This window comes from Apostichopus japonicus, chromosome 4, assembly GCF_037975245.1.
Source record: "Apostichopus japonicus isolate 1M-3 chromosome 4, ASM3797524v1, whole genome shotgun sequence".
Taxonomy (NCBI): domain Eukaryota; kingdom Metazoa; phylum Echinodermata; class Holothuroidea; order Aspidochirotida; family Stichopodidae; genus Apostichopus; species Apostichopus japonicus.
In genome coordinates, this window is record NC_092564.1 from 13,609,331 (window position 1) to 14,620,983 (window position 1,011,653).

A 1,011,653-nucleotide genomic window follows, 5' to 3' on the forward strand; every position below is an offset into this window, starting at 1 on the left:
CTAAACATAGTTATCAATGCTTATCATGATTTACATTTACAGTCCTGAATGTCTAGGAAAGAGTAGAAGAATCAAAACCTCTAGGAATGTTCTTTGAAAAAAATACTTTTAAGAAAGTCACCCAGGAAAGAACCTGGGCACTAAACCAAACTACCGAACGACTGATCCGCTCTCAACCCCATTCCCCTTGCATCGAGATTGTGACTGTGTGACCATCGTCGGGTGTGTATCACCATTCCCCTCGAAAGGGAACAGATACTACACATGAACTTAGCCAAAAGGCCGAGAATTTAGGCCCAAAACTGATGATCTTTACAGGGCAGGAAATTTAAGGATTGGGGGATTTGGAAATAGATTCCAGTCGAAGATAATAAAGTATGTATGTGCGCTATAGATTTTGCCGCCTGTAAACATTTTGTTTCAATGGATTCAAAAGTGATTGAAACATTTCTTTTGCTGATAGTGATGTTTTTTGAAAGAAAATTTTAAGTTAAATTAAAATTGACTATTTATTAGTATTTCACCTCTTTTTTTTCCAGTCCAACCTTTTGGAAACTGCTCGCGAAAGAATCTTAGATTTATGCAAATATGTATATATTGATGAATCAACGTTAGACACCACACTCGCCCAATCTTATTTACTCTATGGGCGGAGCTAGATCGAAGTAGGGCTTTTTAGCATAATTAAATCGCTTCATTCACATTGTCGCTCTTGTTGTATTCATCCGCCGGATCCAAAGTAACATTTTGTTAATATGGAATCGTTAATAACACATTACAGAATAAGAGTTCATTACTTCAAATTTGATTGAAAATCAACCAAAGGTTGCTTTATTTTTGTAAAATTTTCATAAATATAAGACAGGGCTCTCTTTTGGTTCACGAAATACCCTTGGCAAGGTCATGAACTTTCCATGTACGACAACAAGATGGCGGTAGAGACTTAGGCGTATGTGATCAACCCCAAAATTTTCATGCCAAAATATCCTTGATGGTTGAAAGAAACGATAAAAGAAAGCTGACGTATTTTTCTTTAAGGTGTAAGTATATTGCCCAGATTATTATCGTTAATTTAATTGGAATATTTACGAAAATTCAGGCGATTTTCTTTATCGGCATTTTAAAAGCTTAGGCCTGCGCAGAGTGTGGCTGTAATATGTGTGTGTAATATTGTACCTTTTTAGCGTGAGGTTCAATTATCGAATTAAGGCTTTCGTTCCGTTGAAACAAAGCGGTTATGTTTTCAGAAATTCAGTCAAATATGTATGCGTTTCGCCAAGAATTGCTTTGTTAAACGAGTAGGTGGTTCGTTTTGCATTTATATTACTGTAGCTGGCTCGTTTTTATGAATAAATGAAGTATACGATGTGTATCGAACGTGTTTTGTAGCCAAAACTAGGCACTAGTATCTTAGTCGTACTGTATAATCACAACATGTAACAGCCGTGAGTATAGGAAGGATGATCTAGCCTTCATCAGGACGATATTGCCTTTGATCACTGCAACAGAAATATCGTAAACAGTGAGTACTAGCATCGAGCCAAAAGAAAACCATTGAATTTTTAAAGGGCCCATACCTTAGTGATACTATAGGCCTGGTGTAAGTTTATGTAACATGTCCAGTCAAGTCTGTTTTTTGGGGGGAAGCTAGCCTACAGGGTTAACTTAGAGCTACCATTAGTGTATTGTTCCTGTACTGTATGCTAGCCTAATGATACTACAACCTGCCCTAATTTTATTTTGCTTATCATCATTACTGTGGTATATTTTCTTCTTAAGATTAGAAGTGATAAGTATCAGTTTTGCTGTTATTTATACAATAAAACCATGATTATCCTTACGCCTTTTGTCCTGGTCTTGGATTATCTGGAGCTGAAATCCAAGTATTGTATAATTTGTATATATAAGTACATATATGTATCATCACCGCAATTCAGTACTTCAACATTTATAACTTAATCACTGAGCCAGCAAAAGACTTAAACCTTTTCTAGTATCATACTTGCACAGCTGTTCATGTTGGAAATCTATCTTGACTTAAACGCTAGTGATCAACAGCCACTATTTTCAACTTGTCGCAAACTGTAGTACAGTAAAATTACTACTAGGTCATAAACATATCTTATATTGTTGTTAAAAGTTGTTGTATAATATGCTAATATTGGCTTGATTTCAGAGCTTGACTCTTTTGCTCATAACAACATGAACTGTAAGGCATACAAATGGAAGGTCATCATATTATATACCATTGCCAAATATCAGTGTTAAAAGATTTCACAGCCATGCATACAAGACCACTGAATCATTCATGACATTACCTCCCAATATTTATTTAAGTCAGACTTCACACATTTTTTAGCTGACTTCCATTTATCTAGTTTTATGTCACAGTACATATCTTCTTTAGCCAGTTGAATGCAAATGAATTATTTTTCAAAGGTCGCTGCATATTAAAGGTTCTGAGCAAGGTCAATGATTGTTGGAATTTGGTAGCATTTATGAAAGCAATGGATGTTCAAACTAAAGCGTACAGCAAATGACTAACATTTTGACAAAGTTTGTCTACACAGGCCATGAAGGTCATTGTATTTCCGTATCTAACATAAGCTGGCTCGGACTATGACTGCTTATTATCAACAAACAATATTGGCTGCTCTCATACAGTATGCTTAAAAATTCTGCATGTTTAGTTCTTTGCTTGTAGGGAATTTTTGGAAACCTAATGTTGTCCTTTGTATTAATTTGGGGAAATACAAGTGGGAATTTGATTTTAGCAAGATTTGATTTAAGTAGATTATTTTTGCACTGGCAAATTTTAGCCAAATTGAAATGCTAGACCTGTATGAGGGTTTGAATGAAGTAACTCTTTTTCGTTGTAATTTATCCCTTTCATATCCTTCTACATACATGCATATTTATATTTTACACTATTTACAAAATTTGACTTTCAGTGGGTTTGATTGAACTACTTTTTAGAGAATCAATATGTTTAAGAACAAAGAACAGTTGAATGGATACTTTTATAGGGGTTACAAAAAACCTAAATGCGAATGGTCTTCCTAAGTTCTTAGATTTGGTTTTAAACATTTATTATCAAGCAATCTAGCAATACAGTAAAGTCTTGGTAGGCACTTCATGATAAACTGAAAGCAAGGTCTAAATGTAAAGCCGATTTTGGTCAATGCCATGAGAGTTATATGTGTAAACTGTTAAGTAGCTCTTCCTTTGTATGCTCTGTGTATTGGTGTCTTAGATGTTTGTGAAGCTTATGAGCACTTTTCTCCCATTTCTAATACTCCAAAGGAATTTCTGCCATTTAACCATTACAAATGTACTGCTAAGCATTACAAAAATCACCTTTCCATTAATTGCCCAATCAGTTTTGTCACTCATCATATCATGCAATTTCTGGAGAACAGCATCATCTGTAATATATTTTTACACATAAATTTGCCATTTCGCCGATTCGCACTAGCACCGAAGGTCCACGTTGGTTGTAAATAACAAAAAAGAATTGTCTCACAGGCATTCCTATTTTCTCAATTAGTACAGTACACTGGACTGGACCATTTACATATGCAATATTTAGGCAACAGCCTTAAGTTAAGCTTAAAGGAAATGATGGAAATGGCATATTTTTCTGATTGAAACTGGTTTCATGTAGAAAATGCCTTAGTGTGTCCATAATGAAGACTTTTGACCATCCCTTGTGTTTACTCCCCCCCCCCCCTAAAAAGTTTCAAACTTACGTAAAACTTCTGTCCTTCCATTGTACCATATGCAATAACAGACAAGCCTAACCAAAATTCTAAACTGCTTCATGTTTGAATATTTTTTATGAAACAGGCAAAAAATTGCAATATGTAAACTTGATCATAAAAATATACAGAGTATTTCATACATTACAGAGTGGAAAGTCCCAGTCTGGCAAAGATCTGATCGCTGACTTTTGTAATGAATTTGTGTAATGAAGGAAGGGATATCCAAGTGTAATGATTTTCCTCTGGTACCATGGTTACACACGTAAAAACAAACATTTGGAATTTGGTCCCGTTATATATAGAACACGAGATATAGGTAGGACTTAGTGAGTAAAAGTTGTCTTGTTCCCTTGCCAAGATTTTGGCAAAGAAACAGGTATCTGTGAGGCAAGGCTATGGTTCCAGGTCAGTAGCAGAAGATAGAGTTGTTGTTTAACAGGGCAATGGGAGAAGCTGGTAGCTCAAATCGTTTTATACAAGAATAGTAAACGGAAACAAACATGTTTAGTGAATTTTTAGCTCCAACCATTTGTTAACAAACTTATACCATACTGTGAATATGTGTAGGCCTTACATATGGTTACTTACACTTCGTTTACAGCGTAGTTAGGCCTACAAATTGGAGAGCATGTACAGTACACGCTAATGGATGGTTTGGAAACAACCGTTTAAACTATCTGTCAAACTGTTCTTTACCGTATGATGGTTAGCTTACATCAGACAAAGTGTGACTCAATATCCAGCTGTTGTTGCTATGCTGGTTACAAATTGTAGCAACTATCAAATGGTAATGAACTACTGTAAGAGTGTGTACGTGAGGCTTCTGTCATATTTAGTTCAAATTCCCCGATAACGAACAAATCGAAGATGCAAAATGTGTTAAGTGTCATAAATGAACACTGCAGCGTTAACTTTATACCGCAGGAAATAGGAGTAACAAACATATTACTTGTTATTGGGCCATGGTTCACATGTGAGCATTACCATATTCCTTTTTAAAAAATCATTCAGTTTGAATGTCCTAGAATCCACAAGATTTGTGCTCCACCAAGAAATTGGAACAGTAATTTTTACTTGTGTAAATTACTGCTTAAAAGCTTCAGTTTAAATTTTAGGCAACAAAAGCTGTAGCCGAATATAAGTAAAACGTATTACCTCTGATCATAATAGTATGAGTCGAGGAAGGAGCTAAATAGGTAGTCAAGGAGACTGAGAGAGGGATGAGGAGGGGATGACGAATACTAAGACATTGGGCGGTTGAGGCATTTGGCATATATATACAATATACTACAAGGGTAATCTGTATAGTTCTTCATATTCCTGATTATAATGTGTTCTGATCATAGAATTGTAAATCTTACAGCAAAAAAGTTGAATGTTGTAAAGTAACCTTCAGTTTTTTTACCATGGTGGTGATATTGGGGGTGGGTGGGGGAGGGGGGTGCAACAGAGTTGGTAACTGTTTGGTCTCATTTAAATTTGTCATGAATTGAATTTATTGCCTGCGGAGATGGACTCTTTCCATGAAATTGTAGACATTGTTTTTGTGTTTGTAAGCGTTGCATGTTATCATTGTTGAATAGCATCCTTGATATGGTCTCTGGAAATGTGTGAACAAAGCTAGATAGATTTTTCATGGATCCCAGTTTTTTTTTCTTTACTTCTTGGTTTGGTTCACCCCCCCCCCCCCCCACCTCCTATTCCTTATCCACTGGGCAGGCCAGCCTTACTTGATATTTTAATTCCTTCTCCATTGCGTAGTGCGTACCGTTTTATTTTTTACGCATTGTAGATTGAATTTCTCAAGCTTGCCTTGTGCAGCCTTGTGCTATATATATAGTCAAAGTTCAACGATAACATTTGTATTCAGTGAGTAATGAGTACAGAAGATGCAAGAATGCTTGCAGATGAAAGGACCAGATTTAAGCCAATCAGATTACTGGGAAAAAGCACTGTTCATTATATTTTAGCATGAAAGGCTCCTTAATAGAGATATTGCTTAATGCTGTTTAAATTCATGGGGGATTTAAGTTTAACTGATTATTATTCTGGATTTGTTGTCAAACATTTGTTGGTACAGTACCTCTAAAAAGTGTCTTCTTGTAGGGGGCTTTCATGTCTGCTACCTCTCAGCTCTCACAAGATTTGCAATATTATGTGAGCTCTGTCTGCCAAGTATTGCCATTTAGTGACTTTAATACAGCCTACAGTAGAAAGCATGATGGAAACAAATAGGCAATATGAAGAAGGGGTACATTAAGCATTCTTTTTTTGTAGAACTCCTATACATGTACACAAACCTTATGACAATCTTATAGCGTAACATACCGTACAAGGAGATCTATTCTCCTTGGCTAAACTCAAAACTCGGTACTGGTCTTTTATGTTCCTTTATAACGTCACATGATTATGGTACTAAATGTGATTATAAATTCCATTTAGTAATAAACAACGACATGGTTGGTGGGGATATTATACTTCATTGACAATGGGGATGGCGGGCAAACTAGGTATTTGAAAATATAAAGTGTGTACAATGTTGGTGACGGTTGCTTTGGAGCAGACAGTACACTGCTATTTATTGTTTGTTTATATGATATTTGAAGTTCTGCACAGCATTGAATTAAATGACCTTGAAAGTACAATATCCACGCTCCAAAGCGTGGAATAGCAAAACAGGCAAATGTTTTTTTTTTAATCAAAAACAAAGTTTGAGGATTTCTCATAATTTACAAATTAGGCAAAATAACCTCCTGAAATCTTTTGTACGAACAAGGTGGTACTATATATCTCTTCTAGAAAAAATTATCAGATTTATGCAACGTGACAGATTTTTGAATTTTTTTGTTGTCAAAGAGGACCTCTTTTGTACATTGAAACAACTATACAAGCTCATAAATTAATATTGAGAAAATTAAGGAAGAAATTAATCTGTTTTCAAACACCGTTTTTGTTGTGATTACTGTAGGAACTGTATGGAACGTGGGTTATGTCGCAATCTGCATTTGCGAAGGTCACGTCACGTTCACTACTATTCAAAGTATATTTGAAATATCCATCCTAAACGTTCAAAAATCGTTTCTCTGTCAAACGCAACATCAGCGTTGTCATATTTTGAAAACATGTTTGGAAAATTATTTATCGTTTTTTAAGGTAACTTCTAAAGGCTACTAGACAATTCTTTTAAGCCCCAAAAGGTCTGTGTTTGTCAACCAAATATAGTACAGTAATACATGATTTTCTGAACATTTTACATCAGATGACAATGTAGAACATGTCACGCACCATGTATCACAAGTTATCTGTGCATATGTAGAAGTTTGAAGGGAAAGGCAGGTAATTTTCTTCTAAAAGAAAGATCTTTCTTATATAGGTTATATTTTTACTTTAGCTGGATGCAGAGTGAGGAGGATGTGAAACACTTAATATGCAAGCATGTTGTCTTTATTATGGATCCTTGCAAATAAACTCCATTGATGCAGGATTTGCCTAGTATGATTCATGTTCAGTAAGATCTGCTAAAAGTCATGTGTGTTGAATTTATGGGAACTTTTTGTGCAGTTGAATTGGTTCATCTGAGCAATTGAAAGTGGGCAAGGGTTTTCATCAGACTTAGCCTACTGTACGAAGCAAAAATTTGTCACACGTGTGCAATACACCAGACAGCAGCGAAAAGGGAAAACAAAAGTGAAGTCTTCTGGTAGTTTTTGTTTAGTAACTTGTCCATAATTGCATTAAGTGTACATGTACATTAACTCAGAGTATGAGATTTTTCAAACTGTTCTTATTCAGTATGCGGAGATATTAGTTTTATTTAGACTTGATGGTTGGGCTTCTATCTTGTTTAGATATCATTTTGCTGATTAGAAACAGATAAAAGTTGATGAAATTTTATGCATGAAAAGAAATTTTGTTTATAAATTACAGTAGAACCATTTCAAAAAAGCAAAATTTTCTTTGCTTTTTTCCTTCTTTTTTCTTTTACATTATCCCAGTCAGTATTCCATAGTTGATTTACTTGTAATCATGAATTATCTGAAAGTAATTATAAAAATGAGTAGATCAGTAATATATCTACTTTTGGCTGTTTGTCCAAGAAACATTCTTCATCATGCTATCATCTTGTAAAGTTAACAAGAATAACAATTTTAGTTACGAAATTACTGAAAACAGAACATCGTTCATTGGCTGCTACTGAATGTTCTTTTCCTTTCTTATTTTTGATAATAAATTGCAATTTCTTAAATCCTTATGAAGTGTTTTTTTCTCTGTGAAACTTTGACCACACAGTGATTTGGCTCAAAAGTTACAATTCCCTCAGTTCTCATATTCACTAAAAGATTTTTAAACCATACAGTATTTAGTAATGGTGGGAATACAGTATGTCATAATGTTCTACAGAACATCTCATTGCCTTCTGCCCTTCTTTTATTCATTTATCAGTACAGTACCAATCTGTATTATTCCTGTATGAGTATCACTGTAAAGTTCTATTAATGCACTGTATTATTAGTCACCACAATCTCAGATACAATGCCCCCCCCCCTGCCCATAAATGTGTACAGTATATCCTTTGTTCTAACAGCTTTTGAGGCTTCACATGACTGTTTGTAGTGCACATAGTCTGCAGATACAAACATGGATGCAAAAATATCTATGAAAAATGCGTCATTTATAGAATTCAATGCTTCATTCCCCAATTTAATGATCTATGAAGTTTGTGGCGTCTGGTACTGTACGTTACAAAGTACTGTATCCTATTATTCAGCAGTGTTCTGGGATAAATGAAATTAATGCAAATTGCTCATTGGCTACACCCTAGTATGCCTAGCAATTCCAAAGGAAAGTTTAGCAGTAAGAGGGAATTGTACATAAAGTGTACATATGAGTAACAAAGCTGAAGTCATTAGTGTGAGGCCTAATAATGTCAATTCAATGCATTTCATAGACACAGCATGTACTGTAATTAGTGGCTAACATACTGCAGTGCTGACAATCCCAATAACTACTGTACATGTTATGGTTGCTCAACATTTTTGTTGTCACTTTTTTGCAAAGATAAGAGCGTTGGTTAGATCAACCCTGAAATGGATATGAATTGCCTACTCTATATGTGGTTTATTCAGGACTGTGTAAGTGAGCTAGATTTTTCTTGCAAGATAGAGAAATTGTTCATGGTTTTGTAGTGATTTGAACTTCAAAAGATTAGCGTTGGGAATTCTACTCTCTAAAAGCAATAAATTTTAGATAAGATGGTAGTTATTTTGACACAAACAAGTGTCGGATTGTACAGTAGGGTACCAAAAGTCTAACAACTAGATTAGAATATGATTAAAAAATTTATGTGGCAGAAAGGCTGATTTTCTCTTTGTAGGCCCATGCCCACGTACTGTTGTGGTATGGACATTCATCACACCACTGGCTGATTCAAATAAAAAAAATATAAAAAAATGGATGAAAAAGAGTATATTGTTAAGCCAGTTAAAAATTATGGTTACGGTTAGGTTAACGTCTGGCCGGTGGGGTTTGTCTATCTCTGTCACTGCCATCATAATGTATTTTCCTTATTTCAATGGAATGCGTAAAATATGTCATTCATGTTGTGTTTTCATCATCTTCAGAGGCTAGCAATGGATGCTGAAGGAACCATGTCACTCCGCCGTGGCCCAGGAAGGCCACGGCGACAGGGAAGTGGCTCACCTGCTGAAAGAAGAAGAAGGTATGATGCAGCCAAAATTGCTTCTGTTTATTCTAATTCTGAACTGGATAGTGCTAGTCCCTAAGTAACTGTAGCTATTTCGAGTAAACCCTCTGCAAGGTAAAGCAAAATCTACTGTCCTTTTCATCGTTAAGGTAGAACTGTACTTAATCCAACTTTTTCATTGATTTTTGTGAAATGCTTTGAAACACTTGATATTCAATTCAATTTAAATGTATCTCTCTAGCTTGACTAGTCAAATTTCTTTTTAAATAAAGAATATGAAATAAAAAACATTTTCCTGTTATCTTTGTATTTCATGTGATAATCACTATATATGAAAAGTTTCTGTGAGACAGAATTTCTAATCAAATTTCATCTTTAACTTGCTTATTACATTTCGTTTGGTAAAGACTATATAGTTGGGTATCTTAGATTGATGAACTGTGATCTCTGAATGTAAATAATAATCTGTAGATTTGTTAAATTTGCCAGAAAGTGGAATCCACACGCTTGATGCTGCTTTAGTAACCATGCAAGAGAACTTTATCGAAAGTTACAACAAAAGTAAGCTGTCAATTATGAAAAAACTAGTTCTGTGCTTTCATATTATAGTGATATTCAAATTAGAGATTACTGGCATTTGGTAAAGCACAGTCCACAACACAAACTAATTGTACATCTTTACTCCTCTCTTACCCAGAACATACGTTACATCAGAGGATTCACCCGCATCTAGCCCAGCTACCAACTCGCCCGCTGCGGATGTAGACATGAGCCCAGTTGACTCACCGGGACCCAGTACTCGATCATCTCAGAGAAAGATCTCCTCAGAATCCAAGATCTCGATAGAGTCGAGGAGAGATTCATCAGAGTCCCGAGTCTCCAACGTGTCAGAGGTTGACCTGAAATACAGCCACGAAGGAGATGAGATGGAGCCCGCATTAAGAGCGTCCTCTTCGAGGAGGAAAGAGAAACCTGAGCTACCAGAGGAAGAACTGGAAGAAGATGAGGAGGCACTCACAGAGTACGAAAAGAAAACGTGAGTTTTTCAAAAAATTGCAGTCATAGGCGAGAAAAGTGAAGACAAATTCGAGAAAGGAGGAAGCTTCATTCTTAAAATAGCATCCAGGATGTTAGTTAGCCTCTTGAATCAGACTTAATAAAGCAAAACAAATCTCTAATTCCAGGGTAAAGAAATTTCACAACATATTTACATTTCAAACAAAGCCCCACAGGCAATATGTTATGTTTTCATGTATCGTTAGAGCTGTTTAGGAGTGTGTTGAGAAAACTGCTGAAATATCGATCGTAATTCCTTTAAGTTTGATCACACATGGACCTTTGGCGTTCAAGGAAAACCCCCCCTCCCCCCCTCCCCCCTCCAAAAAATTTCCAATGTTGCTCATCAGGGTGAGGTCTTACAAAATGACGCATCACCGGGCATCAAACTCAGGCTCCTGTTTCATCTTTATTGAGAATTTCTTTGTAACTCTTTTGATTTGATCAATTGAGATGGGTCAGTTGGCAAATTGTTGCTATGTTTCATCATCATCATCATCATCATCATCATCATCATCATCATCATCATCATCATCATCATCATCATCATCATCATCATCATCATCATCATATTCATATTCATCATATTCATCATATTCATCATATTCATCATCATATTCATCATCATACAGTATTCATCATATTCATCATATTCCCAATGTTCATCTTGAGTGTACCTTCAACCTATGACCTAGGGGCATGGTTTTATAGTATTGATTACAAGTATTTACGATTGTTATTTGAGTTTTGAGTAATTTGAACATGTTTGCCACCAATGGGAATTTCGGTGGTCCTAAAGGAAATCAACTTGGCCTTCTTTTCATTGTAATAAAATCCTTATTTCCCCCTTGATAGGACACCATATGATCCAAGCTGTGCCCTTTGCTGCTGCGGAGAGAAGAGCCTTCTCGGTCAGGGAGATTTACTGAAATTTGATCCTACTCCCGGTTTTAACCCGTTCAAGAGACAACATCCTAAAGCTAAAAAGACTTTTACGGAGGATACCTTGTACAACCCTCACAAACGTACATCACTAACATTCACAATAAGAAGAAGCAGAAACCAAGGGAAACAAAGGTATGTACTGCTTGAACATGACATGAAACATCGTTTCATCGGAAGATTTCCTTCACATGCCCAAAAACTTTTTACAGATGAGTTCAATGGGCAGTTTAATCCATTGAAATGTCATATCAGGTCATCACCAATGCCAAAACTCTAAGCGAATATCAGCTATACACACCCCAATAACGTTCTTTAGTTCTACAAGAAATTTCCCAGAGATCTCTACGATCTAAGTTAATTTTTCCTTCTTTTCATTAATCGGTCGTTCTCTCCTTAATGACATGAAAACCATCCAATAGAATTGAATGCCTAATGTCCTGAATAAAAGAACATTTTTAAGCCGGCAGTTTGCATTTTGTTCCCTTGATTAGATAGTACAGCAGATTATAGACGTGAACGTTTAGTTGGTTTTTTGTTCCTGTTTAGCCTTAACCATTATTTCTATATATATATATATATATCTATACATACACAAAATAACCTCAATGGCCTTGACTTTTTAATTTTCCAAACAAGATACATTTTACTTTTCTCCTCACTTCTATAATTGCTCAGAACAACTATATCTCCCTTTAATTACAATCATTTTATTACCTGATAGTCTGTTAATACATTTCTGCTTATACATTTACTGTTTACAATATTATATGCTGTTTAAAATAGTATATTACCATACAATATTATACAAAGTTATACTGTATGCAATATTATACAATACTAATACATTTCTTTCAATCCAGTTCCAATTAAGATGCAATTATAGCTAAGTATAAGCATTGTGGTTGGGTATTGTGATACTTGTATCTACATTTTCTATTGTTGTTTCACAGGGAAAGAAGCAGGTCCCCAAGGAGAGTCACCAATGCTGAATATACTGCCAGCCCCATGGAAGTGGCTCCAATCAACCAGTCTGCTGAGGTATACCATGTTGGCCACAAAGAGGAACCTGAAATAATGATGGTCATTGATCCCACAGGTATTGAGCGTACCTTCTTTTAAATAAACTTAAACCATCTTTACTGATTGAGCCAGCTTTGCGAAAGTAGCAGAATTTTGATTATTCGTCATGTGATCACTCAGACAAGTCAGGGAAGCTTGAAAAAAAGGGAAACAAAGAACTTTACCTTAGGGTGCTCTTGAAAGGGATGGATTATTTCAAATTGATGTTAAGTTTCCTTTCTCGCTCATATATGAATGAAAATTTTCAAGTTGGTCTGATGTTTATGATTTGCTTACATTTAATACTTATATAATCCTGTATAACTATTTCAGATTCAACCCCTTCTGGGGGGGGGGGGAGAAAAAGAAAGATATTCATGAATCAATTCCTAGTGTTTTTGTCAATAATCACTGTTGACATTTCGTGTTTGCAGGTCATAGCACAGCCCATCACTGTTGCGCAGCATGGTCAGACAATGTTTGCCAGAATGAAAACTTCCAGTTACTGCATGTAGATAAAGCCATTTTCTCAGGAATTTCACAGGTAAAAATCCACTGTGTACACATTTTTTGGGATTTTTTTATATTTTATTTTATTGTATTATTATGATTATTTATTACGAAGCTAGCCAATCAATGATATTCCAGTACCATTAGGTCATAGGTCATTTGAGAAGATATGTATAAACAGATAACACTAGCATTAAAAGTATCCCTGTCTTTCTAAAACTGAATTCCACCCTTCTTACTGAGGCTGGAAATGAAGCATTATAGTTGTTTTAGAAGATGTTGTAGTCAAGGATATCACATGACTTCCATGTTAACGCATCACTGATTTCATGATCTTGAAGAGGTAGGTGTGTATCGTCCTGAACGTTTACACAATCAACATTGATGGGGACGGCATTGCTAGCTTTTCACTAGAGCCCAGGAAATGTCATTTTTGTTAAGAACATGGTAGATGCATTGTATCTTTTTCATTAGCACGAGACATGTTGGTTGCATATATTTTGCATCAGCATGTGCCAGGAAAATAAATTGGACAGGTTTGCAGCCTTAATATCCTGGAACCATATCAACAAAACCGGCATGTGACAATGTTCCCATCAATATGATGATCTTTTATGCCTTGAATCATTTTGCATTACCTTGTTTATCCCAATACCTTGGAACAGGTGTCCCGAACGTGAAAAAAACATCTTTTTTTTTCTCTTCTACTATGTAGTTTGCAATTGTAGTGGATTTTTACAATGTGTTTCATATTACATATGTTACTGACTGCAGTGTCTTGAGATAAAAACTATCACTTTCATAGGAAAATTTGTTTTGTATTGAACCATTTATTTTATTTCCTCGCAGTCAGCCATATCTAACCGTAATGCAACTTTGCTCCTCCCCTCTCAGAGTGTCGTATCATATCAATTCTCTCCAACAGCGTTGCAGTTACTGCTTCAGATTTGGTGCCACCATAAGTTGTGCCGAGCCAGGCTGTTCGAGGATCTATCACTACCCTTGTGCTGCCAGCAGTGGTTCTTTTCAGGTATACTTGGAAGAAATATTGAACATTAAAAAAGTATTACTGGGATATGATTTGTACCAATGCATGCTTCACAGATTTTAAGTAACGTTACTGAGGTGAAAGACATTTTTTTCTTTCATCTGTTACCCTAGTTTGTAAAATACGAAAAAAGATAGCAAAATGGCTCAGCCTAACTTATCCAAGAGCATATTAATCATAACATGGTTTAATTATGGCAATCAAAATTTCAACTTTGAATGTGTCTTTTGAAAGTAGACTTGACTTGCCTTTCCTATAAGCCCTATGGATGACAGAGAAACAGCACAGTGATGTTATTGGCAAGTGGGACTATGCTAATTACCCACCCCCCCTCCCCGAGTGACTCTCTCAATGAATCCCCAATGACCCAAGAGAGATTAATTTGGATCGGACATTTCAGAAATTATCCTATAGTTGAGTTTCCCTCATCTTTTTCAATGTATTCTCAAGTGGTTCACTTTTGTGCTTCACATTTAACAGGGAATCAAATCTCTGGTTCTGCTCTGTCCTGAACACCTGGAATCTACTGAAGACAGAGGTTTGTTCTGTGTGGTTTAATTCAACCCTTTTACGTGTAATACTGTTTGATAGCTTTGCTTTTTAGTTGTGACAAATAATGAATTTTACCAAAGGAAAAACTTGGAACTTTATGAGCCATGAATCAATGGCACTTTCTCTTTCTTTTTCTCTTTTCCTTTTTTGTTATAGAATGAAAGTAAGATAAAAATGTCCCTTGAAGAATTATGAACCTTAAAACGTGGGTTTTTATAAAACTGCTCTGAACTATTTAACATGTAGTTCTACGCTAGCAACGGATGCAGCTTTTAAATACCACATCTTCCTCTTGATGGTGGAACCTGGCACGACCAGAGTTGTGACATACTCAACTCACACCGCAGTTTGAACGAGCTTGATAAACCTGTATATAAAGCAGGATCCATCATATTTCTTAAAGTCAAAGTAATACTACAAACAGTCTCAACCCATGTCGACACGGGATTGTGTAATAAAAAATGAAGATAGCTCACTACAAAGTAGCACTTGAAGCATATGACGATAGCAATAAAATCAAAGATTTGGTCTGGTCGGCATGAAACTAAAGACATTTCATCCTTTGTTTCAATCATGTTTTGACAGTTGAAGAAGAGGAACTTGAATGTGTCATCTGCGATGAGCCCGGTAACCTGGCTGAGTCGTTGTTCTGCACCAGCTGTGGTCAGCATTATCATGCCACTTGCCTGGACCCACCGGTTGCTACTACTCCGATAGTTAGAGCTGGATGGCAATGTCCTAACTGTAAAATTTGTCAGACTTGCAGGTTAGTTGCTTTATTTCATACTTTCTTTCCTAAACAGATAACCTAAATCAAAACAGTGATTTATCTCCTTTGTTTTTTCTTTTCTTTAGGGGTTGGAGTGGGCAAGGGAGGGGGTGGTGGTGAGGAGGAGGAGGATTGTTCTGCCAAATAATGTAGTGATTGTAACGATTTTTGATGAGAGGAGTTGAGACATTCTACATTACTACAAAATTGGTACCATTTTAGATCTTGATTCTCTTACTTAAAATAAATAACTGTTTCTAGTGTATAATGGAACTCGATCCAGTAAAGATTATTTTAACAACATGGGGAGTATAAATTCCATCTCTTGCTATAGGAACCATTCAACAATCCCTATAGTTCTGAATTCACACAGAACAAGCCTTTCTGGTTGAATATTGTGCAATCCATATTTTAAAGCTGTACTTTACAGCCATGAATTTCTTTTTCCTTACGGACCAATATATATATATATATATATATATATATATATATATATATATATATATATATATATATATATATATATATATATATATATAAATATATGTATTGAACTTTATTACTTCTTTCCCTGGAAAAAGCTTTCTATTGGAAGATAGATGTGGTAATGATGAAGTGTAATAAAACATAAAAAGCAACAGTCAGCAGTGTTTACTCAGGTGGATATTCAAATCTTGCACTTCATTGGAAAGTGCTAATAACAAAGCACTGTCTCAGTCATTAAAACTAGCTTGCTGCATTTACGATGAGATACAATATGCCATATTTTTCTGGTTTATAGTTTGCTGCTTTTCATATTGTTCACTCAAAAATAATAAGACAATTATATTTTTGTCAGAATCATGTAATGAAAGGTAACCAAGTACTATTTAAGTGTTTGTGGTCCAGGGGTGGATGTTTTGGATGACTGATAATCAACAGACAGACAGTATTAACAATAACCATTGGTGTAAAAAGAGCTTTGTGTTTGCTCGTTTCATACTCGAGATATCTATTCATTATTTACATGTCTTGTATGCGATTTTTGTTGTTGATATTTTAATGGACTATTTTTGGTGCCTTGCTGAAGGCAAAGGAACCTTTGTAGTCAGGTTGGCATGTGTGTTTGTATGTGTGTGACACTTAAAGATGAACGATAGTGATTTTTCAGCATCGACGAAAAAATACGATTTTATTCAAGAGTATTCTAGTTGGTTTCCATATTACACATGTGAAAATTCAAGTCAATCCGATGTTCGGAAAGGCTCAAAAAAAATTCCTAAACTCGTTGATTTTTTAAACAAAAATTGGGCTTTTCGCGAACAGCGATATGATGATCACGTGATCTACAGTGACATGTGACGTCATTATGATGATAACAAAGGAGCTCGGCGTAGTGTACTTCAGCAGTGTGCACTTAGTGTGTAAGTTTAGTTGCAACCTACTCTATATTGGACTCGACAAACAACCTAAACCAGAGAGGAGATTTGATACACTGCGTGAGACATTTAACGGCCTAATTTTAATAAGGTGTTATTGTTCCTGCTTTTTCTTGTCGTTTAAGTGAAGCTGACTGCCCCAATGTAAATTACGGAATAATCGGTCATAGAGCCATCTCGGGCCCAATTGAAATTTGCGTGTGGCAAGGTCACTAAAGTAAAAAAAGTTTGAAAGATTGATGCTTTTATGCCGCATTATTTATACATATCCCGATAAATGCAACAGTAAGTGTTGGAACTGGAAGACATGTCAGACGTGAACAACCTAATGACTATGTGAGGAGAGAATCCACGTGCAAATTTCAATTAGGGCATGGACGTCGCTTAGGCAGAGTTTTTTGGGCAGAGATGTGTTCATACCCTCCCAACCACTTTAAATGTAGTACGAATAGGAAATGTGTGTATGCTCGAGCGAAACAAAACATCGTGTAAGTATTACTTACGGTAGCGCACACTGTCACTTATGTTTGCACAGTGTGAAAGTACCGTTTGCGGACCTACGTGAAGTTGGGCTAGAATACGATTCCTCCTGAAGCCCAAACCACGAGGCATGCATGTGAATAAACGCAATAGGCATTGCATGTAGTGAGAAAATTGTTCGAGCTAGACTTACTACTCGATTGAGTTCAAATGCGGTTGTATTTCAAGCTCAATGAAACCTTTCTGTTGGATTTAATGACGCACGGAACAAGGAACGTTCATGTCTTACAGTAGGCCTAGTGCATACAAGCGAATATACTTTGTTTAGAACTTTGGGTTTTCTTTCGGATGTTATACTAAACTACGTTTGAGACTATCATTACTATTGTTATTGTGCCACATTCATACATCACTCTGTATAAAACCCGCCAAAAACGTGATCTTGAGATTTACGTAACTTTGGGTCAGCTTGCGAGTTACCTCTTCAGATATTGCGAAATCGTTGCGAAATCGCCGCAAATTTCGTAAAAAAAAACTTGTAAACACGTGGTGAAGAAATCACGAAACACCATGATATTCATTATCTATTTATGTCTTGAACATTACGCCGGAAAATAACAGTTATGCTGAAACGAAATGCACGCACAGCTCGCTACTGAACAGTTCACAACAGAAAAGATCATCAAAGTGACGTCATTCACTGACCTGAGGGCTGTTCAAGGTCGTTGCAGTGTTTGCAAATTCCTAAATTACGGAGACGAAAAAACGATGTTTTAATTCCCTTTTTTATAACTTTCCGGTGTGCTATTTGGAAAATTAAAAAAATATGTTGCTTGGTAACATATAAACTACATTATACATGAAAATGAGAGATTTTTTTTCTGTCACTATCGTTCCACTTTAAGGTTGTATGCGCTATAACTCAACAAGGGAATGATTGATCACTGCCATACTTGGTAGGTGGGTGTTCCCTAATGAGTTGATGAACCCCATAGATTTTGGTGCTCATATCATGAATATTAATGAGGTCTCAGGGTCAAACGTCAAAATCTTCAAATTACAGTAACTTGGCAACCACACGTTGGAGTTTCTTCAAACTTGGTATGGTGGTATTGGTAGACCACCTGTACAGGCTGATGTGACTTGAAATTGATACTATGTGCATTTATGAGGAGGTGTGGCTTTGCATTATTTAGGTTACAAGTTAGTATGATTAATGACTTCACAATGCAATTATTGATCTTGCTTCATCACTACATACTTGGAAGTATACCCTGTTAATCAAATAAATAGGCAGCAGCAAGGAACTATGAAATGTTTTCATTCTGGTTTATTATATGATTCTGTCAGCTGTTTTGTCTATGTACGTTTGCTGTGCAAGTGCTGTAAGGGCTGGTCAAAGTGCAAAAAAAAAATTAATTGGGGGAGGGGGAAAGAGTTGCTTTCTTGAGTTCTTATTATCTGTTTGTGATGCATTAATTTAGCAGTCCATACCTGTATGTTTCATGCTTAATTTCAATGGAGTGCATCACCTTGTAAACACAACCAGCTTTCCTTGATAATCAACAATCATTATCAGCCATTGTGATTGGGAGGGTAGGAGGCCAATGTACTAATCATTCTGTCTCCAAGCTGTCTTTGTTGTTGTTTTCTGCGAAATTTGGTAAATTTTTTAAGGTACTATTTGCTTCAGTGGAGAGCTTCATTTATGAGAGATAACGTTTGATATGAGACTATTCCGTCTGTGTGTTATTACTTCTCTTTGTCTCTATATGTGGGTGTCCATATGGTGGTACATTAATGCCCACATGTTTGAATTGCAAGGTGTGTACCAGTGTCTTTTAGTCAGGAAATGTGAAAGCACCTCCCATTTGATGTATACAAGATCTACAACAGCAGAATGCTTGTATTTGACACATGCAGTTTTACAGCAGATTTGGCAAAAACAAAACTCATAATGAGAGAGCGGTATATGTCAGGTTTCTGTTTCAGTATCATGATTGTTGGCAGACTATTTATGGTTTTGTTTATATTCCTTCTATTATATTTAAACATGCAGTCACCTTTAAGAACCTTCACCAGATTTCTATATTCTCTTGTAGCTAAAAGTCATTCCAATTATTTATTTTTTTAATTTTAATTTTTGTAATTTTTTATAGGCAACCTGGTGATGACAACAAGATGTTGGTCTGTGATATTTGTGACAAGGGCTACCATACATTTTGTTTGAGTCCTGCTATGACAACTATACCCAAAAATGGCTGGAAATGTACAGTAAGTATAATGCATTCAATGTTCATTTCTTTGTGAAGTTTTAAGAATAAGTTGCATTTTGTGAATCGTCATCCCCAAATCCCACAAAGCCAAAATGCGAATGTTGGTGGAGAAGCAAGTTTCATCATTAATTTGGTCTTAACATTTATCTTCATTTAAAGTTTTTTTCTTAATTAACAATTTTCAAGGTCTTATGAATCAATGCTTTAAAGTACAATCTTTAAAGTGATTATTAAATTTAGTAAGTCAGATATAAAACTGCCTGAGTACCTCCCACTTTAATCTGTTTAGAGGACTTTAACTTCAAGATGTCAGAGACCTGTGTATCAGAGTCGATACTTGATCCATCGTTGACAAGCTTACATTGTCTCCTTTGTTTATCATTTTGATATAATTTGTTTACAGTATATTTTACTTCTAAAGTTTTGTTTCGTTTTTCCCCAGAATTGTAGACGGTGTGCAGATTGTGGAGGGGACAGTGCTGGCAATAACCCTAGTGCCAGATGGCACCATAACTACACAGTGTGTGATGCCTGTTACCTACAGAGGAATAAAACATCTATGTGTCCTATATGCAGGAAGACTCTCAGACATTTATCAGCTAAGTCAACGGTTGTGTGCAGTTCGTGCCAAAGGTGAGTGTGATGAGAGACATTTCATAGAAATATTATTTACAGGATGTGGTGAAAGAATTTATTTTTTGGACAGTGCTGCTGAGCTTCTGGGGGGAGGAGGTGGGAGGAGGGTTTATATTTGTTCCAGGGTTGTTTATTCTGTGGAGGTTCCTATGGTTTTCATAAATAAATTGATTTATACTTACTCCCTAATCATCTCCTCCCCTATCAACAATCACCCCCTTCTTAGCATAACATGTGGCCTCCGGAAAGTAAATGATTCTGCTAGCATGATAACGCCTTCAAAATCAGTGATTGGAAAATCATTCTGATGATTTCTACCAGAGAGAAATGTACAAGAAGAACACAGTATAAAATATCACAGGTTTTTGTTATGTGTTAATTGAATTTGCCAGTTTTACATATTGAACCAAATTATCATATTTTTCATTGTCATCATCATCATCATCAGACACATCCATGCTGATTGCGAGGATGAAGACCTTGTCAGCAATTATCATCAGCTGAAAACGGCCGGTCACAGTGCAACATACCAGTGCCCCGAGTGTCGAAGCAGGCAATATTCAGGTCCAGAGATGGAAACACAGACAGTAGACACAGATGGTGAGTCCTGCGTCCCTATTTGCTTCCCTTTCTCTTTAAAGTTCCCGGCAAAAATCTGTGATAGGTCTGGTCAATTGTCACCGACGGTCCATTCACTTTTGGTTGTCCATCTAGCTTGTGATGATGAATATTTTCCGTCGTACCGTTGACTATAAATTGCAGGGATGATGTGACGATGACCGTGCCTCCTATCTAGAATTGGTTGTCGTTTCCAGTTTGCCTTCGTATATTTGTTCACTGTATGTAAAGATATACGAGAGAGCTTATTCAAAGAAATAAAAAAAATCGTAAAAGAATTCACAACTTGTAACGGGTAAATTCCCCATATGGAACTTGTTCAAGTACTGGTATACCCCTTTCTCGGTATTTGCTAACTTTGTATAACTTTGACTTTTAGCGTCGTTCAATGTTGCAGCTCTGCAATGTCCGTCTTTTACAGGGAGTGCAGATACCAAGAGTCCTGCTTACTCGAGGTCGCCGAGATCTCTCACACCGGTCCAGGATGACTCGTTGCAATCAAGCCAAGACTTTCCTTTCAGTGCTTCCAGTCTGTGTGAAGACAGTGTCAGCAGTGCAGATACAGATACTTACAGCCTAGAAGAAAAAGTAGAGAAAAAAGAGGTCAGTAAAATACATATACCACAGTAAATGAACAGTTTAATCTTATTGTTTTTCTTATCCGTGTGTGTATGGCATCTGTGGACACTTTGACGACAGCGCTTAGATACGTGATGTAGCTTAAAAGTTTTTGATGGTCATCTGTGAAATTGAACTGATGTTTGGAATATTTTTGTCGAAAAAATACAATATTTTGCAGTATGTGACAAAGACTTATGATGTAGCAAACCCTGGTCACAGTCTTTATATTTTTTATTTCATATGTAAATTCCAGAAAGGAAAATGATTTCATAAAACTTGTACCAGTAATTTTTAGTTATTCATTTTGAAATATGACTGTAAATGTCTTCTCCTCAGGACCCCTTGCCAAGTCCTTCCTTTCAAACATTTTCCACTCGCCGTCATGCCGGTGGAGGTAAACCCCTGGACAAGATGAGTCTGTTAGTTAAGTTCTCCAGCAAGAAGCACAGCAAAAGGGTGAGGTCATTTTTTATTGAATAACACCACTTGGTATAATATGTGAATATTTGCAAGAATATTCCTCATTTATGTATTTGTTTATTTCTTTGTTTCTTGTTAAAGTAGATAAGAGTTTCATGAGAGAGATTAAAATGGTACGCGAAGGAGGTCTGCTGAAACCTCAGTAGGCCTAACGTTAGCATATCATCTGTAGAGACACTGGAGAAAACAGAATAAGCATCAGGGGTGAAAGTAAAATGCTCCATGTGTGGGGATACAGCAACCCTTCTTTTCCTAATCTACCCCCTCAACCCCCTTCCCCTGTTCATCTTAAATTGGTTAACCATCATGCACCAATGCATTTATAATAAACACCTACCATTTCTTTTTGAAGAGATTAAACTCCTCATTCAGAGTTACTACCTGGGCAGAACCAGAATAGAACCAATAAGTTTCTTTGAAGGCAGAACTATAACTTGTGTTCATAATTAGCCTGTCGTGTTATCTCTTTCACCTTCCATTCTATTTCACCAAACAATTGTTCCTTTTCTTGATTTCACCATATGATCATTTCTAGTCGTATTGCGGTTTTTATTGGCTTTTTTTTTTTTTTTTCTTATATTTGTTGTTCTCCTTTTCCCCATGTAATCCCTTTTTTACCAGATTATATATTTTCTTCTTCTCATACAGAGAGAAAGAGAGAGAAACCGAGAGAGAGACAGGTCATATTTGGGTCTAGCCAAGAGGAAGTCACGCAACTCAAGTGGTAGGAGAGGACCACGCCCTAAAATTAAGAATCTACTACCGCCAGATGGTTCATCTCAGGTAAGATTCCGGTCAATGCCACCTTTGTCTGTACAAGCACTTCCTAAAACATGAGTGAAACTGTATTAAGGAAGTTTGTGTACCTGATGTTTAAGTGATTGTTCCCCTTTGTTTCAACAGGAAGCTCATGATGGTGTCATTGAAAAGATGCCCGAGAAATTAAAGGATGACGAGGATGACTCTCCGATGCACACTACCATTGTACTCTTTCCAACATCTGATACCTTTACATTTAATCAGGTGAGAAGGCTCCTTTAAATCAAACATGTAGGGTTTTTTGTTATATTTTCCTTTAAATTTTAGCTAATAGAGAGACTTTGTGAACCATTTTAAACAAGACCTTACTTATTCTTCACTGCAATCTGAGAGAAGTCTTTCCAACACAAAGATATGACAGCTTTGAGAATTCTTGTGTGTGAAACTGGGTTTTGTTGAGGTTTCATTGAACCAGCCAATATAATTTTAAGCAAGTAAGTTTAATGAATTCTGGTATGATGAGATGAATTTTCATTTGTGTATCTCTGTACAATGAAAACTTTGGCTTTGATGGTAGGACCCTTGAAGACTTTTCTATCACAGTAATTTCTTAACGTGTTCCTTTATTTTTCCATTTCTTTCTTGCATAATATCTATCAAGCCAACTTCAAGATACAATATATTTTATTACATTCAAGTCAGAAAAACTATAAAAATAAAAATTTGTAAGAAGGTATGATTGTAAAATAGGTAAACATTATGTATCACTTTATACCCTCAATATGTCATCAATTTGTCTTTTAGGACATGTGTGTCGCCTGTGGCAGTTTTGGGCAGGGAGCCGAAGGCAGACTTATCACTTGTTCTCAGTGTGGACAATGTTATCATCCCTATTGTGTTAGCATAAAGGTAAGTTCTTCTTCTCATTATCATGTCATATTTCTCTTTTTGAAAGCCTTAATACAGAGATATCTATGAACATTCTTGTCCACAGTATAATGAAGTAGTTGGTAGTGAATGGAGTAACCCTTTTCTGGATAGGAACACAGGTGATGATGATGTTGGTAGTTATATTTGATTTAGATCGGCATAGGTGTAAGGAATCGTTTCAGTGGAGTTATTATAATAAGAGTCAAAGGTTGCATGTAATTTGTTATTCTCATAATTTAGAGGTGTTTCCTATTGTTTCTGACCAGTCTTTCCAAGTGTCTGATGTTTCAAGATATTGCAAATCATTCTTGGAAAACCTTGTCATCCTGTCTTGATGTCCTCCCTCATACAAATGTGTACAAATTATATCTCCTCTCCATGAAAAGATCTCAGTTACAGGTGTTATATATGCCTACCGAATTATCTGTAATACATTGTATGAATGATTATGTGAGTTAAACAGAGCTTTGTCTTTACCATTTTTTACAGATCACAAAAGTGGTGCTGTCAAAAGGCTGGCGGTGTCTAGACTGTACAGTGTGTGAAGGCTGTGGTAAGAATACTGACGAGGCCAGGCTCTTGTTATGTGACGACTGTGATATCAGTTACCATACTTACTGTCTGGATCCACCTCTCCATGTAGTGCCAAAAGGAGGATGGAAGTGTAAATGGTGAGTTCATCCTCTGAATTACACAAAGAAAATGTTGGTTTCTATTATTAGACAACTGTATACTTTGTTACATCTGTATGAACATAGTAGACATGTATGGTCATGAGACTAATGTAGTGTTAAAATTTGTTTCATTGATAATGTGGTATACCTCATCTCTTCACTGATGATGAGGTGTGCCTCATATCTTAACTGGTGATGTGGTATTCCTCATATCTTAACTGATGATGTGGTAAACCTCATCTTCAATAATAGTGTGGTATACCTCATCTCCTCACAGATTATTGGTGTACCTCATATCTTCACTGATGATGTGATGTACCTCATCTCCTCACAGAGATGATGTGGTGTACCTCATATCTGCACTGATGATGTGGTGTACCTCATATCTGCACAGATGATGTGGTGTACCTCATATCTTCACTGATGATGTGGTGTACCTCATCTCCTCACAGATGATGTGGTGTACCTCATATCTTAACTGATGATGTGGTGTACCTCATCTCCTCACAGATGATGTGGTGTACCTCATATCTTCACTGATGATGTGGTGTACCTCATATCTGCACAGATGATGTGGTGTACTTCATATCTTCACTGATGATGTTGTGTGCCTCATATCTTAACTGATGATGTGGTGTACCTCATATCTCAACCGATGATGATGTGTACTCATCATCAATGACAAGCAATCCTTGCAGGAAATGTATTCTTAGTAATATTCTGTCATTAATAATTATCTGTGATACAAGTTGACTGTGGTAGGTTGTATTTTATTTACAGGTGTATACTCTATGTCAGTTGTCTAAAATGTGGTGCAACAACTCCAGGAATCAACTCAGAATGGACAAGCAATTACACAAAATGTGGCCCCTGCGGGAGCCTCCACACATGCCCCATCTGCAGAAGAGATTATCATGGAGACGACCTTATATGCCAGTGCACCCATTGTGAAAGGTTAGTCACATGACTTCACAGTGCTTCATTTTTAACTTATTGCATGATCATTGCATGTGTGTTACATGTGTTGGTATCTCTTGAAAATTTTGAGCACTAACTGTAAAATCAAAGAGTGCCTCAGATGATGTTGGTCTGATGGAATAGTTTAGTGTTCTCTGACCTCCTGACAACGTAAAAAATCAGCCATGATAACGCAACTTCTACTTGTATGTCGTTGTGGTAAAATCATACCATGTGACCACCGTGTGAATTTTTCTGTCAACCTGTCTGTGACATCCTAATCTGTTATGTTTCGGTTTGGTATGAACATACGGTGGTGCGTTGTAAGAAAATACAACAGTGTTTAACATCCAGGGTAAAAGGTATTCACTTTATGACAGCAGGTGGGTGTTTGTTTGCTTTTTGATCCATTGTATTTGCTTTACCTTATTTATTTGGAATCTATATGTGTATCAATGGGACATATGAGGGTGGATATCCCATTGTATACCAGATGCATATAATGAATGAAGGTGTGATTTTTGGTCCATTGATAACAAAATCAAATACTATTAAACATGACAGAAATGAAAATAGAAATTCCAAATTTAAGCCTTTTGGTGTTCCAACTTGTATCTGCATTCCATTAGCATAAAGCATAAGAGTAGCATAAACTGTTTCTGATCTCCGCATGTGGGCAACAACTTTGCCAATTTCGTGAGGATTGACACAGCAAGAGATCATAAGTTCAATTGATCATACTACTGGAGTTCCCATTTTCTGTTCTAAGTGAAACGATTAATTTTGCGTGATAAAGACTTTATTGTATACATTAATAATTTAACTCTGAAGGGCAAAGTGATAAATGGCACCAATTACAAAACAGAGAAACTTTTCAGTTTACTGTGCAGTCCGTACCACAAATGAGAACCCGAGGGGGGGCCCTAGGGGAAAGATTCTATACCTCTACCATTATGTGATTGGACAAACTTTCACAATGTTTTGATGGAGAAGTTAAAGAAGGGCTCAAGAGATACTGTAATTTGTCACAACATGTTTGTCTTTTCTGTATTTTTATCGAGAACTAGGATTGATTGTGTTGCTGAATCTATCAAGTACAATTAATTTTGTGGTAGTTGGCCTTTTTTTCTAATTTTTTTGTGAACTTTTTGTGTCCTCTTCACAGGTGGCTGCACGGCGCATGTGACGGCATGTACACAGAGGAGGAAGTTGAAAAGGCTTCATCGGAAAAGTCATACATGTGCGGACAATGTAGACCGTTCTTCAGGGAACCAACACCTCCACCCCCACCCCCTCCCCCAGAACCAGAGAAACCTCCATCTCCTGTCATCGTCAAGATTCCAGTCAAGGAACCAGGTGGGTACTAAGTCTCAGTATCAATGTCAATTCTTTAAAGCAAAGGCTCAGAGGCAAAATCGTTTTGTAGCTTATTAAAATGTAATAAATTCAATACCTGAATTGCTTTTTGACTCACAATACACTTTTTTTCAGCATTTTCCTTGAATTAGTATTCAAGTTTGAGAGAACATAGTGTACCAGATATTGTCATATGACCCAAAGTGCGGTGCCATCAGACCGACTCTTTTTGCCCTCTTAATGTCTGTTTTATTTGGCCGGCCCTGTTGTGTAACATAGTTTCATTTTCCAATACATTCACTCCAGTGTTTATATTGCAATTTTCTGCATGTACCACATGTAGCTTTTCTCCTTGTTCAAAATGGTGCTTTTAATAGACAACGTTGGCCGTTGATGTCAGTAACAGCTTCAACCCTGATGCTTATATATATATACAAATTAGGCTAGGCTAGTTGTTACTGCTACGAAAGTGTGGTAGTGTGGTTAATATTTTATGAATTTTGTTTCTAACAAAATACTAATGAAATACTATGTTTCAGTGTGTGAAAAAACTGCTATACATCTTTGCGTTTGTGTTTAACAATTTGGCCGTTTTGGTGTGGAATACCAGATAGATTATTCCCAGACATTCTTTGCAAAGATTTGAAGAAACGTTGCAACATAATGCAACAGGTAACAACAATATAGTTTGAAGCTTATCCAATGGATGTGATATGGTATGCTGCAAATGCATTCACCTGCTTTAATCTATCCTTGATCTTGTTCTTCCTTCAGTCCCATCTCAGCACCACTCTGCGCCATTCCCACCGTCAGAGCCAGTCAAGCCTAAGATACACGAGCTTGAGGGTGTCGGTCTGACAGAGTCAGGTTTCAAGCAAATCACAAGTTTAGCACTACCTCCCATGCCCAAGAAGAAGAAAATGCCGAAGAGTATGAAATCAGGGAGCCTGGAGATCCTGAAAACTTTAGCTGATCCCAACTCAGATTTATCAAACTCCACCAAAGATATACCAATGGATTTAGGTAAGTAGAAGTCTACCTAGGTTTGAAAATAATATCCCCTATCCCTTTCTTTCATTTTCCAGTTCCACCCCACCCCCCACCCAACCAACAGATGTCACAAATCTTTCACAATTCTTTCGCCAGTCATAGAGGTCTTGACATAATACAATTTTAAGAGGTTACAGGTAAAGTAACCCCAAATTAAAAGACTTTGGCTTCCTTCTTTTACCAGGATCAAATTTACCAATGGCTCCAGACAAGTTACCAGACCTTAGCTTTATTCCGGAAGTAACAAAGGAAAAGAAGAAGAGGCGGTGCGGTCCAAAGCCCGGTAAGAATGAGATGGGTCAAGTCGTGAAACGGGTCAAAACTTTTGCACGATCTGTTATGTGCATGTTCTCTACCCTGTTAGAAATTGATAACATCTCTGTGGAGTATCCATCAGAAGGTTTCAGCTTGTCAATAATTGTTACAATTTGTCTTGTCAGGTATCGGTGGTTTTATTGCTCGTCAGAGGAAGCCCTCTAGCAAACCGAGGAGTACTTCAACGGACAGTGAGGACTTGCGAATGACAGAAGCTGCAATGTCAGGAGAGGCTGCAGGTGAGTGCTGATGATGACGACGATGATGGACAAAAAGATACCAAACATTCCATTCCACACCCCTACCCTCCATCCTGCCCCCTCGCCCCCCCCCCTCAATCCACCTGAATGACATCACACAGTGAAAGTTTGGAGAATGTCAGAAGGCATGTGTAATCTACTATGAAGAGTTTTGGGCCTCATTAATGCTTATTTTGAAAGCTAACATGTACATGTTTATTTTGTTCGATCTACGGATTAAACTTTACCATATTTCTCAACAACGAGAATGGAAAAACTTTACCACATTTATCTACTAAAGAGTACGGATTAAACTTTACCATATTTATCTACAAAGAGAAGGAAATGTTCAAGTCAAGTGTAAGAGGAATTTTTTTAATTAATTTACGAAGACTAACAAAAACAGTTGATGAAACATATTGTCCAATCTTTTGATTTTTTGAATTGGTTTATCTTACTTAGATGGTGCAGAGGCCTCAAAACACTCAGGGAAACATGACAAGCAGAAGAGGAAAAGAAGAACTAAAAATGTCAGCGAGCTAGAACAAAAATTCCCATCATATATTCAGGTACGTATTATATATTTAAGTAGTGGTTGCATTGGAAGGTACTGTGAGTAGGATATTACTGTGCAAACAAACCTTTTCCATCATATGGGGAAGGGGTGAGGGGGAGGGAGGGGTAAGATGGGTGGAGGGATTAATAGATCTGACAGCTCTACAGGCAAATTTGTCCGTCTGTTACGTTTGAAATATCCTTTCAGAAAAAAGTCCCATGTACAATTGTTTCAGATGATTAATTTTCAGATGAAAACATTCCTTCGATATTATAGGATTCTGCAGACTGCATTAATAGGGTTAAGTACCTCCTTGTGGGCCGCAGCATGCCTAAAATATATGGCAGCAATCTGCTCACGTGTGATATAAACCAGCCCGATGATTCTAAATTAGACACATGTACATTATGTAGAAAGCATCAAAGGAGTCAATGTAGCATGTTGATCAGTTGAAGATCACCAGAGAGGTGATAACATCAGTGTTGAATGAGCTTACAAAGATTTATTGTTCTGTTCCCCTCGGTGTTAATTGCCTTATTTTATTCGAAAATATTGCGCATAAAAGCTTGCATTGTGTTTACGAACTTGGAGTTTTCTGGAGAGTTATAAACGGGGAGTTTGCATGTCATTTTTGCTCAACAGGAGGCTTTCTTTGGTAAATCTTTACTGGATCAAAGTAAAGAGAAGACAGATGGTACAAGTCTTTCTGGGGAGGATATTAATCCTTCTCTCCAAACATCAATAAACATATCAGATAAGATGAAGAACAGTGACAGTAAAACAGGAGGCCTTGGCGATCCTAAACAACAGGTAAAAATATATGATCATGGCAAGAAATTAACATCTGTTGATGCATTCATCATCCTAAATGCTATTCCTTATTTATTGCTCCAAATATGTGCCCCAGTTTTCCACATTTACTGTGCAGATAACCTCCAAATATACAGTACATCATATCATCTACTTATTTGATTTACAAGTTGAAAGAAAATATCTTTTGAATGTGACACTAACCGTCCCATATTGTTTTTGTTGAAAGAACAAGCATGGGAACTTTGGGTTTACTCTGTTAAGAATGTTGTTTACTTGCCAGTGTATACCAAGTTAGTTTCTTCAAATTCTTTAAAAGAGAAAGTAGATATTGTCACCTGTCTTTACCTTACTCATGTTTAACGTCATGTAAAGCAAAGCGAGTCCTTTGGATTTGTCATTTCGTCCCATCCATCATATCTCTCATTGACATAAGGATCTCTGACAATCAGTCAAATGACATCATATCCTCTCATGTTTCTTTACTTCTAGACACCAGGGCAAGATAGTGATTTAGGTGGAGGTGATGACCCACTCAACTTTATACCCCATGCTGAAATAATCAACATGTTAATAGGAGACAACCTGGAAAAGACAGACCCAACAAGTAAGCATTTGTGACTTAACTTTTTTAATATAATCCAAATAAAGGATTTCAACGATGTCTTGATTGTACCAATGTATAATATTATCTGTTAATGCAGGTGTTCTTTGTAGAATTGATATATTAATTGAACAAAACATGAGAAATATAAGAAAGAGTTCAAAACTGTTTAAAGAATATTTTAATGGCCGTAAAAAATTTAACATCTTAAGAATTTTGAGAGAATTTACCTTTCTCAAAGCAGAAAAAGCGAGCTTGGAGAAAGAAATCTGAAATCAGGGCATTTTGCTACTGACCCATAGAAATTTAAAATAGTTTTGACTGAGGTTGTTTCATCAGCTAAATTTCTGTCTGATATCGCTACATATTGAATGTTGATATTTGCAATGTACGATCTGTTCTCCTTGAAAGTTACCTTTTTTTGTATTTGAATTTTATTTTGTAACAACACAGGTCTAACGATGCCTTCTGTCGAGGGTGACGAACAGACCAGTCAGCCCCAGCCTCAAGGGAACACTGACGCAAGTGCTCAGAGCAACAACCCAGACCAGATCGAAGAATTGGAATCCATCTTGAACTCCAACCTAGTGCAGATGGTTCCCGAAGATGGTAAGCATTTCAACATTGCTATATTTCTTTTTTATTCTTATTGACCCTATGAGTGATCATCGGAAATTCTAACATCTGGGTGAAATTTAAAATCTCTGTCAGCTTTGAAGCAACTGAACATGGGATTTAAACTATTTTGTTAGGTAGACACACAAAAAAGTACCAGGTAGAGGGGAGAGGGTGGCTGTGGATGAGTGGACTATAGATTGTATGTACTGTATGTATATATTTTAGATCCTATTGCTAGCAGGAACTCGCGAAGAAGCCTCATTGGTTTATCAAAGCCGCAAGCTGACCAAAGTCAGTCTCTTAGATTCATGTTTAGCGTCCATGACTGTGGATTGTCAATTGTCAACAACTCTGTAACTACAACATACATTAATCTTGGAGTGACTTGAAGTGGGGACCTTACGATTGGAAGGCACTAGTGTTAACCACTGAGTTACACTCCACATATTAATTATAGGTTAATGACAATTATGAAACCCATAGAAGACAAAATGAATGACAATTTTTTTTTTTCATCAATTGTTTTCATTAAAGGTATGTTATACACTGTAAGTTCTTTCAAATTAAGTGTAACATTACAACTTTGAAGAATGACATATTTGCAAGTGTACATTTAATAGTAACCAGTCTTAGCCTTAGAAAAATTATGCTTATTCGCATATAGTATCTTGACACCCAGGACAATATGAGCAGAAACAAATTCAGTGTTGAAAAAAAGAGTTGCCAGAAAAGCAGAATAAATATGTTTTAGACGCCTATGCAGTAGTTTTGAAGACAATGATTGATTCATTGTTCTATTGTACTCATTTGTCTCATGGTTTTTTTCTTCTTGTTTCGATGAAAAGCTTGTTTATACGGTGGTACTGCGACAAAAATGTCTTGCTTTGTGAAGACAGCCTTTTCATTTGTACTACTTCAAATGTGAATTTATTTTCCCCCTTCCTTTAATGTCTGCAGACTTGGTTCACATGGACGGCAAAGAGGTTGAAGATCTTTTATCGGGGGTACTGAGTCCCAATGAACAAAATCAACAGCACTCAAGTGGAGCAAGCAATAACTTACCACCCAGCTCTGGTAAGGGGAGTTGATTAATGCATTTCCAATGTGTCTTGTGTGAGAAGGTGCTTGTAGAAAGTGTGTTGGCTGTAAGTTTCATTTTGAGGGCAGTATTTTTAAAGTAGCCAGCCCATTTACTTCACCTCAGATTCCTAAAATCATTTACTTTTTTATCATTCTGCATGAAATTACTGCAACAGGGGGTTTCCTTCTGAATATTTTCACTTTCATTTTTGATCTAATAGCAGCTGCTGCTGCTCCACCTCCTCACCATCCAGTGTTGCCAGGACGACCTCATCCTCCCAAACTCCCGTCTCTTCCAAATATCATTCCAAGCACTAAATCTACCAGCCAAGGATCTGATGTTACAAGGTAGGAAAGATCACAAAATTCTTAATAAAACGTTTCCGTCTTTCTCTTGTTTGTTTGTTTCTTTTGTTATTGTTGTTTTTTTTTTAAATTAATTTTGGCAGTCAGCCAATGTGATATTTATTTTGCAAAGTATGAGTCTTCAAATCTATTTCTTGGAAAGGTTTAACTTTTGTGACTGCAAATTTCCATCAGTGAACGACAAACTGAACAGATTTTGTAGGATGTAATTTGCTTGTTACTCATATCCTAATATACCTATATGGTTTTTTTGTAAAATTTCGGGAATAGTCCACAGCAACTAAAAGCATCAGTTTCCAGGGTCTGGAAAGTTGTGAAAGGTTCAAGAAAAGTGGCCAAATTTCCTTTTCATGGTGGTTTCAATCTGTCTTTACAGCCCTGCATTCAGTCCAGATTATTCAGAACCGCCCAGCCCATGGCCCGGTCTAGCTGAGGGTGGGTCATCTCAGGACAGCTCTACATCTCAATCAACAAAAAGTGATATCAGCTCCCAGAAGTGGGAGAAAGATGAGCAGCTGGGCCAACTAGCGACCATATCAGCAGTGTATTACTGTAACATTAACCATCCTCGCCTAACAGAGGAATTTCCAGGTATGTTTTAACGCTTTCTGATACCAGATTTTCCTAGGATCGTAAAAATATTTATACGTATATTTCTCAGAGTTTAAGTGTTGTTTAGGTACGAGTGAAGACAAAAGCGCAGGATTAAATAGACCAATACCCCAAGGTCAGAAGCTAGACAGGTTAATTAAACATAATTTTGTACATAATTATATGTTCTCTTTCTCATCAGTGGATACGGTTAGATTACCTAAACATAGAGTTAGCTATACTTTGCAGGTGCAATTGTGTCTCTGAAACTTGGGTAAAGTAAACTTGGGACTCTGCTGGTCTACGAGTTATAGAACTTTCATTTTTCAGCTCTCTGCTTGACTGTGGCATTCTGTACTTAAATGAACTTTCTATCGACCTTTGGTAACCACCGCGACAGTCTCTAATTGGCTGGAGTGTGTGTCATGAAAATTTCTTGTTTCCAATACTTGATTTATTTTTTGTTTTTTTTGTTGCTAGATTGGTCCTCGAGGTTGAAGCAGATTCGAAAGATGTGGCGGAATGTGACCCCGGCTGATCGACAGTTTTATCTGGTGGGTGGTACAACATTGCATGACTAATTAGTTATGTACTGTAGTCAATATGTGTCTTTGATTTGTTCAGTGGGCTCCAGTGTTGTATCAACAAGTGATACTATCTCTGGAGTTCTCAACACAGCTTGGAAACCTAATATTAAGTTAAATGGTTAACCTTTTCTTCCACTGGTATTAGGTTGATCTGATGTGTTTATTGCCAAAGGAATTTGATTGCAGTAAAAAGTAAATTACTGCCTGACAGGATATAAGTGGACATATCAATTTGTCCAGATGGATTTTTTCTTAAAATAGAGGGAAAAGTGTTGAGTCTAGAGGTATGGATGGGGGTAAGTTGAAGTCATTTTCTGCAAAAGTATACTTCTTTCTCATCAACTTTTTTTTAATTGAAATTCAGTCATCAGCCACATTTTCTTTTTATAAATCCTGCAGCAAAAAGCAAGAGAAAACAGAGCTGCACTAAGGATTAAGGAAGCTCAAAAGGTAAGCAAAAAAACTTCAAAATAACCATCAAGATAAAAGCATTTACAGGGCAAATAGTATCTTTGACTTTCTTCGTAAACAATTTCTTTTAGATATCGTAAACTTCAAAGAATTTGTAATCATGTTCTGAAAATGTTAATCATGTTTGTGTTTTTTTAATATTAATTTTTGTCTATATAAATTGAACTGTTTGTTGTCATTCTGCAATTTAACAGATCTCTGAAGACATTCAGAGGAAACGACTGGCAGAACAGGATGGAGGCATGTCTAGTGGTCAGAGGGGTAATCCTCAACATTCCGTAGTAGCTAATCCAACAGCAATGGAAGGCCAACCACATACTCCCCATACACCAGGTATAACTAAAAACTTCAACAAAATTATCATTAATCACTGTAGAAATGTAGACCCATTATTTTCTCAAAAGGTCTTTAAGCAGGGTATGGGTTTATATCGTTATTTTATGTTAATTGCAATATGTAGTGGTGATAATGAAAAATCAGTTTGTTCCACAAATATCTTTTCTTGTGGAACCAATTGATTGGGGTAGTCTTTGCTTAATTGTCATTATTTTGACAAGAGTATCACCACCGTGCCAGTGTCATGTTTTGTCATGACTTTTAATTCAAATACTAAAACTTAAATGAGCCTTTAAAAAGCTTTCTTTTCAACTAACATGTGTTTTTCTTCTTTTTACTTAAATTGCAGGTATGCAAAATCCCTTGAGTATGCCAGGAGACATGGTCAACCCAGGCCAAAGGATCCCTCAGGCACCAGACCGCATTCCTCCCTCACCGATGGTGCAGACTCCTACAGGAGCCCTTCCCGGTTCAGGCTTCCCAATGACACCTGGTGCACCATCCCCAGCACAACAATCCATCCACAGTGGTAGTTCCACCCCGGTTCATCTACCCGAAAGATCGCCGCACCATGTCGTTGACACAGTGCTCCCTGGGCCTCATAGTGGTATACCTCATGGAATGAATGGAATTCCACTAGGACCAACCACCCCAACTATGCCTGCAGTTGTGGAAAATCCAATGCAATCACCGACCATGGCACCAAATCCAATGGTTCCCCAGATGGGTAATATTCAACCTCCTCATATGGCTGGAGGGAATTCTGGTACTGTCACACCATCTCCAGTTCAGTCACCGTTCGGTCAGGCCCCTCCTCCCCCTCCGGCATTCAGTAGCGGTCAAGAGAATATTCAAGGTATGGATTCATTTCAAGGCACTGATTCAAACAGGAACCTTCACCTTCAACAACTTAGAGAATGGCTAGCATTACGCAATGGACGCAGGAGGGAGCAACAGGGTTGGAGTAATGAACAGCCTCGACCTCCTCCACCACCTTACCCCGGCAATAATCCTGGACAACAGCAGATGGGTCAGTTTCCTCCCGGAATGCATCCTTCAGTTGTGGGAAACTTTGTTGACCCTACTATGGCCGGTCAGAATTCATTTCCTGTCCAGCGTCCTCAGTACGTTGTGAGTGGTATGAATCATCCTAGGATGATGAGTGATATTTCCGGTCAGATGCAAGTAGGTGGACAAGGAATACCGCCCAATCACATGCCAAAACCTATGTTTAATGCTGTAGATGCTAGGACAGGAGCCACAATAGTGAGACCCCCTGGTGGTGCTCAAGGCCAATTCATTGAACTTCGCCATAACATGGCTAACCCTGTCGTCCATCAGAGACCTCGACATCTCGGGCTGTCAATGTTAAATAAGAAGGTTAACCACAGACCGGGAGTTCAAGGAAATCCAACCTCTGGGGATCTTTATGACCAGTTCCTCCAGCATGAGACTGGGTCAATTCCAGGCAATCAACCAGGTATGTACAGACAGGTCAGCGTACCTAGTCACGTTGCAAACGCTGCAAACATGGTGACACAGAGACGGCTCTCACTACCCGACAATCAAGTCTCACAGATGTTAGGCATAGGAAGGCCACCTGTAGACAATGCAGCAGCTTCGGGAGGGGTCCTTCCACCACCACCTCCACCACCTGTGAATCAGCCTTCCAGCCGTCCACCAGGTCCACCAAGCTCTTCGGCAGCAAACCACCCAGTAGGACCCAACCCGGATCATGAAGCTCAATTGGACGATCTCCTGAAGGAAGGAGACTTCAACTTACTAGACTACGCTGTCTCAGATGTTGACACGAACAAAAATTCCGAAGAGAATCAGTCGCTCTTCAAGGCATTTGGACTTGGCGACGATCACGAGGATGCACAGGAGGCATCATCGTCTTCTGCATCTGATCAAAAGAGGAAGGAGGAAGCAGCCCATCGGCAACTTCTCAAGGACTTGGAGATGGAAGCTGCTAAATCTCAAATGACTGTAACATCACAGCAAGGAGGGCATAACAAAGCTTCAAAGCAAGGGCAGGCGACGAGTGCAGGAACTTCAAAAGGAGCTTCTAGGGAAGATGCTAAAGAAGCATCTAAGTCGAAAGAGGATAAAACCTCAGAACCGTCAACTCGGGATGGGCAAAGAAAACCAATAGAGGATGAAGGAAAGGATAACAATGACCAAAATACAGATAAGAGTTCCACTAAGAAGAAAAGAGATTTGTCTGGAAAGGAGACAAATGATAAACCTGTTCCGCAAGGCTCTGTGACAACAGAGGCAGTCTCAAAGACAGACGGAGGGACCGGAGAGGGTAAATTAAATATCAAAAAGGACGACGTCAAAGGGACTTCAGAAAGGCCTCTCACGAAAGAGGCCAAACAGGAAACGGCAGCACCCAAAGAGATGAAGATTAAACTTGAACCAGAAGAGCAAAGTTCTTCGTCCAGTTGTAAGCACCAGGGTGCTAGTCCAGAGGTTCTTGCGAGTGAACCAGCAGCATCAGGTGCTGCACGTGAGGAAAATGCAGCAAGTCCTGGTGGGAGTAAGACAGCTGAAGAAGATGGCAACATCCCTCCAAAGACTGCAAAGTCTGCATCCTCAGAAGGTAGTGAAGTCACAGAGGCAGTAGTTAAATCAGAGGAGGAGTCTGGGAAAGAGAAATTGACGACCAGTGATGGTAATACGTCATCTATGGATAATCAAGGCAATGAAAAGAATAGCAAGGTAGAAGAAACAGTTTCAGGGTCTTCAACTGCAGCCAAAACAGATGTAAAAGACAAGGAAGGTGATACCAATGTGAAAGAGACAGGGGAAGGTAATGGAGACAACCAAATTCAGGCAGTTGGTGAAAGTTTGCCCAATATCTCAGCGCCAGTGAGTGTCTCAAAACAGATCCAGGATTCTGACAAGCAGGAATCTGAGAGTAAAGAGGGATCAGTTCCTAGGACTGCTACTGTAGGTGATGATGGCTCTTCAGGAGGAGATGGAAAGGCCACCCAACAACCTCAAGGGACTCCCTCTCAAGAGGAACAGGGTGGTGTGCGAGCAACCTCATCAGAAATTTCCACTGGTGTTACTCCTGTATCTTCATCAACGCTAACCTCATTGGCACCTCTATCCGGTGTTGCTAGTGCCTCATCAGCAGTGTCCAGGCAGAACAGGCCTCTCCTTCTAGAAGAACAGCCGTTACTCCTACAAGATCTTCTGGCGAAAGAGAAGAAGGAACAGGCGGGTCAGTCTGGCAAAGTACCTCCCATGGCAGAAGGGGTCATCGCGCCGCCGTCCAGTAGTGGTGACGCGTTACCATTTCCTGAGTTAAATGACATGGACCTTAAACAACTACAAGAGGAAGCCAAGTTAATTGCCAAAGGTGAGTTATCTTTGCTTTCATATTTTCCCTAGAGATCCATAGGTGACCTTAGAGGAGGAGGGGGGGGGGGCCTGGGGGAGCTAAAGACAAATATACTTTAGCTTCGAACAGACCTTTAGATGCACTTTGCAAGTGTGACAGAAGAACATTTAGTGTTTAATGTATAGACATAATAAAGGCTATGGGAGGTGGGGGGAGGGCGGTGGAGGATACTGTTAATCCGTTATAGGAAATCATATTTGCCATGGGTATAGATTTTGTTTTTTTAATATCCTGTAGCTGTTAGTATTTTTAAACATCTTATTATGTCATCAAAGGCACATTATCATTAAATGATGATAATCAAATTTATCCTGTGCATGTTATTTCCCTGAATGTCTCTCTTCTGCACTTTTACCTCTTCTCTCTGTTTTGTGATTCCCAATGCAAAACCCCTCCCCCACCCCTTCTCCCCATATTACTACCTCCTTTAAGTGCCTAGTAACAGCCACTCTAATCTTGTCTCTTTGATCTATTTCGTTAGCCTTCAAATATATACCGTGAGGTTTGGAAATTCAACGGTACTGAAAAATATCTATTATTAGTAAATAAGCACAGCACCCCTTATTTGGTTTGTTCAGATCCAATGGCTTAGGAATTTGCCCAAAAGGCCTTTGGCATAAACCCTTAAAATTCATGTATGATGGCCATAAGATTTTCCCTTCCCATACCTCTTCCAGAAATATCTACATTGTGCAAACAATCCAAAGGCAAACTTAACATATTTATTTACTTAGAGGGGGAGGCCAAGTCCCCCCTTCCTGCCCCCTTCATCTCCAAGCTGGTAATTGTGGCACATACTCATGGCCCATTCTGGTGCAAAAATAGTGGCTATTAGCATGTTACATGCTTCACTCAATGCCATGATGTCACATGAAACCCCAGTATTGTTGCTACCCATGACCATTTATTATAAAAAGCATCAACAATATGGACTAGCCATAGCAATCACCACATGGTGTATCTTTGGTATATAGCAATGTGAACTTAGTTTGCCAGAATTTGTATGAGATCACCACAAGAAGCTCTAGCTGTGTTCAAGTACATGTACACTAAACCATCACCAAGCAATATTAGATGGTTCCTTTTTTCCTTCTTTTTTTTTTGAATTATCCCACCAGCATCTTCTTGCTTTTGTCTCAATTTGATTGCTATTTTTACAGAAACATCAAGCAAAAGCAGCTTTTAGTTTCCTTTGCAAGCACAATCCTCCCTATTGTTTTGTCTGTGATGAACGTTACACTAGACAGAGTACTTCATTCTCTGCAGCAGAGGTAGACCACCTCCAGCCACAAAACAAATGCATGGAACAAAGTAATGTACCACTATAATGCTGCCTCATTTGTCACAACAGATGTATCATTTATGCAGTATCACATAGCAAATTATGATACAATATGGACAAATGCCTACAGAAATGCATACATATATATACATTACAGTTTTGTACACACTGAACCATATATAGTATTGTCAATATTTGTATATGGAAAATCAAATTTGATAACCTCCAAAAGTGCTACACAAAATATGAATAATTATACATGGAATCCCTGTACTTCAATGCAAGATGCAAAATTCAGACTTAGCCTAGCCCTATAACTTATATATTCATGATTGCATTGCACACCTGGCACACATTGTATCTTATTGCTGAACAATTATAACAAGCAAAAATGAACAATAGTGTGTAATCAATATAACATAATTGTGCTATTGTTTACATCACATATTTTCAATACAATATTTGCATTTGGAAGTGATTTCAAATTCCTTTGTAACACATTGTGCCTCTCCAAGTTCCTGTAAGTGATGCCTCCACGATTGTGTTTGTGATATCCTGGCATGACCATTCTGTATCCAGAGTAGTATTCCAGCTAAATCGTTGCTCTGCTTGTGAAAGTGTTGTCTTGTTTCTTGTACCCTGTGACATCATCGTATCATTTAAGCTGAAAGTGTACTTGTTTACCTAGTTTACTGTATTGCTTAGTTTTACACAACCAACACAAAAATTGATAGGGCCACTGGTGCCTTCTTGACACATATTCAAGTCCTTCAAATGAAGCATCACAGCCTCTTATCAAATCCAACACAGCCAGTGCCTCATGGTGACCAGTGACAAAGGTTAACATCACCTAGAAAATCCCAACCCTATTCTTTCATAACACAAAATCACTGGAAAATGTATTGTAACAAACTGGAATGTAGCATATCTAAAAGTGCTCCATTTTCAGGAATAATTAACAAGATTATGAAAGAAAGAAACAAAAATCTACTTCCTGGGATAATAAAGATGGAATAAATTTGGAAAAATTAAATTACCTTCAATCAAACTTGTTTATAGTAAGGAACAAGATACTTATGTTTATTTATATGTCTTTCCTATATTGAGTGTTACATTGTCTGACACAGGAATATTCCTTTGATATCACAGTCCTATTTTTGTTTTCATAACTTGTCTCACCCATTTTTTATGTCTTGCCCATTTCCATTTTTGCATGCTTCTTCCATTTACGAAATGAAGCCTGTTTTTTTTACAATGTTGAATGTTACCATATTTGTAAAGCTGAGCACCTCACCTTTTTCGCAAGTTACATCAAACCAAAAAAAAAAAAGAAATAAAGAAGACGCTAACTTGAATTCCAATTTGTCTTGTCAGATAACCCAACTATGCAGAGCCCTCCTGGAAATTTAACAACTGCCTACTATCCCAATCAGGGTATGTTGACATTTCCCTCGCTCTAGTTCTTCATCTCTCTCTCTCTTTTCTTTCTCTCATTCTATCTTTCTTTCTTTCTTTTCTTTCTTGTTCATCATATTCTTTGTTCTGCATCCTCTGCTTTCAAAGCCCTCTCTGTCAGTTTTTGTCTTTTGTTGAAATGTTTTAGGTAATACTTTCAAGTTCTGATTGTGTGTTCCATTTATTTTGTGGCGGCAGACATTATGCTCCACCCGTCTGATTAAGTCAAGTTTTCCCAGTGCTGAGTAGCATACTATCACTTATAAGCTTAAAAAAAACACAAAACAGTGATAGTTTAGACTTTGACAGTACTTCTGTGAGTTGGTGTGGTTGGAAAAGAATTGTTCAAAATAAAATGGTGCTTCTTCATAGTGTAATAACATTGGAAAGCTCTAAGAACTGGAAGAGATGATTATGGTTGAAAGAAAGGACATTGGTTTTTGTCTGTGATTGGAATGGAAGGCACAATCCAAACCCCAGAAGGAAGTAGATCGTTGCTTCCATCATCGAGTGCCATGATGATGGCTTTTTGGGATGGTTTATTGGTGTTTGCCTGGAAAATGGCCAATTCTGGTTCCTTACTGAAAAGTGGTTTTATTCAGTTCGTCTACATTGCTGCACACTAACACTTATTATTAGTTCAAAGGCACTGTATTAAAAGTAAAAAATCAAAGTTTATGAAAATCAAAGTGTTTGCAGTGTCATAGTATGTTGTCATGTGATGATACCATGGAATGAACAGTCATGCATAGGATAGAACTGAAGTTTTCAAGGATGGTGGTTTCTTCTGGTGTAGCACTGTATAGTTTAATTCTATTAGCCCTTCAAAGAATAAGTGTTGGTGCATTATTGCTCGCTTGTCGAAGAAAAAAGTTTATTTTCCTAAAGTTCACCTATCTTTACCTAGTTTGCATGTAAGAATCAGGGCAGAGTTGTTTATTGTCATTACCTCCAGTGTAAGGTTGTTAAACATCTAATAACATCTGTTTAGCGGAGAAGAAATAGTATACAGAGGACATTGCATTCAATATTAGCATGAGGAGTGAGTCTGGTTAAGGAAGTGGGATATATTTAATGTCATTTTAATAGTTACATTAGTGAAACATTACCAGATACTTAAATCTTACAGTCTGTGAATTAGAATGTATTATGCAAAAAAATTGGCTATGATGATTTGCTAAAAAAGAACAAAAAATTAAAAATTCTCTTGCGTATGTTAGATTTGAAACATGCAAAATACAGTAGTTTATAATGTGATGGATTTGTGCCTCATGCAGCAGTCATATCAGTGCTAGATTCTTTGTTGTCGCAGATGGCACAGCAATGGACATCTAATGACAAAATAAAGTGGCTATCAGTATTGATTACTTATGAGTTGTCTATGTAGGTACTTTATCTTTTAATGTTACAGAAGCAGAGAAGGTTAAGAAGCCCCCTGGGCCACATGCTAGATTACTGCAAGCCATGAACCAACAACACCAACTCAAGCAGCAACAGAATAATCCACAAAACTTTGGTCTTCACCTCGGAGGAGAGGTTGTGCCTGGATCCTTCCCAAACCAAGAGGGTATGGAACCCAGTCCTATTCCTGGTCCAAGAGGTTTCCCTCAAGGTCCAAGATTGCCAGGCCCACAGCATTTTCCCATCCCTCCACAATCACCTCTGCCACAAGGGCCAATGGTCCCTGGGATGCAGCAGATGCACAATCCACAGCAGAATTCAATGGTTCAAGTGGGAGTCATGCCGGGTGGAGGTAACCAGGTTGGCAATGTCATGCAGATGCAGCAGAATGCTATGCAACAGAGAGGTATGAGACCCGTCATGGGCAACAGGATGCCTGGACCCCCTCGAATGCCCAATGGTGTACCGAGGGTGAGACCTCCTATGATAAGTCCCAACAACCACATGCAGAATCCCAACTTTTCCATACCAGAAGGCTTCCAGAGAATGCCTGGGATGTCTGGGATACCACCACATATGGCAGGCTATCCATACAGTCATATGGGGGACCCCTCTCAGTTTCAGAGATTTGACCCGTACGACGGCAGCGAAGAACCAGCCCCAGACAAGGAAAACGTTGAGGAATACCAGAACTGGTTGAAGAGGAGGGAGCAAGTCGTCCATAGGAGGGTGAAGTTTTTTGAGGCAGAGGTCGGGAAAGAAAGGAAGAAAAAGAAGGCTCTGGCAGCCAAGAAGAGATCTTGTGAGAAGAATAAGAAGACGATGGATGCCAAAGATGTAAAGGAATTGGAAGCCGTTACTCAACGCCACAGCCAGTTCCAGAAACACTTGGATAATGCAAGGAAACAATTTAGACAACACTCTATTTTAGCTCAGGAGTTCAAGATGAAGCAGCAACAAGCTAACCCTGCTTCCACATTTCCTCATGGCATGAGTATGCGAGCACCCTCCATGTTAGTTCAGGGACTCCCTGGAAGGAGAGGCGTGGCCCAGCAAATGATCGGCCACCACCCAATGATGCAACTCGGCCCCGGTAACTTCCCCGTCAATCAACAAGATATGGACTTCAACCCTCAGGGTATGATCCCGATGGACCCACGGGGCAGGATACACATGAATGGACAGCAGATCATGATGAACAACCAAATGGCCATGAGGCATCCTGGACCACATCAAATGCCTCGCATGGGTACTCCACCTCAACCAAACATGGTGCAGCCTGGACATGTTTCACCCATGATGGCCCCCAATCAGCCAATGTTACCACCCCAACACTCACCATTAGTCCATGCCTCCCAAGGGAATGTAGTTCTACAGAGTCAGCAATCTCCTATGATACCTCTACAATCACACATGGTTCAATCACCATCACCTATGATGTCACCGCAATCTCCGATGGTACCTCCTCAGTCTCCGCTTGGACCACCAGGTATCCCAGGCAGTATGCAGTCACCTCTTCTTACACAGAGTAACTCCCAGAGAGTTCAGTCACCCATGTTACCTCATGCTCCATCCCCACTCTCTCACCTCGGTGGTATCGTATCTCATGGACACCGATCACCAATGACACTACCACAGGGCCAACAATCACCTTTACCCCAGAGAAGTCCTGTGATGATGCAGCCAGGATATCAATCTCCTCACCACCAAATGTTAATGAACCACAAGCAGGCATCAGAGGGCCAGAAGGTAACACCCTTTAGGGTGCCTGCTGGTCAACAATCACCCATGAAGTCTAGAACTGTGGTCTTACCTGGGCATCGTTCTCCAATGTTCCAGTCGGTTTCATCCCCTGTAGGTCAACTGTCCCCAATGGTCGCGTTGAGTCCATCATCATCAGTTGTTTCCCAGTCAACTGCTGCTCCTAAAAGCTCAAATAATGTGGCAATGGCTGACCAACAGTCTCCGTTGTTTTCTCACAGTCCTTCACCAATGGGTGTAAGTCATCAGTCACCTCAGAATCCTGGTCAGAAATCCCCGATGCACCCGCCTAGTATGTCACCGTTGGTTCAAAATGGCCACCAGTCTCCTATGCAGCATTCACCTGCAATGGTACCTAATCAAGGCCAGCAATCACCTATGAGACACCCAGCATCTCCGGCAATCAAAGACAATCAGATGTCTCCCATGATGCAGCACCCCCACATGGTGGGCACACCACAGTCTGGAAATTTCCAACTCGGTCCGATGGACAATGTCAAACTGGGTCAGGCGGCAGCTATGATTGACCCTGGAAAACAGACACCTACTGGTGGTGTTCACGTCGGTATTGTGAACCAACCCTCCCATGTCGCTGTTGGCGTTGAGAATCCTTTCAGCGACGAGTTTGCACAACGTGAACGAATGGAAAAGTTCAGAATGCTACAAGAACATCAGAAACCATCAAAGGAGGCCATCATCCACAAGCTTCAGCAGCAAAGTATGGCCATGAGAGGGCATCCCCTGCCCCCTGAAATCGTCAGTCAGTTGGAATCACAAATGCAACAGCATCAAGCTCACCAAATGAATATGCAACAGTTGATCCAACCAGAACAACAGCAGCAACATCAGCAGCAGCAACAACACCAGCAGCAACACCAGCATCAACAGCAGCAGCGGAGAAGTGACATGCAGGCGCCACCAGCCGGTATGCAGTTCCTCAATCAGGTAGAACCCACTCGGGCTCCCATGCCTGTCGGTGGCACTGCCCACGCAGAGAAAGCACCGGCGGTTCCTCCAAGTTACCCTCAAAACAAACCGGCCAAGAAACCGAAGAAGAAGAAATCAAAGAAAGACAAAGAGAAACAACAACAACAACAACAACTTAGTAAATCTCAAGATTTTACCATACCCCCCAACTCCATACTACCAGATATGTCTGCATTTGATCAGCATCTCAATGCACCATCAGCTGCCGTGGATCTGAACAGTCTACAAGGACAGGCCATTGCAGAAGCCCTGGAGAAAGGAGATCTTCGAGCAAAAACCACTCAAAACCTTCTCTTGAAGCAGCTTCTGAGAGGACCACAGCTGTGTGCAGCTAACAGTGTACCGGCGGGAGTCGTACAGATGAGTGGAGAGAATGTGATGTCTAATATACCAACCAGTCAGCCTGGAATGCCACATGCATTGCCTCATCACCCAAACGCAGAGTCGCACCTACCTCCTCAGCGGCCTTTGGCCGGCCTCCCGATGTTGCCAGCACCACCAGGGACTCTAGCCAGGACTGCCGACAGTTCAGTGACACTAGACGACGATGCAAACATAAAGCTCACACCAGAGCAGCAGAAGCAGCTGGAGATGGTGGAAAAGTTACCCTACGTCAAAAAGAATGGCAAACCTGCCGAGAACGACCACCAGATATTGATCGAGATCCACAGGAAGGGCAAATACTCTTCCAACAGTAAGAAGAACAAGGAGAAAGATACAGATAGCCACAAGAAGAAACACAAAGATAAGAAGAAGAAAAAGAGAAAGAAAGGTGAGGAGAAAAAGCCAGCTTCCTTGGATGATTTGATGGCGGCGCTGAAATCCCTGCCGATCCTACAGCTGAGTGAACCAGCCATCGAATCAAATATCTCCATCTGCCCGTTATTTGGCACACCAGCAAATGGCGGACATCGTCTGAGGGGTAGCTATGGCAATGCCATACTGGAAGGTGTGGCAGATTTCTATGGTGCTCTGGTGAATGGACCTCTAGGCAAGAAGGAGTTGGCGAATGGCCCTTCAGCACTCACTGAAGATGAGAAGAAAAAGATTTCCAAGAAAGGTGAGCTCATTTATTATTATTTTTTTATCATTAGTTTGAAGAAAATTTCTTAAAATTGAGTTAGCAGTACAGTGTGGTTAACTAGATCCATGGTAATAGAGTTATTTCGTCTGTTGCTGCTCTTGATTGTAATAAACAAAATCAAGCCGCCTTGTAAGGCTGGCCTGGTTAAAGGTTGGGAGGTTACATCATTTATCCATGTGTCACAGTTAAGAAAGTTAGTGTAGTAGCCATGATTTCATAGAATACACTTGAATCAAGTGACAACTTTCTGTCTTATAAGATAATGTGACTGCATTACATCGTGTTTCATTATCTCAATGGAACCCTCTACTTAGCATGATGTGGTACTCTCTGCCAAGATCGGGTATTGTCATGGTGGTGATGTGTCATTATCTTGTTTACTAAACCCGACCACCCACCCCACCCCCTCTCATCCCTTGCATGTCACCTGCAACTTCCCTAAAAATTCTTGAAAATGATCAATTGTTTTGATCGGAGATGGCTCTTTCTGTTTCTATTTCTATTGTTTAGGTGTACAAGCTCTGACAGTAAAAAGTTCAGAGGTGACTGTGATGACGGGGGATGAAATCATGCAAGAAATGCAATCCCATCAGAGGACCATCACCCGCACCATTAACCATGCTTATACCGGTCGGGGAAACCACTCAAGTCCCCTGTTTGCTCTGTCTGCAGCATCATCAGAGGCAGGCAACATCCTGTCACAGAGGAGCGGCACCAGGACCCTGGGTTCCACCACCCCCGGAGAGATCGCACCTTCCTCATCCCCAGAGTTGGAAGAGGAGGAGCCGTTGGAGACTGCAAGGATGAGAGGGCTGAGGCTGATAACCCGGAATGCGACTGAAATGGCGATGATGGCGAGGGCTGATTCACCAAACATTCCAATCATCAAACCTACTCCCAGAAAAGGTACCCGTCAGATTCTTTCTCTTAAATCTAATGAAAAAGTAAAATTTAAAAGTGAAACTTGAAGAATATGTTGTTAAGTTGTAATAAATGATGGGTCAATGCAGAATTAGAATCAATAATCTCAGCAACCTATGCTTCATACCATATGAGACACTGGTTTCTAATTTGGTGGTTCCTAGCCAATAGTATTACTTTTCCTTTGATTATTGTCTTAAAGTCAGTATCCTGCTGTTTCCTTTATCACATAATTCATAATTGATGGGAACACAGTATGTCTTTCTACTGAGCAGAAGGACTCAAATTCAAAGCACGGTTCCATTACAGTTGCCAATATACATAAGTGGTTACTTAATGGGATAGGGCACAGGTACGATGTTTCTCATTAATCGCTCTTTTACAGTTTAGTGACAGTCAAAATCATTTACAGGTCCCCAATATGCATTTTTTCGGAGGCTTTGAGGAAGTGGTTCAACTTGCTTGTTTTTTTTGGGGGGAGGGAAGGGGGGGCAGTAGGGTCTCACTTTGGTGAAATAGATATTTCTGTTGGAAATGGAAACTTCATTGGTTCAGTAATGTAGTGTGCATTAGCTTACCACAGTCAGTCCACAATAAGAAGAAACACTAAATCCACTCAGTGTCCTACTTGATAACTGACTTTTGAAAGTGTATATTGTGTTTTCCTCTTGAAGGGAAATCGCCTGTTGGATTAGGGAACACAGTCAATGTCTGCTTAACCGTGGGAAGTGCAATGAATAGCAACATCAAGGAACTGCTTGGATCTATCTCCAAACTCTTGAGGGTCATAGAACCAAAGACATACGAGGTCATCCAAGGAAACGGAGATAAGGAGTGCTTTGGAGTCAAAGAGACAGCTGAAGTGCCCAAACCAGGTGAATTTTCAATTATCTCTCTCTCTCTCAGGGACACTATTTTTCATGATGTTCAACTTTCTCGATTTTGATGGCTAGGGTTTTCTCTTCTGGGGTAGGGTAAGGGAGGAGGGAGGGAGGGAGGGAGGGAGGTTTATTTTCTGAGTACTTGATTGAGAGTTTGATTAGATGAGTTTGTGAAATATCTAGCAGTGAAACGAGAGAACTTTAAGACAACAAGTTTTAAATTGCAGATGTTACCATGAAACTGTAGTTTTGGGGATGTGGTATGGTTTGCCTGATGTTCTTGCATTGGAGTAATATCTTAACTTGATTTTTTCCATTCTTTTCAGTTCCTTCTATAGTCGATGTACCACCTGTAGAGGTCACACCGCCCACTGCCATGGAAGTAGACCACAAACCTGGCACGCCACCAAAACCTCAGGACGTGGCCGGGGCTAGATTCTGCAAGCACTGCGATGTCATGATCGTTGGTGAAGGTATTCACAAAGTCACCGGGCCATCGGCCGATTCCAGCCACACTTTCTGTAGTACTACATGTTACATGCAATACACCATCTCACAGAGAACGCAGTTACAACAGTCAAAGGACACTGTCACTAAAATATTGGACACTCAGAATAGTGATGGAGACAACATGACCCCACCCCCAAATGTCAATGTTCCTCTATCTGGTTCCTTACCCACGTCACCTTTACCTTCCGCTCTTTCACCACGGACGTCCAGAGCCTCGCCGGCGATCCCGACCGTGGCATCGCCCTCAGTGAGCACTTCGCCGCCGGTAACCACGTCACCTGAGGTGACTGTGTCCGTACCCCAACCTTCGGTCAAAGTGATTCTGCCAAGAGTTGACTTGAAGGAACAGCAGCAGCAGCAGCAAAAAGAACCAGCAAAGGAGGACACAAAGACGAAAGTTAGCCTAAGGAGGAAGACGGCTCCCGGTGATGAGAATGCTGTGAGTATGAATACCCCAACCTACAATGGAAGCCTATGTGGATTAAAGTTAATACCTCACCCCTCAATGGAAGCCTATGTGTGTATTAAAGTTAAGACTTCACCCCACAATGGAAGTCATGTGTATTAAAGTTCAACTACACCCCACAATGGAAGACCTTGAAATTGTTTCCTACTTCCATTAAATATGGATCTACTTTCAACCTAATCAGAAATTCAGTATTTCCAAGTTTTCTCTTTGTTTTGATAAAGTAAATGAGTAATGTTGAAAGTTATGTGTTTATCTGTACATAGCATGATTCTTGTCAACCACCAATGGATGTATGCGTATACTGGTTGAGACAAATGCTACTTTGTGCATTTATTACTTTGTGATATAAGACACAGCTCTATATTATGATGATTTATCAAGTATGTTATTTCTTGTTGACAGCCACAATCTAAAAAGATAAAGATGAAAAGGTGGAGGAAATGGAGCATCATTATCTCTCCAACAAAGAGACGTCAACCTCCGAAAGAGGAAGATATTGACGAGGTAAGATCCGTCTTAAAAGATTTCGACCACTCGTAGATCCTTGCTCCCTCGATACTAAATTTCCTTTCAAAAGGTATTTATATTTACCCTCACTAGTCATGTTTTATTTCCAAAAGTGGCCAAAAAAATTTAGCAACTTTGAACATTCGGAAGTTATCCGTTTGCATGGTATTTTATCTACTGTAAGAAAGTGTCTTCTGGGTGGCAAAAATGTACATAGAATCAAATTGAATGGATACTTACTCACGGTCTAGTTTCATTTGTTGAATCCAGACTATAGATTGTCTTAGTTTGATCAATTTGCATTGTTGTGTTGTGTAATATCCGGTAGGTGTCATGAAATCGGCAATTCAAACAGAACAGAAAGGCTGTTGTATAGTCTATCGTTTGCTTCAATCTTCTTACAAACACCAACAGTGCTTGATATTGATCGACATACCTAATTTTGTTTGGACAGTTGATGAGGAAGCTAGGGACGTCTCTACAACCGGGAAGCACCTTGGAGGACAAGAGAGCTTGTATTCTTTGTAGCGGAGTCGGAGACGGGGATACAGATGGTACCGCCCGTCTCTTGAACGTAGACGTCGGCGTCTGGATTCATCTCAACTGTGCCTTGTGGTCCGATAATGTCTATGAGACACTCAACGGTGCCCTCATGAACGTCATGAACTGTATTAAACAGGGCAAGTCCTGCAAATGCTGCTACTGTTGCAAGGCTGGTGCCACTGTATCCTGTCACAAACAACGATGTTATAACGTCTACCACTTTGGTTGCGCTATACAGGATCACTGCATGTTCTTCAAAGATAAGGTATTAGTTTTTTTCATTGTTTTATGCAAATTTGTCAGTAATATTGTGTGTGTACATAACAATTTTAAGACAGTGCTGCTCCCTTGTAAATATTCCTTACAAGCAAGGAACCATAGTGTCCTTGGGTTCTTTTCGTTTTTTAATGCAAATTTGTCTCCTTTTGTGGAAAATTTGTTGTTGTTTTTTTGTCCAATCTTTAAAGTATGTTATTTCAGGATCCGTTTGTTGTCTGATAAATTTGAAAGAGAGAGAAATTTCCTTTGTTAATAACACATTTTTTGATCTACATAGCTTTCTCTCTTAAATGTATATCTCAAATGACCAAATAAGCACATTATTTCAAAGTAAAGTCGTAGTTTCCAACTGGGTAAAATTTACCAATTTAAACTGAAACAGATTATTGCTAAGAAGGGAAGATAAGCCTGAAACAATCACTCTCAGTGATATCTTCATTAGACAAGTTTTTACATAATAGTCAGACGGTGAAAATGTGATGGTTAGTAGTTGACTTTATTTATCGAGTGTTTAATGTTCTCTTCTCCCTCAGACAATGCTGTGTCCGCTTCATGCTCCGTCCAAGGCTACCGAGAATACCCTTGATACCCACGTAGTGTTCAGAAGAGTCTATGTTAGTCGGGACGAACACAGACAAGTGGCCAGGTGAGTGTTACAAAGGAGGAGAAGTCTGGGATGATCCATTTTAAGCTAGTTGGATTAGAAGAGGTTACAAATATTGCTATATATGCTACATAGGCTACTTATATTTGACAAGGTCACAAATATTGCTATATATGCTACTTAGGCTACTTATATTAAACAAGGTCACGATATTTTTATATATGCTACTTAGGCTACTTATATTAAACAAGGTCACAATATTTTTATATATGCTACTTAGGCTACTTGGATAAGACAAGGTCACAATATTGCTATATACGCTATCCATGCATTGTCTGTGTAGACACAGAAGTGCAACCAGTGAAGTAGTAAAATGTTAGCAATTGAGCATATAGAGGAGAGATAAAGCACATGAAGGAGTAACACATGTTCATATTATTGTGTTTTAATCTCTTGTATTTTATTTGCACTGATTTTTTACATCTCCACAACATATTCCACCAATTCACGTCTATATTTAATATAATCTATATAATTAAATAGCGAGTACCTGCTTGCTTGCATCATTAATATTAAACTCAATTGTCTAGACTATGATCTTAACGGATGTTTTTGTTCTTTCTCACCAGTATTATGCAACAAGCTGAGAGAACACACACCCTTCGAGTTGGAAGCCTCATCTTTCATTCCCTGGGCCAACTTTTACCTCATCAAATGCAAACATTCCACTCCTCAACTGCCATCTTTCCTGTAAGTGATTCTCAATTATGTCGTACCTCATTTGTTTTTTTATAACTAGTCACTTTGGAATGGTAAATGTTCTTGATTTGCTTGTCAAATGTCAGTTTGTGGTGTTTTTCTAAAAGAGAAGAAAAAAGCCCTGCCAGTTTGTTTTCACTTATTGTTAATAGTTTGTGACTGGAAGGCATTTAACATCAGAAAGCAGAGGGTAAAGTAAGCTGGTCTTTCACATGAAAAGGAACATCCTTGAAATGTATGACATGTGAGCTACTTTGTAAAATGTGAAGGGAAATGTTGTACCTTTTGCTAAAAGAATTGAATCCTGGGACTAAAAGTCTACTGTGCACCACCCTCTTTACTCTGTAATTCAGCTATGCTCTCAACAACCATGTGCGATTCATTAGAGAATATTTGCAGGTTGAGGGACTTTTTGTCTCAGCTTCGTTCTTGATTTTACAGATATTATGATACAATACTCGTTAAGCATGTTAAGTAACCAGGTTTCGTTGTGTTGAGAAGAAGATGAAGCAAAAACTGACTTTCATCCCCCTCCCCCCCCTCTTCTTCTCTTGATAAATAGGTTTTTATGATTTTCGCAACCGTTTCCCTACAGGTCGGATATGAGACTGTCCGTCTTTACTGGAGCATGCGGTTCACCAACAAACGCTGCCAGTACTACTGCAGCATCCAACAAGATGATACCGGCATTCCTTGTTTCATCATCAAGGTGGTAGAACAGGGCCATGAGGACCTGCTACTGCAGGATAAAACACCAAAAGGTAACAAACTTTTACAAATTGAGAAGAAACTGGCAAATTCTGACCAAACTTACCACAATACAATGATGTGTGACTGCATGGTTTGCTTTGTTGTAAACCAATTGTCTTGACTTCTAAAATGTGACTTGTTTCTATAATTGTTCAAGTTGAACTCAATATGAAGTGCTGCATTTTATCTCAGCTATAAAAGTAGCAAACAATTGTTGCTACTTAATTGTGAGGTTTGAACCTCAAAGACATGTCACTTTTTGTTCGGTGGTTGAGGGAGGGGGGGGTGAGGAGGGGGTGGCATCTGCCATTAAAATACCACAGTATAAATTTCAACTTTTATCATTCCGTCTCCCATTCATTATGTTCGAGATCTCACTGAGCATGTTTGTTTCTCTGCAGCTGTGTGGGACCAGGTCTTGGAGCATATTGCCAAGTTACGACAGGAGGCTGACATGATCAACCTTTTCCCTTACTATCTGACCGGTGAAGATCTCTTTGGGTTTTCCGAGCCTGCCATCCAAAGAGTGCTTGAGTCTGTAAGTCCTTTATGGATATATATATTGGTAACACTGCTGATACGTCTCTGTAGTACCTGTGACCTATTAATGTATTAATCTTTGTCTTTGTTCCTTTGTCTAACATGCTTATATATGTTAATTATGATGTCATGTCATCTTTCTTTCTCCAGCTGCCTGGTATCGAGATGATCCAGAACTACTCCTTTCGATACGGAAGATCGCCGCACATCAATCTTCCTCTGGCTGTGAACCCGACAGGATGTGCCCGGACGGAACCTAAGAGACAGGCCAGGTTTAGGTTGGTATTTCTGTCAGAGTTAACATCTAAAGAATATTGAAGGAACAAGAGAATATTTAAACAAGGTTACATAGCTAATCAGTTAGAGAGAGAGGGGGGGAGAGGGAGATTGAATACAAATGAAGATTAGATGTCATCATTTCTTGAGTGATAACTTCTAAATATACATGCAGCAGTTGTCATTTTAACTTTTCCATCCATTCATGGAGATATGAATGGACTGGGCATGACCAGAAGCAGCAAAATCTGGATTCCAGGGGCATATATTGTGTATAATATGCCAGAATTCAGAGAAATTCCAGTTGAGATGATACAGCATATTACTATTCTGTCAATATGTGATGGATAACATCATTATCACATGTTTATTTGGTTCTTAATGTGTCTCACACTAATCAGAATGAAAGAGTCCAATGTAGTTTGAATTAACTCTTGCAGTTGATGAAGAAAATGCTGCCATAAACTTAAAAATTAGGAATCAAAATCTGAATCCTACTTAATTTTAGTATCAGTTAACACAGAGGATTAGATTGTTACAATTGGTTTCGATGTTAATATATTGATGATTGACACCTATGTGGATGCCATCAGCAATGTAACCTGGTAAGGAAAAATGTTAATACCGATCACAGTTTTTTTGCTCTCTCTGATCAATAAAATAAGTGTATGTTTGATCCACCTATAAGGTATGGGACCAACTCCTTGTCTTCTGGACAACTAACGGAGATAATAAGGCTTCAAGTGAGCTGAGCAGATGCGAAACAAGCATCAAAACCTTCGATGTAGACTTGCAACTGAACAGAGCAAGTCACAGGAAAAGAATGACCAGACCAAGGCACCGGATCTTGCCAGACAGAGCCGGCTTGACCGGCTTCCCTTGGCAGGCTACGGTATAGTTAGTGGTAGTTTTTTTTGTGTGAGTTGAATGCCGATGGCGCGGGAAAATGCATAAGTTATTTGTCCAGAAGGTAAATTGTTCCCTCGTAAGTAGCCCCACTTATCAAGTGGGGATAAATTCAGGTGTCTGTTGCTGCTTGGGGTATGAACTAACACCGGATGGCTTACAATGTCACAAGACCCTAATGACCTCTAACCCCTCTGTCTTGTATTGTATTGTTTGCTGTTACAGGCCTCACCTTCTGCTGACCAGTACTATTCCTTCCCGGTCCAAGTCTTGTTTATCCGAGGGAGACTACGGGCCTCTATACAACAAACTCTTTGTCCACACTAAGTCATCTCAATACAAGAAACTCAAGACGGATTGGAAGCAGTGTGTTTACTTAGCCAAATCAAATATACAGGTAAAAATAATTCTGGAAACAATGGAAGATAGTTCATTAAATACTTGGAATAGGTAAAAGAAACTCCAGACATACATACATATCCTTAAGTTTTTGAAGAGTCCGTTATTCAGAATGTCAACCATTGACCAAACTTATCCCAGTATCAGTGCCTATCTTCTATCGTGATACCTGTATGCATGCATGCTGATCATCAGTTTTACAGTAAAAAAAAACAACTAACTTTTCATGGTATTTAATTCCAGTTTCGTCGATATTGATAGGCATTAAAGCTGCTGTATTCTGATAATGCATTCAACCGATTAATTGATGAGTGGTACCATACAGACCGGTAAAAGGATAAATAAATTGTATTTGTTATAACAGAGTATTCTACTTCATCAGGTAGTGTCATTCGTATGTATATTTGTTTCGCCTTAAAGGCAGGAGACTAGAAGTTCTCTTTTTTTCCAGCAATCATCCAGTAATGATATTTGTTAATTTTTTGATATCCAGGGTCTGGGAATGTACGCTGCCACGGATATAGAGAAGCACACCATGGTGATCGAGTACGTGGGCACCTTGATCCGAAACGAGACGTCTAACCTCAGGGAGAAGAATTACAACGCCGCCAACCGAGGGATCTACATGTTCCGCATCGATAACGACACCGTCTGCGACGCCACCATCAGCGGTAACGCTGCTCGCTACATCAACCATTCCTGCGACCCTAACTGTGTAGCCGAGGTGGTGACCTTCGGCCCCGACACCAAGAAGATCATCATCTTCTCGAACAGGAAGTTGATGAAGGGAGAAGAGGTGAGAGAATACTCTTACATAATCAAGTTGACCTCTGGTGAGGTCACTCCATTGTTAAGTTGAGTGACCTCTGGTGAGGTCACTCCATTGTTAAGTTGAGTGAACCCTCAGTCAGTCAGTCACTTAACTGACTCAAGAACAGGTCGGTCACGGTTCTGCTGTCTGAGGGAAGAAATAAAGTAAACATAGTTTAGCCTTTCATTATGGAAAATGGCTGACAGTGTTTTAACATGGTTCTAAGTGGTTGACATTTATTCATTAGAACTGGACCCAAATGCATGAAACTAATGAATTGGGTAGAATAAATTTCATTGGTTAAATATCAAACAAAAAGTGATCTTGGAAGCTGTGATCAGTTGTGAGTTTTTGATGACAGTTGGTTTATATCTTTGTTTGTAGAAAATATGTTTTTATTTGTTTATTTATTTTTTCTCAGCTCACCTATGACTACAAGTTTGACATTGAAGATGATAGACAGAAGAAGATTCCATGTACTTGCAAGGCACATAACTGTAGAAAGTGGATGAACTGAAAGGTAGCAACTGGTAGCTGAAGGAGAGGGCAGCAAACCAAGGAGGAGTAGGTGTGGAGTAAGTTGGAACCACATTGTCAGACACGACATGATATCCCACGACCAGGACACTTGCACTGACCTGTCGTGGCCTTTAGAGTTAACAAGATTGAATTTGAAGTACCATATACAGTTACAACAAAGAGAGAATATAGGCTTCTCAGATGGTAGCTGTGAGGAGAAAGAGTGGGAGAGAAGATGGGTTTGAAATACCAAATAAGTCTGTTTGTTTGGTCCCAGTCGCTGCACAGGACCTCACAGCTCCTCAGTCTTTGTGATAAGACAAACAGCTTCTTCATGTGGTAATAGTTCAACATTGTGTTAACAGTAGTTCGAGTGATGAGGTGTGATGGAGATATCATACATGAAACAAATCTATTGAAGGAAGAGGAAACAGTGATGGAATGAAGAAACCAGATCACTTTACTGACTATAGACAAATAAAAATCATCATAATATTAAGTCGAGTCGATGAACTCATTCATAGTGCGAAGATAACCGGTAATATTGGAAGACTTGTTATATTTGCTACCGGCGACAAATTAGGAAGAAATGCATAGCCATGGTGACATACAATCAGTATAAAGTTAAAGGGAATCAAAACAAAGAGGACTTTGTTATTTACCCTGACGGGTATAGTTGTTGGAACCTATACAATGTGGTAAACGGAAGCTTAGTCCTTACTACTACAAGTAATGAAAAACTGATAAAGAGAGATAGAAAACTGTCTTAGAGTCGAGTCCTCTTACTTGCAATGCTCATTGTTATACATGATCAAAAATGCAGATCGAGACATAGGTTGAGAGATCGCTGAATTACACTAAATTTTACGCCAGTGTCATCAATCGGCGAAAGATTGAGAAAAAACAAAAGATAAATTCATGAGATCATTTGGCTACAGGTATTAAATTGTTTTTGTTACAGACACATTATAAATTATTGATAGAACCTTTAAGAGAATGGGAGTGATTTACAGAGATTATCAGCACTCGTAACTGCGAGAGGAACCCTCGTTCCGGAGGATGGAGAGACCGACCCGAGGGAGGGATGGAGGGGCTGACTAGGTGAAGGTTAGCGTACGCCAAACAAGAAAAACAGAAAAGAAAGAAAAATGTAGTAATTCCGTCCCTCCCCCTCCTCCTCCTCTCAACCCTCTTGTCATCTCTATACCTTTTACTAACAAAGGTAAACATAATTTATTAAACCCTCATCAAAGACAATAATAATCATGTACATTTGTAATTTTCTTTTCCTCCTTTATTATTTTTTTTTTAAACTATATTTAAACAAAATTTAAATGTTCAAAAAATGTAGTAGTGCTAATTTTAAACTTTATATAAATATATAGCAGGATGTTTATTAAAATTACATCTGAAGGAGCAATACTTTTTGATACAAAATCCCTTACGGTTCTTTCATGGGTGTCATCTCCGAGTATCTTTGTCAAGTCGTCTTATATTAATTAATACTATATTGTTATTATTATTATTATTATCATTGTTATTATTAAAATTATTAATATTATTATTTTATTAATTTTATTGTTTTTGTGCCCCTTTTTGCTGCATTTTTGAGTAGTTGGCTTCAAGTTTGGCAAATGCTTTCCTACACCGGATTTAAACTAAATTAATATTTCATTTGACAGACTCTTATTAAAGAGCACTCACTGTTTATTGGTGAATGTGCTCACAATAGATATTTCTATTTTGTTTATTGTTTGCCTTGCTCTGTGGATAGTTATGTAGGATGATGATAGTAATGTAGGATTCTGGGAAAGTTCTACCTTTGCTTGTCTGGTTATGTCTGCAGTCAAGGAGGGGGCCGGGGGGGGGGGGGAAGGGGCAGGGTGGTGTTACACTATGAGATCAAAAGTTACTACCTTGTACAACTGAAAGCTGCAGTTTCATTGGATGGTTCTAACTAATATGTTGCGCCGACCAAGCCATGTATAATTCACACTTGACCGGATACCAATCAAGCTAACAGTGGCTACTACTTTGGTTGCATAAATGGGGTCCCTTTTGTTTCATTTGCCAACCGTAATGCCTTATTCCATTATTCCTGCTTGGAATTCAGTAACCTTTACATAGCAGATCTTTCCATTACACCATTGAGTTCATTAACGATAGATTGTTTCAAATCAAGCAGAATATACTGTTTAAATCATGAAGGAAGAACATAATCTGATCTTGATCTTATATTTATAATATTTATCAGCAATATTGCTGGTAAACAACCACAATAAGCTGTGATACACCAGAGTGGCATTCCCTATCATGTAACTGACATATCCACCCTCTCCCCCTATTCCCTGCTCCTTACACTGTTGATATCACTCCTAGTTTCTGTTTGGTTTTTTGCCCTCCTTTATCTGCTTATATTCTTCTCGTTTCAAGTCATGTTTATCTCTGGTATTTTTGAATTTGGCTGTTTCATCTGATTTTCTGTGGGTTTTTTCTATTTCCTTTTCTTTCCCATTTTTTTTTCTTGTTGCATAGAAAGGACCAAGAGTAGAAGTCAGCATTTAAAATAATGTGAATTCTATCAGTAATAATAATTTTAATAATAATAATAAAAATAATAATTAAGTTCTGTATAGATATTATTTGAGTGCAAAGTAAGATTTTCTGGAACTGACTTCATCCAATTTAGCTGAAATTCTATTCAAGAGAAGGTATATTTTGTCCGGATTTTGGGTCACCAGAACATTAGTATTTGTTTATCATTCATTCTCTTTGCTCATATATATATTTTAAGTATAGTAAAACACCACTTGGAGAGAGTTGTACAAAGTCCTTCTGTTTGGTTAAAGCAATTTCTGGACATATTTTATTTTCTCCCTTTTTTTTCTTTTTTTTGGGGACATGTTTTCCTTTGCCATGTTTCTTATTTTGCTGTGTTGCAAATAACATTGCCAGATATGTCAATCTTGTGAATCATGTAGAGTATTGCACAGTCCTGCCATTTTCAATTCCCCCCACCTCCCCCCTCCCCCCCCCCCTTCAAGACCAGACAACCTTCTTTGCTGCTCTGACATTATTAGTCCAAAAACATAACAACAAATTGATATCAGGATATTATAATTTGTACTCACTTTTTCAAAACAGTAAATAAGAGTGTATAAACTTCTGATATATATTTCTCTTTTAACTTAGAAGAAAAGCAGAAGAAGAATAATCAAAATTTATCACCTCTTTAATTTGTAGATTTCAATGTGCAAATAATTCCCTACTGCAGAAGTCCTTTGTAGATTTTTCAAACGTATTTTGTCTGATATTAATCTCCTTTTGACCGTTTACTTTGCCTCCCTAGTTTTGCTTATTATTTTATTTTATTTTTTGGTTTTTCAAGCACTGACTGCCAACAAGCTCAAATTAGTTTCCAAAAAAAGAGAGAAAAGGTGTACAAAGTTTATCATAATGCTAACCAACTTTGTTTGTACTCAACTGTAGTTTTGTCCTTTTTTTGCAGAAATCTCTCTGCATAACACATTCAAGATGAGCAGTTAGTTTATTTCTAATTTATTTCCCTAATGTCTGGATATTGGATGATTTTCCTCTACAACTTATTTTTTTTTTCCTTTCTTAGCCTTACATCTAGATCATGTATATATGTGGATATTCCTAGAGTCAGCATGTGTTGTGTTCTTTGTACCTATTCTGTACATAGTCTTGATAATGATGTGGATAAAAACAAAAACAATCATTTAATTAGACATTTTAAGACAAAAAAAAAAAAAACATTACAATATGGTGCTCTGGTAACTCGAGACGAATAGCAATGAATTTTTAACATGTTCTGAAAAAGAGTGAAGAGAGAGCAACAGAAATGTTTTGAGTTTTTTTTTTTCGGGGAAGCAGAGAGGGCTAGAATCATGTATGATGAAAATATCAAGAATTATTACTATTAAAAATCATTTTGTCTCTTGTCATTTTTATGTCTTTCGTCTATTTTGTCGTAGTTACCCTACAAAGTTTGGGGTCAGGACGCTATTGTGCAAAAGTAGCATAAACCACATGCAAAATGCACATGCAAAATTATGAATATTTAAACGATTGGCTGATTAGTTCTGTCTAGGAGCAAATTTTGGAAATGCTAGTTAACGGAACTTAATTGCTATGGGATTTCAGTCATGAATAGAAACATTCGACCTGAACAATGCTCATAGCTGCCATGGTTTAAAGAGTGGTACAGTGGGGACACCAAAGATATTCCATTCCTAATGGTGGCCAAAATAACCAACTTCACATCAGTCTGTACGAAATAGCCTCCAGTTAAAACAGCAAGCCATATTTAATCCTAAGTATTCAGTCTGAAATGCTCACAGATAAGAAACCTGTCCATAAAGATGACATCAACATTTTAAACCAAAACAGTAAGTGCACGATTAAACACAAACTACAAATTTTGAAGGTAAATTGTTGCATCCTAAGTTTTCCAGACATATTCCTGGTCACATCAGATTCGGTGAAGTAAACTTGATTATTGTTCGGTATGAATGTAATGAACTTGTCTTCAGCTGGAATAGGTAAAAAGTGGTTAAAACTTAACCTTGCCAGTTTATATGACAACAACTTCAGCCTTGATTCTGAGGGTAGGTCATTATTAAAGATGCACTGTGTATTTGAACAAAGAAATACCTGGGCTTGTTGTCAGTCTTTATGTGTTTCTTATTTTGCAATTAAAAGCTGGCATTGTTCCTGGTTTCAATGTACCAATTAATGACCCTGTTTACTATTAATACAAGTGAAGATTACCAAAATGAACGATGAAAAAAACATACAATGTGGAAAGCTCTTTTGAAAATAACGGCCCTTATTATACATGTTAGGCCACGCCTAAAAACACAGTAGCTATGAATGTTCAACGCTTACAGGAACCTTGATCACTATACTATAAAAACCTGCTACCGTACTGCCCTATACATTCATTGAATTTGCTGGACGATAAAGTGGTAAGTTTGTTGAGCATCAGAGAGCGTTTGAGATTGAAAAGTGGTTCTTGATCTGTGTGATCGAGACAGAAAAGAACAATGCAAAGTATTTTCCAATTGATTTAACCTCTGATTTATTGAATGTCACCATTCAGTTCATTTTAAACCAATGTAGTACTGATGGTGTCTTTACACTGTTCTTAACCTTTTATTATACTGTATTATAATTAAAAACAGAGAATTGAGAAGTTGAGAGAAAGATGACAAAAAGCATCTATGAGATCAAAAGCATAGTAGGTAAAGTACTCATGACAGCTATTCAAATGTCAGTGCTTTCCAACCAAAGACCTTTCTTACCCACCTACCCCTCTTCCCTCCTCCGTTCGATGGCCCTGATCCAATCCCAAATAATAGGCAAATCTAGGGCCATGTCGCAGAATGAGGTAATGGTTACATTCTGTACGATACTTGAGGTAAAAAGTGATACAGAAAAAAAAGTTAAAAATTGTAACATAAATTTGACAATTAGATGATGCTAGTATGTACGTAAACATATATGCAAATACACATTCTAAAAAGTGGAAAGTCATGGTAAGTGAATAAAGGCATGCATATAAAATTGAGCATAATATTTCAGCTGAAAATAAAATAAGCAAAAAACAGAAATGTGTCCTGAGATGATGATAAAAGCAGGTACACCTTATTTCAGTGGATACCGTCTAAGTCTTTTATGTCATGTAAGACTTACTACAACAACGCACTCTTAGCCACAAGCCAAAAGTGCCAATATCATATTTAAATTTGTGATGGTAAGCACATTTGTCCAGGAACTTGTCAAAGAAAACACAAATTAGCTGTGAGAAAGGAAACCTTAATAGTAATACCTTCATGTTATAATGGAGAAACTGACTACTTGAGTTGTCTTCATTATAAGTGTCAGCTGCAGAATAAAGATTGATAATTGGTTCAAAAAATAAAGGATAATATTGATAGTTTATAAGACGGAACTTTTAATCAGTACCAAATTAGTCAGTGGACAATGTCTTTAGCAATCAGCTCAACTATAAGAATGTTTTTAAACCAAATAAACCCTTTTTAGTTAATTGTATTAAACTGTTGTCCATTATTCACACATGTAGTTATCTTAGTTATCTTATTATCATTTATGTGTGTTTGTCCTGAAATATGTCACAGCATAAATGGCTCAAGAATAACAGATAACTAGGAATGTATAAAGCTCCTTGCAGAGGAACAATCATGAATACCTCTAGGGGAGGGGGCTTTATACCCACAGAATAACTTCAACATGTGCTGCCTGCCCACCCCACCTTCCCCACTGGCAGACAGAGTATTACAAAATATCTTTAATAGTGTGCAGTACATAAATATTTAACATGTGTCTGGTGTACACCCTAAACAGTCAAAAACTCTTTATGATTGTTTCAAAGGTTGCAAAATATAGCACCACTTTTCATATAACCACCCTCCATTTTACCAAAATGTTTCAAAGGAAAAAGCCATAACCCCTCCCATTCCAGCCCTTTAAAGACCAACTATGGAGACAAATTTTTTGGGGGGGGGGGGGGGATTTGCCATTAATTTGGGAGTTAACATACCCATAATCAACATGTGTAAAAAATAATCTTCGAAAACCTACTATAACCCATCAAAAAAGACCACGAAAATGGACATTTTGGGAAGTCACGTGACATGAACCTCTGGAATGTCTGAAAACAGAGATTGACCCAAAGGAGCCTCTGGTCACCGTGTGACGTCATTGTTTGTATACCGCGAAAATCAAACGCTGATATAGGCACTGTTTATACACAGATAGCGAACAATTGTACTGTATTTGACTTCCAATTTCGAGCGTTTGAAAAGCTGTTAGCTTAAAACAAGAACACATGAAGGTAAACAAATAGTTTTAAGACAATTTTAAGAAGAAAATTTAGTTAAATTGGTTATTTAATTAGCACCACTCAAATGGAAGCATCTTTTACATAGCGGAGCGTCAATAAGTCTGTACGGTACAATATACTGTAGAACATGCAAGCAGCTTGGCGATTCCGTAATACAATTTGATCGCAAGACACCGTAAACTGAACAGAAGAATAGACCTAAAAGATGCCTCATGCGTGATACGTGACGGGAAAATGGTTTACGTTACTGTCAACGAATTACCAAAAAGACACTAAACATAATCGAACAACTATACAAGAAGATGCTGGGCTGAATCGACCAGGGTAGCATATACATGACTAAGCTTCAGCTGAACATAGTACTTACTCATTTTAATATCCAAAAGTACAAACACAGAAAAAGTATCCTTTCAATAAACCAAATTTAGCAGTGAATATCCAAATCCACGTTTCTCTTTCAATCCTGGGCGAAATACTATCGTGACTCTGTGTAATTCCATAGAGTTAGGTCTAGTTGAAGCAGGCCTTGACCAGTAACATCCCACAATCACAAGACAATCACTAACGAAATAAAACGTCCGATCACTACATAGAACCCTTTTTATTCAACTCCTTGAACCATGCAGATGCCGGAATAAACATAACGGACAATATAACACAATGTATCACAAACTCACGATACTGGAATACAACAAATGAAATAGATAAATGCGATGAAATCCTAACATGACTATTTACACATGCTGTGAGTTGTAACTCACTACATGTACTAATAATGCTACCCTAGGCACGGTATATACACGGTCATCTCTTACAGTAAATATTATACTGTCAATTGCGTGATATAATGTTACATGTAAGGACGTCCAGAGCTTGTTTACGAGGAGACTTGAAAGGGTCAATTTCACATTAGCTATGTCTGACACAGCTATCGACAGTATATAATTTTCGCAGAATGAGACATTTGCAGCATACACAGAGGCAGGGTTATGCATGTGGAATCATGGGCATGAGATACTCCGGGTGCTGAACAGTCTTTCCGTGTGGATCTCACAAATTGATCCAAAGTCTGCGGCGTTTTACGTCGGTTCTTTTACTCGGAAATATAAAAAAGCTGATGCTTTTGTTGGGTGAGGTATAACTGCAACCTCCAACAACACAGAATTGTGGCATTTCGGGGGAAAATGAGTAATATGGTTGATGTTTTTGGCAGCTCAAGTATACAACTTTACACACTAAAAGTATTTTTGTGAGTGAGGTATACAAACAGTGACGTCACATGGTCACCTGATGTCTTCGGAATGTTTCAGGAATGTCTGAAATAGGTTTCATAAAAAGCTGACTTTTCTTCCCATTTTTCACGTATTTAACGTCCGAAATTGGTAAAGTTAATTACAGCAATGTAATTGGAGTGAGTTAAGGATTACATACATGCAAAATGGTGGGATTTTATGTTCATCGAAAAGTCTCCATAGTTGGTCTTTAAACAACCCCTTGGACAACTCAACATCTTAACATGAAGGAATTTGTTTAATAATGCACCGATTAATACTGAGGTCTGACCATATTGCACTACATATTGCACCAAGTATTGTATCAGTCATCTTCTCGTAGGACTGTTATCTGGGTTTTACACCAGCCTCTTCACTGCAGGGAGACCTTGGTGGTGTTTGGTAGTGTGAATGTTGTCAATCCAGCAATGGTGAGAAGCAGGGCTACGGTTAGGAGAGGAACAGAGCAATGAACGTGGATGAGCACCCCAAACAGGAGATTACCAGCGATTGCACCGATTCTGTTCAACACAGACTGGACTCCTAGAGCTGTGGATCTGAAGATGGGAAACAGCTATTGGAATGAATTAGATGCCAAGTTTACCTACACATGAATGAGAGTTGCTATAATATCTTTACATACTGAATGCAAGAAGAGTTACACCTGACTTTCATAGCCAGCTTTATTTCATTGTCACATATTTTCGTAAAATTATCTATGGGTTGTGTTTTCCTTTGGGGGTGGGGGAGGGGATGGATGGATGGACAGGGTGAGAATTCTGTTGCTATGATGGTTTCAAACTTTCTTGGAATTAAATGAAAAGCTGTCAAATATTCAAAACATGCAAGAATTAAAGCAAAGTATTTATGAGAGACCTACCATCACCTTCAAGTGTCAGCTGATGGTGAAGTGATTGTGACAGTAGAGGGAAGATGAGATGGAGATGACAGGGAGACGAGGGGGATATGAGAGGAAATTGAGAGGGATATGAGGAGGAGATGAGGGGGATATGAGAGGGAGTTGAGGGGGAGATGAAAGGGAGATGAGGGAGCTATGAGAGGAAATTGAGAGTGATATGAGGGGAGATGAGAGAGAGATGAGAGGGAGATGACAGGGAGATGAGAGAGATATGAGAGAAAATTGAGAGGGATATGAGGAGGAGATGAAGGGGACATGAGAGGTAGATGAGGGGGATATGAGAGGAAATTGAGAGGGATATGAGGGGGAGATGAGGGGGATATGAGGGGAGACAAGGGGGATATGAGAGGAAATTGAGAGGGATATGAGGAGGAGATGAGGAGATGAGGGGGACATGAGAGGGAGATGAGGGGGAAGATGAGATGGAGATGAGACGGAGATGACAGGGAGACGAGGGGAAGACGAGGGGAAGATGAGAGGAAATTGAGAGGAATATGGGTGGAGATGAGGGGGAGATGAGAAGAAAATTGAGAGGGATATGAGGGGGAGATGAGAGGGATATGAGGGGGAGATGAGGGGGAGATGAGGGGGAGATGAGATGGATACGAGTAGAGAGATTGCAGAGCTTACCTCAGATGAGTAGGATACAACTCCACTCCCAGGACATTCAAGGTGTTCCATGCTATCACAGATGCTCCTCCGAAACTGAGAGAAGTCATGAGGACTTGGATGCGAGTACTCACGAACCAAATGAAAAATACGCTGACACCAGACAAAATGAGACTAAATGCTGAAAATCAGAAGAGTGAATCAGGCATGTTGCCATTCTTATTAATAAAGCCACCATCTTTTGCCTAAGACGCAGTAACCTTAGAAGTTATAGTAAATAATTAATATGGGATACAATATGAATACATTATTAAAAATGTTTTAAACTTCTAGGCAAATGACAAGATTTTTCGTGCATTCCTTGCATTGCACTTATTTCAACTGGATTCTCACCAGAGATGTAACATCACCAGATCTGAATCAACTTATCACAAATGTGAATGCAACCAAATTTCTGGTAAAAACGAGCTTGTGACTTTATTAGTAATTCAATATTATGTTTGCTTTCATTTCTATCACCTAAATGCCAGACCCCCTTTCACCCCCTTCCCTGCCCTATCCGCACTCAACTCTGTTGTTAGCTATTAATCAGGTTAACTTTTCAGAAAACTTGACTGCTATAACTTTTGATATATACTGAGATACAACTGTTGAAGGAAAACAGAAAAATGTCATCAATTCAAAATGTTCCATATCTTTAAAAAAAATTGTTTTCCTTAGAAAATAAAGTAGAGATTATTTGGAAGTGTATCATACAAGTATACATTACTGGGGGCATTTCTTGACTAGATCATTTTATTTTGATAGAAAAGAGAGAGAATAGGTATATATATATCCATCAGAATAGGAATATATATATCCATCAGAATAGGTTTATATGTCCATCAGAATAGGTATATATATCCATCAGAATAGGTATATATCCATCAGAATAGGTTTATATATATATATATATATCCATCATACCCATCAGAAATCTTCTTCCGAGTCTATCAATGAACAGTATTGTGATGACGTTGCCAGGTAAATTTGAAAGGGCTGTCAAAAAGGCATCCTTGTACACTGCTACACTGTCGGTTGCCTGGGCTGGTACTTTCCCCGTACTGCAAGCAGTTCCGTTATTATATTCAACTTCAGCAAAGATTTGAGGAAACCACATCCACAATCCATAATAGCTGAAACATTGAAGAAATTGAAATTATAACGATATTTGTGATATTTTAGGATAAAGAAGAAAGACAATTTTTCACATCAACTCTCCTCAGCTGTTATGTTACAAGGTCACTATACTTACAAGATCACTATACCTATTAAATCACCTGGTTGTATCTGCTACTTAGAATCTCTAGCCGCACAGGTAGACCAGCACAAGAGATCATGTCAGCATGTTGTATTATAGACACCTGGTTGTGTCTGCTACTTAGAATCTCTAGCCATACAGGTAGACCAGCACAAGAGATCATGTCAATATGTTGTATTATAGACACCTGGTTGTGCCTGCTACTTAGAATCTCTAGCCGTACAGGTAGAAGAGCACATGAGATCATGTCAATATGTTGTATTATAGACACCGGGTTGTGTCTACTACTTAGAATCTCTAGCCGTACAGGTAGAAGAGCACATGAGATCATGTCAATATGTTGTATTATAGACACCTGGTTGTGTCTGCTACTTTGAATCTCTAGCCACACAGGTAGACAAACACATTAGATCATGTCAGCATGTTGTATTATAGACACCTGGTTGTGTCTGCTACTTAGAATCTCTAGCCACACAGGTAGAGGAGCACAAGAGCTCATGTCAGCATGTTGTTATTATAGACACCTGGTTGTGTCTGCTACTTAGAATCTCTAGCCGTACAGGTAGAAGAGCACATGAGATCATGACAATATGTTGTATTATAGACACCTGGTTGTGTCTGCTACTTAGAATCTCTAGCCGTACAGGTAGACCAGCACAAGAGATAATGTCAAAATGTTGTGTTATAGACACCTGGTTGTGTCTGCTACTTTGAATCTCTAGCCACACAGGTAGACAAACACAATAGATCATGTCAGCATGTTGTATTATAGACACCTGGTTGTGTCTGCTACTTAGAATCTCTAGCCACACAGGTAAAGGAGCACAAGAGCTCATGTCAGCATGTTGTATTATAGACACCTGGTTGTGTCTGCTACTTAGAATCTCTAGCCGTACAGGTAGAAGAGCACATGAGATCATGTCAATATGTTGTATTATAGACACCTGGTTGTGTCTGCTACTTAGAATCTCTAGCCGTACAGGTAGACCAGCACAAGAGATAATGTCAAAATGTTGTGTTATAGACACCTGGTTGTGTCTGCTACTTTGAATCTCTAGCCACACAGGTAGACAAACACAATAGATCATGTCAGCATGTTGTATTATAGACACCTGGTTGTGTCTGCTACTTAGAATCTCTAGCCACACAGGTAAAGGAGCACAAGAGCTCATGTCAGCATGTTGTATTATAGACACCTGGTTGTGTCTGCTACTTAGAATCTCTAGCCACACAGGTAGACCAGCACAAGAGATCATGTCAGCATGTTGTATTATAGACACCTGGTTGTGTCTGCTACTTAGAATCTCTAGCCACACAGGTAGAAGAGCACATGAGATCATGTCAATATGTTGTATTATAGACACCTGGTTGTGTCTCCTACTTAGAATCTCTAGCCACACAGGTAGACAAACACAATAGATCATGTCAGCATGTTGTATTATAGACACCTGGTTGTGTCTGCTACTTAGAACTCTAGCCACACAGGTAGACAAACACAATAGATCATGTCAGCATGTTGTATTGTAGACACCTGGTTGTGTCTGCTACTTAGAATCTCTAGCCGTACAGGTAGAAGAGCACATGAGATCATGTCAATATGTTGTATTATAGACACCTGGTTGTGTCTGCTACTTAGAATCTCTAGCCACACAAGTAGACAAACACAATAGATCATGTCAGCATGTTGTATTGTAGACACCTGGTTGTGTCTGCTACTTAGAATCTCTAGCCGTACAGGTAGAAGAGCACAAGAGATCATGTCAGCATGTTGTATTGTAGACACCTGGTTGTGTCTGCTACTTAGAATCTCTAGCCACACAGCCTACACAGGTAGATGAGCACAAGAGATCATGTCAGCATGTTGTATTATCTATACTAAATATGTTCCTTTTATGAAATGTTGACACTCTCTCTAGCTTGGGAACTTAGTCCTACATCGCAGGCATTACCATATGTCACGCATCCAAATATAGCACTATTGAAGATCAAAGAATAGAACTCACAAAAAATGGAAACTAACAACTAAGTGAATTGTATATTAAAAAACATTTCTAAAAACATCAAAAGATAAATACAGTCATTATATTCCTTTTTGTTTTGTTTCTTTTAATCACTTACCCAAATGATAAGCAGAAGACAATAACCATCAAAGCGATACTAATCCTCAACAGTGGTGTGTGAAAGAGCTGTAGAGTTGTGTTAATCACTTGTACGACCGAGGATGTTCTGCTTTCACTTCTTCTCTTGACTTGATTATGAGTTTTGCTACTAGAAATAAGGTGTTTAATCTGTGTGTGTAAGAATACAACAAACAATAAAAACCTGTTTGCAATTATATAGCACTTTATACTCACATAATCTTACTTCACACCGCAACAGTTAAATACTCAAGTATAAATTCAATGAGTTTGTTATTCTGTGACGATGGTATGATTTATTTCTTCTTGCCCAAATGGTTAATTATTAGCATGATCGTGTGATGATGACAATATCTTTGCCTCAATTCTAAAGTTTACTAAACACTTTGTTCTTATTATTAATGCTACAGGGGATTTGTGATGCTAGAAAATTAATACAGCTGTTCCAAATTGTTCGTGGATCTAAGAAAGATGTCCCATATTTAAGGGAACCTCACTGCATTGGACTTCATTTTAAAACATTGAGTAAGAGCATAATACCATGTAGAACAAATTACTCCTTAGAGATATCAATATAACCTTTTTTTTTGCAAATTTCAAAAGAACATTTAAACAAATTTTATATCAGCTCCAATACAGAAACTCTTGATAACATGCTAGACTTAACTTATTCAGAAGAACAATATTTAATTTTCTCCAATACGTTACCATAGCAACAAATCTTGAGACATTAATGTTATATAACCTCTTACTCTGTATTCCTTAAGGTTGCTTGCTTTATTATTGCTTTGGTACAACTTCTTCAGGACAGACAGAGCTTGTTCTTCCTTCCCAACCTGCAACAGGTGGAAGAAATAGATACAATTATTTTCATTCACTGATTTCTTTCATAATAACCAGTACTGACCCCCCAAAGCATTACCAGTACTCCTTACGTGCAAATAATTGGAACAAACTTCTACTGAACAATTAACCCCACATATTTTTTGCGCAATCGTTTCTTCTTCTTCTTTTCGACCCTTTTTTCCCGAAACATTATTAAGGACTGAGACATAATTGTCTTACCTCCAGAAGAAACTTTGGACTTTCTGGCAAAAACATGAAACTTATGGCTGAACTTGCAGCTGGTAGGACACAGACCGCAATAAAGACACGCCAACTCTGGTAGCTGAATTTTTCCTGTTTGTAGCCGATCTGGCTGGGTATAATCCACCAGGCTAGTCCAGCCGTTAGTATATTACCCAGCATCCAACAGGTCGAGAGGGCGCTTATCATAGCACCACGATGCCGAGTTTGTTGGAATTCGCCAAAGTATGAAAACACGACAGGTATGGTGCCACCCACCCTGCAACCGAAATACAAAATTGAAACTGTCAAATTAAATGATATCTAGTTTCAGCATTTTTACTAAGATTACTGCTTTTGTTAGCAGAATGAGAGGTCTACAGCTGTAAAGGTTGTCAGTGAAACTGTAAAAAGCAAGCAGAAATTTCCCTAGTAACTAACAATTACAGTGTACCATATAACCTCTATTATGTTAGACAGTTCCAAAGAAAACCTTTAAGAATACAAATTTAATGTGTCTTAGTTAGACTGTAGCCTGTTTAGCCATGAATGCTGCAGTTTAAATGGCATTTATATAAATGGTTACAAATCCGGATTCATCTGAAAAACTGCAAATCAGTCGATAATCAATTAGAAATTCTTGGACAATCTTCAGGAACTTTTTTCAACCTGATCACATTTGATAAACGCTAAGGCCTTTCCACTGGCTGCTTACAGGTTTTTGTGTTAAATCTTAGTGTGTATGTTGTGCTTGTTATAGCTCTATTTGTTCACATACTTTGAATCATTTAATGTTAGCAACTACTACTTTCTCTTCTACTATCCTTTATCATCGCTAAAACTGCTTTTCACAAGCTTCAGCTTCCATAAATCTGCAGCACTTATATATTGTATCAGTCTACAGTATCATATAATAGTGACAACCAGTCCTGGCACAAAGTGAACCGATAATTTAGCATTTAAATTTTTAACCCATGATGTCTATTTTTGCATGTTTGGCACTAAATGCCTCTGAATGATATCATTCACAAGACATCCCGAAGTCAAAATAGTTTCAGAACCAATTAGAATTATGTATGTATGTAATCTCAACGATAGTCCTGAGATCCGTGCTCGTGTAGCCATGACAAAGGCAACCCTCAACAACTGTGCATATTTGAAGTCGAATCGTATCTCTATGGATGTTAAACTCCACCTGACCAGAGCTCTGGTTGCATCTCGTCTTACATACGGTTGTAGCACCTGGACCATAAAAGCGGCTGACATGAATCGCCTTGACGCTTTAGGTAGAGAAATTTGGCGACGTTTGCTTGGTCTCACATGGAAGGACCATGTGTCGAATGAGGAACTAAACACTAAGATTGCGGGCCGATGGCTATTCTCGTCCGAAACTGTTCTTCAACATAACGCAAAATGGTTCGGACATGCTGTACGTTGTGGAGGCCTTACTTGTGCTGTACTCTGTGGGCTACCCTGCGGTTACAAACGTAAGCTAGGCCGACCGCATTTACGATGGATTGACAATCTAACCAAATGGTCCGGCCGTTCTGCAGCCCAGCTACTCGAAGATGGCAGGCACCGGATTAACATTATAAAAGGTTACAAACCTAAGAATGTTTATAATCTTCGGGGAGGTCAACGGGCCAATTTGGCTTATGACTATTGATTGATTGATTGATTGATTGTATGTATGTATGTATTTTAGATCCTCTGCAAGCAGGAACTCGCGAAGAAGCCATCATTGGCTTATCAAAGCAGCATGATTATGAATTGTCAACAACTCTGTAACTGGACGACATACATTAATCTTGGAGTGAATCGAACTCGGGACCTTATGATTGAAAGGCACCGGCGTTAACCGAAGGATATAGTACAAACATCTAGAAGGAATCCCTCACCCAACACCACTGAAGAAACGACACACTAGGAACAACCAAAACGACTGAGCAAAGCTGGAACAGAGTCCAAAGATGGCATTCATTGCTAAGGAGTAAACCAGGATGCCTTTACGTCCTTTGATGTCTGCTAGAGCACCCCACATATAACCACCGACCATCATCCCTGCAGAAATAAGGGAGCACATAGTAGTTACAAGCTGATGGAGAACATGATTATTTAAGAGAATTAAAGAGTACACCAGGTGACAAGGAGAGAAAAGAAAAGAGGGGAAAAATGGGGTTTGTGATACTGTTGCAGGTGGTTTTCAGAGGTCATCTGAGCCTTAACCCCCCAAGAGTGATAAAAATTGCATTAAAATAGTACTTTCAAAAGTAAGACCCTTTCTGACCTTATTTTATTGATATTATGTTATTACTGATATTATTTTCAGACATCAATGAAAGAAAGACAGAAAAGGGTGTTAATAAACTGCAGAAGCAGTTAAGCAGCCTCGGCTTGGAAAAACATCTTGCTAAGATGAAAAGGTCAGGCCATGTAATGTGTTAGATTGATGAGTGTTAAATTAGGTAATAGGATATCTCAGAAAGGGAAACTGCTTGAAGGGTGGAACCTAACTGCTTGCGAAAGTGAAATAATTGTTAGATTCAAATATCAGAAGAACTTTGAAACTGTGAAACACACAGTTTCCTTAAATATTGTGGGAGTTGTCAATTTTTTTCAGGAACTTGTAATTTAAATGAAATTAGATAAAAGTAAAAGACAGGGTCTCACCTATAAATATGATCGAATTCAGAATGCCTTTGTCCACATCAGAAAGACCCAAATCCTTACTGGCCACAGGGAGTAAAAAGGAGACACTCAAAATCTCTACAGAGTCGCTTATCTGTGCCCAACCGCAGAGAGCCAGGAGTAGATAATTAAACCTTCCAAACCCTTTGAAAACAACATGGAATATTATAGCGATTGGTATTAAGCACTGTATGTGACATCACAATGCATTAACAGTAAAAGACAAAGCCAACCCATATATGCAAAGCATGTGTAGAGCATTCATACAACATCTGATGCCCCCCCCCCCCCGTCTATAGACATATCTACAAGACAACTATACAATAGTAATAGGTGTAAGGGGACCCAACATAACTCTTGGGGCAAGGAGTGGTCTGTTCACCAGACAAGGTTAATTTTCAAAGGACATGTATAGATAAAAAAGTCAGGATGTAGAGCGGGATGAGCATGAATGTGGAGATGGAGATCCAGGGAAGCTGACTAGGAGGGTGGGGTATGATTCTCCTACCCTTGTAATTACACAACTGACAACAGTCACAATATTCCATATGGAAGAAGTTTGATATAATATATTACTGAAAGCATATTATTCAGAAAAATCATTTGCTAATGAACAGAAGGTACAAAACCTGTCTTAATAAATAATGTTTTGAATGTGCCCGATGCAAACTCAAAAAAGAGTAATAAAAAAGGCATTGTCACAGGGTTGTTAAGGGGTCCTTCCTTTAAATATACCAAAACATACTGGCTGGATATACCCTCCCAAATGACCTTTGTGATATCTCTCAAGAAAAGGTAATGTAACAGCTCAAAAATTAGTAATTTGTCCACTTACAGTAATTACCAAATTCTTTGTCTCTACACAATTCCTCATTCCCTGCACCCCAACCTCTCCCAGAAAAGATGGAAGCTTGATGTGTATTTTGTTAATACCAATCAAGGAGATTGCTTCCATATGTTTACTGCATTATAAACTCAGTCCTGAGCCAAAGTAGACATTCTATAATATTTGGTCTAACCTGTTTCCTTGAGAGCAACTTCATAGTTGGCCGATGAAGGATTCTGAAGCTGTCCTGAAAATTGAAAACCAATCATTATATATAAATTCATCAATCATTTTCCATAATTTGAGCAATTTTGTTAGGGGATATTTATAGATTTGCAGTTGTTGTGATTTCAAGAGCATTGCAGTATTAGAGTTAGTTTTCCTCGATATAACACAATTGATCAAATTAAGTTTAGACTACATGTTTCAAAACATGAAATATTTATTCCATTTTATTCCAAAAATGATATCTACCTGAGGGAGTTTTTAGGTTACTAGTATTCACATACAATGATCAAATCCGAATCTTTTTAAACTTACAGATCTGTCTTTATAATTTGCAAGATAATTTGACTAGACAAGCTTCTGTACATACTGAACTGCATTGCTTATCAGACACAGCTGGTATTCACCTGATAGCAACCATGCATTTATGAAAACCATCCTAAATATCTGATTTCAAGAGTTTCCATATTTTCATTATTAAATTTATATCAGGGTTATATTTCATAGAAAAGTGCACCAGTGTTCAATTCTTTTTATTTTTGCTTTGTTTTAACTCTATTTGTTTGTGTGAAATGTAAATAATGGAAGAAATACCCACATATTATTCTTTCTAGAACTTTATTGTACTCTAACCCAGTTACGATCATCTAAGTGAACTTCACTGGATGCATTAATTCTGCTCTCTTCAATAGGCATTTTAATAGGTCCCAGTGTGCATACATGGCTCCATTTTTCTTAAACGTACCGTCATAGAAATTGCCTAATATTTTGTCAAAATTGTCAAAATACAAAACAATGTACATGTGCATGTTAGTAACGTATTGAAAAGACTACAGATAAGTAAAAATAAGAGAAAGGTATTCCACAATGAATAACCTTTTCCAGTTCAGCAAAGTCTGAAGTTGTCATAATTGGACACACCATGCTACAGTACTAGATTGCATATTGTACGATCCGGTATAGATCATCATGTTACCTTAGTATATAGTATCTCACCGGCAATGATGAAATTGAGCATACGCTTTGCAATCGTATATTGTGGGACTCATAATTTTTTGGTAATATTGACGAGTCACTGTAAGTAGGAGCCAACCAAATGATAATAACCACATAATATTAATTAGAATGAGTGGTATCTGAGTATATGTGTGCATATAGCAGCCTCAAAGTGGCACCATGTTCAACCAAATGCAAAATGGAGTGAGCTTGTCACTAACATAGATCATAATGCTCTATGGTCACTAAATACATACTAACTTTGGGAAGAACTGGGTGAAAATAAACTAACTACCTGTAAATTCTTTGTTTTCGTAATTTTCATCACTACTGCAACCCAGCAGATCTGTTGTCTCTTCGGTAGTAATATGTACGTTGCTCATAATGCCATATATATTCCCAGCAACCTCCGGTAACTGTGGTACAGGCCTTCGATCGCTTCACCACTGCAGAAGACCAAACCTGTTCAACTTATGCGGAACACCAGCTTAATGCAGTTTCAGCTGTTGCTCACAAGCTTTACCTACATTGAAATATTCATACTAATGCAAATATTTTATCCGAGCAGATGATTTACTTGATAGATTGGCAGTACTTGAAAATGTTTTGACACATCAAGTGATCGCGTAGACTTACATGCAGTGTATGCAACTTGGCTATTATCATTGGTTCGTTCATGCTCGGCGGCGCAGAGGTTTGTTTACAGTCAGCTGATGTACACAATTAACCAGGACCACGTGAACTGTGACCTATTTCAGGGATCGCCTCAAACTGTTTGTCAATTAGAAATCCTTTGGGGTGTGACGTGTATTTGCACTTTCATACTGCCTGTCCTCTGATTTCGTGCAATGACGCGCAGATAGACTGACAGCATTTCATGTGGCGGTCATTTCAAATGAATGAAATCATGACAGTAGATGGTTTGCGTTTTGCAATGGGTCAATAAACATCATGATCGAATATTGATAGCTCCGTGATATTAATCAACAACTTTGGTATGGAATTCGTTACAAATTGTGACGGACGTCGGCTGAAAGTGCGGAGAAATTTCCCATTCTTGTTCCATGATCACGTCACAAAAGTTGTCTGTGACTGATTGCTCTTGTACCAAGACTCGTAACTCATGATCGAAAGCAGCCCCCATCCAAAAATGTTTGTGAAAATTTGGGCAAAATGCTGAGAATTTTTCGGGCACCTACTGAAAAAAAAAATGTGCAATGTGTTTTTCAATGGTTAAGCTTCTTATTATTATTGTAACGACTTTCCCAATAATTATAACCAATATGGAAGGGTAATAACACGGGAAATGATTGTATGTTATTGGCATGCGATGCAATAACGATGCATGCCTATATGATATGCACATTAAGATGTTGAACGCGCGCGAAAATTTTTGGTTATATTTTTCGGGCAAGTCGTTACAGCCCCCCCCCCCCTCCCCGTTACAGCCCCCCCATCAAATTGGGCGGTCTATACGCCTATGATCATATCTGCCTTTCTATGCGTGATGAAACACCTTGCAAATTGCCCGGAGTCAACGGGCTTGCTTTGAATTGGGATATTCCCGTCCGGGTGGTAATTGTAAACTATATATAATGATAAAAAATATCCTACATTGTTCGTTGAAAACATAATATCTGTCCCTATAACTGGAGGGTACAGACACTTAGATAAGCACTGGAGGTATATGAATGTATAAATTGTTTTGACTGACTATCTTAGCTCAGGAAGTGGATCACAGCACGTGGAGTGTGATATCATCACCGTAGTTTTCTCTCATGTAAAGCTTTAGTCAAGGCTTTCCTAAGTACCTTTCTTGTTAAATCCAGGGACGTAGCTAGACTTCTGTTTTTATGGGGCCAACGCTTTTCGGCAGGTGGGCGGGGGGGGGGGGATCTGAACATTTTTGTGAGAGCAAACAATTATTTTGGGCGGGCCTAGCCCCCCCCCCCACATATCCAACTTGTGGCAGCGCCACTGGTTGTATTCTTGAAATGTGATACCGTGTTTGGAGTGTTGCTTAGGTTACCCTGTTTTCAGGCTGTCTCGAGGATTTCCTGAATACAAATTTTATAGTAATGTTGCTACATAGTGATATACCATAACTAAGTATATACCATCTTCCTCGGATTTTAGTCACCAGTAGCCAATCGGAAAAACGCTATTATGTGGTTTTAATTTGATTGGTTCTGTCAGCCATTTAAAGGGGGAGCAGTGGTTTGTGTGTGGGTGGGTGGGTGTGGGGGGGGGGGTGCTGCTCAAAAGACAATGTTGACGTCTTAGCATTAAATATGAACACTATACTATACGCAAGTTGAAAACTTGTGTAGGAGACAACAGGTAAACTATTGACGGGTCTGCGTGACAAACAAATAAATAATTGCGCCCTCTAATTGATTGCAGTACCTTACAAGTCACACAGCTGTACGGGCGCTTTTTCACCGGAGAGCGAATTACCTTACTATGCATACCTCAAATTAACCGTCTTTTTTGGTCAGTATGGGAAGAGAATATAAACCTGTTTGACAAATCCATCAATATTACTCTATACGTAAGAGCGATGACTAGGACAATGTTGGACACAAACGCCGTCTATACCGTACGTCATTTTCCTATCTGAGCCTATAATTCCAAATATGTCGTTTAATTGCTTGACATGAATCCATTTGTAAAAGTGCCTAAAAATTACTCAGTGGAAAGAAAAGGCTCGTTGTGGTCTAAATTCAGTAGCAATTTACAATACGTTTTAAGGTAGAGCAGTTGCCTGTACGGTTAGAGGTTTAGCCTATATACACAGTATATGTTGGCTGTCATCGTGTGTTTTAGTTAAAACTCACGCGAGAACCTATAGGTATTTTTGACAAATTTCTTAAAAATTAAATCTGATCTAATGCATAGACAGCGTCATATTATCTTAAATGATGTAACATTCAGTACGAGATTTGATCTATTTCAGGGGCATGGTTCTGAAAACTACTGAACCAATAAGGACACTACTGATACAACACCTTACACATGATCTGAGTCATTTTATCCTATATCATAACAATATCATAACAATATAACATAACGGACCCTTTTTTTAAAGAAAATGTTGTTTTCGTTTTTTCTTTATGAATTTTTGCTAGTTACTCATGCATATGCAAGTAGTATCATGTTATACTGCACACATGGAGGTAATTGCCCAGTGAACAAAATAACGCGTGTATTGTCCATCGTTTGCCTTTAAATGGTCACTTTGAACGAGGAGATTTGGTTTAAACGTTCAGCTCCCTAGCGCGAAACGAAACTAATGGGGTCAACAATATGACTAATATAAGCGGTGTACACAAGTACGGGATGGAGCGGCGTATAGTTCGCGATAGAGAGGCGTTTACTACGGGATGGAAGCTGGAAGTTGCACATAATTTTTTTTTTCTACGGTGGAACAGAAGATTACTTACTGGGACCGCGTGGTGACAAATTGTGTACACACCCCCCCCCCCCATCCTCGCCCCTCCTGCGCTCATTACCAGCTAATCCACATATCTCCAACGAATTGACAGTTCGGTCACTTTCAGTTTGATAATTATCTCAATTTACTTCCATCGTCAATCCTGTCGTTGCCATCATTCACCCTCATGAACACAATGTGTATGTAAATTGTAGATAACATCAAAATCACTATACAAAAACGATACCATGTTGAGTCATATATAGTCATTGTTTGAAAATGTTTGAGGAGTAAAACCGTGATGAATGATATTGAATCATATGGCGTTTTTAACTTAAAATATTACATTCTTAACCTACGACGTTAATGTGGACATCATACAGAGGTTATTAGTCGAGTCCCACATCTTCAGTGTTTTTTTTTTTTTTTCAAAAGTTCCTTCTTGTTTTGTTATAGTCACACCATGAAAATATGTGATATCATTCTTTGAATATCCGTTTAGAACATGAAACATTAACTGGAATGGATCATTTATACTATATTTGTAATGATTTTCGTATTGTAAAGATTTCACGATGTATTCCAGCAATACAGTTGAAAATGTTCTTTATTATTCTCTATATAAGAGGACTAAATTTTTCATTCTTAAATATATACGGCTCGACTGCAGAGGGGTTTTCCCGCACAAGGCGTGAAGCCCATCGTCATTGGTCAATAACTTATTACGTCAAACATAGCTTAGAATAAAGGTGCGTTTTGGTAATTCCGAAACCAGTCAAACATAACAGTTCTAATTGTTTTTGTTCAGTCGATCCCTCAAATGAGGTCGACATAACACCAGTTCATTAGGGCTTTATATATACGGTTTGTAACGCGGTAGAGATATCAAATTTACAGCATATAGTCTAAACATGCAATCTTCCGTAACACAATAAATCAATTTGTCATAGCCTCAGACCAAACGTACGTAAACGTTAATTGTTAGTAATTTTCTTACCGCAATATGTAACCGCACTCACCATCAAGTATAAGTGACTAATTGATGACACCGAGGTTGGGACGTATATAGTCTCAGGCCCTTTCCAGTACCCCCCCCCCCCCCGCCCACCCACCCCCGCCCCCCAAACACGCACACAAGAAATGAAAAGTAGTTATAATGCAAGCATTTTAGATTGGCGTAAATCAATAATTCAGCATTCTATAGCGTATGAAACTTCATCAGAGAAACTTTAACCCACTAAACCTGCCTTTATCGGCTCCGGCCGGTGGTAGACGATATGAAATATTTCATTAAACCACGGGTCCACCTCTCGGTATCCACCTCCGTCCCGCCGTTTACCCACCGGTAGACCAACCTCGGCCCACCGGCTGTGCGCTATAGCAACCGAGCCGAGGGACAAATCTTTGTACACTGTAGTCACATGCCGGTTTGCATTCCGCATATTTGTATGCACCGTATATTATTCAATAATAATCGTAAAACACGGTGACTATAATATCTACCTCCCCTCACCGTCCACATGGCACCTGTGACCCCAGCTCCGATCTACCCTCTCCTTAAAAAATAAAAAATGTAAGGAAACACAATCCGAATTGAAATTATTTTCGTTCGAATGGAAAGAATCCTGCAGTACATATATTCCACCACAGCCCTAACAGAATTCATATCCCACCTCATAATTAATTACCCCAATTTTTCTTAATTATCATGAGCTTATATAATACAATACCGCGCATTTGCAGGAGAACTGCCGCGCGCGATACTTAATGCAGCATTGCGCAAATACACACACACCTGGATTAGTGCACAAACAAACGCCTGTCTCTGTTACTGCGTTGAACATATACCCACCCGGCGTCTTTGTCAGTTTGACAACTCAAGTCGTCTGTTGTACTGTCAAAGTTCATTGACCATGAACTTCCGTTAGGCACAAGAATGAAAAGTTTCACGGTAAATGCCGGTACCGTGTTCTGAGTCAACCCGCATTCAGTTACAATATTAACATTTATTGTAAAGACCCACTGTCACACCAAACAGCTCAGTTGAAAACCTAAACAAGTGTGGAAGTTTCTTCTGTCAAAATTCTAGTATTGAAAAAGTTATTTTCTCGTTTGAGAAAGATGTTAGGGACTACCGAAAACTAATGCGATGTGAGCCGTCAATGATATAAATACTTGCAGATTTAGTGTCAATGACACACACATAGTGTTATTGTGTCAATTTGTACAATGTACCAAGTTCCATAATACAACATCTACAACCTACACTCTGCGATTTTCGTAACGGAAACATGAAACAAACATGACAGTTTTTTAAAATACACAAGTCCCATCTATCTATACAATGTAAACGCGATCATGGAAAATTTGGAGTACTTGCACACACCACACAGAAATAATTATTACAAGCCCGCGGCCTGTACGACTATATATTGATAATCAAATAGCAACTTTTATGCTTTCTTTTCACGTGTCATTTCATGAAACCCTAAACAAGCATTTGACTTTTCTATTTAGTCCACCCTCCCGACAGAATTGATGTTATTTTCCTTGGCCAATACGTCTAGCAAAACTTCTTTGTATATACTCCGTTGATTGTAGGGCTACTTCAGTTTCCTTTGTTCCCACCAACAGCTTTTAAAGCTTTTTCACGTTTTGTTTTGTTACATACACTCCATACAGTGTCCACTGTGTTCATGTATGTACGCAGTGCATGTAATGACGTCACCCTCTGTACAATAATCCACATGCACACTTCGTTTATTTCTCAACTAAGCATTAATATCCGAAACCCTCGGAATTCTATCTCTTCTCATTTTGATCTTTATTGTGGAGGATTTTATGAGGATTATTGTACTATAGCCACATAGGTGGTTGCTTTGATTCATCCTTCGGGGTCTGAGGTAAGTTTCATCTCATTTTTTTCATCTTTTAGAGTAAAATTTAGTCATAGAAAGTGTCAGTTTTTGTTCTCTTCAGTTATCTTCAAGTGCACTTTGTGTAAAATATCAAAAAGACATTTCCCGTCGCGGGTCTTGGAATTCCCACTAATTAATCAACCGCGTTGGTCAATAGTGATGGCACCTACGAGACATCTAATTTGTTTATGTGGTAATTCCATCTTTTCACCCCATCATCAACGTTAATAAAGACACATGCTGTCCGTTTTTGTACAGATTTTGGGAATTTTTAAAATCACATTTTGTCTGCCTTGAGCGATGGAGTATCATTATCTTATTGTCGTCAAATGTGTTAAACCTCAGTGAGCGTAATGGCTTTGTTTGTAATACTTGCTTTGTACGATTCACACGGCCATTTTATCAATCTCGTGTAGGGCAGGACGTAAGGTTTATATGCTTAGTTCGCAATGTCTGTTCAGTTCCAAACTTTCTCCGAAAGTTTTGCTAGATACGATGTCATTGGTTTGTTGAAATTTGGCGGGGACATTTGACATAGTAAACTTGCCTGGTCAACGGTCCCTTCTGATTTCACGGGACCTAAAAATAACACACTTGGATAACACCTTAACTACTACCATTTCATATTATTAGCAAAAAAATCATTCATCATTTTCAAGCCAACTTAAGTGATATTTGATTTTAAGTGAATAACAAAGTATTGACCAAACTTGACACAGTGCAAAAAATCATGAGTTCGACATGAAAATTCCAACTGTTAAAAAATCTAGATACTTTTCATCCAGTCATAGACTACAGGCAGTGAAATTCAGGGCATTGATCTTTCATTCGGTGCAGCATTCTTATGATTTCTGACCTGATTCACGAATTTTTGAACTATTGGTATCAGAAAAGTTAACAAGAATGTCACCGCACACACTTGATACGATCGTTGTTTTGATTAAGCGATGAAAACATCTAACCCTAACAAATGTCATTCTCTTTCTAAACTAGTACTTATAGTCCTCAACACGCAACAACTAATATTGTCATCCATATACTTACTATTTGTAATGAAGCTGTCTTAACCTTTGGTATGTAAACCATTACACAACGCAAACCCCATTGTAGAACAAAGAGACTGATTCACAGTACTATAACAGACTATAGCTTTTTACTAGCTATCGTCATATCATGTCTAAAACTACCTCACGCATAAATTGACTCTCGTTAGATCGCAACCATTTAATATGAAACAACAAGGCAAACAAAAAATGTAGTTACGGCGTTTATTACAATCAACCCGCTCAACGGCATACTGGATGGGTGTTTTTGAAATTCTCTCATCTTCGTCAAATTTCTACTCCGTACTGTCTGGAATCTTCAAGAAAGTCGTGTAGGATGACTTGCGGACACTCTCTGGTTGTTACCTGTACAAGTTTAAGAAATTAGAGGTACTATAACGCTCCTTTTTAGCGTGTTATATTTCCCGAAATCCCAAATCCAATATGTCGCCGTCTGACATCGTTTTTCTTATACTCCCTTTTATTTTATTGATAATGTGACCCTTGTTGATGTGTTTTCTTTTTCTTTTCGCTTTCAAAACGTTGGTGTTTCTATTCGAGAAATTCATGACTTTTCCGGTTTCTATGTGCATTGAAACGTAGCTGTTATTGTCAGCCATTAATTTCAGATTTAATCGGTACCCGAAAGGGTTTCATTAATTGCGAAACTGGTGAGCGTCGAGAGGGCAAAGTTAGGGTGAATAATTTTTTTTTTTCAATCTATATCATCCGCAGCGTAGCAAGCCTTAATTTATTACCATTTGCACTTGTTAAATATGAAAGGTCGCTCTTGGTTCTAGTGTAATGTAATCTTGGCACACACATATCCAAGATCTTATTTTTTTGTTAGCTGCATATTTTCGTTGTAGTTTAGTATTGGTTGTGTGGGGTTTTTTGTTACAAGGAGGGCTTGTACAGATGGCTCTCTGTGAGTAAAGCTGTTTTAATTGTCTGTAGGCTAGGAATGTTTGTGGCCTTGTGCTATTCCTTTTGTGGTCAGTAAATTTCCATATAAGGAAAGTTCTTACTTATTGCCCTTGTCACAGCACATTTTCTTCACTGGTTTGCATATACTTTGCACACACTATTGTGGAGAGGGTCAGTTCTTGTAGTGTTGGTTTAAAATCACATCTTTGATGTAGTGAAGTTTTGCTATATGCTTATGTGATTATGGAAAATATTTTGCAGAGCTTTTTCGTCACATATGTATAACCTTTCAAGTTTCATGTATTTACCATGTAGCTGGATAAAATGTACCATCAAACACACGTATCCAGTAAGAAGTTTGTGGTCCTTTCTATCATTGATACTTAATGTTTTTTGATCTTGTTCCTCATTCTAACCGTCACAGTTGTCTAGCCTTTTAGACAATTCACAACGCCATTCACACATGTTGCATGAAACGGTACATATGGTGTTGTTTCTTCTTAAATATATGCCCTTCAACAAAGAATTTCTGTCCACTATAATTTTGGTAATCTGTGCCTGCTTTGCATAGACATGGAATGTTACTGAAGAATGCAAAGTTTACACAGTTGTCTAACTCAGAAGCAAAAATATTTATTTCACTTCTGCAGTTTGTCATCATCAAGTCTATTTTTTGTTTGATTTGTAAGTTGTCTGCAAAGAACATTGTTATATTATGGACAACCCCATAAACTTACTGTAAATAACAGGCATTGCTAGCATCAGCATACTGTAGTTGCATGGGCATTTATATCATTCTGCAATCTCTACATGTTGGCTAGGTGGAATCAAATTTTACAAAGCTCTAGATGCAACTCTGGACCACCCTTGTAAAAGTTGAAATTCAGTAAACAGTTGCTGTCAAGCTGTGAATGTCTCCTCATAATTTTCTATGCCTCGATCTGTGTCTCCTCTGAACTATTGCACTTTCGGATCCACCTGGTATACAAACTTGTAATGTAGTTTAACACTGTGCCCCCCCCCCATCCAACCCATATCCAGATCAATGCCCACTTTTTCCTCTGTGCAACTCTACCCAATTTGTGATATCTAAAACTTGCATACTCATTCCTTTGTACCTGTCCAAAACCAGTTAAAGGCATTGAAGACTCGCCCCAAACCGTTTGCCGCGCTCTGAAAAAGTTAACTTTCCATTGCTTGCAAGTGAAGTTTTCTGCTTGTCGCTACAAAATGCAGACAGTAATGAAACGTGATACCTTGTTATCTTTAGCCCGACCTGAGATGTCCATCGCTGTATCGTTTGTATCTGTGCTGTGGGTATTGACCGAAGCTGTATGTACTGATTGTACACTAGTGTCTAATTACCGAAGGTAGGAAGCTGTGTGCATATTTTCTGGGATCGATGGTGGTGTCTAACACTTCGGTTACACCTCATTCGAAACTAGGTCAGATTACAGGCATTAGACATTTCTTTTTGCGCAAGTCTTCACACCCTTTAAGTTCTGGGATGGCTACCATATTGAGCTCTGGCAAGTTTGTTTCAGAAACCTCAAACATGTCTTCACAAGTTGGTTTCAAGAACACATGTCAATATGAAGTATACAATACTGAGTTTAGTCTCCTAACTAGGTCTTTACAAAGCCCAATGTGAAGCATAAATCTTTCTCTTCATCCTGTACAAACCTGTTATTTCTGTTTATGGCTGTATGTAGTACTATAAATCTCAGTGTGAAATAATGTGTCATTGACACCTTTTCTTATACATGTGTTACCCATGACAGAAGTACAGCATTTTTCATATTGTGCAAATATATTAATGCTCAACAGATTGGCCGCTAAGTTTTATTTTACATCCCACACAACTGATAGCCACATAAAAGGTTTACTATCCCTTAACAAGGCTTAACGTAAACAAGACTGCTGTTTATGTTTTGTGAACTTTTGTCCTCAGTTTCCGGGCATGTTTGCAAAACGTTCATTTGGAGCAGTACTACTCCTTTAAGATCAAACTGTGACCCCCCTCGTAGAGCACCACACCAAATGAACCGTTATTAGTACGAGTAAACTAATGAATCTGTAAACTTGACTTTGTAACAGTTGATGTGTCTAGACTCTCTTGCCACATGAAAGGGTCAAGTTTAGCATGGTCAATAGGAAATTGGCAATCAACCATCGATAATCAAGGAAAAACATTACTTAAGTTCCATGAACTGCATTTCTTGTGGGAGTTTAATGATGAAGATGATTGGAATTTTACCAAAATTGAGCATGCAAAGATCGACTTTGAAGAAAGATTATCTTTGGAACCAATTCCTACCAATGCTGCGAGAGAACTTTCCAACATAGTAACAGTTTCTCGTAACGGTGAACATAGTTCTAAATGAATAATGAGGTGTGTATTCCAAATGGCAATGATACAAAATTGGCATTTTAACATAATAAAAAAAGTAAAAAAAGTCAAATTTTATATTTAAGATCCCCAGGTACAGTAGGAAATGTGTTCCACTCTGTGCTTTTTGAATCATACTGAAAAGTAACAAAAAACATACATTTAATTCTAGTTTGAGTTACAAACCTATAAATCAAAATATGGGAACAGCTGCCGGCATTGGAAGGTATATAGATAGCACCTCTCACGTGAGGTGTACTGTAAATATTCTGTGAGCTATATCCACCAGACTACCGCTAATTAGTATTTTCAAATTCAAAATATTAAGCGTGTTATAACAATGTTCTTTATTAACATTGTGCTGCTAATGTAGAGCTGGCCGTACAGTATTGTAAACATGTTACTAGTACTGACATACGTATGTTCAGTATGATTCAACAACAAAGGTAAGTGTTGGGATAACAGATGTCAAAGAGAACAACTTTATTGTGGTGTGTGTAGTTATGAGTTGTTTGTGATACGTTGATGTGTTGTTAATGTTTGCTCTTGAAGTATCTGAACATCATCTTCAGAAAATATACTGTAGAACATGGACATTAAATATTAAACAATCCTTTGTGGTAATAATGTGTCATGTTTTTAGCATTCTGTACGCTCAGAGACAGAAATGTATTTTTACACAGAATCTTAAAACAGCAGTTTGAATTCATGTTGAGATATGTGTTGATCGCAATCTTTATTAAAATGGCTTTAGGCAAAATCTTGTGACAAATTCTGTTTGAATACAAACATAGGACTTCAGTTTAGTTTCATCCTTGAAATAATGAATAAAAAGTTGCAAAAGTATGGACATTTTCCACATTTGCTGTTTGCTTTTATAAGTTTGAGTACTATATTATGTGACAAGATGTGATAAAATGTTGAGAATCAAATCAAATTCATTATTAATTACTCTTTCTTTTAACTTTACTGGGTAGAATCTTCCAGAAGGCCAGTTCACAAGAGAGTCTTAAGTACTTTAAATATTTTTTGCAATCTTTAAAGTTTTAAGTGTAACTACATATGTAAAACTGTTGGCAGTTCACAACTAGCTGCTCAATTTTGAGCAGACAATGTTTAATGCATGATTAACACTTAAACCAGGAATTGCCTCAAAATTACATCAAATTTAGCTAATTTCCCCTTAATATGTACTCCTTACACACCTATTTGTCCTATTTGCTGGTACAATGATATGATTAGTGTGATTGCTGGACCTTTGGGATGAGATTTTTTATTTTTATCAGGCTGGGTCATTCAGATAGATAGAGTAGTACTGAAGGTGAAAGGTCATGAACTGTCTGTCTTTTTATCTGGGTTACTAACCTTTACACAGAGGACAATGGCAATATAGGTCATACCCTACAGTACAGTACACACAGAAGCACTACAGTAGTAGCGCTGTAGTATAGGTGTACTGTTATTTCAAGTGTCATGAATTTGGTCAGTCATGCTTGAGAGATTATTACAGGTGTGACAAATTTGCATATTTTGTGTACATCCAATACTAACATATTAATTTCCCAATGCAGTGTCTACCATGCATAGACCTATTGAACATATCTATGTAATACTGTGATTAGCCCAGACTGTTTATTCAGCCTGCAACTTATTTTTGCTTGAAAGAAAATGAGATATATGCTGGCATGGTAGAACTTTGATAGCTAAATAGCAACAGACAACAATTGGGGCATAGCTGTATTACACTCTGTGTAGTGTAACTGCATAAAAAGGTAAAGTTAATTGTAAAGTGAATGCAAAATCAAATGTAATATGGATCATTATTATGAGTTAATTTATTCAATTATGTTTGTAATTGACACAAAAATAGAATACAATATTTTCTGAAACCAGGAAATTGGTTGGGCAATGCATGGTTATTGTGGACAAGTGTTCATTTACCAGGGGACAGGATAAACTTAAACCCATAACTCTTTCAACAGGCTCTAAATTACTCTTCTGAGTAATAAGAAACAAATTTGGAGATTCATGTGGTAATTTTGTGTTAAAGCAGTTCATAGCTCTTTCTGCCCCTAACTCTAGTTACATCAGTTCTACTTCTATTATTTCTATTAATTTTATAGTCAGAAAATTCAGTTCTTCATCAAAGTTTAAAAAATGGCAGAAATAATCAGCACAAGTGTATTTTTATTCAAATTTAAGATGTAGTTCTATTTACAATTTACACTCCACCGCCCCCCCCCCCCCTGCACCCACACATTCAAAGTGTCTGACACTGGGTTATTTGAACAGGACCACTCTATTGCAATACTGTATCTTACAAGTACTTACAGGTCGACCAGCAGCAAATAGTGGCTTATGAGGCCAGGTCCTACAAACCACACTGTATTATATGAAGAGGATTATTATTCTGTACACCTTTTACAGTACAGTGTACAGTACCTGTTTGATTCATCAATATTTAACACCAATAAAAGCCCTCCTTACTGTAGCTAGAGCCTAGATGTATATACTATAGTAAAGAAAGATTTGATGTTTGTTATCTTTATACTGCAATGCACTGGTCTCCTGATCCTTGACAAGTCTACATACAAAGGAATCCTTTGTTGGTCAAAGATCTTCTCCCTTCACACTGAGTCTTTTCATTTTGAGGTTAGAAAAGCCATCATTATGATTGCTATAAAGTGATTCGTTGCAAAGTGTTAGCTGTTCTATAGGACTTAAACTTTCAGAATCAATGAGCACTATGCAATTATCATTTTGCCCTATATTACATGTGGTAGACTCTTCTAACTGCTGATTTCTTAACAATTGTCTGAACTCCAATAAATCTTGCCTTCTCCTCCCCTAGCTATACAATACCAACAACTCACACATCGTTTAGCTTCCAAGTACCAGCTTGTCCTGTAGTTTACAAAACTGTTCACCATTACACTTGTAATAAAAAAGCAGTACATATATATATCTCTACTGTATATCCACCACAGGAAGTGTACTAATTTAAAATACTGTCTGGTAACACACACACGCACACAGAGAGGGTTAGGTATATATATATTGAGAGAGAGATGCATTCTTTGTTAGTATCATTATACACTGTGGACACTTTCATCATTGATTAATTTTACATGTGTGACATATTCCCTCCAAGTTTGGCTTCCTTCTTTGTGCTGGAGATAAACACTGCAGACCAGGGCATGAGTCACCAATGAAATCATAAATTGGCTAGATGCTTTACAGTGGCAACTTTAGAAGCATTGTGAAGCCTTCAAAGACATTTTTATCTGACATTGGCAAGTAGCTTGGTGAATTTTTACAGTGTCAGATAGCGGGATGATATCCTTGTTTGAATAACATCTATGTCATGTTTCTTGCTATTCTCTCTCTCTCTCTCTGATGCAGTTGGGTGCTCTACTTCCATAGTAAGTAGCATCTGATTATTGTATGGGAAGGTTTATTCTCAATTTTCCAAAAAAATGCAATTTGCAAATGAGTGATACAATGTATGCTAAACTGCAGTCCACTGTTTAATTAATTTTTTGGTGTGTCGATGCTTTTCGTATACATGTTCGTCGCACTACAAAGTCCACCGATACACAAACGCTACTTAACCAAACAAATTGTCATCCATTTTACCTAATTCTCTGTGCCATCTCGACAGTGAAGACCTTGGGAGTTAAACATAATTAAATTCTTATTTTTTTTCAGCCAAAAAATTTGCAAATTGATGTTTGAGCAGGGCGCAGCCAATAAGATGATTCTAAATCATTATTGAATGAATTCCACTGCTTTCTCTCAAGGCTGAAAAGAAACTTTCAGAATCTGAAAAAAAAGAAGAAACAAAACAAAAGAAGGTTTATATGCAATTTGAGTTAAAGTAGAAAGAACAGACTTAAATTGAATTTCTATTTTTCTCTTTGGGATTGTTACGAAGAATATAACCCAGTGATTCCAGTCATCCTTCGCTACCTCTCCTGAGACAGAACTTTCCTTGCTACAATTCATCGAAATATGATAAACCAGAATCTATGATTTGAATGAAGACATCATAAGATTATATTAGTATTCAATTAATGTTTTTTGACTGCCAGCTTCTGTCCTTGGAGGTAGATTGATGTTACCTTTGACACATTTTCATGATCTCTCTAGTACCAACAGAATGTTTCCATATATTGCTCAACATATTCAATTGTACAGATCACACAGGTATTTCGTGGGATTCAGCAGACGACGACGTAGGGAATCCTGACCGACCCAAATTGTTCGGTGCTTCCAACAGTCCCTTTAAGTTGAGATGAGCATTCTAAAAGCATGTTGTAATTTAAGTGATTTTTCTGAAATTAAGTGACAACAATCCTGATGACTGTCATTTTATGGAAACCAAGAAAGTTTGTCATAGATTTTGAATCCCGCAGTAATGTGTTAGGTTGTTCGTAAGATTGTGTAAAATTGGCAAAATTTGACGTGTATAGTTCAGATATATTTCAGATTTCAGGGTCTCGCATCAGTGAGTCTGGATGTAAAATCAGTTGGGAGATGTCGGCGATTTTGAAGTTCCTCTTACTTCAGTTACTTGTGTTACATGTAAAACTTGGAATGATACAAGCTAGACAGCGAAACTGTTGTAACACTTTTTCTGTTTAATAGATCTTGGGATATTTTTCGGTTAATTTAGCGATTCGGTTCAGTTCGTCACACACTCCTCAAGCCTGAGCATGACATTGCCGTTAATACCAAAGTCTGTATTTACCTACCGTACCCTTTGGTAGAAACATTTTTCAATTCTTGTTCGAGTTGAAAGAGTCACATTAGAATGGGTTGTCAGAGCTGATTAGGTGGTGGATTACATGAATTAGGAAGTCCCAGGAGAAAGGGATGGAGAGGGTTGGTAGGGGTGGACTGTGGAGGAGGGGATGGTTATTAGATTGTACTAATGACCATCACAATCAGGAGGAGGAGAATGAAGGCGTAGTGTACACAGGTCTGTAGGAAAAAGTGATGTAAGAGAGTTAAAATAACGTTGGTGGAAATGTACATACTTATTTTCAATCGTGAAATAACTATTTATAACTGTAAAGACTTATTTTAGAAAACGGATATAACATGTTTTGTTTAATCACTGAGAAAATGGATACAAATCCCCCCCCCCCAAAAAAAAAAAAAAAAAAAAAATTGGCTGGAAGGGGATTGGAACTTACTGACCAATTGAAATTGATTATTAAACAAAGGAAAAGCAGTTATGGTTGTTACGCTTTTGTGTTTGTTTGCGCTACATTAGCTATGGACGATGTTACATAGACCAAGTTATACAACATTATCAATGGTCTTCCTGTATGCTATAGTAACTTACTGTATTTTGCTATGCATTATCTGCCACATTTAAAGTAGGCATTATATAATTACAATTATCTCATGAAAACTTTATTGTAGCTGTGACATAATAAAAGGAACAGTGCTCAAACCTCAAACCATTCGATGTATTCATGCATTTAAGTTTCAATTGGGCAAACAAACAAAAAGGGGAGAAAAAAAAGGTACTGTGAGTAGACCCTTTTGTATTGTCTGTGTGATTATATATACCGTATACAGATATGTGTGCACCAGGACTAACCATTTCTATACTAACGACGCAGGAAATGAGTGATTCATCAACTAATCCTACACATTTCTCCATTGCTGAATAATACCATTATTATTATAATACTTATATAAAACATGCCCTGAAGTTTGCCACATGTATCTGTGCTGCATGAATCATGACATTGCAGCGATAATCTGTAACCAAGGATTTAAGCAGAGTACGAGCGTTAACATGGAATATATGCCATGATGTGAGAAAGTAATCCCTCAAGTCTGAGTTATGTAAACTATGTCTCTCGCATCACAAAAGGGAACATTAAAAGTACAGTTACATTCCATTTTCAGAATGTGGTTTTTGGAGGATTCTTTCCTCAGTATATTAATTCTCATTGAGTTGGGTAATTAGTCAAACTTGTACAATGGGTTAATTGTACTGTAATATTAGGAACTTTAAAAATTTCATTGTCTTGAAGATAACATACTCCTTTTCAAATGTAGATTGTAAGCTGAAGGTTTAGACACTTGGTCGGCCTACATGATGCTTCAATGAGTTCAGAGGTTATTGGTTTCTCCAATTTCACAAGGGTGAATTTAGTTTGGATATTAGACAATATTGTAATCTTCTCTTGGAGCTTTGTGAGTTCTGTGGTAATTGTTTCACAATGCCCAACATAAACTCTGAGTCGTCTGAAAAGGTTAGGATTGGAATTTTTTCTTGGTAATTCTATCTTTCAGTTTCCTGGTAAAATTACTGGTTGAAAGATTGTGTTTGGATATATTATCTGAACACTAGTCATAAATACAACCAAATAAATAATTGATAACTTTGTAGCGGCTTGTAGCCCCATAGATTAAAACAGACCTCAGGTGGTGTACATAACAGTGACTGTATTGTAATGCATGGTGAGTACAGTATTATGTATGCTCCTAAAGGAAATACTGAAGATTGGGTATTTTATCAAATGGTTAGGTCTAAAGATTAAAAAGAACAAAAATGATTCCCCACTGTATTTTTGTGAGAAGTGAGTGTACATACGCTCCACTGTCTCTAATGTAATGTTCTACCTACCTGTGTAAATTTAAGTACAATACTACATTATTTACCTAGATGTACTTTGCAACGGTTGTAGCATATGCAGTGATGCTGTACAAAACTGTCACAGAGGTACTTCATTCCTATTCTCAAGTGATTGATTAACAGCTTGCAGTTAACGAAGCAATGGATTACGGACAGCTCTTTGGGGTATTATTCAGGCAGTTTCTTCCTTCCTAGACTTCTCTACAATTAGCTGGATGTGTAGGTCATACAACAGAGAATAAATACTGCTGGTTGCAGTTTAGCAATGTTCAATGAGAGGAGAAATTCATTAAGAATTGGAGGTATAATCATTGAAGTCTGGCTGAATATTTTAGGGATTAAAGATCCACTTGGTTTTGAATTTGTCATGATTTGATGGTTACTGGTTTAACCACCGGTTAGTATAAAGCTAAGGTACTACTGGACCTGAACCTTAACCAGGGTTACTTCCTCCAACATGGGAGGAGAGGGAAGGGGGAGGATAGGGTTGACAATCTTCCATTTGGGTTTAAGTGAGTATAGAGTATAAGTTTATATTGATGATCTTTTTGTTGGTGCTATTAAGAAGTTACCATGGTCAAGATACATGGTTACTGTGTGCTTTAGCCATATATACTACCTGAGGATACCATGGCCTTAATCCATCTTTTAACTGTATTAATCTGTCAGTGTATGTTTCCACTGTTAATGAATCAATATGTTTGGTTTTATTGTTGCGCTCCAGTTCATGTTATGTCACTACAGTATATTTTAAAGCAATAATTAACATGGATAACAGCTGAACATTGGTATTAAGCACACGGCCATTGTTCCAATCACCACAAAGATTCTTCCGCCAACCATAGGGTTTAAATTGAAACTCGAGCCATCTCAGGCTAATCGTAATCTTAAGATAAGGAAACACATGAGTGAGCACATCAGAACAATATCAGTCACTCTGTAGCTTGAACAGGATCCAAAAATGACACATGATTTGTTTGGGTCTTATACAATTGAGTTCTGACTGATCAACTACGACTGGATGAAGCAAAGTAGTTGGATTTATTTCCCCTCCCCCTCCCTCCCATGTCCCTTCCCTATATCACTTCTGGGGACTTGTGACAGTTACAAAAAATATTGAGAAGTTACAGTACAGAAAGAATATGAGAGAGGTTCCAAAAGCTGTATGCATCAGCTGGGTTGTAATGTGTACATGAATCAGCAGATCTTTGAAGTTTCATGCAACAGTACAACTAACTCACTGGAACAGAAAATATATTCCCATTTGTAAAATAATGTATAGCAATCAAGTAAAATTCCCGTCTCGCCAGATTACAGAAGCAGGTGTGTTCTTCACAGTGAATATGGTAACTTGTGAAAATAATGGTGTCCATTACTATTGTGTACAATGCCACAGTTTACAAGAGTACAACCTGTCATGTTTGTTTTCATGTGAACCTGTCTTTGAGGTCAGGTCATTTCTAAGGTTCAATGTTTGTGATTCCAAAATCATCAAGTTGTTAGTTTTCTGTGCAGCCACCACTTGGTATCTGATTGTAGGTGTATATTTGTCTGATATCTACTTTGTTGCTTTCTTTTTATCTGTTTGTGCAAGGCAAAAGGGATCTACTGTATGCTGTGGTGTGTGTGTGTGCATGTATATGTCCCTGTGTTTGTGTGTGTGTGTGACATGTTGGCTCGTCTTGTAAACACTTTAAATTTAAAAAAGTGCATGATGGTTCATAGTTTCATATTTGGTATGTGGACGAAGTCTGAATAGCTCTGTTAAATGTAAACACAATTTCTCCAAATTCAAGAATTCTATTAACATCATAATTTTAATGTGTCAATCCACCTCGGTGTGTACAAGAACTTCATAGTCTTGTGAAGAGGTCATGGGGCATTTGAGGTCACCAGATGCTGAAGTTTTAAGAGTATGTAAATACAAACAACTTCAAAAGTTAATCCTACATTAAATGGACACATTGCATATAGATCAACTGTGGTGAGCACATATAATCTATATCCTTTTGTGGAGATGAAGGGTCATTTGAGGTCACCAGAGGTCAAAGACCAAAAACCTAGTAAGGTCAATTTTATTCACAAAATATGAACTTCACACTTAGTTTGTGGACTGACCATAGAGTATGTGAGTAACAGATTTCTATGGTGATCTGTGGCAGATCATGCTATCTCAAAATTTGAAAGGCTCCTTCTGTAACTTTTCATATTAAATGTTCTCTATTCTAAAATGAGGCAAGGAAACACTAAGCCTGTTGTTAGCTGTCTGGTTTTTTGAAAGGAGCATTTAAGGTTTGAATTTGATTCAAGGGAAATTGGTCAGTGATGGTAAAGTCAGCAAAGTAAACAATTTTGGTTCATTAACCTATCGTCAAAGAAGTTTATTTCCTTCAGCTTTCTGGGTTGTATCATGTGGCATTGTTAGTTAGTCGGGGAGGGGCGGTAGGGGGGGGGGAGGAGGAGGAGAGGAATGATCCCTTGTTACACAGTATGCAGACAATGTGGCATTTACTGACATCCTAGCAAAAAAATTGCTGAATAAAGATCATCAGAAAAGCTGCTATGTACCTTTGTTGGTAGAGCACATTACTTAATTGTAATCCTAAGTGGTCACTAGCATAAATCTCTTTCAAGCCAAAACTTAAAAGTTTATATAAATAATTGTACTCTTTTTGATATTTGTTTATCACTTCCTAGTCATTGTTCTGTTGTTAACTAAAACAATATTGGCAAGCAATGCATTGTTCACAAGGTCCTACCAACTTTTGCTTGAATGCTGTACACAGAAGAAATATACAAGGTTTGATTTAAATATATATTACCCTATTTGTCAATGCTATATATCTGTACACCATTATATGAACTTCATACACTTTTGCCATGTCCTGACTCTATGTGTTTCACATGAAACATGTTATCTTTATTTAAGTTTTAAGAAAATTCCAAGTCACAAGTTTTGGTTTGATACACTCATAGATGTTTCTTCTTTAGAGATGTAATATTTTAATATGTCTACATAATATCAGGTCACAAGTTTGTTTCATATGAAGCCAATTTGTACATGCACTGTGGTGGGTGGTGGGTGATAAATCTTGCATGATGTGGCATCGGCCAATCTGTTTTCTATATTATTAAAAATTAATCTTGAAGAGATTATTACTGCAGTACTTGTGGTTTACGGGACTAACCATATATAGTAATTAAAGTATATGCAGGCGTGTTCAAGTGGCTGAAGATTGCAGAACTTGTATTGTAATTGTAGAACCCAGAATCACTTCAGTGATTCACTTTTGCATTTATAAATTTAACAATGAACCAGGCAAGTAGTCATGGGCAAAAGTATTCTAGTGAATTCCACATTGAAGGTAATTAATTGATGGAAAGTATGAGAAGGATTTGATAGTTTTCCACAATTCCTCAAAGGGTAGATTCTTAGTTAAAATGGAAAGCCTATCGGTTAGAAGTGCAATAAACAAAAGAATGAGGGAACTGGTTTTTCACCTTTTTATTGTAGCAAAACTGGCAAATAATTGCAGGGAAATTAACACTTAATTACAAAACACTTACAACCGAGATTGACACATATTCATCTCTAGATTTATTCTTTTCTCAGAGTAAAACTAAAACATAATTTACATTTACATTTCCTGTCTCTTCACAATCTCAGCACTCTCCCTCGACCATGCCTATCTAGAGTGAACTGGTAACCTATTTAGCACTGTACTCCCTCAGGAACCGGGTCACTACCGGTCAATGATTCTCCTTCCCATTCTACCACCCGATTTCCCTAGAAGTATCTCTTCCTTCAGGGCTCTAATATCAGTTGAATCTACGGAATTGGTAGCCAACCAGACATTTCTAGGTGTGAGAGGACAGGTAAGCTCGTCGCTCGCAAATATCCCAGGTTTTGTGATAATTATCATAGTCTAGCTGTCACTGAATGTTTGGATCCTTACATTCACAGTATTGTATAAGTTTCTGTACAAGTGACAACATCTCTTGGCCCATGTTGTGTTTCTATCCTTCTCTCTTTACTGATTTTAATATGCCATTCTACTTCATTTCCTCTCTTACTTAAATATAATACACATTTAGAACTTTACAATGAGCACTGGGAGTGTAAATATTGCAATATTGAAGGCAGAAGTGTCCCTTAATCATCAACTGTAGTGTACTGTTTGTTGTGTTGTTTTATAATTCAATTTTGTGTGTGTGTGTGTGTGTGTGGTTGTTTATGAATATTAAGTACAGACCATATTGTTGGGTGGTGGTTTTAATGTAGTTTTTACTGTAGATTGTTGCAGTTAAACACTTCACTGTCTTCAGGGAAACTGTAGCTGTGATTGAAAATTACTCTCGAATTAAATAAATTTATGTAATTATTAATTTGACGATTTTATTGACTTGTGAGCAAAGAATGACTGTATGATCCTGTTGTGCAACTTGTCATATATTTTCTATATAAATGTTATCTGATTTGGTTTTCAGATGAAATTCATGCTAATTATTTTAAAATCAGTTCTTTTAAAATCAAGAAAAAGATACAAGTTTTTATAATTCAAGTACCACAAGTAAATTGTGTCAAAACTCTCCAGGTGGATCAGAAGACAAGGCCCAAAGGCAAGGAAAGAAGATAAATCTGGCACAAAAATCTAGTATATGTGTCTGTGTGTTTGTGTGAAGTTGTTGAATATGATTTTGAGAACTTACAGCCAATATTAATAAGGGTACCCCCTTGTACTTTTTAGCCAAAGTATCACTTGAGGGGTACCAAAGCACAGTACTGAACAGTATCATTTACTCAGTGGCACTTGACAAGTGCAATGTTGATGTTTAGTACCTGCAGTAAAATCAGATATTAAGAGGGAACTCTTCTTTACTGGGAAAATGTTTATTGGATTTACTGTAACTTTAGTAGAATGAAGTCCTTTGCTTTTGTCAACTTGGTCCAGAATATATATATATATATGTATATAATTGAAATCGTAGTGAGTTGGAAAATCCAGAACAGGGAAAAAACTTCCAGCCTCCACCGGGATTCAAACCCGGGCCTCCCACTTTATATCCGGACACCCTAACCACTACGCTATGGACGCTGATTCGTCCAGAGGTTCGAAACCGGTAAGGAAGGTTGTAATTCCACTGTAGGCATTTGCCACCTGTACCTAACAATACTAGTTAAATATATATATACATATATGTACACTGCATTAACTTCCACCTTGTGCAGACAAGTATGTGGAAGTTTAATCTTGCCTTGACAAATATAAACTGGAAATTGTCCAGAAAAGGAAAACAAATCTGTTTTCAATGAGAGAAATTGTGCAGGTCATGCAGATTTGAAATCAGAAGGAAGTTTAGAATTAAACTGCTGGGTATATAATAGTCAGCTGCCTATTTGGATTGATTTAATGTGTAAGAGGTCAGGCTTTGTTCTGCATCGATGTGAAAGTCAGAGCATCAAAACAGCTTTCTTCCCAACAACAAAGAAACTTGCAAAAGGTCTAACATGCTGTGAGAATTAATGCACTGAACAAATGTGTACATATAAGTTAAGACTTACCAGTGGTTGTGTATAAATACACTGTATATATGGATTACTGCTGTTGAATAGCACAGTAATATCATAGTACATATACAGCACAGTTTAAAGTACACATTCTCAGTGTAAAAGCTCTGTTGATCAGCAGTGGAAAACAGGCAAAACAGCCATTCCTTTTATTGGGTCAAATTAGTACTACAAAAGTAACAAAAGGATAAAAGACCTTCACAAAGAAAGAAAACAGGCATAGTACACATACATAGACAGACAGAACTGCTGTTTGGTATAGCTAAGAGGTATTACTGGTACCCTGAGGTATAGGCATAATTGTGAACATACAAGAACATGATTCTGCTTGATATAAGTAAATTTTAGTTGGGGAAAAGGTAAGGGGGGGGGGTTGAGAATGACAGATCCAACCAGAATATGCTGTGGTTCATTGTCAGTGTCTACAAACTGAAGAGTGATTCACTGGTGTACACCTGAGGAAAATTTTTGTGTACAAGAAAAACCATGGAAAATTGAAGCTTGTACTCAGTTTTTGGAACACAGTGAAGAAAATCAAATGTTTATCACCAATGGAAGTGGAAATTTTTTGGAAGAAAAGAAAATGTCTGAAGAACTGCATGAAGTATTGTCCAGGGGGGGTGGGGGAGGGGGTGGGTGTTCTGGAAGTTGTACATAGGGTATGCACTGATAAAACCTTTGCAGTCACAAACTGTAATGTAGTTAGAGGAGAAAGTGTATGTAGATTGGAGACAGGTAAGTAATAAGTATTGTTGCCTGTTAATAAAGTCACCAATAAGTTGTAGGGACTTTATATATGATGCCTATTCATATATATATATGATAGAGTCCATATGACCTTAACAAAATCTCAATATTGAAACAAACGACTTTGCTGGGTGATTATTAAACTGAATACGATCTGAAACTAATGTCCCAGTGAACAGATGTTACCCTTTGAATTTTGCTATCATAACATGTGATACATGCGTGGCCATCAAATGTTGAATCTTGAAGACAAGGCATTAAAACAAAATGTTTGCTCAAAAGGGAACATATTTTCTTTATGTACTTTTTAAAAAATAAAAATTTATGTGGATGATTTTATTAATTTTCACATCAGAATGATGGTTAGTTTCATTTTGACTTACAAGATCTTGGCAGCAGATCCATTGCACAAGATGCTGCAATACGTTTTTTTCAAGATAAGAACGGAATCTAGGCCTACTGTCTTTTTTATTTTCCTTCTTCTTCTTTCCATTTTGTTTGGGTTCGATAAATGTTCATTGCAAATAAATGTCTTCTATAAAGTATTCTGAGTTTTGGAAAACCTCTACAGTTGGTTACTGTCTGCTTATACAAAGTACCTGTATAGTAATAAGTGTCAGACTTATATGCTACTGTACTGTACATTGAATATAGATGACTTTGAGTTCTCACTTAAAAATGCTCAAATGTATACATGTATAACAATTGGGTTAGCAATCCTTGTTTGCGTACCATTTTTGTTGTAATCAGTGACATGTAGATGTAAACTTTATTTAGCAGCAGTTTATAAAATCTGTCTTCCTCTGAATGCCTAACTGCAGTTCTTGCCACACTTGCATCCAAAGTTTAACATACGGAGTGAATGTTCAAAATGTATGGTTTGTTCATTATGGCATGTGAACACAACATACTTGAGTTAATAGTCATACATCATCCAGTATAAAGTAACAATGCCTCTGAATTAGTGTCATATCATCATAATGATATATAGAATTCATTTTAAATTTCAAATTCACCTGGCTCTTAAATTTTTTAATTCCACCAAAACCAATGAAGTATATATTAAACAATAGAGATGATTTAGTTATTTTTACAACAAAGCAGGGTATTTAATTATTAGCTGCTCAAATATGGTGATATTTCCTACGGAATGCATATATCTAGCCAAGACTAAACCAAAGCTGTACCGAGCATGAGTTAGTACCAGCAACGAATGCTGCCTTATATTGCGATATCATTGGATCGTCAGACCATGCCAACCAATTATTTATCTTGCATTAACTGTTTCAAAATGACCCAGTAGAGCTAACACATACTGTACACATATGTTATACATAAGTACATTGCAATAGTTTTGTGCACAATTATAGTATATCTACATGTACCTGTACTGATACACTGTACATGCAGCACACACACACAATAAAAAAAAACTAATCTAAACAGATTATGCTGATAAAGTCACTTTGTTCAGACAGTGTAATTGAAATTAGTTTCCTATGTGTAACAACACTGCTTTCAGCGTTTCAGGAAATCCGATGTAAAATGGATTTCAACCCAAAGACGTATGGGTTGTGTGCTTACAGCCTAGCCAGGTCATGAATACTGCTTTTAACAGGTTAACAGTTTTTTTTTCACTCTGTAGGAAGTATAAATTATGTCTGCTTTTGTTAGTATGGTTTTGCTATCATCCTTTCTTGTACAACTGTTGAACTTGTCTAGTGTAATATAGATTGAAATGAAACAGTTATTCATGTACATTGAAATGCCAATAGAGTCATGTACAGTCAAGTCTGAAATAAGTTTCATATATGACCTGCGGCCAAATTGCAATTTCCTTACAGTGGAGTGTGCCTAGTTGTAGATGGGTGGTGTACATTCAGAGGCTTCCAGTTTTCATTTTTGTGTGTAAATTCTTTTTTTAAAAGTTACCATAAATGCCCCATGAATTTAGACTGCTCTTTGATTATGGCAGAAATTGAAAAAAAGTAAGTTTCTTGATGCTCCTCTAAAAGATTTGCACAAAGTTGGTTTTTATTTCTTATTTTTGAGCTTCATGTTTTCCAGATGGCCTGTTAGCTGGAAAGATGACATAAAGTAATGGTGCAGTGTTTCAGTAGTATAGAGCTCATTGCATAAATCTCATTTGTCAACAATGAATACAGTTCACTCAAAATGTCTTTTATACTAAAGTAAGCCAATCCCATCCAATTGAATTTGTTAAGTAACCGCCTTTATGTCAGTAAAACTATAGTTTATTCAAAATTGGCTGAAGTCAGTGAACAAGGAATTATTTCTTTTGTGTTCTAGGCTCCATTGGGGAGTTTGACAACGTCGGTGTATTTACGTAGATCAATATACCTTGGTTAAATATTCCATTCCTTGAGAAAAGGATTTGTACCAAACTGGACACACTAAAAGTTCTGTTAATCTTGCATTAAAGATATAGCTATGTTTTCTTTCTATTGCATCTCACTACCTTAGGCTTTAGATATTGCCATTACAAACTTTATAGAAAATATGCATACATATATTTTGTTGCATACATATATATGTGATATTGCACAACGAATGCAAGATTATTTCAGTTACAAGAAAAGCAAATCTACAATACTACTGATAGGAACTATTGTAAGCTTAGTTAATAGTGGGTTTAAATACCATAGAACACATTAAAAGGACTTGATGAGAGAACTCCATGGGAAAGAGAACAAAGAAGAATTCTTGGACGTATTAGAATCTTGGAACAAGTGCTGGTGCTGTCTGAGCAATTGATATCAGTACTGAATCATTACATTGCAATCGAAATAAAATTTTGAGAAAGAAAAAGACTTGTTTCTCTGCCACAGTGGTGTCGTAAAATAGGTAACATTTAAAACTCTGCCACAGTCGCAGTCTCCATGGGAATGTGAACCAAGTAGAAATCTTGGACGTAGTAGAATCTTTGATCAGTACTGGTGCTGTCTGAGCATGTCCAAGCAATTGATATCTGCAGTACTGAATCGTTACACAATTGAATCAAATTTTGAGAACTCCCAAAAAATAGAAGAAGTTTCTCTGTCAAAGTGATGTCGTAAAATAGGTAACATTTTAAACCCTGTCACAGGTACAGACCTATTATTCAAACCTATAAGATTGGCATGCATACTAAATATTGTATACTGCCCTGTGTGTGTAAACCTCATACACTTTATGGAGTAGGAGTCGGCATCCTGTGACAAAGAATGCGGGCATGATTCTGGAAGGGGGGGGGGGGGGACTGAGTATAACGGAGGGAATTACAGATGGTGATATCATTTCCGAGTGGGGGGCTGATAGGACATTTGAGAAGAGTTGTGGGGTCCTGGATATTTAACTCTTCTTTATAAGACGCATTCGTTAGAACAGTACTTATTCCTTCGCCACCCTCTTCTGCCATCATTGTTCATCATGGTAAGATAATGCTTGTGTTGGTTTGCATACCATTTCCCTTTCATCTGATCTCTTCCACTCACTCATCTCCATCCTGAGCTATGATTTGCTCTTCAGAAATTGTGTGCTACACCTGCTAATGTACAGTAGCTGGTTCCCTATTGAAGTTTCTGCACTGTGAGTGAGAATTAGCAGACCCTCTAATGTTGCAGTAGTAGAATTCACATGATGATCGGGAGATGTCTTTCCGGGTAGGTCTGGTCATGTTAACAGATCACACCTGAGCCATATCTGACAGATGTATGTGGGTCTTAATCTGGATTAAATTGATAGTTAACATTCACAACGTTGAAGGATGGAAAATTTATAGCAGAATCAAAATTTGTTATAATTTGAGCTGGAAGCTGCCCAAGAGTTTCTATATAGAGCTCTATCAAAAGTTTTATTGTGCATCATTTGCAAAGAGCGAAGGTCAAATGTGATCCTTTCATGGGTGAATATGTAATTAACCATTGCGAAAGTTTGACTATATCTCAACTGACTACTTCTGAATGGAAATGTGGATTATAAATGATAAAGTTTTGACCACGATGTGTACAGTGGAAATACATCTTGTTATCAAAGGTTATATCATTTTGTAGATATGAACAAATCCAAAGACATGGCAGTTTTATATAGCAGGATAAATAAGCAGAGCTACAATTTTGTGCTGTAGTTGGTCATGCATTGATAAGTTGGCCAGGTTGAAGCCAGCACACAGACAAAACCTTACATGTACTCTGACATGGTAACTTCATGGAGTTGCTGCAATCATTATTTGACTTTTCATTTGTAAGCATAATATATTTCCTATTAATCATTAATATTTGGATCTTCTTCCTTTCTTTCACGCCAGAATGGACTCCGGTGAAAGTTCATCCAGCAAGAGCCCCCTGACGTCTGTTGCCGGTAAAATAGATTCCTCAGCCACTTCCTTGCTCAGTAAGTATCTGCGTTGAGATCGATGAGATACAAATTTGTAGATGGTATTGGTAGGGAGGGCCCTTCAAGTATTTTCTTACATCCTTATAGGTGGAAGAGGGCAATGCGCGACAAACATCCATACATGTTTATATATGTAATATGCAGTACCATTGTTACTGACGACAACCAAAGAAAAGATATTGGCACTGCTCTGTTGATGTGTAAGAAGTATTTGTGTGGAGGTCAAAGTTCAAATTGTTATCACAAGAGGTCTACACTTTAAACTGTGCTACCTCAAGGAGAATAAAGTTGATATTTCTTGTACTTGACATATATCACATCCGCATTAACTAGCTGTGCAAGACATTATTGGAGGTCAAAGGTCGTTTAGAGTTCATCGGTAAAATTGTGAAAGATGGATTTTGAAAATGGCAGAAGTTCGTAAAACGGTAGCTACAATATGAATATTCTAGTGTACCGGCTAAAACTTTTCATGAAGGTCAAAGGTCAATATGGTCAGGCCCTAAAACTGCTCTGCACATTATTTCTGTAGAGAAGAGCTTCCTATGAGGAGAGTATGAACTTCATCAGTTGTTAGTAGTACCTATCTGCCTCGTTTCCTGGATGCATGAAATCTAATAAAATCAGTACCTTAAAAACAATTCACTTCCAATTCATACTGGCACTTCATTTCCCATTACACAGCAGTTTGCCGCTGAGAGGTTCTATCAAGTCTCTCTTTTTCTCCAATTGTGTGCAGAGTCTCGTAGTTAGAGTGCTTTTGTGTGAAGATTGAGCACCTTGTAACATTTAAATAGTTCTCAACTGTTTAAAGGATCTGTTAACATTCATTATGAAAGAAGAAACTGAGACTAAGTACTTCTTTGATCCTCTCTTACATGTCTCCCCTCAACAGAGGCACTTCCTATCTATCCTTTATTGAATGGTCATTCTTTTCTTCACATTTGAAGTAGAGGTTTGCATTTTTTTCTCAATTTTACCAGCCTTGCAGAGTATTGCTCAGAGATTGCAATTGATCATTGAACTAAGATAGCCCTAACTTACATGTAGATTTTCTCACCCAATGAAAGATTAATGAGCAAGTAATTGATGATTTCATTCTCTAGATTTCATGACCCTGAACTCTAGCATTTCTGACATATTCACCCTCATTCCTCTCTTACCAGTCTCCTATACTTCAGCACTCCAATCTACCTAGTTTACAACAATAGGTAACATTTCTAGACAGCTGGGTCCGGCTGACCACCTTCAGGTCATTGCCTTCCTCCCTCCGAATCTACCATGTAGTAAAGTTGTCAATGCGAGTCACATGTATACAGCATATTGACCAAATTATTGAAAATACAAACGGAAAATTGACCTTTTCATTATATTGCAATGAAAGACTTTGCCATAATCATAGCACCAAGAAATTGAACAAAATTAAATCCAAACCTTCTTGATAGTGGTTAAGTATGTAGCTTGAATGGCTTCACAGCTGAGAAGCCAAGTGTAAATTGAATCCAAAGACAGTACTCAAATATCGATAAAAAGTTAGATCTCGTGGTCAAATTACCAGGAAACCAGAATGAACAGTTCAGGAGATATGGTAGCATACTGTATGGCAAATATATATATGCAGTGATATGTGTTTGCAGAAGAAACTCTTTAAAATTACACGTTGCAAAGAATCCTCTTTCTGTCATAGATAAATTCCCCCCCATTCCCTCCTGTATTAATCTGACTTTTCATTTTGTTGATGATCGATATGTACCTGTGGTTCGGTTGATGAATATGTCATCTTCAAATTTTGCTCCTCCTCTAAGATTCAGATGATGTGTACGAGCAAAGGTAACGATAAACTCTCCCTTCAGTAGTCTCCAAAGAGCTCATGTTAATAATATCCGTGTTTGGAGAGCCATATAGCTAGCCTATGAAACTATTCCCGGACTCAAGTGGCATCTGCTTTTATATTTGATTGACATTCAGTAAATCTTTGCCTGATTTCTGCAGTCTCTTTGATTGGTTTTCCATAGTACAGTTGAGGTAGTGATATGTGATTGCCTCAGGAAGAATATGAAGAAGGTAATAATACTGAAAGAGGCTGGTATTTTCACCTTTGACCTCAAACCACCTCTTCTGAAAACAAAGGAGAAAAAGTAAATCTGGTGATAGTTTTATGTTGGATGTTCAGTTTGTTATAAAGAGAAAGGGACTGGTACAGGTAGTTAGCAAACTCAAGATTATTCTTTGCCCTCTGTGAAGTCTGTTGTAGGCATGGCCAGCATTTTGCACCCTTTGTACTTTAGAAACATTGTGTAAATCTGTCGGCGGGCAGATTCAAGACCACAGGTACAGTAGTAGGATTTACTCAGAATGAAAAATCACATGCATATCAAGTACGTTTTGGTATGCTGTTATCTATTTTGCGTGAATTTAATTAATGTGGACATTAAACAAATCAAATAATAATTTGTTTTCACTGGTCAAAATAAATTTCACGTGGCATTTATATTATTGTTGTTAAATTGTACCCTTGCTCTATATATTATCATGGTACTGGTGCCACCGACAGGAGAGTTTGGGAGACACAAACAGGGAGGGTAGATATATGGGGTACTGAGGCACTCCTGTTCTCCAGTCGGTAGGGGCTTGATAATGTTGGTAGCCTTGCTGTAAAAATGTGAGAAATAAATAGTATCTTTTTATCTTGTATATAGTCTGTGTGCTTATTGATCTTCTGATTTGCCATAATAAGGCTACATCTTGTGGAAGGGTACGATAACATCTAAACACATTCTTACATTATATGAGTTAGCCTGTGGGGTCTGATGATAAACGTCACACTTTGCTCTGTAACTTCCTGTCGTACCCGTTTCCATGCACTTTCCCAATTTACTTCACTAAACCCAATGAGTTGGTAATGTTTTAGCACTGTGTGGGTGGAACCATTTTGATAAACTCAGATTATAACTTGCACAATAAAGTTAAGTTTAAATACATTCTACCAAGTCATTGGATGGGTTATTTGATATACTACCGTACATAGATATTTACACAACTTATACAAATCATCGTGCTTGCCTAATACAGGATGGCCCAGTCATACCAGCCTGTTGCGTTTGAAATCATGATTATGACAATATAGCGTTTATTGCTACAGCCACTTAATAACACTGTTGCCTGATCAGTTTTAGAACACTTTACAACAATATCGTACACATTTTTGTACAGACTGTTGTCAAAACTTTCAAATGTTAAAAATGAAACTTTTATGGATGTTGTTGGATGTTAAAGAGTGTTGTACTGCATTGGAACACACAGGGTTGATTTCATCACCGTGAGAGGAGCTGCAGCAACGAGGATTTCATAAAAGCGTGGACTCAATAAAAAAAGCCATATGCAGCATATGTACAGAATAGCACACCACTGGTGATACTTGTTATTTAAAAAAAATGGAGTTATCATTTTATTATCATTATCCTCTAATGTATCCTTGGAACAGTTTCCTTCCTCTTCATGTTGTTATTTTATTGTACATTTGACAGCTTTGTCTAAAGATTCAACCTTGTGCCTCACCGAGAGGTCACTAGGTTTGGCCTTAAAAAACTTAGTAACAAAGACACCCTTCTAATTCCTTCAGGTTTTATATGTATGTGAATACCAGTGCTGAAGTTTCTTTGTGATCAAAGCCTCATGGCTCATGGAGTTGCAGTTGTTTTGTTCATGTGTGTTTTTTTCTTCTTGTTTTTTTGGTACTATAGTGGGTGGGATAGGCAGAGAGTATCTATATTATAGTCATCTCTCCTCTATTCTTGTCTGGCTATGATCACATCTAGCAGCTCAGCTTATTGGTGGTTTATTAAGTCAGTATGTATAGACTTTATCATGTAGGAAAGATACACATATCTTCAGTTAGGATTTATGAGGTCAACCTCGGCAGAACAAATCTGTACACTTTATTTTGTCTTTTCTCTTGTTTTTTGAGTGCAGGAAGTCTCTTCTGTAAGAGTAGGAGGCCATGTAAACATTTATTACCACAACTACATGTGGTTTTCACATTTATATTATTACTTGTTTCCTTCTTCTGTTTTTTTTTTTTTTTTGCACTGGAGAAATTCCTTTGTAGTGTGAAGAGTTCTGAAACTCATAAGACAGCCCTAGTTACATCAATTTATATAACAAACAGTATTGCTTGTGTCCTATACATATAGTGGTGTTCCAACATAGTTTTGACTCAATAACTTCAGGACAAGAGTGTAGTGTTGTATTGTTTCACTAGTATACATGTGTGTCTAATAATAAGAACACTAACAACTGGGAAGTTATGTCAATTATATTCATGATTCAGCTGATTGATGCATATATATACATACCACATGTGACATATACAAGGGCGTAGGAACCGGGGGGGGCTGGGGGGGGCGCCAGCCCCCAGTGAAAAATGTGGAGGGGCGGAAGTATCATTCCGCCTCCCCGCTTCGTAAGTCAGAAAACCCCTTTTTCATTTCCAAATGAGAAAAAAAATCTCATTTGGAGCACCAAATTGCATCTAAGGCCTGGTGAAAATACAAAATTAAGTTTACAAAATGGAGTGGGTGTTGAAGTGTGCTATATTGCACCAAATTGCATCTGAGGCTACCTGGAAATGCAAAAAATTCCAAAGGGGAGGGGGACACCGCCTCCCCTTAAACCCCTCCCCCAGGCCAGCCATCAGTCTTCAACCCCCCCACTCAAAAGTACCTTCCTACTCCACTGGACATATATGATAATAACTACATGGTAAAGTAGCTTACTGAGACTGAATGCATGTTACAAACAAAGGTCTAGTCTCCCTACACAGCAACCCACTCTTCTTAGTGTGGTTTTTTTAATGGTCTTAAATTCCATAAAAGTGCTGTTTGTTCACTGTGTTGTCTGATTTCCTCCTTTTTATGAAATAATTATATAAAAAAAAAAGCGCTTTCCAGTGTGACATGTGGGATGAAGTTTTTAGTGTGGAAAGGAATAATTAATTAAGTACTTGCCAATTAATACTCAATTTGTGACAAATGCCAATTGAGGGTTATAACATGATCAATTAAAACATTGTTGTAATAATATTTATAGAATTAGTAACTTTGGGGCCAAATGTGCAAATTAAGTTGTAGAATTTGATGATTGTGTTATTTTCAGGGTGACCTTCCCTTTTTCTTTTGCGGTGTATAAACTGCAGCCCCTGACTTTTGCCTTATCATCTGAAGTGAAATTTGGAAGGTGTCTCAATAGATAGAAGACGTTTTGTTCATTATTATCATTGATGAGTGTGGTTCTTCTTGGGACTTTTGTGAAATACCAGACCTTGGTATATATACAAAAGTCAGCCAGTGTAGTTTTTAATTGTTAGTCTTGTTTCATTCCATAGGTCCTTCTTCACTTTTGACCAACCCATCAACCAGCAGTCATGAACAGTTTGCACTTCCATATATGCCCAGTGCTTTCTCTCTCTTTGGAGCTCATCCAGCGTTTGGCGCAGCTAGGCTGCCCGGGTCCGAGTTTGGAGGCCTAGGCTCCCTGGCCGGTACTCTACAGGCTGCTAGCTCTACAGGTAACTAATTATAGCTCAGTCAATATGCGCAGTTTGACAAGTTTCTGAAGTTACTAATTTACTGTTTTATTTCCGGGGAAGGACAAGGATTTGTATCATGGTCTATGGGAGGTACATTGGAGGATGTATCTGTGTGCCCGTGGGACATGGGGAAGGGGAGGGTGGGGGAGGGGGAAGGAGGAATGGAAGCTACTAGAGGCATTTAGATATTGCAAAAAGTAGCAGTAACATGTATGTATAGTCTTACAAACTTTACAGCATATATCTCTAAAGACATGGTGGAGGTATTCCTTTTGGAGTAGCAGGTGTGGAAAAAATGGAGAGGGGGAGGACACGGCCCCCTCTGTCTTCCATTGGGCCATTTTTTGTCTCGGGACATGTGATAGAATTGCTGTGGGTATATGACTGGGTAATTGTATACACAGTGGTATATATATTAGAGCTACATATTGAACTGCAATGGACATCCAAGTGGCCTCCATATAGGTGTACACTTGTTAATGATGGCACTTGAAAGATGTTCTGGTTTATTTTGTACATTTAACTATACATATTTGTACAGACCAAAATGGCCTCAGCTATCAGTGCGTTTGGCATTTCTTTGAAATATGTTATATTTTCAAACTTTTTCACAGTTCTACATGACTTGCCCACCTCCATGTCACCTTAACCGTAACCATTTTCAAATTTTCCGCATTATTTGTCGCTTTGGGACATTTCAAATTTTGTTGTCATAATCCTCTTTCTCTATATTGTAAGTGTACACCAGCAGTGTAGCAGTGACCAAAAAGGAATTGAAAAGCATTGCCACATTATTATTTATATTTTGATGCAAGGTACCTTTGGTCTTGACAACAGTTCCACATGGATGGCCTGGTAGTGGTAGGAATGATTTTTTTAGGGAACAAAACAAAGGAACATTGACTGAGACCTGTATAGGTTCTAAAAGATCGAAAATATTCTGAAGTGAAACTCAAACTGGCCATTAGTTCTAGTTAGGTACAGTAAAGAAATCTCAAATGTCTTCATTACATGTCTTTGTTGAAAAAAGCTTCCATGTGGCATCCATATAGCTTTGAAAAGCCCTCCTGCATATATGGTTGACACCTTGTTTGCTTTAAGCTTTCTTCATGCATTTCTGGGAGGTGTGGAGAGCTTGGACTACAGTCATATTGTGAAGGACAAATGCAATTGAAGGGACTTTCTATATTTCTGCCCGACCTAATTTAGGTATAAATTTACCTCTGTTAGACACTCTGATCATTAAACTGGTAAAACCTTCCCTATCCTAACACGTATGTATATGTGCAAGTTATATTGGCTAGGGTTTCATCTGTCCGCTATCAAAGTGTTGTAAACCTAAAACCGCAGATCATTGACAAATACTGAAAAGTATGGAACAGAATATTTTTTAGCTTTTCAGCCTCGGTTTGTAACATGAATTATGGACAGGTTTATTTCTATGAAGGAAGACAGAACTGTTCCATGGTGACCAGGTGCTTTACAGGACTTACTGTAGTATATAAAGCCTGAGGCGTGTAAAGTTTCTATGTGATAATCTAGCTATGGTAATTAATACACCTCACTATTTACACAACTAGCCAAGTTTAATTAACATTTCAAAAGAGGAAGTAAAACTAAATTGCCCTCTTGAAAATTCATCTTTAGAAAACATGGATGTTACAAAAGTTTTTTGTAAAATCCAGATAAAGTCATTTGTTATAACTTTTTGTAATCTTAGTAAATTGCTATCACGTCATGAAATTGCAAGACTCTGGCAGTCATAAAAAAGTCGGGCAAACAAAAAACAAAACAGAAAAAAAATAGTAAAGAAAGAGAGAAGAAAACAGTTTAATGATAGACAAAAATGGAAAGGATGGAGAAGTCAAGTGGAAAGAATTTTCTGAACCCATTTTGATGAAAAACGGTTGTTTCTGTTTTGTTCAAAATGTTTTACATTTTCACATAATCACTAGATGCATCTCAAGTCTAGACTAGTTGCACTGCTTGTGTTAAACATTTCTTCGTTAACATCCTTTATAGTTTGTTTACCATGTGTACCCATTTGCATTATTACAGGAACTACTAGTGGTGGTACTCATATAATGGCGTGACCGTTTACTGTCGAGTATTTCCTTAACTCGTCTCTTACATCGACTCAATGATGCACTGCAATCCACCCAACTCAAGACAAAATTTTATATGTTTTAGCAGAGCTGTGACGCCCTCTACCCCAGTTCAGGGCCAGTAAAGTTTGTTTCTCTTCCTCCCGTACCTGGGTTTCTGTGTCCTATCCAAGTTGAGTCAGTTTACTCTCAATTGCACGAAACGTTTCTAAATCCTTCAAAGTTTAGACTGAACTCTGTATCAAAATGAAAATCAGCTGCAACGAAAAAGGGAAAAACAATTGATTGACATTTTCTTTCCAAAAGCACAGAGGGTCTCCTTAAAACATGACGACAAATGACTTAGCTAATACTCCTCCCCCCTCCTCTTTCCTCGGTCTCGTCACCAAATGAAGGTTTAAGGGGCAAATAATTAAGGATTCTGTTGCGTTTCTTAATCACCGCCCTCTTACACTATCAGTTTACGGTATAATTCACACATATAGAAAACAGCTTGAAAATTTCCAACTCCAGTTTTCAGATTTCTGTTTTGAATAGTGTAAGGAATAATATATTGTACATGTGATTTTAAACTCAAATTGTTCCTTCAAAGTTTTCTATATTGTTAACGTGAGATATCTGATGTAAGGCAATTAGTCATTTGTTGCTTAATATTCCTCCAGTCATTGCATCTGACAAGTTTAAAAATAATAAAGAAATTTCCATTCCTGTTCCTAGCTGTTAGTTTAATTTTATTTCCAAAAATATACTGTACTATAGCTGTGCAGTAATTTTGATGACAGCACTTGCCAAGGAATCTCAAACAGCTTTGCTGTCCATATCTAATATCCAACTAATTATGTCCCTTTGGACTTATATTTACATTCTGATGTGTCCTGCAGGAAATACACCCTCCCCCCCCCCCAAATAGATGAGATTATCATGCAAAGGCTTTCAAATGTTGTTTTTTCGTGTGTTCTGGGTTGTGTCGTGTTTGTTCATATCTAGTCGCTGCTGTGAATCTTACTACACACCTCACAAAGAAAGTGTTCATAAAATTTAATCAGGAAAAGCCTTTACTGATTGTATAAAGCTCCATGGTTCTAAAGGTTAATTCATGTGAATTAAATTTTTCTTCTGTGGTGAGAATTCTTTTCAGAGACTTTCGGTCGTTGGTCAGTTTGATTGAGAGTTATTCGTATGTTTGCTTTCGCAGACTCGTTATACTTGATATAAATCTTTTGCGTAGTTCAGGAGGTTTATTTTAGCAGCAGGGAAAGTGGCGTCGTTGCTTAAATTTCCAAAAGGTTGATGTTAACATTATCCTTGCTATAAACTGACTTTAGAAAATGTCCTGTGTCACTCTCTCTATCTCCATTTTTTTTTTCACCTCGCTTTGAATTGTTTTGTGTGTGTGTGTGTCTGTTATGTTGGATTCGATAAATATCTCAGACAGTGTGAGACGAAACAGAAACACATATTGCAGTGGTGCTAGCATCTTTGCATTCATTGATATTGGGATATGTTCTAGATAGTAGGTTAAGGCATATATAATTGAGAATGAAACACAGGTCTGAGAAATCAATATCAGGCTGATATCAAAGTTTGTGGATTCTCTAGATAAAGAAAAGCAAACAGACTTCCTCTAATAAGACTATATAGTGCATGATTGTATCATGTTTACTATTGATATAAACTGTGCAGGTTTTGTATGAGGGTGAAACGTATAAAAACACCAAGCCCAAAGTACAGTGTGAGTTAAGTAACATGTTTCAATGTAATACAGAACGTTTGACACTAATGAGGCTTAATAATGCACTGATAGATATCACCTGCATCGATAGCTTCTAGACTACGTTATATAAGTTTACTTGTAACGGCAGCTATAATGATTTGCACTGTAATCTTTATTTGAAATGATGGACGGGGCAGGCATATCGTAGATACAGCAATAGTGCTAAAGTACAATCTGTGTGTGTGAAAAACAAGGCTATTCTTTAAAAATTATTTCCTTGTTCAGGTACATATGTGTAAGGTATAGTGATACTTTTATGGTTTAGAAATGTTATTAAAAATAGACAGAGGATATTAAAGTTTCCATATGTATTACTCTGAGAGATTGTTTTTCCCCTTTCAAGGTTTCCTGTATAATTGATGTTTTCAGTCTGGGTGGTTTTTATCATTCTTGGAATTCTTTAGCTCTTTGTTGCTTGTGGAGTAAGGTTTACAATGGAAATTTTTTCTTTTTCAAGTATGGGATGTAAAATTTGCTGAAAAGGAGGTTGTTCCAAATAAGAACTGTAGGTAATTGTGGATTATTGTTTTGTTTCTTTTAAGAGATTAATACAATCAATTCCTTTTAGAAAACAAATGCCTATTGTCACCACAGTTCTTAGAATGGAATTGACAAAATATGTCTGACTGTGGTCTCTAGCAGGTAAAAAATTAACCAGTTTCGAAAGAAATATGTATCCATTCCCTTCTCCTATGTCTAGAGCTCAATTACCGATAGCTTTTATAGTTCTCTACCAGTCTATGAACTGTGCACAGCTACAGCTATATCAGTGCTTGAAAGAATGGTCTACGAACTATGCATAGCTATATCAGTGCTTGAAAGAATGTTCTATGAACTATGCATAGCTATATCAGTGCTTGAAAGAATGTTCTATGAACTGCACAGCTATATCAGTGCTTGAAAGAATGTTCTATGAACTGCACAGCTATATCAATGCTTGAAAGAATGTTCTATGAACTGTGCATAGTTATATCAGTGCTTGAAAGAATGTTCTACGAACTATTCATAGCTATATATCAGTGCTTGAAAGAATGTTCTATGAACTGTGCATAGCTATATCAGTGCTTGGAGAACATCCTTTGTACTAGGCACAGCTATATTAGCTCTTAAAAATGATCATATTATCATTTGTTTGGATTGCAAGTTACACAGCTGAATGCAAAATCAAAATCAAGTTAAAAAATAGAGACAAAATGAGGCAGATTATGTATTCATATTGTTCCGCAGTCTTGCAAAAGACTACAAGCTTATTTGTAATCCTCCATTTTATTTCAAATAAGCCCCCACTTTTGCAGCCCCCCTGCCCCTCCCTCACCCACAGTTTTGTAGGTCCCCTGCACATCCGTCTGTTGGACATGGAGGAGCATGAATAGATGTTCCAAGACCCAAACAGCTGACATTGCTGGTGCTTACTGTGCAGTAGAAATCCATACATAGTGAGCTTGTGCTGTATACTGTAGATGCCTAGCTGTTGCTGTATGTGAGTCCGATGACGCTTTGACTCTGTACAGTATCTGGGAATCCCCTTACAGATGGGGATTTCCCTGACAAAAATTCAAGTCAGTGACCTCCTATAATACTGCTAGTATGTCAGCAACTGTCTGTGGAAGAGGAAGTTCCAACATTTCTTTTTTATAACTCTTCTCAGGTTTTCTGGTGCTTATGTGATATTTTCCATCTACCAGTTATTGAAGACAGGCAATTCTTCTATTTCAAAGACTGCTCTGCTCAGCTGAGACTAAACTTAGTACTAAATGAGTAAAAAAATATTATAGCCGTTATCTCCAGAGATGAAAATGAAGAGAAAAACTAAGGATACTTTCGTTAATGAATTATGCTGTTCAAAGTAAAAGAATATCAATATATTTGTGCTTTATTTTATAGATTTGCTAGATTACCAAAACTTGGAAGAAATCTGTTTAAAGTTTTTTACCAAAGTAGACAATAGAAAAACAAAGAAAAAATAAATAAAATAAAAACATATAATATTTCAACAATCATCTTTGGGACAAAAATCTCAATGTATAATAATATATTCCTAAAAACATATGAGTATTCTCTAGGTATTTGAAGGATGTTTCTTATTTTACTATTACTATCTTTCATGAATTCTTTATTTCTCATTTGGATGAATTATCACTGGGTGCATTATAGAGTCATCGTATGCTGAATGTGATATGTATCGCAATGGTTGCAGTAGTAGTAGTAGTAATCAAGAACACAGGTTCTGCAATCCCCCAGAGTGCACACAGACTTTTTTTCATCTGAGACGTGTTTCATTTCTTAATTCCATCCTGATTCCCTGACGTTATCATAATGCTGTTAACTATTTAGCAGATAATATTCCAACGTACCACATTGCTGGCAAATTGATGCATCACTTTTCTCTCCCTCTAGTATCACCTGAAATTGCAAAATATTACAATTCCAAGGTTGGGAGAAAATTAGATTCCAGTCATACTACAACAACCTTTTAGGGTCGCAAGTCAGTCGGAATTATGATGATTATGATAATTTTCTGTCACAAATCAATCTTGCATGCATGCTGTTCTTTTTTTTTTCCATTCTGTAGGAGAATGTTTTAAAACGACAAACGGTGGTGGTATGTCGAGAATCCTCACAAAATGTTTCCCCAGCTTGTAACAGGAAGATCAGGTGTACATAATTACCTGCTATATAGCGTTTGTGGCACAATTAGCAGACCTACAGACAGAAAAAATGATGCAAGCTATATAGTGCATCATCGTCGTGTTGACTTGGACAATTTCAATGTAGTGCTGTGGCGGTGTTCGTCAGTATTAGATTCCTGATGTAATTAAAATATGTAGAGTTGTAAGGCGTTCTGCACAGATAAATATCAACGTATCACATTGTGCAATGCGCCGAGTAGGAGCATTATCTTAATAGCAGGTTCGTAATCAATAACAGAATCTGCGGTCGTCAAGTTTACGTGGAAGGGAAAGGCTGCGAGGGCAAACAGTGCTGAATCTGTGTTCGTTACGGATTGAGTAGGAAAGGAAAGGGAAAAAAAAAAAAGAAAATGAAAGAAGAGGAATAAGAGATGAAGATAGGAGAGGCTTTGAGTGTCATAGTGCAAATGCTTTAGTGGTAAAGTGCATTTAGAGTGAAGGGAGATGAATGGGGATGTATGTACCTTAATACAGGGCTGCTTACTGTATGAAGAATAATGATGAAGAGTTTTTGTAGTCCCTCCCCTCCCCCAAAAAAATGAAGTGAGTCAGAGATTAACCATTTTCAATTTTCAATAACTATAAAGACTGCATGAGGAATCATATCTTTTTAACTTAATATCTGTCAGGACTGGCATGAAATGAAGAGGTTGGTAGATGTTGGTGGTAGATGATCGTACAAGAGAGGCTGACATCCTTGTAAAGGGTTGGATGCTCTCTAATTGCAATTCAGTTGTTGGTAGATGAAAGTTGAGATGTTAGGGTTGGGGTGAGATCTGGAAGAAGACCCAACAAAATTAGAAAGAATCCTTTAATCATTTGCATAAATTTCTAATTATTCTTCTAACTATCTGAATGTTTCTCTCTTTGTCATAGAATTTGGGTTCTATCCTCCAAGTGAGTTTTTGTTTTGTTTCCTATTTCTCTTGCCTTTAGTTACTCCCCCCCCACCCCCTACCCCATCCTCTTTGCAGTGAGTGTACTTCTACAGTAGCTTCCCCCACGCAGACCCATTGATGACAATTTAGAAATAAGACAAATGGGAGGAAAAAAATATACAAATTTATGCAAAACTGGATGTTATGGCTTTACCCCACAAATGTTCCGTAGAAAACCCTCGCATGAAGTTTTTGCACGAGATTGACAAGTACAGAATGAAGTAAATGAACTGCATTGGTTGCCATGGTATTTAAATCCATTATTAAATGGTGTTTGGTGTCTTTCTATGAAATAAACGGTCTTACCTATTGCCCTGTCCCTCAGCCATGGAGAATTTCTGTTAAGATGTATAGATTGTTTCTCTAGATTAATTCACTAAGCTTTGTGTTTTTTGGATGTCGTGGTATATGTATTGCACGTTTCTGCAATAATTGAACTCCTAAAATGGCATAGGTTTAGGTGATAGATGGTGAAATTCTCAATGCAACACTTGATGCACTGCCAGTACAGTTAGTTGTGATAAAAATCTCAGAGATTAGTTTCTTAGTAGTTTACCTCACTTTGTGCCTCGATCTGTGGTCATCATACTACAAACATGTATTAATTAGCTATGTCTCCATCCATGCATGTTTAAGAGGATGTATATTACAGTAGGTTCAAAACAAACCTTAAAAACATTAATTTGCAAATGTAGTTTGTCCTATCTAAACCCATCGGGCTTTGGCGAATTGTAATGTTGAAGCCCAGCTGGAAACAACATGAAACAAGCATTCAAAACTGTTTAAATGGATTTATTTAGCTTAGATTACAGTGATAGAAAAAGAGCATATTTTTCTGTACAGGACAAACATTTGGACAGCCAGAATCTTGGGAGATTTGTAACAAGAGTGTGAGGTTTGTGAAAGTTTTAAAAATGACATTTACCCACCCTCAATGCTGCAAATATATGCAGAAAAGAATGATTGGCTTAAATTTATGTGAGGTTTGGAAAGTTTAAGAAATTGTACCATCTCACGATACAGTCAGTACTCACTACCATCAAAACTTCCTCTTCTATGAAATTGTCGTAATTCGAGGGTTAAATTCCATAAAAGGCTTGTAAAACTATTTGGGCGCAGTCATACATTGGCATTTGGATAAAACTTTTTTTTTTGAACAAAACACAGTATTATAAGATTCAGGTCTGAGATAATTTTTTGGTTTTTTGGAGCCAGTTTAACAAGTTGAATAGGCCTAAACTCACCTCTATGCATTGTGCGATGTTTGGCTCACTAAGAGAGAGGCCAATGATGTTGTTTTCTACATTACTTGCAGGAAATGGTGATAAATGTTGTTGCAAATTGGGACTGATAGACCTGAAATCAGTTTTTTAAGTTCCACTGGAGTTAATTAAAATAAAAAAATTAGATTCCTTAAAGTGATTTAATTGTAAAAATACAGTAACATATGTTTGGATGGATGCTTCATATTGCCATAAACTTCTACCAAACACAAGCAGATGTACAGTAGCATTGTTTGTAATTTGCAAAGACATTGACTGATTTTCCTACAGCCTACCAAAAACACAACTGCAAATTAAGTCATTTATAACTCCCCTCCTCCACCCACCCTACCCCTCCTCCTCTCATCCTCCCCACCCTCCTCCCCCGAGGATGTGGAAGGAGACATTTCTTAGTATGGATTGTTGTAATACAACCTGGGTCATACATGAGACAGACCTACAATTAGTTTACTAATGAAATGATGCTAGTCCATCATGGAAATACATTAATTCCTAGTAACTCTTAGACTGGGGCTTCAAGCCAGTTTATAAATTACTGTAGCGTTAGCCTATATCAGAATGACAATTCTGAAACACACCCAACTTTTGTTGTGCCACTCTCATTAAAATTATAATATATTTCACTTTGGAAAAATGGTGAAGAATTAAGCTCAGCTTTGAAGACCAGATGTGAGCATGTCTGTGAGGAAATCATTAACTGTACAACCTACATGCAGTGTATATACTGTTTATATGTACAGTATTAAGTTAAAGGCTAGTTGTGTATAAATCTATTGGAATTAGAGCTGTGTGTAATATTATCGTTCTAACACACACACACCACATACACCCAGATAATTATTTTGCCATGTCACTGCAGTGTTATATATACTGCCAACAATAGCAACATATATATAGATATATATATATATATATATATATATATATATATCATGTCATGCAGTGTGGCCGTCTGTTATCTAGCTAGCAGAAAACAAAAAAGGGTATATAAAAAAAAAATAGGGTAGGTTTGTCATTATTCTAAAGGTGTTGAGTAAATAATTCCCAGGCTGCATGATGCATTAGAAGCAGTGTTTGCTTTATACACACATATATATGCACACACAGGGAGGAAGAATAAAAAAAAACACAGTGAGGGAACTAATTGACCAGTACATGTGATATAGAAAGAACTAGAACACTGCACTGTAACTATGCCTGCATATCTGTACTTCTGTGAATTCTAGTTGTTGTAAAACTACCATTGGAAGGAATTGATTGTGAAACCAGGGCTTAATTTGGGCAGGGAGATGGAGGAAGAGAGGATTGGGGAGGGGGATTGAAGGAGAGGGACACGCTTCTTTGCCTATTCAGTGACGTCTGTGATACTTTCCAAGTACTGCTACAGAGCTTCAATTCAGGGAACATATTCATATTTTGCCTACTACTTGATCTTTGGACACACTTCATGAAATATTAGATTTTGTAGACAGCACCGGCAGTGGGTGAAGGAAAGAGGGGGTTAAGGGGGACCACCTTTTACCTACAGTTGTGTGTTCTATGGTTAGAGATGGGGATGTGGAGATTTATAATTGGTTTTCAATACTTCAATACCTTCATACTTGGGTTTTCTAAGCAGAGATTGCTTTAAATGTATTGCTATTCATATATTCTATATATATATATGGAAACTCTACCTGCTCTAAACCCTTCCCACCCCCCCTTCTTGGGGACCATGTCAAAGGCTGATAAATACCTGGTTTCAATCATATACTCGGTGAGTGCCATGGTGTAATACGTTTTTTCATAATTCTGTAAGAGTAGGACTCTTGCATTTTTGGATGTTCGTTTCAGAATAGATTTATACTTACCTATGATAACTCTTAATGATGCCCTTCGCTGATCTATTAATTCGCATATAATTTAAATAAGTGTCTCACTTCTTGCATCAACACAGCCCCACAATTTCTGTCTAGAATATTACCACTCGGTTTTGTAAAAACTCTTTGTTGTGTCATAGTATTAGAAGTAGGGAAGAACAAGAGAGGTGCACCATTGAAACAATTAACAGTTGTCAAAATTTCAGTCAATTGAGTTTTATTTTACACAAATTCATTAATACTTAAGCATCTTCGAGACTCAGTGTATACATCCTTGTCTATCAGTTGACATAATTACAAATTCTCTACATGCAGAGATAGATTTAAAACGCTTTCGACAGCTGTATTTAATTTTTTATGCAGGCGCTTTTATATTCAAGAGAAGCCAAAGATATATGATAAGAGACTAGCTCATTCCCCCCCCCCCCCCCCTTTTCTTTTTCTTTGCTTTTCCCACTCGTTGTAAAACAAAGTTAAGTTGCATTGAGACATCCGCGATGTTTGTCGTGGCAGCTGTGTGTATTTGAAGTGGGGTGAAGCACAGAGTGCAATTATGCTCTCTTTGTAAATTTTTCCAGCTTCCCTGCGAGAACTAGACATGAGTCATCCTTCACTTTAATTAACAAGTAATAATTAAGTTTGCATATTATTTTTCAAGCCTCAAGAAAGAAAAGTCAGACAAATTAAAGGCATGCAATTTTTACATCATCTTTTCTCTTTATCATGTTAATATTGTAAGTGGGAGTCTGTTGATATGTATCAATGTTTGGAGTGCAGGGATGCAGGTATTGATAACTCAGGATGGTGTATCATACTGCATCATTTGTCCTGGGAGGGGTAATGGGGTGGGGGTAGGATGGGTAATGGGTTGGGGGTAGGATGGGTATGGGACAAGAAGAGAATTGAAGTTGATCACATCAAATAGTGTACCCCAAGGTTTGTAGGTTATTTCTCTTGTATGGTACGGCAGAGCCGTTGATAGGAAAGTGGTCGACAGTTTCATTCACATTAGTCTAGCTGTCTGATGAATGGTATGGTAAATTAGAAGAAGCAGCCAGATGACCAGTATAATGAAATGAGGAAAGAAGACAAGTACGTAAAAAGAGCCACGTGGTAAATTTGTATTTCTTCATGTCGGCAATGAAGTAGTTTATGACACACCGTTTTGCCAGTGATTAACTACTAATCCATCGTTCATCGTTACATAACTTGCAAATTATGGATAGCGAGCTGCAGTTACATGGTGATGGAGAAAGAGGAAATGAAGTTTCAGAAAACTAGCTCAGACAGAAGTGAAATACATGAATTTATCATAACACACTTGTCTGCATCCTCAGTCGTCAGCAGGTCCACATAGGAGCCCTGTTCTCGATGCAGTTTGTTCAGTGTGACAAAAGACAATCGCCTTCTTTTGTTTAACCAGCATCGAGATGTATTCACTTTCCATAAATGCTACCTTGAATAACTAACCATCATGCAATTTTTTTTCATCATAACCTCAAAATTTGCAATGTCCATTATATAAACTCTCCCTCCCCCTACCCCCCCCCCAAATAAAAAAGCCCTCAAAATTCCAAAAGCATCATCAGTATTGCTATACCTTCTGTGCCATTCATGTGCCATTAACGAAGATGTACGATCGTGATCTTACTGGCATAAAGAAAAACGACCGTTTCACTAACAATATCCATCTTTTCCAATCTCCTTTCTCTTTTCTCTCTAGGTTGGTCTTCCTACGAAGCCAGTACTCAGTTGTATAATCTTGCACATTTAGGTGACTAATACAGTTTAATGCATCTTTTCAATTAGTGTGCATGCATTGTACCCATTTCATTCACCTTTATTATTTTTTTTTTTTTGTCACCTTTTTCAGTGGATAAAAAAAAGTTGGAAAAGGGAACAATGTGAGGTTTTTTGAGTGTTTTATTGATTTTCCTCCTATATATATATTTTTTATTCAGTTTGATGGTAGTCAGTCATTGGGATTAGTAACCGCTGTGGATCGCATGTTTGAGTGTCTTATTAATTTCATTTTACCAACCAACTGTTCTGTGTCTATCTCACTACTTTTTTTTTCTTGATGAAGGTTTTTTTTTAATTTTGTGCCTTATTTTTAAAGAGCTGGCAGTAGTGGTTTTAGGTTTTATATCCAAGTTGATCAAGCGCAACTATAATGCTGAATATTTTCAGAAAAATTAGGGCAATAAAAAAAAAGGAAGAAAATTAAGGAGATGACCGTTTGCTGCGTATGGCTTCTGAGTTCTCGTTAGATTGTTTGAAATTGAGTTTGGAATGTTCAGTTAAGATTGACAAGCTGACATAAAACAAAGCCCTTAAAATAATCTTACCTGGACCCCAGTCCACCCCTTCTTCTGTGAGTTTTCTCTGATTCCTGAAATAGGTACCCAATAAGATGAATGGAATATGCTTTGTCATGTACTTTGGGACTACTATACACATCTCAATTAGGGTTCATGACCTCATTTCCTCTCTAGGAACAGGCTTGATGACCGGAGAGCAATTTCATAGTTTTGTTGTTGCTGTTAAGGAATAAAAACAATGGCTGACTGTAAAATATGATTACAGTCTTACAGTATTTGATATTGTTGATAGGATCCGTAAAGGGTCTATTTTGCTGTAATGGCCAAAACAAAAAGCAATTTTTATTCACATTTCAACAATTATAAGTCTCTGAAATGTATTAAGGATTTAGTGGCAAATTTGATCTTAACAAGATTACAAGGTGACTGCAGATTGTGTAGGGCAGTCTACACTGTATTGTGTACCATGAAGCCATACTTCTCTTTGTAACTATTTGGGACTCCACTATATAATTCTCAGACCCATTTAAGATTTAGCAAATGTTGTGGATAGTTTCTTTGAGAGCGAAATCCATTGGATGTAGACAAATACCACAGTGTCAATGCAAACCTTAAACAGAAAATGGAACAAAGACAGAGAATGTAAAAAGTAAACATATGGACAGTTTTGTTTTGCTGTTTAGTTACTCATTTAAGTCTGAAGTGCAGTTTTATCTCAGTAGATGTTGTACTGTTGAATCTGACTTGAGTCTCTTCCATGACATTGTCAATGTTTAAAACAAAATTTATAGACCTCCGTGTAAAGCAAAAACAATGTTTTTGCCTGGCACACTATATGACACATTAAGAGAAGGTAATTTATTTTGCAACTGTTCATGTCATCTCAAGTATTGAGGAAGTAAAGTAACAGAGTATTTTACATGTAATTTAGTAGTAAGATACTCTGGTTGCTAGATTCATAGTGCAGAAGGTAAACAGAATCTTAGTGGTGTGTGTGTGGACTGTATGTGACACCTGCTATTAAACATGATAACACAAAATTGCATCATAGTTGAAGTTCATACACGTTATGTAAATCCACCTTGGTGAGTAGAAGAACCCTATTGCAATTGGTCAAGGTGATAGGTCACCTCTTGTGAGGTGAATGTGTGAAAAACCTTGTAAACACAATTGCAAAAGTAAAACTGTGGTTGAAATGATATGTGGCATATAGATCCACCTCTGTTTGATGCAATAACCCTATTGGAATTGGTGGAACTGAAGAAAAAGGTCATTTTAGGTCAACATAGGTCAAAGTCTGAAAACCTTTTAAATGAGATAAAGGAAGAAGCTACTGCTGTACTTGGTATGTTAATCAAACATAGTGTGTTTCAAGCACCCTGGTAACTACCATTGACAATCACAAGTTTGTGTGCTGTCTAGTATGAAATGTTTTCATATCGATTGTAGCAAAGAAGTCACTAGCCTGTTGGCTTTGGACCCGGATGGATCCAAATTTGGTCACCCTTCTTTCTTTAACGATGGGGTACAGACTGATTTCTGTCTCTGTCGCAGTTGTAAGAGTTCAAATGTACAAAGTAGGAATCAAAGTTATGAGGATGTACAATCTCTTTTAAATTTCTAGCCCTCCAACAATCATGCTATTAAAAATGAATATATACCATGATCACTGTCAGCCCTTATCCTCAAAAGAAATTGTGTTCATTAGATGAGAAACCCTAACTAATACCTATCTCAACACAAGTACTGGACTACTCTTGCTATAATACAGCGTTCTTTCTTTTTTTTTCTCAATCTAAATTGAGTAACTATAAACTCGTAATAGATTCCATGAAAGTGAAAGCAGGTCTTTTGTCTAATTTATATTGCGGTACTGAAACGTGAACCATACAGGGTATCTGCTCAAAGCAAGATTGCAAATGATCAAAGTAAGAAATGCCATCAGGATGCATTTTCCACGAAGCAAATTATTATATTAAATCGTAGTGAATAATTAAGGATTTCACGAAACTCTAAAAAATTCATCATCACCAATTCATGCTGTAATGTTGAATCCTGATCCATAAAAAGACATATCAGAAATGTTCAAAATTTTACTCTGTTCTCTTTTGTTGTTATGTAACTCACTCATTTGAACCAACGAATGCTGTTATATATTTTGAGCATTGCAAATTTGTTATTTTTTATTAACACTTATTTTGAGGAAATTCAATACAAAAATATTACTACACTGATATGATTGGATTTTTACTGTAAATTGATCAAAATAGATGAGTCAGGACTGAAACGAGCTTAAATTGTTAAAAATGAAAATATGAGTAAAAGCCACAAAAATCATTCTGGTTTACATCACACATATATATCCAAATATATGTGGCTGCTTAGCAACTGACTTCCAAATCCAATTACCTTTTAATCATCATCTTACATCCTTTATAGAAAAAAAAATTGTGATCCAAACCCTGGTGACAAATAATCTTTTTTCTTCTATCAGACATTCTTTGTACCATGCACACTGTGAAAACATCCTTTTCCTGCTGTAATACTGTGCTTAATTTACTGTTACGTGTGCTTCGTATCTCTTCAGTATACTTTCAGAGAGAATTAATAATTAAAGTATAAATATTAAAGCCTGCATCCCACACAAGCCATGTTTTTAATTTAGTCAAATAATGCAAGCATCACAGACTATGGATTATGAAAGCATGAAAAGAAAGTGTTCAGTGAAGTGTGACCCAGCGAATGGAAATATATATAGCTATTGGCTTGCCTTGAATGTATAGCTTTTGTCATAACTGAACATTCCATTAATTGTGGGTGAACGCTCTGCATCCAAATTTAGTTATAATGATGTAGGAGTAAAGCTGGAGAAAAAGACTCTTGTATTTCAAACTACTTAAAAGTCAAGATGATCAAATGAAATCATTTCAATGTGTTAATGTGGTGCTCTTGTTCATATATATGTTATTCTAAACTATGTTTAGTGACCGTAATGTCCCATCTGAGTTTTATGGATACACAGAGTAAATCTAAACCCCTTGTGATAGTAGCGGAGACACCAGAATTTCCAGAGTGGGGGTCGCTGGTGGGAGGGGGAAGAGGGGGGGGAGAGGGGGAATAGTGGATGGCAAGCAAGCACAAACAGTTTGGTGGGAGCAAATAGTTTGTTACAGCAGTAACCCACTCATATAAAGTACACAATTTTGTTTTACCAGAGCTAACCTGGGGGTAGGGAGAGAGACAACTTAGGAAATTGTTATGAGTGAAAGGTAACTGCCACATGCTCCCCTACTCAGGTGCCACCACGGTGTGGTGATACATACCAGAATAGTTACATGTTGGAATGCTTCATCCGGCCGAGTTGAACAATTTGACCTTCCGCAGTGTTGCTTCAGCAGTGTGACTTGGTCGAAATTCATATTGAGCCTAACGGAGAGAGCAGATTGGGCATTGCGATAGCACTGTCTTTGTGTCCACCCAGTTTTATTTTTCTAGACTATTTTAACATTTTTACTTCATCCTGCATCTCATACATGCTATCATTTTTTGTTGTTACCTGACCTGTACTGTACTGTAGGTGCGTCAGCTGTCAGTGGCCCTTCCTCCGGCCCTTCCTCTCCCCCACATTACCTCATTTATATCCTATTAAGCTCCTCTAAGGATCAGAGGGTGTGACACAGAGAGATTGGGGCAGGGAAAAAATTGCAAAGTCAATTGGCTGGCAGCGTTTGTCTTAATTGCTATCATTCTTTTTCTTCATTTTATCATTATTACATCAATTTGTTGCTGATGTTGCCTCATGTCTTTGCTTTCAAGTTCATGCTTGCCCATAGTCAACAGAGTTGATACTGTACATGTGTAACTAAATGCATATTCATGCCATTGGTTATCGTGAGTCCATTACTACCAACAGTTCTCAAGTCTGAAGCATTAACTTTACCATCCTCTTTCTTTCCATTCCATATGTCACATGTGCATTGTCAGTTCTGAGAAATTTGTATTAAACATATCAAGCTTAATGTTTTTTTATTCAGATCTGGACATTTGTGTTTATTTAATTCGAAAAGAGGGCCAATTTAAAATAGTTTTGTATGGCAGAGTATGTGATGACCGATAGCCACCATGTTGAAGTAACGTTATATAAAGTCACTTCCTTTTAGAGGGTTACCGTGGACCTGTCAGGGAGTAGTAGGAAAGGTATCACATGTTGATCTTTGAATATATATATATTTATATAAAAGTAGAGTCACATCTCTTTAACAGTGGGATCTTACTAGAGCATGGGTTCATAATAAACAGCAGGCCCACAGGCCAAACCGGGACTGCAAAAGATTTCAATCTGGCCTGTGAAGAAACCTCAGACCACAATCTAGCTTGGGTGTGGAGCCCTTAATTGGTTAGGCTTGAGCACCCTACCAGCCTATCCTACAACTTCAATACATCTGGGTATAAGTATAAGTTTGGTCCTTGTTTGGCCCTCTGCTCCAGCCAATGTTTTTCTCTGGTCCTCAAAGTTAATAACTCAAGAACCCCATACTGTGTACATTTCATACCCTATGATTTGGGTACAATACTAAGAAAGAACTAGAATATTAGTTATGTCTTATTATGTGTGTTTTTTTTCCTTGTTAGCGAACAAAATTCTCACAGGATTTAGGTAAAAGGGTCATATCCACTTAACAGGGAAAGGGTTATCCACATTACAATACAAGGAAATCCACACAGTATAGTCTCATTTAGAAACAGACCTTTGAAAAATTCCTTTTCCAGTGTAGTTGCATTTTGTGTTTAATCTGCTACAGTTTGGTAGTACAATCTTGATCATTAAAGGAACGATAATTTACTTGAAAATGTAAAACTGTTTGTTACTTGAATCCTCCAAACTTTTGGATTTTGGGAGTTTTGGGATGTTTAATGTTAAAAATACATTAACTGTACAAAATGTGTACAGTTTGTTCTCTTTATTCAATGTTTCTGCGAGTAACTTGAGGCTAGTCCCATAATATCCCAATTCACATGCTATGAAAGTTTTAAGTTATAGGCTTGTTTGCTACATGGATGTGTGAACCCAATATCAAAATTTTATTGCTTGTATGGGTGGCCTAACCTGCAAATTGGGCCAAGGCTGATAATATTGAGGCAAAGTAAACACTTTGTTAAGGATGTCAAGGTTTCTGCTTAAAGAACTTGAGTCAAATTGTTATGATGGTTTTCCAACGAGTTGTTCCTGACTTCATAATTTCAGTGAATATTTATTCTGTCATATAGATTCCTGAAAATGTCAAATCTCGTTAGCCTATGTCCCGAGTTCTTGGAAAGAAAAATCTTGGTTTTGGAAAGAGAAAAATGATATCAACCTTTTGTACACGTAATTGGTCCATAGGAATAATTTAGCCGTGTTCGCGGAGTATAATGCTCTACCAAATGGACAGAATGCTATATATGCAAATTATGCAAAGGCTCATGTCACCTTTTGTACATGGAGAACCATAGTGAAATCAGATTCATCAACCTCAAGTTGCTACACAAAATGACATTAATGTGAAATTGTGAATACTAAATTTTTCCCTGACACCTGACACAAAGTTTGCAAGCAATGACTTCAAGGTATACATACATATATATGTGTGTGAAAATGGATTGAGGACTATAGGAACATTGTAACAGACAGTTTAAGTATTACTATCCAGTAACAAGTAGACAACTGTTCACATATAAAGGAACTTGGACTATGATCACACAAGTGGCATACTCAATGATTGTTCACTGATTCTTCAGGCTGAGAGACAAATGGAAAGTCGCATATCACCTTCGAATCAAGTGCAAAATAACACGCTTGTAGCTTGATCTTACGTCACCAGCCTCCATGTGGATACGGAAGTCTGAATCAAGTCTCAAGAGCCTCATGTACGGATCAGAATGTTCCTGTGTTATGTACTAACGATACAAGACACTCAATTGCTGTTTCTTACGCTGCTTGTGATACCTATGAATGTCACAAGATGCAGCCTAATTTCTCTGGCGAATTAATCTGTGAACTAGATGTGCGGCCTACAGCCTGCCGTGTTTATCGAACGCTTCGTAACATTGAATTAAACCCCACTCAGTAGATACTTTTAGCAACTGATCAATGCTATAATCTGACTGGTTATCTTGAGTAAATCTGGTGGAAAAATGGATGTGTTTAAGCTTTGTGAGTCACATGCTAGCCATGCTAGTTGAATGAGAGTCAGTTAAAGCTTGCCCAACTCACGAATTTCAGGTCACTCTACCTGGCAAACAATAGAGATCTAATCAGTCCCTTGTAGGTTGGTTCACGTATTGAGAAATCAGCTTCAAAAAACAGCTTGGAAGTGTTTGAATAAATTATATTGACCGACCAAACAAATATGTTTTATTGGGTGAACTGATGGAAAATTTGACAAAATTAGGCCACATATCCGGTATTAAATATTCTAATTAATGATGGTTCTGAAGATAATGGATTGGGGATGAAATACATTGGGCAATATATTTAAACATAGTGAACATGTTAGAGCTTGCAGATACTCCCAGATTACATACCATAGATATCATGTCTTGTTAGAACCTTGGAGGGTTGGGCAATTTGTCCCAATATATAGCTGTTTTTTCTATTTTCTGTTTTGCCTAAATCTGTATGCTCTTGTCTAATGTTTGAAGTGAGTATTTAAAACACCATGGTATATATATCCAAAATGGAACTGACTCTTCTAACATGCTTGGGAAAGTTGTTCTTCATAAGCATCTTAATTGCAAACGATAAATAATCATAATGTAAAAACAAGTTAAGAATCTTCTAGTCTCTCTTTTTATTCTTTTCATTTTTTTGTGGGGAAAGTAAAGAAGCAAATATTTAATGAAAACTGAGGGCCAAAAAAATGGAAACCAAACAGAAATTTGTTTTTTTTAATTGCCCAAGGAATGATGTAATGAGGCAAAAGCTGCACACTTGCCAGCGGAAGTACAAATGAATAATTTGTGGGACAAGAATTTTCTTTATTAGCTTAATACAGAGATAATAAGTGTGATAGATAGGAGTCGCAGAGGACTTACAACAAGCACATGTATGTAAAACTTAGTAAACTTAGTGTGTAACTATGAAACAGGATACTAACTCACAACCTACTCCCAAAATGGCAGCTTTATTTGACAAATTCTAGTAAAATATTGCCCTATCAACCAAAATCTCTTTCCATTTCACTTCACTTTGCTTTGATCTACTTTGCTTCTCACCTCAACCATCCAAGAAAAGAAATATTAAAAGGAAGTTAAAAATAAAAAAAATTAAAAAAAAATCTTCAAACATGTGACCCTATCACTATATCGTGGATGATAAGCAAAGGAACATATACGCATCAAAGTACAGACAACTGGCAGACCTGTTTGTCGACAAATATTCATTGTGGTACATATATACAGACCTGCCATTGTAAAGTATAATTTATATCTAGCTGCCATTTGTACAGCCTTGATACAGAGATGTTATTTCTTGTCAATAGCCAATTAGATCCCTCCGTTATATAAACGCTTATCATATGAACACATATATATAGCCTCTCTCACACTGCATGACTAACTGATGATGCATTCAGGCTGTTAAACGTTTCCCTGGTTGAATACCGATCAGGACATATCTTGCTACGAAACATTACATTTTTAGATTAATTGCGTTCCAATTCATATTTTTTTGTTTGTTTAGTCTTTCTTTCTCTCTCACTTTCCCCCTTTTTAATTTTTTTTAACTCTTGCTGGTAACATTTGCTGTGTATGTTGTGTGCCAATAGCTAACGCTGGTATATAAAGAAAGGAATAGAAAACTAACAGAGGCAATAATAAAAATGAAAAGGAGAAATATAGTATGGAGCTGTATGTAAGCAATGATCTGCAAATTATGCAGGTATCTTTGTCATAATGATTTATTCAAAGTTAAAGCACTGTAACGGGAGAAATATATATATTTTTTTTATTACGATAAATGTTAAAGTCATCTTTGGGATAGTAAAGAGTTTTTGTTATGTGTAAGTGATATGCACATGACTCAAAATTGATTCAAGGATAGCCAGCTTGAGGGAGTGGTAATTTAGAAAATGTAACAGAAGAAAAAAATTGTTTGCAATAATTGGAAAGCAATGGAATACCTTGGGAATTTGGAAGCAATGGAATACCTAGGGAATTTGGAAACATTGGTATACGTAGGGAATTTGGAAACATTGGTATACCTAGGGAATTTGGAAGAAATTGGAATACCTAGGAAATTTGGAAGCATTGGTATACCTAGAGAATTTGGATGCATTGGTATACCTAGGGAATTTGGAAGCATTGGTATACCTAGAGAATTTGGAAGCATTGATATATCTAGGGAATTTGAAGGCTTTGGTATACCTAGAGAATTTGGAAGCATTGGTATACCTAGGGAATTTATAGGATTTGATATACCTAGAGAATTTGGAAGCATTGGTATACCTAGGGAATTTGAAGGCTTTGGTATACCTAGGGAATTTGAAGGCTTTGGTATACCTAGGGAATTTGAAGGCTTTGGTATACCTAGGGAATTTGAAGGCTTTGGTATACCTAGAGAATTTGGAGGCTTTGGTATACCTAGGGAATTTTTGATACAAGTCTTTTCTGCTATGAAATATATTTGACAAGTTGATATTGGCTCTGGTTTTAGTGTATTCAATTGTGCATTAACACAAGTTCACTGTTTGTATAACAACCTCATATGAAATAACATGCTGTAGGAAATGTGACTTTTATGAAAGTCTTCCTTCCAAACTGTTTGTCTGCTTGTTTAGATCTCTAAATTCCAAATCGTAAACGGTATTAATCATTATGTACAAAGGACAACATTGTGTTCATCCACACCTCACACCATGGAAGTGGTATCTGATTAATAGTTACATCGTGTACACAGTATGTATGACACAGCTGTTTGACCTACAGTATGCAATATAGAATCATGGAAGGTGTCCCAAGTTCACTAGATTTAAGAAAACACATTGGTTTAGAACATTAATGTGTATGAATTGGAAAAAACATGTTCTTGTATGATCATGTCATCATGTTGTGTGTGAAATCATCGTTTGAAAGCAAATATTTGTTTACGTATAGGTATGTATGAAAAGCTTAAAGGAGACACAAACCACAAGCATCATCATTATTGGTCTATGTGAAAGAGATAAACGTCATGAACAACTTCCACCCTCCCCCTGCCCTCCCACTCCCCTCCCCTTCCCCAAACCATTACCCACAATGTGCAGGGGTGCCCCAGGAGTCCCTCAGGGGTGCCCCCAGTAGTCCCCGATGGGTTGGTTTTGAAATTTTGAACCAACGGATAACAAGTTCCAGACATACGTGTTTTTGCATGAAATATCTGAATGATTACCAACATGGCTATATTTTTTAATCTGGTTTATTTCACTCAAAGAACTGTCATAGTGCCTTCTCTTTAACCTTTAATACAGTTATGGCTTTGCCTCAAATAAGTGTAGTTTAGATGAAGTAAGGGTGAAGGACCCCAGCTAACACTCTTGGACAGAGATTCTAGCTGAAACCCTAGTGTTCACCACTGGCAAGTATTGGCTATATAAGGGGTTGCCACCGAGTAAGGACTGGATAACACAGTCAGTAGAATACAAAGACTTGTAATCATGAGGTCAATGCATTAGAATTCTGTGTAGCCAAATGCTTTCTGCTTCTTTCAATGTTTTGTTTGATTGTTAACACTGCATGGAACTGGAAGTGATGTCATGTCTAAGAATTGACCATTTGGATGATAAATCTATAAGATAGAGGATGCAACCTCTGTTTTGGGAGGTACAAACAGGCCTGGCAAGAGGGACGATCCATGAGGGCTTCAGTCCCTGGGACTGGGGAGAATTAGGAGAATAATAAGGCAACATAAGGATTTCAAAAAGGAGGCCCTGTGACCCTATTTGTCCACAAGGTCTGACTTGGCCCTCCAAGAAGGCACTTGATATGAATTACGAATTTCATTAACCTTTTTTTCAGACCTGTAGACAATTCAAGTGTTATAATATTTGTCTTGAGGAATGGTTTGAATAAACACTGCTGCAGACACTGGACAGCATCCCACCATGTGTAAACCCATGCTTAAGTTACAGAATAATAATAATAATGTCTCTAAACTACAGGGTTGTGTTTTCATCAATATTACATGAATTATGAAGGATTTATGCCTAATATTGTCAATATCCTAATATACCTGTTTGTCATATAGAAACTGAAACATTTAGATTTTTGTGGTCTGCCATTTCCATCATTTTCCTTTTTATTTGCTGTTGTTTGCATGGTTTGGTGACCCATATGAGCTCTCTCCCTGGTATGCAGTAATACCCATGGCATGCTGATATCTGTTGACTGTTGGCTTGATTAGGACTTTGAAAGTCTATCTAAGGATTACAGATTTTGCATCTAGATTTTTGTATAACTTTGATCTGAGTTAGTTTTGAAAAAAAAAAAAAAATGTTTTGAATTTTTATTACAAAGGGAAGTCTTTATGCTGAGATGTTGCCATGACAGTATTTGGTCGTGGGAACTATAGGTAAGCAGGTACCATATGATGTATGTATCTTACTACATTCTTTTACCTACGGCTGACTGATCGACTGTTCGGTGGCTACATATCACTTGGATGGTTGGAATACATATCCTTCTTCTACATTCTCTTTATTGTTTTGTTTGAATAAACTGGAATCATGGGATGACATCGTCTGCGAATCTAGACTCATCCTCTGCGTTTCTTCATTCTCTTCTTACAGGGAGTAATAACGCAGCCTGGTGGCAGCATGCATCTGGACTTGCCGGACTAACGCCAAACCTCTTCGGCTCGACACTAGGGACCCTGGGACAGACCCAAGACGTTGCATCCTTTCAAAGCCTCCTGAAAGCAACTGGTAGGTCATGGTGTATGAATAATACATATCTTCACCTCAAGCTGAGAGACAGTCAAGCTGAATCCATTGATGTGGGCTCAGTTCGGAGTACTTTGAGATGGAGGCAGGGGAGGCAGGGAAGAATGAAACATTGTATGATTTTAAAGTAATCCTTCAAGTCTATGTTATGTTTACCATTGCTGTGTAAACAGGATATGGTGTCGCTATAGGTGGTAATGTTACCCATAGTGAACATTGGTCTGATTCCTGTAACAACTCACCTCCCCCCACCCCCCCCCCCACAATCTGAAATCTTTGTTGAGGTGCCTAGCAACCATGGTAGTTGGCAGGGTGTTAGCATTGACTACAATTCCACTTACACTGAAAATTGGTCTGGTTCCCCCTCTCCACTCCCCACCCACTGCTCCCATAAATATCAATTTTATGATGAGGTCCCTAACAGCCATGGCTGGTTCAACAAACTGCACATGAGTACACCATTTTTCTTCTTTCCTTGCATCTGTGTGTATTGGCAGAGGTTCAATATCTCAAGAGAGCAAGTTAGACTTTTAAAACAAAAATATAAACACTTAACCTAACCTTATAACACTTTCATAGCAGATGTACCAAGGCCCATCCTACTTTACAGTTATGATAAGAATTGCGTAAATTTGCTTCCCTCCGGCCTCCTCACCGCCCTTTCTCCTCGCAACAACTACACTCTTGGCTGACTGGTCCATTCCAGTGACCGTTCCATTCCACTGGACGGTCCATTCCAGTCTATCGCTCTCCTTTTCATGATACCACTCAAAATGCCAAGCACCTAGTAGAGAGTTTTGGAAGTTGAATGAATTTGTTTACAAATGTAAATATTCAGCAAGACTTATATATATATATAAAGCAGTGTACTACAGTAGTTAAATACTTGCTGTTATAGAACATGAAATATGGCTTACTTAAATTTATTGTTGGAAACATAACCAGCCGCATTTGTTGTTAGACATTTAAGAATTTTATCCGTCATCTTTTTAGACATCTAAAATCTTTGTGTCTTTTTCCCTTTTGTTTTTGTTTGTTTGGTATATTGAGATGCATTGTCAAAACCACTCCTGAAGGTGTGAAACTAAAAACAATGTTTTTATTGGTTCTGTCCATTCCTAACTGTTGATGATGAGTCACACAAGTCTCATGTAATAATAGGTTTTCTGTACCCTTTATAAGCCTCCTGTCACTGTATGCAACTATTTAACACATATGTATTATTTTATCAGACTAAGGGGTTAGATTACCATTAACTTCAGCCTCTATGAGGTTCACATGAAGGACTCTCGTCTTCTAGAAATGATTTCGGTTCTGACTTAATACCGCTAATAATAGTTCTTACCTGTTAAGTTGCAATGATTCATCAAGTAAGATATGAGAAATTTTTCATCATATGTCATCCAAAATGTCTTACAAAAACACTGTGGACACACACACAGCTAATGACCATGCAGTGCTTTATTACATGTCAAACTTGAGAATGTGATTTATTTACTGGTTTATAGAAAGTTCTTCTGATTAAACCACCAGTCCTTTATTATTCATTTTTAGTTAACAGGAGCGAGAGGTATTGGGATTGTCACTGTTGGATTTCTACTGTACATAAAGATAATGAGCAAGTTTTGCTTTCCTCCTTGTAGGTCACACCCCTTCCCCTGTTCCTCCCCTTCCCCGATTCAAGTTGAATTATTGTCAACTGTTGAGCTGGCTTGTACATTTGTTTAATAGGAGTGATATTTGAATCTATGAACACCACTTGCCGGGTCTCTATTCATCAGTGACCTTTATCCTTTGAGGAAGTTGCTTAACGATGTCATATAGGTGTATAATTAATAAAGAACAAAAGGTATTCTACTGCTGCTTGTCAAGGTTTGAATTGTTGAGTTACTGGTGCTATGGAGTAGCTGTTATCTGACATTGTTAATTTTTTTAAGTGTTTCCCATGTAATGTTTTCATCTGTAGTTTCGTCTGCTCCTTTTCCAGGGCTAACTTTTAATCGCAGTCTGCACATTCCCTGTAATTTTCTATGGTGACCTTACTCAAACCACTTTTTTTGCAGGTGAAATGTGTACCCAATTTTGTACCCTTTTTCATTATCAACAGGAAGGGGGCGTGGTAGGGGCAGAGGCCGTGGTCGCGGTCGTGGTAGAACTTCCGGTGGACCTAGAGGCTCTGGAAGAAGGGGTCGCCCAAGACGGTCAGACTCTGTGATTATGTCAGGCTTACCTCGAGATCTTACCTCTATGGGTATCCACCACAATGGCTCCATCAGTGAAATGGTTAAGGCGGCATCCGCCATGCCTCTTGGATCTGCTAAGACTGCTGTGTCAGTCATAAAGGAGACTCCTGTGAGTAAATGCACCACCCTATATGGCTCCCCCACCTATACTTTGCACCAATACCCGAACCCCTTCCCCCACCCTTTGCATGAGTTGTGCCTCATCTGTGTCATCCCGCAAATGTAGCAAGTAGTGATCATGTTAATTTGCCTGCCAAGAAAATTGTTGTACTTTTAACTTTGAAGCAGTATACATTGAACAATCTTTTACCCATGTATCAAATCAATTGAATTTATATTTTAAACAATGATTTCCAATAATTTTTGGAAACTCATGGGGGAGGGGGGTGGGGCCTACGGTCATATGATCATGAGATTTTGAACGTGGGGAATGAAACTCTTCACAAACCTTTAACATGGGTCCAAATGAGATCATATTATCTCATTTTCAGTTCACTGTGTTCAAAATTTGTGAATGTTGTCAAAAATTGATCACTTGCAATCATGTTATAAACATGCTTGTGCTGTCAACAAAACCAGTAGATATCTTGAAAAAATACCACAAAGTGTTTGCCAAAACTCAATATGCTGCTTTAAAGAGGTAGTGTGCATCAGTTTGGCCCTTGAAAACATTGCTGATTATCTATATTTTTCTTGATTAATTTAAGAGAGGTTTGTTGGGAAGCTCAAGTTTAAGATGAGGTATTCAGCAATCATAGCATGTCGTTATCATCTGTAGATACCCAGCTAGTAATCTGCTGAGAGAACTTGCTAAATCTGGTCACCATGTTTGGCTAATATCAGATAGGCAAAACATTTCATGATGTACAATTGTGGAAAGTGTCACCCTTGCTGTTGCTGGATGGTAAATTTTCTCTACAATTCATGATAATTTAGAATGGGATTAATACATGATAAGACATTTTCACTGTTTTCATAACACGCAATCCCTTCCATTTCCCTTTCATTTTGTCACCCATTAGTAAATTGCAAAGAATCTACAAACAAAAGTTTACCCTAAAACTTCAAATATGTCTGGAGAATCTTTCAAAGCTTTGTATGACATTTTTCTGTTTCGTTTAATAGTTGAGTATTTCAAACAAAATTGAAATATGTGCTCTTGTTTATTGGGAGAGAGGGACACAAATCTAATTTGTATTATTATATTTGAAGTTGCATGTGGTTTGTTTAATACATGGTGAAATGTACATTGAACTGAATCCCTGCATCCATATAGCTGTACTATTCGCTGTTAATATGTGATGTGATTTTAGTCTGTATATGCTTAGAAAATTCAATTTCATTTCCTTTTTTAATGCCAAAAAATGCTTGTTTTTAACCCCCCCCCCCCTACCCCTGCTTCCTTAAATATAGCAAATAAGAAGAATTCTTGTCTTTTTTTCGCAGTTCGTTTTTATTTTTCAGTTTTCTTGGAATTACCATTTTTTGGCCAATTCCAATTAATCAAGACATTGAAGCAACCAATTAAAAGGGTCATAGCTAGTTTCCTTGGCACTTTGTTTAAAAATTTGAAAATTGGGAAAGTGAATTTGACATCAAACTTTGTAAACTAGTGGTTTTTGTTGTTACCTATACTTTTTTATTTCAAAGTACAGATATTTTAAATTTTGGAGCAAAATAAACATCTTTTCCATGATACTGTTCCTATGATGCACCCTTCAGTGGTTCAAAGTTTTCAAAGAAGTTCTCAATCTTATCACAGAGTAAATATTCTGAACTCCAAGTTTTTGCAAGTTAAATTTTGTTTTCAAGAATGATATTTCTAAGGATGATTTTTCTCACAATTGTTCTGCTATGTGGTATATTGAGAATTGTTAGAACAGATACTAAAGGTTCTTTGTGAACAGTCGCACATAAAGGATGCGGTTCCTGGATGTACAAAAAGTTCATCCGATGTGCCATTTTGGCCTATATTTCATATTGAAGATAAGGACAAGAAACAGGCTAAACTAAAAGCAGGTAATTCGTTACTCTTCTTTCCTGCCTTGTTTCTTTAGTTGAACATTGTGACAAATCTGCCTTTTATGATATCTTACATCAAAGATACTGCCAGTGCAATAGAATTAAACTTACCATCTTTCAGGGTAAGGAGAAATATTAGGACTGACCACCCAGTTACAGGAACTCTTTTTGTTTCGATAAAGTTACCCCGGTGGTTTATGATCCTTGTTTTGCAATTTGAACTTCTCAAACTTTGAACATAAAACGAAGATAACCTTAAAAAGTCTTAGACAATGCTAGGGGCTTCTTCAATTTTGCAGTTAGAGTTTTGAGACTGACAGAGAGAAAAGAGTGAGCATTTGTCCTTTTCTCTGTGCGTTCTTCTAGAAATCACATTCAACTCCTACCGATCTGTCGGCAGCCAGTGCCGACAGAGATTCACCATTGAACATGTCGGTGGGGTGCATAAAGCCGGGGACCCCTACCACTTCCTCAAAATCAAAAGACCCCAGCAGCGACAGCGAGGTCAGTGCGCTGGAAGGGGAGGAACTTGACCTTTCCGAGGGTGACGTGAGCAGCAAATCGGCCACAAATTCCGAACCCGATTCTGACGATGAGGAATTGGCTAAAATAGCAGAGGTATGCTACAGTGACCTGAAAGGGGAATTTCCCTTGTTTATATTAGAAACTTCATCTTGGGATACAAAAAAATAGGGACAGAGTGGTGTTGGGAGTGTACACCCTTCCTGCCTGTTCCCCCCCCCCCCCCCCTGAAAATGACTGGATCTTTATGTTGTCTTCTGTTGTTTTTAGTCCCTTTCTGATTAGAAGATTTTATTTGAGATGAAAAGATCTCAAAGTTCACATCATGGTGAATATCAATTGTGGTTTCTTGATTATGTCTCTCTGTGAAACTGAAAGGTCAAAAACAGTCTAAGTTATCATCAAATATTGCATTCTATCCAAGAAAAGGAAAAGTGAGGAATTGGAAAAAAAGTTTGTCTTATTTTGATCGTAGATTTTACTGATAGTAGAAATTGATCATCAATGCTGCTCCCACTATTAATAATTTAGATTTTAGATAAAATAAACAAAGAGATTGCTGTATAGAACATTTCCCTATCAAAAGTACTCACAAACTAACAAGATAATAATTTTTCCCTCTCTTTTTAAGAATTCATTTGATTTAAATTTGATTGCATCCAATCCCCTCATCCTTTCATTCTTCTTTGTAGACTTGTTCCTTCACCTCTCAAAGGGATGAATTCGAAAGCATAAATTGTTATTCTCATCTTACATTCTGCTGTATAAAAAAGGGACAAAATTTTTTTACTAAGTTACCAATTTGTTATGAACAGACTTGTTTTGACCAGTGATCATGTTAGAGGGAATTGTTCGTCTTGTTTACACAGTTTGACTTTTTTTGATCTGTTATATAAGTTTTTTCGCCTGTGAAATATTAAAGGCCCATTCCAGTTTACTTTCAACACACTAGCCGCAGCCTGCCATGCCAGTTCTGTCCCACCACATTATTTACCCTTCCTGTGTATGTTAGTGTTATATATGTCTGTTTGTCTGTTGCTGGTATTTGCCTGCCCTGCCCAAAACAAAGCAATCTTTTGTTCTTTGAAAGTTTTGTTGTGCTGTATTGATCATATGTTCCTCATGCCCTTTGCTAAGTTTATTTTATTTATTTATTTTAATTATCTTTTTGTTTATAAGTTAAAAGTTTCGTCTACATACCAGCGTGCTCATCCCATCAAAGAAGTGTTTGTCCTTGCTTGAATTTTTTGTCAATTGTGGGATTTGTGGCTAATAACTTTATACTTCCTAGATAATGTGCCTTTAATATCCTGTCTCAGAGAGAAAATGGCAGAAAGTAACAGAAATTGAAGAATCTTTAAAGATTTTTGTTTTTTTGGTGATACCCATACAAAGGTATTAATTAAACTGTACATGGAAATGTTATCTGATATGTTAATTCAACAAATTAAGACCAGAAATGCTGAAATCAGACAAATATTTCAAAGGTTTGGCAATCAAAAGATCTGTGAGACATTAACTTTCTGGTATGTTGGGTTTTACTGGCTAATTTGCATAATTAGAGCGGCCATTTATGGTTTTAACCCAACAGCTGCATTAATTAAAAGACCAAAATAGGAAGAAACCTCAGACGTGATGATAATATTGCAGCGTTAGTGCGTTACTCTGAAATTTAAATTTCACCCAATAAAGGCAGCTCTCTGAGATGTAGTTCGTCCGGTATCACTTGTCTAGCCAATACTCATTCATGTAATGCACACACTGGTGAAAAGTTTTGGACTCTTTCGTATTTGAGACCTATTACAAGAAATATCTAAAATTTAATTGACCATGTTTTTGAAGATTTGATTTTTGATTAATCAAGTGATATAACATTTGACCAGCTCAAATCTTAAATTGTTTTTCCAATTTTAGATGTTTCATTGTAGACCCCTTCTATCATTCTATGTGGATAACTTCAGAGAAACAATGTCACATGGTTATCGTATCGTTTGTCGGTTATCAATAGAATTTTATCCTGATTAGAATTTAGAATGGGAACTCGGCAACCTCTCTCTCTCTCTCTATTGCCTTCCTCTCCCTGGAGGTAATTATCAAACTAAGTTGAAGCTAGCAGGACACTGCAGCTCAGGATTATGCAATCAGTAAGGTTGACAAAGAATGTTCTCTGTGGTATCTATCAAATTGTTATTCCAAAATCAAAAGGGTTATCTTTAACTCAGTTTCATGATCTGCCTCTTCTTCATCTTTGGTGCTCCCCTTAGACAAAGAAGAACTTGGAAGCAAAACAGCTTGAGCTTCTCCGGCAGACTGATAAGCTACGAGAGGAACAGAGGGAGGCCCTAGAGAGAAAACAGAAGGTGAGATGGGAGTGTGATATAGTTGATCAGGGGTGGGTGGTATCCTATTGTTAATTCCAGATGTAACTTTCATCTACAAGAATCGGACAGGGGAGGGAGAGAGGCAAGGTGGAATTAATGGGAGATTTACCATATGCCCCATAAGTATTCAAAGGGATATTAGGTTCAACTGGAAGTGACAACAATGTTTGATAATAATCAAAAACTAGTAGTAACAGTTGACATTCAAAGTACTATTTTTTTTTCTCCCCATGTTTTTGTCATTGATGTTTAGAATGTAAAACTATAAACTAAGATTACTACAAATAGAGAAAATATAAATATGTACGACATATTTATGCAATGTAATGCTGGAACGCACTCAGTTTATCAGGACTGTACACAATTGTACACAGACAGGATTTGTTGCTACTTAGCAACGTAAGGCTCCTTGCCGACGTAAGGAATATACATAAGACTCTGACAGTAGATGTTGGAATAGTAGCCGGGGTTCATACAGATCAAGCATTTTTATGAGACGGAATGTAAACCTAAAACAACGTTATCATCCAAACCTAAGTAATTATTCTCAAATTTACCTTAAATGCCAGTTACAAGTGGCATTCTGTAGTCAACGGAACATCGACCTCTTCGAACTGACAAAGTTCTAATTATTGGGTAAATAACACCTTGGAGGACGTCACATGACCCTCCATAGCTTTTGTGCGTTTTCAAACTGTATAGTGTTCCCTCCAGGTCATCTTAAAATTTTCGACGGTCTCACGTCCGTTTACGCATTTGAAACTTATTGAAAGGCAACCTGGAAAATAAACAAAAGAAGAAGATAGAAGAAACAGAATAAATAAGTTTATAAAATTATTAACAATTGCCTCATTAAGAAGGACATGAGAACAAATTAAAAATACTTGAAGAAACAATTATTTCCAGAGTTTTATTCAGCAAGCAGCTTGGGCTGTCACATAAAATAAAGAGAAAAAAGGATTAAGGATAAAGAAATGATTGGGTTTCACTTTCTACGTGATTTATATGTTCCAACTGAGTCTCTGGTACACTGTATATAGTTGTAAGAAGATTCCTTTAACCAGCTACCCTTGGGGAAAAGCTGTCTGACATAGAAAGATGAGCACGTTTTTGCTGGTAGAGCTTTTAGCGTTGCAGATAAAAAAAATACCAACAGAATGGTTATAATATACAATACATACATAGTTTTAGAAAACTCCAAACCATAAGACCATTGGAGATACCTGTAGTGAGTGAGTTTTATTGTAAAGCTATATTTTCAATTCTTCATCATTTTTTTGATGACCCAAAATGTTGGCTGTCAAAAGCCTCTTATCATCTTCTTTGCAGACTTCGTTGGGTTACATGTGATAGCAAAAGAGTGTGTTTTATCTTTCTTTTGAGAAGCATTTACCAAATATGAAAAGCTAATGTAATTTGGAGGAAATAACCATTATTATTCCTCAGTTCTAGCAATGTTTATGTCGGGCTACACATCAGGTTGACCCATGCCACTTGTAAATAGTGGTTGTTTCAGTCAATCAGTCTGTCTGATTGTGTTAAATTGTCTCTCATTTATATATATTGCTTTATATTTTATTTCTCAAGATGCACAAATTCCATGTACATGTTGCTTAAGTCCTCCCTTCATTCAGGTTTGACTGGGAGATTTACAAAATTTTGATGTCAAATTGAAGTTTTTAACCTCTGTAATTTTGGAGTGAAACAAAGAGAAAAGAAAGTAAAATGTACTAGGTACCTTGGATAAAATGCCACCTCCCCCTTTAAAGACAAATAAAAGTGACAGGACTTGGGCACGTCATTAACAAAACAAGGTTCTTTCAAGTAACTTTGCACAACTTTATTCCATTCTGGTAATTAATAGTAAACAGTAGCAAAGGCCAAAAAACAGAGTAGTTTGGTGTAAAAATTAAGATTTCAGAGATTCCCAATTGCAAACTTAGAAACAAAAAGGACAGAGGGGGGGGGGGGGGGGAAGAAAGACTTTTGAATTATGACATTGAATGACAAGAGAATCAGTTGTTGCTGTTTAACTCTATTCTGAGTAAATAATGTAAACAATTTTCTGCTATAAATGGTCTCTTTTTAAGGTCATCTCATGGTGGTCATTTTATTTGTTTTGAGTCAAGCTTTTCTAACCTCATATATTCATTCCATCTCTCTTCTTGTTCTCTAGCCATGCGATTCCGGTGACGAGGTTAGCATTAACATCCATGTCTTTTTTGTTTCAGTGCTATTTGTCTGCATGTCTGTATGTAGACCAGTCTGTGTTAACGTTTTAAAATAGTAACAGTCTGCCATGTTTTCTGTCGGTCGAACCAGTCGAGTGATAAGGTTTCGTTTCCAGATGGATGAGATGAATGGGACATTCATCTTGAACTGCCATGTCCCCCCACAGTCCTCTCATCCCTTCTCCCATCCCGTCTCTCCCAGATCGGAAAATGTCATGCACTACACTTGACTGTTTAGTTTACATTTTGAAACATTTAAAGCATCTTATTCTGTTTTACAGTTTTAATAAACATAAAGCATGAGGAACATTAGGTCTATAAAAGACAGAAATTCCACAATAAGACATGAACATGGAAGTCAGGATTTTGGATATTTAGAATAGAACCAGGGTCCTGCATCATATCTTCTTGACTGGGTGTTCTCAATTTGATCAAAAAGTGGGGAAGAATATCAGCAAAGGATACAAAATATGCTAACACGACACTTCCAGGAATGGGTTACGAATAGAACCAGGGTCCTGCATCATATCTTCTTGACTGGGTGTTCTCAATTTGATCAAAAAGTGGGGAAGAATATCAGCAAAGGATACAAAATATGCTAACACGACACTTCCAGGAATGGGTTACGTGGTTAAGGTGAAAACCGTTTAAAATAATGATGGTTCAGTTAGTATGTTAAACATGATGGTAGATAGATGCCTTCTGAATCCGTCCAAAAATTTGCAACGTTAATACAAGATGATTTTCACACAACATTCCGTCTACCTGCACAAATTATGTCTGGCAAATTTGACAAACTTCCTCTGTTTTCATTTATTTACTTATGTGTTTTTGAAAACTTACCTTGGAACAATTTTTTTGATGGTGAAATAGAAGGTGTGTGAAATAATTTCACATCCTTCATACTACCTATGTTGTGTATGTGCTGCTATCACAATATGGGTTACTCTGAAGATTTTTGTAAAGAGGTGGATTATTCTGTATCAAATTTAATTAATGCTCTTTAAAATTAAAATTGTTAAGTCAATATCAAATTAAACAGCAATACATTCAGTAAGTGGCCAACAACTGCAAGGGAGTGGGGAAGATAAATGTTACAGGTGGTAAATTAATACAAATAACAGTGCATCGTTTGAAATGAGTGGTGTTGTTTGAAAGCATGGCAAATTAGTTTTCGTAGGTTAATGTTTATCTACTCAATCGGGTATTGTCTCAAGGGGGTAAGTAGAGGGTGGAGGGGAGGGTGAATAATGTAACTATTGTTAGGATGCAACATGTAGATATGGGATACATTTTGAAGAAATTCTGTTCATTTTGAGAGGAAGTCTTATATAAAGCAGGTTCAGTGGGTGTGTGTGAATGAATTTGTCCCTGGTCAGTCAATATTGTTCCATCATGATGTAGAAACTGGTTGAAGTGTAAATGGATGGTTTGTGGGTCAAGTCAGTCAACATATGGAGTTTGACCTATATAGTGTGCTAATACCATCAGAGCTAGTCCTAATGTTTGACTTGTTCATTGCCCCATAGGGGTATCACATAGATTTAATAAGGCACAGTTTTGAATATGTGAATAAAAGATTAGGTCCAAAGACTCGCACCTGGTTTGCAGTTGTGGAGTCAGAGGACTTGGTTGAGGGCTGCTTTATACTCCTATACAACTGTTGGGACATTAATTAAATCCTTACCTATACCACTGGTTGAACTCATGATGTGGTTTTCAGTGCTGTTAAACAGAATAGAGACCAAGCAGGTTATTGAATGAGCTACATGGTTGGTCTCCACTTGCTTTATAGTTTTGCATACTTAATTTTAGCAAAGATTTGGGTTGTATATATTTACTTTATCATGATTATCATAAACTGGTAGAACTTTGTTTGAAAGTTGCATTGTGCATTGAGAATATTATAATATACATATAATAATATACTCGTCTGTTGAAAAAAGGAAAGATCACATGGAAGGATGATATCATGCATTAACTACAAATGTTTGCAAATGAAAGAATGAAGCTTAAACAATAAATTTGTGGGACACAAATTTTGCTGTATTGGACTAAAAACCATTAATATTTCTCTAACTGAGGTCATCCAAAAAAATTGAATATTAACCCACATAGACACCCAGATTGTTAGGTTGAGGGTAGAGTATTCATTTGTTTCTTATAACATGGCTTGGTCACATTGGTACATGTTATGGTTCATACCAACCCCCACCCCCCATTTAATAGCTAGAACAACATTCTCAGATACTCATGCATGATATAGAATCATTGACTTGGTGGGAAAACATTGGTGATTTGTATGGAGATGTATGTAGGGTTGATATCAAGGGGGACTAACATATAGTGAGGACCCATATCCCCTCCCCCATCTTCCATCCCCACCTCCAACTTTGTTGTTGCATGTCACTAAACCATGGTAAGCATACTAACTTCAATGTCTATTAATTTTTGCTTATGGGAGCTTTCTCTGCCATTTCTGCAGATATTGAGATGTACAGAGTTAGAATGGGGATGGCTTGGGGTATTTGTCCTTGGAAGATATTCTACTTTTATCAGATACTTTTAACAACATGTCAAAGTGATAATGAATCAGTTGGCCTCCATCTTTGCTGGTGCATTTTAGTTTAATGAGATTTTCAAATTTTGGAAATCTTCCTTTTGCCCTGAAACGAACAATGAAAATTTCACTGCCAAAGAAAAATAGTAAAATGTGAAAGGTTTCTTCATTTTCATGGACCTTGATGAGTTTAAAATCTCTTAATAAGACTGAAAAGTGTCGGGACAGTGGGACAGTGAGGGGAGAGGAGGGGAGAGGAAGAAGAGGGAAAATTTAATAGGTTTTCCTGTTATCCAACTCTACGTTTCAAATTACTTTTCAGGATGACTTATTTCTTTTGTCAACTGGAAGCCTTCATTTTTCAATGTTGAGCAGAATATTATAATTTGTTCATGTTGTGCTTGTTTGTTATGAGTCAGTTGATCAGCCAAAATCAGTTGCTTATTAGAGTAGATGATGCTAAATTATTTTAATTTATTCCATTGCTCCGGGGGGGTGGGGGATTGTGGCTTAGGAAGGGGGAAGGGAAATTGTGGAAATAAAACCAATCTTTGTGTGTTTTTTGTGTTAGTAGATGGTAGTTCCTTGTTGTGTTATTGTTACTTTTTGTATGTCATGTTGGCTTACAGCTGTAGCGTGCAGTAGATTTTAGCAATGCCTAACAATCCATGGTAGTAACACATCACCCAAATTTACACAATGGTTCCTATGTGTAAAGCACATATGTTACACAGGTGAGTTTAATATTAATATCTCAATTTGTTGTGTCTTTCTGGAAAGATGAAACTACAAAGGGAAGAAGAACAGAGGCAGCACGAGGAGGAGCAGCGGAGGCGGGTTGCGGAGCTGACGGCTCACTTCGAGAAGGAGATAAAGCATCAACAGTTCCAGCTGAGGATGCAGAAGACCCAAGACGGGGGAGAGGAATACCCGGTGAGGACCTCGACCCGGCACCACAAGGAGGAACGGAGGGAGAAGAAGAAGAAGAGAAAGAAGAAGAAGTCAAAGAGTGGACTACCAGAGACGGCCAGGGAAGGAAAGCTGCGCAAGAGGAAACACCATCACAGCCACAGGGAGCACCGAAAAGCAGCGTCGGAGGGCAAAGGAGATGGGGTATGTCTAAAGGAATAATTTGGTACTGTAAGGGGAAAAATATTCAAATGATCAGTGATATTTCAGGAATCCAAATTTACTACAATTTGATGGTTTCTTACCGAATTGAGTTTTATCGTATTAATGAATATTTCTTTCCATAATTGGAATGTCACTTTTATTGTCGATAACATCTGGATGAAACATGGAGCTTCAATTGTTCTCCATCTTAACCCAGACTCTGCCAGACGATAATACCGTCGACGAGGATGATCCGTACGGGTCTGATCTCCCCACGATGGTCCCGAGGCCGTCCGTTGTCATGCAAATCTCGGAGCCACAACTTGCGGCAGTAAATGGTGTCAACCAGGAGTCACCCGAGGAAGGAGGCTACTCCGAGAGACAGGAGAACTCGGACAGTGACGGCTCTCAATCAGGTATGACCTTTGACTTGGTGGAGGATGCTCACACAAGATTTATAAATATTCATTACTTTCACACGGTTCATAAAGGGTCTCTCTAATCTCTTTTGCATTTTTCATATCATGCCAAAAGAAAAGAAAAAGTTTTCTGCAGAGGTCATCATTAACATAGATTAAATACACCAATGAGATTGGTCAGAGCAAAACTGAATATTCATCACCTCAACAAGGTTCTTACTTAAACTTATGACATACAGTATGCTCAACCTTGGCAAGCAATGGCAGTGGTTGAAGATTGTCTCGGGTTGTGTGATGTGTGCATATTCATATTTTAAACTTGGAACAGATATTGTTTTGAAGAATGGTGGGTCGTCCCTTAAGGCATTTAGTAGCAAAGAGACAAGCTATTAGAGCAAGCTTCAGGGCAAGCACATGAAGATGTGTTGTGGTGAAGGCATATAGATAACAACAGTTGTCTGTGCTTTGTTTCAGGAGGTGGAGATTCTTTGGGTTTTGCTTTGGGAATGTTATTTTCAAGATGGAAGAGGGAGGGGAGAGAGTCACAACTAGGCACCATTTCACTACGATAATTGTCTGGTATTCAGGCTTCACTGTTCTGTTCAGGTGAAACCTGACGATACCCATAAGTTTTACCATTTTTCAGCTGTATATATATATATATATATATATTGCAATTTCATTAACTCTTTATATCCATGCTACCTGTCTTTTCATCATGTGATGCCCCTTTGCTTCTGTGATGCCCCTTTGCTTCATAACCACTCGTCCTTTCTGCTATTTTTTTTTTATTGGCTTCTCGTCAAACACCATATGACCATCTCACATCTTAACAGGTGAGAACTACAGCCTGAAACTAGAAGATGGTACCTATGCCAATGGTGACATCAACGTAGGTGCCATGTATCCCGCCATGGTGGCAGCTCCAAGCAGTGCTGCCGCTAGTGCCGCAGCGGTCACACCCATCCGCTTTACCCTTAAGAGAAAAGCAGATGGCGACCCACGTATACCAATGGTGCTAATGCGTAAGTCGTGCCGCACATCTCTCACACCATATCATTGAGGGCAGGTTTCTTTATATGCCTTCAAATCATTTGAGGCCAGTTACCCCAACGATAACAACAAACCAAATGAAAAAAATGGTACCTGCCTTAAAGACAGATATGAACCCATTAAATCAAAAGTCCTTTCTTCAAGTACGGGGAAAAAAAACAAATCTTTCTTTAAAGTATTAAAGCAAGATATTGTTAGGACATATCTGTACCTGATGGGAAAGGAATATTAGCCTAGTCTAGTCTGTGCAGTGATTTCAAGTGTTTGAAATAATGGAAGTTAAGGGAACAAAGAAAATTTTGGGAACAATCGGGCGTTTGAAGGAAATCATTAAATTTTACAGAACAATGGAATTTTATGGACCAGTGGGAATAATTGGTGTATTGTTCAAAATGATAGTCTTTCTGGAAACAATGTAGGAATAGATTTTCAGATTGTGTTGAACTTTCTGACCTAGCGAGTAGCCAATGAGAAAGGAGAAACCTTTTCTTTGTGATCATTTATCTAAGCACACTACAGTATTTTAAATGCATATTGGTGAAAAGATGCTTACAAAGACTCTGTAGCAATTTGCTCTGCTTTTGTTAAAGTTCTATACAAAGCTATTTTTCTGCGTATTATCATATCAAGAGTAGTTTGAGGTGATACTAACACAAAATAGCCTATTTATGCTTTATGGCATAGTGTGTTGTCATCCGTGGCAATAGTTGCTGAATTAATTGTAACCATTAATTCAAAGAGGTTTTTTTTTTTTGTGTGTGAAATGTGAAGATGTTCACAAAATTTCCCCAGAGAAACATGACCAAGATATGATATGGTTGAGTATATGTGACTAATAGCATGGTTTATTGTGAGAACCATGAGAGGGTTAGAAAATATTTCTCTCTCTTTGCTTTATATCAGTTGCTATTAAACTCAGGTGATTTCCCCTCGAAGTTGGTCTCACAAAATCTTTGTAGTGCCTTGTAACGAGTTTAACAGTTTGACAGCAGCAAACCATTAACTCAGGCCTACCTGATCAATTCTGATATTACTCAAAATTTACAACTCTTTCTAGTCCCCCTCTTCTGGTTATAGATTAACATTTCTTCTACCTATTCTTCACAGATATAGAGGAACACTTAATTGCAAGGATGGGGAGGTGCTTGCAATAAAGAAAAATTTAGGAAACAAATAATTAAGTCTGTTTTCATTTCCCTTGTCTGAACAGCTGTCAAAAAGAAACGTCTGCACGTAACGGACGAGATGGCAGTCCGACAGCCTCTTCTCCACGGCTGGAGGCGGCAGATAATTGTCCGGCAGATGGGACCGGGTGACCGTATCAAAGGGGACGTCATCTACTATGCACCCTGCGGTAAAAAGCTCCGTACTTATCCCGAAGTGATGAGGTACATCGAGAGGAGGGCCATCGCCGACGTCGGCCGGGAACACTTCAGCTTCAGCGTGAAGATGAGGGTGGGGGAATTCTTAGTACCAAAGCAAGACGGTGAACATGTAAGTTTATGTGTCGTCAGGTAGCATCATCCGTGAATAGTTTGAGAATGAACGTATGTATAGAAAGATGACCTACTTTATGGACTATATGATGTTTGAGTTTTTCACCTCATTCTCTTAATTGACAGTGCTTTTTTCTTGCATTTCCTCAGGGTGTGGTGTTTGAAAAGATCTCTGAAGATGAAATGGAGGAAAGGCTAACTGGGAGGAGAAGCAAGGGCCGATGGAGTAAGATGGCGGAGAAGAAGAGGATAGCTCAAGAACTTGCAAGGAGAGCCACGGAATCTAAATATCGCAAGAGGCTGGAACAGCAAGGTACAGGTATTTCACGATAGGTCTGTTCTTGGTTTATTAATTGGAGCTGCATGTGGTTGGCTGATGGGTATGGTGGTGGGTTTAAGGTGGGGCTGAGTGGGGCTGAGTCAATGATTGCAGACCACGGTCTGATAGATCTGTGCAGGTTTGGATGGTGTGGCTGAGTATAAGATATAAACAACTTTCAATTGGAGGTGATAGATAATATTATGACTTGATGTTACGATCGATAAAGATCACATATACTAGTTTTTTCTCTCTCTGTCTCTCTCAGAACTCGCCAGACGCCTTGCTGAGGCTAAGCTTCGAAGGAAGATGGAGCGACAGCAAGAGATGGAGATTGCCAGGGAGCAGAGGAGGCGGCAAGGTAATGGTGGGTTACCTCTCTTTATTTCCTTTCAAATCAAGCAAATAATGTATGATATTTAAAACCAAACACTACAGACAGCAGTAAGTCAAGACTTGCAATTTTGTCTTCTGTCACTAACACCATTCATTTATCTTTTCTTCCCTCCGTCTGTTGCTGAGGGACAGTTGCCATAGTAACTGTCTTCCCATCGTATCAAACTTTAGAGCCATTCATAAAAAACAAGTGCCATGCAACTTAGCAGTATCAGAGCTCTGATCAAAAAACCTTTGCTCCAAGGACTTTGCTATTGTTAAGATTTATCCTAGGGTATCATTTCTTATGAAAAGGTTAAATGTACTTTGATAGATACATCTTAGGAAAATACTTATCAATGAAAATTTACAGTGAAAAGTGTGGATATTTGCTGCTTCACAATAAACTACATTTTCTTACACAATGTTATCTACGTGTTGTCAGCATGCGTTACCAAAGCAGAAATTGTCCGAGATTGCACATCTGCATAAAGATACTAAAAACATCTGTAGAAATGTTCTCATGAAACGTTAAGTCAAGCAACCTTTGGACATAATTTTGATGAATCTTTTAATGCTTCTCGATTGTGAGATTACACATAACAATATTCTTCATTAATCTAGACTAGGAGATTTGTTCCTATCAGTCATGATGGTTGTTGATTAATATTCATTTGACAGAACAAAATAGGAGTGTATTAGGTTAAAAAAATTAAATCTGAACATTTTGAAATTTGCCATAGGTTTTATGATCAATATTGAAAGGAAGATGTGTCTAAGTGACGCATTGTTGAGAACCCAATGGAATCAGTAAAAAACCTTGTTGATTAAAATCCATTTGGTGGAAAACATAGGATTTATCTGGTCTGTTCACTTTGCAATCTTATTTTCAGAAATATTATGGTCCATTTGATGAAATTTGTGTCCAGCTACTTTTACAAAGTCATGAATGATGGTTGTTGACTTTTAACGTTCTCAATAGTTAGTCCTCCTCCATCCCCCCACCACCCCCACCCCACCCCCACTCACACACACATACAGATAGTTGGATGGGGAATTGCCAGTTTCAGTTTCAATCATTTGAGACATTTGTCTGTACAGTTATAGTTACAGTACAGTTATATCAGACAGCAAAAATAAAAAACCAAATCTAAGACTCTTGTCTATAGCATGAGTGTTTAAGAGTTGTGGTGTAGCTGCTAATTAATTATGTTCCTATAATACAACCAGAACCTGTTACTAATTACTGAATGATTGAAAGTTGATTAACTGCATGGCACATTCCCAATCTAACCCACTTTTTGCTGTGTTTATGCATGTTATTTTCCTACATTCCATTGCAGTGTTTGGTATAGTCACATAATTAAATTAGGTTGGACATGAAAGTTCACCATTTTTGTGTAGATGCCAAGGTTACCATGGTGATGGATACATACCCTGTACAATATGGTGTCCAGACATCCCTGATTTCTGGGGACCCATCTGGGATTTCATGCATTGTACTCTGATCATTACAAGTGTCCCAGGAACTATGCCCAGGTTGTAATAAATGCCAGAAATTTTTTAAATTTGAAAAAATGCTTGTTTTTGGAGACAGTGTTTCAAAATTTGGGTAGTTGATCTTCATCCTTTAAACTGCAGCACCAAACATTTGGATGCCCTCAAAAGTTGCATTCCTCCGATGTCAACATCAATGGGTCACCAGTAATATATCGTGTCTCTTAGATTTCCCTGAAAAAAGTTGGTCACCTTTCCGGCCACACTTTATCACTGTTGGAAAGTAAGTGTGTACACTCCATTCATGTCTTGGACACGGTTATTCAATTGCATCTCGTCATATTCCGTTTAAACAGCCTTGATGATGGCCGAGGCCAAACAGCGAGAAAAAGATCGCAGGAAGCTGTTGCGTGAGCAAGAGAGGTCAGCGCGGCTGGAACAACTACGTGTGGAGCGAGAAGTCCGAGCCCAGCAGTACCTTGAGGTAGGCTTTACATTTAAATGAGCATTTTAGTTTCTCTGAATATAATACAAGAGCCAATGACAGTATTTGTTAGTCTTTTGAAGAACTTTATGACTTTTTGATAGGCTGTACTTACTTCTGACATAGATGGCTTAGCCAGGTGGTACTCATGTAGAAGAAGTAGGAAAACATATGTTACAGCCATCGGAAGTAGTGTGCTAGGACTTGCTGCGTCAGTTTACGTTTTGAGTCTTTCAGCCTGCTTGTTTGCTAATTATGTTCTCTGTATTTGTTGTTTTGTTATGTTATCTTTTCTTTCTTAAAGTGCACCTTTTGAAAATCTTCTGGAACATTTGTGCTATTTAGTTAGAAAGAATTCATGATCATATGATGATGTCTGAAGGAGCTATTGATTACAATTGTACGTTCTTTTACGTGAAATATCGCCAATTTATGTTGGAAGCATGAGCCATGCTTAGTCCTGCCAGAAGCCATCAATCTGAAGTGCCATTAATAAAGATCGATATTAAGATTCGTCACACTCGATAAAAATGTAAAAACGAAAATGTTTCATCGTAAGATTTTGTCAGATCAAGTTGATAGTGTCTTCTTTGGCTATAAAGTGTTCATAAACTATTGAGGTGAATGGTCTCCATGGCAACCTTTGTTGTAATTGGTCATTGCAGACTTTGCAACTGTTTGTCTTGTGTTATAGATGAAGGTAACCAAGCAATTTGTTGCTAAGCAGTTTTTGTAAAAAAAATTATTTGATCTGAATACCTATTTAAGAAACAAGAAAGGAGAATTAATTTTTCAAAACGTGAACATAATCCAGCTAGCATTTCCGTAAGAGGAAAGAAAAAAAAGGGACAAGCAGATGTTTGTATTTTGTAGTTCATGATTTTTTTTCGAAATAAGAAGCAGAAAATACCCGAGAACTCAATTTTCTTGCACATCTAGGAACGAAAGAAGCGCAAGGAGATGATGGCGGCTCGGAAAATAATAGAAAGTGTACACAAGGCTAAGGTGTGTTGGATAATAATTGATAATAGCTTGCAGTGGGTTTGGTTTTAGACGGTTGCCACTACTTTCATCTTCCTCTCTGTTATAAATACCTCTCGGTTATCTCTTGCCGCCTCACATAATAAAATTGCACAATTCAAAATTTACTATTATATGCACATTCTAGATCTCTCAATATAAGTCACTCGCCACTGTCTTGATTGAGTAACATGTCGCTATTAAAAGTTCATCACGATGCACCCTTACCATTAAAAAGAATAGAAAAGGGAATAGAGGAAAGGAAGTAACATTTCATGTTTATTACATATTTTTTAAATAAATATATATACATCCTTGGGTTCTAGGTGCAAATAAATGCTTCAGCTGCTTGAGACATATTTGGCTTCGCATTCAGATTCAAAACGGAATCACAAGACATTTTTGCCAAAACATTTTTCGTTTGTCGTTGTACAAATTTCACTTTTGCAACGTTAGTCTTAAACTGACAATGGAGAGGTAGGAAAAGGATTGAACTTGTCGCTTGCATTTCTTCCTTCGCCTTCCAACATATCAAACATAAAACTCATTCAGATTCCCTCGCTCTCCCGCTTTTCAAGATGAAAAATTAAATCTTTGTCATTAGAATATGTTACTTGCAGGACAAGATGACAAGTGGGTTTCCGTTATAAATTAGACACGGTAGGAGTGTTATGGGAAAGATTTTTTGCTATTAGCTTTTTCTGCGGAAATTCTTCATAGCATGCATATCCATCTTTTAATGTAAAGATGATAGCTGGGTTTGCTCTACTTTTCATATTTTGAGGTAAATGAGAGGAACAAATCTGTGTTGACAAGCTGCTTAGCTATTGCTAAAAATGCCATTGCAGGTATTAAGAGAGGGCCTCATCTCTTGTTCCAAGCAGGACCCTCTTTGGAGGCAGACTCTCCTAGAAGCTCTTAGATGTGACTTTCAAAATAAACAGCTAGATGGTTTTTTGATGCTAAAATTGCAACAAAGCACTGTTTGTTTTGGCCGGGCAATTTTTCATATCAGTTTGACAGGCTGAAAGTCAAAAACAACTTTTAAGTTCTTTTCAATGTACCCATTTGCATGTTATTAATACACGAAGCAATGTCTGGGATAAAAACTTGAGAAAATGAATCAGATTTTTATTAGTCACTCACTAAATATTAACATTCACCGGATGGATTAATCTAGGATGAGTCTGTGTTACTTTGAGCAATCATCTTTGTATGAGTAATACCTGGAAGGTTTTGTGTGAAACCTGTTTAACAACAAAATGCAAAAGGCTGCTCCTGTAAGGAGCAGGCAGTGGTCATTATAGAAAGCAAAATTTGTTGCACTCTTTATGTACGATGTTGATCTAAAGTATCAGGCAAGAAAAAAGGACTTCTCTGTCCATTCCTGTATTAAATACAGATTTCACTTGTGGCATTCTGGAAAATAGTTTGGGATTATTGAAAGTTGGGAATGAAGCGTCCTTCTATGTCACATGAGAGTGGCTTCATTGGAATGGATTATAGCAAAAACAATTGTAAGCTGATACAACAGAATTTTGAGTTCATTTAAAATTCAGTTAAATGAGAAGTGTTTTTTTTTTTTTTGGCGGGGGGGGGGGGGGGGATAAGCGTTGCTGGGTAAATGCTACTGAGAACCTGCCTTGAACTTGAATGCTTGAATACATACATTCCTTTTAGGGACTGTTGTCGGCTGAATTTCGGGCTGAATATGAAAGAAGCAATATGTCCAAGAAGGTATTATTTGTGGCAAGGAAAGAGATTTTGAAGAGAAGGTGAACCATATTAGATCACAGTTTTTTCCTTCATACAATAGTTTGGATTTTTGGTATCCAGAGATGTTCTGCTAAGAGCAATCTGCGTACAAAACTGCAGATTACATTTGGAGTGTCCTATAATAACAATCCATTAGGTGCTCTGTGTTAGATTTTTGTTCTGCCTCAAAGTAAAAAAATTTTTAAAAAGTTGTTTTAAGCTCCATTGATGCTTCAGTTTTTAGCTTTTAGATCTGTAGATTTGGTTTATTCTATATGCTAAATTTGAGCCAAAACTAGGGATATATTCTCCCATAGTGAGTCTATTATGATACTAACATCACCCTTCCCCCCCCACCCCTCTCGTCACACTTTCCCCGACCCCACACCTTCCCCAACCTACAGGTCTAAATTTTCATGTATTAGATGATGCTATGCATATTAAATGATGCCACTTTGGCATATCTAGGTCTTGAGTATGGGTACTTTCCTCTACCCCTCATAGGGTGCAGTCATGTCCTCCCGTCGTCACCTTTATTTACCACACCCTTCCAATCTCTTGTGTTTTCTCTCTCTTCTTCTCTTTTTAAACGATGTTAATTTTATCAGATGGTGAGTATTCTTACTTCATTTCAGCATGCATGTCTTGCAAAGTTGGTTCATGTTACCTACCTATTTTTAACAAGTTTTTTAATTTGCATGTCTCTAACCACCACATTTGATTTGTTTTTAGAATGATGGAGAAGCAGGGGTAAGGGAAGGGGTGGGAAGGGAGGGATGAGGAGGGATGAGGAGGGGAGGGATGAGGAGGATGGAAGTGAGAGAAACTAAGTAATGTTGTTGGATGAACAAGTCGATTGGTTTACTTTCCTGTTGGTATCGAACATTTCCTGACAGTGGCTTGAGGAGATTTCACAGATAAGAATTGTTCTAAGATGAACTCCAAAAACTTCCTGCTGTGAAAAACGATGAATTTTGAGAAAAAATACCGTTATTGCAATATTCAATTCCAGTTGTTGTGCAGTTTGATTGCTGTAAAAATTTGGATTGTCTGTGAATGTTATGAATTTTTCATCCCAAAAAAGGGTGTTTGTGAAGTGAACAATTGTAAGTGTCGATAAGAGAAATTAAAGAATCAGTACTACAACGAGCTAATTCAATCATATCAGAGGAGCAGTTGAAGAATAGTTCTGTATTTGCTTTTGTGTTTTGTTACGTATTGAATTTATCCTTTAAAACCCAGTGATAAGTCATAACACATTAATCCTGCATTGACCACAGGGTTTAGTTCATCCTTTTAACCCCAGTGATAGTTATTCATAACACATTAATCCTATGTCGACCACAGGGTTTAGTTTATGATGCATGCCATGACAAGTTCCTAATTCATTTCTTTGCTCCCTGAAGCTATTATTAATTCTGGCGTTGGAGTTATTCAACTCATAAAACATGTCGCCATGTGATGTGAATGCAGTGCATGGTATCTGATAGGCTACATACATATTTCTATATTGTCCATATAGCCTAAGCTGTGAGTCTTCATTGCTAAATAGAAAGTTTTCTGCTTCACTTCTGGAATTTTGTCATTGTTTCTGAAATGTTAAAACATTATTTTGGGTTGAGTTGTTAACAAGTTCTGGAGTTGTCCTTCTGAGGTCATTATTATCATGTTTCCATGTCTCTGAAACCAGCCCCCCACCCGCCCCCCCCCCACACACACACATAATAATGGGTGTGTGTGAGAGGTTCGCATGTTTCCTCAAAAGTTTGTCTTTAGACAGATCCACTTTATTCATATTATTAATTAAAGTCAGTAATAATATTACAAAATCAATACACTGTTTTACAGTCTCCAGTATCCTAACAGAATATTTGAAACTTCAACCAATGGCATGCTTGAATTTAATTGAAATATTCAAGATTCGATGACTTCAAATCCTGCAAAGCTCATTGATTTATGTGGAGTAATGTTTCTCAATATTACATCTGAGTGAAACTTGTTCATATTGTTTCACAATAGTTTATTTTCTCATCAGTACATTTTCCATGTCAATCCTTTCACTAGCAGCATAAACGATCATTTAAATAAATGGAAATTCACAGCTTTCATTCTCTGGACAAGTAGACTTTATTATGACTGGTGAATTAGGTTACTTCTGAACTGGTTTATGTCTCTGTCATGGCTTATCAAGTAGACACTTTCTCTGTTTCATTGGGTATGAAAGGAAGAACATTGTTATTTATGTTGGCACCTTAAAAACTGTTCTAGAGAAGAAGTTGAAGGTTTTCAGTTTTGTTTGAGGCCAAGGCCCCCTCACACAGCTTTACAACTTAACCCCTGGTCGTTGGTAGCTTGTCACAAACCAAAGTGTGCACAATTCAATCAAGTTCCCTATTATAATATACACCTGGGTGAAGAGGTAATGGAGATAAAGTGCCTTGCCCAAGGACACAACATAATGTGGCCAGGACTCACACCTGCGAACCTTAGAGGCACAAGTCCATTGCCTTAAATAACCACTTGACCACAATGCTCTCTACAGAGAGAATTTTTAACTTCTTCACCACTGAGAATACACTAAATTGAACAAAACTATGATAAAATCCAACAAAACGGAATTCAAATTGATTGTTTATTTTATGTAAGGTAAATTACAATAGAAACAAAGAAACATCCTTTTGATAGCAATTTAAAGTTTCATGCTGTCACTAAATGAAAAAGATAGAGAGTATATCATCAAAAAAAAGTGAAATAAAATGTTACTGTAAAAGTCAGTATGAATAGTGAGTGTATTATGACAGTGCGTAACTTGCTCAATCGAGATAACAGCTAATGAATATTCATGAAGCTTTGTTTAATTAGCTACTTAGTCACTTTGCAGTCATCATGTATGATTTAATTACTTGCTGGCTAATCATTTCATTGTATTTCCATATCATACATGTAAAAATACTTCAAAGCTAACACAATTTAAAAAACTTCCAGCCATTGCATTGTCATTTCCATATATCTAGCTCATATTATTATCTGTTATCTTGTCTTCTGTAATTACTCATCCACCCTCCATGTTCCTCCTCAAGTATTTTCATATTCACAATTTTAAGGGACAAATAGTTTTAAAGTAAAACACAAATGGTTTGATACACTTTTATGTATTTTCAAATCCTGTCACATGGAACAAATACAGAGGTTACTAATACCTCAAATGATATATGTAGAAATCTCTGCAAAACTTGGAAGTTTTTGAAGGATCCTGGAGTATGTTTGGAATGTCTCATCATTAAAAAATATATCTTGAGGACCACAAGAACATAATTTATTACCTTGAAAAAGAGGTATCATACTTTTAAAAGCTAAAAGCAGAATGCCACCAAGGTCCAAAACACTCTAATAGCAGTTATGCCTAGACCTAGCATAATTTGCATATAACATGTTGGGCTGATTGTAATATTCAAGGTGTTATCAGTCGGAACCATCAACTTATCATACATCATTTTAATTGGAGAATAAACAAAAAATTTACATTCCATTCCTATTGATGGATTGCTTGTTTTTTACAAGCCAGTCTTAAGAAAGCTTCACCAATTACTTAAAACAGGGCGCAGCATTAAAGACTGTGTGTAAAATGTATGTAATGAGATATCCACTTCATACTTATTGCAGTACCTTTCAAATTAACCCCCAAAAGTTGAAAAAATTGTTTGATTAAGCAGTTAATCAAACAGACATAATTTGGATATTCTGGAGGTAGGTTGTTACAGTTCTGCATCCTGTGTGAGCATAGAATCAGAATTGTATGTTTAATTTGGGGTGGGGACTGGGGAGGGGTGTGGGATATGGAGTGGTGTGATGTTAGATCACCTAAACCCAATCAAAATTGTTGTTCCTACATTGTGGAGCAGGTGGTAGATATATAGCGGTGACTGGACATAAGTAGTACATGATCTTACATATTAGGTTTGTGTTTTATATGGTGCATATTTGTCATCTGGCAACCTGTCTGTGTGCCTGTACAGTTTGAGTATTGTCATTGTCTGGTTTCATGATTTAGTTCTGTGATATGGTGACTAAACTGGCTTTCTTGTGCAGAAATTCTGCAAATACTACACACCATTATGTCAGTCATTTACTATTTTGATTATTTTAACCAAATTAAAGTGAACACGAAATAATCTTTCAGTAATATGCATATGCATATATATGTTTTAAATGTTAATATTTGAAATGAACAAAGCCAACAAGAAATAAACAAACAAACTGCTGAAATAACTAGGAAGATCAACAAAAGTTCTTACATGCAGAAGAATTAACAGAGGAGAAACCGCTTTAACAAGTCATTTTTTTCTTTCTCACCCCTCTCCAATCCCTCACCCACCCACCCCTCACTCACCATCCCTTTCAGCCCCTTCCCATCTTCATTTTGAAAGCTAGAATATTAACATCTAATTGCTACTGCCTGTGAATGTTAGATGTATACATATCTATTACATAACATTAGTTCTTGATATTTAAAGCAGTTGGTTGCCCTACGGTACAAATACACTTGGACCCAAACCACACTTTTGTCTTTTGTTCATGTAACAACAGATGCGTGGACATTCAATAAAAAATATTTCTTTAAAACTTGACACTGACACAAAGCCTCTGCATATTTCCCCGATACAGCAGAGGCACACTAGTAGCTTAACCTACTTTGCATACAAGAATCAGCACAGAAGTTATTGCTGTCAAGAATATTCATCAGTTTATTGCACCTGCAATAGTTACAATGGAAACCTTCATATCCTTGGCACCTTTCCCTGTTCTCAGGTTATTTCCTAATTTTTTATTTGTGAATTTTTTTAAATTTCAGTACTGGAAGACAACCAACTGCTTTAAATCATTTTCAATTAATACAACCTGCCTTGCTACTAAACAAACATATCAAGATAATCCATTTGATGTGCATAGCTATCAACTAAACATGTGTTTTGTTTGCTCAGGCCTAGATGAAAAACAAATTGCTAGAATCTTCCTTTCCGATGTCTTTACAGGAAAGAGAAATTCGAAGACAACAAGCTGTTTTCCTGAAGCATCAAGTAAGTCTGTGAATTGGTTGTGAATGTTGCTAATTGTTTTGAAACTCCCCTCCCCCCCCCCCCCCCATTGAGTGAATATTGTACCGTGGATGTCATACTACTCACTGCTCCTCTAAGCTCTCAAATATCGAAGATGGAAAATTTATTTTGTGGAGGGAGAATGTTGTGGCTCCTATTAGCTTGTTTGCATGTCTCACAGTGATGTGTCAATGCCAATTCTCGTTTAATCGATTAAAAGGGTTCATTGTTTTCTGAGTCTCATTTTGGTATGTAAAATTATCTGAATTTATATATACTTGTAGTTTTGAGAAGCCTCTTCTGGACCGGTATGTTCAGGCACTAAAAGAAATATTATTATATCATGTTGGGATGGTCAAACTTCACGTTTTGTTTGAAAAGAAAACAAACAAACAAAGAAAACAAAGTCTGCATATTTTGATAACTTGTAATATTCACCATAGTTTTTACTCGCACTCCTGAATTTGTGACCACCAAGTTGAAGGATCTTCTAAGTATCTTTGAGATGCAAAGAGCAGTGACACAGCCATGAGGTTATTAGACCGAAGATTGGTCCTAGGAACCCAGAGTTTGATTTAGGCCATCAAAAACTTGTGACGCTAAATGATGCTAATACATTGTCACACGTAATATATATACAGTACCACAAGGCTACTTTAAAGGTGATAACATTCCCCTTGCTCACATCTGCCCGCTAATATATCTACAAACAGAGTGAGCACCCTTGGTTGTTAGTTTACTACAGCCCTGATGTCCGTGTAGTATAAATCAGATAGGAACTAACTGCCAAGTAGTATAAATCAGATGGGAACTAACTGCCAAACAAGTGATAGAACTCCTCTGCTATGTACTAAAATTTCTAAAACCTGCAGAGGATTTGATATTTAAAGTTGTCTTGTACTACTATAATACAATACATTAGCGATTACGTTAAATACCGTGAACCATTCTCGAATATACTTGTCTATTCTTGGATTTATGATTTAACTAAAAACCGTAACTGGAGAGCCTAAATTCACCTGCAGCTAAATAACGTTAAATTAATAATTTACCATAAAAGACAAATCCATTTCATCAGACACAAGTACTTGTGGGAAGAAATTATGTTTATCGTTTAGCGTTATATATTTTTTTTCTCTTCATCAATGTTTGGTTTATCCTATGTGATTTTGATGAAAGCTTTTTACATTCCCCACCAAAGTATCCATTTATCGTTTTGTAAAATTACAAGCTTTTTGTCCCTGTTTTGCAGCTTTATACACTTAGCCTTTCATTGATAAGATGTTACATACACATTAAATACAGATAGGGGCAGGTTGATGATTGGTCCAATATAAGTGAAACATGACTGTAAGAATAGGGTTGTAGAATATTTTTTTGCATTGAGCATAGACAAGTATAATGATCTATATTTTCTTTCACCATTCCAGAAGTAGTTTATTCTCACTTTATCACAAGTTTATTTTACTTTATCACACAGTGTTTGTTTTTAAACTTGTTTCAAAAATTTAATCTGCACAGTTTTCATCACACAGAACAAAACAAGCAAGTAATTTTTGCAAAAGATTGAAAAGTTGCTAAACACAAAGAATATCTTTCATTGCTATTTAATTGCAAATTCCATGATGGATTCTTGCTAGTAAGGGCATGCTAGCTGCTACACAAGTTGTCTTTATGTTCGTCAGGCTGTTGCTATGCAAAAGAAGGAAAAAAGTGCCCCACCTTTGCACAAAATACCCTTTCTTGTTTTGTTTTTTTAAATCAATTTTAATTTTGAGAGTTCCAATTGTGACAATGGTGCTGTGTGTTTTGTGCTCGTAGGAACGTGAGCGAAGAAAACAGCACTTGGTCCTTGTGAGGGCGCTTGAAGCACGCAAGAAGGCAGAGGTATTTTGTTTTTTAAGCTTCTTTGTTTTCTCAAAAACCACATTGTTTAAAAGTTCCTTTTTCTTATTTTTTTTTTTTTTTTGGATGTGTTATGCATGTGTTTGGTTTTCCTCAATCCTATGCATGAGGGTGTCTTCAATATTTTGTTGGTGCAATTTGATGGCCAGGTAAAACGTAGGTTCTCGGAATTTTGTTAATTATCTTTTCCCCCCCTATTGTTCACATTAATTGGTGCGTTGTTACACGGACTTTGCAGATGAAGTTAACAGAACATTAATATGCTTGTGTTACCAGTGTACTCTTCCATTGCCTACAGAATGCATACAGACTAACATGACAGACTGTGAGATCATATGATAACTTTAAAAAAAAATAACCAGTAGTGTAATGAAAATATTGGTGAGAAATATGTCTTGAAAAGCTTTTATTGTAAATAACTCTTGATAGTAACAAGTGGGTCCAGACAACATCAGTACACCTTGATACTAGGCAAGTGGGTTCAGATAAGATTAGTGCCTCCCTGATAGTAATAAGTGGGTTCAGATAACATTTGTAACTTCCTGATACTAGCAAGTGGGTGCAGATAACATTGGTACTCTCTGATACTAAGCTACTGTTCATACTTTCTGATACTAGTAAGTGGGTCTTAGCTTTGGTTTGTAATAGTACTCTCATTTTCTGACAAGTGGGTCTAGCTGATCTTTTAACCCTCTGGTAGAAATTTCCATTTTATGAACTGAGTCTGTAAACAAAGATGAAAGAGCAATAGGTGATACTGGTCAGAGGCTATGGTTATATCCCTACCTGTAATGGCAATGAGAGTACATATATTTCAACAGTCATTATTTCAACAGATTTCATATGTGATTCTTCCTGATTCAATTCACTATGGACGGATTTCCTTTGATTCCACTAAAAATGTTATCTTTGTACTTCCATGATCTTTACTTTAGTGCTGTTACCAGATTGACATTAACTTTGTCTCAGAAAGTTGAGATATAGAACTAGTCACGTTCATCGATGAACTTTGTTATTTCATCGAGTCGTTCGTGTAATTAAAAACTAACTTTTAATTGCAGTTACTAAGCAGTTGTTTGGCAATGCCGTTTAATGAATAAATCTGATAATGCTGAAGATGTGTTAATATGGGGTAAAAAAAGTTGCTAACAGATAACGGTGTGCCAACACAATCCCTACGTAGTTAGTTTACCCTTTTGTTGAAATTCATCGGCATCGTCTTTCCTCAGGAGCGCTCCCGAGCCAGGCAAGAGAGGCAGGCTGAACGAGACTTGAACAGAGAGAAAAGGATGCAACATCGCCACATGGAGATACAGTTGACTAGGGAGTTGAAGAAACCCGTCGAAGATATGAAAATATGTCACGAAGCAAGGGTAAGATACCACCCTCATTCTACAACACTTCCTGTTGTTTTTCTTGTGCTCAAAAAAGGAACAATTCTAATAATGGGGATGGTGTTGTACATTGTGATATCAGCTATCATAAACTCAATTTCATGTATCTCTTTTTTCTTCTTTTCTTTTCTTTTCTTCTTTTCAATTTGTAGCCTTTACCTGACTTGCCTAGAATCAAAGGACTTCGTCTCTCAGGGAAGGCTTTTGCTGACACTCTGATGGTCATGGAATTCTTGCATAATTTTGGTGAAGCTTTAGGTTTTGGTAAGTTAAGTGATCATTTATGTTCAGGGTAGTTTGTGTTGTCATAACATTGCTTTCCTCACTCATCTCCCTTCACCATGATTAGTGAAGTGATGATAATGTCGGTATGGTATTAAGGGGTACGTGGGGTTAGTGGGTGGGTGGGATGCCTACCAACATGACTCGATCCATGCACCTTAACAAATCATAGCATGACATCTGCAACATAATGTTAAATGAATGTAACAAACTTATCATTTTATGGTGAGATGTTGGAGTGATAGATGTTTTTGGTTGAGCCAGTACTTGGAGTATTTCTGTTAGAAGCTGTTGCACAACCCACCACACTTTACCACTTTCCTCCCCCCCCCCCCACCCTCCACTCTCTCATCCCCTCACATGTCTTTTCTGCAATAATCTGTTGTAATATTTGCTGTAAAGTGTGTTTCTAACAATGATGTTAACACTCCTTTCCTCTCAGATGTTGATGAAGATCTACCAACATTAGCAGAACTTCAGGGAGGGCTTCTAGGAGAGAGGCAGCATGAAAAGGCATTTATGCGTCTGACACTGCGACTCTTTAACCTAGCACTTGCTGATCCAGGTTTTCCAGATGATGGACCTAAGGTACAAATAAACAATCTAAATAATAATAATAATATTAAGAATAATGTAATAATTAAGTAAACATGAAAATAATCTGGTGAATAATTTCTGTAAACATTTGTAACGGTTTGATGTATAATCCAGTATATATTGTTTGTGAAAAAAACGTTTGCCTTTTTTCATCCTATTATCCAGATAAAGTCGATATTGAATCAGAAGATGCATGAAATACCAGTCACTGCTGATAATATGTCAGAGATGATGCGATACTACCTCCTGGGTGTCAACAATCATGAAGAAGAGGTAAGCAAAACTTTTTTCTTTAATACACATAACCTCGAGCACTAATAACTCGTACACATTGTTTCCCTAATAGCAGTATGTATTGAGGTCAATGATAATGTTTCACTTAAACACATTACTACTCAATTTGATTAAACTGTCTCTGTTGCATTAGTTCAGAGCTGACTTGTGATATTTTTACTTGCTTTCATACCCCCCGATTTCATCATCTTGGATGACGGAAGCATGGAAATTGTCTAAATTTGATGGGTTTGAACCATGCAGCAAAATTATAAATTTTGCGACCTTGTGAACTGTTTTATCGCTGTTGATTTTCTTCTGCTATGAAGTGTTACATTGAATACTGAAGTGTAAATAATTCAAGATTGCTTAAATACACTTAATTATTCGCACTGATATGACATGACCAGTTATTATACATTGTGGATACATTTAGGATATTTTTGATGCCACTTGTTTCAATTTATAACACAAGTTCTGTACTTTAATGTTGTTTTCATTTGATTGAATTTCCAACATGTTTTAGATGATGCAGTTTTGCTTGTTTTCTTTCATTTGAGGCATTTCTCAGTCACTTAATAATCGTTGTCGTTTCCTTACCTCTCAGCTGTCTCAGGTATTGAGAAGGGTTCCTTTCAAAGCCCTGAATGCCACAGACAAGGCTGGAATACTGGGCTTCCTCATAAACCAACTGGTCTGCAGCGATGGTGTCACTCAACAAATTGATGAAACTTCCGATAAAGTCTCCAGCCTCAGGAGGGACAAGTGGATTGTAGAAGGCAAACTAAGAAAGTGAGTTTTAGAGTAGCATTCCTTTAATAATTAAAGCTGATTTATTAGTGGCTACAACTTTGTATACTAGTATGATAGGTGGAGGGAGGGGGGGGTGGGATGAACACTAATACCTGATGTGTAACACTTTCACAGGTCTAGATATTTGCATCAAGTCCTACTTCATAACTTTATGAGATTCTTTACTGTGTGAACCCCCCATGTCATACAAACTGGACAAGTTTGCTGATCTCGAGTTGTTTCTTGGTTTTCGTTCTCAAGGTTGAAATCAGCTCATAATTTATCTCTGGATGATGGCAGCAATCAGGGAACACCAAGCAGTAGTCCAGTCAAAAGGAAACGAGGACGTCCTAAGAAGAGCTTTACCGAAGATAGCAATGGTGAGAGAGATTGTCATTTTAATGTTCAGGCTGAGGTATCAACAAAAATCAATTTATGAAAAGAAAGTTTTTTATTCCTTGCTGGAGGTAAAAAGGAATCCATGCAGTAGTAATGGTGTCTCTGTGTGTGTGTGTGTGTATCTGTGCATGTGATGTGTTGTATTATAAACACACAAGTAGTACATATTTGGTCTGTGGATCCACCGTAAAGAGTAGGGGAAAAAACCCTTGAAGGTCAAAGGTCACTTAAGGTCATATTGAAGTCTGAGATCCTTCAGCATGCTTGGTTTGTCTAGTAAAGGTGCTTCCTGGCAGTAGGTTTACAAAGCAGGGTGTCTCAGTGGCATCCCACTCCCCCTCCCCAAGAACACTTTCAGTGTATGTTCCCACATTCCCAATTTATCTCATATATCTGTTAGGTATTGTGAGACCTATCAATTTATTTGGAAAAAAAAGACTTCGTAGTAATATTTGAATTGGAATTGCCCTCCTGTTTTCTTGTAGACAATACCCCGGTGGGTACACCAAGAGGGGAGGATAAGAATGAGGACGACTTTGGAGATGGAGAAGACAAAGAGGAGGAAGACGATGGCGAAGAGGCAGGCAGCGATGATGGAGCGGAGCAAGAAGATGGAGGAGGAGCAGAGGATGGGGAAGACGATGATGAGACATCAAAATCAACCTCTTCTGATGCTAGCAAGGAAGATATTCAGAAGAAGATTGAAAAGTTATCCAAGGTAACTTTACTGTTTAATGGCATTCTAATGTCATGGAAAGAGGAATGTTCGAATGATTTGAGAATCTGTCATATTTACAGCCATGCACATTCTTTGGTGTGTTGATACTGTCTTGGAGAGTCTTGGAGAGTGTGTATTTGTCTGAAAGTTGTCGACTATGTTAAGCTATGTTATACTAAGTATATATGTTTAATATGTTTAAGTATATTACATTACTTGCATGTACTCATTTGTTTCTTTGAATTTGTTCCACAGCAACACAGTCAATTTCGCAACAAAATATTTGAAGCCATGCGCCCACTCCGTTCCATTTCTTTCGGGAAGGATCGTTTCCACCGACGTTATTGGGTGTTTCCCAATTTGGGAGGTCTCTTCGTGGAGGGTTCCGAGAGCTCTGTGCTTCCAGACAAGGGCAAGGAAGAGCTGGAACAGATCCACAAGAGACTGGTGAACGTCAAGAAAGACAGCGATGCCGATAAGGAGAACGACGCCAAGGTGGAGGAGAAGAAGATTAAAGAGGAACAAGAGGAAGCAAAGTTAGAAGGAGAGGTTAAGATGGAGGATGACAAAGATGGCATCAAGGATGAAGATAAGATACCATCGGAATCAAATGTGAAACAGGAAGAAGATGGAATGGGAGTTAAAGTCGAGGGAGATGTGAAAATGGAAGACGTGGAAGAAGGAGAGAAAGTTAAATCAGAGGAGAATAATAAATCGGAAAAGAAGGAGGAAGAGGAGGGAGGTATGACGACAAAGGATGAGAAAGTTGTAAAGATGGAAGAAGGCACCGACAGCCGTAAAGTGAAGGAAGAAGAAGAAGATATGAGAATGGACGGAGTCAAAGAAGGGGAAGTCAATCACGAATGTGAGACAAATGAAACAAAGGATGAACAACAGGTTGATAAACTGTGTAATGATGGAGAGATGGTGGAGGGGAGGGGAGAGGCGAGAACTGGTGATAGTGAGAGTCAAGTTATTATTAGTAGTAAGGATAGCGTGCCAGTCGTTGAAAGTAATGTTTTGTACGGAGATGTTATAAAGGAAGACAATGTTTTGGAATCGAACAGGAACTCAGATGATACCTCAAGTCAAACCATTAGTAGAATGGAAGTAGATGAGAAGGATCAAATAGAGGGTGCTAAGGCCGAACTTAGATCCGATGAAGGGGATGGTAAAGATCAGGTCAGTGAAGGAGAGAAAACAATGCAGCCAAGCTTGCCAAAGGATGAAACAATTCCTGAACCTGTATCAAAGCATTCAGTGTCTGAGGCAGAAATCCAGGAGACGACAAACTCTGACATGCCAAAGGATGACGACGATGTAACCAAAAGGTTGGATGCAATAAGTCATGATATTGACACCAACTCAAAAACCAAAGAGAACCTTTCGCCAGAATCGCTTAACAAACTAAGTAGCACTTTACCAGCTGCGATGGATCCCCCCGCAGAGGTAGTGGGGACCGACCCAACAGAGCCGTCGGGCGCTGATGGTGTCAAAATGGATCTACCGCAGGAAGAGCCGCAAGACTTGTCCATGAAAAGTCAGGCTCCCAAAGAGGAAAGTGAAGAGAAGGAAAAGGACGCCAGTGGAAAGTCTATACCACTGGAGGAGAACGGACCAGTAGATCTATCCACACCTAAGGTTGGACCAGTCAAGAAGTTCAGCTTCGGGCTGGACGACATTTTAGCGAGACCAAATAGTCAGTCGGTAATCGTCTCACCCCACAGTCATGGTCCTGTCACCGGGAATGAGGGGCAAAAATCTGAGGACCCAAAGCCCAATGGGGTCATACCTCCAAGTAATTGGTTTAACATCTTGCCAAGGACACCATGTGACGAGACATCTCTAACGCAGACATCAAATCTTCCTCCATCTCTTAAAACACCTCCTTCCAGCTTCCCTGCTATTCCTTTCAGCCCCTACATGTACCAGATGGCGTTTCCCTTCATGCCTGTCAACCAGCTTAGTCCGTACTTTGGTCCGTATCCGTTTGCCGGTATGCCGAACTTACCTATGCAGCCGATGTCACTACTGAACGGTCCCATTGAACAGCCTTTAATGCCATCCACTCCTAACCACTCTGCCAGCCAGACGCCAACCTCACAGTCCCACATGCAACTCATGAACAGCATAGAGGTCAAGAAGGAGCCCAAGGAGGATGAAGAAGAGGAGAGTAGGAGAGGTCTGGCCCACCTGAAGGCAGTCCTTAACCAGATTGAAAATGCCAAGGTCCAACCAATACCACCGGGTGAGTCATCATTCATCACTACAATCTCTTGTGAACTCTCTTGTGTATTTACCAGCAATAGGTTATTGGCCGTGGAGAATACAAAATGAATCTACACAGCAACAGATGTCAATGAAAGGAATATCCTTAAAGCATAAAGGTCAAATTCAGCAAACTATTAAATGAGCCCAAATACCATCCTGCCCCTTCCCCCCCCCCCACCCCCTTTGATGGCAACCCAATTCTTTACTAAATCTTTACTATTTGTTTGGAATATCTCTGATTATTAACTGGTTGTGTTTCTCCCCTACAGAGGTTAAATACGGATGGTGGCATATCAAGGATCAGGAGACCGTGGAGAATCTTTGCCGATGCCTCCACACGAAGGGTACCAGAGAAAGAGTCCTACAGAGGACGCTCTACAAACACACCGACTTTATCAAGAAGATTCTTAGTAAAGGTCTTCATAAAGGTAGGTGGTACTTCCGTGTTATCTCTTTCTACTAAAACATAGATCTGTCCTCATGGTGGAACACATTTTCTTCTTCCATGTACTAGATAGAGAGACTGTCTGTTAACAGCAATGAGAAATGAAGCAGCCAATGCATATGGAATGAATTATATAGTTTCAATGTCCTACAGTAAAGTTATGCCCTCACTTCATTGACTTTCTTCCACTTTGCCTAATTTTGTGTGTCTATAGCACAGTAGTTTTGAGTGTTCACTTATTTAAAGTGGCCTGGGTTCCAGTGGGGTGGGGGGGGCGGTGCTTGGGAGAAGTAAAATCAGTTTAATCGTATTGAATGCTTTAGATGACGCTGAAGTTGAATGTTACAAGCATTTCTCTCAGGACTTAAGATACAGGGTTTGAGATCACAACAGCAAACATTGGAATAGTGAAAGATATAAAATATTTTGGTTACTATTAACTTTTGCAACTACAAGGCTTGAATTTGATCCATTTTTCCCTGTTTTATTAGATATTATTAGCCTAAGATAAAGTACACTAAATGCTTTTAAAGTTTGTTAAAGGTGCATGCGCAGTTTTTTTCTGCACCCTATTTGGTTGCACGACTGAACGAACAATGCAATTTTTTCAATCTGTACATCCTGACAGCATTATTTTGTTGGTTTGCCATTTTTGATTCAGACATGCAAGTGGAAGAGAAGGAATCCGAAGAGAAAGTAGAGTTTGGTGCTCCCTCTCTTGATAAAGCTGGGGAATTCTCGAAGAAGACTGACTTTATCATCAACATGAAACTCATTGAGAACATTGAAAGTATGGAGGAAAAGGTCTTCTCTGCTAGTATGCAAACTAAGGTAAGCCCTTTAAGTAACTACATGATTTACCTTTCATTCAATAGAGACAGAGACAGTAGCTGTCTGTCTGCATGCACCTATGTGAGAATTTCAGTCTCGTGTTCTTATATCCAGAGAGGTGTTTTATGAATTGTTCACATCGCAACCAATGTATTCTCAAGATCGGTAAATTTCAAATGATCTAGTACGGATGGAGAGATGTAGGGTGCACTTAGCAATGATTTGTGTCGAAACTAACTATGTTATGATGTGTGAGCAAATATTAGAAAAACAACTGGTGGTTTGGGAGCAATACTGATAGGAGGTGTTTGGTTTTGATTCTTCAGAAGAAGAAAGAACAAGGACTTTTTGCTCTATTTCTTGGAAGAAACAAAAGCACAAGTTTTATTTTTTTTTCTTTCTTTCTTCCAGGGATGGGTTCTTCCAAATAAACTGTCCACTGCCGGCTGTGCTGCATCTCCTTCAAAGGTGGAATCAACAAACACAGACCTTATACGATTGGCTTCCGAGCGGCTACTCAATCTGGAGGGCGCTATCGAAAGGCGTTTTCTGAAGCATCCACTCACTAAGAGGTAACTTATGAAATAGCAATAGTTTACACATTATCATCAGATTGAAGAATTGAGAAAGTTCAGGGCCAGATTAGCCTACCAGTAGGCTATACAGCTCAGATCCGGTACATTGCTGGCTGACTCCACCAGGTACCACCAGGTTGAAAGGGCTCGAGGGTCCAATTTCCTCGTCACTCACTAAAGGTGTCAGTTTCTGAAGTGCTAATTGGGTCCCTTGTTTTAAGGCCCTTGTGCCAACAGTAGGATCACCGAGCCAAATCTATGTGTCAGTACATCCCTGGGAAGGATATCGGGAAAACACGGGATATAAATGTGATATTGTTCTTGTTGTATCGAGTATATTAATGTTGTAGCAAATTTTAAGTTATGTTGCATGGCTGTGAACTATACTGGCAGTGTCTGGATGGTTTTTACGTGATCAAAAGTATCATAAAACAGCTGTATGTTACATAACAATATTCAACTTGAACTCATCATTGCCGTCACATGACACCCTTTGAATATTCATTGCTATTTTGTTTTATTTGTTCTTTCAGAGAAACTACAAATTTCCTTCAAGAGAAATTGAACGAAGCAGAAAACGAAGAAGAAGAGTAAGTGTTTTTGATGGTTAAGAATGCATTTTATTTATTGAATGTTGATGAAGTCACCTGTATGTAAAATAGATGTCACCTGTACATTTACATGTTTCTGTTCTTGGGCATCTTAAATGGTGTGATTTCAAATGTAAGCCTAAAATTAGAAATATTCGAAGTAGCCTAATATTACTGGGATTCATTGTCAGAATTATCCTGTCAAGAGTGCGATCAGATTAAATTATTTTAAAGAGATGTTGCATGGATAAAAGTTTCCAACTGTCGTGTTTTTGACCACCGATTTTCGAACTATTGAGATACAAGCCAATTATTGGAGGGGTGAGAATCCCCACACAACCCCCCCCCCAATAGCTAGGTCCCCAGGGAGTTGTGGACAAACACTTGCTGAGCATTGAATTTACAACAAAAAAATAACCCACAATTCAAGTGGTAGAATGGGGATTAAAATTTTCTTGGGCTCACAACTACTATTACAAAGGGAAAGCCTTTGAAACCATTTTATTTGAAAGCTTTGTGTACTTGGAGCATTTTCAGATAAGTATACCTGCTGGTAAACATGCCCAAGCTGTGCAACAGTTGATAGGTTATAGTGATAATTTGCTGTTTTGTCTGTGCCATACATGTTGAGATGTAAAGGTCATTTCCCTCTTGTTGCAGTTACCAAGAGCCAGTACAAGAAGAAGACATCCCCAAGGGTCTTCAAGTCTGGCGGACGGCCACAGAAAACTCTACCTCAGCATCTCAACTCTACCTCTGTCTCCAGATGTTAGAGAAATGCATCACCTGGGAGAAAGCCATCATCAAAGTGGTGAGTAGTACAGCAGCTGGTTTGGATATCCAGAGTAGCTGATTATAACATATGCAGTCAATATGCTCACCGTGGTGTATGTTTCTCAGTTTTGCAGGGTTATCTCGATGGGTGGGGGGGGGGGGCGTGCTGGCAGATAATGGTTAAAATGCTAAATGTGAATGAGCTTGAGTTATGTAGGCATTTGACTATTGATATGTAGGTATTTATAGACAGTTATGCAGGGGTTTGACAGTAATGCAGGTGTTCTGCAGTCACATGTGCATCTTTTCATGATTGTTCATCAGTGAGAAGTTAAATAGTTGTCTTTGATCAATATTTCTGCTTGCCAAAAATTAATTAAAGTAGCAAGATCTTGCCTAATATACAGACAAAGAGTAAAGAAATTTCTTTTCTATTTGTAGGTCTGGGGTCAGGCTGGATGGTAATTATCAGTATTCGCATATAAGTAAATTGTTGTTGTTTATCTAACCCTTTGAATGCTAATGTCGACCATCTCTCTTCCTTTGCTGCTTTCAGCTTTGTCAGTTATGCCGTAAAGGTGACAACGAGGCATTACTTCTGCTGTGCGACGGTTGTGATAAGGGCTTCCATACTTACTGTGTGCAACCAGGCAATGATACTATTCCAGATGGGGACTGGTTCTGTAAGGCCTGTGTCCAAAAGGTGAATTGAGTTGAATTTATGGCTTCTGTTGTATCTGGGAGAGGTCCACTTCTTCAGATCATTAGATTGATTCTTTGATTCGATTATGAACCATCTGTCATGTATAGGATAGAGCACGCCGAACCGGCGTCATTACTAGCAAAGATGCATCTACAGAAATTACCGAAGGCTTTATCAAGTTTGTTGTCAAATATGTAAAATATAGATGTGAACATTGCTATAAAACTGCTTTTCACAAGATATTTGATAGTTTTAATAATGCTGTTTTCCCTCCTTAGTCTACTGGAGAGCCAGGCAATGTTATTAATACTATTTGATTGCTTTTTACAAGATATTTGATAGTTTTAATAATGCTCTGTTTTCCCTCCTTAGTCTACTGGAGAGCCAGGCAATGTTATTAATACTATTTGATTGCTTTTCACAAGATATTTGATAGTTTTAATAATGCTCTGTTTCCCTCCTTAGTCTACTGGAGAGCCAGGCAAGTGTCTGGATTGCCAAGAGTCCACAGGAGATCTCTTGAAGTGTCACGCCTGTCCAAGAAGTTATCATCCGCAATGCTTAGAACCACCCATGAAAAAGTAAGCCTTGTGATTTGTACTATAAATTGTTCGTTCTGTTGAATACGCATGTACACACACATGAACACACAAATGTACACAAATATTTCATGATGTACTGGTCCATTAATATCATCTTTTGTCAAACAGTTAAGCCAATTACACAACACAACATCTTAAATGATTCATAGTTTGGGAAGAATTCTCATGACAGGTTAAAGGGAGGTGTGTTTTGAAGCTATGAACATGAAAGATGATCATGATATGTGTTCACATCGTCAGCCATCTTTAAATGTGGTTACCAAAGGTCTCTCCTCAGATTCTCTGCCACCCAAAGTCTGCTGCCCTCTACATCTTCTTCTCCTCACTGATGTGTTTTATTTTTTATTTTATTGGAAAAAAGTTAAACTGTTTGGCAGTCTTTAAGAATAATTAAATCAAGTTTAATATTCCTATTTGGTTTGCTTCCCTTCTTCAGGCTTCCTAAGGGGAAATGGTTTTGCCCTCCTTGCCATCGGGCTAAGAAGAAACAAGATAACCTGAGGAAGAAGAAGAACAAGGCTGCCAGGGAGGAAGCTGCTGCCCTCGCTGCTGCTGCTGCTGCTGCTGCAGGAAGCAACAACAGCGCCCCCAGTGGGAGCAACTCCGACGTGAACACCTCAACAGAGGCCATGGATACCAGCGTGGAAGGAACACCGGAGCCGAAAGGGGGAAAGAAGAAAGACAAGGAAGACGAGGAGAAGAAACCAAAACGAGAGAAGAAAGAGAAGACAAAGAAACGCCAGGTCTCTAAGGAAATGCAGCCATGCAAGTGAGTATAGGAGGACAAATAGCAGACCTAATTCTTTGGTGCTTGTTGTAGACTTGTAGAAAATAGTCATGTAGGGGAATGAAACGGCAAATGGAATCTTCATCTACTTGTGAATGGTAGAACTTCAGTAATCAGGATGAAATAGCGATGGTTAACAAAATGGGTGGAGAGTTGCCACATCCCCCACGACACCCTCAACCCCACCCATGGGGTTACACCACTATCTGCAATGAAATGTTTACATGAATGCTATTAAAGAGCTGATGAGCCAGCCCTCATCGGAAGTGCATGATGACGTTTAGCTGACAAAACTAAGGAAATAATAGACACCTTTATACAGTGGGCTTGCTATGCTGTTGAAATGTTCTTCATGGATGATACTCTTGTCTCTCCTCTTCTCCTACAGATCTTTACTCAATGAACTGGACAAGCATGACTGTGCCTGGCCGTTCCTTAATGCTGTCAATACTAAGATGTTTCCCCAGTACAAGAAAGTCATTCGTACTCCAATGGATTTTGGAACGATGCGTAATAAACTTAAGAGTGGACAGTAAGTTGATGATGTTATTTTTCTGAGTTTCCTTCTGCTCAAGTTGTCTGAAGATTTACCTATGTCCAAATATATTGACTTCATTCATCAATTTGCTTTCTGAGACTGAGTCATGGCATTAGCATTGAAGTACCTGATATATATTTTCTAGTTGTTTTAGTGCCAGCATACCCACTCTGTTTGTCACTTTGCCATCATAAATTGTTATGAAAGTCTTGTTTGGTCTGTTATTATATTAAAAGGATGATTTTTTTTTTAACAGACAAACACCTGAAACTGATTTTGAAATTGGTTTTTATAAAGGCACTGGTTTGCTGGTGCTCCAATGTAATTGATGAAAATTTTGAAAAGAAATGAAACGGCAGCCCATCAGCCTTACATTTAATATAGCTTCATGATGTTTCTTTGTCTCCTCTTTCTAAGGTACAAATTAAAGGAGGAGTTTGCAGCTGATACTCGCCTCATCTTTGACAACTGTGAAACCTTCAATGAGGATGAATCAGAGGTGGGCCAAGCGGGCCATATATTGAGGGCATTCTTTGAGAAACGTTGGACAGAAACCATAGCTGATCCATCTGACCGCCAAACCACATCTTGAAGTCTTGTAATATTTATTAAATATGTGCAACAACAAAAAACAACAGAAGAGTTCTATCTTCCAAACCAGCGAGTGACGTTGTCATGGTGATGTTAGATGGTTTTTATCCTTTCACCTGAGGATACGTCAGTATCTTAAACAACCAATCAGAGAATGTTAGGATTGGTTTACATCTGCTCAAAGGCATTAGTGTTTGGAACATCTGGAATTGGGAGGTACACAAAACATCATTTTAAGAGGACTCCCAACCTCCTTATATCATTCTCTTTGTATTATCAATGAGCAGTCTAGCTGATCTCACTGCCAGAGTTAGAATTCTACAAGAAAACATTTACAAGCAAACGAGAGAGAAATATCTTGCACAAACAGAACGTTTTATCAACAACATGATACTAGGCAGTTATTGATAGTCTTTGGCAGGGATGGTGGCAAGGGGTGGACACATCATATTGTGTGGAAAAGACGTATCTCAAAGTTGTGAGTACCTTCAATTCATGACAAAAGAATACTATGACATAATGGTTACTTTTTTTATGGATGTGAGACCTACCACCAATTTGTGACGTGATGTATTTTTATCTAATAAATTTCATGTTTTGTTGCATGGGCAATGAAGTGGATAGATGAATAGATACTTGCAAAATGAAAACGTCGGGGGAAAAAAATGGACATGGGGAAGTATCTGTTTCTAATGTTAACTTTTTCTCTTTAGCGACTTCCTTCGAGTCTCTCGTATTTGACGAGACTTCAGCTCATCTTCCAAATTCTTTCCCAGTCCGTTTTCTTCTCTTTCATATTGGCATTGTACAGAACTAAATTAAAACAACAAAAAAACTTGTTTCCTTCTTTCCTTTCCTTTTTTTTTTTTGATTAGCGTGTAAAAAGTATTTAGTATATTTGTGCTTAATGTGATTACTTACAAAGCAACTTGAAACCAAAATTGTAGATAAATAATGGCTCACTATAATTTCTGCATGCAAATCACTCTGCTTCGTAGCCGAGGATTGTCATCATCGTTTTGTTTTTCTCTGTCAACTCAAGGTTTTGTCTTTTTTAGTTCATTTGGGAGAATGTGTTTCTCATAAATGCTGAGAAAAGAAAGTTCTTCTACCAAAACCAAATTCAAAAGTATGCTGTGTAATTAACGAGTTGCCAGACTGTTTGAGTCATTGGTCATCATAATAATGGTATAAAATAATTAATCAGGTGGTACAATTGTCATTCTCAGTCACTCTTGGAATCGATTTCAGGACAGCAAGGCTTTTAAAGATGTCCAAGTGATTGACGATTAATAGACAATTCATCTCCGTAATCATCAGAAAATTGATCTCCGATTCAGAGATTTTAGTGTTTTGTGACTTTGAATGAGTGAACGAGTATTTACAGTTCTTCTCAGAGGATGAAAGGCATCCTCCGTACGAATCATGGTCCCTGCTGGACTAATTAAAAGCTGGTTCATTAAAGTAATTTATTATATTTCCTAATGTGCACGAGGAATAGTTTTTAGAATTTCTTGAGATGGATAAATGTAGAAAGATTGAGATTTTTTTTTTAGTAGTGCCATTAAATCATCCATGTAGGCAATCCACCTCACTCAGTATTATAACCCACAATCATTTAGCTTTTAATCTGTAATTTAAGTAGGAAATGTTTTGACATTATGATTTTTTTAAGTGCAATGCATAGCTAAGAAATAGCCTTGTCCCAAACTAAATGATACTGTTATTTTGTTTTCTATGATTAATATTGTTATTAATGTAGACTGACTAGGATTTCAAGCGGTCATGGTGTCAATACAACACTCTTCTGCTTTTCTTTCTTCGTTGTTGGATTGGATAAAAAAATAACTGGCATATTTTACGTTTTAGTGAGATGCGAGTCAGAGGTTGTTACCAAAGAATATTGTTAAAGTGTCATTTTCAGCCTTCCTTGTGTAAATGTTAAAAGAGGTTAATATTTACTTCCAGGTGACATGTATTTTGATCAACTCAATACACATTGCAATGGTCACAAATCATTCACATGGCTACTTAAGGTTGACCCTAGGATATGCTAGACTAACCACATATGTTCAGTGAAACATTGAGACCTATATTACTTCCATCGACAGGATGTATTTCCAGACAAATATATATTCTGGGCAAAACATATTTATTGGTCTTCTTTTGACTTTTGACCCTACTCATGTGGGATATGTTATTTCCGACCTAGGTTTCATCTGCTATTTTTATCCAGTTAATTTAGCATGTGGCAGGGTGGACAGAGTTTAGGAGATGGTTTGTAATTATGGGTCTGTATAGAATTACTGTTACGTCAAACGCATATTCAAATTTATTTCAATGTGTGTTGTTTGTTGTAATATTAAATGATACCGTAAAGAACCTATGTTATAAATGTTAAGATGTTCAAACATCAACTTCATGGTATGAAACATCGATGAAGTTACACTCGGACCATATTGTGGTTTATACAAGCTGTCCTCTTGAGCGATGGTGATATCACCAGGTATGTTGGTGGGGGGGGGGGGGTAAGAGCACAATGTCAGTAATGGTGAGGATGTTTTATGTTGACATAACATTAGCTTTTCTTTGTTCATTGTTTCAGATTGCATTCAAAGTCCTTTCTCAAGCACATGTCCCAGGATTCAGTTAAAGCCCACTGCACCTCTTAGTTGTTGGCTGAGCTGTCTCATATTGTTTCCAAATTTTTCATTCTTTTTTTTCTTTTTTATTCTCCTATTTTGTGTGTTTTGTTGTAGATGTTTGTATAGAAATCCAAAAGTAGCAGTGTGTTGTAGTTTTGATATTACAATAATAAAACTATGAATGTGCATATGATGACTTGCTATTTTTTCTCTCTTGCATTGTGTCAAATTTTTTTCTTTTCTTTTCTTTCTATTTGCTGATCATAGTTACAAGTTAAAACCTGGCTTTGTTTTTATCTGGATCAAGAAATTCAACCATTCATTATTTCATAAAAATGTGTGCGTGCATTGTCAACAAATTAAAATCCAACTTGCATACATTGTATCATAAGCCAATCATAATAGGACACAGAAGGAAAGACAGAGGTAGATGCCTCAAGGGGGTATTATTGGGAAGCTACACCTCAACACATTTATTGAGATAATCATATATATATATATATATATACATATATATAAGTTGACATTGTCCCACATATTTGCCCCTGTCTGCCTACCCCTTCCTTCCACTCCAAGTAAAAGTGTTTAAACTTCAAAATATATTTCAGTGCAAATTTTTGCCCCATATTCCGTGGGCTGCTCATATATCTACTTGATATAATACTGTATATCAGATCAAATTTTCTCAGAAGTTAAACAGTAGCCACTTATTTTGTTTGTATTATTTTTGTTTAATTATTACTATTTTTTACACTGCTGCTTCAAATGAAACAAAAGAATAACTTTACAATCATGCCATTTGTGTCTTCGAAAAACAACTATCGTTTCAACTATTGTTTTAGAAGATCAAACTTTCTTTTAGCTTACAAGAAAGAGTGTATACCCTTTACTAACCAACTTCCTAATTTATTCTTTGTAACCAATCCTCTCTGCTAGAGTTTTACCCTGACTTTCTGCCTGCTGTCATAATTAATTTAATTTTAACAAGTATTAACAACTATCCAACTACTTTCCTTAGGATAAATCTTTTAAAGAACTAAACATAACCTTAGTACCAAAGCAATCTGTAAATCTTTCAATGAAAAAACATTTCTGCAGTTCAAAATAGCAACTTATTAATGTATATTTTTTTTTAGTAAATTTCATGTACAATGGAAGTAAAATATGAACAACAAATAAGAGTCAATTTTGTTAAAAGCAGATTTTACGACCAAATACGGACTGTGTTGTCACTGCTTCCGGAAACTAAGAAATCACCAGCCTTATCAAACAGAACTGCCTGAACTGAATCTTCGTGACCATCCAGAATGGTAATCTGAAAGAACAAAAACAACAAAATTACAACAACAGAATCTGCATCAAAGATATCATGTGATAAATACTACATGTAAAATTTTTGTAAATCTATTAAAACTTCAGTAGTATGAAACCAGCTGTTTGCATTTGGTTGCTAATTTTAGGTACTTGTAACAAAACCCATGAAGTATTTAACACCCAAAAGAGCACTGTAGTTGTTCTACTAAATTTCAACAAATGAAGAGTACTTTCACATTTGAAAACCCCAAATTTGTAAACTTTCCTATGGTCTGTTTTTCTTGTATTCTCATAATTCAGTTAGTTTAAATTTTTTTCTCTCTTTGAAAATTGACTATTCAGATTAAAAAGACCTCTGTATTTAAATCTATCAAAATTTACCAATAATAACACGCAATGCTATTTTATCCTCGTAAATTAAAACTGCCAAAATAGAAAGTAACAATTTGAAGCTTTTATTATAACAAAAAGGTGTGTTTCCATGTGTGACAATATTTACAATGAAGTGACTAATCTAAATCCTTTCTCTCAACTTGACTGTTTATTATCAAAATAAATTAGGGGAGGGAAGAGCTTTGGCAGTCAACAAACTAGAGAACAGATATGACCATTATACATGTTGTTTTTCTTGTCCCTATCCTATACCCCTTCCCCCAGGCTGAAGGATCTGGTCAGCTTCTCTCTATGGACCTTTTAGAAGTTGTTACAACAACTCACCTGGCCACTGCCAAGATCCAGTATCTTAACTGTCCCATCATTGCTGGCAATGGACAGAACTGTTCCTGAACTATCAAATGCCACACGGTTGGTAGGATGGGGGCCAATTTCAACAGAGCTTATTGCTGCACATGTGCGGTTATCCCACAGCTTGACCACTCCGTAAGAATCACAAGACGCAACGACGTCTCCTTTAAGATTAAATGCTGCATGGTTGACGGAGTGAATGTGACCATAGAATGTCTGTCCACAAAGACCCTATATATAAATTAAAGAGAATGTAAAAAAAAATAGATCACTTTCAGTCTTTTATTCATCTCCTAGTAAAATTACCACTTAATAATTTATTACTAATATACACCTTCAAATTGAGCAAATCACGTATCCAGATGACGTAGAAATGCAGTTCACCCGATTAAAAATGCTTAAAATCGGAACACCATTAGTTATTCAAGCAACAAAATAACAACACACATACATATTTATTTCCTGCCATGCAAACCTTAATGAGCATTTATATACACATTTGGAGATGTTCCAATCCACCCATAACTAAATATGACAGAAAATAATCAATTAATGTTCACTCATCATGATCAAAGTTCAACAGCTATTTTGTTGCCACTCTCATTGAAGTTTCCTTGTCTGTCTAATGTATCCTTCTCACAGATTCACACACCTCCATCTCTGAGAATGATTTAAGGGGAGAGGACCTACTGGGAAGTACTTTTGAAAAATGTCAGCAATTATTAAACAAGCTGAGTTAGGGTACTTTCACTGATGACCCTTTATGTATAAGAACAAAAGTAACAGACACAAGAAATATGTGAAAAGGGAAAAAATAAAATAAATTTTAATTTAACACATCTATAAGGATAAACATTTAGTACTGTCTATAAGCTTTAGTTTCAATGTTACCTGATCCTTTAAGTACAAAAGAGGTATTACAAAGTATGAAGATTATAAAGGTTTTCAGACATCAGCTTTCCTGAGACCTCGATATCTACATTTTTATTGCTTTTTGGCTTTTTTAAATATTTAAATTTATTTGGAAGTTATTTACTTTTATTATGAGTTTATTGTAAGGAACCTTGTAGTTGCTGAGTGACCTACCGTTCTAGCATCCCACAAAGATACAGTTTTATCCGCTGAACTGGTCAGTATCGTGTTAGAGTAAGGTAAGAAGTGGATGGAATTAACAGAATCTGCATGACCCCTCAGAGTGACACGACACCTCAGGCTGGATTATTGAAACAAAACAAATCAACATTAAAAACAATTTGTCATAGGTGTTGCTTTAATTAAGGCAAAGAGAATGTACACACCTATAGGTGTACATTCTCATTAAGCACATATGTGTTCATATACACATATAGGTCTTAATTAGGGGTGGACAGTTTTAGTGCCTGTCACAATGTGAATAGGTAAGGCTTGTTCCAAGTACTTATTGTAACTTCTATTTAATGAAGTGACAAGGCAATCAAGATGTTTTGAGCAGAGCATACACTTCATTATGGAGTGGATAACCCTTCTACAGACTACTTTACTCTTTTCAAGCACAATGATAAAACACTTCAGCATCAGAAGGACACCAATAATTTATATCCCTTGACCCCCATGCATATACAACTACACACATGAAAACAGGATATAATATGTAAACATGGAACACTACATGATCCATCATCAATCCTCCCATTCAGAGACAAGCTTTCCTCAGTATATGGTGTTTAACTCAAGACCACTTTAGAAATAAGAACAAATAAACACAGAGGAGTTTAAAATGAAAATACCTGTTTAAGTCCCATATCTTGGATGTATTGTCCATGGAACAACTAGCAACAAAGTCACCACATGTGTGCCAACTACATCCCCAAACTGTCAGGAGAAAAAGGAGAGAGTAATAAATATATATTGGGCATAACTGTGCATTATATATGAATGATATGATATATAATAAAATCTATATATACCTGCATGTTGATGATCAGTAAAGGTATGTACACATTCAGCCTTGGAGAAGTCCCAGATTTTGACTGTAGAATCACCACTTCCTGTCACCAGCTGTGCACCACTGTAAAACAAAAAATATATCAAAGGTCCAAAACACTACATGCTATTAGGGTGAGGTTCCAAAGTACTACACATTATCATGGGAAGAATGGGGGTTGGCTAAGAGAGGGGGGGTGAAATGAGAAAGCTGATTATTACAAAGAATTACAGCATGTATAAGAAGTAGTTTGACAGCTTTTCTGGAGCAATATTAATAGTAAAATATTCTCTAGATTCAGAAAAGGAATTTAAATGTCTCACACCTGACTAGTGATCTGTAAGTGGGATTCAATAATCCTGAGAGAAGTAAATAGCCCCTATATAGTTACGCTTTGCACTGAATTTGACTTTATATGGGAGACCACCTTTCCCCTTTACAGGAAATATAAGGTACTTGAAAACATAATCTGCTTAGTCTGTAGTCCACCAAAATGACACAAGCAGTGGTGAAAATGGGCAGTATCTTTGCCATGGAGGTTTGTAAAGGAAGCAAAAGTCACAACATTTATTCATTAGACAAAAAGTGGTTACTTGATTAAACAATAACTGGTTCATTAGGAATATCCCAGTGACTTAAATATCTATGGATCACTTGATTAGACTAGGGATTATTCCACTGTGTGCAAATAGTACATGCTTTGGTCAGATTGACACAAACCTTTAAGTTTACCCAGAGCTCTGCCTAGTAGATCACTGCCATGTCACTTTCACCACAGTACACTTTAAAGGGGTGTCAATGATCAGGGGGGCCATTGAAAGTAAGGTTTGGCTGTGAAATTATGCTGTTATTTTATGGAAATGAGAACACCTTATTCTTCATCCCATATTCTCCCTGTGCCATCTAATGGACTTAGAGGTTGTTGCTCTCCTCATCCACCCCCACCCCACCTTTAATTTGTCAGGACAGTCAATGGCAGTCATGTGGAGACTTTCTGGTCTTACTCCAGTGTATAAGGGAGCTATTAGCTTTATTATCAAGTAGTGGATGTTCATAAATTTAGCCATGGTTCAAACTCACTCAGGTCTGAAATCACAGTCTGCCACCCAGTCAGTGTGTCCCTCTCCAGTCATGATGATGTCACCATTTGGTATCGACCACATTTTCCAGGTCTGATCATCACTTGTGGTTGCAAGAATTTGCTTCTTTGGGTGCAAGGCCACACTGTGACGACAAAATAGAGAAAAACATGATACAAAGTTATCAGAAAAATGTTTACAATAAAACATTAAATGTTTGTAAAGAAAATTAAAATTAGGCAACTTTAAATTTAGTTTTTATTTTATATCAGTGATAATGATTTAAGTATTCAACCATGATGTTGTACCATGGTGACTGGTCTTAGTTAACTAATTTAACATCATACTTCATAATTCAAGGAGCATCACTTAGAAAACATGTTAAAGCTATGATAACACTCTTACCAGCTTCTATCAATCAATCGAATAAGATCTTTTTCAGGTAAGAAAACAATAAAAATATCCTGAAAGTAAAACCAGGTGAGAACATATCGCAAATCATTCCAATACTGTGTTTTTCAATGAACTCCTTTGAGCCAATTCTACCATTTAGACAGACAGAGTACTTCAGAGGGGATCGATGGGTATAAATAATACTTAGTGTAGTCTTGTCTTTCAAATGATATTCTGGTTATTCATTATTTAACTAAATTGTGTGGAAATTCTTCGCATAAGTAGGTCAAAGTCAAAACCACATCCTTTAATATGTTAAAGAATTTTGTATCTTTGGAGTATTTTCGGTGTTAAAATTTTATGAATTTTGAGTTATGAGTTATGAGTTAATGATTTCATAAATAGGAAAATGAAGCTTTGAGAAACATATACAGTGATGTGATGATTTCACAGAGTTTTTGATCTAGTGCCCGGAGTAAGGAATGCTTCATCTGGTAAAAACATTTAGCATTCAAACACTCATATCTGGTGTAAGAGACAATGTGGAATATTTTTGTATTCCATATCAGTGTTATATTGTGGGCTGACAGACTATCCCTTTTATTAAAGGTCATCAGTGTATTGGCCTCAAATTTCTGTGTGCTAAAATTACTAAAAGTACATTTGCACAAGGCTAACACATTTGTTGATGTTTGTGCATGAGTGACCCATTGTTTAACTTGCTAGCTTATGTATTAATTTGTGTTTAGCTGTGTTTTACTTGTGTTTTAGCACTTAAGAGAAGATCAATCAAGACGACAGTCATATGATAATGTGTTGTTACAAAAATGTGAATCTTTACAATTACCACTTGAGAGAGTAGTGTTAAATGGAGACAAAACTTTTAACAAATCCCAACTCTAACTGATGCCATTTTGATTCAGTGTTCTGTGATATCGCCCTCAGTTTTTCAAAGTTTTCAACCCTGAATGGCTGTGGTGTTTTAAAGGAGATTATCAAAATGGATCTTATTTCAATATGAATACAGAAGTAGGTTGATCCAGTACTTAATAAAGAGTAGGTAAAGAGAAGGAATGCTACAATTAAAACTTTAAAAAAAACATCACACTGCTGAAATTTATTTCTTGTGAGGTTAAAGAAAATGCATCCATCATGTGACTGCACTAAGGAGTAGAAATTTGTTAATTGTGGTGTCATAAGTTTCTTCATAATTTGCTAATTTGGGGATTACCATCTCAAAACACACACACATCAAACTAAATTTATTGTTCTAGTCTCCTAAAAAAAGCCCAAGAAGAATTTTCAATTCCATGTAACTTAAGTAAGATATTACCTACCTACTAACAGCTAATGTATGCGCCTGTATGGTGTGGGTGAATTTTTAATTCCATGTAACTTAAGTAAGATATAACCTACCTACTAACAGCTAATGTATGCGCCTGTATGGTGTGGGTGAGCCGGAAACCGCCAGTCCTGGTAAGGTGCGAGGAAGGTCCTTTGACATCTGCCAGGTCAGGGTTGACCCGGGTATCGATTGGGAAATCAGAATCCTATGAAGCAAGACATATATATGACTCTCAATACTTGTTAATATGTTCACGACACATTGTTGTACTTCTATTTTCTTGAAATGATCATGTTTTGTCAACACTATTATTCTGTTGTATAATATTTTAACAGCAAACACACTAGAAGCTCACCTGGTTTGAAAAATTATGAATGGAAATGACAAATGCCTGTGTTCTAAAAAAAAAAAGAAAAAAAAAAAAAGGAATCTCTCAGCAAACGATACTAACCTCCAAAAAAGGAGTGTGATAAATGTTATTAAGTAATAAATATGCCAGGTCACCCAGGTGACCATTTAATGTCTCCCTTGTTAAATAGCTGTCTCTTTAACACACACTCAACTACATTCAATGTCAGTTTATGTTACAGTCTATATGATCTGTGAGAAGCAGCTTCATATGTCATCACTACTTTCAGTGAATTAAAAACATTGCATGGCAATCCTCTTTTCAGACATTCATGTTTTTGTTGTATCTGTCTGCAAGTAGATTTAGTAGGGGAAAGTATTATTTGTTAATATGAGGGCTATGGAATGGACAGAATAGTTATGCAGGTTGATTAAATTGCACCAGATATTAAGAGCAGAATTTACTTTTGTTCCATAACTTACACTCACCATAACTGACCAACTTTTCTCTTCCACACTACACAGTAAAAGTTCAATTCAGTTAGCATGTGGAACTGAAGTGTCTGGTAATAGACTTTGTCAAAGCAGGGTTCATTTTATACTAACCACTCACTAATACCAGATGTTAGGGTAAAAGACCTGTGGGTTGGCTAAGCTTAATTCATTGCGCCACACCTTGGAAGCTAAATTGGTTCAAATATGACACAAAACCATCCAAACTCTCAATTTTGATAAATTCCATGTCCCCATTTATTCCCCTAGTTAAATTACTCTCTTGACTTTTCAGACACTATGTAATCATTTCTTGGTGTATCTGTTTACAATTTGGTGCCAATAATATTATAATCTGCCCATGCTACAAAAAATATGTTAAAAACCCCTCTAGTTTTAAACAGAAAAAAGATAAATATACGAAAGGAATTAGCATACATATATGTAGGTTGGCAACTCACTTTGGGATGTCTGGGTAGTTCTTGGTTAGTGACATCAAGGTTGCTAGGGTCAACTTCATAACGACGAGAACTGCCTTCTTTTGCCGTTTTCACAGCCGACTGTGTGGGCCCTTCTCCTGACGCATACATTAAACGACGCTCCTCCCTGGTCATGTTCTGCGAGTTAAACATGGTCGCAGTTTCCAAGTTTCTGAGGGTAGCCTGCAGACCTGCTACCTAAATCAAAAGCAGAAAAAAAGACACCCATTTAGCTACTATTACTAATCTGGTCACCACAGCAAGCACAAAACAGTTCATTTATCTATGAACTATGTCAAGAGGCAGTTTCAATGCTTGGTTTGGTTCTGACATTGCTCTTGAGGGAAAAGTTATTGACATGATTTGAAGTGCAGTTGTGGAAGTGAACAGTCAAAAATGAATGGAATTTCAATAAAATTTGACTGTTTGGGATAGTACTATTACCAGCCCTCAGTGACAGGTATAATGAATCACACTTTCCACGGTTCAAGATTATTATATAGGATTCATTGTTAGTCAGGTTTTTTGTATTAGGGCAGTCAGTTTAACTTGGTTCTACGTATCCAGACTGGACAATGATAGAAGTGAAACCAATGAAAACTGAACAATCTATCAGCTTACAGTATCACATTAAATAAAGATAAAAGGAGGTTTGGTGTGAGATTGATTTTACACTTGAAGGTGTGGTGAGGAGAGAAAAATAAATGGAGGAGGAAATGTCCAAGTTCTGTAAAGGTCCTGTTCATTATTAAAGATGTATTTCACACTTGAAATTGCCACAGTACCATAATATTACTAAACTAGAGCAATAAAAGAAATATAAGGCCCATGGATACATAGAAACACCACAAAAATCATATTTGGAAGGATAATAGAAGGCGTAAACATTACCAATGCTATACTATTACATTATTCTGTAGGACACAAGATTTGTCAACACAGCAGTAAACAGTTAATGGATGGAAATGCTAAATGAGGAAAAGCGAAATGATTGTGATTAAAGTAAAATTTCTTCCTTAGATTCAGGGCTATCCAATTATGCGTGAATAATTGCTTGCTCAACATAACCAATGAAAGTACAGTTTTAAGATAAGACAACATATGACAATCTCCTCAGATAACTGAAGCAGGGGAGGGGGTTTAAGGGGATTCTTTTTGTAGTGTGAAGTGATTTAACGTAATTTTATACTTTTATTTAATTATTTGAAACCATTTGAATTTTATGGCTTCTTTCATCTTTCTTTCTTCTTTCTATCTTTTGTGTTTATTTATCTTCTAATCCCCTTTAATTCCCGTTTAACTGTGTAATTTGATACCACATGGCAGTATTCAATGCAAGTTGTTCATCTTTGGTGAAATGACAAGTAGGCTTGTAGTACAACAGCATGAGAATGAGTACACACTTCACATTGGATGGAGTATAAATTTGAGTACAAAGTATGAGTACAAGGCTATAGGTGCATGTGCTAGTACTTGCACTAGTATCCGTAATAGATTCAAAAATAACATGACAAACAGTACAAATCCATGAGGATGAGTAGAAGCACAGTCAGCTATGCTGGATTACTACAATGAGTACAGACTCACCCATGAGTCTGATGACAAGTGAGAGAGATGACTTACTTGGTTTACAGCTCTATCTCTCTCTAGCTTAGACAACATCTTCTCCTTCATGGCAGATTCATACTTTTGCTTCAGCTGGGTCAGGGTTGGTTCGTAGGAGGCATAGTGTCTCTTCAGCCTTCATAGGATAAATATTTTTAGAAAACTTAAAAATCATCTGTATTAATTCCAAAACTATTTGCACATGGCTTTGAACTTTGAACTTGAACCTCTGCAGGAAAATGAGAGACAGCCGTAGATTTTTGAGTTAAATATCTCAAATAATGCTGTGTCATGTAAAATTTGAGCTCTATGGTCACATATTGGAAGAATATTAACATACTGTGATGACTTGCCTGATGATTCTTTGCATAGCTTCTGCTATTATTGAAACACATAATACATAGTTTGATACTACTATTTTTGCACACCCTTTTTAGTAACATTGAATCCTACTCTCTTGGTTATTAAAGGCATTGAAAACTCGCCCCAAAAAGTTTTCTTTTTTTTTTCCTTTTTTTTCCATAAAAAAAGTTAACTTTCTGTTGCTTGCAAGTTTTTTTCTTGTTGAGCTACAAAATGCAGACAGTAATGAAATGTGATACCTTGTTATTTTTTATCTGGACCTGAGATGTCCATCGCTGTTTGGAACACTGTGTTGTGGGTATTGACCGGAACTGTATGTATTGACTGTACACTAGTGTCTAATTACAGACAGTAGCAAGCTGTGTGTGTGTGTGTATTTTCTGGGATCGGTGGTGGTGTCTAACACTTCTGTTACACCTCATTCGAAACTAGGTCAGATTACTGGCATCGGACCTTTCTTTGTGTGTGAGTCTTCACTCCCTCCAAGATTAAGGGTATAGGATCATCTTCCACCTTCCCAGGCATTGCACTGATTCATAAATCTCAGTTTTAAATGCTACTAAAACTGCACACATATGTTCCAGCCTCTTACAAATGTGTCCTTCTCAGTTGGAAGTTAAAATTTGAAGCTATTACCTTTTGATATCTTCAATCAGCTTGTTTTTCTCCTGCACAACCCGTTTGTGGTGCATACGATGAAAGTCCCGTTCTTTGCGAAGCTTCACATAAGTGTCCTTGGCTTTACTGAAAACAGAGAAATGGATTTAGTGTCATATTTTAACATTGTGAAATTTTATGTAACGATTATATAATGCTACATTAGAAATGATCATAATCAGAAAATCCTCCTCTCATCCCATTGAACCTATCCGATTCCTACATATCTTTACCCAACCCATCTCTTCCTCCCCCCACACTGCCCCACTCAACCCATCTCTCCCCCCACACTGCTCCCCCCCCCCGCCTTCGAACATATAGAAAGCCAAGGAGATGATTTAAATATAGTGTATATTTGATGAATGTGAGAACAATTATTTGCCATCCCAACATACTTTGCTGCATTTTTGAATTTTTGCAAATCACTCCTCATGGTTTTGACTACGCTGTCTAGTTGTTGGTTCCTGGTATATACATCAGGTACTGTGGTGACGTCTTCCCTGTTTAGCTCTCCTCTCTCCTGAAGTTCATACCTACAAAAGATAAATATATGGCTTGCATTCTTGACACTAAGTTCCTTTCTATTTCAAAATACAATCAAAATTGCATGATACTTTCTTCATAACTTACACAAGAGTAATATGAAACTGGCATGATATTGGTACAATTTAAGGAAAAGTTTTTAAGGATGATGATAAGACCTATCTGAGGACTGTAAAAACATGAGTATCATCATTCTTAAATACCCAAACCAGTAAGGTTTGGGGGCTTTACTTCACTCCTCTCTTAAATAAAAATGGAATGTAGTAAATACAATGAAACACTGAAACTGTAATTGATATGAAATTAATATTCCAGTGACAGAAAAGTAGATGTCTATTTTTGGATAATTTTTATTTCTTGCCACTTCAAGAAATTCAGTGCATAATCCAAAATAGTGTCAATGAAAGGTATATCATGATTTGGTAAAACATCACTTACAAGTAGGTCTTATTGTGCACTAACCAGTATTCTTGTAGGTACAATGGCACATGAACAAAGATAGCCATTTATCAAACTAGGGCACCTAATTAGCACCAAATAAATGTTTAATAAACAGAATTTATTATTCATGATATGATCGTAAACAGTTTCATTTCCCAACTAATTTTTCACATTACTCACAGGAGAAATGTACACCTGAACTTTTCACAAGAATAGTAGACATTTTTTGTCACTGTTTTAGAAGAAACAAGAACTTCACCAGCAAAGTTCATTAACAGACTACATTGTTACCAGATTCTGGAATCAAATAGTAGTAAAAAGATACTGAGCAAACTCTACTGTTTGAAAGACAAACTAAGTATTAATAAAACAAGGTTAGAGGGGGAAGGCCGTGAAAGATTTGGGGTGAAGAGGTAAGGGCGCAACCACCATTTTTGGTATATGGGTAGGGGTATAGATTTTCTTGGGAGGTGTTTAAGTGATGGTGGTGTCCATTCCTAATTGAGAAAATTTGTAAAAATGGAAGGTGCTTATATCCAACAAAGTGGTATACTTTGTAACTTCTGAATCAATGAATTCACAACTGCTTAGGTTTTAATTGTTATATAATTCACATGTACTTCAAAGGCTTAGAAAGGCTTTGTAATATTCTGTCAGGTGAGGGCAGGGTGCCTTGAGCAACCTTGATTTTATTGGGGACTGACCCCACCCCCACCTACCCTCCAGAAGCATGTTTCCATCCTTTCCATTTTTCCCCTTTCATTTTATTTTCTCATTACTTAAACCAAACTTGGGTGGTCTGATTCCTCTGCCTTCTATCACTGTAGAATCATGCAGTAGAGGAATGGGCAACAGAAACTGCTAATGTTTAGTAAGACCCATCCATTTTTTTTCTGGAATACATGTGAACAGCTTACATGGTGAGAGTGGGCTTTTCTTTTCTTTTCTTTTTCCTTCTTTTTTTAAACTTTCCAGGGGACTAGAGAGACAAGGATATATGTCATTAATTAACAGCTTCATCAATCCATCAATTGTGAATAAGATGTTACTAACCTAGTTTGTTTTCAAAACTCTTATTGTTATTCTGGAATTCCTAGAGTGCTAGAATCCCTGGGATTTAGAACAACCTCTTAATTTCAAAGCAGGGGTATCTTAAAGTGATATACCATGATTACTAATGGGCAAAACAGTATATGTAATACATTTAAAATGCTCCTGACAGCTAAAAGGAATATTTGCCTTTGACTTATTATGAATTCATCTCATATTTTATTTGACAATACAGTTCTATGCTAATACAGTTCATCACTTTCACTTACAGAGTTTGGTTCAAATAATGAAGAATAAGTAAACCAAATTTGAAGTTGGAAACTTTTAGAGAATGGAAAAGAGCAAAGAAATTTCATTGCTCTTTTCCATTAGTCAATAAATAAGTACTTCAAATGAAATTGTTAATGAAATGTACACAGCTTTACTAAACTGAGCTGTCAAAGTTCTTGGAAATATATCAATAGAAATTAAACAGATTCATTTTAATTTCAACATCTATTGGGGTTTATTTCAACTATTTGGTGCTATTTGCCATCCCTTACCAACTTCTCCATACACAATTATCCTCTCAATGATTTTACTTATCTCTCATCACTTATGAAAATGATCACATTGCTACATAATGGCCAAATTGCTGAACAAGAAATGTAAGTGATGTCAGAGTTTAAAAAAAAAAAGAGCATAGAATATGTACACACTAACCTCCCCCTAACCCCCCCCCTAACACCTCACCCCCAGTCAAGCATACAAAAAAACTGTCTGGGGAGGAGGAGATTAAAAGTTAAATGACTGTTTTCTTTTATATCCCAAGCCCAAGTAAACATCTAACATCATGCTACAAATTTGGACTTTAGAGTGTAAGATGATAACTACTATGTATATATCCCTTTAAAGATGATAACACCTGTAGCAGCCATTTGATACTGCTACCTATCATCATTTAAACCACCTTCCAGAATTTCCCATGGGTTCTTTTCACCTTGAGAAAAAAGAAGAGCTAATCAAAGCTATTGAAGTGTAAGTATTCTAAATTCTTTCACAGAGAAAATGCTATGGGGTCTATTGTTTTCACATTTCTTCTCAACCACTGTGTACAATATGCACAAACTACATAATGCCTTTTAATCTCACCACACAGGAAGTTCTTATAAACACTTGATACCCACCAACAACTGTCAACTGATATAGGTAAAGTTAACTAGGAAGTACAAGTGTGTGGGAATAGCTAAATGACATAACAAATGTTTGTTTTTGCTTAAAAAATTGTATCACCCATTGTGGAGAAAATAGAGTATAGTTACTAGGGGCGCTCAATGGTTGGACTGGAGAGAGTCATGGATGGCTTGGTTGGTTATTAATATCACAAGAAACGAGTGTTAGTCATGTTGGTTTGGTAGAAGGACATGAGTAACTATGAAAAGGTCTAAGAAAGATACAGACAAATATGTATACAAGAGATAGTCCTAGATCTCAACATCATCATCTTACAATTAAAACTTATATCTAACCTGTTTCACAAGAAAATAATGGTCTCCAAATATCGAAAATACTAGGAAAAATTAAGATTGATAAATATCCTATAAAATATATATGTTATGTTTCAGTAAGGAAATATCCATTAACCCCTTCATCCCTTCTCATTCCTTAACCTCATCTATCTTTTTCTCTCCTTTTCCCTCTCTTTGAACCCTCCCATCCTCCCCCCTCCCCTGCCCCCAGATCCCTGAAACAATTGCTACAGATTATTACAGAGAATTATTTAACAAAAAATTATTTGTCACTTACCACTCGGTTTGGAAAGAATCAAGAGTTCGCATCATACCCATCTTGACCAAGAAGTTACGGACGAAGTCATCGACCACCTCTGGTCGTTGTGTAACAGCAGGAAGGGACTTGGTTTCACTCAAATGCTACAACAACAAGATATAACAGTAGTAAGGATTACCTACATCATTACCTACAGGGTGCATTAATTATTGAGAGAGTTGGTTACCATTAGAAATGAACAAATACATGGTAAAGACTACAGTAGACTAAAGCGACAATATTTGAGTTGATCATTGGTATATTCACTATTTTGCATTAATTTCACCATAAATTACAAAAGAATTTCTACCACAAATTATGTTTGTTTTACATCATAAGTCAATTTTAAGGATTTGCCCATTTGTTCATGGTCTTTACAAGGTAAGATCAAATTAAGCTGTGTAATAAATGAATTAAATTTAGCATACTAAATCAACCATGATTGCAACAGAAAATATAAAGAATAATTAATAAAGAGAGAGCTGTATTAGTACCATCTATCTCCATATTTCAATCACAATTAACAATATTTCTAAACGTTGTATCCGCACATTTGATTTAGAGACTCTCCCTTTAAAGTATGTCTAATTGACAGGATAATGAAACCATTGCCTCTGCTATCTTCTTTCATTACACCAAACAGATCAATACATATATTTGATAAATTCACAGACTTTTTTATGTGCCCCTTTTCATGTGTCCCTACCCTCCTGATGGAATAGCATAACTTTTATATTACACTTCTTTTGTTTTAACATCTTAGTAACCATTATATAGTAAAGACTACCTTGCTCCTACTTTTAAATGTAATACCTGTCGCATAGAAATGATCATTTGCTGTAGAGATTCTCCCTTTAAAGGATGTGTAATTGGCAGTATAATTAAAACATTGCCTCCCATATCTGATTTCATTACAAAAACAAACCCAATACATGGAAATGTTTGAAAACAACCTTGCTGGGGTTTTCTCTTTGAAGTCAGGTTTGGTTTCTGCAGTTTGAACTCTCAATGCAAAGGTTAACCTACTATGAAGCCTACTAAACAGGAAGCCCAATAAACCTCTGTGGATAGGATACACAAGTAGGTCACTCCCTAAATAATGGGTCAAATTTTTGATTGGGTGTTTCTGTAATATTTACTGTGAAATTAAGAAATTTTCTTATAAATGCATATATACCCTTCCTTTTGATATATAAAGCAACAAGATGAAAGAGAGGTTAATATGCAAAGCAGATACTTCATCATAGAACCATTATAGTTTGTACACTCCTTCTGTACAATATGACTACATTTTTGAACGGTAAAACATAGTAGTCTCATAACGTACTAACATGAGGGTCACCATATATCTTTGGATGATAATTGGGATATAAGCATCCTGGGGGACGGATGCATCAAGGGGAGGGGGAGGGTGGTGGGGGGGTGAGGTAAGGTGCAAAAGAATGTTTGGATTTTTAGAGGGCCACAGACCAAATAGCCGCATATTTAAAGCTGCATGCACCAGTTTAGTACAACGTGAAATGTCCTACACTATTTATTTTTACTAGAATTTTCCCAGATAAAAAGTGGTTAATTAGTATCATTTTGCCAGAAATGATGAACTTTAAAATTTTACTCCACCAAACTTCTGTAGTCTAGTGTATCATGAAAACAGTGATTCACAAACACCTTTAGAAAATTGGGGTAACTTGGTTTGCCGCTCAAACACAAAGTTTCGTTGGCAAAGCGATTAATGTATCTAGTGTGTGCAAATGACTTTAATTTTCTGCATTATTAACCTTTAAGTAACATGTGAAGTCCAAAACAGTGTAAAAATGGATATAAGCATTTACATTTCCAGCACATGACTTATTGATGTTACCACAGTTTTGACTGATATTTACCACAAATGATATCAGCAAGTGTTAAAAACTTTTATATTATATAAACGCCATTAATCAGCAGACTATACAGTAGATATTTCTAAACATTGTCTTTCTTAAAATTTTGTGTAAACAATGAACAGTAATCTTGTTTGAAATTCACTCAAAGCATACTTTTTTAAATTCTTTACAGGCCCCTTTTTTTAACCAGGTATGCACTCCATAGCTGGATCCTTTGTATTAGCAAAAAAGTGCCGGTAATCAAAAGATTGACATTTTTCGTTTCATCCATCCATCGTTTCATCCATCCAATAGTCAAACTTATGTGATATATGTCAATGCTACACATTAATTTTTTGATAAAAAGTCACAATTTCAAATATGTAGAAAAAAAGTGGAAATTTCAGAAAAATTGACAATATTCAATAAACTAGTTGAAGTTTGGGATAATTTTAATACAAAAGGGGATATTTTTATATAAAACTATTATCATTTTGAGCATGTAGTGGAAAATTTTAAAATAGTGGAAAGGGAAACCGAAGAGGAAACGAAGTTAAGATTCTTATAAAAAGTTGAAATTTTGAGGAACACAACAAAATTTTGATAAGAAATTAAGATCGTAAAGAAGTAATGGAAAATTAAAGGAATTCCAAATTTCAGACAATTTGCCCCAATGTCAACAATCGGTCACCCTCAAAATGAATCTAACTACACCTCATCTGTTTCTGAAAGGCAACCTGCCAACTCTTTCAACAATAGATCAGATATTTTTGGATATATGTTTTGAAAGAGGGCTTTGTGGTCAGTGTAGTTTAAACTGTAAGGAGCCACAACAGTTTCTCTCACTGAAACTTTTAGCTCTCCCCAGACAAAATATTACAGTAGATGATAAGGTGAATGGTAGGAATATGGTAGGAAAAATCCTAACATTGTGACTACTACTGAATGACTGAAATAATCAATTATGTTGTTATCTCTCAATGTGACAAATTTATATCGAATTTGAAAGAGGAGTCTTTTTGCAGATAAACGAAAATGTTCTGACAATTTTTTGTAAGGTTTCCAAACTTTCGGTGACATCCCTATGTTCTGACGTCTCTATGTTCCGACGTCTCTATGTTCCGACAAATTGTTTGGACCCAAATTTTTTCGGACCCAATTTTTTTTTGGGAGACTCAATCTTTTTGGTCCCCCATTTTTAGAACCAAATTTTTTTGGGGGACTTAATTTTTTGGGCCCCAAATATTTTGGGACCCAATTTTTTTTGGGGGGACTCAATTTTTTTGGACCAACATTTTTTCTGACCTACCTTTTTGGGGGAAACAATTTTTTGGACGCACCAAATTTTTTTCAGGAAGAAAGGGCCCAAAGTTTGTTATGACCCAAATAGTGCTTGTGACCGAAAATTGCTTGTGACCCGAAATTTAATTGTTTGTACTCAAATATTTTGGGACCAAAATCATTTTGGTCAAAAAAAATTTTGGTCCGAAAACATGTTGGTGTCAAAAATTTTGGTCCAAAAAAATATTGGTCATAAAAATATATTGGTCTAAAATAATTTTGGTCCGAACAAAGTTGGTCCGAAAACATGTTGGTCAACAATTTTGGTCCAAAAAAAATTGAGTCGGAAAAAATTTGGGTAAAAAAAATTAAGAGTCCAAATAATTGTCGGAACATAGAGACGTCGGAACATAGAGACGTCGGAACATAGAGACGTCGGAACATAGAGACGTCGGAACATAGAGACTTCGGAACATAGAGACGTCGGAACATAGAGACGTCGGAACATAGAGACGTCGGAACATAGAGACGTCGGAACATAGAGACGTCGGAACATAGAGACGTCGGAACATAGAGACGTCGGAACATAGAGACGTCGGAACATAGAGACGTCGGAACATAGAGATCTATGTAACCAAACTTTCTACTGCCCAAACCCCCCACACAAATGTTATCACTACTTTTAACTGCTTGGACACACATACTACTTGTTTAAACCAAACTGTAAAGTGAAACCACCAACACCAATACTCTGGATTGAGGTAAAGTTGTCTCAAAACTAAGTTAGATTTTTAATATTACTCTTATTGATGGGGTTTGGGCAACTTTGGGGTATTGAAAGATACAGGGACCTGGAGGGATAAGGAGAGGGAAACCCCAAGACACGTACATTATATATCACAATTTTGAATTTGGCAATATGCCTGTCAGCCATAAAGACCCAGACCGAGAGCGTGAGATATATTAAGTTATGCCATAGGAAATTGGTAGGAGTTTAGACTAAGATACGATTGAGTTAGACTGGTGTAGGAGAAATGGACAATACATCGATTTCAATGTCCTAAGTTGTTAACACAAACTATGCCTAGTCTATCCCTAGCACTCATAGAAAAGACCTATCCTAACATGCTGCATTGATCATACCAATGTACCTTTGTATATTTTTCAAATATTCTGCAAATTGCTCACTGCCTTTAGAGTTGTCATTCACATTGCTTTGCTAACACACTTGCTTCTATTACAAGCCTTAATGCATTCATGTTTCATTACCAAGGTTGACATAAGCTCTAATTATGACACCTCAGTGGTTGAGTTTAAATTCAATTCAGGCTATTCTTTGTAGTGATTAATGGGGGTCCAGTATGACAGAATACATGAATTTATTCTGTAAATCCACTGGTCCTAGAAAGCTATAAACCTATGTTGCTCTGTGCTTAAAGTTACTTAACTTTTCTTTGTGTTAATGTTGTTTGTTTGAAACAAAGACTTCCCAATTTCTTGATAAAAAAAAAAAATGACATGGGGAAACAAGGAAAGCAGTAAAACGGTGCGATGCTTTTGACTACTTTTGCTTATAATTAGCGCCTTATAAGTGTTTGACAGTATTATTATTATTACTAAGCATTAAATTTTACTCATGTCAATTGCTTATATTATATGTCTGAATATTAATTGTCAAAATCTGCTAAATTACACAAAAGAAATCTATTTACATCCATACTTCTTGATATGAGTTTATAGTAGGTAACTTTTGGGTACTTGAGCAAGGTGCACTTTCATTAAGGTGTTTTAAGAGGGCTTTTGCCAGATTTATCAGACCTAATGCATGACCAACAATAACTCCCTTTCCCCTCCCTCCTCTTCTATTACATGGTTCATGCATAGAGAAAATTATACATAGTCTACATACCGCAGCTTCGTCATCTTCTTGAGCCTCCTGGATGGTGCGAACTGCGGCATGCAAGTCTTCATCTGCCTCTGAAAGTAGATGAAAGAGAACATGCAGAAATAACTAAGAAACTTCTGACAATCTGGGGATTTTATGACTAAGAAAAGATGATTAGATCAAGACTGGAGCTGTTATACAACTTATCCCATAGAACAAGTAAATATGGATGTGAATATTTGTTATTACTCTGGATAAAATGTTCTTCTTTCATATTCAGATAAATTATTATGCAGTCATAATGCAACAAGCAAGCATAAGTGGAGCTTTTCCCACCCCTTCCCCCTCCTCCCTTTCTCTTTTGCTCCTCATCATTCCAAACAACCGTTGTTTTATATAAAGACAGTGCATATTGTGCACAATTGCATAATTAACTGAAGCAGCTGCCAAATTATTTGCCCTCTGTTTTCAATGTCCTAAATAAAAAGTTACCATTTCTACCTGCTTATTCTTCAACACCTTACAATTTTCTCCCTTGTATTATCTATCATTTACAAAAGAAACTTTATAATTTTCAGCAAGTTTACAAAAGCTACCAAGTATCTCTCAAAGTGAAATTTTGGTTGATCAAACTAAGACACCATCCTACACTTCGTCACCAAAGGAAGATTAATGAGTATTAAAGAACATTATGAATCGATTATTCAGTTCTCAACATTTCCATACAGAACCATCTTCATATTAAAACAACTAACCACTTGTAAAAGCAAATTGGAACATTCCAAGTTTTCTTTCATTTTACCTCATGATTTGAATGAAACTTGCCTGCTTGGGCTTAAGAACTATAATATTAAGGGCATTCACTATGGTATTGAAAACTTGATCAAAATCTACATAGAAAGCTGTTTGTTCTGGTTGTGTCAGTCACACTGTTCTCACCTGACTCTAAGTCTTCATCTAAAGGTATCTCTTCATATTGAAAGTCATCGTCTGAATCCTCCAAGATGGTTGCACCTGTTTATTTTAATTTCTTTGTCAGGGAAAATAATATCTTCATCCAGTAATTATATCAAATTCAAACCCAATCAAGATGCATTGTGTTAAATATAGGTAAGAATTGAGACATACTATATAATAATTTCATAAAGTGTACAGAAGTTGACAGTTGATGTTCTCATTCAAATTCTACAGTATAGCAGGGGTGAGCACAGAAATGACCTTGTGGGACCATAAAAGTTTGAACTTGTTCTGTAGACTGCAACAGTTATAAGAAGGCATTTGGTATGATATACGGGTAACAAGAGATCAGACTGTTTTAAAGTACATGCTTTGAAAACCTTCACACCGATTTCAGAAAATTTCACCCCGGTCCCATGTGGCCTGTGGGTCACATGTTGCCCACCTCTAGAATAATATGAAGTATGTAAACCAGTGATGCAATGGTTTAGTGATTTTCTGATGATATAAGAAAAGCAAGTTAACAAGGGACGACAAGGTATTAAAGTTCACTAGTTCAGTCATATCTGACTTTGTGATAACATCTGGAATTAAATTTGTCACAATTTGGTATTACAATGTATACAAGACCCCAAAACACACCATGAATGATGAAATAATACATAGGCATTGCCACATTAACTTCCAAAGTTTGATGCAAAACATGTTCATAAAATTCAAGAAGATTAATAATTTTCTTACATTGATGAATGGGACATTCAATTATGTACTTGTAGTGTTACCTCATTTGGTCAAAATATTGAAAGATAATTCACTTAGCCTAGCAATCATGATGAAGTTACCAGTACCATCCTATCAATCATACTTCATAGGCCTACCCATTACAGGAATAATGTCTATTTTATTAATCATCATTGTCAAAGAGTAATTTGAATGGTTAGAGCATCGCTGTGAGTACTTTCGAAAACTACTAGCCAATTAAAGCAATTTAAATTGTGACCAATAGTCAATACAGATAGACTCTAAACAAAAACCTGAACGACGTCCAAAGTTTCGTGGAACTAGGCCCATGCTACATTATACATAGGAAGGGATTTAACCGTGAAATCAGAAACGAACTTGTGACTGTAAAGGATACGTTCTAAATAATAAGCACCAGATTCGCTTACGATGTCTGCATTTCCGGACATTTTGGATCAAAATTTGTAACTAACTTTATTCATACAAATAATTTGATCAGTAAGCTGTTCTTGTTATTTTCTACCGGTTCCGTAGTCTGTAAGCCAGATAACCAACTGGGACTGTCGGAAAATCTTGTTGCTAAGATACATGGGTGGCATAGAACTACTTCTCACAGTCAATTAACCAAATCCACGAATCTATTACTATGCTGAAATAACATGATCCAGGGCATGCCTGTAAACATTAATACATGTAGCCTACAATCAGTACACAATTTGTTCGGTTTATGTGCAGGTATTCAAATAGAGTTTTGGCTCACAATTTTGATGCATATTTAAGTATAACAGGGATATTCATAACCATAACACACAGTTTTCTATACATCGTCGTACAAATTTTACTGCCACAGAAATTCGTCACCGCCTTTTTATAAACACCGGTGTCAGTATATGGACGTTTAGATCAGGGAGCTGCTACTCTAACAGGGAGCTGCTACTCTAGCTCCCTGTTTAGATAGTACCCAAAAATGTGAGATCAGTTCAACACACTAAGTTTGGAATTCCGCCAAAAAAAAAAATAAAGACGCAATAGGCCTACTATAAACATGGAAAATGACATAAAAGTAATATTTGATTATTTTTTACAGATGTAAGCAGGAAAAGTCAAACCAGGTAGTAACCAGGGGACACTGGGAAGGGTGAAAGACATTCAGCCGAGGGGGGGGGGGGAGGGGGAACGTGGATCAGCGGTGAGTGTCCGCCTCACAATCCTTAGGTTCCGGATCAAAATTCCGCCAGGAGTCAGATTCTCTTGACCTATTAAAAAATCTCTGCAGTGCAGTGGTGATGTGCGGAGTCTTCCATGGAATTGGAATTTCTGGTTTGTTGAACTTGGGGAAAAGGGGTTTGTTTCTGTTCTTCACTTGGTTTCGAAACAACTTTGTTCGTCGTGTCTGCACTGCAGTGATGTCACATGGGGTGCCTTTGCCTACCTCAGTATTTGAGAAAGTTGTCAGATGCTGGGGGATGACTCTCGTCCGTCGGATGGGGACGTTAAATGGTGGTCCCGGGAACAGGACTGGGAACGAATTCACACCCCAACCTCGTTATCCTCTCAACACTTATCGAAAAGGGAAGGCTTAAAATAAGCCGGTGTTCACCCACGATCTAACACGGATAGGGTATCAAATAAGCTACTGTTAGGCTTCCTGATCCTTGAGTCTCTAAACTAAACTAATGGGGAAATGCCCTAGGCCTGTCACCAGTGGCGTCGCCAGGGGTGGCCTGAGGTACACGTGCTCTCCCAAAAAAATCGTGCCCCCCCCCCCAAGTGCGATGTGTAGTGTTAAAAAAAATACTCAAACAAAAACTTTATCTGCCTCATTTTAAAAGATTAATATCGGACAGACTAAGCCCGAAAATTCTTTAACATAAAGTTACTTCAAGTTGCAAAATATACCACCAGATTGCATCTAAGGACCCTTAATTAATCAACAAATTTCTCAAAAGGGAGGGGAACACCCCTCCCTTTGGTGCCCCTCCCCTTAGCCCCCACCCCAGGACGACTTAAAAAATAAAAACATAAACATAAATTAAGTACTGTGTCCCCCCCCCACATGTGCCCCTTCCCGCAAGATTGAAATGTCCGTCGACGCCACTGCCTGTTACCACCCATTACTGGTAGATCAGATGATTCAAACCCCACCGGTGTTACAGAGATTCGATGGTTCCTGCTCGAGCTGCACGGGTTTATCACACTAACATTTTACAGTTTATATTTCACGCTACAAACGAATGCTATTGTAGTATGTGTTATCCCGCCGCTTTGCATTAGACCTGCTGATATAACCACAAAAAAGATCTTATTCAATACCTCAACATGCAGAAGTTGTCACTTTAATCTTTACTGGTAATCCCACTTTTGAGATGAATCAAATTTTTTATCTCCTTTAAAGAGACCGACTCACAATTGCTTTGTCAAACAAGGAGCAGGGACTTAATAAAAATTCTATAAAAAGGGACGTATTGTCTGCGGTTGCTGTTTTGTCTGCCTCAGATTTTTGGATATCATCGATTTCCGTTCGGCAAGCTCCTATGTTTGACGTTTTAATTAATGAAAGAAAGAAGCCGTCATTGCAGAAATGTGTGTATCACTGTGTATTTACATATACCTATCATTGAATTACCGTGTGTTGTACGCACACTATTTGGCAACAAAGATAACGTTTTTTTTTCTGGCATACCTAATTATACATTTTCGATAGCCACTCTGTTAGTTTAGAGGACGGTTAATAATACGGTATATGAAACTACTGTTGAGAAGTTGCAGCAATTTGCATAGCGTGCTAAAATTGGAAATGCTTATCGCATGGTAACCCGATAAAAATCCTCATTTTATCTCTCCACCAGTTAACGCCTTTCGTTTGACGCTAATATGTCATGCAGCCTATATAGTGTGTATCCTAAACCCCGTCTCACTGCCCCACTCTTAGGGTGGGAGGGGCCAACGGGTGCTCTTCCCCCATCACCCTTGTACATATTGCGTTGATGTTTACAATAATAGGGTGGGTGAGGGGCGACGGTTCTCTCCTTGCCTCAGCCCTGCAAACATTGCGCGAATGTACACTCTTGTGGTGGGGGCGAAGGGTGCTTTTTCGTGCACCGCTGCTTATATTACCGTCCACCCTATCAGGTAAAAGATACTCGTACTGTTTTTCTTCTTTCAAGAAAAGTGATTTTGCCACACCTTGAGCTCACCATCCGGTGACATTTCATCCATATACCATACTGTCAGTGTGTCATCGCACTGAATTAAATGGGTTCATTTGATTTTGCATTAACACAAACCTTTAACCACTGATTTACATGGCCGTATACACGGGAGTGGGGTTATGCATGGGTGCAGGAGTACTAATAATTCTCCCAACGTGGTAACGCCCTGCCTGCACTGTCGGTAATTTCACCACTAATTAACTTTGGTCTCACCCCACCCCCACCCCTTCTTGATCCGGTGGCACGTGCATGTGTCACTCGCATATAACCTATTCCTGCTGATAATAAGGAAATAGAGAAATGTGTTAATTGAATACGAACTGGATTCAATTGCATTCAATATCTGGGACTTTCAAAAGGAAAAATTATATTTTATTTTTTTTCATTAAATGAATGATTCTTTTTCGAGTTTCCACATTTTGTATCGCTTTAAAGCAGCTTTTGTGCTTGGTTGGCCAGTTTTGCCAAACCATACCGAGGATGACTTAAAATAGGAGTGACATTGATCACACCTACATGCATGCCCTCCAATATTATTCCCGAATGAACATTGATGAACAATAAATAACAGGAAAAAAAAATCATAAAAAGATTTCAACCCATCATCGCTCACACACCTTGTTATTTTAAAGAGCAAACTGGAAAATAAACTCAAGACCTGGTATGAATCGCCACAACGGCCACAAGCTACTATATTCCTCCATACGACAACGCAGATGAGATGCATCCGTCAGTAAGCCAATTAACCCTTGCACTAAGGGAAGCACCTACCCCAGTTTGTCATTTCTTATTTATTAACGGATTAAGTGGTGGGAACCGTCATTTTCTTTACCAGATTTGGGGAAAGGTAGGTCACACAAGGGATTTTCGTCAGATCGGCGCCGTTTAGCAAACCAATCCTTTTATTTTCGAGGAAACAGCATAACTAATAGCGACCGTATTTCAAAATTTATGAGAGACGGTTGCGTCGAGACAAGTACTCAAAGAATGGTTGTCTGATAACTTGTTAAAGTTTACGAAAGCAATGTCATATATATTTCATCCAATATGTCTAACTAAGGGGAACAGTTGTCGTTTGGCCAGTGATAAATGTCAACAAATTGCGCTAGAAAATTATGTCAAAGTCCGATCATTGAAATATCTCCCTCGCTCTCGGACTTTGCTATTGGACAACTTGGAGTTGTTCCCCAAACGGCCCCGAAAAGAGGGGATATATATATGTACATATATATATATAGGCCTATATCAGTAACTGTAAAAGCCGGTTCGAATTGACAGATGCTGTTGTAAGAATACCTTATCGTGTATTTTGTGCGTCATAACAGAATTCGCTGATCCTCTTCACCTTTCGTTCAATTCGAAGCCAGTTTATTATGAACTGTTTGTATACAGTAGCACTGGCATCACAGGGTGTGTCTATAGGTAATGCGCATGTCTATGATCTATTGTATCTGCGTTTGTAATCCGTTCATAATACGCCATTGTATAATCGCTCATTCTGTACTGATAAATACAGGTTGGTAATGTATTGCTAAGTACATACCAGACTGATTATGTGCTTGTGATAGGGCTCTTTGATTTTTTGCGAAAGCAATTGATACTAATCCATGCTTCATAAAAGCCGAAATACAAGTTCGATATTTAAAGATTAAAAGTCAAAGTTTTCAGATAGAGCGCCATCTCGAAATTTCTACATAATACATACCCTCGATATCTCTTAGTCTCCTTAAGTTAAAGTAGCATTAAACTATAGAGATTTAGATCTCTTCTGTATATATCTTACATGGCAAAGGCATGCAATGTAGAAACAAACCTAATTATAGGTAAGCTTACTAAATTTCGGATTTGATTGAGAAGCTTGTGCTCACCCTATACCCCTCCCTATTGCTCTGGGCACTCGAATACATACGATCCTAACCCCGACGGGCCATTCCGGCCCTGCTTCTTACAGTGTGTTACTCGAAGCCAGGTCAAACACGCAACGTGTTTATTTCTTCTTCGAACAAGGCCTATTTTTATTGCTATACCTATCTGAAAATATTGGAAAATGCTCACAATATTAATTCAAAAATTCAAAGGTGTCATATGTTATAGTATGTCTCGCTGTTCCGACTCCATGGAAGCATTTCCAGTGGCGTGCACGTGATTTCAAAGGTGTGGGGGAAGCGTGGAGGGAGGGGAGAAGGGAGGGGGGGGGATAAAACTTGCAATTCCCTACACTAAGCTAGGTAGCATGGAACTTTTATGGATGGGGAAGTTGCGGATTTAAAAAGTATGGGGTTTGGCCATGGGGTCGTTGAAGCTGACTCCCATGTAAGGTAAATAAATCATATATATCAAAGTTAAGGCGTCAAATGGTGCATAATAATAACAATAATGATGATGATGATGATGATGATGATGATGATGATGATGATGATGATGATGATGATGATGATGATGATGATGATGATGATGATGATGATGATGATGATGATGATGATGATGATGATGATGATGATGATGATGGTGATGGTGATGGTGGTGGTGGTGGTGGTGGTGGTGGTGGTGGTGGTGATTTGTAAAGCGCGCATATCCACCCGGAAGGTTGCTCATGGCGCATGAGGTATACTTAGATTATATCTACAATTAGGTTGTGCTTATAAATACTGATAAATTGTGAACAAAATCCCCGACCGGGAGGGGTGGCCGTCCTCCGCCGCTATGAGCACACCACTGCTTATCTTTCAACAGTTGTTGAGGATGTATGTGTTCAAGGAGCTGGATATGCTGTTTCATTGCTGTCAACGAGGACGCACTTCCATACTTCTAATACATCAATCATTCCATGAAACCAGCATAGTTTGCTATATAATCTTCAATCACAAGGGAGTATGATACCTTAGACTAGAAATTTGTGGGTCGCGGCTAGCCGTGTATGCATGGGAAACACAACATGGCTTGTATGGCGCGAGAAAGCGGAATATATTACGTACAAATATATATATGCTGTACTTGCGAAATACATGGTTAACTTCAAAAATAAATTTTAGACATATTTATATATATGTATACACATATATATTCCCTGAAAATTATATTTATATATTCTCCAGGCGTACAGAAAGTATTTTCTCCAAAACAAATATATATTCTGTGCAAAATATATATATTCTATTACAGTAAATATTCTGTCAAAAATATATATTCTCTAACACAAAAAATATATTTTCTCTGCCAAGAATATATTTATTCTCTAAGAGCAAAAATGTATTCTCTAAAGAAATATATATATCCTTTTCAAAGAGTATGTAAATTCTGTGACAGAAAATATATATATTCTATACAAAAAAATATTGTCTGTGCAAATATAAATTGTTATTCTTTGTAAGAAAAAAACATATTCTCTAACAAAAAGTTCTATTCTGTGCCCAAAATATATTCTGTAAGAATAATATATATGCTAAGTACGGTGCTCTGTAAGTGCCAACTGAGATGTTTTGTTGTTCAGTAACTTCATTATGTTATCGATACATAATGACAAATTTGTTTTATCTTTTTTTTTTTAAATTTTGCATAAAACTTTCTTCTTCAGAGTTGGAATGCATTAACATATGAACACTTTGCAGTCAAAAACTTTACATCCACTGAGGCAAAGTTCGAACCCTACCGACTTCCAAGGTCAAAAAAATAAAATGAAAAAATAATGAACGTATACAAAGGTCTGGTAACAATTCGATCTAACCCCCCCCCCCCACCCCTCCAAAGAAAAGAAAGAAAGAAAAAGAACGCAATTATACTCTTCTTAGCCAATCTTACGTTTTATTATAACTGCATAACCAAGTACGATTTTTGCCATTGACGGGAGGTATTCTGAATAATTTGTGTATTCTGTGCTGGGATGGCATTATAATATACGTCAAGTTAACATCATGTACGGTAAGTGCTATCAATTATTAAAAACGCTTCTATATAAATATCCATACCTTGGCTATCATAACGGTCTACCATAACTACTCTGCATTTGTTTTATTCCTTGCTGACCTGCAGAAGTGCTTCCCACAGCTTCATCAGGCTTCCCCCCCTCCCTCCCCACCCACGCCCATGTCACACACATAACCGCAATCTGCCATTACCAGATCTCTCTCCTTGACGGTCACCCCTCCCACGGCACCCCTCCCACATCCCCTTCACCGCACGATCTTCCTCTACGAATATGATAAAAGTGACCCTGTTCTAGCCATAAGAGGAAATCTTTTAGAGAAACTTTGTCCGGTATTAAAAATGTAGCGGGGAAAGAAAAGGTTGAAGTTTATGGAAGATGGGGCTGAGATCATTTATGTAACTGAAAAGAAGGAGGGGTTGAGGGAAATCTGCAGCATCATGCACATGGAGGTTAACGTTTGCCATTTGACAGAGATATGGGGAATTGTTGGGTTCCAATCTTTCAATATAGCAATATCGTCTGCATATCCAGTAAGACGATACGTTTACAGTGCCAGTTACTTATGTAATAGGGTCATGTTATACGTGCTACCGCCCTCCAAATAAAACATGCCCACAGACGGCAAATGTCCATTAGCCATGCGCAAAACTGCTTTCTTCTAACTAGCTTATCATTTCTGATAGATGTAATGCGCATGGAAAATAGAAGGTGTTCGTTTTAGTTTATTCGTGATGTAACAATAGTGTCAAATTCACGAATAGAATTGTAAAGCCACAACATCTAAGCTTTACACTAGTTTACCGGCAGGAGCTGTGTCTGTCACTAAGCAGCCAATCAGGGATGAGCTAAGGCTCATGTTTACATCTTACACTCTTTCGATTGGAGGTTGTAGTAGACAATTACTTTTCAACGTCCAATTGGCTTTATATCACCATCAATTAACATCGCAGTCGGTCATTGAGATTTTGCCGTCCTGATACAGCAGTTGTCAACAACAGAAGAGTTATATTTCTCGGAACATTTTTCTTGGAACACTTTTCGAAACTTCGTTATGGAATTCAATCCGTTAAAAGACTATCTTGGCCTGAATGCCTTGGTTTCAAGGTTTGTTGTTAGAGATTCTCAGCCGTTCACTGCTACCATCGATTTACAGCGACGTTGCAGTCCATGTGAGACGGAGGGTCCTGTCGGATCCGATACGGATGGCCCTCAGAATTCGAGCCATCAACTGCAGCCTTTTGAAATAATGAAGTTGAGTAGAGTGTACGGCGACAAAAACAACAGGCGGAAGCCAAGGAAGCCACTGTCGGTAAGTTGCCTCTTCTAAGTTCTAGTACAAGGCGTAGAAACCTTATAGGTCTTATTTTATAATATGGATTTTGCATTTTTTACAAGACAAGAATTTTGGGATATGATCGAGAACTTGCCTTGCCTTGCTTCTTGTATTCCAACTGATTAGCGAACAAGTAACATTGGTACCGGTGAAACTGCGCATTCGTGAGCTAACAATTATTCTATAAGAATGATTAGTGCAATATCCAAACGTTTGACATGTGACTATCGTTGTAGCAGTTTCTCTTGAACTTAAAAATGTATTTGCGACACAAATTGCGGTGGTATTCTAGTGTAATTATGCATAGGTCCAACTCCGTATTTTCGCTTATGTGGTGCCGTAGGAAGCAGTGAGAATTGTAATATACTACTAGTAATTAGCAAATCCTTTCTTATAAGAAATCTTAAGCCCCGTTTATTAAACATGAATATAGGCGTCTATGGACGACCGTCTTTCAGGATCTTTGCGTTTGTTACTATATTAGGATAACATGAGTTATCAGTCATTACTGCGATAATCTTTATTTTGTTAACATTTCTTTAAATGTCAATTATTAGTCAGTTTTTCAGTTGGTTACCCCCCCCCCCCCCCCAATTAATAGCTAGCCTAAAACAGTTCATTGGTCGATAGATCCTTTTAATAACTAGTACTAGTTTACGAAACTAAATTTGTAAACACGAAATTTAAAGTAGCCTTAAGTTAATAAAACGGCTTTTTCCGCGATAGCTGGCACACTAAGAATTACCTTTGTAAACGTTGACCATATCATTAAATTGTGAAAATATTAAATGATTCTTTCATAAGCCTTGTCTTATCAATATAAATTGTAAAAGAACTGATAATTTCTTATTTTTCTAACTTGGCCTGTATGTACTCCCAGGACTGCTGGAAGTGAACCAACATGTTTCCAAATTGTTACGAACTGTATTGAATAGTTATAATAAATGATACAGGCCTATAGTCAAGACATATGTAAATGATTTTTTTTTGTATTTACTAAATAACATTTTTCTCGGGAGGGGAGGGGGGCGGCGGGTTTAACGATTATAACCTCCGTTCATTAATTTTTTTAATACACATTTTGATGTCACATGTACATGCTCCATTGATGTTTTTGAGTACAATTATACTTTGTCTTTGCCCTACTGGAAATAACTTACATAAAAAATAGCTTTGATTATATAAAGGAGGTACATTATGCGAGAGCTGCCAGTGGCGAATTATTTCGGGAAATGATTGATGTAATTCCTATATTTAATTTCACCATTCTTTTTGTAATTAATGGAATGACTTTCTCTTAAGGTTTTTAACGATCATTCTCCATTTATTAATGTTTTTGAGAACAAGGTGTGTAATATACTCTTGTCATGCCACATTGAAATGCCCCATTGATACATGTTTTTGAGTACAAGTTATACTTTCTGTCTTGCCACAGCACTGTGTCTTCTGTAAGAACAACGCAGAGAGTGAAAGGGTTTTCTCATCACATACACTGAAAGACGAGAATCACAACATCACATGCCCAATACTCCGGGCTTACACCTGCCCAATTTGTGGAGCCAACGGAGATTCAGCGCATACCATCAAGTATTGCCCTTTGAATAGGGGCTCAAGTTTTTAAGGTAAATATTTCAATTTTTTCTTTGCATTTTTAGGAACATTAAAGGGATTTTCCAGAGGGTTACCATCAAATTCACTATACAAAACTGAAACTTCTGATCACTAGAAAATTGTTATTTATTTTCCAAAGTGTTTTATTTAATATCAGTGTTTCTATCAAAGTAAATTTTCAGATACGTTTTCATCAGAAGAACAAATTCCAATGAATTCATAGGCGACATGTACTTTAAATTTTCATGCACCAAAAGAACTGCTCTGTTTTATGAAGTTTTAAATTGTTAGTGTTATTGCGTAGCTATTTCAAAATCCTCTTTATTTTGAGCAAGGGGTTCTTAATTTGTCAATGCATGTAAAATAATATGCATTGGCCATGGGATCATGATTTTGGAGCTGGAGAGTGTTGTAAGCTAGTTGTCAGAAGGTCAAAATTATCTTGATCGTGAAATTTGCAAATGTTCTAGAGACGACGTGTGTATTGCGGGTATCTGAAACCACAAATGTTTACTTACGAATATGTACATTATAAAGCAATATATTTTGGTTAACAAGAATCTTATCCAAATTTGACAAGTTTAAATATTAACAACCCTTCCACTGTCAAGAATTGGTTTAATGCAATTGAAGTTTATTGTTAAGAAGATGTTTAATTAAGGTGTACAATATTATTGTAAACTAGGCATGTTAGAGTCTGTGTCACTTAAAGGTCCGTGTAAATTTAAAGTCTCAGTACTTGTTTGCCAAATTTGAACTTCAGCATTTCCAGCTTGTTGCACTCAAAAGCTCAGTGTTTATTATTTTTATTGACATATCTGTCATTTAAATTTTTGAGCTGAATAAAATTCAGCAGCTTTTTAAACGAGATAGATTCTACTAACTTCAAATTTGCAAGCCCTGCCCAAAAATTGTGCGCCCATCAATTTCTAATTTGTTTACCTTTAAGCCTATGCCTACTTTGCACTTTTGTGGCTCGCCTAAGGTCCCTTCTCTTCAAAGGTTTTCATTCTGTCTTACCAATGTAGCTTGCAAAATTGTATGATTTCCTTCCATTGCAATGGATAAGCAGTGATTTTCAGATGTTTAACACATCCATGGCATTATAAAAAGTGGGTGATATGAATTAGGACTGCAATAAAATCTTGATTAAGCTGCATGTGTATTGTAGACTGCCCACAGCTGATCGATGGATATACAAGACGTTGACATGGGCCGTCAAGGTGGTTTATGGTTAATCGTTTCACGCCACAAGGGCTGGGCAACAGGAAATAATAAGTAATTTCTTTCTTTCGATTTCGACAGCTTTACTCCATTAAAATCACCTGGTCAGTACATATGGAAGAAGAAACATTGGGATCTACTTAAAAAGTTTTTTTTTCAGAACTCTATCAGCTTTTTAAACACTTTCTATTTTTTTTTTTTTTTACAGCTTTCAAGATCCAACTGATGGAAGATTCATTTGCCGGGAGGGGGGGTTGGGTATAGAGGCTGCCAGGCAGAAAGGTTGGCGAACGGACTTACCTGTGAGGTCACGATGCTGGGGGGGGGGGTTGGGTTGGGCATAGAGGCTGCCAGGCGGAAAGGTTGGCGAACAGGCTTACCAGTGAGGTCACAATGCTGCTATGGCGAGAGCTATGCTTTGTTTCCAAAGAAAACATTGAACAGTCTTGTATGGGAAGTAGATATTGTGAAGGGGACGGCCCAGATGTTGGTTTAGTGCAGATTACGTTCCATGATGAGCGAAACACAATTTGAGAGGAGATATTCCATTTTACCATGGTGCACATGTTTGATAAAGTTAACAATCGCCACAGGAGAACGGAGAGCAATTTGTCTTGAACAATTCCATCTTTGTATGGCTGGTGGGGCAACTTTATCAGCCTCTGTCTGAAAATGTTTTATTTAGTAAATCACTTCACATGTTTCTGTTGCCTGATTTGGATTTTAATTCAGCATTTGGTACTGTGCATGGGGAGGGATATACAAATTAAGTAGCAAATAACCTTATGTAATCGCACAGTCTAAGTTAAAAAGTTTTCCTTTTTTGCCTCCAGTTCATCATATCTATTTTCAATTTTGTTTTGAGGGGAGAGGGAGGGGGCATTAAAGGAATGTTTTCAGAGAGTTATGTTAATAATTAACACGGCAAAGTTGCCACTTATCGTGAGAAACATGCCCATTTTCTTTTGTCTTATCCACCTGCTTAAGGAATGTATAATGTCTAATCTAAATTGTGGAATTGAAGCTTTAATTAATAATTAAGCACTTTACAAAACATCATAAATTTCTAGCGAAATTGTTTTCAACTTAAATTACTTTTTAACAAAATCGCCACTATGTTTTTGCCATTTTAGGAATGCTTAATACGGTTTCAAGTTTTTACTACTTCTTAATTATTCTTCTTATGTAATTTATTTTTAATTGGTCTGCAAGACAATGATGTGTAAATACAAATTGATTAGTTACAGTAATCTTCTTTTTATTACATAGCTTCTTTTGAATTCTGCGTCTCTTTGCAGGGAACTTTTTTTACTGAAGAAAGATGACACTCGAGTTAAAATTTATTTAACGTAAATTAATGCAACAACAAAAAGAAACGAAAGAAAAGAAAATTTAAACCGAACTTGAATGTTTTTATTACAAAGTAAAAAGTTATTCCCTGTCTTCCACCGCTCCTTACACTTCGGTCAACTGCTGTCTCACGACCCACTTCTTCCTTGGTAAATCGCACATTGCCTACCAACAAGCTTTTACCCGCCGTCAGTTTTCTTGCTTAATATTTGCATCATATGAAAGTACAAAGGCGGAGTTAGATACCGTTGTTCCTAGTTTAAATGCGGCAACTGGACCGTGGGAAAAAGCTCTCATCGTGTCTTTTAAATGATAGTTACTAACCATGGTTTAACAGGTTAACTTAAACGCATTTAACGTAAATTAATGCAACAACAAAAAGAAACGAAAGAAAAGAAAATTTAAACCGAACTTGAATGTTTTTATTACAAAGTAAAAAGTTATTCCCTGTCTTCCACCGCTCCTTACACTTCGGTCAACTGCTGTCTCACGACCCACTTCTTCCTTGGTAAATCGCACATTGCCTACCAACAAGCTTTTACCCGCCGTCAGTTTTCTTGCTTAATATTTGCATCATATGAAAGTACAAAGGCGGAGTTAGATACCGTTGTTCCTAGTTTAAATGCGGCAACTGGACCGTGGGAAAAAGCTCTCATCGTGTCTTTTAAATGATAGTTACTAACCATGGTTTAACAGGTTAACTTAAACGCATTTAACGTAAATTAATGCAACAACAAAAAGAAACGAAAGAAAAGAAAATTTAAACCGAACTTGAATGTTTTTATTACAAAGTAAAAAGTTATTCCCTGTCTTCCACCGCTCCTTACACTTCGGTCAACTGCTGTCTCACGACCCACTTCTTCCTTGGTAAATCGCACATTGCCTACCAACAAGCTTTTACCCGCCGTCAGTTTTCTTGCTTAATATTTGCATCATATGAAAGTACAAAGGCGGAGTTAGATACCGTTGTTCCTAGTTTAAATGCGGCAACTGGACCGTGGGAAAAAGCTCTCATCGTGTCTTTTAAATGATAGTTACTAACCATGGTTTAACAGGTTAACTTAAACGCATTTATTACTTTGGCGCCATTTTTTCACGTAATGGGGACAACATGCACGGGCGGCTGACAAATTAGCGCTTTACTTGAAAGAGTTACTCTAGTGGCTGAAACTAGTCGTTCAGCTAAATTGAAATTGCGAATCTGGAAGTTATGAAATAAATGTCGTCATTGTAAATGGGGAAGCAGTTGTCCAAAAACATTTGTTTGTTGTTCATTGAACTTTTGAGGTCCCGAATTATTGTTACTAAATATCACCAAATTGCGGGGAAAGAACAACGTACAAGAAACCGGACCAGCTATGTAGTATTAGTACAGGATGCGTTGTCACAATGACAGATACTTAAAAATTCCAAAACATCAGATTTGAAGCAATTGCGAACGGGCGATTCACATAAAAAAAATTCCTAATCCCATGATGATATAATAGCACGTAAACGCAGGCCAAAGCGCGAGCAATTGCTCTCGCAGCAGATCGATTTCCTACAACGTTAAACGTTTTCATATCAACACGGCAAACAATGACATGAATTATGAGACACGAATCATCATACTGTGTTATAATTGCCCTCTTGTGTACCGGTACCTTCCATGCGAGAGATAGTTAACCGTTTTTTTTACACCAAGTGAAAGAAGAAAAACACCCGCCCCCCCAAAAAAAACAAGAAAAAAAAACATACAATAGTAGTATCCAGATCTAATCGGAAGGTTGTGCTAATTAATAATTATTTCAGGTTCGGTGGGCTTAATATATTTTTTTGGGGGGGGGGGCAGGAGTGAAACAAGAATATTAATACATTTTCTGAAGCATACTTTAACTATACACTAGGTAAGTAGCCTTACATCGCAAGTATTTGTTTTAAGTACTCTGTGTGAGGTTGATAAAATGTGTGAGAGGGGGGTACGTACACCTATAGTAGTGGTCCAATTCTTTCCAGCTAAATGCAAAAGAGCTGCACCGAGTGGCCAGTATGGGACAATATCACCAGGGCCAATTTTCCCCCCTTTGCCCTACATATTTTGCATCATCCCTGTATCATGTTACATTTTCACGGAGCCCCTCCCCCTCATTGACCCCGGGGCTGTAGTCCTCATCCGCTTCGTCAGGCCTTGGGGAGACTTGTTTTATTACCTGTGAATTTTTGCTCTGAGAATACCCCATTGGGTTTGCAAAACTAGTATGGGTTCCATGATTTTCATTGCTCACCGCATTCTTTACAATTGAATAGCTCAACACCTACTTTGGTTATCTTTGCCAGTCCAAATGTTTGGTCTCTTGGGTTTTCGCACGAGACACACGTTTCAGTGAAGTTATGTGAATAATCCCAGTTCTGTCCAAAAATATGATTGATCAAGCAGATTCACGAGATTTATCATGTCACTCATATGGTGACCACCCTACATTTGTGGTCATTAGTTACGTAATCGTGAACTCCCATATGAACGTGCACACCATAAAACTGCCAAGTTATCGTTGAGCTCACGGTTGTGAAAATACCAGCGAAATTTCAAGCGATATTGCTGCTCGTCGAACCAGGGAGCACTGCCAGAACGTACCCTTGATATATTTGCAGAGTTGTCCATCAACGGAGCACGCCCTCGGCTTGGACTTTAAATTCGTCTCTGAAGTGTAGTTGGATTGCCTTTGCAAGTTTGATTTGCTTTTGCTGTTCCTGTTTTTTCCCTCTTCTTGAGGTGTTTGGCACCGTGATTAGAATAAAATAATATCAAATCAGGGGTAATTTTTTGGGAAAAGTTGCTATGAAACACGTTTGATCTATTATTATCTATAGTATAAGAACCGTCCAGCATATTTGTATTTGTTTCGGACTTTGTGGTGTTTTCTAATTTTCCGAAAATGTTCATATTTTATTTTTTTAATAAAACCGGTGGAATTCCAAGCATGACTGATAAACAACTTTTACCCTTCGAGAGGGTTAGATAGAGCCTTTCAGCAGCACAATGAAATGAAACGACTGTTTGTTGTAGATTAACACATACGGCCTTGCATATGCTGTGACCAGCGACAATGCTAATTTTTTCGTTTCTTAGGTGATGTACGACGCAAGGAATTTCCGCAACAGTCCTCCCGCTGTATGAAGGTACATTGTTTGTGGTATGGTTTGGCGGAATTTGAGAAATCCACAATTTTAAGATGAATCACGTGTAAGGTAATGTGAACGTTACAGAAATTTCGAAAGAGATGCATCCCTGAGTACAAAAACCCGTTGAAATTTGTCATTTTCTGATGAAACTTACTAAAATTGGCTTAATTTAGGTTAGGCCTAGCCAACACAAAACTGAGTTCTACTTGTAGCCTAACTAAGGCTTCTAAGTCTAAACTAGCCTATGCCTTCTGTCGTTGCGTGCGTTAGCGTACGTCAACCATCGTCATTGTAATCAACATTGAAGAATAATGATACGGTAATAGGCTAGTACTAGTACTGGCTGAAGTATTACTTACTACTGCCGTACTGGCTAAACCTACTCAACCTACTGACTGTGTGAGGCTTAAAATAAGACGAGGCCTAAGTATTATTAGTCTAACTAAGGTTAAGTTCTGGTTGAAGTTGGGTAGTCTAGGATAGGTTATTCCTTTGCTAGCCAAAAATGGAAAATGTCTCATAATTGCAAGGCTTTTGTAGTGATGTAAAAGTGCTTAATAGTACCAAAAATTTGAGAATAGCCCCTCATTGCCTAAGATAAATTGTCTACCAAAAAATGGCTATAGCTAGGCTTGCCAGTTTTGCTTAACCCCCTGAAAGTTAACAGGGAATGTATTGATGTGATAAGCTTCAGGGATAGCGGTCATGATCTCTCTTATTTACATGGGAAAATGGTTGGGATTCCCATATCATTCTTCCTGAGAAGATGAGACGGACCAAAAATTGCGATTAAAAATTAACTACAACTACTCCTTGGTGAAGCCCATCCTACATCTGTAGACCATCTACTTGTATGTTAGTTGGTATGTTATGGTAGCCTGTCCCAAGTTTATGTGTTATATTCTTTCTTTACAGATTGACTGAACGTGCCTCCTGATGTTGCTTCAAGGCACAACTAGCAGTGACTCACTTATTCTGAGTAGGAGATATCTTCAAAGATGTCTGCTAAGGGTGACAGCAAAAACAGCACAAAGCGACATAACAATGTGAAGAAGGAACCCTTTGACCCAGGAGGCAAGACAGGATCAGTAAACGATACAACACATGCCCCATCCGTGGAGCGTTCTCACTCTCAGTTTAGTGAGCAACATGAAAAAGTGAGAGACACAGTTACCAGATCGCAATCAGTCAACTCATTAGGCAAAGAAACACAAAGTTATGAAATAGCATGGACCGGCACTCCAGATATTTCTATCACTGAATCACCGAACAATATTCCGCTTGATAAGCCTAGGAGACTCGTACTGTACTCTAGCAAGATTAAGAACAATACTTTGCTAATGAGTGCAGCCTTACCAGGGGTAAGAACAGTGCAATACAAATATGAAGGAGGACCAACTGGTCTGGAGGTGATCCTCAAATTAACCAAACATGCCTTAGCCGGAACCAAAGTAGAAAGCATTGCTATCATTCCTCATACGAAACCTGGCAATATTCTGTTATGTAATAACGGAGAGAAAAAAGAGGTGAGTGCCATACAGCTGAATTTTTTAATTATTCCAGTTAAGTATTTATCCTGGTTTGTTCTATTACTTTTGTCTTCTGGAAAGGCTTAAGTAGCAATATTTTGGGGTTGTATTCTTAAACTGAGCTTGACAAATTAACAGTCTTTTTAGTGTCCAAATCACAAAAAATCATTGTACTATTTGCAAATGGAGTATGCTAAATATGAATTGTTACTAATGATGACACAGTTGATGATATTGTAGAGATTATGGTGTACTGTAAGAGGATATGCAATTAAACTTGCAAATCCCAAATAATGTTCATGATGGCTTTAATGCAATGTAATTACAAGAAGTACAGTTTTTAAATCAATTTTGGAAAATAAAATACAGGGACTAAATTTGTGTACAGATTTTGTGTAGCAGTTTTGAAAGCTGTTAACACCCATGGAAAGCTATTGTTCTTGTGTGCAAAAAATGCTACACATCTTTTCACTTGAATCGCAATTTGCTTGGCATTTTGCTTTGCAATATCGGATAAAATATTCAGTGTAACATAGAGTATTGTTGTGTGTAATTTTCTTTTTTCAACATTTAAAAGTGAGATACTGTAATTGGTAGAAAATGGGTGCTACTGTACATAGTCCTTAATGCAATGTGCTTTAATACCGCTCTATTTGCCTTGGCTTGCTTTTATAAGATTTTTTCTTTACAGGTTCTGACCGCTCACAATGTTAAAGATCAACAGGCCATACAAAAGTTCTTTCAAAGTTTGGTGGAGATGTGTATGGACAGTCAGCTACCGACAGCAAGACTTGATTTCTTGGCTTGCAGCGCTTTGAGATCATCAGACATTGAATCTTTGGCCGCTGCTCTTAAAACCATAACTAAGGTAATTTGTTAAGCTTGATCAATCGTAAGGTTATGCAAGGCTTTACTTTCCATTTTTAGCATTTTATGATTCATATCACTCAAAATTGGTGTGCAACAACATGTCAATGTTAAATTTGTCCATCTTTTATGTAAGTGACTTCTCTATGACACTTTTTGTTGTACATGTACTGTCAGGTGGCCACAAACATCCTTTAATATTTTACAGGTAGAAGTCGGCATGTCCAAAGACATTCTGGGTTCAGATATTGCTCTCCGGGAAGTTGAAAAGGAATCAAATGCCAGGTAAAATACTGACCTATCCTACCTTGTTGCCTGGAATGTCATTCAAATGTGATTTAAATTTATGCAGTTTTAAAGTATCATGATATACATGAGCAAAAACAGATCTAGAGTTAATCCTTTTAATGGCAATTGTTGAAATGTTTCAAACTTAAGGTGAAGCTGGACTTCCATTTAAGCAATGTCACATGTGATTTAAAATAGTCTAGTACACACAACTTGCATATTTGGTAAAAAGGTAAAATTTTAAAATGTTATGGAAATTTTTGTGTCAACTAGAGATCCAAACATGCAAATGGCTATGAGTGTTCCGAACAAATGTGTAAATATTTGCCAAAAATGCCAGCAATTAAATACTGGTCATTCATGGTCAGGCTGTAAAGACCATTTTACTGACATTCAGAAAGCACTTTTCCTTACTGACACATCTTAATGTCGAGATCTTGGAATTGTTTTAAAAAGTTTAAGAAATTTTGGAGCATGTTAACATTTGGATTGCCATTTGGGTAAGTTAGGCTGCACATTATATTGTGTTACTGAATAATTGTTGTATTTCCTATAGTATCACAGATAGGATGCATCATATCACCTTGAACATTTTTCTCTTATTGGTTTCAGTTCAATCGGAGGTTTATATTTTTCTGTGGAGAAGCTGAAGAGTTGGAGCCCTAGACCTCAAAGTCTTGCTGGATTTGAGAGGATTCGAACAGTTGGAAAAGGTTTGTCATTTCTTTAAAAAGTGGTAGAACAGACTTTTCATTATGGATAAATCTATATAATTTGTGTCAATTTGTTGAATTGTATTGACAATAGGTAGAGAAGGAAAGTACCCCCAATGGTTATATTTTGTTAGTGTCGGGGTAATTTTGTTAGAGAACTTATTTTCCTGGCAGTGAAATTCATTCCTTAGAATTCAAATTTGTCTTCAATATGCTTGAGAATCCCACTGAATAATCTTAAAGTGCACCTCATTGTACATTGTTCTCTGGCCATATTCTTTGCCAAGCAACAATTTAATTTAATTTTATAGAAATGTTGGAGGTGTGCAGTGTAAACAATAGAAAACAACCTTTCTATTACAACAAGGGGGTAAGAGGAGGCCCAGGAGGATGGATTCAAATGGTGCTGTTAAAGGACTATCAACACACTTTCAATAACTGTCAGTTTAGCATGAGGTACTTATTGTTATTGTCTTTTTTTCACCTCTCAGGTGCATATGGAGCAGCAGTTTTATACAGAAAGAAAGATGATGACTCCCTTGTTATTTTGAAAGAAATTAATATGCATGACCTGAATGCAAATGAGAGACAGATGGCATTAAATGAGGTAAGTGGTGAATGTTGAAAATAAGTACCTGAACATTGCTTCATAATGTAATGTTTAAATTACTACCTACTGTCTTGTTTGAAAATCAGCCAATAAAAGCCCTTCTTCATATTCATTTTAGGATACTAAAAGCTGTTAAGTAATTGTCCATGAGTGATAATCAATTTGCATTTTCAGAAATAAAACACATAGAAACAAGCATATCGTTTGAAGAAGTAGGTATCTATATAACTGTATGGTTTTGCTAAGGATGCAAGACAATCAAAATCTCATCAAAGACCATTCAAATATCATCAACCCATAAATATAGACAACCATACATTTTGTATAAAGAAATTGAAGTTAATAAATGTATGGCTCTAATTTTTATACTGCCCTTTTCTCACCTTTCATACCAGATCCGTGTTCTAAGCATGCTAGACCATCCAAATATCATCAGCTATTATGACAGTTTTGAAGAAGATGGTACACTCATGATTGAAATGGAGTACGCTGATGGTGGTACATTGGCTGAGTACCTCAGCAGCAGCCAGGGTAAAAGAGAAATTGAGGAGCAAGAAATCTTGGCCTTGTTTCAGCAGATGGTAGCTGGTATCAGGCACATTCACGAACACAAAATTCTACACAGGTAAGTTATTAATAAACTGACTTTATATGCTGCTTCTGGGGTGATGCGGGAAGAAGGACATACATTAGGGAGATACATGCCCAACTGTCCTTCACATTTTTAAAGTGAGGCTAAGAATGAGGGGGGGGGGTGGTGTTTTCTTCTAGTTTTTAGCCCTGATAATTTGTCATTTGTTGGTGACTTTTCATGTTATGGGAATACTCTTTAAATAAGCACAAAGATTTGGGTTACAACGAAGTTTCTGCATGTTATGTAAAGTACTGTGGCATGTGACTGGAACCCTTGCAATATATATGATTAATCAACAAAGGTCTCGCTAACACCATTGGTAGAGTTACAGACCTTGTATTCTTTGGGTCACTGGCTTAGTTTTCCTTACAACCTTATATATGCTTTGCTCTGTCAAACTTGTGTATAATGGTGATGTTTTACTTATACCTGCTGTATTTGCATGATGCGAAATTTTATTTTCATGTCTGTTGTCAGTCATGGGTCACTCAAGTTACATGATCAACATTTGACATCGTTATTTTCTTTGAAGTACCACATTGAGTTATAGAAGCCTAGTGATTTTGGTGTAGGCCAAAGGTAATTTGGGGTCATCAGAGGTCAAATCGTGAAACCTTTGTAAACACACATTATAGCTATAAGAAATTACTCTTATTTAGCTGCTTAATTGCCAGCAATTACCCATGATCAGGGCTAGGGAATTGGGAGGGGATGGGGGAACAGGGAATGTGGTAACAGTTAGGACAACGTAATGGCATATTTCATGAACAGGAATTTGGCAAATTTACCAGACAGTATAATCTCTGCTGATTCCTGTCTCTCTCATAGTAGAAAAGTGGCTTTAATCCTGACCCCTACCCCATTCATTACCCATTCCCTTAACCCAGTTCCCCCTGATCCCCCTCCCCATTCTCGCTGATCCTCCTCCCCTTTCTCCCTGATCCCCCATTCTCCACTGATCACCCTCTCCATTCTCCCTGATCCCCCTCCCCATTTCCCCAACCCCCTTCTGGTGCCCCAATCCCCCAACCCATTCCCCTAATCCCTAAAAGATATTTAAAAGTTAGAGAATTTATTAGACCGTGAGTGAAATATTCAAGATCAAAGTCTTAAAGTGCATCATAGTTAAACCCAGAATCTACTGCCCCTCATCAAGCTCACACAATGCTTATGGCCAGGGTCAATCCAGGGAATAATTTTTAAGTGTTCAAATTTTGTATAGCAATTTTGAAGGTTCTGAATTTTGTCTTATAAAGTACTATTGTTCCTGTGTAAAGCCAGTTATACATCCATGAACTTGTAAGCACAATTTTATTGTGTGATAAATTGATGTATAAATGATATTCCGCAATGTCCCCCCCCCCCGCAGCTACACTGTAAGGTCTCCCACTGAACTATATGTTATGGCTCTCACTTAACCCTGTAGTGTCCCTTTGTCAGCTACATGCAACCCCTTCACTGTTGTGCAGTCAAGTTGAAATTGGTTGTGGCACTGTGCCAAATGTGAAAATCATTGCTGTGAAACCATCGGGGGGGGGGGGGCCTTGCTCCCTCCCTTCAGTGTCAAGGGCTCTACAGCTCCACAGTAAGTGCTTCTACCCAGCTACCCTATACTGACCTTTCACTTGGTTACACTGTAATGTTTCTTACTCAGCTACATGACAGTCTACCCAAAGCTTTACCGTAATGCAACCCAGCTTAGCAGATACAGTGTAAGTGTGCCCCATTTCCCTCTCCAAAGCATGAACGAAATAAAAAACCTGAGACTAATTAAGCTCAATTAGCTTAATATTAAACACAAGAAACAACTGTCGTACTTCAACCCAGGAAAGAACCTGGGCACGTAAAACCAAACTACAGAACGACTGATCTGCTCTCAACCCCATTCCCCTTACATCGAGCCTGTGACTGTGTGATCACCGTCAGGTGTGTATCACGATTCCCCCCTATTATTGGAACAGTGCTGACACATGATATGAACACAAGAAACAACTGTTTAAAAATAAAGACGTTGAAATTTTCACAGAATCCTATTTCTGAGAAACTTTCACTGACTTGGCACCGTTCCAACGCATGTTACTTCACTTGGCCTAGTAACTGTCTGCTATCGTTTAGAAACAGGTGTTTGTAACATCTGTATGCAAATGAGCACTCTGGGAGGCCATCGCAACATAATTTCTATTGTATGGAATTGTTTGAACATCGCAAGAACAAAAGAAAATCTTAGAAACATGAAACTTTAAAAGAAGAAGTGCAGGTGTTCTTTCTGACTTGACCTACTTTAAAGCAGCATTTGTAATGTTATTAAATTCTTAGTATTAGTACTGGGCAAACTTAAGGCTTAAGTGTGGAAACCTATAGAAACCCTGGGATTAGTAGAGTGAAAATGTATGCATTTATTTGTGGAACTTTAATCCTTTCTAAAGAAAAATACCGGGAGGGCGCTGGTGATTAAGCTTCTTTAGTCAGTTACTTCGTGAAAGCAAATTTTTGATAGTGGAAAGAATGTGGAACAAATGAAGAGCTTTGGATGCAGAGAGAGAGGAAAAGGAAGAAAAAGAACACGAAAAAGAAAAGGAAAAAATGATGAAGAACAAAAAAGGGCATGGGAAGGAAGGGAAGGGAAAGGGAAGGAATAATGTTTGTGTGGGTAGTGGTGGTGCAGGGGATTGTTTCCTTGGGAGAGGTAGTGGTATTGGAGGGGTAGTGTTGCTGGAACACAAAAGACAAAAGAGGAGGAAAGGACTGAAAAAATAGGGTATAGTGGTTGGGGGTAGGGGGTGACCACAAACAAAACAACGACGAAAGGAAGAATTTGTATAAGCGGCAGTGGTAGGAGAGGGAACACACAATTTGATAGTTGTTGAAAATTTGTTTGCATGGCAGAGATATTTAGTCATGAGAACAACAGTTATTCAGTGAATGTGAGTTAAATGTAACTTTATGAGTCTTTTGGCCGGGGGGGGGGGGGGGTTGGTGGACATTTTTGTGGTTTCAGCAAGGAGGCTTCAAATGCAAAATAGTACATCATTTCCATCATTTGAAGTACACTTGTGTAGTACATATTTGCTTCCATGATATTCAGTTGTACTGTAAAGAAATGCACTGCCACTATGACAATCATTCAATAGTGCAGTTGGGTCTGCCTACTAAGTGCTGTTGTTTGTTACACTTGACCTACAGTTTATTTTATTTTGTATTAATAGCAAAATTGCCTGCCCCATCCACATCCCCCCCCCCCACTGTGCCAGACTTTCTAGCATTGTTCCTTGCAAGTGACGACACCCAGAATGCTGCTTTTAAGCTTTGTCATGTTGACTAGAATTGCTAAATAAATTGTAGTTGGCTGCTTTAGTTTTAATTTCACCTTATCTAATTGTTTTATTTTCCCTCTTTCTTTGCTACAAAGGGATTTAAAGACCGCCAACATATTTTTAACCAAAGATGGCATTGTGAAGATAGGTGATTTTGGTATTTCAAAAGTATTATCATCCAAAAACCCTGGAGCTAACACAGTCTTGGGTACACCGTACTACATATCACCAGAGATAGTAAGTATACTTGGTCAATATTCTGGTCTACTAAGCAGAAAGCTGTACTTGCACATAATAGGACATTAAGTAACACATTCTTTGTTCATTTCTTGACTTGTATTCCTGTTGGTTTAATAGGTTTTTGACTTTCTTCATTAATTATCATAAATAGTGATATCATTCACCTAAATATGTTACAATTCAAAGGAATCATGATTTTCTAAATTTGAATTTAAGTAATAATGACTGGCTTTTGAAGTTCAATTTGATATAATGTAATGGAGGGGTTTCTTTATTCTTTGGGCCATAAGGGTGTGGCCCAGGCCTTGTGAGCAAGAAATAGAATACTGCTAAATTCTTTGGGCATTTTGTATTTAGTTATTAGTATTAATAACTAAAGTTTACTACTTTTAAGTATGTGCTAATGTCTGCATTTAACATTCAATTTTAGTTTGTACAAAAATGTCATTGTTTGTTGCAACAAAATTATTGTTCACTAAATATTGTTGAATGTGACATAGGCAACGTTCTGTTCAGATGGGAACACATCTGTGTATTAATATTGCATAAAGAATTTGCTATCATTTCGTCTCCTTTTCAGTGTGAGGGTAAACCGTACAATGAAAAATCAGACATATGGTCTTTGGGTTGCATCCTTTACGAAATGGCTTGTTTGCAGAAAACATTTGAAGGAACCAATTTGCCGGCACTCGTCAATAAAATCATGAAGGTACAGTATACTTACTCCTTACTGTCTAAGTATGTGGTTCTTCGAGAATAAGGATACTGTGCTGTGGGTGACATTGTCGTGATCACATGTATGTACATAGCCATATGCTAGGGGTGGTGTTGTGAAAAATCACAACTTAATTCAAATCATTCTCTAAAAATGAAAAGACTTCAAATGAATTGTGACATATTTCCCGATAGAGATTGTACATTGACTCAGTTTGACTGGACTTAAGTCACTAAAATTACCTGTGAATGACTTGACCTCAAATAAAGTGACTTGTTACAACTCTGGTTAAGGCAATAAGATCCAGTGTAGTGGTCCTTCACTTACTCATCCTTGAGTGGCATTTTTTCCCTAGAATCTACATCTTTTCTAATCTATGATTCATTCAACCACTGAATATGTAGACTATTCGTTCGTACAGAATTAGGAGCAGTTGTAAACTATCAAGACAGAGAACCACGTCAAAGATCCATTTGAGTTGATAATACTGATATGTAACCTATTATTTATGTTTTCTTCTAAACGTCCTTTAAGTTTTAGTCTTTTTCATAGCCTATGCATTTACTTGTCAATCATATATTCAACAACATACCTTGCCTTGCATGAAGACATGCTAAGTAGAAAAGACAAATGAACAAATCATTTAACTGAAGTATCCTTTAAAAATGAAACCTACAACCAACTATGTTATATGATTCACTGATCATGGTGATTTTTGTAAAAACAACTTCAGTACTGAAATTTTGAACCGGGTTTAGAAATAATTGTTTTATTTAATTCACAGGGCCATTTTACTCCAGTGAAAGGAAATTACACGCAAGAATTCAAGTTATTAGTCCAAGATATGCTACAGAGAGAACCAGAGTATCGACCGTCAGCTAATGAACTCCTCTTTGCCAGACTTCCAGTCATGGTGGAGCGGTACATGGATCCTACAACTGACATGGAAGAAGACTTGAACAACTCAAAAGACAGCACCAGTAGAAAAGAGAAAATGAGGTCAGATGATTTTTTTATTTTTTATTTTTATTTATTTTTTTAAACTATTTTACTGTTTACATACTTCTGAATTTGTTTCGGACTATATGCAGTCAGGTTTTTCTTATATATATATTTTTTATATATATATATATTTTATTATCGTTTAGTACGGGTGTTTTTATATTGTTGCTTTAGGCTTTTACATTTTATGCCTTATTGGTTCTATATATTTAATATTAAGGATTTTGTTACTATTTGTATTTAGGCTTTACATTTGTAAAGCCCTTTGAACAGCTTTGCTGATTATGTGCTATATAAATATTACTTATTATTAATTTATAATGATGATAGAAAGTTTTAGAAACAACTGTGCTGACTTGTGAAAGTAACCATTTAAATATATAATAAGTTAGTAGTCTACATAATGGGTTATCTTTTGTTATTTTCGTGTCATTTGTGTCCGCTACAATTGTTAGATTTTACAAGATGAAGAATCTTTTGATATGATCTGTGGTGATGACATATGAGATGATCATATTGCAGTAGGCCTCAGCCCAAATGAAACTACATTCATTTTGCAATATCTTTGCCCAGATTTTCTTGGATTATTTGTTCATTTTTGTGACTGGAGACACTAGGGTGTGTCCATCTGTGGTATGTGCAATGTTGTTTAGACCTCCCTGTCATGATTCTTGAAGGAAATTGAATCCTGAATGCTAAAGCACATACATATATTGAAAGAAATGCATGAACGCAAGTCTGTCTTTCTTTAATGCAATGAATGCAGAATACCAAGATTAGAGAATGCAGAAAATAGAAAATGCAAACACATCATATGATGTTTCCTCATCTAATGAAGTTCTCAAAGTCTCCAAAATGTGCAATAACAGATGTAATGTAATTGTGGGAACCAGCAGAAACGTAGTGCATAACAAATGGGATTTTTCCAAAATGTCTGATCACAAGTCTGGGGTCAGAAGTCAGGATCAGAAGGTTAGAGAAGGTGAGCAGATATAGTGCTAAGTGTGTTAAATTAAGGATGGCAAAAGTCAGAATGTTTTTCTCTTCCTTCAGCCATTTTGAATATAGATTTAAAGCTATATGTTTCTTATATATCTATCAGTATGCACTGTGAATCCACTCAAGCCTATTTTCATTTGTTTTCACAGGTCTGTGTTATACCATATTGACACGTCCGAGCCTTGTATGCCACCAGTACCAGTGAAAGTAGACCTGCCCTCTATCATCAAAATAAGAGACGTGAGTAGCTAGCTATTGGGGTATAGTCTTAGATGTAGGCTTTTCAAACTGAGTTTGTAAGGTAATTCTTTGGAGATATCCTTGGGTACTTGTTCATATGAATCGGTTGGTAGATCTCAAGGACACTGGAAAGTTAACTTCAGAAATGTAGAGTGAACAATAGCTGGTGGGACCCACATCCCATAGTTGACCTACAAAATCTCTTAATCCCAAGCCAGAGGAAAGCTGCAATGTGCCTTGTCTTCTTTTGAGATTAAACATGCATGCTTGTGTTCATTTCACCAGCAAAAAATGAGTCTGTCATATTAAAGAAAGAGGATCTCATGTTGATATCAACCCAGTAACTTCAGATTGAGCTGTTAGCTCAGCCACTTTTAAATAAAGTCTCTTATCTCAGAGTACATTTTCTATTGTTTCAAAGGGATTTCCCCTTCTCTTTCTTACATAATTTTGAAATTTGTAGGTATGTTTGAATAAAATGTTAGAAAATTAAAGTGAATAAAATGGGAGGATAGGCTTATCATGTGAAACCTTTCTCTGAGAACTACGAACTTGGTCTTTCAGGTTGCAGTGAGCTCTACTCACACACTGGTTGTCAGTTGTGACGGAGATGTCTTCTCTTGGGGTGAAGGCAGGAAGGGTGAGCTAGGACATGGAGACCTCCAATCAAGGACTGTCCCAGAAAGAGTGGAGGCACTCAAAGGAAAATCTATTAAAAGGTACAATATCCACCACAAAGTCACTGGTTCATAGCCAGCTCATTCCAAACTCATTCCAAACTTCCAGTGTCACTTTTCTGTATCCTGATTACAGCATGCTGTATTTCATAGCCATATTGTAATTTAATGTTCTACTCGAAATCTATGAATATTTGTTTTTTATCCAATTGGGAGGATAAGGAGGTAGTTAGCCTCTTACATCATTAGCAATAATGTCTTCAGCAAGGTAGCCAGGCTATGTAGCTCTGCGGTGATAGTATGGTAGGTGAAGGCTAAGTGTTTATGCTTGCTCTCCAGACATTTTTTAGAACATCTTTTGAGATCAGCACAATAAAAAGATATAACAATGAATGTAGAGACATATCGGATAGTGAGGGTTACTATGTTGTAAGTTAAGGCAGCCGCTTGAATAGTTGTTGTTTGTTTATGGCAGTGGATTGTTATCTTCTAAACATGATGCTAGTTAATTACCAGCATATTACACCTCATTGGGTGAGATAAAATATGTCATTGTTTTTATATAGGACACTCCATTAAAGAGAAAGATGTGAATTTTGTTGGAAATGCATTAGGGATGTATAGTATTGGTTTTAAAAATTCAACCAGCTGCTGTAAAGCTGTGCAGTAGGACAGAACAGATGACAATAGATGACAGGGCAGTAGCAGAAAAAAGAGATACTATCAGTATTTTGATGCAATATCCAACAAAATAACAATATCCAACAAAATAACAATACAGATTTAAATTTTAGTATCAAACTAAGTTTTATGTTGTAGAGTTTATAAAAAACATCCATTTTTCCTTCCTTAACAGAGTTGCATGTGGTGATGCGTTCAGCGTATTTGGCAGTGATAACGGAATCGTAATGACTTGTGGTGATGGCAGCAGTGGTTGCTTGGGACATGGGGACTGGTCAAGCGCTTCAAGACCAAGGCTCATAGAGTCCTTGCTCAGTGCTGATGTTACCGCTTTAGCCTGTGGTGCTTCCCATGTGGTAGCAGTAGGCTCAGATGGAGAAATATTTGCATGGGGCAAGAATGATCATGGACAGCTGGGATTGGGTGATGATGAAAGTGAAGAGAATATGTAAGAAACTCTTGGTTTGCATTGAGTTATGTTTATATTTATGTTGATATATATACTACTTCCTATTTTCCATACCAACCAAGTTAAGCTTGAATAGTTTCTGCGCTCATGTGCTTTTATTCTGCAAATCACATCTTGTTTCAGTTGCATTGGTAAAGTGTAGTACAGTTTTAGCAGTGTGGTGAGGAAAAAGAATCTACAAGGTTACTTTTAAAATGCAAGAAAGTTAGTCATTACCAGGCTAGACCACTTGCTAAATGAGTATAGATTCTGTATAAAATGTTGCAGTGTGATTTCCTTTCAATTGTTAAATTTTTCTGATAAGTACAGATTTATGTATATGCGGGTTGCTAAGAACGTCTCTGCTCTTTCTTGTTGTATGGTGAAAGTGTCTTGATAATTAAAATCTTCAGAATCAAGCCAGATCATTAGCTATTTAATTATCATTTGTTAAACAAATCTATGAGGGTGCTTTAATTTGATTAGTGGCAATTCTTATTTTAGAAATAATGCTCGGTAGGTGTGAAGAAAGTTAGTGATACTGTGACCCATGTGAGAGGGTATGTTATACTGTCAATAGGCAATCGTCTATGATTTGCTTTCTCTGTAGATGTGAACCTCAGGAAGTGACTATACCAGAACCAGTTTTCATTCAAGATGTAAAGTGTGGGATTGATGGGACCATGTTCCTGACAGATGTAGGGATGCTCTTGGCCTGTGGTAACAATGAGGACAACAAACTGGGCTTAAATAACCGACAGGGATTCCTGATGGCCATGAAAAACATGTTTAGCAAGGTAAAGTGCCATTATTGTTAAAAATTGTCAACATTTCTCACCGTGATGCCTCCCAGTGTGAACCTCTTGCTTCTTTTTGGGAGGGGGGGGGGGTGAAGAAAAAGAGAAGTCAAGGAACTTATCTGATGTTTCCTATATAAAGTTGAGAGGAATGATGTTGGTAAAATTAGAACAAGGTATTTTGCACTTTGTCTACATCTGTACCCAAGTGAAGCTGTTTTTAGGAAAGTTTAATGCAGCCCATAAAGGGCCAATCTTTATTAGAGAGTTTGTCATAAGTAATCCATTTCTGATGCTCTAAAATGGCTGTACCATTTGTGTAATTTTTTAATTCATTTTACTCCTTACTACAGACGGAAGTTGAGGGTCGCAATGTTCCAACTATTATCAAGCCCATGGCTACCTTCAGAGTTCTAGATATGGTCCTTGGGCCTCACCATAGTGCTGTAGTGGTTGAATCCGGCCTCGTCTACACATTTGGTCGGAACAGTGAGGGCCAGCTAGGGATGAATAATACAAAGCCCAAAGAAAATCCGTCTCAAGTTAGAGCTATGTCAGACAAAATTGTCCATGTAAGTTATATTCCCTCAGTGTGATGTCATGTGAAGGCTCTCCGAGCTTGAAATGGGTAAGGTGAATGTTGGTGGTCAGTTTGTTATAATATATTAAGTTGATCACTGGATATTTAAAGCAAGATGGAGGGGTTTTATCTACCAATTCCAATGACTTGAAAGTATTTTCTGTATTATTTGCAAGATATTATATAATTATCAAGAGTGGTGTCTTTCTTTATTCACTTCTTTTTCTGTTTCTTTCAAAAAGAAAAATGAGAATAATCCCATGTGTTAAATGTTTAGTGGGGCAATAGTAAATTGTATAATTTCAATAGAAAAGGGTCAATAATAATAGAAGAAGTGCTCTGTTTTAATTGTTTAGTAACAGGTTCATTTCAGAGAATAGAGAGCAGATTTGGTTGGTGTTTGTGTAGGCGGGGGGGGGGGGGGGATGGTTGGTGGGGGGAGAAGAGAAAAAATGAAAGAAAATGTGTCAAGACAATGGTGGGACTTGAATTCTTTGGTTCCCTTTGTTTTTACATCAGACTGTTGCATGTGGAGAGAGTTTCACTGTATGTGGTGGGGAGGAACATAACCTTTACTTCTGGGGTAAGGGCCTTGCAGCCAGCGAACAAGCCAGTGAAGAAAGCACAAAAAGCAGCACAGAGTGTGCAAGTCTGGGAATCCCCATCAGCAATGGCCACCAGCGGACAGCTAGTACCGGCTCAACTGGATCAGCCTCATCTTTCAATGCAGAGAGGAAAAGTTCAGCAGGTTAGTACAATATATAGATATACTATGGTGTGGATGCTGAGGGATGGATTGTGCAGGGTGTCTCCACAATTGAGGAATGTGCGCACTCCTAAGCAATATGGAAGCATATCAATATAACAGAAAACATCTCAATTTCTTTCAAAGGCATTGAAAAAAAAGTTAACTTTCCGTTGCTTGCAAGTGAAGTTTTCTGCTTGTCGCTACAAAATGCAGACAGTAATGACACTTGATACCTTGTTATCTTTAGCTGGACCTGAGATGTCCATCGATGTACCGTTTGTACACTGTGCTGTGAGTATTGATCGCAGCTGTATGTACTGACTGTACACTAGTGTCTAATTACCGAAGGTAGGAAGCTGTGTGCATATTTTCTGGGATCGATGGTGGTGTCTAACACTTCTGTTACACCTCATTTGAAACTAGGTCAGATTACCGGCATTAGACATTTTTTCTTGCATGAGTCTTCACACCCTTTAAGGGACTTAATGTGTCTCTTGCATCTTCCCCCTCTCCGGCTGCTTCTCTTTTTCCAATTCTAACAAAGGTATAGGATTAAATGGTATTGCAACCTCTGTGTATTCTAAGATTTGGATAGGAAACTGTAATTCTAAGATATTAACAACTTTTTCGATGACATAGGTAAAGACTTTCTTCCTTAGATTAGTGATGTATCATTGGATTTTGCACATAGAAACAAAATAGGAAGCATAGGGATTTTTGCAGACTGGAACTAGTGTTGTAAGGTTAGGTGTTGGTTGACAAAGTAAGTTGAATGAAGAATATATTAAATTTCAGAGATGAGATTATAAACTCAGAGGAAAGAGGAGAATTATTCCACCTTGCTCTTCTTGCATCTCCATATCTTCATAGCAAGTTTCACTAACTGAAAATATTTCCTTCTTCTGTCTCATCATCTGATATTTTTAATTTACATATATGATTTAAAAATCCTACTGATAACTTTAACCATGTTGTATATTCAATTCGCGATTTATGTCGAAATTGGCATTTTACACGACAGCAGATTAAATACTTATGACCAAAATACGGTTCCGTCGTAAAAGCTTAATGTAGTGTTACCTATTATTACGACTAAAAACTTAATTAACTCTTTTAACAAAGATTTTCTTGCACTAAACATTCCGCCGTTTTTAAACATTATTGTTAAGTATAGTACATCTGTAATTTGTATTGTTGTCCTTTTACTCCAATTCTAGACTAAGATGGTAACATAATAGTGCAAATATATTGTAATAATTGTTCTTTATCCTTTTTTTACAAGACATCGTTAAAAATTGAAATTCTAATAATTGTTCATAAGAGGTATAATAAGCTATCCCTTCGTTAGGAATTAATGTCAAAAGAGTGAGGTAGACATTGGTAGTCTTACAGCATGACATTTCAGTGTAAAATAAATGATCAACCATGCAGCAGACAAGTTTATCATAGTCTTGATTGTTACGACAGGAATATTTGAAATATACGACCAAATTTTTCAGTCTGTGATAGACAAACTAATATTCCACCCAAAACGTTACGACTGCTTTTTTTGACAAAACTTGAACCCTGTTCAATACATGTGATACTGAAAATAATTATGTTCTATTTTTCAGATCCAACTCATACTGTACAGCTTTCTAAGAGTGCATCCAGAGGTATGTGAGATATTTGACTATATTTGACTTATTCCCTTCCTGCAGAGAGGGAAAGCAAAATGAAAATGTCGCTGTGGTATATTTCATGTAACACCTATGCATATTATTCCATATTCATTCATAGTCTGGGGTATGTGTGGCATTATTTAGTATATAATAGAAGGAAAGATCATGTATAATATGCTGTCTGCTTTGTTATTTAGAAGGAGAAAAGAAAAAATGGAGGAGAAAAAACAAATGTATAAACTGTTGAAACCTATCAAGTACTCTCTGGACGACTGTTTATTTCTTTGTAATGTTAAGCACAGCCTCAGTTTATGTTGTTGGACACAGTTCAAAGCCTTTGTCCATGACTCTATATACAAATAGTGCTTAATGAATGAGATCCAAGTGATGAATCTATTTGATCATCTTTTATGGATATATTACTTATGAGACCCATCCGTAAAAAGAGTGCATCAAAGCTCTGTAAAGTTTACCATAACACATCACTGACATAACCAATTGTAGATGTTTGACTTGAACTCCTTATTAAAACATCTTTTAGATTTGAATTGACCTGGTTTATCCCTTAAAAAAAAGAAAAACAGAATGTTAAACCACCACTATGTATGGCACATCTTACTTTTTTTTGCGTACAAACTGAAAACAATGCAATATGAGATTATTGTCACAACTTTTGGTACTTTCTGGATATTATCCGTCCCTTCATCACATTTGCTTTCACCAGCAGTTGTAAAAGCTTTTAAATTTCCTGGGAGTGATTCTTATTACTATTGGACATTTGATGAACACATCTGTTTGCTCAGCCTTACTGTTTTTAAATTTTGCAGGCATCAAAAGTGCCCCTCCATGTTCAAGACAGGCAAGAGATGATATGTTTCTCTCTACAACACCAGATAAATCATCACCAAGTAACCCTGGTGAGTTCTATTTAATATATATCTTGATTACTTTTAAAGAAGTCAATTAATCTAATAATAAAATTATATTTTTGTAAATTCAGATGAGGTAATGGTCTTTTAAACAGATATGCATATATAATATTATAATAAATGTTGTGGGAGTTCTTCTCTTACATATACCAGTTTTTTTTTGTTCCTTCAAATTTTAAGATAGCCACTTGTTGCATTGTTGGTATGTGTATCATTTTGCTCTATTGTGCATTAATCATTTTAAATTCTTGCATCATTTGAATGCTTACAAACTATATCCCATCCTGAGTTGTTTCAGTGCTAAAAGCATTGATCATTGACTTAAACATTGTATGGCATTTCAAAATGTAAACTTTTTTGCATGCAAAGAGTCAAGAAAAAAACACACATACTTGATAGGACAGTGCTCTCCAAAAGCAGAAAACAAAAGTCCTCAGAAGCTTGAAGACCTTTGGTTATTGTAACAACCTCAACAGTCATATTTTAATTATTGTAGAGATTCCTGACTTGTCAAGTCTCCTGTGTCCTAAGATATAATAGATAATGTAAGACTTGAAGCTTATATCCATCTTCCCTGTTTTTACTCCATTTAACTCCACTCTCCTCTGTATCCATTACATACTACCCCCTCTCCCTTTTCCTCTCTCCCTTCCTCTCTGCCCTGCCCTGTCCCCTCCTCTCTTACCTTCCTGGGGCTCCCCTTCTCAAAAAGTAAATAAAAATATCATTCCCACACCATGTTTGCCAAAATTTAGATACATCAGTGAGATGAACAATTGTTATTTCCTCAATTAATACAATTTAGGAATATATGTCTGTTCTCTCCTCGTCTGCTGCATACTTGGCCAGTCTCTGTCTGGTCTAACAATAAGAAGGAAAAAGAAAATGAGAATGAACCAGCTAAATCTAAGAAAAGTCCTGGTGAGAAGGATTCATCCTAACATTGGCACATTGGTCAAACTACTGTATGCTGTGACGGCACATATTCTATTCATTTAACAGAACCAGAATTTGTTTTCTTCTTAGTTGAACCATAATGGTTTTCTTCTTAAGCTATGATATTACTTCAAGTCACAACTAACATTGCATTATTGATTAAGTCACATTCATTTCTGGAAAATACACAATCAACTGAATTAACAATAATTTCTTGAGCATAAAACAGGATGAAATTATTTGGACTGAGGTTCTGTCATAAAATCCTACGAATTAATGCATTTTGTGATTTAGCATCTTCCTGCATTCAAATGCATTAGACCACAAAAATATACTGTAAAATCGTATGACAAGAGGAAAGTATACATGAATAGCCTTTCAGACTGATAGCAGGGTGTATATATCCCTGTCAAATGTTTGGGTATTATATGTTAACTGATTGCATATGCAAAATAAATAATATTTAGCATTTGTAGAGAAAATTGCAAGTATACTTAGTTTAGTGAATCTGATAGAATGTGGAAAGTTACTTTAGGAATTAAAGCAGTGTGTCAGGGGTGGGGTTGGGGGCAGGGGGTGGGGACAAGTCTGATTGAGCAGTGTGCAGCATGGCTCCTGCAGGTTAGCAAAAAAGGTTTTGTTATTTTAGGTATACAAATGAAAAGCATTTTCTATGATATGGGTGATGAGACAAGGGCTACTTTATTCTTGTGGATTGCTTATATGGATTGGAACTTCTCCATTGTAAAAGGCTGATCAAGGTTGATGAGCTCAAATGATCACACTGATGGATTTTAGAGCTAATAACAGTAAAAACGATCTGAAACCAAAATAGTAACAGAGTGCTGCAGTGAAAACAACTCAAATCTCACTGTAGCAGATGAAATGGGAACAGTTATGTGACAAGCATTTGCAATTTATCCTCTGAACCCTTGTAACTTAATCATTTTCTCTTCAAAGTTTGAGTAGTCAGTCACTGCATAATAATAAAGATGTTGTATGTGTGATCTGTGTGTGACTTTTAAAGACTAACAAATTAACCTAACTTCAATAACAAAAGTTCACATCTGGTGACTGGTCATGACATTTACACACATAATTTCTTCTTAAAGTAAAAGTATTTCTGCAACCTGAGATGGCAGTCTACAGTGATCACATGACATGTCATGCAAGGCGTAAAAGAGGTCAGGTCATCTGTGGTAGTAACCTTTGCAATCAAACTTCAAGCAAACAAGCAATTATCTAACATCGTTCTTTCTTTCCTTCTCACTCTGTCTTCTGTATGAGACTCTCTATAGGTTGTTTGCATTTGAATGTTCCTATAGGGCATTTCTTCCATAGACATTTCCACATCAAATTATCGTCAAATATACTCTATTCACTTGAACCATCATTGTATCTTTATGAACAAACGAACCCTTGCTTCTTTGTAAATCACATTTTTACAACATACATAGGAATGAGCAGTTGTGGAAGCATTCCCTGTAATATTTCCAGATCATAATGGAACTCTATTTTTCATTCCGTTCACCTAGGTTCAGCGTCAAGGAGAAAGCCAGTTCCGAGTGCCTTGAGTCAGGTCAGCTTTGAGAGTCAGCTTAGTCTGGACGGCAAGTCCGACATCTTCCTTCAACCAACAGTTATCCTTCAGTGAGTCATATTCGCTTGCTAAATAGTGTGGGAAACTTGGTGGGACCTTCTGGGAAAGTTTATGCAGACCATGTGTATGATTGAAACAGCTATTTAGGAGTGTACCTCTTGTGCATAGAGAGAGATTAGCAAGGTCACTTTTTTGGTTACAAATGTTATCATCCATGTTGTGAATCTATTGTTTATTCCTAGAACCAATAAATATGCTAATTTTTGAGGGAATTATGCTAAACTATCATGAAAATGCACACATGAAATTGAACATGAAATTTAATAGTAATGATGTTGTGCAAGTTCTAGTGTTTTTCTCAATTTTTATATATTATTTTTGTATTATAGTTTTATTAATGACTACTTTTTAAAAAGTTGGTCTTCAGGAGATTTTGTCTTGGTTCTTCGTTTTGGCATTTTGAGGTAGACAATTTAGAAATGAACAATACAAGAACAACTTAGTCTCTCTTACAGTCAAAATCTGATAGTGTTTGAATGAATATGATCAAATGTACTTTTCACATAGTTCACTCATAAGCGTATTAGATAGTAGTTAAAATATTATTTAAAGTTATTAAAGTTTATTACAGATGGGCATATTTCAATGGCAAAACAGATACTTTATGCCCACATGGTATGCATTTAATTAACCCTATGCTTCCGAGGAGTTTATAAGTGATACCCGCCTTTGGAAGATACAAGTGCCAGTGTGATAAAAGATATCATTGTATCATTATTTCATTGTATGTTTCTATCAATATCCTATGATAAGCAGTAAACCTTTTTCAGAGGTAAGTTTGCTGACTCCACTGCTTCATTAATTCATCACCTTTCTTTCCAGATTAAGTTCCAACTGTTTTGATCCTCCCAGCGGGACTGAAGAGAACTATGAGCTTAATTTGATAGAAGTGATGTGTCAGGGTAATAACCTGTACCTCTTGGTGGAGACAAGCTGCCCTCTACCGAAGAGACGCTCTAAACGCAGGAAGAGAATGCTGATGAGGAAGATGTAAGAAATGCTGGTTAATTCTGCTGAATTTGGTTTCAAAACTTAAAACAAGTTTTTGCCTATGATCCTCTATATTAAAAGAATATTTTATGACATGGTTAATGAGTTTTATTCTACCCCTGCAGTGCTTTCCATATTCACCAATAGTCGACTTCGTATGTTAATACTAGATATACTCTAGTCGTACTGCAGGATCTCAAAGATGTTGGTCACTCGGTCTTGTTCTCGTCACTATTTGTCACTTTGGAAATTTGGGTGTTTTTACAATAATTTGGTTCCCACCTGAAGTTGACTGTAATGTGGTAAAGTCACATGTGAGCTTCAGCTACCCTCACAACTTTCTTCAGTCAGTTATTGTTTTATAATGCAGAAGATATATTACTGGAGAGCATTAAGTAAGTCCATTGATGTAATTGATTCGTAACATAATATAACACTATTGAGTAAAACTAGGAAGTTAAAAGATCTTTCTGGTAATGTGGGTTGAAAGTTTACTTGTAAATACAAAATGTCATTTGATAGACTGGGAACACAGCAACCATTTGGTTTGTTTACTTGTTTCACTCAAGTGGTAGTTTGGCTGCGGAAGACGATATGGAAGTAATTTTGAATGAATGAATTATATCTCTTCTCTTTACATTTCAATATTTGCTAGAAAGGTGCTTTGTTATATACACTAGCTAAATTTTATTTTGCATGATCAGTTTAACATGGTTTTATTTTTCATGTCCATTTTGTTGATAACAGGAGCAACCAAAACTTGCCCCTGCCAAAGGATACCAAAAGACAATCAGCTCATAGCAATGACGGTGGTGATGAATACACAAGTTCTGAGGCTTCGGAGTTAGATACAATGGGCACAGTAAGTCACATCAAAGATTCATCGATAGCTCGGGACTATATACTGTAAAAACAAATTGAACATTCCAAAGTAGAAGTCAGCAATAGCTACCAAAATTTGAATGATCATGAATATTAGAAACCTAGTTTGGTCTAATATGATATATTTTCTGTTAGATAAAATATTCGGTTGGAGGAGAAATTGGCATATGGCAACATTGAACGTGGTCTCTAGTATTACATGACCATGTTAGTTATGTCTTCACCCGATGATTTATAAATTCACAGCATCCACGAATCAGACCAGACTCGGACAATGCCAGTCAAATAAAGACTAAATCCTCGTAACAGAATGATCCGCTGGGATTGATTTAATATATGGATTATCGATATAATTATTGATTTTATTTCTGTAGGTCCCCACGTGGATCAAGAATGAACTAATAGAAGCTGTTCCAATTAATGATGATAATGATGCTGACTGCAGCGATGAGGCTGGAAATGGACCAATTACAGAGAGGCAGCTGAGTGAAGGTAAGCTTCATGTCATAGTTTATGCAGAGTTATCATAGAAAGTAGAAAGAAGAAAGTGACTTAAAGGGTGTGAAGACTCGTGCACAAAGAAACGTCTCATGCCGGTAATCTGACCTAGTTTTGAATGAGGTGTAACAGAAGTGTTAGACACCACCATCGATCCCAGAAAATACACACACAGCTTGCTACCGTCAGTAATTAGACACTAGTGCACAGTCAGTACATGCAGATACGTCAATACTCACAACACAGTGTAAATAGCAGCAATGGACATCTCAGGTCTAGATCAAAGATAACAAGGTATCACGTTTCATTACTGTCTGCATTTTGTTGCGACCCGAACAAAACGTCACTTGCAAGCAACGGAAAGTTTACTTTTTCAGATGGCCGCACGCGGTTTGGGGCAAGTCTTCAATGCCTTTCATTGTGATCTCGCCGTTGTGTCCCTCTTATTCTTCCACTTCTGCTTTCAAAGTAATCGATCAATCTATGAAATTTGCATAATTTGCTGTTAACAGTCTTTGTAATCATTCAGTTCTTTTTATTTTCATAAAGGAATTTTTTTTTTTTTGTGCTCCTTTAAAAGTTGAGGTTATATTTTCTGATATTATGATAATGCTGACAGTTTGGAGAGTATTGCAATATGTCTATTTCAGGCAACATTTGAATAAATGTGGGATAAAGTTTGAATACTATCTGACACTAAACATGTTGTTTGTTAGCTTGACTTGCCAAGGAAGGTTTGAATTCAATAAAGAGAATATCAAAATGGTTCCAAGTTCTGTGTGCACCTGACCATGAAGTAATTATGAAGTCTGTGCAATAAAACTTCTTAGAACCAAGTGAATTCACTAATTTCTTGGTAATTAACAGTTGCATTGGTGAATTCATACACAGAACTATTGGGAGCATTGTCCATTGCTATTTAATTTGGAAATTTAGTGGTGAAATCATAAATGTTGTGTGGATCTTCTCATCTGCTATCTTGTTGTGAGTTCCAGTATGTAAATTTGGCAAAATGGATAGAAACCCGAAACCAAAAAAGGTTGCTTTGTGTGAGCATCGTAACGTCTATATATATACGGCTGACAGAATACCAGGAGTGTCTGTGGAGTACTGTGTGGTTGGTTAGTTTGTTGTCATGTTACATTAACTTAACTGATATTGAACAATATAAAATTATTGATTTTTGAATCCAGAATTCAGAGATACCCCCTTAAAGGAGGGTGTTTGGTGATGCATGTTTTATTCAATAATCGGACAGTATAGCCTTCGATGCATCCTGTTCTTTGTATAATGTAATTTAACAGATTTTAATATTCTACGAATCGGTGCATGTGTCAGATTTTACATCGGTTTTGTAACTTTCTATATGGTTGTCTCCATAGTAACAGTACCAGAGATATCATCAGAACAATCTAATGGTAAAAAAAATTAAGTTAAAACTTTCTCTATGTCCTAACACCTCGAATGCATTCGCTCTGACATCGCCTTCTCTTCCATACCTTGGGTATCTTACTCCTATGTAGTTACTTGTAGTGTAAACTTTTATAAAACTGCTCTGTACTATTTACATAGTTTCTCCAGGTTTTGACTTCGTTGCTACTGTCATATCTAGTGAGAATTTTACAACTGATGACTGTTTTTGCCACTTCAAGCCATTCTGTTTCTTCTTCTGAGTTCATCAAATTCCTGTCTGTTGCTGCACTGAGTGTTGGAGTTGCACCTGACTTAAACTTTCAAACTTAGCTTTTGTTGTTGATAAATTCCACTCTTGATTTTGTCTCTTGCAGATTCAGGAAAGCACAAGCTATCAAGTCAGGTGAGTTTTTCAAATCATCTGTTGAAACCGCTGATAGTCAATTTGAAAATACACATAGTGATTGGCGATAGACAAGTTCAACCTGTTGAAATGTTGTTTGTATACTTGTACTAGTTACTAAAGTAAATCCGGTGGCAAGTTCAACATGTTAACAAAATAAATCAAAATCAAATATTTGCTTCAAGCACACCATTGCTTCTAACTCTGAATTTTTTTTTTTTTTTAACATTTTACAGACTTCAGACATCAATGGTAATGATGTCAATGAGGATGGTCAGAGCAAAGAGGATAAGAAGGAGAAGGAAGATGATATCAAGGATAAGCCATATATCATCTCAAGTGACTCTGGGTTGGAATCTTACCGAGGCCTCGGCAAAGGAAAAGGGTAGGAAGTTGGTCTACAATGCAAGTTAGATTTGTTGTATGTGCATTTGGGGGTGGGAGGGGGGGGGAATGGGTGTTGTTGGAGGTTATCCATAGACGTAGATGGCTTGTCTGTCAGTGAACACCTCAGTGATTCATAGGTAAACATAAAACACTTAAGTAGCATCCTTGGAGTGCATTACAGATTTGTCAAGGAGATCGTGGGTCAGATTTTGTCCTTTTCTTGAGTGCTCTGTTATTAACAATTAAACTAAATAAATGTCTGTTTTGTAGACAAGTCAGTAGTTATAATACAAAAGGTTAGATTTGACATGCTTGAATGTAGGATTTAAAGTCAACATTAAGTCTGTTTAACAAGACAATTTTGCACATTTTAAAAGCAAACATCAGGAAACCCCAAAAGAGCATTAAAAATATGACGGACATTATAAACAAGTACACTTAGATGGGACTTTGCCTATGTAAATGGTTGGTGGTGATGAAGTGATGATTCGTATCATATAAATATTGTGTGCAGTAGATCGTGGGTCAGATTTTGTCCTTTTCTTGAGTGCTCTGTTATTAACAATTAAACTAAATAAATGTCTGTTTTGTAGACAAGTCAGTAGTTATAATACAAAAGGTTAGATTTGACATGCTTGAATGTAGGATTTAAAGTCAACATTAAGTCTGTTTAACAAGACAATTTTGCACATTTTAAAAGCAAACATCAGGAAACCCCAAAAGAGCATTAAAAATATGACGGACATTATAAACAAGTACACTTAGATGGGACTTTGCCTATGTAAATGGTTGGTGGTGATGAAGTGATGATTCGTATCATATAAATATTGTGTGCAGTAGTTTCAGTGCCTGTTTTTATGGAATGGGATACCTTATGAAACTATGTCTATGTTTTGCTGCCGTTTTAGACGTGGTGGTCAGGGTGCTGGTTACAAACCGTCCAAGCCCAGTACAGTTGGAGCCCCAAGACAGTTGAATCGATTTCGAGTTGGAAGAGGCAGATCTCGTCAAAGGTAAGTTATGTATGTGTATTATAAGGTTGATGATGATGAGCTATGGGAGATAAGTTAAGAATTGCAAGGATCAACTCATCTTTAACAAGATACGTTAAATAATTTGTATTTGGTGATGCATCTTTCTCTTACATTTTGTTCTGTTTTTATTTATTTATTTATTTATTTCACACTAAGTAAGGCTTACCGTAAAAAATTAGAGAAGAAAAGAAAAAAAAGGCTCTATTTATTTGAATATTCCTTTCTCTTACATTTTGTTCTGTTCTATATATTTATTTATTTCACACTAAGTTAGGCACCGTAAAAGAAAAAGAGAAAAAAAAAAGGCTCTATTCATCTGATAAAGTGAGCTTTACCTTTAACACAGAATGGAAGTCACTAATCATATTTTGGTGTCTTTATAAGGTGAGATGACCACCAGTTGATCTGAATGGAAATTATAATAGCATAAGGCAGCTTGTATGGTTTACAGTGTAACTCCTTCAAGGCAAATACAAGATTAGTGTATGCTGACTTTTGGTATAGATTCAGTTATGAAGCAAAGGAAGACAGTTACCTGCTTTAAAATAATAGAAATAAGTGTAAAGCTTCTCTGATTTGGATCTTTTGTATTCAAGAGAAATAAGCTTATTTCTGGTGTTTCATTATTTGTAACTAGATTCAGACTAGTCTATATAGTGTTGGGTTAGTGATTAGATGTGACAATATATCAGACCAGCACACAGAGAAAGGGAAATTTACTATTTGAAAGAAGTCCTGAAATCACAACACGAACAGCAACAACAATAGCAGCAATGCATTCATTATTTGTTTTATCACCTGTGGTGTACGACGAGTAAGTATGAAGAGTACTAATTTGATATGAAAGTGAAAGGATTTAAACCATAAACATTTGAGTAGAAGTAGAATACTCCCTGATTGCAAGACACAAAAGAATAAGCAGCAAAACAAACTCTACTCAAATAGTAAACACATAAAAATCCTCCCAGCCACCCCCCTTCCACCCACATACAGATACAAATAACTGTTATAATTAAATGGACGTAAGTTTAAGATGCCAACTGGATACCTGAGATGTTGGCCTCTTAGCTGTCAAAAATCTGATATGTCTTATTTTGGCGAGGTGATTTAACAAAATGGCAATTTTTTTTTTACTGTTTTGTGTTCTGTTTTTAAGCAGCACATGGACCATAGAAGGTGCCATTCGTGAACCCAACAAGAAAAACGGGGGTAAGGACAAAGAAGATGCCCTATCCGTGGAACTCAAGAGGTTGGAGCAGGAGAAAAGAGAAGCCGAGCAGCAAATGAAGGTGTTAGAAGAAGAGCACAGGAAAAAGCTTGATGACATTGAGGCTGCCGCAAAATTAGCTGCTGAGGTATCCATCTCATTTATAGCTAATAGAATTTGCATACTTAAATGAGGTTTACCCTTCTGATATGATCAGAGGATTTGTAGATTTTGAAAGTTTTTACTGGGTCAAAAAATAAGAAACAACCTGAAGTTGTAGCCATGACAAAAGTTAGGTTATCGCAGACAAAACCTTTAGTTTAATTGCCACAAAGGAGCAGATAATGTGAACAAAGAACAGATCTTCATAATTTCTTGTATATTGTAATAAAAATGGTGATATTTTGGATTTGACTCAGCACTTCATCATAAGCACTTCATCACTCTTGTGTTTTGGATATTAAATGGAAACTTAAATAATAAGACCACATGTGTGTTCTATGAACTAGGACTGCATTGTTTTCAAGAACGTTCATTGTTATGTGCTGAGTGAGATGAAGGGGGGGGGGGGGAGGGACAACTTTTCTGATGTATTTGTCATCTATCTGAAAGCATAACTGGCCTAAACAATAACCAGCAACCTAAAACTTTATTTTCATTGGTATCCTTGATAGAAACTTCATTATGTAATATCAATTGGCCAAGGGCAGGGTTGTGAAAATTCATCCTGTCACAGTAGGGCATACGGGTGTAAGATGAATGGGGTCTTTGTCATTTCTTCTGGATTGTGATCTAGTTTTGAATCAGCACGCCAAGCTAAGCAATTCATTGGTTTTGTTTATTGAAGGACTAGGGAGAAATGTTTATGTTTAGAATGTTTATTTCCACACCACCATCTCCATGTTATTGAACTGCTTATCTGATAATGGGTGACATAATTTTAAATCAACCTAGCAAAATTCTTATACAATTCCATTGGTGTATACATATTTAAATGGTTAAAATGAAACTATAGTAAAGCAGGATAAGTATTTTTATTTATTCCGAAACTTTTGTGACCAGTCTCTTATACCTCAGAATATCCTTGCACAGTTGTAACGAAACAGTACCAGTAATATTCATGACAGTAGTTTAGTCAATAACTTGAATAACTGCACTATAATGTATGCAGGAAAACTACACAAACTTGTTCAAGCCACTTGAGATTGGTGACTTGAGTCTTGACGTACCACCACACTGTATCTATGCTATCTTACTGAAGTAAATTGGCTGCTCAAACTGTCACGTCAGTGGGCTGTGTCTTTCCAAACACCTGCAGTCTTCGGTCTGTCCGGTTGTATTTTATTACTGATACAGAAATGTGAAAATATACATACTACTGGGTCAGATTTTATATTGGACAGGATGAACCTAATGTTTGAAAAATGACTCAGAACACATTTCAAGAACAACTTTAAATGTTCTGCAAAAACATGGAAGTTCAAAAACAAGAAGAAGAAATTTCCAAGTAAACATATTTGTTATATGAGGGGTTAATTTACATAATTTGTAACTATGATCCAGTTTATTTCCTTAAAATGACTTTACATTTAAAGCTTAAACCGTCATTGTCTTTGTTATCTTTAGGAAAGGGAGACGGCAATGAAAGAGGAAATTCTGAATTTACGAATGGAGTTGAAGAACCAGGGCAAGCAGATGACGGATAATAACCAGGTAATGCTGCAATTACAAGACCAGCTGGTGAAGTTGCAATCAGATCAATTGAGACAGAGTGCCAGAGAAAAGAGAGCTTCTACAGTAGGGAAAGATACCAAGAAAAATGGACAACAGAATAGCAGACTATGCACTCTGAGTTAATAGGTTAAATAAATGTCTTGTACTGTCTGAGGGCCAGAGAAAAGAGAGCTTCTACAGTAGGGAAAGATAACAAGAAAAATGGACAACAGAATAGCAGACTATGCACTCTGAGTTAATAGGTCAAATAAATGTCTTGTACTGTCTGAGTGCCAGAGAAAAGAGAGCTTCTACAGTAGGGAAAGATACCAAGAAAAATGGACAACAGAATAGCAGACTATGCACTCTGAGTTAATAGGTTAAATAAATGTCTTGTACTGTCTGAGGGCCAGAGAAAAGAGAGCCTTCTACAGTAGGGAAAGATAACAAGAAAAATGGGCAACAGAATAGCAGACTATGCACTCTGAGTTAATAGGTCAAATAAATGTCTAGTACTGTCTGAGGGCCAGAGAAATGAGAGCCTTCTACAGTAGGGAAAGATACCAAGAAATATGGACAACAGAATAGCAGACTATGCGCTCTGAGTTAATAGGTCAAATAAATTTCATTTGTTAAGCTTGAAAACTAGAAATTGAACTTTTACATAAGGCAAAGTCAGTGTCTTTCAAGATGGTGTCTTTATGATTACAAAACCCATTAAAGTGACTCTGTTTTAATATATTGCTTTTGTGTATAGACATGAGAGGGGCATTACACACTGGGTATATGATGTTGCTATGTAAATAATGAACTGAACTTTATTACAATGTAGACTTCCTACTGGCAATGTTCTGTGTATTATAGGATTCAAAATTAAACAGAAAAATATAAATGACAGGGTTAACATGAGCCTGTTTTACATCTAGAAATGAGACTGAATAAATATTGGGACATTAATGTTCTAATACTTACATAAATTAAAATAGTGGATCTGTTGAAGATGTAGATTAAATAAGCAATTACTCATTTATACCTTAATGTTATCACGATGCTGTAGTGGATTAGTGACTGATCGTTAAATTATCAAAACAACTCAAACTTCAGCTTCAACGATATCTGTCCCTTCATGGGAGTGGGCCAAAAGGAGGGGGGGTGGGTGGTGATGGTTCAAGTGTAGAGAAGCTTTGCAGATGGATGGTCAATATATGAAGGCCATCTTATAGATTAGAAAATGGATTATCATTCCAGCAGAAAGCATTCCATTATATGTAAGTAGAAATCAAATAGATTCTTATATGAAGAAAAATGTTTTAGATGTTGATGTGTTAGAAATTAAGATTTTTTTAACTTGGTATTTTTATGAGTCGTCTTTCTGTGTGTGTGTGACTTGTTGAATATGTTGAATATGTTGAATACGTTGAATATGTTGCTCTCATTAGTCTTCAAGCCTATCCTGCTGCCTATATTACACCAGTGAAGGATAATATTTCTAACATATTTTGTCTATACAATACTATAACTGCCAACTTTTTATATTACTGTTAAAATATTTGATGATGGTTGAGAGATATAATTCCTATTGCACCCAAATTCTTATGTGCTGAAATTATGAGACGTTGCCAAAAGTAATTTTCTACTGTCTTCTTATTTTGAAAGACTATCTGCAAACATTGAGGTTAAAAAATACAAGGCGACGTTACAATGATTTCATATTTTACTGAGGGAGGTGGGGGGGGGGGGCGGGTGGGGTGTGTACAGGCAGCTGATAATCAGTGACAGGGAATAGCTTAGGCTTAATCATGACAGAATAAATACAACATTACATTTCAAATTGTAGGATCAACTTCAAAAGGTTTCAATCATGTTTAAATCATATGATGCCTTGTATCATTATAGTATTCTTGTTGCAACTAATCAAGAGTTTAACTACATCAAAAGTAGTAGAGGAATGTATGCATGCATGATGCTGATCACATAGGTGTCTAACTCAAATTGGTGGTACAGACAAATGGACAAAGCTTTTTAGTATTTTCAAGAAATTAAAGAAAAGAACAGAATTGATGTTTCTAGCTTGAACAGGATGCCTTTAAGTTAGTAGTAATTGTATTATCTTTTTTACAAGAGATGAATGGAGATAATTGAAATGTTTGATGATATGTACGTTTTTTTAGAATCAACAAAGTCAAAAAGATAAACCATCCGTGACTTTGTGAAAAAACAACTTTTTCAATTTACTTTTGAATTATAATGAGGCTGTGTATGTGGTTGATGTAGGTATTTTATGGAGCTGACTAAATGATGCAATCATCTTTTGTAGAATGATGGGAAGGTGTTTAAAGTGATTATCAAACACCTGGATATCTTCATGTATTGTTTGTCTTAAAAGAATCAGTCTTTTCCATTTACATATGTTGTTGTTGGATAGGAGGGTTTAGACATTTGACAGCTATTCATGTAGAGTATTTACTACTGGTGAGGTGAGGGGTGAAGGGGAAGGAAGGGGAATAACTAGTGGGGTTGGGGGATTGTGGGGTGGGAGGTAGGAAGGAATGGAGAATAAAGCTGTACAGCATTTCTACAAATTTTGCTATCATGATTTGACTTACAGATCTAAGCCCTGGCATTATTTCAAATGTAGATACCTCACTTTCTCTTTTGTGAATTGTAAGAAATGTTAAGAATTACCAGTAAGTTCTCATTCATAGGGTATAATGTCTTTCAAAAAATAATCCATCCTCTGTAGTACTTTAATAGACTTTAATAATATATTAATTTTCAAATATCAGAAATAGTTTAATTCTTTCATATACTCATGTAGTCTTTCCAATGGTTATATTGTGCCATTCATTCTTTGTATCAGTTTGGCACGCTCATTGTGTTGTTTAGTAATTGTCATTATGTTAGCAAATTACTAACGATCTAGTTGTTTTACTTGTTACTCTTATGACATGCAAATACCATATTAATGTACCTTTCCTATGGGTGGTGCAGTTTTGACACACCATTGTTATTTATATCATCAAATTGCTAAGGCTCCTGTAGTTTTACCTATTGATTATGCAAGAAAACCTATCATGTACCTTCCTATTGATTCTGAAGAATCCAATGGTGATTTCTCTCATATATTTTCAATAAAATAAGTTTAGGCACTTTATAAATAAGAAATGGCGAGGCAGTAGCTGCAGAACCTCCTATCTAATCAAACAATAAAGAAAATCTCTGCAGACTAGCAAGGCCTAATATGTGAAACTTCAGAACATGTAAATTATATACTTCAAAGCCTGGCTGCAGCGATGCTGCAGCCCCTCCCCATCCCCCACTCTCTCTGCATCCTTCTTTTGACAAGGTGCCTCAGGTGTTCGTTCTAGATTTATTAAGACTTTCAACAAGTGTAAAAGTTTCCAAACTATGCTGCCAGGCATGTCATTTTGTATTCTGATATCAATAAGCACAAATAGTCTGTGTATGGGAGTTGATTCATCTTGGGTCTTTCTCTTAGTTCTTTCACAAATATACATGTATAAATATATACATACATATATTTATATATATATAACCACATATCTCTCTATATAAATATATATATATATATATATATATATATACAAAGTAGTTTATTTGCTCTGCTGTTCATATCTTTCTTATATGACTATCATAATAAATGTCTTTCTTTTCTTTGTTATCTTTCTGAAAAATTATGACATCTTAACTAATATCTAGAAAATAATGGAACAATGTAACTCGGAATGTTTGTTTATGAACCAATTATTTTCTTGATTAGTAAACATATTCACTTAATTATTCAATTAATTATCACAAAATTAATTGACGTTATGTAACGTATCACCGCATATGGCATTACTATTCAATTTTACTTTTTTCCCTTCTAATTGTTGCTTAATATGCTTGTGAATTGATATCTGAACAATGACTGAAAAAATCAGACAGATTTTAATCAGTTATAACCAATTGTGACCTCAATGTGAAGAAATTCACCAGTTGAAATTCTGTTCTAGCCGAAATGCCTTTGCTTTTTACAAATTGTTTACAATTTCCCAGTCACTTTCCAATGCTAGCTTACTTTCTGGGTTGTATCAAATGAAACTGGAGTGTGTAATAAAATCCACCGACCTACCGTGATATTTTGAAGTAACTTCAGATATTTAATTATGCTTTTTCAGGTAGTAATGAAATGTACTTTCACAATATTTATAGTATAAAGAAACGAATCTCAACTTTCCTGTTACTTTGTTTTGCCAGCAATTTTTTTATGTCTTCAGAAATGTTTGCCTTATATACTGAATTATTCTGTAATTCTGCAGTTTGTGTGATATTTATGTATTGTTGATAAGATCCACCTTGACTGTATCAATCACCTTGATTAATACCTCAGCCAACATTAATTTGTTTATTGTAAATATTTGCAAGAAAATGGAGTGTAATAATGACATAGTATTTGTTTAAGAGTTGTGAAGTGTGAAAATATCAGATTTCTTTTAACCAGTAATTAATATCTTTATAAAAAACAAATAATTTGTTTTGACATAGTCTTTAATAGATGAAAATGTGTTTATTTACTTCTGTTTTAAAATCCATGTTAAAGTCAGTGATCATAGCTTTATGAAATTGTTAAGTTGGGTTTGACCTTAAAATATCAAATCTTATTGAGAAAAAATACTATTGGAAAAAAAAAAAAAAATTCTGTTTTTGTTTTCTCACTGTGTCTACTTTTACCAGCGGCTTACGTCACTGTTAATTATTGATGATAAATCCCAAAGTCCATCCAATGCACCGTCAACCCCCATCGATTCTCTTCAAGGACCCTCTCCTGCAAACATGGACAGAAAATGCAGACCCTCACATTCGCATCGGTGCTCGATGAAAACCTTACTTCCCTACTCACTATGCTATGCCATGTTTAGTATTGCCTGATGGTGTCAACATGGAACGGTAATTTCAATGACAGGAATATAATGAGGGACCATGTACTGGGACCATAGAAATTGATTAGGACTCAATTTGCTGTTCCAGAAGGGCGCCAGCTAATTATTTACGCGCCGGTAACACCCCCGTATTAATTCTTCACAGCTGATTGAAATAGTTCAATACACCGTCTGCCTCATACATTGAATTTGCTAAGTACGTACTTGTCGTTTACGTCAGTGCAAATTTCAACGTTATAACCGTGGAGAACCAAACTGTTCGTCGGTGGAAACGTACAGCCGACCTGTGTATTTTCGTTCTAGTTTTCATTTTCAATACTAACGTTGAGTACGATGACCAAACTGCGACTTTGAATAGTGAAATGGATTTGATAGACTATTTGCGTACGGCAAAAGACGACGTTGTAAGTAGCTAGGCCTAGATCGACCCAGAACTTCAGTTAAGCTCACTCACTGGTATGCTCTAACGTTTGCCTACGAACTTGTAGTAGAGATTGGCAGTTAACTTATAGTAAGGCCTACTGTTAATGTTACTACTGTTACTAGTGTTAGTGTTACTACTGAATACGTTACTGTATTGTATATACGAGTAGGTAGGCTAACATGTAACAGGAAGAATATTGACATCCAGAGTCCCCAACCTTGAATGCACATCCTTGGTAGTGAACTAAGATTGGTTAGGGTGTCACTGTCATAAGCAAATAATGTTAACAATAACATAATCTTTAATTTAAACCCAAGATCTGGTAGCCTAAACAGTAAGTGACAATCTGATGCCAAGGATTAGTCTGCTAGTGAGTATTGCCACTAGCATTAGACCACAAATGAGTGTTTGTCTGGCCCAAATTTGTTTGTCTGTGAGAGTGCACCAGATGTTGCATTTTGTAAGTACACATGTATTTCTGTTTTAAAATTTAAGGTGCGCTAACTTGAGCCTTACTTTAGAACTACTCATATCACACAGAAAATACTAATAGTGAAGGCCAGCACACACTGCAGGCCCAGGCTGGACTCAATGCTACTCTTACACAGAATCACAAGTAGTCTGGGCATATTTATTTCCTGTGATATCTAACTAGTTATGTACTGTAAGACATGACATATTTTATTTATTATAGATCTGGTTAATGTCTCTTTACTTCCAGTTTTGTTTTTCATTAATTTTCTATTCATATCTGCATTTACATGTTTTGAAACCAAAACATAACATCAACGGGTATCCTTTTCAAATCCTTAAAGAAATTGAAGCTTATGAGTTTCCAAGTGTGTATATATATAATTCAAAGCACAGACAGTTTTTTTTTTTTAGCTTTCCTCTCTTTTCCCCAAAAAACGGCAAATTATGTGTAAATCACATACATTTTGCAGCCTCAAAACAGTGCAACTATAATAGAATTCAGAAAATGTCTTTATTGTGCTTATCCTCTGGATCAGGTTGCTTAAAATTGGTTCCCTCATTTGTTTATGAACTGAACTCATACTTTCTACCAAATATCATGATTACCTTTCATACATCTTACTCAAAATGTTCATTGTTGAAAGAACATGGTTTGTTGTGAGGAGGTAAACCTTGTAGTGCAACTGAGACAGTGGACTCTGGTGTCATCCACAAATATTGTTCTTCCAATTCAGAATACTGATATTGTAATCTAATTCTTAAAGTGTGGTGCTTTTGGAACATGTTTCTCTTTTTAAAGACAGGTGCTGCAGTCTAGTCTGAATTCAAGTCATCAGAATGAAAATTGTTTGCAAGAAATAGTGTCTTCCTCTTTGAACAAAACAGTTGAAACATGACTATCTCATAAAGAGAAGCAGTTTAACATGGTAATGGTAAACTAATTGTGCTGATGCCAGGTTTAGAACACAAGTTAAAACTGAAAAAATTAAAAGAGAAAGGATATTATGTCATTGCAAGAAGCTGTACTATTGGCGATACTTTATCAAAGGAATATGTAGTTTTATTTGGCAAGTGTTGCAAAAACTTTGGCACAAAATTCGGCAACTTAACTTTTATCAATATCTCTGTGATACTATTTTGATTGGACGGTACAATTCATAATTTTAACATGATTAATTATCCTAAAAATGATTTAAAAATAGACAGGAAATGAGAATCATTTTACTTGTGTGAAGCTTACTTTGAGTTCCTTTTGTGACATTCAGGAACTAAACAATTTCTGCAACGTCAGAGACTGTACATAACACCTGAGCTGTAAACATGTTAACAATAGTATAGCGAGAAACTAAAATGACTCATAATGGAAGCATTGAGTCATTTTGATTAATAAAAGAGTTAATCTAAAAAATATATATTAATACATTTGAATATAAGTCAAGTCTTTAAAGGTCTGTGCATTTATGTGAACTCTCTTTTAATTTAATAAGGTCATTGATGTTGTATGAGGTTATCTCTTTGTGATTGGCTACTGAACAATTGTTCAGTTTTAACTTGTGTTCTAAACCTGGCATCAGCACAATTAGTGTAACATGGTAAACTGCTTCTCTTTATGAGATAATCATGTCTAAACTGTTTTTTTCAAAGAGGAAGACACTATTTCTTGCAAACAATTTTCATTCTGATGACTTGAATTCAGAATAGACTGCCTGCCTTTAAAAAAAAACACATGTTTGGTTCCAAAAGCACCACACTTCAAGAATTAGATTACAAAATCAGTATATATTCTGAATTGGAAGAACAATTTTTGATAAGAGGGCTTAAATAACAGTGCTGACACAATTGTAGGAATACTCAGGTAATATATGATCTGGCATTGCAAAATTAGTACCCTAATATTAACAATTATCTTGAGTTTACAGTAATATGCAGTGATAATATATTCAAACCTTTCTTATGTTTTTATGTTTGTAGCATAATTTCTGAGATAGAAAGGTGAAGATTTTCATATGAGATGACTGTCTGAAATATGGGAAAGTGTGAAGAGAATATTCTTATAAATTGCTATGGATAAACTCAGTCAAAATTACATCAATTTTTACTTCCCAGTAGAGGTTAAGCTTGAGTAACTGTTGTAATGTTCCATCTAGAATACATGTAAGAGTTTTTTTATTTAAAAGGGTGCTGAACAGGTAGTAATTAATTAGCTGATTTCTTGTTGATAATACCAATGTAGAACTGTCCTGGTTGTATATATGCAATATCGGCTAAGTGTTCATGCATGTTAGGAAAGTTTCAAACCAGTGGTGCTCACTAGATACTAGATAGCCTCTGGTTCAAATCTAGCCAGCAAAACATTTCAATTTAGCCTTTGACCAAAAACAAATAACTCCCAAACAACCCACAATCTTGCCCTTTTTAGATTTGCAGGCCCTTAAGGCCATAGGCTTGTGGCAAGGCACAGTGGTACTGTCCCTAAGCAGCACATTTCCATAGACTTGGGCACGGTAATACTGGTCCTAACCAGCATATTTCCATAGACTTGGGCACAGTGCCACTGGCCCTAACCAGCACATAGGCTTAGGCACAGTCCCACTGGCCCTCACCAGCACATTGTCATCTAGGCACAGTACTGCTGGTACTAACCAACAAATTGCCATGTAGGCTTGGGCACTGTACTACTGGCCCTAACCAGCTCATTGTTTGCTCTAGATATGGTGAGATTTGGTTCCCATGGCCCTTTGCACCAAGTATATAATGTTTCTTTCTGGCCCTTCATAAAAAATGTAAAATCCTTAGTTTGAACAAATCATAAATTTCACAGAAAAAATTATTGTATATAGGCCTAATTTATTCCCGTTAATAATGACTTAAATTTTTTCCTTTAACAAAATTAGACTTAGAGGTTTTTAAAGTGGACAACCTTAGTGCAAAAAACTATGAAACAGATAGTTATATCAATTACTTTGTGCTCACTGTGTTATTGTATGGGGTGGGGAGGGGGTGGGTGAGGGGTGCATACAAGGTATGTCACCTTTGTGTGATTTGCCAGAACCTGAATTTGATCTCAAAATCCTAAGGTCAGTCTTGAAATAAAAGATTACAAAGCGGTGAATTGCTTTTTAGGTTTTCAAGTTTATCATTATGGCCCCTGAAGTTTCCTGTGCCTGTGCCCTGTGACATAAATTGTTGCCAAATGTGTCACCCTTTTTAGTCTAACCTACAGGGAAGAATTTTGTTATTTGTTTGGCAAAGCACCGTTAAAAAATGTTTCCAGAAACCATATTTACATATTTCTGTTGATCACACCTACATAGGATGTCATTTCATTACTGTCATGATTTATGATATTATGAACTTGTGCTGTGCAAAATGTACCCAGTAAATTATTCACTGGCCTAGTCTGCTTTTTAATCTGTTCAAGAATAGTCTGTCAATCAGCCACTTTGCTACAGTATGTGTATCCTATTCAGGCATCATCGTATTGAGTGTAGTGTTTACTTTGGGGTTACTTTTTAAGTTAATTGTTTGCTAAATTTCCAATGTAGGCCTACTCTTCAATGTGTAATTAATTTATTTGTGTGACTGCTTCATCCAAGTGTTTAATTATTAAACATGAAGACAAGTATGATTCACTCATGATCCATAGACTTGGGCACTCAATCAAGAAAGAGTACTAGAAAAATATCAATGTTCAATATATTTCAGTTAAATGAAAGCCTAGATATTGTTGAGGGAATTGAGATGGGTGGCGAGGGGGATCTTTATAATGAGTAAAAGCTAAAGGAAAGGCACCCAAGATGGATCCTGTACAAGTCAAACTTTATTTCACAAAACTGTGATACACTGTGGCCAAGTGATCATACATGTGTTTCTTACAATGGATTACAGATAGCAAAACACATCATGTCCAACTTTTTATTTCAATCAGTATTCTCATCAACATAAGAACACATGTGTGATGTACAGTATAATACATATATGTGCACAATAAAATTACAAATTTCAGATGTATCAATATTTTTTACTTCTGCTGATGTTTTGTGTTAATGAAAATGTTAGCAACATTTGACTAAATGCTAAAGGAAAAGTCACCCAAGATATAAATCGGCACTGTATTAAAACGTATTTCCCAAACTGATACATTGTGGCCAGATCATGTGTTTCTTACAATGGACTACAGATTGCAAACACACGTCAGTAGTTCACCCAAATAGTGTGATATATTCCGTATAGCTATTAGCATACAACATAGATACAGTAAATAGTAACTGACAATACTGTATTACTTTCATTTGGCCTCAACATTCCTTATCAGACTATCCCAAAAGAGAACAATAGAACATGACATAGCACAAGGACAATAGATTTTAAAGCTCTGCTTTTATTATTACAATCTCCGTATGTAGACTGTATCGCCTTAAAATGGTTGACTTTGAAATTATTGAACCAAAGTATTCAGGGTTTAAATAAGAGTTAGTAATAATTTGATTAGTCTATTCATCAGTTAAGTGGTGTATGCTTTAACCATTAATTTCTAACAATTGGTTATTCCAGGTAACCGCCTTGTTTCATTTTTGACTTCTCTGTTGATCTAAAACTTGAATGAATTTATCCTGACTGATACAGTACTAGATACTCAGGGTCACCCTGTTGAAGGACAGCCAACTCCCATAGTGCTTTTGAAGATACTACATACTGTATGTGTGTATGTGCATGTTTGTGTGGGTGCGTGTATGTATGTGTGTATGTATGATATACGAATGCAATATGAATTAGAAGTGAAAAACATCACAGGAAGTTTTAAGTTTGTGGTAGATTTTTCAAAATCCTTCTTTCAACACTGAGTGACTATCACACTGTATCGTACAGCTGATCATTTAATCTCTAGATATAAATAGCTGTATATATATGATAAGGTTATTGCTCCCACAATTGCTGACCTGAGAAAGGATCCCTTGTCTCTCTTCCTTGAATGACATCGAAATCTAAACCTTTGTTAAATGTCATCGTTTTTAAAGCTACCGGTCGTTTCTTGGTTATTACTTTACAACTTAAGTATATATATAAAGTCTTTCTTCCTATGCAGGTAATGTTAACAACAAATTTATCATGATTGAGGATAAGGACTTTTTATATAGTATATACTTCTGTTAAGTTTAGCTTTTGATCACTGATCACTGATTTGATCACTGATTTGCATCTTACAGTATTTACAGTATTTGTATACATAGCGATAAGTCACCTTGATAATAAACATGTTAAAGTAAAAAATTATATACTAGACTACTAGAGTACATAATACAGTAAGCAGCCAGACTTTGGCATTGAAAACAACATCAACTTACTGTCTTATGTCACATATATCATACATTGGTTTTCAAAGCTAACGACTAGATCACATGATAAATAATAACTGTGCTACTGGTATATGAATCATCATATATTACTGACTGATTCATTCCACACCCTTAATGGTATAATCATTGATTGTAATATATAGATTATTTGTAATGTCCCTTTGTTTACTTGAGTTAATTAAGTCTAACCTGAGTAGTCTACTTCATGACCATTTGTATGAGTTTGTGAGCTTTATGGATGATATAGATACTGTATAGTGTTTGAGGATATACTGTAGAGATTAAAGTGTGAAAAATTAAATGTGGTAATCAAGTTAACAATAACAATGAGTCATACTCATTTGTTGATTGCTGAGCATGTATATTTAAAGCTGATTTGATTTTTGTCTTTTCAAAGAAGAAAAAGAATTGGTGAAATTGTCAATTATGATAGTAGATTTATTTTGAAGAAGGGCATTTCGATTGTTCAAACTTTGTATCAAAGATTTTCAAATCTAGTCAACTGTATGATTGCAACATAATACACAGACAGAAAGATACACGGTTATGCCCTTGAAAATTTGGCAGTTCTTTTTGTAAAATTTGCTAATTCATTGAATTTTCTGTGTATGATTAACTACTGTACGTTGTATAATAACAGTATCTAACCCCGACTGAATGGCGCTCAGGTTGGATTGTAACAGAATATTTAGTGACGTTAAATGCCTAGTTGAACAGAGCTGTAACTGTCACCGTGGGCTTGGCTTTGTTTGCATTGTGTGGGCTAGTCTGCATTATCCTAGCTGTATTAAAGCAAGACAGTATTTATAGACAGACTCTATTGTAGTACGTAGGTTATTAAAGGGACAGACATTGTTTGCTATAAAGCTACAGTAACTTGTGTATGTAGATTACTGCAATACTTAAGCGCTGCACATGATTTGATATTGCTCTCAGATGTTTACAAATTTGTCTGTTATTTAATATTTTACTTCCTTTGGAAAGTGGCAGGACCTATACATTTTAACATTAATTATACCTCACCCCTGAGCCAACAGCATATTGTACAACTTATCAAACTGTAACAGATATTATACCTCAGGAAATTATCAAAACAGATCCAGACTGAAATGTGTTTGCATTGCTTGTCATTAATCAGCCACTGTGAAGAACCATTGTGATGTTTTATAATATATTTAGATATAAAGTAGTGTAGGGCACTGGTCAGTTCATGAAACATATATTAATATGTATATATATCCATATATGGTATACTTTGTAGTCTTGGACAGAGGATTTCATCCTTGAAAATTCGATTACGATCCCATTTGTAATGTAATAGATGTAGGAAAGTCTAAGATTTGATTTGCCTTAGAATAAGTTATGCATTCCTCTCATATATATATTTTCTTTTACTGCACATTGCTATCTACAAGTTCTACAGAGAAGTAACATTTTAGTTTTGGGCAAACATTCTTTGGAGAAGCTTAATTACGTAGACTGGTCATGTAAGTTGGTCAAGGCAGTATGTGAAAAGCAATGCATGGAAGTGCCACGTAGTGGAACATATCCTATTGCAGTGCAAGAAAATAGTATTAGATCAAACTGTTCAAACACAAAAATAAAATATGGTTAGCATTATGTAAAGTGTGATGTTATTTAAGTTGAGAACATGTCCACTCCAAAACTGGCATACCTGATAGCTGATGTATGTTGGATGAATGGTTTATGTAAATGTTTGGAATGGGTTTGACAGGATGAAAACATCAGGTTTTAAATTTCAGAATGTGCTTCCAAAGGTTGAAAACCATTCTCTGAAAGTACTAATGCCTTCAGTTTCCCTTTAATGTTTTGTTTGGGTTGATTTTCTCAAAGAATTGTTTAACAAACTAAACAGAAGTTGCCAGCTGTAACAGTAGTTCAGATTCTAGTAAGGTTGAAATTGTTGTATGGTGACTGAGTTGTAACTAAGGTGTCATCAGTTTTATATCATGCTTATAACAGGGTTTATGTGCGTTATGGCAGGAATATGTTGGTGGTTGTGGTTGTACTGTAACCAGTGTTGTAGCCACGCCGGTCGGCGCCGGTCGGGCGTAACCGCCACTAGTGCTTGCCGATCGGCACTCAGAGTAAATCAGCATCCTACCGACCGCCACTCAAGCTTCCTACCGACCGTCACAAAAATCAGTGAATCTTGTATTAAATGAAATCAAAATACACTGAAAATTACTCAAAAAGTAAGTTGCCAAGAACAAGATTTTTTTTATTGCAAACACCTACACAGGTGTTGTGGATCAAGCGATACAATCCAGCACTGAATCATACAAAACGGTATACAAACATTCAGAATTTGTGAAATGCAAAATCATATTTATTAAGCCTTTCCTCGTACAATACAAATTACAATGATAATTAATATGTAATTGTGACTTGTGAGGGCTTTACTAGGCGTGGTTTTTTTTTCGTTCAGTGATGCCGGTGGGCGTAGGGTGTTACGTTCAGTGATGTCGGTGGGGCGTAGGGTGTATTGAATAACATACCTAATTTTAGCTATTCACAAAGACTGTCAGGTGAAAAAATAGGGGTAGAATAGAGCCGCCTAAAGCCATTGAAATCAACTAAAACCCTGTAGCTTCGGGGGCTTCGCCCCTCGAACCCCACCAAGGGCCCCTGGACCTCACGCAGAGGAGGGCTCGCCATGCTCGCGGGCTGGCTTCGCTCGCCATCGTCAGACAAATTAGCCGCCACTCTCTTCAAATTAGCCAGCACTCACTTTCTCCTGGCTACAACACTGACTGTAACTAAACTCATTTTAGAATAATACCTTTGACCACCATAAAATACTTGTGAAAAGACATGTCATCCAAGATATAGCCTCTAGAGGCATTAACACCAAACATTTGGTTCACAATCAACCTGAGTTCCACTAAAATTGAGATTGTAGCCATATGATTACAACATCACAAGTCCCTTTGAATTGGAACAGATATATACTACACATCGTGATCAGCTTAAAGGTTGGTGTGCCATCTACTGTGTAGTGTTAATGTAGTGTGAATGTTAATGCACCCACACCTAATGGAATAGCTGCTGTCTGACTGTTAAGTATGACAAATGACATTTGTTACCAACTTTATAGTTGGGACAACCTACTGTAGACAGCAATACTACAGCAATACTACAGCAATACAGCACCTGAGGAATGCCCCACTGTCTTGTTACACCATTTTACCTCCATGGTTACACAATGAAAGTTGCATACAACTGTTGTCTGTCATATAGACACAGTATTAGGCTATTAGCTACCAGTATCAAGTATATACAAGCTCTTGAGGTTTTTAAGTGGTTAATTGTATTAATGTATTGGTATCAATCTGGTACAAAAGGTTTGACATTGTGAGGATTAAAGTACCTTCTTAAGCCTCAATGTAAATCAAGCTTGATTAGTCCACTTTCATTTCAAAGAATGAGACCAAGTCAAGTTAAAAACTTTTCTGCTGTGCATTTTGCACATGTAGACATGGATCCAGGTGATGGGGGGGGGGGGGGGGAGATAATTCCTCCCCTTATTCAAACCCACACAAAAGATAACCAGCAGTTATTAGTGCAAACTTGTGTGTAGACCTAATTTATAGGACCCTAAATATTTTTCAAGCACCATTTCACATCTAAGATTTCAATTTGTTTGTGGGTCTGGACCCCAAGATCCTGCTAGATGGGAGTTGGCCTCACCAACCCAGTGGCCACAACCCCTCCATTTTATAATCCTGTATCTGCCCCTGATGTGGGAAGTTGGTCAACAAAGTATTGATAATCAAATCAACATTAATTTTAACATTAATTTAACATTAATTAATGTTAAACATTGATAAAGTTAATATTCATTAATGTTAACTTATTAATGTAAAATATTTAACATTAATTAATTTAACATTAATTAGTGTTCAATAATTTACCATTAATGCTTATTAAATATTAATTTTGTTGAAGGTTTCAGAACGTGTCTTTAGGTTTGATCAGTCTCAATCTTATTAATAGTTACACTCTGCTTTGATGATAAAATAGTTGATTTATTGAAGAGCAGTGACCTTTCTATAGACCTGACCAATTACACCACAAATTATCTATATCCTTGTAAAGACCACACTAGTATCCGTATTGTACTGTACTGTACAGTAATTCCTACGGTCAGTGCCTAATGTAAAGGAAGTGGTATTTTCCCTTACTCAAACTTTTGTTTCATCGATGTATTGCAGTAAGTGCTTTTACAAGTACTTCCTTCGTTCATTCAGACAAAGCCCATACACTTATGTTCTTTAGGGTTAGTAGAAAATCAACCATAAATCCTGTGCATGAAAAACCAGAGATTCCAAGAGAAGCATTCTCTCGTTACCACAATGTCGTTAAGATTGGATATAATCCCTGAGAAATCAATAAAACCCTCCAGTACTTGATTCTAAGTTTCGTCTCTTTCCATAACAGACAGTTTTAATTTCTCCTCTTTTGTTTTTAATTGTTCACAATAATTGGAAAGTGGTAGAATATTTGTAAACAGACTTAAGACGATTTCTTCTGGCCTTGTTTGATATTGTATCGATACTTGCATCCATGGCAATGAAGTCTTATTAGCACAAGCCACTTATATGGTTGTATTTCAAATACCTAGAGAACTGTGGTCAAGTTAGTATTATTTTTATTATGAGGAATAACTTAGTGTTCAAATTTTATGTATGTAGTTTTGTAGTCTCTGAGTTTTGCCTCTTGTAAAGTACTACGTATATGATTCCTGTGTACATACTGTAACTGTGTTATACATGTTCACATTTGTATCAATTTGCAGCTACTGTATACATGAGCATTTTGCGATGCAATCCTGGATAAATCGTTCCCTGTTACATCATTACAAATATACTTCAAGGCCTTGGTATGAAACTATGTTGTTGCCAGATGATTGCATAAGAAGGTGGAATCTTATTGAAGTGTGTAAACTCAGGTTATATAATTTAAGTAACAAACTGCAACCAGTTACCTTACGTCTTAACATGAGATACCCAGTTTAAGCAAGCCTATAACATAATGTTAAGTTACAGTAGACTTATTGCTGGGCCTGCATTCATTTGTACAATAACCATTGTCATGAATCACATAACATTACAACACTCCTCTCTCACCTGTCTCCATACTGCCAACCCACTTTTCTCATCTGCCATGTCTATACAAACACACATTGGTAAAAATCATCGCCTCTAATTGTGGTCTTTTTTTATTTTCTTCTTTTGCAGACATACTTGGATGCATTTAAAGAAGTTCATGTTGTACTAGGCAACCCTGCTTGTGACTTGGACTCTGTAGTTTCATCTTTAATTTATTCATGCTACTTGTCAAAGGTGAGTTATTTGTCCTGATTTAATATGTACTAGACATGTATTTGAAATCATGCAAAGAAGTTCATATACACACTAATAACAGTATGCACTGTTCAGTACTTAGTAAAACAAAATTTGTATTGAAATGACAGAAATATTACAAATAAGAGAAAGATGAAAGTAAGTTCAGGCCAGACATAACGGTACAGTATGGGACAAAAATGAATCGTTTTCGTTTACCCCCACCGAAAGTACACAGCACGGGTTTATTTCCTGATTTTTACTCACAAAGACAGTTTCGAAACAAACTGAAACTCAAAGCATATTTGCTACAAATCATGCAGAATAACTGCCATGCCATTGGTAATTAATAAATCGAAAGTCCAATGTGAAAAATTGGAACCGTATTTTTATTTCATTGTACTAGAAATGAACTTGAATAGGAAATCTTTAAATGGGAGAACTTGCATTATCCATGCACAAAGCTCTTTGCAAACATTTCTAGTGGTAACTTTTGTTCACTGATCAAAGTATCAACCACAATTGTCTTAACCCCCCCCCCCTCCCAAAAACTAATTTTCGTACTCTTCTATCTTCAAGAATTACAAAACTATTACTCTGGTTCCTTTCCTTCTACTTCTATTATGGAAAGACTACTATTATTTCTACTTATAACTGCTAGTCCTGGTTTTCTCTTCTTGTTTGTATGAAATAATATTTCTGTCTCATTTTGTGGGAGCCCTTGAAGTGTTGTTATAATTACAGCTGTAACCTCTCCCATGCTGGAAGTTCATGTATTATTGATCTGTTGTCAAAGTGTCCTCGAAAGTGATACTTCGCTTCAGTCAGGCCTCCTATGATAGCACTGTCTGAGCATGTTTTACATAGGTGGTTGATTAAAATGCCACAATTAATATTTTCTCTTTCCTGCATTACGGATAACATTTCATGTGTTGCATTTAACACTTTTTTCTTTTTTTCCATCTCTGTCACATAGATATCTAATGAGGAATTCAGAACAATAATCCCTGTTTTGAATATCCCCAAGGAGGATTTTCTCCTCAGGACAGAGGTTGTTTCTTTTCTCTCATCTCAAGATCTCGATGAAACATTGTTAATATTCAGGGATGATATTGACCTCAGCACTCTAGCTGCTGGCAGCAGACTGAAATTAACTCTGGTCGATCATAACGTCTTATCCCGAGAGGATGCGGACCAGCTGGACCCATGTATCGTGCAGATTATAGATCACCATGACAATGGAAGGGTGGAGGAAGAGGGCAGAGAGATAGATATTCAGCTGGAACCAGTAGGGTCATGTACCACCCTTGTCTTGGCGGACATTCTTAAAAAATCGGAAGAACTGTTAGACGAGAGGATAGCGTCACTTGCGATAGGTTTGTACTTATGTTTGAAAATTAAATCATCTTGAATATTACACAAAGAAGGAAACAGTGGTAGTGTTGTAACTGTTTTTTTTTTTAATATTGAGGGGGGTGGTTGTTGGGGTAAGGGGTGGGTATATCTCTCACTATTTTAATAAACCAACAGAAAGTAACAAGCAGTCAAGTTGAAAGTCACAGCTGAGAGTCTCCAGAAAAGAGTGTGAATGAGAACATGTTTGAAAAAATCTTAAATCTATCCTTTGGCACAAATACAGTTGTCACAGTAATTGTTCTTAAGAATAGATGCATGAAGTGATTTTAAAGATGGATTAAACATCCTTTGCACTATAAACCAGTGTCTACATTAAGATTTCACTAATAGACAGAAGCAAAAGTCTTCCGTCCTCTTTCTTTTGATAAAGTCAATAGTGAGACACTTGACTATTCAAACCTAAATTTAAGTTTGTTATTTGGATAATTATTCTACAGCTTTGGAAAAGCAGAAAGTAGATATTGTCCCCACAGCAGAGCAAGAATTTGCATATATGTGAATATTTAATCCATTCTGTAGAGTGTACACTACTAACTTACTATAGCTAAAAGGTGACGTCAGGTTTGTATTGGATGTTGTCCTGATTGAGAGATGTCACCATTTCAAAGTGTCTCATATCACAGTGGCTGATATTAGTAATGACTACTATGTCTGCAGTGGATATGACAGGAAGTTGTTGCAGAAAGCCTCCATATTTTTTCCTCATTTTTTTCTATTTCCAGAACAGAGTTTTCAGAATTGAGAATGATTATTTATAATTGCCACAATTTCAATAGGTACTTTAATTTTCTGTCAATTTTGAAACAAATATATATACGATGAGAAAAACATGCTTTGAAGGTCACTGAAATTGTTGAATCCGCCCAGTCAATCTATTGAACGATGGCCTGTTAAAGTAAACAAGTTCTCACTTGATTGAAAGAATAGTGAGGGGTGTGTTTGGGTTGCATTGAAAGTACTAACAGGGAAAATGAAAAGATATTAAGTCTCATGGATACTTCTAGTTGATTTCACATCAATGGGTTTCCATGTGATGAATTAGCTGGTGATACTTAGTGCAGTGTATATAATTTCTGTGATCTCTTTATTTGAAGTTTATGATAAACATTTTGAGACATTTTCTGATTGGATATTGGCTATATTTTATTTGATAAACCATGTTTACATGGAAAGAATATAAAGCAACATTGCAAAGGGAATGGGTAAAAGGAATGCATCTATGTTAACAATGTTTCTGTGATGGCGTGACATCCAGTAAGTAAACTTGCCAACTAAACAGCTTGTATGTGGGAAATTACTCAAATTGTCTGAGCCTTTGTTAGCATATAAGCATTACTTTTCAAAACATGACTGTGAGCTATCAATTTGCTCCATGGGCAAACAAATTGTTTGTTGAAATGTTTAGTCAGAACTCCTCAGTATGATTGTATAGATTTGCTTGGTCACCAAGTTTTCTCAATTTTATGAAACGTACATTATTAAATGTTTCTCAAAAAAGGATTGTAACTGGTCAAGCTCAGATCTATAGCCTTGTAGATTAGTTTGTAATTAGTGCATAATTAACATATGAGATTAAAAAAATATTATCTCTCATAAACTTTACCATATTAGTATCAGTCACTAAAAAGTATTTTTCAGAAATTTTAAACATTTTTTGCCACTTTTGTTAACTTAATGTGGTCTCACACTTGACCCAGTGAAGGTGATGAACTATTTTGTACAGTAAACATGAATTCAGTTTGTACAATTTGCATCCAGATTTTTTTTTACCAAGGTCAATGCAAGATGCTGTTTTAAGTTATATTCATTTTAGGAAAACCCTTATTTTGGCAAAATGGGAATTTTAATCCATGTTTAAAGAAAAAGTTTTGCTAGGCATTAATTTTTCTTCAAATATGGGCCTTTAATTTGGTGACCAAACATGTCTTAAAATTTAAGTCCTCTTTCAGACTTTCACAATTATTCCCTTCTCGAAGATAACAGCAACTGTCAACAATTTTAGCATTAGAATTGTTTTTAATACTAGACAGCTAACAGGTCTAGTACTGTAGGTTACTCCCTCTCCTGTCTTTGTTAGTGACAAACATGTTCTGTCCATTGGGGGATTACTGTAGGCTCAATTGTTGACAAGAATCTCCATATCTCTTTAGTTCAAACAGAAGTAAACAGTCCATTGTAAAGCAGGCATGCAGTCTCAATTGGGCAACAGATTGTGAGATTTTGGTTGAATGTCCTAGCTGCTCTTATGTTCTCTATAACTTATTTGTAGAACTTTCCACTCGATGGCTTCTGCTTGTTATTATCTGGATCACTTGTTTACATTCAAAGAGAACTTGTGGAGATTCTAAGCTTCTTTTTAACAGTTGCTCTCTGAGATAAGAGTTGACTTTCTTTCAAACATCTTGATAATGTAGAAAATTGCCTGTGTGACCCACATGAGTTTACATTATTACTTTATTCCTTTGGGTAATGTGTGTCCATGCAATGGATACTACTGTATATATAGGACAGTCTAATACAAATCTGTAAATAGTACAGAAAAGTACTGTCAACCATTGCTTATTGTATTTCAGTCACTTTGTCTATGGATTGTACCAATAACATATGGTGTGTACAGTATAAATGTTTGGTTATGGGGAAACAAGTCTCTGCTGTACATAGTTTTGAAGTACTTAAAATTGGATTGGTACTAACTAGTAACTACAATATAGAATGTTAATGCTACTGCTGAATCTGTATTCATGGTCTTTCAGATTTCAAATTTCCAGTTAAACCTATTCTAAGCAACTTATTTAAATCTTGCATAAAATTCATTCATGCACTTTAATAGATGAGGTAGTAAGAAATTTGCTTACGTATACTGTATATTTATTGTAGTGGTAGCTTTTACCTACACTACATAACACTGAACACTGTGTGTGTGTGTGTGGGAAGTAATGCGTCACAATAGTACAACTACACGCTGTAATGGAGATGAACTGAAGAAAAACTGTGCAGTGTGTTTAATACACTGGAGCTTTATCTACCAGCAAGAAATTAAAGCTCTATGGGGCATGATTGCTATTTATCAGGTGCTTGACTTTATGAAAACAATACTTGTAAAGCTGTGACACCTAACAAATTGCATTCCTGTTATGTATAACTCTACAATTGGAACAACATACTGTATAAATGAATGGAAGGTAGTTATTATCTAACTGTGGATATTCAAGTATCATTGTTGAAATTGTGAACAAAAATGTCAAGGAAGCCTCTGCAGAGTTAAGAGATGCAAATTGTAAAGTTTACTAGGACTTTGTTCGTTTGGAAAGTGACTAGTTTTCTTGGTCGTGTTTCATTTTCTTACAAGACAGACACTTCAAGTTTTTTTATTTGCATAAATTGACACTCATTGCTTTGGCTACTGCTTCCAGTCAATCTGGACCACAGTTATATTGTAACTTCTTTCTTTAAGATAATTCTGTTGTTAATGAAATTGTTGAGGAAGTACCATTATGCCTTACAAATAATGAAAAAACAATGCCTACATTTAATAGCTCTCACTTGCCACCCTGAATTTTTAGTTGTATTCATTGAATCCACAGAGACGTATAGTTATTTGTACTTTTCCAGAAAGTTTCCATGATTTGTGATTATTTATTTATATTTTGTCTTCAGAAATGTTCCTTTTATCTTTTTCTTCAGGTACTATTCTTCTTGACACAGTTAATCTGTCTACTACAGCAGGAAGAACCACAGACAAGGATACAAGGGTGGTGTATACTCTGAGTAGACATTGCCCAAATCTACTACACCAAGAAGTCTTTGATGCTTTACAAAAGTCCAAATTTGATGTCACAGGTAAGAAAAGAAACTACTCTAACTAACCATTTGTTTTAGTGAAATAATTGTCATTCATGAACAGATCTTAAGCATGCATATCACAGCCACCATCACAATAGTATACTACACTGTGATGTCACCCAGTTGGGACAAGTTTCCTATACCATACTTTCATGTCCTGTCTTTGAACACTGGTACTGAGAGTACGAGCAGTTTAGGTTTCTATCAGAGAAAGATTAAGGAACTTTGTACTGTCAGAATGAGTGCTTTGAAGCATGATAGTAAAGTACAGTATAGAGTGGTATTAGCATCGGCAATTGTTTCAACTGTCTGGTGATGTTTAAGTTTTATTTCATTTGTGTTACATTTTGAGAATAAATTTGGCATAGCAGAAATTGCTAGGCAAGTGCTTTGATATGTTTTGAGGCCAACCTTGTGTTGTAACTTTAGCATTGTTTAGTACAGATCGTCTGTTCTTCAATGTTGGGAATATTCAATGTAGCAGCGATAGTTACAGATAAGACATGGAACAGTTTCAGGTTCAAGTGAAAAAGGAACACCAGTTTCAGGATTTTCATACGTCGGCAATGGGAGGGATTAGAGGTGGTTGTTGTGCAGCTCTTAGTCTAGGAATTTGAATGTTTACTCTTTAGTCCCCTGATGGAAGGAGTGGAAAGGGACAGTAAGAAATGTATAAGTGGACACTTTGATGATGTCCGATTAAGAGATCCATCCTAATTAAGATCCATCCTAAGAGATCCATCTGTTCGTTGCATATAAATTGTAATTTGTACAGTGTAAAAAGTAACTGTTCTCAAGTAAACAATTTATGTTGAATTATTGTTTTGGTTACTATACTGTTCAGTTTGGAAATCTTAAATGCAAGAATTTGCAATTATTTCAAGATGTCGACTTACATGTTCCTACTGTATTTCTTTTAGGTCTTTCAGCGATGGATGTTCTCAGAAAAGATTTTAAGTCCGTTTCTGATCAGGATACTACCATCGGTCTTAGCTCCATTCCTTGCTCTGTAGAGGTAAAGTTTTAATGATAAACATAACTAGTGGATTCTAGTGTTAACATTTATGCCATGTAAGATTTCTTACTTCATTGGTGCCAAATCATGCAATATGACAAATTTTCTACTTCACAAATTTTATTACTGATTCACATGTTAGTAGTCAGTTTGTTGCCATTTACCAAGCTAAAATTCTGTAGCCCCCACGAGTTATGGTTGTGTTATTAATGGAATACTACCTATCGTGGAGTGCTGACCCTTTTGATGGGTGGAAATTCTTGCCAGTGGTGCAGAAACTTGTGCAAAAATTTCTGAGATGTTTGGTCCATCGTAACTCTGTCTTAAATTTTATCTTATGACTTGCCGTTATCAAGTTGGTCTTGATTAGGAAAATAGGTGAGAGCTGTTTTTCAGCTAATTATAACATGTTTGGCATTCTTGTTTTAGCTTGGGGATATCACTGTGGGGATTTGGTGATCAATATTGATTAGTTTGGCTGTTTTTTGTTCTGAGATTGCAATACAATATCTAAAAGAATTAAGCAGTCCTGTAAAAACATCGCTTCATATTTTTACCCTGAAATATAGCTGTCAACTAGAATTTTTTTTTATATAATGGTGAATTACTTTTGTGAGACTTCTTTCAGCATTGCTGCTTTACATAGAAAGAGAGTGGGAGGGGGTGGGAGGTATGTGGTGGGGGGGTGGGAAAGATGGAAGGTAGGAGATACTGAAAGGTGGACCTTGGAATTTCATAATTACATACCATAAATTGTTCATGCAACTCATTACAAGCAACTTGTTTAGCACACAAAGGTTGGAATGGGAGTCTGCCAATTGCAAAATTAACAAACTCCTGTTGGAACGAAGAAGCAAAACTCTTCAGTTATTGTAAATGCTGAACTTTTGAAGCTGCAGAGACTATGTGAAAGTCCTGCAGTCTGTGGCAACCTTTAGCAATGTATAAATTCAATGCAACAGTACACAATATATTGTAGCACAGGAGAAAACAATGAAGGTAGTAAAAAATATGTCAGTTCCAAAAACTGTAAAGGTGGTGTAGATAAATGTGCATGAAAGGTACAGGATTGCTTTAACTAAACACAATTGTGTACCAATGGTTGGGGAATAGTGCAGGTGTAAGCACCTCTCACATTTTGACCAGACCCCTAAATTGTGAGCGAGAAGGTAAAACTTTAACTTTTTTGTTATGCTTTAAACTTAGACCAAAAAAAAATTGAAGCCACTCCTAAAATTGACAAGTTTTACTGCTCTTCTCATACATCTTCTAGTAGTTATAGCTCTTAAACACCATCTAAATTTAAAAATATTTTATAAAAAGTGTAGGTATAAAGATACTTAGGTAATATATAAATTAAGCAATTCTGGCTTTTAAAGGCAGTTTGCATTTGACTTTTGATCTTTAGTTCTTGTTTATTCTTCTTGCCATGAGGAGTGGTCTATGGAGATACTGTATATCAACTGTAAATAGAGGAAAACCAATCTCTTTTTATGATCTTACCCTCTTATCTCCTCTGAAAGGTGACCCAGAAAGGATGTAAGGCAATCAGAAATATCCTGCGTTGCTCAGTAGGGTTTAATAAGATGCAATTAGCTTCTATCAACAGTGATCGGTTTGAAGGGCATTGAATATTTTAATATTGAATAGTTTGCAACATGAATGTAAAGGCAATACAAAATGAAGTACATGCATACACATACAAATACATATATATATACCGACACGGCCACACATACATATGCAAATATAAGTGAATGACACCAAAAGGAACCTGCCTTTTGCTTCCACCATTTAACCTTTCTTGCTGAGTTTTGATTCCTGTAAATTTCAGAATGAAAAAGTTCACAGCCCAATTACATCATTACAACACCTTTAATAGTCACTCATACGAGTCAACAGTCTAGGATTGATTTCTGTTGTACACATCCAATGTGCACCCATTGTCAACATCTTAGAAATGAGACTAAAACCCTACCTTAAGTCATTTGCATTTGTTTATTAAAGTTGTTGAACCGCCCAGTCTCCGTAGCTATAGATGGTGGAATTGTAAAGGTTGGATTTTATTACCATTGGTACTTAAAATAGACAATGTTCATGGCAGGTCACAGTCTTTTCTCTGTTCAATGCACAATTAAACTTGCAGTACATGTTGAGGAATTGCCTTATGTAGGAGAGCAGGCTATGTGTGTAATAATGTCACACTGCTTGATTTAGCTTTCAAATCCAGTGGTGTTGCTGTTATTTTTGTGCCCCTGCATCACAGATGTAGAACCTAGGCTTGAAACTGGACAATGATACTAGAATAGAAATTACAATTTAATATCAGTAAGTAAATTATAGGAGATTTGGCAACCTCTATGCATATCAATAGACAAGCAACACTAGTAACATGAAAACAAAACCACAAACAAAGCCACAATTAATTGAAGATTGAATGAATATCAAACTCTACAATTCTTAGATTCTCCAAAGGAAAAATACATACATATGTACCTTAAGCAGACATCTATGAATCTTACTGTGGAAGTTTGCTTTAACACTTGAATCAAATTTGATCACCACTTTAAGCATCTGTTGCTGCAGGAAGAGGCCAAAGCTGGTTGATTATTAATGGTTTGCTTCTAGCCGAGGTTTAACAGATTGTTATAAGAAGAGCTTCATTTCCATCTCAGACTTGTTTGCATCATTCTCAGTTTTCTTAAGAGCAGAGCTCTACACGTGCTGGTACTGTATGGCTTACTACAGTACAAAGACACAAGCATAGCATAGCATAGATAACAATGTTATTGTGTCGTATGTAGTGTGACAACAGATGGTAAAGTTGAGAAAGTCTTGTTCTGTTAAAGATTGAATGATGAGACTTACCATTGGCCTACAACACCTTCATTGCAGATTTACTGTGTAGATACTGCCTACTTTACACACATGAGTAGGGAAAATGTTGGTGTCATTACCTGGTAAGGGTAATTTCCAGTCCTAGTTTCCCCTCTTTGGACAAGACCTGTAGCAAATGTCACTACAACAAACTCTCACATCGTACCTTGTTTTTGTCGTAGGTCCTTCTCGACAAGTCTGAAGGGAATCAAGTTCTTCAAGAATTTTGTGAGTCCCAGCGTCTTTCAGTTCTTCTACTAATGGCAGCCTTCCAAGGAGAAGATGGCAATTTGAAGAGAGAACTTGGGGTGTTCTCTCTTTCTCAGGAGGATGAAATGAGGGCAAAGTTAACATCTCACTTGACCTCTGATGCAGCTGGTCTGCAGTTGGAGGAACAGAGTGTGGATTGTAAAGATTTGTCCTCCTTTCACCATGGTAATGTTGGAGCTTCCAGGAAAGTTGTCCTTCCTCTTGTCCAGCAGTTTTTGGAAGAAGTGGGAGTAACCAACCAAAGTACCACAGGGGACAAACAGAAACCAGAGGACAGAAGAGCAGATGGAGAGAGTTCTGTTGAAACCGAGGATGGAGGGTCAGAGATGAAGGTAGTAGACACTGCCGATCTTTTAGGCAGTTTTGAGCCCAGTTCTCAAACTAATTATTCTGGGGTTGCACCTATATTGCATGGTAATACTAACAATTCTAATAGTTTTAACGGCGATGCTAGCTCAATAACACCGCAGCATGATATGCACATTCATAATATAACCACTGCTCAAAATATGCAACATGTATATAACCTGTTGGATTTAGATCCTATGTCACCAACAACCTCAGACCAGCAGCCAATCTCGCAAACAAGTTCTAGTTTGAACGATTTGCTTGGTTTTGATCCTTTTTCAAGCTTAAATACTGACTTACAAGGTGAAGAGCAGAAAGAGGTATTTCAATCAGAAGGAAGTGTCTCATCTCCGATGGATCAGTCCGATGCTATTAGTGATTCTCTGCTGTTAGTGGACTTTGGTGCATCAGAAGACCCAATCAGCCAAAGTACTGAGACTGAAGATGTATTCTCGGTCTTAAGTAGTCAAGGTCAGACTGGGTTTGAAATTGAATCAGGTAGCACAGATGGGAATGTTAGATTATCAGAGACAAGGGAAGGGTTTGATTCTTTCTTACTAGAGCCAACTGAGATTGGGGATCAATTAATCAAGAGATTAGACCCCAGCATACATGGTAACAAGGATGATCACAGACAGGAATCCTTTAATGTGACAGATTCTGATGGGAGCAGTCTGGCTGACTTAAAGAAAGATGATTTTCAAGATGAGAAAGAGGACAAAACAGTTGAAGAAATAAGTGGTATACAGAGAGATGAGGAGGACAAGATAGAAATGCCTGAAACCCTGGAAATATTAGTCTCTGAAAAAGACAGTTCAGATTTGTTGAGCAAAGGTTCAGAGGAGGATATTGCCTTTTTCGTTGAAAAGGCGGATAGCGAAAGGGAAGCAGGAACGTTGGATGAACTAGAATTGAATGGAGAATTAGCTGAAGAGAAAAGGGGCAAGTTTTCATCAACTATCGCACCAAACAACTCATTTGGGGATTTAGATGAGTATGCAAGGACCAGTACACCACAACTAGATGATGATGAATTATCCGAAAAAGTGGAAGAACTACATCGATCCAGGAGTGAAAGTTTAATTACAAATGAATCTCAAAATGAAGGAGATAAAATTACCATCAAGAATTTGGAGATGATTGCTACATTAGGAGCATCAGGTAATGAAGTACAGGGAGAGGATGCAGGAGAGCAGACCACTATTTCAGAGTTGAAATCTTTTCTTGGAGTTTTAAACGGAGAAGAACACATTCATGGAGATGATAATAGTCAAAGTGATGATAAGGGAAACGATGTGGGTGATGAAGGTCTTACATGGGGTACGGTAGAGGAGGATGGAGCACATACAGAGGAAAATGAAGATGATGATGTCAGTGGACAATCCTCAGATGCTCCTTTGCTGAGTGAAGGAGCTCTGTCCAATGACAGGGAAAGTGCAGAACATATAATAGTTCATGAACGTCCGACCCAAAGTGAGATTGGAATAGAAATAGAGGCAGGAAAGAGTGACTCTGACCTGAAATATTCATCAGATAATGCTGATTCATCTGATCACTGTCCGTCTGAAGGCGATAAGGACACAAGACAGGGTTCATTTGATGAAACTTCTCAACAAAATTCATCTTTTGCAATGTTTACATCAAAAGTAGGAACCAGTGAAAAATTTGATGTGCAAGAGTCCGACAATGGTAGTGGGGCCAGTGATTGTGGTGGAACCATAAATGATGACAAATCCTTAAGCAGTGACCAGAATGAAATGGACATGATGGATGAAAAGAAGATAGATGATGAAACAAATGAAGATGATTCAATGACAATTTCGGTGGATTTGCAGGTCAATAGCTTGCAAGAATTACACAGTGAGTATCAACATCATATTGCTGAGAAGATGCAATTTGGTCAAACTGAGAAAGTGGTTGACCACTTTTTTACTCCTGAGAGTGATGAGCTTTCTTATGACAATCAAAATCTCAGAGGTTCTGAAGATCACACTGAAAACTATATCATTGAGGATGAATCTATGAACAAGTTTGCACCAGATGATACAGAAGATGATGAAAGAAGCTCTCAAGAGCAGGTTGATGAAGAAGGTATTGATGGTGGTTTAGTAGGGAATGCTCTAAGCAATCCATCAATAATTGAAGTTGGTTTAACCTCTGGCAGTGATGTATCATCCAGAGGTGAACAGGACAACATTGGTGACTTTTCAAGTATGATGAGTAATGAACATGATGATAATGAGATAAGTAGTATCTTTGGAGATACTTCTTTTAAAAGTTCTTTGCTTGAAGTTGACACTCAAAACTTTGATGAAAATGAAAGTAGAGGTCAGACAAAAGAAAACATACAAACAAATCCTTTTGCAAATGAGGTTGATGAACTCTTCAATGTTAATGAAAACTTAACAACAGAACAAGATGGTACACAAGTAGTCCCTTTTGAACATGAATTGAGCAGTGAAATGATCACTGGTACTACAAATGATCAGAAGTTTGATATTTCAGTAGAAAGTACCTCTGAGATAACTGTTTTTGAAGAACCCAAACAAGACACCCACAAAAACATGTATGAAAGAGGAAGCCAGGTTCAATTGGAGAGTAGCCTTCAAACCAATCCATTTGGTGTTGGAGAACTGTCCAATGGGAAGCGATCTTTTAGAGCTGAAGACAAAGATATTCTTGGAGATGAAATAATTGATATTTCTACAGGAGGTACTTCTGATGTCATACCTGTATTACAACACAAGCTGAAAGTTCATGAAACAAATTATGAGAGTCAATCAATGGGGAACCCTCAAACGAATCCTTTTGTAGGGGAGATGAAAATTCATTCTGATAGAAATCCCTTCATGGAAACAGATAAAGAAGATATATCTGATCAAGACCTCTCCTGTCAAATGATGCAAACGAGTGACGATTATGCTATGGTTGAGAGCTCTGTGGATACTTCGTCTTTTGCAAGTCCTTCTTTACTTCTCATCAAGGGAGATGAACACCAGGATCAGGAAAAGTTTATAGAAGGTCCAGCAGACCAACATAGGCAGACCAATCCTTTTGATGTTGAAATGGGAGGCTTATTTGATGAAAAACTGATATCCAATAGTGACCAAGGTATCTGGGATCCTGAAAAATCTGTGATGCAAGGTATAGGAGGCTCGTCATTTGTAAGTTATTCACAAGAAGATGATACTGGTGATCACAGCCATACCGAAGAGGAACAGATTACAGCTCTGTATGAAGGGAATCTGGAGTCCAACCCTTTTACAAGTGGGAGTGGTTTATTTTACGACCCTTCTTCTAAAGCGGATGAAAATACAAATGGAATTGAAATTGGTGCAGATGAATTAGTTGCCTCAAAGGAAATAACTAATCATGAAAAGTCACCTGACTGGAAGCCACCAGTACCTTCTGATGGAAACCAACTTGATGGGGAAATGAGCAAAACAGTAAGTATTGAAGTATTTGAGACTGGTTATTCATCCGAGGAAGAAGGTGCTGACTTTGTTGATACAACCAAGGAAAAAGAATCTTTAGAAATGGTAGGTTATGACAAAGATGATGAAGATGATACTGAAGTTTCTCCTGAAACCATGGAAACTGGAGAATTGGTACTGAATGGTAACCCTAACACACCCTTTGTGTTTGATATGTCAAATCAGCAGGTGGAAGAGAAGGGCCTGATTGATATCATGGCTGTAGAGGAAACAGAGAATCAGTTTGGGTCTGATGACATGGATAAAACACAGGAACACAAGCCAGACTCAGAAGAAGAAAAGAACAGAGGAAGTATAACAGTGTCTGAAGAGGGTTTGACAACTGAAGTACCTTCATCAGAAAGGGATTCAAATGCAGACAAGACATTTGACTTCTTACCTGATGTAGACGTTTTACCTTCAAAGTCTGTGGACGACACTGTCATTGAAGACCAACATATTGTAGAAGAAAATGAGAATTCAGTTTGCTCCACAAGACAAGAAGGAGAGAGCCAAAAAGAAATAGATCAAGATGACATGGATTATGATGGTAATGATGCTTTATTAGAACTATCTGTAACTTCCAAGAAAGTGGACAAGGAAATGGCAGAACATCAAGTAGAAATGGAAGATAAGGGTGATGAAGATGTTGTCAAGGAACTAACAGTTGAATCTTTGGAAGTTCATCCCACTGTATATTCTCTAAAGGATGTGGGAAACCATAAGGATCAAGAATCTCAAGAAATGGACAGATTTGAAGAGGATTCAGTTGAGGAAGAAGAGAAGCCAAGAGAAGTAGGTTACAATGATATGGGTTTTAATGATTCATCTCAGTTTACCATAAGTGATGGTAATGAAGCTTTATTAGAATTATCTGTAGCCTCCAAGAAAGAGGAACAGGAATTGGCAGGACATCAAGAAATGGAACAAGAGGATGAAGATGTTATCAAGGAACAAGCAGTTGAATCTTTGCAAGTTCGTCCCACTGTGCATTCTTCAAAGGATTTGGAAATCCATAAGGATCAAGAATCTCAGGAAATGGACAGGTCTGAAGATGAAGAAGAAGAGAAGCCAAGAGAAGTAGATTCCAATGATTTGGGTTTTAAAGATTCATCTCAGTTTACCATAAAGGATGATAAGGAAGCTTTATTAGAACTATCTGTAACTTCCAAGAAAGAAGACCAGGAAATGACAGGATATCAAGAAATGGAAAATGAGGTTGATGAAGATGTTGTCAAGGAAGAAGCAGTTGAACCTTTGGAAGTTCATCCCACTGTACTTTCTCCAAAGGATGTGGGAAACCATAAGGATGAAGAATCTCAGGAAATGGACAGGTCTGAAGATGAAGAAGAAGAGAAGCCAAGAGAAGTAGATTACAATGATATGGATTTTAATGATTCATCTCAGTTTACCATAAAGGATGATAAGGAAGCTTTATTAGAACTATCTGTAACGTCCAAGAAAGAGGACCAAGAAATGTCAGAACATCAAGAAATGGAAGATGAGGATGAAGTTGTTGTCAAGGAGCAAGCAGTTGATCTTTTGGAAGCTCATCTCACTGTACATTCTCCAAAGAAGGTGGGAAACCATAAGGATCAAGAATCTCAAGAAATGGACAGATCTGAAGCGGATTCAGCAGAGGAAGAAGAGGAGCCAAGAGAAGTAGATTACAATGATATGGGTTTTAATGATTCATTTCAGTTAACCATAAATGATGGTAATGATGCTTTATCAGAACTATCTGTAACTTCCAAGAAAGAGGAACAGGAATTGGCAGGACATCAAGAAATGGAAGATGAGGGTGATGAAGATGTTGTCAAGGAAGAAGTAGTTGAACCTTTGGAAGCTCATCCCACTGTACATTCTTCAAAGGATTTGGAATACCATAAGGATCAAGTATCTCATGAAATGGACAGGTCTGAAGATGAAGAAGAAGAGAAGCCAAGAGAAGTAGATTACAATGATATGGATTTTAATGATTCATCTCAGTTTACCATAAATAATGGTAATGATGCTTTATTAGAACTATCTGTAACGTCCAAGAAAGAGGACCAAGAAATGTCAGAACATCAAGAAATGGAAGATGAGGATGAAGTTGTTGTCAAGGAGCAAGCAGTTGATCTTTTGGAAGCTCATCTCACTGTACATTCTCCAAAGAAGGTGGGAAACCATAAGGATCAAGAATCTCAAGAAATGGACAGATCTGAAGAGGATTCAGCAGAGGAAGACGAGGAGCCAAGAGAAGTAGATTACAATGATATGGGTTTTAATGATTCATTTCAGTTAACCATAAATGATGGTAATGATGCTTTATCAGAACTATCTGTAACTTCCAAGAAAGAGGAACAGGAATTGGCAGAACATAAAGAAATGGAAGATGACGGTGATGAAGATGTTGGCAAGGAAGAAGTAGTGGAACCTTTGGAAGCTCATCCCACTGTACATTCTTCAAAGGATTTGGAATACCATAAGGATCAAGTATCTCATGAAATGGACAGGTCTGAAGAAGAAGAAGAAGAAGAGAAGCCAAGAGAAGTAGATTATAATGATATGGGTTTTAATGATTCATGTCAGTTAACCATAAATGATGGTAATGATGCTTTATCAGAACTATCTGTAACTTCCAAGAAAGAGGAACAGGAATTGTCAGGACATCAAGAAATGGAAGATGAGGGTGATGAAGATGTTGTCAAGGAAGAAGTAGTTGAACCTTTGGAAGCTCATCCCACTGTACATTCTTCAAAGGATTTGGAATACCATAAGGATCAAGTATCTCATGAAATGGACAGGTCTGAAGATGAAGAAGAAGAGAAGCCAAGAGAAGTAGATTACAATGATATGGATTTTAATGATTCATCTCAGTTTACCATAAATAATGGTAATGATGCTTTATTAGAACTATCTGTAACGTCCAAGAAAGAGGACCAAGAAATGTCAGAACATCAAGAAATGGAAGATGAGGATGAAGTTGTTGTCAAGGAGCAAGCAGTTGATCTTTTGGAAGCTCATCTCACTGTACATTCTCCAAAGAAGGTGGGAAACCATAAGGATCAAGAATCTCAAGAAATGGACAGATCTGAAGAGGATTCAGCAGAGGAAGACGAGGAGCCAAGAGAAGTAGATTACAATGATATGGGTTTTAATGATTCATTTCAGTTAACCATAAATGATGGTAATGATGCTTTATCAGAACTTTCTGTAACTTCCAAGAAAGAGGAACAGGAATTGGCAGAACATAAAGAAATGGAAGATGACGGTGATGAAGATGTTGGCAAGGAAGAAGTAGTGGAACCTTTGGAAGCTCATCCCACTGTACATTCTTCAAAGGATTTGGAATACCATAAGGATCAAGTATCTCATGAAATGGACAGGTCTGAAGAAGAAGAAGAAGAGAAGCCAAGAGAAGTAGATTATAATGATATGGGTTTTAATGATTCATCTCAGTTTACCATAAATGATGGTCATGATGCTTTATTAGTACTATCTGTAACGTCCATGAAAGAGGCCCAGGGCATGGCAGAACATCAAGTAGAAATGGAACAAGAGGATATAGAAGATGTTGTGAAGGAACAAGCAGTTGAATCTTTGGAAGCTCATCTCACTGTACTTTCTTCAAAGGATTTGGAATACCGTAAGGATCAAGTATCTCATGAAATGGACAGGTCTGACGAGGTTTCAGCAGAGGAAGAAGAGAAGCCAAGAGAAGTAGATTACAATGATATGGGTTTTATTGATTCATCTCAGTTTACCGTAAACAATGGTAATGATGCTTTCTTAGAACTATCTTTAACTTCCAAGAAAGAGGACCAGGAAATGACTGGACATCAAGAAATGGAAAATGAGGATGAAGAAGATGTTATCAAGGAGGAAGCAGTTAAATCTTTGGAAGCGCATCTCACTGTACATTCTTCAAAGGATCTGGAATACCATAAGGATGAAGTATCTCAGCAAATGGACAGGTCTGAAGATGAAGAAGAAGAGAAGCCAAGAGAAGTAGATTACAATGATATGGAATTTAATGATTCATCTCAGTTTACCATAAATGATGATGGTAATGATGCTTTATTAGAACTATCTGTAACTTCCAAGAAAGAGGACCAAGAAACTTCAGAATATCAAGAAATGGAAGATGAGGGTGATGAAGATGTTGTCAAGGAAGAAGCAGTTGATCTTTTGGAAGCTCATCCCACTGTGCATTCTTCAAAGGATTTGGAATACTATAAGGATGAAGAATCTCAGCAAATGGACAGTTCTGAAGATGAAGAAGAAGAGAAGCCAAGAGAAGTAGATTACAATGATATGGAATTTAACGATTCATCACAGTTTACCATAAATGATGATGGTAATGATGCTTTATTAGAACTATCTGTAAAGTCCAAGAAAGAGGACCAAGAAACTTCAGAATATCAAGAAATGGAAGATGAGGGTGATGAAAATGTTGTCAAGGAAGAAGCAGTTGAACTATTGGAAGCTCATCCCATTGTGCATTCTTCAAAGGATCTGGAATACTATAAGGATCAAGTATCTCATGAAATGGACAGGTCTGAAGATGAAGAAGAAAAGAAGCCAAGAGAAGTAAATTACAATGATATGGAATTTAATGATTCATCTCAGTTTACCATAAATGATGGTAATGAAGCTTTATTAAAATTATCTGTAACCTCCAAGAAAGAGGAACAGGAATTGGCAGGACATCACGAAATGGAAGATGACGGTAATGAAGATGTTGTCAAGGAAGAAGCAGTTGATCCTTTTGAAGCTCATCCCACTGTGCATTCTTCAAAGGATTTGGAATACCATACGGATCAAGAATCTCAAGAAATGGACAGATCTGAAGAGGATTCAGAAGAGGAAGAAGAGAAGCCAAGAGAAGTAGATTACAATGATATGGGTTTTAATGATTCATCTCAGTTAACCATAAATGATGGTAATGATGCTTTATTAGAACTGTCTGTAACGTCCAAGAAAGAGGACCAAGAAATATCAGAACATAAAGTAGAAAAGGAATCTTTGAATGTTCAACTGACTCTTGATCCTTCTATGGATATGAATAATCATGAGGAGCAAGAATTAAATGAAAATAACAGGGATGAAGAGGTTTCTTCAAAGCCAGAGGAAGAGAATCCAAGAGAGGTAGATCACAATGAGATGGATTATGCTTACTCATCTCAGTTTACCATAAATGATGATGGTAATTATGCTTTATTAGAACTATCTGTAACTTCCAAAAAAGAAGACCAGGAAATAACAGGTCATCAAATAGAAAAGGAAGATGAGCATGAGGAAGAAGTGATCAAGAAACAAACAGTTGAACCTTTGGAAGTTCATCCCACTGCAGATTTATCAAAGGATGTGGAAAACCACCAGGAGCAAGAATCTTTTGAAATTGATGGAGATGAAGAGGGTTCAATAGAGGAAGAAGAGAATCCCAGAGAAGTAGATCACAATGAGATGGATTTCAAGCATGAATACCAGTTTGTTGTAAATGATGAAGAAAGGGATGTACTCAAACTCACAGATGACTTGAATCTGCTAACTGTTGAACATAAGGAGAGTCAACTTGATGAAGTTGCTGTCTTTGTAGAAGATAGTGTAGCTAGTGATGAAAGAGTAATGGATACCATGGAGGAGAGCAAAGAGGTCGATGCTGGTGGGGAACATGGAGTTATCAAACTAGATGATGGCGATTTCAAAGTATCTACTGGAGGAAGAACAACAGAGTATGAAGATGAAGTCAACAAAATGTCAATAAAAACAGAAGATTATTGTATTATCAGTGAAATAATTGATGGTATTATTTCTCAGATTGTTGGTGACAAAATGGAGAATGACTTGGTAACTAGAGAAAGAACAACTGAGAATGCATTATTTAAAAGGGAAGCTGAAGAGGAACAAGAGAATGCGATTACATCTACTCATAATAAGTATCCACAGGAAGAAATCACAAGGAAAGTTGAGGAGATGAACCCTGAAAGTTGTCCATCTGGCATGAAACAAGATGATGTATCACTTAGTTATAAAAAGCCTGTACAAATATCATCCAACTTCAGTGATTTAGAAGCCAAACAATTTGAACTCTCTCTCAAACCACCCGGGAGCATCGTTGATGAGGAGGTGACATCTCCTGTTCTCTCAGATCTCTCAGAGTCGGGAGTAGATATGTCTCCCAATCATCAGTCTTCCAGTCCTAAAGTCAGACCAAGTTCTTTGAGTCTCTCTGACCTGTCTATTAACAGTAACAAAGGGGCATCTGTAGCTCTAGCCCACATGGACACACCTACCATACTGTCCCCAAGTCTAGACTCTCTCTCAAGTTACAGCCATGAGGGATACTTCGCATCGCCAGACTTTGAGGATGATACTCCAACACCTGGTATGTCAGATGTCAAGTCTCTGAGAGGGATGGAAACTGATGAACCAGCTTATAAAAGAGCTCTGTCGGTTGACTCTGAGCTTAACAGGAATGTTAACAGAGGCTGGTCAGATAACCAGTCCTTGCTTGATGCCATTCTACTCACTCAGGTGAATATGGGAGCAATTAACACTTTCTCTCTGACTTTTAAGCAGATTCTCATTGTATCCACCATTCTAGTTTTTTTCCAACCATCACAAAGTTTTTAGCCTGTTGGTATTTAAACTATGCCAGCAAAATTAAATTAAAAATTTGGGTGAAAAGATGAGGAGCAAAAACACATCCTGTTGAATTGAATGTCTTATTTAGTGTTATATGATCTTGACAGAAAAAGGGGGCAAGTGGGTAACACAAAGTGTAAAATTAGAACAAAACGGGCAACAAAATTGGTAAAATCGATATAGATCACTGCAATGCCAAATTTGTTTCGTATCGTAAAGAAATATGGAACTAGGAGTGCAAAGTGGAGAACAAATTTCTGTGATGCCTGACTCAGTATCATGTGTAGCATTTTAAAAATGCTTCATTTTATTGTGTATGAGACTGTCCCAGTGGGTAGATGTTCATACCTGATTGTATTTTCTCAATTACAAAAAAAATCAAGAAGATTCAAAGACTTCTTTCACTTTAGACCTTTCAAACTTACTTCCTCATCATAATTTTATCTGCTTAAAAGTCAAAGAGTTTATGGGAGTAGCCCAGGCATTAACAGCTATTTATTTCACTCATATATTCAGCATTATTTAATCCGCCATGCATCCCCTATTAATCAGTTCACTAATCATCAAATTTATCAACCAAACATTCACACTTTTCATCTATTGAAGGACTTACCAGTCACTTGCAAGATTCATCTTTTATTCAGGGGTTTGTCTCAGTATCAAATTGTTGACCATGCCATCTTCTTATAACATCTTTAGCATCTCAGAAAATAAAATATCTCATCCTTTGATAATGGTGTGAGGTGTCATAGCTGAAGATATCTTAGTATATTAATAAAAGTAACACTTCTATCTACCAGTAGTAACAAAATGTAAAATGATGCATGGTGGTGGAATTTACTAACCTAATTAAACTAGTTTTTGTTTCTAAGTCAAGTAAGATTTCTGTTTATTGTTCAGTATTTGAAATTCATATTCATCTAAGGTGTTTTGTTGATGTCTTTTATCTAGTAAATAATAGTGAACATATACAAATGAATTTTGTAACTCGCAACCCTCTTTCAGGATATATATTTGACCAGGACTAATTTTTGATATTTTGTTGTCATTTCAGGGCGTGCTAATTCATTACTACTCTGTTTTATAGGTTGTGCTATATGTTTGCTTTTGCAGATTGTAAGACCTGGTGTACTGTAAGTTAATTTTCTTGACTTTTTTCCCCCCTTTGTTGCATACTATCTGTATTTCTGATTTTATTTAAATGTTTAATAAAAACTTTTAGAAATCAAGGGAAGAATTGACAGAAGAGACTCCTCAAGCAGAAGCTGATATGAGTGCAGATGCAGACCAGCATGGTGCAGAAGATAAAACTACAGATGAAGCCAGAGAAGCTGAACGGGGTGAAGCAGAGGGTGCAGAGGAAGATGATATGGACAACATATCCATTAAGATTACCAGGAAGGACCCTCCCAGCATAACCCCAGAGGTGCAGGCGCTGGTAGACGAGGCTGACGGGGGCAGGGGGAGGCTAGATACTCTACTCTCGGATACAAGCATCGGGGATTTTGATTATGGCGATGACGACGACGATGACGATGAAGATGAGTCTGACCGAGAAGCCAAGGGTGAGGAGTGATGGAAATGTTGAATTATATATGTATCACTATTGGAAGTGTAAAATCACCTTACATGACAATGTCTGCAGTCTAGTGTAGCATCTGTTGAGATGGAATAGGTGTAGGATGACCACAGAATAAAAGTAAGTAAGTTGGGTATCCCTACATTGAGAGGTACAGCTAATTTATCATTGCTGGTTTACAGGAAATATTATGACTGATGGATGCTATGCAACCACACACTTGATAGATGATGACTCATAGTGAAAATATTAATATGATTCAACCAATCAGGATTGGGGAGCATTTTCCTCCTCTCCTTCCCATAGAACCCATAAATAGGGGGTATTTTTCTAGAAATTTACTTATCAGGAAGGAAATCATATTGTCACTCAGTTTGTCTTTTGTGTAATATGTAGATTTTGTAGCATTTGCCTATAAAAAGATTAATTCTGGAAGTTTACATGTTGAAATGACTGTCTGACAGGTTGCAGTTTCAATTTATATGTCTTTCTGTTGTATTAAGCTAAACAAATGACATATTTCTGGTAAGCGTATGACATGCTTAGTACTGTTCAAGATTTTATGATAACATACTTTGTGATTAGAGATGTTAAAAGTAGTTTAGCCCAATTGTAGCATTTTTGAGGATATGTTTTGTTATGTGTTAGTGCTTGCAGTTTTGTCATTATGTAAGGGCTACTTTAGAATACTGGAGTTCTGAAGATGATTAGTTCTTCTTTGTTGTCAGGTGCTTACAGCGGGGCTGCGGATTCTCCCAATCGAAAACGACTTTCTGCCGAACTTGCCCTTAATCTTGAGGACGGGACTTCCATCACTACAGAGATCATAGATGCAGCTTACCCAGCTGTTCTTACACCATCAAGTACTGAAATGTCTTGGGATGGTCAGTAATTCTTTCAATTTGATTACATTTATAATTTCTTTGCGTCATAGGAAAAGGTCATATGTTATGAGTTTGGAATGTTTTTAGTCAAACTTTCAATGCTCACTGTTAAAACAGTCATATGTGAGACTATTTTCAGTGAAATCTGTGATATCAGATCGAGTTGGAATCATAAAACAGCTCATTATACACAGCAACACTAATGTGCCTTTGGTTTCTCTTTGGTGGAGGTTGTTTGATCATTTTTCATGAAACATCCCAATGTTTCACTCTGGGGGTAATTCTTGCACAGGATCTCATTCACAGCATTTTTCTAGAGAACTTAAGTGTAGACCTGCTAAAATGTGTGATAAAAGTAAAGTTTTTAGATAAATTGATGCAATTCTAGTTAATGGGTTTGGATGTAAGCATTCAATAGTTTTGCTTTGTTCATGGGTTCCTCTTTAACCTGAACTCTTCCTCCCTCCCACTCCTACCACCCCCACCTCCAGTCTCCCTCCCTCCCACTCCTACTGTCGCCACCTCGTCTCCTCTCCTCCCACTCCTACCATCCCCACCTCCAGTCTCCCTCCCTCCCTCCCACTCCTTCCATCCCAACCTCCAGTCACCCTCCCTCCCACTCCTACCATCCCCACCTCCAGTCTCCCTCCCTCCCCCTTCTACCATCCCCCCACCAGTCTCCCTCCCTCCCACTCCTACCATCCCCACCTCCAGTCACCCTCCCTCCCCCTTCTACCATCCCCCACCTCCAGTCTCCCTCCCTTCCCCTTCTACCATCCCCCACCTCCAGTCTCCATCCCTCCCACTCCTACCATCCCCACCTCCAGTCTCCATCCTTTCCCCTTCTACCATCCCCCACCTCCAGTCTCCCTCCCTCCCACTCCTACCATCCCCACCTCCAGTCTCCCTTCCTCCCACTCCTACCATCCCCACCTCCAGTCTCCTTTGTTAGTTGACATAATACCTTCATTTTTTACTTCTTTGTAGATGATACATCCATGGACAAGAAATCATCAAAGCCTGAGAAAATCGCAGAGTACACCGCTAGAGAAGAACACGAAGACAGATGGCGTTGGCGAACGGTTAAAATTGGAGACACAGAGCACATGGTGGATAATAAAGTCATCGAGCCATTTAAGAAGGTTCTTTCCCATGGAGGTATAGAAGCAAAACTTGTTTCATAGTTTTATTGGCTAATTAACTTAGATGTTACAAGCAGACTGGGGGCATTTTGTTAAGCAACCATTGCTCATTGATATCTAGTGCTATGTAATATGTGATGGATGTCTTAAAGTATATGCTGACTCAGAATGACAATGTGTGTTGTACCTGTTGCTAAATCCTAAAATTTATATATATGTTTATATTTTTTTTCTGTTAATTTTTTGGGGCAAAAATGATGCAGATGATTTAGATTCACTGCTTCTTTTTCTGATCTCCACACAACCAACCATCTTCAATTAACTGTGCAGAGGTCTGTGTTTTATCCAGTAACTGGAATCAAGCCAGTTTTTTATCTATGGCCTCCTTCACACCCTAGCTTTTTCCAAGTCCTCAATATTCAAGGCATACACATGTACAAAGATCTAGCTATCTGACATTGTTTGGGGAGTTTCAAACTTCCAGTGACCACTCACACACATTTGCATCCACTGATAACCATCTACACAGTCAATACCAATCCTGTTACCTATGCAGAAGACAATTTGTTGATCTACTGCACTTAAATAAGGCTTGAAAACCTTGAAAGAAATGTCCAAATTTGACAAGCAGCAGCTAATAAATATGAACAAAAGATTGTAAGGCATTGCTGTCTACTCATTAAAAATGTTGAAACAACTGGTGGCAATTTGTGAAGGACACTTAATTAGTTTGTTGCCTGCTTTGTCCGTAAATCAAGTCCTGTCACGATATGATAGGTTTCATGGTCATCGAGAATGATTGGATTGAGTGATTGACTACATGAAATAATTTATTACAAAAACCAATCAAATTTTCATTTGCAGGTTACTATGGCAACACCATGAATGCTGTGATTGTAATTGCCTCCTGTTACCTGCCAGAGAAATCAAGAAAGGACTACGAATACGTCATGCATAATCTCTTCCTGTGAGTATGAAATTTGTATATTTTATATATACATATTTATATATATTACAAATATATATATTTGTATATTTTTTTCCTCTTCCAGAATTAGATCAATCACTATTTACTTATTGGAAAAAAATTGGGTATCATAATTAGGGAAAACTGCTTTGTATTCCGTAATAATGTCAAATTTGTTCTGAGTAAAATCAACATTGGAAAACTATGGGAAGTTTTATAGCCAAAACTTTTCTTTCCAATAGTTTGATCTAAGTAAGATCCAAAAGTTAATGAGTTAAAGATTAGACTCTGTGTGTGTTCAAGTTTGGCCTTCCTCATAGCATTATAATGGGATGTGTTTGCTGTGTTTCTTATCACATGTAAAAGAGCTCTGTTAGCTTCAAGCTTAGATCTGTGTTATCGAGGTAATATTCAAGTTTGCATTGACCTGACCTCAGAACGGCTAAGAGTTGACAAAGTCACCACAAGTACATTATTTACAAAAATTCTTTTAACAGTTCTTTTGAAATTAATTTACATTGTAGTCTTGGCTTGTTTAAACATGCATATTCAAAAGAGTTTTCATAGTGAGGCAGAGTTATCAAGGCAGGTTTTGTAAGTGGAGTTTGTTACCATCACATACTGCTCTGTAATTTTATTGCATTAGATTGTATGTTTAGTTTGCTATGGTTAACAAAAATCATCTTGTCTGTGTTTTTACAGGTATGTAGTGAGTAGTTTAGAGCTTCTGGTCGCTCAGGACTACATAATTGTATACTTCCATGGTGCTGCTCCTCGTACGAAGATTCCAAGCCTAGCTTGGATGAAACGCTGCTATCAGATGATTGACAGGAGGTAAGGTCCTCCTCTCATATCTTATACCGTGACATGTCTCACTCCTCTTGTCTGTCACATAACTTATTTTATGTGTGAAAAATTGTTGCAATTAATATAAATGTTCACTGTTCCTTTTCCTTTTTAACTTTGAATTAACAACCCTCTTCCTCACATGACTGTAGATAATCTCAAACTCAGACCAAGATGAATCTGTAACATAATATACTTTTAAGTAAATAGACTGGTGTTAGAAAAACATTACAATTTTAAATAGATTTGTTTATGGCATTTATGATTCATTGAAGCATGATTGTTGTTTTTGTGACTTTCTGCCTTTAAGACCTGTCTTACTATATCAGGCTTATTTAAGAGAAGCTTTGACATTGTGTGTATTCATATAGTTCAACACAGGTTTCTCTTATCTATCTTATTTATATTTATTGTTTATAATTAGGCAATGGTTTAATAATATTTGATTCATTATTTACAGAAATATACCAAGGTTTGAAGGAATCTTGCAATTTTCCCCCAAAACGTATTACCTGACTTTTTAAAGTTGAATGTATAGTAAAGAATTCAATAGTACAAGATGTACATTTATCTTTAGGATAACCGGTTGTTGTACCTCAACCTCAAGGAGATAGTACTCTCAAGGAGATGGTAAACCTTAAAGAGTTAATAAAACTGAAGGAGATGGGAACCTCTCAATGGTCTTTTGGTGAAGAGATAAGATGGTTGTTCAAATCAGTTCAAGACCTATAGAGCAGTTGTTATCTTTATGCACAACTTTCCTTTTTAATTTTTTTTCTCTTTTGAATTTTAGGTTAAAGAAGAACCTGAAAGGACTGTACATAATCCATCCTACAGGGTGGTTAAAGACAGTAATCACCTTTACTAGGCCCTTTATTAGGTAAGATAATCCATCCTACAGGGTGGTTAAAGACAGTAATCACCTTTACTAGGCCCTTTATTAGGTAAGATTTCACCATATTATCAAAGTTAGGCTTATTTGTAAGAATGTATCCTATAGAAAGTTTATTTCCATGAACAAAAGAACATATATATCCTTCACAAACAAGAATATTTCCTACGGATATTTACTAGAGAGGGGTGTAGATTATTGGGTGATCTGTTCCAAACAGTGTTGCATATTCATGAGTACCTTCTTTGGTGTTCCTACACCCTATGCATTACATTATATACTTTTTGTAGATATAAATCGATCTGTCACAGCCTAATACATCAAGAGTATTTACCAGTTTATACTTCACATACTGTAATGATCCCCCAAAATAGGAAAGCTATGGAAGGAAGAATTACCAATAGACGATATTTCGACCGTGGAATGCTGGCTAGTGAAAGTATTTTTAATAACAAATTGTTTCAAAAGTGCCTAATGCATAATGACCCAATGTAGGAATTTACAGGTTGCACGACTCAACAGGTATTGCATAACTTTACATGCAAATCGATAATGGATAGCATAAATTTGTTGGTTGTTGGTGGGGAGTATGTTACCTGTGGCAAGAGGGGTTCATATGAAAACGTATCGAAATGAATGTAAAATACCTCTAAGACTACTACAAAGTCAAGTTTATGTAATACCTTTTCTCTGTTTTTGTTTTCAGTGCCAAATTTTATAGAAAGCTGAAATTTATTTACAAATTAAGTGATTTGAAAAAAGTTATTTCTATGGAGTACATTTACATCCCTGAAGAAGTGAAGAGGTAAGATCATCTTCAGCTGCAAGAGTGAAAATGTCAGCAAAGTGTTTGTTAACATTATGTTTTAATAATCTGTTCAGAAAAAAAAAATCTAGTAAGTAAATTTTGAAACAATTGCATTGGTCACATGATCAGGCATATTCATGTCATTGTGATGTTCTTAGAAATTGGTGGCAGTATTCACCTGACATGAACCTTATTTTCGCCTAGCGCTTTTCCATAAGTGTCATAAAGTATTCAATCACAATCCATCCATCAGAGAGTTTTGATGAAACATAAGATTTTGGGGTCTTCAGGACATTTTAGAGGAATGCTCAGCTTATCATAAATCGTTTGCATTCAGATTCAGCTTCTGATATATTCAGTATTTGGCTTTGACAGTATGCAAAGTTGTAGAACTGCAAAATAAACAGTTGTCAAAGTCTCAGAGAAAATTATTATTGATTATAGAGGATATAGTGTAGGCTGGGTCTCAAAAAGGCGAGCATCCATTATTCGGATTCTGTCTCATACAATTTTGGTAATTATTTTTATAATAATGAAAATTTTGGTGACTCATAAGTCCTGACTTGAAAGGGTACTCATTGCTGTGTGATTTGTGGAAAGTCTGTCTGTAAAGTTGAATGTGATGATGGATTTGCAATCTGCCCGCTTTTATTTATGGTGTTATAAAATTATCCCCTCTAGACCATTCATTCTGCATCAGTATCATACAATGTAAGTTACTAATGTAAGATATGAACATTGGATGTCCTAGATTGCCCCTTGCATTGATCAGGATTCATTCCAAAAGTTAATTCTGCGTTTTTTCAGATTCCTTCCTCTATAAAATGACTGATAACCACATCTCTGCCCTGCCCCCTCTTCTTGAAAAATTTCCTACAGCAGGTTTAGAAAATCAAGTTTGCTGCACCCTGAATCTTAGTTATTAAATCCCTGTTAGTGAATTAGAACCCTGCATCCCTTTAACTGATAACTTCTTGCTCCAAGCTGCCTCTTCGTCAATAATCCTCTCCAATTAATGTTGCACTTTAACACAAGACTGTAGAATATTTGTAGAACTATTCGTGAGGAAACTTGCATTCTTCTTTAGGTGAGGTCAACGACAGAAGAATTTCATTTAAATTGATTGCGTTACAGCTTAATTTCTGTTTTATCAGATTTGTTGAAACAGAAACCTTTGCCTAGGTTGGTAGTGGATATTCTAAAGTTTGAGTTCAAATTTCCTGATGCCATTTCAAAGCAAACATCCAGAAGTAGTCTAGATAAATCTCACTTTCATAGATGTCTAGCCAAACTTACTTTCAAATTTAAATGGAGGTTTCAGATGTTGTTGTCATGGACTGCAGATGAGACTTTAACTTCTTGACAACTGTGTACATTTTTGGGGTGAAAAGAGAAAAACACTGCTCCAATAACTTGAGAAGAATCTGTTAAGAAATGGAGTCAGTTAGGCAAGACAACCGGTTAGTTGATTATATGGTAGCTTGACAAGCTCTTTGTGGGTCAGAAAATGAATCGGAAAAGGATTCATTTTAGGTTTTTTCTAAATGACTCAATTATGGGTTGTTTTTCTTTCAGTCGCTAAGTTTTCAATTTTATCACCATTTTTATTGTTTCTGAACTCTGAGGAAATACTTGACATCCTTTTCTTGAATAAGCCTCTTATTTTTGTAGGAATTACCACTGGTTTTGATGTAGGCCTTGTAGTGTACTATATTTCTAGAAGTGCAACGATTGAAGCTTTCCATGTCGGTAGTGTGTTCTATTTTTCACCTTAAACATCCTCATTGAAAGCATTTGCGCTCATTAGTGTCTAATATGCTTCACCACGCTTGAGTTGCCCATGGTTGGAGTCACGTCCCCTAGGTTGAAGTTGGGTCCCTGCGGTTGGACTCAAGTCCCTGCTGTGGGAGTCAAGTGTCCCTTTAGCTAGAGTCATCTTTGGTACCCCTCTATTGATGTCCATTTTGGTAGAATTCACTTTTGTTAGGATTCCTCTATGGAGGTCTCTTCATCTGGAGTCACTTCCATTTAGCCATACAAATGAAGTCCCTTGCGTGGAAGACACTACCATTGGGGATGCCTGTGCTAAGGACCTATTGTTTAAACTAATCATTTTAGTTGGACTAAGTGTAGATGTAGTCTCTTCAAGGTCCAGCCTACTTTTTAACAGTGCCATTAAGATTGGTTCACCCTCCAATAAGTAGATACCTTTCTGCTGAAGCTTGTTCAGATCCTCAGTTGAGAGAGATTTATACTAACTTGGTGTAAATGGATAGTGGAGCTGATTGCATTGTGTTCTAAACTCTCTCAGTTAGTAGTATGTTACTTTAACTCTCATTGTGTGGTAGACTGAGGAGACACCTACTCTCGTGAAGTTTTGTATTTGATATGAAGGTTTCCTTCTAGCTGGGGGTCAGAATTATCATACTCGAGGAAACCTAGAAGGTGCCAGATATATGAAGACAGTCATATGAAGAGTCGGTTCTATACGCTGAATTAATAGTGGACTCCGTAAAGTGAACAACAAAAATTATCCCTGTTTTTAAGCTGTATGAAGAGTGGGAACTTAGTGACATGTCAGTGATTTGTCTGTGATTGTTAAGTTTGTTTTTATTACGATGTAACTCAGGCTTTAGTGAGCACTCTGATTGTAACACTCCATTAATGAGACAGAGTTAACCATTGGAGTTTGCTTGTTTACTCTAAGATAAAGTTACGTTAAGATCCTAACCTATTGCTGTTTCTGTGAAACCGGCAGCTCCATTGCTAATCACTATAAACATAAAAAGTTGCCCTCATGACATTGTCTTGTGCTAGCAATCAATACATCTCATTCTTATCCCCTCCGTTTTTCTACCTTCCATAGATTTGACGACACCAAACAGGAAAAGGTAATTTTGTCACCCCATTGATCTCATATATATATCTCCATTGCATTGTATGCACAGCATGTTTCTTAGGCATGGTGGGCGTTCATCGTGTGGCAATCTCCGTGGCCATGCACCGCCATCACACCGTGCAATATATATTAAACAATCTGACCGTCCGGCACCAGGTTGTGCTACTTACAACCTTTCTACCAAGACATGGACATGGACCAAGTGTTGACAAGGTTACTCGGTTGATAGTCGGTGCCGTCAGTCACAGTGTTCTGTGTTTTTAAATGTGATTAAATATCAAAACATGATATGTGTTTAGTTTCTTGAAAGAATGGAATTAGGAAGCAGTTTTTGTTAGAAAGAGTGAACACTCAAATTTAGGATTCATTAATGTAGAGCTTCATGCCGTATTCCTTCCTTGTGATTAAGTGGTTTGAAAACTTACCCTAACAGGTTTGTTTTGAAGAGCTATTTCTTTCTTGAAAGTGCAATGTTTCTGAATATAACTTCAAAAATCCAAAGCACCATTTACCTGTTACTCAAAGGCTTTTGTTGTATATGCTCAATATCAAAGCAAATTTGAAGTGTTCTATTAAATCTCTGTTTGTGAGAAACCCAATTCTGCTAATTAATTCAAACTTTAACATGTAAAATTCTCACAGTTACTCCCAGGAAATAATCCTGTTCTTCCTTATCTCTTTTTTTCACTCTTCCAATTTTTGTTTTTTGCAACCCACCACATTGTGCTTTTTCGATTAGCCCGGTGTAAACCTCTGTTAATGTGTTTGTCGTCACTTTTCTCCTTGCGTTTTTACAGGCTGTCAGACCTCCAAGTGGTCAGTACTTTCACTTCTTTACTGCAATGATATCACTCTCCAAGTCTTGCCTTCCTTCTATTAGCCACAACTTGCCTCTTTGGTTCCTCAGGGCCATGACATCTCTCCTCTTTGTGCACTTACCCTTACCGTGGCCTATATCAGTCTTTGGTCACTACGCAAGTAAGGAGAACTAGCATCTCTGCCCCCTCCCACCTCCATTTAAGGCTGTCTCATATATCCTTGGTTTATACACAGCAGTTTATTAAATACTTCTGCCTAAAACATCCAATAATACTCCCTAACATAACAACAAGAATAACCACACTTTTTTGGGAATAACCACATTTTTTTTGCACTTAACCAGTATAAACTACTTGAAATTGGGCCCTGATGATAAGTTTGAAAGATTTATTGATTTGAAACAACATTTGCCAAAGTAAAGACGGAACAGAAGAGAAAGGAAACCAACAGAGAAAGGAAAAAAATTATTTAAGAAAATATAGTTTTGTTCAAGTAGCAACTCATCCCATGTAACATGGAACGTCTCATAATGCATTTTCAGTTTCAGGTAAAAGGAGGGAAGTGTTGACACAACGAAACCTATGCTTTAGTTTCTGTCGTCCGTAGTCACAATCGAGATAAGAAATAAACTGACAGAAGTTGTATTAAAAGTTGGACTTGTTAAATGAAAAAAAAAAGTCTGAATTTTATCATACATGTTGATTAATATGTTGACTTGAATGAAGAAACACAATCTTTAGAGAACATGTAACCATTTTGAATAAATTGTTCACTATGTACATATAGGGCTCAGAAATGGATTTGGTCACAGTTTTGTAGTGTTAAGTAAACTTTACAAAGAGGGCTTGTTTGGTTATGGAATTCATTGCAAATTGAGAAAAGTGCATGTTTTTACTAATATACTTCACTTATTAACTGCACCCTTCTTTGTATTACTCACAACTGATGTAATCTCTTTGATGCTGAAACAAACATGTATCTGTCACAGTAGAATGATTATACCCATAATTAGTGGCCACAGTAGGTATACCCTCAATTAGTGGCCACAGTAGGTATACCTTCAATTAGTGGCCACAGTAGGTATACCCTCAATTAGTGGCCACAGTAGGTATACCCTCAATTAGTGGCCACAGTAGGTAGACCCTCAATTAGTGGCCACAGTACTAAGGTGTACCCTCAATTAACTGCATATGGTGGGAACATTTAAATCGGGACAGGTCACAATACAAATGTAGTAAAATAGTGATCATGTGATCTAGCCAACCAATCAGAGCAACAATATATTCTATAAACATAACATTAATCAACAAAAATCACAGTTAGAGACTCTAATCAAGCCACATCCTGATTACAACTGCACATAGGTGGAGTTTTATTTCTAGTTCAGGTCAAATAATACAAATGTAGTAACATAAGGGAGAGAATTTGCTCTTTGATTTCACATTCCTGGTGAGTGATTTAGTTGGCCTTACATGTGGTCATATCGACATGGTTTCATTTCTGAGCCTTTAGTGAATTAATCCCATCTTCCATTAGAATGAGTAGGTTTTGATAGTCATCCTCTTATCAGTGATATACAGGCTAGTAACTAGGTAGTGATGCTGACATTTCACCTCGCACAGGTGCTGTTGGAATTGGGAATTAAAGAAAAACAAAAACTATCATTTTAAAATGAGAGAATATCTCACTTGTAGGTCTGACAATGGTTGTGGACTACACTTCACCAACTTTGCTACGCTTTTGTCTCTTAGAATCCGGGGAAAACAGGCCAAAAATTTAACAATTTTTATAAAGGGGTTGCTTTAAATGCTTTTTTGTCTTTCTACATTAATAATTGTGATCAGAATCAGAAACCAATGCTTTGAAATCAAATGTGGAATTACTAACATTGAAATAATTGCTTTTAAAATCTGTTCTCTGCTTCTTGGGTTCAAGCAGCCATTACTTTATTTAATGCTTAATAAAGTATTTGACAAACCTGCAATTAAAGTTTCTATTTATAATTCACATTATTTTGGTGGCTATTTCTTTGTTAGTTCAGTAGTTGTTAATAGTATTCATAAATAATAGCAACAAACACATAACAAAATCGATCAATCAATTTTTGTGAGAATTTGGAAGGCTAACAATAACTTTCTTTCAATAATTTTTCTGTTGGTTCTAGTTTTGTTACACTAATCTGTTCATACATGATTTATTTCCTGTATAAACTGTTTTCCAGTTGGGACAATTCCATTTAAAGATAAGATTGTTTAATGCTTTATTTACCATGGGAAGACTTATTTATTGGGTTATTGGTAGTCTCACATTCCTATATGGTAGTGGTAGTTACTTGGCCTCATGCAATGCTGAAGAGGTCAGTGAATTGATTTTTTTGCCCTTTGTGTGGTACTAATTCAGGGACCATTTCACCCCTGTTGTTAATAAGTGAAAAATGAATTTGGAATCATTTAAAGCCTTGGCTAAGACTAAAGCAGACTTGTGATCACCTTAACTCTTGTGTCAATATAAGGGAAAGAAACACAGGGGTCCTATTGATCTTGTTGTGGTTAGAGGACCAGGTTCCATCCATGATGCCCCTCTTGTCAAGAAGGTGCAAACAATCAATAATGTCTTGGCATGGATCTGGGGAGGGGGGAGGGGTCTGGGGTAGCTAAACCCTTCCCCCTCCTTTCAACCTCACAGAAAAATTAAAGAGTAGAAATAGTAGCACACATTGCATTTAGACCTTATTATAGATTTAATTTTGTTTTGTCTAAATATGCCTCAGAATGCACCACAGACACCCCCCCCCCCTTCCACGAGACCCCAGGGCACCACTGCCTCCCTTATAACATCCTAAATCTGTCTGACTGTTCCTATTGTCTTAGGTACTGGTTGATAAGGGATCATTTTACCATACCGTGGTGAGAACTATCAAAAGAATGTGGTGACGGTTCTTGATAAATGCACAATGCTACATAGTTGGAAGAATTCTTGCATACCATGTGTTTATCCAATCACTTTATCCACATATATCTAGACATTTAATTTTTCCTAGTTATCTTGAATTATTCCACATCATGGTTTTTCATGAAACTGTAGATGATTAATTAATATTATTCAGATAATAACTGAGAACCTTTCATCAATAGATGACAACTTGTAACCTATTTTCATGCAGTATATACATTTGTACAGCTGTGGTATAGGCTCATTTAGACTTAACTTTCCAGACCAGTGGTTCTTTACCTTTTTCATCCCGGTTCCCCCTTTTCCATTCAGAATAGGTGTTTCTCCCTTCTAAAATATATCACAAGAAGGGTCACCAACAGTGGTTTTCTCCATAGTTCACATTCACAGCAAAGAGCATGCTTTGGGACAATGTGATAAATGGCATATTGTTAAGGAGAGACAAACGTTTTCACATGAAATTCCAAAAGATCCCTCCCTATGGGAACCCTGCCCCCCCCCCCAGGTTAAGAACCACTGTTCTAAGACTGATAATTCAAGATATTTATCCTTAGATTCCAAGATGTAACAGTATATCCTGCATACCACCTTGGTTAGATCAATTTCAAGCATAAGTCTTGTTTTGTAGAAGTGGACAACATCTTAAGTACTAAAAATGATTTTTCTATTGAATGATTATTGTTCACTTGTAATCGATTAACAGGTTTTTTTCTTTGAAAAGCTACAACCACAACCGTATATGTCTGGGTTTGTTTAAACTCTGTGTATTTATGTGTGTGTGTTTCTATGATACTGGTGTATTGCTCATATGGGTTTAACTAAACCATTTTAAAACAAACTTTGGAGTTCTTTTATCTTTTTGTGAATTATGGGATATTTATGGTGTTCACAATATTAATCAACTTATCATATACTAACATCTCATATCTATTCCACATGAGAGTTTTCTTCTTATTTATATGCATTTTGGATATAACTGCATGAACTATTGATTACTACTGTATTGGTTGATATGTGAGTTCTTGCCCTCACATGCTACCTGCTACTTTCAAAGAGGGCTAGATACCCAATAGGAGGTTGTTTTCAACCATGAAATAATAGTGTGAGGGTAAAGATGGCAATATGAGATATTCTGGGCATTTTCTTGTCTTTTTGTACTATTGTAATAACAGATGGTGTGTCATGTGAGTGGTTTGCATGGTATGGTATTTTGCTTGCTGTACTTGGGATTTTTACATCTTACTTTGTTAACAGCGAAAAACACTACTGCAAGCAATATGCCAATATGTAGCGATGCTAAAGTCAGTTAAGTGGAGGCACGAAAGCTTGGCATGAATGAGTGGAAGAAAGCTATTGGAAAGGGGGGTTGAGGAGGGGGATTGAGGAGGGGGAGTTTGAAGGAGGGGAACTTAGTCAGATTTCATAAGTGAAACGGATAACCAAAGAGCTGATTGTTCTTTTGTCTGTGTACGAGGTTGTTTGTGCTATATAAATTACATGTATGTCTATCGTCATAATGGACTATGATGTAATTCCAGAGCTAAATGATTGATGTACCTTTGCATTTAGGGAATTATTCTTAATCAGGTTACTCCAGATATCAATGACCAACCAATGGGTCAAAGCTGACTAATTTACATTAATTTTAATCTATTATGAAATTAATTTCCAGTCTTTAGAAACATCCATCCTTAAGTTCACTTTATTAGAGTAGTATCTTTGATAGTTAATGAACAATACAGTTTCTGTCCAAAAAAATTTCCATTTCTGTATTAAAGATGTTGTGGTAGAATTTCAGGATCATACAAATTTCTGGATGTTGGATGCTGGATGTAGCCTGTTTGTCCATTGTAGCAGAAATACTAGGCAATTACTTAAAAGAACATCTTATGAAACTGCATGCTCTAACCCGTGGCTACAAACTTGAGAAGAAGGCATGTGAGGCATGTTGCAGAATAGCTATATTAAAAAAAGACACTACAAAATATGAGAGACAGTAGATTATATCCAACCTCTATTTTCACAAACTGGAAACATCTATATGAAAGTAAGGACCACTGTACAGGTACCAATGTCAATGGGTCCAGAAAATAAAGATATGTTTGGTTATATCTGACTGTTGGACTATCTGATTCCTTCCTCTGTGATAGTCGCTAACAGTAAATCAACAACATGAAGTGCTTATTTTGGAAAGTGACAGAGAAATGTGGGTTGATTGACTTGATTCATAGAACTAGTTACATGATTACGTTACAAAATGGGTGAATGAAAGGTTCCAAGACATCAATTCTTATAAATAGACTCTCCTGAGCGAACCAGCTTTTAGATTCAACACGGACATTTCTCACTCCGATTTCAATTATTAATAATGATTTATGTCCATGTTTTTCCTTTCATGTTGATCGAACAAACATAAAAACCAGCAGAAATATCATTCATATCCAGAAGTTTTAAGTCATGATTAATAATATGATTAATAATTAATAATGATTTCGATCCGTGTTTTCCTTTCACGTAGATTGGATAGACATTAAACCAGCAGAAATATCGTCCATATCGAGTAGTTTTTCATCCCCGCCATTCAGCGCCAAACCTCGCCGAAGGAGGCGCAACCCTTATCCAGAGGCAGATCAGTCCTTTATGCCACAAGATGCAGATGATCTCAGCGACGTTGGAACCGAGGGTCCGGACTCTGGTCGCAGTTCTAGGAGGATGAGTTTCTCTGGTAGCCTGGGTTTCTTCGAAGATGATTTCCTGGCCTACGCAGAGAGTCATCAGCCGTGTTCCATCGAGGAGTACCTCATGCAACAGAGGGAGCTCTTTGATCATCTACGCCAGGAGGCAGAGGAGGAATATGACTTGGAGAGTGTTTTTCCTTGAGTATATCTTTACAACAAAAGTCCTCCTTATTTATAGAATTTTCCCTGATTCCAAGAAATGCAAATGTTCATGTGATGCCTTAAGAGTCTTACATTCGTCCAGAATCGGTCCTTCACTCCTTTCAAGGATTTGATATCATGTTTGCTCGTTACCATGTCTACCCATCCTACCCCTCTGTTTTATTACGTTTCTTGAGCCCTGCAACTAATTTGGTTGTTGAATCAGATTATTTAGTCATCTGCAGAAAGTTAAGTTAGGTGATGGGGGGAGGGGGGGGGGGTGGAAGAGGTGATAGTTCTTTTGAAGAGTATGGAAAAATCATATTTTACTTTTCTTTCAAGGCTTACACTTTTCAGTTTCATTATGAACTTCTCACGCACCCTGTCCTTCCACACAGAAGAAAACCAAGAAAAAACAAGTCAGGCAAATGTTCCAAATTTGTAAGTGTGTCTAGGAAGTTGTGTGTCGAATCCATGATGGCTAGTAACTGCACTCTGACTGAACTATCATCAAGATGATTAGAAATAAATGTAAAAGCTGCCTGAATAGTTCCAACAACAATAGTTCAATAATTCAACAATATTTAATTCAATAAATTAACTATAGTTCCATCCAACAACCAGAAAAAGGCCTTAAAAGTCTTTCTGCCAAGGAAGGAGGTTATTGTCAACAGCTTGTGAATCAAAACTTTATTTAACCTTTACTTGACTTTATTTGACCTCATCAGAGGTCAAGAATTTTTAGTTTATTTCCTTTGGGTCCCTTTCAGTTTTGATCAACTTGGAAACAATTTCTCTCTCCACTCTGGTCAATGTGGTCTACGATGGATTTCTATATTCATGTACAGTTTATTTTTCTCTGTTACAAAAAAAGTCAGTAAAGATGATAGAATTATCTGTGGTGTATTACAAGGAACCCCAGAGTGCACTTTGTGGAAGCTGACACAGAAAACAGACATTAACTAGATGTATAATATTATGCATATGGTTAGCATATAATTAGCATGTCATTAATAAGTGGCATTACTGTATAGATGCACTTATTCATCTAACAGCTGAATTTAACTCAAGAAACATCAATAACATTTGTGCAAATTTGTTATCAGTAACAATTGATACTTTAAAGATTTATATTAGTGTAGATATTAGCAGTACATATTAAAATTGCAATAGAACATATGACATATTTTGAACAAGTACACATGTACTATTTGTACATCTAGTTGGTGCTTAGTTTAACATTTAACATGATTAACTTTAAGATATATATTGACCCATTCATTTCTTTATATTTCTTTCTCATCATATTTAGGTTTGCCTGTATGATAGTTCTACAATAAATGTCCCATTTACTCTCAAGTGCATTCTTTTTATGGAGGCCAATAAAAAAAGTGCTAACAGGGGAGAAGTAGTTTGGGATATTTAATAAAACACAAATCAGTAACATAAGAACAGTCTTGGATTTCATATAGTACATTTCAAACCACATAATACAGTTTGTTTTTGTTGCTCCTAGCTAATTTTTGGCCAATGACATAGTAATGTCTTATCAACATAACAGAATAAAATGTACTTTTTATGCAGTACACAGGTTCTATGTCATGTTGGTTTAAATGCAACAGCAACAGTGGTCTTTGCAAATCACAGATATCTGCATATCCATCCAATGGGATGATACAGGTCCTTTTAAATTGTTTCTGTAATTTGATGTGAAAGTCAGGTATTGATAACAAATCAGTTATTGATAACCAATCGATAACAAATTGATAACAAATCAACAAACCAGTTCGAGTCACTCCAAGATTAATGTATGTCGTCCAGTTACAGAGTTGTTGACAATTGACAATTCATAATCATGGACGTTAAATATGAATCTAAGAGACTGACTTTGGTCAACTTGCTGCCTTGATAAGCCAATGAGGCTTCTTTGCCAGTTCCTGCTAGCAGGAGGATCTAAAAAAAATGGATGAAATAGAATCAGACCAAGGGAAAGAAAGAGTAAAGAAATATTTAAATAAATGTGAAGTTTCATGTACAGTTATGCTACAGAGAGTCTTTCTGTGTCTTCAAAAGATTGAGTCATCGGTTTCATATTTGTTCCAATGATTTTCTATTTATTTCAGCTAATTTTGGATGGTAGATATTCATCAATAAATTTTCTACGTGTTAAAATTGTAGATGCTGATGACATAATTTTCTTCATGTTTAATTCATTAAGCATCGAGGCACCCAAGCCTTCATTAATTGCCTTAATAACATTCACTTTCCTTGTAAGTGTTTACGTGTAACGATTAGACTTTCGGTTTTATCTGTAAGATTTAGAAATGCAAGGTTGCGTGGATGTCAGATTTTATTCCTTTTCTTGTATAAATTGTTATTAGCTACATCTTATGTATAATTTTGTAAACAGCTATTAAAAGAAGTTTGTATTTTTTTTTTTTTTAACATTTGGCAGATACATTGCTTTATATTATCAGAATCATTTTTACAAGTTTTTAATTTAGTTAAAGCTACCTTAGCAGGAATATTTTTAGTGCAAGATTTTCAACTGACTGTAAAGAGAAAAAGGATGTTGAAATGTATAACTTATGATTCTAAGGCAGTTTATGGAAAGAAAAATAGTATTTCTACATTTGTGGAGATTAGCGTTGTGAATACTAACAAAATTAAAACAGGCTTTAACCATCTTTTTCATATTGAATTAATCAAAAATTTTAAGCCATATTTGATAATTAAGTTACAAGCAAAGATAGATATTGAAAGCTGGAATTTGGAATTCGATTGGGATAGATAATATTTTACTTCCAATTAATAGCTGGACTATTTTTTTACCGTTGTGGCCGAAACTATACCATACACATACATAATGAGCAAACCCTATCTCAAAGGTATATTTGGCAATGTTTTCATTTTCTCCTTTGTTTTTGCTTTTTTGCTTTATATTAAGAAGATTTTACAGCTGTAAGAGTGACAACTCTCTAGATATTTAAATGATGCATTGCTCTGCTGCCACCAGTCAAGCTAGTGTCATGTGACAGGTCAGGTGGTTGTAAACAGAGGGCTTAAGTAAGTGCAATAGTGACAATGAAGATAATAGTTTTGTTACCACCCGTTTTTTTTTCTCATTTCTGCTTCTTCTTATTATCTTTCGGCTATTTGATTTACCTTTTTTTTTGTTTAAAATTTTATTTGCACATATGTTAACTTGGTGTATACTTCATAGTTTTAATTAAATCCATCTTCTGGCTTTTCGTTTAAACGATCAATTATAAATTTTAAATAGGCAGTATTTTAATTCAGAATTATATTTTCTTATAGCAGACCATGTTGATCTGCATAAATATTTTTTTGGATTCTATTGTTATTGTGTGTGGCTTATGCATTTAAGGCTGGTGTAAAGTTATCACAGTGTGTTCTATAACATAATTATTACCATAACATAACATTTAAAAAGAAGACTGCTCTGGTGCATTGGTAGAGCCCTGATTACAGTAGGTATAGGTTGAATCCAATTAGCCTTTTGCAATACGACATTCATTGGCATTTACAGGGATATTGTGGTTTAATTCGATCACTTATCGAGATTGTTGGAAATTGTCTGCTTCTCGAGCTAAGAGGCACATCCTCATAGCATTTTGTGTAGTGAAGATATGAATTTTTTAAATTTGAGATATTTTGTTGATTAATCTGACAACAGTAGATTGAATGGTGTCATCGTGGCAGTTAAGCTGGAAATGTTTATGTTTTAGTTTATTATATTTGAAGTCGTTTAATATCCACCAAAAGAAACGAGTTGTATTTGAATGATTCTATGTACAGAAAACATTGACAGTTAAAGCAAACATTCCAAATGTATTATGTTTCAAAGATAGATCAATAAGAAGATTATAATTAAAAGTAACACTTATGAAGAACATCTGCCATGATGACATCACCCGTCCACCTCCTATGTTCCACTTCCTTGGGTAAGGTGGCCAGGGGAGGGGGGGGGGAGGGTTTAACCGATCAAAATAGGTAACACTCAATCAACCATAATCTTTGTATGTAATTCTAGAGCTCACTTTAGATCCATGATGATCCTTGATTCAATTAACCTGTTAAACTACAGATTGATCCAGAGATCTCATAAGCCCAGTGTCCACCTGGATAAATCCCTGAAGGTCAGTCTACCTTCTGAAAAACATTGGTTGACAGAGCAAGTTTGTCTGTTGTGCTTGAACCATGTCTAATGTAAACAGGTATATTATATGTGAACATGAATTATTCATGAAGCACCACAAAACGGATTACATACTGCCTTAATTAAATACTTTAACATATTTTTTGTTATTTTGCTATTAAAAAAAGGGGTAGAAAACAGAATCAGAAGACAAAAAAAAGATATTTTTATTGGTAGAAGGGCATAAACTGACCAGTGTAAAGTGTATTCTTCAAGAAGACTTGTTGCTAGAAGTAGGGTTTAACTATTTCAAGTATTTGATTGTTTACAGTGCTTCTGGCAAACAGTTGCATCAGATGAATCTTTGTAATCCAAATTTAATATCAATATAGTGCTTCTTACAGAAAATTCATCTATTTGCTCTTTTTTTGTTAAAACTGTTGTTTCCTCAAGTGTTATTCATGAAATGTTCCTGATGCCATTTGATAGCATGATTGATTCCTTGGTCAAGGAAAAATGAATCATTGTAGTCATGATGTAATTGTGCCTATGTGTGCAAGTGCCTATGTGTAACTGTGCCTATGTGTGTGCCCATATGTGGTGTGCATGTGTGTGTGTAAATGATGCACCTATCAAGCAGTATATTTGCAGCTTGGTTGGACTCATATTTGGTATGTAGATCTTCTGTGACGAGTACAAGAAGCCTATGAGATCTACTGTAGGTAAAAGGTCAAGACAGGTAAAAATTCTGAAACATTGTATTCAAGGTGGTTACCCCAAAATAACATCTTGAGCGAATTTCATAACTGTTATGTACAGTCATAGTGAGTTCTAGGTCCCTTTTTTATATATTAAACAAGTGGGGACAAAAAAACTGTGTGTTTCAAAGGTCAAACTCAAAAAGTAAAGCTTGAAAGAGCTCAATACCTTTTTTTGTAGATCCACATTAGTATGTAAATGAAAAAACAAAGAAAACATTCTCAAAGGGGAGGGGAACCCCTCCCCAGAACGGAGGTTAGCCAAATTTCTCTCCCCCCACTAAATTTGTAAAACTTTGGCAAATTCATCCGAAGTCTGACATTCATTCATTCACAATATCAGTCGTCACGATGCCCTTTACGTATCTGTCTTTCATCGTATCTTTCCTTGACAATCGCTCTGTACATCCCATCATTCATCTTCCATTCCTTGTCATTCGTGTTAAAATGTATTGCCATTCACACTAAAAATTATTGCCAGGCCATTCGCCATGTACCTTGTTATTCGTCATATTATTCCTTTTGCCCCCCCCCCCCTCCAACTTTTAGATGTCAATGTTCGTCATGTCATTCTTTGTCATTCGCAACATATGCTTTGGATTTGGTGTCTGAAAGTAGTGGGAACCTGGGAGGGAGGGGGGGGGGTCTAAGGGGAAGGTGAGAAATGTTTGGATTTTCTTACGCCCCTGGATGAAAAATGGTGCAATATCTTCATGATATTCCATGCTACTAGTTGTGTATTTGAAAAGTAATTATGCTATCTACATAAGAAATGAATCGAATAAAGAAAGCCACCTCAAAACTGTCTGTGGAAAAGTGGGTGTAGGGTGGGGGGGGTTGGGACTGCCCCAGCTATGTCTGTTGCATGGGCGGCGATCCGTACTTCCGAGTGGGGGGATATGACCTTGTTGACTATCTAAGCGTAGCGCCACCATTAGTTGGCGCGAAGCGTACAAGAAAATTTTGGGATTTACAAACCCTCTAGATGGCCGGAAACGGCACTTCCGGAGGTTTCCAAGCGGCATATACCCAACTTAAAGTAGGGATATCATGTCCGAAATATCTCATAATCAGGATCCAAAATACTTTTTTTTTTTAATTTCGGGTGTTATTTTGGGAAAATTGCCACTGTCAACCTTGTTTCAGGCGCTACGTTAGAATGTTCGAGAGCTCTTTTATATTATTCGATGAAGAAAATGGCCTCATGCAGGCTATTATAGGCCTATACACATGCAATACACAATTACACATAGTTTCATTCCTAGGTACCGATTGCTAGGGCATCCAGGTGAAACGTGTATTAAGCATTACCAACATGAGATTCTCAGCTGTTCGAGGGAATATGTACGTGTGAAGGGCTTCTATAGGGCCTATATGAATACTATGAGGGTGCATATATGTACTATATCAATACCGTGGGCGCAATAATACATTTTGTTGTTATAGGGCCAATGAAGCCTACAGTCAACTATTCTTGCTTTATAAAGACGGTTTATTTGAAAAGATCGCACTGCGTTTATGGTAGGCGAGAAATGAAGCTAAAAAAGAGCCGTACATTCACGATGATGCATAAATGTAGGCATGAAAATATTCTTATCCCTGGCATTTGGTGGGGGGATATGGTGTATTACATCCCCTCCACCCATTTTCATGGGGGGATATATCCCCCCTCCCCCCCAGGATCGCCGCCCATGGGTCTGTTGCGTTATTTCTTGCCTCACAAGAGTGGTCTCCCGCTTTGTGGTTGTTCGCATCGACGTAAATCATTCTGTCGAGATTTGTCAATTTTAATGTGGTAGATCCATTAAGGAATTCCGTACTTAATTTCAACGTACACGTACACGTAATGGGCATTCATTCATTTACGTGCATTTAGTATTGCCATTCGGTTATCATTCGCTTCACCTACACAGTGATCATTCGTTGTCGTTCGTTTTAGTCTGACCCCTGAACATCTGCTTATTGGTAGTCTATTTATAGCCGCACGGCGTGCCAAATATTGGCGTAATGGAATTAGCATATTACACAATAGGGGAATTCCGCATTTTGCCACACAGCCTCTATCGCTCTTTCAACATACAAAGAGCGATCATATTATCCACATACAAGTGCCAACATACAACCGAACTGCTATTTGCCATGTCCAGTGTTGTGTAGTTCTACAGCATTGACGCGTGTCGACTCAAGACGGATATTCCTCTCCACCTCAGTGTTTCTTTTAACTGAATTTATACACTCAAGTAGGTTTGTCGAGGACAAAAGGAGCCGTTTGACAACGGTAAGTCGTATATTACTTTTCCCTTTGTACGGAAGAAGTTGCTACCAACAATATGTCATAATTCAGTATTTCTTCAAATAGGGAAACAATAGGGAAATTCAAATAGGGAAACAATTAACTTAATCAAATTCAGGCCATAGACTACTGCAGAGGTACTAGCATAAATGTTATTTACTGAATAAGGGTTATAGTACCACATCATTCCTGTCATACAAGCCCGGTGGTCACGTGAAAGGAAAGTAACTTTAGAATACCCCCAGTCCCGCCACTCCCCTGAGATAAAATACTCAAATTGGACTAAGTGTTTGAACCACCGCAGGGGAGAATCTATACTACATATATAGACCGGGGCGTGTACAAGTGGCTGATGGCATTGAGCCATGGTTTAGTCGCTTATTTAGCGATGTTTCCAGGATGCTACCCCCCCCCACCCCTCATATAATACAAATCCTCTCGTTTTTGAACGAACTTCAATAACACTGAATAGCAGAGAAACGGAATCGCTCAATATTTTGTTCATTACTGGAACTAGTTAATAACTTTACTCTCCACGAAAAGGTTCCCCTGATATACAACAGTGCACCCTTGCGTGCGGCCTTTCGTTGAACCATAGATGTGTTATACCCTAGTTGGACTATGCACTGTCTACCAGTTTACTGGTGTACTCATATCACATATGATAGTTTCAATCGTACAATGAAACGAGACTTACGTCTATGTTGAAGATTGATTGCGGTTCTACTGACACACTACACGAACATGGAATGACATTATATTGCTCAATCGGTCGCATCAGTGTTTAAAGATACTTCTTCTGCACAGGGGCGTAGCGAAGGGGTTTTTGTTGGGGGGTGTGGAGAATTTGATTTGCCGACGGATCTGGAAGTGGTGACTGAAATGGGGGAAGGGTCTAAGGGGAGGGGGTGTCCCCCTCCCCTTTGGAAAATTTTTAGTTTTGAAACGTCCTTAGATGCAATCTGGTGCATATTTTAAGTCAAAATTTGATTTGCCGACGGATCTGGAAGTGGTGACTGAAATGGGGGAGGGGTCTAAGGGTAGGAGGTCTACCCCTCCCCTTTGGAAAATTTTTAGTTTTGAAACGTCCTTAGATGCAATCTGGTGTATACTTTAAGTCAAATTTGGCACGGAAGAAGCTCCCGTTCTCCTTTTCTCTATTCAGCTTTCCTTCTTTCTTCCCCTTCCGCTCTCTTCACGCTCTTTTCTCCTTTTGCCGACAGACCCAAAATTTGCCGACAGCGACCAAATTATTGGGGGGGTGTGACACCCCCCACACCCCCCCCCCCCCCGCTCGCTACGCCCCTGATTCTGCAGACGTTAGTTAGAAAAGGATGGGAGATACCTGAGGGAAGGTTTGAGAGCCAACAAACAACTTAAGCAGACAATACACATCTAGTAATATTTAGACCACTGTATCCCACACCCTCATGAGAAAGGTCAGTGAGAAACTTGAACACATCGTATCTATTCTTGGAACAAAAGGCACACCATTTGTGAATGTTTGAGTTAAACAGTTTTAGTGTGCGTGTTCTTCGAATATGTAGCAACTGATTTACTAGGCTACTTGTTTTTGGAGGCAGTATACAACAACTAATGCGACTATCTTTACGTTTTGTACGAATTAGTATCAAAATCTACACATAATGCACATTTGAAACATATTGCCGTGTCGTATTGAAGAAGTTTATCAAGGCTAAATTCCCATCTGTCCGTTCAGCGTACTTGAACAGATTTGATCACATGCCCTGTACAGAGTAGAGGGGATATTATAAAAGGATGTTACTTATAATGCCTGGTAGGATGTTTATTTCCCGGATAAAATACTCAGGGGAGATTACACACTGTCACAACGGCTGCATAAGTCCTTGTCCTAGATGTCATCAAGCTATATATTTGCGTTGTACAAAACTTCATAGATGGTAAACTGATTACATAGAAAGACTGCACAACTTGACACCTCCGATAACATTTACTACACAAAGGTGAGTCGACATGTACGCATGCGGCAAAAGTTCTTACTGAAATATCCTGGAGCAGCTGACGAAAAGCAGGTACTAAAAAACGTAAACCGGTAATAACTTCGACAAAGCATTTATGCGCGGAGAACGCCTTGCGAACAGAACAAATATGCGTGGATTAATAGAATCACTGAAATTGCGCGGCCAGAAAGCTGACACGTTTTGATCGGCCGCCAAGGGAAGCCACGGTAGGCTACTATGTCATGGAGAGGCCTACTTGTTTTTAATCAAGTATTTGGGGATAGTTATTTCAGTACTTTTGGATATGAAACCTCACTAACATATGTTTCGTTTGTATCACAGCTTCAGGCATTTCGAGTCGTTACTATAGACTGACTAGTCAAATTCCATTAGTCGTGATTATAAGAATGGCGGAAGCTGATATATCTCCCCGGGACTCCTCATCAGAGGATCTGGAGGTAGACCCTACTCCAGAGCTGGTCATAATCAATTCGAGCAGTAATTACAAAGTCGGACAAAAAGTTACTCTGGAACTTCGCCATCTTATGCCACAACAACAGGTCGAGTTAAACGTCACACCAGATGGTGTAGACATTGAATATACTACGAATCTAATGGGTCCTACAGAAGGGAAACGATATATACTGGTTCCGCGAAAGTACGGTGGATATAAGGTTACCGTAGATATCAAAGAACCAGCTGAAGATGATGACGCAAATCGCAGTATTAATGCTGTCTTCATTCATGTAATCCCCATGGGAGAGCTAAAATTACGGGTTACGGGTCTCCCCCAGCAGGTGCAGTTGCCACGTGACGTCCTCGTGGATAAATCTGATCTTATCGTCGCAGATGGCATACGTAGGCGTGTAATTAGAGTCTCAATGGTCCAAGAATCAGAACAAGAAGAATATATGGTGCCAAGCGAGAACTTTTCTCCAATAGGTCTTGCCATGAAGAGAGACACGACGTCAGAAGAAAATAATGAGTTATACGTCACTGATCTCACCAACGCATGCGTCCATGTCTTCCACGGTCCGCATAAGCTTCTGGAGAGCTTTGGTAAAAATGTTCTAAAGCGACCAACAGGAATAGCTATTGACGATGATGGTTTTATATTTGTGGCTGATCACGAAGCCAAGAGAATCTTCCAGTTCAGCCCAGACTACGAGCTTGTGAATGATGACACACCTCATCTATTGTCTGGACCGCAACTCATGACGATTCACAAAACCGTCTCTTCCTTTGGTGCGGAATCATCTACCTTACTCGTTGCCAATCGCACAGAAAGTAAGGTATCATTATTCAACATACAACAACCAACAGAGGGCGAACCTCATAAGAAATTAGTTCATATAACGGATCTGAAAATTGATATCGACGCCCTCAGTTGTAAATTCGTCATGCCATTCAGCGTGGCGTGTGATCCTGACGGTCATATCTTTATCGCCGGTCAGGTCATGACGCAAAACGGCGAGAGAAAGGGTTTCATCTGGTTCAAGGACATGAATAGTTCATTATTTGGAGGTTCTAAGATGATCGACTGGTCGTTCGGTGGCGGATTACGTAATCCGGGTGGTATGCGCATCGTGGAAGAAGTTGACGGTAGATACCTCTATATAACAGACATGAGGGGAAAGAATGCCAACAACTGTATCAACAAATACTTACTTTAATAATTGGATAAAAGGTTCTTAAAATTTAAAATCGCATCAACTTTACCATTCAGTTAACTCTTATCAAAGCGAACAATTAAGACAATGGTGGTTTACTGTATTATTGTGGGTTTTTTTACTGCTCATTTTTGTTCTTTTCTTGTCTTCGTTTTACTGTAAAGCGGTGCGTGACGCAGTGAGCGTCGCTATATAAAATTATATTAATATTATTATTACTCTTATCATTATTATAAACAATGTCCTTAGTATCAGTTACGAAAACATATCATTGATTCATTCAGATTGAGGCCTCTGTTAAGCACATTTGTTTTCCATCGATCATTGCTAAATATTTCTAAATTATTCAGATCCAATAGTACCGTACTATAAGATAGCGTCATTTTTTCTAGCAGCGCCCGGTTCATTCCAATAAAAAGACGAAGAGGAAACAATTGTAACAATTATAAGCCGTTTTTATATTATTAATATTCATATGACAAAATATCTGGGCAACGATAGTTTTAAATCCAAGTGGAACCATCACTTACCGTGTTGTCTATTGGCAGAGGCGACGGAGGGTGGTTAAATGTGTTAATGTAGGCAGGGAGGGGGATACACTTCGAAGGGCAGTACGTGAAACAAGTGACTTTGATTTGAAAGGGAAAACCAAAATGCAGTGACTAAATGGACCCTCTGTGCTTTCTGTGCCACAAATTCTACTATAAGAATTTTCTACCAAAAATATCTCACTTAAGACTTTATTAAAGACAGTAGATTTAATGAAGTTATTAGTGTCAAGCTTCGTGTGAACGCTTTGTGGTAATTGAATATTTCGTCTCCTCCAGGGGCTGCAATGAGTTGCCGGTGGTAACAATAGTCTGTTACGATAATGTTAACGTCAGCACAGACTCTTCAATACATTTATTACGTCACTAAATATATATTATAATATGAGAAAGAAGAAACGTATCTATAGGCTACTTCAAACATTTTTCTTTGTTTTTAAAGTCTTTAATTGAAATGGCTTGACCTGAAGTAAAATCAATTGAGTCGAACAGTATTGAATTCAGTAACAAAGTCAATTTTTAAGTGATGTAAAGTAAACTAAGACCTGACGATTGGCGATTTCTTAGTGCAGTGATTCTGTCATCAATATCAAAGTCCTTTCCATATATTTGGCATTGGAAGCCTTCTTCGTTGATATTAACACAGAATGCAGAGCATTTGATTGGTTGGGAGGCACAGTACAATGCGCACGACATAACTGACGTTGACTGATATACCAGCAGAGGGCGCTCCATCATACACCAATTGTCATCATTACCAAAGCTACCATTCGTCTCACTCTCTGGAAGAAAGAAAGAAAAGAAAAAAGAAAAGCTATTGGGTTTGTTTGATTCCGAAACCAATAGAGAGAATATATAATGTATAACTTAGTAAATATGTAGGACATCAAAATAGCCGGATAAGTTATCGTAATGTTGTCCTCTTTGTTGGAGATAAGATATAAAAACCCCATTTTTGTCGGATTTTAGGCTTATTTTCCTAACAAGAAAATGATGTTTCTTCTAGAGTAAAACTTACACAAAAACCTTCACTGACAATCGGGAAGGAAGCATATAGTCACAGTGTACACTGGAACTAAGTACACGCAGGTAGTGCGTATGTAACATAGCCTACAGCCAGAACGTTTCGGTTACTATGGTTTACTGTAGCACATTTTGACTTTTTAGTATGGTCACATACTGTCACATATGTGGCCTCACCACGGCAATGGAGTTTTAATCAAAATGTTCCTAGAAGCACTAAATATCGTAAATGTTAATTAAATTTCAAAGTTGTTCTGAAACTAAAATTCTACAATACCAGAAATTTAGCACCGTCCATGGAGGTGAACATTACTTTGGTGACATAACGTACATTCGTTCCAATTTTGTTAAAACATGAACTAAAGGATATTAACAATATGGAAAAAATATATATAATGAATAGGTGTTTTGAATTACCGTTCGTACTTTCTCTCAGTGTTATGAGTCTATACGTCACTGTGGTAGTATTTCGAACTCGGCGTGGTATTGGTTGGTAAGAACAGTTACTGTTTAAGGCTACTGCATCATGGTTATGAGTAAGATTTCTATCTTCCCCTGCACTGGTGTCACGTGGCAGAGAAGTTGACGACTGGACCGTTCTCGATACGTCGGTCTTGCGTCGTGACCGTAACGTGGAAAATAATGGAATGTTTGGCGTAGAGTATGAAAGACTAGGCTTTTGGGACGAGGTCGTACTTTCCTCTGACGAAGTAACTCGGGGAAAATGTGCTCCCTGATTGGTTGACGGTGTATTGAGAGTGACTGATGCCATCACTTCATATTCGGTGGGAGGCGTAGAACCGTAGGCTGATGTCGAAGGTTGAATTGGAACTGTGCTCGTTTCAACTAGGAGGGTGAAGGGTGCCACTGGATTGGTGGAGGGAGCATTGACGGATGTCATCGTTTCTGATCCAATAGTGGGCGTATAGTCGTATGGTGACGTCATAGGTCGATGCGACAGTGTGCTCGTATCAGTTTCCCCCAAGTGTTTCGTTGAAATTCCAGAATATGTTGTAAAGTCACTTTCAAGAGATGATGACTTCATAACAGGTTCCTGGCTACCATCTTGATGTGTATATTCAGTGGTTTCCATGTTAGTGAGTATTTCTGTTTGCAAAGAATATTGGGTATCTTCAACACTATTGGTCGCCAGAGCTGATCCTGAGGAAGTAATAAAATAAGTAAATTATAGAAGATATAAAAATGTTATACCCAGAACTATGTGACATCCTTCTGCTAATGTGTTGTAAACAGTATTACTATATTGGGATGGTAAAAGAATACTATTTAGTTAGAAACGAGATTAAACTTGAATCGTTGGCCTCTAGATAACATGTCTGCTATATGACGCTCTAGTTAAGAGCTGGTCCTCGTATCCCATTATTTGCTGTAAATGCGATAGTCTTAAAAGATAGCGTAGTGTCGTTTATCTTTTTATGTTATTTCACTTCAGTTTTCATTTCCATATGTACTGAAGGTAAGTTACTCTGTTGTGAACATTTAATCAGTGATCATTCAATATAAGATGGCCATTATGCGTCGTTATAGTGAATAGATAATACTCAAAACGTCACATAACTGAATCCTGAACTTTGGCAGGGTGTGGGGTGACATGCATTTGAGGGGGTGATGGTGTGGTTGATAAGGGCAGAGGAAGAGGGAGTACATCGTTATCACTGGTGCTACCACAAGCTACCAGCCGAGTCCCATTGCTGCAAGCTTAAGGCAGTCAATTTAAGTAAGTCAAATGTATAACAGCCGAGGACGAAATGGTGTAAGACTTGTCAATTTTTACTAGTTTTATACATATAATTTTTGGCTTACATCATAACATCGAGCTTATTATCTGGAAACGACATATGTGTTAATAGAAATTATCAATTATTATCAAATTATCAGTTGTTAGCGGCGGAGAGTGCGTTTCACCTCTCAGTCACGAATACAAGGTAGCAGCGACAAAGGGCATATTGCTCGAGGACCCCGCTATTCCATGGTATTCTTTGCTTGTATAAGATGTGTCAGGGTTTATTTAAGCACAGAAAAAAATGACAGCTCCTCATCCCCTCTTCCTCATCTGGCTTATCCTAGAACGTACTAGATATAAAACACCTTATACGTTATTGTGGGAATTACTGAATAGCCTAGTTATGTTAATACTCTTAATTCGAACACCTATATACCACTCAATGTTGGGAAAGGCAGTTTTTTTTTATTACGACGGTGTTTCAAGGAGAGTCGAGAGATACAGAGCAGCAACACCCTGTCTTCCTTTCAACCCGTCATACCCCCTATATCCATAACTTTATGTATACATAGATATGCTAGGCGGGAGAAAGAAAGACTATGATGTCTCTTCGGCTGTGCTATCTATGTATTGCAGAGTACAGACAGGTCATGAATGAAATAATGAAGTTGATAAAGCAAACCATCTAGATTTATATTGGAATAAGATTCAAAATCAAACTCCCAAACAACAAGGCCAATTAATATATAAATCTGCTAAAAGCATTCTTGTTGTCCCGAAGATCGATGTAAAAAAGATAAGGGCATCCTTGTGTCCCTATAATAAGATAGAGAGCATACTTTCTGTGAGTATATTTTGAGTATGAGTACAATGTCCCGAGAGCGAGTACAATCCCATGGGTACGAGCACGATAGCAGAAAAAGGTATACGAGTAAGCGCAGGAGAACGGACTCTTGTACTCCAAGTTGGGTACTTGGCATGCTGGTTGTATCATTGAAAGCTTAGGTAAAACGTTGACTTAATGTAATTCATTATGCGATAGTCGTTTCTATAGTAACTGATATCTACTCACGGGACTCATTGTGACTCACTAAGAAATACAGTTGCCTAGTCTTACCTGATAGTTGTGTAGCTGATGGACTAGGAGAAGTCGCCTGAACCGGCGACTTGCATACTGCGTTTAAGTACACTCCTTCACACACGATCGGTATCCACCATTCAAAATCACTCGACATAGTCAGGCAAAGTTCCAAAGTCGTGGAAACAAATGAAATATCTTGGTAAAATGCTGGTAAGAGAGGAAGCAAATTATCCTGTATGATAGTGTACCATAATTACGAATGATTAGCCTAGGTCTACAATAAATGAAAAATTGAGGCAGTACATATATGAACTGTGCCAAAGACGTCATGGATATTTAATTACTGGAGTGGTCTGAATTCCTGAGATATACTTGGGACTTGGTCAAATAGAAATACTTTCGTGATTAAAGAGTATGGCCACGAAATGCCTGTAAAATGCCTTTAAAATGCCTAAATAACAGTGTCTTGCAGAGGATTTCAAAGATGGTGTGAAATCCTACATCATCCCCATACTCTTCCTCAAGACTGATTGAAGTAAGAACATGAACCTTTGGAGGTTCCTGGGCCCAGAGGAGTGGTCTAATTCTGCTCCGACTGCAGGTAGAACATATCCCGACTGAAAGTTTTACAGCCAAAGACTATAGAGGTAAGTGGGAGGGGTGGGGTGGTTACGTAACACTGCATCGTTCGACGTGAGAAAGAGGGAAGAAAATGGCAAGAAGAAAAATTACAAATTAATTTTCTTCGCATATTTTACCCCATAATCCAGACTGGTTTGAATTTGAGTAAAAGTAAACATCTTCTTTGGGTTCTCCGATACAGTAGTAAGCCAAAGATGTTTCTTCCTTCCAGCATCCCAACCAAACAAATTCACTGGTTGCATGAGAGCCCAAAGCTGAAGTTACTTCGTTGAGTTCCTCTTCAGTGTGAAGAACAAGGAGGTCTGCATTAGGGTCACGAGTTTGACACATTTCAATAGCATCCCGCCATGTTGTAGTCGATCCCGTGACGTAATAGCAGTAATTTGCATACTCCCAATCTGCATTTGGGCAGTTGGTTAACGCATTCGGAAGCACAGAACCATCTAAGACACAATAATACACAATGATACACAATGCTGTTGTCATATTGTCAAAAAAGAAAAGAAATTGAGAACAATTTGTGTTCAATGCCGTAAATTGTATTTGCTTGATGTTGTTTTTATAGATAATTTACTACATTTATATGATTGTGCAGTAATAAATATGTGACTGTGCGTCAATGTATTCCATTAATTTGCAGCACGCAAGTAATAAAAGTAGCTGATGCATATACAGAATCAAATTACTGGAAATAATAAACGAATAGAATGATTCAACATTCTTGTTTGTCGGATACTTTTTTCATGAGTTTTGCGCTAAAAGGGAGTGAGCTCAATTTTTGGATATGACTTTACAATTAATGATACTTTCTTTGCCAGTTTTAGCTTGCGACCTATTTCCTTCAGTTAACAATACGCTGATAATTAGAACATTAGAACAAACTTTGAGCTCAATAGTAATAAATACTGTCCCGGCTTTGACTAAATAGGTTATGAAGGCTAGTACACGCACTACTGTAGTACCCGATAACCGAACCGACTAGTCTGCACCTGTTAAACAGATACTTCTACAGCAAATATTTTATTGGCAACTGAAAGTAAAATTTTAACAACGTTCTTGAATTCCTAAGGTACCTTACTGTATTTGAGCACAATTTCGATCCCGGGTAAATTACAAATATACAGCAAAAGAGGCAATTTTTAAACTTTTAGCAAAGTACTAAAAGACCAAATGAAAAAGAATTTCTAACAATAATTAACTAAAAACAAAAGAGAAAGAAGAAAAAAGAAAGAATAAAGACCGATAATGTAGTGCCAACATGATTTTGAGTAACAAAAAAATACAAATTCTCCATCGGAATCCACTTTTTGAACTCCAGATTGAATTAAGTGTAACATCATCACCTCTGAATTAAATATTATTAATAAAAAACGTAATAAAATAAGAAAAAGGTGCATTTACTAACCGGCAAGTATCATCGTAGAAAGCAAAACAGCAATCCTGATAAAATTCATGCTGGTGACCTTCTCTCGACTGAGAAATGTAATGCTACGCACTATTGCACTAAAACTATATAGCCGGCAAACAGTACTTACTTCTCCATAATTACACCTCTACATTTTAAGTGATTTAAGATTAAAGAGAGACAGAGGGAGGGAAAGAGAAAATGAGTGAGACAAAAAAAGAGTTATTGGCCTCCTTCTAAATCAATAGCTAATTGAAGAGTTTAGTTGATTGAGTTCATTATTGGACTTTATTGTTTACTGTATTAATGAAGTCGACAAGCCTCTACACCGTAACGGATAATGGCAAATTACTTTGAGGCACAAGGTTGCCTCAATGGATTAATAAGTATATCGCTAATTACGTTTCTAAAGATAACCTTGTTTGATTGAATTTTGTAAATTGGACTGACTGACTCTCGGTTGGACTTACAAGCTTGAATAAATATATATATATATACATATATATATATATATATATATATATATATATATATATATATATATATATATATATATATATATATAGTAATTCAATAAAGAATAACACACCAGAAAAATGCGAAGGTAGGAATCGAACCCCGGATCTTCGTGTCACGAACCGAAGTCCGTACCACTCAACCACCGTGATTCTTCTGGTGTGTTAAAGCGTATAAATTGGCTTTGAATAACTGTCATTATAGGGGCGTATTATCCAAGTGTTATGATTGATAATCACCTCGGGGTGCGATTCCTACCTTCGCCTGATGAGTCCCAAAAGGACGAAACCGGTCGTGAAGTGGAATTTTTCTGGGGTGTTATTCTTTATTGAATTACTATATATCTGTCATACCACTTGCTACACATTCAATTCTTATTTACGCTTGCTTGGCTTGCATAAAGAGTGGTTATTCTGTGTAAAATTGTCAGATTTAAAGCGCCAGGAGGGTGTACACAACAAACACACACATAAAGATATATTTATATCTATGTAAGTGTGATTTTGTCGATTTTCGGCCAAGATCATGACTTTTTAAATTTCTCCGAAAATCATGCGTAGGCCATGTGGGTCAACTCGACTACATTCCGGGTAATAAGATGCTATTATGTCGCCCTCAGTATATAAACCATTGGAGTCTGCTATATCATCCTTTCCATATTTTTGGCCCAAATTTGAAAACTCTCATTTTTGGCCCAATTTCGACAATTTTGTAAGGCTATGATTTTGTTCGATTTTGATTTTGTTTGATTTTGATTTTGTTCGATTTTGGCCAAAATCACGACTTTTTGAATTCTTCCCAAAATTGTACCTGCGGTGTGTGGCGCCCTTTTGATTCCATTCCATGTGAAAAAGTGAAGTATAAACACTCATATTTTGGTGGAAAAATGATATTTAATAACCATATCTTGACGCCATTTCATATCAAATTTAAATGACTAAAGCTTTGTCGAATGCCACTTTTGTCTCGGAAAAGGCGTGTACAGGGTGCTGGGAGTCTGTTATATCATCCTGACAGGAATTTGAAAACTCTCATTTTTGGCCCAAATCCGACAATTTTGTAAGGCTATACCCTTATGATTTTGTTCGATTTTGGCCAAAATCACGACTTTTTTAATTCTTCCCAAAATTGTACCTGCGGTGTGTGGCGTCCTTTTGATTCCATTCCGTGTGAAAGAGTAGTATAAACACTCATATTTTGGTGGAAAAATGATATTTAATAACCATATCTTGACGCCATTTCATATCAAATTTAAATGACTAAAGTTTGTTCGAATGCCACTTTTGTCTCGGAAAAGGCGTGTACAGGGTGCTGGGAGTCTGTAATATCATCCTGACAGGAATTTGAAAACTCTCATTTTAGGCCCAAATTCGACAATTTTGTAAGGCTATACCCTTATGATTTTGTTCGATTTTGGCCAAAATCACGACTTTTTTCATTCTTCCCAAAATTGTACCTGAGGTGTGTGCGGTGTGTGGCGTCCTTTTGATTCCATTCCATGTGAAAAGAGTAGTATAAACCCTCATATTTTAGTGGCAAAATGATATTTAATAACCATATTTTGACGTCATTTCATATCAAATTTAAATGACTAAAGCTTGTTCGAATGTCACTTTTGTCTCGGAAAAGGCGTGTACAGGGTGCTGGGAGTCTGTTATATCATCCTGACAGGAATTTGAAAACTTTGATTTTTGGCACAAATTCGACAATTTTGTAAGGCTATACCCTTATGATTTTGTTCGATTTTGGCCAAAATCACGACTTTTTTAATTCTTCCCAAAATTGTACCTGAGGTGTGTGGCGCCCTTTTGATTCCATTCCATGTGAAAAGAGTAGTATAAACACTCATATTTTGGTGGAAAAATGATATTTAATAACCATATCTTGACGTCATTTCATATCAAATTTAAATGACTAAAGTTTGTTCGAATGCCACTTTTGTCTCGGAAAAGGCGTGTACAGGGTGCTGGGAGTCTGTTATATCATCCTGACAGGAATTTGAAAACTTTGATTTTTGGCACAAATTCGACAATTTTGTAAGGCTATACCCTTATGATTTTGTTCGATTTTGGCCAAAATCACGACTTTTTTAATTCTTCCCAAAATTGTACCTGCGGTGTGTGGCGCCCTTTTGATTCCATTCCATGTGAAAAGAGTAGTATAAACACTCATATTTTGGTGGAAAAATGATATTTAATAACCATATCTTGAAGTCATTTCATATGAAATTAAAATGACTAAAGCTTCGTCGAATGCCACTTTTGTCTCGGAAAAGGCGTGTACAGGGTGCTGGGAGTCTGTTATATCATCCTGACAGGAATTTGTAAACTTTGATTTTTGGCCAAAATTCGACAATTTTGTAAGGCTATACCCTTATGATTTTGTTCGATTTTGGCCAAAATCACGACTTTTTTAATTCTTCCCAAAATTGTACCTGCGGTGTGTGGCGCCCTTTTGATTCCATTCCATGTGAAAAGAGTAGTATAAACACTCATATTTTGGTGGAAAAATGATATTAAATAACCATATTTTGACGTCATTTCATATCAAATTTAAATGACTAAAGCTTGCTCGAATGCTACTTTTGTCTCGGAAAAGGCCTGTACAGGGTGCTGGGAGTCTGTAATATCATCCTGACAGGAATTTGAAAACTTTAATTTTTGGCCCAAATTCGACAATTTTGTAAGGCTATACCCTTATGATTTTGCTCGATTTTGGCCAAAATCACGACTTTTTTAATTCTTCCCAAAATTGTACCTGCGGTGTGTGGCGCCCTTTTGATTCCATTCCATGTGAAAAGTGTAGTATAAACACTCATATTTTGGTGGAAAAATGATATTTAATAACCATATTTTGACGTCATTTCATATCAAATTTAAATGACTAAAGTTTGTTCGAATGCCACTTTTGTCTCGGAAAAGGCGTGTACAGGGTGCTGGGAGTCTGTTATATCATCCTGACAGGAATTTGTAAACTTTGATTTTTGGCCCAAATTCGACAATTTTGTAAGGCTATACCCTTATGATTTTGTTCGATTTTGGCCAAAATCACGACTTTTTTAATTCTTCCCAAAATTGTACCTGCGGTGTGTGGCGCCCTTTTGATTCCATTCCATGTGAAAAGTGTAGTATAAACACTCATATTTTGGTGGAAAAATGATATTTAATAACCATATTTTGACGCCATTTCATATCAAATTTAAATGACTAAAGTTTGTTCGAATGCCACTTTTGTCTCGGAAAAGGCGTGTACAGGGTGCTGGGAGTCTGTTATATCATCCTGACAGGAATTTGTAAACTTTAATTTTTGGCCCAAATTCGACAATTTTGTAAGGCTATACCCTTATGATTTTGTTCGATTTTGGCCAAAATCACGACTTTTTTAATTCTTCCCAAAATTGTACCTGCGGTGTGTGGCGCCCTTTTGATTCCATTCCATGTGAAAAGAGTAGTATAAACACTCATATTTTGGTGGAAAAATGATATTTAATAACCATATTTTGACGTCATTTCATATCAAATTTAAATGACTAAAGCTTGCTCGAATGCTACTTTTGTCTCGGAAAAGGCGTGTACAGGGTGCTGGGAGTCTGTAATATCATCCTGACAGGAATTTGAAAACTTTAATTTTTGGCCCAAATTCGACAATTTTGTAAGGCTATACCCTTATGATTTTGTTCGATTTTGGCCAAAATCGCGACTTTTTTAATTCTTCCCAAAATTGTACCTGCGGTGTGTGGCGCCCTTTTGATACCAATCCATGTGAAAAAAGAAGTATAAACACTCATATTTTGGTGGAAAAATGATATTTAATAACCATATTTTGACGCCATTTCATATCAAATTTAAATGACTAAAGTTTGTTCGAATGCCACTTTTGTCTCGGAAAAGGCCTGTACAGGGTGCTGGGAGTCTGTTATATCATCCTGACAGGAATTTGTAAACTTTGATTTTTGGCCCAAATTCGACAATTTTGTCAGGCTATACCCTTATGATTTTGTTCGATTTTGGCCAAAATCACGACTTTTTTAATTCTTCCCAAAATTGTACCTGCGGTGTGTGGCGCCCTTTTGATTCCACTCCATGTGAAAAGAGTAGTATAAACACTCATATTTTGGTGGAAAAATGATATTAAATAACCATATTTTGACGTCATTTCATATCAAATTTAAATGACTAAAGTTTGTTCGAAAGCCTCTTTTGTCTCGGAAAAGGCCTGTACAGGGTGCTGGGAGTCTGTAATATCATCCTGACAGGAATTTGAAAACTTTGATTTTTGACCCAAATTCGACAATTTTGTAAGGCTATACCCTTATGATTTTGTTCGATTTTGGCCAAAATCACGACTTTTTTAATTCTTCCCAAAATTGTACCTGCGGTGTGTGGAGCCCTTTTGATTCCATTCCATGTGAAAAGAGTAGTATAAACACTCATATTTTGGTGGAAAAATGATATTTAATAACCATATTTTGACGCCATTTCATATCAAATTTAAATGACTAAATTTTGTTCGAAAGCCACTTTTGTCTCGGAAAAGGCGTGTACAGGGTGCTGGGAGTCTGTAATATCATCCTGACAGGAATTTGAAAACTTTGATTTTTGGCCCAAATTCGACAATTTTGTAAGGCTATACCCTTATGATTTTGTTCGATTTTGGCCAAAATCGCGACTTTTTTAATTCTTCCCAAATTTGTACCTGCGGTGTGTGGCGCCCTTTTGATTCCATTCCATGTGAAAAAAGAAGTATAAACACTCATATTTTGGTGGAAAAATGATATTTAATAACCATATTTTGACGTCATTTCATATCAAATTTAAATGACTAAAGTTTGTTCGAAAGCCACTTTTGTCTCGGAAAAGGCGTGTACAGGGTGCTGGGAGTCTGTAATATCATCCTGACAGGAATTTGAAAACTTTGATTTTTGGCCCAAATTCGACAATTTTGTAAGGCTATACCCTTATGATTTTGTTCGATTTTGGCCAAAATCACGACTTTTTTAATTCTTCCCAAAATTGTACCTGAGGTGTGTGGCGCCCTTTTGATTCCATTCCATGTGAAAAGAGTAGTATAAACACTCATATTTTAGTGGAAAAATGATATTAAATAACCATATTTTGACGCCATTTCATATCAAATTTAAATGACTAAAGCTTGTTCGAATGCCACTTTTGTCTCGGAAAAGGCCTGTACAGGGTGCTGGGAGTCTGTAATATCATCCTGACAGGAATTTGAAAACTTTGATTTTTGGCCCAAATTCGACAATTTTGTAAGGCTATACCCTTATGATTTTGTTCGATTTTGGCCAAAATCACGACTTTTTTAATTCTTCCCAAAATTGTACCTGCGGTGTGTGGCGCCCTTTTGATTCCATTCCATGTGAAAAGAGTAGTATAAACACTCATATTTTGGTGGAAAAATGATATTTAATAACCATATCTTGACGTCATTTCATATCAAATTTAAATGACTAAAGTTTGTTCGAATGCCACTTTTGTCTCGGAAAAGGCGTGTACAGGGTGCTGGGAGTCTGTTATATCATCCTGACAGGAATTTGTAAACTTTGATTTTTGGCCCAAATTCGACAATTTTGTAAGGCTATACCCTTATGATTTTGTTCGATTTTGGCCAAAATCACGACTTTTTTAATTCTTCCCAAAATTGTACCTGCGGTGTGTGGCGCCCTTTTGATTCCATTCCATGTGAAAAGTGTAGTATAAACACTCATATTTTGGTGGAAAAATGATATTTAATAACCATATTTTGACGTCATTTCATATCAAATTTAAATGACTAAAGTTTGTTCGAATGCCACTTTTGTCTCGGAAAAGGCGTGTACAGGGTGCTGGGAGTCTGTTATATCATCCTGACAGGAATTTTTAAACTTTGATTTTTGGCCCAAATTCGACAATTTTGTAAGGCTATACCCTTATGTTCGATTTTGGCCAAAATCACGACTTTTTTAATTCTTCCCAAAATTGTACCTGCGGTGTGTGGCGCCCTTTTGATTCCACTCCATGTGAAAAGAGTAGTATAAACACTCATATTTTGGTGGAAAAATGATATTAAATAACCATATTTTGACGCCATTTCATATCAAATTTAAATGACTAAAGCTTGTTCGAATGCCACTTTTGTCTCGGAAAAGGCCTGTACAGGGTGCTGGGAGTCTGTAATATCATCCTGACAGGAATTTGAAAACTTTGATTTTTGGCCCAAATTCGACAATTTTGTAAGGCTATACCCTTATGATTTTGTTCGATTTTGGCCAAAATCACGACTTTTTTAATTCTTCCCAAAATTGTACCTGCGGTGTGTGGCGCCCTTTTGATTCCATTCCATGTGAAAAAAGAAGTATAAACACTCATATTTTGGTGGAAAAATGATATTTAATAACCATATTTTGACGCCATTTCATATCAAATTTAAATGACTAAAGTTTGTTCGAAAGCCACTTTTGTCTCGGAAAAGGCGTGTACAGGGTGCTGGGAGTCTGTTATATCATCCTGACAGGAATTTGAAAACTTTGATTTTTGGCCCAAATTCGACAATTTTGTAAGGCTATACCCTTATGATTTTGTTCGATTTTGGCCAAAATCGCGACTTTTTTAATTCTTCCCAAATTTGTACCTGCGGTGTGTGGCGCCCTTTTGATTCCATTCCATGTGAAAAAAGAAGTATAAACACTCATATTTTGGTGGAAACATGATATTTAATAACCATATCTTGACGCCATTTCATATCAAATTTAAATGACTAAAGCTTGTTCGAATGCCACTTTTGTCTCGGAAAAGGCCTGTACAGGGTGCTGGGAGTCTGTAATATCATCCTGACAGGAATTTGAAAACTTTGATTTTTGGCCCAAATTCGACAATTTTGTAAGGCTATACCCTTATGATTTTGTTCGATTTTGGCCAAAATCACGACTTTTTTAATTCTTCCCAAAATTGTACCTGCGGTGTGTGGCGCCCTTTTGATTCCATTCCATGTGAAAAGTGTAGTATAAACACTCATATTTTGGTGGAAAAATGATATTTAATAACCATATTTTGACGTCATTTCATATCAAATTTAAATGACTAAAGTTTGTTCGAATGCCACTTTTGTCTCGGAAAAGGCGTGTACAGGGTGCTGGGAGTCTGTTATATCATCCTGACAGGAATTTGAAAACTTTGATTTTTGGCCCAAATTCGACAATTTTGTAAGGCTATACCCTTATGATTTTGTTCGATTTTGGCCAAAATCACGACTTTTTTAATTCTTCCCAAAATTGTACCTGCGGTGTGTGGCGCCCTTTTGATTCCATTCCATGTGAAAAAAGAAGTATAAACACTCATATTTTGGTGGAAAAATGATATTTAATAACCATATTTTGACGCCATTTCATATCAAATTTAAATGACTAAAGTTTGTTCGAAAGCCACTTTTGTCTCGGAAAAGGCGTGTACAGGGTGCTGGGAGTCTGTTATATCATCCTGACAGGAATTTGAAAACTTTGATTTTTGGCCCAAATTCGACAATTTTGTAAGGCTATACCCTTATGATTTTGTTCGATTTTGGCCAAAATCGCGACTTTTTTAATTCTTCCCAAATTTGTACCTGCGGTGTGTGGCGCCCTTTTGATTCCATTCCATGTGAAAAAAGAAGTATAAACACTCATATTTTGGTGGAAACATGATATTTAATAACCATATCTTGACGCCATTTCATATCAAATTTAAATGACTAAAGCTTGTTCGAATGCCACTTTTGTCTCGGAAAAGGCCTGTACAGGGTGCTGGGAGTCTGTAATATCATCCTGACAGGAATTTGAAAACTTTGATTTTTGGCCCAAATTCGACAATTTTGTAAGGATATACCCTTATGATTTTGTTCGATTTTGGCCAAAATCACGACTTTTTTAATTCTTCCCAAAATTGTACCTGCGGTGTGTGGCGCCCTTTTGATTCCATTCCATGTGAAAAGAGTAGTATAAACACTCATATTTTGGTGGAAAAATGATATTTAATAACCATATTTTGACGCCATTTCATATCAAATTTAAATGACTAAAGTTTGTTCGAATGCCACTTTTGTCTCGGAAAAGGCCTGTACAGGGTGCTGGGAGTCTGTAATATCATCCTGACAGGAATTTGAAAACTTTGATTTTTGGCCCAAATTCGACAATTTTGTAAGGCTATACCCTTATGATTTTGTTCGATTTTGGCCAAAATCACGACTTTTTTAATTCTTCCCAAAATTGTACCTGCGGTGTGTGGCGCCCTTTTGATTCCATTCCATGTGAAAAAAGAAGTATAAACACTCATATTTTGGTGGAAACATGATATTTAATAACCATATTTTGACGCCTTTCATATCAAATTTAAATGACTAAAGCTTGTTCGAATGCCACTTTTGTCTCGGAAAAGGCGTGTACAGGGTGCTGGGAGTCTGTAATATCATCCTGACAGGAATTTGAAAACTTTGATTTTTGGCCCAAATTCGACAATTTTGTAAGGCTATACCCTTATGATTTTGTTCGATTTTGGCCAAAATCGCGACTTTTTTAATTCTTCCCAAAATTGTACCTGCGGTGTGTGGCGCCCTTTTGATTCCATTCCATGTGAAAAAAGAAGTATAAACACTCATATTTTGGTGGAAAAATGATATTTAATAACCATATTTTGACGCCATTTCATATCAAATTTAAATGACTAAAGTTTGTTCGAAAGCCACTTTTGTCTCGGAAAAGGCGTGTACAGGGTGCTGGGAGTCTGTTATATCATCCTGACAGGAATTTGAAAACTTTGATTTTTGGCCCAAATTCGACAATTTTGTAAGGCTATACCCTTATGATTTTGTTCGATTTTGGCCAAAATCGCGACTTTTTTAATTCTTCCCAAATTTGTACCTGCGGTGTGTGGCGCCCTTTTGATTCCATTCCATGTGAAAAAAGAAGTATAAACACTCATATTTTGGTGGAAACATGATATTTAATAACCATATCTTGACGCCATTTCATATCAAATTTAAATGACTAAAGCTTGTTCGAATGCCACTTTTGTCTCGGAAAAGGCCTGTACAGGGTGCTGGGAGTCTGTAATATCATCCTGACAGGAATTTGAAAACTTTGATTTTTGGCCCAAATTCGACAATTTTGTAAGGCTATACCCTTATGATTTTGTTCGATTTTGGCCAAAATCACGACTTTTTTAATTCTTCCCAAAATTGTACCTGCGGTGTGTGGCGCCCTTTTGATTCCATTCCATGTGAAAAGTGTAGTATAAACACTCATATTTTGGTGGAAAAATGATATTTAATAACCATATTTTGACGTCATTTCATATCAAATTTAAATGACTAAAGTTTGTTCGAATGCCACTTTTGTCTCGGAAAAGGCGTGTACAGGGTGCTGGGAGTCTGTAATATCATCCTGACAGGAATTTGAAAACTTTGATTTTTGGCCCAAATTCGACAATTTTGTAAGGCTATACCCTTATGATTTTGTTCGATTTTGGCCAAAATCGCGACTTTTTTAATTCTTCCCAAAATTGTACCTGCGGTGTGTGGCGCCCTTTTGATTCCATTCCATGTGAAAAGAGTAGTATAAACACTCATATTTTGGTGGAAACATGATATTTAATAACCATATCTTGACGCCATTTCATATCAAATTTAAATGACTAAAGCTTGTTCGAATGCCACTTTTGTCTCGGAAAAGGCGTGTACAGGGTGCTGGGAGTCTGTAATATCATCCTGACAGGAATTTGAAAACTTTGATTTTTGGCCCAAATTCGACAATTTTGTAAGGCTATACCCTTATGATTTTGTTCGATTTTGGCCAAAATCGCGACTTTTTTAATTCTTCCCAAATTTGTACCTGCGGTGTGTGGCGCCCTTTTGATACCAATCCATGTGAAAAAAGAAGTATAAACACTCATATTTTGGTGGAAAAATGATATTTAATAACCATATTTTGACGTCATTTCATATCAAATTTAAATGACTAAAGCTTGTTCGAATGTCACTTTTGTCTCGGAAAAGGCGTGTACAGGGTGCTGGGAGTCTGTTATATCATCCTGACAGGAATTTGAAAACTTTGATTTTTGGCACAAATTCGACAATTTTGTAAGGCTATACCCTTATGATTTTGTTCGATTTTGGCCAAAATCACGACTTTTTTAATTCTTCCCAAAATTGTACCTGAGGTGTGTGGCGCCCTTTTGATTCCATTCCATGTGAAAAGAGTAGTATAAACACTCATATTTTGGTGGAAAAATGATATTTAATAACCATATCTTGACGTCATTTCATATCAAATTTAAATGACTAAAGTTTGTTCGAATGCCACTTTTGTCTCGGAAAAGGCGTGTACAGGGTGCTGGGAGTCTGTTATATCATCCTGACAGGAATTTGAAAACTTTGATTTTTGGCACAAATTCGACAATTTTGTAAGGCTATACCCTTATGATTTTGTTCGATTTTGGCCAAAATCACGACTTTTTTAATTCTTCCCAAAATTGTACCTGCGGTGTGTGGCGCCCTTTTGATTCCATTCCATGTGAAAAAAGAAGTATAAACACTCATATTTTGGTGGAAAAATGATATTTAATAACCATATTTTGACGCCATTTCATATCAAATTTAAATGACTAAAGTTTGTTCGAAAGCCACTTTTGTCTCGGAAAAGGCGTGTACAGGGTGCTGGGAGTCTGTTATATCATCCTGACAGGAATTTGAAAACTTTGATTTTTGGCCCAAATTCGACAATTTTGTAAGGCTATACCCTTATGATTTTGTTCGATTTTGGCCAAAATCGCGACTTTTTTAATTCTTCCCAAATTTGTACCTGCGGTGTGTGGCGCCCTTTTGATTCCATTCCATGTGAAAAAAGAAGTATAAACACTCATATTTTGGTGGAAACATGATATTTAATAACCATATCTTGACGCCATTTCATATCAAATTTAAATGACTAAAGCTTGTTCGAATGCCACTTTTGTCTCGGAAAAGGCCTGTACAGGGTGCTGGGAGTCTGTAATATCATCCTGACAGGAATTTGAAAACTTTGATTTTTGGCCCAAATTCGACAATTTTGTAAGGCTATACCCTTATGATTTTGTTCGATTTTGGCCAAAATCACGACTTTTTTAATTCTTCCCAAAATTGTACCTGCGGTGTGTGGCGCCCTTTTGATTCCATTCCATGTGAAAAGAGTAGTATAAACACTCATATTTTGGTGGAAAAATGATATTTAATAACCATATTTTGACGCCATTTCATATCAAATTTAAATGACTAAAGTTTGTTCGAATGCCACTTTTGTCTCGGAAAAGGCCTGTACAGGGTGCTGGGAGTCTGTAATATCATCCTGACAGGAATTTGAAAACTTTGATTTTTGGCCCAAATTCGACAATTTTGTAAGGCTATACCCTTATGATTTTGTTCGATTTTGGCCAAAATCACGACTTTTTTAATTCTTCCCAAAATTGTACCTGCGGTGTGTGGCGCCCTTTTGATTCCATTCCATGTGAAAAAAGAAGTATAAACACTCATATTTTGGTGGAAAAATGATATTTAATAACCATATTTTGACGCCATTTCATATCAAATTTAAATGACTAAAGTTTGTTCGAAAGCCACTTTTGTCTCGGAAAAGGCGTGTACAGGGTGCTGGGAGTCTGTTATATCATCCTGACAGGAATTTGAAAACTTTGATTTTTGGCCCAAATTCGACAATTTTGTAAGGCTATACCCTTATGATTTTGTTCGATTTTGGCCAAAATCGCGACTTTTTTAATTCTTCCCAAATTTGTACCTGCGGTGTGTGGCGCCCTTTTGATTCCATTCCATGTGAAAAAAGAAGTATAAACACTCATATTTTGGTGGAAACATGATATTTAATAACCATATCTTGACGCCATTTCATATCAAATTTAAATGACTAAAGCTTGTTCGAATGCCACTTTTGTCTCGGAAAAGGCCTGTACAGGGTGCTGGGAGTCTGTAATATCATCCTGACAGGAATTTGAAAACTTTGATTTTTGGCCCAAATTCGACAATTTTGTAAGGCTATACCCTTATGATTTTGTTCGATTTTGGCCAAAATCACGACTTTTTTAATTCTTCCCAAAATTGTACCTGCGGTGTGTGGCGCCCTTTTGATTCCATTCCATGTGAAAAGAGTAGTATAAACACTCATATTTTGGTGGAAAAATGATATTTAATAACCATATTTTGACGTCATTTCATATCAAATTTAAATGACTAAAGTTTGTTCGAATGCCACTTTTGTCTCGGAAAAGGCGTGTACAGGGTGCTGGGAGTCTGTTATATCATCCTGACAGGAATTTGAAAACTTTGATTTTTGGCCCAAATTCGACAATTTTGTAAGGCTATACCCTTATGATTTTGTTCGATTTTGGCCAAAATCACGACTTTTTTAATTCTTCCCAAAATTGTACCTGCGGTGTGTGGCGCCCTTTTGATTCCATTCCATGTGAAAAAAGAAGTATAAACACTCATATTTTGGTGGAAAAATGATATTTAATAACCATATTTTGACGCCATTTCATATCAAATTTAAATGACTAAAGTTTGTTCGAAAGCCACTTTTGTCTCGGAAAAGGCGTGTACAGGGTGCTGGGAGTCTGTTATATCATCCTGACAGGAATTTGAAAACTTTGATTTTTGGCCCAAATTCGACAATTTTGTAAGGCTATACCCTTATGATTTTGTTCGATTTTGGCCAAAATCGCGACTTTTTTAATTCTTCCCAAATTTGTACCTGCGGTGTGTGGCGCCCTTTTGATTCCATTCCATGTGAAAAAAGAAGTATAAACACTCATATTTTGGTGGAAACATGATATTTAATAACCATATCTTGACGCCATTTCATATCAAATTTAAATGACTAAAGCTTGTTCGAATGCCACTTTTGTCTCGGAAAAGGCCTGTACAGGGTGCTGGGAGTCTGTAATATCATCCTGACAGGAATTTGAAAACTTTGATTTTTGGCCCAAATTCGACAATTTTGTAAGGCTATACCCTTATGATTTTGTTCGATTTTGGCCAAAATCACGACTTTTTTAATTCTTCCCAAAATTGTACCTGCGGTGTGTGGCGCCCTTTTGATTCCATTCCATGTGAAAAGTGTAGTATAAACACTCATATTTTGGTGGAAAAATGATATTTAATAACCATATTTTGACGTCATTTCATATCAAATTTAAATGACTAAAGTTTGTTCGAATGCCACTTTTGTCTCGGAAAAGGCGTGTACAGGGTGCTGGGAGTCTGTTATATCATCCTGACAGGAATTTGAAAACTTTGATTTTTGGCCCAAATTCGACAATTTTGTAAGGCTATACCCTTATGATTTTGTTCGATTTTGGCCAAAATCACGACTTTTTTAATTCTTCCCAAAATTGTACCTGCGGTGTGTGGCGCCCTTTTGATACCAATCCATGTGAAAAAAAGAAGTATAAACACTCATATTTTGGTGGAAACATGATATTTAATAACCATATTTTGACGCCTTTCATATCAAATTTAAATGACTAAAGCTTGTTCGAATGCCACTTTTGTCTCGGAAAAGGCCTGTACAGGGTGCTGGGAGTCTGTAATATCATCCTGACAGGAATTTGAAAACTTTGATTTTTGGCCCAAATTCGACAATTTTGTAAGGCTATACCCTTATGATTTTGTTCGATTTTGGCCAAAATCGCGACTTTTTTAATTCTTCCCAAAATTGTACCTGCGGTGTGTCGCGCCCTTTTTATTCCATTCCATGTGAAAAGAGTAGTATAAACACTCATATTTTGGTGGAAACATGATATTTAATAACCATATCTTGACGCCATTTCATATCAAATTTAAATGACTAAAGCTTGTTCGAATGCCACTTTTGTCTCGGAAAAGGCGTGTACAGGGTGCTGGGAGTCTGTAATATCATCCTGACAGGAATTTGAAAACTTTGATTTTTGGCCCAAATTCGACAATTTTGTAAGGCTATACCCTTATGATTTTGTTCGATTTTGGCCAAAATCGCGACTTTTTTAATTCTTCCCAAAATTGTACCTGCGGTGTGTGGCGCCCTTTTGATTCCATTCCATGTGAAAAAAGAAGTATAAACACTCATATTTTGGTGGAAAAATGATATTTAATAACCATATTTTGACGCCATTTCATATCAAATTTAAATGACTAAAGTTTGTTCGAAAGCCACTTTTGTCTCGGAAAAGGCGTGTACAGGGTGCTGGGAGTCTGTTATATCATCCTGACAGGAATTTGAAAACTTTGATTTTTGGCCCAAATTCGACAATTTTGTAAGGCTATACCCTTATGATTTTGTTCGATTTTGGCCAAAATCGCGACTTTTTTAATTCTTCCCAAATTTGTACCTGCGGTGTGTGGCGCCCTTTTGATTCCATTCCATGTGAAAAAAGAAGTATAAACACTCATATTTTGGTGGAAACATGATATTTAATAACCATATCTTGACGCCATTTCATATCAAATTTAAATGACTAAAGCTTGTTCGAATGCCACTTTTGTCTCGGAAAAGGCCTGTACAGGGTGCTGGGAGTCTGTAATATCATCCTGACAGGAATTTGAAAACTTTGATTTTTGGCCCAAATTCGACAATTTTGTAAGGCTATACCCTTATGATTTTGTTCGATTTTGGCCAAAATCACGACTTTTTTAATTCTTCCCAAAATTGTACCTGCGGTGTGTGGCGCCCTTTTGATTCCATTCCATGTGAAAAGTGTAGTATAAACACTCATATTTTGGTGGAAAAATGATATTTAATAACCATATTTTGACGTCATTTCATATCAAATTTAAATGACTAAAGTTTGTTCGAATGCCACTTTTGTCTCGGAAAAGGCGTGTACAGGGTGCTGGGAGTCTGTAATATCATCCTGACAGGAATTTGAAAACTTTGATTTTTGGCCCAAATTCGACAATTTTGTAAGGCTATACCCTTATGATTTTGTTCGATTTTGGCCAAAATCGCGACTTTTTTAATTCTTCCCAAAATTGTACCTGCGGTGTGTGGCGCCCTTTTGATTCCATTCCATGTGAAAAGAGTAGTATAAACACTCATATTTTGGTGGAAACATGATATTTAATAACCATATCTTGACGCCATTTCATATCAAATTTAAATGACTAAAGCTTGTTCGAATGCCACTTTTGTCTCGGAAAAGGCGTGTACAGGGTGCTGGGAGTCTGTAATATCATCCTGACAGGAATTTGAAAACTTTGATTTTTGGCCCAAATTCGACAATTTTGTAAGGCTATACCCTTATGATTTTGTTCGATTTTGGCCAAAATCGCGACTTTTTTAATTCTTCCCAAATTTGTACCTGCGGTGTGTGGCGCCCTTTTGATACCAATCCATGTGAAAAAAGAAGTATAAACACTCATATTTTGGTGGAAAAATGATATTTAATAACCATATTTTGACGTCATTTCATATCAAATTTAAATGACTAAAGTTTGTTCGAATGCCACTTTTGTCTCGGAAAAGGCGTGTACAGGGTGCTGGGAGTCTGTTATATCATCCTGACAGGAATTTGAAAACTTTGATTTTTGGCCCAAATTCGACAATTTTGTAAGGCTATACCCTTATGATTTTGTTCGATTTTGGCCAAAATCACGACTTTTTTAATTCTTCCCAAAATTGTACCTGCGGTGTGTGGCGCCCTTTTGATACCAATCCATGTGAAAAAAAGAAGTATAAACACTCATATTTTGGTGGAAACATGATATTTAATAACCATATTTTGACGCCTTTCATATCAAATTTAAATGACTAAAGCTTGTTCGAATGCCACTTTTGTCTCGGAAAAGGCCTGTACAGGGTGCTGGGAGTCTGTAATATCATCCTGACAGGAATTTGAAAACTTTGATTTTTGGCCCAAATTCGACAATTTTGTAAGGCTATACCCTTATGATTTTGTTCGATTTTGGCCAAAATCGCGACTTTTTTAATTCTTCCCAAAATTGTACCTGCGGTGTGTGGCGCCCTTTTGATTCCATTCCATGTGAAAAGAGTAGTATAAACACTCATATTTTGGTGGAAACATGATATTTAATAACCATATCTTGACGCCATTTCATATCAAATTTAAATGACTAAAGCTTGTTCGAATGCCACTTTTGTCTCGGAAAAGGCGTGTACAGGGTGCTGGGAGTCTGTTATATCATCCTGACAGGAATTTGAAAACTTTGATTTTTGGCCCAAATTCGACAATTTTGTAAGGCTATACCCTTATGATTTTGTTCGATTTTGGCCAAAATCGCGACTTTTTTAATTCTTCCCAAAATTGTACCTGCGGTGTGTGGCGCCCTTTTGATTCCATTCCATGTGAAAAGAGTAGTATAAACACTCATATTTTGGTGGAAAAATGATATTTAATAACCATATTTTGACGCCATTTCATATCAAATTTAAATGACTAAAGTTTGTTCGAATGCCACTTTTGTCTCGGAAAAGGCCTGTACAGGGTGCTGGGAGTCTGTAATATCATCCTGACAGGAATTTGAAAACTTTGATTTTTGGCCCAAATTCGACAATTTTGTAAGGCTATACCCTTATGATTTTGTTCGATTTTGGCCAAAATCACTACTTTTTTAATTCTTCCCAAAATTGTACCTGCGGTGTGTGGCGCCCTTTTGATTCCATTCCATGTGAAAAGTGTAGTATAAACACTCATATTTTGGTGGAAAAATGATATTTAATAACCATATTTTGACGTCATTTCATATCAAATTTAAATGACTAAAGTTTGTTCGAATGCCACTTTTGTCTCGGAAAAGGCGTGTACAGGGTGCTGGGAGTCTGTTATATCATCCTGACAGGAATTTGAAAACTTTGATTTTTGGCCCAAATTCGACAATTTTGTAAGGCTATACCCTTATGATTTTGTTCGATTTTGGCCAAAATCACGACTTTTTTAATTCTTCCCAAAATTGTACCTGCGGTGTGTAACGCCCTTTTGATTCCATTCCATGTGAAAAAAGAAGTATAAACACTCATATTTTGGTGGAAAAATGATATTTAATAACCATATCTTGACGCCATTTCATATCAAATTTAAATGACTAAAGCTTGTTCGAATGCCACTTTTGTCTCGGAAAAGGCGTGTACAGATAGCTGGGAGTCTGTAATATCATCCTGACAGGAATTTGAAAACTTTGATTTTTGGCCCAAATTCGACAATTTTGTAAGGCTATACCCTTATGATTTTGTTCGATTTTGGCCAAAATCACGACTTTTTTAATTCTTCCCAAAATTGTACCTGCGGTGTGTGGCGCCCTTTTGATTCCATTCCATGTGAAAAGTGTAGTATAAACACTCATATTTTGGTGGAAAAATGATATTTAATAACCATATTTTGACGTCATTTCATATCAAATTTAAATGACTAAAGTTTGTTCGAATGCCACTTTTGTCTCGGAAAAGGCGTGTACAGGGTGCTGGGAGTCTGTTATATCATCCTGACAGGAATTTGAAAACTTTGATTTTTGGCCCAAATTCGACAATTTTGTAAGGCTATACCCTTATGATTTTGTTCGATTTTGGCCAAAATCACGACTTTTTTAATTCTTCCCAAAATTGTACCTGCGGTGTGTGGCGCCCTTTTGATTCCATTCCATGTGAAAAGAGTAGTATAAACACTCATATTTTGGTGGAAACATGATATTTAATAACCATATCTTGACGCCATTTCATATCAAATTTAAATGACTAAAGCTTGTTCGAATGCCACTTTTGTCTCGGAAAAGGCGTGTACAGGGTGCTGGGAGTCTGTTATATCATCCTGACAGGAATTTGAAAACTTTGATTTTTGGCCCAAATTCGACAATTTTGTAAGGCTATACCCTTATGATTTTGTTCGATTTTGGTCAAAATCGCGACTTTTTTAATTCTTCCCAAAATTGTACCTGCGGTGTGTGGCGCCCTTTTGATTCCATTCCATGTGAAAAGAGTAGTATAAACACTCATATTTTGGTGGAAAAATGATATTTAATAACCATATTTTGACGCCATTTCATATCAAATTTAAATGACTAAAGTTTGTTCGAATGCCACTTTTGTCTCGGAAAAGGCCTGTACAGGGTGCTGGGAGTCTGTAATATCATCCTGACAGGAATTTGAAAACTTTGATTTTTGGCCCAAATTCGACAATTTTGTAAGGCTATACCCTTATGATTTTGTTCGATTTTGGCCAAAATCACTACTTTTTTAATTCTTCCCAAAATTGTACCTGCGGTGTGTGGCGCCCTTTTGATTCCATTCCATGTGAAAAGTGTAGTATAAACACTCATATTTTGGTGGAAAAATGATATTTAATAACCATATTTTGACGTCATTTCATATCAAATTTAAATGACTAAAGTTTGTTCGAATGCCACTTTTGTCTCGGAAAAGGCGTGTACAGGGTGCTGGGAGTCTGTTATATCATCCTGACAGGAATTTGAAAACTTTGATTTTTGGCCCAAATTCGACAATTTTGTAAGGCTATACCCTTATGATTTTGTTCGATTTTGGCCAAAATCACTACTTTTTTAATTCTTCCCAAAATTGTACCTGCGGTGTGTGGCGCCCTTTTGATTCCATTCCATGTGAAAAAAGAAGTATAAACACTCATATTTTGGTGGAAAAATGATATTTAATAACCATATCTTGACGCCATTTCATATCAAATTTAAATGACTAAAGCTTGTTCGAATGCCACTTTTGTCTCGGAAAAGGCCTGTACAGGGTGCTGGGAGTCTGTTATATCATCCTGACAGGAATTTGAAAACTTTGATTTTTGGCCCAAATTCGACAATTTTGTAAGGCTATACCCTTATGATTTTGTTCGATTTTGGCCAAAATCGCGACTTTTTTAATTCTTCCCAAATTTGTACCTGCGGTGTGTGGCGCCCTTTTGATTCCATTCCATGTGAAAAAAGAAGTATAAACACTCATATTTTGGTGGAAACATGATATTTAATAACCATATCTTGACGCCATTTCATATCAAATTTAAATGACTAAAGCTTGTTCGAATGCCACTTTTGTCTCGGAAAAGGCCTGTACAGGGTGCTGGGAGTCTGTAATATCATCCTGACAGGAATTTGAAAACTTTGATTTTTGGCCCAAATTCGACAATTTTGTAAGGCTATACCCTTATGATTTTGTTCGATTTTGGCCAAAATCGCGACTTTTTTAATTCTTCCCAAATTTGTACCTGCGGTGTGTGGCGCCCTTTTGATACCAATCCATGTGAAAAAAGAAGTATAAACACTCATATTTTGGTGGAAAAATGATATTTAATAACCATATTTTGACGTCATTTCATATCAAATTTAAATGACTAAAGTTTGTTCGAATGCCACTTTTGTCTCGGAAAAGGCGTGTACAGGGTGCTGGGAGTCTGTTATATCATCCTGACAGGAATTTGAAAACTTTGATTTTTGGCCCAAATTCGACAATTTTGTAAGGCTATACCCTTATGATTTTGTTCGATTTTGGCCAAAATCACGACTTTTTTAATTCTTCCCAAAATTGTACCTGCGGTGTGTGGCGCCCTTTTGATACCAATCCATGTGAAAAAAAGAAGTATAAACACTCATATTTTGGTGGAAACATGATATTTAATAACCATATTTTGACGCCTTTCATATCAAATTTAAATGACTAAAGCTTGTTCGAATGCCACTTTTGTCTCGGAAAAGGCCTGTACAGGGTGCTGGGAGTCTGTAATATCATCCTGACAGGAATTTGAAAACTTTGATTTTTGGCCCAAATTCGACAATTTTGTAAGGCTATACCCTTATGATTTTGTTCGATTTTGGCCAAAATCGCGACTTTTTTAATTCTTCCCAAAATTGTACCTGCGGTGTGTGGCGCCCTTTTGATTCCATTCCATGTGAAAAGAGTAGTATAAACACTCATATTTTGGTGGAAACATGATATTTAATAACCATATCTTGACGCCATTTCATATCAAATTTAAATGACTAAAGCTTGTTCGAATGCCACTTTTGTCTCGGAAAAGGCGTGTACAGGGTGCTGGGAGTCTGTTATATCATCCTGACAGGAATTTGAAAACTTTGATTTTTGGCCCAAATTCGACAATTTTGTAAGGCTATACCCTTATGATTTTGTTCGATTTTGGCCAAAATCGCGACTTTTTTAATTCTTCCCAAAATTGTACCTGCGGTGTGTGGCGCCCTTTTGATTCCATTCCATGTGAAAAGAGTAGTATAAACACTCATATTTTGGTGGAAAAATGATATTTAATAACCATATTTTGACGCCATTTCATATCAAATTTAAATGACTAAAGTTTGTTCGAATGCCACTTTTGTCTCGGAAAAGGCCTGTACAGGGTGCTGGGAGTCTGTAATATCATCCTGACAGGAATTTGAAAACTTTGATTTTTGGCCCAAATTCGACAATTTTGTAAGGCTATACCCTTATGATTTTGTTCGATTTTGGCCAAAATCACTACTTTTTTAATTCTTCCCAAAATTGTACCTGCGGTGTGTGGCGCCCTTTTGATTCCATTCCATGTGAAAAGTGTAGTATAAACACTCATATTTTGGTGGAAAAATGATATTTAATAACCATATTTTGACGTCATTTCATATCAAATTTAAATGACTAAAGTTTGTTCGAATGCCACTTTTGTCTCGGAAAAGGCGTGTACAGGGTGCTGGGAGTCTGTTATATCATCCTGACAGGAATTTGAAAACTTTGATTTTTGGCCCAAATTCGACAATTTTGTAAGGCTATACCCTTATGATTTTGTTCGATTTTGGCCAAAATCACGACTTTTTTAATTCTTCCCAAAATTGTACCTGCGGTGTGTAACGCCCTTTTGATTCCATTCCATGTGAAAAAAGAAGTATAAACACTCATATTTTGGTGGAAAAATGATATTTAATAACCATATCTTGACGCCATTTCATATCAAATTTAAATGACTAAAGCTTGTTCGAATGCCACTTTTGTCTCGGAAAAGGCGTGTACAGATAGCTGGGAGTCTGTAATATCATCCTGACAGGAATTTGAAAACTTTGATTTTTGGCCCAAATTCGACAATTTTGTAAGGCTATACCCTTATGATTTTGTTCGATTTTGGCCAAAATCACGACTTTTTTAATTCTTCCCAAAATTGTACCTGCGGTGTGTGGCGCCCTTTTGATTCCATTCCATGTGAAAAGTGTAGTATAAACACTCATATTTTGGTGGAAAAATGATATTTAATAACCATATTTTGACGTCATTTCATATCAAATTTAAATGACTAAAGTTTGTTCGAATGCCACTTTTGTCTCGGAAAAGGCGTGTACAGGGTGCTGGGAGTCTGTTATATCATCCTGACAGGAATTTGAAAACTTTGATTTTTGGCCCAAATTCGACAATTTTGTAAGGCTATACCCTTATGATTTTGTTCGATTTTGGCCAAAATCACGACTTTTTTAATTCTTCCCAAAATTGTACCTGCGGTGTGTGGCGCCCTTTTGATTCCATTCCATGTGAAAAGAGTAGTATAAACACTCATATTTTGGTGGAAACATGATATTTAATAACCATATCTTGACGCCATTTCATATCAAATTTAAATGACTAAAGCTTGTTCGAATGCCACTTTTGTCTCGGAAAAGGCGTGTACAGGGTGCTGGGAGTCTGTTATATCATCCTGACAGGAATTTGAAAACTTTGATTTTTGGCCCAAATTCGACAATTTTGTAAGGCTATACCCTTATGATTTTGTTCGATTTTGGTCAAAATCGCGACTTTTTTAATTCTTCCCAAAATTGTACCTGCGGTGTGTGGCGCCCTTTTGATTCCATTCCATGTGAAAAGAGTAGTATAAACACTCATATTTTGGTGGAAAAATGATATTTAATAACCATATTTTGACGCCATTTCATATCAAATTTAAATGACTAAAGTTTGTTCGAATGCCACTTTTGTCTCGGAAAAGGCCTGTACAGGGTGCTGGGAGTCTGTAATATCATCCTGACAGGAATTTGAAAACTTTGATTTTTGGCCCAAATTCGACAATTTTGTAAGGCTATACCCTTATGATTTTGTTCGATTTTGGCCAAAATCACTACTTTTTTAATTCTTCCCAAAATTGTACCTGCGGTGTGTGGCGCCCTTTTGATTCCATTCCATGTGAAAAGTGTAGTATAAACACTCATATTTTGGTGGAAAAATGATATTTAATAACCATATTTTGACGTCATTTCATATCAAATTTAAATGACTAAAGTTTGTTCGAATGCCACTTTTGTCTCGGAAAAGGCGTGTACAGGGTGCTGGGAGTCTGTTATATCATCCTGACAGGAATTTGAAAACTTTGATTTTTGGCCCAAATTCGACAATTTTGTAAGGCTATACCCTTATGATTTTGTTCGATTTTGGCCAAAATCACTACTTTTTTAATTCTTCCCAAAATTGTACCTGCGGTGTGTGGCGCCCTTTTGATTCCATTCCATGTGAAAAAAGAAGTATAAACACTCATATTTTGGTGGAAAAATGATATTTAATAACCATATCTTGACGCCATTTCATATCAAATTTAAATGACTAAAGCTTGTTCGAATGCCACTTTTGTCTCGGAAAAGGCCTGTACAGGGTGCTGGGAGTCTGTTATATCATCCTGACAGGAATTTGAAAACTTTGATTTTTGGCCCAAATTCGACAATTTTGTAAGGCTATACCCTTATGATTTTGTTCGATTTTGGCCAAAATCGCGACTTTTTTAATTCTTCCCAAATTTGTACCTGCGGTGTGTGGCGCCCTTTTGATTCCATTCCATGTGAAAAAAGAAGTATAAACACTCATATTTTGGTGGAAACATGATATTTAATAACCATATCTTGACGCCATTTCATATCAAATTTAAATGACTAAAGCTTGTTCGAATGCCACTTTTGTCTCGGAAAAGGCCTGTACAGGGTGCTGGGAGTCTGTAATATCATCCTGACAGGAATTTGAAAACTTTGATTTTTGGCCCAAATTCGACAATTTTGTAAGGCTATACCCTTATGATTTTGTTCGATTTTGGCCAAAATCACGACTTTTTTAATTCTTCCCAAAATTGTACCTGCGGTGTGTGGCGCCCTTTTGATTCCATTCCATGTGAAAAGTGTAGTATAAACACTCATATTTTGGTGGAAAAATGATATTTAATAACCATATTTTGACGTCATTTCATATCAAATTTAAATGACTAAAGTTTGTTCGAATGCCACTTTTGTCTCGGAAAAGGCGTGTACAGGGTGCTGGGAGTCTGTAATATCATCCTGACAGGAATTTGAAAACTTTGATTTTTGGCCCAAATTCGACAATTTTGTAAGGCTATACCCTTATGATTTTGTTCGATTTTGGCCAAAATCGCGACTTTTTTAATTCTTCCCAAAATTGTACCTGCGGTGTGTGGCGCCCTTTTGATTCCATTCCATGTGAAAAGAGTAGTATAAACACTCATATTTTGGTGGAAACATGATATTTAATAACCATATCTTGACGCCATTTCATATCAAATTTAAATGACTAAAGCTTGTTCGAATGCCACTTTTGTCTCGGAAAAGGCGTGTACAGGGTGCTGGGAGTCTGTAATATCATCCTGACAGGAATTTGAAAACTTTGATTTTTGGCCCAAATTCGACAATTTTGTAAGGCTATACCCTTATGATTTTGTTCGATTTTGGCCAAAATCGCGACTTTTTTAATTCTTCCCAAATTTGTACCTGCGGTGTGTGGCGCCCTTTTGATACCAATCCATGTGAAAAAAGAAGTATAAACACTCATATTTTGGTGGAAAAATGATATTTAATAACCATATTTTGACGTCATTTCATATCAAATTTAAATGACTAAAGTTTGTTCGAATGCCACTTTTGTCTCGGAAAAGGCGTGTACAGGGTGCTGGGAGTCTGTTATATCATCCTGACAGGAATTTGAAAACTTTGATTTTTGGCCCAAATTCGACAATTTTGTAAGGCTATACCCTTATGATTTTGTTCGATTTTGGCCAAAATCACGACTTTTTTAATTCTTCCCAAAATTGTACCTGCGGTGTGTGGCGCCCTTTTGATACCAATCCATGTGAAAAAAAGAAGTATAAACACTCATATTTTGGTGGAAACATGATATTTAATAACCATATTTTGACGCCTTTCATATCAAATTTAAATGACTAAAGCTTGTTCGAATGCCACTTTTGTCTCGGAAAAGGCCTGTACAGGGTGCTGGGAGTCTGTAATATCATCCTGACAGGAATTTGAAAACTTTGATTTTTGGCCCAAATTCGACAATTTTGTAAGGCTATACCCTTATGATTTTGTTCGATTTTGGCCAAAATCGCGACTTTTTTAATTCTTCCCAAAATTGTACCTGCGGTGTGTGGCGCCCTTTTGATTCCATTCCATGTGAAAAGAGTAGTATAAACACTCATATTTTGGTGGAAACATGATATTTAATAACCATATCTTGACGCCATTTCATATCAAATTTAAATGACTAAAGCTTGTTCGAATGCCACTTTTGTCTCGGAAAAGGCGTGTACAGGGTGCTGGGAGTCTGTTATATCATCCTGACAGGAATTTGAAAACTTTGATTTTTGGCCCAAATTCGACAATTTTGTAAGGCTATACCCTTATGATTTTGTTCGATTTTGGCCAAAATCGCGACTTTTTTAATTCTTCCCAAAATTGTACCTGCGGTGTGTGGCGCCCTTTTGATTCCATTCCATGTGAAAAGAGTAGTATAAACACTCATATTTTGGTGGAAAAATGATATTTAATAACCATATTTTGACGCCATTTCATATCAAATTTAAATGACTAAAGTTTGTTCGAATGCCACTTTTGTCTCGGAAAAGGCCTGTACAGGGTGCTGGGAGTCTGTAATATCATCCTGACAGGAATTTGAAAACTTTGATTTTTGGCCCAAATTCGACAATTTTGTAAGGCTATACCCTTATGATTTTGTTCGATTTTGGCCAAAATCACTACTTTTTTAATTCTTCCCAAAATTGTACCTGCGGTGTGTGGCGCCCTTTTGATTCCATTCCATGTGAAAAGAGTAGTATAAACACTCATATTTTGGTGGAAACATGATATTTAATAACCATATCTTGACGCCATTTCATATCAAATTTAAATGACTAAAGCTTGTTCGAATGCCACTTTTGTCTCGGAAAAGGCGTGTACAGGGTGCTGGGAGTCTGTTATATCATCCTGACAGGAATTTGAAAACTTTGATTTTTGGCCCAAATTCGACAATTTTGTAAGGCTATACCCTTATGATTTTGTTCGATTTTGGTCAAAATCGCGACTTTTTTAATTCTTCCCAAAATTGTACCTGCGGTGTGTGGCGCCCTTTTGATTCCATTCCATGTGAAAAGAGTAGTATAAACACTCATATTTTGGTGGAAAAATGATATTTAATAACCATATTTTGACGCCATTTCATATCAAATTTAAATGACTAAAGTTTGTTCGAATGCCACTTTTGTCTCGGAAAAGGCCTGTACAGGGTGCTGGGAGTCTGTAATATCATCCTGACAGGAATTTGAAAACTTTGATTTTTGGCCCAAATTCGACAATTTTGTAAGGCTATACCCTTATGATTTTGTTCGATTTTGGCCAAAATCACTACTTTTTTAATTCTTCCCAAAATTGTACCTGCGGTGTGTGGCGCCCTTTTGATTCCATTCCATGTGAAAAGTGTAGTATAAACACTCATATTTTGGTGGAAAAATGATATTTAATAACCATATTTTGACGTCATTTCATATCAAATTTAAATGACTAAAGTTTGTTCGAATGCCACTTTTGTCTCGGAAAAGGCGTGTACAGGGTGCTGGGAGTCTGTTATATCATCCTGACAGGAATTTGAAAACTTTGATTTTTGGCCCAAATTCGACAATTTTGTAAGGCTATACCCTTATGATTTTGTTCGATTTTGGCCAAAATCACTACTTTTTTAATTCTTCCCAAAATTGTACCTGCGGTGTGTGGCGCCCTTTTGATTCCATTCCATGTGAAAAAAGAAGTATAAACACTCATATTTTGGTGGAAAAATGATATTTAATAACCATATCTTGACGCCATTTCATATCAAATTTAAATGACTAAAGCTTGTTCGAATGCCACTTTTGTCTCGGAAAAGGCCTGTACAGGGTGCTGGGAGTCTGTAATATCATCCTGACAGGAATTTGAAAACTTTGATTTTTGGCCCAAATTCGACAATTTTGTAAGGCTATACCCTTATGATTTTGTTCGATTTTGGCCAAAATCGCGACTTTTTTAATTCTTCCCAAAATTGTACCTGCGGTGTGTGGCGCCCTTTTGATTCCATTCCATGTGAAAAGAGTAGTATAAACACTCATATTTTGGTGGAAAAATGATATTTAATAACCATATTTTGACGCCATTTCATATCAAATTTAAATGACTAAAGTTTGTTCGAATGCCACTTTTGTCTCGGAAAAGGCCTGTACAGGGTGCTGGGAGTCTGTAATATCATCCTGACAGGAATTTGAAAACTTTGATTTTTGGCCCAAATTCGACAATTTTGTAAGGCTATACCCTTATGATTTTGTTCGATTTTGGCCAAAATCACGACTTTTTTAATTCTTCCCAAAATTGTACCTGCGGTGTGTGGCGCCCTTTTGATTCCATTCCATGTGAAAAGTGTAGTATAAACACTCATATTTTGGTGGAAAAATGATATTTAATAACCATATTTTGACGTCATTTCATATCAAATTTAAATGACTAAAGTTTGTTCGAATGCCACTTTTGTCTCGGAAAAGGCGTGTACAGGGTGCTGGGAGTCTGTTATATCATCCTGACAGGAATTTGAAAACTTTGATTTTTGGCCCAAATTCGACAATTTTGTAAGGCTATACCCTTATGATTTTGTTCGATTTTGGCCAAAATCACGACTTTTTTAATTCTTCCCAAAATTGTACCTGCGGTGTGTGGCGCCCTTTTGATACCAATCCATGTGAAAAAAGAAGTATAAACACTCATATTTTGGTGGAAACATGATATTTAATAACCATATTTTGACGTCATTTCATATCAAACTTAAATGACTAAAGCTTGTTCGAATGCCACTTTTGTCTCGGAAAAGGCCTGTACAGGGTGCTGGGAGTCTGTAATATCATCCTGACAGGAATTTGAAAACTTTGATTTTTGGCCCAAATTCGACAATTTTGTAAGGCTATACCCTTATGATTTTGTTCGATTTTGGCCAAAATCACGACTTTTTTAATTCTTCCCAAAATTGTACCTGCGGTGTGTGGCGCCCTTTTGATACCAATCCATGTGAAAAAAGAAGTATAAACACTCATATTTTGGTGGAAACATGATATTTAATAACCATATTTTGACGTCATTTCATATCAAATTTAAATGACTAAAGCTTGTTCGAATGCCACTTTTGTCTCGGAAAAGGCCTGTACAGGGTGCTGGGAGTCTGTAATATCATCCTGACAGGAATTTGAAAACTTTGATTTTTGGCCCAAATTCGACAATTTTGTAAGGCTATACCCTTATGATTTTGTTCGATTTTGGCCAAAATCGCGACTTTTTTAATTCTTCCCAAAATTGTACCTGCGGTGTGTGGCGCCCTTTTGATTCCATTCCATGTGAAAAGAGTAGTATAAACACTCATATTTTGGTGGAAAAATGATATTTAATAACCATATTTTGACGCCATTTCATATCAAATTTAAATGACTAAAGTTTGTTCGAATGCCACTTTTGTCTCGGAAAAGGCGTGTACAGGGTGCTGGGAGTCTGTTATATCATCCTGACAGGAATTTGAAAACTTTGATTTTTGGCCCAAATTCGACAATTTTGTAAGGCTATACCCTTATGATTTTGTTCGATTTTGGCCAAAATCACGACTTTTTTAATTCTTCCCAAAATTGTACCTGCGGTGTGTGGCGCCCTTTTGATACCAATCCATGTGAAAAAAGAAGTATAAACACTCATATTTTGGTGGAAACATGATATTTAATAACCATATTTTGACGTCATTTCATATCAAATTTAAATGACTAAAGCTTGTTCGAATGCCACTTTTGTCTCGGAAAAGGCCTGTACAGGGTGCTGGGAGTCTGTAATATCATCCTGACAGGAATTTGAAAACTTTGATTTTTGGCCCAAATTCGACAATTTTGTAAGGCTATACCCTTATGATTTTGTTCGATTTTGGCCAAAATCACGACTTTTATAATTCTTCCCAAAATTGTACCTGCGGTGTGTGGCGCCCTTTTGATTCCATTCCATGTGAAAAGAGTAGTATAAACACTCATATTTTGGTGGAAAAATGATATTTAATAACCATATTTTGACGCCATTTCATATCAAATTTAAATGACTAAAGTTTGTTCGAATGCCACTTTTGTCTCGGAAAAGGCCTGTACAGGGTGCTGGGAGTCTGTAATATCATCCTGACAGGAATTTGAAAACTTTGATTTTTGGCCCAAATTCGACAATTTTGTAAGGCTATACCCTTATGATTTTGTTCGATTTTGGCCAAAATCACGACTTTTTTAATTCTTCCCAAAATTGTACCTGCGGTGTGTGGCGCCCTTTTGATTCCATTCCATGTGAAAAAAGAAGTATAAACACTCATATTTTGGTGGAAAAATGATATTTAATAACCATATTTTGACGCCATTTCATATCAAATTTAAATGACTAAAGTTTGTTCGAATGCCACTTTTGTCTCGGAAAAGGCCTGTACAGGGTGCTGGGAGTCTGTAATATCATCCTGACAGGAATTTGAAAACTTTGATTTTTGGCCCAAATTCGACAATTTTGTAAGGCTATACCCTTATGATTTTGTTCGATTTTGGCCAAAATCGCGACTTTTTTAATTCTTCCCAAAATTGTACCTGCGGTGTGTGGCGCCCTTTTGATTCCATTCCATGTGAAAAGAGTAGTATAAACACTCATATTTTGGTGGAAAAATGATATTTAATAACCATATTTTGACGCCATTTCATATCAAATTTAAATGACTAAAGTTTGTTCGAATGCCACTTTTGTCTCGGAAAAGGCCTGTACAGGGTGCTGGGAGTCTGTAATATCATCCTGACAGGAATTTGAAAACTTTGATTTTTGGCCCAAATTCGACAATTTTGTAAGGCTATACCCTTATGATTTTGTTCGATTTTGGCCAAAATCACGACTTTTATAATTCTTCCCAAAATTGTACCTGCGGTGTGTGGCGCCCTTTTGATTCCATTCCATGTGAAAAGAGTAGTATAAACACTCATATTTTGGTGGAAAAATGATATTTAATAACCATATTTTGACGCCATTTCATATCAAATTTAAATGACTAAAGTTTGTTCGAATGCCACTTTTGTCTCGGAAAAGGCCTGTACAGGGTGCTGGGAGTCTGTAATATCATCCTGACAGGAATTTGAAAACTTTGATTTTTGGCCCAAATTCGACAATTTTGTAAGGCTATACCCTTATGATTTTGTTCGATTTTGGCCAAAATCACGACTTTTTTAATTCTTCCCAAAATTGTACCTGCGGTGTGTGGCGCCCTTTTGATTCCATTCCATGTGAAAAAAGAAGTATAAACACTCATATTTTGGTGGAAAAATGATATTTAATAACCATATTTTGACGTCATTTCATATCAAATTTAAATGACTAAAGTTTGTTCGAAAGCCACTTTTGTCTCGGAAAAGGCGTGTACAGGGTGCTGGGAGTCTGTTATATCATCCTGACAGGAATTTGAAAACTTTGATTTTTGGCCCAAATTCGACAATTTTGTAAGGCTATACTCTTATGATTTTGTTCGATTTTGGCCAAAATCACGACTTTTTTAATTCTTCCCAAAATTGTACCTGCGGTGTGTGGCGCCCTTTTGATTCCATTCCATGTGAAAAGAGTAGTATAAACACTCATATTTTGGTGGAAAAATGATATTTAATAACCATATTTTGACGCCATTTCATATCAAATTTAAATGACTAAAGTTTGTTCGAAAGCCACTTTTGTCTCGGAAAAGGCGTGTACAGGGTGCTGGGAGTCTGTAATATCATCCTGACAGGAATTTGAAAACTTTGATTTTTGGCCCAAATTCGACAATTTTGTAAGGCTATACCCTTATGATTTTGTTCGATTTTGGCCAAAATCACGACTTTTTTAATTCTTCCCAAATTTGTACCTGCGGTGTGTGGCGCCCTTTTGATTCCATTCCATGTGAAAAGAGTAGTATAAACACTCATATTTTGGTGGAAAAATGATATTTAATAACCATATTTTCACGTCATTTCATATCAAATTTAAATGACTAAAGCTTGTTCGAATGCCACTTTTGTCTCGGAAAAGGCCTGTACAGGGTGCTGGGAGTCTGTAATATCATCCTGACAGGAATTTGAAAACTTTGATTTTTGGCCCAAATTCGACAATTTTGTAAGGCTATACCCTTATGATTTTGTTCGATTTTGGCCAAAATCACGACTTTTTTAATTCTTCCCAAAATTGTACCTGCGGTGTGTGGCGCCCTTTTGATACCAATCCATGTGAAAAAAGAAGTATAAACACTCATATTTTGGTGGAAACATGATATTTAATAACCATATTTTGACGTCATTTCATATCAAATTTAAATGACTAAAGCTTGTTCGAATGCCACTTTTGTCTCGGAAAAGGCCTGTACAGGGTGCTGGGAGTCTGTAATATCATCCTGACAGGAATTTGAAAACTTTGATTTTTGGCCCAAATTCGACAATTTTGTAAGGCTATACTCTTATGATTTTGTTCGATTTTGGCCAAAATCACGACTTTTTTAATTCTTCCCAAAATTGTACCTGCGGTGTGTGGCGCCCTTTTGATTCCATTCCATGTGAAAAGAGTAGTATAAACACTCATATTTTGGTGGAAAAATGATATTTAATAACCATATTTTGACGCCATTTCATATCAAATTTAAATGACTAAAGTTTGTTCGAATGCCACTTTTGTCTCGGAAAAGGCCTGTACAGGGTGCTGGGAGTCTGTAATATCATCCTGACAGGAATTTGAAAACTTTGATTTTTGGCCCAAATTCGACAATTTTGTAAGGCTATACCCTTATGATTTTGTTCGATTTTGGCCAAAATCACGACTTTTTTAATTCTTCCCAAAATTGTACCTGCGGTGTGTGGCGCCCTTTTGATTCCATTCCATGTGAAAAGAGTAGTATAAACACTCATATTTTGGTGGAAAAATGATATTTAATAACCATATTTTGACGCCATTTCATATCAAATTTAAATGACTAAAGTTTGTTCGAATGCCACTTTTGTCTCGGAAAAGGCCTGTACAGGGTGCTGGGAGTCTGTAATATCATCCTGACAGGAATTTGAAAACTTTGATTTTTGGCCCAAATTCGACAATTTTGTAAGGCTATACCCTTATGATTTTTTTCGATTTTGGCCAAAATCACGACTTTTTTAATTCTTCCCAAAATTGTACCTGCGGTGTGTGGCGCCCTTTTGATTCCATTCCATGTGAAAAAAGAAGTATAAACACTCATATTTTGGTGGAAAAATGATATTTAATAACCATATTTTGACGTCATTTCATATCAAATTTAAATGACTAAAGTTTGTTCGAAAGCCACTTTTGTCTCGGAAAAGGCCTGTACAGGGTGCTGGGAGTCTGTAATATCATCCTGACAGGAATTTGAAAACTTTGATTTTTGGCCCAAATTCGACAATTTTGTAAGGCTATACCCTTATGATTTTGTTCGATTTTGGCCAAAATCACTACTTTTTTAATTCTTCCCAAAATTGTACCTGCGGTGTGTGGCGCCCTTTTGATTCCATTCCATGTGAAAAGTGTAGTATAAACACTCATATTTTGGTGGAAAAATGATATTTAATAACCATATTTTGACGTCATTTCATATCAAATTTAAATGACTAAAGTTTGTTCGAATGCCACTTTTGTCTCGGAAAAGGCGTGTACAGGGTGCTGGGAGTCTGTTATATCATCCTGACAGGAATTTGAAAACTTTGATTTTTGGCCCAAATTCGACAATTTTGTAAGGCTATACCCTTATGATTTTGTTCGATTTTGGCCAAAATCACGACTTTTTTAATTCTTCCCAAAATTGTACCTGCGGTGTGTGGCGCCCTTTTGATTCCATTCCATGTGAAAAAAGAAGTATAAACACTCATATTTTGGTGGAAAAATGATATTTAATAACCATATCTTGACGCCATTTCATATCAAATTTAAATGACTAAAGCTTGTTCGAATGCCACTTTTGTCTCGGAAAAGGCGTGTACAGGGTGCTGGGAGTCTGTAATATCATCCTGACAGGAATTTGAAAACTTTGATTTTTGGCCCAAATTCGACAATTTTGTAAGGCTATACCCTTATGATTTTGTTCGATTTTGGCCAAAATCACGACTTTTTTAATTCTTCCCAAAATTGTACCTGCGGTGTGTGGCGCCCTTTTGATTCCATTCCATGTGAAAAGTGTAGTATAAACACTCATATTTTGGTGGAAAAATGATATTTAATAACCATATTTTGACGTCATTTCATATCAAATTTAAACGACTAAAGTTTGTTCGAATGCCACTTTTGTCTCGGAAAAGGCGTGTACAGGGTGCTGGGAGTCTGTTATATCATCCTGACAGGAATTTGAAAACTTTGATTTTTGGCCCAAATTCGACAATTTTGTAAGGCTATACCCTTATGATTTTGTTCGATTTTGGCCAAAATCACGACTTTTTTAATTCTTCCCAAAATTGTACCTGCGGTGTGTGGCGCCCTTTTGATACCAATCCATGTGAAAAGAGTAGTATAAACACTCATATTTTAGTGGAAAAATGATATTAAATAACCATATTTTGACGCCATTTCATATCAAATTTAAATGACTAAAGCTTGTTCGAATGCCACTTTTGTCTCGGAAAAGGCCTGTACAGGGTGCTGGGAGTCTGTAATATCATCCTGACAGGAATTTGAAAACTTTGATTTTTGGCCCAAATTCGACAATTTTGTAAGGCTATACCCTTATGATTTTGTTCGATTTTGGCCAAAATCACGACTTTTTTAATTCTTCCCAAAATTGTACCTGCGGTGTGTGGCGCCCTTTTGATACCAATCCATGTGAAAAAAGAAGTATAAACACTCATATTTTGGTGGAAACATGATATTTAATAACCATATTTTGACGTCATTTCATATCAAATTTAAATGACTAAAGCTTGTTCGAATGCCACTTTTGTCTCGGAAAAGGCCTGTACAGGGTGCTGGGAGTCTGTAATATCATCCTGACAGGAATTTGAAAACTTTGATTTTTGGCCCAAATTCGACAATTTTGTAAGGCTATATACCCTTATGATTTTGTTCGATTTTGGCCAAAATCGCGACTTTTTTAATTCTTCCCAAAATTGTACCTGCGGTGTGTGGCGCCCTTTTGATTCCATTCCATGTGAAAAGAGTAGTATAAACACTCATATTTTGGTGGAAAAATGATATTTAATAACCATATTTTGACGCCATTTCATATCAAATTTAAATGACTAAAGTTTGTTCGAATGCCACTTTTGTCTCGGAAAAGGCGTGTACAGGGTGCTGGGAGTCTGTTATATCATCCTGACAGGAATTTGAAAACTTTGATTTTTGGCCCAAATTCGACAATTTTGTAAGGCTATACCCTTATGATTTTGTTCGATTTTGGCCAAAATCACGACTTTTTTAATTCTTCCCAAAATTGTACCTGCGGTGTGTGGCGCCCTTTTGATACCAATCCATGTGAAAAAAGAAGTATAAACACTCATATTTTGGTGGAAACATGATATTTAATAACCATATTTTGACGTCATTTCATATCAAATTTAAATGACTAAAGCTTGTTCGAATGCCACTTTTGTCTCGGAAAAGGCCTGTACAGGGTGCTGGGAGTCTGTAATATCATCCTGACAGGAATTTGAAAACTTTGATTTTTGGCCCAAATTCGACAATTTTGTAAGGCTATACCCTTATGATTTTGTTCGATTTTGGCCAAAATCACGACTTTTTAATTCTTCCCAAAATTGTACCTGCGGTGTGTGGCGCCCTTTTGATACCAATCCATGTGAAAAAAGAAGTATAAACACTCATATTTTGGTGGAAAAATGATATTTAATAACCATATTTTGACGTCATTTCATATCAAATTTAAATGACTAAAGCTTGTTCGAATGCCACTTTTGTCTCGGAAAAGGCCTGTACAGGGTGCTGGGAGTCTGTAATATCATCCTGACAGGAATTTGAAAACTTTGATTTTTGGCCCAAATTCGACAATTTTGTAAGGCTATACCCTTATGATTTTGTTCGATTTTGGCCAAAATCGCGACTTTTTTAATTCTTCCCAAAATTGTACCTGCGGTGTGTGGCGCCCTTTTGATTCCATTCCATGTGAAAAGAGTAGTATAAACACTCATATTTTGGTGGAAAAATGATATTTAATAACCATATTTTGACGTCATTTCATATCAAATTTAAACGACTAAAGTTTGTTCGAATGCCACTTTTGTCTCGGAAAAGGCGTGTACAGGGTGCTGGGAGTCTGTTATATCATCCTGACAGGAATTTGAAAACTTTGATTTTTGGCCCAAATTCGACAATTTTGTAAGGCTATACCCTTATGATTTTGTTCGATTTTGGCCAAAATCACGACTTTTTTAATTCTTCCCAAAATTGTACCTGCGGTGTGTGGCGCCCTTTTGATACCAATCCATGTGAAAAAAGAAGTATAAACACTCATATTTTGGTGGAAACATGATATTTAATAACCATATTTTGACGTCATTTCATATCAAATTTAAATGACTAAAGCTTGTTCGAATGCCACTTTTGTCTCGGAAAAGGCCTGTACAGGGTGCTGGGAGTCTGTAATATCATCCTGACAGGAATTTGAAAACTTTGATTTTTGGCCCAAATTCGACAATTTTGTAAGGCTATACCCTTATGATTTTGTTCGATTTTGGCCAAAATCACGACTTTTTTAATTCTTCCCAAAATTGTACCTGCGGTGTGTGGCGCCCTTTTGATACCAATCCATGTGAAAAAAGAAGTATAAACACTCATATTTTGGTGGAAACATGATATTTAATAACCATATTTTGACGTCATTTCATATCAAATTTAAATGACTAAAGCTTGTTCGAATGCCACTTTTGTCTCGGAAAAGGCCTGTACAGGGTGCTGGGAGTCTGTAATATCATCCTGACAGGAATTTGAAAACTTTGATTTTTGGCCCAAATTCGACAATTTTGTAAGGCTATATACCCTTATGATTTTGTTCGATTTTGGCCAAAATCGCGACTTTTTTAATTCTTCCCAAAATTGTACCTGCGGTGTGTGGCGCCCTTTTGATTCCATTCCATGTGAAAAGAGTAGTATAAACACTCATATTTTGGTGGAAAAATGATATTTAATAACCATATTTTGACGCCATTTCATATCAAATTTAAATGACTAAAGTTTGTTCGAATGCCACTTTTGTCTCGGAAAAGGCGTGTACAGGGTGCTGGGAGTCTGTTATATCATCCTGACAGGAATTTGAAAACTTTGATTTTTGGCCCAAATTCGACAATTTTGTAAGGCTATACCCTTATGATTTTGTTCGATTTTGGCCAAAATCACGACTTTTTTAATTCTTCCCAAAATTGTACCTGCGGTGTGTGGCGCCCTTTTGATACCAATCCATGTGAAAAAAGAAGTATAAACACTCATATTTTGGTGGAAACATGATATTTAATAACCATATTTTGACGTCATTTCATATCAAATTTAAATGACTAAAGCTTGTTCGAATGCCACTTTTGTCTCGGAAAAGGCCTGTACAGGGTGCTGGGAGTCTGTAATATCATCCTGACAGGAATTTGAAAACTTTGATTTTTGGCCCAAATTCGACAATTTTGTAAGGCTATACCCTTATGATTTTGTTCGATTTTGGCCAAAATCACGACTTTTTTAATTCTTCCCAAAATTGTACCTGCGGTGTGTGGCGCCCTTTTGATACCAATCCATGTGAAAAAAGAAGTATAAACACTCATATTTTGGTGGAAACATGATATTTAATAACCATATTTTGACGTCATTTCATATCAAATTTAAATGACTAAAGCTTGTTCGAATGCCACTTTTGTCTCGGAAAAGGCCTGTACAGGGTGCTGGGAGTCTGTAATATCATCCTGACAGGAATTTGAAAACTTTGATTTTTGGCCCAAATTCGACAATTTTGTAAGGCTATATACCCTTATGATTTTGTTCGATTTTGGCCAAAATCGCGACTTTTTTAATTCTTCCCAAAATTGTACCTGCGGTGTGTGGCGCCCTTTTGATTCCATTCCATGTGAAAAGAGTAGTATAAACACTCATATTTTGGTGGAAAAATGATATTTAATAACCATATTTTGACGCCATTTCATATCAAATTTAAATGACTAAAGTTTGTTCGAATGCCACTTTTGTCTCGGAAAAGGCGTGTACAGGGTGCTGGGAGTCTGTTATATCATCCTGACAGGAATTTGAAAACTTTGATTTTTGGCCCAAATTCGACAATTTTGTAAGGCTATACCCTTATGATTTTGTTCGATTTTGGCCAAAATCACGACTTTTTTAATTCTTCCCAAAATTGTACCTGCGGTGTGTGGCGCCCTTTTGATACCAATCCATGTGAAAAAAGAAGTATAAACACTCATATTTTGGTGGAAACATGATATTTAATAACCATATTTTGACGTCATTTCATATCAAATTTAAATGACTAAAGCTTGTTCGAATGCCACTTTTGTCTCGGAAAAGGCCTGTACAGGGTGCTGGGAGTCTGTAATATCATCCTGACAGGAATTTGAAAACTTTGATTTTTGGCCCAAATTCGACAATTTTGTAAGGCTATACCCTTATGATTTTGTTCGATTTTGGCCAAAATCGCGACTTTTTTAATTCTTCCCAAAATTGTACCTGCGGTGTGTGGCGCCCTTTTGATTCCATTCCATGTGAAAAGAGTAGTATAAACACTCATATTTTGGTGGAAAAATGATATTTAATAACCATATTTTGACGCCATTTCATATCAAATTTAAATGACTAAAGTTTGTTCGAATGCCACTTTTGTCTCGGAAAAGGCCTGTACAGGGTGCTGGGAGTCTGTAATATCATCCTGACAGGAATTTGAAAACTTTGATTTTTGGCCCAAATTCGACAATTTTGTAAGGCTATACCCTTATGATTTTGTTCGATTTTGGCCAAAATCACGACTTTTATAATTCTTCCCAAAATTGTACCTGCGGTGTGTGGCGCCCTTTTGATTCCATTCCATGTGAAAAGAGTAGTATAAACACTCATATTTTGGTGGAAAAATGATATTTAATAACCATATTTTGACGCCATTTCATATCAAATTTAAATGACTAAAGTTTGTTCGAATGCCACTTTTGTCTCGGAAAAGGCCTGTACAGGGTGCTGGGAGTCTGTAATATCATCCTGACAGGAATTTGAAAACTTTGATTTTTGGCCCAAATTCGACAATTTTGTAAGGCTATACCCTTATGATTTTGTTCGATTTTGGCCAAAATCACGACTTTTTTAATTCTTCCCAAAATTGTACCTGCGGTGTGTGGCGCCCTTTTGATACCAATCCATGTGAAAAAAGAAGTATAAACACTCATATTTTGGTGGAAACATGATATTTAATAACCATATTTTGACGTCATTTCATATCAAATTTAAATGACTAAAGCTTGTTCGAATGCCACTTTTGTCTCGGAAAAGGCCTGTACAGGGTGCTGGGAGTCTGTAATATCATCCTGACAGGAATTTGAAAACTTTGATTTTTGGCCCAAATTCGACAATTTTGTAAGGCTATACCCTTATGATTTTGTTCGATTTTGGCCAAAATCACGACTTTTTTAATTCTTCCCAAAATTGTACCTGCGGTGTGTGGCGCCCTTTTGATACCAATCCATGTGAAAAAAGAAGTATAAACACTCATATTTTGGTGGAAACATGATATTTAATAACCATATTTTGACGTCATTTCATATCAAATTTAAATGACTAAAGCTTGTTCGAATGCCACTTTTGTCTCGGAAAAGGCCTGTACAGGGTGCTGGGAGTCTGTAATATCATCCTGACAGGAATTTGAAAACTTTGATTTTTGGCCCAAATTCGACAATTTTGTAAGGCTATATACCCTTATGATTTTGTTCGATTTTGGCCAAAATCGCGACTTTTTTAATTCTTCCCAAAATTGTACCTGCGGTGTGTGGCGCCCTTTTGATTCCATTCCATGTGAAAAGAGTAGTATAAACACTCATATTTTGGTGGAAAAATGATATTTAATAACCATATTTTGACGCCATTTCATATCAAATTTAAATGACTAAAGTTTGTTCGAATGCCACTTTTGTCTCGGAAAAGGCGTGTACAGGGTGCTGGGAGTCTGTTATATCATCCTGACAGGAATTTGAAAACTTTGATTTTTGGCCCAAATTCGACAATTTTGTAAGGCTATACCCTTATGATTTTGTTCGATTTTGGCCAAAATCACGACTTTTTTAATTCTTCCCAAAATTGTACCTGCGGTGTGTGGCGCCCTTTTGATACCAATCCATGTGAAAAAAGAAGTATAAACACTCATATTTTGGTGGAAACATGATATTTAATAACCATATTTTGACGTCATTTCATATCAAATTTAAATGACTAAAGCTTGTTCGAATGCCACTTTTGTCTCGGAAAAGGCCTGTACAGGGTGCTGGGAGTCTGTAATATCATCCTGACAGGAATTTGAAAACTTTGATTTTTGGCCCAAATTCGACAATTTTGTAAGGCTATACCCTTATGATTTTGTTCGATTTTGGCCAAAATCACGACTTTTTTAATTCTTCCCAAAATTGTACCTGCGGTGTGTGGCGCCCTTTTGATACCAATCCATGTGAAAAAAGAAGTATAAACACTCATATTTTGGTGGAAACATGATATTTAATAACCATATTTTGACGTCATTTCATATCAAATTTAAATGACTAAAGCTTGTTCGAATGCCACTTTTGTCTCGGAAAAGGCCTGTACAGGGTGCTGGGAGTCTGTAATATCATCCTGACAGGAATTTGAAAACTTTGATTTTTGGCCCAAATTCGACAATTTTGTAAGGCTATATACCCTTATGATTTTGTTCGATTTTGGCCAAAATCGCGACTTTTTTAATTCTTCCCAAAATTGTACCTGCGGTGTGTGGCGCCCTTTTGATTCCATTCCATGTGAAAAGAGTAGTATAAACACTCATATTTTGGTGGAAAAATGATATTTAATAACCATATTTTGACGCCATTTCATATCAAATTTAAATGACTAAAGTTTGTTCGAATGCCACTTTTGTCTCGGAAAAGGCGTGTACAGGGTGCTGGGAGTCTGTTATATCATCCTGACAGGAATTTGAAAACTTTGATTTTTGGCCCAAATTCGACAATTTTGTAAGGCTATACCCTTATGATTTTGTTCGATTTTGGCCAAAATCACGACTTTTTTAATTCTTCCCAAAATTGTACCTGCGGTGTGTGGCGCCCTTTTGATACCAATCCATGTGAAAAAAGAAGTATAAACACTCATATTTTGGTGGAAACATGATATTTAATAACCATATTTTGACGTCATTTCATATCAAATTTAAATGACTAAAGCTTGTTCGAATGCCACTTTTGTCTCGGAAAAGGCCTGTACAGGGTGCTGGGAGTCTGTAATATCATCCTGACAGGAATTTGAAAACTTTGATTTTTGGCCCAAATTCGACAATTTTGTAAGGCTATACCCTTATGATTTTGTTCGATTTTGGCCAAAATCGCGACTTTTTTAATTCTTCCCAAAATTGTACCTGCGGTGTGTGGCGCCCTTTTGATTCCATTCCATGTGAAAAGAGTAGTATAAACACTCATATTTTGGTGGAAAAATGATATTTAATAACCATATTTTGACGCCATTTCATATCAAATTTAAATGACTAAAGTTTGTTCGAATGCCACTTTTGTCTCGGAAAAGGCCTGTACAGGGTGCTGGGAGTCTGTAATATCATCCTGACAGGAATTTGAAAACTTTGATTTTTGGCCCAAATTCGACAATTTTGTAAGGCTATACCCTTATGATTTTGTTCGATTTTGGCCAAAATCACGACTTTTATAATTCTTCCCAAAATTGTACCTGCGGTGTGTGGCGCCCTTTTGATTCCATTCCATGTGAAAAGAGTAGTATAAACACTCATATTTTGGTGGAAAAATGATATTTAATAACCATATTTTGACGCCATTTCATATCAAATTTAAATGACTAAAGTTTGTTCGAATGCCACTTTTGTCTCGGAAAAGGCCTGTACAGGGTGCTGGGAGTCTGTAATATCATCCTGACAGGAATTTGAAAACTTTGATTTTTGGCCCAAATTCGACAATTTTGTAAGGCTATACCCTTATGATTTTGTTCGATTTTGGCCAAAATCACGACTTCTTTAATTCTTCCCAAAATTGTACCTGCGGTGTGTGGCGCCCTTTTGATTCCATTCCATGTGAAAAAAGAAGTATAAACACTCATATTTTGGTGGAAAAATGATATTTAATAACCATATTTTGACGTCATTTCATATCAAATTTAAATGACTAAAGTTTGTTCGAAAGCCACTTTTGTCTCGGAAAAGGCGTGTACAGGGTGCTGGGAGTCTGTTATATCATCCTGACAGGAATTTGAAAACTTTGATTTTTGGCCCAAATTCGACAATTTTGTAAGGCTATACTCTTATGATTTTGTTCGATTTTGGCCAAAATCACGACTTTTTTAATTCTTCCCAAAATTGTACCTGCGGTGTGTGGCGCCCTTTTGATTCCATTCCATGTGAAAAGAGTAGTATAAACACTCATATTTTGGTGGAAAAATGATATTTAATAACCATATTTTGACGCCATTTCATATCAATTTTAAATGACTAAAGCTTGTTCGAATGCCACTTTTGTCTCGGAAAAGGCCTGTACAGGGGGCTGGGAGTCTGTTATATCATCCTGACAGGAATTTGAAAACTCTCATTTTTGGCCCAAATCCGACAATTTTGTAAGGCTATACCCTTATGATTTTGTTCGATTTTGGCCAAAATCACGACTTTTTTAATTCTTCCCAAATTTGTACCTGCGGTGTGTGGCGCCCTTTTGATTCCATTCCATGTGAAAAGAGTAGTATAAACACTCATATTTTGGTGGAAAAATGATATTTAATAACCATATTTTGACGCCATTTCATATCAAATTTAAATGACTAAAGCTTGTTCGAATGCCACTTTTGTCTCGGAAAAGGCCTGTACAGGGTGCTGGGAGTCTGTAATATCATCCTGACAGGAATTTGAAAACTTTGATTTTTGGCCCAAATTCGACAATTTTGTAAGGCTATACCCTTATGATTTTGTTCGATTTTGGCCAAAATCACGACTTTTTTAATTCTTCCCAAAATTGTACCTGCGGTGTGTGGCGCCCTTTTGATTCCATTCCATGTGAAAAGAGTAGTATAAACACTCATATTTTGGTGGAAAAATGATATTTAATAACCATATTTTGACGCCATTTCATATCAAATTTAAATGACTAAAGTTTGTTCGAATGCCACTTTTGTCTCGGAAAAGGCCTGTACAGGGTGCTGGGAGTCTGTAATATCATCCTGACAGGAATTTGAAAACTTTGATTTTTGGCCCAAATTCGACAATTTTGTAAGGCTATACCCTTATGATTTTGTTCGATTTTGGCCAAAATCACGACTTTTATAATTCTTCCCAAAATTGTACCTGCGGTGTGTGGCGCCCTTTTGATTCCATTCCATGTGAAAAGAGTAGTATAAACACTCATATTTTGGTGGAAAAATGATATTTAATAACCATATTTTGACGCCATTTCATATCAAATTTAAATGACTAAAGTTTGTTCGAATGCCACTTTTGTCTCGGAAAAGGCCTGTACAGGGTGCTGGGAGTCTGTAATATCATCCTGACAGGAATTTGAAAACTTTGATTTTTGGCCCAAATTCGACAATTTTGTAAGGCTATACCCTTATGATTTTGTTCGATTTTGGCCAAAATCACGACTTCTTTAATTCTTCCCAAAATTGTACCTGCGGTGTGTGGCGCCCTTTTGATTCCATTCCATGTGAAAAAAGAAGTATAAACACTCATATTTTGGTGGAAAAATGATATTTAATAACCATATTTTGACGTCATTTCATATCAAATTTAAATGACTAAAGTTTGTTCGAAAGCCACTTTTGTCTCGGAAAAGGCGTGTACAGGGTGCTGGGAGTCTGTTATATCATCCTGACAGGAATTTGAAAACTTTGATTTTTGGCCCAAATTCGACAATTTTGTAAGGCTATACTCTTATGATTTTGTTCGATTTTGGCCAAAATCACGACTTTTTTAATTCTTCCCAAAATTGTACCTGCGGTGTGTGGCGCCCTTTTGATTCCATTCCATGTGAAAAGAGTAGTATAAACACTCATATTTTGGTGGAAAAATGATATTTAATAACCATATTTTGACGCCATTTCATATCAATTTTAAATGACTAAAGCTTGTTCGAATGCCACTTTTGTCTCGGAAAAGGCCTGTACAGGGGGCTGGGAGTCTGTTATATCATCCTGACAGGAATTTGAAAACTCTCATTTTTGGCCCAAATCCGACAATTTTGTAAGGCTATACCCTTATGATTTTGTTCGATTTTGGCCAAAATCACGACTTTTTTAATTCTTCCCAAATTTGTACCTGCGGTGTGTGGCGCCCTTTTGATTCCATTCCATGTGAAAAGAGTAGTATAAACACTCATATTTTGGTGGAAAAATGATATTTAATAACCATATTTTGACGCCATTTCATATCAAATTTAAATGACTAAAGCTTGTTCGAATGCCACTTTTGTCTCGGAAAAGGCCTGTACAGGGTGCTGGGAGTCTGTAATATCATCCTGACAGGAATTTGAAAACTTTGATTTTTGGCCCAAATTCGACAATTTTGTAAGGCTATACCCTTATGATTTTGTTCGATTTTGGCCAAAATCACGACTTTTTTAATTCTTCCCAAAATTGTACCTGCGGTGTGTGGCGCCCTTTTGATTCCATTCCATGTGAAAAGAGTAGTATAAACACTCATATTTTGGTGGAAAAATGATATTTAATAACCATATTTTGACGCCATTTCATATCAAATTTAAATGACTAAAGTTTGTTCGAAAGCCACTTTTGTCTCGGAAAAGGCCTGTACAGGGTGCTGGGAGTCTGTAATATCATCCTGACAGGAATTTGAAAACTTTGATTTTTGGCCCAAATTCGACAATTTTGTAAGGCTATACCCTTATGATTTTGTTCGATTTTGGCCAAAATCACGACTTTTTTAATTCTTCCCAAAATTGTACCTGCGGTGTGTGGCGCCCTTTTGATTCCATTCCATGTGAAAAGAGTAGTATAAACACTCATATTTTGGTGGAAAAATGATATTTAATAACCATATTTTGACGCCATTTCATATCAAATTTAAATGACTAAAGCTTGTTCGAATGCCACTTTTGTCTCGGAAAAGGCGTGTACAGGGTGCTGGGAGTCTGTTATATCATCCTGACAGGAATTTGAAAACTCTCATTTTTGGCCCAAATCCGACAATTTTGTAAGGCTATACCCTTATGATTTTGTTCGATTTTGGCCAAAATCACGACTTTTTTAATTCTTCCCAAATTTGTACCTGCGGTGTGTGGCGCCCTTTTGATTCCATTCCATGTGAAAAGAGTAGTATAAACACTCATATTTTGGTGGAAAAATGATATTTAATAACCATATTTTGACGCCATTTCATATCAAATTTAAATGACTAAAGTTTGTTCGAATGCCACTTTTGTCTCGGAAAAGGCGTGTACAGGGTGCTGGGAGTCTGTTATATCATCCTGACAGGAATTTGTAAACTTTGATTTTTGGCCCAAATTCGACAATTTTGTAAGGCTATACCCTTATGATTTTGGCCAAAATCACGACTTTTTTAATTCTTCCCAAAATTGTACCTGCGGTGTGTGGCGCCCTTTTGATTCCATTCCATGTGAAAAGAGTAGTATAAACACTCATATTTTGGTGGAAAAATGATATTTAAAACCATATTTTGACGCGATTTCATATCAAATTTAAATGACTAAAGTTTGTTCGAATGCCACTTTTGTCTCGGAAAAGGCGTGAACAGGGTGCTGGGAGTCTGTAATATCATCCTGACAGGAATTTGAAAACTTTGATTTTTGGCCCAAATTCGACAATTTTGTAAGGCTATACCCTTATGATTTTGTTCGATTTTGGCCAAAATCACGACTTTTTTAATTCTTCCCAAAATTGTACCTGCCGTGTGTGGCGCCCTTTTGATTCCATTCCATGTGAAAAGAGTAGTATGAACACTCATATTTTGGTGGAAAAATGATATTTAATAACCATATTTTGACGCCATTTCATATCAAATTTAAATGACTAAAGCTTGTTCGAATGCCACTTTTGTCTCGGAAAAGGCGTGTACAGGGTGCTGGGAGTCTGTAATATCATCCTGACAGGAATCTGGCTCAAATTCGACAATTTTGTAAGGCTATACCCTTATGATTTTGCTCGATTTTGGCCAAAATCATGACCTTTTTAATTTTTCCCAAAATTGTACCTGCGGTGTGTGGCGCCCTTTTGATTCCATTCCATGTGAAAAGAGTATTATAAACACTCATATTTTGGTGGAAAAATGAAATTTAATAACCATATCTTGACGTCATTTCATATCAAATTTAAATGACTAAAGCTTTGTCGAATGCCACTTTTGTCTCGGAAAAGGGCGTGTACAGGGTGCTGGGAGTCTGTTATATCATCCTCTCATTTTTGGCCCAAATCCAAATCGGAAAGGGTGTGTACAGGGTGTCTGATATACCATCCTGACAGGAATTTGAAAACTCTCATTTTTGGCCCAAATCCGACAATTTTGTAAGGCTATACCCTTATGATTTTGTTCGATTTTGGCCAAAATCACGACTTTTTTAATTCTTCCCAAATTTGTACCTGCGGTGTGTGGCGCCCTTTTGATTCCATTCCATGTGAAAAGAGTAGTATAAACACTCATATTTTGGTGGAAAAATGATATTTAATAACCATATTTTGACGCCATTTCATATCAAATTTAAATGACTAAAGTTTGTTCGAATGCCACTTTTGTCTCGGAAAAGGCGTGAACAGGGTGCTGGGAGTCTGTAATATCATCCTGACAGGAATTTGAAAACTTTGATTTTTGGCCCAAATTCGACAATTTTGTAAGGCTATACCCTTATGATTTTGTTCGATTTTGGCCAAAATCATGACCTTTTTAATTTTTCCCAAAATTGTACCTGCGGTGTGTGGCGCCCTTTTGATTCCATTCCATGTGAAAAGAGTATTATAAACACTCATATTTTGGTGGAAAAATGAAATTTAATAACCATATCTTGACGTCATTTCATATCAAATTTAAATGACTAAAGCTTTGTCGAATGCCACTTTTGTCTCGGAAAAGGGCGTGTACAGGGTGCTGGGAGTCTGTTATATCATCCTCTCATTTTTGGCCCAAATCCAAATCGGAAAGGGTGTGTACAGGGTGTCTGATATACCATCCTGACAGGAATTTGAAAACTCTCATTTTTGGCCCAAATCCGACAATTTTGTAAGGCTATACCCTTATGATTTTGTTCGATTTTGGCCAAAATCACGACTTTTTTAATTCTTCCCAAATTTGTACCTGCGGTGTGTGGCGCCCTTTTGATTCCATTCCATGTGAAAAGAGTAGTATAAACACTCATATTTTGGTGGAAAAATGATATTTAATAACCATATTTTGACGCCATTTCATATCAAATTTAAATGACTAAAGTTTGTTCGAATGCCACTTTTGTCTCGGAAAAGGCGTGAACAGGGTGCTGGGAGTCTGTAATATCATCCTGACAGGAATTTGAAAACTTTGATTTTTGGCCCAAATTCGACAATTTTGTAAGGCTATACCCTTATGATTTTGTTCGATTTTGGCCAAAATCACGACTTTTTTAATTCTTCCCAAAATTGTACCTGCGGTGTGTGGTGCCCTTTTGATTCCATTCCATGTGAAAAGAGTAGTATGAACACTCATATTTTGGTGGAAAAATGATATTTAATAACCATATTTTGACGCCATTTCATATCAAATTTAAATGACTAAAGCTTGTTCGAATGCCACTTTTGTCTCGGAAAAGGCGTGTACAGGGTGCTGGGAGTCTGTAATATCATCCTGACAGGAATCTGGCTCAAATTCGACAATTTTGTAAGGCTATACCCTTATGATTTTGCTCGATTTTGGCCAAAATCATGACCTTTTTAATTTTTCCCAAAATTGTACCTGCGGTGTGTGGTGCCCTTTTGATTCCATTCCATGTGAAAAGAGTATTATAAACACTCATATTTTGGTGGAAAAATGAAATTTAATAACCATATCTTGACGTCATTTCATATCAAATTTAAATGACTAAAGCTTTGTCGAATGCCACTTTTGTCTCGGAAAAGGGCGTGTACAGGGTGCTGGGAGTCTGTTATATCATCCTCTCATTTTTGGCCCAAATCCAAATCGGAAAGGGTGTGTACAGGGTGTCTGATATACCATCCTGACAGGAATTTGAAAACTCTGATTTTTGGCGAAAATTCGACAATTTTGAAAGGCTATACCCGTGTGATTTTGACTTTTTTAATTTCTCCGAAAATCATGCGTAGGCCATGTGGGGTCAACTCGACTACCTTCCGGGTAAAGAAAATGCTACTATGTCGCCCTAACCCGACGAAAAAAATTGAAATTTGAATACCATATCATCATGTCACCATATCATCAGCATACCTTCCGGTAAAAAAAAATGTTATATTATCGCCATCACCAGAGAATCTATGGGGAGCATCCTGACCGAAATTTGAAAATTGCCATTTTCTGCTCAAATTTGACGATTTTCGGACAAAATCAGGACTTTTCAAATCACTCCAAAAAATGCGTTATAGGATAAGTGGCAACCCCTCGAATACCTACCGGGTAAAGAAAATACCATTATTCGCTCGAATTTCATTAGTGGTTTGAAACGTTGAACCTCTGGACACACAATCAATGGTTAGAGTGTTCCATGTAAAGCGTGATGCCCGGGTTGAATTGCCTTGGTAAAAGGTATACCTAGTTAAAATACCGGAAGACATCAGTGGCGTGTTGTCAGCATCATCTTGCTTGTCTTTTGGCAAAATAAACTCTTAAATGAAAGGTCGCTTTTTAATTAAAACAAGAAAGTATTGCAGATATAATTAGTAACCCGGGATACTTTAGTTTAAATTCATTGACCAGTTTTAGGTCATTTGAAACACCAGACTAATCTCATTGAACCCTATTTATCAACCTGAACCACGTAAAAATTCTTGGCGATTGAACCTTTAGCTGTCATTAAAGACAAAATCACAACATTTTAGTATCATGTAAAAAAATCTAAATACTTCGAGAATCTTCACAACTTTGAAATATATAGAAACAAATTCACTTATCAGTGATTCGTGGTTGTTGGAGGAGGAAGACTGTTCTCTTCAGTTTCACCCTGCGGGTCAAAACGCTTGTATTCTGATTTATGACTAACCTAGCCCGAACTGGTAACAACTTCTAGGTAGTTAAGGAAAAAAAAAGAAAAATAAAGAAATAAAGAAAATTACAAAATGTTTCAAGGTGGTTGGACTTAAAGACACCCTTATTTTTTATTTAAGTAACATTTAACTTATATAAAAAAAATCATGGGGGATTTTGCTTTACATATAATACTGGTAAGAGCTAGTTTGTCTTCTCCCATCACCTTGGTGTAGGTTGAGGATATGCATATTTCTGTTATGTTTATAACATTGTGTTGTAAGGAGCGGGATCATAAAGGGTCTCTGATCGGATAAATGATCTACAATATACATGTTGAACAGTAAATCTAGTAGTCATAACATCTATTCCAGATTTGACCATGACACCCAAGCACAGGGCTGATTGGCTTATCGGGAAACAGTGCACCACTGGCTAAAAGGCTTGAAGTCACAGTATCACTTGTGCTAAAAACTTAAATGAGACTTGTTATCCATTTCTTGATTTTCTGTAAATATATCTTGATTTTCTGTAAACATTGTTTGACAAATATTGTTTTCATCACTGACTAATATTGGTTTTGTTTTGAGTAGTGATATTACTTGCTCTTACCATGAGGACATGACACAAAAATATAACCAAAGGAAATCTAGGATATTTAAATTTCTTCTGGTAGTGTGTCTTCACAAATTGACAAAATGGCTGCTTGATGCCATGATGCATGAATTATTATCTCCCAAATAGAAGACTTTTCTTCAAGGTTACTATTATTTTTTTTGGGGGGGGGGAGGGGGAAATGTTCCTCACAAGCATGTTTATCACATACAATAGTGATGATGGTAGTTTGGGTTGTGTCTGTTTTCAAATACATTCTACACTTTACGAAAGTAAGTTTTTATCATATATGATTATTCAAGATTTGTGATAGGGTATCACACACTCTGTTAAACAGATTACTACAAAGGTGTGAATATGAAAGATTATTTCACACATCTTTGTACAACAAAGTAATTACAACTTGAAAAGGAAATGTTTGGCGTTATAACTGGCCTTCAAAGATAAATATCTGGGGTTGTTTACCTAAAATGATTCTTTGATATGAGACTCACTTTAAAACTTTTTAAAGATCACAGAAGTTACTGACGAAAAGGATTAAAAACTCTGGCCTCTGGAAAATAAAGTCCTCACTCTTAAAAATGTTTTGAATTGATCTGAAACAAATAAATAGCGGTATATCAACAGTCGAAAGGAGACACCCAATCGTTACCTTTAACCCCATCCATGATAGAGATCTTTCGTGAAGAAAAACTCTCCCAAACAGCCAACTATGAAAACTATTTCTCAGATTAGGAGATATCCATGTTTAAATGCTTTTGTCTGGAAGCTGTCATTACACCTGTGATAGTGTCATTGTTCCACTTGGTTTCTGATACCTTTCATGTTTCTGTTTGTTGTTTGCCTCATATTAAGTCAGAAGGAACATTCAACATGGAAATAGATTCTGCGTAGCTGCTTGAGGAAGTTATCTCTATAATGCAGGCTAATGATTATAGTTGGGTTTGTGTCTCCTTTCCATATTTTTTTGGCGATGATTATGGACTAAAACAACAGATGACGAGTCCAGCTACATTATTAACCTCTTTAACCTCTCTCTCCAGCAAGCTTGTGTCAACCACCAGAATACAGCTGTATGCACTGAATCGAATTTTGTCATGTCCAACCAAACACAACTTCGGACCTTGTAAACATGATCACACCGGCGACTGTCCTGACATCAGACTGAGAACCAGAAGGGTGACACATTCCTTCACTGTATCATCACTAGTTCAACTGCCTCACTTTCTGCAAGTAACAACTCCCTCGTCGTTAACACTCAACGGTATTCATGCTGTTTGGAAACTGGTTGCATCACAATTCTATCCAGCATTTTGTCAGTCCCTTCCAGCCCTCTACCACCGTTCTGCAGTAAGCAATATCTCCATCACATGTCAGTATTCTCTAAGATTGCCTGGCTGTGGCAGAGAGCCCAGTAATGTTCTACATTATGCTTCTTGAAGAACTCTCTGGCAATGGTTTCTGTCGGACATTGCTTGAACCGTATTTCACCAAAGTGTCTTTCTTTCGTCATTCCCTCCCAAACCAACTGGCACTTTTTGCTCCTACTCTCTCCTTCATCATCAGAATTGTCATCGTCGTCTGAAAAGAAATGAAATAGAGACCAGTCACATGATTGTAAAAGATTAAGTTTTTGCTTCATAGAGTGGTAATGACACACCATTTGATCAAAGTTTAAACAGAAATAAGCAAGAAAGGGACATGTGATTCAGTTCCCAAAGCTGGAATAAAAAATGATTTCTTTCAATTTACTGTAAATTCCTCCCTCCCCTTATTTGTTGCTTCCCTTTTCTCCACAAAGGTGTCCTTTGTATTTACAGATGTAGACACGACCAAGTTACCTGTTCCACTCATTTATGTGTGTCATTTTATGCTTTCATTAAACAAACTGAACCTGCAGTAGAAGAATACAAACATATCTCACAGTCCCACTCATATCTCACTGTCCCACTCATTTATGTGTGTAATTTTATGTTTTTCTTTTTTTCTTGAACAAACTGAACCTGCAGTAGAAGACTGCTAACATATCTCACCGTCCCATTCATATCTCACTGTCCCACTCATTTATGTGTGTAATTTTATGTTTTTCTTTTTTTCTTGAACAAACTGAACCTGCAGTAGAAGACTGCTAACATATCTCACCGTCCCATTCATATCTCACTGTCCCACTCATTTATGTGTGTAATTTTATGTTTTTATTGAACAAACTGAATCTGTAGTAGAAGACTGCAAATATATCTCACCGTCCCACTCATATGTCACCGTCCCACTCATTTATGTGTGTAATTTTATGCTTTTCATTTAACAAACTGAACCTGCAGTAGAAGACTGCAAACATATCTCACTGTCCCACTCAATTCTCACTGTCCCACTCATTTATGTGTGAAATTTTATGCTTTTCATTGAACAAACTGAACCTGTAGTAGAAGACTGCAAACATATCTCACCGTCCCATTCATATCTCACTGTCCCACTCATTTATGTGTGTAATTTTATGCTTTTCATTGAACAAACTGAACCTGTAGTAGAAGACTTCAAACATATATCACTGTCCCACCCATATCTCACTGTCCCACTCATTTATGTGTGTAATTTTATGCTTTTCATTGAACAAACTGAACCTGTAGTAGAAGACTTCAAACATATCTCACCGTCCCACTCATATCTCACTGTCCCACTCATTTATGTGTGAAATTTTATGCTTTTCATTGAACAAACTGAACCTGTAGTAGAAGACTTCAAACATATATCACTGTCCCACCCATATCTCACTGTCCCTCTCATTTATGTGTGAAATTTTATGCTTTTCATTGAACAAACTGAACCTGTAGTAGAAGACTTCAAACATATCTCACCATCATTTTTCTTCTTATCGTCATTCCATTTAATCCTGTGCAGCATCAAACGCTGAAACTTCTTTTGTTGCTTGGGACCTGCGGATAAAAGAAAGAAAAAAAAAGCAACTCTATTAAATCAAATCTGCATTGGGGTCTCAATGATTGACTTTGGGGGATCTTAAATTTGGCATTGTGTGTGTAAATTGTCATCTACAGTACTGGAGATATATTCAAGGACGCCTGCCACTTTCATAAAATGGATCATGTAGAGCAAACTGTCGGAATGATATTATTGATGTAACCTACTTTACACTATGCCTCTTGTCAGTATGTGGCATAGACAATCAATGACTGAAACAATAACTGCATACATGATACCGCACACATAGATGCAAATAACCTTTGACTGCCAACATAAGCAATGGGCCTTCTGAACTCCTTGTAAATGGTAAGCATTTACATTAAGGTGACCATATTTTCCTGACTGGAATCGGGGACATTTATTGCGTGACTGATATGGGGGAGGGGTCTAAGGGGAGGGGGTGTCCCCCTCCCCTTTGGAAAATTTTCAAGTGCCTAAGGTGCTTAGATGTAAAATGGTGTTACTTAGAAGCACTATTTAAATCAATTTTATTTTCAAAAGTGTAGCTTTTTTTAGATGAAATTGAGTCACTTAATTTACGTGGTTCTTTGAGAGCTTGTGAGTTGCTCATGCTCACACTAGAAGTGTCGTTGTGTCGCCGTAGTTGCCAAGTCGAAAGAGTGCTAGGCTAGATCGATCTAGCATATTTTAAACAGTGTTTCCACTTTACACTGGTCCTGAACCTGTTCCGTTCTGCGACTGCACACTTGACTAAATTTTGTTTTTACAATTATTTTACTAATATGTGGGATATTTTTGAAATTCCTGAACATTTTGACGAATCGGGGACATTTTCGGGGACACTTGTTCATCGGGGACAGCGCACTGTAATCGGAGACTGTCCCCGAAAATCGGGGACGTCTGGTCACCTTAATTTACATGCCATGTGTGAAAACTGTCAACGTATTCTCTTGTGAAGACATCATGTTTACAAGGATTCAGCCTCTGCTGACCTATGACCTCTTACAACAGGAATGTAATGAATTGTCTACCTACCTCCTTCAACTACCACAACGTTGACATCCTTATGTAGTACCACTGCTCCAGTCATATGCAGCTGTTTACAGTTGGCTTCAACTTTAAATTTCTTTGCCGGGTTGCGGAAGTCCTTTACTCTATAGAGGGCGACGTTGACTCCTAAGCTGGTGTCTTCTTTGATTTTTCTCATTTTCTTCTCTTTCCTCTGAGCATCTGTCAACTTGCGAGCTGCATTTGCCTCTTCGTGAGTTCTGAAAGATAAAATGTGAGGACATGTGTGAGGTTTGCTTGCATTGATACAGAGGTTACTTCTAGGTTATTTTTCTTCCTGGTGTCTGCTCACTGGTTGCAGTTGTAGTTTTTCACCAGATTCTTATATGGGTACTAAACTCCTAAAAAACTAGTGACAACAATTAAAGAATCAGACATGACTGAGGAAGACACTAAAATATCATTGAAGGTTAATTGCAAAGGTCAAAAGGAAGATATGAAAAATTACAACACAATTCATAGACAAACTTGAGATCTCTCTAAGGCAGTGGACCCTTGATGCTAAGATGGAAATACCCCTCCCTTCCCCCTTCCTCATACCTCTCTTGCATAAGTGACCCAAGAAAATGTCATTGATCTTGAAACAAACATGGTGCCTCTATCCTGCAAAACTGCATTACTGGCTACTGTATGTTTTTATTTGGTCATTTTTTTGGTCACTTAAACCAGGACATCCCTCCCCCATCCCCAATTAGCATACTTCATACTTAATTCCCATTTACAACTATTATCCTCTCCACCCATCTTCCAGGCACACGATGCCGTTATGAAACACTTACTTCTGCCTCTTCTCCATCTGTGCCCTGACGTGGGCTTCCACTTTGGTTGGATCCTGGACGGCCTCTGTTCCTAAGACTCTCATGAGGTTGGCCATACGGACTAGTGAAGGAAGAACATGATAAGACTACTTTAAAGGCAGCAGGGTGTATTTGTAGTGTTTTTGCAGTCACAATCAGATGTGCTTGAAAAGAACCCACTTTTCAACTGATTTAGATCTTGAGAAAGTCTTTTAATGTTTAAGCAACGTCAATACATCACACTATCGCCTTTAACTTTGCCAAATAAGAATGAAGGTCACATGGGAGATATCATAAACTGTTCAGCTTAACTACAGAGAAATAATTCTGTTTAATTTCAAATGACAGGAAACTCTTACAATAGGTACAGAGGATTCTCAAGTAAACTGATTAAATCTGGTAAGCAGTGGAATTGGGTTATGAAAGAAATATAAAACAAAACAATTGAAACATAAGACACATTCACAGACAAATCTGTAAACTAATTTAGATAGATTAATAATTTAATCTGTAATTTTAGTGTTGAACAAAATAGTGTTTATATAGCTTGAAAGGAATCAGGGTTTCAGTGGAATATGGCATGAAAGTCGACCAGTTTAAGAAGGGTACTGAATAAAAAACTTGAAAAGTCCTCAGTAGACAAGAAAATCTGAACTGATTGGGCAGATTGGTACTTTAATTTCATGTTTTGCTTGTGGTAACTTCCAATAGAGTCTACTTGGATGAACCTGGTCAGTATAAGGTAGTTAATTCCAATTATTTGACAAGTTCAAACATCAGAAATGTAATCAATTTTGGAACATAAAAGAAGTTTGATTGAAACAAAGCTTCTGATGTCCAGCATGCCTCCAAATCTCCATTTGGGAAAGACCATTGAGTACACAACGAATTACAAATTTGGTTAAAATCTGTACATTTCTGTTTAACTGCAAACATGCCCTTTTATTTATAAAAATTGAAATGACTTTGGAGTTCTATAACTTCAAACTGACTGTAAACATTATTAATACTTACTAAAATATTGGGCAATATTTCCCCTCAAAGAGGAAACAAATCTCTTACCATTAGGTTCAGGATCGACGTTTCACATTAGAGGTAAACTGCTCTTACCTTTAGGTTCACAGTCAATGCTTCCCTTTAGAAGTAATAAATCTGTAGCCTTAAGGTTCAGGGTTAATATTTTCACATTAGAGGTCACAAAGCTTTTACCTTAAGGTTCAGGGTTTATATTTTTATTGTAGAGGTCTCAAAACTCTACCTTTAACTTCAGGGTTAATATTTTCACGTTAGAGGTCACAAAGCTATTACCTTAAGGTTCAGGGTTTATATTTTTATTGTAGAGGTCTCAAAACTCTACCTTTAACTTCAGGGTCAATATTTTCACGTTAAGAGGTCACAAAGCTATTACCTTAAGGTTCAGGGTCAACATTTTCACATTAGAGGTCACAAACCTCTTACCTTTAGGTTCAGGGTCAATATTTTCATAGTAGAGGTCACAAATCTATTACCTTAAGGTTCAGGGTTAATATGTTCACATTAGAGGTCACAAAGCACTCACCTTTAGGTTCAGGTGGAGGTTCAAGACCCAATCTGATTTTCTCAGACTGCTCACGTTGAGTTTCCCTCCTTCTCTGCCTGCGTAGTTTCTTCTGTTCTTTCTTTGTCAAGTAGATAGGAATTTCGACCGGTTTGGTTGGTTCAGCTACAAGCGGGAATAAAGAGGAGTTGCCGTGACAGATTGGAATAAACTGTTGTCACATTAGGGCTACTTATTTTGCAAGATTAGTTCAAAGCTGAATAGTTATGGAAGTATGACATGTCAGATGTCAGATCTTGAGATTGCATTCGAACTGTTGCTTTAAAGCAGCATTTTGCGTCCTTTTCTACGATTTTTCTCAACCTCACTGATTCCACTTTGCCATAACGACATACATAACTAGCTAATCTATTTATATTTTACTTCAAATGGTGGCATAAAAGTCGAAAAATTTGCAACTTTCAACTTTGTTGTTCTCCAAGATACTTTCCGTTGGGAACCTAATAAACCTCGCCCATAATATGAATATTTAAACTCTACGAACGTCATTGACAGATACGTAATATAACACCACGCTTGATTTGTGTACAGTCTATATGGCAGTTGTACCAGGGAGTTGCATAACAACTCCCTGGTACAACCAACGCGAAGTCTTGAATCTATTTTTAGCAACGGCTCATAACTAAACCTGCATCTCTGATTGGTTGAATTCAAACTAGTGGGTTTGGCGGAATTGTATGCGATTAATTTTCACTGTGAAATTTGTCGAGGACACTCTTCTCATTTATCGACATAAATCGTTAATTACTCGCTAATTAACGCTCTTGGCAGGGTGAAACTTGGATGGTATCTTAGATTGCTGTTTTATGATTGATACATGTAAAAAAATTGATGCACATGTTAAAAAAATGGAAAAAAGCCACCCAACGCAAAATGCTGCTTTAAGATGGAAATGCAGTTAATGGTATCCCTCATCCAAACCCCAACCACTTTACAGTTCTCACATCACACTATACTGTTGGACAACATTCATTGTATGACAATGGCGAGACCAAATCTATATCACAGTAACTGCACAACAGGTGGGCATGGCCATAGCAAGCTAGACATTAACCAGTGAGTTACAAGATTCTTTCCCTAATATTTGAGATAGTGAGATATATTTTGACCCATGTATTTACCTGGAGGTTGCATTTGTATAGGATGTTCAACCAGGTATGTTATCCCGGTAAACTTGTCTTCAGATTTTCTGTCCGAGCCATGTGCTCCCTCTTGGATATCATCGTAGGAATCTGACTGCAGTATGACTGAATCCCACCACTCCACAGTCGGTGTTTCTGTACCACTCTGACGAAGAAAGAAAACTAGAGCAATGAAGACAATACTAGCCAGGAATGGAAAGAGAAACAAAAGAAACCTATCATGTTAGAATAAAATTTGGTAAGGAAACCAGATGACTCCATTGAAAACTTCTTAAAACTATAATTGTGGGAAACTCAAGCTTATTCAAGCCTTGTCATTTCTGGCAAGCAGGCAGAAGGCTTGCTTTCCTCTATATCACATGGATAATAGTATACTCCACCAACTGACCACTTGCTGAAATAGTGATGGGGTCAGGAGATTTCATTTCCAATGAGTGGACTTGAATTGAATAAAGCTGTTTTGAAAATGTTGAAAGAAATGAACTACTTCAAGCCACATGGGTAGCTACACAGTCCCATCCAGAGAGAAGGGTGTGTTAGACAGGGGGCAAGGTAAGGGGAATGGGAATAGGGGTGGTATGGAGGGTGGACACATTACAGAGTTCCCCCTGGGTACTTCACATTATTTTGCACACTGGGCCCGGAACCTCAGGCTTCTGGTCACAAATCTATGCATGTTCTTTACAACCCTGTATAAAGAAGACATTTTTAAAATTTTCCAGGGAATGAGAATAACTTGTTTACCAGTGTAATTTATGGTCATACATATTAAAGTTGGTTTTTGAGCGTCATGAGTTACTTTATACAAAACTATGACTATCTTTAAAACATTACATCTCTTTAGTTAGAGATATTACCAACTTTTCCTCTTCAACTTTGAATGATGACTTTACTCTTCCAAACTTTAATCAATCTCAACATCGTTTTTGTGTCCCTCGCTACAAATTCAATTCCAAAAGGCTCCAAAGTCTCGCAAACTTACCAACTCTTTCTTTGGTGTGATCAGGGCCAGTTTCGTTGCTGAGGTAATTCCGGTTTTCTTGGCTACCTGAGCTATCTCGTTTTGCAGTTTCTCTAACTGAGACTGAGAACGAGGAGGAGAAAATGATACAACATGAGCTAGAACCATCACACCACTCGTAGAAACAAAATGTGGAGATTTACCACAGAATGACTGCAACCTTTTCGAGAACGATTTGGTCAATTGAAAAAAAAAAATTGGCAGTTTTCCCTTTTTTGTTTTTTGATTGATGATCTCTTCAATTAGTTTTGACTCATGATAACAAAAGACTATTGTAACTGACACTTTGTGTGACCTGCACTGATAGGAACTGTGCAAAGATGGTCTGTAACAAAAGTTGACATGTTTCAGATTTAATAAAATATTTCTGCTATGTCAGGATTATACAACAACAATGCACCGATACAATCTTAGGCACATCCCACATTTTCTTCCACAAATCCTTAATGATTTATCTAATTTTTTAACCAGACATTTTGCCATGTCAGCGTCACATGTACATAACATTTTTTCCCCAATTTCTCCATTATAGATAATGGAATAAAACTTTACAGCTCAAGCTTGACTTTACTATCGAATAGTACCAATCACTTGTGAAAATCAAAAAAACAAGCGGTTTTAAAACTTGGCAATGAGGGAACAGTTGCTCATCTTTTTGAAAATAGATGTTTCCATTTTATCTTCCTTTGCTGCCCAAACAGGACTGTATTACTCTCACAGCTATAACTACAAACATAACAATGCATCCACCTTTCCTGACTTAGAACCATCATTTTAAGCGCTCTTTGATGGAATCCAGCTACTAATCTTAATTTACTTACTTTTGCTCGGATTCTCTGGGCTATTCTTTCAAATCTGCCTTGCTCAAAGAACTTGAATGTTTTTCTTGCTCTCTGTTCTTGATTACCAGTGAGCCGTGCGTCAAAAAATTTGGAAGAATTGGGATTTATATCCTGTGGTTTCTCTTGCTGTGTGGCTTTGAATTCCTCCCTTCTCTTTGCTCTGATGTTTGCCTAAAGGAGAATTGATAAAAGGGTGACATACTATCACTTCGAGAATGGATTACGTGTGAATAAAGTCAATTCCACCAAAACTTCTATGGGTCATATGCAGAGGAACAAAGGAAAAGAATGTGAATAATGCAGATATATTAATATTGTCAAAGTGAAAAAACACTGTTTACTCCGCAATTTCCTTGAAAAAGCTAAAATATGATTAGAGCATAAAGGATCCCTTGCACATAGAGAAGAGGACACTACCAATCCTGATGGATGCAACTTTATGTAAATGCTTGATGCCACAATGTAACAACAAAGCTTGAGGTGAAGCAAAAAAATTTTTGAAGCTCCATATGCTTTCTAATTACTAATATACAAACAGATATTATAATATGTAACAAAATCATTCCTTTTTGGCTTATCGTAGTCATGCGAATCTGACAGTCACATTATTAAAAAGACGTGATAGTTTTTGTTGTTGTAAATGTTGAGAAAACCATGATCAGATTCCACACTGTTGTCACAGACTTTGCTCACAAACTGTTAGCTATTATTAGTGAATCATACTTCCAAGCAATGACGACTTGATTGTTTTTTCCTGCAACTTTTGGACCTTGGCGATATTAAATATACTTAGAGAGGAAGGTAGTACCATTGCAGAACAAATTTTAGTCCATCTTAGCATATAACGTCATCTGAAACATTTCTTAGTGAACAAGCAGGCATAGACAATTGGGGTATGTACCTTGGGAAAACTGGAAACATTCAGCATGTACACTTAGAGTACATAAAGTGACCTACCTTAATTGTTGGAACAAACTTTGGAAGTTGAATAACTCTGCCTCGTGCATCCACTGTGCGGCCATATTCATCAAGGATCAAGTCAGTGGGACCAGTTGGTCTGGAAGTATGAAAAAAATAGCTAACAATTTGTTTATTTGTTTTATTAAACATTTTAAAACTCTACATGTATCTAACAATGGTAACAAACTGCATTAATACCAAACTTGAGTCAGAGCTGTATAATGCTGCTGTCATACATCAGAACAGATGTTAATAGGTGTTTGAAGTGAAATATCTTCAAAAAAAGTTTGAAAGAAATTCTACTAATGGCTAGTTTTCAACATTTAATGCCAAAACATGATTTCATTAAAGCAATCAATTCAACAATGTACAGTAACAACACAGCAACCACTGACACATAAGTGGTAAACACTAAACAGTGTTAAAATTGGAGGGCTACCTGAAGCAGAATAATATGATCGACTATACTGACATGTACTCTAGAGAAACAGCATACCATGCAGAGGGGTATGTACAGGCATACAGCTTTTTACATACACCAAGGTACCCATAGCTTGATGATGTATCATCTACTATCAAAGTGACTTAAAGGATGAACTCTCACATTGGAAGTTAAGTAACATCTGTCATCTTCTTTCAACACAAAACAATCCCAATGTTGGCCAGACACACTTAGAAATTTTCAGTTTCTGTTACAATTAATGAGTACTCACACAGCCAAAACCACAGGCTTCCCATCTTCTTCCTTGGGCTGGGGAGGCTCTTCAGACTGTACAGGCTGGGGAGCTGCTTGCTTGTTAAGTCCAGTGCTCTCCATAGAGGCCTTGATACGGGCCTGTATCTCTGCGGCTCTTTGTACCTTCTGCATGGCATCGTTCACAAGGGCTTGGGTTTCAGAGACAGTAGGGATGTGTTGGGCTGGTGCAGCAGGAGTTGTGGGGACCTTCCTACCTGAAGGCTGTGACAGTCAAAAGCAATTTTTATTTTTTTTTGTCCACGAAGAATTTAAAATAAGAGAAGCCTCTACCGTTACCAGGCACATACATGTCTATGTCAGTAAATCTTGTATGTTTGGATCTTGGGTAAGATGTGAATGTTGGTCAATCAGAAAGTATCATTAGTTTGATCTTTATCCAATATATTTCATTTTTATTGACAGATAATTTTGCAAAAAATATAGGATAACGAAAATAAAATGCCTTACAACCCATGCCAACCAGTACTGCAGTATACATTAATGTCAAACTAGATACTGGTTCACCAAATTAGATATTTGTTCAATATCATGAAATAAAGTATGTCATGGATATGCATACGAGGATGTATTATTTCAATCTGTAAAACTCTGTTCATAAGTACTATTATTATTTCAATAACGAATAACAACATCAAGACTGACCGACTGGCTACTAACTAGCATCATCTTACCAATCCACTGCGCTGTGTTCTTCCAGCTATGATCTGTTGACGGGCTGCCTCCATCATGTTCTTGATCTGGGAGGATGACAGCTGGCCCGCATCATCCATTGCAGGAACATACTTTTCATCTTCTTCATCATCTGTGAAGTGAGACAATCTCTTCCTCTTTGGTCTTCCTGGGTCTTCATCCTTCACAAGAAAATATATTTAACATGTATGTATATTTATACACATTAAACACATCAACATTTACAGAGTCTACAAGTTATCATAGCAAAACTAGATGTAACGCCAAACCTTCAGATCTTTCAGTCTCACATACAACACATTGACTGTTCATCTTCTTTTTATCATTTCACTTCAATCATATGAGTCTGGGTTGAGTATGGCAACATCACAAACAGTGGGCTAATATGAAGGATGCTCACACCAAACTTGAGCAGTAAGCAAGAGAATTAGTCTTATGCTACTGATTAAAGTATGTAGATTAAGGTACTGGTAAAGGATATTGCATCATGATTTTAAATCAAACAGTTAAATTAATAACTTTGTAACTATTCTCAATGATACCCAAAAGGAATAAATGAAACTGGGATACAAATAATGTTAAATATTAACCGACGCAGACTGATACAACTCACCTTCACAGCTGATCGCTTCTTAGTTTTCAGTGCGGCTTGTTTTTGGCTGATCGTAGCAAACAGGGACTCCACAAATCTTGGTGCTGATTCTTCCAACAATGGAGTCAGCATATCTGCAATTATTTGTTAAAGTAGGAATGGCATAAACAATACAAATTATGCAAACTACTAGCATGGATATTCACTCAACTAAACAACACCAAATGTAATACCAAGCATAATATTGGTATTTGAACATAAAGCCTACATTGAGGGACACTCAGAATTCAGGATAAATTTAAGCAAATTGATGTACGTTTTCTCTTATCGACCACTAGAGGTACACTATTTATTATTGGCTCACTGAAGTCTGTGTCTTGGGTTATAAAACTGATACATATAAAAAGTTGAAAGCAGAATTGTTACTTGCAATACTGTACAATACAATGTACTATTTGTGAACAAAGTAGGTAACTTAATGCTATATATCAGTACATTGGCAGCTCACATCTGTATCAGTATAATGTCAATAGCTGAGTCATAGTAAATACAACATACAACACTGGAATATACCTACTTTCTCAGCCATATCAACATAACGAAAGTTACATATGCTTTCAAGACAAACAACCACACTGCATAGTAATCTCATTTGATTCTATTTCTGATTCTGTGTTGATCATTATAAATTTGAATGCAAAGTTTGAATGTTTTATGCTTACCAATTGCTTTACTTTTACTCATTCCTTTGGCCACACAATTGAGAGCAGCGGTAACCACAGCAGAGTCTGAGAATCCCAACACATGTCGTAAGGTTTCATCAACTGCTGGCTTCAAGTCCTCTAAATCTCTCTTTGAAAGAGACATTGTTGATATAAGAAGAGTCACTGAATAGAAAGACTACTTCCAATTCTCACAAGAACATTGAAAACCTACAAAAGCAAAGAAAAAAACGTCTTGAGAACCATCTTGCATGAATGTTAAAACAATTTTCTGAGCTCAATGAGATTCAATATTTCAATATTTAGGAAAGCAGCATATTGTTACCATGGTCCTGATTGGAATTCCCTGAAGTCTTTTTATTTTAGCTACATTTAAGCTTGTCTTGCTGGGATACACTTATTCAGTTCTGGGGTCAAACAATTCCATACTTACCAACCAAAACTTGATAATAGTGGTAAAACTAATGCATGGTTTAAAATTGTGTTCTGTATAAGGCTGTATGCTAAGTATACTCAGCATTTGAACAAGTACAGTAGGCCTAGGATTTTACCACAATGTTGGAAGTGCCTTGCTGGCAGTGCTGGGGAAGTGGGTTTTCATAGGTAATCTTTCAATTTTTTATATTACACACTGCGTGTAAGAACCTCTCATTAGATTTGGCGCAGGCCCACAGATAAATGCAGATCTAATATTAGTAAGACGCCAAACTGTAAACAAGTTGTTGCTGTCTGGGAAAAGGTCAAAAGGAAGGGCTCCCCTTCCCTTTTGTGACACAATTGTTCTGAAGGCTCCTTACACTGGTACAAAATTTGAAGTTAAAAGCAGTGTCTTATGTACAGTTAGAATAATTACAACTATTGTAACTATCCCCAAATCTGGACATTTTTAAACTTTGTAAATACACCTGACAAAAAAGGAAAACAAATGTTAAGTCCCAGAGAGTAATGGTATCGTGTTGAGGTAAATTTAGTTATTTTTAGGAAGTAAGATTTTTATATGCCAAAAATATGTGCAAAACTGGGGGGAGGGTGTTAAAAGATTAAAAAACCACAATTTGATCAGCACATACAAAGGATTAAAACTCATGAAATATGTAACACTGCTTCGCTGTAAAAAGGTTAGGTTGCGTGCTGTATCGTTGCTAGTTATAATTTAAGGTGCATCAATTATGAAGGTGCGTCAATTATGAAGCCTTTACTATACTAACTATTGAAATCTTAAATAACTTTATACTCTTATCAATACATTATTTTCATTTGGCCTTCAAGTAATACCGCTGGGTCTTGCTGCACTGACTTCATGATTGTGTCATGCATAAGCCAAAAGTAGTCAATTGCAAGTTTACGCGCAACAAATTTAGCTGAGACTTAGGCCTAGTATTTTCTGCACATATCCAGTTTCCTTTTGAGTTCCCAATGCAAAGGAAAACCCATTTTCAGTCTGGGTCATATGCAACAGAGGCCATAGCCTACCCTTACCATGACTACCATTTCCTTAATACTGTGATTGAATTTACAATGGATCAAAATCCCTTTTCTACCGTTATTGAGTGTGAGCGTTGTGGGTATGGTTTTCGGGGCCCCTAAGTTATGCCAACACTTGATCCTAACCACAAACACACCACTTGTACCAAAGAACGCAATGCTTTAAGATGTAGTGTTACTGTTACTAGTGTTAGCCTAACGTTAGGCTTACCCAGCATTAAGTCTACAACGATTTGCAAACGTTTCGCATTACTTAATGGCTTTTAACGTGCATCACCTATGATTACTAATACTGGTATGTTAAGTCTTAAAATAATCACAGGAATTCGCTTACCACCAAAATTGTTGCTGGAATTTCGCATTCGTTGCTATGAAAGTTAATTCCTTGCAACATTTGTTAATTAATGGGACACCAGTTTTTCAACTGGTTGTTCGTGGTCCTCGCGTGTGTTTTGCAGGCTTCCTTTGGAAACGTGTGTGACCATATTTGAAGAAATTATCAGCTAGCTCAATAGTGTGGTGCAACCAAACTTAAACGTCACAAGTAACTATTTTTCAAAATCTTTTAGAGTTACTATCTGTGCTTTTTTTCTTCTCGATTTTACAGAGAAAGAGTAAATCGCGTTTCTAATCATATCTTATATTTTCAATGAAAACTGCGAAAATTGTTTGTGTCAACAACATGAATAAAAAAATCGGAATTCTGATATCAAAATTTCCAGAAAAGTATCATTCTCAAAATGTCAACATGATAGAAAGTGGCAAAGTTTCTAGAAAGAATAATACTTCGAGATCTCAGAAAAGTTGTGTTCCACCATTCAAACTAACCTGGATTTTATCCGATAGAAACACAATTTATTCAATAGAACAAACATTACCTTATCAATTTATTATTTTTTTTGCGTACGGCACTAATGGGATTATATAAACTCGATAAAAAATTTGGAATAATGCAATCAAGTGACTTATAATTTCCCTAAATACAAATATAAATGACCAGCGGACGGCCAACGAGAGGATATCTTGCACTAACAGGAGAAACATTAACCCCTTGCTACTGCAAGGCAAAAGATCTGTGTGTGTGCGTGTGCGTGGGTATGGGTGTGTTTTGTTTTGTTTGTTGATATCGCTATTTACTTGCTTTCGACTATTTTATTTTTGTTCTCGTGTGTTTTGTTTTGTGTGTGTTCAAAACTTGTGTTATAATTTGATTGTTTCTATATGTGTCATTATGAATAAGTATAATGTGTGATTGTAATAGTACTAGTATTGCGTATATGCATGGTTAGTCCTAAATGACGCATATAGCATATAGTTACACACCAACCTATACATGCTTTGAACACACACGCGCACAAACACACACACACGAATTAGCGAGATTTTAACCGTTTAATCAAGTCAAGAAACTTTTCTAAACTATTGTTTATTTTTATTACATGTTAAGTTTTTTTACTTCAAGTTTGAAGTCCTAACAACTTTCGCCTAATCTCATTGTTCCTACTACAATTTGTTTTTGCTTTAGTAGTAAACGATAAGATGCACAAGCATTGTTTCTATAGCTCAGCGTTCCACTATAATTCTATGAAACATATGATATTTACTGCTAAAGTCAGTTATGGTGACGATTGTTATTTAGAAAAGAGAGTAGGCATTATACCCTAGTAGACAATGAGAAGTGCACCCCAAACATGACCTATAGTAGCCATCACAATGTCTTCTGAAATACCTTTCCCTGAAAAGGAGAAAACAAAAAAGATATGTACGGGAATTAATCTATTCTAGTTTAACCGCATCCGTAAGTTTCAAGTTAATTGTTATAAAGTATCAACCGATCTAAATAGATTCAATAAATATATGTTACTGGTTCCCAATAAATTCGAAGTCAAAATATCTCACATGAAAAATGTGTGGCGTCACCATACAGGCATTGCCGGTCTTACAGCCATATCTTTCCATAACTCGCCGTTATCTGTCGTGACTTCAGAGGCAAATTCGACTAATTCTGATCAAAGGTATGTAATATAAGACTAATCTATTCAAATATGTGAAAGAATTTCAGAAGATATTACTTGATCGTTATGATCGTAGATGAATAAAGTGTGCCGGGATATTCATATTGGTATGGGAATGTTAGTTTGTTTACCGCTCACAATTAGTTAGTGTAATTACAATATAGCCAATATTGGGGTCCTCTTTTCCTTGGCAGCGGAACTTGGGTATTCGTTCAGTCTGTTGCATGATGCTTTCATCCAAACTGTTAAAAAAGGCTTTTTGTTTTTCAGTGTTCGAATTAAGCGCACCAGTGCTAGATCAGGCAAGGTAAGTATACCTTATTGATTCAGATGATCACGAATGTCGTTACCAGCTTGTGTGTTCATCAGCTATTCATCAAAGTATGCAGGAATTTAACTGATACATTGTTAATTAAATTAACAGCTATATAATGAACAAAGACTGGTTTATCTGATCTATCGATGCGCTATATAGACCTACACGTTCAGGCCTGTCTATGTACACTGTACGTGTACGTGGGCTTTCAGTATATAGCCTTTATAAGAAGACGTTAACTTAACCAATATACCTTCAATGGGACTTTGGTTGAGAGTGGAACAAGTTGTTTGTTACACAGGCTCTATTTCTTAAATAGTAACTTCATTTGCACACTTCGGAATAGATTATCTTCTCCACAGTTTTGGTACTGAATTAACTTTATGTTAGTACCAATACTATTTACGGACAAATGTTCCTTATCGCGGTTTCCAGCAGAACAATATTATATTTCTTATCATTGGCAGAATATATAAACGGAATAACTCGTGTTTATTCCACATGAACAAGCTGCTGGGGAATTTAGTCTGGTATAAGTCAACGCGAACAATTCCAACTCTTGTAAGTAACAATATGGAGCGCATTATACTAAACATTCGACATACCGGAGATTTCGGCAATATTATGGTTTCATATATACCAAATATGTTGACAACATAGTACTCGTAATGTTATTTGTCATTGTAACATAACTAAAAACAGGATTTTCGGAACTAAATTCAGGATTTTCGGAACTAAATTCAGGATATTTGGAACTAAATACAGGATTTTCGGAACTAGTTTCAGGAATTTCGGAACTAAATACAGGAATTTCGGAACTAAATACAGGATTTTGGAACTAAATTTAGGATTTTTGGAACTAAAATCAGGATTCAAAAAAGAACCTGCGTAGATCAATGAACTGCTTATGGCAACCCTCCGCTCCGGATAAGGAGGCTCTCCGAGTACCGAACACAAACAATGAAACGGCGCCATTTTGATTTCCCTTGCCCTGGATAACCCAAGGGATATCTTTATTTCCAATCTAAGTTGTGTCGGATTCTATTTGTCAATGGTGGTGACCGACTGATCGTTTACTTCGCCGGTCCGTGGTAAGTATCTAGGGACAGTAAGGGGACCGAGGGGAAGGAAGGGAACAGATGAGGAAGAAAAACCGTGAGTACACTTTTTCTATACTAAATGTTCCAGATCGTCTTACTAACAGTGGACATACATTGAGACCCCATTTGAGATTTATTTAAACCATCTATTCAACAGATACGAAACAAAGCGTAATGAATTACAAATCTCAACGTAATTATAAATAATTATTTGTAACTCCTATGTAACTACACATAGTCAAGATAAGTAATTTATTCCATTGATGAAAAACAAAGTGTACTTAAAACTCTGGCTTATTTAAACAATTTTAAGTATCTAATTAAATCAAATGGGAAATTAAACGATACAAAAGGTGCTTAATTACTTAATTCAATTCTCATTACGAATCCCCATATTATCTCGCGGATAAGTGGATCAACCACGATAAAAATACATCTAACATATCATTTTCCTTTAAGAGAGAACGATATTTCTCTACGTTCTCTCCAAGTTCTTCAAATTTGAAGACCACGAAAGTATCCATTATATCCTTTGCCTCGTAGCTCACTTATATCTTCATCGCTGATGGCGAAAAGAACAAAGTTGAGATTTTGCTGTACACCACTTTTCAATTTTCTTTTTACAGCAAGCGCACGATTGTAAAGATTTTTTTGTGGCAATATTTTTATGTGTAGCTGTAGGCGCTACTATGACATAGCACTTGCATTTAAAGTTCAGTAATATTTTTTTTAAAATATCTATAAGACCGTAGCTTTCAGGGAAACAGTACATAATTTTGCATTCATGAAAGTATGTCGCTTGAGTACAAGCGTTTTACCCAATTATCCACACCATGCCTCGTTAGAAAGACATCAGCTCGTTTGGTTTTACTTTTCCAACCACATACAATACCTTGGGATTCCACCACACCTTATCTTCCATTTCCCAAAAGGTATGACTTAGATATAACTTATGCACTTGTGCAAAAAAATGCGAACGGAAGACCACAAAATGGATAATACAGCCAGTGTATTTATATGTACGAACGCACTTTACCGAACGGCAGTTCCATACCTGCCGATGTCGATTCCATTCTCGATGAGGTATTGACGGTATCGTAAAAGAGAGACCATACCGAGGCATTCCGGAACCGGTTACACCAGTTACAACCGAAATAAAACCGTGTCAAGTTCAATTTGCTATGTGCACTTTTCGGTGATGTCAGTATACAGTAAGTGATCTAATCATCACAACGTTGTTTTACGCTTGTCACAAGTTGTTTGTATTTATGTAAAAAAATTATGCTTATTAATGTAAGTATTCTAAGCCACAGATATTCATAGGTTAATCATCGTAAGTATTCTAAGCCACAAATGCTCAGATTTTAATATTATTCGTCAATATTCTAAGCCACAGATATTCATAGATTATTCCTATTCATTAGTATTCTAAGCCACGGATATTCATTGTTTAATCCTATTCGTAAGTATTCTAAGCCACATATATTCATCCTATTCGTAAGTAGTCTAAGCCACAAGTGTACTAAGCGACATATATTCATAGTTTAATCCTACTCTTAATCACATTCGTAGTTTTATCTTATTCATAAGTATTTTAAGCCACAGATATTCATAGATAAATCCTATTCGTAAGTAATCTAAGCCGCAGATATTAATAGTTTAATCCTATTCGTATGTATTCTAAGCCACACGTGTTCATAGTTTAATCATCGTAAGTATTCAAAGCCACAGATATTCATAGTTTAATCCTATTCGTAAGTTAAATCATACCTGCTACGGGTGGGAGGGTGAATTATGCAATATATTTGAAATGTTTTAACAGTATTTCGTTACCTTTTTCTTTCAGAACCAGAAGGTGGGCGGAGATGAATTAAGACGAAGAACAACCATGACTCCGGAGGACGCCCAGAGAAGATGGACGGGGTCCACGGGTGGGAGGGTGAATTATACAATAGATTTGATATGTTTTAACTGTTTTTCGTTGCCTAATTCTATCAGATTAGATAGTCAAGAGATAGAGGAAGATGCAGGACGGCACCTGGAGATGGACGAAGAAGCGCAATGATAACTAAAGATGACGGACAGGACCCTAGATGGGTTGGGGGTTATACAGTGTGTTTGTTATGTTTTAACTGTTTTTCTTGGCCTTGTTCTTTCAGATCCGGAAGGTGGACAACCATGATTCTGGAGGCCGCACAGAGAAGACGGACGCGGGCCACGGGCGGGAGGTAGAATTATGCGATATAGTTGATATGTTAAAACTGTTTTTTAGCCTTGTTCTTTCAGATCCAGAAGGTGGACTGAGATGAAGACGGAGGACAACCATGACTCCGGAGGTCGCACAGAGAAGACGAATGGGGCGTGGGGGAGGGTGTATTATGCAATATATTTGATATGCTTCAACTGTTTTTCTTATCCTTGTTATTTCAGATTTGATAGCTGGGAGATGGATAGAGAAGCGGAACGACAACAAAAGATGACGGACAGGACCCCTGGACGGGTGTGTAGGTTATACACTGTGCTTGATATGTTTTAACTGTTTTTCTTGGCCTTGTTCTTTCAGATCCGGAAGGTGGACGGAATGAATCAAGACGCACAAACATGACTCTGGAGGATGCTCAGTGAAGACGGGCGGAGGCCAGGGTTGGGAGGATAAATAATGCAATATATATTTGATATGTGTTTAACTGTTTTTCTTAGACTTTTTCTTTCAGATCTGGAAGGTGGGCGGAGATGAATTAAGACAAAGGACAACCATGACGCTGGAGGACTCCCCGAAAAGACAGACATATGCCACGGGTGAATTATGCAATATGTTTTAACTGTTTTTCTTAGCCTTGTTCTTTCATATCTGGTAGGTGGACGGAGATGAATTAGGACAAAGGACAGCCATGACTCTGGAGGATGCCCACAGAAGACGGACGAGGGCCTGGCTGGGAGGGTGAATTTTGCAATATATTTTAACTGTTTTTCTTTGACTTGTTCTTTCAGATCCAGAAGGTGGACGGAGATGAATTAAGACGAAGGATAACCGTGACTCTGGAGGATGCCCACAGAAGACGGACGAGGGCCTGACTAGGATGGTGAATTTTGCAATATATTTGATATGTTTTTTACTGTTTTTCTTAGCCTTGTTCTTTCAGATCCAGAAGGTGGACGGTGATGATTTAAGAGAAGGACAACCATGACTCTGGAGGATGCCCACAGAAGACTGACGAGGGCCTGACTAGGATGGTGAATTTTGCAATATATTTGATATGTTTTTTACTGTTTTTCTTAGCCTTGTTCTTTCAGATCCAGAAGGTGGACGGTGATGATTTAAGAGAAGGACAACCATGACTCTGGAGGATGCCCACAGAAGACTGACGAGGGCCTGACTAGGATGGTGAATTTTGCAATATATTTGATGTTTTGACTGTTTTTCTTAGCCTTGTTCTTTCAGATCCGAAAGATGACGGACACTACCCCTGGATGGGTTACGTGTTTGACATGCATTAACTGTTTTCTTAGCCTTGTTCTTTCAGATTTGATAGCCGGGAGATGGATAAAGATGCAGAACGACACCTGGAGATGGTAGAAGGTGGATGAGGAAAGGACATGGATGAAGAAGAGGAACGACAACAAAAGATGACAGATAGGTCCCCTGGATGGGTGGGTTATACAGTGTGTTCAGGGGCGTCGGAGCCGGTACCTTCACAGCGCCAAAAAAAAAGAAAAGTAGGCCTAAGAAAACAAAATGGCAAAATATAAAGAACCAAAATGAAACATAGCCTACTTCAAAAATGTTTTCAGAAGATTAATCGGGTACAAAAACAGACAAGGGAGAACGCATCTGTGAGGTATATTTTTCAATAATTTTCAATAATGATGACGACAAGTAGGCTAAATGTGACTACTCTGGCATGGCAGGGGTCTTGTTTTCAAGCTCGGGAAGTGCCATTTCCTGCAATCTGGGAGGCATTTTTTCAAACTTTTCTCCATTACGCTACGCGCCAACCATGGTGGCGCGTAGCGTAGTTTGACCTACCAAACGTCCCCCCGAAAATTATGCTAGATAGCCACACTCTGATCTGCCGTACCTATCCCAAATAGCTTCCGACGCCCCTGGTGTTTGATATGTTTTAACTGTTTTTCTTATCCTTTCTCTTTCAGACCGAGAAGGTGGACAACCATGACTCTGTAGGATGCCAAGAGAAGACGGACGGGGCCTGGGTGGGAGGGTGAATTATGCAATATATTTGATATGTTAACTGTTTTTCTTAGCCTTGTTCTTTCAGATTTGATAGCAGGGAGATGGATAAAGATGCAGGACAGCACCTGGAGATGGTGAAAGCAGATGAGGACAGGAGGTGGATGAAGAAGTGGAGCGACAACAAAAGATACGGACTGAATGACAGGACCGCTGGATGGGTTGGTGGGTTATACAGTGTGCTTGATAAGTTGATATGTTTTAACCATAGGCGTACGGGACCATTTCAGTTTGGGGGGGCAGAACTTTTTGTGCCCGAAAGTTCCCGTGACACTATCTAAGCGGAGCGCCACCATCGGTTGGCGCGTAGCGTACAAGAAAATTTTTGGCACACAATGCCTCTCAGATTGCCGGAAACGGCACTTCTGAGGCCTTGCAAGTTGCATCTAAACATTCTTTATTTTATAATCTCACGTTTTAGAAATTTACACTTCCCCAAAAATTTGGTTAATTAGAAGAAGAAAAAATTGTAAAATCACTTTGAAGGGGAAAAATGGGACAGTATATTTTTTAAGCTCCTATTTAGTTACCTTATTTATTATTTTAACACAGTACTCAGCTACCTCCAGAAAAACATACATTGTACAACGACACATAGGCGGGATAATGTCGCTGTGTCGGGTGAGACTGCAATTTGTCTCACAAAAAAGTATAAAATATAACAAAGAATACGATAAACCTGTACTTCTAGGCTTGTAGGCACTCCCCCCCCCCCCCTCCCCACCATCTATGAAAAAGAAAATGTTTCTTATAAACACTCATGTTGGGGATGTCCAGGTCAAGGGCGACGGAAGCACTTTTAATCTGGGGGGGGGGGCACCGACATCAAAGGGCACTTTGCAGGATTTGCAAAGTTGTATGCACGACTATCTGAGCGGAGCGCCACCATCGGTTGGCGCGGAGCGTACTAGAAAATTTTTGGTTTTACAAACCCCTCAGATGGCCGGAAACGGCCCTTCCCGAGTGTTAATTCTGGTTCCCTGGCCTCTTGCTAACTTGAGGCACCTCAATTTTTATGTAGAAAAAAGGCACAGTTTTAACCTGCCCCTGTGCCCCCCCCGGTTCCGCCGCCCTTGGTCCAGGTATACAATTGACTAGTTAGAAAAAAAATTGATCGTGCAAAATGCGTGGTAGCCCAGATGACCTGCGCTTACGGTGGTGTTAAACGGAAATATTCGGCATCATGATGCTAAATAAAGAAAATCATGGAATTGTCGGGCAAAAATTTGAAAAAGATTCAGGCAAGCTACTGCATATTTATATATGTAGATAGATATATATATATATATTTCCAGAGGACAAGAAATTCGGGCAAAAGTCCTGAAAAATTCGGGCAGCCTAAGAGGAGAAAAAATATATATATGTATATATATATATATATATATATATATATATATATATATTTTTTTTCTCCTCTTAGGCTGCCCGAATTTTTCAAGCCTTTTGCCCGAATTTCTAGTCCTCTGGAAATTTGGGGGGGCAGTCTGCCCCCCCTGCCCCCCCGTCTCGTACGCCTATGGTTTTAACTGTTTTCTAACCTTGTTCTGCTTTCAGATCCGGAAGGACAACTCCCTGCTGAGAGCAAGGATGACACGAATAGCGACGCAGCATTTTCGGTTTACGAGTGTAAACTTCCGTCAACTGAAAATTTGTTTCAGGTGCTAAGGTGAAAGTTGCTGGTGGACTGCAAACAAAAAACGCTTGAGGAGTGGATTTACTCCTCTTGCAAAGGTACGAGTATAAACAAGACATTAATTAAGTGCTTGTAACTGCAATTGATAAGATCCAGCATGAATAATTCCCCTTTAATTGGCATAGGTTTCCTTACTTCATTCATCGTTCTAGGCCTGTTCGGCGTGGGCTAATGTTACTCCACTTGTGCCTAAATTTAGCGAAATGCGAATCTAGGCTATGCATTGTTATGGACTTGCCTACTTTTCTTCATGTGCGTGCGTGGGACTTTTATTCACTGAGGCCTAGACCCAATGTCAGTTACCCTAGAATTGGAAATATGGTCTTTGGACAGGACTACTGCTGGGGCCATCTATAAATATGTGGAAAAAACCAGGAAAATACAGGTTAAAAGTTATAATTGTGTAGCATGGTGGGCTTGTTAAAGTAACTCTGATTTGCTGCAAATAGTTTAGGTTGCCTGCTCTATCCTTCCTACATTAAACTTTAGTACTACTTGAAGATACAACAATAACGAAGATGCGTCAATTATAAAACCTTTACTTTAAAAGATATGCCCCTTATTGAAGTTGTTAATATGAGTTATGACAGTGCAATCCAATCCATGTTCCACACAGTTTCAGGACCACCTAGAGCTAAGGCAGTAAGGGTGGTGGTCTCACTGTGTTGTTATCTTTACCTTCGCATTACAAGATGTGATGGAACGATCCCAAAATAACACAATACTTATATCACCTCCAAGTCATAAACCCTTTTTTTTTAATTGGTTGTTAAAAAATATCTATGAATCTGCTCCACATCAGGGTTAATGACAGTTAAGCCTAAGGTGCGTAATTTTCGGTATGCTACATTCAGTTGGAAATGGACTCTTTAAAAACCTATGTTCTTGTAGAAACCTCTTCTCAAACATCAGAGAGGACTGGAATGCAGAGTGGACCCTCACCAGAAGCCAAATCTGGCACTACCACCAACTTAAGTAAGTTTTAATTTATTTGTTGAACTTTCCAAACTTTAATTGTTGGTGGAGTTCAGGAGCAAGAAGTTAACTTTAAGAATGATTTGAAGGAATGTTTACATTCTTTGGTGCATGTGTGTGTGGAGAGGTAACAAGGTAGCTTTTCGTCACTCACCTTCTAATCTAAAAATCTGGGGGTGGAATAAAACTTTCTTTGAAGAATATTTGTTTTACGTCATTTTGATTATGATATGTTAAGATATTATTCGAAGCAATATCCATACTGTAGGTCACAATGTCTGACACAGAATACATTGCGATGTAATTTATTTGATTCTACTATAAAATTAGTAGCTCCATTTAAGTGAACCACTGTTTGCGACAGCTGTTGCTATCTCACAAAGTGCACTAGGTTGTGGAATCATAGGGAGGGTATCTCATAGCACCTCCTATATTATTTATCAAGTTTATATTTATTAAATGTATTGTTGTTCTCAACAACTTTGCAATCAGGAAGCATATGAGTAAAGAAATATCAACAAACTTCTGCAAAGTCACAAATTGCACTAAGCATTTGAATGAAAGGGGGGGGGGGTTGTTTCTTATATCACCCCACCCATAATTAAAGTTCTGCTTGGAACCAAAGGCTAACAAATGCATACTATTGAATTTAATAGTTGAATATGAATTTTCTTTCATAGTTGAAAAAATGCTTCAGATGTTTTATTTTTTTATATATTTTTTTAAAGGGATGGATTTATACCTGGTGTCTGTACTATTTGTAAAAAAATAGCCTTTTTCTTAAAAACTGTCATATCTCTTCCATTTATAGGAATGCAGTATCCCAAAAAGAGGTTTAGGAAGGCTGATGCTTCAGCCTGTGCTTGCCATAGAGTTTTTGGAAGATGCCATCAACAACATATTTGAAGATAACATCTTCAAACTGAAGACCACACTCACATCAATTGTCATTCAGTAATCAAGAATAGTGAAACTTAATATTAAAGATGGAAAATGTTTGCAAGTTTGCTGCAGACGCTGTAGAACAATTGTGGTGGATCATAAAAAAAAAAAATAACTGGGACCACATTTTCAGATAAAGTGAATGGTGAAATGTGGCATTAATTCCACAAGTATAGGTCAATGGACAAAATATTAAGAAGATTGGCAGAAACTCCTAAATGAGGTGAGGTCGATATTTGAAGGGGAAGCAAAAGAAGACAAATTTCCTTTACAGCTTGCCCTGGAAAGATGTTTTCCTACTGTACCTATTAGCAACCCTGCTGGAAAGTGACATGCCAGCAACAACCTTAGAGGTGTCCCGTGAGGCAATGACTCAGACAGAGGAACAGGCATTGTGGTACTGTACCATATAAATTTAATAAAAAGTAAATTCAAATCAATGAAGTTCCTGCTCAATGTGTAAAAATGTTATCTTCGTGGTCTCAGGATGAAAGCCCAGCTGCAGACTCATTTCTGGATAATTCAAATAAGTGAATTAAAATACAGACTATGAGGTGGCTTATTTCGAGTCAATGACAGTGTATTTATTGTTCAAACTCATGGAAGATATTGTAAGGACAACCTTTCAAACTAAAAATATTGTGTGCTTACACGATGTAAACCTGCAAAGTTTATTAATGAAAAAATGGAAGGTAATCGGCAACTGGTGTCTATGTGGAATACTGATTGTGAAGTTCTTCCTCAGGAAGCTAGTTCTAAACTTTGTTCTGAGGTCATGAAATGTTATGCAAACAGACAAAATATCAAAAATATCTGACAGAGGACTTAGAAAAGATAAGGGAAGTAGAAAACCATTGTTTTAATTGAAATGAATAGTCCTAAAGCATGAATGGGGGCGGGGGGGGGGGGGGAAGGCTTAACATTTTACAGTACATCAAGTTGTATGCCATTTGTAATAGATAATTTGTCATGCTGAAACTTACACTACCAACTTAAGTTTTGTGAAACCACTATTGATAATTTAGCACTCAATTTTGAAAGGTATACCCCTTTTAGATTTTTAGTAGGTGGATTCAAATGTCAAGGTCTGATACAAAGGGAAGAGGGGGGGGAGGCAGGATCCTCGGTTAACAAATCTAGGGACCGTGATAACTTACCGATATGTTTATCTCATTACATATCTTGTTTATTCATTCCTTCATTCATTCAATTTGTTAATTCATTCCTTCATTCATTCATTCATTCATTCATCTTGTTTATTCATTCCTTCATTCATTCATTCATTCATTAATTCCTTCATTCATTCCTTCATTCCATCAGATCTGTCAATCTGTTTGACCCCAAAATAGGGAGAATAACATTTTTCAGGGCCAAAAATCCTAGAGTATAAGGGGAAAATAGGGAGGTTGGTAACTTTCAACTGAAATTATATAAAATTATATAAATACTCCTAAATAAATAGTCTACAGTACCGCTCATGTATAACTGGACATGTGTACGCGCACAGGATTGTATAAAGACGTATAAACAAGTACAATTGCGTATAAAATCATTGACAAACAAATTGCCGCGTAGACACCTTGTATAATCCCTGTACGAGTTTATACGCAGGTTATGCTATTGTGCTCAAAGTCTCCGAAAGAATCAGTGAGATGTTTGAAACAGCTGTTTCTTAAATCGTAGTTTAAGACGTGATATTCACCTAGCATCGAAGAGGACGCTGGTTAAGTGTGTGCCAGCATAGAACTTAACTGTTTTTTGTTGTATACAAGTAGCCTACATGCGAACTGCACACATTCGGATCGCCGCATATACAAACAAGTGACAACTTGTGTTTATTAAACTTGTGCACCATGGCATATGCACAGTGTACAACGTACTACTGTACTGTATACTCAGGACTCGACCAAGGCCAACTTACAATAACAACATTGGGTGAAGTCTGAGAACTGAAAAAGCAGCCTGATATTGGAGTCCCAAAAGCACTGTGTCAGTCGCAACGTGTTTGTAAACAATCAATTTTTAGATTAAACTTTTTACGCGATAGGCATACTGTAGGACTAACTGTTGACTATTTTCAGAAATTTCGCAAGTGATGAAACATTAAAAAGCCGGGGGAATAGAATATGAAACCGGGAGATTCCGGTAAAAACCAGGAGTCTCCCGGTAAAACCGAGAGAGTTGACAGGTCTGCTTTAATTTCTTTTGTCCATTTTGATAATTTTGTGTCCAAGTTTTATGTTAACAATGAAAAGTTGACAACAGTCATTGCAAAATCACATTTTTGTTTTGTGTAATTTCTTTTCATTTAAGTACAATGCCAGTATGAAGCATGCACTGGTATTACTGTATGATGTGTTCACTACAAATTTAACACAGAATGCAAAAAAACAATGAGGATAGTGTCCTGAATACTCCTTTTTGTATATACTACTTTATACAGCTGATCATACCCAGGGTGTACTCATACCCACAGATCACTATTGGGTAACTTTCCAAAATTTGTCATTTCTACATTTATTTGGATTGATGAAGAATGAAATGCTGCTAGATACATACAAAGAAAGGTGCCATTTGCATCAGTACAATTTGAAACTATGATGACTAAAATATCATTTGGAGTGGACATGGTGAAAATAAATCAGCAAAATTGTGACAAGTCATTATCATGAGAAATATGTCATTCAGAAGCATTAGGCAAATAATCATGAGATATGATCAAATTCGTGGCTCACTTAATATTATAGCAACTGTCTGAAGGCCTAAGCTAAAGTATTAATATAAAGTATTCATACAGTAGGCAATTTATTTGGCTGATTTTATCAATATGTGTACACTTCAGTTTTGACTAGGGGGCCAAGCAGTAAACCATTCTCTCGGTTGAGCCTTTCGGTGAAATAATTTCCGGTAAATCGTACTAAATTTCCTAAACATGCGAATGAAATGTTGTAACAACTTAAAACATTTAGAACTAACGTTAGTCCTAGCCCTACCACAGTACCACTACTACATACTGTAGTAGCATGGACACTGCGAAGTTCGGAAACCTAAGCCTTAAAACACCCCAAAACTATAACTTCATTCTACTGACATTTATGTAAGTACATACTTGCACACGGGTCATTTTGGAGAGAAAATAGCTGTAGCTTCGTAGTTTTCGTGAAACTGGCTCCTTGCTTGTAAGTTGTCATGGTGAAATCATGTATTTCTTAGGGGTGTCCGAACTTCGCAGTATTCCAAACTTCGCAATACTGATTATACCACAGTGTATCATTGGTTCGTGAAACAGATTCATACACAAAATAGGCTATAGTTTCGCCGTTATTGCCAACAAATGGCGCCAAAATTTAACCAATCATGAAATTACCATGATAACAGCCCACGAAATAATATATTTTGACATCAGACTTTCCAGTTTTCTCCAAATTGGCAGTAAGTGCCATGACTTTACGATCCATTTTTGGACAGCTATAAGTATAAAGAGATTGATTTACGAGACAACACAATAACAAATCGCCGAAACGATGCGCAAATTTAAATAAGTCACTAATTTCCAGCCTTAAATTACCAATATTCCGTACAATATACGACGCAAACAATGGAGATTAATTTGGCATAATTACTCCGGGAAAAACCCGCCGAATTTCGGGTATTCACGAGAAAAAATTATGATTCTTCTTCTACTGCACATAAGTTTCGGCCATGACACTACAAAGAATAACCACTGCGCATGCGGGTAGTATCAGGGAAAGCCCCATGAAGTAATCGGCTAGATATAGTCCAACGATAGAGGATGTTTTGAACAAGTCGCCTGAGTCGGAAACTTCATATGGTTGGAGAGGCCTGACCTTCGTGTTTAGTCGTCGGGTTTGTACATAGGCTGCGTGGTATATCCTGCGGTGGTTTTGGGGGTATGATTATAAAACCACTGTAGACAGAACTCCATAACAACTCCCAGGTTATAAAGTGTGTTTGATATGTTTTAACTGTTTTCAGACCTGTTTGACCCCAAAATAGGGAGAATAACATTTTTCAGGGCCAAAAAATAGGGAGAACAAGGGGAAAATAGGGAGGTTGGTAATTTTCAACTGAAATGAAATAAATACTCCTAAATAAGTATAGTCGATCTACTTATGCAATACAGTGAGAGAATCATTCCAATCAGCGTTTCTTGTATTTTACAGCAGCTTGCTTCGCTTTCTACAGGGTTTCTTTGGTAGGCTTCCATTTGAAACAGAACTCTGGATATTGTGACTTCATGGCTATCCCATCAAGCTTGAGACTTGACCGACTGTCTGTCTTGTTCTTGCGAACTACACTGAATAGCCTTTCCTGTTCAGCGTAACTGTTGGGAATTACTAAGCATAGGACTAATTGTTGGCTATTTTCAGAAATGTCGCAAGTGTAGAACATAGAAAAACTGGAAGAATAGAATATGAAACCGGGAGATTCGGGTAAAAACCAGGACTCTCCTGGTAAAGCCGGGAGAGTTGACAGGTATGTGTTTTTGTAGCCATGTTCTTTCAGATCCGGGAGGTGGACGGAGATGAGTTAAGACAAGGACAACCACAACTCTGGATGACGCCCTAAGCAGATGGACGAGGGCCCCAGGTGGGTGGGTGAATTATGCAATACAATGTGTGCATGTGTGGGAGGGGGAGAAGGGGATGGGCGCCTGAACCTTGATGGAATGGCCAGATGGGAATCAAGGATTTTATAAAGGACTGAACTGATTGTGGCCCTGAGGGTCGTTGGCCGTCCGTATCTTTAGAATAAAACCCTTAGGTGGAAAACACATCTCGTTTTTGCTAGAGAATAAGCCAATTTGAAAAAAAGGAATTAACTAGTTAAACGTCAACATTGAACTGGTTTAGTTTTTGGTGTCTGTGCCTGCCAGAAGTGGCGTAGCACGAGCAAGTGACGATACTGTAAGGCAAGTCGAAGCCCCGGAATTTGCATATATTGATCTCCTCTCCCTCCCTGCAGAGGTATCAATGACAAAGGCAAAAACCAACAGTGAACTAGGGAGACAAGCAATTGTAAAGCAACTACAATATATTTTGGTACATAGCTTTCAAATCTGGAGCAAATATAATAAGATGCAACCCCTGCAGTAAAAAGTGGGATCTGTAATTTACAGGGTTAATCTATGCTGCTACATATACCTTAATGCAGTGGAAGAGTTTCTTCTATGGAAGTCCTGAGGGGGGGGAAACAACCCAAAAGAAGGCACACAGAATAAAAAGTTTTGACAATATGTTCGACATCACTCCAGCTTTTTAATAGTCCTTCTCTCTACCCCAAAGTTGCAAAGGGAAACGTCAACAAATAAGGTAAAATTCATTGCGTTAGACATGAAATCCTTCTGATTATCAACATCAAAACTTCACATCAACATTTTACTAGCACTCGCTTCACAAATGAAATGGAGAAATTTTTCAAATATTTGGTTTTCTTTTTCAAGTTGATTTTGAATACACTATTCACCAGGGATTAATGCTAACAATGATTACACATACTGCTGTTCTTTATAACAAGAAAGGATTATTCTACAGGGTTTCATCCTAGTAAACACAATACTGAAAAGTGATAACTGCCAAATGGCTTGTGGCCTTGCAATATTGAAACATGAGGTAAATGGTTCACACTCTCTAGTTTCTACTCCACTATGTGCAAAAATATATCTTTACCGGCAGGTTCATTCCTTTGGTCAAAGGTATGGACTTCTTTTCTTCAGAACACCATATCATCAGTTTTTCTTTACGTTTATTGCATTTTTCAAAGTCAGATCGTTACGAATGGAATATGAGTCAGCTGTTTGTGGTAGATTGGCAAGTATCTGACTCTAGCACAAATAACTGGAATAATTTAAGGAGACTAAAAACTGATAAAGGCATACTGAATAGAATGAGACCATTCCTATAATAATTTTTGCTCTGTTTCAAACTTTCTTTACCCATGGAGGACCTGACAAATAAGGTGGGTAACACACTCTGTGGTGACACAAATTTGGACTCCTACCACACCACAACAACAAAACCACATCAAAAATTTAAAATTTGCAATCAAAATAAGAACATGATTAAAGTGCAGTGGAAACTTTGTCCTCATGATTTCAGGCTTCTGAGAAGAGACTGCTCTTTCGAATAACAAAATGTCTTCCTACTTGGACAGTGCTTTGTTGAGATTTTCAGAGATCGCACTCAAGAAATCCATCGTGTGTAAATAGTGTTCTGGCTTGACGCTGTGAAAAAGAAGGTAGAGAGAAATTGCAATTGATTACTTGAGCCACAGACCTTACTTGACCTTCATCGCATCATTAGGTAATAAACATAGTTTGTAAATTTACACTTTTACTGGGTCATTTTATTCTTCACTGATAAATGCAGATTTCAGTAGTACAATTTCTGGAACACAATTACGATAGCCATCTGGGAACAGTTGCTAGATGCTGCAATTTATATCCTTGACTTGGCCACAATAAACTTGCTAAACTAGTATGAGGAAGGAACCTAGGTAAAAACATATTCTCTAACTTCAAGGGATACGTTCACATTCACTATGTGGAGATTTATGAAATGTTGATAATAATAAGCTAACTGAAAATCTGGTCCCTTGCGTACAAAACTACTATACATGTACTGTTTTGTTCAGTAATTTGGCGCATTTCACATAGCATTAAGAGATGCAATTCTGGAATAATGATTCCATCAACTTTAGTCCTCCCAACTGCATCAGCAACAATAAATTGATAGTATAACACTCTTGAAAGTTTTTGGGGCTTGTATGCTATTTACGTTAACGTAACAACAGCATCTGGCAATGGATTTTGTAAGAATTTGATGAAGTTGTTGATTCATAACAAGCTGTTTTTGGGATACCACTGCAAGGAGAAGGTCTTAGTTTCTCTTAATAAATTAATTAGTTTCTCTTAGTTAATATCTTAATTTATAATTAGTATGTTCAGCGTTACTGCAGTACACCACTGCCCAAGGTTGGTAATATGACTCTAAACATGCACATGAACAATGTACACAAAGAATATGATAACAACTAGCACCTTCTCAGGACATTGTTCTCTTCTAAATGTCTGCTCCAATTATCCTAAAAAACATCACAAGATCTGTGACATGAGGCTAATCCTCTTGGCAATAGAATATATTTGATATTACTCCAAACACTTTTCAAGTAACTTCTGCTTACTTTTTCAGACCATAAATGCACCCTGCAAGGTCTTTGGTCATTTTGCCGCTGTCAACAGTTTCAACACAGACAGACTCCAAAGTGCTGCAAAACTTTTTCAGGTCCTCGTTGTTGTCAAGTTTGGCTCTGTGCTCCAGACCTCGAGTCCACGCAAATATACTAGCCACGGGGTTGGTACTTGTTGGGTTGCCCTAGACAAACAAAGGATTACAGAGTAAAGATCCAAACAAAAATTCATGCAAAACTCTATCATTCGCCAAAGGAAAAAGAAAAAAAAAGGTGAAATATTCCAATGTAAACATGACTAAGATGTGGACAACAAAAATAATTCCATATGTAACAGAAGCAAGCATAAATGCTCATTACAAATGTGGAAAAATGATAAGCCTCTATGGCTAATTTTTGGTTTGTCTCAGTTATTCTTAAGAGGAATGGCAGAAATGTAAGTAGAAATCACATGTCATTCAAGACGTATTGTCGATACAAGTCAAGCATTTAGCTATTTACCGTAACCTGAAATAACCAATTTACCAATTTTGGCAGAGATATAAATGTAATTGCTTTACGTATCGTGTTTGAGCCCAGGCACACTGAGGGTCCCAAGGCAACTTGATGAAACACGGATGTGTGTATGATAGGAAGGCATGAAGCCAGAAGTTTGTACTGTAGTGTAGGGGCCTAGGCCTACTGTAGCCTAAACGTTAGGACCTAACTTGCAGAAGTAGTGGAATCATCTTAGGCAGCTTTACTAGTTTTGCTCAGTTTATTTTCAAAATCCCAAACCCATGTAGACCTACATTTCAGATTGAATTTCTGATCCAGTAAATGAAGTGACCAGCTAGTCCAGCACACTCTACTGTATATGGTGTGCTTGACAACAAGTGCAGTAATACGCATGCCCTGGTATATGAGGATGTATGAGGATGTAAACATGTGCCGTTCCTATAGGTAAGTGCCTTCCTGTTTGCATACATGTCCGTTAGGCGAGTGCCGCCTTGCAAACGAACGTATCTAGTGAAAAGAGTAAGATTGATAAAAAGACTCACCTTCTGGTGCTCTCTGTAATGTCTGGTGACGGTTCCGTGAGCAGCTTCTGCCTCGACGGTCTTACCATCAGGACACACAAGCACACTGGTCATCAAACCCAGAGATCCGTAACCTAGAGAAAATAGAGAAAACAATAAACAGAGTCAAAGGTCACCTTTTAGTCTTACAATGAGCATATCAGTTCTGCATTTTGCACCCATTTGAATTTTTTTTTTTTGCATTACACTTTTTATAGATCTGAAAAATCTATTGCATCTGCTGTGAGGTTTTGACACGAATGCAAACTTGTGTTTCCATCCACTACATATAACAGCTTAGTGCTGTATGTATTTTGTAATAATACACAATGCATGATGTAAACAGTATGTGATGTCCTGAAAACAGCTACAGTACCGTTCACATTAAATCCGCCGTGGCATCGTGTATCGTGATGCCCTTATCTTTTTCTATCGTTTTCTATCGTGAAACCTGACTACTGTAAATTTTTTGTACACGCTACCACGATATAACGATATACCACGATCACACGCTATATCGTGATACCAAGCCTTCACGATAGCAAACATGACTGCTACATTCACGCTAACACGTTATATCGTGAGATCGTGATTTCAAGCTGAGCGCAACACAATTCGTAACTTCGTTTGGGCTTTGGGTTTTTATTATTCACGCTATTTCGTTAAGTCGTAATATCGTGTATCATGAAGTTCCTACTCTACTGTGCGAAAATCGATCTTTACAGGAGTTCCGCCTTGAAAACTTTTTGATGTCAGCTCACAACTTTACACGTTTAACTTTTTATTTAACAACAGTAACGTTACGTACGGATAGCGACTTTTCTGTTACTAGTAGTGTTAGTTGTAGATTTTATGTTCCACGTTACTTTGAATAGTTGGCAACATTTTGAAGAATAATAAAGTACTACTAAGCCTTTCTTGTGTTAATTTTTTATATAATTTATCGTTGGTTCGAACAGAATGAAAAGGGAAAAAAATTCCACCCCAACAACTTTGAAGCAGGGCCGGTTAAAAACAAAACATCTTCATCGTCCGCGCAAGGGGCCTCCCTTTTCCTGATTCCCGAGTCTCTATTCGGATTCAAGAAATCTAACTAACCTTAAAAATTATTTTGTTAAGGTTGCCACATATTCCAAACTAGTATTAGCGCATGAAAAGAAGAAAAACGTCAGCCTGTTTTTTTTTCAGATCTCAGTACGAGAAACATGTATTTTATTTGGATAATAGAAAAACTTTCTTTAATGTGGTTAATTAATATTTTCCTACCCTAGCTATTATTTGATAAAACCTTCATGAAAACCGACTTTTTAGAAAATGGATTTTGAAGCTCAGTTAACAATTTAAAAAATGCTTACCGTTAAATACTGGCGTCAAAAATACATTTCGAATTTATTCCAATAAAGATCCACAAAGGATAAAAATGCGAAGAACAGCTTACTAAATAGAATTGAAACTGCATGTACAGTACATGGTCATTTTAAGTATCCAAATACTATACAAAGAGATCGAGTTCACCGAAATACCCCTTTTCCCTACCACCTGCGGAAAAGCGTCTTTTATAAATTATAGTACCATACAGTACTTAACATTTGATACAAAAGTAACATCTACATCAACTTCCCAAAATTTGTATGTGTCACAATAGGTTAAGTTTTAACCGCACAGTACCATTAATAATTTGCATATTACATCAAAAGTTACACTCGGGCGTCCAGATGGCGGGAAAATGTACAATCATGTACAATTTGTTGTGTCGTTCCCACGGTGCAATGAACTTGGGCAAGTTGCCAAGTTCGAATGTCGTTGACCTACTTATGTTCCGTAAACAATGTCAATGGGAATAATGTGTGTAAAAACTTGTGTTTTTTCCATGTGTTATATATATATATATAGAAATTTTACGTAAGCGGAGTGAATTTCGGGGCGGCTCGTTGATTGTGAGGAAGCACTTATCTAAGCATCAATATTTGTGAAATATATCGTACGGTTTTTCTTCAGAAAATATTTTTGACTAGTATTTTCTCAATGTATTAAGAAGGGTGACATACCCTATGTTCCGACGTCTCTATGTTCCGACGTCTCTTTAAGTTCCGACAATTTTTTTGGACTCTAATTTTTTGAACCCAATTTTCTTCTGGGGGGGGGGCTCAATTTTGTTAGACCCAAATTCTGTCTGACTAATTTTTTTGGGGACTCATTTTTTTTTACCCAAATTTTGTCTGGCTTAAGTTATTTTTTTGGGGGGGACTCAATTTTTTTGGACCCAAATTTTCTTTGTGGAATCAATTTTGTTAGACCCAAATTTTGTCTCACTAACTATTTATTAGGGGGGACTCAATTTTTTCGGACCCGATTTTTTTGGGGGGACTCATTTTTTTTGGACCCAAATTTTTTCCGGCCTAATTTTTTTTTTTGGGGGGGGGACTCAATTTTATATGGACCCAATTTTTTTTTGTGGAATCAACTTTTTTGGACCCACAATTTTTCTGACCTGATTTGTTTGGGGGGACTAATTTTTTTCGGACGCGCCAATTTTTATTTACGAAACAAAAAATAAAAGGGCCCAGAGTTTTTTATGACCCAAATAGTGCTTGTCCGAAAAAAATTGGTCATAAAAAATTTTAGAGTAAAAACAATTTGTGTCATCAAAATATTTTGGTCCAAAAAATTATGGGTCTTAAAAAAATTTGGTCCGAACTCCGAAAACATATTGGTCAAAAATATTGGTCAAAAGAACTTCAGAGTAAACCAGAATGCAAAATGCATTGAGGTTTCGATGACTTCAATGCACTAGACTTCTGCTTGTTAGTATAACCAGAACTAGCTGTTACAATAACACTATGGCATGCTAACACAGGTCAGTCTGTACGTGGTTATACACACCTCCATCAAAAACAGTAGGGTTCTTGTACTCAATGTTATGAATCCGCACACCAAGTATTACAAACCAAACCAAATCTCTAATAACTTCGCACATTAAGGTTGCAGAGGAGTCCACTTATGGACAATTTAGATTGGAATATGCCCACAAAACTTCAAAGAATCAACTTGAAAGAAGCTAATACAGGTCACTGGAGGTCAACCTGAGGTCAAAGGTCACCCAAATGCAGGTCTACTATTGTATTACAATAGCTTAACTCCCAACCTTAATGGACATTTGGTTCTCAAGTTATTGCAAAAATACTAGTTTTTGACCCCTGATTGACCTTTGTTGACATTGGATCACATGACTGTTATGTTTTGAAACAACCCCTTACCCCATTCACAACTAGTCCCAAAATATCAACCTTGTCACACCCTGTCAATGGTAGTTTCACAAGTTGAGAAAAACTAGGCCAACATTACAGCCAACTCCATGAAGTGAAAACAAATCTCAAGTTCACAGGTGCTTGACCTAGTTTCTCCTTGGCAGCTGGCCAAGAAATGTTTTGAAATTCGTGGTACCTGTGCAACTTACATCCAACCAGAACTACCAATGATCTACAAATATTTTCTAGAGAAGGCATGCTTCGCCATTCAAGTGCACTATTCCATCGAAATCACATCAACTCTTTAGCAAAATATCCATACGGATGAGTCACAAGTGTTGAAGTAGCTCTAGCACTTTTATATATCTATGGTCTGCAAGCAAGCCTTGGAAGACACTGTACATGTATGTAGATATGTACATAGCAATTCAGGACTTCTAGCGACACACTTAAGTCAATGGGGATATTGTCGCGAGTTCAGATTCAAATCTACGGATGCCCGTAAGATCATTTTCAATTGTCAGTAGGCTCTCCTATTCTTATGAGGCGAATCGCCCATGTCATATACTTATAGGCTGGACGATGGGAGATACCGTATATTATGAAAAGGTTTTTACAAGTTGACCCCTGGTGACCCTAAATGACCTTCGATATCCACCAAAAACGATAGGCTTTTTGTACTTAATGTGGTCAACCTACATACCAGAAATGAAATCAATCCAAGCTTTGCTTCTTGAGATATCATGTTTACAAGTTTTTCACTATTTGACCCCTGGTGACCCCAAGTGACCTTTGACCTACACCAAAAACAATAGGCTTCTTGTACTCAATAAGATACTCCTATGTACCAAATATGAGAACTGTCCAAGCTTCCCTTCTTGAGATATCGTGTTTACAAGCTGGGCGTCACAAACGCACACACACACACACACACACACACATACACACACGCATGATTGCAAAGGTTACGATTATCATCGAAACCAAAAACAATTGTCGGAACGTAGACACGCCGGAACCCATAAAATATACTGGGTCTACCCCTAATCATTGCATTTTGAGCGAATGTGTATTTAACTACGTTACATGATGCTTAAACACATCTTTGAACAAAATGAAAAATTCAAGTATTACCACATAAATATTCAAAAAATATACTTTTGTTGCATGGTATGAAGGATTTGGTGAAACTAAACATGTCTGGACTGGTTTGAAAATTCTACGAGGTTCGTAATCAACTTGACCGTCTAGTATTTTCAGAAAGTAAGGTTGCTACCATACAAAACTGTCCGGCCAAAAGCAATTAAATGACTTTATGACATTTAAATAAAAAATGCTTCTAACAGAAGTTATGACCAATTTTGTATAATTTTTAATGTGCGCGTCAATACGGGTTGCCATCAGGATCATATCGATTACTGATGCTATGCAAAAGAAACTGCTTATTTGAGCATATCATATGGTGCGGAAAAACATTCTTCAAGCAAACAATTTTCTCGAAAATCTTGCAAAATTCGATAGTGAAAACAATGTTCAAACATACTAAAGTATGCCACCCTATGCATCCCGGACGGTGAAAAAGCTACTGTAGGCCTATATTCAGCGTTACAAATGCATATTAACCCTATCGTAACATTTGGGACGATTTGCTAGTTACAATTAAAGCCTAGGCTGATATTCTTGCATACAAGAAGTTCAGAACGAATGTTTTGTTCGAACTGAAAATATTTTGCGACCGCTATTTTTTTTAAAGAAGGGGTTTGTATGAAGGAGTTTGGATGAGTAGGCCTACAGTGTGTTCATTAGGCGTATCGTACTAGTTTTGCGATTATGAAACTTGTATGTCGATTGACACTTAATTTTGGTGACACACCAAACTTTTTGATCAGAATTTGCAATAAATCTATTGCACATTGCGTTTAATTGATGATTTCATCTACTGCGGGAAGAAGCCTACCCCAATTCTTTCAAATCACGATGAAACGATCGATCGTTCTGCAACGTGATTCACGCTATAACGATAACATCACGATAGTATACAGTGCCAGTGAAATGATGCACACATTATCACGATATTACGACCACGATGCGACGCACGATATCACGTTAGGTACTTGCTATAGGCGTAATGGAAACGATATCACGATAGACTCCTCGAGTCTCCTCATATTTTGTCACGATACACGATGCCACGGCCGATTTAATGTGAACGGTACTGTACACTCTTTAATTCTTTTATTTATAAAGATATCCAACATCAAATGTGGGATATTACCTATCAAACATTCATGCCTACTGAATGGTACCCTAGAATGGCAAATTTGAATGTAAAATGTACGTTCCATGTGGCCTTTAAATCTTTCAATGATGCCAGTTTTACATGAGCATACATAAAAGAACCTTCGCAGGTGACAATTGTTACTAATGTCAATTCCAAAAAGTTCTTACCTTGGGCGACTACATCTGACTGCACATCTCCATCATAGTTCTTGCAGGCCCAGACAAATTCCCCTGATGACTTCAAAGCCTGCGCTACCATGTCATCAATCAGTCTGTGCTCGTACCATATACCTTTAGCCTCGAACTCAGACTTGTACTTGCTACAATGGAAAAGAAATTGAAAAGATTTTGTTGTCTGTTTTGCATCAGAGGACGTACATGCTAATCTTCATACTCTGCTTGCCAGTTATGTAAATTTTGAAATTGAACAGATTATGTTTGGTCACAATAACTGACGTAAAGATACAGGTCAACAAATGCACCTATGAGTCAGCAGTTTTGCTGCAACCAGGGTTGGCTCTGTTATTCTGATGCTGACATTCACAGATAACAGCAATATTGATCTATATGATATTAAAAGACCTTAACAATAATTCGCTGAAATCGATCGGTACAGATATTGGAAACCTCAATCAGTGATTCACTGATATTGATCGGTACCGTCAATGGAAACCATAACCAGTAATTTTCTGGTATTGATCAGTAACGATATTGGAAACCTCAACCAGTAATATCCACTCACTGATATTGATCGGTACCAATATTGGAAACCATAACCGGTACTTCGCTGATATCCATCAGTACGGATATTGGAAACCTCAAAAAGCAATTTACCTCCTTGGATACTGTCAGCTATAATCGAAAAGGAACTATTTTTGCTGGCAAAGTATAATATTGCAGTTGGGAACCCACGTAATGTGAATTCTACTGAAATGAAGTTCTATAGACTGTCTAAGAATGAACCATCCATCTCATTTTCAATTCTCAAGTTTAGGATGAGGCTAACTGGATGGATACTTTATGAGGAAGCAACATGTCATCAATACATATGATACATACATTCTGTAAGGATAGCATACATTGCACGCACGACAATGTAAAACTGGTACAGAGGTCATAGAAGCTCTCTAATAATCGGTGATGTATTCAAGTTTCTACAAAGTAAATAACACCCTACCCTCACATGTTACTGCAAAAACTGTTAATTTTAACAGCAAGAATCTGCATACCTCTCACTCTCTCTCTAACTATACCAACTATATGAAACTTACCTTAATGAAAATTCCAAACTGCTTGTTATGCCATATCTATCATTTACCAGCACAATACCATTAGGAACCATTACATGCATAATAAAACCACAACCAGGCTCCTCTTTCCTCTAGCTTCAAAAATCCCAATTAAAACTCACCTTCTATAGACACACTTTGCAATAAGTAGGAGCTGCAAATATCCAAATCATGTTTAAAACTGTGCTGCATTTCAGAACCAACACTCAAGGGTGTTTTAATACAATTCAATGTGCAAAAGTAGGAATATGAAGCCACATTTCTTTTCTCTTTTGGTTACCAATAATTTCTCCATAGCATTGTCCCTGGAGTGGTACTCGAGCTAGGAATACCGGTATGTAATGTGTGTGGTAGTTACCATAGTCTAGGGCACAATCAATGCAAGCTAAAGGGAACTTTTGTTTGCTTTTAGTAACATTTGCATTACTAAATTTACTACTGGATTTGAACCTGAATTATCAACTCGACCATATTAATAAACTAAGTAGACTGGAGAAATATATGCAACACAGGTAAAAGGAGAAGACAGGAATTGTCTTCAAATTGTAACATGTTCATACGCTACTCATGCCGTTCACGTGCAGGACTTTATGCGAGATTAGACTACACCTTAGCTTATGTGAAAGAGCGGTTCTGCTCTTTTTTTTAGGAAAGTGATTCAATAACGTGCACTGCTTTCCTCATAGGTAGCATGAAACTAGACCGTCTACAAATATCAATATTTGTGAGAATCCATGAATGCCAAAGACACTATTGTGAACAAGATGACAGTTAATACATCATTTGCTTGGGCTACACTTGATTCAAATCATTCACAACCTCTCTTTTACTTGGCATACATTTGCACTTAATTTTGAAGGTGCATAATACCTTCAATCGTATGTTTTTCAACAGTAAGATGAGCCTTCATTATTCCATACTGAAGTAAGTTACACCATGGTAGGATTTAGGCCCATATCTATTTTCTGTGCCATGGCAACCACCCATCCAATTGAATTTCCAATTGAATTTGTAGTCTGTTAATTCCTGAATCAATCTGTGTTGTTTACCTCTCATATATCTCTTGGAAGATGTCCTTGAATCTGCCATCATATCGCTTCAGGATGGTGTTCTTGGTGCTCATATACAGCGGCCAATTCTTCATCAGAGCGTATTGCATGCAGCTGTGAGCGAACCCTTCGATCGACTAGAAATCAAACACAACAAATTGCAAAGAACAAAACTTAAGTGGTTGCATGGCATCGATGGAACTACCAAAGTACGACAAGGGATAACATATTAATAATGAAAAAATGGATCGAAAATGAAGAAAGATTTAAATTTAATATTGGTCATTGTAAACTGGTAGATGGAGGGAACTGAGGGTGGACTGGCCATTATTGTAACAGGTTACCAGTGTGTCTGTTGACACAACAATGCTGCACTACAGTGTATATGAAGATAGTCTTGCCACGAACAGAATTATCTTTTTTTCTAAATCTAAGCATCAACAAAATTCAATTTGCACAAAAGGCTCAACGGACAAGGTTTAATCAAAATAATTCATGGGCAAAATCAAGAACAATTTCTGTTCATTATGCTACAACAATTAATCGTAGTGCTTTAAATCTTTCTCCTGTCCCCTCCATACTAATCTGGAATTTAAAAACATAAAGTGTCCTGATGTGAGACCAACCTCGTCTGTGTTGTACATTCCCAGACCGCAACCGCCACCAGGGAAGTCAAAGACTTCGTACGTGGTCTTCTTGCTGCCATCAGCAGGAGTGAATACAATTTCAAACTTTCCAGGTTTGTCGATAACAAAGTCTGTAGCTCGGTACTGCAAAGGAACAAGAAGAAGATTGATACCAAAGAAGTGATATTCAAGAACAGAACACTAAACAAGTATCGGCGGCCTTCTTAGGATATAAAGCGGCTTATTGCATTGCAATTATTTTGGTTAATGTTTATAAACAAAATTTTGATGAGAAATTCTAGGAAGTTGTCTTCTCCTTTTGAGTTATGATTGATAGATTTGGTAAACTAGCTTGAGTCAGTATTTGACATCAAACAGTGACAGCAAACTTGTTAAACTTATCACAATGTTTCAAACGTTTTCTGAGTTCATTTCAAACAGTTATTTGTCGGGTTGGTATACCTCTTCTCAGATGCAACATTCTTTTAGAACCATAGAAAGTCAACTTGGGAGTTGATGTTTAGCTGATTCCCTTTCACAAACATCTTTGCCTCTAATTAATCTTTGCCTCTGATTAACTCTAGTCACTTGAGCAATTTTTCTGTATGAGGAATATTAAGTTTGTCAACCACAGTTACTGAGAGCAACTACCACAGCCCTGATTCTTATATGCAAAAGAGCAAAGACCTTTCTCATGGTTTCAACTTTAAAACATTCTGTTTTGAAACTGATGCACCATAAAAACAATTTTCTGTTCAAGGTAATTTGAGATGTATAAGAATACTACTACAAGAGAAATTATCCTGCAAATGTAACATAAAATGTAAGACATTGGAATGAGATAGGTAGGAACTTCACCGATTTCAAGAAATTTCAACGTATGGAAGTTATAAACAAGCAAAAGAAGACATAACATTACGATGAAACATTTGAAACACGAACCTGGTCTCCAAAAGCATGACGTCCAATGACGATGGGATTGGTCCAGCCAGGAACAAGCCTGGGTATATTCTTGCAAAGGATAGGTTCCCTGAAGACAGTTCCACCTAGTATGTTCCTGATGGTACCGTTTGGACTTCTCCACATTTGCTTCAGCTTGAACTCTGCAGAAAGTTTGAAATAAATTGAAATGGTAAAAAGAAGAAATTGATCTACAGTTGTGGTGCAGGATGGGAATACAATCATTCATCTGAAATACTCTTTTGAATGTATGTGACATGTTTCGCAGAAAATAATTTCACTGAAGCACAGGTAACTAGCATATCGTCTCCTATTTTATATTCCTTATCTCATCTATTAATGAAGGACCAAGTCTCCAAAATGTTTGTTACATTTACTGTACATAAATATTGAGATGGGACATAAACCCTAAATGGAGACGGGGATTGTTGCTTTTAAATCTTCTCATCTGGAGTAAGTGATGAAAGTATAAAGATTTACTGAGATGCAAGATACAATTACTATTCTCTCGCTCATATCTGGTTCAAACTGTATCAACTATCACTATCTTAAACAACCCCTCATGTGTAGAGCATGGCAATACCAAGAAATTCATCATAGCCCCCCTCCCCCCCCCCTGAGAGAGAAAGGAAACATGTACCGAAGGAAAATCTCTTCATGTTGTTCACGTTTCATGTTTTTTTTATGAATGACTTAGAAAATAAATATCTGTGATTTTTGTCAAATTAAATTGTGTCATGAAACTACAACATTCAAGCATTTTGTTTGGTCACCTTCAACTCTCTCTTCATCTGGGGTGATGGTAGCACACTTGATGCCTACACTGTGTTCCTTGATTGCGTGGGCGGCGTCAATGGTGACCTGGTCATTGGTGGAATCCCGGTACGGCAATCCCAAATCATAGTAAAGACAATCTACTTTTAAATACGGGAATATCAACTGCAGAAGGAAAAAACAAGTAAAGAAATACAGGAAGAGTAAAAATTAGTAGCCTCCTTTAGGTATGTTTTATTCCTTATCCCAAATGAAAAAAATTGCTGAATGTATTCAACAGATGCTTACTCTGGTTTCTCATGATCTATTATATAACTTGGAGACATTGGTGCCACAATAATGTACTGTAACAAACTAGGGAGTGGAAACTAATCTGTTTACTTAGTTTGGAGAATAAGTGGCCTTTATTTTAATTTCTAGTATACTTATACTGTATGGATGATTGATCATTAAACCCAACAAAATAATGTTCATTTAACATGTAAAGATATACAGAACATTATAAATTGGTGTAACATTCCTGTACTACAGGTACAGTATCGTCTCATATAGTATAGAAGGCCAGATAAAGAAAATTGGTTTTCTGTTTGCCATAAGGAGTAAGGACAAATTTTCGTGCTCAGTGGTGGCACAAAATATTCACCAGGTTTGCAGCTGTCTTTGGTGTAACTTCAAAAGTTGAAATAGTCAGTTGAAGTAGCCTATCTAAACCTACATGACTTTGTTATCCTACAAACAGTATATGAGTCTATCCTTGACATATTACACTGAAAGATGGACATACAGTAGGATGCCAGCTCTCAATCAAATATGAATAGCACCACCATCACGTCACCCTGTTTTATCACTGGGTAACAAACCAGCCAGTGTTGTATGACCTTAATCATAACCACACACTAAAATATATCCTACAATGAAACAAACCTTCCTGTCACATGATCGTCCATAAAGGATATTATCATATGCTACTTCCTCTCCTCAATTACTTGAAACCAGTCATTTCCTTTCCTTAACAGACCAATGTCAAAAGCATTGGATAACATCTCCACCAACAGCATGCTGAGACGCTGGCATGAGGTGTTTTGAGACGATGTACGTTTGACCTGTTGCCTTTTGTTTTATGATCTTTTATTGTTTCGAACGAACGAAAGTTTCACGTGTGGCTTGTACTTTGTTTCTCTCTAAGACTGTACATACTCTCTCAATTAATAATATTTGGTTCACTTGTACTGTTGGTTTCTTTTTATTTATAACTACTCGGGAAGAACAATTGAGATGTAGCTACAGTATTTATGACTGAATATCTCTAATCTCTACATATCTTATTTATGATTGGATATCTCTTATCTCTACATATCTTACATACAAACTCTGAATATTTACAGTGACCATAAAGCAATATAAAAATTGCTAGTTATGCTAAATATGGCCACAATGTTTGCACACTTTCAGCCACTTTTTGGAAGTTTTGAAAGGTCCATTTTCTGTACACTGTGACCATGTACATAATTTTGTGACAATCTGCTGTGTCCACAAGTTTTCATGTTAACATAAACTAAGAAAGCCAGTCATTTCTGAATAATGACTACCTCAGTTGATGTTCCTCTCTAAAATCACTTTATAGTCCCTTTAAAACTTATGATATCAAATGTTTAATGTGTGTCAGATATGACGAAAGGATACAAGTGTCTCCACGATCCATTAAAATTAGTCAAAAGTCAAGACTTCTTACTGTTTCTTTGATTTTCTCCCAGATGACCCTAGTCATTTCATCTCCATCCAACTCTACAACCGGCTTGGCAACCTCTATTCTCTTCTGGTCAGAATCTAATGGAGGAAAAGGAACAGGTATACAGTATGCACATGTAAACAACAAGCTGGTCATCACTATACCAATTTGTGTGTACAGTACATCCAGTTATCATGTAAGTAAATACTGCCCCATCCCTGTTATTTCAGACAATACAGTACTGGGAGTCTGAAACATGTTAAAAGAAAAAAGGTGATAATTGTTTTTTTAGGTGTGTGTTTGGGGGGGGGGGGGAGGGGTGCGAGGGAGGTGGATATTGGTCCTTGGGTATTCAGCGGGGAGGGGGGGGGACATGCAGAACCAGAGAGCTGAATTGCTTTTTTAGAGAAAAATATTTCTATTCCTTCAAATGTTTGCAGTGTGGTGGATTTGGCGTGGATACAGTTGTGGGTTGGGGGGGGGGGGGTGGAGGATGGTGACAGCATATAACCTTTTACACTTGTGTTTTAAATTTGTAATCAGTAAACTTGAACAAATAAGTGATCAGTGTACAGTAGTTGATAGCACATGTGTATGCCACATACTGTACTGAAGACTTAGTGTATCGTCATTAAGCTGTTTCGTTTTGTTTATTTCTGCCATTAAATCACAATGATATACAATTGATAATACTGTAAATAAATATAGCAGTGAGGAAGCAGGACCAGAAATGAGATAACTTCCAGTCTGGTCCCTTAAAGAAAACACATCCAAACCAGAATGCAAAAATGCATTGTGGTTTTGATGATGTAACATAAGCAGTTTTCTTCATGAATCTGACGAAATGTATAGTGAGGGTGTACATGTTTACATGGGTTTCAAGTTTTGACCTCTGATGACCCCTAATGACCTTTTCCCTCCACCAAAAACAGTAGGCTTCTTTTACACAATGTGGTACTCCTACAGGTACACACCAAATATGAGGTCTGCCCATGATTCCCTTCTTGAGATATGATGTTTACAAGGTTTTCACAATTTCACCCCTGGTGACCCAAAATGACCTTTGACCTCCACCAAAAAACAATGGGCTTCTTGTACTTAATGTGGTTCTTCCACACACTAACTTTGAAGTTTGTCTGACTTTCCCTTCTTGAGATATCGTGTTTACAAGGTTTTCACAATTTGAATAAAAATTCCATTGAGTAGATGATGTTTGAGATATTTTTTTTAATAAGATGAAATTGATTTATTCCTAATGTTTTCAACTATAGAATTCCTGTTAACATTAACTTGATAAAAACATCATTAACTGAGTGCATGGCAATCACATGCTTGACAATGTTACAGCAACCTCAACAAGAAACAATCACATTCACACATCACCAATTACTGATAGGCAGAAAACAACTGCAACTGCAACATTCACACATCACCAATGCCAATAGGCAGATAACAAATGCAGTTGAACATTCATTGATTTCTTTCACACCCTTTGCACCCATCAAATGGCTGAGCAGCATCTGTGTGCTGACTAGATGAACATCTATATCATGCAGTGAAAGCAATTAGATACACTCTACTGTAGCTTGGCAACACTTACAGTATCAGTTCAAAATCCTAAGTGTTTTTAGATGAGCCACTTCCACCACAATAGGCTTGGATGACCCTCTGAGAGTGATTAAAATCATATGACTCTATCAAGGTTAATTAAATACTATTTTCACACAAGTGACATCCACATACTTTCAGTGCAAAAGCAAATCCATACAAGAAATCCAAATGTTTGCATTCATCAGTTGCTATTATGGAATCTGTGGGTTAAGCTAATCTGTAGTCACATGTTATATAGAGCTACATTTAAAATACAGCTACAATACTGTGAAAACAAGTGTTTTCTCCAAGTATCCAAATTTGCATAAAAGAATTGCCAGACCTTATTCCCAAAGTAATGTTAAAATTAACATTGCTTTGTTCAAGTCGGTGATGCTTGATTAAAAGCATAATTGATCAACCATTCCAAAGAAACACATGTAAATCTAAATATACTCTACTGAACTTGGCAAAACTATGACTAGTAGCTGTACCAGAGAATTTTCAACTCTGGTAATAGGATTCCTTGCTGATCAGCTAGCCCTACACCTCCCCCCCCCTACCTTTATTTTCTTAATAGTAAGGATGAAATCCATACTATTTAGAATGGAACATGGTAATCTACTTTCTTCCATTAGGTATAATGTTTTACTTAGAAGTCTAACTAAGTCTTTTCTTAAAATCCTAAAACAGGTCTTAGGATAGACACTACATGGCTTAGCTCAACAACTTGTTGTGTCCAAAAGCATTGACAATTTTGTCTCCGACCACAAATGAATCAACTATCACCGAAAACAAGTAGGGTACACTATTTGTACTTCACCAGGGTTGTCAAACACAAACTGCACTACGGTAGTACAAAGTTGCACTACTGCACTAGTGCACTAGTACAAAGTTGATGCAATTAATGAGAGTCAGGATTCTTGAAAGGTTGTCAACAGTATTACCAGTGGACCTTTAAACCTCATTACGCATTCGATCTTAACAGTCAAAAGAATATCTTTTCTACAGTAGCACTTTCTGTACTATTCTGTAGTAAATAATCACACTATCTTAGCAAGGTACTTTTTTGCCACTATTTTGACAGAGATAGAGCGAATGAAGAAAGTTCATAAGAAAACATTCATGCGCGAGTAATTGTCTTGACCTCAATGTAGAACCCTACAAAGTACACACTTTTCTCTACATGCAAGTGCAAGAGAGGAAGTGTCAACTTGAAGGTATTTGTGAAATGTGTCCTTGATACCTTCAAACACCTCTCTCTTCTCTCTGCTGTGGGAACCCTGACAAACAGACATCACATGGTGGTGCTAAGGTAGGCATGTAGAGATGTCATAATATATAGCAGCATTGTTATGAACGCAGCATTCTGCGTCTGGGGCACAATTTTTTAGCCAAGGACGCAAAACTTTCAAATTGCTTGCGTCCGCAGGAAACAAACTTTGTTTTGAGGGCACCAACCTGAAGTACACATACCACTCACAACAAGGCCTATGTAAAGCATAACAAATGCTTTTTGAATGAAAAGCTTTATTTCTTTCTTTTCAAAACACCACAACTTCTGTGAATGGTTCTCACCAAATATGCGTTATTCAAAATCGTTCCAAATTAAGCAAGGATACAAAATATGTATACTCTACATCGAACTATGTCCGAAATGCAAACGATGTCATGCATCATTACTTAACACGACATTTCGTGTTGGAGACGGATCGCGGTAAGTGTAGAGGATTTCTGGAACTACAGTGTGTATGACACTTGCATAATGAGAACATATAAATAATCTAGTAAATTGTATATTCCTAGGTAGGGAACGAATTATTATACATGATTTGAAAGTGTCATTCTTGTTCATGAAGTAGAAAATATTGAAATCCAACTTTGATTTTACATCCGATTTTTGCATCATTCAAGTGTAACTCCAGTGAGATGCTTAGGTTCTATGCTACTACTACTTCTACTACAGTAGTTGAGCACACGCATGTGTATGCAAAACCACGATTAGGCCTACCCCTAGCTCCCTACACATTGATAACGTTAGATTTGGAGTAACCAGCCTCCTACACTGAAATGTGTTGGTGTGAACAATAAGCTGTGTTTTTAATCTTAAGTATATCATACTTCAAGTCAATAGCTGACAGTTAAAACTCCACATCTCATGTAAATATGACTTGGCCTAAGTAGTATAGTAAAGGCTTCATAATTGACGCACCTTCCTATTTGACGCACCTTCAAATATTACTAGCAACGATACAGCAGGAAACCTAAACTTTTTGCAGCCAAGCAGAGTTACATATTTGATGAGTTTTAATCCATTTCAGGTATATGCTGATCAAACTGTTTTTTTTTAAAGCTTTTAACACCCTCCCCCCAGTTTTGCACATATTTTTGGCATTTGGAAATCTTACTCCCTAAAACTAACCAAAGAATGATACCACTGCTCCTTGGGAGTGACCTGTCTGAGCTTAGACTGAGGCTCAGAAGTCAGAGCATAGCAAACAGCATCCATAGTCAATGGATACATACTTAGGCCTACGCTACAGTTAGCTTATCGACGAATGTGTCAATTTAGGGGTATGAAAGAACTTGACACGGCAGACATTTTGTGGTCAAATTCTGCTCAATTGTACGTTGCGTAGGCACAGAACAATAAATATTTTGAGATTATTACATTTCTGAGGAACTACACATATGAAAAATGCAAACAGTTGAGTGACTTGGATTTTTCATTGATAGACATCTTTAATTCAAATCCTTAAGTGCGTCAATTATGAGCCCACCATGCTACTACTTGTACTAGTATAACTAACAAGCTAAACTTTGGCCTAACTAGCCTAGTGTAGACTACAACAGCCTAATAATATCACGATATCAGTAACAACACTTATTTCTGTATGGCCTTGGCCAATTGACTGTGGTAAACCTTGGCAAACGTTCGCCTAACGCCCCTTATGTTTAACGTTAGGCTACAGTAGCTAGCATAGTGATACTGTGCTCGTGGAGTAGAATATTCGGTTGGATGAAATAACTAAAGAAATAAAAAATAAGTTTAATCATACACTGCCTGCTATTGGATACAGCCGCTGCCGTCAAACGACCGTTAAGAGCTACATCATTTCTGGTTATTTGCCCCAAAACCCGGGTGAATTTGGTCAGAGTAGTCGCCATTCTTCTCTATTGATTTGACACACGAGTATGCATGTGGGAAACGCCGGTGTACTAGCTTCACTCACGTTGAGGCTTATTAATATTTAATTCTGAACTATCTAAGAATGAATTTGTAGATGGGGCGGAGCTTTGTACTCATTAAATCCCACATCATATAAATGAATAAACAGTTACCCTTGAGCTTAACAATGACATGGCGGCTTTTTTTATTAGACGCGGGAACTTAGCATTGTGCTACTTTGGTGATGTTAATGGGTCCTCCGCCGCATTCATTGGCGGTATTACGATTTAACGGCCACAAGAAAATGTGATACTAAGTGCATGAGTGGTTTGTAGTAGTGTACGTCTAGAGCCAGGGCGGCCGGGCAAGGGTGATCGAAATATGTCACTGGGTCCCTTTTTGATTTAATATTTTTCTTAATATATAGTATGAAAATGAGAAGAGATAGTATTTATCCCTCCCCTCTCCCCATATTTCACTGGGCCAACTAACTGCATGACCTCAAGAGATGTACAGCTCTACGTAGTCGCCATCTGACCAGGCAACTTTCACTAGGATGTTGTAGTAATTGGCCCTATTCTCAAAAAAATTCCTCTGACAGTTCCATGGTGAAAATCATAGGAGCCTATATAGGTTATACTTATAAGTTCATGGTATATTTCCAATTTTGTGTCATAAATTGAAATGAAGGGAGGTTTGACCAACTTAATTCGACCCCTTTCCTGACCCTATTGAAAACTTGTGAGAAGAGATGTTACTGAAATATTTGGTTTTACAATCTTTGGGATGTCTGAGCGAACAGGCAATACACCGCGTTCTCAATGTCACAATAAAAGTGTCATTTACTGTTTTACCCATACCATTTTAGTCAATCCGTGCGTACGGAACAATGCAGTGACGTAAGTTCATAAATATTAATATTGTCCTTTAAGGTGTACGATTTATTCTTCCGTCACCAAGCATGTACATACGTGTGTTAAAGACAATGGCATGTCAGCGTAGTTGTGTCAAAGTTAATGCTGAGAAAAGTAGTTGCTAACCCGTACCCTACCGCGTGATTGAACGTATATGCAGCCTATGTATGCACTGCTGATACAGGGCTGCTGAAGTCACCGATACCCGGCTGTTGTTAGATCTCGAAGAAACAATCTTTTCTGTACGTAAAAGCTTCGTGTTGGTTGATATTTCAAGGTGTAATCAATATGATTTAGCATTCTTGAAAATATGTTACTGTTGTCACTCCTGTAATTTCAAATTTCCATTATGCCTGTGACATATAACTACTGTTAGACTGTTGTTACTGTAGTGTTAGTGTTAGTGCTAGAGTTACTGTTACTGTTAGACCTATATAATCGATAGCATAAGCATTAACATAGACCTATATTTCGGCTACAATAATCTTAACATAGCATAAGTAATTGATAAAGGGGCCGAAGGTCCAACATACTATGTGTTGTTCCCTATTCTCGAAATCAGCAGTCATTTCGATATAATGGGCACTAAATTAGGCCATTTTAAAATTCTAGCTTTGAAGTTTGAGCCATGGCATACTGTACATCTGCCAGTCCTAGCCCAAGTAACAAATACGGCTAGCCTAGCTGTTACCCTCTTGAGTCCAACTTCTGATTTTCAAGTTGCATTTTGCCTCGACAGTTCATTTGACACCATGCAGGTACTGTATGACCTATATAATCATGATGATATGCCTTTTTTGCCAAAAAAATTTCCCATTTGTGGAGATGAAACAACTATAAAAACCAAATTGTTTCCTATATCATCTGGTCTTGCCTTTGTTTCCTAGCATTTTAGCAAACATAGTAATGGTTCTTGTTCGAAACATTGATTGAATTCATGCATGAGCAAATGGCAAGACCTCAATATGTAGTATAGCCTAAGGCAAACTTAACTTAGCTTATTGTGACCTAACTTAATGGCATAGAAGACTCGCCCCAAACCGCGTGCCGCGCTCTGAAAAAAGTTAACTTTCCGTTGCTTGCAAGTGAAGTTTCCATTTTGTCACTACAAAATGCAGACAGTAATGAAACATGATACCTTGTTATCTTTTATCTAGACCTGAGATGTCCATCGCTGCTATGTTCACTGTGTTGTGGGTATTGAACGTAGCTGTATGTATTGACTGTACACTAGTGTCTAATTATAGACGGTAGCAAGCTGTGTGTGTATTTTCTGGGATCGATGGTGGTGTCTAACACTTCTGTTACACCTCATTCGAAACTAGGTCAGATTATCAGCATGAGATGTTTCTTGGTGCGCATGTCTTCACACCCTTTAAGGTATTGGCATTACTATGACTAGTATGAGATTACAAGAAAACTTATGATTAATAATGTGAAATTATCACATCTTTTTACCTAGGCAACTGGAAATTTGGATAAACCTAAATCATTAAGAGCAATGCACATTAAAATCATGTGGGATCACCAATGAAGTCAGAGCATTGGTTCACACTCGCAAATTGTGTGTATGTCTTGATTGTATGCCCTGAACCAGAGCAAATGAGGAAATACCTAATAATGACTAAAGAACAATGTAACTGCATGATTATCTACAATTTAACTCAATCATGTGTGGTTTGTACAAGAATGACAGAAAACATATCATATCATATTGTAATGGTGTAAGCATGAGTAATGAATCAAATCAATAGTGATGGTGAATGTCTGACAACTCAATATACACCTTGTGAATGTGCTTTGAAAACATTAAGGTAGAATGCACAAAAAAACGACAAGAAACCTGTCATCATACAATAATATGGTGTGGCCTAAAATTTAGCTGAGTTAATGTAGGCTGCTGAGCCTGCATGCAACTCTTTCTTGTGTGACTTGCTGCATAACCTCAGCAGGGCACTCAGGACAGAGGGCATCGGAGCAAAATTTTCGTCTCGGGTTCAAACTTGTTCGGATTGACCAAGTTGAAATGTGTTACATTCATTTTACTAAAATCTATCTTGTCCATTGGCTTCAGGCAAAACACACTTACAACAAAAACCTAGGACTTCATAATTAATGACTTGATAATGGTATTCTTTTTAGAGAAAAAGACTAAAGGGTTTCTATGATGTTGCAATCAAACACAAGAATATTAGCAGATTGTCTGGTAGAATACAATACTTTATATTCAACTTGCCAAATATTCAATCCCAACTCTATATCTCACAATATCAGATTGGTAAATGGTGTTAAGTAGGTCACTATCTCACTCAATTGATAGCTGATGTCTATTCAATATAGATAATGATAATTGCAAACAGTTAAGTAGAGGGAAAGACTGGTATTTACTTAAGTTATGCTCTGACAGAGTATCTTATCGATTGCCTGGTTGTGCTGAGACCAAAGTTTTAAAGTTAAAGTGACTAGTAAATACATATCTGACTGATATTATCTAGACTAATATGACATATATGCTTGCTATTCTACAGTGTGTCATGTGCTGTGAGTATTGAATAATATCGTAATCTGTTCCCCTGACGTTACTTCCATTTAAAAAATGTCAAGTGGTTGAAACATTTCAAGCAATGAAGCCATATTTACCAATTTCTGTTTATGCATTTGTGAAGGAAAAGAAAACAAACGCAAAACAAAAAAACACTTGTGATGCAGTTGTTAAGGGTCTCAACCTCATTTACATAAACCCTATTATCTAGATTATCTGTTATTTGTCAGTTGGATTAAACAATTAACAAACCTTGGTTTTTATTGATCATTACTATTGACTACAAGATACAGAGTGTTAAGGAGGTAAGAAAGTACACTCAAGGTGTCTGTGGGTTCTGTTCAGCTGTCTGAGTTTTTAACAACTTCATTGGGTAAAGTTTTCTGAAACAATCCATATTTATAACACCTTAGCTTTTGTTTTACTCTTTCATCTACTTGATTGAGCATTGGTATCAGTAATGCAAGATTTCTACTCAGTCCTGTATCCTACCTATCCTGTCCTGAAATTCACAAATTTCATATCTTTGTATTTTTATCATACAGAGAGCTAACATGTTTCGGTTACTACCACTTGTCCACCGGGTGGACAAATTCTCTGCCTGCAAGGTTCAGCGATTCCCCGAGGCACTGAAGAGGCGAGGATTTCGCACAGCAACTCTCAAATATGCAGAGAAGGAGCCTGCCCCAGCCCCTAAAGGGATCCCGTGTAGTAATCTAACCATTGGTGTTCCAAAGGAATCCTTTACCAAAGAGTGCAGAGTAGCTGTGACACCGGCAGCTGTAAAGACTCTCATCAAAGAGGGATTCTCTGTTAATGTCGAAGATGGGGCAGGAGCCGCAGCTAACTTTACCAATAAAGACTATGAAGAGGCGGGGGCAAAAATCAAGAGTAAAGTGGAAGCCTTCGGTGCGGACATTGTTCTTAAAGTAAGGTCTCCTGCAGTAGAAGAGATTGACTTACTCAAAGAAGGCTCAAACTTGATCAGCTTTGTGTATCCGGCTCAAAATAAAGACCTCCTGGACAAACTGGCCACCAGAAAGGCGACATTGTTTGGGATGGACTGCGTACCCCGTATCAGCAGAGCGCAGGTCTTTGATGCTCTCAGCTCTATGGCAAATATAGCAGGATATAAAGGAGTCATAGAGGCTGCCAACAATTTTGGACGATTCTTCACGGGCCAGATCACTGCGGCTGGTAAGGTGCCACCTGCTAAGATGCTTGTAATTGGTGGTGGTGTTGCAGGACTGTCGGCAATAGGTACCGCCAAAAATATGGGCGCAGTAGTCAGGGGTTTTGATACCAGAGCTGCTGTTAAAGAGCAGGTGGAATCACTCGGAGCTGAATTTCTTGAACTGGAATATGAAGAATCCGGTGAAGGAACAGGTGGATATGCCAAAGAAATGTCCCCAGAGTTTATCAAAGCTGAGATGGACCTTTTCCACAAGCAATGTAAAGATGTTGATATTGTGGTCACGACAGCTTTGATACCAGGTAAGCCAGCTCCTAAGCTGATCACCAGAGAAATGATCGAAGACATGAAAGAAGGTTCTGTCGTGGTAGACCTCGCAGCCGAGGCCGGGGGAAACATCGAGACGACCAAACCGAACGAGCTGTACAAGTACAAAGGAGTGACGCACATTGGCTACACTGACCTACCCAGTCGGCTTCCCACACAGTCGAGTACACTGTACGGTAATAATATTACAAAGTTTCTCTTGTCTATTGGGCCTAAAGGTCACTTTGATATTAATTTAGAAGATGAAGTAGTTAGAGGATCAATTATTCTTCACAACGGTCAAATGATGTGGCCCCCTCCACCTCCAAAAGTGGTCCCCCAGGCCCCGGTCGCCACAACACCCACTGCAGCAGCAGCTGAGCCAGAGCCTGTGAACCCATTTAATGAGAAATTGACTAAAGCTGTTGTGTACACTACTGGTTTAAGTGCATTACATGGCCTAGGGCTTATCTCCCCTGGGTTGCAATTCAACACAATGATGACAACATTCTGTTTAGCTGGTATTGTGGGCTATCATACCGTCTGGGGGGTCACTCCCGCCCTTCACAGTCCACTTATGTCCGTCACAAATGCCATCTCGGGTATCACGGCGGTAGGAGGTTTGCTGTGCATGAGTGGAGGTCTGTATCCCGATAGTTCTGCTGCAACCCTGGCAGCTTTAGCCACCTTCATGTCCTCCATCAACATCTTTGGTGGTTTCTTGGTCACTCAGAGGATGTTGGACATGTTCAGACGTCCTACTGACCCCCCAGAGTACAATTACCTCTACCTTCTACCAGGACTTGCTGCTCTGGGTACATACGGAGCAGGACAGCTGTCTGGCTACGACCTGCAGACCCTCGCATACCTGGCTGGCTCGTTATGTTGTGTCGGGGCTCTGAGTGGCTTGTCCTCACAGGTGACATCCAGACAGGGCAATGCACTGGGCATAATAGGTGTAAGTATTGGCATGATGGCAACCCTCATGGGTGTGAAAGCTTCACCAGAGCTGTTGACCCAAATGGGGATGTGTATCGGCGGCGGTGGGCTGATTGGATCTGTCATAGCCAAACGGGTTGCCATTACTGACCTTCCCCAGTTGGTCGCTGCTTTCCACAGTTTTGTTGGTTTAGCTGCTGTCTTGACTTGTGTGGCTACTTACATGAATGAGGCAGCACACTATGCCACTGACCCATCCATGATGATGGCTAAGGCATTTGTATTCCTTGGTACCTACATTGGTGGAGTCACTTTCACAGGTTCCCTGGTGGCATATGGCAAACTGCAGGGCTTTCTGAACTCTGCACCTTTGCTGATGCCTGGTCGCAATGTCCTCAATGCTGGGCTGTTTGCCACCAATGTTGGCGCCATGTCTTATTTCATGACAAACCCTGGTTACATGGCAGACATGGGTTGTCTCACCACCACATCAATTCTGTCCTCCTTGATGGGTGTGACCTTGACCATGGCTATCGGTGGAGCTGATATGCCAGTGGTCATCACAGTGTTGAATAGCTACAGTGGGTGGGCCCTCTGTGCAGAAGGCTTCATGTTAGATAACAACTTGATGACGATAGTAGGAGCAATGATTGGCTCTTCGGGTGCCATTTTGTCCTATATCATGTGCAAGGCAATGAACAGGTCTCTAGCAAATGTAATCTTTGGAGGTTACGGAACAAAGTCTACCGCTGGAGGTAAGCCTATGGCGATCGAGGGCACCCACACCGAAATAAATGTGGATAATGCAATAGATTTAATTTCAGATGCCAAAAATATCATCATAACTCCCGGGTACGGTCTCTGCGTAGCTCAGGCCCAGTATCCAATCGCAGAGATGGTTACCCTCCTAAAAAAGAAGGGTAAGAATGTGAGGTTTGGTATTCACCCAGTGGCCGGACGTATGCCCGGTCAGTTGAATGTGTTGTTAGCAGAGGCTGGGGTTCCCTATGATGTTGTGTTAGAAATGGATGAAATCAATGAAGATTTCCCGAAAACTGACCTCACATTAGTGATCGGCGCTAACGACACCGTCAACTCGGCTGCCGAGGAAGATCCTAATTCGATCATCGCAGGCATGCCGGTCCTCAGAGTGTGGGACTCTAAAGATGTCATCGTGATGAAAAGGACGCTCGGCGTCGGCTACGCCGCAGTCGACAACCCAATCTTTTTCAAAGAAAATACGTCCATGTTGTTGGGCGATGCCAAGAAAACTTGCGATGCACTCTTAACCCAGATTCGTTCACGCTATGAGAGTTGATAGAAGTAACCAATGGTTTAACTTTGTCACCTTTTATCGCTTGGGTTGGTATTGCTTATCTTCAATTGCAAAGTTAGTCCCAAAATGGTCTTTGCAGAGAGTGGATACATTAAAGTATTAAAGGAGAAAAAAAAAACTTGTTTTCCATGAAGTAGAGTTTAACATGTTAAAAAAAATAATGTTTAATGCACTGGCTGAAGTAGTATACAGGTTGTTTGTTGTGTTTAATTTTTTCACGGTACCTTTAACAGACTTGTGGGAAAATTTCTCTGTTATTCTAAGAGATGTGTAGGGTTTTCAGCAGAGAGTGACTGAAAAATGAGGTAATGGCAGTCAATCATAAGTTTGTTTTCCTGTAAAATTTTCTTTTCAAGAGAGATGACCACAAATTATGCTCTTGTGCTCTTTACCCCTGTAACAGGTTGTATTACATCTGCATGTATTGTTTTAGTCCACCACAACTAAACCATCCTTAGTGTGCCATGTGTGAGTAGTTCAGAATATAACCCATTCCCAGTCAAGAAAGACTGGCTCTCTAACATGAACTTTGGAGCTTTTATGCAACAGCAACATACTAATGTCAATACAGTGTTTATGTCATTATGTTATCACTGTAGTAGTCTTGGAAAGGTTATAAATCGTACTCTAACGATTGGCTGTAGATGAAGCTGGTGAACTTTGCACAAAGTTGCCTTCATTGCCTGTTGCCTGTGACCTCTCACTCACTGTGCAGTACAGTAAAAGAAAGGTTGATAAACTATCTGTGCAGTGATCAAAATGCTAATATTTGTTGTAAATGGAAACTATTCAGCTGGCTCAGCTTTTATTCATTATGACCAAATAACCCTATAGTCCTTGTGTAAACTATAAGATGAAATCGAGTTGTGAATGGAATACCTCGTGACCTGTCATAGTACAGCTTTGTGGAATTACTCATGGTATAGTGAAGCATATGGTAAAGCAGTCGCAGATCCCCATTAGATGAGGAATTGGGCAGGTAAAGTGGGGGAGGGGGGTTAACATGGGGTGAAGAAGGATGGATAAGGGGTAATAGTTTTCAAAATATTGGTTTAAATTTGTGGTTTTTGTGAATTAACCAGCTAACATGGATGCAATGGTGAGGTTTGAATAGTTGGAAATTTGGAATAAGGAGGGGTTGGGTGGGGGTGGGGAAAAGAGTTATAGCTTTGTGATGTAATGTGTTGTACAAGTTGTCAGTATAAATCAGGGAGGAATTTGGGGGTTATTTTGAAGGACATATATCAGTTCTGAAGTACACATGTAGGTTTGGTTATGGTTTGGTCTTGTAAACTATAACATTGTATGTCTAAATAACTTGTGTGCTAGGTGTTGTTGTTACATGACCCACTTAAGTAAGCACAATTTCAGATGATATGTGATTGTGTCACATCAGTTCATCAAATTTATTTGAGAGGGAAAGATTGGATAAGAATCATGTTTTAATATATACCACACTCACCTGTGTAAGGGTTGCTGTAAATGTCGTAGCGACCTGGTTTTCGTTTGCATCTTCCATTTTATCTGAAGCACAAGGCAAAGACAAAAATACCTCTGATGCAAAAGATTAAAAAAAAACAATGCAAGTTAAAAAGGATCAATTGTAAGGAGTAAAGAAAATGTCTAGGATGTATGTGCCATTGAAACACTCATCGTATCATTGAAAGGTTCACAAATAGTATTAATTATGATAATGGCATCACTGCTTTGATGTGTGCACATAATATGTCAGTGACAGTGTTTGGACATGCACTGGTCAACATGGGCCCAAAACATTCAATTCATAGTGTGAAGTGAAAAGAGTGAGAAAAAATATATTTCAAAATTTCAAACTATTTGTTCTCATTTATTGACTCTGTTGTTATCTTTTGTTTACTATGTTGTTTATGTGGTCTTTCGCTATCTGCTTTCTATGTTTTTCATCAGCAGGTATCAGGATCTTGAGGTATTATCTATCCCACACTAGCCACGGATACTGTTTTACCCCTGGCTGGCTGGCATTGTTACATGCAGTGTTTTTGATAGTGTCCTTTAAATCTACCATGAAGATTCAGAATTATTTATTTTGCAATTGTTCCACTGTGTAGCAGTTGCGTCGCCAAGGGGAGGGGGGCATGTGCTCTCCCCCCAAAAAATCATGCCCCCCAGATGAAAATTGTGTTAAAAAAATTTACTCTAACAAAAACTTTTTGCAAAGGATGAAATGTAATATGTTCTTCAGTAAAACTATTTTCCACCGACCATTACAATAACCAGTTGTTTTCTCACTAACAAGGTCACAGAGGCCTTGGCGTGAATTGCTAGTGCTTAAACTTCACTACTACCCTGCATGAATTTCAATTTTCAACACCCTTATTTAAAACAGTATCAAAGCAAACAGGTTAATTTCTATTTTTTTGTATATGCCTCAATTAGAAACATAAATATCAAACAGACTAAGTCCGAAAATTCTTGAACATCAAGTTACTTCAAGTTGCAAAAATAGCACCAGCTTGCATCTAAGGACCCTTAATTAAACAACAATTTCTCAATACCCCCTCCCCTTAGGCTTAGACCCCTCCCCAAGGACTGCATTCACAAATACACATTGTGCACCCCTAATTAAGTGCTGTGACCCCCTAGATTGAAAAGTCTGTGTATCCTTAATGTTTGCACCTTTTTACTGGAAGGGGGGAGGGGGAAAGGGTTGAGGAGGAGCAGGAGAGAAGGCTCTAATGGGAGGGGAAAGATAAGGGGACAGTTGCTTGTTTTAGTAGTCAAGCAATTAACAGTTATTCCTTCGGAATGTTCACCAGTTATCGAGAGCCTGAAGTTTGCATGCCGGGCTCTGGATTTCTCATTGCAGACGTCCATCGTTCATGGGGTGCTTTTGTCACCTTTAGACACTGAACAATACTTGCCCTGATTGTAGAAATGAGGGAACTTGGAGGTAGCTAACATACTTATATTAATCTTGCCTTTACCCACATGATACAGAGAATCTCTGCGTCCGACTGCTCCTGTAAAACCATATTGCTCAAGATTGCATCTCTAGACACATAAGACGAAAATATGACGTGGCCGTCTTTGCTCTTGATGCCTCTGTGTATAGGTGTCGAGGAGACCATGGGGATGTTAGTTGGGGTGGTTTTGTTTCTTGGGATCTGCAGGAGTTTGTTCTCTTTTTAAAATATTTTTTTTTTATAGAAGGTCACTTGTTTCTATTCTCATGGTCAAGGCTTTAATTTTAAGTAACTAAGAATAGTGTTAACGCGCTGAAATTCGTAAAATAGAGGGCGTAGTTTGAGAATATGTTGGAGAGGGACGACTTCGGAAGGCCACATCATAACATAAGTATGAGTAACAATAATGTAAATAAAACGTCGCTATACGTTCGGTTACATTAGTTCATAATATCGAACAGATTCGTCAATCAGCAACATCTTTCTTGAACCGTTACGTAACGAGGGGACCTGATACAATAACAATGTGTTTCTTTGGTAAACACCCAATATCCCATCGTGGATGATTAAATAGAGCAGATGGTTTGCAAATGGAATAAAACAATGTTTTAATAAAGTGGGAGACATTTTTTTTGTTTTCTTGTTGCATGAGAGGTTTTTCTCTTCTCAGAACAACCCAAACGGTTGTAACCACACCTTCTAATATCGAGTGTGGATTTCCAACTATGTGTACATAATACTACATGGCTTGGTCAAAGTGACAAACAGACACAACTCAATTCCAAAATATATCTGAGTAACACTCTACCTTATTTGTTTGTCCCCAATTTCCAGCAATTTTGCCAATATTACAGACTATAACTTAAAATGTAAGATTGCAAACTAAACGACACCTGCATATTCTAGATGCTTGTTTGCATAAGCAGACTTTCCAACATTGAGGAAAATTTATGAGTGTGATCAGCGGCAGTGGGGGAGGGGTCTAAGGATTTTTTCCTATTTTTGACTGCCTAGATGCAAAATGGTGCATTCTTTTTCAGTTTCTCTGAGTAATTTTATATTGAGAATTTCATCATCATATTATTGAACTCAACAAGCATGACAATTCTCAACAAAGACTTTTCTTGAATCGATGAAAGTAATCACTTGCTATAACATAATTGAACATTTATATCGGAAATTGAAGCGCACTTCTCAATCTCTAGTACCCACACCTCTCCCACCCGGCGTTTTCCTCCACCACCATGGCAAATGCACTACTCTTGTAAGTGTAGCCTTAGTACTCAAAGTTGCTTTGTGCTGTAGAGGTAGCCTATGTAGCCTATAGCATCTATCAGGACGGTTTTTCGGAGATTGTTTGTGGATTGCGTGTGATAAAGTGCACATAGCGTGTGAGCGTGTGAAGGGCTGGAAATGCGTGTGTCACACGCCAAATGCGTGTGAGCTGGAATGTCTGCATAAGTAACTGTAGTGAGTTGAATACAGATGGATATATATTAAAAATGGCACCAACCGTGCAATTTTTCATATAGTTTTAATCATATTCAAATCAATTCTGAAAATCTTTAAATTTCTGTCTTTGGTCATTATTTTAATAATACTTTGACTGGTCATGATAATACATTGCATTGTGGGATTTTGGCAGTGGCGGAGAAACAGGGGTTGGGGGGGGGGGGGGGGGTTGGGGGGGTTTTAACCCCCCCACTTTTTGAAGAGGGGGGGTTGGCCCACACAATCAACCCCCCCTAGTTTTTGCCAGTAATGTTCTGTTATAGCCTATGTTATGTGCTCCAAATGGCATAATAAATCAAATTATTAATTTGAAATTGTTAAAGTCATTTCAACCTTTTACCTGGTAGCCTACATCAACAATTAACGACCGAAAACCGAGTTAGAATTGACCCACACATTATTTCTAGCCCCTTTCCCCCACCTTGCGCATTGGAACTTGTAGCTCATAGCGCTAACTTCACCCCACAACAGACATACACAAAATAACGTTTTGTTGCTGTTGAATAGCTTTGGAACTGTATACACTTGCCAACTTCAACGAGGTGAAGGAAGGAAAAGAAAAAGAAGAAAGAGAGAAAAGGATGGAGTAGAAAATACGGCAAGAAAACGGGAAGAGAAAGAGGAACAGTGACAAAATTATTCGAATTTGTAAAGCAAACTGCAGATATCACATCATATCAGTGAGCATGAAAATGGCGTTCCACGATAAACAGCCTCCAAACCATGGGCGCAGATCCTGGTGAGGACAGCGGGACGCGTCCCCACCAACTTTTTCAGTAGTGGGGACATGATATACCGTGGCCCCACCAATTTGTCTTGACCAATAGCTGCATTTCAAGTTCCCCTGTATTGAACTTTGGCGAAGTTTGATCCAGCATTGTGCAAATGACATGCAGCAGTTCTCATTTTATTGTATTTTATCCACAGTTGTTAAATATAGGACGGAAATCGCATTTGCGGCAGTCTATATTTGTTTTCTGGGAGAGGACCCCAGACCCATCGTATATACATAAGTCTACTTGGATTATTTGTCCCTGATTTTCTTTCTGCAGACGCCCATGTATTTCTCCAAACTAAATTTCTAAGCCATGAGATCTAAAACTTAAGGAGGTTTAGGAGCATTATTAGGTCTGGGAAGTGTTATTTCCGGCGATCTGGGAGGTATATTTGCCCCAAAAAATCCCACGCTACGCGCGAACCCATGGTCGCGCTCCGCTTAGATAGTGTCATAGAACAGACACGCGTCCCCACCATTATCCAAGACTGATCTGCGCCCATGCTCAAAACTGTCGATGTGTGTGTAGTGTTCGGTTTCGGAAATATCTGGTATATTTTTATTTCCTTCAACGAAATTTTTTAGTAGCCGTCTGAATTTTCGAAAATTCCCTAACCAACATTCTTCATCATACTTTATCATACTCGTGCAATTTTGACCCGTCTGTTAGGGTTTGAAGGAGGTTTTTCTATATCGGTTGTCCATAGATGATACTTTGTGCAACATTATGGGTATGTTTTGAAGTGAATTTATTCACGAGAATTGTGAATTTTCAAATTCTGAACAGTGGGGCTGACGGATATTGTGGGCCGCGATGAAGAATCACCTACAAAAGCAATGATCCACAGGATATGTGATGAAGTCGAACGTGATGTGTGACTGGTGACAATCTTCAAAAAGGTTAGATGAGAAAAAAGTATTTGGAAAAAACTTGGTTCTCAGGCAAAAGTGTACATATGGTTGGTCAGTTTCAAGCCCGAGAAGTGCCATTTCCGGTGATCTGGGGCTACCAAAACCAGAAATTTGCTTGTACGCTGCGCGCCAACCAATGGTGGCGCTCCGCTTAGATAGTAATACGCGCCCCCCGGGTTAGAAAATCCTGCATACACCCCTGGTTAAATTCAGCTTTTCAAGGCCTGGGCAGTGCCATTTACTGCAATCTGGGAGGCAATATTTGCCAAAAAATTCTTGTGCACTTCGCGCCAACTTATGGTGGCGCTCCACTTAGACAGTGAGCCAGCAGTTATGACTTTTTATTTCATCAATGGCCTGCAACCCCCCCCCCCCCCCACTTCTGACAAGAAATCTCCGCCACTGGATTTTGGTGTCAAATGTTGTCGAAGATGTACCAAAACAATGTACTTATATTAAGACAAAAACATCCTTAACGACCGACGAAACAGTGAGCTCATATTTCTTTTGCCGGAGCGAATATGTTTAACTGTTGACTAGATATTGTTACGATTTCATTGCAACAGTCATTTCTAGCGTAATACGGTAGCAGTAGATAATGTGCACGAAATATCTCTAATTGATGTTGACGGCTTAGGTTATGTTTGAAATGATATTGCAAACATTACAGAGATCTCATGATTTCCCATGGTGCACTTCGATTTGGTCACGACATTTGGAATTCGGTTAGGCCCTAGCTTGAATTACAAACTTAAGGGATTCGTGTATCGTCAATGTTCCATTAGTCCATCCCCTGGGTGATGCTTTAGGTGTACAATCGGAGATATTTGCTGACAAACAGCCACGCCGACGGATTTATCGACCTGTTTTTATGGTTTTACCAGAGCTGCCTCTGGTGCTGGTTATTGTCAGAACCGTATGTCTAAATATACGGCTCTGGTTATCGTTTTAGCGTAACGCCCTCAGTTTATAGCAGTAACGTTTGAATCACCATGGGAATGACGCGTTTCTAGCTAATGAAGAATCGAAATGCCTGTACCAGGGGCGTATCCAGGATTTTGTGACCCGGGGGGCGCGAATTACTATCTAAGCGGAGCGCCACCATCGGTTGGCGCGCAGCGTACAAGAAAATTTCTGGTTTTGATACCCCCCAGATCACCGGAAATGATACTTCTCGGGCTTGAAAAAGACCAACCAGATGTACACTTTTGCCTGAGAACCAAGTATTTCCCAATAGTTTTTTTTTCCCATCCATAACCTTTTTGAAGATTGTCACCAGTCACACATCATGTTCGACCTCATCGCATCTCCTGTGGATCATTGCTTCTTGTAGGTGATTCTACGTCGAGGCCCACAATACCCGACAGCCCCATATTTGAAGGTTTTAAGCCCATTTTTCTGTTCAGAATTTCAAAATTCCCATTTCTCGTGATTAAACTCACTTCAAAACATACCCATAATGTTGCCAAAAATTTCATCTATGGACAACCAATATAGAAAAACCTCTTTGAACCCTTAACAGACTAGTCAAAATTGCACGAGTAGAGGGAAGTATGATGAAGAATGTTGGTTAGGAAATTTTCGAAAATTCAGACACAGTTAATTTATTGGTGTACAAATATTGAAACCTCCTATAACGGCTATTATAAAACTTCGTTGAAGGAAATGAAAAAAATACCAGATATTTCCGAAACCGAAGACTACACACATAGGTCAAGGAGGCGGGGGGGGGGGGGCTAACGAAATATTTCTTTCTGAAAATTTGGGCAATATGCTGAGGATTTTTCGGGCACCTATACTGAAAGAAAAATACATTGCAATGATGTAGCTAAAGAAATGAATAGTTTAAAAATTATCTCCTTGGTAATTAAAATAAGTTCTAAGCTTGGCCGACTAATTCGCCATTACTAATATAAAAGAGAGTTTTGACATAATTGGACCTCCATGCTTTTTCTCCATCTACATAGGACAATTCGTTGTTTATATGAGCATCCCGCGGTATACTGCGCAACTTTCAGTGACCGCACGGTACATGATGGCATGCGATGTGATAACCGATGCTTGCTTATATGATATTGACATGTTGAACGCGCGCGAAGCGCGCGAAAATGTTGGTTATACTTTTCGGGCAAGTCGTTACAGCTCCCCAAATCAAATTGGGCTCCTTCGCCTTTGACCACACACATAGACAGTTTTGAGGCTGTTCATCTTGGAACGCCATTTTCATGCTCACTGATATGATGTGATATCTGCTGTTTGCTTTACAAATTCGTCCAAAAAAAAAAAAGAAACGTCAAAAATGGAGTTGTCGGTGTAAGGGGTAGGGTGAGGCGCACGCCCCTTCCGAAAACCTCGATCCGCCACTGGCTACCCGGCCATATGTATATAATAGGGTTCAGCGCTGTAATGATGTCACTGTTCCTTTTTCTCTTCCAGGTGTCTTGGCGTTTATCTTCTACTCCCTCCTTTTCTCCTTTTTCTTTTCTTTTCACTTCCTTCCTCTCCCCCTTTTTTCTTCTCTTTTTTTCTCTCCTCTTTTTCTTACCCGGGGGGCGCGCCCCCAACGCCCCCCCTGGATACACGCCTGTATACCCAGATCCATATATACGGCTCTGCCTATACCCAAAAGCATTAATAAACACCTATAAAATGCTTGACAAACTGCATTAATTAAAAAAACACCTATAAAATGCCTGACAAACTGCATAATCAAACACCTATAAAATGCCTATACCCAATGGCATTAATAAACAACACCTATAAAATGCGTGACAAACTGCATTAAAAATCACCAATATAATAGCTAAACCCAAATGCATTAATAAACACCTATAAAATGCCTATGCTAAACTGCATTAATAAACACCTATAAAATGCATTTACCCAACTGCATGAATAAACACTTGTGTAATGCCTATACCCAACTGCAATAATCAAAACCAATAAAATGCTTGACAAACTGCATTAAAACACACCTATAAAATGCTTGACAAACTGCATTATCAAACACCTATAAAATGCCTATACCCAATAGCATTAATAAACACCTATAAAATGCGTGACAAACTGCATTAAAAAACACCTATAAAATGCTTGACAAACTGCATTAATAAACACCGATATAATACCTATACCCAACTGCATTAAACAGAACCTATAAAATGCATTTACACAACTGCATTAATAAACACCTATGTAATGCCTATGCCCAACTGCATTAGCAAATGCCGACCTTGAAATTTCTAAAATGGTGTTGATATGTTGTAGGCCTACTCCCAACAAATTATATGTCTACTGATCTAACTCATTTAGAAGTTGTAAGTTACTTACTGTTCATGTCTTCAAACACGGGTCAATTCTTCGCTCCCCAAAGATTGTCTGCCATTTTGTTATTTAAAGAGATAAATAATGGTTGCAAACCATTAGAGCTTCAGCACAGTCAATCTTTAACACATAACCTCTATCGATGAAAGTAAAACTTCCTCTGTTTTCATGAATTTCTTATCTTTAATAAGGTACCTACATTCGTCCCTCAAATGTAACCCATTCATTTAATTCATGGTTTTATGTAAACAAAATATGGGGACATCATCCATTTTATATGTTGTTTAGGTTCTTTGTAAAGGATAAAGGAAGAAAAATAAACCGTCTGTCTGAGTATGTGTACATTCTGTCTTTGCATTAAACCATGGTATTATGTAAACGAGATACAATGTCATGGTGACTCCCTAAAGAGGTTGGAAAATTTCAACTTTTTATCCCAAATTTCTAAATATCGAATTTCTCAAAAGTTAGAGAAGTGATTTGTTATATCGAAGTTTCATTCATATAACATCTCGAATTTTGTCTAGAATTGCTGGCTGTTTATATCAAAACTTTTCATCATGTGTTGATTTCTATTATTTCTCGAAATTTCGCATTTATCCCACAATGACAACATTTAATACAACACCTGTGTGCGATTCTACACCTACACAATATAACCAACACAAGTAATAAACACCCCTCTCGAAATAGTGGACTATGCCCACCAGGGATCAGAAAGATATGACCCAAAGATCCTGCAAGGATCGGAATGTCTGTCCCTCTCTCTAACTAATTCGATTATTTTCAACAACGAAGTCACGGACTTAACTCCTCTCTCGCTTCTTTTATTGGTGTTTTACTCTAAAGTTCTTGGTCTCACACCCCTTAAAATACATGTTATACAGATTAGGGCCCCTGTTAGAGAATTCCCAGTGCCATTGAATCTTAGCTGGTTCTTGCACAGATCGCTTAATACTTCTGGCGTGTACGTCACATCACATAGAAAGCAAGACTTCTGCTACAGGTAGAATATTCATCTTCATGTGTATAGTCATTCAAAGTATAAATATTGGTTCAATGATATTCTGGTTTCAAAATATTCAACTTAAATGTGAGGTGAATCTATGTCCAGCTTCATACCATTGGTATTCTCTTTAGATATGTGTTACCAAATGAGTTGGACTTTTTGTGTCACTTGCAGACCTGTCAACCAGTTTGACCCCAAAATAGGGAGAATAACATTTTTCAGGTCCGAAATATAGGGAGAACAAGAGGAAAATAGGGAGGTTGGTAATTTTCAACTGAAATGATATAAATACTCCTAAATAAGTATAGTCTACTTATGCAATACGGTGAGAGAATCATCCAATCAGTGTTTCTTGTTGTAGTTTACAGCAGCTCGCTTCGCTTTCTACACTGGGTTTCTTTAGTAGGCTTCCATTTGAAACAGGGAACAGTGGACTCTGGGTACTGTGACTTCATGGCTAGTATGCTAGATAGAGTCCCATCAAGCTTGAGACTTGACCAACTGTCTGTGACTGTCTTGTTCTTGCGAACTACTCTGAATAGCTTTTCCTGTTCAGCGTTACGGTGGGGAATTACTAAGCTACTATAGGACTAATTGTTGGCTATTTTCAGAAATGTCGCAAGTGATGAAACATTAAAAAACCGGGAGAATAGAATATGAAACCGGAAGGCCGGGAGATTTGGGTAAAAACCGGGAGTCTCCCGGTAAAACCGGGAGAGTTGACAGGTCAGCACTTGGGTGTTATGTTAATACAAGACTATTTGCTGCAAAACTGGGGCCAATTGATGTGACTTTAGACCACTTTAAGGTTTCTGGAGATAAGACTGTAAGAACATCATTTTCTTGTTGAATATTAATGTGCCGAGACAAGTTATGCAAATTTCAGGCATTTATAAAATGTCATGAAATTATGTTACAATGATGTGGCTTTGACCTAAAAGATGCCGAAAATGTCCAGAAATTATGTCGAAGTAATCAGATTCAGCCACTTGAATATCCCTACCATTTGGAAAAGACAAAGGTTAATCTGTTAATAAGACAAAGAAAAACACAAATGAAGGCAACAACAAGATGAATTTGTTACTCATATCAACATACCTTTATGTCAGCAATTTACATCACAAACTTCAAAATGAACACAGCCTTAATACTTTACAATTATTTTTATTTTTAAGGTAAACATTAAAATGATAGAAATCCCTTTCCCTGTGGGTCTTTTTTTGTCTTTTTCTTTCTTCATGAATGAGACCACATATTGTATCTCACCTATGACTATTAATCTGAGCACCTGCTCATATTCGTCTGCCCAATTTGTTATATAGTCTACCTAGAATAAATGTTTTGTGCCCTATTTTCCTTTTTTTTTTTGATCTTGTAGTTAATTAATCTATGATACATGGAGGACGTGAGATACAATGTAACAGTAAAATCTTTTTCACTGAAGGAATATAATATTTTCTTCAAAAACTAACTTTGAAAGGAAAAAAAAATCATAACAAAAATAACAAAAAGATACAGTGACACAAAAAAAGAAAAAAAAAAAAGATGAAGAATAACATAAAAATATGTAATATGAGATTATAGAGTTGGTGATCATGGAATATGTAAGAATAACAAAAAGAAAACGAAATACACAATATTATTTAACAAAAACAAAAACAGATAAATATCACTTTCTGTGAATACTAAGATAGTTTGTCAATTAAACACCAAATAAAACTAATTATTACTGGATATATATGCTCAAAGTATAATATTACAAACCGACGTCGTAGCCTGTTGATTTCTCGTAGATCAACAAACTTTGGCCCGCTAGGAGCTATCAAGGTTGTAGGCAATATGCGTTTTTATAAATGCAACGACAAGATGAAACAAAAAAAAATTGAACATCATAAAAGAGCACAACATTAAATGGTAGTACCAGTTTTAAAACAAAAATATATAGAAAGCAAAATTTATAAAACAAAATACATGATGTATTGAGAGGAAAAATCCTATTGCCAATGACACCCGATTGCAAATTAGTTGTTATTTCTCTTTATTACAAAAAACCAACATAAATTATTGTTATTAACATAAAACACAATATTTTGGGATTTGACATGATGCTATTTCTCTATCGAACTGAATCAGAGGAAAAAAAGAAAAGAAAATTGTCACATATTGCTGAGATAACTCTATACAGGCAAACAAGCTGATTGCAGCAAAACCAGTTCTACTTAATGGCAATTATTAAAATACAGGACAGAACTTCATCTCATCAATAGCGAAGATTTTCGTTTGTTTGTTTTGCTGCCTATGGCTAAATTAAAAAAAGTTCACTGTACAGAGTAGTAGAAATTCCTTATTTTGGCATTGCTATATATATATATGTGAGGCCTGACAACTGCGCTGTTTAAACAATATTCTAATATTAAACATATCAAGCTATGCATAGTTTAACCTCATTGTACAACAAAGTTTTCTAATATAAGCATGCACTACTTGGGTAAGGTAACAACTCTTATGGTACCACAGGAATCAGAACCAACTACAGGTAACCAAACAACCTCATGGCATCAGACCAATCTGTATATTGGGCATTGTTTAGCAATGGGTGAGGTAACAAACCTTATGCTACCACAGGAATCAGAACCAACTACAGGTAACCAAACAACCTCATGGCATCAGACCAATCTGTATATTGGGCATTGTTTAGCAATGGGTAAGGTAAAAAACCTTATGCTACCACAGGAATCAGAACAAACTACAGGTAACCAAACAACCTCATGGCATCAGATTAGTTCTTTCTACTGGCATTACAAGCTATGGGTAAGGTAGCAGACCATATGGTACCACAGGAATTAGTGGAAGTAGTAACATACAGGTTTGGTTATAAACATAAGAAGCCTCTCCGCATCACAAGAATTGGTTGTTATTGGCATTGTCAGCGATTAGGAACCTCAAGCCTCACTTTACACGAAGAGTCCTTTAGATTGGCATTGTTTAGCTGTGAGAATGACATCAGACGCTGGCAAACATTCATTGCATCAGTATACCAATCAATAGGTCAAGTGAGATAAACCTCTTTGCATTGGGGGTGGGGGGGGGACTTCCTAACATGGACATTGTTACCTGTAGTTATCCTATCAAACCTCATTAAACAACAGTATTATACTGTAGTAACAAACTTTGGTATTCCTAAATTTACTAGATATGTATAACAACCAATCCTTATTCATAACCGAGAGGAGTTCCTGATTTAAGCAAAGCTTTCATATATTTTTCATTATTAATTATTAATAACTAGGTTGTAAAGACACATGTCATTTTTTTAAGCATAAATCTGATACATGCACTAGCAAAAGTTGAGCCCCACCTTCCATCATACTGTACCCAAGAACTGTGGCTGTTAGATGAAATTCTCTTAAAAAGGATGCATTAACTTAATGATCCAATCAATGAGCATTAAACAGTGATGAAAGTGATTCTTGAAAAAAAAAAAAAAAAGAGGGAAGAAGTAAAAAGGAATAAGAAAAAAACAAGGAAACTGCAGCTTGCTGTTCTCTGCAGATTCCTGGAATATTTTTTTCCATTATTTGTCATTTTTACACCTAATTCTTGGTCAATGTTTGAGATTTCTTTGTACAGCATTATGAGGTCCTGTCTGTGATATATCCGATATGACATGTACTACAATCATTCTATTGTCTGCCTCTGCTTTTGTACAACAAAGTAAAACACAAAGTGAAGCTTAACATCCTGAAGTGCAAAATGTTAGTAGATGAAAGAGAGACAATGATGATGGTGATAATGAATATGATGTTAGTGCATTACATTTATGCAAGTTCTATTAAGCGGTACAGTGAAAACCGGGAGCTAAAAAGCATGGACAAAATGATGGTACGATTGGTTCTCCGCTCGAGTTGAAAGAACGGCTATGCAGATGGGCATTTATATCTACGCACAGAGGGGAATGGAACAGCAGCGAAAGAAGGTTTGGTCTTCTGATGAATTGCAACAAAGTGTATGAACATCGATGTGGGTTCGAGAAATGAAAGCAAGAATGAACCTCGTCGATAGCGAGGTTTCGGTGGCAGCAGCTGAGATGAGATGTAGACAGAGCTTATTCATGAGCAATGTGGTTAGTTTCAGCAGAAGAGGCCGAGGGGATTTCCACCACGGTGTTGTTTTGGTTATCCTGAAGGAAGGATTATAGTGTGTTAAAATGTTAAACACGAACATCAAAACGAAAAAGAAACACGAGACATGAAAAAAAAAGCAAGTTAGTGGTTAGTCCTTTGCAATGACAATGAAAAATACATATATATATATATATATATATATATGTATATATATATATATATATAGATATATATGTATATATATATATATATATATATAGATATATATATATATATATATGTATGTATGTATATATGCAACAATATGAAGAGATTTGACAGATGTTTGCAGTTTGCACTGATGGAAGACGATTGACCATCATGGCTGGTAGACTATGGGTGTGAGCAACGCCACAAATTGACACAGAGTGTACAGTAAAACCAGGATTACACCGATGCTTGTCACCTGAAACTTCTATCATCCAGATGAGATAACAAACTAACTATGTTTGTGTCTTACTGCATGTAATATCATGTTGTAAGTTGTTTTTATGCTTGTTCATGGCTACTATTGAAGTTATAACACAAACAAAAATATGACAACGTGTCACAGCGACGTGAAGGTTTTCTATCAATTACTTTGTAGAGAACCTTTGACAATAGCAAAACTAGGCTAGAGGAAACATGACGATCCAGATCTGTTCATATCTGGACGAGCTTTCAGTGCTGACTTGTACGTCTCAATAGTCCAGGTTTTACTGTGATTGATTTTATGGAATGATTCTTCAGCAGTCTATGGTTGAACTATAAAATGTTAAAGCTAAAGTTTTAACAAACAATTTGTATGAAGCTTTTGTCTGGTTTAGCTTAAAGATCATAAGAGGTCTACACGTTACAATTATCTTGGATGAAATGACAACAGAAGATGAAGAAGAGGAACAGGGGTTGGAGGATGGAAGCAAGTGAACTGATTGACTGGCAAATAAGCAGAAATACTACCAAATTCCACAACTTCTTACTATGAACAGATGATGAAAACATTACACCATGAAAGTCAAAAACAGGTTGGGTTTTCTTTTGGGGGGTGGGGAGGGGGGGAAGAAAATTTATCACGAATAAGATCAAAACTATCATAAAATCCTGAGATTATTCCAGCCTTTGTTACAAAGTCTCAACTTTGCTAACAAAACATTTAAAGCAAACCATCTCTGAAGAGTGCTTTAATGAGGAGGTAGGTACAAAGAAAAAGCAGGATAAAGCGGGGCAAAAGCACACAAAAGAATGTAAAAAATATGGGATAGATTTGTTGACAGTAGAGTAACAAAAACAGGAAAAAAAAGAAGAAGTAGAAGAAAGGTCTACTAGGTTAGCATGCATATTCATCAGTCCTACAACCATTTCCCAGTTGGATATTGGACCTAGGCTGCATCAGTCACGCTTTACTTTGTATGTTAGGATAGAAGCAACCATAATTGATTATGATATCTTCCTGTCAAAAATAATCTAGCAGATAATCATAATTACCGGGCGAGAAAGAGTGTACCGGAGAATTTATATAATCTAAAACAATCTTCATATCGTGGATTACTGTTGGGCTTAAGTACCACACATCTCTACGGTAACTAGTACAGCAAACGTCTGATCTCAGATTGATTCTAATTGATTATGCATACAGGGCAGCAAGAAGGGATCAATGAATATAGGGAAAGTTAAGCTTTACCTACTGATGCGGAAAGAAAAAACGAGGTACGGCCAAAGATTGCATAAGTATGAAATCGCTGAAAATTATTATTACCATGAGAATGTTAAAACTCAAAATCAAAACTTCATAATCAGCTAAGTTTCTGTTTGGAATTTCACTGCTAATTAAACAAACTTATACTAAGCTCAAAAAGATGGTTTTTGATGCATATGTTAATATTTTCTTCGGCTCTGCTTCTACCATAAAAACAAATTCTTTTTGCATAAATGGACTTTTGGTAACTCGGGTATAAACACCTCTTCATTAAAGTTTCTTTCTTAATATTAAAGGAAGGATGCATACAAATCAAAAGTTTTTATTTTCTTGCTCCAAATAAATGGATAAAATGAAAGAAGGAATAACTGGAATAATATTAGACATGTTACAACAACAACAACAATAATCATAAGAATAATAAGAATAATCGAGTCGCTTATGAGGAAAACATCATACCGTTATTTCTTGATATTTAAAATCACAAATTCCATTTTGGTCCTTCAGCTCTCCCTGCAGCCAATATGTAGTCTGTACACCTTTGCCCTGTAGATGAGAAAGACCAAAAGAAAATCAAGTTTGCATTCATCAACTGATTGTGAATCAACCTTTCTGATCATGATTCCTCCCTCACAAAAAAAGGGGAAATTATTCCTGTTTATGTTTGTTATATTTCTTTAATTTTCCTTCACTTTCTATTAAACTTGTCTTTGCAAGAATTGCAAATTTTGTGTCAGGCCTGAAACAAGTTTGACTCAATTCTGTATTTAGTATCTTATTGTGCTTTATTTATACCAAACAGAAATATCAAGGGGCAAATCCTCCATTCTGTATTCATTCTTTATTACATTACTATTAGCAAATCTAAAATACAGCCAGGGTTCTAGAGTATTGCAGCATTGAGAGCTCCATAATTTTGTCAGAAAAGTAGGTCCCATAATTTCACAAGTACTTCTTCTTTAAAATCACCACAACCCATTTTTCTAGCATTTGTTAATATCAACTCTCGACATAAAGCAATCATTCTCCACGACTGCTGACAAATTTCTCTTTAATATATATTAAAAAAAAAAACCTAATGCTTAATTTTCCCTTCACATTTATACTTGGGAAACAGAGCATATTAAATTTGCTGTGGAATTTATAAAGTGACACACAATATGAACATTTCTGGAACAAATTTTTACACAACACTGCTTTTGTAACTTTTAAAAGCCAAATATAGATTACGCATAATGAACGAGAAAACATGAAACAAGCTTTTATTGATTTGTCTGTTGATGTTCCATATTTACAAAAGGGGGAAAAACAACGTGGTGAATGCGAGTCTGTTATTTGTCTCAATGTGCTAATAAATCAAAACCAGAGCTGTATGATACAGCCACTGGCTGGCTGGTTGTGTTTGCCCTGTCTAGTGTTCCTTCCATCACACACACACAAAAAAAGAGAACCTTTCACCTTCAACAACATGTTCCTAGCACGTTATCTACGCCTAGCCTGACGACACAACTCTTCCTGTGAGAAGAAAATACCTCATAGAATATGTACCAAACATTACACTTGAATGAAGAGGTGATAGTGGAATAGACTATATCAGTTAAATAAAACTGACTGCTTCATGAAGTTCCACATGCACTCCATGAAATGTTGGTACTCAAGTTGTTTTCTTTGATTTACCCAGTACATTAATCATTTCATTAATATATATATAATCCATCTACTCTCATAGATTCTGGTTTCATTATCATAATCCAAACACTGAAGATAAAAGATACATAGTAATAAATTACTTGCAAGCCATTCGCAAGACTACCAAATATGACTCCTATTATAATTTGTTCTAATTTTCAAATAACTCAATTTTTTGTGTGTGTTTATAGTTTGTTGCATATTAACACTTTAGTTGATAGTCTAATATGAAGTAGAGAAAGAGTTAGTTGACAAGAACATAAGGGGGAAAAAATCTTAATAAGTTAAGAAAACAAATGTGATGCACTTTTTTAATTTTGAAATGTTTTGAGAATACAAGCTGTACTAACAGAGACAAATCCGCAGATGAAAGACAGCAGAGAAATGAAAGCAAATCACGGAACCAGCTAGACTAATGATAACATTACGTACATACTGTGTCAGGTGTGACCTAAATCCATCAATAGGGATTTAATTGTTTCTCCTGGCAGGGGTAATTTCAACTCACATGTACATTAAAACCCTTACACTCTGTCTGTGGGATCGGGAGGGAAGAGGAGAGAGGGGGGGGGGAGGGGTTTCTTCTTGAAAGATGGCAAATTTCCTACCTTCATCTCAATTTCTCCTCTCTTCTCAAGGACGAATGTACCAAAGAGATCAAGAATTTTCTTTGTTGAAGAACTGACATGGATTTTGAGCGCTGTGGAAGAAAACAACGATACAAACAAGAAATGAACCTAAAAGCAAAAGTTTGTGCTTATTTGACAATTCACTGGATAATTTCATTACATTTTATATCATTATATTATATGACTATTAATTCCAAAGAATGAGTAAAACCAAAACCCACTCTATGAAATTTTGGGTTAACAACATAACAATATGACTGAACTAAATTATAAAGGAATTTTCTCATTAATTTTCTTCCAATCTTAATTTTGACGACAAATACATCCGTTGATTCTGTCCCGTGACTTTGTGTAAGTACAAACAAAAAATTAGTAAAAATACGACATAGATGGTCTCGATATGAATTCCATTAATGCAACATACACGCTGAGGACACACACGTATACATAAATAATGACTTTACAACGTCAGGAAGGAAGCGCGATACTAGTTCCATCTTCCTGTCATTTTCTCTTGTATTAGGGAAAGGTTGATGCAATTGATTCTGATCAACAGCTGATCACATAGCTATCCTATAGTACAAAAAGCTACTTGTCAAGCTAGATGTATTCTTGACACATGTTATCGCAACAGCTGTATTGACACAACGGCAAGGAAGACAAACAAACATCAGCATCTGTTGCCGGCAGAAAACAACTCTGACTTCAAATTTCGAGGCAGAGTTTTGAAGAAATCTGTAAATGTCCGACTTGATTTTGCTGTGTGAAGCTGTGCCGGATTTCAGAAAACATTCAGTTAAAACCAAACACTGAATAAAGGAGTGCTTTCCCATTTTTAATTTACACCAAAATTGTATGTGAATTTTTTGTTTGTACGCAAAGCAGAAAATTGACACTTATAATGGAGGATCGGAAGTAGGAACTATTTGCCAGATAATAATTGACAAAGAAGAAGGAAGATGAAGAGTGAAAAGAAGATAAGAAAAATATCTGACTGAAATCAAAAACCCATCTTTTTAGTTTTAGTGTATAATGATTTAATAGATACACTTGTAATAAATGCAGTAAGATTTCACTTTAATCCAAAGTGTTACAAGTACAAAGAATAATGGTGTCATATGAAAAGCAGCATGGTCACTCTAAACTAAAATATGCAGCAAAAAACAGAGGTGAAAGAAACAAACTGCTTCAATGATAACAGTATGGTCTTTCATGACATTTGCGTTTGGAAACCTTAAAAACATTTATTTGCAATCAAGTTGATCGAGTATTAGCTTATTTTCCAAATGAAATCACTGTCTGGTCTTCAAAACCTTATTCTTTCATCTTATTTTGTCTTTCAAATACTTTTAAATCCCATTCTTCTCTGGTTATATTTCTTAGATAAAATGGCTAGACCATACTTCATGTGATAAGACTGATCCTTGAGCCCCCCCAAAAAAAACACCCAACTCCCCCCAAAAAAATAAACACTTTGCAATGTGGTTGATTGGATTCTTAGATTACTTAATATCTAAATTTGTTAACTTTTCAGAACTGTTGTTAGGATAAGTAAGATACATATATATATCAATGTCACAAAGTTGACAAGACTTAAAGATGTCAAACAACTAGGTTGTCTGTTACCTTCTCCGTTAGACTCCATCCTGGAGGCTGTGTTGACTGTATCCCCGAATAAGCAGTACCTAGGCATCTTCAATCCAACTACACCAGCCACAGCTGGGCCTGTGACAAAGATGGAGTAAAAAAACATGAAATAACTTAATATATATTACATATAACTTTAACGATGTATTTCAAAATGTTAAACCAAAATTAGGAATGACTTCTGATGTAAAAAGTAACACTACGTAGGTTTGTAGAGGTATTATATTTTAAATCTGTAAAGTGATATTTGCAAAGAACTCATACCTATAGACCGGAGATTTCTTACTTATTGTGACATCTTTTGTGACATCTTTGAGACATCTTTTGAGTCAAATGTAGCATTTTCTGTAGCTACTACATTTTTGCAACAATCAAATATTGATAATTCCCACATTATGATAATACCTACGTAGTAGTAAGATTGCAAGAACTTTGCCTTTGTTCGCTAGGTTATTTACAATATTACAGTCTTCACCAATATACAGATATCTTCATATATCTACATCCATATATATATATATATATATTCGTCGGCATGTACGTGTACAATATTATCCGATTCATAAACCAATATCTTTCGACAGCAATTATCTGATTGACACCTTCGAGCACTATTAGCAAAGTCTTTAAATCCGAGTTTCTCACATGAATGCATCTTAAAAATCCCAATCAATCAAAACGAATCAAGTAAAAGTTGAGTGTAAGTTAATGTGCCACTGTTTGTTCAGTACCATGTCAATACTCATAAGGCGATGGCAAAAGCCTAAAAAATAGGCGCTCGCTCCTCGGGGACTCTTATTCTCGCATCAATCATTACCTACTGTGGGAAGGGAGAATCAACTTTCATCATTCTCACCCTAGGAGGAAGTTATCATGGACAATCAGTACGTCAAAATCTCTTAAGCTGTGTGAGCCGTATACTGTATCTACACTGCTAACACACACACATACATAAGTGACGAAAAAATGCCCCCCAAAAAGTGAAGGACATAACAGTAACAGCAGCATAGTTGAAACACCATATGAAACCAAAATAGGGGGGGGGGGAAGGTTTGCAATGGCCCGTCAAGTTCCTTAATATCAAGTTCATGATTTCTTTCCTTATCAGCCAGGATATTGATAATTTGATAGGTAGAAGCAAAAAATATCATTGAACGAACAACTGACAACATTGCTTATATGCGTGGGTGAAGAGTACTGGAGAATGGATTTTAGGCAAACTTGCCTTTTTGAGATCATGTGATGATTGTATATATGAAATATAAGCTATTTGAGTATATTTTAGGCTTCCAGAATTACATTAAGGTCTTTCTGCCACCAATAATCCTCCAGAAACATGTCAAAGGTTGAATATTCATCTTTGATGATTAAAGCAGTTTAAATCGGAGATCACAAACTGTTCTCCTACAGATCAGTGCCACCGTTTTTCGAATCAACAACGTTAAATTTTAAGTCGTTATATTTTTGGCAGTTTAATGGACTAAATTTTTATCTCTTGAAATATTAGTTATACGGTCACATTCGAAAAAGGTTTGGTAAAACATTTGAAAATAAGTAAGTCTCCCCACCGTTTTCAGTAAGTGTTCAAACAGTAAACAGCTGCATTCATGTAATCGTTATCTAAGCCAATTAAGGAACATATCCATCTGTAACCCTAGCTTAAAATAAAAACTAACCATCAATCATTGTGAATAAAGTCAAAGTCAACCGCAATCTCACTTCGGTTGAGTGTTGACAGTCATGTAATATTAAGGGGATGGTTGTACATTGCAGAAATGTATGTTAATCAAAACGGCTTTAATTAGCTTCCCAAGTAAACTATTCCCCACAGAAGAACAGACGCCATGAAAACGATCTCTGGTGAAACTCATGTCTTGAAGAAATACTCTTTGTATTTTAATTAAGAACCATGCATTTTAATTAACAGCCCAGAAAAGATGCATGATTTGATTTTAACATTAAAGCAAGAATTTCTTTGAATTATTCCAAAGTCACAGTTTTGAAAGATATATGTTTCACCTAAAATTTATTCTATAAAATGCAAGCTGTGTCTGATAGTGAATAAAAAAGACCAAAAAAAAAGGCAAAAGACGAGAGAGAATAGATGTTTGCCAACATAACCATATCATCTTTGAATAACAGACTGCATGTTTTCCAAGAAAATAGGTCATTCTTTTGAAATTTCATTAAGTAATATATTTACGTCAACCAGTCCTGTGAGATTGCCAGAAAAGCTGCTATAGGTGAAGTTTGGTAGTATTTTTTTGCACTTTTGAAGTAAATTAGTGCATTTCTCCACACCAAACTGAAACCATCTTAAATTAATCACCTTGCACACCCCCACCCCCCCCATCAGATTTGCTCAAATCTTTACTAGTTTAGTATCCTTTCTAATCACTGTAAAGTATTGTTTCTTCTCCAACAATTAGCAAAAGGCTTCACAAGTCGACGTCGACAAAATATTCATCCCCCGATTATATTTCGTTTACCACCGGATTTAATGAAAGTTACTTCAGCAATGCCCTCTGGAAATTCTACATCAATATTCTTTTTCATAAATTAACATACAGTTAATATTCCAGCTGTTATCAATAACAATAAAAGTAGTTACTTCAGCCCTGATTCTTATATGCAAAGTACACTAAGTCTGGAATCTCTTTAATAAAAAGATTTTACATCTAGACGCTTTGTGATGATGTCAGCCAACTTTGTACGGATGTTTAATATTAGTTGTGTGGTTAATACAAGGACACATCTCAACAAAGTTTGTCACCTGGTCAAATGTACTTAACAGTTTCAGACAGAATTGTGCAAATGCAACAAAGCTGTTATAAATACTTTCTGCATCAGAGATGCCAACAGGACATGGAGGTACTGTCTGGTATTCCATTGGCCTCTCTCTCTTCACTGAATGCTGAAAGTTGCATAGGGTGTACATCCATACACCCATACACCCATAAGTACATACACCCATTCTCACGCAAATACACATCTTTTATAGATATCGCAAATTTAAGCCATTGCAAATTCCAAAACAAGGAAAGTAAAAAGCAAAACTCTCCCACTTAGGAAAAACTATTTACTAGTAGCAATCACTAACATGGTTCAGAGATGTTACATGTCGAATGATTTCCCCGCTCACAATCTTGGAGAAATAGATGATGCTTAAATGCCTTCAGGATGAGGCCCAAATGAAGCATAGTCTACTTACCAGTAGAAAATTGAATAACAACACATATATGGAAGGTATAGCTCTTATAGAGATCTAGTCATCTGATATACAATATCAGAATGTATAACAAGTTATCTGACTATTAATCTTCCTACTATTTGTGAATATACTATACTCATCAGAATCTAGAGGGAAAAACAAAGACATAGTCATGATACATGCATGAACTAGATATTGCTGGTCACAAGGGATGTAGTACAAATATTGAACTAGCACATACATCATTGATGGTAATAATTACAGAGTTGGTGACATTTGGGGAAAAGTAATTGATAACACATACAAATCAATTGAATCCACACTGTTATCCCAGAGGATATTGCTGCATTGCTTTGTAGTCTACAAGATAGTGCAGCGTTACTACACATAATCAAATATTACACCAGCAGCAGAGAGATGCAGAATTAGATAATATTACTTTTGGTATCAACAATTAGAACCAGGGGGGGGGTAGGAATACAGAAAGAAAGAAAATAAATATAAAATAAATAAATAAGAAAGAAACTAACACACCCAAAAAAAAAGCATCAAAAAAAAAATTGTTACAGAAGAAACGGAAAAGAAGAGACATGCTTTTGAAAATTTATCTTATTGATTCAATTTCAGGTAAGAGTTTTTATCCATGGTAAGACTGCTTTTCAACATGGTAAGCAGGTCTGTTATCTACCTGCTAATGAGGCTTGCATGAATTGAGACTTGCAAAATGACTGTAATCCAGTATACAAGTCAATATTATTGTTTACTTGACTTATACTGGATATCACACAAAAGTCAGGATAATCAATCAGACATCAACAACAAGTACATAATTCTTTGCACAGCTGTGTATTCTTTTTGGGTTACTTAAAAAAATAATCCTTGGGAAGACCTTTCAAGGCTACTAACTGCAAACAAAAAACAACCACAACAAAACAATTGTAGATCAATAGCTGAGATTGAGCGGAGGGATAATACAACAACACATAGCTGATATAAACAGCATGTTACCTGAGTGGATTCCGATACGTAGTTTGAGTCGTTCCTCGGATCTGTGTCTTATCCTGAATGTTTTGATCCTCTGCAATAGGGCTAGAGACATACGAGCAATCTCTCTAGCGTGATAGTCCCCGTTCCGAATGGGCAGGCCCGAGACCACCATGTAAGCATCTCCAATTGTCTCCACCTGTTATTAAAAGTTAGGAAAACAATTTTGGATACCCAACTTTTTAAAAATTTCAGATCAAATTAGAACTGCTTACATTTCATAGTATCTTTGTTGGTGTGTTGTGTGTTTGTGTGGGAGGGAGGGGGGGGGGGGGTAGGGGGCGGTGGATATTATACTATCTAACTTATGCCCACATTATAAACTAAAACAAATATTTCAGATAAATGGAAAGTCTAATTTAAGTCTCAATGTGCAAACTGCCTAAACTTCAAAATATGTGCAAAAAGCACAAGAAACCCCCCCCCCCCAAAGAAAAAAGAATCCAAGCTGGATCTAGCTGGATCTTTGAACACTAGCGGACGACATTTATCGTGCTAAATTTCTACAAGACGCCATGTTTTGTATAAACTGTCGGGAGGCAAATGGGAATCACAGGGAACGGAGCTAGGCAAACATTTGGCAATCGATTCAGGAATCCAATGTGTCTCCATCTTGTGTGTTTTCCAGTACATGTAACCTGTTTAATCGCTGAATTTGCTCGCCACATGACTGTTTTTCCTTGCCTTGTCAAAGCAGAAACAATCTAGGACGGAGGCCAGAGGGAGGCCAGGACAACAGTGCATCAGTTCACACCTAAAATCAGGAGGCTGTCATGACTTCATCCTACAAAAAATCTTCCTGCTAAAATTCTCCATCAACATAAAGCTCGACAAGCCCCCTGAGATGTGAATAGTCCCCCTCCTGAAAGCCCCATAACCAAATTAAAGGAATATTTGGCATACTTCTGGCACTTGATAGTTACACTTACGTGCTTGTCATCCTCCTTAACCGGACATACCGGTTTCCTCTCTCTCTAAATGCTCGTTAACAATGAAAAATTAGTCTTTATTAATGGTACAACAAAACAAGGAAGTTTATTTTAACCCTCTCGTTCATCAAATTTCACTGTACTGACACAAGACAAAATTGTAAAAACTGAGGTCACAAGTTACAACAGTTTACAATTCAGAAATAATTTTGGGACTATACAGATTGTATAGGTAATATACTTTCATATTATCAAACATAAAGTCAGCGGTTATTTGGCCGGCCCTGCCTGTCTGTCTACAATCCCCCCTACCCCCCCAGGTGCCAAAGAATACAATCTCCTCCAAACCCCTGGAACACGGAGAGACTTCCAAACGTGAATGACAGGAAACTGCAATGAACCTCACACGTTAAGTGTGATGATTGCTCATCGGACAGGTCGAGAGGACAGATTGTGTGGTACCAGTAAGTATAATGAAGACTGCTCATAATAAAGTACAAGAATTCTCTACGAAACAAGGCATACAGTTTACTTTATAATTTAAAGCCCAGTATGAATGGATAGGATCATATTCTTCAACAAACAGATATCTAAAATATCATGACATGTTTGTACATTGTAACATGGTTACAATGCTCAACGGACTTCTAGTACTTTGATTGCAGTTAGTTTGATTGGCAGGTTCATAATAGCAAGCCATCAGCAACAGAAAAGATTCAATGCTAGAATTTAGACAATTCCTAACAAATATGTTTTTCTTCCAGTACTTTTGACATGCAGTTATCTGGATCCGCTGTTCATAGTTAGTTAGCAAGGCACCAGCAACAAAAGTGATTTTTAATGCCCAAACCAATCCAATAATATGATTAAGTTATCATCCATTAACCTCAAGTTACTGAGGAAGACTATCAACTCATCAGTATGCACGACAACTGCTAATTAAAATCTTTTCTGTTATCGGGAAACCTGACCAAGCGAAGCATGACTATTATGCAACAGCTTCCCTAATCAATCCTAAATTACCAGGGACCTGTCCACTTCAGTTGATGCTGTGTACACATATTTACATTTGGTTCTCATTAAGATCCACAACCTTGGTATCTTTGATCCATAAATATCAGTTATTTTCTCTTTTTCACTGTAATTATGTTCAGGTGTGTACATAGACTAATCGCAACTAAACAGCAAATGTCCGCTAAAGGTAATCGTATTACCATGGCAACGCTGCATATATAGATATGATACTATATGCATTGTATTTGGTACGACATGTTGGCATTCTGTTGTAGAGTATGTAAGAGAGAGAGAGTGTTCGAGATATTAATTCACAGGTTGAGCCCACGTTTGAGGACCCTAGCCAATCAGTAGGTGTACAAACGTTTTCAATCATCTCTGCATCACTGCACAGAAAATATACTGCTAATATTTTGCGGCGTATCTACTGAAGCCATAGTGTACCATTGCTAAGTACACATACAAATCATAAACATTCTTAAAAACTGCTTATTAAAAACAACATCAACAACTTCAAACAGGAAACAAAAATCACCTTGTAGACATTGAAATTATCGATGACCGCATCGAATGCTGTGTATAAATCATTGAGGAGGTCGACCACCTGCAGGGAAAAAACAGAGAGGACATTGGTAACCACATTAATGTAGTTAATTACATGAAAGATTGGACACAGACCCAATGAGAATGTTTTATATGAAGTTACCATGAAGAAAAAATACCCAAAGACCCGACCAGACATACCACCCCCCCCCCCTAAAAAAATTTGAAACAGCCAAATGATTAAAAGTTTCCCAATATCCTCTCTCTGCTGGTACAAATTATAACCAGACCATTGCCTTCTCTGGTGATGACGACGATGACGATCCCTAAAGACAATATCTTATGCACTTGAGGGATTACTCGATAAAAAGGAAAGATTAAAAAAAAAAGTAATTTCAAAACAGGGTAAGTTTCAAGAACACTACCAAAAACCTCTCGATTTTTAAAGAAGAGGTTTCTGACATTTGACGAGTTGGCTCGCGATCAATTCCAAGGACGTTGAAGTATCAGGATTGAAGTTGTTGCTGGTAGATTTATGGTATCCTCTGACGAAGCAGCAGCCTGTATCGCTCACAAAGATAATAGTTATGCTGTACTTCATACTATGACGACCAACCCTGGAGGGCTGTGCCGTATTCTAATAATGCCAAAGAAAGACGCGTGGCGGATCGCTGGTATTTTACACCATTTACAGAGAGTCATATGTTTGTTTTATAACTAATAGAAGTGACAAACTAAACTGACAAATGGATTATTGGATAAGTGCACCCTTCTACATCAGTTTTATTCCATCTCACTCAGGATGCTTGGCCAGAGATAACAATCAGACAGTCTCTGCCTGAAAGAACCTCGAGGTATAACTTTGGCCAAAACTCCTGTCGTTTGACGCAATCAATTTTTTTTATTTACTTCGTAAAGATTCGGTAATTTACAGATGTGAAGGGACATTGACTTGCTAATGATGCGAGCAAACTACTAATGGGAATGATATAATAAGTAATTAGCTCATTGGATGGTGGAAAAGGGGCATATGAATAAAGAGCACACACAAAGAGGCATTATTTAAACAATAAAAGAAATACATTAATGCTTTGTTATGTTGTTACGCTGCTTGTTATTTCAAGCACGCATTTGCTGGCTTTAATCAAACATGTGATGAGGTTCTTTAAGATCTATCTGGGTCCCACATAGTTTGGCTTCCTCCCTACCTCTCCAATCTGCCTTACCCCTCCCACCCTTCCCCCAGGGGTATAAATCTAAAAAGAAGGTAATTTCAAAGCTGGTACATCAACACTAATCAATGGAATTTCTACTCTTTGACGGCATCACAAAATAAAACGATCCGAAAACAATAGCTTATATGACCTTGACCTTAACCCATGACCTTAACCCATGACCTTAACCCAGGACTGGAAGCAACTTTAGACTTTTATCATTAAAATGTAATCTTACCCTCGTAACAGGGTTCATCAGAGGCAGAATTGGTCGATGAGACAATTGGGTTGTATATGCAATCTCTTTTATGAAACAAGCATAGACGATTCACCTTCCGGCACTATGAGTCTTAATATAGATCATATAACTTTGATATACCGGCAAATTTTTTTACGCTGAGGTCACGCCAGTTGATTGACACAGACCAATGAGGAGGAGAATCCATTGCATGGTTTTGAGCAAGGAATAAAATTTACCTTTTACATAGGATGGAGTATCTAGTATATTGTTGAACTAGCTAGCTGTCTATAACAAAACTCTTGGGTTACACAGCTAGCTAATGAAAAAAAAAACCTTTTTCTGGTCCTCTTTCGTAGGATTTAAGCAAACCTGGACGGTATGATACTGTGTTTAAGGAAAGCAGGACGAATTGATTTAACGTATCAGTCTTCTTAGAATTAAAAGGGTCAAAGTAGGAAACTTGATGCATTAGGACGTGCTTAAGAGCCTTTTTCTAGGATTCGTAACTGACGGACTGGTTTTACTCTGTATCTTAACATTAAACATAAAAAAGAAACAACAAAAGTTTATCATCGACAAATACTTCAATGTGACCTGTGGGAATCGAATAGCGATGGCCAAATCTTCGCAGTTTTGGGCACATCTACGAATATAGGTTAACAATCATCTTTTGAGTGGTTAAGAGTTTTGGGTGTAGATTTAACTTAGATTTTAGCTTGATACCGGCTTACCTGCAGGGGCGTGGACTGGGAGGAGAGTTTGGTGAATCCAACGATATCGCTAAAGTAAATGGTTACAATTTCAAACGTTTCTGCCGTTACTGGTTTGCCTTTCTTGAGTTCTTCTGCCACAGGTCTGCAAGATGTAAAAAGTGAATTGTGAACAAATGAAAATCTTAAGTACTGGCTGTTGCAAAAAAATAACGAAAAATTACGAAAAAATATTATTAAAAAAAAAATTATAAAAAAAACTTAGAATTTTGTTCAGCATTTTACAACACAAAAAGAAGAAAAGAAACGATAATTAAAATATAAATCCACATAAACTAATGCAAAGAGAGAGGCCATTCTGCAGTCAGTGTAAGAGGATGTGTGGTAAAGTGAAATTTTGCCATGGCTCTCCATCGATGAACTCTGTCATCCTCTACTTGCTCTGATGTCCACCCTCTTTTGTTCTCTCTGGGAGTTCTTATTTTTCAGTTTCCTATTGTCTAGAAGTTGTATTAGGTTAAATTGCGATAACTTGTCATCTCTGTGGTTTTCAGTGTATCGTAAAGGAACTTTGATTTGTTTTAACCAGTTACAATTCTGTGGTCGGTTGCTATATGTTAATAATTATCTTTTGTATTCTAACCCTCCAGTTTCCAGTTTGAAATAGTTTTCCATACGGTGTATTTCGGATCAATATGTATTATGTAATTTATGTCATTGATTTGCTTATATGTATTTGTTTGCAGAGGCTGTTCTTAACAGTTTCTGAACTTGTGCTATAATACACTGATGAAACTGGATACTATTGCGTTGTGCCATATTTCGTACTGCTAGGACCCCTTCCACATCCCCGCTTGGGCGCGTCCATTTTCAGATGCAACAAACTTGAGTGATGTATATTGTTTCTATAGTCTATTAAGTCTAATCTCAATTGTCCCTCAATTCTGTAGCAGTCAAAATGCTTATGTCAATAGTCTATTAAGAACAGGGTTGTGTTTTGAACACCTATTTATTCCATTTCTTAGTAGATTCTTTGACCTTTCACGTACAAGAAATATTGGCTGTGATATCTTAATTATGAAGTTCTTTGTTGTCAAAATGGTGCAACAAAAAAGTCTTCACTTTGCAAGTTGATGGCAATAACAGCTTTCAGCCTGATCCTTGTATGTAAATTACACAACGTAGGGTACTTTTGTTAGCAATGTTGGCTGCGAAAATCCGAGGTACAATTTAGTGTTAAAATTTGAAATTTGACAACATTTCCCCATGGATAAAAGTGGGGGGGGGAGGGGGCTGTGTGTGAGGGGGAGGGCTCTGTTGCCTTTATAATGTTTCCTGTCAACGTTGATATTTTCATTTCTATGTTTAATTTCACCTCTTTTGTTTCATTTCATTGACATGATTAAATTGAATTATCATGGGAATAAATGAAAATGATTCTTGAGGATGTCAACAACTACTGTGAATGACCACAGACAGGGCCAAACTTCTAGTGCTCCTTACTTCCCCAAGACTGCAAATATGGGGAGAGTTTGTTTTTTACCTCTCATCCCTGGAATAATTAGCTGATAAAGAGCATACCCCACTGGTCGCAATTAGCGACTTCCTACCCTCCGTCAACTGGAATCAAACAACCACCAAGATGTTGGCTCCAGACTCGAGAAGACTCGCTGGAGAATTCCTGCATCGCCAAGCAACCGACAATGCCTTAATAGAATCAGAGACTTGACGGTTTGAAAAGGTAAAACTAATTGAACAAGTAATTTCTATTACTTTAACAGGAACTTGCAAAAGCCTGGTCCATCACCGCATGACTTTCCACGAACAATGAACCACTGAGACCTGAATAGTTTAAAACATTTTCTAAACGATGAGCTTTAAGAGACCTCTGTGAAAGAGCTGCCTCTCCTTAAGTGCTAAAATGAAATGATGTTCATTATCATCTTGATGACAACAAAGAGCCATCACAAACTGTACACACAACCTAAAGCACACAGATGAGAGTCACGCTTTATACGGCTTTATTTATTGAGATTTGCTGGTAACAAAATATTGACACGAATCAAAAGTCATAAATATGCAGGGAGGAAGAGTGAGATGTAAGCTGGCAAAGATGGGAGTTGGAAGGAGATTAAAAAGGTGGCCAACAAACTGTGTCCTTTCCAAGCCCAGAAAACAATTAAATAACCTTAATTTGGATTGATTTTATAACTGCAACAGTGAAAGACAAAAAGTAAAAGACTTTATAGTAATGCCTGCCGAAATTTACAAGACAGCTGTTGCGACTTTTGTTATTTCTCATTTGTAACTGTTTTTATGCAGATTTGATCCCTTCTTCAAATTGCAATGGTATTGTCTTTTTCCTTGCTAAAGTTGGCATAAGAATTCAGGTAATTCCTACCTCACAAGTAAAAATTTAACCAGTTTTAATACAAGACTGGTGAAAAATGGTGATGGTAATATCCACCAAAATCGCCCTAGTCAGGAATTTTGAAATGATGTAAATGAAAAATAGAGCATTATGCATTGAAATGAAAGATGTTTACCCCCTCCCCACATTCAGTAGCAGTCAAAATGCTTATTAACATACAGTCATATAGCTTAGAGAGGATGAGGACTATCCAATTCTGTGAGAATAAAACACAACTTATTCAAAGTGATACAAAAATTGAAGCTGACCAAAATGAGGCTTTGATATCAGATTCACAGTCGAGTCTGGTAAGATGCCAGTATGTATTGTTCCTTATGAGAACACACACACATTTGGAACCCTGCTGCATGCATCAAACAGTCACGTGAGATGAACAGTCAAAGGTTTCTCCTGCCATCCAAAAAAAGTAAAGAGGAACTCACTTTGGAAGAATCTGGTAGAGTAATTCTTCAGCCTTTTTCTTTTCTTCGTAAAATGCTTCTGTCCGTTCTTCTACCAAGTCCTCTAGATTGGAAGCGTACTGCTCCATACGAGAGAGGAGGTTATCTACCAAGTTACCTGTCTCCCTGCCTCTGTATAAACCAGATAAAAACAAAACAAAAGATAGGACGTATACCACAGCCAGATAAACATTCAGCGATATTGATGGTAAAGAGAGCACAGAAAAAAAGACACAAACAAACTTAAAATAAGATGGGTGATATCTATGGGGATATGTCTTGGTCAGTTGTGGTGAGCGGTGGGGAAGGAAGATATATCTATGAACTCAATGTGTATGTGTCGGCATGAAAGTATTACTTGCTGAGATAATGAAACATTGGACGGAATGACAACAGAGATTTCCCACATGACTGTGGCAACCTTTGAAATAATGCCTCAGTTTTTGGCCTCCGGTAATGATTTACAGACGAAAGTAGCTCTTACGGTACAAAATGACTAGGCCTGGACAAGATATTAAGCTTATATGTGACAGCGAATGTTCTGCTATCGTTCATCGTAATTCACATATATTTGTGCGAAAAATTGTAGAATTTTTCAATTTATTCTGTGGTGGCAGAGAGTGAGCTGGCCAAACTCTAGAGGAACTTGAATTAGATGTTATCCTCCTCAAGTTGAGGTTGCTTTGTGTCGTTAAGGTTAATGACTCTGCACTGTACATGATGCTGAGTGGTCTCAAGAGCGATTTTCCCTTCCTCTTACCAAACTGGCAATTTGTACTGTTTAGCACACATGCATGAGTGAATCAGCTTGTTTTAAAACAATAATCCTGATCTACACCTTGTGACAGCACCCTGTTTCTTGACCCCACATTTGCAAATTTGACTTCACTTTTGGGAATAAGCCATATAGGTCTGTGACTGTAGATCTGTAGCTCTAGACAAAAAAAATTTTCTCAACAAGGTAACAAGTTCGTCACCTTTCAGACAAGATGGGGGGAGGAGAATGGCAATGTAAATTGGAATGGTCTATGAATCATATGTCTGTGGGAGAAGGAGGGTGGTTGGGCAATGAGAAATGGGATTGATATGTCTGTCAACCTACATTCCATGTCGACCCCACTCCCTCCCCCCTTTTTTGTTATAGAATCAATGAAATAGTGACTGTCCTGTACTAGAGTGAACTAAAGCTCAGATACAGTTCACTGAACATGGAAAAGGTGATAGGCTCAAATACTTAGATTGAAGACAACCAAAACATGAAGCTAAAGTCGTGAAAGTGGGCGAGCAACTCGATGTGGTTTGTCAGTCTAAACTTTTCCATTACGCTGTAAATAGTGGCAGAATAAATTTTGGCAAGCAGTTCAATGCTAATAAAATCCCACGTAAATTATCTGGTGACCTCAGAGCAACTTGTCATGTGATGTTTTTTAAGTAGCTTCACATATGAAACTATGTATAGTTTAAATTCCTTTTGGGCACACAGAAATGTTTTCAAGATTTCATAACAGACTCACATTAAAACTCACTAAAACCTTGACAAAGCCCATGCAAACTGCTAATCACTAACCTATTCCCTGCGACTTCCCCTCTTAATAACTGCTGATGAGGATTTTAATCATTTCAGAAGAGATCGTTTAGATCCGTGGGGCAACATTAACTGAAACATTACCACAAAACAAGAAGAAAATCAGAGCTGGAAAATTATGTTCAAAATACCTGGGCATCTTTCTTACTTTCTTTCAATTTTAGGATACTTAAATACATATTATGGAGAGAGAAACTAATGATAGAAAGTGTCTCAAATAGAGATTTTTCATTACTTGGGTTGCAGGTTTATTACTCGGAATGTAAGCATTTAAATAAAAACAATGACATGAAAATCCACGACAGATCCAGTTTCAAATTCTGTCAAACCATCTCCAGTTCTAGTCATGCAGCCAGTATTAAGGAAGTTCCTTCATTTTGCTGATATTAGATTTGGACTGAGCTACTGGTTTGCTCTCTTAAGAGTCATTGCAGACTCAGTTTCGCTGACAATTAGGAGATAACTTTGGAACATTTTTAAATTTTTTTTAATACCACGCCTGCCACGTTTCAGGTTTATTTGTAACATACATCTGAAATTAATGAGTAAAATCATGTGTAAATTTCAAGTGAATCAAGTGGTCAATAGATTGGTCACTCGGTCAGCAAGTAGTCGGATAGTCGGCTCATCTGCCAATGGCAGCCCATCGGCCAGACCAGCCCATCTCAGCAAAACACAAATATTTTATGGACCCTGGTTTTTTTTGTCATCACTTAAATTAAACAATGCAGTTTGCAATTCACCCATTTGTTTCACATGAATGGATCTTACCCATCAGTGGTCCATTAGTTGCTGAGTTAAGAAGTCTACGATGTACTTTATTGGGATATTAGCACAGGATTAGCTATGCATGGTTAGTAACAAAGGCATATTCTTACTGTTTTTTATTGGTTTTGGTAAAGATTTAGCACTTTGTCTTGGATTATTACAAATCTACCAATATACTGTATTTTAAGCCCATACTTTCGACTTCTACAGATTTCTTGCAGTGTTAACAACTGACAAAGTTGCCTCTCAACTTTTATGAGTATAAATTTATTCACTGTCGAAACACACACATATAGAGACAAAATAAAGCATGTTAACCTCACACCATGATATAAAGCAAGTGAGCACTTTTTTCATATAAACTATTTGCAAGCTACCTTTCCTTACTTGTTACTAATTCAAAGAACATTTTATATAAAGACAAATAATCTTAATAGTTGACACAAATCATCACATTTTCCTTCAGCTGGTTAAATTTGCAGCACAATTCATTCTCGACTCAATTAAGTTGGTTGCTTTTCCCACAACAACCATTAACAAAGAAAGTAAAGTCAGCCTAACACACATTTATAGTACAGATACCTAAAGCCTACACTACTTTTGCATTATAAAGGCTGAAGCTGTCCCTATTATTATGTGTTGAGAATAATTTCCAGCACAATTTAAATCACCTTTTAAGGACAACCAGTAATCTTTACAGAGATCATTGCACTTATAATTTTAGTATATCTGGCAGAAAGTGATTCCGTTTTAAAAAAGCAACCAGCTGTTTTAAGTTGGTCAAGCTATAGTTTTAACTGTATCAAGATCCTTGACACAGAAAGGGCATGCAGCTTAATACTTGTTAAGTTTTCTAATGGAAGTTGAGGATGACAAGCAATCTTCCATCACAGACAGAGGACCTTGCACTTGTAAATTTTTATTGAATCTGACAGAAAGTGACAATGGTTTTGACACTGCAACCAGCTGTGTTTAAGTTGGTCACCATTGTAGGGTAAACTGTATCAAGGTCCTTGTTAAAAATATTTGCAGCAAGGGCAGCTTACTTGTTAAGTTTTCTAACGGAAGTTCGGATATGACTGAAGTCTGGTCTCATTGGAGGATCCTCAGCCCAACATTTGTTCATCATGTCCATAACTTCCTCTGGCATTTGGTCCCTTGTCACAACTGGCCGAAAGGGTGGGGTCGTTCCTTGCCTCACCTTTTGTATTATTTCTTTTCAAATTAAGGAAAAAACAAAAATTACACATAAATAACAAAGTTTGTAAAGTGTTAAAACTTGATAATATCCCTATGATTTGTTTAAGATAAAGATAAAGATACAATGACTCAATAACCTGAGAAACAAGTAAGACCATGCAACAAACATACAAACTGCACCTATAATACAACCTCAAGTATATAATATCACCTGAAGAAGTTGACCCAAATTTCAGAAGCAAATTTAGCGGCAAATTTGCATGGGGGAGGACCTTGCTTTATTGTCACATTTTGTAGGTAAACCTGAACATACAACCATTTCAGACATTTTTAGAATTTTTCTTTGAAGTAATTAATAGCCTACGAGGCTACAATAAAATGATCTTTTAATGAAATTTGAAATAAATAATAACATTTTTTGGTTTTTTACAAAAGAATGAACAATACAGCACATAAAAACTTGAGCATGCAGTGACCGTACAACACGGTCAAAATTCTGCCACGCCATTTACCCGATGTACAAATTAAACAGGCAAAGCTATTAGATTAATGATTGCTCTATGGAACACAGTAAAAAAAAAAATGGAAATACCTTCTGGGGAGAGGTCCATCTCCCCAAAGTAAAAGACTCCTTCTCGCAACATTATTTCTTGTATTATGATCCCTAAACTGTAGACATCCCCCTTTGGGGTGCCCCCAGATGGGATTTCGGGAAGACGAAGCAACTCTGGAGCTGTCCAAAGGCGTTCTGTTTGAAAGAGAAAGAAATAAATAATAGGCAAAAATATAAAAATATAAGTAATGATATCGAGTCTTTTTATTTTCCATTTTTACAAATCAGTACCTTTTTGGTCGGTTTAAGTTCATTTTGCTTTTGTGTGTCGCCATTTTTTTCTGTACATATCCCACCATAACTTTTGTAACCTGTCTCCTGAGGCACCGGCATGAAATATCGAGTAATTACGACAGCTATAAAAAAGAAATTAATTTTGGTATCAAAAAGGTTTTCCAAGAGTTTTTCAGAGTTTTGAAAATCACCTGCCGTACGTTAGTTGCCATTTTTTCTTTTCACCTTGAGGAAGTTAGACGGAGTAAATGACATTTCGATATAAACTTTCATCGAGCATACACCTTGAACGTTTTCATGATTCCTCGGGGGAGTTGTTTTCCGACCATTATCTTGCCAAAATTAAGCACACATGATTTCAAGGCTTAATGAGATCTTGACTTGGCTAACAGAATACTATCCTTTCACTCGGAAATTTGCGGGATCTTAAGTTGATCCTAGGTGAAAGCGTGCATGTAAGGGCATAAACACTGTAAAAATAGCGAGCAAACTGAAAGTTGCTAAATTACAACAGCTGGATAAATATAACAGTGTCCAAACTCGACTCGCATACACCCTCCGGCCAAAATGCTGGTGAAATCAATTACACAATCTGGCTACAAGTTTTCATGCAGAATGGGCAGGAATTTTAAACCGATGTGCTTTCATAATGTTCACTGAGGTGCATGGCATTTTACACTTGAAAGCAGGATGAGAAAGATGCGACTTGAAGCCGAGATCGACGTGCCATATAGGCGTCAGCTGTACATACTTCAATGTCCAAGTATAACATTGTTCGGGTACTAGTTGCTTAGGTCTTTCAGGTTGGGTACGTAAAAGCTTTACCTGGACATGGTCAAAGTTATATTTAGTCGGGTACAATTTGGCATAGAACTGGCCAATGTTTTTACATCTATAGGTTTACACTTTTATAGCTTGACCAGGAGGGAGGGAGGGAAGGAGGGACGGAGGGAGGGATGGGTTAACATGTTTTAAAGTCTTCTCAGCTAGTATCCCCCTATTGTCTATGAGGTTTTCATAGAAATCATAGAAATAATTTGTGTAAGTTTTTAGTTTTGGTGTTTAACAATTACAACTACTGCTTGTGAAGAAGAAGAAGTTCTGTTCCAAGATTTATGAGTCATGATAATTTTTGACAGATTGCTCGTCAGCCTAAAACCTGATAAAGACATTCACCCCCATGTACCACTAGCTATTACTAACATTACAAATGAAATATAGTAACAATTACAGACAAGTTGGTCACGGCCTTTCCATTAGCTAACAACCAAAGTCAAGAAATGGAAAGCCTCATTATGTGATTAATGGATTTAGGGAAAACCATGACAGCAAATTTTCACAAGGCATTAATTTATTATCTCATACAGTACAAGTACAAGATATATATCAACAACACATAGAGGTCTAACTGCCATTAACACTACTAGTATAGAATATATATCACACTACTGTGAGTAATGGATGGACCCGCTGCTTAAAACATGTTATCAATCAAGCTATAATGCATATATATATATGTACATGTATGTAAATATACATATACTGTATATATAGCGCTGGAAATATATTGAATAAAAGTTATCTATTCGTGAGAAATGTCCAATGTTGTGGATTAGTGTGAAAGGTTTATGAGCAATGGTTGTAATTAAGATCAGACAAAATGGATTGCTACCATATACCGAATGGTTTTATATTACTCTGTTATTAAGCCATGAGAGATATATAACAAATATTGACATAATTCAGAAAGTTGGAAGTTTGTCAGCATTTAAATTAATTGTCTTCATATGACAGGTCAAGGCAAAGGGTTAACTGACTCATACAGAGAACAAGGAGAGAGGGAGGGGGAAAAGAACGACGTTTAAAGTAATTATGTATCTGATACATCTCAGAATGAAAGATGCCTGTAGGCGTGTAAACTTTTTCAAATGGCTCATACATTTTGCCCAACTTTACGGTATTATTGATTACGTGCATTTTCTACCAACACTGTTCTGTGATTGCTGTTGACAACAGATCATTTTGGATTGGTTAAATACATCCTCAAACACCTGTAGAGCCAGCATAATGGCCAGCAGGTATTCCAGCTGATGGATATATATATATAAATGAAAATCGTAATGAGTTGGAAAATCAAGAACAGTGAAAAAACTTCCAGCCTCCACCGGGATTCGAACCACGGGCCTTCCGCTCTGTACGCGGTCACCCTAACCACTAGGCTATGGACGATGATTGTATGTCCAGAGGTTCGAAACCGGTGAGGAAGGTCGTAATTCCACTGTAGGCGTTTGTCACCTGTATCGAACAATACTAGTTCTGTTTTTGGTGACATATTTTGCCTTACTATATAGATCAAACATGATGCTAGCCAACTCGAAATCATTTGTGATTCCTAAAGCCGGATCTCGAAAGAGATACTTTGAACAGACTTTATGTTAATGCAATATAATAGATTTTTTTCAGCTATAAAAGGCAGTCTATAGTAATTTCTTCCTGAATGCTACATCCACTTTCTATTATCTGTTACTCTTCCAGCATTCAAATAGCCTATTTTGTTACAGCATGTATCAAGTTCAATGGTTAACTTCTGTTACCCTCCAAAAAAACCCAAACGCTCCATATATCCCATATATGAGTATAGAGCTGTGCTTAAATTGTTGTTCAGATGAACCATGAGTTTTGAGAAACAGTTTGAAATACAACTTTGTGTTAACAACCTCCAGCAGAAACACTTTCAAGGTTTGTAAAGTTGGATAACATCATGATGTAATATATAAAACCTTTTGTGTGGCAACTTTGTGTGTTTGTATGACATTTTTCCTACCTATTTTTGCAAATCAATTATTCCATGAACTGGAAAGGGGAGGGGGAGGGGATCCGACTGATATGTCCAGTAAATATTTAATGACTGTAGTGATGGACATACATTAACAACTCTGTGTCGTATGCGTCAATAGACCTCTCTCTGTGATGTTAATTGCCCAATGCTACAGTACAGTATATCTAGGCAGAGTATTTTTCTGTAGCAGAAGACAGTCTTTGTGATCACTATACCCATATTATCTGGTATCTTTAGACCTAGCCATCCATCACTATGAGGATCTGTTTATAGATAAAGGACAAATGAACTGTGGAATGTGTCAATATAGATAAAAAATGTGATTAATTGTATCATACAAACATTGGATAGCTTTATGACAATAGCTGATAATATATTTATCTTGGCCTGGAAGAAAATGGTTTTCAGAATGGATGCAGGTGCATGCTATTTGAAAACAAAATAGATTAAAAATCAATTGAAAAACAAACATTTACACTAACAATCTTGGCATCTTCTATTTAATATAGATCACAAGTGTATGTAAAACCAAAACTAATTATGGCAATATATGTTACAGTCCCTGCTGATGCATACGTATGTGTCACTACGTAGTAGGTGTGGGCCTAACTTGGACGCTAAACAGGCAATGTATCATAATGCCATAGTGACCTATTGGTTGGTTTAATTTGAATCATTTTGTATACGATTTCACTATTATGAATGCACAATATCATTGGCAATCTGGTAAAGACTGGTGGGTCATCAGGTAGGGCATATATACATACGGCAATAACAGTGGCAATACACAGTGTATATATAGTGAACATCAGGCCTCCTTTGTTATGATATCTGACAAGTTATGCAAACTGGCTTATAATATCTGTGGGCTCACACAAACTTCATCCCGGCAAGCATCCGCCCTTGAATCAGGAAGTTGTTATGGTTCCATAACAACTCCCTGCTTGAATGCTGCTCACGAACCATGCAGAGTAGCAGTTTCATAAACAGAGCCTCTAGGGCAATCACTGATTCAAATTGTTGCCCTATCAAAACACGCTGATTCGATCTTTACAAAATTAGAAACCAAATTGAGAACATGGGTACCTCTGTGCGCTATTAGCTTACCCCTAACAGTACTCGAAGAGACAATTTTAGACTTTTAGATTTAGCGGTTTTAGATGTTGCCGACCCAAAATTTGGGTCAAAAGATTCTGCATGGCTGCATGTGTACTCGAGGAATTATACAATCGAGTGGGCATGATTTAACATCCCAACTGAAGCTTCAGAACTGGGCTGAGATCTTGGTCTTTCACCGATTTGCTTGCACAATATTTGAGGCGCTCTCTTCCAATTGGTAGGCATCACAGGCAAAGTCTTAAATTCTTCAACACAGCAGCGGTCTTTAAATATTCATACAGTTTTTATCTGATGACCTACTTTCTCTATCAAGATAAATAAACTTTTTCACAAAATCAAAACAAGTTCGTACAGTCAATCACTCACACCTCAATGGGTCCTGCAATAACCGTGTAATTTATGTAAATATCGCAAATGGTTTGTTTACCCTAACATTTCAAACATAACCATCAGCCAGCCAGATACAGTAATTGGTATTAAAGTGACATGTATAACCTTAAATTGTTATGGCTGGGATTAAACATAGTCAATGGAATGTTTTCCATTAGAAACATGAGCCGTCGACTAGCTATGTACCCTTTACTATTACTAATACTATTCCATACTCATGGGCGTCAGCAGGTTTCAGAAAGTGAGGGGGACACTATACTATCTAAGCGGAGCGCCACCATTGGTTGGCACGTAGCGTACCAGAAAATTTTGGGTACATAAGACCCCCTAGATCGCAGGAGACGGCCTTCCTGAGTCGTTTTTAGTTACATCAGAACCAGATCTGTGAGGAGAAATTTTGTCTCACAAAACTAAATTCCGACAGAAAGTACTGGTAGAAAGATGCCGTTCTGACACCAAGGGAGACGAATTACACAGCGTCCATCTCAAACGAAATATTTTCGGTAGTTTGGTATCATATAATACCCTGCATACAGGCAGAATACTGTCTGTAGGGCCTAAAATATATGATATTACCTTCCTGGTGGGGTCTTCGACTTGTTTTCAAGTTGAAATGCGTCGTTTTCTCTGATTCACAGTGTAGGGCAAGGGGAATTCCATTTCTGGCGAGAAGGGGTGCTTCCACAAAACACTCTAAAACATCGTTCAAACATCGCACAAACTTTTATCAGTGGTCTCGGACGAAGCGGGGAGGGTGAATATCAGAGGAAGGGGGATAAAGGGCCAAGCACTGTTCTAATTTCCAGTGCAATTTATTGATAATGATTCTTAAGTTAGATTCTACTTGAATCAGCTCAGCAATTGTGATAGAAAATCGCGCATATGCATGTGATTTTTTTAATAACTGCTCTGAAAAGTGGGGGGGGACAAATGATATGATATCCCCTCCACTTTTGAAAGTGGGGGGGACATGTCCCCCCCGTCCCCCACCTGTTGACGCCCATGTCCATACTTAACTTAGTTACAATGCATCTATCAATCTATCATCACATTGGCTTGTTATTTCATGTCATAGTGAAGTTAATTATAAACAGTCATTTGTCAAAGTAATTTTTTTTTGGATATTTTGAAATTTGCTTCTTGGGATGTGTTTCACCTATTCTAATATATGAAATGTGCCTGTGTGCCAACATGATTAACTGATATTCATCAGGGGGGTGGGGTGGTGGATGCATGATGTTGTCTGGAGGTCTTTGTAGCATGAAGGTTGAAACAAGGTCAGGGGGATGTTTCCCATGGGATAGATGTTAATTGGTGCAGGATGCATGCTGAAGCATGTTATACTATAGAATAGGTCTATGGTTACCTGTCTAAACCCTGTCCAGGGGTACCCACATGACCTCTGACCTACAGATCAAGCACATCCTCATGCAGTGACCCATCATAAATTATAGATTTTAAACACATCACCAAAAATGCTCATAAGAGAAGCAGGTGTTTTTATGAGATTTCCACATTTTCACTTCCCTGATCACAAGCAATTAAGTACTTGTTACTTTAATGACCCATCATCTGCAGATCACTAGTATGGAACGCCAAAAGGGCAAACTTATTTCATTGTCTAAACTAAGTTTGTTGTTGTGTAAACTAAAGTTGTTGCTGCTGTTTTACCATGCTGTTGCTCAAACTCATGTTGATGTCTAAACTTATGTTGTTGTCTAAACTTACCTTGTAAAAAATAGCTTTTCAACTCGCGAAATTCAACTTGCGCCCCATATGTTAACTATTTAGGATTAATTAGGATTCGTGGGTAGTCTAGACTAGTCTAGAATTCTTTCCATTGTTGAGTCTAATCGTAGCAGTAGTAAGAGTACCAATATGGTTCTAGGTGTATCAGTAGTAGGCCTAGTAGTAGTAGTGGTAGCAGACTATGTATCATGCATTCTCCTGCGCTGGTGATGTTTGTTGAATTTCGTGCCAAACGCCTATCATTTACATCATGTGGTTGAAGAATTGTTCAACAGCACCTGACGGCAACAACATAAGTTTAGACAACGACATGACTTAAAGCAATAGCAGCAACAACTTGAGTTTAGACAGCAACAAACTTAGTTTAGACAACACCATAAGTTTGCCCTTAATGCACTCCATAAACTAGAACCACCAGTTTGACCAAAGTGAAACAGAAACCCTAGGAAGAGTAGACTTTCCTAAGTTGTTGCTATTTATTTTGACACTCTTTTGAACCCAAACAACCTCTTACTTTAAAAATATAACTTTTGTGACTCCCTAGATCTACTCAGATAACCACCAAGTCTGATTAAAATCACACAAAAACCTTTGCAGAGGTAGGCATTTGAGTGATTTCACTGCTTGACCTCTCATGACCTCAGTTAAATGTTTGACCTACTAGTTTTCTATGAAATGGCACCCCCTATAGTGGTTTAACTTTCAGTAAAGGAAGCAGAGCAGTGGCCCTTCAACCATTATAGACAGACAGACAGACTATTACCATGACAATAGCTTCTCTGGTTGAGCTAAAAACTGCTATGAACAACAACAGTAAAAATCGCAGGTTTTGAAGGCGTTACATCTCTCACCCTTGACTACAATTTCAACATTTCTGATATTCAGGTGACCCTGACTGGCACACACATTCCACTCCTGAACATTTATATACATCCTGCTGATCTCAAACATATTAATCAAACATTTTGATTCTTTGTCAATTTCCACTAGTACCAGTAATGGAATCCTTGATTCACTGTAAATTCTTGGGCGATATATTCTGTTAGGATATCAAAGCTCTTTTGATCTTTGTCATTTTCTTTCGGCTGCAGCTTTTGCTTGCACTATAGAAAATGTCATACTACTGTAGGTGCCAATGCATCACATTTTAAAGATATTCACCTTAGAAATAGTCTTTAAATGTCTGGATTGTGAGGTCATAACCATTCTTAATGTCAGGGTGACCCATTCTTTTGAAAATTAAGTCTATTAAATGGAAATAAATCATTTTCTGATAAATTTATTAAAAAGTAAACCACAGGGCACAAAAAAACAGAAATGAAACAGGACTCTAGGAACATTTTGCACCGTCGTCGTTGCAAACATCAGACATGTACCAATTGATGTTCTTTAATTCCAGCTAGTTCAATAATGTCGTCCTATAACGATCATACGCATTATTCATGCGCAGATTGGCAAACTTTTAATTTTGGTGACGGATGGCAATGTATGCGTCATGTTACCCTTGAGTGGGATTTTATAATAACATGTTAGCATGGTTAATTGCTCATTTTCTCAATACTTCACTCTTTTCAGCCTTTATAGATTTAAATTCAAAATAAAAAAATGTTTGCAGAAATTTCCTGCCCAAACTTGCCAAGTAGATGCTTAATATCTTCTCCTCTTATAGGAGTCTCCCTGTAATTTCCAGTCAAGTAAATGTAGCACTTTGTTCTATTCTAAAATAATTCAATTTCATGCATACTCTGTATTATGTATGGTTTCATGGAAGTCTTCAGAAATATGACTTTACAGGGCACCGAGGGATGGAGGGAGAGGTGGATAGGGATTTAGGGAAGGAGAGATATTTAGGGAGGGAGGGATTTACGGAGGGAGGGATTTACGGAGGGAGAGAGGGATTTAGGGAGAGAGGGGCGGAGAGAGAGGGATTTAGGGGAGTGAGAGGGATTTAGGGGAAGAGAGAGAGGTGGAGGTAGGGAGGGATTTAGGGAGGGAGAGAGATGGAGAGAGGGATTTAGGGAGGGAGGGAGATTTAGGGAGGGAGGGGAATTTGTGGAGGGAGGGAGAGAGGGAGGGAGGAGAGGAGAGAGGGATTTAGGGAGGGAGGGAGGAAACGAGAGAGGGATTTAGGGAGGGAAGAGAGAAGGATTAATGAAGGGAGGAAACATGGATGACAGAAACAAGGGAAAGAAATGTATTGACAGCTCAGCTTTACATTTTGGTACATAAAAAACAACTATTTAAACTTTATTGCATCTGTGTCTGTCCCTAAAGGTAACAGGTGAGTTATGACATACTTGTATCATGCATAATGCATAATGCATACTTATACTGTATTAGCTATTTACAAGAAACCCATTCCTGTGATAACAATGACGGCTAAATTTTGTGGAACTACTTCATCACCTAGTACAAAACTACATTAATAGTAATGAGTGTACTATTGAGTTCATGTACAAAGCACCTTCAAAGACATTCAGTATTTTGTTCCTGGAATTGGCTGTAAAGAGATGTCTCTGTCATGATTCCTAACCTATTACAATGACAGGTGTTCCACTCAAGACTGACAACTGTCTAGACTTATTACTTGAAAAATTCACTATTTTTCTCGGCAGTTGTTGAGATGACATTAATTATTATTAGTCCCATAAATTAGGACAAATTGTTTGCATGGGTGTTTGATCCATTTGTATCTATGTACACAGTACAGTTATGACAAGTGACCTTGGCATGATGTCATCCATTCAAACCTTAAGTCCAAAAAGCATTTGTTTCACAAATTCTAATGAAATGTTTGTTGAGCATCATCTTAACAAAATGGCACCCATGGATGAAATCTAATAACAACTGCTCTTTATTTAATTAACAAACCAAGTTGTAATACAGAGTAAATGTGTTATTTGAGACCAAAATGTAGGCTCATCATTTCTAAATAACTTTTTCGACAACAATTGTTTCAGGAGTTGGGCTGTACGCTCAGCTATCACCACTTTTAATACTTCAGCCTCATTGGTAGGTTGAGCCTTTAATATTTATTTTATGCTAATATTACTGCAACCTCCATCGTAAAGCTAACATACGATTGTTGTTTTCTCTAGAGTCCAATTTGAACTCCCCCTCCCGATCCCTTTCTAAGAAAACTAAAGCAAACAAGCAAATTAGCAATGAGAAACAATAAACAAAATTCTACACTCTACACTAAAAAGAATGAGACAAACAGTAATCAGAAGAATAAGTAATTACTAGTCCAGGGTACAAAAGGTAACAGCAACCAAAACAATCAAAACAAGAAAAAAAATACTGTTGTCACTCAAAATGAACAGTCATCTCATTTTCACTGTGGCTGGATAAGCATAAATACAAGCATTCTCAAAATATTACGCTGTTAGAGTAGACCTAAAGAAATTTTTACAACTACACATTATGTATGCAGACAATACTGATCCTGCATATAAAGCAACAACCTACGCACTATAATTTCCAATCTATTACATATAAATTTTCTTTGTTATTTTCCATTGTGTAAAATTTCCCAGTCAGTTTTCAATGATGAATTCATTTACTTATAACAACATATATTGATGAGTCAGAATTCTGCAACTGAGATATTAAATTAGCAAAAAGGATAAATTTGTCGATCATGCTATTAATGTCCTAAAGTTTTTTTTTTCATACCATATAGTAATCTGTGTGTGCATAGGTCTTCCCTAAGCTATACAGAGATAACATGAGGCAGTGTAATTAATACAAATTCCTTCTAGAGGTTAAACTAGACAAGACTATGCGTGATGATGCCCACCCATTTATGTGTGCTTCTGGACAGAGCAGTTATCTCTCGAACTTGCCATTCGTCAGTACAACTACAAATGGACACTCCTCCTTATTTCTTCCACCATGTATGAAAACTTCATAACCTGTTTTTCAATCGCTTGCCTTATTGGTACCGTACCTTTGATAGAATTGTTCCAATCTCTTGCAATGTTCATTGTATTGTTTAGGATGGGTTGTACATGTTTTTTGTACTTTAATATTTTTTTATTGTATACTTTTTAATTGTTTTATGTGAGCATTCAATTACTCTTTGTTGGATTTATAAAGATGATCTTATCTTATCTTGTCTTGTGTGCATTCTGAGGAACTGACCTGTAACATTGTTAGAGTGCTACAAGTCTGCAAATACAGAATGGACTCTTAATGCTAATAGACTGAGAATACGCACCACTTAGATCGAGTAAATAAATTAACTCTTATGAAAAGTGGCTAATCACAAAAACATAAGCTAGAAACCAGAGGACATTATCTCTCAATTTGGAGTTAAATTTGTAGTAATTTTCACTCTCAGGATCAGCAGCAGGTAATAGGAAAGCAATCATCTTGGATGCTGTCAGTGAGTGGATTCTCATTTGTTGGAATTAAGAGCACCACTCCATCTTCCAAACAAGATCTGATGTCTCCATAAAACACAAACACACACGCACACACACACAATAAATGAAATTTTTAATTTCATCTCCATAGTTTCAGGCAGAGATTTGACAATGTAGACGAACCGAACATATTGATCCAAATGTGATTGTGATATAGATCAAACTGAGACATATTAAGTATTGCCCTAGTTTTGTTTGTCACTCAAAATTAAGACATAGCTAATAATTTGTTGGGGTGTAATCGACAGTTTTGTTTCCCAGACAGTGTTTTGTAATGTGCATACGATCTATTATGTTTAGCCTTTAGAAACAAAAAAGATGTCTGATTTAAATTCCAAAAGGTGGATGTTCTGACAATTTGATATGAAACACGAACAATCTATGATGATCAAGTTTCACCGAAGCCATGTAACGGAACAAATCTTCAAGTGTGACTTCAGGCGCAAAATTAATATTGATATGTTTGTACAGTATCCGTTTATGAACAATGACTGCTATCAAGCCAGGTTGAGTTCTGATAACACTATTAATTTTTGAGAAATGACCCTTTGAACAGCTGAGCTTGGTCAAGTAAATTGACTGGACTATATTGCCTATCACGTATATAATTAGTTCAGTGTCTCATGCAACAAAAAGCTCCATGGGAAAACAGAATCAGACTTTTTAAGGTCTCAAATGACATGTTTACAAGATCGTAAACATTTGTAAAGGAGATAATATGTTGAATGTCACCCGAGGGTGTATTGTTGTCACATAGAAATTGACAAGATCATGTTCTTTGTAGAGTTATACGAAATGAAATCCAAGGTTAACACTAACATTTAGAACTGCACTGAGAAGCCAATGATGTCTTCATCAATTTAGCCTTAAAGGCGCATTCCAGAGATTTTAAATCAGACACGATCGTCCTTATAACTTTTTTTTTCTGAAATTTCCTTTGGCATTTTGTAAGTTATTTTCTCATCCAGCCTAATAATATTTGTATATATCTGAAATTTCCTCCTCTCACTTTAAAGACACATACAGTACATAGTCATAATGAATCCTATTTGTAACAGCGAGTTCATATTAAACATGTTTAAATCAAATATAGAAATTTTGTTTCCAACAATCGTGTAGTCTGCATGCTTCATATTTTATTAACAAACATGTCAAGGTTTGCCTAGATTTATTTCCCCATTAATGGTGAGATCTTGGTGGATGTATAAGTAATTGACAACAATGCTTCAAGGTACATTTTACCTGTGTAAATCATTCTGTATAACCAACAATCATGTAGTTTGCATGCTTCATATTTTATTAACAAACATGTCAAGGTTTTGCCTAGATTTATTTCCCCAATGGTGAGATCTTGGTGGATATATAAGTAATTGACAACAATGCATGCTTCAAAAAGGTACATTTTAATACCTGTGTAAACTATTCTGCATGGCCTGCAACCAGATTGTTTGGAACCCTTACCCAACACGAATAACTATTAAGTATTCGCTAAGTATTCGCTAAGTATTCGAATAGCTATATAGTTGGTATTTCAAAAATTTAAGCATTCAGACTTTAGAATAACTAATTGAATACTTAAAATAACTATTCCAATAGGTATTCGAATACTTCTTTCCTTCGAATGCTTAGAGAATGCTAAATATAGCTATTCCAATAAGTATTCGAACACCTATTTCATTGAATGCCTATTCGAATACTTATTTCCTTTTGTAAGATGGTCAGCTCTTACATAAAGTTTTGTTTTGTACCATAGTTTTACTTGTTTATTAGGTGCATTGTGCACTGAACAGAGGGGCTATACATTTGTACAGTATATTTGTATGTTGTCTTGTGGATTAAAACCTCTACACGTCTACCTCTTCTAGGTTGCTAGGCAACTATCTTGTTCTTCCTGGAAATTAGCTCTCACAGGAAATGGGGTCTGTGTGTGTATATTTTAGTAACAAAGGGAGTTATGTGAGGGGTATAAGGAGTTAGGCAGTTGGCTATAAGTATCTGAGCAAGGCAGTTGCAAAAGAAGAGAAAGATAGTTTTAATGGCTGGATAGTTTGTTTTAAACCTTAATTTACATAGTTCAAGTTACTGCAGTCCTTATCATTTTATGGAAGTTGTGATATTCAACTGACAGTCTGGGACACTATTTTATTATAAAGGATATTATTTTACAATAAAGTATATTCCAGGACACCATTTCTTATAAAGGACATTATTTTACTACAGAGGATATTGACATTATTTTACTGAAGGATACCCTGCTACACCATTGCTTATAAATTGAAGGATAATACTTTGTTGGGATGTGACATTCTTAATACCATTTATTGTGTTTAACTATTTCTGATGTTGTGGAATATCTGATGTCATGGAAGATATGATGCCGTAGCATACTTGATGTCACCAGCAGGCCAACTCACCAGAACAGACTTTTAAATTAAGTGTATTTACTTGAACATTTTTGTGTGACCTCACGACTGTAAGTTATTTTATTTAATTCTTTGACTGGGCCCAGATCAGCTGAATATTGTTTGTTATTCATAATTATAATTTCTTTTGGTCCAATCCGGTTGAGTTTTCCAGTTTTGATGTATCTGCTCTGTGTTTGGTCTTCCAACCAAACCCAGAGTCCTCTGATCAAGAACAAACATTTTTTTTCAGTGGCTAACACCCTTACACTTTGAACAGCGCAAAAATATTTGAAATATACAGCGAAGGATTTAATAGCTGAAGCGTTTCCAAAATTTCATCGATCATATTCATAAGACCTTCTGTTTTAGTATTCTGTGCTTAATACTCCATTTCAAATAGATATTTATTCCTTGTGAATGTTATTCAACTTTTAATAGCAGATTTAATCAAGAAGCTAGGACAACAAGCTGGCCAAATTCCTAACTCTCCTTACTTGGAACTAATTAGCATACAAGTATTCAATAAGTATTCAAGTAAGTATTCAGAAACCTGTTAAGCCTTCATAGCATAACTAATTAGCATACAAGTATTCGAATACTAGCGAATAAGTATTCGAATAACTATAAGTATTCGTCAGAGCCGAATTATTTAAATGAGCGAATACTTATATGTAAATGAGCTAAGTATTCAAATAGCTATTCCAAAAGCTACTCGAATACCTATTCGAATAGCTATTCGAATACCTATTCGAATACCTAACAGGTATTCGAATACTTAACTCATTTACATAATTCGGCTCTGACGAAGGCTTATAGTTATTCGTATTAGTATTCGAATACTTATTTTGTACTGTGTGTTATATGGTAGATTTTCTGAATACTAAGGAAATCTTTGAATACTTATCGAATACTTATCGAATATATTCGTGTTAGGTAAGGGAAGTCAACGTAACATTTATTAAATCAAATTTAAAATTGCTGCATGGGGAAGTCTAGTCAAGTTTATTCATCCTCTCAAAGAATGTTTAACTAACAATTACTTGTCCTCATTCCACGTCCTATTTTTTTGTTAATAAATTGAGATGTAATTATATAACTCAAAATGCTGCACAACATAGCGGCATACATTATTGGATTTTCTGACTTCTTTGTTAAGAAATGACAGTTTCCGACCATGTTTCCGTAGCTGCACAATCACAACTGTTTGATTTTCTTGTTAATGCATCGGTGAGATTTGAGCGACAGAGCCTGCACAGTACACATTGTCTGCACGATCCTATAGAAGCGACTAATATCTAAGAAGGCATGGCGAGTCAACCCTAGCTAATTTGAACAAATGACATTGCATCATCTGGCAAGAAGCTGCGAACAGGCTCGTGAAAAATCTGCCAGATGGCCGGGCGACCTAAAATCCTGCCCATCTTGAGTGAAAGCTGTATACACAAGTCGACTCTTATATGTACTTCATTTTCAGTTTAGAAGCAATTTTGTGATTTTTTTGTGCAATTTTGTGATTTAGTTCAATATATTGATGAGGTTAGGGTTCTGATGAAGATGAAATCTGGATACTTGATGTCATATTCAACAGTGTTTGGAAACTTTCTATGCCAAACTTCTAATTTTGAAATATGTTAAGTCCGCTTGGTTTATATAAATCACTCTGCACACCGTTCCAATTCAAAGAGAAGAAACTGAAAAGTTGACATTCCCCTTTCTGTCATCTACTGAACTTGAAGGGACAGTACTGTATACCTTTAAGCTGCTGTACCTCAACCAATTGGTTACATTGCAAATCTAATTACTCCCGCAGGGACTGGAGTACCCTATATGACATTTCAAGAATGTACTTGCTCTTCTTCTCAAGTGTCTGTAATGTCCACTTGAGGTTTTCAAGAACACAACTCATCTAATTTTGAACAGATGGACACATTGCTTACACCTACATGCAAACCCAAAAGAAATTTTGTCCGTAACCTTGAACGAAAGCTGAATGGCATTTTGCTGGTACTTAGACTAGTCAATGCTTAACTTGCTCTTGTTGCAAAGGGAGCCATAAAATGCTAAATGACAGGGCTATATAAACGCAAATAAAGATATATAAGCTCGGTTTTGAATAAGCTGATCGAGAACAGAGGACAATCAGAAAAAAAGACAATGATCAAAACAATCAAATGAGGTAATAAAAGTAAGTCTAATTTAAAACAAGACGGGAGCACTTTACCGACTTTAATGGGCATTATTAATGTTTTCCATGAAAATGTCAAGTCCCTGCACAGGGTGCAGAACTTGCATTAATAACCTATTATGACATTTATCTGCATTTGTGTGAAAGCTTACCCATGGCCTCTTAATTAATACCAACTCTTACAAAGACAGGATGCTACGGGTAACATTCGAGTGGCTTAATTTTGTTTTGTTTGTCTTTTGAGATGTTATAGCTTGTTCATGATGCAAGTATGATCCTAAAGTCATGTATCTTCAGCAGAATTGTTACTGATCCTTACAGAAAGAACATTTGTCTGCATGTGTGTTTAATTAAATTGTTCTTATAGAAAGCCACCGAATGTGACATATCGCAAGATGAGGGGGGTGAGGTGGGGGGTGTTCATTGTGTCCACCTAGGAACTATAACTTTGTAGAAAAGCTAAAGATATAGAATCTATGGATTCAGACACAAATTTTTCAATTGATATAAAGTGTTAAGGGCTACACTGTGTTTACTCCAAACACTGAACCTCATGTATGCATAAACTTGTATGAACTGCTAAACATAGAAGCCCCGACACTATAATGTCTGAGTTACGGGGAACATAGCACACTCATGTCTCTTGGCAGATACTTGATCAGTATATCGTCAATGATTGATCAGTTTTTTCTAACACTCGTGCACGGTAGCTTAATTCACCGCTACGGAGGCTATATCGATATACACAGTGAAAATGAAGTTATCAGGTTTCATTTGTCCAAATAGTCAAGGGATTTTCCCTGTGAATGAAGTCATGTTTAGGTGAAAGAAAATGGGTACATATTTTCCCTGCAAGCTGGGTAAAATAACAAGTAAAAAAAAAAGTTACAAGAAAAAAAAGGAAAAAACTACCTTACTAGTATATATATATTCTAAAGCATGTACATTCACCTCCCAATGACATTTACAGGCATGATGATCCAAAGCTAAAAGGCACAATCAGGTTCATACCTAACTACATATGCTATTCTTTTATTGTATGTTGCAACTGATGTAGAAACTGGACCATCATAGTCAGGGATTCATAAATACTGAATGAGACACGGTCTATTAATCATTTGATTCTTCACACTTTTAGAGTGAGTGTCTTTAGATGTTGACATGTTCTTACATCTCGATTCGTCAGGAATGATCCATCTTATTGTTCGTTCAATACCATGTACAGTATAATGCACATAGGTTGCACACAAGCGGATGTGGCACTATACTGTAGGACACTGTTCGGTAGGAAGCAGTATCTGTGCTTTTGATCATTGAGCGGTCCGCAGTTTCTCCAGAAATAAGCAAGAGTCAGCACAATGTCGCTGATATACCCATGGGCATGTGTTAACAAAGCTTGTGTCCAGAATATCACCATTTCAGTTAGGTCATATAGCCATTAAATCAAGAAAGGAAAGCCTATTCACTGGCTAATTGCGAATAAGATATTTTTACTTAAAAAAAATAAATACTGAATATTCAGGTATGGGCTTCCCTGGCTAACAATAGGCATCACTCATACAGGTTTTGAGTTTTTTTAGGTGATCCAAAATCATGAACTGAGACTTCAGCAGTATTAAGTAAGAGGATTAGAATCAACAAAAAATTTGTTAGTTTCATCTACGTACTTTTAATTGAGACAACTAGAGACTATATAATTGAAATCGTAATGAGTTGGAAAATCAAGAACAGTGCAAACTTCCAGCCTCCACCGGGATTTGAACCCGGTCCTCCCGCTTTATATGTACCTAACCACTAGACTATGGACGCTGATGTCCAGAGGTTCGAAACTGGTAAGGAAGGTTGTAATTCCACTGTAGGCGTTTGTCACCTGTATCGAACAATACTAGTTCTGTTTTTGGTGACATATTTTGCCTTACTGTAGAGATCAAACATGATGCTAACCAACAGATCTATATATAAATATCTATATATATATATATATATATATATATATATATATATATATATATATATATATATCTATATCTATATATATATATATATATATATATATATATATATATATATCTTTAATACACTGCTTGTAACTTTCATCTGATCACAACAAACAATTCCCTCACAAGTGCCAAATAACTCGGAGGCAATCAAAGTTGCAATGTGTTCAATCATTCATGACTTCCTATACACAGGGGAACCATTTAATTTTTTTCAGGGTTGTTATGTGTTACTCATGATGAATGAATCTCAAAACAGACATAAAATGTACAGCACCAAAACCAATGATAGGAAATATCCACATCGTCAAAAGTTGTGATGAGTTTTACTGACAACGAGACAAAAAGAAACATACAAAACAAAACAATTAAAAAACAAGACACAAAAAATCTTTTATCAGAGTAAAGAAAACAGAGCCCTCTGGAATTAGTTCACAATGTTATATAGAGCATGACCCTGAATGATGATGCAAAATTCATCAGGCCATATTCAATTTATTACCATCTAACGATAAAAGACACCGTCATTTCCAAACAATTTTCTTACTTCGTCAAAATCCCAAAACCTGGTCAAATGGAAATAACAAATTACAAAGGATTTGTTAGATAAAGTCTTGTCAATTTCATGAGACAAGCGCATCTGTGCAGGTTCCAAATTACTGTGCACAAATGGCAAGGGAACAATAGTCTTAATAAATTACTTAACATTGGCAGAAACAACGGGCACAAAGGTATTCACACATTCCCATCCAATTAAAGGACAAGGTGCCTGGTTCAACCTAGGGGACACCATCTAGCTTTTTCCTTTATCTTATTGCTGCATCGAACCATGATTCTCTTCACCAGATGAGTTAATCTATCTTTTTTTTAAATATTACGTATGGCCAATAAACAGAATTTCCCACTTTTTCTGATTCCCACTTTTGGGTAACTTGTATGTGTACCTGTGTAAAAGCATCTAATTTGCCTTTTCATTCATGTTCCTACATCTCTGTACATGCACTGATGAAAGTCAAAACATCTATTCGTACAAAGAGCATGAAAAACACTTTGCCAGAGGATAATAATTAATGACCTCATTGATCTCCTTCCCCCCCCCCTCCCTCCCTTCCTCCCCTTGGTGCTTGAGGGTCGACTGAAGTTTTTATGAATATATCAGGAAACAGCAGAAATAAGAGATAAATCTTAGCAACTCAGTAGGGAATGTTTCTGTGCTCAGTAAATGTTCAAACTGTTTGTCCAAACGTAACATTTTGCTATAACATTTTCATGTTTTAAGCCATATGAGTATGTAATGAAGAAAAAGGGTTTTAAGTAGTAATAAGGATATATTTTCTTCTTTCCTATATAAGTGTCAAATAGTCTGCAACCAGAATGTGTCTTTACGATGACATCACATTTCTTAAAAAGCACTTTCCTTGAGTTTGTATTCCACCTAATTTGTTTTCCAAACATCAAACTCACTAACCCTTAAGGATCAGGGAAATGGTGATACAGGTATGGCAGATAAAGGAATTCTCTAGTGGCAGTCCATTGGGTATATGAAAAATACTCCACAATTTTTTCATCGCCACTGTCCTAGTTGGGGGATTTTTCATCCAGAATTTAGGAGAAGTGAATTTTTGAACCTCGCGCCAGCTTAATCTAATATATTTTGAACAGCACTTGGAGAACGATGAGGCTTGTGACGTCATCGGGCTGCAGGGAAGCTATCATTAGCAAGCTACACTGTAGCGAGGAAAGTTAACATTTCTGAAAGTAAAATAGTGATTTAGATGAAAATTTCCCGGTGAAGTTGCAGGTAAGCAATCCTTTGGATAGTACAAACATTCCAGAATTCCCTAACTAGGTTTCCTTCATAATATGTAGTTCCTATATTTGTTATTTGAGAGATTTTTTAATGTCAGCTGTATGCAAAGTCTGTACACATTTCTATGCATTGTTTCAAGGCCAAGCTTAGGGTGAGATCTTTTGTACTCACATCCGTAGCAAAGTCTGTTCACATTCCTGTGTATTGTCTCAAGGTCACGCTTAGCCTGAGATCTGATCGATTCTGACCAATGTGCCGCACTGACGTCACGTCTCGACGTAAGTCAGTGTTAGGTGCAAATTTTCTGGCACGACGGGCCAACATTTCAAGCACTCTATCACAGAAATTTAAATTCATCACAGGGCAAGGCTTAGGGACGATACAAAGACCAAAAATGATATGACCGGAAGGACTGGATACCATTTTTCACTGAAAAATTCCTTTAAGTGATCGACTGGGGGTCCTTTTAGCATATGTTTGGGGAAATGCATGCTCTCCAAGACTGTGACATTGCAATGTTCAATGATAGAGATGATAACTACTATTACGGTTAGACCATCCAACACAGCAGCATACAGAAACGCTGTACTCAAAGACGAAGCCATGGATAAATTAATCAGTTCACACATCCAGAGTCTATGCATGCTGAGTTCTTCAATACCGCCCTCATTCCCTTTTGGGAAAACATTTTCATCCTGCAAGTTTTGATTAACTAGAGGAGCAATTGAGAGTGGTCTTAACCTTGCAATTGCATACAGGATGACCACCAAGCAATGACAATTCCCAGTTTCAAACCAATTTCAACCGAGAAAACAACCACCGAAAGCTGACTTTTTGAGAGAAATTTGGATCTAAGTGTAGCTAACCATTTCATGTACAGTATATTCACTCTACTTAAGTTATTTCAAATGTACAACTCTACAAATTATCCTCCCTATTTAGGAAATGTTCGAAGAAATGTGTACATACAAGATGCATCCACTTTCAAATTTAAAATAACCAAAAACTCATTCCATCGTAGTGATACTCAATGGCACAATCTTTTCAAATCTGTTTACCAAGTCTTTGCATAAATTCATAGAGGTCCCAATTTGTCCATTATATAATAACCCTGCCTGAAAGGTCTTTAATTGTTCATATGATCGTAGAAATATAGTTAACAAACCGTATGCTAAACGTAAACATGCCGCCTTTTGCCTCTGTTGAAATGTCACAATTAAGGCATAGTCCTTTTTCAACTTATATATATAATTTTGAGCTCACAATCCACCAAATGCTGCTCTATGAACTGACAAGACAGTTAAGCAATTACCATACTTCCGGCAGTTAGAGCCATCAAAATCCTTAGACTCTGCTAACATTTCATCTACTAATCACTAGAACACCGTCCACATTACAAACCGGAATTCAGGATCCCATTCATTTTTTTTTTAATTATTCCAACATGCACGGATTGATTTAATCGGAATAAACGTCTATGATTTCTTTTGTTGAGCAGAGAGCCGTAAGTTAAAGGCATCATATTACCAACTACTTTGCACTTGTTAATCCAGTAAGAATGCATCAGGCAAGCAAATATAAGAACTCTTTAAATACGAAGAGAAAGCTTGAATATGTCAGAGGGAAGCAACTCAAACAGCCTGGGTAATATCGAGCACGATTTGCCTAATAGTACCACTTACATATTTACTACGATATATATACTACGATATATATACTACAATATATATATGTATGTATATATATAGATATATATATATTTATAGATACTACGATAATATATACTATGATAATATATACCAGGATATGTTTATAAATATACATATATATATATATATATATAGAAAGAGGGAAATCTTTGTACAGGTAGCATTGCTACAGGGAATTTCATGTATGTTTCTTCATACTATGCAGTGAGAGTTATGTGGATCTTTTGGTGTAAGTCCGAATTCTCTTTTCTGCATTGCTATCATTGATACGCACAATTAGGGATGGTTCTCTTGTAAGACTTCAACACAAATTATGCCTTTGGGGAACTTGAAATCACAGAAAATAAATAAATTATAGTTTGATCAAATTAAGGAATAGAAAGAAAGAAAGAAAGAAATAAAAAACCAAGGTCAAAATTAGTGGAGATGCCACCTATCACAAATCGCTTGGGAAAGCTGTCTAATCTGGGGAAGTGCACTACGCTAGTTAACAATTCGTTACAAACCCGGTTTCAGCAAGTACGCCAGATGAACCTGAATAGAAAATTACGCGATGCAACCAGGACATTAAGCTGTGTCGTATATATTGTCTGAACGTTGCGCGATGTGTGACTTCAGGAGAGAATTTGCAGCTTCAGTTGTAACTCTATATATGACAGCATTTAAATTAACAATTAGCTCAGACATGACAGTTTTGATTAATACAGATTTAAAGCAAGCAAGATGATTTCGGTCCTACGTCAGCATATTTTCCACGAAGATAGGATTGCGAGCTTAAACGGTTTCTATGACGTTGTTCCAACCCAAGACCTAGATTAATAAACCTACGTTTTTAAGTGGATTTTCGACACAATCTGATGATTAAGGTACTAGATCCAGGTAGGCGGCATGTACCGCTACAAATCCAATAAAGTGGTGCTGATCGAATTGTTAAGACAATCAATGGCTTGTAGATGAAAACATGACAAAGTTCATGGTACATGTCTTGTGACACACATTCTTTCTGTGTTGGATGGTAAATTTAACAACTGGCTTTTCAATATCAATTTGAATACATTTCAAGTGATCGTAACCATGGATTTAGAGTGAAAGATTACGTGTGGATATTACTGTACATGGCTGTTGCAATGAAATGATGCACACGTAATTGTGCCCAAGCTTGGAAGAATTAGCTTCCAGAGAATACTGCCATATATTCTGGATTTGGCATATCTGTCAATTTAGTGCATACACTTAGACTTATCTTTTGCTTTAAATTGTGATAGCTAGTGCTGAATATATGGCAGTAATTAAGCACAATACAATTCTACTAAATGCTATAGGAATCTACTAAATTTTCTGCGTGCATATTGTTTGGATGGTTAAAAATGTTCCCAGATGTTAAAGGAGGGTTAAAATTGAAAAGTATATATCAGGGTCTCAGTAGGTGACAAATGCTGAGCTGAAAGAAGTGCCAGTACTAATTATTGTGAAACACTTTATAATTTAAATTTGATCATCGATCAACAGACAACTTTCTGTTTGGCTATAATAATTGGGGGATAAATGACATTATATTATAACAGTCTATACCATCCCCATCACCACAGGCCACCCACATCTGTGCAACCATTATGTATACAAACACTTCACAAATTACAGCCAGAACACAAGTTTATTGTACCCCTCGATCCTTCCATTGTTGGTGCCCCCCTGGCTCCCTCCATTCGGAATTTCTGCCCCATGTACCAAGATATATGTCTCATGTTCTAGTTGACTTATTACATGTATAAACAACTACACAGCTATGTAACGAGTATGTTTACATTTATTTTATAGTCAACACTCTTTGAGGTTTAGCTTTTAGTATGAGCACAATATAGACTATATATGCAGATAGCAGCATTGTTCCTTTACCATCTTAAAACGGTTAATACAAGAAACAAAACAAAATAAAAAAAACTGAAATAAAAGATGTTACTACCAAAATGAACAAAAACAAAGCCTGAAAACAGAGTTACTTGAGACTAGCTGTAAATATAGTTGCCAGTTGTAATTTACTTCAAATGTAAACTGGCATATAAGTACTTGCAAATGCTGTGGGCCATGTTTTTTATCCATCACTATTTCCCAACACAACTGATCACTTAAAATTACTTCTCCAAATCGAAACTTAGGCAGTTGTATGAGCTAGTTTGGGCAGCACTATCTATACCTGCAATGATAACGTGGTCTTGACAATTTTTCTGTGAGTGTCATATATATACTGTACGCTATGCTTTAACATTATGAATTCTGTACTTACCAACAGTAAATTCACAATTCATTTTCAAGTCAATTGGGAGTTTTGAAAGAAAAGTAGCAAGCTGACAGCTTAACAAGTTTTTATTGGGGGGGGGGGGGGGACGAGGGGGGAGACAAGGGGGGAGGGAGTCAAGGGGTGAAGATGGATGGCATGGGTGTGGAAAATGGGCAAGGGGTATAGGGATTCACATGAGAATATTAACCCTATTTGTATTAAGGTTTCAAAACCACTCTCCAAGTTCAGCAGAATTTCGGCTGGTCAATTTACTTGATCAGTCAAGTTTCATTTAAAAATAATGAAAATTTTCAATTCTGCATTTTGTCCTGTGGTTTCACAATAACATCACGGAAACTGTCAGATTGAGAAACATTTAGTCACGAAACCAATTCATTAAGTTACTCTCCAGATAGACTTTGGTTTGGTGATAAAATTCTGGGAAGCTGTGGCTATTAGTTGATGGATTGCAATAATTGAAATTTGAGTGATACTTAGGTTTGGAATTATTAATTAATTATTCTGCAATATTATACTTCACATAATATTTCACATATTATATTTCATATTAATATTTCACATATTATACCTCTCCCATTGAAAACATCACATCTCACCGTCTGCAACCTGGGAATTATTTATGCAGACGATACACAAGTTTACGTGTCAAAGAATATTGATGAAAAGGATGAGACTATTGAAACACTTGATTCATGCATTTAAACAAAATAAAGACTTGGTGTGTCAACAACAAACTCATTCTCAACAACAAATATGAATTGATGCATGTTTTGTCACGGTTCAGTAATGTCAGCCCCCCCCCCCCCACCCTGTAAGTTCCGTTGAGATTAGCAATTCTTGTATATCTCCCCGTTTCCTCTGTTAAAGATCTGGGTATTATTTTTGATGATAAACTCACATTGGTGCCTCGTGTAAATAATATATCTGCCGCTCTGCTTCACACGCTATCAAAAAAATTAGCCAAATTCACAAGTATCTTGATCAAAAATCGACTGAGACACTTATCGATGCTTTTGTATCATCCAGACTTGACTGTTGTAACAGCCTTAATTTATTTGGTGTTTGCTGCTCACCAAATCTCTAAGCTTCAGCGCATTCAAAATATCGCCACGTCAGATTAGTAACCCTCACAGATAACAGATCCCAGATTAAACCTATTCTCCACCAACTTCACTGGCTGTCTGTTTCTAAAAGAAATAAAGTACTTCTCACCCTCACTTACAAAGCCATCCATGGTTTTGCCCCCAAACTATATTTACAACTTATTCACCTTACAAATTCCAACTAGCTCACTCAGATCTAACAGTGCTATTCTTCTAAAGCCACCAAATTAAAACTAAGACAAACGGTGAGTGTTCTTTTCAATTTCGGGCCCCCAAACTCTGGAACACTCTCCCCACCCACATTAGGAATGCCCCTATCATAGAAAATTTCAAAAGCGTCTTAAAGACTCAATTATTCACATGCTACTCTCATTGGACCTTGTTTTTCAATACTTTTGTGTATCTTTAAGTTTTTGTTCTTCCATGCTGTGTTGTTGTACTCAGTTTGTTTTCTTGTAAAGCGCATTGAGACCGTCGGTATAATGGGCTATATAAAATATCATTATTATTATTATTATTTTTATTATTACAAGATCTTGAAGGAATGTGGTTGAACTTTCTGTGCAAGGTAGACTGGTAGAGTGTACTAATCCTAAGGTAATTAACTATTGGTAATGATCACCATGTCCAATTTTTTCCAACACTGTGGGCCCATTTGTTTTCATGCAGGTTGGATTGAAACTTTACGTTGGCCACCTGGGTACTGAGAAATTAACCCTAATCGCAAGACGAAAACATTTGCATTGAAAGTTAGTTTTTTGGATTAAGTTGAGGCCGACACTGCGCTGCATGTACCGATTAACTGCAGTGAAATCTGCAGGTCTGGGTACATGCAGGTTGACTATATAGGCAGGATTGAATCTTGATATGTTAATACTGTAGTACAATTAACACCGATTTGGTGTTCCAGCTGGTTTCCTGAATAGCTGTTGACAGTTTCAATATGATGATAATATCAGCCTCTTCAGTGCAGGCCTTAATGTATATATTGATCATCCATTCTTTTTATTTATTAATTCTAATAACTCAACCCTAAACATGTTCTTTTAACTTTAAAAATAAAAAGAACGGTTATGTATACCTACTACGCAGGCTTTAATTATTGCAGTTTATAAAGATTAGTTTGTTAACAGTTTGTTATAGCTGTATATATCAAACAGATATTAACAATTCTAATACCGATAATACGTTCAAAAAGCGGGTATGATATATCACTTTGTTCACATAGAAGAACTAATGCCATGTAGATTGCTGAACACAAATTTGTTATTAGGTATGATCACAGAGCTGATGTTTGCCAGACAGATTCAAAGATCAAAAAAGTACCTCTACTTTGTTAGTTAATTATCCAGTGGTTGCATGTTTGTCCTGTGAACCTCTCTCTCTTAATGGCAACATGTCATCAAATAGAGACTACACTATATTGATTAATCAATCATAGGATCTTAGGGCCCACGTTAATATTGCTCATGAAATTCACCTTTTCTTGACTGTAGGAGTTGCAGTCTAAAACCAACCTGTGAATGTACAGCTGCCCACAGCTGCAGAGATATAAACTGACCGATTACAAGACTGAAGGCAATATGACTTGAATATATTACTAACTGCATGGCAACTAGCCAGATCGAGTAAGCACAACGATAGGGCAACTCACTTAACACACATAAAATTAAAAATCCAATATACAAACAAAAGTATTGACACTCTTTATAGTGTGAAACAAAATTAAAACTTTAATAAGGTTCCTTCTTGTTTTTATTTGGAATCAGGGAGCTAGGTGACTCAGTGTCTGATTACCCTCCGCTAATCTTAGCCATGGCTTCGATACGTGTAAATTTTTCAGGATTGCACATGTGCACACACACACAAGCATATCGGCTAAAACTACGTTACAGCATGCAAAGTCATAAACGGACTTTGCTTGTTTATACTGTAGGTACAGTAGGCTGTAGATTGCTTGGTCATGGATTGCCAGTTAAATTTATGCTGGGATGGCAACCTTAATGACTTCATTATACATGAATGTTGGCCTTGTGACAATCGTAATATTCATGCAAAGATGGTTATTCCTAAATCTTACATTATTTGGCTACTTACCCACAAAGTAAAAGTATGTTGAAGTTATGAAAATGACCGTGATGGTGTCCGCTGGTTAGCCAGTTGTTAAAGGTGGGAATTTGATTGTAATCAATACAAATGTATGAAAAATGAAACAATCCTTGACAAAGCTTTGCCAGAAATTCCACGTTTGCTCTTTGTAGCTCAGCGTAGGGTTAAACTTGTTAAGATTCCAGCCATTCTCATATTCCATTGATTATCACCTTTTGCCATCCTCACCGTGGATCTGTGCAAGTTTTATTATTTTTTTTATTATTTCTTTGAATAATTTAAAAACTATAAACATATGGATTTCGTATTGCAAAATTTACTTATGTTGCCAGTTGATGTCAGAAAAATGTGGCGGTATGTTTGCTCTCTATCAACGACAATAAGCCGCAGCAAGTACTAAATTGTTAAACTCATGTATGAAACATAATCAGAAGCTCTATAATAGATAATCATATAAATCTACAAAACATGCACAGTTTACAACTTAACAAAAAGATTTCTTTATATTTCATACTCTAAACTCTTCAAAATCAAGTTGGCAGTAAAAACGTACAGCTGAATACAAAGAATAATCTTAGTTTTGCCCCCCCCTCCTTCCCCTCCCACAGATACCTGCTAAAAGCTAAAAATGTTAGAAAACTCCTTCAATAACTCAGGCATACTTAAATAAATGGTGAACATTGCTAAAGACATGCATTATAACTTAAACAGAAGGGAAAAACAAGGAAGAAATAATAATCTGCAGACAACAATCGACACCTACAGGGGAGGCAAGAACATTCCAGATTGCTCTGCCAAGTCCCACTTGTTCGTAACTCTAGATATATTTGGTTCTTTGAACTGATCCATTTCCTCAAGGTAAAACAGTTCATTACCCAAGAGAAGGATCACACAAGGTACTAGTAGCCTGTGAAAGTCATTACTGCACATGTATAAAGGATTTTGCAAAGCTTGACTGCCAGTAAGAATGTCATTTAGTCAAGAGTGGCAGCTAGAACTATGCTAACTATAACAGCTACATCAAAGAATCAAAACCCCTCCCCCTCCCTCCACCCAATAAAGTTGTAGATCTGTCTCAAATCTCTTCAATGTTTATATGCTAGGGCTTAGTGCATGTACACATACAGTAAAACATCTTAAAAAGAAAACATAATCAAAATGAGACTTTTCGTGACTTTGATACTAGTCAGTGAATATCATTAGACCAAGTGTCTGGGGTTGGGGGGGAGGGGGGTGGCATGTCACATACTGTTTATTTTGCATGATTAAATCCGAACTTATTAAGGGAAACTATAATCGCAGGCCTATCCAGACAACAAGGCTGCATGTTCCCTTTCATCACACTTTGATATGAGTACAAACCAGTTGTATAGTAGCATAAACTTCCCTTAATTTAACTCTCTAGATAAGGATTCCATCCCTTTAAGCATTATTACCCTGTGCTAAATGCAGTAGGCTGACCTCATTACGAGGTAACAACCTCCCCCTCCCCCCACATGCACGAATCCTAGGATGATATATTAGCACCACATTAGATTATCAATCAGTTAATATCCAGCTCTGAGCAGTGTAGATCTAATGCCTTCAGGGTATGCTACAGCCTTGTCAACAAGACTTAATATCTTCATCAGAACAGCATACTTTCTGCTAAATTAGCTACCAATATACCAATCTGTGCTGCAAACCACCCAGGGAAATGAACTGAAAGAAATACCAACAAGTCAGATTGGCAGATTATTAATCTTGTAACTCTAGTCTGTCGCTTAATTTTCTTTTTTTGTCTGTTTGGCTTCTTGTGTTTCAGAGGGCATTACTTTATCTCCTCTCATCTGTCTCTCTATCTCATTCCTTTCTCTGTCTGTATCTTTCTCTCCCTCTCTTGGCAATAGCAAATTTAAATGAATAAATCAAGCACCTTTCCAATATTTTTTTACTACAGCATTCTGGAACTTTGTAGCCTCACTTTAGCAATGAAAATCAATTCCATCATGCAAAAATATTGATATTCTATCTCTGAGCCAAATGGAGCTGATAATTTTTTGTGTTTTTTTTTCTTTTTTCTTCCCCTAGCAGCAGCTAGTCAACATGTCCAGTGGCAAACTTTTTTTTTGCTTTCTCTGTGATGGATGCCGATGAGCTATGCTGAAAGGAAACGGAGTAATGACCAGTCTTCTCGGGAGCGATATTGCATACGGGGAAAAGAGATGTAACGATTCCCCGGCAGTGATTAGGAACATAAGTGATGGGATGGATGATAACAGAAACACCAAAACAAATGTAACAACCTGGTCAGATTCAAGCAATATGTGATTACTAAATTACCCCACAATAACAGTATATTGTTATCAATGCCTAGGTGTGTGTGTGTGTTTGTGTTTATTGGTGAGGAGAACAGCATGCACACTGGGTGTATACCAGGCAGGATGAAGTCGTACGGGTACTCAAAAATTGATTTAGATCAACATGTTATTCGTCAGGTGGGTGGTGAGTTTACAGATGCAGAAGCGGGTACAGACTGACTACATGACAACTGTGTACGGAGACCATCCCGAAATTCCATAAAGTCAAGACTACTTCTAAATTTAATTCTTATAGATTGTACAAACTACCTATGCTATAAAGGGAGGGGAATGATCACTACTGTTCAACCTTGCACTCTCCTTAAGCTAACGATATTCCATATAAAGTGAGTGAACTAGATGTCTAATTTCACCATAATTCTCATGTCTAAGATTAACTTGATTGGCTTAAACAGACACAACAAGGAAGTACTATTCAAAAGTATTAGTAAGTTTTTAGCTCCCCAAAATTTGGAGACAATAATTTTTTTAACCTATTATGTAAGTTAGGATGCAAGGAAATAATGTCCAGCAATGACTGCAGATCAGTGTCGGTCTTTAGTGAAGGATCGACATTTACAAAGAAACAATTGCAACCTATTAAAACAACAAACATCCTATATAGCTTTTTTTCACTTTATCAGACTTCCAGTGTAAATAAAACCACTTCCCAACGGTGTTATCGGATGACCAACTGTACTGGTGATAGAATTTTGTTGCCATCATGCCTTCCTCAGTAGCAGTCACACCCCCTCCCTCCCTCCCCCTCCAGAAGGAAGAAGAAAAAAGAAAATACAAAGAAAAGAAAGACCCTTATATCTACCCTAAATGTACCCCATCTCCTTTGGTGTGCACTTAATTAAGGTACCGGCCAGCACCTGTCACTTTATAATTATTCTTAGTCGTTGTCATCCTCTTTATCATTTTTCTCTCTTTTTTCTCTTCCAGTCCTATACATAGCGCCTCATTATAGAGGTCGCCCCGGCCTTCCGAGGTGTCTCCATATCCGACGACGACGGACGGCTAGCCACGGTCTCTGATTTGCTAAGATTTATTCAAGTAGGCGAGAGGATAGTGACAAGAGAGATATAGCTTCTGCTACCACAGACGGTTTTCAGAGTTCGGTATCAAGCCCAGAACAGCGGTCCCCAAAGTAAACATCCTCCACTGAAAAGTGCTCTTCAGCTATGTACAGACCTCAAGAGAAGTTTGCTTAGTTTTCAATCTGAATTAATTATCATGTTAAACTGAGCTTCCCCAATTCCATGTGGGACGTATTACTGTGTTCATCGACCAGCTTAAGGGCGAGACTGTCTTACCAGAGGCAATCGTTAGGAACCTTACCTGACCAAGTGGTAGTTGGGGGAGTACAGAAAAATTGGTGGAAGAAGAAAACGTCAAATTTGATCACTTGTTGGAGGCACATGGGTATTACGAGTATATGTGTCGAATTGTGAAAAGCAAATTATAATTTTGCTATGTATGGAGGATTCTTGTTTTCCAGCTCCCTCGTTTCTTGTTATTTTTGGCATTCCATGGCTTGTGTAACTTTATAAATGATCAACCTGACCCTACCATTTAATAATAATTAGCACATACTTAACTAAGATCTTTGTGGTTTACAATTATCTGCTTGCTTCTACTTTATAGCAAGTTATCAACCATTCAAGGCAACACAAGATTAAAATTGTGTCCCACAAATTTATTGTAGTGCTTTACAGCTTCATGTGTTAATCATTAAAGATACTACAATATGCAAATATTGTGGTTTGAAACACTTACGGCGGAGTTGCTAAAATCTGAGAGAAAACTGAAGCATTTTTAATGCTAAAAGTTGCAGCTGGTACATGCATGCACAAATGTGAATGCTTTAATATCTAATTTGATGAAGGGTTGAAATATCAACATATCAAAAATGGAGAAGGTTTGTTTCCCCAACATATTGACACCCTTTATGTCTCTTTAATGTTTATACATATATTAATTATCCCCTGACTGCTACTATCATTATGGAGAACCATGTCACCTTAGAATAGTTCAGAATTGTCAATCTAACGGGGCCGGCTAGCTGATATACCTCCAGAGACAACTATTGGTAAGGATCACGCAAAATAGATGAACTAAATGTTGCTGTTTCTTGGGCCTACTGTAAGCTCTACTGATATCACAAACTAGATTGGTTGATGACCTTTTCTAAACAGACTTAAGTACAGGTACTGATTAATGTTATGGTTAATGTGAGGAAAGATTCATGAATCAGAGTTTTAAAATTCCAACTCAAATGTTACCAAACGACAAATGTCAAACCTTTTTGCTAATCTTGGAATGCAATCTGCGCGGATGTGATCATCTTCAAATCTTGTCAAGACGTTCTACTCCAGCATCCTAATTATTGCCGAAAATTACCATTAAATGGAGACATCATGTAACGCTGACAGACTCGCAGACTTAACTTTACATATTTGCATAATTACAAGCTTTGATTACTTATTTCAAATAATTGAGACAGAACCAACCATGAAAACAAGTACTTAACAAGTCCTCCAGATTACTCAGTTTATGTCAAACAGATATAATAAACTGAAGTACAGTCACTAGGTTGGGTAATCTGATGTGTTCAAGTTCTGACAGTACTATTTTTTTCCCCCTAAAACTTCTTCCTGAGCCCTGTAAACTAGTCTGCTGCCATCAACGATGCTTTTAATACACTTGGAAATAATGCGAACCACGAGTCCGAAGCTTACAGACTAATAAGCACGAGTCTGGTCGGCAATGTCATGGAATTTGACAGAAATCCAACGTAAAACTGGAGGGGACACCCAACACTTAAGTTAAAACTGATTGAGCAAGTCCAGTCAAGAGGTTTGAGTGACACTTGTGACGTACCCGTAATCCCCTCCACAGAGAATTAAATTGGGTATGTCACATTCATGTCAAGGACAAGCAAGCCTGAAGGTATCATCCTCTTAACACCGAGGAAGATTTATCTCTTCACCTGAGGAACAATTCTGTCAGAGGATGATCATGTTGCCGCCCCTCATCAAACTAAGTTTAACACTATCAATACCCCACTGTTCTATTAACGGAAGCATCATTCCCATTACATATGCTGCCAAGTTGTAAGCTAGCTTCTATCTGGTTTACAACTTTGTCTGTGATACTTGCTGTCGGGGATGCTCTCTCATTATCCGCGTTACCCAATTGTCTTTAGGGCATGGAGGAAAGAAAATACTAATTTTGCTGCACGATTTAGCCCTGCACGTACTCTTAAACCTACGCATATTATCTGCGTTACCCAATTGTCGGGTGGAGGAAAGAAAATACCAAGTTTGCCGCACGATTTAGCCCTGCACGTACTCTTAAACCTACGCAGCCCCTATTTTATGACCTTCCCAAACAAGTTAAGAAACTTGTCCCTGGTTTGTAAGGGATTCCTCCATGTTCATCTTCAACAAGGAATCTGGATGCATAGCCTAATATTCATTCATAATTCAAAGAGTCTAAGATCCCTATATTTGTTTGCAACCCACACCACGCTGGTAGAAAAAAGTACAGGACCTTGCATATATTCAAACCTGCTTGTTGTGCGGTAAATGGTATCCTGAATATAAAACCATGCAAAGTTCCATTGACACTGAAAGTATTTGATCTTTGTTATAAACACACAAGGATTGCAACCTTAAGAATATAACAACACACTTTTCATCAAAACAATATAGCTTATTTATCCACCCACCTGACTCTTGTTCAGAATGCCACAATAGTAGTGCATATATAGCATTGATGGTGTATAATCAGTCAGTATTGACTTCTGTTAGTAATGCTTGTTTATTTGTTCACTCTACTGTACGGTCATTGTGTGAAATACCTGGTAGAGATTGTCATTCAGGGACACTTGTTCCCTAGGAATTATCCCCTCCTCCCCCACTCCATGGTCCACTGGTTCTCAATTGGTTTCCCAATCAAGGCTGCACGGGCGGGCGGGCGGATGGAATAAATATCTCACTATTTATGACTATTTATAAATGAGCAATGTACAGGACATAGTCCAGTTAAGTGGTGATCAAGCCTATTAGACTGAAGGGTCAAATATCCTATTGTAGGCAGAGTCTTATTAGTCCTGGACGGACTGAAATCTTTTGAGGGCTGGAGTTTGTATCTGTTGACTGCAGTTAATGGCTTGATAACATCTGCCCTAGTACTCAGTGTACATTAATTTCACGGTGGTCATGGAATACTGTTGTGAATGACTTCTTGACAATAATTGTGATGAACAAACATTCAGCAACACATAACATTAATGAGCAGTACATTCACGAGTGAATGCGCTTGAGGAAAGATTTGCCCAAATTCAAGGACTGCATGCAGTACTGATATAACTGTTTTCAGAAACTGCGCCGACCAAACTGCTCAATATATGTAACCTGCATGTATTTTAACTTTGCTCATGAATTCCATGTGAATTAAAAGGAACAAAAGTCTTGGGGTAAAGTACCTCACAGTATCAAGATAGTGTAACTGCAGACTTTGTGGGTGGCCTATCAACACAAAATTATAGAGATGAAGCTACCATTTCCTTCCAGCAGACTGTCAGAATAGGTTAACGTGCAGTATAACGCATTGTTTAACAATTGGATACTTAATCGGATTTTAAAAGCGAGAATATGTTGGGAGGATGCAACTGTCATCACACAGCTTGGCATATATTGCAGAGATATGCACATACATTGCTTTAGGAACTGACATTTAAGAGCCACTGCAAGATCATGGCTAGCAAAAACTTTACAATGCACATTAAAACTGAATTTGAAGTTAGCACGCTACAATTATCTGTACCGTGAGATGTAATAGAGGCCGACACACAAACATCTGTGGGAACATCTGTACATAGCGTATAGGGACTTGAACAGAAACAGCTGCCAAAATAGACCAATTAGGGTCTGATATATGTGCTAACTTCCAACCAAACACATCTCTGAAATCACATACATGTAAACAATAAACAGCACTTTAACATGCTCCCATCTTTTGCTCTCCTTTGAAATGTTGTTTTATATTTACTTAAAATACTTTTGACTAGAGTAATCTTTGAAAAGGTCAATATAAAGCTATTAAATCTAGTAACAATAAAGAAGCAAAAGATAATTATTTAGACACCCTTGACCTAATTATTCAGGTGACCTACTTGAGAACACTATATTCATTGCCATGAAAGAAAAGAAAAAAACACAGGAAAGAGATGAGAGAGGGTTAAACTCAGTCAGAGGTCTCAGGTTTTAAGCGGGAAATTTAATTGTAGAAAAACGACGGATAATTTGGATTATATTAATTATGAAGAGGATACTTACTATGGTAATATCTATATGAGTCTTCAGTCTCTTTATCTAGGGGATGATCAGGCTGTCTAACAGTGTTGAGTCCAAAATCTGTTACTTTTAGCACAAATCTGTTATCCACGACACAATTTGAAGACTTGAGGTTACCGTGTGAACGGATCATACTAGAATGTATGTAGTGCATACCCTGCAATGACAAAAAAAAAAATAACAATAATAATAGTTTAAAAATAAAGAAATAACAAAATAAAGATATATAAACTAAAAACAAAGAAATTGAAAACACACAGACTGACAGAAAGACATACAACTATGCCATTTTGTTGGCACATGGAAATCTTTAAAAATGAATCTGACATGTGCTTGCATTATACTGTACTATAGAGCCCAAATGGTGCAGTAGCTACTCATACACTACAAGCTTGATCTTTGCAAATGATGTGAACATGAAAAAATCATGTCTCTGGCATTTGGTTTCATAGTGGATTATGTTGGCTGGGAGATGTGGTGGCAAATATAGGGGTTATGTAAACTATTACCTTTCGACCATAGATTACTGAATTCAAATGACCAAATACGCAATGATCATGATGGAAAAATATCAGGTCATGCCTGAATTTAATCCAGGTAATTTCTCTACATAAACTGAATCCCTCCAAAGCCGAGGAACAAACTGTGGTTCTCACATTCATTTCCCGAGTTTGTTTTTCCAGGGGACAGAAAGCCACTCAATCACCCTTGACTGTCACAAAGGACACAAACAATATCACTTTGTGCAAGCTGTACCCATGTTAGGAATGGACTATACAGTGCACAGTGAAATGTTACAGATTATTAAAAAAGAACTTCTAGCAAGATATTTATATATAGATAGATATTTTTAGCCTATTGATTCACATATGAGGATGTCAGGGAGATCAAAATCTGTTTTCTTCCTTAAGGAATGTATTAAAGTTGACCCAGGATGTGTTCACAAATATGTATAATGGGTGGTGGCTAAAGAAGGGTGTTGGCTAAAAAGTCTAATGAAAGAGCATTTTGCAGGCACAAACAGGTCTCAGTGATTGCTTACAAATCAATAAGCTATTTACAGCTTTAAAGTTGTGCTGCATTTAGTCACCTGCAGGTCTGAATTTCACTGGTTGCTCAATTCCCCCGAGCATTCATGCCCCAAATACGGGATCAGGATGATCCCTGAAATTCAGATCACAACTGCGAGGTCTGATCCTGAGTTCCCAAGTGTTCATGTAAACAGCTCCACAACAGTTGATATATGTAGATCAGACCACCCTAGTGCTATCAAATGTGAACAGGGCTACAATCTACGAATTATTGATTGAGATCTTCACTATCCCTTGAATTGAACAACCATGAAAGTTACTTTGGCTACAGGCAGTAATGCAGTACAATGTCCTGTATGGACCATTTATTTAGCACTTCAGATTTATACAGAAGAAAACAAAAATCAATATAGAGATGCTTTTTGTTGTCTCAAATAACAAGTTTTTTTTTATATTAAATTTGACCAGAACAAATGGAGTTTACTTACAACATGTTGGTGCTTGTTTCTTCAAAGCAAATTTAAGCCAACAGACTTTGTTTTGACAATCTGATGACATATTATAATTAAGGCAGTGAATTAAAAATTAACGAACAGGTCTTAGAGATTTTAGCATCGATTTTGGTAAACTTAATAATTAATCAATAAATATCACCACACTAAAAGCTCCTAAATTTTTTGCCAAGGTTCCATTTTCAATTTTCTGCTGCTTGTAAATAATATGGCACTTATGTAAAAGGGTGTCTTAAAGACAGTGTCTCTAATTACTCGTTAGTGAAGGTTGGTCGTTTGCTGACATATGAATTTAAGAGGAAGAATTCTTTTGATTGCCAATTAATTGTAAACTGACTTTAAATTTATTTACAGAGTGTAAAGTTTCAAGAAATCAATGCCTGACCAAACAAATGCATGCAGCATGCTTTTATATCCGATGTATGTGCCATAAATATTCCAAGAAGACACAAAACCTGAAATGTGGACTGCCTTCCCACATGTACACAAAAATGGATTTTGGTTAACATTACACATTCACATTTCATTTTATATTACAATTCTGAAGATGTTTTTTAAGCTAGAAATCTGTTCTAGTGCTGTTTACACTTTTCTGTTGCAGTATATGCTCTGCTTATCATTCCTTTTTTCTCCCCAATGACATGAAATGTTCATCAAAATTAAATATTTGCATAAAAAGGCATTTGCTTTCAAGAAATTATAAAAACCCAACCATACCAATTCACTCATAACTATATAGAGAGTTACACAGAATGACAAATGTTTAATGTTTGATCATTGTCATAAAAACATCTGTTTACATATGGCAGACTAATAACCATGTTAAGTCTTGACTAAATATTGACAATTGACTTTTCACAGATGCTAATTAGATCAATGTGAGCCTATAATGGTGGAACGCATACATGTGTACAATATCACACAAAGATAATAAATCACTTAATTACATTATACAGGTATGAAAGGTAATCCATGCATCCATAGTACAGACCAACAGACAGACAGATATGGACAGAAAGAGAGAAAGATAGACATATTTGTATTGCCCACCTGGCATCTATATCAGATGATATAGACATGGGTTGCTGAGAAACAAACTGTAAATATACCAACAAGACAGAAACTTACATATTAACCTTATTGTAAAATTCAACACTATTAGAAAACAGCATGTACTTTAAATGACCTTTGAATCTATCAATGTTTTCGATCATGCGGAAATAGGGATATAGGATAGGAGTTCCAGAGCTTTGGCCCAGAGAAGGCGAATTAAGTTTCTATTTACAAAACCTGTGGTACAAAAGGAAACAACTAGGATAGCTGGGCGAGAAAAAAATGTTAATCAGGGTCTTAAGGTGATTGATTGATCATATTAAATATGGTCAAATGATAGTGACAATTCAATATTTTAGTTTCTCTTCAAATACTCTATGGAACAAAACAAAACAAAAATCCACAGAAAACAAAGAGAAATAAAATTATGTGATAGGCTTCTCCCTATTGATTGGTTTATATGAACCAGCTGAAATTCACCGAGTAAGGTAATTGACATAGGTGATTCTGAAAAAAATGTGTTATGCAAAGAGTAAAAAGTGGAATGTAAGTTCCATGCCTTCCCTTCCCAAAATTAAAACCCCTGGCGCTATTGCCTCATCCTGAACTAGTTAGAGCCAGTTTTCTACTACATAGGAGTATTTCTGGTTCAATGAACGGATTAAAAACATTTGGAAACAAAGGAAGATATCTCTACATCTAGACGGATGTAACACATCCTGGATTATATATTACTTACATAAAAAACAAAGAGGCCTGAATAATTTTCAATTCCCAATAGTTTAGAGGTACATAATAGCTGACAAGATTGCTTCCAATTTGTTCTGTAAATTACATTGCAGATCCAACGTTCCAGATTTGGTGGGTGTTTCCAGGTGGTATACTATGTTCCCACAAGACTACCTTTCCCCATAGCAACCACCTTTCACTACTTCCCAAATTTCCATCAGAGATATATTGCCTCCTTTCAACATTTGTACCGGCTTATGCCCATTAAGCAAACATGTAAAGAGATATTGACATAGGTTAAAAAGTCTGCTGGCAGGAATGCACCTTTCTTTTCTCTATATAGCTGTAGTAAATGTCTTAAAACATTTGGTAATCCCCGGAGAAGCAGGCAGCTGTCACATAATGTACTCTTAAATTTGAAGATAATCTAAAGTTTATTACATTGAATTGGTTATTGGACAGAATTAATGGAGATGGAGGGCACAAAACTGAGAGGAATAGTAAAACATCTCATCGCCAGAGATTTATAGAAATCTGCAAGGAGCTAGGACAAAGTGCACAGAGATCTGCTAACCTGACATCTACAAAAGCTAGGAAACCTTTCCCAAACCTCACCAACTAACAGCTAGGAAACCTTTTTCCAAACCAAAATGCATTGCATTATGGGAAAAAAGAAGAAGATATACAGTATGTGTTTAATTCTCAAATTGCAGACCCACAATTGAAAGTTATATGAATTAAGGGAATATTAATTGTCTAAAATTCAGATTTTGGTCAACTAATTAAGCTCTTTCGAACAGAACTGTTTAATTAACCTACAGATTAAGGATTGATATCCATCATTGTGCAGGGATGCAGTATAGATGCAGTGTTAGACCTGCTGGCAGGCTCACCATCAACCCATCTACATATAAACTATGCCTACACATCTTGACTAATTAGTGATATCAAGATAGAATGCTTTTACTGATAGGTTCTAACTCTGAAGCCTGAAAAGTGCAATTTCACATTTCCCAACCCTCGGCAACAGACAGTTCGGAAACCTTTTCCAAACCAAAAATGCATTGCACGATGGGGGAAAAATTTTAAAAAATAAATTATTTATGTGTTTTATTCTTTAAATTGCAGACACACAATCAAAAGTTACGATAGAAGGACTTTTTATTTGATAGGTTCATAATCCAAAGCCTAAAAAGTACAATTCAACTTGAATTTGAACAATGCAGCTGTCTGGAACTCTAGAGAATAAAGCTTCTAATGACATGTATATAAACAGATAAACTCACTCTACAAATTTCTACCTGTTAACCATAACATTCTACCCAATCCAACTTTGATTGTTTGATGAAAAATCTTAGAAATGCCCTAGCTTAACCAGACAAGCATTCCAAAACATATCAGTTTCAATGATAAAGCAAGAAAAGGGATTTGTCCAGTGGACAAACCGTTTTCTAAAACCCTCTTACTTTTAATTACTGAATAATGGCAGGACGTGTGTACTTTGCAGCTAAACCACAACTTGAAATCCAATACCACTTAGGCCATCACTTGTCTCTTATTAGTGTTACTGGTACCTCTTATCAAAAAGTTAATAATTCAAATTAGAATGGGCAGTATACTTGACCACAGTTTAAGTACATCAAAGCTCTACTCTTTGGTGCATGCAGGCATGCAGGCAGGCAAATGACCATATAGATCGTTTATCAATTATGTAAGGGGACTGATTCTTTGAAGGGTTGCTTGGGGACAAAGAAACAATTTTTTGTATGGATCATGATCCCACTGAATCCCGTTTAAGGACCTGTATACTATCAGCTTGGAATAACTGTAGCAGAATAATCCATGGTCGACATTTAAAGGAGACATCAGCATGTTTAGCTCATAGTTCGTTGTAAAGAACAACTGTCCTAATCAGCTAGGAAAATTCTTGCTAGATATCTTGGGATGGCTTGGGAGATATCCTACTGTAGTTTAAAAGTGGTCTCTTGGAGGCTGCCATTTTGTTAATCTGTGGTTGTTGAAAGAGCCACCACAAGAACATGAACTTTTTTAAATACTTTCTCTTTGTTGTTCTCTTTTCATATTTCCAAGATAAACTGATAACAATGTTGACCCCGAACACTGTTAAGAGCGTCAATAATTATAGATTCAGGATTTGCAAAACTCATATCTCCATGAGAGAAAATAAATGTTGTAATAAATAAACACAATCCCGACAAAATGAAGCACATGTTGCCTCAATGATGTCATATAATTATATATATATATATAAATATATATGTATATATATATATATATATATTTAGACTTGATCAAGTCTTCATTCAGCCTTGTGTATCATGAGGAACACAAAATGCGTGATATATGCCAAATGGAATAAACAAAATACCTACCTGTTGTTTTGGGAAGTTGTTCATGACAGTTTTATCTCTATCACAATAGACCATTAATGATGGTAGGGTTTTAGTGTCTCCATTAAAAGTCTAGTTGATGGTGTGATCTGTTTAACTTTTACAATGTTTCATGATAGATTAACATATCTGTGGAATGTGTGTCATTTCACAGCTCAAACTACCTGACACTGTCATATATGTCATCAAGATATCTTCTTACATTGCAGGCCTGCCATTTCAACCGGGGTTTTCTGCTAAGCTTATACATTATTTGCCTAATTTTAGACCAAGATTACTTGATGGAAGCTGCAATTACCGTAGCTTTTCATCAGTCTATTTATCTAGCGCACTCGGGTAAGCTTGAGTTTCACTTCATTGTATGCATACCGTCGTTAAAACTTTCAAATGATGATTGCAGCACTATTTCCAAAGTGGTTCGTGACAACCTTTTGAGTTGCTGCATACAATCCAATACGCTTTTAATATTTAGCTCATTGTTGGACTATTATTGGATGGCAATTTCAGATTGGAAGACTGTTAACTCTCTCTTTCTGGATCGTATTAAGACACTTGATATTGGATGAGCAGGGTTAGAAATGATGACCTCCTCAAAGAGGCTACATTTCACCCCCATTTATAGTCCCCCATTCCACCAAGTGCTGTCAAATCGTCCATATTAAATTAAAACAATTATTAGTTTACCTAAGACTTACAAAGTCCACTATGACATATTAGGGCAATGTTATTTATTGATGTTATGAAGTTTTAGATAACTATAACTATAACATAACTATAACGCAAGTGTTATAACTCTGGAATGGATCTAAAAGTCTTCCCTTTCATTTAGACATGACTAGCTGTATTTCATCCATCCAAGGACCACTACAATTTTACCTGTTTTAATGGTTTCCATCATGCATGCCATAAAATTTGAGTCTACATTCTTCCTACTCCAAGGATAAATTAGCGTTCATCAATTTTGACAATGGACTATCATGGAATTAGTGATATGTACTTGAGTTACCGTAATTCGTCCCCCTCCCCAGCCCCTCTCCATCTTCTTCCCAAACCCCTTCTTTAATTTTGTTTTCTAAACAGCTATAAAAACTCACTGTGTCTGTTATTTTGTGCATTCCACAATATCTCTCACACATATTTTACTAGCTGGTAGTATACATGCCAACTATAGAATAAATTAAGACAAATTAAGACTGTGTACAAGTAGCTATATACCACTCATGAAAATGACATGTGTGAAAAATTGCTGACAGTAACAGATGTACATACTTATAATTCAAAGGGGGGAAAATTTTTGGGTTGCCATAAGATGCTATCCTAATTGTTGTATTTAGTGTTATCAACCCCTCACGTAATCTTATAATCACGACCAGTTAAAAGTAGACTTATTATAATCTTCAGGTTTCCATATCTCGCCGCGGCACGTTTAAACGCCTACTCAGCAATTACCTGCTGCAATTTACTGTAAGGAATTCCCAGAGACTGAGTGTCAAAAATGCTTAGTATCTTTTGTATTTGATCAGATTCAACTTAAAGCCCACTTTGTTAACAGCAATTCATTCTAATTAACTCATCACTCAGACCATATTTCTCTTGTTTACAAGTTTTTTCTTCAATTTTGTGTGTGCATCACAAAGCGTTTATGTGTATATACAGTACATGTATACCTTTCTCTTTAATACGTGGTCACTATATATAGCTTAAATTGTTAAACATTAATGTTTTTCTAGTGTCCTTTATTTGTACTGTTTACTGTGCTCTATTTCAATGCTGTATCGCCATGGCGCCCTCTATTTGAAAATGAGAAACATAGATGTCTAAACTTTAAGCTGAATATTTAATGCAATATGAGTCTGTCACTCAGTCTGCAAACAAGACAACCAAACAGATTACCCTGAAAAAATCCAGAATTTTTCAATGGATATTTTCAACTTGATTCAGGTTGCATGGAGAAAATTAGATAGATCTATACTGTACTGTTTATATAACATGAGTTTTAAATTGAACTTCCCATTGTCCAAGAAAACAACCACTGGGACTTCTAGCCTACTAGCTACAAGCTGACCTCTACAATGTGGCCAAAGTACAAAGGTCAAAGTTCCAAACTCCCTGCCAATTGGGCTGCAGCATTTCAAATGCAATCTCATGATAAAGCAGGTAAGTACTGTATACTACTGATCCAAGGAAACTTCAATCTTACCTTAACCAGATCATATAAAAGAGAAAACTTGAACATCTCATCCAGTTCAATAGAGTCATTTTCCAGGATATCCTGAGAGGAAAGAACAATAAAAGAAGATTGATTAGCCATTAGTTGATACGGATATAATTGATTAAGGCTAATGAACAATGTTAATTAAAATCAAATCTCATCTGAGCATGCACTCTGCATACTCATAACTTAAGCAGTTAATGGTCAGCACACTGTGATATGAGACAAGAGTTGTCTAAATTCCAGGTTATAATCTAGGGTAATCTAGCCAATGTTGTAGCACACTTTAAAGCAGCGTCTTTTCTTTTTCTTCGCAATTCCACACCATATCTGCCGGTGAAACATGCAACTTTTCCATCACAAAAAGTTTTCATGAACGTATTCATGTGGAGGGGTAGGGGTAGGAGAAGGAGAAGGGAGGGGGGAGGGGGAGAGGAGAGGGTAGGACTTTATGGCAGCCAAAGTATTGGTATTTAAGAACAAACTTGACAGAGTCCTACATGTGCTTTAAGTTGGTTCATGGAATTATTACTGTTAAGGAACCCCACAATTAATGAATCCCATGGCAGTAGCTATTTATACTCGGACCCCTTTATGAAGTTAACAAAGCAAAGGAGCCGGTCTAATGACTTGTATGACTGGACAAAGGAAGATGGCCCTTAACAGTCCAAATTTCTCCTTCCTATTTACTTCACTGGTCAGATAACAAATTCAACTGGATTCAGTTCATATTAACCAACACTTTAGTAAACAGCTTAGAATTGTGTCACCTATGATTAAAGGCAAACACCTACATGTAGTCAATTCTCACTGCTTTGCAGTATTGCATGTACTGTAGATCAGCCATTGCAAAGAGCCACATCAGGACGTTCTGTTGCAAACAAAAAATCGACAGGGCCCTCCTGAAGCTACTATAAAAATTATCTCTATAAGTTAGCATGGAGGTTGCTATGGAGATGGGATAGAGTAAGTGTGCAGAATATTACTACAGTATATTCATAAACTGTACCAATTCTGTGATTCCATTCTTTCATCATCGTCTGAATAGTACATTAACAAACTGTTGCTGTAATCATGTACAACAGTCATGCAAATCATGCATGCTGTAATCATTATACAACAGACATGCAAATCATGCATGCTGTTATCATGAACAACAGACATGCCAATCATGCATGCTATAATCATGAACAACAGATGAACATACATGCAAATCCTGCCAACTTTACCCTCTTCTGGCAGTTTCATTTTGTTACAACCTAACACAGAAAGCTTTTAACAGCTCAGACTGCACGCAATTAAAATGGCACACTTTGTTGCTCTAGCTGTTCTCTGATAAGACAGACTTTGAACAGATTGATGTGTTATCTCATTGAAATAACCAAATAAATCTATTTACTGCAGGGTAAATGTCATTGTTTACCTAAATATAGAATGCAATTTCTGTTGATTTATACCAATCCAGAACATTAATGTCACATTATGAATTAAAAGTGTATTGATATCTACTAGATCCAAAACTTCCTCTTATGCCCTGCCCTGGTTAATATTCACAGAATCAACCGTGATTATACTACAATTGTTAATTAGAGGAGCTGGATAGAAATTAAGGATGATATCATTTAATTAATGTCTGGCTGCATAATTAAGGGCACACAGATAATATTAGTGGTACATAGCCACTGATAAACTGTTACTGGTATATCACATCAACTAGTCATCCTGTAAAAATGGACCCGACTTGAGAAACGTCCCATCAGAGATTTCCACAAACTATAATATCATGGCACAATTTAGTTCAATGTACTTTAACATAATACCCAGAGGTTTCATAAAGTGATAATTTCAGCCAAGTTTGGGATTATATATAACATGGATATATATGTGTATACTACATGTGTGATGATGTACCAGTTAAACTATATGTACTGAGTAACATATTATTTCACATTCTGTAATAGACAACCTGAAAAACAGTTTAAAATGGGTGACGACTCTCATATTTCGTCCGCAGATTAGAGAGAAAACTTTCACAGTTCTTTCTCACTCTTCTTTGACCTAAGTGACGTCACAGCTGCCAATACTGAACTCCCTTTTCGAGTCCACTTTTGCGCTAGAGCACATCGTTGGAAACTTCCATTTTTCGTCCTTTAGTCACGTATCGTAGCAGTGATTTCTTTTTTACAGTGAGGTACTAAACTAGTCCCTTCAAAGTTTGCCGCAAAGATTGAGGAGGCGATATAGACAGAAACAAGGAACATTAAAACAAATTAGATTTTGACAAGTCAAGGCTGTTGAATAGCAGTAATTAAAGAGGCAACTCTGGGGTTCAAACAAAATAAAATGGATTAAAATTAGACATTCATGAAAAACCACAGGGGAAAGGAAAGAACAGTGCTCTTCGGTGGTTTGAGATAGTAATGAAAAGCGACCACAAGCTAAGAACAAATTTCTAAAAAAAGACAAAGTGTAATATAGGCAAGACTGTCACTTGAAGGGATATATTGATCATGGGTTTACCGTATTGACGGTTGAGTCAAACATCTTGAAAGTATCAAATGTTTGAGCCCCAACAGGAGACTGTTGCGAAGAATTGAACCAGTCCTCGTTCGTAGAAAAGTACATGCAGTTGCACCAGTATTGAAACCCTCATATTCGACGAGTTAAAGTTTTGCATTCAACTACAGAGGTTATGAAGCATAGAATGTAATGAAGAACATGATCTCAACCACTTAGGCAACTCAAAATCTTAATCTTACAACAGTAGGAAGTCTACTAATTCGATGGTTCTTGAGAGCATTATCCACACAGCAAGACTCTAATGGCCTACATCATGATTTCAACAAATTATGAAACATCACACATGATTACAAAATTCCAAAATTGATGGAGGCCAACAGACTCATGACAAGGTTCGTCTAAAACTGGTAAAATCATAATAATGTTCTTGAGTTGATGTGTCGCATGCATGTTGCACATTGCCACAAAGTCTTATCATGTACCAATCAATCATTTGTACTAAGTGTCAATTAAGTTGTCAGCCTGCAACATTATTAACTGATAATCTTTCAGCTCCAGATGTTAAAGTGTATAGGTTTTAAGTTTCAATATGATGTGTATATATTATGTGAACACTTAAACTATCTCTGAGAGAGTGTTCGCTCCATCGCTTTGTTCCACTTTCCATATTGACCGAGCTACAGTATTAGTTGGTCTACTGCCACAGATTTGTGAAGGTGTATGATACAACAGTCAGCTTGGCTGAATTGGAATTAAACGTACCGCAATTTACGTATCTTGTCACAATATAGCAGAAGTCTTTGGAATTTATACATCAGTTTCTCTTGCTATGCATACAAATTTATCATGCATGCATCAACATTAAAATTGGGACTTGACAGGCCAAAATTTGAAAAAAACTGAAATTGAGTGAATGAGTTCAAAGCCCAATTTTTTTATTTTTTCAGCTTGATATTTGTTTGGGCCCTTGGCTTCTCATTTGATCCTTGTAGATCTCATGGCTATGGGACTCAACTACCCCCTTTAGAAGCAATGAAGGTAAATTTCTTGACCGTGCTTGGAATACCATGTAACGACTTAAAAGACATACATCTTATTACAAACTATATTTGCTACTTAAGACAACTTTGGAAGGGTTAATTTCTGAGAAATTGTCTACTTGCACGCATATGCAATGCAGAGATGTTCTATATTGTAATGTTCGATATTAAGCTAGGTCACTACAGCTAAGTTGACCCAGTGAAATTTGCAATCATTCAGAAGTAAATTTCTTGATGTGTTTAATAAGGGTGTGTCAACTTCCTATAACATTTACATTCAGAGGGGAGACGCCAATTCATTAAAAGCGGCTCCTCATCTCTCTAGACCAATTGTTTTTATTTAAGGTGATGGGAGAAACTTGTGACAGCTTTAGTCATAGTCAACATAATCACCAGCTGTTTACATATACTGTATGGCACACACTGTTGGCACGTATGGCACCTGTCAAAAAGATGATGTCTCTCTATGTATAGTCAACAAATTAAAATGAAATAAGATCAATTTTTTTATACAGAATATATTTTTTTTCTGAAAGATAAAAGAGAGCAAAAACAAAAATCTAGCATTTTCTAAACTCAATAAAGCCATGGTACAGTATCTCTGTAAATGTAACAACACAAACTTCTTTCACATCATGATTGTTTCACTAATATCTTTCATTTCAAGTGTATTGATATAAATATTAATAATAGCGATAATAGTAGTATATAATAATAATAATACTGGTAGTAATAGTCATAGTAGTACGTCATAACAACAACAGCAACAACAATAATAACAACAATTGAAAAAAATATCAGGTTTATGATGAACGTGTATACAGCGTCGTTAATGTGTTCAGTGTTGCGAACTGTTGTACACATACTTAATTCACAGAGAGGCATCAGTACAAGAATTTGCACACAATTATAATTTGATCCTTGATGGCAATTTTTTTTTTTAATTTTGACAATTACGGCATTATGTCTGTCATTTACTTCAGAGAGGCTCAAGTGCATGCTTTTTCTGGCTCCCCAACCTAGAAATTATGTCTTTTAATAATCCTAAAAAACCCATTACCATATCAAATGTGATAAAATGCTCATCAATTTAAAATTTAGGGTCTATCCTGTATGGAATTATACCGATTTTACAACTGTGTGCAGGGAAGCATTTTTGCGTCTGCACAGAATTATATTCACAACGTACATAATAGAGAAGCACACTTAACACCGTTGGTTACGGAGTTTAGTACTAATTGTTGTATATAAACAGCACCCAAGGCATGCATGCTCGTCTTGCCTTGACGTACTGCATGTTTACTAGCAGCTAGCACAAAGGAGTAAAATGTACAGAAAAACTATATCAGGGATGGTGACTTACATATTTATGCCAACATGCATTTGTTGATTTCAGATAATATATATACATATATATATACATATATATATATATATATATACATACATATACAAATACAAATACATATACATATATACATATATATATATATATATATATATATATATAGATATATATATATATATATAGGCTGGAAGTTTTTTCACTGTTCTTGATTTTCCAACTCATTAGCTTTTCAATTAGATATATAAGAGAAAACCAGATAAATAAGATATCTGACTCATAATTGACAAATACAGTAAGGAGTAAAGTTTTAGAAAATATATTGGAATTTTCGGTCCCCCTGGGACCTTCGTCAGAAATACTTGGCAGTCGAATGAAAAGTACAAAATGTAACACAATGAAAGTATGACGCTAGATAAGTGAAAGTTGCATTGATGGAATTAGAACCAAATAAACCATGACTATACATGGAAGCGGATTAAGGAGCATAGAACAGATTACATATGTTTGTAGAACTGATAGTTGTTAAGGGGTCCCAAGTCTTTGTTGAGGCCAGTGATGTGAGACTTAATACGAAAGATCCAATCGATTTCTTTATGTTTACGTTCAGTATTTTAATTGCCTCGAACTTCAAATCAGCTTTTTTTCTCCTCCCGTCATCCATCCACTTACAGAAAGTTTGATAAGAGGGAGAGTTGACCAGACTTTCACGATTGAAACATTTCAAGGTTTAGCTCTGAGTCAATACCATTTTTTTTTCTCCGGCTTGTCTAATTTGAATTTGCTGTTTGTTACCCTACACCCCACATTTCTTGATAAGCATCTTCATTAAAATGCATAGCGGGATGCCATTGACAGCCTAAAACAATGGAGTCGTAAAGAGCTACGAGTACCTAAACTTGAACGTGCAATGCATACAGTAAGACTCCTTTAAGTGTAGGATTTGAATGTGAGGGGTATACATGATGCAGCCGAGGTACAGGATTTGACCATATCTAGCTAAAATACAGAAAGTGAAGTTATAAAACATGAACATGTACATGCAGCATAATACTGTAAATTAGCTTTAAGCATACTGTACACTGATCTCACTTTTGCAATTCGGTCATGTCAACTCCTAAGGGCTAATTATTGTCCTAATTTATCATGGTAATTTAGTATAGTTGGCATTGGAACAATTACCAAAGCAAAATTTACATGTATTGATTTATTAACTCAAAACACTGCAATTTAACTTCATAAGTTTGGGAAAATGTATTGTTAAAAGTGTCAGATACTTTGATATGTAAATACAATGTTTTAGTAACAATGACTTCACAATGAGATTACTGTAATTGCTAAGAAATAATGAATGACTTTCCAATCGTTACATTAAAATTACTTAATGTGTCAACATATTCTTTTTCTAACCACTGAAATCGTCAGCATGAGTCAAATTACAAAACTGTTGCAAAACTGGTCATTTTCTGGATGATCCATCTCACAAAAATTTGTCTGAGATATTAAAATTATGTTGGCATATTAATCAGACTTAATTCTCCTGTTGATCTGCAATCAATCAACCCGATCACCTTTAAACAAATTATTTAACGCTAAAGTACACAAAGTTTGGTTACTATGGCAACAATATGTTACGTAGGCAATTTTCTTAGCGTGTATCTCTTTTGTCATCAGTTTGGACATAAGATGCTGGCCATAGAATTGACTAAATGATAAAAATCTATTCCCCCCCTTTCCAAGAAAAAAATAATGATAAAAAAAAGGCCATGTACACTGTACTAGATTTTTAAAACTAGTGTCATAGTGCTTAAATAACTAGGTCAACACAATGCTGTACTTTGTGAGCAGCTCTCGATTTCAAAAACCTTTTGCCATGATTTCTCGTCTGTATATATATTGCACATATGTACCTGCTTATAGAATTGCCAACACGATCAAGAGGGTGCCTATAACCACAGAAGTGGCTCTCTATACCATTACTAATATATTCATTAAAAGAATATGGAAAGTTGGTGGCATATATATATATATAGCCATGCTGCGACCAACGCGAGTACGAGATTTACTTACAAGGCAAATTGAGTGTGACACAGAGTGCCAGATGATGGTAATTGATCCGGACACCATCTTGATATCATGTTCTGCTCCCGTACTTCATTCTCCTCCGAAATAGCTCTATCCCTTTGTTGATCATTAAAATGTGGGACAATTTTATGGCACCTATTCAAGTAGGCATTTTATACATGATAACAACCTTTTATGTTAAAGGCTTTTGCTTACAGAATACATGTCCTTTTCAATTTTGACTTTAATGAAAAATTGTTCATGATAAAACAACTGGTGATATGGTGACCGAAAAATTTAGGACTCAATTAAAATATCAAGTTCGATTATTTCTACCTCCAATGTTGCCAAACAACATAAACAAATGATAGTGTGGGATTCATAATCTAGCAGCACCCTGCAGTTGTAACTGATACTCTGGCTGTACTTTTGAACATGAGGTGCCGTACTTGTTTAACTCGGCCATCATAGAATCTGCCAGTTTTGTTCCCTCATTAATGCATTCTTGATGGACTTACCCTTAACAATATCTACATATGTAAGGCGATAGCCTGATAGGACTATAAATATATATACCTACAAATTTCTTCAGCTTTAACAGGCATCTGGTTTTCCAAAAATTTCAAAGTCAACTAAATATTATTTTAAAGCAAAAATGTGTTGCCTATCTGTTGAATCATGTTAGCTATAGGACTGGAGCCTCTGGTCTGACAGAAATAGCAAAACCAAAAAAGGAATCTTTGTCTGATTCCAAATCCAATGCAAAATCTAGCTTGCAATAAAAACTTCTTCAATTCAGACGGTTAATCGTTGTCAATTAATTATGAAGGGGTCATATCAAATGATGTCACCTTGGATTCCTTGCAAGGGCAAAGAGCCATAAACAAATGTATTCACAATTATTCAAAAGAAAAAGAAAATACAAAGATATATCTAAATAATCCAGAGAGTTAGCACTTTTTGAAAGGAATGAACCATTTAGCTACAGTAGATTGATACCGCAACATACTTCCTTCAGGAGGTAACAATAAATATCAAAGCTGGGGTTCAGCTTGAAAGTACATATATATAGAGGTGAACCCCAAAATTGACTGGTTTGGGTATTAAATGCCTACAATGATGCTTTACCTCAATGTAAAAACCATTCAACACACTGCACAGTACAGTACAGTGTGTGTACACACCTACCAAATCTGACAATTATTGTTATTTACAGCTTAACCGCATGTAGTTAGTTTACTAATTAATATATGTTAATTCATGTCAGGTTTGATTTTAGAAGAAAAACATTGGATGTAGCAAAACAAAACACACATTATTGTCAGTGCGATTCTAGGACATCACAGGTACCTAGCTGTTTGGATTCAATTTCACTTTTTGGACCAAATAATTGCCAACTTCGAACGTTGTTATCTAAGAAAAGCTATACCTGGGAATTAAACGCAACTTTCAGGGGGATGCTTAGAATATGTTCTTCTTTCCTCATCTAAAACTAAAAAAAATTCTGGAAACAGCCTAGATACCCTTTTAATGCACACTTTGGTAATCTTAAAAAAGCATACTGTAAGCTTATAGCTATACATTTTGGATATAACTTTATTTTACTTTAACTGTCAAAGTGTAAGTGATCTACTGGGACTTAAAAAGTTGGCAAAGTATATATATTATTATGTCTTTGGCTTGTAAATAGAAACTGTTAGTCAAATGTCTGGGAAGTGTGATGTAGGAGGACATCCTGTCTGTGCTACTAGCTAAGAGATTATAAAGGTGAACCTAGCTAGGGTAAGGGGAAGGTGAAGATACTGGTACAAGGCTCTCTGTCATATAAACTATAATGATAACAAACTATAGTTAGGAGTCGATGTCAGAGCAGAATGTAGCACTGAGAAGCTTAGGCTTTGCAGAACTGTCCGATTGTAAATGTTAGAGTAGCCTACTGTACATGCAAACATTCTTCGCGTTGGAGCTGGATATAGCGCGATGTATAAACAACGAAGAGTCTGTTGTTAAAATTTATCTTGTGTTACACAAAGACCATGAAACCACCGATCTACTACGTATACGGTATGGCGGCTTAAGGAGTTTTGAAAACATATCTAAATTCTAAGAAATTTCACCGAAAATTAAGGAAGAAATTTATCTGTATACAAACGCGGGTTTTGTTGTGATTACAGTATAGACCTGTACTGGGTTAATGGGTTATGTCGCAATCTGCATTAAGCATAGCTGACGTCACGTTCTGTACTGTTCAAATCATATTTGAAATGGCTATCCTTAACGATTAAAAAATCGTTTCTCTGTCAAACGCAACATTAGCGTTTTCATACTTTGACAACATGTTTGGAAAATTATTTATCATTTTTTAAGGTAACTTCTTTGGGCCACTAGACAATCCTTTTAATGAGGTTCTTACCACCAAAAACGTACCCACTCTCTCTAAAACTTCATTCGTTGCTTCTGAAGGCTTTGAAACTTTGAAGCATGTGTCTTTGCTCTCGTGGGATGTCTTGCTAAAGCTATTTCCATATAGATAAACGATACCACCCCCCAATGTGCCATTTTCAAGATACTAAAACTGGATGAGTTTTAAACTAAACTGCATTTCTTCTAGAAAAAGAACATTTTGAATTTCCGATTCCCAATCCATGTGGCCCCAAATTTAAGCCTGATAATATTTCAATATTTCCCAAATGTACTTCACTTCAGGTACCTTGGTGGCATTACCTTGCAGTAACAAAAAACAAAAAAACAAAAAGACCAGAGATAGTCAAATTTCACAAAAACATTTTCAATTGGACGAGATGAAATGAATTGCCACCATTCTGTCAATGCATGGAGACAAAAGATGGATCAAAACAACATATTTTGGTCACTTTGGGAAAACCAGTTTTTATGTACCTACAAAGTAACTACATCTACATGATTAGCTTTCTAGCTGTTTTAGGGGACAACTTAGATGTTATTCCCTTTCGGATGAAAACATGCATAATGCATGTGGGGCAAATTTGAGATGCTAGCACTTGTGAAATTGACAACTTTAAGACCACATGCATGTACCCTGTACTGCAGTATGTCCTTGTAATATATACCAAAACTATTTGGATCAACCTTTCCATTCACTGTATATTTCATTCAAAATATGAAAAAGATCATTTAAAGAATGTTGCACAACTATATACAGTCATCTAGAATTGGGGCCAATTCAGCACTTACATGTTACAACGTTGCCAAAGTGTGTAAGCTACAGGTAGATCATTGGAGTGCATATAGTCAGAGAAGACAGATATAGGAGGAATGAATTCAGTAAATCAGGTCCTACAACAACTGTTATTGTTCATCCTCTATTAATATGGACTATATTTGACAATTGTAAGTGTAATCCTAAATACTTCACATCTCTTCCAATCTTATACGTGTCGTCTGGCTTCTTTAACTAAGCTAATTAGTATACTGCAGCTTTATAAGTTGTGTCTCACAGCACTGTCCACATACTGAATAACAGCTTCTGCTGGACTTAATTCTGCATCTTCTATGAACTTCAGGCTTTCATAACCTACTCAAGAAAGGTTATATGAGATGGTATAAACTAGAATATTAGCCTCTAACAGTTAACTATACAACTTTGGCCCAAATTAGCATATTCAAAGTAGGCTAGGCTAAGTTTGTTTTATGTGACAGCAAGGTCTATAGGCTTTGTACTGTGACACTTGCATTGAAAAGAAAACCATATATACCATAAAACATTGAGATTCTGACATCAAAGTGTTTAACTTATGAAGGTAGTTCAAGTAATTTCTGCTGCAAGTTACTGTAGAAACGTAACCCACATGGTTGCATTAAAACATGGCAACAGGTACTATAACAGGAGGTGCAAATTCAATTTTTTTATAATATGCTTCCATTTTAGTATTAAATCATGTTTTCACATGGTGAAACAAGAAAGGAGTGAGCGTTGCTACTGAAAATGTTGATTGACGTATATAATGCATTTAACTTAAAACTTCAATATGCTGACACAATACAGTAACAATTGTTGTCAACAATACTGGTAAGTTTGCAAGCACTTTTCTACAATATGATTTAGCTGATCTTTATCAGATATATTAAGTTTGCTTTTCCTGACTTGATAACAAACTGTGGTATGACGGGTAAGTTACTGGTACAAAAATATCCAATAAATAATGGGCTGGCTTTCATTTTTATTTGTCTGTCTGTCTGTCTGCTGCTGGAAACCACCACACATAAATACCAAAGTCACCTTAATACTCCTCTGTGATACCAACCGTTGTTGTATTTGATTAGGTTGTAAAAGTTGGAATAATATGAAGTGGATCGACAATAGACAGTTTGCATTTATCGTTGCCAGTGCAATTCAATATGAGAAATACATTATTTTAAGCTTCCTCCCCCCTCTCCCACCCCTTTCCACTGCACAAAAAAACAAAAACAAAAGCATAATGAAATGTCTCAAAATCTGTGACATAACTTCTCTGCCTCAAATGGTGCAATTAGCTGTTTATTTCAGAGCACTTTATCAGTTGTTGAATGAAGACAGCAAAACATCACTGATTTTGGCAGGAGACTCGGTTGCCATGACAACCTACCGATTACATAAAAAGTCTTGTCAACCCTTCCTTGCTACAAGCAGTTCCTAGCTTTGTGCACCTTCAAGCAATTACGAGTGCTCCCCGTTGTCTTTACACTAATCGCTTAATTAGCTTGGATAATGTATATAAGGCCACCTTCTATTGTTTAGGTAATGATCGCAGCTTCTTGACAGTGTCCCACGTAGTGTCAGTACTAAATGTCTGTACTAAAAATCATAAACAGTCCAATGTCCAATGAGGAGTTTTCCTCATGCCCTTTTTTAAAGTTTTTTCAGAAATTACCCTTCAAAATTCAAGGAGTATGCAAGACCTTGACAAAGAGTTCTTTTTTTCTTATCACAGGCTACTCTTCCAATTTTTCCCAGACCGGCCATGTAGGAACAATGTATATTATATACAGGAACAGCATCACTATATGACCCAACTTAAAATAAATTACATCCTCTCCCTCATCTCCCTGCTGGCTAGTTGCTGAAATAATGATGCGAATTATACTGATCACCATTAGTATGTTCATTCATAACGCTTTTAGTAATTAACATTTAAACCTATCCTAACTAATATTAGCTTATAGAACCTATTGTTCACTCTTCTTGTTATTTGCTCCACCTAGCAGATAATATGGGACACGCTTGTCCGGTTTTTATTCTTTCAGGAAATGCAAATGAATTTAATGTTAGTCTGGCTCTGTGTTTTATGTCTTTAAATACGGGTATCATATCATATTTAATTTTTGATAATAACTCAATTTAAGTGAGAACCCTGTCAGTGGTTACTTGCTTTGGCAGTATTAACAGGACAAGGACAACAACAGTTGAAGGACTAATTTGCCAGTATAGCCCTACAATATCATTTAAATAATCAAGCTTGCACTGACTCAATCCTTATGAAAATTGAGTGCAACTTCTAACCTGATCAATCTTTTACTGTTTTGACATTTACTTCTTTTAACATTTTAAGGTTTGTTTGCAAATTGAAAAAAAAAAACCTTTCCCCTTCTTTTCTTTGTACCAGATATTCTGATGAAAATTACTTTTCAAAACGATATTTGGAAAGTCTAATAAAATAGACTTTTAATGCGGCTAACGCACTTTACATCTCCTTTGCAACCGTTGTACAATAAAAAATAAACCAATGTATCATCTTGAGTCGAACCATTTTTCCGTACACAATGCACAAATGCATGAAAGTCTACGGTTGAAAGCGCTTTCAGATCCAGGCAAACGCATCTTTTGGTAGACCGAACTCAAACAAACAAGAACGTTTTAACCAAAACTCACTCGAGGGTTACAATGTATTCATAAGATTTCTGTGTTGTGTTATAAGATGTTATGACTAAATAATACATTGCTTTGTTATTAATAATATATTTCTTAGCTTTTAAGGTACATTATATTTATATTTGCAAATCACTTTCAATTGAGGATGCTAATGTTCTATAGCTTCATGTCATAGACGGCTGCAGACTCTACACTAATACTATTAGTCTCTTTCTTTTAACATACAACTACTGTTTTGTCTTTACAGACAACATTCTCTGATAACAACATGCCACAAAACAATACATAAACTGAAACTGGATACAATTACATCTAAGCCAGGGATCCCAATCTGAACAATGTGGTTTGTCCAAAAAGTGTGAAAAATATAACCCCAACCCCCATCCCCTTCTCCCCTCCCCCCTCCCCCCTCCTCCCCACACTAACTATGTACATGTCTAGTTTTCTTTTCTCTCCTGTTAGTGTAAGATTTAACGTCATTTATAAGTTTTGGTAAAAGATATATCCATTGCAAATCATACTAGATGTTTAACTCACACTGCAAAGTTAAGTTTACACCGATACATCAAAACACAAATGTTACGAGTTAAATCGAAACCTCCCCCTTTAATGTCATGACACAACCTTGTGCACTGTTAACTTTCTAAATGAGCTAATCGGTTTCCAATTATGTACTATAACGATGTAATTGTTTCAGATTAAATTACAATAGTCAGATTACACCGATGACCAATTAATTTATATCGTCGAAACATACCCGTATTATTGATTTCTCTTCAGATGAATTACTATAGCTACCAGTAATACTTTCTAATTATGATGTACTCATTTGTTGTCTCAAAGAGCTGCATATATAGTGTGCAGGGGCAAGAATTGCCATCTGACCAAGCAACGTATTATACTAGTGCACATAAACAGCAGTATGGAGAGAACTAAGAGAACTATGTGTGTACAACTTTTTTGGTTTATCTGCACCCCTTGGGTTCTTGATCATATGAGTTCAAATAAAGCACCCATGTCAAAAGGATTAGCTGGAGCTTAGCTGCCAGATCCCCAGCAGCGAAGCTGCATCAATATCAAACAATGGTGAAGTATAGTTTGCAGAGTATAGCGGTACCAATTGTTTGGAACAATGTAGCCTACAATACTGAGTGAAACATTTGAACAGCACAAAAGATTATGTCCTTCAGCTATCGGCTGCTTCGCTGTTGGAAGACTGACCACCTCAGTGTCCGAAATTTGTGACAGAAACTAATACAAAACATATTTAATCCAATTACAGGCACTTCTGTGTTCAAACATTTAATGCATCATCTTTTCAAAGGCATTTCCAGGAAGTTAATGTGCCTGCCTAATTAGTTCCCCATCATAACCTATAAGAATTTGGTATTAAACTGAAGTAACAGATTTTCAACGTGAATCCCTCCTTTTATAAAGTAGAGTCTGCTTCGATATTGCCCGAGACTGTTGCAAAGTGCAAAATGCAGCATTTTCTCACTACCACTGTCATCTTTATTAGTAATTGATATCATCAAGGCCTTGCGATTAAAAAGGCCTACTACTACCTTACAAATTATTATTCAGTCTCTACTCATAATGAAATCATTTACACAGATATCATTTATACAGAGTTCACTTTGAAATAAAGACAATTAATCAAGAAGAGAACCTTGTCTACATGAATCCCCATCCTACTACCCCTGCTATAAAGCACGCTATCCTGTCATATACATTTACACTTTGATCTGATTTACACATATGAAACTCGACTTTCTCTGCAAATTTTCTCTTTATTCTATTTTGCTATCTTTTTTAACTTCTGAACACTATAAAGTGAAAAGAGCCAAATGGTCACCACTCCAATCAAAGACTATATGCTCTGAGGGTATAAGATATAAACCATCGCTAAAAAGCATTGACTCGGCTTGTAAGGAAATAAATTTGTATTCTGAGAGGATTCAAACCCTTAAAATTTTCTCAAATTCCAAGCAGGAGAGCTTTATCGGTTGAAGACATCACCTTTTTTAAGGACCTCCTGGATTACCAAGGAAAATCTTTGTCACATAAGTACATCCTCAGTCCCTCAACGAAATGCAAATTTGTAAATTTGAGTATTCTTCAAACACATGATTTGACGAAAAAACTATTTACAGAGCTGATTCCCCACGGTAACTAGCACGATGGGATTGCACTGGCATTGACAAAGTATCTACGAGAAGATAAAATAAATTTTGAGCAGCGCATGTTCTGGCAAAAAATGATGTCTGATTTGTCAGTCTTTAATACTTTTTATCCAATTTTTAAAGGAAAGAAAGAAAAACAAATGTAGAGCAGTTAAGAAAATGTTTAAAGAAAAAAAAAAAAACAGAAATCACAAGAAAATGAAGGATAATCAGAGGGATACACAAGCAGAGCCCCCCCCCCCCCAAAAAAAAGTAAAAGATATATTTAGTATTAGTATTGATGTTAGAAAAAGGTCAATTAAACGAATGCTTTCCCATTTTACATGACTACAATATATGAATAAATAACAGAAATTTAGAGAGAAATATTTGTTGGCTACTGTAAAGCAAACCTAGTTACTGCTAGAACCAGAACTGAAATTTAGCAAATATTGACTAAAGAACCAAAACACAATTTCAAATTGGAGTGAGGTAAAAAATATATATGTCATGCTTTTCAAAATAAAACTATTTAAAAAAAAAAGACAAGTGCACACAGAGTCACAGACCATGCCCTTTTCTACACACTTTTCGTGATTAAACCTACATTTCTTCTCATCGGATGGATTAACTAATTCAGCAAAAATATACCCAGTTTACCCAATTTGAGAACTTTTTTGAGAGTATATGTCATATGAAAGAAAATAAGAAGAAAGAAGAACAGAAATTCTTTGAACCCCCGATATTTAACTTGCACTTTTTCGTATGATTTGTATTACACATACACTCTCTACACACGACACAGATGGTCTCGAGTACTTTTGTCTGATTGTGTCTTGTAACCAATCCTTTAATGCAGAGCCCAAAAGTCATTGCCTTGACAAGAAATGCTTCAAAGTTTGAAATAAAAACCTACTATGCCGTGCCATATAATAACTGGTATACTTTACTGGCAAGCTAAACTGCGGTAATGAAATAACTAAATCCACCTAACGAGTAAATCGACAGGAACGCGAAAAGAATTAGGACAGCATATTATCGCAACTCGGAAAGTAATAAAGCCGGCCTTAACGGAGAACACGTCACTTGATTGGATGGATTTGTCACCTTAGTTGGGTCGACAATTTCAAGAAGAGCTTTAATACATTTTGAAATTTCAAATCAGAATGAAATTAGCAAAAAAACAGGGAAAAAACCCCAGGAAAAAAAAAGAAAGAAAGGAAAAAGGTTTTTCCAAATAGAACTTTTCTGCGACCAAAGATGTGATTAAGACTACCAACTTTAATTTGGATTTATTTTTTGGGAAACCAAATATCGAGCCTGAAATGAGTAACTTGAAGTGAACTTGTGTTGTTGTCGTCTAAAACCTTCTTTAAAAGAAAAGTCTAAGGAATAAATATTCACAATTCAAATAAACATTTATTACCTAAATTATCATCCATTGTCAAATGCCATTAATATTCTCAATTTTACATTTGTTAACTACCTACCAAAAGCTGGTATCTGTTGTTGCCCCACAATAAACACATTAATATGATTTTCATTTTGTTTTGTCTTATTACTAGGAAAATTTCAAACTTATTGACCATTTTGAAAGACCAGTTTGCTGTGTTGTTTGCACTTTCTTTGTTCCTCATGAGTTCTATCTTTACTGTCATGATTGCAGATATTATCTTTTAAGTAAATGCCATATCTGCATGGTAAAAACATGCCAGGGGAGTGTGGGGGGGGAGGGAATTGAGGTATGGGGTATGACTGTACAACACACCCCCAGGGAGAGCTGTCAACATGGATTAACAATGACATCAAGCAGATTTAACATAAATTCATTATGATTACCACTTAACTAAACAAAAATTCTGATCTACCTGATCTATTGATTCAAAGAAATCGGTTTCTTTCATAATTTCCTTTTGATTAATCTGCATGTTTTCTGTCAATCATAATCGCCTCTGTCATGATTATGGTCTAAGTTGAATACATTTACTAAATAAAGTCCACGACTGAGGAAGTACCTCTACATAACATCCCTCTCAAGACTATTCTGGCAATCTGTTTATAAAGCTACAGGTAACAGGTTTTTATTAATATTCCCAGCAGTTCCTATTCATACCCCTACTTTTCAATCCCTCCATATCAAAATAACTCTTTGAAAACCTACAACTGTATAAATTAGGACATTTATCCTTTCAATTTATCTGACCAAGATTGCATTTTATCTTGATGAGTATTTCAATTTAGCCAGAAGCCTTTATAGTAAAGGGTCACTTCTACCAACCATCAAAACAAACCGGTGATGTAGGTCAAGCTGAAGACAGAGCAGGCATTGCCTGAAAGTTCACATCTTATCTTACTTAAAGGATCTCTTGGCAGCAGAGATCTCCATTCCCAGATATACAATTCATTTTACAATAACAACCATCTCACCACCCCACCTTCCCTCCCCCTCACCAAGTTACAGTGTTTTTCCTAAGTGGTTTGTGAGTGACTAGTGAAACGTCGTCGTCGGAGTGAAGTAAGAAAGATTTCAAGACAATAAACATTAATTGTGACTCCAGCAATTCATCCAAGACAGTGGATTATATGATTCATGTATATATAATAAGAAAAGATCGCAAAGAGAGAATAAAAAGTGAGTAAGAGAGAGACGGAGAGAGAGTTGACTGCAAATGGCAAACCTTTTAAGCCACTGATGCCAGAGTAAACAAGAGTTCCATTTGAAGTTTTATTTGCTCTTGATAAAACTCATGGTCAGATTTATTTACTTCTCTGGAACTGACAGGAAGCACTTTTTTTTTTTATCTACACACCCAACAAACTTTTTTTGAATATTAGCAGATTAACTTTTCGAAGAAAAAAAAGGAGGGATGACAAAAAAACTAGATGGTACGAAAGAATCCTGCGCAGTCTGTTTGCATTGAAAACATCTGCTTAATTAATACTACTCGCTATAAAAGAACATACAAAAACATTTCACTCATTTTACGTAACTTGGATGAGTATGTACACTTAATATAGTCAGAGAATGGAATGTGGCATAATTGACTGTTTGTGTATATAGAGGAGCTGGTTATCATAAATTGTACCTTAACCCAAACTAATAATGATTCTTAAGTCCCAACATTTTAAGAACCTCGTGCTCCACGAATTACCAGATGAACATGACCAACGTAATATGGCACTAATTTTTAAACTACAGCAATTTTAATAATGCGATAGTATTCAGTTAATTTTGGTGTGATTATAGGGGGACATAAAATGTTAATACCAAAAGGTTCAAGTACAAGAAAAGGAAATTTAACTTTTATCGGACTCGTGACTAGATTACATGTGATGTAAAATCCATTGTTATTTAGTCAAGTCTGTCATAAACAAGGTACAACGTTCCAATTCATCCATTCATGTGAACAGTCAAAGTTTTACTTTGAACTGAATTGAATATTCTCAAAATTACTTCAAAACCAATGCAGACTGCAACATACGAGAGGATAATTTATTGCATTTCAAGAGATTTAACCGGTTTCTGGTTCTGTGCCCATACATAGGAAAATCACTGGAACACAGTTTCCTTGAAAGAAATCCTGGTTCCCCCCCCCTTTTTTTGTGTGCACATCATTGTCACATTGAAACCTACATTTCACCTGTACCGTTACAGAAAGCAACTTGCCCAAGATTAAGTATATAGTGACTTATATATAAACTGTTTACATGGAAACTGGAATTGGAATTTTGGAAATCGTACAACCTATTAATTGTGATATATAGATTAAGTATATAGTGACTAATATATATGGACTGTTTGCATGAAATTGAAATTGCAATTTGGAAATTGTACAACTTATTAATATATACATAGCAACCTTCCAGGATCATCACACCGGTTGGCTCAAGCCGGTCGATTGTTTCCCGAAACTAAGTTGAGATTTACATTATTATTATTTCAACGGTACTTTGCGACCGTTCCATTTGAGCCTACTATAAATGGTCTCCACGACGACGACAGACCTGTCCATAATGAAAGTTTCACAATTCTGTCTGACAAAATTTTATCCCTTAATTTTTAAACGATGAAATATTATAAATACAAATTTCATTGCTATTCTGCCTCGAGCCTGGTTCCGGGACCTTCGTTAATTAATTCTGCCAGAGTATGATATAACATAAAATCTTTTATCCTTAGGTCATTTCCCAGACAACTGTTCAAGATAGCGATCGTTCAGCGGCACTTCAATGGATATTAAGATCATAATTAACTCCGTTATTTAAGTTTCTTTGAAGTTTTCACTGTCTTGAATAATCACTTCACCAGCAGTAACAGATTATTGTTTTCGTCGCCAGAGAATTGATAAAATGGTAAAAAGAGGATCAAGTTATGTTCTTGGTTCGTTACAAGTCCATAATATTTTGATTAAAAATTGTACTTCTTTGCTAAGTTTTCAAAATTCAAAATTAGGTTTCAGTAATTGTTTTTGTAATTACAGTTAACTAGCTGTTTATATTACCTTGCCTAGAGCTCTAATTGCTGAACCATAGAGCCACAGTGATAAATATATATATCGAGTACCATGTACAACTGTAAGTTAGCGATTCATGTTTGTGTTTTTCTTCTCCTTTCCATGGATCCGCTGACAATATTATATAATATTTCACATCTAACAGATGACGACGCTCATGGTAATGTCAATCTAGCCTGCAACCTAGTAATTTTCCCACAGCTTGCAAAATTTAACTTTTGCCAGACATTAAGTCTAAAGTATGCTTTCCATAACATTTACGTAGCAGACAGACTGAGGACACATTCAAACAGATTACATATAAGTGGATATGTTGACAGAGATGTACAGTACTGTAATGACTGAGTAGTATGCAGTAATAGTCAAAAGTTTGCAAGGTGATTAATTACAGCATGAGACTATAGTTACCATTTTATAAGTGTGAACCCTTTCGACATATCGAAACAAATTTTTGACAGTCATCTGACAATCCTGTTTATATTAAGCCATATTTTGAGAGATCAACACCAGTGAGAGTATTGTATTGAGTATAGTATTGTATTGTATTGAGTATAGTATTGAGTATGGTATAGTATTGAGTATAGTATGTATTGATTGAGTATGTATTGTATTGTATTGAGTATGTATTGTATTGAGTATAGTATTGAGTATAGTATTGAGACATGCATGCATTGGGTCTCAGGGCTAACTTTGTCAGGGACTGAAGGATCATCTCTGCATTTGATTGTGAGTCTATAACATATAAATATATATATATGTATACAATATGTTAAGGAACATACCTATCTTGCTGGCAGCTCAAAGGAAAAAAGACAAAAAAAGGCCCCCCCCAAAAAAAATTGGTTCAAATTATGCACTCAATATTTTCCAAATAGGAGAGGTTTGACAACATTTTCTAAGCTAACGATATCTTGCGCACACGATATAACATCCAGAGGGGTTCTTTGATAGACGAGTGGTGATGCCTTTTAATGGATGATTTAAATGTATACTTTAGTCGCTGCCATTATATATAACCACATTCCATGCTAGAAAATGATATGTAATTTAAGCCAATGAAGATATGATGCTGCAGGAATTTGAATGTGGCAGCACATATCTATCCTTTCTAGGCTGCCATCTTGCGAATACATGTGCTATTTGTTGGAATCCATTCGTGGATCTAATCTCATGCACAAACAGGTATCCCCCTCAGTCCCCACCCCATCCCTGGCCTCCCTCTCCACCCCCCACCACTAAATCATTTTGACAGAAACTCTTGTTCATGTGTATAATGGCATAGACTCAACATAGTCTATACACTCAATTACTGTCGAAAAATACCAATTTCTAGTTAGCATAAATTTTGACAATCAATTTGAAAAAGAGGTCAAATAATTTGTATGTCACTGACCAGTGAAATGATGTCTTTTCTTGATTAAATTATGAACAATTTTTTCCCCAGGATTCTTCCTGTCAAATTGGAAATCCCATGATGCCATGAGGCCTACAGGGTATATACACCTGTATCACACTCCTGTAACTCTCTTTAGGTATAAAATATACAGCGACTGCTGAAACGACTTTCAATTCCGATATCGTTTCAAATCATGTGTTAATATGCCGGGACAATCATAAGTCACTCCCACACATTCGAGCCGTTTGCAGTCGATACAGATTTGGTACAATAATATGAAATGTTTGACCTTGCATGGACACTGGAATCAAAAGATAGTCACATAGATCTAATGAACCTTATGCATCATGATGCTGACTCATCAGACCTAAATATAGAAATGTTACATTTTTCATATTAAAAGTAAGCCGAATAAAAACACACTGAATCAGAATTGGGCATTTCCCAACAGCTAGCTATAGCTTATTATGTATAGTATTTTTATTTATTTTTGCCACTGAAACAACTAGTGAATAATTAATATTCCATTTTGACATGTGATCTACAACTGCTGTACTTAAATAATATAGGACTTGAATGTCTATTTAACCTACAGAAGTCAGGCTCATATATCTTCCTTCTGCACACCGATGAAGCCTCCCGACAGAAATGACAGATGTTGATGTTAGTTCAATTTGATGTTTTAATATACCTTGCCAAAATTTCTAGGCCAAAGAATCAATACATTACATACACACTTCATTCATTGCACTTCAGTGTTTTGTCTCACCACCCTCTTGCGCCGCTAATATCGATCTTTTATTTATAACTTCCCGCACTCTGTCAAAGCTCAAATCCCTTCCAAACTAACACCCGGACAATATAGTCCTCGCCAGTTTGCCTGGCGCCGACCCTGCTGTCCTCTCCCGGGCCCCACATCTCTAAATCTCCAGGATCTGCCTCTGGGTCAGGAATTTGTTGGCTAAGTTGAAGCTAGGAGTCCGGTGGACTAAGACTACAGTAGCACGCAGAATTAATGAAGGCAAAGAAAACTTTCATTATGCAAATGACAAAGCTAGCTATAGACTGCTTCTGAACAAAGCCCAAGTTTCTCCAGTGCTTTAATATTTAACCGTTCGAACAGATCGCAGCGTTATATATATCTGTAGTGCTTTTAACGGATCTCTGTGGTGCTTAAACATGATTCACTGAAGGTCTTAAGATTACACATTATAATCTCCTAGATGGTACATTTGGTGTTATTGTGACTTTGTGTCTCTATGAGGTCTGATCGGATTGGTTGTCTTTCATCTTCCTTAATTTCTACCAAAAATATTCAAGTACTAGCTGCTGCTGCCTAAACAATCAGCGCATTTTGTTTTGGGACACTAACATCACAATTCGTGGTTGTATAACTTCATGCAATCACATTTCACGTGAACGACTTTAATGTCCAACCTATATCACTTTATTTATAGTACTCAGAGAAATGAATGGCATGCTTGCATTCATAGTCAATAGTGTTAAAATCACACCAACAAGCATACATCCATTTGCCAAGTACGTAATATTACACTTGTTCCTACCACAGTATCAGTACACTGAGCTGCATATTGTATACAGGGGGAGGGGATAGGGGAGGGGGGCTTCAAGGTTATGTTATCCTTTGCTGCAGTCTACAAGTACAGTATGTCTAATTATGCACAGATTTTAAGGTTCAATACATACAGTGGAGGAATTTTCCAGTTTGGAAACCAGCCTGCATATTTTCCAACTTAAGAAAACTACTGTTCATATATATATACTGTGACAACAACAATGCATGTCCACAGTCAAATGTGCCTGTATCAGCTAAATCTCTTGAATAGACTTTGAAATCATGACCATGAAGTTTCTTATTTTACAATTAATACACAGAATAAACCCTTTGAATTGTTAATAAGATATTTATATACATTGTCTGATACTGTTTTGCAAAGTAGGCACAAACTAATATATCAAGGTCAGGTTATGACTTAGCAGTAAATTAATTTAACCCATTGAACTTGAAGTCAATGAACATAGTTTGTATCGCTTGCAAGGCCACTGCGTAACAATGAAATTTCCCATAATGCATGAGTACTATAAGCAATATGCTAGCATTTAAGTTCTCAATATTGTTTGGCTTGGTAAATACCATTCTGCTGGTATGGGTTAAGTACAAAGTATTAATATTATAAGCTGTACCAATGCACCCCCTACTCTTAATTGTGCAAATCTGCATTCTAAAGGTTTGAACTTAGTGGACCAATATTCACCCCAGTGGACAATTAAAGGAATTATTTAGTGAAATATGGGATCCAGTCCTTTCGGTCATATCATGTTTTGTCTTTGTATCGCAATTAGACTTGCCCTGTGATGAATTTAAATTTCTGTGATAGAGTGCTTGAATTGTTGGTCCGTCCTACCAGTAAATTTTAATCAAACACTGACTTATGTCGAGATGTGACGTCAGTGCGGCACATTGGTCAGAATCGATCAGATTTCACTCTAAGCTTGGCCTTGATACAACACACAGGAACTTGTTTTAGACTTTGCATACGGCTGTGGTTCAAAAAGTCGCTCAAATAACAATATCTGAACAACATATTAAGAAGAAAGGGAATTAGGGAATTCTGGAACATTTAACTCTTTAAAAGATTGCTAACTTGCAACTTCACCAAGAAATTTCCATCTAAATCACAATTTTACTTTCAGAATTGTTAACTTAACCCGCTACAGTGTAGTTTGCAAATGATAGCGTCCCTGCAGCCCCCAAAGCGAAGTGCCGCGATAACATCACAGCCCTCATCGTTCAAAAATTCACTTCTCCTGGATCATAGGATGTAAAATCCCTGACTCTAGGACTGTGGTGATGAAAAATTATAAATGGAGTTGTTTTCATATACCGAATAGATTGCCACTAAAAATTCCTTTTAACCATGTAAAATTTGCAGATCTATCGCTACCTCTGTATCAATGTAAGATATGCATGTTAAATTACAATCATTTCTAACTGCACGTATTAGCAAAGAAAATAAAGCTGTCTTCCTTTACTCTTTAAGCTCTTTTGTGAAAGTTTATTCCGACTGCAGCTGCTTCAATAGCTAAGACACAAAGGAAGATAACTCTGGTTACTTCGTAGATCACGTGATACCCGATTAATCGCTGTTTTTTCCGGGTATAAACCAAGAGTGGGCTATAACCAGGTTGAACTCTTAATGAGGACCTGTAATTCTTTCTTAATACATACTGTGAGCACTGCAGGGCAATATATGTATATTTCTTTGAAAGTTTTCCTTACCACATCCTAGCTACATACTGAACTGTACACAGTACTCTTAATGTATTCACTGACCAAACATGATCTATGACTTGAAGTTATGACCAGGGCTTTTCTATGATTACCACACACTTAAAAACAAAGCTGTCAAGGTGACTGGTCAATTTGTCAGAGTCTACTGGAATATTTTCTTAACATTATAAATAGTTAAATATCTCTGAGAGTATAGAAAGCTTAATGGTGTGTCAATTAAGTGGTATCACATTATAAACCACGATTGTAAACTAGGGCATACTTGTATAGGTAACAGTTCCTTCATAAATCTATTTGGCCTTGAATGCAAAAATTATCTGTTTGATCTAAGACCGATTGTAGTCACCTGTGTCTGTATGTGGATTTTTGCCACATTTTATCTGGGAGTGCATTTCACCACAAAATGCTGCAGTCACAACCCTTCCCCACCCCCTTCCCCCACCCCAGACTCCCCATTCAGTAGGAGTCACCGCAACATGGTTGAGAGTTGGGTTACAATGTCCTTGAAGCATATTATACATTGCACAATAATAGTTGCATTAAAGTACTTCATGTTTGCTAAACTTGTTGCAAAGTGGCAACTAAAAAGAATTTTGTTTTGAAATCAAAGCTATATTACACAGCCATTAATAGAGAAGGAAGATTCAACCAGGAGGATTTAACTGTCACTCAAGATTAACATCAAACCATCCAACAACTGTCCTGTGTCTACTATAACTGTGTGATGTAATTCTGCAAGGTTAACCTTTCTCAGCTAGGATCAAAATAAAACCAGTACAGGGCAGTAATAATTTAAAGGAGTATATATGATGGACTAACAGAAGGTTTCTTACATGTATGCCGTATTACTTCCCCGCAGTATATAACCTCAGGATTTCAGTGACAGTGCCTACATATCAAATCAAAGTTTTCCCTAACTTGAAGAGAAACAGCGGATGCCGACAAAATACTAGGCAGTCACTCGAGAGAAGGATCGTGAAAACTTGAAATCAACGGTACTGTATACAAGAAAGGCATTAGTCATTACTGTTTATCACTGGCAGTTAACTACTTTGACCATGGTATGTCCCTTTAAGTGTAGAAACTGATGAAGACCATGAAAACATTTTATCAAGGTCAAGTCAACTCTCTTGATCCTTATACCAGCAACAGAGGTACCCAGATATTAGCATAATAATATGTTGACAAAAAGAAAAACACTGGAGCAGTTAATTGTATGTAGATTGATATCTCCAGTATGATAATAAAAGTTCCACGGTCTGGGCAAAAACAACTTGATCCCGAAATCACCTAGCAAAATGCTAAATTGGCCAACTGGCTATACAAGTGCATAAATACATGTATAGCAGCTTCTTGTACAGAGCATGGAGCTATAAACAGACAGGAACCATGAAACCATTCTATGTTATATAATTCAGAGACCATCAATGTGTGGGACCTTGTAAGAAACATTATCAAGTTTAACAATTTGCACTATGAATAAGGATCACTAAACGTATCCCAAAATTGCCAAAAAGGCATTTTAGTCAAAAAAATGTGATTTACTATAACTAATTTAAACAAACCACCTTCGAGAGATGAAATGCACAAACTAAACTTTTCCTGATTTGAATTTGAAGTGTTGGTATTATTATATATTCAGTTGAGGTCTGGCGGGATTAAACAGCCGAGACAAGAATCACAATTGTACATATATGGTGTGGAAAAAAAATTGGCATTACCTATAAAAAAAAGTTCATAATAATTCTAAGGGACCACCATTTTTATTTAATAAGAAACACTTCTTGAGTCTGCAATATGTGCTGCACAGTTTTGAACAGATAGAACAGCTAGCCCTTGCCCTCTTTGATAAATTCTTACCAGCCTACACAGGCTCCTTTAGTATATCAACAGTTGGATAATAAATTCATCTCTACCACCCAGCTTGCTTACTTCTAACGTTAAACATAAATCATTACATTTCTTTGGTTACTTATAGCAATCAATGCTTTCTGCCAGCCTGTTTCTGTGACAACCTGACAGCAGCTACCTTAAACTAAAACCCTGATCTCACATTCAGTTATAATGTGTCCAAAATGGAAGTAAAAGAATGACTGTCTGACTCTTGGAGAAACAGATTATCAATCCTGAGGCCATCTGCAGTATTATCACGTAATACGAGTGTCTTAGTCTCTTCTCTACCACAATAACACAAATGGTGGAGCACACGCCACAAAATTTGCCTGAATGTCCATGTAGAAAATCAAAGGAACATGAACTTGGTTGTTCCATTTAAAGGAAAACCTAATCCTTTTGATTCCTTCACAGGATTTTTCATTTACTATTTGTACAACAACACTTTGTACAAGGCACACTGCAGCATCGATTTATACACACATACACAGCAAATTTGTACAGTTGAACAGTTCATACACTGGATAAAGTGCACAAGTGGGGGGGGGGGGCTGCTAATATCAATCCTCTCTCGAAGGTGGCATACTTCATAGAGCGTCTAAATATCAATCCGCCATTTCAGACCACTTAAGGCCTTCCAACAACAGGGTACAAAAATTGTTTACTATTGAGTAAAGAGGTTTGTTTTCAAGTGACAAAGACCTCAGCCTCTTATAGCTAAAAAATCTTCATGGTCATGATATGAAAAATTGATGGTGCCATGAATGGGCCAACTTGTCAGCTATCCAGTAATGGGTAGGGTTTAGCTATTGAGAACTTCCACAAGGACTTTAATAGAGACCCAGTACTTTGACGATTTAGCGAGTAAGTCAATGCCAGGGCAATTATATGGAGTATGCTACCTCTAATAGGTCTACATTCCAATCAAAGTCAAGAGACTCTGCTTGTTTTGATTATTTGAAAAGAAAAGAACAAACAAATTAATCACTCTGTTGAAATAAACACTTGCACACAAAAAATTGGTTGGTTGAAAAACTTGGTCACAACAATAGTGCTTGGAACCCATATGTATGTATAGCTCTGAGTTAGAAATATACCCTCTTGAAACCACAAAGTAGCACACAAGAGGTACATAGTTTCTGATTGAATCTTGTTGATTAATTACTCCTTTGATCATCATTATCTCACAGAACCTTTATACAGCAGTGTACATGACTCACACATTATGAAACCAATTTACATGACGTCGTCTACTGCAGCAATGTCTAAGGAAACCGCAGTTTTCGTTATTTTTTTCTTATGTCCCTTAACTGTTTGATTTGATCGACATTGTTATCTAACTGAAGGGATAAAACATTGACATGAGTCAAAGCGAAGCTGTTATCATTACTTCATTCATCTAAAACCATCCCAAGTGATTTCATTAGAAAGTTGAATCAATGTTTCAACATTACAAAAGGAGAAGAAGAAGAAGTAGAAATAGAAGAAGAAAGCGAGACAATTTCACTGAGACTTGCTGTACAAGTCTTGGACTCGACTCCCAAGCAGCTTTCATTTACAGTAACCAAACACTGAACGAAAGACAACAGCCTGTAGTCTATAATAACAAGACATATTGGTATTTCAAATTGAGCACCAGTAGGTATTGACTTTTTCCAGGCTTAAAGAAGCAGGTCATATCTTGGGTTTATTTCTGGACAGTCTTAAGAGGATGTATACCTTCATGAGCAGACAATTCCCTCCTTCCCCCCCCCCACCACCCCCACCACCTTGCTCGAGCAGATACCTCTGATAGCTCAAATAATTGTCATTTACCCTCTTTACATATTATTTCATAAGTGAGCAGCTAGAGGTATTAATAGTACAGAATCTCAGTGGAGACAGTGGAAGGTGCTTATCATGCATGAATGAATGATACTGATCTTTATTGTGGTATGTGCCATTAATGTAAATCAATGGTTTCACATGTATATATACACAAGTCTGTCTGCTGACAAGAGTGGGAATTAGGCAGTTTAACTGCAGTATAATCTTAACGCCAAGTCGGTGTGTAAAGTACCAGCTTCGGCAAAAGTGTTCCCCCCATCCCTTATCTGGAGACATGTTCAAAGTATGACGCTGTAACAATTATAGATAGCACACGCATCTGCCGAACACTGTCAAAGAACGACATAAAGATGTGACGCCATCTGCACGCCAAACATTGTCTTCAGACACGTGCAATCTTGTGTTTCATCATGATACAAACATTGTAGGGACAATTACGCCATTTTTATATTTACTTAACTTTAATATTAACTGATGAATATTCAGTAATTAACCTATATATATATATATATATGCTTAGACCAACTAATCTTGGCTGCTGTTCGATGACAGATTTTTATTTTTGTTTCTGACAGAAGTAAACTAGAGCATCACGGCTAATTTCACAGACAGCAAATGTCGGTTAGAACTCCCACCCCTGGTACTACAGAGTGATATCATTTATTAATCTCATCATAGGGATAATCTACTTGAGTGATGGCAAAACGACTTACTTTATGTAGTTGAAAAGTTCTTGAATAACTAACAAATGACTCAGTTCCATTCCATGGCAGCCTGAAAATGTTGTCATTGAGACCGTTCCCAATACAGTAGTACTAAACACGATATCTGACATATTATCAAAATTTAGTCAAAGTTGACTCAATTTGTCATTATTTATAATGTAAGCAATGGTCAACACCATCAAGCTGCTAGTTAACTGCAATGCTATGGGAGTTGAGTATAAAACAAATTGTTACCCCAAATTACTACACTTGCAAGGTTACATTATAAATCATAGTGTGCACTGACTGTGTTTGATTCCAACAATTCAATTCCTCTTAAAGCACAATATTATAGGATCACTGAAATTGACTTTATCTGAAACATTCCACTTCCCTCCCAATCTAAATATTGCTCTTTCAATTTCTATTGCATCTGTAATCACAACTGAAGCTTGAAATGTTTAGCTTAACTTTTTCAAATGCTTTTTATATCATGGCCCACTTTCTTTAACTTCAAACTGCAGGCTGATCTCAAAAGCCATGAACAATCTTCCTTCTTTTCTTTTTCAGGGTATATAGGTAGAGACATTTACAATCTAACTACCTCTTTCAAATTTGATTACCATCAAAATAAAACAAAAATCCCAAGAGAGGAAGTATTTAAAACATTCCATACAGTTCACCTTCTGTCAATCCTGTAAACCCCTTGACATTTGGAGATTCTTTTAGCCAAGCTAGCTTTGAAAATGCTCAATTAAAGCCAGCAGACTTTATATTAAGTACAGAACATCTTGCTAACTTACTTTGTAAACTCATATAACCTACAGTGTGTAATCTCTATACATTACTAGTTTCCTCAAAGGTAACACTAGAAGTTAAAAGCTTTCTTGCTCTGCCAATCGAGAAAAGATACATCAGGTTATTATGCACAGATGATATAATTTAGTCAAGCACCAAACATTCATGAATATAGATAGGCTATGACTTGTTCTACCGTGAAAATGGGCAGAAGGCAATCAACCACACACAGTATAAATAAAAATGTTTTAACATTTTTCTCTACAATTCTCTTTTGAAATATCTACATTGCAATATCAATTAACTATTATTTTATTCTATTTTTGATGTTGGGAGGGAGAGGGGGAGGGGGGAGGTGGAGGGGAGTGGGGTGGGGTGGGGTGGGGTGGGTGCATCCTACCAGAAACAATGGAAGTTGTTTGGCTATTACATACCATTCTGTTTGTCTTTTTTTTGGAATTAAAGCTTACAACTTGGAAATTAATTCAAAGTAAAGAGAGCTCATAATTCAAAACTGACTCAATTGTGCATTTTACACTGACAGTTATTGGGTGGCCACTTAGCGCTGCCATTCTACCTTGTCGGATTTCTCATTATCTAACCTCTATATGTGATGCCCTGCTAGAAGTTTATCGTTTTCCATTTCAGATTAGATTTTGGTCTTGCCGTGTCGTTAAATGAAAGTATTTCATCTAGGTGGAAGAAGTTCCACCAACGTTGGGAAGACGATTACCTTGAGCAATAAATTCACTGAACCTATGAATAGCTGATCTAGGATTTGGTGAGTACAACCCACCCCCCCCCCCCCAAAAAAAAATAAAACTAACAAGAAGCCATTTTTAATATTGAAAACAGTCAATGTACTGTGGCAGACAAAATGTTGGGAAACACCCTCGCTGAAGATTTTCAAAATACTAATTCAAATCACTTGAAATATATTACAGCTTTTTGGCAGCGTGGAATGACAATGCGTCTAATTAATTTTGCAAACAATTTTCAAGGAAATCCATTCCAACAGAAGGTTAGCCATTTGTGATTCTTAAGAATGAGCTGAAGTAATGATTTCAGGCCATTTTCTTGTAATCAGTTATCTTTTTGACAATTCTCATTTTAAATTAGGAGAAGCCATGATCCTCAATATCCCTTTCCTGCCATTTTTCTAGGGATTCTATGATGAATTCAGTTGGTATATATTCTGTGTGCAGATTATTGCAGCCTGTCAGCAGTGAAGTCATACATGGTAAGTTAGGATGGGAACGGCATGAAATGTTCTTTTAAACGAGAGCGGTGATGACGATCTTGCTGATTTCGATCCGTGGTTTAGCTGTATATGATTTCATCAATGGTTTGACCAGATTCCACCAGAAACAGAAAGAATTTCACTTGTCAAGGTCAGGTGTCAAAACTGCTCAAACTTTGAGACAAATTTTCCTAACTTTGAGCATGCGCTGAAGTTTAATGTATAATTCCGCTAAATGGGAGGACTATACCTGTACTCCAACAAAAATTTAGTGTCTCAAAATACAAAATTGATGTTTCCTTGTTTCTCTATGGTAATTTTGGCCGTATCCATGAAGGCATTGTAGATTAAAAGTGCAATTATTATTATTATTATTAAAAAATTAAAAAAGTGGTTACAATTTGACAGCAACAACAGTGTAACTTATCACTGCAGCCATATATGAAAGCATGCATGTATCAACACAGTACGCTTAATTGAGGGGACAAAGAAAGTTACCGTACACCCCCATACCCCTAGCAACAGTTTATGCCTGGGTCTCTCACTTGTTGGATACTAATGTACTTTTCTTGCATTTCCATATTTTTTTTTTTTTAATATTCTTACATTGACTGATTCCAATCATACTACAAAAGTTTAAAACACATGTTTTGTAACTTTCCTTAAAGCCAAATTTCCCTTCACCACTTCTTAAACCAATTTTTTTCTTTCTTAGCTTGCAGGCAAATTGTTTCATCTAAGCATAAATATGTGCATGTTATTTCTTTCACCAAAATAATATTTCTATGGTATTGTATCATTCTTTTAATAACACAGCAAATTCATTCACACCTGACCTTTGAACAGTGAGAAAAGAAAAGGAAATTCAAGCAGCCTTTAGTCACCTCAAACTCAACGGTATACTACCAGTTCTTTAAATATACGTGGAAGCCATGTACACAAAGGCATAGAGAGAAACTATATATATCAGCATCTGAGACTCCTAGGACTCCATACATAGTACTGCTGCACACTGTATGTATACATTTGCAATTGGGACTGCAGTACTTGGTTGAAGTGGACACGACTTTCTGTAGCAATATCACAATTTGGTCTGTTTCTCTTATGCCCTAATTTGCATAATTATCAAATTGGTTATAATAGGAGCAAAATCATTACAAGAAATAAAGACAGTCTCGTGTACTTTCACTAGTAAAGTTACATAATAATTTTCAATTTCAAACAACTAAATTTTTCAAAAGCAACATTTTTTTTATTACGTGTAAAGTTCATGCAAATGCTAATGATGTGCAGCTAATTAATGTGTCCTCCTAACAGGGATCAGTGATTTAGTGACGAGTTAAATGTTATTACCTGGCTTGATCAGAAAGGTTGCCAGATAGAATTTAATACCAATTCATGTATGATCAGTAATAAACACACAAATATTGGATAATTGTGTAACATGTAACTTATATTCCACTTTACTGTGTATGAAGTCCTGAAGTCCTTTTTAACCTTGAAACCAGCAAAGTTTTCGGCCCACTATATACCCAGCAGCAGCTTCTCTCAGGACTGGGCCACAACCAACCAGATCCCCACCCCTCGGAATCGATGTTCAGAATGCATAAAAACCTGGTAACTATGGAGCGTGGCAAGTCCTGACAACTGTCCATATCTGTCTGAAGTTTGGAACAATCCCATAACTAAACAAAAACTTTGCTAACACCAATCACGCCGTAGTCTCCCTCCATAGCTTGTTGCCCGTCAAGTTCAATCCATACGTTTAATCCATTCAATCCATACCACAGAGCAATGTCAGGTTCCCTCGTACACACCTACCTGTGGCTAACACTTGCAGTCCGAGTAACAAGGCATATCCTTGGCACTGTGATTCTCGGCATTATCTCTGTCCCGTTCATTTAAAGGACATTTGTAAACTAAGAGATGATCTTATCAATGCTTTTTGTCCATGCTTTTTTTGATCTGTTGACTTGTCTTTTATTGTGGCAATACAGAATTGTAAGGTTTTCTCCCTAACTGGCATCCACTATGTGACTTTTCTGAGGTAGATCATTGAAACAATGGGCTTCTCTAATCACATCAAAACCGTTTCTCTGATTGATATATCACGCAAGACACAAGACAATGAAGAATAACCACACGGTTCAAGTACATGAGCAAAGGGAACATTTAAAATTGACCTACCTGCAGACTGCCTTTCGGGCAATACTCTGTGAGGATACTGATGTTCGGGGCATCCCCACAGCAGCCGACAAATTTAGTCACATGGTCATGTTGAATCTCTCTCATCTGTTGAGGGGAGAAAATTACCCATGAGAGATATATCACAAACAAAAAGAAATGAACATTACATTAAATTAACCCTAGGTGTTTACTAAAATGATAAACAAGATTCAGTTATTGTACTAACAACATTGTGATTAAGTTATAAGCATACAACTCTTGCCAGCTTGTGGTATTCAGCAGCTTTCCTTAAAACAGGGGAATCATGCTTGGTATTTGTGATAAAACAGAGTGTTTTAGATCTAGGCCATCCATGCACATCCATGGAGGCTATAGATCTTGAAACACAAAGTAATCAAACCAGGTTTTTGCAAGCTCTCCCCTCCCTCCCCCTCCCCCCCTCCCCCATTCCCTTACTCCCGCCAGCTTTGAAGAAGAAAGAGATTAGTGTTAAAATCTGACTACACTGCTTTTACACTGCTTCATAAAAACCCTGTACTGTCAATGTACTTTAATGTATCTAGGTCTCATTTTGGTATTTTTTATACATTATTTAATATGTCATTCAATAACAATACAGTTTTAAACAAGATATAAGAAAAGAGAAGGAGAATGATGGATGAGGAGGGAAAAAAAAGAAAGAAGAAAAACGAGGCAGTCATCTCAGACAATACAGTTTGCAATCTTGATTGAAGTTTGAAACAAGTACAGTATCAGAGGATAAACTCTTAACGAGTAATTGTATACCATTTGATATTCTGTTACCAAGTGGCAGGTGGTGTCGTCAAACTGAGAAAAAGTACTGAATAGTCGTGTCCATCTTGAATTCTCATACAAATAAATCCGGGGGGGGGGGGGGGGGGGTTAGGGCCAGAAAAAGGAAGAAATATAAAGAGGGTGAAAAAGGTTGGGGAATGAAATCTCTCAGCTGCTGGAGTATTCTCAGGTGAATATTTAGTCTCAGTTTATCCTGGCCATGGTGTGGAAGAATGCGGTATAGTGTGACCACTCTGCCTCTTTGGCAATAAATGCTAGGTATTACAGTAGGCCCCTGTATCTAATGATCCTGTTTCCAATGATGTTATGAATGGTGAGATGTGCCCGTCATGCACTGACATTTGTAGGGTTAAAGTTATTGATTACTTTTCCATACAGAAAAACTGGAATGACTCAAGTTTGATCCCTTAGAGACTTGCAACGGTTCTTATCTGGCAGATCTTCCCAGGCGGGAGGCTCAAGACTACAGATTTCAAAGAGTTGATTGATACATCAGGCTTTCAAAAACAGTATTTAATTGCTCAACGGACATTTCTTCAATAGTCAATTTGATTTGAACCCACACACTTCAAGTGTGACCCCTATCTTCACAAATGTACATGCTATCCTAGAATTGAAACTAGTAGATAAAGTAAGTAGATATGGTAAATTAGATAACAATGTCAAAGCAAAATGTGGGGAGACAGGTACACAAGAAGATGTGTAAATATCATTTCCATCCAATTAATGAAGGTTTTCATATATCAAATCAAATGATCATGAGAATGCCCTACTCTGAGTGAAGAGTGGCTTATATAAGTAAGGATAAAATTTTGTGACTAGCATACTATATTAAAATGTTTTTACAATAAAAAACATATTTACAAATCACTCAAAATTGAATTTGATATTTTGTAGACAATTACAACATACTGCCATCAGTCCTGGTTGTATTTCTAAGACTTTAATTTTTGAGAAAAGACCCTTTAAACGAACAATGGTAACCAAGTCAAGTGACTGGACTATAAAGTCAAACATATGCAGACCGTTAGGCGATCAGTTCCTCACTCGGATGAAACACAAAACTCAATGGGAAACATAAGACTTTTTATGGACTCAAAATGACAAGTTACAATACCTTAATACAAATTTTTGAAGGACAAATGGTGTTGGAATGTCGTCCAAGGGTGCTAAGAACATGTTTGGGTTGAGTGATTAGAATTTTTTAAAACAATGGATTGACATTAACTTATTTAGGCCTGCAAAACCGAGTCAACAACATCATCACCTCTGAAGGCTTAAAGAAGGATTCCAGACCTTTAGCATATTTTAAAGGTGAGTATCTCAAAAACCTCTATACCCATATTGAAACATTACTAGCACTACTTTCTTTTCCCCCTTTTTTTTCTTGAACATATCAAGTCTAAAGTCTTATACCTATAAATAGTTACCCTTTAAAAGGGTTCATGGTGATAATGCAGTGGTTTGAGGAGGGCAATACAATAAATCTATTTAACATATCAAGACTTAAGTCTTATACCTATATAGTCACCCTTTAAAAGGGATCCATGGTGATAATGCAGTGGTTTGAGGAGGGCAATACAATAAATCTATTTAACATATCAAGACTTAAGTCTTATACCTATATAGTCACCCTTTAAAAGGGATCCATGGTGATAATGCAGTGGTTTGAGGAGGGCAATACAATAAATCTATTTAACATATCAAGACTTAAGTCTTATACCTATATAGTCACCCTTTAAAAGGGATCCATGGTGATAATGCAGTGGTTTGAGGAGGGCAATACAATAAATCTATTTAACATATCAAGACTTAAGTCTTATACCTATATAGTCACCCTTTAAAAGGGATCCATGGTGATAATGCAGTGGTTTGAGGAGGGCAATACAATAAATCTATTTAACATATCAAGACTTAAGTCTTATACCTATATAGTCACCCTTTAAAAGGGATCCATGGTGATAATGCAGTGGTTTGAGGAGGGCAATACAATAAATCTATTTAACATATCAAGACTTAAGTCTTATACCTATATAGTCACCCTTTAAAAGGGATCCATGGTGATAATGCAGTGGTTTGAGAAGGGCAATACAATAAATCTATTTAACATATCAAGACTTAAGTCTTATACCTATATAGTCACCCTTTAAAAGGGATCCATGGTGATAATGCAGTGGTCGTGACGAGGGCAATACTATAAATCTATTTATCTTGGATATAAGATTCACAAAGTCACAAAATGTAAATCAGAATGCAATATACTTGCTGAGGGAAGGTTGTTCTGCAATGAGCAAATACCATTTCATTCACCTTTGGTAACTGCACGTACGGGTCGCTTGAGGCCAAAGAACAATTAAAGAAAACACATTTAGCGAAAGAAACTGAAGCCCTGAGACACATTTTGACAAAATGAGGATGGCAGATGACAAAATTAAAGGATGGATTGTATTCCATGTAGAGAGTAATAGGAACTAATTAAAGGGAATCTAGGTGCACAGAGAAAGTCCACCTGGCAAGTTGTTACAGTAATTTGCATTTTTGGGAAACACAACACACATAGTACAAATTGACACACTAATCAAACGCACACAAACTTTTTCTTTATGCCGCACAAAGATTTGGGAATTCTGCATATCAGCACATCTGAGATGACTTGGGGCAGATGAATTATTGCAAAAAGGATAAAGAGCGTGCAGTTGGCATAGAGGGATTATTATCACAAGTAGACTACACTAGTACTTTCATTAATGACTGACATTTTTTAACAAAATCCTCAGAAGATGGGGGGAAAAATTTAAGAAAACTCTAAACATTTGTAAATGCACACCACGTAACACAAGAGCAAATATTGATTTTACTTTTGTTACTTTCAGCGGCAATTACAAGCATTATATTGTTTGCAAAAATCAATAAGAACATACAGATTGTGTAGTATAGTGTGTGAAATTAGTCAATAACACAGATATTGCGTGGCATGCAACTGCTTCTCAATTAGTCGTTCATAAAAAAAATAACAAAATCATATCATTATGCAATTATAATCAGGAGTGCTGATGCTCACACAAGATTCTCACCAATACGAGGTGGTGGCTATCTTGAAATGTCATGTTCAATTTGTTCATGTTACAGATAAACAACTAAAACCCTGACACATACACACGTTTGACTTTAGAACTAACACTGAGAAATATTTCTCGGACATACAAGAAGCAATTCAGAAAGAAATACCGTTTGGATGAATGAAACATGCATTTAGTTTCTGATACTTTGGAGAACACAGACAAAGTAACGAGGAAAACAGAGAAAGGACTTCCAAGTATTTGTAAAACATAATCAACAAAAATCTAGTTTTGTTACATGGTTACTAACATAATATGTTGTCATGATTAATATTTGCAGATTGCAAGAATGAGGTCAAAGAGCACCAGCTGAGACACTTTTGTTGTAAAGTGTGCTTTCTTGTCTTGTCATGTCTCAAAGGATTTATACTGACAGTATGAGATGTTCATTAATATCTTGCTTCTGAGGATAGAGCTTCTAGGAACTGTTCACAATGTCAGTATGAATGCTTTGATGCATGCTGCCAGAGGACAGTATAGAGAGGTTTTATCATTTTTGCATCAGAGAATTGTCCCATATGGCTGCCAAAAATACCTGCATTGTTGCATATATTCATCACTGATTGATTGGAGGATGGGGGGGGGGGGGGGGTGACTTCAAAAGTTTTCCATCTTTCCCATCTGACTTTCAGTACAGCACCTTTACAAGAGGCCCTTATTGGCAGAAAAGATTTCTTTGATACATAAAACCAGTACCAGATCTCATATATTATGGCCAGCAGCTGAGATTCAATCACAAGATTTCATTGGGTATCAACCTTACTACCGTACCTCTCAGGATAAATCCTCAATTCGTTAAAATTATGAATTAATAAATCAAGAAAGAAAAATACGAATAAGGAACATCTCATGGGATTTGTCCTTGATATGATTTCATAGTTACCTGCACATAAATTCTACCTATATTTTGTGCCTTTTTTTTGGCCGACAGGGCATCTTCATTTTTCAGGTGGATCTTGCAGTAGGGATTGAGATCATGTTTGCAGCAATCATACAGTATTACTTCACAGCAACTTTAAAGTAATATGTGTATCCAAATGCAGGATGAAAAGCTACAATACCTTTTTCGAACTCTGGATCTGCACTGGTTATCATAAAACTTACTGGCTTAGATATTTACGAGTGACGAGCTTACCTGTCTCCTCACAACCTTTGCACCTCATTCTACCGTGTCTAGTATGCCCTGGTAATCTTTTAACACTGTGCACCCTCAACGACCGGCTCCTCCGGTCGTTGCCCTTCCTTCTCAATCCAATGTATCCAGGCAATTTCGGGAAGATTGACTATCCATTACGAAAACGCGTGTGTAGACACTTTGGATGGTAGAATGAGAAGAAAGGGCAATGACCGGAGGAGCCGGTCGTCGAGGGTGCACAGTGTTAAAAGATTACCAGGGCATACTAGACACGGTAGAATGAGGTGCTAAGGTCGTGAGGAGACAGGTAAGCGAGGAACGAAGTAAATAAATATGAACCTCCTTCCCATATTGAACAACTGCTTGCATGCATTCAAAATGAATTGCATTTTTTCTATTTCTTTTAGAAAGCTGTGAGCATGGGCTGCCACTTTCATGCCAAAGAGAAGTCTAAGCATGTCCTAAGCATACTTGATTTATAGCTTGAAATCTCGTGTGGACTGAATCTGGTTGAACAACGACTTACGCAAATGAAATAACTTACCACTTTCATCTCCATTAGGACTTGTCTTGTTAAATCAATCCGATCTCTCTCCAACTTTTTGATCGCGACAACATTACCCTGAGAAGAGAAAAGAAAATCACGATCAGAAACAGACACAGGATAACATGAAGGCCCAAAACAGGTTGGCCGCAGTTTAATGGCATGATTATTCAAAATAATAATTCAAAACCTGTTCCATAAAGACATCTTCATCTGTTCAATAACCATAGCGATAGTTTAGTCAAATTCATAGAATGCATGTTATATTACATCTGTGAAATTGAAAAAAAGATGAAATGATCTTTACAAAACCACTTTCTAAAGGGGCAAAAAAATTGCATTCATCACTTCATGGTATTAAAATTTAGGCATGACTATTTTATTCATTGTATGTTGCCATGGAAGCTTGTGAATACAAAGATTTTCACAAAATATGAAATGTCATGCATTTATATTACTCTAGGTATGAAAAAAAAAATTAAAATGAGTTGCTGCTTAAAACTGTGTATTAAATTTTTAAATATATAAATGTGAAATTTCAGGAAATATGGTGTCACTATTGATTCCATTTTGAATGTTGGTGGACTCTACAAATCTCCTAAGTGCCCCAGCTACATGGCATAATAATATCTCTATGAAACTAAAAAACAAGTCACACACACACAAACACGCAAACACACAAAAACAGAATAGTCTGTCGAAACAAGTGAAACCTTAGAATAAAATACAAGCTACTGTGATAGAAATATGTTTTGTCAAATAAAACTTTGACAAGTTGCTACTGTGTCTGATGTCAAAATTATGATTGATACTTTGTTTATTAAATAAAGTCATAGTACATGAATTATACATGAGAACTGAATTCTTAGTTTATGTGAGTTAGATGGAGGAAGTTGGATACAACTTCTTCTTTTTATCACTGTCAACAAATCTGATGTGGATTCTTTGAATAATGGAGTGGTTAATGTGCGTCCTTTCTTCTCCATTGGACGGAGGCAGGAATGAAATTAAATTAATATCCAATTTACATTTCAGAGCATTAGCTATAGATGTAGGTCACTGAAAGACTCTCAGAAGTAACTTTCAATCAAGAATCGAGAAATATAACATCAATGATGTTCTCAAGATATATATGTAGTCCCTTATTTGTCTTTTCATGCTACTTATACTAATACATAAAGTTAAAGACTACATGAACTGCTGGAAGTTCCAGAAACTTTGAAATTGTAACTGCTTGATTTGGAAAAAAAAAATTTTAAGTATCCAATTATGGTATCAAAACCTTGGAAAACTGATTAAATTCATAGTTCTAATTAATCAAAAAAGATAGAAGCTTCTGATATCCTACTTTTCGCAAATATTAATCAAGTTTTAAAGTACACATTATGAAGTCCTGAACATGAACTTTTTACCATTTGATTCAAAATCGCAAGGCAGTGTAACAAGAAGACTCATATACATCATGCCAAGTATATACCCGTACATCCACGAATTACATGGTAAGAGTCCTAGTGTATACCAAGGGAAGTCTTCACACAACGGGAGAGTTTAATCAATGATTTTCTTAGGCATCTGTTGACATCCCATGACCTATGACCTACCAACCAAAATAACAAGGATATTGTTATCAAAACTAGTGAGTATTAGGCCAACAATCAGAAATACACACTGTCATTGTTATTATATTCATGTAGTGTCCAACAAGGAATGAGAAGGGTTTGTTGTAGGGAAACTCAGATTGGATTCATACTTTTGTGTACGTTACAATATTACCAAATGTTTAGAGTCACACTGCAGAGGCATGAAAACTTGTATACTGTACCTTGTAGTATCCAGTTACAGTGAATATCTGTTGATTATGTCCACAAATGCTTTGGCCAGAGTCATTCTGTTCAAGAAAAGTGGAATATGTTAAATTTAAACAAGAGGTAATGAAAATAACTGGACAATGAAATTTATATCTTAAAGTTTTGTTCATGACCAGAACAAAGACCTTTGATCTGTATTACAGTTATCAATGGCCTTAAATAGTTGCAATGATATTTAAACAGAATAAACAGAAAGAGAAAAGTAATGTAACAAGTACATTGCTATGAATTGAATGTGACGAACAATCTTAAAATAACATTCCTGTCAAAGATTATTGATGAGATGTTCTTATTACTAGGATATTGCAACCCTTTACCAACCCTATCAATCATAAAACACTGATATACAAGTTGTTTCAGTTCTACACTAAAGACCTTCTACCATCTACTGAAGATAACTGTAATGTTCAGTACAAACACAATATGCAGAAGTTCTTCAAGCAGCAATAAAGTAGTTTAGCTTTATGAGGTGATGAGTTTGAAAATTATATAAAAGGACAAAAATCCTTCTGTCTTGATTGTTATACCAAATCAGCCTTGGCTAAGAATATTTTTGGTGGGCCTCGGCTAGGTGTTGATAACCCTGAATATTCCTTTGACATTCAGTGATTATAAATCATTGCATGTAACATTTCAAAGCTTCACCTCATTTCTAATTGCGTGTCTTCTACTCAGTTTGATTAATGAATTGTGCTATGTAATAATTTTGTCAAAATTGAAAATTATGTAATACTTTTGTCATAATAGCAAAATGCTCAGTGTCCGGTAGGTTAATTGATTCAAAATACTGTGTTATTCATATTCATCCAGTCTCTGGGTGTGATGTTTTTATAGTCATCTCTGTTGAATAAACAATATGATCTTATCTTTTATGCCTGCAACAGTTTGTGGACTGCTGTATTTAAATGTACATTTACCTGTAACCGGGCCAAGTTGTGAACTTTCAAAGAAACCCAGAACAAAAGTAGAACAGTGTCAAAGTTTAAATAAACTTGGACTCAAAACAACTTCAGTTGTGAATTCAAGCATTGAAACATTGAAAAGTATCCCAGAAACCAACATAAAAGCATTCTGCAGTGCATTGCTAAAGTGTTTGGATTGATACCAAATAAAATCTTTCTATAAACTGAAGAAAAACAAAAACAACTTTCTGACATGCTGTGATTGGACTTTGGAAGTTTTCAAAGTCCAGCTGATGTTAAATCAGATATTACTGATGAGGATGATTCAGTGACAGTATTAAGAATCTATTAACAGAACAGATGTCCGCTTCTCACATGAATTAAAACGGACCAATCTTCCACACAGAGCATAATAGACTATTTAATGTAGGTCACTTGACAGGTCACAGTACCTCAGCAATATCATATTTTGTGTACCTCATCTCAAAAAGCCACCTCAGTTGGTACAAAAAGAGAACTCGGTTACCTCAAGTATAATCCCTTGTTGATTATCTCAACAAGCAACTTAAGTAACCCTACTAGATCAAAAGCAAGGTTAATTCTCTTCCCAACAGTCTTAATTTTACACATCAAAGGTTAGCAGTAACTTTTGGCCCCAAATTTTAATATGCTAAAAATTGCTAGAAGATTTGTGTGGTTTCTAATCTGCCAAATTATTCCCAAACATAAAAACATGTCTCTCAGTGTTGGAAATTGAATTGAGGGAAACTGAGGGTGACAGTAAAATGTTTCTTGAGGATTGAAAATGAGTGATCATTATTTCACTTCTACTGCATTGCAGGGTTTTGTTCTTTTTGGTGGTGAGATTCTGGGGGGGGGGGGGGGGAGTAATAGCTAAGAGTATATCCTTCTAGAAGAGATCATGGTTCAAATAGTCAAGTCAGTGGGCTGCCATTGTTGCAATATGCTATGTCATAAGTCCACTACATGGAACAGTTCTACATCCCTTTGTTTTTCTCTTCCTCATTTCAATAAGAACATAGACCATACTGTGTTACTGATGAATACAATGTCAATATGAAAGATCATATTTCAATATTTCAGAATCAGCACTGGCAAACCCATTAAAAGTAACAAATGAACAATGCAGTAGATAAAAACAAAACAATTAAAACACAAGTGGCTTGATGACGTAATATTCAGACATATTTAAGTCTTGAATCTTGTCATTATGACGATGACATCTTCCATATAGAATAAAGATTTTTCTCATCACAAAGGGCTTTAAAATATAGGCGATGATGACTGTTGCATTAATTGCCTTTCCGAAAATATCTTTCATACATATGGATTTATTTTACAACCTAAGGCTGATAATGTAGAAATAACTAATGAAAACTGAAAATAGTTAATGAACCTCAACAAAACAAACCAGCAATTTAACATAAAGATGAATACTACAAATCTAAAAATACTAAATTATGTCCAGTTGTTATGTTTAGACTGATCTGCAGCCATCTACATAGCAATTTCTATTTCAATGTTGAATGCTGCTAACTTCTTGGCTATCCAGTGTCCATTGTGCTTATTCAGTACTTTCAAGTTCCTCTGGTTATTGGGAGAGGCTGTTTATCAGTTTTAATTACATCTCCTATCTTGATGGGCAATTTATTAATAATTGAAACATTTTTTTATTTATCAACTGCCATGTTACTGACTTTGCATTTTGATTTATTTTTGCTGCATTTAACAACTGTACAATAATGGATGATGAGAACTATTCACAATCTCATCTTCCTGTTTACAACCCTGACAGCTGCTAACTTAAACCTAATGCTAGGATACAGGTTAGCAAAACTTATAACCAGAGATGTCATTTGGATGTTTGCATATGTATGCTCATTGTAAAATGTCTCCCTTACAGGATCATATATTGTAATGAAGTGATACTTGTTCTAAAAAGGCTGGACAGCTTCAACTTTACATTTTGCTGGTTCTCTGCAATACAGTATGACCAAACTCAGGGGCCTTATCATCCTCCAGCAATGTACTTAAAAGTCTGTTAAAGCCTGCTAGGCATTATCATCAAATGAACTTAGGTTAGCCTATCCAATGTAAGGTGACCTAGTCAAGTTAGGATATATGCACAAAAGTACCCACCGGATGTTACTACATTGTTGCTTCTACACTTTCCTACGCTCAAGAACCCAAGGGCCTAGGTCTATGTCATAATATAAGACTAGCGTGAATTGGTGGATGGAAATCACTGAAGTTGGTATAAATGTGGGCAACTTAAGTTAAACTGCAATTGTCTCGATCACCGGTGACCAAGCAATCGTCCATGTTAAAGAATTGCACAACTCTCCGTCAACAGTAAATATGATGTGGCATAATACTACGTTCATGTCGGATTCGGTGTTAATCGCAAGGTCAGCAAGGACATGTGTATTTCTTTCCCATTATCTGTCTGAGATGTGAACCAAAAGCGATCGAAAATTCGCGTATCTAGTACTCGTTGAAACCCACACTGCTACTGATGTTGTGTTGACAGACGTGTTGATTAGTATATAAATAGGGAATTTACATCCAGGGTAGTGTAACTTTGTCATGTTACATCTGCAGTTGGTACATGCGACCTTGATATTGTTAATACAGTATGTATACATAATTGGATGTGACGTCATGCATGCACGCAACAACGGTTAGTCAATCACGATATAACGATCACCTGACCGATGTACCTTTCGATGTCTGAGGAACTGGTACATAGGAGCACAATATATTTCGATACTAATGCATGGGCGTGTCGGATTAAGGTGGTGGCCGGAGAGGTGAAGGAGGGGAAGGGGTACTCTGAGGGAGCAGAGCACAAATTGTCTCAAAACTTTTCGACAAAACGAATCCACTTTTTCTCATAACAATCACACAATATGTTCTATTTGGATTGACATCATGGCGCGGTATTTATTTTAGCAGTTCTCTAATTAACATGAGTATACGCGAGATTAAAAAAAAAAAAATACACTACTTTAATTCCCTCATCTTAATAATTATATGCACCCGGGACAGTAAACTAGATTAGAACCCTTTATTTCGGGAAACATATCTATATATAGCAGTAGGCTATATATAGCAGTATGCTATATATAGTTATGTATAGTTATACTCTCATCCGATGATAAATAGACTATTACGTCTCACACACATTACGATATGTAATCTCTGTCTATAATTCCAAATGATTTAGCAGATTAGACCAATAATAAACAGTGAAAACAACACCTTCAATGCTAATAAATTGGTAAATTACAGGTAAAGAAAGACGTAGAAATATTTCGTATTGTTTGGTATCGTACGAATCTCTTCCCATGGAATGCCAATTAGACAGCATGTTGGATACACAGGCCTATCTCTATATCAGTATGTGTCGGACAGAATTTCTATTGAAGTAAGTATCAGTTAATAGCCGACACTTCTGATCGGCAGTCTATCATGTAAAGGTAGGCTATAGGTCTACACCATGCTTCCTAGTGCTCAAAAACATGTTAATCAGCAAACGGTAGACAGAGCTGCATTCTCACTTTCTTATCAGCAGATGCTGGGTTAATGGATTGTTGGAGCATGCTTCCAAATGCTGGCCATGTTAGCCTTTGTTACAATATCGGTCTGCATGTTAATAGCTCAGTCACATGACCTAAGTAGGTTAAGTAACTGTTGTTGTTAACCGTATACATGCTTCCCGAGGCATGGAAGTATTACACTACATTAGAGCAACCTTCCATCTGTTCCTGATGAGAGCTCAAATGTAGCCTTCGTTTTATGTTTTCCAACATAGCATTGGCCTATATGTAAAATTATCGTCCTACATCCATCGATATCAAATTCATTATGTCATTATGACCATACCATCGATTTTCCAGCAATTAGTGTAATGGTGACCTACGAGCTGTACCATTGTCTCCCGTCACAAGGGGTTGAGCCCATAGCCGGAAATGATTAATTTGACCCTACCCTATATGGTCGAATCCCATATTCCACCGATATTACGTAACATAGCACACACACACACACACACAAAAAGATAGGTCCATATCATTTTTCATATTCAACCCTATTCCTGATATTTGAAAATGAATATAATATACGGTCAGCTTGTATGGGTACAGACCTCCCACACACGTCCGAATCAGACTTGACGTTTATGTGAAGAGGAAAACTAAACGAGAATCCAGCGTTTTATTCAATAGGTAGCCTAGGCTATAAGTGAAGTATTCGGGATCCGTGTAAGACGGACACCCGGTTCCACTAACCAGGTTACAACTCCACATGCACTGACCAGTTATCTACGTACACAGAAATACGAGGATAAGGTGCCTGTCAACTTGTTTGTCAGTTTTTTTTTTTATGGAATCTCATGCAGTGTCATGGTTTATGTATATAAGTATCTAAACTAACGGAAGGCCGAATGTTGCTAGCAATGAGTTCTGTTGCCATTGATCCGACAAGATTATACGTGGACATCCATCTTTATTGTAAATTCAATATGGGGCAGACCATTAAGATTATTCGCTGCAGATATCTATATGTAGATTTTTATGTACAGACACGTTCTGTTTATTGATTTCGGAAAGAAAATGGACGAATAAATGGGGGAAGAGTCACGCCAGAATTGACGTTCTCTATATAAGACTATTTACAAGTTAAATTGAGAATTCAGGATTCGACCGATGCAAACTCACATATCCTCAAATGGTTAGGATATTTGTTTTTCGGATATAGCCAACATTTGAATGCCGAAGACGTTATTGAAAACTGAACTATATGAAGCAATCCCTAAGCGTGGCTATAAACGTGAGAATATTTTTATACCAAGATTTCAAAGAGAGATATAGAAATCAAATTATCAACTCTTAAGTATCGTCAACGGGACTGAAGCTAAATCAATATTTCCACGTCAAATTTTATTTTATTTTTTCCTGTTGTATCGTGAATGGATACATGTATTATGTTCCCCTCTCCAAAGGTTTGATTCAATCTGTCTTGACAACGAACTACGGATCTTCGTTTAACAAGGCGCATGAAAGCTACTTCATTTAAGGCAGAATAGTCTGTTTCTAAAACAGTCTAAGCCCTCTTCAACTTTTCTCTGTAAACTGATCCTCAAACTTTTCACACTTTTCTCCGTTCCTTTCGCTGTTCGTCAATTTCCATAATGTAATGGTCATCGTGTTACCTATTGCTCTAAGCTGTATAGGAAGACCCGGAGTGCAGATGCATAAGAGACATGAAATGGACCCCCCCCCCCCCCATCCCCACTTGACCATCTCATGTATAGACTAGCATATACATAATATATCGTCTAATTTACAATTGTTATCATTATATAGTTAAAAGGCTAAGATATGTTGATCCATTTTCGAATATCGACAATTTTATGCTAACGAATGAACAATGGGACACACTTTACAGGGAAAGATGGACCTGTCGAACACTGCCTACGGGAGACTATCCTAAATATTCACCGAACTGACATATAACTGAAATCCTATACATTTTCTCTATATATTGCCAGAATGTTGAAAATTGATGAGGAAAAATGAAGATCAATAACTTTTCCATCTTAACCGAGGACCATGAGATGCACATCGGATGATGCATGTTCGTTGTTACGGTAAATGGAGGCAGGGAAAGCTTTCAAGTAAATATAAAACTTCATGACATTTAGAGAAACTAAGTAAACATTTAAAATCACTATTGCTCATATATACTTTCACGCAAGAGCCAGTGCGTAGTATTTATTGGCACATTTCTCAGACACATCATATACGCTGAGTATTCAAAGTTCCATTTATAATCCCACTATACAATATTTGCCCCAAAAAAAGTGCAAAATTTTCGTTCAGAAGGTTATAATTGAAACTGTGAAAAAGTGGAGAAAAACCGGCGCCGATTGTTTACTCAGAGTGAGAGCATAATTTAATTACTTGAAAATCATATTTGGTTGAGTTTCGTTCTCATCAATGCAGGAACTTTGAATAGTAATTTAATTGATGGCTAGAAATAGCCACCCAGAGAGGCTGTTTCCATATTTCACAGTAGAGAGGAGATCATGCCATGATTTCGAGGTTATCAGTCAACTACAAGAAAGTAGCAGTCGATAAAAGCTGTCACAAAGTGGGAAAATTCGAAAATGATTAGCGTGAAACTGCTCCTTGCGGGGAAAGTTAGAAAGGAAGAGAGTGAAAAAGTAAAAGAGACTGTTTTTATAGCAGTCAAACATTAGATGGTGGAGGGAATGAGGAACTCAGGCAATCTCAAGAGTGTCTAGTTTGATCATGGGGAAGTTCCTCTAGCGAAATGTCTAACCTTCTATCTCTTTGAGCAACGTCACTGCAGCGTATTCTTATCAACGTTTATAGAGCACATCGTATACAACCAGATGAATGGGGCGGGAATGGCGTGACGTCAGCAAGCAGGGGAAGATCTATTATACAAGCTTCAAGTTTACAGTAAAATGTCAATTACATGGCTACAGGAGGTATCGATCACTACATTGTGGCGGCCGTCAAAACATTTCGTATGTATATAGAGAAAAAAACTTGGCTACAATCAAAACATGAAATCGACCGTGCGGTGATAACTTACTCTTGGTCAATTTCATAAAATTGAAACGTTTGAATGTTTAACCTCCACTGGTGGTATGTATTTTTATATCTGGTAAAACGGCGGAGATAAATCTTCAAATCTGTCAACGGCGAACTCTCGTTTAATCGAGTAAACAATTTGTTCAACGTGAAAATATATACAAAGCACTTTTACGGGGCCTCCCACCAGAATCTTCCAAATAGTAGCCTACCGTTACGTTGCGATGCACAGTAATATTTGCACTAGACTAACATTATAGTGAAACTGTATAACAGCTTTGATTGACTTGGGAAATACAGTTTAAACATCGTTAACAGCCAAAACGAAGATTCAACAGACTTTATTTTCTGTTCATACGCAAAATGAGCAAGATCACTTGGACTTGACAGAACACAGCAAGGAAACGAGAAAAAACTAAACAACAAAAACAAAACCGCAAAACAATCAACAACGAAAGAGACAACAAACTATATTACTCTAAAATCTGAACTTTAGGAAGGTGTCAATCATTATTCTCTTAAACTTGTAAAAGGAAAGATTTGTGGGTATCCTCGATACAAGAATCACAACGGAAAGCTGGAAGGAGTCGACTGGGCGTGAAAGGGGGAGGGAGAGGGGTGGGAGGGGGGGAGGTGAACCAGGCTTACATCTGACATGTAGATGAACACAAATGCAAAAGGGAATGGATGTTGACAGTTGTGTGTACCAAATATTGTCAAACTATTTATTATTTGAAGTATTTTAAGGAAAAGAAAAGCATGACAAAGGAATCCAAAACCACTGTAGACAACCCCACCCTCACCCGGATGCATTTGAAGAGCTTCAATTACAACAACAAAAAGCAAAGGGAGAGGGAGAAAGACACACAGAGAAAAGAAATAACTAAAGAAAACAAACAACTGATAAGTAAAACAAGATTGAACAGATTTTGCTCAAGACAAGGTCACGTTACTTCCGAGAGCGTATCAATCTGTTCCGAACACTTTGTGATTGTGAAAGTCGTTACATTTCGTCCCAAAACTTTCTCTACATAAAGGTTTAGTCTCAACATGCAATAGTGATGCAAGGTCGAGCATATTTCAAATCTCTAGTTTTATTTCATCATAAACTTTGCACATCACGTTCCTCGTGGATTCACACTTAACAACGTTTAACGGATTTGTCAGTTGAACTCATAGGAAAGGTTGATTTTCAACTACCACTGTATGCCTGAAGCTATAACCAGAAGTAGAAAATCTTTCCCTCCCGTCGGATCAAAGCGGTTGTTGCTGTTGCATGCAAAACAGCTTCATATCAAAGCGGACTAGAGGTGTTTATTCTTGCTCAAGGAGTAAATGTTAAACGTATTCTTCACGTTTCAACATTTCTAACTTTTGTTTTGCAGAATTACCGTGGAAAGGAATATTGTGTTTGGAATTAAGTTAGCTCTAAAGTTAGCTTTTTTTGCAGAATTACCGTGGAAAGGAATATTGTGTTTGGAATTAAGTTAGCTCTAAAGTTAGCTTTAAAGACTGGACAAATAAATTTCATCATCATGTGGTACTTATATCAATAGTTGTTTAGATTTCGGGATACTTCTTTGTTTACATATCGTCATTATTTTGGAATAAATCTACAGTTTTTATGACAATACCAATCTCATTCTTGTAACTGTAAACAAGGTCATTGTATAACCATACATGAAACTAGTATTTACCCACCATATAACGTTAATTGCAACATAGCATTATTCGTGATCTTGCATGTTATTATGTTAATGTTGGAATAGGCTAACTACTATAGGACTGCAAATAAATGACTTCATAAACATAGTTTGAATTATCCTTCCATCCATGCAAAAACGTAGGTGTGAAAGTCATTTCGCATCTGATAAACGGTTTATAAAGAAGTCGTATACTGTCCCGAAATTTACACCCTGATCCAACCTGTATCACAAAAATTGCCATCGTATACGACGAGTAAACCTATAAGTTTAATATCTCAGCTCATGTCGAAGTTCGCATGGTTATCATTTTTTGAATTCACCATCTGTCCCATATCAGTCGTCCAACGAAGATAAAAACGTTGTTTTCAATAGTTGTTAAGTGAGCATTTATTGGAGTTTAAAACAGCGACCATAAGGCTTCTCGCCCGATTACCTTATGTACACATATACGATGAGAGAACAGCTCACTGGGTTGAGGTATTTGTGGAAAAGGTTTTATAACACAGACTCGAATGCAAAGCATTACATGTAATAGGGGAGCATATTCAAGGATGAACTACTGTACGTTTCTAAGACCTTTCCAAAGTCTATTAAATATGAGGCACTGAACTGCTTCTGTTTTGCTCAAAATTTAGAATGCGGAATGGCAAGGTTAAAATCGGTTAAAAATTCCTTCAGATATTTCCGTGGAATCAGTTATCAACACTTTTCACTGAAAAACACTAGGTAAAAACGTGTTAAATTTAAAACCCCCATTTTCGTTACGTCATTCTTGTACATAACTACTTGGCAGTAGGTAACCACAGAAGGAATTTGTATTGAAGATATAAGATTTGTATCATATAGCACCATATCGATCAAATGTATACGGATAGGATACGAATAGTACACGAATGTTATCGCAATGTACGAGTAAAGATAAGAAACCACAATAAGGTTACGATTTTCACCAATGAATGGGTGCGAGAGAGCAAAAGCGACCAAATAGGATTAGCTCACTTCGCTCAATCCTTTTTAGATCGGAATTACATTGCATATGAACATTAAGGTAAATAACTGAGGTATTCTAATATTGGCACCCCGCTCATACGCATCGGTGCCTTTTATCATGTTTACATGAGGGAAGGGATGGGAAAAGGGTGGGCGGGGGGGGGGTCAACAGAATGTTGCCCGGCAATGCGTAAGGTATAGGCTTATTCCCCTGAGGTGCACTTCAGCAAGTCGGCATCATCCAAAGTGATCCATATTTCATTTACATCTACTATACCAACTTCACCATGCCCGTTTATCGTCTCTTATATACTGCCCTCATTCAAACTGGTACTACATATCGATAACCTGTACTTTATTACGTAACAAAAGAACAATCAATCTGAACCCTCAAAGCGAAAAATATTGGCGATGATACTCGGCTGAATTCAGTCCTTAAGTCGAAATGCACATTCATTCCGAGGACGGATACTGCTAGTATGATGTTATTAGTTTGTGAGGGGTTTGGGCGTGAGAAGCAGGCAAGGCTAATGAAACATATTTGGTGATGAAACTTACCGTAGGAGATGTTTGAACCTGAGGAGAGCCAGGATTACATATATATATGGTCATTAGAATGTATAGACATTGAAAATAAATAACCCTCATCACCGGTCTTCCTTCAACCAATCTGCATAAATAGTGGCGCTTTTGATCGATGCCCATTTATACCTACAAGAAGGTATATCTTACACCGGGTCCACCAATAACCATATGCACTTATGCACATATGCACTTATATACTTCTTCTTTACTTCAGATTTAACCGTATACGGTGGACTGTATAGATATCTTACCCATTCGGTCTGATGTAGAAACAATTGGACATTAAGACTTTAATAAGCCTGTAACTTGGTAAGATGCATTCTACAAAAGTGTACACGAGTAATGGGTTAAATTTACAATGTAAAATACAGCTTCCATTTTCTTAAACACGTGAGTAATAGTACTAATCATATACTAACGATCTGAAATATACAACAACAAAAAACGATTCATCGTCATTGGATGGGTATTTTGCTCATTGAATGTGTTTGTTAAATGTACCAAGGTATATAATGTACGTTATCACCACAACAACATTGCGCAATCAAGTTAATGTCCAATAGTTCTAATACGTAGTTAAGTACCGTATTCGTTATCACAAGAAGAAAATCAACATGGGCGTTTTTTTGTTTTGTTTTTTAAAGTATTCGCACTTACCGAGACCAAACTCATCCGGCTGCCACCAAACCGTCTGGTGACCTTCGAACTAAATGTGATGTCATTCCACTTGACTTTCCAAGACGTATTTGCCAATTCTTTTTCGTACGTATACTTTCTGTACATGAAAAAAAAATATGAGTAATAGATCACTATAAAACCTTGTTTTCTTTGTAAAACCCACTCGGTTCACTTGGGTCTATATGCATATTAAATAACAGGCAAACGGAGGACAAGTTTAAAACAAAGATCCAGATGGGTGCGACCTTCCACCCCTGGGAAAATGATTTATTTATGCTAGTATACGGTTCTATATATACAGTCAATAAAACGTAACATTAACGAAGTCACATACGGTATACCACGAATCCCACTTTATATATATAAATATAAATATATTATATATATAAAGAATCAACTGATATACATTCAACTGATTTATGACTATTTACAGGACTTTATGACACCCGGCTTATAATCACTGTTTTTCATCTGATAAAGTAAAACTCAATGGAATTATTGGAAACTTCAGTTACATCGTTTATCGTGTTTTTATATCGATAACCATTAAAACAATATGCATTTGATGAAGATTCCTAAAACTAACAGAGAATAGACTCTCATAATAATAATAAAAGGAAAAAAATGATTGAAAAGTATATTGAAGGAACAAATTTCAATTCAAGTAGTTTGTTCTCGCGATGGTGCTTTATAAGAATCAAATATTCTCCAAGGTACTTAGAATTATACTTGGAAGCATGTCCATAAATCATCATCGACAATAAATGTAAATTATCTTTTATTGGCAGTAATGTCACTTGGCGACGATTTTCGTGAGTTTTTCTTTGGCACGGATAAGTGTTCCAAAGCATTATACGTCGAGATAACGTCTTAATGCAGGTTTGTCAACGTTATCTTAGCTTCTCGTTTACCATCAATTCATCTTCTATAATGAGAGTCGCAGCGAGTTTAACTGATAATAGGAATGGGAGAGGTTAAAATTCGACTTGACATAATGGTCGTTTCCTGAATCATGAACTTACAGAGGGGCTTGAATAGATCGAGTGGTACGTATCCCTATCCACTGTGGAGGGGGGGGGGGCTTCTCTCTTTATTGATTTTACAGTTCAAAGTTTTGCGTTGCGTCAGGACTAGCAGAGCCAATAGCGGATCTTTGTATCAAATGAAATTGTGTTCCAGCTGTTTTGAAGAAACGATCGCTGTATGCATAGCCAATTGTACCACTTTAAGAACGTGCGATGCTTCACCCCTTTGGATTCAACCAGCAGTAACTGTGTTCTCTGTGTGTATCGGGTGATTCAACCAGTATTTCGGTGCCGTTGCCTAAGCATACTGCACAATGCAGCCTAACGTTATGGAACATCCCTATGCCTCTATCCCACTCATTACCCTTATATAGAATAAGTATCAATATACATAGCGGTTGTATCATGTGCCGCACATAGCTTACCGACACGGTGGTATCGTGAATAAGTAGTAATTTTGAACATGGTAAATACATTTTTAGGTGAATACCTTTTTGAGTATTTGAGACTACAGTTAACGTTTTAATGGATGTATATAAGCAGACTATACCGGTACAAGAAGGTGAAAAGTACCGCTGTGATATTGATTTAGGCAACCGGGTGTTGTAATGTGTCTTAACCTTTTCAACGATTCGTACACCACTTAGTTATTAGAAAAAGATATTGCATCCATTTACCATCTATGGATGAAAGCTGTGCGTCTTCAGCGTCCGGTCGACTGTTGTTGTATGTGCTTAAAGATTAGTGTCCTGCCCTGCCCCGCGCCGCACCGCCCCACCCCCCGATGGTGCGTATACAAGGCGGGTTAAGAAACGCTGTCATTGTGTGTATCATATGGTGCAACCCTTCCTACCCCGCCCAAAATCCATGCAAAGTGGTTAATCCGAAGGAACAATTAAATTAGTGTCTTCCAAGGATCTCCGATCGAATTAACTATCCAGAAATATATCCAAAAAGGTTAAAAAATATCTTTCACTCCCTTTAAAGTATTTTCAAATTAATGTTAAGATATGCTTAATCCATGTATAAGTTATCTTCAAATTACAAATATTTTTTCAATTGAATTAAAAATGTATCTTGAATTGAACGAGTTATCTCTAAGCACTGCATAAGAGATCTTTCATTCATGAACTAAAACGTTAACATTTGTGCACATTTATATCTCTAACCGATGACACCTTTCTTTACATGTAAGTAATTCCCAAAGTTTCCCTTCATGTCATTGTCAGCCTGACCCTTGTCTATACCTTCAGAGGTCCGTTTCCTGTAATAAACCGTCCACCTGTTAGACGGCTTCTTCGTTGCTCAGAACTTTTTACCGACTTTTCATTTTGCAAATACCCAACTGCAGGAGATATAGCGAGCAATAATTAGTCGATAAAATCAAAGCCTTAAACGGCTTCTGATAATGAAAGCCAAAGGGACGAGGAACCAGGGGGGAAAAAACACTGAAAGTATAGTATAGGCCTACATATAGTGTCTCTAAAAGCAAATACCGCCAAGAGCGTTAACGATGGATGAAAGGCTGAGGGTGGTTTAATAACACAAGAACCATCCACAGTGTAATTGATTCCGATGTACTTTTTAATTACAAATATGATGTTTCGATCGTCTTCTCCAATTTTATGACCAAATAAATGGTAAGAATGGTAATAAGCCGCGGATTCGCGTGAGCCCTAGGGATGCTTTCATAAAAATTATGGTTTGGCACAAACCCTATTGTCGAGCTTTTTAATGAAGATATAGATACACATTTTGATCACTATGGCAATTGTCTCACTCAAAAGAGGTGCACTTAGCTAAATAATTAGCCTTTGAAATTATCGAAGCAATGAAACAATAACAACTCCCGTACCGTATGTTTTATATGCAGAGCAATATAATTATTCCATATTAAAAAGCAATGCTATATATGGATACGTTATGTTTCTGCATGGTTCTGAAGGCGTGTTTGCGTTGTTGCAAAATGTTATCGGTGGTTGTAAAATCGGTTGAAATTTTAAGTTATTTTTAGACCGACAGGACCTTTCAAAAATTGGAATAGTAGTATATAAATAATGATAAAGATAAATGTATAATGATAAAGATCGGAAGGTAAAATAGAAAACTTTTTTAAGTATGAAATGATACTAGGTCATGATGAGACACTGGACAAAAACCGACGGGATTAGGAATAAGCATTAGTGACATGTGCAATACTGTTTTGTATTTGTGACCGTGTAAACTATGATGCATTGCCTGGGTTTCATTAAGTTGAAAGCGGGTATCTTCATCCCGAGGAGGCCAACTGGCATTTAAGAGAAATTTTAATAACCCCTAAAGATGCGTCATCGTTATGTGGTGGTGTCACTTTCTTAAAACGGTCTTTTCTTTTATTGAAGAGAATTTTCTCAACAATGTAATCGCGTATAGCGACCTTTAAAGTGATTGCCTTCGGCCATCAACGGGTTAAACCTATACTTCATGCATGTTTTGCATTTTCTTATCATAGACCCCATAGGATACCACAGAGAGTACATGTTGGTGTGACGTTATATAGAATAAACTGAGTGACGTCATCAATTGAAGATAAAAAATAATTTGTGTTTGTTTGGCAAAATGTTTGTATGGAATGCACATTGGAAAAGCTCGCTGTTAAAAACGATTTTTACAAAAGCAAAGCGTATTGCTCAAAACCTCAAAATGACTTTGCAAATTTTCAATTTTCAAATGATAAGAGACACTTTTTGATTGGGTGTACCAAAGAAAGATACTATTATAAGAGCAGTTCATGATTCTATACCTCTCTGAACATTTCAGAAAAGGAAACTGGACAATTTCGAAATTTTAGACTTCATTACTTTGGAAATAAAAGTTTACTCTCCTAATCGAGCTAATGAAGTGTTAAGGGATTTTGGTATCGGATTTTTTTTTAACTACAGCAGCAATGCTGCATAATCTCAATGCGCTTGTTATAGACGTGCCTTGGGGGCTAATGACTTAAACAATGCCATTTATTATCATGATATTAGATGTAGCAGAAAAATGTCCTTCTTTTGAGGCAGTAGTGTATCCCTCTAGTATCTCCTTGACGGAGCATCTTGGAGGCCAACATGGTCAAGCCTATTTAGATCCCAATAGAAACAGATTTCTTTCTCCCTTTCATCATTCCACCTTTGAAAACCAAATTACATTTCGGTTGCGAATCACCTATGCATTGTATTGTTGTATATTGTCGCTTATTTCGTCTCTTAATATATTCGTCCGTCATAATAGACAGAAAACATATACATGCACATGGTATAGAGACAAGATGACGCGGCAATATTATAAACATTATAATCATTATTTGGAATAAGGAAGGCTAAAATGCATTGAAATCTCACATATTCCTGTTTTAAATGCAAATGAATGATACAATTTAATGAAGGACTTATTATGAATGAAAATATGCGGCAGTTCAAAACTAAAACACTTGATCTCTTTCGAAGTATAACGTATTCGTTCAATTACCTGTAGACATATACGATGATTATCACAAACAGGACTAGTATTACAGCCATTGCGATCATCCCAAACTTCATTCCGTTGTTATTTACTGCAGAAATGACAGAAAGATACATACAAGGTATGTTAACATCGAGAACAAACATTACCTTTAGCCTATGGAATTTAACAACACAAATGGGTGCGCACAGACGTGTGATGTCATCATGGTTACTCTTCTATATCATATAATATTTTCCCCTTTATAACTTTTGTAATTTATGTCTATATAGAGCTGCCAATGTATCGTGGCTTCAAGGCATATATATCATATATATATATATATGATAGATATATATATGATATATATATATATATATTGATATTGATATAGGCTATACTGTTCCATAATAAGAAGTCAGATACTGTTGCAAACCCAGATCCAGATAAAATTATGCCAATGTATCATATATTTTAATACTTTTTCAGGGCTAGCCGAGCCGCCACCTACAACCTTTATTCCCGATTATACCACTTAAAAGTTATTAGAACATCCAGTCAGATTGCACTAGTAAAATGTATCACACCGATATCAACTCAGTATATGAACTGATCAAATACTCTACATCAACTCTTACTTACGTCACCAGCTAGAATGAGTATTTGGAAGTATTGGATCAATATTTCTATTTCAAAAGCCACCCTTTCACGAAGGAACTATATAAAGCTGGGAGAAATTGGTGTTGATTCAATAAAATTATCCAGACTAATTAAATGTCAGTGCCCTCTTTTATTTAAATAGTAATATTTCAGCGCTGCTCGATATCCGTCAACCCCACTTTCAATAATTTCGAATTTTGGAAACACTCCTTAAGTGATATGCTCTGTAGGTAATAGGTTTTTTTATATACAGATTCGTGATGCAGTGAAAACTAAGAGAAAAGAAATTCCACAAGAACAATAGGACTGGATAACGCGATTATGAGGGAAATTTTCATTAAAGGAAATTGAAATATTACGCAAGTAATAATTATCTCATTCTGATCACGAACCATTTCACTGCTAGGGATCCTCAAAAACAATATTTCCAAAGTAAATTTTATTCCATACTTCTCATTCTAGATACATCCTGTTATGCTCGTTAGCACAATCTTACCAACTTAATAAATTTATGGATACGGTATCGACCGTTTATAAATTGTGATAAGATATCGCATTGACACAGATAAAGCAGCGGAAGCTAAACTAAATTGACATAAGTATCGTATCGAAGCAACCTTTAAAATGCGAACACCCCATAGGCTCTGTGGTGCCTATTTCGTATTGGTATTTCGTATTGATAAAGTTTGATAACGTTACCTTTACTGTACTGTAATATTCCGTCCGGTATATACATACCGAATATGGTACCTCTATTTTTACCGTCTATACGGTAAAACCACTATCATTGTTCTATTTGAATGGGTGGTTTTTAATAACGATATATTTCCGGGAGTGATTGACATGCCTCCCTTTAAGACATTCCAGTAGATACGTTATGTTATACTCTGCTGCGCACCCTTAACCCGTTCCCTTATTCGTTCATGAATATTATCAAATGTTTATAAATTGTGATAAGATATCGCATTCGCAATGCTAAAGAGTTCGGAGCTAAGCTAACTAGTCTTAAACGACACACCACAACATTATATAAGCTTACATGTATATATACCGCCTATATATACGGTAACGATTGATAGATGGAAATTATTCAATTATAACAGCAATTACGGGGGGGAGTAGAGGGAGACGGCTGTACTTTCGCGAAATATTCACCACGATAAACCGCCCTGCATGCATATATTCCACTTCCTGCATGTGTGAACTTATGGTTTATTATACTTGAAAAGTGAAAACTAACCATCCTCTATACATCCGCTCCCATCGAAGCCGCATTTAGGTGTATCGAGGGGAACGGTATCTCCAGGCCAGTCTATTGTCTTTCCCTTCAACATTGTGAAAGCTTTCGTAGCACCGGAAAAGATTCCGACCACCTAAAAGAGAGAGGGAAAACAATGAAAAGAAAAGATGATAATAAAACGGTCGTAACTTATGCCAGTATAGCAAACAGTTGCCATCGTTTGTCAAGCAGTTGATTACATGTGTCATGATGTGAAACACAGAACGGGGAACGGGCAAATAAAATTCCCCTCTGTATGAGTACCGTACTAGGTATACTAAGCTCTAGGCGTGAGTATGAGTACTTAACTTGTACTTATCTTCATAATGCTCCAGTGAGAGTACAAAGGTATGAGGACGAGTACACGACGAGTACAGACAACGATGGTAAATATGAGTACACGAACTCACTATAAGTCAGTCACTTATGAGCCACGGTACCCATAAAATGAATGCGCTGATATCAAACTGAACCTGGTTGGTTGGTGTACAGTACAGAGCCAAATGTTGAAAGCAAGTTGTATTTATTGTCTCGTATGAAATTTCAGAATTAGCAATCCAAAATTCGAACAGTGTCGCACAATATGGCTGATACTGTCATCATATTTAAAGATATGTCATGTAATTTGAAAGGGTGCAATCAGTAAAGTGACATTAAAAGAATATGTGTTGGTTCAAAGAAATTTGGGGGTTTATTTATTCTCATTTTAGCAATTGGTGGAATGAAGGCATGTATATATTATATACATCATTTGTTTTACATGACGCTTACTAGGCCTATGTTGTAGATGTTGAGCTTATTCATAGCATGCCAGACTCAATATGTCAGCCTGTTAATAACGTGTGCTAGCTTTTACCTATCGTTCGAAATTCTTTTGATTTCAATTCTGACTATTCAGCAAAAATGACTATACGAAAAATTGATTCTATAGGGGTACACCATTCCCCCCCCCCCCCCCGCCCCCACCAGCTAACTTATTTAATCATACAATGGTGAAAAGCTTAATTGGTAAAAAGTAGTTCCCAACTTTATAAAGGGAGTGCAAAAAAAAAAGGCAAAGAGAAACAGGACAAAACAACTTCAGCTATAGCTAGCAACCAGGCATGCGATAAAACTAATTATGGTGTCTGTAAAAGGCGGCCTTTTTTGTGTGTGTAAATATCAGTGTATATAATCTAACCACTCTCATCACGGAAGAACAACAGGCGACTATACTTAACAACATAACTCATGTAAAATATAGCTGGCATTTTCAACTGATTTCCCACGTGGATCTTTCTTTATGTATTTGGATCAAAGTCACTTGTCAACGAATCTACCAACAGCTGTGCAAGACATGAATATAGCCCGTCAAAAGTTTCAAATTAGAACAATTCGTCGGAGACCAACGGTTTCCAATCGCTTTAATTGTTAATTTTAGCTTCGACAGTCACATCAAACATCAACAAATTTTTCACTTCTCTTCCAGATTGACAATACCGGAGTAAAGCCGCCAAATCAGGGCGTCAGAGAAATTGGTTCTATAAACTCATGATAACTTTCTGTGAAATCAATATCATGAATCTTCGTAAAGTCTTCAAAGTTATCGCTGTTTTTCTTTGATGAATTATTGGAAAAGGATTGTATAGACAATAAATATCACATGACCACCAAAATCATATTAGTCAATCAGGACTGCTCCGTCGATAATTTGTTGGAGATATTCGAGAAAAAAAATTACAAATAAATATTCCATGGAGCCAACATGGAACAAGGGCGTTTCTTTTTTAACCTCCAAAGTTCCCAACTTTGAAGTTGATTTGTCAAGATTGATATGTTTTGACCACAAACTATCACTGTCCCTGTGGTAAGAACATTCTCGCAAGTAGAGGACAACGTTAACGTGACAGGACAAATGCCCATACTGTCCCATGTTTTAACCTTTAAACAGATCGGCTGTGTTTGCAAAAAATTATAATAGGAAGGAACGTCACACTTTCAAGCTTCCAATGTCCTCTTGGTCTCATACTTCATGGCCACACCATGGTAGAATTATATGATACTTCTATAAACCCAATGCATGTCGTGATAAAGAAGCACTCTGCCAACCCCCCTCCCCCTCCCCGTCAATGCTTTTCCCAGGGTCCTAATGGTCTCATATATATTTTTTTCTCACCATGGACGTGTGATACTTCCATACTTCCGGAGTTTTATACATGCTTCGTGCAATCTTTCAAGTAACAAGGTGACATTTTTTTTATAACAAAGATCGTATTTTGTATCATTTAATATCTATTCCAAGTAACACTCACGTTTATGAGTAATCTGCAAATCGCCCGACTGTTATATTGTGTGAAACATTTTCATCCTGCAAAGTGCTATGTAGGCCAACTTATCCACGCAACGCATTACATGATACTGTCGGATGTAACACATTTTAACCCACTTTAGTTAAATAACTGTGAAAGTCATGCAGTTGCTATACACTTCAATATAAAACATCGACACTCTGTTTTTTAATTCCGACATCAAAAAGGTGTTGTCTTATTTGGCTATTTTCGTCCTTCAAGCAAGGCAAATGTTTCACAAGGTGTGTCCTATCTACCTCATCAATAACCATAGATTATATCTGGAACTATACGTAGGTCAGCAAATTTCAACCATGCATGCATGAAGGAGAATACTAGGAACAAAGCAGCTTAGCAGGGTTTCATTTTATTTAAGAAAATTTCCACGTTCTCTGCGCTTTGCTTGTGTGATCTTTTTTCCACCTTTTTCCCCGTGCCTTACGGAATGTGTCCAGTTATCCGAATGCAATTTCTTAAAACACTATGTCTCCATGTGATAAATCGTTATGGTTCATTCGCCAGCTGAATTGGTCCTACACTGCAAGCTGTACAACGCTATCGTTTACTATTGCCAATATTATAGTATTTACAACATGACTGATCAAATCATAAATTAAATGACAAAGATACCTTAGGCCTTTATATGAAACACTGTGAACCAGAAAATTTCAGCGAATATTGTTGGACAAGTAGCATAATCCCACCCTACACCTCATCCTCCCCCTAAAGGCCCCACCCATCATTTGCTTTGTTAAATTGGTCTATGCCGTTGAAGTTGAATTGTAAAATTTATTTTCCAGATTTAGCTAGCATATCGACCATCACCTACGATAACCAAAGTAATAATTAAGACAGAGAACTGAAATTCGCTGGAAATAAGGCTTCGCATGCCACCCCATTTATGCTCCAAATTGCATAGCACAGAAAAATTTGCATCCACTGACGTCGCGACCCATGCAACGCAGTTCATTGGAAGAACGTCATTATGGATAAAACAGATCACAGCAGGACGGACTTTAACCTAAGTCTTTGGTAACTACTGAGAACCGATGAAAGGACTTTGCTATAACATTTACTGGTAGTTTTGCTAAATTTGTTGCCACTGTCCTGTTCAAACAACGTTAATTGTCCACCCCTGCAAAGCATACTACAGTATATGCACACACTTGCTGCATAAGGGCCAGGCAATCACACAGAGTTGTTAAGCTTCGATAAAGCCACAGAAAGCCAGATATATTGTAATATATATATATATCTTCTACAGTATCGTAACATATCATCAACATTAGTAGGGTTTTCCATTGGCCAGAAATTTCACCAAACCCTGACGATTATTACTCAAAACATGGTTGTATTTGTCGATCAAACAAAGGTACCTTCCCATTTGTTTTTACCAAATGAAAGTTAATGAATATCGAATATACTAAAAGTCTTGTTTAAATTCGATGAAATGGATTCTTTTACTTCCACAAATGAAATAAGAGTTGCACCAGTCAAGTTATTGAAGTAACCTATATAATGTGTATAATGGGATTGAACTATTGGTATAACATCGAAACAAGTTATCCAAGTCAACTCGAATGACGCTTGAATTGCTTTCGATTTATTTATACTGTAGATTTTACCGGTACACTTTTAGTATACCTAGCAAGGACCCATCGATTTTTCCAAGAATAGCGCATATAGTGCATTGTACACCTACTCATTGGAACTACATGACCAACAGATATGTTGTCACAGGTCATTGCGTTCATCATTATGATACACTCAACACGTAGTCTTTGGTCAGCGCCTCAGAGGAGGCTAACTATATGTTTGTGAGTGTTGAAGGTAATTCCATATACAATGTTATCATTTATGTATGTTTATTTAGACAAAACAAGCTACCTTGTGGCAGGGGATACTGTGTTTCAAGGCATAAAAATCAGTAGTGCGGTGATATAAGCTGAAACCTTCGGTAACCCAACTGACTTGTGGAAAACAGGTAAAGGCAGCCATATCGATATTACCAAATTGCTTCAAAAGCCACTATGGTCTGCAGAGGGATTAGTCAACATGTAAACTGGTCCCTGGTTGAAAAGGTAATGTTTCAGTATATTTGGTAACAGAAAATGCAACTTGGCAAGATTTTTTTGTGGCGCTTAGGCAGCTGACTCGATATGACAGGGAACTATAATTTCCATCAATCAAAAATATCAACTATATACTTAAAATACAGAGAGTCACGGACCATGTGACATGGAGAATAAGACCGCCCACTTTCGAGGGTCAAACAGCTTATTTTACGGCAGGCTAACAGAAATGCAATTCGCAAAGAATTTTTGGGGACATTATAGGGAGCTGATTACTACACGAGAGCATGAAAAGGACTGTACAGGAAAGGAACTAGTGAATAGGCAACACGGAAGATACAGAGACAAGGACAGCATCACGTGGAAAAATTAAATCCCCATATTAAGGGTCAAACTGTACCGTCGAAGAATAATAGTGTATGGCCGTTACATGGTAATCCTCAAAGGGGCGGACGTTCAAGCAGAGTCAAAGAGGTCCCCCTTCCCTCCCCTTTTTTGTCCGTCTTGCGTGCTCGTGCATGTCTGATAAGGGCTGTCTAAATTATCACAGGCGTATTAATCCAAGTGCGTTGCGGCAGCTGGAATATATTTGCATTAAAGAGGAACTTGGAATGTCTGCAATTTCTGTAAGTTATCTTGAGACTAAACTTTGTTAATGCATGAACACGTTGCATGGTACATAGCAAACATATAGTCTCACAATTCCAGTAGAGACACACAAGAGGGTAGGCATGAGTTGCTTAATCATCAGTTGCACAGAGTGATAAAGGTATGGCATAAATTTGGAAAAACCAATGTTTTTAGGCATGAGATGCTGCAGCAATTAAACTGGCTGAACGACCAATATTGTCTGGCACATAGACCATAAATATTATCAGTTTCTCATAAGCAAACAACTTGAATATGACAAAAAGGAATCATGTATTCTATATGTATTAAGTTTTGTGTATTACAATAAGTACCCTAAAGTTGGTAGCTATGAGTCCCCTGCTGCTTAAAGGAAGTTAAAACAAATATTGGTTAAGATTAATCATTTAAGTCTGGAATGAGTAACCGACATTATCATTGCTTCAGCCGTAACGTTTTCACAATGGTTGCTGAAAAGTTCACCATAGTCTCAACTGGGATGATTCTGTCTGTACTCTTTCACGCCTCCTGATATGATAGACATATAGCAATCTCAAAGTTAACTAAGGGTGTAGGGGTGTGGGTCTGCGACTGCAGTGTAACTATTGACGTATTCCTTCAACATAATCAGACATCACAAAGATTTTGAAGAAGCCGTCAGTTGAACCTTACAAGACTAAAATAACACCGGGCGTCTAATCTTGGTTTATATCCAGCATGAACGTTGCGTTTGAGCTTATCTACCAAAAAAAAAAGGTCAAACGACACTTTTTGTCTTCGTTTTTAATCTCGTGAAGAAATACAATATGATTCGCACACGCTGCTCAAATTATATACAATCAGGTTTGCAATCAGTTTTACGGGGTTCAAATCAAGCGTGGCGTCCGCAGTCTGTCAAGATTTATTTACATAGACTGATAATCTTAAGCAGTCTTAGTGGGCCGCACATCTCTCTCAAAGAGATCACCAGTTCTCTCTCGCTCTCTCGTTCTTTCAAATACAACAGGGATAACGGATACCTAGTTGGACATGTATTACCAACAGTGGATAATGTGTAGGCCTTTTATAATAACATTTAACAGGACACAATCCAGCGACCGATTCATAACCGTCATGTTTAGCACTTCTAACGCATCGCGAGAAGAAAGTGCTCTCAAGTAAAGGGATAATGTAAGCACCATATTAATGAAACATCACGAATGGCTTTAAGAGTCTGTCCTTCTGGTGATGAGAAATCGTATTGCTAAACACGGAAAGGTCCTCTCATTTGAATGAATTTCACACCCGTGTAAGTTGATAAATCCCTTGTATAACGACGCTTAGATCAACATGCCTTCAAATTCAGAATCCCGAGCGACGGAGCCAGGAATAGCTCTATAATAATTCGTTTCATATGATTTTTTGTATATTTCGATGGATAAATTCCCTGATATCTAGTATAAAATATTCTGCAGTATGACTCCATCTCTATCAAACTTCAAACAGTCTTGCATGAAATGTTCAGATAAGTCTACAATACGGTAACGTCCAATATCAAACCACTGTAAAGTGTACAGAGCAAGGGCGTAGGAACCGGGGGGGCTGGGGGGGGCGCCAGCCCCCAGTGAAAAATGTGGGGGGCGGAAGTATCATTCCGCCCCCCCACTCCGCAAGTCAAAAAACCCCTTTTTCATTTCCAAATGAGAAAAAAATCTCATTTGGAGCACCAAATTGCATTTAAGGCCAGGTGAAAATGCAAAATTCTTTACAAAATGGAGTGGGAGTTGAAGTGTGCTATATTGCACCAAATTGCATCTGAGGCCACCTGGAAATGCAAAAAAAATCCAAAGGGGGAGGGGGACACCCCCTCCCCTTAGACCCCTCCCCCAGGCCGGCCATCAGTCTTCAGCCCCCCCACTCAAAAGTACCTTCCTACGCCACTGGTACAGAGGCCTACATCCAATAAATCCCATCTTAGTTTGTTCATTTTGAGTTACTTGTGCAAGGTTAAAGATGCATTGTAGAATTGTTTCATAGAAGACTATTTACATGTCAATAGCTTATATTGCTTCGTAACTTCTAAAGTTCTAACTTCGTAACTTCTAAGCTCAAAGATCACATACAATTCGTATTCCTAAATTTAAAATGTACTGTGCGGTATATCCATTCGTATTTACCTTTCAAAATGTTTAAATGACTTCCACAAACTTGTTAAAAAACGTATATGATATTTCGTTTCTGAGAGTATATATTCATGTTTCATTCATCTTACTATTTCGATTCTCGAAAAAGCTTAATTAAGAGTGGCTTGTTGTTTTTGGTGGGTATTTCTGTTTCTCATATAATGCTTTGCCACTGACGCAACACAACCCTCAAATATGTCTGCAAGTTCATTATAGTGGCTAAACTGGGCTTCCACAAATTGGACGGTGGTCAAGACAGCCATATGGTATGTACTATACAACTACCAACGACTTCCTTTACAACTTCTATTTGGTTGGGCAGATTTAAAGAATCTAACCAGTAAGCGGCTAGCTACCTGACCTTAACAATCAACAGTTTAACAGAGTATAAATAATACCAGGATTAACTCATTAGCCTATACTTTAAGCATTACGAAAGTACTACCGGTACTTATACAATAAGCGGGTTGCAGCTTGGAATTTGTTTCAGGACATAAATTTCGGACTTGCACGCGACGGTGACATTTTGTGCGTTAAATTTTGGTACAAATACGAACGTTTTTCATAGCATATTTAGTTGTGTGCAAATTTACTTTCTTAAACAGTTCAAACAATGTCTTCAAATAGTAATGATTAATGGCAAGTTGACTATACATCTTTACATGAATTTTCATAAATGTATACATCTGTTTATGTTACCAAAAACGTTTAGAGAGGAGAGAGCAAAAGTGACTAAGATCATCATGATTATGGCCGCTGCACAGATCGGTTTGAAGCGCAACATACAGTAACGTTGTTGATATCAGTAAAATGCAATAACCATGCTCACACTCAGTATAGGGTTACCAATTTACCATAGACGTCCGGATTTTCTACCCCTCAAATTTGTCCTCTATTTCTCTATCTTGCATTAGCGTCGGAATGAATTTACAAAAGTTGAAATTTTCATGGATTTATACCCTTCAAACCCTTTCATTTTCCCACAAAGAGGAGGGGAACCGTTATTCGAAGACACCCTACCCCCCAAGGCCGCGACAACTTGTCCTCCTCCTTTCATTAGATAATAGATGGTAACCCTATACACACATCAGGAAATGAATTAAAAGCATATGGTTTCAAATCATCATTTAGTAGCTGAATGCGAGATTCTGCAAGCTGGGGCTTTTATCGAAGGGTACTGTTTTGTACTTGTCTTCGTCCTCGTGGCTGTTTGTGATTTCCATTTTTTTTTTAACCTTCAGGGGTTCTTTAATCCCCCCAAAAGATAACATCTAAACTGTCGCCACGTTCGTCCTCGTTGTCGTAGTCAGTGTATCCATTGTACCCAAATTCCGTTTCTCCACACATTGGCTGTCAACATGAACGTACAATCATGGCGCAAAAAAGGACATGACTTAATTAGGAATGAATTTCGACTGCAGAGTTCTTCTGTAGAAAGATTTAAATTTGCTGAATTTCATGGGCTTGCGTATTATCACATTGGCGTCCACCTCAAATCCATGTCTCAAACATTTCAATCAGTAGAGCATCGATGGGTTTATGGGTAGGGGCGGATTGGGGAGGGGGAGGGGAGGGGATAGGAGGGGTGATGCAGACACCTTTGTATGTCAAGGTATGACAGGTACTTAGTTAATGCCAAATCTACATACAACAGCTCAATTTACATTGTAAATCAATTCTGACGGCCTTTTAAAAACTTGTTTACATTAAACATTTTACAGCACAAATTATCTCCATAGATAACGACAGACGAATGATTTGTACTAAAGCAACGTTTGTTAGGCGAATAAATCTTTACCAGCAGTCACAAAGGCTAAAACCACTGCTTAACCTTCAAGTTATATGTATTATTTCACACGCTAATTACATAGTACGTACCGTTACTAAATGAGATTTATATTTTGTCAAACGCGTCAATAAATAATAACCAGTTCGCGTGGAAAGGTTTCAGAAAAACAGGCTGAGACAATATTTACTTCGGGGATGATGTAAAGGTTTACTAATCAAGATATGATGTCGCTGTCAAAAAGGTTGGAGCTCGTGCTCATTCAACGAATAGCCTACCTTAGCTTATGTCGTCGATGGAGTATACCACAATAGCTCCAATATGTCTACGAATTGATCGTCATTGGTGTCATTAACCCAACTTTAGGATTTCTCTTTTGATCAAATCGACATCAATAAGTTCGCACTCCATGGGATTTAAAACAAACCAATAAGCCAATGAGATTTAATAACTAGGATTTTACTTGGACATGTATAGATGACCTTTATCCATCAGCTGAAATTGTTCTTGCCTGCTCCAGGCCAAACAATTAAAGCCATAAGGAAAGATGATTTTCATGGAAAGTCTCAGAAGACGTTAATAGCCATGTCACAAACCTATTTAGTTTTGACTGCAGGATTTCCAGTCTTATAAACTCTGTTTATTACCATAGTAGGGATTTCAAGTGTTCCTCCTTTCAACTTGGTGGCTAAAAGATGGTGTCTATTTCATGAATTTGCATTCCATCTGTATACGGTGAATGGCATTTCTGACTTAAATTACAAGATATGTAGAGTGTCACAAACGCCCAAAACAGATTTGACATGTTGGAAAAGAAGAAAGGCTCTCCAACCGTATTAAGAGTGTGTCTGTCTCCAGAAGGGGCAAATTTTCAGAAAACAGGAAGGATATGGTAGAGAAGCAACAGAAAAAGTCAGGAGGTTTTTTCATACGAGGGTCCGCATTGTGTACTTGAAAACAGTTCCAAATTGTAAGCATAGCCATGCGCCAAAGAGGCCTACTATTAACAACGTGAAGTCGGTTAAACGGCCAACGTTTGTGAAATTATACAACTGTAAACCTGTAGAAACGTTGGTTGTATTATTCATACTTCATTTGGCATCTATATTTAGGACATGTAGGTGTAGAAAGCAGTGTGATATTTTCATACTGTATGATTGGACGTTGACTACTAATATCAGGCTTGAGAGAAAGCAACAGAACTATTTTAAGCACGCGACGTCAAAATTGATTCAAAAGATGCGACACGTATGCATGGTATGACAAAATTTCTAAATTCACCAAATTATTGCTATTTTGCTTAATAAGTGTATAGAAATCCCATACTTTATTATATGGATAAGTTAAATTACGAGGAAAAATTTAAAATCTGCAAAACCGAAATAACACGATATCAAACTTCCTCAATTCGTCCAAGCAAAATTGCAATCAGTTTTCGTTAAGATACTCTGAACCTTGCAATAAAGTATAAAGTTAGCAAGAACAAATACAAAACGTATATATATACGGCCTTATTAAAGACTCCTATTATTGCAGCTAAGAAGGAAGCATTAAGCTAATTAATGTTCTTGTCTAACTTCCAAGCAAAGAACAGAATTACTAACCCCGAAGACATCCCATAGCTCTTCAATCTTAATGGCTAAAGCGAGTCAATTCCGTCCGGTCATGACGAAGAAGCAGCATTGTTAGATGATATTTAGGACTGAGGTACATAACCACGAACACAATAAACATTGGATTCATCTACCAACGAAGAGAAAGCTTAGGAGGCGACAGTTTGGGAGCATAAAATCGATTAATTTGATCTTTCAGGGAGTTTAAAGTTACATTTGTAGAACGAATTACTTAAAACGTTCCTAAAATCAATTAACTTCCCCCATCGTTCGAGTTAAATGCGAATAAAATAGAAGTTGCACACAATTTCTATTGGAACGAGTGGCCCACCTGTTCACACTCTTAACGAACTTTATTAGTTAGAGACAAATCGGGTCCTCGGACTCTACAGGCTGTCATTTTCAATGAGTAGAGAATGCGCGTGAAGTCGGATGTTTGAGGGGGGAAATAGAAGGATAAACAAGAACAAGAATAGGGGCCAGTCGAATATATATACTCATGGGCATTGTTATATTACTAGTCATTTGAACCTTACAGGATGTACAAACATAGAGTAGAAGGTTTTACAAACTGCAAACAGTTCAATTCAGTACATATAGTAAAGTAAACTAGCAGCAATGCATTATGCAATACTTGCTGACAAGTATTGTATTGTATGATTGTATGTATGTATGTATGTATGTATGTATGTATGTATGTATGTATGTATGTATGTATGTATGTATGTATGTATGTATGTATGTATGTATGTATGTATGTATGTATGTATGTATGTATGTATGTATGTATGTATGTATGTATGTATGTATGTATGTATGTATGTATGTATGTATGTATGTATGTATGTATGTATGTATGTATGTATGTATGTATGTATGTATGTATGTATGTATGTATGTATGTATGTATGTATGTATGTATGTATGTATGTATGTATGTATGTATGTATGTATGTATGTATGTATGTATGTATGTATGTATGTATGTATGTATGTATGTATGTATGTATGTATGTATGTATGTATGTATGTATGTATGTATGTATGTATGTATGTATGTATGTATGTATGTATGTATGTATGTATGTATATATATGTATATATATGTATATATAAATATATATGTATATATAATTAATTAATTATATTATATAATTACTACTTTATTTTCGTAACACGATAACATGTGTTACAGGTGGCACCAGTAGTTACTGTACTAGCTATGAGTATCGGGTGAACGAGAAAAGGTCTTGTAGAGAAAAAGTGGATCCTGACTATGAGCGAATATTGTTCTGACCAATCAAAAGTCGTACTAGCAAACGAAAGGCACCAGAACCCATCGGTCAATACGCTGAAGGTTATATTCATACAAGATGGAATATGCAACCAAACCATTGAGTTGCTGCCGACTTTAGTCTTTCTAATAATTGATCGCTCGTAAGATAATACACAATCTGCCGAGTGCGATGTCGGAATCGATAGAAATGATCCGGTCGCAATGATTCCCGTAAGTGACACCATCCACTCTGGATGGTTGCCTACAGCGAAAACGAAAACCACATAGATGCGCAATATCGCCCGCGGGAGGCTGCGAAATATCACAAGCGATGGAGATATCGTCCTTAGAAAATGACAGAATCTACAAATGAAATTTCCCACGATCACAGCCTCAGTTGGTTTAAGCTTCACCCATTAAGCCTCAGATCGATACAATCTTTCTGTATATACTGATAGACATAGAAAGTGAATTTGCACTTTGTCATTACCACAAGTTAAATTTGCAGTGTTGTCACTTATAGATGTGACAACTAGATCCTCTCCCCGGCAGTAGTTTCATAATGAACTCACTATAATAACACAATGTAGATTTACTTGTTGATGACGATTTTACGCTCTGCGACCTCCTTTCGTCAAAACTGTCACAGCGTTAGGTATGTCACGACACTGTAGAAGCTATCAACTCAGTTAATTATACTATTGGAATATTGGTCCCAGAGGTCATAATGTCACGCTTTTGAACGGTCACGGATCGGGGTTCTAACTTGGGGCCAGGATGCTTCATTGTCATAAAACACAGATCTCATTAGGGTGTTTGAAAATCTCACCATTTGTTACATGTATAGCAAGAGAAGCAATTGGGTACAGCTTGATATGGGATTTTCGTGGCTGCGACTGCTGTTCTCCAGACGCATAGTGACAATGGGAGTTTCTTAGTTCTGTTCCTCCTTGCTCTCGGGCATAACACTTTACGCATTTCGTGATAGTCGACGCAGAATTCTACTGCAGGCAACAAAAAGGTTCATTTAGTTACTTTTGTTACCACTTTTTTCAAGTCTAAGAATATGTTCGGCATAAATATATAATTGAAAAAGCAAAAGGCAAAAGATGCTGCACTTCTTGTCTATCTAGGTCAAGTTTCGATGTGTGTGATGAATGACGGTTTGATAGTCTTTCTGTTTGCCTGATCGGGGGTAGTGGAAGGGATTTTTACAAATATAACAATCATTGCATAACAATCATTGCAACCATATATGACGACAAAGAACCTTACATCAGCATGTGGTCATGTATTTATTGCTGTCTTTCCTTTGGGACAGAAAATTGAATTTCTTATTCCCCCGGTTGCCCTAAGTCAGTTCGACTAAAACGAGAGTCAATAGCGAAAGAAAAACAAATAAGTTGTGTGTATCCAATAGTGAAATGCCTGTCTTGTTTGACACATATTACAAATCCCTTTGACAAAACCCATTACTGTTGTTGATGATGTTGAAATCAAGGCAAACAATGTACAATGATTACAGCTTTTATAGTATCTGTTATTGCAATCACTCGATAAAATGTAACCGTTAAGTGTTTGCGAGGACGTTTTTGGCCGAAATATATGAGCAAAAAAAGATACTTATTAATTTTTGTTTTGGTAGAAAGGTCAACTACCACGCTGGCGGCTAAAACGCGCGAGTTGTATGCGTCGCAGATTTTCCTCTTGCTCCAGTGAATTAACTATTTAATGGGATTACAAGAGATCTCTAGATAAGTAACGTCCATCCACTAACTTATTGATTACTGTTATCTACAAAAGTAAAGCGGAAAAAATAATGGAGACAATTTACAACTGACTTATAGTAAACAGATAAATGAGATGGAAAACACAGGTTTTGGTTAACCATTGAGTATAAAAGACTGGCAAAATTTGAAATAGCAAAAGCCTTGGGGTAGACGGTTATGTAACGAGCTGAATTAGTCATAGGCCTATACACATAGCTAATTAGAGGCATGCCAAACAAATGGAAGCGTGATTGCATAAAACTTAACATGTACACTCAAAAACCTTCCCTTACACGGCGGTATCAACTTTACTGTTGCTTACGGGGACATGAAATGAAACGCAGACGCCAAGGCCTTTGCACAGATGTATAGATATTTGGTATAAGGAACGTGTGGGCAGTATGTCAGAAACTATATGATTGAGAGAGACGCGCGGAAGGGCATGTAGAAGAACATTCTTCGTGACAGTGTTGATTCTTTGAACGATGTTGAGGATTGTATCCAAGATGTTTTGTTACACAAAACAAACAAATTTTCGCTGATGATTTTTTTTCTTCAAACAGTATAGCCTGCCACGTTGTATGTCAAATTTATGTAAGGAGGAAGTAAGTTTTTCTCTCGTTGAAATAGAATCTGCAACATACTGTAGTCACCGATGGATAATGTTAACAAAGCAAGCATGTGTAACCAGATATGGACATACTAGGCTTCCATAGCGTATCCAGAGGATGAAAGTAATATTATAATTTGTGTTGGCCAGACCCAGTCACTGAACTTAAGAGTAACCATGTCAGATAGAATACCTTTACCGGGTTCATTGCTGCAATGAGACAATACTAGTTGGACTGGTGGTTAGCTCTGTTTAATATAAAGCTATGAACATTTCCGTTGGATTATCAACGCTTGACTCTTTACTTTTGCCATGTATTGGAAGGAGCCGATAGTTTCATCAAGTTCTATTCTGAGAATTGCTTTTTGTAACTTAATCATTATTTTTGGTTCTTAGATGGGACCATCCTGTTTAATGTGATGGTATAAATAAAGTGGCAGACACCTGCAATTACTTAATGCATGAAGATCAGGTCTTTCTCATCTTTATATGAAGTTGCAAAACTTTTAAACCAACGAAATGTATCCTCGTTCCAGACGACCCATCCTTTATGTTGGAGGCTAATCACATGCCCTGAGTCAGAGTGGAATTCTGGCTTGGAAGGATATCGAACAAAATGCAGGAATACCTAGCTTCCAAAAAAAGGGGGTAAAAAGCAGAATTCGAATAGAAAGAATCTGCTAAAGAGAATGTGGTGGGAGAGATTCTAATACTATATAGAAAGAATCTGTTAGAGAGAATCTGACATGGAGAGAATGCAGGTCGAACCAGGGAGATCCCTGTAAATAATTGTTATAATTTTAAGTAGTAGTGTTGGCTGGACTCGAGATTGATATAGCGTATCAGTTTCTTGGACTTTTGTTATTTTTGAGTCAAATTGGCATAGTAGGGTGTGGCTGGACTGAGTCAATTGTTGCAGAATGATGTGATACTCGAGATTTTAGCTTACTAGCTGGGTCATAGTTAGTTTAAGTCCAAGTTGTACTGTACTAGAAATATCCTGAAGTCAGATTTTGGAAGTTCATTTGTATTTCGCGAGTTTTCACCTGAACCAATTGTAATAAGTTTTGGATGTCACTTATACTTCCAGACTTGTTAATCTGATTTGAGAGGTTACATGTAGAGTATACGTTCTAGACTATAGCCCTACTTGATAGAGGTCCAGTTCAGTTAATTCACATATTTATGGACTTTGTGGAACAGTGTATCCTGCTCGACTTTACTAGTACCCTGTCATATTATATACCTGGAATTTATTTTACTTGGATTGGAGAAGTGCCCTGCAGACTAATAGCTGTTGGATCACGTGTATAGCTGTTCTGCATAGACCATAATGGTTACCCGTTATTTGGTTACTTATATTCATGTAGTCTGGTGATATTTCCTTTACTAGATATTTGGTTTGATGCGAGACGACTATAACAGTGATGTTCGTGATGTTAGTAAAGCTCTGAAATTAAATATTGTATAGCGCTAGCTAGATTATCACGAACTTTAATTCCACAATATCTGTTGCAGTAATATTGAAACATTCGCTTGGCCAAATGGTAAATCTAGGCTCGCAAGAATAAAATTTGTTTATTGTAGTACCACCATGGTTGCTACATATCCTAACGGAAGAAGGCGTGATGGTTTACACATACATGGCTAAATGACGCAATTGTAAAACACGTATTTTAAATATCTATCGTCGATGCATTTTATGGTGATTGAGCCTGGTACAGTGGCAAAATCGATGAATACCATTATCATGTAAAATAATAGATTATTTACCTCGAATTCTCCATCAGCGTTCATTTCTTTGAGAGAGTAGTCACTGTCCCGGTCTCCATTGCTGTCAATTGTAACATCACCAGCAATACCTGGAATATTAAAGACAAAAATGCTACAAAACTACCCACAAAGACGTTTCCCGATATGGCAAATCAAGAGTGCTTGAGCTTACTTCATAACTCTATTTAATCGGTGAAAAGATATGGTTATAAGGAAAGACCATTAACGAAACATTTTTACGAAATTCATTTCAGAGAAAATTTCTTTGAAATCATGGTTGCGTATTACACACACCATGGGTGACGACCATCGGGCATGAGTTGAGTCGTTCATAAAGCCAGTTAGTAATTTTTAATTGTACTCGACTTACTCTATCACAGTTAGTAATCACGCATGTAGCAAGTAACGTCGCACTTGTTCACCCGATTATACTGCGTAAGGTTCTGCGTTGTGAATATAGGGGGGTATCCTATACGTTGCTTCAATTCGACGTGTGAATATAGGGGGATATCCTATACGTTGCTTCAATTCGACGTGTGAATATAGGGGGCTATCCTACGTACGTGTGAATATAGGGGGCTATCCTACGTTGCTTCAATTCGACGTGTGAATATAGGGGGCTATCCTACGTTGCTTCAATTCGAAGGGTGAATATAAGGTGAATATAGGGGACTATTCTACGTTGCTTAATTCGACGTGTGAATATAAGGGGATATCTTTCCAAAATGACCCATCGTAACCTCCCTCTACGCCCCTTCCTGAAAATAAAAGATATTTACCTTTGAAGGTTCGGTTCCACATTCGATGCGAAAGATCTGTTCCATTTCTAGGGTTGGCACCTTCTGTTAAGCTCTCATTAAGGGCCAAAGCGTATAAAATCACAGCATCATGGAAAGCTGTTACGAAGCTATTTACCTGTAGGGAAACCGTATCGACACATATAATACAAACTTACTATGACTGAACATTTATTAATCAACATTATTTTATTTGTTAGTTTGTATTGTTGATCATGACGTGAATATTAATGACAATGGCGATTAAATGATAAAAAAGAAAATTTTGGAAAGCAAAGATACTTGAGATCTGATGGCAATTCACAAGTAGAAAGAATTCTTTGATATTACAATCGCCAGCTACTGAAAAGACGTGGACGAGGTTGATATAGACAGAATAGGGGTGGGCAACCAATGAATGGGCCAGGAATAAGGAGTGAAAAATTGACTGGACCGCACCTAACCAACGACCTGCTGTTGATTTCAAACCTTTGATTCCGAGGACTTTCAAGCAATAGGTGTGTGTACTTAATTTGTATTCACAACAAGAGCCCAAGGGCACTGTGGTTCCTTGCTTGGGGTATATGACAATACACATAATATTATCAAGCAAGATTGGGCTCAAATAGTCCAAGTAATTGTGGTCCTACATGTTCCCATAAAGTAACCAACACTATAGCCAACACTTTTGTGATCACAAAATGTGATCGGATTTTGGATCAAAAGGCACTTTTGAGATCTAAGTATGGCGTCGAAAATGTAAGAAATATAAGAGACCTACAAGCGTGTCAACAGATATGATAACATTAGTGACCTCAGATGACATGACCTTTAAGTTTCAAAATGTTCCACCACCCCGTTCACAACTTGTCCCAAAATATCAACCATGTCACACCTTGGCATTGAGATTTAATTGCATTAAATTAAAAAAAATTAACTTTGAACTTGTATACATAACTTCACACACAAAGGTCACCCGAAGGTCAACCAATTGACATTTTTGAAAGGTGAGACCTAAATAGAGCATGACTGTAAAAATTCAAACATTTTTTCTTGCCCATTTTCTCCCCCCAAAATACTACTTTTTTAACATTAGCTGACCTTTGGTGACGTTGGACCACATGACCGTTAAGTTTGAAAATATTCCCCTATACCATTTGCAACTTGTCCAAAAAAATAAACCTGGTCACACCTTGGCACTGGGAGTTATTGCATTAAATGTGTGAAAATTAACTTTGACCTCATATAACTTCGCACACGAAGGTCACATGGGGGTCAACCCATTGACATTTATGATCAGAAGGTACCTTTAACATCTGAAAATAGCATCGAAACTGTAAAAATCCACAAAACACGAAAAGATCACCAGAGGTCAAATTGAGGTCAAGGGTCACCCAGATGCGGGTCGACAATTGGATTACATTGAAGCAACTCCCAACCCTAACGGACAATTTGTTCTCAAGTTATCGCAAAAATACTAGTTTTTTTATCATTAATTGACCTTTGGTGACCTCGGATCACATGACCCTTAAGTTTGAAAATATTCCCCTATACCATTTGCAACTACTCCAAAAATATCAACCTTGTCACAACTTGGAACTGGGAGTTATTGCATTAAATGTCTGAAAATTAACTTTGACCTCATATAACTTCGCACACGAAGGTCACATGGGGGTCAACCTATTGACATTTATGATCAGAAGGTACCTTTAACATCTGAAAATAGCATCGAAACTGTAAAAATCTACAAAACACGAAAAGGTCACCAGAGGTCAAATTGAGGTCAAGGGTCACCCAGATGCGGGTCGACAATTGGATTACATTGAAGCAACTCCCAACCCTAACGGACAATTTGTTCTCAAGTTATCGCAAAAATACTAGTTTTTTATCATTAATTGACCTTTGGTGACCTCGGATCACATGACCCTTAAGTTTGAAAATATTCCCCTATACCATTTGCAACTTGTCTCAAAATATCAACTGTGCAACACCTTGGCACTGGGAGTTATTACACTAAATGTCTGAAAATTAACTTTGACCTCATATAACTTAACATACAAAGGTCACCTTGGGTCAACTTATTGACATTTTTGATTGATGAGACCTAAATTTGAGCATCAAACTATACAAATTCAAACATTTTTTCTTTACCCATTTTCTGCCCCAAAAATACTAGTTTTTTAACATTAATTGACCTTTGGTGACCTCGGATCACATGACCGTTAAGTTTGAAAATATTTCCCTATACCATTTGCAACTTGTCCAAAAATATCAACCATGTCACACCTTGGAACTGGGAGTTGTTGCATTAAATGTCTGAAAATTAACTTTGACCTCGTATAACTTCGCACACGAAGGTCACACGGGTGTCAACCAATTGACATTTTTGATCGGAAGGTACCTTTGATATCCAAATCTAGCATCAAAACCAAACATTTCCTTTTTTGCTCGTTTCCTCCCAAAATAAGCACATTTTTTCTAATGTGACCTTTGACCTTTTGACCTTGGTTTCAGATGTAGTTTAATCTCCTGATTCCAAAAAACAAAACAACAAGTCTGTACAACCATCCTAACTCTGACCGCAAAACTTTGACCCCATATAACTTCGCACATAAAGGTCACACGGGGTCAACCTATTGACATTTATGATCAGAAGGTACCTTTGACATCTGAAAATAGCATCAAAACTGTAAAAATCCCCAAAAACACGAAAAGGTCACCAGAGGTCAAATTGAGGTCAAGGGTCACCCAGATGCGGGTCGACAATTGAATAACATTGAAGCAACTCCCAACCCTAACGGACATTTCGTTCTCAAGTTATCGCAAAAATACTAGTTTTTTATCATTAATTGACCTTTGGTGACCTCGGATCACATGACCGTTAAGTTTGAAAATGCTCCCCTAACCAGTTCACAACTTGTCCCAAAATATCAATCTTGTCACACATTGGCACTGGGAGTTATTGCAGTTTTAATATTTTCGGTTTTTGGACCATAACTGACCTTTGGTGACCTTTGTGGGCACCATAAACAATAGGGCACACCTTCTCCATATGGCGGATCTATAGTCCAAGTTTGGCCTCAATCCAACATTCCCTTATTGAGATAGAGCGTACCCAAGCAAGTGTCACAGACACACACACACACACACATACATACATACACACACACGCCAACCTGACTGCATAGGTTCCTTTTGCTAAAGCAAGGAACCAAAAACATAATGTCAATACAGTACAGTTGATAATAAATGGGGATAATAGGCCTACCGGACAGCATCATTAGAGCCGATAAATTCTAAGCAGCTAGCTCGTTTTTTTGTAAAAAAAAATGTAAAATAGATAGATTTTTTTCTTTCCTTGAGACATCTCACGGGCCGCAAAAAAATCACTGGCGGGCAGCATGTGGCCCGCGGGCCCACCCCAGAGACAGGTGGAATGGTTGATGAATGGGAGGGAGTAATGGATATAATATAGCCTATATAGATTTTGGAAAGTGAGGTTTTGCTTGGTTCCAGTGGCAAGGCGGTATTCCTGTTACATCTCCAACCTAATAACACACGTAGCATAATTATCTAACACCCACAATGACACTGGTAACATATATATTTTTCTTTTGCAACGCGACAGAACAAGTAAGGTATTTATTTGATTTCAAACGATCACAACATGCTTCCAATTCGTATTGACGGTGTGGTTAAGCCTAAAGTGCAGTCCGCCCTACGATGACAGCCATGAATGCGGCGATCAAACATGGTACAGTCAATGACTGACCCTAATCATTAGATATTGTAACAACTTTCATGCAGTTTTGGTCATAAACCAATGAAGTTGATGTTCACCTGCAAATAATGTAGACTAGGTCGAAGTGCTTTGAACTAGCAGTAAATTTATAAAGGTACGATCGAGGTATTCAATTTAAAGGTGGGACTATAACGTCACAGCAAAGTATTCAATTTTAATGTGGGACTATAACGTCACAGGAGAGAAACAATATAACAAAGATGCTCTTGTAGTCGATTATTATAGCGAGGGAGATTTGTTACAAAAAGTATTTCCAGTTTGCAACCAGGCATAAAATATGTAAAGCGAAATTTTTATCAAGATGATTTTCCTGCCATTATCGCTGCAGCAGCTTTGTGCTTTGTCGAAAATTAATCAGAATGCGCGATGACTGGATGCTTGAGATCACAAATTAAGGAAGTAGTTTTAATCAGAAAGAGTCAGCAATCGGATTAAGCCGTTGCTTGGAACACAATGTAATCAACCGTAGATAGGGCTTGGTATATTGACGGTCCGGTGAATCTTTTCAATATGAGAACGAGATACTACCCAGACAACGTTCTTCAAACTTATTGGGATTTTTTTCTTTCTCTAAAACTTGATATAACGCCAAAAGTTAATGCGACTATAGCTTATAATCGTTAAATAGTTTGAATAAGTATCCACCACAAGGCATCTACAGTACCGGCCGTTCACCCAATAAAACACTGTTTAAAGATTTGCGATTTGACGCGGGACAATAATAATAGTATACAGTGGGGTAGGAAGGTACTTTTGAGTGGGGGGGGGGGGGGGCTGAAGACTGATGGCCGGCCTGGGGGAGGGGTCTAAGGGGAGGGGGTGTCCCCCTCCTCTTTGGAATTTTTTGCATTTCCAGGTGGCCTCAGATGCAATTTGGTGCAATATAGCACACTTCAACACCCACTCCATTTTTTTAATTTTGTATTTTCAACTGGCCTTAGATGCAATTTGGTGCTCCAAATGAGATTTTTTGTCTCATTTGGAAATGAAAAACGGGTTTCTGACCTGCGAACCGGGGGGTGCGGAATGATACTTCCGCCCCTCCACATTTTTCACTGGGGGGGGGGCTGGCGCCCCCCCCCCGGTTCCTACGCCCTTGATAGTATATCGCAAGTTCGCAACTGCCGTATGAAGTTTCTATTTCGGAAAAAAATCGAGCGTCTAACGCACACCATCTAGTAAAAGTGTGCTCCATGATATCGCACATGATTTAACCGCACGTTATACGAACGGTATTGGTTAAAATGAGTTTAATCAACCGTTTTACGATTCATTTGTTGCAAGTCTTAACCCTTCGCTGAGAGATTTGTTTCGCTACTACTCTTGTTTTATGATTATCTCGCATCAAACGCAGCTTTGCTGCAAGAAGATTAAAATATTGAAATGTTATAAGTTGTAAAACCTTGTCAAAACTCCCCAGACAAAATAAACAACTGAAGACTTCAACAGTTTAGAGTACATTTTGTTTGGTCATTGAACCGTAAACGCGAAAGTAATACTGACTCCCCGTAAAAGCTTCTTGGTGCCATTATGGGGCTAAACCCATGATAAAACATACATCATGTACGTCTTTCCATCTTGATTATAAACAGACTACTCTATTTTTCCGAGTGTATAAATGGCATAATTGTCTGGACAATTGTTAATAGTACGTAATATGAACTGTTACTTTCCAGAGTAATGCCGAATTAAAGGACCCAACTTCCCCCCCCCCCCCCCCTGTTCATCCGCCCGACACAATCGCAATTATAGCAAATCAACCTGAAAGGTGTTCTTTCTACACTAACACTTGGCATTCGTCACTCTTTACACCTGAAATCGTTAAGGTATAGGACCCTCGAAAGATGATAGTACTATACACAAATTTTTCGCGCGCTTTCAAGGACGAAATTCACAGGAGTGACTATAGTACATCGGTAGCTGACCTTATACAAAGAATATCGAATTAATTTAAAATTTGAAATCCTGTCGTCATATAAAAAGCAATATACTGTTAGAGAGTTGGTTTATCGAACTATTATTCTACAACCAATGGGGGTATTTTCAACACGTAAGTGTCACTATCAAAAAGATCATTGAAAATGCACAAGCTATATATACCCAAGTGGTTATACAGGGAAAGTGTTATAATATCATGGACGGCGGCGTGTTAGTGTAGCATTCCAGTTTTGATGGATCGAAAATTTGTTTAACTGTGAATATAAAGAGTTTAATAAAGAGTACGAGAAGATAGCGAGTGATTTGATGTTCATAGTTAAAACCAGGCCTCGATAGAAGTCCATATACTGTTTTGTAAAATGAACCTCTCATTTGTCTTGTGGGCCATCCTCCGGAGGAATGTAGATCTGGTACATGAACGCTCTTGATCATATAGCCTATTCACTGTTTGTTCTCGCTACAGACAATCTTATGAATTCATGTTTCAAAACATGAATTTCAAGTGAACACAAATTCTGATTGTAACTTTACATATAATGCCGAAAGGGTCATAGTAAAAAAAAGTCACATGATTCGATCGTCTTTTACTTTCTTTTTATTTCGGCTTTACCAATTGGTAAAGCGCATCCTGGTTGCTGCATTTTCTCTTTTCTAAGTTCCAGTACCCCGCTGCTTGGTTGATTAATTAGTTTTAAATGCATTGCCAATTTGTCAATAAACGTAATAGGAGGAGCTAAATCAGACCTCCCTTTATCACTCAGGGCAAAAGCTTTTAACGTTTCCTATTTGATCGCTTTTACTCTATACCTTTCTTTGAACTGAATTCATCGATTGCTATGTCTCTGAAACGGCGTTGACGGAACTCTAGGTCCATAAACTCGTTCTCGTAATTTCATTTTCGTCCACTTTCTTTCTTTTTTTGTTCGATTCCACATTTCCTCGTGTTTTCGAGGTTCCAATTACTACTGGGATTTGCCTATTAGATTTACACCAGAGTAATTTTAAAAACGATTCTCTCAGTTAAGTGAAAAATGACTCTTAGCATTTCCGTTTCGTTTCTAATGTATCACTAAAGATTTCTACAATTATGGTGTTTGTTGACAACTCCGAGAGGCAGAAAGTTGTCGTTTGATTTTATACAGCACCAAACTAACTGCCACAGATTGCCAGTGAACCGCCATAAATACATAAAGCTATGGCAGCACATGGATATTGTGAATACACACATAGTTGTATCAGTATCAGAAGGAAAACTTTATAGAAACAGTCAAGAAAAATGGTAACACTGTTAACATCATATAATATGATTTCATTAACAGTGATAAAAATAACAGCATCGTTGAAGGAAACCGTATTGTATAGTCAGTCAGGTCGACAAATGAAATGATAATCCAAAAACATCAATGAAGTAACAGCGGAGGAACCAGCAATCAAACTGTGCAAGATTCCAGCCTTTGTTATTTTCTCACAATTGAATCCATAAACTACCTATAACATTCCTTTATTCTTTTCATACATGGAGATAGAACCAAAGCAAGTTATGGTCAGATAACTTTCCCGCAGAGGAAGGCTTAAAGAGCCCTTCTGAGTTAACCTCCGGTACTGTTAAGTGCCTCTTGACCGTGTTTCTACGAACGCGAGCACAAATTTCTCATTTCTTGGACTATTGAACTTGACGGACATGAAAACTGACAAGAAAAGACAAGACGGCCAGTTGGGACGTAGACAGACAGCAGTCCGTCGGAATGACCAGGTCGAAGTTAGCAATGTGCGGAAACAAACCGTCGTGGGAAACAAACCGCCAAAAGCGCGCCGCAGAACATATTCAACGATTAACGATACGTCTTGTTTCCTCTTATTCTGCTTTGCTGCATTGAGGTTCAGTATAGCTTGTAATGGTGCAATCACGAGAAATAGTTAGACAGCAGATATGAATACAACCCTTCTTCGTAAACCACCCATTTATCAATACTGCTTAACTTAGTGGTTCTTGTGAAGAACTTCTTCAAATTCTCAGTCATGTTACCGATGTCATTATCAAGACCATATCGGATAACCTAACAGCCTTCCCTTGTTCATAGCCTATTGAAAGTAACTAGGACCAGGCAACAAGAATGCATCGGTTGTTTTAATATTGCGTGAGGCGCCGATACCCAACCTTCATATATAACATTTTAATAGAGATCTTGGCGATGAACGACTGCACACAAATATTGGAGGACACTTTTGCTCGTTTGGGAGAAATCAAGATTTAAAATGTCAATCAATGTGTGATGTCATAGCGCCCCACTCAACTGTTTCATTTCCCTGTGTTTTTTGTTGTTGATATATTCAAGGTGATTGAAAACACTTTAAATTCAGGGAAACGGATCCCATATATACTGCAGTAAAACAAACATGGCAATAAATGAACCCATCGGCAGTTGGGTCCTTCAGTGTTGTGGCTTTCGTTTCATGTACAAAGTCTCCGTGTCGCCCGCAAGATCCATGTAGGGACCGACCGACCCTGTTCTAAATGGATTAAGATACTTCCTAAAGCTGTCTTGGCACGTTGTTTATTACAAGTATATCGCATATATCAGGGAATGGTTGGGCGTGTTTTTCCCTGTTAAAGTACTTCCACTGTAACCCTGAGAATTACCAGCAACAACCCAATTAACGTCTCTGAAGATATTATCGTCCTATCATAGCGTATTATCTTCGCTGCTTCGGGTACATTAGTGCATCACTTTCAATCAAATTTGAATGAGGCCACGCGATGGTAAAACCAGAAAGCCAACTGACCGTTGCTCCTTGTCCATATTTCAACACTACAGACAAGATTTTGACAATGTTGACTTAAATGTTCCTGTATCCATCTAACTAACATGTTTACAAATTGCAAGTACGTTGATTTTATGGACCTCAAGTAACCTTTGACATTCACAGACTAAGGAGAATGCACATAACAAGTATGAAGGTTGTTGAATCTTTGCTGTTGGAATTATTATCCATATATATATATATATATATAGACTCTAGCCCTCTATAACAACCGATAGGATTCTTGATATACTGTTTTACTGAAGTTCATCCAAGCTTGACTTTTGTAGTAACCATGCAGCGTGTTTATAAGCTTGTAAGACTTTGACCGCCACCAATTCCAATAGGCTGCTTGCACTGTGCTCATCACGAAAATCTATATACAAACCAGGTATGACGTTTACTTGATAAAAAGTACCCTTTTGAGTTATCACACTTGCAAAGGTTTCAGACTTTCACCCTCTGTTGATCCGAATGACCTTTGATCCCCACCAATTTATTGTATATACATATAGCACATATGAAGTTCAATAAGTTGCCCTTTTTATGCTTGTGTACAAGAGTGTCATAATATATACATACACGATATTATTACCACATAGGCTTCTTTTGCTTTCGGCAAGAATTACGAATCCCATTCGCATGTCCGAGGTCAAAAATTAAAAGTACGGAAATTACTTTGATAATTAATTGATTCATATTTCACAGTGCATGTATGTCGAGGGCACTCTTCCAAGACAGAAGGGAAAACACCAGGGGGATCACTAATTGATGTTGCAATAACAACAACTTGTTCATTCGAATGATGCAGTGCTGGAAATAGCTAGTGTAATAAGTTTCGTAAAAGATCAATGTATTTTTGTCATCATTTTCGCTTTATCTTTCTAACGTCAAAATAAAATGCTTTGGATCCAGCTTACGTATCCTGGGGCCTGCCTAGAACACAACGAACAAAAGTCTACCGTTTTGACTCCATCCATCAAAGTTGCATGCCTCCTGAAGGTTTTACTGAAAGTAAACACCAACATGTCAGAGACTGTGGCCGTCAGCTCATAAACATTTCTTGCAAAATGTTCTGCATCCCTATACTTCAAATTTGACAAACCTAATGTATCTTTGATTGTATGACTAGAGGGAAATGAGGGAATGTTCATGAGAAAGAAACAGCAATTCCCCTTTTTGATCTAACTCTGGGTCCTTGCAAAATGCAAAGATGAATCAACGGCTGCTAATATATAAGAAATCTTTGGCGTTCTTGTCCAGTCTGTTGTAATGTAGACATCACACATTGGTTCAATGGCATATCGCGTATCATCAAAGAAGCAGCAAGGGTTAAAATGTGAAATGTATTTACAAACGGACGCCATCGTACCTCAACGCAGTATTGGTTGCACATGAAGTTGTACTTTTGCGTTGGACAAGAATCCGTCGGTTCTGCTACTCCTGGAGTCCTGGCAGACTTGTAAAGAGTCTGTACTTACAGTACTACGGACACCTAAGCCAATTTGCCCCATATTCAGTACACTTGTTGTGTGTGATAATCTCTTACCAAATCTGTTCGTTTCTAAGATCAACACATTTAAAGTTTTTGTTTAAATCTGGGAACTCATTGAATATGTACAAACTATGACGTGGAGTGTTGCGCTCATCAAAATTGATTAAAATGAAGGTTGTAAAAACGAAGGAATAACATAACAGAAAGTTAGGCAGTCACTGCCTTTACACCATCCATACAGTGCATGATTAGCTAATGTTTATTCATAAATAAAACTAGAGTTAAGAAAAGAATTGTAAAATGGTCAATCTTTAATGGATTTTGATGGGAGTTGAAGCTATTTTCACGATGTACAATGCCTTATTAGAGTGGTTAGGACAATGGTGCCCGTAGACCTTTATAAGCCTTACATACTCGTACCCATACCAAGAGAGAATTCTACTGGTATAATCGTACCAATATTCTACTATACATGTCTGTACTGTGTTCACACATACTGTATATACCATTCAATTTGACGTCAGAAAGCAATGCGGCGATTAATCAACGACCGTTAAGGAGCTCATGCAACATGTTTTATGGACCTTATCTTTCCATCAACCGTTAAAGTTTTCGCCAGAGTCGACAAAAATTGTTGCTTTCAACTGCCAAACTTTAGCTTGAATAAGTGTCTCGATTGTTTATTCTGGATTTGTAAGTGATATTATTAAAGCGATCAGTTTTATTTTTCTGGGCGTCATATTTTGTCCGAATCGAATAAGGAAATTGATTACTGAAAATTGCACAAAAGGAGCACGGTTTTGGTCACTTAAAATCTTCTTTTTTCCATCAATGTACTTGGTGCGCTGACACAATTGCTATGAAGGAGGGAATGAACCAAAACATGTGACTGCAGTATACATGTTTAATAACAGGTATATGGCATACTTGGTAAAATACTTATGATATTTATCAAAATGTGATGGTAAGAGGGAGTAAGAGAGAGAGGGGCCGTGTGTATGCCTTATGTGTGTGTCTGTGTGTGAGCGTGTTAGGTTGAATATGGACATCTGATTTGTGAGGTATTTAGTAGCAAAAGCAAACATCAAATTCAGTCTAACCCATGAACGTTATAGTCAGAAATAAGACCAATATCTACAACTTTACAAAAGTATACTAACATCCTGTAAATCGTTTTTTGGAATTTACTCTAATATTAGCATGAAACCAACTCTCTGTGATTAAGGGGAACATATCTTAGAAAAAAATAGTATGAAAGCCTGCCTTCTTTCGTTTTCTTTCTTTCTTTCTTTCTTTTTGTTTCTTAATATTCTATACTGGATCATAATCACACTGACTTGATTCATTGTAATGCGACAAATTCGTCACGCTGTCTTGTTTCGTAAATTGTGGTCTGTAATATACAAATGACTTTACTTATAACTCACAACATTAGTTCTAGCTAACATTTGGCTGGTTAAATTCGACAATATATAAATTACTGCCAACAAATATGAAGTAAACCAGGCATAACAATAACACCAAGCACATGTTAGCCAAATAAGTATAATGAGTTGATAACTTTACTACGACACGCGTTCAAGACAGAGGCTTATCAATATACAAAAACGGGTAGTGTCAAGCTTCCCGGATATATATTGCTCTATAACTGATTTCTTTCTAACACAAATTATGTATTGATATCCCCTATATATAGCTTTGCAAGCTAAACAGCCTATCCAAAGCCATACTGTACGGTACAATAGTACACTATCGTATATACGTTATGTATCTTTGGCCAAACTGCAGATCTTTAATATTAATTGTTTTCTGCTGATGTCTATAGTGCGACCTAACAAGACGACAAATGACTCCTACAGTTGGTTGGCTTTTAATCAGTTGATGTCACTTACACGGTGTTACGCTTCATCAAATAATTCAATGTCATTCGCGCTGAAGTCGACCTGAGAGGTGGCAAGTTCAACAGGCTCGTTTTTCGTGACATCTAATCAAAATTGTCAAGTCAATGCTGATGTATGCCGAGACGTATGGAAATATTCAATTTTAATATCGCATGTGATTTTCTGCTTTACCTAGCGAAATAAATAGCATAGTATGGACTATATATTGTATACTGCCTTGTCTCCTTCGATCTAACGGTCAACGTGTTAAGCTTTACTAATGCAATTATTGTCGAAAACAACAGCAACGCTAGATCTTAATGTAAACAGGTTTGTTGCATTCATGTTACAAAAGGAGAGACTCCGTTCTCTGGCATCTCAACTTGTCGGTTTCCCGAAACTACGGAGTCACTCTTTCCGACCTTACAAAGTTGTGAGGGGACCGTGGATTGACTATAACACGGATCGCAAAGTCGGTAATAACTATTACGGTTAGATTCGTCCAACACGGCAACATACAGAAATGCTGTACTCAAAGCCGAAGACTTCGTTGCTACAAATACGGCTAGACCGTCAGTTCTCAGAAAGGATGATATTACTAAAACCATAGGGTATGCACTGTTTGTCAACGTCAAGAAACATTCAACAGGTAGAATAAAATTATCAACGGAATATTAAAATTGTACTATGTACTATTAAATTAGTAGCCTAAATGTTGATACTATTTATTATACAGTTAACATGTTGAAAAAAAAATTGTTTGACACAGAAATTGTTAATCCCCTACATAAAAACCCATGATCCTCATGCTTTGTAGGTTAGTCCATTATGTTGATAGGGGTAACGTATTAGTACGTACAGTGTATAGTAATACAACTCAACCAATGGTTAGGTAAGCAGACCAATTCTATAGTGGGAGCAACAGGGGACTAAAACTTCTTGTCTAATTTATTGGTTCAGTACTTTTGTCATTTTGGTATTTATGTAAACCTTCCCCTAAGACTGTTTCCTTCATTTGCTGTACTTTGTTGACCGTCATACACAACAAGTCCACCTCCCTTCTCAATGTCACCCATGTGGGTGCTGTCCAATATTACGGTACATGCACATTATGCATATATTACTACGACGATCTTTATGTCCGGGTTTTACGCAAGACTTACTCAAATTAATCTTATCGCTTTTAAGACTTACTCAAATTAATCTTATCGCTTTTACGTGTGTGGTGAACGACCGTATATTATCTGAAATACTAACCCCTGACAACTCGATGCGTATTGCAAAACGCAACAACGAAAAAACAGCAGCGGCGGGTTTGAACAAAGATTGGAAGAAGGCATTACTAATGAAAGAAAAAAGTGAATTATAAAATGTACCTGTTCTCCATTGGCGTCGAAGTCGTAACCGAATTCTGCTAGGGCCTTCTCCTTCACTTTCGCAGCAAACTGGTCGTAATGTTCACTTTTCTCAGAGTAGAGTTGTATCGTCATCAGTGCGCGGTACGCCTCCCTTGCTTGTTTGTTGGTTTCGTCCGAATCACTTTGGCGATACCAGCTGGGGTCCCCGAAATACTTGCTGTCGAATGGATTCACGCTGAAAAAGGCGTAATCTCCTGCGGTCATATTCATGTTGTGTGCTTCTATCATAATTTGTCGTACGGTATCACTGGATGCGCATATGAAAACAACTGTTGAAGTCAAAGGGGAGAGAGAGAGTAAGATTTGGTACGTGATTGGCAGATAAAAATTACTTGTTTAACTAATCTTTTAGTAACAACTTATTTGGAGGCTTCTTATAATTTACTGTTTCGTTTATGATGCAACAATAAAACTAACTGAATGCAGCGACCCATGGTGACGGTATAAATACTAAATACCACCATGAATCTTCAACCCCCCCCCCCCTATACGTCCGTACACGTGCTATGATCAGTAAAATCAGTTTACGAATTTAAAGAGATTGAAAGAAACGTCGTTCAAAATGATTTCACTGATATGCATGGACAGAATGTAAAATGACGTCGTCAAAGTAACTATTTATCTAATGTTATTATGATTTTAATTCAGAGGTATCGCATCATCAAACCTAAAACTGACACATTTCCTTGGTGTCCGACGTACACTTCAATCCAACAACTAATTGTCAGAGACGTTGCACATATTACTTAGAATTTAAGAAAAATCCTTGGAAAACTATCGCCCTGAAACAAGGAGGAGAACGTTCTTGTTTTTGTCAACACCGAATTCAAATGCGTTTATTTCCATATTACAGAAATGTATATTTAGACATCTTTATTTATTTTTTCTTATTTGTGGTTATATTTGAACCCCCCCCCCCCTGCCCTTTCCCAAATCAGTTTATCTTTTGTTTTGACAAAACTTTTGCAAGCTGTTTGTACGAGGTCATCATATTTCATATGTCAAATTCATGTTCAGTCTACACAAGGAAAATCTCTTGAAGCGAATTTAAAAATTTATCGTCTATGCAGGCGTAACTTTCACGAGTAATCTGTTGCACACATAGCAGAGAAATTGATACAAACAATTCCCCTTATAACTGTTGGCGCCCAGGGACTCTCTTCCCACGGTCAATGTATACAAAGTCTCCACCCGCATCTCCACGAGTACGTATACTAGTATACATGATAAGTGCCATCAAAAGATTAAGACAGTTATATGGTTTGTAAATTCAATCTGCCCAATCGTGGATTATGTTCATCTATATAGGGCTGGCTGTTCTGCGTTACATAAAATAATGTGGATGTCAAGTTTTGACAGCCGGAATGGTAGAAAATTAAATAATTGAAACAAAGTAATTTCAATTATTTATGAACATTAAAATAACTTTTGGAAATATCCCCAAATTGTCACGTCCATGCGTGCCTCGGCAATTTGGACGCCGTCAATCTTCATTAATATTATAAAGTTATTATAATAAACTAAGCAAAAATTATTCGCGGAAAGAAATGTTATGCAGTCAATACGAACGGTTGTTCGGAATATCTGTATGTATGTATGTATGCATGTATATGTATATATATATATAGATATATAAGGCGTATATATATATAGATATATAAGGCGTATATATATATATATATATATATATATATATATATATATAAGGCGTGTATATATATATATATATATATATATATATATATATATATATATATATATATATATATATATATATATATTCTTTACTTTATACTGTTTTTCCCCTTTACTGCACGACGCATGAATTGATGCAGATGATTTGCAAGGCATATGTCGACTATCACATTATGTTCTGCATTTCTGCATGACGTAACTGTGCACATGGTTCTTGTTACTGATCAAAATAATGATTGTGATAACATTCATGAATTTGTCAACTGGGGATACAATTTTGTCATTGAACCATAAAAAAATGCACTTAACGGTAAAGCATTTATCCAATTATTTGACACAACTGAACAAGATAAGGCGGACGAATAAGGGATTCCAAAATATCTTACATACGTCTATATTACATAACAATAAAACTGTTACCACTTGCCACCTAGGGAAATGGTGCAAATGTAACCATCCGTGGAAGCATACATGTCGGATTAGTTTCATAAGACATGAAGGAATTTAAACTCGTGATAGCGGTATCAATATCTGTTTGCTATATAATTTGAAAACTAAGAGTATCATACGCTGATAAGTGAACGAAATCCGCGCCAAAACAAAACAAAACATGTTTGCCATAATGTTTCTGATGGCAGTTATACACAGCGCTATAACACCTTAACACGTCTCATAATCTTTTCCCTTTGTTGACGGGTGATGATCAATGTATTCGGTTCTTAATTAAGGCCATATCCATGTAAGGAGATACATAGTTAATGTTTATATCGAATATCGAATTATTTGATGTTGTGCAATTGACAGTGTATCACATTGGGTATTATACCCAATGTGATACACTGTCAATTGCACAACATCAAATAATTCGTATACCCGCATGATATACGTTAGACCATGTGCCAATCAAATTGCAGATGGGATTTGTAAGTTGGTAGTAGCATCAAGTAAACCATTTGAAAATGTCTTGCAAGTCTAATACGATTGAATATACCATTATATCAAAAAGCATAAATCATAAATCAAACTTTATTAGAGTATATCGTGGTTCCTCTTTGTTTACTAAGAAGGTTTTTATTTAATTCATTTCGATAGTATCGTCAAGTTTTATGGTCAGTTATTAAGCCAAGTTGTTTATCAAAGTAACAGTTAAAATCTCTCCATGTGCCCAGGCACATTTAAAAACAAAAATTGGGGTCGAAACTCCTCACGACATGGAAACTTAAAAGCAGTTACATACTTAATTTCTATCTGCTGATAATGTTAGCACACGATTAAATAGTGTCTCCCGACCATCATTTACATAAATGCCACTAGCAACGAAAATGATTTGGCTCCATGCATATGATTACAATCTTGAGATTTAAGTTATACATTAAACTACCTTGCTTGGGCTACCAATCAACAGAATGAGCTTCTGTGTATTTTGTTAAAGAGATAAGGTCCTGTAAAGAAACTTGAGCAGAAGTTATCTCTGCGACAAAAAATAGTTTGCGAAAAGTTGGCTGACGACAGAATAAACTCTGTTTCCGTTTAGTCGACAATATCCTGCGACTAATTTATGAAAATCTATCCGAAATAATCTATCAGATTGCGAAGGATTTAAGAAACTCTGATATGCTTATTGTACAGTAAATGTTATTATTTTTTGTGAAACAATTTCTAAATTATATCCAAAAAAGTTGAGTTTATTAAGTTAAGAATGAAAAACGTGTCCTGATTCCCCCATATAAAGTATAAATATGATGCTAAATCTATCAGATGTCAACAAAAAAAGATGGAAAAACTTATTGCAACCTGTCACTGATTCAAAGTTTCATTCAGTTTGCGTTCGGCGGTTTGTCAGCCACCTCTGTTCTGTAGCTCTGGCTAAACTAGGATTTATCGTTCATAAGGCTTATTGTTCATAAACGCTTTTAACTGTATAGCCTTGTACCATTTTCATACTGGGTCGCTAGAAGTTTCGACTGTACCTGTCACAATATACAATCAGCTTTGTATTTCATAGCACAGGAACAACTGTAGCCTTTTGCATCTTGGAAGCTTTTCAGATGTCCGTAACGGTGGACGTGCCGAGGTGGGGTCGGGGAGGGGGAAGGAGGGGGAAGGAGGGCTCCGTATACATTGCTCCCAATTTTACAATGAGCTGGGACACTTGTCAAGTAACACAAGCGTGTTAGTGACAATGCAAACACTTGAAGTAGGGATCATCTTGCCCTCTCCCTCTCCATGTCCCGTTTTTCTTTGGCAAACCCGTTTACAACAGTTGACAGACACTTCGATAAAAGATAAAGTAAATCCATTATTTGCTAATGACACTCTCTATATCTTAACAAAGTAATGAAGAGATATCTACACATTAAAGTTCCATCTATTTATGATTATAAAACTAAACATCCTTACAGGTGAAAACATTCGTTGACGACGTGAAAGGTATATGTTTGCAATGAAAGAATATTATTTCTATATATCCATGAATTACAAGCTTGACGTTTCCTGTGACCTACTACCTCCCCTCTCATGAATATGCAGTATACACGTCATATGTTACGGTACAGTATAGATAATTCGTCAACATATTCGCATATACACCACCATGAATATGTATAGTATACACAATTCCACATCATACCGTACAGTAGAGATAGTTCTTCAACCTATTCGCATTTACATCACCATGAATAGGTCTATGTAGTTTACACATCAAATGTTACAGTATAGCTCATTCTCCAACCTATTCGCAGTTACATCCATCTCTGCAAAAGAAAACAAATCGGTGTATCTGAAAGCATGCCCAAAATGACCTTTCACCTAATTTTCTGATACGCGCAAATCCCGGGGTGTGGTGTCCACACCGTGTGGGGCCCTTCCAATGTGTCGACCTTACATAAATAAATAAAAAAGGGGGATCGCTCGCCAACAATGTTTTATGAAAGACAGGAGGACAGATAAACATCGTAACGTACTCACCTCTTCCGCTCGATTTTATTTTTTGCAATTCCTCTGTAAAGTTTTGCTTTTCGTAACTATCAAATGTTACGACCGGAGAGGTATATTTTTTGGCAAGTAATTGATTATACGGCGGGGAACACGCCAGAGAATAATCATTGTAGGGACCATAATATTCGTAAACCAAAAATAGCACCGTGTCTCTCCACTCAAAGTATTCCACCATGTCCACTATCATCTCTCCTAACCTAGAGTAAGACCCTATAACACGTGTTAGCGAAGTATACGTATCCAATCCTGACGATCGACATCCTACTGTAAGCATAGGCATGTTCCAATGATCCGCAAATCGCAACGGTGGGGCGCCTGCAAATTCGCAAGCTGGTCCAAACAATACATCCACATGATACTTGGCATACATGTCGACAACGAGAATTTGAGATCTATCTACCTCGCATTTGGTATCACCCGCGGTAATGGATATGTGATGATCAGGTAAAATTGTCTCTTTCACAGTTTCCACTCCTATCTGTATTGCAGGTCTTACCAACTGAAGGAAAAAGGGGTAATTTGGCGCACTTTCATTGGGCCTTGCAGTAAGAGGTTGATTGGCTAACATTAGACCAATTCTTAACTCTTTCCTTAAATCAGTTTTGTTATAAAACATACATTCCGTGAGTGATACGAAGTCAAATATCAAAAGTGCAAGAGCACCTCGAACGAAGGGTAATGAAATCATCATTTCAATTAAAGAAAGAATGAAATCTATATTTATATATATATAAACCCCCAAAACACCGAGTTTTATTCATAAAACGTTTCTGTGCAGAGTCGTTGTCACGTTAGACACACTTCACGGGAGTCACTCCAGAATATTCATGACGTTTTCCTAAATAATATTGTCAGTATAAACACTCAAACAGTAAATAATTGCAAACAATCGACTCTCGTCGCTTCAAGGTATAATGAAGTATTCCAGTTCTGTACTCGACACCATGAACAATTAACTGTAATCGGTGGTTAGTTTTATAGCCAAAGAGAGCGATTACCAGTAATGCCTTTACGGTTCTCCACATGGAATCTTCTTTTGCGTTTAGAAAAACACACGGTCGGTGCGCAAACCATCTCTATGCTTTCGCGAACAGTACTGTATATGTCCTAGTAAAACTACGGGTATTCATTCAACAATTCACTTTCACTATATATTATATCGAAAAGGAGATAAATGGGTGGAAGCACTTGGGCTCACTACTATATAGTTGGTTAAGTCGCATATAGAGACTGTGAAGCTTACTATGAGCATAAGCATCCCGCATCTTCAAACAAGCTATCGGTGGTTTATCGCCGTGTAAACGATATCGGGGAGGAGTTGACCAACAGTGGGTTTACTTCATGTATAGTTTACCGGTTTCTACGGAGAGCCAAACGTTCCATAAATGTCGAAAAAGAAAGTGAAGTGTCCAAGTTAATATATATACGAAACGTTGGCGCGCGCCGAAGTGCCAAAATTATAGCACGACGTAAATATAGCATGTTGACATGACCAGTGTAGTACGTGTCAAGCTGTTACAAGTTTTCGACATGCTGATGCTGAATTTGACATGTTGATAGACGCAATGACATATTGTATTTTGTTTCGACATGTTCATATGGAGTTGTAACATGTTGATATCGAATTGTAACATATTGATATCGAATTGGACATATATATATTAACTTGGACACTTCACTTTCTTTTTCGACATTTATGGAACGTTTGGCTCTCCGTAGGTTTCTTAAAGCAGATTAATGGATTAAAGACAATAGTGGGTTAGTCATGTGTAGACGGTGACGGATAAATACCTTTCTTAGAAATGTGTATTTGTGTCTCTGTGTTAGTGAACGGTGCGGTACTATTGCCATGAATTGATAATTGACTCTGCTTCTCGGCATGTAGCTTACAACTAAGGAGATGACAAATATCAATTAATCATTTCGCATTTCTTAAAATGTTTTACTTTTTATTTTAGTTTTTGTTTCCAGTCTATGGTTAGATTGAAATGTAATGCCTGATCGGATAGATTGAAACTGTCCTGAGCGCTAACAATATATGAGAGTATAAACGAGAAACATGTACGCTGTATACATACTGGAAGCTGAAGTGGATATATAACTGCAAGCTCTATATCCACATATACTCCTTCATTGTAAGTATATTCTTCAAGCACAAAAGCAAAACCAACTAGCTACTGGCCTATTATTATCTACTATTGACCTAATTTTCGATTGTCGTGGAAGATCCTTGGACGCACAGGTGACCACCGCCACCCACCCCTGACCGATTGATCATGGTACACCACGACTGTTTGCAGTTAACGACCGGAGCTCGTGCAAATTAAATACCCCGTTATTGGTTTACATTTGTTAGAACTGCAGTTAATACCGTGAACCACCGCACACTGTCGACTGCCAGTCGGGAACTCGCTATAGCCTATGTTTAGTTTTCCCGACTGAAGCCGACCGGCGACTTTTAACTTGCATAACCTTGATCAGTCGTATTAGTCTTAACCAAACTACTCACGACATCCCTGTTAACGACGGTCAAGTTGATTCGGCAAGTATACCCTAATCTGTCGGGTAGTGTGCGGCGGCGGCGGGCTTAACTTAATTACTGCTATGAATACTCTATACGTAATTCTAAGAGCTGAAATTCCCAGTACGTTATAACAACTCCCTGGTATGAGTAGCATGTATACCTTGCAGCTAACCAGTCCCCTATACTGGTTCACTGTGAGAGTGAACTACAGTATATAGTTCACTCAGGGAGTTGTTATGGAACAACTCCTTGCTCTCACAGTTTACCTATATAAAACACCACATCCACATTATGAATGTATAAATCCGAACTTACCCTTTCTTCCACGGTAATTAAACATGTAAATCACCATTTTGTAAAGGGCATATAGTGGCGTGCTTTTCATTTTTACTTCTAGTTTGCCATATTGCGTTGTAAAATGCAGGGTATTCAAGTAACTTTAAAACTGAAACTGATCATAATATTTTCATTTTATACCATAATTCCATGGAGCAACACAAATTCATGTTCTTTCACAAATATAAATGTCGACAAATTTTAAACTTGAAAAAGTTGATGCCTCCACGAAAATCGTACCAGCGACGAACTGTTTTTTCCTTCTTTTCCTTTATATTCGAAAGAGCTAGAAGCTATTATTACACCCCTAATTAATGTTTAATCAACGGTGAGTTTGATAAAGTAAAATTTAGTCGGCCTATAATTGACAATTAAACGAGTACGCTCTTTTAAGGTCTCTTGGGTTTTGGCATATATAGACTATATCACGGTCCTCCTTTTTTCAAAACTTTTTGTTATAATTAAAAGTAAAAAAGAAATACGAAATCGAATGGAGCTCTTTACTCACGAATATATATATATATATATATATATATATAGTTCAATGTTCTATATAAGTGGAGAGAACCGATTGACAGATATATAACGGACATATCACAAGTGTCAGATTTCAAGGCTATATCAACTAGTAGATTGAAGCAGGAAAATAAAGCTTTTGAAGATCCACTCCCAGCAGAGAATCGAGGATTTAGCCAGTCAAGAAAAGGGTTGCATTTCATTAAGTTCACTATATTTTGATGGTTAGGAACACGATTATGAGATGCATGGGGTTTTCAAATGACAGTGTGGAATGGTCTTTCTTTCCAAGTAAGTATGACCATGGAGGTAAAAACAGACATTGTCTGCAAAAAGAATATCCTTTTTAACCAAGAAATCTTTAATACATGGAGTTGGACCATGTCCATTTAAAAATGTTTGCGTTGGGTGGTCAAATCATGGAAGCTTTAACCTGACATCTAAGGTCATTTTAACGTAATGCATGATACATTTACACATAATTAGGCAACTCTATATCTACCTTACACATCTACTGTATGTAATTGGAACCGAAATATTGTTAGCCTTTGCCTGTTTGGGGTGTACAATCAACCATTTCGGTGGAAAGCATAATCTTTTCACAAACCTGGTTAGTGTTAGATTCTGTAACTGATGCCATAGCCGTGTACTAGTCAAAATAGCACCATTACATGCGGGTGAAATTGCGCATTCAACATAAAGAAAGCAATGCTCATCGGGCGCCCCCCGTGGCATTGACACACAGTATAAGCATGGAGCTATAGCTCCATCGTATAAGGAATGTCAACGATAACAACCTGTATTACAGGTATGTTAGGGTTTATATATATATATATGCAATAATGAGCGGAAGTGAGCACACCATGTATTGTCGTTCTCGGTGCTGTGATTGCTCCGTTTGTTTGAGCCTTTGAAATAAACCCGTTCATATAGTGTGTGTTGGCCTAGTTCCGAATAAAAAGTAATCTCTACAGTGGGAATGTGAAAGTTTGTAATCATGGGCACTGAATGCCAATAGTCTCCTATTCGACTTTTGATTTGATTTAATTTACACCAAAATACGAAGACAATCAAAGACACCTGGTGAATGGATAGCACAGAAAAAGTCTAACCAATATACTTATTTCCACTGTGGTCCCTTGTACATATAAAACAATAAATAAAGAGCATACACTAAACAAAAATAAACATCCTAAGACAGGCAAGACAGTAAAATCGGCTCAAAGGATATATAAAATACTCAGACTCTTCGGTATTTAGAAAGTGCAAGAAATGTTTTTTGGCTCCCCCTCTTTAAACAACTCATCCTGTATGGAGTGAAAGTACTACTTGAAACGATAATCCGTATGCAGACTGCTTCACAACATAACTATATACAGTCTATGCAGTGTGTGTATTCCTCAATCAACTTTCAGTAAAACGTCAAGGCAAAACTGAAGGATTAGCTATATGTATACTGGATGCCCTTTGTATATTCCCCGTTACTCTGTATTAACGTATTAACAAATACGTAGGCCTCCAGTACCAATGCAGCTACTGTACGTACAGTATGCATATAGCCCTGTGAAATTTGGGTTACACAGCACATTAAGTTGCACATATAGTGTTGTGTTATAGGCATGTGTACCGGTGGTCTTGTAATCAACCCATAAATAGGGCATCTGTTTGTACGGCATCTTTTGATACGGCATGTTAGAATGACCTTAAAGTTTAAGGGGTATACAGACGGGAAGCGGATAACACCACTTTGAGGTGCAAATAGTAAGCCCAAAATACATGGTACAGGTCGGGATTGGGCAATGATAGGGTGAACCGGCAAAGGGTACTAATGCCAGATGTGGTCAAGAATACACAGGTACTGCTAAAAACATGCATTACCTTAGCGGTTATATGCGTTTCAATTTGGTACCACGAATAACCCACGGTATAGTTTGTTTTATAAACCTTCATCACAAAAATCATCAGATCACTCATATAGTATATACTGTTTGAACGATAACCGTATTACATTTTAAGTTTCAAATATTAACGACTTACCTCTCGCTTTAGGCGAAACCCGTTCCTTAAGCATAGTTTCGAAATCCACTGGCCGGTTTTGATTAAAAGTTACGTACGACACGTTAAGGGCAATGCGAAACATTTCAAAGTAGATTGCCCCGCATAAAAACGAATAGTCATTGTAATCCCCAGATTCTTCATGCACCATCAGTGATATCGAAGACCAACTGAACTTATTAGTAAAATCGAGTACCATAGTACCCAGTTTAGTGTACGGGCTCCCATGACGGGTCATGCTGGTAAATTGATCAAATCCTTGGGCATTGCCCCCAGCCGTAATCATTGGTACGTTCCAATGAGCTGTGAACCTCCCAGCTGGTGCAGCTGAAAATTCGCAAGCGGGACCTAAAAGGACATCGACATAATATTGGAAATAGTGGTCAACCACGACAATTTGTGCAGTGTTCACGTTACAGAGAGTATCATTGGAAACAACTGAAACTTGATGGAACGGTAAAGTTGTCGCTTTGACCTCCTGTAGGGCTATTTCTACCGCTGGTTGGACCATTTGAAGAAAGAATGGATACATTGGCCGTTGGGTGGTCTCTGGCAATAGACTTACTAAAGGGAATTTTGGCAACATTAGGCCAATTCGAAGCTCTCGTGTGATGTCCGTTTTATTGAAAGACGTGCCGAATACCGGCATAAAAACAAATACAAGAGGGAGCAAATAGCTCTGGACGGGTGAAAATCCTTTTGGAAGAAGATGCATCTTGAACTCAGATGATGTTATACAAAATAGCACGAATAGCGTTGACTTTCCTAGATTTCCTCGGGAAAACCACTGACGAATTATCTCGATTAATATTTAAATGTTAGCTCAAGTCAAAAGCCATATAACGTCGTGTTTGGTAAAGTAGTTAACACCTCAGTACACAGTAAACACCTTGCAGTACAATCCTTGTCCCTAAAATAGCAGGGATTCCAGCTAAACTGCTGCAGAAACATTCTGATCCACCAGTTGCCATGCGATTAAATGAATTGCTGTTCCCGAAGAACAATTCATTTTTGTCACAGATATTAATTGTAAACGCAACTAACCCACGTTGAGTACATACACACTGTTTCCTTTTACAATACAACGTTCGTGTAAACATCTGCTTTGAATCCAGCACACAAATATTGATGATGTTCACACGTCTGCAGTGTACCTGGGTAACTTACAGGACCATACAGTCTACCGTCATGACAGACAACTTCCGTACAGTTTTACACAGTAACGAAGTCCGTAACTCCAGAGCTCTCTCCCTTCACCAATTGATACACTTTTAAACATAAGAATCGTTGGGTGAGTTGAACATTCTATACTGAAGAAAGATTAACTAACCGAAGAGAATTCCTAGTTAGTTGACACGCTAGAGGCATTCAGTGGGCGCACGTATTATCCCTAGAGCCATACAGACCATACACACACATTGTCTATGATACAAAGTCCACAGTCTTAAGCTACCAATTCTACCGCACGAACATAATACTACAACCTGCAGAAACTATTCCCATTGTATCAAGGGTCTTGTCCTTTCGTTGGGGCAGCTACCTGTGTTAATTCCGATTGCTGCAGGAGTGCTGGAGCGGTCAATACAAAAAGGTCGGTCAAGCGCTCCGTTACACGTTCGGTTGACTCTCGTTCTTGGGGGCGTTTACCAGTAGCTGGAGTAAGTGCAATACACTACACGTTGAATGACTTGGTTAATTGTCCATCCTCTCTCATTGATTAACAGCTTTCATTTGAGCGAAAGATATGCGTACAATGACAACATCATTACGTGGCAGCAGTTAACTGTCTATTGATAACATTGGATGTATGATTGCACTGATTTGTGGGATCGAAGTGTTTACTGAATGGCTGGTGTTACAGGAAGACAGTTATATATATATATATATATATATATATATATATATATATATATATATATATATATATATATATATATATATATATATATATATATTTATATATATATATATATTTATATATATATATATATACATATATATATATATTTATAGGCTATATATATATAGGCTATATATATATAGGTATATATATAGAGAGAGCCTTTATAGAGCCTTTATACATATCGATTTCATAGATCAGTGTAACATACAATGCGATTACGGAAATATTTTAATTAATTCGTGCTTCAAGTCTGTAATAAGTCCAACAGTCTCCAATCTGGGTTATCGTTATGAGACTAGTGTTTGCACGAAGTCCATTGTTAATTAATACCAGTGACACTGAGTGACTGCAAACCCGTTTGCACTTTTAATAGCACAAACTCGTAAGTGGGGGCGCTATGCGATCTTACTTAGAAGGTTCGTCTTCTTGCGTTCTCGTTTTCTTGTCTCTAAGTTATATATTTTTTGGCTCAGTTAGAAACCCTACTCTGTCTCTCCATTCCCTATCTTTCTTGTTAGTATGGCTCGCAAAAGGTTGCGGTAACCACCAGGCCCAACTGTTGCCCCCTCCTCAAAAAGGAAAAAGAAAAAAAAAAAGCAGAACATAATAGAACAGTTGCTTACCGCGCTTTTGCACAACCCAATACAGTTGGTGTTACCCTGAAGGATACACCCCCCCCCTCCTCCCTGCTGGCTGAATACCAACAGGGTCACCTACATATCGCAATATTTACTGATTGCACGTGTTTTGACCACATGAAACGTCAACATTTGGAATTACGTATCATTGTTTGATTTCTAGGAAGAACCATCTGTAATATGACAAACCTATATATGATTCAGTTTACTTAAAAACATAAGTCCATAGGATTTTCTCAACTAAATGACAGAAAATCCGAAAATAGTACAAAACAACACTTCACCAAAGCATATGCATATCTGATTGACAGGTTGAGAGATAAGAAATTTGAAACTTAGCGCAAGCCCCGAACATTTTGCAACAGAACGAACATGGCTGTGACGTCACATATTCACTCTGCTTCCCCCCCCTATATCCAACCTAAGTGGACCACGCGCATTACCCCATAGAGACATGTTATGCAGATACCTATTTGCTACACATATAGGTTTGGAATTAAGACTCCAAAACACACCAAAGTATAATGACCATGATATTACTTCATATAATAACAATGTAAATTTTCTGTAACTGTGAAGTTGTGTCTCCTATTATGAGGGATCGCCAATGTATACAACATTATAATAAAGTCATATACTCAGGGTATATCTTCATAATCGTTAAATTTGCTATACTTCATAACTCAAGTTGACACTTACAAATAATGTGAAACATTACAAAATACACATTTTAAGGCATTTTCATAAAATAAAACTATTGGACTATAATATCAGTTACTCGGGCCTATATATGTTTCCGTAAATCCCGACAATTCGTTACCATTTTGCCACCGGATATTTGACCGATCCCTGATATTGTATCAGATCCCAGAAACGTCTTTAATCTTTCTTTTAGTTTCATTTAGTTGCATGGCAGGAATTAAATTATTCCCTTCTTTTCCCATTTATATTGACAACTCCCTGGTCAAGCAATGACCTAGGCCAAGAGATCAGGTAGTCATTCTCTCAACAGGTGTTTCATGATAAATATGTGAGAAAGAAGAATTCCTGCCGGTATTCCAGTAACGAGTAACCCCAAGTGGTCTAACAGCTGTCCAGTATAGTTGAACAGAGTAAGGAGTAAGGTCATACCAGGGAGCTGCTAGCAGCTCCCTGGTCTGTTTTTACCTCCATGGTCATACCAAACCATGGCACGAAATGTGAGGTACCTTCAGAGGTTCGGTAGTTCTGTGCGACTTGGAACCAAAACAACAGTCACACTGTACTATGTTCTCTATAAATGTTATGAAAAGTGTTATAAATCCCACGTGCACTCCAGGCGACCTTATTGGCAAGTTACAAAACCGGGTCGTACAAATCACCAAGACAACGAACATGGTTATAACTGTTAAATGTCAGGACCTCTGACATCAACTGTTGGAAAGTATTTACAATTTTTTTTTCCTGTTCGTTTTGTCTTTACAGTTGATTGGACGTGCACGGAAAGTCATTACTGTAAACCTATATGGCAAACAAAATAATGATAATTCGAAACATTGTTGCATATTAAAGTCAGCATTTTGCGTCCTTTTCTATGATTTTTCTCAACCTCACTGACTCCACTATGCCATAACGACATACATAACTAGCTTATCAATTTATATTTTACTTCAAATGGTGGCATAAAAGTCGAAAAAATTGCAACTTTGTTGTTCTCCAAGATATTTTCCGTTGGGAACCCAATAAACCTCGCCCATAATATGAATATTTAAACACTACGAACGTCATTGACAGATACGTAATATAACACCACGCTTGATTTGTGTACAGTCTATATGGCAGTTGTACCAGAGAGTTGCATAACAACTCCCTGGTTGTACCAACGCAAAGTCTTGAATCTATTTTTAGCAACTGCTCATAACTAAACCTGCATCTCTGATTGGTTGAATTCAAACTAGTGGGTTTGGGAACTGAATGCGATTAATTTTGTATGTGGAATACTCGCCAATTAACGTTTTTGGCAGGGAAAAACTTGGCTAATATCTTAATTTGCTGTTTTGTGATTTGATGTATGTAAAAAACTCGATGGACATGTCAAAAAAGTAGAAAACGGCGACCAAACGCAAAATGCTCATGAATAAACATACTATTCACTGATTGGTGGAATTCAAACTAGTGGATTTGGAGATATGAAAACTTTGTCGAGGACACTTTTACTCGTTATCGACATAAATCGTTAATTACTCGCTAATTAACGCTCTTGGCAGGGTGAAACTTGGATGGTATCTTAGTTTGCTGTTTTATGATTAATACATCTAAAAAAATCGATGCACATGTTAAAAAGGTGGAAAAAAGCGACCCAACGCAAAATGCTGCTTTAAAGCAACAATACCACACACATTATAATTGTCCCCTTTTTGTTTGAGCGTAATGCACTTGTGCCTCACATTACACTGTTATCAACGAGGAATTTGATCTCACAACCATCGACAGGCTATAATATATATATAGGGGTAATGTCGATAGCAATGCCATTGCAAAAAGACATCCAGAATATTCTGTATACATATATATATATATATATATATATATATATATATATATATATATATACACACACACACAAGCAGGCGTATATATGTATGCATGCATATGGACACGAAAACCGTTACGTTGTTAATGTCAACAGGTCAATGATATAAACAAAAGAGATCGGGCCGAAGAAAAGTGTAATTAAAACTCAAATACGGACGGTGGCAATAAAGCTTCGAAACTCGAAAGACACGTGAACTAATGTAATTAAAGGAATGACGAGTCACGTTTACAGGAGCCGGGATAAACAGTAGAACAGATTCCTTCTCTTTCTTTTTTCCTTTTCTATTTTTGAAATAAAAATCATTGCGGAATCGATATCGAAAAATATGATAAACAAGTTTGACGAAAGGTTTATCCGGCTAGTTCATGAGCATATATACACACATATATTGATGTAAACATAAGCATGCGTGACCTTCAAAGATTGCGGTTTATCTAAGGTAAGCGTGTTGGTATTTATATCGTGGAGGTCATATTTATATCTTACACGATGTGTGAGAGGGGGATAAGTTAATGAGTATCTGGACGTAAAAAGTTGCCCTACTTGAACAAGGCTTCAATAAAATTAAAAAAAATTAATTCCATCAAATATTTTGTACCGGTAGTTTAAACACGAAATAGTAATCGTAGACTCTTTTCTTAACTTCGGAGATTTGAACTATAAACCTGTAGTGTCGAATCAACGCCAAGACTTGGGCGGAGGAGGGGTGTTCCCCCCCCCCACCCCATCCCTGCTACGCCTCAAATTTACAATCTATTTCGTTTTCCAATGGGATTACGATTCAGTAGGAACATTGTTCTTCTCTAAATATCCCACTTGAAGATAAGCCGTAGCCTCAAGGCTACGTCAGGCAATATGGCAATGTCCAATTTATATCCCCTGCCTTAAAGTCCAGTATGGACAAGCTTCGAAGTCAGGGCAATGCTGGTACATAACATAAAACTTAAAACCATTTTGTTCATGGCCAATGAAGGTACTCAAACGATGAAGGAGGCTAAGTGGCATATTACGTGACATCAAATGGTTAATTTCGTAACTTTGACGGGTTTGTTTGTTTGCTGTTTTGTGTTTGCGGGAAGCGAGCAATTAAACAGTTGAGATCGTCTCAATTTTTCAGCTACTTGACAAAAATTAACACTTGTTGACGAACGGTAAAAAGAGGGCGCTATTTGGCTTTAGTCAAAGTTAACAGTCCATTCAGCGGGCAGAAAATAGTTGAAACGAATAACGAAAGTAAAGATACTGCTAATTCTGTGACTGAAATTCACTTTATTTAGAGTGGTGTAAACACCACAACAATTCCACGTAGCGTTCGCTGTTTCCCATCCACATTGAGGTGAACAGTTTAAGGAGAGGAAGGGTTGAGGGAGAACATAATAGCTTTATATAATAATACCAATGTTTTTCTTATTAAACCGAATTCTATACGGCTTACTCTCTCGTAACGTTCCCGTGCACTCAAGTTTAAGATTTCTCATACCCCAACAATATGAACTTAAAGGGTCGTATCTAGTAACGAGATGTCTTAGAAGACGGTGTTGGTATTTTTTTCATACATAAAGCGCCGGGGACAATGCAATTAACACTAACGCACATATATATATATATATATTTCTGTGTAGAATATTGGAGAAGAAAAAAATCGTCATAGGCCGGTCGAGAGCCTCGTCGGGCCATGAGACAATTATGTCACCAAACCTCCTTTTTTATTTTTTTGTAAGTATATTACGAAAAAGAGAATACAATATTATGTTCCCGTGGGGGCCTTGAAATAAAAACTAAGGACCTCAAACCGTTACGAGAGGAATGAAAATGAGGGCGCTCTTCTAGTATTGCAGTCTCGCAAGGTACCTTTTGTTTTTCAAGCCAGACGACACAGTGACGCCTGAATAGTGGAAATGTATCATGCATTAGCGTATATCATATAGTTGGGAATGAAAGATGCGGCCCGCAGGCATATTTCTTCGGCCCTCCAACCCCCCCCCCTTTCAAACCCATATTAATGCAGCCCGCGGGACATTCAAACAAAGAAAGACATTAAATAGGTATACTTTGGGGAGTTAATACATAGGGCCCCGTTGAGACAGGTTACTTCAACAAAACATGCAGATGTCAAATACTCTAGTGTAGAACAGATATTTTATATTTATTTCAATATTTTTTTTAAACAAAAAAAAGGGGGGGCTGCTATATAAGTTTCAAATATTTACATTATACTGACTCTTGTTCACGGTTGCGTGACTCTCAGGCCGTGTTTGCGCTTGTTTAATACAGTAAATTAATGAAACTAAATATGTAAAGAGCCTACAACTGCATTGCTGGTGAACAGGGTATGTCTCATGAGTTATATCTACAAACAAACCAAAGCTAATTTACGATGGTATTAGGTATGAATTTAACGTGTAGTGAAACACGAATCAATCATGCCAATGTCAAGTCGTAAAACAATATTTATTTCCTATTGATTGTGTCTGCTGGCTCCATGATGTAGTTGTTTCAATGATACGATGAGTATAGCTTAACAGTAGCGTGGCAGTGGTTACATAGATAGATTATGATAGATATATTCGACAATGTTTTCTCGACAATTTCTCGACAACTTTAGTGATAAATGTTAGTCCCTCACAATAATCGAACGGTTGAAAAGCGCCCGGTCAGACACGTTATACTGCTATTAAATGATGTATAGGACTTGATGACTTTATTACACATCAAGTTTTGTTCTGATTGATATGATTAGACAACGTTTTCCATATTTCTTTATATGTTCATGGAATAATCACCTTGTTTCATATACCACTTTGTTCTTCAAGTTAGTATTAACCCCCTCCCCCCCCCCCCCCCACCCAACCCCCGAAAAACGTATGCAGTTGCAGATTAAGCATTTAGTGTTTAAAGTGAATGCATGGATATAGAACGGTAAACATATAGGCGGTAAACGTTAACTGAATATTGTGGCGATTACTTCTTACTTGTTACAATCAATGTTTCCCAACTGAAAATGTGGTGAGCAAGTGTGGGGGCCCATAATGAGTGGTGGGCATAACCAGCACCCTGGTATAATTTTGTTGGTGGCAAGATATACGAAAGGGATGTGGGACAGTGAAGGCGTTTTATATAATACTCATCACTGTGATGAGAGGCAATGAGAGCCTTGAGAGGTATGTGGTTTGAGGTAAAGTGTCTTGATCGAATAAGGAGAGAGGATGGAGAAAGTGGTAAGGAAATCTCCATAATGCATAGATCCTAAGGACCCGTGGCACTCGTCCTCCACTGACCCAACCCACCCACCCACCTCTACCCCACCCCCGAAGACAAGGAAAAACGTAAACACCCCTGAACCCCTATCCCATACCATGAAAAAAGAATTACGCCACTATCACGCTCGTATATACACACACATATAAATATATATATATATATATATATATATATATATATATGTTTAGCTGCATAACCAGGCACAGAAAGATAATGTAGACACACAGTTCGTTGAACCAGTGCGGGTAGTTGCGGTAGAGGTTAGCACTTTTTAGAAGTACCATTATATATATGTAAGCCGTTTCGTTCAACCATATCAGATTAGCGCCCTCAGTTATTCTCTCTGGAATTCAGCCGCTGGTGTAATAAATAGATAAATCTTTCCAAATTTCTGAGAGATAATGGTCCATTGAAATTTATTACCGTGTCCGTGTAATACACGTTCTGCCAGCCATGCAACAATATTTATGTGGAAAGTAACCATTGTGGTCATATCATCGTGTTGTATTTCTACAGTTATGATCGTTTTCAGATCGTGTGATTTTCTACATATATATGATGATTTTCATGAAGTTTGAAGTATGTGAAATGTCTGGTAGGGTATAATTATTCTTTGTACGAAATGGAAATGATGGGGGTCATTTCAAAGATAATGACTGATGTAAAACCTAGCTTGCTTATTAAAATACGTCGACATACCCCAATTTTGCGATTTTTTTTTTTTTTTAATCGGATGTCGGTTTACTGAGATAAGTTGGGTCCTTTTGCTAAGTAGCGTTTACATTTTCCTACTCGTATAGCCCAAAGAAAACGCATGACAAAAAGCGAGCACTTCATTTCAAAGATCTTGTGAACGACTTCGCAGCATTGGTATAATATGTTTACTTTTCAGAAGTCAAGATCTGTTGTCAGGACGTGGAACTTGTTTCATTCAATTATTTCATAATCTTAGCGCCTATCCACGATGCAGATTCTTTCGTTTTGTAGAAAGTAAACATCGTTGTCGACTCGTTATTAATATTTTATGCCCCCCTCTGTTCTTAAGGAAAAATTTACTGATGGCTTGCTTGAAGCTAATTATACATACCACCAAGGGTCGAGATTTTACGTAAACAAGTAAAAGGCGGCCAAGAAATAAATAAGTAAAACTAGTGAGGCCATCTATATATCGATGTACATATACTACTACTACTATATATCATACCAAGGACAATCCTATGTGTGTTTGTACTAGTTTGTAGGAGTGTTACTTGTGTGTAGGAGTGTTAGCTCAGTGGTTAACGACGGGTGCCTTTCAATCATAAGGTCCCCGGTTCGAGTCACTCCCAGATTAATGTATGTTGTCCAGTTACAGAGATTTTGACAATTGACAATTCATAATCATGGACGTTAAATATGAATGTAAGAGACTGACTTCGGTCAGCTTGCGGCTTTGATATGCCAATGATGGCTTCTTCGCGAGTTCCTGCTTGCAGGGGGATCTAAAATACATACATACATACACACATACACCCATACATAAAAACACATACATACATATACGGTATATCGAGACACAGCGTATACCACCTTGAATTGTTTTTCGGTCCATATGCAGCCTTTCTTAAGTTGAAGTTATACGTAGACTCTATCCATATTCTTTCTTTATTATGTAAATTAACTTGTCTGTCTCTAAGGAAAACCATTGAGCCCGTCGGGATTTATCATCTCGCCGCTGTTGTGAGCAAGCGACATACATTTCATCGCATTGTACCCCATTTTTGGAATAAAGCAATTTTTTAGCTTGGGCACAAATGGGTAGTCATAATCATATGCCGTTTGTTACATTCATTTGATATATGTATAGATATATATTAACACAAACATTTATACACAAACCCTTCGTAACGCAATTGTCATATATACACATGAATAATCTTGACATTTGTGTCAAGTATTTCTCTTCTTATGAACTACGTGTATTTTGAAGATACCAAGTCGAACTTATTATAAGTTACACAATAGCCGTGATAGCATCTTTGCTTAATTCCAACAAAGAAGCAACAACTTCAGATAACCTTTCAAGCAAAACTGTCACTTCGTGAATTCTTCTTGATCAATCAAAGGATCCTGCGTCACAAACAGTGATAAGGGCTTCGCATTATTCAGTACAGGAAGATGTTATTAGGCATCGACTGATGGACTGTTAAAGGTGTTGTGTCTTCACTCATACGTCTTAATGGGATTATTGCGAAATATTCCATAGCGTCGCATTATATATATATATATATATATATATATATATATATATATAACCAACTATCGTGCGCGACAAGAACAGTACTGAAACTAGTAGAGGTCAAATGTCAATGAGGTCAACAAATGGTCTAAAAACTTTCTCTAAGATTTATACTAAATGACTTTTGCTTTGGCAGTAAGTTGTGCAAATATTTCACAGTGTATGAACAATATCATGTGGACCTCTAATTCAATAATAATAATTGTTAAACGGGTGGCTTGCAAGTTGGCAGCCTAGCTGATTTGCTAGCTCGAACTTGGTAAAAGAAAATGTCCTTTTATTCATACATCTATATGTGTCTATATTTCACATTGGAAGACTGTTTTTTCTGGATATTGAAACATTTTGGAATAAAAATTCTATACTGTAAAACCCTTACCAGTGTATGACATGGTTAAAGCCCATAAGGGAGTGCTACAAATAGAAGTTGGGATCTGGTTCTCAATTAATTCTTGGACAAATTTAACTCACTTGCTCTACATTAGTCAGGTAGTTATTTGAAATTTTGAGCAAATTGTATGGCAAGGTATCACAAAGCCAACTGGCTTTCTGGTTGATAATGTTGTTATTTCTTTCAGCTTCAGTAGGGAGGGTGGGTGGGGGGGGGGGTAAAGACTTCTAGTGAAACGACATAGCTTTGTATAGAATCATAAAGTCAATTCCGTTATTCGGATATCATTAAACTTTTATGTATTAAAATTATATGACTGATTACGTCAGCATTCATATCATTTAACATGCCTATAACTGTACCCGCACGTACTTAAGCGATAAGCTTGGCTACGTACCGAAATTATTGCTTATATGTCATGTAAGTACCCCTTGTTAAAGTATATACGTCATTTAATTCAGTCAGTATTTGGCAAAACATTTCCAAACCTGACGGTAGTTGATAAAGTTCAAATAACCGGGGTAAGTAACTTTGCAGAAATGATAAGAAATGTAGGGAACACAATTCATAGTGTTCAGTGATGTGGAAATGATGTGTAAACAACATTCTCTCCTCATGTAGCCCCCTTTTCTATGTACGTACTGTAACACCTCCTTGCTGTGATTAATGTCGGCCAACAATGTTATCAACCATCGAGTTTTGCAGCAGTCACTCCTGCAACTTTTACCAGTTATAAGACAATTCCACAGCATTCTTTCTCTCTCGTTTAACACTTGATATAGGAGGTTTTGAAGTAAGAAAACTTAGCACTTTGAAAGTAGCTTGAAACGCACATTAATGGAATGCAATATCCTGCTTTAAATCAGGGTTTATCTTTTGAACGATCACATTGAGAGGCTTTTTATTGATCCGCTAACATAATTTCTGAGTCAAGTAGCTACTGTGTGTTTGCCATGCAACTGGCGAAGACAATTACAATATAGCGCCACCTATTCAACTAGCAGGTTTTTTTTTTTCTAACCGCACGATGTAAGTTTTATGTGCAGGTTGATAACGCAAAAGGACACTGACTGTAAAAGTTCAATGTCGTTGAAAAGTCTATATGATCAACAGAATACAACAGGTGTTCGTAAACATGGAAAACAACACACAATGACTAGTTTTCAGTGTAACAGTAGACAGTGCGTTTTATATGGGTTACGGGGAAGACATGCAGCGGTCATTATAGTTACAACTGACATCATATACGAAGCTCTATACAGTTATAGAACTATACAAACATATAGTCTGTATATGTATATATATATATATATATATATATATATATATATATATATATATATATATATATATATATATATATTTATTGAACACTCTGGGCGCATTCGACGTTAAATCTTTAATATGAGACGACATTATCAACCACAGGGAAAATTACATGTATACACAAGATGTCCCATGGGGTAATATGAAACTTCGGTGTTGTTGTATGGGGAAGCTCTAACAGATGTAAACGATAGTCTGTTTGCATAGGGTAAGAGCTTAGTGCCGTTTCTATAGACAAAGAAACAAGTACATGGCATTGATAATACTTATTATACTTATACTACTGTGGTGTTGACCAAATTCTTTTTCATTGCGATGCGTAATGCGTCAAAAGGACCTATAAGACTTTGTACGGACTGAAGTTGAGTCAGCAGCAATCAACTAACTCATGCGACCAGTGAGTGACCAGTAAGGTCAAACCCAGAAACAAAGCAATAATAGCTTTTCGCACAAGAAAACAAACCAAAAAGACAAAAGGGAGATCCCGGTAAAAACCACACGAGTGAATTTTTATTTTGTCATATAAATGAAGATTACTTCTTTATTTCACTTTGCTCGTTCGACCTTGGACATTTCATCTGTAATGCCCATTATAAACGTAAACTACAGAACGTGTTGCCGAAATTAGGTTCACGCGAAGGCGAAAGCTATAAAATCATTCACATGTTCAAATAGAAAGGGAACAAATCCATAGAGATACCACCAATATACGCACGACAGACGTATATACGATGATTATAAATGACATATAACCACCGTTAATCGGAGAGGTGGATTATTTATGAAGTTCAGAGATCGGCTCACATTGCTGAACTGCACAATGATTTTAAATCCTCAACATCACGTTTTTCAGCGTTCTCGTTTGCAACCAACTTGGTTAGATTTAGCAAAGCAATGATTTAAAATTTCACGCCACAACACCTGGCCAACATCAAGTCGATACTTTTGGAGTTCATTCCTCCTTCTTCGAAGCATTTAAGAAAAGGGGAGCAATGTTGTTCGAACACTGCTTCGTATAGCCTTGGTAGTCGATAATTCATTAGCGTGTATGATTGTTAATTTTACCACAAGATTTTAAACACAGAGTTTAATATGAGAAGGTAAAAAAAAAAACACAACTTCAATTCGATTATTAACCGTCAGTAAACCTATAATTAATGCAAAATTTCCTATATAATTGATGCACATTGGCTCGTACTAATTTGACCTTGAAGCATGTCAAGTGAAACCCATCAAAAAAGAGAGGAAAAAAAATTGTTAATTCTTTCTTGACAGCCTTGTATAAGCTCCATTAGACTCCATATAAACTGAACTGAACTGAACTGATAGCTGAAACACCCACGCTTTTAGACGACGTACCTTCGTCAAGTATACCGTGACAGGGGTTAATGCAAAATGCTCCAAATGTGATACCCTCAGTTTTAACCGAGTACGTATTGGAGTATCATTGCATGTTCGTATAGTGACCATTTCGAGTACGTCTACTCAACACTTAGGAGGTAAAAGCAGGCTTCTACGTCTGAATATATAAAGAACAGAATTATAGTTATAGTTATAGAATCCGTTTTTACGATAACATTGAGCAAGCCAAATTACACGTCTCTAGAGACGCTGAAAATACACTCTATAAAGAGATACGGTGAGCTGAACAAGGGATTTTTTTTTTTAAATTCTTAACACTTAAAAAACTATCAAAAACCCTATTGACCTTCCTATTCTAACTGTGCTGTTTTCGAAAGCTTTCTACCTAGGTATAGTTAAAAGGTAATTTTGATGCTTATCAGCTTGATTTTGAAACAGATCATGGCGGTTATAGCGAAGGCTGCATATAAGATCACGTATTCAATTAATTAATTGATGTTCGCATCTAATATATATGGCATTTGGATATCACTCACGTATTATACCACATGTTAAAAGCAAACCTTCATGAAATGAAACTTGAATAGTCACTGCTCAATAGCGTGATTGTTACAAGATTTTGGTGTCGAACGTGGTTGTAAACAGTCTTGAAACCAACAAAAGAAAGCTATATTTTGTCGATTAAGAACTAACTTCGGGCTATTGAAATTGGTCTCAGGTTCACCATTTTATGTTAATTGGATGCATTCATTATGCAAGTATATATCATTGCTACCACTTGCCTTTCACTCATCACGAAAGACGTGTTGACAAATTTTAAGCTTTAAATCGCTAAGTAAGTGTTGTGTTGCAATTTGTGTAAACAACCGATAAACAGCTTTCAGGAGGGTATCACCTTTCCAGTCAGACCATGATTAAGTATCTTTAGAAACAAGGGGAATAGAAAAACACCAATAATATGGGAAATCTAACGTAGAACGTCGCATTAAAAGCTTGAGCATGTCCCTTTCATATATATCATATACGTCCAATTCGTCCAACGTGGATGTACAAACAGTTTCATTATCACGACAGCTCTTTGAATGAAAGGAATGAGTCTTTCACCAAGTACGGTACTTCCATTTGAGTGTTGCTAAATCCCATCTGAAACGTGAAATGCGTTATGGGCAGTAATGAATCACTGTGAATACAAACAGAGTTTGGTAAAGACTGCCCCAAAACGTCATCAATGGCTATAATTATGATGGTATGGGAACGCTCTCTGATATCGCTATATCAATACAATTCGAATGGATGCACATTTGTGATTGAATTCACTCTTTCAGAGTGTCCATTATAACAGCCCTTTTGATGATTGACACCAGTCTTTCCCCTCAAAGTGAATTCTAGCAAATTTAGAGAGTGTCTCTCATGCTTCCATCGTAATCATGAGCACTCTCAAAAAAAGTTATTTCTCTCTCTTCGGAATTGAGAGTATACCAGCGTATGTGCATTTTTGAAAGTACATTCATCTGGGAAATTTTATGCTTCATAGTACGTTGAGCGCTCCGATTCAAAAAACCCTTTGAAACCTCAGAGGACACGATACATCTAACTTCGTGTCAAAGAGCATCGCGTAAATGGTTTGCGACATAGAACGCTCAGAGATAATATCATTTCACGCTTGTAGCTCTAGGAACCATCTCCGGATTGATTAGAAAGATGACTATTTCTTTTTTCTTTTTTCGCAACAGTTGATCTACAGCAGAAGACAGACTTAATTGAAACCTAATCAAATCAAATCCTTCTCTAGTGATTTCCAACTTATAAAGTTCGAATAAACTCGTAAAAGTAAGAGTAAGAATCACTGCGCATGATATTTTTATTCAAAGTGGGATTAAGTGAACGAGTTACAGTCCAACTCATTGTTTTCAAACGAGAGCATTGACGAATCTATAATCACGGATAATTTAAACAGGTCTGATAATACCTCGTTCGACTTAATTCTGAAAGCGAGTCGTGTTTTTAGGTTAATTGTTGTTTAAGCCATATCCAACCGCTTGTGTTAAATGTTTCTTCATATATGTAGGGCCTTAATGTCATAATTTATCAGACAACACATCCACATTCAAATAATTTATTAATGGGCATTATGATGCAATGATATGAACACATCTTTAGTCGCTGTTCGCGGTGCTTGTATATAGGTGAACGTACCATAGTATTGCCAATTGACGCATGCGAGATGTTCCAGTAATACACGATAATAATGAACGTTTAATGAATAGAGACAAACCTAACTTGAGTGATCAAACATGCACATAAATAGCGACCAAGCTCAATAAGTTGCTTGACACAAATACCGGCGTGATCATTCTCCAAACCGTATACAGTTTGCTTATATGCTTAAATATTGAAAACTAAACATCCATGAATCAATACACTGAACAAGGCAGTAAATATAATACTGATTGCTTGCTAATATTTGCATAACATGATAACAATAACCCCTAGATACAGTAATGCGATATCAGACTCTCAGCCAAAGTCCTGAAAGGTAACGTCACTCGTTTAACCTTGTTATAAAATGTGTGTTATGTACTCAGCAGTGATATATGTGAAGGTTTATATATACGTGTTGTATTGAAGCTATTACTACAAACCTTTTCTATAGCAGTATCTATTTTTCAGGTCCAATTGTATAAAGGAGGAAGAATGGCATGAGGTCGTCGGGGGTCTGGAAGTTGGTGCGTTTTGATGCATGTTTAGACTTTAAATTAAATAAATAATTGGGTTTAATCGAACATATCCTGTAAGGTTGAGGAAAAATCAGCCTGATCAAGGCCCGATTATCGCAAAGAACCAACAACTTCTGTAAGTGAATCTGATATCACCAGTTACAGACAGTTTGTTATTGTGTACTCCCTCCTGGTCTCCCGGTTTTGCAGCAATATAATTTGCGAAAGCCTATATGTTTGTATCTAGCCTACACCGACCCACCTTTGTCAATGAGCTATATATATATATATATATATATATATATATATATATAAACAATGTTGTTTTCTATTATGTCCGGTACCTTAGAGCGGAATTTGATCCCCCAAACTTACGCTGGTATTCCCTTAAACGCGGAGGTACACTGAAAAGAAGCCTTGGTGTTGGAAAGACAGACTGCTTGTTACATGCATCTGATGTATTGGTTTTAAATGTTAATCAGACTGAAGTTATAGTCGCCCCCAAATAGGTAGACTTTGGATTGTATTTCGTATCGTTCTAGTTGTATCAAAAGACTCATCGAACGGAATCTAATGCAAACAAAATTCAAGAGTCTACACTGTATCTCATCAACACCGGATAATTACCATATATTTACCCGTGGCTCTAAATTTGAATTTAAAATTAATTCCTCGTGATACAAAACGTCTTTTTTAATTGAGGCTTGAAACAAGCTGCGTTCGAGATAAATTCTCCTAATAGCACATGGATTACATTTCGATTTCTTTTTGTCAGTATCCCTCACAGTTCAAACCTAATTTGATTATTAGATAAAAAGAGGTCGTTGTTCGAATGAATGGAGGTCGGTTTATCCACTCCTGAGGATAAAAAGGGCTAAAACAATATACATGTCACTAAACTTATATACTGGAAGGTTTGGATGTGATGTCATCTTTATCCACATGTTGCTCGGAATTACGGTGGAATAACGTGTTCGATGGAGCGTGCAAACCAGTGTTGTCCTCCACTTAGGAGGTTCGGAGGTGGTATCACTGTCTCTGTTGTTAGGTGACTCGTATTCTAACATCCTATACTTATATTAAAATGTTTGAATCAGAATTAGAAAAGGCCGGTGCAGGAGGTAGAGAGTTGGATACTTCTGAAGGTTTATAGGATAGATAACTGGAAACTGCAGCTAAAGAAGGTTATCTGGTTGAATTTATTTCCCATTTAAACCTTTTGCTCGGTACAATCGTGTTCATTTAACTGATGGGGCTGACAAAGAGTGCATTGGCAATTTGGGATATACAGTTTAAGCTGTCTTTGGCGTGAAAGTTGAGTATATGTCAATCGAAGAACCACGTCAAAATTAACAATTACATTGAGTATATGTCAATCGACATGACCAAAATTAAAACTATAGTATCGAGTATAAACTTTGCGTTGGGAGTCAAATAGTACAAGTTCTCAGGTCACGGTGTGACGTCACGAAAGGGAGTTTTATGTTTCGTAACAGTGGAATAAACGCCATTTGTACTCCAGGATGTTCCCCCAAATCGTGCCACGCACTGTTTGTGAAGGCCTTATGATTAAAAATTCAAATATGAATTTGGTGAGGTTTTATTTTTATCGAGAATTTAATAACAGAAATGATGTAACACTATATTTGATTGACTACTACGCAAATAACGCCGAAGTATAGCGACGATTTATTTAATGAAAGACACGGATGCCACGATAAGACTATAGTTACAGAAGTCATGCGCTGTGTCTGCGGCACAGAACATGTTTGGTTCCGTATTGATTATATGCAAAATACGGTAAAAAGCTTGACGATGAGGCCGTTTATCATATTTACAGCTAACGTTTTATCATACGAGTTTTACGAAATCTACATTACTTTTGGTAATTTATTTATAATTTGTATATAATCAGCGTCAATGTGGTAAACAAGGTATAAAAAAATGTGTTAAATGATGATATTCCACTCACCTACATGTGATCCCGCATGTGGATCCTTTCATTTCATTTTGCAATACCCTTTAAGCGTTCGTATCACGTAGCCTTCTTTCAAGATAACTCAGAGGAAACCTAATCCCGTTTATGCTCATTAATTTTGTCCATAAATGTACTAAATGGTGTGATTACAGCGTTTCAATATAAACAATTTGAGTGCAAACTGTGGGCTTCTAATAACTGCAAAAAAAAAACATGAAGCTGCCAGAAATAACAGCTTGAGTGACAAATCCGATCTAAATATTATTCCCAGCAACCTGAGCGTCTAAAATAGTATCAAACAAGGCAGTATATACCTTTCTATACGATGGCATTGGCATATGGCATCTTATGCATGTGTTGTTCAGAAATCAGACGACAGGTTTGGCGCCATAAGTATACAGGTGAAAGGGTGTAGTAAAATCTGGGAACGCGTTATGCTGCAATTTGGTTTATACGACATTTACCTTAGTGTACACACATATTGAATGTATGCGGGTAACATACTCGCAAGATATCAGTATTGAACGGAATAAAGAACTGGTTGGTATGTCGCTTACGAAATCACCCATATTAACAATGTTCCATCCGACCTCATCCGACACCTCGATGCAATGAAATCTTCTGACGATGAATCGGATGTAAGCTATATGTAAACCACCCGCCCCTGTATTCTGCACATATTATTGATTTTATTGGAGCTTCATGTTAACAAACAGGTGAATTTTGGTGACACTACAGCTTACGCATATATATCACGAGTGTTCTCAAAGTGAAAGCTAGTTTAATAGGACACTGAAGTACATTTTTAGTGACTGTTATATCTAATGTATCACATCCAGCAGCGATGGAATTTTAAATTTCCTTGTAAAACTGTATCTTTGAAGACATGCAACATCTTTATAAAGACGCGTCCAAAACTGTTACATTTTGAGAACAAGCAGACGTGATCAAGAGTCGCGATCGATGAGTCTTCTGATAGACATGATCATAGATTGATGCATTTGTCGATTGAGCTGTTTCTGGTTTGAGTGATTACCTGCTATCTACATCTTATGACGAGTTAACACACAACACCAGAGTTGTATTCTGTGTAGATATCTCGACCGTCATGTAGTTGTTGTAAAATAAGGTGATGCTTAGGTCAAGATCTCGTACTGCATTATTTCTTGATATATGGCAATTTTTTTACTAGTGACAATAATTATATATATCTGAGCAGCATATAGCAACATACAGCATTGGGTCATCGACAAAATAGTTATTTTTTTTTAATCCATAACTTACGCAATCAAAAAAATAATTTGGTCTACAAAATCAATAATTTTGAGTGAGTTACTCAAGAATGGCTCGGCAAGTTTGGTTTAAACGTTTTCGTATTCCGTGTATACTATGCCAAGGACAATTTGCCGGAAACCAAACTTCGTAATGTGAATATATACATTATATTTACTTTTTACACTGAGTTCATATCATACAACAGATATTCGTAATTTTAAAGTAGTTTCATTTGTTGTTCGTTTTGTACATGAACAAACCACCTTCAACACGACCAATTTATCGATACACTAGTGCTGACTCTCCGACGTTTATTTACTCACATGAACGCCTTGTTAGTTTCACTAAACCATATATGATCAATTTCTGCGTGAGATCGTTAGACATTACGTTCCATATAGTTGTTATATCTGCCTTAAATATACCACAAAGAATAAAACAAAACAAAATCCTTGCCAAATGCCAAAGATTTCTTTAGCCGCCTTATCCATATGATTTGCTTTATACTCATAACTTGCAACTTTTTCGTTCGTTATTTGCTTTACTTACTTACATATATTTACTATACTCAACGTTATCCAAATCGTCCACGAGCGAATGCCTAATCTGGCGACTATACATTACTTTGAAAATGAATTTGTGATCAGGTGAAAGAATAGCTCGAACAATTGTCAAGACAAAGTAGATGGAGCCAATGGCAAGACGAACGCTCCTCTGCCTATGATTATTACGCGCCACGATCTTAGAGAAATCGCCTTTATGTCATATCACGCACGACCTGTCGCTTGGAAGATTATTTTGTCAAATTAGTGAGCTGAAGCGAATTTCACGACTTTTCTTATTGCTATCAGCGTTTTGATAGGACGTTGTTCAATTTACATGTATGATCTAGCTTTTAGCGAGCGTTTCGCTATATACTTTGCATGGAGCTTGCCACTGCCGGTTAGTTAATTTTAAGCCATACCAAAGGATTTATGTCTTATAGTGACCTCAAATGTGCTCTTTTCATAAATGTGCTCTTTTCATCAATGATTTTTCATTTTTTTTTTCGTGTTAATATTAACTGATAGAGTCGAATTTAACCTCTGGTTAAGTGACTTAAAGTAGGCTAGAGCTTTTATTACAGATCACGCACATACAGACTTGTCTTTTCCCTGCACACCGACAGAAAAACGGGTCACTGGCCAACAATATGCACTTTCAAATGGTAGAATGATATAATAATTCATCGCGTACAGTATATCTAACTCTTCGTCTCAGACTATAATGAATTATACTCGACATATCATTCATAACAAAAAAATACAAAAATTTGGTTTTAAAGAAAGTGCTATCGCATCTGTTTGTCTGAACCCAATCAACAAAATAAGTTGTATATCTTACTCTACGTCTCAAACTATAATGAATTATACTCGACATATCATTCCTAACAAACAAATACAGAAATTTGGTTTTAAAGAAAGTGCTATCGCATTTGTTTGTCTGAGCCCAATCAACAAAATAAGTAGTGTGAGGGTGGGTATATGTCAGTTAAAGCTTCAAGTGCTCTTAAACCTGGTTTCTGTTAGCGCGGCGATTTGCGTTTTTCTTTCTTTAAGTAATAGGAAAGGGCAAAGTACACTCTCGTCACTTTTACAAGTCAGGTAGCGTCGACCCAAGTATCGAAACTACAGAGTGAAACAGCAGCGTATATATATATATATATATATATATATATATATATATATATATATATATATATATATATATATATATATATATATATATATATATATATATATATATATATATATATATATATATATATATATATATATATATATATATATATATATATATATATATACAGGCGCGTATCCAGGATTTTCAAACCCGGGGGGCGCGAATTACTATCTAAGCGGAGCGCCACCATCGGTTGGCGCGCAGCGTACAAGAAAATTTCTTGTTTTGAAACCCCCCAGATCACCGGAAACGGCACTTCTCGGGCTTGAAATGACCAACCAGATGTACACTTTTTGCCTGAGAACCAAGTATATCATAATAGTTTTTTTTTCCATCCATAACCTTTTTGAAGATTGTCAACCCGGCACACATCATGTTCGACCTGATCGCATCTCCTGTGGGTCTTTGCTTTTGTAGGTGATTCTACGTCGCGGCCCACAATACCCGTCAGCCCCACTTTTTAAGGTTTTAAGCCCCATATTTGTTCAGAATTTGAAAATTCACATTTCTCGTGAAAAAAACTCACTTCAAAACATACCCATAATGTTGTACAAAATTTCATCTATGGACAACCAATATAGAAAAAAACTTCCTTCAACCCCTAACAGACCGGTCAAAATTGCACGAGTAGCGGGAAGTGTGATGTAGAATGTTGGTCAGAAATTTTCGAAAATTCAGACACAGTTAATTTATTGGTGTACAAATATTAAAACCTGTTATAACGGCTATTATGAAACTTGGTTGAAGGAAATGAAAAAAATAGCAGATATTTCCGAAACCGAACACTACACACATAGGCGTAGGAGGCGCGGCGGCAGTGGCGGAGCTAGGGGTATTGGTCAGGAGTGACGAGAATGGTCTGAAGGGGCGCTTTCGACACTATCTAAGCGGAGCGCCACCACTGGTTGGCGCGTAGCGTACAGAAAATTTTTGAGTAAAGATACTCCCTAGATCGCCGGAAATGACCCTTTCCGGGCCTTGCTAATTTGCAGATAACGAAGAATAAATAGGTGTCATCGCCACTTTGTCAGAAAATTACAGTACACCAACAAAATGTGACAAATGTCAATAAGTAGATGAGAGCGCAATAAAAAAGTCAATAATCTAGAATAAGTAAAAAGTGGTAAAGAGCTGAAAAAGGCGCCAGCAGTCCATTTGAGTCGATCAGGGGGCATCCGCCCCCTGACCATATGGACGCTCCGCCACTGCGCGGCGGGGGTGCAGGCCCTAATTCGCCATTACTAATGTAAAAGAGAGTTTTGACATAATTGGACCTCCTTGCTTTTTATACATCTACATGAGACATGTCGTTGTTTACATTAGCATCTGGCGGTATACTGCGCAATTTTAACGGACCGTACGGTACATGATGGCATGCGATATAATAACCGATGCTTGCTTATATGATATTGTCACTCACACGTTGAACGCGCGCTTAGCGCGCGAAAATGTTTGGTTATTTTTTCAGGCAAGTCGGACAGTTTTGAGGCTTTTCATCCTGGAACGCCATTTTCATGTTCACTGATATGATGTGATATCTACTGTTTGCGTTACAAATTCGAACAGGCGCGTAGCGAGGAATTTGGGAGGGGCGAAGCCTGTAGGCAAATTACCTAAGCGTAGCGCCACCATAGGTTGGCGCGAAGCGTACAAGCAAATTTTGGCCGAAAATGTCTCCCAGATCGCTGGAAATGACACTTCCCAGGCCTTGTAAGTTGCCTCTAAGCACTTTCTATTTTGAAATTACTTAGCGATATCATTTAAAAAAAAATGCTGAATGGGGGGGGGGCAGGCGGTCGCCCCCATCCCAAAATGCGTCATGTTCCCCGACGACACGGTCGAGTTCGAGACCAGCCACAGTTGGTTTCATAGCACAATTCTACACACGCGTTATGATAGACCATATATAGTATATATATAGATCATTAGTGAGAGAGGAAAATGGAAACGTCAAAAAATGAAGTTGTCGGTGTAAGGGGTAGGGTGAGTCACACTTTTACGAAATCATTGATCCGTCACTGGCTACCCTTCAGCGCTGTAATGATGTCACCGTTCTTCTTTCTCTTCCCGGTGTCTTCGTGTTTTGCTTTTACTCCCTCTTTTCTCCTTTTTCTCTCTTTCTTCTTTTTCTTTTCCCTTCCTTCCTCTCCTCCTCCTCTTTTTTCCCCTCTTTTTTCCTTTTTTCTTCTCTTTTTTCTCTTCTCTTTTTCTTACCCGGGGGGCGCGCGCCCCCAACGCCACCCCCCTGGATACGCACCTGATATATATATATATATATATATATATATATATATCAAGAAATAAATATATATATATATATATATATATAAATATATATATATATATATATATATATAAATAAATATATATACATATATAAATATATATATATATCCTATGAATATATCCTATGAATATATGTATATATATTTATTTATTTCTCCGTCTGTAGTTTATTCGTGACTTTTCTTGACAATTTAAATAAGTTTCGAATAAGCCGTTGTCTTACAGTTTCACAGGTGAAAAAGCCCGACACGTCGTTATAGCCAGTTAAAGTAGTCGACACACTTCAACCGAAGGAAATAAAATAAAGCTGGATGCTATGATCCGTAATCAATATCAGACAACGATGATTGGCTAAATCAGACAGTCGTTGTCTGTAATGTGTCATATTAGCATTTGTTTGAGTCAACAGGGGATAGCGAGTGTAGGTAAATGTATAGTTAACAGCCACCTGTTCCCCCATTATGAAGGCCTTCTCGCAGCAGATGGTGTTCATTTTCCATCATTTTATTTCTTCTTCTGATACCTTAAGTCATAGTCATGGCAATGAGTATATCCCAAAAGCAACATTGGTCTATGCAAAATCAGTACAGAGCAACGACAATTTAAATATGAAATTTTAACGAACGCATATTACATACCCATGCAGCATAATCTGGCTAAAAGTGTGCGACGTGCATTCTTGTATTTGCCAAGCAAGAAATTATCGAACTATACGGCACTGCTGATGAACTGAGTTAATGACAAATTTACTCTTGGGATACTGAAATTGCGAGTCTTTTCGGTTGCTTGCGAAATGATAGTTGCAATGGCATACATGCCACCAGTCTTTATATATCATTCGATCATATTCACTCACGGTAATGTTGTCACCATGTGCCTTGTTGTTGTAGCGTTGTTAGCGGACATGTGCCAGTCTCTATCAAATCCACAGTTGTGTGTGGACTTAACGATGTCAAAGGAGGTATATACATTAGTTCGCCGATGCATTGTTTATATGGTAATGTATGCAAATAAATGCATTAAAAGTATGAATAATACCATCTCCGTAATGTATTTTCCTTGTCTTTTACAGTTAATTGAACGTAAAGTACAATGCCCATAACATCGCACAACTGTTACTTGTTCATTATGCTATTCGTTCAAGTTTTTTTTTTTGTGTATTAATAGTTCTGCAACAACAATATGTTTTGATTCCTGAACAAGCTTGTTCATTGATAAGTACTAACTTTCTAATGATATCATAATTATTACTCAAACCAACAACAAGTATTCCCCGTATAATAATAATCACCAAAGCCAACTTCAAAATGCTGGTATGACATATAGCCATACGGTGGTAGCAGTGTGAACTCGACATTCTTTCGTAGTTAATCAACCTGATGGTGGTAGCCGAACAACCTAAACCTAAAGAAATATTCACATAGTTACTCGATATCAACAGTCACACCATGATATATATATATCATGCAGGAAGGATGTGTGTTTGTCGTTTGCGGTCTCTGTGACTACACTTGATTTTGACACTTGACAGTTTGACTTTTGTTGACTTGACTTGACTTGACTTGACTTGTTGACTTGACTTTGTTGACTTGACAGTTTGACACTTGACAGTGACTACACTGGCTAATACGCCAGTTTCCTAATATATTCTGAAAAAGGATAAATCGGTTATAGAAACTTGCAAATATTTCAAAGCAAGTCTAATACAATTGATCTATGTGTATGAATTGTTCCGGCTGAAAGTACCGTTACAACGGTGCAGAATCTTCCCCTGGGTCTATCTTGTAAACCCTAAGTTCCCAGCTGCTTGACATACGCGGACACCAAGAGATACTGAAGTTAATGTTCAGGAACCTCAGATATAAAGGGAGTATCACAAACGGCTGCTGCTGAGGTGATGAGTGGTAAGCAAGCCCTCTGAAAGTCGGTTCTGAATGTACCGACAACGTACACAAGTCAAATGTTCACGACACAGTTCAACTTTGACGTACCCAATAATTATCCGCCAATTGCGGACATCATTGCGGACATCATTAATGAGATGCCATTATATGTAATATTTGCGACACCCAGGGACACAAATCTCTCGCAAATACTACGCAGGGAAAATCTGCACCAGTCTATAATTTCCCAAGGAGAACTCAGACTATATAGTTATAGAACTGCGGCACACACACGTTAAACCACCTACACCCCATAGCTTTTCATGAGGACAGTCATACACGTTGTGGAATATACCTGCAAACACACGTTTACGACAAGATTCGAGATCCTAATAAACAACTTAAGGTTATATTTTAAAATGAAAGGAATACTTCAGACGTTTACTAAGTTATTAAGTTGGCTCAATATAAAACCTACTATCACTTTCCAAAGATGGACCCTTATTTGTTTTTAGCTTGAAAGAATTATATTTCGTCTTATGTTTTGTCTTGTGCACTGGTATCGTTACATGTTGTAGGAAAGTTTTCGTTGTGAATTGATACGGACTAATGCATCTGTCGAAAGCAATGAAAGTATTGCATAAGGCTAATCATTGACGTTCCACAATTGTTACTTACGAATTTTGTATCCCAGCATCCTGATCCAAACTCTAAACAACTACAGCTGTTTGAAACCATATGACACCAACTACTCATGGGAAAGCATCTCTGCGGATGGTCTGTGATGTTTGCAGGGCAAATGTTCTCAAAATTCTTATATATGTATTTATAATTCACTTCTTTGGTATCCTTGAAATGAGATACATATGATAGGGGAAAAAAAAGCTTGAAGCGAAATCTGCAAACATTGTAATGAATTTACTTCTCGGAATAAATGGTAACAAGTCTTTACTTTTCAGAATAAATGGTGACAATTGTCGATAACTTATCCGAATTCCATGATTACGTGTTTCGGAATGATGTCACTTGGTTTAAATAACATATAGAAACTCTTCAGTAGAAATCAAAGGGATGCGATGGGAAGCTATCATTTGAATCCTTATTTTAATACACTTTTCTATTGCATTCCTTACCTAAAATGTTTGTTTTGTAATGATATCAAATACGCAGGCAACAATTAAACATCCCAGATAGAACTAACTATACACAAATAAAACTAAAGAAAAAGAAAGAACTTTACTCATAAAACAAAAGTCAAGGCCAACCAAAGAACTTCATGTAAATTGATAGCAGTTCTACTTCAGAATTGTAGCTTTTGAGATATGGAAATAGCTGTTAAATGATTAAACGTAATAATTTGGAGTGTTTTACTGTTTAATTCTCAAAATGGTTAATGTTGCATCAATCAATATTTTACGTGTTCGTATATCCTTAAGACAAATTTGTAAATAACTCTTTATGAAATTTAGCACTCAGTATACTGATGAAAGTCAGCTATTAGCAATCAATTTTTTAAAGCACCGTCAGATTTAGAAACAGTTTGATCGACGTTAAGATGTAATTACACCTAAATAATTACTCAAACTCCCCATTGCGTCTCCATCTAGAAGATGCAATAAGACTTGACATTCTACGGTGAATGGATTTGTCTAAAGCTGACTGCACACAACTTCTTTCCAGCTTCTGTTTCCACTCGGACTGATGGCGCCTTTAAATAATTCACATCACTTAGGTGGTGGATGTAAAGTAAATATTTTTTAAATCTTCTTATCAGGATTATATGACAGAAAATGTCGTCTGTTCTGATAAATCCAATGTAAAGTGAAGTACCTGATAGATGAAATTGCTTCTCATAATCGGTGATAACGTTTCAGAAAGTCGACGTTTGGTTTTGTATATATATGTATATATATATATATATATATGTATATATGTGTATATATATATATATATATATATATATATATATATATATATATATATATATATATATATATATATATATATATATATTACTTGTATTGTATGGGTGTCGTTCTCCTTTGTTGTAGGAATATATGTCATTTTGGTGCTTCATGGATACTACTTAAGTATAAATATTTCAATGGTAAATTGCCACAATACGGTGCTAGTGCATCCAATGCATTTTACGTTTTATTATTAACCTCCATAACTACTTAACATTGTCCTTTTTATATTCACTGAGTTTGTAAGAACGAAACTGTAAAGTAGGATTGAAATAACATGAGATAAAACATAATGTTGTTATTATACGTTGTTTGTTATACGTTATATGTTGTAATTATACGTGTTGTAATTATACGTTTTGTAATTATACATGACGTTATAAGTATACGTGCTGGTCTACGATTGAAACGTTTTACGTGGGATGTGTCGCAGAACCACTTCATACCTAAGCATCGCACATATACAAGATTTAAAAACAGGTAATCGATTCCATTACTTTTGCAATAATGCATGCACCCTCTGCCTACCCCCCCCCCCAAAAAAAAATACAAGGATCAAAACGTGCTTGTAGAGACTGTTTCTTAGAGACACATACTTGTATATTAGTTAGGTATATCGGAATATCGACGTACTACTAACGTGTCATTTTGACTCAATTAGTTTACATCTATTATATAGACTACTTTGAAGATGCTTTCGATAATTATCTAAGCATCTCTGATACGCTTCAACGTGTTTCACATAAGATAAGAATTCTTAATTGATGAACTATTACAATCAATTGACGTTAATGAACAGAAGATGTTTACACCATCTCCATTAGCCCTATCATTAATGGCGTATGAACGAAATTATCTAGGCCTATAATAACAGATGAGTCCAGCAATAACTGGGTTGATAAGGAGCATTTTACCGTAATTGCCATGGTGCTACGTAAAAGGCTTAAATTGGTTGTAGTCATACACGCATTGTTACTAATATATTGTCGTATATTCAGGCTATATACAGGTATAGTTAACATTCGTGCAGATTGTCACACGATCGTCAAGCCATTTCAAGTATCTGTCGTGACAGGGGCAAATCTATTAGTCTACATGAGCGGTAAAGCAGATGAGCTGATTTCTCTTATAGCTTGTTCGTTAACAATTACACCATGTTAACGGCAAAAATATATGTGTACCACACTATTTAAAAAAAAACATAGACTTGGCTTTATATATTTTAAAACACACATGCTGCATAATTCCCACATTAAATCTTATGTAGGGCTGTCCGTCTCTCGTAGACGAAGGCAATGTACTCCTTGCGTGGCCTTCCGTGTTTACACATAACCGTGTTCACCTCATCACGTTAGTATTGACATAAACTCATTTCCCGCCATTTTCTTCTGCGTGATTTCCTGAGCTGACTCACGTTTTATCAGTGAGCGAGATAAGATACTGAGTAAAGTAAATCAGAATATTGTGATTTCGCAAACAGTGACCTCATCAAAAACAGCAGAACCGTATAAAGCCGAACAAATGGAATGGACGTTAAAATAAACAACTTAAAGAATAAAGAGACATTTTTTGTGTTCAATTGTGTATACAATACTGTAGTAGACTTGTAATTGGAGTACAATAACATGAGTACACAGTATATAGGAGTACAATTCCGCTTGGTATGAGCTCGAATAACAGCACGTAGTATAGCTGAACTATGAATTAAGATAAATGCCCGAGTATTAGAACCGGGTACCATCCAAGAGTAAGTTACATAGTACAGAGTAAATGGTAGAAAGCGAGGACGAGGGCGGACTCACTAAATTCTTGGTAGTTCTATATTCACCTTTAAACGGGGGGGGGGGGGGGGGGCTTTTGAGGCACAAGGAAAGGCTTATAACATCTCGCTTATAATAAAAGCAACATAATGAATTTAACTGTACAGATCTTTTAGCTAGATTGAGGGGTAACATGCATATCTGATTGAAGTGTTTTGGTCAAAGTGACACAAAGTCATAACCGTGCTCTAAATGCAGTTTAAACTGATACCAGATGCAATGCTCATATTCGATGCACTACTCTGTAAACTGCAAGAGGTATACCTCAACATTTCTCAATGTGTTTGCTACTGTTTCTCCTTGCAAATCATATCTAAAGAGCAACATAATTATTTGATTAATTCTTTCACATGTTTTGATCTATTGATTTGCCGATAGATCATGAAATATAATGTCAACTAATGCATGGTTACTTTTGGTATCACTTTTTCCGTTGTCCAATGACAATATGACAAAATATGTCGTGGATATTATTATCATTCATATTTTGTTTGTACGAACGTATAACGGTAAACTTCACTCGAACGGTTATGCCTACGACAGAGCCGTTTTATGATTTCTACATAGCTATAATTTTTTTTTCTGGAAGCACAATTTGCCTAAATAACTTCAAGCTAAATTTGACGTATTTTATAATTGAAGTGCTATATCTTCGTGATAATACATACGACGTCGTCCCCTATCTATCGATAGAATACGGAAAGTCTTGAAAGCACCGAAATAGTTTATTCAATTACATCTCTTTGTTAGGGTTGGTTTCCTTACACATCAACATGTTATTACTGTATTAAGCATGTGTCAATTTTAGACTATAGGGAGGCACGTCACAGTCATGTATAGAAACTGTTTCAAATTGAATTGGAAGCGATGTGCAGACAACATATATATCATCAGCACTAACGATATGGCATGTAACATTGGCAACGCCACAGAAAATACTTAGTTGGTAATGTTTATGCGTAAATGACAATTGATATATCGCAACTCTCCCTTTAAACAATAGAGATATCAATTAATTTTTAATTGCACGGCTTGCATGGAGCAAGTATTATTACAATATGTGCTACATATAACATAATGTAACGCAGCAGCTATTTACGTTGCGCACACCCTTAAATTATTAATTGTTTTTGAAAATCCGCAATCAAGTTTCCAGATCCAACCTTAAAAAAAAAAACACTTAAAATTGTGGACACATTCGACTCCACTATAGTTCGTTCAGTTGGTTGTCATGTTCTTATCTTTATAAATATTTATCTAAAAACACTTTTGCATCTCTAATGATAAGTACTTTTCAACTGATGAAGCTTAATGATCCGTGTACAAAGAGCAGTACACGGTTGGCAAGGAGTATCTTGGAAAGTATAGTTTTATGTTAATGGTTTACATGTCTGCAGATGCATCACTTTTAAACCTGTTATACTATACGAACATTTAGTAAGCAGACGGAATGTAATCCTAACATTGCATTACGGAACACGTCGTTGTTCAATCGATTGAACCAAATGTACTCTACTTAACTACACAGGAAAACCTTTTCGCTGTTGCGTAAGGCTTGTTTTAAGCATGCCATAGGCTTGAACCTGGAAATACATATAACAGGGCCCCTTACAATTGTTCCAATGATGACATAAAAATGCTAAAGTACATTATTTTTAGTGAAAAGTTGCCACGCTGTAACCACACCGAAGATGTTTATTTGATATGTGTGTATGTGTGTGTGCACGTTGATTACGATCAGTTTACACTGGGTCATAACCACCGTGACTTGTTCTTACACTGTCTTCTATCTCTATACACTGTCATGGTTTTGCCTGATGTATTTGCTTTAGCAAACATTGAACCTTTAAATTTCCGGAATGTTCTTGTACAGACAAGTAGGGACGGATGCTTTGACGTTGCAACCAAGGGCGGCGGAAACACTTTCAATTTGGGGGGGCACCGATATCAAAGGGCACTTTGTAGAAATTCGATTGGACTGATGCAGCCTTATATTTAGTACCCTTTATAACTCTTATTGTATTATCTTATTTGCGTATACACATCACTCCATCCCCCCCCCCCCCCCCCTCAAGGAAAATATGCATACTAGCACTGCAATATCCAATGTGCAAATTGGGAAACAAGGAACAAGTTTTCTTTTGAGACAAAATGAGGTGAAATCATGCTAGTTGCTAATGTAGGAATCTTCCGAATTAAAGTTTATTTCTTGTCAATATCTTAACAAATTTTTTCCATTCGAAATAGCTTTGAGTTTGACCCACAGAAATTCACTAAAAGTCAGGGGCGTAGCCAGGATTTGCAAAGTTTTATGCACGACTATCTGAGCGGAGCGCCACCATTAGTTGGCGCGGAGCGTACAAGAAAATTTTTGGTTTTACAAACCCTCCCAGATGGCCGGAAACGGCCCTTCCCGAGTGTTCATTCTGGTTCACTGGCCTCTTGCTAACTTGAGACACCTCCATTTTTAGGTAGAAAAAGGGCACATTTTTAACCTGAGGAAAAGTGGGGGGGGCACGTGCCCCCTGTGCCCCCCCGGTTCCGCCGCCCTTGGTTGCAACCTTTACCAAACATGGAGTTTGCTGAATGCAATGTGAACTGGTATGGAATATTGATAAAATTGGTGCATTCAGAGGCAGCCGATTCACACAGAGGCTACAGTAATTACTAAGAGTCTTAAAACTTTGTACAGCAAAAACTGGACTGTGCCGAAAATCTAAGAAATCGGTAGCATGTGCTATTGAGATTACAGTAAGAACTGCGGATAGCCTATGTGTATAATCCCAGCAAATCCCAACAACTGGATTTGTTGAAATTACACAGATCCTCAGTTCTTACTGTAGTCCAGCACATGCTAACGATTTATAGCACAATCCACTTTTAACTTTGGTACAAAACGTTTAAGATTTACAGTTGTATAACTGCATGTCTCTTTGTGTGTATCGGGTGTCAGAGGGACAACGCCTTGATACTAGGTAATGTTTTGTAAGATCTCTCCGGGTGGCGCGACCCTAGTTACCCTTTACTGCGACATATGCGACCCTTTTAAGTATAACAGCGGGGGAAAATATAGCAGGAAAGTGTAACCATACTTGAAGGTTTGCTGCCACCAATAGCGGTACAATTTATGCTCATTACACGTGCGAATGCTTTCCAGTTTCTGGAAATAGTAAAAGTGGAATTTCTTTTGTAATATTATATCGGAACTCACTCAATTACTCCTGCCTTGCTCGCCGCTAGTGCCGGTTATTCATGAATAATATTCTTGCATAATGATGATATCAAACTTGATGATTTTACAACAGCACAGGATTTACTTACGCGAATGAACCTTTCAAGTGTTCTTGATCAAATCTGCTAGCTATAAAACATTAACTCACATAAGATTTCTGATAAAATATGTCACCCGCTGATGAATCAGCTGAAAACGACTAAGACATCATCTTGATTGCTGAAACCGCAGAACTGAATTTTACATATTTTAAAGCGAGCCGTTTCATATCTTTGACATATAAAACTGTGATTAGTTGTCATCAATCAACCATGTAAATCTGTACTATAAGATTCGATCTTGGTTTGCAAATGAAAAATTCACGTATTAATAATACGTTAAGCCGACAACACATCAGACGATATAACTAATGTGAAAATGAAGCATACGTGATGCGGAAGGTGGCTGTCAATGGAGCAGCCGGAATGAGAATATCCCTGCTTGAGACTTTACACAGAAATGTCAACAAATTTCTGACATCTTAAAACAAGTATTCAATTACAATTTTCGCAATATATATATATATATATATATATATATATATATATATATATATATATATATATATATATATATATATATATATATATATATATATATATATATATATATATATATATATATATATATATATATATAGGAAGAGGTTTTTTTTTCATAATTTGGCAACTTGTTCATTTGAAATATTGTATTATTTCAACATTCATGTATTACGAAATTCACTAGTTTACAAGTACATATGTCATACGGTTCTGACCTGATTGATATGATTAATGAGTTACAGCTAGTCTGCATTGCGACAAAACCCATGACTGGATTATCGTGTATGCAATCACCCGGGAAGCTGCCATTACAGTTTAGGGTTCATCTTCAGTACTTTCTAATTGTTTTTCTATAGTGTGCTTCCAAACACTGCATGCACAACATATTATACCATACAATAATTTATAATACGGACAGATATCAAATTGGCTGCCAGAACATGACAACCAAATACTGCCAATAAAGCTGCACGCCCATGGCCAATGTTGACCACAAGAGAGAATACATTCATCCAAACAGAATAGTTCAAATAAGTCATTCGGATGGAGATAAGGAGAAAGTGCAAGTGCGTCCAAGTTTCAAATATAAACACCTTTCATGAGTCATTACCTCGACAAATCCCCCACACACACCCCGCCCCTCCTCCATTCTTCTTTTCATACAAATCTAAGCACATAGATTACACATTATCATGCCACGTACATCCATCCCACTTTGCCTTCAGCGAGGAATTAAAAATCACTTTGAGAGATTTTACAGCACATTAGGAATGCACACAATCAGCACTGAGACGCACACTGCTGGCACAGATTAATCTATACTTATATCTCATGAATACTATACAGATTAGGCGTACTGTAATTGTATTTCTCATGCATTTGCGTTATAAAAACAATATGACGATACATGACAGAGCTGTTAATGTCTGGCTCATAATGAAATACGTTATCTGCGATTTTCGCAATTCATAGTCGAATACATGCCACATTAATGAGAACATCTAGAACGAAACACAGCCCAGTGACTCCAGTCATGAAATTTCCTGACGCCAAGTACCAAACTTTACATGGCGAGCGTGTCAGAAATTTACAGCTATTTTGTAGCATGCTTGGATGGGCACACCCGTTGGAATACCGTTCATTAAGATTAACACATTAAGATTAACACAGAGATGACAAGTTATATATATATATATCAAAATATCTCACCATGCATGGGCAATATGTATAAACACGAAATAGCATTCATATACATCTACCGATATGATTCTACATAAAATCCCACACGTCTATTGCATGCAATATTGAACCGCCCTTCATTAACCAAAGTTATCAAGGTTGAAAACAATAAATGAAGAAGAAGTACTTAAGACACATCTCGAAAATCGAGATTATCTTGTCTCTCATGAACGTTTAGGCGAAATTGTTAATTAAATACTGGCTCTATTCAAATTCACTTGTCGGACGTTGAACCAACAGAATTCCAGAGGTTCAGCGGCGCGGTATAAGCAAAGTTGGAACAATATAGGCAATATTAAAACAGTAAATTGGCTATGACTTTTTTTTTTTAATTTTATGATCAGACCTTATAGACATAGTATTATATTTAATGCATAAGATCGTTCTGTAGTCTTAACGCAAATTTATTGTTGTATATACTTGGATTCTTTTTCAAAGAAAAAAATTCTCTAAGTTGATATTTAAAGAAAAGATAAATACATCCATGATCCAGCAGGACAGAATTCTCACAGGAAGTCTCTCCTGTTTCTCGTCCTTATAACATATTACTGCCAACATGTCTTTGCCTGGAAGGGCATGGATTTAAAATAGATTTTGAACGGATACTTTTAAGAGGAAGAGGTTTAATCTCACTTGCATTCCATGCACAAAAGATGGACTGAGTAATGCAAACAGAAAGTGGTGAACATGATATCATTTGAACAAGTGAACGATAGAAACCCACTTTATACTTTTTAATGTAAATAAATACACAATCAGAGGTATCTTGGAATTTATTGCAAGTGTACAGTTTTAGAATCAAGCTTTTATCACAGCTACAATGTTACATAATATTAGCAGACAGTCGATCATCAATTATTACGACGCGGGGGAAGAGAGTGGTGAGGGTTCGGGGGGGGGGGGGGTAGGATATAAACTACTTCATGTTTGCAGTGTCCTTACTCTGATGCAGACGAACTGACATTAAACCAACCAAACTGGGTTGCTATAGCGTTCATGGCAAGCCAAATGCTCACTAATTAATGGTATATATACCATACATAGTAATAGCCGGCTCGCAAATTGAATGTTATAAGCTGCGGCCCAGGCAAATTTGGTGAATTGTTCACATAAGTTAATATCGCAAATGACGTCAGGTTGGATTTAGTGTTAATGAATTCCAATAAGTTGTTCATTAAGTTGCCCAAAAAGCCAAAATCTTCATCGTTGTCCTTTCTCATGGTGTAACAATGTTGTTCATATTTCACCAGGGCAGACAATTTGACGATTGCTTACACCAAACTACCGAATATTATAATCTAGCCAAGAATGAAAATGATCAGCATGTGCAAGACGGTGGTTGGGGCTGAAACTATGACGGATAATTCTCTGGCGTATAACGCCATAAATCTCTGTTTAGACAACGTATGCGCGAAACCGAAACCAACAGGGCTCTATATATGAAGGTTATACAAAGAATAATCAGGATGCTAATTGTGAGTGACATCTGATACGTGTGAGAGGAGGCGAAATCTTGTAGCATAGCTTTTCAAAGTAGCAGGATATAAAATCCATAGGTTAACGCATTGGTATTCATAGGTACATCAATCTCACGAGGTTGTTAACTGTGACCTTTTCATTGGTAAGCAATTCATAACAAGATTTTTATATGCACATACGACAAAATTTTCTTTAAATCGCAGTTTTCCTTTTGTTTCTTTTTGAAGTGGTGAAAATTCCCGAAACTATTCAACCCTGCTGACATTTAACCATTACATTCAGTTTACACTTAGTTACACACATGTGTGCAATATCGTCGAAAACGATGAACCAGGGAGTTCGTCGTATATTGATAAACAGCCAATATAGCAGCTGCCTACATGTCCGAACAACTCTAACGCAAACGAAGGCTCCGTATCTTTACAAAACGATAACGTAACCCCAAGTATCTTAAGATAATTAAGGTTTCTGACCTTGAACCCACAAAGGTGACGGTCCATGGGGATGAGGATAGGGCCAAAGTAGAAACTGCATGTGGTAATTGAGGTGTTACAATTACTGAGTCCTAAGCTATAAAGCCAAGCATTTTAGAACGAAGAGGGAAGTTCTGTTGTGGGATTCATGATCTTGGCCACAAAATAATTGCTTGCAACATGAACTGTTTCACTAAGGAACGTGCTTCCAATACTCGGTTTCTCTAAGTCCAACAACTTGAACAAAACGTCACCACAACATGGCATATGTATATGTGAAGTGGTGCTTTATTGACTTCCATGATGCCATCAATTTTAGCGGACATTTAAGACATGAATTTGAAGTTTGATTTTCTCAATGCATCATAGTACATTTAAGCAACCGAAGCTTCACAACAACAACAAAAACAACAACCAAACGAAGAATAATCGTTGTTTCTTAATCAGCCTTAACAAAATATGTGACGTATGATAATATCACAATCACATGTATTACGCTGAAACGAGTTTACCCTCTTCATTGAAAGCTCTGTTCATTTTTTTTAATGTAGATATTATGTTATTGAATGAATTCATGAGTATTTAGCAATATACAATTATTCAACGAGGAATAATACCTAGTGCGACAGTGCACACAGTCAATGATACGTGCTATGTTCCTAAGGAGATTACGGCCTCTCGAAAATACTGTATACATATAAATGAATAGCTGTTTTGCCATTTCGCTCGAGGAAGGTTAGACATATTTAATAGCTCACAGGCATTAACACAGTCTGAAAACGCCATAAGTGTTTCGTTTGTTACTGTCAGTCAGTCTGTGGGCTTTCTACCACCTATGGTAAGTGCAAAAACTTCAGTTTCATAATATTACTCCGAAATGCAGAAACAATGTTCACAGAAGGATTTTTTTCGAGGTGACTGTTTTCAATCCCGTGGACAGAGATGTTAATCTAAGGGTACTCTGATACACACCTGCTCCCACATTATTTATGCACACAAGGCAGAAAGTTCAACTTTATCATGTACCGGTACTAACTTGTATCTTAGCAGTGACGGGTTGGGCATTTTCTTTTGGCAGATGTCGAATCTACCTTAAGCCCCTCGTTTTATCAAACATAATAACTATTCAGATACCAGATACCTTTGAAAATGTAAATCTTTGCACCTTAATACGATAGTCTCTATTCGCGTCATTAAGCAACTCTTTATGCAAAGAAGTGTTTCCTGAGCAGACCATGGACTGACAGGTTTAATCCTGCAGTGTTCGAAGATCTCCAAAAATTCAGTACTTTTAATAGAGAGCTGTATCGTTTACATGATCTAGGTTGATACATTTGTGAGGTGTTATTCAAAAACATCTCAACTTGATGAGGCTGGATAGTATACGATTCGTTAGCCGGTATATTCAGAGATGTCTAACTGGTATTTACTCTTTGACCATTGAACAGCTTAATTTGTGTACAACATAATCGCAAGTCCTTGTAAGAAAGAAGAGTGATTTGAGCCGTTTCCCTTTTTTTTAAACAAATGCGAGACAAATATAGTATCCTGACGTTTTTCCTTCCTACGCTTCAATCCAAATGTGTATAAAGCAAACGTTTGGGATATTTGGTAACTGTGTGTCTGTTTAATGCTTCTCATTCCATGCGACTTTCACCAGAAACCAACTTTCATTCAAAACTGCTTAGAGAACCAACATGAGTCGCCACTCCATATATATATCAATGTTTGCATGATGTACGGTACATGCCGTGACAGTGATGAGATGTTGTCATACCAATGACGCAATGTTTATTCCTAAATATGAAAATGTGTGTCAGAGTCAACGGGTGTTTCTTTCACTTCGAGTTAAAATCAAGGTTAGATAACCTTGGTGAAAAAACAATACTTCAAGGTAAATCTGACCATGGAGCTATAAACAGAAGGAGAAAACCCACTCTCTAATGTCCGTAAAACAATCAATCATCGCCTTAACCACCCCGCTGAGTTTCGCGACTAATATCAGTAGCGATCATGTTACATCGGGCAGTGCGAAGCGACCGCGAGAGCCCCTTTGATCTTGCATCATTGTAACCGCCGCAAATGGAGAAAACGGCTGGCTGTGTAAAAATAAAGCTTATGAATATGCATGTCCTAAAGTTCAAAGTGCGTCAAGTGCATGTTTAGTTCTGTTTTCTAGCTCCATGGTGACAGCTTCGAGATTAAAATCTGATTAAGTCCAACGCTAAAAGATATATCTTTGGTCTAAAAGAAACCCGATATCTTTGCACGAAACATGCACTGAGTTAGCCTTGTTTTTCAAGATTCAGATTTTATTGACTTCGACCGAAAAACTGCCCTGTTTTTCGCGGATTTTCTCGCTTTCCGGACATCTCCGGATAGAAAACCATCGTGTTATGTGCTTAGGACGACCTATTGTTCACAGTGTACAACGACAGGATAGTGTACGGGTATGTACGAAAATGCTATTCGACTTAGAATTTGCTATGTATTTTCACTCTGACTGCAGAAATTACAGGTTGCACAAAATGGCGTCTGTTATAACTTGCACAATGACACGGATGCAGTCCAAGAGTAATTGTTTTTAAAGTGATTCTAATAATGATGCTTAAAATAAATGACCATTAGCCCATTTCATGAGGGTTAAAATTGTAGTCCACTTGCCATAGGCTAGGCCTAATTTATAATAAGTGTCACTGTTAGGGTCGAGAGCCTTGGCCTATAATATAAATAATACTAGTCCCTTGCTTGGCCAATCTCAAGTGTGAATAAAAAACTTATTGTAAGACATGTTGTGAACACTTAACTGAGATTCAAGGGCTACATTAAGCCTTTACATTGTCAGTAACCCTGGGTCAGTATCCAACAAAAGAAGAATCTCTGTTCAATTGCTTGATTTATATTTATTCGATTGGCCTAATATTTTTGTGGTTCATGCCCTGGGCTAGATTGGGCCTAGCGGATTAAGTTACATAACATAGACCATGTGTAGGCCGGTGTAGTTGCTGCTGTGGAAATGTGACCCACACACCAGTAAATAAAAAATACAAATCCATGCAGGCTCTAAGCCCAAGGCCATTGAAAATATGGATAATTTTCTAAATAGTTATGTGCATGCCCCTGTCCTGACTATATTGGCTCCTTGAAAATATTCATAAAGTAGGAGTTTAGGTAGATTCCATTGCAAACCAGATGCATTGGATTGAACTGCAATTGTGCAATAAAATATCAACCTACGGTATTTATGTCTCTTACGGTACTACAAAGAACTGACTGCACTGGGCCACAGTGTTACATCACTGCATTGATTGAATTAAATTAGAAGGTATTGTCCACAATAGGAAATTCGGCTTACACAGGTCGAAAAAAGAAAAGAAATAAAGGAAAGAAATAGTATAAGTATCAAGTACCATTGATGCCCAAAAGAAAGATTTCCTTCTGTTTTATTCAATAAGTTTATTGACCCATTTGGGAAAACAACATTGATTTTATGTGGGAAGTAAAAGTAGGCCTACATGTAAATTAAAACATAATGCTAATTTGCTTACACATTGGCCATTTCTTTTTCTCAAGGTATGACTAGTGCCCATCGGGAATGCTTAAGAACATTGTGCTGATTATGTGGCAGCTCAAAGACGATCCAAAGTGAAAAGGCACCAAAAACTAAACAGAGATACCATGCTTGGATATTGGGCACAATGTTTTGTCCTTGATGGTTGCAAGTTCCAAGGCAATCAGTTCATTACGTAGTTACTGCCGCAAAAGGCCAAGAGAGGAGGAAGCAGATCGCAGTTAAACCAACTTTTTCACTTTATGCATGGAACAATTTTTCAGTACATTTCCATGTCAAGTAACAGAATTTTTTTTTTCGTGGAACTGGTAAATTGTAATAATGAGTTAATGTTCTATAGATTTTTCAAAATCTTTTGCATAAATGTTTTCTTTGATTAATACAGTACCAGGGACATAGCCAGGTTTCTGGTATGGGGTGGGGGGCAAAGTCAAACTTCTGTCCTCATTTTCAGGCACTAAGCGGTGGAACAACGTCCTGGGGAGGGTATAAGGGACATCCTCCTCCCCTGAAAAATGTTGTTTAAAAAAGGGCTTAAGATGCAAAGGGGTTGTTATCGTTTCCATTCTTTTAACTGAATTTGTGTACTAAGAGGAGTACATTTAAATATTTTTTGCTCCCTATGATTTGTCACCGTCGCCACTCACATCCCCAAAAAATTCTGTGGGGGGGGGGGGGGAACTCGCCCCACACTGTCTATGTTACTGTACAGTACTGTAAATGAACTCAAACTGAATTGATTGTTCTGTATAGCACTACAGTAGATTTATTTCACAGTATTTAAATGTTTTATTTGTACCTTTGTTGTACTAGTACTTAAAGTGGGGATTTCTGTTAGAAGAACATTGTCATTTGTCCATGTGCTCTAGATTATTTTTTGGTGGAACTAGTACAGTATATTTAAATAACAATGTGGTGATTTGATCTTGTATAGTTTTCATGATGTTATCTTGTGAAGTAGTTTTATTTTCCTGTTTAGTACAATATATACAGTAAAGGAACTCCAACTTGCTGTTCTGTTTTTTGCCAGCTCTCATAAGTGAAGGGAAAGGTGCCCTTATAATCATATGCATAACATTGAATAGTCAAGTTGTCAACCAGAGTGTAGTGGTCAAGCGACTTGAAGGGATGCCATCCTGGCTGTTACTAATGGTTACATTGTGCCCATTGGGGATTAAAATCACATTTTGTGCTCGAATTATGTCCATATAAGTAAACTCATGTAGCTAAATATATTTTAATTTTGCTGGCACAAGGCCTAGGAAGATAGTGGGGTGGGAGGGGGGTTAGTGGGTGTCTGAAGGAGTGAAGGTGGGTCAAGAGAAGGATCCAGTTTGATGGTATTGATGGTGAGTTTATGGAGCTCCAAATGCCAAAGGTAGTATGAGGGTTTTACTTTTGAGAGATAGGGAGTTCGGCATCTGCAAAAGTTGTGGGAAGGATTCTAAATGCTGGTGAGGATATTGGGGGTGTAGAGAAGATTAAGCTTTGCCAACAGAAAGAAAGGGATGAAATCTTCCATGCTGAGCTAAAGTGCTTCTTTCAAGAGGGTGTAAATATTGCGAAGGTGAGTTTTGTGGTTGTCACTGTGGCGATGCTGCCATAGTCCAATTTAGAGCGGATGGTGTCCTACCTACCAGCCCTACGGTAGGTGGTGTTGAAGAGAAAGCATGTGTCACCTTTGACCTTCATCAATAAAATTTACAAGGAAACAAATCACAACAAAGTTTAAAATTTTAATTTGTACAAAACTGACAATATTCTAGTTCCACTATATTTCTCTGAACTAAAGTAAACTTGTTATAAGCTTGAAAGATGAGGTTTGCCATGGAAAGAACAAACGAACTATGTAAGTATACAACATAATTATCATAAAATCAACATATATAGATACCAATCATGTTACTCTCAGTTTCACTCCTTGCTTTCACTTGCCAATTCATTTCTGAATGGTTTCTCTCCTTTCTTGCTACAAGAAGTCTTCCTTTTTTGTAACTTATCTCCATTTACATTCTAACAAAAGCATTTACTATTAATTTTACCCAATAAACAACAAACGTATGAAATTTGAAGCAACTGCCCACTTAAGTCCTCGTTTAACAATTCTTTAACAAGATCTGCCCACCGATTCTGAACTGGCTTGTGTTGCAGAAGTTTTTGCAGAAGATGGTCTTTCATATTTTTATTTCTCAAAATAAGCAAGGTCTTCATGTTTAAAATTTGCTTTGTCTGAAATTCCAGTCTTGAAAAGCATGAAAATATTATCATTAACTAAGAGTAATCCACCTCTATTTTGTTTTTCCACCCAGGCTTTACTGTAATCTAAAAAACTGTGACCTTCACCTGCAACAGACATTCAGTTTAAGTACTGTAAAAATATTAAAGCATTCTGAGTACTCTTAACTTTCATGTAACGTTTTTTTAAGGGCAAATGGCACATAACCTGCTACATATCTTAGAATTTGTTCCTCATGTTTTTCAACAATTAATGTATCTTCCAAATTTATGTCGTCTGGAACATCCAGCCTCTCAAACTCTTCAATCATCAGCTTCACCATAAATTCAACTATATCCTGTAGCATGAACATTTCTAATGTCCTCGGCGGATGCAAAGTTTTTTGGCAACCATGTTTCGTGTTAAATTAATTTTGTTAATTTTATAACACTAGGTTCCCAATGCAATAACAAACAGCACTAGCGTTATTTGCCTAACGAACGAAGAAAAGTTTTATCGGAAAATACTTGACTAAAAGTACCTATTTCGCCATTACTTGTTCATATATTGCGATGAAATATATGCTGAGATAAACAATTAATTATTAAGTACGAATCTTCGAATGATTCGGTGAGAAATGAAAGATATATTCCGATCGAAATTCTTACAGGTATGCGTAACGTAACATATATGAGTACTGTGTATACTATTTCAATTACATATACGTTAGGATCGGAGTGTCTGTTGTTATGTTGTGAGGGACGCTATACACGAAATGACCTTTGTACCAGGATTACGTAATAGCTGATGATGGCTTTACCCGTGTTTGTGCCCTGAGGCATGTTTACTTATGGCGATCAAATTTTGTCGGTTACAATGATACTTCAAAGTGGGTTTTCTCCTTCTGTTTATAGCTCCATGATCTGACTCTAGATACGTCGCAGTATTGAGACGATTTGTTAGTACTGCAGTGTACGTGGTACGTCATGACGTTCACATGTTAATTCACATAAGTCACATTCTTCAGATAGAATGGGTTACAAAATCACAATACAACGAACGATGAATTAAAACTCATTATTTAACACGTCAAAGTTTCATGTTGTAGATGGTTCATCAAAGTCCAAGGATATGTGAATGATGTGACTCCTGAATGAACCACACAACAATGAACAGGTTCCCCTAGTGCCCACACTCAGGGGAAAGATTTACATGAGGCTCATGCCTGTGAATTTCTCCATGAAATCCTAGGTGATTGGGTCTACATATTTTATGTTCAATTTTTCGACAGGACGTCGAACCTTTCGCAAAACGGTGACGTAAGGAGCAGTTTAGTCAAACTTTGATTGGGGTATAGTACCAAGTGTGCATTTATAACCCTTCTTTTCTTTATCAAGAAAAGGATTGAAGTTTATGTGGAACAGTCGGCTACAATAGGTCGGGGTGAAGGGTTTGTTCACCACCGATGGCGAAAACAATTCAATTAACGCGCAAAGGCTTTGTGATTCCTTTTCATGAAGTTTGCCAACCACTTTACCTGATTGGCAGAGCAACTGAGTTGAGTGTGCAAGAAACAAATGACAGCCTGAACGTCAGAGAGTTTCAGCTTCCTTGACCATTGCAGCACTTGACCATTGCGGCATGCCAAGGTGCCGTATGGGATTCACATTTTGGGTTCACATTTTTAGATTGACAACTGTCGACTTCATATATGAACTATGATCTCTACCAATTCCCAAACCCCTCCGGCAACTTTCTAAGGGGCATGCACTTACCAAGTAAAAGGATCATGTAAGCTATTAATGCAGGTATCGTGCTTAAATGCCAAAGTGCACAAAGTACATTGACATACCAAAACACCAATACATACACCCATATACACGCAATCGGTTCAGTGTACCGAAAATGCCATTTACAATACCTCGTCTTTTAAGTATGTGGTTTGCACCAGTTAATTTCCCTACAATAATGCACAGTTTACGATTTGTTGCACAGTTTTGTAAACCCAGAACTGATGAACTTTCTCAGAGAGTCTCGGTACGATATTTCATAACAGATGCTCCATTGACGGCTTATGTATGGAGATCGAGAGCTTGCACCGAAACAATGTAGCCCCGTAGCTGTGAATGGATACAGCAAGTGACAGGCTTTGCATCAAATCAGACAGGTAGCAGCTCTCGCCATGCAGCAATCATATATCTATTATACTGAAATAACATTATCCTGCAAGAAAAATGTCATCGATCTAACTGAGAAAAAAGTACTACTTCGTAGCACACTCGATCGTTATTTGTATACCATGATGTGTCAAACTGGATACGCTTGACTTCCGATACGTCTCAAAACTGATGGTCCAAGCAAATATAGAAGGTGTGTGCTGGTGCACTTACAGAAATATCACACCATAGAAACGAGTTGCCAATAAAAAAAATGGAAAAAAGAGTAAATGCTACACTCAATTTAATACTAGCCTTTGTCATTTGATCTTTGTGTATTTCATTTCGAGGTCATTGTTATGCGTTTCCTTTCCACACCAACATCCTGCCTGAAAATTACCACAATTTGTGGATCTGCGCTATCAAATCAATACGGCTGACCGTGTGATCCCATTGGACTCTCTTGACGTGACATGCGTTCTAACGAATTTCTTTTCCTTTCCTCAGTACATTCAACACATTCAACACAATACCACACTATAGGTAGTCCTCATCGACTTCTCAAAAGTCGAAATATTAATTTTCACACACGACATTAATATTCGTTAACATGATGAAAATGTTGTAACTGTGTTTTGTTAATAAAATGAAAATATTTTTGTACGCATAAGTTGCAAATAAAATTAGGAGACCAACTCGAAACCACATGTGGACCCCATCGTACTCGTTACAGACGCATGAAACAAACTGAAATGAAGTAGTAGTAGTAAGCTAACCACTTGTTGCAACTGTCTACTTCATGAAGACTTGTTGAACCAGAAAGGGGATGTTTTCTATCGTGTTGCTAAATGGAATAATATCCTTTATGGGAATTACATTATAAACAACTATAGCTCACAAGCAGTCCACGCATATGGACGAACGACAACCTCACGAGAAACCATCCCCTTTAAATACCATCACGTTTCCATCAGCATAAGCTAGTTAGATCACTTCCTGTCATTGCTTACAGTTTGTACTTGATATTCATTTCAAACACGCGGGAACATCTATCACGGTGCCTAAGAGAATTTTACCATTATATCATTAATTTCATTTGAAGGATTTGGCTACTTTCGCTCGAAAACCTTTATTTTCTAAGTAAGCAAAGAGAAATACAGTTAAAAAAAACTCCCCGGAGAGTTAACGCAGAGTGAAGGAGCTCTTAAAAGTGGTAGCATACGTCTTCTAATCATTCGAATATTAGATGTTGCCAATCTTCCACAGAGTATACATATCATTTGATAATTAGGATGATAATTCTAAGACACCTACAAATGAAAGCCAGTATGCTAATGAGGCTGCGACAGATCAAATGCATAGCAGCTCAGCTTTCGACAAATAGTTTCAAGGTTGCTTTTTTTTTTTCTAATTCCCAAAATAAATGAGAAAGCCGAAAGCTATTCATATTCGACGTTTGTGAGGCCCCAAAGTCCCAGCAGATGTTATACTTAATCACAGTGGAGCTAAACTACTAACATATCCAGGATGCTATATGTATTAGCAGTGGGATGCAGGGCTTAATATATAAAAAAAAAAAAAAAAAAACAATGGTTTAGAAATACAGACATCTTGTCGCATTTTCTACATGAATATTATGCGCACTGAATCATAAACTCTTCTGCTAAGTGTGACTCTTTGTTCGTATTTGTGACAATTGCATATTGTATTGTTTTATCCGTTAATTAGGTACAAATTTATGCACATATTCCTACCTGATGGTGTTCAGTAACTTTTGTCACCCAGGGGAGTGCATTCTTCTTGATTTGCACTACTTGAAACAATTCGAATGAAATTTTACAGGGAAAAACATGTTTTTCCGTTTTTCGTACGATAATATTCAAGTATGATCAAGTATGAAACAACTATTCAAGGACAGCTGTGCTCACTCTGCAGTATACCTATATGTATTAGTGAATTTGAAGGTATTCTATAGAATTTATTGAACACTGTCAAATTCCCTGAGTTAGACGAGAATTATAGAATATCAACAATGTGAAACAAGGCAGAGTCCATGCACGTCTTTGGATCTAAACAGTTTAGAATTGAGTCATTGAGGTAAACTTCCTCTAATGGACATGGTTGGGGTGTTACTTACTTCAGCTGTGTATTTTACATGATCGGTTATTAACACACCATTAAGATATGGAACACGCAAAAAGTACATTCAACAGGTTGACACCTGATACCGTCTATATAAGTCCTATGCAATAAAGTTCAGAAATATACCAGGCAAGTATGATAATACATATTATTTGTAAAGTACAGCAATAGTCTGCTAGGAAAAGTAATGACTGACCAGAACCCACTCTTCTTTCGGTTAAGATAATTGTATAAGACAAACAGGTGGAACCATGTGATTGAAATATAATATATATTAATGTACTATATTATTAGTGTTCCATTAAAATGTCTCCGACCCACTTATTATATAACTTACATGACTATGAGATCAGGAGGAAGACATTAGTTTTAACTTGAGTGTTCCATCAGTTTAGATATTGATTCGTTGTGATGTTGCCACCAGGCTGGTCCGAGGCACCGACAAGGCAGCTGTTTTCACCTCTATGGAGACCTTGGATCACAAATCAATGTTCTATCTTGAATAATGCATGCCCCAAGCTTTATTTTGTCTATACAGATTTTCAACTTACATTTTAGAAAAACACAAGAACATTAGTTCATTATTACATTTTACCAGGTCATATATGCTTTCTAGACTTGGTCAGGTTTTCAATTACTCTTGCAGTTCCGTAGTATAATACTCCATTGTGCAACAAGCAAAACAATGACCCTTCGTCTCGTTTCCTGAAATCTTGTTTTCTAAATGGGAGGCAGTCGATAGCAAATGAAAACATTGTTTGCTTGCCGTGAGTCGGCTTTAATATAGCTGTCACAACAATTCACATTCTCGACAATCTAAAGTCATGGAACTGGAAGATCCGCGCGACGACGACGACGTTTTTATTATTATTTTGATCTCTGCAACTTCCCTGAAGAGTATTTTCAAACATCTACCAAATCTGAATACAAATTTTTGGTATTTATTTCGACCGTCCTTGTTTTTTTTAGATGTTGAGTACGCGATTTAGGGTACATGGGCGAAAGTATACGATGAAGGCTGCACTATGTATGATTAAGCATGCGATCAGCTAAACGATGAGGTAAACGTTATACTCCTGTAAGCTATATAGATAAATACACGTACAACAACAAAACTAGCAGATGATAAGAATAGCATGTTAGTGAAATCGTTCAATTCTATCACTTCATTCCTTTTCCATTTGACAATTAACTATTGTTTCCATTACAATTTTTGCAATCGGTCGGCGTCTTTTTTGTTCTATTTTCTGGTCGCAATATCCTGTATCAGCTCTAACATAGCTACCTAATCAACGATCATTTACAGTATGTCGCTCAGTGATTAAATGCCAAGGCGTGTAATGTGTTCTTGAGCTAAAAATAATGACAATGTATCCTAACCTTTATTGCGCATGGATAAGTACACTCTTATATAATAATGGGTTTGCTTTCATTGCAGACATATAACCTGCAGAAACAGAAGCAAAATTTCACATGCACTTTGGGAAGCAAGTATGTTGTAAAAACTTAGTACATCGACTTATTCCCAAAAAGGAACGTTTAGGATCCACTTCCAATCACAAGTTGACAAAGTAATCCCTTTCACAAATCCTTGCTTAAATAGACCCACTTGAATCCATATTACTATGCACTTGGATATATATATATATATATATATATAAATATATATATATATATATATATATATATATATATATATATATATATATATATATATATATATATATATATATATATTTATAAATATATATATATTTATATATATATATATATATATATATATATATATATATATATATATATGAAAATCGTAATGAGTTGGAAAATCAAGAACAGTGAAAAAACTTTCAGCCTCCACCGGGATTCGAACCACGGGCCTCCCGCTCTGTACGCGGACACCCTAACCACTAGGCTATGGACGCTGATTGTATGTCCAGAGGTTCGAAACCGGTAAGGAAGATCGTAATTCCACTGTAGGCGTTTGTCACCTGTATCGAACAATACTAGTTCTGTTTTTGGAGACATATTTTGCCTTACTCTAGAGATCAAACATGATGCTAACCAACTCGAAAATCATTTGTGATTCCTAAAGCCGGATCTCGAAAGAGATACTTTGAACAGACTTTATATATATATATATATATATATATATATATATATATATATATATATAGTTTTGTATTGAGAGTTATGAGTGGATACGAAACCTTCAGACGAATAATATTTGCATTTTTAATAACCAAACAATATTACCAGAAATACCCTTTTGAGTTTAGTCAGATGAGCTTAATGCAGCCCACGTATCCCCCATAGCGGATACGATTGATCATAAATTGCAACAATTGTACATCACTACATAAATGAAACGCCACTTTTCAACTAATCCTACTGGGAGATGATGATGAAGTAGGTTAAATGTCCTGATAACAAGGAAAGGATTTTCGTTATCGTCAGGTATTGTTCTATGTTCTGAACCAAGACGGCAATGGAAAAACACGATTAGATATATTGACGTCTACACCACACATTTATAAATGTATATATACAAGTATACACTTTGTCATTGCTTGTTCACATCACTTATTGATATTCAATTCAACGGAGGTTATTAAATTGTTGTCTCTCCTTGTCCGTAAAGAAATCGAATACGGGTACACGTCGGTGCTTTGTTTCGTGTTATGTCGTCTGTAACAAGAACATTTCCAAATTCAATAAACCTGTTCGCCGATTTGTTGTATTAGATCAAATCAGGACGACTTCAACATATTCGTATAATATATGATTGCGTTATTAAAATGTCGTTCAGTCACCGTTTTGATTGGACTTTTTTTGGGGGCAATCTTCGTTGTATTCTGGTATAATCATATTATCTTTACGTCCATTTAAGTTCCTTCATTTATGACAAAACGCATCTCTCATATATATATATATATATATATATATATATATATATATATATATATATACACACACATACACACGTCCGTACTATCAATGGGATTTTATAGCTGCGGGCAAAGACATTCGTCGTATACAGACATGTCAAATCTGAAATTACTATCATCAATTTTGACTGTCTCAAAATATTAATCCAGTTCTTTTGCAGTAGAGAATCTGGCAAAAATCAACCAAGGGGATTTGATATTTGCATCTTGTAAAATGTATGGAAAGCAGACGTAAGAAGTGAACATTTTCATTACGTTTATGTTCGAGGCAATTATTTACTGTAATTGGTGTATATATATATATATATATATATATATATATATATATATATATATATATATATATATATATATATATATTACGATTTTCATATATATATATATACATACGGAAGCAATACACAATTTGGTGTCTGGAAAGTAATGGCTAAATCGAACCAAGAAAGTGCATGAAGCTTAGAATCCCCAATCACATGCCTTTTAAGTAGTCATTGCAGGATCAAGTGACTATGGATGACTATCTGGTGATTTCGATGTTGCTTCTTCTTATTCTCTTTTCTTTTGTCATGTGTTTCTGGTTTTGGCCACAATGTTTAGATGCAAACAACTATCTGTTAACAGTGGTGTTAAGAGCGTCGATGGACATACTATGAAACAGTGTGAAATTACCATGTATCACTTACTTTGGTTAGCAACATGTGTCCGTCCACCTGGTAAAACGTAATTGCAGAAAGTTGTTAACGTTACTTCTACATTATTAGGGACAAGATTGAGTTAATTCCTATGAAAGAATTACTCAAATCTCTCAGTATATAGGGATGCTTAAGTGTTGCAATAATTAAAATTATAATAATACATGAAATGATATTGATTTTGACATCGGTATCATTTTCCTGTCACTATTAGCACATTTAGTATTGGTATAACTGTAACTATTAGCATTAAGTATCAGTGTTAGCATTACAATAATAATAATAATTGTATTGGTACAGGTATCAGTATAGGATCATTATCCGTTTTACTGTTGTTCAGTTGTTCTATGTACCGGTATGTATTAGTGTAAATATCTAAATTTCCAGCTGTATCAATATCCTGTATACCATATAAACTAGAAATATTGGAATCAGTGTACGAATTAGTGTAAGCATTGACGAAACCGTTACTGGTAGAAGAGGTGTTAGCAGTATAAAGACTATGGGCTTCATGAACTTTACCAACTGAAAACTACACATCATACAGACTTTTACCCACACAACTGAGCTGGGCACATTATCGCACTCTATGGTTAATTCATTTATGAGGGTTAGAACGTGGAATCAGCGTTCGAATCTTCTTGCTTGGCGAAAGATTCATGCCGGCATCTTGTTACGTAGTATTCCTCCAAACGGAACTTGAACATTGAGGTTCAGTGAGCAAGTGTTGTAATTTGAGTGAACCTGTCAGGCAATTATATGTATCGATATATCCATCCATCCATCCATCCATCCATCCATCCATCCATCCATCCATCCATCCATCCATCCATCCATCCATCCATCCATCCATCCATCCATCCATCCATCCATCCATCCATCCATCCATCCATCCATCCATCCATCCATCCATCCATCCATCCATCCATCCATCCATCCATCCATCCATCCATCCATCCATCCATCCATCCATCCATCCATCCATCCATCCATCCATCCATCCATCCATCCATCCATCCATCCATCCATCCATCCATCCATCCATCCATCCATCCATCCATCCATCCATCCATCCATCCATCCATCCATCCATCCATCCATCCATCCATCCATCCATCCATCCATCCATCCATCCATCCATCCATCCATCCATCCATCCATCCATCCATCCATCCATCCATCCATCCATCCATCCATCCATCCATCCATCCATCCATCCATCCATCCATCCATCCATCCATCCATCCATCCATCCATCCATCCATCCATCCATCCATCCATCCATCCATCCATCCATCCATCCATCCATCCATCCATCCATCCATCCATCCATCCATCCATCCATCCATCCATCCATCCATCCATCCATCCATCCATCCATCCATCCATCCATCCATCCATCCATCCATCCATCCATCCATCCATCCATCCATCCATCCATCCATCCATCCATCCATCCATCCATCCATCCATCCATCCATCCATCCATCCATCCATCCATCCATCCATCCATCCATCCATCCATCCATCCATCCATCCATCCATCCATCCATCCATCCATCCATCCATCCATCCATCCATCCATCCATCCATCCATCCATCCATCCATCCATCCATCCATCCATCCATCCATCCATCCATCCATCCATCCATCCATCCATCCATCCATCCATCCATCCATCCATCCATCCATCCATCTATCCATCTATCTATGAAATGTGATTTCAGTAAGTGATATCTCACAGGAACTTGCAATCATATTTACCCAAAGCTAAATTAATTAATTATGCCTTGGTATCAAGTAGTTTTAACAGGGAGACCGTTCGGAAAAGTACTTTGGTATTTTTCGAATTGCCAAGCATTGTCCAACCAGTTTCCAATTCGTGACATATAAAGCAATTATCGAATCTTGTTCATTATCCTAGGATCCCGAAAAGTGCAAGGTCTGTACTTGGATGCAAATGTAACCGAATCATTTCGCAGGTTACAATTATGCACAGTAGTTTTGAGAAAAATATATAGTACACATATAGTCGGCTGATGAACACGGATATAAGTTGCCAATCAGAGCAATGATTAGGTTTGTATTACCAAATTGAGAACATCCTTCAATAGACTCAGAATGTAAAAGATATCTTCAGCTGGATATTGTTTCATATCCATGCAAGCCGTTGTACTATACGGTAGTTCGACGTTAACCCGTCTAGGCTAAGTGTTTCATCAAGTCAATGGAAGCCCGTATCACAAGTATACTTGGAAGAAGTTGTGAGCATTTGAAACTAGTGTCCATTACTGTAACAATGATCTTAGGTTTAGTTTTTATACGCAATTCCTAGGAGACAACCCACGATCAGTTATTACATTTCTATTTGCGTTGCATGTTAACGACGCCAAACGAGGAGCATTCATGAACACTTCGTGGTTCCCTAAAGTATTGCACTTCAAGAAACTACAGTGGTCTGGTGTGGCTCTCTGACATCATCCACATGAGACGAAATGCCATGCCAATTACACAATATGAAGTTGAAACTTTGGTCGAACTAGTAACTAACTATTGATAAATTGTGTATCATATATAAACGTGCCATTAAATCCAAGTTGACAATATTGCCACCGCACTACAATCAAGCGATCGCCCTAAAACTGGTATATTATACCCTGCAGTGCGTCACCTACAAATATATGTGGTTCAGACGAGAGCGAGAAGCTGCTGTGAATTACTCTTTGTCGCCATCTATATGTAACTGCTTAGTTGAGCTCTTCAGCTTTTCAGATCCGATAGGTCATTTTACTACAGGGTAAACTATCCACTGCACATAATATCACACGTGCTTAATTGAGCACTACTGGGAACGTGAAGATTCTTCATTTTGTTTTTGGTATTTGAAGGGTTCAGTAAGTTATGAAATTCTTAATTAACACTTATATGCATTGCATAAAATTAATAGCATCGATTTGACAATTTTCTCTCTCTAATTGCACTGCTCATTATCTAATGTACCGAAGCTTGCATATCAATGCTTTGGTGGCATAAGGTAACGGCTGTATGCGTGCATATGATGAGGACGGAAATCACGTATTTTGAAGAAAAGCCTGCAAGTTTCAGATATATTTTAGTTTATTGTACTAGAAAGGAAGCATGCTTTAGGCAATGAGGTTCACTAAAATCAGACTCCAACCCCACTACCCCCCTAAACCTCCCCACCCCGCTAAGTTCAATTTAAATTTGATATGCATGTAATACAAAAGCAACAGTATTATAGACACTGGCGAGTCACTCCATTAGTGCGCCAGTCCTTAGAAAGTAATAAATTTAATTGTTTTACAGAGTGCCTCGCTGCTTGAAAATCTGTTGAATGCTTTAGCTACAGATGAAAGATTATACTTATGGAGTGGCTGATTATTGATGAAATGCGCATTGAATCACAGCTTCGGCGAATGACTGCGTTATCAATGACAACTTGTTAGAGCGAGTGTTTTGAAAGTGGACATAGCATATACTGGAACGGAAAGCATTGTTCAACACGAGGCGACATATATTCAGCTTTCTGCGCTTTGTACTAGAACCAGACAACATGATACTATTGTAATAGGCAGTCGTAGTATCCTTCCTAAGATATAGGCAGCTGGCTCACACATATGAACAGAACTGAACTAGTATGGTAATACAATGAGTGATAGGTATATAAGTAGATGTAGTTTTCATGAACCGTCATAATATGGGCTGAAACGTTCCTGTTGACTATCATTGAATGTAAACTTGTTTTCTTTATTCTTTCAATATATTTATACGGTACCACTTTTATTCTGCATATTAAAAACGAATTTGTAATAACACTTTAGACCATTTCAACGTAACATCCACACTTAAATACATGACATGACAGTTTTTAGTAAACGAAAAGTTTCAAATCGTGAGAAATGCGAAATAATGACTTCAGTTGCAGGCGGGTGAACACCAACCCCCCCCCTATATGTTAGATACCTAATTTACAGTTTCTAGGGGGCCGACACCCCCCCCCCCCCCGTTACTTGGGAGTAGGCGCCAGATCCCCACCCCGCTCTCTCTCGCATAAAATCCCGGAATAATCCCCTGCTTAACATATTTTTTTTTAATTATCATTTTTAGTTGTACTCCTTCCCAGTTCCTCAACAATAGAAAGCAAATAACCCGTTAAAATGTCCATTGATCTCAAACCAAGCGCCACATTATGCTTGAATGGGAATTGTTTGTAACTCCTCCACATGTCCACTTCTCACACATTACTTTTCCAATCTAAGCGAGAATTCTACCACTTCGAGAACGTCATAAGTTTGCATTAATTTTTTGCTTTATGTAGTTATATTTGTACACAAGACAATATATTATATGTTCACTTAACATCAGCAGGTGTTATTATGAATATATAAGCGGCCTAGATTGATATAGTTGAGCCTTCTGGCCACGTCATATAAACTAAGTAATACGCTAATTCATCAATGACATAAGCAATTTATTGTACTTTTTTATATGAACAATATCAGTGACATTTGTCGTCAATGATAACGCATAAAAGACAAAAATCTCAGTATTTTGCAATGAAAGTTTTTTCTTATATTTTATAGCTGATTGATATACCAAACATACGAGTCTTACTTTTTTCGCGCGTGTAAGCGCAATCACGCCACTGGCTCGACTGTCTAGGGGTACACATTTTAAACTGGTTTCATTTATTAATAGACTATATAGTTGTACTTGTTGAAGGTTAGCTATTGGACCTGCAGGGTGAGGTCAAGAGTTAAGTATGTTACTGACAGTGTCTATGCGCACAACACAACCCCCCCCCCCTCCACCCACCCTATGTAAATCCCATGTATTACAACCATAGAAAAATATGCAGTTATTTGCACATCATGTGCTTCGCGGTAGAAAAGACCTCAAAAGTGAATCCATAACGTCCTATAAACGCAGATCGGTTGTTCTAACAAGTGAAATACGAAACATGCTCTTCGACCGAAATGTTGTTCTACTCTTGTCCCCTTCATAAAATGAATACTCCTCTGAACAGCTATGGGGATATAAAAAAATTACTCCATAACGTACTATGCACGTAGATTATGTTGGTTCTTGCAATCGTTGTTACACATGCGGCAGCATATACTGCAGTCAAGCATTTACGGATGTGTAACTTCCCCCTTCTAAGAGACATCGCGAGACTAAACAACTACAACTATAGAACTACAGTGGAGTGCATAATGGTTGATAGCTATGTGCGTGTATAACTTTATGGTGAGCTATACTTGACACATTGCATTTTCTTTTCCTGATTTGTCAGACATGAACCAAACGTCTACCTACAATGGTATCGTTGACATAGCCTATATACAGACAAATATGTATCGTACAAAGGACATGTCTGGCACTTTGACTTGTGGTAAGCCTATGTCTCAGCTCCTCGGAATTATGATTTCCAGATGATAAAAATGTAAGTTCATTTTTATTTTATTTTTGGTCGGAGGGGAGGGGGGAGTGTAGAAACCCATTATATCTTAAATGGGAATCACTTTTTGCCCGTTTGGACTCTACTATAATGAGTCCCGCGTTAACTCACTGTAAGTACGCAAACGGTTCAGAATATCACTGAAGTTTAAGAAACTTGCAATATCCTCACAACATATGCCTTTAACATTCCTTTCTTATGGTTTTCAATGCACTGAAAGTAACGAAATAGATTATAAATTTTCGTTCTTAATATTTATAACTTACCTCTGGCTTGTGGTTTCACAAAATCGTTAAGAACCTTATTCATTTCTTGTTCGAAGCCTTGTGAAAACGCGTTGAACCCATAAGCGATGAAAGCTACTTCTAAAGGATCCGGTTCTTTTGCCCTTGTTTGTAAGGCCAAAACAAAACTTTCGCATTGAATCTTGTAGTTATTATGTTCTGTATCTTCAGAATGGAAAAGGACTGCTACATGGAACCATTCAAACTCCCGAAGTATCTCCGCAATCAAAAGGCCATGTTTGAAGTAGTCCCCTTGAAGCTGAGTTAGAACATTGGGGTACTCTCTAAATTTATAACTTAAGGCTCCCGCAGTTAACATTGGCACATTCCAATGGGATGTAAACCTCACAACAGGCCCGGCTGCAAATACACACCCAGGACCAATGAAGCAGCTTACTGATTCCTCATAAAACTGGGTGGCCACCTGTAGCTCGGCTTTCTCAAGGCTACATTCTGTATCATTTGTTAATAATGTAATATTAACTTCAGGTAAAATGTCTTCTCTAACCGTTTCAAGAGCTATATCAACTGCAGGTTTTACCATTTGCATAAAGAAAGGATACTTTGGGTCGGACGTGTACGTATTAGGGGGAGGGAAAGGGTACACTGGTAAAGGTGTCATAGGTAGCAAAAGGCTTATTGTGACATGCTTTGAAAAATCTTGTTGCTCTTGTACGGGACATCGAGCGGCAGCTTGCGTCCAAGTCCATGTAGACATGAACGCAAGGAATGTACAAATGCCTGAAGAAATGGTAAAAGGCTTAGTTGTGATGACCTGCATCATTTCCAAGATGTCGATTCGTTTTAACTAAAAGAAAGCAAAAGTCAATGTTGCACATACGAACCTTATTATCTTAACCAACTAACAGTGAATGCACTCATCCATACAGTATAGGCAACGAAAACAGCCATATATGAAACAATCGGTGACTTTCTAATCTCACATATTGCCAAAGGCAGTTACTTCATATCCACTTTATCACACTCGAAATAAGGCAAGTCTTCTCAACTAGGCCTACATAATGTCACTTTACTATAGTATACTTGTTGTGGTCCGATCAAAGTCCCAACGTCAACCACGATCCCAACAAAAGTTACAAGTTCAACTTCCAAACTGAAGACAACATTGAACCAGGTAAAGACGCACAAGGTATACTAGTTTCCAATTGCTTGCTGCTGTTTTATCCCTTTACAAAAGCACTCCTTTTTGAACAGAGGTATATTATTTCATGAGTGTATCACCCTTCCTGTAAAGAAATATGACTGAATATGAGTAAACGTGTTGAACGTTCACTGACTACTTTCCAACGCTGTCTCCCTGCTACGTTTACGAGAGACTGACACATGTACTACGAGTGTACAACACGAAGTGTAAAAATACATGATATTCATATCTAACACACACACACGTATAGCCCGCGTACGCGGCGGCGGATAACAGCACTGAACAAAAGAGGTCAACGTTTAGTGTTGCCCTTACATGTATAAAAAAAAATTCCCATAGTTTTGTTGTTTAAGGAAGTATCCGCTCCGTTGTACGTGCACTTTTACTGAATATTTCATATTTGTGATACGGTGTTAGGTCAGTTACATGTAAGCGAAGCTACAAGGGTAAAGTGTAACATTATGTGTGTGTGTTAATCACTGATATAACAAAGATCACACGTGAAGCACGTATGACTAAATAACAGAGTGACTGCAAGTAAGTCTCGTTGCGCTGAAATATGTTTCACTTTCTTGAAACAATACTACCTCCGAATTGTGTTTTTCTGAACTTACCGTTCACAGGTCTTGTTCAAAGTTTTCAAATTGTTCGAGGCCTTAGCATTTCTCTACAGGATATTTTCTACTCGTACGTTATACATTTGAAGACCTATGGGCTAAAGCATCTTCATATGTGAGAGGCTACGTATGACATTAATTTTGATACCAGGGTTTGCTTTGCCATGTGACTTTCTAAAAATTGAATTAAATTGTAAAAGATCTTCAGGTTTTGGTCCATATTTATTCAGAGAGGGAAGAATCGGTTAAGCGAATTTATCCTGAGGGTAAGTGTGATCTATTTTGAGTGGGCCATCACTGGCATAACTCTTTTGAAATTTTTTGTTTGTTTTTCTCGACTGCGATGTACGGAAAACTCGTCCTTACGCAAGTATCCAGTGGAAGGTCGTGGAGTTTAAAAACTTTTTTTGAGTTGGCGGGGGGTGGGGGTGGGTGGGAGTGGGGGTGGGGTGGGGTAAGTGGTTCTTTACGGACAATTCACGGCACTTTACGTTTTATAAACATTGCATAAATTGACCAACAAAGTATCTTCCCGTAGTTATCAGAGGAATGTCGACACCCTGTATCTATTTAGGCTACTTATTGTTTTCCTGAAATGCAATGACATGTTCAGCAAATAATTTAGAACGTTATTGGGGGGGGGGGGGGAATCAACTTTATAGTTTAAGTTTGGCATACACAAACTATAAACTATAAACAATCACTAAGTTTACAGCTGCTGACACAGATTCAATTAATGGTTCATTTTCGAGGAGCACGAAACTTATTAGTCACTATAATTACCTTTACTGCTGCGGAGACCAGGGTAGCGTATAGATGCGGCGGGAAGTTTATAGGAAATGATTGTCATCTATCGTTGCCCTTAATGCCAAGGTCATAACAGTTTGGTATATGCTAACATAAAATCGGTTTAATCGTATTAGAATTGTTATGACACAGAGAGAAAGGGAAGATTTACTCATTGCCCGCCTCAGTTATTCCCCTCATTAGACCCTACCTTCCCCAACCCAACCACCCGCACCTCAAAAAAAAAAAACGGCTATAAGATCAACTTCAAGCAACAATATTTCTCAAATCATTATCCCCAATTACTTCAAGTTTCAAGTTTTGAAAAAGTGACAAATATAAATGAGAAATAATGAAATGAAAAGTTGGGGGCGGTGTTTTCTTTCATTGTGGAAATAAATACCTCTTGTGACAGTGGTTTCATAAATCAAACTCTTAGATAATAATTTATAGCACTGGTTACTGATGCTGGAATTGTAAAACTAGACGTTTCACGCAGAAGTACAACCGGCATACACATACTACATTATCAGGAGGGGGATACCACGATGTGCAATTGTACACAAGTTATTATAAAACAAAATATCAATGCAATCTGCAGGGTTCACGATAAACTCACTCCAGTTACTACTCGAAGGGTTCAACAATAATAACCATAAACTAACTCAATCGCTAAGGTACGCTAGGTTGCATACATCTGCTATTTAGTTGTTCTAGACTAAGTGTTAGCTTCATGAGTGGTAACATGATTAATAAAGTTTTGTACGAGCTTTTGTACATGTAATATAACAAACTATCAATAGTTGCCCTTTGTTGTTATTAAATAGGCGAGAATTTATATTAGTGTTGCTACGATAATCGTTTTCAATATCGGTATCGGCCGATATTTGCAATATCGGCAGCATATCGGTATCGGTAAAATTTTGCCTAATTGCCGATAACAGAAAACCGATATTGAACTTTTCTTTTTAACAGCAGTGCTACTTCTTTATACTTGCAATGATTTGTTAATCTGCCCAAGACGATCCATTTCATTAGCGTCAGTTAAACTCAGATTCATTTTCGATTAATATCCATGGATATCTGACCCTCCTAAACCTTTAAAACACGTCTACAGCGCGCGAATATAACCAATGACCTTCGTGAACCTTGGCCTACACACAGCATTAGTGCAGCATATATAGGCCTCCGAGAAAACCTTGAACATGATGCATAACTGCACAGTTCAGCAGTGTTGGAAAACCTTGTTCAATTTCCCGCGAACACACTGCCGATTTCCCGCCGGTGTTCGCCCAGCGAACACGCCGAGCACGCGTAGCGTGCAAGCATAAAGGCGTGGTGTCCAGGGGCCCGCCTTAGGGCCTTGGTGGGGTCATGGGGTAGAACCCCTCGTGGGGATCCTGGGGGCGAAAGCCCCCGAAACATTTTGGCTTTTTTTGCGTGTCTGGCGATGAAAATATTCGCAGTTGAGGATGCAAAATACTGACAACTTTTTTTATTTAAATTGTCACGAAACTGGTGAAAATTTTAAAATGACAAGTTAGAGTAGCTATATTATGTTATAAAATGAAAAGAGATTTAATATGTCTTTCAATCTTTAAAAAATGCAACTTACAAAACTTCCAAAATTATGAAACAAACAACGTTCCGCAAAGCCCTGTTTCTAGACTGCCTAACAATTAATAGCGTGCACTATGCGTACATTTTTACAACTGCAGTGTTTAACCCTATACCCAACTACCTGCACGGTACAATGGGTACATGTGCTGCGAATTTTCCCAGGTACCTTCCCAAACAACTGTGAGCTCATCCCCTGTGTAACACCTGTTTGTTAACATTTTTTGGCACGTTGCCAGAGAACTTCTTAGTTACGTGAGATCCGTAACCGCCGAGGTGGTTAGGCTATATGCTATACACTTAACTATGGTAGGATATTATTTTTTCCGTATTTTTGGAAATTCTAGAAAATACTTTCTTTTCCCCCCGCTTAACAACAGATGTGGTCTTACGGTATATTCATAAATGGATGCACTAGAGCCTTGTTTACATAACATTAGTTGCATTTAGTACGATATGCCAGTTTTGCGTGAATTTTTCGAAAGTGTTTTGCTCGATCTTTCGTAATATTTGAAAGGTGTACCACCTTACTTTCTGTACACAATTGGTCATTTCTCTACTGATTTTCAGTTTTTTCTCTATACGGTCAAGTGAATAAGTTGTACATTGAGTAGGCCTATAAACTCAATAAATTATAACTTTTACATTGTGATCGACAGTTCGTAACCTAATTAAGATGCAATTTTGCAAGCATACGTTAACACTGTAGCTATACTTGTAAGTCTTTACGATGGTAAGGCTCACATTTACTGCGTCCATTTTATTATCGTGTGCATCGCTGCAGTGAAAAAGATTCCGGTTGGATTTCAATTACCATTCTCTTTTTCAAAATCAGGGAAAAAGTCATTCTTTTCAACTTAGGACAAAAGGAAAACAAAACACCATATTTTGTTGTTTACTTGAAGATTTATTTGTGAATGTATGCATGACTAAAAGTACGATTTTGCCTTTATTTTCTCTGTTAAAAAATATCGGTATCGTATCGGTATCGGACCGATATTGGGATGATAATATCGGATATCGGCCAAAACCGATATTGGTGATATCGGCGCAACACTAATTTATATCACTCGTTTTCACTCTGTTATTTTGACCTTAAATGGATGTGTCACGTAAATAGTATCACAATGAACTTCCATGATCTCACTACAGAAGTTTCAAATTGGATGGGAAATTATCAAGATTATATATATATATATATATATACATATATATATATATATATACATATATATATATACATATATATATATATACATATATATATACATATATATATATACATATATATATATATATACATATATATATATATACATATATATATATATATACATATATATATATATATATATATATATATATATATATATATATTAACATGCACTCTGATAGTTCACCAATAAAGTGGACACAGCACGATTCACACACGATCATACCTATTCTTTTCAGCTATTTTCCTAGTAATTCTGGTGTCTGTACCCGGTACCGGTGCATACCTCCCCTCCATGCCCTCTTCGAAAAATGTTGGGTCTGCCTCTGTATATATATAAACAACAGTTTCTTATTTGCTTTTGAGGAAAACGTGGCGAGGATGGGAAAGGTGTGGGTGTGAAGTGAAGGACCTCGGCCTTTTGGGACCAGACATTTTAGGACCTTTCTGTGTCTTTGAGTGTATAGGCTAATATTTTCCGATTCAAAACGATATTTCAGATTAAAAACAAAACCCAACTTTTATTTTTGTTCTCATTATTACTGAAATCAGAAGCATGTGTGTCTTTAAAGGGGTACCTAAATGCGACATTTTTAGCATGCTTTACTCCCCTTCGTGTTTATGCTCCAACAACATGCAGAAAATTGCAAATTACGAAAACTGACTTAGCAATAAACCGACTACGTTCAATACGGTATGAAGACAACGTGAGTTAACATTCGTGTTTTTGCTGGTATGTGCGTAAACATACCATGTTACATGTCATTGGCCAGCTTGGCTGTATACTGAACATTGAGAAAAACACTGATATTTATTTAATGTGTTAGCCGGTGTGCCAGCTATGAGGGTGTCAACGGGCTCCGTATTGCCCTTCATTAACTGTATAAGATTGACCAATTGTTACTTTTTTATGTCGGTTAATAAATCTGGCAACACTTTTATGCAGATAGCATGATTTTCAATATACACAACTAGTACTGGGAAATAACCAGTACAGCCTACTGGGAGTATATATTGCATAACTTTACATCTAAGGAGCTTTATCCAAAAAATTCTCAAATGGGAGGCGGAAACCCCCTCCCCTCAGACCTCTCCCCATGTTTTGCCCTACAACCATAGTGGCTACAGTATATATTTAGCTGTCTTACATTAACATATAGAAGGAAAGTATACCATAATTACAAATGAAAGTAGTAATGTCATCACCCTCGTTCATACCTATGCTCACATATAGTTGTATTATTTAGTTCAGGTAAAACATCTGGCGTCGTAAACACCTGGTGTACATATTGCTTAATAGCAAGCAATCAAAATGGATTCTCGAGGTTGTCCTCTTGTCGACCAGTTTTGACTGACGTTTGAAACGATCACTTACACAGCATGTATGCTACATAACACAGTATACGGCTGTAAAAAGAAAGACATAGTTTATTCACGATCGCATTAGGAGCAAGTTGACTATATTGTTCTTTTTGATGTGTTTTAGTACATGTTTACTATATAATTGGAAGGTATGTGTACGTATAAATGGCCCCATGGGAGATCCCCCACTCGAGGTATTGAGTACAGTTCGGGTCAAGTGGCTTAAACGTTTTCTACAAGGTCTTACAATTTGTCCACAAACCGCCACTTCTGAGAGCTGAAGTGCTTTATAGGTTTGACATTTGGAGTGACAAAGGAATGATAGCATGCATAACGAAGTGCAGTAGTAACAACTGACCTGCACCAACATAAGACTTTATAGCTTGTAATAACCTTGATAAAATAGAATCATTTAATCACTTCCATAACTGCAAAATAAGACGTAAGTGCAAGTGGCGAGACCGCTGATAATCACAACCTTTATCAAAGTACACTTTTGAAAAGAACAGGGCTATGTAAACAATCTTCATATCGTTTCGTTCTTTCTTTCTTTTTTATAGCTTGATACGACTAAATGCAAAATTCGTTGCTGAAATCAACATATTTTGGGTTCCATAGGAAGCCAACAATTCGCTTTGGTAAATCATTGACATTCACTGATCCAGGGCGGGGTAGGGTCTGCAAGCCCATTTTCAACTTCACATTGAAAGGTCGTTATTAACACAACATTATGTTGAGACCTAAAGATCTATATGTCTAACTTATAGTTTCAATATACCACAGAATGCACCATTCGATGCCTTTGCCTTTTCTTTCTGAGGGAGGATGCTTCAACTAAACGATGCAGGGTCAAACGCCTTCCTTTATAGAAAATCCTGGATCTGATTCCATGAAAAAGCTTCTTATTGTTCATAAACTGAAGAGGAATTTTGGAATGCACTAAAACGTATGGCTTTTGGCAAGGTCTGCCAGTTGAATTTTACAGATTTTATATTTGGGGGGGGGGGGGGGCTAGAAATTAAATCGTTGAACTCGGGATATTTGATAACTTTCTTCGCAGCTAAGCAGAACTGTTATTATTTTACTTCCTAAAGATGGTAAAGACATTACGAAAATTTTTAATTGGAGACCAATCGCCCATTTAACTGTAAATATAACATTGCTGCTTCTTGTATTTCTGCAAGACTCAAAGAGGTCTTGCCACATGTTATCCATCATGATCAAACCGGCGCCAAGGTTGTCCCTTATATACCTTTACGTGTTGTGTACAGACAATTTGGCTTTTGAAATTGTGAGCTTACCGTATTCATGTCGAACTTCCAGTAGGTAATGTTAACATTAAAGTGTCCATTTAAGCTGATGATACAACTATTCATCTGGACAATAACGACTGTTCTTTTAAGAGAGTTGTTGAGACCCTAACATTATTTAAACAAGCTTCTGGTCTGAAGGTCAACTTCGAAAAGTCAATCATTCTTCCTATAGATGCTCATTATCATAATATTAAGGGTCAGAATTCCTTATAATATTCCCTTTACAGGATATCCTCTGTAAAACACTTATAAGTAATAGAAGTGAAATTTGTCCCTTAAATTATGTCATGTTTGAAAAGTATCATGAATATGTGATATTCTCGTGATCTGACCCCTGGTAAAAATGTTATCATAAATAGTTTTTGTTTGTCACAACCTGTTTTCTTCTTCTCTGATCACCCTAATCCACCAGATCATATTTTGAAGGAATTAAATAGTTTAATGGTGAATTTCTATTTGGAGAGGAAAAGGCGATAAGATAAAGATGACAATTTTAATGCAGCCACATGAAGAAGGCCGCTTTAATACGTCAACGTGCACGATTTTATGAAAAGTATGAAAATCACTTGGGTTAAAAGATAAACTTTTCCTTTTGTGACTTTTTTTGTAAAACGTTGGTAAGGTTTTTCTCTTTAGCTGTAATTGAAGGGAAATAATATATTTAAGAAGGTTAAAAACGAGTTAATTCGCAACTGCTATTGTGCTTGGGTCGTTCTCACTTATGAAACCCACGGTGTCGAAATACGGTGATCAGATTATATAGAACAACAGCAATATCAATAATGAAGTAGTTTGCTACACGGAAGTGCTTCAATGCAAATGTGCTGTATGTCCGGAATGTGCATGACATGGCCTCTGTCGTATACTTCTTTTATTGCTAAATTTAATTGTCCAAGCTTTCCTTTTACAAAGTTGAATGGGATTATACATTCTATCGCACGTACGTGGGTACCATATAGGTATTCATTACAGTTGCCTGGGCAACCATCTGGGCAGCAGGTAATGCAGGTATTGAGCAACCACGTTGTTATTTAAATTGGGACAAAGTTTAAAACTGTAGTAGGGTTTTGTTTCTTGTAGCAAGAATAAAGATACTACAAAGAAACTATTAAAGTTTATACATCGTATCATTGCTACAAATTTAGTTTTCTTAGAAAAATTAATATTATTGATGACCCAAGTTGCACCAGTGGCGGAGCGTCCATACAGTCAGGGGGCGGATGCACCCTGACGGACTCAAATGGACTGCCGGTGCCTTTTCAGCTTTGACCACTTTCTATTTATTCGCGATTATTGACTTTTTTATTGCGCTCTTATCTACCTGTTGACATTTGTCACATTTTGTTGGCGATGACACCTATTTATTCTTCGTTTATCTGCAAATTAGCAAGGCCCGGAAAGGGTCATTTCCGGCGATCTAGGGAGCATCTTTACTCAAAAAATTCTGTACGCTCCGCGCCAACCTGTGGTGGCGCTCCGCTTAGATAAAGTCGAAAGCGCCCCTACAGACCATTCTCGCCCCCTCTGACCAATACCCTAAGCTCCGCCACTGAGTAACACTTTTTGTAGCGAGTCTACTGAAACTTAAAACTACCTTTTCTGGCGTTGTAACACAGTTGCAGATATTTGGAATACAATATATCTTGAAACCTTTAATGCAAAAGTTGCCGTTTAGTACGTTATGATTATGAGAAAGCAAAATGAAATGGAATAGCCTTACAATTGTTTATGCCAAGTATTGTATTTACCTATGCAGAATTAACAAAAGCGTTCTAAGTTATGATATTTTCAAACACAAGCTTTTCATTTTGCTTGAGTGTTGAAATGTATATACTTATTAATAACAAAAAGCACAACGAATTTGAACTGCTAAGAGATTTTTGCACTACTGATAATGGCAATGAAGCTTTTGGTGTTGTCATGAAAAAAACTTTTCTTTCTTTTTAACATAATTTGTTGTGCAGAAGAGATGAATGCAAAAACTTGACCTAAAAATAATGATATTCTTATAAGAGAGAGAGAGAGCTTTTGTATGCAATCATATCCATTATCACCATATTACTTCAGAAACCCTTCTCATCCAAATTGACGTATGAACTATTGAAACAACAAACCCAAGCTAGGAACTGATCACCATACTATTTCCAAGTCAGATGACAAGGTTATTTGTATTACTGTTCATGTGCCAGGTATGATTGTTCAACAACTACATCACTGGTTGAAAATGGTTGATTGAGTATAATTGCTCAGTGAAGAAGAAGGAACTTAGAATGACTTTAGGCAGAATTGATATCTCCCGTTCCCCCGCCCCCCCCCCCCCCCCAAGAAAAAAGGGTAAAGCATATTTAGTGCACTTTTGGGGCACCTTGCTTATTTACATTATTTCCCTATGCATCTCATTTCTGCAAGTAAGAGTAACGTAAGACTTTTTCGATGGACAAGCTGATTGGGGAAATATGAATTTGATGAGTCAACCAAATAGCAGGTCAGTTCAATCAACTGAACCATGTTTTGAAACAAAGAGCTTTAACTCTACAAGTAAACCTCCTATTAGTCACTAAAAGAATTGGGAATCAATAGCGGGTGACCTAAAGGCTAATATTGTCAAACAGTCGTTGTCTGATGCAAATTTACACTTGTCGAAATACTGAAGGGAGAGTAACGTAATAGATAGTGTTCTCTTGATCAAAGTGTCCATGCTCGGGTGTTGGTTCTTGGGGAATACGAAAGACTCAGAGCCAGTCATTGATGTATAGCCAGACTCGAGAAAGTGGTTGCATTCATTTCCGTGGGAACACCGGGTCCGATCATAAGAGAAATAACATTCTATAATGGGCTACTTTTCGGGCGATAACTGTTATTGCTGCGGGCAAAAAAGAGGTACAACGTTCATTTCTGGTTGTCTTTTCCAGGAAGGTCTCTCGTGCTCAGATATTTTCTGAGCATTCCCATATTCCTAGATGTAACTCTATAAGAAGATCCGACGGAACACTGTCATAATACAGAGAACAAAAGTGCCCATATTATGTTATCTTTCCAACACGAAAGTTTTGTTCGGAAGCATATACATCCTGATAGGTGTACCCATCACGAGATATCAAACACTTCCAGCAGGGCCGGAGAATTCGGGTGTTTGATATCGAGATAGAGTGTATCGTCCATAGCTTAATGGACTCGGACTCGGGCTTGGACTCCGGGTGCACTGGGCTTGGACACGACCAGCCTTGGACTCTTGGACTTGGACTATGATCTGTTGAATTCGGCTACTGCGCTGCTATCGTCTCTATTGCATTTTCTCGCTTATAAATGATATTCAAGTGTGTACATCTACTGCTGACGGAATGTAGCCTGCTACCATTACATGGACAATTACGATAAAACTAATCAGAATCATCAGACTCTATACTTGTCACTGTCAGGCAGTACTGCATTCGTTGTAATGGTAGGCAATACGGCAACCATATAACAGACAACGCTGGCAGTCCAAACGTTATATCAGCTTTTGGAAAAAGATAATTTGTTATTAAAATAATAAATTAGAAATAACAACTAGAACGGGAAATATTAAAATCCGTTATCAAAGTCTCAGAGAATGAGATTTTTTCTGGCATAGAAAGTAAACAGTCAGAAATTGCCAATAGAGCTGAGAAGCAATGGGTCTAGTGTATAACTGAGGCCTATCAATACAGTTATATTTCAACATGAAAATATTCCGTCGTTACTATACAATTTATCGTACGTATTACAAACAGCAATTGAAAAGCGTGAACCTCGGTAGAAAAGCTGGCTCAATTGACTTCGAAAATCTCCTCGGTCGATTGAGAAACTTTTAAAGAGACTACACAGAAGAAAGAACCAATGGATATACAATCGATGCTTTTCACGTTTTTGTGAGACTTAACACAGCATACAATTTTAATTATATTATAGAGACTAATAATGTCAAACCGACTGTATGGACGATATTCGCGCTATTTTACGTTCCCTTGATAGAAGAACTGTGAATATAAAGGCTTAAGTTTACACGTTATTCCCAAGGGTAAAACAACATCCATATCACATATTTTGCCCGTGGAATCAATTTGTGAATGTCTTGAACTGCATTTCAATCCATGTACATAGAACTGTCAAATTCTGTGTAGATATGAATTGATATTGCATTTCTACCTGAATGCGACTTATTCCATAACCGCTTGCTGATTGTAATGATAAAATATTCACCAAACAGAAACTACTTTGTTCGTTTGCTTCGATTTCTCGCTAAAAACAATGCATAAACACTATGATGTTTACGAAACGTGATGCATATCAAACATTAGATATTGAAGCACAAGTAATTCATAATGTGTACCAGTGTCTTATAAACTGTGTTGATATCGTTAAACACAGAGGTAACATAAGCCTATAAATTGTTAATTGCGTTGTGGGTGATTGTTGAGGCTGGGAGCGGAAGGACCAGATGCAGCTTGTGTGTGTGTGTCTGTGAAGTATGTATTCAATCGCAATGAGATGACCGTGGTGCCTATCGCGTACGATATCTGTCAATATATATATATATATATATCTATCAATATATCTATCAATATATATATATATATATATATCGTACGCGATAGGCACCACAATCATCTCATTGCGATTGAATACATACTTCACAGACACACACACAAGCTGCATATATATATATATATATATATATATATATATATATATATATATATATATATATATATATATGTATATATGTATATATATATATATATATATATATATATATATATTGGCCGTGAACGCATTACGAAGACGGTCGTCTTTCATAACACTTAGAAATTGATAGCTTCTCTCAAATATATTCATATCTCGCGTATTAATTGCTTCTTATTTATATGTTTTGAATATTGAGTAAACCTGATCGAGTTCTTCTCCCTCCCTTTACCCCACCTCCACCTCTCTCCCTCTCCCCATCCCCCACCCCTCTCCAACTCTTCCTCTCTCTCGATCCCTCTCGAAACCCGGGCAAGGGCTCCGAAGAAGGGATTTGGCATTAGAACCAGTAAATATATAGTTCATGTTAAATCGGTATGAAATATCTTACCATATTTCTAATATCTTCGGTAAAGGGAAAGGCTTCTGTCTCGTGTACAAAGTGTCTTTGTCTGTATAGCTAAACAGAACTGAGGAACACGAAACGCACTTCGAGTGTTGATTTGTATATTATTACTAATGCATGCCAATATTCATCAAAATGACATTTGCCAATAGGTATACCCCGTGTAAACCGTGTACATCCATGCTTTTATTATTCACAGAAAAAGGAAACCTGATAATCGTTATTACGAACTAATCAGATGTGTATTATACCTAATATAGCTATCACAACATGTCCAATACATTGCAATCGCCTTTTGAATCAGCTGATTATGTTTCAGTACTATACGCTTGTGAATTCATGGTCGGTGTACAATTTCTAATAGATTCACTCGAATAGCTCGAGAATTGGAATTACTAAATAGAAAAATCCGCTTGAAAAGTATGAAACATACTTGAGGTATGAACTGATTATTGGCTCATCTAATTCAGCATGTTAAATGTATTCTGTCGTCATGTGACTTGCCAGGGCGAACTGACGAATTGATGTTAATGGAAGTCACATCGATGGGAAGAGACACATAATATCACACTGGAGTCACAACACGAGAAGATGGATGGTGTAATATAATCATTTTCAATGGTGGCTGCCGTTGTACTTTTATACTTACGCAGTTATTGTAATCTTATACGGTACGCGGCTGTGTTTCATACAAACGCCAAAGGGTTCGTAAGGGTCATGGGTACTTAATCATCCGAGGATGAGCACTTTACACAAAAGTGTCCAAAGATCAGGCCTACTATACTACACCGATTACTTTCCGAGTACTACAAATTCGGTATTATATTAACTTTCCTTCAAAGTTTTAAAATTTTAGGAATGACGAATAACAACGACATAATGAGGAATTTCTGCTATTTGGTAGGAGATTGATTTAGGGTTGAGAGGAGATGTTGAAACTAATAAGAGATGTTGAAACTAACTAGCTATACCGTTTGGACAAAAAATATATATATAACGGTCACTAATTAAGTGTTGTTGAATTTATATATATATATATATATATATATATATATATATATATATATATATATGTCTTTAATTTTTACAAGACTAGTTTGTTGAATAGGGTGTGTATTGATTGTTCACGACTTGTGCAACTTATGGAAGTGTGGATACCTCTGAACTACTTCTGATGACATTCCAACGATTACGTACTGTGCCATCTGAACACACAAGGGACATCACATTGACTTATTGACATACTGAAACAAATGTAGATATAAACTTTTCTTTTACTTTAAAGGTCTGATACTAAGCAACCTAGTTTCATACATGAACAGACCAATCATCTTTCTAATGTAGATGTGAATTCATACTCCTATATGTGGACGTGTTCTATTTGCAATGATCTTTATCGCATTACAAGGATCTCGGAAACACATACAAATTCGAGTGAGATTTAAAAATCTCTGTCATGTCAGAAAACTCTCCCTACTGAAAAATAAAGTTTTCATTATTGGAGAAAATTCAGATAAACTTGTTGATAAGTGTCCATGTGTTTATCAGAAAACTTGTCAAGAGTGCAAGTAATTTGACGAGAAACAAACATTGATAGTCACATCTTTGTTTTTACACTAAGATCGTGACGATTGTGGGTTTACGAAAAAATTTGCGCTTATTAACTGAGGAGCCTGTTGGGATTCCGTACACACAACTGCCTTATTCCTTGAATATTTGCCATAATGGAAACAATATCTTCACATCCACGCCACACGAACTCACATAATATGCCATTATCGTCCGCATTACGTAAGTTAAAATGCAGGAAATACATATGAAAATTCAAAACATTGCATATATTCATGGCCTGTGTATTTTCGTCTCTCCGTGCACAGGTAAGAAGTAAAAGAGCACAGAAACATGGAATCTGTTTTTGAAACTCTAGTGATTCTATAGTGGCTGATATGTCATTCACCACCCGTTTATCGATTTTAGTTTCTTGTGTACATCACATAAAAGTCAGGATCAAATAAAAAGCATTGCGATTGAAGAATTTGCGATTGGAATGAATAAACGAGACCCTTCGGGCTCTCGCTTTATCTCGTGTTTCGCCTATGCTGTCAGAAAGGTTATAGACTACAGCAACAACCGAAAGTCTTTACTATTTAAATAATACCAACCTTATGCTTCAGCAGGCTTCTAACTTGTCGAGAGCGATTCTTTATGGATGCGTGCAACCGGCATGAAACATCGACTAACGACGTGTCGTAATTAAATAATGTCGTCCTTTCCTTTGTAGGGCACGAAGAAATCAGTCACCATGTGAGGTTGTTACGTTTCGCAAAAACAGTTACAACATGTTACAACATGTGATAATGTTTGCCCGAGGCAAAAAATGAATCTCTGCGATTGTGATGGCGTGTGTGTATGCGTGTAGGCGTGTATGTGTGCACTTGTTTTTATTTCTAACTGAGGACTTGAACAAAGGAATTCCAAGCCTCGGACGTCATTTCAAAAGAATCACCACGTCCTCCAAATAATAATTCTATCGTCAAAACAATGGGGTCCTCAGTCTGAATGAGAGACACACCTGCGTGTGTGCCACGTCTCGGCTAGTAAACACGATAAATAGAACACTGGTGAGCTTCATTTTTGGTATATGAATGCCCTTTTATTGAGTACAAGAGCCCTATCATTTTCTACAGAGGTCAAAGGTTATTTGAGGTCCCCAGAGGTTAAGATATGAAAACTTGGATAACTTCATATGTATATAGTATGTGCATTCAGTTTATTGAGTAGAATATCCCTATTTCTTTGTTGGGGTGGTCGGTGCACATTTGAGGTCAACAGCGCTGAATGTCTGAGAACCTTGTAAGCACGATAGCTCCTGGCTAAAATTCCTATTCGGTATGTGAATGCACCTTAATGGGTGCAAGAATCCTGGTGTTTTCTGCAGTTGTCAGAGGTCATTGAGTTTAGAAGAGTTTACAGTTTGAAACCTTGCATACATGTTTGCTCAAAAATGAAAGCTTGTATCTACTTCATACTTGGTGTATTAATCCACTTGATTAATTACAAAAACCTGTTGTTTTATGTGAAGGTCAAAGGTCATTTGAGCTCAGTAGAGGTCAAAGTTTGAAAAAGATCCATCTTAAAGAGTGCAAAAGCCAGAAATACTTACAATGTGTGTTGGTACAATGTGTGATAAATGTAATCAGGTTTAAACTTAATCCTTATTAAATTTACTAAAAACAGTAAAGATATTCTTAAACATCAAAGCGTAATATTCAGTTATGGACCTACTGCAATTACTATTGCTACAGTTACTTCCTTCAGATAGAGCCACGGTGATTGCATGTAGGTCATCCCATTTTGAGGTCTGATTTGTCAACAATTAAACATCCTACTACCTTAACAGATTCTATACCATAGACATGAAAAATAAAACGGAAAATGCTATAAAATCATTGTTTTGTGGAGTTAGATCAATTAAAGTGCCAAAATATTCAATTTTAGTATCTTTCGCTACAAAAAAAATAAATTATTTTAGGATACTTGATTCTTTCAGAGGTTTTGTCTAGTCTACTGTATTATTTTATATTTTGTATTATAAACGTTGTGCAGCTCTAAGACTTCGATCCAGCATGAGGAAGGGTGGTTGAGGCCGGTTTATTACCAATATAGCCACGAGAGAGCTGTGAGGGATTTTTCCTTTTAATATAAGTATAACGTTCTTCAAACTCACCAAATTTCAGGGTTCTAGCTTTTCTCAATATAACTTTATGAGGTTGTAAAGTTGCTCCGATGAACAAAAGACGTCCATCTGACAGCCAAAAACTCAAAGCGCCTCACCTTGAAAAAAAATCTGATTATTTTTTGAAAATATATTTTCACCATGTAATGTTCACTGAAATAGGCAGAGTTTGATTGCTGATAAGGCTTTGATGTGTACACTAATCAATACAGTAGATCTTAATGTAAATGTATTCACTTTACTTAACAGTTGAAATTGTTACATTATTAACAAAGCATAAGGTAAACAGGTTAGTCAGTTAAAACCTTACAACTGTTCTTAACCAATTCATAAATTGAGGAAGGCGGACAAACAGTAAGGACGACACAAAACAGAGTTCCAGAGTGTCGTGTACCATATGTGCACAAGCTACCATACAAACTGCTCGACAATACACATCAAGTGCAAATACAAGACAAGACGTCAATGGGAGATTTTCGAGGTTTGGGTTGGCTTGTCTAACATAAACTGTGTACTGTAATTTAAAGTGCTTCACACAAACGTAAGGTAATTTTCAGGTAAGCACAATACATGTGCTTGTTTAAGGCTACTATATATTGTGTGCCAATCTATATTGCATTAATTTTACACACTGTACAGTTCATGTATGTATGTATTAATTGACATTCATGGCGATAAATTGCGGCATTTCGAAGTGTGATAAATTGGCCAATTTTGAAGCAGTGCAACTGAAATTTTCAGAGTAGGCTTATTTCATGGTGCTCTGATCATGCGCTGAGGTTTGGAGAGGGTCACGCAACAACCATCTGTGATTTGAAATGGGATGACCCACCTATTGTGATTATGTGTGACCACAAAAGACATTTAATATACTCTCGCCAGAACTGGGGGTCAGATGGGTAACCAATTTGACAGGCCAAATTACGATTAAGTACCACACTGATTGAGCAACTACTTGGATTAATTGATATAAATATCTCTCTCTCTGATAAAACTTTCTCTTGATAATGAGCCAGTAATGTATTCCCTTTAGAAACCTTTTTTTCAATGCTTGTTTCTAGTTTATTCCAGAAGAAACAAGTTTCTTTTTAAAGAAACCAAACCCTGCATGCAAAGTGTGGTAATGGATGACGAAGCCTTTGGCTTTCTGGTTCTATGTATATGACCACGTGTGCGTCCATAATTCTAAACATGAAACCGTCACCCAATGAACTTCAAAATTTGTGAGTGTATGCATGGGCATGTCCCTCTGTGACATATGAGGTCATAGGTTCAACGGTCAAACGTCAAAACTCACGGATCAATTTGTTTTGCTATTAAACGCCCACCAATACGACGAAATGCCTAAAACCAATTATGCGAAAAAATCATACTGCTCCTAAATCGCAAGACTTTTCGATTTCATACTTGATAATGTCTTCCTTGGCATGGTCGGCTTGTATGTCTCCGTGAGTGATGACGTAACTGTGTCAAATTTCATAGATCAAAAATGATTAAAACAGAACTTTAGGATGAGATCCGTAACTCCGTAGACCACCTTTTACAAAGCTACAGAATATTCAGTCGTCTTTCCTACATCACTTACTACAGGTGTGGCCAATATATGTATGAACCGCTCATCTGCATATGCATGCGCGCATCTGTATCTGCAAAACACGCAATAAATGTAAGCCCATCATCTTCATGTTAAATTCTCTGTATCTACAAATTTGTCTTCGTCCGGATGATTTTAACACAGATCTTTATTCTAATCGTTAACGGTGTAATGACAACCACAGTCCCATCGGAATTATCTGCGACTCTGAATTTGTTTTTCAAGTAATGTTAACCTATAGGAAACTAATAATTACAATGAAAGTATTCCCAGGTGTAGGAATATTTCTCCTGAACAATCACTTAAAATGACAGATATCATTCAGACATATTTATCTCCCATTTCATGAAAGAAATATTTCAGCCCAACGGCAATGACGACGTCTTCGAAGCAAGACATTACATAAGTCATAGGATCTCATGCATGCTATCTGTACCTTCCAAAAGCTAACATCATTTCAGAAGCCTACTTGATAGATTATTTTTCTTCTTCTTCTTTTTCTTCTCTACTTTGCAGTTTCTGTTTATAGATAAACAGCGAGATTGGAGAAATCACCTCTGAATACCGATCTCACCTAGCTAATTGCGAGGATTAAAAACCTTGAGTCGTGACAACGAAAATGACAGCCACTAACCACTAGAGAGTCCTTAAATATGAAATCAATAAATTTAACCGACAACAACATCTACGTAAAGATAATATTTTTTTTGGCTGCATTGGATTACTTTTGATAATGTCGTGTATGGTATCCCCCTGATCATCACCTGAGGGCTCATTTATGCCAAAAATAAAAGCGATAGCAATGACTTGTTCATCTACATTACCTTGTTTGATAATGTTTTCTAAGAATAAGCAGACGATGCTTGATTTTTCTCGATAGTAAAGAGTTGTCTTTAATTATGTTTAATTTGTGTATTACAGCTGTGCCTCATGCATTCCCTAATCATTGATTACAATATCTACATGCGTGGGAAGGTATCCATACGAAACAAAACAAAAACTTAAATGGAAGGTATTTCAAGTTTTCTCAGCCACAGAGATTAACGTAACGTAATATGAATTAAGCAAGCATTATACTGCTTTAACAGTGACTTCCAATCAAGGTAATTTAGATTACAAACACATCGTTGAACCAATGAAACCAATTAAATTATTAACTCATCAATTAACTTATAAAACCAATTAAGTTATTGTCATCGTGGATTACCTTGTCAGTAGAACCAAAAAGAGCCGGTATCGTTGCTTTAACATGCTTCGCTGATTTAGACGTATTGCAATAAATACGCAATACGTAATAAATATCACGTATGCTGTACATGTTTTACGAGGCTGTGCGAAACAAGAATGATCGACGAACACGAAAATCTGTTCATGTTGTGTAAGGATGTATACATCTATATGTTTCACCTACGTAACTTCCCTCTTTACAGAGGACACAGAGGAATATGTAAATAACAATGCTAGAATCACAAGAGAGGGGAGGGGTGTTTAGGTTCTCGGATCCGCTTCCGTTTTAATAATCACCAAAAATCAATTCGTGATAACTTTGCAGGATCCCCCGTTTCCGAACATTTTCATCTTCCTAGACAATCTCTCAAAAACCTAAGATGTATTTTAATTGCTTCTAACTTCAAACAAATCCTTAACTAAACATACACGGAAAGAAATCGATTGGATTTTTCGTACTTAAATCTCATATCACCGATCTCAACAAAGACTTGGGACCCCTAAACAACTACCTGTCCCACGGTCATATGGAACCCGTATGTAATATGTTTATATATGTATATGTTATTTCATATGTATATTTGTATAATATATATATATATATATATATACACATATATATATATATATATATATATATATATATCAAATCGATTAATTACTAATACACACTTTTTAACTACAAATAAACATCTCAATCAACATTCAATCTTGATGACTTTGGGTAAGTTCGTGTATTCTGACACTGTGAAGAGTACGTGACATCATTTTGTTTAATCATCTAAAGTGATTTGGATTATACAAGCATAAATACCTCTAATCTCTCTTGCATAGATGCAGAGTGATTTAGCTTCAGTCTAAACATTGACATCAAACTTTGGAAGCCATTTCTGATGAAAGTAATATTGCTTACTTCACTCGTGACAAATGTATTTTTCATCTTCAGTCTTAGCAAAAGGTCCATGAAGTATTAAATAGCATTAAGATTTTAACTGGAGATGTTCCCTTCTGAGTGAAAACACGTCGGAATTATTTAGGCCCGACTTAATTCACTAACAATCTGTTCAAGTTGCCGCATTTCTGGAACACGTTCTCCGGTCGCAGCCCTAGTGTTACAACATACGTAAACTGAAAAGCTCATCGGATTCCATTTATTATAATATACTTAGTTTGTATAACAGACGTAGACATCAAAAGTGGCGTGAATTAGATTTCAAAGAAGGGGGTGTGGAGGGGTGGGGTGGGTGTGGGGGTGGGGAGGTCATCAACTAAATTTCCCTCGACCGATTTAGGTAGGGGCATGAACCTCTATTGGAATGACGAGCCAGGGGGCTAGCGCATGGGGCCGGAATCAATCAGTGTCCGAGAAACGTCGGATGAAAAATAATGTTTTCTTGTTTGCATGGTATAGTTAAGGTAACAATGACGTTTTCGAGTATAAGGAGCCCGGTGACATGGTTGTCCCCATTGCTGACAGAGAGTGCATAGGTGCATTCTAGTTCCGAGTAGCGTTTGGGATGCTACGTCACTGATAAACTGGATGCCGCCTTACATCATCGTTATTACATCATAATTTTCTCTTCCGGACAGATGAATGCATTGTATCATATATGCATCGCTATTATTTAAATAGATGGACGGGTAAAATGTCTTGAAAAAGAGAAATCTACGTCATGAAATCTTGTATAAATTGCAGGATAAATTATAGAGACTATTTCATTCTCCTATACGTCGATATTCCATGAAAGTGGTTTGCATGACGTGCTGTACTCGATCAGTCGGCCGAGATATAGCACAACAAAATCGATAAAGTCATTTCAAGAAAATTGAATCAACCAACAGGGCATTCTCTGGGATTCCTTGCGGGTGCAACGGGGTTTATACAAACAAACATACAATAGAGCTGACATAATCTCCAGCCATTTTCACTATCGGGGGCACCTGTGTAGACAGATGTACGGCCTGCAAACATCCTGCAATTCTCAAACACAAACGATAGAATGATAACTGTACCTTCATCAAGTGTGATATAAGCAAAGTTTCAGTACACGGTCATAGCATGCATACATCCCACTTGCATATACACTACATTACATTAAATAATACTTGCACTGTTGACATGAAAGAATCCTCAACTGTCTACCAATTGATTAGCCCATGATTGCCCTGTTTCCTTCAGTACCAGTGTAAACTACACACGCATGCCCGATACTACGAAATCATGTCACGTCAGGGAAAGTGATAGAATTCTTCATTTCCACCTTGAGGAGGTATTTTTGATTGATGTGTTTGTCAAATTTTCGCTTACCCACTCCAGTGCCTACGATTTTCTTGCGGGTGTGTGATACACACATTAATAAGACCACATTAGTGACGACTACCTACAACACGGTTGTCGATGTGATCCGACTTTAACCATGTCAGGGGAAAACAGCTCACGCACAACAAAATCAGAAGCCGTTAAATTGATGTTACCGTGCAATACAAGCTTTAACAAGTGAACCATGTGTTTGGCAATTGCATAATTTTATAAATTATTTAACTGTTAACCACATGGTAGAGAGGAATTATCACATCTGAAGAAATAAATTATTTAAATGCTTTTAACGTCGATAAATAAGGAGCTCTTCCTAAAAACCAACACTGCACATTATGGAGTTTAAAAGCGAAATTGATGACTATGGTAAGATATTTTTTATTACGACACTACCGATTCATCAAAGAAGCTAGCATACATTTCATACACAGACGCGAAAGCTGGATGACTACCAGTAAAAGTGCGGTTGCTAACTCCGTTGTTCGGCAGAAGCTTTCAAGAATCTTGACATCGGCCTTCTTAACAAATACACCGCACATATATGCTGGGGGGTTGCCATAAATGGTGATATTACGATTGCAATATCCCTCGTATGTTTGTTTGTTTAGAATTAAAGTGGTACTTTTTTATAACACACTTAAAACGCCCGTTTAATTTCAAGAAAAGGATTCAAGAGAAGGGTATTTTTTAATTACAAGATTTTGTACGTTTTCAAACAACCGAACACATTGAAATTATTAGGAAAAAGTTCTTATCAAAATTATACCTTTTTAGTTATGAAAATAACAATTTTTCAGGTGTTCGACAATAGTGGGGAAGGGTCACTTTCCCACTGTGCATTTTACTTCACCATCTTTCATCATTTACTTTCGACCATTTTGTCCTTTGACATTTGAATACTACTCAAAAGAACATTTGATTGGATTTATGAACTTTATCTCTGAACTTTGACCCTATGGTGTCATACCGGTACCTGACTTCACAAAGACATGAACAGCAATATCCAGATTAACACCGAGTACGCTTGATATAAGTCGAGCTTGAACTTTACTTTCGTTGATCACATGACCTAAATTCGACGTGTTACGTATCACATACATATCTGAAGTCTCAATTCTTACATGTGGTTGTAGTTTCGGTCATTTTGCCAGTTTACTAAAACAATTTTTTTCTTTTCTTTTTTTCTTTGACCTCTAACCTTCTGAGGTCATGAGTCGCTGGGGGCATCACGCCTCATGCCCAGACACGCAAGTCCTGTTTAAGAGGTTCAAGAGGATTTGCCCAGACACGCAAGTCCTGTTTAAGAGGTTCAAGAGGAGTTATTGACAAATACACAGTCACCTGCATAACTCACAGAATATATTTACCTCTAACTGAAAATATATAAACCATTGTGCTACCACTCCTGCATTAATTCTACTCTAACCCACCAAATTTCAGCCCATCATAACCACGGGTGAGGTAGGCAATTTTAGTTATACCATTGTTGCACAACTTGTCAAAAGAAGCACAATTTGCCATCCCCACTATACAATACATATATATGTAAGATACACGGTCAAAGACGTATCCATGAAAAAGAAAGGTATCTGCGGATTTCTTCGCAAATGATGCATAAATAATCTCACCTTTAGATAAAGGGCAAAAGATCTTCACAGTTTTACTTTGCGATGGACAACAAAGTATATGAGCTGAAGAGGGAAAGGGAATTACACACAGTACTAATTTGAACCTCTGGCCATATAGACTGAAACAATTTAATTCAATAATGTTTTTTCATTGCGTGATTAAAGGTGGTAATATGACGACGTAGATGAAGTTTCCTACCTCTCAGGTAAAGGAAATATATATTTTTTTACTTCATCGAGAGCATCAATTCGAGATGGCGACAATAAAAGACCTATTGGATGTAATTTGTCTAATGCCATGGTTTGATCGGTAATAATCACGTTACTTCAAAGATATAGCTGGCACACGTCTTATACCAACCTACTTTCTAGTCTCGTTGGGTGAAACGCTAGAAAGCAAGGAAATAAATCTTACTGAGCTTTCATAACACAACATTGGGAGCAAAAAGTGTCGAAATAGGTGCTGTGAGCAGTGGGGGAGGAGGGGGGTTTGTATTTCCTACAGTCCCCGGCTCCCCAGTCGGCTGAGGAAGAGGCAAATCTAAGACATTCTCCCTTACGTCCAAATTAAATATTAGGCTAACTAACCTTCCGGTGGCTTTACCCTCTGGACCCCATGTGAGCTTCGACAATCAATTACAAAATTGGAATCTCTAGAATACAGATAGTCCCGAATATCCAAACTATAATTTGAAATTTAAACAAGATTGAAATATGTTACAATATGCTTTAAAAAATACTGAAAATGTTGAACGTTTAACCACCAATGCATCAAATGACATGCGTCTTTCTTTGCAACCAATTATTATAGGCTCTTAAATAATCAAAATAAAAATGATAAAAAAAAGAATATCTCATTTATTGGAGGAAACGCAATCTGAATTATAAGTATAGATAGAACCAGATCTTTATATCATGAAGTCGATCCCTTTTAGGCTTAACAAAAACCGTGTCTTCATCTAACTTGCCATCGTGCAACACATAAAACCGCCACGTATCTCTTTGCTCGCAATACCCATTAACAAATATTGCAAAAAATCTTGAGATTTAATTACCCCTGGTCGGGCGGACGGAAATCTTCAGCTTCAGCTTGAGTGAATTACAGCGCAGCATTTTGGCAGAACTATGCCATGCGAATTCGAAAGCTTTATTTTATTTTGCTCTTTACTATACCACGAGGTTAAACTTGAGTAATTATCTATTCCGATTACGAGACTGTCAAATGAAAAATGACATTGCCAGAACCAGTAGTCAGCTGGCCGTTCAAAAAGTAATCATTGCTTGAAGTTATTTCATCCGCTTTTGTGGTGCTAAATACAGTTTATTTGAAAAATGATTTCACTAGAAGTCAAAGTAAGTTAAAAATGATGTCCTTCATCACAAAATGAATGAATGAAATAAAACGGGCGTTTCATAACCACAAGTGTAGTGGAAGATGTTTCCTATACATGCGCGGTATACACAGCTCGACACGAACTGACTTGAAACCTTGCACCTTACACAGTTGTCATGTGTGTTTATATGCATTACTTTATTACTTAATTAAACGTGAGCGTTTCTTACCAAGACAGCCTCACCCTACCGACGGTTTACTCATTTATTTTAGCTTTCCATCGACACGGCGAAAAGAGAGGGTTAAAAACTGACATCCGTAAACACTTAGAAGTTTTCGGAGAACCAATTAACTTCGTTGAAAGTTGTTTAAACAACATTTGCAGGGATTGGGGAGGACGGAAATTCTTCGGTGCGAATTGCAAATACGGGAAATTGATGTAGAGTAATAAAAAAAAACCGTACACTGCATAATGGTGCAAATTTAGGTCACCCGCGTTACTTTTTTTCCGAGTGTGCGAGAACCCAATGAACCCAAATCATATCGGCGCTGACGAGTTTGACATTCACAGGAACAATAATATAGCCACGGTAAAAATAAAGCCCCATTTCTGCCAACAACTGAATTCGCCTTGAGTATCGGTGTACAAACACAATCTAATATAATGTCACGTTCCTCTTGAACCTATACTGATTCGTGCAGGTTCATTGAAAACCTGAATATTGGAGAGAGAGCGTGTATTACGCTCTTCAATATTCCTGGTCTAAGTTAGATGAATCTAACTAAGAAAGAACTTAATCAATTCAAATTGACAGTTGTCAGAGGCCGACTAAAAGCGATACAATTTGAAAATTGTGGACGTTTGCAAACCTAAGATGTTTTTTTTTTTTTTTTTTTTTTTTGAGCTGCGAGGTTTGTGTCTTCCCACACAGTCTTCCTAACTGTCTTAAACGAATTCAGAGAACAGCTTAATGAAGGAAAAAGGTAAAGGTTGTTAGTCGAGTTAACACGCAGTAGCAGGATTAAATAATGAAAACACTTTAATAAAAGTGATGACGTGCTCAACTCATCATAATCCTGTAGTTTCATTTCAACGTATGTGTTGCTTTTCGCCCTTTTCGCCCTCTTGTGGTTAGCAGCTCGCAGAAAGAAAAAAATGATTTTGTAGAATATTTAAAAAAAAAACCATTGTTCCGTAAATGTCATGTTCGGCATATAATTAGCATGTACTTTAGAAAATACGCTTCTTTTATGTGTATGACCCTTACCATTGAACGTCCCGTTAAAAAATCCCGTCAGCGCCATCATTCATGTCTGAGTGACTCATAACCGTACGTGTGCTACTTTCTCATCAAATCTTGGATGAGGTACCACTTGCAATTGGATCGTCCAGGTCGAATGGGACTGGGGTCAAACTAACTGATTTCGTTCACATATAATTATTGGTCGGTTCTTTGATTTTTAACACGATCATGGAACTATGGGCAAGCAAACATTTTCAAGTGGAACGAACCTCGGTCTGTTGAACTCCAATTTGGAGATGGACTACCGTTATTTGGATAACATCGTCATGTATTTGCGGACGAGAGGAGTCGGTCAACTGTGTGTATATTTACCTTTAACAAGCATTAAAGGGGCTCTTGGGAGATTCCCCCATTGCTAAAATTCCCATTGCAGTGGGACCAAGCGATGTTTCTTATTAGTTCATTGATCTTTGAGATCCTGCCAATAGGAATCGTGAAATGTTGGGTTCAGTTTTCGATCACGATTGGAACACTCTCAGCCAATCATACGTACGTATTCAAAGGCATTGAAGTTTACGTATTACTCCATTCACTACATGGTGATAATAATAAGACCACATTCAAAGCATATAGCTAAATGGCTAAAAACAAAAACCAGTATTTATATCAACAAGTGTCTGTATGCAAAGGATACATGAAAGATACAGTAAAGTAGGAGGTCACAAACAACCAGCATGTCTGCAGTCTGCAGTTTGAAGAGGAACTATTCTCCATGCTCCAGAGCTCTATAGTAAACACTTCAGCCGAGGCCATCAATATTGTTGAAGTCCAGTTGAGTGAATCCAAGAACCAGCATAATAATACAAATGACCTTATACTCAAAAGACACTATTTCTACAGGCACACCTTTATTGAATAGTGCTGGAAGTTTTTTTTTTTTTTTTTTTTTTTTTGTTACGGAAGAATGTCCGCGCATTTATTAACTCCGTCTATATGCGTCTTATTTCCCTGAACTCCTTTAGCAATTTCTTCTTTATTGAGAAATTCTTTAGTGAATTTGTATTTTAAAACGAGATCAAACACACAAGGCAAATTTGACGGTTGCAGTCAGTGACTTTTTTCTCTTAATCAGTGTTTAGAGACTTGTTTGATCAATTTTTCACGATGTACAATAAAGAGCAGGATATCCTGTTGAACACTTCGTAGTACAATGTCACGCACCCTTGATAACACCCTTACCAGGTGCGTATCCAGGGGGGCGTTGGGGGCGCGCGCCCCCCGGGTAAGAAAAAGAGGAGAGAAAAAAAAGAGAAGAAAAAAGGAAAAAAGAGGGGGAAAGAGGAGGAGGAGAGGAAGGAAGGGGAAAGAAAAAGAAGAAAGAGAGAAAAAGGAGAAAAGGAGGGAGTTAAAGAAAAACGCCAAGACACCGGGAAGAGAAAAAGGAACAGTGACATTATTACAGCGCTGATCCCTATTATATACACAGGGTAGCCAGTGACGGATCAAGGATTTCGGAAGAGGCGTGTGCCTCACCCTACCCCTTACACCGACAACTCAATTTTTGACGTTTCCATTTTTCTTCTCTTACTCATGATCTATTTATATACTATATATGGTATATCATAACGCGTGTGTGTGTATATACGCATTAATCAGTTGTAGAACGGTGCTATGAAACCAACTGTGGCTGGTCTCGAACTCGACCGTGTCGTCGGGGAACATGACAAATTTCGGGATGGGGGCGACCGCCCCCCCCCCTTCAGCATATTATTTAATGATATCGCTATAGTACTTTCAAAATAGAAAGTGCTTAGATGCAACTTACAAGGCCTGGGAAGTGTCATTTCCAGCGATCTGGGACGCATTTCGGTCAAAATTTTCTTATACGCTTCGCGCCAACTAATGGGGGCGCTACGCTTAGATAATTTGCCTACAGGCTTCGCTCTTTCCCTGGCAAATTCCTCTCTACGCGCCTGTTCGAATTTGTAAAGCAAACAGCAGATATCACATCATATCAGTGAGCATGAAAATGGCGTTCCAGGATGAACAGCCTCAAAATTGTCCGACTTGCCCGAAAAAAATAACCAGAAATTTTCGCGCGCTTCGCGCGCGTCCAACATGTGAATGTCAATATCATATAAGCAAGCATCGATTATATCAGATGCCATCGTGTACCATACGGTCCGTGAAAGTGGCACAGTATACCGCGGGATGCTAATGTAAACAACGAAATGTCTTATTTAGATGGAGAAAAATCATGGAAGTCCAATTATGTTAACTCTATTTTACATTAGTAATGGCGAATTAGGGGCTGCAGCCCCCACCCCGCCTCCTACGCCTATGTGTGTATTGTTTCAGGAAATATCTGCTATATTTTCATTTCCTTCAACCAAGTTTTATAATAGCCGTTATAAGAGGTTGCAATATTTCTACACCAAGAAATTAACTGTGTCTGAATTTTTGAAAATTTCTGACCCACATTCTTCATCACACGTCCCTCTACTCGTGCAATATTGACCGGTCTGTTAGGGGTTCAAGGAGGTTTTTCCAAGGGCGGCGGAACCGGGGGGCCCACTTTTCCTCAGGTTAAAAATGTGCCCTTTTTCTACATCAAAATTTAGGTGTCTCAAGTAAGCAAGAAGCCAGGGAACCAGAATGAACACTCGGGAAGGGCCGTTTCCGGCCATTTGAGGGGTTTGTAAAACCAAAAAATTTCTTGCACGCTCCGCGCCAACCGATGGTGGCGCTCCGCTCAGATAGTTGTGCATACAACTTTGCAAATCCTGGCTACGCCGCTGACTTTCTAATGAATTTCTGTGGGTCAAACTCAAAGCTATTTCGAATGGAAAAAAATCGTAAGATATTAACAAGAAATAAATTCTAATTCGGAAGATTCCTACATTAGCAACTAGCATGATTTCACCTCATTTTGTCTCAAAAGAAAACTTGTTCCATGTTTCCTAATTTGCACATTGGATATTGCAGTGCTAGTATGCATATTTTCCTTGAGGGGGGGGGGGGGGCGTTGATGGGATGATGTGTATACGCAAATAAGATAAATACAGTAAGATTTATAAAGGGTACTAAATATAAGGCTGCATCAGTCCAATCGAATATCTGCAAAGTGCCCTTTGATGCCGGTGCCCCCCCCCCCCCAGATTAAAAGTGCTTCCGCCGCCCTTGGGTTTTTCTATATTGGTTGTCCATAGATGAAATTTTGTGCAACATTATGGGTATTTTTTTAATTGAGTTTAATCACGAGAAACGTAAATTTTCAAATTCTCAACAAATAATGGGCTTAAAACCTTGAAAAGTGGGGCTGACGGATATTGTGGGCCGCGACGTAGAATCACCTACAAAAGCAATGATCCACAGGACATGCGATCAGGTCGAACATGATGTGTGACTGGTGACAAACTTCAAAAAGGTTATGGATGGAAAAAAACTATTGGGAAAAACTTGGTTCTCAGGCAAAAAGTGTACATCTGGTTGGTCATTTTCAAGCCCGAGAAGTGCCATTTCCGGTGATCTGGGTGGTATCAAAACCAGAAAATTTCTTGTACGCTGCGCGCCAACCGATGGTGGCGCTCCGCTTAGATAGTAATTCGCGCCCCCCGGGTTAGAAAATCCTGGATACGCGCCTGCTTACTCTCCACCTTACGAATTGTTGATAGATATTAAAAGAATCGCCCAAATAAACACGATCTGAAAAGCACGTTTCTCTCGAGAATAGTCTTTTTTATTTACATTACACAGCGGGCTTCACACAAGGTATATAATTAACTCATATCAATTTCCGACATTAGGTGTTAAATATTACCTATCATCTCACCATCCAACTTGCACCTGAATGTTTCTGTCAATAAATATTTCTCTTCATGAATTCTCATGAATATGATTCCCCCTCCAAATCCCCCCCCCCCCCCCCTGATTCGACTCTTAATCAAGATACAATAGTTAGGGTGTGAATTATGTGTCGTTTTACTTCATAAGTTCATCTAAGGCAAGACTGTATCATCTCGTTTCCCCCGGCAGGGTAATTGTCAATGCACATTTCCTCCTAATCAACTAACATTACCGACATATGTGTTATATCTTTTACGAGGTTGTGCGAAAGCAGAATGATCGACGAAGACGTTATATATATATTTATATATATATAGGCTACATATATATAGGCTATATATGTTTATGTATATATGTATATATATATATATATATATACATAACATATATTACGCTCTGTCCAATGGACATAGAGCACTCTGCGCCAAGATAGACGCCAACCTACTATATATATATATATATATATATATATATATATATATATATATATATATATATATATATATATATATATATATAAATATATATATATATATATATATATATTATGCCACGGAAACTCTTTGGTGGTACACCGAAGCATTCCCCTGTTCGTTCAACGCCAAAACAAAAGTGTGATGTTTCTGGAAAAAAACGACTAAAAAAAAGCATGTTTAATAAAACGTCCGACTGTCGCATTCTCGGTGATGTGAGCAAATATTTTCTCTCAATGTCTGAATTTTTAATATACCCCAAATAATGAAATACGTGAGCTGCCCTTTGTGACGGTTTCGTCAACTAAAGCGTAAAGTTTACCCCTTCCTTCTCCCCCTTCCCCAAGGCTACTCATTCTGTAGCTAAGTGTTCGAGCTGTTATATGAAGGTAAAGGGTATTACAAAGCGAAAACGCCATTTTGATTAGCAAATACGTCGTCTTATCACACATATGTGTTTTGCATGTATGTTTCTCTGTAGTGCTGATTCAGTCGAATTGTATTAAAAGTTACCTACAACTCAGTCGCCAACGTTTAAACTACACTTGTACAACACTATCGATGTGCTGTGTGTAAATTATCCAGTATGTGGGAAACGCTTTTGCAATTATCTATGGTCGATTTTCCCCATTAATCAATACAGCGATGTCACCTTAGTGCAAACAGAAGATAAATATCTCTTAAGAATTGACCAACCGAGATGATGGGCGTTAATTTATTTGATGGAACACACGTCTAAGGCTGTAATTGTACAAAGGATGTATTACTTCACAGGAAGAAATCTTAAAATTAAATATTTTGTGTTATGCTCAGTGTACGTGTTACTTTTAATATATAGTTTATGTTTAATGTTCACCAATTTAAATGTTAGAAGTTATAACAACATATCGCATGAACACATGACGTAATTGAGGCGTTTAAATTAATCTCCTCGTTAAGAGAGAGAGAGAGACTAATTAACTTCACGTGGGCTTTTCTTTTGTATTAACGCCAATGCATATTAATCCAATCTTTTCATTTAATTATTTGACTTCATTACTTAGATATATGGAAGATTGGATTAACTTGATAAAGGATAAAAAGACGGTGTGTTTTTTGTTTGTGTGGTGAGACAGAGTCACAATCAGTGACTAAAGATCGTTTAATTAAGGACCATGACGAAATGTTTACAGTTATCTGGGATTATTAAGGATGAGATCCACTGCAGAATATAGTCAAATATCAAAAGAGTTCCTTGTATCTTTTGTTATGCAAATTAGAGTCCCATGATCCCACCGTCAGGTACACAAATGCTCTAATATACAACATAAACCTCTCTAAATTATTATAGCGTTTACTATAGTCTGTATGTGAACTGCAAGATGCCTCTTACTATATGTGTCGATGCAAAAGACACATGTTCATAAATATGTTTATATATTATTATTATTATTATTATTATTATTATTATTATTATTATTATTATTATTATTATTATTATTATTATTATTATTATTTTTATTATTATTATTATTATTATCATTATCATTATTATTATTATTATTATTATTATTATTATTATTATTATTATTATTATTATTATTATTATTATTATTATAGCAAAATATAACGCAATTAATAGCATGTGTGCTTCGTCAGCATGTATTTCTCATCCTTGTGTTATCACCCAGCCACAAAACACCAGAAACCTCGCCGCCACAATACAAACTGAAATGATGGCGCCAGACATCTAATGAAGTGTAGTACTTTGCAGACCTGAGGTCTCCTTCAATTGAGATGTATCAATTCCTTCCATACGTCTTATGAGTTACTGTTATGGTAATGCAGCCCCCCAAAACCACTTGAAATACGATGCAATATATACTTAAACCGTAAAGCTATTTATGGCTTTTCAATGAAACCCTTCAATTCAAGAGGCAGTACCTTCACTGGCTTAACAGCACACAAATCAATTATTTATATCGATTGCTTTTACTGAAGTAGCCGAAAGTGTTTGTATAGCGATCGAAAACAGCCAACATGCGACCTAATAATCCTAATTATGATAAAAGCGAATCTGGAAGAACTCATTTTGTGTCCAACATGTGGTGGAAAAGAGATGATATAAATATAATAGAGGCCTATGTATATATATAAATGAAAACGTAATATATATATATATATATATATATATATATATATATATATATATATATATATATATATATATATATATTGGTGTAGGTTTGCTTGGCAAAGGCTGCTATCTATATCGGGGCAAGGTGTCAGTTTCATAATAATGATACTACTTGTCTGAACCAACTACTATTATCATCATAACAGTTTCAATAGCAATTAAGGTCTTACGAATTGCGTTTCACGCAATCTTTTAACAGATACACATCAACTATTATTATTATTTGTGTATAAGTTTGCTTGGCAAATATTGATTTCATATTAAATCATACTAACATTGGAGATGAACACAATTTGAGGGAACAATGTTTGGCCCCAAATAATATCATCATCTTAATTTTAAATTCATGAAGAGCTTCTTTCTTTGCTTTGTTTATTTTTGGTAATTCGGATGCATTTTTCATCAATCCACTAAGCCATGTATTGGACCCAAAGGTTTTTCAAACTGGAGGGCCCGGTCCATCGGACCCCTCCCTTCACCCACTGTCCCTGGTCTGCGTTTTACTGGCTGACTCCTTATATAACAGTGTCTCAGGACACCTTAAGTCGTCGAAGATGTCAATGAACCTGAGTGCTGGGCAACTTCACTATAAAATCATGTATCTCCGTCCTCACTATGTAATTCATTCAAAGAAGGTAACCGATTTCCTCCATCGCTAAATTCAAGAAATTCTTATTCTGCATCAGCAAAATACGTCCACTCTCTCAAGTAAAGAGTTAAGCTATTTTAATATTTTAGATTCAAGAGGAGACATCGTCTGGGTAATTGAATCCTCGCGTCCAGGTACATGTCAATTCTACATTGCAAATGTCCTTTGCTCTTCGAAATTAAAGCTGCGCTTTTTCGTTGAATTGCAACCAAGTGTCACTTTGGAATATGGAGATGCAGTAGTGACACATAATTGGATACCCGTCAATCTAACTAATAGCTCATAGATGCTGATGAAACTATTCGCCTGCTCGTAACTTTGAATAATTTTACTGTTCCTGCCTGCAATGTTTAGTGGTCACTAGACTAACATATCATGTTGCCAATATGCCTTATCTTTCATTTTAAGGGTGCAACAAATTGTACCATCAGATCGTAACAAATGAAACACAGAGTACAAACTTAAAGGCAGACCGTCAAGAACTCTTCGCAGTCTCTCTCAATTCACACACAAAGTTAATATGACAGTGTATTTGACATCCACGTCCTAGTCAATTTTCTGCGCGTTAGCAGTAATCCCCTTCTTTACCATATTTGGTGATCATATTCCAAACTGACGTAAAAGTATGGGACCTATTCATTTGTTAATTTCCTTATCATTTCCGATTAAATGCTATAAAAAAACCTAAGCAGGCAGTATAAAACTACTGGTCTGTTTCTGTTTAAATAGTTTTGTCGTATAATATGTCCGTAAGTAGCCGACGCGATTGTGGAAACAAGTCAGACGTGACTGCAGGAACGGATGATGGACTGATGTAAGCTTTAAGTCCTTAAAATGACTTGGCCTTTCGTCCTCATCCATGAAGAACAAAATTAATGTATTTCATTGATAGTTTGTTTGTTTGTTTTGTTTTTGTCTGCTTTTTCTTGATTCTCTCTTTAAAAATATCGTCAGTATCGTCACAGCTTGAGACCAAATCTCTTCGAGATGAAAATTAATTTGACGCTGCTGTACAGGAGGAGCAGAGTATTTCCAAATCTAATCATAATTATAAATATATATATATATATATATATATATATATATATATATATCTATATATCTATATATCTATATATATATATATATATATATATATATATATATATATATATATATATATATATCTATATATCTTTATTTATGATTATTATGCATGTTTTGTATGTGTATACTCACACGGTAGCGAAGCTATTAAGCTACCACGAATCGGTTTGTTGACAACAAAAGTCATAGTTTTGACATAGTTGTCGTGCTAAGGATAATCTAACGCCATAGGATCACGCAGCAACTCGAAAATGTGTTTGTTTTGTCAAGACGGCACATTAGCGTAACTTTTCGACTCGACACTTTGACAACTTTTAACAAAAATATCAGATTTGTTGGTAATTTCGTGATACACTAGCACAGTAAGTCTACATTCTACAGGGCGATTAAGCTCCACTGTACCTAATCATACTGTAACTCTGAAGATTTATAATAGCTTAGCACTGTTTAGAGTGGTATTTGATCAACCCTGTTGCCTACTGTCGAATCATAAAGGAGGGCGCTATATGACTTTAACACGGTGTTTTATCCTTACATGCGATCACTCTATGTGCGTTCTGGTGTCTTGGCACAATGAAATTGCTCAATTTGGCTGATACAGTTTCCAATGTTGCCATAGAGCATATAGATAGACGCTTTCAACTGACAAGTCCTACCATCCACGTTATAGCTGATGGCTGGAACTGTCACGACACATGCAAAATAACGCACTATGACCGTCAAGACTTTGAGCGGAAATAGGTGGAACTTAAGCAAAGTGATTCCCAACCTACACGGCAGCTCTCGATGCGGCCGGAAACTAGCTGTTTCGAAACGGATTTCTTAATTGCCTAAATCACTTTCAAAATCCTCCTGAGTTTTACACCAACAGTTTAACCTTCTTCAACAACCAACCTTCAAAATAATGATGATAACGGCAACCATCGCCTCCTCCCCCCCCCCCCCCAACCCTGTCCCATTTCATTCGGTTAAGTTTAACACTTATTATGACTTTGCTATCCCCCATTACTTTATATGTATCTAGATATTCATTACAAGTTGAACCTCTCGAAAACCTCGCACTCCGATCGGCAATTAACATGAAATTTAATGATAAATCTGCTTTAATCTGATAGAATTTCCGAACAGTTCGATGAAAAGTCTCAGTTTTCCAATTTTGGACGATAAGTAAAAAGGCAAATATCTTGGGGCTATGAATGACCACATATTATGAGTTTTTTTTATAATGTGGACAGTTAATGAGCATACCTACCCCCTAATGCCGTTATCATATGAGCCTGATTTGCCCATGAGGACACATGTCTATAGGCTATGGTCGTCTAAAAATTCAATAAAGAAAACATTACAGCCGCTGATTGGTTTATCTTTCGGATCGAGTTTTGTGATAAAGCGAACTCGATGAGGCTCTTATTTCTCAGATCTGACAAGTAGTACGTATAGAAGACGTCATCTATTCACTCGCCATAATAAGCCTTAAGTATGTAACCAGCTCATGTATGGTAAAAACAACTTTTATCTTCTTTTTTCTTCTTATTAGTACACCATTTTGTTCTGATTATTGAAAGTTAGATACAGGCTCCTCTTTTTTTTTAAATTAAATCAAAAAATAATAATTTACACAATAAATTGACGATTCATTCGATGGGATACTGGGGATCCCAATCGGCCAATTTGACGACTTCAAGTAATAACGTGCATAAGTTATGATTTAAAAAACAGGTTACACTGACTAAACTAACCGTCTATATATGATGTGACAGGGAGTCATATGGAGGGAGGGTGGGGATGACTGGATGACAGAGAAAGAGAGACAGACAGAGGAAAACGTCGTAAGCCAATACGTGTGAAAACGAGATTCAAAATATTGCAATTAATTTCTCAAATATTCTCTCGCTAATTGCATGGTCCAACAAAAGCTTTACTTTTCGTCAATGTACTTTGGCTTCCCAATTCATTGTGCGTTGGGATGTGTGCGGAGAGGTATAGTACTGTGGACCAATTTTGTGCATTTCATTTTGTACCTCGTGAAAAGTTTGAAATAGACTACTTTACTAGAGATTTTCATAACCAATAGATTAGGAAACAAAAAGTTAAGAAATTATTTCGCAGCGCCCTTGTCGATGGCTTTAGGTGAAATCTCTTAAAAGGATATGATAGGATTTGCGGTGATTCCAGGATACCGCAATAGTAAACTGACAAATGTACGGGGATTAGGACGTGGGATGATTCAAGGAGACTAACTATATATATATATATATATATATATATATATATATATATATATATAAGCTCCATCATGAGCCCATCAGTATATATATATATATATATATATATATATATATATATATATATATATATATATATATATATACTGATGGGCTCATGATGGAGCTTTTTCACAAATTTAATAGTTTCAATCACAAAACAATCAGCCATAATATCCGGTGACAGGGATGTGTGACGCGAGCTCATCAAATAATTGGAACAATCGTTTTTGTTTTACTTCATATGAACAGTAAGAGCTAGTTACGAGTCTCCATCGAATGTTTATGACTTTATCCTCAAAAGCCTCATAGCAAGCGGAATGGAGTCAATTATCATATCTTTTGTTTGATGTTCATCCATATTTATGGTACGTCGTTAGTGTTTATTTCCTGTTTCAATTAATATGTTGAGACCTATTATGCTTATTTATCTTCCTTAAGTGATTATTCATATTCGTCTTGAACAGGATTTATAGGAACATATCCTGCATGTATTGGCAGCACTGCCGGTCGCATTTGCTTCGTTTCTTGTACATAGTCGAAAAAATAGTACAAAATAAAATCGATCAGTTAACGTATACATTCGGTAAAAAAGAAATCTAGGTTTTAACAATATGAGACAATGCGGTTGACTTAAGATGTAATGTTGCCTGACGCCCTGCCTGATCAATAACTACTATTTACCTTAAGCAGGGACGTATTATTTAGAAGTATACATCCCTGCTTTAAGTGTGCTGATTGTGACCGCTAACATTCCATCACTTTGCATTTGTGCGTTATAAACTTAAGCAAAGGAATATTTTACGGCTATTTTGATATCTCGAATGGAAGCAAGACAATTACAAGAAGCCCAAAGACCGTATACTCATACCTATGTTGATGGGAAATCCAATAACATTTCCTCTCCTGCACTACTAATCTTGCATGTGTCATTTAGCCTTAACTACATCTACTTGGTTCGGAGTAGTCAGAAGAAAGCAGTTCTTAGCCTTGCGACATTACTGACATTTTATGGTGCTAAAACTTCCGATGATATATATATATATATATACATGAGCTGCTTAATGACGGAAACTATTGTAAGATAGCATGAAACACAGAATTGTTCACACATGTAAAGAAGATATTTATATATAATTGGATCTAGTATTGATGTATATATACATATACATATATATATATATATATAGCCTATATATATATATATATATAGCCTATATATATATATATATATTATAATATATATATTATAATATTATAATATATATATATATATATACACACATATATATATATATATATATATATATATATGTATTATAATATATATAATATAATATATATTTCAGAGAGATAAACGCGAGGTGTTATGCCTGTATATTCTCTCCCCTTTACATGTTGTCTGTTCGATCTCTTTCTCTCTCCTTTCAAGTTTCTCTCTTCTGAATTGGTTCAATTGATCCATTCAACTGCCGCAAGTTGAAGTCGAATGCTATGCCATGATTTCTGTAATCCGATGGGATCTGTTTCCAGTCTTTCCTAATTTTGAATATTGTCTGCGTCTTAGTTTTGAGATGATTTTGATGGATAGGTTATGAAAATCATAAGGGATTAGTGTGGTTGTCGTTGCAAAACATTCCAGACCGTTTGCCTTACCACTTAAGAAGCAAGCTGAATCGTGGCCGCCATTAAATTTTTCACTATCTGCACGCATGCGCAGTTTCACGTGCTAATGCCCGTACGGATAATTGCGTTAGTTACTTCGTTAATCAGGCGAGAAGTGGAACATACAGTCAAAGGAAAACAAGGAAAAAGGCAGTTATGTCAAGTAGGCTATTTTACTTGCTTATAGTCTTAATTTTATGCATCTTATATGTGGATAAATATATCATATATTGGTAAATATCGTATATATGGGTACAAGCATTTCGTTTATGGCTTTAGTCGTAAATGCCGTATCTAAGACTCTATAAATGCTAATGGTTTCGAATGAATGTCTCAAGCGTACGGGTCAGATGGCTGGGCAAAAAGCCGCCAAGACATTCAATGTTTCAAATCAAGGACGACGCACATAGGAAGATAAAGGTAACAAGCGACGTGTTCAATAGTAAAGGACTTTATAAGTCTGTTTAGGAAATTTGAGTGATGGATAGACTACAAAAAAGTGCAATGTGTGTTACTGTGACGTGCTAAACTAGCTGACATAAAAAGGCAGAATATGCATAAATTACTTAGCTGAATAAAGAACGTTTTACCTTAAAGATACAGATTAACAAGATTATAAATTATCCAAGTTTTAAGTTTGGACTTCAATTTGGAAGATATATATATATACATAACGGAACATTTCGCTAAAGACATGTTGCTTACACAATTCTGGTAGAATACATGGGGGCAAAATATTGTGATTTGCAATTTGTGAAAATGTGAAATATGGCACGCTATGACCAATTTGCTGCTGGGGCCTTTATGCCTCACTAATTTAAGCCTTTGTCTTAATTTTTATAAATCATTTGTAAAAATTCATAGATTTTAATACATTATCGTCAAATGTACAGAACCATCAGAAATTAGGTCCAAGTCATTACATAACATACAACATAATCTACTGAAATTGTCCTTGGATTGTCCCCTGCAGCGTTTGACATACAATTTCAGCTCTTAATATCGGAGCCAAAACGGTCGCAAGAAATAGTAGCCGGAACAATCGATTACAGCTTTTATTCATGTTAACTTGAATATTCCCAATTGCAGATATGCAGTAACCGAATAATATGAAATACTTCCTATTGACGTCGACCGTGAAGATTACTTTCTCCTCACTGGAATTTGACTGGATTCCCTTTTTGATCAAGGGTTAGGGGTACGTGTCCCTTCATCTTGAACCATGGATTGTGGGTCGATGATCAACATTGCCAGCTAAAGCAGGGAGTTCCATAACAAACTTCCTGGCTAAAGGTTGTAGTTTTGTCCTCAGTGCATGTACGTTTTTTTTTTTTGGGTCGTATCTCAAGGTCGGAACATTTTAATGACTGCTACACCGACGATATAGTTATACGCTAATCTATGGTGGCACTCTGTGCAATAGTAAGATCATACGATTTCACACAAGTAGAACCACTGTGACTTAGTGGTACGAACTTTAGGTCTGGGACACGAAGGTTCGGGCTTCGAGTCCTATACCTTCACCTGATGAGTCGCCAAAGGATGAACCGGTCGTGAGGGTGGAATGTTTCTAAGTTTGTTGACCTTTCATAATTTATGTACACTTAATGATATCTCCATTAATGCATTATTAGTTATACCAATTTTAATGTTCGATTTGTACAAATACCCCTAAATATGGAAATGATACGGGACACCATGAACGTACCGTTATAACTATACTGTTTTGTTTTTGTACAGGTGCAGACAGGCAGGTATAAGGCAGACAGGTTTGTATGAAAAAGACACGGCAGGTCTGCAGCAGACAGGCATGCAGGTCTGAAGCATACAGGAAGGGCTGAAGCATACAGACACTGTATAGGTCTGAGGCGAGGTAAGGCAGACAGGCAGGTCTGAGAAAGACATGAAGGGTCTGCAGCAGACAGACATGCAGGTCTGAAGCATACAGGAAGGGCTGAAGCATACTTACACTGTATAGGTCTGAGGCGAGGTATTGCAGACAGGCAGGTCTGAAAAAGACATGAAGGGTCTGCAGCAGACAGACATGCAGGTCTGAAGCATACAGGAAGGGCTGAAGCATACAGACACTGTATAGGTCTGAGGCGAGGTAAGGCAGACAGGCAGGTCTGAGAAAGACATGAAGGGTCTGCCGCAGACAGACATGCAGGTCTGAAGCATACAGGAAGGGCTGAAGCATACAGACATGTATCCGTCGTAGTAGGTGTGGATATCTACCATATTGGTATTACGGATGCAGCTAACCGATGCAGGAGTAAAACACGTCTGCTGTAAGGCAGAACGGCAGGTCTGAGCAAGATAGACAGGGTGTGAAGCCGACAAAAGGTGTTGGGGGGGGGGGAGTTATCACTCTTTTGTGTTGTGTTTATGTTTCATCACCTTTTATTGGTTTGAACTATAGACAAGGAGCTTGCCTGACTCTATCAGTGACTTGTAGGGTGGTTGGATATATCTCCCAATTGGTTAATACATTCTTTGCAGGTTATCGTTAACGCATGTATTCGCATGCATTCCTGCAAGGGATTTATTAACCTACATATGGTAGATTCATTCAAACCAGTCTTTAAAGTGGTAGTGACGAAAATGAGCTAATTTTAATAATTTCATAGATAGCCTATTTTTAACAACAATTAAAGGTGTGAGATACAAAGGCAATTCAATACGCAGCCAACAGGAATTGTTCTCAAAGGACGACCTTGTCGTTCTGAATAATGTTTCAAAATCATGTTGTAAACACCTAAAAAGAGACAATTTTTCTTGTAGTAAATGGGCGGTGATTCTCTCCATTTAAGTCAAGGCTGGCTTGTTATAACTAGAAGGATATCAGTCATATCTGCTTTTGTTCCAACGATTTTGCCAAGTTTTCGAGGTAAAACATAGACTGAACAATTCTTCTCCAGAAAATGACACATATATCAAAAATGGTAACATTGACATTATCGAGCTTGTACGACTTTGGTCGTCTGTTTCAGGGGGGAGGGGGGAGGCGTCGGGTTCAGTTCGGTCCATCACTTTACCCTGTCTTATCGTTCCCGAAATTATTAATGTAACTTATGTTGAGTTTTAAGTTACTTAACGTTAAGGAGATATAGACCTATGTCCTTTATAGATGCAATACATTCTGCAGGAGCTACTATAGGAATGTCTGAATTAGATGTTTTATAACTTTACTATTGCTTGATATATGACTCCGGCTGCATTGTGCGGTAAACGGCGTTTACGGTCTACTCATTATAAATTATGTTGTAACCTTGGTATACTTAAATTGCCAAATACTTAACTGTATTGTAACCGAACGTTAGGTGTTTGTGTGTACTTATGAACCAAACTTTAACAAATCATCCATGTGTGCGATAGGTTTATTTGTACACAATTAGCTATATACAAAAAGGTATATACTATGTATTGCGTAGTATATCGCAATAGAATATGAACTTGTGACCTAAAACGAGTAAAGTCCAGCCAAGGCATGCAAAGTGACGGCTTGATACTTTTGAAATTTCCTAGAAAAGTTTGACTTACCGAAGAAATTTTCCAACCTGCCACGCTACCCCCCCCCCCCCCTTCCTATTTTTCCATCAGCAGATGGCGTGACTTTCTCCATATACTCCACAAGGTGACGTATTGCGAATTCATTAGAAATCAAAGCAACTTCATCTTCATTTCTAAAATAGTATTATTATAAAGTATTCCAGTTTGAATAAATTACTTTACGTTGAGGTCATTCCCTCTAAATATACGATAAGAAACTACTACAATTTTGTGTAAAAGGCGATAATCCTGTATTTTCGGGGTTTTTTTGCCCCTGATGGGGTGTCACCCTGATAAGATGACAGAACTAAAATGTCCCGTCGGTTTCTAGGTCTTGTAAATGAAATGACAGGTGGTTCTGAGAAAACTTATTTCAGAAGTTTGGTGTTTTGAAGAATGTGAACATTCTTCCTGAATGATATTTGCCAGTGTTTGTGTGTGGGTGGGTGCGTGTGTGGGGGTGTATTTATTGAGACAATGATGTCGGTAAAAGTATTTGTGCCATATACGACATTATGTTCTCACACTTTATTATTACATGAATGAACTGGCTTTTCAATAGTCATGCCGACTTCCTTGGTAAAGAAAAGTATCATCCGGTTGCCTTAGTTTCAGCACGATCAACGAAATAATGATGAATTTCTTCCGTCTGCAGTGGGGCCCAAGTTAACAACAGAAGACGCTGCTAATGTCCGTTACTATAACAAACTTCTTAATCGTTCCAGGAAGCTGTTGATCTTGTTCGTGCATATGATACATATTGGACTACAATCAAATGATTGATTCGAATGTTATCTATCAAAGAATATAATTAAAATGTTGCTATATGGTTACTACTACTTTTATTGGAGTATATGGGATTGAGCGAAATCAAAGGCAATATATAAGAATATGTATGTATATATATATATATATATATATATATATATATATATATATATATATATTTATATGTATATATATATATAGGCCTATATATATAAATATATATATATATATATATTGGCTATATGTATATATATATATATATATAGGCTATATATATATATATATATATATTGGCTATATATATATATATATATATAGCCAATATATATATATATATATATTGGCTATATATATATATATATATATATATTGGCTATATATATATATATATATATATATATATATATTGGCTATATATATATATATTGGCTATATATATATAGGCCTATGTAATAAAAGGCCTATGACATAGTATACTACCCCTTCAAGGTAATTGATTACCTTTACGGTATTAAATACAGTAAGGGAATACTTTACAAGAGCCCTTTCTCCTCCATAAAATAGGTGTTAAGTATACGGATTTAAAAAGGAAGACAAAATGAAAAAAAAACGGAGGAAAAACTTAGGGGGGGGGGGGGGGGAGTATAATTCAATATACAACTATAGGCATCGTTTTTCAGTTGGGATTTGAAGGTTACTGCTCTTAATTGTTTTTCCTTTTTTTTTTTTTGTTCTCGAGAAAACTCGCCAATCATTTAGAGGGAATTTAAAATGAAATACTATCTGGCTAACTTAGTTAAGCCAGAATTAATAATCAATTTTTAAAACCTTCCGTTTTCCAATCTACTTCTTCTTTTGCCCTTTAGTATAATACAGTCGATGCATGCTTTCGTGGGGCCCAAACATGCATACATGGACTAAAGACCAACGATTTGTTTCCATACAATCAAAATATATTCAGACTTCAAACTTCAGTCTTGAACCTGTTTGTTGTTAAATAAAAAATTTAAAAATATAAAAATTACCCATGTGCGTATGAGAGGGGGATGTCAGCGTTTTGAGGGGGGCTCACCCTATCTTACCCTGGCGTTATTGGTTGTGTCCGACTTGACGGCTACCAAACTAACATAACCTTCCGCATGTTATCATAGCCCATTTATTGCAACAAAGAGGTAGACATCTAGAGGAAACCGTTACCTAGTCGTGTAATACGTACATATAGTTCTTGGTTAAATTTCGGTGGCTTTAGAGCCACAAAGTTTATTTCTATATATGTAGTTGAATTATAATCTATAATAGCCATCTCAATTCGACCTCTGTTTTCACTCTCGCATTCCGCAATTGGTAGTGAAGAGCTGTAGCATTTTCAGTTTCAATATCACATTCTATGACTCCATCCCCCCCCTTACCCCTTCCCCACTTATTTTTTCGCTGTACAGGTAAAGCTCAATATCTCCGTACATACTGGGTGTAATAGAAATATCTAATTTTCCCCAACACTATACAGACTTATAGTATTCGTTTCTCTATGATTATATAACGAAATCATGAAAATCTAAAAGAGGCTGTTATCTTAGCCAACGAACAGCTAACAGAAAGAATGCATCTCCACGAAGGACGCAGCCACGAACTTGATTGCAAGCTTGATCAAACCTCTAAGGAACTCGAAAGCCTAGAAAATAGAAAAGCGGATGTCTCTCCACATTATTAGAACAGATAGAATTTAATTAATTAATTAATTATCTTGAACTGTATTCACCCGAAATTGTTTACGGGTAACTGGCATTTCAAGAAGGAACAGATGGGTGTAGAAATGGCATCCGCAAAATTCTTTCGAATCTTTCGAATTTCTGATAGTAGTGATTTGTACACATTATAAAAACCTTATTATCAATTATCGGATTGCGCTAATTGTTAGTCCTTTTAATTATTATTATTAATTCATTTCTAAGTAGTGCAGTATATACGCCCGCAGATTTGTCACTAGAATATTAGAAAATGGGAAACTGTTCGTACTTCTCAGGGTATGTGATTCTGTTTATTTGCATATAGTTCTATCCCCCCCCCCCCTCCCCGTGTTTTGTTCCCTTCTCAGCCGTAAGTATTATAGAATAATAATGCACAAATTGCAAAAATGACGTTTATATTGTAGTTAATTGTCCATTATACCCGATACTTTTCCTTTCAAATGATATTTTAAAGGAAAACGATTTTTGAACTCTATCAAAAAGTTTCACATGCATAATGATGCTTTTAAAATCTAAAATCAGTCATCCTTTATTGGGCAAACAGACATGTTATAACATAGAGCAGGATTGGACTGCAGATGTATAACGCAGGTCTGAATGCGTACTATTGTTGCATAAAATTTGCTCGGTCATCGGAAATGTGAAAGTTATATGAATCCATGTCAGCCACTGTGTATCCGATTAATAAAGATTAGCATTGAAACATAGTTTCACTTATATAATAATCGTCATATGGATACTACCCTAAACCATTGAATTATACATAATTTACTGATCTATGTTCGAAAAGCAATAAAAAAAAACAATTAATTACTGTTTAGATTGACATTTTCAGCGGATTTACTGTCCGTGGCAGGGTTGCCAAGGTTACATCAAGTCGGTTTGTAATGACAAGTGTAAATTTGAAAGTTTTTCCGTTCATCGATGCCGTGCATGATAGTCATCACTGAATCATCTCTACATTGCATCCCAAACGGGAACCAGTCGAAATAATGCGTTTTCGCTTTTATAAGATTTTTTTCATTAAAAAGTAATCAGGGCTTTCAAATTTAATTATCAACTTAAGAGGGTAAACGCTTTATTTGAGACACATACACAACTGTGTAGGCTCTAACGAGAACACAAACAGTTCCAAGAAGCAGGTTTAACCTTACTCTCTTTATATATAAAACGTTAAATAAACGTTAATACACACAGTATGAAAAAAAACGTCAGTATAATATTTCACAAAGTAAACATCTGATTTCGCTTTCCAATGATTAATATATATCGACAATAAAAAGTGATATTTATATATATATATATATATATATATATATATATATATATATATATATATATATATATATATATATATATATATATATATATATATATATATATATATATATATATTCAACTTGCCTCAGTCTTCTGTAATTTCACAATGGGCAGGAATCGATGGGGTATTCAAACACCGGAGACCCAAAACGAAAAGCTCGCCTCGTAACCAGTAAATCAGGAAGACAGGCTGTGGGGCTGCCGATTAACCAGCTCAGTGGTTTTTACTCTCGCTGCTTGAATCACCATGACCTTCCCTGCATGGTTTCTATATTAAACCTGACATTGTGGAGGTGTTCCTCCCTTGGCGTAACATGTATAGATCATTCAATTTATAACGCAGTTGGTAAAATAAACTTCAAGTCCAGACTGTTGTGATAGGTATAATGATAAGATTAAAGCGAGTAGTCTGATAAGATTACCGAATTTGTCTTTAATCAGATTTCGTATTTATTGTGTTGCTTTACGTACAGAATGACTCATGCTTTATAATATGATGTATTATTTTATTGAGACAATGATGTCGGTAAAAGTATTTTTGCCAAATTAAAACAAATAATGTTGGTTGGTTTAATATCATCTATATATATATATATATATATATATATATATATATATATATATATATATATATATATATACATATACATATATATATATATATATATATATATAAATATATATATATATATATATACATATACATATACATATATATATATATATATATATATATATCTATATACTTTGGTTGGTTGGCGTCTATCTTGGCGCAGAGTGCTCTATGTCCGGTGGACAGAGACATATATATCTATATATATATATATATATATATATATATCTATATATATATATATATATATATATACATATATATATATATACATATATATATATACATACATATTTTAGAAATGGTTTTATATTCTTTTAATGATAGTCGAGAAATCACGATCATTCCTGCTTGCTGGGCTGCCTCCTGTGATTGGGGAATATAGCAATCGTGTAATCTGCTACCATTTGATATTGGAATGAATATATGATCAAGATTAGGACAACCAGTCAGTTTGGCAGAATTACCTGCGCTGCGATACGGTTGTATATCGCTATCGACACGGTGTGACGCATACTCGGAGAGTATAGCGTGCTAATCACTGCGAATGCAAAGGTGCACAATAACCAACCACTGAACTATATAACCAGCACTAAGAAGCTTGAAAACCGCACTGAAATCACAAAGTACAGTTGATGAACCTTTAACACCTAAATTCACCGGACTGGGTTGAAATTTAAATATTCCAAATTACACAGTATCTGTGTTCGTCATTGTTGTTGTTGTATGTTTGACGTTTGAAGTCCCCTAGAGTACCGGTACCCTATTGCAGTACAAGTAGAGTCCCCCGTGTACTTGTACATGTTTGGGTCCCACCATTGTACTGGTACTGAAGACTCATATTTTCAAGCTGGCGTTCTATTAGGGTTGTACAGCGCTATTGAATACTTCGTAGATTTTAGCGCTTTATAAGTTCATTTATTATTTATTATTATAGTAGAATCCCCCGTATACTAGTACATGTTAGGGTCCCACTTTTGTACTACTACAAGTAGAGTCCCATTTTTATTTGTAAGAGAACGAGTAGACTGATGTAAGAAGAAGTAAGAGTACTTTATCCGTCTGTTACACTAGATCTTCAAAATGCTCTGAGTAGGAGTACCGGAGTGCAAATCCACTAGTACAGGTGGCTATGCACGAATACGAGAATACGCACTAAGTATATGCAAGTAAACGCTTCTTTTTTCTTTTTCTTTTATTAAATGTTTCTCCGAATTGCTAGATTTGCAAACTCGTATAGAATTATCAGTTAAATTGAGCCTCTTCTATCATAAATAGGAAGTAGGCAAATTGCAAGAAAAAGAGGTACTGTAATTAAAATGCTGCCAACAACTGAACGAGGGTTGTGACTCATGAAAAACTGATCTTTTTGGCTTTGTGTTACCGTTATTATATATAGCGTGACGAGTCTATATATGTCTGTATTAAAAACTATATGTTTTAGTCTGAATTTGGTCAGTTTTGTTTTACTGCCTTGAATTTCCAGTTTAAATATGAAAGGCCAAAAGACAAAGACTTACGGATATGCAGTTATTGATCTGTGTATTACAAATATACTAAAAAGTGTTGTGAAGACGAAAAAGTTCCAACGAAATTTGTCAATTGGTCACGTGTTAATGTTCATTCTGTTAAAGTATTATACATCCCCCACGCGTTTGATACAGCATGAATGGATTGTCTAATATAGTCTCGATCATATAGTAAAATATTTACTATATATTACACATAATTCACGTGTCTAATACCAGATACTTAAACCAAACTAAAAATGTCCTAATTAAAGTTTAATAACACTTGATATCAGGTCTAGTACCGATTGTATTTGCATCTTAAATAATCATTGAGTAATTAAACCTCAAATTGAGAAAATTAGGAAGGGTGCCGTGACCCTGGCTGAGTGGGTCAGAGACTGCGCAATTCTAAAATGTCATCAATTTGAAGATCAGGTTTAGATGACATCTAGTGCAACAGTATAGGGGAGACAGGTTAGAAAGCAGTGACGAAACTTGCTCTATATCACTTCTATATTATATATATCCTTTTACAAAAATTACAAATGCTACGTGACTGAAGAAATTGGGTTTCTTACGTAATAATTCACTGATTAACTGGAAATTGGTTAGGCAATGTAAAATTTATTATTAAAAAAAAAAGTGGAATTTAATCCCTTGACGCTGCATTATGCTTTGAGTCGTAGCGTTGCAAAAATTCTTACCATGACATGTACTATTTGCATCTAATTAATTCAGTGTAGAAAACTGTATGTCCCACTATGTCATATGACTCATTTCATCGTTCCTGTATTGGAAATGCAAGTTTGGTGGGGGAACACAGATTATAGTTTCAGATTTCAAATCCGCCCTGAGTCATGTAAAACATGACACTTTATTAAATCTGGCAAAGTTCAACATGAAGCCATGACTATATGTAATAACTGTAATACAGCAAACCTCCGTGAACCGCCTATACCCTTTCACTTATGTAATTGTGCAGTTATGTAGTTAACGTGATGGAGACGTTACTATATACTTTGACAAGTATCGGCTTATTCCAGCCCGCTAATTCGCTGTCAGAAATGCTGACAATATTTTTCTCTTTTGTCATTTCTGGGACTCTGTGGCCATGTTAGCATACATCTATCTAGTAAATGATGTGTTTACGCTTAGGATGTGAGTATTTATCAGTACAGATATGTGAAACAATGACATATTTCGTGATCAAAGAGCCTTGAAACGCTACATATTTAAAAGTATAGTCAAATACTGTATCTGTTGTAAAATTGCATGTTAATACAACACCCCCACCCCCTTCCCCATCAGCAGACAGAATATGACCGAACTCATAGTGTTCGATACATAAATATGCAACATGTATATGTACACCATATAACAGTTGACAATTCTTCAACGCTGTTTCAAAGTTGCAGAATATAGCACCATTTTGCATCCATAAACATCCTCCACTTTAACAATATTCCAAAAGGAGACGGACGGACGGGGACCTCACATCCCCACCCCCCGCCCTCCCCGGACCACATGATATCTTAGCACTGTGATTATTTACAAATAACTTGCACTTTACGTAAAAAGTAAGGGTCAATCAAACGGCGCGCGGATGGGTTTAATTTTCCGTTTATCCGTTTGGAATCAGTGGCTGAAATGGCTCCATGCTGAAACTAATTAAATTCCACATTCAATATGTGGATCACGGCAGGGTTTTTGAAAAAAATGCAAATAGGCGGCGGTGTTCGGTATTTAAGAATTTGCGGAGAAAAACTTCGATCCAGAAATTGAAATGAATATACATTAGTTCAAAAAATATAGCGATCCACGTTCTTTTTGGTTCATATACCCTCTAATTCAATCATTAAATTATCGCTATAATGTAGCTAGGCTCAGTTTGTCGGGAGATTAGTAATTTAGTTTTATATCAACTAAAATCTTTAAAAGGATATAGGCGAACCGTTAAATTTGTGAGTTTCAAAGTTTAAGATCTCAGAATTCCTCCCTTTTACTTTTCATCCTTGTCAATCCTTTTGATATTTAATAATCCCTCAATTATAATGCCCTTGGTAGATTGTTGAGGATAGATTGATGTTTAAGGTCACCGGTAGGTTCATCCTCTAATCATTTGTATGGGTTCCGCGATCTATCATGCTTATCATTCTCATATGGAGAGAGTTTTAGACTTCCCAATGATCGGTATCTACAGATATTTTAATAGATCATGAAGACAACATTCTTAGAAAGACCGCCATAGAATGCGTTTCTCTCTCTCTCCCTATGACTTTTATAGAGGGCAGTGCGTACAATGTACAATCCTAACTTTTATAATTTCAAAAGGGCAATTAATCTCTAAAACTGCAGGCCTACAAGTAATTTATTGCCTTTTGAAATTTCTTTCTTTCTTTAAAGTAACTTTGCACCTTAACTTGATATAGGTTGAAGAGAAAGGTCTCGAAGAGGAACTGAAGACTCGATCGAAAGACAAAAGAGAATGAAAGATGAAACAGAAGTAAAACGGTGTGCTCGAATTAACATTGTCGGATAGACAAGGGGAAGGGGCTCTCTGCAAAATGACGAGGTAACCTCCTGGGAATCTGTAACGGGGGAATAACGTGCATTCAAGGTAAAGGAACAGGTTATGTTGGCCAAAGACCTGAGTTATTTTATCCGGCAGGAATGAAGTAAAAACATTCAGAGCCGATAGTTTGTACACGTGAAGAGTCTACAGACTACAAAAAAAAAAAACAGATCACAACGTGATGTAATGTACTGGCTACCTCATCTTTGTAGATCGACTCTGGGTCAACCAATTAGCTTCACCAACCCCAATCACTCACCCTACCCATAAATACGGCCTTGACAGGGAATAAAACAAGAACATTATATCGAACATCTCACCACCCTCACCCCTCTCATCCCCTACCCTCACCCCTCTCATCCCCTACCCTCACCCCTCTCATCCTGTACCCGCACCCCTCTCATCCCCTGCCCCTAAATATACGCTCCCATGTCCACAAGAGCAACAACTGGAACAACGTCACTTCGAGAAAACTCACTCGTCAGCTTGTCGCGATCCAAACGAAACTGCAAAATCTACGTATCAGTTTTGCAATACTGCCCTCTTTCTGATTATATTTACAGAAGTTTTTAACGGTCGCTGTAATCTACCCGGGTGAGTTGACATTTAAACTTGCGGATACATTTCAAGTTTTGTAGGTTATCTACAATCAGATAAATTACACCCATAGAACAAAATGAAACCTGGCGGAAAAGTTTACGACTCGCTCAATTTGTTATCACGAACAGATACCGTTTCCTTTAAGTTTATCAGCACACAAACACCCTGAATAGATTTTAAGAAAGAAGTGTATAGGAGTGTAGGGGGGGGGGGTGACCTTAATGATCGAACATTTCCACCTATTTTTGTTGTCAAAAACACAATCGGTGTTGTTTTGCCGCTTTAAAAGTATTTTTTTATTTCTTTTTATAGTTTTTATCTTTACACTCGCTGTTTTAAGTATAGAACAATTAAATTTAAGCGTTGTCTTGCCCTGATATATCCATATACGTGTATACCATTCACGAAATTGGTATATAGGCTATTACTATCTAAAAACTACTTACACCTCTGTTAGTATATAAGGTTTATATAAGTGATACGTTTACCGCTCCTCCCGTTATATACCTTTCCAATACCCCGTCACATCTCGTATATGTTAACTTATTATGATTCCCGTTAACAATGAATAAAATAAAATCATGTTACCAACGTCATCAGATGAATTTACTTTTTTTCAGCTTCGTTACCAACCTGTGTAAGTTTTTCAAATTTGTTCCGAATATTGTACACAAAAAAAATACATTAAATTTATTGATCTAATTAAACCATGCTTCTAACTTTCTTACGAACTTAACTTGAATTTAAATATTAAATAAAGAAATTAATAAATTGGTTTTTGACTCGAAAGAAAATGTCACTTTTTGATCTTGATAATATCACATTCAAAAAGGAAATGGAAGATTTTGGATAAATGTTAACGTTTTTGACATTTCCGGAATCGAAATAGAATTTTACTACTACTAATGTTTGTGCAACTTCTAATATGTTTTCTATGAGATATTAGTGTCTCATAAAGGCTAAAAATGTCCTACGAACCAAGACACATTTATAAAAGTTGAACTGTACTCAAAACATTTTCATTTCGTTTTATTTAATTTTCTAGTGAACTATCATATATCAAAATTCTGCCTAAAGTATGTTTTCAAGGTCTTCCTGTGTAGCGTATAGACTCTGGAGATGAGATTGATATTCTTTAGGGATATTAGCATCACGGCGTTTATTTGTTTATCATTATTTACACAAGGATATTATCGACATAGGCGTAGGAGGCGGGGGGCTGGGGGGGCTGCAGCCCCCCAACCATTTTTTTTGGGTGAAAATTCGGGCAATATGTTGAGAATTTTTCGGGCACCTACTGGAAGACGAAGAATTTGCAGTGTGTTTTTCTTTTCTTTTTTGGTGAAAATTCGGCAATATGCTGAGAATTTTTCGGGCATCTACAAAAAGAATAATAATTTGCAATGTGTTTTTCAATTTTTTGGTGAAAATTCGGGCAATATACTGGGAATTTGTTCGAGCACCTACTGAAAGAAGAATAAGAATTTGCAATGTGTTTTTCAAATTTTGTGGTGAAAATTCGGCAATATGCTGAGAAATTTTCGGGCATCTACTAAAAATATAATAATTTGCAATGTGTTCTTCAATTTTTTGGTGAAAATTCGGGCAATATGCTGGGATTTTTTTTCGGGCACCTACTGAAAAGAATAATAATTTGCAGCGTGTTTTTTCATTTTTTTGGGTGAAAATTTGGGCAATATGCTGAGAATTTTGCGCCACCTACCAGTGGCGGAGTGTCCATACAATCAGAGGGGGCGGATGCCCCCTTGACGGACTCAAATGGACTGCTGGCGCCCTTTTCAGCTTTTCACCACTTTTCAGCTTTTCACCACATAATTCGCGATTATTGACTTTTATATTGCGCTCTCAAATATCTATTGACATTTGTCACATATTGTTGGTGCAATTGTCTGACAAATGGCGATGACACCTATTTATTCTTCGTTTATCTGCAAATTAGTAAGGCCCGGAAAGGGTCATTTCCGGCGATCTAGGGAGGATCTTTACTCAAAAAATTTCTGTACGCTCCGCGCCAACCAGTGGTGGCGCTCCGCTTAGATAGTGTCAAAAGCGCCTCTACAGACCATTCTCCCCCCCCCCCCCCCCCGACCAATACCCCTAGCTCCGCCTCTGGCACCTACTGAAAGAAGAAGAATTTGCAATGTGTTTTTCTTACATTATTATTATCATTTTGTAACAACTTCCCCAATAATTCTAACCAATATGGAAGGGTAATAACACGGAAAATGATTTTATGTTATTGGCAGGTGATGTAATAACCAATGAATGCCTATATCATATGCATATTGACATGTGGGACGCGCGCAGAGCGCGCGAAAAATTGTGGTTATATTTTTCGGGCAAGTCGTTACAGCCCCCCCAAATCAAATGAGGCTCCTACGCCTATGATTATCGACAGAGCATTCCTTTTGTCATCTAGACCTATGTCATATCACATGCAGTATACATTTTTAAGAAAAGTCACCCAGGAAAGAACCTGGGCAAGAAAAACCAAACGACTGATCCGCTTTCAAGCCCAGTCCCCTTGCATCGAGACTGTGAGATTATCGTCAGGTGTGTATCACGATTCCTCTCGATAGGGAACAGATACTACACATGATCTTAGTATACAGTACTATACATGCACAGTCACACTATTGTACAAACAAAGATCCTAAAGAAATGAATTAAGAGCCCGATTTTTATATATGCTTGCTGCCATAGGCGTAGGAGGCGGGGGGGGGGGCTGCAGTCCCCCCCCCAAACAAAAATTTGTGTGAAAATTCGAGCAATATGATGAGAATTTTTCGTGCACCTACTGACACAAATATAATTTGCAATATGTGTTTCAATGGTTAAACTGATATCATTATTATTGCAATGACTTCCCCAATAATTCTAACCAATATGGAAGGGTAATAACATGGCAAATGATTGTATGTTATTGGGATGCGATGTAATAAGCGATCCATTCCTATATGTACATTATCACGTTGAACGCGCGAAAAATTTTTGTTATATTATTCGTGCAAGTCGTTACAGCCACCCCCCCCCCCCCCCATTCAAATTGGGCTCCTACGCCTATGCTTGCTGCACAAACTCCTTTGCAACGTGTTGAATGAATTTATTAACTAGATCATTTCGATTTTTGTTGCTGTAAAAACCATTAAAATAATGCTCATCAAACTCGTTCTTTTAGTCTTTGTTTCTTTCTGATCTTTCCACCAATTCTGTACTGTACTGTTTGTATGTAATCTCCAACACGCCTTTAGTTTAAGGTTACGAAATAAGTAGGTTTGAATTGCATCTTTACCGCCCGATTCCCACACGTATGTATCCATGGCTACCAAATGACTCAGAACTGATGGAAAAAAATCAGAGGTGGCGCGATTCGTAATAAGCATTTTAACAAGACCAGAATTTTACAACACCTGTACCCTATAGTTTTAGAGACTTAACTGAAGTCGATAACAAGTTAACAACAGATTGAAGAAACTCACGAAGTCTCCGATAAAGAGTAATACATTTCGAAAAAAGGGCTGTTTTTTAAAGATTCCTGGTGACACTTTATAGGACAAGTTGTGATGTAACTACTGCGACAAACGTATATTAACAAAAGTTAGGATAACGCATCAGAAAGGGGTAAGAAACATAAATAATTTTATTTTACTGTGAATCCCCACCCCCCCCCTTGACCCACCCCACAGACACACACCGTGATGAAAAACGCTGTCAAGAAACAGTTAAGCGGTGTGAACAAACTATACACTATTAAAATTAAGTTGCAGTGTTCCCCTATTGTATGAAATACACAGAGTCTGTTACCAGTAAAGAAAGCTGGTTTGGTTTTACAATATGTGAAGCCTGACAGCGTCAAATTCATCAAGGAAAGGAACTACAAAAAACGGTTCTTATATGCGGGTTTTTCTTTTCAAATTTCGCCATGATCACATTGTTACACTCTCGATGTAAGGGAACATGTGGTTTAGAGTGGAATCGATGAAAGTTGCTTCGTTTTCCTACCCAAACAGTATCTGCCTAATTACTTAAACTATCTTATAAAGTATTTATTCGCTTCCAAAGGGAATCGTGATTTTCAAATGTATAATTTCGAAGTTAAAAAGCAGGGGTCAAGTTATAGTTTTTACAAAATAACCATAAGAAATGTTTACAGCAAATAGGCCTTATTTCACAGAATTCTACCGATGTGAATTGGCGGTGGCGTGGTAACCGATAAAAAGCGGTCTAACCTTCTTTTTCTTACTTTTTTTACATTTACAACCGTCGGTTAAATTCCATCTAAGCGCAGGCGATCTGTGTGCCGGTAACGTCGTATACTTGATGCAGAGTTTTCCCCTCCAACCCCTACCACTATTTGGCGCGGGAGGGGGAGGGGGGGGGACGAAAATATTACACACGACAAATTGCTAAATTTTTACCTAAAGTGGGTCAATCATAGGACGACAGTATACAAGCAACTAATTTTGAACCGCCTCTATTTTCTATCAGGAATTCCATAGATGGTCATATTCACGTTGCTGAGATATGCTGATATAGTGTGCTATATTAAACACCGATCTTATAACACAAGTAAGCCGTAACCCCCTCCTCCTCCCCTCCTCCCCTCCTCCCCTCCTCCCCTCCTCCCCTCCTCCCCTCCTCCCCTCCTCCCCTCCTCCCCTCCTCCCCTCCTCCCCTCCTCCCCTCCTCCCCTCCTCCCCTCCTCCCCTCCTCCCCTCCTCCCCTCCTCCCCTCCTCCCCTCCTCCCCTCCTCCCCTCCTCCCCTCCTCCCCTCCTCCCCTCCTCCCCTCCTCCCCTCCTCCCCTCCTCCCCTCCTCCCCTCCTCCCCTCCTCCCCTCCTCCCCTCCTCCCCTCCTCCCCTCCTCCCCTCCTCCACCCACATTGGTGGCAATATACTGCAATGTAGTTAAAGGTCATCAGGTTGGCCCCAGTTATGCTATAGCGTCGATCAAATAGCGGCCCACGCTCATTCTCAATCGTTGGTGAATATTTCGCTGCTAATTCACCAAACATTTTTCCTTCATTCCCTACTTTTGTTCCAACCAACGTGTGAGAATATTCTGTAAGAGTCGCATTATCTACGAAAGCACTCACTATTTCAGATCAAGTTTAGCAATTCTGAGCATACAAAAATTTGAGGTCAGACGTGATGACCTATTAAGGGTCTGAGTAAATTCTCACGTACATTATTTTTGGTTATTAGTTGTTGAATCCACTCCATAACAATTTCCTATTGTCCTTATCATTAACTTTTTCTCGTATATATAGGCCTATAAAGAATATCACAGAACGTATCATTTCACATCCTTCTCCAGCAAATCGACAACACGTAAAGACATATTTTCTATCATTTTTTTTATTGGAGCAAAGGGTTGAAACTAATGGATTTAGGCAGTGCATTTGTTAGGCGGCATTGAAATATGGACGGAACAGGGAGGTTTAAAAAAGGGAAACATCTTCCGCCATTCTCCACGTTGATCAACATTAATGGTGGTATGTCGGCAACGCAGCCCCACGCAGGAGGATGTAAGCTTGTTCTACATGTGAAGTCAGTCACCTTGCACAGTCTTACTACGGATGTGTTACATGTCTATCTACTAAGCTCATGCATTGGAAACTGAAAATGACAGCCATGAAATATTTTCACCCAGGGGCGTATCCACTATATTTTGAACGGGGGTGGAGGGGTGTAAGATGCGATGCTGTCCAGAGAGTGGTCTAAGGGGAGTAGTTTCCTATCCTCTTGAGAAGGTGGGTGACGGGGTTGGGGGGGGGGGCAAAGTGCTGCTATATATTGCTTTTTTTTTTCTTCTTATATATTACTTTTGTGACGATGTTGAAGAACCGTTTCAACTGGTCGGGTTGTACCGCACATGACATGTTATTTATGTTTATGTACTGAGTATAAACTGGAATGTTCTATGTAATATTCTTACGGTCTCCCCTGAAGTACATGTGGTTGCTCCCTGCATTTACCCAATCAACTGACATACTATTCCATGCAACAGCAGAGAGTCAGCGAAGATCTTTTCCCGATTTTTATGAATTTATGAAACTACCCTATAATATTTCATTTTTTCAACTTTGTATACGGCCCTTTGTTATTTTAAGCATGGAATTTTACTTATCTTTTTCTAAATCCTTATAGATATTGATCGCATAAAGATTACCATAAAGCTTTATCTCTAAGTTGTCCTATATTCACTGTGAAGTAAAAAAAAAGTTTGATTTGACATGCCAAAAAGCTCTTAAGAAGATGAAAATCGAAATTCATCTTTATTACTTTAGAATAATGGTAAAATGCTTGCATATTACTATTTGTTCTTACTATATATCTACTGGTAACTCGGAGTGTTACGTTTACTTAGTGTGTAGACTAAGCGACCAATTTCACGTTTAAGCTTTAAAATGTAGTCATATACGGACGGTTAAATACGTATCATTCAAAACAAATTAAATAATATTTAAAGCCTGTTGTATTAGTTTCAAGGCAGAAGAAAAAACGGACGAACACGTGTAACATGTACCGTAGAGTCATAAAACTGGATTACTTGACTACACATTGATTGTAGCATAGCTCCACCACTAAAATCATGGTTTTACATATATAGGCATATGATTGGACCATGTGGTAATACTCTATAACTGTTATGATTGGACCTCGCATGGGGCTACAGTGATTGGTCAATGGAATAGCTTCATTAACGATTACATCATTAACTGTAGCATAGTTCCATAATTGGACAAATTAATATGGCTAGCATCACTCGTCGCTCTAATACGACACTAACTCCGTATACATACGAGACAGTCCATCTCCGCCACGCTATAGTGATACTACAATAAGAACTTATACATATTCGCATTCCTGACATACAATCATTGTAAATTGATACAATCAAACGCCAATAAACAAGGCATGTTCATAGTGAAGCGTATATGAGTATACATAATGTAATTGGATCTTGTATACGGTTTGTCATTTCCTTGTTTGACCATTGCATATACGTACATTAACCATTATGTTCAAGAAAGTGTTCTTCAAGTACAGACAGTTAATACTGTATAACGCTCGTGCGACCACTATAGCTTCCTGATATATTTCCGCTGCATATATGTGAATGAAACCACAAAGAGTAATCATATACAAATAATATATGTACGACAATAACCAGGCACTATATTTCAATCTGGTGGTGGGTATTTACTAGTCAGCCGGTGAATCATGTATAAAATCGTTATTACCTACATGCTTGTCTTCTATCCAGACAGAGAATTATATACTAGCGTTATCACCACCCTCAACCCCCCCCCCCACCAACCACCCGAAATGCACCATCACACCATCTCTAGTATTATCAGTAATTGATGTTGGATCCTCATTTTACGGCATGGTTGGCAAAAGTTGGCAAAGCTAGTTCAAGACAACTTTGCCGGGGGTTCTGCAGGTTTCTCACATTAGTGTCAAATTGGTCAATGAAATGTCGCCAAATTGGTCAATGAAATGTCGCAGTGAGGAAAATCCTTTGAGGGTGCATAGTAACATGATTATTTATATTTATATATATATATATATATATATATATATATATATATATATATATATATATATATATAGTGGCCATTGTCTTCTGCTTCTTCATTCTTTTTTATTTTTTTGGTTAATTTTCTAGCATATTCGGAGGGCAATAAACTAGTGATATTAAAATCGGCGTCTTGCCTTAAATTTGATTTAGTTTCGATAAACTTTGGACCAAAACTCTTAATAGTTCCGTCTGCAGTTTGACGATGGAAACAGATATTTCCAATGACAAAGAAATTATCAATATATATTAACAGTTTCGGATCTACATGTTTTTGTGTGTGATTAATACTAATATATCAACAACAACAGAAAAGAAAAGGAAAAAGGGATCTGGGGAGTCATTGCAAATAGCATCAAATTAAATGTCAAATATACTGGCTGAAAGAAACCTAGCAGGTTGTGTTAAGTCGGTGAATTACAATCTTAGTTACGTAATTCTCGATAGGTTTATTAACGTGACTTCAAACTGGCAACAAAAACGCAACAGCTGTTTTTCTATTCTTTGGACTTTTGGACCAGTACGAACAAAAGTCTTCTCAAAATCCGCCCTTATATGAATTCCTGTAATTTAATAATTATATATAGTTATGTTTATTATCGATTCCTGTCACTTGTGACTGGATTTCAACAACAGAGTAGCGGGTGATATATGTTTAAAAGCATTAATATAATATATTTGTCTCTATACGTTATGATGAGAAATTGATATTTTGATAAAAGACAAAATGATTTCAAATGACTAAAAAATGGTTTACAATGACAAGTAACGATGTTTGTGTTAAAATATAGTCATTCAGAAACAAGCAGCTTTTCTCAAAAATGCCAGCCTATATATGTTATATTCATTCCACCAATTGGGCAATTACAACAACAAAAAATGGAGTATTTTTTTTCTACTCCATTTTTTTTATTGACTAAGATCTCTATAACCGTATAAAAAGACCAAAGATATTTATTATGTTGTATATAAAAATGAAATATTCATGCAACTGATATAATAATCTAATTATCGGCATAGTTACAGAAATCTTTGCAATAACAATACAATGTCAAACTTAGGAAAAATATTTGGTAAAACGTCATCAATGTTATTAAATGAATTTTTATACAATGATACTTTTCCTCCAAATGACTTATTAATCAGGAAATATGGGAATGACAATGGATTGTTGTGTCACTTATTAGCCTAGGCTGGCTATACACAGAAACCATCATAACTGAAGTAGGCTTGGCCCTATACTTGACCTAACTTAGGCCTACACATTGAAAGCGAGTAATGGACCAATGGTTCCACAGAAGCCTAACGGTATCATGCACGCAAATAATGTAATAGCAATAGGCTTCCAAGGTCTAAGGTCTAGCCTATCTTGAATATGAGAATTATACGTGAGGACAGACTAGAATGCTTTGACTAACTCAAATTACTTCCAGTGGACCAATAGTTGAACTTTATGTACTTGCTTATTTCCACTCTTTAGTGAAAACCTAAACTGAGTTTAGAAATGAAAGTGGATGGGCCCTGTTTCTTTAGTATTTATTATTCATATTAATATATTAATATTATAAAATCTATATGTATATATTATACATTAAGATGACCCCGTTCTTTGGTAGCAGAGGGGACACGGTGAAAACACTGTAATGGACTATCGCTCTAACCAAGTTCATGATTGCCAAACGAGATTAATTACTTTCAAAAGTGTTGAAAGATTTGGCCATCCTTTTTCAATATTATAGGTTGCAAAAGGAACATCTATGCCTGTTAGCTATTGGTTCTCACAAGGAATTAGGTGACCAACTTAGAATGAATCTTATTTGTCTTTTATCTTCAGTTAACTTTGTCAACATATAGAAAACAATTATTTCTTTTAGTTTGCTTCAGATAATGAAATTGATCTAGAGGCATTGAAGTTGCTAAATGACTTTGCAACCCGGGAGCTTTTATACCTAAAGTGGGGTTACGTGTGAAGTATTCCAGGAGTGGCAAGCCTAATATATTGGTACCACATGTCATTATTTTAAATAATGAGTCCAAGATTGAACCCGTCTATGTACAGTGTTATACGTTCATGTTTCAGGCGTCTGTTAGCCTTGGAAGGAGATGATAAATTGTAAAATAAAAAATACCTTTGAATCATCTAACGTACAAACGTGGGATCCATTCTGGTACAGGAACAACGTATAGTTTGCAAACAGGGTATATACCTATACTGAATAATGTCATAACTAGTTATACTGCTTTAGACGTCATATTTCCTCAAATCATTAGAGACAGGTTCTAGTTTCAGAAAAGGTCACGATTTTTGAAGTAGCAGGAGTACCAAGTACCTCAGAACAATGACCATCATGCCGGTTGGCATAACAAAAAGTAATCTATAAGTATTACTAACTGATATTCCTACATGCTATATGAATTAGGATTATTTCATAACACAATTTGGAAAATAATCAAGAAATAATTTGCAAACCACATAGAAACCTCCAGATTATTACGCTAGTGGAAAGAGATTTTTATGAGGCCGTTAACATCTCAGTATAGTATTACATTTTATTTATTTTTGTATAAGTTCTTAGCTCAAATACCATTTTCGTATATGTGCAAGTAACATTCAGTATATTTAATGACGGGGACTAAATAAACCAGTCTCAAAAGTGGAATAAATGCAATGTGTTTAAGTCGAAAAGAGTCAACAAAAAATAGAAAGGAATGATGTTTTCATTGGCTTTTTAAAATTGTTCATAATGCTAATATGATTGATGTTCTTTCCATATGAATCAAGCATTACCTTTGATTTGTCAATCTTCAAAAATGTTAGCGCTTTCCAGAAATTCAAGTAACATTGCCAATGCATTATCTAGACAGTTTCAATTATCATATTCAATTTTTATATGGTAAAGTATACAGAAAATGTCAACAGTACAAAGTGTTTTTCTTAAAAAGTCCTTAATTAAAAGGTTGTACGTGTTATGTTTCCCCAATAAGTATAGCACTTTAATACTCGACAATATTCGGCACTTTTTTAGTATAATATGCATGCTCTTACTTCTTAGAGTGTAATTTGCAAATAACTGCTTCACAATACGACAAATCTGAAACGTACGTTTTATTGGGGGTACTATACTTATATAGCATGATATCAGTATTGTAGTGTTATTAGTATTTACTGCACAGAAAATGATTTCAACAAACGTTAATCTCCATTTCAAATAGAAAGGAAGTGACAGACATATGTTGAGTGACGGAACGAGTGAGCCCTGTAGGGTGTGGGGAGGGGGTCGGTGCACGTTCCCCTTCATTCTTTCCGAGGAACCTCTTAAAAGTGCATGCTCATTCAATCATACCACTATTCTTTGAAAATCGTTAAAACCTGAAACATATTTGGATCAGAAACGTACATAAAGTAAAAAAATATAATACTAGTTCATTTGTAAACCGGTTTGGTTTCTCACATTATATCATTCTTCAAGTTATAACCGTATAGATCAGTCTCGAGATAAAAATGTGTCGGAAACTGGTGATTCCGTATACTGTACCGCGAATGGAAAATATGGCAGCCTGCAAACTGTAATAGGTCACTTGAGTCACACAACAAGAAACAGAAAGTAGGTTGGGAGAGAGGGGAGGGGGGGGGGGGAGGTGAAGTGGTGACATCAGCAACGGTGGAATTAAATCTATTTTTTAGTTTTTAGGGTTTAAATAATTGGTGAAAACTGCTGACTCGCTACATTATAATATTTAATCAAGTATAGTTGTAACCACATGTATCCCTTGGTGAGAAACACTATACGGTCGTATCCAATTATGTGTGACAATATATGTTGCAGTAAAGGTTGGAGATGGCATACCACTAATAACACGTGATTGAGTATACCGGTATGTATAATCAGTGGCCTATGTGTGGGAATGTATACGTCATGTGGCATGTCTTTGCACCTCCCTTTTTCTCTCTCATCTCTCTCCACCCGCCTCTCACCCTCTCCCTCCACCCACCTCTCCCTCCACCCACCTCTCTCCCCATCGCTATGGGGTCGACATAATGGCAGAAAATACGTATATTCTAGCCTCTGGACGATCAATCTAGCGATATCCAAGAAGCACTGCTTGAGAAGATGACATCAATAGACAATCATGCATATACAAAACTATGCGCGCTAGGATGAAATGTACTGCTCCTTTTGCATGTTTGGGGCGTGGGGGCAGGGGTATAAACTTGGTTACGATTGTTTTTCGTGTGGGTGGTGTGTGTGTGTCACACTGCCAGTCAATACAGATTTGCCATAGGCTACAACTGAGGTATAACAATGACTTTGTGTCTCAGGAAGGGCGGACGTGCCGTGGTCGTGGATGGGGGGGGGGGTAGTTAAACTTTAACAGGAGATGCCAGATATAACCATGACATCGTTTATTGTTTATTGGTGTATCTTCAACATATTTTTTATTTTGTTCTCTGACACCTGATTAATGTGAAAGAGGATTGCACCTCCAGGAATATATTTCAAGTTACTGATTTAGTTTTTTCTAAGCAAATCGTAACTAGATTTTGAAAAGACCAAGAAGTTTTATATTACAGTTGGAATCAGTGGCCTCAGCATGAAACCATTTAACCATGAAACCAGCATGAAACCATTTATGAGATCAAATAAAACATTGTGATGTTCGTTTGCCTTTCTTTTCTATTTCTTATATCCTCTGCAAAGACAACTAGTTCAATACCAACATGGAGGTTTCTTCTGACCAATGTGAGCTGCCTGTCCCCAATAATAACTTTACGCAGCCTACTAGCTGCGTGTCTAATTGTTGCAGTTGATAGACGTATACATTATTTGGTAGTTCTCTAATGGAAAGTTATGATTTTGGTCGTGTACGTTAAGTAACATATACTCATGTGAACGTGACTATAACAGATATTGTGTATCAGCTGTTTTGATTTAATCCTCGCTCCAGCGGAAAGGTAATATGAATTAAGTGTGAAAGTATATGAGCCTACGACACACTATTATAGATATATATATATATATGCACGTCGTAAAAAAATAAAGGTTTTACGATAAATCAGTGTTCGGAAATGGTCTATTTTATGTACGGTAGTCTATGAAGAGGCTACCAGCAAACCTATTGTAGAATCCCCCGTGTGCTTGAGCACTGCCTGCAGCATGAAGTCAAGTCCATCAATGTAACGAACGACCTTTGCGGCTTTTATACTATTCTTCAATCATCTCTCTTGGTGAGAAATATACTGAGGGGAAATAACCCTAACTTGCAGTGGTATGGTATACTCATAGTTGAACATAGTTAGCTATTGGGATACTTGTACTCGATCGATTTGTACCCGTCATAATCGTGACTTTTAGAAGTCTAATGAACTATAATTCTAGCGTAAGTACTCGCCGTATGTAGTACTTTAGAACCTAAGTACTCGATCTTATACCAACGTGAATGTCTCATTCTACTCGTGTACTCATGCTTTTCAGTGTAGGCTAGTACCACATAAGCAGTGCATTCTGAATCATGTGTACTATACTTCTTAGCCTGGGTACTCCGAATCCTGTTCTCTAGTGAAATTTCCTAGTGAAATTGCAACACACCTCCATCTGATATCGACATGGAAGCCATGAAACAATGAGGTTGTAGCTCAGAATAATAGGTTGCTCGCATAGTGAACAATGGTGCGTTTAGTGTTCCATTGATGCTTAGAGCTTATAACAGGAAGAACTGCGCGGGATCAAAAGTCGCTCCGAGAATTAGCGAAGAATGTCTATATATACTAGAGCCTCAAACATCGGTGATTTTAGTACGATCGTATTACAGCAGTGTAAAAGATTCTTTCCTTTATCATGCAAATGATGTTCAAAATAAGTTGACATCGCCATGCGTACCTGCATGGTCATTCCTGTGTTTCTATATGCTTTTCATTCCCTTTGTATCATATAAAAGCAGGGAGTCACTAACTTTATAATAGGGCTCATCTTTTCTGTATTGCGTTATCATGGCAGACCTTGTTGTTATTGTTTTGTTGCCTCCGTTTTATTTTATGGCCGAACGCAAGCTTGGACTCTTATGTTACCAACATAAAGAAGTCCATGTCAGTCTATACGATATACCAGTATCACGATCTATCACCACACACACACACACACACACACACACACACACACACACACACACACTTACTACTATAATATGACATGTAAGAATTGAAGAATGGTATACTCACTACGTGCAGTTTTGTTTATTTCCTTAAGTCTCTCTCTGAGGTACTCGGCTTCTGTTATATTTCTTTTTTGAGCTTCAATAAAATGAAAATTTGTATAGGACAAATTTTCTTCTTTTATTCCACGGTTTGTTAGAGTTGTGCGTAACTGTGGGAAGGTCTGCACACAATCCAGGTTTGATTGATCTTCGTAAGAGTGATGAAAGAGCATTGCAACTCGTTCCCAATTGAATTCGCTGATAATTGTAGCTACGGGTATCGAAGTGCCTCCTAAATCAGGGTTTAAACGGGTCAGGAAGTATTCATCCTTATCTTTGAAGGCTTGTGAGAGGCAACCACCGGACACCACAACTTTGTTGTAATGCGCGACGTACCTTGCAATTGGGGCACACGAGTAAAGGCATGCAGGCCCTACGATAGCATCAAGTTGGTCCTTTAGCAAGGCATCAATGAAACTCAAAACTGGTGCAGTTAGGTCACACCTTGTGTCATTGTACGTTAACTTGAAGACGACAGATGGAAGCAATTTCTCGTCTTTGACATAATCGATGCCCAGTTTTATTCCTGACATGACTTTCTTGTAAGAGAATGCTTTGGTATCATCATCCGGTAAGAGAATGTGCATGTGATAAACAGAGTCATTTGTTGTTTGACAGTGCGCCAAATTAGCAAATAAAAGAACTAATAACGTCACAATGTGTGCCATCGCTGTTCCTTCTTAAAAAACACAAAAGTATAAAATCTGTTAAACAAAAACTGAAATATGACTGTGGAAACTCCTAAACCATGCTAGTCCATATTATGGTAGTGTGCGTCAGGGAAAATCCGGTCACTTTAAACGTGCTACAAATAGGTCCACAAGCATATACACACCACCTCTTTGACTGTTATGTTCAACGAAGCTCTGAATGAGCATTTAAAGTCCTATGGGACCAGACGAATACTGACTTGTAAAAACATTAGATGCTCAAGAACTTGTGGTATTGCTCCCGCTTGTAACTTATCAATTTTCCTTTGCATTAAATAACGACTGGCAAATTGACCATATTTTTTATTGTCGTTACAATCCCACAACTTTATCAACACAGTTATAATTCTTCGTCGGTGGCTTCGAAATCCCACATCATTGTCAACATTCGCTGAAAACTACTTTAATTCAAAATGTGTGTGTGTTTTGTTGTATGTCACAGAAACGTTGGTATATCTAATAAGAGTTATATTCTATACAATGATTTATTCTTATCGGGGCATTATACCTCATACGGATCACTGAATTATCACACTGAGACAATATCTGCCAAAATGAGTAACACAATATTTCAATAACCGTTCGTATAGGCTATACTCGTCATTACATATGAAACTGGTTATATTTATATCTACAATGATATAGGCCTACATTAATTCAACTCCGTGTCAGTCTGTTTATCCAATACGTATGAAAATCATTTCAGTTATACAGTAACAGCAGACTCCAAAAATAATTAGTCGAAAGCGCGTGGATTTTCTAATCTTCTCGATATGTTAAACCCAGTGAACCGGTGTATGAAAAGCAACGGTAACGTATTTTCCATAAACGTATATATATATATCCATATAGACCTCACAGAAGCGGATATGAATAGCTCACGATTGCCGTATAGCATCGAGTCTGATACAGCTCAACGAACGCACAGACATCCTAGTCCTCAGAAACACATTAGATCACTGTTTAGTCAATGATCTGTTTTGTTGGCCGCCTCAAAATCCTTTCGAAACTTTTTCCATGTTTGCACAAACTATATCCCTGATGTGCGTTTTTGTACGCGGTTATGGTAACAAACAGAACAGGCTAACGACTGACCGCACAGACCCGCATATAGAACGCTGTCAACCTTTTGAAAGACGTGATAAAGATATCTACTACTTTTATTGTAACGAAGACGTAGCTAAACAGAATAACGGCGTGCGCCATCATTTACTGATTCGAAACCCACGTTCAGGTGATTTACTAAAGACATTTAAAACTTTCCGCATACACATAAGGATAGTTGCATCAACGCAGAGAGCATGTGTATCTGAAGTACCAGGTTAACGTCTTCCCCAGCAGTTTGTTTTGAGATGAAAGATTTTCTTCCAATTACGATGTGAAAACATAGACATATATACGGGTGCTCCGTAAACAGAAGATATGGAACTGTTAGAGCTAATGAATATTTGTATCATCAGGGGAAATGCCATTTACATGGGCGGCTGTGTGGACCGGGGGAGGGGCGGGGAGTGGGGGTGTGAGGGAAGGGGAGACTACTTGGTAGAGGTCCGCATCGGGTAAGTCGAAAAGACAAGGAAAGGGAAAGCGACAATCTTACAGTATACCTCACAGTAGTCTTACTATTGTAAACCATCATTGTCCAATTAAATCACAACGTTAAAAAAATAATAATAATAATTATAATGATAGTAATAGAAAATGACTGCTTGTAAAGGCGATTCTACAGCTTTCCGGATTTTTTTTTTGGAGCTTTAAAATATTAAACCTATGGAATGCTTCTCCAACATTAATCCATTGTTTCATACATTCTAATACTCAACCAAACGCATGCTCTATATACTTTTCAACATTTCGCCCTTCGATGCCATTCAAAACACTTTGTCGTTTACCGTACTAATGTTATGCTTTAGCAGAAAATGTTACCGGTATTAGAGGTCATACATGTACAAAAGTGGGAAGAGAAAAACGTGACGTAGACATAACAATTATAGGCCTGACCAACTTGTAAACACGTTAAATTAGGCATATATATATATATATATATAATCTATATATATAATCTATATATATAATCTATATATATATATATATATATATATATATAATCTCCAATTGACTCAATGTTGTGAGTTATATATGTCACCAATACAGGACATGGTTAAAATATTATACCCATAGTCCCTATACAGATATGTAACAACGAGGTAAATGAATCTGGAGGATTCATGTCAATTGGGTGCGCGCGTACCATGTATGGAGGGTCATGTGATGTGTTCCAGGGTGGTACTATACTGATATTTCTCTGTAGCAGTTCGAGAACAGTGTTAGTGACTTCGTGAAAGATTGGTCGGTTCGGACATGGGAACTAACGGCATAAGAAGGTACTGGTACTTCAGGCCTACGAAATAGTGCTAATATGCTAACGTTCAACCTTATTCTCTTGAATGAAGGCAGGCTTTCTACATAATCTTACTTATTAATACAGCTCTAGGGGCAAGCTTTGTCTCATATGGCCTAACGTTATTACTACACGCTATAAGTGAATGTAGAAATGGGAAATGTGGGGAAATGTTTAGTTCAGTGCAACCACGGAATTCTCCATGGAACAGAGCCTAATGCTGCTCGACGGGAATATAGCTATCACGTTAGGCTACAGGCACAGTTATTGCTAGGTAACGGGTGTCGTCTGCTGCTATAAGCACGCAAACACATTTACGTACTAGTTGGGTAAAATCATCATGCGTAATAGGGAGAGTAGTATATTAGTACCACCCTGGAACACATCACATGACCCTCCATACATGGTACGCGCGTACGCGCTTATTTACTGTGTGATAGTTTCTCCAGATTCATTTACCTCGTTGATATGTAATGACAGTTTTATTCCCCCGTTCCGTGAATGGTTTCGTCCTGTATTCATTCATAATGTAGCGTAGACTTTCATAAGCGGTCAGCAAACATATATGTATGTATATCATATCCTTGGTCTTTAACAAAATCGATTATAATACACGGTATATTTAACTTTTCTTCTCTTTTTTTTTGTTGTCAAGGAAAACAGTTTGACTCGATGATATAGGTACGTATATATGTAGTGTGCACTTTCACTTAAGTCAGCAGCAGTTCTACGACATGACAGTGTTATATATTACGTGTCAGATGTTCATGACTAGCATTAATTAATCTCATTATGCAATTATCCATCGCACTTTATTTAAATTACATGATGGGTGCTAGATATCGAACAGTTTCATGGTTCTCCTACCAGTATATCAAGAGGCAGGAAATGTCAACATCTCTGCTTACTATGCACGAAAAAAATTTCATTTGTATAGTTAAATTGTATGCTGATAATGTTAGGACTATATTTCTCGATTAGATATAAAAGTTGTGATTGTATATAATCATTTTTTGTTTTGTATCTATCAGCGCACAAACACCAAGAATGATTTAGATATTTAAAGGGAGAGACATTTCACGAGGACAATATTTTACATTGTAAGCTGAAAACCCATTTCGATATCTTATTTCTATATCTTATAAATATGGTTGTTTGAATAAAAATTGATTTTACCAGAAAAACCTTCCCTATATACTCCAGGAAGAGGATCTAATATAGGTGGTCTGGATCATGATATCATCACGGCATAAGAAACTCCACCTTTTTCCATGCATTATTTTAATACTGTTGTTCATAACCTATTATTGAAATAGTTTCCATGGTCAGTGGCGTAGGAAGGTACTTTTGAGTGGGGGGGGGGGGGGCTGAAGACTGATGGCCGGCCTGGGGGAGGGGTCTAAGGGGAGGGGTGTCCTCCTCCCCTTTGGAATTTTTTGCATTTCCAGGTGGCCTCAGATGCAATTTGGTGCAATATAGCACACTTCAACACCCACTCCATTTTGTAAACTTAATTTTGTATTTTCACCTGGCCTTAGATGCAATTTGGTGCTCCAAATGAGATTTTTTTTTCTCATTTGGAAATGAAAAAGGGGTTTTCTGACTTGCGAAGCGGGGGGGGGGGGGGGCGGAATGATACTTCCGCCCCTCCACATTTTTCACTGGGGGCTGGCGCCCCCCCCCCAGCCCCCCGGTTCCTACGCCCTTGTCCATGGTCCATCAGTGTGGAACTTGTTTGTAAGGATGTAATATCCTGAGTCGATAAATTATTTTTTATTTATAAAGAAAACAAGGTAGGTATTTCAGCCCCAGTCTCAATCAGGATGACATCTCTTAGACTATTGTTGCCAGATGCATTCATCACATTTCTCCAAAATCTCCGAAACACAAAATGGTATGCGGACCGCGGTTTTGACGGCCTATATGAAGGAAATGTCCTATTTAAGGAACTTCACCCAACGGGGACAATTCCTTTAAACTGAACTTTAAAAAATGTCGGTATCAAAAATCTTTCGTCTGCGCATACGATTCTGGTGGAAGACATTTCTTCTTAAATAATACAGTGTTACCTTAAACCCTTCTCATGAAGTCTACTAAGTTTACCTGTTATACTTTAAGAAATGGATCATATTGAGTCCACAAAAAAAAACTATCAAACTTTTACCAATAACGTTTCTGTAAATCACAAAATAACATCAACAACAATAATACTGAGAGTAAGAGTATAGGCCTATATAGAGACGCGTTTATATCGTTATAGGAGACTATGATGAGAAAGCTTGCACAGAAGTTTTTTAAAAGAAAATTACTGGAAGTTTGCCACGAGACAGTCTGGCGGAAAACCCAGAAAAGAAACCGTTCATGAACTCACTGACACCGTCCTGCCGGTCTCGAAACACCGAGTTCGTAAAGTAATTATAAATACTAATTATTAATATCCACACCCCGATCTGCCTTTTATGATGCTTTATGAACTGATAGAATAATGTATGGTGACAAGATTCGAGTGCAAGCTGATTTATTTATTTGAAAAAAAGATAGAAGAATAAAAAAAGGCAAATTTAACAAAGGCGTATTAGAGTTCTCAAGAGGATACATTTTCTGAAGGCATCTTGTATAGCACACTGTACCCTTGGTGTACCCCTTTAAGAAACGTGCCTTTCAGATCAATGACGCATATGCGCGAGGTCATAGCAATGTCAGTTATGTAACAAACATTAGATGGGTCAGAGGACACTATATACGATAATTTGATGATAAATACACATGCATTGACATGGGTCAGTACACACATACGTGCAACACCATGCATCATTGGAGTCTCCCTTTGGTTTGTTCTGACCCCCCCCCCCTCCCCCACCCCCACTCCCAACCGACCCATTGACATATATGCTGAAATTTAGATAAAATATGATTATAACACTCCTCTATGTATGTCTGTGCCGTATTATTCAATATGAAGATGAGGAAAATAACATCCTGTTCTTTTTCTGCTTGCGGGAAGATCACATATACATACATACATACATACATACATTGGTCCCGATAGGCTCAAAGAGCACTAGAGTGTCTAAGCGACGCAAGAGGGTGTTAATGCGGCACTGCAAGGGAATGATTTTGGCGATCACATTCACCAGGAAAGCATGCCTCCATTTGATTTTGTTTACAATTTTTTAGCCGGCTGAAATTTGGGTCAATATTCAATGACTTTAACACTTCATGAAATCCAAAGTAAATACTCTACAGAAATAAGGGGGGGGGGGGACAATCCCTTCTAAGCTTTCAGTTATTCAAATCAGATGTACGTTTCTTTTACAAGTTTATCCTAATTTGTATGAATCAGTCTGGGCGAAAAATGGTAATCACTTCGAGTATGATAATGCAAATACCTGCAAAGTTGAAAACGGCTATATAAATGTAAGATATATTTATGGGCGTTCGTGTGAGGCGAAGAGCAGTAATCAAGGTGGTCGTTAAAACAAGTGGTCTATATACCCTTCGAATACACGATACGGGTATTCCATACAGCCGGTCGTCTTTGAGTTAACTTTCCCAACGTGAAAATGAATTTATAAGCTAAAAATAAGTTGCGTGACACCTTCAAGTGCTCTACTGACTTACTAAGTAAAATTTGGCACTTTCCAAGGCCGTTTCAAAACCTAACTAGAAAATTTCCAAATACGTACTTCACCCACCACCCAAAGCTCGAAGTTTTGTTAGGTTGAAGTTGTTAGATCGTTATACGTCAATGGTTAGGGCCATACGTTACCTCAAGCATCAACAGTGCGAAAGCGGGGGGGGGGGGGGGGGTGGAGAGGGCATGCAGTCGCATTCGCCCTCGTCAGTTTGGGGAGAACGTGCAGTCGGAAGACGTTTTTTACATTCAGTCGGTGAACAAATAATCCACCTCTCCGGACCCAGGACGCCCCGATGCGCGGATCCAAGATTCGTATACGGTGGTGTCCATCAAGTTCAACCTCACACAACAATTCAAAAGTATTTATTAGAACGACCTTGCGCTTTTGACAGAATGTAGAGTCTAAAAATGTATCATAATGCACCATCGGACGCCGGGACCTCCACACCCACTCCTGCATGGGACTCGACTTCAACGACCATAGGGCCTAACTTCCGCTGCTTTATAAAATCATGGCTCTTCCTCTGGCCCTTTCATACAGGTTCATGTCCACACCTAAATGAGTCGAGGAAAAACTTAGAATTTGGGCCATCTATACCTTAGAAATCCTGCGTGTAAAGTCACTGGGGCTCAGATTTGGAGGAAATTCCAGATGCCATGTTACTACTGTAACAGAGAAACCGGTATTGTTTTTGAGATGAACAAAGTTGAGCAAAGATGGACTCGTGACATTGTTCACTTTGAGGGGAGAGAAAGGTCAAACTTACCGGTCAATCTTTAAGAGGTCAAATATTTGGCAAGATTAACATTAAAATTGTCGCATCTAAATGTGAGCTTATTACAAACGATTTATATATACACGTGATGTATCATCTCTACGAATTCATAAATTGTAATATATATATGTGTATATATATATATATATATATATATATTTATTTATATATATATATATATATATATACATATATATATATATATATATATACATATAAACTACACGTGACGTGGCGTATATTATATGATATCGGTATAGGCTACGTTATAGCTGTTACTGCCGCCTGTGCTTCTACGGCGTATATATGAAATTCTCATCACTATATATGAAGTGACGAATTAACCTATAGTCTGTGATCTATCATTCCCACGTTATTGCAACTTGTAATTAATTTCCAAATAATGTCATGCGCTGTCCAACGTTCCGTGTCGGTTATCGACATACAACATGTGAAATATTAAAGAACCATCTCTGTCTTCACAACCATTCATGCAAGAGTATTTTAAGGGGTTAACTGAAGAAAGGAAGAAAAAAAAACACGGCTAATGCGCAAATATCTTCTCACCTGACATAATTTACTGAAATACATCATAACTTGCGTTACTAGAAGAAAACGAGAAAAAAAGCCAAAAAAAAGGTCAAAAGACACACACATGCACACACACACACAACAACTTCCTTCCGTCTTATCGGTACGTTATACAGTATACGGTATGCTCCCACAAACGAAGACTGAGTATAACTATAAAGGTTATATGAAGGTCATTGAAAATGTAAAGAGGTTATATAGATAACAAATAACCGGGTTTTTTTTCCTTTTAGTTTTTATGAGTGCTTTTTGAGAACTTAAAGGTGGAGCACTGAAAAAATAATGACGTCACATATCGCCAATGGTCCAAATGGTAGACAGTCACCATATGGATCAAACAATGTACGTGGAAGCCGTGCTCCCTTCACATATATATGCCTCTTACATAAAACACGTATTCGCAATGGGCTGTACTACACATTTGACACCTTTGTAATTAATGACGGTGGATAGAACGATTTGGAAAGACACACTAGATCATGCTACGTTAACGCTATACGAAGAGGCAATCTCTTATAACATCGATTACGTAATAGAGGTGATATAGTTTGTGAAGTACATGTACTCCGGCATATAGAGATCGCTCATCAATATTTAACCAGGATCATGTACATGATTCCTCTCGAAGCCTCGGACTATCGATAGTTGACGTAACACGGTCATGGTCACGTGGTTACAGTATCGATATAAGGGGAGGTTGGGGTTGAGAGCGTAGCACGTTGTTTAGGGTTTCGCGCCAAGGCTCTTCATCTTTGGTCAACTTTTCTTACACATCAAGTGCATATTGCTGTGATTTAAAAACTATAAAAAAAAAAAAAACATGTTTCCCCTTTTCAGAATCCTTGATTTGCTGCATTCATGGTTGACCTGATAAACTGTTCTTGATATTCATTGCATATGAAATATGGCATCGGGTGTACAGGGGAAGTCATATAAATCCATGTATTGATAATAGATTGGGATGTCAATTAGTGATAGTCATCACTGTCAACATTCTCCGCAAATTCAATCCACAAACTTGCATCAACTTTAATAACAACATCATACCTAACGGCAGTTATCAAGCTGTGATCAATTGTTATAGCATGCATATTTCTTTTATCGCAACTTTTTTAGATTTTTGTTTAAGGACTTAACTTCTGACAACTTCTGATAAGTTAGTTTTTAAATGTCCAGAAGGCCTATTTAAGCAAATCGAATGCCGAAAAATAAGAAAACATACTGATATATAATAGTGAGTATATGAATAATCTATTCGGTGAAATTTGCTATTAATAATGCTGAGAAAATTCTAGAAAAGTAAAAAAAGAAGAAGTTTTTAACAAAAAATGAAAAGCATCATCAGATGATATGCTGTCCTCATGCATTTTGTGTGGTCAAATTAATCGTGAGCGTACACCCCTTTAACGAGCTAACAGCAGTTGAATTATGCACAACATATACGTGAATCTCGTCCGATGCAGCTTACTTACATGAAAGTCGAACACAAATGGATTATTTCTTCTAAAAAAAAAAAAATTATATTCAAAAGGCTTAAACCAGACATGCTTCATAATCTGCAGTCAAAGTATTAGTATTAGTCGTGTTTTAATGATATGATATATTCAAACTTTCTCGGTCGTTTGCACTCACTGAATACATCTTGTTTGTAGCGAATTATTTCTTGTTGTAAAGGGTAAGACTGTTCCAGAAAACGCAAAAAGAAAAGAAAAGAGAGCCAGTCATTACTACAGTGTGAACTAGTAATGTTGTAAGAGGTATCACAGCAAGAGTACCGGTAGAATTTCGTTTGGTATGAGTACAAATTCGAGTATCAAGCTCCAAGCACGGGTACGAGTATACGGAATTTTATATTAATCCCTTATACTACTATTGTGAAATTCCCCGAGTACCAGCAGGAGTACAAATCTACATGACTGAGTACCTGGTGTGGAGTACAGATAAATATACTACAACACGAGTATACGAGAGTGCTTGATATACTCAACACAAATCTGATGTGAGCGAAAATGATACCGTTCAAAGATTACACCAAGAATATTGAGACTGTTTTGCCGGAAAAACTAACTTAACCTATAGTCCTTTATCTGTAATTGATCACATGTGCATGAACCCGTGTATTCCCATCATCTGTCTAATCCCTTCCTACATTCATCCATCCATCCCATCCCTTCTGTGACCTACGCCATTGTTAAATTCTAGGAAATTTCGTCTCAATCTGAGCATTTTGAAGAAATTGTGATTATCGACTTTTTGACTCATCTAAAATGGTTCAACGGTCTTCTTCCGTAAGTTTTTTTACTTTCTTTCATTCATTTTGTTATATATTGTAGTAGAACACGAACAGTGTATATAATATCTGATTAGCTCCAACATCGTTTCTAAATGTACCGTGCTATCGAGGGTAAATGCTATTAGCATGAAAAGCGACAAAGATTGTCAGATTCAAAGCACCAGGAGTGCACTCTGTACAATCATAACACTTGAGTAATACGCCCTTATTGGCAGTTATACAAAGCCAATTTATACGCATTAACACACCAGTAGCATCACTGTGGTCGAGTGGTACGGACTTCGGTTCGTGACAAAAAGATTCGATTCCTACCTTCGCCTGATGAGTCCCAAAAGGACGAAACCGTTCGTGAAGTGGAATTTTTCTGGTGTGTTGTTCTTTATTTATTTACTATATATCGAATCTATCTCTGACATCTGGTTCAGTCAGTTCTCTCCTTCACTGGACCAAGTCAAACTAAACTTCACTGAAGAGACTGATCACGCTGGTGCAGATTGATCACGTGATATTATTGCCATCTATACATTTCTATCATAGCCACAAAACAATATATGCACATTGTAATTAAAACGGTTGAACATGTACGTAAATCAAAATGTCCTTATTAAACGAGAGCATAATTGAACAATTAATTAACTAAAATAATATATAAAACTGATATGCCGATCCATATTTTCGTATTTCTTAAGAATTCATTTAGCACTATATATCCGACCAACTATACGGTAGCACTTGACTGTATAAGGATTGTGAATAAAGCTGTCACAGCATGTACATCGTAATTGGTTTGGAGAGGTATATGCATTTGCGTTATCAAAAAAAAATCTGTATAAGCAGGTTTGGGTTAATTTCAAGATGAAAGGTCGACAGTACTGACCTAAATATTCTAGGTGGTCAAGTACCGGTCACATACATCCAAAGTGTTTTTTAATAATATATATATATAAATTAGTGAACCCTCCGATCATTTGCCTCATTTAACGCGTTAAATGATGTCGGGTGTAACCCTGTCAAGGGAATATAATATTCTGTCTGACCTCCAGTACTTTGATATAGACATTCAGCAATCATGCATCAATTTGGAAGCAAATACCTCCAAGGTGTATCAATTTCATAAATATATAGGTCAGGTAGCATACAGGATGAAGAGGGAATTGAATTATGACGAAATACAATTATAGACGGTTTTGTGCCGTGGATTCCAGGAGGGTGTCGATGCGTCGAAATCTTCTTATCAAAAATATACGTCACCTGGAGACCTCTACTATTCAGAGTAAGTCAGATCAACATGTTTAAGCAAGATAGTCTGGGCATATACTGAGACAGCTGATTCACATACTAGTATACAATGGTATTGTACTGTAATTATAAAATACTATACAATATTAATATTTAAAAACCAATATAATTGTCATTATAATATATCATTGTACCATGTTATGCAACAATATTACTGTGGATGTTTAATATTATATAATGACGGTACGATATAATGGTATGATGCTTTGTAAATCGGGTAATACGGTGAGGGTCACCCCCTCCCCCCCCCCTTAGATTACATAACTTTTTAAACTGTTAATACTACATTCTTAGGCATAGAATATTTAGGCAATAACGTAGATCTATAACTTGTTCAATATACAAGGTTTTGCTAATAACTACATTATTAATTATTTTTATTATATTTGTGTTTGTGTGGTGTTGCATAAAAAGAGAACCCGCCACGTCTGGGTAAGACAGTCATTCATCCATATTGCTTTCTTCCAATCAAAGATGACATATTCTTTTTTATTAATTATTTTCCATTAATTGTACTATTTTGCCAAAATTTTGATCAGATATGTGACATTTGCATCATGTTGTTAATCGCTAAACTCTTAATTCCGAAAGAATGGGAATTCATTCTTTTGAGTGTGTCCCGAAAATCACTCTTTGGAGGAATGTTTTTCACTCCAACCGTAGAGTGGCTTCGCGCAAAAGTATAGAAATTATAAATAATAGAAAATGTTCTCTCTAAAAGTTTATGAATCCTTATTGGGAACCAAATCAAACGTGTTCCCTCTGCATGTAAGTTAGGCACAGACTAAATACGCAATTGACGCGATCAATTAACACACGCTGTAGTAGACGTGGCGGGTCCGCGGTTCAATGTCTTTGCGAGTATACCCCTCTGTCAGTCTCCTTGAATTTTGTCACGTCTTATCGGACTCTGTGATGCTCTCTTCCCCCCCCCCCCCCTCGATTTTTGAGCGATCGATAAAATCTTGAATTTTGTAAATCTGATTTTCATTTTTCTCCTCCTCTATAGTTGACAGCCTCTTCATAAGAACCTGTAAAATATGTTTACATTTTTCTTTATCTTTGGATGATAGTTATTACTTTTCAGTATCTAATATAAATAGTGACGTCATTGGTTTATGAGAGTTTTGACGCTTGACATACAAAAATGAAAAAAATGTCTTTCCAAAGCAAAACTTGCATGCAAGGTTATTAGTTCATAAAAGGCTAGGTAACCAAATGGAAAATATATATATATATACAATGCATGAGAAGTGCTAGCTTAGTAACGCGCAAAAAGGGGTCTTCGGTGTTATACATATACAGGGACGGCGCCGGAGACAATTTTGAGATGGGAGCTTGCATGGGGGCTGAAAAATACGCCCGTAGACATCCTTCGCGTCGCCAGGGGAAAACAAACTTTTGTCTACATTTTAGGAGACAGGAAAGTTAAAGTTATATCACGCTTGTATTGATATGACTTTTCTTGATACCATATATGTTCTATACCCTCTATTATAAATTCGAATTGAAGAAAGGGGGCAATTTTCTGGGTTCTGGGAATGGGCTGAAGGGAGGGTGTCCCTTCCGCTTTGAAACGAAGATGTTATCGTTTGACAGTTAGCTGTCTATTTCTATGTATACGGAGATTGTAGTTGAGCAATTTATTTTACGGTGGTCACAATGCGACATTGGAAAATCCGCCCTTTAGTAACTGCCGTTCATTTTTCGCCACTGACCACTTCTGCACCTTTCAATGTTATTAATCTGGAACATTAGCCTGTGTGTTATGTATACAATTCGCCAAGTCTAGCAAATGGAACGAGCATGGAAAAGTCACTTCATCCAGGGGCGTATCCAGGATTTTCCACTAGGGGGGGGGGGGGCGTCAGGCATGAATGATCGCCGTCCTGGGGGATGGGTCTAAGGGGAGGGGTGGACAATTTTTGCTTTCGAAGAAGGGCTGAAATGCAAAATGGTGCCATATGTGATCCATTTTTCGACCTTAATAATAAGCAACATTTCCAGTAAATATGGACACAAAATGCACAATTTAGTATGGCTGGCATGTCATTTATAGTGATAATACAAACACAATTATCATCTATGTTTCTAAAACTATTATGCCGCCGAACTTCGCCAGAACTTTTTTTTGGCAAACAAAAAATAAAGCATACGGGAGGGGGGGGGGGGGGTTGAGCGATCACCGACATCTCACATAAAGGTCGTCATCAATTTTTTTTTTTTTGGTGACGGCCAATAGGGGGGCGCGCGCCTGTTGCGCCCCCCCTGGAAACGCCCCTGCTTCATCAGCTCAAATTTCCACCGATCTACTGCGAGAGCCTATTAAAATGCCCGAGGCAAGTAAACTGTTATGAGATGTACTGCAAAGGGCATTTTGAATGATTTCGAATGATTATAGCCAGTTATTATTAGTTTATGAAGATTATTTCTGCCATCGTTTGGGTTTATCAATCGCAAATTTGTAGACAGTGCAAAAAATGTGATGACGGGGGTAAATTTCCCTATACGTTGCTTAAAGTAATCAGTAACAAAAAACCAATTGTTTCGAGGGTCCAGGGTAGTATAATGCTGGTTGAACTATGAACAAAAAATCATTACTTGTATTTTTTCTTTTGGGTGGTGGGGAAGGTGGTGGGGAGGAGTGGGAGGGGTGGAGTGGGGGAGGGAGGTGGATACAATGGTGTTCTGTAATGCATGTTGTATAGTGTATACTACAGGCGTATTGTCCGATCTTATTGTTTCAACGGTAGGGTTGGAGAGGTGAGGAGTGGATTGGTGTACGTGTGCTGAGAGTGGGCTGAGGGTGTGTCAAATAGCGGAATTTCCAGATTCTTTGTCTTAGGGTGACTTTCTTACAAGAAGGTGTATGCAGCAATGTGGTTATTGTTTTATTGCTATTTTGTTCCTTTCCGATGAACGGATTAAACGAATTAATCATTCATGTGGATTTCTTTATCAAATACGAATACTTGGCCGACCATAAACTCTATCAAGTAGAACCGAATCAATGACTAAGAGGAACCAGATGTTGCAAAAATGTCAGTCTTTATTTGTTTTTTTTGTTCTTGTTCTTCTTGGTTTAGTTCTTAAAGGGGGGGGGGGGGAGGGGGGTGTTGTGAAATGGCAAGTTGATTTATTGTGTAAGTGATTTAATTTACAATTGAATGGCAGCATATAGGAACACAACAACGATTGCAACACCTGGACCGGGGATTAACAGACAGACAATGTTACCGATTTTCAATTAAAGAGGATGAGATTATGTGAAATCCCTCGGAACTGTGGATATGTGTAATCCCAACAAATCCAGATTGGATGTATTTGTTGGGATTACAAATATCCTCAGTTCTTACGGTAATCCTCATAGCACATGCTACCGATTTATCAGATTTGTCAGCACGACCCAGTTTTGACTGTGGGTACAAAAACTTTAAGATTTACAGTATAGTTACCGTAATCTTTGCCTAAATCGGTTTCCCCGTTTTGATCAGATAGTGCCGACTATGGTACAATTCTTCTTTTTCTGCTATTATTTGTGTGACTTTCTACGAGCTTGATCATGCATGGTTCGCAAAACAATTTATCTCTTTCTTCTTTTGTTTTGGGGATTTTTTGCAAGCTAAAACTTATTTCCACACAATACGTTTTGAAAGAAAAGAAACAAGAAAAACTAGGTCTTTTTTTTTACATTTTTATATTTTTTTTAAGGAATTTCCTTTTCCTTGTTTTAGGAATCCCCCCACCCCCTCACCAATTCTGGTTAAAACCTCTCATGCCGCAGAGAGGGCGAACAATACCTGAGTTAATCTCCTTACATGATTTAACCCAGTTTGTGTACCTATAATAGCCACTCTTTTCTCCCGGTTACTCAGCCCTGACAATATTACGAACGAGACCGCCGCAAAATGACAAAGCCCAATGGAGTATATATTTAAGCAAGTACGAAGATTCCATGCGATAGACGTTTATTTTTCGGATTCCTTTTATACATACATATCTCTTGTAGTTATACTATTTTATAATTCTATATATGTCATCACTAAATTGCTTGATTCAAATGAAACCGTGCATCATGAGACAATCTTAGCAATGCTGAAAGACTTTAAAGGTTGAATTGTTATTTAGGAAGATGGTGAAAACAAGCTTAAAAAGACCTAATTTAAAGCTGTCAGTCATAGATTAAAGTCATTCCTGAAACACCCTCGTACACTAGGGTGTTGAGATTACCGAGAAAGGAAGTTAAAAGTATATATAGTCTAGAGTCTGATGAACAAATTTATATATATTCAAGAAACAGACAGAATTGCTCTCTCGACGTCATAGACTGAAAATTCAATACATTCAATCTAAATGAATCTACCGATTTAAAATGACAACATTTGAATAGATCATTTCACTTCCTGCAGTATCACAATAACAGTATTACGGTACGAAATCCTACTATCTTGCCAACTTTTAGAATTATGCTTTTTAAGAACTCATTTATCTACAGAGCAGCCATTTAAATTCAAAATGGGTTATTAGAATCTCTGTTATATAATCCTTTTAATCTTTCAAACTTCTAATCCTCCATCTTATTTCTTATTTGTTCATGTTTTCATGATTGTACATTTTTACGTCTTTTATGTATCATTATTATGTGTCCTATTTATAAATTTGGTAATTTATACTGGAATAAAGAAATTGAAAAAAAAAATGAAATTGAAAAAATTGAAATTACACCTAGGATGATACGTTGTAACAGCACTCTTGAAGATTATCTCTTTGAACCAAACGTAAGTGATATTAATTCACCCCCCCCCTAAGCCGTTATGGAGTTAATATGCCACTTAAGCTTTTCTCGTAGAAACACCACTCCCCCCCCCCCCGCACAAAACAGCAACGCAAAGAGTACTACATAAATGAAAACAGCAATCGCTTGAAAACAGTTTTTTAAGAGACAGAAATGTCAGATAAAACATACCTTGAAAAGGATAAAAATTCCTTTTCTGGATTTGCAGGATATAAAACAATTGAAACGAAACGGATATGGCCAAAAGGACTTTATGTACTTCAGAAAAATTATGATTATAAGAAGCAATGCCAATTTCCTATTGCCCACAAATTTTTGGTTTTGTTATTGAAACAGCCACGTGTACAAATCCCTCATTCGCTTATATCATTCATTGATTCACTTATATCACCCCCTATCCACTTCTGTGTTTCCCCAAGTGAGCATATATGAATAAGTATGAAATTTCATTTTCTATACCTGTGAAGTTTAATCCTTCCAGTCAACAAAAGTTTGTTTATATGCGCAGGGAAATGTCGCAGTGATCTCAGAACCGAGTCACTACAATTTGACGTGTTTTCTGCCTTCAATGCATCTTATGCAACTGCGATCAACTATCACAAGTCCACATTATCACGGAAGTATGTGCTGCAGTGCTAATCCATTACACATATTGGTTTTGCCAGTAGTGATCAACTCTTGATGCTATTTGTGGACATTTCCTGTGGAAGAATTCTTAAATTTTCAATGTATTGTGAGCTAACTGGCGAAAAGCAACGCTTAATTTCGAATGAGAAATAACTTCTTTTCGGGGAATTAAGCCTTTTTTATTTTCAGTACCCTTTTTTTCACATTTAATTAAATACGCCCCCTGTATAGTCTATGAGGCATTTTCCCACTTGTTAAGTTATTCAAGTGAAGGGAAACTTGTCTTGAAGAGGAAAACAATTAAGCCTGATGAGAATTGGATTGAGAGGGCGAATCGTTTGCAACGGAATTCAAAGTCGTAAACAACATTATTACTACACAGCATAAAGTATAATGCGAGCAGACGGCACCGGTGAAGTTTCTCTGTCTATGTGTATGTCTGTATGTCTGTCTGTCTATCCTTTCGATCTGTCCGTTCATCTGTCAGTATATCTGTCTGTCTATCTATTGAATGGCAACGAATTGGAAAACCAAAACAGGGAACGAAATCTCCGCATTGAAAACATTCTATTCCTAACCCGAGCACAGCATACCTTCCTCCTCACGATGTTCGCACACCTCTCCTAGCCTATATAGGCTACATAACGCCTTCGGTTGCATACATTTGTACGCAGCCAGTAAGATATAAAGTGTTTGACTTCAACAGAGCATGAGAAAGGAAGTCGCCAAGTTTGTCTGAACGTGCCGTTTCAGTTTTCACTTTATTTGCTCTGTTTTAATATGTGCCATAGAATACTATACATCGTAGGAAGATGTACATGCAAGTAATTCCACTCTACAAACATATCCTGAATTAGTTGTCGGGAAGATCATCCCTTGAATGATCGTATTGAAATAATTATGAACTTTCAGTTGAGAGCCAGCGATGTGAATTGTTTAACTAACGTTAGTCATTATGATTGACCAATCTCTCGTATATTCTTGGTATGCATATACCCTATATGTGAAAGGAATGAAAATGAATGAGTCGATTATTTGCAAAGTAGAGGTTTATCTGTACTGTGGTATAAATATATATATATATATATATATATATATATATATATATATATATATATATATATATATATATATATACCTCACCTATACGTTAAGTTCCTTGATCTACTTAAGCTTGGACGTAACGTAGGTGAGGTTATTAAATTACATCAATTCCCTTGCTCCTCCCCCCTGCCATTTTCACCGGTGGATGTTTGTTCATCTTCTCGGAACAGTTTTTTTAAGAACTTCGGCTGATATTGTTCAATTTGCTTTGACAAATAAAGCTCATGTTAAATTGAATGGTTGATTGTTGTACAAAGAAATCGCAGCTAACTAGGTCACTGTAGGTATAAAGCTTACCTAGTGGCATCATTGCGTGCCGTCGAGAATATGTTTTGTAATTCAATATTCTCTTTCTTTTTCGTTCTTTTTCTTTTCTATATCTATATATATAGGCTATATATACCGTGAGCAATGGCTAGAAAGAGAGAGAGAGAAACAGATAGAGCGTATGAGAGAAAGATGCCATAACATATGATGCCTGCGGACAGAGTACACTTTCACTCACCACGTGATGCCTGCGGACACATTACGCTTTCGCTTATACATATACACGCTTTGATTCCATTAACGATTTACGCATTTTTAACAGGCTTTAGACAAAAGTATACAAGACAAACCAAGCACAACAAAATAAGAAGCAACAGGGTGCATAAAGACACTCCATCCAACAAAAACAGATAAAAGCAAATATAATGCCTCGACAGAATAGAGTGAAAGGGTCTGGTCCAAAAAATAAATAAAAAATCAATGAATACAGAGAAAGTTAGAAGATATATTATCTTGGAAACGAAGTATTGTTCGACAATCCCGATTGTCTGCCTTATATGATCATTGAGTGGTGTTGCCATTATGGCACGTAACTCTATACCGTATATTTGTTTAGTTTATACATTCATACACACATACATACATGCAAGCACACCCACACACATACATACATATATATATGTACATATATATATATATATACATATATATATACATATATATATATATATATATATATACATATATATATATACATATATATATATATATATATATATATATTTATATATATATATATATATATATATATATATATATATATATATATATGTCGATTCGACTGGGGCCTTTCAGAGCAACCAAACCAAACGCACGTTCCAAATTCGGCATAAAATAAACTGCCTATCCACAAATGTCATTTACCTCATCTACTGCAATATTTGTAACTTACAATATATTGGAGAGTCAAAAAAACACTCTAAGAATGAGAATGACACAACATAGATGGCCGGTCAAAAAAAAAAAAATCAACCAACCTGTTGCAAATCACTTCAATCTGCCAAATCATTCGATTGAGAATTTGCGTGTTATTGCCATTGACCAAAACGATTCTTGGACAGATAAATCTAGGAATGGAAAGAACATTGCTAAAGACCACGGCACCATCGGTTTAAACATCAGAAACGATCTGCCTTCCCAGATAAACCAAAACAATTCCTTAGAAATTACGACAGAATCGGATTAAAATAATCCGACACGGATTAAAATAGTATATAGAGTGGTTTTATCATTGGAAAATTGTCCCAACTGGCTGACCATATACACATTAACTGTGACGTTACGAATATGCATCACATACCATTAGCCATAGGGATCCTAACACGGTGTGAGATAATCCTCATGTGGTATGTTATAAGATGGTATCATATGAACTAAAGCTAACAACAGAAACAAAAGACACTCATCCGTTTATTGTTCGAGGGGGTTTGAAGGTAGAATGCAGAGATGCAGCTAGGACTACGTGGAAATTGTTAGCATACCTTTCGTTACTGTAAAATACCTGCACGATGTCGTTGAAATGGTCCTCATTGGGTATAAAACGGTACCCTTATAAGAGTCAGAAAATTAAAAAGCAAAATTAAATCTTCCTGTACAAATTGTAATCTTCTTTGTTGCTTTTTCCTTCATGAAATGCACACAATTTTCATAAAAAAAATTGCATGATATAAATCACACAAAAAGATAAATTTTGGTTTGTTACATCAAAATCACAACAGATTTATATATATTTTCTGACTGGCATCTTCCCTACGCTAATAGCTATACCGTACTTGGCTTTGCATGTATTTCTATATAATTAATTACTTATATCAAGTCATAACGGATTGTAACTAAAGAAATATAGTAACAGGACAGCTGACAGCCGCAGCTTCATCAGAGTCAAACAGAAATCTCGATTTCCGGAAATAATTTGAAGTTGGTAAATTTATCTTCGATAAATTACAATCATTTTGATTAACCAGAATCATCCTTGAAGATTTAAAACCTTATTTAAAATTCCTATTTTAACTAGTCGCCATAGCTACGTGACTTTATGCACGACTGAACTTGCTTTGAGTTTATCTAGATTCGAAATGAACTTTTCAAAGAAAGAAGACGAAGAAGAAGACTGATTTTCTTATTTTGTTGGTAATAATGTTTGTGAAGTTAACATGTTACTATCTAAGTTTCAGGTAGACATTTATTTATACAAAAATCTCAATGAATTAGAATAACTGTTTATCTTTCATCCCCGAGCAAGAGTTAGTGTTGCCTTTGTTTCTTTGTGTAACTAATAGCGAGAGTTAAGACTTGGCAGTTTATCTTCTACAAGCAGACTGGAGTCAAAACCAATCTCGTTAGTTGCCATTCTAGGCTGAGATTGACCAAGAATGCAAATAAATGTAAGTGGCGGCAAAAAGACTTAAAGATGCGTTAAAGATAAAGTCAATGTGGATCAAAGCTCCCGAAAAAACATGATTTGATGTTGAGGCCCGCGAGCCTGGTCACCAAGGCTACCGACCCAGCTAAAAATAATTGCGGACTTGGACGCATTTTGAAACAAATCTAGTTCGCGAACTCGCCGTTCCTCACCAGTTTCTTTATGCATTATTCGGTCAATTCATGATGAGTTTGTTTCGGAGTAAAGTAGGGTAGCAGAGTTTGCATGTGTCGTTTATACGAATAAATGACATGTACTTAATTTACAAGGTATAGATGATGAAGACTGGTTAGTGGTTACGAAATTAAAACTGACAGTCATGACGTTCAGTGGAGCATTCCGAGGCATATTTAAACTATAAATTATATATATATATATATATATATATATATATATATATATATATATATATATATATATATATATATAGATAGATAGATATATAGATATATATTATAACAGAATGAAAAATAATCCCCTTCCAGAACGATTTCCCCCGACTGACGATGTAGTTGAAGGGGGGGGGGGGTTGGGACACGTGATCCTCGGTCCCCTTTCGGGCACGTAACAGAAACCTCTTTAATCGATTCATCTTTGCATCTTTTAAGAGTAATTAAAATTTCAATTAAATGACATGGTAATTCGTTAAACGTTAAACGGGCTGCAACTTTAGCTCTTTGAGTAACAAGGAAACAATTCTCGTCGGAGGAGAGCATCACTTACCTAAGGAATACCATAAGATGAAGGAAATTAATGACGAAATACTGAAGATAATTTTCTCTTGCCTTCTTCACATTCCTGAACATGCAATTATTTTTGAAGAAGACTTCATTGGCTTTATTTCATTTTCTAAATTTACTTCAAGTTGCAGTTTGTGTTGAACTTGCCACAAGTCTTTTGGTACTGTTCTCAGTTGCTAAGGGAACAGAATAGGTTTAACAAAATTTCATCATCACGAACAATACAACTAGGAATTAATTAACTTCAGAGGTTTGAAAAGATACTTAATTTGAGGGAATTAATACAATATAGTTGGACACTCCCTGATAAGGGGTCATACGACGTACATACCTCCTGACGGTGGTGTCGAGGGCTTGGTCGGGCACGGGTTAAATTGTGTCACCGGGGCTGGCATCTTTGAAGTCTTCAGTTTTCATTATGTATATGAGTCAAATGAGAAAACATTGTTTATTTATCCTGTTATTGATCCCAGACACAGGAGTCGTTGTCCTATCCTGGTTCGTCTCCGACTCGTTCATTCAGGTGTGTCTTCTTGTTATCAGTGAAGCGGACACAATTACACGAGAACCCCACCCCCCCCATACCCAGCCTGGTCGGTATGATGTGAAGGTTCTCACGTATACGCTATAAAACGAAAATAGTGATGCTTGGCGCAATTGAACGTGACGCGTCAGGTGTTTTCAAACACGTAACACAAACATTGTTCACATGCGTTTGAAAGTAAACGGATTTATATAGTGTATTTCGTCATTTTCGTTCCAAAGAGGACCCTATTCAATCTTACCATGGTGAAGACTGACCAGAGATAAACCCATTCTTTGATGAGTGAAGAATTTAAGAATCATTTGATTCCTCTTAAGGAAAGGAATACCAGCCTAATCGATATGCTTCAGAAGATGACAGATAACAGTGGATGTTCTTCTCGAAGTACTCAGGAAGAATGGAAGGAGAACAAATGGAAATAAATTCCAACAACCAGATGGTCTTCAAAGCCACTTTCTCTTTTCGTAAGCTTGTGTAAACAGGATGTCTACAAAGTAGAAATGAATTTATTAAAACTCGAGGCGATCATGCGTCGCAATTAAATACACTCATTTTGCAGCTACCAGTTCAGTGAACACAGCGGACGACACCTAATAAAACTTGCGCATGGACAATGGCGATAATTTGGTTCATTCATAATAGTTTGCACGGAGACGCTCTTCCACCCCCTCCACCCCCCCCCCCCCCGACCTTGTTCAGATGAACACAAACATCTCTAATGCGCTAAAGAGTAGTAATAGTTAGCTCATTTTAAGCAAGGTTACATTTCATCGGGCAAACATTTGAAGACATTCTGTTGTTTTTGTTTTTGCTTAATGTCATTACGGATGTGCAGGTATTGTTTGGTTTTGGGGGTTATGTGTATTCAGCGCGGTTGGCCGAAACGGCAGAAAGGAAATGGTTGCTCACAATTATGCGATTCCAGTCGCGGTAGAAGTCGACGGAATATTTCGTCAAGACGGGAATCAAGGAAACGTATTTTCTTAAAAATTGAACGTTAGATTACTTAACTTCCATTTAGAAATTGATCGTTGGAGAAGTTGAGCCCCAATGGTGAATTACATCAATTTCCCCGATGGTACTGAGTTTGGCAGTTTCTTGGTCTCAATATGTGACATTGATGATTTTATGGGCTGTTTTAGTGCCCGTGACCATCTGTAAGCGGCTGTTACAGTTCTCAGGCTGTAAAATATAACTTTTAAGGAACTGTTGTCATGCCGCCAATGTCCTCTGATTTAGAATGGAATTTCAGGAAATGTCATTTTTGTTATATCTTAACGAGGAGGTGAGTTAATGGATCGCTACGTAGTATAACGAGGACTCTGCGGAATGTATACAGCTTCTGTATAGTATTGTGTTTATCTTTATAACATGACATTCTAGGAGGGGGCAGGGGAGGGGGGTGTAGATGAGCATCAAGGGATCGCTATGTGGTGTAATGACGACTCTGCGGAATGTATACAGCTTCTGTATAGTATTGTTTTTATCTTTATAACATGACATTCTAGGAGGGGGCAGGGGAGGGGGGTGTAGATGAGCATAAAGGGATCGCTATGTGGTGTAATGACGACTCTGCGGAATGTATACAGCTTCTGTATAGTATTGTGTTTATTTGCATTATCTCATAACATGACATTCTGGGATGGGGAAGGGGAGGGGCTGGGGAGGGGGAGGAGGAGGAGGGTGCATTTATGGATCGCTACGTAGCGTAACAAGGTCTCTTTGGAATGCATACAGCTTCTGTAGTTGTGTGTTTATCTTCATAATCTTTATAACAGGACATTCTGGGAGGAGGCAGGGGAGGGGGAGGGGGAGGAGGTGAGCATCAAGGGATCGCTACGTAGCATAACGAGAACTCTGCGGAATGTATACAGCTTTAGTAGTAGTGTGTTTATTTTCATTATTTTTAATACATTACATTCTGGGAGGAGGCGGGGGAGGTGGAGGAGGAGGTGGGAGACAGTGAAGAGTAAAATATTCTGCGCTGCTCATTGAAACCCAATCTCAATATCCCGTTGCTAACCTTAGAAATAGGTTATTTGAGTGTATAGTATATATTAAACCCTTCCTTATCTTCCTTATCCAGGATTTCGATCATGATAGGTGTTCTGTGATGTCAACAAAGGTACTAGATGTTCCCACCTTCTATCATCAGTAGAGAAGATGGTTCTGTCAGTTTTATTCCTTCTCATTCTGTTGGGAAAGAACCTATGCTACAGGTGTACATTCCCCCCCCCCCCCCCCCACATTTCAATCTCGCACAAATAACAAATTTGCACAACTTGCTTTTAGAGTTCAAAGTAATATACCATATTTATAGTCTAAATATGCCTCACAAATTGTATTATCTGGGAGTGGATCCCAAGACTCCCTCCATAGGGGATGTCTTCAGAGACCCCAGGGCCGCACCCCTTCCTACAATTATTGATTTGTGACAGGTGCTTCCATAAAATTTGAAAGATTTGCATCTACACAATGTAAATGCTACAAGGATCTGCTGTTGACCTCAAAGTAAATATTTTCAGGAAGTTTTGTTCAACTACATAATTCAACCACTAAAATAGTTGGATTCCTGGTCAAATTGGGGTGTAGGACCTGGAACCCTTTTAGCACCCTCATAACTAGGCAGGACTCTTGACTGCGACGTGCATGAAATCTAAATGTATATTCACAATATGTATCGGAAGTTACCAAAACAGAGAGAGAGAGAAAAATCATCATTCTGGCGATTTCTAAAGTTATTTTTGTCACCAATTATGAGTATAAACAAGTCTGACCACAACACTGACAATTAACAAAACAAAAATATAAAAAAAAACAGAAGATTTATCAATATTATAAACAACTGCTACAAAATTCAAATATCCATAAAATCATTGTCTCCTGAAATTATGAGACCAAAATTTATGTCGAGGATGCCTTTACTTAAAGAGCTGCGATGCTTCACCAAACTGGCAGGAAAGAGTCTCTTCAAAGTGTATTATGTAAAGTTGACACATAATCAAACATATTGAAAATAGTTTGATAGCTGGTGTTGCAGAGTTGATGAGGGTACCTCTTGTCCTGATGATGATACATTTCGTCTTACCTCTATGATAGATAAACAGGACCAGCAGTGTCAGGGCATTAGTGCCCCCCCTCCTACCCCAGTTTTCAAAATTGAAAAGCACCCCCTTTCTGTAAAAGATTAAGATATTGACATCCAAATATCGGACATTTTAGGGTATGGAATGCACAGAATATCAAATTTGTTAGGAAACATTGAGGTAACATTGTGTTGCCACTGCTCTTCAAAAGTTGGAAATGGTCCCAACCCTCCCCCCCCCCCCGGCACTACCTCTTCAACCCTCTACCACCACCCCTGGATTATCAACATAGCTAAGCTACCAAGAACCAATCATTAAACAGCTAAAGAGCAATTTAGTTTTACCTGCACAACAGAATCTGCTCTCTTACAATAGAAACTTGCCTTAATAGTTCCCTTAATACATCTATTTATATTTTCATATTTATTTTTGTAAATATACTTGCAACCTGGACAACAAAAAAACCTACCTTAAGCTAACACAATTTTTTTTGGCTTTTGCAATACAGATATGATTTTGAGGAAAAGTACACTACATTTAATCTAGCAAACAGCTGTGAAATTAGAGATTACTTCTCTAACATTGCTAGCTAAATTTTAACAGATGTGAGACATGAAAATTGATGAGAATTGACAGTAAAGTCTCCAATATTTGAACAGAAAGTGCTAGGTCCTGTAATGTATATGTAATTGTGCCTACTTGGGACACATTACGCGAGATAACGGTAATCCTATACCGTTAACACTCACAACTGTTAACTCAATGCACCATAGATGATATTATGAATATTTGATAGAAACCTTTGGTCATCAGAATGGGTTCCCAAGGAACAGTTCTGTACTGAGCAATATACAGTCCGTACGTTATTTAGCCTATGATCCTGTTTGTTAACCCCTTCTATAATGCATGTCTTAGCAGTCATAAAATAGCCTATAATACTTTGCATAGTGACGACCTATAGAATCACAAACAAATTTACTCCAACCGAGATGTCACTGTAGACGATTTCAGGAGAGATTTTGCTTGCAAAATGTTAAAATATTTAAGCAAGCATGCAATAAACAGATATTTTCCAATCAGTTCAAAAATAAAACAAAATAAAACATCAGAATGTGCCAAACAGGAGGACCATTAATGACAAATGAATGGTTCGGCACACGACACAATTATTAATTACGACAGTGGCTCATGAGGATGAATATAAGGGATTTCTGAAACATGGCTTAGCTGAAAAAGGTCAAAAATCAGTCACTCTGCCAAAAAGAAAGAAGGAGAGATAAAGAGACAGATAAATCCCCCCATACTAGCAATGCAATGATATCAGGATGACTTTGACCACTATGAACCCAATCGTATAGATAACCTTTGCTATGAAGAAAGACAAACACATTCACGGTAAATCAAATATTCCTCAGAAAAACGCGTTTTGCAGAAACGATGGCCATTATGGTTTTCTAATCGATGTCAGCTCATGTCCATGTGTGTATGCACTATGCATCCATCTCATCTCCGGAGTTAGTTGTACTTCTCTCAAGCGCAACTTCAAAACCTGGCGATCAAATTCCCAGAGCGGCTCTCGAAAACACACTGGATGAATACGACGAGGGGTATTAGTGATGCCAAATCCTTACTGTAAACTATTGGCTCCTCTGAACAGGTAATAAAGAGGAGATGAGTAGACCTGTGGGGAGACAAAGAAAGAAACCTTTAAATCAGAGGAAAGTTAACTGGTCCAAGGCTTATACTGAAAATCTGCCAAATTTAGAACGATATCAATATGAATGGATAAATGAATTCAAAACAGTGCATCAGTAGAATATTTCAAAGGATCAAGGTTCTTAATTAATTTATTGCCAGGGGTCAGAAAAGAACAGTGGTAATGGAGCAATTTACACCCAAAGTGGACCAAAATCTCACCAGACACAGATTGATAGTTGCATGGTAGGCCGGTAGGAGTTATAACTTAGGCTGATAGGGTGCTCAAGTAGGCCGGTAGGGGTTAACTTAGGCTGATAGGGTGCTCAAGTAGGCCGGTAGGGGTTAACTTAGGCTGATAGGGTGCTCAAGAAATAAAGCCTTGAGGGTCTGCATGCAAGGTTTATGGCCTTTTTTTCTTTTGGTGGGCCAAACTTAAATCTTTAATCTGTCATGACTTGACCCACATGTCGCCTGTTGAAAAATCTCTGATCTGTAACCACCCATATGAGCTTGGTGAGTGTCAAAAGATGACGCTGAAAAATTCATCATTTTTTGGTGCTTGATCTAACTTCTGAAGACAATAATATGTGGGGCAAATGAAATCTTCCAAGAGGAAGTGACATTCACTCAGAAGTGAAGATGAAAACCTATCTTTACAGTCAGTACATGGCCATTTCAACACACCTTACTTATGCTTGCTGGCATAGGCGCCCAAGTTGATTTGGGGGGGGGGGCTGTAACGACTTACCCGAAAAATATAACCAACATTTTTCGCGCGCTCCACACACGTTCAACATTTTAATGTGCATATCATATAGGCATGCATCCGTTATTACATCGCATGCCAATAACATACAATCATTTGCCGTCTTATTACCTTTCCATATTGGTTATAATTATTGGGGAAGTCGTTACAATAATAATGTTAATAATAATCATATCAGTTTAACAATTGAAAACCACATTGCAAATTATTTTTCTTTCAGTAGGTGCCCGAAAAATTCTCAGCATATTGCCCGAATTTTCACAAAAAAATTTGGTTGGGGGGCTGCAGCGCCCCCAGCCCCCCGCCTCCTACACCTATGCTTGCTGGTGAGTCCTTTTAAAACATTGGTAATCTTTTAACACATACTTGTGAATGTCAAAAACATCACTGAAAATCTCCTGAAATAGCTGATTTTAATTCTCTTCTACTCTAATTTGTCCGTTGTTAATTGGTCTTTTAGAAAATGAAAATGTTTAAAGCGCTTCAACTGCTCCCATGAGTGAGAATCTTAAGGCACTCACATCCGTCATCTATGTGCATCTAATCCAGGCGTATAACATAAAATACCGATCTATATATAGATAACATTTTACCTTTTTTTCTTTAAAACACCTAAGAAGAAAGGAAGACTTCTGACAAGAGATTTCAAAACTGGGGAATTAACCTTCAAAGTTTGCTTGGAGGGCAAAGAAGTAAAAAGTCAAGAACAACTTGGTATAACATTCACCAAGAATTCCTTTGAGCAAAATGTCATCAGGAAATTGAGGAATACGTTTCAAATTTGACAGGAACATTTCGATGAAGTGAAGCAAAGTTGTTTTAATCCTTTTGTTTGGAAGGGGTAAGACAGGAGAAATACCTTGTACAAGTATTCCAAAAAGTGAGTCAACACTCTCACTACTATCATACTGAAGGCAAATCAGAAAGGTTGTCCCCCCCCAGTGGTTCAAAACTGCCAAGAAAGAGAAGTTGACTTTCTTAATGCGGCTTTTTTACATACTGATAATGTTCACTATTGTAGTAACGGCACCAATGTCTTAGCGACCATGTCACCCATCCAGAGTGTCCCAAAAACACGCTTTGAGTTCTTCATCGTTGATTAACCTGTGTTAAGTTCTTTTGCCTATGTTTATTACTTCTTGGAGTGTATTTTTTTGGGAATGAGGACCGAAACAGTCGTTACATTCCTAGGCACATGATCTTTCCTTTAATTCCAATGTTTAGAAGCAACAAAATTGTGGTTAAAACTAAAAAATAAATGTAGCTTTTAACTACTCAAATAGTACAAACAAGCTTTCTCAATCCACGGTTTTCTTTCTTCTTTGGGAAGCAAAATTAAAATGACCATACGCTAGCTTAACAAACCGTTTCAGCAACCAGATATTTGATAGGAGTTCTTATGGTTATTAATCAGTAACCATTTCAACTGTCATTTGTTTCATATATATATATATATATATATATATATATATATATAAATATATATATATATATATATATGTACTACTGACTACTGACTATGTTAGCGGTCATGATGATCTAATGTGGCCTTGGCTAATTCATAGTAATGAAACACTCGAGGTTTAGAAACTCTACGCCCTTCAGGATAATACTTGCTACATGCTTGAGGTGATCTTCTCTGTGTTCCCCAGGGTTCCATGCATTTTCATCCCAATGAACCTTCTAACGCACTTCTGTATCACACAGAGGGAGATGAAAGATGAAACCTTTTCACGATTTTCCACGACTTGTTTAAAGGGAATGAATTTACATACATAACAGGGTAACCCAGTAGAAGCACATTGATATTGGACGACAGGTGAATGCCAGTTTACTCATATATTAAAGTGTCTTGCATCAAATGCTCGAGGGCTTCATGTCAAAAAGCGAGGAAAATCGATAGCTTCACTTTGTTTGTAATAACTGATGTTTGACCTAATAGAGCACATGAGAATGACAAAAAATATAAATAAAATAAAATAACGAATAGTTTTAAGTGCAGCATTATCGACTAAACACAACTGAAGCATCAATAAGAGGGCACTTTCATTGCTGGAAAAACTAAATAGTGAAATTGATTTTCAATTTATAAATAGCAAAATCGTATATGCTGCGCAGTAAAATGCCAGATAATTACCTTCCCATGCAGAGCGAGGAAAATTTAATAGAGTGTGCAGAGATTATGCACCAATTAATTTAGTTGTTTTCTTGAAAGTTTTGTAAAGAATAATATGAAGTACACTTTGAGCTAATCAATCACAAGTTCTTGGACAGTCAAGGCTGTCAGCCATGCATTTATTCAATAGTTACCTAAATTATTCATTAGTTCAACTTGAAACCTCCTGTACTATCACGTTTGATATTGGTTTCCTGGGATCTAATGTACAAAAACCTTTAGTCGTTTGGACATCTCTCATGATGGCACTTCCTTCATCCATATGTATTAAGGGGAAGAGCACTTGAAGCATTTTATGATAAAACCTTGAACAATGACCAATGTTGACCCATGACCCCCATTATTGAACTCATCAATAACTTACAACTACCGTCATGAACGTATTCTAATTTCATTCCTCATATTGTTGCACATGTCAAATTTATTATAAGTTTATCCCTCTATGATATTGCATGTTTGTTTGATGTATTTTCAATTATCAGCAGAGACCCCAAATGACCGAGCTCTGGCCCTATTAAATTTCCAAAGACCCCCAATTGGACTATTTAACCAAATTGCTCAATTTGCCTCAGAAATTCTTCAATTCCATCCATCCATGAAGATTGTAGAAGGAATAATTGCAGACTCGATTCATGGAAGCACTTCATAAATTGAGCACAATTTAGATGTTATCCTGATAAAACTTGACTGGAAAAAGTTCAAAGCTGCTTAAATTAAGCTTCCACGGTATGAAACAACGATACGCTCTGAGGGTGGGTGTCTATAAAACTTAAAAGTCTTGCAAGTATATCTAGCACATTCAGTGGCGATGATGTTTCAGTTAAAGAAATATATATATATATATATATATATATATATATATGTACATATATAATTGAAACCGGAATGAGTTGAAAAATCAAGAACAGTGAAAAAACTTCCAGCCTCCACCGGGATTCGAACCTGGGCCTTCCGCTTTGTACGCAGACACCCTAACCAAATAGGCCATGGACGCTGACTGCATGTCCAGAGGTTCGAAACCGGTAAGGAAGGTCGCAATTTCACTGTAGGCGTTTTATCACTTTTCTGGATTTTCCTTCTCATTACGTTTTCATTTTATATATATATATATATATATATATATATATATATATATATATATATGTATACCTTAATGCACATATTGTTCTATATCGTTACTCTCCCAGTCTTCTGTGAATTCACTGCTAAACTTACAATTTGTGCCATCTATTAACTCATACTTAAAATTTAACAATCAAGTGGCAAGTAGAAAGGGCAATACACTCTTTGCATGGATGGACAGTATATTAATAATGCTGACATTTTGGGCCCAATTAACAGATGATCGTTACCCTTGTAATTATTCACTCTCATGCAAGAGTACAATATATTGTTTCCTTCTTATAAACCTATTCTTGTTCAGGCTCCCATGTATAACTAGAGAATCCCCCCCCCCCCAAAAAAAAATATGACTAATATCCTGTATTCATTCATCGGGGAGAATTTTTGCCATTTTGGCTCATCATATTTGAATAACTCATACAGAAGGTTGTGTTAATTTAAACAAATCCGCCCTAAAATCTGCCTCCTTGCACTTTGTAGACAAATTTTTGGCGATATTCACAGGTGGCCAAAATTCACTCTCCACATTTGACCTTTGCTATATTCCGATAGAATCAGCCAGAACTCATGAAATCATTGAAGCAACCATAAAAGACTCACTTAAAATTCATCAATCGAGTAATATATGAGTAAAGAAAAGTTCCCAAGACACAAAATGACACTCCATTATTCATTTACTCACTAAAAGAATGTTGGTATAGTTTGGTGACTAGGGTATATAAAGTACATTTGGAGATAATAAAAAAATGTCAATTGATTTTATGTAAATGACATATGCAAGTGCCACATGCCTAAACATTGACCCAATTTTATGTTTTCGGTACAATTTGACGACAGCTCCATATGAGGTGACCAAAATCCTAATATCTCCATCTGCTATTGGAGGTGATATAAGCTAGCTGAATTACCAGACCCATACAGTACATACAGTAGGGCATCAGGTAACTATTAGCAATAATGTTTTCTATATCTGATTGAATCATCTTCAGTATGACATGAAAATACAATACACTTTTTTGATATAAACACATACTTTTTGATGGGAGAAGGTCAAGCAAGGTCACTGGTTATGAATTATGAATAATTATTATGGTTATGAATAATTTGGGTATAATTCCACTAGTCCATATGGTCATCTTGAGATGTTCTGTAAAAATTGCCACCTAAATGTGAGGGAAGTTTGGGAAGGGGGAGGGGTGGGTAGGGGAGGGGTAGTTGGGGGTGACTGTGTAGGATATGCAAGGAAACTTTCCTAAAACTACTTCTCAGCATTTATTTCACTTCACTCCTGGTAAATTGTAAACTACCATTCTGAAAACAAAAAAATAAGTCTATATTGGCCAGTCTAAATGAATTGTACAGAATATTAGTATATTGATCGATAACCATTGCCATTACTTCAATCAATCAAGTGCTTGTTGATAAGCCACCATACTTCTACTCAAATGATGGGCACAAATGAATGCATGTTCAAGTTATACGACAGAAATGAAAAGAAGAGTAAAAAGTATTCATGAAAACTGAAACAAACAGAATTCATCAATTGCAGAAGACACAACCAAAGAGTATAATTCTCAAAAGTGTAACAAAACAACCAGTCAAGGCACATGATGATATAATAATTGCAAGTAAATGCTACTCTTCATTTGGAAAAACAGCAAAATACAAAATATAAAATTATCTCCATGGTAACCATTTTCTTAGAATTGCCGACAACATGGAGCCATGATATTAGAAATAAATAAAATAAAGCTCATTTCAACTCAAATATTGACTAAAATCATAAAAAAGTAGATGGATTTAAAATTGCGGTTGCATGATCATTAATTTCAGTTTTATCGGACTTAACAGTGATTATAACAATTTCTTTATGGTGGCAAATCTCCGCTAGCCAATAAAGATGATTTTTTATGGGTTTCTGGGAGCAAAATTAGGAACATTTTAATGACAGGTAGCTGTAAAGTGAATGGACATCCACAACAATAATTGTCATATCCAATCTGTGTTATGTTCTTATGTACAATAAATATATATATTGGCAAACCTCATTTCAGTTTAAAATTTATTCTTGAAAAACCAAACCCCCCCCTCCTTCCACACTATCTGACATATCAAGAGGATATTGTTGAAACAAACTTCCAAAAAAGCTAGAAAAGTTTTGCCTAGGAGTGTTTAAATCCCTGCAGGCAGTGACAATTACGCTTATTATTGTAGATTTCTGGCAAAAATATACCTTACAGGATTTCCAAACCTGATAAGATATGTGTCTTGATCGATCTTCATAAGGAATTAACAAGAAGCGGGTGTTTGGAGTTTGCAATTAATATAGAGCTCTTTTTCTTTTATTTTTCTCTTCTATCTGTTCTTTCTCTGTTATAGTTATTGCTCATCCTTCTTCTCCACTGCTTGTTATGGGGGGGGGGGGAGGGGGAGGGGATGGAATGGACCATACTAGAAAAACTTATGCTTATTCTGGTTCCTCTAACATCACATTATCTGTTTTGTTCATCCTACATCAGCTTCAGTCTGAGCAAATGATCCACACCATGTCTTATCTCTGCACATGTGTAATATAGTAATGAAATATATACTGTGAAATGGAAGAAATAAATAAAGTTGGTTGGTTTGCGTCTATCTTGGCGCAGAGTGCTCTATGTCCGGTGGACAGAGCGGAATATAGGTTGAGACTACTTGAGACTAGTGGAACACTAGTAATTGTTACTCAGTGTTTCACGTGGTGAGCGATCATCAGACATCATCAGAGTTTTATAAAGTACAAGATAAATATATATATATATATATGTATATATATATATATATATATATATATATATATATATATATATATAGTAAATCAATAAAGAATAACACACCAGAAAAATTCCTCATCAGGCGAAGGTAGGAATCGAACCCCGGATCAAAAAATGCATTACGCTCGACATTTTGGCGAGTGGCTCATTCGCTCACTGCCTTTATACAATAGGCTTACTATTAACTTAAAACCTAATGTTAAACATCACAGTAGAATTATCAAGTGCACTGTTACAAGTATGTCCTAGGAACAGCTCTGTTCACCAGCTCGAAACTAATTTGATACTAATCTCTCAAACTGAATGATGCACGATAGGGGTAACCAAAATGGAATACAACAAATGCGTAACGACAACTGGGTACCTTGTGTGTACGATCGGCACAAATGAAAACAACGTTGTCAGTAGGTTAACGCAATCATACGATAAGGCCTACCTGACATGTCAATAGGTAAAAAAATTGAATTTTCAAGGAAACAAACGTAAAATAATAGTTTTGCCGAAATAACATTACATTTCTCGAAATGAACAACAGGAAGTTTATTGGATTAATTTTTAGTCAAAAAAAATTGATAATTCTCGAGACCTGACCAGTGAAAGCTGCAAGTCGGACACTCAGTAATCATCGATAACAATAATAATTGTCAGTACCAAGTGTTATCTTAACTTGCTAACGAAACTAACACATACACTGATACAGTAGTCTGATGTCATGTCCAGTGAAAGTTACAGATGGTCAGCCATGCCATTGCTTATTTTTGTGGTCACTTTTACAAAGCAAGTCATAAGCAATGTTTCACCGTTTTATATTTTCATATATATCATGTTTTAAACACATTTGACGAACACAATTTAAAATAGATCGTTTTTTGCTGTAAACAGCTAACAGTAACACTATAACACAATATAGTGTATAGTGTTATAAGTTAGGCCATATTACCTGGCTTATATCACACAAACACTTAGCGAGAAAAAATGGGGAGTAAATTTAACGTTTTGGCGAGTAGAATTTTAGACTCGGTCGCCAGTTGGCGAGTAGTTTCAAAAATATTTGTCGAGGCCTGATATATATACTTGCACTTTATATCCCAGTATCTTTGATGGTTTCCTTAATAAATTGTGTCAATAATAAACTTGTTTCAAAAAAATTAAATATCATCTAAAATCACACCGTATTATTAGCAGAAAACCATAGAAGGTTCCATTATCTTTAGATTTATTTATCATTCTGTTTATTTCTCTTCTATTGTCAATCATTTGCCGATATATATTTGTATCTTTGTCTTCTTTTCTTTTGATATGAAATTCCGTCTTCTCCTCTTCCTTCACCTTAACGGTCACCAGCATTGTTAAACAATTTTCTCTTTCGGTTTCATCCTTCATATGTAATATTTGTTGTTGCTGTAATCTCACTTTTATTTTTATGAGAAGAAAGTCTGAGGTTTGAATTTGAACTGTAACTTGCTTTAATTATAGCAAATATTTGGGGTAGAATATATAACTGATATTGCAACATAATGGAAACCAACAAAATTGTTGCTATGGAAACCAAGGAGGGTTAAACTTTCTTCGTTTTATCATGCACCATACTAATGTCAATCAGATGAATTATCATCAAAAAGTTGATATTAAAATTTCATAATTTCTATTCACTCTACCAATATTATGACAATACTACTGATAATAGCTTTCTATGACCATGCATGATGGTTTCAAGTCTCACTTTCTATGCCTCTGATGAATGGTTTTGCTTGGAAATGACAAACAACAGTGTAGGCAGTAGAATAATTCCACATTTAACCATACACAAGCAATTGGAAGTAAGGATGTAGTGGTATTTATTGCGTGCACCTCAAATGGCAAAATAGGGGGGTGGGAGGGGGAGAGGAGGGTACTCTGCTAACAACTAGTGCATAGTGCACTGCTTATGGATGTAACTTCATGGGAATCATCATCGCTGTATTCTGGACCAACTATGTCAACTAGGATATGCCGATCAAAACGTACCAACCATGGAAGGTCATGTGACCTGCTCCTGTCTTAGCACTCAACTCTTATAGTACCCCTTGAACCTGTAAAGTCTACAACAACTAATGTGTCATGATCTCATAGCTACCACATTCCTGCTTAAAGCTATGCGGACAATGGAATCTAGCTATGTGGTACATTTTCCAATATGTATGGCAATTTTCAATTCCAAAATTGCCATTTTGAATATTTTTGAGAATTATGAAGTGTGGATTGATGGCAAACATTTACTAGTATCACCATCATCATCATGATTCCCTTTGACATTATAAACACATCAGAATGAGCAACTTTTCTTTCATTTCCATCTCTCTCACAAACTCATGAAGTACCGTACTAACTAATCATGCATTTAAACAGAAGTTTAAGCAATTTAATAAAAAAAAAAGTTAAACTTAGTAATACAAACCAAATAAACAAATAAAAAAGTAGAAAAAATTTGGGAGAAAATGTACCTTTTTCTTTCAGTTTACAAGGTCTTGCATTAGGCTTACTTTCCATTACATTTTACCCTTAGTAAAATTTGTCTATGTCTTTATTGTGTTATGTAGGCTACTTATACTGTATGTAGTAACCAAACTGACAGTCAGAGCTAGCATTAAAACATGTGAGGGAAAAAAAATTACCTGTAAGTGAGAATTAAGCGCAGAAAATGAAAGATATTTTTTGGAGCAGCTCACATTTCACACATAATGGATTTCTTGTCAGTATTCTACAAATTGTCTTTATCATCAATCATTCTACACTTCTAACACTGACAAAGCTAATATACAGCAATGAGGGGTAGAACATTTTCAAGAGCATGTTACTTAAGTTTTGAACAAGAACATGTGATTTTCACAGTTTAATATTATTCACATGAGTTAATTGGAACCGACGAGATGCCCTAATTTGTTTGTACGAGATATATTACACGACTCATCCTGCATAGGAATTAAAAATATCAAGACTGACTCTAGGCAAATTATTTGTTCCAGTTGAAATTTCCACACCAAGTGTCTGCAGTCATAATCCTGCCAAGTGGTACAAAAAGCAATAGGAAGTCAAATTTCAAAAGTTGATAGGACTTTTCCAAAATGAAATCCATTATGTTCTAGCAAATCTACAGTGTGAGTGAATATTTTGAGTTATTAAGCTTCTTTAGTCATCAAAAATGATTATTAAAGTGTTCTCATCGCTACATCCTAATTATCTATATTTGCATAATTAATTAATAATTGATCCTAAGGCGGATAGTATAGTCTTCATTTAGTCTAAACATAAGGCATAATTACTAATTTAAGGAAAATGGATCCATAAGCAAATTTACTCCAGAATAAGTATACAAATATTCCAGTCATAAAAATTGTAGACCATCCATGAAATGTATACAACATATATCATGGTATTTATGTGACACAGTAACATTGTCTTATATCTTCAATTTCCTTTGACAATTCAGAGAGCATATGTACATATCCAAATGTTCTTTGTAACTGTGTCGTCGGATCTGAAAATTATATAACGCAATACTTGCTGAGATGTCATTGGCAATTAAAATTCAATCCGTAAGTCCTGCTGTCAGTTACGACTGTAGCCTTTGGCGATGGTTCAAAAAGGTTGCCAGTGTATTAATACAAATAATCATGATATGTGGAGTAAATTCTCAACACATGAGGGAAAAAAAAAATATGAACCCCCCCCCCAAAAATGAAACCGAGAATATCTGAATCTGTAAAAGATTAGTCTGACTAGACTTAAGAGGTAAAAAATGAAAGGTTTCCGCAATGGTCTGGTCACTGACAGAGCCGAACACTTAATGTTGATGCTAGAGGATAAATTAGGGAATTTCTCAAATGTTTTTGGCTGATAAAATGATGGAAAATCGAAGCAGATTATTGACAAAAGTCAACGAGGGGAACTCGAACCACTGGAGAGAATCTTGTAGATCGTGAGATATTTACAGTAAAACTGAACAGAATCTTCTTACTGCAAACCTTAATGGGCTTAAATGGGCTTGAACCATTATAAAACTATGGATTCTCTTTGGATGAAATATCTGAGACCACAACTGTTCTAAAATGCTGTTTTACTGTACTGATCTGAGACCTGCTGAATATTATGGTGATGGGCATCGACTAGATGTCTCAACCCCTCTAGAATGCACTAGTCGAGTCTGATTTACTGTACGGATGTGAGACCTGATGGACATTATAGTGATGGGCATCTACTAGATGTCTCAACCTCTCTAGAATGCACTAGTCGAGTCTGATTAACTGTACTGATGAGAGACCTGATGAACATAAGTGATGGGCATCAACTAGATGTCTCAAGCCCTCTAGAATGCAGTAGTCAAGTCTGTTTTACTCTACGGATGTGAGACCTGATGGACATTATGGTGATTAGATGTCTCAACCCCTCTAGAATGCAGTAGTCAAGTCTGTTTACTGTACGGATGTGAGACCTGATCGACATTATAGTGATGGACATCAACTAGATGTCTCAACCCCTCTAGAATGCACTAGTCGAGTCTGATTTACTGTACGGATGTGAGACCTGATGAACATAATGGTAAAGGACATCGACTAGATGTCTTCCATACCAATTGTTTGAGAATCATGTGCACTTGTTGGCCGTACCTCGTATCTTAAATGTCTTCTGTGGTAACGTTAGAAAGAATAGATGGGAATGGACAGACATGTCTAGGGAATGGATACATTGATTATAAGCCATTGTAGGATAGCACCCACCAGGATACCCAGTGGGAGGAGACGGGGTGTGTGGGATGCTCAAAAACAACATGGAGGTTAACAGGAGAAAAAGAAAGAAGTGCCTGGGATGACGCAAGGGAGGAAGCCTTAATTGGACAGAACTGGAAGACCATGCCAGCGTTATGAGCCACATGGCCCAAAGAGAATTATAGGTGAGGTGAGGTTATATAGAAAACTAAATTTTTAATATTTCAATATTTTATTGTTTTTAATATTTATGGTATACCTATAATACAAAAGCTGTGTTTCCAAAGAGATCAAGAAAACAATTGTTTTGGTGTTATTATAAAGTACACTGTATTACTTGACAGCCGCTCTCTGACAGAGACTATACCAGCTTGTAAACGCCCACCAAAAATAAAAACTAAATGGAAAAGGAGGCAGCTGAAAATGAAACCATCTGTGATGTGAAATTAGTTCATCTAAAAACTCTTTATCCAATCAAATGAATATCATCTCCAAATGGTTTTTATTTGAAACCCTTCCCAGAAACAGTTTTCGTCATTTGCTTCATGCAAAAGTGACGTACAAATCTATCTACATTCAGCAGAAATTTACCTTTATAAATATATATATATATTATATATATATATATATATATAAAGATATAGATAGATATATATATATAGATATAGATATATATATATATATATATATATATATATAGATATATCTATATATATATATATATATATAAATACACATATGTCTGCCAGACGTTGCAATCGTCATGGTTGATCAAGATAAAAAAGCAACTTAATTTCTTTGTTCTCATGATAAAGATTTCAAGATATTTATTTTTAAATTTTTTCTCTTTATCAAGAACAAGCACACATAGACAAATCAAAGTGAAAAATCAAAAACAAAGAAGGAAATGAGTGTAGCTGATATCAAAGCCAGCTCTTAACATTTGTATAGCAACCAAACTTTTGTTTTGATAAAACCCGCTCTATATGTGTAAAGCCATCTATTAATATGTGTCATACCTTCCCAAGTATGCATCTAATGGCTGAGCCATCGCCAAACACACAACATGAAAGAAACTGTTTACTTAGTAACGACTCGTATTTAGTCGCTATCTTCCGCTCTGTCTTTACCGTTGGCACCTCGCTGATTCTAATACTGAAAAAATTAACGGTTACACTGTCAGACTTGTTTGTGAGGGCTTTTACAAATTTGCTAGTGAAAAGACCATCCGAGACATATCTCTTAAAGAGATTAAAACTTAGGGCCATAAATGGCACGAGGCTGTATACCATTGTCGTCAGTGCTAAACCAGCAGCGTAAAGGTTTCTGGCAAACTATTTGGACTGTCTTCAACATCGTTGAGGCCTCCTATCTCGACAGGGATACATACATTAGTGTCAAATGAGGGTAAAGAACAAAGAATGTCACAAATTTATATGCTTTTTCGATTTTTTTTTATATAAATGGCAAAGCCCGTAACGATCTCTCACAATTACTTAAGTTTGAGGGATGAGCTGAAAGTAATGATATTTGAGGGCTTCTTGTAAATTGTGACGTCTTGTGGAAGGCAAAGTAGTATCTTTCTGGCAAAAAGAAACAGAGAGACCAAAAACTAGAACAGAAATGGATGCGAGGAAATAAATCACTTAAGGCAAATTGTTTACTAAAGTTCAATGGCCGATTTTCAAGACCATTGCGATACACAAACATTCACCTTTCCCATATTTTTAGACTTATTTGCTTTACTTGACCTTAAAAGTGAAAATTTTGTTTAATAAAAGAAGGAGAAAAGTGAACAACTGCCAAGTCCCTGTAAAATATGAATTTTAGTTTTTGCATATAATTAATATACATATATCATGTATCTCTAGTTGTGACATGGCCCCTTTTTCCTTTGAATCAAACCGATTCATTAATAATATAAAGTAAATTTTAATTCAAAAATAGTTGATGTTAGTTAACAACATTGGGAGGGTATATTAAGTACAAGTTTGACTGATTGCAAAGTTTTTCACAGTTTGCTCGACTGTTGCAGAGTCGGATCGGTTTACTAAGCTTTAACTTATAATCACAACTTTGTCAGAGGCATGAAAGAAAATGAGATAAACCCTGGTATGGTCAAACTTTACTCTTTGTCCCTTTGGTCAGGCAAGTTCATAAAACTGTTTGATAATCCTACGACAGAATGATGACCCTCTAAGCGGGTACCTTCCATATTTCTAAAAAAGTGTATTAGCCACGCTAATTTATCATGAATACATGTAAAACTCTCCCCAAGAAAATAATCTTGAGATATAGAGCCTTTTCATATCTTTTTTACTTTTAAGATTTCTTTTTTACTATTAAAATAGCCTCTGACCCCACCAAAAAACACAAGGATCAAGTTGAACATGTTATGGGCAAGCTTAGGTAACTAACCTCCCTCCTCCAAACAGATTTTGCAAGATAGGACGGTCTATTTCTTCCTATCCACAGAAGTTTACAACCAAGACTTAATGCTAAGCTATCGATACCAAGTAGTAGCAATATTTCAGCATAAATACAGCCTCTACCACAGATAATTTCCCTCTGTGCATTGGCTGGCAGCAAATATGACAGAAGTAAACAAAGCAAAAATAAGGCGGTGACATTCCTCTGCCATCTTTCTCCGATATTTACTGGCAGGTTTAACAGTCTAATTACTCGTAGAAAAAAATTAATTCCAATCAACTAGGAACTTGGCAATTTTTTTTTTTTGTAATTTAAGTGTAAATATTACACATTTAATTTCAAAATCTGTGACAATAATAAATCCCCAAATTCCATCTTATGATTGACAGTTTCTAAATTGGCAAACAATTTCTTGTTTGAGTAGTCGTCCGCAGAGAAATCATTGTAAACTTACATACTTGCTCCCAGTACCGGTTTCCCACTGCTTCATGTATAACAATGTAACTGCAATCAAACGTTATACGAAAACAATATAAGCATGTCAAAATTTTGTTGTCTTGAAGAATTCATATTTTTCTTCGACAGAATCGAGTCTTTCCTTTTAAAGAGAATTCAAGCTGGTATAACAACAGGGAGATGCTAGTAATATTGCCAAGAGATTTACCGGCAGTGTCAGTATCAGGTGTTCGTTAAAAACTCGTTAAACTTTAAACGAACGATTCCCAAGTCACAGTGCACGATAATGTACACAGATAGTTTCAACTAGTTTCAGGAATCGAAATTATTTAATAGTAAATTGAATTACATGACACTAACACAAAGGTCTTTAATTCATATTGAAATTTCTGCACATTTGTCAATGGGACTATTAAGAGCTGTTAAAAAATTTGTTCGAGATTGGAAAAGCATTTATAGTGTTTCTGTAATGAAAATAGTCCATCATATTAAGAGATGAATTAAAGAATATATAGCGAATTACTCCATTTCCTTCAGATCACCAAAAACAAAATACCAACAACCGACAAAAAAACAAAAACCTGTAAAATATTAGCTTAAGAATTCCTGCAAATTATAAAAGTATACTTTGCCGAGACACTGACTATATACATATCCCCAATGTCGAAATCAAACATTAAAATATACTTAACCTATATTATCCTCGCTGAAGAAAGCCAAAATGAGATCAAATTTATTCAATTCTTTTTTGAGACTGACTAACGAATTGAAGAAATATGATTCTAATTGATTTGAAAAATTTAAAACGAATAGATTCGGAGATCACACTCTCAATTCGATTTATCATGTTTTTGACTTGGTCGTAATATAATATATTCCTTTCAAAAATTTTGACCCAGTTAAGTGGGATTCCCTAGTCTTTAATTCCACGTTCCAATACTGGATTTATCTTAAGACTCATTCACCGTCAACTGTTCCTAAGAGATTTTATAAGACAAATATACTATATGTGCCCCAAAATATTAAATTATTCCCTTTATTAGATTTTCCAGACTGTAAAACGTCTTGCAAGGTGTTTCATTAATGGATGACTTAAGGTGTTAAATTAGTTTTGATTAGTTGACACCTGACCATTTGATTAAACACTTTCTCAGAATCGCGCAAGCGACTGGAGAATATATATCTTACTCTACCACGAGTCCATTTTAATGTAGAATAAAATTTACAATTATATATATATGTGCAAAAGTCAACAGGAAAATGTAAGACTTTTAGGAATAACATGTTTACAACCTATTGTATCACACATGGATGCGTTGAGGACAAATTAATGATCTAGCCGTCTGCGTAATGCTGTTCATGTGAAGAGAACATTAATATTAACTATCATATTTGTATAATTATTAGAGTCGCCGATTGTTTAATTATCAATATTGACAATAAGCATCATCAGGGGATAATCCAGACATTTTACACATTAAACTGTGAATACCTTTTCAGCTGGGCAGAAACCAGTGCTAACATTTTAGACTTTTTGACGGACTTATAAGTTTCTCACTTATGTTGTCCTTTATCAATATAATTAATGCAGCATTATAATTCAATTATTCAGCATTAATAATTCAATTAAGCGGGATGTCTAAAATGATGAAACATTGACCTTTTGCAAGATTGCTGGACCGTTGCTGGAAGTGCACTTTTCTTTACATCAGTTTTATTGGAGCCGAGATTGAATATGCATATTAAATTATTAACAAGTTTTTGAAAATATCAGTAGGTTAAAATTACTGCATCATGAACTGACAAAACATAAACAAAAAAACATGCATAAATTATGCTTAAAGCAAGTGACAGCATTTTCATTTTTTTTTCTAGACAATTCAAGCGCTCCAGACAATCTATAATTCAATAATATAATGACTTCGGTCAGCTTGCGGCTTTGATAAGGCAATGAGGCTTCTTCACAGGTTCCTGCTTGCAGGAGGATCTAAAATACATATATACACCCATACATATGCAGTGTCTTTGACCCAAGATCACACAAGTCTCATGGCCCTGTTTCTTTTGAACCTAACTGTGACTCAATGATCTTCATATTTGCTATAATAAACCCCCTCTCATAGCATATCTGGATCATCCTGCATCTAACAAGTGTAACTTCATCAGCCTTGTAAAGGTTAATTGACTGCCTAGTATAAACAACTGCATTATTTCACTCGGTTTCGTTCCGTGTCGATACGGTCTTTCTTCCCTTTTGACGTCACGGAATGTGGTTCATAAATATATTAATACAAATTGTCAAATTTGCTCACAAGCTTAATTTACTTTTAGCCCATCTCTTTGCCGATGACTTTAAAGCATTGATATCAAATCTCGATGATGTCCCATCCTCGCAAAAATCTTCCCACGATATTTGATCCGTCGATTCGGGATTTTTTTCCTTTTAAAACAAATCCGACCCACTTTTTACTCCAATAAACTTAATTTAAAATAACAAGGTTGTTGAAACGTTGCAATTACGTATACTGAGATTGTTCTATCGATTCAGTGACTGCTAAAATGATCTCGACCAAAGTTTATGGAGACAAATTTGTCCGACCCCACGGTAGTGAGATGTTATAAATTTATATTAACTTTCTGGTTCCTTCACTTCAAAAAATAAAAAATTACACTGCAGAGCTGGTATTAAGTTTGTTCAAGTGTAGAGTTTGATTGTCATATACATGTGATGAAGGTTTAATTGAACCTAAATACTAGGTCAAAAATCGATACATTGCTTTAACAGGATCTTTCGCTAATTCTCATTTGTGAAACATGTCAAGAAGTGAAAAAAAGAAGATGAGTAAGTTGATTGGTGTACAGCATAATACCCGATACATATAAACATATCTGTGGGGGAGGGAGGGGGGGGAGACATTCTACTACAAAATTGATATTATAAAGGACTGGCTATAATGCATTGTGTCAACAGCGTGCCACCTTGGGTCTTTTCTCGATATGAATGAGTCGTAAACTTGACTCTTGCAATTATAACAAACCCTTCAGTACTTTATTAATATGTCACACGATACTCCATTACGAATATACAAAAATTAAAATATTAGTTAGACCGAAATTAAAAAAAAAAAAAATTGAAATTGATGTATCCCGAGGCCGCACGAAGAGTACGGCAGTAAATAAAACTTGAAACATATGTTCAAATGATGACATTATGATGATGAATACATAAAAGAGAAGACCATCTTTGGAAGACTTATCGTGCTACTCTGTTCAACTCCTCACAGTGTGATTTATGGAGAAGTTCATAACAGTGAAAGTCATTGGTAAAGAATAACTGTTGCTTTCATGCAGAATTTAAGGAAGAAAAAGTTAAAAAAATGAAGGGGAGGGGGGGGGGGGGCTGAAGAGGAAGTTGGAAGAGATGCCAAAAAGAGAAAGAAAAAAAAAACTGCAAAGTGTAATTCTGTCTCTAATTATTTATAGTTATACTGAACTATTTATAGTTATAGTACTGAACACACAAAAAGGAACAAACATTTAACTTGTAAGTATATAACATTTCATGTATGAACTGACTGGGTGTCACTATAGTGTTTACTGGGTGTCACCGTGTGACTCTGTGTGATAACCTACACAGCTACAGTAGATCAAAGTTACAAATACTACCCCACCCATGCAGTGTGACCAGAATTGGTTTCAATAATCTAGATAGTGTAAATATATGCTATACTCTCTGAATGTGAAGACATACATACAGAAAATACGTGCCTGTTTCCGATGATTTCAGTAATCTAGCTATAAAAATAAACAGGTGTCAAGATTTATGGCCGTGAACCAACCTTCATTTCCAATTGAGTGATAAACCATGATCACACATACACATAAACACACAATACCTATAGAGAGAAATAATTTATACCCAGCTGTAACATGTCCACCTAGCTAAAACTTAAAAATCCTAATGAACAAGCTCGTTTCCTTGATTAGTCTCCACCATACCAGGTATTTCTTACTCACGTCTGGCTACATTTCCAATGTTTTCTTGACTTTTGTCTCTGTTAATTTCGATTACAATTAGTCCAACATTTCCACAAATTATTTCTGCACGAGACTCAGTTTCTTTGAAACTTAAATGAGCTGTATTTAAAGAACGACAAATAATGGCAAAACTACTACGCTTAGGTTGGAATTAATTGGAGAAAAAAATTCCATGTTCTGTCACTGAGAACATGGAAATGGATGATGTAAATTATAGGCTTAATTATGAAATCTGTATTAATATTGGAAAGTTAACAGGCCAGTCTGAGTTGAGGGTATACAGTGAAAGATGTTAGTCATTGAGCTTCCTATCAGTAAGTGTACACACATACAGAAACACGTCTTCTCAGCAAATAAAATTAGGTAACATGTTTGCATTCGGTTGTCAACGTCCATCTATTTTTACCGAACCCATACTAAAGTGTTCATTTATTTAAATTTCATATAAGTATAAATGCTGGGTCCCTATACTGACTATTCACCTAGTTTAATTTGGACACATGAACAGAGGGGTTCAGATCACAATATAAAATGCAATAATGGTGAAACCAAAAAACACTATATAGCTAAGAAAATATAACCACAATCCATAGGTCTGTGGTCAAGACGGGTAGAAACTTAAGTTTCAAACCGATCTAGTTGGTAATGGTCTGTTTGTAATGTGTTTTTTTGTGATTAAATGAATGCTCTTTGGAAATACTGGAGGCATATACACAAATTAGTGCAGGAGTCAATCACACTAAAGGCTCGTTCAAAGAAATATTGTCAAATTTGTATTCTCATGTGTTATATACTAAACAAAATGATGTCATCGCAATTGGAGAGACCCAATCATCTATGCCAGTTGAGTTATCATCCACAAGTCAAGAGTCTGTTTAGCCCAGTAACAGAGTATAGTGTATCAATAACAGAGTATAGTGTATCAGTCAAGGTGAAATATGACAATCCTGATGTACTCTGCATATCTGAGAGAGACAATGGCAAGGCTATATCAATAACCCTCTATTATATATGCTGGTATTTTCTTGGAATAACTTTTGTGTGGCGTTTGTTATTATTATACCTTGCACAATAGCCTACAGGTGGGCAAACATACCTGTGTGATCACAGGTAATGACACAATAACCCCAAGTACACGCATGAACACAAATGGAAAGAAAATATCACATGTTTTTTCACATATATACACCTGCTCCAAAACCATGTGACATTCTGTGCAAACCTGCGAATAATTTGATACATTTGTCATTTGTGTGAAAACTGTGTATTTGTACCTGCATGGCAAACCTACCAGAGACAACCCAATCCAAGAATAATACATTTCATAGACAACTTGAAAAAAATCTGTGTCTAATAGAAACTCCCTGGTCAACCCCCCCCCCCCCCCAAAAAAAAAAAAATTAATGATTGGATTATTTACCAATTTGTCATAGATTCCTGTTTCAACCTGTGTTTTTGGATTCAGCACTTTCTCCTCCAAAAAAAACCCCAAAAAAACACCTGGTAATGAATAACTATGCCATTAAGGGTGGACAAATGACAAATCTGTGTCAAAATTTCACATAAAATCCTTGTGGTTTCCAGGAATAATCACACTGGTTTCCACAGGTGAACTTGGAACCTGTGACACAAAAATTCTTCACATTGGTAGTATCTGCTGGTCAAATGTACGGTGATACATTATATGCAGCTTCACATACATGTAGTACTGTATGTCCAAAACCATTGCAAAGGGGAAAGAAAGTAATTAGTACTGCCCTTACCACACCCTTCAATTACCCCCAACGTTCCCTCACCTCTTTCCCTGTTGCCTCTTTCTCTCCCATTCTCCCCCTTTACAATCAAAGTATCACAAACTTCCCATTGAGTTGACTTTGGTTGGTCTATTTTAGATATTACTGGAATATGAACATGAAAAAGACAATGGAGATGGATCTTTATACCTACTGGGGTTTTACTGATGGTTGCAGGTTATATCTGATTTTGATGTATGTAATAAAGTGACCACAATTACACATGAAAGCAATTCCCCTACCATACGGTATTTCATAAAGTGACCACAATTTACACATGAAAGCAATTCCCCTACCGTACGGTATTTAAAAAAGTGACCACAATTACACATGACAGTAATTCCCCTACCATACGATATATCCCAGAAAACATTAGACAGGTATATCGCTCATGACTGCATATGAATAGTAAGATGTTATCTGTGAATGAAAGCAGTAATGATCAAACAGTTTGAACTCCAATATTTAAAGGACTATAATTTGAGAATTAGTATGCCTGATATATCAGATATTTCACCATGACCTGTAACTTCCAAAAGTATAAAATGGAGCAGAATGGGCAGGCAACAGCCACTAAAACATTCCTAACATCCCCCCTCCAAAAAAAAAAAAATGCCCTAATGAACCAAACTTCACTGTGGAGTGTTAGCTCAGTGGTTAACGCCGGTGCCTTCCAATCATAAGGTCCCCGGTTCGAGGCACTCCAAGATTAATGTATGTCGTCCAGTTATTCATAATCATGGACGTTAAATATTAATCTAAGAGACTGACTTCGGTCAGCTTGCGGCTTTGATAAGCCAACAAGGCTTCTTAGCGAGTTCCTGCTTGCAGGAGGATCTAAAATACATACATACATACATACACACATACATACACTAGGAGTATAAATAAACATTCCATACTTTGAATAGATTCAAGGTTTGTCATTTATATATCTGTCTGGGATTTTACTTCCTGTTCTGTACAGTTAGATACAGACTACTTCCTAAACATGTACATGCACTGTACAGTAGAACATATTGTCATAGCTAGCTTCCTCTATGAAATTACACATAATGTACATCCAATGTACCATATATCTTTTGGCCTTGGGGGGGGGTAGAACAAAATGGCAATTCAAGCCTATGCTTCCAGCCAGCATACAACGGTGCATTTATGGATCATCCTTCAAGCTCAACCGAATCTTCCAAAAGTATCGGCCAATTTTGCCCAATTATCAATCCCCAATATTGTTTCCAAATTGCATCTGTAAAATGGCATACTAATGAAAAAGTTAAAATTTACTCCCTCCAGCGACAACATGCAGAATTGAGATTTCCATTTGTTAACTTACTCGGCTAACAATTGGTGCCGTAGAATCTGGTTTCCTTCCAGTCAATTCTCAAACTTGACCCTTACCATTTTATCTTAGTTTTATTTTCCAAAAACAGTTACTTGAGTCTACTGATCTTAATGCACTATATATTTCTTTCCCCAAACACAGATAGCTGCACCACCAAACCCACACACGTCTGCTTGAAGTGCAATCCATCATTATGTTAAAGACTTACTGTATGTCTTTGTTACATTCCTTGCTACATAAGAGGAAGAATTAAAAGTTTGCTCACAATGCAATCATATCAATCATCCACAACATGAAAGCCCAGAGTTAAGTAAGGCCTTACGGAGATGATTTAATATTGATACAACCCCCTTACTAGTTCATAAATACACATCTCATGCTCGACAGAGAGATTTGAAAGAAACAGAACACCATATGCATGTAGTTCTCTACACTCTGAGCAGGAAACGAACATTCACTTCTTCACTCTTTTTAAGTTTGTCTCGATCTGAAAGTCACTGCTTCTTGGAACTTTCAAGTCTTGATTTATTCATTTCTAATATTTTGCAACTTAGCTACTCATGAAGAGGGGTGACACAACAGGGGCAGATTTCATTTAGGAGTGGAAGTACTGTACTGCAGGGGTAATTGAAATGAACTCCCCGTTTAGGTGATGTGGGGGAGGGGGTTGATGGGGGGGGGAGATCTTGGAGTATTCTCTGCCAGCTATAGGCCTTAAGGCAAAAGGCTAATGTGCTGATAACTGTTGACATTTGTTGTATGCAGGTTGAAAAGTGGATGGGGAGGGGTAGTGGAGGAGGGTAAGGGTGGGGGAGGAGGGGTAGGGGAGGAGGGGTAGGGGAGGAGGGGTAAGGATAGGGGGAGGATCTGCACCTGCACAATATTTATATACATTTTAGCTGCATTAAACACACAATCAATTATCCAATTTCAAATATGAAATAAACCATCTTTCCAGTAAATATATCTAAGAAATAATATGAAAAAATTCACAACAATTGATAAATGGGTAATATATACAGACCAAAGAAGAGATAGAATTTCTCACTTACAAAATGCATGAAAGCAAGTCATATTTTTTCAAACTTAATTACTATTCAAATTTTTGCCCTATTCTTGTAAATGCAACTGCACATACAGGAATCATATATTCTGATTCCTGATGCATGAAGTTTGTGACAAGTTTGAAGTGCTGACCAAAATAAGAAGCAATAGGTTGTGAATAATCTGAGAGTATATTCCCAATATGCAAAGGATAAATACAAATCACAAAACTAATGTGCGTGGCTAACGAAATATTGACACAAAATTGACAGAGGAAAAAGAGAGACCTCTTCCAATATGTGTCATTAATTCTTGAAAGATCCTCCACCATATATCCTGTATATATCTCCCTATAGATACAGAAAAGAGTTATATCTGTCACTGACATCAAGAAACCAAAACAATGTCTTTTTATTACCCTTAACATACACATCCCAGAGAGTCAAGAAAATAAATTATGGCATAAATATATATTCTTTTCTACTGCTGCCAGTCCTAATGAAGATGGCATGATTGACGATTTTCCCTCTCTTCGGATTGCCAAAATTCCAAGAGGGCTTTGATATTAGGTAGACAAACAAATTTATGCGTTAATTCTGCCCTTTTCAGCTGTTGCACGCACCGATAGTAACACACTTTGGCACACTGCGCCTGACGTCTTATGACCGTGGAGTTGTAAATATAACTAAAGCCGATGTTGAGTGTAATTTTTTTTTTTTTTATCACCCTGAGATTGAAATACACCTCGAACACGACAAGCCAAGATGTATGTCATACTGGCCATAACATATAAACTGCAAAAACCTGCCTCGTAGCTGACTTGACGGGTAATAAAATTTTACAATATATAACAATGGAACTGCACAAAATGCTGAGTCTGTACTCTGTAATATTACGGATGTAGGTTAATATTAATGGTTTTTTTATTCTATTAATATTTAAATGCTCATAACATGTCATCCAATCAAATTATTACATAGAACAGGGACATAATTGAGTCTCGTCACATGAAAATGTAGACTTTCTCAGTGCGCAAAGTACACAGGCACTGATCAACGTGTTCATTCTTGTAGTGTCAAGTACTAGATGGCCATTCCAACAAGACTCCTTGAGTTTACCACACTCAACCAATTTGTTCCTACTGACATTTAAAAATTTTTTAATACAGAGATCAGAGGGAAAACTTATACATACAGTTCTAAATTACTGGAATAAACACTCAAAGATAGTCTGTTATAAACACTCAAAGATAGTCTTGCTGGCATAAACACTCTAAGATAGTCTGTTATGAACACTCAAAGATAGTCTTTTATAAACACTCAAAGAAAGGCTTGCTGGTATATACACTCAAAGATAGTCTTTTATAAACACTCACGATAGTCTGTTATAAACACTCAAAGAAAGGCTTGCTGGTATAAACGCTCTAAGATAGTCTGTTATAAACATTCAAAGATGGTATATTATAAACACTCAAAGATAGTCTGTTATAAACACTCAAAGATAGTCTGTTATAAACACTCAAAGATAGTCTGTTATAAACACCCAAAGATAGTCTGTTATAAACACTCAAAGATAGTCTGTTATAAACACTCAAAGATAGTCTGTAATAAACACCCAAAGATAGTCTGTTATAAACACCCAAAGATAGTCTGTTATAAACACTCAAAGAGTCTGTTATAAACACTCAAAGATAGTCTGTAATAAACACTCAAAGATAGTCTTGCTGGTATAAACACTCACGATAGTCTGTTATAAACACTCAAAGATAGTCTGTTATAAACACTCAAAGATAGTCTGTAATAAACACTCAAAGATAGTCTTGCTGGTATAAACACTCACGATAGTCTGTTATAAACACTCAAAGATAGTCTGTTATAAACACTCAAAGATAGTCTGTAATAAACACCCAAAGATAGTCTGTTATAAACACCCAAAGATAGTCTGTTATAAACACTCAAAGAGTCTGTTATAAACACTCAAAGATAGTCTGTAATAAACACTCAAAGATAGTCTTGCTGGTATAAACACTCACGATAGTCTGTTATAAACACTCAAAGATAGTCTGTTATAAACACTCAAAGATAGTCTGTAATAAACACTCAAAGATAGTCTTGCTGGTGTAAACACTCACGATAGTCTGTTATAAACATTCAAAGATAGTCTGTAATAAACACTCAAAGATAGTCTTGCTGGTACATACACTCTAAGATAGTCTTGCTGGTATAAACACTCACGATATAGTCTTGCTGGTATAAACACTCAAAGATAGTCTGTTATAAACACTCAAAGATAGTCTTACTGGTATATACACTCAAAGATAGTCTGTTATGAAGACTCAAAGATAGTCTGTTTATATAAACACTCTAAGATAGTCTGTTTATATGAACATTCAAAGATAGTCTGTTATAAATACTCAAAAGAAAGGTGATCTTGGATCAAACAGTGAGAGCTGTTTCAACAGATGTTTCTATCTGGATCCAGTCCACTAGAGATTGCATGCTGGCACAGATTTAAGATTTGGGAGGAAGTAGAGAGGAGGACACCAGGTGGGGGGGGTCGGGGGGGTAAGTTTAGGTCATTTTCATAAGGGGAGGGAAATGAAATGACTGACCACTACTGATGTCGCGCAGATATTATCACCTCAAACTTCCTGCCATTAATGCTCGGTAATTTACATTCATGCGAATAAACGCGAAGAGTCGATGAAGATGCTGGCATATGAGATGGACCTTGTACCGCAGGTTTATTCATCCCGATATGTCAATATTATGACAGAGCTGCATCTCAATGTAACTATTTACAGACAACTCTATGCATTCAAATCAGTCGAATTTGTCACTTACGCTGATGCAAATCGAGTTAAACGAAACCTACAACGGAATATGCTGCAGCGTAATGTAGCTGTGTAATAGAATTTATATCGATGTGGCCGACACTGGTTTTGATATCTCTAGTATGCATTATGATGTACAACTGTACATGAAGTTGTCATGAGTGTGTGCCTGTACTCATGATGAATATTATATCAAAACAAATGGTAAAACTTGATAAAAAACAATCATTTTTACTTAGTGAACATGGACAGGTCCAGGATTTTAGAAAGGAAGTGGTGTGGCTCTTAGGTCATCATACATCTATGGGGTCTGAGGGTCATTCTCCTTAAAAAAAATTTTTTTTTAGAATATTAACTGTGGAATGTGGTGCATAATCAGAGATTTTAGCTACATGTGGGGTATTATATTAAATTAGGTCTACAGGCACGGTTCTGATTATAACTATTTTTTTTTTGTGGGTCAAAAGGTTCAAAAGGAAAGATCCATGTCTGGTTAACTTCTGTGTGTACTAAGTATTAAGGGGTAGAGGAAATTAACTCAAGTAACATTCGGAAATTTGACATTAACCTATAAAGTCAGCCATACCCTATGTATAGCTAAATATAGCTTTCTGCTCATTTAGTTAACAGGAAAACCTTACCCACTAGGTGTCTTTATCTAAATATATATAAAATAACTGCAATCTGTATATCATAAATTTGGGCGCAGCTATGCCATATGCTATGTTTGCATTAAATAACACATGTATCATACCCACTGACATGCATACATCAGGAAACTATTAAACAGGGACTTTTAAGCTTTAGTCTGCTCCTTAGCAACCATGCAGAGGACGTACCAGACTATGCCGGCCTGCACCAGGCCTGTAGCTATATAGGCTGTGCAATCCATTTACTATTAATCAACAGCTAGTTTATATAAAATCATTTCATTAATAGAAATCCCATTACAGTATACCTAAAGTTGGGGTGTGATTTAGCTGATGATAACCTGGGGGCTATGAAATGTGTCCATCCATAATTTTGCAGTAATTGATTTTTGAAATGATCATTTATTTTACCTATGATGGTGGGTATAATGTAGTTTGAGTCTCTCAGAAGTATAGATATACTGACACATATGAAAGACCAAGCCACAAAGTCTGATATGTTTTCAGGATATTTTTCAACTTATTTGGCTTCGTAGACACACGCTAAAGGCTGTGTCATTACCCAGAGATTGTTTCATTCAAAGTTCCCACTGGTTGTGCATCATGCAGTTTATGATACCTTATTTCATTTCAAGGTTCTCACATACTTCAAAACCAAGGTTAAACTGCTCAATGTACATGAACTGTGGATAATGTTACAAATCGAAAAGGTTCAATCAATGTCACAAGCTATCGAATGGTCTACAACAAATTTTGTCGAAATAAATGCATTATATTTGGGGGTCTCTGGCCATTACGTGAATGTTCAGTAAAAAACTATTTAACTATAAACTAGTACAACAATCTACAGTTTAAGTGATTAGTATGGTGGCTTCGTGTTGGCTGCGCCAAAACTGTGGAATTCCCTTCCTCCAACTCAGAACTCCACAATCTAAAACTCTGTCCAAATCTCGTCTTGAAGACGTATCTTAATAAAACTGTTTTTAACTTGTTCGTAATTTTTGTTTTTGAGATTTGGACTATTCGTCGCAGTGTATATATCATTGGTGGTTGTTTTAACTTAACTGGCTACATTGATTTTACATGTACTTTTATGGTTATTAATTCCATTGTATTTACTTGTGTAATTTTAATCATGTGTTTATTGTGTAGTTTTTAAGATTTATTCTATATTTGTAAAGCGCATTGATGCCAGTGCTTATCGCACTATATAAGTGTTTGGTATTATTATTATTATGATTATTATGTGCATAATTCACAAAACCCTAAAAATACACTCATTCTCCTTACTCAGACAACTGGAAACAATATCAGGTCAGGTATTGAAGATACTGCAGTTTAATTATGTAGTGTATAGACAAAAACAAACTGTGTCATTATAAAACCAAAAGTGTCAAATCTGCCGTTCACAGAGAAGAGAAATAAAGTGACTTTGTGACCGTTCTCAGATCTAAACACCAGGGCCCCACTATATCATAAACCGGTGCTTCAAAACTAACCACTAGAAACACATTCGCTACATGTCAGTAACATTATGGTCTAAACCAGGGTTAGCATGTTCTGGTCTATACCATGGTTAGCATGTTCTGGTCTATACCATGGTTAGCATGTTCTGGTCTATATCACGGTTAGCATGTTCTGGTCTAAACCACGGTTAGCATAGTCGTCCCACCGTACCGTTCCTTGTTTATAGGAACCAGTTTCTCTTGAGCTATTCAAAACCACATGGTGCTGCATGTTAAGATTGTTGTTGATTCGTAGCACGGACTTGATCCTCTGTGGATCAACAATTCTGGTCTGTGGCTTGAGAAATTGGGTCCGATCTGTTTCTGTGCAATCTTTATTGATTGGTTTTGGGGAAAACTAAAATAAAATGGACTGGCCAGATGGCTTCAAAGTGGTCAGATGGTGAGATACAATCCATTACATAGATCAAGGACATTAATGTGGCCATACCGAGAACAGCAATACCTGTAGCTACGACGGTTCCTTTGTAACATACTCTGCTGACCAATCACCACGTAAGATCATCACAAAACATGGTTAGCTCAAACCAAGCTTATTCTGACATCCTAACCACCTGGATTAACTAAGTAAAGCACTATAGAAGGACATGTGTGACATGCTCCCCTGCACATGTGGTAGGACCCATGGTTTCTGAAGCATGAGCAGGAATGTCAGATAAAAACAAAGGTGTTTTAACGAGTTTAGGGTCACGTACACAGAATCCTTGGAGTACTTGATCAAAGCCATGGACCATCTCCAGAGACAGATGCACATTGTAAACACATATGCTCATGCATACAGGCACAAAGCTTCTACCGACAGTTTGGACCCCCTGAACCCCTCCATGAACCCCCAGATTTTAGGGTCACGTACACAGAATCCTTGGAGTACTTTATCAAGGCTATGGACCATCTCCAGAGACAGTTCCACATTGTAAACACATATGCTCATGCATACAGGCACAAAGTTTCTACCGCCAGTTTGGACCCCCTGAACCCCCTCCATGAGCCCCCAGGGGTTGTTAGAAACCATATCCACCAAAAACTTGGCTATGAAAATCTTAATTTAGCTACATTATCGGAACCCACAGCAAATTCCACCTTTGACTGTGTCTTGCAGTATAGTTAGAATCAAATTTAAATCCTGAATTCTCACGTCGACACAGTTGAGCAATATTCACCAGCTGAATTGAAATTCATTCTGATTTCGGGGTTTAATGCAGATTTAAGTTGTGCTCTGCATTGATTGGAAGCAAAAAGAGAAAGGAGAGAAAAAACAGAAGGAACAGAGAAAAGAAGAAAGAAAAGAGGAAAAAACAACTAAAGATAAAAGAGAAAGCAACAACTAATCAGAAGAAAAAAACAATAAAAAAATATATAAACGGACAAAGCAAAAGGCGTGTTGCAACCCTTAGATAACCTAATTCAGTTCCAAACGTGTAAGATTATCTACATTCATATCAGGCTCTTTGTTAGTGAACTACAAACACTGAAAACAAGGTCACTTTTATTCTTTGCACTCATTTTGGTCGACTCTCAATCTCTTTCAACTCTACTGGAGACTGACTTCAAACAATTACGCCAGTGCTGATGCCTTAACTAGTTAATTCTTATTCATAACCGTCTATGTCTATTACTGCCTCCGATTCTCCCTTGCGACGCTCACTCCCGTGGAATTATTTTCACATTTTGTCACCGCGGATAAAGTTTCCTCTTCATTGATTGGAGGTTTCCTGTTTAAAATTCTTCGGAGATCTGATTCACAAAGATAAGGAGATTCCTAAGAGGGTTGGAGAAGGTTTCAGAACAGTTTAGTTACTAGCCTGATCCAGCTACTACTAGAGTGAAGATGTTCATATTATACTATACCGATATATATATATATATATATATATATACAGTAACTATGGATCCTACCTTAGGTCGACAGTTACATTGACTTACACACTAAATTTAATCTAACCCTAACCCTTTTTTCTAACCCTAACCCTGAACCGACCCTAACCAAAACTTTTAAATGAACGTTTTAGAGGACGGAGAACATTATAAAGCTATTTGCGACAATAAAAAAGTATCTTAAAATGGTAGTGAAAACATTAGGTCGACACTGAAATGTCGACCTAAGGTACACTGTTGACCTAAGGTACACTTTTTTACCATAAACTGTCGACCTAAGGTACATATTATGCTTATATATATATATATATATATATATATATATAGATAGATAGATATATTTATATATATATATACATATATGTAAATATAGATATATATAGATTAATATAGTACCTATATATATATATATATATATAGATATATCTAGATATCTATTTATATATAAATAGATATCTATATATATATATAGGAATAACAGGAAAAAAACTGCTAAACAACTATGCTGCATTTAGAGAAAGGCTGGATCTCGAGTGTGATACAAAAATTAAATTAAGTAATTGGAAGTAAAACAGCCAATGTTTGGTTTTTGCAGAACTTTTGAGCAAAACTATAGCGCTTCTTCAGTGCATTAATTGTCACTGAAAGTGATATATATATAGCTATATATATTTATCTATATATATATTAGCTAAAGTATTACTGCTGTTATTGAAGAGTAGATAAAGTCATCTGTGTTATCTCGGGTATCAATGTGATGTGATATATAACATATCGTTCCTTTAATGGAGGCATACAAATAATTTACTTATTATCCGTGAGGAGTATATACCGGGCTGTCACTTAAACACAAATTGCGATTAATGTGACTTGTGCATGCTGTTTCCAAAGGCAATGTTTACACCTTCGGTTACATATCAAAATTCACCTCTGTGCATTCTGCAATGTATCTCTAGAAACGAGTGGCCCAAAGAAATAACTTCTTTCCAATGGATATGTTAATTATAACTACATAAAGTGTGATGTATTTAATCACTCTTAAAGGACCTGATGGATAGCTCACATATTGTATTATCTGTTGTGTTAAATTTTACTTCTGTTTCTCAGTTGACAACATTATTATCTAAGTGCCAGCAATGAACATCATCGACTGCAATGTCTTTTTTTTCGCTTGGTAAAATATGTGCCATGCAGAAGTAGATTGTATGCAAAAGTGTGATTTATTGCACAGATACTCAAAAATGATAGTATCAGGTACTGAACACTACTAAGGTATTACACTACTAAGGTATTACACTACTAAGGTATCACACGACTAAGGTATTACACTACTAAGATATTACACTACTAAGGTATTACACTACTAAGGTATCACACGACTAAGGTATTACACTACTAAGGTATTACACTACTGAGGTATTACACTACTGAGGTATTACACTACTAAGGTATTACACTACTAAGGTATTACACTGCTAAGGTATTACACTGCTAAGGTATTACACTACTGAGGTACTACACTACTAAGGTATTACACTACTAAGGTATTACACTACTGAGGTACTACACTACTAAGGTATTACACTACTAAGGTATTACACTACTGAGGTATTACACTACTGAGGTACTACACTACTAAGGTATTACACTACTAAGTTATTACACTACTAAGGTATTACACTACTAAGGTATTACACTACTGAGGTACTACACTACTAAGGTATTACACTACTAAGGTATTACACTACTAAGGTATTACACTACTGAGGTACTACACTACTAAGGTATTACACTACTAAGGTATTACACTACTAAGGTATTACACTACTGAGGTACTACACTACTAAGGTATTACACTACTAAGGTATTACACTACTAAGGTATTACACTACTAAGGTATTACACTACTGAGGTATTACACTACTAAGGTATTACACTACTAAGGTATTACACTACTGAGGTACTACACTACTAAGGTATTACACTACTAAGGTATTACACTACTAAGGTATTACACTACTGAGGTACTACACTACTAAGGTATTACACTAATAAGGTATTACACTACTAAGGTATTACACTACTAAGGTATTACACTACTGAGGTATTACACTACTAAGGTATTACACTACTAAGGTATTACACTACTGAGGTACTACACTACTAAGGTATTACACTACTAAGGTATTACACTACTAAGGTATTACACTACTGAGGTACTACACTACTAAGGTATTACACTACTAAGTTATTACACTACTAAGGTATTACACTACTAAGGTATTACACTACTGAGGTATTACACTACTAAGGTATTACACTACTAAGGTATTACACTACTAAGGTATTACACTATTAAGGTACTGTATTATACTACTAAGGTATCACACTACTAAGGTATTACACTGCTAAGGTAATACACTACTAAGTTATTACACTACTAAGATATTACACTACTAAGGGGAATGCATCTTCAAGTAAGTCACACCTGAGATGTTATTAGAAACAGTTTAATGTTCGTTTCGTCTTTCAAATTAATTATAGAAGGTTGATCTTCAAAAACTGAGTCACACTTAATTAGCTTTTCCTTTTTCCAGCAACGACCTTAATTTCCCTGCTTTCATAGAAAATGAGAGCACATTATATATGTATATTATCATAATTACAAACATTAATATATAAATACGGTATAACCTTGAAGAGTGATCAATCATTAATTATGCTGCATGTTGTTTTATTTCCTTAGTAACGTGTCATTACTAATCAACCTCATCATCTCCCATGGCAATTATCACTCAGATCTATATTTGAGATAGGAATTTCCATCATTCCATATTAACTTTTGATTATATATATATATATATATATATTTAATGTTCAAATTTAACCACATTTGAAAGGACTACTGAATTACCTTCATCGCATATGAAGACAAAAATGTCACATAGATTAATATTTAAGGAAACCAGGAGGAACTTCATATTCGGCCTTGATGTTGATTAATAATTAATACTTTAATTATTTTACTTTTTTTCCTATATATATATATAATCATTAACAGTAAACAGTGCTTATCATGCTTGACAGTCCATGAAGATATAATAATAATATAATCATAATCATAATATTATTATGATTATGACTTGGTGAACTGAAGCATCAGCCTGTGATCTGCATCCGGTAGGAACTTTGATGTATAAATGAAAGTATAGTCTGTTGCTGTACATCCCACTCATAGTGAGTACAAGTACTTGAGTACTCTAGAAAAGTTGCGGGTACTCAAACTTGTCCTCATGTATGATCTGTACTCTGGTATTCCAGACATTTTAGGAAATCGAGTACAGAACGAGATTTAAGTACTCGTAATTTACTGATCACCCATGGGGTGGGTCTATAGTACTTGTGTTCATACTCAAGGGGAATTCTACAATGTGCTCTATCACACTTAAATGAAGTCGGCTACACATTAACTTTATCCATGCAAGCACATTCTTTGGTTTCTTGCTCTTTCTTGCTTTTCTTAAATGAGAAAAATATTAGTTAATAAACTTCAAAGTATCTCTTTTTATGAGTAAGGATAATTATCATTTCAAAACCATGGAGATAAATCTTCAAAACATTATTTAGAAGTTGTCTAATTTCATTTTCATGGTGAATAACTTCCAAATTCCCAAGTTAATTTTGCTCATGGCTACTATATCAACTATTCTACACTGACATGCAATCAGAATCAGAGTTTAGTTATTAATTACCTACTCGATATATATATTCTATAAGTTACAATTTTGCCATTTAGACCAAATAAAAATCAGCCCCATTTATCATCATGCATTTCATCTCGGCAGACTATATTCTTTCTTTTCGGCTCTATTGTAGAATAAATAATGTTGATGATGAACTTTTTTGGCGAAACTGTGTGTAAATGTCGCCTTCAGCCATGATCTTGTCTCGTCCAAATTCCTCTGACCCCTTCTTTCTCTCCAACCCCCTCCCAGTGCCCCACCCCATCCTGAATATTCATCATAAATGGTCTTACTGATTATATAACTATGGATATACCCCACTCTCAATATCAACAATTCATAACATTAACATATTAACTGTCAACTAATCCAATCTCCACTGCAATTCCTGAATCTAAACTGATTCATTATTTATACAAATTAATGTCACTTCCTTCGCCTGTACTTTGAACTAACAGTAATTAACAAACAGGCCAGTGTTTCGAGTAAGTCTGGAAATGTCTGTTTCTATAGTGTTAATAATTAAGTCGGGATGTTTTCATTCAGTATTCTTCAGCATGGCATTTATATCAAACTTTGGCCAGAGTTTATGTAGCCTACAGATCAAAGGGGCCGGTCGGCACATGGTCTTTGTTTAATATACACAAGTTTTTTTTCCCCGTGCATTTCGAATACCATCACTTGAGGTCAGTACAGGACGTTACTGTCGAGTCTATTATATTTCTTCATATATAAGAACAACAAAGTTAACTTAATTTATTTTGTTGGTGCTTTATGCTTAAAATATAGTTATGAATAATCCTAAAATGTCAGCCGGCCCACTCTACAAATATTGGATACTATATATATAGTCACAGAGACAGAATTCACACAGCATTATTCAAACATTAACATACGTTCACTTTGAGAATTGCGGATATCTAGATACTGATGATACAGATATTACACAGTGCTCTTATCTTATCACTTTGAGAATTGCGGATATCTAGATACTGATGATACATATATGATATTACACAGTGCTCTTATCTTATCACTTTGAGAATTGCGGATATATACTGATGATACATATATGATATTACACAGTGCTCTTTATCTTATAACTTTGAAAATTGCGGATATATACTGATGATACATATATGATATTACACAGTGCTCTTATGTTATCACTTTGAGAATTGCGGATATATACTGATGGTACATATATGATATTACACAGTGCTCTTATCTTATCACTTTGAGAATTGCGGATATATACTGATGATACATATATGATATTACACAGTGCTCTTATCTTATCACTTTGAGAATTGCGGATATATACTGATGATACATATATGATATTACACAGTGCTCTTTATCTTATAACTTTGAGAATTGCGGATATATACTGATGATACATATATGATATTACACAGTGCTCTTATGTTATCACTTTGAGAATTGCGGATATATACTGATGATACATATATGATATTACACAGTGCTCTTATCTTATCACTTTGAGAATTGCGGATATATACTGATGATACATATATGATATTACACAGTGCTCTTATCTTATCACTTTGAGAATTGCGGATATATACTGATGATACATATATGATATTACACAGTGCTCTTTATCTTATAACTTTGAGAATTGCGGATATATACTGATGATACATATATGATATTACACAGTGCTCTTATGTTATCACTTTGAGAATTGCGGATATATACTGATGATACATATATGATATTACACAGTGCTCTTATCTTATCACTTTGAGAATTGCGGATATATACTGATGATACATATATGATATTACACAGTGCTCTTTATCTTATAACTTTGAGAATTGCGGATATATACTGATGATACATATATGATATTACACAGTGCTCTTATGTTATCACTTTGAGAATTGCGGATATATACTGATGATACATATATGATATTACACAGTGCTCTTATCTTATCACTTTGAGAATTGCGGATATATACTGATGATACATATATGATATTACACAGTGCTCTTTATCTTATCAATACATCATCACACATAACACTGTGGACTTGAAATATTATTTATCATTTGCCATGTATAATTGCATGCATACATATACTTGGTTAATCACTTTGTGACCCTTTACGAATATATAGATTATAATGATATATTTCCCAGTGTTTATGTCCTGTTTCTTTCATTATCTAAATCATGACCGCGGTTGAATGGGAATAACAAATTCACAGCATGCCTATACGTATAAATATATTAGAATTAGATTTATGGACGTAAGCACTGTAGGGTCAAAACCCCAGGTTTTCTTTGATTCAGGGTTAACAAGTTTTTTTAGATTTCCAATTTCTGCATATTGATCCCAAACCATTTCACAATGGATAAACGTTCCACAAAGACAGAAAAAAAAATTATAGCAGAAGAAAATGAAAAAAAATAGAGTATACATGGAGAAGCTATTTCACACATTAACAGATGACAGATACATGCGCTTAATTTGAATCTGAGCCATGAGACATAAATTTGACATGTTGATGAGCAGGCATGATTGCCATCGCCACCCGACGAAGAAGAAGAAAAAAGCAGGAGAGAAAAAAACAAAAAGGAGAAGAAGGAAAAGGAAAAGGTTCTGCAATCATTCTGTAAGTCACATCGTAAATCAGTGATCATCATTTTTAAGCTCTAGCACCAATCAGACCAATTTCTGGTCGCTTCATCATAAATCCTGTCAGGCATGATGCCAGTTATTTTGATACCACACCAGAAGGATAACAACTTTAACAAATACAAAAACATCCACTCGGGCTGCAGTGCTGCTATGGCAATGGCTGTAAGGAACGTTCGTATACGCCATCGGTTACGTGCGTGGTCCTTTTGACAGATATTCGACACAGAGGTGGCATGTATATAATACATACTAGCAAAAGATCTTCCTGCAAAGTTGGCAAAGTCGATTGGATTCAGATGAATAATACAGTTTGACAGCAATGATAATAGTAACGATGGTGGCGATGAGAGTTTTATCTTCCGATTATGCCCGTGGCTGCCACCATATGGTGTCCAGATTTTATGATGATATGGAAATTATTATCTGTCAAAACACTCACTGCTCAGTTTCTTCATCTTGTAGATGTATATGTAAACTATGACAGTGCAATGAAGACAAATTAAAAATGTGCTTTAAGTTAATTTCATGCCATATACAATCTCCTAAATTCTTTGCATAAAAACAAAAGTTTTGAGAAATCATTGTAACAATTGACAGTTAAGCATAATTTAATAGAATTCACAAATAGATTTGACTTAAGATTGATTTAAGGAGTATGAATTTTTGGTTCATTTTTGTTGGCTCTTAAATAGGATGTGGTCCAAGATTCACCTGGTTAAAGCACTTTTTTTTTTTTTATATCTATACTGTAGGTTCATACCGACACTGAGGGTGCCATACATATATACTGGGGGACACTTTCTATCCACTACACTTGTTTATATCTATACTGTAGGTTCATACCGGCACTGAAGGTGCCATACATACATCCTGGGGACACTTGCTTTCCACTACAATATCTATACTGTAGGTTCATACCCACACAGAGGGTGCCATACATATATCCTAGTGACACTTGCTATCCACTACACTTGTTTATATCTATACTGTAGGTTCATACCGATACTGAGGGTGCCATACATATATCTTGGGGGTCACTTGCTATCTACATTATAAAATTCTAATTGGTAAATTGCAATTGACTTACATCAATTCAAGTTAAGGAGCTTCATTGAAGAAGGAAAAAAAAATATATATAAATATGTAAACAAATAAACAAAGGAATAAAAACTCCATGTAATGATCACACAATCAGCTGTGTATAAAAATGACACTTTTTGACATTTAATATGTTAAATTTCTAAATTTGAAAACTTCCTGATGGTGTCACATTTAGGTGTGAAATCATCTCTATGGTTCACAGCGTAAAACTGGTAGACTGCTGCCAAAACAGATAGACAGATCACCACCAGCCTTGCGACGCTGACATATGATAAACTGTTCCAGATAAGTGCAGTTACCTTTAGGAGGTCAGCCAACTATACTGCCCCGGTTTACAACGTGCTTTGATTTAGAGTTTATTACGTTTATTGAGGATTAGATTTTTGTTGAACTGAGACGGACAGCTGGCTGCTGTTCACGGAGTGGATCAGTTAGCCCCTCTGGACGATAACTTTTAACTAACTTCTCTACTATTTAACAGATATGATAGCTTAGAGTGAAGTCACTGTGTTTTTTATTAAATTGTTTTTTTACAGTTCTTGACTACAGCAATCAACTTCATCAATCTTGTTTTATTCTCTTCTTAGTGGAGAACAAATAAAGCATAAAATTTAAATTAATTCTGATTTGCATATATATATATATATATATATATATTTATACCATAAATAATGAACGGTTTGATTAATTCACAGATTTATGTAAGATAGAGGGGTCAGCTGGATTGATAAGGTAATATAATACAATAGCTTAATTTAATTGCACAAATTAAGTTTATGAGGCTTGAAATGAGCTTGAAATAGTTTCAACTGTGAAGAAGAAGAGAAAAGCTCGAAACCTGGCGGATAAATACAGGTGATGATCATTAACCAAAATAGTTAGTAAGCAAACAAGCTGATTCCTTGGCCGTTGTATAAAGGAACACTACGTTACGCTTCAACAGAAAATTATTGGAGGTTTCATCATGTAGCTGCTGATTGGGGGGGGGGGGGGAGAATTACCAAAGTTGTAACATGTGAAAAGTAATTTGTGCACAGAAACAAAAAACAAAACAGATACAGACATTTCCCCATTGTCACACCTCAAGCTGTCACACACAGAGTCAAGCATGTCTACCAAAAGCAGACAATTCAGGTTCCATTATCCATAAAATCAATAGGTAATGTAACTCAGACTTTTTGTCTATAGGCTCTTAATTTACATATTCAACAAAACAAAACCCCCCCAAAAATAATGGGATATCTAACAGGGGATAATTTAGTGTTAAATTTTGTGAAGCAATTTTGAAGGCTCGGAAAATGTTGTCTTATAAATACTGTGGTTCCTGATGTGAACAAAATTACTGCTTTACTGTACACCTTTGGACTTGAATAGCAGTCGTACCATTTTGCATCTATATAACAACTTGCTATACAATTCTGGATAAATGATTCCCTGTAAAATGTCAGAAGATATGTAAAGGTCAGACAGAGGCCCAAATATCATGATTGGTCTATTGTGATAGAGATAATTGTCACAAACAACCTCCCCCCTGCCCCCCTACCCCCCTAACAAACAGCTAAGAATTATTTTTATCCCATTTGCAAAAATCACAGATTGAATGTGCTTTGAATTACCTATAATACATGCTAGGCTGGAGACTTGATCAAGTCTAGAGATGACATCATCAAGCCACATGTGCTCTAATTGATTTTCATTTTCTTGATTAATTTCAAATGCTTTTTTCTGTAATGGAGATGGGTTGAAAAACCTGAACTTAAACTATTGATTAGTTCTAAAACATGACCTTCAGTGGTGACATTGGTTTTCATTGTCAACAGTGTTATCACTTCACCTTGAAAATATTGAAAGGCAAAGACAGAAAAAAAAAATGTTTTTCAGATCCTAGTGTTAATATATATAACATCAATGACTTAACAAAATGGCAGCTCCCAGACACGACCTTTAGACAGTGATATCTCCAACAAAAAGGAACAAACTAATCTTTCTTCAGCTGTTTTGGGGGAGTTATTCTTCTTTACAAATCTCTGACATATTAGCTCAAAGCTGATGGTTGGATTTCTGTCCCCTTATATAAGCCAATTTGTACTTTATGAGATATGCATGCATGCTCACAAAATGAACTTTGACCTGTTCCAAGATGCAAGTACTAGACTCTATAATGACTCTCCAAGATGAGGAGGGAGGGGTGAGGGGGAGGAGGGGTCCTATGTGGCAAGTATGGCATCTGACTATCTTTTACAGAGGGTGCAATCTTGTTCAAATCTTTTGGACTGAGCATTTCTATAACCCAACGATACAAAACTTCCTTTCCAATGTTACGAGTATGTTTTCGTCACATGCAATTGTCAAAACAACCCAGCCTCCTTTGGGAACATAAACTGTTTATAGAATAGCATACAAAACAACAAACTCTGCCCTAGATGCTTATTTGAAAGTTCCTGGCAAAATATACTGTATATCCAAGAAGGATAAAGAGGAGACCAATAGAAACGACAAGAAGAAGATGATTTTTTATCTATGTGCGTTCACATCCGATACAAACAATCGACCTATCAACGAAGAAGATTTATTATAAAACCTAGGGCACACAATAAACCGATCTGGCCTTTTTATTTCGGATACAACAGATTCAACAGACATTAATTCACTCAACGATTCGAATCCCAGAATTTCTATTGGGTGAACTCATTCTGACATCGTCACCATCATCTTTACTGACTGTTTAAAACAGAAATCTTCAACAAACGACTCTTTTTTTCCTTCTTTTTATTAATTTTCTTTTTATAGCTCCAGTTCATTTTGTAAAAGCCTATAAAAAGCATGATCAAACAACTGCTTCCACTTTTACATGTACGAATCAAAGGCGATTTTTTATTCTTTTTCTTCACAGCGGAGAGATTGACAAGATGTTACAGAAAATGCCTGTTTGCCCCCATTTAATGACATGGCAATAGAAGTCACTACAATAGAGAGCAACCCAATTGGAAACAAAAAATGATGAATGGGACAACAAATTTAATATTCATGTATAAATCTTTCTTTTGCGTCTAATCTCCAGGGCCCGATAGACGTATTGATAAAGGCTTACATCTGACAAAAGATGGCTTCTAAGAGACTTGACAACCAAACATATTAAAACTGTGGTGAATTCAATTCAAGTAAACCTGTTTACTTGTCAGTGGACAAGTAACAAACAGAGTTATTTTACACAAAACTAGGTGTCTTTCCATTAATTTCTTTCAGATTTACAGCTTTCTTTAGACGGAAAAAGAAAATGATGTTGTTTTCTCCCTAAATAGATAGCAACATGTCATTTTCATGTGATAGGTATGCAATGTCAAAACAGAGAGATTAATGTTTATTTGTCATTTGATTCGTGAAAAATATTCCTCACCCAATAATGAGCGAGACTATAGAGTCATTGGATATGTTGAACTGATAAAGTATTTTGAGGGTTTTGTGAATTAAACAAACACAGAATATAAACTGTGCATTGTAAACCTTTTTTTCCCAATCTTTAGTCTTTGCTCTGTAAAAGTTTTTTTTTCCATCAAATGTCTATGGCCTTCACTTCATACATTCTTCTGACTTGTTTTTTATTTTTTTGTTTCTTATTTGTTTCCCCCTCAAAAGTTCTTAAATGACATAGAAAACTAGTTAATCTTTACATCTATATATGCCCACAATAGTCAAAACTTTGATTCAATCCAGATAATGATCACTGTCCTGTTGTCTTCACACCGTTCAAAAGCTGTAACATTACCTTGAGCTTCCGATTTTTATTAAATGCAAGTACATTCTGAAGACTACAACTCTTGCAAGAGCCTTTCCTTTTGCCCAAATTAGCAATTCATTGACCTTTCTTTGAGCAATCTACCCATACTGCCTTGAGGGGTGGAGGTTCTGTAAAAGGCTAACTGGATTAGCAATATGATTAATTGATGGTGGCAGGTCATGCATTTAACTTGACTAGAACAAAATTTCCAAAAAAATCATAAAAAAAATCATGAATTTTCTGTTGTATACCTTTTATATAAATTCTTGACATTCATGAGTAAGTTTCTTTTAGGTTGCCTTTTATCATTTAAGTGAATCCTATATAGTAGAACAAGGATAATCACATTGAGTTAACTCATTGATATTATATGCCCAATCATATACACTAATTCATAACCAGAGTGTCAACCTGATCTGCTCACTTAATTAATCAGCTCCAACATTTGAGCAGTTTTCTTCTTCCAAACATACTGACTGAAGTAAATTATCAATTCTTAAAGTTACATTGTGTATCTTTTGTGACCAAAACAATTCTACTAATAATTGGATACCATACCATTTATGGAACAGAACAATTTGATGTACACCAACTTATTATGGGAACTTTCTCTTACAAGGATATCTACAAGTGTATGCCCTTCTCCTATTTTTATTTTTATTCTTATATTAAACATCTCTTTCCCAGCCATATTCTTTTCCAAAGATTTAATATCCAACCCATATAAGATCAATTAAGCGAAACAAGATATCCATTTCAACAGACAAACTAAAACCTAGATGAGAAAGTGTCTCCAGACTTGATGAGGTCTTTCCATCCTTAATTAATTGAATTTCTTTGATTGTGTTGTTAATATCTGTCTCCTATATATTTCCCCCATTGCATATATACCATCTATAAAGCCTAATAGAACTTTTGAGTTGGAGAAAAATGGAAAGGCAAAATAAATCTTGTCTCCAATTTCAACGATCTCAAATTCAGCAAACGTCTATTTATCACATTTTGCAAATCTTTATTAAGCTACATATAATGTCAGGTTGGGAAAATTACATGCACAACAAAATAAATTAAATAAATTAAAATCATAATAATAATAATTGAAAAATGGATGAGCATACATATGCTCCACTTTTTACGAGGTCACGCTTTTGAGAATTTCCTGTTTGTACTGCCGTCGAAGCAGCAGAGTCAGAGAGCCGGATTAATCTCGGAACTAAGACAATATAACTAACTGTTTACAAACTTTGTGTCCTCCTGGACAGTAAATCACTGACAAGTTAATTAGAGATAACGATGATGACCCAAGCAGAGGGTATAAAAGTTCAACAACCATGCATCCTCGGTGAAAAGAGGATTTACAGGTCATGAGAGAAAACTATAAAATGTCTGACTGGGATGATAATTAAAGTGAACAGAAATATAGAGGAAGTTTAGGGTTGCTGATTCTATTAATGTATTTATAAAATCAGACAGATAAACATTAATGATGAAAATCACCATAAAAAGTTCATCTGAATGTACGGCCTCACTATTTTAATTTTTTTTCCCCAGTTCTTTTTGTTTCATAGCTGAATCTTAGTTGATAGGGCAAGAATATATATTTTACCTTAACTTTCTCACCAATGTGGACATTTCTTATTAATAGTAATAATATCGGAGATCTTACTCTACTGTAAATGAAGGGTATAACAATGTTCATAGACAAAAAAGTGCAATTTTGTAATATTTTATGGATTACGAGATGTTGATGATATTTGCATTATGTCAACCATAGTGCGTCCACTTTTATTGTTGGGAATTATTGTTTGGACGCTTCACAGAATGTGAACAAACTGACTGAATGTGGACGGATAGACTAATTCTAACAGGGCACCATTTAGCACTTGATATCCATCAGAGCCTGCGCTGTATACATGGAGTTAGACCAGGGGTGGGCAACCTTTTTGAATGAATGGGCCAGATATAAGGTGTGAAAAATTGACTGGGCCGCACCTAACCAACAACCTGCTGTTGATTTCAAACCATTGATTCCGAGGACTTTCAAGTAATAGGTGTGTGTACTTAATCTGTATTCACAAAAACATAATGTCAATACAGTGCAGTTGATAATTAATTGGAATAATAGGCCTACTACCTGACAGCATCATTAGTGCCGATAAATTCTAAGCAGCTAGCTCGTTTTTTGTGATGATGTAAAATAGATTGATTTTTTTTTCTTTTTCTTGAGACATCTCACAGGCCGCATGTGTCCCGCAGGCCGTAGGTTGCCCACCCCAGAGTTAGAGGAACGTAATCTTTTGGTTGAGTTATCAAAACGTTTTAACGTTGTGGCCAGTTGCAGTAATGGGCAGATACAGTATGTCAACAATCGAGTTACCCTAGATATTGTAGCAATTGTTTTAAAGTTGAAAATCTTGAAGAATATCTTATCACCTTAATGTTGTGCGAAAACAAATAAATAACTAAAATGAAATGAAACATCACAGGAATAGAAACATAATAGTAAGCAATCCAAAGTTTCCTTCTCCTTTGAATATGGCTAGCATATTAAGATTAAAATTCCAATTAAAATCACACTTTGAAGATGTACTGCTGCCGAATTGACACGGTATACGCTATAGATAAAACTATGATATGTAAAGTGCATCAGTAATGAGGAGACAGGTATAGGCAAACCAAATATTTATCACGAAGAGACCAATTAGGATGTGCACTATTATTATTGGTTCTTACTGATTGTGATACAGTACTGAAGTGCATTCATCTACAGTGGATGAAATACACATGTTGCTAACTTAGTCAGAGTGTTTGCAAAATTGCAACAACCAAAAATTAATGAAAAGTACTGCAACTGACTTCAAATTATAGTATTACTAAAGTTTTTGCGTGATTTGCAGTTTTAAGCAATGTATTATAGACTCATTGTCAGCTATCTATCTCTCGTACAAGTATAGGCTTGGTAGGACTGCTGACTTTATACACTTGTTTCTAAATGCCAATAGAATCTGCCATACTTTGGTATTACTAACTGTAGTGATCAGTGACATCTGAATGTATCTAAACAACAATAGAGACAAACACAGAGAGAGATATAAACAAGGAATTTTACACAGAATTGAATTTAACCATTAGGCCCAGACATAATTCCTATATGATGGCTCACTGTATCTTTAAAATTTTCTCAAAATTTAAGTTCCATCGATCTTTTTGGTACAGTTTTATCAAATTAATTCCTGCCGACATCTTTTCTGCTAGTTTTCAAACTGATAAGGATCAGATGGACTCATGAAAGTCCCTTAATAATACTTCTATATGTATTAACACATGAATATTTTACAAGCAATTAACTTCTGGATGATGAGTAACAACTACATGAAATAACAGATTAAGTCTGCAATGAATGGTGACATTTACCTTGATGAGTCATGAACATGACAAAATGTTCCAAGTGACATCTAACAGTTTCCAGTTCAGCTCTCCTTTTTATGGATATCTAATTTGTGTATGATTCTAGATCAATATGGATGTATGCGCATGAGCAAATTTGAAGAAAAAAAAATACTCTGCTTTGAATTAAACAATAACCAATTTCCCTGAGGTAACTGTGCAAGGTTCAGTACCAAATGTGGTTAACTATTAAGCCATAGTAACCTATCTGGGGGGACAGGTCAATGCAGGAGTAACCGTCTTGTGGGAGGGGTCTAAGGGGAGGGGGTGCCCCTTGCTTATCTCAAAGGGGCTTAGATGCCAAATGATGCAAACAATTAGGCTATTGTAGGCCTAGGCCATAAAACTGATAAAAACTGGGCACTAGTTTGTGTAGTTTATTGGTTTAATGGGATAAGAGTTTTATCCATGTATACGACCTTACCTTTTTTTTATTGAGTTTTGAAGGAAAATAAAAAATATTAAAAAAAATTGGGGTGGGGGGCACATGTCACAGTGTCCCCATGGCTACGTACCTGCGGAGGGGATGGCCCTGACAATCCTACAGTATAGAATGGTGTGAACTTAGATATTGGCTAGATCCTAAATTAGCTATGATTACATTTTTTTCACATTTTTACAGGTACTGTCACTATGCCATTTAACTCTATAAACAGCTGTAACACACTGCAGCAAATGTTTAGCTCAAACTTATATAGGAATTAAAAAACAAAAATGGAATGAATTGTAAACATGTTATATATTTCCCTACTGATTGTTCTGTTTACAGTTGTGAGGAACAGCTGGCTTATTGATTTAAAGAATGGAATTAATATTATGTACACTTCAGGAGCTCTTTTACAAGAAGCAAGTTTGATGGATTATCAACTTTTATCATTCCATCGAACGGTATAAACTTTAGTAGCAGAATACATTATTTTAACGTATGGAATGGTACATTAGTTGTAACCTCTATGTAAAGACGTAGTTTGCATCATACGATGACGAAGACGAAACGACTGGCAGCCACGATAATAACTTAGAGTCAGGTTTAAGATGAAGATATACAGGTCCTCTTGACCTTACAAGACATCTTTTTTAGTATCAATTTTCTGATGTTATAAATATCTACTTGTCTTTCATTCATTGGTGTCATTATTCTTCCATGTGTTCAATACTCTGTCCTCATATTTGATAAAGATCACAATCTTGTAATTTCTCTGACCACATTGCAAAGCATATCCCTAGGCTAGATAAACCCCCCTAATTCCCCCTGAGACCCCCATAAGGTCATAAATTGTTGTTGGTGTGGCGTCTAAACTTTCTCCCCCAATTCCATGATTCCAAGAGTAGTTTCCCTAGATAGTGTGTGCAGAAGGACTTGCTCAAATTGTCATAAGTTTAATCATGTGAAAGACAAACCAAAAAATTTCCACTCTCCCATAAAAATATATATATACATATATATATATATATATGTATATATATATATATATATATATATATATAAATATATATATATATATATATATATATATATATATATATATATGTAAAAAGACATTTAGAGAATGGAAATAATTCAAAACTACAGAATGAAATGATTCCCCAATGGGAAATGAGGGTGGTATTGAAGGATTTAGCATGCATAGACTCCCAATGTGTGACCTGATGAATTAGCAGATGCCATTGCAAGGGTCCTACCTCTACTGCATAAGATTGTCACAGGGGTTCTACTCATAATGAGTTAGGTTGGCATGTTATATACAGTTCTGAGTAGTCGAATGAACACATTATCTCAGAATTCATAAAAAATATGTGTTCCTTAAATGTCATCTGCCGTACAACTAGTTATTTTCATTTTAGATATATATTCTTTTTAATTTAAAGCCAACTTGCGTTACCCCTATCAACATAATGGTACTAACCGAAGCTTCAGGTACATGAACTCTTGCACATAGATTGATTCCTTTCACCTCTGGCAATTAGGAATAAAAAAATGCAGATAAACAGTTATAATTTTGGGGGAGGGAATAGGGAGGGTGGGGGGGGGGTAGTTGAGGAAGATATAGTACAGATATATGAGAAAGTTTACTAAATGGAGACAGTACAATCCAGTTATTTTAAGATCACTAAAATCAAATAAATATCAGGCACCTGTTATTCTGTTTGCCATAGCTAAAAGAGTTATTAATGCCAAATTTGATTTGTATATGGCAAACAAATAATAGAGGTTACAACCGAGGGTACTGTGTACACTCCATTCTACATTGAACTAAGACAAGTCATTGAACAATGGAAACTGACTTAAAGGCAACAAAAATAAAATTGTTAAGAGCAGCAAAGAATTAACCTCTTTAAATATAAGAATAAATAATCCATGGGATAAATGTGACAATTATGCAAAATACAGCTTTCTTCTTTATTTTAATATTCTTCATGCACTGCAGTGCACAGTTTGTAAAATGCCCAGGCATCACTGCTTGCAGCTCACAGTATTAATAATAAAAAAATAAATGATCTGTTAAAAACCAAAATTTTGATTGCATGCATGTGGTCCATTACAATGAAACTACCATGGCTTTAACAGGACACATTATAAACTCATGCTGTGATATCAATAAAGAACATAAAAGAACGTAAATGACTTTACTTTACCTAAAACATGCACCTCTACACTTAAAACCTTCATATTTTAATAAATGTATTAAAAAAATTAGAATTGAACAAATAGATCAAAATCTTGTCCAGTCACAGCATGAGTTAAATCCACTGGATGATTGACAATCTCAATCCATGTACCAAAATAGAAATGACTGCGGTTAAAAGATCAGATAATGTCTTTTAATTTAGCTAATTGTATCAGTTTTTTTTCAGGATATTCACCATGGAAATATAATATCAAGACACTTCTATCATGTTACTATTATCCACATGTAATTTTAGCATCAATCCAACTTTTTTAATATTTCTTAAAACGCTCTTTATAAATTCATAAAATGACTTGAATCATCATGATATTTCGTGAACTATTATGACAACACACTATGAACAAGCAGCAACATGTGTATGTGGGGGAAACCACAGGCAATTATTAAGGGCATCTTGCTATGTGAAATCAAAAAGCTAGGTCTCACACCATTTCAAAAGTAACCCAGCCATAGGAAACGCAACCACTGCTATCAGGTCCAGTGCATATAGAACATGGCATCCTGATACAAACAAACCTAGCACCATAACATCTGTGGAATCGAGCCTGGGCCGTACGTCTTCAAATAAAGTGGGCCATTTCATCAGTGATAAATCAAGTTTCAGATCTAAAATTGTCTTCAAGAAAGTGTAGAATAAGCCAACAAACAAAATGAACGCTGACTGTTAATTAGATCTATAGCCAACTAGCTTCAAAAGGCTACAATATTAGCCAAGTGTGTGTAAATTCTTGGAAACATATGTACTGCATTTATCAGACCCTGCTTTATAGCGTTGTATAAAACCAAACTGCCGTCAAGTCCAGAATTATGCAAATGGACTTCAAGTCCGAAATTATGCAAATGGCGATTTGTTGACGATACCATAGTGATCTCCTGTAAATTTATCGTACACTCTAGTTCATTCTCTGTACTAGTCGCCCCTGCAGCTCCTGATTGTACTTTTATTAGTCTTACGACAGCTGTTTGCATTTTGTTACTATCTGGATACAATTAACACCAATCTGTGGATCGGGACGCACTTTCCAATCAGATCAGCTCACCTTTCACCTTATGAAACTGATGTACTTAGTAGTCTAGTCTTTGAGGCATGCACTTTTCAAATCACAAATGAATGACGGAATAGACTTGTATTTTAGACAACTTCCTTTTCAAGTTTATAACTCTGCAAAATGTCATGCATGCAATTACATCAGCATCGAACAGCAATGTACTATGTAAAATTATGTAATTATAAATCATATGATGCAAATAATGACAAAAGTAAAGATCCATGTAGTGTTAAAATATATGTGTAGAAAATTGCAAATTTGTCAATAGCTTGTTGTAAACAATTTATTTCATAACTTGGATAATTGCTATGCAAAGTTCAGGTGGTTATAGTCTGTGAGTACTGTAATAGTTATGTTCTCCCACAGTCGGTCTTGATACAAATCAAACTACAGTAGGCATATGAAAGTGTGCAGCTGTGCGCTACTTGGCTTCTTTGTCATATTAATCGTGCCGTTTGTGAATTAAAGTAGCAGTGCTTACTATTTTTCGATCCGAAGGTATATATATATATATATATATATATATATATATATATATATATATATATATATATGTGTGTGTGTGTATCTGTTCTGTCGTTACTGTAACCTTACAAAGCAACGTTATGCATATTTTTAAACATGTATTTATTTAGTGGCTTGGCCAAACGCACAATTAGATGCAATTATTACTTAATATAATACTATCAGACCCTTCAATGTGACATTTAAACATTAATATGAAACTTTTCTTAGTTTTGAATAGTCTCAATATGCATCATTATTTTATATTTTAATTAACATTCATGTTAATATTGACTTATAGCTCTGAGTTTCCATCCAAAAAGACTAGGAGCTACAGTAACTCTGTACACAGATATAATGTTAGTAAATAATTGCTCTACACATGTTGAACTGTTTAAGATATTATAAACCAGGAAGCCAAATGGCTAAAATGATTCCTTGCTATATTTTACACAATTTGTTTTTAATTCAAACTGCATGTATGTGCACACGATGTTCTTGCACTTTACAATGAAGTAGATTCACACACCAAATTTATCCAGGCTTCATCTTTCATCTTTTCATATAGTGCGTTTATAAAGTTTGACCTCAGCTGACTTTGACCATTGTCATCAATATCAAAGATTTAAAATGTTTATGTATTTATTAATAATATAAATCAAAATAAAACAAAAACTGTTAGCAAAACTTGCTTTATATCCACTAAAGAGCCTGTGTAAGAGAATGTGTAAAAGTAAAGTGGACCTGACATATTGATCCTAGCGGGATCTTCTTCAGAGGAAGAAGATCCTGCTAGGATCGAAATGTCAGGTCCACTTTACTTTTATATATTAATAATATGCTTTAATGATCTGATAGCACATAATTATAATAAGCAATCACACTACCACAGTCGATGCTATGACGACTATCAATAAGCACTATATCAAATATCACTGAACGATAATATCACAAACTTTAACTATCCATGGTAGCTAAATACCTGAGTTAACTGCAATGACAGATACTATACTTAGATCCAATACAGACTGTGAGTCACCTGAGAATAATATTTTACTTCCTTAAAATAACGAGTCTCATCGTCTTATAATGTACGACGACGTACAACAACATAAAATATCTGAGACGTTGATTAAGCGATGATATCATTTCAACGTAATCACGGCTATGTTTGCTCACGTAAAGCTCGCAAAAGGAAAAAAAAAAAAAAACAAGGAAAGAAAAAAAAAGAGATATATGCCAGTCAGTCCGTGCATGAAAAATCTGGTGTAAAAATGTCATAAAACATGCTCAATAAATCGAGCAGAAGGAAAGGCGATACCTTGTGATTGCTAAAATAATGTATGAGTTGACTTGGGTTTTTATAGCCCAACGAAACATCTACTGGGGCTTTACTCTGATGGTGTCATGCTTTGTGTGATCTTTCTGACGTTACTGTACATAAAGTGGTGACGAACAACAAAGTAAAGTCTAGCAGTAAAGATCGAATGGCAATCTCCGGATGGAAATCGTTTATTTTTCATAATTTTTCAACGAGGATATGTAAAGCAAAACCAGAAAACATTGTGACATCGTTGGATGTGTAATCCTATATATGTTGTTCGTGAATGAACCCAATTAAAGGAAAGTTGTAACTTTCATAGTCAAATGTTGGCAAACAAGTGACTCTGCTCACAATTGCTATTAATATGTTACTCCTATATGAATTTCTCATATATAGTTATTGGGCTAACCTGTTCCATTAAGAGAGAATGGGACACAATTGTTTCAGCAGTTTAACTTCCTTGTTACCAGACCAACTGTTCCTATGCTGTGTCTAATTTTAACAGCTAATGATCTTAATTTTGCTGTTGCAGTATTTATGAATTACTTTTCATATATTGTAAAATACAACCATCCACAAAAGTCACTCCGTACATTGATGACAGAAGTCGCTGATGTTAAAATATCCTAGGTCTTTACAGTATTCTTGTCTGATAAATACACAGACTAATGATTATAAATTTTGAGATTTATGCTATGAAGGCTTAATTGTGTCATTACTCAATTCATATATAATATTTCCTGCCTTTCTTTCTTTCTTTGCAAATTATCATTTCTATGCTTTCTGTCATCTCCCAAACAGCCAACGCTTTGAGAGTATTAGATGCCGTCACTTTTATGTTACTCGTCATATCTCTAGATACTAGTAATATAAACATTTCACTGCCCCTTAGGCTTAGGTATGAATACTAATGCCATCAGTTGTGTGTGAACTATATATATCTATATCTATAACTATCCATCTAGATATGTATTATATTATACACTACTGTATGTATGTATGTATGTATATATATATATATATATATATATATATATATATATATATATATATATACAGTACTATAGATTAGTATATATATATATATACTATAGATTAGTACATACCCATACATGCAACATGACTTTATGTCATAAAAATCTGACAACCTGTCACAATTGTTAAATACAAATTTATTTCAAAATAAAAAAATAAATAAAAAAATGATTTCACTAGATTCTCTGTGACATGGATGCCCAAGTTCATACATCAACTGAATCATAATTTGTTTGCAAAAATTCAATAATAAGTATATACTCATCATATATCCATGCATTACTTATCTAACCAACTGTTAATTGTTACACACTATGATGATAAATAAACTGCATGCAAAGATGAAATGTTAAAGACAAAAGTTAACATTGATACTGCCATACTGTAGCTATATTTCAGAGACACATACGGTATATAAGGAAAATAGTCTTTTAAGCAACTGCTACTTCTAGAAAATTCTTTGCTTACCTAGTCAACCAATATTCTATAAAATATTAATAGCACATGGATTGATTGATTGAACAATTGATTGGTTTCCTGGAGCTTTTAATAACGTGCAGTTCTGTAGGGCTTGTAAATATCGTTGAAAAGACCTGCATCAAAGTATTAAACAACACCATCTAATAATTAAGCCATAAATTTTAGCAAAGAGATTTTCCATGCCAGATTGGAAGACAAAACAGACTGTCGAAAGAATTATACCAATTGCTGTTTTGAAATATTCCCATGAATTTTTAGAATACACTTACTGAAGAATTTCTGCAAATTTGTCTCCAAAAGAAAAAAAAAATTAACATTCAACTTCAACATGAATTCACTGCTGTTAGCTAGAAAAAAAAATAGTAGTAAAAAATAGTTAGAAGTCACCTGAAATTTACCAGTCTAATTACGTCAATCAACCGTTCAACTATTTCTACGCCCTGCTGTAAACTATTTGTAGTTTCGCTGAACAAGCAGGCAAGAGGAGTAATATTTAAAAAAAATATTTTCTCCAAAAAAAAAAAAAATTTAACAATCAATTTCAACATTAATTCAAAAAAAAAAAATAATAATAAAAATTAATTTCATACGTGATCATAAACCATGACTGTGCTCCACTCCATTCAAGGTTTTTCACTCTCTCTATTATTTATTAACTTCAGTCATTTTGCTTGGTAACATGTGATACTGTACTTTTAGCTCCAGTCCCCATGCATTTTTGATTATATGAATTAAATGATTGAATTCATACAATAATAAATTAATCTATTTCTTGAAAGAATAAAGAAGAAGGGAGGAAAAAAAGAGAGTGGCTTTCATTTGCCCCAGAGCTGGTTTATATCATTTGTCTGCATAATTTTCCTGTCTAATTCACCTCAGATAAATCTGATACTCTGGAACTTCCTTGACAAAAAATAAAGGAAAAGCTATCGATATTTGATTACCTCGAAATCTTATAATCGTTAACGTCAACTTCTTTCCACTATTTCACGCATCTCTCCTTGACTATAAAAACTAACTTGATTACCCCTAGACATCGCCTTTGAGTAAATCGCCTCGGCTCAATTAAAAGTTTCTTAGCCTCCGATATCCTTCTTCTAAGACTCATCAAAATTAATTCTAGTTAAATGATCAAATATACTCTCATTCGATAATAGTTCAGCGTGACCTTGGACGCTTAACGCAACCTTTTCTTCAGTTGTTTGGCTGCCAACCTTAATATGCTTGAGCTGTAACGATAAATATCAGATGTATCCCTGATTAATATTGATTGAAAAATTGTCCACAGAGGGTAAGCAAGGATCAATCACTTTTTTTATACAACTGGTGAAGAGGAAGATACACCCAACAGGAATTAATTACTAGAGTCTACCGGCGACGACGACCATCAAAACAAGACATCTACCTGCCCCCCGACTGACAACCGTTATTTAAGCTGATACTGCCCGACGACCACTGTCAATCCAGACACTCAAAACACGAATCATCCAATCAGCTTTGTCGAAGTAGAAGTACAATCAAAGGACTTCAGGTGCAAAGTTCAAGAAAAAGTTCAAGTTAAAATTTAGAATAGTATCATATGCACACCAGTGATAAAGGAGAACTTGATTTGTGATGAGAAAAAAAACCGATTAAGCCAGAATTGAACCAATCATTGATTACATATCTTTAAAAGTTTCTGAATAACCAAAGCAGCACAGTTACTTTATAATGTTCATATATGCTAAAATTGACATGTTTTCTCATATCATGTTTAAATTTGCATGACAAAGGGATTACAGTTGGTTCTTTTTTATTTAATGATGTTAACACATAGTCACTTTAAGTTCAATTAATTGAATCTTGTTCAATCAATATTTCAAGAATTTATTAATAATTTTCCGTTTAAGTTTGCTGTCTGGTATTATCACCTGATTGAATAGCACATAGTGTAAGTTCGACTCCCAATTGTATATATTCTAAAAAGTGATTAAAAAGAAATATTCTTGAAAGTTGAACTACACTTGAGTCAGGTCTCATTTCTGATTATCTGATTATCGTTTCATACCAGTTTGAGAGTTTACGAAACAAATCCTCTCATCTTAGAGCAGCCGGTCTCTTTAATTCCAGTAATAAAATCAAATCCTAATTAATTCCCTAAGAACTAATATATTACATAAAAAAAAATTAAAAGTGTTTTTTCTTGTTTTGGAAAAGTTTAATACTAGGTTTCAAAAGTTTGTACGTAACATGAATGTAACATTCAAACAAACTAATGATATGTATCTTGTTTGCTCAATAAGGACAATGAGGGCAATATGCAGGTATCATTAACATCTAAAGTGTCATGTATAGCTAATGAAACTTTAAAGGAATTGGTGAACTTTTACAGTAGGTATTGTAATCTTCACAAGTGATTGAATGGAGTTGCACCAAATGCTGACACGACTCACACCAAGTGTCGAGTAATGATGATGGACTTTCCTTGACTCGAGTTAAAGACTTGGTTCAGAAACCTGACGTACAAAACTTGACTCTTTAGGCGTAAGTGACTCAAAAGCCTACAGGGAGAGTAACAGGACTTCTGGTAAACTATTTACACAGGTAGAAATTAAGAATTAATATAAAATGACCCAAGAAACCAAACCGATTAGTGATATTAATGTCTCATAAAGGCTCGGTAATTTATATTAGGCACGGTGATCAAAAGGATTTCATCCATTCACTTACAATGACATCACATGACCATTTCTGACCTCATATATATGCACAAATGTGAACTTCATACTTTTAAGAGTAAATTTTAAAAGGCGTTGATTAACTGTTTTAATTTCAATTATGCAAGTCTAAATGAGCACCAATTTATAAAAACTGAGAATTGAAAAGGTTAAATTTCCTCCAGATGCCCCTACACCATAGGAGTTGGCTCCAATGACCCCAGTGCAGTCCACTTTATTAAATTCTTCATTCTCCTCTGGCTCATCTGCAAAACTTCAACCCCCTACCTTAATGAGTCTGGAATATTCGCAATGTGCTATCCACACACCCAACATTGAAATCCTGTACGTGCTACTGTGGCAAGTGTCCTGTACACCCACCCCCCCCCACCTCCACTCCCTCCTTCCCTTCTTTCCCCTGATCAGAATTCATGAGCCTTGTGACACTGGATGTGTGTTTCCATCTCCCGCTTGGGAGTCATGATTCCACAAATATATCAAAGTATTTACCTGTATATACATACATAAGTTCATACAGTATATTATTAATGATAGTTATGAGGAAGGGGGTGCAAAGTGAGGCTGATGACCTCATGTTTGGCAAAAACAAGAATTAAAAGTTTTGGTTGGTGGAATGGGAACATTTTAACTGGTGTAACTACTGACTCCCCAAACTTCTAGTGGAACAGTCGAAAAATGTCAGGTGGTGGAATGTGGTTGAATTTGTCCATTCAGCAGACTTTCACCCTTCTATGGAATAACTTCAGTAGACACTGGAGCGATCAATAATGCAATCAAATATTTGATTGGGTATGATGACAAGCAATAAATAATTTACACATTTTGAATTATAAATGTACATACTTTATCATGATATTATGGTTCTTTCTACCCATTTTGTACAGAATATCTGATTGTTAATTATCCCAAATCCAGACCAAATAAATTACAATTTTATGAATAGTTCACCGACTCGTTCAAAAACTTATTCATGTATTCAAAATGAGATTGCTGTTTGATGGGATACAAAAAAAAGAAGACTTTTCGCATTTATCTTTATTCTTTTTTTTTTTATTCCAAACGTTTTTTTGCTTGGGACCTGACATGAAAAAAAGGTAAGAAAATAAATAAATAAATAAATAAGTCAAAAATCAAAAATCAAAATGGAATAAGTATTTCTGCAAATTCTTTTGGAAGCCTACGCCAAGTAAAATAATCCCCAAAGGAATTTTCGGTCATCACATTTGCAATTTAATGGCATTAAGCTTTCATCAAACACTTCTGATATTCACCGCTAAAATGCCGATTCCGTAGAGTTATATAGATTCCGCAAACAATTGGGAAATGAAATGGAGACTCCCATGGGAAAAACCTGTTAAGCGAACAAATTTGGCAGAAAGATTCGACTTTTTCTTTCCACAAAAGAAATCGCAAAGGAACAAAGAATCACGTCGAGCAGCAGATATATAAACAGGCAATATAACTAGAACTGACATGAAGCAAGTTTAAAGCTGCACTAGCTGTGTTTTTAATTGCTATATTCTGGTGGACATACCTTAAATATGTTAAAGGAATGCACCAGGTACACTATACCCTAATTAAACATAAATTCTCTTTTTCAAGTCCTGCACCAAAAACACACCAAGAATTAATCACAACATGAGGCAATAAGGCTTGCAACAAATGAAACAAAACATGTCACGTTTTGAGGAACACAATAGACTATATTCTGTAACAATTTTGTTTAAATGCTTCAAAAAATTGCAAGCCCAGAGTTAAAAGGAATGGAAGACAACAAACACAGGACATGTGGGATATATTTCAAGAACTTATACATTTTAAAGGATTGGTTCAGGTGTTTGACATATTTTGTATGAAAGAACACAAAAAGACAAAAAGAACAGTGAAGAAACTACCATGATAGCATGCTCTGTTAAGGAGATATGACACTTTGAAGATATCAAAATTTCTTTGAAAATGACTGGTGTAGAAAGACTAACTGTGAGGGTGTGATGTCACATCCTCACTTCCTTAACATGTGTGAATATATTTCTTTAAAAATTATTTACATTTTTTAACATTTGAAAATAATATAATCAAAAATTCTTCAGATGTTTAATCTCAAATACTTCCTTTGACAAATATGAGATCTCCTGACATATCTTTTGGTTGAAAGTCATGAAATCTCACAAAATATTTCGAAAAAAAAAAAAAAACTTTTCAGGAATGTGAGGATGTGACATAACTTTTCAGGAATGTGAGGACGTGACATCACAGCTACAGTAGTCAGATTTCAGCAGTTTCTACACAATCTGATAAAACTTTACACTTGAATATCTCTTTAACCGTAAAAGATATTTGAACCGTTTTTTCACCATTGTGTTTCTTTCATTGTCCTCTTTCATATAACATAAACATGTATGACAACTGAACCAATCCTTTAATCTTCCTACTGGATTGCATGCCGTATGGCTTAAAAGTAACCAAACAGTGAAAAGTATCCAGTTATTATTACTGCAGGCTCCAGGAGCAATTAACCCAAGGCTAAGACTCTCTTAAGGGTAGCCAAAAAAGAGTAGTGACATTAGCTATAAACTAAAATAACAATTGCAGAAACATGAAAGAAAAACTGGTCAAAAAAGCTATCATGCAAATATCTCTCAAATATAAACTATATTCACAAATGATAGGGACTGTCACAAAATACCGTTGCAATTTTAGTCAAACTTTTTAAAAAATAAGTCGCTGTTAAGTTGAAGGAACGAACCAACTGACTATAATGAGCATAAGTGTGAAATCAACTTGACTAGCACAGTATCAACATGCAACTAAAACTTAACAGCTCAAAATAAAACGAAACAAAATAGTCCGCGGCAAACCGCTGTGGTTACGAGAAGACTTTCTCAACCGTGTTGTCACTGAAGACAATCATCGGTCGATACATCTGAGAATGTCACATCGGGTGTTAAACCAGCTCAGCTGTATTTGGTTTCAGATTTACGACAAGTTTAACCAAACCTAGCTTAATAACAGACATTAAGTGAAACTAAGACTCAGCAATTGATCAAAACCAATTAATCTTCTCTTTAGCTTTGTTTTTCTCTGCATGAATGATCATTAGCATGAATGTTCATTAGCGTGTAATTAATGAATTATATATAACTTTGTTTCTAAAACATTGTCCTCCTCCAGACAATTCGTTCATATAAAATTACAGAAGATCCCAGCAATATTTGACATTTTTCGAATTCTGAGACGCTGCCTTCATTTCTTTGAAATGAAACTTGTCTAGTTGATTATAACGTGCTACATGGCACTGTTATGGGATTTTCATGTTTCAAAATCACTGCCGAAAAGCTGATACTACTAAAGTTCTGCAACTTTATTTGGGAGGCATTAGATAATCCTTACTCAATTCAGTTCTGTTTAAACAGTTGCAAAACTTATCATGAATAGAAATTTATTTCAAAAATAAATAATACCAGTTATCAATACATAATTAGAAACATTACTCATTCGATGCCCGATGAAGTGTGATGTTAATCAACATGCAACAGAGCCACTATAGTCTTAAAGTATAATATAGCATTGATTTTTGCATTACAATTTTACATTCTAATCTCTTAGTGCAATTTTATAGGAGCTGTACAGGTTTTCACAGATCTGTGCATTGTTCACTTGGGAATGCCCACCGCTACAGTACATGCCATTGAAGCATCACATACTGTACCGTGAACGTTGTCGACAGTTAAGTAAGAGTCCATCTTTTGAAGATGCCTTCATGTTGAACTGAGGATGAGACTGCGTTCACGGCAAGGAGGAAGGAGTCATTAGACAATTGATGAATAAATGAGTTTATAACTATGCAACGCAGTGTTTTAATGAAAGTAATATATGCATTTTCAAGAGCATGAAAAATGTTTCTATGGATTCCTGCCACATTACAATCTTTGACCTAAACTTTCTGCACAACAATTCCTGCGATTGAAAATATTCAAAGATCATGAAGAGTAAGCTTGATTAAAGCTTCATCTAGTAATGACCTCAAGTTCACCATGATATCAAATTCTTAGCCTACGTGAATTAAACTAACTTTCCTACTCATAAAAGATTCATAATCAAATTTGTTGAAACTTCGTCCATACAGAAAGGAGAAAGGAGAAGAATTTTGTGATTTTTCAAACTATGGTCCAATATATAATTCACAGATGACCCCTCATCTTGATCAGCTGGGGTGCAACATAATACATAACCTCCTTCTCCATCATAAGAAGATAGTTTGGTGAATACTGAAGCATTTCTGAGCAAGAAGGAATATATTAGGTTAACTTCCAACCAACAACATTCTTGGCTATCTATCTGTGAGAAACACACTTTGCACAATGACTTGAAGTAACCATTATATGACCTTTGACCTCAAACCTCAGACCACTTCCAATTGGTTCCACACCCATTCCATTATCCCATTAGATTGAATACATATATATGTAAATAACCGTTTTTAACTTTTCATTGCAAGTACAGCCATTGAAATTATAGCTGGTAGTTGAAGACACAAATATAGGACACGTACAAAGTTAATCATCATAGCGACAAATCTGTCGGAATGTAATACAATTCCAATGCAAAATATGTTACATAAGCAAGTCGTTTTTGCATACATTTGCACCTAATCAGAATCACAATATGCATGAACTGCGACTCGTTTACATTAATTACCATTAACATCTTGTATGTTCACTACATTTTTCTATGCTTACATTAGATGGTTAAGCATCGTTATGGTGATTCATGTGAATTGAACACTTGTTATTCTGTATTAGTAACTTGTACATGATCATATCCAATAGAATTGAGTACAAGAGGTATATGGTTATCACACTAATTATGCATTATCCTTCAGCCACTTCAACTCCAAACTACATACAAGTATTTATATCACACTGGTTCATGAAAATCATTTCAAACCTTGACACATATTTTGCCAAGAGTTCAGCTGGTAACTATGGGGCAATTTGACGCAAACAAGCATTTAACAAGGTTATATCTATGTTGCTTTATTTATACTTGACGCAATGATAATGACCCTTCATCGTAATACAGATGATATTAATAGACCACAGTCATTTTAAAATAAAGAGTGTCTTATGCTGAGTGATTATAAGGGAGATTTGTAGCACAGAGTAACAACATAACTTATTTCACCTAATGAGATTGCTACAGTTCATTGTAATACAGATGATATTAATAGACTGCAGTCATTTTAAAATAAAGAGCGTCTTATGCTGAGTGATTATAAGGGAGATTTGTAGCACAGAGTAACAACTTAACTTATCTCACTTTACGTGATTACTACAGTTCATTGTAATACAGATGATATTAATAGACTGCAGTCATTTTAAAATAAAGAGCGTCTTATGCTGAGTGATTATAAGGGTGATTTGTAGCACAGAGTAACAACTTAACTTATTTCACCTTACGTGATTGCTACAGTTCATCGTAATACAGATGATATTAATAGACGCAGTCATTTTTAAAATAATGAGTGTCTTATGTCGAGTGATTATAAGGGTGATTTGTAGCACAGAGTAACAACTTTTAACTTATCTCACCTTACGTGATTGCTACAGTTAATTTAATGCAGATGATATTAATAGTTTTAAAATAAAAAGCATCTTATGCTGAGTGATTATAAGGGAGATTTTGTAGCACAGAGTAACAAGTTAACTTATTTCACCTTAGGTGATTACTACAGTCCGTCAATTGTTCGAGTGCATGATATTGTGAAAATCTATACACTGCTATCAATATTTGGCACACTGGCACAGTGGTACAAATGTAACTCAGTTCAAAACCAAAACCTAAGCCAACATGGGACAACAATTGATGGATGAGCTATATAAACAATTAAATTTTATGCACTTCTGTGACCTTCAGTCTTTTAACAGTGTTCTGCATGGGTGCACCATCTACAATCTGAATCAGGGTTTTCGTGAACGTTATACACTGTTTGGATTGTCTGGCTTGTTACAGTAGTTGCTGGTATCGACAGGAGTGCACAGAGACGGAAATGAGTAAATATATACCTTCTATGTGAAATGGATTACTATTCACAAAACCATATCAACAACAAACCATATGTATCCACTAATCCCCCCTCTACTTCACCCCCCACCCCCACATCATCTATCCCAAAATTAAGATTAACTAATGTTTCATGCTAAGAATATAAGTCAAATTCTTCAAACCTTCTTGACGATTTCCTGCACAGTAGCCACAAATTAACAAATGGCTATTCTGTGCTCCCCACTATTAGTAATTTATATGAAGATCATAAAATAGATAAATCATATCTCACAAATTGACCAGCGGAGAAATAAGTCGCCTTATTTTCAAATACAAATATCCTGGTCAAATTTCCATTGCAAAATCAAAGTGAAACTCTCTCTCTCTCTCTATAATGAATGTGATTTAACTTATATAGGCCAACCAAACTGTGTCAATACCGAAATGGCAACCGAAAATTAAACAGATCATGTCAATCAATTCACAGCAATTTAATTAGTCCTGACATTAAGTTAATTAAGACGCCTTCCACTAACGTTTTAATCAGGTTTGGTAATTACATATCGGTCAATCTCCGTACGAACTCTTACGAAATACTTAAAACATGGCCCTTCGATTCTTACGTACAAAACTGAAAAGGAACTCTTTTAAAATCTTTTATTTCCACCTGTAGCATATGATGGCCTATTACTACTGAGCCGCTACCACAACTTTGGCTGCATTGTGGGTGTATTGGTACCGTATTAAGTAATTTCGAATAAACCTATTGACACACAATTAAGGCGACCAGGAATTTAAACTTGGGAGGCTCTTCATTACAAACATTTGGAATATATACTTTGACATGGGAATCTCACATTAGGAAACTTTGTCACTTCAGAGGACCCAACTGTTATATTGAGTATGCATTGCTTTTACCAGGGTCTTATACTGTACGAGGTAAGAGTTAAGTCTGTGTCCAGAAGATATTACACTCCTAGTACTGTGTTGAGTGAAGATGCATAGCCTGCCGAGTATGAATTATTTGACCTACATCTGGTCGAAAATTAATTAAAAATCAATTTTAATTGTACTTTCAGTAAAGGGTACATTACATATGTTGACCATAGCAGGTCTAGGCGATATTATATTTGAGTAAGCGAGATAAAACTCTCCTATTTCTGTCAGTTGGTGTTCATGTGTAATCTGATAATTAATAGACCCATGTAATGGCAAACTGGTGCATGTTCTATGCACCTGTTTATAGTTTCCGTATGGGCATGTATGTTATGACAGTAATATTACAGAGGTTCTCAAGCTGATTCTATAGGGTAAAACAAACAAAATCGGCCAATACTCTGGTATGAATCGGGTACATCCAGGTACTGTATTATGATGACATACTCTACATAATGCTTCAACTCTACTTAGAGTAACACTTTTATTTCTGTCTGGCCCTTTGCTAATTGTAAAACCAATGTTTTACTCCTGCCCTCAAAAAAAAAATTAAATCGAGAGCAATCCTGATGTCTTGGTTAATAAATTCACGCTCATCTTATTTACAACCAAAAACCCATGATCTTAAAAGTATGCTGTAATGGCCCCAAATATGCTAGATCTATATTCAAATATGGTCACCTCTGGTCAAAATATTTAAACTGTTTTTATTACAACCTGCGATGAAATTTTCCTCACTGGGACGTTCAGTGTGTTCCTTAAAAATGGCTGAGAACAATTTGGAGGGTAATGACCTCTAGGAAAGTACTATTTGAAACGTCTAGCAATTATAGCTTGCTACAATTTGGGGCCTCTACTGACTACCTTTAAGCTATATATATAGTGAGTGATTCTCTTAAGAATTAAAGAAAGGTATCTAGTGTTTATAGCTAAAAGCAATTACAGAAAACATAATTGAGCAGGTGTTTGTGAGCATTATCACTGGCTCCATGTATCACCCAGCCAATCGTAAAGTACGAACAGTATTCCTTTCGCAATAATGTGCGAAAGTTCTTGACAAGAATTGAACTATATAACCAATGTTAAACCCAACATCGTCCTCATACGATGTATGGGATTAGTGCAGAGATTTGTGATTTTCGTACATCCTACAGAATAGTTACGTGTGATATGAAACAAAGGACAATCGACTGTAGGTTCAACAGATACGTTACGAACGTTCCCCCCCTTTGGAAGCAGACACCCTTGAGATGTTTTACCTGTTTTTATTGTTGCTGTGGCTGTACTTCCATACCCTCCTCGACGCCATCTTGCCCCTCCTTAGTTTCTTCCTCGCCTTCCTTTACCTCAACCGGGGGTTCGTAGGCCTTCTCGCTCGGGGTCACTACCACGCCATCCCAGACCGACATTGTAGTTACGATACCTGTAGTAGGAAGAGACGATGATATCAAATTCGGTCAATTTCGTATTAAATTTACATCCCAAAGATTTGAAACAATTACTTTACTGCATCTTCTATACATACTAAAATCCATACTCATATCACAGTCAAAATTAGATTTGAAGCTAATAATAGACATATCGCTGGCGTAATGAGATGGACGGAGATAAATTGGAACTATTAAAGACAGCAGAATATTTAACTTGTTCCAAAATATAACCTGATTATTACTCAATTGTCTAAAAATTTGTGGGAAACAGGATATAGTCTAGTTGTGTGAGAAAGATAGTTAATCAATGGAAATATGATGATATGTGTGCTTGTAAGCTCATGGTTTTTGACAAAAGTAAACCATATACAACTCATTCAAAGAAATTGGTATTATCAGTTGCATTGGAAAGTCACAGGTTAAGGTCACAAATTTTAATTAACACACAGGTCAAAGTTAATTGTTTCAATAGGAAAAAAGATAACATTAGCAGACAGTAGGATGGAAAAAGATTCATTTCATAATAATGCAGTAAAATAAAAAAATACAAGACGTAAACAGTACAAATTGGAAATTGTGATTTTTAAATTCTTCTTATTGCACGGGATGGATGCTTATCAGAAAAGGCTCGATCCGTATGGTTGACGAAACGTTAACATTTGAATCACATTCATTTAACTATCCTCTACTACCGCTTAATAACAGCTAATCCATTGGTTGTTTTGAAAAAAAAAGGACAGATTCTCTTTCAATATATATTCGATACAAAGAATACAGAGAAACAAAATGTCATTCAAAGTAGATTTTCTTTGGTCCGTTTCAGGCTGGTTGTTGAGACCAAGCTCGTAGTTGATCGCAGGAACGCAAAGGCGTTGAAACTAAGGGGTCATTGTTACCAGATTGACCCCTTGATACATCTATTCAAGCAAGTAGGCCTACTGTTTATACGCTATTTTTTAACATTTTTAACACATAGCACATAAGCACATCGTCAAAGATTTGAAAATCAAAACATGATGATAAAGTTCTTGAATTTTAACATGAAATAAGATGGGTAATACTGTGTGCTATCCGTTTGCATTTGATTCTGTTTATTTCAACTGAAAATTTTATGTCGTTATTCATTTCTCTTTAATAATCACTGTATGGTATGAGATGCCCTCTCTCGAAACTTTGAAAAACAAAAGTGTTAAATCCATTCTAATGGGAAGCCTTTTTTATTTTTATTTTCAATGAAACAAGTTATACTGTATCAATTGATTTTGTGGTTTCTTTAATCCCCCCGTATTATACTGTTCAACTCTAAAAGCAGAATTGATTAGCTGCGGTTGACTTTCGATAAAATTATGCCATTCTGCATTAATATGTAGCTTTGTTATTCATTTCTGATATTAAATGAGTTCAGCTTAACCTGTCAAGCCAGACTGGGCTGATCAGTCATTCTCCAATGACAATTATGTTTAAGTTAACTTGAGTTCAGAAATCTTTCTTGGCACTTAACTAATGATTCTAGCAATCAAGTTTTCATCTCTAATATATCCTCTAAAACATTTTAATAGAAACTGAATATGTGGTTTCTTTTAATCCCCCCACCCCCCGTATTTTATTGTCAGCACTAAAAGCAGTATTGATTAACTGAGGTTGACGTTATCATTACTGACAAATATTGAACCTCATTCTCGATAGACGAAAACACTTATCTTTGCTCTGTAGACTCTTGTCTCAGAGAACCTGCACCACCTCATCAATGTCTTTTCATTATTTGATAGTTCTACTCTTTTTCAGATCTAAACCTTTGAAAATTTGTCACAATTAGAACCTATGAATCATGACATTTTTCACAAAGGCTTGAATAGACTATAAGAAAGGATAACTAGAATGCCTTTTCATATTGTCCAGAAGTCTCTTATTTAGCTGTGTGTAGTGCAAAATAATGGTTTCTTTTGCTGTCTACTTACATTAACTGATACTTACTGCAGTTGCTTGAATATGTAACAGCTGACCATACCATCGTTGTTTATGCAATGTATAATTTTTATGTGTACCATGTTAAGTGATCGTGAATACATATGGAGGAGAAAAAAAAAGAAAAAAGAAAAAAGGAATGCCAAAAAGGCTGAGTGATTCATTACCACGTACTACAGTATTACAGTGTATCAGAACATCTAATAAAACTACGCATTGATAGGTTTTATTACTCTATAAGGTTGATCTACATATCAAGTGTATTTTTTATAGTTATCCTGTTTACATCTTTTTATAAACTTTTTAACCACTTTTGACCTCAAATGACCTTTGAGCGAAGAGTAGAATAGATATCATGTATTTGATATGGTGCATCCACTTGTTCATGGATGCTTGACTATTGCAGTTACAGAGGCTTACAAGGTTTTCTAACTGTTGACCTTAAATGACCCTTTGACCTCCACAGAAAACAATAGGGTCCTTTTACTCAATAAGGTAGATCAATATCCCAAGTATGAAGTTCATCCAAGCTTTACTTTATGAGGGTTTTCCAAGGTTTTCAGACTTTGATCTCTGTTGACCTCAAATGACCTTTGGCCTCTACAGGGAACACTATTGTTCTTGTACCCAGAAAGGTGAATCCACCTACAAAATATGGAACTGATACAAGTTTATTCTACGTTATCGTGTTTACAAACTTTTCAGACTTTCACGTTTGTTGACCTTTAAATGACATTTAACCTCCACAGGAAATACCAGGGTTCTTATGCTCAATAAGATGGATCCACAATACAACATAATGAAGTTCATCTCAACTTTACTTTTTGAGTTATCATGATTACATGGTTGTCAGACTTTCACCTTTGTTGAACTCAATTGACCTTTGACCTCTGCAGAAAATGCTAGCGTTCTTGTGTTTAATCAGACGGATACGCATACTAAGTAAGTTCATCTAAGTTCAAGTAAGTTAATCTCAGCGTAATCATAATTAAACAGTTTTCAGACTTTGACCTCTGTTGACCTCAAATGACCTTTTACCTCCAGAGCAAATACTAGGGTGCTCAATACTCTGGTGCTCAATGAAGTGGATCCACATACTAATTGTATGAAGTTAATCTAAGCTTTACTACAGTATTTCGTTATCATGTTATCGTTATGGTTTCGTTATTGATTTTAATCGTGTTTACAAAGTTTTCAGACTTTCACCTGTATTGACAGAGGGAAATATTTCTACGGAAAAGTTGCATTTTGATGAAATTTAAATACAGACAACCTTGCCAGCTAAGCAAACACTCCAGATGTATCAAGTTTCAAGCAAAAGTCAACAAGAATATTACACGAGAAAAACAGAGCTTTTGAATACCATCTGCTGTGATGACATAACAGACAACTTGACTGTGTGTTTCACTCCCTGGAAGAATTGAGTGTTAAGTCCATGGAAATATGTAGGTTCCATTCAAACAACCATACCTTGAGTTAATGACATCACAGTATTGACATGGAGGTCTTCAATTAATTAATAGTGTGAAATTTCATAATATATATCTATATATGTCACATTGACTGCCTCCAGAATATCCATATAATGAACCAAATCTTATAATAAATCCTTCACTGACAGAATTATTGTGTTACAATGATGATAACAGAGGATATATAAGTGGGGGGGGGGGAGGAGGGGGTGGACAGGAAAAAAGACAAGGAAGAAAGAAGCACCAATTTGTCTCTGAGTTTATGTCATTTTAAAGGACAATGTGTCATATTGTACCACGAACATTTACGGTACCCTTCGTTTTCATGTTTCCATTAACCAGCATTACATCAAAGCTTGATCCATTAATTTTGTCTGTAACTTAACTTATGCTAGTATAAAACTGCAGTTGGGACCATATTAAGCGATACTACTGTAATCCACAATTTCCTACCTCTAGTCTGTAGTGAAATGCATTCAGCTTTCCAAGAAAAGGTTTGAGCATGAAAACAGAATTAAGCGCAGCTTAGCTGTGAGAGCTGCAGTGTGATCATCTACTGCAATATTTTACAAGTTACAATACGTCAGTCGAATCAGTCAAAAAAACATGCCAAGAATGAGAAAGACTCAACAAAAGATCGGCGAATCAAAACAAACAAGCTCAACCCGACCTGTTGCAAATCACTTCAATCTCCCAAATCATTGAGAATTTACTTATTGACCGAAACGATTCTTGGACAGACAAAACTGGAAAAGGAAAAGAACATTTCTGGGAACTAAACTTTAATTCGGTTTAAACATCAGAAATGACCTGCCGTCCCAAATAATCCAAAACAATTCCTTTGAAATTACGACAGAATCGGATTAAAATAATCCGACACGGATTAAAAATATACTGATTTTCCAAAACTTCTGATAATCCAGCAGATATCAGTAAGTCTTCACTGCCATGCCGACACTCTTCTCTATAAAAAGTTTCAATTCCTGCTACTCCTTGTCACTTTCAGTGATCATGCACTGAAGAAGAGCTAGTTTTGCTCGAAAGTTCTGCAAAAACCAAACATTGGCTGTTTTACTTCCAATCACTTTTTTAATTTAATTTTTGTATCTCACTCGAGATCCATCCTTTCTCTAAAATGCAGCATAGTTGTTTGACAGTTTTTTTTCCATTATTCCTAAATATATATGTGTGTGTATATATATATATATATATATATACACATATATATATATACACACATATATATACACACATATATATACACACATACATATAGACCATTGTGATGAGCAAGACCAGGACAGATACACTCAATAACTGCAAAACTGCGAAACATACTACTCCAGGCAATTTAGTCAGAAAGATTGCAACTTGTATTCTCATATTGTCGATACCAATCCAGAGATCTGTATTTTCTGTACGTCACATATCAACTCAAGATTTATAGAAATACATTAATCTATTAGCTGTGAAGTAACCTTATAATGTGATGTCATCATGACCTCATAAAGCATTTCTACCTTTCCTAGATATTTGCAACATTGATTAATTGTCACTATGTAAAAACACACACACAGGAAAAAACACCCAAACTTGCATGAACTTGAAGTAAACAAATTACTCATAGGAGCACTTTAATATATAAACTACCACAATGAAGTTCATTACTCTACATGACTTCCCAAGTTTATGCTTCCATCAATAGTTGCACTTTAATATAATACATAGATCTCAAGACTTATCTCAAGATATATCCCTTCACTGGGCCAAAATATGGACCATGTGACTCGGTCCAGTCTTTAACTACTGGTATCTATCCCTTGTTAAAACGTGTATCTATTCCTTGTTAATAAGATAAAATGATACAGTAGACACAGCTATTAACTGGACTGATCGATAATGTTTTAACCATGCACTCCAACTTCCACTTCTCCCGTCACCCACCCACAGAAGATGAATGACACATTTTTCATTTGTTGTAGCAATGCCAAGGAAACAAAACGGGTGAAAGTATGACTTAGGGCACAATTAAGAAGACAGTAAACTTAAGCATATTAAAGATATAAGGTTAATATGAAATTACAGAATGATAAACAAGGAATGTAATATGCAAAACATTGTGGACATTAAGTAATGTTTATAGATACCAAATTCCAAACACAGACAGATGCCCCTTGAATTTTCCTCCTGGCCAACTCAAGGCAGAGGGCTAACAAGCTCTAGTTCTTTATAACAAGCAACAGATAAATTGTAATATTTACAACAATGGTTGTTTATGTGTTACCCTCATGCAACACAAGTCCTTGATACAACAATATTTTTAATTTTAACCACTGGGATTAGTGTTAAAGCTAGGTAGTCAGTATAGGCCCAAATTATAGCAAGCTATAATTGCTAGAAGTTTTCAAAAAGTACTTTCCTGGAGGTCTTTTACTCTCCAAATTGTTCTCAGACATTTTTAAGGAACAAACAATATGACTGAAATTCCCAGTGAGGAAAATTTGCTCCATAGTTGTATTTAAAAACAGTTTAAGAATTTTGACCAAAGGTGACCATGTTTGAGTATCTAGCATATTTTGGGCAAATACAGCATACCTTTAAAGCTATAACTTGGGCATGCCCTGTCACCATAACTCTTATTATTGTTCCCTTGTCGTGGTCGTGGTCGCTATCAAGGTGTTTGTCACAAGTCCGATGTTGTGAACATGACAACGTACACGTTAATGTTTCTCGGTGCCACGGTAAGCCATAGATCATTTTCAATGTACTCAATTATTGATTGTGGTACAGATATATGATGGCTTTGATTCATCACTATAAAGTGCATCAAATATTAAACTAGAGAAAATGTACAGCTAATATTTTTGTTTTGATCACAAAATTACTCCTACGCTACAGCTGATCCAGACACTTTTTGAGAACTTTTGGCAGCCAAGATGATTTAAACTCATGCACCAAAGATTCATGTTTGTTAGAGGGCAATTGTGCAATGGACTGTGTTGTATAGGGTCCCGTTTACATTGGACCGGAGTGGGCAGTGTTTAACCAAGCACTCTGATTTAAATTACCAATTACCATTAACCCAGCTCTGGGCATGACCCCAGAATCAGGTGACCTTTGACCTCTGTGATTATTTGTTACACACTAGTAGTAGGCGTTAGCAGTGGTCAGCGCTGCACATCACATGGCTTTTGGTTTTCACTTGTGTTCTTCTAATTATGAAAACCTTGACTTTCGGATCAGTTACTGGGAGTGTGGGGTCTGATACCGAGTACAATGCCTAACGTAAATGTGCAGGGGTATAAAATCAATTTGATGTTGAACCATATGGAGATCCATAATTGAACACAGCAAGCCTGCAGAGTCTGATCTGCAATGTGAATACCAGCCTAGGTGTGCTGGCCTTCAGATTTCACAATATTTAATTAATATTCTTGACTTTATCTCTTTATTCCAGTAAGATAAACGTCTAGTTGTATTTTTCTATTCTTTAAAATGATGTTATAGGTACTTTTTATTCTACTGAAGGTCTTTTACTTGCATCAATCAAGTGAACACAAACACAAATTACGGACACACAATGTTTGCTTTCTTATATTCTGAACAAACATACATAGCAACTCCATTCAACTGTTCAAATTCTACCCTAATATTCAAATATCACCCAAAAAAAAACACATTCTTAGTAACATTTGCTTTTGAGATAATGATCGAGATTTGGGTTTGACGTATTGTACTTTTGAATAACATTTATGTAACAGAAAGGATCTGGGCATAGACAACTTTGGTTGTTGAAATCAAATGGAATATGATAAATCATGCTATATACCAACAATGATCTGTGATTCAAAACTGGCATTTATAGTGTCTATTAAGTTGTTCAAGTAATTAAAATGTTGCATAATTGCTACAGAATATACATAGCAACCAAATGCAAAGATGATGGTTTTAGCTAAAGGATCAAAGCAGCTAGCTGCAGAGGAAAACAGAGGAAGGAGGTAATGAATGAAATTGTTAATATATCGACAACTTATGGATTATATACATACTTATTACTATGCATGCCCCTGGTCTTTCAAGTGGCAGACTGCTGTCAATGTGAACCTATTGGCCGATTTACCATTACAAGGGATACATCAATCTTCCAAAAAACTAATCAAAATGCAAGTAAAACAATTACTGTTTTGCATAATTTCATTCCCAAAATGCTTAATTTAGGCCAGTAAATGACAGAGAACCTTGTGCTGTCAGTTGAGCAACATGGCACGTACTGTAAGATGAACTAAATCAGGTTATTTTTGATATCCAGCTTATTTCTCATTGTCTGCAGCTAGTACCTTGAGGGTTATCTCAAATAATACAACCCTGGGGCTTTACAGTCGATGAAGGAGTCCAATATAAGCTGTGTACACTATATATATGTCATTATCATAATAATACATACCAACATAAGCAGATCTGACAGTACAATATATAATTGAAATCGTAATGAGTTGGAAAATCCAGAACAGTGAAAAAACTTCCAGGCTCCACCGGGATTCAAACCCGGGCCTCCCACTTTGTACACGGACATCCTAACCAACTAGGCTATGGACGCTGATTGTATGTCCAGAGGTTCGAAACCGGTAAGGAAGGTCGTAATTTCACTGTAGGCGTTTGACACCTGTATCGAACAATACTATTTCTGTTTTTGGTGACATATTTTGCCTTACTCTAGAGATCAAACATGATGCTAACCAACTCGAAAATCATTTGTGATTCCTAAAGCCGGATCTCCAAAGAGATATATATATACTGTATATATGTATGAATGTGGCCGGTTGAATGTTACATTGTTGTATAAATTTAATATGTACAATCATGTATATTTATATATATGTATAAATGCATGCAATACTTAATCTGTGCTACATTATGCACCTTTCCCATTGGTCTATATAGACATTCTATCAGGATGTCAAAGTGTCATTGAGTATCGACCTTTAACCTATGGCAGAGGAATGTCATCTCCTCTACTAGCTGTAAATGTTACCTTGATTCTATACGCAAAATGAGGGAATAAAATCCACAGGGCCCCCACATAACTTCTAACATTTTATTTTGATATCCGTCTTTAACGTAACATCATATATAGTTTATAGCATACCGATAGGAACATGCCAGTAAAACCTGTTTTCCCCTCCATGCAGCTTTAAAGAAATCTGCAGGAGTGATGGATGAACTATTTTTACTTTCCTTCTTAACAAATGCTCATAGCTGGCCCCCCCCCATTCACATTATATCCCTCAAATCCATACAGCTGTTTGGGAAATGAACTGTTTCACCAGGGGTATTTATAATCTGAGCATATCAACTCCATTGGCATTAAATGAAAGATATACTGTTTGTTTCACAATAGCACTGCATGTTAAGAATAAAAATGTCAACAAAAAAAACCCCCTTAAAATACACTTGTTCTTTTAAAGTTAATACAGAATTAAGCAACATTTGAACTGGGGGTAACCTTGTGGTTTGAACAAAAACACCTCTGAATTTTTTTAAATAAAAGTCAAAAGAGCTTTAATATCTATCTATGGATGTATCAAAAGTCAGATATGCCTGCTAAAGTTCTTGTGAGCTCTAGGCTAGTATTCCTAGTATAGCCAGCTGGTTTAGGCATTGAGGCATCCACGAACGGCTGTTCATATTAAATACAGGGAAAAGACAGTTTATAAGGTGGGATACTAACTCATGAATTTATAACTTTTCATTTATGTATGATGAACTTAACGTTTCATTTTTCTACCAGGGCATTCTAGACACGGTAGAATGCGGTGCATAGGTTGTGGGGAGACAGGTAAGTGGGGAACGAAGTAAATATATTTTCAACTGTAATGTTTGTGATCATGGTTTGTATGTTGGTGAAATGGACACCAAACTCTGTTTATGTTTTAACAATGACCAAAAAATAACAAAAAATTTGTATTGTGATGATGTTATTGACAATGTTGTTTCTGGTATTTTATTTGTATTCATTAACACCTACTGTTTTGCTGAGGAAGGATCCAGGGGGACCCAAACTTTCAAATAAAATTTCTTATTTCCTACTCGTCAAGTCAACTTACTATGTCCTTGTTTTATATATTTTTTGACATATATATATATATATATATATATCTAGGTGAGAATTAGTTGAGACTAGTGGAGCACTAGTAGTTGTTACTCAGAGTTTCATGTGTTGAGCGATCATCAGAAAACTGATGATCGCTGTGAAACTCTGAGTAACAACTACTAGTGTTCCACTAGTCTCAACTAGTCTCAAAATATACTTCGCTCTGTCCACCGGACATAGAGCACTCTCCCCCAAGATAGATGCCAACCATCCAAAGGTATATATGTGTGTGTGTGTGTGTGTGTTTGTGTGCAAAAAAAATGGTAACAGAAAACACAAAAATGATGCAGAAAAGAAGTCATGCAACTTTACTGAAGGTGTGTCGTCTTTCAATCTCCGTCATGGTCTGCAGTATGCTGTGTAGCTACACGTAGCTAGGAACCTACGTATCTAGTAATTAATAACATTGAAGATCTGTACATAGCAATCAGTCATTAACTCATCAGTATGCATGATAAGAGGAAGAAAACCCATCAGGTGGCACAAATGCTGCTGGATTTACCACAAACCCCAAAAGGTAACACTCGCAGAGTAATTTACAAAACACCTTTCGCTGTTCTGCAAAGACTACTCTCCACCTAGTCATATGAGGAGGGTTAAGATCATACGTGCTAGTGCTGCTTATCCAATTGTTATTAATATTTCAGTTACTTAATTTTGAAGGACCTTTCTCTGTCTTGTTATTTTTTTTTGGGGGGGGGGGCTCTTCTTCAGGCAATCATTGTTTAGATCTATAGTCTGAAACTGTCAATGTCAAAGGAATTTGTAGTTTTTTATTAGCAACAAAAAAAAAACCCATTCCAAATGATAATTTTAATCCTTCTCATATCTACCGTAGATTACGGTGATAAGAGGTACATTTTTCTGGTCCGATGTACTGACAAATGTTTCATGGTTCGGGATCGATAAATGGGATGCCTTTACATGAATTGCATTCACAACTAAGTATGTCAGTGTATTGATTAAATCTTTCGTCTCGGTGGAATTCTATCTGACTTCTATAGTCGTTATTACTGTGGATGTGTTTTTTCCCCTACGTTATTCCTATTACAAACAGGGATTTCTAGTACCTTATATAAAAGACTTGATAAACTAACTGTCCATGGATTTCAACTCTGATGGGTTCAATCCTGATGGTCGTTATAGCTGCTTGCATTATGGCATTAAAAGCCATGAGAGTAATAAAATGTGTGGGTGATAAATTTGATAGAAAATGAATTTTTTGAGTAAACCAAAAACTAAAACATAGCCAAAGGTGAATGTCTTACGTCCGGACTGTTACGTTTGCAAGTAACTAAATGTTTTGAAATTTTTTTAATCCATTTCATTTTATTGATAATAGTTACTGCATTAATACATTACGGGCAAACTCTGAATTCTTGTTAAATTAAAGGCACAAACCGACCAGAATTTATTGCTCTGGGGGGACACGATAGAGATCGACACATCAGTTATGTTCACGTTCACATGTGCATAGATATATATATACCTAGATATATGAACACAGTCATGTCAGAAACTTAAACTGTACAGAAGCATACACTAATTACAACAATGCAAATTTGCGGTAGGATACATTAGCATGAGCTTAATTATGTCACTAAAGTTTGAAATATTATTACATGTTTTTAGTTCTTACTAATTTTACTGAACATGTAAATATAAGGATTGCCCAATACGTAATGGATTCATTTTTTTCCCCTCATATATAATAAAATCCTATGAAATCACATATCTTTAATGACGTGCAATTGTTTACTTCAAATTTTAAAATTTGAGTTTTAATTTCTAACGAACAATTGATCATCTAATATTATCTGTTTCATTAGATAGCAGTATATGTCAGCCGTGTATAAATTAAGGCTACAATTGCAACATTAATTAAAGGCTTCATTATACACAGTGTAATAAAATTGTGTATTTGGAAGGAAATAAGCAATAATTTGGCTATAAAATTTGTCCCTCTTTTGATGGAAGCTCATTCTCTGACTAGGAATTCCCACATATCAAGAATCCCTCTTCTTTTCCCCTTCATCATCATCATTCCCCAAAATTGTTTTTTCCGAGAGAAAAACTTGGGACATAAGTCAATCGATCATACCACGTATAACGGACGTTTTTTTTTTCTTCTTTTTATTGCACTGCAGAATGATATTCAGGTCTCTCCATAATGTATTCTCTTCACACCTTATCGGGGAGAAGATGGATGCAAGATAAGGAACTTGGATGTTACCTTAGTTAAAGATTGCCTCGTAAAAAGTAGCAAAATGACTGAGGAATGTTTCCTCTTGATGGTCCTAAAAATCAGATGAAAATCTTGTAAATAATATATAGCGGAGAAATTAGAAAAGGCTTATACAGTATACTACGGTATGGCTCTCACCAATAGAAATACATCGATCAGTGGCTTAGGAAGGTACTTTTGAGTGGGGGGGCTGAAGACTGATGGCTGGCCTGGGGGAGGGATCTAAGGGGAGGGGGTGTCCCCCTCCCCTTTGGAATTTTTTTGCATTTCCAGGTGGCCTCAGAAGCAATTTGGTGCAATATAGCACACTTCAACACCCACTCCATTTTGTAAAAAATTTTGCATTTTCACCTGGCCTTAGATGCAATTTGGTGCTTCAAATGAGATTTTTTTCTCATTTGGAAATGAAAAAGGGGTTTTCTGACTCGCGGAGCGGGGGGCGGAACGATACTTCCGCCCCCCATATTTTTCACTGGGGGGGCTGGCGCCCCCCAGCCCCCCCGGTTCCTACGCCCTTGACATCGATACACAGTATAACATAGCTATGAAAAGTATTGCCATAAAAGTTAAAAAAAAGGAATAATAAGAAAGAAATTAAATTGAGGCAGATAACTGAAAATTCAAACTTGTGAATGGTGACATGTTTTTTTTTAGTCTTGACAGAATATATTTAATCTCCAACAAGTCTGACATGTGATGTGTATAAGCTAATATCCAGATGTTGGTACCAGCTGATACATCTCCATGGCAACATGATAAAATCAGAGCTGTTGAAAGTATATATATATTAATACACAGATGAGCAATGAGATTATACATTCATGCAGGGATAGTAGAAACAATGTAATTATCCTTGCTTTAACTCCTACGTATGGTTGATGTGCCTTTGCAGCAGCCAGCAGACAGACCAAACCATTTCCCTTTAAGCTGTAGGTCGTTTGATTTGAATTAATTGTCACAACCTGGGTAACTCCGCCCGCCCAAACCCCTTAAAGGGGAAGTCTCTGACACATACATACTCAATAATTTTAGCCCATTTACACCAAAAACACACCACCATGCAATGTTAAAATTAGGTGGAAACTTCCAGAAAGGTTTCCAAATGAAAGATACAATTTTTATGCAAATGAAAGGAAAAGGTAATAATATTATTCACAGATTAATTATGCGTAAGAACATGGACATTGTACATTAGTTGTAACCCGCCCCAGCTGGTTATCAATTTGGTTTAGGGCTTTATCCAGTATTATGTTAATACACGCAGTACACAAACTGTAATCTACAGACAGAATGAAACAACGGAGGTACAACCGGGGAGTTGTTATGTTTCCATAACAACTCCCTGCAGTACAACTAAACCTTATCAAAATGTTCAGACTATTGATATTTTCAAGAAACTTTTAAAACATTACCTATTTGAACAAGCATAAAATAGTTAGTGCCATGTAAATGTCTCAAAACACCTTTGAAGAACTATTGTTGCTATTGGCACTATATAAATGAATATAGATTGATTGATTGAAACTCAATAAGCAGATTTAATTCATTGCCGCTCAGAGGAAATATCATCTCCTTTCTGGATGATCCAACATCTGACCACCAATTACAACAAGTAAGTCAATTAAAATCATACATGTTGGTCGATTGATAGATTATCCCATTTGCATATAACCTCAATCAACTCATCACTGACCTCTTCTCTGACATACATGCACCCAACAACACACGGCAATTTCTCTCACTGAGAATGGTATCATCCTGACATTTAGTTTTAGGTTTTCTAAATGTTCTGAAAATTCGTTTCAAACTCCGACCTTTGGTGAGTATATATCCTAGTTACGGAAAAGATTCTGTTTTCATATTAATTTCAAGCATGTTTTTGAGTTTGGTAGGCAATGCATATAACACATATGATGTCCTTTAAAGGGTGTGAAGACTCGGGCAAAAGAAACGTCTAATGCCGGTAATCTTACCTAGTTTCGAACGACGTGTAACAGAAGTGTTAGACACCACCATCGATCCCAGAAATACACACACACAGCTTGCTACCATCGGTAATTATACACTAGTGTACAGTCAGTACATACAGCTGGTGTCAATACCCACAGCACAGTGTACAAACGATACAGCGATGGACATCTCAGGTCCAGCTAATGATAACAAGGTATCATGTTTCATTACTGTCTGCATTTTGTGGCGACATAAACAAAACTTCACTTGCAAGCAACGGAAAGTTAACTTATACGCGGTTTGAGGTGAGTCTTCAATGCCTTTAAGGTGTTGACAAAATCAAACGTATAACCAATGTAGGACCAATCGGTATTAAATAGATGAGCCTGACAAATGACACCACTAAAGTAGAACCCATAATAGAGACATGTAGAGTACTTCCCCTGGGAGTCACCAGGTAGCTAGGAAGACTATAAATTAATTTGATCTTTAACCAACCTCCAGGTCACGTCACTAGACTTATACATTATCATTTTGAAACTGTAATTAAAATATAATTAAAGTATAAAAACATATTACAAAACATGCCAAGGCCTCTTGGCTTGAACACCCCGGCAAAAACGCATACCTTGCATCCTTTTGATGTTATACAGAACCTCCGGTGGAAAAACAGCTGACTAAGACTGTGACCAGTGGCTATATATCGGTCAGTAATACCCTTGTCGGGATGTACAGCGTTAAATATATACATATATCGATACCTCGAGCCAAACCAATAACCCCCCCTAACCAAATAGAAAAGCAGGACGGATACCGCCATGCACTCAAACTTGTGTTAAAGCTTCAGATATCAAGTATCGGCAATATATTTTTCTATCGGTTCGACTTCCAGTAGCCTTCATAACTTTTAGAACTGTTTCAATTATTAAACTACTTATATATATATATATATATATGGGCAATTCCATGATGGAGGGGACATGGCCTAAAAATAAGAAGTGTCAGTTTTCAACCTGCTATCAGTCTAATGTTGTAGTATACATATCTAAGTTTGTGGAATAGGTAAGCAATTTTTCTCAAACACTCAAATTTTGAATACATGGCTCAGATAATCAAGGAGGATGAGAACTCAAAATAATCCTGAAAATGTATCATACATTTTATTCCATCCTATATGATACTCATCAGATAGTATCTAGTAGTTTTATTATGTGTTATGATAGATACTCCTGTTGACTGTGTTATGACAGAAAAACATTTCAAAATTTCTTCATGACAACTTCAGAACAGACATTTTTCAGACCTCAATCACTGATGTAACGTGAGTAACCGAAAAAACAACTTTTTCTCTATGTGACATTTCTTTAACAAGTGGAAATCTGATAACCATAATTTCGTTAGTACTCATAGTCCCAAGTGTGGAAACAAGATCACTAATGAGGAGAGACTTATCATGTGTGAGTGATAGATCACTGAAATCTGTAACGTGAGTAACCGTGTAACGTGAGTAACCAATGTGTAACGTGAGTAACCAAGCTAACACACTGAAACAATGCAGGAAATGCCTATTATTGTCTTGTAAATAATTGCTCAATAAGAGAGGGCAGTAGGGGTTAAGGTTAGGGTTAGCAAGAAACCTGGAGAGTACTCTCCCATCACCCATGAAGAAGATTCAGCAAGAAGCTAGGAGGGTGGCCACTAGAAGACGAGTTTCATCCTACTGGGAGAAGAGGAAGACGAAGGAGGCCATGAAGAAGTTGCCTTTCAGCAGTGCACGAGCATATGCAAAAGCAACAGCAAGAGTATGCGACAGATTGCCCAAAACACCACATCGCCGGAAAGCTGTTTGTCTTAATCTCTGCAGGTCTGAGCTAGGCGACTACATTCACCCATCAACTAACAACTGCTGCTACGCCATGATGAAACTGTTGAAGTTATCCAGCAGTTTTATCAGCGAGATGACATCAGTCGGCAGGCGCCAGGCAGGAAGGATGTGGTCAACATGGCCAAAAGAAGGGGGCAAAATAAAGAAGCAAATGAGACATTTGACGTCATCCATCATGGAAACTTTCATCCTATTCCGGGAGGACTATCCCAACATCAAGGTCGGCAAGAGCAAATTTGCCGAATTGCAACCAAAACATGTCCTGTTAAGCAACAAGCTACCACATAACGTATGCATGTGCAGATATCATGAGAACTTTATGTATGCTGTAAATAGTTTACACAATGCTTCTCCAGAATTTCTGCAAGCTGAAATTGAGGCGAGAAACAGCGACCTCGGTCTTAAATCTGTATTTGAGAATACCAAGCAAATCATTGGAATTGCCAGTAAACATCACTTGCCAGGTACAGAACAAGGATGTCTTCTCCTTCACCATTACAGATTATGGCAACAGCTCTGCTGAAAGGAATACCCCCCCCCCCCCCCCTCAGGAATTGGGAGGCCACAGAAAAATGCAACCTGCTCAGGGAGTGGCAATGCTGGTAAAGAAATTGGTATAGACTGGTATGCCGTTGAATAAGAAGGGGTATTGTACCCCGGTGTAATAGAAGCAAATGGGGACCAGAATGACGTACAAGTGTCAGTGATGCAGCCAGCTGTGCCCAATTGGAAATGGCCAAACCCAAGGGACAAGATATTCTATCCCAGAAGATACTCATCACCAAACTTGATGCACCAACCTTGGCCAATAACCGTGGGCACTTCAAATTTTCTGTCGCCTTTTGAAGACTGAATGAATCAGCTCTCGAAGAGAAAGCCTCTTCCAAACGTTACTCAATGTTCAATCGAGTTGTTAATGTTGAACATATGTTACCAATTTCTTATTGATTCATGGTTGTTGTTCAGTTGGCCTGTTACTTCCCCAGAAACATTTAGTTCCCTGAGTATTATATCTGGGTACATTAAAGTTTGACACACTGCTAGTCCTCAAATAAAACTTAATTACAATCCAGAATTTGCTGCCGATTTGTGAAGATATGATTCATGCATTATCTCAAAAGGACATGGTATATATCTCTTTTTGATTGTAATATTATTGAATTACACTGGAGAAGATGTTCAAAATGTCAATTCCACTGATATATGGGTGTTTCCTAGCAGCAAGTTCCTCACAGACTCTTGATTCCCTATGTATTGTATAGGTGGACAAACTGTAACGTGAGTAACCGTAACGTGAGTAACCGGTGAATGCCTCATTTTCACCGAGACAGGAAACCAGATGTGATTTTGATTGTGTTCAGTATTTGTATCATCACCTAAGGTCCAAAAAACATGAATTCATTTTCTTCAAATATATCCAGTATGAGGACACTTTTTGAATGAAGTTTATTTTTGGCATCAGGGTGATTTTCAAATGTAACGTGAGTAACCGACACTTTCATGTACCTATATCCTACAAGAAACAAGATAATCAAATTGTGTTTTTACCAATGTTCAGGTAAATTTGTTACCCAATCAATGCATAGAGAGCAGTCATTCAAATTAATGAATGGTGGAGCTATCTGACCATTTGTAAGCCAAAGTCTTCAAAAATGTAACGTGAGTAACCGTGGAATTGCCCATATATATATGAAACGAGACAGGTCTGCAGCATCACCGGGACAACAACGGTCTCCGGGACAACAACCGTATCTTCCTGTCAGATTAAGTCAATTGTGTTATCAATTATGGGCAGGAGAAAAAAAATGGACACCACCCAAAATAGGTTTTAAAAATTTAAGAAAGAAGGAAATGATTATCGATATAAACTGGCTGGAATGAATCACAAAATTGTTTCGAAAAATGTCGCACAGCCTCGTGAGATCGAGAAATGCAGACGAGAACTTAGGCCGGCCATAAAGTACTTTCAACTCTAACATCCATGAGATCGGCCTCAGAAATTATTATCCCTGGTGACCTGTGTTAGGTAAACACATCCTGACTTACTCATTAATATATGGTTTTATAATGACAAAGAAATAATTGCTTTTAGCCTTTATAACTCTAGTCTCTTATGCAAATATTTAACAGTAACTCTCTTAAAGAAATAATAAGCCGTTACAGAGAAGAGATAATGAACAACTGGGAAAAAATTCCAAGGACTTTATCAAGTTTTTCGTGAGTATCAACTAAACTATGCAACTTTCAAAAATTAATAATCCTAAATAATTTTTTAAAGAAAGCTAAATATTTTATTGCTTTATGTGTCAACTGTTAATTTTGACTATAGACAGTTCTGCATGTGCCCTACAATATCACCTGTCTAGGGATCAGCAATGTGCGACAAAAAGGAAAAAAGACAAACAGAAAAAAAATAAAGAGATACGAAAGGAAACATACTAACACCTCGACGGCACGCGTGGAAAGTGCAAAGCTACGTATAGCCCCATGGCTTTGCTTTAATACCTTCTTTCTGTCGACGTGAGACACAGAATAATAACTGTGGATCATTTTCATGGCTACAAGAGATTATGCTCTAGGCTTCTGAATTCCTCTGGGTTTGAGGCTGTATCTAAGGAAAAGCATGATACATATGCAACTATCATATTTCCTTTTCTAAGATAATGTGATAGAGTTGCTGCTTATGATAACAGCCATCCACATCGGGAGCTATAAAGACTATATCTAGGTTTCTTTCTGATCGGGAATTACTGTACCATGGCTCTATTGAAGAAAAGTACAAAGACTTTAGCAAGTCTAATGTGACTGAGCAAGTCTAATAATGGCATGCCACAGTAGGTACCAACAATACTATATTGAAATGCTATGCATTTGATATGCATTTTTTATTTGTTTTGTTTCTTCTACTATGGATTGTTAAAGGTCTTTAATACAACAGAGAAATACAATGTATATATACACACAATGCTGCACAACACGATTCATACAATATAGAGATACAATGCATATATATATACAATACTGCACAACACCATTAATACAACATAGAAATATTATCTATAGGATCAATTTCATGCTGGGAAAGTTGAATGCTCGCTTACTGAAGGGAAACAGAAAACCGTAAATTAATACTTTCATCAGCTCAATTGAATTATTAAGTAACAGAGAAGTTTCAAACTATCACTCTACTGTTATATATCCATTAAAGGTTGCAATTACCAAAAAAAAAAATTAAAGATTATAAAAGCAGCCGTTTGACTTGACGCGAGTTAATCGATGTTGTTCATTACTATAATTATCAGAGTAGATAAATTATAGCTTTCTTGCTAGTTCAATTCATTTCACAAAGTCTAATTTAAAGTAAGAAAATATATTAAAACTTGAAATTTCAGCAACATGTGCTTAGGATGTTGAATGTTGTTTTCAACATTACTGCCATTCATGAAGCCCATGTCTAGATGTAGATTTGATTGCTACACTATCAGGAACACATTTAAAACAGTGTGTGTGAACATATCAAATCGAACCCTTATATGTTTATTTTAAGCATAGAATACTCAAGCGGTATGGACAAATGGCCCGCACTGCATAATGCTTGCTGTAAAGTACGATATTCTTAATTGGAGATCATGTACACCTTACCGTGATCGCATTTTTGTTTTTAAGAAGGGGCACCATAAGTTTTTGGCTATAGATTGATTTGAACCTATATAAGTACAGGACTATTAGGATTAGACATCCCGTGCAGCTCGTATCAATTAAGTTTAACATTATGCTATCCAGACCGGCAGCTTACGTACATGGTGGCACTTCTCCTATAAACCATTCCTAAGCAGGCTGGGTCATGTCACCTGATCATCGGTTACCATCCTGCAGTATATATAAGGCTACTCTCTTTCAACTCCTTTTTCAAACCCAGAATGACTCGCTTAACTTTCATTCAATACAACCTTATAAAACAGCGGGAAGCTGGCCTCCGGTTTCAAGAGAAATTGGATTCAATTTTTGTATTTATAACATATCAGACTTATTGTGTACTGTATTAATCTGTTAGAATACTAATTAAAGGCAACCTTGCTAGTAGGATCTTTGGAGCTCATTTAATGTAGAAAGACACCCACTTGAATCTCCCCCCACCCCCCCCCCCCCCCCCGCCCAAGTGAATGAAGGGTAACTGGGCACATGACTAATGAACTATGATTGAATCTTCAACCTTTTATCATCACTATTTTTCAGATCAGTATTTAATCACATTCAAAAAGCAAGTTGGATAACTTCCATTTTTCCTCTATCTCTCTCTCCCTCTCTATCATTAATTGCAATGAGCCTAGACTACATTCAAATTAATGAGCACTGTTGTCATGGGATTTCAGTATCGGAAAGAATCAACAAATTGATCAACATCAAGATTTAAAAGAATGTTCAAACCAAAGTCGATATAGAATGTGTCATGTTTTCACTTGAAGATCACCCGAGATGCAAACATTGTGATTTCCTGTATGAGGAAGAAGCCCAAATTCTGTTTCAGGTATTAAGTGTGTATAAAGTGGGAGGCCGAAAGTTTTTTCACTGTTCTGGATTTTCCAACTCATTCAAATTTAAATTAGACAGACAGACAGATAGAGGGCGTACTTCACTTAAAACCCTAGTTCTCTATCAACTGAAACTTTGTTAGTTTCAAGAATTTCTAGATCTCTTGAAGTTACAACCTGTCCATCCATCACTGTCGTCCTATCTTCTGTCTTTTCTAAATTTTTTATGAAAAATTAAATAAAAAATGAATGTATCAAATATGTCACAAATTTACTACTTTTAAAAACAGCATCACATCTGTTACAAATATTAAATTGTCTTAAATAATTGCTAAGGTTTCCATAACGAGGCCATATAAATCAATGACAAATTAAATGCCAATTTTCCCTCCATAATATTTACTTAAAAAACACCAAAACAGTTCATATGCCAAAAGATTGAATGCCTGACAGGACAGTATACTCACATTCTACTAAATTACTTGCAATTATGGTAAACATAATTGCATTGACACATTAGTGTATGCAAGGACGACGGTAATTGTCAGAGTCTCGGCCGAGTCAGATCCTGCTGCAAGACAACGATGCATCTCCTCCCCGTTACTCTTCAAAACTTTTCCCTTTCTCTTTTATTTAGTTGTTACCAGGGGTCATGTATCCTTTATGTTTGTATAATTGTGTAAACTGGAGGCTCTAGGAAGACCAGCTATCCAATTTGTCACAGAATCATATCCAAGATGGTGACCGCCGATGGGCTGCTTTCTTCTTCTTCTTCTCTTTCTTTTACGTTTATAAGCAACACACACACATCACATAGCAACTTATTCTGCGAATCAATTATCAGACTAGTGATACAACATTTCCGATGGTTCATGCGAAGCCCCTGTCGCCAGACAGGGGCAGAAAGGAGGAGGATGAGGAGGAGGAGGCGGTGGTTATGGAGAGTATGGATCGAGTGAACAATGACAGTATATAATCAGACGAGGATCTCATGACTCGAGTCAAACTCATTAATTGATCTCACAAATGTAAAAAAAAAATTGGAAAAATTGAAAAACAATTGAAGGTTGATAGAGTGAAGCCAAGGGGTGGAAATCAACTTTACATTCATGAGGTGATGGCTATTTTATATTGTTATAAATCAGCTGACATTCCCACTAGAATATATGAATACAATTTATAGGTTTGTATTAAATTCATGTGCAGTGACTAAAAAAATTTTTTTCAGAACATATTTGTTTTGTTCTTAAGCTTCGGTAGTAAAGGGAAACTTAAAAAATTTGAATTATCAAACTTGAAAAGCAGTTTGTATTTAATACTAATGTTTTTGATTCTATAACTTCAAAGTAAGCAATCTATTTTTCTTTTCTCCCATTGTCTTACATATCCATTACTAATTTAACACAAAGATATAGCAGATTAAACATCCTGGCCAAAAAACTCTCTCCTGTATTAAACACGATAAAATAAAAAAGCAAAAACATGACTAGTATTACAGTAACCAAAAAAAAGAAGTATTTCTTTGATATAAGCTGTCATTTGTTAAGTTCTGAATCCATTACTGGATTGTACTATATTTGCTTAAATGAAATATGGTTTTTGATATGTGTGTATTCACTGCGATTAAAAATCTGATTACTATTGTTCAACTCAGAATAGACAAAGAAGTTGTTCCTACAGAATCTGTTAAAAGCATCAAGCAGGTCTGGTTATGGATGAAACTTTTTTGAACAAGTTTAAACTGTTTAAACTTGCTTTTCAACTTTTTATTTTTATTTTTTATTTATTTAGAAATATAAAACAGACGGTATACATTTTATGAAATGAAATATTTGATACGGTAAACCCAGAATTTGATGGAATATATATAAAATATAAACAAACAGAATGGAGAAGCCAAAAGTACTCTCTGCTACTGGTACTTGGAGGAGACATTAACCAATCATCATCATATGACAGAGAGATCTTTAATTGCAACAAAAACAACTCCATCTTGCCAGCTTTGGAAGATGTTTTAAATGTGGTGCCTGGAAGTAGCTGTCATTTTATACATCATCTGTGATGTCATATTGCCTCTAGGATCTAAAACAATTGCACTCTCCCCTTTGTTATTTCTTGTCATATCTTCAACATAGAATGTGAGTGTTGACACTGAAACCAATGCCATCATTCGATCATTGTAAAAGAGCTTGAAATATTTGTGATTCAGCATTTACAAAACCAATCTCCATCACAGAATATCAACATTGTTGTAAATAGAAAGAAAATCATACGGAAGAAAAAAATGGAAGCATGTGTGGCTCGATGATGTCAAATTTATACTTGATCAAGTCTTCAGGCTTGTGTATCATCATTGAACAATATTAAATCTGTGCTTTCTCCCAAATGAGTATAAGATTGGTTTTCTTAGCTCTGTTTGGAGAAGTTTGTTCATTACTGGTATCTCTATCACAAAGACCTATGGTGATGTTTGGGTTTTGGTCTCCCTAAAGCTGAGTTTATTTACAGTCACTAACAGGTAACAGTTACCAAATATTTACTACTCAAATGAAAATGTTAACTAATATTGCAGCTCTGCTAAGATGCAAATTTTGAGGAAAAAACCAAAGAACCGGTAAATGTCTAAAAAAAGAAAATTTGATGTCACACCGGCTTGTTTATCTACCATTTACAAAATTAATCTATCAACTTCAAATTTGATGTAATCTGGAGAAAGGTCAGTAGGTCACTCTAATGTAACTAACAAAATGGAAAACAAATATTCCTCTTTCATCAGTCACCAATAAGTCCTCCTCATACTTGAGAATATCAGAGAGACTATATGAAGAACTGTTGAACAGCCTCATACTAGAGAATATCAGAGAGACTATTCTAAGAACTGTTGAACATCCTCACACCAGAGAATATCAGAGAGACTATTCTAAGAACTGTTGAACCTCCTCATACTAGAGAATATCAGAGAGACTATTCTAAGAACTGTTGAACCTCCTCACACCAGAGAATATCAGAGAGACTATTCTAAGAACTGTTGAACCTCCTCACACCAGAGAATATCAGAGAGACTATTCTAAGAACTGTTGAACCTCCTCACACCAGAGAATATCAGAGAGACTATTCTAAGAACTGTTGAACCTCCTCGTACTAGAGAATATTAGAGAGACTATTCTAAGAACTGTTGAACCTCCTCGTACTAGAGAATATATCAGAGAGACTATTCTAAGAACTGTTAAACCTCCTCATACAGTACAAGAGAATATCAGAGAGACTATTCTAAGAACTGTTGAACCTCCTCACACCAGAGAATATCAGAGAGACTATTCTAAGAACTGTTGAACCTCCTCACACCAGAGAATATCAGAGAGACTATTCTAAGAACTGTTGAACCTCCTCGTACTAGAGAATATTAGAGAGACTATTCTAAGAACTGTTGAACCTCCTCGTACTAGAGAATATATCAGAGAGACTATTCTAAGAACTGTTAAACCTCCTCATACAGTACAAGAGAATATCAGAGAGACTATTCTAAGAACTGTTGAACCTCCTCACACCAGAGAATATCAGAGAGACTATTCTAAGAACTGTTGAACCTCCTCATACTAGAGAATATCAGAGAGACTATTCTAAGAACAGTTGAACCTCCTCATACTAGAGAATATCAGAGAGACTATTCTAAGAACTGTTGAACCTCCTCGTACGAGAGAATATCAGAGAGACTATTCTAAGAACTGTTGAACCTCCTCACACCAGAGAATATCAGAGAGACTATTCTAAGAACTGTTGAACATCCTCATACTAGAGAATATCAGAGAGACTATTCTAAGAACTGTTGAACCTCCTCGTACTAGAGAATATTAGAGAGACTATTCTAAGAACTGTTGAACCTCCTCGTACTAGAGAATATCAGAGAGACTATTCTAAGAACAGTTGAACCTCCTCGTACTAGAGAATATCAGAGAGACTATTCTAAGAACTGTTGAACCTCCTCATACTAGAGAATATCAGAGAGACTATTCTAAGAACTGTTGAACCTCCTCATACTAGAGAATATCAGAGAGACTATTCTAAGAACAGTTGAACCTCCTCATACTAGAGAATATCAGAGAGACTATTCTAAGAACTGTTGAACCTCCTCACACCAGAGAATATCAGAGAGACTATTCTAAGAACTGTTGAACATCCTCGTACTAGAGAATATCAGAGAGACTATTCTAAGAACTGTTAAACCTCCTCATACAGTACTAGAGAATATCAGAGAGACTATTCTAAGAACCGTTGAACCTCCTCATACAGTACTAGAGAATATCAGAGAGACTATTCTAAGAACCGTTGAACCTCCTCACACTAGAGAATATCAGAGAGACTATTCTAAGAACTGTTGAACCTCCTCATACTAGAGAATATCAGAGAGACTATTCTAAGAACTGTTGAACCTCCTCACACCAGAGAATATCAGAGAGACTATTCTAAGAACTGTTGAACCTCCTCATACTAGAGAATATCAGAGAGACTATTCTAAGAACTGTTGAACCTCCTCATACTAGAGAATATTAGAGAGACTATTCTAAGAACTGTTGAACCTCCTCGCACTAGAGAATATCAGAGAGACTATTCTAAGAACTGTTGAACATCCTCATACTAGAGAATATCAGAGAGACTATTCTAAGAACTGTTGAACATCCTCATACTAGAGAATATCAGAGAGACTATTCTAAGAACTGTTGAACATCCTCATACTAGAGAATATCAGAGAGACTATTCTAAGAACTGTTGAACCTCCTCGCACTAGAGAATATCAGAGAGACTATTCTAAGAACTGTTGAACCTCCTCATACTAGAGAATATCAGAGAGACTATTCTAAGAACTGTTGAACCTCCTCATACTAGAGAATATCAGAGAGACTATTCTAAGAACTGTTGAACCTCCTCATACTAGAGAATATCAGAGAGACTATTCTAAGAACTGTTGAACCTCCTCATACTAGAGAATATCAGAGAGACTATTCTAAGAACAGTTGAACCTCCTCACACTAGAGAATATCAGAGAGACTATTCTAAGAACTGTTGGACCTCCTCACACTAGAGAATATCAAAGAGACTATTCTAAGAACAGTTGAACCTCCTCATACTAGAGAATGTCAGAGAGACTATTCTAAGAACAGTTGAACCTCCTCATACTAGAGAATATCAGAGAGACTATTCTAAGAACAGTTGAACCTCCTCATACTAGAGAATGTCAGAGAGACTATTCTAAGAACAGTTGAACCTCCTCATACTAGAGAATATCAGAGAGACTATTCTAAGAACTGTTGAACCTCCTCATACTAGAGAATATCAGAGAGACTATTCTAAGAACTGTTGAACCTCCTCACACTAGAGAATATCAGAGAGACTATTCTAAGAACAGTTGAACCTCCTCATACTAGAGAATATCAGAGAGACTATTCTAAGAACTGTTGGACCTCCTCATACTAGAGAATATCAAAGAGACTATTCTAAGAACAGTTGAACCTCCTCATACTAGAGAATATCAGAGAGACTATTCTAAGAACAGTTGAACCTCCTCATACTAGAGAATATCAGAGAGACTATTCTAAGAACTGTTGAACCTCCTCATACTAGAGAATATCAGAGAGACTATTCTAAGAACAGTTGAACCTCCTCATACTAGAGAATATCAGAGAGACTATTCTAAGAACAGTTGAACCTCCTCATACTAGAGAATATCAGAGAGACTATTCTAAGAACAGTTGAACCTCCTCATACTAGAGAATATCAGAGAGACTATTCTAAGAACAGTTGAACCTCCTCATACTAGAGAATATCAGAGAGACTATTCTAAGAACAGTTGAACCTCCTCATACTAGAGAATATCAGAGAGACTATTCTAAGAACAGTTGAACCTCCTCATACTAGAGAATATCAGAGAGACTATTCTAAGAACTGTTGAACCTCCTCGTACTAGAGAATATCAGAGAGACTATTCTAAGAACTGTTGAACCTCCTCGTACTAGAGAATATCAGAGAGACTATTCTAAGAACTGTTGAACCTCCTCGTACTAGAGAATATCAGAGAGACTATTCTAAGAACTGTTGAACCTCCTCGTACTAGAGAATATCAGAGAGACTATTCTAAGAACAGTTGAACCTCCTCGTACTAGAGAATATCAGAGAGACTATTCTAAGAACTGTTGAACCTCCTCACACTAGAGAATATCAGAGAGACTATTCTAAGAACTGTTGAACCTCCTCACACTAGAGAATATCAGAGAGACTATTCTAAGAACAGTTGGACCTCCTCACACTAGAGAATATCAGAGAGACTATTCTAAGAACTGTTGGACCTCCTCATACTAGAGAATATCAGAGAGACTATTCTAAGAACAGTTGAACCTCCTCATACTAGAGAATATCAGAGAGACTATTCTAAGAACAGTTGAACCTCCTCATACTAGAGAATATCAGAGAGACTATTCTAAGAACAGTTGAACCTCCTCATACTAGAGAATATCAGAGAGACTATTTTAAGAACTGTTGAACCTCCTCATACTAGAGAATATCAGAGAGACTATTCTAAGAACCGTTGAACCTCCTCATATTAGAGAATATCAGAGAGACTATTCTAAGAACAGTTGAACCTCCTCATACTAGAGAATATCAGAGAGACTATTCTAAGAACTGTTGAACCTCCTCATACTAGAGAATATCAGAGAGACTATTCTAAGAACTGTTGAACCTTGTAAATCAATAGACTATATCTGCCAATGCTTTAAGTTCATGTCACTGTCTTTATGGTGATCCAAATCCATCTCATCAATGATTATTCCTCCAATTTGACTTAATGTTTATAGAAAGAATAATCAATCAATGACAACCAGCAACATGCCGAAGGCATGCACGCTCGCTCGCTATAGACCTCCCGTCGCACTCACCGATCAGGCAATGTAACGGCAAATTACAGATTATTACGATAAATTAGCATTAAAGTAAAGTTGCAATGTAATTAATAGAAAAAGTGATCAAAGTAATCATGCAACTAGACCTTAGAAGATAACGATGATGATGATGATAATAATGATGATGAGCTATTTCCATCTGTGTGTAACTGTACACGTTCACGTTTGTTGTAATGTTAAGTTATGAGATGGAGGCATGAGTTGGAGAGGATATCACTCATTAACAAAATCATATGAAATAGTTACAGCTGACATTTTCATTGCAGTCCATATTTCTTCGCCACTGATTGACTCACTTGGCATAAATTTTGATGTACACTTTGAGAAATAAGATAAACAGAAATAAAAAAAGAGAAAGAGAATTAGTCAGAGAGGAATTTATTAATGCTTGCGAAGATCACAAAAGTAAATGCTTTGAGGCAAACTTGATGGTGTTGATGGCATATTGGCGTCAGTTGTTGATTTGTTATGTCGTTCACGTCAATTATATATCTTGCATACTAAAACCAATGCAAAATATCTCAGTTTAATATTCTTCGTGATGTGATGATATGATATCATGCAATTACAAATTTTCAGCGCACAGCGCACAGTACAGTATATATATATATATATATATATATATATATAAATATATATATAAATATATATACTATAATTTCAATTATATATATGTATATCAGGTGCGTATCCAGGGGGGGGGCGTTGGGGGCGCGCGCCCCCCGGGTAAGAAAAAGAGGAGAGAAAAAAAAGAGAAGAAAAAAGGAAAAAAGAGGGGAAAAAAGAGGAGGAGGAGAGGAAGGAAGGGAAAAGAAAAAGAAGAAAGAGAGAAAAGGGAGAAAAGGAGGGAGTAAAAGAAAAACGCGAAGACACCGGGAAAAGTAAGAGAAACAGTGACATCATTACAGCGCTGAAGGGTAGCCAGTGACGGATCAATGATTTCGTAAAAGTGTGACTCACCCTACCCCTTACACCGACAACTCCATTTTTTGACGTTTCCATTTTTTGACGTTTCCATTTTCCTCTCTCACTAATGATCTATATATATACTATATATGGTCTATCATAACGCGTGTGTAGAATTGTGCTATGAAACCAACTGTGGCTGGTATCGAACTCGACCGTGTCGTCGGGGAACATGACGCATTTTGGGATGGGGGCGACCGCCCCCCCCCCCATTCAGCATTTTTTTAAATGATATCGCTAAGTAATTTCAAAATAGAAAGTGCTTAGATGCAACTTACAAGGCCTGGGAAGTGTCATTTCCAGCGATCTGGGAGACCAAAATTTGCTTGTACGCTTCGCGCTAACAAATGGTCCTGGGTAGTGCCATTTCCAGCGATCTGGGAGGCATTTTCGGCCAAAATTTTCTTGTACGCTTCGCGCCAACCTATGGTGGCGCTACGCTTAGATAATTTGCCTACAGGCTTCGCCCCTCCCTTGGCAAATTCCTCGCTACCCTCGTGTTCGAATTTGTAACGCAAACAGCAGATATCACATCATATCAGTGAGCATGAAAATGGCGTTCCAGGATGAAAAGCCTCAAAACTGTCCGACTTGCCTGAAAAAATAACCAAAAATTTTCGCGCGCGATGCGCGCGTTCAACGTGTTAATGTCAATATCATATAAGCAAGCATCGGTTATTACATCGCATGCCATCATGTACCGTTCGGTCCGTTCAAATTGCGCAGTATACCGCGGGATGCTAATGTAAACAACGACATGTCTCATGTAGATGTATAAAAAACATGGAGGTCCAATTATGTCAAAACTCTCTTTTACATTAGTAATGGCGAATTAGGGTCTGCACCCCCACCGCGCAGTGGCGGAGCGTCCATACGGTCAGGGGGGCGGATGCCCCCCCCCCCCTGACGGACTCAAATGGACTGCTGGCGCCTTTTTCAGCTCTTTACCACTTTTTACTTTATTCTAGATTATTGACTTTTTTATTGCGCTCTCATCTACTTATTGACATTTCTCACATTTTGTTGGTGTCATTTGGCGATGACACCTTATTCTTCGTTTATCTGCAAATTAGCCAGGCCCGGAAAGGGTCATTTCCGATGATCTACGGAGTATCTTTACTCAAAAAATTTCTGTACGCTACGCGCCAACCAGTGGTGGCGCTCCGCTTAGATAGTGTCGAAAGCGCCCCTATAGACCATTCTCGCCCCTCCTGACCAATACCCCTAGCTCCGCCACTGCCGCCGCGCCTCCTACGCCTATGTGTGTAGTGTTCGGTTGAAGGAAATATCTGCTATTTTTTCATTTCCTTCAACCAAGTTTTAAAATAGCCGTTATAAGAGGTATTAATATTTCTACACCAATAAATTAACTGTGTCTGAATTTTCGAAAATTTCTGCATCACACTTCCCTCTACTCGTGCAATTTTGACCGGTCTGTTAGGGGTTCAAGGAAGTTTTTCTATATTGGTTGTCCATAGATGACATTTTGTACAACATTATGGGTATGTTTTCAAGTGAGTTTATTCACGAGAAATGTGAATTTTCAAATTCTAAACAAATACGGGGCTTAAAACCTTGAAAAGTGGGGCTGACGGGTATTGTGGGCCGCGACGTAGAATCACCTACAAAAGCAAAGACCCACAGGAGATGCGATCAGGTCGAACATGATGTGTGCCGGGTTGACAATCTTCAAAAAGGTTATGGATGGGAAAAAACTATTAGGAAATACTTGGTTCTCAGGCAAAAAGTGTACATCTGGTTGGTCATTTCAAGCCTGAGAAGTGCCGTTTCCGGTGATCTGGGGGGTATCAAAACAAGAAATTTTCTTGTACGCTGCGCGCCAACCGATGGTGGCGCTCCGCTTAGATAGTAATTCGCGCCCCCCGGGTTTGAAAATCCTGGATACGCACCTGTATATATAGTATATATATATATGTATATAAATATATATATATATATATATATATATATACTATATATACATATATATAATTGAAATTATAGTATATATATATATATATATAAGCAAAGCATCTTAAAAGCAATTTAATTCAATGATCCTGGCATCGAATATCACTCAGTAAATTCATAACTGGCTGCAGCTATTACGACTCCAAGGCAAATTCCGATGTACTCGGGAGATACCACTTATTTGCATCAATTTTTGCCAAACCACAAATTTATGAACTTACAAAAATTTACCCAGAAGAAAAAGAGAGAGAGAAAAAAAAAGGAAGGAATTATCATATAAAATAAAGCAACAAAACTATGATGTTACCATGAAGTATTTGAGCCATACGAAGGTAAAGAAGAAGAAGAAGTTCAAGTCCAGCGTAAACTGCCTAAGTAATTTACCATTAGGCTAATACATTCAATCTGTACTATATATTTGCATGATTCATATCAACAAGACAATCTTTAATATCCCTAATGGGGAAACATCACTATCACTGCTGTTTGCTCTGCGGGCTGACAGATTAATCACTTAAAAGGACATATTTAGAAATCTAAAAAAAAAAAAAAAAAACAGAAATAATCATAATATAATGATAATACAAACAACAGATAAAAAGCAAAAAAGAAAAGCTTCAACCTGCAGACAAATCTATGCTTTACAGTACAAGGCAATAGCCTCTCCATGATAACATACGTACACATCAATGAGTTATATCATGTAAAGTGCTGTTACAAATGCCAACAAAACAGTTATTGGAGATGGCAGCATTTTGAAAACAGCCTCTGGCATAAAGACGTGAAATGGATATCACAATTGAGAGATATATGGCATGTGCACCTATTACCATTGTACAAGGTATATATCAATAATCTATTGGTGGTATTAAAACAAAAATTTATGGTACTATACAATCATCACAACAAAGGCTGACTCAACATAAATTGAAAGGAAAAAGAAGGGAAAAAAAGGGAGGGGGATTAAAAAAGGTGAAGGTATATAGTCTTAATATATAACCAGATGTTTTAAACTTTTCTTCACTAACTATTATAAACTCAAACCCATCCATAAAAGGGGCCTGATCCATCTGTTGGAGTTGCTGTAGATTGGTACATAAACTGTAAATAGATATTAAAATGCGGGGTATTTTTCGGGGTCACTATATGGCACTTGCTCAAGTTTGAGATAATCTAGTTTTCAAAAGGTCATAATTTCAAATACTTTTGAGAAAAAAAAGTTGATTTTATATTTTAACTGACATGCTTGTACTGTCATAAAGTGGGATATTCAGGTCATTTACATTGCAGCTGTTACAATATGATTAATATATGCATTATGGCTTAATATGCATTTTATAAACGCTGTTGATTTTTAAAATTTCTTATGCATGCTGCTCGTGCTCATGACAATGCAATTCATTGATATGTATATATTTATTTCAAAAAGTAAATATAAATGTAAACAATTTTCAAATTTAACATTTGTTCCTTTTAAATTGGTTAATATTGTAATCGGGATAATTTATGCAATCTGTCTGAGTGATGAAGTAGTGCCGGGGATCAGATCATGTTATATTATCACAATGATGTATATACTGAACCGTATTTTAACTGTACCTTTCATTTTGTTAAGAGACAAAGTACAGTAGGGAATGCATGCATTGCTCAAAAATGCAATATTATTTCAAAATAATATTCATCAGATTTGGCAAAATTTTACCAACCAAACTAAAAAAGCAGCTTTGAGCTCATCACGCATGATAGCTAAAGAGGCAATGGACTGATGTACGTAGCAAAGAGAAGCTCTGAGCATAAAAGATATAGAATGGGGGGGGGGGGAGGATCCTGTCAAAATGACAATGTTGATATTTATTCAGTTTAACCGTATAGTTAACCCCTCCTCCCCCACCCAAACCTTAGCTATTCCACCCTTCCTCTACCCCTAAGTAATAATATGCTAATCAGTGAGCTACTGTAGCTGTAATACAAAAAAAAATTGTCTCTGTTTTTACATTTGATACCATTCATTTAGTATCAAATCAAACAATATTAATTTTACAAAGTTCTATAATTATATATGGAAGAAACTAAAGAAGTACAAAAAAGAAGGGAACAAAGAAGAAGAAAGTATCAATTAATTAGTGGAAATTCTTGGATGAAGGATGAAATAACACTTAACAATTAAACCAATGATGCAGAGAGCAAAAAGGGATTTTTTTTTATTTCATCCAATTCTCCCATACCTTTGTGTGTAATTATACAGGTAAATATGAAAAGCAAGGAAAACAATAAAACGAAGTATATAATATATGGTTGCAGGCGACTTATCAATATAAATTGAGAGCAACTTGATCGTAATCGACGCTCCGTAGCTAGAGACCCACGGGGGCTGCTTGACGATTTCATTAATGACAATCCCTGATCATTATCATCTTCAATATCTAATAATGAGAATACATGTATGCGTGTATTTATACATACTCGACTGTATACGGTAAATGTTCAATGAGGAATACAACACTTCTTTCATTATAATACAGAACAACCAATTAGTCAACCTCATGCATTTTAATAATTATTACATGGGAATTTTACTTCCATTTATGCAATGCCAGTGTGTTTTTTTTTTAAAAAGCCTGTTGCGTATATAGTCAAAGTTTAACATGATATGACTTGAGGGCTTTCCAGGGAAAGAGAGATATACCCCGTTGGGAGTTAGAATGAGTACAGAGTTTTGACCCAGCTTGCCACTACATACCGTACATAATACATATTAAATTAAAATCAGCAATGGACGCTGATCCGGATCAGACTGAGATCATAACGACTCTTGAGGTTTCCTCAAGGGCTCTTTTGTCTTTCCGGGAATAATTTATTTCGTTTATCCTGCAGCAAAATGTTATGCCAAATGATCAAATTGCATGTATACTACAACTTCAGGGATGTGCAGGGCACAACTATAAGCAGCTCTTTACAGCATTATACAACATGGAACCAAAGTTCTTGTATAATTCAAGAGACAACCTACAGAGGCTTTAAAAACTGCTGACATGCAAGAATGTGAACACTGCATTATTCCGAGTCAATTGCAAACTTCAAAATATTGCTTCATTCTTCTGATCAATTAAATTACCATTATATCTCTAAAGTTTGACATTTAAACAACATCATGTCCAGTTGAACTAATCAGGTTGAACTTCCAGCAGCTTCGTCACAAGTGTGCTAATGGTTACCCTTTCTTAAGAATATGCAAGTTGAGGTGTATAAACAACGGCTACCCTATTAAGTTTTAAACACTATCATGTTTATAGATATTGATATAAAACAATAAGATGCAATGAAATCTACAGTTTCTGAGAGTAGTTGGATAATTAAGTTAATCAACGGGCTATGCGATGAAGTTTTATTTGTACAAAAAAAATATAGAAATTTGGAAAGGGGTTTTATTATTCCCCGGTCAAGGTATACATGCAAATTGTCAGTGTCTTAGTTTGTAGAAGTTATCATCAATCTCTTCAAGTTTCTTGCATTTAAGCTTTTGGTTTTTTTTAATTTTGGTTGGCAATTTTCTGATCCTTATATAAAATATCGAACTCCAAAATAAGATTACAGTAAATTAACTACACTGTACAATGGTGTTCTCCAAAATAAAGCTTACTGTAGGTTTGTTAAAGCGTGAGAGATGAATTTGATCCAAGTCGGAGCATTTTTGTCACCCAGACACGTTTGATAACTAGTTTAACACATCCAGTATGTAAATGAAAAGTAGAGAATTTGCTGTTTTCACCTTGTCACTTCATTTGAATTGGAACTTGATTGTATTCGACTAAATACTTGTATGAACTGCATTGAACTATTCAACTATACTTCTTCATGTATATGTGCAAATTTATACATAATACTTTACATGTTCAGAAAGAACTTGTGTTCAATTTTGCAGGCATGAATTCAAAACCCAAAGACATACAAGAACTAGCTTCTTCATCATCATCCCAAAATATTGTTAGAATGAACTTAATTTGATAAAAGCTTAAATTCTCCAAAGTGCCTCCTCAAAATTTTGAAAGTTCAAATATTTAGTACTGCATGCCAAATTTTTCCATGGGGCCCTGCAGTGCGATTTATAAGTTCCCCTGTTATACTGTTAGGAAAAAACGTCAAAAAAATTTCAATTATATCACTTATGGCCCAGTAGATTCAGGAAATTGGTTGGAACTTGATTTATTTGCAATCTTTTGGGATTTTCTTCCAGTCCCCAGCTTTGACGATCATTCAACCCTGTTAGATTCAGAAAAGTTTTGTCAAGCGTTCAACATTATATCATATTTGGCTGATTGATATATAGTGCTTAATTCAAAGTTGTTGTTATCAATTCTGATCCTGATCAAAATTGTAGTGTGAAAAATCAGGGGATTCACACAGCCCGAGAGTCGGGATAGGGTGGGGGGAGGGGGGTTATGCACTGTAGTAACCAGTTAATTGATATATGTACAAAAATCATAATGTGGCCATTCTGCATTTGCCTAATGTCCTTCCCTTCAACCTTGATCCAATATTACCCACCACCCTCCCCCCCCCCCGTTCTCAAATAAGAATACGCCCCTGATCAGCTTTACAATACCTCTCCATGGTAAGACAACTACATCCTGAGATCCTTGCATTCTCATATGTGATTCAGCCCATTGAATTTATATCAAGCCTGTGATTATATTCAGGAAATTGGTTGGAACTCAATTTATTTGCAATCTTTTGGGATTTACTTCAAGTCCCCAGCTTTGACGATTATTCAAGCCCTGTTAGATTCAGAAAAGTTTTGTCAAGCGATCATATGTGAACCAGCCCATTGAGTTATCAAGCCTGTGATTACTGACGAAAGGGAGCATCGCCCTAATGAACAGCGCAATGATACCCAGCTATCTAATTTGTAACTTCATACAACAAATTTAGCGCCTACAGATAACTAAGACAGACTTTTACCTAAGCTTTATTTATATGTACAGTATATATAATGTGGTATGATTCAAGGACACCACAACCACAACCCTTGGCACAAAATATCATCTTAGATTAACGATTCTGACGTTCAGGAAGAATATAATCCTTCATATATCCCACTAAACTTCATTAGAACTATTAATTACTCTGACAATACTGCAAGTGTTGGCTGCATGCACGTACTCTTCCAAACATGACGGTACAATTTTAGAAAGTTAGGATTAATCATGTAGGTTTTTTTTTTAAATATTGGATATCACAAAACTGTCCCATTAGATTGCTTAATAACTGTTCAGCTGTCATAAAATGTGCATTTAGTACCTTAGCAACAAGTAGCACATAATTGCATGTTGCCATAACATTGTGCACTTTCGAAAAAATACAATGTAACCACAAGATTGCCATAGGATTATCTCATGCCTCGACTTTTAATGATGTCTCGTCGTTATTTGAACATTTCCTTCGAGGTGCATATGCTTGGATGAATTTCACAAAGTTTGAAGCTATTAACAGCCAACTAGCTGTTGCACCAGCAAATTGCTTTTAAGATGTACAGTATACTGTACTTTTAATCATGGTTTAATACGATGCCTTCCAGAAAACTAAACAAAAAGAAGCTTTTCATACTTCATTTTCACTGAGACTTACAACTGGGTGATTGGTAAAAGTCTCTAAAGTAATTATCGTTCAATGATATGGGAAGCCACAAAGGGCATTATATGAGCCCATGGATGCTATGGAGAACATTAAGGGACATGTTTAAATTCAGTGGATGTAATGTAAGTCATATAAAGCATGCCACGAAAGATACTGTATAATATAGAATTTAGCCATGAATAATATGGAGGCAATGAAACGCATCTGTATGCTACCAGTACAGTTATGGTGATATAGGCAATGAATGTTGTCAGGGTCTAGCTTAGTATCATATGGATTATCATCAACATGATGGGAAGACCCACAGTGATAGGATGTATGTGAACATATTTACAGCTGTGGAATTATATGGAGGCTGTGAAGGCTACATGGATCCATTGGTGGATGAAGGGATTTATATATGTATATATATATATATATGTATATATATATATATATATATATGTATATATATATATACATATATATATATATATATATATATATATATACATATATATATATATATATATATATATATATATACAGTATATATATATATATATATATATATATATATAGGGAACTATTATATGGAGGCCATCAAGGCCTACTGTATATAGTCATGCAAGAATCTACAGACACAGCTGTTCTCTGCCCCTTTTAATGTGTACAGTAATTTGCCTTAGTGTTAAATGGCACACTGTGTGTTTTGGGTACAATAAAATGAGGTGAAGATGTAGATGATCTGAGTTGTCTGTTTGATGGTTGTAGCTGAAGCAGGTCCGAGATATAAGATGGCGATTGTTTATGGTAAGCTTTTTACACAAGAAGAAGTACTCTGAACTTGATATGCTGTTGTATGGGGAGACAGTGTCTGTGTGATGGTTGTAGCTGAAGTAAGTCCAAGATGTAAGGTGGCGATTGTTTATGGTAAGGTTTATACACAAGAAGAAAAACTTTGCACTCGATACCCTGTTGCGCATTGGGGAGCCAGTGAAGAGCAATGTGCTCTGGTGTGATAGAGTCATACGTCTTACAATTGACAATGATGCAGGCAGAGGTGCGTTGGCGATTTGAAGTCTGGTGACGAGTAATTTATCAATACCAATCAAGAGGCTGTTGCAGTAGTCCAACCTGGAGGTAACTAGATTGTGCACAGCTAGTGAGCATTTTGCGTGCTCGTCTATTGTTAGTGAGATGATAATTAGCAGATTTAATGATATCAATTTGTGACCTGTGCACCTATTGTCGTACCATGAGTCGAACATAACCCCCATGTTTCAAACAGGTTTGTTTGGACAGGAACGTCCACACCAGCAGCAGTCACTGAGCGCAGATTGAACGCTAACCAGTTGGACTCTTATACGCAATCACCATACCCTCGGGTTTTGTCTACACATTGAGTTTCAGAAAGTTCATTGGACATCCATGATAGCACATTGGAAACAGTCTTCAAGTTTAGAAACTGCATGCTTAACACCCTCCTCAGATGTTGGACAAACAGATACATACACGTGTGTGTTGTCCACGTAAATATTCGGATCAATCTCATACTTTCCGAGAGGCAAAATGTAAACGGCGAGAATATAAAGGACCTAACACCGATCTCTGTGGCACGCGATACAGTAGTTGTTGAATCAAGGAAAATCGTTACCATTTATGAGAACACATAGAGATCGTCCACACAAATATGATCTGAACCAGGCAAGAGGAATACCATGTACACCCAACAGATACGCCAAGCGATGTACTAGAACTACATGGTCAATAGTGTCGTACGCACTACTCAACTCAAGGAGGACAAGGATTGTTACTCCCTGTCTCTCTGTTGTCTACAAGATGTCATTGTGATCCTTGATTACAGGCAGTCTCAGTTGAATAGTGGCTCAAGAAGTTCGTTCTCGGTCATAAAGTTGGTTAGCTGCTTAGCAACCATTCGCTAGAGCACTTTGGACAAGAAGGGAGCATTACTAACTGGCCTGTAGTCAGTAGCGTGTTATGCTCTAAACTGGTCTTTTTTGAGGAGTGGCACGACAACAGCTACTTAAAGGTATCTGGCACAATACCAGATCTGAACATTACATTTCTCTCCATATATATGACATTACACCTCTGATATCGGTCAGTGTGCTATATTTTTAGCAATACTATGAAACATTAATGTCTGAAAGACCGACATTGAGTAAACAACTAAGTTTTGATATATAGTTAGAAACTAGCATGTGACGCAAATTACATGTACCTACCACAGACTGTCTATAGGCCGACCCATTGACGTATGACGCTAATTACTAGCCTAAATAGCATACTATGTATAGGCATACTATATATAGGCAAACATAGGATCGCAAGAACGAAACAAGGCTCGACAAAAGAGCATTACCTACGTAGCATCGAATTACCATGGCAACTGGGAGAGTTTTGAGGAATGGTACTTGATCACTCATTAGGCATGATTAAGCTAACTGATTCAACTGCACAGAGACGGTCTACTTCATACACTTAATTTTCTTCGTTCTTTTTCTTCTCTCAATGTTATTGACCCACTTGGGTAATATTTTAGCTCTATCGACCTACTTTAATCAAGAACTTCACCTGTGATGCCTCTCCAAGCAATCCTGAATGGCACCGAGAGCTGCGTAAAACCGTGAAGTGCACTTGAAGAGACAAATGCTTTCCTCATCCATCTTCATCTATATATATATATGTGCTTCAACTGGATCTTTAGGATTATATGGATTAAATGCCAAGTCCAAAACTTATCAAAATTAAGACAAAACAAAACATGATTAACTGGCTTAGATATATACTGCATGGCTAAGTAGTAAGCTCCGCCTTACAGTATATCGACACAGCGGAGCATCGGTTGGTCTTGTTCCAGAAATTGCTGACATCAATGAATCATGCAGGGCGGGGTTGGAGTTTGGGGGAGGTTGGAAGAAAGAAAGAAGGAGGTGGTTGGCAAAGTGAGGTTGGACAGGTAGGTATTGGGGAAGGAGATGCAGAAGGGGTACAGGGTGCTTTTCGATCAATCCAGCACTACGAAAAATTCAATATATAACGAATAACTCCTTCCAAGTTTTGAGAAATGTTATCTGTCGATCACCATTATATTTTTTCAATACAGTCATTTTGTGATAAGCTTGACAATTATTGGAAAACAAAGTAGAAACCCAGCTGCTTGCAGGTTGATTGAAGCACAAGGAATAAACTTAAACTCTATAGATGGTCACTATAGGTATTTAAATTCAACGGTTGCAGGTATAATATAGGATCACAATGAGTCAAAGTTTAGCAAAATTACCCACCATCGATAATCAATCAATCGATCATTCAATCAATCAATTCCTTTATTACAGTACAAATGATATAAATTTTGTCAACAGGAACACTTACACATGCTTGCAGTGATATACTGTACTTTAGGGATTTGTGTCCACCATCGATAATCAATCAATCGATCATTCAATCAATCAATTCCTTTATTACAGTACAAATGATATAAATTTTGTCAACAGGAACACTTACACATGCTTGCAGTGATATACTGTACTTTAGGGATTTGTGTCCCACCATTGAGTCAATCAATCGATCATTCAATCAATTAATCAATTCCTTTATTCCAGTATACATAATATCATATTTATCAACAGGAAAACTTACACATGCTTGCAGTGATATACTGTACTTTAGGGATTTGTGTCCCACCTTGGATAATCAATCAATCATTCAATCAATCAACCAATTCCTTTATTCCAGTATAAATGATATCAAATTTATCAAAAGGAAAACTTACACATGCTTGCAGTGATAAACTGTACTTTAGGGATTTGTGTCCTACATCGATAATCAATCAATCGATCATTCAATCAATCAATCAATTCCTTTATTCCAGTACAAATGATATTAATTTTATCAACAGGAAAACTTACACACGCTTGCAGTGATATATTGTACGGGATTTGTGTCCCACCATCGATAATCAATCAATCGCTCATTAATCAATTTCTTTATTCCAGTATAAATGATATCAAATTTATCAACAGGAACACTTACACATGCTTGCAGTGATATACTGTACTTTAGGGATTTGTGTCCCACCATCGAGTCAATCAATCGATCATTCAATCAATTAATCAATTCCTTTATTCCAGTATACATAATATCATATTTATCAACAGGAAAACTTACACATGCTTGCAGTGATATACTGTACTTTAGGGATTTGTGTCCCACCATCAATAACAAATCAATCGATCATTCAATCAATCAACCAATTCCTTTATTCCAGTATAAATGATATCAAATTTATCAAAAGGAAAACTTACACATGCTTGCAGTGATAAACTGTACTTTAGGGATTTGTGTCCACCATCGATAATCAATCAATCGATCATTCAATCAATCAATTCCTTTATTACAGTACAAATGATATAAATTTTGTCAACAGGAACACTTACACATGCTTGCAGTGATATACTGTACTTTAGGGATTTGTGTCCCACCATCGAGTCAATCAATCGATCATTCAATCAATTAATCAATTCCTTTATTCCAGTATACATAATATCATATTTATCAACAGGAAAACTTACACATGCTTGCAGTGATATACTGTACTTTAGGGATTTGTGTCCCACCTTGGATAATCAATCGATCATTCAATCAATCAACCAATTCCTTTATTCCAGTATAAATGATATCAAATTTATCAAAAGGAAAACTTACACATGCTTGCAGTGATAAACTGTACTTTAGGGATTTGTGTCCTACATCGATAATCAATCAATCGATCATTCAATCAATCAATCAATTCCTTTATTACAGTACAAATGATATTAATTTTATCAACAGGAAAACTTACACACGCTTGCAGTGATATATTGTACTTTAGGGATTTGTGTCCACCATCGATAATCAATCGATCATTCAATCAATCAATCAAATCCTTTATTCCAGTATAAATGATATCAAATTTATCAACAGGAATTTACTTACACATGCTTGCAGTGATATACTGTACTTTAGGGATTTGTGTCCCACCATCAATAACAAATCAATCGATCATTCAATCAATCAATCAATTCCTTTAATCCAGTATAAATGATATCAAATTTATCAACAGGAAAACTTACACATGCTTGCAGTGATATACTGTACTTAAGGGATTTGTGTCCCACCTTGGATAATCAATCGATCATTCAATCAATCAACCAATTCCTTTATTCCAGTATAAATGATATCAAATTTATCAAAAGGAAAACTTACACATGCTTGCAGTGATAAACTGTACTTTAGGGATTTGTGTCCTACATCGATAATCAATCAATCGATCATTCAATCAATCAATCAATTCCTTTATTACAGTACAAATGATATTAATTTTATCAACAGGAAAACTTACACACGCTTGCAGTGATATATTGTACTTTAGGGATTTGTGTCCACCATCGATAATCAATCGATCATTCAATCAATCAATCAAATCCTTTATTCCAGTATAAATGATATCAAATTTATCAACAGGAATTTACTTACACATCCTTGCAGTGATATACTGTACTTTAGGGATTTGTGTCCCACCATCAATAACAAATCAATCGATCATTCAATCAATCAATTCCTTTATTACAGTACAAATGATATTAATTTTATCAACAGGAAAACTTACACACGCTTGCAGTGATATATTGTACTTTAGGGATTTGTGTCCACCATCGATAATCAATCGATCATTCAATCAATCAATCAAATCCTTTATTCCAGTATAAATGATATCATATTTATCAACAGGAATTTACTTACACATCCTTGCAGTGATATACTGTACTTTAGGGATTTGTGTCCTACCTTCGATAATCAATCAATCGATCATTCAATCAATCAATCAATTCCTTTAATCCAGTATAAATGATATCAAATTTATCAACAGGAAAACTTACACATGCTTGCAGTGATAAACTGTACTTTAGGGATTTGTGTCACTTCACTTATTCTTTTTTTCTCATTCCATAAATCATGAGCACTAAATTAAGAAAAAACATCAAACCCATAATTGAGTCATTCATGGTTTATCACTCACACTTCACAATTATGTTTTATTGCTTCTAATACAGCTGTAGCAAAACATAATTTTTATTAAACACTGACAAAATGAGCAAATTAACTTCCTTTTGATGACAGATCCCTGTCCAGACTATAATTACTCTTCCCTAAACGATGGGAAACAAAAGGTGTCAGAGAATTACAATGAAAGAGTTGATCCTCATATTAGCCATGTCTGGGTTTTTTCTTCCTTTTTTCCCATTCTATTTTTCTTTTTCATGTTTTGTTTGGGGGGGGGGAGGGGGGAGGGGAGGAGATTAGAGGCATATCTTATAAGCTGTGTCGGTTCAAATCAACAACTTTTTTTTTAAATTACCACGGATGTTAAGATAATTTCATCGTAAAAGCAACTTCCTCCTCGTACGCCAAATAATACATTGACAACTAAACAAACTGCCCAATTAATAGTACCGATTGAGCATGTGGAGAGTGTTATTGTTTTCAAATGTAGATATCTTGCTCCTCGCGTGTGTCATGTGTCATTAAGGTGAGGCATAAAGCTAATGGCTTTACAGAAACCATCCCGTAACTTTTAAAATTAGCTGTGTGGGCTAATGATGATGGAACACGCAGAGATGGCAAACATCTGGCGGTTACAATGCGTTACAAACTCGCTTTTCTCCGTTCTTATCACCAGATCTTGCATAATAAATGACTCGGCTGGCATTTGTTTGCGAGTGACTTGTGATAAATCGATCGCCAACAATATAGGGCAAAGGACATTAAATAACCCTTAAAAAATAACTGAAAAACAGCCATCGTGTGCAATGAGTCGGCTGTGGGTCTGCCCTCAAGTTGAGGGAGTGATAACAGTGTCACCTTACAAGGACAATCAGGTGGCTAACGATGATTGCTAATTAGCAAAATTGCTGAAAATGAACTGAATCTTTGGGCTAAAAAAATACTGTACATTCTCATAATATTTTCTACCGGGAAGATATGAATATTTCAAATATTGTGATATTTTGTGAATGCAAATCTGGCAACAGCAGACCTGATGATGTCATCAGGGTAAATCAGCTGAACATGTCTTTTCTTTTCTTTATTTGTCAATCATTTATGAAAAACAAAAAAGGAATACTTTTATCAAGAAAGAAACATTTTGATGAAATTCAAAGAACAGAGAACTTTTGACAGCTAAGCATACATGACAAATGTGTCAGGTTTCGAGGATAAATCAATTTAACCGACAAGAATATTATAATTTAGCCTCATTAAAGCAATTTAAGAGCATTTGCCCAGATGACATCACAGACCCCCAACGGTGATGTGACTTCCTGGAGTACTTGAAGGCTGCTCAGTCAGTCAAAATAGGGTTACATTCCATCTCAAGATCAGGCAAGGGATTGAGATGGGGTGGGTTTTCGACTTGCAGGGGGGGAGGGAAGATTTTTATCTTCAATATAAGTTTCACATTGTTTGTAAGCAGTAAATCCTTTGAAATTTCAGATGAACAGTCCAGCCAATCTACACGAACACTGTGTTTGATATTGCTAGGTTATAATTACCGTGCACATGAATACAGAATTCATGATGTCTGTTTGTGGATGCAGGCACAAGGTAAAACCAAACACAGGGTAACATCTACACCATGTGCAATTAAAGTCATTCAATTTACAGTAGGAGAGTGTTGAGACAATTCACAGTAGGACAGTGTTGAGACTGTACTCTAAAACAAGCTCAGCCACAGTAATGTAGGTAACTTACTCTGCTTTTAGATTGAATGTTTAATTTTGAAAGGAAAACAAATTTGAACAAAAGGCACGCCATGCTTTGAGAATTTGAAGATCTTCTTCGTTTTACATATATGGGCTTGATATTTAAAAAAAATTATGTACAGCTGAATGCAAACGTCTGGGTTTCAAACGCAGACTGCTTTCTTCACTTGAAGGTACCTGTAATAACCCCAAGGAGCGACTTTCCTCTCTTACATGAAGATAAGGTAATCATTAAGATTCAACTATAACACCAAATTCATATTCAACTCCATATCGAAAACTGTATCACTTTCAGTTATAGGCTCTGAAGTTCTGGACGGACAATGAGGTCACGTTCACCTTGAACCGTGGATACACAGTTCTACTCTTTTAAGTTTAGAGTAACTACAGTCCTTCAGACCCTGGGCCACTGTAACCAAAGAAGAGTTCATCAATTGTATAAATGCAAATCAAAGAACTTCCTATTTTCTTTTCAAACATAGATGCAAGGTCAATTGTTTACCATACAGGATATTGTAGGTGGGCTAACACAAATTAATGAACTAGTCTATAAAAACAGGATATATATACATTACAAAATTCAGCAAAACTGAAATATATGTGAACGCATGGATTATGACCATGGATTTTTTTGACCTGGACATCTCTGCAAACACAAGAATGATTATGACTGTATACATTTATATAAATAATGTTGTTTATTTATTATTACAGTAAGTATTACAATCACTGTACTGTGTACTTCACATGAAGTACACTAATTTAGTGGGAGTTGATTGATGTACTACAGTACTGGTGCCAGACACAAAAATCAGAGTTTGTAAATCAAAGAGAAATAATTAATACACAGGTTGCAGAATATATGAATGAATAACAAGATCCCATGGATGACTGGATCCAAGGTGAAGAAGAAATTAATGATGCTTTTCCATATTTCCAGTGATCTGATTGGTTAATAGTCCCTTACCCATTGCCTGGAAACATTCTTGCATCTGTAGTGCTCAATGAACACAAAGAACAACAACTACTTGTAACTTTACTTGTCCCCCTGTGTATAGATAGCAAAGTTTGTGCTATAGGCTATCATATGTGTGCACTCCAAATATCATAACGTTAGGCCTTGTGAACAACACATTTCAATCATGGTACAAAGTTCTAGTTGAGTTGAATCTAAGAATATCAGGTAAGATTTGATTCATTGTTTTGATCACAAAATGTTATGAGTTGAGAAAATTTATGAATTTAGTGGGAAGCTAACATCTCTGATACTGAAAAGGATTTTTCATCTCACAGTATGTTTGTTCTCTCTGCATTGAGAGTGGCAATTAAAGTAAAATGTGCATTCATAACACTGTAATATGTTCGTTGCAAACTTTTCCACGGTCCCCTTGACCACGTGCTTCAGTTATGTATTTTTTGTGCAACGTTCATACATGGTCGAAAGTAGCCATTGAAGCATGAGTTTCTTAATCGACATTGCGTAGCAAGTTATTTACATACAATAATGGGAAACTTTGAATAAAATTGCATGGGGTAACTGGTTAATGGTTAAATTTACGAAAGGGGTTCATAAAAATTGTGAGTAAGAACTAGGCCTCTCACGTACGCGTTCTTGCGAGATCTATAAGTAATATTTTCTCCAAACTTCAATAATATCAGCTAATGATGCAGTATTTTTATTCATGCATTTTATCTCTAGGCACTGTTTTACTTTACTTGGATTTCCCACATCACAGCGTATTCATAGCCTATAACACTTTAACAGACGCTATGTAAGGGAATTGTATATGGTACAGTAGTATGCATTGCGTGGTGCCTTTTTTTAGCTTTATTCTACATTTTTACAGACGCTATGTAAGGGAGTTGTATACCGTACAGTAGTATGCATTGCGTGATGTCTAGGCCAGCATATATATGCTACTGTAACTAGTCTACTGCAAAATTTCCCACTTCCAAATTGACAATCATTTTAATCTTTGATATTAGTTGCAAGTTTAATCATTTGATTTTTCTTTTGTGCATGTTATAGACCTATCACTATAGGCTTCCATTGTGCACAAGCCAGTGTGTTGTCAGGGGGCATCATAGCTAAGTATTGTGTGTTCCTGTACAGGTATTTTAAAGTGCATGTTTCCATGGAGGGCTGAAGGGGCGCAATTTTTTTTCTGAGCGGGAGCAAACAGGTTTAAGACGTCGCATCCCTCAGGCAAAACTTTTCAAATCCTACTAAGAATACTGCGTACATTCATCTCAAGTATCTCTTTAGGAACATCACATGAACCAGTAGATATCTTTGATCAAGCACAGCGCCGATTCCAAATGCCTTCAAGTGGGATGGAGGACGGAATGTTGCTCTCTCTCTCAAATTAAGAGAGTTGATAATTTATAGTGATCATATATCACAAGCTAAATGTACATGCATGTATTTCCACAAAAGTCACCCAAATTTCCAAATAGCGTTTATGTGTTAATCTCATAAGTTTGATTCGTTTCGAGTAGAACTAAAGTGGCCGTCGAGAACCCGAACGAAGATATGATGCACTTTGGTTTACGGCATGATATATAACCACGGAGTCGATCTTCATCTCAAAGCTGTCATCTTGAATTGTCAAGAAAGACAAAGACAAAAAATGTACCAGCATTGAATTTTAGATTCTTTTATTCTTAAACACATTAATCCAGAGGGAAGTATGAATGAAAATTTAATTTTTTTTTTGGGGGGGGGGTTTGTGTGTGTTTTTATTGCTGTAGTTTAATAAATCAGAATAACCCCAACAAAGGACACAAGAGCATTGTTTTCTAAGATGAGCTATATAGTAAGATCGGTTGAAGATTGAAATTAAGTATCAAGCACAAGCGACTAAGTTCTTTATATATTCAGTAATCAACTTTTTTCTAAGCATTTTTAGTCGCAAATTTATCCATCGGAAATCGTCAAAAATAAATTTTTCAAAAACTAAAATTTGGTCTGTACTCCATTTTCACAAACATGTACTAAGTACGAAAGCATGCACCTCAGTTTCTTCTTGCATATATCTCTGTATACTTCCAAGCGAGTACTCTCTTACAGTTTGGAATTATTCCTCTTCTTCAAGTACCGATACTCATGTAAAAGGGTTTATAAAATCTTTTCAAAAATTGCAAAGGATTTCGTAAAGCTTTAGTACCAAATTAATACTTCAAAAGAGAGATATATATATATCAACTGCCAGTTCTCATCAAGATAACAGCAGCCTCTTGTAAGGAGCCAGAGAAGTATAAGAAGCAGATGGTGAAATTTAAGTGAAGGACTGAGCAGCAAACTTTTTAAGTTTCACAATACATCTTCTTAAGATGAATCACCGCCAGAAGAAGAACTTATCAAACATATCGACGGTGATACGGTAGTTTAGGGAGCATTAAAAGTTTCCCCCACTTCTTTCAGCTAGCTTAATACTTCAAACCGCTCCTAGCGATGACAAACTATATAGAGAGCTATTTTTGGCCAGAAAATTTGTGCTTCAACGGTTTTTCCCGTTCGGTGATAAGAGAGCAGAGTCGATCGCGAGCGTTCTGATTTTTATTTGGGTGATTTCTCGCTAATGAGTTGTTTCTGGTGATTGTATCTCTCTGCCATTACACTTTATCACTCTCGATTTGCACTGTAATGGCTCCATTTGACAGCATTACAAATTAAGCTTTAATGTTACAAATCACTCCCGTAGCTTCAAATGCCAATTTATTGCCCATTAAGTGTCCAAACTGATTCAATGACTGGAGGCGTAGAGGGCAAAAAAAAAAAAAAAAAAGGTTTGTTAGCGATGCTCCAAAGAACAGAGACACATGATGGAGTGATCAATTGTAACGATCGGAGCTAATTTAGCAGATCACCGAGCCTAGTGTTATCACTAGGAACATGCATTGTTTACTCCTTAAAAGAGTAAATTACCAATCAAAAGAAGAGTAAGTGCCTGTTATGCTATGGGCCATTTGAAATATTTTCCTCTTTGCGAGCAATTATCACTCGCAGTGTTTGAATTACGTAAAATGTCACTTTTCGAACAGACCGCAGACGATTGGATAAAAACTGTTTTTTCGGGTGAGCACGGCATTACTAGTGTTATTAATGCCTACCTTTTATTGCTAACTAGATTGTGTGGTGAAGTGTTATTATGTGTGTATTATTTTAAGCACTGTGTGACATGATAAATTTACAAGTAATCTCAAATTAGAATATGTAGAAGACATGTATATTACTCAAAGGGGAATGTGTATTAAGCTCTGTGAATCAGGTTTTTTTTTTCTGGTATTGCAAGGGTGGATCCAAGATTTAAGAACAGGTGGGTGAAAGTGACTTTTAGTAGTTGAAGGAGACTCCCAAGTGTAGTGGTGGAGGGTGGGGGGAGGTCTGTGGATGCTCCATCCAACATTTTCTGGGGCATAATTTAGACTACAGATAACGTCTATTGCAAGATGGTACTAATTAATACCTTCTTTGCATCTTTTGTGTGGGGTTGAAAAGAACCCTCTACTCCCCTAACGACCACACTGAAGCTGTGACTGTTACTATAGTGGCAAAGAAGCGAGCATGACATTATTAAGCACTGTATTGCACAGCATTGTTCAAAGTATGGAAGTTATTATCAATAAACCTCCATCTTATTAATTGAAAATTTGTTACAGTTTCCAGGACGACAAGAAAGCAAGCATCAATGTTTATACTAGCATTATTTATTACCAATCACTACACTCTCGGTGATTTCACCCCGGTAATATGTAGATAATTATGAGCAAATCACAAAACAGTCATATATGATACACTAAATAGATCAATAAAAGGCATTAAGCTAAGCACCAAAGAATATGAACTCGGACTTAATGAATACATATTAAAATGTGTACAACCAGGCGGAGCAAAAACCCTCTAATTGGCTAGTCGTTCGCGGCCAACACTAATATATACACCGACTAATCGTTCAGGGATAAACAGCTCAAAGGCGGCAAACTTTCCATACTCGTAGCCCCAGCTATAATGTTGAGACTGTTAATCACATGTGTATGATTTCATAACGTATTGTCATTTTTTTTTTTGCAAAAATTAGGTTAAGTTTGGGTAAAATAGTAAAAATTCTATTTGGTGTGCAACCTTTCCTTTGAAAGTCAAATAGCTTCTGATCTATTGTCTCCATGCTCCATTAACCTTCTAACTGTCTTTATAAATTATAAATGCCTCAAGGAGTTAAAAAGTCCCAAAGTGATTGACAATCACTGAGTCACACTTTCAATATCTAAATCTGCTTACGGGGGTCACATGTATAAAAAAAAAGAAGGAAAAAAAAAAAGGATACACGTAAGAGATAGGAAAGACAGAAAGGGAAAAAAAAAGAAAAAGGGAGAGATGAGAAATCAGAGGAAGAGGCTTGGCGGATCGAAAGGCATCAATATCTCCATGTCAGCAGATGGTTGCACTAGGAATGTGTGCAGACAAGCTTGACAAACACAACTGTTAACTTCTGACCTAGTTCATCTATATATAAAGGGGAGGAGGAGATTAATAAAGCTGATTCTCGGATCAGCTACTTATCAAAGAAACACATAAAGATTACACAAATCTCTAGATATGGTACCCCATTAGCAATGAATATTTAATTATTACAGAATTATGAGTACACATATATGAGTTGTCATGTGTACAGAACGCTGTCATATATATAAAAAGAAACCCCTTGCGAATGAAATTTTATAAGTTTGCCAGTACATAAAGCTTTTTTGTATCTGAAGATATATATACTGTACAGTAGTACATAGATGTGTTTTACCATATATACACATGGTCAGATGGGTTGTGCATGCTCCTGGCAAGTGGTCCACACACTTATTTTCGACCCATGGATGAACAACCCCAGGAACTTCCATGAGGACTGATCTATCAGAGCCCAACCCCTCATATCTTAATTCTCAGAATGCATGAAATGTATATCCAATTTTCTCCCAAGTCTGGAAAATCTCTTTGGATATGAGAAACATTTCGGATCATTGACTGTTATTGGGATATATCACTGAGGGGGTACAGTGATAAAAATGAGCACAGAGAGAGTGCTGAGTTTGTGGAAGAGAAGTACATATGAATAAGACCCAAAAAGCTTGGACTGCATGGCTTAAATCACAGAAAAACAAGAACTTAATTCAATTCAAGTACACAATTGACTTGTCCCTCTTTAAGTATTATTATCACATGACATTATACCAGTTGGCAACTTCAGTAGGTCACCATAGACGAATATATCCCTTGCCGTTAAACGTTCATTGAGGAAAAAACCAAATGACAGTTAATAAACAATATTTGATAAAACTTGATATAAGATCACTAATCCAGCTATGCAATCCTTCAATTTACAAAAGTTAATTATAACTAAAGAGTTTATGCATCACTCTTCCCCACGACAAAAGTTCTCCTATTACTTTGCTTACACTCCAAAATGCTGCTCCCTTTAACAGCAAGCAGTACAGCTAGCTAGCTAATCTATCACATGTCAATTTACATGTTCCCGAGTAAATATACATGTAAAGACACTGCAGACCCATGTACACTCAAGCAAAACAGTGTTGATAATGTATCTGTTTGAGACACCTCCACAAAGTTTAGAAAGTTTTTAAAGTTTAAATATCTATTGCACATAATTAATGAGGAAAACATATGAGATCCCTAACAGCTGATCTTCAATAAAGTCGAAGGGATCGAATTATACGGACATTGACATTGCAAGTGGATCTTTCTCAGACAGTGTTTCACATAAACGTGCTCATTGAATGTGTCATATACACCGATACACACGCTTGAGGGGTTTGAACGTCTCAGTTGACATACTTTACCACCAACAATCATTCTTGTCAATTGTTGAAAAATTTAAGATTCTAAACCATCTTCTGAGGGCAAACATCAGTGTTGTTGGCATTGTTTAACACCTGGATGTATCGACGGTTCTTGTGAATTCGGGAGATAAACAAGATGTAATTAACAAGTCTTGAATGATTGATTCCGGGAACTTATATACAGATACAGAAAAGGATCTCTTTATCATTCAAGCACCAGTCTCTACAGCCTCAGTAAAATCATGCAAAGTTCTTCATCCAGATTAATATCATGTGTCCAAGAAGGCTATACAGACATTTGAATTGATAAGAGTGCTGTGTTTTACTATACCATTGATAAGATTTAATAGCTAACTGTTGAATTTAAAGGTCTAGATCTGGCCGGCCCCCTCACATTCTGATCTAGTGAAATTCAAGCTCATTTCGGCTGCTGCCGAGTACGCACCTTTTAAGCCTCACTCTCTTTAGTATATATGTGCTAGTCCATGGTGGCAGTATAGCATTTCAGATTGCTCAATTAAAGAGAGGCAACAGGTACTGTATATGCAGAGAGGACATATTCTAAGTTCATAAGATTGTTATCTCTCAAATTTGCAAAGAAGACAGTCAGTTCTCTTTTCCTTTTGTTCACTGTTAGAGCAGCTTCATTATAGTCAAATCCTACTCTTACATTCATGTGAGCTTCTAATCCACAACATTACGAAGATTGTGACAACAGGATGTCGAAAATTACCACTATAGTGTGCATCTCTGAATATATCACTTGTCCTTTTCATTAAACTGGCAGCACCCTGATCGCCGCATAGGCGTGAAACTCAAGTACTGCAGCATGCTGTAGGTTACCGTACTATTGGTATACTATATTTTATATTTATATATAAAGATTTTAACATCAACTCTCCTTAGAGGAGTACAAATTTTGCTATGTGCTCAAACCCAACCATTATCAGTGGTCTATGTGATAGAAGAGATAACTGTCATGGACAACCTCCCCCTCCCTCATCCCTACCAGCCTCCATAACAACGAGAAACAAACCCAACCATTATCAGTGGTCTATGTGATAGAAGAGATAACAGTCATGGACAACCTCCCCCTCCCCCTCCCCTCTCCCTCCCTCATCCCCACCAGCCTCCATAACAAAGAGAAATTAACCCAACCATCATCAGTGGTCTATGTGATAGAAGAGATAACTGTCATGGACAACCTCCCCCTCCCCCTCCCCTCCCCCTCCCTCATCCCCACCAGCCTCCATAACAAAGAGAAACAAATCCAACCATCATCAGTGGTCTCTGTGATAGAGATAATTGTCATGGACAACCTCCCCCTCCCCTCCCCCTCCCTCATCCCCACCAGCCTCCATAACAAAGAGAAATTAACCCAACCATCATCAGTGGTCTATGTGATAGAAGAGATAACTGTCATGGACAACCTCCCCCTCCCCTCCCCCTCCCTCATCCCCACCAGCCTCCATAACAAAGAGAAACAAATCCAACCATCATCAGTGGTCTCTGTGATAGAGATAATTGTCATGGACAACCTCCCCCTCCCCCTCCCCCTCCCCTCCCCCTCCCTCATCCCCACCAGCCTCCATAACAACGAGAAACAAACCCAACCATTATCAGTGGTCTATGTGATAGAAGAGATAACTGTCATGGACAACCTCCCCCTCCCCCTCCCTCATCCCCACCAGCCTCCATAACAAAGAGACACAAATCCAACCATCATCAGTGGTCTATGTGATAGAGATAATCATTTGTTTCCATGACAATAGTTGTCATGGACAACTTCACCCTTTTGATGTTATGGTAAGGACAGGCTACCTGAGATTATCATTCTCCTTGAAATCCAGGGTCTGTCAAGTAGCAGATATGAATTGATATGTCATCAATACCTTTTTTTTCATTCTTTTCTATACATACACAAGAAAAACAGGATATAAAAAGACCGCAATTAATCCTTTCCAAAATAAGCCTATCGCTTTATGTAAAGATTGACACACAGATTTTGCAAAGCCTGACTTTGGTATATACAGTTAGTTTATTTTAAGAAACACATGTATGTGGCTTATAACAAAGTGTATTTCCATTCACTGAATTTTTCTGCTGAATTTTCACATCAAATAATATAGCTTCTACTATAGTGCAGTTTTATTCCGAATTCTTCAACTTTTTAAAGGTGAGTTCTAAAAAAGAAAAGAAAAGAGAATTGAGGAAAAAAAAGAGGCCGACATTCAGTTTTAAATAACTATAAACCTACCTCTTCTGTCTCTCTGGAAATGAATCTAGTTCTATACGAAATGTGAGTCCAAAACATTTCATTAAATGTTTCCGATATTGTCAGGTTTTAATGTCTCACACTTGTCTAGCAATTAAACTTTTCACTTTGAAGTTGGCGGTTCTAGATGTATTGCCAAACTACAACGGATTCAATACCGCTCTTCTGTTTGGCATCATTAAACGAAAACAATCTCCTGTTCGTGTAAGCTATCTACATATAGGTAGCTGTTTGTATAGATTTGGACTATTATCCTTCCTTACCAGCAGATTTTATTTCATTGGTGATATGTAGTAAGTAAATTGATGCTCTTTTACATCCAAACAATAGTAACAGTAGTAGACAAATACATGATGTACCTAACCCAACGGATTTTGCGGCTTATGAAACCTTTTGTGTTTTTTGTGTTTCTCAGGATGGGGTCAGTGACCCTTTAATTGCACAGCGACTAAAGAAAATAATATCAATATTTTCAAATTCTTATCTGAATAAGAAAAATTGATATCAAAGATGAGTTGATGAATTATCCCTGTGACAGCAAACTCTTTATGAAAAGTTGACAAAGCTATTTTGGGGATTGAAGTTGACAAATACTCTAATTTGTTGCACCATGGACAAACCTAACTTGAACACGAGGTTATAAGAAAACTGAAGATGTCATCTGTGTCTTTTTTGATTTGGGTCCATCTAAAGCCCCTTACAATGCCATTTGAATTTAATTTAATTTCTTACAACGAAGTGACTTCGTACAATTTTATTACAGTCTTATCTGTCTTCAAATTATTAAAGTCTTTAGAATGAATACGGTAGTTGATAATCGTACAAATTATTTATCTGTCTGTTCTTAGGGATGATTGATTCGTTCTTACCGATTATTAATTGGTCCTTACAGATTGTCAATTCATTTTCACATATTCATGAATGGGTGACAACCGGCTTCACTGATTGGATTTTTGCTTTCCTTATTTGTGTACCTGCTGCCACTCACAAGTTTGCATTGATCTCACAAATTCCTCCCGCCTGATGCCGCAATCAGTTGTAACTGTTACACATGACAAATGTGGGCTAAACTCTTGCAATCCTTGAAATTACTTTCTCAAGTGTTCACTTTGTAGACTATAGTGTCGTAAGTGTGACTCCCTGGTGTACGGTAGTGTACGGTATTGTACGGTATGTGTTAGCGACTTGCACAAAGTCGGCGAATGCTTCGTAACATTATTTACCAGCTGTTCCGTCAACTGTTCCTGAATATGACGCCAACAAATGATCTACCAATCGAGTCTCAGTTAGCTCATTTTTAAATTTGATAGCTCCTGCTTTTATCTCCTTATTTACAAGTAAATATGATCAGGCACTAAAACTAAAACTGCAATCTAGCAATTCATCAATTGTAACGATTCATCAAATGAAAAACAGCCCCGGCCTTACAATTGGTCAATTTAATGAAATTTATGACTTGATTTCCTACGGTAAATTGATTATAGCAGTTCTGGTTCATGATACAGGTACTTGCTTTCACATTATCGCATTAATCATTTGCTAGAAATAAAATTGGAAATGTTCCAATACGCTGCATGAACGATCTCTTTTCTCTACTATAAATCAAAATTAATTCTGATAATCTGTACTTTTATCAGATTATATTATCAGCATGTGTATCACTGAAAAAAGTGAGGAAGCGTTTAGGTTTTTGAACGCTAGATGTAGGTCAAAAAACCATATTTTGGAACAGCTTTTGAACATGTCAATCCGTTTTGCACAAACCTGTTAAGCCACAGAACATTTAAACACTAATGTTTATAAGCCTACATACTGAGGTGATACAGTTTTTGGAACACGTACACATGTTTGGTGACATAAACAGTCGCATAAATCGCATGAATGCTAATTACACCGTGTCACACCTAAGCATTATGTGTTTTAGTATACAGTACATGTACATATAAAAATGTCAGGAGATAACATTATAAACACACCAGCACATTTATGATATTGTGTTAAACAAATTGGTTATGGTGTTTATTTTAAACGGTATATGTTAAGAACGCTTGATTAAATTAAGGAACACAATAAGAGGTATCAGCTTTGACTAGTAATGAATCACACAATACTGTATTACTGCCTATGTCAGCATTAAGTACAGTATATAGCACACTTGTATTCTTAACAGTAGATAGAGATAAAAACAAGAATAAAAATAAAAGACTAAAGTAATTCAAATTTTGACAGCAAAAGAACTAGAACGTCAATTTGAAAGTAGCTCGTTGAAAATCGTCACTTATCACCACTTATGTCGTCGATTCAAACTCTCTGAAACATGGCAATGTTTAGTTACAATACATGCAAATAATACATAAATCTGACTTTCAATAATGCTGAACACTTACAAAGGTACATGTATGTCAATTGATAGTACTTAAAAATAGCTATTAATCATCCCCAAACTGTAGACAGCAATTAAGAGCAGAAGTTAGATACCGATGTGGACAACTCTTCGATTTGGCCAACATACCAACAGTAATCCTAGACTTTGCTTTTTGGTAGATTTAACACATAAATGAAGTCCGACTTTTTTACAAAGATGACAAATGTCATTCAGTATTAATTTTAATAACCTTCAGATATCTCCCCCCCCCCAGCCCCTTTGCCCACCACCACCATCTCCCCCATCCCATTAACAAAGGTACACAGAAAATAATATTATATAGAAATGATGCAATTGATATGGTTATCAAATATATAGTTCTAACATTTACGTACAAATCTGCCAAGATTAACAACATATTGCTCAAATTGTTGCTTCATGAATGACCCCTCTCCTCTTCCTCCACCCCAACAAAGAAGGCAACATACAGTAGGAGGTTCACCTAAGTTAGAAATGAGGATTATTAAGTATAGAACTTTGAAGCATCTGGCAACTTAGAAACGTATTAGTCAGTATATTGCTACTTTAGTTCTCAACCCCACCAGACAATGAAGATACTCCTGAAAGAAAATTAGGAATTATGATTATCAAATTAATATTTTAAGGATCTGGCAAGACGAGTTATGTCATATTGGTCAGAACCAATGTTTCATAACCGACCCCTCACCCCACCCCTCCTCCCACCTCAATAACAGGAGTTGTTCTTAATTCAGCCCCTGCCCACTCCCACTCTAAAAAATAAAGATATATAAAAGATATTCCTACGGAAATTATCTTTATAAAATAAAGAATTATTAGGTGTGCAGTAAGTAGACTTAAACAAGAGCCCAAGGGCACTATGGTTCCTTGCTTGTAAAAAATATTTTCAAGGGAGCAGCACTGTCCTAAAATTGTTATGTGGTCCGATGTACACACACAATATTATTGCCAAAATTAAAAAAATACTGCTCAATACTAATTTTTACCAAAATGTCAATCTCCACCCCTCCCCCTCCCCACATCCATACTTCCCTTCCTCTTGCCCTCTCTGCATTGTCCCTCATTTCCACCCATTGCACTTTCCCTTCAACTATATATGCATTCATAATTTTTTGTTAAAAAAACAAAAACCAGAAACAAGGGGAACTTAAAAGCTAATCTTTCATTAACTTACTTTTTAGACTGTAATTAGGTAACTGCACTTTTGGTAAACTGTATAATAGATCAAATCCCAACGTTAATTCATTAATTCTCAAATTCTAATGAAACTGTGATCTAGTAACTTCTTTAAAGTAATAGATTTTTAATCGCCATATTGACAATCTTTTTTTTTTACCAGGCGACTAGGGTTTAATATAATTCTTCTAATTTGATCCATGAAGCAATTAGACAACAAAAGTTATTGATGACACCCATCTGTCCAACAGATCACAGATGCAGGGGATCGTTTAGGGTCTTCAATTATAATTTAGGAGGATTTGCCACATTAATTTGATTCTTAGGTCAATCACAGCTTCCATGTAATGACTTTCCCATAAATTCACAAAAGAAAAAAGATTAAAAAAAAAGGGTTTCTTAGTATCCTGAATAAAGCATATCTTGATTATATCTACAAGTCAACCATATCAAGCAAGGAACTAATATATATATATATATATTTATATTGTGGTCAGGGCAACATGACAACAAAACACACCAGACCCCTGGATGCAACTGGATGCTATTATCAATTATGAAGCAACAGTTATTCAATTAAATTAATTATCAAGTATCCGTAAGACAATATGATTTGAAATTCTTTTTCCAAGTGCAGTTACAGTAAGTTGCAAAATAGATTATTAATAAGACAAGACTATGTAGGGATTCCATTTCTTTATTCTCTATCGGTGAGAGATATTGAAATATTGCTGGCCCATAGAACTGTACAGTATGTAGGTTCTTGCCACTTGTACAGTACTGTACAGCTAGTAGATACTAATTACTGCATGTATAACCATGAAACATATATGTAAACATCATGTGAAAGGAAATAGGTATAAATTATTGCAGGTAGCAAGTTTTAGTCTGATGTTTATCTGAGGAGGTAAAGATGGAAGACATGGCCACTTAAGTTTAATAAGCCAGTTTCAATCACAAGAAATAAAATAAATTAGAAAAAAAAAACAAGTTCATGGAATCTAGCTTACAACAACATTTTTCACAACTACAAAAGAAAATTTCCTAGCCAGCCTAACATTCATATTCAAATTCAATGCTAATTAAAAACTCCTCAGTAATACCATATGGAGCTATTAAGTATACAGTTTCTTAGTTGCTATTTGAGAATTAAGGTTTGCCAATATTGTTTGTGGACGTGTGTGACTATAACTAAATACTAACTAAATCATAACTGAAATAACTAAACAATCCTTATACCTTAAGATAGACGCACGTGCAATGTTAACCATGCAACTGTCAAGCAACATGTTTGTTATTGGCTTTAAATGTGACAGACTGCATGCAAACATCAAAATGATCCATGTTGTAACAGAGTTATGATATTAAGGGTAAATCTATCCTTATAGACCCTCACCCATTTAGCAATTTTTATTTATTTTAATTTGATCACTACTGGGAACGAGAAAAATATAATATTTGGTGTTAGTTATCATTCACCCTACTTTGAGCATCTAATATTAAGTAAATTTGAAACCACCACTAATAGAATCAATGCCACATTCATATCACACCCAAATAAGCAATTTTTCTTCAGTTTTACGGTATTGTTATTAATGTGATGATGGGAAATTGTTCCAAGTCGAAATGATGAGTTCGAAAATTACATAGATTTGAAGAAACCAAAAAACAGCTGTTGTGGTGTGTGGGACAATGAAGCTGAGGAAATGGATACACGTGTGTGCTCTGTGTGTACTGTTGTGGGGCTGTGTGGTGATCAAACTGTGAGGGTGCTGCAAGTATTGTGGTTGGGATAGGGTGGACTGGGGGTGGGGGTAGAGAACATTATTTTACATCAAGCACATTTACCAAAGCAGCTGAGGATAACACCATCAATTGGCTAATCTGAAACCAGAGTCGGAGAAATACTTGACCGAACTTTACAGATTATGGTGACAGTTTTATCATCATATTTATTCAAACAAAATGAAATAGCTAAAGAAAAAAAAAAACCATCAAGTTTATATAGCTCTGTGAGTCTCTTACACATGATCCTATAATAGAGCAATCTTTCAAACACCAAAGAAAAAACCAAAAAAAAAGGGAAAAATAAGAACTTTTCACAGAGCTCTGAAAGTAATTTCCTTGCAATGAATTGGCTAAGAATTCTGCTTCCTGTTACCTCAGGTTCATGCCATGCTTTTAAATGAAGACGAAGAAAAAAAAAGGAAAAAAACAAACAATGACAATGATACAAAAAAGAAAGAAACGATTAGATAACATGAATCAACACTCGATATTGCTCCATGACTTTCGGCAAAATGTCTTCGAGAGCCGTTCCTAGGAAAGAGATGACAAAATTGAATAACCTATAAGCAATGACCGACTCCCATACCGAAAGAGTCAATTAAGGTCTCCCATCAAAACTTAATTAACAAGGAATGGTTTTCTACGGACATGGTTCTCTCGGCAGACTGACAGACAATCTCCAGACTACAGGCATCATCTGATGAAATTAAGTAGGATCGGTTGATGGCATCTATAGTGTTAACTGGACCAGATCAGATGAGCGGTATTCAATTCAAAGCCGATCGACTGTATCGAGAGGGCATGACACTTTCCCCCAAACAAAAACAGGCCCAATTTCACTTGCATTATTTAAGTTATATACACACTTTAGACTTACTGTAATATACCTACAGGCAACCGATCTAATCGGCATTTCAACTCGGGGAAAACTTTTTCGCAAAACCTTTTCAAATTCGGTGTTTATATATATTCTTTTGAAAAGGTGGAATATTTTTTTCCCTCCCTTTTTTTATATGGTTGAAACTTTCAAAGATGAGGTCAAGTCAGGACAAGCGTGTTATGTTGCTTGACAGAACTTTGTGGATTTTTAGAGAGCATCAAGTTTATGTAGCTACATGAATGAATATTTGTAATGACACTCTCCTATACCTGGTACAGGTGCATCAATATTGACCTAAGAAGGTTACTTGTTGTCGAGTACTGTACGTCTCTGTACTGCTTTACAATAGGCCATTGTCTAAAGATTTTTTGTATGAAATGGAGCTTATCCTCATCCATAATAAAGATTTGCAGATATTTAGATTCATCGGCAGACACCACCTGGGAGAAATTTATATTGGTAGTTTTTGTTTTATAAATTTTTATTTGCTTTAATTTGATAAATTATTCAAATAATATTATTTGATACTTAAAATGGCATAACCAACTAATTCATAATCTCTGATCTTATAATTCAAATTTGTTTCAAATAATATGGAGTAACAACTAACAAAAAGTTTTGAAAGATTCAAACAATTTTGTGGACATAAGAATTGTGCTAGTATGAAAAAGTGTCTGGGTTATGAAATTTTGACAATTGAATGGGATCTTTATTAATGTTCTCATTATTTATCAAACCTTGTATAATTGCCCAACAAATCATACAAATTTCAAAGCCTGCATGGATGCCTAATTAGTTTTGACCAATTATAGCTTTTTTTTTTTTTTTAGAAATACTGAGTATGTGCCGTGTTCTACAGTACTGCTGTCTTCCTAGTACAGCAGGAAAACCAAATTTATCTCTTTAGAAATTAAAAAATAAAATTTTCAACTAACTTTCAAGAAGCAAAATGTACATGAAACTTCACTGACATTGTTGCTACATCTATAAAGAGCACTTTCTATTCCATTATACTGGGTGCATATCATGATATTACAGTTTATAACATTGCCATACGGTTAAAGGAATAAAGAAGGCAGGTATCAAAGACAATTTTCATCATTCGGTAACCTCAAAACTCTCTAATATTCGATTTTTAAGTTAACCGCTTCCTGTTTGACTGAATATGCTGGCTTTGTAGATTGGCTCTTAAGGCCTCTCACTTGCACAATACACAGTAAAGCCACCATTGATTACATAAGACACTTGAAATTCCATATTGATGACGTCAGTTTTGAGGTTACTGAATAATATAAATTGTCTTTGATCCCTGCCTTTGTTATTCCTTTTAAATGTAACAATAACGTTTCTTCATCTTCACTCACTATTTATCCCAGACAACTGTGGATAATACACTCTGATATATAGAAAAAGGGGAAAAAAAAAAATATGTAGCATGACATGAATGTGTCACACATATTTCAAGCCTGCAGGTTCCATGCGATTCAAATTTATTTGACTTAAACCTCTTATAATGTACACAACCTTTAATAGAATGAGTTTATTTAGGATTTGTTGCACATGGTATTAAATTACATCACAACTACGCTCCGAAATTTCAAAGTTTGAAACCAAAGTTGTTCGGATGCATGATTCTGGCGCCAGGTTTACGGTAACAATTTACAGCGATTAAATTTATAGCTTAGCAGATCTATCGAAAGTTTTCCTCACGAAAGAATTTAGCCGGAAACAGAGTAAGATAGACACGAAGGCTTTCACTGACTTATTGCAAACTGTCTACTATACCGATTAGAGTTTGAGGAAGTCGTAGACTCTCAGCAAGTGGAAATTTAAAGTCAGTTCTTACAGACGAAACAATCGCTTCACATCATGACACGATGACGAGTTTATGACTTTAAGTATTACAATGTACATGCAGTACATGGTGACCTGTATGCTAAGTAATGTACAGTACATGGTGACCTGTATGCTAAGTAATGTACAGTACATGGTGACCTGTATGCTAAGTAATGTACAGTACATGATGACCTGTATGCTAAGTAATGTACAGTACATGGTGACCTGTATGCTAAGTAATGTACAGTACATGGTGACCTGTACGCTAAGTACTGTCAAACAAAATGTTGTAGCTTGTAGTAGGAAGAAAGGAAATATAGGAACTATATAATGAAATGGAAGACTCAGTTCCAGAGTATCCAGGGCAGAGGATGGACAATGTGTCAGGAGTTCTAAAGCAGGGGTTCCCTAACTGGGGTGCAAGAACGCCCAGGGGGTGCGTGATTCCATCCCAGGGGGTTTGTGAGACGTTTCTGAAAGTCGAACCTAGAGTACTTTTTGTTGAACTAAAATCTGATATATCATATAATTTAGTAATGTACAAAAGTCGTACCTATCGAAAAAATCTTTTGCATTCTATACGATATATGTTGCAATACAGTAGTAGTACCGTACCGTGCATGTGATAAATAACTGAATTATGAAACAGACACGTCAGGCCACATGACTTTGGTGAAGTTGGTGTACGCATGACAGTACAATAATACACTATGAACTTGATCTTTTACGAAGCATTGTTATGCATATTATACTAATAATAATGACCAGATCGTGTCTCGAAAAGTTGGGGGTTCGTGGACAACTCTGATATCCACAGGGGGTTTCGTGGGGGGATAAAGTTAGGGAAACCCTGTTCAAAAGTTAGTTTTACCAGGAGTAAATGTTACAGGATTCTATTCCTCTGGATGCAAGGCATTAGACACTCGATACTTTATTATAAGGTGTCCAACATGATATACAGTTAATCATACGTATACATCGATAAGGAAGAGATATTGTTACTTGTAGTCGACATCAAGTTTAATAAATTTGTGTCCACGCGATAAATTTCCGACACCGTATCATCTCTACACAGTATATGGGTAAAACTTGATAAAACTGTGTATGGTTTGATTCACTTAAATTTACTCTGGAAATTTAGTGTCTGAAGTCGTGACTCCTTACTACAAGACTGCCTGATAGGCCATTTACGCTTTGATAATATAGAAGCTATGTAGGCCTCTACACTCTACAAACATAAAACCTTGTACCTATACATATATATATATAGGGACACGCTATAAACTGATTTCTAGATATGAACCTGCATGTACTGCAGTAGGGTCTTTATTATTTGGACTATTTTATAAATTTTTCATTATTTCATGGTAAAGAAACAATTTCAAATATGTCCTCTCTACTCCCTTTACTATTACACATCTTTGGAAATGAAATTATCATGCACCAGAACTGTGTTATATATTTCATACACATATATAGCCCTATCATTGTCTTTGAATTATGTATCAAAGCTGGCAAAACCGTTTAAATCATTGGCATTTGAAATACACTGGTCTTGTATGCGTTCAGTTCATACATGCTTGAACAAAACCCTTCGTTGGGTGAGACTGTAAATCCCTGCAAACAGGATATACAGTTACACACACCGTCATATTGTCGTACACGACACCACCGTGCGTTAAGTAAATATATATCTTTTATGTCTTTTTTTACTAGTGTAATTAACACCCTCCAGGCAATGGCATAGGAGACATTAATGATGTATCTTCTATCAAGTCCCACCTTAACGAGCTGAAAATATAAACACATAAGATTCATATTCACAAGTCCATGTACAGTACTGAATATGGTATGATATTTATAACAATATGATATTACCACGACTACTGTTTCTACCATTAAAAATAGTGCAGTACATATCATGTTATAGTTTGGCTCCAAGCTATATATTCCACACAATACACCGTACATTACATTACAGTACAGTAGGTATTAGACAGCGAGCTGGGTTAAAGCAGCATTTTGCGTTTTGTCGCCGTTTTCCACTTTTCTGACAAGTCCAGCAAGTTTTTTACATATCAATCACAAAACAGCAAACTAAGATATTAGCCAAGTTTTTTCCCTGCCAAAAGCGTTCATTGGCGAGTAATTAAGGACATTTGCAGATAATGAGAAAAGTGTCGACCGACAAATTACACAGTTAATATTAATCGCATACAGTTCCCCCAACCCACTAGTTTGAATTCAACCAATCAGAGATGCAGGTTTAGTTATGAGCCGTTGCTAAAAATAGATTCAAAACCTCGAGTTGGTAACTTGGTACAACTTACATGGAACTATAAACAGTTCATAGCTCCATGGTACAACCAGCGAGCTGGACTCTAGCTAACAGCTCCCTGGTACAACTGCCATTACATAGACAATCTACACAAATCAAGCATGGTGTTGTATTACATATTGGCCAATGACGTTCGTAGCTTTTAAATATTCATATTATGGGCGAGGTTTATTTGGATCCCGACGGAAAATATCTTTTAGAAAAACAAAGTTGAAATGTGTAAATGTTTCGACTATTAGGCCACCATTTGAATAGATAAGCTAGTTATGTATGTCGTTATGGCATCATGGAATCAGAGAGAAAAACCATAGAAAAGGACGCAAAATGCTGCTTTAAGATGTACTACTGAGAGGAATCCAGTATCCTCTGCGAAGGACAGCTGCGAGTTCAGCGACATAAATTGCCAAAGACACAAACATCCTACCTCCTCATGCACACCCTAAGCTGTCAAGTTATTAAACCGAGTCACAACTTTCATGTCTTCAAAGTGTCAAAATAGAGATCACAGCCAAATGAACATGCAGACCAGTACAATATATAGTCGGTAATATAGACAATATAGACCATATAGACAATATAGACCATATAGTCGGTAATATAGACAATAAAGACCATATAGACCAGTACAATATAGACAATATAGACCAGTACAATATATAGTCGGTCGCCATCTACCTCTTAATACAGTGCAATTAAGTTACTGCTGGTTTCATGGCTTTCATTTGATTTTTCTCTTTTCTTTTCTTTTCTCTGAACTCTTTTTTTTTTTTTTTGTAATGCTAATTAAAATGAATTGATGACGACGGTGTAATTAAATTTAACGAAGAAGCTGCTAAGTTCTTCAAGAGCTTTCTAAAATTGATGATGCATGTCACGTTCAACTGGGATAATTTCTGTGATATTTATTCACATCTTCAGGTTTTCATCATGGGTATATTGTCATACAGGTACTGTTTATATAAATAATATAAGTAAATATATAAGGCCAAATATTAATAAATACACAACAATTTTTTATTAGTGTAAAGTTACATTTCAAATGGCACCTAAATTCACAAGGAGCTGATGTTAAATTAGGTCAGCTCCGCGGAAACAAAACGAAATTCAGTAGGGATTTAAACAAATAATTTATAACATCATAACATAATTTCAATGAATCTCAAATTACAGAATGATCATATGCATTGGATTTGTTTTTCTGGAAAAAAAACACATTGGTAAACATTTCTGAGATCTGTCAACTCAGCAAGCCAATTATTAACGACCCTTCATTGGCAAATTTCTATGCATTAATGAAATAATGCATTCATATTTTACAATATAGGATAGAAATAATGTTACTTTAAAGAACCTTTCTTAGTCATTTCAAAGGTGAATAATTAAAAATGGGAATAACATTGAAAGTTTATAACATAATAGAAACATCATAAAGTATATACTGTATACCCAGGTTGCAAATGTATTAGACTTTTTCTTCTTTTTTTGTTAGACATAGCAACTACCAAAATTCTGCTTGAAGTACTCCTTTTGAGTTGAACAATAAATTCCACAGACAATTGGTAACTTACCCAAATTTACTAGCAGGCATTTTATCATGCCAGATACATATATTAACTTCAAAGGCCAAATAAAAAATATTTGAAAGCCATATCTGACATCAACTGACAAAAATACAATTGCACAAAACATTTTATTAATAAAACAAAAACAAAACGTTTACTACAAAAATCATCCCTGAGACCACCATGGTATTAGTAGTTCTCTCTCTCTCTCTGAGCTAAATCTATTATATACAAGGCAATAAATATTGATTCACAGATGGATGAACAGACAGATTTCTCGGCTAACATTGAGACATTTGTCAATCACCTGCTTTCGTTTGATATTCGGTTAATTGCTCCATGCAGTGAAGTGATCTCTGAAGTAGTACAGTTATATTAGTTAAAGCTATGTTTATCTATCTCGGCAATTTCTATTTTTAAGTATTCTCTATTCTAGCAGGTGCCTGTATGTCTCTGACTTTCAGTGATGTTTTAGCACATGACAATATGAAAATGAAAAAAATGTCACTCTAAGCATGCGTGGAATTGTCTACATCAATCCCAAAAGTTATTACGTTTAAATGATTCTTTATCATGCCATGTTAAAATGTTATACTGTATAGCAGGAAAGATTATGTCATAGCTAGTAATATTGTCGAATTGTTGTTTTTTTTTGCTCAAGTTATATTGATCCCATCAACATCAGGCAATTTTCGTACTGACTGTTAATAACTGGCACACTCAAACAATTGCGTCTGGGATATTACAATAAAATACTTAACAGAGTGCAGTTTGTGTTCGTGTGTGTGTATAATCTGTGTTTTTTCTTCTTCTTTGAAACTTCAATAAAATACTGTGAAGAATTGCATCCAATGTCAATTAGATTGATTTGAATCATAGGAAAAGTCAAAGCTCTAGTAGACATAATATACACTTGATAATAAGCCTGGAAGACAGACAAACAGCTAGGGCTTTAAGCACGATTACAATACATATTAACTTCATATGTATATGTATTGTATATATGTAGTCCACTGGCAATGCTTTTCCCCCCATCATTATTCAAATCATCTTTGTGTATCCTACAGTAGGATAAGTCATTTCAAACTTGCAAGAAGATTCAAAAAATTACATAACTTTAAAGACAAGCATGCAAGCATCCAACAATGAATTATAAAGTTAAAGTAAGTTAATAGTTAATACAAGTAATAGCAAGTAAATCCCTTTTTTGTATTGATTTTGGGTTTTTTTTTTGACAATACAATACTTGTCTGATACAGTACTTCCCTTCCTAGATAATCTGGCCAAATGATTTTTATGATTCCAACCAAACTAATGTGCAGTTGGGTAATAAAATGTTACATCAAGTGTAGTCAGTTTCACATGACACCTTTGGGACCCAATGGACTTAAACTGTCTGCACACCAGTGCAAGGTATACTGTATCTTCCAATTTACTGAAAATACTTCCTCATGTACATCCTAAAATACTTCCTTAAATGATTCATAAAACACGTCCTCATTTATCCCCTCCCTCATTTACCCTCCTAATTCCCCTCCCCCCCGCCCTCAAAAGGGTGCGAATGGTGTATACTATACTACTATCAAACAGAGTAACAGACAGACTAAATTAAACACATAATATGTCAAGTTCTCCATACTATATTATCCTTTCAAAATATATACCAATTCTGACATCAGTATTGACTACAGTATTACAACAAGGTGGTTAACAGGTGATGTTATATTACTCAAAATTTCTGTGACATCCGTGGAAACTTTTTACTTAAATTTGGGCCAAGCACGGTGCAGTCTGCACCTCTGCACGGTGCAGTCTGCACGGTGCAGTCTGCAAAGTAGGGCTCTCAGAGCCCTACTTTCCATTGACAGCTAAAACCTAGACTGCTTTTGGCAAATGTTTGTCTCCTGTGGCCAGCTCTGACAGTAGGAACAACCTCGAAGCAAATTTAAAGGCAACTTTTTTGAAACAACAAAAATGCTAAGACTTAAGTTGTAATTTTGAGTTTTTGATGATTTTCCTTTTTTCTATCTTATATCTTTTTCTACTTCCTGTTGTTGTTTCCCTTCTTACTTACACTAGGATATTTTCCCAACTCTCTTAAGCATAGTAGGCTGAAGAAAGCAATTTCTGTAGAGTACTGAGCCAGTCCCAGGCCGTAGAATGTTGCAGAAAAGCAATTTCTTGAAAGTACTGAACCGGTCCCAGGCCTTAGAAAGCTACAGAAAGCAATTTCTTGAAAGTACTAAACCTGTTCCCACACCGTAGAAAGCTATACAGCACTTCAGTTAACAACTGTATTAGCTCTTCTTTTTGACTCTACATATCTATGGAATAACCTTAATGTAGCAATTATAAATATATGGATTCAAATAAATAAATAAAACAGATGAAGAAATATATTAAGTAATATCCATTTGCTAATGTTCCACAGTCAATTTTTTTTTTCAGGATTTTAACTCTGGGTATATATTTTTGCTTTAGTTCAATGTTAGAAAGTTATTATCTGTGTATTCATACAGTGAAGTGACTCTGGCAATTATACTGATGCTTTCTTGAACTGCAAGCTACAGTTTACCTGTAGGTTAATATCCTTCCATTGAGCCATGCAGCACACTGGGCACATTATTAGGGAATAAATAGATGAATCTACTGTACTGTAGTATGCAGCTAGATTTCCAAGTGCTTTACTATGGTAACAGATTGAAATAAATGTCTTACTTCTAAAGTTCACTAAAAAATGATTTGCTAAATTAAAAGTGAGTAGGATGGTTATGTGTAAAATGTAAAACGTCAACCTACTCTGTTTTCTTCAAAGTTTACAAAAAAACAAATCCGCTTTTCACCCACTGTTTTTTTCTCAGGAAGCTCCCATGGGAACTCGCAGTAGTTGAAGTAATTTGACAAACAAACACAAAAAAAACCTCTTCTACTGTTTAGCCATCTAAAATTTACATAATTCACTTTAACTGTGCAGAAACATGATAATTATTCACATGTATTAACTAGGCCTATAGCTGAGGGCCCCTTCATTGCAACTATGGAACGCTTCAGAATGTCAAAAATTAGCACAGTCGAGTGAGCAGTTCTGTGACTAACACATTGCATAATGAATGTACAGTAGTACTGTTTGAGCTTTCAAGATATTTTGGACAGCCAAACAATTAAAACTGCAAACACTAGAATTAAAGATTGGGGCCCTAAGAGAATGCACTATAACTTTCCTTATACATTGATTACCGATACCTGTTCACTTGTACAGTAGTTTCAAAACCTTAAAAGTGAAAGATAGATAGTTAAAATTTAATTGCCAACCCCTCCGCCTTATCCCCCCACCCTCCCGAGTTATCCCACATACATATATCAATGACAAAAAATCTCTGCAGTAAACAAATGTTACCGTTTCCTGACAAATTGAGAATGGCAAAGGAAACAATTGGTACTGTTCCATTTAATGTTTTCTATTTAAAGATCTGTATATAGAACTTCTATAACGCTTCAAAGTGTTTCTATTTAGTTCATTTTCTATTTACCTGATAGTTTTATTACTATCAGGTCCGCTCTCTTTACTGATTACTTCTATCCGTTCATCAATAGTGTAGTGTATCTCTCGAAGTCTCCACAACTGGCAACAGTTAAACTCCCATAGTTCAACCACAGCCAACTATCATTAAATATAATATATAATAAGTTTAATTCTGACGATAGTTGAGCAACCTCTTTCCCTTCCTCCTCCCTTACCTCGATCTATCTCTCTTCTCTCATTCCCCAATATCCTCCCTCATTTCTCCTCCCTTTGCTTTATCCTCTGCAAATCCCCTCCCAATCCCATCATCCCTTCACTCCCCCGGCCGTCACCGACAGTAATCATTATCTTTACCCACTGTTTAATTTCCTCCTGTTGTCCTATATAGTCCCCCTTTCCATCTTCCCTTTCCGCCTCCCTCCCTCATCCAGACTGCTCATTTTCCTCTTCCTCTCAACCAGAAATGTTGAGAGGACGATCGCTGGTCAAGAACGTCAACTTCAGCTCGTCAACTCATATAGTGTTGCATCCAAAGCAGTCAAAGAAAAGGGCCCATACTGCATAAACTGGCATAATTAGTGAACTTAAACATATATACTGAAGCATAACGTCGAAGGTGAGATATTCCTGTTGATGTATTAATTGTGCTTCATTACTTGTATTGAGCCTTAATTGACAAGATTGCATCATGCTAATGTTACTGAACTTTTGTTTTACAGTGCAGTTGCATCTATAGAGTCTCAAACTTAACAAGAATCCATTACGGCAGCTTGCGGCTGATTAAAGTGAACTTCCTTTTAATGATATGGCCCACCCCTCATAGCTCCTTTCAGAATGACAGCAGTCACTAAGTTATACCCAGACTATACCTACATCTGGCAATTCGATTTCCATAAAAGATATGCGACGAATGTGAATGTAGTCCTAAGGATGTACATAAATATCACACAAAGGCAACACCTACAGTATGTGAGACAAGCTAAAGTGGAGGCCAAATCTACATGTTTGCATTACAATTAAAAACAATGTCAGTTTGCCTCTGAAGAAGATCCTGCTAGGATAGAAACGTCAGGCCAACTTACTTTTACACAATTAAAAACAAAAATAAAGTCTAAGAATTAACCATGAACTTTTATTAGTAGACTGAAAACCAACAACATGTGAATTAGGTTAAGGTTCAAATTTTCAGTAATAAAAGGTCTATCAATTTGGCTTGGACGATAAACTTTTTAAACTCTGATCCTTGCTCATCCTGTACTCTGACAAGAATAACTCCATTACCAAAACTAAGACAAGTCTCACCCACACACCAAACCCCCCCCCCCTTACCACCCCAGCTTTCACCTCGTATTATAAACTATACTGTAGACGTAAAGGTACTTCAAAGCTTTGACAAGTGATTGATGTCTAAAATTACCACTCAATTTGAGATATACAGTATTCATTTGCAAATGGTGTGGACTTTAATTTCCATTTAATGAAGCACAAGTCAGGAAGTCGTTCACATTTTTTTATTTTTTTATTATTCTTTAAAGAAGGGCCTCAACATTGTCACAGTCACATGTTCAGTATCACTTCTAGTTGAATATCTATTTTGCAATTTTGTCAGTACATTATCTTTCCAAAAAATAAAACAAAAACGTGGAGAGAATGAATGTTTATTATATTATTTTATGCACTGGGTAAGCAAGGAAACCTTGAGACATCATTTTAAGCTATTTATATCAGCTCGTGGTTAACGTGCCATAAATAACTTTAAAATACCTATAATGGTCACTGCACAAAGTTAATTAGTCTAAGTGACTTGACTGTTAGTCCTTTTTTTCATGGAAACCTGCTTTATAATATGTGAACTACAAACCAGGCTGTCCGATTATATGCAGTAATTTTACAATCTGCAACAAAAAAATTGTTAACCAGGAATTTCAATATATTCCTTTTTTCTTTTCTTTTCTTTTGGTTGTTACTTCATAATAATTTTTTTCTGATATATATATATATATATATATAATATATTTATGATATATATCTATTTTGAGTGTCCATTGAAAGCACATAATTTTGAATAGACCTGACACATGTACAAATCTGTTAAATAATTCCTCTAAATGTAAGATCTCACAGGATTATACATTTTTACTCTCAGGTCTCGGCATATCGCTGGAAACGATTAATTCCCAAAACAGCTGCTGCAGTCATGCAGTCAGTACCCTGACTTCTTCATAATTCACAACTAATAACCTGTATTATAATTTATTGCAAACATTCTCAACAACTCAACAAGTTTATTTTCAGTACTTTATGTCATCTACATCAGTCCCAGTCCTTCTAATCAGGCTGTTAACATATTCTTTACTTTGACTTAAAAGTTGCCTGTACTGATACTATAATTAACCCCCCTTTCAATTTGTACTCATACTCCATGGGGCATGTCTTGCTTTCATCTATAGTTTAGATACCTACAGGTGCAAATTATAGTATTTCTCTTTGAATGACTATTCAGACATGTATTTTAGAGGCTTGTACTTGTACCCACACTCATGACGCCTAGCTGTCACAAGACTCTGTGAGACTATAGTGTACATACTAGAATATATGCAACTAGAAGAGAGATATATTCACTTTCAAATAATTCCTTACCTATAAAATATCATGAAAGGGTTCCAGAAAAGTACTTTTTTCTCTAAAGGCAACAGAACGAATGTCTCACCGTCGAGTGGGGGTGTCGGGATTCACAGAGAGTCCTCCAAATCGTGATATTAGCCTTGAACAGCAGACATTGGGTTTACACGATCAATTATCCCACTATACGTTGCATGAAGAGATATGCCACTTGAAATAGGAGTAGATTAATGTGACAGATCACAAGGTCTTCTGAAGCTAACACTCCAGACTAGAGGCTAGATGGACTCCAAAACAATAAACTACTTTATCTGAATAGCAGAGTTCAAAGCCTTCTTCACTGCAAGGGCGATCCACTTGGTAGTTGCGAATGCTCCTGAACTCAGGATCAGACCCGACAATGGGGATCCTCATTTCCCAGAGGATCCATATACCCTGCAAGGGTGATCAAGATTGTAGATTGTGTGCAAGCTCGCAAACTCAAGATCAGACCCCACAATTGGCATCCTCATTTCCTTGAGGATCCATGACCCTGCAAGGGTGATCAAGATTGTAGACTGTAGTTGTGTGCAAGCTTGCCAACTCAGAATCGGACCCCACAATCGGGATCCTCATTTCCGAGAGGATCCATGACCCTGCAAGGGTGATCAAGATTGTAGTGTGAAAGCGACCCAACTCAGGATCTGACCTGATAAACGGGATCCTCATTTCCGAGAGGGATCCTGATACCTCAAGGTGGTCGAGACAGCAGTGTGAATGCTCGGGATCGTGCAATCGCACCAAGATTTCCACATACTGTAGACGCAGACCGGCGTGAGTCAAAAGTCACAGACCGGTTGCAGTCTTACATTAATACGGCTAAATAACTAATTGATTTGTGAGTCTAAAGGTACAGACCAGTTGCAGTCTTACATTAATACGGATAAATTACTAATTGATTTGTGAGTCTAAAGGCACAGACTGGTTGCAGTCTTACATTAATACGGCTAAATAACTAATTGATTTGTGAGTCTAAAGGTACAGACCAGTTGCAGTCTTACATTAATACAGATAAATTACTAATTGAACTGTTAAATTTTGATCAAGACCTTTTCACAATTGCATTTTATTCTCTTTTCTGCTATGTTGATACCACTACTAGATTGTTGTCAAATATAATGAGTAAATATTGACAATTATTATGAAGGGTCATCTTTACTTTGTCTTTTATCTTCCTCTACATAATTTACAGACATTCTGGTTGTATTGAAACTTAAATATCATTGGCAGTAAATACTTGCTGAAGTTTGCAAGAGCATTTTAACTACTCACCATTTTTTCTTTCCTTTTTTTGTTCTTCTTCTTCTTGTTTTTATTGATTTTTTCTATTATAAATTTAGGCTCTAGTCAATAAGTGATTTATATTATTACTCTCTGATTAGCTGCAGCAAATGACTGCATTAATTTGTTGGAATTCAGGGAATTTCAACAACCTTTTAAGTGGAATATAAATGCAAATATCCACCAAGTACTGTATGTAGGCTTTATGTACATGTATAATCAGCAGACTTCTTGTATATATCGACATTCAATAATCAGAATCAAATTAATAATCACTAGGTACTTTCATAAGTAAACACTTATCACCAATTCATGACTGTAATATGGTCGATTAAACCTTTATCTGCTGTAAATTTATCTTGCCAAAAGAGCTATATAGAGCTAAACTTATATATTGTTCATATCTATTATTTCCAGGCGTTGAACGGGTCAACTTTAGAAACTTTACTACCATGGCTGTAAAGAATATTTTCCAAGACAAGAAGTAAAAGAGGTTTGTCAAAAGTTTCAGCACACAGTACTATAGGTTGTGCAAATGTTATGTTTTTCTGTACAAGCAGACTCACACAGTAATATTTTCTATACTTATTTAAAATCCTATTGCTTTCATAATTAATTCTCATTTTTTAATTATAACAGACTAGCACCATTAATGTGTATGTTTTGGGATAAAGAGCCTGAGGTATTTCTTTATACATGTAAATCTGTTAAATCATTAAGTCATGACTTGTTATTACAGAAATAATTAGTATAATTAATTCAGCACAGAATTCTGTATAGAGTAGAGTAGGTAGTAGTAGGGATATATGTCTAGTTACACCTGCTGCTAACTGCTGCTACATATATGTATATATATATATATATATATGTAATTGAAATTGTAATGAGTTGGGAAATCCAAAACAGTGAAAAAACTTCCAGCCTCCACCGGGATTCGAACCTGCGCCTCCCGCTCTGTACGCGGACACCCTAACCACTAGGCTATGGACGCTGATATATATATATATATATATATATATATATATATATATATATGAAATACATAATTCCCATAAAGTACATTTAAAATATGTGGTGGCACCTTAATTAATTGGCAACAATAACATTCTTCTTGCTGAATGTTTTTGCAATTGACAGGTGACACCAACTGCCAGTTTCATAACATGCAGCTACTTTAAGGAACTTGCAGTCGTCTCAAATTAGGCCAAAGTACCGGAGCAGTGGAGACACGTACGTACTGTTTTTCCTCCCAATTACAAAAAGAAATTGGCGCACTAAAAGGTAATTAACTCATACATCAAGACGATCTCTATGACATGAGATTCCATGATTACCTGGAACGGAAAGAGCGTGACCTGGATGTTGATTGCTCGTAAAGGTCGTTTAATAGTAGCGGTCTGTCCTAGATACACCGATAAATCCTGGCATTGAAACAGTTAGTTTCGACAGACAACATTATTTGGCTTTTCTAATGTTTTCCCTATAATATAAATTCCATAACCCTAACTGGAAAAGTTCACCATCATATTGCTTCAAAAAAAAATTAAACTTGGGCTGAATTGTCTGAAAAGAATTTTATAAAGTCATCTCCTTGAGACCAATTTCTCGATATTAAGAATAACTGAGAGTGCTTTGCGATACGTATGGCAACAGCAGTAACTAACGCTGTTACAAAGACTCTACCTGTGGCTGGTTTGCAAGATCAAACATTTCACGGTACCATTTTCACATGACCTCTATATACCATTTCAGAGATTCACAGTGCATGGTTTCAGGATATGCAACGGGTAAATATTATTAATTGCCATTGTCTCTTGTTTGTAAAATGATATCCTTTGTATCACCTCTATAATTTTTCATTTAAAACCAAATCATTGCACAAAAATCACTACCACGCCAATGTAAATATATTTATGAAGGTGATGCGTAATGTATGAATGTCCCTTAGGAGAGCAAGTCTCTTGAAACCTATAAGATTATGTAGGCCCCCATTTTACTGACATTTAATTTGATATTAAACGTACGTAAAGTGTCAGCTATGTTTATCTGGTTCCAAAATATATAACATACATGTGTAGAGTATGTACTACTATATAAAGTAAATAAGTTACATATTTAAAAGAAACAAAATATATGAAGAAAGAGTCAAAGGACCTTGAGGCGCTAAACAATTATCTAAAAGAATCATCTCTACATATATATTTGAATATTACTTTGTTTGAAATAACAACTTTTTAAAATACAGACTGATTCCGTAATCTTGAAAATGTGGCGATGCCACTTCCAAAACGAGGCAAATAATTTGAATGATGCGTTATTTCGCCGTAACCCTCCCAGAATTTGCTTACATCATGTAAATTGTTATGACCTCGGGCCAATTGACCCAATTAGCTGGTCAGAAAAGACAGGTCATGTTTTGCTCTGGCCTCGACTTACGGACAAAATTGCCCTCTACCTTTTTACAGGTAGTTGATCACTTGATTATCTATGTATAGTACAGTTCTAGTCTCACTTCTTAAACAGCCAGAGGCATTAGAATAAATCATCTGTAAGTTGAGTAAACAATAAATAATTTAGCAAATATCTTTGATATGTACTCTATAGCAGAAATGTACATTACTTGTTGTTGTTGTTGTTATTGTTGTTGTTGTTGGGTATTGTTGTTATTAGTTTTTTCTTCTTCTTGAGCATAAACAGAATAGTAAAGTATATTTTCTGATAACAATAACAAGTCCAAAACTGACACCATGTAAAGACAAGATAACCATGATAATATTTTACTAATTAATTCAATTATTAATTAAATAAAGACAATATATTACTATAAATTATCTTTAATACTGTATGTACTTCTACCAATTTTGACCAAATTTTCCGCGAGTGTTTTTTTAACGGTAGTAGTTCAAGGAACATCTTTTCATACAAACAGTTTAACATGCAAAAGTTGCAGAGTGGAATAACTGTCTACAGATTAACACAGGTGACACATATCTGTACGGCAGAATGAGGATTAAAGATATTTATTTCAATTTTTTTTTAATTTTTGCTGAAGAAGAGGGGGTTTATCCGACATATATATGAAAAGTTTGTAAAATAGGTTGCATGCATGATACTGTCTTCTTGGCTGATAGCTCCATTAATATCAATATAAAGATATGGAGTAGGTTGTTGATGTTACATTTATATTAAATCATGTCTCCTACAAATCTCCAAATATCACATCAATAACTCGTTCTCCTAGGACCCAGGAAGTTGTTATCGAACTCCCTGCTAGGACATAGCTGTTTGTTACTTGTAATTTGTATTGATGTAATTTTAACCTTTCTCTGGTCTCTAAAGATTACAATTTGTGGTTACTTCAGGTGATGTAGTGTAGTTTTCATGTGGCAACTGAGCAGGTCACACCTTGAAAATAATTTATGTAAAAGAGAAACGAGGGCTTCCCTTTTCTTTTTCTTTTTTTCAGTTCCCACGCAATTCTTAATGAAGATTATTATCAATGCCAATGGTGACACCATGCATGTACTGCATACCCCCTGTAGTAACACGTATGAGCCCCCCTTATCAAATATCAATGAATAAATTCCAGCTTTCTTACCTACTGTATCTTCTGGCTAGCTGAACAATGGTCAAATGGGCAGAGGTGCAACAAGAGGGTGCGAGTATTTTACAAATCCTACATATATGATTTGTCCTTGGAAATATGATTCGACTGCAATCGCAGTGATTTGCAAAAAATCCAGAGCAGTGAATAAACTTCCAGCCTCCACCGGGAATCGAACCCAGGCCTCTCGCTTTATATGCGAACACCCTAACCACTAGGCTATGGACGCTGATTGTATGTCCAGAGGTTCGAAACCGGTAAGGAAGGTCGTAATTCCACTGTAGGCGATTGTCACCTGTATCGAACAGTACTAGTTTTGGTGACATATTTGCCTTTTACATATATATATATATATACATATATATATATATATATATATATATACTACCATCTATATTCTATCAAATTGCTGTGGAATTAAGATTTTAGTCAAGATGACAGAAAGTCGGATAGAGCGGATCAACGAGCTTGGGACTTCTCTTATCAGTAAGAATGACATAATTACAACTTTGAACTATTGAACATTACTGAGAGAGTGGAATAATAAGAGACATTTGTCCGTCATATTAATTATTGTCTTGAGGATATTCCATGTCAATAAATTAAGACCTAAAACCTTTGCTTAAATGGATGACATGACTTAATGTGCAGTATAAAATGTACATGTAAAAGTATTCAGTGTAAACCTTCATTCTTACCTGTCAATGACAGAGCCTCTCATAGGTATAGATGGTGGGGAAAGAAAAACACACTTTTATTTACAATTCTGATGAAATGCAAGAAAGTCCATGGAACATAAGTGATACCATGTTTGTACCTTCCTATACCTCATAATCTCCATAATTTCGGAAAGGAGGATCCTGTCCCTGCACCCAGTTGGGACAATTTCTTTTAAACTGTACTGTTACGTCCCCCACCCTTCCCCCCACCCATTCAGAGCACTGGTAGTGTCAGTATGAGTAGTATGGGCAATATGAATATCAGTTTTCTATCAGATAAAGGTTAGAAACTGTTTTTACTGTCAGTACGAGTGCTTTGAAGCATGATATGGGAGGAGAGTTTAGAGAGGTATGAGCATTAGGAAATTGTCCCAACTGGCTGGACCCTCCAAAGGGTGATCAAGATTTACAGACCATAAACAGTTGGTAGTGCCGTAGTCATATGGCTGGAGATAATTGATCGGTAAACGATCATCTTGCTTTTAAACGCTACTTGATTTGACATTAATCCACCACCTGACCTCCAATGTGGAAGTATCCAAGGTCAACCCAATATTGTCTCCCTACTTAGGTACAGAAGTCTCTGATCCAACCCTTGTAAATCCACAAAAGATGTGAACTTGGCCTATGTACTGTATGTTGCCTATACTTGTAACATGATCACTACAAGTATTGCATCAGGGTAAACCTAGGTAGCTGGTGTGGCAACAGTGTGCTACAGGTTTCAATGTTTAATTGATTGATCTTAATAATCACTCACAGCAGTGAATGTTTTAATATCTTCCAAACCCCATAAATCTGACAATGTTAATTGCCTTGGCATGAATGTGTCGATGATTACTCTGCGAGGCCTATCAACTTTCGGCCGCAATTTCCTCTGCACTGAGAGCTATGATTAGCAACTTTAATAGTTAGGTTTGGATTAAGAATGTAAAATACTAGAATGGCATTGTAACCGTACAAAGGTCAAAGTTCACACTGCAAGTGAAGAAAACTCCATAGGTTCAAATAGCTGCATACTTCAATACAGTTTATGATCTTCTTGAGTCAAACTGCCAATATTAGGTTTTGCTGAACTTGAATTAGTGATTTCCATAGCCATACTTCTTTCATTCTCCATCTAATACTATCTCCTTTAAACAAATCCTCACATATACCTCACAATCTCACATGGTATATTAAAGCAGTCGTGTCAGTAGGCCATTACCAATGATCCACTACTTGATGTCAATGATCTTTCTTCGGTACAGTAAATGTCTTTTTATTTTGTTTCTTTATTCAATTCTAATCTTTCTTCCCTTTTCTCTTTCCTTCTTTCTTCTTCCTTGCAACATGTCCTATCAGCCGTATCGGACATGAAAATCTCCAGGGGATTTAAAAAAACTGCCTTGTCACAATAATTTGGAGATAAACGTAACTAGCGGCACGGAGGTCCCCGCTGTGCTGTATTTCATTCTTCGGCGAAGGTGTCAGAGTCACATTCTCTGTCTATTATTTCCACAAAAAGAAGGTGTGAAATGTTGATAGAGGAGCCCTGTCAGAAACGATTGAGCAAACAAAACTGCGACTGACGACGACGCCGACGAGATATCAAGAAAAAAACAGACTGCCGCGATTGTATCACACATTCATGATTCATGAGAAAGAGAACTAGTGACAGGTGTTATACACTTTGGAGAACTGATTGTATCAGTCTCGATTAAATCAAGTCGGAATCATTTACCACAAACGCAGGAATTAATGACAGCTGGTATGAGAAATTAAATGGAATGCTAGACTGGTAGCCCCGTGTACCAATCTCGCTTATAAATACCAACTTACAGTAGGATCATTACATACATAGAACAGCGTGTACACCAGTCTCATCTTTCATTTTAATGAATAAACATTAAAAATAGAATCCCTGATTGCTTTGCACAAACATGTGTGCTGCGGAGAACTGATTGTATCAGTCTCAATTTAAATCAAACAGGAATCCATTCTATACAAACAACAGAACAGAAGTTGTGAACCATTCATCTTGATGGATAAACAATTAAAATGTCATTGCTGATATTTATGTATGTATGCAAGTGAGAAACACATCTTTTAGTTGTCCTCATAGTTTTAATGAATAAACATTAAAAATAGAATCCCTGATTGCTTAATTGGCACTAAAATGTCTGCTGCGGAGAACTGATTGTATCAGTCTCAATTTAAATCAAACAGGATTCCATTCTATATAAACAACAGAACAGAAGTTGTGAACCATTCATCTTATGATCTTGATGGATAAACAATTAATATGTCATTGCCGATATTTATGTATGTACAGTGAGAAACACATCTTTCAGTTGTACTCAAAGTTTTATCTCAAAAGTAAAGGAAATAATTTATGAACAGAATACTACTACAGTGTTAAGTTCAAAGTTTCTGTATAGACAGTTTCAGTTTCACCACAAGCAGTGGTGGCTCCTAGGTCAGGGTGTGTGTGTGTTGGTGGGGGCCGGGCTTCAAATAAAAAAATGTTTGCTGATACAAAGGGCTGATACAAAGGGCTGATACAAGGGCTAACAATACTACAGTACTACTGTAGGAGAGAGTGTTTGCGGTTAGGGCTGATACAAAGGGCTCACAATACTACTACTGTAGGAGAGTATGTTTGTAGGAAGATGAGTTGTTGGGATCTGAGGTGGGATCGGTCTTACAGTAGTTGAAGGCTCTCTCTCATCTCTGTAGGTAAAATCATCTTGAAGGGCACTTACATTAGAATGGTACAAGATTTTGAGTTGCAAAACCAAGAGGCCTTGTAAGATCAGAAAGGTTACTGAATGTTCAAATTGGACTCCTGTCATCAAATTGAAGTTCCTGTAGATGGACATATCACCATCAAGAAAGCTTTCTCACTGTATATAATCACTACTCTGTCTGAACTGACCAGCAAATGTTCTTAATAACGGGTAAACTTTGGACGTATGGTGGCCCTCCGTAGATGCTTGCTCTTCCTTAATTTTATGACACTTGTTGATAATATAGAGCATGTGAACTCCAATGAACCAAAACAGATGAACGGTATTGTCACAATCATCAGTAGTGATGTGAAATTTGAACATTACTCCATGTCACATGTTTAGAGGATATATGCCAGTGCTCCTTGGGGTTGTAAGCACTGTGCAAAACAGTGATGATCTTCATTCTTTTCCACAGCAAGTATACTGTCTTACAATACGTAAAATGTCTTCAAGGCAAACCAACATTTTGAAAAGTCTGATTAACCTAGATCTACATAATAATGAAATATAATACAAACGATCTTGTGTAACCTTTCAAAACACGAAAAAAAATCAAAAACTGGGCTCTGTGACATAATCATACTCTTAATAAACTCTTTAATACTTTCTCTGTGGTTCTACACAGCCTCTGTAAACCTGAGTTCAATACACACGATTCAGCTACACCTCAATCCTCTATGAGTCTCTCTTCTATCGTAATTATCTAGTCTTACCAGACATCTAACTTTTACATGCTCAACATTTCCTACCACAGAAAACAAAGCTCAATTGTTCTAGTATTATTATTTTTTATCTCTTTCATGTCCAATATCCCCTCTTGATTTATGTTATTGTTATGGGAGCTCCTTAAAATTTGCCAAGTAATGTTGTTTTGTTATATCGTCAGAAATCATATCAAAACGAGGAATATTGTATAGATTCTCTTTAGCCTGACAGAAAAAATAATGTGTAAAAGTAAGTTGGCCTGACGTTTCGATCCTAGCAGGATCTTCTTCAAAGGATAAAATACAATGAACCAACAGGTGCTGCAGCGGCTACGATACCAGTACTAAGCTGACGACAGTTTGACAAATTCACCACGACAAGAATTGGCAAAGAAGGATATCAGTCATTTCCATCAAGCGCTGTTTCATTCTCAAAGAAGAAGAAAAAAGTGTAAGATATGACAGAGCAAGGCCTGCATTAGGTGTTCGTTGGTCTACACCTGTAACATTCAATGAACTCACATTATCTGTGGTAATGTCTGAGGTAGTGAATCATCCATAAAATTTGGTTTACTTAACTTTCAGAGGATGCACTGTGTGTGTGTTAGTTCATGACACATACAGTAGTGCATTTTGTAGCAACCTAGTTGCTTTACTGGTTGACTATTGTATGTATGTATGTATGTATGTATGTATGTATGTATGTATGTATGTATGTATGTATGTATGTATGTATGTATGTATGTATGTATGTATGTATGTATGTATGTATGTATGTATGTATGTATGTATGTATGTGTGTATGTATGTATGTATGTATGTATGTATATTAGATCCTCCTGCAAGCAGGAACTCGCGAAGAAGCCTAATTGGCTTATCAAAGCCGCAAGCTGACCGAAGTCAGTCTCTCACATTCATATTTAACGTCCATGATTATGAATTGTTAATTGTCAACAACCCTGTAACTGGACGACATACATTAATCTGGGAGTGACTCGAACCGGGGACCTTATGATTGAAAGGCACCGGTGTTAACCACTGAGCTAACACTCCACGAATTATTAATTCCATAAAGTTAAAAAAACTAAAACTACAAAAAAGAAAACAAAAAAGAGACTTGAATAGAACATACTGTAACAATACAAAGCAGTGGTACTCTGTATCATCACTATGACAACCATTTGAATCCATAACTTGATCTACCAATAATCTCTTGCCAAAGGAGCTCATAGTTTTTATTATAGAACTGTTGCAACATGTAGCAAAAAGTTACAAAAAGTCATTATTCCATTTGGCAGATTGGATTACATGTGCTTTCCTATATATGCAAATGAACACTTGAGGAATTCTATGACACCTCTAGAACTATGGGTGCCTGAATTTTTAATAGGTTTTCAATAATCTGCCGCCATCGACTAAGGTGTAAATGCAAATCTTGATGCTAAAATATTGAAGCTATTAACACGATAAATACGGGCACAGTCTCCAATGGCAACAATTAATGTCACCCAGAGTAATGAACAGAAAAACAAAGAGAAAGTCAAACATTCCACCTCCTAAAGGCACGATTAATAGGCCAGCCAAATTGATAACATCTGAATGTGAATTTTACAACATTTTAATTCCTGAAACAGAATGAACTAATTTCTTAGATTTCTTGGTTTTATTTAATTTTGGGGATTTTGTTATACAACTTGCATTTTCTATGAGAAATGCTGGAGTTTATAGTTGAGTATGCTTCACTTTTAAATGTCATAAGTGTGGCATCAAATTTAATTACTATAATTCACCATGTTAAACCACTTTCTTATAGTAAGTGAACTACAAGTGGTGAGTCCTCTACAAAAGTCAGGTGACCGTTTGATGTGATACTATAAGTGCCATGAGCACCTTCGGGCGGATACCAGCGCTATACAAAGTTATTATTATTATTATTATTATTATCCTAGCACACAGCATCTAATTATGTCATCCAACAAATGATATTTCATGGCTATCAACAATCACCCTTCAACAATCAACAATCACTTCCTTCAACACATTTCCCTTGCTCCCTACATTTCTCTTCCTTTCCCACATCCCCATCACTTCCAACATCCCCTCCCTTTCCCACATCACCCCCTCCCTTTCCCACATCACCCCCTCCCTTTCCCACATCGCCCCCTCCCTTTCCCGCGTCGCCCCCACCCTTTCCCGCGTCCTCCTTAACACTCTTAAACTAATTTTGGGCATGCTGTGCCACAGATCTTCCACACTTTCCTTCCAGTCATCAGATTTACTAAACTAATGAATTAGTATTCTACACAATCCTACAAATTAAAGTATTTCTTTTTCTCCAACAAGAGGCACAATTCCTGTAATTGATAAATAAGTACATTAGAACTAAACTCACTTATGCCCAAATTAATTGTATCCGACAGAATCAGTGCTGGGCAAATATTGTGGCACTATAAACGCATCACGCTGGCAAATCCTGTTGTGTTCATGCCTCCTGGCACATTAGGAGACATTTCGCCACAACCACAATCCAGCTGCACTTGATGCCCACAACATTTTCACACATTTATGGAAACAGAGAATAAAAGTATCTCTTATCCACTTGTCAATAACAAATCACCAAATTTTGGCCAGCTATCTATTTGTCTCTATTTTGAACCTTGTAACTGAAATTTCAGACTGAGGCCATCAGGGCAATGTGAAGTACTGTGAGAACTTCCTGTCTATCTAATCCCTGTCCATATAACTACCCACAGTAGGAGGGTGTTAAGTTAATGGTTCATCTATATTTCATGACCAATCCTCTCCAAACTTGCCACGTTCCAGGTTATCTGGACGGAAATATTTCAACTAAAGTTACTTCCACCATGCAGAGAGAGGGTTAAAGTTTTGGCATTAATCACCAGTCACCTTCAGGTGATGCTTCCACTTCAGTGGAGATATAAAAAAAATAAAAAACAGAACAAGAAAATACATATATATGTTATACAGAATATATTTCGGGCAATCACACATTTCATGTACACAATGTCTCCACTCTTCAATTCACAGCTCTTTGTATTCAGAGAAGGAAATCCCCCCCCCCCCCCCCCAAAGCTAATGTTTTTTTGCTCTCCCTGAGAAAGTGACAGCATCCAAAAATGAGGAGCATCTGCAAGAGATAAAATTGCTATAAACTTCACAGTATCTTTCAATTTATTGTCAATCTCCTTTTTTTTTTCTTTTACTGCCTTCACAGCTGTATAAACACATAGATGTTAATATCCATGATATCCCACTAAACACATGTGGACGTACACATACATACATATAGCTATATCTATATATATATATATATATATATATATATAAACATATACAGGTATATATATATATAAACATATACAGGTATATATATATATATATATATATATATATATATTCCATCTTCGTGTATAAATCCCACTGAAGACTTTCAAAAAGCAATGAACCTGTTGGGTTACTATGGTAAACGTCAATCAAGTCCCTTGGTCATTGACATTCGATATGGCAGTTACATTAAAACAGCAAGCAATCAGCAAGCATTCACACCTTCATGCGGGCCGCAACATGGCTAATTTCGGCTTGATTGATGACTTTTTGAGACACTGATACCAAAAGTGGGATTTGACAAATTCATACTGTCAGCAGCATATCCTTAAAAAAGATATTAACTGAATCTTGACACCAGAAAACGGGCAGATGGTAACCAAAGAAATCATAACATGACATGACGAAAGAGAGTCAACATGGAACGTCCGCTAATGAGAGTATAATGTGTTACCGGATACAAGTGTACACATGATATGTCAGTAGATTAACGTACAGTAGATAGCACTCGAGTGTCTGATGTTAACTCTGTATCGTTCATAAAAGTTACAGTACCTCTCTGCAGACAGCAAACTGAATATTGTGAATAAAAAACAAGAATTAGGACAACCGTCAGTTTCTGATATTGGACAGTGGTTAGGGGACTCAGTACTTGTGCACACATTTTAATGGGTTTTCTCACCGTATGTATCAGACTGTATCGGAGGTCCTTACCAGCTGATTCAGTACTCTACCAAAGAGAGCACATTGACCTTAAAAGTATTTGACATATAATCATTCCACTCAAATGTAACAACATCAGCTTTGTTAAGCTGGAAAAGAAAAAGCTGGAAAGAAAAATAGCAACTTTCTGAGAAGTAAGTTTGAAGTTGCAATCATACTGTAAGTCTGCGAGAAGCTCTAATCTACAAAGTCAAGATGCTGTTCTGGGTATCATCAATGTGCAGTGCTCCACTTCTTACCCAGAATCACTCATGGTACTGGTGAAATTTTTTATACAAAACGTGTACTTGTTTCATTTGATCCCCAACCCCCCTCCCCCACCCCACCCCAAACAAAAGGTTGCTATATGGTAGATATTAATACCGTTACATGTAACAGTGATAAGCAGTCCCAGTAGGGTAGATCTGCTATGAACTACAGCGACTTTTCCAATATTTCAGACATCTCTTGAGACACCGCCCTTGCAACAAAGGGAGCGTCATCGAGTATAGGTTTTGTTTAAGGCATATTTGATAGTGAGAGAATAAGATACCACGCAAATAAAATCACATGGCTTGTACATTGCCAATAATCATGATTGTAATCAGGTTGAACCCATACGCGTCTGACACATATCCTACAATACTTGGTGATCATGGCTCCCTGATGTCTACTTTAATAAGACTTCCATCAAGGCGTATTATTCTAAGGAGGTAGTCTTGGGCGATTTGTCATTACATCTGTTTGTTTACCAATCAGCCTAAAGTACTTTCAAACTCGAATGGTATTTTCGACTAAAGGGTATACCGCAAAGCATGACACGATGATAACCATAAAGAAAAAGAACAAAGTCACAGTATTTGTAACAAGTGATACGCAGGGCAAATTTTGTCAAATATTACATTTTTTTTCCACAAATTTCTTTCCAATATATTTGATACTGATCCAATGTTATCACCAGTTTGAACAAATTGAGTTCATATAGCCTTTCGCTCTCCTTTGAAAGCTGCCACAAGGATAAATGCTTGAGACAATTCATATACACTGCAACCTCTTAAATCATGATGCTATTCCCAAAGACTAAAAATGAAGTATACATATGGTTGGGTATTATAATAATAGACTGGAATCTAATTTAGTTTAAGATAATTTTCGATTTTTCGTCTGGAATTTGTATCACAAACACACACACAAAAAATTATTCTGACAATTGACACTTAGTGTACAATAAACCTTGACGAGTCCCTTTCAAACTGTCATCTAGAGAAGACACGGAAAAAAATGAAAGAATAAAATCCTACAAACGGCATTGTTAGAGAGCAAACTTCAGCCTTGAATTTCTTTTACGATGTCCTCCCTCCAGCTCATTTCGTTTAATTTTAAAATTTTAATCTTTAAATTTGATAGCCTGCATCATATCCTAAGTTTGAAGTTTGGAAAAGCTTCTTAAATCTACATATTATGGCCAGAGGTATTACCTTTCTAACACAGCCAGACTTTGAGAATTTTTTTTTCCATATTTTTATCAATTCTGTGAATGGAGAAATAAATAAATAAAACAAAAACGGGTCTGTACATTATATTCTCCCTTTTTCGCGAGGAACAGAGACAATTCAAATTAGGTTTACGCCCATCTCGAAGTCTACTTCATGTTTTGCTGCCGAGAATTTAGTGCATCTCAACAGACAGGAGGAGGAGAAGATGAAACTATGTTAATCAATCAATCATGTGTCACAGGTTTAGTTTAGACATATCATCAGGACTGGCAGATTGGCTGTTTTTAGTTTAAAATCCAATTAATAAGTTCTTACACAATCAAGGGGTGCAGTGAGTTGGGTTCGCTGAGGATGTTTCATGATACATTGATGTACGAGGGAGGTTTATATTATGCAGGCTAGCAGTATCAGGTGCCATTTGAGGTCTTTCGGAGGACGAAACATTTCATTATCGACATCTAAGAATCATTGACGACAAATGCAGACTTGTCTGTACATTACACAGAGTATCTATATGAAAAAGAGTATCTCTAAGAATTCAAAGAGTATCTACAATACAAAGAGTATCTCTAAGAGTTCATAGAGTATCTACAATACAAAGAGTATCTCTGCAAATTCATAGAGTATCTACAATACAAAGAGTATCTCTAAGAGTTCAAAGAGTATCAACAATACAAAGAGTATCTTTGAGAATTCATAGAGTATCTACTATATAAAGAGTTACTCTGCGAATTCATAGAGTATCAACAATACAAAGAGTTACTCTGCAAATTCATAGAGTATCTACAATACAAAGAGTCATTCTGAGAATTCATAGAGTATCTACATTACAAAGGGTATCTCTACAAATTCATAGAGTATCTACAATGCAAAGAGTCACTCTGCGAATTCATAGAGTATCTACAATACAAAGAGTTACTTTGTGAATTCATAGAGTATCTACAATACAAAGAGTCACTCTGTGAATTCATAGAGTATCTACAATACAAAGAGTTACTTTGTGAATTCATAGAGTATCTACAATACAAAGAGTCACTCTGCAAATTCATCGAGTATCTACTATATAAAGAGTTACTCTGCAAATTCAGAGAGAATCTACAATACAAAGAGTTACTCTGCAAATTCATAGAGTATCTACAATGCAAAGAGTCACTCTGCAAATTCATAGAGTATCTACTATATAAAGAGTTACTCTGCAAATTCATAGAGTATCTACACTTCAAAGAATCACTATGAGAATTCATACAGTACCTACAATACAAAGAGTCACTCTGCAAATTCATAGAGTATCTACAATACAAAGAGTATCTCTAAGAGTTCAAAGAGTATCTACAATACAAAGAGTATCTCTGCAAATTCATAGAGTATCTACAATACAAAGAGTATCTCTAAGAGTTCAAAGAGTATCAACAATACAAAGAGTATCTTTGAGAATTCATAGAGTATCTACTATATAAAGAGTTACTCTGCGAATTCATAGAGTATCAACAATACAAAGAGTTACTCTGCAAATTCATAGAGTATCTACAATACAAAGAGTCATTCTGAGAATTCATAGAGTATCTACATTACAAAGGGTATCTCTACAAATTCATAGAGTATCTACAATACAAAGAGTCACTCTGCGAATTCATAGAGTATCTACAATACAAAGAGTTACTTTGTGAATTCAGAGAGTATCTACAATACAAAGAGTCACTCTGCGAATTCATAGAGTATCTACAATACAAAGAGTTACTTTGTGAATTCATAGAGTATCTACAATACAAAGAGTCACTCTGCAAATTCATAGAGTATCTACTATATAAAGAGTTACTCTGCAAATTCAGAGAGAATCTACAATACAAAGAGTTACTCTGCAAATTCATAGAGTATCTACAATGCAAAGAGTCACTCTGCAAATTCATAGAGTATCTACTATATAAAGAGTTACTCTGCAAATTCATAGAGTATCTACACTTCAAAGAATCACTATGAGAATTCATACAGTACCTACAATACAAAGAGTCACTCTGCAAATTCGTAGAGTATCTACTATATAAAGAGGTACTCTGCAAATTCAGAGAGAATCTACAATACAAAGAGTTACTCTGCAAATTCATAGAGTATCTACAATACAAAGAGTCACTCTGCAAATTCATAGAGTATCTACTATATAAAGAGTTACTCTGCAAATTCAGAGAGAATCTAGTCTTCAAAGAATCACTCTGAGAATTCATACAGTACCTACAATACAAAGAGTCACTCTGCAAATTCATAGAGTATCTACAATACAAAGAGTATCTCTATGATTTCATAGAGTATCTACAATACAAAGAGCATTTTTAATCATATGAGAATTCTTAAGTCGGGTCTCAGATGAGATTCTTGAAAATGGAACCCTAAAAGGCAAAGAATTAATAGACATAAATATTTTTTCAATGCCAATGAGTTGGGAAATCTACAACAGTGAATAAACTTCCTCTACCAGCATTTGAATCTACCCCTCTGAATGCAGATGCCCACACCTACAGAACAGGAACTGAAATGTTACATACAGTGATTCCAAACTAGAAAAAGGAAGATAATGATTTTGCCATAGACCTAGCTGCTCACCCAACAATACTCAGTCCTGTCTTTGTGACACATTTGCTGACCAACCCAACAACAATTTTGTTATATATATACGTTATATAGCAGCATTTGAAAATGGCGATGGGTCAACAATTTCTAGAACAGTGAAGAACTTTCCTGTGATTTTAATCAATCTTCCCTCTCCCCCTCCACCCCCCCCCTCCATCCCCATGCAGTGGATGTTTGACATATAGCCATCTGTCAAACCGTTGTAACTTTGTAGCCAAAGTTCTGTAGATTACTCATTTTTCTATTTTTTTAGGTACCATGTGCAGGATGAATTGGAGTTTCTCCAGCCACTGACAAACCATGTTGATATCATTTCTCTCAGGAGAAGTCGCTTGAGGGGTTTATCACTGTTTATTAGTGTCAAAAACCTATGGTTTGTAGATTTTATATTTTTCTTTGCTCTTTAATGACCATATTTGGCAGCAGATATGAACTTATTATTCTTCTTGCACCACTAAAATATGTGGCTAGAAGGAAATATACTGAAAATGGTGAAAAATATTAGTTTTGTCACAATGCATTGTTTTGTAACATCTTATTTGATGCAGTACTTTAATGTGCACAAAACAAAATGTCTGTGTATGTGTTTTGCACGAGTACCTAACCATTCCCACGTAATAACTTGTGCTATTCGAAGACGTGATAAAAACAGAGATAAATTCTCTTTAGGTTTGGCTCACAAATAAACATAGTCTGAAAAAAGGAATTCACATGTGCATTGGACGATACTGTATAAGTGAAATTTATATCCCATATGGGACAAACATTGTAACACGCAACAGCGAATAAAATCAAACTTAATCTGTCTTTATAACCATGACCCTAAAAATGTCAAATGACATTATGAAATCATTCACAAAACAAATGGACAAGAAAAAATCAACATTCGAACCAATGAAGCAGATGTGTGGATTGAAGGCATAACTGCTGTCACAATGTACAGTAGGTGAGTGTCTCTTGAAATACCCACAAAGAACAGATATCTAAACAAGAGGTTTATCACCTCAGAAACATGACTTTGGCAGTAGAAATGTTTCATTGGTCTTCATTGCTGTATTCTGTACATGCGACTGTTGGTCTAGTGGCCTGTAGATAGGGCCATTAAGACGCCACACATTGGCTCATTTGCAAGCAGGTCCATAATGATCATAGGTGGATGTGGGGGTGGGTATGGGGGGGAGTACTAATTTAGAATCCGTACCAATCGACCCTACTTCCTAAACCCTAACCATATTCCCTACTTCCTAACCCTAATTCCTAACCCCTAACCCTACTCCTTAACCCTACTTTCTAACCCCTAACCTTATTCTGCCGATTTGAAGTAAGCTTTCCCATTCATATGGTACGGATTCTAAAGTTAGGCCGGGGGGGGGAGAAGGGTGGAGGGGAGGTCAATCTTATATCAAGACTAGACTCATTTTTCAAAACTTGCCTGAGCAGGTTCCTGTTTGAGTGTTACTCACCATAACTGTCCATAAAATACTAATATATTTCCCAGCATATCTCTCTCTCTCATTCTCTGACCAGGTTTTTTTTCTTTAATAAACTCAAGTTAATCTGATGAACACCATTTTATCACCACGGTGAAGCTGTATTGCATCAGTTGTTACAAAACAAAAACAAAAGAAATGCATTTCTTAATGCAGAGATGAGCATTTAAAGGATGTGGTACAAATTGTACATTAAATATAGTCCGTTGCTACAAGATGAGTTCATGAAACTCTCAAAAAGAACGATTATAACGATGACACTGTTTATTATACCAAAAATATAGGTTGAAATGGTAGGCTAGGCTTGAAATGTATAGCCTAACATGCTTGATACCACAGATGTGGCAAAAGTTTTAAAAAAATGAGGCCTGTGAAATATGTCAACGAATGGAAATGTTTTATGATCCATTACAATTTTATTATACTCTCGCTCAATTTAAGGAACCAATATAAATTTTGTCGGTTCAAGTTTGACAAAACACAGATTGTCAGCATCTAACTGTCCCATTTGCTCAATAAATATGCCAAACTTGTATGTAGTCAAATTCATTCATCCATGAAGTGCAAAATATGAGAAACTTTTGTCCAAACAATCAATTATGGTGTCTGGTAAGAATGAAAGGCGTAAGAAGTAGAACTAAAATAAAAATCATAAGTAATATTTTGAAGAAAAGAAGAAGAAGAGAGACACAAACTAAGTCTATGAATAACATGAATTTAGATTAGATTATTAATTACTACTCACTTGGATCGCCCTCGAATCCAAGAATCTTCATGTGGCCGTTATGGGCAAGGATCCTTAGAAGAGTCTGGGCTGTAAAACATAGCTGATCCTGTTCAGAAAAATTAATAATATGATCATGTAGGTACAAGAAATATTAGAGTATAAGTACAATATTTTACTTTAGCAAACTGAGTTTAGAACTTCAATTGTTGTTGGATTTTTAACTGGTCTATCACATTCCTTCAGGAGCAGTAATATATTTACGTAAGACTTTACCTTCACATCTCATATCATAGAAATCTACAGTGAGTGCATCCTCACCGTGCTACAGTGAGTGCATCCTCAAGGTACTACGGAGAGTGCATCCTCACGGTACTAGAGAGTGCATACTGACGGTACTACAGTAAGTGCATTCCCACGGTACTACTGAGAATGCATCCTCGTGGTACTACAGTGAGTGCATCCTAATGGTACTACAGAGAGTGCATCCTCATGGTACTACAGTGAGTACATGGTACTACAGTGAGTGCATCCTCATATTACTACAGTGAGAGCATCCTCATGGTACTACGGAGAATGCATCCTCCTAGTACTACAGTGAGTGCATCCTAATGGTACTACAGAGAGTGCATCCTCACGGTACTACAGTGAGTGCATCCTCACGGTACTACAGAGAGTGAATCCACACGGTACTACAGAGAGTGAATCATGATGGTACTACAGTGAGGGCATCCTCATGGTACTACGGAGAGTGCATCCTCATGGTACTACAGTGAGTGCATCCTCATAGTACTATAGTGAGTGCATCCTCATGGTACTACAGTGAGTGCATACTCATAGTGCTACATTGAGTGCATCCTGACGGTACTACAGTGAGTGCATTCTCATGGTACTACAGAGAGTGCATCCTCATAGTACTACAATGAGTGCATCCTCATGGTACTACAGAGAGTGCATCCTCACAGTACTACAGAGAGTGCATCCTCATGGTACTGCAGTGAGTGCATCCTGACGGTGCTATGTCCAGTGAGTGATTCCTCTTGTTACTAGAAAGAGTGCATCCTGACTGTACTACAGTGAGTGCATCCTCACGGTGCTACAGTGAGTGCATCCTAACGGTACTACAGAGAGTGCATCCTCATGGTACTACAGTGAGTGCATCCTCACGGTACTACAGTGAGTGCATCCTCACGGTACTACAGTGAGTGCATCCTGACTGTACTACAGTGAGTGCATCCTCACGGTACTACAGTGAGTGCATCCTGACTGTACTACAGTGAGAGCATCCACACGGTACTACAGTGAGTGCATCCTCATGGTACTAGAAAGAGTGCATCCTCACGGTACTACAGTGAGTGCATCCTCACGGTACTACAGTGAGTGCATCCTCATGGTACTACAGTGAGGTCATCCTCATGGTACTGCAGTGAGTGCATCCTCACGGTACTACAGTGAGGTCATCCTCATGGTACTGCAGTGAGTGCATCCTCACGGTACTACAGTGAGTGCATCCTCACAGTACTACAGTGAGTGCATCCTCACAGTACTACAGTGAGTGCATCCTCACAGTACTACAGTGAGTGCATCCTCACAGTACTACAGTGAGGTCATCCTCATGGTACTGCAGTGAGTGCATCCTCATGGTACTACAGTGAGTGCATCCTCACAGTACTACAGTGAGTGCATCCTCACAGTACTACAGTGAGTGCATCCTCACAGTACTACAGTGAGTGCATCCTCACAGTACTACAGTGAGTGCATCCTGACGATGCTACAGTGAGTGCATCCTCACGGTACTAAGGTGAGTGCATCCTCACAGTACTACAGTGCAATTGTGTAGAACAGGTGGAAGTCATTATACTGCCTTGCCTCTACTCATTGCATAGATGCCTGGTTAGGAATGTGCTGAGGGATAAATAAGCCTTCAAAGTTCTTATCCAAAGATTCAATGTCCACATACTACTGAGGTTCTGTATTAACAGCATATATACCACAAATGACTGACTGATTTAATCAGTTGGTCATCATTCTCCACCCAAATATATCAACTGAGCTTTTATAAACTGTTGCTAAACATTCCATTCCATTCTACTAATTAATATACAATTCATCAGTCCCTCTGATGTAAATATTTACCTACAAATGGCATTTTGCAGTAGAAAAGCAGTTTGTTAACAGGTTTTTTTTTCTAACCATCATACATAATTCTGTGAAGGATGGAATCAGTAACAGCCTTCACTTCTTCACATAATGTTGTTTATTGGTTATTACAGATATATTCTTGTTATAATCAAAACATTAACTAAGTACTGTCTTAAAATGTATATTGGTTTGCCCTTAATTAAGCATCAACCTGTTTAGTGGAATTGTTTGACCAATACTTCAAATGACTGAATTAATTTTAACAACACTGCTTGACTAATAACTAATCTAAATCTATCAAACAAATAACAGTATGAAAACCTGAAAGATTTGTTTTACAATTGATGTCCTAGTTTCCTTTTTCTTTTTCTTTTGGATCTACTATCACTACTATACGCACTTTTCCCAGACTCCAGCCAAACCACTCGACGGTCTCAGAATCGATTCTGGAAAAGGTCGAGGCTAGGTATGGAAAGGAGTGCTGAGATCCACTTGAAGGGGTTGCCTTACCTGTTGTTCCAGATTCAGAGAGGTATGCACTCGAGTGTTACTGCCCTCGCAAGGATCAATGATTCCGGCGGAACGCGGGAGAAAAAAGCCCGACGCTAATAGGGAGAGGCTTCTCCTGAAAGCAACATGGATGGACAGAGCAGTCCGCTGAGGGTTGTGCATAACAGCATAATGAGACTGAAAGAATAGAAAACACAAACAGCAACGTAACAACAAAATCAATGATAAAAAACGCATAACTACGACCATGTCGGTCAGTGTGTTGGTCGACATCTTACTGGTCATCGAAACTGAAACATATCAGTGCCATACAGTGTACGTACAGTACAAGTCAATAAACTGAATGCTTTGCAACTACAACATTATTTTCCTTCTCTTAGTCATGTCAATGCATTATAAAGTATTCTTAAGTCAGCACAGTACCAGTCTCTTTCCAGACACATAACTCATGTGAAGTCAGCACAGAACCAGTCTCTCATTCCAGACACATAAGTCATGTGAAGTCAGCACAGTACCAGTCTCTCATTCCAGACACATAAGTCATGTGAAGTCAGCACAGTACCAGTCTCTCATTCCAGACACATAAGTCATGTGAAGTCAGCACAGTACCAGTCTCTCTTTCCAGACACATAAGTCATGTGAAGTCAGCACAGTACCAGTCTCTCTTTCCAGACACATAAGTCATGTGAAGTCAGCACAGTACCAGTCTCTTATTACAGACACATAAGTCATGTGGAGTCAGCACAGTACCAGTCTCTCTTTCCAGACACATAAGTCATGTGGAGTCAGCACAGAACCAGTCTCTCATTCCAGACACATAAGTCATGTGGAGTCAGCACAGAACCAGTCCCTCATTCCAGACACATAAGTCATGTGGAGTCAGCACAGAACCAGTCTCTCATTCCAGACACATAAGTCATGTGGAGTCAGCACAGAACCAGTCCCTCATTCCAGACACATAAGTCATGTGGAGTCAGCACAGAACCAGGCCCTCATTCCAGACACATAAGTCATGTCATGACATCACAACACATCCTAGTTCTCCTTTCGGACATATTTTTCAACGTACTCAAGTCAATGCACTTTAAAGTCTTCTTCCCGAGGTACTATATATTCCTATAGATCAAGTCATTGCAAAGGACATCTCCTTCCCCTTTATCATATTTTCCTATTAGTTAGAGTCAGGGCATTAGGAGTCCCCTAACCAGCATATTTGATCGGTTAAATCAATACATGAGGCAAATTCTTTCGGATACATTTTCTTATCAGTCAAGGCAAGGTATTATTTTTATTCCCTGTATATTAATATCAATCATACTGCAGCACAATTACAAAGTTTGCTTGTTGACTAACCCCCCCCCCGTTTGTTGAGCCGAATGGTGACAGAATGTTTGGGACTTTTACTTCGACATATTCTTTCAAATATCTGCAAAATTTTGAATCATTAAGTTACAAACATTAATGGAATTTTAGAACCGGATGGGAATCTAATGTACCACCATGGGAGATGTAGTCCTATAAGTATTAAACAATGGTAGTTGATTACCCATCATCGCAGGAGACAAGATTTTGTACATGTCTATTTAAAATCTATCGGTTTGTTTCATCTTTGCATCAGTTATGCTCTGATAACTCAAGATGTGAGGAATGTCTTTAACAGCAGAATGGAATTATTTGTCCTGCTTGTCACACCATCACTAAGCAAATATACCAGGGAAAATTCAACATAATTAAAACTCTGTCAAGAAAGAAAGGGAATAAATTTTCATTAAATTTTCAATTTATATCATATAGTCATCTATCAATATTGTTGCGCTAAAAAGCTGAGCTCTTCAATGTAGTTGTCTTTCGAGAAAAGGATAAAAATGTCCTATAAGAGTCAAACAAACGTATTTTGGTGGATCGTCATTGCGTGTGTTACAAATTCCCGAACCGTGGTTGGAAAAACAAAAATCACCTTTTTCCATGAAAAATCTGTATATTAAGAAATATGAGACTGTGTTCAGACATCTACCCTTGCAATCAGAGCAACAGGATTGCACAATTTATTGGTTCAGCAACAACTATTGAACACAGCGACTGCCTTTCATGCAAAAGAGCATGCAGTTTTACCGTACCACAGTGAAGATAACACACTAGGGTAGCCTGAACTTTGGAATATTTCATAAAACAGACCAGCAGCTAAGATTATGGAGATTAATCCCAAACAAACTGGTAACATTTTGACATGTATTTACTTTATCTCAAAGTCTTTACAGCGTCGTGGCAGAGTCGGATGGAAGCCCCGCATCGTGGCGGCTGACAGTTATGTAGAGACTGACATGACATTTATGTACGGTATGGTGGGGGTAAGGGTAAATTGCTACCGAGTCACTATCATTAACTCACATGTGGTGATGACCTGTACAGTTTTATGGTTTGCTTTCGTAAAGAACTCATCTCTCCGACTCGGTGAGGAACGGCTCGCCCGTTAAACGTGAGAGAATATCACAGACCATAAACTAACTTCAATCATGCATAAATGTATGTTTTGTACAGGATTGCCTCGACAACATGACCTTATTTTTAGCAACCTCCACGTGAATGTCTGCATACTACATTTGAACTAAAACTTTCATAAAAAGAAACTTTTCACAGTGGATCAGCCGGCATGATGAATTCACAGAATTCTGACGATGACTGGATTGACCTATTTCGGTGTAATGATTCTGCAAGCAATACTTCTAACTACTTACTAAACTGAATGTGGCCTGGATAGTGTTATGTGTCAGGTCATTTGCTTTTGAGATTAATATCAAAGTTTTCCAATCAATTTTGAAGTTTACCGTGACGGCATTTAGGAAGACTCATGATTATCCATGTTTAAAACACATTGCATGTTCTACTAGTAGCTCGATCCCCTCTTTCTGGTCCTCCCATTGGAATCAGTCACAGCATGTTTGTTTTACGAATTACATTTATCCACGTTTCGTGACAATGACGAAGACTGCACATAGTGATGCTGTCAGGATCGATGGCCACCCTCACAGATGTATGAGAGTGAATCATTAAAGGCTATCAAAACCTCAATCATCATGATTAGAATATCAAATAAGGTAATGTTAAAGATCGGTCCGCTCTTGGGATACAGACTACCATCCATCCCTATCTCAATGAACCGAATCTTATAGATATTGAAGATGTGAGGTGAGGGGGCAGGATGGGAGGGGGGAGGGTGAGGGACTAAGGAGGGGCAATACTGTCTACAAACCTGAAGGTGAGAATGAGGGGGCCAGTAGATACCTCCCAGGCCCCAAATTTTATATGGACTTTGTTGTATAGCCTCCTTCTTACATATTATTACATCATGGAAAGAGTTCTGAAGCAAGGCGTCATTTCCTTGACCCTCATCGTGTATTAAGCTATGTAACAGCATAAAATAAAACAACCTAGAGGTTCATGCCTCTGTTTTTCTATTCTCAAAATTGCCCAAGTTGCCTGTTTATTGCATTATTATGCATAATTATTTAGTTTTAGATCTTGGATTGTATAAGATTACAGATGCTAACCTGCTTGTAGACATTCTTGTAATGACAATGTATGATTTACTTCCTTCTTAGAGAGCCACTACAAAAACCGCTCACAGATGTTGGAAGGATGACCAAAATGGCAAAATAAAAAAATTGATCAAGAAATGACAGAAATAGTAAGAAGATAAAAAGGGAGGAATACGACGACGACAACAACGTAATATGAAGGTTATGCACTTACGAGAAGATCAATGATCCAGGGGTTGAGAGCACTTAAACCCTCAAAGCGAGTTTGAACATACTTCAGGACACGTATCAAAACTTTGATCCTGTCAAAACAGAAGGCAATAAATGATAATTAGTCTTCAATATAAAACATTTGAAATAACAGTGAGAAGCCTTGAAACAGACACTTCATTAAATAACATGGATGAAATGTCTGTGAACCTTCTCATTACCAGAATCCCTTGAGAAGGCACGGATAACATGCCTGTACATAGTGATCATGCTTCAATCATTTAAACATGGGTCTATAAGGTGGAGGGGGGAGGGGGGGAGGAGGGGAGAGAGGATACTATCTATCTAAAGTGGTTTCATTTACGTAAACTAATAATGGATCAACAAAAGGAATATACATATATATATTACATGTATATATATATATATATATATATATATATATATATATATATATATTATATATATATATATATATATATATATACATATATATATATATATAGATATATATATATATATAGATATATATATATGTATATGTTGCTTATCATGGGTGCTCTCAATTTTGATATCATGTTATTTAACTTATTTTCTATACACCATCTAGTCTGTTCATACTCTGCAGATATTTCTTTGGCATAGTTGTTGAAAATTTATGCCCCCAAAATGACAAAATGTACATTGTGTTCTCTTTGAATTTACAAGGCATGATAGCTGCTCTTTAAGGGTTGTTAAAAGAGCAATATTGTAGCCAAACCTAGCTTGCATCAACTGTCAAGTAAAATATGAAATGTGGTGGTTGATGTTAGAAAGATTGTAAGGTACAACATGAAAGTAATATTCATGAAATATGGCGATTGCTGTTGGAAAGGTTGTCAGGTACAACATGAAAGTAAAATTCATGCAATATGGTAATTGCTGTTAGAAATTAATTTTGCTGTTAGAAATTAATTTTCATGGAATGTGGTGATTGCTATTAAAAAGAGACCTTGCTTCTAGCAGGCATCAACTGTCAGATACAACATGAAAGTTAAATTCATGGAATGTGGTGATTGCTGTTAAAGTTGAATTGAACTGAACTGAACTGAAATGGAATGAAACCTTTAATGAGTGAATTAATGAAGTGCCTCACTGACATGAACAATATTATGAGTGAACAATACCAAATCCCTTTTAGGTCAAAATTGATCAAATCCTTTCTCAAAACATCTCCATGAGTTGATTTGATTGAAACATTGACATGTATTATTTAAAAATTCACAAGAATGTCAACATAGACAACATGTTCAGCCAATCAATGTAAATTAACAAATAGTCAATCATCCAAGCTGGATCAGACCAATTTAGCTGTCAACAGCATTTCCTTAATATGAAACAGTTATCATAAAAGAGAAAAGTTTTGAAGTAATCAGTAATATATATTTAAAATGTGAGCTTCCTTAACAGAGAGTTTGAAATGGCAACATCAATATGGGAGGTAGGCTAAACATTACTAGCAGTACTAAAACTAGTGGACAAATACATGCAGGCTCACATACATGGAGGTTCAAATACATCCAAGTTCAACTGAATAACCTGCTTCTATCAGACAATAACCATGACAAGAGATTGGTTAATTCCTGTTCACACTCTTGAAGGCGACCAGTGGGTTATAAAACCTATGGTTACGGACATTAATGATAAGTTTATCAAGTGTCGGCATGCTTATTCTTGCCAGATTTTGACACAATAACCTCTGATACTTTCAGATGCAGACTGACTGTCAAGCTTAAAACATACACAGCACTGTCTTAAGCTGACAGTCCTAAGTTCTGTCGTCACGGTGAATTTCAAGTTGCTCAAGAAACACAAGTATCCGGATCTCAGGGTTTTCACTGATACTTATTATCCATGAGAATGGAGGGTATGTTGAAACCACCATTTCCCAGCAATTATTGTCAACTTAAAGGACTATGAACTATTAACGATCTTTAAAACTCTTAACTGACATTAAGAAAAGCTTGCTGATACAGCTAAGGGGCAGAGGCCTGATTGGGTCGTACGTACGGGCTAGACGTGATCACGACTTAGTCGAGAGAAGATGGTGGCCTACTTTTGGTCTCATTATTTCCTTGTTAAAAAACAACGAAAACAATGAGGTGTCAACAAGCTTGATTAATACATTGAGAGAATTCACACCAAATGGATGTTTCAGGCAAAGTTTGTCAATTTTTAATTGCACACAAGAGGGGGATTATGAAAAGTTTATTGAGTTTTGCCCCCAAACATAACCAAAAAACAAGTGACTATAGAGAAAACACATGCACAAATCACATGTTTACACTGAAACATAAAAGAAATTTGCCTATAAATGTTGTAATTTGGAGGCACCATATATACTACATGGCTAAAGGGAAAAGGCTGGTGCATGTTAAAATGTGCAGTCCCTTTAACATAGTCCATCAAATATCACACCATAAATAAAAAAATAAAAATATTTGGAAATAAGATTTTCAAATAAAGCAGAGCAACACATGAAAATTGTGGGACACATAATTATCTACATTGGAATAAATTGTTAATAACTTTAATATGGAGGGGTTGCCTAACGATATCTCTAGTTAAATATATGGGGTATTCCAGTATGCATGAATAAGTTCTATGGGTCGGTTTGCGTGACCGACCATTTCAACTGTGACACGACATGGTGACCGTGACATGACATGGTGAACCCTGTGACATGGTGACCGTGACAACCAAATGTAAACAACACTGAGCTTTAGATTTTTCATAAATCCATACAGCAAAGGATAAGCTTTCAGGTTACTGACTCCTTCCTGTACATCGATAAATCGATAAATCTACGAGACATATATTTATATGTAAACCTTATCACACTTGACATGGTTTTTGTTACAGAGTTTATTTTCCTCCACACTTTACTTCTCGTCAAAAAAATACCCAGGCATACCCCTTTCCGACTACAAGATAACTGTGCAATGTCACAGTGTCAGATGAAGCTGCTATTACTTCCAAAAATATCTCATTTTTACCAAAACATTACAATCGCAGCAAAAACTGGGCAAAAATTGTACAAACTGTACAAAACATCACAACAAAATCAGCAAATCAAGTGAGTGTATCAATACCTCTCTGCCCCTCACCACATTCCTGTCCCTCAATCTCTCCTTTCCCCAAGAAGACAAATATACAGGAAGAATCTCAACAGTAGTTTAAATACTCGTTCATCTCACAGATGAATGATGACAATTAATATCATGAAGCAAGAATAAGAATGAAAAAACTCACTGTTTAGGAAAAATAACTTTCTAGAATAAATTCAAGCAATCTCAATGTTAATAGTATACGATGCATCACACATGGAGAACGAAGCCTGCAGCTATCCACATTTTTGCTCGCCTTTTGCCGATCAATAATTTGGATCAAGTGTTGTCTTTAAAATTGTCTTATTTTAAATTTAGTATAAATTTAGCTCCAGCTGGGTCTCTATTCTTGACATATTAGATATAATATAGCATATTACATATATGATATCATTAGATCTGATTCTTCTTAATTGAAAAAAAAGAAAATGGATGGCTAGCTATAAATGAAGCTCATATATGTCCCTTAAAAATTATTTGAAACCTGGGCAGATATTCATTGAGGATGGAAAGTCATTAAATAAAGACAAATGCTGCATTAATCACACCATACTGCTTCAGTACAGTAAGCCTAGCAACGATTCACGATATAGACTCACAGGCTAGTAGCTCAAAGTATCTTGAGAAATATTGGTATAAATATTCAAAGACTGAACGAAAAACATGGAATTTAAAATCAGATGGTACAAGTTGTTTTTTCTCTCAACTGAAATAGATATTTTTTTCTTTTCATTCTGTTGTTTATTTCCCTCTCATTATTTAACCCTTAGCATAGAATATTCCAGAATATAGTTTGTCGAGGCACAATTTTCCTACTTGGCTTATTAAACAGATCACCACAATTGTCTTTATATAAAATTCCATAAATTATTTCAGAGACCAACTTCTAATTGTGAGAGGATTGGAACTTTGAATGAACTCTACGTTAACGTAAAGAAGATGGGGCCTCATTACAGCAACTAACAAAATTACAACAACAACAACAACAACAACAACAACAAAGTTTAGATCTCAAAATGCAGAGACTTTGACAGATAGAAAATCTTTTGCTGCAGATAAATTGATACAAGAATAGATGGACTGATATTAATATTCAAAGATGAATAATCATAAGCAGATCAAATTTGCCATCAGTTTTGCTCTTTCTTGCTTTATAATTATTTATATTTTAAATATTATAAATGGTTTTTATATATTATTTGATGTCAAAACTATGAGAACAGAATCAATCTAACTTCAGAGTCCTTCTACCATAGCTTTATTTGATCCCTAAAATCTGAGCAAACGAGTAAAACACAGACTTTACAGTGAATTTAAGCGTACTGCATATGCAGAGAAAAGTACTTTGCATAAATTAACATTTCATGAAAACACTTGTCACATTTCCTACAGGTCAGCTCCTTTGAGTTCCCACAGTTTTGGCTTTGAAAAATACCCTTTGTGGGCATTTGTTAAACATCAAAGCAGGACAAGAGTTAAAGACACAGTATGCCTAAGAATTGTGTTGCGACGACTCCCACAGCGTACAAAGCAGACTAAGAGTACCTTAGTTTGTACTCGAGTACATTTTGGGTACTCACAGGTTTGTACTCATACCATAAAGCGACACAAAAATTCATGTACTTGTTCAAAGAACCTTGTACTCCTAATCTGGACCTTTGTACTCACAACTATTGCTCATCCTTGGGACCTTGTACTTATTATCCAGGTTTTTACTCTTCATTGGGACCTTGCAGTTGTACTCTGGACCTTGCTCTTGTACTAGTACTCTAGACATTGTACTCATAACGACAAGTCTGGTGTAAAGTATAACCAACTAACCTGCTGCATATCATCCAAATAATGGATCGACCTGTTATTTGAGCAACTTTCGATATAGGAGAGCAGCTCTACCAGAATTTGAAAACTCATATCAAATAACAATACATGCGGTACGCACAGCGTACAAACTATTTTATTGCAACACTTACGTAGAATTAGATGCATTTTCTTCAAACCATCTTGCATGGCGGATAGCAGCAAAGGAACGAGACATTACTTTGGCTGGCACTACACAATGATAAAGAGAATGAAAACGAATGTTTAATGTTTAATCAAAATGACAACAACAAAAATGTCAAAACATGTGAAAAAGATGTCCCAATATACTGGCAGATGAAATGAGTTTTTGATTAAAGTGCAGGCAGTCAATCATTCTATATTAAGCGAATCTAAAATACCACAGTCAATTTGTCTGACTACTCTGTGTTTTCTACAATTTTTCCACTTTAATTTCCTTGTCTTTTCTCGCACTTCTAAGTGTTAACACTGCACAGACATTCACAAGTGGCTTCACAACATGAAAATCCAAAGATGATGGGGGGGAAAGAAAAAAAAACAAGTCCACAAAAATGTAATTTGTAATATTACTACAGAGGTTTACTCTTTACCATGCATACCTAATGCACAATATTGATTGCAATGATGTTATTGGTTCCTAGCCAATGACAATAGATCTGATGAGAAAACACTCCAATGTTTTCTTAAATTAACAATTAGGATCTTTTATTCCTCTGCATTTATGTGAGTTATTTTCTCATTTTAAAAGAAACCTTTGGTTTCGTTGTTGAGAAAACACTTGGATGGCTTTGATGTTTGATGTTGAGAAAACGCTTGGGTGTGTCCTTAACATTAAAAATTAGGATCTGTTATTCTTCTGCATTTATGTGAGTTTTTTCTCTTTCTTAAAGAAACCTTTGGTTTTGTTGTGGAGAAAACACTTGAGTGGCTTTGATGTTTTGATGTTGAGAAATGCTTGGGTATTTCCTTAAAATGAACAATTAGGATCTTTATTCTTCTGCATTGGTGTGAGTTTTTTCTCTATTTTAAAGAAACCGTTGGTTTCGTTGTTGAGAAAACGCTTGGGTGGCTTTGATGTTTGATGTTGAGAAAACGTTTCCATTTTCCATTTGTAACATTGCTATCGTCAAAATTTGTGGAGATTGCAATCAAAGAAATGATTGGTGAGAAAGGGTTTGAACCAGTCACCTCAGACAAAAAAGCCCATTACACAAGTTCCAAAACTAGCAAAATACTTCTGCTTACTCTCTCAAGCTTTAGTTTCCTAATTTCCTCACCAATTTTCATTTTTTCATTTTGCATAAAACATCTACCAAAGTCATATTTCACTGCTTTGTTCAATTGTTAGTTGAATGTGAGTAATACTTTATTCTAATGGATTCTTTGTAGAATGTTTGAGAGTTCAGTAAAGCTGCCTTTTGTGTTGAAAATGACACAATGAGGTGAAAGCATAATCCACCGTTAAAGGCAGAGAAAAGGTACCCAAATACATCACCAGTACTTCAATCATAGATGCAAGAAAATTACAAACTCATGTGTAACTATGGATGGTTCCTACAGCTTTGTAAATCAATATTACAAAACTTGCAAAACTTTGATAGCATCCAAACTAACTTGAAAAAGAGCAAAGAAAGTTTGGCTAGATTGGGATTTGTAACAGTAATTACAGGGTTTCAAGTCAGTGTGCCTCAGTGGCACCCCTGGCAAAGAAATGGCTATAAAGGGATTGCCACCAACTATGAACTCAATACTAGCTCAGTTGTAGAGAGCAGGGATTTGTAACATTAATCACAGGGTTTCAAGTTAGTCTGCCTCAGTGACACCCCCAGCAGAGAAATGGTTATAAAGGGATTGCCACTAACTAAGAACTCAATACTAGCTCAATTTGTAGAGCACAGGGCTTCGTAACCATGAAGTCACAGGTTTCAGTCCTGTTCTAGTCAAACCTTACTCTGCTGTTGTCAAGCATGTTTCAAATTTCCCAGTCACTTTCTCGTCATTTGTTTACGTACGTAGCACTATCCATTTCTGAAGCAGTAAACGGCTGATGAAGACATGGCTAGGGAGTTTCAGGGCCAAACTATATCTCTGCTTTGGTTGGAATAATGGCACAGAAGTCTAAGTATAATCATGACAGGGTAATTACAACTCACAGTGAAGAGTAGAATCGAGTTTGCTCATGTTGGATGATATAGTCGCAATGTGGATTCTTGCGGTGGCGCCGGGACCCTTGATGTCACATCCAGAGGGGGTAGGTATCATCTGCAAAGTCTCATTGGTGTCAGTGATGCTCTCAACGACTTTATTACCCAGCATGGCAATGGCTTCAGCTGACCAACAAAGAATATCAATGATTACAGTTAGATTTCAGAAAAATAAATATGGATGGAACCTGTAAAACTAACAACTTATATTTCAAAACCCTATTACCCTTCCCAGCTAGATTAATTGAAGTAACAACAAAAACATATTCCACTTCTCATCAGATTCACTCAAGTAAACAACTAAAACATATTCCACTTCTCATCAGATTCACTCAAGTAATAACAAACACATTCCCACCAAATTCACTCAAGTAATAACAAAAACACATTCCCACCAAATTCACTCAATAATCAGCTAAAACATATTCCATTTCTCAACAAATCCACTCAAGTAAACAACAAAAATATATTCCACTTCTCACCAGATTCACTCAAGTAAACAACTAAAACATATTCCACTTCTCATCAGATTCACTCGAGTATTAACAAAACACTTTCCCACCAAATTCACTCAAGTAATAACAAAAACACATTCCCACCAAATTCACTCAATAAACAACCAAAACATATTCCATTTCTCACCAGATCCACTCAAGTAAACAACAAAAATATATACTACTTCTTACCAGATTCACTCAAGTAAACAACTAAAGTATATTCCACTTCTCATCAGATTCACTCAAGTAATAACAAAACACATTCCCACCAAATTCACTCAATAATCAGCTAAAACATATTCCATTTCTCAACAAATCCACTCAAGTAAACAACAAATATATATTCCACTTCTCACCAGATTCACTCAAGTAAACAACTAAAACATATTCCACTTCTCATCAGATTCACTCGAGTATTAACAAAACACATTCCCACCAAATTCACTCAATAAACAACCAAAACATATTCCATTTCTCACCAGATCCACTCAAGTAAACAACAAAAATATATTCCACTTCTCACCAGATTCACTCAAGTAAACAACTAAAACATATTCCACTTCTCATCAGATTCACTCAAGTATTAACAAAAACACATTCCCACCAAATTCACTCAATAAACAACCAAAACATATTCCATTTCTCACTAGATCCACTCAAGTAAACAACAAACATATATACTACTTCTCACCAAATTCACTCAAGTAAACAACTAAAGTATATTCCACTTCTCATCAGATTCACTCAAGTAATAACAAAACACATTCCCACCAAATTCACTCAAGCAATAACAAAAATACATTCCAACCAAATTTACTCAATAAACAACTAAAACATATTCCACTTCTCACAAGTTTCACTCAAGTAAACAACAAAAACTTGAGGGGAGAACAGAGATGTAAAACTTGTCATGTGAGATACATGCATACTAGACACCCATTTATTGCCTTATGTTATCTCAAAATATAAGTCAATAAAATTGAGATGGCCTTTCCAATACAGAAATATTACAATCCACTTTTTTAAAGTTCTTTTTTGTTCCACATCTTAACTATTGTTCAATACATAAAGTCAGTTATAGGGTGTATTTATATTCGGTTTATTTCTAGGGCATGGGCTATTAGCGTTGAAAATACGGCCATCAACAATGCAAAAAGCTCTTGGATTTGGAGCCATCTAACCAATTGCTATTCTTACTGTTTGTAAATTTGGAAAACTTCAAAATCAACAGTACATCTCATTCAAAGGATATTCTGGTAAAAGAAGATGAACGTTACAAAACTTTGCAGTAAATGTCCCATACCACTAGTATGTATTACCACAAAGATATCCTACTTTAAATACGCCTAGAAAGAGTAAATGTCCCATACCACTAGTATGTGTTACCACAAAGATATCCCACCTTCAATACGCCTAGAAAGAGTAAATGTCCCGTACCACTAGTATGTGTTACCACAAAGATATCCCACCTTCAATATGCCTAGAAAGAGTAAATGTCCCGTACCACTAGTATGTGTTACCACGAAGATATCCCACTTTAAATACTCCTAGAATGTGTAAATGTCCCGTACCACTAGTATTTGTAACCACTTTAAATACATATAGAAAGACTGCAAGAAGTGCGATTTATGGCACATAGTAACTAAATTATTTAAAAGACAAATTATATATTAATATATTAACATGAAAAGAAAACAAAAATATTTCTTAAACCACCCACACTTGAAATGGTCTTTAATATGTAATTAAAGTATCAACCAAGGGCCTGTGCCTAGATCCACAGACAACGTTTGGACATCATACGAATTATTTATACCTTATACCAGGAGGGCAATTGAAGTCAAACACCAAATGTAAACAGCACCCCCTATCTTGAGGAGTGCAATTTTTAGCACACCTACAGCACCCCTAAATTTCTTGAAGTGTTCGATTTGTAGGACTCCTGCAATTTTAAAAGACAAGGCCGAGCATAGCATAGCAAACTGCTATGGAAACTACCCAAATTGCTACCCAAATGCAAAGGTATAGAGCAGTTGTTTAACAATAAAACCTCAGTATGTTCTGAGCATTAGGATCAAAGAAACTCATAAACAAATCAAAATGCTATTCAAAATTTGATGACTACACTGTTCCTTCTGTTTGTCATTTTGGAAGAGTTGTGATGGTCTATTTTTGTTTTTTTAAGTCTTTTTTGCTTAAGTAAAGTGCATAAGTTCTAGGGAAAGAATAATTTAATTTTTAGAATTTTTTAGAATTTTATTTATATGATAACTGTTATACCCTAATTACCCACTAAGTTGTATCTATTTTCTGTTAACATGATTGTATAACATTTAATGATGTCTTTTGAATGTATGAAACTAACTACAGGGCAAGTCAAGAGTCCAATCCAATGTAGGAGAATAAGATTAAGTTCCTTGCTAATTATAACCGGATGAAATATACCAATCGGGTGGAGGTGTAATCTGCAAATGGTCGCAAATTCAGAACTCTCACATCAAAATGGTTGGCTGAATTTGCTATGGGTAAGCAATAAACACACACGATATCAGCTTTCATTTTAGGTTAACTGGGCATACTTGTAGGAAGAGTCTTCAGGACCACAACAAGGTCAGCCTCTGGTTTTCCAGCCATCATGGTACCCTTCTTGTGAGATCCAACCTGCCTGACTTCTTCGATACCCTGTTATAAAGGTGATACATGAATGTAGAGGTAAAAGGACTTATTTCTTAATAGATTAAAGATGAAAAAGACCAAAGTTAGATATTTAAGGAAGATAAAGTTCCTGAATGGTGTGCTGTCTTACAACGACTATCCCATATGCGATTCTATGGCATAGATCTGTCAGGGATCGAAGCACTTTAATCTATAGCAGGGTATTGAAAAACATAACAGCAAATGTAAACAAATCGTGTAAAAAAATATGACCTACAGTATCCGGCAGTGTAAGTGTTGGAAATGAATTTTCCAGACCATCTGACTTGACTAGGTTACACACATACGTTTAATATACAACTAGGTTACACACATAGGTTTAATATACAACTAGGTTACACACACAGGTTATACGTATAGGTTACACACATTGACCATACATCAGAGTACAACAAAGTCAAATGGACTGTTTTCCCTGTAACACAGTCAAACGTACTACAACGTAAACAGTCGTCCGATACTGAAGTACATTCTCGATCGACAGATGGAGAGGAGACAGAAGTAGTGGTCCTCGGAGCAGCAGTGGGTGTGAGATTTACATGCCCGCCTCAGTATCCTCTGATCGGCCATCGAGAAATGTAGGATTGATATAGTCTGGTGTTTTATCCTTGATTACCACATGGGTATGGCAGTTTCAAACGACACTGCTAACATGCCAAAAGACAGTAAGTGCTCCATCTCAGGGAGACAATGCAAGAACAGAAATGCCACAAGGTTTGAAGATTTACTGCACAAGTGATGATTTAATTATTTAACATTCTTTTGGTATAATGTATGCTACACATATGCTACACGTGTGCTACATGGTATGCTACACGGTACGACATGCATATCTTCCTTTTACCCTGCCTGTCGGCACGGTCTTTGCAGTCTTGCCTGTGATTGCTAATTAGAGATGCAGAATTCTTAGTTAACATTTAATCGTTAAGCAGTCACCTGAGTTAGTCAGATCAATTTTTAACTCCCCATTTTTATTTATTTCTCTACCAATGGGGCAGTGACCCAGGGTTCCAATTCTCTCAAGGTAATAATCCAAAGAGGTAGGGTCAAAGATGACAATGTTGGCAGTCCATCTCTACACATACTGTTAATATTTGCAATTACAAATAGTTTCAAAGTCCTTTTCTGCTTCTGTTCATTCTGATTCAAATATGTTATTTGTTCTTATGTCTACAATATCCATAATTATGTCAACGTAGTGAGTTATGCATCAGTTTATTAAAGCACACTTACTTTAAGTTTTCAATTTCAAGGGCCATGGATCACTTTCTTTGAAAAGTGACCCCCTGGATCACAGGTTTTTCTTCAGTAGAAACAGGGTCCACTTTAGTGTAAACATGTAATATCCTAACCTTCATTTCACACTCATTTTGATGTGCACAAATACTGTATCATGCAGCTATATCATTTCCGAAATGTAATCAGAGGAAGGAAGTTCATTTATAACCTTGTTCAAGTGGCATAAACTGGGGGGAGGGGGGAGGGAGTGGAGGTGTCCGCAAAGTATCTCCTCCCCCGTCCCTTACCCCCTTTAGTCTTTCTCTTCCTTTCCTGTTTTTCTCTTTCTTCAAGGTCACTGGAAAAAATTCCACATGTTCCTTTTCATGTTACAATTGAGTAACTGCGTTCTTTCCGGTAAACGGTTATTACCAGGGATGATCGCAAATAAATTCATACCGGCTCTTATACTGTAGTACATCAAGCCCATGCATGAAAAGTTCACTGTTATACTCACAACATCAAATCCAGCGGGAGGCGCTATGGTCAAATTATCCAGGACAGAGCTGACTTTGGTCACAATATTCAGCACTGCAGCCTGTTCTGTTGCAGACGGTGTCAAATCTTGATTTTTCTTGATTAACATCTGAAAAAAGAGAGAAAATCGTTAACGGGTGATTCTTTCATGGATTATAAACTAGAATTCAAACCATTGCTCCATCTTTGAGCAGCTTGTACATTAGTACCTCCCCCCCCCCCTCCCGCATTCATTTCCAAAATTGTGACAGACATTTGTGCTTGACAGTGTCAAGTTGACACCACTTTACACGAAAAGATGTCTGTATACATACACTATTTACTGTACAACAGTAAGTGTTTTCGATTGCACTGATAATAACAAACTTTAGACTAAACAAATCAAATGTTGGTTTTTGCCGACATAGAAATTGTTTAATTACAATGAAGTATCCATCTAACTTGGTTTCATGCAGCATTAAGATGTTGCACCTAAAATTACCATTGAGGTTTCCCAGCTGATCCTTCTGAAGCAGGCAAACCTTCTGTGATGACTGTCAATAGTTCATACATCAGTTTGTCATTTTTAATTTTTATTTTATGTTTGCGTTTTTAGTAGTCACAACAAACATTAAAAGAATGTGCTTTATGTCACATCTGGATAAGCATGTACTTTGAATAATTGTTATATTAGTTGTACACAAAACATCCATACAATTTTGATAAACGTTATATAAACCGTTAGCAAACATCTCTCCATCTTTCACTTGTATGCATACTCAGTCACAGGAATACATAAAATCCATAAAACTGACATATAACTGCTGGTTGTTTCCCTTACCTCCATCAGTTCTGCATCTTCAGTGACTGGTTTGACTCGCTTAAAAGCATTCTCACACTAGAAGCAGAAACAAAAAAATATGCATTAAAAATCTACGATCACGTCTCACAAGTCAAAATTTTGTAGTTTTACCCAAAACTTCATCACATACAGAAATATAGGAGTTAAGATATTAGTCAGTGACAGACAACTGTTCACATGGAAGATGCAACGGTTCAGTTCTAGTGCATGAAATTGTGTCTCACAGCTACAACTTGTACCGATACAGCGGTATCATTCTCCACCATTAAAAGGATGATCTGGTTGCAGACAATATACAGTAACACTAGTCTCAAAGAGAAGGAAAATATTCCAAACTTGTGTCAAGACAAAATATAAAACAAAAACATTTCCAGCTCATGTGGTTTGATGAAGTCATTCCTTTGGCTGCTGCCATCATGCTTTCCCAAAATGTTCACCAAATTTGAAAAAAAAAATCATCATTTCTTGCACATGCTATGAGGCTGTTGTCTTGAACTTGAAGATGAAGGAAATTGCCAGCAATTTCGCTACAGTAACCAATCATCATTAGCCACCAGATCATCCCTGAAATATTGTATAAGGTGTCTTAAAACAGTAAGTCCACTAAAATTGCATTAGGAATGATGAAAGTATGCATAAACTAAAAAGTATGCATAAACTTAAAAAGCCTAGTTAATGCTCAACATTATATTCAACTCATCGGAGAAGAATACAGTTGTTAAACTAGTAATATTAAATGACCTGTTAACAAGGTTATTGTAACTCTCTAAATATACAGTACTAGAAAAAAAACACTATGAAATACTCCTTCTTACGACGTGTCTACGAGACCTTTCATATTTTTCAATGGAAAAGTCAGGTTATATCATTGAGTATTTTGTAATATTAAATGACCTACCATTATGAAGTCAAAAGGTAAATGAGGCACAAAAGCTGGACTTCGCCATCTACGGAAACAGATGGGGAAAAAAGAGAACTTGTGAAAGATTAAATCTTGTGACATAAAACTACGGGGTCTATCTACCAACAAAACAAGCAGCTGAAATGGTCAGTCTTATTCAAGATTCTGGAAGACAAGCCTACAACCTAAATCCAAAGAAACAAAACAATGTCATGAAGACATTGGTTATATTGAACAACTTTAAATATGATCATCAAATTTTTCTACTGTGGTCAAACCCAAGTAGTAGCCTTAAAGTCAAAACAATGCAGGTATTCCATATCATAATTACTAAAACCTGAGAAATTCAACAACTGGAGTTTGAAACTTGGAAAGAAAATGCGGGCAGAAAAAAATCACATTGATACTGGCAACAACCTTGGCTATAAACCTTAACACAGGGGCCCAAAATAACTTAATGAGTAAGCTGGGAAGTATCTTACTATCTGCCACAAACTTAGTTAAAGTTTTGATGGAGATGGATCAAAACCTTGACAGGTACAATACAATTACATTACAGTCAACAATTAATAATGTAAGATATTTTCATGGCCTGAGTCTGCATTTTGTACTGTACATATCTTTTGCTTACTGTAGCAATGTGTGCATATTAAAGTTTATACCCATTGACCTGTCTTGCCTGCAGGTATGTCCATACAGTACTGCATTACTCTTTAAAGTAATATTATATTAATTAGCTGGTTGTCTTGAGAAACATGCCTATAGTCTCACATTCTACCAGTTGCACATTAAAAATTACTAGAGTAAATTAAACATATTATTTGTTGGAGTCTGTGAAATCAATATATCAAGTTCAATCAAATGGTTACGGACAATAATGAGCCACAAGACTCATAAGTTAATGGCAATGACTTCAGCCTTAAATTCTAATATAAGCAGGATAGGCAAGGTACCTCTGCCATGAAAGTGTTATAGATGGATGGTCACAAACAGTAGCATACTTCCTCAAAATGTACAACACAAGTCTAGCGATGAACATACAGAAGCAGGGTTAAACAAAACATTGGTTCAAACGAACTTGACTGTCGAAAGAAATTATGCTTCAAGAGCCATCAGCTCCTTTAAACCTTATCCAAACTTCAACATGCACAATAACTTACTGCATAGGAGGTCTGATCCCAGCAAACAATGGCCCACCACTGCTTCGCCCACGTCTTCCCATACTCTTTGGTCTGTGAAACAAGAATGAACAACTTCTGTTACGGTATTGTTTGCATGCAGCTGAACCCAAAGAAAATAACTCAGAGTTGCTATTTCGGATATATGTCAGAATCATTAGATTTATGTCAGGAAAATATACGATATATACTATAATGACTCAAATCGTTCTCAAAAGCATTTATGAAGCAGCCTAGGCCCTAATATGTCTAATGGTTTGCAACTCCAGCAAAAATGCTGTTAGGAAGGGGCAGGGCATTTTATATAGTATAAATGCATGTCTTTCATTGCATGAATTAATGCTCAAACCAATCTTGTTGCCAGATTGAAAAAACTACTATAACTATGCCTCGTTCAATGAAATTTGTACTGTTGTAGTTATTTAAATCTGATTACTTATTTTAAGTTTGTTCTGAATTAATCTAAATTATTTTACTTTGTACTGAAGTGACAGCTTCCTGCATTTGTCAATGTGTGTATCATCATCTGGCAATCGAAATTTCGCATAACTACTTCTTGGTGGAAACCAGACATAGTACTTAATTCTAGCCAAGTCCTAAACTGTGCTGATCACTTAAGGGCTGATACACGTTGATTTAACTACTACTAGGCTAGCCTAGTCATTGTCTAGCAGTAGCAGGCTACTATTACTAAACCCAGAAATAAGTTAGGCTAGTCAGTAGTAGGCTAGTACCATTACTACTGTCTGTAGTACTACTGCTAGTAGTGATACCAGGCTAAAATCTTTGTACAACCGTAGCTAGCAAAAACACGTTGTTTGTATCAGCGTCGGAATTTAGCTTCTCCGAGTGAAAAATAACTCGCCTCATGTTTACTGGGTCTTTTGTCTTTAACGGCAGCTGATTATTTCAGTTTGTAGTGGCCTTGTGGCGAACTTCTGATGTTAGATCCAATTTCTTGTTATAGATACAGTACACAGTGTAACGTTTTTAGTGTTGTTTTGTTTTGGAGCACATGAGATCAGTCCGTTTGTTCAGTGTTAAGTATTGAGTGTTTCAACCTCTTAGACCACGCCCATGTTTCAACCAAGCCGATGACGAAACTACGTCCCTCCTGCAGTGAGTTCACCCGTAGCTTACAGGCAGTATGAAGTTACGTTATTTAACGAACAGGAAGGGTACGGGAGATATCAGGTCAAGTTCCCTGTTAAACTTGTTTGACGCCTCTCGTCTCAAAAGTGTATTTAGAAAAAGAACACTATCGCCGGACTGTCTTCCCGCTTTGAAATTGTCTTTTCCCTGTGGCTTTCAGTAAATCTTTAAGTGTGCTTCATAGAAATAAAAAGATTACGCCTAAATCTTTCCGTTAATATCATCCAATTATGCTATATTTGACGTATGAGGCAGTCTAGGCGTGATCAGAATAAATGCTCTTGCAAAGAACTTTTATTATACAGCCGACGACGGTGAGACAGAAAATCTCCACATGCGATGACGAAACCGTCATTTGAATCTATTGGTAGTGACTTTTATAAATCTCTCTTGCCTTCACCGGCGTTCAGTCTTGATATACAATACACTCGTTCGATACTGGCAGAGCCCGTATGTCTATATACGGCTCTGAATACTCAGGCTGGTGTAAACCTGCGCTCTCTTTTTTTCCGCAGCTGATCTACAATCTATAGGCAAGAACATGGCGGGCAGAATATGCCATGCAATTTTATATATGTATTAGATTCATATGCAGGCCGTATGCATGCTTCCACCCGCCCTATCCAACCAGTGTAGGCAGGAACCAGTCTTCATGATCCATACACATGAAGAACTTCCAGAAACTGCACTAGAGACGATCGGTAGTGCCGAATTAATTCTGATCAGAAGCAATCTTATTGAATGTGAACTTCAAATCCTTTTGTCCAACGTGTGCAGGCGTTAGTGAGAGATGTATCTGGATTCGTTACTGAACTTACTATACTCAGACATGCAACTTGATTCGCAGTAGCTATGGCCTTTCGATGACTCTTTTATGGTTACCATATTTCCAGATTAGGACCAACCGGTGCACACTATTTCCTCCCTCATCCCCACTCATCCCGTCTCATTCATTTCGATCAACCCCTTCGCTTCCCTTCCCAACCGTTACGTCAAGTTGAGCATACAGTGCAATCTGATGTACTCCAATTAATGTTCCCGTGCTAAGACTCGTGCAGTCTGCCGAAGCAATTAGTGTCCTTCCTAGTGTACTTTTCGGAGGGTCTATTAAATATATGTTGAAAATATCATGATGGTAGCATAAATGTACTCATGGTACTTTCTTTTATTAGGTCCTTAATTAAGCAGCGATTTTGTTGCTGTTCCATGCAATGGTAAGGCTTAGGCCTACACAGTGTTTCTTTAAATTTCTATTTGTGGGCGTGGTAAAGATGCAGTCAGTCAAGAGTTGAAACCCATAGGTTTTAGTCACAGCGCCTTGGCGTTGAAACTCAATGATATGTGACCAATTACCATTTTAAAAAATATGCTAATGTAGCCATCATTATGGAAAGCGAAACTCCTTTCAAATATGCTAGATGACGTTCCTGAGGACTAACTCCCCGACATTTTATTAACTGCCTTTGTGACATTTCACACAATTGACACTTTCAAAAAGGAATTCTAAAAATGCTACAACGTACGCGATACGATAGGAGATATGCAAATATACTATGAGGAAGTTACTGTAGACAGTAGCGAGTCGTCTGCTACGCGGGCCATATTACTGCAGAAATAAGAAAGAGACACTCCCGTACACAACAACAACAAAATAAGCCAAAGAGGTATAGTGATATCAATCCAATTCATTGCGTGTTTTCATGAAGTTTGCTACATAATTCAACACTATTCTTGCAAATCTTTTGAAAGTTCAATAAGCGTAAACTCCTCCTCAATCCGCTTCCCCAAAGATACTGTAAATATGCATTAATATTTTCCCATGATTCCATTTTGTTGTTTCAATTTCCATCTTCAATTCACTAAGACAGTTGTTCAAACTTATTTTATGTTTCTCCTTATCGTCAAATCAATATTATTTACAATAATTTACACTTCTTGACTTAGATTAAAATTCTTCCATTACTGTCATAGAGCCTCGTCGGTGCGTCATAGAACGGCTCGTCTGATGACGGTTTGGGCGGAGCAGCCCTCTTTGGACTTTTTCGTTCGACGGATGTTCTTCTCGGTGATGTTGAAACTCTTTTCTGAACATTTGTAGGGGATCGATTGTCTTTGCTAATGTCTGTTAATAAATGGGAAACACGAAATTCTTTGGTCTGTTTAAAAACGGGGTTATCCTACCCCCCCCCCCCTCACCCACACACACTTTCCCCACACACATACTTCTTTCAACCTCAAACACACACACAATAACAAAACCTACTTATAGACTTGATTTGTAGTCTAAATATGCCTCAGAATGAACCATTTGTCATCTAATCTTGTTATTCTTGTGGGAGGACCCCCAAATCACCCTACATATGAGACAGCTTCAATGACCCAAGGGCAGCATCCCCTCAAGAATAGAATCCGTTATTCGCCTCTCGCACTCTCATTAATGTTCAGGCCCTACCTTAATCAGTAGGGGAAACAATGAATTTGTGTTGATTTATTAGCACAACATATACCGATAAGCGCTACTTATGAAGACCTAAATTTTAAGCTAAATATGTCTCAGAGTACACTATTTGACGTTCAAACGTTATTTTTTTTTGTCTAGGGGAGGGTAACCCCAGCTCCCTTTAAAAGGAATCGGCTTCAATGACCCCCATACAGTACCCTCATTTATAAAATAATTCCTTTGTCTCTAGCCTATACCCCCAAAAGACACCCTTCAGAGGATTCGACTTCTATAACACCAATGCAGGTCCCCTCCTTCATAAAAATCTTTATACTCCTCTGTTCCTACTACATAGGTTCAAGCTCCTACATCTATTAGTCGATATTACTGCCATGGTGCCGCCACCCCCACACCTCTCCCCCACCCCCACCTTTGAAATCCTGCCCGGCCACTATACTACGTTATACCTTGTATAGAAGGGTTATCGTCTTCTTCTTCGTCGTCGTCGTCGTCGTCAAAATCGACAGGTTTATATTTCTTGGCAAATTTGGAGATAATGTTTGACTTTGTTGAGAAAAAGTTTTTACTTGAATCAGCGTCAAACCCTAGGTACATTCCTTCCAGATTTTTGACAATGTCACACAGTACGTCTGTGACCTATAGTAGAAATAAGTGGTGGGGAAAAAAATAAGTGAAATCAATTAACCAACTTTTTAGGAAAGGCGTGACACAAGCAATATATTATTTGCATTTGAAACAAAAAAGACAGTGTAATATTAGCTCCATGAACACACTAATCCATAACGAACTCTTCCGGTCGTTTTAAATGTGAAGCTTCCTGGAACCGCGGACTGAACTACTTTGACCCGGAGAGCACATAAAATTGGCCCTTCGGTGGCCCATGACGTCTGCCGTGTTTATCACCCTTTAGAAGTACCCATTGCTGCTGTGCTCCTTTAATGAAGTTGGGGTATAGGTGGTTTAATTATGATCTCGATCATTAAGCCTCCACTTATATGTACATCTAAAAATGTAATATGTTCCAGTTTTTCTCTCATTTCTGTACTTGTTTATCCCCGATTTTGCCGGTAAAACTGCCTCGGTGACTTTTCAAATATTGACAATTACACCCGGGTGAGCTTTAGCAAGCTGAAATTTGGCGTGGAGCTCTGCCATTTCATTAAATGATGTAAGGCAATATCTAATTTTGCCTAATATATAAAATACTTGGGTCCTATGGTTCCTATTACACAACGACTATATATAGCATCTGAATATTAATATTTTGCACACGTATCTGGCGTATTTGTGTGATAGGATATGACACACTTAATCGATTCTTAACAGTATTCTCGATTAGGTTTACCTTAATCGATTCTTGACAATATTCTCGATAGGATTTACCTTAATCGATTCTTGACAGTTTTCTCGATAATATTTACCTTGATCGACTCTTGACAATATTCTTGATAAATTCTGAAAATTCTAGGATAGGTGTTCTCGATGAAGTTCCCTCGGCTAAAGAACAGGAAACATGGACGAGAAACAGCGTAGAGTTGTTTTGGCTCAAAACTATAATGTACTGTTTGAATTAAATTCACCAGTCCCCTCCCCTCCACCTCTTATCCTTCCCAGATATATATATATTCCTTTCATCTTCATTGCAATGTACAAAATGTTATGTACTCCAATTAAGAAATACAGGTAACCAATAACATCATCATATTAAAGTCCTTTAAACTACCGGTACTTTGTGGTTTTATAACCAGATCGCTCGAAAGGACAAATTCGTTTTGTTATTGTAATCAAGGCAGCTATGAATTCGATATGTATCAGATAAAGCGCAGGTGGTTCGTAAAGGAACTCAATTCGTCAAACTAATAGAAATCCATTTCCATATCACCCCCTTCCCCCTTGTTCTTTCACTGTTTTCGAAAAAGGAAAAAAGAAATTTCATCTGTCATTTTATGCAACAGCTAGTATACAACGTACAATGAAAACAACAGTGGTAGATCTCGCATTGCTAAATCTGTGATTTCGTTCAATCGCTGCGTCATATTGTGCAGTGCGCCCTCCATCTGTTAGAGAATAAAAAATAAGTAAACGGTAAGTATTCGTTTGAAAACAATATCAACCCAAAAATTAACACTATAGATACAGCAGCCACATCAAAGATATTGCTTAAATGCGTTAAACACAAAGTTTGAGAGTTAATAATGACATGGCAATATTTTGATCACCGTTACACTTATCTTACTACATTTAGTTCGATAGCCTAGTTGTGACCAAGATTGTCCCATATATCCCCATCTGCTCACCCTCTACACACCACCCAGCCCCGAAGACGAATTCAAATGTACCTGTACCAAACGAAATGAATATACGACTTTATAACAACAGAAAAATACAAACGTTTCTCAACTATAGTAGTGCGCCCACAGAGAAAGCCACGCATACACCACTACGACGGGATTTGTAAAACATTTTGCTTGGGTTATATCAATGCATCGATAAGATGGGCGACCCCCTCCCACCACAACTCCCCCCACACTAAAAAAAACGCGCGGTTTTGTAAAATTAATGTTATCTCTGTGCGATATGTAAGTTATAGCCTGATGTTTTTATTACACAAGTTAACACATTGTAATTATTTTCAGTAGATATGGAAAAGGAACTCACCTTTTGGACTCTTCGATCGCTACCTTTTCCCATCTGATATAATCTCTGTACAATAAGGAGAAGAACAAACGTTACTTATAACTAACGTTACATTCAATATGATACTATACATAATTCATTTATTAATAAATGTTAATGAATGGATACCAAAATTTTAGTAAATGGATGTAAGTAGCTCAAAACATTACCTTTAATGCCTCGGTTGCTGCCTCGTGTTCCCGTTTAATTGTCTCACGTTCCTGTACCAATCTCTGAAAATCAGACAGACAGACGAACGTCATTAACATGTACAATCTTTCCAAACGATAATATACTGTCTGTGTTTTTTCAATTTACATTAGAATACATATTTATTGGGATTTCACCCGCCCCTCTCTTCCACACCCACAACCACCCACACATACACGCACCCCCCCCCCTTACCGGCCCATCCCCAAAAATAATAATAATAGAAAGCAAAGGGGTAATATGAGAGAATAGAAGATGATGATTCCTTGCAAAGATGAAAATAAACTCAAAACTTTGATAAAGTGTTTCGAGTTTGCATGCTGCTATCTTGTTGTCTCCATATATTATATACGATACCTCTGAACATATCTGTTTATTTATAGTTTAACAATATGGCACCGTATAGGATGCATGGATTTAACAAACGTCCAGAATTTGCAAGGCTTAAATTAAAAAATGCTTTAACGTGATTCGAGTTCGGGATTTCTTGTCAGTTTTACGTTGCTGATTTACTGGTAACTGTAATATATAAGAAGTCGGGTGATTCTGATAGGGAACTAGGGCAATATGTCACAGTTATGCATTAATGTAACAATGAAATCAACCAGTTTTTCTAAGCGATTCAAATGACGTGTCATTGGCCTGTATAACTTATAGTTATAGTTTAAACTATAATCAATGTACTCAAAATCCAAAAGTATAAATTCAACAACACATAGGCTACTGTGTTGGTTCTGCTGATATTACTACAACCTGAGAAACTGAAGCAGTTGAACGACATACAAGATGACTTCATCAGCGTTAAGACAATAATTATACTAATTACATAAATTCTCTCCTTTCGTCTCTATGTGATTTCTTATGTGTCATGATCCGTTTATGCAGGATATACATAAATCTTAGTATTTAAGAAATCGCGATATAAGTAACGAAATAGTTCAGCATGTGTTTTGTCTAAATACGCGTTGCGTTCAAATTCCAAATTTTGTGGAACAGAAAACAGGAGAGAGAAACAAATAAATTCCGAAACACGTATACGCATATCACGATAATGTTAAGCATAATAAACATCGACTCTCTAAAGCGTGTTTGTTCTATTTCTTGAATTGTTACTTTATTTTCTGTCTTCCTGTTGTGTTCGGTTTTAAAACCTATATTACTGTCAATTTATATATCACTACCGGACCATAACTATTTATGTTTTTTATATTTTAATCTCAGTTTCACGCGAAGAGTAGTAATAAAAGAACTGAGGTGTCAGAGTTTCAGTGTGGTGTGTTCATTTATACGCTCAGTCGTTTACTTACGACTTTAGTGAGTAAAGAGGAGAAGGGATCTTTTGATATATATATATATATATATATATATATATATATATATATATATATATTGATATATATATATATATATTTATATATATATATATATATATATTTATATATATATATATATATTTATATATATATATATATATATTTATATATAAATATTGATATATATATATATATATTGATATATTGATATATATATATATCTATATATATATATCTATATATATATATATATATCAATATATATATATATATATATCTCGAGAGTCGTGTGTATATATGTGTGGCCATGCACAGACCTTGCCGATGGAAATGCTTACATAGTTGAACTAGAATATGTAAAATCTGTATAGGCGATCTTTGCTGAATTCTAGTCCTCAAGACCCTTACCTCACAACACTTGCCGGACCCTGCAGGCAAAAGTCGTACATCCTCCATCCGCCTTTTCGTTACTTGCAAAGGAATTGGTCGTATTAAGTGTCAAATGCACATAGGATTTTTTTCCCGGAGGTTTTGAGGTAAAGTATTGATCTGGTTTTACCACACCCAATCCGCCAGATCAGGTCCACACGTCCCAATCCCACCCTAACGAAGTTCGTGTCACATCCCCCTCCCCGTGTTTCCTCCGTTGCCGTCCACCAGATATGTCGGACATTTAAAAGAGGGAAGGAAATTGTGCTAGAGAACAGCGTCGAGATGCCGTATCAGCGAAGCGGAAGTCATTAATGATATAAAGAGTTCCCATAATGGTATACTCTGCAGAGTCTAGATGAGACTGAGATCTATCTATAAGGTTTCATGACCCGTGTTTATAAATCTAATGCAACATGAGGCAGATCTTTGCCCAGCGTTGGTTGGAAAATTACGTATTACCAGTGTGGGGTCAAATGTTTGACCAACCTTTGTCTTAGAGTGCCACGTAATGCTCATATTGTCCTGCACTTTTTGTTAATAATCGAAATATACTAATGAAAACTCGCTCGCGAACATTCATTTGGTGATACAGCACGATGTCTTTGCATGTGGTTAACATGCAGGGAGCTCAATTTGAACGACGTTCATATTTTCCCCCGAATTCGCTAAAAAAATAAAGACAAACACGGGAAAAAGAAAAGAAAATGTTTTCTTTACAAGACAGTGTTGCTTGAGATATTTGCTTACCTTTCCGTTACCGTGTATTCCAATAAATGTGTTTACCTCTCCGTTGTTTATAGCATGTAATGAGGATGCCTTGTACTCTAGTAACCTTTCGTGGTCCTAAGAACGATGAGGAAAAATGGCAGAAAGTAAGAATTTCATTTAATTTCCTTTTCTTTGTTTTGACAGCGTTGTCCAATGAGTCAAGTTAAATGATAACATTGCCTATAGTGGTAAAGTTTGTTGGTTTAATTTAATTTAATAAAATAGCAGGTTGCCTTTACTATGAACGTTTCCCTTCAAGAAAATTCATGTCGAGTAGGCCTACGAACATATTTCAAAACAGACATTTAAATACCTCCCTTACATAAATAAGAAAACGTTTATAATCCTACAGTCTGCAATATTCATGATATATATAGCCTATCTAACCCTAACATTATTTACAGTGACAGAAAAATTCCTGATGTGATTTGTCGTTTTCATCAAATCGTGTATCGGGGCAGATGATTTCGTTTACCATAAACACTTTTGCACATTCGGCCTCTGAAGAAGATCCTGCTAGGATCGAAACGTCAGGCCAACTTACTTTAACACCATAAACAATTGTGCAAAAACAATTACCTGCTGCTAATGCAATTAACTTGAAGGTTTATATGGTTATCTTAAATACATCTTACATCATGTGAAATTTTTTTTAGAAAGAATCAGTCACTTTTCCGGTATCATTTCTAAACACTGAAACAACCAATTTTGTGAAATACTGATTTCAAGTATACTCATTTTTCAAAGCGGCACATGCATGCTTACAACACATTTACGCCCTTCTTCAATAGGCCCAAATGGAACGTCTAGATATACAAACCCATATCATAATTAATATTTCGTATGATAAATGAATACAGAGATCAACTTCTTTATTAACTACTAACAGGACATAACTATAAAAAAAACACGTTATAACGTACTTCCATAGCGACTCGAAATTCCTTCTCATCAGGACCCATATGTTCGTATAACCCGCTCATAGTGTCCGTCAGTGCATGCAAACACTTCTTAGATTCTACGGTAAAAGAAAATAGACTTTACTATATATCATGTTTCATTAGGGATGAAATAACAAAGGTCATGTGTTGCTAATACATCACATTTCATTATAGTAACATGACCACAAGAAGGTCATCAAATATTTTGGCTCCCTCGGGTATAATATCTGTCCAGGGAATGCGGTACTGGATACGCCCCTCCCATTCCCTGTTATCCCTTCCATCCTTCATCGTTTCCATCTCATTCGTACCCATAGCTCCATCCCTCCCCGCGGCTTTGGTAGTGCACCCCCCCCCACCCGGCTTTGGTTAGTTCCACCCCCTCCTTTCCCGGCTTCGTTGGTTACAGGCCGGTACCGAGTAAACACATTTTGAAAGTTTAGCGTACCTCGTAAACTCATCTCATATTTCTCAAGTTGTGAGAACATGTTCTCTACGAGTTTAGCTTGCTTCAAGAAGGTCTCTTGTATTTTATTATATTTCTTATCGTCTCTTTCCTCAAACTGCGGTGAAGATCTCTGTGCCTGAAAATGAAACATACAAACTATTGTTTTAAAACATATTCTATCACATCAAGCGACTGCAGTAACAACTTGTTAGCATAATTTCTGGGGTGATATGTCCTTAAACAGTACTTTCTATACACTGAAACGTGCGGCTATGATTAAGTTGCTTTAGGCATATGCAGTGGCGTCGCCAGACATTTCAATCTTGGTGGACACAGGGTGGGGGAGGGGGTGGGCACAGCACTTATTTAGGGTGGCACAATGTTTATTTGTGAATGCCGGCCTGGGGCAGGGGTTTAAGGGCATATGGAGGTTAAAATGACGATCCCAAAAATATTGATTATACACAATTGGTACATTCTAATAACGCAAGTTTGGTTATACGGCTTGAGTTATGTGTAGTAACAAAAAGTAACACAGGTAACTTCAGCAAGTAGACTTATGCAAAATGCAGAGATATGTAGGTGCACCACTCTTTACAGGCACGTTTTGGGTGCATTCTAGTTGCCATTAAAATCTACAATTCACAACGAGACTAGCAAAGCTTCAGTAATAGTTATGGGTTTAAGTTCGCAACGAGCAATATAGCAAGGGGGCAGTGGAGGATGGATTCCATTTTGAGTAAGCATTTACCCTTCAAATTTCTGCTCTGATTTCAATTTGGAATTTTTCTGAGTGGTTCGAAAATCACTTCTAGGTGTAGCAAACCGGTAGTAAGGATGCAAATGTCCATTTTGAGACGCTTCAACGTTACTACACTGGTGAACGAAATTCTGTCTGTAGCAACTGAACTAGGATCACCCACCCACTAGCTGATAGGCTAGGCCTATGTCAACGCTAGGCTATGTAAGTAGGCTATTATAAAGGTCTGGAACTAGTATGTATTTAAAGGCTATAGAATAAACTTACAGGTTTCGATGATCGGCGACCGAAATAATCCATCCTTGTTAGAAAATGTTGTCTACCTTATTGCGAAAGGGAAAATCACATTGACTTCTTCGATTAAATTTTGAAAATGTGCCTTAGTATATTTGCTCCTACAAAGAAATAAGTTTCCACGGTTTCTCCAGCATATGTCTCTATTCCATGCATAACGGATTGTTGATGTTAAAACAAACCTTTAAGTTTTCAATAACGCGGCGCGCATAAACCACTTATATACAATGGGTTGTATATAAATGCGTTGCAGTGCAAATAAAAGGAGACGCGCGATAGTTACTATATATACACGGAACGCGTCATAGAGTTACTCAGTATTCATATAACAGGTTTCGTTGAGGCTCATTTACACGACATGGTTTTACTCGCGATTTGTCGTGCACGACATTTGTGCGCGCCAAAATCGTGTCGTGTGAATGGACTTTTCGCAGAAACTGAATCGTGAGCAACTTGACGCGCAAAGTAAAGCATATTACAAGACGCCCTGAATCGCAGCGTGTAAATGAGTTGTCTTGAGTCGCGGACGATTTAGCACGCACAGTTAGACAGTTGTTCGATTTGAACAACTTGTCATTAACACGACACGCATGCAATAAATATGTGTGACATGTTGTGTGACATATGTGACAATATGTGACAAATATGTGACAATATGTGACAATATTTGTGACATTTTTTTTCCTTGGAGTCTCCTACTTTATTAAGTCTTTTTAAGACTTTATAGGAGACTTCCTTTCCCATTGTACACAATGTGTGATAAAACAAATAAATGAATTATAACATGTAGGCAGTAGCATCGTCGCTATTCGTGTTTCTCCTGATGAAAAGACGAATGCGACGGCACAGAAAGACGAGGGTCGTATGGACAAGGCCGTGGCTCCTTCGTGAAGAGACTCAATGAGCCTTTTCAAACTTGCTAAAGGAATTGATTACAGAAGAATGCAACCAATTGCATAATTCTTGCAGGATGAATACTGCGGATTTTTCACGCTGTTATCAAAGATACGGCCGGCAATTTCATACAAGACAACTTAAATTGGGAGTCGATTTCTTCTGCTTTTGACAATAGACCTAGCTATGACCATATTTGTGTGAGGACCAAAAAATACCCCAAGCAGGTAAAATCCTTGGGTTTGTATTTTTATCAATTGTCCTAGGCTACCGTAGAAATAATATCCCTGCAACCGCGCCTGAGACATGGGTAATGTTGCAGACGATTTTATCGTGTCGTGTAAATGCGCCTGTATAACCGGACATATAGCGTTATACAAAAGATGTGATAAATATATTAACGCAAAATCTCAGTACGCATAATGCGTTCGGTGGCGGTACAACCATTTACATTGAACTGCTTAAATATAGTACGTTGTCATGAATGAATGTCGAGAGGCAGACATTTGTAGAGTCAGGTTGGCCCCCGGGGACAGTTAGCTTACCATGGGCCCCCTTTTTCAATGACCATTATTTGACTTTTCTAGCACATTTATGGACAATACAATGGGACCATTTACAGGGTAATAATTTGCTTTTCTGTCCTTGTAATGACAGTTAATCGTTATGTCCCAATTTCGATACCGAAAGTATCGACAACAGTTTCAACATCTACGGAAGCTTTAAAGTGCCATTGAAATATTTTATAAATGTGTTACACAACGTATTAAAATAGCGCCACTTCTTTTCCACACTTCAAGTATTCAAACAATAATTATTGAAAGAGATTATTAATTATTGACGTTAGTATCACATTGATATCAGCAATAAAACAAGGAATCATTTATCACCAAACCATAAACCCGTCGAGCAAAGTGAAAGCTTTGTTTCGGCGAAACTTTTCTCGGTTGCAAAGGATTACTTGTGGAGGAATGGAGGGTGGGGGGTGGGGTCGGATCCAAATATATTCGTCGCAGAGCGTCACAGTCATTGGAAAATTGAATATTGTGTTTACTTGTTTAAGCAGTATTTAAGATATCACGGTTATGAAACACGAATTCATCAAGTTTGTCCTTTGTGAAGAAAATTCATCCTAGCATTTGTCAAATGTCAATTACTGCTCTGTTTCGTCCACAATATCACCCAGGCAACGAGAGCCATCGGTTTTCTACTCTTATGCAAAGGAACGTATGGTGGTACATATAGCATGACTGCCCGTTATGCCGAGTGTTTCTTAAGCGAAAACAATATAAATACCACGTGTGTCGAAATTAAGAAGAAACTCTGGATATGTTCTATAACTGTAAATTTGATAAAGTAGCATTTGTAACACTGAGGACCTGAAAGATCTTCATCGGCTCGAGTTATACTTTGTCATTTCTGTTTTACCAAAAGAATGATTTCAAATTAGAAGTTTTCCATGACTTTTCATCATTGAAATTCCATTTTGTTCTTCATACTGTCGTTATCGATAACACAATTCAAGAATCAGGAACATAGACACAGGTATAACCTCCAGCATACACACATACACTGCAAATATAGACACCCAGTATTCTAGAGTGACGGTGAACAATAATTATTATATCTACCGATTCTCAGCGCTACTAATTGTGTTATACACATTTTTGCAAGCGATGCGAATACTCATTTTAAATTTCAGAAAGCAAATATCAACGTCTATACATTCTATTGTTAAAATATTAATTAAATTAATCTTCCGTGTAATTTTCTCTTACTGAATCACCAATCAAATAATATCATATTAATTACTAAAGATAAATTAAAATATATTGTAAACGGTTATACGTGGTGAAGTAAACTTTGGACAAGTTAATGCAATCTCACGTACTTAGCTTACTGAATGTATTTTATTGCCTATTATTTTATGTCTCTCTCTCTCTCTTACTTATTTACTGTGTATCGGGCAACCGTTTCAGATAGAGATGGCGCTCGTTTAGATTAGTGCTTATCTAGCGACAGTTAATTTGCGATCTACGGCTTTGACACCAACATGGGGCAGGCCCGTAGTGTAAATTTACGTAAGACACGCCTGGTTAAGTGGGGGGGGGGGGGAGTCTGCAGTGTAATGGGGTGCGGGATCAGTTAGTTGTCCAGACAAAATATCGATGGGGTCCGGGGAAACTACGGAATAAAGAATAGTATATATATACTCGCGAAAGTCAGTCACAAATATACTCTGGTTCATGACATAATCGCCTCTGCTGGTGCTGGTTTACTGTTTTAACTGGAGAACTGACAGAGTAATAATATCAAGAGGAAAAAAAAAACACAAGGAAGTCTTCATAACATCAAAACGTTTAGGAATACCAGAGTTCTGTAGCATACAGAATCAGCGCATCGGGCGTATACTTTGATACAAATGTCCGTTCCTTGGGGTAAGCTCGAGTCGGTACACGTGTCAATTTCATGCTACGTGCTTTACACATGACCCTGCAAGAGAAACTAACACATGACGGCCAAAACGTAACCAAGCACTCAAAGAGATCCCAATTGAAGACTTATCCACAAAAACACACTATATTCACTCTTCAAATGCCATTGGACCTTCGATAACAGAGCTGTAAATATTTATGGGATCTGTAAGCCAATCATAGATTGGATGAATCATGAGGTAATGCAGGCGTGCGCCCTCTTATTTGATACCTCCATAAATCACTGTTTACACATATATATATGAAGAAGAGCTAGTTTTAATATACATTCATCACACATAAATTACATACATGCTATATGTATAGTGGTACAAAACGTGACGTCACTTTCGGTGAGCAAGCATCGAAGAAGTGCTATGTTTGTATACATATATCACACATTAATCACATACATGCTATATGTATAGTATTACAAAACGTGACGTCACTTTCGGTGAACATGCATTGAAGAAGAGCTAGTTTTAATTTACATTCATCACACATAAATCACATACATGAATATGTTTAGTGATACAAAACGTGACGTCACTTTCGGCTAGCATGCATTGAAGAAGAGCTAGTTTCAATATACATTCACCATACAAAAATCACATACATGCTATGTGTATAGTGTTACAAAATCTCTCTTGATCTTAGATAAGGGAAGAGTTAACGTCCATCTCGAAGTAACAAGGTTACCTCACTAACCTTTGTAAAATATTTCTGTCAGAAGCTCCTATGAAGAGCGGGACAATATTTATCACTGACATATGCGAGAACAAAGGGTGCATACCCAAAATCGACAACAACAACACAACCAGCACCAACAACAACAACTGTTACAAATAACAACAATATTCGAATAAAAACAACTGAGGTAAGCACTTTCATTTTAGTTTATATTCATATTATTTGGCACCGCCGGTAACATTTTTAAAGACAGTTTAAAACAAGATATGCACAACAAGGAATTTTTTTTCTAATCTTCTCGAGCTATTATAATGCCATAAAATAAAACTATAACACACACTTACGTTCAAACAATACATAATATTAAAACCTAACAAATGTTAATCTACGGTCAACCTGGTTGCCATTTGTAAAACGATGTCGAACGAATTTGCAAAAGAACTTTTAAGTAATAAAAAACAGTAATAATAACAACAATTGTAATAACCAATTTCATAATAATATTTTGGCACGTTTTAGTAAGCAATAGTTTTACTGTCTTGGTCAAATCATTTTTTTTTTCAAAACGTTGGTCAGTTTTTCTTAATCATTTAAAGATGGTTGTTTAGTTTAGTAAACAGGAAACCTATTATGGGCATGTTAGGTTTTCAGTTGTAAAAAAACACATATGATCACCAATAGACGACTTATACGTCATGCTCAAAATATTATTGTTGCGAAACAAAAATTCAAGATTAAATAAATCAAATAAGGACACGACAGTATTCTGATTCCTTAGGATTCATAACTGACGTCATTGGGAAAACAGACTAACCAGATATGTCCTAATATAGTGGTGTCTTATGTTCACGTAGGGATTGTAGTTGTAGCGGTTCAGTCACGTGAAAGAAAAGTATTTGTCCGGTCCATAACATGGGCCACTATTGATCCCAATTTGATCCCATCTGTATGAAAGCAGTTCCCATTATTAAAGGTTAACATAACATTTCTTCGGCATTTGTAACACTTCCAACAATCGACTTTTAGATAAGCAATATTAAAATATCGTACGTAAAGAATGCTAAGAACAATGTGTTTTTTTTTTAGTTTTCAAATTATCGCTCTTGAATAATTTGTAGAATGAATTATATTCAATTACAAATATTTGAATATGATTATATTAAACATGAAAGTCATAAATAGTACCAATACTTCTCAAAGTAGTATTAGCCAACAGTTGTGACTGGTTTACCATTCCCCCCCCCCCCCCCCATTTTTTTCTCAAGGAGAAATTAGAAACATTATGGCATGTTTATCAAGAAATTTCATTCTTTGGTTTGATAAATGAATCTGCGAAATTCCATGATTATAGAAATCAAATTTCGAATGAAATTTTACTATATTCTAGAACAGTTTACCCTTATTCTGTTTTAATTTAAATTTAATTTAAATGTAATTGTTAATATTAAGGAATACAATTATTTTTTAAATTACGTTTAATAATGAAATTCCTCATCTGTTTTGAAGCAAGTGCATGTTTATCTAAGCAACATCTGTGTCTGTATGTGTAACCTAAACTAACTCAATAATAGGTATCAGGTTTTGGAAATTTACTTTCAAAACAAGCCTTAATCGATTGTAAATCTTAAAAAAAGGCTTAGAGTCATGATTTACAAATATCAATCTGTGTATATAATATCATAGAAAATGTAGTTTCCATGGTTACACCAATTATTCAAGAAGAAACAAACACAGCGATGACATGCATGCGAGCTAATAAAACCATATGCTACATTATTATAATCATCATCATCATCATTGTCATTAAAATGATTACATATTATATTTTGGAAAATATATTACATGGAAAGAACGTTTTTTTTTTTTTTAAAGTTAAGATATAAAATGTTCAATTTTTGGTCTCTTAATAGTTTCAACTCTGCCATCTAACACAAAATGGTTTGGATGGTCAGTCACGTTTAGCAGCAGTATTTAGTTTACTAGTTTTTTTGCCTTATAAATATTAAGAATAATATAAACTTATTTTGAATACAATAAAAAAGTTTTTGTGGTTAGCATGATGATCTCATCATATTTTTTTGTCATTTTTTTTTTTTTAAAGAATTGCTGCGACATTTGTCATTTGTAAAAGATTGAATATTTTAATCAGGAAGTACAAATCCATCAAAAAGCCTGCTTTGTACAATATAGCCGCCGTAGTTGTAAAGATACTTAGGATACCAGTGGATAAAAGTCTGATTCGTGTCTTCGTTCTCTTGCGATTCAAACCACCGGATTGAGTTAAATCTCTTAGCAAAGCGTATCGGAGTGAATGCTAAATGAGCTATCCATTCATCGCGGATGACTGCGTAAGTCGAGGCAGCGATGCCATCTACCAGGATAGAGCCTTGCTCGGTGAGAGGTGCTATGGCACCGATATACCGTTCGTATGCCACGCCGGTGATTAATCGAGATGTAACACTGTCATCACCTTGCCGATGTACATATAGGTATTGGCCAACTTGTACATCCTTCCCAAAGACAGCTTTGCTTTCAGCGAAGTTGGTATTTTGGTCGGACACGTAAACTAAGTGCTCTGGTGTTAAAACTAGGGAAGACTCGTCGGTGTCGGTGTGAATAACACGGAATATTGTCTCTTGCTGTGGTCGTCGATCCATGATTAATAGGATTGGACTGTATCCTATGGACCCATCGTTGTGAACTACCATGACAATATCCCCCACGAGTAACTCTAGTAGAGATTTATCCTGTCCGGTTGCTAAGGTAACTTTGGAATCCACGTGGAAACATCCTCCTTTAGTGGCCGCCACAGATGATTCTAATGAATTCAAAATAAAAATAAATGAGAACAGTTTAATAACTATGTAATTATAACAAGTAAAAGAATGCTCCTTTTTACATATAATTTCACATTTTAGTACATAATAACACGATTGTCAGTAAATCGTTATCAACTGCTGCATTAATACATGTTTTATTTGATTTTTATTAATTTTATGAGTAATTTTATTAAGATATTTGCGTGTTGTTGATCGTTTGGTTCATATCTATAGTTCAACACAAATTGTATTCTGATACGAAATATTGTTAAGAACTGCAAAATCATTTCGTGTATGTCTCTACTTTCAGTTACAATGTGAGAAAAAGATTATTTTATCATTATTTTTATGTACCTTAGAATTGGCCAAAGATAATGACTTTAATATCAACTGTTTTGTACAGTCTGTAATAATATCTTTCATGTGGTCATCGCTTTAAAAAACAATCGATATTCTTAATTATTGTAAGCAAATGATCTACCATCGTCTTCTCGCAATTTCATGGTTTGTAAATTGTTATGTCGATTATGCTCCATTTTTATAGGTGTTTGATTTTACCATTTTAGCAACTAAATTATGAATATTTTCAAGCCTACAACCGCATATTTTTCTTATATACATGTGTTTTGCTAATCTACAGATAAAGGGAACATTATCGACGAAGAATTTTTCATAATGATGTCATTTATGTAAGAATACTAAAGGCTGAAACATTCACACAAACATTTAAAATGTACAACCAAGCGTTTTCCAAAATAAAAGTTTACATGGGTTAGAATTGATATAACGACAAAAGAATGTCACGTGAACTCTATGTGCCACCATCGTTATTTGACTTGCGCAAAAGGCCACCACTCCAAGGTCTTGCGACAACGTCGAATTTTTTTTTGCATTTACATTATCCAGACATCAGTCGTTGCACCTAATGTAATTTGTAATTTTGTGGAAATATAATTACCCGGATCAACTAATAGAAAAAATAAGTAAACCTTTGCACGCATGCACACATAGACCAACGTACATGCAGACGTTTGCAAAACCTATATTTATCCATATAAAACTTAAATATGGCGAACACACCTACGCTGTTTGCATAGCAGGCGTCAGAGGCTAGGCGACGGGACAACATAAGACAATTTATCATGCATAGCAAACACAATCCCATTATAACCGATATGATGATTCGATATCGAGTAGTAACGCAGATGACGTCAACGGCATACTTCGATTTTTGTGTGCTTGGCAAATTGACGAAAAATAAACAGCCAATATTGAGCAATTCTTATCGAAACTTGAAAGTGACTGCCTTCCACCAGCTTAGACATCTAGTGACCCCTTTAAAGTACTTACTTCCTTTTCAACAACTTAAAGCAACGTTTCAGATATTCATTTTTTTTTAAAATATTCTTGACCATTTTACCTTACATCATAGAGATTTCTCTGATGTACAAATGCCCGAACAGCTAATGTTCCGTCTAGAAGTGTGTAATGCTGTAACATTCGTGACAAAGAGCTGCCATTTTCTCAATGTGTGATTTCAAATGGTGACACTCTTGTTATAGTTGTATTTCACTCTCCATATGTTAATGGTGACAGTCAGAAGTATCTGACAAGGTACCATTATTTAAAAATAAATATAATGCTATAAGAGTCAATATTATGACAAAGACATTTGCAAATATATTTACTTTACCAAAGAAAATAGAGTAACGAACGAAAGAAAACAGAACGAAAGAAAACAGAACAACAAATACAGAACAACAAATACAGAACAACAAATACAGAACAACAAAAACAAACAAGAAACACATCGTTATACAATATAACGAATGTGTGATTATTAAGTTTTAATCTTAGTCAAGTCTTCTGTCTAACCAAATGTCAAGGAGAATCATAATAAGTTATATCAATGATATTGCCGTTCGTATTTGTTACCCTATAGATGCGAACGACGACGAATGTGTTTGATTCCCGAAATTAATGATAACATACAGATGACAAATAGCTATGGGTAAAGGATCAGTACTTTTCCCAAAAATCCTTAGCTACTTCCTTTGCCTCAACGGAAACAGGATTATGCGGGGACCAGATGTGATGATGTTTTTGTCATCTTCTCAATAAGTCATAGTTTGGAATATGAAACGAATTCATCAACAAATTATGTTTGTTATATCACCCTAAAGCATGATTTAATGAGAGTTAATGTCTTATTTAGATGTTAATTATTGTAGAGCAAACAAATGAGGATGCGATACGGATAGGGGTTAATGAATGTCGCTTTTAATTAATGCAAAATAAGAAGCAAATGGGAGCTATAAATGTTCTTGGTTGCATCATCCAACACATCACTTTACGCATGAAATTTCACAACTTTAACAGTTTTCTTTTCTAATCTTTGTCTGTAAATCTTCTCATTCTTCTTGCTTATATAGTGCTATACCACCATGGGTATATACACTTTCATATTTTCTGTAAATTTGGATGGCGTTTATTGACGACAGGAACTGTTTATCGATAGGAATATATATAATGTACCGACTAAACGAATATGTTTTGTCCTATAACCGTTTCCTTCACAACTACGCCCTCTTCTTATACAAAAAAAGTATTATCTAGATAACCATAGATTGAACGAACTTTTGAGACACACTCAGTTTAATGAGAATCCAAGTGAATAAGTATCTATCATACAGGGCTGTGGGAAAGACGAATGCACTTTGACGACTATGTATAATCGAATTAAAATCTGCTTCATATCCTGATGACCGCCCTCAATCCACGTTGCAACTTCTTCAATATGCCCAAGGGCATATATATATATATATATATATATATATATATATATATATATATATATATATATATATATATATATATATATATATATATATATATATATATATATATATATATATATATATATATATATATATATATATATATCGCATGAGTCACTACTTGAAGAGCTCTTAAATCTTCGCAACCATGACATATGGTTATAATAAAAACAAATACAGAAAGTATGCCAAATTGAGTCTATAGGATAAGGTATAAATTGATGGTCGGCTTGTAGAAATATATAACATATAACATTACATGGGTGCGTGTGTGTTTCATATAATTAGACCACTCAGGGAGACTGATTGTAAACGAACAGCCGTTATCAGTGCATTTGAAATTATAGTGCCATTTGTAGTAGGTTTAGAAAAATTACCTTATAAACATCGAAGGCTCGTCTTTCAAAACGACTAGAATACCAAGCCTACCAAAAACTCGCCAAATTTTTTCTTTCGATGTGTCTGTCTTTACCAAAGTGGGACTATATTTAAGGAAACAAAAAACGTCTGTTTTGTTTTTGGCAATGATAATCAAAGATTTCTTTGATTGCATAAAAACGAAAACATTATCTGCTATGTTTACCCACTCTTAGTCTATTTCACCGACAATACCTGAAAATCGTCTGAGTTAAGTTTTGTTTTAAACATAAACACGAATTTGTATGACGCTAAACATCATTGGGCCAGTTGTAAGCAAACGGGAACGTCATGATGCAAAGGCATGCATTCTTTAAGGTACTATCTGGACCCTACTGAAATCGCATACACATAAAAACACATAAGCACCGACGCCGTAAGGAGAGGTGGAAGTTGAGGGGGGGGGGAGTTGAGGGGGAGGGGGGTTAGAGGAGGAGGGAGATGTATTTTTAGTCCTATCTGTAACACTATGTTGTAATAAGTACAGCGTATCTGTTTCCCCTTCTCACCCCACCCAGCAGCCCTCCGTCGCTTGGATTCGTACTTTATACTATTATTGTGCAAGGTTTGATAAGACAGTCCTCGTAGTATTACAACATTAAATGTTGGGATTATCTTAAGAGTACTACATTTCTGTTGGATTGCCCAAAAACATAATATTTTTCTCTTGGCTGTCTGGTGAGGAAGAGAAGCTCGTTGGATCATCTAAGAAACAATAACATGAACACGTATATCGTGATATCTCTATCAACACAAGATGTAACTTCCTGAGAATTGACAGTCATGATTTTAGTCTGCCATAGTTTAATAAGAAGTTTGAAGGGTTTATGTGCTTGTTCATCTGTATATTCCACTTGTTAATTGAGGAAGAGACATCTACGGTAGACTGTAAAAGCAAGATTATTTTTTTCAGTTTTGTATTTGTATGGCAGGGTATTGTATCAATTCGTATTGTTTGATGACGTCACTGGAGTCAAGTGATCACATTTCCATATCAATTTATCATGGCATTATATTGAAAACGAAGAGAACCGAATATCGAATTCCAAACATCGAATGTTAAGCATGGAATATTGAAAGTATGGCGTAAATCTCGAATAACTGATAATCGATATCACATATAGAACATGTTATCGATTATTGACTATCAATGATCGATATTGAATATAGGCAATGGCCTTTGAATCTTTGTATAATGATATATATAAGTTGAATTCTTATTTCTGATACTTATATTTTATTATAAGACACAATATGAAATAACTGATCGATTCTACTTTTGGTATTAAACAATCTTCGTGATGTTACCTCAATTCCGTAGTAGGCAAAACTTTTTGTAAAAACTACAATAGTGATTACATATTAGGCAGGTCGAGATTGAATGAAACAACTACAATTGCACTGCTTTAAACCAAATGTGTCTGGGACCTAACACATCTGATCATTATTAATCTTATCGTATCGTTAGCAAAACTCGATTGTCTTGAACCTATAATCGTCTACAAATGAAGCTGAAGCTGAATCATGATAATTTAATGTACTCACCAGATTGAACTGAGCAATGCACAAAGTTCTTGCTGTGGTAACTGACCCAGTCAAAACCAGCATCGACTGCCAAGCGAGCGAGTTGACCGTATTTACTCTTATCTCTATCGCTCGTTGTAATCTCGACAGCTCTTCCTTCGTAATGCAAGGAATTCTCTTCGTGCAGTCCATCCTCATCCCAGGCCTCTATGACCCTCAGTTGTACTCCATCCCAAGTGTTCATGACACTTATAGCAAGAGTGTTTAGCTTATCTTTACAACGCTGTATATAGGAGAGAGCAAGGAAAAAAACATGATGAATCTATATCAAAGACGTATATATACTCTGATATGAACTTATAGCGACACGATACAGAGGACAATTCACGACATCGCAGTACACAACGCAACACTTAACGACACCTCATGACATGTGATAAACGCAGGCCGGTCATCTCACGACATGACAAGGAGCGATATGATACGTTACCACACCACACAACACCACACCACAATATATCCAACACCAAGAAGAAGAACAGCAAGAAGAAAAAACAATATGAAACCGAGTGTACACGATACGACACGATACGACGTTTTACAGCAGAACATCACATGTCGTAGCAAGACATGAATCAAATCGAAACTAAGGCGTGACAAATGAGGAAGAACCCAATGCCAACCGAAACAACCGTGACGCGACAAGACGTAACCAAGAGGACACGACAAGACACTTTACACAAAACATGGAACACAGAATCACGACATTTCACTCTATGAATTGACGCGAGGTGGTACATAAACACACGACATGACAGAAAACATGTATATATAGTGCCCCAAGACGTGATACTTTAAGCCTAACTCTTTATATCACATCACGACATGGTACTTTAGGACGTGAAGTAACACGACACCAAAGTGCATGAAACATCACTATATGAGTATGACACGACACGACACATCATGAACAGCATCAAATCGACATGGTATGGTCGTCAAGTGCAACAAGGTGCAAAAGGACACGCCACCTCATTCATAAGAACCCTTTGTAACATTTTTAGTCGCATAATATATGTTATGGGGCAAGTGACGTTTTATCAAGTGTGGCTATTTTTTTTCAGAACAGACAACATAAATCAGATTTTACTGTATTCGTACATGAAGCGATGTTACGCTCAACATTCGCTTCATCGAAGTATGATACCTGTTTACTGTCTCTGCTTCATTCAATATTATGTGCGCAACTTTAACACTTTATTAATGTTCGTTATTGTTCTATAGCCATGCAGGAGTGGGATTTCATCTCAGTGCAATCTCTCTCTCTCTCTCCCTCGTATTAGTCATTCTTCCACTCGGTTTGCACAATGCCTCATCTTAGACATGGGAGAGTTTCGAGAGCGGATGATATTGGCTGGTCTGCAGACTTATACTAGATGCTCCAGACAAGATTGATGCCGATGTTTCATTTTTTGGCTGCAGGCTACGAGCGACTTGTGAACTTTAATTCCAGAATAGACGCTCAATTAGGCAAATTGTTCCAGTGAAATCGTGTCATTCTTTCAAAAGTGCTCACTCATTCGGCGAGAGTAGTAAAATGTTCTTCCAGTAAAACATAGGAACCAGCCTTCATCTTGTTTTTATCGACCTATCGAGTAATTAATTGCTTGTATCGAAAGATGGAGGTGTCCCAATAATGACAACATAAGATGAGAGTTCATAGGCACGGGAGCGAGTTATAAAACCTCTCAAAATGTTTTCAATTTCCTCTTTAATTTTTAATCTCCTACATGCCAACATTTTTGGGAGTTGCTTGCGGCCTTCACCCTAAACTGCACTCTCCTTTTTTATGTTGCCTTGCTACGATTAACCTCTTTTGTGTTATCATAGCAGAAATCTCATCTAACGTCAAAGATTTTTGCAGTGTTTGAATTTCTTCCCTTATACCGAACTTTGTTGAACCTTATATACTTAGATTGGGACCATTTAACACAGATATATATATGTTACAGTTGCACCTGACACATATACGTGACACATGAAATAAATATAAATAAATAACAAAATAAAAATGTATATATATATATATATATATATATATATAAATGAAATCGTAATGAGTTGGAAAATCAAGAACAGTGAAAAAACTTCCAGCCTCCACCGGGATTCGAACCCGGGCCTTCCGCTCTGTACGCGGACACCCTAACCACTAGGCTATGGACGCTGATTGTATGTCCAGAGGTTCGAAACCGGTAAGGAAGGTCGTAATTCCACTGTAGGCGTTTGTCACCTGTATCGAACAATACTAGTTCTGTTTTTGGTGACATATTTTGCCTTACTCTAGAGATCAAACATGATGCTAACCAACTCGAAATCATTTGTGATTCCTAAAGCCGGATCTCGAAAGAGATACTTTGAACAGACTTTATGTTATTGCAATGGAGGTAAACGACAAAGGCAAATGAATATATATATATATATATAGCTGGAAGTTTTTTCACTGCTTTGGATTTTCCAACTCACTACAATATATATATATATATATATATATATATATATATATATATATATATATATATATATATATATATATATATATATATATATTACTTGCTTACTCTGCTTGCCAATATTAGTAAACTTCCCCATACTATTTGTGTTTGGAGGCTTGGATTTGCGAGTAGCGGTGATACGACTATACATCTGTGTAGAGACTTACAACATTACACAAATATCGGAAACGTTCAAATGACAATTTGTAATATCATCCTGATGTACCGCCCTGGGTACCTGGACCTATCAGTTTTTTGTTGTTATCAGAGGGAACATTCTCTTAACTATACGCATCACGATATGGACTTATACCTTGAGAGGAAAAAGCGTTCCCAGCCTTTTGTGGACTAGACATATGTCTGTGAATAAACTAGCCCGCGATATTCCCACACTACTTGTATGTACTATACGAATCTTGAATACTGATGTACACTAGTTTAGCTATACATGTCGGTTCCCTTTTCTCCCCGTGTGCCCTCAAGTGCCATTTTGAACGGTTATATCAACCCATCTGACTGTAATCAAAATACACTTTCGCTGTGGGCGACACTTTACTTCCGATTGTCTGAGGCAAGGAAAATAACAAGCCTCTACTAGTCGAATATATTAGCTGGGGATATTTGTCAGGATTTTGATAAATTTTTATATCACAAGTCCTTTCAGGTTGGTTTTGAATAGCCTATTCGTTTGGTTGTATAGTCCGTTGCTTTATAAAAGTCTATTGTGTGAGCGTCAAGCAAGCAGCTGCCAGTCAAATACCGATGTTGATATATTGAATTAAGCTCTGGAAGCGGCTTTTGTATTCTCGCCTTTTCTCCGACACGTTGAGGGTGTTCGAAGGAGGCGATTAGCAATCACATTGAACGTTTAGTAACCCCATGTTTGCCAATTTATTCACGCTGTATTGTCACAAACCGTGATTAAATGCTATTCAATCTCTGTAAAAAATTCAAGAGCGGAATATTGAATGACAGCAATCAGAGTGCGGTAAAAGTTCTAGTTCTTTACCCTTCAAAGAAACTAATCGGGTCGATCTTATCCCTCATATCTATATTCGTTTCAGATTTGTGGATATATTTATGGTATACTTTCATTTTACTGTACATCGGTGCGACGCTTAATCTAAGTGGACTGAGCAAGGGGTGAGTGTGGGGGGGGGGGGGGTTGTGGGGGGCGAGGGAGACATGTGGAAGGAGAAATTGTGAATTGCCAACATGAAACACAAAAGTTAAATAGCGCCATGGTCGTTTAATGTTCAAGATTCTATTGTATTGTTCTCCTTCAATCATATTCTTTGTAGTTTAAGGTCTTCATCAACAAAATTGAAGTGAAATATAACAGAATATATGAAACAAGTTATCGGTTCTCTAGAATTTGATAGTTCCACTTTCTCGATGACTGAATATGCATTTGACTGAGAGTACGCCCACTTACGTCATTACTGTCTAAAGATTTGAAATTTTGTTAAATTAAAATTTTCTAATAAAGAATCCAGTTGTTAACCAAATGACGAAAAGGTTTTTCAGCATTTCCACCTTTATGTTGCTTCAGAAATCCATATAACAAAGCCGTAGTTAATTACAAGCAATTTAATTATGTGCCATAGAGGATATGATTGAAGTTACATCCTTTGTACAAATCAATTCCCGAGCCATTTATAGAATATTGAAAGAACAATATGTGTATGTATATATATATATATATATATATATATATATATATATATATATATATATATATATATATATATGTGTGTGTGTGTATATATATATATATATATATATATATATATATATATATATATATATATATATATGTGTATATATATATATATATATATATATATTATAATTTAGCTATTTTATGATTGAAGTTGGATGATTCTTAAAGTATACTTGTAGAGTGTATGACGTCAATGCATAGCTCTTCAAGCAAACATGCCTCTGTTGTTAGGCTATGGTTTATTGAAGTAGTAGTAGTGATTCGCAGATGCGATGAGCCTTCGCGTAAAAGTCTCTCATTAAAGTTTTTATTCATGACGTGTTGAATACTATTTATGTATTCAAAAATTGTCCTTAAGCAGTAAAATGGATGAACTTGTTAGTATAATGTAGTCTCAACCTACTTATTATTGGAGAAAAAAAAAGCGACAGACGCACCGGAAAGGAGAGAATGAAAGGAAAGATGACAATGTATAGTCTGGAGAGGGAGGAAGAGAGAGACAGAGGTGGAGTATAGACGAGTGGCAGATGACGTAACCCCCAATTATTAAGGTGAATGTAAAATGTACAAAGTCGCGTCCAATCTACCACATTTATATGGTGTAACTGGAGGGCCAGGAACTACCCAGAGGCAGAACCATAACTGGTTTGTCAAATTAATTACCGGTGCATGCACGGGTTGAATTTACCTGATTGCATGCGACAGAGTAACTACTATACCGCCTGTATTTATATACACGCAGGGCATCCGGAATGCACATGAAAACTTTGACGGTAGAACGGAACTCATATATGTCACTTAAAGGTACTGTGATACCGTAAGACTAATGAAGCATCTATTGATGATATTAAAATCCAGTGTCAGACAGTATGTTTTGCTCCGACTGCGTTACTATGACAACAATAAACACCATCGTTATGTCCTCCCCAAAAAAACTTTAATATACTACAAAACTCAGAAAACTGTTGCAAGTTCCTCGGCAATACTTGTAATGTTATGATGATGTAGGCTAACGCGCAGATAACTGTATCCTGTCAGGCGTTTGCAACTTCGGCCTCGGTTACGGAGTTTCTTACTCATGTAAATTCGTCTGAAGAGCAAACTTTGTAGCTAACTTACTTGATTTTGGGGCAAGCAGTAAACTTTAGTTTAGCCAACTGCCATTGAGTCATACTAGAATGTATTTGCACAGTCGGCTGCGATTGACCTGATTCAGGTAATATAAACCCCGGAGATCTTTAAGGAACTGCGTCATTTAATACCTCGGTTTACTCAGTATATCAATTCCTCATCTCTCATTACCACCCCCACCCCACCCCCACCCAAACTCCCACCTGAAAGTCCGCCCGTCCCAACTCCATTTCCGAAGAGTTTCAATTCCCTTCAACTACAGACTTGCAAAAATGTATATCAAACATAGATCACGACTGGAAAGTATCATGATAATAACACTTCTTTTTCTTGGGGGTGGGGGGGGGGCAATTCAATTATATTAAAACTAAATAATAACTCAATCTATAATCGCGATATTTAGACCTATACCAGGTGCCTTGGTCCGTATTGTAAACAATTTGCGGGATATTAGTTGGTCGGCGTTAACTTATCATTTCCAACTCTGTAAGAATATAAAGAACTTAATATACAAGTCGACTCAAGGAATATCACTATTTTTTATATATTTAAATACTGTTATCAATCTTTTCTTCTTTTGCCTAAAGTTTGCTCGTGACTCTGTAACATGTCTAAAGGTACCATTCAATTAGGTTGTAAAATTTGGTACAGTGGTTTGCATAAGCCATCGTAAAAACGCGTTGCCTAGGCAAAGGGGGAAGTAACAAGCTATAGAAAATAAAGTTATTTAATACCGTGTGAGAACGAACGCCGTTGATTGCCAAGGGTCAAAAGGTCATGATGACAGCTTCATTCAACCTATGTCAGAATACCAAACATATTTTTTCTTTAAAACAAACAACAACTGACCAAAGCAATCTACGGTTTGTTGAACACGTTAGCGAAGAGAATCCACATCACAATATATATACAGAACATGCAGTCACAACAAGAACAAGAAGATAAAAACACTAACACACACAGGCGCGCGCATACAGTGTTTCCATTACAATGCCATTGCGACGAATGTTACTGGGAATTTGAAAACCGTTCAGCACTTTTGCAATTTTGTTTACTACTATTTTGTGACAATAAAATTGACCTTTATAATCCACGATGATTTCCATTTCGTGTCATAATGTCACTGTATGACTGTATACCTCTCATTTTATTATTTCCCCCCCCTATAACCCGGAAAGTTGTGAAAATATTACCTCTCGACATAGTATTGTCTAATATATAGCATATATACACTCAATGCCGTTTAGCCATAAGCACCCCTAAAACCCAAGCAAAGGAACATACACGGTAGTTCCTATAATCCGGTACTTGACTATAGTATAAACACGGCCTCCTCACTCCTTTCTATTCAGACTCAATTTGTGTTTGCACAGTTGATAGCAAGGAGAGAAAATATTTTTCTTTGCGAAGTTGCCTTGTTAAAGAATACCGTGTACAGTTTGAAGTGTGTAATAAGGGTCACAAACAATCAATGTTGAAATCGAAAAAGTAAATTGAACGAGTTTATTCAGGGTTTATCTGCCTCTATGTCATTGTTGGCATGCTTCCTTCGGTAAATATTACTGCAAAACTATGTTTGCGTCTTAAAGGCGATAAAGATGTTGATTGCAAAGATTATGGTCCTTCTTACCCAACTATTACTTCTATAGTCGATCGGCCGCAGCCATCTTTAGAGTCACACTTTTTACACAGACAGGTTGCACTGTTGCATGTTGCACTTTTATGCGACTAAACAAAAACGCAATAATATATATATATATATATATATATATATATATATATATATATATATATATATATTATATATATATATATATTATATATATATATATATATATATATATATATATATACATACATATATACCTACATATGTATAAAGTGGATATTTATATTTTGTAGTTTTGTTTATGTTTGTACATCGTCACTAGCTTAGATCACATATTTTTCTGTTTTTCTAGTGCCCCTTCATATTTTTAGTTCCAACCGTTTTGCAATATTTGATTAACTTGTATAAACATTTGAGAAAAGAAAAATCGAAAATTGAAAATTGAAATTGAAAATTGAAATAATGTTGTCATCACATCCGTTTCAATCAATTTCTTGTTTTATCGTTTTTAACTACATAGTCACTCGAACATTAGATTGTCGCACTTGCTCAACTTTGAGCAAGACAATCCCGAATATGATTGCCTTTATAAATGAAGAATCCTATTTGTGACCAAACCTTCATACATACTTTGAGTAAGGGTTACTGAGGGAAGCTATAGTGTACACTATCATATGAAATAAAACCCACATGTCGCAGCATCAGTGTTGTCAAACCCCTTGTATTCCTCGTACCATTCGATAAACAGGAACCCAATCATATATATATGCAATGCTCCGAACAATCGGAGATTTTTATAGGATGAATCTAAAGAAAGAATAAATTCTCTTAAAAAAGGAAAAGGCTTTCTGAAGTTTTTATATTGTTATGACATTAATGTATAAATAACTTATAACAAAAATAACATAACTCTAACCCCCAGTTTAATTGAAAATAAAAATAAACGTAAAGTAACTTCCAACATTATCAGTTGCCTAACGGGATCTTTGCCTCAGTTATAGTTATACACGGACATATAGTTCTTAGTAAATCATCATGTATAATAGTAAGGTGCGTATAGGGGATATATATACCACTGAAAGTCGAATCTGTATTTATACTCCGGTGGTTGATTAACCAAACATGCAGCCTTATTTCAATACCAGGTCACGTTTAAGCATCCGCTCGGAAGGTGCAGGTTTTAGTGGTAAAAAGCTGGGCCCATTGTAGCACCCATCAATTCTTGGAAGCAACACATATTACGGTTAAGAGCTTGTAAAACCTTTATTTACGAACATATTAGCGGGGGATATCAATTAAATTATGCTTATTTTAAAGTTGAGATTTAGCGACCGCTGTTGACGTTTGGTTTAAAGTGGACACATGTATTATGATTGAGACGTAAAATATACAAAAGAAAAACTGTTTTATTTGCAAACTATGAAAATAAATACAGTAAATTATAAATATTAATGTTCCAGTTGGTTGGAAAATTTATGGCGTGACTGAACCTTTGTTGAAGTGATACGTTTACAAACTATTCTAAACTTGGATCGGACTTTAATGTCACTAAAATGGCCAATGACACTAACTAGGTCGGTGTGCTTTTCAGCATCGCTATTGTACAGAAAATACTGTTTCTGTTCATAGATAAATCAAGAATCTGGATCATATTTTTTGTTTAAAAATGTCCAGAATGAACAAATATGAAGCAATAAAGATAAACGGAAAGTAGTACGCACCGCAAATCATTTTTTTTTGTCTTAAAGGATTTTTTTTGGGGGGGGGGGGGGTTATAATGACACTATACGAAAAGTAATGTTGATCACCAGATTACATCTTTAGTAATCGAATTTTCGTAGGATATAAAGAATAAAAAGGCTACCGAAATATCTTTTGACCAGTATTGATTTTTAGGGGCCACAGTATCTCTACAACCACGGTAACGTATCTTTCCTAATTGCTCGAGTGTATTGCGTCATAGAGATGTCGTTACAAGATAAGTGTTTTATGTTTTCTCTCATATGGGGCATATTAAAACTGATAATTACGCATTTTAAGACGACTAACCAAAGGTCATTTTGTCAAGGTGACCGATTTGAGAAGTGCCTTCATGCCGACGAACGTTATAGACTACAATAAACATATCATAATATTTGAATAATAGATATCACACACCCACTTTGCTAACACAAAGTATTTATGAAGTAGGCAGGGCTGTAAATATCATACTTCGATCTCAGGGACAACGGATAAAACTGTCCCGAATCGGAAAACCATTTTTTCGTTTATTAATGAGATAACTGTTTGCATATTCTCATGTATTAATACATTCCCGGCCCTTCATGTGGTTCAATAAAAACGTATTACGTAACATCTTCTCTGTCATGTTGAATCGCTTGTCATGCATGATGTTCTACTCTATAGAAAGGAAGTAAATAAAGAAAAACCTTGCACCTCCCTCATCCTTACATCTTCTCTAATTCCCAAATTTATATTCCTGGTAATTAAGCTAATATTGCAGGCCTATATATATATATATATATATATATATATATATATATATATATATATATATATATATATATATATATATATATATATATATATATATATATATATATGATAGAAGCAGATTTAGTAAATTGCAGTGCCTTTCATATTATTAAGATTATAGGAGGTATTATAGAAAGTTTAATTCAAAACAGTCGGTTTGTTTTTGAAATTGGACTTGGCGTAATAATGCAGCAACTTCCAAAGTTAAGTTTTGTGCAATTATGAATTAGCTTGAACTATAATACATTGTTAATTTTCTTTTACATTTATTTAAATATTTACAACGATAAACACTCGTTTTTGTTTGTCTTTTCTTACTTCTAGTAGTGAACGTTGCAAAATCATTTATCTGAAAATATTGTGTTAGAATCATGTGGACAAAATTCTTACTATAAGAAGCCAACAACGTGCTCGGGGTCAAAAGAGCTTTTTTTTTTTTTTTTTTTTTTAAGAATAAAGCAATCAATTACAGATTTTTTATAAGGTCTTAAAGTTTTGGTGATTAGAACACCATATATTTTCATATACACCAATGTGAACTTTGTACTCTTCTGGTCTCGGTTGAAGGAGCAGACGGCCGCCCTTCAAACACCACAAAGGTTTTTATGCAGTTAATACTATTCCAGTTTGTTTTTCTTCTCTAAAACATGTATCATTCGCGCACTATGTGTAAAATATTAAAGGAGACAACTCTACCTTATAATACGTCACAGACACGATAGACACAGGTGTAAAATAATTACCCACTGTTAGTGATCTGTGTAACATATATGTTTGAATATATATGTATGAATATATATATTCTATATATATATACTATATATATACTATATGTATATTAGGCTATATATATACATATATATATAGGCTATATATAATTATATATATACATATATAGGCTATATATATAGGCTATATAAATAGATGCTCTATATTTACATATATATATATATATATTTACATATATATAGCCTATATATAGGATATATATGTATAGGCTATATATATATATATATATAGGCTATATCATATATACATATTACAGATATATATAAATGAGCATATATGGTTAACCGTAACGCATACGTAGTCCAAATATTTCTGATCTATCTGAACACCAAAATGCCATCAGTGGTTTATCCGAGCAAGTATTGGTATGGTTTTGAAAGAAGAATAAGAAGAAGAAATTAACAGTAACTTTATGATTAAAATGTTTTAAAGAAATAAAGTCCAATATTAAGATAGCTTTCTCTGGATGTGAAATAGTTGCGTATGGGGAATTTTATAGCGTATAATAACGAGTAAGAAAACAGCGACGAAGATAAGCATCAGGGATTTCCGTTTCCTGGGAATAGCCTATATCTGTTTATAGTTTAATGCATCGGATGACTCGGCTAGCCTAAGGAATATCTGGGTCCGAGAAAAAGGTTTATATTGTCTAGAAGAAACTACTCTCTGGAAAAAAAACCAAAATTAATTTAAGCGAACCGTATATGTCTGGAGTACAGACATTTCTGGGTTTTTTTGTCTTTATCATTTATGTCTACAAGATCGATTCTCATGACTAAGGGCCTACAATTTTGTTTTTAAAATCATTACTTCATAACATCATATCTTTCATGGTCCATCTTCATCCCATCAAAACAATACATGCAGATAAACGAAATTTACCTGTGTTTTTTAAAGTTATGATTAATTATGAAAATGAAAACATCATTAATCTCACATTTGTCGATTCATATATTAAGTCAAATAGGTGGATGAGATTTAATTTTCAGAAATATTTTGAGGTTTTTTTTTATAAATATATTTATGTCGTGTTTCTTTGGCGATTTCTTTTGACTATTAGCACTGAAATTGTCACTGATAAAAGATGGGATGTGTGTTTGAAATTTATTTTTCATCAGTAAGATCTAAACGAGGAACTTCCTTCGTAAATCCGAGATACCCTAAAGCCATATGTTAGATCTCAACCCGTCATACGGGTACGAAATGTTTGCAGGCTCACGATTGCACCGTGGGCACTACTTCCGCTCCACTACGATACCACCGTACCATAGGTAACTGTCTATTTGCATGTTACAACACTAGCGAGAACAACCTGTTTCAGTGGAAGAGGAAACCTTATTAATTCAGAAAATGTGGAGAATATCACATTGTGACGTCATTACTTTGCATCTACAAAAATGACAGACTTTCATTTATGAACCAAGTTGTGAAAGATGGGCTAGGTTGCAGCCTATAAGCAGATAGTCCCTAGTAGATATGAGCCAAGAATGTTTTAGCCTATACCGTATGTAGTAGTATGTAACGTATGTAGTTCTGTCGTGTTAGGTTAACCTTTGTGTACTAGTATTACAGTTTTTTTTACCCTTTCGCATCATTGTCTCAATTTGGCCTATACTGTAGCAGATCTCTATGTCATGTCCTTGATCAGATATGAATATTCAACACTTGATCAGTCACAATAGCATATTTGTATAACTATAGTATACGTCTATGAATCTGTTCGAATGTTAGGGTCGGTTGTGCCGTTGTCTATACAAATACTGCATATTATGATGACGTCTGTATATAGGCTACTAGACGACACTGCCGTAAGCAGATATCTACATCAACCTTTGTACTTCCTTTCTTCATATGGTGTACCAAAAAATATATTATCAGACTAACAAATATTACGATAAATATCCCCAACAGTATTCATATGGCATATATCTAGATTGCGTCAAGCTATGTGTCTGTAGTGTCATTTGTAACTGGCTTCTATATGCATTAAGCTATCATACGCGTAAAAACATTAGTACTTGTATAGAAGTATTAGGTAAACGTCTTTAGTCAAGGATTATTATGACTTGGGTCTAGTTCTAAGTCAATTATGGATGTTGTCTTATCTAATAATCAAGAAAGAATTAAGTATAGGCCTGGAATCTTTATTACAATCCTAACGTTCACTTAATATATACTAATGAAAACCTGGATTCTCCCATGCTGGACATTCCCTCAAGTATGAATACCTCTTTATGGCCAGACTCTATATAAAGATAGATAGACATATAGATACATATATGTATAGATACATACATACATATAGATACATACATACATATAGATACATACATATATACAACACAGCATTTTAACGTAAATGTACATCTAAGCTTAGGGTATAGGCCTATACATGCAAATACCTTTCACATAACTTACCTGTGTCATAAGTCTATCGGCGCCAGTTCCTTCTTCATCTTTAAATTGTATATCTGAATTAGTATTTTCCACGAGTACATTTTGAAATTTCTGTGAACCTCTTACGATACGACCTTCCGCCGCCCCACTTGCACCCAGTGTCTGCTCTGATATATCCGGTACCCTTTGTTTAAGCTTCAGAGGTGTAGTCAATCGGGGGTGGTGGGAAGATGTTTTGCTGGAAGGACCTGGCGTGCAGGCATTGCTGTGCTGTCTAATATATGTGAGAAATAACAAAGACAAAATGGCTACTGTCGTTGATGAATTCATTATTTGAATATTTTAGGTCACCGCTGCTATATTATAAATATGTAGTGCGTATCCTCGTCCATAACAGTATTTTTTAAAACTTCCTCCCAAAAGAAAGACCGTCCGGATGGGCAGTGTATCGTAAAAAAAACGTAGAAAATGAGATTTGATCCAAATAATCACATTGTCAGCCGTCTGATAGCCATTGATTGGTTAGACTATACATTTAAGTATACCAAAGAAGGAGTCTGCAGTAAAGAATCCCTACGTGATGAAGTTTCCGGTATGCTAAATGCTGCTAGAAAGTATAACAACTTATATATAGATATATATATATATATGTATATATACATACATACATATATACATATATGTATGTATCTCAGAGCAGATCACTGGGACGTGATGTACGACCGAACCTATATCTTTAGTACCGGTGAATTTTGTCTAAACAGATATCAGTTCAAAGCGTGAACAGTTTGATCAGCATTGACAACTTAAAACAAATTTTACTTCCGTACGGAAATATATTCAAGATAAAGAAGAGTCGTTTGGAGAGTACATCATCACCATTATAACCTTATATAGTGTATGAAAGAAGAGACAGAAAACAAAAACACAAATTCATCCAATTTAAAAAAAACCTGCTTATATATGCTAAAAGCAGAAAAATTCTCCAGAAAAATGATGATGATATCTGAAGAGTCTCTATTCTACAGTCTCTCACTCAAAAATTGTCCAGTTGTTATATATATACTTGAAGGCACTTTGATTTGTATATCTATGTATAAATATATATATATATATATACATATATTTAAATACATATATAGATATACATCTAGATAAACTACAACTTTGTTCAACCACAGTAGTTTGCTAACGTCGTATAATCGTGTTGGGTTTGAGTGCAAAGATCACCCTCCGTTCAAAGATTGTCGGAAGTTTCGACTTGCTCTAAGTACAAATGAAAATATCCAAAGTTAGCACTGCACGTTAAGTTCAAACAACTTAGGGAGTTAAGAAACGTACGTACACTAGTCCAATACAGAAGGAAAAAACCACCTGCAAGCGGATTGGACGATGCTATAGTGACTAACCTATATGAACATTTTACTGTTGTTTAAATTCGAAGTTTGGACACAATATTTGATTGTGTACTTTTGCAAGCAAGGGTAAACTTTGGTGGTGATGTTCCATACACAACAAAGCGAATTTAAAACCATTGTGTAAACGCAACTGGATAAATACGCCCCCAAACTAGATTCTTTCAAAAGGTATATATTTATTGTAGTCGAATGTCACATCATATATAATGGTTCGTGGCCTGCACTTTCTTATACCATATACGATATGTAAAAATGGTTTAACATTATTTCTTGAAAATAACTGATCGCTGATTGGTTTAAATATAACTTCTCTTCAGTCGACACGTAAGTTTAAATTCTAGTGAACGTCTGGAAGATAGAAAAGCTACTGTCATCGTATATAAAGCACGACAAACGTGAATGTATGTTATAATAAATGCAATTATCGTGTGATATGCTCGTTCACTATTTATGAGAGGAACTGACTCCCATTTTATTTATTTATTCTTATTTTTTTACTGCTTTCTTTTGCTGTTTCTGGGAAAGAGAGCCTTTCTAAAGACTATATACATGTATAATATAGAACATTTCTGAATTATATTTGTGAACGATTAAGTGTGGTAACATTAATTTGTATATTAAATAGTTCAAATGACTTGCTTTTAGATAGTTCAGATAAAGATAATAACTTCAAACAATATTACAGAGAGCAATATTAATTAGATGTAATTATATGAGTTTATTCTTTCCCCGTAGTGCAGTTTTGTATTCATATTTAGCTTGTTTACTTAATATATGTATGTTTGGTTTCATTCAACATGAAAATGAAAATGAAACATGAAAAACCAATAAACTAATATACTGCGACAGTATACAGTGCCTCTATACATGTTTTTAATATAACCCGAGTATATTACTTTAAAAACAAATATCAGGTCTGTCATCGATTCCGGTAAAACCGAGTCACAAAGTTAAGTCCGAGTCCAACTATATAGTCCGAGTGGGTAGTCGAGGGTAACACAATGCCTGATACTATTTCACCTGTATTATTTGTTGTATTGCAGTGTATTGCAGTGTATTGCAGTGTATCGCAGTGTATTGCAGTGTATTGCAGTGTATTGCAGTGTATTGCAGTGTATCGCAGTGTATCGCAGTGTATTGTAGTGCATTGCAGTGTATTGCAGTGCATTGCAGTGTATTGCAGTGCATTGCAGTGTATTGCAGTGCATTGCAGTGTATTGCAGTGCATTGCAGTGTATTGCAGTGCATTGCAGTGTATTGCAGTGCATTGCAGTGTATTGCAGTGTATTGCCGTGTATTGTAGTGTATTGCAGTGTATTGCAGTGTATTGCAGTGTATTGCAGTGTATCGCAGTGTATCGCAGTGTATTGCAGTGTATCGCAGTGTATCGCAGTGTATTTAGTGTATTGCGTATATGCATCACTTCAAGCGAGGAAGTGTAACTTAAGGTGGTCGATACATGCTGTTTTCAAAACTTTATTTATTTTGTCCGGGTACATTTATAGTCGTGAAATGTAAACTTATTATAATCATTATTTCTTAACAGTTTGAAGAAGGAAAACAACTAATGAGTTTTATGTTTTGTTTCAGAGTTTATGTAGCTAATAGAAACCCTTAACTAATTAATAACTACTGTATATGAGTCGACCTTATACTACTTACGGTACCTCATATCATCAAATTCAACCTTTTACTGTGAGATTTACACCCATTTAGGCTTATCTAGTAGGTGATTTGATAGTTGTTGTGGTTGTTGTTTATATTTTGGAAAGTTAACAACATATTTACGAGAAGATACTGTAACTTTAAACAGAATACTGAGCACCAGTGCATTGACAATGAGTGTGCATTGGTAAATATAACAATGAGAATTAAACAGGAAATTTAGTGTTTGGTTAAGCGTTCATATATTAATAATGCTCTTCAAAATCGGCTGCCGCAAGTTCTCCTCAAAAGAAGGTTAGGGTAATATTTAAGTTATCAACCAAAATAGTCCAAATGCAATAAGCTACTTGTCCCCACTTGCATTATATTCATACTCATTGCAAGACTGGCTATATACCTATATGCTATACAAATCTAAGACAATTGAAAGCAATATCTCGAACAATTAATGAGAGGGTCTAATGATCAATGTTATTTTATAGGTCAATATAGATATGAAGGGCCTGTAGATCCATCTAACACTATAGTTTCTGCTAACAGTCGCTAACATCAGCAGTAAGAAATTAAATACGATCCTGTTAACGGAACTATTTGTTCACCCTGGGTTAGCAGTAAACACCTATAACTTGAGTAGGTCTACAACTTCCCGGCAATTGTCAAAATGCATGAAGTTTATAGTTGTATTTTGATCGTGTACTTTTGATAGAGTACCAAGTACTTCGGGTAACTTGTGGTACCGATTACCAATAACCACATAGTACGAGTTCTGCTTTGGGAGCTTCTAGTACAGCAGTTTATAATCCGAGTACCGTGTTACAAGTACTTTTTTTTTTAAATTTTACCTCCGAGTACTTTTTCGAGTATACTGTTCGAGGAGGTTTAGTTTAGTCAAAATTAATCACATTATCATACTATTTAATTAAGGCTGCTCACTGATTGTAATTTGTAAGCAAATGTTATAATAAAACAATGAAAAAGATTACTGGAACTTTGTTAATAATGCTTGCAAAAATTCAAAATATCTCACAAATTTTCGAAATGTTTCTGATGTTGAAATGGCAAAGCAGTAAGCCTAGCGACTTCCTGGCGTATACACATGGTTGGTTAGACTAATTGTTATATATGTTACAATGAGCAGTTAGAGATATAATTATGTTAGCTACATATATCGCTTACTATATACTTGAGTATACCAAGTACTTTCCGAGATCTTAAAACACCATGGTAGGCCTATATATAGCCACCGAGTGGTTTGATAAGATCCTATTACTTTGTATATATAGGCCTATACATTTTTTTCTCATGTTCAATTGTATAGGATGTCGAATAATTGCGCTTGTTTAGATTATAAAGATTAATTGTAAAACGACTTCCAGGAAGTTCGTGATATCTTTTTGAAACAAGCTTTAAATATACTTCGCAGTCAATTACCATTTTAGTGGTGTGAAGACTATATTTCTTAACAGACAACTACTCAGTTGAGTTATACATATAGAGGTGTATGTATATACATAAATTCTAAGATCACTCAACTCCACTAGTCACAAAGGAGAAATTCCGCTTCCACTCCATTCTAGTTGCTTTTAGGTTTTTGGAATTCTTGCCAGTGTTTTGGTCGTACACAATGTTTACCTTTATCCTGTCGTACAAAAGAGATTCTACTTCATTTACATTGCAAAATTGTTAAATGACGTTTACGAAAATAGCCAGAGGATAATGCGAGGTTACGGTAGCTGTAATCCCATGGTGCTATTCAAAAGTTTTCAAGCGACTGTAAAGTTGCAGTGACATTGATGGCCGTGACCGAGCGGTTTACAAGACCGTTCATTTTTTTCTCTTTTTTTTCTCTTTTTTTTTCTTTTTAATATAACGGCTTAACTTCCTTGGCTGTGTTCCGAGGGACAAAAGCTTAAATACATACCAGTCAACAAAAAGCCTGAAGAATGCGCATAAATTACTCTTGGTAATTTATTCATTTGAGGTTAAACTGCTAAAACCTGTTTCAAAATCTGTCTGCTTATATAAACTCAATTATTTTATTGAAGTAAGTTCTTCGTGTGAACTTTTTTAGCTGGCAAAGTTCCCCCATTATTCGCACTTATTCAAAGTGAATCGGAGTTCCTCGTGTGGTCCCCCCCCCCTCTCTCTCTTTATATTTTCAAGGTAAACATCAACCTAATCACATTCAATATGAAGTATGGTACAGTATATAGATAAACATTTTCAGTTCCGTGGTGTTGCAACTTTAGAGACGTTCTTAGAAGGCATGCTCGGAGGGCCGATTGATTTTGTTTTGATTTGATGGTATCGTTGACAGAGGTTGTTTATGTTTTTACAAGAATTTCGGAGAGAAACATATCCAATTGTTGAATAGAAATATTATAAGGATATTGAATAGATTAAACAATTTTCTAATAAATATATTATTTTTCACAATTTGATCAGGTGTGAACATCGAAGCTCTGGGAACGAAAAACCAAAGAACTGATCCGCTCCTCTCAACCCCAGTCCCCTTGCATCGAGCCTATGTGACTTTGAGATCATCGTCAGGTGTGTATCAGGATTCCCACAGAAGGAGAACATAATGATACACATGCATGATCTTAGCTAAAAGGCCGAGAAGCGTTCCTTTAAATTTCCTGATATATCAAACATTATGATGGTGAGTGACTGTTGTAACATTCCCAGGGAATGATATCACCTCATTGGTTAGCATGAACAAAACATTATGACGTCATGGACTGTCGAGAAGAAGTAGAAAAACATACTACTAATGACCTATTTAATGTATGCTTAGCCTACAATAAATCAGTTCTTTCACTAACCTTATAGTCTGCATGCATGCAGTTTTTTCTTCATCAAGTAGTGATATTTAAAGTAACGTACCTCTGTACCAAAATGAAGATGACATGGGGCAGCCATGAAAACGTTTGGTTTGTCGCCATTCCTCACAATGTTTTAAGATACGTTGAATCAAGCCATTTTATTTTTCAAGAATCCTTCACCCTTTCGATGTATAGTTGCCAAGTGTATAACATAACGCGAAGTGGAATCTTGGCGTACGTTAGAGAACACAGTGTAACGTGTAAGGGGATAGAGTTGTTGTTTTGTTGCTTTGTTTGTGACAAATTCTTACGTTTCCATTTGATAATAAACAGAAGACAAAAACACAATTCATGCAAGTTGAGAATCGTGTCTTTAGAAAATTTCTAAACAAAATAAGGATCAAGTTTTTTCTCTTGTAAAGTGTAGCGAAAGGTTGCGTTGCATTAATTCAATGTTTAAACCGTATTTTCACTTTGTCATTCTACATTTATGTGGGTTCTTTTTCAATCACGCATTGCCTTGTGGGAATGTTATGAATTATTTGATTTCACACACAGAGAGCCCAGCCATGGTAATTATTCTAATCAGGTCGCTATAGAACATGATAACAATTAGTTGCATGTCTAATACGATAATATTCCAGGATATAAACATGTAAAATATAATGTATGTATGTTTGGATTTTAGATCCTCCTGGAAGCAGGAATTCGCGAAGAAGCCATCATTGGCTTATCAAAGCCGCAAGCTGACCGAAGTCAGTCTCTTAGATTCATATTTAACGCCCATGATTATGAATTGTCAATTGTCAACAACTCTGTAACTGGACGATATACATTAATCTGGGAGTGACTCGAACCGGGGACCTTATGATTGAAAGGCACCGGCGTTAACCACTGAGATAACATTCCAAAACACTCCAGAAATACAAAAGAATATGCCAAAGCCGTAAGCTGACCGAAGTCAGTCTCTTAGATTCATATTTAACGTCCATGATTATGAATTGTCATAATCTGTCGTAATCTGTCATAATCTGTCGGACAACGGCAGCTCCCTGGTCTGAGAAAAGTAAACACACTGTCAAAATAATTGTGACGTTAACGAACCCAAATTAAAAGTGAACACACTGGCACAATAATTAAAACGTAAAAAGCTATGATGGTCTATGTAAATTGTTCACATGGTGTGAAACGTTGCGTTGCAAACAAACATAAAACATTTAAATGCATCTTAGATGACATCTTGCATTGGTACAAAGAAAATTTTTTAACTTTATTTCTATGTGTTTAACTATAAAACAAAATAGTCCTCAATCGAATCTTTGAGATGTAGATTTATAAGGATGTCATTTTAATAAAAAACATGTATATTGTCACATTTACAGAAGAAATGTTAATTTCTAATATCCATGTCATTTTGGATAAATAACCTTCTACAGCTTTATGCGTTATGTATAATACGAAACATATATATATATATATATATATATATATATATATATAACATATAATGTTATGCGTCATTAATTATGTTTTATTTAATACGAAATATATATATATATATATATATATATACATTCTCTCTCACTGTATTCATTTGTGCAGATATTACTTTTCAATGAATTTATGAATTAGGACTATGTTTGTATGAAAATATTAGTTATATGTATTGAGACAGCAGTTGGGAGTTCAGCAGACAATTCCCTTGACTGAGAGATCAGTCAAATAATATTTCGTACACAGTCTTTAAATATTTAATCAAACAGGATATCTACGTCAAATCCTATATAAAGACGTTTACTTGCCAGACCACGGCATTGGTCACATTATGGGCAATTGAACGGGATGATCAAACATAATGTATATTAGATCCTCCTGCAAGCAGGAACTCTGGAAGAAGCCTCATTGGCTTATCAATGCCGCAAGCTGACCGAAGTCAGTCTCTTAGATCAACATGTAACGTCCATGATTACGAATTGTCAATTGTCAACAACTCTGTAACTGGACGACATACATTAATCTTGGAGTGACTCGAACCGGGGACCTTTTGATTGGAAGGCACAAATGAACACCAATGAGACAATAATCACAATAAAAGTTGTGTACGTCCGCCCCTCCCCCAAAGGAGGTTGGGGGTGATTAGTGCACAGAGAACGGTATGTATAACAATCCGGATACTATGATTGTTTGGCGTATTTTGCAGTTATGAACATGAACATGATGATGATCGGATCTTCAAGATTGTTAGGAGAGTGTAAAATGTCAAGTGACTTGAAGGAGGTTTCAAGAAATTTAGAAATTCTTTGTTAAAATGTGATGCGATTTGTTCTTTGAGAGCAGTTTTAAGACTGTAGTAACACCCTGCCCCCTTCCAGCTTTAACTATAATCAGATACCGTATCCAACGTAGATATGTCGTGATCAGTCATAGTAGCCATCAGTAAAGGTACTGGATATAATTAGTAAGTATATACATCCCAGTTCGAAACTTCTATCCATATGGCCTGACCATTTTGAATAGTTTCGTGTGTAAGCCAAGCAGCAATTGATTTGAAGGCATTTAATCCCTAGAATGACATTTTCAGTATTCCGTTCGAAATTTAAAAAAAAAAAGGAGGAGGAGAAAGTATTCATCCAATCAATCGTATACGTTACGCAAACAGAATTAACAAGTCGATGGGAGATAGTGTCGTGTTGGAATTTTAGGTTAAAGTTGTGGACGGGACACGTGGAAAAGTAAATTGAAATAGAGGGCGGTAAATCAAAATAGAATAAATTTGCAGAGAAAGAGAGCGAGTGAGAGAAGAGGTGGACTTCCAGCGCAGTGTTGATGGGCATGTGACAAAGGACATAATGTACTAGGTCAAATACTTACCCGAGATAATATTGCACCCGGATTCGAATGTCTATCTCGATGACACCATTCCTTTAGTCTATCAGTTCGAAGTGATATCGTATCGTATCGTATCGTATATCGTATACCGTATACCGTATATCCTATATCATATATCATATATCGTATCGTATCGTACCGTACCGTATCGTATCGTATCGTACCGTATCGTATCGAATCGTAGCATATCATATATCATATCATATATCATATCATATATCATATCATATATCATATCATATAACATATCATATATCATATCATATATCATATCATAAACCATATCATAAACCATATCATATATCATATCATATATCATATCATATATCATATCATATAACATATCATATAACATATCATATATCATATCATATATCATAGCATATATCATATCATATATCATATCATATAACATATCATATATCATATCATAAACCATATCATATATCATATATCATATCATAAACCATATCATATATCATATCATATAACATATCATATATCATATCATATATCATATCATAAACCATATCATATATCATATCATATATCATATCATATAACATATCATATATCATATCATATATCATATCATAAACCATATCATATATCATATCATATATCATATCATATAACATATCATATAACATATCATATATCATATCATATATCATATCATAGTTTCTACAAGCCACCTTTAGCTCTTTTTTTACATGCGTTAATTGCAAAAAGGGAAACACTTTAAAAGGGGGTTCCTATGTAATTCATTTAAATTGTTGAATTATTATTTTTTCGAAATTTTACCCTCAAAACTAAATGTGACTCATTACAATGTAAATAGTTTCAAAATAGTTTGCTTGTCGAAATGTTTTGGGTTTTTATTTGGTGAAAGCTCGACGGTTTTTCGTCCATGATTTGTGAAATGTTAAGGATCAAAAAGCCTATATTAAGTTCATTGTTTAGTACAATAGTTCAATAGTTCAATAAAGAACTTGGCTACTGTCTGTTGATAATATAGAGAACGTATTTTTGTTACTGAAATTCCAATCTTCTCTATACTTAAATGCATAAATATGAGTCAAAGCTTTTGTTGCTCATAGGTAAACAAAACAAAAAATTGCATACATGGTGCAAACACATAGACGACAATTAATAGCATAATCACTGTAATGATACACTAAAATATTTTGGCTCTCTTCGATTTCTAACAAACGCCCTCTTTTTCTGTCTGTTCCATTAAAGGCTATATCCATAGCTAGGTTTAACATGAAACATTCGACAGTTAGCTGCCCCATTTATAATGATGAAAGTTTTCCACAAGGATAGATTTTTAGCTGGAACTGTATAAAATGTAAAGAATGAGATGGGGAATATATATATATATATAGGAATCACAAATGATTTCGAGTTGGTTAGCATCATGTTTGATCTCTAGAGTAAGGCAAAATATGTCACCAAAAACAACTAGTATTGTTCAATACAGGTGGCAAACGCTTACAGTGGAATTACGACCTTCCTTACCGGTTTCGAACCTCTGGACATACATTCAGCGTCCATAGCCTAGTGGTTAGGGTGTCCGCGTACAGAGCGGAAGGCCCGTGGTTCGAATCCCGGTGGAGGCTGAAAGTGTTTTCACTGTTATATATATATATATATATATATATATATATATATATATATATATATATAGTCAAATTGTTCGAAACCTTGGTGTTCATTTTGAAGATATTATGTCTTTCGGTATCAAATCTGTTCACTTAAATCCAGGTGCGTTCAGAATCTAAGAAATATTTCTAAAATGCGGTTCTATCTTACTAAGTGTTAGTTAAGCACTATTGTCCAATCCATGGTTAATTCGCATATTGATTATTGTAACTCACTTTATTTTGGTATCAACCAACATTTATATGATCAACTCCTATCTTTCTAAAATTTTGCTGCAAGAATGATATATGGTAGAAGTAGATATGATCATGTGACTGCTCTATTCCATGACCTTCATTGGCTTAAAATCAAGGAGAGGGTATACTTTAAAATAATATTGATTGTGTTTAAGTCTGTTAGAGGACTGGGTCCCAAATATATCCATGATATGTTGGTAACCTCTGACCGTAGCATAAATACGTTATTGATGGAGCCTCGAGTTAAATCCTCGTATGGGTATCGCTCGTTTGCGAAGGCTGGGCCTAAATTGTGGAATATGCCATGACAGCCTTAAAGAAGTCCAAAATGCTGCTACTTTTAAGAAGCAATTAAAACACTACTTATTTGTCAATGGTTCTGATTTCAGCCAGAATCTCGCCCATGTTTAACTTTTGTATCGTTCCTTTGAGATGTATTTAATTGTTTTCCAGCACAGCAGTGCACACAGTTTTTCTGTAGTAGTTGTGCTTATAAGCCTTTATTATTATTATTATTTTATAAATATAATATAATATGATATAAATATAAATGTATATGTAAATATATATGTATATGTAAATATGTATATGTAAATATGTATATATATATATATATATACATCTATACATATAGAAATACATATATATTACGATATATATAACTATATATATATATTACTATATACATAACTATATAAATTTATAACTATATATATATAGATATAGATTATATATATATATATAGATATATTTATATATATATATATATATATATATATATAGATATATATATATATATAGTGAATATGTGTGTGTGTAATTTAGTTCCTTTTGTATAAAATATAATTAGTCAATGACACATTGATCTGAATAGAACGAAATATCTTCACGTGTGCAGTTTCAATGATTCCTATATCTAGCCTGCGATATAATTGAAGCTATTTTGACTAATGAAAAGTTATTACCGACGGAAATGATGTATACAATAAAACTAAATGCCAGCAATCTATTAAGATTCGGAAAAAACTATTGGTATGACGTCACACTAAGGTCTAAGTCACAGCAATTGTCTACTTTTACTTTATAAGTTGAAAATACTTGCACGATCGTCTGCTCGGCGATAACAAGCAACATATGATATATATATATATATATATAAGAGGAAAAAACATTTATGAAAGCTTATAAGATAGCTACAGAGTGACGGTTTATATAAACTCAGATAGTTTGTTTGCATATGCAACTTTAGGAAAAATAATATCCATAAATAGTTTAGGCAAGGTAGTACGGCATACTATATATCATATATTAAAATGGCATGTTAAAATTTGACCAAAGAGAAATGATCAAGTTTATGATCAGTATATAAATTACACAGCCAACGTTACTGCAATAGCGTCACACATTCTAGTAAAAGCGAAAATCTTCGTTTTTTTCTATTTTCTTTTGGTGAAAAGTGCTTTGTTAAACCTCACGAGTACCATACTGTGCATGTATGTTCCAAACAAATGGAGAAAGTTTTCCCTTGTTATCTTTTGTCATCAGCATGTTACCTGACACGTCGCCTAACATATCTGTCTTAACTAAGAATGTCAAAATGTGTAAACACAATTTCCTGTTTTCAATAGAGCTTGTTTTGTTATATATATTTGTTTATGTATTGGCTCTTTTAATGTCATACAAGTTTGTAATAACTATGAAGATAACAGATGACTTAGTTTAAAAATAGATCACGACACACACAGGATGACACACAGGATGACACACAAACATTATGTGATTGTAATATGCTCAAATTAGACATTCTAAACCTTATCGATTTTTTTGTTTGTCAAAACACTACAAAAACGTCAACGTTATTTCTTTACTTATTCTTACTGTAGTTGTTCCGATGCGTAAATATGCTATAAACAAGACGCCTTGTAAAAGTTAAGTTGCTTTGAAAAATTTTGAAAGCTTATATTCATCACTGAAATTACACCAGTATGTAACGTGTGTAACGAGTGTTGGACGTTTGTCAACATAATTATTCCTTCATTAAGGTGCATGGAGTCAATTAAGTCTGGGTTGAACCAATATTTATATAATAAGGTTGGGCTAATAAGGGCCACTGATAAGAGTATGGGGAAAACACCCAATGATCGAATATTCACACAATTTGTTGTGAAGTTGATGATGCGATGGTCCTGTTTTTATATCCTGATGAAACATGTAAATAGGCCTAAGCAGTATATATATATATATATATATATATATATATATATATATATATATATATATATATATATATTCATTTGCCTTTGTCGTTTACCTCCATTGCATTAACATATATATATATATATATATATATATATATATATATATATATATATATATATATATATATATGCCGTTTATTTCCATTTCATTTAGCAGAGTCTGTTCAAAGTATCTCTTTCGAGATCCGGCTTTAGGAATCACAAATGCTTCCGAGTTGGTTAGTATCATGTTGATCTCTAGATTAAGGTATAATATGTAACCAAAACCATACAGAAAGTGCAATGGTCGCGCAATTTGGAATGTGCTAATTCAGCTCGCAAAAGTTCTTGATTACTGTAACAAGGAGCGAGGTCAAGTCACAGTTTAAGTGACGATACATTATAATGTGTGATTTCATCTACAGAAACCTAATAGCCACCACACTGTGTCGGGAATGCTAAAGGGAACGCTTATAAATATTTATGTATGTCTTTGAATATCCACAAAAAATGTACGTATAGTGAGTGATTGGAAGCATAGATATGTATATAAATAAATAAATATATATATATATATATATATATATATATATATATATATAAATATATATATATATATATATATATATATATATATATATATATATATATATATATATATATAAATATATATATATATACATATATATCTATATCTATATCTACATCTCTATCGACATCTACATCTATATCTATATCTACATCTACATCTACATCTATATCTATATCTACATCTACATCTATATCTATATCTACATCTACATCTATATCTACATTTATATCTATATTTACATGCCCTAATCATATGAATAGGGCATGTATTTATAAATATACATGCCATAGTATGTACGCGGGATTTAGGGTAACAAACTTTCAACACGGTTTAATCGATTGCTTCACACCTTCTGGAGGTAACACTAAATACTGTGATGAGGTTATTACTACACGGGAATAGTAATAGTAGCCAAAATGGCCGTCAAAACTGCTAAATTGATGTGGTATATTGAAGAAAGACGATCCGATGACATTTATTTACAAGAAGAAGAACACATCAATAGGTAAACATTCGGCTTTTGTTGCTTTTTGTTTTCAAGGTACTAGGCTGTGGCCTCATTTCTTTCTCGAGATAGTTTAACGCATGTACGATTAACCTACCGTATAACTAAACGCTTAGAGTATAACTAAATTCTAGGTAGGCTGCAAAATACAAATAAAAACAACACGAACATTTGTGGCACCATGTAACACAACAGAACATATATTCTGCAATGGGAAACAGTATAATAATGTACAAAAGTCTGACGTCATTAAAAGGGGGGGGGGAATATCAATATCGTTCTTGGCGAAAGTTTTTCGATTTTTTCTGTCACAATGCCGAAGTAAACTTTACCAATCATTTGGACTACTGACCAAATTCGATTCAAATCAGTATGTCTGTATGTCTGTCTGTCTGTTGGACAGAACGTTTTACTTAGAGAAATATTTCCAGAGATACACACGTTTCACTTTGCTCTGGATGCCTAAACATCTGAAAGATTTTAAACATTTCGGGGTCTTACTAAGGAAGGTCAAAAACTTGCCCTTTGGGGGGGGGGGAACAATGATTTATCCAAACGAGTTGATTTGAAATATCGAAACAAGCTAGAAATATATGTATGCTAAAAGATAAGTTACTCAGTCCAGAAAATATCAAATCAAGGTATATAAAATATATATGTGAGAAGATAGGTAAATATCGGCAGTATTTGGTGACCAGATTTAGCAAAGTATTCAATCCTAAGTCCGCTTAGCTAATCGGCCAACGCGAACGTTTAATGGAATGACTATAGTCATTAATTTGGGCAATTTTAGTCAAATTACTTTCTTTTATTTATGTGGTATACATTAGGTAACAATCAAGTTGGAGTTAATCAAATTCCTTTGTTACTATTGAAATGTTCTCCCTTTTCTTCGTGAGATTACTTTCTCACAACTTTCTCAGTAATTAAACAGATTATTAACTGAACAAAATTCTCCTGTAACTTTACAAATTATTAACTTTAAAAAAGGTCTCTGTTCGTTTACGGTGAAAAGTACTGGCAAAAAAGTTTCACATACATGTTATGTAATTAGTCTGTAAACTAACAAAGGCTCTGTTATCTAACAGAGCGACATATATTCACATACATTTTTATGAAACTTTTTGCCAGTACTTTTAAATTAATAGTACAGTTTTTCTTTTTTACAGTGTATAACTAAGCCTAACTTAGAATTTGTCAATCGCTCTCATTTTCTCGTAGTCACCGATCTCACTGAAAGAAGAGGGGTTTACTGCATTGAGAAGGAGCAATGGAGCTTCATGACCCCTCCCCTTCCTCTCGACCCCTCTCCTTCCCCCTCCCCTTCGTCTCGAACCCCATCCCCTCCCTCACGGCCAGCATCTCCTTCTGATGTTTAACCCACTGATTTATTTCATTCATTATGATACTATACTATACATCATTTGCATTACAAAGATACAAAGATTCCAGAGATGGTTGGATGACTATGACGAAACCATTTTGTGAACGAACCTTGAACGGTATCATCCGAAGCGATTGTTACGTAGATACCAAACTGAAAATACCACCTTAACACCTGTAACCGTGTGATATTACATGAATAGGTAACATCATTACTAATAATGAAACGGCGAATGCTTCCATTTCGGAAGTAGGAAGCAGGGCAACATAACAACCATCTGTTAACAATGTCAACATGGTGGGTTTTTATTTTTTAGAATACATTGACAAAGTAATATAAAATTACACCAATATCTACAAAGAGCTGGATATTATTAAAAACAAAATATCACTTCCTCGTTAGAGACATTCAAGTTGCCAGTGTAAAGTTCCCAAGAAGAGTTCTGCATGTATATGTATATTTTTATAAATATATATTTTTTATAAATATAACTAAAATGTTCCTTCTCGTTCAAATGGATTCAATTATCTGTGATGTGCGCATGATTTCAAAGGTTGAAGGGGGATGACGATGAGGGTGCAAATCCTAATCCCCCTAATCCACCACCCATTAGGTAAGAGCTACAACGTTCATAAAAAGGGTGTCCTTATCCCTGAGGAGTGTTTTATTCTTACCCTATACATATGTACTGGTGCATGGAGCCTGTCCACCACTAGTTTGTGTACGCCACTGGCAGTTAGCCTTACCAATCAATATTAAATTGCATGGGGTTGTAAAGACTATAAATCACTTATTAATGTTTGTTTCGAAGAGCAATGGACACGACCTTTAATATGCTATATGTTGTGACATTTCTATCCAATAGATATGTATACTGCATGATTTGCGTCAAGGTAGAAGTTACATAACATGGAACACAACCAACTTCTTTACATTACAGTCAAACCATGTATGACGTCAGCCGATTCACAAAGAGATTACAGTAGCTACTGTAAATCCTATAATGTTGTACCACAGTAAAAACTGGATCGTGCTGATAAATCTGATACATCGGTAGCATGTGCTATTAGGATTGGAGTAAAAACTGAGGATATGTGTAATTCCAACAAATGCATCAAACTGGAGATTTTGGGATTACACATATCCTCAGTTCTTACTCCAATCCTAATAGCACATGCTACCGATTTATAGCACGATCCAGTGTTTGCTGTGGTACAAAACTTTACGGTTTATAATAGTTACTGTGTTTTCTGTGTGTATCGGGGGAGGGGGGGGGGTGTCAACCGTCTCACCTTGCCGAAGCATGTACTGTTAAACCTATATAGTATATTCAGTTTATAGCTGTTCTAATGATACTTATCAATCTCGCGGAACACATTACAAGACATGTAACAAGACCTGTAACCTACGACCGCCCATCAATTGATATTTACAATTAACATTTTTTTTAATATTTACAGATTAATATTTACAATTCAAGGCATAATTACAATATACACAAATTAATTACATTCTTGTTAATGGTGAAGTGTACATTTGCAGTAACGTCACATATCCAAGCTTTACTTATAACGGTATAAGTATGATGAAAATATACAATAACTGATCGTTCCATGAATACATATATACAACTAAGGTTACAAATGACCATAAACCGCACGCCAATAAAATGTCAATATGCATAACTTACGGGATAACTGAAGAAACCCGGTTTTGAGCAGCGGTTGGTTCTCAAGTTCTCTTACTTCCTCTGAACGGGAAACACACGGTAATAACCTCCATTATGGGAACACACAGTAACCCACTATAACTCGACTTACACAGGAACACAAAGTAACCTGTTAACCTTTTGAGGTCCGTCGTTCCTCCGTGACGAATTAAGCGAAGAAAACCCGCCCAACAGATACCTGTTTCTTTTACACTGACCTCATGTAGGTCACGCATTCCGACCCTGTACTCAGTCTGACCACGGGATAAAAGATTGAATACCTCTCTAGTTATCATTGGAATGAAAGTACGTGAACAGTTAAATACATATGCAAATTACGGTGCTCGGTCAGAACACAACACTGTAACCCAGGAAACTTCCACTCACGTGTCAGGTGACAGAAGGTTACTTATAAAGACAAATCACATGACCGAGTGACACCGAGACAAAAGAAAATTCCTGTATTGAATTAGAAATGTCAACCCTTTGTTTGTAGTCTAGGAAATACCGCGATTAACGATATAACTCATAATATTTATATAATATATGACACAATGCACTAGTTTAGTTGGTTTTATCTTCATGATCTGATTCAACTTGCACTCAAGTTTATTAATGCTATTAGCAACAACCAACGATTTGATTTGGCAGGGCAATTTGTTACAGTAACAACCTGTGTTTAGAATGGTATATGATTGTGTAACAGCTTGACACCACATTGTCATTGACAGTGTGTACTTACCCTTGTACAAATGGACATTTGGGAGCCATGAATCATTCGCTTATGCTGCATTTTAAGCACTGGTGAAACATCCTTCTTGAATGTAAAAGTTTGCTAATCTTAATTTGATATTTGATCTCAATGATTGAGATTTTGTTGGCATACAAAGTTATGTTAGTGTTAAAGACAACACAAAAACACCATTTCAAGGTTTTGTCCCCTACTTGGCATGCAGTTGCTTGAACGTAACATAATTTGACTAACTCCCCCCCCCCCCTCCCTCTAGGCAAGAATGTTACTCATAGTAATGTTATCAATTAATAAATGGTCTTTCAAAGCTTTTTTTGCCTATACTAAACCTTTGTTGATTTATCCTTGCAATGTGATACATTTAGAACATTTGCAGGCTCTCTCTGATAATGTTTTCTGTCACTGTGTCAATACCTAATGTACAGGAAACGTTCATCTTACTTGTCATGGTGACATCATTCACGATGCTCTTGAAAGATTCGTTGAGAAGATATCAGCAATTTGTATTAAACAAAAATCATAAATTCGTCATCAACGGAAATGGTAAGGATGTGGTTTAGATTAAAGAATGATGTCAATAATTTTGAAAAACAATTAAGCCGAGCAATCAACTTTAGCCACGGGAATATCCCTGATTCATCACTCAAAGATTCAATTTCTATTTATTTATCTTCATGTCAGTCAAATTTAATTAAAAACTTCATATGAAACTAATGAAACATGATTAATGATTGTTTTCTTTTTCCTCCTTCTGTCTTTCTGCATAGAGTATCGAAAGCAGTCAAAAACGCCGACTACATCGTAATCGCGGGAGTCGGTCTTATCGTTGTACTTGCTATCTTATTTTGTTGCAAAGAGTTCTACATGTGCATTTTAAATTGTTTTCGAGAGAGACGTGTAAGAAACCAGAGAGAACATGTTAAATTGATCGAAAGACGTTCCCTTGATCTCTCCTCATCCTTATCTACCATAACTATTCAAAGCGATCAGAGAAGATACAGCCGAGTCGCGGACTGTAATCTCGATATTGTAGAGGAGGATGAGGAACCACCAAATAGTCCCGGGGAGGGTTGGAAGATGACCAGATGTAACTCGGAAGAGATTGTCTACATGTACCCATCTGAGAGCCACTTCGAGGAGGTATCCATCGAAGAGGACGCAGTATCGAGGAGTCGACAGCAGAACAAACCGCGCCGAGTAACTTGGCATAATTTAGGGGAAGGGGTCGGTGACAGGATGAGTGCAGGGCCAAGTTGGAGAAACTTTATCCAAGAAATAAAAGAGGAAAATACTAGTCAGGAAAGTGAATTTTAGAACTAAGAGAGTTTGTGTGGGACGGTGTTCTGTTTATCTCAAGCTTGTGGTTATTGTACAGTTAAAAACAAGTGCTTATATGTGGCGAATATGTTGGTGTTGTTATGTTGATTGGTTCAAATTGAACGGTAAATAATTGTTCTTTTGCTGTTTCTTTGTTTCTTACATTTTTAACTCATATTACAGGATACATTTGCTAATGGACAACGAAGAAAACAATTAGCTGAACAATGATTCGCTAGGTCATAAAATGTTCTGTACTGGATTAAACCGTTGAAAACTCTGTAAATGTGGAGTAGTCTAATGATTGTAGCGACAATTGACCATAGTATACCGAAAAAAGGTTTTTCAAGCATCACCCCACCCCCACCCACACCACCACCCCCACCCACCCCCTCTTTAACATGTGGTTGATACCACTTGAGAGAGAAGTTCATTGTAAAATCAAATTCGTTAGTCACTCTCTTAAAAACATTCACTTAGTGAAAGCATATTAGTTTTAATTATTTGCAATCTTTTATTTTGAGCAGGCCTAATGATTGGTACATTTTCGTAAAATTGTTGACCAAATGCATTACAACTTGATATTTAAGATATCATTTAAGAATAAAGAAGTTGAGATAGATGTCGATGGTAATGGTAACTAGTGCATGAGAACAAGTTTCGAAGTAAGTGATACACTTTTATCTTCTGTATGGTTCTATTAGAGATACAGGTGATCAAGCCTAATGCCCCCCCCCCCTTTTTTTTGGTTCTTAGTTACAGCCCTAGTAGTTTGAAGTAATCGAAACTAGTGAACATCATCAATTGGAGGGTAAGGTTAATTGTAACATATATAAATAACAATATAATAGAAAACGAAACTAGTAAGAAATTATGAAGCAACTGTGAAAATGCAAGAGAAATGATTCGTATACAGGCATTAAACATGAATTTACAAAAGACCTCATCACGCAGGTTGGTTGTTGTCTCTGCCTTGTTTTGTTTGTATTTTGCTTGTATTTTTTCCCTGTCAATGTTTTCAGCTTAAAGCCTGATTTATAATTCGCCGAGTCCAGAACATAGGTAAAACTTTCTTTTACGTTGCATATCGAACCAAGTCTAACCTGTAGTCAATAATCTCTTGTTTTCTTTTTCGGTCGGAAAAATGAAACCGCTGTAATAAAATTACAACTTCGCAATAAGAAGGACAAGACATAACCCCGTGGCTTGCCCTTTACCGACTTCAGTTGTGCTTCGTCTTCGATTCAAACTTAAAGGTCATCTCCCTTGTCCCCAAAAGACATCGTCCTAAAAAAATTGATAACGGTATCTAGATCTACCGTATTGGAGGTTCAAGCCAAACACTGCAATTGCTAGACTTCGATTATAGTCAATGATGGTTAACTTGCAATGGTAACTCTGATGACACGGTCTCGCATGCGTCATTCATTTTGTTTATTATGCTCTGGTAGACCAATCAGAATCGAGAAACCATCATGATATGAATGTTCACATTATATATTTCTTGGGGTCTCCTGACTATTCAAAGGCCAGTTTAGCAAATGGATATGGTTCGTTATGTAACATCATAAAAGACTTAATACCTAACGGGAGTACCTGGTGGTTATCAGTAGCTATATCTTTCTGTTCCTCAATTTGTAACAAGGATTCACCGATATTATGTTGTGGTAACGATCCTCTACATCCAACTGCGTTAACAGTTGCATTCAATAGTTGAGTTACCTGCATAACTGAGGAGGTGGGCTACGTTGAAACGTTTACACATGCGCATTATGTCAGGGTTACTCAGGTATATAAGAGTATAGATTGTCAAAAGTAGATGTCCACAGATTTTCAGGTTTGGGTGCTTATTGACTTCATCAAAATCACATAATGTTTTGTTGTGTTTCAAGTTATAGTATATAACAGGTAAAAAAGAAAAAATGTTAACTTTCTTGCTATTAGTGAGTCGGTAAGCTTTTCGTTTGTTTCTGAATGAGAGATGAATAATACACGAAGACGATATCAAGATCATACTTCATAGTTATGAAGTAATGGTACCTCCTACTTATGAGTTCATGAGTTTATACACTTATGAGTTCTTGCAGACAAACTCTCTCTCTCTTTCTCTCCTCTGATTGTTGTCCTCTGATTGTTGTCCTCTGATTGTTGTCCTCTGATTGTAGTCGCTGTCTCCAGCTGCCATTCTCGTCTGCTTTTACGTGTGTATCGCAGTGGCCATGGTAGTCTGGGTGGTAGCATGTTATGGGCTTTGGCAAAGGTGGTTATAAAGATTACTTGGCGATAAACAATTATAATAATTTACTTAAACAATTTGGCTTCGTTTATAATCGTGTATTGCCACTGTAGTAGTCTACAGTTTGACAGAATTACCAGTGTTTTCCGACGATATACTATCGCTTACAACATCTTTGTAAAGATCATCACTCTCACGAAGTAACAAATTCCTTTATTTTTTCTTCTTTTCCTTTATTGGCTTTCAATGAATAAAACCCTATAGGCAGCAGTTTGCAAATTGTTGTCCCGTTGACGTCACTTCCATGTTATGAAAATCTTGCTTGTTTTGTCCGGGCCGATTGGCAAGTGCATGTTTGCAACCATAGAGAGAAGTTATGAGCGTGAAATACTAAGACGGGATTTCTGCATGCTTGATTTCCATTTTATATACTAAGTCTATTGTGTTGTTGACGTTTTTAGTCAGTACCTCGAGGCACCTGCGCCGTAGCCTTTACTTATGTGGGCGATTGGACGAGCCTGACGTTACTATAATTGTGTATTTTATGTAAGAACAATTAAGCCATTCCAAGAAACAAAGGCATTCCTAATTTACATTGAGAGGTCACGACTATGTTATAACCTTCTATCTTTATTGAATTTAATAGACGTTTCCTGGTTCAAAGGTTTCTGCTATCATAGTAATTTACCTTGTGTAACTTCGTAAACAATGCAAGCAGGGTGAAAATATCGTGAATGTTTGGCACAATTCCCCGTCCATTGAAAAAAATGAAAAACAAGAATACCATGCAGGGAGCTTGTCTAGTCGTATAGTGGCTATAGCGATTAAAATCGATGCTAGCGTAACAATCAGGACTCGCTATAAATGAAACCGATAGTTTCATTTACGGAGAGTGGCAATTGTAACACAAACTATTGATTCGTTCCTATTGTCTAAAGTATCGATCGTTCTCGAGTAAGTGCGTCACAGTGATTACAAACGAGTATACTTGAATCTTATATTAATATACGTAGTATATATATATATGATCAATAAAGTTCGTCTTCCACATGTCAGTAAAACAACATTTCCGTTGTTAATCAAACTTAATCAGTAATTCATTAAATGTTTGCTTTTTACTCTATCAACATCCTTGAAGTTGCCTCCTTTTTAAAAATAACTTCTTCGTTTTTTATTAACGATAGGAAACAACAACAACTTAGTCCCATGAGAAAGTAATCAAGTTTGCGTCAGTGTTTTTGTTAAACGTCCGTGTAGTTTACTGATATAGTCGGAATGAGGACATGAGTTTATCATTGCCCAGAAAAATGAACAAAAGAGAAAAACTACCAAGGATACCCTGTCTAAATGAAAGATGAATTAATAAATATGCATTTAGCAATCCTGTCAACCCCTGACAAAAAAAAATGGAAAATTGTTTAGTCTGATGTAGTTTTTATTTATATTGAAACGTAGCAGTTTGAAATGGAAGGAGACTGCGAGTCTTCGTCGCATTAATAAAAAAAATCAAAGTTAATTTCAATGACGATTCATATTGATTTAAGAAGTAAGGAAGTAAATGCATAGTTTCTTTAAACTAGTGTGTGGGAGAGGGGTTACACCTAAAACATCTAAAACGTCATCAACATCAAAATCAGTCATACAATAATTGTGGGTCACTTTCTCGATTCGTTAAAATAACTTTGTAGTTCTGCATCAAAGAATGAAAAGAAAATAACAGCAATATTATGTTACTAAGTTGACATCGTTTTATTATATTATTTTCACTTTATCATCAGTCTCATTCCAACTTACCATGTAATTTGAATGTAGTCTTTGGTAGATTCAAACTCTGATCTTTGGATCCATAAAAGGTTTAAATTGACAGACTTTTGTTTGGAAAATTTTGATTTTCAGGTCCACGCTCATATAAAAAACAGCAACAACCAGAGATACAACACAGTGGCCTTCCACAAAATATGATAATATTGTCCACCAAGCCATGAGAAGCCTACATGACTGCATTGTATGCCCTTATAAAATTGATAGGAAGTGGGGCTTTGTAGAAGGATATGGGAAAGGTCCACTAATCGTAAACAAAGAATTTGCAATTCTTTGACAGAATTCCTAGTAATGCCACTTGAAACACGTTCTTTAGGAGACAAGAGTTGTCTTCGTTGTGACGTCAACGTTATTTATTAAATTATTTTGGTAGATAGGCCAACTACAGAACTCTATATTTTGTCATTGACGTTATCAAAGATTCTTTACACATATAGACGTTCTATAAGTTAGCCCCACTGGACTGGAAACCAGACCTGTCCATGCTTCTCTTCAACAATGCCCATAGGCATCTAACGACAAGCGGAAATATTCCTTTCATACTTTTTTTCGGGGGGTATTAAGCAACCCAGTATACACATAGTCTTGACCTATGGGTCTATTTTTGCAACCGGGATCTTAACTTAATTTAAAAGATAATCCGACACCGTTGAACTCTACATGAGAAACAAACACACACACACAGTATAGAAGAAGAAGACGACGAAAGACAAGATATGATAAACGCATAGACAAGTATTCTTTGTCCTAATTTTATTTTATTTTTTGTGTTCGTTGGACGAATTTCGAAAACATTACAAGAAGCTATAGTAATATTTATATATAGCATGAAATAAAAATTGGTCAAATGTGACAATTCTACCATTGTGTTATTAGTGAAGGAACTTTTTAAACATGTTTTTTATTATTATGCCATTACTATGGTAGGCTATATATGATAATCAAAATGTGGCTTACAGTCAATCAATTTTAGATTGTATACTAATTGAAATGATGTTATTTTACATATAGGCCTACGTGATTGCTGTATGATACTAAAATAGATATGGTTAATCCAATACAAGAGAGTTTTAGCATTAGTCGTATCGACACAAACAAATGTTGTTGTGATTTGTTTTGTTCTTTTGGCGTAAGCTTGTTTTTGTCAACACTCGCCTCATAAGCGCCTATGGGATACTGATATTCTCAAGATTGCATCTCATGTTACTGGTTTAGGTATATAAGTATGAACGCTGATGCTGTAATGATACATTAATTGCACATTATAGATCTGTGTGACTTGTATGTGGCGTATGTATATACCTGCACTAAAGCTATATCTATTTGTGTCACTGAGAACAGCGTGTGGTTAAATAGCCTATTGTTATTCGGCCTAACACGGTGATGCTATGTCATATTCAGACACAAGCCTGCATAGTTACTATCTGGTGTGTAGGCCATTTGGTTTGTGATTACAGTTACAATTACCACAGAACGAGTTTGGAAAAGTTCATCAGAAGCAACAATCTTCAAATCGCCGCGGGAAATTGAGACTCACATGGGTTTAAATTTTTCTTCACGGGCTTACAATTCGTCCGTATAGTAAGTCATGTTAGGAATGCACACTTGGTTTACCGCGGGGTCCAAACTCCAAAATGTCTTCCAAAGGGGCAAAGATCTTAATTTTTTTGGATATAGCCTCCATTGCTATATTCTTCTACACATGACCATATTTGTTGTAACTATGTGACAAACCGTTTTTCACGTGCTGATGTACATTTTTCTTTTGGTTTATATTTCCCTACAGCTTTTATCATATTTTGTTGTGAGGAAATTCATAAAAAGAAAACATAATAATTTAATTTGAGAAGCTAAATATATAATACCAGTGTTTGGACTTCTACGTTGTAAGTTATCACTCATAGCTGTTATTTGTAAGTGTTACCAAGACAACATTTCATCGAATATCAAAGTAATTTGTTCGTCATTGTCCACTGGATCAATATAATTTCATTTACATTTTTTCGATAATTCGTGAAATTGTTCCGGTTCCGGCAGTACTACGTCAGTTATATATATACATATATAAATATATATATATATAAATATATATATATATATATGTATATATATATATATATATATATATATATATATATATATATATATATATATATATATATATATATATATATATACTTAATTCAAAATAACAACATTGTGACGATTCTTTGATCATTAAGGATCAAAATATTCACTTCTTCGTAATTTATATACGTGAAGTGCTCCAATAAATGCCATTATTGTTATACGACAGTTATCCCCAAATACGACTAATAACCTCCAATACGTCACATGGTGACGCATCGGTGACGTATTAATGACGTAACGTTGACGTTTAGGCGACGTATAGTGAATGAAACTCTTGGAGTATTTCAGTGAATAACGTCTCTCTCAACAGTTACACGTTGGACATGGCTATGACTTCTACAGGGGACAGATTGAAAAGTTCAATAAATCGGGGATAATCTCCTTTTACTTCAGGGTCCAACCTTCTTCATAACTAGCCAGCCTCAAAATCTGGAAAGACATGAAATGAATAAGTAGATAATGTCAGTAACATGATCAGCTGAATGAAAGATTGAAGCGCTATTGCATTAGGATACAAACAAAAGGAATGCCTTTGTCTTTCAAGATGGTGGGATTCCTAGCATTGTAAAGGCCCGTTCTTAGCTATTGTTAGACGTTATCGGTTTTTCTATTTCAAAATCTGTATTGTCATTGACACTGGAAATATTAACACTACTGTAACATGTTCATCCACTGTATTCATGTCGAACAAAAACGAAAATAAAAAGAGGAACAATTTTTTCATGCTCAGACAAACTATTCTCCAGAGAGAATATATTGCTTCAAACTAATTAAACGCTTTAAGGTTGCCGATGGAAACCAATATAAGTTCAACTTTACAATAGGATTGATATGAGAGGCAAACAAGTTCTCGATTATAAAGATGTTGTAATAACATACAGTCTAAATCTCTAGTCGTGCCAATTTTATCGAAACAATTCTCTAATTTCATCAATGAACAGCTTTTGCTTCTTCTTTTTGGTATCCTATCTCATAAGTTCTGACGAAGGACGTTATATTATATTCTACGAATTAACCCAAATTTCGAAAACGTACTTTTTTTTCACAATTCGAAGAATACCTAGGTCTACTGACTTTTATACCGGGGTTGATAAGTGGGTGATTGAGTTCAGATTACATTCAACCCTCCACCCCCACCCCACCCCACCCTCCCTTGCTGACAACATGTAACTTGTATCTTAATTGTGAGAAGCAGCCCGCAATTTCATATCTCCAAGATTACATGTCACATATTTATTGAACCACGAGGCGCCGTGTTGTAATTTCGATTTGTAACCAGGTTTCCTTCGATCGCAATTTCATCCTCAACTTGCGTAACTCAGCACCTATTGCCTAACAAGGACACGTTGATTTTTATAAGTTCGTTTCAAGCTTCTCTTACAAGACACATCGACCTTCTTTATCCCAGAACATTTAAGTGCTGCGCAACCCTGATGTAAATTTCAGTAATAAGATCTTCACATGCACCATATATATTACATTTTCATAAAATTAACCACTCACATATAGCATGGATTTTTTTTAAATATCTTTGTAATAAAAAACTGTTCTTCATTTATGGCCAGGCATACATAACAAAACTTGTAATTCATGTTGAAAAAAAAAGAAATTGAATCTCAAAGTTTATATTGAATGATACTTTTCAAGAAAATGCACCCAAGATAGAGTCTGGACAAGAAAACCAAACAACTTGATCCAGTCTCAACCCAGACCCAGTTCCCAACAGTTCCATATAGGCTTACTACCAAACTACAACCGTGTGATCGACAAGTGAAGTATCATGAGCGGGCACTTCGAAAGGAAATAGATATCCTTTGTTCAATAACTGATTGAAGCCAGTGGCAAATATTGACCCATGACCTTCGGGAAAGACAGCTCATTGAGAGCTTCAATAATAGCTGAAACAGGAATGGAACTTCTTTTTTGTACCGTAACGCTTATGTGTTTTACTTTTTGGAAATCAGTGCATATGGAATACTTGAATTACAGTTGTCCTCGTAAAGCCTTAACAATCAATAATTGAGAAAGCTATTTTTCATTCCGTACAGTACAATAATTTGAAGTACAAGGTCTTTCATAACAAAATAAAACAGTGGTGTATCATTACCTTTCATGACTTTTCATGTTATTTGCTTATTATGTAGATAGACTCCTTTCATAGCTCTTATATTCAGATGTGTATAACATTGCAGGGCTTTGGGTGTACACTGTTATTTCAGCTTATATTCTTCCCATGCTCTCACCAGTTCATGATTTTATATTTCAGAGAAAATATGATAACTTCTATTTTGAGATCCTAATGGTTTTGTCGATACAACACAGTGGTTATATACATCTATTAGGCCTTGATATAAAACAAAACCATGGTACTTCATGTCTTAAACGTTTTTGTAACACATCCCATATGAATATTAGTAAACAATTTTGTCTAATGAGTTGCTAAAATTAACACTATCTTGTGAGAGCTGAGGTCTTCTGTTTCAAGTTAACCGGACAAGTTTATAGGCTGAATCGTCTAATACCCGTTCGTCGTACTAATTGCTCAAGTTGTCTACCATTTAAATTTGAAAGGACGCCATCAGCTCATTGCGGTAATTTCCACTATCATGACGTGTTCATGTGCGGTAATGTATTGCTTAATCAAAGCGCTATCAAATATTTATGTGAGACAAAAACAAGGTAAATACCTGCAAAATAAGATCTTGCCATTGGGGTTCAAGACTTAGAAAGAGAGTATCGAGTGGACACGTAAAAGTCGAATCATCGAGGCCTGTCCGTGCGAGAATGTCTGACTACAAAGAGAAAAATAAAGCATTTATTATTAGAAATATTATTGCATCAATGATATAGAGAGGTAACAGCAAAATGTACAAACACACACAGACGCAGACATACACACACACGACACCTTCAAATGAATGTTTCATTTCAATTGAGAATGGATTACAGCTTTCTCGGTTTCTGTTCCAGAAGGATGTAACATAAGTAGTGGAAGTATATCTTTGATTTCGTGTAATAAACAATGTTCAGACAACAGCGATTTAAAAAAAAATGCAATCTTATAAAAAAATCTGTATGAAATATTGCAATATAATATTGCGTCGACAATTTGTATCTGTATCTTATTTGCTTTCCCTGTAAAAGGATTATTCATTTAGCAAACAATGCGTTTCTTATTTGGAATAGAAAAGTATTCCAAATTATTGTTGAAAAATATCAATATCATGCCCTAACTCAAGCTATGATCGAATCTTGTGTGGTTGGAATCACTATTGATGGAATATATGATATTCGTTGTACAAAAGGTAAATTAACTACAGATGCAGTTTCAGATGAAGTTTCTGGTAGCTGTCATTTTGTGAATCATATTTTTAAGGTAGAATGTTAACAGTGTTGACACTGAAACCAACAATATGATGACGTCATGTTACAAGATCCAATTCCTCATACTCAACATTTGCAAACCCATCTACAGAACCATCTTACAGAAAATAAAAGTGGTGATGAATAAAAAAAAGTAATAAAAAAATGAAACACATGTAGCTCGATAATATCATATTGAGACTTTAGATGAAGTATTAAACCTCATGTAACAAAGACACAATAAATCTGTCATATCTCCCTGGATGGAATCATATCTTTCTTAGTTGTTTGGGGATTTTTTTTATTAATAAACAGTTCTTTTACATCACAGAAACTAATAACGATGGTTTGTGTCCCTAAGCTGATCGATATAAGTGGTTGGACTATAACAAGTGTAACTCCGCAGACCATTATCCTGCAGTTTCTTATCAGACTTATGTGGCCTCGAATAACATATTAGAAATGCATCACAAATTCGTCAAGGTCGGATGAATACTGACTGTTAGCCTCTACTTATATTTCTATATGAAATTTACAAACAAATATCGTGGTTTGGTTGAGGTACTAGCATATAAGGCAGTGCAGTGGCGTAGGAAGGTACTTTTGAGTGTGTGGGGGGGGGGCTGAAGACTTATGACCGGCCTGGGGGAGGGTTCTAAGGGGGAGGGGTGTACCCCTGCCCTTTGGATTTTTTTGGCATTTCCAGGTGGCCTCAGATGCAATTTGGTGCAATGTAGCACACTTCAACACGCACTCCATTTTGTAAAAACTTTTGCATTTTCACCTGGCCTTAGATGCAATTTGGTGCTCCAAATGGGTTTTTTTTTTTCTCATTTGGAAATGAAAAAGGTGTTTTCTGACTTGCGAAGCGGGGGGCGGAATGATACTTCCGCCCCTCCATATTTTTCACTGGGGGGAGGGGGCTGGCGCCCCCAGCCACCATGTTCCTACGCCCTTGAGGCAGTGTATTTTCTAACATTGATGCCTGCACTGAGGAGTCGACGTTATCAACAATTTAACCTGAACAGAGTATGCCAAAGAATTTATATACATATATAAATCTGAATTTCTTGAAAACTGGAAGCGCTATATAAAAACATTACTAGCAAATATATATTTTCTTCTTTTCTCTTCTTGTGAATCTAGCGTGTATCATAGTCACATATTTAATCTTTATCTGATCTTCTTCTCATCAGAAAAATCCACCTGGTTCGAAGTGTTGGCGTAAACTTGTACATAAAAGATCCCTCCCCGTTCAGTGTATATTCTGTCAAATAACTCCTGAAATCTAGATGTGATACCATTAAGATGATACACGCACATTAATTTTTAGATTTTGCTTATAAACAGGGATATTTTAAATTGGTAATGAAGCATTCACTATTCCTGTGCTATATATTCCCACTCTTTGCACTTAGTGTATTGATGCAAACTGGATTGTGTTTTTGTAAGTACGAATTTGTTATTTTTATCAGTATATTTATCTTAGCCAACCTCTCATCCAGTCGATCAGGAGGGTCAACTAACTAAGTAAATATGGGTTGTTGGGCTATATGCATCAAACGCATATTTATATCCCGATTTAGTTGAAAGAGTATTTTATCTTTGAAATTTCCTCTCTTCCGTCTTCCTGTAGAAAGCTGTTTTTAGCATTCCGAGTAAAATCGTTATCGTTATCGTTAAAATCTGCCTTTAAATTAATAAAAATATAATGCTGGGGAGGGGAAGATATATCCTTCAATCAAATTACATTACAAGTTTATTAATTCACAATTAAAAACGACCTTTTATCTGCGAGCTTGTTGAATCCAGTTTGATTGATAGAGGGTCTCGATACAATTGTCTTTGCGGCTTCTTCTAATTTTGATTTGCTTTATTATTATTTTATTTTTTTAAATAAATTTCGTGAATCTCATATTACGGAAATTCGTACTTTACCACAATTACCGTAGTTTCTTTTGTTAAGGATTCTGTGTTTCTTACAACTCAACTTAAAGAAAATATTCCGATGACTGACAATGCAACAATTCTCTTAACAGATATATTTCCCACACTGCTGTTGAGAATCCCATCTCAATATTTTGTCCCTAACTCGAGACATGTGTGATTGATAGTAATCAAGTTTGACTGACGAAACCCTCCGTTACTCCAAAATGTGGATCACAGTAATTAGTAAGGCACGTGATGTCATCATGCTACATTTGCTTTGAAATTTGCTTTACATTCATACTATCTCTAATCTTAGTTTTTGTAATTTATCCTTGAAATTTGATACAATTGTATAAGGTTTGTTTACCTGTCAATATTCTCTATATTAAGAATAACATAAAATTGTAGAAATTTAAAAATTTGTATAGTGAATATTAATTTACTCTTTTGATTAATGATTTAAATGTTGTAAATTAAAAAACTAGCTAAAATTGCTACGATTGCACCTTTCACTTTGCGATTGCCAGATGCATTTACAAAATTTCATGACTGAATTTTAAAAACAAAATCACAACTTTTCAGTAACATCATTCTATGTTGGTGGAAACCTTTGAACCTATAGAGATACAGAGAAACTTCCGACAGTTTTTGTTAAATAATCCACTTCAGCTAACAGAATATCGCTTTAAAAAATTATTTTTGAAAACAGAAGTTCTACATCAGTAAAATTCTACGCTGAAATGCTCTCTTCTGGTATTAAAATAGTTAGAAGTAACCTTTTTACGAGAGATATTTCACTCAACAGACGGGTTTTGCAGTTGTCAGAGATTCCTTCAGTGACATTTTGTTTGTATCGGTACCAATCTACAAACCCAGTTTCTCGAATGATATGTTCCATTGATCTACATAATAAGTGTCGGTTATATATTATATGTGTCATTATTTTAAGGGCTCGCGACAGAGATTCAGGCGAAGACTTGCTTGGAGGTTCCTGTGAATTTATTATAATGAATTCTAGATGCAATGATAATGATCAGAGGATTTTCATCCCAAGCTGAGTCGAACCACTATAGAATTGACAGTCGAATATATATGTATGTTTATATATATATATATATATATATATATATATATATATATATATATATATATATATATATATATATATATATATATATATATAGTTGGTTGGCGTCTATCTTGGCGCAGAGTGCTCTATGTCCATTGGACAGAGCGGAATATATGTTGGTCTGAGTTGTCTGACGATCGCTATAACGCGTGAAACTCCGAGTTACAACTACTAGTGTTCCACTAGTCTCAACTAGTCTCAACTAGTATCAACATATATATATATATATATATATATATATATATATATATATATATATATATATATATATATATATATATATATATATATATTAATAATAATAACTATAGCCTAATGATTACGGTATTTGTCATTGCGAAATAACTACATGTAACTTGACCCCCAACTTAATGAAATCAAACATACCATAACATTCGTGTTTATATGTTGTTTTTTCAGCCTACGTTATTACCAAGCACGTACTTTTGCTTTGATATACCCACTGGTCTTACCTCCTGGTCTTGTACGGCTCGAATTCTGTTCATTATGTCATTTTCAAAACCTTCTGTCTCACCACGTTTGCCCACTGAAAACAAACATAAGGAAAGATTGTGTTAATTTTCTCACGAATCACAAATTATAAATACAATTTATACATACTAACAAAACAACAACCAAAAGTCAAAAAGCTTTTTAGAAATGTCATTTCAACGTTACTAAAAAAGCCAGCTGCAGTCTTTGTATTTCCGTGACAGTGCATAACTAATACCAATGGCAAGCTAATGAGTCTTAAATGTTAAACTATTAAAGTAATCAAGTAAAAACCGTTCAAGTAAGAGAAATGTTCCAAGTCGTTATTTTCCCGTAGGTTTATCTGTTTTTTTCAAAGGCAGAACTTTTTTACTTCGTCAGAATATTAACCGGATTTTGATATCACCAGTCTTTTGCATATAAAAAAATATGCACCTTAGATGTTATTCCTTTACTTCTGCCTGTGGGTGTGTTGCTGAGAGTGGGCAAGTGAGATAAAAGTAAAATAATCGATTGGGTCATTTTCTCCAAGAAAAGAATAGATGAAGCTAGATCAAATTACCTCTAAACCGTCGTAATTGATTTAGCAAACCAAATTAAGGGCAACGTATGATGCTTTCTTTCCTATATATATATAGCATGCAGTCCATCATGAGCTTGGACAATCTGTTTCGTTTAATTTCGTGTATTCATCAGATAGTGCGAAGAACAAATGTTAAACTATGACTGCAGAGAGGCAAGTGCTAAACCCGATCATCCCACATAACGTAACAGTGAAACATATGCACTGTAACTGCACTGCACTCAGCGTATTTAAATATGGGAATGACTATTTATCTCACATGCAAATGAGAATTACACATAGTCTCAGGGGTTTGGTGGTGGTGGTGGGGTGTGGGAAGGTGGGGTGGAGGTGGAGGTGGAGGTGGAGATGTACTACTTTAAGGCCACCTGCGTTAGATACTGTCAATCATTGATCACTAATCCATATCCACTCCTCCCATTGGACGTCCTGCCTTAGAACACAGTGTTTTGAGACACACACACACAAAAAACGTGACTTACAGTCAGAACCGAGAAGTACAAAAACTTAACAGTTATATCTTTTCTTTTATGTTAATGTTGATAGGATGTTCACAACACACTGTAAGAACCAATTCATTTATTTATGTGCTTAATCGATAACAATACATTTGTGGGAGCAGTGGCATAGGAAGGTACTTTTGAGTGGGGGGCTGGAGACTGATGGCCGGCCTGGGGAGGGGTCTAAGGGGAGGGGGTGTTTTGCATTTCCAGGTGGCCTCAGATGCAATTTGGTGCAATAAAGCACACTTCAACACTCACTCCATTTTGTAAAGAATTTTGCATTCTCACCTGGCCTTAGATGCAATTTGGTGCTCCAAATGAGATTTTTTTCTCATTTGGAAATGAAAAAGGGGTTTTCTGACTTGAGGAGCGGGGGGGGGGGCGGAATGATACTTCCGCCCTCCCATACTTTTCACTGGGGGGGGGGGGGCTGGCGCCCCCCAGCCCCCCGGTTCCTACGCCCTTGAGTGAGAGTAGGGGTGAGGGGGCGGGGGAGTGACAGCAACGTGTACTTTGTATACTATGTAGGATTAGTCGCTTCCCAGATGATCTCCTGCCGAATTGTCCAATCACAGAATAGTAAATCAAGCGATAATAGAATATCGTTTAGAGTAAAAATTAATCCGTACGGTGAGGTAGTCAAAGATGGGAATATTGAAGCGAAACGTTTGAGAATAAGTTACATCCAATTGTAGCCCGTGTTTGTTGATGAGCCTCATTCGTGACTTAATGGGTTGCATATAACTAGGTTATTCATCTCGCTTAATAAGGGTTCAAAATGAAAAAAAGAGGATTGATTTAAATTATGAAGTGATTGGATTGAAAAGATTTACAAAAGGAAAATAAGTTATCAACCAATAATTATCTTTTGGATAGAGAATTGCTTAATTTTCCATTACAGCCCTCCAAACCATGCTTGAGGATACGATTGTTATCTGCGTTACAACTATTTACTGATACACTGATTTTTTGACGTCCTGTTTATCAGCTACATCTACACTGTATGCATGCACGAACAATACCAAAGCTTTCACAGAATTCTTTTACCAGTAAATCAGGTCGCGATGTACGGTGGAATGTTGCTTCTGCTTCAATTAATTAATCTTAAAATCCTTAAAACAAATCTTTCAGAATCGTTTTCATGATAATAAAGCTGTACGTATGGCTTCGCTTTACAAGCACTGGTTGAAATCCATATATATATATATATATATATATATATATATATATATATATATATATATATATATATATATATATATATATATATATATATATATATATTAGTTAGAGGGAGTGCAAACTTCACGTATACAATCAATATATATATAGAGTATATATATATATATATTAGTTAGAGGGAGTGCAAACTTCACGTATACAATCAATACATCACTAAATCGTACGACACAAACGAGGAACGGTGTCCAAGCAGTGTGATCTTACCGTGCCTGAGGCAGATTTCTGTTCAAGGGTACAGCGTAATAAAATATCCTTCCTTTTCTTACATCATGCATAAGATCGACCGTTATTTCTATTTTTTTCCTTTCTTTGTGCGTGTATATGTGTGTATGTGTGTATTTTTAATATATATCTCACGATTCATCTTCAGCTGAAAGTGACAATTATGGAATTGGAGGGATGTGATCAAAGAGCCGACCACGACAAGGTATTTGCATAGAGCAAGACACCTTAAACTAGCTGACAGTTATAGCGTTACTGATAACAGACAGTTTAGTCCGATATAAGTAAACAGAAACCCATTGGAAAATCTCGGTAAGACACAGCATATGCTCTGCTATAATGAAGCTCGGAGCTTGTAAAACAGGGTAACCCTTCCAGGCTCGGAGTCACAATTACATGTACGTGGTGAACAAACGAACAAAACAACGAACGGGCAGATATGAATGTTCAGCGTAAAAAAAGTCAAATTATTGTTTCCTTCATACATCAGTGGCGGATCCAGGATTTCGCCGAAGGGGGGGCCCAGATGGGAAATGCCTAATCGTCGTCCTGGGGGAGGGGTCTAAGGGGAGTGGGTGCCCCCCTTTGGAAAATTTCACAAAATATGGAGGTCCTCGGTGCAATCTGGTGCTACTTTTCGTGAAAGTTTTGAGTAAAATTTATTTCCAATAAATCATGTATTCATGGTTTGCCGGGCATATATTTGCAATTTCGAGCAATGAGCTGGGATTTACTTTTTGGGGAGTAGGTGGTGATGCAAACTACTTTTTACCAGGCTACTCCAGGCCATTTCATCTTGGATGCCCCCTTCCAGATGGAGACTATTGATGCAGTCAGAGTGTCCCTCTCACCTTCACTTTTTATCAGAATGATGGTGTACTCTTTTTGCAAATTTATTTTACAAAAAATTACACGCACAGTGGCGTAGCTAGGATTTTTTGAGTGGGGGCCATGGGGGGCTGTTCTTTCTTGTTGGGGGGGGGGCGGAGTTTACTATCTAAGCGGAGCGCCACCTTGGTTGGCGCGGAGCGTACAGAGAAAATTTGAGATTTCAGCACCCCCCAGATCGCAGGAGATGGCACCTGTGAGGCAAAATACCAACCAAAAAGATGTGCAACTTTGGTGACAGAAATGCAAAAAAGTTTTTTCTCTTTCATGCTGACTGGCCTTGCCAACTCAGCCAGACTTTTAACTTGAGGGAAGTTGGCATCATTTGTCGTTTCAAGCTGTCAAGGCCTTTCTCCCAACTCAAACCCCTGTGGGCTACCGGTAGATTTGCAGGATATGCCCACATGTGGACTTAAATAGCATTAGAGGAAGGGGGTGGAAGACTAACACGCATCGATGTTTCGGTAATGGTCCACATTGGTGGCTCGGTGCTTATTAGGCCATTTATTGGGTTTCTTGAGGCAGCTGTCATCAGAATCTGGCTTTTTGTGCCAATCGATGACCGATAACATGTATTGGTATGTAAATTTCTTCTTCATATATCTAGCAACACTCTAAAAACAAATGAGTGGATTTCATTCCATTGGAGTGATCACTCGGCGCACTTCAAATTAAGAGTGAAATTTAACTCTATTGGAGTTAACCCTCACTCCTAATATGAGTGAATATAACTCTATTAGGAGTTAAGATTTACTCCAATGGAGTGGAAATTCACTCTTATACCGGAATGTGCTCAGTGATCACTCCCATGGAGTGAAATTCACCTATGTTTTTATCAGTACAGTACAGTGCATATCATCATAGACGTACGTACATACGTACTACTACGTACGTTCGTATATCAGACGCACTCGATACCCACGATACGATACGGTCCTGGAGAAACTATTTCCACTCATCATTTTTTAAGGCGATACAGTAGTGAGTATTGAACAGGCACAGCCGCATGTTTGCAGGAAATTCAGAATTCCCAATATTTTATATCTCTACCAGTAGTGAAAATCATGTTTTTCGACAGTTTCGTGGACATAAAAAGTTGTTTTGTGGAATATTCAATGACATATCAGGGGCTGATGCAGGATTTGTGACAGGGGGGGTCTGACTGGTCCAGCCGCGCCTGAACGTAAGACTATCTAAGCGGAGCGCCATCATCGGTTGGCGCGGAGCGTACAAGAAAATTTTTGGCTTTACAAACCCCCAGATGGCCGGAAACGGCACTTCCCGAGTATTCTAAGCAGCATGTACCTAGCCTGAAAATATGGATCTCATGTCTGCAATTTCAGGCCCCCCCGTAGCTACGCCACTGATCACGCATGGGGCCCTTTCCCTCGAACGCGGTAAAAAAAAAAAAAAAATCAGGATTTTCAAAAAGGGGGGGCCCGGGCCCCCCGGGCCCCCCCCCTGGATCCGCCCCTGTACATTGTGGTTTTACTTTTGGTTTGATATGCAAAAGAATATTATCAAGTTACTTTGTTTTAGGGTAGAAAATAATCTCAAAAACAAAACAAATTTTAAATGGTTACACAGATAGGAAACACCCGATCAGCCGCTTAAAAGATTGAAGAAGAACAGAAAGATTGTTTAAATTTGTTCGTATATTTATAACTGAGTATATGTTTCAGTTCGCAACACATCTTTGACATGAGAATAAACAATATATTAATTACGACATGGTTTAGTAATTCTAAAATGAAGAAGTACGTGTTCTATTGTATAAGTTCAAATCTATTACTAGTGAACATATCCAAACATCTTTAGCGTTCCATTTGTAAAAAAAAAACACAGAAAAGCGATGGATTATCTATATTGTATTGCAGGGATCCCTGCAATATAGTATAGAGAACTTCAGAAATGGATCTACACATATTGATCCACTAATAGGGAATACTGTAGGGAACACTGCAGCCAAGATCCTTAAAATATCAACTACTATTCCCCAGAACAGAGTTCTGCGACAGAGAATCGCCAATGAATGTACATATCGTGATCCAGTGATGCGTAATATGTAGAAAGGATCCGTATGGATCCAGTTATACGTTATATGTAGCAAGAATCCGGTAAGGATCCAGTAAATACTTAATATGTAGCAAGGATCCGGTAAGGATACTATATATACGTAATAGGCCTATGTAGCAAGGATCCAGTATGAATCCATTAATATTTGCCTGTGTGAGAGATCCACTACCGATATGCGCGAAGCAATGAAACGTCCCATTCGTGTAACGTAAGAAGGGTCTAGTCACAGATACTATACTATGGACACCTGCAGAACCTGCAGCTATAATATACACGAATGAATATATCACAAAATTCGATCCACTAGCATATCGAGGCAGACATATATATGTTGCGGATATATGTCCATGCGGATAGTTTCGCAGCCGGTATCCACGAAAGGATACAACAAGTTCAATCCCACATAATATAACAAGGATTCCGTCACATATCCGCCACCATTTGCAAAGTGCAGAGATGTGCAGCAGTTACCTAGGAAGATAATAACGGAAATCGATCAACTTATATTTGACCTGAATGAATGTCCATTCATTATAATGCTCCAGTTACGCTCTCACACACTGATCGCAATCGAATACCCAACTGGATATTTACTTTCTACATCTAACTTTAAATAGATCAAAACACTGTCAAAACGTCATGATCTTATTATCGACGTTTATTTCACAATCCCGTCGGTTTGAGTTTGCTTTATATAACTTTAAACAATTATTCATAATGAGCTAATCATTACAATGACAGAAACAAGAAATGCTGGCATGTTCTCTTCCCAAAATTATAATAATAAATTACCCCTTCCTATAGTATATACCCTCTCTGACGGCACATTCGTTTGTAAGTTCAAATAGATTTTTGTTGTGTATACCTTTAACTAGAATAAAAAAATGGAATGTTATATAAAACGTCTATATCCTTAATGTAACAAGCGAAACCCGTATCTAAATTATGTAAACAACATCATTTGATATATATGTTGCATCAATCTTGTATGAGAAATACTTTCGATGTTTCATTTAAGACCCGACCACCACCATGCATGACGAAGTGACAAATTGGTATATTACTTGTTTCCTTAATATCGTATGCGTCGAAAGTATAGTCAAATCTAAGTTATGATTGATCATCAACAGGATTGTAGGAACAAGTAAAAATCAGCGAAGCTTAAGTAATGTTAAGAACCTTTGTTCCGAGGGTTCATTAATGTTGGCACTCAATTATGTACATCTGTACATAAGCCAAGAAGTGTCATGGATATATTTTGTATGTATGTATGTATGCATATATATTAGATCCTCCTGCAAGCAGGAAGTCGCGAAGAAGCCTCACTGGCTTTTCAAAGCCGCAAGCTGACCGAAGTCAGTCTCTTACATTCATATTTAACGTCCATGATTATGAATTGTCAATTGTCAACAACTCTGTAACTGGACGACATACATTAATCTGGGAGTGACTCGAACCGGGGACCTTATGATTGAAAGGCACCGGCGTTAACCACTGAGCTAACGCTCCATATTTAAAAAAAAAAAAAAAAACATAACGATATTTGTCTTACAGGACATGCTTCAGCAATACTTGGCAGTGGAATGACAAGTACATAGTAATATATAAAGTATATATACATAGGTATATAGTATGTGTTATTCAGTTCTCTACCGATGACACGGCCAAACAAAAGGAAACGAAGTTCATATAATCATTCACGTGTTCATTATAATTTTTTATAACCGTTCACGCCACATTTATTGTCACAAATGGTTGGCTCGGAATAACTCCAGTGCGATAAAAGTCACCGTCAAGGTAGCCATAGCTTAACCTTCATCTATACTCGTCAATACCAAACATGATCATTGATAGATTCTAATCAAGCGATTTCTTCAATTAAAATGCCTAATAGCGTGTAAACGTGTCATTCATTAAACATGTAGTTTTACCTTCTTTTAAGTATTTGAAAAAGATATGTTTTTATTATTAATTTTTAAATCTGGATAAGTCATTGAACCACACGAGGTCATTATATAGGCCGCTTGTTCAAACTTACATGCTGTGAAGCCGCATGTCGGTAGAGGTTCGCCTACTAGCTATATGATCAGTCGCCTGTAATTACTTTCCAACGGTATAAATTCTCATGGGGTAATTATGACATTATTTCAAACAAACAAAATGCCACCTCTGTATGCGTTTTCAAATCACCCAAGAAACTTTTTTATATATTTTTTTTAATGTTTTTTTTATGTCTCTGACACAACGTGCCCACTCACACATTTAAAACTTAAGCACGTGATAATTTGAGCGTGTAATATTAACTGGGGAGTTAAGTCTTGCAGCTTAAATTGGATTGGTTGCAAAGATTTAGTCATTGCCAGAAGGATCTGGGTTAATCGCGCCAACGGAAGATGTACGCAAGAGATAATGGATTGGCAGATCAACACGGAAACGGATGCCACGCCATCCATATATATACAGCAGTTAATACCATAACCATGATCATTTACACCATGCGTAAAATGTCTCTCTATTGGGCATGACTTATACGTTTATCACATACAACCTTATTGGATTTTCCAGGTCAATTTTTTTTTTTGAGCTTTTTCGTTCTAGAAACGGTTGTATCCTTTTTAATTTTGTTTCAGAATCCGATAAAACACAATGTAACGAATTATTTACACTATGACTTCATTTTTTTTTTTTTTTGTGGATTTGCGAAGATTCATATTTCAACTCCATCTTGTAACTATGCTCCTATAAGATCTCAAGTTGAACAGTTCATGAGAAAGACAATTCGTGCTTCCATAACTTTTCTGCTTTCAGCTTGTGTATCTATGATAATGTTCTCAATAAAATATCATTCTTCTGAACCACTTTTCACTATATTTCCCAGTCACGTGTCCCACTGACATTTAATTGGGGCAAAAATGAGGAAAGAAACTTGTTTGTACCAGTACAATTTCGATTCTTGGAATGTTTCGTTGTTTGAGTGGGCGGTATCTAGATTACAACAAATTAAAGATTGCATTGAGGATGGGGGCGAACAAGATGACAAAAGCAGTGTTGTTTGTAATACTAACTAACTAATAGTAAACTTTTCTTAGATCATAACTGTTATATTGTAATTATTTGTATTATTATTAGAATTATTATTGGTATATTCTGCCGACATGCAAGTTAACTATTCTTCGTGGACGGAATTATTTCCCCTAATTCGATAGGAAGATACACTCTGTAAGGAGAGCAAATCCCACCGAACCAATATAGGTGGGCTATATGTGGGAGTGTTATTGAGGAGTCGTCGAACTGTTAAGCCGTTCACTCAAATAGCAATCAATATTTACAAAAAAGTGTTTCATTATTTACATATAGTTCTCGTTTACAAATTAATTGGCTTAAATAACTTCTTGACATGTTTACATTTTGTGAATAAAAGTCGTGTTACTCATGCCTGACGCACTTTATTTCTAAACAGTTGTAAATTCACAAATCTTTAATTCTTCCAAAACAAATTAATTTAAATAAATTATTGGAAAACGATTTTGTTTCCAGGTGAACATTTTATAGTTTTAATGGAATACTAAAGCAAAATAAACGGTAACGTTTATTTACGTAGGCCATTTTATGTAATATATATATATATATATTATGTAAGCCATTTTCATAATAATTCCCAGTTTCAATTTTCAATTGTTTAGTTAAGCATGTATAATAATTTGTTTCTTTTTTTTTATAGATATTTTGATCTGCTGATTACTTCTATATGTGATCAATGTCCTATTTGCTTCTGTTTCTTTTCATCTCAACAACGAAGAGATTTTTACCAGATGCAAGTATATCTTAAGACGGACGAAATAAATCCCACGGATATAACTCTTATTTAAGGAATTAAGAATAATTGAATCTTAACCATGGATTCTAATGATGGAATGAGATACAATACATCAATCACTTTATGGCAAATAGTTCACAAATTTACTGGACAAAGTAAGACATTGTATGCCATATATAGATACCTATATATCTATAAGAAAATATTCGATGGCACCTTAACGTCATGTATTCACAGACTATATCGCCCACGCATTATGAGTTGAATCCCAGTAATCCATCCACAAATCTTTTACTACCTACGGCTATTCATTTCAAACCGATAGAGGTAACCAGAAATGTTTACAACAAGAGCAGAATTTACATTTTTATTCAAAGAAATTGTAAGGATGAGAATTATAACTGTCGTTTCATTATTTTCGTTTCGTCAGTTCATTTACATCATTCGTACATTCATTGATTAGTTGGTTTATGATTGTCTCTTCTTGCAGTCATTTTATTCAGTCAGTCTTTGATATATTAATGTGTTTGCTTGTTTCATTCACGCATGTATGCGTCTAGTTTGATATATTCGTTACCTTTAGGATTATTTATTAAGAAAACGTGCACAAAATTGATTCATTCAACCAGATTATATACGGCATCACCATCATTCCGAACGCACTTTGTTTTTAATTCTATCGGACGGCAATGAATATGGATGTGAAGAGAAAGATAGAGACATAGAAATATCCAGCGAAGTATCATACTAGTCAAGATATATCTAAGCAACCTACATATATATATACGGACTTTTGTTATCCTTAAAAGTAAATCCGTCACATTTCGCAAATATGTCCTCTTCTTGTGGTATCAGGCTACATACCTAAATTAAAATTAACGGAACGAAACGGAATCTCTTCGGGTGTCATAATTTGTTTGCATTTCCAACTAAATTGAAAAAGCTGAAGAGCCATCGAGGTAGCTTATGTCAAATGGTGCGCAAAGAAAATATAAACAGCAAAAGATAACCAAATTTTCCTCTGAAGAAAATCATGAAACGATTCATTGTTGCGTACGTCACTGTCGACGGATGCTGACGTATGCATGACGTAACAATTAGCTTAAATGTAACAACGTCGTTAAAGAGTGTAAGTCGTACGGTCTAATTTTTTAAGGTGAATATTTTGTTTTGACTTAGAAAGTCATCTTAGATCATAAAAATCCGCTTCCATGGCTTTAAGTCTATACTCTCTTATACTTTATAAGAACGTTAACATTGATGATGATGATGGTGATGATGGTGATGAGTTTAGTATGACTGTTTAAGCTTTTATGCTTTTCAGTTGCCATACAGACCCGTATGCTCCAGGGATGGCAAACGTCTTTCTGCGGAAGTGACAGAGATTTTAATCGTCGGTAAATTTCGTCCATGTTTGCCTCGGGGCCTTGGTTATTCCTGAGCGTCAAGTTATGCATTAATCTGTATTAACAGGTCAAAGCACTTAGTCCGACCTACTGCCTTTTACGAACAGTCCATTTGTCCGTAAAAAGCTTATTACACATCCCCCCATTTGGTGTTAGCTCTCTATTAATGTAATCAGACATGACGCAGTAACGTTAAGATTTAAGATATCAGTTTGGCTGAGAGCCATTTCACAGATAGGGTATAGTGGATTTGTCTACGATTGCTCAGCAACTTAACTTTGACCCACTTCAACTCGTTTATTTACCTTCATTTTGGATATTAAGGAAACACATGCCATTATAACCATAATGAAACAACTTCGTTGAAATAGCAATCTCCGGTTACCGTTTTGAGTTTCAAACCTATCCGTCAAATTCTCGTCTTCAAGATCTGATCGTAAAACTTGAGAAATATGTTCTTGCTATATTTAAATGCTTGTAGAACTTTGTCGATAAAGGCCATTATGCATGTTTATTACAGACATTCCACTACTATTCCGCTATATAGCTTCCATGTTAATAACTGCCGACGTTTTTTTATTCATTATTCGTGACAAGTCTATTCTTATTCGCATTTAGCTTGTTAGAAACGAAAACATTTTTATGATGACTTCTGGTTAGTAAAACACCAATCGATATAGAAGTGTTTCTAACAGCTACGCAATAAGCTATTGTAATTCCAAATGCTCTCCAGTTAATCGTATACTGAAAGGGAATCTTAAAGCTGCCAAACAGGATAGGCATTCCATTACATCCGATCCTCATGGCGTAGTCAGTTACAACTATAGTGAAAGGGGAGGCGTAACCGTTAATCAGTTAAAAAACTGCTGTGGGTCATTTAATTACTTAACACGGGCGGTGGAATTATAAACAGAAAATGACTTAGTTTACAAACCAATATGCATGACAAATTACTGGAATACCCAGACTACTCTCTAAAGGTTCCCTTCATATTTGCGCAGACATTTGAACATAATGTGGATGCTGCTTTACTGTTTGCAAACCTGCGAAAATTGAATATATACAGGCAGGTGTAACTGTAAATGTTGTTGGCATATATTACCGTGTTACAAACATAGGTCAGTTATAACTGACTAACGGTTACCCACATTTCCAAGTTTTTAAGTGATAAAGCCATCGGGTGTATATTATATTTTTTCTCTGCAAGGAGACTTAGTTCCTCTAAACCACCATTTTGTACCTACATTTGCATGAGCAAATTCATGTTAAAAATTAATACCTGTGTGATATCGCAGAACATTCCATGGACATAAATTGATGCAATATACAATTTGATATACAAAGGAACAATTCATTTAATGGCACAAAATCAAACGGATATTGAAACAGAGGCACTTGAAATTACACAGGCTTCTTTAAGTGAATTTCTGTAACCTTATTTGGTCATTTTTAATGTATATATAACACCACAACATTTCTGTTTATAACTTTCATTTCATGATTGAAAACCAGAAATGTATGATTAAAACTGTGAGACGTATAGTGAGAAAAAAAGCTCTTAGAACTAATCGGTACCTTCCAATGCATTTCTCAAGCACTTAACAAAAAGAGCTTTGATTTCACTGGGAATAACATCTTGTGTAGAAGCTTAAATTTTTCATTTCCATAGTGTGTTTTCATGATAACAGCTAGGGAATATATCCATGTTTAAACTGGAGGTGATTTTTACCCGTCGATCACGATAAATGAACTGTCCTATTGGGATTGGTTTTCTTCAAACTTACACATTTTATTATCAATCCACACGTGTGTCAATAAATTCTATATCCACCACAATTATTTCCACGAAGCCTATAATATGAAGAATATATACTTAATCATTGGTTACTAAGCTAAACATTTATTTGCCTTACTACACGAAACAATGAGGACATTAAATACAAACCATAAACAACTGTTGTTATAATGCCGTATCTATTAATAAGACCATAGACCTTTCTCCAACAAAAACAAATTTTATCAGAGAGTTTGTTTCACAGCTGTATAGATTTAACCACCAATATTATCTAACAAGTACGATCAAAAGATATGGAGATTTGATAACTTAATAGTGTACAATATTTGCTGCCTTCTTTTTAGGCCACCGATGAATTTCATGAATGCGGGTGGATTTATTGGCGAATTTTAATAGAACTGCGAAATAGATTATGATCCCAAAGTTATCAAAGAAAAATTGTGATGTACCTTGGCTTGTCATCGTCAGGAGATATCATACTGTTTGATTTGTTTGTTATTCCTGAAATTTGGGGCATTGCAGATGATGGCAATGATTGAGAATCTGCATAACGTATCGTTTAACGTCAGTGGTGAACATATATATCGTAAACAACCTTCCAATTTATGCATTACAAGTATACAACGTGCGTCAGTTAAGAAAATTTTTGGCAGTTAATTTCAGTATATAGCAAAGTATCATGACACGTTATCTTATTCAAATGTTTATATGAAGAAAAAAAACAATGTTTTCTTTCACTAAAATGTTTATACTGGAAATAACATTCACCCTTTGATCGTTTGCTGACGTTGCTCTGTGACGTAGAAATGGATATGCTTCTCTAATATACAGATTAAAATATTAAACAATATATGACCGTTACTGCTACTTTGCCTGAAATTACGTAATCGTGGGAAATATTGTTTGATTTAATTGGTTTATCATGATTTGATCACTAATTGCAAGCATGATACGCTGAAATGTAATGAAATTTCATTGAATTTAATTGAAGTTTCAATCCATTAAATGAAGGTCTGACATTCCTCAAAGTATAGTTACGAAACCCTCCCACAATCCTCTTCTGTTATACTTTCCTATAACTTATTTCGTTGTCGACGATGAATGTAACAAATTCAGGATCGAGTTTAGTTAAGAAACTTTTAGAATTTCATGTTATACTCTATTATAATCATACATAGTATACATATCAACCACAAATTAATATCTATGACCCATATACTTGTGACAGACTGGTTTTATACCACACAACAGAACGTGTAATCTATACTATCGTACGCACCCTACTACCGACGTATATGGTCTGACGTCATATTGATGGCACAGCCACGACCTAGATACATTTCATAATATGGATAATCTTTCATTATAGTTGCCTTTACTGTATAAAAGAAGTGCCATTTATTTGCTTTATTACGGATCACATCTCAATTAGACGCAGCCCATTGTTTATTTGATTATAGTCTAAATATACTCGTCCTCCTCTTGTTTTGATGATATAGAGTGAACGATTGCAACATATTTTTGCGGTATCCCCTGTCGAAGATTAACTTAAGTATGAAATGGCCTCAATTGGCATGTGAATGAATGGATGGTTACCCTACTTCCTCATAGAACGGAAGGAAAATTTAGACATCTGAGAAACGACATCCAAATTGATGTGACGTTTAATACAAACTTTGGTATTATGCACGCTCACGACACCGTGTAACACTACAATTGACTGCGGACGTATTTATCTATACTAGAGGCCTTTGAGAATCAACCTTCCCGAACAGAAACCTTTTCTTAGATAAGATTCAAAATAACCAGATTTTAAAGCTTTGGAACATGTAAATCATTGTAACTATTCCCTTCTGGTAATAAAGAAATTACTTGAAAAGGACAAAATCATTAATAAAAAAGGGAATGTTGTCAAGGAAAGAAGTAACGGCCTCTGTTATGGAATTCTCAAATGACAAGCAGGGGACTGTTCTAGGTAAAAGTACCTATCGTGATTAATATTGAGAAATAAGGTTCAATATTACTTAAAATATCAGTTTGGCTTGATTAATTAATTTATGACAATATGTTGAAAAGGAATTTCTTTTGGGTGGGTGGGTGGGAGGGAGGGAATAATTGTAAATAATTTGTCCTCATTATAAATGCTTAATTATACCACGCAGCATGATTTCATTTCATTTCAGATGTAAATGAATGATAAATGTAAATAAATGAAGAAAAGCAAACAAAAAGTAATTGGTATGACAGTCAGTCACAAATATAGCTAGAAAACAACCACTGTTTTAAACTTTTTTTGTCTTTTTGGAATAATATTTGGTTTATACTCAACCATATCGCTTCTTTTTCACGGGCTCTCGTAAGTGTCAAGATTTGATATCATGAAAAGCAATTAGACAACGGCAGATCACAAGGAGAGCGCTGCAAGATTTCTACGCAAATATTTGACATTACATATATGCTCTTTCTGTTGCTTTTTTAAGCAATTTTCATCAATGTTCTTCTTTATTCTCGATAAAACGTCTACGATATGTTATTAAAATTACGCTTTTGGGATATCTTACATGCAATCGGTGTAACCTATTCAATGAGTTTCCCCAGAGCAATTGATAGTCCTTTACTGCACGGGCAAATGGATTTACATTGGTTACAGTGTTAGTCTAGTGTTGATGTTACTGTTATAATATGTAATATTAAAGCACAAGAAATGCAGTCTTTTATTGCCAAGAGCATAAATTTATACCTAAAAATCAAATTATAAATTATACTTATATACTGAACTATATAGTTTTGCTTCTTTTGTATTTGTCCGGATGACGTCTACCTCATCAAGCATATTCCTATAACATATCAAAAAATATTAATATCTTGATGGAAAATTCTTCCCGATTCCACCTTCCTCACTTGCAAAATATCATATCATCGACCAACGTTTATGGTATACGTATTTAATATGTGATGGGTCAGGGCATTTCAATTATCCAAGCGTCTCTGTTGCCTCTATAATAGGATTGCCATTTACATGTAGAAGGATTACAACCACTTATTGTGATGACTTTTCATACTTCACACGCACACACCCATATATATATATATATATATATATATATATATATATATATATATGGGTGTGTGCGTGTGAAGTATGAAATATATATATATATATATCCTCTATCACTTTCCTCGTAAGTCAGTAGCAGATTAATCCTCTTTGTCTTGTCAGAAAGACTTGTGAGCGATGTTTTGTTTTTCTATTTTCCTTTCCTGTAGCAAAACTGATGGGTTTGGTACTTAACATAAGTAACTGACATAATCAATCAACGAAAAATTACATTTTATCTTTAGTTCAAATATAAACCGTGTATGCCAGCAATAATCTATCACCGGAGACGTTTAGAATAATGATGTTTGTTTTGCAATGGTAATAGTATAAGGTGGGATGAGTAATGATAAACAGAAACGGTTATAGTGATCAGGAGCAAGAAGAGAAGTTAAACCATAATGAATATGCGGAGGACTAATATATGCCTAACCTAAAGTTATAAACCTTCGGGATGTTCTTAAAACTGATGAAACTATTTTAACTGTCATATCATTTCCTAACGGTAAGATGTCATATTTGGCACCATATCGTACAACATAACTATATTATGTACGCATTTTTATAATAAAAAAAAGTTAAAATAAATACAGATATGCAACTAATCCCACTTTCTATTGCATACAATTTAATTTCCGACATATTATGTCAACTTCAAATAGGGCTTTGCTATATAAGGTACAATAGCGTTTCGAGGACAAGTCAAGTTTATTTTCGAGATGTCCCAACATATTGTCTACGCACAATGTATAGAACTATAACAGCAAGTCACTGGTGAAAATATGTTAATTATCAAGCAAGTGAAATCCCCACAATGACGTAATGCTAAACATACCATGACGTAATGATAAAGTATGAAAAGCGACTCAGACATGAAGCAGACACAACCTAGTTTTTTGGCATTTGAAAACTGGACAGGTTTGTTAGGAATATATTTCTTATTCCCCAAACGTGCTGTCTGAAATGTTCCTGCTAAAATGACCGCCAATAACTTCGTGACCATGCCTAAGTAATCCTAATATGTACGTCTAATTTTTGGGGTACTCCTGTGGCCTCACACATTATTGAAGAAACGATAAATGTTTCGAAATTGTAAGGAGTTTTGTTACTAATTTCTGCAGAAGTTTAACTTGTCCAGAAACTATATAGCCTTACCCATATAAGGAGGACATAAAGTATAGTGTTTGTCCATGTCCTAGAAAACCTCGTGTATTTTCCTGAAATTGAAATAAAACTGTTCAAGCCAAAACAGATTGTTTTGAAAACCACGAATGATTAAACTAGATATAGAAATGTTGATTAAAGACGATTTCAGAGATCTCGGGAGATACTATTTTTTTTAATTCATTAAAAGTCATTGACAGAAAAGTTATTCTGCGCAAATAATGTCAAAGTATAACTTATAATACACTGTATAGAAAGTATACATGATGATAATGGGTAAAATGTACGCATTTAGTCTTCTCTACTCTATATATGTCAGGAAAGGAATGACACCAAGACAAAAAAGGGGTCAGCGACCCCCAAAATCAACACCCTACCTATCTGTCACACATGGTTTATCCGTATACACTGGGATGTGAGGAATGATTTACATTGCGTAAACATATAGGGCTTTACTGTAAGACTTCACGATAAACCTGGGATGGTGATTCTGAGCACTGGTGATATGTTATAATACTTTAATTATGCCAATAGTACATATCCCGAACTGTTTCTATGCGATGGCCAGAATTGTGTTAGTTAACACCGGGAAAACAGAAAAGAAACCGTTGTGGTTACTATAAGTGACTCTAGTTTTATTTACTTCATTTAATTCATTGATTGATTGATTTGGAGGTTCCTAATTGGTAATCGCAAGGATCAGTATAACGCAACTTAAATTTTGCATCTTTCAGTGAAGATTATTCTACGCAACATAAAACAGTTTATCAGTTTGTTTACAACATGCTATACCTAACTTGGCGGATATCTCACACAGAACACTGCTTCGATGAAGCAACTTTATACAGCTGTTCCCGAAGAAAAGATACATAACAACACTTATTCGTGCCAGTGACGTTTAACTATAGTTATATTTAAAACTTACACATGTGCAGGTGCACAGGTGTATCATCATCAATGGCTGTCTCTTTAGTATGTCGACACAATTCTATTACTTTCGAAATTTGCATTGGAATTCGTAAACTAGTTGAAAAAAAAGCAGTAGTAATTAACCGTATAGGTATATACATGGTAGACTTAATACTACACACTGAAACTATACATATGGTAAAGATCATGAAAGTATTTAGGCTTACAGGAAATAAAATCTCGTCACTGATGATCATGTGATTCGATAACCATAGAATTATATGCATGATTATCGAATTGTTAATTAATGTAGCGGTGTTTTAGGTTATGGCCGTCTTTTTACGTAATTAATTACCTACTTTCGCTTAACATAAAACTAGTAAATTTCTCGTGGGGGATTTATTTTTATTGATAATGACAGAATGCGTTTGATAATAACTCAATAGTTTCAACGAATTGCTTCCAATTCCAATTCTCTGACGCTACGAAAATAAACTCAAATGTAGCTGAACTTATTAAGTTTATCAGACAACATAGTTCACTTTCAACTTGTTTTTCTTTTTTCCTTATGATTAGTTTAAACATTACTTGTGTGTTTGTCTTGAACGTTAGTTTATTAGCATTGTCACTGCTATCAGGTCATACCGGTAATAACCATCAACGTTGGCTGTTGAAGCTCTTCAGTAATTTCATTCTAACCATCAAATTTTGTAAATAAAAAGGAAAAAAGAAAGCAAGTGTCCTTTGACCTTTGAGTAAGAACCTTTGGCTTATTACTTCCGTAATTTACTGTATGTGTAAGTAAACTGGGAAAGTTATTTCAACAAATGAGTTACTTTGCTTGTATAGGTCATTGCAGCGGTTCGAAGGGGGGATGAATTAAAGCGCCTATAAACTAGCCGTCACCCTCCTTGACAAGATGACGATTCCAATTCAAACACAGTGTGTAAGTTCATTAGCTACACATGAAATCCATCTTCTCCATCCGTCATCTTATCATCGAGGAGAAGCAGTGAATTCATTCGTGACCTACTAGTTCGTGACATCTCAGTACTCAAGTAAATTGACTAAATCAGTTGCTCTTCTGGGTATTTATTAACTGTAAAACCTCTAATACAATAAGTGATTCCTGGTAAAAGCTTGACTTCTGCTTTTCGAAGCAAGTGTATGTATACAATCTTCTTTCCCCTAGATATATAGAGTTTTTCCGACCGTAACCAAACAAAAACTGTATAAAGCATTATAGTGTTTTAGTATTTGTTATTATATGGTGGGTCTTCATGCTTTGCAATGAGTTTTTGTCAGTGATATTTACTTGAAGGTAACGTATCCGTTGTTAGCAGCCATTGAATGGATTGATACATTTTTGGTTTTCATGTTATTCTTTTGAAAGAATGATACTAATAGTAAACAAAGGTTAACGTCAAAGACATATGTTTTATACATTACAGACTGATCGTCTGATATTTTAAGAAACAATGTAAGAAGGAGCACATCTATACAAAGACATTGTCAAGAATTAAATAAATAAATTACTGAAATATGAAAACCGTGTCAGTTATATAAGAACCTTTATATGAGAACCATGGGTACGTCATCCCGTTCCTGTAAGTGGTAAAACAATCAATTTCGGTTGGAGGCGATCGAGGTATAAGAGGGGTGTGGTACGAGTTTCGTGGACCGATAATCAAAAGTATATTACCAATATGAGATGATTTCGTTGCCCTGGCTTCTGTGTCCAGGAATAGGGCAGTTTTGGTGTCCAGTGTGGAAACTATGGATAGACTGCGAGAAATCGAAAATGTAAAGCCCTTCTTTTTTGCGGTTGGCTTACCTATTCTAAATATCCATTGTCGAGGTCGAAATTGTTTAAGATTTATCGGAGTCTTTTATAAATGTGATTAATTGACTTTGAATTGGAGATGGGGTTGATTTTTGTACTGCATTGGTTTACTTACAGTGAAACACATGTTTGGCTCATTTGATGAGTTTTTATCTGCACAGATAAAAGCTAAGATACCATAAAGAACATTGCTCGACCACACAGCCTTATGAGGTAGGTGTATAAGGGTGTAATCCATCTATATAGGGTCTGATGAGATTCCGAAGTGGAATTGTAGATAACATGAGACCATCCTCAGTCATCAGACACTCATAGCTGCTACAGCAACTACTGTTCCATTCCCCGCAACTATGCATCAGTAATTGCTACTTTGTGTTCGTAACTAGGTAACATGTGATACAGGTGGCACTGTTACAACTGCAAAGCTGTAAACTTGTTCCCATGTAAGACAAAGAACTGCGCGACTGTACGAGGAGTCTATTAAGATGCGAATGCCTACGAGATGGAGTAAAGGCTGTACGGTACCGCTCGATTCCAGTTCACACCTCTCTTTAAGCCGAGAACGATGGAAGGTCATGTTTGGGTATATCCATAGGCCTACTTACAGCATAAAACGACTAGATACGACTTCATTGTCGAATCGCGTATTAATGAACTCGCACTCAATGGTTTGTACAGCAACTACTGTTCATGTCCCACAGCCGTGCATCAGTAATTACTACTTTGTGTTCATAACACGGTTACATGTGTCACAGGACATGCACAGAAGTTACTGCACCCTATACTGACAAAATGTGGTCATTCTATTACTTGATGAACCTTTAAAACAAAACCCTCCCTGAAGAAGAGTATTTATTGAGACCATCATAGTATCGGACGGCAAAGTCGTATATGCAAATGAACAATCTTTTCCATAAAATGTACTTGAATAATTAAACAGTTGTTGATGATGTTGATGACCAAATACTGTAATAATATGAATAAAGGGCTGTAATCGTTGTTACATGCTCAATCTAACGTGTTAAATTATTCAACCCTGAGGGTATCTATATCCGTTGCTTTGGCTATTAGCATTTTAATGAGTCATTGTGAGGTTATACCTCTCTGTGGAGATTTAAACTATGTGTATAGTGCGTCAGTTTTCGCCATAGACATGTCGTTAGACAACATGTTATTCTAACGTACTCTAGGGAAGAAATCAAATATCACTTTCCGATCCATTCTACTGTATCATTTTATGTTAACCTAAGTCAGTCAATATTAAAACAGCAACATGACGAACCTAAACTTCGTGAATTTATAGAGCTTACTTAAATCGCTGGATTGTTTTTTTCTTCAAGAATATTACTGACAGTAACTTTTAACAATCCCTCAATTTCCTCCTGAAGATGTCAAATGTTGAAAAAAAGGCTAGACAGTTTGGAGCTTTGAAAATGCATTTTGCATTTCATTTCATTTCGAACTATTGAGAATGTCTTGCTGAATTTCGGTCAAAAAATAAAGCATGGAACTAATTATTTAATAGAAAGGGCAAGTTTTAGAAGTTATTTCAATTACTATACAGCCTATGCACATTTGTCTTCTCTGTTTGCTAAAATATTTGATTATGTGAGGGGAACAAAATGTTTTCTTAGAAAGCTCTAGTTTCTTCTTTATTTCAAGATGAGTATCCTGTTGCAATTTCTATACTTGCAAAGACATGTTTCATACTTCAATAGAAGACTATAAACGTTACTAACAGGAAAAGTGCAAGTTGTGGAGCTTCGACAAGATTCAATGAAAGTCACGAAGTTTGAGACAATTTATACAAAAGGATCGAAGTAAGCTCTCACAGAAATAAAACGAGATGATTTTTTTAGCAGTTAAAGTATATAATTCCCAACGCTTGCTCTGTCATGGACATTATTCAAAAGTTCAGATACCTAAGGTATAGAACCATACAGAGTGTATTCTGTACTGTTCGATATTGTATGAGACTAGGCAAGTACAGATGGTAAAGTAATACCCTAATGCACCCTTTTTAATTTGAAGGACATGGAATGAAAATGAAAAACAAAACGATCTCTCAGAGGAGACATGTTTGCATTATTTAATGATATCGCAAAACTATTCTTACTGACAGTCATTTTAAAAGGCAAAGAGGAGCTACCGACAAGCGTTTCCGGTGAGAAATCTTCATTCAAGAGGGTTTTTGTTTTTAACTTCTTATTTCTGATTAAAAATAATTGTTACCACTCTTGTAGCCAATAGTCGGCTTAAAGAAGATATAACACCATTTCTTAGTAAGATGGGAAGCAGACCTTTTCAGCTTCAACCTAAGCATATATCAATTCATCAACTTTATTGTCATACTATGCCTCTTGCTACTACAAATCAAGTAGTTTATCTTCTCAACTTTCCGGCTCATCTTCGACTACCATGTTTCAATTGCCCCTTGGTCAATAACCTGACAACTTGCTGTACACCGGTCAGGGTAAACACAGCAGCGGACTAAATAGTCGCTGATTTTATATTAGTTCTTCTTAAGAGATTCTGTCATAGTTTTGTATACTGTCTTCCAGTCTTAAAACAGCCGCAGTTTCGGCTGCATCTTCCGTGTAATGGTTAATAAATAAGAGTAAAAAACAACAATACATTATTACTCTGGATTTGAAGCACCATGCTTGTGATCATAACCGCTGTAGTAAAACATCAACGTTCCTCTTAGAAGTAATTGCTAACTGTCAAAGCTTTGGATTAAGGCAACTTTCACGACTATTGCCCCTGACGTATGCAAACCCGTCTTGAAATGGGTAAAGCCAGAGCTTCTTTTTTTTTTAATAAGATTGATGTTATTCAATATATGAGGTGTAGAAACGTTGGTTCTGTTTCCTGTTCCAGTTTCTATGTTACTGTATGCTTCTGTGTCTATTTCCGATTCTGTGTTTCTTTGAGTTTCAGTTCCTGTTTCGTTCTTTGTATGTGTCTCTATCTCTGTGTTTCTGTTTCTTCATTTATGTTTTGTAAATGTTTCACATTCTGTTTCGTTATTGTGTATTGTGTATGTCTTATTGTGTTTGTTTGTAATTCCGTTACTTTTTCTGCATGTTTCAGTATTGTTTTTTCTGTTTCCTATTACAGGCTTCCCTTCCTGTCACTTACTGTGTGCTTCCCTTCCTGTCACTTACTGTGTGCTTCCCTTCCTGTCACTTACTGTGTGCTTCCCTTCCTGTCACTTACTGTGTGCTTCCCTTCCTATCACTTACTGTGTGCTTCCCTTCCTATCACTTACTGTGTGCTTCCCTTCCTGTCACTTACTGTGTGCTTCCCTTCCTGTCACTTACTGTGTGCTTCCCTTCCTGTCACTTACTGTGTGCTTCCCTTCCTGTCACTTACTGTGTGCTTCCCTTCCTGTCACTTACTGTGTGCTTCCCTTCCTGTCACTTACTGTGTGCTTCCCTTCCTGTCACTTACTGTGTGCTTCCCTTCCTGTCACTTACTGTGTGCTTCCCTTCCTGTCACTGTCTGTGTGTCGTTGTCTTCTTTTTCTGTTTATTTGTCCGTTTCAGTTCTGTGTCTGTTGTTTTTTCTGTCAAAAGACCTTTTGACACAAAAGTTAAACTGTTAGCATCCTCTGACGAAATGTAATACAACGGGACAGATAACCAAAGTGCGTTGTTAGGACACCATGCATCCTTCCTTCATTCTCCCTTAGTTCCTGCCCCATCCCCACTGCTCATTATGGATCTTTAAAACAATTCTCAATGTGCAATGAATAAAAGACATATATGATATATAAATCAATTCGTGATAATAATTGTGCAGGCAGGATTCCCCGTTTTCGAAAATTTCAATCTTCATAGACATTCTCTCAAAAAAACTAGAAATGTATTTTAATTGCCTCGAACTTCAAATCCGTAACTGAACGTAAACGAAAAGAAATCGATTGGATCTTTTGTATTAAGTCTCACATCACCGGTCGCAGCAAAGAAAGGAGACCCCCTTTAAACAACTACCAGGTCCACAACTATATGTAATCCGTTCTTTTCTTTGTTCATTAATCCGCTTCCTGTATAGTTATGGATTATTTTTGTCTAATAATATCAAATATTTCTCATAATCAGACTCGGGCTGTTTTTTCTTCACCTCACTTTCATATTTGACGAATATCACAGTGTGTCATTTAAATTTACATAGTAAATATCAGTTATTGCTTTATGTCAAAAAGTTACCGAGTGACATTCTTATAACTGTCATAGAATATTTACAGTTAGATGAAATTGAAGATGAGATGTTTGGTTAGGTGCATATATATATATATATATATATATATATATATATATATATATATATATATATATATATATATCTATATATATCTATATATATATATATATATATATATCTATATATATATATGTATATGTATATATACATATGTATACATATACATATGTATATGTATATATATATTTATATATATATATATATATATTTACATATATCTATAGAAATGGAATTTGGAGATACTTAACATATACTAAAGACTTGTAAAATACACATGGTTGGAGCTTTCATGGAAATATAAAAATAAAAAAAGCCACACTCTCCGGTTCGTACCTCCGTAAAAGGGGTTTCTTCCTACATCAAACCACCCACTTGACATGATATATATATATTAGTGACTGGTGGTGTACTAACTTCACACATTCGTGAGATATGATAATCGTGAGATGTAAGTCTGAAAGGATAAAAACTGATGGTTCTTTGGAAATATTTTTTTTGTTTAAAGCCATTTACAGGAAAATACTCTCCGTTCGCAATTGGTATAATCGTTTTGAACTCAAGTATAAACTGGATAAAAATGATATCTTTATTAGCACTTGTTTTACACCGTGCAGCCTTCTTATTTTGTTCTACTGTCCAAATACCCATTTGGTTTTCCAAGTGACAGATCTATAGGCCCATTCATAATTAGTCGAATGATGTTCTATATAAAATATAAAACAGAAATGACACAAGCTATTAGTGCTTACGGGTATTAATCTTTATTTGATTTCACATCATTATTGACGTGTTTATCTCAACCTAAATCAAAATTCACTTTTGATTCTTTTTTTTCTCCCCTCGAGGTAAGTGTTATCTCACATGAACTGTGACGTTATTGTATTCTCAAGACAAATGGTCATTCTGTAAGTGGAGGGAATTTACAAATCAGAGACCAATTGATTTCGTTGAATGATTATGCTTATCTGTAGAAATTTACGGATGAACTACTGTAACTGACTATAACTAAGCAATGGAAATAACATACACTGGACCTTGTAAATGTTTAGTGCACTGCAGTTTGTTGTTAGCATACAATACTATAACTGATGCTTTTTCCTGTGCGTATAAGTATAGGTGAGTATTGTTATAGGGTCACAATGTAATATATAAAGTTGCTTATGAGAAAACGGTATCATCTTTATTAAATTTTGTATGATACGTTTTAATAACAGATACTTCCTTTCAAGAATTAAAACATTAAAAATTCACAAGGAATTGATGAACTGGCCTTGACAGTATCTGACAGAACTTACATTCACGAT

General features: G+C 36.6%; 18 protein-coding genes, 3 long non-coding RNA genes and 2 other non-coding genes across 58 annotated transcripts in view; 11 read left to right on the plus strand and 12 right to left on the minus strand.

Annotated features, from left to right (window-relative positions):
- Positions 1-841: 841 nt before the first annotated feature.
- Positions 842-59,238, plus strand: LOC139966514 (histone-lysine N-methyltransferase 2C-like). Of its 4 annotated transcripts, none has more exons than XM_071969604.1 (49): positions 842-1,040; positions 9,383-9,480; positions 10,163-10,501; positions 11,377-11,598; positions 12,417-12,562; positions 12,960-13,069; positions 13,961-14,065; positions 14,564-14,621; positions 15,221-15,401; positions 19,462-19,576; positions 20,021-20,211; positions 20,663-20,814; positions 21,230-21,435; positions 21,790-21,909; positions 22,582-22,716; positions 22,837-22,956; positions 23,497-23,601; positions 24,112-24,293; positions 25,077-25,250; positions 26,419-26,609; positions 27,384-27,632; positions 27,844-27,942; positions 28,100-28,213; positions 28,676-28,782; positions 29,412-29,579; positions 30,072-30,186; positions 30,637-30,792; positions 31,759-31,875; positions 32,103-32,229; positions 32,624-32,838; positions 33,319-33,392; positions 33,825-33,875; positions 34,091-34,229; positions 34,582-37,602; positions 40,301-40,360; positions 41,793-45,590; positions 46,287-46,520; positions 47,210-47,410; positions 47,743-48,365; positions 48,798-48,899; positions 49,357-49,710; positions 50,258-50,370; positions 50,958-51,078; positions 51,683-51,848; positions 52,239-52,375; positions 52,528-52,655; positions 53,785-53,956; positions 54,452-54,754; positions 55,191-59,238. In XM_071969604.1, exons 2-49 carry the CDS (start codon positions 9,392-9,394, stop codon positions 55,284-55,286), a joined length of 14,301 nt encoding a protein of 4,766 aa, XP_071825705.1. In that variant the 5' UTR covers positions 842-1,040; positions 9,383-9,391; the 3' UTR covers positions 55,287-59,238. The 4 variants fall into 4 exon arrangements, with proteins under 4 accessions (XP_071825705.1, XP_071825703.1, XP_071825702.1 ...); XM_071969602.1 differs by having other exon boundaries at positions 32,106-32,229; positions 46,125-46,520; XM_071969601.1 differs by having other exon boundaries at positions 843-1,040; positions 46,125-46,520.
- Positions 59,239-61,837: 2,599 nt separating this feature from the next.
- LOC139966519 (synaptic vesicle glycoprotein 2C-like) lies at positions 61,838-74,892 on the minus strand. Its single transcript, XM_071969629.1, has 10 exons — positions 74,510-74,892; positions 73,187-73,240; positions 72,150-72,311; positions 71,378-71,540; positions 69,480-69,759; positions 69,167-69,250; positions 68,395-68,564; positions 65,943-66,151; positions 64,998-65,157; positions 61,838-64,005 (listed from the first exon to the last, which is right to left on the minus strand). The coding sequence occupies exons 1-10, from the start codon at positions 74,595-74,597 to the stop codon at positions 63,822-63,824; spliced, it is 1,554 nt and encodes a 517-aa protein (XP_071825730.1). The 5' UTR covers positions 74,598-74,892; the 3' UTR covers positions 61,838-63,821.
- A 5,236-nt stretch (positions 74,893-80,128) lies between these two features.
- LOC139966515 (bromodomain adjacent to zinc finger domain protein 2B-like) lies at positions 80,129-176,291 on the plus strand. Of its 21 annotated transcripts, none has more exons than XM_071969605.1 (38): positions 80,151-80,550; positions 102,205-102,290; positions 107,677-107,859; positions 115,326-115,346; positions 120,253-120,303; positions 131,653-131,787; positions 133,913-134,157; positions 136,437-136,688; positions 138,857-138,952; positions 141,150-141,170; positions 144,545-144,877; positions 145,095-145,293; positions 146,133-146,321; positions 147,560-147,843; positions 147,996-148,164; positions 148,433-148,531; positions 150,393-150,520; positions 151,460-151,525; positions 158,329-158,373; positions 160,213-160,278; positions 161,526-161,669; positions 161,843-161,954; positions 162,415-162,560; positions 162,735-162,842; positions 163,450-163,634; positions 163,896-164,014; positions 164,519-164,751; positions 165,007-166,999; positions 167,292-167,450; positions 168,129-168,298; positions 168,710-168,870; positions 169,407-169,463; positions 170,124-170,274; positions 170,794-170,940; positions 171,406-171,521; positions 171,979-172,311; positions 172,718-172,861; positions 173,285-176,291. In XM_071969605.1, the coding sequence occupies exons 2-38, from the start codon at positions 102,206-102,208 to the stop codon at positions 173,457-173,459; spliced, it is 7,320 nt and encodes a 2,439-aa protein (XP_071825706.1). In that variant the 5' UTR covers positions 80,151-80,550; position 102,205; the 3' UTR covers positions 173,460-176,291. The 21 variants fall into 21 exon arrangements, with proteins under 21 accessions (XP_071825727.1, XP_071825717.1, XP_071825706.1 ...); XM_071969609.1 differs by having other exon boundaries at positions 148,433-148,525; XM_071969608.1 differs by having other exon boundaries at positions 80,153-80,550; positions 147,996-148,158.
- A 552-nt stretch (positions 176,292-176,843) lies between these two features.
- LOC139966518 (sperm-associated antigen 16 protein-like) lies at positions 176,844-198,040 on the minus strand. The gene is made up of 15 exons (XM_071969627.1): positions 197,849-198,040; positions 196,693-196,767; positions 195,778-195,845; positions 190,705-190,829; positions 187,281-187,418; positions 186,865-186,972; positions 185,884-186,001; positions 184,243-184,458; positions 183,013-183,146; positions 181,205-181,348; positions 180,108-180,208; positions 179,928-180,012; positions 179,248-179,374; positions 178,135-178,392; positions 176,844-177,418 (listed from the first exon to the last, which is right to left on the minus strand). The coding sequence occupies exons 1-15, from the start codon at positions 197,898-197,900 to the stop codon at positions 177,308-177,310; spliced, it is 1,860 nt and encodes a 619-aa protein (XP_071825728.1). The 5' UTR covers positions 197,901-198,040; the 3' UTR covers positions 176,844-177,307.
- Positions 198,041-213,191: 15,151 nt separating this feature from the next.
- Positions 213,192-242,539, plus strand: LOC139966520 (uncharacterized). Of its 2 annotated transcripts, none has more exons than XM_071969630.1 (27): positions 213,192-213,334; positions 214,184-214,794; positions 215,489-215,665; positions 215,873-215,949; positions 216,565-216,665; positions 217,157-217,272; positions 217,671-217,900; positions 221,319-221,460; positions 222,044-222,172; positions 222,963-223,177; positions 224,329-224,419; positions 224,984-225,138; positions 225,953-226,225; positions 226,836-227,022; positions 227,376-227,594; positions 228,122-228,350; positions 229,964-230,005; positions 230,839-230,928; positions 233,412-233,526; positions 234,359-234,526; positions 235,274-235,388; positions 235,783-235,900; positions 237,694-237,722; positions 237,959-238,107; positions 239,018-239,122; positions 240,300-240,498; positions 241,977-242,539. In XM_071969630.1, exons 2-27 carry the CDS (start codon positions 214,267-214,269, stop codon positions 242,205-242,207), a joined length of 4,230 nt encoding a protein of 1,409 aa, XP_071825731.1. In that variant the 5' UTR covers positions 213,192-213,334; positions 214,184-214,266; the 3' UTR covers positions 242,208-242,539. The 2 variants fall into 2 exon arrangements, with proteins under 2 accessions (XP_071825731.1, XP_071825732.1); XM_071969631.1 differs by having other exon boundaries at positions 240,303-240,498.
- A 13,399-nt stretch (positions 242,540-255,938) lies between these two features.
- On the plus strand, positions 255,939-268,490 carry LOC139967110 (exopolyphosphatase PRUNE1-like). Its single transcript, XM_071970830.1, has 7 exons — positions 255,939-256,037; positions 258,523-258,627; positions 259,604-260,003; positions 263,728-263,883; positions 264,807-264,901; positions 267,961-268,380; positions 268,485-268,490. The coding sequence occupies exons 1-7, from the start codon at positions 255,939-255,941 to the stop codon at positions 268,488-268,490; spliced, it is 1,281 nt and encodes a 426-aa protein (XP_071826931.1).
- Positions 268,387-299,736, plus strand: LOC139966521 (uncharacterized). Of its 3 annotated transcripts, XM_071969632.1 has the most exons (11): positions 268,387-278,391; positions 279,725-280,067; positions 280,810-280,965; positions 281,953-282,123; positions 282,972-283,074; positions 283,777-283,908; positions 284,714-284,800; positions 285,519-285,617; positions 288,487-288,511; positions 289,317-289,335; positions 294,809-299,736. In XM_071969632.1, exons 1-11 carry the CDS (start codon positions 268,525-268,527, stop codon positions 295,168-295,170), a joined length of 11,364 nt encoding a protein of 3,787 aa, XP_071825733.1. In that variant the 5' UTR covers positions 268,387-268,524; the 3' UTR covers positions 295,171-299,736. The 3 variants fall into 3 exon arrangements, with proteins under 3 accessions (XP_071825733.1, XP_071825734.1, XP_071825735.1); XM_071969633.1 differs by lacking the exon at positions 289,317-289,335 and having other exon boundaries at positions 294,809-294,952; XM_071969634.1 differs by lacking the exons at positions 288,487-288,511; positions 289,317-289,335 and having other exon boundaries at positions 294,809-294,970.
- A 2,430-nt stretch (positions 299,737-302,166) lies between these two features.
- LOC139966523 (uncharacterized) lies at positions 302,167-306,982 on the plus strand. 2 transcript variants are annotated; one of them, XM_071969639.1, is made up of 3 exons: positions 302,167-302,364; positions 303,603-303,818; positions 304,704-306,982. In XM_071969639.1, the coding sequence occupies exon 3, from the start codon at positions 304,769-304,771 to the stop codon at positions 306,032-306,034; it is 1,266 nt and encodes a 421-aa protein (XP_071825740.1). In that variant the 5' UTR covers positions 302,167-302,364; positions 303,603-303,818; positions 304,704-304,768; the 3' UTR covers positions 306,035-306,982. The 2 variants fall into 2 exon arrangements, with proteins under 2 accessions (XP_071825740.1, XP_071825739.1); XM_071969638.1 differs by lacking the exon at positions 303,603-303,818 and having other exon boundaries at positions 302,168-302,364.
- Positions 306,983-307,098: 116 nt separating this feature from the next.
- LOC139966522 (uncharacterized) lies at positions 307,099-311,786 on the minus strand. Of its 2 annotated transcripts, XM_071969635.1 has the most exons (4): positions 311,186-311,784; positions 310,464-310,634; positions 308,020-308,763; positions 307,099-307,361 (listed from the first exon to the last, which is right to left on the minus strand). In XM_071969635.1, the coding sequence occupies exons 1-4, from the start codon at positions 311,553-311,555 to the stop codon at positions 307,099-307,101; spliced, it is 1,548 nt and encodes a 515-aa protein (XP_071825736.1). In that variant the 5' UTR covers positions 311,556-311,784. The 2 variants fall into 2 exon arrangements, with proteins under 2 accessions (XP_071825736.1, XP_071825737.1); XM_071969636.1 differs by having other exon boundaries at positions 307,139-308,763; positions 311,186-311,786.
- A 48,164-nt stretch (positions 311,787-359,950) lies between these two features.
- On the minus strand, positions 359,951-376,396 carry LOC139966526 (U4/U6 small nuclear ribonucleoprotein Prp3-like). The gene is made up of 14 exons (XM_071969649.1): positions 376,242-376,396; positions 374,423-374,632; positions 373,722-373,834; positions 373,090-373,269; positions 372,375-372,619; positions 371,659-371,758; positions 370,681-370,872; positions 369,821-369,922; positions 368,818-368,983; positions 367,658-367,801; positions 366,082-366,181; positions 365,270-365,502; positions 364,150-364,227; positions 359,951-362,875 (listed from the first exon to the last, which is right to left on the minus strand). Exons 2-14 carry the CDS (start codon positions 374,565-374,567, stop codon positions 362,661-362,663), a joined length of 2,013 nt encoding a protein of 670 aa, XP_071825750.1. The 5' UTR covers positions 374,568-374,632; positions 376,242-376,396; the 3' UTR covers positions 359,951-362,660.
- A 16,060-nt stretch (positions 376,397-392,456) lies between these two features.
- Positions 392,457-412,232, minus strand: LOC139966527 (isocitrate dehydrogenase [NADP], mitochondrial-like). Its single transcript, XM_071969650.1, has 10 exons — positions 412,069-412,232; positions 407,423-407,517; positions 405,690-405,855; positions 404,899-405,059; positions 403,957-404,100; positions 403,331-403,467; positions 401,161-401,312; positions 395,447-395,559; positions 394,401-394,591; positions 392,457-393,441 (listed from the first exon to the last, which is right to left on the minus strand). Exons 1-10 carry the CDS (start codon positions 412,175-412,177, stop codon positions 393,360-393,362), a joined length of 1,350 nt encoding a protein of 449 aa, XP_071825751.1. The 5' UTR covers positions 412,178-412,232; the 3' UTR covers positions 392,457-393,359.
- A 937-nt stretch (positions 412,233-413,169) lies between these two features.
- On the plus strand, positions 413,170-421,239 carry LOC139966524 (NAD(P) transhydrogenase, mitochondrial-like). Its single transcript, XM_071969640.1, has 2 exons — positions 413,170-413,334; positions 416,180-421,239. The coding sequence occupies exon 2, from the start codon at positions 416,189-416,191 to the stop codon at positions 419,387-419,389; it is 3,201 nt and encodes a 1,066-aa protein (XP_071825741.1). The 5' UTR covers positions 413,170-413,334; positions 416,180-416,188; the 3' UTR covers positions 419,390-421,239.
- A 9,718-nt stretch (positions 421,240-430,957) lies between these two features.
- On the minus strand, positions 430,958-739,171 carry LOC139966525 (atrial natriuretic peptide receptor 1-like). Of its 7 annotated transcripts, none has more exons than XM_071969648.1 (23): positions 739,093-739,171; positions 586,046-586,356; positions 572,756-572,891; positions 571,977-572,065; positions 555,923-556,055; positions 554,050-554,134; positions 549,512-549,629; positions 548,828-548,845; positions 537,982-538,047; positions 536,160-536,237; positions 530,546-530,650; positions 497,644-497,715; positions 489,690-489,864; positions 455,607-455,762; positions 454,861-455,029; positions 451,444-451,593; positions 448,612-448,735; positions 446,418-446,486; positions 443,904-444,078; positions 439,664-439,762; positions 438,017-438,108; positions 436,179-436,265; positions 430,958-434,061 (listed from the first exon to the last, which is right to left on the minus strand). In XM_071969648.1, the coding sequence occupies exons 1-23, from the start codon at positions 739,154-739,156 to the stop codon at positions 433,987-433,989; spliced, it is 2,646 nt and encodes an 881-aa protein (XP_071825749.1). In that variant the 5' UTR covers positions 739,157-739,171; the 3' UTR covers positions 430,958-433,986. The 7 variants fall into 7 exon arrangements, with proteins under 7 accessions (XP_071825749.1, XP_071825746.1, XP_071825742.1 ...); XM_071969645.1 differs by lacking the exon at positions 739,093-739,171 and adding an exon at positions 717,005-718,897; XM_071969641.1 differs by lacking the exon at positions 739,093-739,171 and adding an exon at positions 652,064-653,413.
- LOC139966528 (uncharacterized) lies at positions 629,509-638,084 on the plus strand. Its single transcript, XR_011792685.1, has 2 exons — positions 629,509-635,046; positions 636,170-638,084. It is a non-coding gene; the product is annotated as an uncharacterized lncRNA (long non-coding RNA).
- Positions 653,632-672,414, plus strand: LOC139966529 (uncharacterized). Its single transcript, XR_011792686.1, has 3 exons — positions 653,632-654,129; positions 659,625-659,787; positions 671,111-672,414. It is a non-coding gene; the product is annotated as an uncharacterized lncRNA (long non-coding RNA).
- A 2,854-nt stretch (positions 739,172-742,025) lies between the features above and the next one.
- Positions 742,026-919,429, minus strand: LOC139966530 (interleukin enhancer-binding factor 2 homolog). Of its 2 annotated transcripts, XR_011792687.1 has the most exons (14): positions 919,266-919,429; positions 918,383-918,454; positions 917,220-917,268; positions 916,301-916,357; positions 915,461-915,589; positions 913,590-913,692; positions 910,463-910,639; positions 908,441-908,519; positions 903,329-903,416; positions 899,579-899,755; positions 896,948-897,035; positions 806,474-806,637; positions 758,593-758,642; positions 742,026-744,072 (listed from the first exon to the last, which is right to left on the minus strand). XR_011792687.1 is itself a non-coding variant. In XM_071969651.1 (13 exons), exons 1-12 carry the CDS (start codon positions 919,268-919,270, stop codon positions 806,480-806,482), a joined length of 1,182 nt encoding a protein of 393 aa, XP_071825752.1. In that variant the 5' UTR covers positions 919,271-919,428; the 3' UTR covers positions 742,026-744,072; positions 806,474-806,479. The 2 variants fall into 2 exon arrangements, 1 of the variants encoding a protein (XP_071825752.1); XM_071969651.1 differs by lacking the exon at positions 758,593-758,642 and having other exon boundaries at positions 919,266-919,428.
- Trnay-aua (transfer RNA tyrosine (anticodon AUA)) lies at positions 882,511-882,582 on the minus strand. The gene has a single exon. It is a non-coding gene; the product is annotated as a tRNA-Tyr (tRNA).
- Positions 919,430-921,222: 1,793 nt separating the features above from the next.
- Positions 921,223-930,038, minus strand: LOC139966531 (uncharacterized). The gene is made up of 10 exons (XM_071969653.1): positions 929,829-930,038; positions 928,802-928,937; positions 928,336-928,430; positions 927,392-927,487; positions 924,860-924,922; positions 924,672-924,716; positions 923,985-924,070; positions 923,435-923,510; positions 922,460-922,649; positions 921,223-921,674 (listed from the first exon to the last, which is right to left on the minus strand). Exons 1-10 carry the CDS (start codon positions 929,859-929,861, stop codon positions 921,493-921,495), a joined length of 1,002 nt encoding a protein of 333 aa, XP_071825754.1. The 5' UTR covers positions 929,862-930,038; the 3' UTR covers positions 921,223-921,492.
- An 828-nt stretch (positions 930,039-930,866) lies between these two features.
- Positions 930,867-936,008, plus strand: LOC139966534 (uncharacterized). Its single transcript, XR_011792688.1, has 2 exons — positions 930,867-930,976; positions 931,936-936,008. It is a non-coding gene; the product is annotated as an uncharacterized lncRNA (long non-coding RNA).
- LOC139966532 (sonic hedgehog protein-like) lies at positions 935,163-960,289 on the minus strand. The gene is made up of 4 exons (XM_071969654.1): positions 960,216-960,289; positions 954,268-954,520; positions 941,532-941,793; positions 935,163-936,731 (listed from the first exon to the last, which is right to left on the minus strand). The coding sequence occupies exons 1-4, from the start codon at positions 960,272-960,274 to the stop codon at positions 936,055-936,057; spliced, it is 1,251 nt and encodes a 416-aa protein (XP_071825755.1). The 5' UTR covers positions 960,275-960,289; the 3' UTR covers positions 935,163-936,054.
- Trnac-aca (transfer RNA cysteine (anticodon ACA)) lies at positions 943,663-943,734 on the minus strand. Its single transcript has one exon. It is a non-coding gene; the product is annotated as a tRNA-Cys (tRNA).
- A 7,848-nt stretch (positions 960,290-968,137) lies between the features above and the next one.
- On the plus strand, positions 968,138-974,824 carry LOC139966533 (uncharacterized). Its single transcript, XM_071969655.1, has 2 exons — positions 968,138-968,278; positions 972,889-974,824. The coding sequence occupies exons 1-2, from the start codon at positions 968,190-968,192 to the stop codon at positions 973,433-973,435; spliced, it is 636 nt and encodes a 211-aa protein (XP_071825756.1). The 5' UTR covers positions 968,138-968,189; the 3' UTR covers positions 973,436-974,824.
- A 3,407-nt stretch (positions 974,825-978,231) lies between these two features.
- The window catches only part of LOC139966535 (uncharacterized), a 42,880-nt gene continuing 9,458 nt past the window's right edge, over positions 978,232-1,011,653 (minus strand). Inside the window, exons 2-4 of the mRNA XM_071969656.1 lie at positions 986,520-986,593; positions 982,313-982,417; positions 978,232-980,054 (exon numbers count right to left, since the gene is read on the minus strand). Of these exons, the coding sequence (XP_071825757.1) occupies positions 980,010-980,054; positions 982,313-982,417; positions 986,520-986,593 (224 nt within the window). The 3' untranslated portion in view covers positions 978,232-980,009. The remainder of the gene's footprint in view (positions 980,055-982,312; positions 982,418-986,519; positions 986,594-1,011,653) is intronic.

Coding starts and splice junctions, on each gene's coding strand:
- LOC139966522 (XM_071969635.1), bottom strand. CDS start 311,555: ATGACAACAGCATTGTGTATCATTGTGTATTATTGTGTCTTAGATGGT. Junction 310,635..311,185: donor AAACCAGTCTGGATTATGGG/GTAAAATATGCG, acceptor CTCTCTTACCAG/CATTTTACCAAGATATTTCA. Junction 308,764..310,463: donor ATCAGCTACACAACTATCAG/GTAAGACTAGGC, acceptor TTACTTCCTCAG/GATCAGCTCTGGCGACCAAT.
- LOC139966533 (XM_071969655.1), top strand. CDS start 968,190: ATGGCCGTCAAAACTGCTAAATTGATGTGGTATATTGAAGAAAGACGA. Junction 968,279..972,888: donor GAAGAAGAACACATCAATAG/GTAAACATTCGG, acceptor CTTTCTGCATAG/AGTATCGAAAGCAGTCAAAA.
- LOC139966525 (XM_071969641.1), bottom strand. CDS start 652,865: ATGATGCAGGTCATCACAACTAAGCCTTTTACCATTTCTTCAGGCATT. Junction 455,030..455,606: donor GATGGACCTCTCCCCAGAAG/GTATTTCCATTT, acceptor TAATTTGAAAAG/AAATAATACAAAAGGTGAGG. Junction 439,763..443,903: donor ACGTATCGGAATCCACTCAG/GTAACATGCTGT, acceptor TCTTTGTCACAG/GCCCAGCTGTGGCTGGTGTA.
- LOC139966520 (XM_071969630.1), top strand. CDS start 214,267: ATGTCTGCTAAGGGTGACAGCAAAAACAGCACAAAGCGACATAACAAT. Junction 226,226..226,835: donor GATGAAAGTGAAGAGAATAT/GTAAGAAACTCT, acceptor CTTTCTCTGTAG/ATGTGAACCTCAGGAAGTGA. Junction 235,389..235,782: donor AGTTAGATACAATGGGCACA/GTAAGTCACATC, acceptor TTATTTCTGTAG/GTCCCCACGTGGATCAAGAA.
- LOC139966524 (XM_071969640.1), top strand. CDS start 416,189: ATGTTTCGGTTACTACCACTTGTCCACCGGGTGGACAAATTCTCTGCC.
- LOC139966526 (XM_071969649.1), bottom strand. CDS start 374,567: ATGTCTCTTTCAAAGAGAGATTTAGAGGACTTGAAGCCAGCAGTTGAT. Junction 369,923..370,680: donor CCCAGAGAATCCGAGCAAAA/GTAAGTAAATTA, acceptor CCTCGTTCTCAG/TCTCAGTTAGAGAAACTGCA. Junction 367,802..368,817: donor TATACAAATGCAACCTCCAG/GTAAATACATGG, acceptor TCCCGCTTGTAG/CTGAACCAACCAAACCGGTC.
- LOC139966514 (XM_071969601.1), top strand. CDS start 9,392: ATGGATGCTGAAGGAACCATGTCACTCCGCCGTGGCCCAGGAAGGCCA. Junction 23,602..24,111: donor CCTATTGTGTTAGCATAAAG/GTAAGTTCTTCT, acceptor CATTTTTTACAG/ATCACAAAAGTGGTGCTGTC. Junction 40,361..41,792: donor TGCCTACTATCCCAATCAGG/GTATGTTGACAT, acceptor TTAATGTTACAG/AAGCAGAGAAGGTTAAGAAG.
- LOC139966523 (XM_071969639.1), top strand. CDS start 304,769: ATGGCGGAAGCTGATATATCTCCCCGGGACTCCTCATCAGAGGATCTG.
- LOC139966518 (XM_071969627.1), bottom strand. CDS start 197,900: ATGTCCGGAAATGCAGACATCGTAAGCGAATCTGGTGCTTATTATTTA. Junction 196,768..197,848: donor TGGTGCTTATTATTTAGAAC/GTATCCTTTACA, acceptor TAAAATAAACAG/GTGCAACCATCTTGGAGGAT. Junction 177,419..178,134: donor TGGATCTTGGCAGTGGCCAG/GTGAGTTGTTGT, acceptor TTGTTCTTTCAG/ATTACCATTCTGGATGGTCA.
- LOC139966527 (XM_071969650.1), bottom strand. CDS start 412,177: ATGGCGACTACTCTGACCAAATTCACCCGGGTTTTGGGGCAAATAACC. Junction 401,313..403,330: donor TTCCAAGAGATATATGAGAG/GTAAACAACACA, acceptor TTTCCATTGTAG/CAAGTACAAGTCTGAGTTCG. Junction 395,560..401,160: donor GTCAGATGTAGTCGCCCAAG/GTAAGAACTTTT, acceptor TATTTTCTCTAG/GTTACGGATCTCTGGGTTTG.
- LOC139966515 (XM_071969605.1), top strand. CDS start 102,206: ATGGACTCCGGTGAAAGTTCATCCAGCAAGAGCCCCCTGACGTCTGTT. Junction 162,561..162,734: donor TTCCAGATGATGGACCTAAG/GTACAAATAAAC, acceptor CCTATTATCCAG/ATAAAGTCGATATTGAATCA. Junction 168,299..168,709: donor CTGCTAGTATGCAAACTAAG/GTAAGCCCTTTA, acceptor TCTTTCTTCCAG/GGATGGGTTCTTCCAAATAA.
- LOC139966519 (XM_071969629.1), bottom strand. CDS start 74,597: ATGAGCAACGTACATATTACTACCGAAGAGACAACAGATCTGCTGGGT. Junction 65,158..65,942: donor CGGAAGAAGATTTCTGATGG/GTATGATGGATA, acceptor TCTGATTTTCAG/CATTTAGTCTCATTTTGTCT. Junction 64,006..64,997: donor TTGTATCCTACTCATCTGAG/GTAAGCTCTGCA, acceptor TCCCATCTTCAG/ATCCACAGCTCTAGGAGTCC.
- LOC139966521 (XM_071969632.1), top strand. CDS start 268,525: ATGCACATTCATAATATAACCACTGCTCAAAATATGCAACATGTATAT. Junction 282,124..282,971: donor GAAGGTTCTTTCCCATGGAG/GTATAGAAGCAA, acceptor TTTCATTTGCAG/GTTACTATGGCAACACCATG. Junction 284,801..285,518: donor TTTACTAGGCCCTTTATTAG/GTAAGATAATCC, acceptor TTTTGTTTTCAG/TGCCAAATTTTATAGAAAGC.
- LOC139966532 (XM_071969654.1), bottom strand. CDS start 960,274: ATGGCGACAAACCAAACGTTTTCATGGCTGCCCCATGTCATCTTCATT. Junction 954,521..960,215: donor ATCTTCATTTTGGTACAGAG/GTACGTTACTTT, acceptor CACATATATTAG/ACAGCACAGCAATGCCTGCA. Junction 936,732..941,531: donor GCATTGCTCAGTTCAATCTG/GTGAGTACATTA, acceptor TGAATTCATTAG/AATCATCTGTGGCGGCCACT.
- LOC139966530 (XM_071969651.1), bottom strand. Junction 910,640..913,589: donor CCTGAAGACTCTTCCTACAA/GTATGCCCAGTT, acceptor TTTGTTGGTCAG/CTGAAGCCATTGCCATGCTG. Junction 899,756..903,328: donor CCTGGATCATTGATCTTCTC/GTAAGTGCATAA, acceptor CTATTCTTTCAG/TCTCATTATGCTGTTATGCA.
- LOC139966531 (XM_071969653.1), bottom strand. CDS start 929,861: ATGGATTATTTCGGTCGCCGATCATCGAAACCT. Junction 927,488..928,335: donor AATTTCGAGTCGCTATGGAA/GTACGTTATAAC, acceptor CATCGTTCTTAG/GACCACGAAAGGTTACTAGA. Junction 924,071..924,671: donor GCGATCGAAGAGTCCAAAAG/GTGAGTTCCTTT, acceptor ATTCTCTAACAG/ATGGAGGGCGCACTGCACAA.
- LOC139967110 (XM_071970830.1), top strand. CDS start 255,939: ATGCTCGCGGGCTGGCTTCGCTCGCCATCGTCAGACAAATTAGCCGCC. Junction 260,004..263,727: donor GATAGCGTCACTTGCGATAG/GTTTGTACTTAT, acceptor CTTTTTCTTCAG/GTACTATTCTTCTTGACACA. Junction 263,884..264,806: donor GTCCAAATTTGATGTCACAG/GTAAGAAAAGAA, acceptor TATTTCTTTTAG/GTCTTTCAGCGATGGATGTT.